The sequence below is a fragment of the Larus michahellis genome, chromosome 4, assembly GCF_964199755.1.
Source record: "Larus michahellis chromosome 4, bLarMic1.1, whole genome shotgun sequence".
Classification (NCBI taxonomy): domain Eukaryota; kingdom Metazoa; phylum Chordata; class Aves; order Charadriiformes; family Laridae; genus Larus; species Larus michahellis.
Window position 1 is genome coordinate 4,592,742 of NC_133899.1, and position 1,126,289 is coordinate 5,719,030.

A 1,126,289-nucleotide genomic window follows, 5' to 3' on the forward strand; every position below is an offset into this window, starting at 1 on the left:
CAAATTTTCCCTCGCATTATGTTTATGCAACTTGCTTATGAATCAGGGGGTCTGGCATGCAGGAAGAAGCATAATTTTGCTGTGAATTAAATAGGACAAGGAAAGACTTGTGACACAGGTTGGCGTAAGGCCTTTTAAGAACAGAAGAAGAAATGCTGGCTTGGGTGGTCGTAAAGTATCTGTACAATGTAGGGAAAAAAAGTGAAAAGAAAATCCTGCGGGCACTGTCGTTTAAAGGACAAAACAGAAAGCAGATAAAAAAAATAAGGAAAGAATTTAAATAAAAGTTTCAGGAAGAGCAAGGAGGTATAGAGGTAGTTGTGGAGGATGTAAAGTAAATGAGGCAAAAAACTGTTAAAGCCTTGCAAGAGAATGCTTGAATGTCAAGGATATCTAATAACAGGAAGTAAACATTTGTGGAGGATAAGTGATGTCATCAGATCACAAAAAAAGGAAGATAAGCTCAGCTGCGCAGTGTCTCAAGGTTCTCTGGAAAGAAGGAAGATGAAGCCAGAGAGGTGGGATTGGGAAAGGTTTGCATTATTTTATCTTTTTCATTTGCAATTGCTGGAGTTGTATTTGATCTGCAAGTAGTAGAGATGGTCAGATATGTTCAGTGACCAGCAGAAATAAGGCCCCCAACAACTCAGGTTCAATATTTACAGTCAGAATAGGGAGGGGAGAAATGCCATAATATAAAATAACCTCTCCCCCAAAGGTAAATGTAAAATAACATTAATAATTTGGGCAAAAATGTGGGATCTATTTGGTTTCTTTGAACTTTTCCAGAGAAATTTTTTACTTTTCTAAACCCAAAATGCATTGTTTTAATTTTGTTCTACTTCAGGCTTAGAATTCTTCAAGACTGAAAGAACAAATGTAAAAAATGTTTCCCCCCACCCCACCCTTTCTTCCCTTTTGACCTTTTTGGAGAAGAAAAGGAAATTGTGGCCAGTGTTAAGACACTAAAGAGATGAGATGTGTGAGAAAGAGCCACCAAGGTTAGCAAAAGGGATCTCAAACTCAAAAGCCAACTTTTATCTGAATGCAAACCAGAACAGAGCAACGTTTGAAACAGAGAAAACTCAGCAAGACAGATTAAAATGACAGATCTCTCACCTTTCTGCTCTTTTTGTGCAGGACCCTTGAGGTCTTTCTCAGTCCAACGCATTTCAGTTTATTTCTTGTTGCAGCAAGTTCCACTTTAAGTCTGTCTGGGACACGGTGCTTTCTTCTTTCCATCACTTCTAAAGCTTGACTTTGCATCTGCTCCTTACCAACAGATTTGTGTTGCAGGTTTCATGTTTTCTGCCTGGTTTTCTCACCTTGTACTCCAGAATCTGCTTTTCCTCGTTGATTTCTGCACTTTCAGTTGCTTTACAAGAGGGTAACAACTCCTGTTTGTGCCAGAAGGTCTCACCTTGGCCTGGGGCTGGATAGATGTAAATACAAAGCCTTCCTCCCATCTGCCCCCCTGCAGCCTTTCTAACGGAATAGAGCACATAAACCGTACAGATGCCATCCATCTTAGAAACATTTCCCCTCCCAATATGTGCTTCCTTCCACCCTCACTTTTTACACCACTATAAAACAAATACTCGGAATATTTGTTAAAAGAAAAAAAAGGACCGAATTAATAAAACTTTCCAGTATTGCTTGGTCAAAAAGTCACTGTTCATTAAGCAATTTATACTGTGATAGTTTTGAAGCTGGTTTTAACCGTAAAGATGAGTTTGCCCGTCTCGGTTTCAGGTAAACAAACGATGCAGGCATTAATAACATATTTGGCTGTTGGTTCAGAGAACAGAGAAGACAGCTGGGTTTTCAGGGATGACAGAAGAAAAGCTGAAGATCCAGATAGAGGAAGTAGTATTAACTAAAATAGGTGAAGAGGGAATTAGCCTTCAAACTTGTCAATATTTCTAAGAACTGTAGATAAGACTACAGAAACAAAACAATAGGTACTAGCTTTTTCTGTGTCATTTTATTATGAGCTATCCCAGGCAGAATTTATTTTTCAAATGGTGCGTATCCAGCCAATTTCACTACCTCCTCCTCTTGTTAAAATCAAAGCAATAGAGCTTTCTCAAAAAAAAAAAAAAGTGCAGCATAATATCTTGATGGTTTCTTAAGAGATCTCTTCTCACAGTTATAGGTATGTTAGAAAGGAAATTGATGTATCTTCCTTTCTTCTTTGTGTGTTCTCGGTACCACAAGCTGTGCACAGCATGCTTTCAATTAATTTAAACTAACTTTCCATCTGCTCCAACAAATGTAGGATTTGAGTGAAAGACAGTATGATGGAGTGACATGAAATACGCTAATAGCAAACACTAATGTGAAAGCCAGTCTTCTGTGGAAAATGTAATATCCATAGTACACTCTTTCTACTCCATATTAAAGGCTCACTTCAGTGAAAAATGATTATTGTTTTCAATATTTGCCTAATCAAGATGGGAAACGAAAGCTTTAGTGACGGAGATAGAGATTTACATTTTACAGAGCGTGGTAATGTGAAGAACAGGATGTATCAGATCGATTCCTTTTTAATTGCCGCTTTCATCAAGCTTCATGTTACGGAATTCTTTCTTTGTGTTTCTGCACTTAAAACAAAAGAACGCAAATGCTGAATATGATTAGAACTTGGAAAGCTTTGGCTTTGTTATCAGTTTGATCAGAATACTGCGTATTTTGCAAATATTCTATTTTTCCCCAACAAATTAAAGTTCCAAGAAAGGTATTTAAATTAGAAAAACCAAGGCCACTGCAGAACAGCTACAATGGCTACATTCAAGTAATGGCACAGACTAAATTATAGTAACTATGTACAACAAAAGCCTTTTGCTGCTAAATGTATGCACTTTACAGACATTACTGTAGTCCTTTGTGTGGGGGTTTTAGTGGTGGGCTTTTCTGTGTTCTGGTTTTTGGGTGGGTGTGGTTTTTTTTTTTTTTTTCTGTGTAGCTTTTTGGGGTTTTTTTTGAAGTATAAAGTAGGAACCTAACTGTGATTCTGCCACCAGCCTCTTAAGCAATAACTGTTTAAAGCTCTGTGGTAATTAAATTCTACCTGCAGCCTAATCTTGTTCCCAATTGAACCCCTGAGAATAGAGTTATGGCCTTTTTCCCCAATTTAAATTAGCATGAGAATTTGCAAAGTGGAATTTATTTTGGACTGTGGTTCCTCCTCCCCATATTTCTTACATTAAGTACTGTACCGTTAACCCTGGTTTGACCACTTCAACTGATCAAATAAATGCAAATCAAAATTCTGGACTTGGTGGGATGCACAGGGAAGCACAGTGGCAGCATTTCTCTGAACAATAACAAGTAAAAGATAATAAGCTTATTCTTGATAATTCATACCTCAAATGCAATACCACTTGCACTTAGAAGTAGAGTTCCACAGAGGATATTTCTCCATAACCTTGTGCAAATCCATGGAAAGTGATGTCATATTTTCATGGCAATTATATACTTGAGTCCAAACTTGCAGTAAAGACAGATACTTCTCAACTGCTGCAGTCTATAGCTGCCATCTTTCTCTAGGTTAAAATTCCTCAAGCACTGACAGGGTTGTTTTTTTGTTTGTTTGGGGGTTTTTGTTGTTTGTTTGTTTTTAAAAGACATGCCTGGAAGGCCTTCATTCTTGGCAAGGCTGAGCAAGAGCTGAATTGCAGGTGTCCTCAGAGCCTACCCATAGATCAAACAGTGTAAAAGATAACCAGTGCATGAAGGAGAGGGTCCTTCAAACTGAGAAAATAAACCCTGCATTTCTTTCTTTCCCTGGGAGTTTATAAGCATCTAGCACCTAATGTCTAGCATTTCACAGCAGTGTGCCCTCATCACCAATTTATGGCAATTTTGGGGGAGACATTGCTTGCCAGACCTCTTCCATCCTGCAGAAAAGAATTAAAGATTTCCCAGGGCAAGATGATACGGGAGTAGAAGCTGTTTAATTTTTTTTAGTTCCTTTTTAGTTTGCTGCAAACTGAGCCAATCAAAGAGAAGTCTGTTCATCAGATAACTACTTTTCTTTATCGGATATGCTTTAGATGTAGCAATAGTTTCAAAGATAGAAGAATACCAGACAGGAAGGGTTGATAATACTTTTATCTGACCAGCTGAGACAGGTGAGTAAGAAAAAAATAGACATTCTTTTGGAAGTACAGTAAAATCCTTCTTCATTGATATTTAGCAGAGGTCCTATGCATCCAAAAACTTGTCCATTTTCCCAATCATGTCATATGGTGTAATAAAAAGTGTTAAATTTCCCTATAGACCTTTCCTCCCTACCTATTCTACAGGAGATTTATATGCCTACAGCAGATAATGTCCTCAAGAATTTTATATGCTCAACCTGAAACCCTTGGAAGAGGAGTAATTAGACAGGCTTAATTAAAGCTGGCATGACAAAATGTATGTCAGTAAACCTGCACAGTTCTGCCCAGAAAGGCATTTTCAAAGGGCTCTCACTGCTGTGTTAGTCATGCTCATTTTTCAGGTAGTACATACAACAGTATAATATTGAACCACTATAAAATGTTTTTCCAGTTGGGGCTGTTCCATGCATAACTCAACCATTTAATCAATCTATCTATCTCATTCGTTGTTAGATTACAACTGGTGTGACTGCAAAGAAGGGAGAAGAAAGGAGAAAATGAGATGCTCCATTAGAAAATACCATCCACAAGTGACAGATTAAGCTATTTGAAATGAAGGCAATCGTGAATGCTTTTGGGGATATCTTATTTTATGCGTAAATTGGATCATTGGCTGAAAAATAATCACTTGGTCCATCAAAGACATAACCCAGAAATGAGGTGGCGATAGAAGTTAACAGAGGATGAGTAATAGAGGTAAGAGATCAAGCATGCAGCAAGGCAGGGATGATAATACCAGTTATTTAACACGGGGAGCAATGGCAACTAATGGTAATTAGCAGTAAAGCGAACACATTTTCCCCTCATAAATCTGGTGTTAGTGTCAGTGTGACTTGTCTGGATGCAGATTCAGGAGGGGACATGGCTCTGAGATGCTAACAAGAAAGCAGGTGAGAATTATCAGAGCATGACTGACTTGGGGGGGAAAGGGGAGTACAAGAAGGTAAGAGGAAGAAAAATCAGAGATGAATGTGTCAGGAAAAACGTGCAATCTACAGGTATATGTGTTTCTAGATCTTTCCTGTGCCCAGCACTATAAAATTCCCTTATGAACGTAATTCTAGAGATCAAGCTACATATTTTTAGCCTGCAGGTTCCAAATTACACATTGATAGTCATTACTGAATGAAAGATGTCTTTGTTGTGGGACTAATTGCACTCACAAATACAGTCCCTTACATCTCTTACAAGATGTAAATCATGTCCTTAAAACTATTCCTGGTTTATTATACGTGTCAGCTAGAATTTCTTATCATGTTATGAAGAATGTGGTATCTGCAAACGTTTGCTGTTACGTGTGGGTAGGTGTAAGCTAACAGAGATGAAGTAGTATTTTATTAAAAAGTCTCCCTCTCAGAAGCAAAGGAAAAAAGATTTCTTCTGTCTCACATCTGAACCTGTGTGCCTGTACGTGCAACTGCCGTAGCTCAGGCCTAAGAGCAGCAGAGGAGAACTTTTCTAGATTATCATAACGTTCGATAGCCATAACAGCTCCCTGCTAAGAACTGTTCCTGCCTGTGATGGAAGAAAGACTTTACTTCTGTGCAGTTTCAGCATTTCTTGCATTGTTAATACAGTGGTATAGATTTTTCCTGGAATAGGAGAAAACATCTTGAGTAATAGCTCAGGTATTATTTTCAGTAATACTTTGGGTCATGATAAAGAATAACGTATACTTGTAATTTAACCTGGCTATTTATGAGGCAAATTACCTGGCTCCATTATCTGGCTTTTCTGCATGTTTCTTAGAAGCTTAATTTGAAAGAAACCATACATGTGTGGTGTATACGCACCTCTCAAGTGTTATTTGAGCAATTTCTATAATGGAAAATATTTTCAGACATAGATTATTCTGTGTAGTTTACAAGAGACAATAATTTGGCTATCCAAGTATTCAATATTATTCACTGAGACATGTGGTGGCAAATTCTCTCTCTCACTTCCCCATCTTTAGGCATACTCATTACTTGAAATAATTTTGTCTCCCGGTCCTGAAGGATGTGAAGGATAGGATTTAAGATTAAGTACAGCTCTTTGTGACTAGAAAGACATGTCAATCTTGAAGCTTCTAGATTCAATTCAGAAGTTAAATTTGTCTAGTATTATCATAAAATGGAAATACACCATCCTACTGTCAAAGTAGTTAAATATTTGGGAATAAGGCCATGGTTAATAGGACATTAATCATTAACCGTTATTCAGAGACAGTTTGGATCAGGCTGGAGGAGTTATAAAAAGTACAAATGAGCTCTGAAAAAGCCAGCTGAGTTTAGGTGACAAAGCTATCAAGTGGACTGGAAGAAAAAACTAATCTGTAGCTAGGAAAGGCTTGCACAAGTGACAGACCCATGGACTATAATGAATGAACATCTCTCTGGCTGATTGATTTACTCGAATGTTAATAAACAGTTCGCTCTCTAGACTTGTCCACAGTCGCAGTACACCACTGGTCTGGGAGTCATTCATCGATGGACTTTGGGCTGTCCGTATGGCAGCAGGCTGGAGAGGTCACTGTATTTCAGCCTAACTCTTTCTTTTGTTGAAGAACGCCTTCTTGAACGGCTTCTTACAGGGAGAACACGCTGCCTTCCAGGGAGATTGCAGGAGCTGCACAGATAAGTGAAGGTATGCAGAGAAGTGGTAAATCACAGACCTCGTGTCAGCTCCCAATGAGTGCGTGAAACTTCTCTAGAGTAGGAAAGAGAGTTGCTCTTCAAGAATGCAACCCAGAAAATGCTTTCCTTCAGAGCTCCTGTATTGTATACATGAGTTCCTGCGCCACTAAATGAATACAGATGTCTTTTCATTTTATAGTAGGTTATTGATAATACAAATTTATCTATCGTGCAGGTAATGGTTTAAAATTTGTAATGCTTTTAAAATACTTTTAGACATTAAGTTTTAGCTTCCCAGTCTAAAAATGTTGACTATTATTAGTAAATGTTTAAGGTATTCCACTCTTACAAGAAAGGTTTTCTGGAGTACTATTTAGTGTTTTCTTTGTTCAGCTTAATTTCTCTCTCTCTCTTTTTTTTTTTTTTTAAAAAGCAAATCTTTCCTATATTATTATAATACTTTAGAGGTAATTATTAAGATTAAGCACCTGGCTTATATAAATTGTCATCTCAATTCACATTCAAGTAAACAAATAATGTCTTTTTCAGGAATCCTTTTAAAATGCTAACTTGTTTGTATTCACCAATTCTTCATATTCTCATTTTTGTCTTGGTTTGTGAAAACTGGTTTTAAATTAGTAAACAGGCTTTGAAGGTTCATGGTAGGTCTTAGGTAAGGTGCAAAACCAATGCTAAAATATGCAGTGATAATTGAGTGTCAATTTAAAAACATGCTCACCATTGAACAGGTGCCTGTTGTTTCCTGTGAACTCGAGGTTATTGTTAATACACTGTTAATGGGTTCCCAGGAGTTTCTATGCAGTTCATTTTGCGCTTGGACATTGCAATATTTGCAACAATTCACAGAGTTCAGAAATGTCCAGGAGACTTTGGCAGGGACGGCCAAGCAAAATGCTAATAAGGCAAACAGAACAGCAGTCTGAGCCAGGATTCGACTGTTGCCAGACTCCGTCAGCACTACACAATGTTGACATGAAAAAAAGAGTTCTTTCATCTCCCCAATGGGGATTTTATTTATTTATTAACAGAGAAATAACAGAATGAAATACAAGGGAGGGCTTGAAAGCAGCCATTGTGTTAGGCCAGTGACATCTCTCACAAATGAATGAGTATCCGTGAATAGGTTTTGCTTCATAACACAGCTATATAACACAATGATCTAACAGTCAGATCACTGTTTGTCATCCTGCAGAGTAATTTTATGATTCTGCAAACTGGGAGGAAAATACTAGTGAATAAAAGCTCATCTGATATATAGGCATGTGCTTTGGTGTAAGTTCATCAGTTGTATAAATACATACGAGGTGTAAAGCAGTAGCAAGGCGGGCAACTGGACTTCCAAAATCTGAGGTCAGTTAAACATCAGATGATGACGAACACCTTCAGCCCTCGCTTTACTGGTGGTTGGAATGGCAAACGGTAGAGTTGTGTTAGGTAATGAAAGGCTGACTCCAAAGAGCAGAAATCAGAGTAGGCTTGTCAAGTTCCCACCAGGATATATAACAATACCCAGACTTCCAGGGAAACAGCTCTCGAGCATCAACAACATCATCAGACTTTAGTTTGGCTTTTAGACAGGAAGCCTGTCCTGGATTTGGGTGGAAGCAACTATTTTTAGTAAATCTCTGCAACAGGGCCCTCTTCTACTTAACTGTTTGTGTGATGCTAGTGCTATCAAAAGTGAGTGGCAAGTTTTCACAGCTTGACTCATGGGCCATCCTACTTCTAAACAGGTTAACTTTTGGACTGAGTGCTTAAAAAAAAAAAAAAAGAAAAAAAGAGGCTAGCAGGCTCCTTCAGTGGTGTTTCCTTACACGTTTGGCGTCCCACTTTCGTGTCAATTACGAAAAAGGCAGCAAAATACTCTTCATAAAAGACTGGTTTATAACTGGTAGATGTCTTCTGACTCCTAAGAAATTAGACAGCTCCTAAGAATGGTTCTTGACACAGTGGCCGTTGTTAAGAACACACTAACAGGGATCTCACATAGGGAAAAGATGCTACATGACTGAGGAGCTGAGAAAGCTGAAAACTTAATATAAAGTTTTAGGGTGTTTCAAGTTTATTTGTGTTAAAGAAAGATGCAGAGTGCAAGAGTGAGTCTCTACAGAAACAAAGTGAGAGTTGACTGTGTCAAGGGGTTAAGTAATATAAGAATCTATTATGTATTTTTTTAAAAGAGTAGTTTTACAGAATTTGTGAAGACCTACATTAGAAAATAGTTTTTTCCCCACAGATTTCATTTGAAACTAAAACTGAAACCCAGAACCCTCAGCAAAACCCTAAAGTAGCAGAAAATCCATGCGCTGTGCTAATGAAGATGACTGGTACGAGTCCGTGCTGCTTACTGTCCCCCACTGCCATCTCTTTAAAGGTATTTGGATTGCACCAATTCCCATATTAATTAGTCTGTACTACAGTTTAATTGCATTGTACTATTTTTTCCCAATGAACTGAGCTTTTAATGAATATTCACTATTTAATAACCAATTAAAAAATAGACTATTATTTTGTGTGTGTGATAATGAAACTCATGACCTCAGCTGTTTATATTTGTATATACACACACACGCATATTTTAATAGTTTGATTTGAACAATAGATCTGTTAATCCATCTAGCTATCTTTGTTACAAGATAGTTTTACCTTCATTAAATAATAGCATTTAAATGCACATACTGCCTCCCTCTCTTATTTAGCCTAAGCAGGACAGCAGACGAAGAAGAGCTGCAGTAGCAAGAGGATTTTTGTTTAAAATTGAAGAAGGAATGAACTGAAGAAAGCAAGTCTTGGATTGCATCCACTCAGCCCCAGAAGGCAGAGTTGTGTGCAGCACACATTTTCATTAGCTTCAAGGTACTCAGTGCTCATTTGCTAAAGAACAAAGTGCATAGTGCCGAGGAACAGAAATTAAGAGTGAGAGAAATACTGCAGCCCACAAGTTGCGTAAATTACAACAGAGGACGACCATTAAAAGTAAGTTTATCACGGAACTGATAAAAGAGTAAGCCCTGATGGCTCTTTAATAAGATGCCAAGCTAGAGCATCAGTACAAGAATGATGACTGGATGTCGATGGCACGGAAACCAGATGATGAGAACTGTCTTAATTGAGTGAGAAAGGTGTGTGGGGAAACCAACCAACAAAAAAAACCCCAACCCTTCCATGTAACACTGTTATTTTATTTACGGGGGGCGGCGGGAGTCTACTCATCTTGTACAAATGCTGACTGGCAGCCCAGCAGTAGCGGGGCCTGATGTGCACATCAGGACAGAGTCTGCCACAGGGCTACCAACCCTCCCTGGCCCTGTGTCTGGGTGGCCGAGGTGGTACTCCTTCCTCTGGGAAGGGTTCAGCTCTCAGGCTGGTGCCTGCCTGAGCTACTGCCATGAGGTGCCTCTGTATCCTGGCTCTTTGGTCATCATGCTGAGGTGGCTGCTCTTGCCGGGAGGGTAAGTCTCCAACTGGCTCTACTGCCAGGGTGGTTTTGGACTGCGCCCTCTGACAGTTTCTGTATTTCTGTCTTTATGTTGCAGTTCTGTCCCTGTCACCGAACCGGAGTGAGAAGTGGTCTGATGGGAGTAAAGGCACAAGAGAACACAGCTTGGTGGGTACACATAGGTCAGAATTCTGCAGTCAGCTCTGTCATTGTGATGGCGAGCAGCTGCATTAAGCCTTTGGCAGGGCTGAGGATAATGGGGGGTTTTGCCCAGCTCAAAGAATTTCTCTCTAAAGCCATTATTGTTTTGACTTCTCCATGCAGGATCCAAGAGCAAGCCATTTTCATATGGATTGATGCAGTTTTTGCCATTAGTAACAATGGAAAAACTTGCCAGGCACCACGACTGGGCTTTCCAGCACTGGTCTAGTTCGTACATGGTCACAGTTCGCACACGTGAGTTTTATTGCACCAAAAATTCGAAATCTTTCCTTTAGACTTTTTGTCTCATAATGAGGGTTATTCTAATTGTTTCTACTTTGCTTTATCTGTGGACTCTGTCACAACGTTCTCTGGGATCCCCATATGAATTCAATATCCCTGATCTTGTTCTTTTTCTTTTCGTCAATCCAGTATACGAAAGACTGAGTATCTGTTAATTGGGGCACCTGTTCTCCAGGGGTTTTGCTGGTTTTGCTCAATGTGAAAGATAATGAAAATGAAGTTACCTTGGAGATAGAGGAAAAGTTTCAGTGTGTATTAGCTCATGATGACTTAAAAAAAAAAAGAAATAGTTATTTTTCAGTTGAGGGCGGGGGGAAGTTTCAGCTATTGGGCTTCTGGCTTTTTAGTGATGCCAGTGGGAGCTAGGTGTTCAGATCCCACCAAAGGCTAATTCCCTTGGTACTTGACTAGCCAAGTCAGTCATACATGCTGTAACCCCAAGGCAGGTTATAATCCCTGTTTTATGGCTGCTTGGAAGGTGTCTTACAGCCCTGTTGTTTTACTGCAGCTGATCAAGTAGCACAAAGGATGAGACGCAGCTGATGAGATTCTTTATTTAATTGCGTACAAAGGGGGCACTATTTGATTTGCTGTGATTTCCAAGCCCAGGCCAGACTTGTTATCTTACCACTGTCCCCAGCAGATCAGTTACAGCAAGGGTGAAGTTGGCAAGGTACCTGGAATGGCAAAATTAACCCAGTATAAAATGTGCTCCCACGCGGCTGCTGGCATGAAGATAACATGTGTAAACAGTAATGGACTCATTTATAAAAGCTGAAATTTTAAAAACCTGTTAGTGACATGAAGATTGAATCCAGTCCATAAGCACTGTCCACTTATGTTTCATTATCCTTCTGTTAAAAATATACGTGGTCAGTTTGAAGAGACAGCACCGTGAGTTTTGTTTTGGTTTTCTTTAAATGTATCACAAAAAAGCTGTTTATGAACATACCCCTTCCCAGATCAATCACTCCAGTATTGTAACGGCATTGCAGAACACTGTTTGCAAGCAATTCATTAATTACAAGTGTTCAGCTGTATTTCACATTCTGATTTTTCATCATGCCTTGCAGTAAACAAGTAGTGTAAACACTTTTGCTTTTCTTGTTTTGGACAGTTAGTCATAAAAAGCACATGCGGCCTCAGCCATGTTGGTGAGTAGCCCGCAATTGTGTGTGGAAACAATAAGTTGCAAAGTTGAGTCACAAGTAATAAAATACACTGACATACGATGCTGAAGTGTACTGGACTAGAGTAACTTGCTTACTGCTGTAACCACAGGAGCAGCGAAGGTCATCAGGCACCGGGAGGTGAATGAGTAGAGTCCGGCCAGAGGCGTGGCGGTAGAGTTTTACAGCAGGAGCGATGACCCTTGCTTTGTTTCTGCAGGTAAGAAGGTGGTATTGAAGCCAGAAGGGACTGTTCTGATTTACTGTTGCTGGAGAAAAAAAGGTAACTGGATTGAACTGTGCAAAGTTACTGAGTAACAGCAGACTGCAATCCAGAAGGTGTGGTGTTAGATGAGACAGAAGAAGGTTGAAAGGGCAACAGAAAACTTCTACCTGGCTAAAAACCATTCAGCATTTTCTATCTCTGTTAACATTTCCTTGCTTGTGATTTAACTTTGTACTGTTTCAAGCACCTCTTTTTAGATACAAGGCACAGCATTAGTTTAGGACAATGATCTCAAGTGAGAACAAAGGAGGTGACGCTTTTTTGCTGTGGCTTTCAGGTAATGACCTTTTGCTCAATTACACCACAAGTTTCACGTACGCTTTTTCATGCTCTACTTATTATGGACCACATAAAAAAAGGCCCCTTCAGAACGAAAGTCTGATAAAGCATCAGCGATGGGCAGAAGCTGGAGGTAGGTCTTGGTGAAAGCAAGCTGCTGGGGCTTGTACTCAAATGTTTCCTTCAAATGTGTCCTCCCTCCCCCAGCTTCCTCTATTCTCAGATGGAGTAAAAGGCTATTTTCAGGGATATTCTCTCTTTATGTGTCTCTGTCACTTTAGATAACTTCCTAAAAGATCTGAAAAAACAACTCACAGGAATTTCAGAAAGCCAACAGACTCCCTGGCGTAGGTAAGAGGTAATAATGCCATAGTGCTATGATGCAAATTTCCTGCAGGGTTTTCATTCTCCCTAGCCTGCTATTATTTTTTCTGCCCTGGATTCTGGGCCAGAATTATTTGATTATTTGTTTATCTCACCTACTGGGCCCTTCTGCAATGTCTGGGAGCAGCTGACAGCACAGGAAAGCACAACCCACTTCCTTCCCCTTCAGATTATGGGAGCTCAGTGAAAAAAGAAAATAGCATCTTACAAACCTTAAGTCCTGCTACTGGGAACGCAGCTGGCTAACATGATAAGCCTTCTCAATGAAGTCTGTGGTTCCTGGTATAGAAGGGCATTAAAGAAGTGCAAGCTTTTTTGGGGGGCAGCCTGGCCCAGAGCAATTTAGGCTTGAAGGCAATATAAGGGCTCTAAATTTTGAAGTAAGAGTTTCTGAGTCAGGGCAACAAGCAGAGCACATCTGCACACACATCTTAAGGTGGAGTTAAGCACAGGGAGGGAGGACATCAGGCATGACTACGCAATGTGTATGGCAGTACTAGCTGTTAAAAGCCACCTTGTGATCAGCCATGACAGCAGTGACAGAAATGCAGTCCCGTAGCATCCCACGGTGGTCCTCGCTGACTGATGTTTGTCAGCCTGTTTCTGCGTTGTTTACAACGTTCGCTCTTTGTGGCTGGCTGTTCTGTCTAAGCTGAACTGATGGAGGTAGGTGGGGATGGTGGCCAGGTGAAGCAGAAAGGAAGTGCAACAAAAATCCATCAAAGCTCCTGCAGAGAGTTCAGCTTAGGGACAGCTGACCCAGATTTAGCTCAGTGCAACTCTCTGTAATGAAAGTGGGGCTTTAGGAGGCAAATCATTGCTGTTACCTGAATGGATGCTGAATAACCTGCTACTGCTTTCTCACGTGTTCAAACCTTATTTACTGCTCTAACCTCCAGATTCTTATTCTATAACCATGGCATGGTGATGACGAAGGCTGCAATTTATCTCTTTTATCCAGTTTCTAGCCCTTTAGCAGTCTCAAGGTCATTTTGTAGTCCTCCGTTCCTGTTGTATTGCGTCAGGAAGGTCTACGCCCAGACAACAGGTAAAAGCCCATACATCCTTTATTTGAGCATTTCACAAATAAATTACAAGTTTCTTTGCAACCACGTCATAAATCAAAACGTTTATTTACACCTCAGAAACAGCAAGCAATTCAGCAACTAGGGCCCAAAGGAAAGAGTAACTGAAAAAGTATCTGAATTAAGTATCTTTAAAATCAATCAAACAATTTTCCTCCTTGTTTGAACTTAAAAAAAAAAAAAGAAAGAAAATAATAAAAAAAATATCTTGGTGGTAACTTAAAGAGACAGAGTTTGTTATGGGGCAAATATGATTTTACAGGAGGGTTCTGTCTGAAATGGCAGTAATAACACAGCGTGTTTGTTCTGAATTCACCACCCCAGTCCACCAGACACGCTCTTATGCTACAGCCCCGGGCAGGGAGCGTATGCACGTACATACACAGTCAGTCTTTACACTACATTCATTTTAACCCCAAGTCATCGAATACAGTCATTTGCTGAGGCAGAGGAGGAGTGTGATGTTCAAAGGGGGGACACTCCCAAATAACTGTCCCACTGAAAGCACAGTAATGCAGAATTCCGGCTATAAACCCTTCCCTTTCCGCTACTGGTGACCTGCTGATCCATGGACAACTAAAAATGAGTCAGTAAACAATTACGCATATCTTCAAATGCTGTAATTGTGTTACGAGGGGACAGCTAAAGGTAGCGTAAATACAACATGAGAGCTGGGATAAGCCAGCTTTTCGTGTGGGGGGTTTTTGCTATTTTTCTTTCCTTTAAATCAGACCGGTTTGGCATATGTAACCATGCTGTCCCTTAACTCACGTATTCAGCTACAATTCGTGGAATTAAACAGCTTATTTCAAGTCCCCATGTTGTAGTAGTCTCCCTCCATCTGCATATATTTTATATATATATATTTATATGTGTATGTGTATATCTCTATATATCTACATATATACACACACATAGCAATTGTGCAACTAGTAACTTTCCGCTGAGAGCGTGAGTGTATCCGTTTCTTTTGGACAAATAGAAATCAACAATATCTTGATGTGAGGCAAGAGAACGGTGTAGTCAATGGGTTATGTGTTTTACATAGTAAAATAGTCAGCTAGATCTGCTTTAAATAGAATAGTTATAATGATAATTACTAACGTAATTTGCACGTTAATACTAAAGATGATAGATCACACAGTTAATTGAAAGAAAATAATTGCTATTTTAGTTCTTTATCTTAGCATTGGACAGTGTGTCTCAAACAGGAGTTTCTAGAGATGCAATAAAGGGAAGATAGGATCAGCGTTTTGCCTTAGACTTGGTGTTCTCAAGCTGATGTGACTTTAATATAACTTATCTTGAGGGTTGTTTGTTTTTAATTAAATAAGACATTATTAAATCCATTCAGAAAGAAACTTAGCCTGTAGACGAACAGTGATGTAAAACTATTTGTGTACAAAATTCTGCTATGTTTCAAGTGGCAGAGTGTATTAGTAGCAATTGAGAAGAAAACTGGCAGCTTTCTCAGTATTTCAGACAGGAGGTGTTTGCAAAGGAAAGACCAATGATGTAAAAGTTGTTAATATAACACACGTATTTCTTTTTGTAGCGATAAAGCATTTAAGTTAGGGCCACACAAACTGATTGTAAGTCCATAATTTAATAAACGGGGTTTGTATTACAGTGATCTCTAACTAAATGACTACGCAAGAGACCAGGATGAATGATTTGACTACAGGCCAGAGCCATTTCAAATAAAGACGAAACCAAATCATGCTCGGTGCCTTAGAGACACGTTAAAGGGGGCCGGTGAAGGGAGTGAGTCGTCTGCGGGAGGCATCTGAGCTGTAGGTTTCTCTGTATGTCACAAAAGACAGACTTTTGATAATATATAAGCACTCAACGATCCTGTGACAACTATTGCTGCTTTACTGTTCACAGCAGTAAAAGCAATACGTGGGGAGGTTTAGATGAAAAATTTCATCTAAATATGATTAACTGAATCTCAAACAGTTCTAGTAATGGCGTTGCTCTTTGATTTATACCAATGTAAATGTGATGAGAACAGGGCTCAGAAAGTGTATTAGCCAGTGTTCCGCTCCTACCTAATTTTCCTTGATAACCCAGTAGGAAATTCATCTCTTTTCCCTTTGTTTTAATCTTCAGACCTACAGTTACTGAACAAAATGTACGTTAATAAATGCACACAGGCATACTGCAAAAGCACACACGTGAGATGTACAGACAAGGGTTCAACTAGGAAGTAGACCACAAATGAGACCTTTGTCTTGCTAACAAACTCTGCTCACTGACTGTTATACCCAATTTGTTTTTTAAACAGCAGACACTCTTTTCAAGTGAAATGGTTTTTTGCACAAGAAGTTCTGTGCATGTTACAAAATGAAAATTAACAAGTTTGCTGCCTTTCTCACTCTAGACGGCACTGTACGTCTACAAACACAGACTGAAATAAATGTTGTAGTGACCAAAATAGCTACGTAGAAGTAAGTGCTATGTTATAAAAACAGCAAGCTTGGCTGAACAAATGTTAAACATAATTAACTATAAAAAAATGGCAACCAATTTTTTTTAACTTCTTCTCTACTAATAAATTACTGTTGCTCCTTTGTTTCAGGAAATGGGCGTCATTTTTTGAGTCACAGTCATCAACCTTATTCAGGTAGGAAAACTCAGATTCTAATATGGTTCCTTACTTGTATAATGCTACAGAAAGTGCCACAATCTCTTGTTAAATGGGGTTTATGCTCAGGTACAGAGAGAAACATTAACATGGCAGCTTCATCTTCTCTTTGCATGCTTAGGTCCAGTGATTAGCTCCATCTGAAGCCTAGAGACACACAGTAAAGGCTGGGAGGCTTTAATCTAGGTGCAGAAATTAAGTGATAATGGTAAATGAAGGCTTTGATGCATCTTGATTCAGAGTTTCAGCCATGATACTGACCTCTCTACGTGTCAAAAGGTTGCGGTATTATCCAAGGGGGAAGAGCTCTTGTCTTCGGGCACAACGTGGCAGAGTCTTCCCATTGTTAGTGTCGTTCCAGGCAGAAGAGATTTTGGTTCCTCATTTTGGATGCCCTTGGAGTGATCCACCAAATGCTATGTGAGCCTTGGTTTAAATGCGAAATGGGTAGCTTTATCTGGTACTTGAGAGAAATGACACTAATGTCAATGGGTATCTCTCCAGAGGTGGGTTTTGCTGGTTAGAGAGAGAAAGTAAGTAGAAAAAGAGTGTTTGTGGGGGAGGATAGTATAATTTCTTTTATTCAAGACAGAGGTTTTGTAGATCAAAGCATAGGGTGCAGTTTATCTTTGGGTGCATTTGGATGCATTCGTTAAATATACACGTTGAAAATCCAGTGGTGTTAGGCATTTGTTGATTTTTTTCCTTTTGAAAAATTCGCCTGAAAACTATATCTTTTTTAAGACATGATTGTTGATGATAAAGCAGCAGCATATGATTATTACAAGGCATGGGCAGAGAAAGACAACTAGAAGCATGCCCATGTTAATGTTTGAGATCAGGCGCTTCCCGCTGAAATGCCTGCAGCTGCCCAACAGCCCACTCCTGAAGCCCGTGCTCGAAGAAACTCCCGCTAACCTCAAAGTACCGCTTTGGTAATTGAAACACCCGGAGCGTGCTGCCAGAGAAACAAGGGCAGTGGGAGATTTTCCTTGGTCAGGACTGCAGGAGTTAAGCTGGAAGAGAAAAATAGGTTCCTGTCTGAGGCAGCTTGTATCTTACCAAGAAATCTACAATGGTAGGAAAGTTCACAACACAAACTAATTTTTCCTTTGTCGCTGTTGTTATTACTCCTTTTGATTAAAAAAAGAAAAAAGACCTGTTTCATATTTGGTACAATACAGGAAGTCAGAGAAAAGCTATTGTACAGCAATTTTTAACCACCAACACACATTTAATATCTAGTGTAGCGTTATGGAAAACTAAATATATGTTTGGACTTTTTAATGCTTCCAAAAAGCTTTACTATTGAAACATATACGTGGTGTGGAAGATATGCTCATAATCTCACTGTAGTAAAGACAACATACAGTATGACTCATAAGTACTGTAAAAATGCTAACTAAAGAATGCAGCTGCAAAGTTCTATTGCATAAGGAAGCTTTCTTGTTTAAACTTTAAATAAGCAAGTTTATTAAAATATTCTAAGACACTTACCTTACCCTAGTTACTGGCAAGCTCTAATAAAAGCCACAGTCTGTCACTAGTATACTTTTTGTGTTAATTTTATAAAAATTTGGTGTGAGCTTTGATGGATCATTTACAATTTATTAACAAGATGATCATCTTGATACAGTTAGAAGGGTTTGTTTTTTTTTTTTAACCTTACATGCTCACAGAATAAAAAAGGATTTATATTCATATATAACGAACACCCTTTTTTTCCATGTCTGCAAACAAGTGTGGTAAGTTTACACACACAAAGAAATGCTCTTGTTACTCTTAACTGGAAACTGTGTGTACATGTGTATGTATGTATATATATATTCAAAACTATATATATGTGTGTGTGAATATATTTATAGAATAGGGCATCTGTTTTCCTCCTTGCGCTTAGGTCTGTAATGGCAGCTGCCCAGAGGCTGGGAGAGAGACCAGTGCTTCTGAGAAACCCTTTGCTTTTGCTGTTCTAATCAGCGTCTCGCATGCAGACATCCACCTACGTAACTGCGTCTGCAGAGCTGACAAGAGGTTTAAATTTTGTAAACTGCCCCAGCAAATAATTATCCGCAGGAACATAAAGGAAGCTGACTTTAGCCCCTTTAAAATCAGGTCCAGCGCTCCCGTGGCTGTAAATCGTGACCCACAGAGTGCCGGTTGCGGCTGGCTGCTTCCCGCTTTCTCACAAATCAGAGCTGCGCAGAACCTCCCAGCGCTGCTCCCACTGAAATGGGGAGCGAAGGGCTGTGCTCCTGCTGGATCGTAAATTCCATCTGGGGCATAAGGAAAGCAGTTCAGATCAGAAACAAGCCAGAGGGGGCTTGCATTTCTTGTTTGCTGAACCTGAGGTACAAGAAGTGACACTGCAGAGCCCTGGGCCTGCTTTATTTGGTGTCAACAAAGTGGCTGTCGTAGCGGTACGATCGCAATAGGCTCTCTCCTTATGGCCACACTATAAACAGCAAATACAGTAGGTTTAGCCATGGTAGAATAGTTACGATTCATCTGTGGCCGTATTATTCTGCTTTGTCCTTTGCTCGCTCCAGATGAATATTTTATAAAAGCTAAACCTGTCGTATAACTCTTCTCTCTATATAAATATATATATATACATACACTCATACATATACAAATACTAACCCACAGACAAAATATTTTCTGAACAGTTGAATAGCAACAAGTCAACAGATAGAAAAAAATGGAGTCAATCTGTTTTCTGCTCCCCCAAGGTCCGGTTTAGATGTCATGGTCTTTTAACATTCAGAGAAAAATTCGCATAAACCTTGCGTCTTGCAAGAGGAATCCATTAATAAATGGAAGTTAGGGTAGAGGCTGTCAAACACCAATGTATAGTCGGACAGATTAAGTGAGTTTGCAAATTAAACGGACTCTGGAGCAACTGAGGCCTGGTAGAGAAGAACAGTAACTGTAAACTGCAATCTTCAGATCTGACGTTTTCTTTTTTCTCGTTGCCATGGCAACTCGGTAGGACAGCTTCAAATGTCAGGAGTTCTTACAGACCTAAACGATAGGAAACGTGTGTGATTATTACTACACAGATCACAGTATCTTCTAACTTTTTGTTTTTTTCCCCCTGTAAAATTACTGACTGAGTGCATGCACACCGTTCAGTAATTAAATATAAATTATCCAGGTTCAGAAGCAATTATTTGTGAAGACAGAAATCTCCAAGAGGAAACCCCAAAGGGTCACCTGGGGCATTCAGAGACCTTTGTAGGGCAATTCAGGAAGATGCAGTGCGGAGGTCTGTGCGTAAATCTCAGGCCAGGACCCGATTCTCCCCCTCGGACACCTCGATCATCTGCATTAGTGCAGGAACACAAGTGAAATGCCAGCGAATCACTCCCTTGCGTGTGCACACACTGACAAGCAAAGAGCAAACAAACAATATCTTTTCAAAAATAGCAGCTTTATAGTGCCTTATAGTTTGTGCATATCCCGGGGAATAAAAAAGCTGGCATATCATATTAATGTTGCTACAGAAATATAAATCTTATGTGGACTGTCTAACTTTTGGTTTTATTTTTTTTTTAAATACAGTGAGGGTGGCACACTTGAATTATTGTACCTATTTTAGATGGGCACTCTGATAATACAAAAGTAGTAAAGAAATTCAGAAAAACAGGGATCAGGAGCAAATGTAACATTGGCTATAGCTATTAGTCACTTTCCACCAGTTTCACTTGGATGCTAGTAAATTGCAAATATTTGGCTTTGCAATAAAAACACATAATAATATTAGCAAAACACATAGCTAAATTTGATCTTGCTTCTCTCAAACAAATACAAAATCTGACCTTACAGTGTTGGCTTACTGCTTGTACTGGTTTTAGGTGGGATGGAGTTAATTCTCTTCATAGCAGCTCGTATGGTGCTATGTTTTGAATCTGTGACCAAAACAGCGTCGATAACACACCGATGCTTTAGTTATTGCTGAGTTGTGCTTACACAGCATGGCGTCAGGGCGCTTTCTGTTTCTCCTGCTGCCCCACCAGCGAGTAGGCTGAGGGGGCACAAGAAGCTGGGGAGGGGACACAGCCAGGACAGCTGACCCCAAAGCGATGTCCCATGCCATGTGACGTCTTGCTCAGTAACAAAAGCTGGGGGAAAGACGGAGGAAGTGGGAGGACATTTGGAGTTATGGTGTTTGTCTGCCCAAGTAACCATTATGCGTGATGGAGCCCTGCTTTCCTGGAGATGGCTGAACATCAACCTGCTGATGGGAAGTAGTGAATTAATTCCTTGTGTTGTTTTCCTTTGCATGCAGCTTTTGCTTAGCCTATTAAACTGTCTTTATCTCAACCCACAAGTTTTCTCACTTTTCCCCTTCTGATTCTCCTCCCCATCCTGCTGTGAGCCGCTGCCTGCAGGGGTTAAACCACACCAGTGCATTGATGGATTTATGCTCTCTATCCTGGGAGGAGACAACTGCGGCATCAAAACACAAAAATGCAAGTCAAACATCAGAACTCACAAACACTCAGGAATTATTTGTCTAATATATAATTGCAGTTGTACATTTAAATGGTGCAACATCAATAGTTTTGTCACAACCACAGACACACGAAGCATAAATAGTAACGTAACGGTCATTATTGAATGCTGGCTTTTAATTAACTGCTTTTCTTTCGGGGCAAATCAAGTTTAATATAATTATTGATAAGGCTATTTTGTTTTATCTGGTTCTTCCTTGCTATTATCTTGGTATTATTTGAATTGACTTCAGTATTAAATTCTTTCATGTAGGGGCCTGTCCAGATGGGCCACGCAGCAAGGCAGGCACCTGGCTAGCAGGCGACAGCCTGTCCTTTCACTGCAGCACGACCTCGGTTCTCTTCAATAAAGGTAAGTAAAGCAAATTAAGCAAGTGTAAGAATCCATAGAGGGGTTGATGGATGGGACTCGCTGAAGTGAGAAGCATCACTGAGATTTCCAAATAAGATAAAAACTGGAATTGCTTGGCACGTGGATTTTTAATATGCTGTTTAAAGAAAAGGTCTGGTCATAAAATTAGGATCCAGACTTACATGTAGGAAATTTGCAATCATGACTGCCAAAGTTTGAATATATTTGGATTGGGGAGTCCAGCTGGGACTAAATTCCATAAACAACTTGATCTCCTGGGGTAGTGAAAAGCAAGAGTTCAGGACTCTGATCTCAGACCATCTGAAGAATAGCATTTCCAGATCGCAATGAAGCTTAGTATCATTAAAGGGCGTTTGTTCAATCCTGACTCAAAGGAAGTAACACTAGCTTTTGAATTGGCAAAGCTACTCTGAATCTTTAGGAGATCCCTGGAGGTCTTCCTGCTAAGGACAGGCACTTGTATATGATGAATGAACAGCAGCTGTGGCGCTGAATTTCTGTACAATCCATAGGCTGAAACTTCACCAGAGGAATCTGTCAGCACAAAATTTATAAATATCACACAAATTCAAGCAGCTAGTGACTGCTTCACCAACAGCTTGTAAATAAAGGGCAATATGTTGATTTATGTGCAGACCTGAAGAAAAGCTTGTATATTTTACATCATATTGACAGATATAATGAATGTTACTACCTTATCATAACACCTTGCCTTTTCTGAGTAAACTATGTGTTAAAACTAGTTAGTTCAGCTTTAATTACGATTATGTTTTTCCCTCTGCTAGTCTTTTATCTGTTGAAGGCTAGCCTCTCTCTCTCACCATGTAAGCAGGCTTTTGATTCTCCCTGTTACCCCACCTGCCTCTTCCAGCCCCACCCCAGCTCTTCTCCCTTTCATCTCAGAGCTCTACAGTCCCTGCCTGGACTTTCTTTCTACTGGAATTGCTTCTCAACTTCATCCTTTCTGATGCCTTTCTGATGCCTATCAGCTTCCTTTGAGCCATTTAATCACATGCCTGGAAATCTGATGTTCCCTTGACTCCTGTGACTATCTCCTCCTGTCATTTTACTTTGATTTCTCTAACCACTTTTCCAGCATGTCCTTCTGTCTCATTCCCTCCAACACAGGAAACCTTTTTCCCCCCCACTTTAATTTCTTCCCCTTCTCTGTGACACCATTCATACAAATTCAGCAGTCAGTTCAGTGATGACAATTCAGAGATCTTACTCCCTTTACCTGCTTTTCCACTTAGTTAAAATGTCGACATCTAGCTCCGATACCTTTTCCATGTTTAGCTGACAGCTCTGCGCAGCTAAAACTGAGCTTTGTTTCCCCTAAAGCATTCCCTTCTAGTTCTTCCTTTGATTGCTCAGGACAACACTATCATCCTGCCTCCTGTTCAAGGCTAAAAACAGAAACAAACTGGAGAAGGTTTTTGTCATGGAATCTCCTTTCTGGGTCTGTATATTTAGGTTATGTCTTAATCTAGATGACTCTTTCCCACACATCATCCCAAAGGGATTTTTCTAGCCATTCAAACAGCTAAATCTCCTACCCAGGCTCTCCTCAGTTAGTAGCTTTGCAACATTCAAGCTACCGTGCTCGTATCCTGCCAGTCTTCAGCTGTACACAGCATTTCCCCTAGTCTGCCACCTTGACAAAACCTCTGTTACTCTGACTCCTTCACGGCCCCTTCCCTATTGCACATATTTTCCTGGATTAGCCCTACTTGACCTGTGTTTCCTCTCATTCATAGTCCATGACGGCAGCTTTCATTGACATGTTTTCAAAGAAACCTGGTTGGGCTTTTCCCCAGGCTTTCTCATGTAATAGGAGGAGCTCCCTGCGAGCATCCATAAAATGCTGTCTCCTTAACATCTGCTTTTGCTGACACATCGACAGAAATCTTGGCATTGGCACAGGGTGCCAAGACTACTATGAATTCAGTTCAGCCCTTTCACCAGCCTTAACTGAAATTGTGTTAAAAGAATTATCTTATTCCAGACATTGGAAGGATAGTATATACCCCTCTGCTCATTAATGATGACTTGACCCTTTTGTAAAGGTGGATTGCTAAAGGACTAGTTTTTGGCTTTTAAAATCAGATTCAACATTCAAAATTATGGTCTGTAAAATTTCAGTAGATGATAAGCTTTGGTCGTTCCAGTAAGAACACTGGAGATCAAATCTGTCTTCGTTCTTTCTGTTGCACACAAAGTTGATACACAATTGCTTATGTCCAACAGAGAAGTTAGTCCAACTTTTAGTTTCCGTGTTTAATAACATAGTTTATCAAATTTACTTTCTAAAAATATTCTGATATAGTCATATAAGGTGGTATTGGACGAGCATTCTGGCCAGTAACTCCCTTAATACAAAATCTACAGAAATCAAGAACAATCAAAGTATTGTGCAGAAAACTCAATGATGAATGTGAGCAGATCCACTGAAATCAACAGTGTTGCTGATTTGTTATAAAGTGTGTTATAACAATTTGTTATAAATTCTTTGGGGATCTGATAAGCATCTGGTCCATATTTAAAATCTCTCTGTTCTCCCAACTGGATTTACAATGTTCATTATTTTTTTCTGTATAGGAATTGTAGTTTTCTTGTCTGTCTGTTTTTCCCTTTTCTTATTTTTTTTTTCTTTATTCTCCCCATAAAGAAGGACCAAATGGAAGTTCCAGAAACACACACATACACACTGCCAAATTATTAGGGACTGCTTGTTATTTAAACATCTAATCTGAAGACTACTGACTTGCGGTGTTTATCCACTGACTTCAATGGGGTTGTGTTGATGTGGTTTTGTTTTTTTTTTTTTTTTTTTTGGACCCATTCTTATGTATTTTATACCATGCATGATGTAAAGCTTGCAGCTGGCGACAGCACATAAAAGATATTAGTATTTAAGGAATACTGCAAACATAAAATGTGCAAATAATGTGTGCAGGGAGCACATTTGTTGATCCGTGCTATCTCTTTTAGGAAGTTAATGCCCTGGTGAGCCTGTGCCTGGCAGGTTTCGTTCTGTACACTAATGATCATTATGGCTAGTAATTGTTTTCTTTGTATTGGCTGTTAAGAACAACGCTGTCTCCATAGCTGGTCTCAGCACTCAGGAATTATTACACACCATGTGTTGCTTGAAACGTGATTTCTGTCTACCTACAAGAAGTAATTTGCTGCATGTGGCTGCAGGCATGAAAGCCACAAAGGCAGTGTGTGCATCGTTCTCTTATGTGGTCAGCCCTTAAGGTACCCGGGGAATGCACAAGCAGCATAAAGCTAGCATAGCTATCTATAATTTCTTTCTCAGAAATCACTCTCACTGAAGTCTCTAATGTGATCTTCACCATTTTTATCTCACAGTTCTCCTCTGCTCTACCTCTTCAACACTTGAGAGACACATCCAGCCACATTCCTTTTAAGGTAGCAGTCAACTAGTGAGACAGCAGTGAAATAAGCAGGGTTATTTTTATGTGCTTGCTGTCTGAATTATTACTGTTGTGGTTAATGGGTCTCAGGTAAGAAAGCACAGCTCGTTAGAAACAAATGGTGCCTGTTGGCATTGGTACTTTGGTGTTGCAAAATGGTGTTTGCTTTTGCTGGTCAAGAAAACTGACATTGTACATGTTTATCTGGATCTAACGTAGTAATAGCATGGAGTGTAATAATGCTATAGGAATATAGGTCTAAGTATGCAGTTTAGGGTAGGGAGATTCATGATGTAGAAACTTAAATGTCTATTGATGTTGACTGCATTTGGAAAGAGTTGAGGATGGTGGCAAACTCCGCAGGACACGTCTGAGTTGTCATCTACTCATGGGGTTTCGGAGGCTGAATTGGCTCAGAAAAGGAGCAAGCCACCTAATACAGACTAAGTGTTTATAATATTGGCTTCTTTAATGACCATAGCTACCTGTCTATTTCACAGGGGGCTAATTTAAGGTTTATTCCTTATGGTGATCCACATGATAGAAGAAAATGGAGAAAAAATGCACGTAACTTTTTAAGACAAAGTTTTCATAATGCCCCACCCTAGGAAAAAGGCAACTGGTAGCATGTAACCTCATTCGCTATGTTTCAGGTTACCAAGAGCACATAATTCCAGCAGAACCCTTCCAATCAGCCAATAAATAATCTCGTTTGCAAAATGACTTCTGTTCTCAGAAAATGCTTTGGCATTTCCCAGGCACTCTAGCTTTCCCCGTTGCAGCCTTAGCTTTCTCTGAACATATTTACATATTAGTGATTCAATTCCCTGCTTATTTTAAAGAAACCGGTCTAAACTGAGTAATTCAAAGCCTTTGAAAGATATATTCCTTATGAGACCAAAATCAGCCCCCATTACACAGACTATCCTTCCTACATTGCAGTTAAAACCTCGTAAAAATTAAAGGCATTTAAGTTTCCTGCTGAACCTCTGTACAGGAATGAACTTCACCCAAGTGCATTCATCCTCTAATTCCCATTTAAGATAGAGAAGAGAGTTAACACAGCTGGAATTTGGAGTTCAACTCATGCATGCTCCATTTCTTTCAGATTTCATTCAATTACCCTCTCATCAGAAATATTACATTAATCTTCACATAATTAAAAGTCTACATTACATCATGGACTTTATTGAAACCTCAGTAATGTTCAAGAGGTAATGCGAAAACGGTAGAAGAGATCAGAACCGTGTTTCTGATTAGGCAGCTAATCAACATCCAGGTACTTCTTTCCTGGATTTACCATCTATAAAAGGACATTAATTAGATACAGAGTTCTTAGTTTAGCCCTCACGTAGAACTTAGAAGAACGTAAATGGTTTTCATGCACATCACTGGTTGACTTGTCATGGGTAGTTTTCAACACCAAAAATGTAACTGTTTGCACCATATCCCTATAAATGATAACATTTTGCACTCTTGTGTAAAATAATGATTTAATAGCTAACGCTCTTCTGTGACGCCGTCAGAGGTCCAAAGCGCTGTCTAGGCTTTGCTGCAAGTGCCAAAATCCAGTGATCACTGGGTTTCGAGTACCCTGGTATTGTGTTCTCAAAAAAAGAAGGGAAGCTTTTCACCCCCAGTCTCTCTGAATTTGAAAGCCTGAAACAGCTATCTCCTCTGACAGATACCGCGTGTCCTTATTCCTGCAATTAAGAAATTTGGGTTTAGTATCAGCAGGTATGCTTGCGAGTCGAGCAAATTAGCGATCTCTCTGAACAAGTAATACACTGTGGAAAAGCTTATAAGGAAGAGAGAAGTAAATGAGTTTATCCTGAAAATTTGCAGTTTATAACATTGTATATAATTTGTTTCCCATTTATATGAGAAAATGATTTCCAAGTTCTTAATGATAGGAAAAACACAGTTTGCATTAGTACTGTGTTTGTGAAATGAGCATCTCATAATTCTTCTCAAAGCTCCAGTAGGCTCTCATATATCAATGTCAATATTTAACTTCAGGAGCTAAAATTCCAGCACGTGCTATACAATTGGCCAAAATTGGCAAGACAGTGGAGAAACATGCCAATCCAAACTAATCAGCTTGCGCAGGGGGATAAGGTGCTCAGGCTGAAATTCTTTTCAAAGGGGAGCTGTTTGACACCAGCAGGTGATATTTCCAAGAGCGTGTCTTATGCTTATTTATCGTAAGACTATACTGGCAGACCAGAAACGGTGCGGATCTATGCCAAAGTGCTCTTACTCCTCTGACTTCTGGCAAGGGCCTTGCTCCCTGTTGAATCCTTGTTTCTGCCTCACCTCTTCCTTGTCATGTACCCACGTACGCTCCGATGTAACGGGCTGTTCTGAGGAAGTGCAAAGCGTATGTGCCTATAAGAAGCACCATCTGAGAGAAAAGCTCCTTGGATCAACTAAAAGACTCATTATCTTTGCTTAGAAATTCACCAACATGTACTACCCGCTGCAGTGCAGCGCTACGCTTATCAAATAAAGCATCTTCTATTAAAATTCCTGCTCACTAGGGGTATGATGTATCTTACTGGGAGGCGGGTGTGGTAGTTTCTAGGGTGAAGCAGCGGAGATGTCCTAGAATTTTTTTTTTTTTAAAATTGATATGAATTTTAGCTGGCTACTTTGCCAAAGCAATGTCACCTTCATTTGACCAATAGGAAATAAATATTTCCTTTCTTTTCCAGTTCTTTCAAAACAAAACAATTGCAGAAGTGCCTGCCTGCAGTCTGGGAGTGTATTTTCTCATGCTCTAATCTGATAAATTTAGATGAACAGTTGAAGACGTTCAGCAAGTGAAATGAGTAAGTACAGTTTTGAAATACTCTCCTAATTTTTCATATTTATGCTGAAAATGAAATGCCTCAAATGTAACAGCTAGCCAGCCTTCCAAAGCAGCGCAGAACTGCTTAAGCAGTCAGATCTCATCTTCCACAGCAGTACAGCTTAGTTTACTATCAGTTTTAATAAGTAGAACATGAACATAAGGAGTCCAACCACATTCACATCTGTAGGTATACACTAATCCCAGCTTGAAATACTGAAAGAATCATCTGAAAAACCTCTTATTAAGTAAGAATAAAAATGAGAGGAAAGTATTATGCTTAGAAGCCACGGAAAAGGAGAAATCAAATTAGAAAACTGCCAGGTTTGGCTATGTTGATATCAACCTGACTATTTCAAAATTTTTTAAGAAAACTCGTAAACATGACAGCTCACATAAGTACTAACCAGTGACATAAACAAATTAGGTGTTGGGGTTTAAGATGTACTCTGAAATACTCCAAACATCAATGGCGTTTTAAAGGACTTTGTAAGTCTCGGCAGCCTAGAAGCAAAAGCAACATCATCTAACCCTCAGGTACAACAAATTCCCCTGTTCATCCAACACACGTCATATCTAAAACTGAATAGTGAGCTGTCTGCATGGAGAGCACATTTTGAGGTATTTGGAGTAGGAAAATATCCAAAGACAGATATAGTTAAAAGAAAGAAAATTCCCAGGGTGTATAGTGGCCATTATTGACAGAAAAAAATATTTCAACTGGTCATTTATTCAGTTCTAGTTTTCAGTCACAGTCCACTCCAGAACAATTAAGATGATAACTGTCTGAAGTTATATATTTATGTGACTTTAAGAGGCTGTTCAGAAAAGAAATACAAAATATTATCTATCAACAGTTACTGTTGAGAACTGTTGAGAAAATGAAAACATCAAATGTTCATTTGAATTCGCAACACTGAATAGTCTATCCAGCCACTCTCTTTAAATGTTCATTTCACGTCTACAGAATGACCATCAGGAACAATATTACAGCTCTTAGGGAAGGAGCTGTATTTGCTAGTAACATTTCTCTTCTGCATTCCAGACAGGTATCTTCTAAACTGTCACATTTTTTCATGTCTATACTTCTGGAACGTGTTTGGATGGTTTAAAATGTGCGTAAAATGCCATTTCCCACCTAATTGAGTCAATAAAATGTCATTAAATACGTTTTAAATAGACTGATGTACAATTTGAGGGTATTCCTATTTGTCATGTCTATGTGGCTAGGTATATAAACATCCCGTCTCCAATTATGTACATACATATGGACTTCTGTGCCATTTCAAGCTCCATTAACTTTAGGTGGGCTCCCAAAGCCAACTGCACAACACATTGCAGGACTGAGCACACCTGCAGAGAAATCAGAAGCCTGGGCGCAGCGGTTGAAAGTGAGATTCGACCAAAGACTCTCTCAAATTGAATACAGTCCCTTAACCCCCCAACCAGTCTTTCCTTACTACAGTCTGATCAACCAAAATCTTTAAGGAGACAAATAACAATGGTATTTTTCTGGTAAACGCGTTTGAGAAAGCACCTATATTCACTGATAATTTCTCAGTAATAACAATGGTGTTAATATGGACAAAACCATCTGTAATAAAAATAATTAGAGTAATAGTGGATATTGCTCCTGCTGTTATTGGTTTTAAGAGGTGAGATTCATATCATTGGAAGTCACTGAACGTCAGTAATTTCCCATTACTCGGGCAGCATAATTTAGCTGCTAATTTGAGTACGCACATGGTGTGTGCTCCAATGCAAGAACGTAACTTAAAGTAGTACAGAGAAACACCCCAATAAACTGCCTTTCACAACAAAACTCTCCCCATATTGGTAGTTTTTGAAATTCTAGCCAATATAGGAATATTTAACTTCTCAGAAATGGGAAACTTTATCTTGCAAAATTTCCTAGTCTTGTTAATTAAACCGAATTTCTTATTCTTTTTAAAGTATAAAGTTACTATAGAAGATTAAAACATGCTAAAACAACCTAAATGGTAAACAAAAAAAAAAAAACACAAAGTATTGTTTTTAGCAAATTCACCTATTGGGAATGGTTCCTCTGAAGCTTTCTCTTTGAAACTATACAGAACAGGGATGAACTTTTTGGTTTTTTTCTTGGGGGAAAAAAAAATCCTACCGTAAAAACTAAATAGTAGTTGAGCCCTAAAAAATATATAGTACATGATTGTCTAAAACTAAGTCAAGTAACTCACAGTAAAGGCTGAAAACTGTGAATTTGCAGGTAACAAATCTGCACTTGTAATGGAAAGAGCAATGACCTTAAAGGTCTTTTCCATTTGAAACCTGCTATGATTTGTCTTAGTCTTATGCCATTCAAGAATGCATTGCCTCAGTCTTCAGACATTTGCTGTTCCTGCACAAATAACATGGGATATACAAGAGATACAGATGCTTCTGTTGCTTTGAAAAATGAACTTGGTGAAAGATAACACCACCAGTTAACGCTGGCTGTCTATGTTCAGGTAAATTCAATTCCACCAGTTTAATATAATTTGAATTTTTGTGATGGTTTAACACCTAATACATAATTTTCAAAACAGGAAAAGTTAGTGGAAATTAATAGGAATCTTTATTCAAGGGTATCTCTAAGGCTTCTTTGCAATCGCAGTACAGACATCTGTGCAAGTCTCTGTTTTTCAACACACCTGAGGCCTTTCACCCTGTTTAACAAATTAATTTCCATGTAGAGACCTCCAGCTTATTTAATTTCTTCATAGCGGTATTTCCCCCCAAGTCTCTCACCTTACTTTCCGTTTCTAATAATGGAATACTTATTTAAGCTCAAGTCAACTTACAACTTCGTAGTCCACTGGCTAGGTTAACAAAAAAAAGAAGTTTCTTACCAATGGTTGACAGTCAACTAAGATATCAAATTCTTTTTTCAAGATGAAGTGTGTAAAGTCCAGTCTTTTGCTAACAATGAAATTAAAGTAAAACATTATTGCTAGCGTGACTGAGCTACTAATGGAACTGCTCTGAATTCTGCTTGTTCAGGACATGACTATTGTGCCTTTGGTTCTTATTTTAGTCCCTTAATTCAACACATTTGAATCTAACTTGGTCTTTTCTGTTGGCAGAATATAAAAGGAAATATGAAATGCAATTAGCGTTCTATGATTATGCAATTAAGTGAAATAATTATTGTCAAATTAGAAGTCCAGAATTCAAATGCTCCTTTAAATAATAATAATGATATAAATAATTTGTAATTGATATAAAGCCTTGTCCTGGCAGCTAGAGCAGTTCTTTCTCAGTTTCCCATAGGGGGCCTACAGCAGTTTTTGTTGCTAAGTTCATTATGACAATAAACACAAATTTATCTTGACCTTTTACTGTTTTAGCTAGTTTTGTTTTCTCGTCACCTGTATGTAACTTCAGTCCCGAAAGTTGTTTGATGTATGCTTTTGATTTGGCTTGTTCTCATCAAGTTCCACCACGTCATTGCTGGTGGGCAAAAAATGGCTTTACCGACCTCAATACATCTTGAGAAGAGATTGCTGTTAAATGTTTGTTAAACGTATTTACAATGATTTGTTGTGCAATTGATGATACTTAAGCAAAATTTTCAAGGACACCTATTCTCCCTTTTAGATACTGTTCAACCAATACCTAAATGAAATATCAGCTACCAATTTGTAGGTTGCAATAAGGGACACGTTTTATCCCTCTCTCTCTGTCCCTCATCCTTATGGAATGTTGTAGATACTAAAAACGTTCAGGAGCCTTCCAGAGGGAACTTGTTTATAATCCTAATGTTGTTGAGTGCATCACTTTGGTTACATTCATTCTGAACAGAGCTATTTTATCTGTGTCGGTTGAAAACATGAGATGACTGACACAATACAGCAGTAAGGGACACCATGGACAATCTCCGAGCCAGCACCAGACATGCTCATTAACACACTTTCTCTTTCTCCCACTTTTTCCTTAATCCGAATTACTAAATTCTAAATTATATCTGAGAGTTTTGGTCCTATCTTATCTCCAGTAGCGGCTAGGAAAAGCTGACACGATGCCACTACACTAGATGTCATCTTAAACATGGTGTCTGCATTAATAACAGATAAGACTTAGTATTCTTTTCAATATTTATTACCATTAACTATTATAACTTCGGAAAGTCCTGTACCTGCCCACTACTCATCTTTCCAGCCTGACTTCAGCAACTGCCAGTGGTAATAAGCTAGGTTAAGTACAAAATACGCAAAGATGTTCCTTTCTTCAATCAACTCAGTATTTACTGTCTTTTAATTCCACCAAACACCTTACTGTTTTGTTGTGGAGAACTAGCAATCTGACCACATACTTCGGCATCCTGTGTTTTCTGTTTCTGGCTGACAAGAACTCCTACATTTCTCTTGTTCCAAGTATATCTACCTTTCCAAGGGCTTCTGGGCAACTCGTTGGTCTGTATCCCATTATCCCTCAATATATTGAACACAGCAGGGCAGCTATGGAAAAGGCAAACCCGCTGCCTTTTGCATGCATTACAGTTTTAATCAGGTTCTTCAGTTCTATGCTCAGATACTTCAGAAATCTACCACATAGGACTTCTTCCATGATTTACAAAGGAGGCACATATTCTAAGTACGGATAGTAATTGCACCATTTAAATGATAATACCAAGATGTTTTGTATGGGCAGGAGACTCATGCAGGGCATTTTTACCATGAACGGCTCTTTCACAGGGCTATCTATCCTCACACCAGATGTCAAATACAAAAAGAAATACTTTGGCATGAATAACAAAGTTCATTTGACTGAAGGATTTACCTCCTAGGAACAAGAGCTTCATAAAACATAAACATTGGGAGCAAAGTGAGCCACGTAAGGGCTTTTGCAAAAATTAAACCCATAACTTGCCACTAGAAATGGGATATTTCATCTGTTCAATAAGCACTAAAGTTCTCTTTGTTTTTATGGCATCGTAAGCTTTGATTACTCTGATAAATATTTGGGCTATACAAAACACTGCAATGGAACTAATCGCAGTTATAAAAAAACTTATGTGTGAAAATGAATTGGGAATGCAATGATACCAGCACATTTTAGAGAAGTTCAAATACAGAACCACATTATTTTAACTGGCTCCTGGACTCATTCTTTTTATGTCTCCGTGTAGTCATTTACACCTGAGGAAAATGGTTGTGAAAGTTGCTATGCTGGCTGGCTGGACCAGCCGTGGAATACCAGCCTCGCTCTGTGGGACTGGGTGAACCCAAACCACACAAATGACGAGTAGCAAATTTTAGCCCCAAAATAGGGTGCTGTGTTGAGGATTAGGTCTCTTTATGCTGAAGTCCATTTGTGGAACTCATGCTCTCACTCACAACAACTGTGTATAACACAGCCTCTGTCCCAAGAGATCTTTCCCTCCCCTTCCTTTCACCTCACTCACTATTGCCCTTTGTTGTGGTTTTACTGCTCAGAAAACAGAGCGGAACACCATACTGCTGGCAGATTATGTGTGTAATATTACTCCACTCTTTGTTTAAAATTACAACTCTCTCCATGCTTATTATAGTACTCTGAAGGAATGTCAGGTTGCAGAAAGGCTCTAGGCATGTCTGTATTGTTTCATGGTGTAAAGACTATTCAGTGCTGTTTATTCTTGCACAGTAGGAGGGGGAATCCCTCTGTGGTGGCACCACGCACCATTCAGATGCCAGGGGCCTGTATTCTGCCCAAAGCTGAGCTGGAGAAGGTCTGTAGCCAAGAAGAGCAACTCAAGAAGAGCCATCCAACACCTAGAACTGCCTTTTAGAATTCAATGTAAGGAAAATTATCAGACTTCTTTGGGGGCTAGGAAAAAGCAACACGGTTACTTTCAAAAGCAAAAAGCTTTTCTCTGCCTCATTGTATTCTGAGCAGATGCGTTAATGTAAATAAAGTTTAAGTGCAAATCATGTCAGATATGAAAGTAATTTCAGTGGTGAAAGTCACGCCTAGTATAACACCAGCAACATTTATGAAGTGGTAACAAGAATACATTTGAATCAATGGGCTGCATATTTATATCACTGATGCGATAGTGTCACATACTGTCAAATATTTTTAACATATTACTTCTAACAGCTGAAGTCTGCATTTGGTTCCAGCAGACTAAACCCAGAATAACTGAACCAAGGCCAATGAAGATACTTCAGATGTCACTGACTGGAACAAAGAACGTGAATTTGCACTTAGCATTTATATAGTCCTTTTCATCTTCAAAGAGCATCACAAACATTAGCTAGTTCTAATTCTCCCCCAGTGACCTTCATGCTAACCTTTTGGGATAAAAGTAATATAGTATAAGAAAAAAACTGACAAGACGTGTAATCAAGCATACACCAAGCCTTAGATGTGTAAACTATCTCTGCCTTGACCTCTATCTCTGCCTCATGGTAGATTTTTATCTCATCAAGAATATAAGGCCTTTCTACATGACTCAGGTATTAATTCACCATACAATGTATTTTACTAACATAAGAGGAAGGTTATAATTGTTGAGTAACAGATTTACTATCACACTTACAGCATACAGCTATTCCTTTTTAACAGATAAGGAACTCAAAATAACACTGCATCACAAAGTTGCTGGAATCTGTCGCAGGACAAGCCAGGGACACATCTAGGTTAGATGGTGGGATTCCATGGCTTTGAATTTCTACTCTTCAGTCACTCTGGGATTTTTTTTACTCCTTCCAATTCAAATTAGGTATTTTCGAAGTGTCTGTTAGAAAGTTTTCCCAGAAGCAGCAGAAGCTTCTTTATGTATCAGTCCTCTCTGCCCTCCAACCCAGACTTGCAACTTGATTATCAATTCTGGGTGGCTCTAAGCCCAGAATGTTGAGTAAGTTCCTCATGTTCCAGTTGCTTGCGCACTTTACACAGAGGAACAGATTGAAGCAGACAGTACTTATTTTCACGGTGACCCAGAAGAGCTATTGTTACAAGAACACCTTTAATCTCCTGTTTCTGTTTTTGAATTGAATTCAAGTGGGGAGAGATGAAAGAAAGCGTCGCACAAATCTGCTACTACAGCTGGTACTTTTTAGTTTATCATATGCTAGCTCTAATTCTCTTTGATTCTTCTTAAAATTATTGCTTCTCTTTCTTAATTTGACAACCAGGCATTCGTTGCTATTTTTTGACTATGAAAAACCCCTCCCTCTTTCTTATAGCTACACTTTCTCGGGGAAGAAAGAAAACCACAAAACTTACTGCATTATGGTATCAGTGTATGAATTTAACTTCTCCCGTGGTAGATTTTCTTATGCAGCATACAAATGAGCAGCTAAATAATATTCATTACTTACAGTTCCAGAAAAGACTTACAAAATAAACTGAAGAGTGAAAGAAGGATGAGGGTGATGCTGATATGAAGGGCATCGGTTGCACTGCAGTCCATTTTGGATTTCTTGCAGGAACACACTTGTAATTTCAGTTCTGTGTTGTTAGTCAGAGGCGGTTTTCCAGAATCTGTCACTGAGATTGGGATGTTGTAATTGGCCTTTTTCAGGTTTTGAAGCAGGACGACCTGGGCATGAGTATCTGCATAGGAGAAGGTGAGAATTAGCCAAATAGCGGTGGTTTGAAAGGGAAGAGGAATCTGCAAACAATATCAGATATGCCGCAGTTACTCATGGAAATTAAGAACAAAATGAGAATACTCTAAGGAAAAGATTAAAGAATTGAACTGGAGGTAAGAAGAGGCAGTACAGAAATTCTTTCACGGGCTGAGAGCTAACTGCAAACGTTTGCCAAACCCCACCGAAAGAAAGACTTTTAAGACCCCCTTTTGTTTAAATACATTATTTGGTCTGCAAATTATTGGCACAATTTGCCTGTGGAAGCTAACGTATTAATGAAATGCTAAGGCATCTCATCCCCAGGGAAACACAATAGGGAAGAATATAGCTATTTGCCAAAGAAAATAACCCTTCTTGCAAGGAAGTACAGGCAAAGCTGTTTGCCTGAGAAAGCAGCAAAGGGAGGTAATGTCCCCCTTCAAATCCACAGATCTGCTCCTCCTGAGCAGCAGTGGGTCACAACAGCTACTGATACCCAGGTGAGCGTGCTGACTCTTTTCGGGGGTTTAACAGAGTGGTGGTTTGATGTTTGGAGTACAGCAAAGAAAATGACTCCTGCACATTGTCCGTGACAACCTGCAGGCAGGTACAGTTATCACATCCATCGTTAGTTTTTTCTAAGAATACGAAATGAACTGCTGAAAGATTCGATTGTGACAGAGATAAATAATACATGCTGGAAAACAAATAGAAATAATCTCCATTAAAAAGAAGTGTAGTACTTTGTGCCCACAATTTGCCCACAATACGAACCTTCTGCAATTGCACAGCGTATGTTTTGATCCTCTTACCAATAGTGTTCAGTCCCAGTGCATTTGGGTATTTTATTTGTGAAGAGTTCGAATACTTAAAATCAGGAAGTTTTTAAGTACGTTGCTAAAGCCCATGCAGAAGTTTCATGCTGTCCTATCCAAAGCCTTGTGCATCTCATGCAAACAAATTCCATGCCATGAAATATGGTAAACTTTACAAAACTGTAAGTCATTAGAAGCCTTTCTTTAACGCAAAGCTAAAAGAGAAAAGTTTGGCCAACGTAAGAAGAGGAGGAAAAAAGTTCAGATTTCAGAGAAAATGCAGACAATCAGTGTGTCCCACCAGGCAGCTGGTCCCAACCCAGACAGCAGCAGCGATGGGTCCATCCCGCAAGACTTCCATGCACAAGTGCTCCTGAATTCACGTAATGGGCAGCCTGAGGGTGAGCAGACTGGGGTGGAGAGGTGGGAGGACTAAATGCGTAAGAAAAAAAAAAATTAATAGACTTACTGTTAAGCTTGGTGATTCTCCACAATTTTTCTGGGCCAGATTGCTTACTCAGTTCAAATTTGAATGGATCTGTGTTGGGATGAAGGTCTTTGTCTGACGCTCCTAGTACCACTACCCTGAGATCTTTTGCATCCTCACAAACTTTTGCCAGTGTTGGATAAAGCGATGGGACGTTGTCATTGACATCCTCCAAAGTGATGTGTAAAGTTCCTGTACCTGTAGCAGGAGGGTTACCTATATGAAAAAAGCAAACATATGTTTATTAAATCATACTTCCATAAACACTTGCTCTTATTTGTACCTGCATGCTTGGAAAAAAGAAATATTTTTATAGTTCCTACCTCTGTTATATGAAAATTATTGCTTTAAACAAACTGATAAGTCACTATTGTAAATTCACTGCTGTATTTTCTGATTCTCTACAGTATGGATAATTATTCTAAGTAAACCTCTGCGAGAGGAATATTTTGAAGTTAAAATGAGATTAGGACATGAATAGGTACCTGGAAAAGAATCTGCTCATACGGAGAGAAACATAGTAGGAAACATCCCCTAGATAGACAGGATGGTATTAAAAGAATCAAGAACAAGACAAGCAAGAGGTAAAATGACAGCAGAAAGGAATCGGTTTGCACAGTGGGTGCCCATAAACAGAACAGGACCAGATCATTCCCCAACAACCCTTGAGGCCACATTTAGTTACATCAGCAGACGTGAAACCTGTCAACATCCAACTCTGGAAAATGAGGTCTTTGATTTACCCAGAGCCACCCTTTGTTAGCAGTGGAGTTTCAAGCTTTCTCAAATTATTTGCCAGCCTGCCTCAGCCCTGACCTGAAAGAACCAGCTTCAGAGGTGAGGATGTTTATTCACCACGGTACCGCTACAAACCTTTGCGTCAGGGCTGTGACTGACAAACCAGCCATGGCGCTGGAAGTGTTTGTAACGGAGATGTCTGCCCACTGGGAGCCGGACTGAGACCAGCACCTCATTTCACAGGGTCAGAGAGGAGCTGACAAGTGGTAATAACTTCCAGTCACTACAGACGTGTGCCATGGTAGAGCCAGGAACCTACTGCTTTCAGCCTAAAGCTCGATACCTTATTACAGATCCCTTTGCCATCCCCTTTTACCCGATCTCAACATTCGTTTTCTAACCGCACGTTACTTCCCTCATTGTATCACGTAGTTAATAATTTCCCATTTGAAATGATGCACTTCTGGGTTGTTTGTGTTCCTTGTTTTTCTGGTTTAGTACATGAGATCTATGATCTCTGCACCTCCCCTGGCTATAAACCGTTAGCAGGTAGAAAGGATTCAAGAGGTTGCGCTTAACCTGTAAAGCACGAGTGCAATGTGTCATGGTAATTTTAAGTTTAGCACTGAAAGAGGTACGCTTTAGCATAATTACCCTGCCTATAGCAGCCCAATAAACTATTGAATTATTGCTGCACTGTGCGTGCGTTCTAAGGGAGAAGTAAATACCCCGTGGTCTGGATCTGATAAACCACTAACTGTAGCAGAATGCCATTAGTCCTTTCAGTAACAAATGTTACTAATGGTGGCACTTCATCTGTTTCATGCACACATAAATGCATAACAAAGGCGGAATTTTCATAGTTCTTTAGCTTTCCTCCCTCCTCATCTTGCACTCTGTCATCAGAAGGGTTAGGGTTGAGTTCTTTTTAATGAAAAAGAAATTATTTTTCACTTTTTATTGTACTAATTGAATTTGCAGAAAGACTCCAATACATTTTTTGTTCTTGATATATTATTAAGTAAAGTCATACGGCAGAATGGATGAAAAGACATTCGAGTATTTGAAATATGATCATAAAAGCCAGCCTTTCATGCACTTAATTAAACTGCTGTCTTTAATTTTGAATGCATTATTTCCACACTGGACTGATAATGTCTCATGCACTGCCCTTCTTATCTTTCTCTGAAGTCAGTAATATTAAAATCTGCCTTTTGAAATTAAGAAGCCAACAGCATTATGAATGTACTGTTATTTTGTCAGACGCAGCTATGGCTGCATTTTCTCTGCCATGCTAATGTTTCACTATCTTTGTATGGCTTATGGGCCAGTCAACTATTACGCACAAATAGAGAGAAAGGAAATTGCTTCTGTCCATTCCAATGACTTATTCTCTGCTCGGTTTATTTATAATGATTTAAACAAAATCTTTTGGTGATTTATGAAGACCTCAAAAGAAAAATAAGTGAATGTCAAGGTCATAGACTGAAGCTTGTTAACACGCATACCATAAAAAAATACAACACAAAAAAGAATAGCGAATGGAAAAGTGGTCACAACATATCCATTGGGAATATATGACTTTTATAAATTTGACAGTATTATGCCTTTGAAATAATCCAAAATTCCCATGATCTCCAGACAGCTTTGGTTTTGAAATGGAAGATTTCTGTAGCATATGTTAATTCTGAAATAAAACTTGTCTTAATTTATGTTGTAAAACCTTGCAGCCGAAAGCAGAATGAATGCATAAACCAAGACATAAAGGGCTCTGTCCCACAACCCTTGGGAGCAGCTTTATGAAAGTGCTCAGCTCCCGTTTTTGTCACTGAACTGAATTGGCCATTCCTCCTGAGGCTGAACATTTTAAACCTTTAGGTGCCTTTAGAGCCATTTGGGATAGAGATAATTTCAAATTCCTAAGGCTCCCACAAGTGGTGCGGCTGTGAATACACTATGACAAACATATGAATGAAACAGCATTACTCACGTGTGGAAAAGCCACTAAAACAGAGACTGAAGGATGGCTACTTCCATATGGAAAGAAAGTGAAAGCTTGGCATTGAATCCTGATTTTGATAATCTAGGGCAAGACTGAGAACTTTAACAAGTGATCTTCAATGAGACTGAAATGTAAATAAGATCTTTCTAGTTAGTTGAGGTCTGTGGGACTGGAACTTTGATCAGCAACGCTAAAAAGCACAGATTCCTCTTGGAGCATTCTGCAATTGGAAACGTATGAATCATTCCAGGACTGGTCATGTCTTCATATCCTGGCCTTAGACTGCATACAAAGCTTCTAATAGCAGTCTTTGGTCAGGCAATAGCGCTGCTGTTTTAAGATTCAACAAGTGCAAAACAGACTAACAAAAGTAGTTCTATTTCGTGAGTTACAGAATGCCATAGAATACAATGGGGTCTATTGTCTGAGAACTAGAATCTGTAATGCAAGGGACTGTTACCAGAAGATGTAGATGTTCAATTGGATTTTAGTGCTATCAGCATAAATGACCATATTGCTACCGTTATTTAAAAAAAATAGTTTCAAAAGAAATATTATAGAAATACTTTATATACTTCTGTACACTGGAATTTTATGTACACTGTACTTCTGTACACTGAAAGCCATGCAGAATCGTGTTAGAATTATTACTGTAAATCAAATTATAAGCCCTCTGCAGAAACACATGGCCAAGAAATTTGAAAACTGGCTTTCAGTCTTGGTCCAAAAGTTCCCGTAGGAACAATGATGTCATTTAGAGATCCAACTACTCAAATGAGACTGCCAATCAGGTCGTTAGTTTCTTAAAAGATACCAATTACGCACAATGATGGCCATGGACTAAGATGACATTTCTCTTAAGTATCAAGACTTGCATAAAATGGCATGTCTAACAAGGAATCATATGGTTGAATGGCTGATGATGCATTTAATCTGAGTATAACATTTTTGTGGACATGAAGAGCTATTTCATGTTTTACTTTCTAGTTTTTCTACAGAAATGCGACACTGTTGTGTACGGATTTCTAATATGGCTGAGTTCCATGAAATTAAAGACAGTATCTGGACTGCTTTGAAATGGAATTAAGACATTCTTAATCAGTGTACATTCAACATATCAACAGCTTTCATTTATTTGAAATGGAAGCAAAAATACAGAGTTAGGAATTGCCACACAGGAGGTGAGATTTTCTGATATGTCTCCCACAATAAGAAGCCAAACACCCCTAAAAAGTCAGTGAAAGTTTAGGACTTAATTTTTGGGAGTATCCAAAGAAAAACTCGTGGTGTGACTGAGGGTTGCCTACGCAGCATCCTATTTATTTCTTTGCACGATGTAAACACACCTGCACTTCTTTTTGTCTTCCTACTGTTGGCGTCAGAAAAGGCTGATAGAAGGATCCACACTGCATGAGTAAGTCTACAGCCCTCTCTCAGTGTCTCACCACATCTTGCACAAGCATATCTACAGAAGCTTCAAAATAGTCCATGCAGATGCTAATATCTATGTAGCCGCAAATCATTAATACGAAAGTTGATTTTATATGTTTTAACTTAAAGTGTGACTTTCGTGGAGCATTTTGAGTTCATACTTTTTTTTTTTTAACTTCATGCTAAGGAAGCCTTGGGGAATGCAACCCTGGCTACACGGCTACCTGGGCCATGTCACCCGACTGTTTTCACATTCAGTCGTGTTTTTCTCTAACTGAGCTCCATCAACAGCAGCAACTGTGGAAGAAACAATTTAGACACTTCACTGTTGGAATCACAACAGTTACCACGTTTAGACACTCTGTTCTCTTCTAGGAGTACAGCTGGGCACGAGGGTAGTTAAAAGTAGCCTCCATCTACACTAAATTGCCAGTGTGGACTTCCAGAAGCTGGCCACAAATATTGTTCTAAACTGGTAGAACATTTTCAAGATGGAAGAGTTGTTTAAATGCATCTCAAAGAGGAAAAAAGTCATGAAGATTTAATCCTTTCCTTCCAGCTTTCCAAGTTGCAGCAAATCTCAAGATTAGCCTAAATGACCCTAATTACATTTTCCAGTGATTCAAAAATATATTCAGAACTTAAAAAATGAACAGATTTGGACATTTGAGATTACAGTGAGTTTAGATTGTCCTTGAAAATGAAGATGCATAAAAGCAGCGGAAAGGTTCTTAAGAATGTATCCAAGTAAAAAAATTACTGGAACATTGCTGCTTAAAACATAAAATCATATTCTTTGGTCAACAGACCACCCAAAATCAAAGAATTAAATGGATTTTGTCCATCCTCCCTTGAGCTTTCTGAATTATTCTTATAGAATTGAGTATTTAAAATATTTTTCTTTCAAGATTTAAAGGATATTATAAACTAAAAAAAAATTGATATAATAAGAATATTTGTTCAGGTAAATAAAATTTCATTTAATTTGTGAAAAGCAACAGGAAAATCCACAAGGAATATTTTCCCTTCTAGTTTGATTCTTTTTTTTTAGTTGACCTGATCTAAAATAGAACAAGCTGCACAAGGGAGAACAAGGATTATCAAACACAAAAAAGTACATTTCCACATGCCATGTGAAAATGGGCTTTGAATAAATCAGATGAAAGTCAGTTTACTTGTAAATAATGTAATTTGTTTAGTGGTACAGCTAAGGAACAAAGCAGTGATAATCAACTAACAAGAAAAATGCCAGACACAAATCAAAAAGTGTTAAGACTGGGAGACAATGAGACTCTATGTTTTCACTTATATTTAGAAAGTTCACCTAATGGTATCAAAAGCTAAACACAGGAAATCTTCTGTCTTTAGAACTCTAATGGTTTGTATCTTGGTCATTACAGCAAAGGAATATCTATGTAAATGCCTTTAGATAACAAAATCCCATTAGAAACAAATATGAAAAAAAGGAATTTAATTTGAACTATTATACTTTTTTGGGTTTTTTTTTTTGTTTGTTTGTTTAAAGAACGTCAGAGACCTTGGATTCTGGCAATATTTATCAAATTTCCAAAGAAGAAAAATGAACCATTCTAGAGAAAGCAGCTGCCACACAGATCTAAGCCCCAGCATTGCTAGAAGCCAGAACAGTTTTTGGGAAGAATGGAGCACGAACTGTCCCTTTTCACATGCTCATTATGAATGGTAAAAAGACTTCTGTACTCATTTCTTCTTATTAAATTAAGCTTCCAGCACCATCAAATTAATACATATTATCTATGCTCTTCTATGCCACGATGCAGAAATTACAAGGCCATTTAATTCCTAGAGCAAGCAATAGGGTATCCATCGCCATATAGATTTCCTCTCAAGCTGACAGAGTGGAAATTCATTTATTTTAAATTTTAGTAGAATATTTACGGTTTGCCATTTAGCAGCAGTTTTTAATCCACTTGCACTATCACTTCAGTAACCCAGAAACCTCAACTCCAACTTTTTTTCCCGCTTCTGCTTTTTTGCTGGCTAACAAAGTTACACAGATACAAAATGCGTGAGCAATTATAGTAAGAACAATTTTTCTTCATAGTCGAGCAGGAAAAAGAAGCCTTTGAGAGTGTGGGTTTGCTAATTTCTGGCAAAATTACCTTTCCTCTGAACCATCATGAATAAACCCTTATCTCTCAAAACTTCTATAAACTACATTTGACTCATAGTCACATGGAGGTCAGTTTGGAACTACAATGATGCCAAGTTTCCTTCATTTTACTCCCATGTAACTGACTGTAAAATGTAGGACTGCCTAGGATCTCTCCTTGGATATGGATTTTTCACCAATTTCTCTATTTTCCGCTTCATATTTGCCAGAAGGGGAATACAGCAAAAGAGGAGGAGAATGAATGAAAAGAGCATTGTAGAAGTTCCCAAATTGTTGGGAGGGAGCTATGGAGGCAGACTGTGCCGTGTGTGGTTAGGCTAAGTAACATGTTCTTTCTTTAAATTGCTATACTTCACAAATATGCACTGTGAGAAATAATGCCTCATGCTTTCTAACGATACTGCTATGAAAAACTAAACACAAATTTCTGTCTCCTTCCTCATGTTGTTCCCCCCCCCATATGCTGTTTTTCTGATCAGAAAGCGTGTGCGTACCAGGCGATTTGGCAGCAGGTACCCTCACTGCAGGCATAAATCCCATTCAGTCAGGTGTATTCCATTACCCTTTGTGTTCAAGCTGAACTCTATTAATGGTTCAACCAAAGTAAATGGAACCAGTAGCGCGGGAAGATCCCAAGATTTGGGTGTGCTGCTCAGAATCCGACATATTTGAAAACTGGTCTCATAAATGCCATGTGCTGACATTCCGTATGTAACAGGTTCCAAATTTCCCTTGAGTTGAAATTTCCTATGCGTTTTCTGTATGTGTTGATATATAGATATTTTTCAAAATTTATAAAGTAATTAGTCTTTAAAAGTTACAATCCCTCATTCATTCACTCAAATAATATATGCAGATCCTATTTTTGAGTAATTACATTTCAAAAGAGCACAGCTCTTTCAGCATATCAAATTGCTACTGACATATGCCATCCGTCTTAAATACTGTTTTCAGTATTCTAATTTCTTTTTCTAATCATGAGTCCATGATGAGAAATTAAAACAATATTTTGTGTGCAATTCATATTTTACTGAAATTTGAAATGGCAAGAAAAGGATGAGTATTCAATTTATTTTCTCTTCTCAATTAATACAGCAATTAAGATAAGGGGTATAAAACTGGCTTAATTGGGTTGCCATGGCAACTAATTGCCCGATTTCTTCAAAAATAGCATGTTTTAGGTAGAATCAATCTGTGGTAATTTAATTATGAACATCATGAAGCAAGAAGACAGGTTAGATACATGTAAGGAAAAGTTCTAATTGCAAATTGTTACACATCTCTGTTACTCCAGTTTTTTCTAGATGTTGTCTGTTACTGTTCATTACACATAGTACAGGATGATAATTTTTCTTTTTAATGATTAGGAGTATCGAGACTTGCACAATAAATCAGCTTTGGAATTCCTTGGGTGTAGTTCAGCTGGTCCTTGGAAACAAAGAAAAAATGAAAACTCGACCCTGACTCACTCCTTCCTCATTTTGCTCGGTACCTGCAACAGGGAGACTGACGCAGTGCCACTCAGCAAGCTCATTTAGAGACACGCAACTGGCCACAGGCGGAGAAGCAACGTCCAAGCTGGTTTTTTTAAACTGGCCTTAACTCAAGGCAAACGCCAAAATCACACCAATCTAGAATCACGCCTTTGATAGTCCTCCCTATCTCTTCCCCTGTACCTTGCTCAAATACGTCTGCTCCCGTCCACAGAGGTCACTGCTGCTGCGGCTCAGCCCCGCTCCCGGACACGCTGCCTGTGCCTGTGGGTGGCTGCCGGGCAAACGCTTCCCATGGCAAACGCCGGGGAGGGTGGTGTCGTGTAGGGGACAGACCACTTTCAGAAAAGCAAACAGTTGCTTTCACTCGTGCAATATCCCTGTAAGAAACAGGGCTTAACGCTGATTTGGTGCATTTAAAGCTACATCAGTTAAAATTTGGAAGCCTTAACTCTGTCTCTGATTATCTTTAACATCTGGAAGAGATGCCACATTTTTAATAATGACATTTATCCTCCTTATGTTTGATGTAGTAAAAGTACTTATATTTCCAATTTTTATCTCCATAGTTCCCTGGTGATGAGAATAGCAGGGGAGGAAGGTGCCACGCTTACGGCAGATGAGAGTACCTGTCTCAGTGGGAGAAGGTTGCTACCTGGCTCTGCGTGGGTGGTGCTCCAGCAGGGTGGCCTGAGAAAAGTGAAGGTGATTACGGGCATTTAACCAAATCAGCAAGAGTGGGGATTAGCATCTCACCACTTGTCATCACCAGCTGACATTCTTGAACAGCATAGGTGGCTTTTCCATCTATCAGGCCCACAAAAATAACCAAAGTTTTTCTTCTAAAGAGATAGAAAATGTTACACAATGGGGACATTAACTAGGGTATCTCGCCCCTCTCTGCAATAACATGAGTGATTATGGCATAACTAATGTAAATATGGATATATTTTAGTATTCCTGCCTCTTAAAGGAAAGGAGAAACCAATTTTAAGCTTTTCTAGATTTCACACATTTTCCAGATATTTTTAGCTTCACCTCCAAAATGTTCATGTTTTTCTCCTCCCTTAACTTTTTCTAAATTGTGACTCAAACTCTCAGAATATGGGGGAAAAAAAGACCATTCCTGGAGAGTTTTTAGCACGACTGACCTTATGAGAAAAACATACAGGTTTTCTGCTTAGTGACAGTCATCCCAGATACTCCAGTGTGTAATGAACCTGTGGGATGACCCGACAGCATAGTCATGCAGCAAATCTCCTGGAAGGTCTGTTCCAAGCAGATTTCTCAAACTCAAATGATGTCTTGTCTGTATTTAAGATCCGTATATTTTAGAGATATACTCCCAATAACTGCACCGTGTGCTTGTGATACTGCATTGTTTTTAGCGATTAGAATGCTAAATTCAGGAAATAAAGCGATCACCATTATTGGCACTTTTGTTAACTGAATGAAACCTCTGATGTTTTCCAAGTTTGCATACGCCTGACTTCGTTCCGTTATAAGCTCATTCTCAGATTAAACACAGTTCATGACACTTCAATGTGTTAACTCTGCTTCATGATATTTCCTACCAGTGTTTAATTTCTTCTTTAATAGACCAGAGACTCTATGTCCACACAAGTCTTTAATAAAAGAGTTTTCAAATTCTAAGGACACTACCTTGACCTTTAATGAAATCAAAAGTACAGAGAAAATTAGGATAGTCATTCCAAAAAGTCCTTTTTAAAGTTAAATTTCCCCCAATAAAAGGTTAGACTTTATTATCTATAAAATTAATACTGTGTCCATCAAATTTTCTCTTACACCTTGTTTCCATTATGTTTGGGAAGGTACAGGAACTGTTTAGATCAGAAATGATATAATTTATACTTAAGTACCTTTCTCTGCAGTTTATTTGTTAATGCTGAAAAATAATATCATAAAATTCAAAAAGAATATCATATACAACCAAATTATTTCCTGCAGTGGAATGACTCCATTTTCTGTGGTCCGTTCGTGGTTACTGTCCTACTGGGAAAGAATAGTTTTGTGATTTACTGAAAAAATAAAGATGTGATGGATTTATATAAAGAACTACCAAGCGTGAAGCTCCTGGTTTTACTTCTGACAGAAATCTTCAACATTTTACAAATAAGAAAAATGCCCTGGCACTTGTCTCCTGCACTGAAGCGTAATAACAAGAAGCCAGTGCCTGCTGAATCCAGTGACAGATTCTCTATTGACATCAGCGAAAGGGTATGAAAAAAGTACCCCTGTACATTTTGTTTTCGGCTCTGTCTCTCCACTCGTCACCCAAGATAGCACAGGAATGTGTGGTCATTTTAAAAAGAGGTGACTATGGAATATGATGGGACAGCGGTATCTTTTCTGTAATTATAGAAACTCTCTATGCTATGAATACTAATAGAAAAGGTCATGGGGAACAGGAGAGGTGCCTGAGGACTGGAGGAAGGCTGACATCACTCCAATCTTCAAAAAAGGCAAGAAGGAGGACCCAGGGAACTACAGGCCGGTTAGTCTCACCTCTGTCCCTGGGAAGGTAATGGAGCGACTCATTCTGGATGTCGTCTCCAAACACATAGAGGAACGGGAAGTTATTGGAAGTGGTCAGCATGGATTTACCAAGGGCAAATCATGCCTGACCAATCTGATAGCTTTCTATGATGTTATAACGGGTTGGCTGGATGAGGGGAGAGCCGTAGATGTCATCTACCTTGACCTTAGCAAGGCTTTTGACACTGTCTCCCATAACATCCTCATTAGGAAGCTGAGGAAGTATGGGCTAGACGAGGTGACAGTGAGGTGGATCGAGAGCTGGCTGAGTGACAGAACCCAGAGGGTTGTGATCAGTGGCACAGAGTCCAGTTGGAGGCCTGTAACGAGTGGTGTCCCTCAGGGGTCAATACTTGGACCAATTTTGTTCAATATATTCATTAATGACCTAGATGAGGGGACAGAGTGTATCCTCAGCAAGTTTGCTGATGATACCAAGCTGGGAGGGGTGGCCGACACTCCAGAGGGCCGTGCTGCCATCCAGCGTGACCTGGACAGGCTGGAGAGCTGGGCAGAGAAGAACCTAATGAGGTTCAACAAAAGCAAGTGTAGGGTCCTGCACCTGGGAAGGAAGAATGGCAAACACCAGTATAGGTTAGGGGCGGACATGCTGGGAAGCAGCTCTGAGGAGAAGGACCTGGGGGTCCTGGTAGACAGCAAATTATCCATGAGCCAGCAGTGTGCCCTTGTCGCCAAGAAGGCCAATGGCATCCTGGGCTGCATAGGGAAGACTGTGGCCAGTAGGTCGAGGGAGGTCATTCTCCCCCTCTACTCTGCACTGGTGAGGCCACAACTGGAGTACTGTGTCCAGTTTTGGGCTCCCCAGTTCAAGAGGGACAGGGAACTACTGGAGCGAGTCCAGCATAGGGCAACCAAGATGATTATGGAACTGGAGCATCTCCCTTATGAGGAAAGGCTGAAAGAGCTGGGACTCTTTAGCCTGGAGAAGAGAAGGTTGAGGGGGGACCTGATTAACATTTACAAGTATCTAAAGGGTGGGTTTAAGGAGGACGGAGCCAGGCTCTTTTCAATGGTTCCCAGCGACAGGACAAGGGGCAATGGGCACAAGCTAGAACATAGGAAGTTCCGTTCAAATACACGGAAAAACTTCTTTACGGTGAGGGTGACAGAGCACTGGAACAGGCTGCCCAGGGAGGGTGTGGAGTCCCCTTCTCTGGAGATTTTCAAGACCCGCCTGGATGCAGCCCTGAGGGACGTGCTTTAGGCAATCCTGCTCTAGCAGGGGAATTGGACTAGATGATCTCCAGAGGTCCCTTCCAACTCTGAAGATTCCGTGATTCTGTGAAAATAATATGTTTATTGTTTTAGTGTATGTCTAGAGTCCTTTAGCAAGGTGTAAGGTTGAAGGTTTCGTTTGATTTTAGAAACCCGCCTTATTATAAATACTGTTAAAAATTAGCGCACAACTCACAGACACCCTTCCACAGTGAGCGTCGTGTTTGCAGTCCCTCATACTGACAATTACCAACGTTAACACTGCTGAAACTCCTGCTGGTGCTGCCAGAAACTGAACCTGGAGGAGGTGGATCAGGTGGTGTCGATGCGGCCGCAGGGACACGCAGACCTGCCTGAGCTGGTTTGCCTGGGAAGCCTCGCACGCCCCGCGGCGCTGGGCTGGGCTGGGCTGCCCTGTGCTCTGCCTGGCGCCGTGCTGGGTACCAGTTCACACTGTGCTCTGCACTGAACAATACCCGAGCTCTTCGGTATTCCCCAGTTAAGGAAAGGAAAGTCTATGGCAGCTCTTACTTCCTCGGTGCGTGTGCCAGCACATCTCAGATTTGACTTAGAGATAAGATGAAAGGCCGAAGTAAACAAAGAACTTACATTGAATGCTTTTGAAAAAGGTATCTCTGATGAAGTATGGGGGTTTTTTTCCTTTCCTCCCTTTTCGCCCCAAGTCTGTTAGCCCAAGCATATGACTTGCTCTATTGGAAATGCCTCTGAATTTTCAGTGTACCACCCTGTCTTATTTGGCAATTCTTAATCCTGCCTTTGGCTGCCCTCTCACATATAAGTCCTAACGATATTCACTGGTATTAGATAGGCTGCACTTCCTAACCTGAAGAAAGAGATTTGCAGTTTGCAGACAATGCTGTTTTAAAGGGAATGCATACAGTTATGTTTTAAAGGTCCCTTCCAACCCAACACATTCTATGATTCTATGTTTAATTTGATTTTTTTCCATTTTAAGTTAACATAACCTTCTTTTAAAGTCCTGAAAGAATTTTGTGTTCATTTCACATTATTCTACCACAATTTGGCTTGTCATCTAACATAATATCCCTTTTCAAGATGGACATTAGCTATGATGGCTAGGAAAAATGAAGTGGGTTTCACAGTTTTGCTAGTTAGCATTTCCAGTGCCCTGGAAATCAGTCGGGGAACACCTTGCAGGGGTATTATCAGTCCCAGTCGTAACTGCAGGGGACAAGGCAGCCCCCCCGGACCTACCCCTTGAAATCAATTCTAAAACTTCCGTGTCTGCTTTAGCCACAGAGTCTGGACTGAGACTCCGGACTGGCAGCACCTCTGTGCAAAGCCAGCATAGTTCCCCCTGCGAATGGACGCGATCAAACCGCGGGCGGGCAGCGTGTGAACTGAAGCTCGCCTGCCTCACGGCAGTCCTGCCCCGAGGGAAGCCGTGCTCCCCGGCATCGCTCACCCGGCCAGCGGTGGCCAGAGGCAAGTAAGTATCTGTGCATGACTGAGGCTGAAATTGGAGCTCCAGAGAAGCTTCTGCTCTTCTCAACGCCCACAAATTCCACTCTTACATATTTATACAGACCAGCAGATAATTTTTCCGGTTACCAACCTGCCTCTAAGTTTAATGTGTTTCACAAGCTGTTTGGTAATTAATCCAGGAGTGATACAGACCACGAGGTTAATATCAGCTGTTTCAGTTCTGCTGTTTATTGGCACTTCCACATGCGGCTGGGCTGCGTAGAGTGAAGTAGTACAATACTCCTGAATGATCATTCTTAACACCTTAGCATGACAGTACTAAATGCACACATGTGGTTTCTAATTACTTCATTCAAAGAAGTCAATAATGTTGGAGCAGATCAGCTCCTGTGCTAACGGTACTGCAGAATTACAAACCAACACAGTAACAGCAGCTTGAAATAGATGCTGACTCAGTACCTCCACCGAACAGGGTTCCTTTTCTCTAACCCACGTTAAATATCTTCTCTAGCTCTGCTGTTCAGCGCACAGACACCTTTCCCTTCTTTCATTTTTCCAGAATGGAAAAAGTTCTGGGAATTCAGAGGGGTCACCTAGCAGTGAGGTTCTTGGCTTAAAACAGGTGAGCAACGCGTGTTCCTGCCCTAAGCGCAACATAAAGGTATGCCCCAGAATCCACTTTCATTCAGACTGATTTCCACAGCTGGAAATATTCAGCTTCTTGTTCCATCTATTCTCTTTGAGGATATTTGACTTCACCTTTAAAACATATGCAACTTTGTCCTTTTGGTAATCCCCCAATAATATTATCCTGAATTTTTACTTTCAGTGTAAGACGACATTTCCCAGTGTACCAGATTTTAAGATGCGTTTAAAAAATCTTTATCCAATAGCAAGTAAAAGACAGAAATAAGTTTAGTGCTACATTTTTGCATGGAAATTTCCCAAGAAAAATACGTATATGAATATATAAGTAAATCACCATCTCAGCAGAATTTTTTTTTCTTTTATACTTAAGGCGATATTTTCTTTTTCCTGTCAGGCCCTGCAAATGTTCCCTGAGTCATACGGTTACACAAATGTAGAATTACTCTCCTAAAAAGAACATTTTACAATTCATCACCAGGGCTAAACCAGCTGCAGCTGTGAAAAGCGTTAGTGTATTAGCTGTTATATTACAGACAAATCTTTTATTTATTTTGAGTCTTTAGCTCTGGAGATTTGGAACGTTCAGGATTTTCTCTTTCTTTCTCTGACCCAAAGTCACTCACTGAATTTTCACTAGATAGTTTAATTTTGATTATATTTGACAGAAGGAACTTTAATCCACACAATATATAAAAAATGTTGCATTTTAACGAGGGTTTTTACTTGTGTTTTATTGTCACCGTCACTGTATTGAATAGAATAGAATTCAGCATATCAGGGATGAGTTGTTATTGGTATTTAGGTGCCTTAGGCATACTAAATCCTCAAATATTATGAGGAAATTAACTCTGATAAAGATGATTTATTACTTTCCAAGAATGTTCGTAGACTATTTGCATCTAGCATTAAGATCTCAGTGCAGGAATAAACGTGTGAGATGTAACTTTAAATCAAAGCTGTTCCAAGTCTGAAATTTTCAGTTAATTCCTCTATTTCCCGTTCGTCACAATGATTTCCAATACCTCTTGGTGCCCACCGAGCAAAGTGCTGAAGCGTACGCCTAACGTTACACATGCACCTTTCTGAACAGAAAATTTCAAGCAGGGGAAAAAAGTCATATACTTTAGTGAATACGATCCATAACAGGTACTCACCGCTGTCTATTGCCAGAAAGAGAGCAGTGTATATGTTATTCTGAACATGAGGAGATTCCCGATCCAGGATAGCAGTGGTGCCAATGGTACCGTTGGTAGGGTTAATTTCTAGCCAGCCTGCTGGATCCTTGTAAACCGAATACCTGCATAAAAATACAGAAGTTGTTAACAAATTATATATCTAGACATAAAACATTTACATCACTACAAAAGAATATAGCTTTGCACTCACTGGCTTTCATGTGGTGGACCTCTTAATACTTAAAAAATACAATTTAAACCTTGTGCCTTCCCTTTGGCATGGTTCGTTATTGTAAGGCTTATGTGACAGATGGAGATATAGAGGTTTGAATCAACTTCTTTGGATACATATGTCCCAATGTTTAGTACAGAAATCAATATTTAAAACATGATGTAGGACCTGTTTCCTACTCCTGTGTTATACAGCCAGGGTACCTCAACGCTTCCACTGGCCTCTGCATCAATACTGGTATTTACAAACTTCATGGATCCTCTCACAGTCCTCCTTTTTCCAGACTCAACGTTCTGGCTGGACTAGGAGTTGTATTTTGAATTTATTTTTTGAGTGGTTTACATTTTTTTTTAACTTACATATAACTTCCAACTTAACTTTTTTTTTAACTTACATATAACTTACATAACTTACAATTAGTTACTTTAAGTGAGGCTGGAAATGTAGTAAATTGTGGGGTATGGTAGCAAAAAGAGAGTTAGCCTATGGATTCATTAGGTCTAACGGGAGCTGGTTACATGCAGTCTGTGGTCTGTAGTTTCCTGCCTCTGAGGATTTCACATACATGCTCAGAGTCTCGGAACAATTCAACCACATACGTGTTGTGTAAATAAGGATCTGAAACTGCTGTCCGTCAAGATCCCTCAATACAAAATTCACTGTTGTGCTTGCTTTTCATTAATCGGCGCAAATATTTAGACCCTGATACTGGAAATATTTAGAAATGTTGTGGTGTTTATGCACTAAGAAGTGCCCTACTTGACTGAAGTAATAAACATAAAGATGTTCATGATTAGAGCCTAATTCTATATTCAGTTAGATGTACTAAATAATATAACACCACAGAGCTGAATTAACTGGTACCAATTCCCTCTCCAATGAAATCTGTTAATATTTTAAACCAAAACTCCAATCATATAATCAATACTTAGTATAATAACCTGTTTATCTTTTTTGTAGTGAATTGTTGTAGATCATAAGCAGCCATACAATCTCTCCTATGGGCATTTCAATGGGCATGAAATCTGCTATTTTTAATGAGCACGTGCCTAGCCAGTGCCTCATAGTGGCATTCATCTGAAAGGTGTCCTGTGTGATAATGCTGCCAAAACTAACTTATCAGTGCAGCTATTTCCTGAGGGAATAATCAAAAATAACAGATTGTTAGGGGGGTAAAAAAAATGTAAAATGAAATAAAATAGCAGTTGCTAGAAGAGAAAAGAGGTCAACAAAGAAAGACATCGTCTCATTGAATGCTTATTTCAGAGGCTTGCTTTGGTCTCTTGTCCCCTCTGGAAAGTGGAAAAATAAGTTATGATTAGTTGCTAGATCCCTCTAGCACTGTTAAGGGATGTCCATTATCACAGCCAACAGCGAGGGGCAACGCGCGGCTGTTCTATCCAGCTGCCTCTGACCCCACAGTCCTCATTTCAGACCTCTGGGTCCTGAGTAACTTGTGCTTTTCCACTGTCCAGTTATTTTGATCAGGCAGAGTTTGAGAACTTTGGATTTCTGCCGGGATCTCAGAAGAGCTAGGCAGAGCCCCAGCTCTGAGCTGTCAGATGTCCGAGATGGCCATTAGCATCGTTCATTATTCATGCAGCACATTTTACTGTGTTTGAGCAGCAGGTCTGGCCATTGGCTGAAGGTAAAAGAAAACCAAAAGCAAATGACTTAGTGCATGGCTCAAGCTTAAATTCTGTCATTAAGATGGCACTGTCAAAGACTATTGAATGAACTGAAGAATGGATCTCTTCCATCCCTCATCACAGGAACTTCCCTTCAACATCTGAACTAATGCCATGGGAAGGTGTCATTAAGCAAAGATTTTTTATTTTTTTTTTCCCCCCATGTAACTTAGGAAAGATCTGAGCGGATTTGACTTATAATAGCCTTTGAATAATAAATGTTGGGCACGGACATCATACTATTCAGCAGGAAGAAAACTTAATTGTTAAAAAGGGAAAAGTTCTGGAGAAATTGGTTTCCTCAGGTATAAATGAGGCAGTGCACATACAGGTACTCAGGCCTGAGAAATACAGGACAGAAACATAGACATCATTTCCCAGCCCACAAATCAGGTATCCTTTGTAACTGGGTTAGCTGGAGGCGGAGCAAGACTTGAATTTATGCCTTAGAAAGCACAGGGGGCTCCAGAAACCCTACGAATTTGCCAGGAGGCCCACAGGCCCATTTAAATAAACTATTCTATAGATTGACATTATACTTCAAAGATCGTTAAAGTACTCTTATTTCAAAAGAATGATATTACAAAGAAAAAATACTGAGTTTTGTCTTTGAAAAACAGAATTTCTTTTAGCAGCATGCCTTTTCTTAATTCATCAGAGAAACACCTCTCACCAAAAAAATCATCAGTTGCCTCAAAATTTCTTTGGTGTACTGTACCTTCAGGGGACGCAATAGTCTCCTGCAGAAGATGAAGATGGCTAACTTCAGAGGTGCTAACGGACAACACGGTCCATATGACTGTTGTTCTTTACCAAGACTTTGCTTTAGGCTTGAAAAGTGCAACCTCCGCAGGGCTGCGGAGCCAGATTGACTTTTCCGTGGTACATAGGAACACGCTGGTGTTCAGGCAGCCAGTTTCAGGATCAAAACTTCAGTATATACAACCATGAAAAATTCTACATTTTTATGACCTATTGTTATGTGAAAATAAATTAAAGGACAAATTCGGAAACCGGAACCTTTGGGAATTTATGAGAAAAAGAAACAAATATAGAAGACACTGGCTTATTCATGCTCCCACAAAAGTCACTCAGAGTTTCACCGCTGGCTTCCCCAGGAGCAGAAATTATCCCCTAGGGAATATGTGGAAAAGAATCAAAGGCAAACGCTAGCACACAGTGAGCCATTCCATCAACCCAACATGTCCTTCCACTTAATAACCATTTAAACATTAATCAATACCCAAGCTTTATCTCCTGTAAAAATGAGTTACTAGAATAGTAACAATGCAGAATCATTATTTCATTTCACTTCTTTGTTTCTTTTTTTATTGTTGTTTTTATAACTTTGCAACAAAGGTATGCACAAAAATATGAAACAGGGGCGGCCTAAACAATTCCTAGTCTATTGTACAACTGCAAATTCTCAATTAACCCTGAAACAATTTAAGAAGATTCAACACTTCTGAAGTAATGAGAATTTAAAATGGATTGTATTATCTTCCCTGATTGCTCTACAAAGCACTGTTGGCTGTGCAAATAAAAAACTGAATTGTATAACCTGTGATTTGGCACAGGATATTGTAAAAGTAGTACTTTGTCTTTCCCACCATGTTTTTTACTTATTGTAAGAGTATATTGCCGTACAGTTAAGATGATTCTTCTTTGTTCATTTTTTTTGAGGGCTCTGCTAGCAAAAGATTTAGAATAGACTCATTAAGCAAAGGACTATACAAAAATAGAAGTATAGAATACAAAGTTTCACTTCCTACTTTTGACTTTAGTGGGGTCTGCTGGTTGCACAGCAGTTCTGAAAATCTGACTGGTTTTTTAGGTGGATAAACATGAACTTACATGCCTGCGTGTACCTCCTCAGTTTGGAAAATCCTAACTACATTGACACATCCGTATGGATGTATACAGAACTATGTTCTCTGGTGTACCAATTACTGTTTATTCTGGACTTATTCTACATCGCACTAGTGAAATTTAATGCTGCTTTGTGGAGTTTCTTTATTTCATTAGGGTTTTTTTAAAATCTTAAACCATGTACGCAGCTTTCAGTTCCCAGGGGCTTATATGACAAAAAGGCAAGTGGGTGTAACCTATTCCGATTGTGACCTCCCTGCACTAGGCTCATGCCCTTGCACTGTCTATAAGCCAGGTGTTGCAAAGGAAGAAGAAAAAACAATTCCCTTAGACTGGAAATCATCTGCCGCAGTTTACCTGTACACCTGAAATACAGACCTACAAATAGATGCAGAGAGGCTACAGATGCAGAACAAGAGGACACAAATCAAAACATGCACTTGGCATATTTGGTGCAGAACTAAAATAAAGCGGCAAATATATGGAAATAATTTAAAATTTATAAATGGCATCATCCCCTTCCTGTAACACAGGAAAATAATTCAGAGAACACCTCCTGGGGTTGCTAGCAGATGTGCATGGTGCCGGTGGCTGGCAGATTGATTAGCACAGATTGTTACACAGAACAGTGGTGATAATACAGACATAGAAATCTAATCACAGCCACAACCTTCACTAGCCACAAAAAGAATTTCACAGCCGCCAGTGCAATAGCCCAGGGTGTCATCGGAGAGCAGCCAGGCATCTAGGCACAGAGTCAGATGCTGCTCTTGGCAAGGACCTCCAGAGTTTGGTAGCTGCCAGACTTTCCCATGTGGAGTCAAGGGGTCTGGGCTCTTATGCTTTAACAGAAAGAGAAGGAAGACAAAATGAAGCAGTGCCAAATCTGTGCTGAATGACACATCTGCGCCGGTTTGATGTGTGGCGTTGACAGGAGTTAAGGTGAGCAATTCAGATTGGCTTGTCAGGATGGCGGTTTTCAGCCTTGCCCATCTGGAGACCGCTCAAGTCATGCTGTACAGAGACTGTATGACGAGAAAGATGCAACAGAAGAGGTACAGTGGCATTGGCACCATTAAATATCTGTCTGATTCTGCAGGGAGGCTTCCTATGGCAATGCGTAACAGGGCGAGAGACTGTAGGCAGCAAGTTGACACTGTGGTGGAGGCGTGAGCAAGGCTGGGCAGGATGAATTAGGACCTGGAGAATCAGACTTTGAGTCCCAGCTCTGTCACAATGGAATTAAGGAAGCCCTTTAATTCACGCTATGCCCCCAACTCAGCTTTAAAATGGTGAGGATGCGTTTCTGCCTTGAAAAGCTGTTAAAAGGATAAAATCTGTACATCATTGCAAAAGGACTGAGAATGTATAGCAATGAGGGACATCAAAAGTACCAAGATAGACAGAATAGAAAAGAATAATTGGAATAGCTTTCTAAAGATGCAGAAAGATATTTACTGGCATTTTCAAATTGTATAGTTGCTCACCTCCTGTATGGTTTTTAAACTATGTTTAAAATAGAGTTAAACCCAGATAAGTAAAAATTCACATTCTCTGAGATACACACATGTATATGTGTATGTGTGTCTGTGTGTATACTCACTGGTCTTGGGTGAAACGGAAAGTGTCAAAATATTGATAGTAACCATTTTCACGGGGTTTCAGTCTGACTGGTAGGAGTCAGTATCAGAAACACAACCAAGCTTATTCATACATTAGGTTTTAAAATCATATTTGCTGCTTTTATGGATTCTGGTCCTACTGACATAAATGAAAAACTATCAGTTGAACAGACCTAATATTTCACTTAAGAAGTATAGATACACGTTTGTATTTTCCATGAAAAGCATTCACATTATCCATATTTCTGAATCCATAGCACTTCCACCTACAATTAGGTAACATATTGAAGTTACTGTACTTGCGTCTTGCTCCTCCCAGGACTATACCATATAGTGGCAGTCTCTGAAATTTTTCTGAGCTCTTCATGAACTAATCAAGTAAAATGACCGGTGGGGAAGGTAACTTTGTATTGTCTGTGCCTACGAGCTCAGCATGAGAACTCCCTTTTGCCTCTGAATTAAAAAATCTCTCAATACAGACATTATGTAATCTTTAAATCAAGCCAATATGAATTTCACCTCATTATATCAAGTCCACCTGAAAAAAACAAGAGCGACTACCTCTGGAAAAGGATTCACAGGTATTTGGGAGAGACCGGAGTAGCAATTACAGAATAAATACATGCACCTCTGCAAACAACGGTGGTTCTAAGAGAAAGACAAAAACCCTTCCCAAAATATAAGTGTAACATTAAAAATCTGTATTAAAACTGCATTGTGCTTCATATGCTTTATGCACGGATGACATAATGTAGAGCTTTAGAGATCAACCTGCTTCCCATCATGCTCCATTTTTTCCACTCTGCTCTCATTACCTTTTGCCTGCACTAATTATGGCAGCATATGGCACTCGAAAGAGTGGAAAGGCAACCTTATTGCAACGCAGCAATTCTCCAGCTGAAATACGCGCCAGACTCATTAATGATGACACACTGCAATTTTTCTGCTATTTGACTATATGATAACAACGGCATTACTGCTCCCATACTGGTTTAGGTTGTAAGCTTTGGGAGAGAAACTTACACTTTATGTATGTATATTCACAGCCTTGCACAGCAGGGTCTCTAATTGCTAACTCATGCTGAATGAAAACAATAATAGTGATTCTCTAACATATATCTAAAGCTCTGTAACTATATTAATATTTGATTTTGTAAAGATATTTTTTTATGCAACATCCAGGCTTGTTTTTCTATTTTAAAATGTTTGTGTCAGTAAAGCCATTAGAAGAGTATCTTTGGAGCAGTTGTGGGTTTTCAATTTTTCGGATATTGGAAAACAATTTTGATGAATAAAACGTATAAATTTCAAGGTGCAAGTGAACATAGAGGTTTGCTTTCTATTTTATAGCAAGATGTAAAGCTACTGCCTAAAATAGCCCCTAAACACTGCGTTGGACGGTCAGTAACACACGATCCACGGTTTAGTGTGACAAAGCATGTCCCAACAATAGAAAGGAGTCATTATTAGAGGCAACTGAATTCACCATGTTAACAAAAAACGCTGCCAATGAAATAGAGTGCTTGGCAGTAAGACTTGTATTTACTTCATCATTTAGCTTAACGTATACTACCAGTAAAGAGTTCTATGGAAAATCAGTTATTCAAAAGGGCTTTTCGTACCTCCTTTCAATACTACTGCCTCATGTGCTTTCCCATTCGGATACCCAAATACATTTTCCTTCCTTATGACCCTTGAAGAGCTCTACAAGATCCACACGACAGGATGTCTTCACATCCTTCTGTATGAGGTCAACTCAGAGGCTGGCAGCTTGCCGTTCAATGTGGAAGTGCCTGGATCGGAGCTCGCCTGTGAGCATTACGCCGTTTCCCATCTCTTTCAACAGCCAGCGACGGTCTGCAGTCCGACAAAGTGCTGCCGCCAACCGCTCCTGTCCGGTGCAGTTGGCATTGGGCTGCCCTAACAGTGTTGTGCCTTCTTTTCCCACTCCTTTTAAATGTGTGCACGCAGTTAGTATGGCAGTGTTGTCAGAACTATAAAATTACTATTATGGGCACAAGATCATGACAATTTCAATATAACTCTGCTGTTGCTTAGGGTGTTTTGTTATGCAGGCATAGCTGAGTAATAATTCAAAGCTAAGCCTTTTTTCATCATTTATTAGCAATTCAAATAACACTGCCTGAAATAACAAAAGCACATCAACTGGTAAATGGCTGTGTGTTAGCAGAGTGGGGCAAAAGCTGATGGGCGCTGTGTTTCATTCCTATACAAACTACATCGCTGCTGGCGAGCAGATACACAACGCTACCCTGGCACTTGCTAAATCCCCTATTCCATGTTGCTTTCAACACACTGCGCTGTACCTGAGCGCGTGGGCCTTGCGCTTCCTGAGGGAACGCATCAGGCAATTTCACTCTATTTATAGATGTATTGACTGCTCAATGTGCTGCCTGCAATAGGGCTACGGTTTGCACACAGGAGACTTGGCTACCAGGCAATTCAGGTGTACGTGTGACATTTGAGGATCCAGAATAACAGTTCGGCAGTTTTGGGAAACTGGGAACATTAAGGATTCATAACAGAGCTCATGAAGATCCCTGTTGAATAATGGCAATAGGTTTGTCATCCAAGGTGGAGGACACTCATAAGATGATACACCACCCCATGCGGCCCTACCAAGTCAGCCAGCTGAATTGGTTCTTTAGCTGTAGCATTTTTCTTTTCACCCCTGTAATACGAATCAATAGAAAAAAATTGCTGCATTAAGCTCCGTGCTATCAATAACAACCTGTTAGTAGTAGCAGCTGATATAAAGCCAGCCCAGATATCTATCCACAGCGCTGCGGACACAACCTACAAAAGCATTTCCAGTGCAGGTAAGGACTAAAAAGCAACTGGAGGATTTCATATCACAGGGAAAACAGAAGCATAAGCACTTCATTAGAAAGGCAACAGTACTGATAGCCCATTAAAGGCCTTTTTCAGATCTTTTCCGATCACTTGTATAAATGTACACATTGATTACTGATCCTCAAGGCCTTCAGAAAGTGTCTTCTGTATGTCTAACTTTGTGATTCCACAAAACGATCACGGACAGTTTTAAAGACCTGGTTTGAATCTTAAACCTAACTGCATCTGGCCAAAACCCTGACGAACACATATTCCTTGTAAACATACTCTATTAACACAGAGCCCCTCACAATCTTCAAAAGATGCTATTAAAAACTCAGAAAGGAAATCTAAACTGTCACCTGGTTGTACTTTCCATTCCACGTATTTAACTTACACACTACGATTGGCAAACTAAGCATAGTTAGCCATCTTTTCCCATTAAATATACCATCATGCAAAATGCATGGTTTTGAATTTGGATGGAAATGCTGTTACTAAAAGTGTGGCTATATGCTAAATGTGCACTAGGCTGTAAAATATCTCCTGCAGTGCTCTCCTGCAGAGATTTGGACATGCTCAAATTACTTTGGCTAGATTCTTTAAAATAAAAAAAAAAAAAAATATACAAAGCAAATTAATCTGAAATATACTATTATTAATCAGAATAAACATATCATTAACAAATCTAAAACCTGAAATAAATCACATTTTCTGGCAACACTGTTGAGAAAGGTATTAGGTCAGATGTGTTTTTAAACTTGCTGAAGATAGTGGATTTATGCAATAGCCATTTTTCAGCTTCATGGAACAGATTTATGGGCTTGAAGACTGCCTGTATTTTTGCAGGCTGGAAATGTCAACTTAGAGTACAATTTAAAAAAATAAATTAAAAAACCCATCAATGTTCCGCCACTCTGTACGTTTTTGGTCACTGAAAATTCATGTTTCTCTTTGATAAACTGGACATACTCCAGGCTGAATTCATTAGCTACGCACTGGTGCATGGCTTAGCTCTGCAGGTCGGGCATGACAGTCTTTGTAGTAACTCACTGCAGCAGTTATTTCCCGGGTGTTCCTGAAATGTCTCTCAAGTTTCTAGGAGTTTATGTACAAACATAAGCATGCACATCCTTTATTCTAACCCTATCTGAATAGGCATCATACTTCTCTGGCTGCAATGCCAATCTGGCACATGAATTAATGTAATAATCCCCTCCCAAGTGCACGCGTATCTGTTAGGATGTACATGGGCAGGACACAGACACCACCAAATTCACTGGTGCTGCACAAGACTGATATATGTTGCTTTTTAAGGCTTAAGGTTTATACACATTCATGTTTTGGTCAGACATTTGTTGTTAATATCAGTTTTCCATTGATTCAGTCTCAAGAAAAACTCATTTCAGCTTGTTCTAAAGAAATGTGTATGTTACAGATAACCAGAGCAGGAATGCTGCGGTACGAGAGGGCTGAGCATACCTCCGGAGAAGCTCAGCAATTTTTACTAAAACTCCTCTGTGCTGTATAAACACAGAATATTCTCTAGGACAAGCTTCCATTTGAGCCTTCTTTCGCTCACCCTTTCAGTTTATGAGTAATATACAGATATTTATGGCAAGAAAAGGAGTCTGCCCAATGCTTTGGAGGACAACTTGTCTCTGTTACAGCCTTTCCACTGCTATCTGTCTCATGTCAATAAGTCACAGGAAAATCTGCTGACAGTGGAATACAGATTTTTCAAAAATATTTTAGCTATTAGGTTTTTTTTCTTCTTACTTTTACAATTGAAAGTGTAATTTTTTGGATACAATATATTTAAAAAGGCAGACAAAACAATCAAATGGAAACTGTAGACACTACTTGGTCTGTACCAATACGCCATTATATTTAGAAACACTGTAACATTCTATTTCCAGTTTACAAAAGTAAAATTCCAATTTAAAATTGTAATGAAAAAAAATATCAGCTAGAAATAATAAAAATTAAAGCCCTCTTCCCCTAAAGTATATTTTCTACAAGCAACAAATCTTGGCAGGAATGATTTTGCTTAAAAACAAAACAAACAAACAAACAAAAAAAACTTGCTTACTTCCCTGTTTTTTGCAGTAACTAGGCTGCAATATAAATATTGTTTTATATGGGTGGGAGGAGATCATAATGCTGAGTTACCTCTATTTGTGGAATTTTCTCGTGGCTTCACTCAGAGCCAAGTGCAGACCCAGCGACAGAACGAAGCAGCGTACCTCTCTCAGAAACGGCTTTTGGCTCGTTCAAGTAAAAATGAAGTATTGCCAATACAGGCAAATCGGAGCATATGGGACAGCACAAAAGGTCAAATGAGTACTGCTAACGACAGATCGATAGATACCCAATATTGGCTCCCGCTACTCACTGAATCAGAGGGAGCACAGTGGAAATTAGAGTCAGTGCTAAAAAAAGAAATGTTGGTGCTACTCTGCCTCAGGGGTAGAAGGCAACGAGCCCCTTTAGCTCAGGCACTAGTGACCAGGCATTTTTCAGGCTGGGGCTCTAATCTCATAAATTTTAGCATTGGAAGTGGTTCCTGTGCCCTGGGGGAAGAGTTTGCAAGGCTGCGGCCACACTTTTAAAATGACGCACCCCACCTCACCATCTCAGCAAAACGATTCATCGTTTCAGCTTTATTTCGCTTGCGACATCAATGATTTAACAGGTTGGCTTTCATCGCAATTCTCTATCTACAATGATATGATCAAAACAGAATGAAAAATTAGATGAAAATCAGTTTCTAGTCCCCTGCCACTGAGAAATATCAGATGAGAAAATGGTTGACTAATTAGTTATTTGTGTGGAGAAACAATAGGAGTAAAACCCTTGGTAAACATGAAGAAAGGAACAGCAGAGCCATTGCAACTAGAATAACAAAAAAACCCCAAACACAAAACCTACAGCAATTAATCAAATGAAAATACTAAAATTGTAATAATGCGGCAGTTAAATAAGATGTTATGAAAATATTTTCTGTTATTATTGTATATTCTTTCAAACGCTTCTTTATACTAAGACCTAATTTTAATTTTTTTTTTCCTTCAGGGCAAAAAATCCTAGAAGCTGAAGTGTAACAAAAAAAATCCACAAACTCATTTACGTATTTTTTAATCATAAGTGATTAGGGCTATGTTAAGTGAACCCAGAGGCTATAACTATCTGAATTATTCCTAAAGCTAGGGAATAATACACCATATCTGGGACTAACACACTAGTATAATCAGGTTGTTACTGTTAGAATAATTGTCGACACATGCAAATCAGTAAAAGTTTTTTTCATTGTAGCAATTGTGCTAAAAAGCTAATCAGTGTGAGATGAGCTGGAGGTGCTTTTATAAACTACCTAGAGAAGGTTTTGGCAGGGTAACTCTATCGAGTTTCTGCACATCCTAGTTCTTTGCAACTGTGCTTCCAGCAAAAGCCGCTTCTCCCACTGCAAATCCATTTGCTGCTTTCTCTTTCAAGCGGGCGTCCCAGCAGCTCTTGAAGAGATAGGAAATTTTTTATAAGAGCCCAGCGGATTCACTACTAAAATGTCACTATTGAACACAACCACGAAATAGCACATTTCTGCAGATTCAGGGCGAGTTATTTTTTTTCTAAGGGATGGGCAGAAAAGAGGTGAGAAGTGGCTCACTACTGCGAAGCTTTAGTCCATCCGGATCAATACAGCTCCTGTCAGACTGCGGATCCTGGCTGGTACCAGCAAGGGATTACTCCAGCTGCCATAAAAACCTCAGTTTTGCCCTGGCTAATACTAAAGTCACAGAGAAAACACTTTCACCTGGAAGCATCCCCCCAGGACAGGGCAGGGGAGCCGGGAGTCTCTGCTCCAGCACAGGATTGGAACCTGAGCCTGTGAGACACAAACATATTCACGAGATCCAGGCCTGGCCCCTATTAACATCTATTAACTTTGGGATTGGGATTCATCTCATAACGAAGGAAGGGAATTAATGTTTCTGCAAATTAATTTCCAAAAGGAAAGCGTAACGAATTGGTGAATATGCTGAATAATCATTTTAGCACAGTTTATGTCCCGTGCCAATCTAAGGCTTCGCAATATTGCTGCCTTCCAAAGCAGAGGTTAGTGCCACAGGCATCCCCTGGGCACTGCTTCAGTGGTTTCTTTCACACCCACTTGCCTCCTTTGTTTCCCTCATGTTGCCTTTTTCTCATCAAAACTTTCCAAAGAATTACAGTCCAGAGTAAATCTTGAAGACACTGGGACTAGGTTATCACAGAGATGGGGAATAACTCCTTGTCACCCTGAAAAAATGTGAGGTATTTTTGTCATGCTTGCTAGTAAAGAAAATAATTACCTCTAGCAGAAGATGAAATTATGATTCTCAAGGTGGAAGATGATGCTTTTTTCAGTGTTTTTCTTTTTTTAAAGTCTGCAACTTTTCCTAGGGAAAAGTGCGCCCGGTATTTATGAACTATAGCTTTTTTTTTTCCCCCCTTTTTAAAAAAATTACTACCTGGGAAAAAAAAAGGGTGTTAGCCAAAATAGTGCAATTCCAAATAAAGGAATCTTCTGAACTTTTAAGAGAGTTGAAAGAGACTGTAAACATTGCTGAATGGACAGTTACTTAAAAGTTAATGAGACCTTGAAAATGTAGTAGCTTGGTGAAACCTATTCTAGCATAGAAATCTGGATCATAGGCACAAAAAGCAAAATTATTAACAACATAGACGTTTTGTTAGAAAATGTGTTCCAGACTCATGATCCTCAACCTTGAAATCACCAGACAACATTAGTTAAAGTTGTAAAAGAGATTAGTTAAAGACGTAAAAGAGAGGAATGGAAACGTCTGCTCAGTCTGTGAAGTCAACGGCAGAAAAGATAAAGTGAAAGCTTCCAAGCGATGAAGAACAAGAGGCTGAGTCTCTGTCTTGGATAAAGTGGGAAACACTCATCCCTTAACCAGGAACGTGAAGTATCTGCTATGAAGAACACGTAACTACAGTAAAGGACAGACCCAGTGATTCACAGAAAAGGTATCACATCAATCCTGTGGCAATTTTCCTATTCCTAAGAAACCCTGTGAAACAAAAATTTCATTATAAAGGCCAAATACTTCAAACAAAGTTACCTGAGACCTGGATCCTCATTCTGAGAGATTTTTCTTCAAGAAAAAAAAAAAAATAGGGTTCCCTTGGCTATATCAGGTATTTCAGACAAAAAATTTACATAAAAGTATATTTACTGTGATGAACCAGCATAAATATATCCACTAGCTTTTCTTAGCTAAGCAACAAAAGAAAAAGAAAAAAGGGACCAGCACAAGAAAGGAAAAAAATTAACACACAATAAATTGACCGTGCAATAAGTAGCAATTCAGAAAGAAAATCTGTGAAGAAGCTGATACTGCCAGAAAAGTAATCGAAGTTTGCTGTGCTGACAGAGCTGGGGCATTCCTGAGTTGGCTAAACTTGCACCGGACTTATTTCTAAGATTCAGCTATTTCTGAGTCGAGCACCGTTAACGCCAGAGATGATAGGAGAGCAATAATGTTCTGCTGACTTAGAAAAGCCTCTGAGTTTCTTGGCAGGTTGCAGCTCGGGGCCTGGCAGGAAAACCAGCCCCAATCCTGCTCGCTCCCTCTCCTTTCCCCGTGAAGCGCACAGCACTGTCCCGCCAGCTCTGTTTAAACCACATGTACGTGACAGCCAGTATAAAACATGCAGCTGCTGCAGGTTTCCCTCTCCCGAAACTGATTTTGGCGCGACACTGGTTGCTAGTCCTATGATTGTAACAGTGTGTTTTCACGTGTTTGATAGGCATAATCTTGAGTGGCAAAGATCCACGTTGGAATCCAGATTTCAGAGTAAAAGGAAAACACTGATCCTCAGAGTTGAGCTGAACCTGATCCAACCCAGAATCCCATTTTTTCTTGCATTAGAGCACCGTCTGAGCCATTATTTGTAGTCTTTGCTGAATGTGGAGCTGATCCCCTCAAGTATATTTCATGTTGTCAGTTCACAATAACAACTGAGTTAATAACTGACATCTCTTAGGGTTTGTTCACCAGGGAGAGCTGTGGGAACCCGCAGCATCACCCCTCAGCCTCTCCTGTTGCCCTACAGAGCCACGTGCTGCTGCTGCTGCTGCCGCAGCCTGCGGCTCCCATCGACCTGCTCGTCCCCCGCCTGCCCCATTACACAGCCCCCAGCACACACATTTACACATTTCCCATTAAGCTGGTGTTTCTGAACGGCTGGGATGGGCGCCCGTGGGCAGAGCTTTATCAGCAAGGCCGGATGGTTTCACTAACCCATCTCCTGTACCCACCACAACATCGATGCCAGCTCTAAACCAACAAAATGCCACTACATCTCTCCCCTGCCCGCCACCAGATCCCTGAAGCAGGGAGCTTGACAGAAGCAACAGCAGCACGCTGGAAATTCAAGTTGCTACTAGTACCTGGCCCTGGGAGGAGATGGGGAATAAAAGGTTTATCCTGGCTCAAAGCCCTTCATGTGGACTTCCTAAATGCTACCTCTAGGGAGGAGATACGGGGATTTCCAAACCCAGACAAAATATTTTAGAATGAAACAGAATCAGATCAGAATGATTTGGGTCACAGTTGGGTGCCACCCAATGAGTTAACTCCTTGTTCGCTATTTAACCTATGAAGCATCTAGTATGAAGGCTGAGTTCTCCAAAGGTCAGTGCAAGAGTAAGAAATAAAGGATATGGGTCTTTTAAGGAAAAGTGTTACACCTTTAGTAAAGTTTGTTTTGTTTTGTTTTTTTTTTTAGTAGCCTACATTTTCCTATATTTCCTCTAAATTCCTAGCATTTCTTCATGAAAAGTATTTTATACACACACAAGTGCATGCAAATAAATTTGTCCATGAAGAATTTCTCAAGGAAATTTTATGAGTTATTCACACAGATACGAGAATTACTCTGTGTAGACATTACTTCTGGAAAATTATAGAGGCGCTTATGTAAAAACTTGTGCTAAATTGATGATATAAACATATCCTTACCATTGCTCAGCATCAGATCATGTTTTCAGTTGCCTATTACAATACACAAACACAATAATGTTAACTTCATATCAATGTCTATGTGAAAAATACATGGAAGGCTGTCTAATGTTTGGTTAATGGTCTGACTACCCCGAAGAATTGGAAATTCTCATAGGGTTTTATAAATCAGTGAAGAGCCAACAAATTAATAACTTTGTTTCCATAGAAATAGAACTCAACTAATTCCATAAAATGTCACTCTGCCATTATAATTGCAGCAATTAAGATGTTTTTCCTTTTAGTTCTTTAGTTTAGCTTTGTTTGAAAAGAACTGTATTTGTAGTAGGAAAACAGACTATCTTGATGCTTTTTATAGAATCATAGAATAGTTTAGGTTGGAAGGGACCTTCCAGATCATCGAGTCCAACCATTAACCTAAGACTGCCAAACCCACCACTAAACCATGCCCCTCAGCACTACGTCTACCAGTCCTCTAAACACCTCCAGGGATGGTGACTCAACCACTTCCCTGGGCAGCCTGTTCCAATGCTTGACAAAGCTTTCAGTGAAGAAATTTTTGTATAGTTATGTAGCCCAGAGGAATTAATCCCCATTGAGTTAAAATACTTTCCAACCTTGTAGCATGCAATAACAAAGAAGGAAAGGGGAGGTGAGAAATTCAGTAGCATGTGTGATAATGTAGGCATATAATAGTCAAGAAAAATTCATACTGCTGCCCAATCCTATAATATGAAGAAAAAGGCACATTTATCCCTGGCTCATAATAACACAAATTAAGTTTTCTTTTTTTCCAGCTGATTTTGAATACACTACGCACTTCATGGGTGCAGTTCTTACAGAAGAAACTTAATTAATTCTCTTTCATTCTTTTTGTAATAACAGTTAATCTCCTATCTGAGGTTTATTTGACTGAATACACTGAACTATACAAAAAACATGCAACCACTTTCTGTCCTAAATGTTGGAGCAATGTGTGATATCATGTCACATCTTTTTCTTTATTTTAGCCCAGTTTCTTTTGTTTGCCTAACTCATTACCTTTAATGACCATGGCAAATGAAAAGGGAAGCGTGATTTACCGTTTCTAATCTCTATGAATCAGATTCTCAGGCATTCGAGCTGTCCAAACACACTTTAAAATCCATGGACTTCCCTCCTACCTGTCTGGCCCCCATCACTTTTCAAGACTCTGTATAACCGTATCTTAGTTTTATTTATAATGCCATCAAGTCTAGGTTACATTATAGGTTGCTGCACTGAATTCCCCCCCCCGCCTCTGCCTTTAAGGGATGTTAGAAAAATTAAATACTACTTTTCACTTGTTGAACAAAAACATTAAAAGTCAGATTCCACACTCAGTTATGTTCACTCAGTGGATATTCATTGCAACATCCCTTGTCTAATGGATGTTACTGCAACATAAATTCGGCCCTGTACATGTAAATATTAATAGAGAATACTGACAGAAATTGAATTCTGCTAGATTTTCTGAAAAGGATGCCACAAGGTATAGCGCGATTGAGAAAATGGCCCTTTTAGATATATATTTCAACACATATGACCTATGAAAAACCCAGTGTTTTGCAAAGAAATAGATAAGTAAAGGACATTCTTTACAAAGAAAATGATCCTTTTTTTGCTAAAATAAAGAGTTTGTGCTGAACGGTTCTCAGTAATATTCCTTTAGAGGTCAGAAAACACCTTTTTTGTTAGGGTAAGTATCCTGTGTCCATCTGAATGCTTGCTCTGATACACTGCCTACAACAAATCTACTCTATACAGCACAATTTTTATGTCATGTTCATCATCATAATAGCCAAGCCCCTTTCTGGGGCTTACATTAAGCAACATAACAAACGTGTGTCATTTAAGAAATCTGCTGGCCAACGATGGAAAACCTGAAGAAGTTGGAGGAAAAAGCTCCATGTAGGTATTTATGACACAGAAAGAGCTTTCATTAGAGGTTACGGGATTAAGTACTGCAAAGATAAGGAATGGAAGAATTACAGTAGTTTGTTTAACTTTAATTTGCCACACTGACAGCTGCTGATAAACTTTATATTTAGGCCTTGCTTGACTGCAGTGTAGTACCATTGAGACAAATACTTTACCAACAGTCTTCCACTATTTTATCTTATATATACAGCTTTATTTTCTCCTTGATACCTACTGCACTCAGTGCACACAATATATAGTGCTCTGTAAATTGAACGTATTTAATCCTCTCCTAAATTTCTTATTAACTATTATGTCTTAGTTACTCTAGGGTACTTAACCATGGATTGTATGCCCAAGAGTTAAACTTCCCATGCATTTTTCCCTTGTCATTAGGGATCCGAATGTTTCGCCAGCTGCCTTCAATGCATTCCCATAGTATCACTGTGGGACGAATCCCAATGTTTTAATTCAACAGACAAAACACGGAGGCCTCAGGACCTTTCAAACTAAAGGCGTCTGTCCTGAAATGACAGATGTTAAATGAAAAAACTCACCCAGCTGCACAAAGAAGAGCTCATTCAAAGGGTGACAGTTACGCAACGATTAAAGCTAACATGGGCTTTTTCTTTTTTCCTTGTACTTAAAAACCAAACTCTGCAACAGTTTCCCTGAGTTAAATTAGCAACACAACTGATGGGGAGACATGGAAAGCTGAGACAGTGTTGTTTTCTTTCTCTATTAAAATGTGTTTTAAACACTAGTTAACTTAGAAGCTTCCAGGGCCAGAAGCAACTTTTGAGTGCTCCATTTTGACACTGCAAACCTTGTGCCCGAATAATACAAAAATTTCTTAGTTTAGCCCTGAAGCACTATCAGATAAACTCAGTGGCTGCATTTGTTTTTTATGTATAAAATGCTACCAATGACCCAGGGCTCAATCTCCAGAGAGGCTGGCCCTTAGGCAGGTAGAATTCTATTGGAAATTTCCCATTTGAAAAGAAAACGAGGAAATCTTATTCTGACAGGCCCATTAAAATAGGTAAATGTGTAAAAATTCTCCAGGGTTTGGAATACTCAATGAAATCTGGGTGAGACAGGTTAGTACCTCCAAGGCAATGCTATGCTAAGTACTACCCAATGGAGCTGCCCCAAGGGATCCCAAGGGTAATAATTATCTAGATCTCTGTAGAGTAGACATGCATGTCTCTGTAGGCATATTTACCTAGAGCATAATGGTCATAAAATTAGGAAGAAGTCAGTCCTTAGCAATTCACATTTGAACCAAGAATGAATCAGCAGGCTTACTGCTGCTTAACAAAGTGCATAATTTCACTCTTACTCAGAAACTATTTTACAGAAATTGGCATCCTTATTACTAAGTTAATAGAAAAATTCCAATTGAACTCTAGAAGACTTTTTTTCCCATTACAGTAACATTGCAGAGCTCCATTTAGTAAAAATGAGTGCTTAAACCTTCTGACAATTTCCTCACTGAACTTGAATTCTACTCCACGAATAACCAACCGTCTGTGATTCTGAAACAAGATGAGGTTCTTTATGCCTTGAAATGCACAGAGCAGGGATGTTTTAGAGTTGAGCAGTGGCTGTAAACATACAGCAGAAGTTCTGTGTATTTGGGAAAGCTTCTGCTCCAAGATGAAAGCCTATACCCAGATTCAGTGGGAATTTTGGCACGGAGCTGTGTGTCCATGGTTTGTTCTGCCCTTATTTGGGAGATAGCAAATTAATAAAATATAGCCATAACACTCGCACCTCTTATCTTCACAGCAGGGCAAAAAGCTATGAGACAATTACAGTGTTTCCCTTTTGCAATCAGGACATAAATGCCAGAAAACACCTGCTCTGGTGTCATCTTAGATCTATACCTGCTTTAAAGAAAGAAGTGCTGAACTCCACAAGAACAAGAATAGTTTAATTACATAGTTCCACTTGATCACAGGATTCTGGCCTAGATGTGCTACCAGTCTTCCTGGAAAACTTTTGAGTGCTTGGTTTTCCAGCTTTTGCCCTCGTATAAAATAACTGTGGTCATTGGAGCTACAATCTTGCAGAACACCAAATAAATTTCTGTCAAAGCACCACTGAAAGTTGTAACTACGTACAGACACGTATGCGCGATCTAACTTGGCTGAGACTCGAGAATTCAATGGCTTTAAAATATTAACAGAAATTCATACTATCGCCTTCCCTGTCAACTTGCCTCTTTAGACAGCACCCTCAAACTTGATAGCCAACTTATTATAATCAAGATACTCTTTACTTCTTCCAGAGGCAAAATCCTGCCTTTTCTGAAACTAGAAGAGAACAGTAATGACAAAGTGAGTTATTGTCAAGATCTGACTTCCACTGTGAGCATAACTTGTGACTGATATCCTATTGTTACATTTCTCAAGAAGATCTGCAATATTGTTTAGTCAGTGACATGAAAAATGTGCCCTATAATTTCACAGTTCACAGCTATTCACTCTGAGTGCTGACATGGTTGAAATCATAACGTGGCATAATGTTGTTATGCAGGATAAAGACAGAGGATCTAATTAAACTCCCCTTAAATGTTACATTCATTCTTATTAATCAAGAATTTGGGATTCTTAAGGTAATATCAAGAGAAGTTAAAACTGGTTTCTATGGCTTATTTGATTACAGGGAAACACAGATTCTCAATTCTATCATCTAGAGCTTTAATATCAACATATTAAGTATGATTTACGCCAACAGAGTAGAGCAGATGGAAAATTTTAGGAATACGATCTTCTGACAAGTATTATCAGAAGTGATATAGTTTGGCTTCAAGTAGCTGCATTCCCTGAAAAACTATGAATCACTGGATTGAGAATTCCTCGGACCCCTGCTTTAGGTAGCCTTTAATTTCATTCAGACACTTCTGCTATTTCAGGGACTAAACAACAAGAGAGGGATTGATCTTTTTTTTCCTCAGGAAAGGGACACTATTCTTCAGGAGAACTGCCTCATTCAGTCTGGCTGAAAATTTGCCTTCTGGTCTCCCTCCTTTTCTACTAGAAGAGGGTAAGGAAAAAATAGGTGCTATAGCAAACTGTTTGTGTACATTAATCTTCCCCCAAACCTTGGCAACTGCTAGGAAGAATCAAGCAGTAAGACAAGATGTTAGCTTAGATAAGACAAAGCAAGCGTGGGAGTCCTCGCACCTCCCTGCAAGGCAGAAGCTGGCATACCAAAGCTTAGCACCAACTGGTTAGATGGGATTGTCCTTAAGCACCAAAAATTAAGATATACAAAAGGAGAGAAGAGGCCTAACATCTGTCCCAACAGAGAGGCAGAGAATATCAGTAAGAAGAGGGCAAAAAGAAACAACGGGGGAGACTTAGAGGTGTTCACCAGTAGGAGAAACACCTGAAGCAACTGAGAAATCAAGGACTCCCAGGGACTCCCCAAGGCACTAAAAGGGAGGGGTTGACAGGTTGGCTGTAAATTAAGCAAACCAGGAATGCCTATGAGCAGTAAAGGGACTGAATAACAGACTTTGGGAAGCAGACCACCACCAGATGTTTACTGCTCTGACGAAAACAACCTCCTGTCTAGTATAGTATAGCTCCAATATTGAAGCTGACAAAGTTGAAAGTGGCTTTCACAAATGGTCAGCATTAGATGACGTCCATAGCTTTTTTAGGACATGGTTTCCAGCTTGGGCAGATATTTTAATTATCTTGGCACTGGGATTTTACTCCAGTTATTTATTCTCTTCAGTCTCATCTCAGTAGTTCCCACCAGAAACTTTTTTTTTTTTTACCAGCTGCTTCCTCCACATTTATTCAGACCCAGTGCTGGCCAGCTACAAACCATCTTCTGAACAGGAAAAACAGGGCCTGATTTTAGTCTGAAGCCTTTATCACCCTTCCAGAGTGACATTGGTGTGGTCATGGGTAGGAGAGGAGAATAAAGAAGGCGCAGCATGACTGCAGAAACAATTTTGCTTCTTTCCCATCTTGCTGTAGGCCTAAAGAGTTTGCTGTATGGGGAAAGAGGGGTTTGTTTACATTGTTCAGTAAACAAAAGGTGGAAGTCAGTTTGGTCAAACACCACCACCAACAACAAAAGACAATGTCTTTTTTCATTCATTTTTCCCTACAGATACTAATATTATGATAATAACATATATATCTCGCAGTGATTACCTACACAGATGGTATTAACACATTTAAGAAACACTTTCATTAAAAGACCGTTCTGTAGAATACTGTTGAGCTAACAGCTGACTAGTGAGTACCTGCAATTACAGATGGTAGTTGTGTAGCGTGAGGGAATTGGCCAAGTTCTTTCAGAAGTGATTAAACCTCTCCTTTTCTGATGTTGCTTGTTGGATACCCCAGTACGTGCAGCTCTCAGGAGTTAGTGTTTCTATCTTTCAAAATTTTGCAGGAAAGACAGAAGAAGAAAAACTTTTTGCTTCGAGCAGACTCCCTCTCTACCTGGCTTTCCTTCTAACTTAAAAATGAGAAAGGAAAAGAAAAACAATGTGCACTGTCCAATATACAGTAACTTCAGATCTAGAGTTGTGCTACAAATTCCCAATGGCTGGGTTCAGGCAAGCCGTAAATAAAACTGCAGAGCCAACTTGAGATGCTCTTGGGTGTAACTTACAGTGAAAAACTCTGGTGCTGCACGCTGAGAGCATGGCTCAGCCATTCATTTATAACAATAGAACTATTCTTCTGTCTGCACAAGGATAACAAATCTCCTGTTGTTAGGAATCAAAGACAAGTCCTTCAGACTCTAGGAGACATATTTAACAATGACTAAGTGTGTTACTTCATAAGCATTCACTCTTTAAGACTTTCTATCCTGCTCTCATTATATAGTACTTCTGTAAGTGATTGTAGTGTATCCCAAAATACAAGTTTACTGACCTCCATCTGCAACAAAAGTGCTTTAAAAAGGCTTGATGTGCAACAAAGTAAGCAAAATTGATCCCTTAAGTGTTTGTGAGGACTGCGATTTGAAGCCTTATCCTTATTCAGAAGGGGGTTCAGGGTCTCTGAAAAAATCCTGGCAAGAGATATAAAAAAAACATTTGGATTGTCTTTGCAATCCATGGCTTATATATTCACTACATGTAAGGGTGGTGATTGGCAGCAAAGACATGTAACAGAAGTAAACTTGCTTTTTCCAGTGAATTCTCCTTAGTTTTCTCGAGTCTTTGAGATTTGGAAGAAACTCAACCGAACTATAAATCCCACTTCAGCATAGTTACAGCACTATTTTACAGAATTTTAGGCAAACATTTTTTTTGGGCGAGGAGTATGCAGATCATGGTTGCTACCAATAGAGTTTGAAACATTTCCACTGACTTCCACCAACTCTATAGATACTGAGCCCAAAGTTATGATGACATAATCTAAAGCAAAGTGTGGCCCAGTAGTAAAACTCTCCATTCCCAAAGTCAACAGCCAGTCCCTTGTCCAATGGCTCTTGGTGAAATGAGAAATAAAGACAGACAATCACTTTTAATATGGTGTCTGTTAGATTCAGCCTTATCACCCCCTGGCCTGATGTTCAAAGATAAAGCCTCATTAATATATACATTTAGTTTGCAGTATAGAAAAATGCTCTTTATGTTAATGACAAACAGATTCTATCCACCTTTCTGATAGACCAGTAGCTGTTATTTGGAAATGACGACACAGTAAATATGACCTTGCTCCCATTTCCAGAGCAGCTGAGCTATCAAACAGCCAGCCAGTCCAACGGCAGCGCTAAAGCCGTCGAACCCGCAGGCTGCGGGTTAACAGGCAGCTGGGTCGCTGGATCCATCACGGGCCATTCTAATCTGAAATGATTCGTCTCAAACAAATGGAGATTTACTGGTGTCATGTTTGTGTAATTCCACTAAATCAATGATATGGTGATATAAGGAGACCAGAATCAAACAAAAGGATGTCAATTACCAAGTAAAAAATTGGCTTTCGAATTTCTACAGTTGAGACTTTACTGCTAAGACAATGCACTTATGCTTCCAGAAGCCACTTATACCACATGGAGTCAGCTGGACTCAGGTGCAGATAAAAAAACTACACACACAGAGAGACACACACACACACAAATATATCTCTCATTTACATATATTGCTTCAGATATTTTTGGCAGTCTTTCATATTCTCAAACTCATTGCAGTTTGGGTTCCATTTCTAAGTTCTCCAGCTTCAAATACTGCATTTTAATTCTACTTAATGAATTAGATATGCTTTAGAACTATAATAAACTTTTCTTGTGAAGATATTTCTGAAGCATTGAGTCACATTGCTTACTGAGAATAAATACCTCAATAATATATAAATAATTTAAAATGCAAGAGCACAGTAGGTAATAAAAATACATTGCCATGATAAACCATGAAGCCAGGGAACAACGTTGTTTTAATTAAAAATTACAAATACTCTGCAGTAAACAACTTATTTACACATAGTTAAAAGTCTAACTATTGAATATCCTGGACTTGTTGAATCCAAAAAAGGGAAAAATACTGAAACCAATCTCTTCACACAGACAAATATTGAGGACCGTAACTGTGTTTAATTAAGATCTACTGTTAATAATGGATTTCAGAGAGTGAGCTGCTTCTTTTAATTTCCCAAGGTGGAAAATGTTATTAAATTTGGCCTTTAACTTCTCATTGACATGTACACTTGAAACTTCTGATTAAAATTTCAGAGGTTGGGAAGAAGCACCCAAAATTAAACTCTTAAATCTGGCACAAAAATAACAATGATCCCTGATTAAGAAATCAAATTTCAGAAACTTCATTACTGTTCTATTAATAAATTGTTGGGTTATAATTAAAACGGGGCCTGCTGGATTTCTTTCATGTTTTAATTCTAAAAATGTTGGAAACTGCAAAGGGAATTAAATAATTAGAAAAAAAATAAATAGGTTAATGAATATAAGAAATGTGATCCAACTTGGACAGGTTCCTTTTCTTTCTGGGAGTGATCGCAGCGGAGCAAACATTTTTCTCCACCCAAAGGTATATGTTCAGGAAAAATCACAGGTTCTGTCTGCTTCTTCCTTTCTACAACATCCATAGTCCAAAGCTCACTATACTCCTTGCAGCCTTTTCATAGGAAATCATAGATCTGGGTAAAGTTGTGAAAGTCAGTGTTAACCTAGTCTTAAACAGGGATAATTTAGTGTAAGATTAATCTTGATGCCAGGATTATTTAGCTGGTCAATATGAGCACGTGGTTCTTGTTTCCAGGATGGTGTTTCTAGCTCTACCTTGATTATCTTTGAAATGTTAACCTCAGTAGATGGCAGAAGAGCTGGCACCATGGAAGTTCACTGCTCATCATGTGCAGACATATAGCTAGAGCTCAGGGTACATGCTTTTGAGTCTTACAAATACTTTGAGCCATATTTTTTTCAGGGTAATACATTTTTGACAGCTTGTTTGAGCTTTTAAATGAAATTCTCAGTCTGCAAAAATACTTCAAGCTGAAGAATAAGAAAGAAAATTGCTTCAAAAGTACAGCTGTCTTTAGGAATTTTTACAAAGTAAGCCATGTTTTTCAAAGAGATAAGTAATTTGAATCTGATTCAGATACGCAATGTTCAAAGAAAGAATTCAATCTAGATGTGGACAATGGCACAAATGGTTTCTGTATACTATTCATGGTTTTTGGAATGCATTTATGATGTTATATCTAGTAGCATAACTAAATTTCCTGATTACAAATAATCATCAAGTTTTATATAGGAAAAAAAAACCCTACGAGTTTTATATAGAAAACTAACTAAAAATATCCCTGCAGTTAGACATATCTCAGCTGTTACAGGTTGAAAGTAAAAAAAGTAACGTTACTAATTCTCTGTTCTTTTGTTTGCATCCCTCTCCGCTTTTGAAAAGATATATACTTTGTTTGTTTGGGGTGATGTACATTGTTCACACAGCACACGCAATAGAAATTCCATAGGTTTTCCATTGATAGACATAAATATGTGTGACCAAAGGGAATGAAATAAGGAATCTTTGGAGCGAAAACTAAAATTAAGAATAAAAATGCATTCTGTAAATAAATACATTTAGAAAACAAGGGGAATGACATGCTAAGAATCATCCTTCACACAAACTGATATTTCAATGGCAGAACTCAAAGGCATTTTTGATAAAAACCGAAACATTTGTACTCTATCAACCATTATTTTTGAGGTGATGCAGAGGATTGACACTTTTTATTACATGCCTTGCCTTTTTCCTCCTTCCTTGGAGAAGATCACACTCGCCTGCTTAAATTCACCTTCTCATCATTTGAATCCAGGGCTGCCAGTGCGGTCCTTTGCAATGGCACGCTTACCAACGCTTGTTACTGACAGAGAACATCTTCAAGATCAGTAGCTTTCTTTTTTTGGAGAACGGTACATATGACAAACCTTCTTAAAGAAGTGCACAATCACTGCTAAATATCACCCTGTGACAGCAGAGTAATCTACGTCTATAGTATATATTAATAGTGCACACTGTTCAAGGAAAGCTTTGAAGTCATTCTCACAAGGATGTTTACGCCCTTTTATATACGTTGATATCCAGGGGAAACGGGACTCACAAGAAGAATGAAAAATTAAACCCAGATATAGATTTTAGTTTTAGTGCCTAACCTGCAATTCTCAAATGCTGAGAAAAGCTGTCTGGAAAGTCAATTCAGTATTAGAGAAGAAAGTGGTTGATCTTTAGATTCTCAACAAATCTGAAAACAAAAGACCAGACCAAGTGGATCAAAATAGGAGATGAGGGCACCACTTAATATCTAGGTTTCCTCCTTGCAACATGGCACACATGTGGATTATATTATCATAGCACAGAAATAATAATTTCCTTTCATCTATCTTGGCAAGGCCAAGTCTTGGCTTACTGTAGCTTCAGTGTTTCACTGGGAAATATTTTCTCAGCCCTTGAATGTGGATGGATGGTCATTATTTCACTGAGGGACATTATAAATGATCACAAACTGACTTAAAGCATATGTAAAACAGATTAATTATTTCTATACACATTTTCAATTTTTACATGTTTTCTCTGGCTCTCATGAAAGAAGAGGAATGAACAAGCAGGTTAAAAGTAATTTTGAAACACTATCTATGCAAAGCTATGGCTATTGCTCCAGACACTTGATTGTTCTATTGCAGTAATCTCATAGCCTACAAAACTACTGCCCACTGTCTAATGCAGTTTGTTGTTTTCATCTGCATCCCTCCATAGCAGGAAAAAAAAAAATTGCCACTTCTTATTTTGTAAAGCCCAAACAACTTTAATTTAATTCTGTAACTGGCAGGCAAATTCTCGGGCACAAAAGACATACTCACTTTTTGATGGATGAAAATTAGAGGCTACTGCACTCACCTGATAGTCTGATGTTGCAAAGTATCTGGATCAGTGGCATTTACTGTTAACACAACGCTGCCAACAGGGATGTTTTCTTGTTTTGTCACTGTCATTGGGTTTGGGTGGAAAACTGGGCCTTCATTGACATCCTCAACAGTGATCTGAACTGTTGCTGTGGAACTGGGGCCATAGGCTATGTCTGGAATTAGCGGGTCTTCGTTTTCTACTTTGATCAGCAGTGTGTGAAACGCTGAAATCTCATAGTCCAAAGGCTGAAAAACATATCATAGCATCAGAGTGCAAGGTGCAAAGACACTTCCTACCACTTTTTCATTGTAATCCATTGCAAACTTGCTGAAGATAGAATTAGCCATCAAGGGACAACAGCATTCATCGCATCCGATACTTGGTGAGAGTTTAGCATTAGACACAATGGTGGCTATAAAGTGCATTGAAGATAATGAACTTTATGGACTTCATGACAGATGGAGATGTCCCTCTACCCAAGAGCATATACTTCTTTGCCATACCTCATACATATAGTTTAATTCTCATATATACATGCTTATTTATGATGTAATACGCATTTAGCAAACAAACCAGTCACACTTAGTAGCTACTTATGATAAGTAACATGGGGGTATTTTCTCAACTCCTACCTCGAAATCAAAAGCACCACCATGGAAATAGATGCCATTTGTCTTAAGAATTGAAAATGCCTCTATTGAAGTCAAACAAAGAAAATTCTGGTACAGGCAGCAACTGGGGCTATTTTCTTTTTTTCTTTTTTAAAGCGTGAGATATAGGATTATCTTCATACAAAGACAGGCAACAAATTTTTCCATGAGACTTTAGAAATGTGGGACCAAAGACGGCTCTCCAGTTCAGTCTGAAGCCATGTCCCTTACTTCCTTGGTATTTGCATCTGTGTTCTCTAACTGAGAACAAAATGTGGCCCTTGAATTCTAATTTTACCCTCAGTCACAAAGAAAATGTGCTGTAAAGTCTCACTATGAATTGTGATGCTTAATGCAAAATGCGTTGTTATTATTTAAGCACAATGGCAATATCATTATCAACAGGCAGGTCCTTATGACTAAAGAAGCAAGGCTACTGTGCCAGAAGAAGGGCTTATACAGATTGTTTGGACAAGGGCTGGAAGCCAACTATATATTATTGAGTAATTTATCCTTGCTGTGCCTTCTCTCATGCAGTAAATCCAGTGAGTGGATTTTACAGTAATAATACAGTACGACAGCAAATTGTTCTTACTTTGACGACAGAGAGCATTCCCTCATTAGTCTGGGGATTGGTGTGGATTTCAAAACTCTGCCCTGGATTTCCATTAATGATGGTGTAGACGGCTCTCCATGCTCCAGTTGCTGGGTCATCTCGGTCACCAACGGTTAGGTTTACTATTACACCTGTGACTCCCTCCTTTACTGTGGCTTGAAACTAGAAAAAAAAACATAGCGGAAATTGTTACCATTTCCAATTAATGACCACACACAGGCACACGAAATATCCAAGCCAGCATTAATTATTTACCACAACAGGAGAAAGATGTAATCCTTGACTGAAACTGAATGTTATAGGCTCTAAATAATACATTCTCGCTCATGAAATATAAGGTAGCACATTACAGCTGCTCTCCATTTAATAGATGGCAGATAGGCAGCAATGTGATAGGAATCAAGCTTTGAAAGATTCTGATCACAAAACACCAGTTCATCTCACATTACCGGAAAAGTGAATCCTGAAGATATATGCAGTGTTGCATAGGTGCACGTGCTCGCGGAAAGGCAACTATACGCATAGCTAAGCAGAAGAGGAAGCTGACCAATATAGCCCAGTCTTGCCCTCCAACGTACTATTATTTACAAATAATCCAGTTTTGCATTTCAGACTATTATTTTCATAAATTACCCCACCCATATCACTTTTCCACTACACTTACTAATACATGAAACATTTTTCACAAAAAGCGTTCCCACACCGTTTTTAGAGAGGTTTCTCTAAGACACTCAAAAATAATTGCACCTTATGCTACCACGTTGTCTGCATAACTCAAAGTCAGTGTTACTTCCTTTTTCCAGTGGAAGAATTTTTTATGACCTTGTGAAGTTTGTTGCGTTGTTGTACTATTCAGCAAGCCAAGCCCTACGAGAAAATTCTAATTTACTATCCAGACAAACAGTGTATAACATCATTCTTATTTATGTAGGAAAAACATTAAGCAAACCGTCGGAAGAGCTTGTAAGGGTCAGACTTAATAATACTCCTCACCTTTCAAGCACTTGAGGCTGACACGCTAAAAGCACTGTATATAAGAGTGATAAGATAATACCTGCTTTATAGGTGGATAAACCAGAATGATAACATAGCTAATCCTGAGAAGTGCTGAACATCAGCAGTACCATTATAGATCATTAGGAAATCTTAGCATTTCTAGGGATTAAGCCTTCAAAAGTCCAAAATTACAAACTTTAATGACACAAATAGGCTTTGCCATACGTGCACTGCTTAAAAGCTACCTCTTGGCTGACAACGTATCACTCAAGGGCAAAAATCACCCAAGTGGCTTCAAGACCTGAATAGACTAAATATCTTTTGCTCTGTTTTACAGACCACACGAAGCCATAACACTACAGAAGATTTTGTGAGAACACTGAATCCAGAAAATGCATTTTATTAATATATAGATTTCACAATCGGGACAAATAGTAGGTAAAATGGATTTCCTCATAGTAAAATACTGAGAAAACAACAATGTCTTTTCCTGTGTTCAGTTATCTTTTTTTTCCTTTCTTCCGATAGATTTGACTTATATTTCCAAACTCCTTTTCAATGTAGCTGTATAATTTGAGTGTATGCATTCAATTCAAGCTTTCCATCCTCAAACCTGATTTTATAAAAGGTCGACATTAATGATTGGCTATTTCTATCTTCTTTGGTATATTTAACAAAGAATTTAAAGATTCTTTTGATTTTGGTAGTTAATATGTAACAGGCTGTGATTGAGCTTTGTTTCAGACAGATCATTAAGCTCATTTGCAGTTTAATTAACTCTAAAAGATAATATAACAATATTTTCACTTGCTTTGAAACAAATCAAAAGAAAAACTCTATTAAGAATCTTGGAAATAACAAAGGAAAGATTACCAAGATTGTATTCCGTCCTGCTCAGCAAAATGCTGTCACTGGAAAGCACATTTGGACACCTCTTCCTCTGATTGAAAATAAGTGGTTAGCCTGATTGATATTTTTGTATTATTTCATATTGTCTCAGCTTGAGCATGTATAAAACAAAACGTCAGAACCACAAGGGACAGAATTTTTCCCAACAAGTGTTTGGGACCAAACGATTCCTATTTAGCTATGTAAAAAGGTGACTGGAATTCAAGAAACCTAATCCTAAAGAACCTAACCCTTAGTTTTGACTGGGCATCTGCTCCTAGTTCATATTGATCCTTCTGAAAAATCCATTCCTTAATCCACTAGTCTGATTCAATTAAGTGTTCAATACTCCCTGGATCACCTTGGGAACAGTAAGACCTGTTACAGTAAAAAAATTAAAGATCTGGCTGTTTCATTCAGATACATAATCGTGAAGCCAGTGAGATAAATTTATGATGCTTACCCCACCAGTGCCAGACTACGATGGAAAAGGTTGCCATGATGTGCCAACTAGTTCAAAAATTATTGAAGGTCAGTTTAAGGATATCTAATTCAAGGATATCTCAACCAGGGTTGGCTTTCTTCTACATTCCTATTTCCTCCTTACTTAGGAAGAGTTCTCAGTAGCTTCAATTGCAGTGAGTTAGTAGTGCAGAAAGGGCATGGAGACTTGCTGGGGACATAAAACTGCAGAGCTTCTGACACCTGCAGATCAAGGAAATCCCAACTTCTAGAGGCAAAGGCTGTGCCAAGCCAAATAATTCCAAGCGTGGTGGAACACTCACCCCTAGCATTCTTTGCATTTTAGGTATGACCGTATAAACTCTGCGTTCGTTTATTTGAAGCTGCCTGGAACATTAGACTAAAATCTGTTCAAGATGGATGAAAAAGCAGAATGATCAAATCACAGAAGGTGTCACATGGGTCTACTCTAACTTTATATTGTAAAAAGTTTAATAAATCACGGATTTGTAATTGCAAAAGACAAATATCTACTGTGAAATAGAGAGGCCTAGAAAAATATGGTGTATATAACCTAGAAGGTGAACTCTTTTGCCTGTTCAGCCACCTTTATATAAAGAATAGACTCCCTAATATTTAGAAAAATATGCTGTATTTATACTAGGTGCTTTTCAAAAACAAAAGAAGGGAATTTAAAAAAACTATGAAAGGACTAAAATAGGAATTAGATTTGCAAATAGAGAAAATATAAACACAGGTTCATAATATTTCAAAATGAAAGGTTTACATTCACAAAGCCCAGTGCTTAACTGGGAGAGTCTGATCCAGTGCTCTAAAATAAAACCCCATAGTGACTAACACAAATAATTGGATCACAAGTTAATTGATTTTACTCCTTTTAAATATCTGCACATCCCCTAAGCACCACTATAAATTAAGAATAAAATAGATGAGTTCAGTACTTTATTTAAACTGCTATCATCTGCACCCACATAAAAAAAATAATAACTTAGAAGACAAATACCCTGTGTCAGAGTTGCATTTGGCTGGAAGGAGCTATGGTCATTTACTACAACTGAGCATTCGAATATGTAACTTGCTTTATGGAGTGATATGCCATATTGTCCTTTATTGTGTTCATCATGCATACAGCCTAGAAATTCTAGTCATTCTGCCACATTGAGAATTTTATAAACATAGGGGAAAAAAAAGGACCCGTTTCCCCTTTTTCTGTAGCCAAAAGCTTATGAAAAAAGACAGAAAGACAGACAACAGACTGATAGCGACTTAGAAGGAAACAATGAGTCAACAGTGGCCAGCAGTCTAGCTTTAATCATCAGGTTTTTGTAGACAAATAAGACTTTTAACAGGGAACTGAAAGACATCAAGGAAATACGGTGATGGATGTAGATGAAGAGTTCCTCCAAGAGTGTGAGTGTAGCTTGTAAGGAAGCATAAATAGACTTGAAAAGGTAACGAGTGAGCAATGGTTGCTGTCATGATGGACTGATGGGAAGTAGATATTGACCACTAGACATCCTTTAGAGAGATCACAAAGATAGGCATAGAGGTCCCTGAGATTGAAAACAAGCAGTTTATATTTCTTACAACAAAGGACTCAGTAGAGGGGTGTCAAGGAGACGAGTAACGTTTAAAGCAATGTGTTAGAAAACAGCCTATGTAACATCACCCAGGATGGCTCTGAGCAGAAGAAGTATCTCCGTACAGCTATCAAACTCTACTCCTCCTTCCCCCGATCTTGGAAACCTTCTCCAAACTACGTGCAAAGCTTGAGAAGGTAAAATGAAAAATTATGGTGCCAGGCTGACAGGAATTTTATCTTACTGAGTATAGGAAATTCAAGATGGCAGGTGTCTACTGAGAATAATTAGACCTGCATCAAAGGCTTGCTAAAGGGAGAAGTCAAGTGGGGAAACAAATTGAACCACGGCTTAATTTTAGTAGCTGTTTCCTGGTGGAGTCAGGATATAATACAACACTGAGCCAAATCACACTGAGCTCTACAGCAAACTGGTGGGACCCTACAGTGACAGCCCTCACTGAACAGCAAAAGGCCTCAGTAGGGTCTCAGGAAAAAACAATCTTGTCAAATTTCTGCCATGGGGCAGATACATGAAAAGACCACTTTGTAAAATGTTATCACCTGAGAATCCAGACATTAACCCCATCTCAGCCTCAAAGGAAACTGGAAATGGTACCTAACCTCCGTGAAAACTGGATTCTTATCTGACAGCCTTATTAAAGCTTCTGCAGTAAGTGAGGTTTTATTTACTGGCTTCTCAGAGCACAGAGGAACAAATTAACATAACTGGATCAGAATCACCTGAATGTCTACTGTCCAGCAACAGCACGAGCAGTAATAACCTTAACACCTTTACGAAGCCATGAAGTAACTGTCTCAGAGTGGGGTACTGATATACCCAAATTAAAGAGCTGCCACAAGCAGCAAACACAGTGCAAGATAAACGTGTCTGGGATTGGTGATCGCTACCCTATGGCTCATTAAGATTCTGCATGCTGTGATTCCCAGTCAAGAACAAACAAATTAAAACTGCGTGTCAGTTTGCATTTATCAGGGCAACATTCCAGTTGAAGGTATTCTGTGCTACTATCATGTGTTTGTTTCCCCATCTATATATCATAAAAGATGAGAAATAATGGGATATATTAATTCACATGTCTCTATTAGAAATTTCCCAGGGAAATTGTATTATTGTATTTGTCCTCCTCCACTGAAGACCACTGCTTTTGCAACCGTATTTTGTCTATCTACTTTCTTGAAAATATAAAGACAAGCTTATACGATCTCTTGCAATCTGCTTGTTCTTTGTCTGTCTTTTACTTTGCACACTGTCATTCAGGATGTGCGCACCTGAGTGGCCAATATTTATTTGTTAAGGAAATGATGTATCTTCCATAGCTCTGTATCTGCAATATCTCCGAGGACAAAGAGGTTTTCAGGGTGATCACTAAGGTTTGCCATCTCAAGCACTCAGGAACGAGAATCTCATACACGTCAGTAATGAACATTTCTTGCGGAATTCACTGGGACACAAGGCCCAGCTTGCCAGCTAACAATAAGCCAAATAACCTGGTGCTCGGAGCTCATCAGACTTCACGAACTAGGCAGATGAAATACTGGGTGGAAATACTTAGCATAACATTTGTGCATAGAATAAAGTGATACTGACAACTCTTCAGTCATCTTTCATCTCAGCACAATGACCAAACGTGCTGGCTGCCATCTGGGGCCCCTGGCAGGCTGAAAAACAGAGGACCTGACCCACTGCAGTTTATACCAAACTCTCCACATGAGCGATTTAATTGCCAATTTTGTGTTCAGGGCTAACTGTAACTTGGTATTACATTCTCCCTGATCTCCTCTACAGATTTTGAAGGTGTCTTCCCTCTTAAAATTGTGCATAGCCCTTACTATATGGACACAAATAGCTGCTGTATTTCACTAGAGATAGCTGTATTAACGCAACAGATTAAGTTGATGTAAGCTGCACATGAAGCAAAATATAAAGCACTTCAGAAGCCATTTAGAAGAAAGACACTACGTAAATCTAAAGCAAAACCGCAGTATGACAAGGATTTGACAGTGTAAACTAGATGCAAAACACAAATTAAAGCTATGAGTCACCTAAACAGTCTTTAATAACTGTTATTGTCTTACTGCCATAATGCTGGCTCGTAGGCACTGTATTAGTTCTTAAACTTAAAGTGTTTCTTTCAGCTTATTCTATGTTTTTTCTAAGTACGTAATATTCTTCCATCTCCCTAGTGAAATTACAGAAAGAATTCAATTGTAGCTTAAAAAAAATCTTTCCGAATATATGAAATTGACCATAATCATTTTGGATGCATTTTCACTTTTTACTTTTGAATGAATTTCACAGGCTATATATTGTAGATGCCTTGCGATCTTTCAAGGCACACATCAGTTACTTTACAAAATAAAAGTAGAGCTCAATAATGAAATAATGAATATTTTTGTCCACTATATGCTGCAGCCTGCAACAACAGCAACACATCCAAAAAATTAATTAGCTAAATGGAAGGCCAAAGATTAAATTCTGCTCTCGGTAACATGGCTAGAAGTTCTGCAGGCTCTATAAATTTGTGCCTTTTTATTGAAAAACACAAAGATGCTTAATATCACTGATATTTATCATGAATGATTGAAAAAAGGCAAGGGGAGTTCCAACATGACTTTATCTCGTTTTGCTGCTAGTCAATCTGCTTGGCAAAGCACTGCTAAGGAGTACCCAGGAACGCCACAAACAAAGAAACAAGGAATTAGTAATCAGGCTGTTTCCTCATGCTCCAGGTACAAGTCCCTCTGTGAGCAGCTTTCCATCGTGACGAAGGCAAGCTGTCTCTGGGATTCAGTGGGACCACTTCAACAACTCCTTAGGTATTAGCATTCACGATTGAGTAGGGCAGGGACAGAATGCAAAAATAACAGGGTAAGATGGATGGATGGATGGATGGATGGATGGATAACCTGCTGGGTGTCTCAAGAGCTGCCTGTAAAGTTGCCAGAGTGGCAATACAAAGAATCCTCCTATCCCTCTTTCATACATCATAAATCTTAGAAAACTTTGGAAGTTCTACAGTGTAAGATGCTCGTAAGATTCATATATGAATTTAAAGAACTTTCCTTTTTGCTTCTTTCCCACTGCAGTGCTGAAAACCCATTCAGAACTGATGTTGTATTCCCACCCTCTCACTCATGTGCTTGCGGAAGACTAAAAAGCCATTCAGGGACTGTAAATAAGTGATGATGAAGGATACTTGAACATAGCCACTTTTTTTTTTTTTTAATCGTTTTGAAGACTTTTGTTTACGCTAGACTTTGACTCTTTCTCAGCCCAGCTCATGACCTCACTGAGTGAAGGCAAAAAGATAATTCTAACATGTATTAATCATACGTTGAATGCCTGCTTCAAGGCCTGTTACCCTCCAGGGTATCCATCAAATGTAGTACAGTTGTCCGAAGATTCAGAAGGAAGACAAACATCTCTCTTTTTTTTTTTTCTTTTTTTTTTGCAGAATATATAAATAATTTAGAAAGGATTCATTCTTTTTTTCACTTTTCCACCTATAAATGCAAGGTGCTTTCAATTATTTCTAGAATAAATCAAGTACCCACAAATGCAATGGACACTTCTAGAATGATCGTCATATCATAGAAAAACAAATACTCGTTCTCCGGATGGACAGAGGACAGTGAAAGGTCACTATAATATTTACTACACTTAAGGCATTTTTGAGAAAAACTCAAAGAAATAATATTGTTATTTTCTTATCCATCAAAAATTCTTTCCCCCCAGGTAGAACAAACCTTATGTTTAAAACAACAGCATCACAGAAAATGATGATCTGACCAAGCCTGAAAGAGCAAACTACACCTATTCACATGTTACAGCATCAGCGTTGCCTAGGGACCAGGGAGATATCTGCTTTTCACATTTATGAGAGCACTTGCGCTGTATTCAGGCAACCCAGCTACGTATTATTTCTTCCTCAGTGCACTTCCCATCAAGAGCAGTGTTAAGCCTATTTTCTAAGATGCTGGATGTCTTCTTTAAATAGAATGAACTTTAAATAGAATAGACTGAGCTGGATTTTTCTTTCTTTTTCATCCATTGCATTTTAGGACCAGAAAGGTTTTACAGGCTTTTCCCCCATCCGTCCACAGAGTTCTCACTTATGCTAATGATGGTCATGAGGGAAGGGAAGGAGGCCTTGTTAAAGGCTCCCCTTCCACTTTTTGCACAGACTTTTTCATACCCAAACCAATTTTTCAGATGCTGAAGATTAACATCTGAACATCTACGGTTGAGCTTACTGATACTGCCTTACTAATAGAAGACACTTACTCATATTACAAGGAATTCATGCAAACTCTCTTATGCCACTAAGACTGCTTCACATGCCAGTCCCAGCTACAGGTGGGATATATTTGCTCCATGGGTCAAAACTGTAAGCAACAAAGTCTGGGAACCTGTAGGAGGAATAAGTCAAGTTTTTGGGGTTTTTATGGACATGGAATGGGTTCAGAAAAGATGTCCTCTTTAATTGTTGAAGTTGCTATCTGTACCATTTAGGATCCTTAATAGCAGGACCGATGAATTCACTCCTCGCTGAACATCAAAGTGGTAGGTAAAAGGGGAAATTTATCACAACAGAAAGATTATTTTGATAGGATTGACTTTAACATGCGTATGCAGAGACCAGTCAATTTGCTAGATAGCCTGGGAGATTTAGAGGAACGAAGGAGAAACTACTCTAGTGGTTTTAGTGTCCTCCCGGGTATAAATAAATGCAATGTGGCCTCTGTACTGATGGGGAAGGAGCTGGGCAGTGACAAGAGTTTCAGTAGATGAAAGCTACTGATGATTTTTAAATTATTGTCATGTTTACGTTTAAGAAGTAGAAAAAGGGATTTTGTGGCTTCTCTTTAGGAAGGTAACTTCCAGGATTTCTATTCATACATGTATGAAAACTGTATTTTAGTGCTATACAAAAGCAAACTAATGGAAGAAGTTAAAAAAAAAAAAAAAAAAAAGAATGCTTCACTAAATAGGTCAAAGAACAAAAATTTCCTAGATAAAATTCTAGAGGGATCTTGTTCATCTGTATAACTACTACTACTACAGTTACAAACGAATGTTCTGTGAAAACCTAATTTCATTATTTAGTACGTTTTTATTTAAGACAAACCTGTTACTCCTCTATACTATTATTTGAGGACTCAACAATGAATAAGATATTTTACTGAATATTTTAACAAACATGCCCTTAGAACTGCCATGAGCTACGACTGTGCACAGATCCGATGAAAAAAAAAAAACAACCCAAAACCCCACACCAAGAAATCCATTCTGGCAAGCAAGGGTTTATACACGTCTTGATGGGGAAAAAGAAACAGAAAAAAGAAAAAGCTCTTTAAGATGATGCTCTTTATTACTCAGGAAATCATTACCTAAAATGGTGTAACCTGTTCTGGGAGTGATTTTTCTGTGTCTTTCACTTGCCCTGTATGAACACCAAATAGAAAATGCATTCCAAGCTTTTTGTATGCACATAGTCTAATTTTGAATAGTCATCTCCAGTGAGTCAGCACCAGTACTGACAACCTGAAGCTGAGCACAATTTTCTCTAAAAGCACTTATTCGAGATTTAAGGAACCTAAGTGACAAGCATATGATTAAGTTCTTTGGCAATCAGCTCCAATGGTTACTTGTTTGATGTTTCAAATTATGATGATGATTACCTCTCAACTATGTATAAATAAGGAAATAATAATTTAGTCTATGAAGCTCATATATAGACACCAACTTCATAGTGACCGTCGCAATGTTTTGGAACCCAGTTAGTTCAAGATCAGGTTTAAAACGTAGGTTAAATACAATTTGATTATTGAATAGTAGATGGAACTAAGTCACAAATTAGCAGCATTTGCAAATTTGATTGCATTGTCCAAGGAAATCACAGATTAACATGGGGCTCTTCAAATCCTTTATGCACCTTTCAGAACACCGTGAAAACGCTCTATTTTGGCACCTTAATATTGCAAGACTGAACCATATTCTTATCAGGTTAAGAAGCAAACATGTATTTGCAGAGGGGTGGAAATTACAATGCAAATGAGACTTTTTCAATGGCGGAATCCTTGGGCTCTTTGATAAAAAGAAGCATATGCATCCAATGATAAATCTTACTTTTGCTGCCCTGAGAGGACGTTGCTTCCAAAGAAGATAGTTATTCATTGTGCCAGTTTACAGCTGGTCACGACCCATGCTGCCAATAACAGATGTTTTGACAGTGGTTAAGCTTCTTCACAGGGTCTTTGGTGAGCAGTGCCCAGCAGCACCATTCGAAGCATTCAAAGCAACTTGTATCTCTAGAATATTTTAGCAATGAATTTCGTCAATTCCCCAAACTTCTGGCATTTTAGGTTGTGCCAACTGATGGGGATGAGATGCCCTAGATTTACAAGCCCCTCCAGCTGAGAGCTGTCTGAAGTTAGCCCAGTTTGAAAACTCTTTTTTGGAAGCAGATAAGAACTCTGCAAGGTTTCACACTGTTCCAGTGGAGGCAGGAGGTACAGATGGAAGTTTACAGGCAGCATTATCTGCGGTGATACAGAATTTGTCTGAATCTTAAAAATTAAATCTCTAGCTGGCATTTTGTTTTCTGTGGAAAACTTGGTGGGAAAAGGAGAATTTGGGATGAACGCTCCCTATTTCAATCTAGCCAAACACAATAAGTCTTCCAAGTCTGCCGACAAAGTGATGAATCAAGTCTATACCACATAGTTTCTTCCACTGGATATACATTATTTTTTACTAAAATTATCTAGCCTACATCCTGTCTGCACAACATACATTGAATATTACTGCTATATCAAAAAGCTATGATACAAGAATCATCACCTAGAGATCATTGACATAGGTCAACTTTCATGATTAACGGCCTCTTTTCTGTTTTCCTCCTGTAGCAGAAAAATCTTTGTCATATCTTGAACATCCAGGTAAGCACAGTGCTCTCATCACCCTGATAGGGAACAACAAGGTCCTGGGGTCTCCAATCCTATTAGCACAGAAACATTCTTTTCCCAAGGTCTAGAAGAAAGAATAACAGAAATAAATGCAACCTATTTGACTAATGACTATGGAGTGATTCGAGCCTCCCCAAATAGCACTGTGATGGGAGGTTTCAAAAGGTAGCTTGAGAGGAGTTCACTGGCAGCTGGAGTGGCCTGCTTTGAGGACACATGAGATTTAAGCATATATTGAGACATACAGTGCTGAACAGTGATTGACGCACAGACCAACAGAGAGATGGTTGGGAATCGCACAGATGTGGAAAAGGTCAGGAAAAAAGCAGAGGTATGCTAAATGGATTTATTGCTTTCGGCTTTAAGGATACCTGTGGTCTCCATCTCCCACTGTCCAGCTCCTTTTGCCAATGCTCATTTCATCTTTTCTTGAAAGAAAAATATTTGTAATAAAGGAAAATGAAACATCCCTTTTGTAAGTACCCATTGTGTACTTTTTTCCTGTCTAGAATGTCACAGAGGGAACATTCGGGACCCTTTCATTTTCTCACCTGTAATTTATGTTTTCTTAACCATACATTCACAGCACACACAGCCTTCTTGAACACAAACAGTGCTGCAGCCTCAGCTGGATATGTTTTGCTCTAAATAGGTAAGTATTCATTTGGTCCTTTTTATTAATAAGATGGATAAAGAATAAACTAAGGATTTTTCTATATCCTGACACTGAATTCTCTCTAAGCTATTTGGAGAACACGAATGACTACAAGTTTGATGGCCACGTTCCTCAGTTTATGTGTCTGAGCACCAAGAATTAGGAGGGAGATCAAGACAGGCCAAGGCACTACACTCGTGCTTTGGACAGAAAGATGTGCACGCGCACCATGATGCCTGTATACAGTGAATGAAGCCTCTCACACCTACTTTGTATGGGCTGCAGAGATTACCTGAACATGAACAGCAAATGTGGCATGTCCCAGTGGCACATCACGGTTATTGTGCCCGTGAAGACTATCACTGTAATATGTTGATGGAAGGTGAGAAGCATCATGCCTAGCACAAATGTACTCCACGGTCAGTCCGGGAAGGAGCAGAAAGTCCAATGCAGCTATGCAGCAAGAAATAACTAGAGCTAACTCTTGCTGGGATTTCCAGAATTCATACAGTTCCTTCATCCTGGGCATAGCTAAGGCTGTGGTATACTTGGAAATTCTTGAGCAGCAGCTTAAGTTCTCCAATTCCAAGCAGACCAAATTTTTAATGCAAATAAGCGCAATTCCCACGAAATACAGTTGACACCAATAAGATAAATAAGCATTTGGTATTATCTTTGGTTTAGATCAAAAAAGCTTTTCCACTGGGTTGAATGCTCATTAAGTCAGGACATGTATGAAGAAAATTAGTTTATTAGCAATTGCGCTATTCCTCTCTCTTAAGACTGCTTCCCCTTCTTCTGTAGCAAATTCTACATAATATGCTAATACATCCGCATCAAAATTGCCACACTGAACTCTTCCTAAGGAGAGCAAGCAAGTACACTAGCAATTAATTGGATCCTAAGACACATTTCTAGATACAGATTTTTCAACTGAGCTTGCCACTTCTAGGGGAAATCATTTTAAGGGACAATAAATTTCATTTTATTTCTATACGCAGCAGTACGATACACTGCAAGCAGCCACCCTTTCTCCCCTCTGAAGGGAGAAAAATGCTGTGCTTGCAGGTAGCTGGAAACATATACTGTTCCTTGCTTCTGAGTAAGCTCATAATTAAAGCAGAAACATGAGGAATGATTTCAATGGATCTGTAAACTTCAAAAAGGAGGAAAAAAATATATTTGAGGTTAGAAAAAAATCTTTCTTAATCTGGCTAATGCTACTTTGGTGCTGATGCTGATCATTATATTTATTACTAACTTGGGGGACATTCCAAATTGTTGACACTGGACTTCACTTACTAGAAAAGGAATCACTTTCAGATATTCAGCTTGGTGATTGATATGTAGATACCCAATTTTTAGTGAATTAAACCATGTTGTATCAATTTGATGGTCTTAAGGATTTATAATAAAACCCTAATGACATCTGATTAATGCCAGCATAGGCTTCCTGAACCTTTCAATATTCCTGTTCCTTTGGAGCTCAGATCATGGCAGGCTGATTACCCCCCTGATTATCCCGAGTAACTGGGGTCAGAGGTTAGCTAGCACCACAGAACACATCTAATTCAATCAATTCAGTTAGTGAAGCAGTTGGGGAAAAAAATTATTCCAGTTGCTGTAACACTGCATTAGAAAAATTGCCCAGGATTTCTCTGCTCCATCTGATGAACATTTTTGCTTAATTTCTAATTTAATATTCTGCTGGGGTTTGAAACTTCAATTACTCGTGATATCTTCACTCCAAGTCAGGGGCATTGAGCTTGGAGGGGGAAAGGAAAACCAGAGGAAGGAGAGCTGCCTGTATTGACCTGTGTAATAACCTTTCTCACAGACACACAATCGTAGCTCAGTTGCGGTTTTCCTGGCTACACACTCCAGTCATGGCTCAGGAAAGTCCTCTTGGCTCTCCCCATTTGTCCCTCTTGCCACTGCCAGATTTTAGCTCTCCTTTTACTTTTGGTAGGTTAGCTGAGTACCACCTCATTTGTCTTATAAGCAAAGAGACTTTGATCACTTGTGATACGCCACAGTGCTGTATTCAGACAGGCCAGCACCCGTGTGTCTGCTCAGATGGAGTTTGTGGGAGCCCATTAAAGATACCAGCACTGTACTTCATTCACCTGAAGCAGCAAGTACTATGTCGGGGCTGAAATACAAAAAAGGACCTCTTAGTACTCCCTGAAAGCCTCAAGGCACTTCTCACCTGAATACAAATGCCCAGCAGCTCAGTTTGACTCCTGCTAGTTAGTTTTGCATCCTGTATAACAATCCCAAGTCCGCTGATACACAATAAAGATATTCTTTCTCGTGAGTCCCGAGGCTACTGCCACCACCATTGACTCTGCCTTCTGACCCAGAGACGGCGTGGTTACCACAGTTTCAGTAGACTAGTGATGATGGAGAGCTTTCATTGCACTTCAAAAGCATTCAGTGCACATCAGTCACTCCCACATCAATCAAGACATGGGGCCACCGCTGCACAAACTCTGCACCAGCCATGATACTTAAACTTAGTTCTGCTACGTATGGGACCCCAGTGCTGTCCCAGTCATTAAGGGCTAACTGCAGCCTAGAAAACACAGAACGATACAGGAACTGTGTAGCTCTGCAATATGGTATTGTCACTGCTAGTAACAGGCCATGTTTTGAGTTTGCAAGGCCTCAATCCTCAGGATGGAGGTTTGTCAAGCTTGCTAGGCCTGAACTCTCCTTGGCCTGCCTACAGCTTTGTTTTACTTGGTTTCACTGTAACAGTATTTTTTTACAATTTATTTTTACTCATTTATCTTTCTATGATGCCACCAAAGTTTCATAACTCTCACGCAATGACGCGGTACAGAGAAATACAGGCCTCATATGATAAAAGAGAAGTGGTGTCACAGGGTGCCGTACAGATAAGTACAGTCACAGGATAACACGACGTGAAGCACAGGCTTGACACTGGAGACCCCAGGCTATAAAGCTCACCAATGTTTATTTAAAGAAATGCAGACCTCGAGCTGGACAAAACTGATTTTAAGGGCAATAAAGAAAAAGTATCTAATAAATGTAAGAGACATCATATATAGTAAATTTGGATGTAACCACGGAACTTCAGACCAACAAAGAAAGAGCAACAAGTAAAAAGCATGTTAGCAAATACATAAAAATGACCCTAAATGATCCCAAAGGGAGGAAGAAGAAATGATCAACGTGACCATCACGCTTGTTCTGGCAAAGGACTCCAGGTGCTGACAACTTGCCATAACACTCCTACACAAACACTGGAATGAAACCACCAACTTCATGACCCAGAGGGACCGGGAAACAGTGAGAGTAACAGCAGGAAAAGAGGCAGAAGCTAAGAAGGATGTGTACAACAATTTTATAACTGTCGTAATATCATTATTGAAAGAATTTCTGAATAGAATATTTTTTTTTCCTGCAGCAATTCAATCTGGATTAATAATGATTCTTGGATGAGGATGGACTTGGATTAGTTTTCAATTTTACTAACAATAAATTCTTGGCTTTATATATAAGGCAGACTTCCCCTTTGCCCATCAACAAGATTTTGAGTATAAGAATACAACACCAGGGTTAGCCGTTATTTGGAATGCTTCTTTAGAAATTAAAGCAACTTTCCTGAGTAGAATTCTTTAATAAAGGAAAAGAATCCTACACCTCCGTTTTCCCTGCAAGCAGCATAAAGTTGCAATTTAATCTTCTGCTTGCCCATGGAGAGGATCCATTTTCTGTATGTTCCTTTGGGGTTCTTTGGAATGAAAAATGCTATATGGTTATAAAACATTCTCTTAATGAAACTCGCTCTGAACTAACTCTGGAATTGATGAAACTCCTCCTAGGCCCCTGCGTACATTTGCCCACAGCACAAAAATCTGACACAGCTGTCAGACTCCCTTGCCTTAAGAGAAACCCAAAATAGGAACTGCAGGATAATTGCAGGTCAGAAGTTAGGTGTATTAGCAGAGAGATGTGAAGACGATCACAGTGTGCTTAAACGGGACATAAAACTCCCTATCCAGTGCTTATAGACTCTCATTTGTGTATGAAATATCCACAGCTTGTTCTATAACAAAACCCAAAACAAATAAAACCACCCAAATGATATAACTGAATTTTCCATATTAAACACAAAACCACATGTACAGAAGAAAAAAAACAGCAGCAAAACCTCATCACATCAAAACGCTTAGAATATATACACTTTTCTCCTCCTGTGGTGAGGATGAAAGAGGAGGAAACCACATATAGCAGATGTTAGTTTTGTCACTTACTCTGCTACTGGAAAAGAATCGTGGACAATAAAGGCAATTTAACGTTGCGAAAACAGCAAAACTGTGTTGAGATGTGTTAGAAGTAGTACAGTGTGTAAGACAGAAGCAGGAATTCTTCCATCTGCTTGGCACTGGGGAGTCCCAGCTGTATTATAGCACCCGATTCCTGCCCACAGCGTGGAAGGCAAAGAGCAATTGGAGAGGCAGATGTCTAAAGCTCATGGTGTTGAAAAAATCTGCATAGCAAATGCGCACAGGGTTGGTGTAGATAAAAGGACCGTCTATGTGTCACCTTCATAGCGCACAAGGCCAAGAAGCGATGGGCTTTAGTGGAGGCAAGGGAAATTCTCATCAGGGATGAGGCAAAACTTGCTACTGGCATGGTAGCTGAAGTACTGTAGTAGATTGCTGGGAGATAACAGAGATTGGATCTTCGAAGCTCTTGAGTGAAAAATAAGCAAATTCTGGAAATTATACAAATAGGAGGGAGGGACTTGAGGACATCTTGAGAACCCTTCCCCCAGATTTCACGATAAGCCCGAGTCCAAGAATCCATACAGAACAGAAAGGGGAGCTAAACACTTTTGCATAGTTTTCTAACATTTTTAAGGTCCATGGTACTCATTAACTTCCATGAAGCATACTGGATTGCAAAAATATTTTTTTCTGTGCCCAAAAAGAAGTGATAGGAAGGAGTTCCCTGAGATTCCAGTCTCAAACTCCCCATCATACAAGACTTCATTACGGTGGATTTGGTGCTGACTGCAAAATCACATTTGCCCTCCCTACTGTAGATAAAAGATAAAAATTATGCCTCTGGCATTTGCTTTCCTAATGGTCATATTCTCTTTTTGGCAACGAAACATAAGAAAAGGAGAGAGGAAAACAATTATGATCTCAATTTGGGGAAGGACTAAAAGGGAACAGGAATGGCAGAACTAGATACCCAAATTTAATTGTTTTGAGACTGTCTGCAACGTGTCCACTATAAAAAAAACCCAAACACCTGCTCCAGTTACAACTCCTCCATTCTTACCAGTGAATTAACAACTCTTTCCTAGCAGTACCACAGGGACAAACTGCAGGGAAGGTTTCTGAAGAAAATCCTGCTTTTTTACAAATCTCAAACATTACTTCATCATTTTCCTGAATTGTCTGGCAAAGAGGTATTTAAAGGCCTGCATTTAAATTCCAGAGCAGCTATGAAATGAAGAAAGCAGATTGATTCACATTCTGTTCCACTACACTCTTTGCCAAAGTGATTTTTATCAGAGAAAAAAAAAACAACAACAAAACAACTGAAAAACCACAATCTGAGTCTGAGAATTCTGTTGTCAACTTCAAGCCACCGAATATTTTTACCATTTACTTACAATCTAAACCCTCAGAAATAGGGTTTACAGAAGAAATGCTGCCAGAACCCCTAGGGCATATTATCCACTCATTCCTCACACGGAATTAGTGCAAAATATCACCCTTACATTGCCCACAAACCTTGCCAACAAATAAGAATGGCGATAGGCTGAGAGCACGCTGCCTGGGATTTTTATACTGATTTTTTTTCCATGGCAACGTGTCTGTTTCATGAGCTTCTAAGCCTCCATAATTTTATTCCATCTAATCTCTGCATTGTCTTGTTTTGTTTGCTTATCACTTCCAGGGAGCACCTGCCACGCTCCTAGGCTGCCTCAAGACAAATAAAATGCATCTTCTTGAGTGGCTGGGGCCAGCTGACCTGTCTTCCTTAGCTGCAAATTTCACTACAATTACACCCAACCTTCTCACCTCTCCCACTTACCAAGTCATTATTTGTCCCTTCCTCGGTTTTTCCCACCTTGTGGCTAAGAAATTGCGCAGCCTCCACTAGCATCGTAAATGCCAACCAAAAAGATTAAATGCCGTTGTGTGCCACCTCATTCTGTCACACAGAACAGATAGTGTCCTCAGAGTCCACCTGCCAATCTTCAGTGTAGATGGCAAGGGAGTCTTCCAATCGGATCCTGGGTGTTCCAGTGCCTAGGTTTTGCTGAATAGCCTTGAAGAGATGGGATTTAAATTGTATTGAGGATATTAGTCTAAAGCGAATGAAGTGGAGAGTATACTTCTCGTTTATATCCCCAGAGTGATAAATGTGAGAGTGTAATTTTTTTTTTCTAAGGCAAAGAAAATGGGAAACCAACACGGATTTCAGACACATGAGAAATAGCTTATGAATTTAGATGATAGTTCAGCAGAAATAAATTGTACATCTGTTCATTCATTTTAATAAAGCAGGGAAATGACACACTGCTGGAGACCTTTGAGAACGCTGGTATTTTTAAATTATGATCCTATAATAGTAGCATTAACATTTGTAATGCTGCCCATACTTTATGAATTTAAGAAAAATACATTTATGGAATAAGTGAGATTCAACCTATAGTCTGGACTCTGGGCATTTAAAAGTGAATACGGTGGTTCCTGAATACTTAAAAATTATTCAGGAAAGATATTACAATAGCTTTACTATGTAACTCAGATAACCCTCTGTGGAAGTGTTGACAAACCATGCTTATTATTTCTGAATAAATAATTCAGATGTTGAGCAGGTAGCCGAATGAATTTATTTCTACTGACTGGTACCTAATGTTTGCATTTATAGGCACCTGCAGTTTAGTACTTCCCTTTGAAAGGATTCTTTTGCAAAAACATACTAGATGTAGTTCTCAGCTGTACGTACACATGGAAACACATACCACCTTCTGCTGAATTCAGGCACGAATATTACCTTTCTCTTGCATCTCCCATAACACAAAAATGAGAAATGGAAAAAGTTATGAGCCGAATACGGTTGCTTCATTGTTTCTATTTTACCATTATTTACAAAGATGGCATACATATTTTAAGAAGCAAACAAGTGAGACTGCAGGGGATGTCAAATTTTAAAAGCTTATGTTTCGATTTTCCAAACTGATCACGATGGAAAATACTAAATTAAGAGTTCAATAATAGCTGTCATGTTTCCTTTAAAAGCACAATTAGTAATATCATTAAAATTCCCTTTTAATTGATTTCATTAAAGCAATTCCTACTAAAGAGAATCTAAAACTGATTAGTTGCTCACATATTGCCTTATTGATCAATTGAGATAATCTTCATTCAAGAAAAGGGAAAACAGGCAACCCTGACATCCTTAAAAAGTGCCAAAGTCCAGCTGAAATCAGACGTCAGAGTCTGAGACCTCTTTTTATAATCCACCCTACACTCTTACCAACTAAGACAGAATCATAGAATCTTCATGGTTGGAAAGGACCTTTGAGATCATCGAGTCCAACTATGCCAAATAAGTCAAGAGTGCACGCTTAAATATTTAATCGTCCTAAAGCAAAGACTTCACAAAGGCTACGCTGGAACCCAATATCACTAAAAGAGGTACCTTACTGCTAACACCTATATCTATATCTACCAGCCTGGGAGTGTGTTCGTGTGCTCTGTATTGCTCACTGCAGTTCCAGCAGGCAGTCCAAAAACAATCTCAACAGGCGGTCTAGGTAAACAAGACTTATTGTAATTTGGTTCTCTCGTGAATACAGAGGAACTGAAGAAAAGAAATACCTCTGGGACACAGAAGACCCCTAGGCGAACACTTACCACTGACAGAAACTGTACAGATTTATTGATTGGAACTGCATTTTAATCATATGGCTGGAGGAAAGAAAACAGTTGCTAGAGACTGCCAGTCAGCCCCAGCATGGGGCAGGGTAAAACTGTTTCTGCCATTAATATCAGGCAGCGGCTATGTTAGAGTAAAAGGACATTAAAGAGTTCAACATCTGCAGGCAAAGTTGAATTTATTTACTCATGGCTTCAATTATTATTTAAGATGGAAAACTTGAAAAGGTCAGAGCTGCTACCTTAGAAAGCATGCCCTTCATTTGTCTCCAAACATACACTTTTTTCTTAGCTTAGTTCAACACTGAACCAATTAATCAGGTACAGTGCTCTCTGTTTTCAAATGCTAGTTGTGTTATTTTCAAGCAGACAAGTAAAACCAACCCAAATTTCATTTTTGTTTTAGTCCATACTAGAAAATGCAATTTGAGGCGAATAAAACATCTGGTCCTCAGCTTAGGTAAGCAAACATCTGTGGGCCTGTGTTTCTATGTATATAGATATGCATATGTATAAAATCCAGATTTACATTATAGTCTAATCCTGCATTCACATCTCCATGGAGCACTGTTTGGATGGGAGCCATAGCTTGGATACAGGCAGCTAAGAATATCAATACTGCAGAAAAATCTTTTTCCTTGATATTATTTCAGCAAAAGACAACTGTTGGTTTAGATTTAAGCGTATTTAGCAGGCTTGATTTTTCTTATGTATCTTTTGAAAGTTTCTCACATAACCCCTTAGATTTTTCAAACTTTTTTTGAACTAAAAGATTGCTTTCAACCCTTTAAACTTGTTGAGGACAGCAGCACTCTCCTTACCATCAGTCTTCTAAATGAAGAAAAATCATTGATCTAAGAACATCTGACAGTACCACATAACGTATGGGCACTGCTGGCCTCAGTGACTGAAGGTGGTCAAAACAAATGAGCTGAGGAGGAGGAAATAAAGCATAAAAAAAAAAAATAAAGCAAAAAAATGTGATGATGTGTGGAAGCAGACAGTGATGGTACTCGATTTCTAGAAGGCAGGCAAAGAGCGTACGTGGACTTCCGCGACTCATAAGCAGAGTTGGTTTAAGTCATGAAAACAGAAAGATGGTTCTCGAGGGAAGCAGGCAGCGAGCGGGTGAAGAAGCAGGGACAGCATCAAGGAATGGAAAAAAGAAGATCTTCCAGAAATAATAGTATAGGAACAAAATCATGGGAACAGAAAGAGGATCATGAGATGACAAAGGTCAGAAAGATAGCTTTTTATGAGATACTGGAAGAAGAATTTTCCATATAAAAAGGCAATGGGCAAAGTGACAAAAATAAGAACAGGGAGAAACGGGACCTCACACTCGGCAAAAAGTCAATGGGTACTTCACTGAAATTAGTTTTGGTAGATCAGAGGCAGGAACTGGAAACAGGAGCAGAGAGGCATTTAAGGGATGCCTGTTGTTCAGGCTCTGAGAGTCAAATGACAGACTCAAGGAGTTTGGAGAGAAAGGAGAAATTAAAGTTAATTGTTAAAATTCAGAGAAGGCTCCTTACGGGCTGCTGACTAAATAGTAGGCTTGAAAGGGAGAAAGACCAAAAGATAAGAGTTTTCTTTTTGGTTGGTTGGTTTGGGGGTTTTTGTTTTGCTTTTAAAAAGAGAATGATGTAGCAGGCAGAAGGGATTTTGAAGGATGATGCAAAAAGACAACGATAAATTTCAACACTGGGCAAATTAAATATCAAGAAGACTAAACAAGTAAGTAGCTGGAAGAAATCTTCCACAATATGCAGAGAAGTGAAGAAAACATTCTAAAAAAGCTGCATCGAGCTAAGTGGAAGAGGAGAATAGGAGTTAGAACAAAAACTCAAAACGACTGGCTATAGAGCAATAGTGTTGGAGGGAAACATAGGGTCAGGTAACCAACTGGGAGTCAGGGATTTTTCATAATGGGGTCAAAATCTAGGATGGGGAAGTAAGGATAACATCAATATTCTGTGTACTGTTAGGATTATACTTTTTCTTGTGACATATGGACTAGGAACACAGGGAAAAACATTTGTAAAAACAAATAAATATTAAGTGACTGTTAGACAGCCGGCTAGAGAAAGGGCTACCCTTTAAGCAAATAAGCATCTGGGACTCTAAGGCAAACAAGTCCTGGAAATGAGCCAAAGTGGAAAGTACAAGGATATGAATAAATTACACTCCTGAGCCATTTTCCTCAACAGAGACTATAACTGCAAAGAGTTCTGTATGAATCCCCTAATCTGTTTTTTTCTTAAATGTATCAACACTGTTTTCATTCCAGTAAGTTCAAGAGACGATCAGCCTTATAGAATTTTATTGCTTTCCAAATGAGTCTCTTTCATAGGCACTTACTAACAATTTTCCTTGAATAAATGTACAGCTCCTTTTAGCATGTTGATTTTTATCGGTTCACTATTTTAATGTTTCAGAGCAGAAGGAAAAAAGATATTTTGTCTAAATAATCCTGACATTTTGATTCGTATGCACAGATGGTTAGCAAATTTTGTAGTAGCCAAATCAGTTTTAGTGTTGCTGACAAAAATCTTAAAATCTCACTTGTCACTGAAGAAATTGATAAACTGATCACAAAACTCATTCCACTCCAGTGGAATGACCTAAGCAGTCATATAACTATTATTTTTGTATGAATATACTTCAGCTTTACAAATCCCTTCTGCTCATATAAACTGCAACTATGATACCAGCTCGCACATATTGTGTAACTGCTATTAAATAGGGTTTTGTCTGGGGCAAATTGAATATGTTAAGATCTATAGTGTGTTATCTTGTTTAATCCTACTTTTAAAATAGAACTCCTACAGATGCTAGAGGCATACTAACAGTGTGGGTTTCTTAACTCATGGGATTAGAGTGATATTTTGCTACACATCTAACAATTCCTCTATTTGTTATTCCTCAAATCAGCTGTGCTGTGTCAGACAAGGAGATTTAGACTTCTTGGTATTTCTGTTAAGATTCCACGTTCTACATGTGAGGAACTGTAACCCTTTATGCATATAAAATGAAAGCCCCTTCAAGCCACAGAAGTTTTTTGCTGGCTGCACCACAAAGGTAATACCTGGTCATCTGTTCCCCAGTACCTGTCCACCAATTTACACGCTGCCTGGGCTGAATGAGATAATGATGATTTAGGAGCCGCTCTGCAGTGAATACCATGTATGGAAACCACAGTGTTTCCACACAGAATTTAGGATTTCAGTCAATTGGATGTTACGTAGACAAATGAGGTCTCCCAGTACAGAACCCAAAAGTTAATTTGAGAAAAGAGATGGATACATTCTTTCATATCTTGATCTGAAAACAATTGTGTGATGTTTCTTTGAAGTCTGGGTGTCACCTACCTCCACTCAATGTTGAAGGTGGAACTCCTTGGACAGTTAGGAGGGACAACATGCTATAAACCACTCTTGGTGAAGAGTGAAATTAAAGGAAATTTCCATGGAGTGGTTCAGCAGCACATTCAGAGGGAAAAAAAAATTAATTTATCAGGCAAAAGACTCCAGTTTTAAAATTGACATTAAAACTGAAATCTCTAGAAAGCAGCCCTAATTTGATTTGAAGGCAACTGCAAAATTCCAGCTGGAGAGAAGTTTAATTGGAAAATCACATAGCCATTCCTAGCAATGACTGCTAATAATTATGTTTATACAGCTTCCCTGAATAAGTGGTCCAAGACTAGGTCTGGAGACATTACATTATCTTTGTTTAGCTTGTGCTTCTCTCCAGAGCCTTTGTTTGAGCCTTCCGTCCTCTTTACTTTCTCCTATCCGGTTACTTACCCAAATGTATTTGTGCTAGATGTAGTCAAAACTCTTACTGCTACTGTTTATTTTGTAATTCAGACCTTAATATCTATGGTAAAGTTCACACTTCATAGACCACATTGAGGAAGCACATTAACCTTCACTTCTTGTAGAAGAGAGCAATAAATTGTGGGTTTATGTCTTTTTTGTTGCTCGCAGTGTTTGGATAGTTGCTGTTAGCGGAAGCAGATGGAAGAAGTCTTCAGAGGACAGTCAGCATTGGAATGGTTTTGTGGTGAGAATTTACCAGCTGTAATGAGAATTGCTGTTATTACCACTGAGTTGCTGCTGACCTTCCAAGCATAACCAAAGGGTTACAAAAGGCAAGGACTCACACAGAAGTTTGCATCAGGACTGCTCAGATCAGCTCATCATAACAAATCAGGGAAGCTAAACAAAGGGCAGGAAAGGAACACAGAAAATGAGAAAAGGAAAGGACTGGCAAAAAAACAAGTTTACTATGTGAGCTGACTTCGAGAACAAGAATGCTGGGAAAAAATCAGCTCTGGAGAAGCAGTGAAGTGCCTTTGTGTTCCTCCCCAATTTCACACTGTTGAATGATCATTTCTATTCATAGAACCTTTCCTGTACTTATACAAGTGTTTCTCAGCTGCTTTCAAATTATAAAGCAGGCACTCTGTTGTTTTATGTACCACTGAAATGTGTTTATCTGGAGATTAAACAGACAACTTCATGTATTTCATGACCTTGGTGGAAAGAAACAAAGCATTGAACTCGCCCCTCACAAGCAAAGATAAATGCAGAAGTCTGCTGCCTACTGCTATGCAGTGCATCCAGCTCTAATTATGTGATAAGTGGATGGACTCAGTGTTAAACATATTTTGCAAAAGTTCTTGAACAAAGTGCTTACACCGGTTATGCAGATAGCTTGCTGAAAGCCACATGAATACAAATTATTATGCACACAGTATGAATCTGGATGACTACAGGAAACACTGGTCGTCCAAACCCTGTTTTTTGCTGAGCAGTCCTCTATTTCAGTCAGTGCACAGAATGAGCGTATTTGTTCTTCTTTCTCTCTCTAAAATGATCGCATTCTCGCTTGTAATGCTACAGCAGAGTATTTGTTTTTAAGGTCATTGGTAATTCAATCCTGAGCGGTGCTGAGCATTTCTCATCACATGAGAAACCTCAAACCAGCTAATCCTGATAAGAACTGACACATAATATTGAAGAAGAAGAAAAAAAATAACAAAAAGGTAATTTCATTATTCAGATAGCCAGGTTGTTTAAATAAGTCTTCCAGATGTCCTTAGTTTGGTACCACCACAACACGACTCCGAAATATTAACTAACATTCTTCTTGATCACAGGCATTTTTCAAAGTTATTTGAAAGTGATTAGGTTTCCAAGATAGACAGACATTTGGGATCCTAATTGCACTGAGAGTCAAAGCAATCTATGCTCCTAAAACCAGCTTATTAAACCCTAGTGGGAATTAGATGTCTTCACACCTATTTCTAAGTCCAATAAGCTCTTATTTTTTATCTTTGACATATAACACCATTTTGGGGGGAAAAAAAAGAAGAGGTATAAACGCCTATGTTATTTAGATACTTAGATTACTAAACTGCTTCTGTGATTTTGAAAATCTTTTCTGCAGCTCATTGCAACTGAGAAAACTTTGAATGCCTTGGACTTTAACACAACTGAGAGCAGTGACCAATTATTAACCATGCAGAAATTGTACCGTTAATGGAACTTTACTGAAAATTTCAAATCCCGTGCTATTTTTGCAGTGAGAATGAAATGCTCACAGTCTTGACTTAGAAAATAAAATATTTATCACTATTTAGATACTTGTTTCCTTTCACATGGATTTAATACATAGCTTTTCATTTGACCAATAGATACTCTCTAAACTAAATTAATAGCTACTTTGCAAATAGACTCCAGCAGAAACACGTCTACATCTACATCTTTGCCTCGGCTTAAGCATGGAAGAACACAAGTCAGTTATGGGACAACTTGATCTCTTCTGTTTTCACCAAAACTGCTAAGTCAATATTTGTGGGGAAAAACCATGAGTATCACAGGTTTAACACAAGAGTGAGTTATTTATTTTAAGAAATAGAGAATATATCCTGAGTTGCAAAGTTGTCGTCTTCATGCATGATCCTGATTATACAAGAATAAAAAAGGTATTAAGGGCATAATCTGTTCTCCATGAGGGTAACAGAAGACGTAACGATTTAATGTTCTAGCAAAGGAAAGTCAGATCAGGCTATGCAGAAATTTTCATTGTTAAGATTTGTTCAGGAACAGAATGTGGAGCCTTTTGATTTTCTATCTCTGGCTGTTTTAAGAACAAGTGAGACAGATCTCTTACAAGGATGACATAGCAATCCTGCAACTGATCCCGTTTCCTCTATTTTTCATGACCAGAGAAATTATCTTTGAATTCTGCCTTTCACATGTGAAAAATATACCAAGTAATATCTTTCAGTTGTTTTCAAGGAGGCTTTTGGGCACCTGGAGCTTCAGATACGTCAAGTGTGTTAGTGAACTGCTACAAGGGTATAAAGTGGAAGTAAAGCTGAGTGAAAAGGTCGGTGCAAATATCTGTCTAGTGTAGGGGGGTTTCTGAAGGGTAAGATACGATTCAGGAGCCTTGCTAGCTGTATTTACAGCTCTAGAAAAAACAAGGATGGCCAAAGAGCTCATCTCTGATGATCCCCAGCCATCATGAAGCTGTTCTTTATGCCAAAGTTTACTAACAGCTGTAGAGGCTTTGTCCTGCTCTGCTGAGTTTCTGTATGAACTCTGCTTTCTCTGCATGTAAATTGTCTCATAGACCAAAAATAGGAGCCAAATGGAAATTCCAATATGTATTTTGCTCATGTGATTTTGCTAAAATGGTTTTATCCATTACACAAAACTACTTTTTGTGACAGAGCAGTACTGGAAACAGGTTGCTCCAATCGAATAGGCTGCTAGAATTTGAAGACTGGTTCCCATAACGTAGCACAGTTTTATTTCTTAACTGTTAGCCTGGCAACAGCTGCTTCTCATCTGTTCAGATCTGCTTATTGCCGCTCAAGTCCCTCAAGGCCCGCCTGGCCTTCCAACATCCAGCATGAGAGAATGGTACATGAAATAGGAAAAAACCCACTCAGCTTGTCCTCACCACCTTGCTGAGCCACACTGGCAGCTCCTGCTGGTCTTTTGCCTCTGTTCAGTCTGGTTTGTGCACCGACTTCCCTCTCACCAGGACAGTGAAAGAGGGCTGGTACCCTGGCCGTCCTCCCGAATTGTGCGTTAGTCAAAGGACAGTACTCTTTTGCTCAGTTTTGCACACAACTATGGTCCTCAGTAGTGATTTCTCCAAATCAGATGTCTAGAGCAGGGAGATACCATCTACCATTAACAGATTGTTGGTGTCCAAAGATAGGGTTCGGTTCACTGGCAAGACCCATGGAGAAAGGAATAAAGTTAAAAGGTTAATAAGGTTAATCAACATTTTCCCTGTAAGACAAGATAAGAAGGACCAGGGTTGACTTTCACATCACAGAAGAAGAGGAGGCGAGATCTGTTGTTTTCAAATGTGCACACTGAATGGAGAGATCTGGTCTGTGTTGGTAAGGTATGTCTAGCATGGAAAATAACAATAGCAGGTCTAAGAGAGAATTTTTTGTAAAAGAAGTATGAAAAAGAGAGCCAGGAGGAACCTTAAAAGTTCTTTTAGCTCAGTATTTGGTCCTCAATATGATTTAGCCAACACCAAGAATCAAGACAGGGACTCTCAAAGCTACAAGTGTGTTTCTCAACAGCCTGAGCTAAAAAATAAATCCCTCCAGATGGTGCTCTGAAAGTCTCATATCCTCTTTGAACCATGAGCAGACGGAGATACATATTGTACTCCAGGGGCTGTTTTACCCCAGTGGGTAGCACAACTAAATCAGAAGACAGTGCTGGAAGTCATCATAAATCATGGTGACAAGCAACCTATTCACTTACAGGTCTCTATAGGAATTGATGAATCATTTATTAAAGCACACATTAGTCATTTATTACTCTTCTATAAACCATTTATCAGCAGATATTCAAAATGTGAGCAAATCATATTTCTCACTTAAGACTCACCACTAGTATATCTCCAATTTCACTGTGGTGATCTTTTGTCAAATTACACAAATTGTATTCTGTTCACAGGAGGCAAGCTTCTTTATTTAACTGGTAAATTCATTTCTAAGATCATACATTCCTAAAATCTAAGCTAGGATAAATTTAAGCTAGGAAAAATGTTTTCCCAAATCTTAAGTCTTCTGCTGTGACAGAATTCTTCCTATTTTACTTGACTATTTTTACTATTACTACTTATTTTACTTTGAAAGTCTCAGGGAAGATCTGGGCAGAACCATGCCTACAGGAACAGATAGAAGAAAGTATTTGCCAGTTTGTGGCTCCCAGCAGACGCTGCATTGCTAGTTTTTCATAACGCTTCAACCACGGTGACATTAACTGTAGACTAAAATCACTGTTCTGCAGGCATACAACACTGCACTGGTCTGTCACCAATTGTTAAAGTGACACAAGCAAATAATTATCATTTTTCTTAATGTGCTAGATATAAAAACAATACTCGGCACCATTAGCATTCACTTGGTCTAACTCATTCCCACACAGTTTGAATATCCTGCAGCACACAAACCAAGTATCAGATTTTCCAGAATGATCAATTCCTGCTCCTCGCTTTGCTTCATTTCTTACTTTCACGTAAGTAATCCCTTGCTGCTGAACAAAAGTTGAACTAAGCCTTTAACTTGCTTGAAAGGAAATGCCAAATTGCTCTTTGTGATACAAAATACACACTGTATTCAGTAATAATTCACAAAATTAATTAAAAAAACTCTTTCATATAATAGAAATAAGGTTGTAAATTTTAAAAACTTCCTGAAAAAGAGGCCGCTAACTTTACAACTATCTCTATTTTCATTCTCTATAATTTAAACCTGGCACAATATCCCGGCCATTGTGACCTTTTAAAAGGTAGACCTTGTTACCTCACCTGCGATTTTTGGAGGAGCTCTTAAAACATTGCTCTTTGAGGCATTAAAGATGAAATTATTTAAACCCCTGGAGGGAACAGGGTGCTGTTTGCATGTCTGAATGGATTTTTTGCACTGCTCAGAGCCTGTTATGAACAGTAAGGGTAAGTATATATGTGAAATAAAACAAGGCAGATATTTTGGAGGTGTTTAGAGTGATGGGGCAGTAACAAAATAATTAATTGGGCTGAATCCCACAAAGCAGTGTCTCATACATTAACCCATCAAAGTACGTGACACTTCCTTATAACCTCAAGGGCTTAAACTATTCCTCTGAAGTTAATGGAAGTGCTATGCTGGATCACAGCCAGGCTTGCTCAGCTTCTTCTGCGATTATGCTCTGACACACCATCAATGAATATTTCCCTAAGCAAGAAGGCCACAACTGCATCAGAATGGCACGGGTGTGGTATGCAGGGGAATAAAATAGCTGATGGAAGAACGGATTCACTAGATAAATACTTCTTCTTCCAGCAGGATCTACATAAACCCAGTAGAGGCTACTGCAAAACTGTGTACAGCAACAAAGGGGCATTTAGACCTTTCTGAAAACATCAAGTAAAGCCCATTAATGAGCGTTTTGAATAGGTGTGTTAGGACCTGACCTCCAAGGAATAAATATAGTAAATAAGAGTACACAGAAGTGTACCATTGCTTAGGAGTAGATCCATAAACTTGTTTCTGGGGGAAAAAAAAAAAAAAAAAAAAGAGAGGCAGAGACACGCTCGTGCATGGCTGAGATTACCTTGCACTAAGGACTCAAAGAAATATCTGTTAACGCATACAAGACTTCTTGGAAATAGAAATATATAGAAATATAGACATTTCCAAATTTGGAGAAAGCAATGAAAAAATCATTAACTTTCTGTCTTGGCATTCATTGAATGGTTTGGGTTGGAAGGGACCTTAAAGATCCTCTAGTTCCAACCCCCCTGCCCTGGGCAGGGACACCTCCCACCAGACCAGGCTGCTCAAAGCCCCATCCAGCCTGGCCTTGAACACCTCCAGGAATGGGGCATCCACAGCTTCTCTGGGCAACCTGGGCCAGTGTCTCACCACCCTCACAGTAAAAAATTTCTTCCTAATATCTAATCTAAATCTACTCTCTTTCAGTTTAAAACTGTTATCCTTTGTCCTGTTGCTAAACTCCCCGATGAAGAGCTTTCATTACAGAACTCTCAACACCAGCCGTCTCACGGGCGGTGAACTGAAGCTAGGACAAAACGTGTTGCTTTCCTCTATGTTCCTGACCATCAAAAGCCCTAAGACAGAACGTAGGCAGGAGGGAATTCTCTATTTTCCTCCGTATGAGCAAAAGGAGAAAGCTACCACTAGCAAACTTATTTTACAGGTTCCATCCTGCTAACCAACCTCTGTATGACATCTCTTGACACAAATTTTTACATTGTCGTTGCATTTTGTGTTGGAAATGATGCATACAAATTTTTTAATGTAAAAGAAGAAAAGAGCAGCTTCAGAAAAGTCTGTTGCATTGAGCTAAAAAGATGTCTTTAAGTATATTTTCAGTTAAGGAACATTTTTATATTTAGAAGCAAGCTAGTTACAATTACATACACCATTTTGTAGAACACGGATGGCAAACTCTTACCTCCTTCTTAGTAAATTCTGGTGGATGGTCGTTTTTGTCATCAATAAGAATAGTGGCAGTTGCTGTGCCAGTTAGTCCCACATCAAGACCGCCCATATCCTTCGCTTCTATAACTAGCTCGTATTTTGGGGTTTCCATAGTCTGAAAAAAACAACAGAAAAGGAAAGCTTAAAAAAAACCAAAACCACCCCACAACATATTACATACTCCTTTTAATTCAAATTAAAGGAATAAATTAAAAGAATCTAAAACTTATTTTGAACTAATAAAACATAGCACAGAAATGGATCTGTTATCACAGTGCTTTACCAAAACAGCACAGCTTTCTATGAGCTTCAGCTACTACAGTGGAAACCTTATTTGAATACAGTATGAAGGAATACAGGTGAATATCGGTAAACAGTACACATTCTATCCTGTTATTTAAGGAGATTAGGAAAGAGGAAAGAAATTAAAACATATCTGCTCTTTAAGAGTAAGCTCTCACTTCAGTGCACCAATATTTAGCAGCTTGCTTCATCAGTATTATGATGGGTACATAATTAAATACTAATGTCACAATCTACATATAAATTCACTTTATTTTATTAAATCACATTCATTCTGTGTATTAGCATTTAGAATGGTAATTTAAGTTTGCTTCACTGTAAGAAACAAGAAAGCAGTTTCTGAAATGGGCAACAACTGCCAGTCATTGTACAAAGCACATGTGTATAGTAACATTAACGATTTACATCTATAATATACGATTCCTACGTCATGGTTACTTATCTGACTGCCTACCCATTGTAGAACCAGACAGCATAGGACCATAGCAAAAGCCATCCTTAATTTCATGCAAATCCTCCCCCAACAGACAGCCATAACTTGAAAAAATAATTTTGTGGACCCCTTCTGCAATGGGAATGTGACAGCATCTCTAATTTACCTCTCACATCTGTTTGCAAGGTGGACAATGGGGTAGCAATACATCCCATCAAAGGGAGCTATTATCAGCATCAGAACCTGCTCCTGTGGAACTCATAGAGAATTTTGACATGTATTTCACTGGAGACAAGACTGGGCACCTAATTAAAATGAGTATTTTCCCCATTTGTATGGCTGCCTTATATGGAACCATCTGCCTGAAGACCAGATGTGCTGCATCGTCAATGGAGGACACAGATGGGAAAGTGCTACAGTCACCTTTAAAACTATATGGTAAGAATATCACATGTACTCAGGAATGTTTTCTCAAACCTTCCTTGAAAAATAACTCTGGATCTCAGGGGTAAAGTGACATAATGATGCCTGAAAGGGTGGCTAGGGAACCACTGCTAGAGGGGTTTTTTAACCTCAGAGCAGCTCTATCAGCCAACTGTGTTTACAAGAATCAAGGCTACACATCTTTGACATCACCCATTCAATGTCCTTCATCTAACACTTTTCCAGAGAATTAACATGCAGGGAGACAACTGGTGTGAAACTCTGTCTAGCAACACCACGATCTCTGTCTACCATCCATACACTGCCTTATAAAGCAGAATCAAGAAAGCTGAGGTACAGCTTATCCCATAGCAGAGAACACAAAATAGTTTGGGTTGGAAGGGACATTTAGAGGTCATCTAGTCCAATCCCCTGCAATAAGCAGGGACATCTTCAATTCAGGTTGCTCACACCCTGTCCAACCTGACCTTGAATGTTTCCAAGGATGGTGCATCTACCGCTTCTCTGGGCAACCTGTGCCAGTGTTTCACCAGCTACATTATAAAATATTTCTTCCTTGTATCTAGTCTACATCTACTGTCTTTTAGTTTAAAACCAGTACCCCTTGTCGTATCGCAACAGGCCCTGCTAAAAAGTTTGTCCCCATCTTTCCTGTAGGCCCTCTTTAAGTACTGGAAGGCTGCAATAAGGTCTCCCTGAAGCCTTCTCTTCTCCAGGCTGAACAACCCCAACTCTCTCAGCCTGTCCTCACAGCAGAGGTGCTCCAGCCCCTGATCATCTCCATTGCCCTCCTCTGGACCTGCTCCAACAGGTCCATGTCTTTCCTGTGCTGAGGGCCCCAGAGCTGGACGCAGTACTCCAGGTGGGGTCTCACCAGAGCGGAGTAGAGGGGCAGAATCCCCTCCCTCACCCTGCTGGCCACGCTGCTTTTGATGCAGCCCAGGATACTGTTGGCTTTCTGGGCTGTGAGCGCACGTTGCCGGGTCATGCCCAGCTTTTCATCCACCAGTACCCCCAAGCCCTTCTCAGCAGGGCTGCTCTCAATCCATTCATCCCCCAGCCTGTATCTCGCCATGTAAAATTTTTAAGGACTGATTTCTGATCTCTAGCTTAGCAAAGCAACCTCTCAGGCCACGCAGTCTTCTCTGTAGCTAAGTGATTTGAATGTATTCACAAAATAGTGCATTTTGCATTATACATTTTCCTGGGTACATCACAACACCTTTCTTGGAGCATGTGTAAGGAGAAGATCCCAATTCCTTAGTACTTAGATCTTGAAGCATTTTTAGGCCACGAGAGAAGCAACCGTACCAGTTGCTCATCAGATCAGCTATTATGAAGCAATATATTTGCATGTAAAATCAATGAGTCAAGCTGGAAGATATATTTAGCTCTAAAAACATATGGACTACTAAAAAATCAGATGCCGCTGCCACTTAGGGGATCCTAAGAAATGTATTTCCTTAAGTCTTACAACATTATTGCATGAAATTCATCTCAGAAGGCAGCAAACCCAGAACAGGATTTTGATTTATAACATCATATAAATCTATGCAAAGAAATATTACTGACATGTCTCCAACACAAATTCAGATTATAGAGCAGAACAAAATTTACGGTTTTCACATATTTATTTTCTAAAATGTTTTCAATATACTAAAACCTGAATGGAGCTTCTCTCCCCGCTCCTGGATGCAACTTTTTCATCATTTTGATTAGGAAGTTGTTATGATTGTATGGAAAACTTGCAAAGCCATTTATCACTTCATGTTTATAAGCCTCTTTGCTCAGAAAGAGGACCATTTTTACTCGCAAATTGGCCTTTTTTCCTTTGAAAACTGTCCCATTTTCTATTGAAAGCAAGCCCATTTATGCTAGAAATTGTGTCTACTGCAGCAGAAATTTCTGTGACAGGAGTCCAATATTTAAGCTCACAACAGCATGTGAAAAACATTGAATGTTGAGTAGTATTTCATATCATTATGAATACTTCACACTTTCCGGCTATGCAGCACTTTCTACATCTAGTTCTGTCACCAAATATTTGCGTTGTTAGAGAAAGCAACTCCTAACAGATCCAAACCCGAGAGCAGAGGCGTGTTCCCATCAGATGCTCTCTTTGCACTACGATATTGCATGTAAAGGACTTTTCAGCATTTCTCATACTTCTAGCCCAGTTAATTCAGGCACTAGTAGCAATTATTATAATGGGTCTGCATGATTTATCACACTGCTGGTAAATCCTGGGACACAGGAGTGGGGATCTGTGGACAGATCACGGGTCCCCATGCTCTTACTAACCCCGTTCCTCAGCTGATGATGCTGCAGAGGGCCAGGGTCTGTGCTGGGGACATCCCCCATGGTAGGGGCTGCACCACAAGATGTCACGGCAACTCCTCATCTTTTCCCTCTTCACAGCACTCAGGTCTTTTACCCCAGCATGGTCTCTCCCTGCACTGGCTCCCATCTTGTGAGAAATGAGTGCTCCTGGAGGGAGCAGTGGAGGAGAAAAGCAGCCTTCCCTTCATCTTCTCCATCCCTGCAACACCGTGCAGGTTAGGGATAAATGCAGCACCCACAGTTGGTAGCATTTTGAGACCCCACAGTCGCTCAGACTGCTGTTCCCACCATGACATTGACTGTCCCTAAACCCTGCTTCTCAAAGCAGCGACCTAGCCCCTGAAGCACACTCTTGCAAAAACAATCCAAGTCATACCATTTGGAGAGTGCGATGTTAGCACTATAAATATGTAACAACTCTCAACAAAGTGGATCTACAGCTAAGAAGGATAATAGATTATTTAGATAAATGAACATGAAGTTGCTGTTTGTGTGGCTTATTACTTATCAACTGTGACTTTGTAGAGTGTAACACTGTTGCGCGGGTTTGTATAATTCCAGCAGGAGAACCATTCCTTTCCCCATAAATTTTCACTCTAGTCATTTAACCACGGCAGGGGTGACACTGGCAAATTGTTTGGTTTGCCAAGGAGGTGAGCTGTGTCTTGAGCGTTTTTCTTTGAAGGTCCCCCCACCGTCATTCTCACCAGTGTTAGCATTCCTATCAGATTTCACTCCCCTGCTGCCTTGACATAACCGGTTCAGCACCGGTAAGCAACGAGGGGCCAGAAAGGCACTTTTTCAGATTTCAGATTCCTGACAAAGCCAGCAGGTTCTAATCACAAAAGAGAAATAAAGAGTTCAGTGCAGATATGGAACAAACCAAGTGATTACTTTTAGGTAGTGCTAAATGAAATCAGATAATGATGGTTTTCTGCTGAGTCTAAATCTTTTAATATTTCCTACAGATACAATAAAAAACTGTCAGTGACTTAAGAGAAGCAAGCCATGGCTAGTATTTCATGCCACCGGCAGTAACAGTCCAGGCTGATAGCCTATCAATTGCAGGCTGTAAGGCATCCATGCGCCATGGAAATTCAGCTGGAATTGAGAGCATCTTCAGTACAGTAGGACTCAAAATGTCAGATAGAAACAAGTGGAACTACTTGCATGATTACAAGAAAAGTTTAGGATCCTTAGGCGACCACTGGCATTTTCAAACATGTTGAAGTCATGAATTTCCAGTTATGTACAATGACTCTCAGAGCCTTGGTATTGCTAGAACAACAACAAAACCCCTGTTTGCAACTTCAGATATCCAAAGCTTTTAGAAGTGTGACCAATGTATCTCCCCTTGTTTATTGATCTGGTAAGGAAGTGCAATGACTCAGGAAGCTGGTGTTTTCACTGAGGCCTGGCTTCTTTCCATCTATCTTTAGACATTCAAATTAAATGTCTACTGTATTGGAGCATCACTACCAGAGAGTCAAAGGACAGGAGCCATCTCTGTATTTGTCTGCACTGATGACCTCAGGAGGTCAGTGCTCCCTAGTGCACATACCTTTGTGCATGACTAAAGCTCTCTGAAGATCTTGACTTTATAAAGATCACAAAAAGTAGCCCACAACTGAGGAAGAGAAATCACATTCTGGCACTGCATTTAAGAAGAATATCCTAGCAGTGAACAATTGATTGTTTATCGAGATTCAATGGCCCTGGTAACTTTTTCTTTGGCTGCTGGAGGAGGTAGGAAAAAAATCTAGTTTTGCTTAACTTCTGAAGTTCAAAAATTTCAGTCCGAATTATTTGAATATAAAGAAAAGAAGAATAAGTAATGCACATTCACCAGAAAGAAGAGCATGAGAACACTCATAACAAAGATCTCTTTTTGCCATTGACACCTGAAACAGTTATGACTAAATCTAATCTATAAAGTTGGCACATAGATCACACATGTATGAAACGCATTTCATTCTGGCTGAAAACTGAAATCCTTGTCACTGTTAGAGTCAGTTAGATACAATGTACATTGGGAAGCCTATTTACTAAAATAATGCTTTCTGGTTTTCCAATATAGCTATCTAGCTCTTTTCAGGAGATATTTTCTGGAAGGACACACTATTTGGTATTTGTAAATCCATTTGCGATGCTGAAGCTAAACTAAGAAGAATTTGGATCAAGGCTTAATCTTCTTTGTCACATGTGAAGATGGAATGGGTTCAGAATTTTAGGCTACTTTATTCTTTTCTTTAATTCGTAATTCAAAGATGTTTAAACAGGAGTTCAACGTATTTTCTTGTAAATCTTCACAACATTGTTTTTATTACCAGTATTTAAACTATATGTAGAGGGGTTGAAAAAGTATCATTTTGGCAAAGATAATTTTTCCCTTCTGTATTTATTCACGTCATCAGCCTGCTATTCAACGCAGTGTATTTTGTAGTTTCTGTTTTAGTGAATTTCAGGATCCTGCTGTGAATCCCTGCCTCACATCAGCACCCAGCTAAAAGCTGCAGACAGGCACCAAAGTCTGGAAAACAACAGGACTCCAGAACCCATCTCTTCAGTGTTTCCTCCTGGCTGGGTGTCCCCTTTGAAGTGTCTTTAGCTAGGTCTTCATCCAGTGCTCTCCAGCCATTGTAAGACACCTATGAATTATGAATTGCATGTCCAGAAAAGGGCACCCTTAGTATCACAACACCCAGGCCTTCATTTGGTGCTTCATCTAAAAAAAAACTGGGGAGAATAAAAATTCCCAAATTCACATGCAGTACTCAGTTGCTAAGATCAAAACAAACACTGTTTGGGAAGCAAACACCTTACAGAATGTTCAAAATTCTTGTAAGGGTTTTAAGTATCCTTTCAGGCTATCTTAATACTTTTTACCAATAGAGAGGTTTTTTACTATTTCGTAGATATTAGCATTTTCTGTAACACCACCTCAACACTTCCACTTACAATTCTGTTTATAAACCATGTATTCATCCATAATACTATATCAGTACTGTGCTACCGTATCATAGTTGTTATTAATGCCTTTATAATATAATGCTAACCAAAAAGAATAATTCTTACTATTTCAGTAATTTCAGTTCATGCTAAATAAATGCTTGTGTTCATTTAAGATGATAATTGCATATAGTATGTAATGAATATGCACTATTAAGACATAATCAATGTTCTTGTTGAGTAACAATATCAACATTGAATCTAACATTGTTCCAGAGTATACTGTCAGGATTTTGACAAATGTAGATTAAAAAAATGAAGGAATGTGACTATTAAAAGCTCTAACAGACATAATGCTTTTATAATTATAATATCAGCATTTATTTTAAATGCCAATTGCTGCTGCATAAAAAGGGCAATATACACAGAGGCTTTGCATTCAGAGCTTGAATTACAGTTTGATGAATACAAAACCCCAAACAATTTTGTAACATAAATGCTCTTTAGCTCATCAATTTCCAATTTTTTCTGTCATAAAGGAAGGTCTACCTTTTAATCACTGTAATAATGTACTTCTCTTATGAAGAAAATCAATATCTATTTACTACCCACAGGAGACATATAGTTCATAGGTATATCTGGAAGCAAAAAGGAAGACTAAATTTTCTCCTCCAGCAGTTGCTGTTAAAAAAGAAAAGAAATTACTTCAAAGAGCTTGATACAAATCGGTTTCCTGACCAGAGATATTTGTTTCCCATAAAGTGGAAATCTGTAACTTTTTAATACATAAGCTGTATAGGATTGTGACTTTAATTCTTCATAATGCTGACATAACTATAGGGCTGAAATACATGGACACATTTGTCATATTTTACATGGAAATAGTGGACAATAGTGGACAAAACTGTCCAATATTTTGTGTAAAACTGAGCAGTCTTGAATGATATGCAAATTAGGATTTAGAGTTGCCATTGAATTTGTATCATTTTGGTGAAGGCTGCCAACCATGATAGGGTGACAAGCTTTCCTTTGAGAAGTATTAGAAAACTGTAGAGAAAAACTATTTGTTTATTACTGTACAAACACGTACATCTCAGCTCTTATAGACAAGCACCGCAGTATTCGTGCAGACATTAACTTCATTTAAGGGACCATCCTTACATTGAGAATGTTATCAATAAGGAATTTCTCCTTAGGGAGAGATCACCAATTTCTAGGACAGAACAGTGACGGAAGCTCCATTTAGTCTGAGACATTTCCATTTAAATTATTATTGTTAGTTAGGCTACCACCAAAAATAAGCCCTGGGAAGAAGGCAACTATTCAGTATTCTAAAACAAAATCTTTAATCATCATAAAAGATATAACACCACTGAAGTTCGTACCCCTACGCTGATTTTTACCAGCCAAAGATAGTTCCCTGAGTATCATTTGTTTGGAACAGAATGGCATGGGATCTGCAACAGCTGCTCACTAGGTGCTTATTGTTTGGGAAAAGAAACGTTTTCCATATCTGCTTTGCTAGAATTATAAAGTGCTATAATAATTTTGAATAAGAACGGAGAATAAGAATCCCAATGTCCCAAGGAAAACACTTGCTCTCAAACGCCATTAAATCATACTTTTTCTTTTAAACACAAGCTATGTTTCAACTTTCCTTCTGAACAAATGTATGTAATTTCATTTTTTTTTTTTTTCAGGAAAAAAAGCAGTTGTTCCTCATAATTAAACAGTACTGCAGAAACCTTTCATTTCAGTGTGAAAGCATCAATTATTACGTAATTTCTCTGGCTGATTTCAGACCATTTAATCACTCTATTATTATTACATACTTGGAGGTGTCAGGAATAAAACTACCACACTCATCTCACCTAAACCTTCTGTCAACAGCAGACAATAGCTACAGTAAGTATCTACTCCCCGGTACCAGGTCTGAATAAAAAAAAAAGTTAAATACGTTATAGTCTATATGCAACTATAGGCCCGGGTATATGCAAACATTCCCTTTGTGTTGACGTGTCACTAAGACTGTCATTACTGCTATACCCTTCCAAAGATTGTCCTGAGTTTAAAGAACGTGTACAATCGTGCTAGCTAGATCAGAGCTCCTCCAAGCTCTGTGTTACGTGGTAGCCCAACTTGCTGCCTCAATGCTCACTGGTGTTTGGATACTGCCCCTGCAGGAGTCTGGATAGTCCCCTGCAGTCAGAGGCATAACCTGTAGAAGATAGAGCATGGAATTCAGCGGGAGGGGAGTTTGAAGGCCAAGGCAGCTGTAGCTTCTTTCGGAGTTGCTACATGCAATTATCACTTGGCCATGAAGCCCCCCAGGCTGGAGCATCATTTCCATTATCCATAATTCTCCGCAACTCTGACTTTTCACAAAGCGACATGCTGCCCTAACACACCTGCCCGTGTGCTGCAGATTCCTAATGGCAGCACTTCCCTTTTCACAGTGCTTGCACCAAAAAGAGCCCCCGACCTCCTTGTACACAAAGCACCTAGTACTCTCTAGCCTGGTCCTTTAACGTAGTACCAAAACAGTGCTGAAGCCGTGATGTTACATCTATTCCTTGTTGACTATACACCTACCAGTGTTTATATTCTGATTTTTGATGCTGGATAGAAAACACTGTATGTTACTCCCATTAATTTATTGCACCCAGATGAAAACTATTGATGGAATCAGTGGCAAATAGTTTCCCTGATGCTCAACACCTTCTAAGCCTTAACATATTCTCTTATTGAACACAGTAACAATTCTAATAAGCAAAAACTTCCAAGGACTTTTTCATTAAAATCAACATATAATCAGAAATGTTAACAGTCTGACTGACAGGTGCAGGAGCCACCATTCTCCCAGTCCTGATTAATACCCTTGTAAGGGAATACTGAAACTACTATACACTCCCCCAATTTATACTTAATTATTTTTACAAAGGTAACAGTTTGAACAGAGCATATCAAAACAGTTTTGTCCCATAATAAATAAATGTCTGCATCAGCACATCCCACTGGATGAGGGAAGGTAAGATTCAGTTCTCCTGCCTGAACAGGACTTTCAACCTGCTTGTCTCGACTGCCTCAGAAAGTACTAAACCTCAAGCTAGCTGTCAGGAGCACTCGAGATAAGAACTCCCTTCGGGATTACAGATATTTATTTCAAAGCTTTTTTTTCCCAAATCACTATGTTTCTGTACCAAATGTTCATTTCAACAAATCAATATATTTCCATAAAAACTGTTCTCCTGTAATACCCAATCAGCTCTATTTGCAGTGTTAATTATATATTTCATTTTAACAGTCACAATTTGCAATTCAAATAATCTGCAAACCAAAAGATATTTGCTGGAAGAATGGTCAAATAATTTTCAGTCATTAACATATTAGAGTTGTACAATCTGTTTGCAGACAATTTGTGAAGAGAAAGAAGGGCAAAGATGTTCTAATAAATTATTAGTTGCAAATTATTGAATCATTCTTAGTCCGTGCTTTAGGTAGAAACGAGTCTATTTAAATCCCAAAACATAAAAGGGGAGATACAGATTCTCCAACACAGATACCATGGTTCTCAGTAGACAGCTTTTCAAGTATCTCTATATTAAAATACCTCTGCCAAGAGTATTCCCTAAGTATACGAAGGGTGTAAAGGTCACGCAATAAGGATCAGAACACAGAGATGAGTCAAGGTGTTCTGCTGTAACTTTAAGAGAGAAAAATCATGAGCAACCCCCAAATTACTCAGCCTGAAAAGATCCTCAGCCTAGCATAAATCAGCACAGGTCCACTGACTTTAAGTGGGCTACCCAAGTTTATTTACATTTATCAAGCTATAACTTCCCCTGTTTATGAATGAACATGCTTATGTGCTTTCATGCCACACTGTAAGATGTTTCTGTCTCTTGTACAACTGGCAGGTTCACATAGATTTGCATTTAAAACAAAGCAGAACTGAAGTGCAAAAAGCTGCCTTCTAAATCATCATGGCATCAAGACCACGAGAGCCAAAGGTCCGATAACACACACTTTGAAAAAAAAAAAAAAAAAGTCCCTGAATTCTTCAAAACAGGAGGATGAAAGTAGTATTTCCTGCCTTGTTGCAGGTGTAATCACATTAGAATTAGGGAATTTTGTTCATCAGTAATCAAGAGGGTGTCTGTGCCTGTGTTTGTGTAACGCAGACTCTGGAAACTAATGAGAAGTCCCAGGCATTTAACCCATTGGGGAGGGACATCAATCCATGGTATAAATATTTCATACAACAGCAATCACATGGAGCTGGTCAGCACTCCCCTATGTTTACTGGAAACAAATTGCTTTCCCAAATTGTGTGGATAGCAGCCAGCGTCAGTTATCAGTGATCTCACTGATAAACACGCGTCATACCTGCAGCCCTGAAACACGGGAATCCTTCACTGAGCACAGAAACAAAAGGCTGTGTTAAGCATGCTTATCAGTGCTTGAATTTGCTCCTCCTTGAGTCCGCATCAGGTTCAAGAAGCCCTAAAGTATTTCCTGCAGGCTTTGGAGGAGGATATTGAACACTTCCGAAAGGTAAATACTGCCTTTCACAAAAGCGTGTCCCAGAAAAGGCATCTCCAAAGCAGGGGAAAAAAGAAATTGATGGAGTTTTATCTTCTTAAGGTGCCAAGAAGTGGGTCTGAAAAAGGCAGAGGTAAAACTTGAAGCAGTTCAACCTAAGCTTATTCCCAACACCTCTCCTTCCTCACAAAATCAAGCAACAAAACAATAACATAGCTGAAATCCTGGACTATGGGACTCTCTACTCCCAGACTGCACTTATTCGCACGCATTTTTGAAGGAATGCATTGCAGGAAATTAAGTGAAACCTAAGGCTGATTATTTTATTATCTGTCACCATTAAGCAATCTATCGTCTCACTGGAGCTAAATTTAGATTAATCAAGTTTACACCACTGAGATCTGCCTGGATGCCAATGCAACACTTGTACTAATCTACCTCATCATTCCAAGACAGCACAGACCCATACAGTGCCTTGATTCACCTTTTCATCAAACATCAAATTCCAGATGGATGTTCAGGCAAGTCAAGTTCATTAAACACATCCAGTTGACAACTGCAATCCCAGAGAAAGCTGCCTGACCGTGTGCCCACGCAGGGTTTGTGTACACTGTTGCTTCAGCACTGATGAGGAAAGACCTTTTGAAGTGAACTTTCCCATTGTTTAAACTTACTATACTGCAGTTTGCATCACTGAGAGTGTGGCAACTGGATTTCTTTCAGTCGAAATTCAACTGGACAACGTGCCCTGGGCATCACCTAATTCTTTCCAGCCATCGGTGGGATTCAGTCTGGGGAACCAGACTAGAGCTGTCTGAAGTGAAAAGCTGCAGTGGACAGTATGGATGTCAGGTCCTCAGCATGAACTGTTTCGCTCTACTGATCTGCTTCTGCTGGTCTCCTCTACCTGCTAAAGCAGAAATAGCCTTACAATCCACAATAAACTAGACAGCTATGGAGTTTACAGTATCTAACCAGTGACAACAACCTGTTAAGCCAGACCAGGCAAGGAGACACAGCAGTGACAAGAACTGATAAATCCCCCGAAGTTCCAAAGGCTGCAATACAAGTGTGGCACAAGACAAGGATGAACCATTTGATAAATGATCTGACAGCACCTGATGCAGAGGCTTTTCAAGTACATGCTTCCTCCTTACCCCCAAACAGCACCTCTAGATCTACAAAAGCTTAGCATTATTCCTGTGCCCAGTTTATACTGAAGAATGTGAACAAGGCCATTTGCTCACTAAGGTCTGTGACTGATCACTGGGAAACAGGTTTCTTGAGGATCTTTGCACAGCAGCTAAAAACAAAAGTTTTCCTTGAGCTTCAATATATAATCATCTAAACCAATATTCTCTGCCTAGGTAGTAAAAGATAATAAGTTTTATGATACCTCCCTAATGCCATGTCTTTACATAATCTGTTATCAAATGAATCAAAATGAAGCTTACTGGGTTAACGTCAGAAGTCACATTCTCACAAATTAGGAGCACTTAGATTATATTTCCCTCCATAAACATTCCAATTCCCACAACAGAAAGCAATGTTATAAAGGTCAGGATGGAAATTGTGTTTCTGCTGTGTAATCTCCTTTGCAAATTTGTACCAGTGGTCAAAATGCCCAGAAAACTCAATTACTGACTTGCTATGACAACCGTACATCAGCAGGCCCAGGCAGACAGAGGTTATTTCTAAAATTAGTACCCTAATGCAAAGAACACATTCTATGATTCCAGAAGTACAGCCTTTGCCTGATGTTTATATTGTTAAATATTAATGGAAGCACTGTCTATTATTTCAGACATATTATCAGGAACATAATATTCTAGTTAAATCGGTGCATTCTAAGTTGGAGGGGAAAAAACCTTCCAGGTCCATTTGAACCAGTTACCATTTGAAGGTGGTATTCTAATCAATATAGTCATCAAATGTTACTTTTAATCACTATTATCATTTTTCCTTTAATTTTGATTTTGTATGCAAATCTTATTTTAGAGTTTAGTGTTCTATTGCCAGCAATAATTCCAGGTAGCTTTTGAAATAAAAGACCCTGCTGAGAGTGTAATGAATCAGTAAATGATACCAGCTTTGCCCATGGACAAAACCAATTCTAGTGGCTGCATTTCTACTCTCATTGGGTTATACCCGCAGAATATAAATTGATCTAATTCTAAATCATCCAAGGGAAAATGATGTAAAATGGATTTCAATTACACTGTTGCTGTTTTACAAAAAAGCTTATCACACTATGGGGTGAAAAATCAACCCCTCCATAGGATTTACTTTCTGATGAAAGACATAACAATGGAATTTCCATTTAAAAGTTTCTCCAGACAATTTCATTCTTTTCTTACTTAATCCTATGTATCATTTTATCAGCTTACTTTCATGATAAAAAGTAATTAAATGCCTTATTTGGAATTCCTATACTTTCTGCTTTGGTTAGTAAGTTTTAATTTTGCTAAACTTTCATAATCCTACTTACATCTTCTAAGAGCACCCGGCAACAAAACAGCTCCCCCCCGCCCCTTAAGTCAGGCTTTGTTTTCTTGCAACCAAGCTAAGATTTCGAGGTTATTCTCACTTTCAGACTTAGTCTGTCACTGCCTTGTGCAGGTTTTGCTCTATATTACAGTTGCTTTTGGTGAACAATAAAAGATGTTAACCTGCTACAGGTTACTCCTTTTATAAGTTTATGTCTGTGCAATAGAACTATACACAGTTGCTTTCTGCAAATCAATCTTCAAAAGCTTTTCACATTCACTATAAAGGAAAGAATAGATTTCTAATTCATTTATTTCATTAGCAATACCAAGATACAAACTACTTACAGTATGAATCTACTATGGTGACCTAAAGGAAAACCAATAGGAAATAAACATTATAAAGTAAGTGTGGGAATATCATGCATGCAGAAGAATTTTCCTTTCGAGGATTTTTGAAGATTCAATAAACGCATAGATCTTTGGATAAATAGAAAATCTCACAAACAGGCATAATCATCAGAACCCTGGAAGACACTTGACATAAAGTAATAAGAAATAATACTGAGGTATAAATTTGACTTCCCTTCTGCACATCCAGCATCCAGACAGTATGTTCTTTTAAATGTTTAGCAGTGTAGTTTTCTGGCCCAAAATCTTGCTCAAGACTTTGTCTCAGTGAAATAAATTTTGCTTTATAGGAATTACATTGAATTTTTATTCACTGCAATGCCCTGGTATTTGTTAAAAAATTTGCCTGAAGTAATAGCATTCTCAAAAAGTAAATATTTGGCTAATTTTGTCTGCTTTCCCCCACGAAGTATCTCTATAAAATATTTCTGTCAGGTTCCCGAGGACCGGTTATCCCGGTCTTCCTTTTCAAGGAACTAGTCTGCCAGGAGGTCTGAGAGGTGACAGATGAGGGAGGCTTGTGATCATCCTCACCAAGAGATCAGCCAAGTTAACGCGGAAGTTCCCTTCAGCTTCAACAGGGCTGGGTGCCACGTTCTTACGGGAAGCAAACTGTACGCCTGCTCCTCAGGCAGGAACACTCGGTGAGGTGGTCTTTATTTTAATCATTTGATCATTTCAATCAGGACATTGCAACTAACAAAGGTCCTAAGCTCTGCTTTAATAATGAGTCATTAGTTAACCTTTTATAATGCCCTGTTGTGACAGCATAGTTTTTACTAGTATTGTACCAAAATATCCTTCATTCATGCTACTCAGTGGCAGAAATTTCTGGAGGCTTGTTGCTCTACAAAGTGGTTTTATATACAACTTTCCTTCAGGGGAATTCCCAAAACACACTGTAAAGAAAAAAAAATCATTGCTAATTTGCAAAATTAAGAAAGAAATAAAGATAAGAGTTAAAGACTGAGAGAAATTCACTATTTTGTAGTAAGGAAGGACAAACTGCAATTAAATGAGTAACATCTACCAGCATGGAGAGACAGAGAGGAGGTGAATATGAGGTAGGATACCAGTGGAAGTCAGGGCGAGCAGAGGTCAGAGAACTATGATGGAGAAAGTCCATAAAGACTTTTGCAGTCTTGAAGTCCCATTTCCAGGCAGATCTTGTAGACTAAAAGCAATGAAATCAACAAAGGAGAGAATGGTGTGGGAGGCACTGCTAGCCGGCAAAGAAGTGGGAGGAAAGAATACTTGACTCCCTTGAAGAACTGGGAAGAGACATCCATAACATTATTAAAAGAACTTTTCAAAGCTAGAAAGTGCTAAGTTGCAGCTGTATCTGGGGATCTGAGCAGCACTACCATACTTCAATTAGCCATGGGAAGCACTGCGTCACAGGGACAGTTTTCACAATCACAATCCTGTCCTGCTCCTCTCGTTTCTTGCTATGAAGGTGAAGGATTAGTAGCTTGCTACTTGTCCAGCAGCATATTGTGCTCCATGTGTCTACAGCACACACTCAAAACTGTTCATTTTAGTTGTCTCAGCTCTGCCAAATCCCCATCCATCTGTTCTGGAGAGGTATGTGTGCAGTGCCTGCTTGCTCCTGTATGCCTGGAGGCCTGATCCAAGTGGCATGGATGTCTGAAGGGATCCATACATCCTTGTATTCCCCAGCATGGCATTTTAGTGTAGCTCATATGGCAGAAGACAGATACAGAACTCTAGTACAGATAAAATTCTGGCTGTAGTCCAAATGTTTTGATAAGCCAGTTTGCCCACAAGCAAGGCAAGAGCTTTTAATAGCATGAAACAAACTGGGTCAAAATCCTTTCTGTGCAGCGCATCTTAGACACACGTAGATAAAGGTAATTTCGTATTACTGTCTGGTATCTCCTAAAGATTTGCCCTTATGCCACATAAATGATGGAGGCACCTTTTCAATTCTCTACAGATTAGTGTTTTCTGTGTCTAGAATGTGTACCAGGGGAACATATGAAACCCACAATTCATATTCAAGGGTGTCCTTTAGCAGCTGTTGGACCAACAGGACATTTGATACTGACCTCAGTCAGATCAAGATCTAATTCCTGATATTTCTGCAGGTCAGAGATGATGTGTCATTTTGGAATGCCCTGAATTTAAGAAACTCTTACTCACATAATTTATATACACAAATCTACGAAAACCAAAAAATGAGTTAGAGCTGCAGGATCAGGTTCATGTTCTGGAACTACTTCAAAACATTTTTGTAAAAGGAAATCAAAGTGGGCACGGCAACTGTAAATCTAATGGGATTTAAATATAATTAATATTGCATACTAAAATTTAGGGTGTATAATCATAATGACAATTCAAGCTTAACAAGAGTAGCACAGTAATGAAAGTATTAAAAGCAATACCCTTTCTCTCTCTCTCAAAGCAAGTGTTCGAAACGATGATTTAATACAAATCCACTATTTGAACTGTGATTAACAAATATTAGTCTCATTATAAATTTTAATATTATTTGCATAAACTTTATTGAGAGAGGAAGAAAAGGAACAGGGAAATTTGAAATTCACGAGGAAACTGCAAAATAGAATTGAATTTTCTGCTACCTTAGAAGCCTATGTAGGTCACTTTAAGTTAAACCGATATCTAAAGGTAGCAAATGCTGAGTTAACATTACAATAAACAGAACTGGTCGGGAGGGAGGCTACAAGTAAAACAATTAGCTTAATAAACAAATGGAGAATACACTTTTAAAATTACTGCCTTTGTCAAATGTTCATCGTCTTAAGCCTGGTAAGATCCTGTTTATTGAAGCAGAAATGTAATTACTGGTGAAAACATATAATGAAATTTATATTAGATATGTGTTAACTTATTAAAGCAGAACTACAGTACGCAAATGAAAGTAACGCAGAATAAAAACCCCAGCATCTATGTTTCTCTCTCTGGGAATTCAAAGGTTGGCAACAGATTATCAAGGCAGAATTCAGTTATTTTCCACTATTCTCCCTCTCCCCAAGCTTAGCCTTCTCTGCATCTATCCCTGTTTCAAAAATTTTTCAAAGGCATCGAGTGAGAAACGCGCACATTCAGCTGTGCTTCCTGTCAGGAGGGATATCACAATGGGAGACAAAATTGAGCAAGGTTATCTCTCCATGGGAATGAAACTGCAGTTCTCCAGGCTTGATGAGGAAATGCTGAATGAAATGCAGGATTCTCAACTAATAACGATATATGCAACTTGTTAAAAAGTGTCTGTAAGGTCTGAATGTGCCCTGGAGCATAGTTTGTCCCTGGATGGATGTGGTACACTTTCTTGGGAGTTAGAAATGCAATGAACTCAGCTATTAAGACCAAGAAAAAAAATATCTTTCCTTAATAAACAGGTAAGTCAGCAGTTCACACAGTCCCAGTGCCTCAGGAAGGGGACCATGACAACAGTGCCATAGGAACTCACTCCCACTGCTGCCTGAAGATTGCTCCAGCGGAGTCTAGTCTGGAGGTACACTAAGACATACACTGCAAGCGGAGCTTCGCCTGGGACAAGTTATGTTATTTACTTAAAAACTTTTTTTTTTTTTTGTGAAGGAGGACCTACAGGAGTGTGTCAGAGGATAATGAGTTTGGACTCCACTGATTTTCCTGGACCTAAGCTTTGCTCTGTTTGTAGGACGGGGTAGATAAAATTAGAAATAATACCCATAGAATTTATCAGACACATTCTCTTTTTTGGTGTATTCCAATAGCAGGTGACGAGGTACAGCACCAAATAGCACCTATTTTAGTAGGCATTCAGATCACTCATCATCCTGAGTAGAGGACTGAACCGTACCCACACAGAGATAACCACCACCCTATTATTTGGTCCATAGTGCATAATTTAAAATGGAAATTGTCCCTTACAATACTTTGGAGAGGAGCACTTTAAAGGAAAATGCTACAGCACAGAGAAAGGAAAATATAGTTTTTTTTAAGGTGCTTTCCAAATAATACCAAATTACAAAGGTTTTTTTGATCAGTCCTGGAAGAATGAAGGGTTATCTTGAGTTTAATCAGCCATTGGAATAATCTCCCTAGGAAAGTGGTGGATTCCTCAAGACTGGACACTTTTAAAATGCAATTGGAAAGGGTGCTGGGCCATCTTGCCTGGACGGTGCTTTTGCCAAGAAAGTTTGGACCAGGTGATCCTTGAGGTCTCCTACAACCTGGTTTTCTATGATTAATTAATATTTTTGAGATATAGTTCCACATAATCTAAGCATTTTAATCAGGATTTTATACAGCTGAGACATCCCTCCATCAATAGTCAAACTAGACAGTTGATCATATCTCTTAGATGAAACATAACCTCTCCAAAACCAGCCCTACATTAAAAGAGCATCAAGTTCTGCCCTTAAAATTTATTTACAGATGGGCCATTTACCAGAGGACAAAATATTTGTTCCTGACAGCATCCAAAGAAGAACTGGACAATTACTGTGAAGAAATATTGTCTCTCCACCTGAAGGGATCAAAATAAATGGTACCGTATCTTTGACTGTAATGTAACTGGTAGCATTTTTGCCAACAATCCAAGAAACTAATAATAAAGGCAACTCTGAATATAATGTTCTCTTCAAGGAAAACTATTGCAATGTGCAGTGAGGACTCAGCCAGGATGACTTCAGTTCCACTGGGGAATCTAAACCCAGCAGGCGCCTACTTCTGCCTTCTCACGTACGCGCTGTTGGTAGGAACCGGACATGGGCTGCTAGTGTAAGGTGTCCACACCCTTGTAAGTTCCCATGCTGCTCTTCCATTCACTCATTTCCCCAGGTAGACAAGTTATCAGGAAATGCAATTTGCTCATGATTACAGAATGAGATCTCTTGATTACAGGCTAAAAAGGAACAGGAAAAAGCCTATAAAGAAATCCATACTTACAGTGAACTGTACTTCATTAACCCCCGTGTAGGCAGTTGTATGGGTTCACATAAATGAACGTATTTAGGAAATAACAAGTATTGGTTAAGCAACTTTAAAAAGAGCAAGGGTTTCATCCTTACAAGTGCCTTTTTTAACAGGACTTCTTTATTCAAGCCCTGCACTGAAGTAAGGGTTCAGCTGTTAAACAATGTACTATTTAAATCTATGACAGAGCAACATGCTACTTTTACTGAGCATAGCCATCTATTTAGCATGCAGCATAATAACCAGAAGTAATGAAATGTATCTTTACATGACAATCCTGATGTCCACCACAAACATCCATTACCTGGATACAGCAACACCCCATAGACAGGTTAATTGAAACAATGATAAATGACATGACCCAGGTCATGCTGAGAATCACTTGTAGACTTAGAAGTAGATTGAGGGAGTTCCAGTTCCTAGTCCGTAACTTTAACCAATTCCTCTCTCTTAGTTATAAATGAAAAAGATTAAGACTCCTTTCCTGTTTTTATAATGTCTTACACAATTTCCTTGCTTCAGACGGCTGATGTACACATCCCTCGTGCTGCTCCCTTGCCTTTGAAGTAGGGTTTGATGACCAGCTTGCCTGTGTGGCTGAAAATCTGCAGTCTGGAAGTTTGTGGTAAAACAAAACAGCATGTGTCCTCCTAGTCTCTGTTGGTCATGGTTTGTGTGATTCAGTGGATTTCTTTTTTGAATATAATAATCTTTACCGAGTGTTTCAGTAAAATCAAAAGTTTAATTGGTTTAGGAGGCAGCAGGAATGGCAGGGTTTCAGAGCAGGTCAGTTGCTGACTACTTGTTACTGAGTGGCTCTAATTGGAATATTTGCCTCAGAATTTTAAAGGCAATAAGCTTTGCAGATATTTGCATAGCTAGCTTAGTTTAGGTATATCCCTGCTTATTAGATCTTCTAAGGAATTAACATTCATATGCTTATTTTCCTGAGACTAACTTTAAATCCTTTAAGCCTCTAGGAAGTAGTTTGTCTCTACCATTTAATTGCTATCTTTTATTTGATGTGACAGGGCTTCCTGATGATCACATAAAGTTTGACGTGTGAGTGTTCAGATAGTTGGAACATTGGTTTTGATCTGCTGTTTTTACCTGGAGGACAATGCCTGAGCTTCACTGTAGTAAGGAAAAAAATAAGAAAAGAAAAACAACATTGAAATTCTTAAGCCACTTGCTCTAAATTTCTCAGTGGCTAAGTGACATGTAACTCTTTTCCGAAGAAGTAATAAAAATATTCTAATCTTAAATATATCATCACACATACTTGAAAAATACTGCGTGTGTGTCACCTTTGAAGGCCTAAGGAAAGATCTCTGTTATTCATGCTATTGTAAGCTCCGCGTACCTTCCAATTCTTTATACAGAAAGCTTAATGGCCGTGGATTATTTGCCTCATTGGTTATGGTGCTAGGAAATAAAACAATGGGAAATATTCGCTATAATGCTCTCTTATATTGAACTTCCACTTCGTTGAAGTATTAAAACATGCTGCAAGGAAAATTAAACCTCAGAAAGAAATGGCAGGTGTATTTATGAATGCAAAAGACAAACTAAAGGTACTATTTCTCTTGGTTTGCAGTGGTTAGACTGGAAGTGCTCTTCACTATCAGCTGACTCCTCTGCCTACCCAACAGCTTTTTGTTCACTTCCATTACTAGGCAGCAGCCTAATAACAGAAATTGGGTGCCTGTGGGAGGTGACATTAAAAAAAAGAAAGAAACCACATGACTGGAAAAAATAAACAAGAGACTCATTGTTGTAATCAGTATTTTAAGAATGGTACTAAGTTGCATATTATATTTTTTCATGTGTAATTGCAGAATTACAATATATGTTTTACTGCCAAAATTACTGGTTTATGATTAGGTTAACTTCCATCCAGCAGTTTGTGCTGGCAAATTTGAGGGCACTAATAATTAGAAAATTCAAAACGTTAATGGAACACAAGCTGTATTTTAGGTCTATTATGTTGAAAATTTAGCTTTAATCTCTTTGGCAGTTAGCATAGATTGTGAATGACAACACAGGGGCAAAATTAAATGGCAAGCCTTGATTTGGAGACACTTTCAAACAACTTCTCTGATGGATTTCTTCCTATGATATTCCCAGGATCTACAGAAAGCAGTCAGACTACATCGTTTGGGGGTAGGGGAGCACCTAGCCTTTTCCATGTCGTACGGCTATATATGCCAATCACAGCCTGAGAGACATAATTACTCTTTCCTTTTAGCTAAAGCTGGTGGAAGTATAACAATTTCCCACTTTTTGCTACTGGTTTATCCCAGGAGCAAATTGTGCTAGGTTCTGCACTCAGCTGTCAAGCAATGACAAGCTACTAAGCAAGGCAGTCACCTCTCTGCCACACACATCTGCCCGAACAAGGGGGTAAAATGTTATCTTGTGTCTGTTAGATGTGTAGACAAAGATCTGGTGGAAAGAAAAAAAAAAGGCATAGGAGAATCCTTATTGCTATGCTCACATTTGCAACTCCAAGTGAAAAATTGCACCAAATTGCAGTAAGTTTCTAAATGATATCATTGTAAAATCAGTGCAAAAGACTTCTTTATTTGTATATATTTTTCCATTCAGTACAGTCACATATTTGAAATGACATAAATGAAATTTGAAATTTCATTAACCGGTTAGAGCCATCTTACAGGTGTGATTAATTTTGCTTTCTTAAAAACACAGGCAAAAGCCAGGACAGCGCTGGTTTTGTCTTTTTCCCTGAACCCAATAAAATTGAGGCTCTAATCCTTTGAAATAGGAAGCAAATTTTAAAGACAAAAGTACAGTACATTTCACTTTGGAAAACCTGTTACCTGCACTGTTATGTTATCAAAAATACTTCTATCACCTACTCAGGCCTCAAAGTGATATACACAGTAATTTTTATTCATATCTGCAATTTGTCTAGGTACTACCTTTACCTTGTTTCAATAAAAATCAGTGTAAAGCTGCATCTCATCCACCTATAAAAGGATTACGAAGTCACAGTCCTAGACACCATGGCTTCCCATTCAAAATGAAGGTGAAAGAATAAACTCCTCTACAGTCAAAAAGAAGTGTGTTAAATAAAGCCAGCAGTGTTTGAAGCTCTCAAAAAGAGAAAACAGGGATCTCTCGAGAGCAACGCACATGCCTTTCTCATGGCCTGCAAGACCTTTAGTCAGAACTAATCAGCCACTTGTAGACTTGAAAATGGGGCAGGCTGTCATACAGATAGGAAGAATCAACCAACTGCCACTAAGTGATATGAAACTAGAGCAGATTCTGGGCAGTAATCAGCCCCGATGCTGGACTGACGATGAGCAAAAGCCACGTGAGAAGTTCACATCCTGACATAGTTGGCTCATTACTGCTTTTTGAACATCCTTGCTCTGCAATGAGAGATTATCCGACAGGCATTAACCAGCAAGAATTTAGTTTCAGAATCTCAGCTGGTAGGATCTTGCACAGCCTAACGGGAAGCAATGAAATTGCACTAGATCTGAGGAGGGTCAGGCCCTCCTGTCCCCACCTTCAGGAGCTGCTGCTCCTTCGGGAAGCAGGAACAGCAGCTCCAATAACACCAACAGATCCAATAATGCTCTATGCTCTGTGAGGGCAAGAGCAGGCACTTGGCAGCAAGTTGTTTATATCCATTTCAAGCACCAGGGTTTATTTATGACAACCATGGTAAATGAAGTCTTTAAAAACTAGTCCATGTGGCAGCAAACTCGCATATCTGTTTTATTACCTCCTTCGGTCTTTCTATGTTAGTGAAGGTTTTCTTTTTTCCCCTTGTACTATGTAGATTAGGTAACAAAGCCAAGCCTAAACTATAGGAAATTAAGCTATATAATTTTGGGGAAACATCTGCAACACAGTTTGACAAAAACGATATCAAGATATTATACAAAACAGGACCGAAATATTTATTTAATGGTATTATTTTACTGTAAATAAAGATCATAGATTCATCAGTTGATTGGTTTCTGTGGAATGAAGTCTCAAACAGGCAGAATGATTCCTAAAAACCTTAAATTATGCTTAAGTAAGTAGTTAAATATAGGCGTTTAATGAATGCATGTGAAAACTGTACATTAGATATAGGTGGATATTGACAGTTTATTGGCCAAATATTCACCAATTACTTTTTTTACATCCTAATGGCTATTGCTTTCTTCTGTCAATAAGACAGGGCTGTAATTCAGAAATACTGCCGTAGGTCAGCACTGAATGAATCGGCATCATTCAGAAAAACTGGTAAGTCCATTGAAAATATAATACCTTAAACCCTGGTTAGCACATTTGATGATGGCCTCATTAATAATACAGCAAAAATGCTTCAGGGATTTACGGTGCCAAGAACTGATGATAACATCCTTTTTTAGATTTAAAGGTGGCAAGAAAGTGTCATCAGAGATCTAGGAAGAATGATAGGGATTTGGTCTTGCTTGCTTCTTCCAGAAGATAAGGTTACTTCTTTCCCAGCACTTTTACCTTTCATCTTTAAAATAAATTAATATTTTTAAAGGCCAAACTTGTGGTTTCATTTTTCACTTTGACAGCTCCTTAAATGCAGACAGATTTTGTATCATATAGAATATTTCCTCTGTTTTAGTTTAGTCATCTTTTGTTCTAGTGCCATACAACAAACTACTGACTTTTCAAATGACCCTGTAAGAACACAAGATCAGAAAACAAAGTTATCCCAGCTGGACAGGAACATCACCTTTTCATCTTGAGGAAGCTGCTTTTTGTTCTTATTTTCTTCCTTTCCAGCGGCTCTTTTTTAATCCTTTCTAACAAGAGATTTCACAACTCAGGATTCTTTTTCAAAATTCTGGTGAAATTTATAACAGTGAAAATTCTTAGCACTTAAGTTCAAAGGTGACATGAAAACAAGCTGCTTGTTTCACCCAAGTCCTTTCACTTTTTCCTATTTGGTAGTTCTTTCTGAAGGTTCTGCTATGCCAAAAGGAAACACCAAACACTGAGATTTAGGTAAAAATAAAACCAGCTGAATCTGGCACAATCTGTAAATACAGATTCCAGTAGATGAACCCATCAGACGAGTCAAGGCAGAGTAGCCATGACTTGTAGGTGCACATCACCTCAAAGATAAGTGTGCTTACGTGCATCAGCCCAGAGAAGCTTGAAAATACTGCCTAGATAAGAGTTTTGATATTTTGAAGGGAATATTATTTTATTTGCCACTGAAAAGGATATCTTGTTTTCATTTTGAGAAACAGCATGCAGTTTTAAAAGCATTTTTGCCTTCCAACTGCCTGGTTGACCCTTGTGAGCCCAGGGGAAGCTTTAAGAATTGATGAAAGATAACACAACCCTGTTGAGGTATTGAACTTCCACTTGTTTTTCTAGAGCTGTAGGTAAGGATTCTGCTTCCCAAAAGATGAAAAGATTGTTTATAAGAAACTTGTCTATATAGTGCATACAAAAGTGCAATAGAGGTGACAGCTGGGTTTATCTAATACATGCATTGAAGCATTAGCACAAATGTGCTGACTACGCAGAACATAACATTTCTTGGTCTAGAAACTTGCTCTAAGTACTGTAATTTCAATTTTTAATTAGCTATTAAATTATAATACGTGGTTTACTAAACAGTAATTAAAAATTAATTTTTATTAATGCTGTGAATATTAATCCATTCCAGGTTCATTTGTTTTATATAATTCTTATAAAGCAATGCATTACTGCTCTTCTAAAATATTTTTGTGTAACATTTCCTCCAAGAGGGACTGGAAAAGGCCCCTGTATGTATCCAACAGTTCTCAGTGTGATTTATTTTTGAGAAACTAACACCATATGGGCTCTAACAGTGTGCACTATAATGGTATTGGGCACCGGCTTATTTTTCTGTGCTGTTTTGTAGACACCGAGGACATGAGGTGAATGTAAAACCTGACTGTGAGGTATCAAAGTGATGGAGTATTAGTCAGTAAAAGAGAAAAATTCTCAAACTGATGATTGACTAGGGATGCGTTTTCCTACAGACATTTTACATTTTATAATGAAACGGCAATATGAGCATACATTATTCTGTGTCTTCATTAGAAATTTAAACAAGTTGTAACAACACGAAGCATAGGCCACAACATGCACAGCAGAGCTCAGTGGGTGATTCAGTATCATCTTAAATAGAAGCAGAATCGGACTCGACACTTCAAACTTTGATTCACCTGCATCAAGACAACTGTATGCCACTAATTCTGACATTAAGTAACACTCAGAATATAAATTAGTAGTGGAACAATATTTTCCAACTGCTTCAATTTATTCTAAAGCGACAGGCGTGTCATGACAAGATAGAAATTAATTAAAAAATTCCAAAAATACCAGGCCAGTATCTCATGTATCAATTGCAAAGTCATTCAGTCGCATTACGTAGCTAAAAGGCTAGAATTTTATATTGCTAGAATAAACAGAAAACAGAAATCAAATGATGTAAGATGCAACACTGAAAAATTTATGTAGCAGCAGGAACAAAATGAAGCACAAAGTATTCAAATGTTTCCCCAGGTCACAGAGCAAATTTGTGTCAGCAGGTGATTCTAATATCCTCACTCCCAGGACAAAGCTATAATTGCAAATCTATGGTTCTTGGAATAGCTTCTGATTCCTAATACAAACCAGCTTTTTATTTAGCAAAGACGTTAAGTCCTTTACCTTAACCTACATGGAGATGAAAGTGAAGCATGGATATTGGCAGTCGCGGTTTATATTTGGGAAGAGGAGGATAAGGAGGAAAAGATCTCTTCGAGGTATTGTCATATATTTATTTTAGTGAACACACAGCTCAGATATTATCTTGAGACTACAAACAAAAAGAAGATGGAAATTTCTCTTTCAGCACTGAGCACCTTTTCAACTGCTGCTGAACACTGTGCTTGGAAACGCAGAATTACAACACAGGTAACACAGGTAGGATGCAGCAGGGAAGACTGGCATCAGGCACAGATGTCAAGGTTGAAAACCTCTTGATATATGTCTGTAACTTTGCAACATTAACACAGGGAAGTAAATAAATCAGACAGGGTTGCCCTTCTCAGAGACTGCTTGTGCACCCAACCTGCATATCTGTGCAGACCTGTCCATTGCCACCAAAGTATAGTAGACACTTTTTTTATCTCTTTTTTTTTTCCTCCTTCAGAAATACTTGTGTAACGAGGGGCTATTTGGCTTAGATTAATAACAGTCTTTTTGACAAGTGACCTCACACGTTGGCACTGGCAATAAGTGAACAGACAGTTCCAGATATACTAACAATTTTTGAGACTGGAACTGATTGAAAAGTCTGTCTACCCTGACTTCCATGACAGGCCAAATGACGTTCCCCAGCTCATGCAAAGCTGAGTGCTTTGGATCATATTCGGTTTTAAAGTTCTTAGACTTTGATTCTGTCAACGTTCATTACATATCAAGTAACAGGCACTCTCTTTTCTTCTGGGAGGAAAAAAATCCCACATTTGTATAAAGTTAAGCATTAAGAGTTGAAGAGATCCACAAAATAGACCGAACTATAACTGAAAATAGCAAACTTAAGTCCCTTATGCTTTAAAATAGTATTCCCTTTCATATTTGTGCATCTGAATTTCAAAACACTGCCACTTCATTCCATCAATCTCCTTCCCCTTTTTTCTCGCCTTCTACCTGAACTCAGTAATACCTGTCACTGTCTCCTCTGATAATAAATTCCTCTGGTTTACTTTCTCTTAATTTATTCTCTTTTAAAAAGGGCACAGTAAACAATAATGGCTATCTAAAGTCCAGAACTGAGGATAATGAAAATTCAGTCACCAGCAGCGCAAACTGCAGTCTATCACTGACCTAATGATGAAAGACTGTTTAAACATGATAAACCTCTTGCTAGGAATTAAAGTTAAGATTAAATAAATATAAAGCCTGCCTCATTTAGCTCATTTGGTCTATCATTTAGTTTGTTATGTGAGAAATAAATTAAACATTTCCTGATCTATGCTGTCAGGAATTCTTTCATGTTACATATACCCATGCACCCCTCATTCTGCTAACACAAGTCTTAAGCCTGCACTCATCAGATCAGTCCGTATTTACCATTAACCTTTAGGGGAAGGGGGACAGGTTCAGTTTCAGTGACATCTGCATAGAGGCAAAACATCTTGGTTGACAGTACAGTACAGCCAGTGGCTTCCACAGGAGCACCTTTTACGCCGCTACAAAATTATGATTGATATACATATATACCACCACAGTTATAAACACATTGCAAAAGAACTGAACACCTAACTACCACTAAACTGCATTGGCTTATGCAGCCTTCAAGGCAGAACCTGACACTGATTATTGATCCTGTCTCTGCTGGCACTGTTGCTATTTTGGGAAAAAAACCTGCTTTTCTGCTCAAAGACCTACCAATGAGTCTGATTCACCAAAACACCCTGTGGCACATCTAACAACAATGGAGCCCAGCACAAAAAGTGATCCCAGAGTGTGCTATTATGTGGGAAAGGGCAGCAGAGGAAGAGATGTCGGTTAGCGTCCTGTAAGGACTAGGGCTGTTAATACAGCTCTCCATCGGACCTAATCAGCCCTGCCTGTCAGCAGAGTTAATTAGTGGCGGTTCACCAATGTGTTGATGCAGCTACACTGCTTCCAGTCTCAGCATTAACTTGCTGGTCGCTAGCTCCAAGCTGCACGATGCTTCAGCTGAATCTCCCCTAGTCCGTGTTCCTCCTAAGTTGGCTATTCGACTAGAATATAATTGTCAACTCACAGAAATTCAACTTTTTTTTTTTTCTTTTCTCTCTCTTGCCCTTCTAAGTATTTTAGCCTAGAGAGGCTTTACAAAAGGTGACTGAACAAGTTGATTAAAAGTGGTCAAAAATGTACTCAAGAAAAATAAAAGCAGCTTCTCAAAACCCACATACAACCACAGGCCTGGAGTTCATCTCCCGAGGCAACTGTATAATGCAATCTTATCTCAGGCTGTCCTGACTTACTAAACTTGCCAGCAGAAGTCAACTTCAGGTTACTACTTTAGCTCATTCATCCAACACAATTCCCACTCCTTCCCCTGCTCCTGCTGTATACCTGTGACTCAATTAGGAAGCGCAGCTCACCATTAGTGGTGTCTTAGCAGCTCTCCAAATTAGCTGCAGCTGGGTTGGGCAATATCTAACATCAGGGACTGCAAGTCACTACTTTATTGCATCATGGATTCAGAATTTCTTGTTGGTAAAAGTCATCTGCTGCAATATACTTCAAACAAATAAAAATACGCTTGAAGTAAGAAATAGGAAAAAGAGGAGGAGGAATAGGGAGTAAGTTGATACTTTTCCACCCTACCAGCAGATACCAATCTACCATGGTCAGATTAGCCTCCATTCTCAACCATTATTTATCACTTTGCTACCTAAACAGGGAAAAAAAAAATAAATTCCCTTTACTATAAAGTATGGATGGAAAAACTGGCTGCTGCAAGGATTAGAAGACTGAGTGATATGAAGGCCCATATATATACAGGGCATCCAGAACTCGTGAGAAACTATAACACCTCCAGGAAGAGAAGAGTGGTCAAAGCAAGAAGTACCTTTTCTCCCTTTCTGGTTTCTCCACCTATTATTTGGAAGAAGTTGGCAAAAAAAAAAAGCTAATAATTTGTTTTCTAAGAATTCTCTTATAAGAACAAGATTTAGGACTAAGTGCAGAGAGCCACAGGGGTCTTTTAAAAATCAGTAAAAATGACAAAAAAAGATCATAAAGCAGACATTAAAGAGGGGTTTTAGCACTTGTGCAAATATACAAAAGAGTTCTCATCAAAAGCACAAGACAAACACTGCGCAATCTTCCATGCAGTTTAGCTGCTATAATTCTGTGCTTACAAGCAGCCTTTCTGCACATCATCGCTAACATCTCTCTAAAGACAAACAATAACCTTTCCCTTGGTGCTACAAGGTACTGGCTTCCCGACACAGAAAATTCTGTACGTCTGGAAGGCAATTACACATAAATTATTTTAGTGGAACAGAAGCCAAATCTGAAGCCTGACATGCAGAAAAGAGTGTGTGGGGGAGATCAGAGAGGAGACAAAGACTTAAAACTAGTGCATTAACTTACTGAACTTTCTATCACTTACTCTCACGTCCCTCTCGATTTAAATGATTTTCTATTGAATTGCTCAGCAGTGCCTCCCCATTATGGTCTGAATATGTATAGACACAGCAGGTGGTTTAAAAATAGCTGCAAGTGTCTCTGAAAAAAGTACGTGGAATATATTAGGTTGTTTAGGGAGAATTTTAATGACACCTACAGCAATTTACAGTTGACAAATTTTTATGTTTTTGTGGTGCAGAAATACCCAAAATGAATTATCTTGTTTATCACTGGGAAAAGGACAGTAATGAACCATGCTAATTTGGAATACAAAATTAAATTCCAGTCAAGGCAGTATTCAAACAGGTGCCATCTGAATTACATTTGTTACACCTTGGAATAACGTTCTCCAATAGTAGAGGCAGAAAGGTACCACTGGTTTGTCCAAATAGATTTAAGTAAGCTCTGCACAAGACTGCTGCTGCAAAAGCCTGGATGGATGCTTTAGACTGCCTGCATTACACCTCAGTAGGTTTGGCCCATTACATGGTAAAAGGAGTTTTCTCCATGGGATCTCAAGGAATAACTGTGTCACCAAATAAAAATCCACGCATTCCCCAAACTAGATCCTCTACTTATATATCATAATAATAATGACCTCTTCCTACAATACATTTTATGGCATAAACTAAAAAAAAAAATTAAAAAGCATCCTCAAAAAATAATTTATATTCTCACAGTAGTGTTAATACTTTTTTGGAATATTTCTGTATGCACTTATGATGCTACCATTTGCTAGCAGTAATTTATAAATACTATTCTACTTCTAAGGTCTTTGATTAGGAACTCACAGATTTAATTCCAAGGAACTGTAGTATTAAACCGTCTTATGAGAAGGTGATGTGTCACTCTGTTGGGACGCATTTATTGCTTTGGATCTGCAGTCCCTCCTGTGGCCACCAATCATCATTTCTAATTATCACTTCAAATCATACAAAGTATATCCCCTGCTATGCACAGAAGGCAGGTGGGTGAGTGGAAATCTATTATAAAAACAGGCCTCCAGGGAATGAGAATTACACTATGCTATTCTTGGTTTTCAAAAAGTAGTGCTGTTAGTTACAGCCCCTCTCTACCACAATTTAAAAGCTTCGGGGCATATCTACGACATCACTAACCACCTGTCAGCAAGAGGTGGTTGTTAGAGCACAGAAAGAAGAAAGTATGCGTTTCAAAGTAGTAAAAAAGTAGAAGAGCACCAGTTACTACAGGATGACATACATGACAAAATGCCTCTGGGACAGCACTGTTGTATATCTATGAAGCAATCCTGAAAAAAATGTTGAGGATCACAGCTCACGTAGCACCTGAAATGAGGATCTCAATATCTGAAGGACAGACCAGAATTCACTGTTTGGCACAAGAGTGAACATGTTTGATAAAGCAAAGCTAGGCAACTAGGAAATACAAGATAACTCTAGTTAAGAAACAAGCAGAAGCTTCTCCTGTATCAGGGTATATTACTGTCTATTTTAATCCACTTTATGAACTCTCACTTAGTATCTAGAGCCGGCTCTCATGCTTTCTCCTATGCAGCACCTGGCCCCATGAGGCAATACTTAGTGTATCTAGGACGATGTTTCAGTATCCTCTTTCATCATCCTCTTCAACCTCCCCCCTAAAATCTGGTCTTGTGGGATGCTACAACTGTTGTCCATCATGCTGAGAAAGTCCAGGGTTTCCCCTGCATCTGTATTTCCCATTGTCTTTGCTTTTCCTATATGCTTATCATAATTTCTTAAAAGAAGCGTTAAGGAGTTTTTATATTGTATTCATACAGTTATGTGATATGTTGGGGTCCTGGTCCAAGACTGAGATTCCTATACACTAGTAGCAGTAAAACAGTTCCAAACGTGGAAGAATGACCTATGACAAGGTCCAGGTAGGACATGGCAATAAGAACGGCAATAAAAGGGCTATTTAGATATGCCTCTCGGCCATAATGGAGATTGAGACTGGACAATATGGTTTGCCTTTGCTAGTCATCAGTTAAAAGTGAGTGCCTTCTGAAGGTGTCTCCTGTTGCTCAGCTGGATATATTAGCCTGACTAACGAAGCTCTGCTGCTGGCTTTGAGCCCTTTAAGAACGTGCACTTGAATACAGCACAGCTGGCTAGGACGGAGCAGCTAAGCTCCCTGCAGTGATATGCTGGAAAGGTTTGTTTCTTAGTTTAATAATGGTGAATAGTGCACAGAACTGAGATGAATTAAATCTTACATTGTTCTTATTTAATTTATTAATTTTTACATAAAGCCTCATTACAAAAGTGCTAGAATGTTTTTTTGCCTGAAATGCTAGAGTAGTGCAATACAAGAAAAACTGCATGGATCTTTTATGTAAGCAAAGCTATTCCCCTGCATGCACCAAAAAGGGTAACCAATACATTTCTCAGTAAAGACATAGGAGGACATATAAAGAACAGTCTCAGTTGTAGATAACATAAGAGCAATATTACAAGTCAATAGTATATCTTCAACAGACAGTTACAAAACCAGTCTTTTAATCTCCAAGTTTTATACTAAAGGGAAAAGGGAGGCAGATGGTGAGCAAGAAAAGATGAACAAGTACGGCATTTTACTTTTTATAGGTCAGGGATGGAGACAGGATAAGAAAATACGGCTATTTCAATATTTCTTTGAATAACTGAATTCTAGCTCCTCCACCTTCTTTTAAGGACAGAATTAAAATACCAAGATCTCCTGGGTGGGAAGCGAAAAAAAAAACAAAAAAAACCAAGACAAAAGAGGAAAAGTATGCCATTTCAGAGAGAGTTTCTTCTGAACCCTGAAGGGAAAAATCACCAAACAAAATCCAGGAATCTAATCGGGAAAGCAAACTGAATCCATCAAAATGAATTTGGATTAGGGATGGACATGGTGCAGAGGGGCAGGTGCTCTTTGCACACTGTCTTCACCCAAGTCCACAAGTCAGTCAGGCATCAAGGCAGAGACAAAGTCATCAATCTCTGAACTGTATCGTATTAGAATACCAACCATAGTAGCTAGAGTAAGGTTTGGGATATGTGATGGGTGGGTAGTTAGAGGCTTTTCATTTTTAAAAGAGAAAATTCAGCTTTGGTGGGTGAAATGGATTTTAAAAAAGCGTGAAAAAAGAGAAAGTTCTCCCCCTGAGCACTGTGAGCTCTTGGTGGGGACCAATTTTGCTCTCCCTGTAGCAACTTTCACTGCCTTCCCAATCTGTAACAAACTCACACAGACCTCCTAGGAATTCTCTTTTTCTCTGTAACCACTGAGGCTTGGCTGGATATCTGCTCCCTGCTCTTTTTGGGCGTCTCCTGTTGTTTCCTGCGCGAGAGGCTCCCAGCTTGCTGTCTTTCTCTTATGCCTGCACTCCTGGTACCTCTGTTCCCAAATGAACACACTTCGTTGCTCTCCCAGTGAAAGAAGAAACCTCCTGTCACTGCTCTCCTCCCGTGGCTGCATTTCTCCACCCCACATTCCCTGGATCACAATATGCAGGAAAGGCCATCAGCTGCCAGCCCACTGCATTAGCAAATCATACTGTTGCCACCCAAGAACAAGCAAATACAGCAGAAATACCTCCTGTCCCAAGAACCGTAAGAATGCTGAAAAAAGGAAGGAAGAATGAGAAAAAAAGAGAAAAAAAAAGCAAAGTGTGTTAAAGCTGATGAGCGGTTGTGAAGCCACCAGTGATCTTTCTGAATTCCTTTCAAGTACAACTTAATGTGCTGATCACATTTACTTTGAACGTGTGATGGCAAGAAATAAGTATTCCATTCATTTCAAGAAACATTGCTCCATTTTTACTGTAGGAAACTACCAGGACCTCCAAAGTATAAGACACAATCTTTGTTCTCATTAGAATCAGTTTGTAGTTTATTATTAAACAGACTTTTAATCAGAAAACACCGGTCTTTCAAGACCATAATTTTTAATTGGAAAGCACCAGTTTCAATGAAATATGTATGAAGAAAAATTTTCAACACCAATATGGTCTCATTAAAAAAAGAATGAGGTTCAAGTCCCTGTATAGAGGGCAGAGAAAGAGCTTTTTAACCATGGCACTGTTGGCTTTCAATTTTTAAGAGTCTCTAATCCATCCTTATTCTGATTCAGATAATAGTTGAAAACTAAAGAGGACAGAAAAAGTGCTCCCTGTCCTCGGCTAATTACACTTTTCTTAAAATTTCTAATCCAAAATTCCTTCTTCTTTTCCTAGTTAAAGCTCCATCTATAAAGCTTCCAGTAAGGTTCAAATATTAAAAGCTGCACTAGGACCCCCTGCATTCTGATGAGGTTCTTTAAATCTCACACCTTATAACACATAAGAGTCCAACATAAATCACACATTAAGTCACTATACGGCCAGATGGAACCCATTTGTACAGTGCTGGGAAGACAAGGACCTTCATTTCATTTGAGCATTGCTTCTTATTAGTTACAGGTCATTCAGTCACAAGATGTTTCTAACACCTAACACAAACCAATTATGACAGCACATTCTGTGCAAGGATGAAAGTGTTACAATCTCACTGCTGAGTGGCAAGCATTGCTAAAGGGGCTCTGATTAATATGCAATTCAGCCTGATTTGATTTGTGCATAGTAGAGCAGCCCTTGTTTCAGCATGCTGAAAGTAGGATGCGGAATCTCCTGAGCAGTTCTTATTTTTGAAAGTGACAGAAGTGTACAGCGCTCCGCAAGGCAGAACACAGACGGACTCCATTCCGTTTGATGTGCCGTCTTATGTCTGTTTTTACTGCATTTAAAAATTCCATTTCATTATGTTCATAAAAGCTGAATCTATCACGCTGCTGAGTCTAACAGCTGTGTTGCATATAGATATTGATACCCAGAGGCAAAACTCTTTTATGGGACATCTCGTGGGATCAGATAGAGAAGCTCCAAATGTTTCAACTAAGCAGTACTTGGGATGACAAATAAATATTTGAGACATACAGACATGTACTCAGGCTTCTTACTTTTGATTTCTAAATAAAGTCTATAAAATATGTAGGCTGTGCCTAGAATCAAATGCCTTGTACCACACACACACTGAAACTTATTACCTGCCTTTTACAGCAATACCATCATCTGTTTAAGACAACAGCTTAACCTATGTCTGTATCACTGATACAGAAGATTAGGTTTAATATTTATTACCCCTTCTAACCCACATCTAAAGCAACCACAACTGTTGATGCCTAATGCACAAGGAACTATTTGTGTGGGATTTCTAACTCAGCTAATGCAGGAGCTGTCTAAAAGCGCACGAGCTTTCTCTTGTGAGGTTTCAAGCCCAATTTTCTAGTTCTGGAAACTCATTTTCAAAATGGTGGCCTAATTATGCAGATGCAATTTTTACTGACAAACAAATGGAAAATATACTCCAAAGTATTGAGCTTGTCATTGCCGCTGACTTACTGCATTGCCTAAGTACAAAACTGAACTGTAAAAGTATAAAATAATGCAAGAAGTCACTCATTTCTTTCCATATTAATCACAACATTAAACATTTGTAAGGCATTTAAAAAGGGAAAATGAACACTCACAGGGTCTAATTTAGAAAATTGTGTAAGTATAGTTACGTTCAGTTTTACTTGTATATTTTTTTTATTTTAATAGCGATTTAAGTAAACTTTATTAGTTCAAATTTCCTAGCTGATTTTGGCCTAGACGTTCAATATTTCCATGCTACATCCTTCATCTTCCCCATCTATGAAAATGGTGTACTAATAATTACTTTTGCTCTCAGAGGCACTGAAAGCTACTCTTACTATGAAGCAAATAGCAGGGAAATCTTGGATGAGAGGGGCCACAAAGAGCAGAATAATTGGTAAGTAGACAGTCACCAATGTTGAAAGGTAGTTGGGATTTCAGCTTAGCTGCTCTTTTTGTCCTCTTCTGTTAGTTTTAGTGGCTATTTCTTTCATAATGGATTGCTGCAGCAAAGGACTGAAATGAGTAATAAGAGTAATTTGCTGTTTTCATTGCAAGACAATACAAGTTATATTTTCAGTGTCTAACAGAAAGCATTTCAGGGAGAACACACAGAGAGATCTGGCCGTAAGCGAATCCAAGGGAAGGTTAAAGGAAAATGCCAAGCCTGCGAGTAGCTCACTCATTCAAAAAGAGACAGGCAGCAAAGTTCAAAACCTCATGAGGGTGAGGGCAGGGGAAAGCGTGACTCCAGGCTACACGATTGCAGCGTGAGGGCACCACGGAGGTCACGGCTGGAGCAGAGGGGAGAATGACTGTACGTACGAGGCTAACAAGGTTGGGTAAGTCCCCAGAAGGGGTCTAAACAATAGGCACTATTTTGAATTAAGTGCTATTGCAGAGCATTGGAAAGTGACGAAAAGTGTCACTGTCCTGCCTCCCTCACAGTAATCAAAAAGTCAGGTTTCCTTTCTCAATAGGATCCGAATCTGGTTTCAACATGCATCTTTAACCTGTGTAAATCTAGTTTGCATTTCAGCTGCCACATGAGTTCAGTTACCACTGAAAGACAAACTGACTGGCTGGTGTCCCTGGGTGACCCAGTGACACTCAGAAAGCACAAACCCCACCAGGACAGCATGGGATTTGCACTCCTTTGAACGCCAGCATGGTTCGAGCTGACACTAATGGAAGCACCGCATGGCTGGCAGAGGAGAGAATCAACTGGATTGAGAACATAACGGAGACCTCATACCAGACAGTGTATCTGCATGGAGTATCTTCTAGCATTATCCTCAACCACCCGGAGTTTATGCTGCTGTGGGGTCCCTATTTAAAGGGGGTTTTCCTCTTCCCCCCTTCCTGCCCCCATTAGTGGCCAAATAACCTGCAATTGTGCTATTTCTTGTATTTCAGCTCAAGAACAGTAGCCCAAATTTATTTCTCTACTCTTCTGATCATTAACCTCTGTTCTGGGGGTTTTAGAAACCGCAGTAGAATAAAGCTCTGCTTTTCATTGAGCTAACATCTGGGAATGAGCTACTTCACAAACCAAATGTTTTGGCATGGTTGTAACTGATGATGTGACATTTATTTTAATTTTGCGTAAAATTATGCCTGTTGCAACTAAATACCTTTAAAATATACTGCTAATGACAGTATTAATAGTTATATAATACTAAAGAAGTATTACTGATGAAAAGAATACGCATAACTTTAGCTCTATTAAAATATTTTTACATTGTTGAGACATTAAAAATTAGTATCAATGAATAAAAAGTAACGTATCTAGATGAAAGTCAAATGTTCTGATTCAGACCCAGGCATCAGTTTAAAACAAATGAGCAGGATCTACTGTGATGAAACATGTGCCGCTTACAGCTAACGACTCACTCTGTCTTCCGCTTGAAATACCTCTCTAATGTAGGGTCAGCACTGAGAATGGCCACGCAAGAAGGTGAGCAGCATCTTATTAATAGCATTTGTGGTTCTAGGTCATGAGAACTGTTTCAAAGACATTAGGACTATTTCTAGACTACTGTATGAGAGTCAAAACACCCTTTGGAAAACTCCATGTTCAGCATAAAATCTATCTTTAACTTAATTTCATACACTGTGAAACATTTAAAATTTCTTGTATTAAAAATTCTACACAACTGGATTAACTTAACTACACATTAAAGATGTGGTCCATAAAAGCCTCTACATGGGTCAAACATAAATTTTGTAAATATTTTACTGAGGAGCTTAAATTAAGGTTACGTTGAAGTCAGACCCTTAAACAACAAACTGGTTTTATACATTTACTAAATACCACTAGGCAAAACAAGTACCAATACGTAAAACGTGCTATGATCATATTGTTGTATGAATAAAGTAGATTTTTCCTGTTCACATTAGATTTTGATTTCATTACACTAGTGTAAATCCAATTTAAAATAGTGTTAAAACACTTAAAACTCAAGTGTATGTGAAAACATGAATTATGTAAAGTATCCCCTAGATGGAGCAAGTTAGCAAGGGCCATGCATATGCAGGCATGGACATTCAACTGTGCTGCCACACAGCTTCACAAACGATTACTTCATAACCAAATTTTAATGAAGGACAATCATTTTGCAGTCCTTAAGCAGGCACATGACTGATCATATTCAGTGTTGGTCAGCTAGAAAAATCCTCCGTACATTTCTGTGCTGAAAATAGGGTAAAGATTCTTCTTACTCAACAGGTCTACAATCTTTGCCTAAAATAAGCTCCACACCAATATGGGTTTTTTTGGATTTTTTTTGTTTTTGTTTTTTTCCCCCACCTCTTCTAAGCACTGTAGAGCTTAATATAGCTACAAGAGAGTGTGATGTCAGCTTTCCCAAATGCTCTTTTACTACATCAAAGGTCCAAGATGAACGAAAGTTCAAACAGAAGCTCAGGTATCGTTTTCAGTTATAACATTTAAAAGTTCTGAGGACAGAATATCACTTTCAGCATCTATAGCTCTTAGCTCTAGGGAAACAAAAAAAAAAAAATCACGGCTGTAAGGCAAGCAAATAGATTTATTTGTCAATTATAAAAATAGGTTTAGGAGTCACCAGGGAATATCAATTTTTAACGCCCCATAAAATTCTGCTAATAACTATAGATACCCATGATTTTGACCTTTCTATTATTTAGAATTATTTTTTCCTTCTGTTATATGGCCTGATAAAATTAATGACGCTTCACCCTTTAACTAAACTTCCCATGCTTAAAATGACTTCTAAACATGATTTTGTCTTCTGTGTTTTGTTTGTTGTTCAGACAAAGTTAACAAGAAATCAAATGGCCCAGTTAAAATCAGGCCATGCAGAAAAGTTTTTGGAAGGTAAGAAGTCTCTGGGACAGATCAAGAATTCTCTCTTTTCACGCAGTTAAATAAAATCCCTTCATACGCATACCCATCTAACATTCTCTAAGAAGGTTTATATGAAAAACCTCATGAGAATTTACAAGCTTGTGAAGCATTTCTTCTCAATTTGCCTCTGTTATTTTTTTTTTTTTTAAATACTATAAATACAGCATACAGTCTCAGATGGTAAAAGGAAGGAATTAAAAATAGTAGCTGCCTATTTTCATGAAATGGGTACTGTTTTCCAACATTTCAGTTCAGGGAATGAGCATTTCTGACACTCTAATTAACAGAATGAGATGAGATCAGAAAAGCAGCAGTTTCGATGGGGCGGAATATTTATTTCTGAAATGAAAGATATCCAGTAACTTGTAAAGAAGTACAGTAGCAAATATGAATCAGTAGAACATCAGATATGAGAAAACCATTATATCTAAGAACCGCCCCCCACAGGCCCCGCTTGTGAATTCTAAGAGCCCTGGACTAAGACCTAAAGATGGCTTCCGCTTCCTCTGCCCAAGACCCGCTGCCTTCAGTGACCACGTGCACGGGAATCCTCTCACCCGCACTCGGGCAGCACCACACCACGCTGCACCTCAGGCTCTGAGTCAGCGAATGGACCAACTGATTACAAGTTTACTATAAATTTGGTGCTAATCATCTCTGCTGAATGCCAACACCTTTATTCCTCTGAAAAGCTGTAACCTAAGCCTTGTCTTCATTAGAGATATTTTTTTTTTAATGTGTTTTAATTATTTTGTATAAATGGGGCGAAATTTTACTCATGATAAGCGTTTTGTGTTTTTCACCTAGGTCAGGAGTGTAAGAACAGGCTCTGCCACCTTCTTTAACTAGGTATGCTCAAAACTTGAACTTCCGCAAAACTTAAAGCTCTTTTCTTCTTACTAAATTTTTCTTCTTACTAAATTCTTCTCTTGTATTACCTACCTGTGGATAACAACACACCAGCTTTTCCTCCACTACTGTCCTAGAAAACTACGCGTATTCTTTCTTTAATGAGTTCTTTGCTCAGTGTAAGAATTATTTAGTCTACATTGTCCAATATTTACACATTTCACTCCTTTGTTTCACAGGTATGGAATATGACATAAAATTTGAGGTACACATATGTATTTTATACTGTAATAACACCAACCTTACACTAGGCATTTGTTTGCATAACTACCGTCGTCTTGAGTCAGGGCTTGTACAGCCCTGTGCAGCCAGATCTATACATCTTGGATTTGGGATTTCACTATAATTGACTTAAGGGTTAGTTGTGTCGAATACATTTTCTTGTTTTACCTTAAACCACTCTGATGTGTTTTACATATTAACATAATCCTACCGATCTAGCAAATTTGAAGCAGGTACTGCATGAGCACACCTGATTTCCAGTATTTGCAACATTCAAAATCTCATTTGCAACAACCCAAACTATTCCTTTTGTAAAGAACAGAGCTTTTTGAACTTGAGCAGCAAGTATGATGAGCAGAATATATACAGCACAAATAAACATAATACAAATGTATAATTACATAAAATATGATCTAAAATCTGTACATATTGTCAAATAATGGGGATCGCTATCATTGTGCATACTGCGCTTTAATTTAAGATCACACAACAACAATGCCTCGCCTCAACTCTAGGAAGAACATAAACCCCAAGTGCAGGAAGAAAATAAGCCCACTTTGACAGCCAAATTACATGTCAATCCAAGTTTCACAGTTCAAGACTTCAGTCCAAAATAAGAGTTTCCCTGTGCAGAAACCTTTATGTATGTTTTTATATATGTTCCATAGAAAATTACAGTACTACCATCTTCCATATAAGAACAACTCTTCATCTACTCCAATAGCTCTTCACAATAAGTGAGGATAAAAAATTGCTCATTAATGTATAATAAGGGACTTGCAGATTGCTCCTACAGAGGTAGGATCTCTATAAGGAGACACAGGTCGAGAGTACTCTTACCTGTGTGTTTAAACACGTAACATCATATTGTCATGGCCTCCATATATGTCATTTACAAATAAATTGTATGCAAAGAAATAGTAACAAAAAAGAAGGTTCTGATCTGCCGGGGCTTGGATCCATTTGATTTAAAACCATGTGCTGTTTAACAAATTTCCATTTTGCTGATGAAGCAAAGATTCAAAAGACTTCAGCTGGCAGTAAAATAAACAGACTTTACTCTTGAAAGTTGTCTTTAAGCCTGTGATCTGTTATACATGTTCAGCATGTTTTCTCTAGGTAAACATTTATCAAATCTTTTCTATTATTTCCTTATCTGCTAACGTGTGAAAAAGGAACAGGTCAAGTGAACTACAGGCTACAGAGTGGGACATCTTCAGATGAAACACCTATTTGAACTTGCGAGAACCTATCATTCTGCATATCAAGAGTCGATTAGCTGAAAATGGATTTTCCTGTGATTAAAGGGGATGTAATAAAATGTATTGCTGTCTTCCTTCTTCTATTAGCTCATTTGATATCTTTCATATCCTTTCTATTTGTAATGCACGTCTTTGAGGAACATTTTCATGTAAATTATATTTTAAAAATACTTCCCCTCTACTGATACCTAGAATATTGATATGATCACTCTCTTGCCATTTCCTTTTCATGACAGAGCTAAGATTAAGCCAATGCAATTGAATCTGACATTCCCATTGTCTAAAATGAGATTCTTGCATCTTTCCTTCATCAGCTATGTGGAAAACAGTCTAATTTCAAAGGTGTTGAGCAGTCCCCACCTCTTGGCAAAGTCAGTACTTTTGAATCTCTGACCCCATTTATTTAAATGATTAAATATGGAGGAAAACATAATTTCACCCATCTGGATTGTAAATTTTGCCTCCAGTCTCTAATCTTAATCATCCTATGACCCCATGGTCTCACCCAGGGCAGGTATATATTCACTGTATTCATCAAGTTTCACTTTGGTTGGGTTAACTTCATCTTTGTTAGGGTGGGAAAAATGATGATTGAGCACGGGCTTTATATTTGCTGGAGGTTTTGCGTGGCTTCTGGAGGAATGTGTCTTTGGCTTTCTGTCAGGCTTGGACATGCCTACTGTGGTGATCAAACTACCAGCCACCTCTTACAAAAACAATAACCAGAGAAATATTCAAATGCTATTAAATAAATTAACTACATTTAACACAAAAAATGAAGAATTTTTTTTTTCCCCAATAAAAGCATCAGAGACTTCCCACCAGGGCTTATCTTCGCTTGAAGCTTAAACTGTGAATGTCAATGCAAATCTTTGCAGGGTGCCTTGGAACTAGAACCTCTTTGAGGATAAAGAAATTACCCTCAACATTTGGCAATATTCTCTCCATCAATGAACAGGGTCAGCACGCAGCAAAGCACTTGCCAAAATGTTTCTGTTTCCACTGAATCCCTTATTATGTCCTGTACATTTATAGAAGCTTGAAATATTATTTATCTGCTGGTTTTGTTTAAGCAACTCAGGCAAATACTGATTCCAGGCACTAACCTCACTGGATTTTTACCTTCCAGTAAAATCACCATCACTTTTTTACCATACTGGGAGCTGGTTTGCTGGTAACAAAAGGAGATAAAGGAAGAATTCCTTAATACAAATTCCTTAATATGAGGCTCACAAATATTTATATTAAAAAAATTATGCTTAGATTTCAGAAAACCTTGCACCTTGATTGCGTTCAAAGTCTGGGACTAAACACAAAGTACTTGTTAGTGTCCATTTAGAGTAAGCAGATGTGAACAAGTGTAGTAAGTCTATGAACAACTCTGGAAACATAATTTTTGAGCTAACTGCCTGGAGCAATTTCTGAAGCAATTTTCTACAGTAGAGAAGAAACTTGGATGACTCACAAAATCTAAAACAATGTGGATAAAATAACATTCTAAACCCTTTCTTGTTTCTATTCTTCTGCCATGCTTATATGTGTTGATTTGCATTTTTTTTCTGAAGCACTCAATTTATATCTTTTAAAAGACTTCAAAAGTCTGATGCTATCTAGAGAGATTGAGGGAAGTTTGTGCTAACTTTAAATAGCACCTTATTATTCGAACATCTGGATATTCAGAAATTAACTGTTCTTCACAAAAGTCATCAGGGTTCTTCAGATAGAGCATGGATGCTTTTCACCTGTTTACTTTTCCGTTACATTCACTGATATTCCCCACACATATGATGAACACTGTTGTCTAGTGATTGATTTATACTGTACATTCCTTAAAGGACTTATTTTAATAGGTCTTTTAAAATACATATTCCTTTTTGATTACTTGTTCTACGTTTTTGAAACCTTAAACACAAAGTTATGCATTAAGATTCAAAACTAAGTATTTTTAATTCCACACTGTAAAAATTGTCCATTTGCTTCAAAATACACCTTTAAGAAACACTTCCAAATGTAGGAAATGAAAGATTTTGAACCCTGAAAATTATTTTTTGACTGGTACATTGCTCTTGAATGGCTTTGGTGTTTTTTTGTTACAGCACAGAGAAGGAAGTTGTTGGTTCTTTTTCTGTTCTACTTCAAAGTATACCTGTGAACATTCATTTAGAAAGTAATTTCATAGTTCAGTCTTTGATAGAAAATGTTCCTGGATGTTCTTCTTAATCCAGTTTCATTCCATTACTCATAAATACTATACACACAAGCGAACTAGCCAAAATTCTAACTCAACAGATTATCTTTTGTGCTTCACTACAAATTTCCCTATCACCGTTTCTCTTCTGTTTTTCCCATAGTTTTGCTCTGATATATTCTAGAGTGTTAAGTTGACCTATGTTTTACTACTGCAGTAATACATTTCTAACTCCTCTTAGTTCCTTCGTATTTTTTCTTTAACCTCACTGATGTTGAAAACTTTAAAAAATATATTATTTTCTTAAATATATGTTGTTCGTTGAAAGAGAAATTCATCAGAAGGTGAGTGCCACTGAAAAGATGCTATTTATCAGACTAGAACTTTAGAAGAAAAAGGGAAATAAATAGAAGCAGATGAGAAAATAGCTCAAAGACAAATAGTTCAAAGCCAATCTTTTTTATTCTGTCATCATTCATCCAGTTATTATTTCAAGACATAAATTTCTAATGTACCAGCTACCACAATATTCTGTTGCCAAACACACAAGGATTAGCAGAGGAATAAATCAGTGTGCTACCAGCACAGGAATCTCTGGTCCTCCCAAGGAGACAATTACACATATGAAAGATTGTTTCCAGAGATGAATTACCCAGGAAAAGGTAGATGTGTTGAGGCTTTCCCTACTGTGGGAAAGGGCTGAACAAAGAGATAAATCTTAGTTGTGCTTTTCTTGGTCAGTCTCTGCCAACATCAGCATGCAGTTTATTGTAGAATTTTGAAAAGGAAATGCAAAAATGGATGGTTCTGCATTAGCTAGGTCCCAGACGAGCAACTTGAGAAGAGTATTCAACAACAACAACAAAAAAAATGAATAGGAATAGCAACTAGATGTGCTCTTCTTAATTCATATTACTTAAGAACCAGATGGATGCAGACAGCAGCAGGAGAAGTGTTATGAATCTTTTACAAGTAGACAAAAACAAAGCCATGAATTATGTGACTTCTTGAGGCTGAGATGGAGCATTGTCTTTTATCTCCTAAGGATGTTGTTATTCTTTTCTGCCATGACAGAGATTGCTATTAGATAATCTAATCCATGTACCACAGAAATAAAATCTTTGCACTCCTCAGAGCTGCATATGTACGCCGAACTAAAAGCCAAAATGAAGAAAATCCTAGAAATATTTTCAACTGAATTCATGTGACTGAGATTTTGAATACACATAATTGTACCTCTCTGGATGTTTGCATGATAGAAAAAAAGCCGTGCAGCAGTATTCCAGAGAGAGTAAATGACTATGCAAAATAGAATTTATCCTGGAGTCTTTTTTTCAGGCCAGCTTTTCCCATACTTCTCTTCTGCAGTAGTTGATGAGAGTAGTCACTTACCCCTCATGTCTGCGAGGAGAGGGCTCATACCATCTAGCGTTTTAAGCCTAGTCTGTCTCACTATCAGTGGAGACAAACAGGCAGTTGCAATGGTCTGTGCATGCCCTTTCCTCATTGAGTATACAGGAGCACATCTTGCTCAAAAGCCTAAATTAGGTACTGTAAATCCCTTTGCAAATTCTTGAACAACTTGTATTTGTTACTCATTTCCTTCTCCACTCATTACTTTCTCCTCGAATTCTTACAAGAGCAACTATTAATTTCTTAACCTTTACCTTCTATTTGCAACAGATTCCTTGTTGCCTTCAAGTCTTAAATTAGCTATCATATCTTTGAGTGGCTACCGTCATGCTCATATATGAATAGGAAATATATTTATATGCAAAATGCTATAACACGCTTTTCCAGTTCTCTCCAATATTTGTAACTGAGTGAAAAATATGCTTAAAATGATATAAAATATTCTAGTATGTTTTCTGCAGTGCATTGTATGATTTGTTTTAAAGATACTGTCTATTATTTTCTGAGATGGGCCATACAGAAAATAGGAAAATGTTTACAAAGTTACCTTTCTCACTACTATTTATTGAAACTTAGGATATTCTGTTTGATCCATTACACTTATCAGTAATAGTCTGAATTATTTCATATAATTTATCTTCCCTGGGTAGGATTGGAAAAGGCAGGCTTTGCTCCAACTAAAGCACAAGGCATCCTCTGCTTATCCATTTCCTCAAAATGTCATCTAAATTCTTAATTTATATTCCAAAATCTGTGTCAGTTTTCTGTCTTCCATCTTCATGAAACAAAAATTACATATTTCTTTCTATCATTTCAAGGATGAAAGAAGAAAAACATATCTTGCTTTATCTATTGGAAACGAATATCCTCAGTTTAATTTGAATCCCATCTTTTCAAGTAGGAGTAACTTACCAAGTCACTAAGATCAAATCATCAAACCCCTTTGCCTTCTAAAAATGACATTGACATGTCAGATCCTGTAATCAAATCCTCTTTGCCTCATACAGAGGCTGATAAACTAAATATGATATATGAACTACAGGGAAAAAATAACAAGCTGATTCATTGATTCTAGAGGAAAGTGCCTAACGAGACAGAAGTTTCTATTAAAACTTTTTGAACCCAAGTATTCATTATTCTGCTCCTTCCACCTGGAAGGAGACAAGACCTGCTTTACAGTTGAAAAGAAATTCTGTTCATTTACACAGCCTTAAATCTTGATTTTGTTTTTTAAAGATTACTTCCTCCCTCAAATCAAGTCAGGAGCCTCCATTTTTGTAGCTGCTTTAGTAGAAGCTTTATTTAATTCTATCTACAACTTTCCATGTGATATGATTGGCCTTTAACGCTAAGATATGACAGCCACAATGCAATCATATGAAATTCCATGTCCCATTTTCTAAGGACAAGCCAGTTATAAAGTGTCTTTCAAAGAACTCTCAATGCGAGAAAAAGAAAAGTGTATATATAGATACATAGATTTACATATATATAAATCTATACGTACTTAAACAGTTCACAATTACAAGTTCAAGCATCCCTGTTAGCCAATAAATTTCGAGTCCTCCCCACTTCCAGTGTACCCAAAGAACTGAATTTTAAAGAATTCCTGTTATCTGAAGACGGTTCTTCGGAAAAATGCACCCACCCCTTAAATTAGGCAAGATGGAAAATCCCCTGCAGACCTGAGGCTGTTACTAGTGGAATTTTCTACTATGGAAGAAACGAATTCCATTTTTTATTCCCTGAGGAAGAAGAGCCATATTGTCGGTGATGACATAATGCTGAGGGCATTTTTTTGTAAGGTGGAAAGTGCCTTCAACTGTGTCTACTCGTGAGGAAATCAAAGCATTTTACAGAGCCAGAGCCGTGTACAGTGAATTCAGAGTGGCAGGACAATCTGAGATGCATTACAGCTGCTACCCAGTGAGGTAAAATTGTTTTGCCAGCTGTATCTCCTGTTCTGCTGCTGGAGCAAACGGAGTGCAACTCTTGGAACTTTGTACAGTTTGGTTGGTTGGTTGGTTTGGGGGGTGTTAAAAATTTGTTAAATTGTTAGATGCAATCTCTATATTGGGTTTCTAAATAAGATTCCAGGCGTTACACATGCTTAAAAGAAGGAACAAGATATACCAATAAAACTATCTACATAAGTGACAATAAGTTGCGGACCTAGGGGAGGGGATTACCCAAAGCAGCTGAGCAAAGGAATGGCTCGGCGCTGCTGGAAAAGAAAGGCTTTGTTTCCTGTCCCTCTGCTCAGCCACATGGTTCCACCCCAGCGACAGTTTGGGAGACACCAGGCATTTCTATGAGTCGATTCAACTCAGCAACCCAGCAAGCTTCTCTTGCTGGGTTAGCCTCTTGCGAGGTCAGTAAACTAAACAGGTGTATGGAGAGATCTAGCATAAAAGATGGGACTGGGAAAGCGTTCCGCTTGAAGCATGAGGTGCATCAGACAAGTGGCTGGGGGGAAGCCACATTTACCCTGTAATAGAGACCTGACAGATTAGCGCACGCTGCCTCACCACTACCTACCTCTTGCTGCAAGCACAGCGAAAACCAAACGCATGCATAACAGTTTCTAAAACTTTCTGATTCGACTTAGACCTTTTCAGTTCTCATAGAAAAAAACGACTGGAGAAGACAATCTATTTTGAAGTGCTGGAATTTTCTAACTGAACCACATTGCTTGCTTCTCTGAACCTCTTACAACCATCTCTTCAGCCACATTGCTCAAAGCAATGCTTTTATCTATTGTTATCGGAAAGTACTACCTTTAAAAGTGGAGTGATGACAGCATACAGAACCCGGTGATTATTTTTTCCTTTAAGGCAGGAACATGATGCTTTAATGTTATAATTAGGCTATGGTGAGAAGTCAAGAATCCAGCAAAAAGCCCAGCTATCTCTAATTCCCCTGTTCGGCTGCACAGCTGCCTCGGACCCGCTGCAAAGTACCAATGGAGACAACTTTCCAGTTACCTCAAGAAAGCCTAATTCAGACGCTTATTACCATCAGCACAGATTTTACTGTCTTTCTCTTGTATTCTCAAACGTTGAATCGCATTAGCGGAAATCTCTGCACTTCCAGATATTAGAGGTACACTTTTGACAAATTCCCCTGAAAAACTCTCTCTCTCATTTCAGCACTTACCATCTGTCACTCATGGTTCATTTAAAAGGCAGAAATTCTCTAGGGAAACTGTGATCTCCCTTCAGTTTGTCTGTTCTATAAGTTTCGTATTTTATCAAGGATACATTAATGAAAGTACACAGAGATGATTCAGAAATTTCAAAGGCAACAGAAATTAGGGTAATGAAAGATAATGCAGTCAACAGGATTTCTGTCACTTCTCATGGGTGAGATAGTATTGCATGAAAACATGTCTCACAGCAACATTTTTCCTTAAGTCACTCTTTCTGCCAAAGAGTTTCCTGCACAGAGTAAAGTGCCAATGCTAAGGTAAATGTCAAAGGAGAAACAGCTTCGATCTTGTAATTTTTCTAATAAACCCACATATTCTTTTCTTACTATGCAGACCTTTTTTCTCTCCAATGTGCAACCTCCACTGAATTGTTACCTGGATAGCTATTTAGAGCTGCATTCCTGTACCTTCTGGTGCTTCAGCATCTGGTGATGGCTGAATCAGGTGTCAAAAAAGCATTATACCAAACCAGAAATAATTCATAAGTGAGATATTAGGCCAAACACCTCTATTTGCTCCCTCAGTTTCAGCACAGAAAGCCACCATTTGTGATGGCCATGGCATGACTACGATTGTCCTCTGTGATATTTAGATTAAGATATTAATAGGAGAAACTCCTGTTATAGGAGGCCTGAAAGCTGAAAATGAAGTATATTGGAAGAAAATTTAATTAGGATCTTTCAGTTCATCAGAGGACTGTGGAATGAGTGTGAATGAACTTACAGGGCTATAGAGACTTGTAGCTCCCATAAGAATATGGCTCCATAACTTTCCTTCAACATTTTAAAAGGAAATTCAGCCGTAAAAAAAATTGCGATAAACCTAAATTGAACTGAAGCAGCATATCTAATTTTTACAGCCTAGTTACTGCTAATATCAAATATTCATTGTCCCCAACAAGCAGGTAACTATAGCAACAAACACAACATGGCTGTAAGCAAACATGCTGAGGAATAATAAAAAAAAAAAGGTAAAAAATCTTTATGTTTATCTCAGGTTTTTTAATTTTTTTAACCTTTAGAATTACCAGTACAGCCGTCAACTATTTAAAATATCTGCAAATGATTAACTTAGTAAAATATTATGGAGACACCGAACAACTTCTGTACACACGAAATGGGAAGAATCCCATTTCTCTCTGAAAACTGCAATCAAAAATAATTTCCAATTAAAATACTTTCTGACAACAAGAAGAAAATTAATTTAAATTTTAGCTCTAGGACGGAAGGAGAACGAGCGATGTCATGTTTCATTTTCTTCAGCCTGTCACTTCAATTCGCTTTTGAGGAGGACTTATTTTCAGATTATATAATTACAATCCTGAAACAGCAGTTTTAAATATACATGACAGATGTTTATTAAATTGACATACATTTGGAATAAAATTTACTCCCCCTCCACTGCAGAAGCAAAGGTCAGATTCTAGGGCCTCTTTTCTGTTGCAGTCCCTTTAAAGCTGAAATATTTTCAGATTGGCAGTGGAATTATCCCCATTTCGAAGACTGTAAATCTCTTCCCCTTTCGGCACTACCATGCATTTCATCTGTAGCGTGTATGTTTTCTGGCCCGTGTAAGTGTACTTTCAAACTTTATGCAAGGCAACATCCTAGCATAAATATTAGAAAGAAAAATTAAGGTGGCGAGGATAGTAAATTCTGATGTTGAAAATAACACTTCATCTAGGGCAGGTTGTGGTCCAGTATTGTAAAAATCATTAAATGAGCAGTGTCAGGCAACATAGTCTGAAGTCATCACATGTTGTACGGCAAAAAAAGAAATGTCAACGTTCATAAATACTGCTCCGTGGTACTATCAACCTGCAAAGCAGAATTCATATTTTAGACAGAGGTATCTACTTGAAGATGGCAGTATCATACGGCACAAGCTTAAAGTGTTTACAAATCACTTCTCTGAGTGAGAATTATCTTCCCTTAAGAGTGATTTATACATGGACTCGGAGGAGTCAGCTTCTACTTGTTCTGCAGGGAGAATGATGCTTTACAGATTTTTCTCTGAAGGAAATCGAGTTTGCCTTACAAAATAATAAAAATATCTATGACACAAGACAGATCAAATTAAGGAAAACAAACTGTAAAAAGTAATCAGCAGAACTTAATTATATGCATAAATGGCAGAATTTTGACCACTGACAGAGAATTCAGTGATCTTCCAGCAAGGAAAAATCAGTCTTTTAGGGAACTTTCATAGCCATATCAAAAAAGTATGTAACATACATAAAGAAAAGGCTAGCCCTTCTGTGGTAAATTGAACTTTAATTTTACAGTAATCACAACATGATTGAACGACTTCATTTATGCTTTAGATTTTGAGCTTCTGAAATATTTATATATGTGCAATATGGATGTAATGTCCAACATTTACAACTAAAAACAGATTCAAAGGCTGTCACTAGTCTCCCTGGGATGTTTCATCTATATTTTAATTAAAATTTCTATTTTTGCACTTTGCAAAATAACCAAATAGGCAAAAAGTTACATGAAAGTACCGCAAGTGAAATACTAGTGGATTCACCAATCCAAAAGAGAAGCAGGGGAGAATCTGATTAACAGGACTCTTTAGATTTATATGTGCTTAATTCAACAATTTATCCATCCCCAGGTCTCTTTAAAGGGATGTTTCTTCAGGATATTTCTCTGTATTTAGCTGTGTTTATCTGTTCCAAGAACGAAAAGGTATAATTCAATGAAATATACCAGCATTATTCACATTCTGTCTTCTCAGATTACCTTTTAATTGATTTACTGAGTATATAAACAGAAAACTAAAAACTAATGTCATTCATGTAGTCTAAGAGGTTTTTTTAACCTTGAATAGAGTTTTATATAACTCAATAGTACAGACTGAAGACTAGGGGATGTTGACACAACTAAAGAAATGCTACCTAATGTTTTCACAGAAACCAGAAGAATACAGTTAGACTGAGAGTAAAAGCTGACTCCACTTCTGCCCCTCCTTTTAATTCATGTTACTGTAATTAAATACTCCAGCACAAAGGATGGGTACAATTAGGGGGAATTTGGAGAGAAAGAATTTTCTCGTTGATGGTATTAAGATAAAATCTCCTACAAAACAGCATATTTTAAATAATTTTTGCTACATATACGCTAAAAATAGAAAGTCATGAGAAAACAAGATAAAAGAAAGTGAAAACGAAATGAGAAAGATGAATCTGTTATCTGATTGGCATTTGGGAAATCCAAAGCAACATCCCATTGATGCTAGAGGAATTATCCCACAATAACAGCACTGGGAAATATGAATTATGCTAACTGAACACTAAAAATAACCATAGAGGTATTTGACAAAACCTTTTTAATGTTTATTAAAAAAAAAAAAAAAAAGGGCTAAGGAATCTGGACCCAAACCACAGTTTTATAGCTAGATTCTTTTTTCCTTTTTGGTATTAAACATTAATCTAAGGCATTTCTTTCCTTTGTCTTCTCTTGGGAAGATGACCAGCCTGCAATCCTAATTTCTGGCACCGGGTAATTCTGTCCCTTGCCAAGCTGTTAACGGAGCGTACAGATGCATATACGGTTGGTGAATTTCCAACAATATTAGGGTTAGGTGTTGATTACAGTCACAAGTATGTAAGTATATATTTGATCCTGCTCTTGACTAAAGGTAGAGTTGTTAATCGCTTGGTTTCCAAAGCTTTATTGTATTTTGAGAAAAGAAAGAATAGTGATTGATTTTCATACTAAAGCACACAAAACTTCCTCTCCTGAAGCATCTCTGGGGTAACTCTTGTATAGTCCCAAGGACTCTGAGCTGCAACTGTGATATAGCTAAGCAATTTTTCCTATAGTGACTTTGAAGTAATTTCCATTTACTTTTCAGTACTAACTCTACTTGAGTCATGCTGGTTGTAAACTGACAACTTCCAGATGTTTTCCTTTTTGCTATCTTAAGCACTGAGCATTCTGAAAGTATTGATAATTGATGCAAAATCAAACCTGTAAGATAAAAACCTCAAAAAGTTTTTTTCAAGCATTAACTGTGATACATCCTTACTACTCTTCTATAATAAGAAGGAGTTCATCTTATCTATACAGCAAAACCTGCTTGTAAACTAGGGATATTTGCAAGAAAGAGAGAGTGTATTGGGATTTATCAATAGATTTACCTCTACCTTTTGTCGTCATATTCCTTGGCCCTAAGAAAGGATTGAAAACCATGGGCAGTGACAATCTTTCAGATTTTTCTCACCTTTTGGCCCTTCCAATCCTCTCCTTCCCGAACTGAAACCCCAGACATTTACAAAACACACGGTATGTCGCCAACCTGGAATTTCTAAGTTTTACTGTCTTCCATTGTAGCCGAACTGTAGTGACCATTGGGCCCTTCGCACTAGCAGAGTATGTGCCAGCATTCACTCATTCACCAGCTCTCTCTGCAAAATCTGCCACTTGAAGTCTGTTTTGTTATAAGTACACTTCTTCTCCCCTCTTAGATAGTCATTTGTCACAGTGGGATTTTAACATCTAAACATCCATAGAGCTAATATTCCTCTCAATTTTTTAAGTAAAGAAACTCTAGCCAAAAAAGATAACATTTCAGTTACCGGCTTCTATTCAAAGTACATGGGCAGCTGATATCACGCTTTGTGTCACTCTTATTAAGTGTCTTGAAGATGATATTTTTTAAATCTCTCTGCAATACATAAGTGTCAGAGAAACTCATGATGTTTAGGTGAGTGACATATATTGAGGATCAGCAAACTTCGCCACAGGAGCTAGTGATACCAACATTCCTATCCCAAAACATGAGAGGGAGAACATAAATATTTCTCAGTGCAGCTACAGAGAACTGCAAGTTTGAAAACTCATATTCACATCTTTTTGTGGAAAAATATGGAGCTTTTCCAGAAAGTATGCTATTATGGGAGTATATATCTTAAAACGATGCTTGGAATCCCCAATAGTTGAGAATCACCTGTTTTTCATACTATGGTGGATAACATATTAGAGAAATGAGGAGCCAGTAGCCTACCTAAGAAATAAATCCAAGATCCTCATGAAGAACTAGGAACGCTCTTCTTCCCTCAGGATCAGAGGGAAACACGGAAAAAGCAGGTAGAAAAAGATTCCTTTAAGAGATGGATTGGGATTTCATGTGCTTCATCTACACAGAGGAGGGAAACATGTCCTTGAAGAAGCTCTGCCTGTTAAGTGGTTATTATTTATCCCACCTGCAATCTACAGTTTAAAAAGCTTAAGAGCAATTATCCCAGTTCATATGGGGTGACATTGTAAAGGAGCACACCTACACGTGAATGTCGGCCATCAGATCTGGCAGCATGATAATCTGGAGTCTGTAATGGCTAGGGGTTTCTACCCACAACGTTGTTGTCAACAAACCAGTTTAGGACTGCCAAGGAAAACCTGCTGTGGCTTCAGCCATCCACACAGAGGAGCCAGTGCAAGAATTTGGAGGGAGCTCCAGCAGCCCGCAGGGTTTTGCAGCTAGTCATGGAATTTACCATATCGCAAAACAAGTTAAAGGTGTGCAAGTGGGAATTCTGTCAGAGAAGACAAGACAAAATGATACAATTATTCCAACTCAGAGCTGGTATGCTGCAAGGTATACACTTTCCCACAATCACTGTAAATATGAATATTTTAGAGGTTAATATGAAGATCAAATGTGGAATGCATTTTATGAAAAGATTAATATCTTTTCATTAAAAATGAGAGTGCACTGTTGGTTCAGCATTTGCATTTAGATCGAGTAAGTAATAAGTATATTGACTGCTTAAGACACATATCTCCAAAATGGAAAATATGGATAAAGAGGGTAGTGTCCGTCTGCAGAAGTGGACAAGCTTTTTCTATTTCCTACTGCTACCCTGTCAGAGAACTTAAGCCCTATCAACAGGAGCGCCGTGATTTACTTATCACAGCAGAACTGGTTGAATACTCTAAAGAACATTTATGCAAGTGTTCATTCCTTCATGCGAGCAGTGTATTGGTGAATATATATCAGTGGGCTGCTGTTGACTTGAAAAATTGCTAGATGCTGTACAGTCATTCATCAATGTATGGATAGGAATGGGTATTTGCTAGTTGTTATACACTGCTTTTTGTTGCAGTTGTTGTTTAAAGCTTAGAGCCATCCAGTTAAGCATGAGGCTCAGCCAGCTATTACGTTACTACAAGCGGTCCACATAAACATGAGCAGGATGGGCTAATGTTATCCAGGTTTCTCACCATTGATGGCATAAAGCTTTCAGCTCCATGTTTCCACGTAATAAAGAGAGGGAAAGGTATATGTCATTCAAATAATGTCAGATTGATGTACCAAGATTGGTTCAAATGGTTACAGAATATAGCAGTTGCTCACTGAAACGGTGGCATGGCTTGTGCAGGTACACCAAGTGTCAGCCACGCTGGAGAACATACGTTTCATTTAACTGAATCTAGCCCAGGGTTTCTCAGAATCACAGAATACTTGAATTGGTTTTCTTGAGAAGAGGTGCTTAAAAGCATATGTGACAGCGTATAGTCCAGCATGTAGCAGATATCTCAAAGTATTTGCTAACTTTAATTCAAATTAAGCACAGCAGTTCCTATCAAAAGCAAAAGCATATTACTCCTCAAACTGTGAGAAGTGAAGTAAATATTTCACTTAAGCAACTGTTGTGGCAGCTTTCTTATAGTACTTTAGTCATATAAAATTTATACTAATAATACAGCTACTTTCCTGCAGAGCAGAGGGGTCTGTAAAACTGGCAAAATAGCATTGTGAGTAAGCAGAGAAAATGATTACTGATCCATATAAGAAATTTAAGAGTTGATTCTATAAGAGTATGAGCATTTTCTACTCCTATGCACGTGAGGAATGTTATTTTTCTGGAAGTGTCGCTTTGAAATGGACTCTCCATCCCTGAAATACAAAATTCAGGACATTTCCTCAAGGTTTCTTTTCTCCTTTTTTTTTTTTTTTTAATTCTTCTTCCCCCTCTTTTTTTTTTCTCCCTCTTTTCTTTTTTTCTGTTGTGCTGTATTTTGGGTCATTTAGACCATACACTTTGATGGAGGGCATCCTTCTTCTCTGAATTTATGGATCAAAATGTATTCTCCAGTGGATACCTGGAGGTATAATTTGCCTCCTAACACTCCTCAATCTTTATTGCTGACACATTCAAGGATGCCTAACTCCCACAAGAAAAAAACTCACATTAATCTTCAAAAATACGTCCTTACCTGCCTTCTGAAAATGAAAATAGATGTTCTTTGAGAAATTATCTGAGTTTCACTGCAAACCCTGAGGATCATGCACTTTTGGAAACAATTTTGAATCTGAAAAATTTATAAATAAAAATATGCTGGTAGATTCAGGCCATACAAATCCTGCATGGTGCTGAGTCTTTCCTTGGAGGCATGAAGCACTCTGCTTCCCTTGGCAGATGTCAATAGAAATCAAAAGCACTCAAGCAGCTTGCTGGATGCAATCTGTGGCTTTCCTACATACGCTTTTTCTGCATACAGGAGAGAATGACTTTTTTGCTTAATGCTTTTGTAGGTGATAATATATTATGGAAATATCTCCAAAGCGCACACTGTCACCCATAGATGCTAAATCAAACACCCATTCAATTACTGCCGAAGTTAAAAAAATAAAATAGCTAAGTTGGGGACCTGAAGGCAGACAGGCAACTCAAAGAAAAGGCCTAAGACAACTTTTCTCTTTCTAGATAGCGCAAGAAAGAAAACAACCCTAAAAAAGAGAGTGAGGCCTTTCACATTACATACTCCTGCTGCTGCTTTATGTGCAGAACTTTGGAATAGCCTTTGAAGGAGAGGTCACTTAACACACCAGGAAGCACTCCCATCTCTCAGTTTAGCAAGCGACCTAATAAACACCAGTCACAGAAAAAGAAATTTTGAAGGCCTGTAGGAATTTCACAAAAATTGTCTTCATGTTGAGCTGATACTTGTAGCTAAAAGAACAAGCAGATGCACGTTTGAGGGTCACCAGAAACAAGTCAATTATTTCCCTTTTCCTTTCTTTTAATTTTTGTTTTATTTTAAAATTGTCCACTTAGAATTTACTTTTAATTCTAAAGTATTACCAGAAAAGAATGTTTGATTTGATTTGATTTTCATCTCCTTAAAATTATTAACCTGGATGTTTACTTATGGATGCTAAGATTCTCCCACATGTATTCAATTGGATATAAAACCTGAGCTCTCTAGATAGTCAAACTTAATTTTACTTTAGGGTAAATACCTGTATTTTGATTCTTTGCACTGAAACAAGAATTTCTGAGGCTATGCCATAGCAACTTTTCTGAAAATGGTGAAGCATGGAAAAAATAATATGGACTATGTAGTATGGGTAAAGCCTTCCAGATGCCTTGTATCTCCACATCTCAGTATCTCCCACTAAGCAATACCCCCAGTCTCCTGTTCCCTCTGATGCACAAATATGAAATAAATTATGCTTAAAATAAAAACCAAAACAAAACCCCAAACAATTTATAATATTTTAATTTGTCTTAAATAAAATGTAAAGTTTCCCAAAAGCATCAAGATCCAGGCAGTGGTAAAACTTACTAAAAGAGATGAAAACATGAGTAATTTTAATCAGTGTTTTAACATGCTTTGAAACAGTTCATCTCAACCTCTGGTGCATATACATAGGATTAACGAGAAATAGTTTTCTCCCTTTTCTCCAAGTCCATCCTAGAAAAATTTTTACTTCAATTCAGCTTCTTAATTGGTGTCCAGGGCTAATACAGTTTTAAACAGTACATCTACAAGGACCAACTAAGAATAATCCACTTTTGACTGGTACTCACTTTTAAGATTCAAATAGAAAATAAATAGAGCTAGCAAAAGACAGAAAAGTCACGGGCAAATGACCCAATTTAAAGTTTAAGGAAAATCCTAAGAGAAGCTGCTAATTTGAATTGGCAGTCACGAATAATCAGATTTACCAGGACCAATTTTTGCAGTTTCTGGAGCTGTGGAACTTCCCAGCAGAAATGCACCTTCCCCCACCCCATATAAATACCACCTGTACCTTCATGAGCTACAGCCAGTTACCTGCAAATACTGCTGACTCAAATCCCAGTCATCAAAAAGGATCAGCTGAGTTGTTCCACATCCATTTTCCAAGTAATGGAAAACATTAACAAAAAAGCTTGCTATTCCCTATGCATGTCTACTATAATATATTCTCCACTGAGATGCCAGCAAAAGAAGGCTAAGAGAACTGAGGAGGTAAAAGCATTCCTCTCTCCTGTTCACAAATGGTGCTTCATGTGGTCTTCGTCCAACTGTCGATTGCGACAGTTGATCTACATTTTTTTGTCCTCTGATGTTACACGCCTACTAGCTAGCAAGGCTTTCAGGGGAAAGACTGTTTCTTTGTCCCATGTTTCTACAACACACTTTCATAGATGATTGTGATAAACAGCCAAAACATTTAAAATCTACAAAGGCTCATGAGAGAAAATATAATAACAATAAGGGACTAATATCAGCTGCCATCCTACAGAGGACTGCCATATAGCACTCCCTCCTGCCCACCAACTTTCTAGCATCCTGAAAGCCACTTCTCCAAGCCTGGGAATGCACAGATACCTTATTCCCTAAGCAGTAGCTAGACAGACATTTCCTCCTCCGTACGTTACTCCTGTCTCTCTCCACCTGAGGCAGACAATTCTTTTACAATAATTCAATTTCATGAGCTACATAGAAATACGTAAGAGTTATTAGTATCAAGATTATGTTGGTACCTAGAATTGTTCCAAATAGGATCATTATGCCGCTTGTCCCTAAAAGCTGCTATTACGGTTAAAAATAGAAGTTGATACATCTTTGACCATGAATGGCTAACTCCACCGATTAAAAAGGGAAGCATAACTACCAGTTTCTACACAAGACATACATAAAGAGGAAGGGGGAGAAGAGGCTGAACCCACAAAGATGACAGAGAGCACAACACAGGGCATCATGTGAGGAAATGGAAAACACTACTTCTTCCCAAGCCTTTCACCTGACAAGACATTATTAGACTAGACTTCAACTGCAGATAATGCTTGTTTTTAGTGTTAAATTTTTACACAGCCCTACATTTTGGCTCATAACAAACATAAAACATTTGCAGCAACAACAAAAATTACTTTGCAGTTTCAACAAGACTGCAGCTAGCCATGTCACCTTCAAAGGAAAGGTATTGAATCGATTATTATTAAAAATCATGAGGATTTCACATCTTGATTTCAGTATATGCTACCCAGCCGTAATACCCGTTCGATTGAGGCCAGACTTCTTGTATGGAGACAGCATCATTATTTCATGAATCACCAGTGACCTTTGGAAGATACTAGGAAAAGCAAGCATGTTCATTCCCTTCCATTGATTTTCTAATTTCAAGTAAATTGGTTTAATCTGGGGAATGGTTATCTATTAGGAATAAAAATACCTAAACTGACTTTAGAAAACAGTACAAAGCTTTTGAACTGAAACTACGAATTTAGAAGGGAAACGAGGCAAAAAGGTAGTGATTATATAAAACTTAACTTGGGCGTGATTCTTTGGCCAGCCATACAACTGTGAAAGAACTGGAATCTCTCTAAACTTAAAAGACAGATCTATAGGCCCAGACCTTAGTTTTACTGCACTGTGTGTCTGGAACATGCCTCTGTTTTACCCATTAAATATTCGCTGTTGGAAAAGCCTGCAGGAAAACTACTCACCTAAAATGGGAAGTAGAGCAGGCATCATTTTCATCAGGTTAAAATGAGAAATAACATGCTGAATATTGAGAACATTGGACGGTCCTGAATCTAACCAACTTAGAAGACAAGTTCAGTAAATCACCATGTATCTGAAACAGCCTGCAAGAAAAGAACTTGGTCGTCTCCAGGAACCTAGATGCACACAGGGCTTCGTAATCAAAGGATTTATAGCGTAAATGTTTAGGTCATCATTGTACTGATGCCCAGATCTCAATATATTCTGATAACTAAACCTTTGGCTTAACATATTGTCTCTACTTTATTATCTTCTGAACGTGAAATGATCATACCTAAGCTTTTTTTGCTATCAATTTATGTTCTCATAATGTTAATGATCTATAATAAACATAGATTTTGGCACTACGGTAATTCACCTTAAAACCACACGCAGACTACTGTTCCTTTACTATTCCTTTTTTGTATTTTCATTTTTTGCCTATGGAATACCAAGTTAATCAGTCCATTAAGTCCACTCAATAAAAAGAAAATGCTAGAAAAGGATTTAAAGCACCAAACTGTAACAATCTCATAGCAAACTATATACACAATTAGGTTTGGGGTTTTTTTCGACTTTTGGTAACTCTAAGTTGAATTCTACTTATTCCTGAGACCTTTGCTCTCATCATCCAACACTAGATGTCTTGCCCAGAAATTATGAACTACTAGATTTATAAATATTGATCAGAGTATATAACTTCTTAAATCCAAATAAGAAATAAACAAAACTCTTAAAAGACTCCTCACAGTTGAACTTCTGAATCCCCATCGCTGGAGTACTCTGAACCTCTTTTCACATCACAGAACAAGATTATAGGCACAGGCACAAACATTAAAATGTCAGACTGGCAACAGCAAAACGTTCACTTACCTCACGATCCAACAGTACAGGTGACACGACTGTAACAATATCTCCCTTTTCTGGGTCAATATAGAACATATTTGGAGATGGTTTGGTAGGTGTCTGTTTGAGGATGTTATACCGCAGAAGAGCATTGTCTGTGCTGGAGTCATCAGCATCAAATGCTGTCATACGCATCACCGTCGTTCCTAAGGGAAAGGTGGACAGACAACAGAATGCAGTTACCAACAACAGGTGAAATTATGCTGCCTGCACATATAAGAACCAGGTGGGTACAATACATAATTATCTCATCAAGACCACTGAGTAGTTTCACCTGATGTTTAGTCTGTACTCGCATTTGTATTATTTTAACTTGCTACTGAGACAACACCAAACGACTAGTGTTTCTGGTTTGCAGCAGACATAGGACTCTAATATAAGTTCCCCATATTTGAGTGCTTTGTTGCCACTCATATTAACTGCATTTCACTAAATGAACTACAGATGTATCTTTTTCACTTTAAATTCTAGAAAGTCTACAGGATATTTATAATGAGGATGACAATGCTGAAATAAGATAAAGATCTCTATTTTCACTTTAAAGTCTTGCACAATTTCAGAATTAGCTGGACATTATAATTTCTGTCAAAAAGAAATTTTGTAGTGATTAAAGCCTACATTATTCTAATTTCAATTTGTACAGATTTATGGGCTTGCTGTATCAGCCTCAATAAAAGAAACCAAACGCAAAACCCCAAAACCCACCACACCTCTATTGCCAGGCTATCCTTCAAGTGATGAAGGTTTTTTTAACATGAAAACCTACAGCCTGCAGTCCTGCTACAGAGTGAAATACGGCAAATGTCCTTGACTGCACGGATTCCTAAATGATGTACAGAGGAGAAACCTCACTCTTCCACGTCACAGTTAATACAGGAGAACCTGGATGCTGCCAATTCTCTACTTAGCTAGTGGAACACATAGTCCTGCATCACAGGTTCAAGTCTTTTTCTTTCCCTTAGACAGGAACACCAGAGGCTGCCACAGCCTACAAAATTCTCTCATAGCATTCTTTTATTTGCTTCGTACAGTACATTGAGAACCAAAGAAAGGAAGCAATTAGTCACTTGGGCTGAACGGTGAGATATTCACCCTTAGACCATTACAATTTCTTAATCGGTTCATTTATAGGTATGAATGTAAGCATCATTTTTAAAAAAATCTAACTAAAAGTAACACATCGTTACATCAAAACTCAAGTATTTCTGGTAGTATTAACCTGAAGAAAGAATAAAATCCTACCGAATAACAAAAAAGTCATGATCAAATCAACAAACTAGTTTCAATGGTGGATCAAAGTTAAGTAAAAAATTGATGCAAAAGGTATTAGCAAACTTCAAACAAATAAGAAATCTAGGAAGCTGTCCATTCTTTTGCCTAAAAATTCCAACTAAATCAATTTATCAAATTCCATCAACTATATGATTTACATTTAAGTAACTTAGCACTGAAACACTATTATCTAATGTGTGAATCACAATGTTGAACTTAGTTACAATTCCGTTTAGAGATTAATTCTGATGTGGTGGCTAACCCTTTCTCTTCCCCCACAGACTTCCAGTAGGCAAGCAATATGATGAGGAAAAACATTTCAAATACAACATTTTCATTTCTTTACAGGTTCGTAAGACTATATGATTTGTTCTCAGTATCCATGTAGCCTTTTGTGGCAAAATAACCCCAAGTGATTAAAAACCCTGGTACAAACAAGGCCTAAGACATTACATTGGAAGTGCCTGCAGAACAGAAATACGTATCATTCATGTACAACGATAAACAGTGAGTTTATATTCTCTGTGAAGGTCTTGAAGCACAGATCACTTAAAACTCAAATAGAAATGAAAGATTGTGGTAAAAGTACAAACAAACCCAGCTTCACTTATAGCCTGACATAGCAACTGCCTGGTTCACTGTTAAGCAAACACAACTGGCTTGTTTAGATATGTTTCTTCTTTTTTCCTTTTGCTGTACTTCCCGGAGTACAAAGTATTGACTCTTGATGTAGTGACCTTGAATATAAGCTCTCAAAGGTTTTGCTTCATTGCTACTTCAGGCAGAGTTACCCTCTGGAGAAAAATAACAGAGATCTGACAGCGTGTTGGTTTTATTCACCAGTGATTAAAGGTCAGACAGCTCAAAAAGAAGCTTACCAATAGATACCATGCCATGTTTTCCCATATTACAAGATGATCCTAGCCCTGATATTTTCACCTACTTTGTTTGAGACTTTTTCAGAAGAAAAAAGAGCAGGTTTCTGTTTTGAAGAATGAAGATTCACCCTCTTTTCACAAGTACAACACGCTGCGCTATTTTTTTTTTAGAGATTTATCATATTTCGAGAAGATTATTTATATTCATATTAGATAATGTGTTTCATGAAGATCTAAGTCACAAGAGTTCAGTGAAATAAATAAAAATTAAGGCAAATATTCAAGGGATCTTAAAGAGCGCCCAAGTACAAGTGAAATTCAATGAGTTTTGGTACGCAACTCTTTCCTGAAAAATGCAATTTAATAAGATGCTCTACTCAAGTACATTAGACTCTACTTAAATGAATATACAGTTGCTACCCTTAGTAATCTATTAGAGCAGCTGATGCTCAGCAGTGATTTAGAAACTGATTAAAATATATACTCAGGTAGAAATCCTATTAAAAGAGTTGTCCTAGACTGTTCTACTGAAATATTTCTGATTATATGAATGGGGAAGGCACTGTAGATTTTAAGATCTGATGGAAATCCCCAAATCTCTAGTTACTCTGGCATAAAACCAGCTTAAGACAATGGCTGAATCTGATTCTGATTTGCCAGCTGCAGTTCTTTAACCTTTCAACTCAGGGGACATGATCTGGTTCTATGCAATCATTCCTCTGGTGCATACAGATAAGAAATTCCAGCAACTCAGAAGAGCAGAATTTTACATTCATTTTGCATAGAAATTCTAGCTCCAGAAGGAAAGCTGTAGAGAATTAGATCCATTTGTTTCTGTGTTGCTTCTGTCAAAAGCTTTGAGATATTGGTTTCTAGCTACCATCAAAGTGGCATTTACATTTAAGTAAAAGTTATCCTATTCTCACAAGTTCATGTACAGATACAAAAATGCGTATTAAATTTGGGGTTGTCTTTAGATGTTGTTATGCATTAGTACAGTCTATATAAGGTTGTACCTGTTTTCTGTTCAGGAACATCAATACAGAAAACTACACCTCTTTAAACATCACCTGTAATGCTTACATCGCTGCAACAACAGAGGAGCTGCTGAATACTGCGGCTGGAAACAAAAAATAAGCCCTTGTACTGAGCTGAGAGCTGGTGCCAGGCTTCTGCAGCCATGCTGACAATGGCTTGTCCTCAGAAACATATCCTTTGCGCGCTTGTGCTCACAAGCAGGTTTGCAAACTAGCTGGAGTTCAATGCTGTCCATTCATTTCAAAGCACAGTGGTACCTCCTCTATATTCTATTCCATCAAAACAAAATAAATGGAAACCCCCACATATACAAAAACCTAGAATGGGCTAGTATTTGTGGTTGATGCCTCAAAAATCTCAACAGCTGTAAACCAGCAGCTAAAATATATTCCAGGGACCTTTTGGAGAAGTCTGACAGCTACATTTCCAGGGAAGAACTTTCCTATCCCAGTTGAGGTGTTCACACAGAGAACACACATAACCACACATTTGGGATTGAGACGATGTTTATAGAAATCTCTTTCCTAAAAACAGAGACACAAATTTTTATTTCAAAATGCTCTACAGCATACATTCGGTCCAAAAGAGTTTAATTCAAGATACACACTTCCTCAGTATTACTCCTTCATCATAAAGTTTTATTCTTCATAAAAGATTCATTTCCCCAGACCCATAAACTGACTACTTCTAATTCAGTGTCATTTTATAAATACTTCCATTCCTGGCATCAATCAAATGCAGCTGGCTTTCAAACCACAAAACAACAGCTTGCTACATTATCATGTTAAACAATATATATTAACTTATCAAGCTGAGAAAGAAACGTCTGCAAAATCAGCAACTTTATAGTTCTGCCAATGATGTGCAGATCCTCGTTGAGGCAGTCCCTCTCAGTAAAGGTACAGTTACGCCTTGGTATATTTCAATATTCATGGTTTATTTGTCACACCTTCTGGGCAGTTTCACTATTACCATAATCACTCAAAACCTCGACTTGCACCTCCCAGAGTTCCTCATTGATCAGACATATATCCCACTAGCCAAGTCATTGCTCCAGAGGCTGCAGCTATCAATCTGTTGATTGCTCATTTGGCCTGTAACTTGGCTTGGAAATATTGGCAAAAAACTCCCCTCAGGCATTAAGAAGTAAAACACAATGCTTGCACAATTTTGTGGTGATTGGAGCAGATGGTTCTTGGGAAAAGCTCCTTGGCATTTCTTTCTCTTATTTACCTCTTAATAACCTTTCTATTCTTTCTTTCTTATTTTTTTTTTTTTGTTGGTGCCTTTTTTTCTGTCAAGATGCCAAGAGAACATCAGCAACAGTTCAGCTGATGGATGAGATTACTGCTACTTCCCTATGCCTTTTATTTATTTATTTATTACATTCAGCTGCCGGGTTTACAAAAAGGACTAGAACGTAGTGGAAGTGAGGCCTATTTCTGGCTTGATTAAATACGAACAAGAGTCTCAAGCCTACAGCCTTAAAAAGACGACTCTAAATTTGAATACTAACATTAAAATAATATGCAGTGTAAGGACTCAACTGTTTATAAGTTTGAGAGCTACAGTGCTAAAAAACTTCCCACTGGCGTGTTCTCGTGTTATTTTCACTCTTTTTGTGTGTCTCTGCTGTATTGTGAGTCTTTCTGTGAGTCTCTCTCTCTCAGGTCATTAAAAGTCTTCTACGTGTGCTATAGAAAGTGAAAGGTTTACTTTCCTAATTAACGTGACTGGATTGCTGAGATTTATTTCCACCTTCTTCACAAGTTCAGATGTACCTCTGAACACTGATCATAATCAGCTGTACAATGGCATACTTTCAAAAAGTAAAGCTATTTTAATCGGAGAAGGAGAACAAAGAATGAAAAATGGGATGAAAAAGGAAGAAATCAAGAGGGTTACTTATATCTCTAGAGCACATTACATTTATTGTGACAGAAAAAAAAAGACATCAACTATCAGAAAATGGAGCAAAAGAGGGTATCATTCTGACTACTATACTCATCATAACTAATTACATGTTTCATGTCATTTTGTACTTTAAAGACAACAAGCCCCAGGGAAGCAAAACAAATACAAGAAGAAAGGTCTATTATGGCTCCAATCAAGTGCATTTGAATTACAACTACAGTTATTAACTTATGCGGGTTATTAAAAACTTGAAGGCCTTGCTCAATAGAGAAGACATTTAGTAAGAATTAATGAGTTCAGTCTTTTAGCATATCTTGTATTTACGTAGGGCAATAATTTTCAACCCTGCAGGACTTTTTCACATTGTCAATTTAGATGTCTGGCAAATTCCGGGTATGTGTATACTTTTTAAACTAGAGTTTAGAGGTCATCACTGATCAATACGCTGGGCATGCCAACGTACTGCAGTCAGCAGGAGTAGAGAGGTGCACTGGTGAACTGTCACTTGTGGAATGAATAATAAACTTGACGTCACATGACGGAAAATGATGTTAAGAGCTTTCAGGTATCTGCTGCTCCAGGGAAGACATTGATATATGAAACGTCAGTAAACGAATTTGCATTAGTTGAAGTTATATGACATGGATGCCACTTTGGTACATTGTGCTTTGTCTCTAGTGCTAGGAATGTTTGTTTCTTTAGGGTAAAATTGTTGGGTGAAAACACTAAAAACTGTTAGCCCCACCAAAGATTCCCAAATCATGCATGTATTATCAGTACATACTAGATTATGAGATGTTTGTCGTAGCAAAAGTACACTGAAAATTAAACTCTACGGTGTGCAGATAGGAGAAATTATGAAGCAAGTAAAAAGAGTGTTATTCTTTCATAATAATACTAAGATCCGCATCACAGATCTTGTGTTGTACAAAATATGAAACTTGTGGTCCCCAACTGGCATAACATTTTACACACTGTTCAGTCTCCCCTCACAAAAAAAAAATATTGCATGTAGTGTTATAAACTATGGATAGCACGAAATAGATTACAGATAGCATGAAATAGACAGTTCCATGAGGAGTAAAATCAATGAAGTTCTATTTCCTATCTGGTATTGTCCAAAGGCTCATCTCCTGGACGAATAAGATGACGTCTTACAGTAGCTAAAGTCAGTCATTCCTAGCAAGACCATTAATAGGATCTTTTTATCTTTTATTTTCATGAGACTTACATGAATTTAAGGTATTCCTTCAGACAACTTTATCCCTATGAGAAAATTAGTAGAAATTGAGGGATGAATTCAAAAGTTTTGAGGGACGGACTGCCAGACAGATGGATAGAAATACATGCTAAAATTTAACTTATTCTGATGGCTTCTTATTTTTATGCGCTAGATTGTTTTCATCGCGTATCTGTGTTCAAACTCAAAAATAAAAACTATTCCCAAGCAGTCAGTCCATCAAGGGAAAGCAAGAGGCTGGTTTTTCTCTATGCCAAGTGTACTACTTATTAAGCTTCCCCCTCATCTGAACACATACAGGTAGAGAAGTAACAACAGAGACCTTGACATGTGGTGACATAGCTATTAATGGCTTTTATGTAAGAGGAACGGGGCTGGTTGATGGAAACGTTCTCTATTTCAGAGTACACGTCAAACTCCTCAACTTTAAAAAAAAAACCTAACTTTTCAAATTGAAAAAATAAAAGGGTTGTGGTTTTTTTGTTTGTTTGTTTTTTACACACCAGGTTTTAACACACCGGGTTCCTGAGAAAGGAAAGTGCTGTGATGTGTTCCAGAAGCAAGTTTATCCTTTCTTAAACGTGAATCTAAATCTCCAAATAACAGGAACAAGGGAATTCGGAGAGGAATAGTGACTGCTCTGCTGCTGTAAGAAGCTCCTCACCAAATTATACCTACTGTAACTCCATCTTCTCCTAAACAGTTCTACTTGACATCATTGTTACCCCTTCAGGAAACAAGCCACCTTTGCTCAGGCATGGGGAAGTCTTCACACTTGTTCACCTACAGCCTTCTTCAGATGGACTGGAAATCACAAATTTAGTGAAACAGAACTTAAAAAACAGAGCTGTAGATGAAAAAAAAATAATGTTCTTCCTCCAGATATGAACAGGCTACAGATTTAAGCAAATAACCCAAGATTTTTTTCTTAACTAGGATTCTGCCTTGGTTCTGGATCAGTAGTAAAAGCGTCGCACTCTCATGTCTGCTTCCCTTTTGAACAGTGAAGTCTATTAAGAAAAGGCACGAATTACTTCTTGGATCATGACCATAAGCTATAAAAAGTCCCACTGTTCTAATATTCTAACTGACAATTCATAACATAATCTTATATGTCAGATAACATAATTCATAAAGCAATATAACACATTCTCTTGAAGTAAATGGTTTAATGTAAATGATGATATGCACTGAACATCTCACAGCAGGCAACTACGCCAGAACAGTGATTTATGTGTGAAAAAATAGCTATTCAACACACAGAGAGTAAGATTCAGCCCTAGGCACACTCAGAAAACACAGAGGACCCACATTCCCTCTGGAGTTTGGCTAGCACTAAAAGTCAATCATAAAAAGCACAGGAAATAAAGACCGGATGAGACATTAAAACTTCATTAAATTCACCCCCCTAAAAACAATCCAGGACCATTATTGAAAAGATACAGAATTCTGTTCTGAAAGCCTCAAACAGAGAAATTTCCACAATACCCATGTAACTTACCACCGTGACAAATACAAATGGCAAACGCGTGCCAGAAAGCTAGCTCAAATCCTAAGAGGAGATAGGTCAGTGCCTAAAATAGCTAGCTAACCGCTAGACCACCACTGCACCAGAGACGGACGATGCTGCCAAGCTCTTTCCTCATCTTTTATAGAAAACTACCAGAGGTAAGAAGTCTGAGACTCGGCACCTCTTGCCTAGAGTGACTTGCTCATTCACTCAGCCCTTTGATCTGAACTGTTTGACAGCTGAAACATTTTGTCAGAGATGCTTACAGCTCACATGATTCACCATGCTGTTTTCCCAGTTCCCATGTAAAATTGGAATTGCCTGCAATCATTCAAATTTGATTTCAGACGTATACAAGCTGTTTAAATGCAGATGTAAACTTTATAGTCAAGAACAGCTAAGCAGAGAGCTTACTAAAAATATATATTCAGCACTTATCTCTGTTTTATAATCCAAATGTTTTCTTTTAGCTTTTCTCTACCTTTTCTTTAATAGTTTCCCATTCTTCTACTCTTCCTTGTTTATCTAGGTGGTATACTTCTGGCCAGAGCAATGCAAATTGCTAATAGACAGCAATTTTAAGAGTAATACAAATATATAAAGCCTGACCTAAATTTCATATCCAGAAATACTCACGAGAAATTACCTTTTGAATGTAGTAGAAAGCTTCCCCTAAACCTCAAGACAGAAAATAAACCACACAAAATTAGATTAATCATTTAACTTCCTTCCAAAAAAAGAAGTTAACATCCAGTTTCTTCTAGCCTCTAAGCAGCGAGGCATTCTTAATCAAGATAAATGAAGAAAAGAAAATAGATGTTTCGGTGACTTAATTTAGATTAGTGAAAAAGGATTGTTAATTATTTGCATTCTGAACTTCTGGGAGAGAACTGCCCATCTTTCACTTCAAAGCCACTTTCACCTTGTCTCCCTCCAGCCCTGCCAAGAAGAGTTAGTATTCTGAATATTTACAGAAACGGCAACAAGAACAAGTATATTCTCTTCTCTTAGCCCTTATTAAATAAAAAATAGGTAATCCCTAGGAAACCTAGTTCACATTCAGCCATGAAACCCTCTGAATTGGGAGACCTAGCAGCACTTACCAGCTCTCCAAGCCAACTGAATATCCAAGCCCACAACCCTTTCACAGCACCAGTGTCCTTCGGAGAGAAAACTTGGATGCACTGGTAGAGAGGAAGCACCAGTGTATTTTAATAGGTCCACCTCTATGGACTACTGGAGACCTTGGGCTGTGAGGGCACGCCTTAGGCTGAGAAAGAATCACAGTAACACTTTGGACTGCCTTCTTTTTTATTTTTTTTTTTTTTAAATAGAGAAATCCTACGTTAACAATGGTTCCAACATAGAGATGTTTGTCAGTCATATATTCTTTTTAAGCTAGGACCGTCTGTAAGGCCAGAGTGAAACTAATTAAATAAAATTAAAAGATAAAATAAAAATAAAATTAAAGAGATCAGTGACAAATGTAGATTTTAGAACAGTAGCATATTAAAATCTAATAACATTTTGTAAGTGAAAAGGAAATTAGAAGAATATTTTTCCTTTCATTCGAACAACAAATCATTTCAAAATGAAAAAAAAGCAATGTAATGTATTGACAGTAAGTGTCTATTTTTTTAAAACATCATAAAAATACAGTCGGTGCGAAACGGGTAATAAGAAACCCAAGCTATATATTCTGTGTGCGTACTCTGCATTAGGAATTGTTCAAGAACAACAACAAAATGGATATATTTTTCTAAGAAAGTAATATTTTCTCAGATTTCAATAGTCTTTTGATCAGGGCCATGCTTCATAGATGGAAGATCTCATTCTTTAAATTACCTACTTTTGTAAAGAAATTGACTGGCTTCTTAAAAAATATCTTATAAGAAAGGCATCAATTATGCTCCCCTGTCTCAGTGGGCTTTAATCAAAACCATGACATTACTTTACAGAAACCACTTTAGATTATTCTTCTAAGTCCAAATAAGGTACACTGGCATTCCTCCTGATTAAAAGGTAATAATATTACATTTTAATAAGTTCTCTTAGTGCAAGGTCAATCTTCCCTGACTGGAAATGGTTTTTGACACAGTGGGCCAGAATTTCTGTTGATCTAAATCAGCCCAGCACTACTAAAGCAAAGATTTATATTAGGTGAGGCTATGGAATACAAGGAATGACCTTGAAGTTCTATATTAGGTATATACAGCATTACATTGCTTTATTTCCTTTTTACCTTCCTTATTTCTCACATCGGTATAGGTGAAATGGAAGAGAAAAGCAAAAGGACGATCTGTGCCCTTTTTGTGCTTCTTCTATATTAGACGCTTTTCCTTCTTGCTACCAGCAACTTCCACCGGTATCAATTTTTTCACGTGGATATAGGATAATGACAATACACCAATATACACTTCATCAGTAACTTTAGAAGTCCTCATCTTTATTCTTTGCCTCTTTAGCTAATATGAACTGGTTGTGCATTAATCTCATGTTAAAAAGGAAGGATATAATTGAAACACCCATCCTTGTTATCCATGATTCTGTTGCTGTGATTCTCATCATCTACATCAATCCAAAATTAATCCATATAAGCCAAGGGTGATTCAATATTATAAAAGTAGTGCGAAGGAAAGAAGACTCAGACCTCATAATGAGGAGGTAAATCTTCTTACACAGTTTCTAGCTTCATCTGTAGGAACCAGAGCACACGCTTATTGTAATGTATCATTTCATCTTTGTATTGATTTCATAGCCAAGTCCTAGTCATTTCATCTATTAAACATCTAAAAGTTTTTATCTGAGGGATAAGTGTTTCCGCCTTAATATAGGGTCTTTTTAGGTGAGTTTTTGTTTTCTTTCCCCCTTCCCACAGATGAGCTACTGGATAAATTATCTCCCAGTGTCTGCTCTGTTGAAGTTATTAAAATTCATCCTGCCCAACCAATATTTCATAATGGACTTCTTCACTGCTCGACCTGATAAATGAATCAGGCAACTACTCCCTGTTCTTCATCCAGAGAATTGCATTAAGTCCATCGCCGTTTTCTAGATAAATCATATCAAAGATGCAGTAATTCCTCTTCAAACTACAAATGGAAGTAGAATATTTGATTGTAAGGTCTCAAAGTTAGCATTGAACAAGTCCTTACAGAGGATCATAAAGCATGTCTTGGAAAGATACCCTTTCCCTTAAAAAGGATTCATTCTTCCCCCACACATTCTTCTGAACCCAGTTCAATAGTTTCCCACAGTAAAGGAGTCCACAATGAGAAAGGATAAACACCATCAGTTACTCTGGAAATCTACAGTTTGTATTGGTCGGCCTTTAAACCAAGTCCATAACAACAACTCTTTCCCTAACAGCATTCTAGAATAATAGAAGATAGAACGTTTTTCAGCCATTTCCCCATCTTGAGACTGAAATATCTGCATATAGAAATCTTTGCAGCCCTACACAAAATCCTGTTTTTTGGTTAAATTAAATTTTAAAGCCACTGATAGCTGAAATTAATAAATGATTCAGGTGCTGAAAGACTATGCTCTATGATTTTAAAGGAGGTCTTTAACTATTTTATAAATCACAGGTTTCAAAACCTCTATCCATATATGTAACAAGAATATACTTTGGGCTGTGTGGTGTATGTTTTCAGTAGGGGATTGATATTCTTTCCTGAATGACGTCATTAATTAAGCCACTAAGTTGAGCAAGTTTGGGGTTAGACAGTGTGATATAATTTCACTCAGTTACAAGCATTTCAGACTCAGCTATCTAGTCTTTTAAGTTTCTTAATAGTCACTGGAAAGGAACTGGCAATTTTGGATGCAGTTCATCCCATTCAAAGCTAAATATTGAAGAAAGGTGCGATGGAGCATCTTTAGAAGTGATTAATTCTGGAGGAAATTTAAGTCAGAAAATATATCAAACTCTTAGGTGCTTAAAATAGGTGATATCACTCCTATTAATTCTGTCCATCACAGAAAACAGAGAAACAGTGAAAAGCAGGGTTAGAATAAAATAATTCTCCTGTGCTTTTGTTCTAATATCACATGCTCCAAAAGACTTTCTCTTTCCGACTTCATGACTACTTACAGCTGAAGGGAAAATATGCCTGCAGGAGGTGCATTAGAGGCCTGCCCCAGCTCTGCGCTGGACAGCATTACAGTCCACATGGACACTTGACCCTTGAAAAGTGGAGGTCTGCAAGAATTAACAGCAGGCCATGATACCACTGTTCTTACTCCCCGAGTTCCTCATGTTAGGAAAGGACCTTAAGCAACAAATCAAGTTATTTTAACTTTGTGTGTAATTGATTTAGTATTGAAAGGGCTACGTTATGTCCCTGCAGAGAAAATACGGGTATGGAAAAGGCTCTGTATGTCATAAAACATCTAAATATTGACTGTGGAACTCCTTAATGTAAAATTAATAATTAAGCACAGAACAGCTCATGATATATCACTGTCAGCAATTGGATACTTAGAGAACATAAAAGATTTGCGGAGCTGTGTGCAAATATAGTACCATTAAGTCACAGGCTTGTTCAAGTGTATTTATACATACGCACATATTCTTTCTTAGGCCCAAAGGAAACAAGGATCAGGCAGTGCTACACTGCGTCAAGAAGGAAGACCCAGAAACAGATTTTAAATGGCAACACGCTTCTAACTTTCCACCAAGTACACAGCCCCCAGCTTGAACACACTTAAAGTTCAAGTGGTTTGCATGGCTTGCACATGGCTTCAACTACTAAAATCTCCTAATTCACTGAGCCCTTTTTTCTTAATCTTAATGTCTCTCCATCATGCCTTGGCTTGCTGAGGACAAAAGTGGGTTTGTTCCTCCACTCTTCAAGCTGGCTGGCAGAGATCTAAATAAAGTGCAGAAGCTATAAACCGTATCTGAAGAGCACTGATAAGCCCTCCTGTCATGACAGCAGAGCTCTCTCCTGGGGAAAAGGTAGGTCTGGCCTGTATAAAGGATGCACTGACTGGAGCCATATCAGGTCCATTCCACCCATCTTCTTTCTCTATTAGAAGTAAATGGGAAAGCAAATGGACCTTGGGAGAGACACAAGTGGTCCTGTCTTGGATTCCCTGCTGACTTTTGCCCTTGCAATTCCCAGTGTTGAAAATGTCAATAGTAACATACCACCAAGTTTAAAGGCAGTTTGTAAACATAATTTGTCAAATACATGCATAAAGCTTCCCCCCGACCCCAGCTCTTTTATAATTTTCAGTGGAGTCCTGGTGCAAGGTGTATGAAAGAACGACTATTTCAAAAGATATCAACCTTCATGATACAATCTCTAAGAGTTTGCGTGGATTTGTTCCATGTAAACTTCAATTAGAAAAAATCAAGTAAGAAATATTTTACTTTATACCCCTTGTGCTTCTGTGATTTATTCATTTGTTTTTCCACTAACTTATATGAAATCCTACTTTCTACGGATGTGAGCTGTAAATCTCCCTGCCAGTCAACGAAGTCAAGGTCAGTACTGAGTCATAGTTTTTGTCTCTGAGATGTCTGCTAATATCTTTCCATGACACTACCATACACTTCAACACTTGCATGAGATCATCAGTATATTATTACACATGATATTTATTTAAATTCAAGGGAAGGACCACAGAATCCCTACCACAGCTATACTGTAAATTCCTTCCTTTTGACAGGACCAGTAACCCCCAACCTTAACACCTGCTAAAGAAAAAAATAAATAAACAAAAACAACACCCCCCCCAAAAACCCCCACCTTAGCTACTTTGATATCTTTAAATTATAATTATTTTATGTCTGTTTACTTACAGCAAAATACCTATGACAGTTTTAAGTGAGCCACAATGATTTGCATCTATGGATTACGTGTCAAATCGGAAAAATTGGAGCTTAAATCACACATTCCTGACAGATCTTGAAAGTCTACGAGGAGACAGGTATTCCAATGTAATGTACCAATGTCAAATAAAGTTATTCTGTTATTACATTACCAGAAACATGCATTAAATAGCTGCAAACTCTTTTGTTTGGGGGATTCCCTTAGCTTTTTATTCAAATGTACCACTTTAAAAAGAGAACAGTTTGTAATTTCATTCCCTTGCATGCCACTTATGAAATAACCCATTGATACTAATCCCAGCAGCATTCTGTTAAGCATATTGTACTTTCTATGCCTGTAACAACCAGATCTGATAATGACCTTCTTTGCACTGAATATCTGTTGACATAGTGCACCTAAGAATTAAAACAAATGGATAATTTGCTAAAGCAAATAAAAGGCAGCATATTTTACAAGTTTCCCAGCTACACTGTAATAACACAGAATCCCAATAAAGTTTAAAAAATAAAGAAAACAGTCATGTATACTTATGCAAGCATTGACTTTTAAAACTACACAACCGGTGACAATATGGTTATGTTGTCAAAAGCACAGAAATGCAGGTGCTAATACACCAGGTTTTTGCACGGTGCTAAGAGTGTAACGTTCTCGAAGAAATTAAGCTCTAAAGAAATCAGGCATGTGGTTTCTTATGTATATATTTTTCTGAATTCTTCAGACTTTCCCTATACATAAATGCTTACCCCAAATAGAATACATTTAATAATACATATTAAAACTTTTGTAGAGAAACGCTTATTTCTCTATATTGAACACCTTGTTTTCAAGGTGTTTTCCTTGAAGTGATCATTGTTTGACACTAAGTTTCACTCGAAACTTCTAGATGCATTCAGATCTCTTTTTAAAAAATCCCAGAAGGAAAAATCTCCTCTAATGTTCCATCCAGTTTTTGCATTTAACAACTAAACAACTTGTGCATTACATTACTGCCTTCATATCGTGTCATTTTCTCAGTTTCATGTACCATGAAATATTGTAGTCTACTAACCAGTATTTTATCTCCTGGAATCAAACACAACAGCTAACATTAAAATGGGAGTTTATAAACCTCCTTCAGTGAAAGTGTAGGCTCCTAGAAACAGTTCCTATGCAAAGTGCACTGTAGGCTGATTTCCTTCCACTTAGTTCCAGGTTTCTCATGAATTGGTAAGTGTCCTTCAGACTTTCATTTCAGGAAGAAAGTTGCTTTTGTTCATGAAAAATGACAATTACAAAATGGTTATTTTGATGTCAAGCGATAATGCTAGCGCATTTCTGTCATGTACACTGACATTTTGCATACTAAGATAACATAAAGCAGTTGTTAGCTGAATAACTAAGCTGCTTATATCTGACTGGAACAGGTTCACCCTGGTGTCTGAAAACACAGTCCGAGCCACAATTCTCTTCCCCCCCACCAATGGGAACCTGCTGGTGGTGCTGAGGCAGAAAATAAGACAGTTTTGCTAGAAGCAACATCCCCACCTGGGTTCTGTACTAAATAAAGTGAAAAGTGCTGCCATTCTCTGCTTAGACTTTGTCCATAAATCAGATCTTTCTTTTGCAAAATTAGCTGGAAGTAGCAGATGCAGAAAAGCACCATTCAACCATTGAAGTTTTTATTCCAATTTAGCACTCCTAGCAGCAGTTCATAATATCATTCAGCTGCACTGCACTTGCAAAATGACTTTGCTACACTAATTTCAGAGGGATTTTATCACATTTACACGTAGAAAATAAATTGATAAATGTTTGTTTGCATATTAGTTATGGAATCTACTGTGTACACTACTTGAGCTCCACATACAGACACTTCCTGCTGCTTCAGAACAACGACATTCCTGTGTACAGTTATACACAGTTATATCAGGAATAGTTCAATGTAATTGAATGTACTCTTACAGTTAGTTTCAAAAAATTTTCTTTTTAAACTAATGGTTTGTTCACCAATATGCCAAGGTCTGGGCACTGGATAAAAATGCCTCTGAACTGTTCCATGTAGGACATTGTGAAGGCACCGCTTCATCAGGATTGGAATGGAAATGCTACAAAGCAACACCCGTGTACAGTAGTTAGACAGCAATTAGCAAAAAGTAGTTACGAAAGTTTTTCATTCTCTAGTTGTGTGCGTGTTTCTAAAGCAGTGAGATCTATGTACATATCCACAAATTAGATTATAAATTAAGCATGCTACGGATGTTTATAAAAGATAATTAAAATCAACCCAGTGACCCTCAATTGTGAAAGATTTATTCAAAACTGGTTAACCATTTATAAGGCATTTACATAGAAACAGAGTTTAAATGATGACTTTCAATTTTCCAGGCAAGCTTTATAAAGTGCTTTCATTTTATCTTCTGTCCTAGTTACTGCATGTGGAGACACTGCGATACTGAATATGTGGTAATTTCTTGCAAGTTTTTTGACTTCTCGATATTGGAACGACACCATGAATAATAGTACAGGAGCATTACAGGCTCATAAAAGCAAATGAATGCTTTAAGAACTGACAGTACATACATTCTTAAAACCAGAATCTATTTAGATGTACTGCTCTGAAGTAAAGAGATATATTTTAATAAATGTACAATTATAACTGCCTGTGTGTTTTTCTTTGGCACGATTTCATTTTGACTAGTACTATTCAAATACGTAATGTAGCTAATTTTATATATTTTATACACAAACACATACACTTGGTATAGATATAGTAGATATGGGGAAAAGTAATAAATAAATAGATTTTAGTGAACTTACTTTTAGTTTATATCGTGCAAATGAGTTGCAAACTTGGGTTCTTTTCATTGACACTTTCATCTGCTGAATTATCCACATTGATTTGCCTTGATTCAAATAATACTGAAAGAACCCCTCATGAGATAAGAAGCTTAGCATCATCTCTTAGCTGCTGTAACCAATGTCGTTCCCACATGCCCTGCTTCCTCTGCATCTCTAAGATGCTCAACGGCTAATTGATCGCGTAAACTACAGTCCTACAGAAGAATGTACCTGTCCCAGTGCTCATTCTTCCTACAAAGTGCAATATGCTTCCTTTTCTGTTTTTCGTATTTCAGGCACTCATTTATTTAGTACTCTGTCATCAATAACAGAAAATATAACTGTCCAGTGATGGAAAAAGCAGTTACAGAATTTGAAGGTAACAGTGCAAGCTCTTCTTTCATGTTCTTTTGATGCACACCAATAGTGCTCAGGACAGGTCGGAGTAACGATATCACCTGTGGCATAAACAATCCTCAACTACACTGCTGACTAATTCCAAATTACTATTTTTTTCAATTCGTTCCAATGCGGGCTTACATGTGCTTTTTGAAAGTAATGTGGAGATACAAGCATTCATATTGTTTGTATTTTTTTTCTGCATCCATCAAAAGCAATTAGAATTAATGAAAAATGCTATATGTTGAGAAACACGCCACAATTATTACACGGGAGGAACAAAACATCATTTCCGCTCCTGCTCTGAAAATACTTTCATTAAAATTTCTGGAAATGGAAATATGATATTGCAATAAATATATCTCTTACTCAAAAAGCCTATATTTTTTCAACTCTACTGTACAAAACTGGTTATATTGATTCTTTACAGGGTTTATGCAATTAGAATGTTTGAAAAGTATACAAATGTGTAAGGCAAACAGCCATAAATAACTACAAAATGTGAGATACTGACTTTTATGTTCAGAGACACCTTAGAAAGTATAAGTCAAATTTCCATTTAATGTTTCAATTCCTAAACGTAGTAACAGAGAAGTAATTACAGAATACTAACCAGCACTAGAATTTAAAGAGACAAAAACTCTGATTTCCACACTTTGTTTCATGTAGGCAAACATACAAAGCCTAAACAAAAGAAGATTTAAAGATCCCTCTCCCTCTTTAAGAAAACAGCTTCATTTGCATAATCTCCTACAAGTCTAATTTCCCTTTATGATATTTTGGAATGTTTTCCTGATCAGTGAATTCCCTACAGCAATATAAAAAGTTCTACGCTCAGTAATGAAACATTTTTTTAAATCACAAAATGAGGACTTGCAGTACAAATATCCCTGGCATCCTGCCGTAAGATGAAACTATTTAATTCCTTCCCTTAAACAGAATCCATATAATCAGTAATAGATTTATGCTTTTGTAATAGAGCAAGTGAGAGTTTTCATGAGAGGGGGATACTTGTGCTTACGACTAACCACCTTAAAATGTTGTTTAGGCTGGCTGCAAAACTGTGAAAGTGGCTCGTTTGCAATCTCTGTGCTTCCTGTCTTTAATGGAGCAGACAAAAGGACTTTGAACAGAAATGAAAGAAAAGTCGAAGGCAGCCAATTAGTTTCATCCTGAGCAGCAGTGTATGTGAAACACGACCCCAGCAACTACTTCACTAACTTGTGCTGCTAACAAAAACTACTACCCGTCTGGCTTTAGTGGCAGTGTGATGTTCAGGCTTGGGCGATTCACAAGGGGGCACGACATCACATCTGCTGCTAGAAGGCAATTTAAGATTTGCCCATTATTCTTCCTTCATCCATATCACATATTATTTACCCACTGACAACGGAGGGAATAATGCAGAAAAGGGCTATTTGAAGGGCCCTAGAGTTATGGTAGAAGTGAGTGCCCTCTGAGTCCATCAAGAATCCTTGTGATGGCAGTATCACAGGAAAAGATGCTGACACAGAGGTGTCATTCAGATTCAGTACTCTAACAGCTTAAAACATTGCCCTTAAAGAAAGACTGAGGGTAAAGCATGTACAGTTAGTGCTACGCTAGCAGCACGAAAAGCTCTCAATACTTATGGCCAAGCTCTCCTCTGTTAGAGTCAGAGCGTACTACAGAAATATGCTCAAGACAGATGAAACTAAACGGAAATGTGAGCAGGGAAACTTCAAAAGACAATCTAGGAAATCTATTACTGTTGATTCTAAAAGCCAAAATTATTTATCCTTGCATAATTTTCAGAGGCTGTTTCATCACATAGAAAAGGAGTGAATGAAAAGCTGTTGATGGTGATCAATTCAAGGGGCGTGCAGAGTTGTACTGCTTTATGAATCACTGTGATTTAACGTACCGCACAGCTGGTTAGTGGTCTCTTATTGTACTGCTGGAGAGTTACATAAAATCAAAAAATGTTTATTTTGTTATGTACAACCTATGCAGAGAGGGCAGGCCAGAAGTTTTAGACGGAAATACAGACATCTTGAAATATATCTGCACAAGACTGATAAAACTGTCATCATCTTTCCTGCCCTTAGATATACTGAAGGGGTATTGCTTGGGCAGGTTTCAACCTTCTTCGAATATTAAGTAACCACAGAATTTTAAGGTCCTAAATTTAAATACACGTTACCAAGGAAGCTGGTTCCGAAGTACCATCCACATAAATATTTCCAGGATAGTGACACTTCTCCTGCTCCATGTAAGTCTTTCTCTGAATGGAGGATGACTTAGGACAGGTGCTGACATAGGATCAAGTTCTTTGAAAGATGGACTATATTTTATTATACATACATTCATATTAATGCAGAAGAATTGTTAAATAAATGTTATTACTGCATGCAGCAGTAATATTATCATGATGAGCAGATCATTATTTATTTAGTTTCCATAATTCCAATTTGTTCTATTTATTTCACAACGACACAAGCTCGAAAAGACTTTTTAAAATGAATCATAGAAATGAGAGCATCAGAAAACCAATTAGATCATAAAGTTCAAGTCTATGTCATTATGCTGTTACTTTCTTGTTCTCTCCAGGTTACATATACGGGAACATTAATGGCATTTCCAATATACTGACATTAAGTCCAGATTTTCCTTTCCTCCTCCTACCCCTCTACAGCATGCAGCAGTGACCAATAGGCAGTGCATTTATGAATAGCCTGAGACTCACTAGAAGTGCGGCAGTCCCGCAGCACACAATAGATTGTGCTTTATTCTCAGCTTCTGCTTGAAACCATAAGCAATGGTTCTTTTTCTCTGTACTGTTCTTTTTCAGATCAATGATTTTCAGCTCCATTTTAATTACAAAACTGTAAAACAATCTATTCTCCGTATGTATACATAATACAAACTGCTCCAAGAAACATGTGTAAGAAATGAGGCTCATTCTGAACCTATCAACTGAAAAGGCTGATTCAGCTTCTCTTCCAAATGCAGAAGAAATGGACTTGATTCTCAGCTATATTAAACTAATATTACAGGAATGAGGGAGGAGATGAAGACGAATGTTTCTCTGCATTTCCCCAGTCAAAGGAACAAGCAAAGCTTATCAAAAGCAACCTCCATGCAGCCAGGTACCCCCATTGGTTGCTCTTGTGGCATTGGTCAACCTCTGTGTTGCCTGCTTATACCATTAAAACGTGCCTTGTAGTGATAGTCAGGGTGACAGCTATTCCAGAGAAGAGTCTTCGGCTGTTAAATTCACTGAACAACCCTCAGGTCTAGACCAGGTAACTCCTCTACATTAAGAGGAGTTCTGCAGCATGTGCAGAACTGAAATTCCCATTGAATTCCAAAGCAAACAAACCACATTTCTTTGAGAAAAACAGTATCGTTTTTGACTGACTAAATAATATAACTCGAAGAAAACAGAAAAGCTTTTGGGCACATATCTCTTACTTCAAGGGTACCTTTCAAAAGGGCTTGGTGCCCCAAAGGTAGTCTTGTGTTTCCAATTCTGTTGCAAAAATAATAAAAATAACATTTTCCCTTACAAATATATGCTACTCATACTCTTAGACCATCACAACCACAGCCTACTACTGTACAAAAGAGGTTTATACTTAAGTCTTTAGCCAAACCATGTCCTGTCCTTCAGCTGTAAGCCAGGCACAATATACCGTCTGTAGTCACTCAGTCCTATGGCGGAATCTCAGTGCTAAAATCATTTCTGAGTGTTTCTGGTTCACATTAAATAATTGCATACTTGTGCCGCAGGGAAGATGAGACTGGCAGCCCAAATCCAGACAGAAGAAAGAGTGTTTGACTGCAAGATCCTTCCTACCCAGCCCGTGATCCAGGCAGTTCTCTCTCAGCATGAGTTCTCCAGTCAGGCAGAGGCATGAAGGGAGGGCGAACGCTCTGCCAGCCAGCAGATCATGCCAAATTGTGGATCTTCATTTCCCCTGTGCAGTGAAGATTTGGGTATGCACATGAGCATCACACTGCATAGACTTCTATGGAGTTTCTGAAGATAAAACCACTTAAGTTAAATTTTGATGTAAATATTTAACATAAGTCGAGGGAAATATTTGACTGACTACTGCTCTTTTGTACTCTTCCTCTTTCGCTCTTTTACCAAGACTCATTTAGTGGGGAAATTTAACTGCTGCTGCATGAAACACACACAGAGTATAGGGTAGAAATAAATATTTTACTAATGTCAGCCTTTTTTGTTTGTAAACTTACACAAGACGACTAGTACTGTGTGCTTCAGAGAGAAAATCTACATAATGCCGTATGTGATAAATTTCTGAAGATGAAAATTGACTAATGTTTTTGTTACATTTCCTATTTTGTCCTTGGAAAACCTGCCTGTATCATAAAACATATATAGTTTTCTGAGGCTGATTAACTAGCTTGTTTCCAGTAAAATTACTTTCCCTTGAGAGGAACATTAAGATTTCTTTAATGCAATCTTCATCCATTACCATTGATTATGGCTTCATTAAATATGAAAATGAGGATTTACTCTTTGCAACAGATATCACTTTCTGCATAAGCGAGTAAACATTTTCCTCTGTACGCTTCGCTCACAGAGAAGCGTGAACAAATATTTTATTTATGTACTATTTTGAAGGAAGAAATTGCCTGTGGCAAAAAACTAAGCACAGCTCACTGGCAAAATACTCTTCTCTGGCAAGGATGGAGCAACAATATGAAAGTCTGGGGCACAAACCACTCATGACCCTTATGGTACCAAGAGGTTAAACGCAATAAATATTCATAAGCGAGATAAGCTGATGAATTACACAAATCCTTACTTGTGAATGAATCAATCAATTTATTAAAAGGCTGGCTGAAGACAAAAAGATATTTCAGGCAGTGTAAAGCTAACTGTCCAGTCAGCTTGGTAATATGAATGGATCTCTGGCAGATGCAATGGCTTCACCTAAAACATGCATAAAATAGCCATAATTAAGGGAAAGCAGCAGAGAAATTATATATTAATGTGCTAATAGCATGTGAGCAGTACTAAAGATTTTTAATTATCTTTCTTGCTAAATAATTTTTTGAAACGTCTAAATGGAAAAAAAGGGATTTTAAGAGTCTTTTAGTACCGAGAAAACAACAGAGGTTTCTCTACATGAAGCTTTGAAACGTGAAATTCCAGGTATAAAGGCAACTGTTCTGCCTTGCTATCTGAGTTGCCCAGCATCAGGTGCGCAGGCGTTGTACCGGCTTCTTTAAACCAGTTCACTCCCATGGTGTAATGAGATATTCAAATTCTACCTCTACAACTTTTGCAGACATCGTAAGTAGACAAATTCACCAAATACTTGCTGTAAAGGATATTCCCAGTTTCCACATTTATCAAGGAGATTTTTTAAGGGCTGATCTATAGCCTCAGGGATCAATTTGGGCAAAAGCACATCAGATCAATAAAGCAAGGAAGAAAAAGCAAAGAGAGAGAGAGAAGAAAGAGAGAGAAATAGGAAGCTATTACTTTTAAGAGCCACTGCATACATTCCCTTGAAAACAAGAGCTATTCTCGTGAGTAGACAACCTCACTCTTGGCTTCCAACTAAACCAGTAAAAAGCGCATTTTTAATACGCAGCTTGTTATCTTTGCATCGAAGTGCCAGACACTGGTTTCTCTCTTACGGCCAAATACATTTCCACTGGTACACATTCAACTGCTCTCAGCAGCTTATTATGAGGAAATACACTAAAACAGATGAGGAAACGTGCCTACCTCTTACAAGAATAATCCTTTACATGATACAACACTGATATAAACACCAACATTTACGCAAAGACTGTACAGTCACTGTACTGCAAAGACTTCAGCTCTCCCCAGCAGGGAGGCCATTTCCTTCATGCTTTGATCCACCCCTAACCACAACCCATGGAAATATTTCCACTGAGATCCATGAGATGTAGCTGGGTCCACAGGAAGCAGTGATACCAGAGTATTGCATCCCCTGTGGCATGCATTTGTAATTAATAGTCACAAATTCCTGGCAAGGGAGGTATACGCACCTATGATACATGTCCCTGATGCAGGTAGTCCAGCAATCACTCAAAGGTGACTCAGTGGGAAGTAAATTGTAAATAGAAGTTTTGTCTCAATTTAATTGCTATGTACTTTGTCCGGGGTTCTCTCTAGGACTTGCTAGCACAGCCAGAGGGCAATTTCAGTTTACCTCTAATGTGAAAAGCTAATATTTTGCCCTCGGTATCTTATGGGATAAAGAACTGATACAAACTTGAAAGCATACAGCAAGAACTTAATTTCTAAAAAGTAAGTGCTATAATTTCAATACCATATAATAAACTGTACTTGAAAGAAAGTGAAATCATTCTGTCAAAAAGAATACAGATTGTCAATCAACAGCATTTCTTTGAAAACAGACTGCAATAAGCAGAGCAAAAAAGTGTTCCATCAAGAGGACGGTCTGTGATTAAAAATGTTACAATGGTATCTTTTAAATTCCTCTAAATTCAGAAAAGTGGGACCCTAGAGAACACTGAATACACACATCAGCAGGCGAAATGTAGTCACATATTCTCAAAGCCTTGGACTAGCCCAGCTCCACTGTTTTCAAAGGAATTACAACAAGAGTGAAGAAAGAGTATAAGAATCAAGCTCCAGAGCGCTACGTGTAAAGATTTAGCTAGCGATAATTGGAAGCCGTACATCTGTAATTCTGCATGGGAAACATTCCTCTTTGTTAGCCATTTGACATCTAGACACAGACGGCCCCTATTCGTTTTCCTTAAAGTATTCCATTAGAAAGGCAATAAACAGACACAAGAAAAGTGTGATTTTTTTTTTCTTGTGGTAAGCTTATACTCTCTTAGAGAAGTCCGTGTTTTCTGTATAACTTTTTATCAGTATAAAATAAGAGTCAAGTATTCAGGTGATATTATCACAACAGCATCAATATTAAAGTCAGAGCAGGGCGCTCAGCATTTACCCCACTGGGAGCAGAACCCTAGTGAAAGACATGTAACTCTAAAAGGCGTTAGCTAAAACAGACAGTGAAATGCCAAGTAAGTTATCAATATATATTGAACTATCCAAAATTTTGGTGTTGACCTGTCACAGAAATCAGACAGATACAGAATGAGGGATGGACTATGGGGTTCATCTATGTAAGATTCTCTTTATATTTCTCATGAGGATTCACAACAGCTAGCTTTGAATTCAGTCTAAACTTGGCAAAACATATAACACATTCTTAATTTATAATAGCTTTAGTGGAGCACTGAAAAACAGCTGCTTAAGAATTGATTTGTTTATGATGCTTTTTAATACTTTTTGTTTATTAGCATCAGGGATATCCTTTTACGACTTGCTCATATCTAAAATGAACCAATAATAATCAGCATTAAAAGCTATATCGTATTTATCGCACCAATGTGTTGACCGCCTAAGGGAAGAAGCTAACGAACATAAGGATTTCAATCTTAAAAACAGATTACACAAGATTTAAATATATTTGGCCAAATGTTTTTTCTTTGCAAAGGTACATTTCTATGAAGTTCTCTTCATAGTGAGTATGATCAGAGCAGCTACTATCTGACAAATAAAGACAAAACGAAAGGAAAAAGCATAGTCTTGAGCTAAATATAGCATTGAAACGGGAACAAGGGTGTCTTTGCAACTCTGTTAAACATCCAGTGTGACCTTAAAAAAAACCCCATATAATCTTTTTAATTATTGTTGTGGTTCCCCATTTGTAAAATACAGGCAACTCATAGGAAGACAACACAGATGGTGTGCTGCAAACCAATGTGTAGACCCAATTAAGTACTTGTCAATAGTCAACTCAAAACGTAAGGGCAGATCTGCGCGTTCAATAATATGCCAGAAGATAGTTGCATAGTATCCAGTATAATTGGTTGAATTGTTTATTTCAGAGACTTGTTTTAATGAAATAGTAAGAAATCTGAAGGAGAAAATAACAATATCTTGACTAGCAAATTGGCCAATCTGAAATTATTTCAAAGAGCTGGATTTTCACACCATACTGAAACCTTCCCTTAGAAAGGCAAACTCTTTAAAGTACCTTGTACACAATCTCCCAACTTTGCTGCTTTTGAAAAAATGCCCAGTTCTAAAGGTGGTCAGTGGTACCAGTTCTTTACAGGAAGACTTTTCACTGACATCAAATGAGGTTCCCAGGATAGTGTGTTAATATGAACAAGGCTTTGGTTACAAAACCTGTTAAAGATGAAAACAGTTGGGAATATGTTTTCCTTTAACGCCACATTTTATTTTGAGCTTCTGATTTTTGTAAGGTGGTATATTTCAATCACGACGTGAATTCTACAAGTTTTTCCTTAAAACTTTTAAAATACCATTTAGAAATTCTATCAATATATTTACATTTATTGTATACAAAAAGTAAAACCTGTCTATACTCTGAAGATACAGAGGTACAGGAAGATGACCCGACATGAGGGAGACCCTGCATTAATTGTCAGAAATCAAGACCTGATTCAGAAATACAACTACAGTAGACGTAAATGATCTTTTTAATAAACACGCTGAAAGTATAAGTACCTTATACATAAGTATGAGATAACTCTAAGACTTTACTAAAAGAACCCAAGACCAAAATAAAATGAATGCACATGTATTTTAAAGATCACAGTCTGAGAGTATCTCTTATCTCCACTTCTTCAGCTAAAGCAGGAGAAATAACAGCAATGAACAAGAACACATTAAGGGTATCATGACATCATCAAGCTGAAAAAACGCACGAAAGTTTCAAAAAGATTTACTGATCAGCTACAGACATAGTTGGATTTGAGCTTCATTTTCTCATTTGCACTTCAATTTTCTTAAGAATACTTTTTTATAACAAAGAAAACACAAAAGGTATGTCCAGTTTTATAGTCCTGCTAGATGCTGCATTCTTAATGAAATATTGAGATGTCACTAACTGCTGGTTTGAAATAGTGCTAACAATAAGTACGTAAAAAGCAGCATTTATTCATGCGTCACCGTTAAAGTGTTCATGGCGCAACACCTTTTCAAGATTAGAAGTCTCCAAATGTAGGAAAATGCCTCTTTTGGCAAGTTTAGTTTGACTAAAAGAGCAGTCAGAAAACGTGGTGGAAGTTAGAGGCCATGCTCACCAAAGCTTCCAAAATCAAAGGTAAATTTCAAACGTTTTGGGGTTATCAGCCACTCCTTCACAAGTGATTTTAGCCAGCTTCCTATAGAATACCTACCTCTGATCAGAAAAGTCATGAACAATCATGTGTAATAAAACACACGATGAAAGTCTCAAGATCTCTCTTCAAAACACTCTTGTGCTTTGTGTCTCTCACCTGATCAAAGAACAGCTAAGTGAACACAACACTGATAGAAAGTCCTTTCTCAGCTTTAATTAGGGTCCACTACTGGAAAACCGTCACTCAATGTTGATCTGCTGTTATCTTTAACCTTCCCTGGTGAATGCTTTGCTTCTGATGCTCTCCTCCTGGGCACAAACTCACTGAGATTATCCCCAACTATCAGAAAAGGAATCCACAGAAAGAAAAATAATTTTGTATTTAAGCAGCTCGAGAAGCCAATGGGGAAAAATGAGAAAGAGTTATTGGAATGACTAATAGCACAGCAGGTGTTATATTAAAAAAGGTGTAGTATAAAATGAGATAATAAAAAACAGGTTAGTAGAAATTCATCCCCAGTGAATCATAATTTTAAAATATTTGCAGAAACAAATGGAATTACAATATAAAATCCCAATTATTTAGAATTGAGGTGAGTATCTTCCTGCCTTACATATTTACCAAAGAACTATAGAGATGCTGAAAAAGCTTTTGAAAATATAAAGTAATGAGAAAAATAATTTTCTCATAATAAAATCCTTGACAAACAAGTTATAACTGCATAACAAAAATTTCACCTATTAAAACTTCCTAACTGCCACAACTTCATGCAAATGCACTGAAAGCTACCCTTGTAAGTGTAGAAAATCTTGTTGCTGCTAGGGGGTTCCACTTAGAAATTTGCACAGAAAAGGTAGTAATGGGAAAGTGTTCATGCTTTGTTCTTACCGGTTTGCATAATCTCACATACTGACTGACATTTGAACATATAGTTTCACGTTTCCTTTATTTTTATGGGAGTAAACAGTTTGTGGCAGCTTTTTCAGTATTTCATACGACTGCAAAATTTGGGGTATTGCTGAACTTTGAACGGATTGCAGAACTTACATTGCTAGACACAATCTACATTTGGGAATGAAATTTTCTGCATTCTTTTGATTTATTGGCTGTTGCAGAAGATCACAGTATCAGGAAGCAATATTTCATCTTTCCTCGTACACTAAGAAACGGAGAAGAAGCCTTTTTCTTTCCAGTATACACTAGCTCTATTTTTCTCTCAAAGGCTGCAAGTAATTGTTGTGAAACCTATCCTAGAGTTCGAGGCTGCCAATTAGGATGCAAATAGTTAGGTGTAGCTTAAATCAGTAGCAGTTCCCATGGCCTTTTTGCAGCCTTTCACTCTACTGTAACAGGCTCTCCTGGGTCCTCTTTAAAACAGTTATCAATTGGTCAACACATAGTCAAAATTTCCAATTTGCCACCATCATCCGTGGCCTCTTGCCGTCAGAGATTAGCACTTTATTCTCAAAATGACGGTTCCCTATTACTGTCTGTATAATCCATGTGATTGTCAGCTGGCTAAATGTGATGGAGAATTTATTCTTGAATGCATTGCATGCATGTAATAGTTTATGTTATTGGCATACCAACTGGTTATATGCCATTAAAAAAGAAATTTACTAAATGGCAGGTGTGAATGGCTGTAATTTATTCATTCGTTCTGTAACTCAGCTGTCAAAATATCAATCTAAAATTATATTGTTAAATATATATATATCCAATAAGAAAGAATTACTTTTTTTCCTGAAGACTACAGGCAGCAACCACGTTTAGCCTTAAACAGTTTATCCAGTCTTAAAATTGTTGTTGAAGTGACACTAAGAAAGCCCTAGGAAAGCATGAAGTGAAACATCGCTGTCAAGACAATGATTTTATCCAATGAACTCCATATATCAGTGCTGATTCTGTATTGCACTGGATAACAGCTGTCGAATCAGAGAGGCACCTGAAGAATACAGTATCAGTCCCCAAACACACATCCACAAACTTCTGCTGCTGGAACGTTATAGAAGCAGAGCTCATAACGCATTTGATAAATACTGGAAAAAAGATTAAAGATCACGGGAAAACATCAAGAACAAATGTCTCTTGGCAAAGGAACTCGACATAATCCTAACAGCATCTTGATATGCCAGAGGAAGATCTGGATATGAATCCTTTGTTTGAGACTAGTTTTGCACTGTGGCTACATCCCATCTTAGTAATGACCGAACTAATCTAATCTAATTGAATTGTAGACATGGAAAAGTTAAACATACAATCTAACATAATAATCCATACTCCCGTTAAAGTCAATGAGAACCAGAGTCCATTTTGTAATGTGGTTCATTGGCTGCTCTAAAACCTCTTTGAGGATGAGATGGGTGGTCCTCAAGAGCAGATAAGTAACTAATTTTTTCTTCACCTGGAATTCAGGAAGATTAGTGTTACAATAATTCTGTTCTGAGTCAGGTTTCCACCATCAACAATGCCAGGCAAGCCTGACCTTTACACCACCTGCCCTCACTTAATTTGATCCCCATGCCCAGACCAACCACCCTGATTCCCTCTAATTGCTCACTAGATCACCTCTATTTCCCTCTCACTTAACGATCAAGTCACTCTTGTGAGGTCCAAGGCAACCTCAGCAAAAAGCTGAGCTCCCTTCCTTCCACAGAGTGAAATGGATGCGCTTCAGCATCTTGAAGGATCTGAGCCTTCTGTGGAAAACAAGAAAATGGCAGGAAAATAAATTGTTGCAATTTAAGACTATAAAGCCTCCTCAGTGGCAAAAGCAATGAAATGATGTCACTCAACAGCAGGACAAGGCTTTAGACTTTGCTCATAATTTAGATATTGGTGAACTTTGTCTGTTTACAAATCCTGAAAGAAACAGACACTGAATTCCATTAGCAATCTGGCAGCTTGAGGTTTAGTTTCAGTTGAGGAAAAAAAAACAAACTAAAACAAACAGAAAAAAACCCCAACGATCCCCCAACACACTCACACACAGCCCCCCCTCCCCCCAAACCTAAGGAGAAAACCCCTGAAATTTCGAGCAAAATGTAAACCCAGAAATCAAATTTCTCCTTAACGAGACCTGCATATACAGCACCAAAGGAGTGATTTATTATGGAACCCGTGTCTTAATGAAGGTGTGGCCCATAGCTAGACCTTCTAAACAGACTAAAAAGATGTCTTCCCGTCCCTGCAGTGTCCTTCAGCTGTCTGTCTTATTGTTTTAATATATCATAATTACTTAGAAAGGTAGCAGAGGCTGTGCCAAAACCAAAATAACATCTGTACAGTAAGTCATGAGAGCGATATGCCAAAAGCCACACAAACCTCCAGTACGCATAGAAAGGCAAAACCTTTACAAAAGCCAGCTAGCACTGGGTTCTGCAGGAATACTGAAGTAAAGAAATGAAACTACGTTTGATCTCTATTCAAAATAACAAAGGTGAGATCCCAATTGTTTGGCAAATTGTATTCTGAGGTAAGAAAAAAAAAAAGCATCAAAAGCTAACAATGTCAATACAAGGGAGACAACAAGACTGTTACATAAACAGACATTCTGCACTTAAAATTGTCCTTTGCATACATACACAAACCTGCACGCGCACCTTCAACTCTAAAAAGACTTGATCTTTCCACAATCACCCACTGCAATTGCTGAAAGTTTTTCACTCCCTTTTTTAATAACTGGAGAAGGGCACTGTCACTAACTGATGTCTGCAACTACTTCTTGTAACCTGAGTTAAATGCGGATTTGTTCTGGAAAGTTCTACTTCTGAAGGTGAGTTGTACCTCTACTGGAAGCACGCTGCATGAACGGTTTTTGCACTAAGGTCACATAGTCAAATAACTCCTGTGGTACGTGAGGAGTTCATATCCCTGCCTAGTAATCTTACCCAAACAAGATAAAGGCATAAGATTCCCTAAAGTCAGTAAAAGATGCATCCCAGAAAAGAGTACAGACATTTGTATATTGGCCATATTTTATTACTATACTCAATTCATATTGCTTTACTTGTTTGTTAGGACATTATTAGCATCAAGTTCTGAATATTATAATTAAAAATCGTTCAGAGAGTGACAGCTCTCCCTGAAGAAGAAATCTGAAAGCAATTCATGCTCAGAAAGCCAGAGCCCATCAGCAGGCAGAATGAAGCCTACCCCGTCCCAGCAGCAGAGCTGCTACAAACATTTCAGCAAAGTTTTAACTAGTTTGTGCACAGCAAGCTCTTGTAAGCTTGATTAAAATATGCGTAGTGCAAGTTCACCATCTCTTCGAGGTGCCTTTCTAATGATTATACTGTGCAACCAATTCCTCAAAGAAAACAGAAGTTGTTTAGACAACGTTGCTGCTTCAAGAGACATTAATATTGTCCAAAAAGTTTACTAAGATATCACAGGTATCTTGTGGTCAACAGGCTAATGACATCTGGAGCAAAACATAGCTTAGACCACACAAAGGACCACCGAAATCCACAGGTACATGATTCAACTTGCTGACTTGAAACGAGAGCTGAAATTTCAGTGTTATAGCACATGTGTTTATTTCTCTTGCTAAACTAACACAGAATTCAAACAGAGAAAGATCTATTAAAACAATTTTTATTTTTTGACCACACTAATTTAAGGTACGTTAAATGCATGACTTGGGAAGAACGCTGTTACAGTAAAACTGAAATAGTTTAGCAGTAATTCCAGCACCTCAAATCATGCATCCTAAGCAGACCGTGGAAAATTATAATTGTATTATTAAAAATAAAACATGCTCCAAAATTATTTCAGCACTATAGATATCATGCAGCTTTCCAAATAAACGTACATCCTGAAACAAGATCCTTCAATCTGAAAAGCTGTAAAAAGCTGACATCACTTGCTACTAAAGGCATTTCTCAGGAGTTTAGATGATTTTGTGATTTATCTTTATTTTCCTACTGTAGTTCCAAGTCCAACCTACAATTTCATGCCAAAATACTAATTAATTAAGAAATTATTACACCCCATTGCTTCTGAATTTCTCTGTCCTTCAGATAACTGCTAATTTAGCACCAAAACGGCACAGTATAGCGGACCTAATGGCTGTGGTTGTATCTTGATTTACAAAGTCTTGGAAGGAAAGCGCAGTATGATGCTGTGACAGAGCTGTACAATGAGTCACTGTTTTTACTCGCTACTAACACTGAACAAAGAACATTTATATAGGATCGGAAATAAGGGGAAAATATTTTAGGAGCTATGTTTCCTTCAAACAACATCTCTGCACTCTCCCTGTCATAAATGGTAACCCATACAGTAACTTGGCAATCAGGGTATTACAGCGGGTGTTCGCAGAACAAATACAGACTGTTCCTGTCCTGGAGGAATACAAGGGGAAGGCACACCATGGATGGTCTGCTGGTGGTCTGGGGGGAAAGTGGGATTGTAAAACCTGCTGTTCTGAGCTGAACTGAGAGAAGATTTGTCCAAACAGGGAATGGACTATAGTTCTATCTCTTGTTTCTATCAAAAATGACAAAATAATGGATCTGGGCTTGCTGTTGGAGCCAATGTGGACCCAAAGCGTGGACCGGGAGTGCTCTACTAGCTCTAATGAACATAATGGGATCCTCCGGTTTCCAGGTACTTGCGACATCGTAGCCTTAGAGTGCTATTGCTTTGGAAAAAACCCTTTTTGCGACCATAGGTTTTCTGTAAGTTCTCTACTGTAGCATTTGGCAATTGCCTAATTGTTCGAATTACTCCCCAATTAACGTGTTTGCAGGGAACCACCAGACAGTATTTTCTGTCGCTTAGGAGTTTCTCTTCTTAGTCCTTTTCCTATGCCACGTCACTCCCCCACCCTTCAACAACATACAGTTGTCTTTGTTATATGTTTAACTTGGTATGCATCTTTTTAACTTTTATTTAATTGCTTTTTGACTCTCAGTTACCACAGTGCCCTTTTTCATGTAATAACAGAGAGCAAGAAATGACAGAAAAGCTGTGAATTTTCCAGGGTTACTGCAATTTTTTTTCTCCCGTAAATCTATTCCTTATGATAAAAGAAGCAGTATATATCTGTTCTGCAACAGAGAACTCATTCTCTTTTTAGGCTTCTATTAGCTACAAGCTATGCAACTTTTTTTTTTTTTGCTTTTTTTCTTTTTTTTTTTTTTTCCTTAAAAAGCATGGTCATTTGCAAATGAAGCAGGGGATCTGTTGTATACATTTAGCAAGAAATTTCCTTTGTAATTTATATAGTTGGAATGTAAGCATAAAAAGTTAAGAAATTAAGGAAAAACAAAAAAATAACAAACCTATTAAGTCTGTTGACTAAGATGAAAATGTTGCAAGAATACTGGAAAAAGACAAGCATTTTCTCTTGAACACATACTTTCAAAGGGGAGGTAAGGGCCAAAGGGAAACAAAACCAAACAAGCAAGGGTGGGTTCATTCTGGTGAGCACGGCAACCATGTGCCATCCTAGCAGTGATTTACCAAACTCCACTGGCAATGTATAGTGCTATGTCAGCAGTCCAGAAGGTGAAGCATTTCTTCTACTTTACGAGACATCTTAACAACTCAAAAGTCTGTATTAGATGAATAAATGCATTTGGCATCCAAGATCCTCTGCAGAAAATAAAAACAGAGAATGTACTCGATTTAAATATATATGTAAAAAAAAAGGGGGGGTGGGTGGGTGGGTTAATGAAACACAGGAATTAAGAAAAGGGTATGCTTGTATAGGGGAATCCCATAACCATAGATCTATGGATTTTGCTTTCATTTTTCACTTAGAGTTTAAGTGAGGCATTAAAAAACATACAAAGTTTTAACACTAGGGCTTTTCAATATATTTGAAATACTGGAATGATGTCACCTTCAGTAGTTCTTGAATATCATTAGTAGGTGTCTCCCAGCCTCTCTAGAGGTTTATTTCACAAGATGCTTTAATTATTCCTAAACTATTCTTAACAGAAATTAGCACATCAAAGCAATGAGAAACCAATGAGAAAAAATTGCCTTTGTAGAAGTCCTCAAGTTCATGTATTGAGCCTGTGTGATTATAAAAGGTACTATTTCTGCAAAAGTGTTGTAAAAAGAGGACACAGAGAGAGCGATAAAGTAATTTTTTTCCTAGCTTCTAAAAATTCAATTAAATGAAAGATTTCTTCAAAACTCTCAATATTTTACAGATTGACTGCTGCAATGTAGTTTTTCAAAGTACATACTTATTCAAAACCAACATCAAACTGGCTTGTTAGCTTAATCCAGCTTCCATTCAACTCAACCGTTAAGATGAAAAAAAAATAATAAATATCTCATTTAGGAAATCCTAAGAGGAAGCCTGAATTTGGTTTTCTCAGTACCTGGCTTTCTTATTTACATTAATGTGCCAAATCAATCCCCGCTGATATTTAGTGGCATCAGGTTTGCATTCAATCTGCAACAAGAACTTTGTCCATGTCACAGTGAAAGAACTTGGACCCCTGGTATTTTGATTTTAAAAAGAATCCCAGGAGGAGTTATAATCAACCGTTTGATAATTCCACTCCATAACATAGAGCTATGTATAACTCCTCTTATCCAAGGCCACAGCTAGAAGACTTGTTAAGAGAGAGCTCTAGGAAAAGGAGTTCCAGATCATTGGGCATTTTATGTCACTTTAACGTTTAGGGAGGCAGCTGAGGAAACAGATTAGATTATGCTTATGTTCCAGTATTCATAATAGAGTTTATGGGTTAAATGAAGGGCCAGGTTTCTTTTTTAATAGATACCTGCAATGTTATTTCCACAGTATAAAGTATAATTAAGTTTGAATATTCGTTCTATTATGCATTTTAACTTTAGGTTGAATCAACTACATGGATGTATTTGCTGACTTGTTTTGCCAAGTTAACTGTCTGCAGGGAAGATTAACAAGGGAGACAGGCTGTGAAACAGATTCATTTTGGGACTTGTGGATTTTAAGATTAGATTGGCCATTTCTCTTTATGCAAAATGTAAATGTATTTGCAATTATTTCTGAAAAAGCTAAGTACTAGTAAGATATGATTAATATGGTATGCTACTGCATGGACATATACAATTGCATTTTTCCTTTTACTTGACACTCAAATTAGTCTATTCTAAAAATTGTCACTTACGTCATCTGAATGAACTGAGATTAGCACGACTGATGAATGATTGTGTCCTTGCTCACACTCTTTCGAAACAAAAAACCAACCAATAAACCATAATGTTTTTTGGTCTCATGAGAAGGAACATGAGGTTTGATGTCTGATGGATATTTAACAATCATAATTGCTTATGAGTCTCACGTACACGTTAATGAAAGAAATTTGTGTGTTTAAATTTACTTATACTCTACGGCTCTTGATTGTGACTGATAGATAAAAAAATTACAGCAGTACCGACAAAAAAATATTATCATTATATTATGGACTTGTAGGAAGATTCGTTATTGTCTGCTGTTAAATTCACTAACTCAAAGTTGAGCAATCTTATCAAAGTAGACTGTGTTAAGTTCCATCTTCCCAATTGGTACAAACTGTCACAGCCCAGCATACAACGAAGTTGGGAAGACTGCACAGCTGCTTCCTGGGCAGGACAGAACAACAGTTGTGACAACAATGGGGGCAACACAGAACACAATAAGGACAACTCCAAGGGCACTTTCCCTTGAATAGTGAGGGGAAAAAAATTATGCTAGTTAAAATATGTAGTTCTCACCCACCAACTTTTGCTAGCACAATAATAAATGCACTTAGAATAACAATCAGAATTAGAGTATCAAATCCTACAAGCATTGAAAAGCTATGTTTAAAATTGCACTTTGGGACAGAAATTGTAACCTCACACAGAAAAACTCATAGTGAGGGCTCTTCAAGGAAGAAATGTCCTTTAAGTTTCCTTTAATTACATTTCCCATTATCCAGTGCTGGATTAGCATTTAAGACTATCCAGACTACATCCAAAACTAGTAGAGCTGGAAAGTTTTAAGAAAGAAAACCTGTTCTTTTCAAGTCTCTTGGACCTGATCTGAATCCAGAATCCAGATGAGACTGCCCTTCTAGACTGCCCTCTTTCATCTTACCTTCCTGAGAATGAACTTCCCTGGCCAAGTGCCACCGCAGGACTCTGCTGTAGCTGTGCTGCACAGAGATAGATCAAGGCTTTGCCAGGGAATCTCACGTCTCCTGTCCACAAGTTCAGATATTTCTTTACTCGCCTATAACTTCTCTGTTTTTTTTTTTTCATTTAATAGCCTATCCAACCACAGCTAACCTCCTCTATTCCTGAGATGCTTTTGTAGCATCTGAAAGAGAAGAGCCTTTGGAAAGCAAATTTAAGAGGACATGAAGCACTGATTAAGTCACAACTGCCAATTTAGAGAACTTTGAGAATCCTGGTTTGAATTTTGTATGATTGTAAGGGACAGCATTAGCAACATAATTTTTAAGAGGAGGCAGATCCAGAAACAGTGCCAATCTTCCCTCAGATTACCGATTAAAATTTTGTCACACTGGCAATGATAGTGCAAAGTTACTGAAACTTCTGAATTTAAGTTAGCTAAACATCAACATCCAAAATAAAACTATCTTTATTCTAAGAGAGTACACTAGCATGCAGCACATGCAAACCCATGCCACTTTAACTCTGTCCCGCTTTCCAATTCCTACATGTCTGAATCTTTCCCAAATATCCAGCATCCATCAAATGTGTCCTCTGGCTCCTTCTTCGGTCCCCTCCACTGCCCCTAGCTTTAGATCTTTGCTTATCTCTTTAGAGTTACACAAAATGCAAACTGGAGAGTCCTGGACCTACAAATTACATTGCGAGTTAAGAAGCCATTATACTGCACTGCTTTCAATATTCTACTGGGTTACCGTTCTGGGTGAAAATGAGTGAATGAATAAGTATCATGTTAACAGTTACTTGAGCTTTCTTGTTGGGAGAAATGGGGACAGATAATTTTATAGAACAGCTTGCCCTGTTGTCCATAGAATTCCCAAATAATCAAGTATACAAGGAGAAGCCTGTTAATATAAATTAATTACATTATCAACTTGGTTCTTATTGAGTGTTTTTATTGTGCCATCTCTAGAGAAACATTTATAAAAAGGTATTGTAGATAGAGAAGACAACTTGAGTTAGTACCTAACTTACACTTCCAGTCTGCTATTAACTCATCTGTGGCAAATAACATAGAAAAACATTTGTAAAAAGCAAGAACTATGTGCTTAACTTAAAGGAAATGAATAATGTGTGCCGGTGGCATTAGTAGGTCTATAGTTGTTAATGCTAAGCACTAAAGTTAACTAATATTAAACAGTAAAAGAAAAGTTCTCACTCTTTTTTTTTTTTTTTAAATTACTCTCAGTCCCTGTACATCCTCTTTGCCTTCACATCACCTGACTTTGCAATAAATGAGATGCATCCTACAGGACACGATGGATAAGAATCAAGGGGAAGGCCAATAAGCCAGACATCGTGGTGGGAGTTTCTTATAGACCCCCCAACCAGGATGTAGGGGCCGATGAAATATTCTATAAGCAGCTGGCAGAGGTCTCGCGATCGCCCACCCTTGTTCTTGTGGGGGACTTCAACTTCCCAGATATCTGCTGGAAATATAATACAGCAGAGAGGGAACAGTCCCGGAGGTTCTTGGAGTTGTGTGGAAGACAACTTCCTAACACAGCTGGTGAGGGGAGCCAACTAGGACAAGTGCCCTACTGGACCTGTGGCTTGTTAACAGAGAAGGTCTTGTAGGGGATGTAAAGATTGGAGGTCATCTTGGGTGGAGTGATCATGAAACGATAGAATTTTCAATTCTTGGTGAAGCAAGGCAGAGAGCCAGCAGAACTGCCACCTTAGATTTCCAAAAGGTGAACTTTGGCCTGCTCAGGTGCATGGTTGAGAGTGTCCTTGGGGGACAGTGCCGAAGGGCAAAGGTGCCCAGGAAGGCTGGTCTTACTTCAAGGAGGAACTCTTAAAAGCACAGGAGCAGCCATCCCCAAGTCCCAAAAAACGAGCAGACAGGGAAATAGACCAGCCTGGCTAAATAGAGTGCTTTGGCTGGACCTCAGGAAAAAAAGGAAAGTTTATGATCTTTGGAAAAGGGGGTTGGCTACTTATGAAAAATACCAAGATGTAGTGAAGCTATGCAGGGCGAAAATTAGAAGGGCCAAAGCTCAAGCAGAACTCATCTTGGCCACCACGGTTACAGATAACAAGAAGAGGTTCTTGCAGTATATCAATAGAAAAAGGAAGACTAGGGAAAATGTAGGCCCACTAACGAATGAGATGGGTGCCCTAGTGGTGGAAGACACAGAGAAGGCAAAGCTACTGAATGCCTTCTTTGCTTCAGTCTTCACTGCTAAAGCTGTCCCTCATGAATCCCAGGCCCTGGAGGCGAGGGGGAAGGTCTGGAGAGAGGAAGAGCTTTCCCCAGTAGAGGAAGATCAGGTTAGAGACCACTTGGACAAACCGGACATCCATAAGTCCATGGGCCCTGACGAGATGCACCCGTGAGTGCTGAGAGAGCTGGCAGATGTTATTGCTTCGCCACTCTCCATCATCTTTGAAAGGTCATGGAGGACAGGAGAGGTGCCTGAGGACTGGAGGAAGGCCTATATCACTCCAGTCTCCAAAAAGGGCAAGAAGGAGGACCCAGGGAACTACAGATCGATTAGTCTCACCTCCGTCCCTGGGAAGGTAATGGAGTGACTCATTCTGGATGTCAGATCCAAGCACGTTCAGGAGCAGGAAGTTATTGGAAGTGGTCAACATGGATTTACCAAGGGTAAATCATGCTCGACCAATCTCATAGCCTTCTACAATGTTTTAACTGGTTGGCTGCATGAGGGCAGAGCAGCAGATGTCACCTACCTTGACTTCAGCAAGGCTTTTGACACTGTCTCTCATAACATCCTCCTTAGGAAACTGAGGAAGTGTGGACTAGACGAGGGGACAGTGAGGTGGATTGAGAGGTGGCTGTGTGACAGGACTCAGAGGGTTGTGATTAATAGAGCGGGGTCGAGTTGGAGGCCTGTAACCAGTGGTGTCCCCCAGGGGTCAATACTTGGACCAGTATTCTTTAACATATTCATCAACGACCTGGACAAGGGGACAGAGCGTATACTCAGCAAGTTCACTGATACCAAACTGGGTGGGGTGGCTGTCACCCCAGAGGGCTGTGCTGCCATCCAGCATGACCTAGACAGGCTGGAGAGCTGGGCAGAGAAGAACCTAATGAGGTTCAACAAGGACAAGTGTAGGGTCCTGTACCTGGGAAGGAAGAACGTCAGGCACCAGTATAGGTTAGGGGTGGACCTGCTGGAAAGCAGTTCTGAGGAAAAGAATCTGGGGGTCTTGGTAGACAGTAAATTATCCATGAGCAAGCAATGTGCCCTTGTCGCCAAGAAGGCCAACGGAATTCTGGGCTGCATAGGGAAGAGCGTGGCCAGCAGGTCAAGGGAGGTCATTCTCCCCCTCTACTCTGCACTGGTGAGGCCACAACTGGAATACTGTGTCCAGTTCTGGGCTCCCCAGTTCAAGAGAGACAGGGAACTACTGGAGAGACTCCAACGTAGGGCAACAAAGATGATGGAGGGATTGGAGCATCTCCCTTATGAGGAAAGGCTGAAAGAGCTGGGACTCTTTAGACTGGAGAAGAGAAGGCTGAGGGGAGACCTTATTAATGTTTGCAAGTATCTAAAGGGTGGGTTTAAGGAGGATGGAGCCAGACTCTTTTCAGTGGTTCCCAGTAACAGGATGAGGGGTAACGGGCACAAGTTGAAACATTGGAAGTTCCGATCAGATATGAGGAAAAACTTCTTTACGGTGAGGGTGACAGAGCACCGGAACAGGCTGCCCAGGGAAGTTGTGGCGTCCCCTTCTCTGGAGACTTTCAAGACCTGCCTGGATGCAGTCCTGAGTAATGTGCTCTGGGCAATCCTGCTTTAGCAGGGGAGTTGGACTAGATGATCTCTAGAGGTCCCTTCCAACTCTGAAATTCCGTGATTCCGTGATTTGCAACCATGTAAACAGAAAAGGAAACGAAGTAATGTGTACATGGAATGAAGACAGCTAATGCTGAACAAACAACCTCCATCGTGGCATTTCCCAGCTTTTCTTTTAAACTGTGATAACGAAAACCTTCAATACCTAATTCAGAAAGACTTTGTGAGATTAATTAGTATATGTAAAAGAAACTGAACAGACTAACCTTTATAATTTCATGGTGTATAAAACAGAAGTAATACAGATGATTATCTCACAGGAAGAAAATCAAGACCTGTTCTCCAAAAATGTTAGTAATATTTCTACTAGACACATACATATTGAAGGTTACAACACCAAGATCAGAAAAATAGGAGCTACAAGCTCATGTGGAAATTGAATCTCTATGCCATGTTATGTGTTCTACTTATTTTCTTAGCATTTACCATTTCTTTTAATTTTGTTTCACCTTCGTTTACTCTGCATAACAGGTGGGTATAATGTCAAAAGCTGTATAAAAAAATTGAGTAAACTCACCAATTTAGTTGTAATGCATTTGACATATTGGGATACTTTTATAAAGGTATTTTTATAGAAATATCTTTTGACTTTTAGCTTTTCATGGCAGAATTGAGTGATTTTTTTATGGTATGAACATTCACGCCTTTTACCATAGTTTTGTATTTAAAGTAAAAGAAGAATATCTGTTAAAAACAAATTTAAACTAAAAGCATACACAAGCTCACAGTAAGTGAAAAAAGATCAAGTCAAAACCAAATCTAATCTGCTTAAACTAAGAGTTAGACTAAGTGCATGCGCCTATAGAATGTTTTTTCATTGGTGAAACAAAGAAGTAGTATTCAGAATTATAAGATCAATTACCTTAATGAAATGAAAGAATTAAAAGAAATTTATAGGTGAATAGAAACATTTCTCGTAGTTGAGCCAAGACTGACTTTTTTCCATTTTAAATTTTAAAAACTGTTTTATAAATTTGATTTTCTAAACCCAAACCTGTTCAAAATAGGAAGGAAAATATTTGTAGGTTTTTTTCCTGTTTTAAGTTGAAATTAGTCCTCAAATTTGATAAAAAATGTGCAAAGATTCAGTGTGCCAAAACTGCAAATTTAAGATCCTGTCTGCTGTGTTCACAGACAGGGCATCATGATTGATCACAGCTTCCAGGAATAACAGTGAAACAAGCAAATGAGCAAACCAAAGACGAAACAAGAGCAAGTAGAGAGAATTTTTACTTTCCATTTCCTTGTTTCACTTTTCTGCAGCACAATACGCTCATTGTTAGAATTATGTATCTATGACATAGTAGCACATCATTTAAGAGTCTGCGTAACCAACCGAATGTTTAGCATTACTGAACACACATATGACAGACATCTATACAGTGAAAACTAATTTCATGCCAAATGTTGATTTGACTTTAGCCCAATTACATCCAGCTTAAAGACATTTAGTTTCTAGGGTGACATTTAGTTTATTGATGACTAGACATTTAACATAGTTTTCAGGGATCACACTAGCTCACTAGAGGATTAATCACCCTTTAGAGACACCTATTTCTTCTCACTGAACTCTAGAGGGAAGTAGAGGACCAAGCTATAATACACATCCCATTCATTACACATCTCCCACTTTACAGCTATGTCTATCTTTCCGCCTTATTTTGAAGAGAGTTGCAAAGGTATATTGATGCATGACCCAGGATCTTCGACGTTTTAAATTCTTGCACTTTTTTGTGTGTGGATATTGACAGTATTTGGAAGTTTAACGCAATTTTTAAGACTGAACTTTAGAGTATTGAGTTTGATGGCAAAGCTCCCAATGTATTCACCAGAAGCAGTATTTCACTTTGGAGTGAAAGAAATTTTTAACGAAAAATAATGCCCAAACTTCTCTGAGCAGCCTTTATATCTCAATAGTGCTCCTATTATAACAATAATGTGTATCAACGTGATCATTTTTGGTGACTCTTTTAAAAAAGCAAAAAGCCGTAATAACTCATAGAACATCACAGATAAAGTATCACATTTTTCTCCAAAAACTAAAAGGAATTATGAATTCTCTGTATCTTTTTGCAAAAGTCTGTGTCTATATATTAAAAATTATAAAGATAATACCAGGTTCAACATTATTCAGCATTTAACAAACAATTTACATAATGTAAATATTCATGTATCCTTTAGCATTTTAGGACTAAAGAATTCTGAATGCTATGCTTTTTATTACTTCTAATACTGCAGCTAGTTACTTGTTTCATGACACTAGGGAGATTCTTGGAGGGATTGATATTATGTATTAATATAATAAAATAAAATACAACATGGACTTTTTAAAACTCAGAACATTCTTCTAGAACTACTTAAGTATCCCTCAATGATCCCTTTCCTATAGACCTTTATTTTCACTGATAAAAGATTTGGGACTATTCTTCATTGGAGCGCTCCCAAATGTGTTCTGGTTTATACATCTCAAGGGTTTGTGACTTCTGTCCATAGGGTAACGTGATTGATAAAGAAACAATGACACTCTTTTTGTTCCCCATATATACTGGGCACTGCTTTTTTAGATACAAAGAGGAATGGTAAAGCATGAGTTTAATATGGAAGTGTTCTCTTGAAGACTGCAGTGTTAAATATTCTTTTTCACTATTGAGTCCATAAAGTTATTCATAACAGAAAAGTGTATTTGAAGTGAATATAACATGATGACCTCTTTCAGCTTTGAAATACAGCATTTAAAAAAAAAAATAAATTAGTATTTGTGCATGGGGGTCAAAAGAAAATGAGGGTTTAGTGTTAATCTCATTAGCTCCCATCATCTTACTGGCATTTTCCGTTCCTAGCACGGCCCCAAGGTAGCATTTCCATTGTTATGTGAACCCTTGCTTCAAACACAGCTGACCATCCTACCAAACAGTTGCACGTGATGCGCGAACTCTTAGGCACCAAGAGAAACTGCAGCATCAAAAAAGTTTCACACTGGTTTGTTTGCATTTCACGAATAAACAATAAAGAATATACTCAAGAAATTTCATGACTGAGACTTACACTCTGTTAACTTTATGATTTGCCTAGTATCTGAAATCATCAGGCAGTGTTACTTATCACACGTAGCTTTGTTTATCCAGAGTTTGACCTCAAAACCAGAAGATTAAAATGAATTAAGAAACAGAAGTATTAAAATAATTTTAATTCTTTAGTCTCTTAGGCAAGTGAGGATTGTATTTTTAAGCTTTTTCTTGCAACTTAGAAGCGTGGAAAGTTTCTATTCTGATGTATTCACTTGCTTATAGAACTAAACTTGTAAGAAAAATATGGATTAACTTGCAGCTCTCTATATAATTTCGGCAAAATATTTTGGCAATATTTGTGTTTCCTGACAGTGCACTGAATTTCCAAAAAGACTAAATAGGATGTACTGAATAACACCTGAATAACAGTTGTCTTAAAACATAAAGGTGGAGGTTATGGTTGCTTCATCTCACTGCGAAGTAGAAACTCCAGAGCTCAATTATTCTTTTAAAAGGAAACTGCTCCAGGAGTTCAAGTAGTGCATAGGCTCTTTGCTGACCTGTGGCAGAAGGACAGATTTCATCAATGAAAAGCATCTGCCTCCCAACTTTATTAACTGGAGCAAACTGTTAACGTTAACTTTTATGAGCAAAGGAGTCCATGAATACGGTCAAATCAAACATTCATTCAGAATTTGAATAGTAACACTAAAGATTCTTCTAGTAGTTATTCCACCTAAATAAGCTGTGTTCTGTGTAAAAACAAGTCTGCCTTTTAGAAATTATTCAGTGAATCTGGTTTGAATTACTTCTGTGTTCTGAAGGAGTTTTCCATGACAGCCTTTACATTGATCTAACTATAAAGTTGGCCCTGCTGTGAGAGAGGGGCTGGACCAGACAGCCTCCAGAGGTCCTTCGTCCTTCATTATTCTGTAACTCCATATAGAGTAAACCATCCTTTAAAGTTATTTGTTCTAAATGACACATCACAGCTTGACCTCACTTACAAGCTCCTCCCTAAGCACTTTTCCAATCTACACCAGCAAGTGCTAGTTCTCAAATATATAGTAGTTCACTATATAATGTAGATATAAAGTAGTCAATGTTTTCTCATTAACAGAAAATACTCTCCAAACTCTAGTGGGACCAAATTTCCCTACCTGCTTTCTATTAAACCTATACACAGCTGATGCACTTCTTGTCAACCATCTCTGTTAAAACCCCAAATAATAAATGAATTTTTGTGACCTATAAAGATGTAACTTTCACGCTCCATAATAAGTTTAAAAACTGACACAGATGATGCAGAGTTACTTGTCCAACTCTGAAAGGAATCTTCAAAATTTGGAGCATAAGCCATTTTATTTAACTATAATAAATATTAAATCTCAACCACATAGTGGGAATTTATGAATTAAGATGTAAATATATATACACCCACCAGGTGCAAGACGAGTACATCTAAACACCATCGTTCACCTTTTTAGGCCTACAGAAAATATCTCCATAGCAACTTGCAGTTGCCAACTGCAGCAGTCATTTCCAACCATGCAAAAAAATTAATTAGCAAGCAAGAATTTACGTTCTTGAAAATTAACTCAAAAAGTCAAAAGTAGGAGTAACAACTTGTGTATCCTGTGCCAGTGGTCTCCCAGACTGGTCTGAAAAGCTCAAAGTAAAAGCTTACAAGTAAAAATATAAAGCTAAAGGTGCTCAGCATACTTCAGAAAAATTAAGAACTGGCATCTCAGACCAGCTTTCATGGGACCCATTCCCAATGGTGATCTGCAACAGAAGAAACTGCATGTGTGTATACACGAGTAAGAATGCGTTTCAAAAAAGTGCTGGCTACCAACGCATAGAAATCTGCATTGCATGGCAGCTTATGGGCAATAAAATTCTTACCATGTCACAGATATTACTGACAAGGTTACAATTCACATCAAAGCTGAGACTTTCAAAGCCGCTTAATATACCCAAGATGCTCACTTGACAAAATTCCCTACACATATTTTAAAAGAGCCCAAATTTCTAGCCTTTAAGAAATAGATTAAAAAAACCCTAAAGTAAAAAAAAATACATCTTCTGGGTTTTGCAGTTTAACACAGGAGAAAATACACAGCATATTCAATGCAAAAGAGATCAACAACGCTGTGAGACAAAGTTGTTTCAACTCCTGCCATATACACATTTAAGCTCATGCCCTTATAGCTCAGAAGCACTTCATGACTATTCCTCAACAAGGACCATGACAGAAGTCATGCAGGGTCAGAGTGACGAGGAAACATGCTGCTCTAGAAGGTATAAGGTATCCCTGATTTGCTGCAGCCAAGGGAAGAAAAGATACTACCCAGAGATCACAAAAAAGCCACAAAACAAAGTCTGCTTAGAATGTTACAAACACAGCAACCGTAAGAGGCCCCATCACTTGTACTCACAGCTATGTGTCATTACAAGCATTTAAGTAATAGTCTCTCTACAGCTGTGGTGAGTGGACAGTGGGGTGTTTATTTTTTCAGTTTTTACTATTTATTGCCCCCAGGAAAAAAAAATCAGCAAAAATACCAAGACTTTTTTTCCAGTCTTCTTTCCTTAAGCAGCTGCTTTGAACTGGCAAAATTTTTCAGTTACAATTTTTGACCAGGACTCTCATTTCATAAATATATCTCCACCTTTGCACTATAAAGCAATCATATCCTGGAGAAAGATGTTAATTTTTTAGCTACTGGATAAGAGCAAATGCCAACGAAATGGAAGAAGTTGTACCAAGTCTGCAGGGGATCTCTAAATGCATCTATAGATGAATCCTAAATGGCCCCACAGACTAAATCCTGCCATAAAAGTAAACTGACTGGTTCCGGTTTTCTCAGAAATTTGACATAAGAATTTTGGGGATCCCAATTCTGGGAGTTGGAAAGCACGCACAATTCTCAGCTGGCACATTACCTTCAGCTTACAGTTGTCTTTGGCCCAGGATCATAAAGAATGAAACACAAAAGCTGGTAATTAATTTGCACACCTTTAAAACAGAAGTGAGGAGAAACGAGGATTCCCCACCCCCGAAAAGCCTTGTAGCCCTTCCTTCCGTGCACTAATAAACACAAAGACAACATTCTCAACTGCAAACTGAAATACTCCTCCAGGAAAACTGTCAAGGAGAGGAGACTTTAAGGACATCCAATAGCAATCGCAACAACTGTGTCTGCTGCTAAGACTCTATCAAGCAGCCATGTTCCACTATCTCTTGTCCTCTGAAAACCCATCAGATAGGTCTGGGGGAAAAGCGTGCTTCAGTGCAGACTTAAGAGAACAAAATAAACTGAGCAAGTATCTGTGAAAAAACCTGCAAAAAGTTTTACTGCAGCACAAGTCCTTGCTGCTTAGCTTCAAGCCATTAAAATTCTTGGCAGCAGCACACACTCCTGGCTTGCCAATGGCCCACTTTCATGCAGCCTATTTTTGTTTAGAAAAAAACTTTAGAAAATCCTGAATATTAAACCTTTCTTCAAGCTATAATGATCATGGAGATTAGCTCTGATCAGCAGTTTTAGGCCACGTGTAAATCTGGTATCCCTAGGCAGAGTAGCAAACCATGAAATACCCTTCTTTTTTCCCTTTGGCTAGCGGTAATAAGGAGACTGCTCTATAGACCCTCATTAATATTGGTCCACACCATCTACTTAGCGTTCAACAGGTTGTAATTCCTGGACCGTATCAGGGACTAGCCTACAGCTAAGGTATACCAGATTTGCAAGAGAAAACATAATTTAAGCATTTAAATGAGCTACAATAACAAAGAAACCTTTACCTCATTCGGTTTCTCTTAATTAATGCTTGTTTATGCTTTCCACTTCTTTAGCTGCTGCAGTCCATGCAAATTTAGTAGTATTTAAGCAGCCTCACCACTACCCATCCTCACAGCCATGCCTATGAAAATGCTAAAATACAGAAGTTGAGGAACATATTTTTCCTCAACTCTAGCACACGTTGTTTAAAACCCTCAGGACAGGCCAAAGGAATACAAGGATGTACCAGTTGTGAGAAAATATCACAACACTCTTTATGCAAGAGTATATTTAATATAGAGCCATGGTGGGAATGAACAAACTCCCTGTTCAGCAGCAAACCATACAGAAAAAGATTCCTTGACAAATGGTTCCCAAATTGTAGTGCACAGCAGGAGGTGGTACAATCAGCAGCTCTAAATGCCCCTGTGCAGGGGCTTCTCTGAACATAGCATGGACTTACCTGTTCACACTGGTTTGAAGTGTATGCTAATAATACTCTTAACTAATGTTTTAATCTATATAGTGATTGAGGTAAACATTCTGTGTTTTGATGTTGTTCCCCTACACTTCCCAGTTGTGATTAACTACTTGTAATGGAACTGGCAGACAAATTGTATCTACAAACCAGGAAGAGGGGGAAAACTAAAATATTTGCTTGCTTGCTTCCAAAAGGATTCTTCAGTTTGAAGAAAAAAAGCCCCAAAAATAAAAGAGAGAAATGAGTTAAAACTTTATTCAATAGCAATGAAGCCCAAAGCTGATAATTTCAACATTCTTGGATACAGCTGTAGCAAAGAGAAAATAAGAGCCCAAAGGATGGATAAACTATATTATCTTAACTAGCAAAGGCAAACCTTCAGAATATGAAATTGGAAAGGAAAAGTTGTACTATTAGCTTTTTTTCCCGGCTAAGAAAATACGATAAAATTTTCAATTCTTTAGTTGTTATTTAGTAAGCCTGCAGCATATACCAAGCCTGCTGAAAGTGTAACCTCCCAAAATTAAACTGCCAAATAAGCAAGATTACAACAAGCCCAAGAGGCACGTCTATCTTTTTGTCTTATAATTATTTTGAGTACTGTAGGGTTCTGTTAATAGAAACTATGATAGAGTTTAGCTTAAAATCAAGAAGGCAAAACTGTTTAAATTAAAAACCAAGAAGTTTGCAAAAGTGTCCAAACAGTAATGTATGCAATTTCATGATCCATTACACTGTCTGTTTAAAAACGCTGATGTGGCTCTATTGCTTTTCTTTACCGTAGCTCTGGCCCTTCTCTGCCACAGTTGGGAACTGAGCTCCTACGCCAAGTTCTGGCCACCCGGATTTGGGGACCACTTATCCCATCTGCACAAAAAGGTGACATAACAAGAACAGTATTGCCCATTGTATCTGTGTTAAGTCTATCATACACTTTGCTTGCTAAACTAACATTTGTTCTACTAACACTGTATAGGGTGCTCCTACACAGCAGTGACGATAGGCAGTACAAAATCCATTTATTCATAGCTACACCATAGACATTTCAGTATCTCAGTATACCTCCTTTAACTTAATTACATTCTTTTAGCGTTATATATATTTTTTGGTTTATATGACTACTCATTCAATGTCTGTCCAGTCTTCAATTACCAGAAATTCTCATAGTGGTTTTAGGGTATGAGCTTTCTCTCCAGAAGGATTTGTCTGAGTAGTCCTCAAACTTATTCATGCAAATTTTCATATTTTTTTCCAACTTATTCATACAACAATTCATATTTTTAAACTAGAGCAGGGCAGGTTTAGATGAGACATTAGGCAGAAGTTCTTTACAATGAGGGTGGTGAGACACTGGAACAGGTTGCCCAGAGAGGTGGTGGAGGCCCCATCCCTGGAGACATTCAAGGCCAGGCTTGATGAGGCTCTGAGCAACCTGATCTAGTGGGAGGTGTCCCTGTGTACTGAGGGGGGTTGGACTAGATGGCCTTTAAGGGTCCCTTCCAACCCAACACATTCTATGATTCTAACTATTGCAGAATTTGTCAGATGAAAGCCTTAAACCACTTTTATTTAGTTGCTGCTGGTACTAGTATTATTATATCCGAGTATAATGTAGATCCTGGATATCAAGTACTTAGATACCATTTTTCAGGCTTAAAACAATGAACTGATGTCTCTTAGTGGAAGAATCCAAAGCAGGTTCAATTGAAACAGATGAGCAGGATGCTTCCTCATCTTACATTCACCATGGCTTCATTCCAGGGCTTGCACAAAACCAGCCCACTCCTGCAAACATTTACAATTCTTCTGACTGTAGCACTTATATAGCCTGTGGGAGTAAGAACCTATTCTTGCATATAGAAAAGAACTCCATATTGTTTAATAGTTTGATTTGCTATTACATGCTACAGCATAAGTTTTATTTTAATATCATGCAACTGCTGTGATTGCATTTTTATAATTGGTGCTCTACCCTAGAGGAGAACTTTTTGAAGAGTAAAAAAATGCTACCTAGGTGCTGAATCGGAGAATTTACTGAGAATGCTTTGGGTAGCAGTACTTAGCTATGAAGCTTCCCAGCAAAGGTGCTGCAGGTGCTGAAGAATTCAAACTACAAGATCAATGACATTAATTAATGGCTCATGCAACATAGTGTAAAAGAAAATTAAGGTACTGAATTAAAGTTTGAAAGAAAAGTCCTGGACAGAATCCAGCTGAGATCCTGATGCCTTTGTGAAAATTGTGTATATTCCATCAACAGATGCAGACCTACATCACCTCCATATTCTGAATCAAAAGTGTGGTGATGTAGCAGGAATGATTTTGTTATACTAAACAGTACTGGTTGCAAATTTCATCTCCAAAGACTCAGATTTGTAGTACATGAGTTTTTAGGAATAATGAGTCTGCATGAATTTCACTGACGCTCCTACAGCCATTGATTTCACAATATGCCAATCTCAGCTGACACAAAGAATTGTCATTCATCAGGAAAACACAAAGAGATCTTCTGTTAATAATCCCTTTAAGGTAAGTGTTTCAGATGCCTCTCAAAGTTCTCAGACACACCACAGAAACATAGGGTTGATGGCAAGAAATGACAGATGAAAAACTTTTAAGTAACTACCTCTTTAAAAATTTGAAACTGGTTTAAAGAAAGATACCATTTTTATAATTGCCAATGGTAAAAGAGAATGACTCTTCAACAGAATTTCTTTAATAAAGTATCATGGAATTCAGATTGTAAAAACATACTGAGACACTGGCAATGTTTTCGCAGTCCAAAGGAGCTGTAGGGCACTACACATGAGAGACTACAGCTTGGAACTCAATATAGCTTCATTTGAGAAAAGTAAAAAAGATTTGACCAACTGGATTTGCAGAGTAGGGGTTTTATGATTGGGATTTTTTTGTTTTGTTGTTTTCTTTGGGTTTTTTGCCCCTGCCCAATCTAGGAAAAACAGATATCTTGCCTCCCTCTGAGAGATCAAGTATAATTTGCCCTTTTAAAGCCTAAAGCAGTGAGACCAAATGTTTGCCTGTATATTTAATAAGATTACACCCTTGAGTAGTCTGGAAGAAAATATATAATGTGTAGTGATTGAAAGAGTAATCATATGACCCCGTGGACAAACCCTGCAGTGTACCATAAATTATTTAATTAATTTAAGTAGCTTTGTTCTAACGGAGTGTATCTCAATTTCAAAACCATGTTAAAAATAAGTTACCCTGTACTACATAAAATCTAATCTCAAGACCCCGATGTTGCAGTTTGATGAAAGTTACAGGTGCATATACTAATGCTATGAGAACTGAGATGCTTAGAATCTCCCAAGCCACAAACAGTGAGAAATCATGTTGTACGTGAATGGTGGCACTTCAATTTTCTACATGGAGAATGTGTCCACTGCAAGTAAATGAAAAGAATATTCTTGTTCCCGTCAGAAAACTTAAGAGCCTGGCTCCCCATTTTTGGTTCTCAACTATTCACCAACAGAAGAAGGCAGGTCGTTAATTTGTACTGATAATAGATTAAGATGATAATGATAAAATAATAACAATAAATTAATAAAAAATAATAAGCAACAGCTATAATAATATAATAATAATAAAAATAAAGGCTTTATTTGATAAAAAGCCATGAAAGTTAGCGATAGGGAAACGTCTATTTTTAAAATATTTAGTTAGTTACATGAGAAAAGTGAGACATGAATTTTTTTACTCTTATTAGCTAGAAACAATCACTGCTGAAAAGAATTTGGAAGTTGACAGTGTTATGGACTAAACGGGAGCTGATACCTATTTCTTGAAAGCTATTTGGAAAGTAGATGCTAAACCTTGATGTATTGACACAGCCAGTTAGTTGAAATATTGAGAAATGAGATAACATTGTAGCAACAATTACACACCAGTGTACACCACACATTGTCTTTTGACTTATTTACTATGATTGGATGCACAATCCCAAGCAATAAAGGCACTTCTACTTTTCTTCAATATTAGGGAAGGAATCAACAATTCTGGAATCAGATTCAGACACAATCGTGGCAGCAGGTCACTGAAAACAAGAGCTGGAATACGTAAGGAAGTTATATCACAGTGTTGTCAGGTGAGTTAATACATTTACAAACTACATTAACCATTCCCTACCTCCTACTTGTCTTACACTGTGACATGACTTACAGTGTATCAGAGACATAAACATAGTAAGAATCAAAACAAATAGTCTTAGCAGAAAAATGTGATGAAAACTTACTAGAGCTATTATGGTACCAAAATATGTAGTTCTCTTGCACTTCTGTTACTACTGAAACATTTTGAAAAATTAGGTGAATTTCTCCAGAATATTGATATAAAGAAAATCATAAAACCAATTCACAGCGTTAAAAGTCAACCACAGAAAACTGTTCTACTTTGACTTTTTCTTATCAATTGCTTTGAAATTACTTTAAAGTTGAATTAATCCAGATTCATCAATCCAATTTTTTTCAAGGACAACTTTGCTTTTACTGTAATTGAAAAGCAGAGACAAATTTCAAACGCAAAGTATTTTTCAAATAGACCTTCATTGTCTGTTATCCCAACCATTCATAATTAGAAAACAGACACAAAGATATATATGCACTGGCTTCAAATGTTTTTTTTTTTTTTTTGCAGGCATCTGTTTCATATGTTTTATTTCTGGCATCTGTTTAATAGATACATTTGATGTTTAATAGAATCCCCTTTGCAGCAGCAGTTGCTACAAGTGAATGGTTTCTAAATCCTACCACACTCTCTTTTGCACTAATACATAGTCCTGAAAAACACCTGTAAAACACTGGTGAATGTATTCATAACTAGAATATAGGCCTCCTATCCAACTATTTCTCAGCTACCTCAAATAAATGTAAGCATGGTTTTTAGCCATGCGACACCTTCAGAGTAATCCTCTGTTTTGATCAATAGAGTGGTCATCATGTATTAAACCTCAGAGAAATTACAGTGCTTCTTAAAACAGCAAAGGGAATTAAAAATCAAGTTCCTGACTGATAAGCAATCCTTAAAGGTTTTTTTGTTGTTATTGTTTTTCTTTGTTTTCCCCTTCTAGGTTTAGAGTTTTATAAAATAGTCTAACTTAGAACCACATAAAAATTGTAGGATATTCTTTTGATAACAATTGCATTAACGATAAGCATGTTTTACTGCTGCATACTTAAATCATAATACTGATGAGCTACATTTGTATTCCAAAAATCACTGTCTTGAATATGTATCTGTTAATATTTTCTCAGATCCATATTTAAAAGACACTTTTACTGGGAGTTTCCAAGATATACCAGCAGAAGATGGATGGAAAGTAAGAAATCTGCTCTACTATGAGATTTCACCTTCAACCTATCACATTTCTTATGAGCGATTTTAACTCAGTCATGCGTTCTTTGCATATCTTATATACCAACTGACAGCAAGTTCCCCCTTCCCCGGACACCAAATAATAGGCTTTTCAACTTAACCAGAATATTCTTAGGGTACAAAAGTGTAATTTTAAAAAAATTCTCATTCTTACTTTCAAGCATGGTAGTGGTGCTCCTTAATTAAACTTTATTTCTAAAAGTTAACGTAATTTCCCATCTATTTTTTGGTGGACAACCATGAAAAGCCGCGACACAGAAATACGCTTGCACTTACTGCAACTGTGTGGGCAAATGAATAGCTGCAGGCAAAGGTAGACATTTTCTGTACTTAAAAGATGTCATCTGAATGAAGAAATCAAGGAGTTACATTTTCTAGAAGTTTTGCTCAACATATGTAGGCCAAGTGAACTATTTTGAATATTTCTATAAAAAAAAAGAAAACTTATCATACTATACAAAATAGATTATCACTGCTCACTCTCACTAAGGTTTCCTTTTTATCACAATAGCTTTCAGTCTTCCAAATGTAATGTACAACTATCCTTTGACTTCATGGGACTGCAGACTGTAATTTAAACCCCAAGCACTATATTTAATGGTGGGAAAAGAAAGACTGCGAAGGCATGAAATAAAGGGAGAAATGGGAGAAAAACGTGAAGTAAAAAGTGAACCTACACTTTGAAAATAACACCTCTTTTCTCTCTCTCTCTTTTTTTTTTTTTAGGACACTATCTATCTGATAATATCTTTCAAATAATATTGGGGAAAAAAAAAAGCCAAACAAATTAACCTGCAAGGGAATAAATAATCCACCATTCTGCAACAATGAGGTTTTTTTATTCAACTACAGATCTCCTTCACAATAAAGGAGGATGGACCTGTCTATTGACTGATTCTGGCATTCCATACTAAGGCAAACAAATCCTACCTGCACTAACAATTTATAGGCTTTTTTCTATTTGGCACACAGGGTAGTGGCTGCACCATAGCACTACTGTCAAAGGAAACGATGTCCCAGTGTTATAATACATGGTAACAGAACTCCAGGATTTACATCTCGTTTTGTGAGAGGACAGGGAAGAGGGTGTAGGGCTTCAACTACTGTATCTACTGCCATCAGTCTCCAAATCATATAATAAATTTATGGCACATGATTGCGAGTTGTGAGGATTTATCACCCTTTTCACACACTTTAAAGGGCTTGAATGAAATATAGTGGTGTGGATGATGACAGTCCACTAACTTAAAGCACACATCGCCATATAGCCTGCAGGGCTGCTGGCCTGCAAATAGGTGATGGGAAGGCAATATCCAGAAATGGTGATTTAGAAGTATATCAACACACTGAGGTTTTATACCACTAATAAAGCCTATCAAAGGGGCTGCAGCATCCTCCTCCTCTGCAGTATACCACACAGCAATGCATTTTTACAGATAAGTTTTTCCCAACACTACAGAATCTTTCAATTAATTGATTACATGGATGAGGTTGTCTCGTGTGTCTAAACTGTTTGAACCTTTAAAGCTCATCCTTTTTTTGGAGAGGACAGAAGTAGATGCATAAAACAGGTGCAAAAGCCATTGATAAATTTATTAATGCATAAATTTCCCTTTGCAAAGAATTACACACTGAATTACACAAACTCACTTGAGACCTTGTTTTTCAGTACCCAGCAATGACTCCAGCATTTAAAAAAAAAAATAAAAATCATTTGTTCTTTAATTAAGAAACATGCTTATTTTTATTTAATGAACCTGGGCTATAATGTAACAAGAGCCAAAACAGCTAACCATCATTGCTTTCACTGCTCTGTACGTAGAAATTTGAGTACTTTACTAGATTAAATGGCCAAGGTAGAGAGACCATAGTGTTTTTACAACCTTTAACATTAGGCATTAATGCTGATCTGGCCATAAGACAAATTTTTGGTATATCATTGTGTGTAAATAACTACAGAAAAACATACGAAAGGTCATTTTAGCAGGAGGGATGGTGAGCAAACAAATCAGTTGTGCAATAATAAGAAGAAAGTCAAAGGGAATTTTCTGTCTGGGGCTGAAGAAGAGGGTGGCTCATCGTTTCTGGTCCTCACAAACTGGCCAGTAATTCTGACCTGTGCACCTAAACTGATCTGGAGCCTCTAATCTATTTCTGCTGAAAATCAAGAATAATTGAACCCTGGAATGAACTGCAGACTCCTGCTTCCAGATGCTCATATCACATACTCAGCTTGAGTGAAATGCTAATTGCTACACATGAGATTATTTTAATTTGCTCAAAATGCACTGGTTTAACCACACTTGCATGGCTGGGCACGTGTTAATTACTGGATAATACTTTAATGGGTCATTCATACCAACTTCTTCCCTCCCCCCCCCCCCCCCCCAAAAAAAAAAAAAAAGATTAGACCGGATATACATCTTTGTCTGCCATACTACAATACGCTATTAATAAATACATATCTTTTCTTTTCATCATGTACTTACACAGTAACTTGAACATATCAGCTTCCCTAGGCCCTACTGAAGGATCAGGTAAGTATGTGTGTCTGCATATGCTCATCTCTCTTTAATATGTACATACCATATATATATGTAATATATATCTACAAAAATATACATACACAATACCCATATTCACATACAGCTATTTTATCCCTCACAGACTTGAGAACAAATTCCTACTGGGATATACAAAGCAGCCATGCATAATTAACCAACTGGCTTCTGCTTGGCTTCTGTTTGAAAATTAAAATATTGACATTACAGATGTTTCTACCTAGTTGACATCAGTGACATTTAGAGGCTTGATTACAAAAAACTTCAAGGTAGTGAGCACATTTTTGCTGAAATGCAGATGATTAATCCTAAGAAAAGATTGCTGAATGTTTGCCATCAACAATTTTTAAAGTATGCATAAAACTACACACATTTGTACATAGAAGAACATAAAAATTGCTATGCTGGGTTATTCACAGATCTTAACATCCCATCTCCAGCAGTGGAGGGCTAGGGAAAAGATATGTGAAGAAGGCCTGTATTCCTTTAACTCAGACTTCCTAGGTCACAGTCTCTTTAGGTACTGTTATGCTGAGTTACCAAGTCACTTATAAATTTCTCTCCCTGGATTTATCAAATTCCTTGAACCATTTTATACTTTTGTTTTGCACAACAGCTCATAGCATTAAGTTTCATAATTAAATGTGTGACACTTGACATTTCGAACCTCCTCTAAAATCAAAGTATTGCTGCAAGAGACGTTGCTCTGAATCAAAAAAGCTCAGGTTCAAACATTTAATTCTGAGGTAGTTTTGAGGTAGATTTACTGAGACATTTCAGCTTTGCAGCTCAGATCTATATATACTTCTAAGTTTTCTACTGCTGATTTTTAAAAAATTATGAATATTTTTACATGAAATAATGAGCTCACTCATTACATAACTTTAGCAGCCAACAGGCAGAAACTGAAAATGAATTTATAGGTCTTCAAAAACTGCTAAAGAACTATCCATAAGAGAAGTTGTAACGAGCACTTAAATTTTCAACAATTCTTTTAGTCAGAGCTCTGGTTTACACACAGCTGTACAAGTTGTTTGTTTGTTTTTAAACAACAACAACAAATAAAAAAAATCAGGATGAAAACTCCTTTTGCTTAGCTTGGGAGAACAACAAGTAATTTGGATCATACTAGTATAATAAATTAAAGATGGAAGAAATACATTCCTCCAGGTTAGCAGATCATGCCCACCCAACTGGCACCAAGACAGGGCCTAGCAGGCAGGCTACTGAGGATTTAATTTATGATGTGGTGAGACTCGCATAATTAATACGACAAAGTGCAACATTTTACTTTCTAGTATTAAAATGCATCAAAATTCCCATATCATACAAAGCATTTCTATAATGCATATATGCGAACTTCCATCATACAAAAATTAAATCTTTGTTTCTTATTTTTCTTGGTAAACCCAGTGGTAATATTAACTTTTTTTAAAGCTGAATACCCCAAAGAGTTCATCTTAATTCTCTTATTACAAGAAATGTCAACAAGCATTCAGAAGTATTTAGTTCTCCTTATATATTTTTAAGCAGAAAACCATTTCTGCTACTGTCTTGAACTCATTTTTTTTATTGTTTTAAGACCATCATTAGTGTCAGCAGCATCTCAAGCACGTGCCTTTACTTAAAAGTACGCTCTGAGACCCATCAAAATGTACCTCTTTGCTTCGATTACATTTTTCTGCAATTCTTATTCAAACATTCAATATTTTGTTCTTATTATGGTCATGAACTCTATCTACGCTCAAACTGTTTTTCAAGTATTTGCCCCAGACTACTTGCTTAGGAAGCATTTTGGTTGGTGGATTAGTTTTATACAATGGTTGCACTCCACTAAACCGAATGCAGATTTTCTGTGTGGAACTCTCAAAAACTTTGTAAATCTCCCCATCATACTTTGACTAAAATTCAGCACAGTAAGAACCACCAGCACAATAAATCTATGCCAGCCCACATTCTACTTCAGACCTAGACCATCAACTGATGTTTAGTGCTTGCTCTAAAGGGGTGTTGATGTTGGACACCATTTTGGTTTTCATGCTATTTAGGATTTGATATCCTGAACTACCTCTCCAGTTCAATCTTCGAGGAAGTGTATTCTTATTTTTAAAATATGTGCAATGCACACAAAAAAACCCCACAAAAACAACTGTATGTTTATGCAGAACATACTATCTTTTGTAACAAAAAAGATTGAAGGAGAAGTATCATCTGAAGGAGAAGTATCATCTTAACACTTAGCAGGCAGAATCAGAAGTCACTGGAAATTTCAGATGCTACTTTTACCTAGATAAATAGAAACTACATCCTTTACTGTTCTCTTTTCATGTCTCTCTGTGAAAATTCTTTTTTTTTCTTATTTTATTTTTAATGTTAATTTTTTGGCTAAAAGAAAACACTTAAAAGCACCCTTGAAGTTTCCTCCATGTTATTGGATTTATAGGTCAAAAGGACTGGAGAGTTCACCAAATTCAATGTAATTTTATTAATTTTACAGCTTTGGTAAATTTCTTATTCCATAAACCAGCAGGGATTACAAGGAATCAAAACCCCTCAGTCCAGAAAATACTACCATAATATTTGAAATGTATCAAAGATGACAACAGGTACGTATCAGACAAAGATGCCTTATACATCCCTTGCTGCTTTGCCAGGCCAGCCTGCCCATAGTTTACTTTTCCCGGTATCTTTTCATTCTCATCTATCATATCCAATCTCATTTGTATTCATTCGCGTACTAACCTCCATGTTGTTGTTAGGTAAGCATAAAAAAAAACAACCCCCCTTGTCCTGGGCAGGTTGTTCTTGATAAGAAGCAACCATCTTTAGAACCAGTTTTCATTTATCTGAATCATAGCCATGCACTATTATGCAACCCATAGCTATCAATAATACTTAGCGCTTCAGACCCTTCCTCATGCTTAATCCATTTTTACAAATTATTATTTTATGATACTGAACAACCCTTTAGGCTACTCTTATTAATTCTTTCTGTTTCTTCTCTAAATGTCTCCAAATGTCCCTTTATTTTTAGCAATTATTTATAGACACATATCAGTCCTGGTGTGGGGCTCCTTGGCTGGAATGCAATGTATTCAGGCTATTGGGCATCATGGAAAACAAGTTACTTTATGTACATGCAATTCTCAAGCAATTCTCCCAACCACTGCAGTTAAGATTTTACCCCACTGGGCTCGCAGCATATTGTTACGAGTCACATAGTGTCAAATGTGTTTAATATAATTTCTGATAAATGCCTCCGGCAAGTGAAATGAGATGGCTGCCAAGTTCATTTAACCAGCCTTCACTTCCCAACCTTTAAAGAGTGAGACGTTCAAATGTTTCTGCCTGCCTATGTAATCCATAATATTATCGTCACTCTCATTAAGGTACTGAGGTAAGTCTGCAGCAGGACACAGATCTTAAACCCTAGAGTTGCCAGCTGGATGGACCAGAGATCTGTAGGAAATAAACTGGGTCATAACTTAGAAAACAAAACCGTGAGAAATCATCAGCACAGTTAACACAAAACCCATTACAGTCAGTCGAAAAAACTGCCATAGCTGTCACCGAATCAGGCTCTACTATTATTGAGAAATTAGAAGTTATACAGAAATTAGAGACTTTATAAATAAAAAAACCCCACAAACTATTTTTCTACTGCTCTTCCCCCTCCTCCTGCTTTTTTTTTTTTTTTAAATATATAAATAGCCTCCAAGTTCGCGGTTTGTCCAGGGAAAGACCTCCTAATAGAAATCTAAAAACATCTGTGGTGACTTTAAGCATACATTTGAGCGTACTTTTGTTAGAATTCGACTCTAGGCTACTTCCAGAAATACAACAATTTTCCATGAAAACAGCTAATTAACTGTAACTAACTATATCATGAAATCTCTCCAGAAAAGATCTATCAAGAAAGAAATATGTTACTATATCACCTACCATTTACATATTTTTATCGTTAATTATAAGCTGTGGAAAGCCCTAGCTTGAAATTCAGATGAATATTTATTCATGTAATGCATGCACAAGTTTATATTCTCAGTAATTATGCCCAGGTATTTGCCTCTCTACATTGCCATCTACACACAAATTGTAGATGTACTAATAACCAGTGGTGTTTACTGTGAGTTCAAAACTCACACACACAAAAAAAGGTGAATGGCCTTAATAACACTGAAAATGTATTAAAAACACCACCAAAACACAACCTCACTGGGACTATGCACAAAAGAGTCTTTAATTATTCATAGGCAGATCAAATAAATATGAAAATTACACACTATCTCCATGTTTGCTTTTGTTTTCTTCTACTTGTAGCTATCTCCAATGGCAGAGACAGGAGGGTCCTTAAAAGAGGCTTGGCACAACATTTCACTGTAATCTTGTAAAGTCTATGTCTTTCCCTAATTAAGGAACTAAACTTTCAAACCCGTAAGGAAAGAAGTAATTTTGGAAAACAATAAAAAGCTGGCAACAACATCAAGGAAGTCCAATATAAACATTCCCTTGAATATTAAGATTTATATATTTAAATTTCTGATGCTAACTCTCTCCAGACAGATCCAAGATAACCATATGAGCATTATTTATTTTTCAGCAGAAGACTGTTTCAGTGAATGGGTTGGATTCAGAGCTTAAATGAGGATGAAGGTGGCTGTGGTAGGAAATAAGGTTATGCATATAATGCAAAACCTTTCTTTTGGAACTTCAAAAAAAGGAAATACAACAATACAATTTTAGTACAATAAGAAGGAATCAGGAATCACACATGCAAACACACGCATATAAAGATTTCTATCAAGCTGTGAATGCAACTATTGATTGGGAGCAGCAAGACAGCAGAATCTGATGAATAATTTTAAGATATATGCTATAAAATTTGAAGAACTATGGAAAACAGATGTAAACAACATGAAGTCTTGTTTGACTGGATGCCATCTGCATAAAGAACTATGACAGGTTCTAGCTAACACTGATTCTACAGGCTTGCTTTTGCACAAAATAATTTTGCAAGTATTGGTGTTCTTGACACCCGGAAAATGAGGTTATGAAGTTTCATGGTATGAATATCTGAGGGAAAGAGGGAGAGAATAAGAAAAAGATGAAGTTGAGAAAAATTATTCAAAATTTGATTAACAGGTAAGACAATAAAAATGCCAAATGCTACATGGATAAATACCAAAGTGCAGCAAGACAAAACAATTACAGAATTCACTAGAAGTTGGACTGAGAAACACGTATACTGAATCAGAAGCATAAGCTTCCGTATAAGGAGTGAAAAAAGGAAAAGCAAGGATAGTTTATAGATGAGGAAAAATAGGGAACTACCAGTTAAAAAAAAAAAATTTCTTGGCAGAGAAAAACTTCATACACAGTTTCAGTAAAGAAAGAACATATAGCAGATAACAGTTAAATATTGTCCCAGAGACTGGAATTAATAGTCAAAGCTAAACATTAAATATTATTTGGGAAGCGCATGGGATAAGTCAGAGGTGTAAAATCGTGCTTTGATTGAGAGAGACACGAGGCCACTGAAAGACTTGCAGGAACTCACAGCTCATATCCAGAGCTCATATGCTACCAAGCAGGATTAAAGTTTAAACGCTACACGGTTTGAGCTGTTTGGCATCACTTTCTTTTACTGAAATACTGGATTTAGGGACTGTGAATCTACTAAAACTACACCATCCTACACAGTGGTCTAGGAATATGTGCCTAAATGAGCGTGACAAGAAGCTGCTGAAGTTTGAATGAAAACGTAATAAAGTTGGTCCCTTGATCCGATTAGATAGTCACATACTGTTGACCAATTGTGCAAAGGAATCTCTGACATTTGTTAGCAATATATTCTCAGTTAATTATGAAACTCTTGTTACAACATAGGGGGAATGGCAAGTGGGACAGTCTAAGGAAGTTTCTTTTGAATTCTGAATAAGCCATCAATATCGGAAATAAATTAAGAATGTGCTACAGACCTACAACAAAAAAGAGTCACTGTTTCACTTGCAGCCACAATCACAAATACAAAACATGTTTCTTGTTTGAATGAAAAGATTGTCAATTAGTTCATTACATGCTTGCCACAAGTAAGGTAAAAGAATGTTTACCTGAACACACTTTTTAATCTGATGAAGGAGCAGCTCATAATGCATTCCATATCTACAGGTTTTCAAACAATGGCAACTATATGTGAAAATGCAAAACTCACTAAACAGGTTACACGATTTCTAGGAACTTCATAAATAATAAAATAAGGTCATAGAATAACTTCTAGTCCTATCAATATGCAATACAAGGAAGTGAAAGGTAATGTCTATCCTTGTTCAGAGTAAACAAAGCACATGTCACCACATTAAGCTTCAATGAATACTAAATATTCATAAAAATATAATATACTTGATTGCAGCTTTCATTTCAAAATATTTCAGTATGCCTATACAGCCAAAACCTTATGTCTGCACTCACAGCTTCAACTGTATAAGGTCTTGTGTTCAATGATGTATAGAAAGATGTATAAATACATAACCCCTAATTCTGATCCAATTAAATCGCTGTCGCTCCACTAATTTTAATGGCAGCTTCTACTGGTTTAGATTTCTTTCACCAAGACCCAGGTTAACTCCATAACATAATCTGATCTTACAATTACCACTTAAAAATGCAGTGGAGATACCTCTCAAGTGGAATGCAACAGCTGCTCAATAACTCACAACGAAATTGCACAACAGCTGAGGACAACAGTTGAAAAAAAAAAAAAAAACAACAACAAACAAACCATGTACTAATTCAGCCTTCATCTGCAGGAAGAGTTTAGCCAGGGTGCTTGTTTGTACCCAAACTGAAATTTGGAACAGTATCTTATTCTTACAGAATTTCATCATCACATAAAATCAACAGTGAATTTAATCATAACATTTTCATTACGAACTTTAATTCTCAAAACGTGGTTTTATTTTGTTGCAACTGTTTTATCTGCATTTACACAACTAAGATTGTTCAGCACTTCAATCTCACCTATAATATTAGCATATTCATGATGTGCTCAGCCTCATGCTACATAAACAAATAAAAATGACCCTTCCAGCAGCTAACCTAACAGAGAAAAAGGTGGTACATCAGAAATCGTACATGTCTGGTCTGAATCCCAATCATATCCCAGGGGTTGATTCCAGATATGGATAAAAATGTGTAAACCTAAATTAAAGCTTTCATTACAAACGATGTTATTTTCCTTTTTTTTTCTTCTTTTTTACTGCAGAGACTTGAATGTTTTTCAAAAATTATTACCTGCTGTCCTAAAGGGCTGCTCCCACCTCTATACGCCGGGGAAGGATTTAGTGTGCCACAAGATCAGCAAGAAAAGTTATACAGTATCACAATAATGCATTTATCAACACAGAATTTGTTCAGGTGTTATTTATAGAGATATGATTGGCATGGACTTACCTGTAGGGGATCCCTCCATGACATGGCCAATATAAGGTCCTTCTTTGAACATTGGTCTATTGTCATTTTGATCAATAACAGAAATATCTAGGCGGACCGGACCATCAATGGTTTTCCCACTTATATCTGTGACTTCAACTTCAAGCTGTAAGAACAAAAACAAAGGAGTAAATTCATTAGTTCGCTATCACAATGAGCAAAGAGTAAGAAAAAAAAAAAATAGCTCAGCACTGCTGTAAGCAGACCCTGCCAAGGATATCACTTGCAGCCCATTCTTTTGGACTAGGGTCAGAGCAGATTTTAAAGCTAAGCAAAAGAGAAAGACAGATGTACATTCAAATGAAGATACTCCTTGGCAGTTTGGAAACACCTGAAGAATGAAATCACTAGAATATAAGAAAAAAAGACCCCCTGGAAATTTTATACTAATCATGTGAAGATTTGGCCAGAATTTGTTTCTTTACATTTTTCAAGCACATTTAGAGCAGACACAAATAGAATTATCACAGTATAATTGACACATCTCCTAATGCCCAGTTCAAAGTTTGGTTTGGGGGATTTTTATTCCTTTTTTTTTTTTTTTTTAAAAAAAGGGCAAGAATGCATTAGACATATTAAATACATTTGCTCAATGATAATGGCAGGAGTATTATGTTAGGTAATTTTGACAGTCCTCCAGCTTTTTTAATAAGGTATGGAAGGACAGAACAACACACAGTCTTATATAAGCAGGTATTCCTCCACGCACACTCTCCCATCCCAATGCAGGAAAGCACCTGCTGAACGTAAAGCTGACATATGCATCTGAAAATTTGTTTGGACTTCCTTTACTTCCAAAAACTGGAAAGAAAGATCATAGAATGTATGCGACAGGACAAGGGGTAATGGTTTTGAACTGAAAGAGGGGAGATTTACATTAGATATTAGGAAGAAATTCTTTACTCTGAGGGTGGGGAGACGCTGGCCCAGGTTGCCCAGAGAAGCTGTGGATGCCCCATTCCTGGAGGTGTTCGAGGCCAGGCTGGATGGGACTTTGAGCAACCTGGTCCAGTGGGAGGTGTCCCTGCCCAGGGCAGGCATGTTGGAACTAGATGGTCTTTAAGGTCCCTTCTAACCTGAACCATTCTATGATTCTATGTCAACCCTCCTATCCACTTGCAATGAAAGTCACAATGAGTTACCAAAACTTAATCAGTCATTAGGGCAAATCATGCCAAAACTTCAGAGATAATAAAAATGGTCAGATTGCAACTGCATGCTATAACTGTGGTTCTCTCTCCTCACCAAGTTGTCAGTAAAACACAGCAATAAACTTATCAGAGACACGGCTATCATTTTCATGTACCATACCCATCCCTAGACTCAACTCTTTAATGGAGTTAAGCCAGCCAGAAAATGAACCTGAGCACAGACATTAATATCACCCTCTCCCAGTCTTTCCCTGAGAAAGTGGTAGCAGCAGGGGCTGGAAGTCTCTGAGCATTTTGTTTATTCTGCTAATTTATTCTTCATTGCCATGTCTTATACCTGTAAGTTATTTATAAACTAGTGATAAATCCTACCGGGAAAGAATTAGGTCAGAATTCTAATTCCTTATTAAAATGGATGACTTATTATCACATTTCTCTGTATTTTGTTATGCTTATAAGTACATTCCACTTTTACAGTTCACCATGCTGGGTGTGAGTAGAAGTATTTGTTATAAGTAACCTATCTACTCACATACACTCTTTGCAAATAGTGCCACAGTCCATTTTAACATCTACTCACTTCCCTAGCAATTGTTCTTGCAAGCCTTTCCCAAGTCTTATTTTTTACTAAGTATATAGCTTAACAGCAAACAAATAACTCTGACATGAAGACAACCAAATTCATGTGGCATTGGCACAGCTGAAGCTTTATAGAGGCACACGCCCCTTCAATTTCCAGGGCTTGTTTAACTCTGTATTCTAAAGTCAATGTAGTAATCTTAGGATTGCATAGGATGTACTGGGGACTAGGAAAGAAAATGCAGTCTTATAACTGAACTACATTAAAGCTAGATACAGTTTTAGATACAGTTGGAAACTGCTGACAAAAAGATTTATCTTTGTAAATGTTGACTCATCGAAACTGTGTTAATTGCTTTGGGAAATGGAAGAATAGCAATATTTCTCTGTGAAATTCCAGCAAATTCATTTTCAAATTCAAGATAATTTGCTCTTAATCTATCTTTCAATACTACGTGACTATACTGCTCACTGGAAAGAAAAAAGGCTTTGCTAAATTTAAAAAACTACTTCGGCTGCTTTAGCGAAATTATAAGTCATCTAAAGCCAAGACTGATCTAACACTAAGAGTTTTTTTCCCCCAGACTTGCACAGATTAAGGAAGAGAATAGGAGATTGTTATTAATGAGTGAAATAGATTTGCTTTAGTATTGCCAAGTCCACTGTGTCTGAGACCAACTGGCCAAAAAGCTGGCATGACAGCTCCGTAGGAACAGTTACGTGATCTCTGCTTCATTTTATTAAGATGACAGAGGACTTCATTTTATTAGTCTTTGCACAATAATTTCCAGGCTTGTCCTAAGCATTATGGGTTAACTCATCAGCTCCTTTTAAACCCACTCTTCTACAATGTTTTCAAAATAAAAGCCTGCAGCACTGAAATTACGACCATCTATCTTTACATGACCAGTTTGTGAAAGAAGCTGCCTTATATCTTATCTTGCCCAACCAAAACCCCCCCCCAAAAAATTCCATAAAAGCCCCACCACTCACAAAACAAAAAACTAACAAAATAAAGAACAGCAACAGAAGTATATCGTTATTTAAAAAAAAAAAAACAAACAACACATGCAAGAGAAAGCAGCATTCAAGTAAAAGACAGAATTGGCACAAAACCCAAATTACTTTGAACAGGCTGTAAATAAAACCAGGTGGAAAATTAGATTGTGCCTAACTATCAGAAGAGTGAGATTTCAGTCTTTCAATAAAGAAAAAAGGCAGGAAAGCCAATTTAGTTTTAATGTAAAACATGACTGATGTATGGAAGATACTGCATTCATTCTTTTGATAGCAAGAGATTCTAATTGAACATTCAGAAAGTATCGAAGTTCCTACCTGATTTTAGCAACATAACTCTAAGGAAAAGTGGCAAGCACAAATTTGGGCAAATTGACAAAAATAAATATCTGCAGAGCTCTGTAGCTATTTAGTATGTGAAAACCCGATAATATTGACTATGCTTTTAATGTTCCAACTTAAAAGTTATGGAATTATGTTCATAATGATGAAGTTATGTTAATCATAATCTAACCAATCATATTTTCAGAAACATTTGAAGCTAAATCCCAATTTCATTTTTGACAAAAGTATACATGTAAACTACAAAGGATAATCAAGGGCTTATGGGAACTGTTACACCTCACAACACAAGTCTCCACGACAGGTCACAAAGCAGACTTTAGATATTGCTTCTAATATAGCTGAAAAACACTGATAAAATTAAGCAAACCAATTGAACAGGGAAAAGCAATGTAAAAATAGAAAACCGCAGGCAGTAATAGATTTTAGCCTGTTTGTCTAGACAAACTTTCTCTTCTCAAAAGGGATTTCTTGACTTCCCATCCAATTTCCCTCACCATATCTGAAGCGAGGATCTTTCTCCTCACCCCAAATATAAGGATTTTACCGGAAGTTTGGTAAGCTGAGTCAAAGCAGCACAAACCTGTTTTAAGAACTCTGCTTTAGTTTATATAGTCTTGATTCCTTTCCACTCTGCAGTCAGCAACAACATTTACAGGAAAAGATAACCAGTCTCATTCTTACTGTTACTTCAAGTCATTTCAAAGGTTTCTCTTCACAGAACAGTTGTTTCCATTTATTTATTGCTTTTGGTGAAATGATTCTGGATAGCCACCTTCCTTCTCTGCATATAAATGTCTATTTGCACTTTGCAGCCAGACAGCCAATGGCCCACACAAAATTACCCCATAAATTTAAAGTTTTTCATAAGTAAACCTGGAATATCTTTTAGTACTTAATTATCTTCAAAGTCTAATATGGGTTCTTTAGTCATTAACTACCTTCTAATTTTAATTTCCAATTTGCTGCTGATAAGAATGTTTCTCATGGAATTCTTCCAGTTTTTTCAACAGATGACTTTTTCTACACATTCCTCGTACCCAGCTTCACCCATCCCCCCCCAAAATTAAATAAAACCAGTCAATTTCTGTGTGTGAAACCAGCAGCTTTCCAGAAGCTCGAGGTGCCCGTGGCCAGGAGCCCACAGGCGCACTGGGTGTCTGTACGGCGGCCCACCGGGGCCTCTCCTCTGTGAGGCGAGCTCAGGGCGGCCCCGTGCCGGCTCCAGCCAGTTCCAACCGGTTCTAGGCGGTTCCAGCCAGCTCCGCTGTGGCCCCTCAGCGACGCTGGTGGTGCCTCAAGGAAACCGTGTGTAAGAAAGGGCAAAATGCTGCCCAGTGTTTTGTCCTCATCTCCACCCATAAGCTTCTCACCCCATTGCTCCAGCCCCCGCAGGGTGAACCCACCACGTCAGGGAAAGCCGACGGGTAAAATCTGACCGGTAAAATCTGACCGAACAGAGGAAAGGTGCATCATCCCGGAACCGGGGTACGCTCAAAAACCTGTCCCCTTACAAAAAACTGCCATACCACTACCTGCCCCAACCTCAGTTATTTTGAGGTGTGTCTAGGTACAGACTTCTGCTGGCTTTATTTATTCCTAGCTTGGTTAGAATTATTATTGAGAATCCTTGTTAGGTTTATTTATGATCAATTATTAAGTGTGGATTGACAGTAAAGAAAGGCAATGCACATACGGATCTTTCATGTAGGCAATTTCCTGGTAAGAACAAAAAAAACCCCAACATTTGGCCCTCTCTGTGTCATAAAAAGCAGTAAAGAAATTATCTTTATAGTCAAAGGTTTTAGTAAAAAAGTGATGCAATTACCTAAAACAACTCAGAGAAGACAATAATTCAGACACACAGAAATTAATTACAATTAAATTTTGCTGCTACTAAGAATATGAATAAAATATTAGCTAATTTTTATACGGCACAAGAAGAGATGGAAGGAGAGGATATAAAACCAAAATACACTGCTTCTAAGAGGCACGGATAATTTTATCTCAACGTACGTGATGACAGGGTATCGATTACCTCAGTAAGGTTGCACAGATGGCAAAAAATGGCACCATTACCTGCAATGGGAGAATTTAGCTTCACATTCAGAGTTAGAGCCCAGGTGGGAAGGGATTAATTAGCCATTCTAAGAACTCCTATGAGCATCTTACAGAGGCTTTATCTTGCTAATGCATCCACTTAAAAAATTACATTCCGATTCCCTAAAAAAATACACAATTTATCACTCTAATTTTATTGGTTTCTTATCTAGCAATAGTCACGTAACCTTTTATTAACATGCTGTTTTGCAATACCTTCACAAGTGAAATACAGGCAGTTCCAGTCTGAAAGGACTGTTGCAGTATGAAGACACTAAACATCTCCTTTCAGTTAATGCTCAGTAGAGGGACTTTTGAAAGCCTAAAGCGCTACCCTTGATGATTCCAGGTATCAGTATTCTTCTGTACACTTCATACTCATGAAGACTTGCGGTGAAGCAGCAGTGTCTTGGCTTTTATTTTAAGAAAGGCGTCTGTCTTTATTAGACACGTTTTATCTGTAACATGTTTTGTTGGAAAACCACTACTGGAAGAAAATGTAGAGCATTTCAGAACTGAACCTTTTGTGAATCCTTAAATTTTTCTCTGTAAACCACAGCAAGTTGGGCAATATATAGATGTAAGCTGTATATGGTCCACAAATTGAAGAAAGCAATACTACACCAATTAACAGTGGGAAAAGATTCCAAACAAGATTCCTAACCAATCATTCAAATAATTTAGTTCTTTTTACCATTTTTTTTAACCTCAGTTAACAAAAGAAGAATAAAGAGCAAAACCAATATGCAAAAAAGCTTTTTCTTTCAGAGCAAGTGTAGGGGGTTGTCTGCATACATAATATATGACTTAAATACCGACCACTTTAGTGCATTCTCTGAATCAAGCATTAGTTGTACAATACCAGATGATTTCTATAGTGGCATTGTTATTCGATTCTACTCAGCAAGTCTGACTCCCTGAAATCCAAATTATGAAGGGAAAGCTAAATTAAAAAACAAGGCTCATGTAAGTAGGACGTCCCCCAAGCTACCTTTAAGCAGTATTTTCCTAAATAGCACCATTTTAGCACCTAAATTGCAATGACCCGTCAAACTATAACTGTTCTGCACTTCCAAATCAGATGAAAGACTGAAGAGCTTTAGCAAAGACCTCACTAAAAAAACGGTTTGCACTGACCTATCTTACAATTCTTGAATTACCCTGCTGTTATTTCATAGTTCCTATTTTCTTAGCACAACTACCTCTTAACTGCGTGCATTAATTAATCAAAAATTTCAGAAACCCCAGGACTTCTATCTCCCAAAAGAATAACAACAGATGAATTCTTCATTAGGTAAGAGTCACTTCATCTTCTTTGATCATATCAGATGCAAGGCTTTGTAGACACATTAATAGAAGTTTTGTGAAAAGGAAGAGGAATTTAATATTATAAACAGTCAAAGATGTTCTTTTCTCACTAGTTCTAGAGGTAGTGGTCTCAATCATTAGTCATATAAGCAGACTGAAAGGTCAATTTCAACATCATAATATTCTGGTTTGTGAAGTGTAACATAGCAAGTTCTTCCCAGCAAGTACCAAGGAATAAATATTTAACTGGTACTCTTCATATGATTTAACTTTTTAAAATTTCCTCAAACTTAAGGAACCTAATTAAAAATAAAAAAAGGCGACAGTATGCATATTTACTTACCCTACTAGACTTTGAAGAAAGTAGGATTTAATTTATGCACTCACACTGCGACACAACTCTTCATTGGGGAAGTAAGAGCAAAACAAACTGGAGTGACTGGTCTGATGCTTGATAACAAGACCACATACATCAATAGAAGAGCAAGATAAAATGTGTTTAACAAAATTAATTGTGCTGCAATTTATGTTTGAAGCTAAATGTCATTAGACAGCAAAACTAGAGGTTTTTTTGGGAATGGAGTGGAGACATAAAAGTGAAGTAATAGAAAAAGATAATGTGCGGAAAGAGGAAACGATGCAGAATATCGTTAACCTTTCGAGAAGGCCTTGTCTAGGCTGAGTAAAATTCAGGAATCCTCTAAGGAACCGACCGGACTGTTGTCCCATGGTCTAGCAGGAGCCCATCTGGTAGTACACTGGTGGCAGGAGCTGTCTCGTGCCCACCTAATGCAATTTTGACTGGTCCATGTAACTGCGTCCTTCCCAGCTGCAGCTGCCATGAGATCATTCCTAAATAGACCTGTCAAGCCTAACAACTCTTGTTTCGTTTTGAGTGAAAGAAGGGACAGAGGAGGAGAAACAGGAGTACAAACTGCATTCATAGTTTATACACTTTTTACTAATAAGAACCGTTACCTTTTTAAAGCTAAAGTTGCCTTTGAACCTGTTAATAGAGGGGTTTATTTATATGAAGCTATAAGGCATAACAAGAGTCCCATGTTATTTCAAATGATTTTTCTTTAAACAAAACCAGCTCAAGTCAAGAAAGTTGCCTTAATTAAAGAATAGCTTTCTGTATATTTTCCACACTAATTTTTGTGCAGTAAATCTTTCTATTGTGAATATCTTACTATTCATCTTTCCCTTGAAGTGGGAAGCGCAAGAACATTGCCTTCGCCAGTTTACATTCAGTAAGGCCAACCTGCAAAAGCCTATTGCACCTGCACCTCCTGTTGGCTTGAAATAACATCAGTAATTGTCCATCTCTCTGAAAAACCTGGCACTGGCCATCCAGAAAAGCCACTACATCTTGGGCGAAGGATCTTCCTCAGTGTAAGAAAACAAATCTTGAATGATTAAACTAGTGATAAGAGTACTTGGAGTTTTCCAGGTTCTTTATCCTGTACTGGCAGTAGTACAGCCTGTCTTCTCGCACCAGCATGCCTCTTGATTTGCAGTTCACTTTACAGAATACGCCTAGAAGATGCCATCAGTGAAATACGCTCATTGCTGCAAAATGAAGCTAAAATGCTCTACATTTAATATTTTTTATTTTAATATATTGAATTCCTTCATAGCACTAAAGTAAGCAATTATGAATTCACTATCTAATTGAATGCATATACTGTAATGCTATTAGTGTCACAGTAAATGTATTTTCTTACACAGCTGTGTGTCTCTGAATCACAATATTGCTAAAAAGGCGCTGTTTTCTCATAGAACTTAAGTCCTGAAAATTTTTCTCCGCTGTGAGTATAAAAAGCAGGAAAACAGAAAAAAATTTATGGAGAATGATGGCATAAACCTCAGAGAAAAGAATACATTAAATACAAACTCATAGAAAGCTTATACCAAAATGAACTCTGCTTTTTCTGCAGGACAACACTAAATCCAATTTAAAAAAAATATTTTGAGATTTTAAGTTCATTAAAAAATAAAATAAACAATTTGGGATTTTTTAGAAGCTTTCTTGTGTGTCAACACAAAAAATAAACCCATAAAACAGGTAACAATCTGATATTTTTTACCACTTACTCCTGAAGATAATTTTTAAACATCAAGAGCAAAGCTAGTCATCAAGCAGTAAATGATATTTTCAGTTATTTGTGTCAGTTTGGAGCAGACAAGATTTACTCTTGCAAGTTCTTGTGACTATTATTCTAAGATTTCCTATTTTTAATAATTAAATATTTGAAAGAAGCAATACTTTGCACATTCCAGATTCCTTCTGATACTCACAGAATATTTAGTTTTATATATAAAATCCAAAGCTAGTAACTAGCAAGTTTTCAAAGCTTCAGTCCATCTTATGCCCTAGATCCAGTTCCTCTGCTAAATGTCACCGTCTAAGGACACTGTGCGGCAGGGCACGTCAGGGTGGGTGGCCAGTGGCTGCTCCGAGGTCCTGCCAGCCTGGCAGAGCTTCCCCATGGGCTTTGGGTGCATGTGCAAACCCCACTGCACCTGAGGACTGCTGAAGTCCAAGCAACAAAAGAACTTTCAAAAAAGCTCAAAAATCACTGTCCCCATTTTAGAGGTGGGGGTAAAGGAGGTATGAGGTACTCAAACTGATCGTAACCACCCTGATTAATTATGATAGAGCTGAGGGAACCAACTGACGCAATACAGCAGAGTGTTTCAAAAGAAAATCAATTACATCAATAAGATAGGCAAAAGATGGGAGAAGAAACAGAGATGAAATGACTTCACCAAAGCTGTACACCAGACAAAATTTAAATCAAGCTTGAATCTAGGTTTTTTGATCTCCGAATACAAGACTGATAGCTAAATTCTATCTCTTGCTGAGCAAGTGATGTAAAATTAGATTTACAAAGGTTATTAAGCTACCAACATGCGCACAGTGTGATTTTTCAAAGTGCCTTACAAGACTGGGTAATATATCCTATTAAAATCAAAACACCTTTGAAAGAGCTTTGAAAACCTGATTGTCCTCTCGGTGTCTCATTTCCCGCCATTAAGCACTATTCTACAGCTGTATAGATATAAAACCACAACTGAAAATAATTTTCTGCATCCTCACAACAGAAAGCTGCATATTTCTAAGGGGTTTTCATATAGCTACAAAAATGGAATTAAAATGACTTCTGAAGCATACTTCCTGTTAAATAGTATCTATAAGGTTTGAAATTAGAATGCCCACTCCAAAAATAACCTCAGTGAACAAATGAGAAGTAAAGGACATCCCTCAAATCTGTGGAGCAATACAGCTCTTGAAATGAAGCCATGTGTACTTCACACAGACCAAAAGTATTACGGCTGATCATATAAATACTAATTAAAATCTTCCCATATCACAAGAGAACACATGTTGAACTCCCCCTCAAAAAGACAGGGGGTGGGGGAAAGAGAGAACATATCGGGATTCACCAAAGCAATCAAGCCTAATCACCACAAAAATATTAAATTAAAGAAAATGAAAGAGAGATGAAGTAGGACTGAAATAAAGGATTAAGACACAAGCTGTGCCAGAGTTTTTAGGCTCTATGCTGCACCACAAAAACAACAAAGACGCTTACATAGGAAATGATGAAAAATGGCTTTGCACTTTTAAATAGCTCCTAGCAGTATTCAAGCACTGCTCACTGTTCTTACTGCTTGAAAATAACTCCAAATGGCATGTAGGAAGTGGCAAGAGTTTAACAAATTTCATCTCACAGAAGGATTCAAGAAGCAACAGGGTCAGAGAGAGCCCGTAACTAATCAGACCAACAACAAAAATTCAAGATCTAAAATGCATCAGTGACAAGAAAAAGGACTTATTTAGTTGTAAGAAATAAAGGTCAGTGTAAATGTCAGGTATATATCACACACACACATATATTTTTCTTTTTTATTATTGCTTAACATATCTGTTCCTACAAATAAGTAGGAAAAGGTCTTAGAAGTCAAGGAATACTCAAGCTTATACCAGTCTAGTACAGATGTAACCAAGCAGGTTTCTCTATTTTAAAGCAACAAAACAAGGAATCACAAGAGCACTTGTATGGAGGGCTTTCCAAGCTGGACTGGAGGGCATGCAGCATACTGCTGCCTCGCTGCCCAAGCTTCTGGCTCTGGGATTCCTGGCATTTCTGGGATGACATCTCATCCTCTTTATGCTGTCAGTTTTTGAGTGATGAGCTGCAGCCAGGAGTCCTTCAAAGCCCCATCCAAGAAGGGAATAAGAGTGCTTGGGATCTAAGCGTCAATGAAGAGAAAAAAATCTGATAATTTGGAAGCAAGGTTTTCCTAGTGGACTTTCTGAGAAATATGCTTATATCTGTAAATAAATTGCTCTCTTCAAAATTTGAAACAATATCAGCATATTTTATATACTGTATTTTCCATACCCTCGTAATATGCAATTCTATTGTCTTTAAAATTTCACTTTTTTAAAGGTTAGTCAGTAGAAGTCAGATAAAGAGAACTAGATGAGATTTATTTACATCTGCTTTATAGGATTTAGATGACTGTATTGCAAGTCATAGGGGCTGTGTGTTACGAAGCCCATTCAAACTGCAGAGCTGCAAAACAACCCCCATTGCCGAAAGTCTTTGCTGTGAAGCGTTGTGTTACTGTACAAAATGTCTGTCATTGCCTTTTTCCAGCACATAGCATGCCATGATGATAAACTGTTAAGTGTCCTGTTTCTGTACCCATACAGTAATTTTCAGATTTATTTTTATTCTGCTGCTAAATCTACTTCCAACTTGTCTCTCAGTCTCTGGCATCCTCAATGCACCTGCATTACCAACTGGAACCTACCTGTTTGACCACATGATGAACTACCTTCCATGACGTACATCTCTCCTTCCTCAACATATTCTTCTCTAGTAAACATTTTACATTTTGTTGACTCTATTTGCTAAGCCAAAGAAAACCCAATTCAATGTTGGTGATAAAAGGTTTGGGTGCTGGAAATGCCACCTACATGATTCGCTACATATTCTATGTTTGGTTATGTGTGTCAGTAAAAATGAGTTTATCAGTCTTCCTCAAAATCATCCTAAGAGGTTGGAAACTGTTAGATTATGAAGGTTGAATTTTGACATCTGATTGGCTAAATATATCACAGAAGTATTCACAGTTAGCACTTTGCTTTCATTTTCCTCTTCTATTCTTTGCCTGGCCTGAGCAGTTACAACGATATCCAAGCACTGAAACTAACAAAGCACTGTTTATCTTTCCCCGTTATTCTGAACTAAATGAGTTTTTGCTGATTTTTGTCTACAGTCAGCTTTATTGAATTTCACATGATGCCCAGCTGCTTTTTGCAAGAGGATGTCTATGGCAGATACCCTTGTAATTCAGACAGCTGATCTTCTTGGTAACAACATCTAAACGGATTAGCACATCCCAGACCACAAGCATTTAGCAGCTTCTCTGTTTCAGTTTAACAGAGTACTTGTTTTTTCTACTTTGCCAATAATGGCAAGGTATACATTTCATATATATATAAAAAAAGGAAGTATGTGAACAGTTTTCCACATGTCATTTTAGTGGAAAATAGTTTGCAGACATGGAAAGATATGCCAAGGGCAGCCTGATCTGAAATAAAATGTTTCTAATTACCTGTTTTCTATCTCTAAAACTAATCTTTGTAACTCTTAACATGTTGGACCATCTCTCTACATTAATTGTCAATACAGAAAGATTTAGTCAATGAGCCTCAAATTAGCAAAATTAACACAGTAATATTCTCTTCTGAGTAGTCAAACATTTCTAATGTAGCTCCCAAAGGATCAACAAGGGTCTGCTACATAGTGACACATCAAAAGACATAACTTATTTCATGTTCTTTTATTTTTAGTGCTTACATTTATCCCAGGAACTTTCTGAAATGCTTCACTGGCCTTCAGCTCTGATGACAGCATTACATGTTAAAACTATTAATCTTAAGGTATAATTAGCAGTTCTAGTGTGTCTCACTGGAATTTCTTTTTTTTTTTCCTTCTTTGAGATCTCAGTCAACTCTAAATTACTGCACCGAGCATGTTAGTAAAGGCATCTCCTCAATTAACGATAGGCTTCCTCACCACTTTCCCTTCATTCTGAACTCTCACTCTATGTTTTACGACAGCAGCAATCCCTGTGTGCATTTTCTTAAAGGTAGATCTCAAACGGACTTCTGACTTAGTGATTTTTCACTGTCTTTCAGGACTTTGTCCATGCTGCATTTCTACACCTATTTTGTTTCTGGCGATAGAGTAGACCTCTCTTTTTCTCTCTCATGCTTCTCCTAAACTGCAAATTATGATCCCCATGTGAGCAATTTCCTGAATTCCAAGACTTACAACGTAAATGCCATCTTTTGTCTTTTTTTACCCTTTTGAAACCTTTGATAACTTACAAATCTTAACAGAAATAATTTTGAGTCCAAAAATACAACTAAAACATTTTTTGCAAGGAAAATTATTATGTTGCAGATCTCTACTTTTTCACTGCTTGATGCAACGGGAAGAAACACATAGAAAAAGGAAATGACATATTTGGCAACAATGGGAGAATTCAAAAGTCAAAGTTACTGCAGCAAAAATAAAGTCTGGATATAGTCAGTCACAAAATTCATTAAATACCATTTGCACCAGAAATTGCAAATGAAAATGGTCTTTTTGAATTATAACAATCAGCAAGACTGTCCTTCATGTACCTGCAAAATAAAATATCCTAACAAGAATAAACTTCCAGAACTCACCACAGCAAGCTGTTGCAGTAAAATTTGCTTCTCCTATTGCAAAGCTGTAACTGAAACAAGTATTTTTGTAACCCCCGAGATAATCACTAAGAGAACACCAGGAGTGAATTAAAGTCATAACAGAAATAGAAGCATGCCCTATTACAAACCAATAGGAATTAAATAAAGACAACTGTAATTTCAAACAAACAGGTTTACCATGACAAGACTGGAAAATTAAACATACAGTAGAAACAAATACACAATGCAGGAGAAATTTTTCATCATTTTGATCTGTTAAAACCTACAGAGGCATAGCTTTTTTTTTTTTCCCAAACCTCAAATGACCTAGAAATGGAAGTCCTTGAACAGACCCTCTGAAGTTTATGCTCCGAAACATCACAGCAACTTCTTGCATAGACTATTCAACCTTCATGTATTCAATCCCAAAGCGGCATTGCACTCACAAAGTAATAGAAATTCATCCTATGGTATTTTACTCCATCATACTCCCCTTGAGCATAGCTATGTCAATTAAGGGACTTAAGATCACAGTACAGATCTTTTCTAAATGATGGGCCTGTGTGTATTAAAATCTTAACTTTTTTTTAAAAAAAGAGGGAGGTATTTTAACAACACAGTATGATTTTCATGAATTGTATTTAATTACGGCTTGAAGTGTCACCGTTGTTACCAACGTAATTGCCAGTAGCCCCAGTAAGTACAAATAGAATCTTATTGCACAAGTTCCTGTCTAAAAAGAGATAAACAAGATTTCACCTAATAATATTCTTCACCAAATTCTGGTGTCATCTGTGCCTAGGTCTACTCCTGTCTCTATACCATTGCTGCTGTCTCCTAGTTTATGTTGATACATGCAGCACACAATGATTAGACTTTACTAGTCAATAAAATAGCAATTAGTTGCAAATGGCATAAAAGTTCTTCTTCACTCCCATCTGCTACATCACCAAAAAGCATCCTCCTCCTACTTGGCAAGGTCACTTTTCATCAATATATTGCTGCTTCAAATATAAGATAATTTCTTTTATTTGGAGTAACCTATTTATAAATCCATCACTATTAAGTAACTTGCTAGCTCAATGCAAAACACACACAGAAACTCAGGCCAATCAATACCAAGAGTTTGATTTTTAAGCTCAAATCAGTAGCAATCCATCAACCATATAGAGCCTATCAAAGAGAGTTAAACTATTTTGTTTCTATCTGAGGTGTCTTGCAGAACTAAACGTTTGTTACTATAACACCAAGTACATTCTATGGCACCTGAATAACAAAAAACCACCTAAAACTGTAAAACAACCTTGTTTATGAGTAAAAGAGTATCTTGAGAAATATGGAAGTAACAAACAATAGATCACTGTAATAAGGTCACTTGTCATATAAAAATTGTTCAGTGAACACAGATACTGAAGATATAAATGAAAAAAACCCCCAACATTTCATGAACTGATATCATAGAGATAAGTTTATCCGTCAGGAGGAACCCCTTCCTAAGGAATGCAGAATCAGCTGCAAAAAACCAACTTAAAATATTAGGTCTACTTAAGAAAGGAGAAAGGTTTCCAAATACTTTCTTGAACGTAAAGTAGGCCAAGAAAAATTATTTTAGAGGCTCTGTGTTTGTTTCATTTTATGTGAAAGAATAAAATGAAAATGAAAGAAACATACTGGAGTCTCTAGTAGGCTGTTAATTATTCTATACGTTAAATGTTTTACAAATATGGTTGTGTGTCACTCGTTCAAAAGCAGGGCTGCAGGATCACGTAACTGTTCAATAGATGGCACTGTATGTTCTTCTACAAATAGCTTATACATACCCTTAAATGGGGACAGCTGAGAGCAAGATAGGAGTGGACTGAGTTTAGTCACCTGCCCTAATGTTACTACAGACACCACTTACAAAGAATTACTCTTTATCAGAAGATAAACAAGCTTCATACTAAGTAACTCAAAGACAGTGTAAGTTTTAACCACAGAAAACATGCCCAACAAGTAATCAGACCTTCCTTTTCCTCACTAAAACATCAAAAAAATAGGCATGCCTGTGGATTGCCTCTTCATCAGGGAGCCAAAGTTACACAACAGCAACATTTTCCTGCAGAAAAAACGGACATTCAGAGAAGAATGCACTGTCTGTTTAGTAGAAGGTTGGGAAAAGTCTTACAAAAATGCATACTACTAAACACAATATTCATAGCTCATCAAATCCTGACATGTTCTGGAATATGCTAGTACCAAACTACGTCACTTCAACTGGATTTGACAGCAGGTAAATTATATCATGTAAAACTAACTAAAATAAAGTTGCTCACCAAAAATATCTTGATAGGATTTTCAATGTTAGAAAAATGTTCTATTACTAATGCAATAACAGACAAGAAAAGTGAGATTAAGTTTATTTTTCTGCTTTGTGTTCTGCTTTACCTAGCAGAAGACCATAGAGAGCAGAACTGAATAAATGTGTAGAAATACTTTTTTTTTTAACCTTTTTGCCTTTCCTCTGAAAGACTTCATTTTCAGAACCACATTTATCATTTAAAATTATCCATCAAACGCTGTAATTGAATACATTTCAGCCTTTAGATTTTGAACGCAGCATTAAATAGCTGCGCTGACTGATCATTTCAGTCACACGGCATTGCTGGTACACTCTGACTCGACCTCCCTTATAAACATTTTACAGGGTTGAAATAAGTAATTTCCAGCTCAAAGCTTCATGGATGCATATGGTAGTATGATTATCCTATCCAGTAGCATGCCTACAGTTTTAAACTATAAATAATCTTATCAATACCAAACTTCTTGAACTCATATTATGAGAAAACAGATGCACGAACGGACACTATTGCCATCACAGAAAACCTGGTGTTTGTTGCACAAGTAAGTGTTTCACATGCTATTTTTCAAGATGCACGTCACACAGGTAGTTTAGGCTTTTTTGTAATATTTAATTTTTGCATAATAATATTTAGTAATAGATGCAGCTAGATAATTTAACAGACACAACTCAGTAACCTAGAAATAGGATCACATTGAAACCTATAGTGCAAAAACCTATTTACAATTGCCAACAACCATGAAGGCCCAATTTTTACCAAAAAATGGTTTCATTGGTGATTTTGTTGCTGGATGTATCTTAAATCTTCAGTACTTTCTGGAAGAACGCAAACAATTTTTCTGTCATCTTGCTTTTATATCAGCTGTAGTTTTTTAACCTGATCACAAGAAATAAGATTAGTGAATACCAAGATACTTGGTCAGCCTGCAGGTCTGGAGATAAGGGGTTTTTTTTTAAAGTCCTTCCCACAGAGAGAAACGTAATATCAGTGTTCATTTTTGCCAAGTCACACAGCAGACATGGCTCTTTTCTTTCTTATCTTAACGAAACCTTTATTTGTATAAGTTAACATCAAAAGATCAAAAGGCCAACTGAAAAAGTGTATCATAATCAAAGAACGAAAAAAAACAGGTGAAGAATTCTCCATTTACCAAGGTAATAACCGATACAATAACCTAAGAAATACTTCTCTAATTCAAATTTCACATCATGTATTCTGTGATTTCCAAGAAATTTCACTTTTCTCTTACCAAGACAGGTTTCTGTACATACATGTTCCCTGAAGTAAACTTTACTCCAAATCTGTGTATAATTATCAGTAGCATTTCTTAGATTTATTTCTTGTTTCTCCACCAATAACCACAAAAGCTCATTTACCTTATGCAGAATGTAATTAGCAGGTATCGTATCTATTTGACAGCTTTCTCATTTTCTCAATTTTACGTATTTGACAGGGACCATTACAGATCCGTAACTAGTCTTTCAGAATGACTTTCACAAGGTTAGTTCACTTATTAATTGACCCTTGGTAATGGTAATTTAAGAAGCATATTAATCTCATCTGTCAGTTCTAACACATACTAGATGTATAAAATAATTTGTCTTTTGCAAGGAGCCTTGCAACAGAAATGAAGTGTCTAAATTTTTAATTAATATGCATTTTCTTTCAACAAATGAGACTGGAGTGGAAGGAGACTTCTTTTCAGTGGTTTTCTTTATTCTGCTTTAAAGCTTCTGTGTTTTCTTATTATGAAGATAAACACTATTTCACCAGTCAATAAAGCCTATGATCTAAATAAGCTTCTACAAAGGACATTCGGGTATTCTCAACACAGATCTCAAACTTAAAGATGTGTGAACAAAACGTTCAGCACTTCAACAGCAGTGTTTCTTATTATTACATATACAGATTAAAGGTTTCTGGAATTCAAGGAGATTTAATTCACTAAGAATATTAAACAAAAGATTGCTATTTAGAAATTGAAAAAACTTCAACCAGTATCAGATGCTTGAAGTTATGATCTTTTAAAATCTGGTTTCCAACGCATCATAGGGTGAGCAGAGCCTGCAGCTCATGTCTAAGAAAGAGGTATATAAAATTCTTAATCCAAAATACTAGTAAGGGCTGTGTGAAAATTGTCCTCCTTTATTTCATTAACTAAATAACGGGATGAGTTAATAGCAAGGGGAAGGGAGAGAAGAACTGTGTAAAGAACCAGTTGAGCCCTTAGTGCATGATCATCTGCACTTTACAACACATGGGTGAAACACAGCTCCCCACATAAACACTCCAAAAGGGCGTAAGCGTTTTCTGATGAACGTTCACAGTTCTCACAAAGGTTAGCACAAGTTTAAGACACAACAGAAATCCTACGGTCTGTACTGAAAAGCAGAGAAGTTAAGAAAGTACACGGTAAAAGCTGAGATCCTCCTCCACCCCCCTTCTACTTTTCCCTTTGTGTCCAAAGAATGAAGAGACCTTCTGTAAGGTAACATTACAAAGAGTAGACCCTTACGCTGTAAACCCAGGGAGACTACACTAAGGAAGTGGGTCAGGCCAATATTTCGCGTTATCCTACAACCTCTTACGGACTCAACTATCTTTTACTTCATGCTGGCAGCAGACTTCTACTGGTAACATACAGCAGCAATGCAAAATCCCACCAGCTCTACAGGGTATAAGGCCCTGATTAGCATCAGAGAATTAACTGTGTAGGCACCTTGAAAAATGAACCCTGCAGAACAGACTGCCATACAATGATTACAACCAGTGGGGCCACACCACGCTCCCAGAGGGCCTTCAGGAAAAAGGAAAGTCTGGAGACTGCTGAGGGTGGGTGACTCTGTTCAGCCCTCTGGATTGGGGTAGGGGACCAAATGCTGTGGGAAACCATCTCTCAGTGCTTGTGTTTTCTACCATGGAAAGCTACCGGCGATTAGGAATGGGACATAAGCCTAGAGGATGCTATATTAAGTCCTCATATCACATGTGCCTTATTCCCCACTAATGATGACTGTCTGTTATTTAGATTAATCCAGCTCAGTAACAGATATAAAACCAAACTGTTACCAACCATATTGACAAATGCTACCTTGCTTAAAGTCTCATAAGTTCCACATGCATTCGGATCAGGCCAACGATTTGTTAAGAAGCAACTGTTCATGAAATGAAACAAATATGTTATATAAATGCATTATAGGAGACACAAGCGATAATACTATGATCCCCTGTTTGTTGAAGCTTATCACACTGGAATATTCAAGTTACTAATAACTTTGATGATTAAAAACTAGAGGCAGCTAGACCAAAAACATGGCTTTGTCTTTACAGAATTTTACAGGTATATGAATATCCATTTCCTCACAGCCGTCATGCCAGCTGTTGTTGGCATGTATTTCAGATACTTAAAAAAAAAAATAAAAATGGTAACCATCATATTTATTGGCTATATCGTCACAATGTCTCCCCCGCTGTTATAGTCTAATGCGTAAACAGGTATTCAAGCAATTTTTAAAAAAAACAAATTACCCACTTGACAGACTATAGTGTCTTCTTCAGAATCATTAGTGTCAATCATGTGAGTACAAATTTAAAGTGCTGTTGAAATGCACGCTACTTAAACAATTGATCATCATATAGAACCACTTCAAGCTTAATACAGCCCATGAGCATACCCAGTATTACTAACTCAGCTACTACAATACCATCTTTATTTTTAACAACAGAGTAAGAGCTTATTATAAAAAACCAAACAAACAACAATGCTTACTTTTCACTCACAATTAATAAAAGTAAATCAGTTTCTTAATTTTTAGCCTTCTAACTTTTGAAAAGCTATGATGTTTGACTAAGATCACAGATGTCACTGTACAGAAGGAATGATCCTTCAAGAAAGGATATGGACCCTGTATACAGATGTCAGAAGTCAGGGAAATCACATCAGACTGTAAAATTGTTAACAAAATTCTCTTGTCTTACTGCTTGTGATTCCTAGAATTCAATGACATCATGCACTGATTTTTGCCAGCTGGATATTTGCATTTCATTTGAGGATCTGAATCTAAAATGATTTGGAAGACTTGCTAGTGTCAAAGAACTCTGTACAGAGAGAACAACCTTCCCACTCTGATGCAGCGCATGCTCCTACCTGCTTATAACACAGCAGCAAAGATCAGAGATGACCTGGATCACGTATTACACTTTACTACTGTTAATTACAAGGTTGGCAAACTACATTGTAATCAGCAACATTTCTGTTGCTGAAAGAGTTATTGATAGCTGGAAAATCCTGACTTCATTGTTTTCAACAGCAAGTGGAGAAACTAACCAAGCTGTCAAACCAAATACATTGTTAAAGCTTTACTTTATGAACATCTTGGTCCCTAACTTCCATCCAGTATCTTCACCTAAGTTACTCCAGACCCATGTCTGTAACAAAGAAATGAAAAATTGACAAGTGGAAGGAAAAGAGGACACTTGGACTTTCACTGAAATCACTTTCATATATTGCAAGGCTTCTATGAATAACAAAACCTCCTGTTTTGCTCTTTGTTCATTTTTATACTCTGTTGTGGCCTATTTTCTGATGATCACTTCTCTTGTATATTTGACAGGAAACCCATAAGCCCAAACAACTTTCTGCACTTATTAGGGAGAACAATAAAGTTATTCACACACATACAGAAAGTAAACAGCAATACATTCAGTGTTTAATTTCTGGTTTGGATAAAGTATGAACCTTTTAATACCAGAAGCAAAATCTCTCTCGTGAAAACAAGCTGCTTCTGAAACTCATAAGAAATAAATGTCCTATTTAATACCTTAAAAAAAGCTGAATTACTGCATGGGCAGTCATCATCTTAGCAGTTCTCACGTAATTGTAGAAAAACTGTACACACGGGTTTGCAGACCTAAAGGGATTGTCTTGCATTTTATGCAACCCTTCAATAATATGAAGGGAATCCACATCTGCAAACTAGTACGTCTCTTTAATACAAGAACAAATACATATTCAGAGTAGCGTAATACATGGTGTTAGTATCCAAGCAACAGGAGCACAGAGACCAGGATGGGCCAACAGGAGATCCACGGAGCCAAAAGTCAGTGATGAGGACCTGACACCCGCACTCTGCACCTCTTGCACTAGCTCCCCTCTGACAATAAACTCGAGCACGAAAGGTGTGCTCCGAGCATATCTTTCAGTTTGCTTTCATTCAAAAGCAGTCCAGATCATGACCTCCAAGCTAACTGCACAATCTGAAGCAAAACACAGTAAGAGGAGACAACTGGAGGATTCATTTCAAACTCTCCTTCCCAATCTAAACTAAAAGCTAGTGAAGAGGCACCCTCAGATCAACTTCAGTCTCACCTACTTGGCCACTCTGCAACCTGTGAGCTTCAAAGTCTCATCCAACTTGTCACCAGATGTACTGTCATACTCAGATTCAGTTTTGGATGATGCATATTGCTGACCTCGCTTACTCATATTAAAAGACAAGCTTGCGGTATGAAATGTCTGCATCCTGTCTGAACAGCAGGTATGCAGGAAACCTCATACATAAAGTTGTTTGTCCTTCATGGAGATGAAACTCCAATCGAAAATAGGCTGTTATGTAGAGAGGGCTTAATTTATGTCTCCCTATATGAGCCGGAATGAAAGCAGCCCACAGAAGAATCAGAATATTGAGCTTTATCTCTGTGCAAGTCAGAATTCAAGCTTTTAATGTTCATTTTGCTTTCCTGTTTTTCAAATTGTCCAGGAGAAAAAAAATAACAACTGTACAATTTTTCATATAAAATGTGCATTCTGAATAGCCATTAGCTGACAAAAAAAAAAAAGAAAGAGGAAAAGCATGTAACAGAACCATGTAAATCTTTGAGGGGAATAGAAGCTTCAGGAAGATGTAAAAGTCAGCATGGAGTACACCTAGATTAAATGGAATTCTCAATTATGCTGTTTGAAAATGAAGTGGGTGTAAATTTGATATATCCGCAGTTGCAATCCTGTAGGTTCCTTGGTAATGGACATTGACAAATAAGTCTAAAATTCAGCGAAATCTCTTCCACAGCTTGCAGGATAAGGCTGTTTCAAGATAGCTATGTACTTTTTTAGATTGTAAGAGCAGTTTTCTCTTTTATCAGAAGATGGGAATGCTATGCATATATGAAAGGACTAAATATGAATAAGGCAAAGGACGGGTCAGCAGGGAGAAGGGACAGATTTGTAAAAACCCAACCATGATTTTCTAATGAGCCAAGCCAATTTTGTAAACTAAGCTTTAAAATGTAAATTGCCCTCATTCCTTCAGTAAACTGTCAGCACAGAATTTAAAAATGTGAAAGACAACATTTCTAAAGACTGCTGACTAAAGTCTATGCTCTCTATTTTCATATTATTTCACCTTATTGCTGCTTATTATTTCTATTATGGCAACAGCAGGAATAAATCAGGATCCTGACTGGGATGAGCAGCATATAAACTAAACTACATGATTAGACACAGGCCCTGCTCCAATAAACTTGAAACCTAAATTTAAAGATACCCTTGTGACTGCAAAGAAAACATCACAGTGCTATTATTTCAAATTAAAATACAATCTCTGTGCCTAATTTTGCAGTAATCTCTCAGAAACAACCTATGCTGTACTGCCTGGACACTGTGCCATGATCTAAGCTGGGAAGAATGAACGTTAAAGTCTTAAAACTCTCAACTAAGTCCTTCATAAAACTCATGGATAGGTTTTCCTAGATCTTGATAGATCCTTACTTGTGTATTTCATCATCCATGCAGGAAGCACTAAAGGCAAGTTAGTCAGAAGTGAACTATTCACATAATAAGAGAGACAGTCTTATAGGTAATCAGTTATTGAAAGAGCTGAAGAGAACTGGGAAGCAGCACCACTCTACCGTGGCTTCAGAAAGTGAAAGCTAGCACAAGGCTCAAAATCTAATGATTACTTCAGCTAGAAAAATTTTTGTGATATTAGCTGTAAATCAACCAGTGGGCAGACATCAGGAAAACAAAACAATCATTAAAGGCATAGGATGATGGCAGCCCAAGAATAAATAATTAAACACAAGTACCTTTAGGGTGGACGTACAGGGAAGTTTCCAGTTGGATTAATGAGAGTCTGGATGAGTTTTTCAACAGGAATTTGAGTGTACAAAAATTAGATAAGATGGAGCTGGGTTAGTTTATGCAATGAATTGTAATGACATAGATCATCGTGTACGAGACCACTTTCAGTTCCTGTTCTAAGATTTATGATCATTCTGGCGGTGTTCTCACTTTCTATAATTTCCCTTCCCTTTGGAGAGAGGTGTTAAAACACAGGGAAACGCAAACTGAGATAATCTTCCTTTCCCTTAATAAAAATGTGATGTTTTCATTCATGTTACATTTGAAGAAAAACAAAAAACCGCCCACGCTGTCTTTCAACACATTCTGGCCACTGTAGCCAATGACAGACTCTGCCGCAGCCTTTGCTCTAGGCACCTCTGCTCTTTTTTCCACTGTCAGTCTTTGTGAATTTCTGCTCTATTGCTGTGAACTGCTGAATTTTGCAAATGCAGAGATAATGGTAACTAAAACGCAAATATCCTAAGTTTTTTCAAAATTAAGGAAAATGCATAGCTGAGAAAAAAAATGACAACTGTACTCACTGAAAGCAGTAATGAATCTGGCTTGGACTGCAGTAAAGCCAGGATTTCACCTTGTGTACGCAATCTGAAAACACTCAGTTTGCCATATTTCGCTTGTGCCATATGGAATGTAAATACAAAAACTTCACTCCCAGTCCAGAGCGATCAGCCTTGACTACAGCCACACCTAACATCTTTGCACAAACAGATGGCAAGTCTCTTAATATTTCATGGCGCTGCCCCTCATAATTACGGGCTTTGCACAAGTACACAAAACACACATTACACAGCATTTTGCATCTTGCAATAAAACAAATCAGTGGTAACATTTAACACAACTTCAGTAGATAGAACACACAATGAGAAAATAAGGATTTTTTTTTTTTTTTAATAATAGACAATAGCCATTTACTGCCTGCATAAATTCTGTGACTTTTTCAATAAAGAATGCCTTTGGTGAATACGCTTTTAATATTATAAATGTATCACTGAATTCCTACTGTATTCCTACTGTAATAACTGTAATGTCTAATGCACTACTTGTTAACACTTGGTAGTTGACCCCTTTGATTGTCCAGTGCTCTCACTTCACAAGGGTTGTTTAATTGCAAATGGATTCCGCTATCTACTATTAGGCAACACAGCAAGTATTATTATCTGATTAGTGAAGAGTGATTATTTACAAAAAATTAATAGAAAGTGTTTACAATGAACAAGATAAATATTTAAGGCATATACGTATGTTCGTCAAACTAAGCTTAATCAAAGCTAAAGGTCTATCCAAACAGTTCCAGTTGATTGGACAGTAAAATAGTAAATCATTTAATGATTCTGATAACTTCTCCATTTCAGCTGACTTGAAAGAAATTAAACAATTTCCCATCAAAAGTTGTTTTTCTGTATTTTTAAGACTTTTACATGAATTTAGAAAATGAAACTCAAGATGAAGAACCACATTCATATCTCTTAACATTAATTGTCTATGGGTTCATCTCTCTCAGCTAGGGAGCACATGTTTAGAATATAATCCAAAGACCATAAAAGGCAAGGGAAGTCTCCCTTATTCCTTTTGTATTATTTAGCTACACTATTTGCTAATCTAAATTCCATTGGAAACACTCCTAGTTATAGGTTGAATTTGCTTTATGAGCCTTGCCACAGGAATAAGTAGCCACAGGAACCAGACAGGGTTCTTGAGGTAAGAACTGGAGACTTTTATCATCTCTGCCATTGCCATTTGGACCTGCAAAAGTCAATTAACCTAAACAGTCATTTCACAGCATTTCATATATTTCCTTCTGTCCTACAGAAAATCTATATGGAAGGACAATTTATATGACTTATGTTTAGTTTCCTAAATCTCCTTATGTCGTCTTGCTGTATTCTGATCTGTGATGAATGCCACTGATTTCAAAAGTGTATATTCAAGCAGTAAGGAACACTTCAGAAAGAGCAGAAGTAGTAAAATCTGGATCCAAGATGGAAATTTCTACACAAGGAGAGCAACAAGACTGGGCTAATTTATCTTTTTCAGTGTTTTTTGCCCCCACACTGCCTTTCCTTTACTAGCCACAGGATAAAATAGGAGTCCACGAAAATGCCACTTGTCAGAAAGTGCTCAACTATCTTTAAAGTTCTTTAGTATCAGTAGCACTCAAAGCCATTGTTACAATATGACACATGCACACGTTTTCTTTTCAGAGTGAAAGAAAGTAGGTCTCTCTAAAACAAGCTGTGAGTAATTACTTCTTGAGATTCTATTCATAAAAAAAACATCTGTTTTATAGTCAGGTCACATTTTTTTCACATATGTTTTTGTCTGCAATTCAAGTTGATTTATTCTATTCACTAAGAGGGAAAAGAGTGGTTTTTTCCTAGTATTTTGCTAGGGTCAGATGAGTGCTCCTTTACCCTCCTAATAAAAGTAAAAAAAAATTACAGAGAGAAATTTGGTATCGGAATACCTTTGTTTCCTCTGTGAGCTACCTGCTAATTGAAGCACTATGGTTCACAAGCACATGCGCACGCTTCACCCCTATTCAATGGCTCATCTCAGGATCACCAGCTACTGAGCTCCTGTTGCTAAGAAACAGTACTCAATTATATTTGAAATATATATTATGAAAAGGTGCTGCTTTTCTTTTTGAAATGAGTATGTTGCCAGATTGACAGCCATGGAAACAGGCTGAGCAGTATGTATTGTTTCTTTCAGTGATTCAGAATATAGACAACCATGCTGCCTGATTAATGCATTTAAAAATGTGAAATGCCTGTTTAGCTGTTGTCAGTATGCTAAGACAGCCAGAAAAAGCGTATTGTGCCAATTAGATTCAGCCTTTATTATTAAAGGTATTTATTCACATTAAGCTAGAAAGTGAAAGCTGGAATCCTCATTATGTGAGAAAACATGGAATTGATACATGCCTGTGATATACACTTGTATGTGTATATACACATCTACCTACATGCGATAGAAATAAGATGTGCTACTGCTGTCCTGGAGCAGACTTACACCCATGATGCTGGCCCCCATGAAGAAAATGATTTCAACAGGACCATGCTGTTGGTCCTAAAGACGAAGAATTTAAATGCTACCTTCACACTCCACAAATCCTTTTAACTTTTATCAGTAAATAAAGTATGCATAACTCCAGGTGACTATTAGAGAAAAAGTAAAAGCATGGTTTGTTGAAAGACATTATTTTCTTCTAGGTATAAATAAGCAAATAAATGAATACATACAATAAATTCATAGTATCTTAAATGAGTCCCTCGACCCTAAGATTTTAAGATTATTTTGCATTTCCTGCTTTAATAGTAGTCACAAAGCACAAATATTAGGAGAGGTTAATTAATCTTAAAAAGACATTCATTGAAATACAACTGAAAAATCAGACTACCACCCTTTAGAACCACAGAATGTGTTGGGGTGGAAGGGACCTTTTAAAGGTCATCTAGTCCAACCCCCCTGCAGTCAGCAGGGACATCTTTAACAGAATCGTAGAATTTTCAGTTTCATCGAATCGCTCTAATTTTTATTTATTTATTTATTTATTTTTGGTAAGAGTATTCGTCTTCTTAAAGATTATCAAATCTCTTGTCCCTTAGCTATAACAGAAGTCAGGAGTTCAACAACCATAATTATCTCTAATTAATTAGGGCTGAATTGCCACCCTCATGAGCTAGTGATGGCTTTGGTAATTCAGAAGACACAATAACGGCAAGATCCTATTATGTTTAGTGTTACCGCAGTAGCTGTACACCCAGCAACCTCAGTTCGATTTTCAGTTCATAGGAAGGCTGCTTCATATTACATAGTAACAGTGCAATAAAGTCTGTCAAAGAACTGCACACATTTATTTGTTTAAATCAGGAACATTTGTCGGCACTGTATAATATCCTCTGTGATCCTCTTACTTCAAATAATGGGAGTTTGAACAAATGAAAGTTCTGAAGAACAATAATGGTAGCAGAAAATTGAGTGAGGGTTTTCTGACGTAAGCAAGTTTTAACAGAAAAACAAATTTTCGATTGATGCAAAAAGTCATTCTAACTTCCTTACTCTTTTCTCATGAAACTCTGTTCTGATTCTGCCTTGCAGCAGTGAGCAGTTTTACAATTTGAGATAAGACGTGAAGTAAGAGTGGTCATGAAAATAATTTAGACTTAATTTAGGAATACTTAACATTACCTGGTCATGAGAAGGGGTTTTGTTTTAAGTTATGGTGTATATCCAATTCCTTGCTGGTATGATACAGGGCCACAAAAAACCCAACATCTGCAAATTCTTATTTAATAAAATCCTCACATACTTTTATTTGAAAATATTTATGTGTTCAAACAAATACATATATTTAATGTGGGGTTTTGTCATGCAAGGATGTAAAGATGATCATCAACAAAATAACTGTTCGAAAGAGAATGAAGTAAAAAACACCCAAACAAAAAGGCAAATAATTCAAACACTTCTGAATTAAGCTGATGCCACTAAAATCTGAACAATTTGTTGTTTCAAAATATGATCATTGTTGTACAAATTTTTATTTAGTCAAATAAGATTACACAAAATGAAAAATCAGAACCCACAGAAGATTCCCAGGTTGTTTCCTGTTCAAAACTCCAAAAAAATATTAGGACATGAATAGAGTCCTAATAGCCAAATAGAGTCTAGATCCTGTAAATACAGATTTTGTATTTTTCAGGTACTCAAAATTTGAAACTAAACTTTTCCTCTAAAAATAAAACGTAATTTTAAGCTTTAAAAATAAATGTCAAAGAAATGCTTCACATCAAATGTCTAATTTGAAACAAAGCATTTGAATTTCAACATCACACTCCTGAAAAAAAGTGAAAATACCATTTTCCATAGAAAATGTGTATTTTGGATTCTAGTCTCTTAAAATAACCAAATATTAACCCTTGATCTCCTCTGAACTTTCCCTCAACCACCAGATAAGACATAAATAGGCATTTCTGGGGAAGCAGTTGACAAGTGAATGTTATTAATCACGTCAACAATCTCGAACATCAAATAACTGCTCTCTCAGGTAGCAGCTGCTAACTCAACCAGAGTGGGGTGACTCACGCCATGAAAGAATCAACTTCAAATGATTCCATCTAGGACCACAAACAATAAAAATCACTAAACAGGATTACAAATAAATTGGTATTGTTTGACAAGGAGTATCTTATTCAAGGTTAAAACTTTATTTTAAATATATAAGATAATCAAACATTTACTGCAGAAATAGTTGTGTTGAGTTGGAAAGAGAAGAATCTTTTACTGTCTGTTGGGCTAACTTTCCTGAAGTATCCCTCTCTCCACATGCACACGCTACACTATTTCCTCATCAAATTCTCCTGCTTCACCCATTAACAAGGCATCACATGACTAGAATGACCAGTTTCGTCACCATACAAAACATGTATATAATTCTAGCCATTTACTCCTCAATATAGTAAGAAATAATATAAAGAAATACACGAAGTCATTTAAATCACTCTGGCTTGTAAGACGTTGGGTAACGTCTAAATAAAACCTAACCCTTACAGGTAATAACACCAACAAAAAACAACCCACAAAGCATAGGCTTACTGGGTGGGTTTTTTTGGTGATATTGACTGAGAAGGGATGAAAATGCTACAGTTTTAAACCTGAAGATTCTTTTCAGTGAGCATTAAATGACTTTAAGTGAAATGGTCTTAAATGGGGGCATATGTTGTTGTTTTCATTAGATAGGACAGATCACAAAGTTGAAATTACATCAACCTTTGGACATATTAGAATTAAGGTTCACCTCTTTGCTTACTCCAAGCCGTTCCCTGGGGACCTGATTCTCCCTTTCAGTGACGAAGCCTTCTCTCAGGTGCAAAGCTCAAGGAAAGCAATGACGTGGCACTCAGGTAAGAGCAGTGCAACGGGAAGGATTTTAAGTAGGGCATGAATATAGAGAAGAGAGAGTGATACCAAATGTATCTTCATGGCCTTCCTAAAGAAGTCTGGACACAATGACTTAATGTATAAAAAAAAAAGTAAGGAAATATATAGTACTTCTTGGGCCAATTTTGCACTTAACAGGAGTCATTCTGTTCTTCATGTTTTTCCATGACTCTGCTGTCCATCTGCCTATCTACCTGGTTTCTACCACCACTGGAATTGACTTCCTACAGTGCTAACAGCTCATTCAAACTGTTCTACCCCCAAAATGATTCCCGACATAGAGGTGTGATACCAGAGACAAAAATATGGGATTGCTTGCCAAAAATTTAATAAGAAGGTAGAAACAGAACTAAAAACATAAAACATATAGTCTTAGAGTTTATCATAATCAAAAAATAAGTTTTCATCGCTGTCACGCCCATCGTACATAAAAATATATGAATTCTGAAATACACATTTTAAACTGTGGTCATTAAGAAGCTTAAAATTTCTGAGGAATACTAAAAACTACTTGTCTCAACTTCTTATCTCTATCCATTTTGTAAGGATACACAGTTTTCTCATGCCAGTGACTTAATCCACACTTTAAACTTTGATTCCCTTTTCCTAAGGTACAACTACCCTTCCTAAAATGTCAAAGTTTCTTTAATAACTCTTTATTTACATTTGAACGAAATTCCCTTCCAATAACAGATATCCAGTGTGCAGCTTCAACGAGGGCTCAGCAGGTTAATGAGGTTACTTAATGAGCTTAAAATTGTTAGCTTTGCTACAAAGGGAAAGACTAGCTGAGATGTATCTCAGCACACGGACTAGGTAAGTGATTTCGTATCACAGTATGGTTTATTTTCAAGATGAAAAAAAAAATTTATACATTAAGACAGAAAGAGAGCTCACCAGGACTTCCAAAACAAGAACACCAAAAAAAAAAAAATCCCCAAGCTGAAAGAATAAGCTGATTACTGTCAAAGTCTATGTTCTTACAAGCTACAAAGTTATAACCTGGGATTTCAACAGTGGTTGAAACATTGGGACTTCAGTCCCCAACCACCTTACAGGCTGCAGGCAAAACAAACCTGTGATGCCTTAGTATGAAACTTGCCATCCTAATATTCTGCTATAAAGATAAAACATAAACATGCAGTTGCAAGAGATATAGGTGACAAAACAGTGCAGAGATAGGAATAGTAGCTCTCTTCTGTAGAGGATTTGGGAATTTTGAAATTCGTTTTTTGACTAGGAATAAAAACCAAAACTGAACTTCAATTCTATGAAAGATAATTAAAATAAATTTTTAAGGAAATTACTTAGTTTGCTTTAAGATACACAAAAAAATGATTTTTCTTAAGTTTGAAAGGAGGAGCTGAACTAGATCTTTGGAGCCTTTTGACCCTTGGCTCCAATGCGTTAATCAGGATAAACTTAACTCTGAAATCAACAACCTGTGTGATTTTTCAGCACAAGATCACTTTTCACACAGTGATACATATAAAATTTTAAAAGTTTGGGTTTTCATTTAAAACTTGCACCAATACATCATCTCTGACAAAAGAATATCTTCTCTTCAAAGAATATCTGATGTTCTGCAAACAATACTGCTAAAGTAACATCAATTGTCAGCAATAGATTAGTTTTGCAGCGTGTGTGGGACAAATGTCCCAGTTCTTCAATTCATGCTACGGTATTAATTCAGTGGTAAAGCTGTTGGTCAGGACACTCGGAAAACACCTTCAGAAACCATGTCCCCCGTTTCAAGAGGTAAATGCACTTCAATCTATCAATGACATTAAAATGTAGTTCCCTATGGGTGAAAAACTGGGCCCTAAGAAAAGCTGTAGGGGGTAGGGGGATGGGTTTTGGTTTTGTAAATATTTAACCAACAAGAGGAAAGACTATTCAGCTGCTTCCTATTCCTACTTCAAGACTCCCCGAGGACCATTTTTTCTTAGCCTGTTTGGAACAAAACTAAGGCTCTTTGATCCCAGAAAGTATTTCAGTTTTTGAATCAATTCCAACACATAGAGTAGAAGCAGAAGATAGCACTATTTTAAACTTGTCAGCATTGGGAAATAATGTTGCCATCACCTGGGTTTACTCCATCGATTTGCATAGTGAGAGACTGCTGCAAAGACTTTTTGCTGGTGGCAGAAGAATATATGTAGTAGAAGTGTATAAGAATCGAGGATTATAGTTTTCTTCTGGCAATTATAGAAACAAGGGTAAAGACTGTTCTCCAGCTAAATGCAAAACAATGCAAGCACACTCTTTATACAAGTCTTTCTATGCTAAAAGGAACTTCTAAGGGCAAGCTCCATTTTTAAGTGCACCACACCATAACTTACACCAATTCAGAAGAAAACCAATAGTAACTATTGCCAGGTTTGACATGACCATACAAACCCAACATAGAATTATAGAATAATTATAGAATTATATTATACTATTGCCTAGGTTGAAAGGGACCTTTCAGATCATCGAGTCCAACCATCAACCTAACTCTGACAGAAACCATCACTAAACCATATTGCTAAGCACTATGTCTACCCGTCTTTTAAACACCTCCAGAGATGGTGACTCAACCACTGCCCTGAGCAGCCTGTTCCAATGCTTAATAACCCTTTCAGTGAAGAAATGTTTCCTAATATCCAATCTAAACCTCCCCTGGTGCAACTTGAGGCCATTTCCTCTTTTCCTATTGCCTGTTACTTGGGAGAAGAGACCAACCTCCCCTTCACTACACCCTCCTTTCAGGCAGTTGTAGAGAGAGTATACTCTAAAAAAATTCTTTCATCTCTCCTTTATTGCTTCTCCTTTGAAACCATGGACAAACAAAGCAGCTAAGTTCAGATCAAGTATTAATATACTATCTTAGAAGGGACTTGGAAAGGGTTGGACAAAAAAAGAACAATCCAAATCAATTTCAAAAAGACAATTGTGTTTTCATGCTGCTGTACACTTCTTCTGAGTGAATAATAATACACAAGATTGCAAGGAGAGGTTTGCTGTGGCTGAGACTACAACTAAATGAGAATGCAAAAAGCAGACAAATAACAGCAAAAACACTATTTCCCAAGCCACAGGATCCTGATGTCTGGCTGTCACAGCAGGAGCCACTCCGCGTTACTGAGACTATTAGTCTCTCTCACAATCTGAGACATAAATGATCCATAAGAGAATTCATTGCCTTTCTACCCAATTAAAAAACCAAGTTACTACAACAGAGAAACAAAACCAAAACATATCAGGCTTTTTCTGTTAAAGTGTCTCAGAAAGGAAGGTAGAGCTGAGGGAGCTGAAAAGCATCAGGACTTCACGGAGTCCCGAAGTGTCGTGAAAGGGAAACTTTTACTGCTTAGCGGAAGCAGATGGCAAACATGGGAACTTCTTAGCAACTGCTTCTTATACCACACTGCCTCATCAGATGCGAGCCAAGAAATTGGCTCATTCTCCTGAAGTTCACTGAAGATCTTCCCATACGGGATTTATTGGCAGCTTGTATATTACTTCAAGCTTGTTGTAAACCACCTGGTTTAATCTTAACATCAAAGAGCTGGGGATTCGATTTATGAAACTTTTTAAAGTTTTTCTGAGCCCATAGCAGCTAAATATATTTCACATCCCATCTGCTTTCATTCTTGTTTCCTCCTCACAAGAAACTATTCTGGTAACAATAACACTTGGGCAGAAGTTGAAGCCGGGAAATGCAATAAATGAATATTCTGAAAAATACAGAAACGAGGAGCATGGTCCTATCTATTTCACTGCAAAAGCCCAAGAGAATGACAACACTTTAAAAATTTTTTCTACAAAAATATTACAGAATTGTTTTATAACCATAAAAAAAAATGAAAAATCAAGTAGTTCTGAGGGTGAGGAAAGAAAGAGGGTGGGAAAAAAAGCTGTTAATACAGCTAGTTTAGAATAGCAGAATTTGACTTCAAGAATTATTTAAGTATTTTCCCTTTTTCATTAATTAAAGCAGAACGGGATATTTCATGACATGTTATATTTTTTTGGTGGTCCATTATGTCACCTTATGACAGCTACTTCCATTTATGATGTTGCACAAAGTCATGGTAGTATTCTACAATGTTGTAATGAATGAAAAAGTAGCAAACACCTTCCTTTATCTAATAAGAGATCTTCTATTTTCAACAGCACTCAGAACCTCTGGACATGCCTTTCTTCCTAGTCAGATTCCTTGACATTTTCCTGTATAAGGCTTGTTAAAGATGTGCACTTTCTATAATGGTTCATTATTTAAGTCAAAGCTGAACTAAATTTTAGAGTAGAAAAAGGAATTCTTGAACATACACTACACTGTAACTGTCCTACTTTGGCATAATGTTGGATCAGCCTTTTTGTCTTTATATCTTAGGTATTATTTCCCCTCACATGTATATAAACAAAAGCATTAATAAGTAATTCCTCCCCGCAAGACTGATGTTAAGTTGCACAGTACAATCAATCTCAGTAAAATTTCAAATCTGCGGACATTCAAGCATCACCAGAATTCTTCTGTTATCAGTTATCATTCTCCTTAGGTCTCCCACAAGCTTCATAATGTGATCACAAAGTTTTCATTTCAGCGGTCTCTAGTGGGTTCCACCACTGCTGCTCCTAATGCGAGATATTTGCAGCATTAATTTTACTGCCACTGACAGGAATTTCTGTTTTCTTAGGTGCTTTTTTTCTATAGATGCTGACTACTGATCTCCTTATTTAAATACCGAAAATACAATCCCTCAAACCCCCAACGATCATAAAATATTTCAGCTTCAATTTTTTAATCAGGCTTTAACTAAAAGTTATCTCACACATCTATATATTCTAATAAATCAGAAGTGGAGTTCTTGTAATTGAGGTTTTTTGCTAATATTAGAGATGCTTACAAATACTTAGTGGAAAGTGCCATCTCTCCTCTTCCATAGCAGCTGATTCGTTTCTACTGCAGCTTGGCTGCTTTTATATACTGGTTCTAATCAACCCATATATGCATTATTTATTTACAAGAAGCATATTAATAAAGACACAGTTTTCCCAGGCGGTCCCCTCAAGATGAGCTTACAATCCAGGAGAAAGCCTGTATTATTCTCAAGAGCTGGTTTACATGGTGGGGCTCATGGAAGTTAGCCATTCTGCACACACCCAAAGCACAACTTCAAATACCTGGAGAGTCGCAGAGTATAAATTAGAATGGGCTTTAATCACAGCTTAATGCAGATGGAATGAAACTGCACGTCTCGCCTTCAAATGAGGCTTTAAAAAAATGTACCTATTACCACATAGACATCAAGTCACCCTACAGAGGTGGTCAGCTGTTTCATTACCCGACATGTTGGATCCAGCATCATCCAGAGATTTGAAGTAAAACCACCCTGCTTTTTCTTTGAATTGGGCACATAGAAAATACTTGGAGCCTGACAAGGACAAAAGCTATCGTTTATTAGATTCGCCTATGACCCAGTAAAACATCTCTCTTTAAATAAAGGGAAAAAGAAAACAACCAAAAAAACCCCAACCCAACCAACAAAACCCAGAATCTGCTGGTTGTGGTAAATTAAAATGAAAGATTTGAATACAAATCAACTCCCCGCTTACCGTATCCCAGTTTTAGTACTCAAGAGAAAAACCACCTCATTGTACTTTTTAGACTATGACAGCATTTCACCTTGGTCTTTACTCACTTCTTTAGGTCAGTTTTTAGTGTTAGGCAAAATCATACAATGAAAGGACTTCTCAGCTTTAGGGAAACCTGCAAGTATATTATTAGGGTTTTTTTTCTGTTGCTTATTTTAGGTTATTGCCCTGCTGTGTGATGGTGTCTAAAGAAACAATAGCATATCTCACTAGTGTTTTCTGAAAATTAAAATTCTTGATACCATGCTAATTAATTTCCACAGAGAAAACAGTTTACTTTAGCAAAAAGATTAATGAAAAATATTGCAGATGACAAAATTCTGTTAGGCAGCTGGAATGCCAAATTTCCTCACATTGGAATTGTTTTAAGTGTCTATGCTGTTAGCATAGTCTGAAACATTCTGCCCTTTTCATCCTATTTAGCTTTACAGAATAAAGGATCGCGGAAACTGCTGGCCCACAATAGATAAAGATGATGGAAGAAAGTGTTAGCCTACTTAAAACGGATGAAAATCAGTAATTTTACTTTATCACTTTCTCAGCATAAGGAGCCTTTTTCCAATACAGCATTATTTGTTCATCTATATATTTAGAATAATGCTTACCTGTCTTGCATTAATCTGGTCATATCAAACTGCCTGATTGTACATGGAACCATAGTTCTTGGAAACAAGCATTTCATATCATTGCATACATTGTATTCGGACAGTTCTAAACAAGCCACATGAAGGAAAAAATACACGAGGAAACAAAGAAAATCCTAACCTGCCCATTTATACTCCCATATATATGCAACCGCTTCACTATTTTGTAGGAAAGAACCATCCGAAAAACTTCTGGGACATTGAACAATGGGACAATTTTTATTACCTTTAATGCAAAGTTCCTTACGCTTTTAAAGGTGAAAGAATATATTTTCATTATTTAAGTAACTTAGGTCAAACCTTTCTTCTATCTAAAGCTATTAACTCTTTTAATTAGAAAGTAAGCTAGACAACTTGACACTTTACTGCTTCACAAAGTAACTCATTGCTTTCCCATTGAATGCAAAGATAATGTTTTAGCCACAGATACATGTTCACGGCTCCCATGTTTGTCAAAGCTAAATTTCAAACTAGTTCATGATCAGATTTAACTAACATCAGCTGCTCAGCCTGAGGTCAGCACCATTCATCTTTCCCTAGATACACATCACTCCTGTTAATGTCAGAGAGAGTTTGGGCATGATCAAGAAGAAAATAGTTTGATGGCTGCTAGTAAGTAACCACAAAACTAGATTTAGGAGGGACCCTAGCTCAGGTATCGCACCACGGTATCCCCTGCAGTCAATCAGTTTTAAAGGTCTTGTATTAGAACACAGTATCAATGAAAAACTGAGTGCAAGAGATAGAAAAACACAGGAAGACAAATCAAATTAGAAGCTGAATATGTACGACATTGGACGTTCCTGAGCGTTTCAGGTCTCATAAAAATTCACTAAGCAACAAAGCACAAAACTAGAACTTGAAAAGAGAAGTTCAGCAGTGGGAGCAGTAGAGAGCCCAAACAACTGAGTTTTTAGGGGTTTTTTTGGGGTTTGGGTTTTTTTTTTTTTTGTGACTATCCAGTACCAGGGCTGACCCTGTCCTTCCTGCAGTAAGAATAACTCATGAGCAAGTGGCTGTCCTCTGACTTGGTTGAAGCTTCTTGTAGTGTCCCATTGACAGTGCTAGAATTATAAAGTCACAGTGCTTATCCTTAAAAAAAATCCTGAAATAATCTTTGTTATTCAATAGGATAAAATGCTTATATTGATACAATATATAAGCTTGGAAAGCACAAAATTTATAATTATCTTTCCTCCAAATAATAAAATTTACATCTGGCTTCTCTGAAAACAAACAATTCCTTGAGCTTCCTCAAGAAACACATTGGTCATTTCTAGCATCTTGCAAAAAGATTTTAAAAGCAATATGACACAAACCTGTATTAGGTCATTCTATATGCCTTTCCTCTGAACTAAAAACTATACATTTCATTTGAGAGTTCATCTTAATAAATACTGAAAAATGTATTAAAAGATAGGAATTAGTCCAGTGGACTCCAATATATATTTTTTTAATCTCCTGCATGTATTAAAAAAGCAGCATCAGTGCTTTGCACCTCGCACCACTCACACAGAGCACAATGCTAATGTAAAGCCATGACATAAGGAGCAGGTCTGGTGTGTTCCCAAAAGAAGTGCTCAAGAGGGAAGCAAAGGTGAGTGACGGCTAAGCAACTTGTAAGAGCTGAAGATAAATAAGTGTTGACCAAGCAGAGAGCAATAGCTGGGAAAGACCAACTTGTCCAAAGTTTCAATATAGGAATAACTTGAATTTAATCCAATGGGAAGAAGTACCGCAAGTAGAACACTGTGGTGGCATGGCACAAGTACCTGGTAGTAGAGATAATAGCAGCTTCATTTGCAATGAACAGGAGGTACCTGGTATTTGTGCCACAGAAAAGCTAGAAGAGACGTTAAGACTGAGAAGACGAGGACTTGGATGAGGGACCTTGCATAGTATGCAAGGAGCAAATCCATTTGTAGTTATAATGGATGAAGATCTGAAAGGCTTGGATAAGGCAAGTGTATGTGGAGCAAGCAGAAAAGATAAGAGTTGATTGGGCCGCCTATATTGACAGAAAAAGTGGGAGACGCAATGATTGCTTCTGAATTGGCAGCAAGACAGCCAGGAGGACATGTCAAACAAAGGTTTTGATATAAAACTTCATCAAGAGAGAGATCAGGATAGAGATGGAGCTGTCTGTATATATAATTGGAAGCTACAGAAGCAAACACAGGGTGCAGAGACAGAAGGTGGTGAAGATAGCCCAGGGAAAATCCCACAGAAAGGAGATTTATCATAAGAGATGCTGAACAGAACAGTCAGTGATAAGACACAATTAGAAAAAGATGGATTCAAGAAAGATGAGGAAACTGAGATTTCCTTATCAAAGTACGATGGACAATGTCAAAACCAGTATCCTTCTCTTAAGGTGAATTAGGATTTTCTTCTATTTTACTAGCGCTTTTGTAAAGTCAACTCTTTCCTTAGCAAGGAGGTTGGAAACATCACATGTGACATTTACATTGTGATATAATGAACCAACCTATACTTTGTCAAGCTTTTTAAAAATAAACACACTTCTACATGCCTACTCAGAACAAAAACTTTCAGTGATGTGAAAGCAATTACAGTGCATTTCCAAAGTGCCAATACGAGGCACAGTAATTGAAAGCACCATTTAAATAACAATAATATGGATATGAAACGTGTACCCGTAGTTTATAACAACATGATGTGCTCTATACCATTAACTTTTAATTAACTCTGATTTTGCCACAATTAAACTCAATTAGAGCAGAATGTCTGACATTGCAATTAGCTGTATATAAACACCCCAGTTGGTGTCACATTGAATTAATGTCTCCTGATGGTGGACTCTCTTTCCAAGGATAATGGATTTACCACCATCAGACTGTTAATTGGACCTGGCACCTCATGTGTTGTATGTATCTGAGACATAACACCAGAACTTAGTTTCCTGAACAACTGTTCTTTTCAGAGCTACACAGATTTCAAATGCATGTAGCCAAATTCTTTACTGCACTGTACATTCTGTAATCATTCCCATACAGAAAAGCTCTTAAAAATCTGAACAGACCATTTTTTCCATCCCAAATTTTACACTCACTTTTCTACTCACTTGTTCATCAACAATGAAAAATATTATAGCAAAGAATACCATAACATATGTAGAAAAAGAATTATGTCTATTAGTAAGCACCACATTAATGCAATAAATCACTGCGTGTTAGCAGAGTTTATTTGGAATGAGTTATTCACTCTGATCTTTTTCATACTAGAAGTTCAATCCTATCTCGTAATCGGTCCTACTGAAATTATTGGGTTTTGGCTTAATATATTACAGTCTCAATGGGATGCAGTTAGACAATGATTAGTCTTAGTTCAGTATCAGATTGTTGATACAATTACGCTACCCCAAAAGTAGATACTAAGCCGACAACACCCACCCCTTCATTGCCATCTTCACCACTGTTGAGCAATGTGTGCCCGACTCCAAGCACTCTGCACTAGTCATAGAACAAATCCGCACTTACTAATAGTAAGTGCACTAGTACCCGACTTCAAGCAGCAAATCTGTGAGATTAAGGTGACAGTTAGCTAAGTAAAGGAAGAAAACTGATCCTAACATCTTAAAAAAAAAAATGGTTATTTAAATCCTCTGAATTCCCTAACAACTGTTGAAAAAAAGTTACAACCAAATCTAACACGACAGACAAGTGAAACTGAAATACTGGCTTCACAAGGGAAAAAGTGAGCATTTACTTGCCTGCATATTTAACCCTAAAAGAGCCACAGAAAAAAAAAAAGTACACAACGTCATATAAAATACAGAAAATTGGAAGATAATCTACCACATCTTTTAAACAGCTAAATCTTGTTTTAAAAGATTCTTAGTATCTAAAAATCTAACACTAAGTGAAATCAATGGGCAGTAGAGTTACTTAGATACTAAGTGCTTCAAGCTTTTTCTCTTTTGAAAATGATACATTTCAGCTCCAATTTGCAAAGAACCCTCTGGCTCCCTTTCCTACCGTCCTGATTCCTCCCTTTCATTCCTGTTTAGGATAAAGCAAATAGCCGGTGCAGAAGCTGGTAAATTGTCCATGCTACTCACACATAGGACAAGTTTTGCGTTAGGAAAAGGAAAACACGCTCATTAATAAGCAGCTTTAATAAGTCCAGCTTAAAAATGATGCTTATAAACTTCATACGTATGTTCTAGTGTTCTTTGTGAAAAGATAAAAGAAAATTGACCTGGTGGATATGACTTACCATAATTACACGCTTCTCCAAAGTTTTGGGATTGGGAGCAGAATGCATAATTAGTTAAAATCAGGTGTTTTACAATTGTCATAAAATACCATAATTTATGGTGCTGAATAGCAAAAATTAAAATTGAGTAACTAATATCAGTAGATGAGCTTCTCACATCATCCGAATGAGGATATCAGCAGGAGCAAAGGATCCTTCAACGTAGGTGCAGCTTTGAGTCGCTACTGGTGCTATATGAGGGGCAGCATCTACTAAATCACTAAAACTACTTCTTTGGGGATTAGAATGTGCTCTCGATGTATGCAGGGGAAGGTGATTAAAATGTGCATATTTTGCAAGAATTGCTGATATCAAAAGGTCACGTTCTGTGGTCATTTCCAATAACATCAGACAATCACATACAGAGACTGAAAAGGATAAATAACGATGATGGAGATAGAAGAAGTGATGGAAGTGTGTTCAGAAAGATATTAATGAATATTCTAATAAAGCCCAGAACAACACATAAGGAAGGAAAAAGGGGAAAACCTCATAACAAGGTAGCAAAATACTTCCAGTATTAGGAATAAACACGCTCATAAAATTCTTGGCATTTTATCTGTCATCGGGGAAGGTTCTGGTTAAGTCTCAAATGCAAACACGTATGCCTGAAGTATGCCCTGAGACTGCTACAGCAAAGCATATATCAATACACTGTAAATATTAATTGCAATTGAACATAGAATGCCCACACTGACATTTTAAATAATTTGAGCAGAATCTATTACAAAAAAATCATTGTATGCTACTGATGGCATTTATTTTTAATTATTTTTACTGAATCACATCTTTAGTATCTAAAAAAAAAAAACCAACAAAACAAACAACGGAATTTCCTCTGTAAACTGAAAAATTGCAAAAAATGTATCACATCTTTTTTGCTTACTAATTGCTACTATTGTAAGAGTTTAATTTACAAACAGAAAAAAAGGTTATTGAAAACAGTTTTTATTCACAATACAAACCTTTGTCAAAAGCCTGTAATCTGACTGCTATGCTTTTGGGAAATGACTTGAAGCCTTTCTAAGAGATACAATTTTGTCTTTAATTGCAATTTTAATTCAGAATTCACCTAATCAATTCACTAATCCCACTCACTAGAATTTAGGCGACAACTTGCTTTTTATATTTCAGCTTGGGTAGATCAGCCAAGAATTGACATGGGAAATTATTTATACACTTGCATCTACAAGTTCAAAGCATGTGGTGGAGGTAGTAAAGCACAGCATTGATCAAAGCTACCAATAAAGAAATGGAGTGAAATTAAATGCATATCCTCAAACACCTCAATTCCTTTAAAGCAATTTCTTTAATAAACACATTGCAAGTATCAGTTGAAAACGGGTTTAACAGGAGCTGAATATCAGTATCATTACATGACTCAGTACCTTAAAATTAATAGGTGAATGTTAATTTTGCAATTTAAAACCTGACAAAATGCAGTGTGTTTTTCAAATTGATGTATTGTTGATATATTAAAGGTTACAAATGCCGTTACAGTCTCCTGCTTCTGTACTGCCACATCTGTGTTCTGCAGAGCTGAATGACAAGCAAATTACATGTTTGGACAATCAGTTTGCTGGCTCTTAAAGCCCATAAACATAGCAGATTGTGCTTTAATTCACTGGTTTCATGTAGAGCAGATCCACGATTCAAGCAGGTCAGTGTCACTGACGTACCCTGCAGAGCACAGCAAATACACAGCACAAATTTTCATATCCCCAGATTTGAACTTAGAAACACTTTAGGCCTGACAAGTACCAAAATTGCTGGTTTTTCTCCAAGCTTCTTTTGGAAGCTCTAGATTTCTGACTGAGACAAAGATTGCAGCCCTCTCTGAGGAAAAGCTCCAGTTGCTGGGAATAAGGCCTTCGGACCTGTGAATCCCAAGTCTGTTGAATGAAACTCAGTCTTTGTCTACAGTGGGGGACAGCTGGCACACTGAGCATGGGGAAACAAGACGCTCATATAAAGTAGCTAGCCAGTAGAGTATTCTTCCATATCAAACATTTTCTTTCCTCTTTAGAGAATAAAATGTAAAATACAGTAAAGTTGCAGAGCATTTAGGGAATATGTGTTATTTTTAGAACAATTTCTTTACTACTTTTTTGTCCTCTCCACTAGGTTTTCCTAGCAGCGAGGAAAAAAATGAAGGTTTTTTTACAAAAAATGAAAAATTGGTAGTTTAAAACTGTCATGATTTTCCTCCTCTTAGTAATTTCTAAGTAGTAAATCATAATCCTGTTATTTAATTCTATTAAATCTTCTAAAACTAACAGAAGCATAACAGCAGTACATTGCTTTACTCGTTCCCATCTACAAATAAAAACTGTAATCTATATTCATATGACCTGTGTATTACGTATACACAATACCTTTAAGAAACATATATAATAGAGCCTTAAATAGATAATAGGTATTTTTCAATGCATTGCATTCGGATATCTGAATTACCATTATGTAAAAGAAATACTAACATTAACGTCAGAGCAGAGGTTGGGAAGAATCCTCCAAAGATGAACTATCTCTGTTTTGCAAATCTAAACTGCAAATACAACTGCATAGCAGGGTACACTACATAACAGGCGTGCTAATGATAAAAATTAGGAGAAATTTTAATTAGTACTTCTCCACGCCTCTCACGCACATAACCATTTCAGATAGAGGTTTTCTGGCTCCATACCACCTTCTCCAATGTTTTACCCAGATGCTTTCCCCACTGAGAAGCCTTCTTCAGTCCCAACTGGACTGTTTTATCAGGAGAGATCAAAGCACAACACTTAGCAGGCCCCTGCTCCTGCTGCCAGTGGCCTAACAAGTTTTGGCAAAATGTTTTGAACATGATAGAGATGCTCTCAGAGAAAAAAACGTCCTTACGGGGTAACTTCGAAAGGATTAGGATCGCCGTTAATGTATCTGTCCTTGCAAACTTTTAGTCACACACACAATGAGTTCTTCCAGTAGCTACTGAGACCGGCTCATCCCCTAAAGAAAAATTGCAGAGTGCCTCAAAACCAAAAGATCCATCATTTGAGTCTAAACATACAGTGTTTTACATGAACTGATACAAACAAATTATCTTGTTGAAAAATCTTAAACTAAAGTCACGTTTCTTGTTAATGACCTACCAGAAAATAAAAAATAAATCAAGACATTCACATATATACAGCTTCATTTTAAGGAATATGTCTAATTAAGAAATAATTAGTAATGACCTGAGTAAACCTGGACAAATACAGCAAGATTTTCTATCAGTTACATGTTAACAACACAATACCAAGTGTGCACAACAGCAGAACCCTCTTCACAGAATGTATTTCTAACTGTAGTCCCCCGCACCTCTCCCTCCTTTGCTATTATGCATTGAAAAAGATCTAAAGAAGGAAAAACGTGAACACAGAAGAATCACGTTTCCATTACACAAAAGACTAATAAAGGGAAAAATAAAGATTCTCAGATCTGCTTGCAATGTGTAGTGTTGCCAACTCTTACATTTTTATGAGTTTCATTAGTTACCTGTTTTCTTGAAATTCCACCTATTGAGTCCTGTCGTATTTTTCATTTTAAAGAGATAAATATATAACTGCCAAAAAGAACTCGTAAGTTCAGATGATGTGAATCAAAAAAAGCCCAGAAGCCAGATTAAAAGGAACTCAATGCATCACTCAAACTCTCATGCAAATTTTGGGGCTCAGACATATTTTAAATTCTTGGGACAGGTAACGTTTCAGATGTTGAGAGTAGGATGCCTAAGGTTCAGCGTGACTGAAGTCTCCACAAATAACTGAGAAATACTGTAATTAAGAAATAATGATAGTGCACTAGCGATTTCATGCTGCCAGGCATGGAAACTGGATTTCCATCTGACTGCAATAGAAGCGAGATTTGAGCAGCATAGAGAAGGTACTTGTATATAAATCTGTTCGGATATGCTAAGGCTTGTGATACCATACGTTTGTGTTTATGCACTGACACATACTTTTGGACATATTTTTAGGTATTTAATTGAATTATAGCAGAAAGGCAACCTGCACGCACACATACATTCAACAGGCTGAAGTGCAGCTGTATTTTTTTAAAGTGGATTGGTATACGAAATAGTCTCTTGTTTGACTGATGTTATCAGTCAGAACTATATTCACAAAACATACATTTTCTTGCATTTTATTTCTTGAAAACACAACAGAGTTCACCTGGGATGCAAGAGGAAAACAGATTGGATTTATGCTTGTGCAACATCAGCCAATTCGTTAACGTAGGTCTAGCTGCAGGGCCAAATGGTGCTGCTAGCTGTATCCATGGCACACTGTTCAAGAACAGTTAATTGCCATCAATGTGGTAAGAGGGACAGATGATATATTTCAGGGTGGGAGGAGATGACCCCCAAATGGTTCTAATTTCACTTCCACAGTTCAAAATGTAAAATTTTACTATCCCTCACCCACAAGCAGTCACCTGCCTCATCTCTGGGCCTGAGAAACAGATGAATCCTATAGTGGACTTGAAAGATTGCAGTCAAAAAGCTTTGAAGCTGACATGGGCAAGTGAATCCTGGACTCCAACTGTTTTTTTGGCTTTTTTTTTTTTTTAAATTTCTTTTTACAGCACACAGTAATTTTTGTATCATTTCAATAATGGAGACATCATGGCCCATTCTGCAATTTTTCCTCAAAGTCTCTTACAGACATGGAGAAAAATATATAATCATGAACATGCCATAGTAGGGGCCCTAAGAAACAATTGCATCATATTAGGGCTCCTAAACCTCAGTGCAAGAAAGAGCAGATGCAGAAAGATTGAGTTTTGAAGATAACCTAACTGCACGTTCAACTGGACCATGGTATTTAAATGATGCATTTTGTTGTAGCCTAATTCTCTCTAATGGTGTTAGAACACAGAATCCACAAACTGAATCATTAAGCATGCTTATTTCTTAATTTTATACAAATTCTTTTCACACATTTTGCAAAAATATCATGCCACTCCACTTTAATTAAAACTTACCTCTGCATAAAAGTTACAAACCTGTTCAGTGTTTTTGGCACAAACACACACAATACACAGCTTTAAAATTATGGCCCATTATTCTACAATAATTTTACAGAGATCAAGCATTAAAGCCACAGAAGTCACAGAACTAATTCTTACATCAGGTGTTCTATTATACAGCTCCCTTTTTTGAGGCTGACTACTTTTGAACAGACCACAATTCCAGTGTTGACAGAATAAAGTATTAGAATTATTTTTAATAAAGTAAATGCTAGGAATTTCCAGCCAACGACATACTTCCTAAATCATAGAATCATAGAATCATAGAATCATAGGGTTGGAAGGGACCTCTGGAGATCATCTAGTCCAACCCCCCTGCCAGAGCAGGGTCACCTAGAGCAGGTTACACAGGAACATGTCCAGGCGGGTTTTGAATGTCTCCAGAGTTGGAGACTCCACCACCTCTCTGGGCAGCCTGTGCCAGTGCTCTGCCACTCTCAGGGTAAAGAAGTTCCTCCTCATGTTTAGGTGGAACTTCCTATGTTCAAGTTTGTGCCCATTGCCTCTTGTCCTGTCCCCGGGCACCACTGAAAAGAGCCTGGCCCCATCCTCCTGACACCCACCCTTTAAGTATTTATAAATGTCGATAAGGTCACCCCTCAGCCGTCTTTTTTCCAGACTGAAGAGACCCAAATCCCTCAGCCTTTCCTCATAAGAGAGGTGTTCCAGTCCCCCAATCATCTTTGTAGCCCTCTGCTGCACCCTTTCCAGCAGTTCCCTGTCCCTCTTGAACCGGGGAGCCCAGAACTGGACACAGTACTCCAGGTGCGGCCTCACCAAGGCAGAGTAGAGGGGGAGGATGACCTCCCTCGACCTGCTGGCCACGCTCTTCTTGATGCATCCCAGGATGCCATTGGCCTTCTTGGCCACAAGGGCACATTGCTGACTCATGGTCATCCTGTTGTCCACCAGGACTCCCAGGTCTCTTTCCACAGAGCTGCTCTCCAGCAGGTCAGCACCCAACCTCTACTGGTGCATGGGGTTGTTCCTCCCCAGGTGCAGCACCCTACACTTGCCCTTGTTGAACTTCATAAGGTTTCTCTCTGCCCAGATCTCCAACCTGTCCAGGTCTCTCTGTATGGCGGCACAGCCTTCCGGTGTGTCAGCCACCCCACCCAGCTTGGTGTCATCAGCAAACTTGCTGAGGGCGCACTCTATCCCCTCATCCAGGTCATTGATGAATATATTGAAGAGGACTGGACCCAGTACTGACCCCTGGGGAACACCACTCGTCACTGGTCTCCAACTAGACTCTGTGCCCCTAATCACAACCCTCTGAGCTCTATCTTTCAACCAGTTTTCTATCCACCCCACTGTCCATTCATCTAACCCACACTTCCTAAGCTTCCCTATGAGGATGCTGTGGGAGACCGTGTCAAACGCCTTGCTTAAGTCAAGGTAGACCACATCTACCGCCCTCCCCTCATCTATCCATCTAGTCATGCCATCGTAGAAGGCTATCAGATTAGTCAGACATGATTTCCCCTTGGTGAATCCATGCTGAGTACTTCTGATAGCTTTCCTTTCCTCCACGTGCCTTGAGATGACACCCAGAACGAGCTGTTCCATCATCTTTCCAGGGATGGAGGTGAGGCTGACCGGCCTGTAGTTCCCCGGCTCCTCCTTCTTGCCTTTCTTGAAGACTGGAGTGACATTGGCTTTCCTCCAGTCCCCAGGCACCTCGCCTGTTCTCCAGGACTTTTCAAAGATGATGGAGAGCGGCCCAGCAATGACTTCTGCCAGCTCCCTCAGCACTCTCGGGTGCATCCCATCAGGGCCCATGGACTTGTGAATATCTAGATGATCTAATTGGTCCCTCACTCGCTCCTCCTCAACCCAAGGGAAGTCGTCTTCTTTCCCTGTTACTTTATTCAATGCCTGGGACTCCTGAGGGCTGGGCCGAGCAGAAAAGACCGAAGCAAAGAAGGCATTCAGTAACTCTGCCTTCTCCACATCCTCCGTCACCATGACTCCTGCCTCATTCAGCAGTGGGCCTACAACTTCTCTGGTCTTCCTTTTGCTTCCAATATACTTGTAGAAGCTCTTTTTGTTGTGCTTGATGTCCCTAGCCAGGGGTAATTCTAAGGCGGCCTTGGCTTTCCTTGTTTCATCCCTGCACGCTCTGGTGGCATTCTTGTAATCCTCCCAAGGGGTCAGTCCCTTCTTCCACTTATTATAAACTTCCTTCTTCCACTTGAGCTTTTTCTGAAGCTCCCTGCTCAACCATGCAGGTCTCCTGCGTCCCTTGGCCGATTTCTTTCTCTTAGGGATGCACCGATCCTGAGCTTGGAGGAAGTGGTCTTTGAATATCAACCAGCTCTCTTGAGCCCCTTTGCCTTCCAGAGCCCTAGCCCACGGGATCTCTCCAAGCAGTTTCTTGAAGAGGTCGAAGTTAGCCCTCCTGAAATCCAAGGTTGTAATTTTACTTCTTGTTGTTGTTTTGTGGATAGTACCCATGATCCTGAACTCAATCATTTCATGATCACTACAACCTAGGGTGCCCCCAACCTTAATGTCCTCCACCAATCCCTCTGTGTTTGTCAGTACCAGGTCTAGAAGTGCTCCTCTCCTTGTTGGCTCCTGTACCACCTGTGTCAAAAAGTTGTCATCAATGCACTGGAGCAGCCTCCTGGACTGTGCATGCCTGGCTGTGTGGTCTTCCCAGCAGATATCGGGGTGATTGAAGTCCCCCATGAGAACCAGGGCCTGTGCTTGCGAGGCTACCTTCAGTTGTCTGTAGAAAGCCTCATCAGTCTCCCCATCCTGATCAGGTGGCCTGTAATAAACACCCACAACAGTGTCCCTCATATTTGCCTGTCCCTTAATCCTCACCCATAAGCTCTCAACCCGCTCTTCATCCGTCCCTAGTGATAGCTCGATGCATTCCAAATGCTCTCTCACATAGAGTGCAATTCCACCACCACGCCTTGCTGGTCTGTCTTTCCTGAAAAGGACATAGCCATCCATGACAGCATTCCAGTCATGCGAGTTGTCCCACCACGTCTCAGTAATTGCAATGAGATCATGGCCCCGCAACCGCACACAGACCTCCAGCTCTTCCTGCTTATTCCCCATGCTGCGTGCATTGGTGTATAAGCATTTCAGAGAGGGAGTTGTGTGTGTAGTTTTGACCCTTGAGATGTGGTGTGCCTTCTGGCTTTCAGAAATACTGGCACACTGGCCCACGAGCGCTGAGCAACTACACCCTGGCACCTCACCAACAAGCCCAGTACCATCCCCACCCCCCTTCAGATCTAGTTTTTTTTAATATGCGTAATTTGACAGAAGAGATATACAGTCTAAAAAGCATTAAAATGGAAATTAAACTCATTTTTCCACCAAAAATTTTTCCACAAAATTTCTCAGCACGACATACTGACTACCTACGCTGCTGTTCCACCAAAACTGAAGAAAAGGTAGGCTCATGTAGTAAATAACCTGAAGTCAAGGGTTTCCAGAAGACAGGCTTCTAATGGGAACTACTTATGAACACAGCAGATTAGCATGGATAAAGCAGTACAGCTTTTGTGAAGACAGTGGAAAGGTTATATACAATAACAAAACAAATTTATGCTTAGATGACGGTTATGCATACTCCTAGCAACACTATTTATTATATAAAGAGCATAAAGCAGGTCAGAATGTCTGAATACGGAAATGCAGAGAGTGTAGGAGAAGTGTAAGCGAATGACGTAAACCCTCAAGAAAGACGAGGGAATAGAAAGGTTGTGGAATGAAGTTAAAAGCGCAAGGGAAAAAAAGATGCAAGAACGTGGAAAATGAAGAGAAGATTGCAGGAGAGGATAAGATAGGTAATATGATTTTCTTCAGGTACAGAAAGAACAAAAGGTCAGAAAGGAGACAGCAGGAACTCTAACTGCAGACAGGAAATTATTGACAAGAAAATATAATGAATTCATTGCCTTAGTTCTCAAAAAAAAAGTCATTACAGACCACACCTGTTTTCATTTAAAAAAAAAAGAAAAAAAAGAAGCAGCTTCAGATTGTTATGGAGCCACATTTCCAAAATGAAGAATTAGCCATAGAAATCAAGGTCTTTCCAGCAATTAGAACATTAAGATTCTGAATTTTGACAAAATATCTAAATAAGACGGACTTCTTTCTTTATTGGGAGGAACAAAAGATATGGAGATTTGAGCAACCAAACTTCAATAATTTCTTTATTATATTCTGAATGTTACTAATGCACTAGGAAAAGCTTACAGAAGTGTTGCAAAATAAGTAAGGCTGGACCTTCAAGACTTTGACATGAGCCACAGGAAAGGTACTCGATTTCAAAACACACTCTGCAACCTTTCTTTAGCAAAGATGCACAGAACTTGTGCACTTTTTCCAAAAAAAAAAAAAATAATCCCCAAACCAAACAATAAATATAAACCTAACAAAGAGACGAAACAGGACCCTTGTTGGCATTCATAAAGACAAGATTAATAGTTTCTATTTAATCTATGGTTAGCTGTCGGAATGACAACATATCGAAATGGGTTCAAGAAAAGGTTTTGAGCAGAAGATTTCCTAACCAAGTTGTTTGACTCGCACCAACAAAAAACGACATTCCCCACCTTTCCTCTAAACTTCTAAGCTGCACCTTTGCATACCCGAGCGTAATCAGGCACGTCAGAGTATACAGCAGACAAAAAGTGTGACAAACTGTACAGAACTGGGAGACATAAAGTAACAGGTAGTACAGACCTAAGCTCTAGGAGGTCACCTAGTCTTTCCCTCCCCTCTATGCCAACCCGACATGCCCTTCCTTGCTAGAGAGGCAGAACACATCAGCAGGCTCTATGACACTGCTCTCACGTCCGTCACCGCATGAGGCTGGGAACAACTAGGAACGTTTGCAAGGAAGGACTCTTCCTGGTCCTGTAGGAAAACGTAAGATGTGGGGAAAGGGCAAAGTGTCCTCCTAGTATTTATGCTGCACCTGGAACAGTGAGCCTTCAGCAACGTATGTTGAGCGTTGCTGCAATACAAATAGACAAGGAAAAGAAACAAAGTAAAACTGATCGCACTAAAGAGTGAAGAAGTATCATGATGACGTTTAAATGCCTTAAAATGCAATTAATATGTAATAGCAAAAGTAGTTTCACAGACTATTACCATAATATGACAAAAATGTTATTAGTCTCCTCTTGTTTTACTCAACACATCATTATTCTTTCCAGGAGAGGCGTTCTACTAGAAAACCATAATAAGAATAATAAAAAAAAAAACAAAACAACCATGAAACCAAATTTTGTGTCATTTGTTACTGTCTCAGTAAACTCCAGTTTTTCTTTGTTTCTTACTGCTGTGTATTTCCACCTCCCACTCGTCAATGAGAAAATACTAATTTTGCCTGGTGTTTGGAGTTTGGCTTATTTTTAGCAAGGAAATCCAAGCCCACTACCTTGTCTTGACAGTTATAGGTTACAAACAAACCTTTGCTGATTTTTCCCTTTAATGAAACTTCACTCTGTTCCTCCTACAAATGACATGACAGTGCTGTTGAACAGCAGGAATGTCAAAGCCACACAAGCAGTTAGATCTAAGAATAAAGCACATGCCCTCCAACAAAACTAACTGTTGACTTTTGTATGCTTTCCACATAAGTGATATGAGGATGCTAGTGGCTTCTGAAATGAATCACAGTACCCTGCTGATATCTCATAACATTAAGATCTACAGTATATATTGAGTAGACTATTTACAGTAAAAATGTACAAGACATGGTAAATTAGAGAGTTTATATAAACTAGATCTCTTGTTCCCCCAAGACAAAATCGGAGAATATACATAAAAATGACACGAATTTTAACTTCATTTCCTGTCAGGTTTTCTTTTTATCTCATAAACCAACCTTGGGAGAAAGAGAGATATTTCCAGTAGCTGGAAATCCCATTTATATCCCAGCTGTGCAAGCAATTATTTAAATTGTACTTTTAAGAAATATGACTATGTAAAATTCATATGCTCAAATATTTGATTTATGCACACAGTTATGGTGACCCCTTGTTTTTGACCTTGGTAGACAATCAATGCCAAGAAAGTTCCCCATGAATTCAGGATACGCCCATACGTATCTCATTGAAGAATCTAGACCTTTGCTTCTGCGGGGTTCGTTCCTCTTGTTGCATTTCTGCATTCAGGCTTGAAGAAGTATCTGTTAACACTTAATCTTGGCATTTCGTAATATCAATAGAGGAAAAAAAAAGATTACGGAAATATTCATTATCTTTTAAGAAACAAGACCTGGTTTTCTCCAATTTATGGCATCTTAAAAAAAAAAGCCTTCTATGTCTAAAACCATTTGTTACAGAACAGGAAACAACAAATTTTTGACTAATCCATCACTTTTAGTTTTTAGATGAAAAGCGTTTTTTTTAGGCTGACAGATTCATCTACTTCACCCTTTCCCCACAAGAAGTAAAAGCAGCAGCAAGTCGTGAACAATCACGTCAGAAACAAAGTTCAGCACCAAGTCCATATTGTCAGAACAAAGAACAAGTTCCCATAAGATTCACAGAGTCCTCTGTAGCATAATGCCATTTTATGGACAGAATACTTTACCGGAGATTACAGACACCAACAGCTGCTTGTTAATGAGAGACAAAGAGTCAAACGGAGCCTCATATCGAGCACCTTAAATTCATTCAAGGCATCTCAGCCAGGCTACGCTGAGAAGTTGCCCTGGAATAAAGGTGTTGCTGAGGGATGGGATTTTATAACTGATGGAGCTCTCTGTCAGTGAGAGAACTCGCGTGCACACAGGCACACTACATCAGCCCAACACACCACCAACAGTGGGGAAACTTCGCTGCTCCAATACTTTTGGCGGCAGTGAAAGTTTCAAAAAGGAGTGTAATGACAGAGTACTGTTTCCCCTGGAGCAGACTATCTGACCTTCTTGCATTTTGCATCTTCAAGACTTTTTGAAGTAGAAGGGATTCTGATATAAAAGTAGAGTTGATTTCCTCTTCCTATATGAAAATGCCTATCTTGGAATAATACCAACATAACCGAATTTCAACTGTGAATTGACCAACTTCTGATGCTAAGCCTGATGCTGTGCTAACACAGGTTTATAGAAATTATAGTCTGTGACTATTCTATGAACAGGAGTGCAACCGCTGAGACATAAGTCTCTGTGCTAGGTTAAGATTATTACGCCTACCCCAGGATACGGAGCAGTCTGCAGCTCCTTCATGTGCAGCCAGGACAGAGGGAATTCAATGTTTCTTCAGAGGCTGCCCATGCATTTTTGAGATCCTGCCTACAGCAATTCATTATTTTTAGCTTTCACAGTGATGAGTTTTCCTCTTTTGCGCAGGCATTGTCATCAGCTTGCTTACTGAAAAGTCCATGTAGGGATAGCTAAATTTCAAGTAATGCTGCCAGGCAACAACCTAACAGCACTTTCTCACTCAGTGTTCATTTCTCTCTCTGTACTCAAAATATGAAATTAATTCAAAACAGTCTTCTCTGAATTTACCTGGTGCCCCAACATGTGAACACAGCAGTGAATATATACATAAACGTATCAATATAAAGAAAAAAACATATAAAATCTCATGCACTCTCTACATATATGTGCCATGAAAGCTACAGGCATCTTTTTCACCACCAGAATTTTCAGCTGTACGTTAGTTGATCTAACTGCAGCTCATTTATATAAGTTTTGGCTTATTAATAATCATATCCAAAAGCTACACAAGAACTCTCCTTTTCTTTTTTTAAAGTTAATTTTTTTTTTCTTTTCTCCTTGATGAATAATCAGGATTCCTGCCTGAACGTTTGTACTCTGCCATTATTTCAAGCTATTTTGATGCAAGTTTGGGCACACCAGTATTTTAACAGGTTTTCCCTGTGATGCTTTAATTAAATCAGGCACATTTTACTGAAACGTACATCTCTACAAGACCAAACTCCTCCCATGGAAGGCCAAGTGCCTTCTTTTTTTCAGGATATTAGTGGGAGACGACTGAGATCTGACATTCCCCATCAACTGGTTTCAGCTCAAGGCAGAGCAGATCACATCACTTACACTTCAGACAATTCTGCCAGTGCAGATAATCAAGATTAGAATACAGGTTAGACCAGTCTTGAAGTTAAAAGCACGTTTGTGGCTTTCCTTCTCAAAGAGAAGCATGCTTCTGTGCGCTGCCTATATATCTCCACGCCGCATATTGCAGAGATTCAGTATGAGGGTATGATAAATCATTCTGAAAAGGATGTGGCTGCACTAAAATGGACTTACACAGAGGACAAATCCGTTCTTCTGTACAGGATAAATTACAGCTGTTCACTTCCAGCTTTTTGCTACAGTAATACTTTCAGCATCTGCAAAAATGTGTTCAAGTACTTAAAAATCTTTCTCATAAAATACTCCTTGGCACCTGACCAAGCTAGTTTTCCTCATGACTGTGAAGTATTTCCATTCTTTGTTCCATATTAAGCACAGAAATAGAGTCCATTGGGACTCCAGCACCACCCCAAATGTTTGGCTCAGTCACAGAAACAACAGTGTCATGTCACCTGAATTGAAGTAGTTCACGGTAGAGATTTGGTTGCTGTTGATTGGTCTCAATTTTTTAGCCTGTTGTCCGTCTACCTGCTATCCAACATATAGAAGCAACACTACATAGAGCAAATACTCCTGATTTGCTTTTCTGGTCTGTTAACATAAGTTTTCTAAATAGCTCGGTCTGTCACTACCAGTTGCAAGGCATCCTTTCACAGAAGTGTGATCTGTCATTATAAAAAAAGCTGAAAGCTGATTTCACACCTCTGCTTGTTAGGTATTTTCTAAAGCAAATAAAGCTCTTCACTTAAAAAAATAATTAAAACTAACTCTTCATTAACAGTTGAAATTGCCTAGGTAAATTTGGTCACAGCTCTAATTTGTGCACTGTCGCTGAATAGTTTTATCAAGCTTCTTCATTTCATGCTTGCAAAGGATCACTTTCTGATTAATTCTCTTCCACACATATTTACATTTGGCAAGCAGTTATGAAAAAGCCCATCAACGATGGCAACATCCTTTAAACTCTTGAGACCCAACTGAAAGCCCCTCCCCATTGACTGATGCTTAAGATGTTACAGAACTGGATTTTACTGCTGCAGGGACCGCACGCAGCGACAAGTGATGGGAAACAAGTTTATACAACTTCAAGCTTTGTCCTGTACCCAAGGAACGCCTAACCAAAATCTCATGCGTTAACTGTAAAAAGTTAATGGAGTATTGTTCCCATTTCTTCTGAGCCTACCTAATTTTGCATACAGAACAAACCATAGCTCTTTAACTTAGAAATTTTTGTCATCTTGGTCATGGTAATGAATATATGCAACTCTTCCTGCTTTTACTTGCCTGAAAGCATTCTGCCTGCAAATACATTATCTACATAAATGTGAGGTTTTGAAAATGATCTCAGCGTTTTTAATTAACAGATTACCCCATAACCAGTGTTTTCAACCAGCCTTCACTGGCCCTCTATTTGAACCTTTGTTTCCCAATTCACCAGTCTTTTATCAACACTTAGCACAACTAGACTTCCAACTTCATTGGAATCCTTTGTTCTGTTATTGTAGCTTTTTTTAGAAGCACTTGATTTCTTTGCTAAAAGATGCAACTGAAAAGCCGCTAATATTTTTGCTCTGCTGGAATCAGAAAAGACTATGGATCTAAAGTGAACTCAGAATTGCACAGATTATTGGCAATTTTTGGATGGGGTGTACTTTACTGATTTGGCCTAGAAAAATCCATCTTCAGTCTCCCCACCAATTCCTTCATCTGTTTTTACACATCTGCACTTTTCAATACTAAACAAATGATTTGCTATTTTATGAAATTTCCAACTAGTCTTATTTATTCAAATCTTGAGAGAAAACCAAAGACATTATTTTTGAGAGCGTATTTGTACAACTGAACACCTTTTGTTCTCGCTAAATAGGGGCTCTAGGCTACCTGCTTATCTCACCAACCCAGAAACAACGCAATAATATGCCCATATTCTGCTTAAGCCCCTTCTTCAGAGCATCATGTAGTAGTTTCATCAACAGGCTGTAGCAAGCCCCAAAATAAAACCATTTAATGTAAATCCACTAGTTTCCTCTGACCCAGAGAATTCCTATCATGATGCTCTTTATCAAACCTCTTTAGAAGAAAAAAAGCAATTACTGCACACTTTTCTTAAACAGTCTGTCTTTGCTGGGTATAACAACATCCTTACCTCCTCTGCTCTTCTTCATAAACAGCTTTCACTTAAAACTGAAGCTGACTGACGTTCTCTGACCTTTATGGAGGCAACTCGCAAAGTTACAGGGACAAGCACATCAGAAGCATTGGCAAACACGATTTCATTAGCATAGTTCCACACACATGAGAAAAAAAAAATTACTAATGGCTAATTCCAATGTAGTGGCTTTTGGACTTCTGCTGTCTCACGCAGCCTCCTTTGGCACAGATTCATTTTCTCAAGAGAAACCATCATGTTTTCAAATCTCAGGTGATTAGGTCAGAATTACTACAGCAGTTAATACCCTGACATCAATATTTTGGTACGCTTTCACATACTTGTTCATTTTTGAACAATTTAAAATTTCATAAATGATTTAATAAAAAATAAACTCATAAATCAATCAAATAAGGCTGTTCCGGGGGCCGGAGAAGTGAGGTGTCGTCAACGTAGCTGCCTTATGTTTTGCTTCCCACCTTGAGTTTCTTTAGCTAACAAACAAAATCTAAACTCATCTGAAAACACAACTGCCATGCAAACGGGCAGCACCACATAGACTGGCAGGCCCCGGCCTCAGACAGATTTTTTTCCACTCTATTTTAAAATATATCTTCTAGTAAAAAAAACAAGTATTTTTAAACAGTAGAAAGAGGGGATTAACTCAGGCAATCAACAGTTGTCTGAGTAGAATTCAGTATTCCTATAATTTAATCATGTTTCTCTTGTAACGAATATACAGAAAAAATTCCTACAGGTTTTTCAGTATTCCTCCAGGAGAAAGAGGGCAGCGAAAAGCAGAATTTCAAACATTCAATGACAAAACCACTGAAATTTTATAATAGATTAAATATTTTTAGCTAATTTAAAACATTTTGAGGTACAAATCTGCAATTGGTAAAAATCTACAAAGTTCTATGAAATACTCTGATCACCAAAGCTCTATTTTGTGCCCTACTAACATTTTTTTAATTCTCATTCCTTGAGTATATATGAACTAAGCGTAGGAAATAAATCAGTGCTCATGCACAGCAGCCCTCTGTATATCTGAAAGGATTCAAACAGATTTCATCTTTTTATCCTTGCCCCCCCCGATTATATGCTTGATAGCATGATGGTTTGCAAAGAACTTGTATTTTTTCATGGAGATGTATTCTTTCCTTGTTTGCCCTTTGCCTTGAACTTTTTCTTTCAGGACATCAATACTGGGCAGGGGGGAGCTCAAACAAAAACACTTTTGACAGAAATTTAAATGTCTTGCGGGTAATTCATCTTTCAGTGTACCAAGGAAATCAGGGAGAAAATCCTGCTGCCTTCCTGACACCATGATACATCTTTATCGGAAAACAACGGGCTGGATTCAAAGACAGACTAATCAAGTTGAGGGTTCTCCTACAGAACTTCTCAGGTCCATTTTGCACAACAGGATGGCAGTGAGCATGCTGAGCAGAGTGCTATCTAACAGGTTAGAAAGCACTACAGCCTATTAGGATATACATTCACATCACTCTGGATAATCTACTAGACTGCACTATTTGTATATAACTTGCATCGCTTCAAAAAGGCTCCTCTAGGGAAATGTTTTTGTCTTAATTCCAGTGTATACTTTGCCAGATCAGATAGGAGGGCCATTTGTGGTTTGATGCATTAGGTTGAAAAGACTACTATGAATTTCCAGTAAAAAAATATTCAAGGTTTACACTGAACACATTAAGGTGGAAAGCCACTGATAAAATAAGAAACAGCTGGTAAATGAAGACAAGGAACAGTGTTAAAAAGAGAAACGACAATGTTTTTCTTTTAAGAAGGACATCTGTAACCACCGTAAATCCTATGCGAGCGGTTAACATACATTTCACTGCAGACCCAGATAGGAAATAGATGTTTAAGTGTTGAAAACCAACATATGGTAAATTTTAGCAGTGCTGTTCGAACAAGTATGACTAGTCATCTAACTGGCAAACTCTTCCACAGGAGAGAAACAGCGTTGAACATACAAGTACTGATTATTACACAGCAGAAGAAAAAACAAAGAGGTCAGGGATGGCAGTCAGAACTGCCACCAGAGCCTGTGCCCCACACAGGCTGGAGCACCGCGTGCTCCCTGCTGCGTGGGGATACGGAGGGCAGTCCCCCATGCTGTGGCAGAAGTGGCAACGTGCAAACGTACTATCCATTTAGCATTTTGAATTCTGCGGCTCATCTTTATCAAAGCGGCCAGACACAAATTATCTGACAGCGCATTTCCAGAGCTAGACAGAAAGGCATGAATTGACAGATCCCTCTATTTATACTATGCATTTCAGGACATCGTGGTGCAGTTATTTTGCAGATTTCAGAGATCATTTGTTAGAATTTCAATGGGGAGAAACATAGCATTTATGGATAAGGAAAGGAATCTTTACAAAAATCTTTGTAGAAGACATACATCTGAGAGATGTATCTGCTAATATTTTCATAATAAAAGAATCTTCTTTATCTCTATTAAAAGGTGTCCATTACTAAAAATGGAGTTAAATAGTATATTCCATTGACAGCTTGACAATAAAATGTATAACCATATAGTACCTTAGTGGCAACTTCCCAAAAAGATCTCCTTTTGTCCAAACATAATTTTGTATTCACAAATCAAAGGCATACATGATGTTCAGACAGTATTTCTACTAAAGATAAATGACAGATATTACATGCAGAAAGCAGAACAGAGTTTCGATTGCATGTAAAAATAAACACATTTACCATTTCCAAAGGACAAATGCTTCTTCTGGAAATTTTATAGGACAGCAGCTGCAATTTAGTGTTCAATAACTGCAGCCCTTTCAAAACCAAATACACATTCAAAAATATATATTATCAACACAGAGGCAGAGATCCTACGGCCATAAGCACTCACCTCATAATCGGCAATTGCTTCTCTATCAAGGGCTCGGGTCACGGAGACATCCCCGCTGATCTCATTGATTCTAAAAATTCCTTTCGGGTCTTGATCTACTCCCTTACCAGAGAGTCGAAACTTTGCTCCCTCTGTCCCTTCGCTGCTGATGACCTGCAGGGCAGAAAGCAAGGAGTTACAGGCCATTTTATAAAAACTTTTTAAATCATTCTAAAACCACATAAGCTGTTTTGATATTTTACCTAATGTCTAGATATATTCCCTACCATTAACATGTAACTACAAAATAGGGTTCATGGTAATAGACAATATATAACTATAAAATATGGTTTCAATCATTCAGAAAACACTGTGCAATTCTTGTGTTAAACACTAGAAAAGCTACTCATGTCCTCAGCCAGTTCCTATCTTATCTTTACTGTCTTCTATTTCACTACTTAAAGTTTCTATTATTCCATTGATACTATATTCACTATAAGTCTAGAATTTGACGTTTTATTTAATTCTATTTCTTTTTTTCAGTTCAATTGATACAACAGCTACAAACTTACAAAAAGAAAAAAAAGAAAGAAAAAAGACATATTCCAATGAGTGGCACAAAGCATAACTCATTTCACAACAAGCCCTACAATACCAGATAGCCATCACACGTTATTTTCTGATTAGTCAGTCCTTTTTATTAGCCATTGCAAAGTCATTACAAATTAGACTACTTTCAGCTTGGTTCCCACTCCCTCACTCCCCTCCTTTGCCTTCTACACTCCTCCTTTCCCAGGATTTTAAACTAAGGGAAAAAACTCCTCATGAAAATATCCGGGTATCCTGCCCAGAACTCTGCTTAGTCACACAGTTGGAATTCCTCCACTTTCTAAATTCGTATTTATATATATACACACGTGTGTGTACAGAAACTCCTTGTTACTATCGCTACCTTAGTCCCCCATAAGAAAAAAAATCCCTAAAAATCCAATTTCAAGGCTGTCTCACATTAGTGACAGTAGCATATGTAAACTTGCAGAGCTACACAGTGTTTGTTATAAGCTACATGGTTTGCAAATTTGTATTTGTACACCAGAATCTAGAAGGATTATAAATTAATCTCGCCCTGTAAGGCTGACAATCTTGTCAAACCATTCCTTCCCTCTGCTCTTTCATGTTCTTTTGTTTCTAGCAATTTTATATCGTTAATATTTCCACAGAAACATTAAGTCAAGTATTTATATGCTGGTCTGAATTACAGCTCAGGAAGAGAAAGGGAAAAAGCAGCCTTAGAAATCTGGACCTGCTCCCATTTTGAGAAAATAAATATGCAGGGTATTTAATAGTGTCCCTGAGGAAATACATGTTTGTTGCCCTGTTGCTGTGGGTTCAGCAACGCTGGTTTGCAGATTACTGGGCAGCGAGATTTTGACTAAACTCCATAATCATTATTCCTTTATTTTAATTGGGAAAAAATTGCCACAAGTTATGAAATAGGAAATCAGTATTTTCGGAGATAAAATTTCAATTCTGAAACCCTTTGGGGAAGGGAGAAATTTCAAAGTAAAAACCCGTTTCACCTTTTTTTTCTTCCTCCTTCCAAGTCAGAAACACTAACGTATGAAGTTTTCTTCTCGTGTATTTTTTGAGTATGTCATGCCAAAACAGCGGCAGACAACACTGCAGGTGACAAAAGGGCAAAGTAACTTTGTAACTTCAGGTTTTGTGATGAAACTGAAATTTAATGGTTCCTACTGAAAAGTTACCTGCTGTTCAAGTCATTTTTTGACCAGTCCAAGGTATTTTTTAGTCAAGCCTAAAAATATGTGTTTTTCTTAACTAAAGCTATGCTTACAAGTTCACAATGTCATGACCATTGCTTACGTTTGTAGGGAAAAGATGAATCGATCGCCTTCTGCCCTGATTTGAGACTTATTACAAGACAAGTGCACCTTCCCATCCAATATAAGAACAGTGGTTTGAAAGGCCTGAAGTCAGCCACAGGCCAGGACAAACCTCTAATTCAGAGATGTCTACACGACAGCCATTTCCACCATAGCCATCAAACATTACCTAACTGCTTATGACAAATTTAGGATGTAGTACAGGCACAACGCCCTAGCTGTAACAAGTCACGGAAGAAAAGCAAAACAAATCATGGGCTGTGCCAGGGAATTTATCAGAGAAAATGGTGTCGTTGGCAAACTTGCTGAGGGTGCGCTCAATCCCACTGTCCATGTCGCCTACAAAGATGTTAAACAGCACCAGTCCCAGTCCCGGACCCCTGAGGAACACCAGGAACTCGTCACTGGTCTCCACCTGGACATTGAGCTGTTGACTGCAACTCTTTGAGTGTGGCTGTCCAGCCAATTCCCTATCCACCAAGTGGTCCATCCATCAAATCCACGTCTCTCCAATTTAGAGACAAGGATGTCATGCAGGACAGTGTCAAATGCTTTGCCCAAGTCCAGGTAGATGATGTCAGTTGCTCTTCCCTTATCTACCAACACTGTAACCATCTATGCATCTAGTTATTGCATAGTGACTTATGCTCGTATAGTAGTAAGAAGCCCAGGTTAGAGAGGCTCCACGTACCACTGCCTCATTTGTTCAAGAGCAATGGTGTTTGCACAAGAAGCAATTTTCAGAAGTTTGATTCTTTAAAGTGTTTAATTAGCCACAAGAGGGAGCTACATACTCCCAGGAATGTAGGAAGAACATTAACATCTCCTAATTAAGATGCTTATATAATGGCTGCGTAGTTCAAAGAAAGTGCATTTCCCAGTTCACACTAAGCTTAGTACAATGAAGAGTTTAATAAAAATCAGGCTTAATTTACCATATGGTTTGGTGCTTCAACAAGAGCAAGAAAGAAAGAACAAGACGATTGTCTGACATCTCCTCTGGCAAGAGTGCTATTCTGAATACTGTCATAAACCCAGCACTGTTCATATGAAAATTTCCTAGCTGACAATGTATTTACACAGTGATGCTTTCCCAATTTACTGGCTGAGAAAAAACATGGCCAGATTATTTCTGCTGAAATGTTTACTTTGGGATGTCATTTTTGCATTTCTAAAATACATAAATGGCTTTCCCACAGTTACTACTACCTGAAATCCAGACAGAAACGCTTCTTTCCATAATTTGTTCACAGCTTTAGGAACTTCAGTGCAGGTTCTAGCATTGAAAGTCTCTGCAGCATATAACAGTGGCTATGTGTTGCGTATAAAGACTCTTCCTTCTTAGAAAATGGCCTAGTTAAGGCAGCACAGACCCAAGCACCCACCTACTAAGAATACGGATAAGGCAGGCATACTTCATCTGGCCTCCCAGTTTCTCCTTATTTCATTTTTCCTTGTTCTCATCCCACAATTCAGAAGACCCTTGACATTACATGGGCAGATGGCACAGACAGAATAGATGCCAGCTGAGCATCCCACAATAATATAGACTCTTGAAGGCTATTTCCTCACCCAGGACCCCAAGGACAGTATTAGATGTAGACTTAGACATTACTCACTTCCCCACACCTGATAATACTTTTCCATGTCAAGGGCAGATTGGAGAATAAGTATATTGAAAACTGAAGTGATCCATGCTAGCCTTGTCAGGACCACATATCTAGCGCCCAAGACAAACCAGGATTTTTTATTTTTATTTTTTCCCCCCAAAAGGCAGAGACTGTACGATTCTGCTCAACTAAAAGACACTTTCAAGAAAATAGAATGTTACTTAGCTGACAGGATCTGCTTTTTCCTGAACCATGGCCAGAACATATTTACCAAGTGCTATTTTTCAGCTGACATTATGCCTCCCTTCCAGCTAAACTCATTTCAGCAATGTGATCCCCCTGTTGTTACGGGTTTATCACAAAAGTAAATCAGAGTGTTCTGAAGAGAAGAGAAATAGAAGTACAAAAAAACCACACTACCCCCAGAGAGAGACTTCACAGTTCTGCAACCCCAGCAAATCTGCCCTTTAGCAGCACCATCCTAGTTTACCAGTTCCATTCTTTAAGAAGTGTTTGCCCAACCGCTTCCATAATTTCTTAGTTCTTGACACCATCTGAACTAGAAATGCATTAATTTCACTTTTTAATTAGAAAACAAAACCCACTCTCAGACAGGAATATTTGGTTCCTATCCCAGTACCTTTCCTTTCAGAACATTACACTCTCCTGTGTAGGTTTTTTTTTTTCTTTTTTTTTGGGGGGGGGGTGTTTGTTTTTGGTGTTTCCCCCCTTCCTGTAACCTCCTAGAAAGCAAATTTACCCATGGAATATTTAGAGGTGAACTGTTTATTCCTTTAATCACTATGCAAGAGCAAAACAATGGTTTAGGCCCACTGTTTAGATAGCATATAAATATTTAAACAGACACTTCCTGTCCTGCCATACTGAAAATCACTCTTTGCAGTCAGAGGCTCCATCTGCTCTGTACTGACTCAAATAAACCAAAACAAATGCAAAATATTCCCATCATTATTCAAAAGCACTAACCAACAAACTGCTTCATTACCGTAAGCTAAACATACAAAAACTGTGGTTAGAAAGCATTTTATGTAATTTCTTTAGTTTAATAATTTATTAAACTTATTGGTTCTCAATACACCTATCTTCATTAATTAAATACTAGATGAACTAGTTAAGCATGGGAACCAAATTCTGCTCTTTGACAAAGGGAAACACATTGGCCAAATCTGACCTTTGCTTTCTCTCTGACTAGGACTTTCTTCAGAATTCATTCAGTATACGGGTGATAGCCAAGAACATCCAGGTGATTTATTCACACAAGTAATGGAAACAGAAATTATAAAGCTTCTCTAAGTGACTACGTCCTTTGTTCATGATAATTAGGGATAAACCCAACACAATATATATGACAGCACATATTTTAGGTAACGCTTTTTTCTTGTTCGCAAACACAGTAAGCCTTGCTTTAGTTTCACTGTATTATCAAGCAAAACACATGTGGACAAATGTCTACTCAATACATTATCCAAAACACAAGCTAAGTTAATACAGACAAGTGTGGACAATATTTGCAAAATTCAAATAAAGAACAGAACAAAACTTCAGCAATTAGAGAGGTTTATGCAATACAATAACACAGGCAGCATCACAGTCCTAAATTTCAAAACATTTCCAGATCAGTTTTCAGTCTCCAAGTCTACGTATGAGGCAAGATTTTCAAAGCTCTGTGAATCTCCTAGACCGTGTGCTTTCACTCCAAAGCTTAAAAGAGGCAGTCAATCACTCAAATTCTAAAATTTGTACTTGCACTGGAACAGGACTCCAGAAACCACAAGCACAGAACGAAAAGGGAAATGTGACCGGCAACAGGAATATACAGCACTGACCCAGCTTCCTACGACAGCCAAGGTAAGGAACACAAAGTCAAGGTGAAGAGTTTGGTTTCTGAGGGAAACAAAGCTGGGGAAAACTACATTTAGTACAGCAGATATTGCTTCTCTGTCATCGACTACAAACATTTTGCTTGATGCTGCTGACAGTCCTAATAAGAATACACCCATATACGTTTCCCAGAGAAAGAAGGATGTATATAGACAACAGACTTAATTTAACTCAGCAAAGAAAGCCGTAATTTGGTTATTTTAAACTTTAAAAATCTCTTTTCTTTTCAGATCCCCAAGACTCAATTTTAACTAGGTCAAACACATGACTGGAAAGTGTCTGAATTTTGCACTCCAACGTACACATTAAAAACTCAGTGGCCACCGGGCAAAACTACTATTACAAGATTAGCCATTACTTCTTATTTGCATTCGTTTGCATTAGTTCTCTTAAGACTCTTATGAATTACAAAGTTCCTCAAACAGGAACACGAGTATTATTACAAGAGTGCATCCGTGAACTGATGCCTTTTTAATAGTTGTATGAATTTTTTGAAGTATTGAGTACCGGCTGTACTCATACCTTGAATGTGGAAACTTTTATATCCATGTCAGAGATGTAACATGGGAAGAAAAAAAATAAATCAGGGGTTGAAATTAAATTAATTACGAAAATGAAAAAACATAAACTGATATTCTCAAGAGGCTGTTGGGTTTTTTTAGCATCTTAACTATGAGCTTTGTCATGGGAAACATTTCAGGAAGTGTCAAATTTAGGAACAACACTGTGAGAATAAAAGCATATAGTTTTTAGCATATTTTTGATGCACGTTTGCAAGACTAATTGGGAGCTACAAATGGTACAAGTGTTCCTTGCCTGAAGCAATCCAAACAAAGCTGCATGAATACTCTTATCAGGTACCATATTCAGAACTTTACACACGTGAAGGAAATAGAACTCATACTGCTCAGAATGCAGATGGTATATTTAAGTGTATTGTTGGACTGCTTCCTGTAGAAGTTACTATACCTGCTATTACTTCCTCACACCACTGCAAATGCAATGTTTTGGTAACTATAATAAGAACAACTCTAAATGTGAAATTTGCCAAAGTTAATCAATTTCATAAGCAAATATTTCAACAAAATATCTTAATGTATGAAAATGACACAATACATTAAAAACCAGTAAGGCTGTTTCACCACCAGTGCTCATTTTTGAGGTCTTTTTAGAATAATCAACACAAATAGGATATTTGATATTCAACATAAAATCTTCTCCACATAATGGCTTTTTATTGTAATTATGCATAAGCTTTTACAAAATTCAGATCAGCTTTGTAATAGGATGCACAGGTGTCCAAATGAAACAAAATGAATTTATGCACGCGGAAGCCCTGGTGCACTGGTGGATCCCTTTAGTTTGAGGCTTATCATCGTAGATAAACACAGGTGCAACAATTCCCCTGGAAGAATCACTTGCAGCACTGGGCCCTGGAGGCTCCATCTACTATAGCACTAAACTTGAGGATTTAACCAATATAAATAGCTAACAGTGAGCATTTGCTCATAGAGCAAAGTAACCCAATGAACACATCAAGATGTGCATTATCTTTTTTACCAGGCAATACGTCAGGTTCCTTTTACTCTCAATTTATCAAAAGCAAGAAGATTCATTATAAATAATTTTCATTTCCCTTTCCTAAGTAATAGTGGATTTCGGATATATATCAGCAAGTTCTGGATTCAGTACACAGCAATTTCCTCCTGGTCAGAGCACAGAATTTATAAATACATCTTTTTTTCATAATCTCAAAGGAAAACGACGTAGAAGTATTACTTGTCACAGAAGGCACGGATATTTCACTGGTTGATTTGGCCTTGCAATAGGTATTTAATCACCATATTTTAATTGCTGCTTAAGCTACTAACTTGCAACAAACTGGGTTAGTAGAAGGAATTTGAAGACCACTGTCTTTTGAGTGACAGCCAAACGGAGTAGCTCAAAAGCTATGAAAAGCTATGGTTAGTTGTTAGGAAAAATCTGACTGTGATTGACAATATTAAACGAAGAACTCAAAAGATGTCTTAAAAAAGAAAAAAAAAGATAATTATTTGGATTTATAGAGAATTATCTGGATTTATAGAGGTGCTTTATTGAAAACTTATCACTGATCTAAAAGGGCAGAAATGCAGAGAAAACATTACAAAAATTAATAGTTTCTAATTGCAGAAATTCAGCACAAGGGACAGAATATTTAACGTGCAATTACCACACATGTAGCTAAATTTACAAGAAGTGGGAGAAAAGAGGAGAACAGAGACAATTTACCTTACTTTTTTCCAGGTATTTCATGGTACTATCTATTCTGAATATTATCAAAGTCTTAGTCTTAATTTATTACTCAAGGCCACACTTGCAGCATCCAAGAAAGCATACGGCACTCTGATCTAGCACCAGACTGGAAGCAACACAGAGCATCTCAGCTGCACTGTGCCCAGGCTAAAGCAATCTCTTGATAAGGTCTAGAGAAGTCTGCCCTGGGTTGTCTGGGGAATATAAAAAAACCTCGTCGCTTCCTCTCCCTGCAGCTACAACTACTGCCCATGGGACTTAGCCACAAATGTCATCTTTAGATCTATGCATGCAGCAACGAAAGAAATCCAGATCTGGATTAAGCGGGAGCTCCAAGCTGGTAGCGTAATTGGAATCACAGAATGAGACAGTGAAGTTGCAGAGCCAACCTGAGGAACTGAGTAAGAAGTAGTAAAGTGAGAAAAATGGAGCCGGTGAGAATGATTCAACCTAAAATCACTCTTGAATATTAAGATTCAGTTTAGTTTGAAGAAATTTATTGGAAGATTGTGTCTATTTTATTTTTGCTTTAACTAGCAACCCACTGAATCTTGACTTTCAAAAATATTTTGTGGTTAAAATGAATCTAGAGGAAGGTAAGTATTTAAAAATTTTAATTGAAGATATTAAAAAAGAAATACCATCATGAAGGGCATTTTTAAAAATTTGGTTCCACTACATGAAGTCAATGTAATACTTCTGGATACTTTAAGAACCTGCTTAGCACCCAATTCCCATTTGTAGCAAACAACCCACAGATCTAATTATAGATTTTCCTCAGTCACTAGTTCCCTAGGAAACAAATCCATGGCTCATGTCTTGTGCATGGAAGGTCATAGTAGGAAGATAAATATTTTTCTGTGTATAGAAACTTATCTAGAGGTCACAGGTCTGCATCTCAGCAGATGTTGGCACTTCTGTCAAGGACAGTTGGCAGCTATATTTGACGGCTATCTTGGATATTTAAAACTTTAAACATTTTAATCTGATGAAGCACTTAATACTTCTATTAATAACAATGCTATATGATGTTTTATGCTGTAAACAAAGGATTTCAATTTTTTTTCTCTAAACTCATTTCAGTTTTTAACAATCGGTCCACCTCACTTTTTATCTTAAATGATTAACCATCAGAGCTCAATTCAAAACAGCTGTAAATAGCTGCAACTTATTAGAAATAATAGGCAGAAATTTAACTTAAAGTCATGAGTGGAAAATATAATTTGTGTTAACAAAGTTAACAATGTCATGACAAAACAGATTAACAATTTTACCTACATGCATTTAATTGCAATAGCCTTAAGAAAATAAAAAAAAGTATAACTATTGTTACTCTACTTCAGATTTCATTCTAATTCATTGCTGAAAAAAATAGACAAATATAATTAATTGGAAACTCAGATATGTGTGAATACATAACTTTGTCACCAACAAAGCATGGTGAAACATGCCTTCAGTTTTCTATTATGATCTTTTCAATAAACGGTTTGCTCTTTTTCTCTTCTTCCTTTCTTTTCACCCATTTTCCCCAAAGATAAAGGTTCAAAATCCACAGTATACTTCACAAATATTATCACCTTACAGTTACAAAAGCTACCACTAACTTGGATTCACTGTCCCACTTTAAAGAGGTCAGTTTATAAACTTACTGAATGCTTGACTCTTGCTAGAATTCAAGATGTAATGTAATGAAGTACAGGTTCCAATGTGCAAACATCTTGGTAGCGTTGCAATTAGTGACAGAGTTACATTAGTCTCTTAAGAAGCTTTGAGATGACTATATAATTGTGATATGGTTTTATATGTGTATCGCTTCATAGAATCATGCTGGGGAATTATGGAATCAATCAAGATGAAATTAGCTGAAAAGAACACGCAACTTCCAAACCAGTCATTGTCAAAATGCAGAACTTAAAACTTGGATTTAAACTTCTAAAAGCTCGAAGATCTCTGGAGTAATGGAACAATTAATCTTCAATAATACGTACAATACACTGTTGTCCAGCATGTCAGTTATTGTCTTCCAGGTATATTATTACTGTCTTCGAGAAGTCAGAATTAAAATTTATCTAAGTTTACTATTCATTCACTGTGCTACAAAGCTGTAAGCTTACATTTTCAGTTAATAGCAATACCTGAAACAGCTTTCCAAGACAAGACCTATATTTGACAAACTTGGACTAAGAGAAACTCTTAAACTTAATAAAAGAGGATGCATAAGGGTCTGTAATAACTACCTTAAATAAAAATAAATTTAAATAAATAAATAAATTAAAAAGCAGCCAGAAAGGCAACCCTAGCCTGAGAATGGGGTACCTAGAAAAACCTACTGTATCTCTGTAACCTGTCCTACCATCACAGGTCTGCACAAATGGCTTTCCCAAATTGAAAAAATTACAGCTCTGAAATAATAGTGAAAAATAGGCACTATTTATATGCCTGCACTCTTGTATAGCTGAGTCCACTATCCCAATCAAATTCTTCAGCGATGAACTTTCTAATGCCTGGCTGAGAATTTTGAGCTGTCATAGGACACAAAACCATGTGTACACAACACTCAGTTTTATCAAACATCTCTTAAGTAATTTTGACAATGGTTAGAAAAGATATGTTTTAACAATCAGACATAATAGGAGCAATTTTTGCTGCATTAATAGACAAGAAAACAGCAAGTCCTAAGCCTGTAAAAGGAAAATTAAAATTCAAAAAACAAACACCCGTGAAAACGCTTTAAGATTATTTTCCCACTCTCTCCTTTCCTTAATCTACTCTGTATTACTGCAGTACATTTTAAAGATAGTTTCAGCAAACAGTTTCAATTTGACATTACGGGACACACTGTGACTATCCTCAACTCCAAGTCTATTGGAGTCAATAGAGAATCTCCCGTAACTTCTGTTTATTCAGGCCCTCATTGCTTAGGCTGTGTTTGGAGATCTAACACAAAGACAACGTGGCAGTAGCGAGTGATAATGTTATACTCAAAAGAAAGTTATAACTACAACTTGTCAAATTTGACTGCTTCTAATTTGAAACAGAAGCAGTCTATCATGTAAAAACGATAGAATTAATGACTTTTTAAAAACCTAAAAATAGGTACTTTTAAAAATATTACATTAAGCTACTATACTAGTACAAAAACGACTCATACTAACATTGAGAAGAGGTGTACATATTTAAAAACCACAAATGAAGTATCTACCAGACTGAATTTTGCTTGGTTTGTGCAAAATCAGTAATCAGTTCATAAAGTAGAATCATTAGTCGAGTAGGTAAAAAAATTGAAGGGTGAATCTCTGATGCTAATGTTTTCACTGGAGGTTTTGTCATTTATTCTGTAGCAGCTTTATTACTACCTAACAGTTTTCAGTACAAGTGTGCTGTATCTCAAGATACAACATGTTAAACATACAGTAATTTAAGGCGTTGCAGAGGCCCAGAAAATGGAATGTCTGTTCTTTCCAAGGTACTTGACAAAAATACAGAAGGGTCTTTGGAGTTTGCTTTTCAAACCTACTGCTAAATTTCTAAAAGCCCACAAATGGATGAAGTGTATCACAAATTGCTGGTAGCTATCATGAAATCAATATGGTTCTTCTTACCAGTGCCCACCAAGAATTTTCTTTATATCCAAGTATACACTGTAAAAAGGTCTTCAGCTGTTTGTAGCTTTTTTTATTTTTAGGTCATTCCAACAAAATCGTAGACAATAAAATATTACCCATGTTTATTTGCATCAGGATGCCTCAGTTTAATTCTGAACTTGCAAAACTCTTTAATTCAATTTCACAACACCACCAATTAACCAAACTTAATTTACACAGAAAATAGTCACTCTAGGTTAGTGTGATAATTCATTCAAATTTTATAATTTCCTTCCTCGAAAAAACAGAAGCTGAGACATAAAATTTAACTATGCATAACATCTACCCTTTCTGACTCAGCAAGCCAAAGGTGGCCTTCAATCCAAGTGACAGTGTCTTTGTTTTAGCGTTTTCTCTTACTGACACAGATACTTATATAAATACGTACACAGAAACATCCGCATGTGTGTACAAAAACTGGCATCTATATAGTAATATAGTTTCATGTATGCGCATGCAAACATTAATGTGCTTTCAGAAGTTTCCCTTCAGTCTATACTAGTCAGCAACAGAAATAAGGGACACCTAAAAGCTTGCTGGGAAGAAGTCAAATACATGCTCATCATTGGCAGTTACTGACACGAGTCCTACTTCAGTTCATTGCACTAAACCAAACTGTGTATCACCACTCGCAGTACTGCTGGATGAAATGCTTTACTAAAGAAGCACAAAGCAGTAAGAACGCACACCTCAGGTTACCAGATCTTTTGCAATGTGGAAAAAGACCAGATTTGTAATAGAAACTACAAGTGTAATTAACTATACTTTTAACATGGTGAGATCTATTACAATGTCAGTACTTATCAAGTATTATCTTAAGTATTCCAATTGCCACTGATTTTCTCTACTGACAAACAAACATTAACTTGATTTAGCCTAACAACTCATTTAGAAAAAGAACTCCATACATTTCCCAAAAATTTCCTACAGAAATCATCTAAAACATTGCAGTGATTTCAAGGTTATTGGGAAGAATCCCACAACTGCTTGCTTTTAGCTCTAACAAATTATTATAAAATCATAAAGAAATTTATTGATATCTGAGAATAAGTAACAAATAATCCACTGAAGCAAACAGAGAATGTTAACTTTGTTGAGTGATTAATTACATTGTATTTAAACTTCAATGTAATCTCTTTAATTAAGAAGCCTTATGCAAGAATTCAGACAGCTCAGTATCTTCTTGACCGTCAAAAGCAAAAAATGCCTTTAAGTCAGATGACGTGAATTCTTCAAAATATTTTCCCAATTGTCAAAGTGTCTTGATACATAAAGACCCTTCCCTCAACTTCCACTATGTAAAAAATAAAACTACTATATAATAGCATGAAGCTGTAATTCTCCCAATCAGCATTGCCTACTTTTGCAAAAGACTCCAACAGCAAAAAAATTAAATCTACAAACTCATGATTTTGTCAAAGCTCAAATAACAGCTTCCTTCCCTTAAAGATTACACATGGTAACCTTTGGATGGTTTAACCAGTAATTACTAAAGATGGGCTTAAACTGTAAATGCTCTGTCTAAATAGGAAACATTCCCAAAGTTTAAGATGATCTTTATGGAAAGCTCAAGACTGAACTCAGTAAGTTCCTTTCTAAGCTACTTAACAGGTGTTACTGTTATCATGTACATCACCATTAAAAAAAAAGTCAGCTTCAAAAACACTTTTTCTTGGACACTTCTCTCTGTTTTTATCCCATATACAACTGAGCTTTTCAATTTTCTATGAAACCTAGTCCATCAATACATAGCTCGTGTCTTTTCATAATAAATATACCTTCAAAAAAACCCAATATTTCATGACATCTAAGCCTGCAGGAAAAAAAAGTATTCAATATAATCATTAATTTAACAGACTTCCATCACCAGCTATTAACAATTAAAATCTTAACATTCAAGAACCCATATAACACAAAGAATAGAAATCCTGTTCCTGAAGTTGAACAAAATTTACTTTTTAGAGGAGAGAACTGGAGGGCAAGTACACACAAGGTCCTATAATAAAAGGTTTGGTTTGCCCAATGGTTGTCTGAAGCCAAAAAAAAATTGTAGGCAATAGAAAGAGATGTATTCTTTCCTTTTTTGTTTTCTAATCCACTTGTGACTAAATAGAAGATTTCTTCCCTACCTGTAGCCGCATTATCTTCTCTAACTCTGAAAAGTTAGATGATTTCCAGTCACATACAATTGCTTACCATAACATTGTTCAGTGTCAAAAAATACAATTTAAAGCTAATGGTAAGATTTTATGGCAGTTTAAACTGTTAAATTATTAAACTGCTACATATAGAAGTTTGGTGGATAATGGCTATGCATTCTATATCTTGCAGAATGTAAATGTAGCTATTAGTGGGGGAAAAAAATCAGTTTAACACTTTACTTGAGATGGAAGAAAAAAAGAATAAAGACATTCAAGAAGCACAAGGCCTCACACTGAATAAACCAGAGCCAAAAAAAAAAAGTGGGATATTTGTATAAACTATTCCAAGTGTTAGAAAGAAATTCACTTCCTTGTAGCAACAAGGTTTTGCTTCTAGACGAGCTTAGGAATCAAGGAGGTTCTGCTGCATCCACCAGGACAGGATAAAGCAACTTTAAACCTGTCTTAAAAAAAGCTGTTCAAACCTGTTTATTAGGGATGAATCTGATATAGCCTGGCCCTGCTACTCTAAGAGACACATCAGGATCCAACAGGAAAAGCTACATTGAGCTGGGCTCTGGTAACGTCTGGCACAACAGGGACTTGGAGACAGATTCCCACCAGCAGTGAAATGAATGGCAGAGCAGCCTTTGAGCGGCTCCAACCTGCACACGGGGCGCTCTGCTTCCCTTGGTCAGAAACAGAACACGAACGTTAGAGTCTGGAAGACAGTCTGCCCTGAGTAAACTGGGTTTTTTGATGGTTCCCTTAATACATGATATCAGAGTTTTATCCTGTTATGCTTAAGACACACATACTCCATCCTATAATGATGGAATTAAGATAGAAATCAAATAGAAACATAGGTCTCCAGTACCATTTTAAACTAGCAAAATATAAATATCTAACCAGGACCTGCTCCACCTGTACCGTGCAGAGAGAGGATTCAGTTATATTGTGCAATTACTGTAAGCAGCCACAACTATTCTGGGCCTTGGTTTTACACCTTGTCCAAAACACAGCCAATACTGAAGCCGTGGATTTACAGCCATAACAAGGCACTGGGTCACTGCTAACAGAGAGAAAAGAGAATGCATACCTAAAATGAAAACATAATTTAATTTCACAGCTGTTTCCACTTCATACCAACCATTTCTTACTGATACTGACATTATTAAGTGATAATCTATAAGCACCTATGGCCATATTTGACTTCAATTACATAGGTCTAAATCCAAAACATAACTAGTTTTCATAGACATTTATTCAACTCAGTGCTAACAAACAGCACAATCCATGCTTCATCACCTTACATAGGTTCAGATTATTACTCTAGTTACATAATTTAGAAATAATGAAAGGGTTAACCACTATTTCTTATGTAATTAATTGTTATTTCCTTCTATTTAACTGCAGTTATAGAATGACTAACACACCTAATGACAATAAATAAAAAGCATGTTACCTATAATCGTGCACCTGTTTTAATCTTACCGTATATTGATATAGTAACATTCATACTGCGCTTTCAGGCAAAAAGGACTGGACTTATCTAGAATATTAGTGAATCTTACATGAAAACAGAATTAAAATATTTGGAGATCCTCTGAATAATATGCTCATACATATAATGAGGAAGGCACAAGAGCGCACCCATCTTCAAAGAATTCAGCAATAGACTTGAAATATACGTGGTTTTCTCTGCTAAGTTAAGGGAAATGCAGATCTGAAACTGTAGGGATAAGTAATGAGGTAAACCAAACCTTTAGATTAATGAAGCAAGTTATTTTCCCCAGGATCAGACCGCTGTTTAATTTTTACTGAAAATTAACGCTGCAGGCATACGATCACAGTTCTCAAACAAAAACAAAAAATGATTTAATGGTATTAGTAACTATTTATTTTTTGGAAATTAGCCAACAACACATCATGGAGTTAGAAAAATAATTTAACCAGGTCTAATTTTATTAATAAGGAAAACCACTTTAATATGTATGTTTCTATGGCCACGCTTACTGTGCCTGTAATACAGAAAGGTCTTAAAGCAGTCCCAGGATTACGAGCAGAGCAGAGACAGTTTTGAAATTGATATTTAAGAAGAACAGTCAAGTCATTTCAAATACAAATCATTCATTTCAATTCAGCCAAAGAAATCAATAAGCAAGAAAACAGATCTCTCATCAATCAGGTTTACTTCTCTAGATCTATCACTTTGGCATATCATAGAAATTTTCAGTTGACAAGACAGTATATCAGCCTTAAACTAAATTTACAGAGCAGTACAATTTAAACATGATGTTATGTTAAAAGTTTTAAACCTACAAACCCCTCTATTTATACAGTTAAGATTAGGTATATATTCAGAGTACAATCACAGGTCTGAGGAATGATCTGTCATTCAATTACATTACTGTCTTTTTACAGTTTTGATATTTCATTCCAAAACAAAGGAACCGTAAGCATTTTATAGCACAGCATGTCTGTCTACCACACATTAACAAAACCATTGCTAGCCTACAATGGTACTTAGTGGATGTCAGATGTATTCTGTACACTTCAATTCTGTTACCTATCACAGCACTATATTTTACTGAAATCTAGTTATTACAGTTTTCTCACTTGTAGCACACAGCATCTCCTTGCCTCTTACTTCCTTCAATAATAGGAAATACACGTAACTAGAAAATTAATATTAGAAAACGGAGTTTTTACATTTTGCCCTTCTCCAGTGCTTTGTAGAGGAAGAAGTGGAACTGAAGCCTTAAATCACCAAATTAAAAAGCCCAACTTCAAACAACCCTAACCTCCAGGGACAACTTCTGCATGGTGAACACATTAGAACAATTTTACCTGAAAACAGCATATATGTCAGCCCAGCATCACAGGTGTGAATCGCAGTAAGGAACCAAATTAAACTACAGAAGCCCTTTAAAAAACAAGACAGCACTTTTCTCCAAAACAAGTCACACTAAAGATAAGGGACTTCTTTCTGAGCAATTCTAGGAACTACACAACATTCAGAAACATCCAGAACTTCTCCAGAGCTTTTGGTGGCCTACTCAGGAAGCTGTACTCAGTGCAAGACAGCGTGGCTCCTATTGACCACTGTATTTTTCTACCTATTTCAATAATCAGACATTACAATACTTCCTTTTACATTACAGGAGAGCTGGAGGTTCACAAATGCTCATAAATGTCAGAAGAAATAACTGTTTAGCTCCACTTTCCAACTGCAGATTACACACTGTCATGCCGAAGGAAACGAGGCACCTAAATTCCTCTGAAAATGTGGGCCTTAGTAACTTATACCTCCCTGCTTTCAGAAATAGCTTTTTATTTCTAACATTGCCTACCTGCTTTGAAATGCAGAATGACTCTATAAATAATAAAGCAATATTTGAATACAAGTAATGAGTCAGACATTCCTCACCCTTTCTCTCTACTTTTCAGATACCTTTGCATGATATAAAATGGTATTTAAAAGAACAAAAGCTTAAACGTGAGAAGGTTTCTGGGAATACAGAACTGCAAAGGAATTATTTGTGCAGCCACCCCGAGATCTTTCCACAGTTCGTTATCTTTGCAAAGAGCAGTAAAAACAACATGCAATTCAAGGATAAACCACGCACAGCAAATTACAGAAGGATGGTCGCGGGTCAGCCCCAGGATACATCTGCCCTTATAGTCTATCCGTAATGATGACCAATACCATCCTCTACCAGCATCAGAGCCCAAACCAGCAGGCGTAATAGCAAGTATACCCTTTACTTTTGGCCTCTACATGTTGTGACAAGTAGACATTGTGTAGAGTATCACAATGCTAGATAATTATTTTTTTTCTTTCAATCCACCACCTGACAGTCAATGGAAGTTTCTTAGTTCTTCAGTAGGAAAAAAAATGGATAGTCGTTCCCTGTGTTCTCTGCATGCAATCAACCATTTTCTAAAGCAGAATCATATCCATCCTTAGTTGTTTCTTTTCCAACATTACAAGCCCTGTTCTGTTTAAATTCTTGATTTCTTATCTTGGATTATCTATGGTGCCCTTCTCTGAAGCTTCTCTTAGTGCATTCTTTTTAAGATGGCACAACAAGAACACAAAATTCAACTTTCTGTTTGACATCTGGTAACTGTAAAGGATTGAGTTGACTTTTTCAGACACCAATCCCCAACGGTTCCAGAACTGCTCCTGAATTTTATAAATTATTAATCTGAAGTTATCAACAAACTCAGTCATCCACTACTGTTAAATCCCCCTGCAACACTATAATCTTTTCATTACTTGTCACCCTCTTGAATCGTTTTGGATGATCTGGAAACTCTGTCACTTCACTGTCTCCTTTTACAGATAATTTTTTTACTACGTTAAACATCACAAATCACTGTATAGACCCTTGGAAATATCCATTGGTAAAACCTTCCCTATGAAAATCTATTTCCACAGTGATGTTTCAATCTTTTTAGCCAAAAGGCGGTCTTCCCTCTTAGTAGAGAAATCCAAATATGGTTTATTGATCCTATTTATCTACAGCTTTGACTCCACAGATCTTAATACATTTATGAGATACAACTTGCCTTCAAAAGAGCTGTGTTGACTATTCACTTCATGATCATCCAAAAGTTTATCTATTCCAGTGACTGGAACAACTTGGTTTTAACAGGTTCACCTAGTGTGGGAGTGGGATTCAATGGGCTGTAGTTCCTAATGCATTTCAAGGCTTTCTAGGGTCCTTTTTGAAAAGGACGGGCAGTATATGACACCCACATTCCACTGCAAGTGAAGTCAATGCTTGTGAGCAGTCCCATGCCACAGTTAGGAGCTCAGCAATTCCCTGTTTAAGCTCTCTTCAAGTTTAGTCTTTGTTATTTTATAATACTGATTTTTCTGGTTTACTGTGCACCCGTATCTTTTGACACTTCATTTTGAGTTGTTCCTTCAGACTCCCGTCTCCTTCCTTCGTTGAGAACACCTGCAGTGGGACACAGCCTCCCTTGCAGGGAACACACTACTTTCTGAAATACTTGAAAAACTTTTACTGGTAGTTTATAATTTACAGGACTTCCACTTTTTAAGGGAGGTTGAGGATTCTGGAGAACCCTCTAACAGTCTTTCTGAACCTCTAATAGAAGTAAAACTGTTTAACTGTTTGTCAGTTATTTGCTTGTCACACAAATTTACAAAACCCAAAGTCTCCTAAGAGTAAATTCGTGACTGAAATCAATGGCATATCCTGCTACTAAATTATTTGCAATGAGATAATTTCCCTAGCTCTTCAACACAATAATTTCTTACTTTGAAAGCTACTGCATAAGGGTCCACATGGTTCATTACACAAGCAGCAGGGAGTCCCTCCTTGAGAGAACGAAGGACAAAAAATGGCAACTTAGCTGTATTTTGCCTCTAGTCCTTGATTTAAAAAGCTGATGGGAAAATTTCTGTCTAATTCTAAAAATATAATTAACTCTGACAGTCTAATAAGAATTTTAGAAAATTGTTCTATTGAAAAGCATGTGAAGAAAAAAATTATTTTGCCCTTACTCTGCTAAATATTGCACTGGAATGCATTGTGCCTATCTTCATCTGCTATAAATTATACACATATATGTGTACACATAAGCTACGATCGCTGAACATGTGCTTAATTTGTTCCCAGAATTAAAAGGCTGGTCAAGATGGGAAAGTTTTCAACATAACAAAATGTGGGCAAAGCTTTTTTCCTTGTAAAGGAGAAAAAGAACTGGAGGATACATTCAACAGCTACCGTGTTCAGAGCTCACAGCAAGTGCTTGTGAACTACATCTGTATTTTTTTTCTCTGAAGAGCTTGGAATTCCCGATCTTTGTGGAATCTTGGGGAAAAAAAAACCCAATCAATTTTCTACTACTTACAAAGAGCATCCTTCATCAGTCATCCCCTAAAGGAAACAATATGTCTGATTTTTAAGACTTCTCATTAACAGATAATTACACTTTTTTCCAAAGCATTATCGAGTGTATCATGATTGTGTTCATTTTTTATTTTTCTTTAAAGGAGATAATTTATTAAATAATAATTATGCTAAAATTCTCACAATAAAATAAATTAATAAAATTCAGTAATGGCACTACATGACTTCTGTAAAAAAAATATTAATCCACACATAACAGATTCTATTAATTCAAATTAATTTTCATGTTCCAGTGACCTTTAGCAAATTCAGATTAGAAAGCCCAACAGCACAGTAATAATGGATGAATTTGATTTATTATGTTTTCCTGTTTACACAATTTCAGCATGCACTGTATTGTTCATTAATTTTTATTGGTGATAAAATTCATATAGATTCCCTTAAATAATTAGTGACTTCTCCACTGAAGATATTACTCTTTGAATATGCCTGATTTAAACGTTATTCCAACTCTACAAGGAACAATAGCTTCTTCAGTAATATTTAAGGGCTTGCTTGTTAAGTAAAAAGAATCTGTTGAGGAAAGGATGTTATGCCAAACACCTGCTTCTTTACTCTGGTCTCCTGAAAAACCCCAGCATTAAGCAGTTATGTTGTCTGATCTATTTTAAGTCTATTGGCTAGTTTCAATCAAATTCAACCAAAAAAAAAATAAAAATCCAAGATAAAAAGTTCCCGAAAGTCTCATGAAAACTATAACATATAAAGCAAAAAGACCTACTAACACTTGTAGAGACAGAAAGGCAGGAAGAGTTTCCATTTTGCACAGTCCGGTTAGCTGTAGCTCCAGGACGTGCTCTCTCCTATCCCAGTTTGAAATGCCAGAAAGTAGAAAATAACACCAGTGGTGCTGAGAGCACGGTGGGATGACGTAGGGTCATTGTGCCTGAGGCGTTATCACACATAGGAGGACCCGGGTTTGTTGCAGAAAAATAATATTTGTAAGAAACCAGCCTTCATCACTTCAATAGCTCATGAAAATACTTGTAATATATTATAATCTATCAGGTTTGAACATGAATTTCTGTTAAATTAATACAGTCCCTGAATTCAAGTTCTAGCCACACTCAGCTACATCTACGCTTCCTCTTTTTTTTTTTTTTTGCAATTCTAATAAGTAAAAATATATTAAGACACATGTTATTGGATTATAGGGATCACTACTACTTTCAATTTATGGACTACATTGTTGTACAGATTTCTATTATCAAAATCCATTCTCATCTCCAACAAGTAAAATCGAATATGTAAGCTTAACAGTTTCATGCATGTGTTGTAGAAGTGAAAATAAAAACTTCTGAAGCAGTGCAAAAATACTTATGATGTTGGAAAAAAAAAATATTTGAACCTTGATGAAAATTCCAATTTCCAAATCAACTTTGATAATTTTCCCTATAAACATAGTGAAATAAAGTATAACCTGATATGTACATGATCAGCTTAGTTCACGCTTCCTTCAAGGGTCTTTCCCCGCCCCCTAAAATCTCCCAAGATGGTTGGCCTGATCAAAAATCCTTTCCCAACTCTGATGGGAGAATTTCTGTTAGCTTCAATTAGCTTAACGTCAGACAATATTGTACAATGACACAGAACAATGCTTTAGGATGTGCTTAAACAGACTGCCACTCCATGGAAGTGCTGAGCGACGAGGACAAGCGTATAAAGATTGTTACATCTCAGCTTACACCACAACTCAAGCTAAATAAAATCACTAAAATAACGTGCTGGCAAAACCGTGCAAATATTTTAACAGTCATTTCAATTCTTAGGTAGAATTTGAATAAATATTTATTCCATGTTATTCACCTGTTCTTCAGAAATATGAGACAGAGAGTAGCATGGCAGGAAAATAAGATTTGGAAGAAAAATACCACTGATAATTGTTGATAAAAGAGCAGATGAAATTGGGAGGCTTTCCAATAAAAGCAATGTGTTCCACAGCAGCACCCCACAGATTAAAATGGGAGAGAAAGCACCCACAAAGAAGGAGTCAGCATGGATTCACCAGGGGGAATCACCTACATGGGATCCTTAAAACATGACCCTGGGGGTTTATTTGGGTCAAGAAAGCTGGAACAGGCCTGGAGTTGTGGGGAGATTCTTCTTCTTGGTAGTTTGGGGTTTTTTTTTGTCCCCCCTGCCCCCCACAGATGACTATAATTAACCCTTTAAGAAAAAAAGGTGTCTAACATCAGGCATCATTAAACAAAATAACTGATGCATCTAAAAATCACAAATAAACTTGAGTCTAAAATTCAATTAGCATGTCAATGTAAAATTAGTTGCCAGGGTTTTATTTCATCTTAGTTACTTTACGTAGGTAATTTACTGGCAGGGACAGACTTTTCCCCCCTCTACCTTCATCTACAACACAGTTTAAGGTATCAAATTCTGAGATCAAAGTTAACACAAATAATGCGACAGTTAAACTGTAGTATACTTTGCTGAACAGCTTCAGAGCATAAAACCTCTTCTGTTTGGTGCTCTCATTAAGGTCATTAGCATGATTTATTATGAAGCAGGAAATTAGGTACTGGATATTTCAATATTGGGCAGAAAATTTAATTCCATCGTTGCCATAGAACTGCTTTATCTCCAACAAACTTGTAACCATAGTAACTAGATTAGAAAGTATTCCTCAAATGTTTTTAAGTTCTTTTATTCTTATTAATGACACCAACCACTGAAAAATAATGGTAAATTCTTATTATTTTCCAGTTTTTCAAGGCATCTGCTGCTCAAGTGTGATTCTTCTGAAAGATCTTAAGTAAACAGAAGTATTTTAACAAGGCTTTCCATTAAAATTCTGTTAGCTTAAAGAGAATGAATGTATTCTGTTGGAATTGTTTATGTGACTATCGATATTTAAAAAAAAAAAAAAAAAAGAAATTTGAAGAGAGACCTTTCAGAAAAAGAGATAAATTTGAAGTGCTGTTTTCACTTAATGGTTTGTTAGGACATCAAATACATATCCTTTAATGAAAATTAATATGCTGTAGTTTAATAATTCATGTACTTGCATCGAAAGCCCTTTAATTTAATGGAATGCTGTTCATTTCATTACATTCATTGCTGAGGTAGGTTGGTATTTTTCCATGAAGGTCAGAAGTGTGCCATTCCTTCATGCAAGCCATGAATTTGATCAGATGTTAAACTCTGACATCTCCAACCGTCCGTTCAGGTCCAACTCAGCAGGGCATTACACATTTTCAAGAGCACTAGAATAGCAGGAAACCTCTAGGTGTCTGTTCTTTCAGGATCAGAAGCAGCTATATTATGCAACTGTGATTGTATATTTATCAAACTTGGTATTCCCTCCTCAGTACTTCTGTTGGAAATTAATTCCTCTTCTCTGGGGACTAGAAACTTTTCTTCTAATCTTCCACCAAAATTTATATCCATTAGGTTAGTACACCAGCTTATTCCTTTCGCTTCCATCATTTCACGCGCTCTGGATTTACAGAAAACACTGTGCTAGCCTGAACAAATTGAGATGGTATATATTTCTGCCCAATCTTACTGTACTAGTACTGCAACTTGATTCTTCTCTAATCCCAACCTTTTTTTCTTGCTGGATTAGAAAGAACTATATTTATTAAGACTGTATTTATTGCCTAAGTGCTATCCATCAACAACACCCTTTCCCCCTCCTCCCTCCCTGCCTTTTTTGTACATCTTTCTACCACTCTTAGTTTGCCGATTGTTTATATATTCTCATCTGTGGATGTGTCTTTTCCTACAGAGAAAGACAGACACAATTCTGCATGCTTTAGCTGAGTGCTCTCCTTACATGCCATAAGACTTTGACGCAAGAAACCAGAATTCCTTGTAACTGAGTAATTCCATCTACTCTCTGAAAAAGGTCCTCACCCTGCAATGTTTCTCAGGAGCCAATCATTCCAACGTCTCCTTAATGGCACCACTTTTTCAGTTGTCACTGAAATTTCTTGCCTTCTGGACAAGTCAGAATCCTTGCTGATGACCACCTCCTCTTTTCTGAGCATACTCTTTGGAACAGCCTGATCATTACATCTGATGTGGTGAAGATTTGAAAACAACCAAACGGATATTAAAAAATAATTTTAAAAAATCGACTGGGTTTTTCCTGTAGACCTCAGACCCACTTCTAGTTCCATAGTAAGAAATAGTCTCTTGCTTCTACCTCATTTTTAGTAACTGACATGAAGATTCAGACCAAGAACTGAGATTCAAACCTTTACCAACTGAGAAGTCGGTAAGGAGTCACACAGATCTCTCTCTTGGTGTTGGAAAGGCTTTTAGGAACAGCTCCTCTTTTCCGCACATCATTCCCTGTCAGTGCACACCATTATCTTCCAGACTTGCACACCCATCCTAGCTAAGTCCTTTCCTTCCTCCTCTTCTGTTTAGATTCTCTCCCCCGACTCCTTCATTTTCTGCTTAATTCTCCAGTAGAACAAATGCACTTCATAATTCAGCTTTTATTTTACTGTTGTTCTTGTTCTTCTGTTGTCTTTCTCATGTCTCCTTGTAATCCACAATCCTTCTCTCCAGGTTGCTTCAAAATTTGGTGGATCATGATCATCTCTCCTGAAGCTTCTGTCACCTCCCCTTCAAACTTTTGCCTGAAGTTTGGCATTTTTTCCAGCTGCATCTTTAGCACTTAACACTGTTCTTCTGTGAAGCATATAATTTATCACATATAAATAGCCTCAATCAGATAGCCACTCAAAAATAATAAGCTTCCAGCAGCTTTTCCATCCAGTTATCTTCAGTTTCCTCCCCTCTTCAGGTTTTGTTTTTTTCTATTGCTGCATTAACAGCTAAGCTGTGTTTTCTCTTTGCCTTAAATTCACAGCTCAGAGGAGGATAAAAATCCACCTCCTTGTAGATCTTAAGGATTTCTATCCTGATTGCTAGCCTGCACCACTTTTTGTTTAGGTCAGTCCTGCCATCTAATTGTCATTTGGCAGTTAACTTTCCATCAGCCCAGCTCAGAGGCAGGGAGTATATATACACTGTCTGATGCAAAATATCTGAACAAACACCCCCTCTCCTTCCAAAAGGACAAAACAGCCTAGTAACAACGAAAAAAATTCTCTTCCTAGCAAAAAATAAGGGTTTCATTATTTTATTTCTTTTTTTCATTCAGCACAAGTTTCCTACAAAGTTTACTGTGTACCTCTGTCTTCTGGCCTTCATTGAGCATGAAAAGTCCTGCCAATTTTTACCAGGCCACTCATGGCTCCTAGATCTTATGTGTCAACAATTGAAAACTCATTCTTATGAAGGACGATTCCTCTAAATTAAAGAATGGAATTGCAGATTCATCATATGTCCATCAATAAAATCCATAGCAAATCCTTTCAGCCTCTATTAATACGCTCTCACTTTGCAGATGTTCATCTCTCCTAATGTCTGAAAGAAGAGCTGGAACTTGTTGACCATCTCCAAAACTACCTTCCTGCACTTTGAACTCTGCATTAGTGTAAGGATTAAACTTCCGAAAGTACCATCATGCAGTTCATCGCCACTGTTAAAGTGTGTCTGGAGATTACCATCAAATAGATGCAGAGAAGCACCACTCCTAAGTTAGTCTTAGAAAACTTTTCCGCAGTGTAGTGCCGAATAACCTATCCTCACAATTACAAGATTATCCTGCATCCCACTGTTTTGTACTTCATTTGACTTCATGTGGACAAATAAACCGGAAAAGTAACATATGGAGAGAGACTAAAAATTGAATATCATATCCCTGTGCTATATCAGCAAGAGCTAAACCAAACACATCAATAACAGTCAACAGTTGTAGCCCAGGCCATCTGGTCACAAAGGCCCATATTACCAAGACTGTATTAAAATATTTTAATACCACTATTTTCCCTCAGGAATGAAGAATAATATGCAAAAGCTTAAATTCTGCTAAAAGGTGAGATTCCTCTACCTACAAGCACAGCATGTCTATGATAGTTATTTAATTAAGAGATACCCTAAAGAAGGGTGTGCAAATGGCAAGGCAATAATCTTATTCCTAAATGGTATGCTGGAAAGCCAGTAACAGCAAAGAGAACAGCCTCTCCACATGTATTCCCTTGTTAAGCTAAATACTAATTTGAATTTTTGTAATTAATTAAAACAAACCCATTTTTTCACTTGTCCAGTGCATTACCTCCTTCCTTATTTACATTACCAAACCTTAATGAATAAAGTTCTCTAGAATCCCCATGTTTTCTTTGTTTATGCTTTTGTTTCCTAATTGTGAAATAAAATGTGGTTATTTGCTCTCCTATTTTTGCACATCTGCCCTGCTCCCAACTAAGTGCCCAGTTCAACTGTTGGTGGCTGCTGCAATCACTTCCAACCAACCTTGTGCATTTCTGGGCAACATAGCGTGGGTTGGAAAGCAAGAGGCAGTCAGCACAGATGAATAAACTGCACCGGTAGTTTGCTAAAGCAGATGAAAGAAAGGGAAGATAACACACTCAGAGTACAACTGGAAACCAAACTTTTATGTAGACAACGAAACTGGACTACACCATAGTATCAAAGAGAACTAGTCATATCTGAAATTATCACTATCCTACATTTCATTCCGTCAGGAAGGCTTCACATTCCTGATGAGTAGAAAACGTAGCACTACCGTAACAGAGATGAAAGCAAAACATAAACTGGAATTATTTTTCACACAGGAAAATGTATGCTTATTCCCACTTACACTCCTTCCCCGCCGCCCTTGTTCCTAAATGTTGTTATTGCTATAAAATATAAACTGCCCCACTGTGCAATCTCACAGAGATTTGACTGGGAAGGCCCAGTACAGAGGAGCTCAGAAAGACACTGCTCACGGAGTTGGGCAAACAGGGTGAGCCCTCGTGAGCCCCTGCACTATGAGGCAAACTCTGCTGTTCCCATCCCAACGAACCTACATGAGTCCTCAGCCCTGACTGCTGGCAGTTACATGACAGAACTTTGATCCAGAATCTGCTTTCCCTTCTTCTTCCTTCTCATTTTTTTAAATTCTATTATAACATGCAAACAATCCATTCTATGTTTTCTCTCTTCCCCAAAACACTATAGAAAACATAGCTACAAACTACATCTGCCATGCCCCTTCACAGCGATTACAACAGACCAGAAACAGCAAAGTTTAAGTTCAAGAAAAATTCATACACATCATAAGCTGTAATTCACCAGTCCACGTAGTGCTCTGTTGAGGCTTCTGAAGGTAAGCCCCAAAATAATGTGGAAGAGGAAATAAATGTGTTTCTCATGCCTCACAGAAGCAGGCACCTAAAGGAATTTTTGCAAATTCATGAAGCTATGTACAGTTCACAATAAACATCTAAAGTTAAATGAGACAGATAATCAACTTTTTCTGCAGTTTGTGCAGGAACTGAAACAAGTACATGAATCGGGTGTCTAAGGCTCTCTAGAGTAGTACAGACTATTTTTATTTCTGAAGAGTTCACGGCATGCCTTATGAAGATCTATGACATATCAAAAAGACCAAAAATCATTGCTTTTATTTTCAGCATTGACTCCTACTGAATTTTTTAGTTAGGGAACAGTAGACATTCTTCCCTGCCATCACTATGTCTGAGGCTCCAAACAGTTCTCTTTATGCTTTGTTAAGTACTCAGTTGCAAATTGCTGAGGTTGACCTATTTATTGCATTATTTTAAGTATCTCTAAAATTTGTGTCTCACTTGACACCTATACACTCTACGTGTATTGCAAGTGTACTTGCAATAGACTATAGCCAAAATGCTCATATCTAGGTTCTAAAATTAGAAATATAATGAAAAAAAATTATATTTAAAGACTTTTAAAATTGATGACAGCTCAAAGCATTTCAAGGTGCTGATCATTTGCAGTTCCTATAATTGAAAGACTAGTTGAGGATGGGTATCTTAGAGCCTTTGAAAAACAGACTGCCAGATGCTTTTACATGTCCGTGTTTGTACATCATCCAACGCACTTAACTTGTGATCCCTGACTAGCATTTCAGGAACGGTAACAAATCCAGGTGACAAGATGCTAGGAAAACATTGAAGTACAAATAGGACCTGATTCATCTTATTCTGCTTAAGGAACCTCAGTTACTGGGACTAGCCTTCTAAACTCTCCAAAAAAATACTTCATGAAGGTACTTCTAGGAAGCAACTCAGACTACCTCAGATCTAAAAATTCAGTGTTCATGAACAGTAGGGGTGGAATAGGGCAGGGAGAATTAAAACAGTAACAACAAAAAAAGAAAGACTATACATGTGTGTATAAGTAACCTTTTTGATTATCTCACTGCTTTAAAAATTGCACAACAGAACTCTTAAAAATTAACTCCATAACTAACATATTAATCGACAATATTTACTTCAGTTATTAATCTGAAACACTGAAATGTGAAAAAAAAAAGTTCAGAAATGGCTTTAGAAAGTTTAGGATATATTAAAAGATACTTCAGACAGGTAGAAAAACTTATGGAAATTTATGAGATCGGTATAAATCGTTGTTAGGGAAATAGGAGAAAATTAAATCTCCATAGATTATTCTTTCTTTTTACTGATAGGAAAACAACATTTCCTAATTATTAAAGTAACTGATTAGGTGCCAGCTGACTAAATTACACATCGATCCTAGACCAAAATTCTGCCCTCGAGCTGTGCATTTAGCTCTAGCGGTCATATTGGTGGGAATCAGGAATAGCCTTGGCCTGGGCCGCACTGCCACCGAGACGAATGACAGGTGTGTAGCCCATCATGTCTTTAAAACATCTACTAAAATCAGAGCGATGCATAGGGGTCTCAGTTTCAAAACTACCAACATCCAAAATATGTTCACGTAATTACATCTTCTCATGCCTAAACAGACACTTGAACAATTGTTGGCATTTTAATTTTAATCCGTTGGTATACACAAGCTGTGTATCTGAAATTCTGGAAAAGTGGCTGTTAGAACTCTCTTCTATTTGGTTGCCTGCAGACACTAGAAAAACTTTCCATTTTGTCAGATCTTTGCAAACAACAAAAACTAAAACTCAAAACACCTGCAAAGACTTAATAAGTCTTTGGACACTAGAAATTAACTAAGAAATGAACAAAAGATGTTTTTACATGTAATGCCTTACAAATCCCTTCTAGGTCTTGAGAACAGAAAATAAAAAGATAATCCACACTATGCAATAGGATATTCTTCATAACGTTCCTGGCCCAGATTTCAGTCTAACACATAGATACACAGGTAGGCAGCCACATTTACTGAAGATAGCAGCTGCATGAAAACATATGACCCCGATTAACACTTTTTAACAGAATCTATGCTATAAAAGTCTGACATGAATCCAAAGTCGTGTTCATCTGTCTACACATTATAGGCAGAAAAAACCCAATCTTCTCTTTCAGTTTTATGCTTCTTAATTTTGTCTGGGATATTGCTACCAACATGATAGGCATTACAAAATTTTAAGAGAACTAGATCAATTAATTAATATCAAAATTTCATCCTAGTCTTTGTTGACTTACCTTGCCAACAGATCGGGGGAATGGTGGTCTTTGATTTTCAGGAATTAATATTGGAGTTGCCAAAATAGCCCTTTTTTGTCTTGGAATTCCAAGGTTGCCTTCTATCTTAAAGATTTCCTAAAAAAGAAGAAAATCAATTACAAAGACTTTCAAAAAAATATTCAGTTGTTATTTCTACTCCCTGCATCTTTAGGCAAAATTAACGTGAACTACCAGATTCTAGGTTTTGTATTATCTGTTTTCCATCAATTAGAGATAATATATCAAGCTAATTATTTAAATGTGTCCAGTTACTCCACTTATTACAGTGACAACGGACAGGCCACATTCATTGTGTGTTCCTGTAGACTAGTTTTAAACCTAAGCAAGTGTGCCTACCATCCTACCCTGACAACTGCTTAAATCGTAAATCTTAAACAAGGTCTGGCTTACCGCCAATACTTGCAAGAGACCTGTAAAATAAACATCTGACATAATTTTGCCAGTATCACATCTCAAGTTGCATCTTCACTCAGTGGCTTCACAGTCCAGGCTTTTAATCAAACAGAATTTACAGGTGAATTTGCCAGAACTGTCCACAACTGATGAACTCTCAATAAACATAAAAAGCTTGTAAGTTAAAAATAAACAACAGACACCAAAACCCAGGTGCAACTTAGAATATCAGCTAGTAGGAGGGGGGGTTTTGTGCTGGGTCTTTTAGATTTTGTTTTTTTTTCCTAGAGAAAACTTCATGCTACTACATCAGAAAGAACAAAAGCAGAAGTGGTTTATACACAATTCTTCCTTTTCCCACTGCGTTTTCTGGAGTATTTAGTTCTGAGCTTCACGCAATTCAACACTTTATGAGCTACAGCAAACTTTTCACAGTGGCCTCTGGCCCCTAGAAAACTCTGTCCGTCACACCTTTGCCTTCCCTCCCCTTCTGCTCACTGATCCTTTAACTGCTCTCTCTGCATGAGCAGCAGTTTCCCAGAGATCACCCTCTCCTTTTGCTTCCCCCTACAGTCTCTGCAACTCTCTTCGCCAAGCACGTTCAATTACTACCAAGGGTCAAAACCAGCCTCTCCCCATTTAGCAAAGTTCTTCCCCTTTAAAAAACAAAACAAAGCACCAGGAACTCACAAATTTATACTATGTTGGGAATTGTGAAACTGAAAAAGATTTAGACTGGTAGTATTCATCCAGGTTGTCATGACAGTTTTACAAAGAAATCATAGGTTGAATTAAACATCTAATTCCAATAAGGTAGTTAAATCCTACAGATAACACTTTTCTCTGCTGTCTTTATGAAGAAACTCTAGAAACCAAAGTTTCTCAGTCAGTTCTGGAACTCACGTTCTTGTTTTAATAGCTGCTACTTTATTACATAAGGAGAGCTCCATCCCTAGGTTTTATTTGTAATAAAACTGCAAAGTTGAATGAGTTTCTTGGTGGCACGATCTGGACATCCATCAGTCAAGAACTCCACACGCTGCTCCTGCTGACAAGCGTATAGGTGCCTCCCATCTAATGAGTGTATCATCACCAAAACACTGCTCTACTAGCTTTAGCATCACTTTCAAATTTGACAACAAACAGCAACAAGGGGAACTCAAGTCTTCAACAGTCAGCTTTAGACATGATGAAGTCAAAGAGCAGTGGGAACCGTGCAGAGAATCCCTTCTCACAATTTTGCCAATTTTCATAAGTTTTTGAGGCTCACCCCGATACAGAGTTCCCATCTCTCCCAAAGGCTTTGACACTTCTCTCTAATCTTTCAGTCTGCAGGCCACTTGGGTCCCTATTTTTGTCTTCCAATTCCTCTCCCAAAAGAATTTTCCCTAATAAAAATTCATGAGAAAATTCAAGATAAAAACATTTGAAGTGTCAAATAAAAAGGAAAGAGCTGAATTCTGTCCAAAGGCAAATGCACAGAGCAGTAAGCTTTCAAAATCACTTATTCTGTAAACACAGCAGACAGTTTGGCTGGCATGTGTCTGTGACATTTCTAAGGAGAGTAAAAGTGACTACCAGTATGTCTAAAAGGAAATATCAGTTCTTTACCTCAACAGCAGCAGTGCTCAACTGATCACAATTTTCACTCATGCTAACTACTACCTTGATGGTTGTCCTTCAGCTCATGAAAATGTAAGGAAGAAATCCCAGCTGCATATCCTTTGGAAATGAGCAAGACATTCATTCAGATTCACATCCCTTTGTAGCATGGAATCATAGAATAGTTTGGGTTGGAAGGGACCTTTAAAGGTCATCTAGTCCAACCCCCCTGCCAAGGAGCAGGGACAACTTCAACTAGATCAGGTTGCTGAGAGCCCCATCCAACCTGACCTTGAATGTTTCATGTTTCTTTCTATGCTAATTTGAAGAGTAAAAGGAATTTTCAGACTGTTCAGTATCTAGATCTCCCAATTTTGGTAGTCATAAAGACCCATAAGCAATTAATTCATCACTTTCTCACGACAGGGTATCCTTACACTTTCCCAGAAGGTCCACAAATGGAAGGAAAAGCCGAATTATATTTAATGAATCATCACTGGGGTCATTAATAGAAAGAAATGAAGTTCTAAAGGAAAGGAGAAGGCTGGTAATACTTAAAAAAAAGGGAAAACAGTATTATTTATTTGTTTGTTTTTAAACACAATTAGTTTGTTGCATGGACAAGAAAGCTTCAGCAGATTGGGCACAGAAATGTAAGCACTTCTCTGAGTATGTTTCACACTGTTTATTTTTCATATTTCACTGCTGTTTTTTAAATACTGATTTCTTCAATATGATTTCTCTCTCTCTCTCATCATCCCCTGGTGTCTAACAGTAACAAGACTGATTAAATGAGTCGCCAAAATCATCACTATGAATGCAGGTAAACAGAAAGGAAGAAAAGGTCAAGAGTACTTCACCAACACATTTAATAGTTCAGTGCTGTTTGTGGTTATCATGACTTCCCCATTTGTAAAGAATACGGAAAAAGAAAGAACATTAATGCCAAGCAGCTGCAACTGATGGTTCAATCTTCAACCAGTACATAAGACAGAAGCCAAAGAATTTGAAGTTACATGTGCATTTAGCACCTGATTCAACAGTCAAAACACTGAAAAGATTCATGAACGGATATATTGCACATATAATAATTTTTACTGAATTCAACTATTTAATTTCTTGAAGAAGCAACTCACAAGGAATATGAAATTACTCTGGATAGAGTTGGTAATTTTGCTTCAAATTTTCTTACAATATCAGGTTAGTATTATAACAAGAGTCTTCTTTTGCCTCTTGACACAAGTGAAACCCGTAAAGTTTTCCACCATCTTTGCTGGAACCAGCTGATCAAGGACTATAGCATCTACCATGTCTTTGTAGCAGCCACGACTCCAGACAAGTATTTATGTGCCAGGAGAGCCTAGAATGACATGCCCATGTCCCAGAGAGCCAATGGCCATGATTACCATCTACTTCTCCCATGCCTGCTGCTTTGTACAACAAACCAACCTAACATGCGTGTCCGGCAACATTCATCCACAAGAAAAATTTAAATTAAAAAAATAATAAATTTATGGCTTCCTAAGAAAAGTGCACCAAAAATAAAAAATTTGGTTTTCTGATTGATTATGGAGGAAAAGAAAGCTATCAGAAGTACTCAACATGGATTCACCAAGGGGAAATCATGCCTGACTAATCTGATAGCCTTCTATGATGGCATGACTGGATGGATAGATGAGGGGAGGGCAGCAGATGTGGTCTACCTTGACTTAAGCAAAGCGTTCGACACGGTCTCCCACAGCATCCTCATAGGGAAGCTTAGGAAGAGTGGGCTTGATGAATGGACAGTAAGGTGGATAGATAATGTTTGAAAGACAGAGCTCAGAGGGTAGTGATTAGGGGCACAGAGTCTAGTTGGAGGTCAGTGACGAGTGGTGTTCCCCAGGGGTCAGTACTGGGCCCAGTCCTCTTCAATATATTCATCAATGACCTGGATGAGGGGATAGAGTGCACCCTCAGCAAGTTTGCTGATGACACAAAGCTGGGTGGGGTGGCTGACACACCGGAAGGCTGTGCCGCCATCCAGAGAGACCTGGACAGGCTGGAGAGTTGGGCAAAGAGGAACCTTATGAAATTCAATAAGGGCAAGTGTAGGGTGCTGCACCTGGTGAGGAATAACCCCATGCACCAGTAGAGGTTGGGGGCTGACCTGCTGGAGAGCAGCTCAGCTGAAAGAGACCTGGGAGTCCTGGTGGACAACAGGATGACCATGAGCCAGCAATGTGCCCTTGTGGCCAAAAAGGCCAATGGCATCCTGGGCTGCATCAAGAAGAGTGTGGCCAGCAGGTCGAGGGAGGTCATCCTCCCCCTCTACTCTGCCTTGGTGAAGCTGCACCTGGAGTACTGTGTCCAGTCCTGGACTCCCCGGTTCAAGAAGGAGGTGGTGCCCGGGGACAGGACAAGAGGTAACGGGCACAAACTTGAGCATAGGAAGTTCCACCTAAACATGAGGAGGAAATTCTTTCCTGTGAGGGTGGCAGAGCCCTGGCACAGGCTGCCCAGAGAGGTGGTGGAGTCTCCAACTCTAGAGACATTCAAAACCCGCCCGGATGCGTTCCTGTGCCACCTGCTCTAGGTGACCCTGCTCTGCCAGGGGGTTGGACTAGATGATCTCCAGAGGTCCCTTCCAACCCTATGATTCTATGATTATTTTTTTTTTTTAAACCGAAATGGTAGGAGAGAAATTCCTACCAGGTTCTGTATTTGTACTATTTAACTGCAATATCACATCTGTGATAGCTATCTTTCAGATGCTCTTTTCATGGACAGTGGATTATCTGATCAGAATCCAACTATCATTTCTCTGTCCACCATTTTATAACCAGCTTTTACACCCCATTTTTGACTTCATTAAATTCCCTTTCTAGATGTGGAATTGGTACAGCAATAATTCAGCACCCAGTATGCTGGCAACAAAGTTTGATTCTCTATTCACATTGAGAAAGCAACAAACAGCCTCTCATTTTTCCAGCATTTATGTTATGCTTTTATTAAAAGAAGCCAGTCTGCCCAAACTATGATGCTACGCAAGTTGCAGTTTCCCTGGATCCCTTGAGAACTCTCCACTTTGTTTTGTTTTTCTTTCTTTTTACCAGGGGTTCTTGGGAACATTGCAGTACTTGAATATTTGAATGAATGGCCTAGTCACTATCCAGTAGCAGGCACCATTACTCTTGGCAAAGAAAATTGCATTAGAACTTGTCACGGGAATAAGGTGGCTGAATACTGATATCGATTTGTCACAATAAGGGCTGGAAACATCACTGGAGTGGCAATCTGTAATCCACTATGGTGCCAGAAAAGTGGTTGAGTTTTTCTGCCATTTAGTTGTATTCATATACTAAGTTTGATGGTACAAAATGAGGTTAGTCCCAAATACAAAAAATAAACAAAATTAATCGGATGCTCGTTGCAAGCAAAATTCCTCTGAAGTGGCAAATGGGATGTGTAATTCGGTGGTATCAGTCTTCCTACAAAATAACATCATCAACATAACACTGAAAAACTAAAACTGCATGTAGCAACTTAAGAAGAAATAAATTTTATATAGTTCTCAAGCTCAAATGTCACAATTATGCTCTAATACTTAGTTGCTTTATGTATGCCATTTCTATCGTGAGAATATTGCTATTACCAGCTGTATTAAGAGTTAATAATTCTAAAACATGTGCCAAAACAAAAAAAAATTTCTCATGTTGTTAATAATATGAAAATCTAAGAAATGTGCTGGAACTTTACTTGTAAGTTAAAGAACAACTGTTTAAATAACTAACTCAATGAATAAAGTTAAGAATTGTAAAGGTCAATGGCTACACACAAACATCTGCTCAAAAATAGTCTGTCCTCAATGCCTGTAAATGTCACCCTAAAAATCACATTGTATACTTTAGAAGAATAAACCCAGCTAAAATCTAGCATGCTAAGGGGAATCAGGTATGTCAGAGCACGGAAGCTTCCAGGCATGTGAAGCATGGTCAGATATAACATCTGGGTAATGAAAATTGCTGGTGGAACTTGATTTAATTACGCTGTGTGTTTCTACTGTTATAACTGCTACATAGAGAGGCAGATCCTTACATTGCTTACACAATATGCCCATTAACTTCAGAATATTTGGTAATCTCAGGCTACAGCTTTGCTACTGTGCCATTCAGCTAGCTGTGCGATAAGTATTTTTATAGGATGGAGGTTCCTTTTATCTTTAGAGTGAAGAACATATTAGGAAAAAATCATTCAGTCATGTATAAACCATAACTATTTTAATTCTAGTTTATTCTAAAGTATTTTTGTAATGCCTATGTGAGAAAATGTCAACTACCGTGAAGACAAATCTAAACTTTTGCTTTGTGAAATGATACATTCCATTATTGCCCTGAACCTCTGCAGTATCTTTGGTGATGGAAAAGTCCTGTTTCTATTCAAGTGTAAGTTTCATTTATCTTCACACCTGCCTTATTCTATGTCAGGGTAAAGTTTTTGTAAGACGATAATGGACTAAATGCCATTAACTTTTCTTTTGTACACATTAACCATGGGAGTTACCTGTTCTAACAAAGAAATGATGACCAAGTGCCTTTTCTTTTTATAAATTAACATTTCAGACTTTTCTTGTAATCATTTAGCGAGTGTTATTTTCTCATTTTAAACCATATGTGGGTCACCCCCTCTTTCAGGAAATCTCATATTGGTTCCACACTGCTCATTAAATATAATGAGGTATCCCTTACACACAAACAACCAAATATGCGCCGAGTGATGGCATTTGTCAAACAGCATTGCAAATACGGGCTTAAGGAAAAAGATGATGGCTGACCTTATGCCTCTGTCTTCACCAGGATACATTAACAACACATCACTTATCACCATTAAAAATATCCTACTCCCCCTCTCTACTGTGCTTACACTGGTTGCAAAGCAAACAAAACCAGACTGTTCTTACAGCATGCGATAAAAAATTCAAAATTGTTAAAGATGTCCCAAAACCTTCAGCACCTTAAGTAAATGTAGTGTAAATAAGGAAAATACTTGTTGATGCAACTGCCAAGGCATACAAGCCTTAAGAAAAGTGTCCTGTAATAACATTTTTCCAAACTGAATCGTTTCAATTGAAGAATTCAATATTTTCAAGTGAAACTATTGAAAACTTTCAATAGTTTCAAGCTATTGAAAACAGGGGGTTTTGTCTTTGTTTTTCAATTGTCTTTTAATGAAAGCATCTCCTGTAGGGTTAGATACCAAACTGCTATTGAAAATAGGACTAGACACATAGAGTTCTGAAGCAATTAAAGCCTTTCACAAATCTGATCCTTTTGAGGCTGAACCAAAGTCACATGGAAAATTCATTGCACAGCATGGAGACAAAGCCTTAACTTTTTACTCTTAATATTCCTACTGAGTGAACTCCTTTTTTCACTTATATTGGAGGAACTCAAAATGTAAGAGCTTCCCTTTAACCCCCAGCAAGCTTCACACATGTTGAAAACACCCTGATTTCCAGAGCGAGGAGGAGACAGAACACATATCTCAATTCTAGGGCACGATAAATGAATCAAAGATGAACCCTTTTGATAGGGCACTAACACACATAATGCCAACAAAATCTGTACCAGACCACTGACAACTCCAAATGTGGCATAAGACAAGCAGCCATGAACAAGCTGTTCCATGTTTCGCTTCTGGGATATAGGGACAATTGCTAATAAAGAAAATTCATTTCTTACGTAAATAAATTCTATCTATAGCAGATATTTTCCTACCTTGGAAAAACAGTTTTCTATGTCTTGCCGCAGGGCAGCCAGTCGTTAAGTATACAGAAGAAAACTAACACGTTTTATACCCACGTTCTGGATTGCCAAGTGCTATGGAATTCATTGCATTATAACAGTGCCGCACAAAAGCAATTTCACAATACCCTAAAGCAATAATAGTGTATGTTGAAGTCATGTATATGGCTTAACAGATCTAGTGGCTGCAGCCTCAGCCCCATGTCTGAATGGATGCAAAAAACACACTTCTTTCTACCCCCAACAAGGCTCCAAGCTGCGATTACAATTAAAACATTCCTAGTCCTGCTCCCCAACAATTTGTAAAGCTCTGTTGCCACATATTCCTTGTTATCCCTCAATTTCTTCATCTCCATTCCCTCAACAAAACAACCCCTCATCTAATTCCAAACATTATTATTTACCTTGCTGTTCTTGTCTAAACTCTGCACTTCTGTTCTTCCTGTGCACCTCCTGCATTCCCAAATAACACTTCACTTTCTATTGCTTCAGGTCTCAGTGTAATTCTGCAAGTCTTATTTTTTTTTTGGAGAACATTCATTCCTTAACATTCATTTTGAACTTGTTTCTCTTGAACACTGATGATACAACACTACCCAAGCTGAAGTAATGTCAAATTTGCATTTTTTGTTTCCAGAAACACCTATTTATTTATTTTTTTTCTATTCTTAGGCTTTTGTTTTTGAACAACATCTGTCTTGGCATTACACAAGTCCAAAGCTTCCCTATTTCACCTGTCTTTATCAGATAATCAGTTCGTACCCCGACCAAAAGCACAGCCAGTGTCAAAATTTGTGAAATCCTGGTAGATTTGGGAACAATTCTGGTACAGGTCCTTCAACTCATTCAAGACGAGAAAAGTAACAACAATTCCTCATAATGCCATATTTTAACTCCTGACTTTCTCATTGGAAGCTGACATGACATGCATGAAGTACTGCACCAAATAGATTTGGATATGCCAAAGATCAGTCTAGAGCTGGAGAGACACCATCATAACATATCCCAGGACCCTGTTCTCCTCTCCCCTGCCATTTTCCCAATGCACACCCACCCAAGCCAATTCAAGAAATCTATAAATTATGTCAAATCACAACAGTGGGATTTTAAACTCAGTGTGCATGGTGTAAACAGCAATTCAAGAAGCAGGACAGCAAAAAGAGAAACCTCTTGTTGAGCTACCAGCAGACCCACGGGTTCCAAAGCTTCCAGGTCATTGTTTCTCACTTTTAAAATAAAAGCAGGTATTTATTTAAAATTAGAATTAATTCATGTCATGTTGGACATATACACACATTAAACGTTATCTCTTCCTTGTCTCACTAATCCTGACTGATCAAAAAATGTCTTATTTTCTCACTCCATAAAATTCTCAGGGAGGTGAATGAGGAATTCAGACTTTGGCTTGAGTTTTCACAAAACCTAGAAAAAAATTCACAGTGAAGACACTGACTGTATGTCCTACGACCCTACCCTGTAACTTTTGGCAACCAGAACTGCATGTGCAGTCAGCTGGGCACACCCAGATGAATCATACTCTTTGCACAGCACAGTTTACATGTAGGAGACTTGGTCATGGGTATTGTAAAAAAAAAATTGCCAGTTATCTCATGCTGAAAAACAAGAACCCTTCTATTAAGAGTCTGGGAAGCCTGTTTCTTGTTGCAGTGATCAAGGACGGCTTAACTGGTAGGGAGTTTCAGTACTTTGCATTAGTACTGGTACACCCATGCATGTAATGTAACATTGCAGTCAAGCACCTGCACCCCTTCCTTCCTCCTTTCCATTACATCAGAGCTGTACTGACTCCTAGCAAAAATAATAAGTTAGATAGGACTGCAAAGCAGGACTGCATTATGTTTAGATCATAGATCTGCATAAAAAAAAAAGTCTATTAGACTTGACTACACAAGCATGGTGCTCTACAGAGCTGGCATTCTTGTGCTTTCCCATACAGGAGTTGCCAGACTGACAAATGAAGCAGTAGTCTGATGAAGACAAAATGCCCACTTAGACCTAGGCTACAGCAACACTCCTCATTCACCAAGCTCGACCTGAAATTTGGTCGGAAGAGCTGAAATGTTAGTGCATTAATCCACTTCACCGCTTGGTGCAGCTACTCAGAACAAATTAATTAACAGGCATTAACTGAGTCCCAAGAGCTGAAATCGTAGTGTATTAATCCACTTCACAACTTGGGCTGTATTTTTACTCTTCAATACAAACAAATTAACCGACAGTAACTGCCTGATACCAGAAACTTAATTCTATTCTGTGATACAAATGAAGAGGCAGTGTTGTAGTGTCTTGTGGACAGCTTCTTATTACTACCCGAGCGGTGCTGGAGTTGGTACTGGACTTTAACTGCATTTGTCAAAGATGAAAATACAAGAACATGCCCTGTGTTACTTGTTCCCACCATAATGACCCAACTAAATTCCCAGGACAATGCCTGTTAGTTCCAAGCCTTTCATTAGCCTAGACAGTCTCAAAGACCCACATAGTCTTACTGAAGAAGAGAGTACGCAGGTGAAGTTCTAACTTAGGTGAGAGGTATCTAAAAATTCACATACTTTTTAAAAAGTTGTTTTATTGCATGACTACCAAACACTTTAAAAAAAAAAACCCCAAAACCAGACGTTCACTCAAATTTTTCTTCTAGATCCAACTTCTATAAAACTTGTAAAATATGCTAGTTAGAAATAGCAATATTGTTTTGGTTTTGCCATATCTATTTTGGGGTGGGAAATCAAAGCTCAACTTTGCAGAATATTTCCAAAAGAAAAGTGAAACATGCAAGATGGGGACCCAGGCATAGGCTTGGAGATCTCAGTGGATTCTCTCACATTTCCCTTTAATCACATGCTGGCAATTAAGTCTAATTCAGAAAATTCAAAAAGTATACCTGTCAGGAATCAGGAGCGAATTAATTGCTATACTGGAACAGATCAATGATTCATGAGCTGTAACATCAAGCTGCTAACAATATTAATTGCCACATACTTCAGGAAAAAGAGCCTAAAATGGCAGGAGTTATAGTTTACAATGGTTTGAAGGTTTTTTTCTGGATTATAACTGCTGAAACTAAAGTTGAGTACAGCTTTACAATAAATGAAATGTGACATTGATAGTTCAATACTGTATATCATTAAAATTCATATGTTTGGATCTGAGCATTCTGCTCTAACAACGTGCAGCCATGATAGCATAGAAATATTTATATTCCCTACTTCACACCTGTTGACTTTTAACTGAGTGTTTCCATGGGATGAGAACAGTCACCACCTACACAAACACCAAGTAAACAGGTTTTATTCAAGTTTCCTGGCCATAACAAGACAGATCCAACCTTACTCCCAGCCTGCACGCCATCTGTTCGGCAACTCTACTGCTACTCCTACTGCCTTGTTTTTGTATCATTGGCCACAGGCTACCTACTCTGGGTTTCCAGTCAGTGGGAACCAGCATCCAAGAGTATTAAAAAGAAACAGTATTCTCAAAACTGTTAGAGCAGGGCTGGAGCACTCCATCGCTCCTCATTGACTACAATGGAGTGACTGAATAGGGGCAGACAGTCCAGCGGTCAAAGCATTCACAGGGGATAGAGAAGACAAAGATTCAGTATTATTCCAATAATTGCTCCCAGAGACTTTCCAGTGATTCACATTATTTTAGCACTTACACCTCACACATCTAAAAACTACTCGGATCTCTTGATTTCTAATCCAGTGCCTTTCTGAGAAAGAAGTGATACATTCAAATGCATTCAAAAACCTGAGCTCCCACCAAAACAGAATATTATTTCCCACCCCTTAGTTTCCACCTCACATTTTTGTTCATATTTCATATTTGTTCGGTTCTGTCAGATAAGTTTTATTTTTATCTCTACACATTGTCTTGCTCCCAAAGTCACTGAAGTCATTAAAGTCAGACCTGTGATGTCTGCTGCCTTTACTGACACATTGGAATTTAGCAGGAGAATTTTAGAATTTAAAAAGCTGAGTTCTCACAGCTTGAGCTAAATCAGCAAAATCTCTCTATACTCCTCATAATTATCCATCATGCAGCTAGCCCCAGAAGAGCTTTGATTGGACTGTATTTAAATGGCATTATGAATTCGTAAGATGAATTCTTCAGTTCTCATCGCACATGCCAAGTACAAATGTTGTGCTTCAAAATGTGACCAAAGACCCATTGTGTATATCAGATTATGCACAGCATGTTGTTTCTATGAAGTGCAGAATTTTCAAGGAATGTAAGAAAATGAATTCTACATTGTGTTATTCAACTTTGTCTGCACCATTCTCTTTGCTATCTGAATGTAGCACTGCAACAAAATCAAACCATCAGCTTAGTGCTTTAGGGTTCTGGTTCCTATCGCCTGACCCTTTCAGAAGCATGGTATATTGGTTTCCTAGCTTAAAATAGCTTTATTTTGCTGAACTTATCTCATAGAGACAAGGTTAATAAATTGCAGCATTCATAATTTGATACATTTTTGGTCCTGTTTCAGTTTACAAACTGTCCATTAGCAGACCCTGAAATCTGTGAACAAATACATTATCTACCATTATACGCAAGTTTCTCAGATGAGTAATTTTTGATCTTCAGATTGCTCAGGCAGTTGCTTAGAAACATTTGTCTGTATTAGTTACACAAGTCATGTGGTATTATTTTTCTTTTTAGATTGGATGGCTTCTGTGAATAAGCAACAGAGCATGAAATGCAAATTTCATGATATAAAATTCAAACTTGCTTTTGGGAAGGATTTGATTTATTACATTTACAGCACAAGATGAAAACAAAAAGGTTATCTCTGATCTGAATGACTTGACGGAAAGTAATGCCTGTGCCACTTGGAGCACTAGTAGCATGAATTGCAAAAACAAACAAACAAAAATAATAAAACAAAGGAATTGCATGGAATCAGTGGAGACTGTGGCCTAGGAAGCTTATTTGGCTAAAAAGAGCATTCACAGAAACATGAAGATGACAAAGAATAGGACAGAAGTTTGGAACAGTCTTGCATTGGAATGAAATGGAACTTGTGCAATAATTCATTTTACTAGTTATCTACACAGAAATTATGGGGTTTTCTTCTATTGATTAGTACTTTCCAGGGATTAAAACTTTCCTAGATTGAAGCATAGATAGTTAGGTCAGATAAAAATCGTGGAGATCCAAGTAAACTAGTATTTGCCTTTTTCAGAGTTTTGAGCAAGCAAAGAATGAGAAGCAAGTAGTCGTGTTCATATTGCCAGTAACAGCCAGATCTCATTCGACAAGGTTGAAAAAATATCCACTAGTATTTCAATGTAGCATATATAGGAATACAGTAGAATCTTTTTTTCTGTTGATGCTCTCAGTATGAGAAACATTGAAACTCACACCTTTTTGCTTCCTTTAACTTTGTAAAAGAACCACTTGTATTTGCCTGTTTCTCCACTGATAGTAATGATTTTTCTTCTGTATTGGACGCAATGATTTATAACAGCAAAATCACTGGTTCAAAACTAAATACAGAATTTTACTAGCGAAGGCTGCTGCTTTCGGTTGAAAAGAACCAAATATGGTAAAACTATGTTACTGAGCACACTCTCAGACTGTGATCCACGCTATTTCTGCAAACTATAAAGCCTACATTCAAAATATAGCCAAAGTCCTGAAGACCAAACCAAACAAACCCTGAAGGAGGAAATACTGCTAAAACAATGGAGAGAAACTTAGAAAACAACAGTAATATATTTTTTTTTCCCCAGTAAATATTTAAACCCAGACTGCAAGAACTGATGGACTGTAAAACCATTTGCAAAGAAGAAATATATCTGAGTTTTTCCTAAGTTGTAATGCCACATTGGAATATAAAGGTATTGGGTCTGATTTTGGGTGACGCTTGCGATAGCCAACAGAGATACATCTCATCCCACTACTAATTAGGTAAAGTCTCTAACTTTCCTGGTAGTCCCTTTCAAGCCAGCAGCTCTGCTAGAAACTGTCAGTGGGTCCTAAATGACAGCAAGTGTGCCTGGCAGCTGAAGCCTGATGTCAGTGCAAAATATTTGTGCCACTCATGATTTAAAACAGGCTTAGCTTTGGGTGGACTATGACTAACCCATGATTAAGATCAAATCCTTCTGCTAGCAGAAACAGCATCGTGTGAATGTGAAATATGTACGCACAGTTCTTGCTTACTGTTTAACAGCCCATCTCATAAATCCTAGTAAAGGCATTCCACAAAACCAGCCAGAAGTAGTGTCACACTCCAAGCACTTCTCTCAATATTCAAATGCCAAAGTATTATTAATGAAGTATTAAGACACTGAATATGAATTTGATTAGAAAACAGAGGTATAAATTTTTATTTTAGCAAAAACAAAGTCTTCAATAAACCCAACTTTCCCCACTGCATACTTTCAATGTTTGTATACAAACTTACATATTTCTTAAATACCAAGAATCACTATTTTTTCTCCCTTCTTTCTCTAACATGCATCTTAAATCACGTTCATCCATTTTCAACAGCACATTGCTCCCTTCACAGCCGCATACAGAAACTTTGTTTAAGGAATATGAGCTTATAAATTGCCATCCTTTGCCTTTCTTTTAAATAAGGCAGAAAAGAAAAAAAGAACCAAAAGAACCAACATCCTGAGCTAAGATTAAAAGCTGCATTCATATTAAAGAATGGTGTCTTTTTACCATTGAAACTGAAGCTGTAGATTATTCTGTGCTGATAAAGTACTACAGTGGGCAAAGAACTTTCTCATAATGAACACTGCTGTAAAACAATTTATCTACAAGAAAAGAAACAAGTTTGCATAATCCATTTATGGTTGATTCAGCTTTAGAGGAATTTGTTATATAAATATATCTTGCCCTGGGGAATTGTTTTGCCAAAATAACTAATGAAAGTGTTTGAGCAACTTAACACTGATAATTAATAGGATTTTTCAGTATCACAATGGGCAATGGCATCTTCCCATGTACATTAACCATCTCACCAGCAAATAGACAAAAACTGGCAGACTCCAAGAGCCAAATACATCAGAGTGAAAAATGAATTAACTTAGCACTTGCAAAAATGCTAAGTAGGTGATGTTTTAACTGATCATCAAAAGGTGGTTTATAGTACTTCCTTAAAAAGCATTCCATAGCTCAGTAATTATCACTTTAAAAATCTTAATTAATAGTTCATCAATTGTTCAACTGACATTTCTAATATTCTGCTATCGTGCTGGAATGTTCGACTAAAGATAATCAAGTACCATTATGTTGTTACACACTTAGCTAGCAATCACAAGTTATGTTTTAAGTTTAGGTGTCAATATTAAATCATCAAGAAGGATTACCACAGGTAACTCTCTCACAATCTCATCAATAATGCCTTGCCAACTACAATTCTGTAGAGACTTAAAATTTACAGTGAACCTTACCTGCTTTTGTGGTCACATAATTATTTTTATTATGCTTTGTGGCAATGTTGGCTGCCAAAAAAGGTTGTCCTAAAATCCCAGTGTGACAAAAATCAATTTTCAGATGCAAATGAGGGTGCCATAGGTGACATTTTTCATACCCAATAAATTGCCTGTCTGTGGCTTTGAACTAATGGACACATAAACAAGAGAGATTGGTGCCAAGGTATTGCATTATAATCTTAGTGAAGTTTTATGAGACTCATGCTACAGGCTGCAAAGAGAAACTAAAACAGAGTGAGGGGGCATGAACAATTTGAGGAAACCTGTAAGAATAGATATAGCTTGCTTTTTTTTTTTTAACATTACATTCTTTTCCTTTGTATTTTCAGAGCTCCGATATCCCATCTATCTACTTCCCCCTCCTTTTATTTATTTTTTTTTTATTTCAGTGCTCTTTATGACCCCTTCTGTCTGCCACAACTTTTACATGATTATTATTCTCCACCTCTCCTCTTCTCTGTCCCACGCCTGTCTTCCCAGTTTCTCTCCTAGAAAATTTGTAGAAACAGGATTCATTCCCATTATTCTTTTTTTTTTTTTTTAGTTCTGGCAACATTGTTTCCATTTATTTCCACCTCCTTGAGGTGATAGGCATTGCCTGGCAGGGAAATTATTCAAAGCCACCCTGCTGTAGCTGACTCTGCAAAATCAGCGTGAAGAGCCACTAAGGTAGAACTCAAAGCTTTGGCATGGACTTCTAAAGCAGGATGTCCAGAGGACAGAATAAAAACACAGTTTATCAATGCTATTTAAGAATCTTTACAGCAGTTAAGTACAGGGAAGAGCTCAGATTAAAGCTGCTGATCTGAACATCTGGGTAAGGAAGCAGAACCAGCAGGCAGCTCAGTGACGTCTCACCCATGCCTCAGGGAGTCAGGTCCCTCTTCAGGCACTAGGTCCACATGAGACTTCAGCTGAAGTCTGCTGTTTCAGACTATTTTGTTTTCTACACAGATACAGCGATTACAACCAGATCACTCTCAGACAGGTCTTCCTCCCCGCACCCCTTCTTTTCCTCTGAATCACAAGCACTTCAATTTTCGTATTAAATAATGAAGGGATATAGAGATTAGTTCTATGTTACTAAATCTGTGTACTTCTACCACAAACACGTTTAAACTTTCCAAGAAAATACAAGAAATACACTGAAACTAGCAAAAAACAATAACAACTATGTGACCCCACTGCTCATGTCAGTTATGGCTACACTTCAAAAACATGAGGAGGTCTGCATTTACACAAAACAAATAGCAGGGTTTTTATAGTCTTGTCTGAAGCTTATCTTGAATCATCACAAACTTCTTGAGCCTGCAAATTTAGAAGCCCTGGGAGATATTTACTCTTGCAATACAAATAGAAACATGATAAACACAATATTTTTATGCTATGTTGATAGTATTGTTTCCAACTACAGCTGAAATGAAAGATATGATTACAAAATAGCTTTTCAAACCTTTTACAAAGATTTGAGTAAAGTTCAAATCTTAAGCTTTTGAAACTTTAATCTTGAATCAATCTTTTATGTTCTTTCACCTTTTTCTCACGTTCAGAAAATATGAATGGTATAAAATGACAGAGAACTGAATCCTGCATCAGGCTTATCCCCATGCATATCCAGTTGCAAGACTGGGGTAATAAGTTGGCAAAAACTTTTAAGAACACCCTTTCCAACCCCTCATCCTGGCATCCTCGATAAATAATATTATTGCTGCTGGTGCTCCTTAGTTGTGTTTTGAGTTTGTTTTGTTTTGGGGTAAGAGGGAGAAAAAGGTATTTTCTTCTGCTGCACATCTAGCTCCCTCCTCCTGAAAAATCAGAGCTCCCTCTAAAGTCAATAAACCAGTGCACCTTGACTTTGCCTGTCAGCATCGTCAGCACAACACAGAAGCAGAACAGACTTCTAATACTGTGCAGGCATGGCTTCCAAAATACAGTTTTAAACTTTTGTTTATGCCACTTGTCTGGTTGGCCAAATGCCACTAGTGTATTCCTCAGAGACAACAGTTTATTCCCATTGCCAGAGCAACGCCTGGCAAGGCATGCATACGGAATTCAGGGCAGCATGCCACAACCATCTCCACCCTGTTCTTCTGAAAAGAGAAATTATGATGGAAAGTATGAAACATACTGTTCCCTGCCTTTTAAGGTCACCACAGAAATTTACTTCACATAGCTAAGCTAGCTAACGTATACAGCTTCTCTTTCTTCCATCACTCCATTTCTGCATGGTCTTGTAACCCATGCAAACATTTGGAAGCAAAGTCTTTAATTCCAAAGGTCCACAAGTGACTTCAGTGACCAAATTCCCTGATCAGATTAACTATCTGTATCACTGCTGATAATGCAGAAAGCGCCTAGCAAAAATTTCCCAGGCGGTGGAGAATTACCTTCTAGTAAATCTACACTACAGAGGAGTACCACAGTCCATTCATCCTCTACAAGCACAGCAAGGACTTCAGAGTTGCACACCCTATAGATTAGCATCAGTTAACGTAGGGTCAATTTTACCCTGTTCTATAGTTCTTCCTTTCTGGAAGCAGCTTCAAGTCGTATGGACAAAAAAACCCACCTATAAGACTAAGAAAAAGGCCCTAGGATTTTCAGCTTTTTCTAATACTGAACCAGATTTCACCAGATCATAACTCCTAGCAGCAGAAGATACCATCCAAAAGATCAGTTTCATCAGATTGACCAATTTATCTGCGTTAAACTTAACAGCAAAATGGTAATTGGAGTAATATATATATAAAAAACATCCAAAACACAAAGGAAAGACTTCTTAGATACCAGATGTATTCATTATATCAGAGACAAAAGTTTTACAAACAAGTTTAGTGAAAAAGCTGCTGAGAGGTAGCTCTACGGTCCTGATCTCCACTACTAATGTCCAAACCTATTAATTTATACAAGAAGTTAATTTAAAAATAAAAGACATAATGCAGCATAATTTTATGAATCCTTACTAAATGTAGAGCCCTAGGGCTTGGTGTACTTTAAGTAATTGTATTCCACACGTAAATATTAAAGACTTAAATATACTGGGATAAGTGAATTTAGACTTGCTAAAAGGTTTCTATAAATAGCCCCCAGTTACGTCACTTCTCCAGATAGTCTGGTTTGTTGATGGTTACTATAAGAACAGAGCATTCCAGTTTCCCCGTAGTGAACATGAAACAGTCACCTAAGGAAAACCTTTCATAATTAGAACAAGGCAGGTACTAAACCTATCCCTTGGCTTATCTATGTATTTGTAGCTGGAGTTCATTAACTTGTCAGCACTGATTCCTTTTGAATAGGAAAGTGAAATGAAAAAATGACATGCAAATCAATATCAACAGTTAAGTCATGTTCTCATTTAGCACAGTGTCAGATATGAAATATTGAGAAAAAGAAATTTTCTGGTGGAAGAACATGCTTAGTATGCCTTTTTTTTTTAATAAGAGAATTACTACAGTGAATTAAGCTAACTGTCGAATGATAAAAGCATGTGAAGAGTTAAAATTTTCTAAACCCTATTTTTATTTTCAGGTATTTTTAAAAATGAAATTAACTTAATAAATGTAAGAAGCATTTAAGAATATATAATTTATGCCCATTAGTTTGCACAAAAGCTACGTAGCACATCCATATATATCTAGAGAGAGACACCCGCTTAAAGGACTTCCGTGTAACTTGGCTTTACACCACACGTCACAGATACAGGCTGGGTGGAGAATGGATTGAGAGCAGCCCTGCTGAGAAGGGCTTGGGGGTACTGGTGGATGAGAAGCTCAACATGACCCAGCAATGTGCACTCGCAGCCCAAAAAGCCAACCACATCCTGGGCTGCATCAAAAGCAGCGTGGCCAGCAGGGTGAGGGAGGGGATTCTGCCCCTCTATCTGCTCTTATGAGACCCCACCTGGAGTACTGTGTCCAGCTCTGGGGCCCCCAACATAAGGAGGACATGGACCTGTTGGAACAAGTCCAGTAGACGACCACAAAGATGATCAGAGGCTGGAGCACCTCTCCAATGAGGGCGGGCTCGAGAGGGTTGGGGTTGTTCAGCCTGGAGAAGAGAAGGCTCTGGGGAGACCTTACAGCAGCCTTCCAGTAACTGAAGGGGGCCTCCAGGAAAGCTGGAGAGGGACTGTTTACAAGGGCATGTAGTGATAGGATGAGGGGTAATGGCTTCAAATATGGAATAGGGTAGATTTAGACTGGATATCAGAAGAAATTTTTCACTATGAGGATGGTGAGGCACTGGAACAAGTTGCCCAGAGAAGCTGTGATGCCCCATCCCTGGAGGTGTTCAAGACCAGCCTGGACGGGGCTTTGAGCAACCTGGTCTAGTGGTTGATGTCCCTTTCCCATGGCAGGAGGGTTGGAATTAGATGATCTTTAAGGCCCCTTCCACCTCTAACCATTCTACGAAGTCTACAGACATATTCCTGGAAAATACGTTTCACGCATGTAAATCACACCATTATCAGAAGGTATTACAAATTAGTCTTCATGGACATGTGAAATGATAAAAATGGGGTGTGTCAAAGGCCAGAGGAAATTTGTTGGAGATGAGCATAAGGTAAAGGCAAAGATCTGTTTGTATATCCTGATATATGCTGATTCGCTTATTACCTTTCTAGAGAGAAACAAAGTCAGCAAGCTCTACCTGGTAAACTGCAGGCCATATCAAGACCTCCAAGATGCCACTGCATGTGGACTCTGAAAGTTGAGCTCAGATGTACTCCACTAAGTAGATGGCTTAGAATTTGAGTTAAATCAAAGAACCAAGCGTAACGGCCTTGATTCAAACTTGCTAGGTCCCTACCGGCGAAAGGTAAAAGATCTCTATTACTCTGTATCTAAATACCTTACCTTTATTTAATATACTTATTGAGTATGTCCATTTTATACACAGAAACCGGAGGCAGAGAGGTAGAAAAGTGAAGGCTGTCAGTATTATAACACTTTTTCCTTTTGTCCTACCTCTGTTCGGTCTGGAAGCTCTTTGGGCAGATTTTATCTTTTATTACATGTATGAACAAGGTCTCAAAAGCCACAATCTTTGTCAATGCTTTTATACTACTACTGTAAAATGGAGGAGAAATAATGCAAATGCAGAATGTTTTTGCTCTCTTCCTTGATTCTCCCTAAACACGTACCCTTAACACTGCAAACCAGAGTCTTATCTTCCTATTGTCTAGAGTCAAGATTAATTTCCCTCACCTTATTTTCTCATTTTATAGTTTTAAAGACAGAGTCTTAATCAAGTCACTTATCTAATTCACAATTGTTCTGAAACACATTTTCAATTAATAAAATGATCCTAAATACAGCCTAATGCACTAAGCGCCAACTAAAAGAAAAGACACAATAATTACCAGCAGTAACAAGGAATTGGGAAAGCCATTAAACAAAACCAAAACAATTTCTCTCCCCAACTCTCTAACTAGCCCACATTTTTGTACCACTAGGAAATACAGTAATTATGTCCCTCCAGCAAACCAGCTACTTTTCTGTTTAGCAGACACATATTAAAGGAACTCTTTTTCTTTTATACTTCTAATATATTTCCCATATTTTTCCTCTAATTGAATTAAATATGACATGTTAAAGCAGGAAACATTTCCATTTGGGATACAGATGACTGAACTTTTCTGGCAGATGTTAAATTTATTAAATATCATAGGACTGAATAGAATCTGCCTTATGGTATTTACAAATTTGAGATATAATTTTAAAGTAATTACAGCCAATACACAAAATCTGGGATTAAAAGCCACTGAATAAGAGTGAAACTTCAGAGATCCTCTAAAGAGCTACTTGATCAAAAAGCATTAATTTTGCAGGGATTCAGCTGAAGGCACAAATGACATTTAAAATAACTGAAGAAATTCCTTTTTTTTTTTCCCCCTGTTTCATAGACACAAAATATAACTGGCATACTGTGACTGCCCACTAACATTATGCACAATTAATATTATATATATCAACTTGATGCTAATAGTATCCAATAGAAAGGACTATACCATATGATAGTCCTACTAATGCATTGAGTTTTCCTGGCAATTAAACAACATGGAACCACTAACAATTAACATCAAGGTCACCCTCAAATAAATTTTTATTTGGACACTCCGCATAGCAGATTTACGAGGAGATTCAAAAGCTCATTAAAGTCAGTGGAACGACTCATGTTGACTTAATGGAGATTGCATTTGGTGTACTGCTTTCTATGTTTTCCTATGACAGATTAATTACATGGTTTTGTGAATAATCATCCCGAAAATCAACCTTGTAACTTAAAGCTTCAAGCCTTACCTCACATATAAATGTAACTTTGTCAGCAATGAGTTTGAGTGTTGTAGATGTGAGCCAAATTCAGAGTCAAATCTTCCCCAACTTTGACTTTTAATCTTTGAACTGAAGTTTTAGCATCCCCTCCCCTTACCTCCACCTGAATTCCTGATTTGAGGGTCAATATGAAGCACAACCGACTTTTCTGACTTCAATGACCATATGAACTTCCAAAGGGTGATTGTTGGGAGTAGGGAGAAGACAGCAAACCACATAAGAACAACACAATACAGCAGCACAACACAATACAGCGGGAGAGAAAATAATAAGGTTGTCTGCAGATAAAGTCAGAAAGTTACTTAACTTACCCTGCACAGCTACTAAGTTTTTAAGGACACAGAGTATGAACTATCCATAGTTCATTTGACATAGTCAGGAGAAATCTTCCCCTTTACTAATTCACATAGCAATAGAGTAGCAAGAGAGTAACCAAAAAGGACAGGTAATAGGAAGAACTTTGCATCGTATTAAGTGGATCACACAGAAGAGTTGACAGTTTTTCCCTTCACCTGCTACTGAAACAATTCACCACCTCTGTTGAAAACCAAAAGAGGGGCAAACAAATAAAAATTACTCAGTATCAAATTGCAGGCATTATTGAAACGAGTCCATAGAACAATCAGTTGTATCAATTTAAAATTATTATTTTAATTAAGTAACAGGAACATGACTGTTGAAAAATTGTCTCATACTGTTTCTCTCTTTTATTGAAAAACCCTAACATATACATATTCCTATATTATGTTTCTCAACACAAAACTACAGTGTATGCATTGAAAAGAACATGTTTTAAAGTCTCTCTTGCAAGGTATCCCACACTAACATATTAGCAATGTTTCTACGGACATAGATGGAGAAATTAAATACATGTGAACAGTTCCAATAAACCTCTCAGTATGTAGGTTCAGTTTTTGATCTAATTAATGACAGTAAATGAATGAGTCTATAACTGATGTCTGTTGACTGAGTCAGTAACAGAAATAATGAAATCCCCATCTCCTAAATGAGGAATTCAGTATAAGTGTTTTCTTTTCTAACAGGCAATTGTGCTGCAAAGGGCTAGTAGGATTAACGTATGCCAAATCAAATACAGGATACTAGTGTAATAATCATCTTAATCTGCAGCATAAGTTTATAGTTTTTAGTAAGAACAGCAAAAAGAACAGAAGATCTAGTCTGAATATTCTTGCTGCCACGCTGGAGCACAATGACTGAGTACACCTGGTCCCACCAGGGGTTTTGTCTACCAACACAGTCTTTCAGCAGTCATGAATCGCCTCTCAAACAGAAGTGGCTGACATTTTATTTCATCTTCAGGGAAAAGAAAAAAAAGTCACAGGGGCATGAGAATATTCTTCCTGCACAAAGAAGAAACTTCAAAGTAAAGTATTTGTCAGCCAATCATGAATTTTGAATTTACTGGAATTTTTGCTAGTGAGTTCAACAATATTCAAATCAAAACCATGTGCCTCATGAGAGCACTCAAGTGCCCTATTTCACAGGGGCTGATGTGCTATTTTACCACTCCACAGCTGTGCTTGAAAGAAACCCTCTGCATTTTGATACAGCCTTTTAAACTATTAGTAATGCAAACACGAATAGCTTTCTTACTAGCATTTCTTTTTTTGGGAGGTCAAAAAAGTCAGGTCGTCCTAGCGTGCACTAATGTCAGTGCACGTATAAAGTCCTCAGCATCTCCTAGGACAGTCTAGTACTTCACAGGATCATACCTTTGAAATTCCTATACAAAAAATTTCTATGTCAATATCTGAAAATGAAAGTTTTGTACAGTCTTCCAGATTTTAAACAACTTGTACTTTCACCTTTCTTCCAGGTGATTAGAAGATAAATCTTTATACAGCACATCAATGTTCAATCCCGTAAAAAAAGCCATCAAAGAGCAAAAAATAATTAAAAAAAAAAATCCCACAAACATTCAACATGTTAACGTACATCATCAAATGGAATCTAGAAAAATTAAGAAAAGAAATGGGATTTTTCTTTTAATTTTTAATAGCTCATAGATCATCATCATTAAGTCTGCAAAGTATATCAATCTTCATCTGATGGATATATTTTTCATGCTTGTTCTATTGGGCATCAGGAGGATATGAAAATGCTTAGCTGTGTTGTTTCGTATTAGCAAAGTCCTTAAAGGTCCAGAAAATCTGGTCATTTATACAATTATACTCATATGAGATATGAGTAATTTGAAGACAAAGTTCACACACACCAAAAAAAACCGCTCCAAATTTCCATTTGTGAATACACAGGTCATGTCACATCATGTTTGACAGAGATCTTTTTAAAAAAAACAACACACCGACCCAACAGTTCATGCATACTGCCTTGACATTAGCTGTAGAACAGGGTACTTGGCCACATGAAATATTCCGTAGTTCTCCAGTGTGATTAGAACCACTATAGAGACAAATGCACTTTAACTATAGTTACGCATTTAACCCATTTCTGATTGATGATGCAAAAAAGGACCCTCTTAAGCAGCATAAGCTACTGTATTGTACTAAGATAATACAATTTAGTCCACAAGATGTCCACAACAGGAGCTAGATCCAGACCTCATTTTAAAAGGATTACAGTCTATTCCTTATCTTAAAACATTGCACATACTAGCTCCAGGATTCATTTATCTCAAAACCACAAGACAATTCTAGAGATAAAAAAGAAACAAAAGACAAAATTTTTTCAAGATAAAAATTTCCTGCTGAGTTCAAACATATGCCAAATGGTTCAATAAGTATTGAGCATCATCAACAGCAAGGGTTGCTGACTTGCAGGTAAATTAAAGTGTATCTGTTCACGGTAGTTTGAACAGTTGCTGACTAAATGATTTTGTGTAGCTAGAACTTGAATCAAACCAGTTACCGGGACAATTAGTAAAAATATTTCAACAAATCTATTTCTGCTCCCCAGTAAACTTCCTGTTTACTGCTATGCACCAAACTACAGTCATAGTGAGGTGGTTAAGAAACTAGAGGCAAAATTCAGTCTCTCCTTTCCTATTTGTACATCTTTTTGCCAGTTACCTTAAACAAGAATCTTTCTTTTCCATAGTAATGATGGATACTGAGGAATTTTAGTGCTACCAGAAGTATTAGTAGCAGCCAACTACTGCACATAGCAGGACTATTAGCCAGTTCAAATAGGTCTGCTGCCCCTCCACCTGTGCAATCACTATCCCTAGGTGCCTTCTCAGTACGAGGGAGTGGGGACAAGATATATAAACACATAGTAAAACTTTTTCTAAGATAGGTCAACTGCTCGATGCAACAGTTATTCAGTTTGATTTGGTGGTGAAATAAGAATTGAGGAACAGGATGATTAATAACTCCAAGATGACTGTAAACATTAGCAAAGTTGTTTATTATGGAGATACCAAATTATATTAAGCTCTAACTCTGTCATTCTTATGCTTTTTATATCTTCAACTTGCCAAGCTATTCTAGGTACTTAAGAAAACTAGCTGCAAAACAAGATGCAAAGGAATACTCTTAAAAGCAACAGAATTGTGATGATAACAAATAAGGAATTTTAAGTCCAGGAGGAGCCATCTGTCCTTGCTGTGGCAGAATCAATTCTTGGGGGAGAACAAATGTAGATTTTTATCCTGTGATGCTCCATTAAATGCTTAAGATGTGTGCTGAGATAGGTGTTACTATAATAACCATAATAAATGTTCCTTCAGGTTTGTGAAAACCAGCATGGAACTATTGGGGCAATCATTAGGGATGATTATTGATGTCTCTGATGGAAAGAAATGACTAAACTCTTACTCAGGAAATCATCTTTTCATGTGAAAAATTTCTCCTATTATGGCTCTCTCTCAAATCCACCCTGTTTCTGGAAGCTGATGGAAAAGCTTACAGTGGGAAAACACCAGCAATATTTTGTGTCTCTGACACAAAAAAGAACCTTGAGTTTAGTTTTGAACACAAGTTAGTTTGATGTCCTCTTGGAATTGTCTCCGTTCCTTAATAAATCTGAACTACCACTGGTGAAACTGGGGTAGTTGTCATACATTGACTGTGTCATTCCTGCATGCCAGATGAGAGAACAACTGTGGACGAAGTGTACAATTTTTCTTCTTCCAGACTTCTACCAGAGTCTTTCAGGTTCTTCTGTGTGTTTGAGGCCAGGTTGGATGGGGCTTTGAGTAACCTGGTCTAGTGGAAGATGTCCCTGCCCATGGCAGGGGGGTTGGAACTAGATGATCTTTAAGGGCCCTTCCAACCCAAACCATTCTATGATTCTATGAAGTATCAACAATAAAGAGATATATATATATGTGCAAATACCTCTTTTTACAGATGTATGTATATAGACAGGCATACACATACTCTTTCTCTGTGTACTTAATAGTTACACATCAAGGATCTTACATGCTGAAAGCCACTTTATAAATGAAAGATATTACATATCCTATGAGACATCTACTTATCCTTTATGATCTTGCTTAATGTTCTACTAAATCATGCTTAGCCTGTTGCTTTCACACTTATATCCTCATTTGCTACAATGAATTTTAAATTTAAACCTTTTCTAAATGGTTCCTTTAAATGTTCCCTGCACCTCTGGCACAAATTTCCACACAACTCTATCAGTCTCTGGAGATTAATGCATAGGTTTGGCATAGTTTTCTCTATATCATCATGATTCTTTCAGTCTGGACTCAGAATAACAACTTTAAAAAAATTATATGTCAATGCATAACAACTTCTCACTCATCCACAAAATTTAGTGGATTTTTTTTTTTAAATGGATAAAGGACAGTTAGCATCCTAGATCATAAAAAGAAGCTAATTTGATTCAAAATGTCTTCACACAACTCATCTGTCATTCAAACTCCATAAAAATGTTTTAGGGGCAAGAGGTAAATAGGTATTGGCACTCTGTGCCAGGATGAATTTTAGTTCAGATAAAAGACTTCATCAATCTTTGAATAATCTCTCACTGAGATTTATGGAAGCTTGGCCATTAAGTCTTATGGATGAAGGATAAGACCTAAGTGTGTTTTAAAACAAAATAGAATAAAATTGGTTGCATTCCAGAACTGCATTTGGTTCTGAGCTTCCACAAAAACCTTACGTTTACACCAGAAGCACACCAAGCAATAGTGAAAATGTCCCATGGATGACACCTGTTACTGCAGGGAGAACTAACTCAGAAGACCAAATGCAGTTCAGGGCTGAAAGGAATTATGATTTTATTTATTTTTAACAAAATGCATTTATTTACAATATTTTTGCCTCTCATTTTTCATTAGTCTGTTAATAATTTGGATTGCCAAGGTTTGTATGTTTCAAAAATCATCTCATTTCACCTTTGAATCAGTTAAACATATTTCTTCACTTGTCTTAGCTCTGCTTACTACTGAAGAGCACAAGGTCCCTTTTCCTAGATAAATACACCCCTAGTTCACATAAAACCTGAATGTAGATTACTCAGAGAAAAGCACTGAACATTCACAGAAGCTAACACCTTCTTGTTTCACAGTCAATTATTCATATTTCCAGTCTATAAGACCATTTTTCTCTCCTTAAATAACCAAGTACTTCTCATTTACATGCTGAAGTTGCGCACTGAGGGAAAGAGAAGGAAAGCTAGCCCACACGTTTGATCTAAGCTTTCATACATACAGTGAATAAACTTACAAGACACACTTTGCCTAAAAAAGGAACGTTAAATTAATGAAAACCACTAGTGGCTCGTGTTCTTTATAGTATTTACTCTGGTATTCAACACAATATGTAATTGTTGCTATGGCAACTGCCACATCTCTTGGCACCATAATAATTCTCAGATAAATGGATCTTTGTCAGAGCAAGCTCCAAAGCCAGTGTATATGAAACCTGCATTTCTTTGGTGGTGGGAATCTGCAGAGTTAAGTTGGAAAGATAAATTCAGTCCAGGCCTGAGGGAAAGCACAAGGCTATCAGTAGAAGCGAGGCTCTGCTGCAGAGCTGAGTAGAAGGGGGAGCGTGGCTATATATGAAAAATCATAACGGCTGTGCGCTGCCATGGGACTTGCAGGGTCACTCAGAAACAGGCCAGCAAAGAGGTACGGGAGTCACGTCCCTGCGGCACTGTCAGACAAAACTCCTGCTGCGAGGGTTTGATCTAAAGTCTGATGGAATCTGATTATTTCGGCAGGTTCTGGATCAGGCTGAAGGATAAAAACGGAAAATAGGTGACTGGAATTTCTATGGAAAATAGCTTATTTTAGTGGTTAAGAAGATTTCTTATATAAAAGGAGCTCTTTGTTGTTTCCCCAGCAGCAAGTGGTCTGCACAGAGGATTTTTATAAAAATATAGCCAAAAAGGCAGCTAAATGATGCTAGAGAATGACCCATTGATGAGAACAAGCTCTTGCTTTCATTGACATTAATTAAGATGTATTCTGTGAAACCTGCAATGTAGCATTGAAGACTTTAAAAAAAAAAAAATTACATCCTTTTACTGGTGACTAAAGGAAGGAAAAGTCATTTACCAAAATAGCATCAACACACAGGTATTAAATTCTAAAATCACTTATACCTCAGCTTTTTATGCATGAATTCCAAGTCAATAGGTGTTTGCAGTGTGATAACAAACAAAAGTAGAAGTAGTAATAACAAGTTAATCATTTAACAGCTAGTAGGAGAACATTACTGGAGAACATTACTATGCTAAGCTTTCTGCCAAACTGAACGCAAAATTGAGAAGACAAATTTTCTTTTGTTTGCTCTTTAAAGAAATCCCATCTTTGTATGCCTAAAGGAGACCTTGAAAGGCAAAATATCTCCACAGCTTTTCTGAAAGAAATGGTATTCCAAATACTGTTTTGATCAGTATAACTCATAAGTGTATCGTAGATATTGATGTACCCCTGTGACTTACTCTATGTTGTGCCTTAAAATTAAATGCAAAACATGGTATTTTATGTATGCAGTGCATTACTTTTTGCAGCAACTGCTATATGCAAAATCTAATAATACGAAACTCTTCTAGGCTGTTTGTCAATATGTCATATGAGAGTCCATCTTCATGCTTTTGCACAGTCATTTTCAGCCTATTTGGAACGCAATTTTAAACTGAAAAAATGCTAATATACGTTAATGGGAACGATTGCTTGCTATAGCAGAGGCTGATTCTTGATCTTATTTTCCAAATAAATTATTGAACTGCCAGCTGACTAAACTCAACCATTCACTTCCTTGTGTGAATATTTTTTCTGTGAGAGAATCCTGATTCATAATAAGATTATTGATCCTTTATCATCTGTTCTAAGGCAGAAAGCTATACATGTAGGATTTAAGACTCTAGGCACTTTTTATCTCATATCAATAAAATTTGCAATCTCTATACTGCAGGGATAAAGCAGAGAGCAAGACACAAACAAGAAACGCTAACGCTGAAATCCAAGGAGCTTAGTTTCATTATTTCTGTTTGTTACTTTAGGAAACAGAGGCACAGGTGTAAAGCAACTTGCACAAACGTATACATCCAGGCAGTGACTTAGTAGGAAACAGAATTCAGGTCTGCAAGGTGGCTGAGGGGGTGTTCAGCCAGGCTGCCTCTCCTGTCCCTGCTATAACAAATATAGCAGGGTACTGATGTTGGGAAAAGCAATGGTTTGACAAAGGGAAAAGTAGAAGCAGCATATCTGACTAGCCCCTAGCTGCTACAAAGTGGACTGGACAGAGTAGCAGGACTAGAGCAACTTCATTTCCTTCAACCTGAGCTACTGCTGGAGATGATTTTAAACTTTCTTTGTCTACAACATGCTGTCTCAGGGTGCGCTCCTCCCTCTTATCTCTTCTTTTCTTTCCCCTTTTCCTTTTCCATCTAGTGCCTGAAAAGTGTCCTGAGGGTTTGACAGTTTCTATTTAATCATTTCATCCTTCTGTATGGAAGACTGCTGAGCACCATACAGTGAAGTTACTACCAGCCTGGAATTTCTGAATATCTGCCTGCCCTCTTATCTGCTTTGGTACCAGACTCTTGATATCTCACTCCCCCCCCACCTCTCACCCTGTGTCTGCGATGCTGTAACAAATAAATGTCCTAAATAACTCCCTTTGCTGCAGGAAGGGGCAGGGGGGGAGGGGAGGCTGCATTTTGCCAACACACACAAAAAGGCAGAAAAACATGGTTTCCCAAGGTTTGCCTTTACCTCCCAGTGTACTAAGGGTATATTCATTAAAACCAGCATTAGATTACAGAGGGGGAGAAGGACTAGCAGACAACCATTTTATTCAGCCTTGGAGGACACAGTTCAATTCCCAGCTTGCTGCATTTTGCAACTCACAATCTGTTATGAGACTTCACAAAAAATTGGCTATACTTCTTTTCTTCCACAAAACCAGACTCTTTAAATAAATCCACTGATGTCGGGTCAAATACTCAGATGTGATGAAATTTCCAACTTTTGGTTGTCATACTTTTTCCATAAAACAAAGCAGAGACCAGGCATTGGATAAGACATAAATTAAAAAAAAAAAACAAACAACTATTGCCACTCATCAGCGTGGTCAGTTTGTTCCCAACTAGGGTTTGCAAGTGATTTATTTTTCTATTATGGATCTGAATTTTAGCAATTCTGTAAGTTATTCAGAATGAATCCAAAGTTCATTTTGGGAATCCTGGGTGAATCAAAACATTTCCATGTCTTTTAACATTACCAAGCACTCAAGTCCTGACTGTGTGAAAGGGTATTAAGCAAACATTGGGTAAAGCAGAGCACAAGCACAGATGTACGTGCCTCACCAGCACTGCCCCATGGTGAATGCAAGAGAACTTAATTTCTTTCATTGATCACACTGATTGCCTGAGGCTGCGAGTGTGTACATACGCATAACTAACAAAGAGATGACACACTGTAATGTTACACCTTCTACAGGCCCATGGCAACTCTTCTGTGCACTCCTATTCCACAGGCCTCTCAAAAACGACAGTAGTTTTTTTATGAATACTTCCCTCTGTCAAGCAGACAGAAATCAGTATATCTAGCCAAAAGCATAGGAGCAAAGGGGCACTAACAGCAGGTTGTAGAAAGCAATCTAACTGTAATCTGATGTACAGATTTTTTCTCTCAATAGCGTGTATGCATATCTGTAGGTATAGACGTTCATAGGTTTAAGGGTATTTTGCAGAAACATCCAGACATTTGCAAAAGCAGCAGTGCTGTATCTGCTCTTCTGTCACTAGACCACCCAAAAGATTCTGCGATCAGAGAGCAACAGCCAAATTGGCTGATGAGGTTGAGGAACTCTCCATCTTCTCATATTGTAGCCATGGCCACCTTTTGATAGAAAGCTGCAGGCTCTGCAGATCTAATACACTTCTGGTAAGACTCAAAAAGCTGAGTTAAATAGTAGGTGGTATTCTAATAGCCACTGACTATACTACAGGCATGAAGTTAAAGTTATTGATGGATGGCCGATCATTGACACCAGCTGGCATCTTTCCACATCTTCAGCAGGAACCGTCCACCACTAGAATAGCAAAAGCTTTTCTGCACACTCCAGATTGCACCTCTAAATATTTTCACTATTCATCTAAAGTATGGATGGTAGCAATCACAAAGTTTTAGGAATTATGCTATCTCTTCCTAGGCTCAGATTGCCAGTCAGCACATTAGAGATCATTGTTGTCAGTCATTTCCAAACATGTTGGGAATCTGCAATTAGAAACATTAACAATGGGATTTCACAGATGTAGGTTACATGCTTTCAGAAAAGAAACGACAGTTGCTGGCAGTGGGGAAATACTTAAGAACTACTTATCCCCTAATTAAACAAGGTACTGTACTCTAAGTACTGAATGTTAATCAGTGCTCTAGCATGTGCTCATCTTAACCCTACAGAATTATGCTGAATTACTAAGGCTCCATCCTAGCATTTCTTAGCCAAGCCTCCTTCCATAAACAGATGGAGCAGTTCTGCTGCTTCCATGCTGACACATTCAGACTGCAGAAGTACAGGATTAAGTTCAAATTTAACATAAAATCACTTTAGATAGTATGCTGTAATCTTTATATCCTTCTCAAGTACGACAAAGACAAGACTGTCTGTGTTGTGTTTGAAATTGGCAAACAATAGCTGAAAAGGTTGGTAAAAAAATACTGATTTAACAGCTAAAGAGCGCTGGCTGTGGCCAGAGTAGGACAGCCAGCCCCAAAGATCTTTATATTCCCTTGAAGAACGGGATGATCCTCACTAGATGGATTTCCCAGGACACATTAATGGATCATGTGACTCCCGATAGCACTGCAGACACCACGGATCACCATACTAAAAAGGTAATTTTCTAGTTTTGAGCCGAGTATCAAAATCCATAAAGAAGTGATGAATGCAGATAGAGATGATGCTGTGATATTGCTTTCAGGACTCACCTATGAGGGAAGACTGTCAACTGGCAGAATACGACAGATTTAGACTGGTTTTATCTCTCTGAAGCAACGCAAAGTGGTTGAAACAGAATCCAGAAGTGAGGCCAAATTAGACTTGGCTTTTGAATGCAGTCTCATGACAGATTTCAACACTAGGCATTAATTAATATTCCTGGGACATTTCAAGGGGAGACTACCCAGAACCCAAATAGGACACAAAGAGAAAAGGTCACTGGCAAAGCTGTGTCATAGTTAGTGCAAATACACATCCGTTAATTCCTATTTATGAGAGAAGATTTCCCCTACACTGTAACTTCCACATTGACATCGAAGGGCTGCTTCTCTAAGAAAACCAGAATAAAACTGCAAAATATTATTCTCAGAGAGTCAGATCTTCACACATAAACCAATCCCCTGAAGTTTAACTCCAGACTTCCTGTCAGAGATATCTCAAACTCCTCTGTGGTTTCAGTAACTTCTAACTGGAGAATGAGAATCCCCATTTTGAAACTGCTCCTACAATTTTAAAACCTACACTGAAAACAAAATAATTTGAACATTCTTGTGAATGCACCAGAAGGAGCATGGCTTGCGAGTTTGAGACACAGGAGAGCCGAGTGCCCAGCTCCTGCAAGTGTAGTTTTCCTACTCTGAATTTGGCAGTGCGTGGTCCTAAATCCACAGTTCCACCATGTAAGAGACTCTCTCAAGTATGACCTTGTTAAAATTTAACTTTGTGAAGAAACAGCATACTCAAATAAAATTAAATTCCATTTAAGTGTTCTGATCAGCTCTCTCCAGTTACACATTCTGGTACTTTCTCTCCTGCTGGCAATCTCTATTCCCATCGCATGCTGCTGAAAGTGCAGATCAAACCCTTTCCTCAGCCACAGACTTTCAGAAGTTTGTTCAACATTTCCCCTAAAGCTAATTTTTTTTTTTTTTTTAAATGGAAGACTTAAGTTATACTAAGCTATTGTTGCAAATATAATGAGAGTGCTGGCAGGTGAAAAATCTAAATACCAAAATAAAACAATAGGTCAGTCATTTTTATCATGGCTTCTTTATACTTCCTTGAAATTCTAGGTCTACAAACGTACGAGGCTTAACTGTCTATTGAACCAGTGTCTTGCCTGCCTCTCTCCTAAATGCCATGACACAGAAGTGAAGGCTATCTCACACTTCCTTTTGTTACTTCCAAGGGTGTGAAGTAAACAATTCAATCAATTTGTGAAGCACTTTTTTGCCATAGTAGGAGGTTAGTATTACACTGCAATTCAAAAGTTGAAAACAAAGGACATGACATTCAGTTCCACAGAGTGGAACAGAAATCACTAGCACATAGAGACAGAGTGTAAACATGTGTTGCTATTTGTGTGCTGATGTTTATACAGTTTAACACATAACAATACCAGATAAGCAGACTTATATGAAAATTTAAATTCCACAGCACAGAATTCATTCCTACTTTCTTAGAGTGAATGTGAAGGTTCTGTAAATTCTGAATTACACATTTGGACTACAATTTTCCATTTTTTGTTATGGCCAAACTGTGGTTATCCATCATAACGTACGCTAGAATAACCCACCAATTTTGATACTTGGGCTCTTTCATTTGAATCAATTCTTTATGAATGTTTAGAATTTACACCTGAAGATGTAATACATCTTTCAAAACCTGGAAAAATTGTGTTTGAAGTGAAACTAAATGCTAAAACATTACAGCAATATCTGGATTAAAGACTGATTTTGATCTCTCTAACAGATTAAAACTGTCCACGTAAATATCTAGCAGCAGCATCTTGGCACTGTCTTCTAGTCCTTTATCTTACCTTTAATGCACCATGTTTTTCATTTGCTCCAACAATCAAAATTTCTGCCATATCCTCAGCATGCTCAGACCGTGCATGGACGAACAAGGCTCTGCCAGCTTCTGATACATTCTTTAGTGCAACTAAAGACCCGTCACGTTCCACCTTAAAGTCTGGGTTAGAAACTTCGAAGTTCAATTTGCTATTCCCCTTGCAGTCATTGAATTCCACTGGGAGGAAAAAAAGAAAACACACAATTATAAGTACCCACTTTGGAACATAGACTTCAAACATCTTTACATTATTGGCTTGTCTACAGATCTCGAGAAGAAATGTCTCCCAATCTGAGGGGAAAAGCTTTCAAAGAAGATTTATATTTGTGTGACTATAATTCGTAGACAAATCTTATGAATATGCACTTTCAGTAGGATAAAGAGATATTGACCATGCTAACTGGCGAGGCAGGAGATAAACAAAACACTTTGGAAATTAACATTTTGTGATCACTCAAATCAAATGCACAAAATGCACACCTAGTTGTACAAACTGGGCAGTAGCAGTAGAGACCTGGTTATCCTCCTTATTGTAAGCAGGGATCTCAAAAGTCTCTTCTGCTGGCAAAGTGGTTTCAGATACCCAGTAAATCTTTATGCTTGGAATTGGTTGTTTACAAAATATCCAATTTCACAGTCAACTGCAAAAGTGTTGCACAACAGAAAAACCAAACTGTAACATTTTTTACAAACTACCAGGATTGGGATATAGTGCATGAGCTGCATTATCAGTATAACTAAGAAATATGAGAACTTTTAATAAACAGTAGCTGTCAATAATCCTGTTTCACTTTACCTGGAAGTTTTAAAATATTTAGGAAGGCTTGCATAAAGCAAAAAATGTCTCTAAAGTAACAGAGGTTTGAGACTTTGCCTCAAGTTTCTTCTCTGAGTCCGATAGGTTCACTTTGCACAAAATACTGGAAAAAAATATTAGTAGAGTAACTACCAGCTATGTCATGAGGACGTCTTCACCACAAACTTCTAATTGCTAAGTAAACTTTTCAGGTTTTGATATCTCTGAACAATATATTTGCATGTGAAGGGATTTTGCAGGCAATCTGTTCTGTATTCCCTACCTGCTCCGCGACTTATTGCTGCTGTAGACTTTTCACTTATCTGCATGCTCTCGCTATTTTGATTTTACATTTCATTTCTACTGGATCTTTTAATACTGCATTACAGTTTTAGAAATGGATACAGACAGGGATACAGACTACAAAAGATCAAAGACAATAGAGTTTTACTGAAAATAAAGCACTCTGCATAATCGTTTAAATTCACTGTGTAGACTTGTTCCATTCAGTCATTGTTTTTAAAGAAAAAAAAATATTCCCAGATTCTCACAGCCTGGCCAATACCTAAGCTTTTCCTGACTATGTAGTATCTATAAGTGGTCTTAAAACACAGAATCTCCTACTGGATGGCCTAACAAAACTCCAGGGAAGTTACACAAAAGCCCCCTTCAGGAAGTTTTGCATTTATTTCCAGACATACCAACTTGAAGACAGGGCTGCCAGAGGACCTCATGGAGATCCTTCCTCTCTGGGCATTCACTGGGACTGAATCCCAGAGTAGAACCACCACAGGGAAGAACTGTTGCTGGTTACAGAATTTGAGCGCAACTTAGTTTTAAGATAAATATTGATGAGGAAGTTTAAATTAAAAATAAACCAAGACCAGAAAAACTCAAGTGTCCCAAATTCAGAATAAGGCACAGAATATGAGACGTGTGACACTATTTGCCAAATCAACAGTGGTGGGTTGACCTTGGGCTGCATCCAGACGCCCACCCAGCCCCTCTCACTCCTCGCTCGCTTCCAACAGGATGGGTGGAGAAAATCAGATGAAAAAGCTCACGGGTAAAGATAAAGACAGGGAGATCACTTACCAATTATTACCAGCATGGGCAAAGCAGATCTGACTTGGGGAAAATTTATTTATTGCCAATTAAAATAATTTGGATGGTAAGAAAAAGACAAAATTAAAACCACACCTTCCTCCTCCCAGCTCTTTCCCAGGCTCAGCTTCACTCCTTCATTCCCAGCTCCTCCGCCTCCTCTCCCCGAGCGGCACAGAGCGATGGGGAACTGGGGGCTACACTCAGTACCTAATGGCTCCTCACTGCGGCTCCTTCCTCCTCCCGCTTTTCCCCTGCTCCTGCCTGAGTCCCCTCCAAGGGCTGCAGCTTCCTTCAGGACATCCCCGCCTGATCCTGGCTGGGGTCCTTCAGGGGCTGCAGGGAATCCCTGGCCCAGCACACGGAGCCCCTTCTTCCTCCTCCTCCTCCCCTGGGGTTCACTCTGCTCTCTCACATTTTCCCCCCTCACTCCCAGGCAGCGTTTTGCCCCTTTCTTCAACACCCTTCCACAGAGGCACCCCCAGCGTCGCTGAGGGGGCTCAGCTGTGCCCTGTGCTGGGGCAGCTGCGGAACCGCCCAGAACCGTCTGGAACCGGCTCTGTCCAGCACGAGGCAGCCCCGCCCCGCCTCACGGGGGCGCTGCAGCCTCGCTCCAGCACGCACACACCTGGTACGTCAACAAAGGCATTAGGAGCCCCAGGTGGGATTTTTAAAAGAACAAAGTTGTGATCCTGTGGATTTGTGCCTGACTGTCCTCTTACTGCGAGGAGCCTGAACTCTGTAGTCACCGCAGTCTCTTGCATAAAAATCATGCCAGCACCTGAAGGATCTGCTTCTGCACAGGTTTTAGGCTTGCTTACAGATTTTTTTAACTAAAAGCTGCTCCCATTTCCTCAGCTTTACTTGAGGGCAGGAGAACTATCCTTGGATTCACAGTGGGATAAGAAACCAGAACTGCATCAGCCCATTTGCCATTTCATTGAATTTTGCTGAAAGCAAGAGGGATTATAACTAAGAAAGAAACAAAAAGCTCTTTCCCCTCAAGATACTCCAGCCCCTCCAGATAAACCTACCTCAGCCTGTCACGTCGCAGCCCCCTGCTTGCAGAGCCTGACACCGCAGTGGCGGGGGGGGACGGGCGGGGAACACAGAATTTGGAAGCAGCAGCCGTTTAAAACAATTTCACCCTGCTCAAACCACGCTGGTGCCCCCGCTGCCCCAAGCCCCGGCTGCTCTCCAGGGCCAGGAACCGCTGGCAGAAAGGGTCTTGCGCTCACAGTAGGACTTTGATGGAAGGCTCTCTGTTAGCAAGGCCTCCCTGGCGTAAAGCCGCCCGGCGCAATTTATGTTGGTGATATGACAGGCTTTTTAACAGATTCACTGCAATCTCCTAAAGCTATCAACCCACAAAAAAAGACAAAATTTCCCTGTCACCACAAACGTGGGAAGTTGAAATTCTCTATACTAATTGCTGTATAGATTACAGCCTTGATGAATTATTAGTAGATTCTCTTTTAATGTAGCCTTACTCCTGTAAAAAAAACAAAAACAAAACCAAAAAAGACCCCAAAAACCAAAACCACACACACAAAAAAACCCCACAACAAAAAACACAACCAAAAAAACCCCACCCCAAATTAACAGGGTCTTAGGAAGGTACTTTGTTATTTTGAATAAGTATGTGCTTCTCATAGTCAAAAACTGCTGGTGATCCACTGTCTATTAATAGCTTACAACTGGAAAAATTTGGCATCACTCTCTAAGAAATTAATTATGTCAGGAATAAAAAGTAAAAAAAAGAAAAGGCTAACACAACCATGATAAAGTAATCACTTAAACACAAATGTCATAGTGCAGAGCTATGGCATCACCCAGCCAAACACGACAGGTCACATTCGAAAAGAGGCCCAGGCCAGGCTGTGCTGTGCTTCAGAGAGAGGGGTGAAGCTGGCTGGGAGTACGCTTCTCCCACCTCGCTGCTCAGCATTCACAGACCTTGAGATTCCTGCATTGCTGCCATCTGCGTGCTTCGCAGAAATTCAAAGACCACATGCAGATTCAGCACATGGAATCAGAAGTAGTACTTAGATCTATATTCCCTTGGAGTTATGAATTTGACACTTTTAGACCCTTTATATTTTGCTCATCCATTGACCTTGCTTTATGGAACCCTGCAACTTTTTCCAACAAGGGCAAAAGCAGTTGTTCGAAAGTTGGAAACTGTTTTCTTACCATATCTCATCCAAAAGCACTGACGCTTTCAATTCCCAATTCTACCACAGAAACAAGAGTATTTGATGAGGTTAATAGCAAGGAGAGGGAAAGAAAATGAGAAAGCTCTGAGAAGTACTGATATGTAGGAGCGAAATTAGAAGTGGGTGGAAGTAGATGAAGTGATCATAAGGATAGAGAACACTGAAGATTATTCGGACCAAGGGCCAACAGAGATGAAGCTGAATCCAATTGTTAAAAGGAGTTGAAGAGAATAGTTGCCATAGATAGAATCCCTAATCTGAAGTTAGGGGCAAATGTGAACTTTATCAGAATGGTGATGCCTCTTGGACTGGGATGACCAGGGGAACGTCGCATGAGATTGCATTGCATTCCCAGTCATTCTCACGATACCCCTCACTGGGAATGTTTGCTTCCTGAAACTGATGTGGCTTCTGGGGAAAAGCCAACGCAGATACCTCAAATTTACAGTACTTGAGCTGCCTGTACCAGGCTCCACTAGCAGCTACATAGCCTAGGGAGCTGGCCCTGGCACTGACCACACTTTCCTACTCTACCAGGTACTCAGGGGAGATCTGAGAAGTTTCAGCTTCATCGGTTTATGCAGATTTCTCACCTGTGGCACAACATCTCTCTCAAACATACCTACACATTGCTGATGCTCTAAAAAAGCATAGCCTATTAAATATAGGGCAAACAAGATTTTTAGTTCTTATTCTCTGGTGAAGAAAACTTGCTTTGTATGCAAAGTCTGTGTTCAAGACCATGTAAAAGCTATAAAGAGTGATTAAGTAATTACTCCTTGTGTCCTCTGAGTGATAACCAGTATAACAAGAAGCTAGACGGGGTTTTGTGGATATCAGTTGTGGGAAGGTTCAGACAGATATTAAAGAAAGCTTTCCAGCTAACCATTAAAAGAGGGTGCTGAGGACATACTGAGTACCTGCCATTGCAGGGTTTTAACACAAGGTTAAAAAAATACCAGCTTAATCCAAAACCACCCAAGACCAATCTCAGTACCTGATCCTGCTTCAAATCCAAGAGGACAGACTAAGTGACACTTTTAAGTCTTTTCAACACATAAAAGTGCTACATTAAATTAATTTCCCTGTCATTTCAGGTCTACATTAGGCCCATATATGCGAGGTTCATTCAAGAAAAGAAAAACAACAAAAATGCAGTGAACTAACCACTGTGTTTTACTACACAGCTTATGCACCCGGCTGAGTCCTGGACACTCAACTCTCTCCCAAGACTGAAGGAAATTTGGGCATGGGACTGAGAACGTCTGAAAACAAGATAAACAAGCACATGCAAGAAAACAGAAAAGAGCTTAGACTGTTCCACTGAAAACTATCGAAATGATCAAAAACGCCAGGTTTGAAGGAGGAGGTACAGATGTCTCTTTTCAGAAATAAAACATCCTATTACAAAGAGTTCTTCCAATAAGATCTTTTCAGGTTAGTATTTAAACAATCCCCAGATACCAAAAAAGTAAAAATAGTTACCAAAATTTATGTCAGCTGGCTGGATAGTGCATGCTCTAAGGAGTCTGCCAAGGTTCATGGAGAGAAGACCAACCCATCTGCCAGTCTGCCTAAAAGGAAAAGGTGGTCTCCCAATATATAGCACTTTCCTGCCTGGCAACCATGATGACGTATGATCCTTATGATGTATGATGATGTTTATGATGTTCATGCATTTGTCACAGAGAAGGGGTATGAGGAAAGCCACGAAATGGCTAACTGACATTATTCATACTACCCAGCTGTGTTAAAACAGATTGGACAAATTGCAGCCTGATGAGAGTGGCCACGTGCACTAAAACCTCCCATGTCCTCCCGCACACTCACTTTGTGTTAGAGCTTAAGGAGTTTAACTAGACTGTAAGCTCTTCAGAGCAAAGACCACTTGTTCTCCCTGTGTCTGTACAGCGCTTGCAACAAAATGATTCATGTTTGGTGCTCAAGGTGCTACAGAAGTGCGAAAAATTAGTAACTGTTTAGCTATAGCCCTAAACTAAAATTTTGGGAATGCTACGCCAGACATGACTAGTGATTGTGTCTCATTGTAGGAGCTCAATAGGCAATTAAACCAATGATCTAATGTTTATTTACTTGAAGGCAGAGTTCTCCATTTATTGATGCATATATGACTCTTTTGATGTCCCTAGTCATGCTCCAGCTGCCAAATGAACATCTTTATTGTGCTTAATATGCCATATGGTATGAGGCAGGCTCCAAAACTCCATGCAAGCAAAATGAAAATACTGCCAAGCATCTCCCAATGAAAAACAACATACATGTCACTCATCACCCTCTGCTCATTTCTCAGCCTCCTATATAAGACTTTTACTCCTTTCTGTAAGAAAGCTCCTTCACATGTAAATTGTACAGAATATTTTTGCCCACCAAGCAATATTCATTATTAGTAATACCTGCACGCATCCCAAGGATTTAATCGCTGACTTTGAGCTCATTATCACCAAAGAACCTGTTGGAAAAAGGATTGTTGTGCAAGATCCCAAGACTTACTGTAAGGATGGGAAACTGAAGTTGCGATTGGAAATATTACTGTTCCCAGATCTCAGCAAGAAATCTCAGGTTCCTGGGATTCATCATTTCAGTGCATCCCATTCTCACTGTTATAATATGCCACATATGTGAGGTTTCTACACAACTGTGATACTTATGATAATGAACCACAGCTGTTTTAAAGAATATCGTTTTAAAACATTGAAAGGTTAGCAGTTGGATTTCTTGTAAACTATATAAAACCAAGCTGAAATAGATTTCTTATATTCAAAAGCATATATTACCCTGATATATTCCTCTTCCAAAGTAATTTTTCTGAGTTTAATTCTCAGAAGTTTAATTTGTTTTGAACAGAAATACAGAATCCATAATTTTCTCTCTGACAAAATCTCTACAGAGGTATTCTGAATAATTAAATATACGTATTTATCTATAAGCACACAAAAACCTTACTCTGTTTGTCTCTATGTACAGATATTTTCATGTTAGCTAATGATAGCTCGCAACAAAATGGCTCCTCAGTGAGGAAATTGCACATTGAAAATGCACAAATACACACACACAGACTTAATTACTCTATCAATGAAGGTTAGGATCCTTTTTGTAAATACAACCTAGCCTTGTTCAAATCAGTGGGAATTACAGCATCAAGCAAATATTGCCCTGTGTGTTATTTCTTATCCTTTTTAACAAATAACTTTAGATGACATTGAAATCACAAATAGGAAGCTGTACCTGTGAGAGGCCTAGAGATGAAAGAGAAGTACATTACAGCTGCACAAAGGCAACTTAACTTGCCAGCCTAGCAGGGAGCCCTCAGCTCTGCTAAGAAGTCCTCCCTGCTCAACAATATTAGCAAAATACAGAAGTTAGACAGAAACTGGCAAAGCTGAGCATCATTAGCTAAGAAGAGAGAAAAGTGATGGTTGAAGCAAACAGAAATGCTTCCGAGTGCTGTTGCTTTATACAAGAATTCATAAAGTACCATGACCTAGCAAAGCTCTTGTTAGCAATAAACACTGACACTGACTGAAAACAGCAGGCCAGTAACTAAGGAGATGGTAACACGCCACGTGGCAGCGTTTGTCGCACTGTTGAATGCCCAACCCTCGTACGGGGTGTCACACAGCAGCCCAACACAAACTAATAGAAATGCAAAGTGTTATGAGTCTTCAAGAGATGAATTATCCTGTCAATGTGGAGAGGATGAAATCTACCTGAAACCAACACATCTGGACAGCCTAAATCCATCCAAGAACAAAAGAGGAAACTGTTACAATGGCTAATGACAAAGGTAGCTGGGAAACAAAAGGCATCCTGCTTTCCAAGCCAACAATATTGTCAATTAGGAGAAACAGCTTCTCTCCCTTCCTTTGAGATGCTTTCAAAATCACCTCTGGAACATGGGTTCTGGCAGGGAGCCCACAGCGTGTTTGTTTCTGCCCTTTCTCTGCAAGAATACCTGAACAGCAGAAGGCAGAATAGAAAAAGAACAATGCTGCCCCATGGCACTTTTGGAGGCAGACTGAAGTCCGGACAAGACACTGTCAACAGTTAAGTCATACAGGTTGCTCCTTAACATATGAGGGTATCATTATTTCGTATCTAAAAGTGCTCTAGAAATAATGGATTTGGGGCTTAGAAAAGCTTCAAGGGTGACTAAAATATTCCTTTACATAAAAAATCTTATTGAACATTTAAGAAAATGAACACAATTATTTTTATGAAAAACTTTTTTGAAGATTTTTTTTTTTTACACACTTCAATGCTAAATTCTAGCTCTGCAGCAGAACTGCTACAGAATCATTTAAAAAAAAAAAAATCCAACAAGCAATAGTAGCTTATCATCCTCCCACTGCGTGTTTATGATTCTCGTGCATCTATATAATTTCTTTATGTGCCCCTGAAGTAAATTATAATGATGACATATTTAGCATCCAGATAGTCAAAAACTGAATGAGTGACTGAAGACCCACATTAGCGATGCTCTGCTCTGTCTCTCTCCTCACCTTCTGCCATACCTAACACTGTACTCTGGCATCTTTTCACATCTCACCAAGCTCTCTGCCTCTCTTCTAGCACACCGCAACACCACTTGGCTAGACAGGAGTATGGTATCAAGTACCCTGAGCTAGAGCTGAACAACCCTGCCCTAACACCAGAAGCATCAGAACTTCTATCAGCCCAGCTCTGAAGCAAAATGTATTAGCCCTGCAGCACTGGGGTGGTTGTTTGGGATTCCAGGGAGGATTTTCACAGAGCACAGAGTGCTACGTGAGCAAAATGTCTCCTGTCAGCTCCAAACTCAAGGATTCTTGATTTTTTCAGCACATGTGCTGCACCTTCTTGCCTTTTTCCACCCATGCTCCCTCTTTCCTTTCTCCTACAAAGAAATTTCCCTCACTGGCATCTTGTGTTCTTCAGCAAATTTATTCTACCAATAGGGCTCCATCAGCAGCCTCTGGTTGCTTGAAATTACTGGAAAATACAAACACCACAATGAAAACTGAAGGCATCCCCTCTTCTCCCCAGGAGGCTTCACCAGCTCACATTACATGATACCTTCACGCAGCCTTTTGCTGCCTGTTGTCTCATTTAGGGCAAAAAAAATCTAATCAAGTAGAAGGGAGTTGTAATGAGTTGTTCTCAGCTGGAAGTTATCTTGACTTATTCATTACAATGTAGACATGTTATTGACTGATCTCCTGCGTCAGTGACTGCACTATAAGGCACGGTAATACTGTAGCTTCTGCTCTAAGCCCTAGAGAAAAGTTATTTCAACTAAAATATGATGTCAGTGAGTGTGTCTGAAGAAAAAAAAAAAGTCAAAACTTCAGGTGTTATATCACAGTCACTGATCTTCTGAGCACAACACATAGTTCAGTTTAAATGGAGCTGTTGTCTCTTTGTAAATGCAGAGGACTCAAACTGCCACTGCATTTGTGGAGCTACAGTCTCAAAGGCACTGTCACATCTGTGGAGGAAAATGACATTTCACTATTAAAACTGCATTGATTCCGAACAGTTCAAATGACCCCAAACCCAGAAGCAATATGTAGAAAAGACTCTTTAACTTAGTTAGTTTCAATGAAAGCGTTTCCCATTGCAATGCAAATGATCAATATTATTCCATTTTAGCAGATTTACATAATATTCTGCTAAGAGCCCCAGGAGAACATAAGATGAAATCAACTTTCAATTCTTACAAAATCTTCACTGGCTGAGCCCAAGACAAGCAGACGGAATCAAAGACACTCAAATGTATTCAATATGTTGTGGCTCTGCAAATTGCTCTGAGAAGTCTGTCGATAGGAAATTAATTGTATCCTATAGTGGAGGAAGATGGGACAGAAGTCTGAGTTTGTACAAGAATTCCAGCAGCATATAATGGATAATTTCCTTTGAATGCTGGCTGAGGCAGTATATTACTGACCATGAATTTTCTTGGCTTCTGCACAAGCACACATCTGATCTTTGAGCAGTCACCCTAAGTGCTACCCAAACCAAATTTCTTGATATATGTAATTTATTGAAAACCAATCAGTTGAGGTTGTGTTCAGCAGAAGAAACAGTGTCCCAGGAGATTTAACTATGTAAATAAATTGCTGCCAGCAGATGTCAAAAAGTAACAACAAGCAATCACTCACAGGAAATAACTACAGTGCAACAGGCACAGAAAGTACCTTATTTACGCCAGCATGTTTTTAAAATGTCTCCAAAGCCACAAATTTATTTAGTAAGGGTTTTCAGTTAACTAGACAATTAGCCGCAGGTCATGGGGATTTTTTCCCTCAAGTTCACAATTAAAACTGTTTGTCTTCAAGGTCGGTTTGTTATAATTACAGTGATCTGTCATTTCTTAATGTGATCTGTCATAACTTCTTGTTTCCTTTTATATTTTTTTTCCATTTTTTTAGCGGCACAAGCTTCTGTCGATGCTCAACTAAGACCAGTTTTCCACAAATCTTAATTTAATTGAAATTACGATATACTATTAGATGAACAGAAAATTCACTAAATTATGCACACATTTACGTTTGCCTGAAGTTTGGGCCATTAGTGAGAAAGCTTACTAAATGACAGAAACGAAATATCAGCCCTCACTGGAGAAATGGATGCTTTGTTCGCTCCTTCAGTGGGAAGCACAAATAACTCAGTGATTTGAAGATGGAAAAAGAAATTACTATTCTATCTTTTGTCCTTTACCAAATCCATGGCAGCCACTTGCACCCTTGTACACATGCTTTTTTTCAGAGGTGGGAGAAAAAAATATTGCTTGATGTATCTCTCTTGCTTTAGCAGTACATTGAGACAAGAAGTCAAAGTGCAGGAGCTTTTCATTAAATGAGCTATCGATACAAAGTGCTTTTTACACATTACTCACGGATACTGTGCAGAGGCAATATTGCTTCCATCTTCTCAATCTTGGGTCTCGGTTTTACCCTCTGTGTGAAATTACAGCTAATCTGTAATTCACAGTGAGTTACATAGACTGCTTCCTAACCTCAACATTCTGATAAAAAGCAAAACTATTGGTCAGTACATGCTAGGAAATGATTAAAAAAACCCCAAATACACAGACATCTACATACAGCTGCCCTTCTTCTGGAATAATAATAATCCTAAAAGTCTTTCTCAAGAATGTATAATAATGTTGTATTAAAAGGCATTCCCAGGAATAAAGCTTTCAGCTTGTGCCATGTGCAACTAATTTCCAAATAGCACTCAGTGGTAGGAGTTTGTTTCAGAAATAGAGAATGACGCATCATTTACAACACATAAAAGGAAATGAGAGTGAGTAATAAATCCACTGTGTAATATTTTCCTTTCAAAATGGATACTGTAGGTTGCTGGCCTATTTTCCCAGCTGCTGAATGAGTAATGCCATGCCTGAAAATCTGCTCAAACCATTTATTCCGTAGATTGTTCAACTTTCCCAGTGAAAAACTGAAACAAAGTTCCCCCTGTTTCCACGGGAAATCTTTTGGGTTCTCATCTTCTCCATCAATGAACCTGACAGAGAAATAACAATTTCTCTTAGTGCTTTTTACCAAGTTCTCTCAAGTAAGTTCCCCTAAACTTTTATATTTTTTTTCCAAGAGTCACCAGTAGAAAGTTGATTTTTTCCAGACATATCCGATACACACACAAATTACAGACCTACACTCCTTTTCAGCCCTCAGTCTAAGAACTGGGTTATTAAAATATAGCCCTTGGACAAAGTTTATGAATAGCTTTCTAGAATGCCTTCAAAAATCTAAATGGCATTTAAATTTGCAAAATTAGTTGGTAGTTAAGCTGTTGTTTTACTCAAGTATCAAGCCAATTCCAACACACAATTCATTCTATAAACCATAGAAAAATCAACCGCTTAATTGCAGCCTGCTAAAGTACAAACCTTCTAAAATTAATGAGGAAAGCCACCTCTCAAAACTCTGCTGGATTTTAAACTTGCTCAACTTATTGTCATCTCTTTCAAACAATATCAGCACTTGACTAACAGTTACAGAACCAAACAACCTTGGTTTGAATTTTGACTCTCACACTAGGATCAGACAAGTAGCACTGCTGAGAACAATGTAATTAAAATTGCACCATGTAATCTTGGTCTGCACAGTCATTCCCGGAACGGTTTCTATTCACATCAAACACAGGCTTTTATACTTTAAAGACAGACAGGCTTTGGCATCTTTCACAAAAGAATTGACCTGAGGGAAAGTATATTGTCAGTCAGGATCATTTATAAGCAACCTGAAATTTGTTTACATAGATAAAGCAAGGAAAGAACATCAGGCTACTGAAGTTTCTGCCTGTCTTTAATAAATAAGAAACAACAACACACACCCCCCAAAAAACCGCAAACAAACAAAAAGCCATAACAGGTAACACGTACAGCCCAATAGTTATTATTTGACAAGCCAGGTGACACTGCTATTCATGTTTACTACTATAACAGCTGGCATTGCTACACGTGCTCACATTTAAACAAGCAGCATTGCATATGAAACAATAATGAAAAGTTGTGTCAATCACTTAACACAATCTACGTTTCAAATATACGCTATGGTTGGTAACGCCATTTGGTGGATCAATGCAGTGTTTGATTCCAGGCCTTTTTGTCAGCTTCAGGAATACGGATCAGGCCAATAACTGACAGTTTCTGCAGAAAGCTGTGGCCAACGAATAGATTTTTTCCTTATATTAAACTCCGTAGTCAACAAAAGGGCGCAATGAAAAGCTATCCGAGCCAGCATCCCAGAGATGAACACCCACAACGGGGCTGTTTGTGGAAAAAAACATTACACAAAAAATGAAAACAGAACATCTCGAGTGTGGAGGATTAAGGACATCAGAATACCCCTAGTGAATAATATTTATGTATATACACACATACTTTATCTTAAAGAAAGAAAATGATTTTTTTAAAAAAATGTTTTATATTGTTTCTTATTAGTGTAATTTATTTTCCTATGATGATCACGCTGGAGACAGACCAGACAAGATGCTGCCCTACTACACAGTAATCACAATACTGACTTGGTAATCAATATATAACTAAAGTGTTATTACCAAGTACTCTCTTAGATTTAGGAATAACTGTAATTTATTAATCTATGAGAATTCCATGTACCATCATAGTTGCCAACACAAAAAAAATTTGCCAGTCATTCAGTGGCAGATCTACATCCACTCATTTCATTTATTTTTTAAAATCTAACATATGCTTTCATTTTCCCAAGTCAAATAGATGAAAAAAAGCATGATTTCTCATTTTCCCCTCTCTTTCCTTAGACTTGGTTAGGAACCATTAATTGCAAATGCTCTGGTGACTGCCCTGAGGATTGGCGATAGAGGTTTCCTGCGCTGTCACCTGACTTTGCAGTATTAGAATGCAGAAACTTCAACGTATCTGTTTGAATATCTGTCTTCTTTCACATTAGAATAACCGTAATGATTGCAATGCTTATGAAGTTTAAAGAGATAAGGTAATAATCAGTCAATCTTTACTTTGCTTCTGGTTATAAACCCATTAAAAAAAAAAAAATCACAAACAACCCGCTAAATCTGTGCATTTTTCCAGCTCACGTCCCCTTCCAAAGCCCTATCTTGCAACAAATAAAGCACCATATCCTTCTGTATGCCGATAAACCTCATTTGTGTGGCACTTTGCTAATGGCTACGATCATGACAAACTGAGAATTCATTTGGTAAATGTGATTTGCCAGAAGTTTTCAAGTGATGCAAAGTTATGTATTTATACACATGGCTGCTTAGCAACTTTGTAGTAATTCTATCCAGGAACTGAGGTGTAAATAAAGAATTGTGCTGTATCAGAGAGTGCATATGAGACAGCTATAGATTTAGGAACAGAAAGGTTATCAGGATTCATCACCTAGCAACAAATATAATATCATCAGCTCTCCTGTCTAGCAGACATCTAGCAAGAAATATATTCTAAACTGCACTGACTAGTGAGTTAACTCAGTAGTTTGAAGTTTAAATGAACTCCACAGCTAATTAAACTTAGCTCAGTGCTTCTGTAGGCTGTATGTTTGCATTTTAGCACATGCTTTATTCTGGAATAAACAGTTGCCATTCACTCATCAACAGATGGGTCACATTCAAAAACTGACAGATTCCGGGGAAATGAGGATACAGAAATGCCATACCACTTTGTTACCGTTCCCGAGAAAAGGAGAATGGCTACATAATGCCTGTAAATACAAGGCACAGAAGCAACGCCGAGAACACGCCGAGCGCCCTGCGGACTCTGAGAATGCGACCAAACTGTGGTGTCAACACGGTTTCTACAGTGCAACTTTGGCGATGATTCCAGTACAAAAGACTGGTTTTACAACTCCACACTTGTGTCAAACATTTCAAAGTGATAGATGTAATTATTCACTAGAATCACTTAACAATAGACTAGAACTTGCATCAATGAATATTAACTAAAAATAAAATTAATTTTAAAGTACCAAAAGCTTTGTGTATTCAGCCTGATAGACAACTTCCATTCCCTCCCTCTCCTTCTCTCTCCCCTTGCTGTTTTGCATAAATACTCTATTATTATAAACTCCTGCTGTCTTGAAACTGATGAGACATTATTGTCTAGGCAATGCCTACTATTGTATTTCACTGTAGAGTGATATAGGTGCAGTGTTACCATCATACTTTGAAGTTGTTCGTCTCATACTGGTATAGGAATGCAAATTCTTAATCATCGCCTCCAAGCCCCCTGTTTTGAAAACCTCTTTATTAACATTTCCTTGCAAAGCTGAAGGCTAAACAAAACCAGATTTCATTACAAACCTGAGAGATGTCTGTTAATGTTCTGTAGTTCTGCCAGAGACCAGACTAGAATTAATACAGACTTCACCATGGAAGCTTTCACAGAAAACTAAATTACAGACAGAGAGACGAGTTCTGAACTGGCATAAACAACACAGCCCTACTATCCATTTCCTACACATAGAACAGTCACCTTAGATGTATCCCAATCCCAATATATGAGAACATTTCCTTGCAGGAGGAATCAGAGCCCGGAAGCCCTGGCTTGGTGAAATTTGGTTAACTGGCCAATCACAACAAACAAGCAAGAAATAAAATGTAGACTCTTTACATTCACCCACATCTTTGCAGACCAGCCCTTTTATATTTTTTTGTATACTCAGTCTGTAGCCTTCTCCGCACAGCTCCCATCTTGAGAGCGCGTGACTGAACAAGCACCAGGGATGAACATGCTCAGTTCTTCAAGGAAGTGTTTCTCTTCCAGTGACTTACAATTTACATGCCTGCCTTCTGTCAGCGCTTCTGCTGACACTATCTTTCCATAGAAGGCCCCTATACAGTAACTGACAATAAATTATACTGCTCAATTTAATTACCTTTCCAGAGTTGTCTCCCTATTCTACGTTCCTCTCCAGCTTTTACAAACACCAGGTGAGTAAACGTTATTTTACTATTACATTCACTTGCTGGTCCAGAAGGAGACTCCGCATTTCTCTCTTTTTCTTTTGAAGCATCTAGAATATCTTCTGTTATAATTGTGGAAAATAGACCAACTTTTATCCCAACAACATATTGGGAGTTCCAGGTTCTGTAACTATAAATCGCTTATTTGAGGTGACACAAGCAGTCAGTTCCAGAGCCAGCGCAAGATCTCAGGCCAGCTCTCTCGACCGCAGGGACCTGCCACAGGTCCGTAGGGCACCATTCATACGTAATGGGGCTGAACCAGCACACGACAAGTTGCACGCACCCCAGAACAGCAGGCATTTTGACACAAGCATCAACGCTTCCTTGGGAAAAAAAATCCAGAACTGCAAGGAGAGCTGATCGGCACTTAGAAAATAGGCTCAGAAAGTTAACTACCACCTGAAAGCACCATTCAACAATAGACAGTGTTACAAAGACTGTCACTCTCAGAAGCAGCAAAGCTTTTCGTAGACAGAGGCATGTTAAATTTATTTCATTGTCTCCTTGTACAGAAGCCATCAGTTTTTTATTTGCACTGAAATGGATTTTGGCTACGAGTATTGAAAATTCATTTGTTCAAAATGCATACTGTGACCTACAGAAATCAGGCACAGCCACAAAATACCTGAGAAAGTTCATCTCAAGGGCAAGCACATACATAAAGTGTTGAAAATGTTAGACAGGGATGCTCAAATTGGTATTTAAGATTAAATAAGGATATTTAAATTTCAGTAGTACCAACATGAGCATCCAAATGTTGAGTATGGACAATAACTAGACACTAATGTTTGGAAACCCGACCTTGTGCATTTAATTGTTATTAGGAAAGGAAGAAAATACGCCAAAGAAACTTCAAATATCATAGCTCTACTCCCATTCCCAGCTAGGCATTATTTATACACCATGGACCAGCCCCTTAACAGGCAGACACCTGTTCTTCTCCAGTTAGTACAAGTGAGACAACATGAAATAGCATCAGTAGGAAAAAAAATAAATATCAAAATCAGTGATTAGATTCCATAGTGTTATACAACATTATGGTGATTAGATTCCATAGCGTTATACAACGTTATGGTTAAGAGAAAAATGGAAAAGGAATTAACATGCTCAAAAGGAAAACGTTACTGTTTGAGGGAATTCTTTAATTCCTAGGCCATAGGATACACAGAGATTTCATTAATGGTGGGAGCGTTCAATTATAGGCGACAGAAATACTGCATCCAAAATGAGTGCTCGTATTGCTGAGCTCCTGGAGAAAGAGAACACTAGCACTGTACTTTGGGTAAAAGCAACCCTTTTTTTGGTTGGTTGCTTGGTTGGTTGTTGTTTTGGTTTGTTGGGTTTTTTGTTTGTTTGTTGTTGTTTTCTTTTTTTTAATTATGCCTCCACCAGTTATTCCAAACATGATTTTTCACTCTAGATCAAGTAAAATAATCTCTTAATATTAAGATTTTTATTTTTAATTTAAGCAAGGGGGAGGAAAAACAAAAGCCCACCAAAAAACCCCTCAGATTTTCAAATTCAAAAGAATTTCTGGGCCAAAAAGCAATTGTTCTCAGAGGTCCATAAGGTGCATTATGAGGCGTTACCCCAATAAACTAATGTGTAATACTAAAGAGATACATCAAAACCAGAATTTCAGTATTTTTAAATAAACAATAAGATTAAATAGATTTACAAAAAATACAAAAACGTCAGTGCCCCATTAAAAACCACCACCTTTCAACCAGTAAAACTATTTAGTGTTCTTTATCTTCTTTGAAGTACTATGTGAGCCAAACCAGATTAAAAAAAAATTTCTATTACTTTTTTTTTTTTTTTACACAGACCCAATATCCATTCTACATGGAAACAAATACTGGTGCTGTGTAAATTAATTTCTTGCTTATTAAAATCATATCACATTCCCAAAGGCACACTAGGGAATTAGGGATTCCTCTTTTCAGACATTACCTCCTCCATAAATCTTAAAACTTTGTACATAATTAATTAAAAACTGATGCAGTATATAACTCATCATTATATATATATCTCTCTATATATATCAGCTAACACTTCTCATTAAGGCCACAGATTTTGCAATTGCAGCTGCTGTGTGGCAAAGAAGGTCTTTATATATGCAACCCTCACAAAACAGGCTACGTTACAGCTTCTTATTGTTTTGTTTGTGGTTTGTTGTTTGGGTTTTTTCCCTGGCAGATATGTACATTTCTGCTATTCCTTTAAGACTGCATTTACCTGAGAAGCAGAAGTTCAAATGCAGCATTTTAAAAAGCCCCAAAAAAGACACTTCTTAGCAAACATCAGAGCAGAGCAAATAATTCAGAATAATCATTTATTTATTGGATTTGCCATTTATTTTTCTATTCACCACAGAGTGCTAAATTCTTATATGTAAATTATTCATGAATTTCTGCCAATGCTTCTTCCATTTAAATTACTATGAAAATGTAGTTGCAATTATTCAGATTTCAACATTGGCTCTGTCAGTTTTTTGGAGCACTGGTTCTGTTCCATGATTGGTTGCAACTTGCCAATTTGGAATATGTTTCAAGCATTACACTTGAGTACACAGTTCAAAATTTACTTTGTCAGGTCTATACTTGCAATTTGTGCTCTGAATATAATGTTTGCTGACATTTCCATACTGACAAAAGCTCTAGTGTAGGCACAGCTATATCTTGCTTCAGCGGACGTTCCAGTGGCATTATTTCAGTTATTCTCAGTGCCAAAGCCATTACCAAAATATATAAGACAGACAGAGGAGTTCTTTGACGTTAACTGCCTCTGCGTTTTCTACTATTTGTAAAGGTGCTGCCTGTGCCCAAGTCAGTAGGGCTGTTGCTAACAATCCCAGCTGGCCACTACTCAAACTGTCCTTACACCGTATACCCAGCTCTTACGGGGGTAAGGCAGCAGGTCACTTCCCAAGAGTCCAAAAGAGAGGTAAGGGGATGGCAAGTAACAGCCCTAAACAGTAGGTTCAGACCTTGGCTCATCAGTTGATTCCGTTAATCACTTTAGATAAAGCATCCCGGCATTCCACCAGGCCACCCCTGGCCAGACATCCCTATTCTTCTCCACCACCTGGAGCTCATGCACGCGGCTGGTGGGAAGCCCTCATTACTGCCCCTAACAGATCTCGTCTGCCCCAAAAAGACGTGGCGAAACTCAAGGACAGAGAGACAGTTCACCACCAGATCAGAGTTTCCCTGTTGTAAGGTGCAACCTAGTTCTTGTTCTTCAGTTCCCTTCCTGTGTTCTGTTTCTGACTTTTCTCCCCAGTGTTTCACTTGATCTGCTTCGAACTCAAGCAGAAGGATGAACGTAAAATGTTTTTCACCTCAGCATTAGCATTACCAAAGCTCATCACATTTTCATCTCAAAAATCTGTAAAGCTGCCTGTGAATCTACATTTGCACCTTTATTATTGAAACATTGTTTTATACCCGGTATGTCTCATGCACATGTCGACAGTCCAGTGACCTGCCTACCACGCGGTTAAACACAGGTCAGGAGGAGGGACAGGCAGGAAAAAAACCACGGGGCTACAGAAAATATTGCAAGTCGCAAAATGGAAATTCTTTCAAACTTTCAACAGTTTACTTTTTCCCATCACTTTCTCAGGAGAAAGATTATAATTGAATCTCCCAGCGTTAGCAGTAATGCATTTTACATTAGAGAGCCTGATCTTGCTTCACAAGGTTGAACAATGTTTGCAAGCCAGTAAAGCCACACCGCTTACTGTAATACATTCCTCTTTCCTCAAAACAGTAAGCTCCGGCAGTGATGGAGAAGGCACTCAATTGAAAAGATCCAAATAAGAAAGTATCATCATGTGAAAGAAGGCTAGATTATGTGCTATGTTCAGATTGCTTATTTCAGGAGTGAAGTTTACATAAAAAAAAAAATCACCGTTACAGTAGTACAGACAAAAAACAGTCAAAGAAATAGTAATATAATCTAAAATTAAATCTAATGTAATCTAAAAAGTCAACCTAAAATTACATTAGTAATTGTAACTGGGATTTATAAACAAAGCATTTTATAAGAGGATGTATTTTTGTCTAAGTTTTTCTTTGAAGTCCCTGGGCAGCACATCAAAGCAGAGAATAGAGCATGCTTATTCTCTAGGGATGAGTCTTAAAAAATCATCCTGCCACAGAACAGGGACCCATAAAAAGTGTATTGGGGACACATTTTTGTCACTCCTCTCAGCAGAACAAATCTGTGTAGGCAGGTTCTGTCTATTGCCTTCACTGAAGGTTTGATCAAATCGCAGCTGTCTGATAATTACCTTCTGGTACAAAGAACAGCGTATGTGCTACCGAGCTGAGGAATTAGTCATCTCCCGTCAAAAACACACACAGGAACACAGTCTGTCACTCAGAGAATTACCCGGTGAGCCATCTTACTGGGACCATTCCGAGTAGGTGGAGATGCTCAAATCGCTGCGTCCTGATTTTTAGTGGAAAGCGGGCTTCAGCCGTAACACATAAAGGCAAAAGGGAGGAAAAAATGTGCATTTCATGCAACTTCTTTCAGCAGCACCAGGCTTTTATGTTTTATTTTCAAACAAGTGTTTCGACCACACTTGAAGGCTCAACCTGAATGCTTTTGCAGCCCAGATACTAGACAGGAGGAGCAGAAGTAAATCAGTTAAATTAAAAAAATATTAAAAAGAAATCTAGATGGCACACTGCAAAATTTTGTACAAGCCACCGATGCTGCAGAAAATTGATTTTCCCACAGGTTCTGAAGCTTCGCGCTGCCTTTTGAAGTAGAGAAGCTAGATACATTTTGCTACGTATATTTCTCTGAACTAGAGCCCATAACGGTTTTATATTTTGCTGAACATTTTCCAGCTGATTAATGTTATGTTTACCAAACTATAAATATAGGATGATGCCTCCTTGAAGAAGTAATTTAACTTTTCTCTTCTGTTTTTGTAAATTGGTTTTGCTGTGTGTTTTTAAACAAATTGTATAAACATAAAACTAAAAATAGATCCCTACATTACATTTTATATAGAGATTTTCTGTTTAATAAAGAGCAGTGTCAAAGTAGGTATAACCATCCTGTGTACAAACATGACTCGGATATTAGCCATACAATATGTGCTGAAGTTTAATAGAACATTAACTAGTTATTCAATAAAACAGAAGATTTTTGTGTCGTTTCACCAAATGACATTATAAGAGGTTTTTTAAGTAGAGTCCAAAGTTTAGCTGCTTCTTGTCCTTTCTAAAAAACCTCTTTGCTGTCATAAACGCTGCCTGGCTTTTTTGTTTACTTCAGCGGGGAGATTCTGGACACATTGCTCTTTGTCTGGCTTTATCACTTAACCTGAATATTTCTGCTTTCACTTCCTCGCACGAAGAGGATACCAATTCTTGCCTGCTCTACGTTCTTTTGTACCCATTGATTGATAGACTCGAGCTCAGATCCCTAATGTCAGAGGGGTTTTTGCATTGGTCTTAGCAGGTTCTGATTAGCTGTAATGAGGAAATATTCTGCTGAATTCATATGTAACCGTACCAGTCTTCACAGCAATGGTTTTCCTTCTCGCCTTTCTTGGTTTTCCCAATTATATATTGGTGGTGCCCAGAAGTGCTGGAGAAAATGGCTTTTCAGTGCCAGGTTCAAGACACACAGACAGTAGGTGACATTTCCTCCTTGGCCACAATGTCATGTAGATTCTTCAGTGTTTCATGAAGCACTGGAAATGGCATTCTTCAAACTTAGACGACATCACCCCGCTGTAAGGAAATGTCTGTGCTAGTGATTTTACCGATTCAAGCCAGGGCTTCTTTCCAAAACTCATTACATAACGACTGATTTCTCCTATCTCATTCTGACGTTTTTTACATAGCTCAGTACTTTCCCCCTGTGCTAAGCATCCCGTATTTTGTGTAGCGTACAGATTATAAACAATGCTAAAATTAATTTGTATCTCATGCATTCAGCTTCACCCCGACTTAATCATTCTGCTGTGTGTTTACTTAGATAAATGCCTGACAATGTTATTGACACTTCAAAGAAAATAAGCCATTTTCTTTATGCACGTACATCAGCACTGCTCACATTCACCAAAAAAAAAAAAAAAAAAAAAAAAAAAATCAACCAACAAACCAGCAGAGAGGGATAGGATCAAAAATAATCCTGGCTTAATCCAAATTCCATTTCCCCAAATTTGCAAGCATTGTAGTGCAAATATTTCACTAAATTATACTATCCTGTCCTCCAGACAGCAAGGAGCCATGAACAACACGCTGATTAGTCAGGCCCTGTTCTGAAGGGCATTAAAATGATTTGTTTTTCTCACACTTCTCAACTATCTCTTATTTGGGAGCGCTGTTCATTTCAGTCCTAGAATAGACTTCATTCCAAATATGCTGATGACTCCTGACACTTATTGGGGAAAACAAATTATTTCCATCAGAAATAAAGAATCTAGCGAGGTAATAGAAAATAATACTTTTTTCACTAAATGAATTTATATTCCTGCAGCAACACGTTTAGATCTTACATTTGGACTCAAATGTAAGGGTAAAGAAAACATTCATGATTCTGTAAAACTAATAAGGCAATGCTTCCTTACCTGTCTTACCTACAGCTCTGCAATATAATTGAAAAAAACTAAAATAAAATCCAGGGATTTTATTTTCTTTCAATATCAAACCATAAACATGTCACAGAGGCGTGTTATGTTTACTTTGAAAATTTGGAATAAAAGAGTGCTTTGTTTCCTTCTTTTTTGATTGCACAAGCTTCATTTCAATCTCCAATTCATTTCAACAAGCTCTTTGGGGTCCTAGATATAGCGTTCATAAACGTATCCAATACTGACGTTATTCATAATATGGTAAATATGCAAACAAAATGTTTTGTCATTAGAACTATTAAATGTTTTGCTATGATCACAGTAATGTTTTTACTTCAACAGTTTTCCATCATTATTTCGCACCTTTGAGTTTTTTGTCCAGATATAAAAGAAAGTAGTTTGTTGCTGCTTTGGGGTTGGGTTTTTTTTTATTTTTACAAAACATGCAAGTTTCTATTCGACAAAGATCTTTTTCAAGACCAGATTCCATGTGTATTATATGGCTTCTTAGAGCACTGCAAGGCTATAAACAGGGTAAAATATGAAGAATAAGCACTGTTGTGTGCAGAAAAAGCGACAAAAATTAATGTTACACAACAAGCAGTTTCTTCACCTTTAAATCTAACATCCATAATAGCACTGACAATATTATAAAATCTAACTTCATAACACAACTTAGGTTGACATCTTTGGTAAAGAAAATAGATGGTTATTTTGCTAACACTGATGTATAGACATACGTTCTTCTGACCATTAACAAATTTATTCGCTAAATAGTACAACTACTGGATTGCCTATAAAATTGATGGGCACTGCAGCTCTGTCCATTTAAGTATTCGACGTGATACTAAAAGCATTAGCAATAAAACTGGGGAAACACAAAATCAGAGTTTTTCATATTTGGTTTTGCAGTTCCACCCATTTGGTTTAATGGGACATGGGCTACTGTTTCTAAATTATGTATTAGACTTTCTGCAACGTTACCAGGAGCGGTATTGGAATTGGTAACAATTAAGATGCCAGGAACTGTACCCAGGTTCACAAGAAATCTGCAAAGATGTTAGATGCAGGTTTAACACCTAACCTTTCATGCAGAGACTACGCTATCTCATTCCAGGTTTGCAATACCACTCAGTAGCTCTGGGGATCCAGATTGTGGCATCAGAGAGGAAATTCTCTCAGATTAACCCAGTGAATTGCTGAAACTAGGATTACTCCCTTATTACTGCAGTTAGCTCATTCAAAGCACGTGGCTGCTATTGGAGCAGTTGCAGTCCCACCTCCAGTTGGCACATTTTTCCCAATAACAGGTGCTTACAATTACACACAAATACTTCCTTCAAGTGAAGGAACTCGATTTCATTTTGGGGTTTGCTTATAAATGCTTGGTGATTTAAAGATGAAAAATTGATAAACACAGTTGTCAGCAGCCATCCCAACTTGAGGATACATGCCACCTACATTGTACATTTGATTGCAGCAAGGCTTTGCAGAACATCAGGATCTGCATCTACGAAGAACACTTAAGGAATATGTCATTAATATGTGCTTTTCAGGTCAGATTCTGCTCCCTTTATTTATCTGAGAAGTCTTTTCGAAAAGACCTTGTCAATATTAAGACAGTATGATTTTTGAACTACGCTTTTATAAAAGTTTGTTGGAAATTGTAGGTAGAACTCCAATTGGTGGAGCATTAAGCAAACTCCTAAAATAATATGTAAACCACTTAACCAGTTATGAATATCAGTAATCAGAAGAAGTTTCTGAAACATTTTTTCATCTTCCTGTCTTTGGATCACTCTGAAATCTCTTCTGCATAAACATTAAGATGTAGAATTTTTAAAGCTAGCTTACACTAGTTATTCTGTGTTCTGCCACTACATAGTTATGTGATCCCATATAATTTTGCAGAAAAAAATTATTCAGTGGAGATGATGCCAAATGTGAAGTGTTTCTGCAAATACCTCCTTTATAATAAATATTAACAATGTAGGCTCCACCTGAAACTTTTCCCCACACTTATTAAATATTTAATGAATATTGCGTGAAGAGTTTGTGGTGTTCCCATGAATCTGTGGTCAGAAAGACTGGCAGTCACATCTTGCTTCTCTAGTCTCTCCATGACTCTAACCAGTGACCACTGGTTATTAATGGCTGAATGCATTAATGTGAGTCACGTTATGCGCTCCGATTACCCAGGACAAAAACTGATAACTATCCTTCCCCAGTCTGAACGCTTTTAGAAGATACACGTGTATTCCGTGGTTCCTCTGGCACACACTTGAAAAGCCTGAGCCGACTGGTAAATTCTTGTGTAAAGTCCTAATATATTAAAGTAATAGGGAAGCAGTTATGCATGCACTCCCCTCAGTCACAGGTACAGATGTAGATTTGTGTCCTTAATAGATCATCTGTGTATTTACTTACTATAATTACTTGTGTACTTTTGAGAATTGCATCCAGTCAGGAGTGTGTGAAGTTCTGAAAACCTGGGCCTTTTTGTTTTTAACAAGACGACACCACCTTTTCTCGTCCCTAGTTTAACAGTAGCATTGCATGCGAGCAACTAGAACTTCAGATAAGGCTGAAAGATGTTTACCTTCCAAGAATGCTACTGTAAGTGTTAATCTGGGGAGTTAAAACCACACCAGCTAGCTACATTTAACTTTCAACAACAGATCAGGTGTAATTAAAACCTAGGAAACAGACCCAATCTGCATATTAAGGACCATGAAAAAAAAATTCATACAAATCCACCTAATTAATGATAACTAAAGAAACAAATATCTTGTGTTAATTTCCATCTCATCACAAAAGAAAAAGTGAGCGTTTATGGACTTTTATCCCACATTCTGCAAAACTGAAGCAAAACAAAAAATCCCAACCTCTGGGCTGTCAATTAGTTATTGTGCTGTTCCGTTGTGAGCTTTTCTGCAAGTTACGCATTAAGAAAATGTGAATGATAGCTTCATGACTATTCTTTTTCTATAAACTTGACAGCTGCTTTCAACACAATGTTGTTAACTTGAACTTGCAATTAATAAAGTCTCCTTTCTACAGTTGTGAGCAGCACGTTGTAATCCATCTTTGTTTAACACCTTTCTTTGCTAGCTGTTCTTCGCTGAGAGTTTAGGCTTTATCAGCTAATATTTGCTTTGTTAAGTGTATCTGATACACCCAGTAAGCTGACTGAAGAATCATGGTTGGTGGCTGTAGAAGATACTCCCCAAAAGCAATATGATTTTGGTCTCAGCAGCAAAATATGCCTTATTACAGCAGAATTCAAAAACAGCTTGCCACACACGGAATAGAGCTAAGTATCTCAATAACTGTGCTGAAAAGTGTAAGAGATTTATTTGTCATGGAACATTCAACAAGACTCTCCTAATGCTCTATAGAGTCAGCAAGTCACCCATCCACAGCGTCGTTCTCCCAGAGAGGGGCAACGCTTGCAAAGGAGAGAAAAAGAAACCTCTCATCGAAACACCTCCAATGGGACTGAGGTACCTGCACTTCAATACGTACGGGAACGGATTCGCCTGCTCGGCAAGCTTTTCCACTGACCATCCCTCAAGGAATGGTTGAAAGGGAGTTCACGGGCTCTTCCACTCCCCCAGAACTCTGCCACATGAAAGGAGGGCTACCGAAGGCTACCTCAGTAACTGCTATCTGCTGTGTTTGGTTTTTATTCTGATGGAAAATTTTCTGTAAAGGGGAGGGATGTTTTGGCAAATACCATAAATGGTAAAGAAAGGAGACTTTTGAGGTATAATTCTTTCCCAGTGAGACACAGGGCACGCAAAGTTTTATACAGCACTGAATACTCTATCCTGAGTTCCTCGCAAACTAAGAAAAAAAAAAAAGTACAACGTCAGAAACAAGACATTATATGTTAACAACACATTATATGTGTTATAGCATCATTTCACTGATTCTGCTACTATCAAGGTCACATGTATGTGAAATTCCTGAGTAACACCAAGGCCACTTTTCCCTTGAAGTATTATCACAACTAAACGATAAATTATTCAATGCAGAGTTTTCAAAAACGTCTAAAAAGACACGATAACTTTCCTTCTGCTCCTTATACACTGTGAATAATGGTTTAAAGACACAGGAGACCACTGTGGGAGTCACTCTGGGCAAAACAGAGGGAGAAAGGGAGAAGAGAGAAATTTAAGGATTATAAAAACAGAAACTAAGTCAAAGGAATAAAACCAGAAGCTCATAATGAATCATAATATCAGGCTTGAGCACTCACAAACCCTCCTCAGTACCAAGAGCCAGCTATGGGCCCTTAACAGTTTTTGGCACAGTCTCCCAAGGCTTAAATCCCTTAAGTCTCAATGCATATTCAGGCTTCACACTCCTGTTTCTCCACTTTCAACTTAAAGCGCAAACAGTTCACCTAGTGGGAGTGTTAGCTTCTCCCTCCGGCTCTGACAGCTCCAGCAAGGGACAGAAATCTCTGAAAATACATGCACAGCACTGAAATACATGCGCAGCATGCACACGCACATCCACAAAGGGAGGAGTTGGCCAGAGACGAGAACAGGAGGGGACCTCTAGTTGTCACAATATCCTATATCATCCCCTAATTTTATTAATTCAGCCACTTTGCAAATGTATCGGAAAAAAAATAAATTAAGAACCTTGCTTTACAAAGTGTGGCAATGGTTTCAAGGTTCTCCCCACACATCAAGGGGTTGCCTCTGGCTCTTCTTTGCATGTATTTGGGTGAATCACGACCATGCTGTGGGAATAGCGGGGTTTAAAACTTCCATTTCCCCACTAGCTTCAATTTACACAATTGCAGAAAAGGGGACTTCTGGGCCTTTTTTTTTTTTTTTTTTTTTATAGACTACAAAATAGCAGGATAGTTTTGAAGTAATTGTAGCTATTAGGAGAAAGAATAGGAAATAAAATAAACTTTTATCCCTTGAGAAATAACCTTGGGGTCAAATCCTCCTGTCATTTTTAAGGCAAATCCTTTTCTTAACATCAAGGGCATGAAGGTTAGGATTCTCAGCTCTTCTCTTCCTCTAGCCTACAAAATGATAGAATTAGGAAAATAAATCCCTCCATCCGACTTTTATAATCTTGGAGGAAGAACAATTCTGTCTTTTAAGAATTCATGATGGGAAAGAATGCAAGGCCGTGCATTATAAAGTAGAGGAGGAAAACAAAGTCAAATATTTGAACGGTTAATTTCATTCTGCCCCAAGCAATTATTCCATAAAATATATTGCTACAGAAGAGCATAAAATGTCAACGTTCTTCTGCAAAAAGTAGTACAAAATGTCTATAAATAAGCACGTAACTACTAACGGGTCCCTTTATTAGCTTTTTTTTTCCTGTGGATATTTAAATTTAAAGCGTACTGACTAGAAAATGCTGCCAAATGAAGGGAGGGGGTAGTGAGGAAGATCATAAATGTATTGTTTTGTGCATTTTTAGTAGGGAAAAGCTGCTTATTAGTTTAGAAAACAGTAACCTTGGTGACTAACTCACCTTTGAAAGGGAACCATAAACATATAATGGCCTGTTTCTGTGCCGTTTCATCAGTTGGACTCTTCCCATTGGCTTTGTTATCAGGCTCCACATTGGATTCACTAACAAAAGCATATCCCTTTAGTACAGTAATCAGCATATGCATGCAGGAAGAGATCAAAATTTTAATCAACTGTAGCATTGCACAATTTAACTGATTTCATTTGCCAGTTCCTTGTATATTCACTTCTGCACACAACTACCCAGTGGTAGCTGCACACGTAGATCAAAGACTTTTCACCATCCCATGCTTTCATCTGCTACCTACACCCGACCAAGTGAATTTTTGCTCAGTAGCTTTTTAACTAGCCTTACACTAATGTATTAACAGATACCTTGTACTTGAGGGAGTCCCCTAAAGGTTTGGCAAGAGTCAATATTTCCCTAGACCTGAACCAGAAAAGGTGAGAAAGCCTCTAACTGTGCATCTTGAAGGTACTGTAACATGAGGCTGAAAGTGTGGTTTTCTCTCTGAAAATTTAGTTGTCAGCTTTGACCAAGTTAGTCACTGTCACACACAACTAGGTAGTGCCAAGGACAAAGTTTTGAGGTACTTCTCAGACTTGAACCATCTTTCATTTTGGATTCCAGAACAATTATTCCAAACTCATTGAAACCACTTAGATTCTGGCACGGGAAGTGTAAGTCCATGCCATTCAGGTCTATAAAATCTCTAGAGTAGAACCAAATTAAATGCAAACAACGCAAGTAGTTTAAAAGGAAAAGACTGATTTAACTCTCCCGCTTTCATAAAGAAGTCCAACAGCTTCAGCTGGAGTTAGGCATAACTATAGTTTCTGCAGTCTTCTGAAGAAAGATCTCCAATAACCAGGATTTCGTAGTACAGGACCAGATTCCATAAGCACAGTTACACATGTAGCACAGCTACATCGAGGTACTGCAGCAGCTCTGCAACCTAGTCCAAAAATCAGGAGAAAATCTGCAAAAGTTAGCGCATAAATGACTTGAAATGCTTGAGAACCCCAAAAAATTCCAAAAAAAAAAACCAACAAAAACCCAAACCCAAAAAGAATTGCTGGAATTGATATGGTAGTACTTGACTGCAGCCATTACTACAGCTCCCAGGGCTGTAATCCTAAAACAGACAGTGCTAAGCAGAAAAAGAACTGAAGGTATTTTGTTAAAATGAGATTGCTCCAGTGGCCAGTCTTTAAAGCCTCCCACATTTGTATTAGACAAAATACGGTTAGCTCAATGTTTTAAGAGATATTTAAATTCAAACCAGGATATGCCTGAACTACAACAATTGCTGAGGCAAAGTTTTTCTTCTGGAAGACAGTGTATTGAGGCAGTTAACAACTTTTGAAATCCTGATAATTGCTTATACATTTGCCAGATACTTGAGGACCTTTTAAAAACTAAGGCAAAATATAGGTACAAGGAATTCTGTACAGACCCACCCTCCAAGATAATGACAAAATGATTCACAAAGGTCCATTAAGCACGTTCTCTGCCCTTCTCACCCAATAAGGTCCTAACTAATGGACATAGTATAAACCAGCCTAGATTAATAGCTCTTTGAAGTGAAGAAATGATTTTACATCCACAGTTAGGTTAGGAATGACAAAAGAGATGTTATACATTAGGAAACGTTCTTACCCCTTGCTTCAAGCCTGACTAACACCTGATCTACACAGTGATGCAAGTGTTGCAGTTGACAGTGATTTCCATAAAAAGCAGTCTATTGGCATGGATTCAACAATGCCTGACATCATACTTTTCCTATAAAATTTACATAGCCGCTGTACCATTTAACCATACAAGTTTGAAACAAAGAATGCAAAAGCAATACAAAAGCTTCAAAGGCTTTGCTTGTTTTCTGGTCATACTTTCAACACCCTTGGATGTTACCATGGTGTTTACCTGTACCTTCCCGCAAAAAGAACCATACATCAGATATAGCTTCCAAGGTACCTGTGAAATATCCTTGCTAACCTTTCATCGAGGAGCATTCACCAAGGAGCAGCATTTACTTTACTGTCACTGATTGTTCTTTGGGGACTTCTGTTATCCAAAGTCAGTATGTTCCTTGGCAAAGGCAGTGGGGTACAGGACAACCCACAGGCTGGGAGGGGAGTACAGCGGGGCCATGTTCTTTGGAGCTGGAGGACATTGTTCTTTGGAGAGGGCACATACTGGTGGGACAAGTGGAATGACTATTGCCTTCACCAGACAAACTCCTTCTGACAGCCAGCATGAAACAGAGTGCTGGCTATCACCACTACTGACCAGTTTGTTGAATTAGATTTCATCAAGAACTTCCATTTCCTTAATGCTTTGTGCAACCAAACAGGACTTTCCCAAGTCAGCATAAATGAAGAAGAAAACAAACACCTGGTTTTACAAATTTCACACAGAAGTGGTTATATCAAAAGATAAACAAGAGGAACACATTACTGCAATCAAATCAAGAACATGTTAGGAAAATTGTTGCCTATGGTAATGCAGTATCTTCAGCATCCATAACCTATGTCTAACATAGCCTTTCCACACCTGGGAACCTATCACAACTTCCAGACCTTCCTTCAGAAGACCCAGACACAACAGCAGCTTCCTGCAACTCCATCACAGCAAGCTGAAGCAGCATTAATGAGCAACAATGGTTAATGCAGCTGTTCAGCAGTTGGCCCTTTTATTGCTGCCCAGAGAACACTAAAACCATCACATCCGAGACCAGAGCATGAAGATCTTCACTAGAACACAAACAACCTGCACTGGTAGGCATTAATCAGACTATACAAGTCTAGAGAGCTGATTAGACTAACAATTCCTCTCTAAGGCTCCATGATTAAAGCAGAATGAAAATACATATACAGTCAAAGACACACAAGAGGATACTGAATACAATGTAGGTGTCAGCACTGTTAAGACTGTATTTTGTAGCAGCCATAACAGCCAGTTATTGAGCTGCTTTTTAACACTGGGCAGTTGTTGGATACAAACAGAAGGCTTTGAAGCCCCCAAAGTATTTCGTATGAGGCTTAAAGGAAACTTGTATGTGTTACCAGTGAGGCCACGTGCAAACTGATTTCCTGCCAATACACCTAAGAGCAGCCTTGTTCTGAGACTGTAGTAAATGCTATTTTCTGAAAGTAAAGCAATATCTTCTGGTGTTCACCTCTAGTTAAATGGAGCTTCAACTAGAACTGGTCCCTTTTTCACCCAATTGTCCTACCTGAATTTCCCAAGAGAGGTCCCTTATCTAGGAACTGTTAAATTTGCGATTCTGAGAATTAATAAGTGGCAAAGTAAATATCTAGGCTAAATTAACAGCAAATGAAAGCTGCCTTTTAAAAAAAAAAACTTTGTAGTAAGCTGTCACTGTTGTTCTGTACAGAGGGACATTATTACCTTGGTATTATTTAGCACAATGTATTGTTCTGGTTTATTTTGCAGTGGGGAGAAAAAATAAAAATAAAATTAAAAAAAAAAATCACACCCTGGGTCTAACATTTCTTCTGGTTGATCCCATTTTCCTAATTGGTTCTTGCGCTCTAACAAAGACTGGCCAGATAACAGAATAGCCAGAAGGAGGTAAAGCCCACAGTAATCTTTAAGCTCCATAAGTACCTTTGGATATAATGCGATGATATTCCTGCCTCATCAAATTCAGGATTCATGCAGAATATTCTTGTGCCTCTACATATTGTAATGGATATAAATCTCACCCCACAGACATAGCCTTTGTTCTTTTCTAGCTTTCTCCTGACAAGTCTCCTGTTATATCTCTCTGACCTCTTCCAAAAATGTTTGTTCCAAAGCCTCATTTCCCCACAGTTGGAGCTACTCTCATCCTCTACCACTTTTCCTCTCTTGCATTAGGCATTTTCCCCCCACCCCAAATCTTTTTTAAAAATTTCCTTTTCTCATCTCCTTTAAAAATTTTCCCTCCTGCTGTTACTAGCCAAATGACAGACTTCTAAAATTCATTCACCACTGAATATCTTTAAATTACATTAACCTGTAATTTCTATTGTGCTGCATTTCCCTCATGCCACTTAATTCCAGAATGTGTTCTGGGATACAGACAATGCATTAGGTAAGCGCAACTGGGAACAGCAAATGGCAAATACGTAGTTTGGAATTTTGTGTTTGCCTTGATATATGTGAGATATAGTTAATGTATATTGCAGTATTGTCTTCAACTAATACAATACTAGGAAAAGGTAAGTGCATGAACATGATTTTTTTAAGATACATAAGCCAACGAAATACCTAAAATAGCATTTGTACAGTGAGAATATTTTAGAAAGTAGAATAAGTTTGCAAAACATGACATCTCTTCCTGATTTTGTTATGATACTGGAAATACACCATTTCACAAGGAGTGGAAATTAAATTAGCCTTAATGTCATGTACAAGTTGTGCCTATTTTAAGTGGTGTTCTCGCACTGGCTTTGATTGTATAATCCTAGCAACAACAAATGTTTTGTTAAAAATGCTTGTTTAGTGCTTTAAACTATCCTAGGGCTCATTTTTAAATGGAGAAAAGACAGGTTCATAGACCAAATTATCCATTTAAAAGTTTCCTAATTGGCCTACAATTTACAAAAAGCCCTGGCTCTTTTTCTGCGCTTAAATATAATTTCTTCTCAATTCACAAGAAAGGAATTATCGGAATTGATGACATCAACATGTAATATATTAACTTTCACGTAAGCGTACTGAAAATGAGATTGGCAGGTTTTGTGTGCACCTCTGCTCTGCAGAGTTTTTATTTGTCAAAATGTGCATGGTAGGAGAAGCTCAAAGAATCAAAGTCAAAATGACCTAAGATTTGCAGTAGATGAAACAAATAGATGATCTATCTTTCTAGAGAAATACACATTTCCAAGAAGAAATTAAATTGTTCATGTTTATGTTGTTCCCATATACCTGCATATTTCTTCAGAAGTCCTCGGAATTTTGACGCAAGCCTCAAGTACATTCGAGTGGAAACTGCATTTGACCAGGAAGAAACTCAGGCTCACTGGACCTCAGCTAAACGTCCAACGCTGAGGATCAAGGTCTTCTTTCTATTAAGTTATTGAAACCTGTCTGTTTCTGCATGGTATTAAGTACAAGAAACTCCCAATGAGAAGTCTTGAAGATCCTTTAGAACATATAGCTTGAATAAATCAGTGTAATTTTAACTTAATTCTCCTCATTGGCATATGAGGAAGTTTACACAGGATTTCAGAACTGTTCTCAAAAGATGAATCCTACCTGTTTTTTCCTAATAAATGGCATGTAATATTAGTTGATCCTGTTTGTTTCGGATTAACCTAATCAAACTAATGCATGTGAAAGAAATCACTAGCTGCCTTATTTCCTCCTGGTCATAATTGCAATACCTGGAGCAGGTTTTCAGACATAAAGTCAACGGACTCAAAGCAGTTCCACATGCGAAGAGCTATTTCAATGGACATTTTCTAAAATGTTTTTCTTAAAAGGAACACAGTGATCACCTCAAAAAGGCTCGGATTTTATCAGTCCTCTGTTGAATGCCACATTTAAGGCCAATTAACAGAAAACAATTTGTTTCTGAGTATAGAGTTTTATTTTAAATAAAATAATTTTGCAAAGGATAAATCATCTTCTGTCCTATACAGACTACATCACACCTACATGACGTTTGAATTTTCAAAATAAGTGCAGTGTATGTGGATACATTCTACTATATTCTGCCGTTCTACTGTTTGCTAAGTATAACTGACGAGAACGTAGCCTAAACTTGTATTTGAATATATGTGATATATTGCAGCACATCCGAGAAACCTTTAATGATTCTATCATAACTGTGCTTTTACCACGTCCTTCCATTAAGCGACCCAGAAGCAACAGAAACATGCTACAGAATTTCAAGTTTAACTCTCGCAAATGGAGCTGGAGATGCACTCCGACACATTTATGTAAATAAAGCATCACTAATGCTATGAGTAAGTGGGAAAAAATGCAAAGAAAATCTATTTTGGTATATGGATTAGAACTAAAAATCATTTGTGTTTTAAAATAATGTCAGTGAGGTCTGCTGTGCCATTGATTTTTTTTTAGCAGAAGCCTCCATTTAATTCAACAAGGGAGTTCTGCTTGAAAATAAAAGGCTACAGCATGCCTGCTATATTTAGGGTCAGCTGATCTAAATCAGAACAACACTGATTATAACAGACATATCCTGATTTACTTCACATGAAAATTTGGCTTTTAAAAGCTGATGGAAATCATTTGTATGTGCTACAGAAGTATGATGTAGAACAGAAACAAATTCTGAGTTTGCATTATTCAAGTGTCAGCAGGTGAGCCATTGCTGCAGAAGACAATTTGCTTCTAGGCTAAATTAACAACAAATGAAAGCTGCCTTTTCAAAAAACTTTGTAGTAAGCTGTCACTGTTGTTGCTTGCTTACATGTTGGTTTTATCTGACATGATTTTACAAGTCTGTCTGTGATCAGAACAGCAGAGGAGCATAGGTTCAGTTTCCTATTTTTGAGCTTTATCTTCTGCTAATACAGTGATGAAAAAAATTAGGACTCAAGTACCTTTTCACAGAATTTAACTGAGGCAGAATAAACTACGCTTAATTTGTATCTCCTTTAGTAAGAAAAATATTTATTATCAGAATATACGCGTATTACTTAAGTGCTTTGTTCGGTCTCAATGCAAAACAATATGTGCACTGAAGGAAAATACTGGAAGTGACAAACAATGGAGGATGTGACTGTACTGCGTGTGCCACACACCGTAGTTAAATCCTGCAATGGCTGTTTTCCCATTACCTTCAGCTCATTCTGGAGAGGTTCTGTGCCACACAGACTCCGCTTCAGTTTTATGCTTGTATGACCATTGAAACTTCCACAAAGGTATTGATAAAATGAAGCAGTCAGTGAGGAGCAAGAGGATTGCAAGGCATGCCTTACAGTGACAGACTCAAGAAGAGCAATCAGTTTCGCTTATAGAGTTTGCAAAAGAAATGTTTACAGGTTAACCTTATCACAAGCTGTAAGCAAGCAATACAGGGAGTATGATGGACACTCCACTTTGCTTTAGAAGACAAAATAGAGTAAGATACTATGTGCAAAGGTTGAAATTGAATTGCTTCTCAGTTCTCCAATGCTGGTAATATTTGATTTATTTTTTTTCTTTTTTTCTTCTAACTGAAATGCTCAGGGTCAAATAAGAACCAGCTCAGTGAAATCACCTGATCCGTGAATACTGGAGGTAAAGTGAAGTGATCATAGGGGTCCTCTAAGAATATATGATGTTTGAATTTCCTCCAGTGTAAGATGTTAATTAGCAAAACCAGAAATATTTGTTGACCTCACAACGTAATAAAAGACAGTAATTTCTAATTATAAATTAGAAATACAAATCTCATTAGAACATGAAAGAGGTAAGCAGAATTCCATAAACAAATTTCTTTCCTCCAACTTAATGTTTATTTAAAACAAAGACAAAAGTGATATTATCAATATGCATCTTATTTTAAAACACAATCGAGAAGAAAACATGAAGTTTAAGATTAACCCAAACCTGATCTTTCCACCTCAACATAACTTTATCCTGTTTTCCAAAGAGTATGTTGATGTAACAAGAAAATGTGCCTTCCCCAGGCAAAAGGTAAAATAGGAATTAAATGGTTCATCAAGAACTGTAACGCTAATGTTGGTCCATTTGCTAACAGTTTGGTAAGAAATATCTCATATGAAGGCACTTTAAGAAGAATTTTCACAAAAATTTCCTAGCATCACATTCCACAATTGATTGCAATCTTCCTCCCCACCCCTCCAACAATATTTCACTGAGTCTTCACCACAATCTCAATTATAATAGCCAGGTACTTGTTCTCTGCTCAACATTTAAACTCTCCATTAATCCTTATCACTTCATCACAACAAGAACGAACCTTATTTCTTAACAGGGTTTGATAAACTGAACAGATGCATACCATGGTCTTGGAAAATGAGCGCTTTCTGCTTTGAAATGAAAGAGACTAATAGATTGATCGAGACAAAACCTTTAATCCCTAATCAAGAATCTAATTCCTTGCACGATTCTGGTAGTCAAGCTTGCCTGTTTTTATGACCTTCAGCGACCTTCAGCCTTTTTACATTGTGGGGTGAGTACAATAGACTCATCTTCCACAACTCGCAGAACTTCAGGGCATCTCAAAAGACAGAAGGTGAAGCACAAGACCAGTTGTAAGTTCACTGCTACAGTAAAGACACAAATCTCACTGAATTAAATACCAGCTACTAAACTACCTAATGAGTGTTCTGATTTCATAGTTTAATGGAATTCTCAAGTCAGTTGTAAGAGAGGGTACAGGATAAGCTTCTTGCCAAGGGCTCACGTTTGCTTCAGTGTTAAGGCAGCAGCAGAAACATCTAAGGTCCATCAGGGTAAAAAAAACCCATCATAGTATTTTCAAAATCATACCAACACTCTTAGTTAAGGCTTGTATCATAGAACTGTTTTGGTTGGAAAAGACCTTTAAGATCATCAAGTCCATCTGTTAAGCACTGCCAAGCCAATCACTAAGCTGCATCCCTGAGCACCACATCTACACATCTTTTAAATACGTCCAGGGATGGTGACTCAACCCCTTCCCTGGGCAGCCTGTTCCAATGCTTGACAAACCTTTCAGTGAAGAAATGTTTCCTAATATCCAATCTAAACCTCCCCTGGTGCAACTTGAGGCCATTTCCTCTTGTCCTGTCACCTGTCACTTGGGAGAAGAGACCGACCCCCACCTCTCCATACCCTCCTTTCAGGTAGTTGTAGAGAGGGATAAGGTCTCCCCTCAGCCTCCTCTTCTCCAGGCTGAACACCCCCAGCTCCCTCAGCTGCTCCTCATAAGCCTTGTTCTCCAGACCCCTCACCAGCTCCGTTGCCCCTTTCCTGAATACACTCCAGAATCTCAATGTCTTTCTTCTAGTGAGCGGCCCCAAAACTGAACACAGTACTCGAACTGCGGCATCACCAGTGCCATAACGCACTTTAAATCAGAAGATTCTGTATATTAAAGCTAAGATGCAGAGAAAACAGAAATAGAAAATTATAAAAATATATATATATATAAAAAGAAAATAGTAGGATCAATTTTCTGCTTTTCCAGGAAAACCTCACAAATGTACCAGCAGCTTTTTAAGACATTTTAAAAATGGATTCTGTGAATATTACAAGTCACACTTTGAAAGAGATAGCAAAGCCTTTTCTAGGCTAACCGGTTTTACAGTACATTATACAACGATTAGAACTGATTGGCACTTAATTAGGAAGTGTTACTGATTGATTATTGATTCACCATTGGGAGATTTCACATCTCTGTTTCTTATTTTAATGCTAAATTTCACCCTTGAACAAGGTTATCAGCACTACATAATCTCATATCTCAGATACAAAAATAGATTTTAATTAAAAATAACTAGTCAATAAAATGTTATACTAAAATTATTCAACAGCAGCATATCCCTGCTTCTTTTATATTCTGATTCAAATGATTCAGATCTCTATTGAGATAACGGATTTTCTGAGCTTCTGAATCAGAGAGAGATAAAAATCAAAAGGAAAAAAAGCCATTAACAAGGTTCGTGGTTTTGCTATTTTATTTCATTTTGTTAGTCTATTACTACGACTTTGCTGTATCCAGCATCTAGACTGCTTTAACAGGATATTTACCCACATGCATAATTTAAAACATATTGACAAAAGTCCCAGCAATTAGTGAGCGGGGAGGTAGGCTTTAAATTATCTGGGAAGGGATCAGCTCTGCTTCTACTTTTTTTTGGAACTTTAAACAAAGTGTGGTCTTTGCTTTGGTATCACTACATGATTGTCATGCAAGTACTAAGTATTCTTATCTGAACAGAGGCCCCAGAAACACAAATGCATACACAGTTAAGTGAAAATGATACCGTTGTTCTTGAACCCATCCACTAAAACCACGGTCCCTTGCCATTCATCTAGCTAAATAAAGGATAGCACAATTTAAGATAATTATCCCCTGCACGTTCACAGTGTATTTGATGTACAACATGCCTCCTTAGTCACTCTAAAATTACTTTATTTATTGAGAACAACAATTATAGCACCAAAGCAAATGATATTCAAGAAGTGGTCTTTCCACTAGGGTGATGTACAAACGATGCTGGTAGCTAGAAACCCTCTCTCATTCCTTCTGTGCTACACATAACAAAACCCAATTTCCAGAGCCGAGCAAAAGGACCAAAAGCCGCCTGGTTTGGAGATGTCATTGATGAGGAGACATGGAAAAAAGCCACAAGTGATAGTACCCTTCCCTTAGGAAGAAGCTACAAAATTTTAAACCTACCATCAAATTTGCATCATTTAAAAAAATCACAACCAAAACCAAAAAAAACCCCACAACCAACAAACTATAAAAAAGCAGGAAAAGGAACATCTCACCCTAAAGTAAAAAGGTGATTTAGTCTATCAGAACATGGTCACCTTGCAATAGCCGATTTATTCGGTACTTTCTCACTGTCTGAGAATCCTGCATGTAAAAACTAAACTATTGTACTTTATTGCTGTATATGTAGCAAGTGTAATTGTAAAATATGCATTTAAATAAACTAGAAAACAAAAAGCACTCTTTTTCATTAGAAAATTCCTCATTAACAGAGCCAGGAAAAATCATAACAAAGCATTTTAACCAGATTGTCCTCCAGCAGAAAGTGAACTGGCTCCATTGGCGCAACTGAAAACCTGTCAGAATATAAAGCTGCCCAGAAAGCAACGAGGGACATGTCTTAGGCTCACTGAAGTACCATGTGCTACTTGCAAAAGTGACATGCAGCAAGTGAAGTGCTAGATTTGGACCTGATCCTCTAAGAGGCTATCAAGCATTATTTGCCCAATTTAATAGAACGCTCAAATCCACGTGTTATGTAAGTACACTAATAATCCTTCTGAAGTCAAAGGATCTATCCATGCATCGAATATTTAACATCAAGTGAGGCACTCGAGCACACATTTAACATTAAATGCATTGCTCCTCATAGAATCTAAAAAGGACTACTCATTAGTTCGGTTATTTGGGTAAATTAAATGATGGATTAAGCACTCATTCCAAGCCAAGTATCCAGCCTTCCAATTTTATTGTCCTAATCTTTTAGAGACACTAATTTATGAAAACGGAGGTAAGTTTATGCTTAGCTTGTTGTGCATACTATCATCGTTAGTTGACTTTCCAAACAATATTATGTTTTCTCTTATTTAAAAAGTAGTATTTCTGGCACATGATGATTCCATGTTGGAGATGTTACTCGGTTTTACTATTTCAATTACAAACCCTACTTAGTTTGCAATTTTCTATTGGATTTCATCATCTATGCAAAATAATAAAGAATATTAACTAGGTCATCATCATACACTGCTTTATTAAAATTCTGCATTCTTTAGCATCACTACAGTTGGCTACCACATTACTTCAAGAAAAGCTTTGGCAAAAAAGGGTGGATGCTACATCAAGTGAACATTTGACAAATCAAAATAATACCAACCCTGTGTCCAGAGGTCACTAATGAACTTTCTCTTATTGACGTACCTTAAGATCACCTTTTAGAAACTCCTTCTCTCTCCCTCCTGTCTTTCAAAATAAAATCTACATTTTTATAAAAAAAAAAAAATCGCCTTCACTCTTCCTCAAAGTTTTGCATGCCTTTGATCTTTGAAGAGCCCTGAAATAATGATTTGTTTTGTCTAGAAATACTTCTTCCCCAAGGATAAGGTGTAAGTTTATTTTTTCTGACTATATTATATTCAATAACACAAATAAAAGTCAAAAATAGATGCAACTTCCGTACGTCATTTTTGAAAGTTTAACATGCAAGATCCAAAATATGCATCTTAATCCAAGATGAAAGAGCAATTGCTACCAAGAGAAAGACAACAATTTACAAGACAATTACTTGACAATAGTATCTCAAATGTTACAGTAAGGGCCTGACGAAAAACCTCTGCAGTCAAAGAGAATTTCTTTCACTATTCCAAACAGAATTTAGGCTATGTCTTTGTTTTCTGAAGAACCCTGTTTAGGCACCACTTGTAATGATGAACAATAAATACAAATAAAATACTCTCATAAAACAGCTGCTCAGTGTGTTTTGGGGTACAGGGAATAGTGTCCTGAATTCAACCAACATGAGGACAAAACACATATCCCGACACGGCAAAGGGAGAGATTATAGTTGTTTAGGCAACGGTACAGCCGTATTGCACTCCTGACGCAGAGAGACAGCCATCGTGCTTTTCATAGCTCTGCGGCCAAGGCATCTGGAATATTGCACTCCCCGGCACAAAAATATTGACAAGTCACTGAAGAGAAATACAAATAATCAAGGGACTAGAAATATTGATCTAAGGTAACGATTGAGTGAGCCAAACATACCAAGCTCGGCTAAGAGAAAACAAAAGGTGGGATCTGATAACTCTGTACAAACACACGAAAAGGGCAGCTTTCAGAAAGAGAAAGGAATGATTTAGGGCCTTTCACAGAAGAATCAGCAGCAGTAATGGGAAAAAATTGGGGGGTGGCACCCTCATCTCATTCGTTTCAAAACCAAATCCACTCCTCTTTGATTAGCAGAAGTTTGTGCCCAGAGAATGCAGGGGAACACCTGGTGGTAGCCAGCAAATAACTGCCTCGGAACCCACCGGGCCGCGCACAGAGCTGCCCTACGGCTTTTTCCTTGCTTGCAAAAACCACTTGGCTTTGTAAAACCCTTCTAGGCAGGGCACAGCGTAAAGGAGTCTTTATCTTAACTGATGTTCTGGTTATAAATAATGCACTAAGCTAGTTAACAACTGACTTAACTTGCTAGAAAGATTTAGGCTGAAAGTGTGTAACCGCAGTGGAGTTTCGGCTGTATATCAGTGCAAACTCCAACACGGCGGAGCTGTAACATTAGGGATTTAGTATGGAGAAAGTCTAATTTAGAGACTTTTGAAAAAATCTATACGAACATCTGTTTTATTACTGTACTAGCAATCTGCAAACCTCCAATTGTGCAAATTCCCTTGCAGCAAGAACATTAGCGGAAGAAAAGCAACAGCTAGAAGAGTTCAAATAGCCTTCTTCAAGAAAACCTACATGTTTCTTTGTATTTCTAAACTATGAGTGGAATTTTAGTTATGAAATCATGGCGATATTAAATAGCATGAAGTGTGAATGAATTTTCCTGTGTTCATTCATATGACTTGATACAATATCTAAGGTATATATTTTAAGTTACTACAAAAGAAAAAGGTTTTATGAACTGAATGTGAGCAATGCTAATACAATAAATAACACTAGAATCAAAACATAGAAAACTACTGTTTTCCCATTGCACTCCAAAACCAGACCAAAGCAGAAACTTCCGTGAATATACAGATTTTGCCTTTGAGGTGACTAATCCTGATTTAAAACAATACAAATAATAATCCCATATCTCCTTCATACACTACCCAAATCCTTGCAGGCCTCCTGGGACACACGACTGTACTCAAAAGCCCTACAGGCATATGCCATTTTTATTTGTGCCCTAAATAAGAAAAAGAGAAAAATAAAAAACACTGAGACCTGTAAATCCTCTGTATCCCCCCAAAATTAGCTGTATATTTCTGCAAGGGCCAAGTAAATACCTTGAGTACACCAGAATCATTCACCTCACTGAAATTTATTTACATTCTAAAATCCAGCTCATGTTGTTTTTAGTGTGATGATTAAATGCAGAAAGAGGCAAAAAAATCCTTCCAATACAGACAGTCGACGTGCTTTCTGCAACCTGAACATGGTCTTCAGCCAAGGCAAAGAATAAAGGGCCCAAACAGAAGTTGTGTCCAACCTTGACTCCTCAGCCACGTGCTATTCCCACAGGCTTGGTGTGTTTCATATTATAAGCTCGTTATATTACCTGCAATACGTAAACCTTATGTACTTCATCTCGAAAGCTTATTTTCCTGAAGTATGAGGCTCAGTACTAAAAAAGGACTGTGTTTAATTGTACAACAATGGAAGGATTTGAAGCAAAGCTCTGAATAATGGAACTTCATCCTCCTGCAAACAAGAGACCTGACACAATGTATTCAATATTATAAATCCTGCTGCGCTGCCAAAGTTATAATAAGGCATTCTTAGAGGAGAGCCTAATGATGGGGGAAAATACAACAGGTTTTTTTCCCCTCCATAAATTCATAGATTTTCTCAGAATCACATCTACACAGTAAGGTACTACCTGCAGGAAAATAAATTAACATAAAGCTGTTATGTTGGTTTGGTGGTTTTTTTGTAATCTGTTACAGATTATGCCTTCTTCCTGAATATTGCATTAAACGTAGGTATTATCGCAGAGCTTTTAACACAAGCAGCCTGAGATGCATGGAAAACAGCTTCGGTGAAAGAGGTTTCTCTCAGCCTCCTGTCTGTTGGATTTGTTTAAATACCTCGAATAATTTGATCTCTGGTTAACTCTGAAGTCTGCAAATAGATAATGTTACTTCTGTTGTACAGTTTTGAGGGTTAAGCTGTCTCTGCCAGGAGTAACCCCAGAGCACTAGGAAAACACCTTCAGGAAATTCAGAGAAACTTTCCTATTTCCCTTTCTAGATGTGAGAGAGGTTTCTCTGGGCGGGGGAGGAGAGGACCGTATAAAGTATAAAGGCCTTTGAACACCAGCCAGTGGAACAACTGAGCAAGAGGCAAGTGCTCCAGAGCAACAGAAAATAATTTTTTCCCCCATTATTTTTACCTCGTGGTACACAGACTGTCCCCTTCTTTTGTCATCCAGTAAGAGATAAACACAAGGATTTCCAATATATTCACAAATATTCCTGTATATAGGGGTTATTAAGTCCCTCAACTTAATTTTTCAATTTAATTACCCACAAAAGATGTTTATTGACTAATATACTTCTCCTTTATGAGCAATTAATTTATGTGACTCTTCCAGCTAGGGCTCAGCATGCACAAAAACACAACTACGCATTGAGATGCGAAGAAAATAAGCATTTCAGGTGGCTCCATGTGGCAGCTAAGCTAATTTTGGCTTTATCTTATATTATTATTGTTATATGTATAATTGAGCGACCAACATTTTGTTTCTAGAGAAAACAAAATTCATGAGAGCATGAGGCTTTCAAAACAGTGCGTGAGAGAGCACTGGCCTATACGTTGTACAGCAATCCTCCGTTCATCACCGAAAGGTACACAGAGAGATATCTTGTGCAGCAGCAGGAGTTAGATACTGTACGCTGAAATAAAGAGTAATGCTTAACAGACTCACCACTCTCTTACTGTACTGGGAAAAAAGGTGAGGACCGTCATTGCTTCTGTGAGATCTAATAAGCATATTGTCCTTTGCTCTAATGATGGTAATGAATTAAATCATGGTTAGATAATGAATTGCTTCCTCCTAGGTCTAAGGGATAAAATCATACTTGATCACAACAATTCCAGAGCTGTAGATATTTACATCCAAGTTTCCAGAGCTCGGAAGACTGAAGGCTGCAGAACTGCACATAGCTGGGGTACTTGATTCAGTGGTGCAGAATTTCCTTTTTGGTCGTGCCTTCACTTATAAAACACCTACTCCATCCCATAATAGAGGTTTCTGGCTTAGGGAGAGCTAAACCTTTCACACTCAAGCAAAGCTAATAGATCCCTCACAAGCCGGGTTTATTGGAAGTTAATTCTGACTGCCGGCTGTATCGAAACGCTCCCTCCAAAAGGGCAGCTGTTCCCTCTGGCTTCCCGGGGGCCACACGAACACTCGCCCACGTGGGCTGCAGCGAGGGCAGACTTGCTGCCAAATTACTGTAAGAAACTTTTACCGAAGTGTCACACTGACAGACACAGGAAATTCCTTTTCTTTCACGGATCTTCCAAACAAGTTTTGGGACAGATCGAATTTGAAGTAATAACTATGAAAACAAGAACTTGCACTTCTTTTTTAGTGCATCTTTTCAGAGATGGCTGTGTGCAAGACGTCACATTAAGGGAATCGTGACCCAAAGACCCAGCAGATTCCTGTTACCCAGACTCTGAGCTGTCACCTTAGTCCTGACTTTACAGAATTTAACTGGACTTTTGCCATTTTTTTTGCAGGCAAACAGGATTAGAATGTTAGAAACAGAATTGCTAATGAAAGCCTGTGTAAGAATTATCCAAGACCTTTAAAACAGGAGGACAAACACCCCAGTTGCTATAAGTTGGTGCAATTCCACCACTTTATAACAGCTGGGGATATGCCTTAGAAAACACATGTTTTGGGAAGGGGAGAGGGCTGAAACGAGTTCATCGCTATAAAAAGGAAACACTGAAGCAGTGACTAATTCTGACACGAACTTTTGTATGGGAAGAAATAAAAATACTGAATAAAAACAAAAAATATTTTCAGAAAACATTCTAATCCCAGTTCTTTTAGGACAGATAGCCTCGAAACAGTATTTCTGCAGCAGTGACAGAAAACATTTTCAATAATGATAAAAAAATCATCATTCTGAATAGTTTGCTAGAGCAAATTAACATAAGAGTGTTACTTAATGAATACTGGTAGAGTTTGCATCCCAGAGCAATGCATTTAACTTAGACTACCTGAACAAGATCACAGGTTGGTTTTTTTTCTACCAACTGGAGCATGCGGCTTCTCTATTAAAAAGGACTGGAACAGGGTGGTAGATATCACAAATTTGTGTTATTTTGCAACAGTCACATTAACAATGTATTAGTTCCATGACACATTGGACTATTAATTCTAGAATTACATGGTTTAAAAGGCAAGGGTAAACAAAAGCTATAATCATGAAACAACTATATGCCATGTAATTATTCTGAAACGTCAAGTCCAACATACATTTGACTCCTGAATGAAAAAAAAACAAACTTTGTATCAATGATTTTTGGTATTAAAGTAAGCAGCAAGAGCAGGAGTATCAAAGGATTTAATGAAATCATAACCAGATAGTTTGTTATACTACCACAAAGCATTTGTGTCTGGTAAATTTAACTTTTAGATAAATGACATTTTAGATAAATGCAGAGATTAAAAAATGGAGACTACCTTTTGTCTAAAAACACCTTTTACCTAATCTCACTTCATGAGCTGATACAGGAGACAAAAAAAGCACCAGTCTATCATGTATTTGTTTAGAACGGTTTTTAATTTGGAGATCTGGAATTGAATGTCTGTGGGCAGACACTTGCGAAGCGTTACCAGGGAGAGATAAGGAAATAGGGTATGCTTTACAAAAGAGTTTGTGAGAAGCTGTCGGGGGAACTGCTGAAGCACTGGTGTGATAAAGGTGAAGGCTCCAGTGGAGCACATCTCAAACAGCCACGTTCCGTATGCTAATCTTGTTATAAAGAATTGCTCTAATTACATAAACAAATAAATAAATGAAAAAGCCAGAATGACAAAACTCAGCGTTCTAAAGTTCAAATCATGCTTCCTTGTCATTAGGTAAAGTCCAATGAGAAATACTGAATGCTTCCGTAGCGTAGTCAAGAAGAAAGCCCTCAATAATTAAACAACGCTGTGAAAAAGTGTTGTAAGGACGTCTATCTCAGAGAGATCAATCCCACAGAAGCTACTGCTTTACGGGCCTGAAATAGAAGAATCTTTTGGCATCAAAAGCTTTTCTTCCTGTAGCTTTCCAGGTTTGCCTTAGCTTTCTCATTTCTAGTGGACAAGAGAAGCCGATGGATTGTAGGGAGCGGCATAAGAAAAACGACACGTTACCTGGTGGCCGTAAACAGTTGAATCGGGAGCTGCCTTTATATTTCTTTTCACATTGCATCCAGCACACAGAAGCTTTAGCCTATTTCTGTGTATTACCCTATACCACACAAATCATAATCTAGGTCACCAGGGTGTAATAAATACAGATGGTATAAGAGATGGATAAACTTTTGTGATTAGTGAGCTCTTTACAAAGGTAACAAGGCTAAAGTGAACTGAAAACAACTGTTCCTACATCTACTTGACCACGAGTCTTGCTCCCTCTGCTTCAGAGCTGCAGACGAGCTTGTGAAGCCAGAAGCTTATCTATTTCTTCTAATTAAATCAATTATTACAATATGCTTCCCCCTGAAAATATCATCCTACTAATATTCCAAGAGCACCACGGCTATAAAATAATATTTGTCATAAAATTTCTGAAAGATATGTAGACAATATGATTTAACTGAAGCAGGACTTGATTAAATTAGAACATTTTTACGTAAAAGCAACTATTTCTGTGAGATCTGGCTTAAATATCACATACCTTTTAGAACTGACAACAGAGTCACAGCTTTTGTGACCAGAAAGTAGTCAAAAGTGCTTAGCGCTTTGAGAATACTCCCCACTAACAAAGATAGTTGCACAAACCAGTTTTTCCTTACATGGATTAATAAAATGTTTCAAAATTTAACGCAGAAGCTTGGCTTGGCAGCATTCTGTTGTGCCTCATTACACTAAAGCTCACTCTGTCCCAGCATCTATCATTAGAATTCCGGATAGCGAAGTATTAACATTGATACCGCATCAAAAATAAAAATCAAACCCCACCAAATCTGGCTTCTTTCCCATTAACCGCTTCCAAAAGAATATTCTATTACATTAAAAAAAAAAAATCCTACATTTTAAAATTCTGCTGTTCCATTGCAGCAGTTTTGAAACATTTATAAACTCAGCCTGTGTGTGTTCTAATCCCAGTGGCCGGCGTATCAACGGCCTGAGGGTCCTGGGCTGTCAGGAACAACAAATTGCCAACAAGAAACACATCCTGTAAAACACTGCCTGGGTAGTTTATTTAAATTTGAATCTGTATCTCTGTTGTTGGCACATAGCATTAGTCATGACTTAAACCATTAGTAACAAAACACTCTCCCCCACCTAACACACAATGCAATAACAAATGTGACTACTGTATCAGCAGGGAGCAGGCTTTTTATCAGTTAATTTTAAAACGCTAGTTATTTGTTAAAATAAAATAAAATCACAAAACCTAGACAGAGCGTGCAGCAATTTTCAACTGGTTATCTAGCTCACAAAGCAACGGCAGAAACCAGAGCATTAAAGGTTGTGGTGTGCCTGTTGCTTTGATTTTCACGCCAGCGTGCTTGGCATGGTGCAAGAGCATCAGTACATGATAAACTACAATGTATTTCATAATGGGATGGTTTGCATTAAAAAGGGAAAACAACAGAGGCGTGCTGGGTGTAAGCCATAGCATGCAATTTTTACTGTCTTGGAGGCAGCGTGATTTATGGTACGCTAGCAGACACCAGTATATATCTAGCTCTACCAGCTGTGTTTAATAACCTTAACTGTCCCTTTTGCCAAGAAGAAAGGACCCATAGGCCAGTGGTGCAGTCAGCAGGGGATTACTGTATTCACACCTATAAGAAACTCATGCAATCCCACTTGAAACGCGGGAGGAACCCAGTCTCCTAACGAGACTCGAACAAGCAACCTAAGTAAATGGACAGAAACATAGATGGCTTCCACTTAATTCAGGTTTATAAAGCACCTCCAACAGGAGCTGAGTCAGCTTAAGGTCCCTCCACAGTCAGCAGACGGATGGGTCACCTCCAGAGGTGATGACCCCATGGATCTCGGGAAGGTTAAAATCATTCTCTGACGGTATCAGTTTTCTCTCCATTGCGAGCACAATCACTTGCTAGAGTTCTGATACATCTCACTTTGGTATCTCAAATAAGTGCTAGAGACAGGTGGGATAAATCTATGCATCTCTATGCTTATTTTTATTTGCTCATTATTTCCCAGTACCAATGGCTCAAGTCTAGCCATGCTTTCAGGTGCAGGAATTAAGCAGAGATAGGACTAGCAGCTCCTGCGAAGCGTAGGTCTCAACTACGAGATATTTAGCAGCCTTTCAAATCATATAACCTTGTCACTGTTCTAGTGACTGGGATGTGATGCCTTACAAAAGGAGACAACAAAGACAGTCTCCGGCGAGGTACCCTACCGCAAACAATGGGGCTGATCGTAAAAGAGCATTAATATGAAACTACAGCAGCCTGCAACATGATTTGGATTTAAATGACAAAACCACAATGACACTTTTTTAATGATGAAAACACAACTTTCAAGTTTCATCAAAGGCTGAACAAAAACTGCATTTTTCAGGTCTTCTGCTCCTTTTAAGCAAGCACTCCAGAGTTTGGTACTTGGGCAGTAACAACAAAACCAACTGATTTGAGGATCCATAAGAATTCTCCATTCAGAAAGTCATGGCAGCATGTGTCCGTGGATGTCACAGAAATGAATTTTTCAAAGCCAATCTGTTACTCTTCCATCCAAAGAGAAAGCTAAAGTTTACAGGAGTTTACATTTTACCTCCTTTCACTCAGTCTTTTCTGCATTTGGAACGCGTTTCTCCTAATCCAGTCACCTCCATCTCTGGTTTGACACTGGAACCTTACATCCTTGTCGGGTGGTTTTTTTACCATCCCTGGCCAAAACTACTCAGCTCATGCAAACTCCCTCTGCCTTTCTGCCCCCTCGGAGCCCAGCTGTAGTGTCAGATTCTCTTTTGAACCAGGCCTTAGCTATGCAAAAAGCAAACCACTGGTTGCCTGAGTGCAACCATGAACGTGGCTCTTTTACAATTAATAGTTTCTCTGCTCTTTTCTCAAGGATTCCAGCTGTCATGCTTTTGTCTCTTCTGCTTGCACCTTTGATTTAGCAAAAGGCATTCAGAAAACAAAAATATACCAGCAAAACTAAGAGACATAGTGCTGTACAAATATCTCGTGAGGAGAGAATTTTGTCCAGTCATTTGTGAGCGGTTTGGTTATTGCCAAAAAGAGTTGATAAAGAATAATAATTTTCCCCTGAAGCGCCACAGTCTGGTGAAAGATAACAAGCAAAGGAAAGTTAGTAAACAAATAGCAAATTCGATCACAACAGACCTATTAATTTGGAATGGATTCAAATACATAGATAAATACACATTTCTTTGCAGCCTGAGTTTTCTTTTAAGTGTCCTGAGATTTTTATTAATTGCTCTGCAGGCAATATATATGTCCCCTAAGGTTTTTTATGTACTTCCTACTATATTTATTAGAGAATAATTACCCGCTGCCTTTTACTGGCTCACATTTGCAGCTTTGAAGAAACTTACGCTTTCATATAGTATCAAAATGAAAACTGCAACTGTGTCTTCCAAAAGCAGTTGTTATAATTGCTTCAGAAACCTTGATCAATTTAAAATATGTAGCCCTGCTTTGAACTAATAAGAGTCAGTCTAAGCAGAAATATTAAATGGGTGCCTCATATCCAGTAAAGGTGACAGGCAGAGAAACCAGAAAAAGCTGCAAAAAAGAAAATCTTTAATTCCATGAAAATAGGATTAAAGAATGAATCTTAAAATAAACATAAAGAGAAAAGATATTAAGCTCCTAATCCAACACAAGTGAGATGAAAAAACATGTTGTACTACGTTCATAATCATCTGTTTTGACAAAAATGCACTGTGGTGACTGTTTAATATGCACAGTGTATATTCAAACCCTTTTTGCAAATAAAAAAGTAAACCTGTGAATATAATTGCCTTAAGTATACACTGGAAACAATGATTAAGAATAAAAACAAGGTAGGAATTGCCGTTAAAACAAAGATACACCAAACTGAAAGTTATGAGCTTGGTTCCCAGTTTTAGAATTTCACCAGATCAGTTCTGCTGCCCTCCCCCCATGCCCCCAAATATTTTACAAATAACTGTCTTGCGAAGGTCTGTATGCATCACATACATAACGAGTCTGAAGGTTCATTAAACAGCATCATTTCAGGCTGAACTCTTTGCTCCAGAAAGCGGACTACTCCCCTCTGTTACTCTGAAATATAGGACATTTCCCATTTGAGTTTCAGAAGTTTTCCAACTTTGCTTACCCTGGAGAATCACTTGGGCTTTTTTTAATAACTATGCTTTATCTATGCGCTGGCCTTGGAATGATTTTGCCATGCATTCCTAAGAGATCATGTTTCTCAAGCCTAATATTTCTGCATAGAAGCACTGCTGGGCTCCCCCTGCAATCGCAGCCCAGAGGCCAGCTGGCAGCAGATCGGCATTTGAACCAGGGGCCTGGTTGCAGATAGGCCAGCTGGAACTTTGGCATCCTTTTGTGATACAGGGTCATTTGAATATTTGGGATATGACAAAACATTTACCCTCCTCCTCCTCTTCCACCAGAAACCTCTTTCAATTACTGCACATTACAGCTGCTTTTCTTCCTTCTATAGCAAAATGGGATGCTGACCCCTGGCAAGGTCACCCAGAACTGGGCATTTCAACTCCCCCTGTGCTGTGATGCTGAATTCCACTCTCTGTCATGCTTCTTTCTCTTTAGCTTGGTCCTATAGAGTTCCTCTACAATAATTTGCCATCACTGTTTTTATCTGTTCCCCAAATTGCCAAGACAATACCCCGGAATCTGTTAGCTCTTCTAATGCTTTGCGACATTCCAGGCAATATTGTTTCTTTGACTTCTCCTTTTGCTTCAGAGACAAAGGCAAAGAAAGTGTTATTTGCACCACCCTCTTTCCTTTCCAGGTCTAGATGACTGCATGATCTCTAGCAGGAGTTCCACTGCTTTTGCAGTTTGTCAGTTATCCCACAATCCAATAACCTCAAAGATCCGTAAGTCAGCACACAGCTTGTTTTGCTTCTAGATGTTGCTTTATTTGCACATTCAACCCATCCCTTCTTGGCAGTGGAGTGTGCTGGACTGATTTCTGTCACTATGCTTGACATGCTGCACGGGCAGAAGGCTCCGTGTGTCTAACGCTGAATGATTTATCAGGAAAGTTAGTCAGAGGCACTGCATTTCAGCCTGATTTGTCACTGCTTCCATAGTCTTGCACTGTCTGTTCTCCCTTAGTCCCACGCAGGTTGCTCCACTGGTACGTATACAGCTTTCTCAGTAATCCAGGTGAAAGTCTAAAGCCCTCATTACAACAAATCTCAAATTTCATACGCTGGAAAAACGAAAACCAGACAAATGACGTGCCAAGAAAGCTAACTATGAGAGCAGTAAGATGTCTTACTGGTCCAGTGAGGATAAAATCATTCAGCATCTGTTTCAAAAGCAGTTTCATAGATAAACAATGTCTCTCAATTAGCACATATTGCACTTTTTCCTTTTATTATCTTCCACTCCACTCCCCAGGTAAATCAGTAGAAGGAGGGACAGCCTGACTCTAGAGAAACTACCATTGGAATTATGCCTTGGAATAAGCGGTGAAAACGATGCTATTCCCCCTCCAACTATCCCATTGCAAAAGATGCCTTTCAGTTGACTGTGCAATGTCAAATTGCCTCACTTGAATCGCAGAGGAGAAATTATATATGACCTTTATCCTTATGCTCAGTCTTCTCTATCCTGGAGCTTTTTAATACAATTTAGCACAATTATTTAGAATGATTTCACAGCAATATGAAGGCAACATTTTTTTCTACAACCTTCTAAAAGGCATCTAAGATATAAATTAATTTCATGGACACTAATTTCGCTGAGCTCTCAAAATAAAACATAACTAAGGAAGTTCCATTGACAAATAGGATGCAACTATGCAATTACAGAACATTTTTACAGGGGAAAAAAAAAGCTGAATTTTCATGTAAACTTACCTTTGGCATTTTGCGCCTTTATTGGAAGAATTTACTCTTCATTTAATATACAGAATTTTCTAGCATTTTGGAATCATACTTTATTGAAAGAGAAGAATTTAACAACCCACACTTTTGGGGCAGACATGACATGATGCCACATACAAAGGAAATAAGCAGGTTTAATTTGAGCCTGGATCTTACAAAGTAAAAAGCCTCTAGAAGGCTGTATCCACGCTGCCCAACAAAGCAAGCCACAAACAAACACTATATACTATTTGGTTTATTTAAACAAAGTCCTCTACCCCTGCCAAATCAAAATGAGCTTTCACCCAAATAAAAACGTTTCTTAACAATGAGTAATACCGCGTTACTGAATTTCAGCTGTCCTCCTACACTAGTTGAACTGTATGCTGCAGAAGATTTGTTTTTACAGAAAGAAAATAGGCATTTTTCTTTCTGCTGCATATAAAAATACCTGTTTTCCTTTTTTGTGTTGAAGAGTGTTTTGCTCTTTTTGACTTGAGGTTTTTTTTTTTGGTTTTGGGTTTTTTTTTGTTTTTTTGTTTTTTTTTTTTTTTTTAAGATAAAATAAAATGCAAACTCAATAAAAAAAGAGACAATAACTGAGAAAAAAATAAATGTCTCAGATGTGAGAAGTTAAGGAAACTAACAAGTTGAACACAAATGCTTAGGTAACCTTAATCATACCTATACTTATTTTTCTACCTATTCTAAGTTTATTAAGGTACATTAACTTTAATAATTGCAGGCTATAATCATAAATAGTTTAGGAATACTCTACAGAATTGTTTACCAGGAAAACTTTAGATGTTGATGTTTGGGTTTGGGGTTTGTTTTTTTTTTTGTGACAGTGGTTAATTTGTTGGTTTTGGGGGTTTTTTGGGGGGGGGGCGGGGGGGGTGGTGGTGTATATGTGTGTGTGTGTTTTAAACCAACACTATTCACAAACTCCAGGGGGGAAGGACAACAGGTATTATCATCTGAAGTTTAGAAACATACAATTCAGGATTCCCATAAGCGTCATCATCATCCCAGTACACGAGGAAGACAGAGGAAAGCAATTTACACGTCTCCAGAGAAAAGGAATTCTGGAAAGGTTTACAGTATACATAAAAGTAAAATTGCCAAATGCACAGTCATAATTTCTATAACCAATTGAGTATTTTGAATGCTGATAAGTGATTAAATGATTAAGTAGCTGCACAAGAGAGACAGTATTGATGGAAAACACTCTCTGGACTAAAACCACATCTATGACCTTCTGCTTAGTCTAATTTTTCTCCCTGAAAATGGCCAACACACTCACCGTTAGGCTTTAGAAGAGAACTCAGCTTTAGCCTGACCAATAACAACAACTCTTTCTTCAAAATTAGAGAAAAATGGATAAAAACATTTTTGGAGACTTTGAAGTTTTTTAGTGTTCCATGATTTCCAACAATGTCAGCAGTTATGTATTTTGAACTAACGTGCCAGTTCAGACAGAAAAGTCTTACAAAATCTTTTGTCTTCAGTTTTGCTGACCCTGAGTCTGTATCTTCACACTCACAGACGCCCAGCGTTACCACAGGTGGCAAGCGACTAGCATAAGTCGTAAAACAAATGGACATTTTGAAACTTGATTTAGTTTTTATAAGTTTCAAATGGAGATACAAAAAAAAAAACCTGAACATTTCACTATTCAATTTGAAAACATGTATCAAGTATTTTTTTTTATAAAAAACTGTTAAAACTGCAATAGTACTTTATCTTCTGTTAATATTCCTAAAAGTAAGTTACCAGAAGACAGTTGTACACCCTGAATTCACAAAGAACACACAGATGCAACCACTGCAGTCATCCACAAAAGATGACTTTCATTTACAAGGATTACAAATTAAATACTAGCTTAGAGACTGATACTGCTGAATTTATACGATGTAATGATGGAGAATTCGCCAGGAAAAGACTGACTTTTGAGAACTGCAAAACAGACCTGTGAAAGGGGAAAGAACACTTAACCTTTGCCCATTTGTAATTACTAAACAAGTAGTTTTTGTCAGCATGTTCAGCTTATTGACAGACCAAGAACTACAGAGTGTTTGACTGCGTTCATTACATTGGTTCTATACTGTAGATAATTCAAATTGAGCAGCCTTAGCCTTAAAAATACAGATCAGTTTAAGAAAATTGTAAGTTTATTCCTTCCACAGGTAAGGACCTGCTGTGCATGCACTGTAGCCCAGGTAAGTTAAGGTAACCAGTTCTTCAAGAAGGCTACTCCCATGCAAAATAGTCTTGCCAGGCAAAGACTGACTGCCTTGCACACCTGCAATAGCTCTGGCTGCTGAGAGCATGAATATTGTTGATCCTCACATTTGAAGCCCACCAGACATGCCTGGGATGTGCTAGCGTTGCCAAAGATGCTCACGTTAACCGGCAGGCACGCAAACAATAGCTTTGCTGTGAAATACTGGTAATAAAACTGATAAATTTGGTCTCACTAACAGCTACCATGGAGTCCGTAGAACTACCAGGCCAATGAGATCTAAATGACGCTGAGATGCTTAAACTGTATTTTAAAATTAAGTTCATTCATGAGTCTTGGGAGGTTTGAGAGCTGTTAATTTGAAGAGTCATTTCAAATGAGGTCTCCTTCCACAGACTGAGGTAGGAGAGAGACTGGGAGCCTTTGCAAGGGGGCGGCCCAAGAAAGGGGTCCCTTTCTCAAAGGAGCCCATCCAACGTCTCCTACTGACTACAGCGGCAAAGCACTGTGCTAATTAGCGTGTGTTGGGAGGGAGGAACAAACAATATTCTAAGCATGACTTTGGTTTAAGTCTTCAAATACTGAGTGAGTTATATTCAGCAATGTATTTCACACGTTCAGCAATGTATTTCATAAATTGATGTTATCCTCTGCAGTCTAGTGGCTTTTGTTAATAGACAGCCAACAAGAATGGCAATGAAAGTGAAACAAAGTATGCAGTGATGGGTACACCTTACAAATAAAATGCTCTCTTTGATCCTCCAGGTTGAAAGTCCTTTATCTTGCAAGGAGGTAAACACAACATTTTAAAACCTTTAGACTTACCTGATATCAGCCTTGAAACTTTTTTTAGTCAGTTTTTAATGATTCTCCATGTAATTAGTATCACTAAAGGAGAAGCTGATTGACAGGCTACCAGCAAGCTGTTTATACAGTGGGAAAACCAGGGAAATTATAACAGCACGAGATGTTTACTTAACTCCCTATGCAAACACAACACAATCTCGCATTACCTATGCTGCCTCAGAGCCACCTTGCGAACGGTGTGGTGATGAAAGACGTGCTGCTCACAGCTGGCAAGGCCACCTTCTCGCACAGGAAATGACTCTCAGCCTCCACAAGTGCAAAATCTGCTGAGGAGGCATCTGCTCCTCATAATCACACCACACAGAGTCTAACCCGACACTAAGATTCACTGGGATCAAACCTCAACGTTGATGTTTGGAGACACAGTCATATCAAACACTTAAAGTCTCCCTCACCACCCGCCAAATACATTACAAATAGTTCACTGTTATGTCATCACCATGCCAAGTAGCATAGCCCTCCTCTCTTACATATAGTTTCTTAAAGCTCACAAATGTTTTAGACTAGGTCTGTTTCTCTGCACCCACCCTAATAGGGAACAGGGAGCCCCAAAAAAGGAAGTTTCTTCTTTTATTCTACAGGGATAAGAAAAAATTTTATAAAAAAAATTAAACAATCCAAGCGAATAAACTGGTAGCAAAGGCATCAGATTGATGGCCCTAAGTCGTCCTCCTCCAGCAAATGTCTGGAACATGACTGGAATCTACTCAGCACTTGCAGATATTAAATATTCTTCCCTTCATAGCACCCAAATAACTCGCAAATCTGAGTTTAACCAATCACATAACACACTTGCAAAGAAAGAAAGAGTTCTGATTCCACATTTACGTGACGGACAGCAAGATGAATACCTAAGCACAGATCATCAAAAGTACTTTAACACCTTATGAGACTCTTGGGTCAAATGACTTACCCACATGAAATCTATGACTGCTGGGGAATAAACAGAAGACTCCTTAGTTCTGAACAAGTGCCTGGTCCCTAGACTGGTATTTGTTCCTTATTTCCTAATGCTCTGACCATGAGGAGTTTGGACAAGGACCCTGCATATCTTCCTCTGCAGTTCTGCCTATTTTTGCTCTTGAACAGTAGCTTTTGGTCATTGGGTTTTTGATCCAACTCATCAAAATTCAGTAGGATTTGACTTTCCAAAATGTTACCCTGTATTTGATCTATCTCTATGTTTTATGATTTCAAGAAGAGCATGACTCAATATGGGGGGAAAAAAAAAAAGAGACAAATGTACCTATCAGAACAGCAATATCAGACAAAACCAAAACACATTATTTTCACTCCATTTCTTCCACTGTTTAATAGCTTGACTCTTATATGCCAGCATTCCACAGTTATAATACGAAGACAGCTACAGCATAATGTGTTTTCTTTTAAAAGGTCATCATTATATTAGTAGTATTTGATGCATTGTGACCACAGCATACATTTTTTAGAGATAAGAGTGTATCTAACATTGTTCTATAATTTATTGGCATCAAGAAAGTCTATTTAATTTTTGCTTTCAGAAGAGTATCTGCAAGTGATTGACAAACACGGCTTTCTGCTCTACTCTTGGAGAAAGTTGCAGCTGCAGAGATTCCTTGAGTTATGCCAATATGCCTGAGTAAGATTAAAAAAAAGGACAAAAAGAAACAAAAAAAAAATAAAAACCCAAACTACAAAACAGTTAATTATTGGAAGTAAATGTTTCATGATCTGTGTATGGCACCCAGAGCTGAATAGATCGTTAGCTAAACTTCCAGTCAGCATTCGCATAAGCATATATTTTCCTCATAAGTGCTTGCATAAGTTTGCCAGCAGTCTCGGTGACTTAACTGAAGTGCTTATGTACATTGTGCAGTAAGCAGGGGCCAAGGAAAAGCAGTGATTTTTCTAGGGTCTTAACTTCATAATCATATGCATTTCCAACAGTCCTATGCACTTTTTCCAACTCTAACTGCTCTTATGTTTTCCCTCCGTATTGAATCCTCAACAGAAAACCACTACATCTGGCAAATGCTGTTGAGCTACACCCAAACTCATAATGCCGTTTAGTAGAAGTCCTTCTATTTTCTCTTTGTGCTTCCCTGTTGCAGCCTAGTTGCATATGTGAAGGATCATGCACAATAGACAGCTTGCATGCAGACACCCTGGTTTTAAGAGTAAGAGAATTTAACGGTATGGATACAGGCAGTTCAGTGCCAACTGTCCCTAGTGCCATGGAGCAGACCCAGGCACGTTCAGTTTACCACTATAGATGTAGCTGTAGTGCATTAATGAGCAACACGGACAAGACTCTGTGAATTCCTGCCTCCTATCCTCACAACGTACACACTGTGCTGCATGAATGCTGCCCGTAAATTAGCTGACAGCTGAAAATCAATACCCAGAGAAACCAGCTAAATAAAAGCAAGTCCAGGTAGAAAACACCTGCAAAGATCTTGAGGGAGCCCATAAAGGAATAAGACAGCAGGTGCTGACAGTGACTTCGTCCACTTCAGATCTGACCCATAACTCTTGCGGCCAGTTTTAGTACGATGGGCTAAGAGTGATCATCTGGGCACTGGGTTCCCAGCTTTGCAGCAACAGCCCGTGCAGAGGACAAAGTGCCCCCAAACAACCCTGAGAAACATCCCAACTCAAAACTCCCAAGCCTCGAGTGCCCTATTCATGTTGATCTTTCAAGAACATATTGAATTATTTTAATTTTTTCAACATTTTATAAAGTACCATTAAAGCCAGGAAAATGTACTACTCTATTTCCAGCAGTGATCTACTCAGATTCTCACTAACTGAAAACAGATGTAGGAAGATATTCCCTGCCTCAGAGGTCATATTACTTCTAGCACTTAGAATTATTTATCAGCTACAGGATGTTTCTGTATGTGGTGTAAATAGGATGCAGTTTCAATAATGGACCTCCCCTCTCTATTCCCCCCAAACAGGCTGTTTTGAGGTAGGTTCTGCATCTCATTTAATTTTAGAATGAGAGGGACACGCTGCTTGCTGAAACCTTCTGGTCAGATCTGTTTGTTTGCTTATTTCTGGTCTGTAGGTGGGCTGGTGCCTGGAGCGTTTGAGCTCGAGGAAGCAGGTGGGTGGCAGGGACCTCGCTCTCCCCGCTGTACTAATTTCCGAAGACTGAAATAAACATAAAAGAAAGAAGTGCAGCTCACAAAAGGTGTTCAAGCACACAAAATGAGTTCAAAAGCCTCCTGGAGGTAGAATCTTCCTGAAACAGAGAAGCTACAGTACTAAAGGAGCAATATTAATTAAATATATCTTAATAGTATCTGCTGGAAGACACTTCACAGGAACCTGGCTTTTCCTGAAATCTTCAAAGTGTGGCCATGGATGGAGGCTGGCTAAGGAGTAACAAATACCAGAATTTCTTTCATAGGAAAGATTAAATAAATAAATAAATCATTGTCATGGATATAACACCTAAGGCATATGTTAAGAAAGAAGAACTTTCCACTGAGCTTTGTTACAGTGGGAGTTGTACGCCTCCCAGGAAACATGATTCCTCTCGAATAAAATCAAGAGAGCTGACACAAGGTACTGAATTTCATCCTAAAAAGCCGTATCTTCCTCGCTGATCCCATTTTTTATAGGCATCTTTACAATATTATTTGTATTGATCAGACATTGTATTGATTGTGATCTAAGCTCACTTTTCATTATTATATAGCCCACGTGTGGCTGCTGCATCATAATCTTATGAAAATCTAATATCAACTAGTGCATTTGGTATTTTAATTACTAGGGACCCCTGTTAAAAGTCTCTTCAGATACACACAGTACTCAGAGCGCTATATAAAACTCTCTCTCCTGTGCTGAAAAAAAATCGTGTGTCTACTTAAGAAACCTACCCCAAACCTGAAGCAAGCTCATCAGTTAGCGAAAAATAGTCCTGGACCGTTAGGACTCAACCCCCCTGCTCTGGGCCAGCAGAAGTGTCCGAGTGACCAACGCGCATCCCGGCTGTTGTCTGCTCGCAACAGCAACAGGTAGAAGCGCAGCTGTACGTGTTGAAACGCAGCAATATGTTTTCAAATCACAGAGCAGGGTTAAAGGAACTAAATACATTATACATGAAATGAGTAAATAAATTCTAAGAAATGGAATTAAGATGAGCATTAATCAGGAGGGTTTTGAGCCCGGCACACACATGGACCAGTTCATAGGAATCTTGCTAATTGCCTTTCAAAGGCCACTTTATCCTATTAAGATTATCCTCAGGAGGCTCAAGACTTTGGGGGCGGCAGGGAAGACTGAAAAACCTAGCTACATTTATCATGTTTAGAAACAAACCAAAATTGATTTTTATTTATCTTATGAAGCAAAACCTCTGTTATCTTTCTCTCCTGGTATTTAATCCTTTTTTTTTTTTCCCTAGCAATATAAATAATGAGACACACCAATTAAGCTGAGGGTAACCTTCCAAGCAATGAGAGATAAATACCACGACACCAACTTTAGTAAGCAGTACATGTAATTTCTCTTGTGCACAAGCGTTGATGCAGATTACATGACAGTTTTAGACTTATTGCTGTGACCAAGCAAGGTACAAGTTATGACAGGTCCACATGGATTACAGCTGATTTGAAGCAAATCAAAGGCATTAACTTTAATAAGGTGCTTTGTCTCTCTCAAATGCCACTCTTACTTTCTGTAACAGCAGCCAATAAAAATCAACGATCAGAGACCTCTGCCTGCAACAGAGCTGTTAACCTCGGGAACTTCAGCCAAAGGAGCCCATGCAACCAAAGCCGCAAACCCATCTCCCAGATTCCTTCTCTGTAACACACAGCATCGGCAATAGCTCCCACCAATAACATTTACAATTCAAAACACGTAACTAATTTTTACTTTTAAAGTCAACAAGCGTCTCCCCGAAAGCTACAGTCAGGGATTGCGGTACCCTACGCATTACTAGATGCAGCATGACCAGATGCATAGCAGAGCTAAAAATATAAGACCATGAAAGACTGAAAATTGAATCAAAATGCTTATTATACTTTCAATAACATGGCAATAGTTCAATCCGAGTCTCAGCCACCTCTCAGTAAAGTCAATGAGAGTTGTTTCATTGAAATCAAATGACATCTGATTAGGTGCTCACAGAATTATACGTAATGGTATATTCAAAATTGTAAAGAGTTTCAGGTTGACATCTAAAAGCCTATTTTCCTTCTGGAATTCCACAATGAAGCTACTGTAAAAAAAATCAATACATAATTCAGTATAGTGGAAAGATTATTATAAAGTGTTATTAAATATAGCTCAAAGATTGTGGATAAAAAGAATGAAATCCCTCATTGCTTCAATCAGGCTATACTGACTTACACCAAACACACTATTTCAGACTACAAAAATCCTGTTCCAGATTTCAAAATGGAACCTCTAACACAGTATAAGCAATAGCAGCATTATTTTGCAAAAGGAGGGCAGAGGGGGAAAAAGCTCCTAAATCTCAAGGTAAGTTTTGGGTTTGTACACCAATATTAACTTAAGATTTAGTTTTTCACGTAGTGTGCCAGGACAAGGCAAGAAATTGTTCCTTAACTTAGTTTGCCAATTTTACTTTCAGGCTAGCAGTGTTATTGATAATATCCATCACAATTCTGTGTCTTCCCAACAGGCTGGCAGAAATATTTGAGTAAGTGCTGAATCACGTACCTCAACACCTCCCCGTCAAAGTTAATCTGAAATTGATTTTACTTTCCAAAGGTAAAACAGAGCTGCATGGAGTCAGCTACAAATGGCATTCACAGATGAGTGTTCAGCACTTTTATAATTCCGGTAAGATTTCATGAGTGTACCACAGGAGTTTTCTACCAAAACCTTGGAAGCTTCAAATCAAAATAGTCAATTATATTTCTGTCTTTCTTGGGGGTGGGAAGAAGTATGTTTTCCCCCATTTTGTTTCAGTTCCTGTAATCCTACCAATTAGACTTTTTTTAGCACAAAATTGGGAGGAAAGTACACAGACCACGATTTGCACACGTTACTGAACGTCAGACTTTGCAGAGTTCAGTTTTGACAGTAGAACTGGCAAACGCCGTTGCTAGTTTCAGCATGGCATGAAAGGAGCCTTAAGATCAGGTCAATTTATTAGAAGCAAATGAGATACTGCTATTCAAAAAGTCTTCTTTAAAGATAATTTGTTCATCCTAGTTTCATTCCCTTCTTTGAAGGGAAGATTTCTCCACCGTTTTCCCATCTGAAAACTCTGAAATAAATGCAGCTGAGGAAGTACAAGCTTACTAATTCAAGCGTGGAAATCAACCGTTATAACTTCAAGTTAAGGTCTTAAGTTTTGTTCTGAAAAAAACAAGTGAAATACCAACGACTCACGTGTCCTGCTGGCATGCAAGATGGCAGGCCCAGGTAACACAGCCAGATAATCTCCTTTGCTTTTGATAACACTGCTCTTAATAGAGTGAGCCAGATGGCAAATAAATCAGAGTATGCCTTTCCTATAATTTATTAATGAACAAGGAGGAGATGATGCGCAAAGGAAGAGGTGTTCAGGATCCTTCAAGGGCATCCATGTTGTTTTTCTCATTTCATAGCAACATCTAAGTTATTAATTTCTCTGCAAAATTTCTATTGTCATTTATCATTAATAACGATCACTTTAGAGCATTGCAGAGAGGAAATGCAGTCTTGTTCTACGGAAATCAATTTACTGACACCATTAGAGCTGTGCAAATAATTTATTTTTGGTTCAGCTGCCAAGCAGAAGGTGTTGACAAAACGGGTTCCACCAGGATCAAACTCAAAAGAAAAATCCTTTTCTTGCCAAAATGAATAAAAGTGGAGGAGGAAGAGCCACGATGTTTTTCATGTACCCAGTAGCTCCAGCATTCCACCAGGATCTGGAAGGCTCCAGTTCAGCTGCTCTGCTTGCTCGAAGCTACTGGAGCCTGTACTATCTCCTCTACATTTTAGAAAACTCTCCTAACCAGCAAGCGGCGTCAGCTCATTTTTTTGGGGCCATTTCAGTTGTATCCAATTAATCATTGCAGGAAAAAAGGCAAATCAGAGGGATGATACTCTCACACGTGGCTTGAAAATCCAGAGAATGAGGCACTTGTTCCTCTGCTTCCTGCTGAACCTGATGTTTAAATGTTTCTATATACTTTGAAATCATTATATCCAAATATTCTCACGCACACATCACCAGCAGGTTCCAGTTCCAGCTCCATGAATACTTATTAAAATACCTATAAAAATACTTAGTTTTAAATCACTAATACTTCTCTTTTTTTTTTTTTAAAAAAAAAAAGGATTAAAAAGTATAAGCACTCAGGTGAGCACAGACTGAAACAATAACTTTGCTGCTGTGGAAATGGGCAAACTACCAGGCTATGGAGTCACTCATTTGATCCTTATGTAATTAATCCCTTTAAAGTATAACAGTTTCAACAGAAGGAAGAGGCAACAGAAGGGTGAAGTGAGGGCACACACGCGCCGCTAAAAGATTTCACTCTCCTGGGTGTATGGCACATGTAGATTCAAGTAAAAGCTCTGCAGGAAAGCCTTGATGAGAAAACATTGTGTGGCACATAAGATCTTGAAGACTGTCACAGAGAGATGAGAGGACAGGGAGAAGCAGAGGTTTGCCGTCTAGTATGCTGTATTTGCCTGAATTTTGCTTTGAGGGCTCTAGTAGTTTCCATTGGGGTTTTTTGTTTGTTTTGGCGGGGTTTTGGTTGATTGGGGGTGGTTGTTTCTTTTTTTAAACAACCTAGAAAGGCAGGAGGTGCCATTCTTGCTTCTGGACAGCCCTACCCAAACTGCCCAGCGGAGTCCCACCTGCAGCCATCCCACTCTCTGCATCTCACACCTGCCCATTCCATCAGGCTCCTGCCCACAGGCCGTGCAAAGCCCACAATGCCTGTGGACCTCCTAGGGCTCTTTTGGTCTAAATAGGCTCTTTAATCGATCTTTGTGGGCGCAACTATTTCCCTTCTCTTGATGGAAGTAAGCACTCAAGATTTCATCCTGAGTGAAACCAGCGCTCTCACTGGCTCTCTCCCACCATTGCTAAGCTGGCAATACTGTATTAAACTCATGCCGATACTTCCACAGAGGACAAACTGAAATCAGGGGCTGCTACTGGGTTTTCTAAACCCCCAGCTCTGGGGCAAAGACTGTATTATAGACCTGCATAAGAGACCAGTGTAAATAGTAAAGACAGACAGAGAACAACTACATGACCTTTACCTATGACCTACCATTTCCAATCTGGTCACGTTAAGCCCGGCCTTTGATCTTACTTAACGAATATTTATATCCTTATTAAACTTTTAAATCTGTCAGTTCTCGTGGGGGCAGCGCCAGCTGTTCTAGCAAGGGCTGTTCTCCCCCAGCCCAAGGCAGCGGCTGCTCATTCCTCGGCAGGAGCCCTGCCAGCAGCCCGACTTCCTGAGGCTCTCGCCCACATACTGGAGGCAGCGGGGCTGTGGCACCAGCCGTCACCCAATTTCAGTGCTCATCCCATCCATTACATTTAAGAAGTCATTAAAAGAGCATTAAGAAAATACCAGTCTAGATTTGTTTGCCCAGTTACCTAAAATCCAGTACCACTTGCGGCAAGGAAGAATGCGAGTTTTGGCACAGAATTTTGCAGGAAAACCAAACTTCAGCAGAAAGAGCACTCATCTGTGGAAGCTGAACTTCTTGCTGTATTTGTGGTTCTGAGCATAATCACTCCAAATCACCTGCTCCAGCACAAAACACGCACGTGCTAGGAAACTTATATGCCCTTTCTTTTGCACGGCTGCATAGCTAACGGTCACCTTACAGTTCTGCCATTGCCAAGCCTTTTCCAAAGGGCAAACATTTTGCGTAAGCAAAAACTTGTGCTGAAGCTAAAAGAATTTAGGCATATGGTACACTGAAGTAAAGTCAAATTTCTCTATAGAGAGTGTGGAAGGAACTTAAATTAAGTTGCTGCTTAAATACCTTGCTAAATCAGGATCTAAAGCACAGCTAAGGTGCCGGAAAGAGTTAAGTCAAACAGACCCAGCACTCATTCGTCGTACGTTTCATTTCAATTAATTATCAGTGCTAACTGTAGTTAGTCTCATACAATTCTGGGAAGTGATGCTGGCTTATAAAAACAGTAGTAAGTCGTCAATGCCTAATATTTCCCAAAGCATTAAGATTAATAGATTTATTATATAAGTGATAAAGCTTCTATATTTCAGTTTCTTCTAACTTTATTGGAGAAGCTATTAAAGACAGTGTCACAAAGAATAAAAGTGCCAGAAGTAATAATATCATTTTTAATAAAGTTTCTTATTTTGATTTACAGTCGACAGAAGCCGCTATTCTATTATGCCAAAAAGCTTCTGCCTACCTGCATAAGATCTGACATTTCTCAGAAGGAACACCAAATCTTACAGAACATTTGGAGCACTGCATTTTCTTATTAATCAGAACAGTGAACTGATCGGCTCCGTTAAGTTAATCATAGAATCATAGGGTTGGAAGGGACCTCTGGAGATCATCTAGTCCAACCCCCCTGCCAGAGCAGGGTCACCTAGAGCAGGTTACACAGGAACATGTCCAGGCGGGTTTTGAATGTCTCCAGAGTTGGAGACTCCACCACCTCTCTGGGCAGCCTGTTCCAGTGCTCTGCCACCCTCAGAGTAAAGAAGTTCCTCCTCATGTTTAGGTGGAACTTCCTATGTTCAAGTTTGTGCCCATTGCCTCTTGTCCTGTCCCCGGGCACCACTGAAAAGAGCCTGGCCCCATCCTCCTGACACCCACCCTTTAAGTATTTATAAGCGTTGATAAGGTCACCCCTCAGCCGTCTTTTTTCCAGACTGAAGAGACCCAAATCCCTCAGCCTTTCCTCATAAGAGAGGTGTTCCAGTCCCCCAATCATCTTTGTAGTAATTTTAGACTATTTCCTGTGTCAGAAACCTAACTTTATAAAAGTGTAAATGATGCAAATTATACTGTATAACTTCCACAGTAGTGTTTTCATTTCTCTAGAAAAATATTGTAAAAATCACTATTTCCTATTTTCTTCCGTGTCACACTTGAGTTGCTTTTCCACAAATACAAGCCAGGCTGAGTGCCACTTTTGCCTAGAAGAGTCAAGATTAAACAAAAAAAAAAAAATGTAAAAAAAAACCCAAAACACTCCAAAGCTATAGTAACTAGAGAGCCAAACACTTACTCTTAGGCAACTGAGTTCATGGCCCTTCCTTCAGCCCCACTGAATCCCTGAGAAGCTCCCTGGCCGCAATATTTACTAGCTGCCTCCTGACCTTCTGTATATGTTTAAGTCCAGCATCATGTTTGAACGCAAACTCATACAGAGGAATTAAAGAAACTCCCTTATGCTTCTCTCAGGCCTGCCTGGCCTTCAGGTCTAAGGAAACCCTCTGGTCACCAGGGCTGGGGCTGAGCATTGCACGCCGAAAAAGAGGAGCCGCTCTGCTGCAAATATTTCATCCCCTCCTTCCTCAAGCACTGAGACAGGCAGAGGAAACCTCTCCTTGAACGCAAATAGAGCAACTCCTGGAATCACACTGTTCCCCACAGCAATACGGACACACCACGCCAAGTGTGACAGCTCTTCAACACAACTTTTAACCTTAAATGGGCCTGTGAACCATTAGGTTGGTGAAAGTTTGAGTACTAAAATGTTTCTTTCCCAGAAAGCCATATATGCTCTTACTCCTCTTCCCCCGTATATCTGGCATATAGCATTATGCATCAAAGAAATGGGTGCATCTTACTAACAGCAGCTATCCATAATGTAATGTGTTCTGAAACGTAGTATCAGAAGTACAAGGAAAGAATGATAGATCTGGGCAGTTAATGCTTCACCTGTCAAACAAACAGCAAAATAAATGTGAGATAAGCAATGAAAACAAAAATAGTTTAGGTCACATAAAAGCAACTTATAACCTTGGCATTCAAACATCTTCAAATTTTACTTTTATTATGGGACATAAAAACAATTTGTTTAAAGTATCCTTATATTTACAACTTCAATTCAGTTTCACAAAAAAAAAAGAAAGGGTAAAATTGATTAAACTATGTTTTGAATGATACTGAAGAAAATTGAAGACCTGGAGCACACTCTTGACCCTCTTTTTCCATGACGGAAGAACTACAAAATACTTTGAGCTCCCACACCATGACTCGGGGACTATTTTAACCAGGATTAACCCAAAACATGTTCGTATTTGTAACCATTTATGGTGCTGCATACAGCTGGGAGCCCGTACTGTTACCATTCCATGTTCCAACAGTGCCATTGCATTGACATTCCCATTCAACTCAGGTATAAACTGTCCTGCTCTGTTCCTCCTCCTCAGCCCCACCTCATTCTTTTGTGACTCTCAGCAGGGGAAAGGAGCACTTGGCCCGGGGTGCAATTCACAACAGCTGACTGTCGGGAATAATTATGCCCCCCATGGAACACAGCGAGGGAGAAGAGGCAGAAGAGTGACAAGAAGAGATCCAGGGAATGAGTGCGCACCTGAAGTTTCCTGAATTGACTCTTCTGGGGGAAGAAACAGGTTCTGTTTTTCATACATCAACATTTCGCGTATTGCTTGTGCAGTATCCTTTATTCTAAGCCTCGCAGCAGGACCGCTTTCCCCAAGGCATGGTAAAACCATCAAAAGATTCTTCTGCCAACTGTGCAGCATTTTTGTATGAGGACCAGAAGATGGCTACAGGGAACCAAACACTCCAATGTCGCTTTGGTGTCCACCCTAGCATATTTTTATGTTTTTTTTGAAAAGTAAAAATACTACATGCACACTTTATTTTCATAATTTCTTGAATTCAGCCTCCCACCGTATTTATTCTTTAAAAAGTTGAAGTTATATTTTCGTATAGGTTGGTGTTAATGTTTCATAAAGGTCAAATTATAGTGTTCTCCGTACTGTTTTATTGTAGGTGTTGAGAGCTGGCACTGTAATTAAAATTCCATCTAAAAAAAAGTCTGCAGGAGTCTTACTTGTAACCAGGCAATTTGGTTTTCTAGAAAACCAGAGCACATTTTCTGTTGCTGCTAGTTCACTGCCACACAAAAGAAGGTAAACAAAACCCATGTGTCTGAATGCATTTATACAAGCAGTGTTTCTTATTAGTATGGTTAGTAGAGAATAAAAATATATTCTAGTTATAGAATATAATATAAATAAAATTTAAAAAAGCAGCCATTTTCTCCAACCTGCTTTTCAGTATTTTGGCAAAAACTGTGAGACAGGACAACTCAGTTAATACATAAACCTAGGTCTAGCCAAAGCGTTCACACCACTGTTGATAAGGGATGCAAGAGATTTGCAATTTGCCCTTCAGTAAAATAAACTGGAATCCCTGGCCGCAGAATGGTCCCATGCATCAATCAGATTACCACTTACTTCAGTCTAGCCAGCATTTAAGCTCTGGTACTTGCTAGCAAGCATTTCAAAAGTATCAGAAATACCAATGCTGGCTACAACTTCAGTGTTGAATTTCTCTTTTGCTATCAGCTGCATGTAAGCGGCTCCAGAATTGACTCCATGTTGCTGCATTCTTTAAAGCACCCTCGGTTCTGCTTCAGTTCTCTCCACAGCCAGGACAGAGAGAAGGTTGCACTGATGATTTTGGTTTGGTTTTTTTTCTTTTAAAGAAAGAAAAATCAAAGCTAGTACTGAAAGTGGAGCTCCTATCTAAAACAGCAACATCCCAGATCCCTATAGGAATCATCTTTTAGGCCTTCCCAGGGCTCCCAATTTTATTTTTCACCTGGTTTAAAAAGAGTTCTTTGGTAAAGGAATTTCAGATTTTTGTTAAAGATAATCCCTTTCAGGTAGGCTTTCTTTAGACAATTTCTTATTTCAGCAAATTCTACCACTCACCAGGGTTGGTATTTTTTCAGGGATTAAAAAAAAAAAAAAACCAAAAAACAAAACCAAACCCAGAACACAAACATTTTAGTTGTTATTCACATCACAGAACATGTCATGCACTTACTCTACTATCTACAGCTTCACTTGTCTGCCCAAGAAGAAGCAGTAGGTACAAGGCATACAAATATGTACAAAGTCATTTCAAAATGACTAGGGTTTTCAGGATCAATCCATAAAAAGTTACTTTTTCCTTTCCCTACTCTAGAGGAAAGAGTTTGGGTGGATAAGCTGAACAGAGACATAAGACAAAGTCAAGAACCCTAGCCTCCAGGCTAGAAAAAAAGCACTCCATCTAATAAATTTCTGAAAGGCTTCATGAGTTTACTGCCAGTGTTACTTATTCTCAAAGCCAGACCGAGAGATCAGATGCCACAAGAAAGCTATGTTAAGAAGGAGACGTGGCCATTAAAGCAGACAATAGCTGATGCGGACAGACAGATTGCTCTGTCCAGGAAAGACTGCTTTAAACACGCAAAGGGAAAGAAAAACTGCAAGTTGAAGCATGAGCATAATTACATTAGAAAAGTTATAATTTGATTTGGATTAGTAGAGAGAAATCCTAAAAGCTAAGAATTAATTATGAACTACATCTACAATTATTTTCAAGAATACTCACATGCTTTAAGATATCATTAACTTAAATGAGATTCTATGTTTAAAGGGAGATTTAACCTCACATGCTCCCATTAATTCTTGCTAAATGTCCACACTGCACTTTGAAATGTAATGGAAAAGGTTAGCTAGCCATGATTCTTTTGGATGGTGCTTTCCTAAGATCCTCAAATTAAAAGTTCTGTCAGAAACGCGGTCTGGGAAAATACAAATCTATGTGCCACAGAAATGCATTAATGTCTCAGCATGTAGCAATTTGCGTTGCGTCTGTTTGTCAGATATGAACAACAGCTTCCTCCTGACAAAGCTGGGCTGGTGCTGTAGCCTCTTCAGCATGACCCCAGCTCTAAACTGTAACCAGAACTCACATGCCCCTACCCTTCATTTCCTCAGGAAGATGACCCTGATAAATTTTGTCAACCATAAGCAATTAGCGTCAGACTATTTGCTTGCTGAATTTATCCAAAGCTAAGCTACTGTATTTTCCTAAAAGACAGATTTTGGCCTTCCAACATGTTTAAACACCTGCAGAGAATAAGGCTGCCTCTTAGCTTGCATTGTTAATCAGTTTGGGAGTAATCCCTTAGTTAATCTGATTTTTGTTTTGGAATTGCCAACTGGAAACGAACAGAGAAGTCTTCCATTGAAGCAGCTGGGGACATGATTAATACAAGGTTTGCACTGCACTGAGCGAGAGACCCAGCCTGCTAATACTGAGCAGTCGGTCATTGATGTAGACTATTAGAAGAACGGCTGGCATGCTTCAGCCAACCAAAGCCTACATGTTTGGTTTTGGTTTGTTTGTTTTTTTTTTTTTTTTTTTTTTTTTTTTTTTTTTTTTTTTTTTTTTTTTTTAAGAGTCTCCAGAAGCAAATTAAATCTCAAACCAAGTAATCTGCTACTTTTACGTCCCTAAATCAAGACCAACACATTAACAGACCATTTACTGTCACTGCAAAGATCCTCACACACTTTTTTTTTTTTTAAACCAGGGTTGCATGGTTTTTCTCAACAGAAGAGACAAAACACTGAGTTTAGCTCTGAATTTCCCCCACCTTGGATTTAAAATGTCAAGAGGACATTTCACAGACACATATGGCTTTCCCCCCATTACTTTACAGGCACTGAACACATTCCTGAGAGATTTTGACTTAGCCCTGAAGATGTTTTTCAGAGGCTAAATAGTTCTTTTGCATTGTTCAGTCTAATGTTTTTCAAAACATCAAGACTTTTCAAGAACTAGTTTAATTAAATGTATATGCATTAAAAAAAAATAATCAAACAGTCTATTTTAAACTCATTTCCCCTCAGGTCCTGCTAATAAGCTGACATGCATTGTTTGGAAGGCAACCATCTGACCACCTGGCACTCAACACCATTTTTTCCTGTTTTATTTTGCTTTAATCGTGTGCAAAAGCAGTTTAACAGGGGATATGATATTCTGTTATGTTGCAATATCAATCTGCATACATTTATTCAGAGACACATCTGAGATGCTTTATATTATTTAGTCACAGTCCATATTTGCAATACACACGCAGACAGCTTTCTCCCTCTGCGTGAGAATTAAGCACCAAACTTCAATTAGAAAGCCATGCCTCAGGTATTTAAGTGCTAAAGGATCTTCCCTTTGAAGATCCTCCTCACTTTGCCTCCATGAACATGCTGTAAAGTTCCCAATCTCCCACTTCAAATATTACTTCCATAATTTTGCAACCATTTTGCATACCCTCAAATATTTCCTGGAATTTTGGTAACGTGAGTTTGGCTTCCCACAGCCATTTACATGGAACAGTGCGATTAAGAGATATCCCTACCATCTGGCTTCAAATCTTAATATTTCTGTCCACGTGGCCTAACAGAGTCCTGGACGCCTGGCCTTCATCACGTATTTAAGTGTCAAAACTGAAGCTCTGGTATTCAAATTCTATACATGGGTATGTGCACATTACCATTAGTTTAGAGTATAAAAAGCATTCTGCTATCTGGATAAAAATGTTGACAGACACATTTCTATAGAACCTGCTACCACATGCCCAGCACAGAAACCTAGTCATTTTTCAACATTTTCTAAAGTACATTTCTTAACATAGCAAGTGATCTATGTGAAATGAGAATAGTTTTAAGATGACTGTAGAATTCAAAACGTATTAAAGACTTCTTCATTTTGAATAGCCACAACTGTTTCAACAAGGGTATGTACACCTGTATAGATCCGTACACCCGAATAGGTGAAAAATCTATAGTTATCTAGCTATTACTCCAAAGTCTAGACAGTTTTCCCTGCAAGAAATTGCTAAACCAAAAATCTTACCTCAGTAGAACACGTTCTTTTGCAAGCTACAACTACTACCTGTAGTTCCAATTACCTAAAACCTGCAATATTCAGCACGAAGAGTTAATGTTGGCCTATAAACCTCATGTGAAAACGCTGTAGAGGATTTGGCATATTACTATATATTGAAGTAGGCTGCCCCATGAGCTCTATACAATCCGCAGAAAAAGTGAAGCAGGAGGAGATGAATCAAGTGCGTGTGTGATAACACACGCCGTACGGATCAGTAAACAAGAGTAACAGCAGTAATATCGATAGCCTGAAACAGTCACAGAAAGAGGCCATCTGTACAGTCAAACGGCATCGGAAGCGGGAAGAGTGGATGGGATAGATCACAAGTCTCACATGGCATCATCTGAGAAACAATAGGAAGTGTTTTGGTGCGAGCACGGCTGGCGCTGTGATCCATGTACACACGCGATACTGTAATCGTAGAAGTGGTGTTCTCTGATCTTTCTACAAGCATTATTCAGTTTGAACAAAGGATATCTTGTTGGAGGTTACAGCTTTGCTAAACAACAGAAAAACTGCCTTTAAGCATTAATAAGCAGACTAATATATTTCCCATCATATGGGTAAACAAAGATTCTCAATATGGTTGAATAGAAAAGTCTTTGTTAAAATCCACAGACTAAAAGAGTACCCAAACACAGACAGACAAAGCCTGATCTTGAAGCAGCCCAAGCTCTGAAACATGCAATCTATCACGTAAGAGACAGAAGAGGTCAGCCATCAATTAACATCCAAATTAAAGCTTTTCAAGTAAGGGTCAAAACTTCCTTTGTTTTGACATTTAAATCACTGGCAATGTATTCCCCAGTTTAGTATGCACAACACATCACCTAACGCCTTTATGTTAATTGCCTCAATTTTTCAAGTGCACTATTTGATTCATTGTCAATTAAAAATATCCCCAAAAGCCAAGACTCATGTATGTTAAGTATAAACATGATTAATGTAACGCAATTACATTTCCACGTTTGATGAGTCTGATTAGGAACTTTCTATCAGCCTGGCATGAGGAAGCGTTGTCACTATGAGTGACCCGTCAGCCTTCCCAAAGACAAGCCTGCTGATGGGGAAGCACTGCATGGCCACAAACGTTTCAGAAAGGTGTAAAACCTGAAATTAAATGCTGTCAATTATCACCTTATCAAGAACGCAGCAATCTTTATGATGATCTCTATTTGATTGCAGAAAATGGTCCTAGGTCTAAACTAAAAAAAAAAGCTATAAGGAAAAATTCTAGTAACACAATTGCTTGTTAGAACAATAATTATGTGGACAGACCCTCTAAAATTTCCAGAAAGTGACTCTATGTATCCTTTCCCACTACATCAAGGGACCAGAAGCAGGAGAGCAACGCCTGATTTTGTTTGTGGTCATAGAAAACACAAATTATAAGGAGATAAAAGGGTCTGATGGGGGGGGGGGGTGGGGGTGGAGGTCAAAATTAGGAAAAATAAATGACAAAATTCAGAAAATAAGATTGTCCAACTCTGGAGGTTGCTATTAAGTGAGATGCAATGGTAAATCAGAAAGAAAAAAATAAAAGGCAGTTCAGCTTGAGCACAATGAGGAAAAAAAGCTAAGAAATAGCAACAGAATTAAGTGAGGCTAACAGGAAGAAGAGTATGCAAACACAACTGGACTCATCTAAATGTTATGACTAACTTATAAGTAGGCTTTGCATAGAATTGGTACAAACCAGAATAAGAAGATAAAATACTGCACCCTCAGTTTGGGCTTCTTTTCCTTCTTCCCGGCAGTAAATGTAAAATATAATTAACACTGCCATATGTAGAAGTAATAAATACATAAGAACAAGTCATAACCTATATTTAATTACAAGGGAGATACTAGCAATGAAATGTACAGTAGGTCCTTGTTTAAATTGAAAAATAAAAAAAGAAGAAAAAACCTGTTTTATTGCACTTCAGAAAAGAATTAAGGAGCTCCTTGGCTTATCGAGGACTACAAAAGCAATCACTGCTATAGGCCTGCTTTGCATATTCGCTCTATTAATTTACATAGCCCTGGTAAGCCTCACATTGCAATGCAACTGCTAAATTACACTGCTCTTGGGTAATGGGTATAAAAAGATGCAAGAGCATGCAAAGTGTATTCAAACACACAATTAAAAATATCAATTCTGTTGACAGCTGAAATGAAGAAACTGTGCAGAGGTTTAATGCTGCTGCATGAAGGACATACTGTTTACGAGTGATTGAATTAACTAGAATCATGCATTGACAGTCTGCCTTTGTCGAACATTACATATTAAGCCAATTTAGTGACTGCTTATTAAAATAATTTAATTCCGAAGATTGTTTCCAGGCATTTCTAAATCTCCTCCTTGCATTAATGATGGTGTCTTAATTATTGTGCTGGTTTCACACTGGTGCGGTTTGCTGGGTCACCAGAGAGCAGCCCAGTCAACTTTGGCTTAATCCAACTTGGCCTTCAGGTATTTGGGAGGACAAGCACAAATCAGCAGGAGATCTGGCCAGACACGCTACAGCCTCAAAGTTCAGAAGCAGCCAAAGAATACAACAATGGTTATTTTTATTCAGGTTAACACTAACTTGTTAATATTGTTTTTACTTGCATAGATCTTCAACTTTGCATGCTTATTAAATCTAGTACTCTTCCTATATTCTATTAATTTCTACTTTTAACCATGTAGGAATGATATGTTCATCAGTTCTTTAAAAGAACAACTTAAAATTGTCAAAAGAAGTTAGAAGTTTGAAATCTCTTTTCTAAACTGAATAATCTCACATCTCTGTGAATAATATTACTACTTATGATCTAAATTTCCTCTGAAAATGCAACTCAGACAAAGTAACTTACCAAAATGCTTAAACTATAAGTGTTATCTTAAAGGTTTTTAACTGGTTAAACCAGCAAAAAGCTGCATGACTTAAGTTTAAGAGTAATTTCAATAGACTCCAGCAACTAATTCTGACATTTCATTTTGAAGAGTTAGTGCCATTTTAGAAGCAAGCGTGCACAGATATTACACCTTTGTCCAAACATGCATAACAGTGAAAATACATCAATATGTAGTAGCGATATCTGGAGGGAATTGAGACGGGAAATGTGAGCATTTAATGAGTAATATTGCTTTGCATTTCTTGGTTTGACTAAACTATCGCTATATATCACATTGTAGGATCTAGATACTGTATGTAGATGCCAAGCACTGCTGTCTCACACTGCGTACCTCGAAGAATTCCCAGTTCAACAGCAAGCAACCAAGCATGACAAAGAATCTAATAATAATAATAATACGTATCACATGTAAAAATACTGGCGTGTTTAGATGTTATGAAAATAGCAGCACTTAGCATCTTTAAGTCTTCAAAACCATTGACCATTGGAGAAGGTACTGCCTCAGTTTGACGGTCTTGAAATCCCAGAGCCCCAGAACTGAGTGAACAAGTTGTAACGCTTACTCACAGAAGTATGTGAATGAACTGACGTCAGGAATGAAAGATAGTTAAACCTCCTTTAGTTTAATGCTTTGAGTATACCATGCCAGATTGGATTTTATAATGTGACACCTGGTCATTGGAAATATTACTGAATATCCCAGTTGTACGACACACGTAGTAACAATTTGCTTCATCCAGCCTCCTCTGAATTTCATGTAAAGAAACAGTGAAGTCTTGATAAGCAAGCCCTGATTTCCAAGATTATAGGAAAGACTATAAGAATTCAGAGTAAATCTACTTTAAGAAGTGGATCTAAGTTTTCACAATATTGTCCTGGATAATTATATATAGTATTTTGCCATCTATGACATATGGAACAGAGTGAAGTCTGTGGAGATATAGGATTAATGCAGGGGAGCCTAGACAGAATCACGGCAGTGGTCAAATTCCTATGTACAAAAAAAAGCTTCCTAATAAATGTCAGGAACAATATGGATACATAAGCTATTCTGATTTTTGCACAATAGTTATATATGAAAGTAACATACGTTTCAGAACTGGCTGGTCCTCTGTGAATTTGAATGGCTGTTCAATATAAAAAACCTTTTGCCGAAATCCAGGGACGCATTCTAAATCTTCTGCACATGCAAGCAGCAGAACCTGAGGAAAAAAAAAAAAAAGGAAACAGACTTTTAACATCCAACCGTTCATCCATCATGTTAGCTTCTGAGAATGATACTGGGTTTTAGGCTCAGTGCTCATAAAACAAAACATTGGGCTCCATGCTCATAACATAAAATATCCATCATATCACACTTCCCCTTCCAGTCTTGCTAAACAATTTTTATGTGAGCTTTTATATATGTGGGCTGGTATGGAAGTTACAAAACAGTAGCTTTCAAGGTTAAGTCCAATCCAGATCATCAATAAAGCATATTACTGGTCTTCGTGAGAACATGGGATATAATGTTGTTACTAAAATCACAGGTGAATACAGCTAGGCTTAGATATATGCTTAAATGAAGCATTTTTAAGTTGATTTAAATAATTGATAAATTAGGGTCTGCAAACCTAGTTTCAGAAAGTTGATCACCAGTTTACAGAAGGAATTCTTTATTCAAGGGTGAAGTTTCACATCAGAGAAGTTTCTTTTTATAAAAGAATTTCTTTGCTAACAAATATAAACTGTTGCCTTCTCCCCCGCCCCCCTCTGAGCCACGGTTAGTCCACTTTCTCTGTAATCAAAAGCTTGTTTACACCAAGGAAAGACTGAAAATTACATGTGAGCATCATAGTGGAGGTGGATCTGAAGGTTAAAGTTGAAGACAGTTTGTGACACCGTTAGCATGTGGTCACCAAAGGTGCCCATCACCACAGGAATGCCTGAGCAAAGGAGGAAGTTTAAAAGCAAAATCAATTGATTGGAAATAGGTACAACGCTAATCTCAGACTCTCTGTCTGAATAGAGACAGCAACCTGAAAGGCTATTTTTCTCAGCAGCTTTTAAATGAGACCACAGGGGTAAGAACTTCCAGGAAAGAGGCATCAAGAAAGATATTACTAAAAAGTTTAAAAGGCTAAAGAGAGAGGCAAAAAGCAGCAAGTTGAAGAGCAGGAAAAGCAAAATCTGTATTTTTCAACCGATAGATGTGTAGCCACATTTTCAGACATACTTTATGCTTCAGAACCTCCAAAGGTGTTTTTCAAAACCTGACTTTCAGCTGGTGTACACAGTGCTCTGATCTCAAAGTTGTTATGGCCAGCCTGCTGCTTGTTGGACAGCCGAAGAAAAATTGAGGAGAGAAGGCACACGTAGTGACCAGGAAGAAAACGGTCAAACATACACAGTGGTTCTGAATGACGTTCACTCTAAAACTCAAGTGTCCCTGCATAAACAGGTCTATTTACTAAAGACATCCTCAACACATGCTTACAATTTTGCCAATAAAGCTGTTGAGCTGTAAAGTGAGGACGATGTCTCCCCTTATGCCACACAGATGAGTGCTGAAGGCTCCTTTCTCCTTCACCAGCTCAGGTGACAAACTGCACTCTCACTTCCCCAGCCCAACAGCAGCATCTCACACATTTCTCAGTTCTACCTCCACCACATTATCATCCCAGTATGCTGATCCTGATCCTAGAGAGACATCCTGCAGAATTATAACATCTGCATGTTTCCCTCTTAACCACCACTCATAGTGCATTCGCTAAATCAGAGCAATACTTTATCTGCTCTCTCCCTTCATGCACTTCACACTCGCTCTAAATTTTATGTGATCCCATTTATAAAAACCAAAGGCAGCAATACCCCACCTGGTCTGCATTTGATCTTCTTATTGAAACCAACTGCTGGATCATTTGTTTCATGGCACTGACATTCGCTATAAAAGCTTGGCTAGAAGTGCTAGCAGACTGTGAGAAACAGCCAGAATATTTCACGACAATTAAGCTGGTGGTAGTCAAATGCAGCAGATGGACGCCTTTGCCTTCCATCCTGACCTGCTCTGTTTGTCCCTTTGAAGGATTAACCAAGACAGAAGAGAAAGACTTAAAGTAATACACCAAGCAAGGTGCAATACACTTGACTATCATTCACTTCTATATAACCACATAACTGCTGCCTTTCTTACCAAGGCCTAAAAAGACAGTGCCCAATCCCTCATTCAATTGTTGACACTGATATCTTGATTTTATTGGAGATTCTGGACTCTAGAGGGGTGGAGAATTGGATGTGCCCGCTTCGATCTTCCAGTGTTAGACAACTGCAAACACAAACTGACATGCTCAGAGCCTGCCCTCAAAGTTGTGCATAAAACTTAATAACCGATTATTAAAATAAAAAGCCTGATATGCATTTAAATGGCCACATTCACAGAAAGATAGACATGCATTTTCTGCAAATATTTTCTCTGTGCACAGGTGCATTTTTAAAGTACCTTTCTGACTCATGGTGTTACTGAATGAATATACATAGAAACGCAATCACAGCAGAAGGAAAATTCTTCCCATCTCAAGAAGCAAGCAACAATTGAAGCCAAGTTATATAAAGAATCCACATCAGGAAGAGAACCCAAGCAATATATGCTGAAATTTAACTACAAACAACTCTTCCCCTAAAGGATTAACAAGCAAGTAAGAGGCAAATCATGTTCTGATATCCCAGCTACTGGCATCTTAGAAGTTGAAAACTCTTGTCTTACAGAGCTATAAATAAAAAGCCTGCTTTGGACATCATCTATGTCAGTACTTAGAGAAGGGAATATGTCTACTTTATCACATTTGTGACAGTGTAAGTTGACTTTGAAATCTGGGCAATCTAAATAGGTCATGCGTTAGCTTCTGTAAGCCTGGTGCAGAAGCCTCACATAATACAGATGTAGCAAATAGAAAATGACCTTTACTCCCTTTGAAATAATTACAAGGCTCAGGCTTGGCCTTGCTGTGAAATGGAACATTTTATTCTACTTGTGCAATTCCAGGCACTTTCTTCTTCTCAACATGTCAGACAAGATGTTAAATTTGTCACCACACCGACCGTTTTTAATTAATTATCTTTTAAAAGCACAATTATTCTTTTAATTTGTTTTTCTCACAAAGAAACTTCTTCTGTTGAACTAGATGTCTATCTCATTAAAATAATTTCTGTTGGGGTTCTTCACTTTGGGGGAAAAAAGGTCTTTAAAAATACCTTGAAAAAATAAGCCCAGCAGATTTGTGTTGAAGGCAAAGAGAATCTTGTTCAAAGCAGAATGCATTCTGAATTTAAGCACCACGTAGATTTCGTATTTTTGAATATAATAAAAGGGTTTGTAGGCTGATAGCTGTCTAAAGAAAGAGCGCAGCTAACTACACAGAAAATAATGTTTAAGTGTCATATATGTAGAATTCAGAACATACAAGTAGTGAGTACTGGGCAATTAGTACAAAGGATCCTTCACCCACCACTAAAAAAGCCGTACTCTTGAGAGAATATGACAATTATGCAGTAAACATCTTTTGCTCATGAAAATCTGAAGGGGTAGAAGACTGAAAAGCAAACCAGGGGGTCGTGACTACTCACACCTAAAGATCCTATATTCACTGACAAGCAGAATCAAAAGTTTTTCATAACCCACCACTTTTCAGAAATGTGCAGAATGAAGATTCATTTTTAATATCCTGACAATTTGTCTTTCTGAATTTATTACCAGTCACTGTAAGGACATGTCACTAGTTCAGGTAACTCCTGTGCAAGTTTGGTCGCTGGGCTAGAACTACACTTCTGATGAGGTATCAAGCCTATGAAACACCATTTTTTTTGTAGTTAATAAAACAGCACACACACACACTGGTGACCTTAACTGGCCTCAACATTTGCACTGAAAGCTGCTCACATAGAACATGGATCGGAAAGCAAAAGAGGATGGCAATTTTATACCACACTGCAGAGGAAATTAATAAGGTCCCTGATGTTCAAGTACCTTTGGGTATTACCACATCTCAAAAGCCAGCGTTCTCCCTCCTCTGCTGGAGACTGAAAATTAGTCTCTGAAATGACCTTGCACAGAATTTCAAAATCTTTATGTCCTTTTTGACTTGCCCAGTTTCAGCACATGAAACAACTCCATTCAGGTTTGATTGGCTACATCCTCACTCTGGAAATTAATTTTCTCACCTTTTACCGTAAACACTCTCGTATCTTCATTAGCCCTACCTGTAAGAGATCAGCTTTCTATCACAAAAATGCAAGCTTCAGAATATTAATTGCATTTCGCACACATTCTTACGGTGTGAAGTTCATCCTTGTGCAAGGCTTTATTAAATAGAGATGTAAACGCGGACACCTGTGAAAACCATCTGCCCAGGCATGAATTTTCCACACAATAAATGCAAACAAATCTCATTTCACAGGGCAGTATCCTGTAGGACCACATTGTACCTTTGACATCAGGAGAGTAATTTGAAATGCAAACCAACATAAAATCCCACAAAAAAGAGCTAAAGTAGAGATCACAGTCATTTTTTAATAATAGTAATAAACCCAAAAGTTCAAAAGTTTGAGTCACTGCCTAAGAAATTAGGTCTTGGTTGGGTGGGTTTTTTTGTTTGGAGTTTTTGGTGGGGTTTCTTTGCAAGTATGGTTTTGGGGTTTCTTTTTTTATTCGATGCATTTACTTGGAAGTGAGTATTGAAAATTTATGCTTCTGAGCTTTTTTTCTGGAAGCACGAGGACTAGAAATTTGCTTTTTGCATATGAAAACTTCAGATTTTCATATAAAATACAGTGAGATCCTAAAAGCTGAGAACCGAGAGGAAATAAAAGTAATCAGAATAATGAGAACTGCCATCACTGAATTAAATTGCACATGACAAAATATTTTTATCATGCAGATCAAGATCTTTGAATCTTAAAATCCTATCTTCAGGTGCTGCAACACCAAACCCACAAAAATGGATAGGGAGGAAGCCATCAGAGAAGAATAACAAGTAATAAGCAGCACACAGTCACAACGATTTGCAGAGAGATGATGAAATCCTGCCTTCACTAGGTCAGTAAGAACTATTCATTGATTTTATGGTTTTTTACTCGGGATTTAAATGAAGGAGTTATTTAAATGAAATTAACAGAGGGATACTTACACGGAATAAAGAGAACACTGCTTTAAGTAAGGTTCTGATTCTGCATTATGCAGACTCCAATTAGAGTGTCAGCGGGTCCTAAGGCAATTGTTTCATCAAATCTCATACAGACTGGACATGAAGCTCTCCTTGTCTTCTGTATTTTTTAACATCAATTGGAGCAGAAAAAAAAAAAAACACCTCAAAAGCCTGAATAACTTACCCTCTGATTGGCATAATTAACAAAGGTATTTTAACACTGCATAAAGGTGTGCTGAATTATTTATCTCTGAAAGTGACTAAATTAAACAAAACACACAGTTCTTTTGCATTAATTTGATTTCTCGAGCACTACAATTTGGGGAATTTTTTTATTCAATATTTCCAATTTGGAGGGAAAGCTTTCACTGTTTTAGACTTTAACCTTTCTTCTTTTTATCAGGAAAGAGCTTCAAAAAAAAAGAGTATTCACAATCTCTACAGCTCTACCTCTAAATCTGATAGTGAATTCAAGTCATTTTTGTAAGAAACGCTATTAAGATTTGGCACTAAGATTCTTCAAGGATGATAAATATTCTTTTAAAGGGCCTACATATCCATTTACCGCATAGCTCTGTCCTAAAAGTGAAAGTCACACTTGGAGTAGTGAAGGGTGGGCTATGAAAATGCAAATTAGAATGACTTTATTGGCTCAAATGAATTCAGTTCTCCTGTCACTAAGCAGTCTGACTGCGGTAGGCATCCATTAACCAGAAAAAAATATGACAAACTCTTTTGTGAGACTATCTAGCACAGGAACTTTCTTTTTATGAGCACTTTCCTTGTGAATGTATGTTTATTATAAGATTTTTATCACATATTCAGTAAAAATTGTGCATCTTCCATGACACTGGAAATCTTGTTAAGTTATTCAAGAAGCAATTTGCCAGCACTGGTGTCCCAACAGACAGCTGCTTTCCTTCTGAAATTCAAAACCTCTAGGAAGAGGCACTATCAGTTAGTTAAGATATGACCCCGGGGTCTCTTCAGAGCCCAAAGCAACTCCGGAGTCCAAACAGTTTAGGGTCAAGAAGGATAATATGAGAAGTGTGCTAGAAAGTATTGGAACACTTCCGCAGCACCCTATTTGAAGCCAGAGTTGTGACAATTCCTCTCTCCCCAAGTGCTGACCTGCCTGGAAGCCAGTCACCTTTTTCTGCTCTTCTTCCAGTCACATCTGCTCCCTGAAGCAAGTTACCAGGTAGCTCTGCAAAAGCCAGCACCCACAAAATAGCGTAGCTGGAAAAACATGGTCGGGTGCGAGACCACCACAGTCTGCCCTTAATCTGGTTATGCTGCCATAAAACTGCACCCTAAAATTAAGGGGTTTTTAAGAAACTCTTACTAACAAATCTTCCACGCATCAGAACTCGAGGTAGCTTAGAGTTCCTTGACTGGGGAACCCAGAAGAGCCTCATAGACTCCTGGAAGGAACAACCTCTGCTGTCACAAGCAGGGACAACACACAGTGTCTCCTGGCCAGATCACTTGATCCCAATCACAAATAATTCGTCCTGTATTCCACAATTCTAGACCCTTATTCCAATGGTCATTTCGTAGCTTCCGGAATACATTTGTTCATGGTCAATTTACAGCCATTTATTCTCGTACAAGCCTTGTCTCATAACTTAATTAACCTTTCTCCTCTGTAACTCTTCAATTTGTTAGGCTAGACAACCCAAGCTCTTTCAATCTCCTCCTATAAGAATACATTCCTTTGATCATTGCAGTAACCTTTCATTGTGCCTGCTTAAGTTTGCACGTGTGCAAAATACACAAAGAATTCCAGATACGTGTTCTCCAGGGTCTGTTAAATGATAGTAGTGTTTCCTTAAGCCAGAAATACGTCGCTTATTCCTTCCTAAAACTCCACTTTTCCATTTTAAAGTCTTGTGATACTGATGGATCACAATTATTCTGAAATTAACTAATGCACAAAGAGCTGAAAAATTTGACATCGACAGAGCTACTGCCTCCATTTAGCTACAACAGCATTAAGCGGCTTTTGCAAGGAGAATGAGGATTAATCTTTATGAAATACAAACACAGATGCAAACCCTCGTGCATTGCTAAATCTATGCCCTTTCTGACCAGATGGGAGCTGACTCTGCTCACAAGTGGCAGGCATCTTACAGCACAGAGCCCAAGCTTAACCTTCCCTCTCAGTAGAGCTTATTAGCTGAGACTCAGGATTTGCCGATAGGGGATGGCTTCCACGCTCGAGATGGCCCGTACCCATATGGCTCAGAGTGCCGATCAACTTACTGTTTCATCTATGTCGGCATATCTGAACATTGTTCAGATTTTCATAATCCAGGCAATAGCTATCATACCAGTTCATTAAGGATTGTAATGATTAATAACAGAGGCCAAAACCTGTTCCTTGTGCTCAAAGTAAGTAATATTTTAAATTACTCAACTATTTAACAAGTAAATACCTACCCATCATGATTAATAACACCATTTAACAAATACGACTCCTCAGACAAAAGGATGGGTTGGGCTCCAAGGTTATTTCTTTGTTTATTTTTAGGTGTTATGAAAAAAGTAATGATATTTTGCTGAAACCCATACACCATGGGTTAGCCTATTTAGAAAAGCTGCACAATAAATTCATTTTACAGGGCACAGAATAATGCAAATGAGCCATTCAATAGCACTCCTGTACCAGTGAAAGAGGCATAAAGAAGAAACATTGAAAGTCAGAGTTCTGATCTAGTTATACTGCACGGTACGGAATTACCGAAACCTAAACTGCATTACAACAATAACCTGTTCAAAGATCTGCTTATACCAAACATTTTATTTATTTATCACCTAATGAACTAAACAGGTTGATCCTATTTTCCAGCAGTAATGACTTCATGAAACACTTAGATGAATGAAAATATGGGTCTCTCTTTGTAAACAAAGAAAATAAATTAAGAATTGGTTAAACATATTTATAACCCATCACATGCAGTTGCATGGGGCAAAGTCATTATTCCACACAGGAAAACCCTGATGTGGCAAAAGCCATTAGAGAAAAAATTAAAATCATATTTCTTACAGCAGATAGTGGGTTTTGGATAGAATGGCTGGAAACTATAAGGAATATGATATATGTTTAATTTCCCAACAGTGTGATCATTATCAAAAAAGGTGCAACCTCCCATCCATCGTTTTCTTTCTAATCCACAAGTAATAGAAGAAAGCAATTATTACTGCACCACAAAACTGAACTTAGTGTAACATTGAACATCTGTCTTTTGCACTGGTAAGCTAAAACCAAAAATGAGCTTGCTGAAAAACAATCTTTTAAAGAATAGCGTGGTTTTGAGTATTAAACACATACACAGTACTATCATCTTGGAACATTACAAAACCAGGAACCAAGCCCCAGAACTCATAAAAGTACCAGGAAAAGTGAAAGTGTCTGTTTTTCAACTTCAAGAAAACATTTGTTGAACGTTTTCTGACCTTCTCCTACACAGTCACAAACGCAAGATTTTTAAAATTAATACTTTCAAGCAAATCCCTTGATTCAAGCAAGGGTATTGGAGAAAACCCAAGCCTAACATCCAAAGGCTCGTAGTAAAAATTGAGAAGCTGCTACAAGGCAAGAAGCCTGATACAAACCTGTCTATTGATTTTGACATGCTTTTATTTGACTTCAATGGGAAGAGGACAATATATTCTGTAGAACAAGCTATAGCCAATTTTTTTTTTATTTTTTTCCCCACAAAGTTATCTGCACATCACGTGGTTATTTTTTCTTTACCACAAATCATCCTGAGCAATAGCAGTATGATAGTATTAAAATAAGTAGTTCTGAAGACTGGCTTCCTATTAGTTTCTGTTTAAAAAATGAAGCTCATGGGTGGATTCTTTTTTAGTAAGCATGTTAATCGCCTCCATCTTTCTTTCAGTGGGGACGTCAATCCATTCTCTATCTTCACTCCAACTTCCCATTTTCATGAAACTCCTATCAACTTGACACTTAACAGCTCAGCCTACCAACTATAGCTGAAACTGCCCAGTGGTTTCAAGCGTTATAGAGAGGGAGTCATGAAAAACATGGTTAAGCAATAAGAGAATAAGGCTTATACAATCTCAGAAAACCAGACCAAAAACCCTTGTAAGCGATACGCGGTGGCATACAGTACTACTTCTCCTTGTCCTGTTTACCAGTTCTAGGAAATAAAGAGGTGCATGCCCGTTTCTACTCCAGTTGATAAAGTTTAGGGACATAAATAATTTCGGGATGTAAAGTCTAAGAAATCTCTTTTTAGGTAACTAAGAATACAAAATGAGTTACGACATGCACATAACAAATGCCTATAGGAGAGGGAGCTGAACTTTAGAGATCAGCAAAGTATGAAACAAAATACAACCAGAAACTGCTCGCCTGTATGCTAACTTTTGCCCACAGGATTGAGGAAAGCCTTAAAAGATGGTGTAGTGAATAGATAGTTCGCCATGAAAAAAACTCAACCTGATTAACTTTGAAATAACTACAATAGGGGAAGAAATATACTCGAGTGAATTACAGAAAAATATATGTAATATATACGTATTCCTATATAGTACATATATATTTAAATATATGTATATCTTTACATTGTTTTAACAGGGACTCTTGGATAGATGTAGAGGATTTATAGCATAATTTAACATTCTTTCAGCTTAGAATTCAATTCCAAACCTGATTATTGAAGTTATTTACACACTTTTATATTTTCTTGTTCAATGCTGGTTTTCAAGTGATTTTACTTTCTTTTACTAAAGAGCATTAACTGTACCTTATTATTAGTAGGCTAGTTACCCTACATATTTTAATTAATTTAACAGATATGACCCAAGTTGTCGTATCGCTGCTCATTTTACCTGTCAAAGGCCTGTGCATTTATTTACAGCAGGCAGTAATTTTCAGGCTCCTACAGTCACAGAAATAAACAGAAAAGGATAAAAAAAAAAAAAGACCCAGGTCTTTTTGGCAGTGCCAGCTGCTACTTGAGGAGTATTTTTAATTAATTGCAAGAATACAGTCAAAAATTTAAAAGAACTTGTACTAACTCTTCTGAGTTTAGAGAAAGCATGTCCCACAGGAAAGATGGCAAGTAGTTGAACATTTTTGAGCACATCACAATAAAGCAAAATTTCTAAAGCTTACAGGCTCCCTTGTGTTAACAGTGACATTACATCAAGAATGACCTTTCCAAAGAAATAAAACCCATTAATGCTAGGAACATGATAACTATTAAGGATCAACACTTAGTAGCCAAAGCGGGGGGTGGGTGGAATTAGTCTGGTAAATTAATTAGAACATAAATAACATGAAACCAAGACCTTGGTCTATAACCCTCTCTCTTATAACTGCTTGCCATTTAAAAGCTGAAAGAAATCTTTTATATAAGAGATACAGCTATTGACCACACATGTATTAGGAAGCCAAAGAAAATCCTGACACATTGAGAATGAGATCTCATGAGCACCAGAGAATGCCATAGTAACACCCTATTACACACTTTTTTTTTTTTTTTTTTTTTTTTTTTTTTTACGGTAGACCTTTCTTTCCACCATCAAGGAATGATGCTGCTGGGAAATATTGCAAGTTAACTGTTAAATATTTCAGGGGTTTTGTTGGTTGATTGTAGAAACAATCATCACAGAAAATACTGGACAAATTATCTGTACCCATGAGAGAACATGATGATTTTTATTTATTTTTTTTTCCTTAGGTGAAGGGACAGCTGTCAGTCCTGAGCCATAAGGACACACGTTGTTGGGGGATTGTACCCCCCAAACTCCATCATGAAACCTCTACAATAAACTAACATTTGCTTTGGAAATCCATAGTTGAAATCAAGTTAGGTTTCTGCGGTGGTTAGGAAATTCAATATGTCATTGTAGCGTCCCCACTCAACATTGTAGGCAGCATTTTCAGTACATTTATTAATTCTAGAATTGTCTGTATTTACCAGCTCTGTCATCTGTTACACGTGAGATTCATCAGGCAAACACAAGCAATAAAACACGTGAAAGGTTGTGAGAAATGTGAATCTCTGCCTTGGACTTTACTTTTATAACCTATATCTACATAGGAATATTATCACTGAAGTAGTTGAGAGAGGTCAGAATCGCATCTTTGTTTAAAATTCCTGGACAGAAAGTACATAAGGCTTTTGCATCTGTCTAGAATGGCTAGGTAAAAAGGTCTAACGTAATTCAGATTTGGTAGACTAATTCTAGTATTTAAGCTATTTTCTGTATAGGGTTATATTTTATTTTGTCTTGAGCTACACATAGTAATGAAGGTACTGAGAATTCCTACACCAGGATATTTGTCCTACCGTTACTATTTGTAAGAGGGGTTAATTAAATTTTCACAACTTTATACAATCAGATTTTTGGGTGCATTTTGTCAAAGTAAAGCTGTTTGAGTTGTACATAAAAATAAGAAATCTTAAAGAAAAAACTTCAAGTATCCAACAATTTAAAGCCCTTTTCCTTGTACATAGCAATTTAAACTTACTGGAGCACTTCATTTTTTTTTATTTTTTTTTTTTTTTTTTTTTTAAGTAAGTGCTTCAGCCTGGAAGTGATTGGGGTTCTGTGCTTGCACAGTATAAAGCAATTTAAAATTATTCAACTGCTTCAATTTTTTATAGGTACTTTTATTCGAAAATGATTGGGGTTCTGATCATGCTCAGCATTGAACAATTTAAAATTATATTAATTCCTTTTTTTAATCAATGCTTCATGTTTGGGACTGAATTCTGGGAGGCGGTAGTACATTCTCAGGCAGTTTAAAATATATAAGAATTTTATTTTTTACACAATCTTTCATCTCCTAAATAAGAATCAGTTTGCAAGGGTGAATGCATAAAGCATTACACTTCAAAATAAAGGAGCATTATGCAAAATCAGAAGCCTAATTTTTCTATTTTAAATATTGTAAGAGACCCTTTTTCCATAATCAAATTCTCATGTCTTTTTACACACTATGAAGTATGAGCATTTCAGAAGCTACATACGTCTACTTCAGTAAATTGAAATAAATTATTTCAAAGGAGAACAAAGTGTAAAAGACATTTTTCAGAGTCCATGAAAAATTAGAAGGATTTATTCCCACAGCATTGGGCTTATCAAACTTGTCAAGCAAGCATTCAGGTCCTCTGTAGCATGGATACCGGATGCTCAACAGCTTCTGGTTCAAATTCATGGAAAATATTTAAGTATATCAAGTAGGAAATTCACATTGGACTTCAGGGATATCTGCTCTTAAGCATTGCCCTATGAAAGGAGAGGAAATTAAGGTGTGACATTTGAAAATAGCACTGAAGATGTACAAACGGAGAACTGAGAAATACAGCTGGCAGGCTGACGTTGTTAGTGAATCCTCCACTTTATTCTTAACCTGATATACTTCGTTAATACCCTGCCAATACGCTTACATTTACTACCAAACAAAAATCCAATGCAAGTATTTTTGTACTTTCCACTGAGCTACTCAACAAATACAGATGCAATCTAACTTCTGTTTTAAAATCCTAGAAAGAAAAAAGTAGTGACTAATTTCTTCAACAGGCTTGTCTTCATATTTCACCTTTTGCTTTTTAACACAAATGATATAGAAGAAATAGGATAATTTCTCACCAAGAAAGACAACCCAGTGTTCCTGTGCACATTCATTTGAAAAGATAGCAGCTAGTCCTCAAAGATACTGGCTTGCCTTACTAATCATAGGCTTTTAATTCTGTCTCTCCAATTTCAATTAGTAAGTAAACACTGACATCCTCAATTGCACTACATAGAGCTCCCCTTTATCCAGTTAATCATGTTGACTGCAGCTATTCCCTAGGCTGAGGTTTCGGAGTTCCTAGCTTCTGTAAATCCTCATTATTACATCTTTTGATTCAGAAACAAACACGCTAACATATCTTATCATTCAAAAACACGTGTCCTGGGTTCAGGAAGGACTGTGTTTTCCTCTCTCCCAACAGTCAGCTGCTGTGCTCCATCTGCAGAATTAAGTTGCAAAGCATCACTAAACTCATCTGAAATATTTTGCTTAAGTTAAACCTCATATTATAGTAATTAAAGAAGGTATGAGAAACCATAATTAGACTAAGTGTCCAACAAATATTAATCAGTAAAGTAATATTCTATTATTAAGAAGCAGCTATTCACAGCAGGAGTTTCTCTTGCGAGAAACAAGATTAGGAACCGAGCCAAAAGCAAACCAGAAGGCACAGCAAATTGGGTTATTTGGTGCCTCATTTTACTTTATGAATGCTTTCACCTGTATTTTACTTATTTTGTATTGCCATTTTAGCCAGGCTGTGACCCTAGATCTGTTGGTTAGTCCCAGTATTCCCAGTCACTGTGATAAGGTTTCCCTTCCTTAGTTCTAATCCAAGCCAAGAGACAAACCCAGCCCGCACACCACAGGCAAACCACTTAACCTCCTTATGTTCCCCCATCTGTAAACGAAGACAATACAATTAACATACATAGCAGGGAGGCTCTGTGACTTACTTCTGTGTTTTGAAGAGATTTGAAGTCTTGAGTAAGAAGTACTGTATAAATGCTGACAAATATTGTCTGTTCAAGGCACCATCAATAACCATTTTGAGCATAGAAGGAATAGGCTCACGGCAAAGGCAAAGTTTCTAAAATGCTAGGCCTGGTTTAGCTGCGTCTTTTCTTGTTACGCCCTTTCCTTGCATATCAGTTAAAAACTAATCACAACAGTCTCATAAGAAGTCTCCTTTTCAGAGATCAATTTTAGAGCTTTCCTTCTCTAAGTATATTTCTCTGCAGTGGGAAAATACTGAGACTCAGACTAGAATCTAACAGGAAGAAGGGTCAGGGGTTTCTTATAACATACTCCTACTTTTAAATAAAAATTATTTCTAAGTTACCCTATTACAGTTACACAACAATACAGTACAAGACTGCAAATTTATTTGGTGGAGGAATCTCAAATGGAGGGACTTATAAGAAAACAAGTATCAAATATCTGTTCTTTCCGCTTGGTTATTTCACTTGGTTCTGATGAAGCAATAACTGTGTTAGTAGTTGAGTTTTCTGCTGCTGCCCAAAAGAATTTTAAAATTATTTTTAAAATTACTTTTTAAAGAATTATATTAAACCACAGATTGTAATGTAGCTTGGATGAATTCTCAGTTTTAAAAAAATCTATTTGCTATATCTAAAATACACCAGTAGCTTCCTTATTTATTGTACATATTGAAATATCTACAAAACACAACATTTAAAAGTTTGAAACTCCAAATTGTATTTTGTTTTCAAATTATGCTAGACACATGTATACATACAGAGATATTCAAGGCAGACATCCAGGCATTATGATCTTTTCAGCACTGTTGAAAGTTATAACCAAGCCCAACTTTTAGTTCTGTAATTTCCAGCACTGATAGAAGGTTCTTTATTTGTTCCTGAAGGAGCGACAAGCAAACCAAGAATACCATCCACAATTTCCAGAAGAATTACCTTTTATACATAATGAAATGCAACTCGTCAATTAGAATGGTCATTCCAGTAAACTCATATGTGCTACAGTGTTACCTTCTCCATTTTGCACTTGTTAGTGCCTTGACAACAGCAAAGGCTTCATTAGCAACTAACATAAAATCAATATTAACATACAAAATTGAAGAATAAAACTCTTGCAAGACGTTTATACTCAATGTGATACTAGGTTTCAAATCCACACAGGACAATTTAAAAATTCTAATTTGAAGTAGTGATCTATGTTGTAAGAGACAAAAGAAATTTTGAAAAACAAAGCCGTAATACAAATGAGACAGTCATGTTCACTCCTGCCAACAATAAAATTACAATCCCTTATTATATCCATTGGCCACAGAAATAAAGGCCAAGTAGCAACAGGAACAACTATTATATGGAGCAGATGGAGAATGAGAAAGTGTTGGATCAGACGTCAGGGAAACCGCTCATTTTATTGCTTTTATTTGAAAAAATAACTGAAATCCAGGAAAACAGGCACAGTAGATTTGTCATTAGGTATCTACTGGTAGAAGAGTTCCTGAAAAATCAAGAGGTTGGTGCTATAATTTATTCTCATGTAGTGAGACAAGAAAGCACTTGCAGGGCTGCCTTTTTTTTTTTTTTTTAATCAATTAGTAAAGAGCTAGAGGAAGAACTCAGTGAAAACTGATTAGCCCAAGGGGGAAGCACACCACAACGGAGAGGGCTTGAAGGAGAAATGAGAGATTGGGGGGAGGACAAAAATCTCATACTTGCTCCGAAAGCTCTCAAATGACATTGCACGCCAGTGTTGTGTGCATGATGGTTCTACATTCAGCACCTCCAAATAGTTCCTAGACAACATCTCAGGCTACATGATTTTGTATCCAATACAAACACATCAGTGTTTATTGGCATGTAATTTGTGTCACTAATGTACTTCATATTGTTTCTATGCTCACCAAAAACTGTTAAAAGAGGGTAAGGAAGAAGGAATAATTGCTCTTTTTTCATAGCTTGCTCTAGTCAACTTAGAGGATGGAGAATTCTCCTGCCAACCGACAAGGGCAAAATCCTAACCCTTCATGAAAGTCTCCTCTGTGATGGAGCCAGAACCCCATCCCACTTATTTTTATTTAAACTCCGTGCCTTTTCACTTGGCAATTAGCTAGCTTGTATGCCCTAGAATTGGTTTCTCTCTCTTTTTTTTGGCTTTTATTTCTGCTCCCTTACCCTACATCCCAGAGGCTGCCAGGATTATTGGACAGTTGAAGGGGGCACATGTGCATGAATTCCCTTCACAGCTATGACAAAGACAAGAGCATCCATTTCACTCTAAGTAGTGTTCAGTTGCCAGCTATAAAAATGCAGGTGGTCTGTGTGCTTCTAATAAGTAGCTTCAGAGAGGATTTCATACAAATACATTCATAACCATATTTAACTCAAGTTTCCACTGGAAATTACGCTACAGCTCACAGATTACGACAAGACTTATAGCCTTCACCTCGACAACAATATTAACTTGTTCTAAAGCTTAGCGCAGTAACACATTAAGACTCGAAGAGCTAGAAATTATTATCTTAGTTAACTCATTAGTAGACGTCCATCTCTAAGTTGAAGTATAAATGCAGCAAGAAATCAGCTCAAGAAACGTTACAAGGTCTACCTTTGTTAAGGTATCAAGGGAAAATTTTGTCAGGGAGAAAATGGCTACTGAATAATTGATTTCTATCTTTCTGCCTGTGAAAAGCCTAGGGAACAAACAATAAAGTCAGTATCTTTAAGGTAGGTCAATATTAAAGCACTGCGATGAGAGAGCAGCAGACCACCTGAGACTAGCAAAGATTAAATTGGACCAAAAGTGATATTAAACTGTTTTTTTCCCCTGCTAAAGCCAAGCATGGAGATGAATAAGACTTCACAAAGCAGAAATTAAATAAAACTACCCAATTCTGTTATTATTAATGGCATTTGTTGTCATCTGTTATGCATAACTTAGATAAAATATTCTATAAAAAAATAATTGAAGTGGGATTTTTTTTTTTCCCCCCTCCCCTGGGCAACATTACTGTTTTAGGGGGGTACAGTGGAAAGCAAATAAACCAACAAAACATTTTTTAAAATTTAGAAGTGCATGGGGAAAAAAAAACCATCCTGGAAGCATTGAATCATTTTGTTTTACCATTTTTGAACAAAATGAGCAGTTAAGACTCACAAATCAGAGCATTTCATTTTTGGTTTAAGAGCCAAGTTGTATGATTTCATTCACGTTAGCTCAACATTATATTTCAATTGTTGCTGCGTGGTCTGGAAGCCAGTAATTTTGTCTCTCGTCTTGCGTGATAGGGTCTCCATCTGAATGGCAACTCTGGACGTGTTTCTGCCACTCAGCCACCCAGAACCACTGGGTCCACAAACGAGGCACCCGAGCTGCAGCCTTGGGAGGCCACATACCTCACCAAGGAAACACAAATCACTATTAAACTGGCACAAAAGAAGGAGCTGCTGTTTACTAACCTTTCAAAACTGAAGTGTATCAACTAGAGAAAACACAGTCTAAAATATAATTCCATTTCTGATTTCCAAATGGAGGAGGAAAAAGATAAAATCCTTTAGCAGATATCAGAATGAAGTTTCAAATTAAAATATTTTGAGTTGCCTGTATGGCTCAACTTCTCTGGCTCGCTGAACCACTTTGTGGTTTGTTTAAAAAAAATGTTTAAAATCATTTCAGTATGCCTTTATAGCGGCAATTAACACCTTAGTGAGGTATCCCAACGCAGGCTGAACAACTCTGTTAGGAAGGAGGATGAAACTTTAGCTCTCAAGGAAAATTGCATGAATGTAACAGATATATTTTTTTTCTTCTACTGACCAAACTACACCTTTCTGAGTAACACAGACAAAAATCAAGCTCTGCCTAGCTGTGGAGACACTCTTCCAACCCCCAGCCAAGGTTGTGAAGCTGGTAATATTTTTTTTCCTGGAGCATTATCTAAAACAAACCAAAGAAATAAACGTTGGGAGAAAAAAATGGCAACATTAACGAGTAAAGACAGACATTTTCAAATCAAAACCATGTTTTGAAGCCAAGCTGCCTACATATAATTTTCTAAAGTATTGAAAACCAGACTTAACACCTTCACCTAGTTTCAATGTACTGAATCACATGATAGTTTTGCAATGGCTATTAATGAAAACTGCCCTTTTAAAACATTTTGATTTGAACTTTAGATCTACAGATGACGAGTCGGTAAAGCTACAATAGCATCTCCAATTTACCTGACCTAGTTTCTACAAAGCTATATTGTAAGCTAAGCTTTCATTATACTTAAGTGAATTCTCACCAAAGTGCATTCTGGCTAGCAGGAATAACACATGAACTCTAGAAGTATTGCAGGATGCCTTCCTTCTCTATTATCCTACTTAGTTGATATTCCCCATTATATTTAGGGTCCCCTGCTGTGCCATAAAGAACAGTGAATCTATCTCGAGCATAAATTAATGTGAAGCTATTGCCACAGTTTCTCACTTCCCCTATGAATTCTTTCTACAACACACCTGTTTTAAACATGCAGTAATTATTTTGCTGTTACCTGCTACAAGAAGAAAGGAAGCTAGATAGAAATGAATTGAACTTGCCCTTTGTCCCCTTTCATTGTATCTACCTACAGCAGACGGCACCAAAATGCAACTCAATTAAACACAGCCCTCTTGTCATAATACGAACAGAAGCTCTCCTCACAGCAGAAGCAGGAAAGTTTTGCCATGACACTCCTTGTTGCATTTGACAAGTTTATTCAAAAGCAGATATTTCAGCTGGGAGGTCTGTCATTCTAATCCTGTTCTTTATGCGAGAGCAGCTAATGCAATTTCAGCTACCTGAATAGAAGGGCTCTTGCTTCCAGATGTTCCATTGTTCCTTGCAGACAACAACTGCTATAGGACTGACACCAAAAGACAGGTATTATGAGTATTTTTTCCATCGTTACCTTCCCCTTAGCACAGGGTTTACAGCTTCCTTGTTGATTCCTGTAATTCCGATAGGCACAGTAGAAGCCAGTGTAATGCTACCCTTCTATAGGTCTGTCATAACAGCAACTGAAAGAGGGCAAAAGGTACCAAACAAGGTGGTAAACTTAAGTTACTCCTGAGCTATTGAAAGACTGTTTAAAAGATGAAATAAGATTGATTCGATGAATCAAGGCTTGAAGAAAATTGTAGACTGTTTGTACTTCCAGGACGCAAACCTCGAATTGCAGTCACAGATTCTGATTAGAGATACAGCAAGCCTGCAGGAACACCAGGGCACTGAGAGAGACAAGGAGCTAGAGTAGCCAAGCCAGTACAAATGTTAAAGCCAAATGAGGAAGAGACCTGGAAAGAGGCTCTACTAACTTCTGGCAGCAGCCTAAGGAGGTACAGACATATCTGTTGCCTGCCTTGTTGCAGTAAGGCTAAGTGAACGAAAATACACACAAAAAACCCCACTAAGTAACCAAGCATTAGCTCTTCTTGTTGCATGTATTAACATTGGCTAACCAATATACTGGGTTTATTTCATTAATAATGTATTACTGTTTATAATCAGCATAACATGCTTTTTTTTCATCTGGCCTCTACAAGTATTAAAGAAATAAACCTTGTCATGGAACTGTTGAAGTGTTTGGGTTTTTTTTATTTCCATTGGAAAGTAGCAAATAAATGCTAATAAAGCCATGCAGGAAGAATAGCGAAAGAACACGAGTGTTTAAGTCTCTGTGTAGAAATGCTTTTAACAGATTGAGATTTACGTTTGTCTTTGCTTCTTAATATCAGTTTACATTATTTGACATGCTGTTCATTGTCCAATACCAACATGTTTTCTTCCCCCTACCTGTGATTCGCAGTATATAAACAATATTTATCTAGATGTTAGGTGGTTGGTTTTTTTTTTTGAACATGAGCTTCTGCTAGGAAACAAAGAGCTTTCCTTATCATATGTAATGTCACTAATAAGCTGCTCCACAGGACTTCTCTCTCAAGTCAATGGAGGCTGTAGGCGCTCAGTTATTTCCCATGGCTAAGACTCACGTAGGTTCACACAAAGGTTGGAGAATAAACACTGCCCCAGAACAAGTCTACCACCCATGCCGAGCCCATCATGCTTTGCCCAGAGCATCTGTGAGTAGAGACACTTGCTATATGGGTAATGCAGTTACCGAGTGTGACAGTCCAGAATTCCATTCTGCATACAATTACTCAGACATGAGCAATAACTACATAGCAACCTCACAAATATGTTTTGTAGTTGCCAAAGCCTTGTGGAAAACAATCTGTCCTACTCATTTTCTCCTTCAGAATAGAGGATGTGTTATAAAGATCAAAGTCTGATCCAACTGGATCAGGAGTCGATGATATTTAAGAAGCAGCACCACCACAGCTTACCCAATTCAACAGCAGCAATCTATTTCCTAAGTGCAGAGCTGCATTCGTACACCACAAATGGCTCACACTCAGTGAGATGGAAAGAAGTGGCAGTGTCTCAACTTACATAGAGAATGATTATTATTCTCTAGGCCATTGGAAAAAATATCTTCTTATTTTGAAGTACTGTAAGTGATCCCCTTTGCTCAGAAAGAAAAAAGTAATTGCTTCTGATTTGCTTGTTTTCAAAGCACGATGATGCATCCTTTTCTTCTGTACCAATTCATGTAACAGACACATATAGCCATTCAGATATGCCACTTTTCATCCATATGCTATTTTCTTTGCCTAGTGTTTTGGAAAAAAGGCTATAGCACAAAGGAAAGCGGGCAAAACCGCAAAGCTGTGCAGTGAAGCTAAATAGCAATAGAGATAGTTCTTCCAAATACGACTGCAGACTGCACCCTCCCTTGTTAAACATACTAACTAATGTGAGCAAATTAACCACCTGGTCTATATTCAACTTCCTTTTCAAACATCCATTCTCTCGCAATTCCTTCCCCTGTTAATCTAGTGTTGAAATACGAGAAAAGTCTGTACAACCTTAGAATATAAATTGTTATTAGATGGTAATGTGGTGCTCCGTCTACATGAAGTATATTGTTTTTCTAACTGCAGAAGGATAGGGGGACTGGCTTATACTTTAACTAAGAAAAGTGGGTCAAGTCTCCAGCATTTGTTATCAAATGTCTCTCAGAGTGGCTGGCAGACTTCTGACTGACATCCATGAGGTTTGGCTTGGGTCCTTCACAACTTCGAGGAAATGCGGATAACAGCTGCCTTCCCTGCCTGCCTGATCCCCGTCTCCTTTATTTAACCAGTAATTTGGGGGGACAGATTATCAGTTATGTCTGTTGGCAGCACATAGCTTCATGCTTCCCAATCTCAGTCAAGCAAGACATAAGAAACCCTTGAGGCCACGTCTACATTTTTCTCCCTTTTCTACAGCACAGAGCACACAACTCCTGTTATAATAAATCATTCCCCGAAATGGTAATTGACAGAGTAAAAACACTTTGAATAGTAGCATATTTACACCAGATGTGAACATAGGTCACCAGAAAGATGTTCAGATTAAAACAGATGGGGAATCAATGAGGCAGAGAGCTATAGGAAAGCACTGCTGGATGGCAGAAGCAGCAAAGAAGGCTGTGACTTGACTCTGGGACGGGAGAGACACTCGGAGGGAATATGGGGAGAAAGCTGTCAAGGTCCCTATGATCTTCCTTTTTCTACATGACACAACTGCTTTTGAACTAAAAGATCCTAAAGAATTGTTCTAAAACTTATGGAAATCAATGGGAATCTGTCCAGAAACAGACGGGGTTTAGGCCAGACAAACAGTGAAGTATTTCCTCATAATATAAAAAGATCATATTTATAAGATCATGAAGTGAGAGTGATAAGTATCCTAACATCTGTCATAGTGTTTGCCCATAGATAACAGTATGTACAAAACAGGCTATTCAATTTTACACCAATGCACAAAGTGAGGGTTTTCATGATACCTTCTATGGAGAGAAAAAAAAAAATGGATAGAAAAGGGCAAAATATTATAGGATCTGACAATAGAAAAAAATATAAACAAAGGGGGAATATCTTAAAATAAGTCATAGATGATATGCTGAAAAGACTGTTTAATATAGTCATTAATATTTTTTATACTCATGAACATTCATTTCCTACAGAAAATATTTCTTGCTATCTTATGTTTCATCCCAGCAAGTCAGGGCCTACAGAAAAAAAAAAAAAAGTATTATGATGTTCTTTCTCTGAGACTTTGAAAACTTCATTGAATAAGCGACATTGGTTTGTGTCCTTCCCTTTCCTCTTTGCTGTTCTAGTTTACTTACCTACTCCCTCAATCAACAGTAGATGCTTCAAAATGCCTACTTCATCATAGAACAGGTTTTAATATTGTTGGTACAATTTTAGAACAGACAGGAGGAGCACAAAGTATGAGAACTAGATGACCTAACTAATCTTTTTATATCAAGAATATATTTGCACATTGTTGATGCTTAGGCACACTGGTGATCCAGGCCATATTTAGTCCTTGAAATTATCTTCTTTTTCAGAGCGCTTATACCAAAGCAACATTAACCATCTCTGACTTGATCCAAAAATCTACTAACGTTAGTGGAAGCCTCTCCTTGGATCAGATCATTAGTTTCCACGGCACAAATAAGAACCCTGGGTGTTCTTCCTGTTGCCAGAATGTTCACAATCAACAATTTCCTTCTTAAGAAGGAAAGCTTTTACGGAGGAAAGCTCCCTTAAGCTCTCTTCTGTCCCAGTCCTCTCGATTTCTTTTCATACCCTTAAAAACAAGATTTGAGCAAAAGTCTCTACTTATTTCCATGCACTAGCAGCTTGATTGTAATCTACACAAAAAGAAACCATAGCATTTAAGGAATAACCCAATGATGCCAGAGATGCGTTTGCTACTATATTCAGCGTTAAAAAAAAACACCACACTTACTGGGATTTTGACTTTTAAATGACACGGCTCAGTAAGGGTCCCCCAAGTGTGAGGACAGGCTGACAGAAGTAGAGAATAATCATTTGCAAGAACAGTCTTTGAAACAAGGTACTGCACTCAATTGAATAATGAAACACCAGCAGCTCCACAGGCAATATTTTTCACTTCTATAAAGTGCAAAGTTAGAGGACTTTTTCATTTACAGGGCTTTAAAAAAAAAAAAAAAAAAGGCAGTGGATGCCTTCTTTACTTAGACTCTAAACATTTTCTTCTCACCCACCTCACCTTTCTGCTAACTCCTTTCAACACACCCTTTTATGAGAATACTCTGTATCAATGTAATTTGATGATAGCTTCCTTCATTTCCTCATTGCCTTAAAAATGTTCCCTGGATAGACACTGCAATCACATTGGGAAGATATCCAGTTACCCAAAGCTTTCTTTTTCACTTAGAGCGTACCTACCCATGTATCTGCTACCAGAGATGACAATCTGCTGAGCTGAAAGGGAGTGAGCACGCACATTGAATAGCAACCATCAAATAGATCAATCCCTTTTTATGCTACTAGACTTGTTACCAAGATATTTTAGCCAGGCTTGTTCACTAGTCCGCAACTTCTCCTGTTGCCCACTTGCTATACAGCAAGGGATTTTCCTTTTCCTAGCTCACTTTTCATAAGCCCATTTCAATATAAAGTCTGCCTACATGGCAAACAAAAGCCATCTGTCAAAGGGAAGAGCTGACTTTGCCAGCAGAGATTTCAGTCCCACATATTGGGCACTGCAGTTATCCCGTTGCGCTACCTGTGTCTTTAGTAAAAGAAGCTAAGAAATGGGATGAAAACATTTATCTGACTGGTAACTTCGCTCCCAAGGCAGCTTCCCCAGCCTTTTAAAAGAGAATCCCATCCAACAGCGCTTCTGTGCTTTGGATTCAGGATCACAATAAGGAGAGATAATAGCTAGGTGGGAATTGGGTAGCACTGAAGAGGAACTCCTTGAAGGTCTGTGATAAATGAGAAAGATATAGCAAGAGAAGGTATACCTAGAAGTCCTGTTGCTTTTGAGAACTCTGTGGTAAATCACTAGAGTATTACACTCCAGACTCAAGTTTCAGATTGCGTTTTTAATTTCCCTCCCCCAAAATTGCTACACAGGGGGCTTTTTGGCAGACTGAAGTTCTTCTACGTGACATATAAGGCTGATGGCATCCGAGACTACTTTGGATCCCTCTTAATATTATTATGATACTATCACCGGGAACATTTCCAAAGAAGAAATTATAAATCTTCTTAGAATTGTACAGTTCTTAAGATGACATAGATTTTAAAAGTCAAAAAGAAACACAATGATCAGCCAGGTACAGCCTACTACGTAACAAATGCCAAATATTTTTCCTCAGTAATTCCTCCTCTAGTTCAATGACTTTAGCTGTGCGCCAAGAACAAGAAGATACTTTTTCCTCACTGAAATAGCCTACTTACAGACTTAATTTCAGCAAGGCACGTAAAACTATTAGATCAGAGTCCTCACGTGATGGAAATCCTAAATATGGAGCAGAGCCAGTGTCAGGGTAGTGACTCCCAGCAGCTGTGAAAGTATTAACACTTTCCTCCTTCCCACTCCCTGGAAGATGTGACTTCCCTACCTCAGCCCAGAGGGGCTTTTCCCAGTGTGGGCCTTCAGGTAATGGCCCACAATAACCCAACAGTAGTCCATATGATAGTTTCGTCATGTAGCATCTTTTAACAATAAACCTATGCTGCATTAAGTTGTTGATTATCTATACCAACAGAGGAAGTAACAAACAGAGCCCACAATAAATAATACTTATTATTATTTCTTCTTACGCAGCATGCATGAACACATGCATGCCAAAACTAACTTTTAGCCACTCTGCAGATCAGAAAATAGAAATTGAGGGTCTGGTAGAAGAATCTTCTTGGAAGATAGAGTGGTACACAAAGGGGATAATACTTGCTGAAATACAGAGCTGAGCAGTTAGTTTTCAACATAGTAGCTTTTTATCAGAAAAGGCAGTTTTACCAGCAATAAAACACTTCAAGAGCGTGTATTTCTGTTTAAACCTGATTTCAGTGATGCCAAAAGACTTAATGATGTTTTGACCTGCATAATAGAGTTAGATAATGCCAAAGTATTTAATATTTAAAATACAGTATTTCAGTAGTGAGAAAATACAGAATTTAGACAATTCCAGAAGATAGTTTGTTTTGGCATTTATGTTCCATACTGATTTTTACGGGAAAAAGATTAAGAACACAGTTTTCTTGAAGTGTTTTCCTTTCCCTCAGAATATCAGTTCCACTTCCCAGCCAGTGCTAATACAATCCACTTAATTTAAATTTTGTTTCACTTGATCTCAGAAATCACAACCCAGATGCTCTAAACTTCATGTTCTCCAAGGGGTGTCATCTCTAATTGCAACCCTGAGAAGAAACACACATTACCTCTGTTAATTCAATAAACAGGGGAAGGTTCCTCAGCTTGTAGCGTCGTAACCAAGGTTTGTTTTGCTGGCCATAAGCCTCACAAATACTTGCTAAATGTACACACCTGTATCTGAATTGCTTTTCATGTTCACTACATAGTTCTCAAGCATATTTACTTCTGATTTTCAAAAGCAGCCACCCCATTCCCTCATAAGGCATTGGGGCTTCTATAATCAACTTAGTAAGGATACTTTACATCTCAGATAAGGGCATTGCAAGTATATTTTATTAAAATTTTTGTTGATTGTGGTTGTGTGTGATTTTTTTAAACCTGTTTGTAAGTGAGGTATGCTGATAAATCTTCCCATCATTTAAACATGTTTATATGACTAACTTATTCCCCAAAACTAGGGTTTTCAACACTGACGACATTGATTTCTACTGTATGCGGTTACATGGATAAAAAAACCAAGGTGCCGATCAGCCTGCTTTTAATAGGCAACGTTATCATGCACAGCTATAGTTTAATCCTACAGGGCTGTATCTGCCCCAGGAGAGAAATGTTCTGCTGATACAGCTAAACTTTTGTTGTATCGGCAAAGCATTAAAGGAAGGCAGAATTAGGCCAAGAAGGAACACTACTGAAAAAGTCCACTTATCACTCTTAAGGTGCGAGCCCAGACAATAGCACTCGGAAAGTTAATACAAGGCAACAATGGAAAGGGGCAGCACACATCGCTCAGCCTTCATTGCCATACACAGAGAAGCGTATAATAAAATGAAAAAGCAGCACAATGCATGTGCAATCACACACATCTTAAAACGGCAGGAGAACTACTCTGTCCCTCCTGCCACTGCACTGCTGTGGAAATTGTAGGCTCACCTCCTTCCTCCAAGAGTTCACCTGAACTCTTAATAAAAATACATAGGACATCAGAAGTGAGGCATGTGAGTATCTTCTTTGACACCATTTCACTAATTTGATACAAACGATGACACCTGGGTGCCACATCTGAAAATCGCCATGATTTCCCTCAACCCTTAATTGTCATGCAGCATATAATGCACCTTACTCTGATATTCCTGGCAGGAAACAACAATATTAGCTATGAAATCTGTAGGCTTCTGCCAAATTCACAAATACTGGCAGCAAAACCTATGGAAGGGGCAGACAGGTCTGGGAAAATGAGGAGTAATTTAATGCAAATGTTCTGTAGTGCTCCCCAGGCTCCATGATTAGGGACGTCAAAAAAATTTAAGTGCTCCTTCTGGTTAATATTATGGAGAACTGATTATTACTCACTGTATATAAGGTTTTCTAAAATGACTGTATTTTTCATAAGTCAGTCTCTCATTATTTTGTTCACTAAAGTGTATTTTGCATTGTGCTCAATAATCCCCCCCCCAAAGTGAAAGCTAATTGTTAAGTTCTGATTTTAACCATTATTTCCTTTTACTTAACTGATTTTTACTCCCTGGTGAAGTAGATAATGGTATGTTTAAAAAAAAAAAAATAGAGAAAGGGGGGAAAAAAATACATTTGCTAATGCAGGTAGGCATAACTTACTTTAAGGGCTAGATTGTTTCAAACACATACCATCTAATTTTCTCAGGGAAATGATTAAAAAGCCCATTTAGAGATTGCTTTTGAAGGTGAAAGTACCCATGTGTACAAGGTGAGTGGAAGTTATATTTATATATTTGCTTCCAAATGCTGAAGAGTATATTTGCACAGGTCACTTTGCTTCATTGAGCTGGATACACCTTACAGTCACGTTTACGTAACAGAAATAGTCCTGATTAATCCAGAAATTTTCAGTAATTAACAGCTGTGCTCTCATGCACAGCTGAATAGTTCATTAGAGAATTTAACCTAACTGCAATATGTCTAAAGAAGAACAAAATACATTGAGAAAGAACTGTAATGAGATAAGCAGAGTCAGCAGTCACCTGTTGAAACAAATGAAACAGACTTTTACCTATAGTTTTGTGGGGTATTTTTTCCTTCAAGGACAGACTGAAGGGAGAGTTTGTTTCTTGAATCAACATAGGAAAAACCATTAGTAAAAATTCCTCATCTCTTTGATTTAAAAGCATTCTATTCCTAATGAGTAAAGACTTAAGTGGTAGCATCCAAGAGCTAATTCTCCACAGAAATAATAAACTGCTATCTTCAAAAACAAAGATTTTAATGGAATTACAGCCTGAACTTCTTCAGAAAGGTCTTTGGTTTGATTTAATTTTGGTATTCAACCTGGGTTCAATGTTTGATAGAAGCTGTGTTCCTGAAATAGAGATCAGTCTCACACAGTGGTAAAGTGATACAACTGTACAGGTGAACCATTGTGGTAAAACTCTGAAGAGATCCAGTATGAAATGGTGTGGATACTTCCTGTAAAGTAACATTCTTTTCCAGTACTTAATCTTTGTATGTGCTGAATCTCAGCATTGAACTAATGTCAAGCATCAGTTTGATATTCCATTATCCATCAGTTGTCCACAAGTTCACATCTAAGAGTGTGATTCACCCGTTATTAGTCTTCTGATCCAAAGAGAGATGTTTCTTTAATATGACTCTTCAGATCTATTTTAGGATTGTACAGCAGGTAAAGATTAACTACACTCCAAATAAATACCTAGTCTTCTTCACTATTAAAATAGCCAGGAGAACTAGGTCAGATACAGACACATACAGTCAAAGCCTAAAACAAGATGGGATGTATGTAATGGAGCACCCAAAGAAGGGTCATTTATGAGAATCTGGTTACCTTTCTTTCTACGTGCACAAATATGCTTAGTCTGATCCAACTGCCCCTGTAGTTGATAAAAGCTACCTTCTTTTATCGCTGGAAAACGCAATTCCTCAGTTCCTATTACTGCCACAAAACTATCTTAAACTGCTTTTAAACAGTATATATTTTATCCTTCCTTATTTACTGAAAACAGTCAGAATGAAACTCAACTGGTTTCTTGAATGCTTTATTTCTAACAACAACATACTTGAGGATAAAGTCTCTGCTGGAAAGCTGATGGAATGAAAGTGTTCATTAATCACCACTGCATAAGTGCATGGGAGATGCAAGTCTATATTTTGGTTGAGAAAGAGGTAATTTACAGTTGCCCACATTCCTCAGAATCGATCCAAATCCTGTAAAAGATGCATAGCAAATCAGTCCATAAGCAAGTATGCTCTAATAAGATTAAAACTTTTTTTTTTTAAGTCAATCCACAGGCAACAGGAGGTTTGCTTATTACCCGAAGTCTAGAACTGAATGTGAAATTAAGGATAAGTTATTTCCCACAAAGACATTATCTGTTATTGGAATTTGAAGTAAAATTAATTAGGCACTTAGAGTCATTTATCCTACCCCTGTCTCCACTGGTGTTGCGAATGCCTGCTGTGGACACCAGGTGTATTACTCTGCTTTACATAATAATCTGATTCTAGAGCTGTGCATAAAACACTGTTTTCAAGATTTACTAAGATTATCCAGGATTTCATAGTTCCTAAGATTTTCAGCCAAAGCAATTAGTATTTACAGATATACCCAAACTCAAGGCTGTTACTATACACCACAGAAAAGTATGGAACCAAAGGATTAAACACAATCACACAGCTATGGAGTTCTGCACTTTTTTCCATGTTATTTTCATCAGACTTTTTTTCCAACCTGTAACAGTAACACATACAGATTTGGCATTTTGCTGATTAAGGTTTGATGTAATACACTTGAATACTTCGGCCTACAGCTTCAGCCCGAGTGGGACCAATAGAGGGACTGGCTACCTATCTATTCCAAATAAAACAACAAAATTTCTAGAATCTTGACTGCCCTATTGCTATGGTTTTAACTCTTATACGTAAAGAAGTAGCTCATTGTGTAACTAAAGCAGAAAGCCTCTACTGCAAGAGCCTCCTTGAGGCTTTTTTCCTGTACTGTTTTTAATCAAACTGAAAACGTGTCCACCGTTTGTGGAAATCTTAGAATTTACTAAATTGCTGATGATTAAGCAACAACAAACGACATGAAAAAGGTTCATGTGTGGAGCATCTTCTGCAGCTGAAAGTTCTGCCTTGCACCAGAAATGCAGGAAGCAGTTCTGTGTCAATGGGCACACCGCTGCTGACACACGTGCAACGCTGGCGGGATCCACAGACCTACCTGCATTCTGCTGCATTCGCGATGTGCCAGTGGCTCCTGCCTGTGCCCCCACAAGCTCTCAAAGAGCATAAGGAATCCCAAGCATCAAAGAAAAGAGAAAGAGGGAAGGTTTCCCTTATTTTCCGTGCAGCACTTTGCTTCGCTCAATGACACAGAGGGCTTGTTCCACACAAGTGCGGAACACGCAGTGGTTATGTATTTGCACAAGTGAATCTTGGTGAATTACATACATCCACTTGTCCAGAATCTCCTGAGATCACATGAGATCACATAACAAGATTGGCGCTGGGGGGAAAGACACCCCACCAGACTTGAATGCTAAAAGATTGGTTTTCTTGTACGTAATTAAGCAGCTGTCTAAACTTGAACTTGCTTAACCAGGAGGTACTACCACGCTTCACAGCAAGGACACACTGTGCCTCAGGACAATACCGGTGGGTGCTAGGCTCGGGTAACACAAGCGCTAGTATTTCTAACACGCAGAAGTGTAGGTTCCCAGCAGGAGAGGCTCTGCAGAAGTCATTGATTTTATAGCTTCAAACCATCACTTAATCTGACTTTATCTCTTCTCTTCTATGCCAACAATAAGCTCTAGTTTCTTATGTTTGGATGCTCATCTGCTGTCATTCATCTGGTCAATAAAAGAAGAAAGATAAGAAAGGGTAACAGGAAATGTTGGCAAACATCTGGCAGTTAGAGGTACTTAGCTGCAATACAGAAGCCACAATCGAAAAGATTAAGTTGAACAAAAATAAAGGTTAATAAAAATAATAAATGAAAGTAAATAAAAACTAGCTTTCATTTCCTATGATATTAGCTTTGGAGCAGAGAAGCGCCAAAAGGTAAAACCGAAATAGAGAAAAATCAATGCATTAGACCCAGAACACCTACACTTCATTCTGCTGGATTTACAAACATGCCCTATTCTGGTTTATAACCCAAAAGAATATAAAACGTTTTCTTGCTTAGTAGTAAAATTCAGAAGGCTTTTACATTTCATTTCTGCTTCATCAATTTCTCAGCCCTCAGAGGACTCAACCTGAGTTGCATGAGTGTGGAAAATGAGTTCCCCACCCTGCGACGTCCACGCTTCATATTCTTCCAACCACTTTTGACTTGTGTCTAAATAAGTCCATTCAAGAGGAGAAGAATATTCTGTTAAAACAACAAACCAGGACACATCTCTAAAAATAACAAACCCCTGCAAAACTGTCACTATGTCTAAACAGACCTACTCTCCTATATATAAAAGTATATAGACGCTCTTATTATTTGGTCAATTTTCATATCTGGATCATATCAAGTAATAAGGTTGCTTTGCATCTTTTGCACTAGTTCAGGCAATTAGAAAGCAAAGTCAGATCTTTACAGGAGCTCATCAAAAGAGAACATTGATTTCTGAACCAAACCAAGCAGTAAAAACACATGGTCTTTGCTCAGCTGCCAAAACCACAACATCCAGATTTGTGTCCAAATAGAACCTATCATAACATAATCATTAATCAGTCTGATTTAGAATAATGTTTGCAACAACTGATTACTGCTGCACATAACCATTTATCCTTTAAAATCCGAAAGTGTTTCCCCTACCGTTCGAGACAATGCAACTAATTCTGCCAGTATGCTGGGGCTGGGCAGAAATGCCACTGACTCATCTTGAAAGGACAGAGTCCTGCCTAAAATAAATAGCACATACTTTCAGTATATTCAAAGGCTAAAAGCCACCATTCCTCTGGAAACCCTCACGATAGGCATCTGTACCCAGTTACACTGTGACTTGTGACTGTAGACATCACTGCTCCCAAATCATGCGCTGCAAGTATACAGAGTTTTGTTGCTCTGATTATCAGATCAAATTCCCATATGTTGAACTTTGACGTAAGAGAAACAACTTCATGACACACAATAGTAGGAACTCTAGAAATAACTGTCACGCATACAAAACAGAATTAGAATTGCACTTGGTGAACGTCATTTGAAATAAGAATTGATCAGACCTGTTAAAAGTTGATTCAAAAGAGATTTTTCTTTATTCTTTTACAACATATATGTTAGCTGTTGATGTCCAGGCTCAGACCTAACTGGGAGGTTTCCACATGGGGATGTCCCATTTAACATGGCGGGGGTGGGAGGGGAGGAAAAATAACCCTGACAAATCCAAAGTGACCATCTGAACTGGGAGGAAGAAAGAAGAAAACAGCAGAGCAGATTGGGAGGAGGATTTTTTTTTTTTTTGCCGTGAAGGTGCCTACTCCAGATCCAGGTAGAGTTGGAGCAGGCACAGGCAACAGCTCAGCACGCACAGCAGGGCACCAGCACTAACGCAATGGCAAATGACATGCCCTTAGTCCCTGTGAGCATCTTTGTGCCCCTAGCTCAGGACTGTCACACCAGCAGGCAGCGGAGCCGCCAGCAGCAGAGGCCAATCTCCCTCGCAGTTTGTTCCCACCGGGTTGAGAAGGGGCCAAAGCGCGACAGGGTGTTGAAGAGGCAAAAGGCAAAAGAGAAGTCCAAAGGGCTGCAAGAAGTTCTGTCCCAGGGGTAACAGGACAATAATTACATCCAGCTGCCCATTAGCTACAACCTTTTTCCTATTACAAGCATCCTGCCTGAAAGATGTGTAAACAGATAATGGCTGACGGAAAGATGTTAGAAGAAACAGAATTAATTCATGTTTGGAAAGAAGAGGCTCTGCCCATCTGAGCTTTCTGCTTCTCCAGAGCACAAGGAGCAGGGGACATTTCTCTTGCACTGACGATTGCTAAACAGTTCACCAAAAAAAAAAACCAAACCCCAGTTTCAAGTAATTCTGTAACTGGGCATAATTCCACCTAATTGAAAACTGAACATTTCGCTGTTAGTGTCATTGAAAGACTGAGCCAAACTACTTTCATGTGAACAAATTGTTTTATCTGCCCTAACGTACAGCCTGGCATGTAAGTGGCAACACAGAAGTGGTACCAGAAGACATCATAACAAAGTGCCTACACAGCACTGCTCAGCATCCGCAGCATCCCTATTTGTCTCTAGAATTAGATGCGCTTTTCTCCAGACCTGTCTAACCACTTGATTTGTGTTTTGGCCCTCAGAAACTGTAAATGAAAACCTTTCCCCACTGAATTTAAATAATGCTGAAGTTGCAATAGGAGACAATGAAGCCAACATTCAACATTTATAGTGGAATCCATTCCTCATTACTGCAGGCTGGTTTCAAAGGAGAAGGGAATATTTTCATCACAACATTTTCATTACTTTAAGTGCTCCATCTTCCATAAGGATTCAGAGTTACTTATGCTTTTGCATAAAATATCTAGTTACTTATACCTTTACATCCACTATAACTCAAATACAAAATAAAGACACATGAGAGGGTCTCTGCCGTGGGGAGCTTGTAGCATAGCTCTCTTTTGGGGAACAGAAGAAAGCTTTAGTTAGGGAGGGGGGTGGTGGTGGGAGGGTGTTCGTTTTCATTAGGAAAAAAAAACAAACACCAAAACCAAAGCATATTGAGGAACATGTGGTGGTTCCTTTCAGAGAAATTCTGAGAGCACCTTCTAACATATTAACAGTAGACCCCAGCTCCAAATCCCTACCCCAACAAGATCAGTGGAGATCCTTATCATCAGTCTCTGCAAGGACCCCATGAGAAAACTTCCAATACAGCTGGCTATGAGCAATTAACTTGGAAAACCCTCTAAGGAGGTGTTCTCATTGCTCAGCATCACATTTAGCATCTTAGGAAGAGATTAAGACACAACGCCAGTATAATTATTTTAAAAGCTCAAGAGCCTTCATTCCTCTTACTTCAGAAGACCACCTTCTACCTTCCCATTCAATTATCTACTTACAAGCTGGAATGCTACATGGTTGAGAAAAGGCAAGAGGGAAAGGTGGGTGGTCTGCAAATGAAAGACAACACAGTTTTCAAACCAAGGCATGCACCACACTGTTCTGGTTTGAATTGCAAGATCTAGATTGGTCTTCCCCAAATAAAATTATATCACACATTTCCAAGCTCCAAAGGCACATAACTGGAGTACTGCAACCTGCCTACACAGTGTTGTGGTCACACTTTGAGCAAGACTGTTCTTACACAGTATGCATATGATTTGTGGGACAAAAAAACTGGCCTTTTCCTTAGTTACCTGGCTCAACCATGGCGGGGGGGTGGGGGGTAGGCAGCTGGCAAAATAACACTATGCAAGTGATAAGGTTTTTTTCTGTCTCTCATTTTAGAGACTTCTTTTGGAAACTAGTATTCTCCTGCTGCTATGAAAAATAAAAATCAAAGCCTTTCCTTAGACTCTGAATTAACACTAAATAGGTGACTCTACAGCTGTAAGTATTGATTTGATAAGATTGAAGGCACACATTTACTGGTAAGGAAGCTTAATCAGTTTCTATAAGGAAAAAGTAAACTCCTAACCAACAGGGCAGGACACGCAATGTGTGTAAGGTCTCAGAGATTAACTTTTGATGAAAAGTTACATATTAGTAGCTGTACTGCAAAAACAATGAAAGAAATCAAAGCAACGTAGACATATTGGAGAGCAAAGTCCCTCCCCACTGTAAGAGAAGATCAGGTTTGTGACCACCTGAGGAAACTGAACATACATAAGTCTATGGGACCTGATGAGATGCATCCCCGAGTCCTGAAGGAATTGGCTGACATAGTTGCCAAGCCACTCTCCATGATATTTGAAAAGGCATGGCTGTCAGGTGAAGTCCCCGGTGGCTGGAAAAAGAGAAACATTGCACCCATTTTAAAAAAGGGTAGAAAGCCAGACCCTAGGAACTACCAACCTGTCAACCTCACCTCTGTGCCTCTGTGGAAGGGTTAAAAAAGTTAGTATTAGCCAATGGCAAATACATTGCCAGAGATGTGAAAATTTTGCAAGCCATTGCGCTACAAGTGGCTTTTTAAAATTTAATATTCTCCTAAGAGAATTGCTCAGCTTGGTGTCATTGCTAGAAATTTCTAGTCTAAAAAGCAATATAACTTAATTTCTTAGATCATGTTTACATTCCTGCAAAGTGAATAACCTACACTAAGGGAGAAAGAACAGTATGCTGGCCTTAGAGGAACCTGCTGTCAGGTGAAACACCACCTGTGTTACAGTGATAAACCATTAAGAAGGGAGAACCATCTCTGCTTGCTGTTTAACCTGACAAATTAATTGAGAAGGTCTATAGCGAGCATATCAACACCGCGTGAGTCAGACTGGTTGCTTTGTCAGTAATCATAGAATCATAGAATCATAGGGTTGGAAGGGACCTCTGGAGATCATCTAGTCCAACCCCCCTGCCAGAGCAGGGTCACCTAGAGCAGGTTACACAGGAACATGTCCAGGCGGGTTTTGAATGTCTCCAGAGTTGGAGACTCCACCACCTCTCTGGGCAGCCTGTTCCAGTGCTCTGTCACCCTCAGGGTAAAGAAGTTCCTCCTCATGTTTAGGTGGAACTTCCTATGCTCAAGTTTGTGCCCATTGCCTCTTGTCCTGTCCCCGGGCACCACTGAAAAGAGCCTGGCCCCATCCTCCTGACACCCACCCTTTAAGTATTTATAAGCGTTGATAAGGTCACCCCTCAGCCGTCTTTTTTCCAGACTGAAGAGACCCAAATCCCTCAGCCTTTCCTCATAAGAGAGGTGTTCCAGTCCCCCAATCATCTTTGTAGCCCTCTGCTGCACCCTTTCCAGCAGTTCCCTGTCCCTCTTGAACCGGGGAGCCCAGAACTGGACACAGTACTCCAGGTGCGGCCTCACCAAGGCAGAGTAGAGGGGGAGGATGACCTCCCTCGACCTGCTGGCCACGCTCTTCTTGATGCATCCCAGGATGCCATTGGCCTTCTTGGCCACAAGGCCACATTGCTGACTCATGGTCATCCTGTTGTCCACCAGGACTCCCAGGTCTCTTTCCACAGAGCTGCTCTCCAGCAGGTCTGCCCCCAACCTGTACTGGTGCATGGGGTTGTTCCTTCCCAGGTGCAGCACCCTACACTTGCCCTTGTTGAACTTCATAAGGTTCCTCTCTGCCCAGATCTCCAACCTGTCCAGGTCTCTCTGTATGGTGGCACAGCCTTCCGGTGTGTCAGCCACCCCACCCAGCTTGGTGTCATCAGCAAACTTGCTGAGGGCGCACTCTATCCCCTCATCCAGGTCATTGATGAATATGTTGAAGAGGACTGGACCCAGTACTGACCCCTGGGGAACACCACTCGTCACTGGTCTCCAACTAGACTCTGTGCCCCTAATCACAACCCTCTGAGCTCTATCTTTCAACCAGTTTTCTATCCACCCCACTGTCCATTCATCTAACCCACACTTCCTAAGCTTCCCTATGAGGATGCTGTGGGAGACCGTGTCAAACGCCTTGCTTAAGTCAAGGTAGACCACATCTACCGCCCTCCCCTCATCTATCCATCTAGTCATGCCATCGTAGAAGGCTATCAGATTAGTCAGACATGATTTCCCCTTGGTGAATCCATGCTGAGTACTTCTGATAGCTTTCCTTTCCTCCACGTGCCTTGAGATGACACCCAGAACGAGCTGTTCCATCATCTTTCCAGGGATGGAGGTGAGGCTGACCGGCCTGTAGTTCCCCGGCTCCTCCTTCTTGCCTTTCTTGAAGACTGGAGTGACATTGGCTTTCCTCCAGTCCCCAGGCACCTCGCCTGTTCTCCAGGACTTTTCAAAGATGATGGAGAGCGGCCCAGCAATGACTTCTGCCAGCTCCCTCAGCACTCTCGGGTGCATCCCATCAGGGCCCATGGACTTGTGAATATCTAGATGATCTAATTGGTCCCTCACTCGCTCCTCCTCAACCCAAGGGAAGTCGTCTTCTTTCCCTGTTACTTTATTCAATGCCTGGGACTCCTGAGGGCTGGGCCGAGCAGAAAAGACCGAAGCAAAGAAGGCATTCAGTAACTCTGCCTTCTCCACATCCTCCGTCACCATGACTCCTGCCTCATTCAGCAGTGGGCCTACAACTTCTCTGGTCTTCCTTTTGCTTCCAATATACTTGTAGAAGCTCTTTTTGTTGTGCTTGATGTCCCTAGCCAGGTCTAATTCCAAGGCGGCCTTGGCTTTCCTTGTTTCATCCCTGCACGCTCTGGTGGCATTCTTGTAATCCTCCCAAGGGGTCAGTCCCTTCTTCCACTTATTATAAACTTCCTTCTTCCACTTGAGCTTTTTCTGAAGCTCCCTGCTCAACCATGCAGGTCTCCTGCGTCCCTTGGCCGATTTCTTTCTCTTAGGGATGCACTGATCCTGGGCTTGGATGAAGTGGTCTTTGAATATCAACCAGCTTTCTTGAGCCCCTTTGCCTTCCAGAGCCCTAGCCCACGGGATCTCTCCAAGCAGTTTCTTGAAGAGGTCAAAGTTAGCCCTCCTGAAATCCAAGGTTGTAATTTTACTTCTTGTTGTTGTTTTGTGGATAGTAATGCTACATCCCTCTCATATCAGCTATTTCCAATTGTGGAAGGGGTAGAGACAAGTGAACTTTTTTACTAGGATCCAGGCCACTGCCTGTTCTACCATCATTTCAATAAGCCTGGAAGAGAATAATTTGGTCAATGAAATAGGCGTGGACAGGTTCTGTAACCTTCAGAGACAGCAGGGTTACCAAAGGGGCTTACAAATCAGAGCACAGCATCGCTGCAGAGAGTCAGGAGTAAGAGCTACACAGTCCCAGCCCCAAACTCCTGAGCTGGAGTCAGTTTTGAGCCATTACAAAGTATCATTTGGAGTCTATTAAAGAATCTTTTAGAATCACATTTACATCTAATAGACAATTTTAGCCTTTGTAGTTAGCCCAACTACTTAAAAATGGCATGCATTAAGGAATCATTTTAGGTGAAACAAAGTTAAATCTGGTGCCAAGAAGAAGGAGAAAGAGCAATTTCCCTTCTATGAACAGTGGATAACATTTAGAGGTAATCAATTTAACTCTGAGCCCTCAAAAAATCTTGCTTCGGTAACTGTGTTTGGGATAAGAAGCGTCCTTCTGCACATCAGGCTGATGGGTTAAAATCAGCCTTTTGATGAATGAACTAGTCTCTTCAGATACCGTATGCTTTTTATTGATGTTCATTCCACTTTTTCCCCCTACTGTTTGGACTTAAAGGTAATCAGAATTCATCTTCCTGCCTTTCTCATAAGGACTTTTTCCCCCAGAAAGCTATTTGGTGTACTGCCTTTGTTTACGCTAACGACCCTAGCTTTGTCCAAAGTCATTAAACGTCAGAATAACATTTAAAGGGGTCTTTGGGTAACTGAGTTGCATTCTTGTGAAAGAAGGATGGTGTGTGCAGCTGAAGTGCTAGAGAAAGAAATTTGAAAGGAGAGACAGTTGATGGCCAGTATCTCTATAGTTGCTTATATAGCCCGAGTCCAAGATATCCCGTCTTCCCATCCCTCAGCCTCCCACACAGAAATGTTTTTTATTCATTTATTTTAAACACAAATCAGTCAGGATTCAAGTCAGTCAGGACTATTTGGATTATAAATGCTTTGAAGTAGCAACACTGCGTTAAACTGTGTCCAGGCACAGAAGAGAATTAAGACTGACATCTGAGATAGAGCTGAAGGAGAATTTCTCCAAGTGTGAATCAATTATAATAACCGAGAGAAGTCGTCAGTCTTTAGTCGGCTTGATTTCCTTTTCCTGAATGTTAGGATGACCTGTATATAAATGTGTCCAGTGAAGTGGGTACTGTATCCTTGAGGGACATTTTGCCTCTGTCCCAAATCTTTGAGATTAACATTTAGCACTCCAGACTAGCTCAGGAAGGCATGCACTACTGACTACAGACCACAAGGCATTCGCTTTTCCTCAGCAATGTGATCCTCTCCATCTAGTCAGAGGGGACTATGTTAGAGCAGATAGCAATGATCATTTCAGCTAATTAATTTTAGCTGAGATGCTCAAGCTGACAATTTCTAAAGTTGCACATCTGTGAGTTGGGATGTTCTTCCTCAGCAGAGATTCATCTATTCCGAGAAGGCCTGCTCCAAAGAGTAGATCTCCATTAGTTTGTTGCCCCGCTCCACTAGCTCTGATAAGAGTCTTGGGGCATTAAGGTATGTCACCCATCCCTCAACCCACAGTTAAGTTCTCATGGTTAATCCCTTGCAATGCAGCTAACTCCCATCTCCTTACCAACCTATCAATAGCATGCCAGCAGCCATTCTGCATCAAGAATGTTTTTTTTTCAGCTCAAGATCAGCCTGCTTAGATAGGATAATTTAAAACCTCATTCATTATTTTGTGTTTTGTTTATCCATGTGGAACATTTCAATCAGCAAATTGAGTTTTGATGGAAAAAAAAAAAGAGGTGGTTCTTATTCATGCAGAGTTTTATGTTTTAATGTTCTATGTATTTTTCCATTGTTCCTGTAAGGGACCTAGAGGCAGAAATAAGAAATTTGTAACGTTGAAGTTGAATATAAATTTCGTACCTATGAAAATTGTTGAGTTGTAGACAGTTCACTACTGAAAGGAAACCTACCTTCCAATACTACAAAGCTCAACCCAGTTATTTTTTGTTAGAAGAGCAAGCTAAGCAACTGCTTCTATGGCAAGAACTTTGTGACAGTGTTCTGACAGTGCTGTTCATTGTTTAGCTGTAAATTACACTTCTTAATAAAAAATACTAGTTCAATAAGGCTCCCCCTGGCCACCTTTTTGCCTTGGAGAATCTCTGGCTTTCCCAAGATTTCTTTGCATGCTGCTATAGAAAGTAACTCAGCTCCCACAAAGATCTAGAGCACAAGGCTTATGAGAGGCAGCTGAGGGAGCTGGGGGTGTTCAGTCTGGAGAGAAGGAGGCTGAGGGGAGACCTTATCCCTCTCTATAACCACCTGAAAGGAGGGTGTAGCAAGCAGGAGTCAGTCTCTCCTCCCAAGTGACAGGTGATAGGACAAGAGGAAATGGCCTCAAGTTGCACCAGGGGAGGTTTAGATTGGATATTAGGAAAAATTTTTTACACTGAAAGGGTTATCAAGCATTGGAACAGGCTGCCCAGGGAAGGGGTTGAGTCACCATCCCTGGAAGTATTTAAAAGATGTGTAGATGTGGTGCTCAGGGATGCAGCTTAGTGGTTGACTTGGCAGTGCTAGGTTAACAGATGGACTTGATAATCTTAAAGGTCTTTTCCAACCAAAACAATTCTATGACTCCCAAAGGCTTTTTTCCAGCCTTCTTATTTTTATTACTGACCTGGAATATTTGAGTATAGCATTTCTATTTTTCTATATCAGTCTTAAGAGTAAAAAGTAAATGTATGTCGACTTATGAAGTAGTAATCAAAGTACACCTGTCCTGTCTCTGAAATATAAAAAAAACATTAATGATATACATTTTTTTTTCCAATATTGTCCAGTCGTAAAAGCCCTGTTCCAGAGCCTTGTTCAACTTTAGTCCTTATCTCAAGCTTAATGCAACTACTCAGATACTTTGAGGCAGCAATTCAACGTGACACATGAGATGCTCACGCTTACAGCCTTTCCCAGATTAATAACAGAAGGCAAAGAAAATGACATGCATAACTATTCCAAATCAGTACGGAATGGGTGAAAGCTTAATTCAGTAAATAACTCAATTGTTTAATACATATCCCACCTTCACCATCAATATTTAAATAAAATGGATTACTGCATGCGAAGATAACAGACAAAATACGCTGCCCTGTAAAAAAAAAAAGTTCTGATCTATAACTGTATCTCAGCCTGTTCAAAAACTCACAAGGCAAATCAGTAGTTTACAATTTTAAATGACATCCTCTCTACCAAGTAACTTCCTGACCATGACAAAAGATCCACAACCTCAGGTTTATTACAGCTTTATCCAGAAGTCATCCTGTGATGCAAAACAGACAATTTTTACACTGCTGGGGCACATTTATATGCCTTATTTGTGCATGGAATAACCGTGATTGCATTTGTAATTTGGGTAATTGTGCATGCACAACTGGCCAGCTGCATGCAGCATCACCCAATTTGCACATGTTGCCTTAATTGCCACTTGAATTGTGACATTTTATAGTTATGTGCATGCAAATATGACCAGAAAAAGACTCGTTTGATAAACAAAGCACTTTGCATGGTTTTCAGTCCTTCCTAATCAGTCAGAGTACTTGAGGCCATTTCTGCTGACACTTGAAACAGCAGAGGTATCCGAATTTGGTACCAAAGAAGCTTCTCCCAAGCTTATGTAACCACGCTTAAGTATTGGAAAACAGACTAATGCAACATGGCTAGAGCTTCAAGTCACTTGTCACAAAGGCAGAGGCAGATCTCTACCATATCACTTGCAGCCACCCTGGATGCTGAATATTCATTGATAATGAAAATACAGTATGTTTATTCCTTTGTAGTTTTATGAAGTTTCATCCACTGGTCTCCAAGTAAAACACATATTAGAGGCCAAAGCAATGAAGAAACACCCAGGAATACCACAGAAGTGAAGTTACTCTAGTTTGCTAAAAATATCTGGTTTGGAGGATGTCAATTATGCTGAAGACTAAACAAGCAGAGCTGGATCTCCCACTTCAGCAAAGAAGTTTGCAACTGAAGAGAAAGATATGAAGAGTCTTAAGCTTAGCACTTTGAGGCTGTGCCAGTAACACGCAGACTCCATGAGCTAACGCACCTTTAAAAGTACCTGTTGATAGGCATAATGTCAGGATTCACTTTATCGAGCAAAATTAGATCTAAGATATACTGCAACTAGAATAGGAAATATTGACATCCAAAAAGGTTTCTTGCACAGATTAACAGAAATATCCAGATAGGATAATGAAAAAAAAAAAGTCAGGCTGATGATCCAGTCTTTACAATGGAAATAAGCTATTTCATTGGCTAAATAACTCGAAAGTGAAGAAATTACTATGGTTGCTAATTATTCAATTATCAAATGTGAAGGAATAGTAAAGAAAGGAGTAAGTTAAAAACTACTGCTCAGGATTCCAAACTAGATTAACAAACATACTCCAGTGATTATTCCTCATGCCAATATCTGGAAAGCAGCCTTAAAGGAACAGTCAGGGACCACCTTGCAGTCATACAAGATTAAAAGAATTGGGTCTGGAGATTCTTCCCCTGCAGGAAGTGCAGGCAATAATAAATAACAAAACTTCTCTTTATTGAGTCATCCATGGCCAAGTCATACATATACCTGAGAAAAGAATATACAATGTATGGGTTTTGGCATGTTACACATGAGAATTAGTCAAATTTGTAAGGGGAAAAAAGCCCTATAGTTACCTAAACACAGATTTGATGTAGTAACCACATGTCATGGTAACCTTCAGCCTTCTTCCCTACGTGCTATAAAATATTCCTGTATTCCATTAACATACCCAACATGAATCGTACAAACACTCAAGCAGTCACATTCTGAATATTTGAAGGACTTTTATGTAAGAGGGACACATTGGTGTATTTGATGGAGCTCATTTAAAAGCATCATCTGTCAAGCATTTCAACAGCTTTGTAAGCCTGCCCCAAATTCTCATTCTCTGCAATTCATCTTGCATCCATCTATACGATGTGATGAGGTCTATTTCCTCAAATGCAAAAGTATGACTGGACAGAAGCACCCTGGAGATCACATCATCCTGTCTTCAGTAAAGTCACATTTTCTTTTTCACGAAACAGTAATCTTCCCTGCTTAGAAAAAAGCCTTCCTGTTTACAATGTATGAAAGACAAATACAGAGAAAAGCTATCAGCATAAGAAGATGCTCAGCCTTGGGAGCACGGAGTGCGGAAGATAGTTCCCCACCTTGTCAAAGCAGAAAGATTACTGCAGCAGAGCTATTTTTCGCAAAGGTAGCTTCATATCAGATGTAGGGAGTGGATACTCTTGTCCATCTCCACACACTGCACCTCTGCTTTATATCAGATTCAGAGCCCTGTGTACAAAGAACTCTTTCTGTCACATCAATAAAAAAAAAAATACCGCCTGATACAGCATTAAATGCTGACTTCCACCATACTGGAAGCGTGAGTGCTGAATGTCCTGAACTATGTGGTTCTCCATGTAGATGTTCTCATCCCCGATTACTTCGCTTTGCCAAGATGAAAATGTATCTTCCTCTCCCAAAATTCAAGCTGTGAATTGTTTCTATGCATTTTTACCTTCCATCCCTACATTTGGGATCTGAATTCTTTATATTATTTTTTTTTCCACTCATCTGCAATAATAAATGACTTTCCAATAAATGGGATTGAATTTATTTAGAAAAATGCATTTCAAATATCAGTACAGGTAGGGCAAGAAACAGTACTGAGACAAGAGTCACATTCTGAAGTTAGTTCCAACCAGAGCATCTGTTTCCATAACATGTTTTAACAATGTCTAAAATTACGAACATCATCTACTTGTTCATTCAGATCTTTCTTTTCCACATAGGCTAAATCACTGCAGAATCTGGAAGACTTCTCAATTTATCAATTTATTGTCATAATACTTCAATGCAGCTGGGAAGTAAATTCGACGCTTTGTTTAAAGGAGAAGTAAAACCGGAAAATAGTAACACAGATCAGGGCCCCTTCAGATAGAGAAGTTCCTATCAGATGCGATACATTTTTTTTGTCACAAGTAACAGTTCAAATAAACTCAGGTTGTCAACCCAATAACTGTTGCCTAAAAAAAGCTCTTCAAGTCTATGGCAAATGACACAAAGGCTGTCTTCACAGAACCAGTTGTACCTCTTACTTGGTTACATCTCTCCTAAATCATTCACATCACATTAATGCTGCTTACCACCGTAATTATAATAGCAAACCTACACTCCCTTCTGCATGCGCTTTCCAGGAGAACATGAGAGGCAGATAATAGATGCTAATTGATAAGCTAGTGAGGTCAGATATGTGAAGGCTGTAATTGCTAATCCACAACTAGTAATGCAAATTATCAACACATTAAGGAAAGAAGGATGAAACTGATTTCCTCAATACCATTAGACAAACTACACTTTCCCCACTTCTTTCCTACACTCTATAAGCAATTATTAGACACTGGCAGATTTAAGCAAGTATAAAGATGTTACACAGTATATGAATTTTAAAATAATCATTTTATAGAGCCATATACCTAATCTCATGTGAGACATAATTCTATCTTTATTCCTTATGTATTACACACAGGTAGCTGAAGAACAGAGTTTCAGGCTCTGGCAGTCATCTGCCAAAAAAATGTGGGCTACTCAGCCAAAGACACAGTATTCAATTCTAAACAAAAAAATGTTTCTTACTCAAAGCTTCCCACAGGGAAAAAAAAAAAAAAGAAAAAATCAACCAAGATGCCATACACTTGAAATCATCTCATCCAAACTGTTGTTTCTTCTTGTCTCATGCGTTAGTCAGGTTTTGTTTAGCTTTTTTTTAAATGCAAGTTTTTTTTTTCCTATTGAGTCACGGTACACTGATACATTTCATTAGTGTTACTAATAACCATCTGAATAAATAACCTGCTTTACTGTTTGGCAAAGCTGAGGCCTAGCAGGGATACAGCAAGTTTCAGCCCATGATAGGGTTGGGTGCGTAACTCTGAAGGTTGTAATTACACTCTCCAGCTTTTTAAATAAAAATACCTAAGTCAACTGCAGCTCCAGGAGGCTCAGTAAAGTCCTTGTGCACAGGTAAAAACCCATAGGCAAACCCCTCTTCCATTGCATTCCAACTCTCAAGAACAAAAAGTCTGCACTTACATAAGGCATGCTGCCAGAGTTTTGCTTTTAAGCCACAAACTTTAGGACACAGTAGGTTTAAAATTTCCCTCTTTTCAGGGATTGAAACTTAAAGAAGTTTTTTACACCCCACTGAAGTATTACAGCCTGCATTCTTTCAGCCAAAATACTGCTGACAGTTTAAGGTGAAATAATTTCTCCTTAAATTCTTCTCTGGACCAAAGCATATGGTTCTGCAGCACTTCACTGTTTGTATAAGTGCTCTTTGTTAAGGAGAGTACAAGAGCAGGAATCACCACGCTATTTTTACATTTTCCTCCACCCCCCAAATTCCACATGAACCCCTTTCTTAGTTTCACGTATATCAGTTACTCCAGAGATCCCTTGTTTATCACATCATGTAGAAGTAGACATAATCATAGGCCGCCTAGTGTTATGCCCTCCGCCAACCTTGCCACTGCCCTGTTTGGCAATTTCATGCTAAAAAGAGAGCATCCAAGCTTAGCAAAGGCAAGAGCTGATCACCACCACCCCCTACCCACCAAAAAACCCCAAACCATAAACCATTTAATTGTTTACTCACTTAGCAAGCTCTAGAAGAAGGGGGGGAAGCATGTGCTTCATTACTAGGACAGTTTTCTAATCTTTTGCCCCCTTTCTTCCAAGTTTTTGATTTCTTTTTAAAATATACAAATTTTAGTTCAAAATTATAGGCTACATTCTAGATATCCATGCCAACAAGGAGTAAGGGAGCAAGGATTCTTGATGAAACAGTTAGAGTGCGCTTGTTGAAAACACCACTTGCCGTGTTACAGCCTACTGCTGTGGGGGTGAGGCACCCAATACACAAAGTTTCCCACAGTTCTATATTCAAGGACATCTATAGATGAAGGGAGTACAACAAACTACCATTTCTAGACAAGGAGAAGAATCCAACAGAACCAAATGGAATTCTTCAATCACGGTGAATGGCAAATGGGTAAGAAAAATAATCATCTAACCAAAACCCAAATCACCTCAAATATATCAGTCGTGGAATTAAAGCTCCTGTAAGCTCCAGGATGCCACCGTTCATCTCCCCAGTACTCCCTCCCACACAGAACAGAGATCTCCGCAAATTTTTACCTATTCCAAAGAATTGCACTAGGAAATAAAAGGGCCCTTCAGTTGAGAAACAACATTTAGATGGCGACAGACCCTTTATTTCCTTGAGTTTCAGTGCTTCCACCATGAGATATCCCTGCAGTGCACGCTGCAGATCTCCAAAACACTCACCTCCTCTGGTGATGTGCCTCAGTCCAAGTTAATGTCAGCAGGATGCCAACCACTCTTCCTCTGTGATCTCACAGTTTTATATGAAAAAACACTACCAAAAAAAAGCTTTTCTACCCTTCAGGAGCTTTTCATTTAAATCCATAAAATATACATTTATATTTTGGAACTATGTATAAGTGAAAAAGGATTTAATAAGTGTACTTTCTGATTTCTATTTTCAGAAAACCACTACAAAGCCTAGGTACGTGCAAGTTTCCTACTACCACTTTCCACACTTCGGCTTTCACTGTTAAAACTTACTATGCTGCTATAAATCTGACACCCACAGGAACGAAAATCTAAGTTAAATACTAGGCATTTTTACCAACATGATTTAGAAATACACTAATCATTTGCTAAAAGAAAGGCTTTATCCTGTATAGAATAGAAGCCACTTTTGATTATTCTGTACAATTGCCATCCACTAAGTTTGCAATTATTAGCTTTACACACGGTGGGGAAGGTACATGTGTGTAACTGTCACTTACAATTTATTACAATGTCCTGAAATTAAAGTGGATCAATTTATTTTTAATGGACCCCTAAAAGAAATTTTAAGTACATTCCTTAGACTTATTGTAGTTCACCAACACTTTCTTTCAACATATGATGGATAGTTTCCATTTTAAAATATGACATTTGTTGTAATATAGTTTAAATTACTTTTCTTCCTGGAGCATGTGTTATTCAGAGTTACCATTATGCAGTAGGAAATTGTACATTATGTTGCTGCTTTATCTCCTTTTATGGCTCATGTTACAGTTGCATCCATTCAGGTACAATTACATTGCAGGAAAATGATTTAACATTTATATTAAGAACACTCCTATTCAGCAAATTTATTTTAGCTTTTGGTTAATTACTAAAGAATAGTGAGAATAAGCTCAAACAGCTACAGTATGTAGACTTTTAAATTAAGTAAATAAAACATATTTCCCCCCAATATGTGTACTCACAGTAAAATAGGTTTATAGCACTGTATTTATAGACAAAGTCATAGTAACCTTTGTGTATTGCATAAATTATTTGTAACAGGTTGAAGAGATTTTTCCCTACAGGCTTAGCTTTTAGTATTAATTTTCTTTATATGTATGAATTCTCTCAAGTTTCACAAGCTGAATTTTGTTGGCGAAAAAAGTCATCCTGGTACACACGTGTAGTAATATATGAATTAAGAGCACCAAGTTTCTCAGATTCTAGCCACTATCATGGTATTACATAGGACTCCAAATAGCATAATTAGTATCTGTTCAGAAATAAACTGTTTCTCTCTTCTGCTTCCAATGTAAAACCAAAAGCATTTCCCCCCCAACAGTTATTATATCTGTGAATACAAACAAAAAGTTATGCTGTAAATTAGAATGTGTTTTGTTCCCATTGCCAGTAAGACAGGGAAACTACATTTTTATATATACAGCGTGTAACCTGTTGGACAAGTACAAAGACGTTTTAATCAGGATGTAATAGGTATTCTTACTCTGTTCATTAAGATAAAGAAATGTTTGGCAGGCAAATGTTTCATTAGGCTGTAATTTGCTTTGATATGCAAATTAAGATGTAATTAGTTTTGAATTTCTGAAGAGGTAGAGGCTATGTGCTAGACATATTTTTATGTGTTGAACAATGAAAGTTCAAGTAGCTATCTTCCCTCCCCTGCAAAATAAACCTCCAAAACCCCTCTCCATCCTCTTGTATATATTCTTAAACCCAAGAGCCTTCCACACTGTTCCCTCAAATGTTTTAGGTTCTTAAAAGTTTACTTTAAAACATACAGTTACCTAAGAGGATGCCTGTTAAAATTGCCTTTTTTTTCCTGTTTTAACTCTATTCTGCAATATCAGAAGTTGTGAGACAAAATGAAAAGCAGTTGTAAATAAACATCTACAGTGTCAGCGCGACAGCTATATCAATTTACACCAGCTGTGAACCTGACATATATACTGTGAAAAGAGCTTGAGGTTAAGTAGGGTTGCATATTTGAAATGAGAGAATTAAGCCTAAGACACAGAGGTATCTAGGGTTATTAGCAAGCAGCTAAGGAAAGCACAATTAATTCTATGCTTGCCTTGTTAAAAATATGACTTAAAGACAGAGTTAAAATCTAAAATAATCTATTTAGCTCAGCTCACTACAATAAATCTGCAGAAATTAGTTAGTGTATTAAGCTATGAAATAAGCCACAATGGTACAGGTCTCGGGAGTTTCTGCACATCCTAATTTGTCACTTGTGACATCAAGTGCTCAGTCCATGGCAACATCAGAAACTAAAACAGAGCTTGATGCAGCGATAATATCACCCAACAGCAGCAGTGCCACATAGCAACCCCTGTGTAGTGACACTCTTACAGAGACTAAGCAGCACGGATAGATCCGTCTCTGGCACGCTGGTGGGTCAGGAGAGCCACAGCCGAATCCCTGGCAATGTTTCTCAGTACAGAACATGCCTAGGGACTGGAAGCCACATGAGTCTGCCAGACTGTTCACATTCCACACAACAGCTGCTTATCCCTCTAACACGTCACAAATTATGAGCAGCCACTTCGCTATAGCGAGGGCCGGTTAGTGTTTTATCTTTTGAAAGACATTTTCTCAGAATAAACTAACTTTTTCCCTTCATTTAGCCAGAAACTTAGAAATGGGGTAGCTATGAAAGTTTAAAATACTTAAAGTTCAAAGGTATCTTCTATTGTGAGCCAAACAGTGATTGAACTGTTACAAGTTTCATCAATATTGCTGAGGGCTTCTTTATTTTAAGAAAACCCACACATTTCATCAATATCTTAAGAAAGCGTCACTAAGAAAACTTACACAAAAAATTGTTAAACAACTTTGTGAAACAGGAGTTAGGAGGGAATACTCCTTTCTTACTTTTTGTATAAATTTCTGCATGAATTCATGAGCACCTCCAGCATTTCAGTGTTTCAATGCATTACTTTTCATCAATAAATAGAAAAGAAATAAAACTGAAAGAGTTAGCTGTATGCCAACAGAAACATGAAACACCAACATTTCTTACAAGTAGTTTAAGACACGTATTAATAGATGGATTTATTTCCATCCCAAGCCACGCTGAAAATCACCTAAAATACTTCACACAACAGAGAAATCAAGATTTTAACGAGCTCCACCCTTATTATTTCAGAAGCGAGACAACCGATGGTTTTTCTTCTCTTCTCAGGAAGGTTTACATAACTGAACAACATTGTGGAATAAATGTGTAACTCTGTATTCTCATTTGAATACTCTTAGCCAGCGTGAAAGTTGCCAGTATTGTCCTCCTAAGAGGTCTAAGTGCCACTCTAGCAAAGCAATCGTTTTACTTCAGCGTGAGTTGTCTCTGCAGGACTTTCAGGCACTTACAGTGAATAACACACTTCCTATTTCTATGGGACTAAATCCAAATGTTAAGGTCAGCAACAGTATTAAAATGTTAAACCTGTACATCAGGTGAGCTCTACCAGGCTGCTAGATGACAAACATGCATTTGTGATTTTTTTACTCAAACATAGGACTTCAACAACGCCCTCGCTCAAACAGGTTGCCTGGATAGTACCATGAGTGGAATGCAATTATCAAGGAGTAAAACAACATGACTTGCCACATGACCACGTACATTAGGATGTATTTAATCAACTTTATCCACTGTTTCTACTTCATGATCTATTAAAATGGGGAACTCCAGAGATACAAAAATAGACCAAGCTGGATAGGAAACATCCAGAAATCCAAAGAAGGCAAGGAGGGAGAGAAGGAGGAGCCCTCCCAGAGGGCAGGCTTCTGCTCATGTTTTGCTGCCAAGCTAGATCTGTTGATCTTTCAAGAGACAGGGAGGGAATAGAAAATTATTTAGTAGTGAAACAGCAGGTCTGAATTGAAAGAGGTGAAGAGGGGTGATAAAAGAGGATATTAGTCCATAAAATCGAGGCGTGCCTGTTAATTCTAAATGAGAGTTTTGGTTTAAGACACTAAGAAAAGAAAAAGTAATCGCAGACACATGGGAACAACGCTTAGGACTGTGCATTCCAAGAAGAAGTTTGAGATGCGTATGCATTTAGCCTATCATGCCAGCAGTTTACCTCTTAGCTGACGCATTAATATTTAGAAGTTTATCTTGCATTCACTTCTACCTAAAAAGCAGAACCTGCCATAGGTCTGCCTGGTACACTTGTATACTTTCACATGACAGCTTCAAACAGGTAACAGATGTCACTGGAGACTAACAGAAGTTTTCTTTGGATGTAATCAGTACATTAGAGGCTTTTCAAATGCATTAGTGGCACTTACAGATCATCTACAGCTTTTGGTCTTTAAGATAAATCATTCTTCAAAATACATGCCTCTCATCCCAATAAATATAGAAAGTTGAGATCTATCTTACTGAGAATTTACTATACTTGCAAACAAAAATACAGCATTCAGAAAAAACCCAAGAGTTTACAGGGATCTTTCATTCTGACACTACCTACTGTGTAGCACAACATTCCGTTTCCCTCTGTCTTTATTTCAACTATCTGAAATAGGAAAGACATGGATTTAATAAATTTACATATGTTTTATCAAGACACAACCCAAGAGAAGAGGGTTGAAATTGAAAAACTTCATGTTTTGACAATGGAAATAATGAGGAGACATTCACAAGAGATAAGGAATGATTGATACTGATCTACAAAGATTTACAAGTGTGATTTGTCATGTTCTGAACAGGTCTGATTTTATGCCTGTCAAACTCAATAGAAATACTCCCCTGAACTCCACTATGCTTGGGTGCAAGCCCTTAATCTGTAATCTTAACAAGATCTACAGGCTAGAATTTCAGACCAGAAATGCCTGACTGGAAATGGGATCACAATTTAAGTGAGTTGCTCCCCAGCTTTCCAAGATATATAGTGGCTAGGCCATCAGTGCAGTCTTTAGAAAGACACTGAATATTGATTTAAAGATAAGATGTATTTCAGTCACAAGATTTTTGAGGCAGAAGTTGCCATTCAGATCTATAGACACATCACAGAGGTCCAACTGCAACAGTTCATTCTACTCCGAAAACCCCTTGAGGCCATGACTAAAGTAAAAGCGTTGATTGAACTTCTTAGCTGTTTGTAGCAGGAAAAAAAAAAAATAAAAAAAGAAATCAAACCAGGATTGTTGTTAGGTGTTTGGTGTTGTCACTGTTCCTGTAAGGGAGCACAGATGAATCTCTCATTTGCAAGGGGAAGAACCGCATGAAACAGGTGTGCAGGTACTAGTAGTGTGCAGAATGCAGGATGACATCTGAAATATTATGATTAAAACAAACAGCACCAAAGCTCCATCACAGTGATATCTTAGAAGCTGTGCCAACAGTGTAAAATAAAAAAAAAAATTGTTTCTTCTGTGGCACTTTTCCCTTTGATAATCTTCAAGTGCATGGCAAACATGAATTAATCAGTTCTTAAATCACTCACAGCACAAAAAGATGGCTTTGGCTGTTTTACAGACAGGGGAAACAAGATAAAAGAGTTCTGACTTCTACAGCACAAACAGTCATAAGTAGTTAATGTAACACTATATTATCCCATGTTTGAATGGAAGAGCTTTGTGATAGTCTACAAGAAATTAAGGAACAACATATTAAATGACCATTTAAGAGGTCTTCTGCATTAGCCTACGTCTTGTATTTATTATCAGCCTAATTCTGCTACAACAGAAACATTTAAGAGCTCTGTTATAGGCGTACACAGCTGCACAGGAAGACCAGCAATGCACACTTTCTGCAATGTCATCCTTGGTCTTTTGCTTAAGTTTATCATAAGATGCTGTATGGAAATTCTCATTCTCTGGTCGCTAGTTTTATTATAGTTTCAAAATACCCACACAACAGTATAACTTTAAACTAAATTTCAGAAGGGCAAGTAACCAACCATGTGATGAATTCTTAGTTTCATAACTCTAATGTGAGTAGCAGTAATATTTTTTGTCACATAGCCTTAGCAAACAAATTTTAGCTTTAACATACCCGTCAAGCCCATGAACTTTTTTCATACACAGAATCATCTTGGTATGTATTCACAAAGGAGTATGTTAGATGTTTAATTGGTAATGATTTAGCTTTCCTTTTGAGAGGTTTTGTAACAGAAGCGGTGCTGCAGACAGCTGTAGACAAGGTCTTGAAGTGTGATTCAAACAAGCATGATTGGAGATATGAAACTACACAATTTAAGTTACAGATGTGATCCACTTGGCCAGCATAGCTATGTTAACTGCTGTTAAAAGAATTAGAAGTCTTCACAATATTAGCTTTCAATAACCCCACAGATAGTTTTCTTATTGGTGTAATTCTTATTACTAAACTACTTTTGAATATCTGCACTAAAGCATGAATTTATACCTTTTTTAAAAAAGGTCAAGTTTCTCATTTCTACTGAAAATATGAATCTTGATTGGTTTTTTTTGTTGATAATGAATAATAGGAGGCATAAAGCTTCGCTTTGTATGATAAGTGGAAAAGGCACATCTGAAAAGGAGAGAAGCATACAAATTTAATAGCGTGCTCTGATCTACTTTAAAGCTTGCAGCACAACATAATTCTAAAAGAGATCCCAATGAGTTTTCAAGCATCCTCAGTCAGCTGATGAGTATGGGCAGATGTGACAGATGCTACCTCATCCCTCGAGATCTTTCTATGAGGGCTCAATGTCTTTATTAAAAAAAAAAACCTAGGCAAGACAGCACCTTGACATCAAGATGAAAGTATGGAACTCTCAGGGTCATTTAACTTCAGAAGTTTATCTCCATGCAATTGTTCTCAGAGACTTACATGCACATTTCTAACACCTCACCATCAGTCTCCCACAAGTGTACATTAGAAAGCATTTCAGCTGGTTGCTTGCACAATAGTAAGATGCAACAAGTCCCTCTCTATTCTTTTCTAGGCTGTTGTGAAAAAAAGGATTCTAAATCTCATCATTGACCTGAAAGTTTTAACAACATGCAAACTGATGAAGTGAAATTAACTGTACTCATCTTGACAAAGGGGAAAAATACATAGACGTGACAGACACGTGATCCTAGTAGTTACTATGTTTTCTGCTCACACAGTATTAATATATAATGAGAGGAATGTTCTGCCTTATTGATCTTCAGACCACGGCTAAGTGCTCTAATGCTTGAAGCATACCAAAGATATTTCACTCTTTTCCTCGTTCTCTCCTTTTTTTTTTATTACATTATGCTAACCTCTGCAAAATGTTCTTTATTGTTATGTTGTTGGGCTTTTCACCTTGAAATTTTTTGACAGGAGAATAGAATGCTCTGTGTTGTATTTTTAATCTCTATTCAAATATACATCTTGCTGTTTTTCACTCTGTCAAGTTAATCCCTTGGAAGTATCATAAAATAGCAGCGAGGTATAAAACTGCAGAACTGCTCAGTATGGGACAGAGCTCAAACGTGCCAAGCATCTGCACGGAAGGCTTGTCTCTCCCCCAGAATGGGGAAAGAATTCCTTGGGGCTTTTTGTTTGTCATCTTAAATTGAAAGCTGTCTCAATGATAAGGTGACTTGAAATAGAAAGCCTTGCAAATGAAGCAGCCTGCCTTTGTGCTTTCTAGGATCAAGTAGAGGTTTTTTGTTTGCTTGCTTTTATTGTATGTTTCTTTACCCATTTCACAGCCTCTGCTCTCTAGGATTTTAATTATAAGTTGTATAGAGTCTAATATTCCTTTTTCTCCCCTTTTACTACCTCTCACTCATGTTCTGAAACGTTCATAACCATTTTATTACAAGAGATATGACAAAAAAGCCTTTGAAAGTGCTGGCACATAGAACAGATTATATCACAGGGCAGCAATCAGCTGTTCTATTCCCACAAGCATACATTTAGGAGATCAAAGGAAGCGTTAAGATTATGATCCCCTCCATGGATCCATAGAAAGGAGCAGATGAAGGTCACTCTTTCATGAGACATGTACAGGACACTATCATCCTAATTCATTCAAATCACATACACAATTCACTGTCAGGATTTCCTCGCTGCAAAGGAAGGAGATTCTTCTAGGATTCATGAGGGATGTTGGGCCTTTTGATATACCAGGTTTGAAGGGCAACTAAAATAACTCTTGTAGAAGAAAACCAATTGCCTTACGCTTCCCACAGCTACTCTCGCCCTTCTGTAAATATACAGAGAATTTGCTTAGATGTTACAAAGACATATTAATCAAAGTTCTATAAAGTATAAATCAGAAAACACAGAAAGATACTTTAGTTTCCTGTTTAAGATTGTTCACCACTGACGCTACATTATTTATTTATTTTTGTTCATGTTACTTTAAGTTAGATACAGGTTGTACTTTTGGCATAGATTGTATCTTCAAAACAATATGCATGAAAAGAAAGTCTTGAAATTTTAATTAACTTCCCCTTGCTCTTCTGGACACTCTACTGCAACTGGTTTCATGAGAAAAAGGGAACGAGCCACAAGTTTCTCCCACGCAATGACCATAGCAGAGAAGCAGATTAAGCAGCCATACGAACAAAAAAGTAGTTCTTGTCTAGAAATATTAAAATTCCTGTCATGCAGTCTCAGCCTTGACCTGAGGCTTTGCAACAATGAGATGTCATACATCACCTGGACTCAAATTCCACTTGAACAATTTCCTATTGACCAACATGAAAGCTTCAGCAAAACCAGTTCTAACATAATACTAATTTTAATGTCCTTTGAATGGGGACCTAGATTTCGTAATGGTTAAGTGAATCCTGGAGCTACTGTCTCCATTTGAAGCTGATGTTAACAAAAGACAGAAGTTGAACTATTCAAACAGATTCTCTACTTGGTTTTTTACTACACAAGCATTCACTACATTCCTCTTTCAAGGAAGAGCAGTAAGATAAAATTGAAATTGAATTAATAGCACATATTATGTGCTAATGCCATCATGCTGATATTAACTGGACGCTGATTATAGGAATACATTTTATGTTAGGTTTTAATCCATTCCATGAGACATTTTAATGCTTCCTTCTGTCATTTGCTGGCATAACATTTGCATGTATTCACATTCAGTATAACACAGTAGCACACTGAAGTCTATAGAGAACCTGACAGTCTAAGGGTTAAAATACATAACTGGGGTGCCAACATTAAACTTCCCTTTCTTGCATTTAAATCGTTCTATGGGAGATAATTAGCTAGGTTTCTGGAATAGAAGTGCATTAGTGTTTTTACTGACGCTTAATGATTGGCTCACCACATGAAAAATGATGGACTAAGTTTGGCTTAAGTTGGCTCTGATTCCTCAGTGAACCAAGCAATATTAGTGTTTTTCTATGGCATCTAAATTCAGGGAAGAAGTGTTTTGGAGTATACGTTTTGAGTGAACCCACAAGCAAGGTCATGGGGACGTTCCATCTGTTATACCCATCTGAGTAACCATTCACGTCTGTCACATAACATGCAATTAGAACGGCTAGAAAGTTTTCATTTCCTTTTGAATGATTTACAGCTGTTAAAACTCAACCTTTCTGTGGGAATATGCTTATTTGACTAAGGTTTTGTCAGAAAAACATTCCTTAGCTGTACATCTTAGGCAAGTAGATAGGCACTCTCTCAGGCAGCCAACAAATCAATGTTAGAGCAAATCAGTTAAAGCTCTTTAGTTTTCTTTTCCTACTGGCTATTAAAGAGTGGCTATATTGATTGTTTATGAAACAAATCCAAAAAGCTTTAGAAGAACTTGGGGTTGTAACAGTATGCCAAAGGAAAACCATTAAAATCTTGAACATTTTCATGAGATAATTATTTCCCATGAAAACCCATGTTAAAAGTATTTTGAACCTGAGCTTTACAATTTATGATCAAGTGCTCTCTGCCGAATCTTGTGAGAAGTTACACTTCCCACTGCTAGCCACTATGAAAAGATCTTAAAATATGCTTGGTTTATTTAAACCCCTAAGGTTAAACAAGCATCACGAACACAGAAATTGGAGATTAGGACTCCATTTAAACCTGCCATCACTTCTGTTTAGTAGATAAAATATTCATTGCTGTCTTAGTTATAACCATGTTCCCATTCCCATGCAGATAAAGATATTTATGGTTTTACAAAATATCTTGTCAGCTCTGTTTATTGCTATATCAAGCATGGACGATGAATTAAGATTTATAGGATGAACACCTACAGAAGTTAAACAAAAATTTAGGCAATACAACAGAAGTCAAGTTGCATTCAGAATGATATTTGAAAGACTCAATTCCCCAACCCGTAGATATTTCAGTTACCAAAGGAGCTATTATCTTCCCAAAGCTGGAACCCTTAGTTTGAAATGCTGGTGGTCAGTCAAGAACAAGCTTTGTCCTAACTGTCCATTAGAATTATTACTTCTGTTTTGTTACAGCAGAGATATAGTAAGAGAACCATTTAATGCCAGATGGCCAGTCTGAATGATCTGAGGAACATTTTCTGTTGAAAACATGCCCTAGTGAGTTGTCATTCACCTATGTTCTACTATCATCAAGCTTTAATGTCACTTTGCAGTTGTCTCACATCCATAGTCTCTTTTGGAAAAACAGGAAAAAATGGATGAAGATAACACTGGAGCAGAGAAGAATGTGCATTCAGGAGATTATGGAAGAGTTTTAAGAGGAAAAATGAGAGTCGCTAGATTGGTTTTCATTGCCGTTAAGAGTCAGAGAGGCTTATTTACTTATCCCAGTAAGTACCTGAAACAGGAAAAAAGTTTAATGGTTCTTTGTTCATCTTCAATGATGCAAACCTCCTTTCCTCTTCCATTTGGTGAGAGAGAGTGGTTTGCATTGTCTTTTTATTTTAGTACTCTACAAAGATACAGTATTTTCCAGGGAGAAAGACGTGGTGTAAACCTCAGTAGAATACCAGGTTAGGACTATGCCATGCATTTATGCAATGGTGCTACTGTGCCTTCTCACAGAAAGAAAGGTTTGTTGTCCACAGTCTCCACATTTCCAATACCTTCTGGGCATTTCAGATTCTTCAAATTGAAGTAAGGAAGCCTCAGCTTCCTATCTAGAAAGACTTAATTACATTTTGACTGTTCATCACTAAAAATACCAGACAGCTTTTAACATGAGTCCAAGTCACTCAATTTCAGCAAGCTTTTTTTGCCCTCCCATTCTCACCACCCAAACCTAAGGCAACTCAGTTAGCCTGCAAAGCAAAGCAAACACTATTTCCAAAGGACCTGGGGCAAATTCGGAATAAAATGAAGCGTTCTTCATTTTTTCTTTTATTTCACACAGAGCTGCTTCAAACCTTCTGAGCAGTGTAGGCTAATCTGAATCTTGGCATCCCAAAGATGGAGTAAAAACTTACATGGCTAATAAGCCTAGAGGAGAGCTCTGTAGAGTGGCAGTTACAAGTTCTGCTCCAGGCAGGGGAAGAGAGAGGCATAAGGAGAAAGAACAGACCAGTCCCTACAAAGTTAGGTGGCACTGCACATGTTCCTGCCTGCCCCTCAGGGGCAGTAGCTGTGAGAGCCACCAGCAGCTCTGCAGAAAGCAAGTCAGGCTCTTCAGAGAGCTCAGGAACCCTTCTCTCATCTGCCCTAGCACAGACAAAGCAGGAGCAGATCCAGAGTCATCCCTTTGCATAGCTTTTTTGTCACTACCAGTCCTCTAATATTAGAGGTAATTGCCTACTTATTTTTCAGGGTAGCTCCAATTCTGATCCTAAGGGTGTGGGTGTGTGTGTCACACCTTGTAGAGGAAGGACTGCAAAGGAACTATCCAAACCAGAGAAAGTGTTTGGAAGAGATATCTTTGTTCGTCCTTTTCATTAAAGGATATTTCTCACTCTTCAGAGTTATTTTGTAGTCAGTGATGCATCTTTTAACTTAGAGCAGCAATGGTCATCAATTTTTGCAGCTCTATAAAACAAGATTTGTCTGTCCCCTACAAATTGATTTGTACAATAGCGTATAAAACACTCTTCTGAATGAACAGGGTTACCTGTATTGTAAAAGGCAACTCAAAATTTAACGAGCCTTGAACTGGCATTCAGACATACTGTAGAAAGCATTGCCAAAACAGCATCTATGCTAAGAATACATGACACAAATACTATTACATAAAAATTCTTTTAAAATAAAATTCAGTTTTACCATTTCTGACTGAAAAGAATGAAACTTAAAAAGAAGTCTAGAATTATAGGGAAAGAACACATTCAGGTAGTTATAGTTTTTAGTAAGTTGCAATCCTAGGTAAGTTTACTGTAATATAAAACTAATCTATTGCATTCCTATCCTTTGCCCAAAAGCTTAGGGCATTTTGTGCCATATACCACATCGGTCATGTGTGATCAAGGCACACATTGCTAGCTTCAAGTGATCAAACAAATTAAATAAAACAAGTTTTCCATTCTCAGAGTGTGTTCTTCCAGTCATAGTAAACTTGAGATTTTTGCTTAACTGCTGAAGGAGTACAAAGAATAGAGAAGCTAGCAACACACCATGAAAAGGGAAATTAGGCAATCTAGCTAAAGGGGAGCCACAATGCATAGGGGTCTAAGAAGCGTACTGGTGCATAGAAAATTCATAGGACTAACTCCCATTAGCGCTAATTGAATTTACACATTCCAACTCCCATTAGCATTAGTACAAGTCATCCCCTGACTCTGGCAGGCAAGTAGACCCTATGAAGTGGAGAGCAGAAATAAAACTTGAGGCAGAGATGACAGTGAGAAAAACTCAAAGCCTGTCTCAACTCCAAATGCATCTGCTGAACAAAAGCAGACAATGAGAACAAAACGCAGTGCAAACAAATTTCATGTGAGCATGTAACATCTCAACTACTTTTTCCTACTTAACTGTTTGAAAAGCTTGGAAAAAGTCTGGGTAACTACAAGCATGAGAATCAATGAAAGCGTAGCTAAAGACAAAAAACATCACTATGTTATCTTTTTCGAGAGGCATCTAAACGCTTCCAATCTGTTCATACTCCAAAAAGAAAGGACTGTGGATATATGTTTTGATTTGCAAAAGCACCACAGTGATAAGCATGTAAAATTCCTGCTTGCTTTAAACTGCGTACAGGCATAGGCAAGTCAAAGCTACACATTTCTCTGAAGTTCACCTTTGTTATTTTTAATAAGGCCAAGCCTGGAGAGCTGCTCTTGCTCTTATTTCCCTTTGCACCCAAGAAATATTAGTACCTTGAGTAACAGTGACTAGAACAAATAAAACTCAGCTAAATTCATATTAGAGTAAGTCAGTAAAAGTGACTCTGAGTGTCTGTAAAACCTCAGTATCTGTCATTACCGATGACTCAGCAGAAGATCTACACTTTCACAGCAGAGCCCTGGGATTTTGCAAGGTAGTCCATACCGAAGCTTTGCAGAAACACTTTCACATTACTTATTACAAACAGGGACAAAGAGAAGGTGAGAGATGGGACACGATAGCAAAGATGCAATAGAAGTTGTTTATAATAGCTATAAACTACATGGGGAAAACATTGCCCTTCTACATCAGCAAAAGACGAATTTCAAGCAAGATAACGTAGATGTCATAATAAATCATATGGTGCTATTCACATATCTATTAATCATTTCACAGAACATGCCCTAGCGTCCCACTTCACCTGTTGTAGTGGTAGGGATAACCTTCTGAGGATGACTATGCCTCTAAGGGATCTGGTAGATTGTCAAAGTGACAAGCATTTCGCTCTACATACTGTTGGTCATGGTATGATAACTGCTGAATATACACTTTAATGAAGTGCCCAAAGCAAAGCATAGATAGTAACAATGGCCAGATCAAAAGCAATTCCTACCTTGTTGAAAATAAGAAAGTAATTTTTGCATTCGGCCCTCAAGAATGGCTATCAGAATGCTCTATATCACATTCCAGAGAGGTGAATCCCATTTAGAGTTTGACGATATGGCTGTTGGAGTTGCTACTAGACTCTGGTATTTCAGTTCAAGTGATACTCATGCTTTGAAGAGAAACCTACTGAAGGTTCATTTTCCAGTACTAGAAAGAGGAACTTCATATGCACTGGTTATACTCTAACCATAACAGAAATAGCTTTAGGTTTACCCCTTTTGGCATATTCCCTCTGGCTTTGCACCACATCTTTATGCATGATCTCAGTGGGATTTTCAGAAGACTGTACCTGTTAATAGGCAAAGGGCCAGTATTCCGCATGCATAAAACAATTCCTACAGGCACATAGCTGCCTAGACCTGAAGAAACAATTTGCTTTCTGTTTGGGGGGGAATCTGCTCAGTGCAACAGCACATGGGAAGATATCAGGTTATAAAATCTGTCACCCTTCTCACAAGCTCTTTCATCCTTGACCACAGGATAATAAAAGGCTTGTTTGAGAGCTAGGGATACTTTTTTCATTTCTCAAGTCTGTTTCACTTGCAAGATCTTCAGTTTATATTTAAACAAAACATCCACTCCTGCTAGGCAATAGACATCTGCCGTAAGATGCTCGGGGTCTACTAAAAGCACAAACAACTGTACATCACCAGCCTTTCCAAAAGCATGTTCTTAATTGCACACCTAATGACTGGTTAAAAATACAGATTTGATGCATAAACAAGCAGCTGCTTCATTTATCTGGAACCCATTAAATTAGTTCAATAGCTATCAGAGAAGTCGTCTGCCCTGTCAATCCTTATGCTGAAAGCACAAAACTACAAGTACAAGCTAATAGTACACCAATGTTCACACACAAGAAACACCAGAAGAGGTTATAAATGGAACAATTTTGGCCATATTTCAGTAATGGCAGTCCAACAGAACTGTTCTGTCTCACAGGCTGAATCCAAGGGGCTTTACCCTCAGGTCAATAGAAAGAAATATTATAAATTTAGCAAGAATGCATTAAATCGAAGACTGTGACACAGAAGTCTCTAGGATAAAGAATCATGTACAACCAATTAACTAAGTTAATACAATAAAAATTCATACTGAAAGTAGAAAAATTAATAGTCACCATCTCTCAGATGAGCACCCTGCTATGAAGCCAAAATGGCTCTAACTGTTAACCTTGCCACAGCAGTGTTCTCCTCAGGAAAATGGCACAGATCATGTTTCCTGGCTTTTAAACTGGGCCCAAATTAGCATAGCATCAGTATGTGGTCCAGGTATGATGAAATATGTGCACAGAGGGAAGTAAGATATAGTGTTTGACAGCAATTGCTTATCTCTATTTTTAAAGTAAGTTGCTAATGCTATAGTGAATACCACAGCTAGGTATTGATAATTTGGACATAATCTACCTCAGGAAATAGCAAGGCTGAGAACTGACCTCCTCCATCCCAGTCAACCCCAATTAGGTATTGTGTGAAGATGCCTTCTCATCTGCTGAAATAAGGATACATTCATTTTTGCAGTGTTTGCTATAAAACCAGAGGGGGGGTGCAATCAAGTCCTCATGCCAAGGGACAATTCAGAAGAGAGCCTCAAAATCAGAGAAGTGGAAAGATGCAAATATAAATACTTCAATTAAATGTTCAGTGAGTAACTCTGGAAGGACAAGAAAGGGAAAGAGCTCATTTGTTTCCACATGAGACAAAGGGGGAAAAAAAGCCAAAATCTGTTGTCATCAGGCTAAGTATTATACAGACAAAGAAACTATACTTGCATGGGCTAAAGCACACTAGTCTTTCCAAAGAAAAGATCCATTTATTGTATCTAATCCAATTTTTGCTTTTGAAAAAGCCAGTCAAGAGGGCACTGTAAAGGTATTTTGGCTCAACGACTGATATATCCTGACAGCAGGAGCTCACCTGGATGATCTGGTTTCCTAAAGGTCAAGGATTTAGCATTCCTACCAGCTTGAAATGGTGTAAACAAGCCAATCTGTTGTTAAACTGACAGAGTCAAGTGCCTCCTTTTTACTTAAGTTTCACAGGAAATACCGGCAGGTTGGAAGCAATAAGGACATCCTTGAGTTCCTGTCAAGGGCCAAAGTCAGAGCTGGTCAGGGTTTATGACACTGGAAACAAAGCACTGCTTTCATCAAGCTGTAAGTTAAATATCTTTCTTCCACACAAAGTGCCTGTTCACCATGTAAGCATCAATCCTTAGCAATAAATATTAAAGATTAATGTACATGAATAATGACCAAATCCCAAATGCCTCATTCCAGCAAAATCCCATTGACTTTTTGGTCAGCATTTAACAGAACACTGGAAGAAAGGCACTTACGGGCTTTTTTAGATGAATGCACAGCCAGCCTGTAATGAATCCTGTATGAACATTTCATTAACAAATTTTCATTCCGTTCATAAATATGCATAAATATTTGGGGCTCATTCTTTGCCATTTAGAGCCTGATCTAAAGTCCTCTAAAGTCAATGCAGAGACTTCCATCAACTTCTCTGGAAGCTGGGCCTACTGCCTTAGTTGAAAGGATAACGAAAATGAAAATAAATTGTGCAAACTGAGTATTTTTAAGATATGATAAAATTAACAGGGAAAAAAATGTTATTCTGTCAGCTCTAATCTTTATCCTCATCTATGTACATTTTTTCCTTGGGAAATCTCTAATGCTAGTTACAATTTTATCATTATTTTTTTTAATTTAAATCCACTGGTTCCCATTACACATTACAAGGTCGCAAATGAAACAGGCTGTTTGCTGCAAGGTCCTGTACATTTTGTTGATATGCTCTTCTCGCTGTGTCAATCAAGAAGTTAACACTGAATAAATTCAGCTCTGTTGGAAAAACAGCTTAAGTGCACTTAAAGGCTAAGGGTAGTAAAATAAACAGTCTGCTAATCCTCCAAATGCAAATAAAGGCTCAACATCCAAAACAGCCTATATCTTCAGGCAATTATATGGCAAATGCATGCACAGGCCTTTGAAGTGCCAACACTTATGACATTTTATTTGCATAATAAATATCTCAATAAACTTTTCTTTGCATAGACTTCAATAAAGCATGACGTATGGCTATATGATTTGTACTCTAGTGCCCCACAATCCTGTATTTTCACTCATTTTGTAGCCCGCTCAGCATTCATTTATTCCAACTGTGTTTCATTTTCCTGGAGCTTCAGAATAGCATCCACAAGACTTACCCATAGCTGAAACACTGCTGCTTTTGACTTTGAGTTGTGAAATCTGTCACGTTTTACAAGCAGTTAGACAAAACATTTCAGTTGCAATCATCCGATACAGCAGCCGAGGAACCAGTCAGCTACTGCAGTTGTAAGCAAGTATTAGAGACTAATCCTGGTAGTTTTTGTGTATATACATACAAATGTATTATCCAACCTATTAAAAGATACAAATCATGCGACTTTAAAAGTTGTAAGCGGTATTACCCAGAAGTTATACTTGGCTAAGTCAAGGTTGCTTTAATAAAGTCTTCTTCCATGAGGAAGGTGGGCTTTAATTAAGTGAACAGAAAAGCTTTTCTAAATCATCTCTAGTACTTTCAATTATTTCAAAGTTGTTATACAACAAGTTTTCTGTTCAAAACTTTTTTCTTAAACGACAAATAGATGTCAGTTTACCATGGTTGATGATTTATGGGATTGCAGCTAAAATAAAAGTGTCACAGTTGGTTTGGTCTGGTGTAACCTCAACTCTTTCATAACTACCTAGTACAAATATAACCACTATGCACACCTCGCTGAAGACAACAGAAAGACTATCAGTGATTCAGTTAGTCTTTTTATAAGATCTATACCAAATTGACTCACACCGTGTGTATCCCGAGTGACTCCATTGCTTCGAGTCAGAAACTGTCACAGAGCAAGGTCTGACATGGTCTGTCAGTCCCTGCTGTGGAAGAAGCGGAATCTTTCCCTACTGCTTCTGAAAAACTTCATTTCATAGCATCACTGAACTCTTTGAAGATGTTAACGTATCTTATTTTTAAATTGCTACATGACTATTCCATCATGCCTCAATTCTATAAGAAATACAGAAGTACTGCATAGCCGATACAAACTTCTTTTGTGGAGAAAGGAAGAAACTATTACTTTAACTCCATTCAATAGTCTGAGTAATTTGCAACTGAAGATCTTCCTGTCGTTTCATACCAATAGCACTTCTTCACTTGTTACATCAGTATTGAATTCAGATGTAGGAATGATTCTCGCATTTTATAGTAGCAGAAGTTGAGATTTCATTTTCATGCCAAAGAAGGGAAGCCTTCTCTCAGTATACAACCAGGTGACCTTCATATAGCAGAGTAGGATGGAAATAAAGGTGGCAAGAGAGCAAGCAAGGAAAGAAAAAGGGGCAAAACCAGACTTATCCTCTTTGAAAACAGACAATTAGAATAGAAAGAGAAGAGAAAGCAGAGAGACAGCTTTCAACTTTTGTCTTTCAACAAGAGCATATTATCAGTTTCTCAATTTCTTCATCACTTTTTTTTTTTAAAAAAGGTCAGGCTCAACCACTTTGAGCTTACTCTTCACAAGTCCTATGAAATTCTTAGAGCAGCTAAAACTGGGCAGCCTTAATCAAAAGGTTTCCAAATACCACAAACTATCCATTTTACCTCATCTCACCTAAAAATCAGCAAGTCCCACCAGCATCAGTGGAAATAGCGACTTATGCAAAGAAAACGTGGTCCAATATTCCCCAAACACTTCATTTATCTAATTAGGACAGATCTAAAATCCTAGAATTCTTCTCCTTGAATTGCTATTTCAGAACTCCCCAGCTGCCTCTGCCATCTGCTTGCACAGAGCAAGGGAATTTGATTTTTCTGTTTGTAAGATCTCTTATGGACTGTTTGGTAAGGAATTCTCTTTGTTAGAGAGTTTCTTTACTTTTTTCATATTTAGTTTCTTAATTATTTGTCAAACGATCCCTTAGCATGTTCCATATATTTTCATTACTAGCTTAGCTTATCCAAGCACATTCTGACCACCTCCTTTCAATGTGCCAGGCAAAACATTAACCTACGGCTAGTAAGACATTTGTGAAACATATACTGGATTCTGGGATAAACCTCTTCTGAATATACAGAGAGCTTCCTACTAGCTGCTTCAAAAAAAAAAAAAAAAAGATTAAAGCAGGGCATCTGTCAGGCAAGCAAACTTCAAACACCTACTGGATAACTCTGCATCAGTTTTTTTGTTGTTGCAGTTGTTTGGGGTGTTTTGGTGGTTTTTTGTTTTTTAAGCAGTACCTGTAGCATCATGAAGACCGGAGGAATGATACTGCACTTATGTGTTTCCCTGTTTTCTCTGGTTCTTGAACATCATCACCTGAAGCTGCCCATGTGAGAGGATTAGGGAAAAATCATGTACATTCAGTCTCTGGCTTTACACACACTTCCTACGTGAAACATCAGATCCAGATCAATTTCTTCATCTTCTCATCTAAATTTGGACTCCATATTATGAAAACTGACAATCAAAGCTTTCCTGGTCAGTTTATATAAACTACCATAAACTGCTGGGACTAGCATCACACCTACTACAGGCAGCAAGGAAGACAACAGTCTGCCATTCTTACTCCCAGCTTTCCCTTACCAACACAAGTATGTCCATGACAGGGAAGGCTCCATTTCCCCAGCATTTCGTTACGAGGATACAGGAAGTCAGCAAATAGGAAAGTCCTGATCTTCCCAGAGTAGGCAGCTAGATGAAAAGATAGTGTCTCAGGTCCTTCCATGCCCTGTTCCCTATGTTACTACTAGGAGCTGGCTCCTAGAGGTAGAAGGTAGAAGAGCTCAACATCTCTTTCTGTTCCCTCCTCCCTACAGGCTTCAAATTTTACATTTCCAGATTTAACATGGCACACTTGTATTTATGGATTCCTGGAGAAAGGTTCACAACTTAAAACTACAGATGATTACAGCATGAAGAACTCTATCAGTGTCTTCAAATGAATTGCACAGCTTTAAGACTAAAAGATAACAAAACCTGACAGACATCTTTCCAAGCTGTAGAAAAGTTTAGCAATTCGTATATAAAGTTTTAAGAAACAAATTATGGTTTCTATAAAGTATGAAGTTATTAAAAGAATACTACCAGATAATGGGATGGACTACAAACCGCTTGAATCAGGAACAGACGAGTCGGACTAACATGCTCAGCACTGAAGGAGAAAACTTCTCAGATAACTAGATCAAAGAATGCTTCTGTCAACGCTTTCAGCAGTCATGTTAGTCTGACTACTGATCTTCCTGTATCCTTCAGACTCCATTTCTCTCATTAAAAGAATTCTTAGATATAAAGAAACATTTTTCAGAGGGCAAAACTGCAGAGAACATGCAGCAAGTGATCAGTGTCATGCACAGAGACAATGAAGAAACAGAAAGTAAACTTGTTACAATGACAGATTTTACAAAATTAAATGACAAAAGTAAGGACTAATCTTGCACTAATGTTGATTCCAGCTCATCACATCTATGAGAACCTATATCAAAATTAATCATTCACGTGTAACACTCATGTAAAACCCAGGAAAAACGAGCAGATACTCAAATTCCTTCAGAAATAAATCTCCTGTGGACGTACCCAGCCTAAACTGGAAGTATTTTGGAATCGTGTAGAAGGCTGGAATAATTTCCACTTCTCTATCATATCCAAGCCCTGAAGTTAATGGATTTGTAGTTTTCTTATTTAGAATTGTCATAGCTGGATGTTTCCAGGTAGCTCCATTTGTAGAAGCTTTTTACTATAAGACACTGTAAATAGTTAACTAATTTGAGAGCAACTATTACCCTGTCACCCAATCTAGTAACAGCACCATCCCAGATGTTTTGTTTTTACAGTTAAGGTTATAAAACAGTAATAGCTAGCTCTTATATAGAGCTTCAATAGCACATTGCTAGAGCTTAAAGTGATTTACAAGAGATCTCAGAATCATTTTCCACATCTTGAGATGTGGAATATGAGGTAACAGAGCTTGCAAGTGAACACCAGAGGCAGTCACCCCTAACTCCTAGGGCAAACCCTATACCAGGTTATATCAACTTCCAAAGGCAAGTTAATGAAACTACTAATTAAAAGCAAGTACAAGAATGCTATTTCTTTTTAAAGCTTTTGAAGAAAACATCTCAAAACTCTAACAGGGAAAACTCCCTCTTTTTTTTGTTGATTCAGACTTCAGTTTTTAACCCAGCTGATGCTTATATCAGCAACATCTTGCTCCATCTCAGCCAAGCGAGCAAAACAGAAAATAGCAACCTATCCTCCCTAGCTGCCATGCCCCCTTTACTTTCCATCCATGACAAGCAAAATTATACCAGCTTGACTGCCATAGACTCACTATAGCATACACTGACATTCACACCTGGTACCCAGCATTCAATTAGTCATTCATAGATGCTGAATTTGTGGCAGCAAGGTCAAAAGCCAAGTTTGAGCAGGTATTAGTTGATTTGGCATATGAACAAATACTGAGCAAAGATGCCAAGGAAACCATTGAGATAAATTGTCAAATGATCAGTTAGACAGGGGAAAAAAACCTATTAAAGTTCTTGCTGGTAAGAGCACAGCAGAGCTGAGTATTCCTAGTGTGAGCATCAGAAGCAAGCCTGTAAAAGGATTTGCAAAGCATGTGGTTTGTCAACATTTGTTAATAGATGCCATACTGTTACCACTAGAGCCAGGCAAACCACACACTTGCAGCTACGCTGTGACAAGGTGACACCCTGCACTCAGTACAAGAATTTGCCTGCATCCCAGAAGCTTGTCCCTGGGGGACAGCAGCCACCACTTCTGCTGGAGTAAGTGGGTGATGCAAAAGCAGAGGGCTCTTTCCTTTGTCTGCAGTGTGCCAGCTAGCAAACCAAGTATCAATGCTTTTCATTGCATACATGCTCTCCTCTCCCTACTCCTCTTTCCTATGTTCTTATCTCTTTCACATCAGTTCCTGAGCATTCAGACAACTTTCATCCTAATTTACCTCTAGTTTGGCACTAGGAATAACAAGGGAAAGAGGATGCACTTTATAAGTGGGAGAAGTTTTAAGAATCACCTTTTCTCAAGAACCTCTTCCAACCAAGTAATCAAGAGAAGATGGTTCAAAGAATGCAAGACCCTGAGTACTTGAAGAGTCAGGTGAGCTCAAGCCCATGGGTAACAGGGCCACAACAGATAGGTCTCCCAGCATTACAGAATGTTCTAAAGGCTCAATAAAATAAGTCAGTCTACAGATTGTATAATCAGTGATTTTATTTCCATCTAGCATCTGGCTGTACAGTAAAGGAGACACCACCATCACCACTGTTAAAGTCTGAGGTCCAGTCCAATTTGTTTCTGCAGATCGTGTATGCACATCATATTTAGCTGTTTTCACAAATATGGGATGACTGGAACCACCTTTTTATTTGGCAATTTTAGTGTTTGCTTAGCTACACATGCTCTTTCTGCCTATGTCTCACCATTATTGTGGACATGCCTGAATACATTGCTGTTATCATGCTCTATAAGAACAAACTGCATTGCAGCCTACAATGCTTGCCCAACTACTGTGTTAAATAGGCAAAAGCTGTCGCATTCACACTGTACCAAAGCAGTTCTAGTTAACCTTTGTCTTTTGGAAAAAATCTCAGTTAACAGATGGAAAACAAGGAGTAGATCACATGCCAAATCATGCTAAGTGGTCACATTCACTCACGTATATTGAATCAACTTAGGACCCTCTTAACGCTCTCACAAGAGCGATACAGCACCTGTCACATCCAAATGAGAATTATGATACACTACACTATTCCCTAAATGCTTTGTTTTCCCTTCTTTTGCACACGTCCTCTGATACTGGTTTACATCTGGTATCAAAGCTCCCTGCAGCATCTGCCAACACTCACCATCCCAAGGGTCCTGCGCCTTTGACTCAGCCCCTTATTTTCCAGGTGCTAGCATTAGTTTTCTTCCTGCTGGTATAACAGACATCTCACTAGAGGAACAGACCAATAAAGACTTAAGATGGAACAGGGTTTTTGGGCTAATAGTAAAATCTTGCACTTTATGGTGAGAAACAGAAATTTGAACATCAAAATTAGTCATTCTAAATTGAGATTATTCTGAGAAAACAAGACCCTTTCATAAACTAGGTTCTAAAACCTATTGTTGCTCCATTCTTTCACTGAGGAAAGGATATTGGATGCATAACTGCACTAAGGATGGTGGTGGTCCCATTTTGCTTAACAGCTCCCTGCATAAATATATCAACTCACCTAAGCACCAGAAGCTGCCAAATCATGGTGCTGGTTAGAGAGCCGTAAGATGACGACCCAAGCCAAACATGGCAATAGGCTCTGCCACAATTTCAGACCTCTACAAGCTCACCCATAGCTTGTGTTTCATTTGCTTATTTCAGCAGTTCTTTCCTAGCAAGAACCACCTGAACACTCTGAAGTTTCATAGGAGTTCCCATAGAAGTCATCCTTACAAAGGCACAAACTTTTGTTTTGTAATAAAAGCTCTCCAGCAAAGAATAAAACAGCAGTTGTCTCCACTTTCCTTGTTCACAAAGCATATTGTTGCTTGTGAATAACAAATCTAGATCTAATTGTTAATAAATAACTGCAGCTTGTAGCAGACAGGCTGTGGAATTCTATGTCATTCTGCCACTTGACAGAGTTATTTATATGATGTCTCCACTTGGCCTGTATTCATTTAAGTTACAAGCTAATGGAGGCTGACAGCACTAAAACAGTCTGACCTCAAGTGTATCGGACAGAGATGCATTCCATGTCATACAACAGAATAAAAGGTCATGCCTTTACATGCCACAGTATAACACGCAAATGGAAAAAACCCCTCACACACCACATGTTTACACCAGATTTAAAATGTTATATCAAAAGCCTGCTTATCTGAGCCATAGAGATGGCACAAGGTCTGACAAGAGAACGTTAGAAAAGTATATGTAGTGAAATCATGAAAATGCATAGGATATTTTTGTAATGATTACAACAAAGAAAAGACAGCTCAAATGCCTACAAAACATTGTAAACCAATTAGCTAGACTCTTACTTCTTTTGTATTCATTAACTGTATCGTTCTACTTAGATATTTGCCACCTTCTCACAAAAAGGGAAACAGAGAGCGTAGAGAAGTTCTAGCAACATTTTCACCCAGCATAACCAGTCTCTTGGGTCTTGCACTAAAGAGCAATCCCTTCTCTTTCACAGCTTGCATGCAGACAGGGGCACTCTAAAGCCTCCAGTGAAGGAGTTCAGAGGTCTGTTTCTACAGGTCAGTCTCCCCTTTTCATGCTCATAGGGCCTTGAAAAATAAATGAAACTGTAGCTTAGACAATTCACACTACAGAACTTGTCAAAATTAGGCAGTTTCATGACATTGTCAGCAGAAAGAAGCAGGTTCCTAATTTAGATGCTTTCATTTGCCTGCTAAAGGCTCAATCACCATCAGAAAGCCTAGGTACCTAGCTTAGGCTCTTAGATCTGGATGGTATGAATACATCTCCTTCCCTATCTTGCTCTCAAAGCTGCCTTTTATTCACTAATTGGTAAGTGCCAGAAGGAAGCAAAACAGGAAACGCCATTAGCACATCTGCCTATGAATTAATACAAGAAGCGTCATGAGCATGTTCAAGAGATTCAGGTGCAGAGTCAATATCATGAATGTTTCATACTAAGCTTGCTCAGATTGATCTAATGCCTCAACAAGCTCTCTAGGATTTGCATTAATGTTTGTTATTTATGCATATAGTTGTAGGGTTCCTTGGGTCAGGACCTGTCCACACACAAATTCAGAAGCAAGAAATCACATGCCCCAGGCATCCAGCCTAGGGTACAACAAATAATACAGAGAGGAGTAAAAGATAGTAGTGATTAAGTGTTACTTGCCAATGACTCCACAGAGCACTTACCGATTTATTACAACAGGGGAGAATTTTAAAGAACAGTTGATAAGGACTATAAAGTGGTGTTGCAAGTGTTTGCAGATAGCTCCTTCCTTTAATAAATTAGAGCAGAGATTGTAAGGGGCCACAGAAGTGCCCATATTCAGTGAGGATTAATGCTGCCCCTCCTAAAAAAATAGTCTGAAACAAAAGGGTACAAAGTCGCTATGTTATTCAGTCAAAATCTCTTCAAAATTCACTTATGCTTACAGCAACAGGCAACTATCAAGGGCTGCCAAGAAGCTGAAAAGGCTGCGACACCCTCATAACAGTACTTGCATTGTGCTCTCCCCATTGATATCTTGCCTTTTTCTCTCAATGAGAAATACAAGGACTGTTTTAAAAAAGATAAGCAATATACTTTGTCTCTGATACAGAATCTCTAGATTCTGCGGCAATGTAAGGAAAAAAGACAACCAAATGCTGGAATTATAAATATCTCCACATTTGACTTAGGGATATTTAAACTTTTATTTAACAAAGCCATTAAACCTCTTTAGAGCACAGACAGGCACAATCCAATCCCAACTAACTTGCTACAGCCAGTTTCCAGAAGTCTAAACAAACTATGAGATTAAACAGGTCCCTTCCCTGTTACACTTAAACACTGGAAGAACTTACTCTTTTCTTTCAGAAAATAAGTATCATGACAAGTATCAGCACAGCAGAACACCCTCCACAATACCAACACACTCACTGGAGCACAGACGCAACAAACCAGAAAGCCTGCATTAGCTTGCTAGGAACAGAGAGTTGAATTCAAGGCCTATCAACTCTAAGTTGCTATTACATCATGACACAAGCTACCAACAGCACTTGGGAAATTGTTGAAGTTGCAGTCGATACAATTTGTTATCAAAAAGCCAGAATGAATTATAGGGAAAGACAGACATAAGCAGAAATGCTGACAGTATTAGAAGTTTTTCCTCCTGTTTATCAGATATCAAAAACCTATTTTCAGTTTGTGGTCGTACCAGGGATTCATTTCCCTTGCAATATATAAAGTTTTATTCTTCCCATTTTTAAAAGGTACACTAAGACCACAAGACAATTACAGTTTGTAAAATAAATATGCCCATATGGAAAAGGAGAGTGTTTTGCAAGAAGATTACAAATAACAAGATCAGAGTCACAGAATACTCGAAGTTGGAAGAGACCTCTGGAGGTCAGCTAGACCAACCTCCTGCTCAAAGCTTCAGAGTCAGGCCACATTGCTCAGAGCCTCCTCCAGTTGAGTTTTGAAGTCTCCAAAAATCTCCCTCTTTCTCTCTAACAAAGAAGTGCTGTAATACCTTCACCAAAGCTCTCCAGAATGAAGTGCATTAAAATCTTATAAGCAGAGTTTTGCTTGCTTTGGCTAAAAGAGATTAGAAGAGCAGCCACAAAGAAGTTCTCAACATGATGATACTTGGCATGCACGCGCTACACAAAATAAATCTTTGCCAAATCTCTGCCATCTTAACCAGCTTCTCTTGCAGATTTGAGATTAAATAACCTAAGGTGAAGCAACTGTTGCCTTTTATGGGCTTATTGGCTACAAGGAACTGAAAAGGTCACAGTCCCATTAACTTTAAGATTCATAACCCCAGAACCCCGGAGCTTCAGAGATGTCTATGGTCTCCATTCCCTACACGGGGAGGGTCAAGCACAACTGTAGTCCAGAAGACCTCAGCACGAAGAAGGGGAAATGAAAAGTCTGCACAGCGTGCAAATGTTTAGAAGCAGCTGGTGCTATGCAAAAGCCCTTGAGCTATCTCAGCAAGCTCCCACTAGCAGTACCCTGGCACATTTGGGAATTAACACAGGGCAGACACCATTTCTAATGGACATTCCATGTTAGAGGAAGACAATTTAATAGTATAGACACAGACAACAACAAGAGAGTTGGCTAGTGCTAGATCAGTCCTAAGAACGTATGAGAACAGCTAGCATCACCTCAAGGGCTGTAGGATGAAGCTCCTTCTATTTGAGATACTGAAGACTTGATTTTGTCCTTTCATTGCAAACTACTCCTCCGCATTCATGGGATCAGCCTTTTCAAGTGACAGAGGAAGATGACAAGGTAATGGTTTTGTATCCTTTTTATTTTCTTATCTAATGCCAACAGCATTCACTCACACTCTGTTTCATCCTCCATGCAAACATGACTCAAATCCACGCTTTCCCCTTTCCCAGGAGAGGAACCTAATTTGTTAATACAGATGGGAAACTCTGCTGTTTAAGCTGCAGTAGCTGTAGCCTGGTGATGATTTGTTGCATTAGCTGTTTGAAAGAGCATCATATTCTGGACAGCAACAGCTAAGGTTTGGTTGCAAGGGAATACACTGTACACACAATCACGCCAAAATCCTGGAAGCACTAAGAAATGGGTACGAGTACCCTATGTATGCACATACAAGAACTTATATTTCACAGATGAGTAAAAACTGCAGGATTTTGGTCACAGGTTGTGGTGCACTTCCAAGCCTTTAGAATAAGATGACATATAAAATTATTATGCAATTAATTAGATCAATTCTTACTTAATCTAATTAATATTAAAGTGTCATTATCATTTTTTAGGTAACACACTTATGATGAAATCCTGACATTACCAAGGCCAAGGGAGCTTTATAATCAGCCCACCAGGAGCCAGAATGTCATCCATAATGAATTATAATACAAAATTACTGATATTTAGCATCTTCCAGCATGAGGCTATGATTATAAATTATTTGCACTTGAATATCCATACTGCATAATGTTTTTAAAATCAACTTTAGGCAAAGCATCCGAATCATCCATTAAAAGCGTCACTTCACTGTAGCAGAAAATAATAAGGATTTTTTTTCTAGTTAAATGTGCCTAGAATGAATCAAAAATTGTGCCTACACAGTCACAGATCTACTTGTTCTGCAACGCATAAATTCAGACTCATGGTAGGCACAGATCAAGATGCCGGAAGGGTGACTTTTAATCACTGCTGGAAATAAACAAACATCAAAAGAAAACCAATGCCCCAGACAGGAATAAACTTCATTGCGTTCATGTTCTTAAAGAGTCCTCTTGTGTCCTTACTAGGAAACGAAAAGGAAAAACAGACAGCCAGTATCACAGTTAACCGTTTGCCCTCATCAGGGATCCTTATCATAAATACAGAGCAAGGAAATCTATTCACGTGTCAAATATCAACATTATTCTACCCTTGAAGTGATATTATTCTGTACAGGCAGTTTAAACATGACTGGATAAATGGATTGCTACAATATTGGTGCCCTAAACAGAATTCATACTCCAAAGGAATCAGGAAAGGGGAACCAAAAGATAAGGAAAAGATACTAGTATCATATGCACTTTTTTTGTGCTCTGCAATACTTTGAGATCCTAGTCTGCTCCTATAAAAATCCCGCTACTGACTCTAGAATGACCACAATCTGCTACAACACTAAAATCAGATTATTTGGGTAATGGCTCTGCCTTGCTAGGGGTGTCTGAAATCCACAGGTTTATTGCCTGTCCAGTGTAAAAAAAAAAGTTACATTCCCCATGCCAAGGGGAGCCTCAGCAGGTCAACCGATGCTACATCATCTTCTCGCCCTCAATGAACAAATATATCTGATGCCCTGGGACAGAAAGGGGAAACCTGAAACGGGAAGCTTCAGAACAGGCGTCTGGGTGGTATTACAGGTCGCAATACAAATTGCAGCAGCCCAAAGGCATGTTTTCTCTCTCTGCTCTCCGGTCCATGTGACAACTGCAGCCTACACATTTCCTTTGAATCTCAAGTTAGAACAAGACAGTAAAAGCAGCAAGTAAACTGCAAAAGGGAAAGACACCGCTGTCACCTCATTTTTACTTTGTTTTCAGTTTTGTCTGGGGGTGTGTGTTTCCTTCTAGTACTCAAAGGACAGTGATGCAGTTACACATATATTACAGCCAAAGCACTGGATAATTTCCCCTATAGGACTATGGAATGAAAAAGATACGAAAAGTTTGTGATCTGTTAAAATTGTGTTAAATAGGATGCACTTTAGTACCAAAGCACAGTGAATTTGAGGACTATAATTCATTTCAGGATTTCTTCTGAAATTTTCTTCTAGAGTCATCTCTTATTTCAGCAGGAAAAAAAAAATGTAAGTACACCACTAATTTCTAGTCCAGACTTTATGCAATCTTCTGTTCTCTTTGCTCAAGTTTTGAAGAAAATCTTGTTTTCCACCTGTTCTTTCTTCTGGCTAGACCTATTTCCTAGTGCACCTACTCCAAAACCAGTACTTCCAGGAAAATTAACTGTGACAACTATGGATAAAATCATGTTTTGTTTATATTTCAGGTACTAAACAGCTGCTTCTCGATATCGCTACCAGATGTTCTAGAATTATATGCAACATTATGCTCAATTTTAACTTTTACAAAATTACAAGCTAATAAAAGATGACACTGCCGTAGTCAAATGATTTATTAAAGGAAAAGCCATTAAGTTCCTTTTAAGCTTCACACCCTACTACCCCAAATAACTCGTCATTATATACATCAGTGAACAGATGCAAATGTCTGTACCATTTTAAGATTTCAGTACTATCCCATATACCAATTATGTATCCAGACGCCTTTTGCTTTAACAGCCTCATGCACATCTGTCCATCTCAACCTGAACGCGTGACGACTGTTCATTTCATGGTTAAACTACCTGCAAGATGACGGAAGTCTGGGTTTCACACAGTTCACATAAGGATCATCTTTTCCACCGCGCAAATGAGTTTTCACCGACACTTAGAATCTAAACACTGGGATTATCAAGTAATAGAACATACAAAAGTTTGCTATGTTACATTCAATGTCATTTAGACATCTCACTTTCCAAATAATTTAAAAGGCTGGAATATTTGTTGTGGTATTTTTGGAGGGGTTCTGTGTTTGGTTTCTCATTTTTATTTTTTAAATGAAGTCTTATACCCTGATGATAACCAAAGTACAGGCTTTATTTTGTACAAGCTCCCCAGTTAAAGTCACAGAGCAGCACACAATAACCGATGTAGCTAACAGCCTTTCCCATCCACAACCACAATAAACGTACGTAACATCAAACAGGAATGACAGTCAGTAATTATAGAACTGAAAACTGTCATGGATGCTTATGTGCTAATGAAGCCAAGCACAAATATAGTAAATCTAAATAGCTACTTTCAATCTTCTAACAGGAAAATACAGACATTAACTGGTCCACAGGGTACTTTAAAAGTTTGTATAAATCTGTGTCTAGGCAAGCAAATAAAAAATTCCACCTAATTCTCCACCCTCACATCTAGCAGCAGCAGGTCCTCATCAAGTAAAGCAAGTTACCACAACTTCAAGCTTGTGACAGAGCCCATTAGAGTCAAAGGAATTGTGAAAAGGTCCTCAAACTGTGTTCTAAATCAGGAGCAAGTTCACTTAAGTCAGTGAAATTCCCCTGGGATAACACGAGGAAAGAGAAATACAAGCATGGAGTTGCTCCAGCTTAATTTCAGTAGCTAAACAGCTTATACTGAAGACAAGAATATACATGTATTATTTCATAAACTTATTCTACTGTAAGTACATAATTAAGAGAAAAACGAGCAAACAGCAGAAAGGAAAAGGAGACATAGTGAGGGAGCCAGCCTCAGAGATTATTTATAACTTTAGATATCAAACCCTCAGTTAATGTATACTAGTCTAGCTCCACTGAGGTCACAGTAGCCACACAATTTACACAGCTGAGCATCTGGCTCTAAATATTTAACTGTTCAAAATTCCAGTGTGCATCCTTGCGTAGCAGAGCTTCTCTGACTAATCACGCTAGAGGTAACCACATCTTAAGTGTGTAGTTCTAAATTGAGTAATATTACCATTAATAACAGTGCCTAATTAAGACATCTATAATGTTTTTAATGAGAAAAATTGAAAGTCCTTCTGGAATTTTTCCAGTCAAATTAATTCTGAGGACTTAGAACGTTATTACAAGTAATGTTACAGGAATGAAAATTAGGTCTAAATTAGGACATGTCACTGTATTTAAAAGAAGGCGAAAAAAGGAAACACATTCCATTTCCCCCTTTATACACAATTCTCTGCTATAACATCACACCACAGGGGAAAATAAAAACAACATTTTGTAGTCTGCTCCAAGTTGCTCTGCATATAGTTATACTTGATGCATCTCTAAGGTCTGCACATATTTTAACACTTTGCTTTCAGGTGCTTTTTTTAAACATCAGTATTCTCTTGGGAACAAGTATTTCCAGCATCTTGAAGTGACAACTCCCATGGCTTACACAGACCCAAATCCTTTTGGGTATAATTCACATGATTTATGCTTGCCCAAATAACAAACACCTCAGTGAGGCCGCTTGTTTAGGCAGGGAGCGCTTGTGGTTAAAAATGATCAGATCCAGCCTGCTAAAACTCTATCGGAAAGAAAGAATCCACATGGTCCCAAACAATGCTCTTTAGGATAACAACCAAACATTTTAAAGGCTATCAAACCTGGCAAGTCTTTATTTGTACTTCTAATAGGCCAGTCCTTCAAGCTACTCCATGCACATTTCTGGTTCACAGTTGCTGTTTCTTTATCACTGCTTTCATTGTAAGAATTGAGCAAGCATAAACCCACAAGTCTAGTATGCAGCTGGACAAGGTTACTTTGAAGATATAAAGACACTCAATCCTCGCTCTTCAAAACAGCTATTTGAGCACTTGCTTTTGTACCAGTTACAAGAGTTTGAGTGTGCTCAAAAATACACACAGGTTCAAAACATAAGAGCAAAAGTCATGACTGTGTTCTGACTGGATTTTATATTAATATCTCAGACTCAATTTAGAGCAACTTGAAGTGAAGCCCCAACTGAGCCCTTTTTCTTTTTTTTTTTTTTTTTAAGTTCAGAAGCTTCAATCTGAAGGTGTGAATGTAAGTTAAGAGAATAATGAGCTACAAACCAAGTATTACCTTTGTGAATCAAAAAGCCCTTGTAGCATGACAAAATCCGCAACGTTTACCTTTGCTTTTGCCTGACCTATGTTGTGTCTATGATCCTACAAACATACCTTCACATATATATATATATATATACACACACACACGTATATGCATACACATTGCATCCTCTTGATTGGGGTACTTAAAGCCTTCACATTTCATCTCCCCTCTCTACCATGAAATGCTTCTCTTCCCAGACCTTTCAGATTCCAAAACCCAAGTTTGAATTCTGCAATTTGTTGGGCCTTAATAAACAGAAACACAACACTGTTTCAGGCAGGTCAGCTAATTAGTTGGTTTGTTCTTGAGAGCCGAGATTGCACAAAAGATATTTTTTTTTTGTAATGCATCATACTAACACTGAGGATGATTTCAATGCTTAGATAATATTTTGAATGGGTTTACAGCTTACAATGATTAGAGTTATAAGAATAGCAAGGACATTCAGACATATGCATGTTCCCTAAAAGCTCAGGACGGTTTACCCTCTTTTCAAATCACAGTTTTGTTTACAAAATCCTAGGTCAATTGAATTGTAAGGACTCCTCAGAGAAAGAAAATCTGTTTTTTATCTTCAGTTAATACCAACTGTTACTGATACTTGACAGATATACATCTTGTATTTTTAGAAACAACATCACAATCATTGCTCTCAGGTATAATGCTAAAATGATTACAAAGTTAAAAAAAATTCCAGCATTTATTTTCAAGGTCTTGCAAGTCAAATGCTGCATACCACCTAGAACATCTAAGAAAAAAGTGCTAGCGTTGAACTAATGTATGCATATAGCTGCCACAAATGCAAATTCATATTCAAATTGTATCATTTACATTGGCCAACACTGCTTTGTTTCTTAGCAAGTATTTCACATACAGAAGTCTGATTAAATGTTATTCAAATAACTAATTCTTAGCTATTATGTTTAACCTCCAGTTTGAATCTTGCTATAAACAAAAAAAAAAAATCCATTTGCAGTAGTAAGCTACAAGTTAAGAAGTTGCATGGTATTTCTGGGCTGCACAGAATACTAGACATAGAAAGGAGACCACAAACTCAGTCATGTGGGAAAGTTTGGGCAGATGACACTTCCCACTTTTGTATCCCTCAGACCATCTCAGAGTAACTACAAACAATGGGAAAGAGTGACTTACACGGCAGTTTGAGCTGTCTGAGAAGAATTTAGTGTCTGCACCAATACTTCGCTAAGAAGAGTTGTTGACTGAGCTCAGAAGTAGGCAGATGAACACGTTATTCCAATGAAGGAAAAAACTGTAGTAATTTGTTCTTTCATGCAGAAGGAGAGAAGCATTCCTAGTAGACCACCTCCACTCTTTTCTTTGATCACAGCTAACTGCAGACAGCATACAGAGAGAGTAGAAGCCTAATTCTTTCAACAAGTTTAAGGCATGACAGAAACATGGATCCAGCAGGTGTCACATGTGCTACTGAGTTGTTTGACATTGCATCTTTAAGAATACCTACAATTTCATTTCTTAATTCCTCGAATGCCTTTGCACATTAACGCCTCTCAGGATGACAAAGGAGGATGAACTTGAAATGAACGACAGCCTGACAACTTCTGCAAGTCTGTGCAAGACAGGGCTTATCCAGTAATGGTGAAGAGCAGCTGAGAGAGGACTCCATTTTCCATCTGCCAGAATTCACATGGATCTTCATATAAAATATGTTTTTCTGTGTCTCACTACCATCATTTAGAGGGCAAAGGGGATGAGGTATAGTAAATATAGGAGGAATAAGAGAACTTATAATAAGAGAAATCTTTTCTGCTTTTATTCTCAAATTTGTAAGCACACAGCTTGCTTTAAATGCTCACAAGCAAGGTTTAATTTAAATTGCCAAGCAAAGAAAATGACAGAGTACTCCTGAAGAACAAAAAAACTCAGATGGGAAAAGGAAAATATTCTTAAAAACCCATTGATCCTGATCTCATTTTACTTTTAGTAAAGCATTGATGTCAACAGTGTATTTAGGGTTATTGAACAAGAAGAAAATGACAACAGTCAAGCTTCCCCTTCAGGTGAAGTCATTCTTTTAACCACAATTCCCCAAGCACACTAAAAATACATCTTCATTGTCACAAGACTGTAACTTATCTTTAAGACAAGGATTAAATGCTGGCAGTTAGATACACTGCAGAAATAGAGGGATGGATTTTTCATTAAGATACAAAGTAGACACTGTAATTAAGGTTTTAGTTCTAATAAACAGAAGGAGTGCAAGACTCTTTCCAAGATTCCGCCCCAAAAAGGCACGTTGCTCTGGGTTCTCAGTACCAGGGACAATGTGTACTGATGAGTGATTTGGGGCTCCTAAACTGTGGCTGCATCCTACTTGTTAGAAACTTCCTATAAGACTTTGCACAAGCTACTTTCTTGCCTTGTACTTTAGTCTTCCCTGCTCTTATTATCATCTAACTTCTCACAGAAGTCAGGAAAATAAAAATCAGAGGTACAGTCACATACAGAAAGTGAGGTCCCTTCGTTATGTGAGGTTATTTGTAGCCCCCAGTGATGCAATTCTGCCTTGAAAGATACATCCATCAGGTGTTTTTAACTATAATAAATAGCTGTAAAAAGCAACTGAGAAGAGGTACTCTGAATACAGGTCTTCCGTCTTTCCCCTGTACTTGCATTGCTCTCCAACTAAGGGCTTGGCTTCATGCAATTCCATGCAGCTCTGTATTTGCAAGAGGCAAGTGCCCCAACTTTAGTCAAACTATAAGAAGAGACAAGTGTCCAGCATCTCTTGCAACTCAGCTCATCTGCCTCGGAGCAACGCTTTTAGTTATATCCTCAAAAGGACACAAAAGCTCATGGCTTAATTTCTCAGTCAAAAGATGCTAGCATTTAGAAGAGTAAGAACTTGTTTTTGTAGCATTTTCATTTATCAGTTTCTGCCACTCTGGAGCCAACATATTAAAATCCCTTACTGATTGGCCTCCAGCAGTCCATAAAAATCTTTCGGTAAATCCTGCAGCTGGAGACATACAGCTGGTACCTTGCTGGCTGCACTAGGCAGCAAAAAGAAATAAACAGCTACTGTAAGAAAGAGTATAAGAGTATTAACTTAGTTCCACAGAGCATTTAGAGGGTTGGGTTTTTTTGGTTTTTTGGGGTTTTTTTTGTTTGTTTGTTTTTGGTTTTTTTGTTTGTTTGTTTTTGGTTTGTTTTTTTTTTTTACTTTTGGTTTCACTTGGTTCATAAAGCAATAGAAAACTTTTGAAGTTCTCTGCAAAGGAGAGTTATTGTTCCCTGCCAGGAGATCCAGCTCTAGAGCAACTGATCTGGGAGATACACTCACAGAACTCCTGAAACCCTGGAGACATGGCTCTGGGACAGCCTGTTAAACAGTAACTGACCCCTTTCAAAGAAAATAGTTGTTGCTTCTTCATGTTAGCGTACTTTTTTTTTTTTTAAACAGTACACTAGAGATTTCTCACTAAAGGGTTTCAAAGCCCTTTACAGGTGTGGAAAATGAGGCAGAGGCATGCTCATTAGATCTTAGGAATCTCTGTATAGCAGAAGTTCATCTTTCTAGTCATTGTACATGCACAAGACACAGTCATGGGTCCCCAGACTGATGCTGCAACTCTGAGATCTTGACACTAGTCAATTCACAGACATATATATTAAGACTCCTGGTTTCAAGTATACTTCCTTTATTTTATTACAAGCAGCATTGAATGTTTCAGGGACTACTCTTGGTGGCAAACAAAAAGTTAACACTTTCCAAAGTGCTGTTACTCACAAGACCATTCTGACATTTCAGAAGTCAAGAGGAACTATTATTAGCTGTGTCTAATAATATTGCAAGTTCCCACCCATGGAATCTGTGTGCAATCCTCCATTGAATTGGCAGCAATTTGGCAGTATCACTGCCACACAATTTGAACCAGGCAAGTCTCAAACACTGATATAGCACTGTGTAGCCAGCCTGAAAATATCTTCACTGCTCTAGGGAGATGAGTGATCCCTTTGGAATTGGTTTTTGGAACCGTAAACTAATGAATCACTAACAGCTTTAAAGTAGACAAAATGTATTGCAACACAGCATGTAGTGTCGCAGAACCGAAGGAAATCTGTTTACAGTGCTTCAACAGACACTTGAAATCAAGATGCTCAAGAAGGATGAGGCTGTTAAGAGAGAAGCAAAACTCCAAGCGCTGTGAGTGCGGTTATCCTTACCAGGGCCAGTAGCCATCCCCTGGTGTCAGCCGTGGTCTCTGACCCCCAGGCATGGCAGCCAAGCCACAGCTCAAGGGAGGGTGTCCACGTGGAAAGCGGGCAAGGGACAGAGGAAGAAACAACACTCTTCTCCCGGGCCTGTTGGTGCATGTGCTTCAGTGCCAAGTACAGAGATCAGAAGTTATTTCTCTCCATTCAGACACGTTCACTGCCTATATCCTCCCAGCCACAGCTGCCTGGAAACCTTGTCAGTAAGATTTACACTATATTTGCTAATAGGACAAGGTTGACACCAAACTTTGTATTCAAGCCAAGGGTCAGCCTTATGTATGTGGCTGGTGAGAAGAGGCACTACTTTACAGTTCAGATTCTTAATGAATCAGCACAGTCTGAAGAGAAACGCTACAAAATAAAATAAAATCCACAAAAAGTTTGCTGGGCAAGGTGAAGGCCAAAGCTCAAAAGCTTTGTCAACCTAAGGACACTCAAAGCCACAGCTATTGCTTAAGAAAGCTCCCTGCCCTACTTCTGTCCAGTCAAAGCTAGACTGCTATACAAATAAGATGCCTTGGGCCAGAAGGAGACTAAGCAAAAAGGAGCATAACTTTGAAGGGAACAGTTAAAATCTTCTGTAGGAAACACAGCAAGTCTGATGTACTAGGTACTGCTTATCCAGGGACTAATTACATATTTTACAGCAAAGACTTACTAAATAAGACAGAATAGCAAGGAATCCCTTCCTTGAAGGATGGTCTTTAAATATTAAACTGCAGTCACGCTTTCTAGTCTCCACAAGTACTACACACCTTCCAGTCCAGCAGCCTGCTTTGGTGAGAAGCCTTGCCAATAACACTAAACAAAAACAGAGATTTGTTTACAGGTGCTAAAGTAGCTAGCTGATCAGACAGTTCACCGATTCACAACAAATGGTTGGAAGAAGGGCAAATTAAAAGACATGCTGATTATTATTTAAAGCGGATTGCTCAAGATTTGCTATTAACGAAATTCATGTCACCACCGCCACAGAAGGTGACTACACAGTGAACCAGGAAATAAGAAAGTGGATGAGAAAGGAAAAATGTTTCTCCCTGATGCACTGGACTTGACCAGCATTTGACAGGCAGCAGGGTAGTACAAATAAATCAAGGAGGGGCTATCGTTTAGTTTAGGAGCTTCAGACCCAAAAAATATCCCAATTACAGCATGCCAACTGCAAGGTAGTTTTTAAGATACCCAAAACAGTTATAGCAATACCAGATTAGAGCCCTACCCTAGGTGCTGGATAGCCTTCCCTCCCTTCCCCAGAGAGACTTAAGGGAAAAAGTTTACCCTGATCACTTAATTCAAAACCTACCCCCAGAACTTGGCACAAAATTCTGCACACCGTGTACATCTCTAACTTGCAGGCTGGGAGAGATGTACTGCGTGTACTTCCTCTGCTTTTAAAGCAAAGGAATGTGCTCAAAAATCAACAACAGTTTTACAAGGAAATGGAGGGAGGATCTCCAGTTCCCATCATATTTGGAACCATATTCAGAACTACACATATTCTCCAGGAGCAGTCATGACATGGGGAGTGGCAGCGTAACAGGCCTGGCATGCCCCTGACTCAGCCATGCTGCTATTTAAAAACCCCAGCCCTTCTAGGAGAGGTTCACTCAGGGCAGGGCTGAGCCCTGCAGCGAGCTCACGCCAGCGCTAACTCAGCAGGGGGATTTACGCCGTACAGCACCCATGGAATTACTCGCTTTTTAAAAGCCACTCACTTCAGTATTGAGAGGTGGCTGCATCCAAGCTAACCAAGGCTGTAACTAGCTGAGGATGTCAGCAGAAACTTTCCATGGGAACCTGAGCCTTTTTTCTGTGTTTAAAGTGACAGTTGCAGTGATACTTTATACTTGAAATACAGACTCCTGCCCATCAGGCAAGTGAACCAAGACCAGCATGCCAATTATACAAGCATAGCTTATCAAACAGTAAAGATTTTGGGATGCAGCAGACCTGAACTACAGGCCAATCCCTGAACTGGAGAAATCAAAAGTTGACTTCAACCTCTACTCCAGTGTCAGGCCAGCTCACACACACTGCCCCAGGAACAGCAGGTATAAAACAGTGGATCTCAGGCTAGAAGCCTCTGTGTTACCCAGGCTCCCAAGGCAGAAATAAGAGGGCTAGTTTGCTTGCAGTCATTACACATGTACAAGGAAAAACCACAAAGTAACTGTTTTTCTATTTTTGTTTTCTTTCCAATGTTTTGAAAGGTCAAATATATTTGCACTCTGCTGTGTTCTCTTTATCAGTGCTTAAACGCAAGCACTGCCAGATGAGTCATGAGTCGTGCAAACACCCCAGAAATACAGGGTCAGAAGTAGATCCATTGTACAGGAATTGTATGCTCGGTTGTCAGGGGAGGGTTGTTTCTGTTTTAAGCACAGCAGAACCTGCAGAAAACCAACAGCTAGTTTGCAAGTGTGCCTGAAGTCAGGTTCTCTTCCCTTTAATCTTTGCTCTTTCAGCTGGCCTCTAAGAGATGTCAGAAAATAAGAGAAAGGGAATAAATCTGAAATTATATATTAGCAAAAGTGGTAGGGGGAGGGAAATAACATATCTGACAAAGCTTTGGAGCATTTTTCTCTAACAGCTGGCCCATAATACTCATTTCAGCATGACATTGCCTAGCTTTTCCTGCTATCTGTCCTACTTCATATTTATTGCTGGAAAGCCGCAACAGAGTTGTCCCTCCCCTACCAGGTTCTCTGGCCCTTTCCTACCTTTCCATTTTCTCTGGGACATACTCACTTCCACCAGTATGCAGTTAAAAAGTATGCTGGTGTTACACAGAGGATGTGTAGGAAACAGCCTTTCTAATATACACAAAATCATTTCAGACAGTTAAAGAAGTGACATACAAACAGTTTCAAAAGAAACTGCAATGTGATCTCCTGCAGCGAAGGCTCATTTGGCCTCACACCTTACGCCCAGTTTGTCCTCTGTTCTCTCCTTTCCCATTGCCTCCCCAGCCAACTAGTCAATTAGGGGAAGGTATCTCCTAAGTTCTATTTCATCTGTGCAGCAACAAGTTTCCCAAAGCATCAGTAGAACAGATTTAATGACCATGAACACAACAATGTCAAAGCAGCAGACAGAAATAAATATTATCCATTAAGATATACAGCAAATGATAATAAAAAAGTCCCACCAGAACATGAAGTGTAGAAGAGAGGAGAGTTCTGTGGCTGGGCAACTAATGAATGCTGGAAACAGATAAAGAGTGTTACAAAGGATTGAATTTTCTGCCTCTCATAAACCAGCACACTGATACACACCCAAATGTGCATAAAACAGTAAAATACTGCTGTTTCCTGATGCCAACAACTTCAGATCCAGATGTGAGCAAGAGCTCTGGGTATGGGCGTCAGCCTAAACTCTCAGGTAAGGTTGCATGCAAATGAATATGCAGAAATCAAACAGAATCAGACTAGATGATGCACTCCATTCTTGTATGCACCTGTTAACTGTATCACAACTGTAAAAGGCAGCTTTCCAAATCCTAAAAGCTGCAGAAATTTACAGGGTGTTGAATATTTTTTTTTTTTCTTTTTCCCTTGGTCTTGTTTTCCCTTCCATTTTTGTTTGTTAATGTTTGATTGTCTTTCTTGTCTTCCTCAGTCAGCCAAGGAAAGGGACAAGAAATTCAGCAGCTATGTCAGCATGTTTATTACCAAATAACTGGCACTTCTGGCTCCAAGACATCAACAACTTAAAACCATTAATGGGGCAGCCAAATTAAATTCTCTTTTCCACATGTGCAGATAGAACGAGACTGCCTTATGGGACTCAGGGAGAAAGGAGTAGAGTAATATGAACAGACCAAGAAATGCACAAGATTTGTGGTGGATACACAAGTACTAACAGTACAAAGCTTGAGTTGCCTACCACATTAGCTAAAGGTTACAGCTTAACATTGCACTAACACTAGGGAATCCGCAGATTACTCAATGAAAACAACCAGGACCTATGTCAAATGCTAAAGGAATGTGACTGCTTAGGTGTGTTTGGTTTTACTTATGCTGCAGGAAAATCCCTATCTTCTCATCTATCACCAAAAGAAAAACATTTATAAGCACCAAAAACAGGGATGGACTTTCCAAAAGACCCTGCTGAAGCCCCTCTAAGAGAGGACAAGACACAGTAGTAAAACGTATTCACCCTTTCCCCCAACACTAGAAGTTAGAATCATAGAATAGTTTGGGTTAGAAAGGACCTTTAAAGGCCATCTTGTCCACCCTCCTGCAATGAGCAGGGACATCTTCAAGTAGATCAGGTTGCTCAAAGCCACATCCAACCTGACCTTGAATGTTTCCAGGGATGGGGCATCTCAGACTTCCCTGGACAACCTGTGCGAGTGTTTCACCAACCTCATTGTAAAAGATTTCTTCCTTATATCTAGGAAGTTCTGGAAGAAAGTTTGCAGTAGAAAAACTAAAAGCACTCAGAATCTTTGAATTTTTTTTGAGCACATGAAGTGGAACAGAGAAAATGTAATTTGAACAAGGAAATTACAGGAATGCTGATGCTTCCAGTCAGTCTGGAGGTAAGGAAGGGAGAATCACTTGTGCTGTACACAATTGCTTTTTCCTCCTTCGTGTCCCAGCTAGACCCCACAGACACAGAGCATGCAGAAATCAGAAGTCAAGTACAAGTTGGAAAAACGATTTTGTTCACGTTCAACATGAGTTATGGCAAACAACCAAGTCTGTTTCTATTTCAGTCAAACTCCTTCAGCCAGCCATAATCAATGTTTAGTTCTCATGCACAGCAAGAAACAGGTCCTGTGTTTGTGTGCCTTTGACTCATGAAGGAACAAAAGCTTTGAAAATTGTATTCAATTGGGAAGCAAGTGCAAAAAGATTGAATCCTCATTTCAGAGGGACATAGCCATACAGGAAGAGGCAGCTGTTCCACAGAATCAGAGATTAGCTTTCAATAGTCCATACAAGTCTACAGATTCTCATATTTCGGGGCTTGTAACAAATGTTCCATCCCTGTGTCATCATCCCCCCAGGAATTCAAACATTTACATGCATCTCACTAACAACAACACTTTAGGACAACATCATCACACTTCCAGAAGCTAGACATAGTGGAACAGCCATGATCAGGCAGTCAAACTCCTACCAGAGGAGCCCAAGCTTTTGTTAGCTCTGCCTCCTCCAATCTGAAGAAAAGAAGGAAGATGGGAACTTCTATCAGTGAACAGACAGTGGAGGAAATATTCTGCCATTGAGACTATGTCTCACATTGCAGTGGAAATATCCAGCACCTCTCCCCTACCCAAACACTGGAAGGACAGTTGGTTGTTTGTTATCTGCCCCTGTCTTCTACCCCAAACTCTTTTGGTCTCAAGTGCTGTGCATATATACAGTACCGCCAGCTCCATCCTCCTCCACCGCTCCAACTGATCATTTTGCAGCAGCCATCACATACACGCCAGTTATAAGCAAGTACACTCCATTTTCCTTATGCCTAAAAGAACTCTGCACAGTTATGATTAGCTAAACATTTTCTCTTCTTAGTTTCCTGTACACATAAAACACTAGCTCTATAGATACAGGCAGTTCTTTGGCATATCATAACTAATTATATTCTTGAAAGTTGAGCCGCATTATTAAAATAGTACTACATACACCAGCTTCTGATTGGTCTAAAGACTGAATTTATTCTGGGCTCCCTCCAATCAGAATTAATCTTTCTATAGCACAATGAACTGTCACTACTGAATCAACACGAGCAGCAAGAGTGACAGCAGCCTACACCATTGCTCAACTAAGATAATAGAACTAAAGTCATTGAAACAGGCAGATGTTGGAGGCTGTCTCCCATTTCAGACTAATGTTCCTGTCGTAACTCAGCGTTTATTTTAGGGAAGCAAGGATAAATTCATTACCATTTGCAGGGTGCTCAGATATAGTAGTAATAGAAGCCATGTAAGCCTCCCAATATGTACACAGTAGAAATGCACATGGCATTGATACTAACCATCCTTCACCTAGATAACGCAAAGCGGGGCGATGCAATCAATCCATGTCCACTGGAGACCTGCTCCCATATTAGTGTGATCAACAGTGTTCTGCTACTGCAAACTCAAAAAAACCTGAAGTTGAGAGACGTGAAACACCAGAAGTCATTGCCACAAGATACAGAAGTTTCACAATTTATTCCCAGCACCCTTAACTTATTTCCTGGTAACACTTTGTATCTGAAATTATCTTTTAAAGAGTTGATGTTTTGTCAGATTGCAATAATCAATATCCTCACTGCACAGAATGCCACACTTCTGCTTGGATAACTAAACTAGATCCAACAATTAGGGAAAACTATTGATGACATTTAAAACCAGAGATTGTATTATTCTTTGTCATTATTAAATGAGATCTTTTAATTAAAAGCATTAGAAGAAAACAATGATTCAAAAAAATAGAAGCAAATGTCAGATCCTTATCTGCTTCTGAACAGAAGTATAAATGGGTGCAAAAAGGTGTACTTCCATTACTGCTAGGCTTTAATGACCATCCTTACATCTTTCTCCCACTGAATAACGTCTCCTGCAATGATATTGCCACATATTAAGGCAAGGCAATCAAATACGGCCCTAACTACTTTAGTGTTCAGGTCAGAGTTGTATATCAGTAACTTGATAGGATTATTGATATTCATAAATCAATATTTATAGAGTTCAGAGTCCAGTTAATTCAATCAGATAATGAATTATGAAGACAGACATTTTGGAAGAGAATAAAACCACTTAACCTGGCACACAACACAACCTTCAGGTAGCAAGCTAATACAAATGCCCAGAAATCAAAACTGATTTTTATGTATCATTCTATTTTAACTTAATTCTCATTTATCTTTACCCACAGGCTTTTCATTTTGTGTTTCACCTGAATAAGAATGCTAGATAATATCCGTGACTTCCTGGCCCTTGCAAGACCAGTTATCTTATCTTGGCAGAAGGTCAAACTGAACACCTTTTAATTTGGCCAGTTATCTAACTGTACCGAACAGCTCAAACCTGCAGCTGAGATACCCATTCCTGCTTCGTAGCACAGTTGGAGTTGCTCAGCTTCCTCTGACAGACCTCTGAAACAATGGGTTTAGTGGGGAGGGAAATGCCCATCCGATTCTAACCGCTAATTCCACCTCCTTTCACTTAGGGAGCAAAGTACCAGATGCTCTGGATTTCCTGCTTTATTAACTATAGAGCAATGCTGTGTTCAGCTCTCACATTTTGATGTAGCTGTTTGTTGTCTGATAAAATGTGGTTCCTCAGGGAAAACAAAGGGTTGTCTCTAGAGAAATGTATAAATACACCTTATTTGGCAGTATGGGAACTCAAAGCCAGTAAGTTTGTCTATGCGAAAACGCAAGATCTTGGGAACACTGTTCCCAGGGTATTCTCTGTTCCCAAGCAGTTACCAACAGTTGACTCAAAGTTAAAACGTAACAGATACACTTCACAGACCATCTTACATTAAGAAAACTATAATAGGCTGTGGAAGGGCAACTTTACATGATTCCCCCTGCACACACCCGGTCCTTGTATGCTGTCTATACAAGCTATGGATCATACTCCTAATTGATACATGCTGGGATAGCTCCCTAGTGGATCCAGATGAATTTACAGCAGCTTAGAATTTCTGCCTTTATAGTGACTCCATGGACAGCTGCCAGCTTTTATTTTACTCTTATGGGTTCAAAATTCCCCATGTTTGACTCTGAGACTCTTCTTTAAAGACAGTTTGCACAGAAACCCTTCTTGCAATTCCAAGTTATGCCAAGAAAATGAAAAGAAACAGATTAAGTGTCTATAAAGCAGATGAGCCGATTATCAGCGTGGTAAGTATGTTGTAACATGCTTTTTTGCTCCATAGCAATTCAAACAAAACTCAATGTGCTAGCAGTTTTATGGATTGATTTGAAGCAATATGAGAAGTTATTTATCCTCTTTCTACCTCTGCCACAGATGTGTTACTGTCCATGTGGCAGACAGCCATTAATGTATAGAATCAGTACTCCTCCAGCTATGTTTCCAGCCAAGCTTGCCAACTTTGCCCTGCAGCAGACAAGGAGCACTTACACTTAACATAGCTCAGGGGAGGAAAAGGGGGTAACCTTCAACAGTAGTCTCCAGCACACAAGTAATAACAGCTAAGAAAAGCTTACAGGTATAGATATTTGCAAGGGAGTATCTCTTATGTCCTGAATTCAAGTTGTATGTATACATATTTCTTTGCATACAGCCATATTAACAGTGCTGTGACAGCTTAATGGCTTAGAACACGCAGGTTTCAGCATTTTGAGTCCTTGTTATGCAGAAGTGCCACAAGGTCCATCTGCCACAATTACTCATTTGCCAAAAACTTCTTCAAACTTTTAGAAACCCACTTTCTGTCTGCACTCCTATTAACACAGCCTTCATATACAGAAGAATTATTTGTTCTTCATTACATACCAGACTGCAGAGTCCTTGGGAATTAAATATTAGCTTTTAGAAATATATACATTGCCATTACCAATAAGGAATTAAACATTAGTCATTCATAGCAAGAGAACAAAAGAGTTTAGAGTGAAAAAGATAGCTATTATTAGGCGTTTGGGTTTTTTTGAAATGGGAGTAGAACCTTTATCAAATGGAGTCTGAGGAACCTCAGGCAATAAAAACATTCATCCTGGAGTGCTGCATATGGGTGCCCAATTTGAGACACTTCAAGAGCTTGAACGTGGATGTTCAGCTCCCTAAAAGCAAGGCCCATAAAGATGCCAAATTAGACATCCATACATGGATATTCATAGATATCAGAAGTTATTTAAACACCTTAATCAGCTTTTTCCAAGTGGTTAGAGATACTGATAAACTGCTGTGTGCTGAAAAGATTCATCCACCCCTCTCTTAATAGCTCATATTTATTTGAGTCTGTTCTTAGAATTGTTTTAACCAGTTCCATCAAACCAAATCTTAAATTCCTCCTTTTTTCTTTAGCCAAGAAAATTAATGGTCCAAAACAGTAGAATATTGGATAAGTTAGTAGCAGAATGAGTTCCCTTCATACAAAACAGTAAGGCTTTCAAAGAATCAGATTCTTCCATTTGACAGAGAATACAGTCCGTATCACAACGCTAAAAAAAAAAAAAGCAGTGGGCAAGTTTCCAAGATCTTTGAATAATGAAACAGTCGTTAATAAAGCAAGTCTTATTTTTCACTCCTCCTTGGCATTTAGTATCCTACTGATTTGTATACACTAACATTGTACTAGCTGCAGGACACACAAAGTGACAGAAAAACACAGTCTCCCATCTGGGATGGTCCCATCCATCTGGTGATTAGGGCAGGGCACAGTGCAACCATATGGCCATGATCAAGAACCCACTAATATCATCCAGAGTTAACTGGGAAGAGCTATGGCCCACTTACTCTCCTAAGGATGATAAATCCCTCTCATTCTGTCTCTCCTCCCCAGTGGACATGGTAGATTTGTCTTTTTGCCTGCACAGATGAAGCTTTGCTGGTTAGAATACTAGTGATACACAAAAAGTGAGCTTGGTGCTTATATCTGTCAACGACAGAATGAAGAAATTATTTCCATCAAACAATTAAAAATCCATTAACCTCACATTTCTGCTTCAAGTCCCAAATGAAGCCCCCCTCCTCCCAAAAAGCTTATGGTGGCAGAGGAACTCTGAAACCTGAGGCCAAAGGCCTGACATATAGCACATGGGTACAACCCACCAGCTGAAGATAACATTTAACTCCAGCAATGGTGCAGGAGGAGTATAGCAGTAACAGGTCTGTTATCCAGCCTGCCCTTACATATTAATAGAATGGGAAGAGCCTACTTATCTAACAAAACATGAAGAAAACAAAAGGCAGAACTTCACTTCTCCTTGAACAGGCACCACTGTTGCCATCTACATAGTTCTAATAGTTCCTGTTGCACTGGGCTCTTGAGACACCTTTTAGAAATACTTGTTTCCTAGCTGACAAGTCACTAAAAATGAAGTCAGTAACTCCCAACGGGTCACGGCAAAGACATTACATGTGCTAGAATAACCTTTTTCAGTTTTGATCATCAGAAACAGAAACCAGGTCCCAACATATTGCCTGAACTACATCTTAAATTGAGAGATTGAGCCTCATGCAGTACACAACAAAGTAGGTTTAATTGTAATGCCATAACTCTAGCAGTGTTTTCATGACCAGTTTCCACTCATCTCTTGTAACAAATCTCCCTTGCTCAGTAGTAAGGAGTCCGGTCAGGTCCTGTGTAAGAATATCTTTAAAAGGTTAGAGCTGTTGCCTAATGTCATACTAATTCACTAGGGGCCAACCTTCCCTCCAAGGCAACGTTTGACAAATAGCACAGCACGACTGTTGGAATGGCTCTGTGTTTTGGGAGACACCATCTTTTGAATGAGATACGCGAGTAGAAGATCTTTTTGACAACATAACCAAAAATGATAGCCTGAAACTGTCAGGAGCAAGTGTCAGCCTGCTCACAAAATGCTCATCAGAACAAGTAATTATACATAATAATTGGCAACTGAGTTTCTCTAACATTTTAAAAGTATTTTTACAACTTGGATATAGTATAAGAGATATAGGACTTTTTCTCTAGAATTCTCAAACAATAAGCAGTCTTAAACAAAATAAGACCTACAGCAGCAAGATACAATAGGGAAACAGAATTTTAACATAATCGTTAGTGTTAGATCAACAGACTTTGTGTGAGAAGATTTTTCTTTTTTCCTGAAGCTGATTTTTTTTTTTTTCTTTTAATACATGGGTGCTGACTTTCAAGCTGTGCATGGAGCCCTCTTCTGGAGAAATTTGAAAAAATAAAAGCTTAAGAATGCAGTAATGTGGGCTATACATGTGGATAAAGAGTTTTAGGACTCATTTTCTCTATACACTGTAATGACAAGCTTGTGAAATCTATACTTTTTTCCACTTGACTTAGTTGCAAGCCAGTGGAACATGACAGTTATTGTTAAAGCTATCAAAATATTTTTTTCCCCTCATCTTGTAAGCTTTATTTAATTTTTGTGTTGATTCATCTGTTCACATGAAACGCATAACATACAAAAGCAAGCCTGTGAACAACTTTCAGTTTAAAACAAATATTTTTTTTATTTAGAACTTGGAAAATATCCTTTGGAAAAAAATTAAAAAACACTCTGATTTGATACATTTAAAAATCTGTAATTACTGCTAACTCTTAACTACTCTATAGTTAACTGCACAAGTTATGAGAGTACACTTATTTTTTATTGTCAGCTTCCGCTCAATAAGGCTGTCTAGTATAGATATACTTTGCAGTTTTAAAGGTGACCCTGAATTAAAGAATTACTTGAAACATATCTTCCTCAGCAATTCCAGCTAATGTTCAGTTTTCTTCTTGGTGAAAACAGGACAAACAATTGGTATCAGGGTAGACTAAATCCTTGCAAAATAAAAAAAATCATTTATCATCCATCTGTTTACCGCAACTTTTACAAACATACTTGATGGGCTGAAAAAGCAATTCCCCATCATCATCATCCTTTAAATGACTCAAAAGGTAATTTTTTTTATATTTAACAAATGCAGTTGAATTAGATGCAGACCAAGAAAACACAAAACCAAAGTTATAGCTTTAGAAATTATCTATAATTTAAAATAAACCCTTTTTCAGTTCATGTTCTTATGAACATAAGAGTTTCCTCAGACTTTTTTCTACACTGCAAACTTTGCTATCATTACTTTGAAATTAAGTTATTCCTATCTTCTACTTCCACAGAAAGTATTGTATTACTAGATTGCTATTGCTTAGAAATCATTTTATCAAAATTGAGCTTCGCAGGTTCCACTAGCAGTATATTATTATCTGAGGCATTATTGCTACTGCTAATGGAGAAAAAAGAAAACTTATGAGAAAAAAATCCCCAAATGTGTTACAACCACTACACAGCCAGATGGCTGCATTTGTTTAATATGTTGTTTCTCACATTCTTCTGTTTACTTTTCCTCTCACATGAAAGTTGTGCATGTGGCATGTCAAAGAGAAAAGCCAAACAGCATTTCAGTAATTCCCTTCTTCCCTAGCATGCTACCACCTTCAGTTCATACTTTAACCTGCCAATACTCAACAACGTCATACCTGAAGGCAGATTTACGCACAGTTCCTTATTATAGTCTAATTGATTCCCTAATTCATTAACTCTTAGACATGATCTATAAAGTAAACTTGGAGATGTGTTAAAACACCAGGTAAATCACATTGCCAGATAAAGCTACATACGCTAATAAAGAAGGTGGGGTGCAGTTTAAGCACTTAAATACAAAGCAATGCTAAAGCACAAGCAGCTCAGCCCAGAAAGAGAAGAAACTCTGAAGTATCTCTGAAAGTTATCAGTAAAGCACACAGTTGTTTTCAGAATCAGGTGTTTTGCACCTTGTCAGATTTTAAGTAGTTTCCAACATTACAAAAAAATGCTAGCTATGTGATTTAACAGGCCTTAGAAGTCTGTCCTCCTCTGTCATATACATACTGCTTTTCCTACAAGGGACCACTAAAGAAAATCCAAACTCAAGCTGATTAATTCATTAGCCTGCTAATGAAGATGGACAAAAAAAGGACTGAAAACACAGAGAAAGCCAAGCAAACTGCAGTCTAGACGGCAATTCTCAAGCCCAAGGTGAAGGACCACCAGCTCAGTATATCTACCTTTACACTGTCTGTGCCCTTTCTCCCCAGCCCCTCTGCTCCTTGAGCATTGTCTCCCACTGTCAGCTTTGCCAGCCCCACTGCATCTCAGCCCACTTTGACAACTTCTCCTCCCCAGGAGCCCTGTAGGCATCTGCAGCCCACCAGAGAGCCATTCAGCCCTTCCCAGGAGCAGCAGCTTGCCCACTCGCTGCAGCCAGTCTCAGCAGAGCTGGGGAGCAGCTGCCCACTGGCCAACCCTCCCACAGAGTCCACAGAGCCTCAGCCCCAGCTGTTAGGGAGGTCCTGCAAGAAACTCTGGGTATATACCCAGCACATGCTGCTCTGGCCCCTCAAACTCATTCTTCACTAGTGCATTCAGAGACTGTACCTATGGCCCAAAGCAGCTGCTTTCATTTGTTACACTCCCTGTGTAATTGTTATCCTGAACCCACCCAAATGCCTATGTGCTTGCTCACATGAGTCCCCAGTCACCAAGTCTCCTACTGTCCCATAACTTCAGCCACCCACACTAATGCTTTTACTCCTTATGAGGGTAAGCCAGGACCAAAATATCCTAGCCTTGATCCACAGCATATATGCATTCAGTTCACCCTACTGCTTCCTACTTACACACTCTTGATGTACCTCCTCTCAGCAATAAAGCTCTCCCTACAGCAATCCCTCACCGTTTTTCTCATCATCATGCTATTTTGGAAAAATCAGACTAAATGCCTGCTGGAGATTGCAGTTACACAAACACAAGTGCACAGACTCAGTGTCCCAAGCACTAGTTTGACGCTCCAAAACCTACCACCCCCCTAAGGGTTAACAAAACCACTCGATCGCCAGTCAAAAAGGAATTAACTTTTCTCTCTACTCAGCGCACAGGATGCCACTGTCACTAAATGCAAGAGTTTACAGAGCTCCAAAGACAAAAGAAGGAAGGATGCATTTAAGCTGGACAACAACAAAGGATTTTCAAACATCCCCAGAGCTTCCAAAAAGTGAGCCCTGTAACAGCAGCAAGAGGAAAAGAGAGCAACCAGAAGGTACCGAGAAGTCGAAGCCCAGCAAGTCCCTTTGCTTTGACAGACAGCAGCAGCAGCAGCGCTTTAGCAGCTCCGTGTTTTTAAGGCTGGGTGTTTTTTCCTCTGCTTTCTGGCAGAGGGGGATCTATTACGTTTAATAAGAGAAAGGCTACAAAGCAAGTCACTAACAGAGTATTACACATCTATCAAGAGAGTACAGGGAAGGGAACCTTCTGCAAGGTCTGGTTTTATTTTTCCTCCATATTCCCCCTCCTCTTTTTTTTTTTTTTTTAAAAAAAGGCAATAAATAATGTGAGCTGCCTATAACAGCCTATAACCTTACTACCCGGCAAAAGCCACAGAGGAAAGAGGCAAATCAAAGTTGCAGCATTTGATATGACAGAAAATATTGCTGCTGCAGCTGCTACCGAGACACTTGAAAGATTCTCCCCACCACCCTCCCTGAAGGGAAACAAAAAAATGCTATATATCACACAGCAAATTTGTTGTAATTGTAAATCAAGGAACTACGAGATTCTACATTCCTAGCAACTGGCTTATAGCAGAGATCTTGCATCTTTCAACAGTAATTCAATCAATGTATAATTACTCAGAAATCAGACCTGAATTACAAATACTTTCAAATCCAAATGCACAAGAGAAGGAAGATGAAAGAAAGCAAGGAAAACACACACATTTCTTACCTGGGACAGCAGAAAGGACAGAGCAAGTTGAGTTTTGTGCTGCATTTTGCCAGACTAGAAGGTACCGGAGGCTTTTTCATTCATGCACTCGGCTGCACTGAGCATATTTTCACTGTGAAACAGCCTTTGAGAAGAGACTCTGCCTTGAGAGCCAGCCAACTTCCCAAATAGATCAGCAGCATCATCACTAAAGCATTGGATAGAGTCTGATGACCAGAACCAATGGCTTTACAAGGATGATTTCTTCACAAAGCATCCCCATTTTGCATCACACATATTGGGCAAGCACCTCTCACAAACATAGCACCTTTAGAAAGCATTTTGCTTTGGTTATTTGTGTGTTTAGTTTCAGTCTAACAAATCATGCTTTACAGATCTCAATAGTATTTTCCCTTTTAGAGAATGGAATTGCACAGAGAGAAATAAGAGCAACTCTGAGCACTGCTGCAAAGAGATTCCCTTTATTAAAATGTTAATAAGGTATGCTTTATTTTCAATAAATCAAAAAAATTACCACTGCAGCTTTAGTTACTTCCAAACCTTAGAAGAAGAACACAGTGAAATTTTTCAGCACAGCAGAAATACAGATTATGTTTTGTGTTTTCCCCTCAATCTCACAAATCACAATGAAGACAGATCAATTCTAGCCTGCAGAAAAAATCCATCATAAGGCAATAGATTTTATTAACTGCTCAGGTAATGGCAGAACTGGCTTTTGATTCAATGAACTTGAATCTAGGACAAAGTTTCAAAGGTGCATGCCCTTCAATTACAAAAACTTTTCCTGTGTGGAAGAGGGGACCCCTGATGTTTCAAGAATCTGCTTTCTCTGGATTGGTTATGTTGCAACCCAGCAACTAATACCAGGCAGATGGACCAAAGATTACGAATGAATTCCTCTGTGTGCATTTCCAGCTCCACCTCTCTTGCCACTCCCCATTATCACAACGGTCCAGTCCTTTTTTGACTTGTCTTCTCGCAATCACCAGGGTTATTTAGCAGTACCCTTCCCCCATTTTCAGTAGGGTCAAAATGTCTCCTCAGCTCTCATGATTGATCCTTTTCCCTTGCTTGCTCATGCAGAAGAGCAAGCTGCCACCACTTTCTGCTCTGCCCCACCACAGGTGGCTGCTGCAGCAGTGGGAAGGAGCAGAGACATGAGAAGGGGAAGGCAGGTAGGCAGATAGAGATATACATTCAAAGGAGCTGCCAACCACTTTGAGCTCTTCAGCATTTGCAGGAGCTTCCTGCTGTGAATAACGTTGGGTGATAGCTTCCTCAACCACTCCTAGTCTACTGCTCACATCTTCCTTCACTCACAGACCAGACCAAAACTGAAGGAAAACACTGTCCTTCAACTCTAAGGCCTCACATGCAGTAACAACTTTCCTCCAGAACCTTAATCACACATAAGTATAAATTAATACTGCAGGTGGATCAGAATTCAAAGCAAACCCCAGAATTCAAAGCAGAAACTACCAGTAGCAATAATTACAATGCTTTATGTAACAGCATAAGGTTCACCACTTATACATAAAAAAGGTAGGTTGCTTTATTTATTTTTTTTTTTTAAAGCAAGAAACCAGCTAAGCAGGGTAACTTAGAGCTCTTTATGATTAAAAATAAGTGAGTGACCATCTCCCATTGGTCCTTCAGGGTCCCAGGTTTCCATCACATCTAAATCCCAGCCTCAAGAGAGGCACCTCAGAGGTTTATAAACAAGGCTGTGGGGTTTTCATGGGGCATAACCTGTAATTGACAGCACCTGTAGTACCACAGTACACTCAGCCTTTGTATGGGAGCACTAGGCTTTAGACATTCTTGTAAGCCCCACAAACAGGGGCCAAAGAGCTGAGCGAGTTACCAGACCAACCAGAAGTAGGTGGTGTCCGAGAGAAACAAAGGCATATCTGCATCCTGTTTCACAGGAAAGGGACTCATTTAAATTTAAAAAAAAAAAAAAAATCATCAAGTCACAAGGTAGATGATTCACTCCAAGATCATGCTTGCAGTAACGTGATATTTGAGCCAATACGAGCAGTTAGTTTCTGTACGAGACACAGCATAGCCAAGGGGGTAGAGAAGGGAACAAGGAGCTTAAGACTTCCCCTACACTCCCACAGCCACAAAGAGCAGGGCTAGACCTGCTGCCATGGCCTCCCCCCTCACCACAGGGGGGCCAGCCATCACTGCAGGGGCCTCCCTCCCTCCCTGATAGGCCCCACTCAGGCCTCCAGCCCTTCACAGCCAAAGGGAGCCACATACCACAGCCCTTTGCCTCCAGAGACAGCAACTACCCTCTACTAACAATAAAAAAGAGTATTATTTAAAAAAACCCACCCTAATTCACTAACCTTTTACTTCCAGTCCTACACAACCTGTTTCTCCTGTTGCAACCATCCGTCTTGCTTTGTCCCCCTGCTCACAGCTGCACCTATTTGTGCCCTGGAAGGGTGATTAACCACTCCTGGACGGGTAATTAACAGCGCCCAGGGGTTAACCCTTCACAGACTGCTGCCAAGCCCAGGCTGGAACACCGGTGTGAGACAGCCATGTCCATCCCCAGCACACAACCCACACAGGGCCCTGGCCACCTTTGGGACATGGTCCTTTTTGGCACTGCTCATCTGAGGTAAAATCTAGCACACAGCAGCCCTGGATGCTGGGGGTGGGGGGGGTTAACTGGGCTTAACTGGGGCCTCCAGCAGCGGGAGGTGGGCAGCTGTTCGACATCAGCCCCTGAGGCCCAGGAGGAGGATTTGGCTCCTTGCAGGTGGGCCCCAGCGGAGCTGTATCTTCTGGGGTCAGGAGCAGAGTCTTCTCTGTTAATTAGGTTATTAATGAAAAGCTAGTAGGTTATTAATTAGAAATTAAGAGTTGGTTCCTCAGTCCTTCTCAGCCTTAGGTGACAGGAGGAGGTTCAAACTCTATAAAACATTTCTGAGGAGCAGGCCAGGAGGCAAGCCTCCAGGTGATGGAGGATGGTTGCTCTCTAATCCTCCCCTTGAAGCAATTGTGCTGCACAAATGAAACATGCAAGTTGTGGGGCAATGGAGTGACAGCAGCAGAAATAAGAGCCTCAGGTTTAGGGCATAGTCAGAGGGGAGGCTCCAGGGTTCAGGCCTTTCCTTCTAGGGCACGATGTGCTTCTCTTACCCGCTGCCTGCTGATGTAAAATGCATAGTAAGCTCAGGCAATGACTGAGAGGGGTTTTGGTTTGTGAGCAAAGAAAGCTCCTGCTCACACCTTTTCTAGATCCAAGCCTATGTTAGCTGCTCTGCAGTCTTTACGTGCAAGATGCCATCATTTTTACTTATAAAATCTTGGGCAGCTTGGCACCTCAGCTCACTCTCTCTCCATGACGTACTCTGGCGTTAGAGGCCAACACTGAGCTGAGGCTAATATGAACAGTATTAATTGCCTGCAACACGTAAGGTGGTGTGAGAGATAGACCCATTAGCAGACGAGGGAGTGACTGTATGCTGCCAGAAATGCCTTCTGACCTTTGGAAGATTTGCCCTGAGTAGTTTGTAAAAGCTGAGGATCAGCTGCTATGAATCTATCAGACCAAGGGAAGTTTAATTTCACATTAAAGTGAGTCACATAAGAAACCTGGATGCAAGAGAGAGGGACTAATTTCCCCTGCCACAGTACTGGCAATGTATATAGTCCTGGCTGCTGCACCACACTGCAGTTTCTGAGTCCTTCAAGCTTGGGAAAAGGTTTTATCACTGGGAAGCAGAGGGGTGTGAGCTTGAGTGGCATGTCTCTAGGACAGAAGGAACAAGAAGAACACATCTCCAACATGGGAGCATAATACAGTCCCAGACGACTCAATCAGCGTCTGCCCCTAAAGGACAGGTATAGTTGAATTTCTTTTAGGGCAGATGGGCCAAGCACATAGTGGAACAGAAATTCAGTCAGCAAACTAATTCAAAGAGTAAATTTAGCTGCAGCATATTTGACATTGCCCTTGTTATTACAAAAAAAAAAACCATGCTGGTTAGGGCTTTCTGAAATCCTTCTGGGTTTGTTCCAAGAATGGCCAGAGAACAAAAGAAAGCGAGCCTGACCTGCTGTGTCCGTCAGATTTGGCACGTCACCCTCCTGCTATGCCTACAGAGCCACCACCACCTCTTTAGGATAAGAAGTTGTAGTAAATATACTTGGCTAGAGCTAGAATCCATAGCAGGAGTGAAATCCCATCTTCCTGCTTGAGGTTCTCCAGCAGGAAGAAATGAAGCAACTGGCTGCAATAATGTTCTATTCTGGAGAATGGAAATTCAGAAGAATGCAATAGAGTTGATTTAGTAAAGAGTTAAGGAATGTGTTTCCAGGCACTGTGGCTTTCTGCTTGGCAGTTCTGCCAAAATGGGTTTGGGTAGGGATTCTCAGTCTTCGTGCAGCTGAATTTTCTTTAAGAAAGATTCACAAAAACACCAAAAGAAGAGTTTTGTAGTTTGAAAGTGAGCCCACAGCTTTTCATTATGTACCCAACCCGGTACCTCCATAATACCTCAAATTCCTACCAGTATTTCTTACACTAGGGACTTATTGGCAACAGAAAGTTTGGCATTAGTGTAGTTTTCTCTAAAACATGTGGGACTGCTGAATACTTTGTCTGCTGTTTCCCTACATCCCAGCCCAAGCTCTACGACAGTAAATGGGTTTTGTTTTCTTACTTGCTAACAGGCAAGTCACAGGGAACTAGAGCAAACTGATACTTCAGTGAAAAGAAATAGGGTGCGTTTCATTGTCAGAAGAGTACAAAAACCGGTTTGTGAGTCAAACAGGATTCCTACATTTTAGAAAAACCCTTAAGAGACCATCACACCCTTTTCTCTCCAAATAATAATAATAACTGTTAATCATGACCACAGCAGCCATTTCTTCAATTCTTAAAGCAAAAAAAAAAACCTATTACTTTTTCATTTGGACCCCTGAGCCCTTTAAGCATAAGCAAAATGCATGTTCAGCTTCTAAGATTGAGCTATTGTAAAACATTCTAGAGTGATAATTTGCAATGCTGTACATCTAATCTTCTAATCCTCGCTTGAACTAGAAGCAAGCTGTTCCTTAGTTCACTCTTCATCTGAACTAAACTGAGGAAGGAGTGAGAAGAGCCTTTGGTATGTGGTGGGTGGGGTGCTCCACAGCACCTGCTTCATGGAAATGAGTTTGTTTCTATCCCCTTCTCCCAGTGGGCCCCTGTGTGGAAGGAGCTCCTGCTCCTCAGCTGACCTCCAGCATCTAACTCTGTTTTCTGGCGTGGTGGCAGGTATTTTCCCGTATCTGTTATGGACTTCTGCCTTTCAGCTAAATTATAGCAATTGAGCTTGCACTGTGAGCTTGCCCCGTGAGCTTGCCCCAGCTGCGAAGCTCCCAAGCACTTTGCTTTGGTGGTAGTGCACAGTAATTCAAGCACTTGCAATCCTATGCCCATACCCGTAGGCAGGTAGTTGAATTCTGGTCCTCTATTTACCCACTTTTCAGTAATACAAAGTTACCTCACATGTATTAGCATATTTGTCCTCCCCAAAGCATAAGGATATAACAAAATATTCCTGCAATGTTACCAAAGAAGGAAAACGGAGGCACAGGATGCAAAGGGACCTGATTAAGATCATAAAGGTGGTCAAACACAGAGCTAAATATTGGACTGCTTGCTAAATGCCTTGGGCACTGGCCCTTCCGTCTATTGAAAGAACCCATCAGCCTTCCTGGGGGACCTGGGAGCTTCCTCTGTTTTTGTGCAAAACCAAAGCTGAAATGCAGTTTAATTTAATAAGTCTTCATTGGCTGGGCTACCTGTTTCCGTTCCCCACATGTGCCTCTCCGGCCTCATTTTAACTCCACTAGTCCTTTGGCCTCCCCCCATATGTATGATTGTGTCTGGCCTAAATACAGGTGTTCTGGAAGCAATTACAGCTCCGTTGAAGGAGCATATGACGCATGGTAGCTCATTAGTGGTCTGCCCGTATTAAGGGAATGACTCCTTGTTTCCCTTCTGACCTCACCTATTGTCTAGGAAATGAATGGATCTATGAGTGAGAAAATTTGTTTTGGCAATGGGATCTGTGTTTTCCAAAGCTCTGTTATACTGAATTCTGCCCAGAAATACAAATCAGAATAATTAATCAAATAAATGCACAAAAGAACTTATCATTCCCTATTTTGGTAGCAACTATACAAATTCAGTCATTATTTAAAAATTCACTGTAGCAGTTTATTAGAAAAGTTACTCTTTTATACATTAAAAAAATAACATTTCCACAGGAAATGGGAGAAAAAGCAAGTTATCACTGTCAGAGGTTCTTCTAAGATGTATCCAAACTCAAGATATTCATCATGAGTTATGGGAAAGTTAATACTGCAGGAATAAATTAACCACAGAATTTTAATGGCTTTATTGTGTGACAGTTTCTAAAGCCCAACCAAATATCAGCTAGGAAATTCAAATGTGAGAGATATGCTCTTAATTCCCATAGTTATAGATTTTTTTTTAAAATCCCTTCTTATGATATAAGGGTCATTTAAAATATTCTACCATGAATATACAGCTTACTTATGGGTAGCACATTTCACCATTCTTATCCAGCCAGAAGCCAGTTTAATCTTTCATCTTTTCACAGAGGAACAGCAGATGCATAAGTATATTTTAGGGGGAATAAAATGGTTGAGAGAGAGAGAAGGAGAATGTGTCAGTCTTTGAATATCTCAGCACACAGGACTTCAGCTGACACATCGGCCCAGAGCTATTAAACCTCCTGACTTTGGGCATAGCTGCTTGTGCTCTATGTGTTAAGAGCGTGGTGCACTGCTTTGTTTCGTGTTGTTTTCAGCTCCTGGGTTTGCACTGGCCAGTGCAGCTCTGTATTTCGCATATCATTACCATAAAGACATGGTTGCAAAGCCCCTCTATCAGAACCACAATTATATCTGCAGCAACCAAACTGTCTTGGGTTAAAAATGGGGTCAGATACTAGGGGGTTGCGTCCTAACACCAGCTCCAGCAGGAAGACGAGGTTGTAGGAAAAGAGACCTGAGCAAAACCTCCGTTACAAAATGAAAAGGCACATTTATGACCTGACCTGGAAGAACAGGTTGGGCAGCCTGAGCTCTGTAATGGGACAAGCTTAGGGTGAGCTAAGGGATATCCTTGTCCTGCTGAACTCAAAATGTCATAGGTTTCGGCTGCATCAATATTTCACCCCCCATCCTCAAACTCTTTCTTCCCCATTTATATTCACAACCTTTTCTCTATGCAACTGTCATGGCTTTTAGGCAGATAAATATCTTACATGCTTCTCAAGGGTGTCATACGCTATTTAGTATTTTCCCTCTGGTATCAGCACCTGTTAAGCATGGAAATAAAGTGATTAGTCTTACATGTTTGGCTTCAAAAATTGATTTTAGGATACATCCCCTTATCATTGGCAGATTTGCCAACTCAAAATAATGATATCCTCTTCAATGATAAGTTTTCTCAGTCTTGAAATGTAGGAACTACATTGGGAAATTTTCTGGATTTCCCTCTCTCATGGAATTTTCTATACCTATCAAACCGTTTGTGACAAAGCTATCTGGTATTCTGTAGCCTTAGAGGAAATTTGTCTCTGCGGATCTAGACGTAACTTAAGAAAACAACTCCTTGTAATGCAGGGGAAAAAAAAATAATGTTTGAAAATTGAATGTTCTTTAAATAACCAGAAAGCTGCTTTGTTTGTTTTTTTAAAGTCTGAAAATAACCTGGTACTTTAATCAACCTAAATAGGCCTGATGATCAGGTTGGATAAAAAGTAGCACTATACTACTATGCAATTACTTTAGACCTAAGCTAGTGCATTTCAAAGAGCAGCTAAAACCAGCTAGGTTCAGCTTTAATAGGTTGTTAATTACCTTTAAATTAGCTGAGTATTCCATTGTAACAATGTATGCAAGTATTTCTAGAGACAATTACTAGTGAACTTATTGAAATGATCCTCAAAAATGTACGTCCATACAGAACTCCATCTAAACCACAAGACGCTTTCTGCCCTCCGGCATCCAGAAGGAGCATTGTGCCTGATGCATCTTCAAATTTTGGATCCTTAAGGAGGAATACCTCTCAAACAAGCTACTCTGTATACACGAAAAACATCTGATTCTTACACCACTTCTTTACATGCCTTTGAAATATTGTATATTATGCATGAATTCTTGGTTCATCATGTATCTTGAGATCTCTTTGTATTTCGTTGTTTGTCTTCAATTTTGTATCTTTCTTATGTAAAATTCATTAAGCCTTTGTAAATATGAGGAAAAAACCTATTCCTTTTGCTTTCTCCCTCGGGATTCTAGAAGGTTACCTTGCCTCATGCTCAGTCGTAATAGTTCTCTTGGGCTTAGTTTTTAATGCATGCAGTACTCCAAGAAAGATGCAGTCTAGGGTGTTTTACTAGGCTCGGCCTCAAAGTGAAACAAATAATTTCTTTTGAATTGATGGAATCGGATCCTCTAGCTCTAGAACAAAATATTCACATCTTATCTTGCCTTGGTCAGGTTGTGACCATAAAATTACCTGCTTTTTGCTGAGCGGGCCTCCCAGAGGAGGTAAAAACAGATTGCAGTGGGTCATTCTGGGGCTCACATAGCTCTTGTACTGAGGTCCCTCGTCAGCTGCTCGTGTGACAGAGCGTGGGTTGGAAATTTGCTTTCATTGATGCAGGAAGAAAACACTTAACTTGGAGGAATGGAATATTGCAAGAGTGACCCACATCCGGGTATTTAATTCCCTATTTTTCCTGTGTTTTAAATCAAAATAGGACTTCAGTAAATCTCAGAAATCCTACTGGCCATGCTTGATAAAAACTGGTGCTGCATATTCTTGTGCATGCTATACAGCCAGTATCAGCAGGTTGTCGGTCTCCTGGGAGCTGCAATCAACTGGCTTATATTAGAGCAGCTTTGGGCATGTTCTACTTTAAGCTGAACCCAGCACAGACAAGCCAGTAGATCAAAGAAGCTACAGTCAGCTCCACAATACCTTTTTTTCCTTACACTGCGGTTAACAACATCAGATCAGGAAATCCCCTGAGCTGGGAATAGTTGGAAGCTGGAAAAGCACTCATGGGAAAGATCATATGAGAGTGGCTTGTTCCTGCTCTTGCTTAGGCATCTGTTTATGGCCACTGTTGCTGTTGGTATCCCCTGAGACATAAGCGTAAATGCATTCCTAAAAGACTTTCAAAGAATGCCTAAGAAGGTGAGGGGGCAGAGCAAAAGGAAGTAAGGTGGTGGAGATATTTGTGTACTGGTATCTGGATCGCAGTGATGATGGTGGCAGACGTTGTTTCTGATAAGGCAGGATCAGCTCTTGCCAATAGCAGTCCCTCCACATGGAAGAGCAGGAGGTGTGTAGGCTGACCCTTCTGACTCTGCTGGTGGTCATCAATTTGCTCTTTTTCTTTTTTTTTTTTTTTAATCAGGGGAAAGGGTCCTTTTATCCCCTCCCTCAGTGCAGTTAACACGGGCAGCTTGCTGCACAGGGTGGAAATGAAAGGGTGTGCGCAGCTGCAGGGCAGGGACTGTGCCTTGCCAAAGAAAAGCCATGTTCCTGTCAGGATGCTGTTAGCCCAAGTAATGCAGGTGAGATGGATGGAGCCAGTACAGCTGTTCTTGTGTTAAGTGCTGAACAGATCTTAGTAGGGAAAAAAAACCCACCAAGAAATAAAAATTATTCTGCAGTACTAGAAGTATTCTATGAAAATAGAGGTATTTTCTAAGAAGCGATTTTTTTCCTCATTTGGAGAATAAAAGAAACATTTTTTCTGACAGCAGATTAAATCTGGTGAAAGCAAAACCATTTTTGAGAGGTTTGTCACAGTGATCAATGTCTGGTTCCAAAAAAAAAGGCCAACGTGAGCTCCTAAAAATCACGTACCACATTCTGTGTAGCAAGCCTTTCCAGCTTCAGCCCTAGGGAAGGCAGCTTCTATGCGTCACAGTTTGGGGATGCGGCAAAGGTATTAAGATGCTGAGAGGTGCCAGTTTTCCACTTTTCAGCAGGTCTCAAAAAGATTCAATAACATCAAGACAACAAGAGCTTGTATTAGAAAGCTCAGGTGAAAGCGTCTCAAGTACATGCCCTGGAATGGCTGGGGTGGGTGGCACAGCACGGTGACAGTCCCTCAGTCTCTTCCTGAGGTCTAAATTGCTCTGGGAGCAAAGGGAGTGAGACGTCTGTCAAGTCTATCCCACCCTTCCTGGGAGCCTAGCACATGCAGGGTGCTGCAAGAAGGACATTCCATAATAAAACATACAACTTAAAGTATTGGCTCCATGCCTGAGACCCAGCCTACTCAAGAGAGATGCTAAGATTTTGTGCCATGGCAAAGGAGAAATTGCTTTTTAAAGCTTTTTGCATCTTTTTATATCTTATTTGTATTTCTTCCCTTTAAGTAAAGAGGGATTAAAATAAAACTCCAGACCAGAATGTACAAACTAAAATACTGCTTTATTTTTGGAAGAGAGATTGTGGGAATGCTGACTCAGCTAGTAGAATTAGCGCTTCCCTGATTTCCCTCGCTTTGAGAGCAGAATTTAAGTAGTTAAGTGAGATACACTGAAATGAAGGGGCACAGATGAGTTTGCTAGCCAGTGGGTAGGAGGTGCATCTGGGATAAGAAAGGCAGTTGAACGGAAGCAATTAAGATAATTAACTCTTTCGGTCTATTGAACCCTGAAAGCCAGAGATATAAAGTAATAGCAATCAAATGTTATTAAACATGCCAAGTGTCTTAACAGATAATCATACACAATCAAGCTCCAATAATAAGAAATAAAATTTACTTGTGATTAGATCCAAGTCAAAACAGATGCAAAAGGAGCTTGTAAACCCAGCAGAAAAAAGCTTCAGGATATCTACTTATATCAAGACCTAATGGAGTTTACTAAGTAAGTAAGTTGACTAAAAAGTGATAAAAGCTGGTCTCTGAAGTAAGCAATCAGATCGTGTGCTCTTTGGGAAATGTCATTATATATCTATATAACACCATTTCAAAGCACACAGTTATAATGTTGCCAGGATGCCGTCAGCCATAAAGTAGAAAACAATAGTTGTTGTTGATCTTCCTGAAAAACAGTTTTTAAGCCTGGAAAGCTGAGGAGAGATAGGTTTAATCACAGATCAAGTTAAGAAGGAAGAAAATAACGAAACAGAATCCCAATGTAGACAGAATGCTGTTTCAACATTTAAAAAACATTGCAAAGAATAGCAGCAGACAACGTTTCAGCTTTATACTTTATGCAAAAGATGTCAGCACATAGATTAGGAGCCCTATTCTACCATGACAGAATATTGGATCGCTAATACAGAAAAAGAAAATACTAGCAATATCTTCTGCTTAATAAACAGGAGTGAGTAGAGGGGCATTTGTTGATCAGTAATTTTCAAGCAACTTTAGATAGGTGTTGTCTTTGTGCAGGTCTGCAGCCAGCTAACATGGGAGTTAATCCAGTGTTTCTGTAGCTTTGAGATGAAGTGGAAGAGAAAAGCTATGCACAGATCAAGGCTGTAGTGAAAATAGAACTGAACCCAGGCTCCTTAGAGCCTGTTTTACCAACTGCTTAAAAAAAAAAAAAAAAAAAAAAAGTATAATTTCTCCCTACAAACCCTGTCTCCCTGTGAGCTCTTTGCACAGTGTCATTACTTGCACGATGATGCAAGAACAGGAACAGGAAAATGTGTAGCATTACTCTCTTTCAACCAAAGCCTTCAGTTCTGACCTAGTATCGCTGGCGTATTGGACCAATTTAAAATACTGTGGTTTGGGGAGTCGATTTTCCAGTGGAGTATTGGAGTAAACTGCCAACTCTGTGTGAGCTGATGTGACGGCGTCCAGAACCACTGCCTCCTTCAACCATCCCTCCCCAGCATAATCCAAACATGCAGCAGAAAGCAAACTCGGCTTCGGACTGCCTGCTGCTTTTATGCAAAACACTTGCAGACCGTAAACCTCATAGCAAGAATAGAAAACCTGACTTGTACACTGAGGAGAAAGCCCTGGAGGTCTAACTGTGCCTGCTGGTGACACTTGCCCTAACTGGAAACTATGTTCCTATTGATTAACCACAGAGGAGTAAGGAGGCAGAGCGCTAATACATCCTGAGGGCATTGATTAAAGAAATCAATGCTGTCACATATTTATGCCAGATTTTGTTTCTTGGCATACCTCTTATTTTACGGTTCTGTGGTTACACAACAGCCTGGTGAGACATTGCTGCTTCAAACACCCACTGCTGAACATGGATTTTGCCTGAGTTCGTGTGGTTTCATGGGTTTTAGCAGCAGTGAGTTCAGTCAAGCTTAGCTCCTTGCTCTTCCACTTTGTAGGGAATTTATCCCAAACCATTTTTTCCACGCCAAGAAATACATTAACCTTAGTCAACAAGTAAGATGCTGTCAGAGACGACAGGTTGCCTCGTTCCTTACTCTTTGCTACAAAACAAGCAGCATGAAAACACATTGAGGCTGATACATTTTTCAGGCCTTTTACAATATGTACGCAGCTGCTTCAGTTGACAGAACTATCCAAGTATTATAAAGCATCTAAACATTGCATCTTTATCTCCATCCTGGACTAGCAGGCAAAATATTTTTATTCTCCACCAGAGAACTTGAGCAGGTGCTATTTGTCTACAGTTACGTGCTCTACAGACATTCTTTCTTTCTGAATTTGCTTTAGGCAATTCATAACCGGCATAAAATGGTCAATTCATAGCATTGACCATTACTCGTGTGAGTAATGGAGATGACCTGGTTTCACAGGATATTTCGTTTCCTTTTACGCAGAAACTAAAAGGGCTCATGGATTTCATATCTATGAACATAATTCTTCATCAGGGAAGTTCAGGCAACAGACAAGCTTTACTAGTGATTTTGGTAGGAACTGCACCACAGCTGATGCTTTGCACTTCATGAGAGGAGATTCTCTTGGTGTCCAGATGAACAGAACCAGACAGACAACGTACAATAGCACCATCTGGTGACTCCCAATAATCTTAGTGTTGCCCCAATTCCCAAAGACAGGATCCATTACAAAAAGAAAGAAAAATAAGAACATACATATTTGTAAAAATGAGCAGGATCTGGTAAGAAATTATTTTAAGTTAAAGAGACAGCCATCTCCATATGTGTACAATTTTCATATTGCATGAAGTAGTGTCAGCAAGGGAGATGGTTAGTAAAGGATTTGGGGAGTCTATTTTTTAGTTAAATACTGTGTGACAGTATTCCACAGATTCCAACATTTAACAAAATATTTGAAAATTGACCCAAGCCCCAAGAAAAACATACTTGGTTAGGATTTAATAACCAAGCATTCTATGCTTGGTTATATATAACCTATGCAATGTGTATAGATAGGTTATGCATAACCTATGCAATACAAATTAATTGGATCATGTTTGTGCCTTCATTGTAACTTATTCGGGCTGAAGATTGTTTCCTGTAGATGAATCTGCAGCCTCTGGGTGGAAGGGGCAGATCTGGGAATACCGTTTCATGGGGTCACTGGGAGACAATGACGCAATCATAAATACCGGTGAAATAATTACACAACTATTTCATTCTGAGCATCACCAGGAAAGATATCTTTAAAGGGTTTAGTAGATCTTCCAAATTCTTTAGTTTCATTTATTTCCTTGCTGGCCTAACCCAATCTATGAACTTAATTTTGTAAACACTGCACCCAAATTCCAGTTTTCTGCTGTGAATGGAGGCTGCATGTGATTAGAGACAACATCTAGGCAATAAGTTGATACTTGAGTAACAATCTGTCTTCTGAAACAGGAAAGGGTGAAAGGTTTTCTGTAGAGAACAGGAGAAGCATGAAAAAGTCAAGGAAGTTCTTTGCATAGTTATGTGGTTGGTTATCATTTTAAAAAGAGATGCAGGAGAAATATTGAAGAAAAAGGTTCAACTTGCTGTGACTGCAGCTGTGTTTATCTTTTTCTAACAAAAATCTGGAATAGTTGAGCACAATAAAAATTTCTGCAGAGCTAAAGCCAAAGGAGAAGGCTTGGGAATTTAAGTAGCAGTCCTGGAGCTGATGAGAAGTCACTGGAGAGTGAAGCCAGTAATTACAGGGTCATTGTATGTCTCATGGGTCCAAATGATACCTTTAATGCATTTTTCTGCTGCACATGGATCCCAAAAGTTTTCCATTTCTCCATTCAGGTCAACTTGGATGTGAGTCTGGTGCTGTGCCTTGAATTCTTCACTGACAGCAGTGATTTTACCTTGGCTAGAAACGGTCTCTTCAGGTGCTCTTTTCTGTATTCAGTCTTGCTGAAGGATACATATGAAGGGACAATCTTGCTGCAGAAGATTTTCCATTTAGGTATGTCTCAAAACTGTAAAGAAACCATTTTGAGCTGTCTTCTGTGCTTAAGAATAAATTATTGTCCTTTTGATTTATTATATATGTACCTAGTATTGCAATGACCTGCAGCCTGCAAGAGCTGAGAATTTTTCTACAAAATAACATGCACCACTTATTTATTTATGAAGAGTGAACAATCCATTCTCCTACTATATGTATATGTATATTTTTTTAATGAGGATAAAAATTGGAAATGTCCAGAGCATGGGATAGGAAACTATTGACTGAATGCCAAACACCTTTCCAAATCAAAATAAATAAGAACTAATAATCCTTGTTGTGCTTGTCAGCTGTAGCCAAGTTAATGATATGATGATGAAAATAAACAAGCTGTTTCACAAATTGGCTGTAGCTCACCATGGAACTTATAGTGCTGTACTTGTGATTGGTCTCTCCTGCTGATTTTTCCATTCCTTGGGCAACAGAGCTTCTTCCATGTTGCTTGTGGTCTGAAATATGAATTCCAGAGACTGACTGTGGCTTAGAGTGCTCTATACAACTGATGGATGTGTGTGTATGTGTGAAAGAAGCTTTGCACATCATTACATCCTCTGAGGGTTTGAGCCATCCAAATCTTCTGGGCTGTGCAAGTTCCATCTTTTGCAGAGAAAGACAGACAGAAAATGCTTGTGCAGATAGAGAAGATTTCTTCAAGGAGACAGAACTTTGGTTTTGTTCTGTAATGTCATCCTCTGGTGAGCTCTTGACTTCTTGTCTGGGATCCATGAAACATCATTTTGAATACAGAGAGCCATTTCAGGATGATTTATTGCATCAAAACAATCAGCAAAAGCAGAGGAATATATTCTGGTTACTTCTTTTTTCTCGTCCCATGTGTGCTGCTATCCCTCATGTTCCTTTGCTAAATACACAGGGGAATAAGTATGTAGGTGTAAATATGTATTATTTATTTGTTAAGCTGAGAGTGAGGTCTGACATATAGATGATTTGCAGTATTTCCCACATCTTACTATAGGGAATGCCTGCAATGGGAGAATAAGCATTATTTAGTTCTCTTTAATAAATGGTAAGATTTTAAGAGAGTACAGCAAGTACTTTTGAATACAAAATACCAGCCCCTCATATTGCCTACCTCCCCCAAGAAACACTCACAGTGTCATGTTAGCACCCAGAGCATTCAGATGTTGGGAGAGATGCACAACCAGCAAATTACTGCTTCTCATATACAGAGTACAAGATGGGCCTGGCAGTGCTACAGTAGGTTTTTTTTGCTGCCATTTTTATCTTTTTTTTGTTAGAACTCTTTTGAAAATCCCTCCTGAATCAGCTTGCATCTTTAGATACTTAAATATTTAAACAGACATAGGATACAGTTCCCAAGAAAGTTTAGTTCCTTCCGCTTGTGAACTTCATTGTATTTTCTGTCATTTTTAAGTAACATATTGATGTCCTCAGAAGTCCTAACCATGCTTATGATTGGAAGGAGAAGCAACCCCAGAGGTACCACTGCTTTGAACATCAGGGCAAAAAGCTGTGCCTGGCAAGACAGTCATTTGGAGAACTCTAATAAGCTCCTGCACCAACATGTATCTGTTCTGCTGCATGGGCTGCGCAGTGCCCTCGAATGTGCACGGGCATGTCAATGCCTTCTTCCAATGATTCATGGAGGGTGTTAACATCTACTGCACCTTGCAGTGAGTGCTAATGTAACCCCTTATATTTCTATAATCACTTAACTCCAGAACAGTTCTTAATGTTTCAGTATAATTCTTCTCATCAATTCAAACCTGCTTTTCAGATGTTCTTTCTTTATATTCCACTTCCTGCACCTAGTGACTTGGTTGGGAGTTAAGGAAATTGCCGTTTGCATGGGGAGAGGACTGTTTAGGAATTCAGCCTATTACAGTTAAAAATAGCGTCCTCAATTAATATACGTCCCAGCTCATTTTAGTTCTGCCATCTTCAAATTGTAAATCATTTTTGCTAGGTGTTTTCTAAAGAACAGAATTTGAAATGTTGGGGAAAAATGTGAAGGAGCAGAGATCAATTTATCCGTGCTATAGTTTTCTTGTCATGTCCTAAACCCTTAAAAATGAGGGTTTCAGTGTGGCCAGAGATAGAAACGTATCACGTACTGAGTTTCTCAGGCTTATAAGCCATTCACTGAAAGTCAAAAGTTTATTGAAGGGTAGCTGCAATTTAAAGTTGTTTCTCTAAAGTATTATTAGCATTTGACGGACACTGATAGATGTTACTAAAGCATCTTTGAAAGGCAAAGGAATAATTCAGCCAACAGTTCCACTGATTTTGCTTTCTGATATATCCCCTCATAAAAATAATATCCCTTTGATGGACTTTTTCCAGAATAGAGTGCTGTATCTGAAAAGGAGAAGCAAAATATTTCCTGCAGTATTTTCTCATTGATGAAGAGCTTGCAAGAAGGAAAAAGTCACAGCACTGGGATGCAATGAAATAATTAATAGCGAAGACACAATAGGGCAGAAATAATGGATGGGCTCTGCCTGAAATACCCAGTGCTGTGACATGGGTTACTTTCCTCATATAAACAGGAAAATTTGTGAGTTGATTCTTGAGGAAATCCATAGCTATTTTTAAATTATTTCTTAGTCATTAAAAGCTATTAAGTAAAAAATTTGCTCTTTTTCCTTTGTTTAGCATAATTTTCTAACTCTCAGTTCCACCGATGGCTTGGGACAGCTAAAGTTTTTTATGAGATTGTTCTAAAACTACTTTTGCATGAGCATTTCCCCTACCTTCAGTCCTTGCCCTCTTTCTCTTGAGTTATTTAGTAGTGCAGATAATTTATTGGCAAGAAGCTGTCACTTTTGTCAAGAGTTTACCTAACTCTTTTCCACGATAATCCCCCATGACTAGCTAATCTTTCCTTTTGACTCGTGTTCCACGAACCTTTGAACCCTTATTTTTTTGTTGTTGATACAACTTTACCAATGCAATCTCTGCTGAGTTTCTTATATTTCAAGAACCAAAATTGCTCATAAAATGTTAATGGCGTCTATCTTATTTCCTCATAATGCTAAAATAACTGTAATGTTCTGTGGGCTTGTCTACCCCAAGACACTAGTGCACAGTAAAACAAGGTTTGAATTTATAGCTCCTCACTTCTCACATAGACATTTTAAGGGCAACTGAGTAGCAGATGACTTCTTCCACTATTAAATGTGGTGTAAGCCACCGTGAACTTAAATGTGCATGAGGCTTTAGAAAGTAGTAACTAGGGCAGAGAAAATCCATAACAGCTCTCTACCTCCTGTAGTAGAGAAGTCCTGTATTCTTAAGCAGCTTCTTCCCTGTCTCTAAGAAGGATTTTCTTGTGGTTATAGTAGTGTGGAAGAAAGTTGTGTCCAAGTACTCCATGCACCTCCTGTTGGACAGACACCAAATAACTTAAGATGGTTGAAAGTTTTCTTTCAAATCAGTGCTTCTTTGGAAGCTTGGCTTGCAGTGAACTAATGTGCATATTAATGAATTCATGCTTCTGCTTCCTTTGAAAAGGCTTTTCTTGGGAGGGCGGTAAAGGAAAGGACATGCAGGAATATTTTCATTGTTTTTTTGTTGTTACCCAAAACACTGAGGTTTTTAGCTGCTACTCAAAATTTCCCATGAGAATTGTGACAAAATTAAAATATTTTTCATTTTCAGATGTCTTTTTAATTAAAAGGTCACATTTTCCAAACAGCTCAAGCTTTAGCATATCTCTGCCTCAGTTCTCTGTCTGTCATTTGGGATTATTATTCTTTTCTATCTTTTTGTTTCTCCTGTCTTTTTGGATTACAAAATGCCTCTTACTGTGTGTTGATACAGTGCCTAGCAGAATGGGATCTTGAACTTGGCTGGTATATAAAGTTGCTACTATAATGCAAATCAATATTAATAAATGAGCATCAACCTACTTCCCTCTTCACCTTTTACATTTCACATGTTTCAGTCAATACGCTCTTGAAATTATTGCTGGACTTTCCCTACTCTTATAAATAACACAGTATTTTACTATATTATCTACAATCATCATTAAGCCCCCACCATGATCAATGTCTCCTAACAGTATAGCCTTATAATTATTTTCTGTCCCCTGCTGCATTACCTTCTAATTCCCTACTGGAAACTATCACACATTTGCTTGCACATAAGCCTAATTAATTTCATCAAATTATTTTTAAATTGTTGGCTTTGTTCCATCACATTTGTTGCCCTTCTTCCCCGATACCAATAAATGTATTCTCTTTTCAAAATACGCCTGCTGCCAAGTTTACATATGTAATATAAAAAGTAGTCCCTAAATCATTCTTGATGGGACCAATCCTATTGCCTCACTTACCCTTTTGAAACATTGCCTATGACATATTTCTTGTCACTCAGCGGCCTTTTTTGGAGCCAAATGAATAGAGTTTTCCCCACTTACCAGGTACGCTGACTTTGTAGATTAACCTTTTGTGTGGTATGGCTTTTAAATTTGCATAATTTATATCACCTACTTCACCTTTGTCTGCTAATTCGCTAACGTACTCAGCAATGTCAGACACATCCCTCACGGGAGCGCGTGGGGAGAATTGCCGTGCACACTGAGTTCAGCTGCACGTCCCCATGATTGTCCTGTGGGGCAGCCCTTAATTCTACCTGGAAATAGCAAATGTTAAGAATATCATCACTGCACCTCGTTACTAGAGAAAGCAAAAAAAAATGCAGAATAGGGATACTAAATATTTAGGGAAGGGTTTTTTCAGAGGGAAGGGAAAAGGGAGAATTAACGGTGCTGTGATGGATTAAATGAAAGAAAACAAGACATGGCACAAACCGTACTCCAAAGCTAAGCAGACTTTCAAATGGAGTATCTTAAAGATATTTTGAGAGGAATTTCATCGTTACACTGGCTGCACATTTGTCAAGATGCCACAGCAGGTTGACCTTCCCATGCTGCTAAGAGATCTGAACCAGAAGGGCTTGATATCTCATGAGCTCATCAGATATCTCAGGTAGCTCTTGAGATTGACAGGCCTTTTTTGCATCCATATAATTAAGCTGGTGCATCTTTATTCTTTGGTGCTATCAGGTCTGGCCTTCTGAGCTTCTTCCAGCAGAAATACAGAGTTTTCACAGGGGGAAACTGAAACAAAGATAGGTGGTAATCTTTTGAGAAGAGAGAATCAATTAATAAACTCTCCTGGACTTGCTCCAAGTCTAGCTTTGTAGCAGTGTCTTTGGAAGCACTGCCATCTACGAGCAGTCAGGAGTCCCCAGACAGCACCAGATCGTTCAGTGTGTGAATTATAGACTTCAGCCTTGAGAGTATAAATGATGGTCAGGAACAAGAGGGCAGATACAGAGGGGTAATCATTCCAACTTCAAAGTTAACTCAGTACTATATTGCTTCATTACAGTGCAGCAAATCAGCAAAGAGATGTGATTAATCCTTGATGTAACTTCCTTGACATGCCCTGGTTGTTAAAACATACTGTCTTTCTCTAGCACCTTCAAGCTGTTTCAACAATAAACACTTGAACTGCTACGGCAGCACACAGACATCAGGAAAGCCGAGCGATCTATATTATAAGCTCATCCTTAGAAAGCGATGAGTCAAGATAACAAAATGTCCTGACACACTAGGAAAACGCACTTACCTAATCAGTTCATCGCCCTTTATTAATAAACTGATACGGTGCTAGACCGTAACACAGTAGGCAACATTTGGGCTGAATTTAGTGATTGATAACTTTTTAATGGAAACCATTTAAATGCAACTAGCTAGGTGTAGTTGTTCCTGCCTGGAACAACAGGGGAGGCAGGATAGGAGCTATTCTGTTGTATCTGACAGCAGTGTGGAAATCTCTAAAACCTAACACAAGGTAAACGCCTGCACCGAAGTTTGCAAGATCAGAGCAAAATCTGCATGTGCAGAAAACACAAATTACAAATGACATAAATATTCTGATAGATTAGTAGACAAGTGAACAGGCTCACTGATCACCCCTATAAAACTGATTTGTGTATAAATATAGCTAGGTAGCTATATTGCTATATAGATATATATAAAGAATGCATTAAATGTACATTTAGTTTCTATAAATCTAGAAGAGTAGTCAAGTATGAGGGGTAATTGTAGTCTACTGACCTATAGCCCCTGCAGCTAGTCACAAAAGCACAGAGCTGATTATTTCTCAGAAATGCTCTCTGGGGTTGTAAAATACGTTTTGCTTAATACAGCGATGGTGGAGCTTGGGGTCATGGCGAGAGTGAATAGTGGGCTTTGTAATGAACCTTAAAAAGAGAAGTGTTCTCAGAGCTTCATCTTTGTACATCCTGACACACAGATCAGTGTTTTCCCTCTATGCATTTCAAGCCTAGCTGTCAAACTGAAGCACATACACATGCACTGATGTGCTCACACATATACACAAAAACCAGCTCACACCAAAAATCCCTTTAAACACTGGTTCTCCCTCTTAATAATCCCTCCCCTTTGTGAAAAGTCCCACTTTGGGATAATCTCATTATGGTGTATCTCCTTGACAGGTTGATCTTCTCAGTTACCTCCTGAAGATTTTGTCATCTTTTAATCTGGAATACGATCGGATAACACCTACAGATCAATATCTTCTTTGTAGTCATGTTCCAAAGGCTATGAGAGCTGTTCTCCCATGCAGTTCAAATGCCTCATTAAAGATTTCTCAAAGTGCAAAACCCTTCCAGAGATATCATGCCTTCATTTGCTATACATTCAGTATAATGTTCCTTAATTCACTCAAGTGTTTTAATGTCTGTCATAGTGACTGTTCCTTCCTTAAAGCCAATATATTTCCTTAAAATAAACTTAACAGCTCCTACACATTTTCAACAAGTAGTATATTAATTTGAACAAGCTTTAAGTGAATTATATCAGAACATTTCTTACGATGCACTGTCATATTTATTGCACATTTCAACACGAATGTGGTATCTTCTCATTTGTTAGCTTTATGTCTTTTGTGACAGTAAATTAAAATGATCCGTTGAACTCTGATTTTCTCTTTTTGCATTCACTTCCTAACATAATTACTTTCCAACATTTTATTGACTTTTTTTTTCTGTAGTAGAATGATTCACATATATTAAGATCTTGGAAATTATATTAAGAAAAAAATGTAAGGTTAGCTGTTGAACATTCTTTGCTTTGTGCATATTGTTAATCATTAACAAGATTTCTGATGCATTCACAGAAAGTCGAATGTGTTTCTTTTCTAAACAGCACTGATAAGGGGATTAAACAGGCCAAGAGGTTCATAACCCTTCCCATTGCCAAATGCTATTTTTTGATGAATTGATGAATTCTGCTCACCAAGAAGCAGTGAATAAGTGAACTAGACATTTCCTTCTGGGTGCAAATATCATGATGACAAAAAGAAAAAATGGATAATATTAGGAAGACAGATAGAAAAAGCTAGCCAAAGATACATGAAGTAAGACTAACACTGAATGAGGGTTTCACTCACAAAGGAGAAAAAAAATAACGATTTGCCATTTCACTCTTTTGTAAGCTTCAGTGATTAAGTGTCTGAAAATATACCTGGTCTCAATTTACACAGCAAGGTGTTTATTAGTTTGTCAGATCTCACATAGGCAGAAGCTAATTTGCTCATAGGGTATACTGTAATTATATCACTGAATAGTTGTTTTAAGGGATCCAGTTTTAATTTCTTCCTCTTTGATATAGTCATTTAATTACAACACAGCGCAATTGATTAATTGCAATTACAATATTTTCTTTTTGACAATTCACCTACAAACTACAGGAGGGCATTAGACAGCACAAGGGAAAGCTGCAGGATTTAGTTTGTGAGGCCAACAGAATATATACAGAATATATACCAATTTTCTTTAGGTAGACATACAACACGTGCTCTGCTGGTGAGATGATTCTGTGTTTAGTTCCCCGTTTCCATCTCAATTTAATACATGGGGAGAAAAAAAAAATCTCTACTGTCTCTGCATGCCCACTTGTCAAAGCTCTCTTAATGGCCCTGATCCACAACCCACTGAATTCCATGAAAAGATTTCTCTTGACTTCAGAAGCCTTTGGACTGGGCTGGTTACGAGCACATCTTGCTTTCTGATCTGCAAGTTACCTCAAACCTTTGAGAGCAGTACAGTTCATAATAATTGAATGAGCATGGACTCTTCACCTCTGCTCGCCACTTGGGTTACGCTGGCTCTGCCCGGAAGAGCTGATGGAAGTCAGGACCTGTCAGATGATGCCCAAATTGCCTTGCTACCTTTGTCTCAATAATTTTTCCAATAAACACAAAGGTTAGAGCCAGGCTAATAGCCGGTGAGACAATCAGTGTCAACAGAAAGCTTCTTCAGTAAGGGTCTAAATAGCAGTTAACTAAGCACAAGAGAGACAAAAGGATATAGACATTGTAACGCTAACACAATACGTGGCTTTTGGGGACCCTCAGGAATCCACACAGCCTTGTGTTAGGTCAGACGCTGCCAGTAATAAAAGCAGGTTAGCCTGTGTGCAGCTCTGTACTAATGCAGCAATATTTTCTATCATCCTAGATTTGGTGGGAGGCTCCTGAACTGCACTCCAAGCCCTTGAGAGACCCTGCCATAAGCCCAACCACACAAGAGTCTTTTTGAGGAGGGGGATTGCAGCATCCGAGTGACTCCAAGTCACACTCATGGGGTAATGCTGAGGGGGAGATATAGTCCTCTTCACCCCCTCCTCCTATGCATCTATACTAGTGCACCCAAGGAGAGAGGTAGGAGGATGGGCAGCTGCAGTCTTCAACCCTAACACCTTAATTCCACCAGAGCCCCTTTTAGGTCTCAATATCCTTTTGAGGTTCTTGGCCTTCAAGCCTTAGTTTCTCAAGCAATTTACTGCGATGATCAGTAAAACAATATAGGAGTGTTCTTTAACTTGCCGTGAAAAGGTTGAGCTTTAAATCTAATGAAATTTAATTACAACATTAACATTGTACAGATACTGATTTCAATTCAGAATGCCAGAGTCACAGGGAGCATCTCAAGAATTAACTCTGTCCTAACTTACCCTGCTTTATGTGCTGGATTTTCCCTGTAGACAAGAGGGGAAGTATTCTAGTACTAAATTCACAGTTAAGACTTTGCTTTGACATATCCCTGAATAGTGCACTCAGCAGAGTTCAAACAGCCTGACATTCAAAATTAATACTATAAATATGACCCTAAAAATGTCTGGAGTTCTGAAGTAGTGGGCCATTAACTTTTACAGTGTCGACCTATTCACTCTTACATCAGTTTAATTAGTGTACCACATAAGACATAAGAGTAAATATCACATGGACAAGCACAATAATCATTGTTGGCTTCAAACAGATAAACTTTTTGATGAGCTGCAAAGCATTAATAAAGCCACCTACACATTGCCCACATATACCCATGGCAACAAACATACATCAACATAAAGCAGAAAAAAGCTGCAACCTATCAAAGTTTTAATATTCATCATCTGAGGCTAGCGTGATTGCATTTGCATGCCTTTGCTGCCTTTTTTTTTTCCCCAAGGATGAAATGAGGGGAAAAAAAAGCATATAAATGTAAGAGAAAGTGCTTTGAAGCTTCTGAACAGTTTTGATCATATGTCCAAAATGAATCAACAGTTACTTAGTGCAAGTGTGTGTTACAGGACATTGCTTATGCTTTCTGAAAATAAATCAAGATGGACATTAATCAATATGTGAATGTGCACAGAAAAGCAACTGGTGGCATTACAGCCCTGCCTGTTAGCTTCTTGGACAAGTGATCTGCCACCGAATGTGGCAGTTCAATACAATTAAGAATCTTTTTTACTCTCTTGAAAGAGGAAGGTCTTTGCTATTCGCATATCTATTATTCTTCAGTGGTAAAAGAAAACATCTGATAAATGATTACTCTAAATTGCTATAAAACATAGAATACATTCCTTTCCATACATGTGTAATGACATTCTTTTCTTGGCATGGGTTCGAATCCACTTCTTCCGGAAGTTTTATATTTCCTTCTGCTTTTTCCGTTCTATTTACCTGGCATCTACCCGAGACTCTGGACCTTCTCTTCAAATTGTTTTTACAGCAGCAGAACGGGGCTCAAACCTCCGACAAGCCCAGCCTCCCTGCAAAACACCAAATGATTTCTGTTCAGTGAGATGAGAACATCCAATATCCTGCAGAACCTGTCTGTGTGAATGGGTCTCAGGGCAACATCCAAAGGGTTATGAGCTTCTGTTGTTGCGTGGTTTTTCTTTTGTAATAGGTTGTGAAATGGGTCCTGACATTGTTTCAGCCGAAACATTGTAGCTTGAACTGGAACCACTGGCCTATGAGATTCTTCATTAACGTCAGTTCGACAGCATCCTTTCCTGCTCTCCTCTGCAAAATTTTCTGAACTCAACCACCCTATCTCAACAAAGGCACAATGTGCAGATATAGGCAATAAAAGTGATTAGCAGTCTGGAGAGGCTTCCATTTAAAGGGAGTCAGAAAAAGAATAGACCGTTTAATCTGGAGGCAAGAGAAACTCCACGGAAGGGAGACAAGTAAATTCAGTGGGATAGGAAAAAACGCATCTGTTACTAATATTTACCCTTTCACTTAATGAAGTCACAATCAATTGATCTGAAAGGCAACAAATTAAAGGCTGATAAAAAATAAAAGAAAGCACAGCATGATCCATAGCGGCACTAACCAAAATGAAATAGCGTTGAGGACAAAAACTAAATTTAATCCAAAACCAGATTAGATATGCAAATAATGTGAGTGGATAGTTACACTACAGAGGAACAATTGATTTTATTCATATCGAATAAAAATTACTGTGATATAGGTCATAAGTCAACTGCTACTAATAAGGTTTAGAAGTATTTTCCCTAGGATCATTTTCCTCTGGACTAGGCAGACTAAAGAGCCAATAACTCCTGTGTTCTTCCAACAATTACAGCCATGCTTTTCACTGTAGATATATAGTTATGTTGGAGGGTGGAACAAGGTTTGCATATATACTCAATATACAAGACAATGTCTGGAAACAAATAGCTCTGGGCACAGTGGAACCAATGAAGCTTCGTGCAACTGTCTTAAATCAGAGCTGCTGTGTGAATTCTCTTCTAATACCACTTTTCTCATCAAGTACAAAAGGATTTTTTTCCTTCTGTTTCTCCAAAAAGCTAAACATCCCAGGAAAAATATTCTTGGGCAGTGGTCACACAGGGTAACGCTTATCTCAATGAGAATATTAATAGAGTCTCTCTAGTCTCCCTCTTTACCCATAGAAAACTTACAGGACCTTAACACCAATTGGATTAGCCAATGGGTGTAAAATGGATATAAAAATATTTAAAAGAGATCAATAGATCGAAATGCACACAATGCTTATACAGTTACACAAAATGCAATTGTATAAGCATTACAGTGAGAAACCAGGATAGAAACATTAATATGGGAAGTGCACTCCAGCTCAGCCACTTACCTCCCCCACACTCCCCAAAAAAAGCATTCAGGAACAGCAGATTGCAAAGAGCAATCACACCAGCCACAGGTTGGCAATCACATCTTCTCCAAACAGCAATCATGGCTCCTACTGATGGACAACAACATGTGAGAAACTGTCATTTTGATATTTGAAATCTGTGGTGTGTAAAACACTGACTGTCAGTCTCAGCTGGTGGTATCTGAGTTACTGGAGAAGGAACTACAGAAATTACTGGATCTGCAATGGACCCTACAAGTCAAACTGCTTATTTTTTGCAACTTTTCACCATTATTTGTCTATGCTGCAGACTGTACAGCTCATTTATTTACCGGACACTGTACTTCAGTGAATAACATTTGGTCTTAGGACTTCAAAATTCTATTTTTTCTCCCAAGCTCTTCTTACCAGTTATTTCTTAACCGTGAAGGGACAAAAAGGTGTATTCTTGCCTTCAGCTCTAAGACCTAAAGGCAAAGTTGTCTAAGGCCACTTGTCAGGAGAGAAAGACTATGTTAGCACCATCTTTCCTGTCCTCTTCCTATATATAGTACTGCTATAATGGTGGTAATGTGATCAGCGATGCTGAAGAGGGATTAAGGGCTTGACCTACTCAAACTTTATGGTTTCCCAGCTGGCAGTGAGAAATTACTTCCTGTGTTCCCAGTGCCAAAGAATGACTTAACTGGAAGAATTGGATTTTTTAATTTTTTTTTTTTTTAAGTTAGACAGAAGGAGGGAGCCCTGATGTTTTTATGAGAAGAACAGAACAGCAAAAATCTTAATGGATTATCCAGCACAAAATGTCCATGGGATGAATGAGGCCCTTAAAACATCATGGCTCAGGCTGAAATACTGCCAGGCTTTTGAGTAGTTTCAAGACTTTGCTTTCAATTTGAACTTTAAATCAATTGTCCCATTCATTTCAAAATCAAGTTTCAAAACATGGGGGATAATGTAACCTTTTGACTTCAGGGATATTTGTAAAGGGGGGGAAGGAAATTCTATTAATAATTTTTTTAAACGCACAACTTTTAAATTAATAGACATCTTGAGACACCAAAAACTACCCACCCAATGACATATATAGTAGGGTTTCCTTCTGAACAAAATTAGGGTGCACTCCTAGTGCTGACAAACAAGTTTCTTTCCTGTACAGAAACCAGTAAGTTTTATATGTTCTCCTACACACTACTCCAAAGAAAGTAAGCTGGAGCTTATACAGATAATGGGGAAGAAACTCAGAGAAGCTGTCATTAAACAAAACACCAATGCTAAAATACAGGTGGGGATGACATCCAAAGATGCAGCACACTGTGGCAAGAGACCAAATCGTTTTTTTCATCATCTGAGAGAAGTGTTTGAGAACTGACCTGGTATGTCCGATGACGGAGGAGCTACAGTCATTACGTGAATTCATAAAAACCTGATTCAGCAATTTACAAATTTAGAATGGGCTAATGGAAAGATCATAAAATGAGAAAAAGGTGTTCCTTGTTAAGTGACACCTACTTATTCCAGTTTGGAGTTTCTCCATTAATCTCCACAAGCTTCGGGTCAGGAGCTAAGCGTGCTTCTGCATAATCCTCTCTGAAGCAGGTATAAAGCCATCTGTCTCAAAGGATAGAATTTGCCACATTTCGTTGCAAAGACTTTAGTCATTTTTTAAGCTAAAAGATTTTTTTTTTTTTGGATAGCCAACATCTAGGAGAACTTGGAGAACCTGCACCTTTTCTCTGATGTTGGTATTGGTTAACAATGGTGCAACATAGCTTATGGTAGCCTCAGCACTGCTTGAAGTTATGCTGCATCAGCATAACAACCGTGGTCTGGGATACCTGGCTACATGCTTTCCTCCTTCAGTGTGCCACATGTAACCAGCTGTGGGCAATGCAAAGCAAAACCAGCCTGTGCCTTCTCCGCCAGGGCGAGCACATCTGAGAGATGTGCCAGTCGTGCTGCGGAGACACAGCTGAAACTTCTGCAGAAGTGCCAAATACAACAGTTGTTACTCTTGTTTGTATGTTATTGCTGCTAAGTCAGTGTCCTTTAGCTGTCACAAACTTGTGCTGCTTTGTCTCTCCTTTAGAGACATAAATAAGCTCTCTAAACTGTATTTTCATGCTACTATCAAAAAATTTGGCTGGGTGGCTTTTCAGGGCCATTATTTAGGGTTTTTTGGTTTATTTCCTGGAGATGTACTGACAAAGCCCTTTCCTGAGCAGAGCACTGGTTAGTAATTCAGGAGTTTCAGGCAAATGTTCAGTGTTTCACTGATGAAGAGCATTGCTGCTATTGGAAGGAAAGCTGATCTGGAGTAGAGACCCATCTGTTCCTTAATAAAGTTTAGAGGCAATATTCCATTTCTACCTGGAATGCAAGCCTAGAAACAAAAAATAGTATTTTTTGAGGGGATTACAAGAATCAGAGACTTCTGCTTCTTGTAATCAGTGGTATCTGCTACTGCTATTCCTTATGCTTTAGTGGTTTGGACTTGTGACAGAAAATTTGTCTTTGGGAGGATACATCTGTGAGTGCCACAGCATATAAGATTGATCAACTTCAGCTATTGCTTTGCTGCGTTCAGTTCTTTTTCTGGATATATATAGTCAGTGAAATAGGCAGTCAATTTTTCCCTTTATTTTTTTTTGACCACTGATTACTTCCTGCTCTTAAGGCATAAAAAGATGATGATAATGTATAAGGACATTGGACACTGTCCAGAATTTGTACTGGAGAAGATGGTGGAGTGCCTCCATGCATCCATTTGAGCTCACCTAGAAGAAAAGCAGGCTGCCAACTCTGCAGTGTTTCTGCATAGTAAATCTGAATTTTCAGGTTCTAAATAAATATGAAGTTCATTCCACTGAATGACAGGAATGGAAAAGTAATCACTGCAAGAAAGGGAAAAGATAAAATTCTGTCGCTCTATGGTGCCTTTCACGATAGGATTTTACTCATGTTAATGAGGCCTTGTAACATAATAGTGATATTGAATTTCTTGTGGAGGATGAATTCAGGCTTTCCAGAGATGTGTGGCATAAAATCATAGTGCTGAGGGCAAAAGTGGAGCTTGGGTAACAGTTTGGCAGTCCAGAGTTGTGGTCTTTTAAACTAGCCATTAAATCATCTTGATTTAAAGGAAGAAAAAGAGCAGCTTCCTGAGGCTCTATCTCATTGCTGGGCACGCCAGCCTCCCCTCTGCAGGGAGGATTATGCAAAATTAGCTAAAGTGAGGAAGGGACCACATCTGTTTAACCTCACTCTAATTAATCTTCTGAACGGGCTCAGAAGCTGGGTCTGTACCTCTTTTATGGTCTGTGCTCCGCGATACATCAGGAGTGGTCAGCACCATCCGTGACAGTTACCAGAATTATAGAATCATAGAATCGTCAAATTGCCTAGGTTGGAAGGGACCTTTCAGATCATCTAGTCCAACCATTAACATAACACTGACAAAAACCATCACTAAACCATATCTCTCAGCACTATGTCTACCCGTCTTTTAAACACCTCCAGGGATGGTGCCTCAACCACTGCCCTGGGCAGCCTGTTCCAATGCTTAATAACCCTTTCAGTGTAAAATTTTTTCCTAATATCCAATCTAAACCTCCCCTGGCGCAACTGGAGGCCATTTAGTCTTGTCCTGTCGCCTGTTACTTGGGAGAAGAGAGTGACCCCCACCTCTCTACACCCTCCTTTCAGGTAGCTGAGGAGAGCGATAAGGTCTCCCCTCAGCCTCCTCTTCTCCAGGCTGAACACCCCCAGCTCCCTCAGCCGCTCCTCACAAGACTTGTGCTCCAGACCCCTCACCAGCTTTGTTGCCCTTCTCTGGACGCACTCCAGTGCCAAAATGCCTTTTTCGTAGTGAGAGGCCCAAAACTGAACACAGTGGGGCCTCACTAGTGCTGAGTACAGGGGGAAAATTATTAACGCATACAAGGAACAAGTGGTGGGTGGGTTGGGATGAAGCTGTGTGAGGTCCTTCTAGTACAAAAGCAAGGAGTCGTCATAGGCAGCAGGTCCCAGCGCTCCTGAGAGCTCCTTTGCAGTCCTGTGAGCTGGGATGATCGGTTTTCAGCAACATCTCCATTACAGGAAGTCTGTAAACAGTTTATTTGATTTTCCCTTTTCCAACACACACTGTTAGCTGAGGGACACTGCAAAATGTAATTGCTCATGCCAATATCTCTTTTGCCTGCAGATTTCATTCGCACAGTTTCATTTTTCTCTTCCTTCTCCTCCTCCTCCCCAGCTGACAGTGCCAGGACACCCTCGCTGCACTTCACAAACAGTATGAGCCTAATTATAGATTTTTTCAGACTGGATCTTAGCGAGTTTAAGTGGAAGACAAAATATTTAGTTTCTACAAATTAATGAGGACAACAGAGCACACATCCTTTGTATGTCAATTAGCAACATATGGTGTAAGGCTTGCAAAACAATCAAATGATCAAACAATAAAGAAATGAAAGAATGTAGCAGTTTCTCCCTCTCTTATTAGCTAAATATAGCACATGATCCTTGTTTTACAGATTTTCCAAGCAGATTGTGGAACACCTGCAAGCACGTAGGTATTGTTGTCTCAGGGTAAGAAGCAGGTAGATTTTTCTATGTAAAACATTACGTCTAATTTCTTTTAAACAGTTAGAATTTTATTTAGAAAAAAATAAAGACGTCAGGCAGCTTGCAATTTTTTTTTTATTTATTTTTTTTTTTCCATAAAAATGGTAGGGTAGACAATGGAACAGATATCTTGAAAGCTTTCCACCTACTTTCTTCTGTGCACCAACCAAGCACTGGGAATTTTGTATACTCAGGAGCAGCAAAGGGAAATGGGAAGTTGCTGGGGTGCTCTTGCCTGCCGCAGCCCCTGTGGGGCTGCTTCCACTAGCAAGCTCTCCATCCTGGGCAACGTGCATCTCTTTCGTATTCTTACTTCCAAACCTGGCTCATGAGTCCAAAAGAGGCAAACTTTTTCGCTAACGCTTCTGAAAATCTGGCCATTTATTTAAATGTGAAGTATAAATTAGGACTTGTATTGAAATCTGGCTCTAAAGCCTTGCATAGCTTTGTTATATGAAACCTTTATTAGTCTCACACTACGAGCTATCTGTAGAAAAATCTCCCTATTACTACAGATAGCTATGCTCTTTGTAGATAATATATGTACATCCTCAGATCCTGATTTTCTAAGGTTATAAATCCAATACTCTGAAGCACAGCAGCAAATCTAGTACTTGAAAATACGCTTTACTGTTGATGATGATGAAAAATAGTATTCACTGGTTTCAGCAGCAGAGCTGCTGCTTGATCCACTTTACCTACTTGCCTAAATTGTGAAGTGAGTTTATTTGCCTGCAGAAATAGCTGCAGCATGATGCCAAGGGACTAAACAGAAGGACAGATGGGGATTACTGGGCCATGGAGATCAGGAGGAAGAGAAGAAAACTGGAGTATAAAAGCAGGATATGGGTGCAAATGGCCGTCTTTAGCTGTGTTTTTGTGATGGCTTATGGCATGGGGATGAGATGGAAAGGTATCACCATGTAGTGTACAATACCATTTCTAACAAGAAAAGAATATTTGGGGGGCTTGGGTGACAGACAGTACATATGCAAGTTTTACATCTAAATTTCGAGAGGCCTTAAAAGTAAAGAAAAGGGTAGAAGTGAGGATCACCATTGCAATAAATACAGCTAAAGATGGCTAACTCCCCCCACAAACCTCAGAACTGCATATCTCACCATGCCTCTCTTCTCAAATCATCTCTATGTCCCACTTGTCCCTCCTCTTTCTTTCAACTGAATCCTGTTCAGCAGAGGCAAAAGAAGAGTTTGGAGGAACCCAGGGAATTCCCAGAAGTATTCCAGAGGGAAGGAAAGCAGAAGAGGAAGTGTAGTTTAAGGAAACAATAGAACAATTTAGCATCCTGGAAAAATGTCAGATTATAAAAACAATGAAGTGATAAAACAACTGTTCTTCTTTGGGGTCAGTCATGAGAAGCTGTGTGCTGAAGACAAGATTACCTGGAGTGGCAAATACGAGTGACTTCAGGGATGGCTTCTATAAAATGAACCAGCACATTATCTCCTCTCTTTTCATATTGCATGGACAGATTCTGAGGTGAGGCAGAGCAAATGCAAGAAGGAAAAAAGGCCCAGCCACTGAGCTGTAATATGGTACAGACCTTAAATTACAGACGAAGCAGGTAATGCATCAACCAGAGGAATGGCACTGCAAGGAGAGGCGGAGGGGAGGAGGTGGCGGGGCCACGAAACCGCTGACCTGGGCTCCAGGGAGAGACAGCACAGCCAGGAAAGTTCAGCATCTGTGAACTGAAGACATGTCAGGATCAACGGCAACATGGCCAGTGACGCTGGGCCTCTGTGGCAAGAGTGAGCTATGTTTCTGATGCAAAGATATCCACCGTAGAATAACCTCTTAGGGGAGAGAAAGCCAGCTAGCTTTCTCAGCTGCTCAAGGTCAAATCCAGATAAGGATTATAATGCCGTCCTTGACTATACTGCAAAGGAAAAATTACTTTGGTGCCTTGTCACAGAGTTCAGCCATTTCCAATAAGTAATCGTAGTGTAAAATCACGCCTGGCTTGGTAGTGAGGAGTGTGAGCCCAAGTGGATTTTTGGGTCCTATCCATTGAAAACTAACCTGAAAACAACTGATTTATATAGGCCACCAATTAGCTATTTAATTACAATAGTTTTCACTCTCCATGTACAGATCTGGATTTGAACCAGTGATCAAAGGATCTATAACTCATGCCAATAGCATAAAGCAAATATTCTGGATTGGTTTATCTCATACAAGAGATTAAATATTCCTCTTTAAGCATTGTGATTTCTTCTTTCTTTCTTGTAGAATCAGAAATAAAAAATTAGTTTCCTCTTTGTTGTACCATGAAATCTCCCTCTTCTAATGAGTATATGAACCAGTCATTTCGCTCTTAATAGGCCACTTACTGAATTTGATGGAGGAGATAATTAAATGTGACAGATATTCGCATACATCTATCTTAAAACTAGCACTCAAAGATTATAAAAGCCATAACATTCTCTTAATGAAATATAGCTGAACATGAGAAAAACACATTACAATATATCTGAAAACAATTGCAAAATTTAGAGATAAACACTGTTAACACTTGATAAGCCTTTACAGTGTTGGTATGTACGGCAGACATAACAGTAGCAAACAAAAAAATCTTTTTGAAGTAGATGAAAGCTGGAGATAAATTTGTTTGGCATCCAAACAAGACAGAATGAGTTTGTAAGTCCAAAAGAATATATGCATTATAACTACTGAAGCAAGAGGCTTTTTATAACTTGTAAGGAAAATGCCGAGGAAAATTCATTTAAGTAAACCCTTTCAAAACTTCTGCGCTGAATTTCAGTGGCCATCAGAGCCAGGCCTCATGTTTCTGGGTGGTGTTAAAAGGCTGGGCTGCATGGTGAAATATGTTTGGAAATCAACTGGATCGATAACTCCCAGCATTTTCTCCATTCATTCTCGGTCCTGCTCTATTCACCCAGCTGGGTTCTTGGCACTTGCACGTAGCCCATTTAGCTGAGGGACAAGGAGACGTTATGGAAGGTGGAGAACTAATTATAAAACATTCAGAAGCCATGAAAATGGGATGATTCTTAGGGCTTATGAGATGACAGATGCAATGAAGTGCACTGCCAGGAAACCACTGGTGTGCAGCTGTGACCCAAAGCCAGTGCAATGGTAAGGGAGCACCAGGGAAGGGCGATACTCCCACTTCTCGCTTGGCAGAGCACCGGTGACATGTGAATCCAGGTGTTTGTTAAGTAGCAGCTCTGGAAATGTTTAAGCAGTTAAACCTTCATGACAGGTGGAAGATACCAGCAGAGAAAATAGTAATAAAATAGAAAAAAAAAGTCTTTGAAAAATCCCAGTAGAATGGATGTGAAGAAGAAGGCAGCTTCATCCATGATGCTAAGCAGGTCTAATTTAGTCTGTTTGTAGTATTTGTTATGATGAACAGCTAAAACATTTCAGAGCTTTATGAGTATTTGTCTTTCTCCTGAAAGTGTGAAACACTTCTGAGTCTGAAGCTGCTCAGTTTAGGCATCGTTCCCTGGGTAGGGGAGGATGGCAGACGCCCGTGAGACGCAACAAGTGAAAGTGTGGGAATAACTGAGGCAGACCAAGGGCAAAGGCAATAGCTATTTAATGCGGCTGAGCACTTTATGCAGACTTTAAAAGAACAGTAGTGTTATTGATAATTATTTATATTATATGACTATTTATATTTTTGCAATATCTGTTTGAACTTGACAGCCATTCAGAGTTCCCTGCTTTGTCCTGAGACCTATTTTGGGGAAGATGGGGGAGCAGGCAAGAGCACTTTGTAGCCTTGCTGCTAGGTCTCAGACATGGAAAACATGGACTTCAGTGTCCCATTTATGTTAAACAGCATTTCAACTGAATAGAGTGGTGCCGTGGGCTTGTCTGAGACTCCTCTCCAAGGCTGATGATGGGACTCCACTTGAAATTTTATACTCTTTGAAAAGGACGTGCTTGCCTTCCTGTAGGGAAGGAACTGGCTGAAGTATTGCTAAGACTGCTGTCTTGTCCGACTGCATTTCATGTCGCTGTGGTTTGACTGCCTGAATTCAGAAAGCACGCCAGGATCTAAATGATCTGAAGGGGAATAACTTCCTTTTCCCGTTTAGGGACAATTCTCTCTCAGACATCTGCAGAATCACTACCCACTCCTTAACTTTATTTACAAGTGATCCCATGTTTATACAGTATTTAGACTTGAAATTCTCCTAAGGGGAAAAAAAAAAGCACATCATTTCAGGGCTCCCAGGATGTTGCTCTTTTTAGGAACTTCTCTTGGATTAAATGGTTTCATGGGCAGCTTCTGACAAAGAAAAGTACTTATCCCACAGTTTTGCATCAAGATCTGAATATGAGGTTCTGAGGCAACGGTTGAGCTCTGTCATGCAAGTGGTTGGTACATGCCCCCTCGGATGATTACTGCTGTTAGAACCTGAAACTCGGCCTCATAAATAGAAACCAGCATTTCCGAGTGGAGCGATGCCTGGTGGTGGCAGGCCTTGTTCCAGGAGCAGAGTTCGCAGGGATGAGTGATTCCCTCTGAGCTGACTCCATTCCCTCTGGGGTGAATGGAGAGGATTAAGTGCCTCAGAATGAGATTCAAAGCAGGCAGCGAGTAAAGCAGGGAACACTTAAGCCTGCCTTAGGAAATACTAAAGAGAGGGGTGTATTTGAAATCCTCCATATATCCTGGGTTTAGCATTGACCCACATCCATGAGATAGGAGGTGCTGTGAAAATGGGATTCAGAGCCCATAACCCCTTTCCAGAATTAATTTGTCACTTTGTGTAAAAGACTTCTGCTTGCTGTTGGTGCCAGAGTCAGAAGCCAGATGGAGCGGGAAGTAGAGGCAGTAACTGCAGCCACATTTTATAGAAGCTTAGTAGCTAAAACACATGCCTGGGGAGCTGGAAACCTGTGTCTGAGTTCCTCCTCGGGTTTGAGGATGCAAAACCACGTCTTTCTGTTTCCAGGAGGGTACACATTAACCTCAGGAGCCACTTTCCCTTCCTCCTTTTGGAGTAACAGTGCAGCAGAGATTCGTGGGGCCAGAGATGGAGAAGGGAAACAAGGCAAGGGGTGGCAAATAGATATGAACATCACGATCCCTTCTTTAGTGACCTGCAAAGTGAGGAGCCTCAGCTGCTTGTAAGGACACTTAGCTATATGCTTCACTTACCTCTGTCATGTAAGGAGGGATACAGCAGGTCTAAAGGTAAGAGGAAACTGTGCTTTGATCATGAAGAAAATTTATTTCAGGCTACATGAGAGAAGCTATGGGGCGAGAGGGAGAAGGTGGTGGAGAGGAGCCAGACAGGGCAGCTGCAGGCACCATGAATGTGCTCTCGTTACCCAGCTCTCATCTTGCACTAGGAAAGCCTTTGGATGAAACACTTAAAACAGCAGCCTCTAGCTATTAGCTGAAGTTTTTATTAATTTCCATGTATGTGCCCTTGCAGAAGGTTGAATTTCTTTCTATCTGTCTCCTTCAGCCCCAGTGTCCTCCAGCCCTCTCCCTATATTCTGTGCCGGCAGCGCTTCCCAACATGTGTCTTTAGGGAATATAACCCACATACTTCTCCTTGTGTCTGTATCATTAATGTGAAAATTCAGCAGGACCCATGATTTTTAGTCTCCCACCTCCTCTCATGATTGCCTTTAGTCAGGCAAATCAGTGCCACTTCAAAGCTCTCCTCTTTCTCCAGCATCCAGAACACCTTATACCTGCTGCTTTAAAGACACTGAGATAAAAAAAATCAGCTGCGTTTCCTCTCCTTACTTAAACTATTGCTTTTGGGGCTTTGTTTAAAAAAAAACACATCAGGCTAGTTTGGCATGAGCTATTTTTAGCAAATCTTAGTTGCATTTTCTGTTTTCTACTCACCAAAATGTTTTTTTCCACCATGATTGGCTCTGAAGCTCATGCGGTGGCTGTACCAGTAACAGGGAACCTTTTTGGTCCGCTGTGACAAATACGTATATTTTTTTAAGCATAGTAATGCTTTCTCCCTGGTGGCATCCCAAATCACTCCACATGCCAAACTTGACTGAACGACCAATGGCTTGCCACCCTGGGTTAAATAAAAATGCCTACTGTTGCCTCCGTGATATTTTATTTGCTATTCTCTGGTCACACGGGTCTCGTATCGGTTTGAGCAGTTTATTGCCGGACCTGCATTTTGTTTTGTCGTTTCCCTCAGAAGTCTGCGATGGAAATTTTCTAGTCCCCCTCCCGTGGATGCGTTAAGCTTTTTTCTTTAAAGGAATCTTAAAAATGCAAACAAAGAGTAATGGGTAAAAATAAAGCCTTTTGGTCTTCTTGAGTGAAGGGATTTTTTTCCTTTCAACATACTGATATGAGGAGGTTAATGTGTCACTATAAAAGAAATGTGGCACTCTGCTGTTCTCTCGCAGAATACATTACTTAAATTCTCACTATGAATTTACATCTTTTTTCCTGAAATGTAGTTTGGCACTTAGTAGGAAATGAATCTTAAATATTTTGAAAGTATAATTTAACATCTCAGCAAAACCCTGGGCTGTGAATTGTGCTTTATAGAAACTTTAAGGGCTAGCTGAAGCTGACTTTAAAAAGAATAGAGAATTACATCTTTAGGTGGTGCTTTAGCTGCAGCTGAGTCTCCTACAGGTTTTAGTTACCTTGTTTATCCAATTGTATACCTGCGATATGCTCTTTAGAGATTTCTTTTTGGATTATTTTTATTCTGAATGACTTTTCTTTCTTTGTTTAAATATCATGTATACATATACATATACATACACATACATGTAAAAAGTTATATGCTGCCTAAAATTGATTTTTAACTAAACCACAGCAAAAATTGAGAAAAAAATCCCAACACGATACTCTAGAAAGACAGAGAGATTTGTATGATTTATAATTGTTTGTCTACCTGGAGACGCATCTAAACTGTGCAGGTCAACTCTGTAAGACGTGAGACAGAACTGGTGTTGAACTCATCATTCTCTGCTGCTCCCATCCAATTTGTTAGGAATAATCTGCCCTTCTGCTTATATCAGTTTTACACCAGTGTAAATTGATGCTCACATTGATCAATTCTGTTTTGCATGGATTTAAAACAGAAATTAGGGTTCCTCTGAGTATACAGATGGGAAGCCCAAAATATTCACAGAGGCAAAAAAGTATTTTGGAAAGGCATAGAGTTTATAGAGCTGTTACTGGATGTCCTGAAGCCATTGTTCAAGTGCACAAAAAAAGCCCCCTGCAAAACCACTCATTCATCTTTTATTTCTTTTTACAGTGAAATAATATCAGCTTGTCCTAGGGCTCGACGGCTTCTGATGGACTTAAATGCAGTGCAGCAGTACAGCACTGGTAACACTGGGGGATCCCAGGGAAGCGGGAGACTCCCTGAACTTGGCAGGGTTACCTGAGTGGGGGCTCTCCTGCACGTGGGGCTTGCTTGATGGTTGGTGCCTGGCATTAAATGGGATTATTATGTTTCCTCCTGAAGGCCTGATCCAATATCCATTAAGACAATGGAAATCTTTCTTCCAGCCTCAACGAATGCCATTTCAGTTCTTGGAGATGTGCCTTTTTGAAACTCGGGTTTTGCTAGTGTATCGGGCATGCACTGGAAGGGGTTGTATATTAGTAACCTGCCCTCTGGACTAATTCATTGTTTTACTTTGCAATTCATTAACATCTTAAGGGTCATCCAGGTCTTGTTTGCAAGCAAGAAAGAAAAAGAGCCTGAAAACATACAAGAATGTTCATTTTGTAAGACTGAAATCAATGTGTGCATGTAACTGCTGGTAGTGGTGCTGGTTCATACCAATGCGCATTTACCCTTAAATCCAGTTAGAATATGTTACATAGATTAATTACACATTATACAAAGGATCCTGTTATTTTTCGTTGTTTTCAGTATCATCTTCTTATGGGAAATGCTGAATAGGATCATCTGACTGTCCTACACTGTAGCATCTCTTATTCTATAAGATAACCTCCTCTTGTTTTTCTTTTCCTGTTATAAAAATATATTAATCTTCGATGCCTCCTTTTACTGAAGCTCCACCTATTTTCATCATCTTCCTTTTTTTGTCACTTCCCTGGTTTCTGCCTGTTTTTGCAGTTTCTTTTTTTGAAACAAGAATGCCCAAATTAAGCACGCGGCATATACAAGGTTACTGAGAGTCTTGTACTTCTTTTTCACAGTCTTGCCCCTGGGTTGGCCTGCGTACGCTGACTCAGGAAGTTTTCCTTTCAGAGTATGGCTGTGCCTCTATTTATTTCTTCTAATCAGACTGAGTCAAGCATATGCTCCCTTCTGCTGGAACTCTCTCCTCTCTAAAATTGTTTTGGCTGAGGGCTTTATTAAGTTTTTAGATCTATGCTGCTCGCCCTCTTGTCCAAATCTGCTTTTGGGCTTTTGTTTTTTATGCTTGTCTCCCACCAGTCCTTTTAAAATGAGTAAGTGTCAGAGCTATGTGATTTATTTTTATTCTTGCCATCAGATTCTGCTAACAGAATGACCTATTCGAGAACATGTTCCTTTGCTCCACTTTCTTTTCTTTCCCACCGTAAGAAATAAATGCTTACGAGAAAGTTTGGAGATTTGACACTAGGAGCAAGAGGGAAGTAGGGGATCCAAGAGTCCCCGGATCAGAAGAGGAGACACATCCAAAAGAACTGAATTTCAGGAGCAGACTGATTTCTGAGGCTATTTTTCAGCTAAAGAAACAAAAGAAAAGCTGGGGGTGGAGGGAAGGAAAGGGGCTGGAGGGAAATGAGAGAAGTGTAGAGGGCAAGAAAAGTCTTTGTGTTTAGGATAGAGTTTTGAGCTTAATTTAAATGATAATTGGAAGCAGGATGCAATGGGGAAAAGCAGACAATGAAAATATAACAAAAGACTAACCAGGCTAAATGTGAAGAGACATGAACAAGTTCTTTTAAAAACCAAAGGCAGAGACGGTGTACGCTTGGAAAGGCCATTCCTCCAGCAATTCTGGTAGTTCAAAAAAGTTCTGTTCGAAATCAGAATAAAACCAATGAGCATATGAGAATTCCTAGAAAATCCTGGATAAATCAAACTATATTAGCTTGATGATGCAGTGCAACAGGGAGCAGTCAGCTGCCCGGCTGTAGGAAGCAACCTGGGCCGGCAGGGGAGGGTCGGACCCCGAAGTCTGACAACGCCGGTCTGAGTCAAGGCACCCAGGATTTGGAGGCTCGAAGATTCAGGCTCCTGCAGGACCTGTGTTCGGCTCCTTCTGGAAACAAGACCTCCAGGCTGCCCAGGTGAGCTGGGATGCCTGCACAGGACCTTTTGCGGGCGGGGAGCTGCTCTCATGTTGCCAGACCCGGCCCTTTGGCACCTCAGCACTCAGCCAAAGTCAGGCAGAAAGGAACCGAACCCCCATGCATTTATATGAAACCTAATTTATTTTGGCAAATGGATGTTTTCTGATGGGGGGCGGGGGGAAGTGGGGGAAGTTCTGATTAATTTCCAATCAAAATCTTGTCCTATTATATTTTCTTCTGACTGGTGCAGCAGAAATCAGGAATGTGAGAAAGGGGGCGGTGATACGGGATGCTGCTCCTCACTGTCTGCAGACCATGACGATTACTGAACTGCGCTTTCTTATGCCATGAAAAGATAATGGGCTTAATTTAATGAATTTTTTGAGCTCAAACCAAAAGATAATGGGCTTAATTTCATGAATTTTTGAGCTCAAACCACCCAGTAGTAGAGAATTAGTTTATTGCAAACCCAGGACTCAGAAATCTCAGTCCTCTCTACTTAACTTTAGTAACCTGCGTGCACCTGTGATCTGGAAGAATTTTATTATACTAAAGGGGCAGTTGTCAGAGATGGGAGCTTAATTTGCCTCTCCATCTGCATAAACAAATGCCTGTGCATGGTCTTTGATATCCATATGCAAGTAGTAACTATTCACATGCAAGATATTTGAGTAAAATTCTCCAAAACACTAACAGATTACAGCTGTAATTCAGTTTGTCATGTCCATGCTACGGGCAGCTTTGATGGTTTCTCTATTGATATCGGTGGAAGCACTCACTGGCTGAGTACTCACCAATGTGAGTTGAGGTTGTGCGCTCAGCCCCGTTGCCAGCAAATATACCACAAAGCTCTTTTTCCTTCTCTAGGGTTTAATTTTGATGTCCTGGATGTCCTGCCTTCTGAAGCACATCACAGTATGTCGAGAATCAGCAAAGGGAGAAGTACAGAACACAGGTAGACAGCGATTCGCCGGACTGCTGTTTCGTATGCAGTTCCTGAGCCAAATCTGGCCACCTGCATTTTGCTCAGCATTTTGGCTTGTGAATAGAGAATATTTGCAGCTGGGTAATTAAATCTATTTGTACTTATCTGCATATGCATATTTTTCAGGTAGAAGTTGAACATCCATCTTGCAAAATGTAACCTTTGATGTATAGAGGAGATAGCAATAGTTATTAAAATAATCGTTATTTCCATATCAAAATGCAGTTTTCCTCAAAGTTTTCTCTCCAATTTTTGAAAATTTTTAATGGAAAATTTGCCCCAGCTATTTTCAGCAAAAGGATAAGCAACCAGTGGCTAGAAGGAAACACATCTCTGAAATGCGTATGTGCAGACACATAGCAACTTATCACCCATCTAGTGTTCCCACAGTCTTGGGGTTTTAATACTTGGCAACAGATAAACTGTGATGTTCCCCTGACACTTTCTTTTGAATTCTAGCCAATTATATTTTCTCCTTCTTTTCTTTTTTTTTGGATAAATATAATAGACACTAAATTTTGAGAGCATTCACAACTGCACAACTGCAAAGACACTATTCTCTAAAGTGACTCTAAGATGTGTGGTACAGAGGAAATCAGCTACGATGATCTAATGAACCTAAAATCTGTAAATCTATTAAACTGTGAACAATAGAAAACTCAGCACTGGGCAGCTGTTTGCGTGAGCTGTTATATAAAAGTATCTCTGTTAATGGGCATCATTCTCAAATGGGAAACACACTTGTTAGCAATGCAGGAAATTCAATTCTGAAACCAGTCACGCTATATTAGGCGATCTATAACAATAGCAGCAACCAGAAGAGCCATTTTATACTATGTTTTGACAGAGTTTTAATTCACAGTTGATTTATAACATGATCATGGAGACCTGAAAGTCCATGCAGTGGGTTTCAGCCTGGGGAGAACTTTGCTTTTAATACTTTACATTAAATATAGTTTATTGTTGGCCCATTCTAAAGGTATAGAGCAGCAAGGACAAAATAAAACAAAAGTTGGTGTCTTTTGGCAGTTTTGTGGCAGTTCTGAGCATCTTCTGAGCAGGGATCACAAATTACATCCTACTGACAAGCTGAACTATTGTAAAATATATATGAATGAATTGAGGGGAGTTTTGGTTTTGGCGTTTTCTGTCTTTGTTTTTCAAGGATTTTTTTTTTAAGGATTTACAGTTTAAACCCATGAGTAGTGTTTATGCCTCTTTCGAAGCTTGAAATGTGTCAGCTCAACACAGGCAATAATTTATAAAGCAATCTCACCACTTTTGTACCTCTCTGCCCCTTTCTTCCCAAGAGCCCAGATGTTGGGATCACAGTGAGCAGCACCTTGGTGTAGTCCCCAGTGCCTCTCAGGCTGTCCCATGCCCACTTGGAGCACCATGTGGATGCTTAGAAATACTGTGAGGGTATCACGTAAGCACATAGAGCATCCAGGAAGCCCTCAAAAGGCACCCCGCTGAGTGGATTCTCTGCAGACCCTACTAATGTCTCTCCTTTCTTTACCCCACCAGCCCTATAGCACTGTGCTGACCATGGGCTGCCCTCCCACTACCCTTTGTCTGTCAACAGTCATCTCCCATCACCAGCTGGAGCACGATGACAGCCCTTTGCTTGGGAGCTAGAATGACAAAAAAACCTTTTCACAGACGCTTCTCCTGATGTCTGGGAGAAGCTTGATATCAGGTCCATGGAGCACCCAGATTAACCTGTGTATCTGCCAGAAAGGCATCAGGTGCTACCTGAGATATGCAACTTCCAGCTGGTAACAGGCTGGTAACAGGGAGGGCAAGATAACTGATGACTGTTTTCATCCCGGTGATCTGGAAAAAGTGACGGAAGCAGTATTGTCCATCACGCGCCCTGCTTTACTACGCTCCCTTTACTCTCTTATTAGAAGCCAAAACTTCTAGAAGTTAAAACCCCCCAGTACATCAACTCCATTTACATCCCCGGTGATCCATGGGGCTCTGATTTTTATATTTATGACCAACTGTTTAAAGTCCATTGCTGTTTTGTTTTTAGTGCTTGACCATGGCTGGACTGTCCATTACTGAGGCAATCACTTAGTTATTTGTATTCAGTGAGCAGCACAGGTTAGAGGATGAAGAGATTGCTTTTGGCATTTACCGGTTGTGAAGTTTCTCCACGATAAATACTTGATTCTAAAGTAAATTTATAATCTTCATTCTTTTGCCACCACAAATAAGAGTTCTACAGATTTTTTCCATTAATTACTATTTTTCATTTTTAGATGTAGATCTAAACATTTAGAATATCGCTTATGAAAGCCCAAGGAATGAATATGAATGGATGACTAATCCTAGTAAACATGCAATTCGCAGCATAGGAGTTGTATCAGCAAATGCAAGTTAGGCAGCCTCTTAGTACCTGTGCCAGAAAAATGCTGCTGCTGTACCTTCCAGGCATGGTGGTGAGCAAATTGTAGAGTCACAGATCCAAAAAGCTGACACAGGCTTCAGCAGTACGGAAAGGCTCAGGATTCGAAAGGTTTGCCAATGCCCTGTGGAAAGGGTAAGCTCACAGCACAGACCGTACCCTTCGTGTAAGGTGTAAGGGCAGCTGCAGGGAAGACCCCAAGCACTGAATTTTAGCTCTTTGCCTCTGTACCCACATTTTCTTCTAGCCTTTCACCACTGATGTAGAGGTGCATCCATTTATCAACTGTGTGAGAGGATTTGGTTTTGAACCCCAATGTAGTGGTGACAACAGCATAGCTGGTAAGGAAGGGAAAGCTACAGTTATTTCTGGAGCCCTGACTCCGAGCTGCAGCTCTGCCTTGGTCTGCTCCAGGATTGCCAGAGCTCCCCACAGCCAAATGGTCCGCCCAGAAAGGGACCCCTGCTGCCCCCAGAAAAGTAACCAGGGGGTGAAAGGCAGCATCGCCCCTTTCTGTGCAATAGCTTTGAGCTGAAGCACCCTGCTGGAAACCAGGGATCCTTCTTCCTCCCCCACCGGCATTCTGGATTCAAGGTGGATAAGAGGGTGAGATGTCCCAGTCTGAGAATATTTCTACATTTCAAGTGAAATCAGCTGAAATAAGGAGCTACCTCGGAGGCAGGAACCGGAGTCTGGCAGCCTGGAGGAGGGGGAGAGAATCATGGGTTTGGTCCCTAGCTGCATAACCAAAAAGTCGCTTCTCACTTTTTCTTGTTTCACTCCCTGAAAGCTGTGTAGAAGGATTGAGAGCTGCCTGAGCAGCCCGTGGTATTCTTGCTGTAGCTTGAAATTCATCTAAATATTGACTCTTTCAGAGGAGGTTTGATGGAGAAAGGCAGTATCTTAGACCAGAGTATTTGCACTAAACCCCTTGAAGATCAATGAGCCAGAGTGATCAGACAATTCCAGTTGCTTTTGGGGACTGCATTTATCTTACAAGCCAGCCTTAAAATTTGGATTTCATACATTATTCAATGTCCAGATGCACCCAGTCTTTATGTATTCCTTCTTGCTTGTAAAGTCTCTTCATTGCTTTTATTGCCCCTGTAGTAATAAAGCTAGCGTTTTGATATACACAGTAGGACCTCCAAAGCTGTACGTATTTAGCAAACGTTTTGGATCAAGTCAGTTTGGTGTAAAACAAACGCTGACAATTCCAAATGGAAACGTCTCTCCTGCAGGAGCTCCAGCAGTTAGGAAATTAGACTTAAAAGCTGCCATATTGTGTAACACAGAGGAGCCTTTTAACCCTGGGACACCTCTTCTGTGGTGTCATTTCTACCCACGTTGCAACAAGTATTTTTCTCTAACTTAAAATGGTGGCTTGCAAACTGTCAGGCTGCGTATACACACAGCACAGGGCTCCATGATTTTTTCCCTCTGCTTGTCTCTCTGGTGGATCGCAGCTTTAGGGCAAATATACGAAATTATTAGCCTACATAGTCATATGATGCATGTATGTATATGTTTAAATATAGAAATACATATATATACACACATACCCATATTTCTGTTAGTATTCAATACCAAAACTTCACATTTATAAGCTGTGAGAGGCTCCCTAAGCTGATCACAAGGTCGAGGGGATCTGCCTGCTCATGAGGTGCCGCAGGCACCAAAAGATCCTCAACCGTTGGAGAAAAAAATTCAGAAGGATCCATCAAGGAAACGAGAGAGGTTTGTAAACCCATCTCCTCTCTGCCCACTGCATCCTCCAAAAGTGGGACCTCTCCTCCGGGTTACTCTCACTGCGGCCAATCTCGGTGCCATTGGGGCTGGATCAGACCTTACACTTAGGAAAAGGCTCTGCAGGTGTGTGATTGCTGCAGCCTGTGTGGCTGCTCTCAGTGGTGTCCCCAGCTGCGCCTCAGCCCCTCGTTTGCTCTGACCACCTCCCACCTCCCACACCTGCAGCTTCCCCCACCCCAGCACATATTGCTGCTCTCAGTAGGAAATAGTTTTCTTTACTCTGCCCAAGGCAGGATATGCACCCTTCAGCTCTCCAAATAGTCACATCCTCACGTCGGAGCAAGATTTGCAGTTCCCTGTCTCAGGTAACGATAGCTACGCAGGGGTGCTGGGATGGGGAGTGGCACAAGGGTCTGGCTTTTCTCCTTTCTTGATGGTGGTGACTATGCTTTGGTCCATTTTCTGTAATAAACACACATAGCTCTTGTATTCCTCTTGCTGATGCTTTAATTTTATATTCCTCTGGAGTAATGCAGTCCCAAAGGTTTTGAAAGCTTGAACCTGAACTCTCAATATCCATGCTATGTGTAACTAGAAAAAGGAGGAGATAGAGGGGAAGAGCAGTTATGCCGGCTCTCAGATGTGGTTTTGTGAGCTCAGGCTTTTGATAGAGTTTCTCTGTATTTACAGTGGTGTAATTAAGAACAGGTACATGGTCCGCTGTGGTAAGCAGACTAGGAAGACATGACCCATGAAAAGAGGCCCCAGAATTTCTACTGTGCAATTTCGGCTGTGTTTTATTCATTTGCTGTTATCTTGTGATGATTCTTTTTTGTGTTTTCTTTGTTTTCTCCCTGCAGCTTGTTTATTTGCCAACGCCTGGGAATTTTGCTTTTACAAGGTGTTTACAGTGTTTGCTTTAAGGCACATATTTAAGTATCTGAAACACTTTGGGTTTTTAATGTTTGAGGTAAATACAGTATTACTCTGCCATGTGCAACATGTAAATATCTATGGCATAATCATTTTTAAGTAATCGGAGCTGAAGTCCCATTCCCCCAAACACGTGCTGCTTTCAAAAAAGGTAGATTAGGCTTAAAAATAGAATGGCTGTGTAATGAACACGCGGAAGTAAAAATTCCCTTCTCCCAAGGCATCAGCTTAAGTCTGTCCAGATTGCATTAATGCCCAGGTGGGCTGTGTCCGGGTGCTGCGCTGCTTAGCTGTGGTGGGTATTTGCTGGGTACGGTGTGAGGGAAGAGGCTCAGGAGACTCAGATTGAATTCTTTGCTCTGCTACAATCTGCTGTAATTCTCTGTGTGCCTCCGTTCAGCCGGAAGGACTTCACCATTCCTTCACTGTTCCTCATGAAAGTTGAGATAAATGCACTGAAAACTGTGGAAGTCTGAAAGAGGAGGTAGCAGGGCTGTGTCAGCAGAGGTGTATTCTGTTGTGCTAATCGTTTGCTGCTGAAGTCTGCAGAGAGGAGGGAGGCTTTATGCTGAATGAGTGTGACAGGGTCACACAGGACTTCGTATGCCACAGGGACAAAGTTTCAGAAAAGAGTTTCAGTTTTTTGTCAACAGTCTCTGCAGCTGAAATTCAAACAAGATTGTTTAAAGAGCTCCAACAGTGCCATACAGATGGCCGTCTTGGGGGAGCAGGGTGGTTGTTAGACCATCACCAGTGTAAGCTTATTGACCACAAAGTTGTGTAGACAATAAGCACAGAAAATGTAAGCGTGAAACTGAAAAACCTTTGGAAAGCATCTTTGTGAACGCGATGGTTCTTGGAGGATGTTTCCCACCTCTCTATCGATCTGTTGATGTAAGTCACAATGACCGTCCTGCTCGGAAGAAAAGGATTGCTTCCCTGAGAACGTGTATTTGATAAAGATTGTAATCATCACTCTTTAACAACAGCAAAATCCACCCTCAACTTCACCACATGCAGCACATCTGAAAGTCCTGTATGGGAGGGGTGCATCCTTAGTTAATTGTTGCTCTCTGGATTATTAAGGTGTTGTCTCTACATCAAGCTTCGTTTCACTTAAGGGCCCCAGCTTGCCTTTTAGGCAGAGTTTGACGTAGGCAGGAACAGAGGGTGCTCAACGGCAGCCTCCAAAGAGGCACTCAGTAGGGTGGGAGATGCTGAACCGCAGCCCGCATTTCCCATACCGCTCCTTACCAGGCTGCTGCTGTATTTATAGCAGCCGTCTGTATTATGTGGTTGTTGCATTCTGCTGAGAATTACTTTGGCAGAGGAATGAGCTTCTGCCTCCGACTGGCATCGGTGCTCTGTTCCGGCTCACGTCGCAGCTCTGGGAGGGCGAGAACCCAATTGCAAAACCATCCGGGCTTCATTATTTATTAAAGCTGGGAAAAACAAGTTACCCAAGTCATAAATATGTGGGTAACGTCGGTTAATCCTGCAAAGGCAGTGCTCTTATCACAAAAAGTTCAAGCACAAATAAATTGTTTCTGGGACCAAGAACATATTTACAAATGTGACTGAAGCTACTGGCAGTATTAAGATGAAGCGAGGTTTAGATCACGAGATGAGCGATGCTGAGGATAGTCCTGAAATAGGCACCATTATTATTAGCGCTCAGTATGCTTAACAGAAGTAGTGTGGAACGGATTTAACGCAATGGCGTATGCAACGTAACGCAACGAAGCGTATGTTGCTGGGTAGTGATGCATTACATGTAATGAGTTGAACACATCTTTTGCGCTGCAGTTGTGCAACTGCTTGCCTGCTTTGGGGGATTGTTTTCCCAGTTTCTGTTTGGAAATGATTCACCCTCTTGAAACTGGGAGTTTGTGTTCGCTTCTGGAGACGGTTGCGCTGAACTAAGTCTGGTTTGCTTCTGTGCAGGCATATCATTAAGATCATTGGTATAAGAGCAGAGATTAAGACTACTCAAAACCAGGATTGTGTTCTTCTAAAATTAGTGTACTTGCCCTTCTAATGACTGTATGCAGTGGGCAGATGTTAGTATATCGCCTCCCTGTTACGTGCACTGTAATCGCTGTCTGATGGACTATTACCTGCCTACTGTATGCTGCGAAAGAGTCAGAAACACAAGTCTGTACAAATTTGAGTTTAATTGCTTCTCACGCTGGTGGGCTTATTTTATTTTATTTTATTTCGAAGGGATGAGGGTCTGGAAAGGGTCTGGTAGGCAGGTTTCAAACCCTTTTGAAAAAAACCTAATCTGCATCTCTTCTTTTAGATCCCACTCTAATCCCTTTGACTGTTATGATTACAGCAGACTTCAGAAGGTTTTCCACCAATTATAGTCTTATTTCTGGATGTCATCGGTAGAGCTTAGAAGGGTGCTTTTTTGTCTTCCTCTCTCCTCACAATAAAGCAGCTGCACAGAAAACAGATGGTGCAGAGTCAATCCAGTTGAAATTAATGGAGTCAGGCTATCCACACAAATCTTTGCGATGAAATAGGAGAGAATCTTTTTTTTTTTCCGTGAGTTGCGTACAAGATGTATGTTGTTTGTAAAGGAATTTAGTTCACGTAAGGGATAAAAAGCTGTAACCAGTGAAGAGGAAAGACTGCTTTTTAAATCAAAACTCTAATATAAGTATGCTGGGAGCAGCCACACTGTCTTAGTGAAAGTCTCTGTGTTTGTAGTTGAAAGATGGAGTGATAGTTGTATTCTGGCAAAGTTCTGCTTAAACCGTAACTGTGCACGCAATGGTACAACACACAGCCAAGTTTTACATACAGATTAGTAATAAATTTGTGACTGCACTCGTTTGAACCCACATGTGGCAAGGGTCACGTAAGCATCTAACAATGCAAATAGTCCTTAAAAAACTGATCAAAATTGTGTGGCTGCGTCAATAGGCGTTTGTACTTTGGTGTTTATAGGCTGTGTCCATAAAAATCTGGTTGCACAGGGGAGCAGATTTACAAAGGTCTTCTGATGTCTACCGGGAGTTTCAAAAACACTTAAGCAATTAGGCTCTGAATACTTTTACGACTGGTACAAATTAGGTGAGTAACTTTTGCAGGTGCTTCTGTGAATCCCACTAGGCTCGTATATGCATAAATAGGTGCCCAAACAATGTGTATACATGTGCTGCGTGGTCCCTAAACCTTTTGGTGACATATTTTGTTCCTTCCTCTGAGTAATAGAATTGTCTTCTTGCTGTGAGTAATCCACTTGTCAGGAGCTAATGCCGTGTCTTGCAGCTGCTCCGTGCAGGTGGGGTCATGGCTGGTGTTGAGCCAAGCGAGCCAATTCTCCTTCTTCTGTTGCCGCTGCTTGGAAAAAGTCCAAAAGTGCGTTGCACGTACAGAGGGGAAGAAGTACGTTTGCTGGAGCACACCTGCGTTTGGCACCAGGGAATAGTAGCCGGGGTTTCTAAGAATGGTTCATTAAAGACGCGCTTGCGGAGCGTGGTAGATGTGTACTAGCCAGCTTGGCTAACGCAGGGCTGTGTCAGGAGAAGTGCTGGGTGGATGTGTTAGAGACTTCTTACTGAAAGAATGTGTTGCAGTCTGGATGTATTAAATATATCTGTGTTGGGGCTGGAGTCTTACACTGTTGTGATAAGACAAAATGACAAGTGTACTCTAAGCAACAATCTTGCATATTTTCAACAAAAATATAAAAGCTTTTTTTTTTATTCACAATAATCAGGGAGTTAGAAGAAGAAATGGCAGATATAGTATAATGAGGGTGAAAAAGCATTTCAAGAGGAACATCAGAGATACTGATTAGCAATGAAATGTGGCAGGTTGTGTACAAACAGAAAAAGCTGCCTCAGGATTGCAGCAGAATCCCGTTGCCAAAGGTGTAAGCTCTTTACAAACAAAGCATCAGGAAGCCTAACGCAGCCCTCGCTCCTGGAGTGACGGGGAGAAGCATTGGAGGCCACCGGGCAGCAATCGGGGGATCGTATTTTCTGCCTCTTTGACACAAGTGGCATTACACGGTGCGTGGCCTTTATTTGCGTTACATTTGGGCTTATGCACTGACATTTTTGTTTTGGCGAAAGGCACGTCTATTAGGTATTGCTATTACACGCGCGAGTGTTGGCTGGAGAGGAGGGAGAAAAGGCAAACTTTCTAAAAGTGAGCCTGTTAGCAGAAAAGGGAGAACTACTACCAGCTGATATTTAGGGTGAAGTTTTACGATTGTCAGCCAAACCATCAGGCGTTTTACCCATATGCTTTTCTGCTTGAAACATTTTATTCTCTTCTACTTCAAGACTCAAAGAGCCTTCAGGGATTTATAGCATTTACTTAAAAACAGCAAACATTTTCAATTATTTCCACACTGTTCAGGGACCATAATTTACTTAATGCTATGAACAATCGCATTTCTCAGGGACTGCTGTGAAATGTCACCTCTAAAGGATGGCTCCCTTGTTGGTAGCAGTGAAAGCCCCGTTTGTAGCTTTCATTTTTTATTTTGATTTAATTTTCAGACAATTCAACTTTCACACTATGCATGAGTGACTAAATTCATTTCACTTGTCAGAAGAGAAAAATTTTCATAATTAAAAATCTAAAACAAGGGTGGCCTTTTGCTTGCCGACCACATATTTCACATCTGCTGTATTTTCTTCTTTTGTGGTTGGCGTTTGCTCTGGATGGAGTCTGGGGTTGAGTTTGGTTTTTGGGGTTTTTTTCTTTTTCCCCTCCTCAAGCCATTATCAATGGACAACCTTCAATAACTTGTTTGAACTTTGGAAGCTCAGAGAAAGGGCTAGATGAGCTGTGGATGAAAATCCTCTCTGTCTACATGGAGACAATCCACTCTTGTTTTTCAGGCCAGTGCAATACAAGTTGATATCACGCGTAATTGAGCTTTTTACATGCAGGAATTCCCCCAGGAGTACCCTGGCGTGGAACGCTGTGCGAACTTGCTAAAACCAGGCATGTTCCAGCAAGGTTGTCCTGACACATTTATCTCATCCTTCTTTGGTTGATCTCCTGTAGCTATGAGTGACCACCAGTTGTGCTGGGAGCTGGGTATCGCGTGGGAATAACCTGAATTTCTTTCCTGTGCTGTAAGCAGTCACTGGGCAGAGGAGCTGAAGAATCCCATTCCCACCAGCCAGCAAGTGAGTAAAGACTAATTTAGTTACAGTTTGAACTGGCCTTAGATCTGAGGCCAGGGCGAGGTGGTAGACAAAGTTGATAGCAAAATGGTTGTAGCTCCGCTACCTGCTTTGCCCATGGAAAGCTGGGTTGGCTGCCTGCCTGCTTGGGCCAGGCATCCAGGCAAACTTCTGGCTGGTGGGGAGGGGCGGTTATCTCAAAACACACCTGGAAAAAGCGCACTGTGTTCTTCTCCCAAAAGTTGGGCTCGTTTTCATTAAGAATCCATGCACTATTCTCTAAATGTACTTGCCACTAAAACCTCATGCAAATAATTATTACAGCTAAGCCATGGGCGTGATTTCCATTTCACTGAGGTCAGTTGCGTTACATTTTTAGGATTAGTTGCTGGTGGTATAAATGGCTTATGTTCCTCTTTGAGGGTGCTGGTTTTAAATTAAATATAGAGCCGGGATGTGTGCGTCTGCTGTAGGCTTGCAAGCCGCCAATGTACTCTCTTTAATCAAAATCCATTACCTTTCGTGAGATGCAAAGGATTAACCCTCAAGTGACTCTAGGGACACTGTTCAGTTAAAGTTACCCTGATAAAGTCAGTGCTACACAGTATTTATGCTCTCCTGTTGAGATAAATGGTCCCTGGGAAGCGCTGAACTAGGCAAGCCAACAAGCATAGAATTTCAGAGGTTAATTGTATTCACAGTCTTTTCCAAACATGGCTTTAAAAGGATTATTTCTCCATTCTTTTTTTTTTTTTTGTTTAAACTGGTTAAAACTTTTCTAAACGCTATATACATCCTTCGTACAACCTGGTAATGTTTTCCCTGCTGCCAGGAACATGCCATTTAAAGATATGGAAACACAGATGCACATGCAGTTATGTTAACAAAAGTTTATCTTTGAGTTAGCCAAGGTAGAGGAAAAAAAAAGTGAGAAAATCAGAGTTTTCAGTTGCTACAAAAAAAGTGAAGGAGAAATGAAATTTAATTTTAAGCTGCATAGAGTGCATAGTGGAAATGAATTGTACTTTTAATTAAGTTTGTCAGCATGTTATGCATGGCTGAAGCTTAAGGAAATATTATGGAAGTACGGAAATGTAGGGTCAGAAAAGGCAGTAATTTATCTGGGATGTTCTCGAGGAGAAACATGGTATATATGAAAGATCAAGCACTCTGCGGCAAATCTGAGTTATCAAAATAATGGTCTAATTAAAGAGAGTTCTCCTCACGCTAATATCCATTGGCATCTGAACTGGGGAGAGAGGGGCTGCTGTAGTAAAACCAAAGCTTTCTTGATGCAGAAAATGTATTATTTATTTAGTATAAGCGTAGTTCCAAATTTACAAACTTACAAATGCAACCAATGTAATGGATTTACCCCAGCTAGTAGTAATCTAAATATCCGAGTACTAGGAAGGAAAGGAAAAACCCACTTTTGTGTCTTCCTCAGCCTTGGAGAAGTTCCAATCCGCATCTCCAAAGAAAGCTCCCAGTGCAGCAGGCTACGACCTACCCTGGGCAAAGGGCAGCTGCTACCCTGCTTTCAGCAGCTGAGTGCCTGCTTGTCCTTCCTGACCCAGAAAGGTCACATTTTTACCGAACTCTAATTTAAGGATGTTTATTTACATGTTCTAAATTTGAGTGTGTTATTTCACCTTTGTGCGCGAGCAAATGGAAATGTCTGTGTTGATCCCAGTAAACCTACTTAAGCATTGATTCTTCTCCATCAAAGGGAATTGAAGCAATTAGTTGTCCTTATAAGTATCTTTTTACCACTTTGGCAATGCTGGTTCCGCTGAGAAACGCACATATGTCCAACCTGAAAAGGGCTGGAATTCTGGTGCTCGTGCAACCAAGGGATGTTTGCTGTATTTTCTCCCCAGGAGCAGGATTTCATCTGAGACTTTTACTGTCACTGAGAATTGACAGAATCCTGAAGTCTCAATTTACTTGATGTGAGTCAGCTTGCAAACTTATTTATTCGCCGAGTAGCATCCTCAATATGCCACAGGAATCATTAACCTACGTAAATTAACTGCATCCTCAAAATGTATAAACAAGCTAATTTTAAGCATCCTCTAGATCTGAGCGAAACACATTTTGTGTGCTAAAACACTGAAAATTAGAATACACGATGGTGAGAAGAATAGTATTTAACACTCTGAGTGGTTTTAATCTTCAAAGAGCTTAACAAACACTAGTTGATTAATAATTTAATAAGTGATGTACATTAAAGTGTAAATTGTGCAAATAAAAGCCTCACTTTATATTTTGATTTGGCTTCCATGACTAAAGATTTCTTTTTTTTTTTTTTCAAACAATGTTGGTGTAAAATTTATTGAGCAGCTAAACGAGCTTGTGCATTCACTTAGCTTTTAAACTTGGAGTTTCAAAAGTTATTGCAGTAATAGAAAACCTTAAAATATTTCAAAATGAAGAATGGCATTTACTTTCTCTTTAATTTCTGAATTGGATGGTCAATAAATATGACGGCTGACAAGTAAACAATTGTTAGAAAAGTCCTGTGCTGGACCGTCACACTAGCTGTCATGCTAAATTGCATTTCCAAATGACGCATCTTCCATTTGATACTTACAGAACAAATTAGGCAGAAAAGCACCTCATATTCCTAAATACTTTTAGCCAGTGGGCTTTTCAAGGTTAAATGGACAACATACATGAGCTTTGAAGTAGCAAATGGTGCTACTAAAAATCCATTAATACGCACATTAGCAAAAATTTGACAGGCCCTCGTGGCAGTTGTTGGAGACAACTAACAAGGGATGTTTCAGAGGACCAGCCAGGCTTCCATGAGATTTGCTTTGTTAATTATTTGTTACTCTGAGCGCAGTGATAAAAGCATGCTAATATGCTGTAGAAGCCTTTTCTTTCCCTTGGCCTAATTAGGGACAAACTCATCTTTTGGGCAAGACAGTACAGTGGCATGTCTTCAAAAAGTGGGGTTTTTTAACTTCCTTTTCTTTTCACTGTGCTTCTGATTCTCCTGTGATTGTTATCAGGGAAGGCGCAATCCACTGACTGTGGCCAGGTGAATGGCGTTAGCTGTCAAATTAGCAAATATCTGTATTTGCAACAGCCAGCAAAAACGCAACAGGATGGTGAGCATCCTAAATGAATGTCTAGGAAATAGATCTTCATCTGCTACACGTTGTCACAGGACCGCTGGCCACCTTGGCCTGTGGAAACTTATACCAGCAATGGATTTGCTCACAGGTTACAGGGACCCAGTCTGCAGTGAGTGCTCCTGCATAATCATCCTTTTCTAAAATCTAGCAATTTATATAGAGCTCTTATGACTGACAGTTTTAGCTTAAGGAAACACCTGGGCCGATATGTTGTGGCTCTTGTATAAGTAGCCTGGATGCTTGCTACAGTTTAAGTTTTCTGTAAGCCCTGCTTCTGTTCAGCAAAAGCACTTCAGCGTTTGCTCAGCTTTAAGCCTGAGGATAATGACATTTCTGTCCGGCAAAGCACTTAAGCAAATGCTTAAATTTCAGGGTAACAGTAGCCTTGCATTAAGTAGATGCTTGCCTTTAAAGAAAAAAGCCAATATTCTTGTCAATATTTCCTTAGCTAGGAGTTGTAGATCGCCCAAGTCCTCCTGCGCTTCCCTTGCAATCAGGATCAGTGCCTGATTAATTGAGCAGCTAAATGAGGATCTTTTGCAAGATCCTCGAAGATTTGTACCGTTCCTGCCCTTCCTGTGAGGTTTCCTTGATAAAATTGGCTAGAAGTGGTTTCCCATGTGGATCTGGAGTTGAACATGAGGCTCGTGCGATGTGAGGCAAAAGGCGCCTGTTTCCAGTGTGTGTTTAGCACACAGCTTTTACCAGTCCTGGAGCAGTACGTAACGGTTCACACCAGGTCAGCATTATCTACCTCTGAGCTGTTTCCTCCTTAATCAGGCTGATGCTCGGGACACTCGGGGGTATTTTTCTTGTTTCTCCAGTTCTTTGCACAACACATCCATCCACCCTCGAGCATCCCCAGATGAATATTTTTAGTATGCATAAGAAAATTTCAATCACTGAAATCCTCGGGGCGTTTTGAACGCTCTCAAAGTTAGATTTTTGCAGCGTCAGAAGCGTTTGCGCTACTCCTATCCTCGTAAGTGCTACGGCTGTTGAAAAGTACTGCCACTGCCCACTTCTCAGAGGGGCTCTCCCCCTTTGCCCTCTTCCCAAGGACGTGTCAAAAATGCTTCATCGCGTTTGCTCTGTGGCACTGTCCCCTTAGAGACCTTGAATTGAGTACGTGACCATCATATTGCTCGGGAAAGTGGGAACAGGCTTCTTATTCTGCGTAACTCTCACAAGGCTTTCTGGGGCATCACGTTACCTCCCCCTTTTCATATCAGCTCAGCCTCCACTCTTCCCTCGTTAAACACTGCATCACCACGTCTTCACTTAAGAACATAATAGCTCTTTTAAGCGGTTCTGTTTCTCCCTCCTTCAGAATTGCACGGTTAAATCCATTTGGCTTCTTGTCAGTTTACTCTCCCTGAATACTGAAATTTCTTTTTCCTTTAGATAGATAGTCACTATGGAATGTCATTAACAACTTTGGCATCGCTTAAGCCTAAAAAATAAATAAAAATGAGCGTAAAGTGATTCGTGATTGTGCTCCCGCACAACAGGCCACAACGTTCTACGTAATCAGCCTCTTTCAATATGTACGAAAAAATTAATTTCCATTCTGTCTTAAAAATAGCACCTCGTTGAACCGAATTGAGACGGTAGAATTACCGTAAATGGAAAGATGATATTAAATGTATGGAAACCACCTTCACAGGCTATTCAGGTAGCAAGGAGAGAAAAATAAGAGGAACAATGGAGTATTGATGAAGAAATTATTACTAATGGCTTGAAAATTTAACGGTCCCCAGGTAGAGCTTGGCTTGAAATAAGGAAGTGTCGATACCTGGCTCAGCTGTGAGTTGAGCGTGGATCGGCTGGGCACACACAGGACTAGAAGTGCTGGCTTTGGGCCAACTTCTGCCACCAGCCTGCTGTCTGAGTTTAGCAGCCCTCTGCCTCACTTTTCCCTGGTGCAGGGAGATGACATGCAGAACGCTGGGTTCGTGGGGATGATGCTTAATTGCTTTGAGCTGGCCCTTGCAAATTTGCAGCTTGGTTGCCTTACCATGGTGTGCAAAAGTCTCACAGCCTTAAGTGTGGGTTTTTCTTGAAATGAGGAGCTGTTTGCACCCACCTCGTTGCGTTGGTGGAGGGCTGAGGCATGTGGGGACTGGATCGCCCAAAAAGTCTTCAGCAGAGCAAGGAACCAAACCTGCATCGCACTGTTATACCATCCTGCCTCCCAACATGTGTGCTGTTTTAGCAAGGGAAGAGGGTTTGGGAGAGGAAAGTCTGCATCTGCTGAAAATGGCAGAGTGGTTGTTTGAGCCATTCCTTGCCCCCACCCATGTAATCGGAGCTGGATTCCTTCTCTCTTTGAAGCTGACTAATGGAGTTTATCATATAAAACCCATTTACTCAGGCTATATGCGGGAGGAAGAAGGGTGAACTTCCCCACAATGCTCACGAAACACTTTGATATCTTAGCCTGGAAGGCACCATAGAAGTGCAATGGATTATTATTAATGAATTAACTAAATGATTAATTTAGTTAAAAGCTAAATTATTTAATTATTCATTAAATTAGCCCCAAATGTGACAGCAGCAATGAGACAAGCACTCAGTCTGCAAAGCAGTAACACAACTTGCATTAAAAAGTTGTTTTCTCCGTTATTTAATGAATTAAAGCTTTGGTTATAAACAACTCATCCAACAGCCTTTTCAGTCATAGTACGACTGATGCCTCTCTGGTGTGTCGTTACAGTTGATAGCAGTGTGAGATTGGAGACAAGATGAGGTCGTTTCTAATGAAGAAGAACTTAACCTTTTTGGTAGTGGGATGTCTAAAACTAATTAATCCTATTCTTAGAAACTCTAACTGAGGTGAATAAAGATATGTCGTTTAGCAGAAACTTCCCTCAGGAGAACAATTGGGGGTTTATCAAAACTGCAGAGGTTTTCCAGAACTTGAGCGAATTTTCTAAGTAGGACCACGTGTGAGAGAGAGAGAAAGTGAAGCCAGATTCATTTCCAATATGTGGTTTCACTGAAGTCAATGAAACACACCAAAAAAGGAATTTTGGCTTGCTTATTTTTCAGCTGCACAACGAAGCCAGTGTTTTAGCTTGTCCCTCTTCCTCCAAACAAAACTATTTGAAAGCAAAAATGAGGATGGGATATTTTTTACCATGTTTTGGTTTACCTTCTCTGCAATAAAAGAGAAGCTTTTGAAATAACTGCTTGCCAAACAAATGGCTTGAGCGCGTCTGTAGGTTGGACTACAGTAGATCCAGCAGTAACTGGTGAGGCTGTAGTGCATCTGGAGCCGGGTGATACCAGTACAGGCAGGAAGAGGAAACCCCTCTGAGAAGATCATGATTTGAACACAGAGGGCAGTCCTCTGCAGAGGAAAAATGGCCTCTCAGGGAGCTGTTGAACGTCAGTTCAAGGGCAGGTGTTCAGGTAACAGCCATATGTACAGTGGACAAGGTGAGAAAAACTCTGGTTTATGGATTAATTCATTAGTGAACTACTGTAGCATATGCCTGAGTTTTTCCCCAAAAGAAGAGCTGAAAGAATGTGACTGTAGAAGGAGCATTTCTGCCATGACAGGCACTCATCCAGGATGTGGGAGGTCAGAATTGAAGCCAGGCTTGGGCTGAGCTACCGTGTGCTCACCCAGCTGCCTCCCCACATGGAGCAGTCCCAACAGAGAGCCTGGAGAAGCTCTGCTCCAGGGCGGTGGCAGGGAAATGCCTCTAGGATGTGGGAGAACAACGTTCTGTTTCCAAGATCATAGGAGCGTGCGTTTCCTGCTTTGCAGGTGAGCAGTCCAATTAGCTGTTTACCTCTTTCTTTCAAGATGCTTCATCTTGGAGGTTAGAAACCTTCCCCAACAAATATTTTGATGAATTTGCTGTGAAAGGTGTTTTCTTTTCTGGCATACTAATGTTTCTGAACACAAAGATGCTCCATCAAAAATCCTTAGCCAGCTTTAGTGAGCACTTAATGGAACTGATCTACATCCTTAAACTTCCAGAGCACCTCTGGTCTGTCCTTAAGCGCTGCCCTTTCTTCCTGGAAACTGCAAGGACTGGCCCAGGCAGATGTCTCAGCTTGACCTGGGCAGTCAGAAATGTCGAGGCAGCCAGGCCTGGTAGGGAAATGTATCCTCAGGCTCTTCGCAATACAGTGAATTTTCTTTTCTGCTCAGCCCTGCGTTCCTTTTCCTTTCCAATTCCCTTTTGCAGACACATGAATGCTAACTGACACTGCCATTATCATCTTACAAGGCAGAAGTCAGGCTGCATTTGGGAAGCGCTATTTGGCCAGTTCCATGAACTTGTGCAATTTAGATCATCTATCAACCACTGGAGTCTAGGCCTTGATTCTATAACATCCCAGGCATACAATTAAATCTATCATCCTAACTTGTCCAATTGAAGCCTGCTGGCAAGCACAAGGCTTAAGTTATGTATGTCCTTGATGGATTTAGACCCCTTATTCTTCTCTAGCACTTCAAGTAGAATATTTGGAAGCCAATTTCTTGTAAAGTTCACTGTATCTCCACCTGCAGAGCAGCTGTGGGCAAAGGGCCCTGTGTTTTATGACTGTTAATAATTCTAGCCTGTGCTACAAAAACATAGGAGAAACTTCAGCAATTTTTTCAGCTCGGTACTTAAATTCTAGAGTTAGACTTTGAGGCATCTTGTTTCACACATACTGCAGAGGCGGAGAATGGAGACAAGTTGCCATGCATGAATGAAGATGCTGGGAATTAGACGAAAGAGGTTTTTCCCACCTCCTAATAAAAGTCAAAAGTGACTCATCTGAAATAGAGGAGATTAACAGTGGCCAATAATTTGAGTACTGTTTTGCTAATGTTTGATGTTGGCTATTCTTATGAAAAATATGACCCAAGAAAATCTGTGTGAAGCACCCGAGAGCCAGAAACTTGATGGTTTCATGCGAGAGCCATTTTTAGGCCAAAATTTTGAAACAGAAGTCTCTCTGCTCTTTTCTTCCTCAGATCCACAGTTCCTTAAATCTGAAAAAAGCTTCTAGAAGGATTTTTTGGTCTGTTCGTAAAACAAGAGTTGACAGGTTTCAGAACATCTATTTTGTAAAATAAGAATGAAAAATGGTCTCAGGTTAGTGGCCATTAACGTGTCAGCTAGATAAATCAGATGTCTTCTACCCTGGATCTTAATAATAATAATAAAAAAGTCCACTCGGGACAATGAAAAGTAGGAAAATAATCACTAGTAGACCATTATTTCGCCCAGGTTCCAGGAGAGAACTATGAAAATGTTAATTCATAGAGGCACTTAAAAAGACATTGCTTAAATTTATCTATAACATGAATTCTGGCTGACAAAAAGTTACTTTAAACTAACTTACGCTATCCATCATGAAGTATTTCTTCAAAAGAAGAGATTTAGACTTTAATGGAGGACTGTAAACTCACAAGGACTTTTGGACTGGGAACAATGGGTTCAACCATCCTCTTGAGAAGCCGGTGTGATCTACAGCCTCTGGTGACTCTGTATCTCACTATTTATTGCTGCTTGGAGATCTTTCAAGACCTTTGTGTTTGACAAGGTATGGATCTCAAACACTGGCTGGAGTTTGGCCTGGATTCTTACTACCTGTAATTTCTAGCTGTGCAACCAGGTGGGAGGGGATTTGCATCTGCTGTAATCCTCGCAAACAGGAATTTGGCTTGGTAGCAACAGGAGTTGACTTGGGAACAGCAGACAGATTCTGCAAAGGTTTCATTAGTGTGTTGTGGAAGAAAATTATCCATTTCTTCCATTTCAAGAGGGAAGAGGCCATACGTTTTGTGGTTTTGGGGCTGCAGCAGGGTAGGTTTCCAGGCTTATTGAGGTACAATTTTCAGTGAAGCACCAGTGAAGGAAGCAATGAGCTTAGAAACAAATATTGCCTAAACCACTGTCTTTCTGCAGACCCCGAGGAGAGCACTGTGGCAGTGGGTCCTTCTGCGTGAAGATAAATTCTGTGCTGAAGAATTCCTGTTCTGAAGCCTTTTAAGTAGGATTCCTGCAAAAGACCTGCAGAACTTTTTCCCTTTGAATCTCCTTTCAGCTCATCTTACAACTGAGCTACTTTACAAAGGGGGAAAGAAATCCCCCAGCTTCGTTTCAAGTTAGGGATTTTCATATGTGTAGGTTTCAGTCTCTTTAATGGGAGAGAGCTAAGACAGATGACATAATCATGTATTAACGGCGCAATAAGCTACTTACTATCCTCTCTGACACTGGAACTTGGCTCTGGGGAGGCAGTCAAAGCATCGTCTATTTGAAGGAGCAAAGGTGAGGCATCACACTGGTGTTTTTATGAATATTTCATAGCTTAGAGCAGTAATCTGTCTATTCCCCTTACAGATGCCTACTTATGCTTTAAACAAAACACAGAGTGTAGCTATAAGCAGCTGTACATTTGTTTAAATTTCCCTTTGCAGGTCAGTAAGTTGACTGAAATTGCATGGGCGGAGCGTGAAAACACTGTACAGCGTAGAGGAAGGAGGGAGGAAAAGAGACCTCGAGGGTTTAACAGCAATTTTCTTTACTCCTCTCAAAAGAGAGAAAAGCATGTAATCAAAAAACCTGATAAAAAACCTGAAAACAAACCTCACCTGCTGCCCATGCCTCGCACCTGGGGCGCGCTCACGGCGGCAGTGGGACTGGTCCTGCCACGTCCCGCCGCAGGATGCTCCGCTGCTGTGGGATGCTGGAGGAGAGGAGCTCCCCTCCTGTGCTGTTCATGCTACGCAAATAAGCGGCTTTGATTCCCCCCTGTCAAAGGACACGGTAACGTGTATGCCTCTAACAGTGATTGCCCTTTCTGTGACTCTTGCTGTTTCATTTAATCAGCAGTTTCAAGGCCAGGCTGTTTCTTTGGAAGATATTACTGGAATAAAATAAAAAAAATAATCCAAAGTCTTTCTCAATAGCATTTTAAGTCTCGTATACTGGTGTTAACCTCTAGCAGAGTTCCCCGGAATTATCATTGATGGTGGCCTATGGATCAACTTTAAATTTTGTCTCCTGGCATTTTCTGGACTCCCTCACAGTATAAAGTACTGATAGCTCTGCAGTAAAAAGTGAAAATCGTGTGTAGTTTTTTGGTATTAAGGTAATGACAGCTTTCAGCAAATTTTTTATTTCACAAACTTTCACAGCTAACAACTTCCAAAAGGAGCAATATCCCGGTCTATTTTTCTATGTGCTTGTACTGCAAGAGGAAAGTAGGTAGCTCAGAGGACTAGCATCTAAATGCCACGTGTAGTAATTTGACACACAACTGCCATTAACAATAATGGGAATGGTATGTCTGATGATCCATCATGCAGAGCAAAGAAAATTCAGCCCTGGGGGTTTACGGTGCGGTGTTCAAAAGTGCAAGGCAAAATATGGAGACAAGTAAAGACTAACTTGTTTCTCCTTTTGTGCCTGTAAAGAGATGCAAAGAACAGCATTTTTAAGTCTTTTAATCCACATCCCTGTTTTGTTGTTTGGGGTTTTTTTAATTGATACAGTAAAATAAAGAGCTGCTCAGCCTGACTGTTTAAGTTCAGGCTTTGAACCCAGCTGCTTGTAACCAGGTGATTAAGAACCTGTCTTACTCTCAACCTCGGGGCTGGGGACTTACAGGGTCAAGAGCTTTGCTTGCTGACTTGCTTCCCTCTTGAAATAAGCAGGCTAAGCTGTGTAAATGGCGTGAAGGCCCAGAAAAGCCTTGGCTTTGCTTCTCTCCCTGGCGTTATTTGATGAGCTACCTCAGCATTGGAGCCAATTTAACAAATAAAATAAAACCACAGTTTTCATTTGAGTTCTTCCAGCTACTTTTAATTATTCATTTCTCAAAACCACAAACATAAAAATGTTCTGGGATAATTTTGATGTTTGTTTAGTCTCTTTTCATGATTTTGTTTGTTTGTTTTCAAAAGAATACTCGGTTTCCTAACCAAATCTATTTGGGGCCCAGCTTGCAAAATTTGTCCCACGCACATCTGAACGGGGAGGCAACGAGTTCCCCATGAGAGAGAACCTCAGTGGGGAAACAAGACAGTGCCTTGTGCTCGAGTACAAAATCTGGGGAAAGCAGTTCATCAGATTTCTAAAACCAAATGGACCACTGGGTCAGCTTCTCCTGTTTCCCATGTGGCATAGGCTATAGAAGTTCAGCCCATTCTTGATTACTGAGCCAAAAGGCCATTGCATGGTGAAAATTTTTTTTCTCATTTATATTCTTATTTAAGGCACAGTCTTGCTCTGAAAAGTCAAACTCTTCTTGGCAAAAGGTCAGCCTCTCCTTGCGCTCTGGGCTCTGTCCATCCGTGCCACAACAAAACATATTTTCCCTTCTTATTGCACGATCAGTGATGGAAACCAGGCGTGAGCACAGGGTAAGTGTTGGACCTTACCTTTAGGTGCACATTCACTCTCTTTTTTTGCACGCAGGAGCTCGAATGAGTTACATTTGTAGGAGTCCGCTAAAATTGGTGAATTGGTGATTTAGGAGCCCAGTTTGACTTAAAATTCCTTTACTGTTTGTGAGTAAGTGTTAAAAAGAGAGCAAATGAGAGAAGAAAGCAATGTGAGCTACAGATCCAAACTGGAGTCTGCAGATCTGGCGCACAAAGATGTTTTGGAGTTGAAAACAGGGCGCATCTGATATCAAGGTTTGAGAGGATTAACGCTGGTCTGTGCGTCGCTTCTTTCTTCATACTAAGTTGGAGTTCGCCTTCCCCAAAGTTTCTTTCCCTTTAAGCTTTCATTTCTTGTCTTGCCACTAGCTGGAAAAATAAGTTACGTGGAAGATAAGCTGAAGGATTGTTCTTGAGTATAAGGTTTTCTTACAGTTTGTTGTAGTTCCCCGCTGTGCCCCTTTGAAGGCATCTCTGCAGTGTGACATTTCAAAAGGAATAGAAGAGCAGCCGTGGGATGCTGGCAGGAGAAGAGGTTTGGTTCGTTTAAGTTCCTTCTGTGGGCAATTTATAAGTTTATTTTTTATTTCTGGAGAGCAGAATCATCTCTCAAAGTGGGAAAAGCTCCATCATTTGGAGCATTTAAGAACAGTGAAGAAAGCATTAAAAATTAATGAACTGGCTCAGCACTAAGAGTTTTTGTTGGGTTAGAGGCAGAGTATGGACAAAGTGGCCTAATAGCTTTTTCAGCTGTGGTTTTCATGGTCCAAAAATACACTTCTTTTAAATAATTCACTGCCCTGTGTTCCCAGTAAGCTTCCACCTGTCCCTTTCACAACACACACTTGTATTAATAAATGACATTACATTTATTAAGTCATTTCACCACCAACTCTCTCCTACTTTTTCCTGTATTTTTTTGTGACCTAAGAAGTCCTTTGGAAAAAAATCTTGCTTAACCTTTTCGTTCTGCCTGTCCCAGTGTTTTATAGCCGCACCAAACAATGGAAGGATGGAAGTTCTTTTAGCAGTATAAAGGCAGAATCATGTGCTCAGTCATGCGCCTAATTTGGTCATGGAATGTTGGAGACTGCATGTAAATGACACAATTACAGTTTATGCAATTAAATAGTCATTTACCCGTACAAGTTCCTCACTTGCATGCATACTGGCACGTGTGCAATGCAATACACAGGTTTTTATGCGCTGGCCATGACAAATAGAGTTTAGATGTTAATATTTGACATCTGCATTTATTTCTCTTACTTTTTTTTTTTATTGACGCTTTCTGACTGACAGCTCTTCAGAAAAGCATTTCTCTGGGCTATGTCTGTTTGTACTTTTGGGGTGGAAGTGTATGCTGTATCTATTAAGACCTTGTGTTGTCTGTCACTTCCATTTTATGCAATCATGTACCTGTCGTTTTTGCTAAAACATGACTCCCATTTTTATGTGGGCTGTTTCTTTTTTCCTTCTTCTTCCAACATCCCTTGAAAGTTGGCTTTTCTGAAAACATAGACTGCATCTTCAGAACCAGCCCTTAAATCTGCTCCAGCAATCAACTGCAGGTGCAATTTTGTGAGTACAACCAATTGCAGGAGGAAATTATAGAACTTAAAGATCAAGCATCTCCCTGATTTGTAAGCACAAATAGCAAGTATAAATGAAGTCAATGGGAACTGTAAGCGCTGAGAGCTGCTCGGTATAACGTTGTTGTTTGCACCCACAAATTAGACGATAAGAAATCAAATCCTACTATTTGCAGCATCGGTTGATTGCAGGATTGATGTGGGAGCCTGAGATGAAGTCCCTCTAAAAATGTGACCCTTGACGCTTACCTGGGCTTTTCCAATAAACACGGGATTTGTCACGCGCCGTTGGCTAATCTGCCTGATTTGGCATCTTCAGCAGTGGACGGTATCCCTTGCTTCAGATTTAAAAAAATTAAACTAGAAAATTGCGAAACAAAACATAAGGTTGTGGGGATGCAGAGAAGTTGCTTGTAGGAAGGTAGGGGGTGATTTTTATAGCGTTCAGCCCTGTATATCCTGTTGCCCTGTTACAGCTATGAGAGTTAGCTCACAGGTCCTGAGACAAGAACTGGGTAAGAAACTCGCCCTTTCCTTTCCTTACCATGCTCGGCTCTCTGGAGTCGAGTTCCTCAGGCACAGGCAGTCGCCCGTTACACCTCTGTACCTTTATGGTTCCCATCTCAGTGCGGCCAGGTAGTGACAGAAATTGTGGTGGATAAATTGCTGCGTAATCTCTGTGCCGCCTTCTGTGCTTCTTAAAAAAGAAGTGTGAAATGTTTTATGTAGTCCCACTGTTGGGTTATAGGTTAAACTCAAATCCAGTCATATTTTTTTGTATCGTTTGAGCCTTTTGCACTTTGGACTAAAAGGTAATCATTTACTACTGGCTATCCAAAATTTTATATCTATATATATCTCGGGGGTTTCCTAATATACACTTACCAGTTTGAACTCGACCATAATTACACCCTTATTATCTTCATAAGCTTTACTTATCTCATTATCAACTCCTTCCTATGTTGGAGGTCAGTAGTGTATCCCTTTTATTAGCCATTTAATCCTTTTACCCAGTAGCTCTATTCTCATTGATTCACTTACTATATTTCTCTGCAGCTAATATTTCTGACATTTCAGACTAACCTCTCCCCTTCCCTTTTACTCTGTCCAAAGTAATCTCTACCCCTATAGATTCTGAGTTCATTACCGCCGGTTTTAAGAGTACTGGAGGTCACCATTAAAATCTTTATGATTTTTGCCTTTCGAGTCGTGCACTGTCACGTCGCTGCAGTTTGCTGGGGCTGCCTGTCCTTAGCACAGGATCTAACCGGGGGAGACTGTCCTAATGCACATTATTGGCAAAGACATAGATAAAGACTGCCGTGGTGATGACAATAAATAAAAGGAATCCATTCCCATAACAGTAGCAAACTACTCAGAAATTACCATTCTTATAACACAGTATTTTCGCTCATTTATTTTATATCAGATATCTTTGCTGCTGGATACTACATTTTTTTAGAAATAACATTTATTGACTTTACTCTCCCTTTGAGATATAATTAACATTTTGGAGGCTTTGTTTTCTTGTTCTCTTTCCATCATGCCGTCGTTCACACGTGATCCCTTTCAATGTGAATTCTTTATATTTCTGACTGGGGTTGTCTCTGCAGACAGGAATCTTGTGGGGGAAAGAGTTTGGTTTTGAAAAATCTTTCAACTACTTTCCCAGATAAATTATTTCCTGCACATTAACTTGAAGTATCATTAAATTGTAATACTATTTTTTTTAATGACCCCTTGTATTTCTGTTGTTTTTTTTTTTTTAATAAGGTGGCAGTTACTTAGGCATGCTGAGTGTACTTCAGCTCTTGGCAGTCTTAAGCATACAGCTGAAGGCATGCTAAGTCTAGCGAGGATAATTACACCAGCTGTGACCTTTTTGAACACGTATTTGGACCAAAGCAGTTTCCAGTCACCTCTGATTGATTTAGAGCTTACTTGAATTTACTTTCAGTAAACGTCAAATATTACCTTCCTGGTGCCGTGGTTAGACTTGGTAGTGTGTCTGTGTGTCATGAGAGGTTTCATCATTTGACATTTGTTCCTCTTTATGAAGTCCGGTGGCTTTGGGAAGTTTTACAGCAGATTGGGCCCACATGGTCATTGCCGCTTTGGGCTCAGTTGGCCGTACCAGGCTGTGAAAGGTGGCTTGTTTATATCAGAACGGCACTCTTACTGTGAAATCCAAGTAGCTGTCGTGGTGGAGACAATAACTTTAGACTGAAAAGATCCTGGGCTTTGTGGTCTCTCAGTAGCCCTTCTAGAAAGCTATAGAATCACCTAGGTTGGAAGGGACCTTTCAGATCTAGTCAAACTACCAACCTAACTCTGACTAAACCATATCTCTAAGCACCATGACTACCTGTCTTTTAAATGCCTCCGACCAGGAGGTCCTCTCTCCGATCATTCACTTCTGGTTAAGACTAGGGAGGGGGCCATATTACTCTGAATGCACCAGTTTTATGTTGAGTCAAACTGGGACCAGGCAAGTGAACTGCTTCCCTTCCGAAGTCCATTTTGGGGACACTTGTGACCACCAAATAGACTCTTATGACATCAGTACAGCTTGGTTGCATCAGGAAACAGTGCAGCCTTACGGAGTAAAGCAGTTGCTGCTGATGACCCACCATCCACCCAGTAGTAACGTCAAGGAATTTTGCTCCTCGATAGCTCTGATCTGGCCCTGTTGAGTGCGTGTCTCCTGGTGCTGGGAGCACACTGTGTACCTCTGGAGCACATCTTCCACGATCGTTTCATCCTGACACTTACATCCTTGGGGGCTACTCTGTGATGTGAACCAAATCAGTGGGGAGGACTGAGAGGTGTAGTCCAACACGGCACTGCTGGTCTGCAATAAGACACTAACACAGAGGCACCCTCTATATTTTGCAGCAGGAACAAAGCTTAGAAAGTACTTTTAAAACAACCCACAGTCCGCATGCATCCGTCTCACCTAAAACCTTCCCTCTGTCTCTGATAAGTCACTGGCGTTCAGATCCAACTCATCTAATACTGGGGCCACCCGTCTCCTGTTAAGCCTTGCTGATATTTTTTTGTCTTTGAGTTCCCTGGCTGTGAGCTTGGCCAGAGCTTGTTCTGCTGCTCTGCGGGGGCTCGAGGTGGAGTCTGCGATCCAATTACCCAGGCCTTGTCTCCAAACAGCCCTTAAGTGGTCGCTGAAGGATGGTTCATCTTAAATCATTCTTTCTGTCAGCTTTTCTGCTCTACACCAGACTCTGGTTTGTTTAAGCCAATACAGTCACATATAAAACACTGACAGCACATGCTCGACATACTGGTAATAAAGAGGGCATCCTTTCAACAGCTTGTCTGCTTCAACAATCCTTATTTTTCTGTATTGCTCTTTCCACTGAGATCTTGCAGGTAGGGATTTTGCTCACAGGAGACATTAGGCTGAACGTTCCTGTAAATCCCACCCTAACTATGCATTTGGCACAATTATGTTGCTTTAAAAGATGATAAAAGCAAATAGATGGGATGTAATATCCTATTAGCTAATAATGCATGCTCCACTGAGCTGGATTCATTTTTCACGCAGGTTATATACAGTGCTATAGATATTGTGGCCAAATTCCTCCCTGGCCCTACCATACGGGCCCTTCCCATACGTGGAAGTGGGACATGAAGACATGTCAATGCCCAGAAGATGTGTGAACCCTGCAGCAGCCACCCTGCCGTAGGCACTTTGACCAAACAATGCCACATGTAAAATAGTAGCATGGTAAAGGCTCCAGGCAAAACTGCTTTTCACATTTGAGCAAAACAAAAGCCCGGCATGAAGCAAATAACTTCATGAATGTGGATGCAGACAGGTTTGCACCCAAGGGACTGCAGTACAAAGGCCAAAAGCTACATTGATTTAGAGAACCTAGAAACAAAGGAGACTGAAGTCTTTTGTTTTAGGTATTTTTTTCCCTTTTAGGAGCAACCTAAGCATCCGTACTGAGTAACGAGTGTGACCCAACGTGTGGCTGTTTCAGGGTCCCCCACTGTAACCCATCTCCCACTGGGAAGATATAGAGAAGAAAGCCCAAAAACTTTGGCCCTGGCTTTCTCATACAACAGTTTAAAACACTGTGGAAGTTTAGGAGAGTAAGCTCTGTATGGTCCCCGCTTCACCATCTGACCTGCGCAGTCCCTGCTGCGGGGCTGTCACAAGGTGAGCAGCATCGCCCTGCACCCAGAGGATGTGGTGGGACCTTGAGAGTTTCCTAGATGTTAGGGTGATTAGACATAACATCCTGAAAATCTCTCTTGCAGATATATCTTGGGATATATTCCCAAGAGGTTTGTGGTTTGGGTTTGTTTTTTTTTTTTTTTTTTTCCTTGGAGAGAATCCAGGGCTCATTCTTTTAGGCTATAAATTCTTCAGTGCAAGGATTTTTGTTTTCTTTTATGTCTCAAATGCACCTCATGCCACTGTACGCTCAGTCCAAGCCAAGTAATATATTACCATATAAAAACATCATTTACATTCAATCAAGGTTCTTTTTATTCTCCTTCAGAAAACTCAGACATCTGAAAACCAGGGAGGGGTAAATCACACAATACTGACTCTCTGAAGGCCACCAGCTATAGACGAGGCAAAACCCAGTGCCCTGCCCCATTACATCCCACCTACCTACAGGTCGTGGTGCAAAAGCGCTACAGAGTTGGCCCGTATCAGAGTTACAGAGTTTAGCTGGGGAAGATGGTCCCATGTGACAAATCAAGGCAAAACCACACGGAACATCCAGTGAAGAAAAAATTGCCGTGAGGTAATTTCTAAGGTACAAGTCCTGATGATCCTGTGAATTCCTGTAGTCTGCATAGTATTAAGGATCATTAAAATGAAAACACTCTGCCATTACAGCCAGGAAAGGAATCTATACCACTCATATGATAATACTTTGAAGCTACGTAGAGGCTCATGAAATATGGATGTGCTTATATGAAACATACTCTAACTTAAATTTGTAATGCTAAGTGAAGTAACTACCCGCAAAACATGCATTCATTCAAAAACATTCAAGTGGTGAAGGCTTAATTGGATTTACCATAGGTTAGCATTTTATTATTTTCCTGTTGTCGTGTGCCAATTTGCTGTGCTTCTAAGATTTCTATTGATAGATGGGAGGTCACTGGGGTCAGCTCTGGGTCACGTTCTGCTTCTCCCTGTTCTTGACAGCTATATTTTGTGTTAGATTCCTGTCTAAATCTTGGATTCTCTACTTTAGAAACTGCAACTAAGTTATACATGCGTGTTCTGTATTTGAACATGCGCTACACATGCAGATTATGTGGGATTATTATTATTTGATAATTTTATTGTTACAGTTTAATGATTTTACATGCTCACTTCAACAACCACGTATACAATACAGTATCCAAATACACAGAAAACTAATTTCCACTGCAAAGAGTTTACAAACTAAGGCTACACACGTTTAGCTTGGGCACTGTAGACTTCGGTGAAACGGCTTCCCGCGTATGAAGGTCAGCGCGGGTATAAACCTTTATGGGTCTGCAGCCTAGAAACTAAATGCGTTAAATGAAAGGAGGTGGTGATCGTAATGAGAGAATAAAAAAAAATACATCCTGAACTCACAGAGGGTTAGGGCAAAGATTAAGAGACTCTGGATTTATCATTTTAGTATGAGTTTATATGGCTGAATTATGGCTTCAGGTTGCAGCTGTTGTGAATTGTCAAGTAAGCACACAAATTCACTGAAACAACCCAGACTAAAATGCACTTTATTAGAAAATGAACTGTAGGAGATTTAATAAAAATAACGGTGCCTTAGCTATAATAGACTTCTCTATTGCTCCTTGCTACTATTTAATTGCTTTAAAGTGTCATGCTTTTGGAAAGGAAAGAAATACTGATGCTTTGAATGATCAAGAGGGAACCAGACAGACCCTGCTGTGTCGGTGGACCTGGCCCAAGGCACGCCAAGCGCTGCTGCTGCCATCCCCGGCCTTTGGCTCGCCGCCCTCAGCGGCGGGAGCTGCAGCTCTGGGATGAATTTGCAATCCGGCTCCTGCTTAGTTAAACAGGCCGGCATTGCAAATGTTTATCGCTAAATGCTGCTTGTCCACCGGGACGTCCTGAGCATGGGGTATTAAACAGGCTAAAGGTGCAGTCTTGTGGGGAATCGATGCATTTTTCGGAATTGAACTTCAGTTCTGTTTCAAGATATTTCCCCCCACAGGGGCTGTCTGTAGCACAGCTTGCAGTCGTTGGGCTGCCCCATGGATTTGGGGACACTTCAAAACATTACGGTGAAGCCCCTGGCTCTTCCAGTTGCCCAGGGGACTCGGTGCATGGGGAGTTAGTAATAGATGGACCGCATGGGATGCTCAGCCTTGCTTTTGCTGATGGTTCTTTTCATTGCCAATAGGTGACATATTAAAGCTTTCAAAAACTGTATCTCCTTCACAGTGGGGAGATTTTGTTGGGGGTGTTTGTTGGAGGGCTAAACCCAGATCTCCTGTTGTTCCTCTGGGACCCTGGGGCCAAGCCTTGCCCTAGCAGAGGGTGGTGTGTAATTGCACAGACAAGAACCGACAAGGGCAAATCAAAGATAAATTCTCTTCCTGCAGTTTGATACATTTACAAACACTTTTTTTTTTTTCTTTTCTTGCAGCATTTAGGACAAGTGTCTAACAGTCTATTTTTCCTTGGGTTTATTTTTTGAAGTCTGTTTCTCCCCAGGAAGTTGAATGGATGAGCAAGAGTTTGATATTATCTGCCCCTTGCTGTGGAAAATGTCAAAGGCATGCCATGACAAATGCCACTGCTCTCCTGTTTCATAGGCAAGAGCATCAGTTGCCAGTCGCACACAAACCGGTGGTGTATATTACCAGGGAAGTAAAGCTGGCTTTTACCCAAATCCGCATTTGTGGAAGGAAAAAATGCCCGTGCATTCCTTTGTGGCAGAAATGAAAACCAAGATCAATGACTTACTCTTTTTAAGTCTTATGTGCAAGGTAAAACTACTCTTTCACTCTGTGATAATGTCAAGTGGAGAGAAATATACACCTAGTGAGGTCATGGTCAGTTCAGGAAAAATATGTTAAAGAACAAATTGCCTGCCGTTTCTCTCTGTGTGTGGTGGGGTGGTCTTTTTTGTAAAGAAAAAGAAATTAAAGGGATGATTACCGTACCTGGGTAAAATATAATGAAAACGAAAAATGATGGGAAATGTTATCTATTTATTTTTAATCAATGTGGTATTTCTACTCTTTGCTCCCTGGCTGTTCCAGCTCTTTGGTGAAGGCAAGCTGCTTCTGGTGTGCTCGACACATTGATTTAGATGTTGTCAGCTGCATAGCTGAAACATGGGTTTCCTAGTACTTACGGTAGAGCGAGGGTGAGATATTCATGGAGCCACTATGGAGAAACTGGAAACCAGGGGACACTGCAGTCTTGAGGATAGGAGGGGGACTTCCCAGCTCAGATACCCTCTAGGAGATGAGTGCAATTGCCCACAGGTTATGAGCGGTAGTTTCTTAGCGGGAAAACCAAGAAGCCATCCTGAAGGTGTTAACTGGGTGAGGACCAGATCGATATCTAGATCTTCCAGAGCTGTAACCACAGCACAGAGCTGGTGGAGAACCATAAGGTGCAGCTCCTCAGCCAAAGCTGGGTGCGAGTCGGCTGCTGCCTTTGCCCTCTACAACAGAGATGACCATGGCATGGGGCTGCCTTGGGCAGGGTTTGCCATCTCAGGTGGCCCCATTGGAAATAGTGGGATGTGAGGATGCTGCTGGGCACCACTGATCCCATTCATACAGAGCAGTACGTGCAGCTCGAGGTGGCAGCTGCACCAACAGCTCCCTATAGGCCAACTTGCCCACGCCTGGCTATTATTTTAGTTCATAAAGGATGGGGAAATATGAGAAAAAATGAGGTAATAACGTTTTGAACAAGTAGATAACAGTTACTAGTTATCCTAAAACTTCAGTCCCTGCCAAAGTAACCTAAGAAATATTGAGATGATAAAATCTGTAAGTACCTTGAAACCCATATAAAGGGTAGAAGACCTAAGCTCTCATATTTAGGATAGTTTTTACAAGTCTCAGATTCAGAGCCTGAATTTCTAATTTTTGCTGCCTTTTGGCTTGACTACCTGCTAGGGCAACTGCAAAATAACTCACGATACCGACTCCAGAGGTACCAGCTGACTTTCTAATGTTTTGCAGTAACTTTCTGCGTGGACAGTTTTGCGCTGAGCACCTTTTCATTTAGATTGATCTGCTTCCAGAGCGAATGAAGAAAGTCAGAAGGTAATTCAGGGGATTAAAAAAAAAAAATAAATAAATCAAAACTCGGAACATACGCAGCTGAGGATTTGCTCAGGAACAGCTTTTCTGCTTTGACTTCACATCCATCCGTAATCTGAATTTATTGTCCCATGTAAACAAGCGCTGCTTTTTAAGAAGAGTTTCTATATTAAGTAGTATTGTGTGATAAGTATTCCAAGTTCTTTTTCCTTTATAGATAAACCTTGAAGTTGCCTTTAGTTTGTGTATCCCTCTATTTAACATAGACTTTTCAGTAATTTATTAAAATTACCATTGGGCAAGATCTCCCTTCTTGGTCCTGGCACATAGCACAGTGCTCCAGTTTGGGGATCCTAACTGGGGCTATGAAATATAGGTAATAGGTGGCTGAAATGAACACTTTGCTTTCTGCACGTAGATCTGTTCTTCCAGCCTTGTGCACCCAAGGTTGAAATTTGGATCCCTCAGAGAGGAGGTTTGCCAAACCATTGTTAGCTTGATTGCCTCTTTATTAAAATTACAAAACTGATCGTTAGGGGGAAGGCAGCACTTGTAATCCATCTACACTTTATAACAGGCCAGCTCCAGAGCCTCACAAAATCCGACTTGGACAAGAAGTGCAAAGGAAGCTGGCTGCGAGCGTGATCGCACGGAGCCCGTACTGGCTGAAGGACAAACAGTGGTGTATCAATTTGGAAAGAAATAGTCATTAGGGGTACTTTGGGGATTGGTACTAAGCCTCGTTTTATTTAATGAACTGAAGGATGGGGTAAAGAGCAGATTAATGTGAGGTTTTTCTAGATTGTGAAGGGGTGCATCGCTCTGTAAAGAAAAGTGGCCAACATAGTATGATTCGAATTGTCACAATGTGCAGTTAAAACAACTGCAAAAAAAAAATAAATCTAAGATGTAGCTAATCAGCTGGGGGAGGAAAAGGGATTTAGGAAGCGGTAATGGCTTCAGGCAATTGTGGAAAGCAAAATGAGTATAATGTTGCCATGCAGAGCAGGAGCACAGAAAAGGCACCCCGGTTCAGTGCTCGGTGTGTAAGTGTCACAGGCAGATACCTCTTTAATGCCACAGAGGAGGGCACCATTAAAATATTGAGGACATTTTGTCCTGAAAGCTGGAATTTTCATAAATGCTGTGTACTTGCCAAAACCTGCGCTCAGTGAGGATCCCTGGGATTTTTGCCATTGATTTCAATGGGAGCAGGTTTGGGCCATTGCTGAGACCTTTCTAAAATTGACCCATAAAACACAAAAGAGGCTGACAAGTTAATTTGGCCTCAAAGGTAGCCGGCCAGGATGATTAGAGTGATTCATTTAAAAGACAATATTAAAATAATTGACTACAGTTTGGCTGCACGGATGTTTGGCTAGATAATTGCTTAAGCATCAGTTATCTGTGGGTAGCACCAAGAACTGCGGTGCTAAACATGGACCAGGAAGGTCTAAGGGGGGGAACATCTGAAGTGAAAACCAACTAAGCAAAATAAAGGTTGAAATTCAAAGTCCTTTCCCAGGATATGAAGGTCAGCTGAGGACTATTCTTCAAAAAGAAGTGCTAGGTTTTAAAATACAGCGAGCACAGCACAGGAGATTATAAAATAGCAGTCTCTAAGTGGAACCTTTCTTTTCTGGTCTCAATTATTGGATGGAGTGTGTGTATTCTGCTTGACTGACAACAAATATTTCTCATCCCTGATGCAAAGGAATAATTTCACTTTTTCTTGCATTTTTCTGAACGTTTACACTTCTCTAAATCCCTGCTGTTATTCTGCCATTATAGGGGTGTAGGCCCACATTAGAAGCTTGGTTTCTTTCATGAAGTGGTGACATTTGGGGACAGGAAGATGCACAGACACCCCCAAGTCTGCAAAGAGCACTCGGTTGGTAGCTCCGTGTTACCCTTCGTGGGGGGAGAACATTTCACTGATCTCTCTCTGACAGATTTCCTCTAAAGAGATAATATCCCTCATGGAAAATAAGTAGGTATGATTTGTCAGTACAGCTGGAAACACTGTTTAGGAGAATGTGAATGCAGGTGTTTAATTTAGCTTTCACTTGGGGTCTGCTAATGGACACATTGTTAAATACGGCGTTTTACTTTTCACTGCACACCGCGCCACGCTGCTGAAAACTTTTCAGGGCTGATTGTCATTAATGCCCACCAGTATGAAAGGGCTCTGCAGAAAATGATGCTCTTCCTGACATGAGATGAATGGTGTAAAACGGTGTCAGATGTTGCTTCCATCAAACCCGTCACGTAGAGGTCACCTGAGGACATCAGAGGGTAAATTCCTGGGTTTCATTAAGAACCAAACTAGGGTGGTATGACACTAAGACATTGAAAAATGTTAAATCCAAGTATTCAGATGTCTTGCTGCTTAAGATATCTACTTCTGGTTTATTATATAGCCTTATTTGATGTTACATATTTCATATCCTCACCCCAACCCAAATATAGTGAAATTTGCAATGCAAAAAAGGTCACTGTGTTACTACAAATGAAAAAATCGCTACTGCATTTGTTAGCCTTAATCTATGATCTTGTCTGCAAAATATTTTATTCATAAATGTGTATCTGCAAATCTAAAGGTAGCATCTACATAGAATATAATAATAAACAGCTATACAGAAATATTGGAGGATAAAGAGGAGAAATAAATCTTTTCACTTATATTTGGAATTAAAAAAACATTTTTCAATCGGCTCTTATAAATAAATTTCTTGGCAGTGACGTAAGCAACGGATTTAACAGGCTCGATGTATTTCAAGGGAGATGCAGCAAGTTTGGGGATGAGGAGAGGGAATCTGACTGGAAGGTTCAGTATTGCCGTGCTCAAGTACTCAAAGATTTTGGTTCCACTCCAAAAACAAATAAAAATGAAAAAAAAAAAATTGCCACTTATCTCTCTTAAAAAACAATAAAAAGAGGTAGAAAATGTTATTTACCTAATGGGTGGCATCTGACGCTTCAGGGTTGCATTCAACATTACCTGTCATCATTCTGCGATATTAAACAAATGCTGATATCCTATCCTAATTCTAATGTTATTCCTAATTTTTTTTCAATATTGGACACTGGAGAGGAGCAAAGCTCAGACATTGTCAGTGTATGCTATTGCCAGAAAGCTGACAAAATGGAAGACTGATAGGAAAACGTGAAAATTGCAACTAGGGAAAAACCATTCGCAAACCAACAAAAGAGAGAGCAGGGGCAGACCACAGGCCATGGAGATACGTGCCGCGGGGACCGGTTTGTGCTGTTTGGGAAGGGAGGGATTTATGTGCTCCGGGTGAAATCCCTACTGCGCCTGGGCCACAGGACCAGAGCTACGGTGCCAGCGCTGTGTCACCAGCGGGAGCTGGTCTAGAAGGTGAATGGCAAATGCGCAATGATTTTTACGAGTGTTTCAGCGCAGCGCTATGGCAATACAGGCTTCTTTGGGTAAGAATTGGTGTCTAAACACCACAGTAGACTTCTGTTCTTTGCAGTCTTTGAGGAATGCTTAGCGCTGACTTGCATGTGCAAAAGTTACGCTTTATTATAAGTCCTAAACATTTGAAAACTAGTTAAACCTAATAGAGTAGATTTTAAAATTATGACTTTTAACATTAATATAATTCTAAACAGTTTTCTCTAAAGTATCAAAAATCATGCATTTCTGTGCAGTCATAAAATCATAAACTGCCAAGACTAAGCTATAATCCCGTGACTCCAAAAGCAAAGGCTTCCTAAAAAAAGCTTCAACGACCACAAGGCTTGAAATAAAGTCCCAAAAGCTGAACAAACATGTTGGGCAACACCAGTTAGAGGTAATAGTCTTTTCAGTTAAATTCGCCCCAAGTTTTTTAAAGTGTGATCCCAAGTAAATTTGCGAGCAGTGGCGAGATCCTTGGGTGCACACAGGCTCCATGCTCCAGGCTGACCACAAGTTAGGAGACGAGCTGGGCTAGGGCCAAGCTAATAATACCCAGGGAGGGGCCAAATATGGATTTGTACTCATGGAATTGCATAGGTCTTGTATAGGAGTTGTCTTATGTGCTACGTGATCAAAGCAGAACTCCACTGTATATTCCTGCAATATTCAATGTACGTACACAGATGTACAGATAAACACATGGATGATGGTGGAATCTATATGAAATAGTCATCAAAACATTTTAAAACGAGCAATAGTTTACCTAGTGCTCAAAAATTATTTTTGAGTGATTCCATTGCTGATGTATGAGGCAATACCCCCGTCTTCTCCCCTACCCCTTTCCCGCCAGCAACCTTTAAAATGCGATGCATTTATTCCAAAATCCAATTTACAGCTTGCTAAACTTTTTTGTGTGTTCGGAATGCACTTGGAGAATGAAATTATCAGAAATAATTAATGTTTTTGTAGCTGACGCTGATTGCTGCTGCATCACATTCCAGCACTGTATATAATGGCAAATCATTTCCTAGAGGTGTCATGCAATAGCAAAAGATGCTTTTTGGAGTAGTGTAGTGCCCATAGAATGTTAAGATTAATGCTTGTATAGGACAAGAATACATGTAAGACTCACTATCTTTTTTTTTTTTTTTCCTTTCTAACCTTGTTGATGTCATGAATATCAATTTACATCTTTTTTTTTTTTTTTTGAGATAATTTAACACTCCATTTAGTCATCCTTGGTAATGCAAATCATATCAATTCTGCTGCCAGACTACAAGGTGATCTCTGTTGTATCCCTTGGAAATGAGAGATCCATTTTTCTTCATTTATTTTTATTAAAAGAAAAATTTTCCTTTTTAAGCCGTTTGATAAGAAACAATTGAGAATTCCAGGAACTTCAATCAGGGAGCGAATGTGTAACCATCCAAAAGTATTGCCTTTTACTCCTCAGTTTTCCTCTCTGCCTCTTCTCCCTCCTTCCCTCTCAGCCTATTTGCATAACGTGATTAAGAGAGCAGTGATAATTACAGCAGCACCCGAGGAACATGCAGAGTATTGCAGATTCCTTGTAAGAAGCAGCAACGCTGCCCTGCGCCTTTTCAAAACGCGTGAAAGAGCATCTGGTGTCCTGGCTGACTCCCAGGTCCACCCGAAATGTCCTGAAATCTCCTCTTCGCAGTGCTGTGGGTGACCCATGAGAAGTCCTCTCCCACCCCCCGTGGAGCTGCCTGGTCTCTTGCATCATCATCAAAACCAACGAAGGCGTTGATCTCCCCCAAGGCGACGTGGTCCCCTCAGTGCTTCGTTCTTCTGAACCATAGCTTATGTTAATACAAAGCCATAAGATATTAAACACTATACGGAGAACATTTTTTCAAATGGAAATCAATGGGAAAAGGTTAAGAAGCCAAGCGGAGCGTTTGTTCTTTTATTTTGGTTGGGTTTATAATTTTTTTTTTTATCATATGCTTTTTCATACTTGTGGTTCTTGCTGATAACATTAGTTGCAGATATTTTGTGTGTTTGTGTGTATTCCGTTCATGCCTCAGGCTTGCCCTACCATTAAAGGCTGCTGAGGCACATAATATCTTAGAATGAGGAAATTCAATATGGAATTTCAATATTGTATCATAGCTCTGTTAATCAGGATGAGTTAATTAAATAATCACCATTGCTCAAAGCCTCTGAGGTCCTTTCCAGCCTCGCAGCAGCTCCGTGAAACGGGAGGTGTGAGGGCAGGGCTCGCTAATGGAAAGCAGCAGAATAAACTCCTCCTGCCCTGCTGAGCTGCCGTGGGACAGCAGCACACGCCGATGAGCGCATTCCCATCCTCCTGAATATATACCTCTTGTTATTAGAGGTGCAAATATATATTTTATTTTTATTTTCATTTTGTTCGTTGTATCTGAATATTCATTCAAATACAAAAATCAGAGCTGAATACATGCTGTAAGTGAGGAAAGATCTCAAAGACTTGTACGTTTATGGCACAAATCTGATAAAAATATATTCAGAGTGGGGAAGGAAGCATATCCATGAGAAAGTGGGATTTTTTTTTTTCCCTATTGTGTATGTCCAGGTGCCAAAAAAACCACAAAAATCATTTGACTGTGCCTTCAAGCCAAATATAGATGATGGGTTTTTCTCTTCAAGAAAAGATCATCTGTTTTGGTTGACCTGGGATGGGCTTGCACCCAGACACAGGTTAAGGACTGACACACATGGTACCTGAGACCGTATTGATATTTCTGCCTGGCACACAAGGCAAGTGCTGCAGACACTTATGGAAATAAATACATAAAATCCAGAAGGAAAGTCGAGCACTTCAGAGCTGAGTAACAAACTGGGAACAGAAAACCTTCCCTGGCTTTTGCAGGAAGGCCCGGAGGAGATGGGCTCCTGGGGACTACCAAAAACTCTTCTATCCTGCAGCTCCTGGTCATGCTGGTGATGGAAGCTGGGGTGGCCCAGGCTGCATGGACCTCCCAGGGCTATTGAGCGATGCACCAGGGCTGCGGGGAGGAGGGAAGCAAGGCCCAAGACCTATTGCAAAAAGCGTAATAGGTTCTTGGCTTCTCAGGGTGAATACTGGGGGTTTTTTTACCCAAGTCAGTCAATGATTTCTTTTTCAATGTGTTTTTTGGTAGGTCTTTTTTATTCTTTAGTGATTCACTGGTTGAGCACTATTGCATAAAGACAGGTCAGTTTAGTCTGCTGAATGAAATGCTTACAATGGGAAATTGGCTTTCCTGGAGAATAACTACCCTTTGATTCCTGTGCGAGTACCTTACTGAGAAATTCATTGTGAAGAGCTGTACACCCAATTGTTTCCCTTTAAAGTAAGTGAATTTTTATGGGGACTTGGACCTGGAGGGACATTTTTGCATAAGAAACGGAATGTGCGGAGAGAGTGGGCAGCTGCCATCTCCCCCTTCTGCGAGTCAATATTGTTTGGCTGCAGAGGAAATGCCTTGCCAGGGCTTCACATGAAAACAGTATGGGGAAATGCATCCGTTTATTAATAAAAAATAAAAAGTCTAATTGTGTACTGAGATTATTAGCAGAAATCACTTTCTTGGGCCATATCTGGGGGGTTAATTTGGGGACACTTTTTACGCAAATCTTTGTCAAAAAGCTTTTGCTTTTATAAAATAATGGCATGGGTGAAATTCTGATTTCACTCAGGCGGAAACGGCTGAGAAATTTTCACTGTAGAGGAAAAAAGATACCAAAAAAATATGCTTTTAAAATTCTTGTTTCTGTGGCTTAAAAGCTGTAATTATTTTAAATACTTAATGGTAGCTCAGTATCTATATTGGCGACTGTTCACTTCTGTTTGCCCCGTGAATTTATCCTACTAGTACACGTGTGTGAGTGTACGCGTTGATGTATGTTTAAAATACACATGGTATGGAAAAAAATATATATTTATCCATTAGACGTTACTTGTTCTTCTGGTCTTTCCAAATGTCTCCCTGCCAGCTGCCTGTATCAAAGGAAGTGAACAGCTGAAACATTACAGCCGTCTAATTTTACGTCTGTTTATCAGGCCCTGCTGCTTCGCTGTATATTTTCTAAAAGAGTTTATTGTCCACTAGGGCTCTTTTAAAGGGAGGCTTGGATATCGGGAACCTTAAAAGTGATGAAACTTAAATGCAAATCCATTTACCTCTTCTTCCATGCAGTATATTCTACCACCTGCACTCTGAAATGCAAAAGGTAGCTGTTAAGGTACCTTATTTTTTAATCCAGTGTTGACTCTTTTGCGCTAACTTTTTTCTATTTACTGTTTCCAAATAAGATGCAAATCTCAGGATACAGAAATCACCCAGAGGCGGTTGTTTGTTCCAGGTAGAGTAGGATTAAATGTGCTTGGTCAGTGCTGCGCTGGTTATTCTACTTTAATTTCGTCTTTGCTAGAGGGCCTATTCCTGAATAATGGTGATGTTCCTGGATTTGAAAACATAGCTATGGGAGAGGAGGTGCTGATAGGAAAGAGCAAAGATGGGTGTGAAATGCCGAGATGGGAGAAATATTTCTTCTTCAGACCAGCAGAGTAACAAATGTGTTTCTGGTCTGTCTTTTGACTCTTCATGACTAATCTCTACAATTAGAAATAAGCACTGCATCCTCAAGAGGAGATTCAGTCCTTGATTCAGAAATGCCTTTAACAGTCTGTGCTTAGCTCCAAGCTTGCCCTCGCTGCTGCCGAGATCATGGCAAGCCACCTTCTTAAGTGTTTTGACTGATGGCAGAAATAATCATTCTGCGATGCTCAGTTTTGTTGGAAAAAATCTTGTACCTGGCTGGAGGATTCACATAATCAATTCCTAGGGCCATCTTCTCAGTTTTAACAACATTAATTAGGAAAAAGCGCATCAATAGCAGAGCTTATCTGTGTTTGTGATGCTTGGTGGGGCCATTTGTATAGTAGGTGGTCTTTAGGCTCAGGCAAGACGAACGGATGTTGTTTTCTACCTGCTCAGCTCTTTTTACGTGCAATTTGCAAATGGTTTTCCATCTCTTGCATCACCTCTGTGGTGCTTTTAATAACGAGCCTCATCACAGGCAACCTTTTTGAGCGGTCATGGGAATGTGCTGAGGCAAGCAAAACACTGTATATCTAACTGAAGCCCCGTTCTTTTCATAGCAGGTAGCTGCAACTGTAGAGTTGATGCTTCATAAAATTCTGACATCCTGGAAAGGGAGTCCTAGATCTGTTTTATACGTTGTAGTAAAGGTGATCTTTGGAAATTGTTTGTTGAATAACTCTGCAGTCTGCTGTACATCATCTTTATTGATGATAAGGAAGATGTCATCAGTATGGCTTGCCTTGGAGAGGAAGGTGGCGAGACACTGAGTTGGCTGAAAACATTATATTCCACGTTAAAGACTTCAGCAGCTATTGTGGAAAGGAAATGTTCCCACTGGTGCTTCTGGGTGTATCGGCTGCAAAGTGTATTAACATCCCCCAGTGCTGTACACGCCAGTGGCACATAATTCTGCAACTTCCAGGAGGGTCCTTTGCTCTTGTATTAGGGCTGCTTGTTTTTCGGTGCCGTTTGGTGGTAGTTCACTGTGAATTACTGACTCCTGTTAGCAGCCCAGCCATGGGGATGGACGTGTGCAGGTCTTTAACCTTCAAGCTCGGAATTGCGCCCCTGCCTGCTAAATATGGTTGGGGTGTTTTTATGGCAGCTGCAAATTGTAGACTATTAGGGGAGAATGATTGGTTTTATGAGCGAAGCAGGATCTCTCTCATCTACTGTATGTGCTGGGTCGTAAAGGGGTCACCTATCTCGTGTGGGATTTAAGTGGGCAACTGCCCGCTATGCTACTGAGAGCAGAAAACCATTATAGGATGTTATGAGAAGCAGTTTACAGATTAAATTATAAAGCATACACTGGTGCTAACCAAGAGTACTTTGCAAATTGTATCTCTCCTAAATCAGTTTGTGTTCACTAAAATCACACAAAACAATTAAAACTGAATCATTATCAAGGCAAATGCCTTCTTTCCCTTTCATACGGTCTTTAAACCTCTTTTATAGAGCTTTTTGTCCTGGAGTTTTCCACCTTCAAAGGAAAAGTATTCTGGGCATGAGGGATATACATACATACCAGATTTGTCGTGTTTCTATAGATCTCTGGGGTTACAACCTCAGTGCCAAGACTTGAACACAGCTGTTTTATGCTTGTGAAAGGAATCGTAAGACAAGATCATCTGCAACTAGGAAAATGAGGACTTAATGACTCCACAGATCACCATTCTGTCTTATTATTTAGTACTTGGATTCACAACTGCAATTCCTGTCTATCCCAGACAGACTTGTATGTTCTGTGCTGTTAAATCCTAGAAGTTTTCTCCCTTCAGATATTTTGTGATAGAGGCATCCCTGAGACTGGAACCTTTTAGAAGTTCCTGTTAGAGGGCAGCTGCCATCACCGCACTCGCACATCTCAGCTATTTTCGTCTTTTCCTTTGGGTAACTCTGGAAAGAGATCGTACTTGAATCTTGAGAGCCCACAGCATTTGTCATACCTGCATTTCATTTAATACCCAACACTTTCTCAAGACATTTGCTTTCAGAAACGTTTTCCTTCTATTTGTAGTTTTGATGGATTTTCAGCTTTTCCCATCCATTACTGAAAACGGGCATTAACCTTGAGTTTGAAGATTCACAGTCTGGTCGTTACAATATCCACCGCTTAGAGATCAGTCTTTGTGCGCGGGTGAACACAGGTCCTTGCATCCCAATTCATGACGGTATTTTCCTGTACCTGTTGCCACTGGCTGCCAAAATAGGCTGATTGACATGTGCCCTATATGCCTTTTCCTTACAATGTAAGGACTGACTCGAGGGTATGGCCATGAGTAAATATGAACCATGGTTAGACCACGCAGTCCCCTTCCAGATCTGTCCATAGAGCGAGCCACAGCACCGTACAAAAACACACCCTCTGACTTTTCCCCTTAACACCCTGCTCAAAGAAGTCTGGTATTTCTTCCTGCTCAGCCCCCTGGCTGCTGATGCTCACCGTGTCAGAAGATCAGAGAGGATAACGGAAACTTCTGCTGTCAGTATCCAAAATTTCCGAAATCCAGAGAAGCAGCAATTACCACTCGAGTGGGACACCAGGGATTTCTTGAGATCCAGTGTGTGAGCGCCCTGGCTAGACAGCAGTGTCCAAAAACGGGAGATATTGCCTGTGGTGAGAAGTGAGAATGTCCCATGTCAACGTAGCGGGAGCCTTCACTGATGGAAGAGACACGGGTTGGGCAGAGCTGCCACAGAAGGCTGCCCACTACTGTCAGCACTGATTAAAAAAAATTTAAAGGTGAAAACTTATGGCAGTGCTTAGTAAGTCCCAGGTTATTTGCTCGGTGTATTAAGAGACCTGTGTGTCAGATTTTATATCAGTGCATGCACCAGAAGCATATTTAATGTGCTGCACACAAAGCGGTGATATTCTGTATTTAATAAATGCGTGTGCCTGTGAGTATTGATGTACGGCACTTGGTGGTGCGAGGAACAGCCTTTTTTTTTTTGCAAATGAGGCCACCTGTTCCTCCTTCCCTGATTTGACAGGTTTTAGTCTCTTCACTGCAAGTGGGCGGACAGTTGGATTTGATTTACTGGATACTCTCCTCTAGTGTGATTGCAGCATAATTATATCGATAATCAGCTCCGCTTGTGGTCAAAATGTTCTCCGGCATACACACACACACACATATCCCAGATAGTAACACATTTAAAAAATGTGTCCCGCTTTTTGTTCAGAATGGTTAGGTTATGTGATAAATATAGATTGATTTTTAAGAGCTCGTAGTTGTTACTCAATCGACCAAGTGTGTGTGGTACGCGATAAAATTTACAGTCGCGCTTTGTAGGTATTTCATCAGGTAAGACTGGTCCTTGTTAGAGAAGCGCAAAAAATTGGATAATTGATTTAATTTTTTTTCTAATTTTGATTTGCAGGTTCGCCTGAAAAATGGGAAGGAGACTAAAACTGTGGAGGGGGGGACATGCTACACAGGCAAAGATTATACTTTTTTTTTCTGCCAAAAAGAGTGATCAAAAATCATTTTAGAGAACATACAGTTTTTCACTCATCTGAAAACAAAAATTCTCCTATTTGTTTAGGCTTTAGCTGCTTTTGTTGTTTTTGAGCTTCAAAAAATATAAAGGTAGATATAATTAGAAACACCATTTAATTTTTAATAAGTATCGTTGAAAAGACTTTTTTTTCAAGTTTTTTGTTGATTGTTTTTTTTTACATAGGGTTGGTTTTGGCTTTTATTCTTTTTAAACAGTTGTAATGTTTGATGCACACTCATGGATTATCAACTGACCAAGGGAAAAAATTGTTCCAAGCCGTTGGTCTAGCTTTTAAACACACATATAGCAGTTTGGCATTGATGTCCATGAAGTGAGTGTCTTTTAAAGTATATTAAAAAAAAAAAAAGTGCTTAATGCATTGGAAACTGGGAAGGATCTGAAATGGGTGTGTGCTGAATTGGCGATACCCTTAACGGAAGCAGAAAAGCAAAGACACGAGTGTGCGCTGGGATCTGAAGCTGAGCAGCTGGTGAGGGGTGGGGTGTTATTCTGCCGTCAGTGGCATCATGAACTAGCACTTAGTGGTTTTTTCTGCACTTTACACACCACTTTTGATGCTCCAAGAAAGTAGCCTGTGGATGAAGGTGAGGATGAGTGGTGGCTCCCATAGCAGCCTCTGGGCAGGGCTAACCTGGCCCAGTCCCCACCGGAGACACCCCTTGTGCCCTGCCAGCACGGCCGGACCTGCCCGCTGTCAGTGGTGGAGGCGGCACGTTTCCTGCCTTCTCCGTGTGCTCAGCTTTGGGCTCACACCTCTGAACCTCCAGCAATGTTCATACAAAACTCTTCTGTTGAAGTATTTCTTTTGACCAAAAAAGCCATTCTTGTCAAATGTTTGAATATTCAGAGCAGGGCACGCCCACTGCCCACACTGGACCTGTTCTGGATAAACGGGCAATGTCCAGACTGTAGGTCCACTCCCTTCCCACAGGCATGAAGTTAAATAGACCATCTCCAACTTGCATTGTAACTTCATCAGGACCAGCTGGTTCTCAGTGATTTAAATATTTCTCTTTCTATCCAGCTGCTACAAAGGTTCATTACTGCAAAGTATCCCTTGCAAAGTATCCCTGTCCCAATGTTCTCAGACGACTAAGCTGTGCTGAGCCAAGCGTGCAGATGCCAGAGGTGACTCCACTGCTTGGTGCAATGCACGCCATTCTGCAAGACGAGGGCAGACCAGTGGTCATTTCATCTTTGACAGCACCAAAAAAAGGGAATCTCTCAACCTTAATCGTTGTAGCAAAGGCTCCCTCTGCCTTCAGCTCTGCACCTCTCTCTGCAAGGAAATGCCAGGCAGCAGAGCCGGGGATCTCTTTCTCACCAGGAAAGTCTGTATGAGGCTCCTTAGCTCGCTCCCATAGGCTGGCAGATCACGAGCCAAGGCAAGTTACGATTATCTTGCGTTTTTTTCAGGCAGAAATGAATGGCCTGGCGTAAAAATGAGCAGAAGGAAGTAACAAGGAACAATGGTGCTGGTTTTAGCAGCTGGCCAAAGGCAGGGTAGCAGAAGATGCTCCAGAGAAAGTCGTGGCTTTGCCGTGTCCTGTATTGAGCAAGGTGTGGAAATTCAGTCCTGGGCAGATTCCTTGCATTGTGCCTCAGGTTTGCAAGTATTTAGCACAGAAAATAAATCCTCGTTAGCTGGAGTTTATACTCTTTCTACTCTCCCAATCCTTTTCCTTCCTGCTTCATGGGCAATATCCCAAAATTCCTCCCTCAGTGAGGCGATGGCATTGATGTCTGTGACACTTCCAAGGCTTGTGACATTACCACCCTGAATGTTTGCAGTAATGAGGCAGGTCTAGGATGGTTTGCCAAAGTGGAACATTTAATTTTATTGTTGACTACACTGAAACCGGGATGTTATAGAGTTCGAGTTTTGCCTTTGTGTTCTTCCTCTTGAAGGTAATTTTATGTTGTGCATCCGCCAGCAAACACCACTGATGATAATAAATCTGACACCTGTAATTAATGTCCTTACTGGTACTGTCCTGTATGTGATCACACATTGGGTAGGACAGAGGAATAACTCATCAGAGCAGTGGGAAAGCTAGTTTCTTTATTTACGTGCTGGAGGGAAAGGGTTAAAAGGAAACTTGGCAGGGAGGAATGCATAGTATCTTGCGCATAAGTGATCTTAAAGATGACACGTCGTTAATAAAATAAAAACCCATTTCTTATCCATTATATGGCAGTTGTGTATTCTCAAATAGGCCAACCAAAAATTAGAATATTTGTTTCGTCTTGTTAACAGAAAGGTTAAAAAAAAAATTCATTTCAGCTCAAAAAAAAAAGCCACGAAAAAATTCTTCCCCTATCCACAAGGAAAACGTCTCAAGATTTTAAAAGCATCTTTAAATAAAATGCATTGTGAAAGACGGCAGTTCAAATAAGCTCATCTTTTTTACATATATAAAGCTAGGAACTATTTGCAGAGGCAGATTTGCCTGACTCGAAGTCATGTTTTTGGTGGTGAGGGGACCAAAATTCATCAGAGTCTAATTATAAGTCAAGTCTTCAATTAGTGTTATCCTAAAAATAATGGAAAACTCTAGGAAGGCTGGAGAGTATTTAGTGTGCGCGTGCATGTGTGTATATTTATGTGGATATTTAGTAGGGGTAGGTCTTTATCTTTAAAATTCCTATTTGAGTAGAGATTTAAGTAGACCTTTGGCTGCTTCATGCTGTGAAAAAGGAGTGTGTTAGCATTTTATTGGTGGAACGTGTGCATTCAAAGCAGAGCGTGGCATTTAAAATCCCTTGGGAACCTTGTTTGATCATTTTCTCCCTGATAATGTTTGTGTCACTCTTGTGTGGCTCTCTTGTTGTTGTTTCCTTACTTTGACTGTGATTTTATCTACTCACCAAACAAATTGCTTTATCTTTTTTTATGAACCTGTGCCAGAGAATTCATTTATTAAGATAATTGGTCCAAAGAAAGAAAGAGCAGGAGATTTCTTCTCTAGACAACAAAACTTTAGTTAAACGTAAATGAAATAATAGAAAGGTACAGGGTTCTTCCTGTTTCTTTTTCTGTGTGAGCTGGAGGTGGGCATCAATTCACGCCCCCTCCAGCCTTGCTTCTGCGTGTGTCACCCTTCCTCGTGCAACCCAATTGATGCACTGCAGGGCACACCTCTGGGAAGAAGTGAGTGTCTGCAATGGGTGGATGCTGGGAATGGTTAAACTACAAGGGTAGACCAGATCCATGGTCCGTGCTGTTTCATTTGATCCTAGCAGCCATAAATAAATGACTATAAGTTTTTGCTTCATTTCTCATAAGGAAGGATAACTACAGCCCATCTACATCCACCTACAGAGATTCATCCATCATTGATGTCTTCTGCTGGATATGACTGATTGTATCCAAGATGCAAATTGTGTGGCCTCGGAGAGCTACATTTTTTTAAAACAAGGGCAGATTCTTCGAGTTTTTACCATATTGTCCTAATTAGAATCACTATTTCTACATCTGAGACCCTCTGGCATTGATGTCTACATGATACAGTCCAGCCTGAAAAAAGAACTCAAAGCAAACGCCACTTCTAGCTCCAACGCTTAGCTTCCATCTATAACGTACAGCCAGAAGTACCTTTCATTGCAGCCTTCCCCCTCTCCTTCCTGGTAGCTATTGTGCCTGCTATGATCCTCTCTAAGAAGAGTCTTCTCACATGAGGTACCATGTGAAGTGTGATATCTAAGCACAATAGCATCAGTAAAGAAAAGAGCCACAGAACTGAAATGTCACTTGTTTTAGAGTGTTATGTTGTTACTGTTGTGTTTTGTGTAAGCAAATCGGAAGAACAGACTGTGGGAAACTTTTTCTTGGTAGTATCCTTCCAGCTGTAAGACACCGCAAACAAATTGCCAAAAGCAATATCCATACTCTGAGCTTACTATTAAAGAGGGGGTTATTTTTAGAAGTTTTACCTAGAAAGTGCGAACTTTAGCAGCACAGTGGCGCACGAGTGAATTGACTGTGTACTTTGGAAAGCCCTTTTTGGGTAAGTGCAGATGAACGTGTCCTTGCTGAACCTCCCATGCTCAGCCAGAGCCTCTGCAGCTGGAGTCAGGCAGCAATGAGCAGCTCTGTTCTGCTTACAAATGATGTATGGTGATAAAGAAACTGTGGACTCCCTGAAGAAGACACATGGGGATGCTATCCTGTCTGGTCATCCTGCTAATTTTTCCATTTGCATTGTTTTTTGACTCGGTGCTCAGCAGCATTCCCCAAGCAGCAGTGCCAGGCACCGGCACAGGGCTGCCCCAGGGACTGTGACACGGAGGGTGACGTGATGCTTCTCTCAGCACAGCCCAGATGGAGCGATTTGAATTTTTCCCAAGGCGTGGACATCCCAAAAAGCCACAGCAGCAGTGCAGAGAGAACCCAGGCCACAGCACCTCCGTGTGTGCTTAGCTCAGGTTGTTTTCAGAAGTCCATATAGAAATGGTATAAAGCATCGTTTGGGGTTCTGCAGCTGGGATGCAGCTAAGGAAGGCAAGCTGGGAGTTTTGATAAAGCAATAGGAAGATGGAGGTAGCACAGCTAGGAGCGTGGTTCATGGGTTTCTGTAATGCCCAGCAGCACAACAGCCAGCAAGCCGGTAAGCAGCTCAGGAGAAAACCAAGAAACATCGAAGAGTGTGTTTCCGTACAGGATCCGTTTGTTCCCACTGTAGCAGCTGCTCTAATAGAAGCCGATACCGCTGCTTCCACCTTTGTCTCTCCAGCAAGAAAACGTGGGTGTTCGCTGTGCTGAGATGCCGTGTCCTCATGTCGCTTGGGTGGCAGCCGCTGCGGTGTGACGTTAGCTTGTGCAGGCTGAGCGCAGGTGAAAACCAGACTGTCATTTAGCAGATGTTGGGTCCCAAAACTCCAAGAGCTGCTGACTGCTTCAGAATTTAAGTTTGGCTTCGCAGCAATATTGACGGAGCCAGCGCCGACCTAGCAATCTTCCCTGGCAAGAAATAGATTGTACAAAAAAGAAAAAAAAGACTTCTTTACTGATAAATTAAACCAGATTTCCAAGCGATTTTGGCAAAAGATGTATGAGGATTTTTTTGTACATTGCTGTTACATCAGTTACAGGGTGTGATTTTTTTTTTCTGTTTTTTTTTTTTTTCCATCACGCTCCTGTGTGTCAGAACTGGGCCAGCAAAAATTCAAATATAGAGTAAGCTTAAGAATGCAAGTTGGGTTTTACCGTATACGCCTCAGACTGGGAGTATGGCACGTACAAGAGCACTTCACTTCCACAAGCAGCAGATTAAATGAAACATCCATTTACTTTTCACCCACAGAAATGGTAGTAGAGGCTGGAGAAAGGAGATGACAATTTATTTTGAACACCAGTCATTGTAGCAGGGTTGGAGCGGAGTTAGGACTGGTCCATGGCTGTGCTGCGGCCAGCGGGTTTGAGAGTGGCAATTTTGCCTCTCTGCCTGCCTGGGGATCGACTGTAGGTTTGTGAAATGCAGCTGTATAAAAAAACATAGTCTCGGGACAGTTCCTGGGACAGATCCTCAAGCCTGTAATACCTTCCCTCCAACCCAGTAGTGCTGCCATCCGGAGCTGTGGGTTCCACAAGCTGTGCTCTCCCATTTGCTAACTGGAACCAGTTCAGTGTTAAATCATTAATCCTGACTGTCCATCGGGTTTCTCTCCTTTGTTTTCACACGTCCTGATTCAACAAGACGTTAGCACATATTTGATTTCAACAATGTAGCTATTTCCACTGAAATATTGTAATAATAATAATAATAATAGAATTTTAAAAGCTACTTTCAGGCTTAAAAGTGAAGTTTATGCTTTATTGCCATAGCCGCTCCCAACCTGAATGCTGGTGTCTGAGGCATATAGCAAAAGGCTTTAAATGGAGCCGTAAACTTAATCTTAACAGTTTAGCACTCTCAATGAGTCAGACTGAGTTTCTTGCTTAGTCTTGAATCAGGCAAAGCCCTCCCCGAGCTCTGTTGGAGCTTTGTCAAAATTTCAGGATCTTGCTCATAAGGATTTTCCTTTTCTCTCCCTCTCACCTACCCACTGTAACGCACCGTCCTGGCGTGTTGACCATCCACCCCATCTTCACAACGCCTTCTCAGCTCACACTGCTGCCAGGAAGCTCACCAGCTTTAACCCACCCCTTCAGATTGCGGGGAAAAAGGGAGAGAAAAAGGAAAGGAGACAGGGCAGAACTCTATAACATATCATCTTTGGGAACCCTGGGGCGTTTTGCCTCTGGTGCGTCATGTTTGCCTCCTTGTGCTGAAGGCGCTTTGGGCAGGGACTCGGTTTCCCTCCCCAGTCCATCCCACCGGGCACGCTCGCTGCAAGGAACAATACAAATTCCAGATGGCATCCTGCCTCCGGAGGGACTTCCAAGACTTTTTGGTTTGTTAATAAACAAGCTGCAGCCTTAACCCCTAGCAAAGGGGCCCGTTCCAGACAGGCGCCGGGAGAAGACTCGGAGCGATCCAACTTTAAATGGCAAAGCTGTTAAAGCAGCCGCTCTGTGCATCAACTCAAGAAATGTGCACTTTAAAAATGCATCAAATAGGTAAAAAATAGACTACAGTGACTTCATGCTTTTGTCTGAGGAAGGTGAGAGGCAATTAAAAATCATCAAAAGGCAAAACCACATTCAACTTACAAAGATATAAGCCAATCGAGGGGGAAAGGTAACTGAACAGAGACCCTGAACAGAGACTTTGTTCAAAAGTTGCAGGAATCTGAGCAGCAGGCAAGGTCCCCAGGCTGCCGCAGAGACAGAGACATGGGTGACCTTGGCCAATCTCTTTGCTTTTGCTGGGCTTACGTTTTACCTGGACTGCCTTAGGTATTCAGGCTGCAAGCTCTTCCCAGCTGGGACTGTCACTGTGGATTCGCACGATGCCGAGCAGGAAAGGTCTGAGTGATTCTGCATTTCTGGGCACTTAGTAGAAAATAACTAATAAGGTCTGGGGTTAATGCGTGAAGATCAGGTATTACAGTTGACGTGAAAAGAGAATACAGCCTGCACAGAATATTTCTATCCAGAAGTCCTATTTATTTATTTTTTACGCCTGCAAGGAGCCCTAAGCCACAGCTGAAAAGCAGTCACTTCTGTGAAATAATGAAATAGCTATTTTTACAGCACACGGTTGTTTTGGACAGGGTAGGAAGAATATTACATCTGATTGAAAGTATAACAGCAGCAGAGGTGAGCAGGATGTAATTACTCAAATTGTAGTTTGGCCAGGACACCAAAAATATCTAGTATAAAATGCCACCATGTTGTCGATTCCTTTCAATGTCCAGGACATGTATCTAACAGCTCCCTGAGAGATGGCACCTCCCCCAGCACGGCTAATTCTCCATCGAAGGACAAGTATAATCAACTCAATTGTTCAGCCCATTTCATGCAAGACTTTCTATCTTGCTGAACAGCCTCCTTTTCCAAAGCTGTCGAAACCCAAACCTCTTAGCTTGCAAAAGCTGCCCCAAACAGCGTGGCTGCAGGGATCCATGACATTCTTAAACTCGTGTAACACATAGGGGTTTTAAATCCTCACTTGTTCCATGGGATGGAAACGCGCTCTTTGGATGGATCAGGCAAAAGAGGTGAGTGGTAGCGATGTGCACGCATTAATTTTAAGAAGTGCCTCACAGGCGATGCCTAGGCTTTCCTCTCCCTAGCAACTCATCTGTTTGGGGGTTTGTTAGGAGATCTAGCTTTAGTCAAAGAACCAGTCCTGAAGCCATGAACTGTAATCAGAGCAGGATGAGTGAAGGAAATCATCAAGGGAGGGAAAAGAAAAAAAAAAAAAAGGAAGGTAGTAAATTTCAGGGTTTTACAGCCATTGCACATTCTGTTCATCGTACAGAAGCTCCAGGGTAACCTACGGTAGGTCCAAAGCCCTTCTCATCTCTCCCTGGATCATAGGGCAGTTGTGCCTCCTTTTCTCCCCTAGAGAATGGAAAGGCTTCTGCAATAAGAAATTATTCTTTGAACAATGTAGGCTGGTTTTCATGCATATAGTCTTTAGACGGCTCATTCTCACTCATTTCTCCTTCTGGTGGTACTATTAATGTAAGAAGACTCTCTTTAAGAGAGTAAGGGTTTGCAAGAGTAAGTTGACAAATCCTCTCATGGGGAAAAAAAAAGCACCTCTTTTTTTTTTTTTCCTCGCTGGAAGTAATTTGTGGCTTTATATTTGAAAGCTGCTTTTTACTGAATATAAAATTAATGTAATCCCGAAATGGTCTCCAAAGTGCCACAAAGTTGTATTTAAAATCTATGCTAATCTTTACATCACATATGGACTTCTTGTTTCCTGCTTTTACAATTCCTTTCACCTCTAAGAATTGTTTTTTATTTACACCTCTGTGCAAACAGAATCAATTCCCCCATACACACTGTTGCATATTCTTTGGAGAGAATATATTGATTGAAAAACCTTCTACCAGTCTTATTAATCTCAAGCATTATTGACTACGTACAGTTGTATGTACCAGTTGTACATGTGGAAAGCTCACAAAATAACAATATCAATAATGTTCTGCAACAGAAACAATCATTTTGTAAATAATGAATGTGCCATATTGAATTCTACAGGTATTTGGGGCGCTTTTTTACTTTTACAGGCCTTGTGTCCAACTTCGTCGACACCAATATAAATAAAAAATAAATCTGTTGCATTCAATGCAGTTACATTCGTGCGAAAGCCAATATAAGAGAATCTTAGAGCAGTCATTTGTCAAACGAGAAAGTAGGACATGGCATAAGTACCATCTGTGGAGAGTGATTCATAAGACAAGAATGCAGCATAATCAGTTAAATAAATACTACCCTTGTGTTTTGTAGTCTAAATGGACCTTACTCTAGCACAAATCATAGTGCAAGGTCAAAGCAATTGCAGGGACACGTGAAATTTGTTATTCGGATTCCTAGAACTACAGGAATTAACTCCGCTTTAAACCGGAGAAAAGCCAGAGACTTGCAACTATTCTTTTCCACCTAGAGCAGGATCTTAATCTCCGCATGGAGGGACATGAAATGAGAAGCTGGAGCAGATTGAACAAATCAACTGACCTGAAGATGTGAGTTTTTGAGAGAAGATATCTAGCAGCTAGGGCTAACCCGTATCTTGGCCGTGCTGGGTCACCGCGGGGTCCGGGTGACCACACAACCAGCGTGGAGATGTCGGCTCCCTTTGTGCAGCTAAGTGGAGAATCCCCCTCAATGTTGGATGAATATGGTGGTTTAGAAAGGTTTCTGTGTAAGAGTAGCTTAAACCCAGCCCGAGCTCTCAGGGCATAAGCAGGTTTCTTAGATGCATGGGTTTGCTGGTGCTTTTGGGAAGCTGCAGGAGCGTCCGAAGTCTTGGAGGTAGAGACGAGGGGACTCCAGGAGCGGAGCTGCAGGATGAAGGCACCTCTGGGGCTGGTTTCTCACCTGCTGGGGAGGATGCGGTCGCAGCGTACGGGTTTGGTCAAGGAGATGAGAAGTGGGCAAATATAAATGCGGTGCTCAAATGTCATCTGGCAGATGAAGAGGGTGACTTACGGGCAAAAATATTTCACCAATGTCCTCCTTTTTCTCTCACTCTTGGATTTTGCAAGGAGTTTGCTTTGCATGTCCTCTGCTTAGGAGGAGGAGCCTGCGCTTTTCATAATTTTAACTGCATCGGAGTCATGATATCCTTCACAGCCAGAACAAAAACTAACATAATAAATAATTTAGCAATGAGTAAGCCATTTAAACAGTTACTTTAAAAGGTACTATACTGTTACGTTGAAAGACACCACATATATTTTATTTTTTCTTCACTGTACTATTATTATTTGAATCGTAGTAGGTCCTAAAGGTCACTAGCAACATTAGTATTCGGTATCACCAAACTCTAGTGAAACAAAGACCCTGCTCAAATGGGGTCTGAAATGTCAAGTGATGAGAATGAGAAAAGAATTAGAAGGAAAAAGGTGATGTGACTTGTCCCAGGGTTACGCAGCGAGCAGGCAGCAGACCGAGGAACAGACCTTGGGTCCTGTGCCTGATAGCTGTGATTTGTTTTTCAGATTACATGGCCTCTAGGTTATCTTTTCTGCTCAGATCTGTTTCTTCACCCTTTAGCTATTGTCACACTCAAACCCAGCACCATTTTGGACTGCGGTGGATTTGCGCCAGGAGGAAAGTGCCCTTTAGTTATCGAGTGTCAGATGGATATCTGGAGGCCGGGTGCTTTGGTTTAGCACCCCCGAGCTTTAAACTCTTATTTCAGCAGTGCTTGGGTTTGGGTGTGCCACTTTGGACCAAGTCCCTCATCGTTTTGGTTTGGTTAATCACGGCTAAAATGACTCAGGCGCATACGTGCAAACAGGGCTGGGACCCAAGGGGTATGTGTCTCCCTCGGAATTTCTAGAACTTCTTGTTCTTGTTTGTTCCAATAACAAAAAAGGGAAAGCCTTTCTTTGGTGGCATTTTGGCATTTCTGCTGCTGTGAATCATCAAGAGGTATGTAACGAGAGGAAACTTTTCAAAACTTATTGGCACTGGAAGGAGGCAAATGTTTATTTTAATCCAACTTGCTTACATTTTCCCCTCCCTTTTACAATTCCATTTGTATAAAGGAATGCAAATTACTGACATAATCTTAAACATGCAAAGAAGATGAGCCTTTAGAAACTGTATGGAATGTACAATTCTAAATCTCTGCGAAAGTGCAAAACATTAAACTCAACCGAATTCTAGTATTTGGGCACCGTATGAAGGACAAAGGATACTAAAAACATTACAAATGCGCTAGCTTAATTTTTCAGTTTGTGATGGATTAGCTTTAACATGCATTTTAATTTGTAGTTGGATTTTATCAGCTGTAGACAAAGTTTGATAATCTCTTCTTGTTTAATTAGCGCAATCCTCTTAGGAGGGAGAAATGCACAGACAATTATAATTTACGTTCTATGACAATCTCATACTGACAACCTGAAATATCTTCTTTCCTTAAAACACACCTACATGCGGTTCTTTTAAACATCTTTGTCCTTCCTTCTCTGTTTGTACTGCGTGCGTGTGTGTATATGTAAGGGGGGGGGGGGGGGAGAGGGAGCTTACACTATAAAATGTTTCCTCTGCGTAAAGAGCCAAGAGAACGTGTAAATAGACTGCATAAATAACAGCCGGCTCCTTAGAAACCAAGAGGCACAGTCATATAGAGGCTCAGCTCCGTTACGCTGCTTGAAATGTGAATCGACTCATTAACATTGAAGCTTTACCCTGGCTTTTTTTTTTTTTTTTTTTTTTTGTGGATAAGGTCTGAATCTGGCCCTTTGTTTCCATGTAGAACTAAGCATTTGTTGTTTTTCTGGGGACTTGAATCCTTTCTCTGGGAGCAGGGCGGGGGGCTGGTATTTTCTGCGGGTATAAAGCAAGGAAACTTTCTCGGCTCAGTTGAAGTTTCACCCAGTAGATCCACCCTTTTCAGCCTGACGCTGCTCTGGTTTGAGGTGCTGGGCACGGGGCCCTTTGCACGCAGGAATCGGGGGCTGCTCGTGGAGGTCCGTGGGATGACTTTCATCGGGAGCTGGGGGAGATCAGTTAACACTGAACCAGCGACCTGCACGCCTGTTTTGGAGTTAAGCCCGTATCACCAGGTCCATAAGGTTAGCACAGGCCTCTAGAAACGTGGGCTGTTGTAGGGGAAGAGAACGCTCTGAACCACCCCACCCCGAGAGGTGCTGCTGTGCGACGCCTCTGCAGCTCAGATGCTCGGGCAGCCTGTGGTAGAGCTTCCCAACCTCCCCAGCGCGTGCTGGAGAGCAAAAGAGATGCCCTGAGCTCTCTTCTCCATGCTAGCGAAGTCTTGCCAAGGCAGGGGGCAACGATCAGTAGCTGTACTGTCCCATTCGACTCATCTGCGTGGCTAACACAGCCCTCTCTGCTGGCCGCAGTCTGGATTTGCCCTTCCGCTGGGAAGAGCTCTTTGACTTTCATGGCATGTCAGGCCAGTAGGAGCAAGGTTGAGTTTGCTCTATATCGCATACGTACACACATATAACCATAGAAACCTGACATAAATATTTTAGTGCATATTTTACACTGCAAGGTTTTTTTAGGTCAGACTTTAAAAGGACTGAATATATTTTTTTCACTGACGCCTTCCTTTGACTCTGTTTTTAAAACTCAAAATCTCCCCCTCTGATTCTGGCAAGCCCTAATGGCAAATTAATGCCGTTGTAATAACTTGGGCTGTGCCTTTGGAAGGCATCGGAATACTCTTTTATTGCAGCTGTATCCGAAAGGGTCTTTCCACTCCCCAGCCCTCTGTGAGGCTGTTTTCCCATCCTTCCCTGCCAGTTTCCAGGCTGGAATAGATGAGCATTGCTACGTAACCACTGATGGCTGGAACAGCACTTGTCAGAGGTATCATTTTCAGGCACGGTTTCAGTATGCTTGTTCTGACCTTTAGGGGAAGCAACAGTGCCCTGACATTTATGTTGGTTTATACCCCCTGCAATCCCTTTTCAATTAAAACTTATATCTATAGGGCTCTCTCTGAGCACCCCGCAACCATTTATGACAAATCCTTGATGAACCAGTGCTGAACGGAGCAGGCTGGGCTTTCCCCTGGCTTCCAGGCTGCCCTGAACACCAGGAATCTCCTTGATTTGACCCTTGCTGGATGTATTATTTTTGTCGTGAAAATCCCAGAGCTGCCTTAAAAAGCTGTGGTGTTTCAGACAGGGGCTATGTGGGAATATTCAAGACTTCAGTGATGCAAAGCCAAGAGGGCTGCTATCCATGTTGATGAGACCGGTGGTGTTCCCCGTGGGGAGCTTGGCTCTTAACGATGTGTAAGAGTGGCTGCTGGATTGCGGGGAGGCTTGACAGCAGCCAGCCACGGAGATGACTCCATCCTCTGTCTTGCAGCGGGCTGCCCTGTGCTCATTGTGAGCTGCTATATTGGAAATATTGTGAAGAAATGCATTTAATTAATTAGCTGTTAAAGCCTGGTTCCCCTATATAGTCTGGTTCACACCGATGCTTCTACCTTCTGTTCCCCAGAATTTTACCTTTGAAGTAGCGTCTTTGAAAACTCCTATTCTGTGTGCTTAGGCTCGGTGGACTAAGATCACACTTCTTAAACTTCTCACATCTCCTGATTATTCTTTTCAGAATAAATATATGCAGATATTGTTGCATATCCTTGCTTAATCTCAGCAGGCAACTTCACTTTAAAGTATCTTCAGGTAATTATTAGCCAGCCCTTCCCACAGCAGCTTTTCTGACATAGGACATAGCCTCCCACATGACAATACCCAGATCAAAGAGTGCTCAAGTATTGTTTTATCTTTTGCACTAATGCGGCATCGGGCCAACACGTGAAGGAAGATCTCACCCTGTGTTTGGAGACTCCAAACCGCATAATTCGGCATGTGAAGCAGTGATTTATCACTGCCCATGGGTTACTGCGGGGCCAAGGGAAGGGTATCCCGACAGAAATCTCGGCTGAAGCTTAGAAGGGAGGATTGTAGTGAAATATAAATGATAGCAAGTGTACTCATTTTTATTTGAGGCTGAGTAGAGTTTATTTACTTTTGTATATACCAAACAAAAGAGTTTGTCCCCTTTTTTTTAATCATCTCTCCTCTGCTGCTTTCCTGGTTAGTGCAATATTGACTTGTTAAGACTCCCTGGGATGTTTTTAGGCTGTTTTCAGGCAGGTGGTTGTTGGTTTACCTGTTTTGCTGATGGCCATAGTAGGCAGAAGGAGTTAAGTGCTTTATTCATAGAGGCGATGTGAACCTGTGTGCAAGCCAGATAGAAAACTCAAGAATTCTGCTTATAGTAAATCTCATCCTGTCTTTGCCTATCAGTAAATATTGTTATTATCCTTATCCTTATTATTATTATTATTAAAACTGTTAGGACTATCAAGCAGTGTTTTGCAGTGCAAGCATTAGGAGGCACAGCTGAGCTTGTCTGACTAGATCCAGCAGAGGCAATGTATGCATACTAATGAATTCATTGCCTTATTTGTCTCCTGATATGTTTTAAAAGGTAAATTAATATTCTTCTACCTGGTCTTTAATGAATACCTTACATCCTGCATTAGGAGCTCATTCACTTTCCTAAACTATTGCTAGCACCAGTCACGAGGAACAGTTAGAAATTTGCTGGTGCAGGAAACGGTAGCCTTCAGAGATGCAGATTGCTTTGATAATGGGAATTCTTCCCTCTTCACACCTATGCTTGCAGCTAGGATAGTGTTTATATCCAGCTGATGAGCTGTATTTGAAAGATGTCTGGAATAATTAAGATTTCAAACAAAAACAGTTGCACATCCCCCTTTTTTTTCATCAGCAGGTGTATAGGAGGCTATGTTTTTCACTAGTGTAAACAAAGAGAATGATTGATGTTCCTGTGACATTTAGGGGCTGTCTTAAATGCAGTGCTATAATTTTCTCAATATAATAACTTTTCAGAGAGACTTTTTATTTTACACAACAAAAATGGGGTTTTTTTTGCTTTGCCTTGCGTACCTTGCCATCTCCACGGGCACTGTAACCACCTTCCCCCAGGAGTCACAGCTGGCTGCAGCTTTCCGACGCAGCTGTGGTAGAGTCCTCAATCTACACAGTTCATAATAAAGAATTCTCTTTTTGTGGATGGCAAAACATAAGGAAACACCACACGGGGACAGCTCAGGGGCCCACCGAAACTGCTCTGGCAGCAGCCGTCACCAGATGAAGCTTGGCGCCCTCCAGATGTGAGCTCCTGTAGCGCATCTCCTCCAAGAAGCTGCTCTTCCCTATCTTTCTCGGGCTCTTACCACAGTGATGATCCTTTTGAGCTGGTTCAAACCACCAAGCTGTGCATCACGCTGGGGTTCCCCCGGTCTTGCGCCATGACAGCAGACATGCAGGAGAAAGGGCTGCAAGCAGGTTAGCCTTCATGTCAGCTACTGAACGCTGGACTACTTTACATGCACTGATGCACCCCTGGGCTGTCAAATCACAGCCATTGCCTAGATAAATACGGGATGCATGTCTTTAGCAGAAAAGTCTTGCCCGCTCTGTCTTCGCTTTCACATCCCCACTCAGAAAATGAAGATAAGGATCCTCAATTCCCTCCTGAGAGAACAGTCAAAGGTGTTTATTTATGTGCGCCGAGTACCAGGAAACACAGGATTTCAAATGTTTGTTTTAATGTTGCTCTGGAGGAAGTGAGTGGACTTGAGGTAGTGACAAGAAGAAAGTCTGGCTAATGAATGACACAGTCCAGGTCCCTGTCAGTCGTTGCTGCTCCAAGTCTTGTTGCTCTTTTTTTTTTTTTTTCATGTTCCAGTAATCTGAGCGTTGCAAGGACGGAGTAAGAGGCAGCCCAAGCCTGAGAAAGATTTCAGTTTAACTGAGGAAGAGATGAAAAAGCCAAGGAGAAAAAGCAAGGCAGAGGCTGGCCCAGGTGGAGCAGGATGCCCACAGCACAAGGCGAGGGGCAAAGCCCACATCTCCTGCACTTTTCCCCGCTGCCCTGTGCGTTGGACCAGGCTCTTCCCCATAAACGGAGGGGAATGAAGCGATGGCCAGAGACACGTGGTGTGGGATGGCCCTTGTCAGTGCATTGAGGAAGACGCATAACATGGACAACTACATGCAATGAGGGGTAGCAAAACTCTACTGCAAGGCTTGGACTTTTATCTAAGGAGTTTTTCTTGGATTTCCAGTGGGAATGCAGTCCAGGAGGCACCTGCACAGGTGTGTGCTGTGGGAATGCCCTCCCACAGCCTCCTGAGCCACCAGGGAGGGGGCCATCGACACTGCTGTGCTACTGCACCACCTGGGATGCTGAACCATTCTTAGGACTTTGGATCACCAAAGCCCTTTGGTGCCAATGAGAACTTCCACACAGATTTTAGCTGGCGCTGTATCCAGCCCTCAATGGATAATTTATTTGACTAATTTAGTCATTTAACATTTTCAAATTAAGTATAATTTTTTTATTAAAAAAAAAAAGGTGAAGAAGGAGGAAAAGAAATGGTTGGTTGTCTACTACCAGTTTTAGAGTGTAATATTTCTGACAGTCTGTGTAAGTTTCTCCATGGACAAAAGATCTCGTCATTTATCGAGCCATTTATTAATTAGAAGATTACAGCAAGACTGCTTCTCAGTAGCAAAAAAAAATAGACTTAGAGTTAATTATAAATGCTATAAGAGGGTATAAGAAGATTCATAATCCAGCTCACCCTTTCTTCCTGCTTCAAGTTATTCACAAAAACACTTAAAATACGTTGAACTTTAAAGCTGCTAAATCCTCTTCAGCAAAAAGACCTTAAACTTAGGTAGATGCTGTTATGCCTGTTCTTAGCCAGGTCAGGTCTAAATGCATAAAACACAATTTCAACATTAAAATCTCTCTGCATCTTGGTTGTTCTCCCCCTCCTTTGCCGGACGTGAGCTGTACGCCTGGTGGAGGCCTTTGCGTTCCAGTGTCTGACGAAGTTGTTCTGCCCATTCCCTGCGACGTCTCCTCCGTGATTTCCATCTCTTGCTTTCTGCTCTTTAAGGACCAGTTCCCTGCCTGTAAAGCACTGTTAGAGGTTCCTGATACCTGTCCCTCCCACATTTCCGCTTTTGTGAAACGAGAAAATCTGATTCTTATCTTTTGCTAAGAGTTTGAGTCCTATTTCCCATAGGACTTTATTTTTTTTTTTGGTCAGCTTAATAGCCACAAGCTCTCTCTTCACGCTTGATAATCCCTTTGATCTTCTTCACTCATTGCTTGGCAGAGTGCCATAAGGATGCTACTACCTTTAATCTTTTTTGCCATTGATCAGTAATATTCTTGTCTGCTGCTTCTCTGTGGTTCTTTTGCTGAAATTGCCACTACATCCCCTCTGTGTTTTCATGGAGGAAGCATCATAACATGGATAGCGCTTTAGGAGAAGATCACAGTTGTTGGAATGCGCAAAGAGTTTGAGGAGAAAGGTTAGGACCAGTAACAGTAAGTTTATCTGATGTTTTACATACGCGTACTGTAATATTTTTTCTAGATAGGGAAAAAAATACATTTGTTCTCAATTTCTGGTCTTTCGAGCTATCTCTGCTGCCTTTCTCTTCAAGGCACGAGGAAGGAATTCTACAAACTCTAAGCTCCCATTTCTAATGTCTCTCGATGGTTTGTGGATGAAATTATATCCTTTTACAAGGCAAATACTATATTTCCAAGAGCGAATCGTAACAAATGCGACTCGAGATCTGAAAACACCTAGCATTCCTTCTGCTTCTTGAAGTAGGTCATTGCCAAGCGCAGATTAGTTGATGATGTCGCTGGTGATAACAGGGGATGTAAAGTAAAACCTAACCGCCTTTCCACGGTTATGCTGCCTAACAGCAATAGTAGTAATTAAAAAAAAAAAATATGCTGTGAAGAAAGTGAGGCCAGCATGACTCAGAGACTCACAAAAGGTAGGCACTGGATCAAGAAGGAATCTTTTGCATATGTTCATTATTCTGGATATAATTACACTTCACGGCAAATGTGCTTCACCTGCCACGTTTTGTATATAGATTTTTAATCATCTAGGTTGTGAGGCGGGGGAGGAAGGAGACAGATTTGGTTTTGCCTATTATATGTATCAGGAGTCTTTGCAAAACTGTAATTCAAATGTGAGTCAGAATTTTGAGTGCTCCAAGGAATGAACCACAATTATAGACTCTTATGAATCTAAGATTGTAATGCATCAGTGGGACAAATGACTTTATGTTAATCTGTTAATCATTAAAAAAGGCCAGAGTTTGGGGTGGTGGATTTAGCTCACACCTTACTACCCCATTTTTTCAAAGCCCTCCCAGACAGAAGGTGGCTGTGTTGCAGTGGGGGGAGGTCAGATGATGTTTGGTAGATGTTTATTCTGGTAGTGCCGTCTTCACCTGCTATGGTTGGAAGTAGTGCGATCTGACCTGCTTATATCTTCTTTTTTTTTTTTTAGTTGATTAAACAAATTAAATAAAGAACTTTCTGCTTGTTTGAATTCTAAGCAAGCAAGGGCCATGGCTGCTCCACTTACACGACTGAAGGTCTTGCGTTCCCAGAGGAAGGAGTATCTTCCTCACAGCCTTGTGTTCAGATGTGTTTTATAACCAGAAGCAAAGTTGAATTCCTCTAGTAGAACAGAAGCTGCCGGTGCTGAAGCGTTGGGCTTTGTGATGTATAGCAGAGTGTCACCCGTACAGAGAGAAATTCTCCTCTCCACTCCCTCTGTATTTATACCTTGTACGTGTGAGTTATTGCATATTTTCATGTCCAAGGTCTTGATTGCCGGAGGAAAGAGTAATGGGTGTAAGGGAAAATTCCAATCTGGCTTCACCCTAGAATCTGGAAGGTGGTTATTTCAAAACATCTACCCAGGCTGTACGCGAGAGAACTGAGCATAGGGCTTAATTTGACACATAAATTCACCTCTTAATCCCATATGGTGCAATTCTGTGAAGCCGTGAAGCCACCTTACTCTTTCCAACACTCTCCCCAACATATACAAGAATTAGGGGTTTATTTCTTTGGGCAGTTCTGAGTTATTTATGTATTGGTTTTGTTGAGATTTTTAGGCTCAAGTTTATTTTCCTGTTCTCCTGATCAGTTGGCTCATAGGCCAATTTGAACAGTGGGTAGGAAAAGAGTAAATATCAGAAAAAAACACAAAATGCGTGAGAGGGGGAACCAGTCCTGCTTCTCCTCACAGCCCTCTTTGCTTACCAAATTAAGCATCCGACGCGTTATGAAGCTGTGCGTGTAGGAGCGCACCAGGTTGTCCCAGCATGAGGGAGTTTTTGCAGTGGACTCACATCTCTATTTGTTGCTGGCATCATTGTTGACACCAGTAGTAGTTTTATGTACGCAACACCTCCTGACTGAGCATGTGGGGCACTATGCAACTTGTTTCCAGAACCGTGCAGGAGGCTTAACAACATGGGATTCAAATCCATGCTGCTTGTAAAAGGTATAATTATTGTATGGTGTGTTTATTAATAATAAAAGTCATGGTGGGTAGCTTTCTGGCTAAACTGCTGTGAGAAACGAGACGTTTCCACCATCTCTCAGTGGGCCTTCCCATCCCAGACAGCAATACTCTAATTAACTTTTGTCAAGTGGTTCATTGAATCTAGCAAAATGGAGCGATCCGGACGTGCCTACAGATCGGTCAGCTGCTACCTAAAAAATGACTTTCTATTCTCCACAAGGAAAGAGGGGAAAAAATCCTACTTGCTAATGGTCAGTTCTCTAAATGCAGTGTGTCCTGGGACAACAGATGCACTCAAACTGAAGGGACACGTGGGGGAATGGAGCAAAAACACAAACTGTCAGGATTCATAAATGAAAGAACCAGAGGAGAGGGAGGGGAAAAAAGGAAAATCTTCCCCGAATTGCACGGTCCAGTAGAGAACATTTATGCAAAAGGTGGTAATAGCATTTCTCTTACGATGGAAAATAATGACGAACTACTGGGATTGAAATATTTAGTGTCCGTTTGAGGAAGAGTTAAAAAGCAGCAGTACAGCTTTCTTGGAGTCTGCATGCATGTGTAAAATCAAAAGCCTGAATCGTAAATTCTCATCTCCCTCACCTTTCCTCTCTCCCCAGTTCATAGGTTTTAATACAAGAAGAGACTATTATGATCATTTTTCCTGACTTGGACCAGTATCTAAAGGGAGCTTATTTCCATACAAGGGTCCTGTTGTGCCTTTTCCATCCCTACGGTTTTCTCCCCACATTTGGATTTTGCATTTTTCTGGGGTCTCGCAGCCCACCGCAACCCTCCGGCGGCTCTGCTGTGTTCCCGTTGAGTGCTGCCTGTGTACACAAAATTGTAAGATTGGCACCTTCGATTGCAAGCTTGTCGGGACAGGAGGCACGTCTGCCGTTCCACGAACTGCCTAGCACATTTTTAGTGCAGTCGTGATAATACGCTTCTGAAATAAGTTCTCCAGGCATAAAATGACTTTGGTGCCTAAAGTAGGTGTTTGCTGCTTCAATCCACGCTTTAGATCTTGAAGAACCTACGAGAAGCCCGGGGATTAGTTTTCAACCTTAAAGGTGCTGGAAATACTCAAAACTTATCCAACACCAAACCCACATTAGGAGGCAGAAACCTGTCAATTTTCTGCTGAGGCTGAACCCAGTAAATGTTCTCAGAGTCTTCCCTTTTGGGTCCAAACACACCCCAGCATCTGTTATTGCTTCCCTTCACTTAATTTCTACATGCTTTTCTATAATACAGCACCCCTCCTGTATGAAAGAGGTAAGACTTTAGCTCCCCTTTGTCTAAATCCCAAATCTTCTCTTTTCCAGGGAAGAGCGAGGTCTCTGTCAGCTCCCTTTCCATGCAATGGAAGCCGCCTTCGTCACTGCACATTTCGGTATTGGTAATCTTCCAGCTGTTTATACATACAAGTATGTGTGTATATCCATTGAAAAAAAAATCTGCATTTCTTTGTGTGTATATGAAATAGGAAACGTAGACTCCTTTCAACCTCAATCTAGTTTAGTTCCACAAAATACACCCCTAATAGCATAGGTAAAACTGCATAATTTTACAGTGCTGAATTGTTTTGACTTCATTTCGAGCAGGGAATCTGGGCTGCGATGTGAAAGTTCATGAGATCATAAAATCTGGCTCCTAAAATTGTGCCGTACAGTGAAACTACCAACTACTCCCTTCACAGATGCGAGTGTTATAATTACGGGTTTTGTAAGGTAAATTTGAACATAAATGCTTGCTTACATTTTAAATGTAAAGACATGTAAACGTTAATTACATGGTCTTTAAAGATAACCAATTAATTTCTTAACTAACAAACTCAAGAGCTAGATTTGGAAAGTCCCACTTCTGAGGCTGCCGGCTGATTTAGTGTATTTTTTGCTATGTATTGTGTTTTCTGGTGATAACATAATAGGCATAAATTTGATACACTGTAAAAGTAACACTGAAGATAGAATTTAAAATAGTTGGCTGTTCAGGAGGCTGTACGTATTATTTTATTGTTGGACAGTATTTCACATAAAGCTTAGAACAACAAGTCTTTTGGACTGTAGATGCTTTTTTGTTTAAGTCTTTGAACAGTATTTCAAGAATCATTGTCGACTTTTGAACTATATTGCCTTGTGGAGTCATAATATTAATTTATACAAACTGTAAACCTGTGTCACTTCCAAATTTGCAATTCACCATTCAGCTCTGCTTGAATAAATCATGCAGTTTTTCAAATGTAACAATGCTTTTTGCTGCCAATACTCCATTGCGACTTCTTGTTTAACCTGATTATTTCTCAGGGTGGATTTTTCCTCCTGCCATAATTTTTTCTAATCGAATGTGATTAGCTGCCACTGTGTTTTGCACAGGAGTGAGTGCCCATCAGTACAGCTTTTAGATATTTCATTGGTGATCCGTACGGTGAGGCTGCATTTGACGTTATCAGTGCAACAGAGGTGTGAGGATTTGCGCACCTCTAAATCACGCGGGAACGCAAGCGTGATGCCGCCCAGAGGTGGGCAGATGACTGTCCCACCTGGTCTCCACCACTGCGGGAGTGAGACCCATGAGCCCATCCCTTGGAGCTGGGAAAGCTGTTGCCTTTCAAAGCTGAGAGTTCCCTGCTCTTCTTTGTGCGTATTTCACACATTTGTGGGAGTCGACCGGAGTTTGTTGCTAGAAACTAAAGATTTCCTATTTTAGATAAAGCCTTTCTTCAGATGATCTCAAAACAGTTTAGGTACCCATGCACCGTGGTGGAAAAGTGCAGCTCCCTCTCCGCCTGCAGACCCTGCCGTCGTCAACACTAAGTTCAGCCAAATCACACTCGTCTGATGCCACGAGTCTGAGAAGAAGGAACACAGACTCCGAAGGTGCTTTACCAGGCTCCGAAGGTGCTTTACCAGGTCCCTGCTCCCTCTGCGTGGACAGGCGCTGCAGCACCTCGTGCCGCTCCTGTGGATGAGCTGCTGCTCTGCTCTGCCAGCTGTTGGCTCTCTTATATCCGCGGTACAAAGCCGGGATCAGCGGAGGAAAATGAAATACTAATGCTGCGTTATTAAAGCAAACTGCTGGGTTTGCTGTTCCCCCTGTAGAACTGGAATTTTTCGCGGGGAGAAGACTCGGCATTTCTAGCAGGGTTTTTGGACGTCTCGTGGGATGTGACCTCTGCCAGCTCGGCTGGAGAGCCACAGACCGCCAAGCTCCCCGCCAGCACTGCCGGAGCAGGAGGGTTTGAACCTCTCAGCTTCCAAAATTTGCCCTTCTTTCATCCTTTGCTTTAGGGGGAAGTTCTAATGGTGATATTTTGCGGGGCTGGAGCATTATCCCTGTGCTGCCAGCGGCCTCTGTGCCTGCGGTATGTAAATTTGTCGTCTCCAGAACTGTTTCTACGTGAAGTTGTGGCTCAGGCCTATTATCATTATTTAATGTCACTTTTGCAGCAACGTAATAGTAAAGCTTTTTATAAAATATATTATCATTCTGAACTTTGTTGTTAGCAAGACAAAGCAGAAATAACAGTATTCTGGGTTCAGCCGTCAATATAGAGGGTATATCATCAATCAAATCCATAAAGCTTTTAAGCTGTCTTGTTTTAAATTAAGGTTTACAATGCATTACAATGGGATATTTAAAACTGTGTACACGTTTTATCAGCTCCTCGTGACTCTGTAAATGCTTTCTGATTAGTAGGTCTAACCACAGCAGACTTCATTCAAAGCTGACTTTTACAATTAATTCTACTTATTTTGCAGGACATTACCATATTGTGTGGGGGGACTCAGGGCTCCGTTTTCATTTCTCGTCAAAGGCAAAATGAAATTGGAACCAACTTTGACATTCACTGAAATCTAACAAGGCTTGGTAAAATTGTTGAATTTAAAGTTTGCCATTAAATATATAGAATTTGGGCAGGATGTGGCATTGTGGTAGTGAAAGGGAGAAATATCTATAAGTGAATGCATGTCTAGTATATATGCCATCCATTACAATAGCGCTTACACGTCTCAAACAGTGCCATGGCTGCACAGTGTTAAATGCCATTTGGGTACATCAGGGAGACGTTAATGTGTTGTAAAAATCTCGCGTTCATATAGACAACACAGAAAAGGATGGAAAGGGAAACAGATGCGGAACGACTTGTCTGCAGTCAGACAGCCATTCCGCAGGAGAACTGTGATTACAACCAAGTCTCCTCATTTGCAGCCTGGTGCTCTGAATTCAACCAGCTGAAATCCCCATTCTTTTCCTTCTCATACCTCTGTGCCCTGACTGACAGCTGTGTAAGAGAAGCCCTGCTTAATTTGTAAGAGTAGATGCGTCATCATCAGTGGCAGGAGGGGCTTCATCTGCAGTGGGAGAAGGTCCCACTTAATCCTGCCCCCACACCGATAAGTGTCTGCTCTGGAGTGCGGGGTGTTTAACGTGGGAGGGGGTAGGTTTGATGTGTAAGAATAGTTTGATTTCCAGCCCTAGGCTTCTCTAGTAAACCTGCCGAGGCGGCAGTCCACCTGCAAAGCTTGGTGATCCACATAAAGACAAAGAATGGAGAGATGAGTTGGGATATAGAGGCTGTAGATGCAGACATCGGTGGCATAGAAATTCAATTTGGTGCTTGAAAATGGCTTTTTTTCTTCCCTTTTCCCTTTAGAAATTTGACACCCCATTGGCACGCATCTTTGGGATACAGCAGGAGGCCTGCGGACAAACAGGAGGAAAAGTAAAGAGGAATACACAGAGGGGTGAGGATGGAAGAAGGGCTCAGGGTGGAAAAGTAGAGCGTACATGGACAGGTGAGGTGAGCAAAGTCCTGATGGGAATGGAGCAGATCATGGAACAGGAACGGGGTTTCAGGTTGAATCATAACTGTATTGCCAAGCGTGACTGCTCTCTGAAATCTTGGTTGGCACTGCTAGACTAAAAAGAATAAGCTTCTAAGTTTCAAATTCAACCCACATTGTATTAATGGTTGTTTGAGTCATGCCCACAATCTGTGCAGTGGCAGGAGAAATCAGAGACCGATCAAAAGCTCAGATCAACCCTAAATATTCTCTTCACAATCTTAATAAAGGTTGCGGTCAAGGCAAGAGCTGGCTTTTAACTCTAACTATACAAGACTGACAACTAAATGAATGGGAAATGAAAAGCCAGTTTAATTGTTGCCTGTTGTTATTGTCAAAATGACCGGCTAATTAAATATTTATTGTTTACTGGTTTCAAGCATACATTTGGCATGTTGGGATACTGTGTAATCAGTAGATCATACATTTCCCTAGAACAAAACAGTAGCCTCACAAAAGCCTGTTGTGAGGATTAGCTGGCTAATGGGCTTGACTCACCCCCCTGAGCACCGAGGGTGCAATTTGCAATTGAGGTTTTGAGTTCCCAGCTGGAAGTGCTTGATGCTCCCATTGCCTCTCCCAGCGGGGGGGCTGCAGCTCTGTGCCTCCAGCCTGGGCTCTCTCGGAGCCCTGCCAGCAAAAGCTGCCCAGGAGGAGCAGTGATTTAGTACAGCTGGCTCCTCCGCTGCCTTTCCTGCCCTCACCTCCTGTCTGGCCACGTCCCACTCCTGTGTTTGACGGCTCATCGACTGCCCTGAGGAACGAGGTCGTGCTCCATTCCCCTTCCTAAAGGGAAGCTTCCCAGCAAGCAGGGATGTCTGAGACTCCAGAAATCAGGATGTTTTCTTCTCAGGCTACAAACTACTGGCTTTTTCCATCAGCAGGAAGAAGAGAGATCCTACAGGATCTCACACTCCTGCCAAGCCTTAGATGAACAGTGGTTCTTTAGGGTACAATGGTGACATGTAAGAAACGAGGATAATGAAGACCCGTGAAGATGCACAAAGTCTTAAGATATTCCTTGTGCTCCCAGCTCCAGCTGCAACTTTCCAGGAATGGTATGTCAGGGTAGGGGAGAAAGAACATTTGCACCACACCATGGCCCAAATGGATGGCAGCGGTTGGGTGTCGAACCTGAGAGATGTTCCTGTGAGCCCCTCCATGGGTGCAACGCTGCGAACTGCTCTGGGGAGGGAAAAATCACGCTCACAGACTGCGCAGCAAAAACCACTTCACGCCGAGGCTCTCAACGGAGCCTTTTTTTGATTTCCACCCCCGGGCGACAAGGCTGGGTGTCAGCAGACTGTCAGCCTCACTGGCACTCGCCGTTGGGTGAGGAGGGAAGGGGCAGCCGGGCAAAGGGAGAGACAGACCACCCGCGCCCCGCCGGCAAATGTTGCAGGGGAAGATTGCCAAGCTGCGAGCGAGCAAGGCTCAGGAACGCTCGCGGGCCTGGAGACATCTTTATTAGGAAGGAGGAGGAGAATCCAGGCAAGCAAAGCCAGGAGGAAGGAGGGAAAGTCTGCAAAAATGGGAGGGGGCTCATTGCAGGGAGCTTCACCCTGAGCTATTCCCACTAACAATCAGGCCTTTTTAGTAACAAAATAAAAACAATAAAAAGCAAAAGCTGGCATTTGCAATTTCTCAATTAAAATGTAATTTACACCCTGCGCTGTCTCTCAGATAAAAGCACGCTTTGCTCACCCAAGTGTGAAACAATATTTACAGAAACATTTCGTGGCTTAACATGCTGCTCTGACGTTACAGCGTCTGCACGGGCAGGGACAGGCGCGCCGGCTCTCTTGGCCAAAGGCAGGTCCCCACCCACAGCTCCAGGCATGTCTCTGGGGACCGTTAGGAGTGGAATTTCTCCAGAGCTGAGCTGGATGCCCAGGGCTCCCTTTGTGGCCAGGGCACAAAGACATACTGCTATAAAGTGGAACCCACCAAAGCCTGTGCTAGCTGGCTAGGCTGAGACCTTCCCTAGGAGACATCCCTTGCTACAGCAGCCTCTGGGCCTCGGCAGAGCATGTTTAACCCTCCCAGCACCTGATTTCAGGGTTTTTTCTCTGAGTGCGTTGGGAGCTTTGAGCCTGAAATGGGGTTTTATTGGGGTGGTAGGACTGAACAGGGGTGGGAACAGGGATGCTCTCGTAGGGGCCTATGTTAAGGAGGAGCTGAACCGCTGAGGGATGCTTTACTTCCAGCAGCTGCTCAAAGATGAAAAAAGATGTGCGGAGAAGGGGTTGCACTCTGCTACATCATTTCTGTTCCTTTTGATTTGCTTGTGAAGGCCTTCCAGCTCTGTCAATCCCAGATTGTTCTGAAGAGCTTTTGGCATGAAAAGGATCGGAACAGCTTTCTGGTACTTACCTTTTTGGTATGAGGTCTTGGCATGAGGTCTTCCAATGCAAGGATTTCATTTCCTGTACAGAATCGCATACTCCTTGCAATAGCTTCATCAGAAGATTCTGGTTGTACCAGCCCTCTTATTTTTTTTCCCAAGTTACCTAGATGCATTCCAGGGCAATGAATATGCAGTTTGTGTTTAGGAAAAAAAAAACACTGCATGAAAGTTAATGGAAATCTTATAACAAGCACCCCACTTCCATTAATTGATTCCCTAATCCAGTGAAGCATTAGTCATATGCTTAATTTTAAGCATTTGATCTCTACAATCAAAATTGCTGGCTCTGATCCGAAGCCAATCAAACCGTCAGCAGCTTTGCCATTGATTTCCATGGATGAGATCCAAAGGAACTATGCACATGTTAAAATTAAACACATCCTTAATTGACTTGCTGGGGGCCATATTTAGATCTCCTTAAATCACCTGTGCCAAACAAGGCCCTACGTATACTTATACCAAAAGAAAGAACAAAAATGCAGTGACCTCCCAAAAAAAAGGTACCTATCCCTGAACATATTAACTTACCCAGTGCATCGTTGTGTCTTCCTGGAGTTTGGCTCGTGCCCCTAATCCACTTGCTGAATTGAAAACTCTAGCCACCCCGACGTAGGCTGTCTCAGACTGAGAAATATTTGGGACCAAAACCTGCCCTGGTCACGGGAGGTCGACCACCTCTCCTCAGCCCAGTGACAATGCAGACGCATGGAGGTGAATGTCTGAAAAATCAGCCACCAAAAAAAAAAAGAAGTGTCACTGGGGGATTCGGAGGGATTTGGGGGTCTTTTCATACAGCAGAGCCTGCTGATGTCATGCTTCTGTCTGGTACGCCTGTTAAAATCTTGCCCTAAAATTATTATCAGAATTCAGGAACCCATCTTGGCTTGAACCCATCTCTTCTAATTTTTAAGTACTTCATCTGTAGTTACTCTAAGACCTTTGCTGGGAGTACATCCCCCCGTCTTAGTCTGGGTCCAGGGGACAGCAGGGTTTCCTCAGGACCCGTGGCAGGGAATTCGGTCCTGACCCAGAACATCTCCACCTCCTCAAGAGCCCAGTGTTGCAACAGATGCCTAAAAAAATTATTCTAGACTAGAAAACCCCCAAATTAGGCAATTAAACTGGCAAAATACCTCCAGTCGTGAAGAAATCTAGTAATTCCTGGGTTGGGGACTTTTTGTGCTTTTTTCCCCCTACTTTTTAAGAATTATTATTATTATTATTAGAATGGATTAGCCCTACACACTCTTATCTTATTTGCAAGCCAAAGAATTATAGATAATAATTGGATAATCTCTCAATTATCCCCAGTGACTTAATTATCATCATTAACTGTATTTATTTCACTAATTTGGAGGATTTCTTTTGGGGGTTTCATTCTCCAGGCCTATTAGTTTGACTGATAATGGGGCATACTGGCAATAGCAAGGCAGAATTACACAATTATTTAAAAAATGATGGGTCATATCTTGCAAAACACAAAGAAAAAGAAAACCCTATTCTATTTCAGGGATATATCTAAAATCAGGACTTTCAGCTCAGAACTTGATTATGTAAACTATGAAATTTCATCTCTGTTGCACTGTGATTCGGAATATACAGTGAAATTTGTTGTGTTATGCTACAACAAGAAATGGCTACTGTAAATTGAAAGTCGATGCAAAGAGCAAATACAATGCCTTAAGGAGAGTGTGTCGTGATCTGAAATTTCGGAGGTAATGCAACTTCTTTGTCTGACTGGTGCACTTGTATTTGAGCATAATTAAAAAGCCCTGGAAGTGAAACTAATTCCTGCAGCTTTATACTAAAAGATGGATCGCCTGACTAATGAGAAAGATCTCATCCACCGAGTCTCCATAGCGATGTCAGACCCCTTTTCAGCCCCACCTTGCTGCTGTTGAACCACAAAGGGTGGCTTGGGCTCGGTATCCAGCACTGTTAACTTCAACATTTAGGAAAACACATGATAGCTGGTCCAGCACCAGCAAGCAATAGATGACATTTCTTATTTCTTTCCACCCCAATTTTCTGTGAGCGGTTGTTGGGGTTTTGTTAAGAGCCTGAAGCAGAAAAATATAACTGTTGGAAATTACTTTACATTAGTTGATTATCTCTGGCTAAGTTGAGAGCATTTGGCCTTGCTTATTTGAAATAATTTAACATGAGAACCCCACGGAGGGTGGTAATTTACAGGGGATAGTCTCAATTGTGGTATATACATATTCCAAGGCAAAGGGTGGGGGAACTGCCAAACACATTTAGATAAATCTTTGAACTGCTGCTTATTATTCCAGGCCTTATCTTGTTTCAGGAGACCAAATGCTGTTAAAATCACCAACGTGCTCACATTAGAAGCAAAATCATTTGATGCTCTTTCTCTGATCAGAGCCATGAAACCTAAATTTTCAATGTAATGTATAAATTCATTTAAATGTGATCTATACACACATAGTTTATGGGAGGTGCTCGGTTGTAGGTGGAGGGTTGTTTTCCCCCCACCCTGCCCCCAAGTTCTCCTCATTCTTCTTTATGCTAAACTACCCTCTCAGCCATCATACTGTCAACTACCCTCTCAGCCATCACACTGTCACCTCCCCTCTTCAGCGGTCAGAGCTTTGTGTCACCTTTGGTAGCCATCCGGCAAAGCCACGGCTCCTCACTAGCACTTGCTACCGATGCAGCTTTTGATTACCTGAAGGATTATCCTGAGTTTTGACTGTCATTTTTTTAATTACAATCGGTGAATTGCAGTACTGTTTCAGTAACCAGATATCCATTTTCTACATAAATATTGGCTTTTTTGGTCTGACGAGGCGGGAGTGTATTCGCACCTCTGCCAATAGCTTCTTCATATGTCAGTAATTGGTTTTCTCACGGTTATTTATTTAGATGGCTATTTGATATCAGAGTGCAATTTTGTTGTCTTCAATACACGTAAGACTAGTTTTTCTCTATTAATTGTCCTCGGAACTGTATTCCTTCACTCAAACTAGAGCCAAAAGACCAAGACCAGTCATAGATCAAATGCCAATATCTGGTGTAAATCCGTGTAAGCCAATGGATTATACGAGCAGAGAGTCTGGGTCCATATATATTAGAGAAGGAGAAATAAATCTTACCTGCGCTGAGAGACTGCATTAGCTTATTGTGCTTGTAAGACTTTGTAAAACCTAATATAGATTCCTGTAGTGGATGAGCACGGGGAGCTCCATCATTTCCTACGTGCATTTGGCAAGACAGACCACTGCAAAGTCAAGCTGCTTTGTGCTTTTATTTTTTCTGCCTTGTTAAGAGCAGGCAGTGAGTTTGCTCACACGGAAAAGTTAACTGGTTAAACCGGATTTCACCTCCCATCGATGGGAGCTCAAGTGGAAGCAGCCTGATTTCGATGTAGAGCGGTGATGTTAAAATTTAATGCCGACACTGGGAAGGTGCCCACCCATGCAGGATCTCATCCCTTCGGCTCATTTCAATGTTTCCAGAACAAATTTTTCCCCAAAGGGCAGACCTGGAGATATCTCTGCTCAGTCTCTTGACACCCAGTTTCTCACTCAGAGCTGGAGCAATTTGATAAGGGGAGAAGCTCAGCTCTCAGTTAAGATACTTCGAGCTTTCCTCATTGCACAGAAAAGCCTGGAGGCATGAAGTGGGGATATCTGGGAGGCTCAAAAGCCGGATAGCAGAATAAACCTCTCGCCTCAAATGTTAACACTTCAAGCCTTTTCTCACAATCCTGAGGAATGAGGGCGGTGTCGTAATTTTGGGGAGAACCTGAGCACTTGCGATTAACCGTGCTGCTCATCCCTAGAGAAGGAGCCACTGAATCCCACAAGGTTTAGCGGCCTCAGTGGGAAATGAGAGGTACAAATGAGCAGGAACAAGGGTAGCATATTCTAGCCGTTTCCTTACTTTTGCTGTTACATGGGGTTACAGCACCAAAAGATTGTATTTAAATCCCCAAAAAGGTTTTCAATTTAAAAAAAATAAAAATATTCAGGTTTTGTAAAGTTCACCCTTCAATGTAATCTTCCAGTGATTTAGAAATGTAATTATAAAGCCAATTGACAGTGCCCTTTAAAATATGTCATGTAGGAAAATTAATTTTAGGATTTCTTGCCTTTTTTTTTTTTTCTTTAGCTTCACTGTCACATCTTGGGCTGGAGAGAAGCATTTGAAGGTCCAGCGAACCTTCCCCATAGGGATGGGGAATAGCGGGGCAACGATACGCAATCCCATCACGTTCCTCTTTCTTGCACCTCATTTTAACGTTTTTCTGTATCCCAGGCCAGATGTTCTTTCTTCTCAGGACTTTCAGCCAGCATTGAACATGGAGTGGGATTAACCTGCTTAATTTATCAAAAGCCTTAGGCAGTGCTGGACGACAGCACGTAGGCACTGTGGGATGAGAGGATGCTCATGGTCGAGCAGGATGGAGCCAGCGGGGAAGCTCACGTCTCCTACACACACCTCCCTGCACATGGAAGGGACCTCTTTAGCCTCGCCTGGTTTCCATGACCTAAGCACAGCCCGAATTAAGTTGCTGCAATGCAAGTTGCACAAATACAGACTAATATAATTTGTCACAATTAGGGCTTGATTGGATGTTTTCATTCAGGGTGATCCAGGCCAAACTGTTACAAATGACCTCTCAGCCTTAGAGCATCAGGCGGATTTGCTAAATCGAGGATGGGACTGGAAGGAAGACAACGCGAGCGGTCGTCTCCGGTGGCCACGCGCCTCTGCACAGCCCCTGCGAGGGCAGAGCAACAGCGACTTGCAAACGCTTGAAAGCAGGGAAACTATCCAGCGTGTACAATTTAGGAACATTCCTGACTTAGGAGGAGTATTTTAATCTCTCTGAGTGTTTTCATCTCTATGAAAGCGTAACGCACGGGCTTCATGCTTGGCATTTGTTTCTGTTTGGCTGGAAAGATGGGAAAGGAAGGGAACCGGGAATTTTGTCTGCAGCGAGGTCAGTGCCAGCAGCGTGTGTGTGTCGGGCAGAGGAGGGTCTCGGTGAAAGTGGGGACGGTCACTCACAGCCTGTGGGAGCTGCCCGGATGGGGCCTAGGAGGAGAAAAGGGCTTTAGGCTGGGCTCCTTCAGCCTCTCCCAGGAAATCATTCCACTTTGCAGGGAATGCCGCTATAAATACTGAAAAATGCTCACCGGGTCGTGGGTGGGAATCCTCACCTCCACCCTGGTGAGTCCCCTAAGGCACATTTCCTCTTCAAACCTCCCACAGCAGAAGATACAGCCCAGCCCTTCATTTCCTTCTCGCTGCTGGGAAGCTGGGGGAAGAGCTGCCAATCCCCTAAATGCCTGTCTTTGCTGCAACCAGCATCTGGGAGCCCTCAAAACCCGTTAGAGGACAGCGAGGGACTGGAGTTGGAGGCAGGGTGAGGTGCTACTGAATGTAAATGAAAGTTCGAGGCTGTCAGCTTGGCTTGCTTTTTCGGTGGCCGGGGCTTGAAGCATCCGCTTCACCTTGGCACTCTGCATCTCTCACGAAACAAGTGCTGATAATGATGGGATGACCGCTCTGCTTTCCTCCACTTGCAAGCAGTTGGTGGTAATGACGCTCATTATGCATTCAATAGGCTATTTTACAATATGAAGTCATTTAGAAAAGGATAATTAGTCCACAGCTTGCTTTTCATTTTATTTAATTTTCTTTACTTCTGTTTGGGAAAAAGAAAAAAAAAAAAGGGAAAAACAAAAAGTATGTAGGGATTGTGTTATTTTTGCAGCAAGCAAAATGGAGCCGTTTGATTTATCCTCACTCGCAAGATAGATCGTGAAAATGGTGCCCCCGTTTTTGCTGAATGATTTCTTGCAATTGAGCATCCAAAAGAGCATTTTAATCTCAATGTACGCTCTGCTATTGTATCAAATTAAGAAGAGCAGGCACGGGAGGCTGCTCAGTGAAGAATCCTCTTTTCCATTAATTTGGACGTGTTAAGTGCACTTTCAGAAGCCAAAAATATTCTTGTGAAAACAAGATTGTGCAATGGGATTTCTTTCTAGGGCTTCAGTCATCGACCAGCATTCATCATTGCTAAAATTAAAGAGGGGCTGAAAGAGTAACATCTCCAATTAACAGAGACGCATCACTTATCTCTTTGTTTTGATTGGGTCTGTTAGCTTGATCCTACGTGGTAGGTAGCTTACAGAGCTAGCAGAGCAGAGGATGTGGGGCTCTGAATCCTCCCTTGCACTTCCAAATTCCTTTTGCGTTTCTTACAATGGCCCAAGAAAAAGCAGTCCCTGCTAAAAAGGCATTCAGGCACAAACTGAATTTTCAGCCTATGAAATGGCAAACGTTATGCTCCAGGTTAATAAAAATACATTAATTTAAATATTGGCAGCTGCAGTGCAATGAATTGATAGGTCGGGGAAGATGGTTCCCAAGGGTTTGCAGAAGCTGAGGAATAAGCTTGGTACTGGCACCCTGGATGCTGCAAGAGGGTACCTGCGGTCGCATCCCCGAGATGTCTCTGCTCCCTGCATGGCTGCAGCCCCTCTCTGGGGCCAGAGAGGCCCCTGGACCGGGTCTCTCACCCCGGCTGAGTTTAAGGTCTGGTTAAGGAGAGCTTTCTCACCCCATTTTCGTGTGATGCACTGCACAGGCAGCAGAGGCAACTTCAGTTAGAAGGTTTTCTGTTTCTGCCAAAGGGAAACGAAATTCATACGTTTGGGGGAAAATACGTGGAACTGCATTGCTGCATGGAAGCACTTTTAGGTGACTGACCTATTTATTGAGAGCTCAAGTACGATTTTAGGTAAGTAGTCCCTTGAGCTTCTGGCCAACCGCTATACTAGGAATTTCCTAAAGGTGATGTCTCCTGTACAGTTAGAGTCAATAAGGCATGAAAGAAATAAGATCTGAAACAGTGTAATGTATGAAATATGAATTGCACAGAAGCCTTGGATTACAGCAAGTCCAACTGAAACGCCTGGTGCTCCCCTTTACTTTTATTTCTATTAATATTCCTCAAGCAACAGCAAAGATCGATTTGAAGTAGAGAGCACAGAGAGTCATGGGAGCTTCATTAGCATGCAAATCTGAGTGAATTCATTAGCCCTGCAACTGATGCTGATGCTCCTGGAAACTAGTAAAAGAGTAAAGTCTGCAGAAGTAAATCAGGCCGTGCTAATGAGCCTGTTAATAAAGCTTTTGTAAGCCTTTTCCAGAGCCAAAGTGACAAAGCACACTGTCAGTGTTAAACCTCTGGTACTGTGCCTTAGATGAGGGACTCGTGGGTTTTTTTATTATTTTTTTTTCTGGTGATGGGGAAGAAAGCAGAAAACCGTAGCAAAGGTAGAGAATGAGACAAAAGCGGTTACAATATTTCCTCATCAGAGCTAAAAGTATTGTGCGGTTGCAGAAAAGAGACAGAATGACAAATGCAACTGTGCAAATAAGATCCATTTGACTGAAATTATATTTTAAAGAAAAACAGGAGACCAAATTTTTCATAATGGGGCTTTCACCTTCTGGCTGTATGTTCTCATTTTCCCTCCGCCTTATTAGGCATAATTTCAGGATTGCATTTTGTTTCATCTCCTAAACTTGCAGAAATGCTTACGGCGCTGACGCAGTGCCCGGCTCGCTGGGGGCCACCGCAGCCCACGCACCTCCTCACCGCGTGGGGCGGCTGGTGGTGAAGGGGAAACGTGCGACTGGCCAGCCCTGGGGCTCTGACACATTTATTATAGGGGCTACGGGAAGACCCACACCGGGGTAGTCTCTGGTCCTGGCCCCTCAGGGGGGGCCAGGGTGGGGCACGCTGGTCTGGGGCAAATCTGTGGGCTCTGACAGAGCCGGCCCCACCGAATCAGGGGCTCCGTGGTGCAAGGAAGGGCTCTGCCGGGGGCAATTTGGCCCAGCTGGTCCGTGGCTGCTGATGCAGAAGGGTAAGGGAGCTGATAGCACACACGTTAGGAGCAGCAAGTGGTCTCCAGATGGTGCTCTGATTTCTTCTGGTAAAGGCAATGCTGAGGAGGGCAGCACGTTGTATTTAACAGACTGGAAACTCCATTTCAGTTCATACCGCCTTAAAGCGGACTGATTCTCTGCACACATATTGCCATTTTTGGACCCCCGTGGTTACAGGTAGGAGAGTGGGTACCTAAGGGACGGGGTGATGTTTTGTCTGAAGATCGAAGCTTAATTTTAGTACTGAATCATGTCCTCCTGAAGCATGTCCTCCCTTATCTTCCACTCTGCTGCCATTTCAGCTGTTGCAAAGTCGGAGATCTCCTTTCCCTGCTATGGCGCCAAGGCTTTAAGTTTTCCAGGTGGGCAATAAATCCCAGTGCCCAAGCCACCAGCCCCGCCGAGACCAGCTGGGCACGCGCACCGACGAGCCGTGATGCTGCTCATCCCCCTCGACCTTGGGTCTGCTCCACGCGGCAGCAGCAGCCGCAGCAAAGGAAACGGCTGCGGGTTCACCGGGCTCAGAGACAGAGATAAGGGGGAGACCAGTTAGAAATCTATTTCGTTTCTTTTTGCAGCAACCTCTTTGTGTAAAAGAGCTTGATGCAGGGGGAAACTGATTACTGCTTTCTCATCAAGTGGAAAAAGAAGTGCTTTATACACAGGCTGATGGAAAACTACTGGAATGCTTTTCAGTTTCCCCCTCTAACCTTTAGTGCTTTCTGGTGCCTTAAAGGGAACAAAACGCCGGACTGGAGAAAGGGGGAAAATATATCAAAATATATTTGGAGATAATGGCAAGTAATACAATAGACGATGCAGCTGGGCAATAAAAAGAGAGGCAAGGGGAAAGCATCAGAAATGCCATCAGAGAGTGGAAGGAAAGAAAGACGACAGGGAGAAAAGCTAAAAGCAAGGAAATGAAGAAAAAAAAAGCCACTTGTATAATGGGGCGGCAAAGGACAAAGAGGAGATGAAGGGAAGGTAGAGCGAGAGCAGTGCAAGAAAAATGAAGAAGAGGCACTCAGTGAATGACGGAGCGGGGTCACGGGCAGGCACGAGCAGGGAGGAGAAATGGAGTGGAAATGAAGCAAAGGGAAGTGTGGAGTGGCGGCGATGCTGCTGACCTGTTTTTCTCTTAGCTGCAGAGTGATGGCAAGTGTTTGCATTAATGATGCTGATGCTTGGTTACCCCAGGGGAGAGGGAGCCGTGGCAAGCCGGTGTCAGGGACGCTGTTTGGTCGGCGCTGTGGGTTGAGCTATGGTGGGCCTTTCTCACAGCCTTCTTGGACTAAAAGGGGAGGGAAAGCGCTAAGAGGTAAACGATGCCAAGGTTTGGGCTAAGACCCATTGGTCTGACAACCCACCCATAGATCGCACTTTTTCCTTCGGCGCCGGTAACCTGCCTGGCTGCCGGAGGCCATTTGGCTCATTGCCCCTCACCTCCAGACAGCTGCATTTAATTTGATGTAATAGCAGAGATGTTTCCGCCCTGTTTTCATAGGCGAGTTCGCCCAGGTAGTTCATCCTGCCTATAATCTCATGAGCACAGTGCCATAACGCTTGTGCTCAGCTGCATTTCTCCTAGCCTGCTGCATATTTACATTGCGCAGCGATCGCAGCGCTCAACATGCCACGCTTTAGGTGCAATCGCGCTGGCGCCTTACATACCAACTGCTCCATCTGTTTTGATCCCTCTTTCTTTTGTATTACATCGCAGCGTTGCTTTTTCTTTTTTTTTTTTCTTTTTTTTTTTTTTTCCTGCAGCTGCAAAAGCTTTGGGAACGTTCCTATAATAACTCCTATACAGAGCTTGGTTTAGCAGATATTTGGGCTTTTTCATTCTTAGCTCCCGAATTACATTTGGTTATCAACACGCATTATATCTGCTGTCAATTAGCTGTTATCTAACACCGTGAAATGACTTAACTCCTACAGCCTGTTCGGAGATCTGTCCCCTACCAGCACATGGCACAGCTTGTATCAGCTTGCAAAGATCCAGGCAATTTTGTCACACTTATTTTTTTACTGGTGCTCATTACAGCTAAAGGTCAGTTGTGTTTCCGTTGTAAGCCTAGGGATAATGGCGTGATCCAGCAAACTCTTTCTTGTGTAAAGTTAACAGGACTATTTGCATAAAAAATCCTTACTCGGGGAGTAATTTACAGGATCGCACCTTTAAAACCTCAGCCTCAGGAGCAAGGCAAAAGCTGGAACCTGGAACAGCAATCTTCCAAAGCCATATTTTATCAGAGAAAATGATCAAAATTTAATGAGGAGAAAAAGGTACTTAATGGCTGTAGATAGTGTAATTTCAGCCATCAAAATGGGATCGTCCTGCGAGGCGTCTTGCTGCGGCTGTTCAGATCAATGGTGCCGCTGGCAGCAGCCTCAGTGGTTGCAGGGTGAAGCCCTACAAAGTGTCGGGCACGAGTCCTAACCCGCTGCAAAACGCACGTGGTGGGTCCGTAGCTTTTAGCCAGATGGGCAACTTGGATGAGCGACGGGGGCTCTGTCCTCCACGAAACCTGCGCTTGGCTGCAAAGTCGTTGCATGACCGTCATTCACGAGCAAGTGCAGCGAAACCCGGGCTGTGAGGCGCGATGGCCTTGCGCTCATGGCCGAAGCTGCTTGCATCTCAGGGGGGTTTTCATCTTCTCTCACAGCAAATGTTTCAAGTGTTTCACCAGCTCAGTTGTTTATAACACTGGAGGCTCCCAGAGGCTCAAAGCTAGCCTTGAAAATCTGTTTACATTTTTAAATATATGCCAAAGCATAAGCCCTGGGACAATTAAGAGAAGTTAGGTAGGCAAAGCAACCAAAATAGAACAAAAAAAGGCCTTCAGTAAGCCTTGGGTGGATATCTCTGCATATTTTTTGAACAGCCCACACGAGAAATGTTAGCTTTCGTATCCCAGGTCACAGCTGAGAATGGCAGCAGATGGGTTTGGCCATTGGCGAGCAAATATTAGTCCTGGACAAAGGCACTGCTTTATTTTCCCAGTGTACCAAAATTAGAGAACCCCCTAGTGCTAAATAATTTTGTTCTGCCTCACTGTGAAAATTCCCGGTGCTCAATAGCCCTCCACAAGTTCTCATTTTATCCCTGTAGTGCAGGGCTCCCGTGGTTATATGTCAGCTGCAGTAGTGGTAAACATGTACACACTACTCATTTAAGAGCTTTTAAAAGACTTCTTACTGTGCCCAGAAATTACACCTGTGCTTTCTTACTTACCCATGCTGTTGTCTTTGTTTCTCAGGCTATATTAAGCCTTTTTCTTTCCCCCCGCCTCCTTTGAAAGGGTGGGAAAGTACAAACACCTTCAAGTTCTGGCTTTCTTTTGAGCAAACCAGTTGTGCAGAGGGACAGCAACAGTTAACCTGAACAGAGGGGAAAAAATATGGGTGCGTTGCAGTAGGGATGGCAGGAGATGTCTGCCCCTCCTGGAGACACTTGACTTTTCAGGAGCTCTGCGGTGTTAGCTGAAATCCCTGGCAGCTGCAGTGCTTGACTTCCCTGAGACGGGGACCTGTGATATTCTGACTGTGTTTTCCATATCTAGAAATGATGAAGGGAGACAGAGCACGTAGCACCCGGAGGAGCTGCGTCAGCCGAGGGGAAGGCGGACGCAAGGGTGCAACGAGGCATTGGCCTCTAATGAACTTTTCCATCGTAGGAGAATCTTTCGATATTAAAGATGATTTGATAGAAACGAGAATAAGAGGAGATGCGGTAAGTCATGTAAAATACCGTATCTAAAAGGCTGTTCGATCTGTTTGCATTACGCTGCTAAAAAGGGGAATTGAAATAGAGGTCCTGCTAATGTCAGTGGTCAAATTCGACATTGGTCTTATTCGTCCAATATTTAGTGTGAAACAAAAGACAAAAACATCCAAAAAACACCACTGAAACAAAAGACAAAAACATCCAAAAACCCCCAAAATGAATCAACTTGAACTGGTCAAATATCTCTGATAACACAGCAGCACTTTGGACGGTGTGAAGTAGATCTGTGAAGCTCTCTGATGCGGGATATAACTAAGAAAATAACTCCAAAGCTTTTGAAGTAAAGCGCTGGTGTAGGACATGCTTGGTGCCTCCTCTCGGTAGGGACGTGAGCACTAACAGTGAACCTTCATTGAATTTACCTGACCCAGCCCATCCCAGTGACTCTCCTGTAAGAGTCCCTGCACGTGGCTGCTGGTGGCGGCCGCTGGCAGGTCCAGACCCAAGTCTCAGCAGGCTGCCGTCTTCCATAGTTTTTAATGTTATGGGGTTTTTTTATGGGGACAAACCCAGCTTTTTTGACAATGCATGCTCATTTTGCAATGCCACCATTGGGTTTTACTGTTAAATATCTGCTGATGCACCCCTGATGAGAACTTAGTCTTTGTGTTTTATGCAATACATTTAAAAATAATAATGCTCTTGCTCCGTATTTCACAAATGTTAGACCCAAGCCTGAAAGTCATCGACATTAATTCTGTTTAAATCTTAAGAAATGCCTTCCGAACCCCCCTCTCTATTCATTGCAGCTCTTGAACCTCTGACAGATCATGTCGGGAGCGATCAGCACGTCTCCTCTCGAGCTCGGATCCTGCCTCTCCGTCCTGCAAGTGAAATTATCCCTGTATGTCTGCACCCATAAAGTGAAGTGCACTTGTGCTTCCAACTTCCGCAGAGTACCAGCCAGTTAGCTGTGCTAGGGCTCCCATTAACGCCTGCAATTAGCACTGACGAAAGTGCTGTTCCCCCCACCTCCCTGAAACCACACTTCCTTGATTGGTTTTTTAGAAAATCCCAGTGCAGTGTAGTATCTCCCTGGTAGTCATGTTTCCAGAGAACAGCGAAGTTAGTGAGGCGCAACAGTGCTCTTTTTTCTAAACCTATACTGAACATCCTTAATCAAGCTTTGCTTTTTTAAAAATAATGGGTCTAATTCTCTTTTGGCTTACAGTATATTCATGCTTGTGTAATTCCATCAGGCCGTATCCTCAGCTCCTGTAAACTAGCAGAGCTCTCTCAACTTCATTTAAACCCCAGGAAGATTGGTAATAGCTGAAGATTTGGGCTGTTGATTTCCAAGCTATTCCTGATTTATGCCAGTTCAAAAGGATAATGGGTTCAAGCTTTTTTTCTTTTTTTCTTTTTTTTTTTTTTTGCCATTAGATACACATTCTTAACCTCATTTACGTCAAGCAATACACAAAGTACATCCAAGTAACCGCTCCTTTCTTGAGGTCTTGATCTCTCTCCATTCCTGCTGACCCTGTTGTAAAGCTCATACACCCAGCAGCTCCTGAAAGCATCCACTCATCTCCATAAAGGCCCTCAGGAGTGTCAGGCCAAATTATCAGGGATAGTTGCCACATACATTGCGTTTTTTTGTGTTCTCTCAATTGGATGTTGTCTTCCCAGATGCAGACATACGATGACATATTGCCATGGCTAGACCATGCTCTCTCCGGAGATCTCCCAGGAGGAGAGCTCATGGATGCTTCAGCACGTCTCTGCCACAACCCAAGAGGGACAACATGTCCTCGGCCATTGCGCTTAGTGGGTCCTGCAATGAAGTAACTGTGTTTTGTTGTTCTCTCTCCCTTTTTCATTCCTGTGTTCAATAGCCACGTGTCTGCTGGCAGTAGCCAGCATCCACAGCTCTGGGGATAGCAACAGGCGCGTAACAAAAGCCAAGAGGACAGAGACAGCATGTTTCTTCTCCGTGCTGTCTAATTTGTCTTTGGTAAGAACCTGGCCAATCTGAAATGCAAGAAAGATGTGAGGCAAGAAAGAAATGTGTTGAAGGGCTGCTGGTTGCCAGTGCGTTCCCATGATCAGAGAGCACATATTTATACTGGCAGTACAGTGGCTTGTCTGATACTAGACTGACGTTTAAATTAGGTACAGACCTGACGATAACTCTGATTGCACCTGGGACTTCTGAGTGCAGCACAGGGCAAATAAATAACGATGTCTGTATCAGTAGATAGAGATGCTGTTAGTAACTTTGATACAGCAACGTGCAACACTGGGTGAAACATCACACAGGCTGACAGATTGGGAGATTTCATGGGCTTCAGGTACAAGAATAAAGAAAAGAAAACTTGAAATGAACTTTCTTTGACAAAAGTAGCCATGGAGGAAGCTTCCAACCACTTGTAAAACTACTCCATGGTTCCCACCGTTGACTGCACCCCGTACTTCAATGTAGAAATATGAACTGTAGCAACTGAGCTGCAGTTAATCGGTAAACTTTTTATAAACTTGGGTTTTTATGGATCTGGAACACTACAGAAGACAGAGCATGCAAGCTTTTTCAGAGGGAAATGCCTAATTGCTGGTTTTGCACTGACTCACTGCATTCAGAGACATAACTTGTGATCTATACTGTACCGTACTGGCCATAGGTACCTGCAAAAAGAGTCAGACTTGTTCCTTCAGGTCTGAGCTATCAGTTGTTTAGTCCTTCCCCATCTGCCTTCCCAAGGAGCACCTCTCGGTAAGGACAGAAGGGAGAGAGACATGGTGAGGCAGGTACCAGAAAACCAGAGGAGTGCTTGCATAAGCTTTGGTGACATATTACACTGTATTTAATACTAAGATTCCTGCCAATACATTTTTGGGACTTCCACATAATGGTCTCCTCTAGAGGGAATCACTTCAGTACTCTGGCACTCTCAAAGTTGTGAAGTCAGTTGCCCACAAAATGCTTCGCTTCTCCCAGTTGTGCTTTGATGTCTTCATCACTCTGAGCCTCCAGGAACAGGACACTTCTCCCAGATTCAATTAAAATGCACTCAGCTTTCTGAAGCGCTTCATTTCTGTTTTTTGTTTGGGGCTTGGCTGCACAAGTCAGAAGAATTTGGTATCATCGTTTTTGGAAGACAAACCCTGGCACTTCAAATGTTTCCCTTCCTGTAGGTTTATTGTCATCATTTATCATCCTGTATATGCAGTACATTTGATGGCATGAATCCTTCCTCCTGACCCCACCAATGACATTAATAGAGAGAACACCACACTTCTGTGCAATTGTTTCCTCTCAACTGCTGCTCAGCTCTTGATAGTGATTCGGATGACTAAATCAGCACAATTTTATGGACTTCTGCCAGTTGTGACTCACTGATTTTTCCAGCATTTATGATACCGAAATTTTTGTCCCCCAGCGAGAAGCCTTTCCCGGCGTCTCTCCAAGCCCAGAGAGAGCAGCTGAGTCCCCGCTGGCACCCCGAGCAAGGCTCCCACCCTCCGTGCCCACCATGGGGGGGCCGTACGAGAGAGGTAAGGCGTGGGGTAAGGGTTCAAACCAACATTTATTAGTACTGCTAATTATTAAAAGTCAATGCAGTGCCCTCCCTCCATCCTCTTCCCAGAGCTTTGGTTTCCCCATGATGTTAAGAAATGGGATGAGATGTTGTTTTCCACTTTGATGCGGTTTCTAACCCATGTAAGAGCAGGACTAACTGTGGCTATAAGCTCGTGACCACTTTTTTGTTAGCTTCAGCCTGATTCAGTCTCGAGATGTAAATCAGAACTGAGATACACTGAAATAAAACTGGCTTGTGTTAGATGGAAAAAAACAAGCTCAGCTTGGTCTAAATTACTCCCCTACTTGCTGAAGTTCCCATCAGTACTCCTTTCCAGGAGGGCAGGGATTCTCCGGGGCATTAGCTGTTTTCTGTTGTGGATAAGATATATTTGCTGAAACTTGCTGCGTGTTCAGAGGCCTCCTACAAGATGCTGGTTCAATGAAATCAAGCGTAGGACGATGCCCTTCCTCTCCCCACAGTACGTTATGGTTGAACTCATAGAAATAAAACAGTTCTTGAAAAACACTTGGTGAATCTACATAATTAAAAATCTTTCCTGCTGGGGGTTAACGATTTGGGTAGATTAACTTGATAATGTAATGTAAAATGTCGAAATCAAGAGTGTGCATCCAGAAATACTGGTGCAGCTCGGCAATGGGAGACAATTTTAAGTAAATAACCAGAGAAAGTATTTTGCAATTAAATTAAAGATGTTTCCAAACTACTGTACTTTGCTATAAAAAACCGTCATCTTGAAAAGTCAAGTTTCATTTATTTTAATTAGCGCTGCCATGAAGTATTCCGTTCGGCAAACACTGACTAAGAAGCCCTTTTCCAGACACCATTTTGAAACGTGTGCGTCAGAAAAATGATCGCAGACCCTTCACGTGGTGTCTTCTGGGCCCAATTCTCAGGCAGTCGAGATCAGCCTCGCTCCACCAAAGTCAAACTGATTCCCACCAGGTGAAAACAGAGGCTTTAATCTCCCCAATACGCCCTTCAGGCGGTGACGCAAAGTCTACCAACATCGGTCGGAAGATTCCTGTTGTCTTCAGAGAAATTCAGGTTCAAAGCTGTGTCTGCCGGGATGAATCTCCGGTCCCTTTCACTGTTCTCGCACTCGAGTTATTTAACTGGAGAGGCATCAGTATCAAATTGATGGAAAGCCAAAGTGATCTTGATCCTCCTTTGAGACTTACTGTTGAATTGCATTATATATAAGCAGAGAAGCTTTTTTATTATTAATGGGATAGAAAATCAGAACCATCAAGGAAAATGATATAAGTCCTATTAAGATGGATGAGTTGGAGTTAAGTCCGTGTATTCATTACAAGATTGTTCTCTGCGACTCCTGTAAAAGTGTATTGTCCTCTCATGGGAAGACCTCACCAGGGTGGAAGAATGCCGGGGGAAATGCCACAAACTTCTCCTGGGGCAGCTGCCCAGCCCGTGGGCAGTTGCGTAGGCAGTGCCCACACGTGCGCGGGCACGAGGCTGCTCTGGGGGACGGTCTGCTCCGGGGTGCTAAATCTGGGGCTGCCACCCCGGGAGCCGACCTTCCTTAGGATCTCTCGCTTAAATCCCTTTCTCTCTCATCCGATTTGCTTTCACATCCGCCAAGTATTGTGGCTCCTTTTGCATATCCAATGAGGGGATTATTTCACAGGCTTAAATCTCACTACTACAAAAAGAAAGTTACATTGACAAATACTTGTTGTCTACGCGGGGAGGCTAGTGAGGAATAAGCTGAAGTGAGTGTGAAGGGCACTGTCAATTCTGTAGAAGTGCCTCTTATTTCACATGGCTACCGTCACATCCAGAGTGCTCAAAGCAGTCTTTGTGCAGCACAAAGTATCCTCCGGGAAGCGAGTGAAGAGCAGCTATTCCGGGCTGCCCCCTTATTTAGGTGAGCCCACGCGTATAAAATATGAGTATTGCCTTTTAATTTCATCCTGTTCCTTATAGCTAAAACCCCTTGTCCCACCTTAATTTATCCCTTCTCTCTGTTAACACCCTTCAAATACTCCTAGGCTCTTCCCCCTTCCTTGCCATTTAGCCGTGCTTTAATCTTACCTATTTATTCATTCATCATGAATCAATCTCTCCTGCCCCCTAATCAGTGCAGTGCAGCAGCTCTGCTGGGAGCTCCCGGTGGTCTGTGTGCCGCTAACGAGCAGGACCAAGTGCTGGGAGCCCCATGGGCGTTGCAGCATCGTGCCAGGAGGGATCCTCAACACCCGACCCCGGGGGGTCATGTTTCACAGTTGCTGCCCCCACTTGCCCCCCTGCCACCTCCTAATGCAAAATCAAGGTCTGTTTTCCTCCTGCTGGCAGCCCTACATATCTTATCCCCATTACTATCATTTTGGGAGGAATGGCTTTGTCCAGATAATAATAATTTCCACTTCCCATTCAGGATCTCCTCTTTTCTTCTACCCGTGCGCAACTGATTGAGCAATAAGGACATTCCCTCTTGCCTTCTTACCTTATAATAAGCACCAGCAAATCTCTGCCGGTTTTGAACTCAGCAAGTGTGCACTCTGCACCTTCAAGTGGATCCTAATCCAAACATTGTATGGCTGAAAGCATTTGAGTGCTTAAAGGATCCACAGCTTTTCTCCCCACTCCCCAGGGGTAATATGCTCAAACCTACCTGGCAGCAGGTCCCTCCCCAAACCTTTGCAGCAGCAACAGCATAGACTCTGAATAGTCTTCATCTACACAGACTCCCGCATCTGATTTCCTCTCCATTGTTAATCTGCTATCTTCATAAAAATTACTACTATTAGGTTGTCTTTCCCACGCTGTGTTATTCCCATGCTGAATGCTTCTAACACTCTCAGCAGCTTTCATCTTGGCACCCCAGAGTCAGCTCTGTAGCCCCTTTGCTTTGATTTATACCAGTCTACAAAATCCTCCCTTGAAGAACATCTTTATCTTTCTTAGTGTTTGCACTCAGCACAGGTGATGGGCGAGCTGGAACCCAGCTGGTGTGTCTTTGGGCGCTCAGGAGCAAGCTGAGTGCTAGACTTGGAGCCAAGAGGAAAGTTGCCCCCCAGACCAGGGTGGCAGGATTTTGTTCTGGTTTGTTCTCGTGCCTACTCCTTAAGAAAACGGCGCAATCTCTCTCTGATGTTGCACAGTGTTAGCATCCAGACAAGTGTTCTTTCCTGCCCTGTCTGCGGTACTTTACAGTCGTGTCTTTTCATCTTTCACTGCACGTCTGCATTTGTTACATGCTGAGGGGGAACTCACAGCTGGAGGTACAGGGTAGACGTTGCATGGACCCCTCTGAATTGAACATTGAGCTCACGATCACCTGCAGTGGTGGCAAGCTGGACCAGATGAATGCTCTGATCTCTCCTACTCTTGTGTTTCTGCCCTTTCTCAGTTCGGTTCGCTTATGTTTTACCATCACTGGGCTATTCTGAATATCTTTTGTTCTGTGCCTGGTTCCCATTGACGGTGCTTTTCTGTTATTCCATTATTTTCTCTGTATGGGGGGACCTGGCCTTCCCCTTGAATATCTCCTGCTAGTGACCACAACTACCTATGTCTTCTCCTTTCTCATCATGATGCGGCTTCCAGTTATTTACAAACACGGTGCCATTTCTGTTCTCCATCACCTCTTCATCTGCTGGGAAGCTTTGACCCCCTTGCTTGCCATGTCTGCCTGCTCTTTTCGCATGAAACTGCTCCTCCCACTTGGCTCTCCTGGTGTGACTGCCCGCTCCTCTGACCCCACGGAGCACGGGGCTTTGCCTGCTCCCTGCCTGGTGTCTCCCAAGCAAACTGCCCTGCTTTCCCACCTCATCCAGCTTTTCATGGCAGGCCAGCCAGTGCAATTAACTCGGCTCACTCCCCAGTTCATCACACGTTCAGTTTGGTTTAACGGAGTGAAATTCAGATGAAGTCAGAAACAATTACTGCAGCTGATGTCTCCCTAGTTTCTCACACAAATCTGGAAAATGTACCGGATCAGATACTCGTATCCTACATGTAAAATGAGACATTTCTCAGTACGTTAGTAACTCTGCTGCTTTCAATGTCTGACTAGCACAAGATGATATGGTATTTTTCCTTGGTATGATGGACTGGACTATTCATGGCGATGTCAGAGATCAGAGGGAGAAAGAGAACGCTGAAAGGACCAGGGGAGCAGAACCAGGGCAGTGGGAAGGAGACTTGTGATAAAAGGAATTGGTGAGATGACAGCGAGATGAGCTGTGATCTAAGCCCTTCTCATACCTTGTGTTTTTATACATGCACTCAAAACATATTTCAGGGCTTGAGAGTGTTTCCTCCTTTCTGGAGATCTATTTTGTCATTACTTCAGCTGACAGCCGTTGGGGAGAATGAAACACTTTGGTTAGCCTCAAACACCTTGCTAAGTTCTCCTTAGGTTGAAGCACAGCTATGTTTTATTACAGCTGACACCAATCAAAGCAAATAGACAAAAGTGAGAATTTTGACTGGGATCCATGAAACAAAGGGAATAAGTGAAGCGAGTTTGGACTCACAGTTCAAAGGAAGGGGTAAGTAAGTCCCAGGAAAAGGTTTGTCTTATCAACACCTTGTGCTTTGGGAGGAATGGGCTGTTTTACAAGGGTTTCTGCAGCCTCTGCAAAGCTGTTGTGGCAGGACGAGTGCTTCATGCCATCTCTGTTCCTGCATGGTGCAGCCAAGGTCATGGGAAAATGGTGTTAGGGGGGAAAAAGGAAAAGAAACCATGACCTTGCCTATCATAAAAGACTGAGCAGTTATAAGTCCGGTCCCAAAAGGATTAAATTATTGTATGTTTGTTCTGAGGTGGCACCTAAGGGCCACAGAGAGTCATTACCGCCCTGTACTAACTAGTATACAACGACAGAGAACTGTCACAAAGATGCTATCCAAAGGTGAGAGAAACCCTGCCCTTTCCTTGGCTCCGAACCCAGCCCTTACTGCTCTAAGTTCCCTCTGAATAGCCTCGTGGGGCATTAAGCAAGAGGAAAACATTACAAGGCATCAGACGGATAGCCAGAATGGGGTAATCACACACCGGTCCTCAGCCATCGAGGTGTCACCGAGCAGGGGAATTTTAAAGCAAGATGTGATGGGTTGGAGGCTGAACTCGGTTTTACGGCGGCAAAGTCCTTGCCATCGGGGAGCTCCCGTGGGTCAGCATCGGTGGAAATGCCACAGGAGCCGGCCCCACAGCACCGACAGGGAGGCATAACGGGGCTGGAGCAAACGTCTACGCCGACTTGCTCGTGTGAAAAAAGGCAAGAAATTTCTGCAACAAAATGCAGACCTGTTTGAAATTCACAGTTTGTCATAGCCCATTGTGAATTCAAGAACAAGCCTTCTTTCAAAGGAAATTTTTGCGATGGCATATTAAGAAAAAACAGGCCACTTTCTAGTAAAAATGGCCAGATGAGCAGGCCTGCTCTGGAGTGAGGCTTTGATAATATGAGCCCATTTTCCATGGCGTTGGCATTAAAAATACAGAGAAGGGCACTCGCTCCAAAGTTTGCACAGAAAACAGACATGTTGTCAAAGCTGTGAATAAAGAGAAATAGGACACACCTGGAGAAAGCCATTTCTATCCTCCTTGAGGAGAACGCTACCTAAACATCTGCTTAATATTGACTGTGTGTTTAAGATATGGAACTTATCCACATATCTATGCACCGGGGAAGAAAAGTCCTGAGGACTGCACCCAGGCCACAGCAGGATTCATTGCTCCGATTTAGTATTAAGTCTGTTTGTTTGCGCCAATGAATTACAGCACTTTTCCTTTTCGCTCCTGTGGCATAAATAGCAGCAAAACCAAGTCGCCTACAAATCCCCACACCTTGTATATCCAAACAGAGTCGCGTCCTAGGCATCGCTCTGCTACGGTGATTTGGGTACGGAGATTTGTTTGAAAGAAAGGATCAAGCCAAATCCCGCTTTGTTTTCCCGCTGCCCTAAATTTCACCCTGCCTCTGCATAGCTTTGCCTCAGCACTTTGAACTTGGCATCACTCTAAAGAATAATGAGGAAAAACAGCAAAGAAAAAGAGCGGTTTTCTTGTCCCCAAGCCTTGCGGCTGCAGAGCCCTGGCAGCCCCGGGGCGAGGGTTGGGGGGAGCCGGGGCACAGGGGCACTGCTTGGGGCTGCCTTTGTGTGACTTAACAGTGACATCCAGCGGTCACCGAGGTCCCTCTGACACCGGCCTGCCCAGGAAAAACTCCCAAAGTCCCTTTTCTTATTTTAAATGTGCTTATATTTGTGCATGGGCCTGGGTGCGGGCTGTTCCCTCTTGCTCGGGATGCCCTCCCGCAATCTCAGCTGCCTCCCGGCTGGCAGCGACATTAGAGTGTGCCTTCAGCTGTTGTTTTAAACCTCAGAGTATGAAATAATCTCAAAATCATCCAGGTTTTCCCCAGTTTTATAACCCCCGTGTGTTTGCAGCATCATGAATATTATTCATAATTAAGCTGCTATAAATGTAAAAATAAATCAAAACCCTATTAAACATTAAATCACAGAAACTTTTCCTTCTACTAGTTATTACACCAAACACAAAAATAAGCAGTTTTCATCTCAAGTTTAACATTACAGGCATATTTTTACATGATAATTTGGTTTTTAAAAAAAGTCTAACTGTGAAGTTTAATGATACCACACGAAGCAGCTTGTCAGCTCATATTTATATTCAAATCTGAGCTTTCACAGTTCCCAGTGTGTTTCTTTAGTATTTTGTTGAAGATATTCTGACAGTCTTTCTCAAAACTGTCTCTAGGAAAAGCAGCATGAAAACCTGCAAAGAAACAAAAAGCTTCCTACACTTCTGGCTCGGGGTTTGGATGCTCGAGGAGGAGACTTTTGTTTCCTAAACGCACATGAGGCTGATGCTCGAAGGCTCAAATGTCTGGCCGCCACAACGCAGCCCTTCTGGCTGTGCTTGTCTTTTCCTATGAGCAATGGGTGGTCGCACCAAAGACCTGGAGGAGTCTCCAGAGGTTAAAAATGCAGAAATCTGAAGCACGGAAAGCTGCAGCCACCAGAGCATCCGCCCATGGAGGTCAGGTACCAGTTTTGGGGCTCCCCTCTGCCCTTTTTGTCCCCCTCTCCTGGTTGCGAGCCAGGCTGGCCATGCGTGGCCAGGACAAGAGGTATTTGGCTGGTGGTTTCTGAGCGCTGCTCTCGGCGCCAAGACAGACGCAGCTTGCCAAGCACAGCTTCCACCTCCCGGGTTACAGGACCTGCCTCACCACAGGCAGCAAACCTGAGCCGTTATTCATCATCTGTCGCTGTACACTGAAAAATAGGGGTCACTTCCCTGCTGACAGGGGTTTGCGAGAGAAGGCCTTGCTCCTGCTTTCATCCTAGGTGGGGACACATCACCGAGCCTGGCCTGGCCGCTTTATTTAAAGGAAGATTTCTGTCTGTAGTTCCCACAAAAGCCACACGCACTCTGAATGAGTCTCCTCGTGTTCCCCAAATCCCTGCTCCTCCTCAGCTGGTGTGGCAAAGAAAAAACCAGGGAAGGGGGAAGGAGAAACATAATATGGACGTGCTCAAAATCACAGCTGCATCCCAACACATGGATGAGGGTCAGGAAAGAAAAACATGGGGCTGAACCCTGCCTCTCATAAGTGTGTCCTCCTGCCTCTTTGCACTAGAAATTCAATGCGAAAGCCTGGGCTTTTCGGAGAGCTCAGATGCCTCCTCAACCCACCTCGCTCTCAGAGAAGGTCACCCCATGTCACAGGCGGTGCAAGCAACAGCCCCACTGTCAGGAGCCAGAAGATGTATCTCTTCTTAATATAAGATGTGGAGGGTCTAAAATGAATGCAGCTGCCATTGCATTAAAAAATGTATGTCTGCTGCCCTCAGGTTTTTGATATTAGATGTTCCTTTCAGTCTCTCCTTAGCTGACAGCTACATTTCATGGTCTCACGTCCACTCCAGAAACAAAAGCAACCTTCTCATCCCAGCAAGCCAGAGTGAACGACCTCTCTTGCAGCACCTCCTGATTCATGAGCGTTAATTTGTCCTGGCTTCCCTCTTCTCTCTCAGCGACACTGCAGGACAAGGTGACCCGAGCTGGGGTCCGTCCCTCTGCCTGACCTTGGGTGAGTCACTTTGCTCCCTCCCGTGCTTTGCTGTCTCACAGCGGGGTGGGAGCCGCAGAGGTGGAGGTGGTGAAGCGACGGGCACCGTGGACGGGGGGTCTCGGCAGTGATATCCCCCCATGTCCCCCGTCCCCTTGTGTCTGCCAGCGCTGCCCACCACCGGCCTGCACGAGCGCAACCGACGCATCCTGCAGCCCCGACCGCGGGAGGCACGTGTTAATTCCTGATCGGCTTTTAATGATCCCAAACCCCTCTACTGACTCAGGCGACAGCTAAATTTATCCCAAGGTTAGGGTGACCCTGCTGTACTGAAATCTATTTAAAGTCAAAGCGAGCACTTCAGAATAACAAGATGTTATACAACTCCAGAGACCAGGCAGCTTCCCATAGTCTGTTTTTAATGTAATAGGTAACATATTTCCATATTTTGTACGTGCTAATTGTTGGGAACGCTGTCAGATGGTTCAGCAAATTGAAAATGACAACATCAACCTGTTCAATCCATTAAAATCTCTCCAGGATCGTAAGGGACATTGTCGGCCAAGTAATGCTGGCATCCCTGTGGTAAAGCCATCTTGCTTCTTATTAATGCCTGGCTTTACAAATGAGCAGATTTTCTTAGCATGCACCTCTCCGTCACATTATCCAGGAGAGGCACGGACGCAATGTAAGGAAACCCAGAGGTTAAAAGAGAAGACGTTCACCCAATGCTGATTTAATGAAGAGAATGGATGAGTAAAATTTAAATAGGTCCCAGGCCACACAGCCAAGATAAAAGGTTGGGAATAGCTTTCTCCTTGTCCAAGGACCACTGCAGGAGTTTAGGCGAACTACAGTGCAGATTCTGGACCGGACTTTCCTAAGAGAGAAGTGGTAACGTTTTGAAAAACTCCTGAGTCCCGCCTTCAGGAGAAGCTAAGGAAAACAGCGACCCCAAACCTGCTGGAATTCAGCTCTGGATAGTCATTTGGGTGAGTCGGGTGTTTAATACCTTCACCTGGACCTTAGCTCCTTTGTGCAGAAACATAAGCCGGCTCCATTCCAAAAAGCTGCAGAGATAAGTCAGTGCAGTGCTATGCCCAAGCCAATATACCGTGGTATTTATTTCCAGTAGTATTTATTATCTTGGCCGTGGTATTTCCCAAAAGCAGAAAGCAGCTGTGTATAACATCCAGACCAGAATTTCCAACTAGCCGGGACTGAAGGCAGAGAAAACTTGCATCTGTTTTCATCCACCCTGATAGACACATCCAAAATCATTTTGCTTTTGAAAATGTTGCCATAAAGCTGTTAATTCATTGTAGCCGTGAGCTTTTCAACCCATCCAAAAGCTGAATGTGAGGATCCTGGTATCTCACCCAGCTCATTGTGAGCGGGGTCCGCTCCTCGAAGGACTGTAGCACCGGCTTTGCTGGGGACTGTCATAAAACAAACAATAGCTCATTGTCCTAATACCGACGGATCTCTAATGCTAAAATAATAATTATTTTTTCACTTCCCTAGTATTTTCTGCACTCTCTTTGTTTCGGCAATGTTCTTCTGGGTATAAAAATCTGCCGGGATGGATCGCAGATGGAGGGACAGCATTAATTTAACGCAGTGACGGAATAATGGCTACAACACAGGGGAGAAACACAGGGCTGTTATTTAAGTTAAGAGCAATATTCCCATTGTTTTGTGTTTTAGGGCTGTGGAACATGTCTCAGGAATAGCACTTTCTCTCCTTCGGTATCCCTAGCTGCTTTGCATTAGTGTCTCACAAGCTAAGCTGCTGTTCTAGGAACATCGCAGACTATTAGTATTTCTTTATCTTTCATTTATGCCATCTTGTTTGCTCTCCTGGGCTGCTCTAAAGCAGGCTGACATTGCCAAAGAGATTTACTGCGCGTACTTTGTATACACTTTAATTAGGCCTCCATTCATGTCTCTTACCTGACACTTACATAAGAAATCACTCATAAACTACCAGCACAGTACGGAAATCAATACGTGTCTTAAACGCACAGTGACTTTCAGGCTGAAATTAAGTGCCTTCACTTACTCAGGTTGTGTCCACCTCCGCTTCGTGGCACGGAGACGTATGGGCTTGCTCTGCGGGCTGTAGTGCAGCCAGGCTCAACATCTTCTGCTCGAGCAGAGGCGTGAGTTGCCCCGAGCACAAGGCTCTCGGCGCAGCCGGGATGGTGCATTTCCCATCTCTGCTCATTTTGATATACAGCAGCTACAGCCACGGAGGTGTGCAGAAATTAAAGCTTTAACAAGGAATTGTTTCTTTTTGTCACTTCAATTTCATTCTATTAGACTTCCTGACAGCTCCAAGCTTCAGACATCGGTGGCAACGGTGGCTGAAACACAATACTATTATATTATTGTCACTTCAATTTTTGCTTGTGTTTCTAATAGAAATCTAAATGATTAGGTGTTTAACTTTCATGCTCCATCAATGCAAGGCAGGAAAAATACAACTGCCTATATGAAGGTCTAGCACTCTGGTAATGGCTTTTTTTGAGAGGGGATTTTCTTTCGACTGTTTGGGTTTTACAACTTTATTTGTCTCTCCTGGGTGAGAGGGGCTCCCACTCACCGGGCAGCTCACCTCCAGAGAGGGAAGGATGGATTATTATTTTGTATGTCCCTGCCCATGCCAGGGGGCTCGGATCTAGATGATCTTCAAGGACCCTTCTAACGCGAACCATTCTATGATTCTATGAATACTCAGCCTGTGGCATCACCGTAGCTCTGTGCCCTTGTGCATCCCAGCCAAGACCGTTGCTCTCAGCAAAGCTGCGCTAAGCCTCTGAGTGCGTTTACATCCTGATGCCTGCTTTGTTATCCACCTCGCAAGCTTGTGAGTACAGAATTTATAAGAAAGGGGGCTTCTTAAACTTAACCCCACAAGTTACCTGGAGGAAGCCCATGGCAGTCTTTATTTCCAGGCAGTGGGGAGACGGAGGTGAGAACCTTGCAGTTGCCTGGGCTGCTTCACTCCTGCGGGAACAGGGGGCCACCAAGTGTGCAGGACACACGTAGCTACAGAGAAAACCAGCATCTGAAGTGTAATCACCTCCAGAGCAATCATTTTCTTCCATATGACATTCATATGGAAAATTTTTAATAAATCCTGAAAAAAGATATGGACTATCTAAACACATGTTGGCAAAAATACAGGAACGGACATGACACCTGCTGGGTTGGTTTTTCTTCTTTTTCTTTTTAAATAATAAATGCATAGTAGAACTCAATTTACTCTTTTTTTGTTTGTTTTTTAAAAGCAGATTAACATCCAAACAGGCTAAGGAGGCATTTAACTGAGTTTTCCTTCATATTCTTCATTTCATTTTCATGTGTCCATTTCTTCCCGGCTGTGACATTCAGCTCCAGAGCTGTTTCTCCTTCTGCTTCCTGGCACCTTGGTAGAGTCACTTATAACTTACACTGCAAGAATCTCCTTTAGAGAAGAGGGGAAACTTCATCAAGGGCAACAGTTTTGACAGCTGGGGACTTCATGGAGACCTACAGAGCAGCCCATTTATGGAGGTGACTAAATCAGGGTTGGAAGCCTAAATTTTTGCTCCCATTTGGACTCCCTTTTCTTGGACTAAAAACCAAATCCCTTTTTTGGCTTCAATGAATGGTCCCACAGACTGTTTTCACCTTCTCGGAGACACCAGGCTACAAAACCTTCCCACCAAGCAGCACTATTTCATTTAATCTGAAATAATCACACTGTAATCAACAGGATTGCTCCCAACACAACACGCTGAGTGATCCAAGCAGCAGCACCGTTCTAAAGAGCAGAAATGAAAGGCTACAATTCTGGTACCTGGACATTCAACATCTACATCCAGAGCCTCAACATCAGGGTTCAACTTTGAAAGTGTAAATCTTCAAATCTGAAGAACTCTGGGGGGATTCCTGTTCTTATAGTTCAGAGGAATGAAACCCCTCTGCACACAAGAACATCCAGTAGATAATCTCATGCTGGAAATTAATTTGTAGGCAGCATAATAGTTCCATTAATAAGATTAATGCCAGGTACAGCTCTATAGATTATTGAAAAGACAAAGCAGCCTGATCCATGCAATTAGAATGAGAAACCTGCATTAATTAGGATGCTCACCTGACAGTAATGGTTACATCAAACAGTGCAAGGAACTCAATCTCCTCCTCTGGTCTCATAATTCTTCCTGGTTTGTGCTGTTGATAGCTTTGTCGGTTTTCTTATATCATACACATTCAGGAAGAATAATAGTGTTATTCTGACATGTGAGTGTAAAATCCTTTCTCCATCTTGGTTCTGATCTAAGTGACAATCAAACATTCAGCATCAGGTTTTGCGTTGGTTTATCTGAATTACGGAAAAAGCCAGAGGTCTGGCTGGTGTGAAATAGGGCAGCGTTGACTCACTTTGTTCGGACACCAGCGACTTTTCCCCTTCAGATGAAAGCAGAAACCACTGCGGCAGATTTCATCATGGTGTCTGCACCTTACCCTCCATTAAGTAAATGGAGGAGGTCACATAACAACCAAGGCAGGAGACAACATACTTTCATAAGCCAGCAATTCTGCTAAAATATTACGAAGGGAAAAAAAAACCGACCAAACCCCACATAGCACACTGTGCGAGCAGAGGATGCAGCTCAGGCCCGCAGTGTGCTGATGCTTAGGGCTTTATCTCCACAGCGGGGACCCTGCCTGCCCCACAGCAGCCACATGTTCCCCGGCTTTGTGCAAATTCCTGGATCCTGCTGATGCAGAGCCCGACGCACGAGTATGGATGAGGCCACTGGCACCCGGTCAGCGTTACCTGGCTTGTCTACCTCCAGGGCACGTCCCTTTTTTTCCAAGGAGTTTACTATCACGCAGGAGTCTCTGCTTGCCCTATTCTGCAGCGTTACTAGGAGGGTTTCTGTCATGCAGCAAGTTAAGCACCGGAGTGCCACATCACCCTAACAACCATCCTTGGGAAAGGAAATCACTCTGTTCTGCTCTGTTGTACTCATTCCCAATTACAAGCCAAGTATCTCAGTCATGAATGTCAAAACAGATACTATCTGGTTAAATGATACAAGATAGGAGCAGTTAAGCCATAAACTGTCATGCACCCAGACGTGATTGACAGGAAAGCTGTCTCCTGATGGTACGGGGGAATTAGCTTAATACTTAAGGTGAAGTGATGCCTGCTTAGCAGAGCCCCCGTTGTTCCACATTAGACAGAATGCTGGCAGTGTTAGTGTTACCACACGCTACTTTCTTTTTTTTTTATTTTTTTGAGAAAGATTACCACGCTTTTGTATCTTTCTAAAAATGTGTCGGGCCCTCTAACCTGCTGTGATTAATTTTCGAAAACCAAAGCTACAATTTAGACTAAAGAAATGGTCCGTTTTTTTATCTCTGCATCACATGAACCACGTTGTGTTCAAAACCGCCGGTGCCCTCTGGGGGACTGGTACCCTGGGTTCCCTTGAACGGCACGACCTATAAACGGCGCAACGCTCCTTTGATTTCCGCCTGCACAGCGTTTTGGCCATGGCTAGTTACGCCCAGCTGTGAGATTAATGTGTCATTCTTGTTATGTCAGAATTACTTGCGTGCTGTTTGGCTCGTTTTGCTGAGCTGCAGGAGCTGCTGGGCAGCACTGTATCGTCTCCAACACAGATGAAAGGAAGCATCAGGTGAGCTAGGACTGGGGAATCTGTGCTTGAGCTTTCGATCCCGTGTGCGGATCAGGAGCACGTGCCACAGAAATAGGTGAGCGCAATAGCACAGCAGCATGAGGGAGGCGTCCTGGTGCTGGATGAGGAGATGTGAATTTCCACCGGTATAACGACTTCTAGAATAAGAGTAGAAGTAACTAAAACCATTCCAAACAATAGTACCTGGATGTTGGGTCCTTCACTCAGCTTTGAAACCCTTCCCATCAGCTCTGTACCTGCGGTTTGTAATGTCCCCCCCTGGAAATTCAGAAATTGTTTACCGAGTGGAGGAAAAATTGTGAAGATCTTTGGATGTTTTTCTGCCTAATTAGAAAAAAAAAAATCTAAAAAAACAATTGGAGGGGACCGTGACCATCAGCACTTGTTTACAAATCTGAACTGCCATTTCTCGTGTCTTTATGCCCAAGCACTTGGAGCATATTTGAGTCACAAATCTGAACCCCTTGCACATTTGTCCAATAAAGCCAGAATATCTAGTTCTAATCCCAGCTACACCAAATTTTGTAGAGACCTTGCCCTAACCGAGCTTTATGAGTGTAAAGTCCTGCTCTGGATATTTCCAGATGAGCAAGCATTTGGGGTGAATTTGCACCTTTCAGACTGAAAGTGAGATCTGGCCTTTTGCTAAGAGCACTTTCCCGCAGGCACCCCAGTCAGTGCCTCCGCAAAGGGGAGTGCTGGAAGGAGCGTGAGCTTTTGCATCCCGCTCTTCAACCACATTTTCATTGTCCTTGGACACTCCAAGCAGTCACAGAAGTCGCCCTGCCCCGAGAGACCCTGCACCAGGGATCCCAGGTGTCCGCAAGGCTCAAACTTCTGTGTTTCTCCACGATATACTTGAACCCTGTCCACGATGTTTATCGAACAGCGAGGTACTTGGATAGCATTTGAGTTGGCTATGTTTGAAGTGTTCTCACTCTGCATAAATTTGTCAGGCCTCAGGATTATATTAAACATAGACTCGCACAGGGAAATCACGCTGCCAGCCTTCCCTCCCCCATGCACCCTCGAACAGACTCACTAAGCGCACAGACGAGGAACCCTTTCAGCCCAAGTTCATGATTCAGTGAACCAACCCTGAAATGCAATTCCGGTCCTGAAAGTGAGAGATGCTTTCATTTTACTCCCATATCTGCAGAGTTTTACTTGTTTGTGTTTTTTTTTCTTCTTCTGCCCTGGTGTTTTGCCCCGATGGGTCTTGTTCTTCATTGCAAAGAATTATATACTTGATAAAAGAAAATCTGGGGGCAGCTGGAAAGATATTTTAGGGAGTCTTGAATGTTGCCAGAAGGCCTGAGGAGAAACAATTTAGCTGGCAGATAAATCGTTGTAATAAGCGACCTGATATTTCTTTCGTGTTTGACCATCTTGCACCACGAAAATTGACAAAATCCTGTTGAAAATATTTTCTCCTGGTTGTGTAGCTGGTTAATCCTTAAAAAGATGCAGATTTTCCATCCCATAGCAGAGGAGCTCAGCTGTAGCTGTGCGCTCATTATTCCCAGCTGGCCGGCGTTATTATTTGGCTGTTCCCATTGTTCTGGTTCACCTTAAACCAGTTACACTAAAGACATCTTTGAGAATGGCAGTGGCACCATTTTCTGGGCAGTTGAGGACTCCAAAGCATGACAGCCAAATAGGCAGATGGAGTCAATCTGCAAAAGGCAGCTCAAAATCAATAAGATGATACATTTCAGGTGAGAAGATGCTGAATAGTTATTTTAAAATGCCTTGGGATTAGACAAAATGTACTTCCCACCCCATTCATCTATAATAAATCCTTGATGCTTTCTGCATGATTGAATTTCATTTCAGATCTATGTTGTATATTCAGGTTCACCTGCACTTGTATTTTTTTTTTTCAGTCCACAGGCTATTTTGGAAAGTTTTTTTTGAAAAATAAAACAGTATCAGCACAGGGGGCAAACTGGAGCAAACAGTTCTCTGGGACGTGCCTCCTGTTAAAGAGCTTTGCTCGTAAAGGGAATTGTCCTTTTGGGGAGGATGGGTGAAATGCACCACGAGAAGTTTGCTGTGGGATGTAAGCGGTCTGAGAGCTCACCTGAGGGCGCAGGAGCAAACCTGGATACTCCAGCGATGTATGGGCATCTGCATAAAACAGCATTATTTGCGGGGAACTACATAATACTAGCTCGCTCCCATAGGAACTTGGTTAGCTCTTCTTAACGAAGAAAAGGTTATCAACCTAAGTAAAGCGAAAATGAATAGACATCTTTATTTAAGGTCCTTCCAGTTCATTTGGGCACTACATGCACATTGGAGGCAAGCAGAAAGAATTTAAGGGTTTTTTTTCCTTTGTCTTTGCCAGACCTTGAATTGAACCTGGTGTATTCAGGATTAAGAACTAAGTGCAATAGCGTGAAGGGGAAGGGTGGGCTGCCACAGCGGTCCAGGCTTGGAGGGCTCAGTGTCAGAGCATCATGAGGATAACAACAGGCTTCATCTCCTCCGGAAAGGGCACGGACTGTGCAGGACATCCCTGCAGCTTCCATGCCTCGTCCTCCACAGCCAGCAGGAGGGACTGACTGCTCTCGGCTGAACTCAAGAGGCAGGGGAGAACTCGGGTCGTGTCTCACACCGCGTGCACAACTGCTTATTTGCAATCCAAACACCTTCATATTTTCCAAACTCTCTGGGATGCAAACCTGATTTCCTTGTTTACCATCAGCTTTCAAGTTTCCCACAACAAAAGCCAGCCCATGCTGGGAAAACCCCTACCACCTGTGTTTGTTAGTCCCACACTTTTCCAGGGGCACCCTCCGCTGCAAATAAATCTGTCAGTCTCTGAGGTTACTAATAATTTCAATGCATAATTAGTATAATGATGGGGAAACAACAACAAAAAAAAAGTAGCATAAAGATATACATTTTGCCTCTAGTAATTCTTCCATCTGTTGATAGGCCTAGCAGGGTGTGATGCTCAGCCTCTGCAGATTTCAAATTAAAGGTTTGCCAAGATACTTAACTGAGTTAAAGGCAAATCAAATACAGCAGCTTTAGGAAATTACAGCAACCGCCCTATTGTTTGACTTCCACAGTCTCTATTTCAAGCCTTCTGATTCTTAAGCAAAGCAAGTTTCAGCTTAGTTTTTTAACAGAATGAAATTCAGAGCACCGACTACGGGTGGGACAACCGGGCTCAGACGTCAGAGGGACCTCACTACAACGTGTCGATGCCCAGCATACTCTTGTACAAGGTTAGGTGTGTTCAAGTACTTTTTAACCAGTACTTGGGTCCCAGTTATGGAAACCACTTACAAAACTTGTTTTAAAACTTTCAGTTGATATGGGTAAACAATGTATTTCACACATTAATGAATATAGGGGTGGTATAAGTTGTCCAAGAGTGATAAAGAAAAAATAATGCCTTTTCCTACGTAGTAACGACTCCTGAAATGGCATATGGATGAATTAGCAGTCACAAACGTACAGGTAGGTGAGCAATTTCCTAAATGCAATATTGATTTTAAAGATTAACAACATTTTCAGAGCTTGTGTACGGACAAGAGTTTTCACCAAATACCTAGCCGTGTAGCTAGAATGAAGACTTAAATAAGAATCTGAGTTGAAATAAATGTCCTATTTCCTACTCTCTAATCTTGTTTGAAGCTCTGGGAGTCCCACCGTTCTCAACACTGGTTGGTAGTCAACAAGCAAATAAAGCCTATGTTGGATTAGTGGATTTTATTCCCCCCTTAGGACCTGAACATTTTTTCTTTTCTTTAATGTTCAGACTGAAACACTTACTGCATAATAACAACAACCTGAGTCAGATGCAAGATGCATAACTGTGAAAAATATGTTTGTTGATTCCCATGCAGCCTGCCAGTTTGGGAAAGAGAGAGCTTGGCTTACGTTCAAGGTTTGGGGATTGTATCATAATTTTGAATGGAGCCCAGGATTCATCTGAAATGGGAAAGTCGAAGAGCCAGGGGGCTTTATAATATTAAAAGCACTACTGGAAAAATATGATACGGACAAAGAAAAAATCAATCAGACGAAAGCTGTAATTAGTCCGTGTGAGCTCCTTGCAAGAAGGACCATGCCGTACTCTTGGTGTGCATAGCACTGAGCTGGTGCCAGCTCTGCTCACCCTCCCCACGCTGCCTCGTTGGCAGCCTGTCAGAGAGGACCACAGGGACTGGCTTCCTTGTTCTAGAAGAATAGAATTGGTGAAATCAAGCCTATGGCCAATCCCTTCCTTTAATCTTCCCTCTTTTGAATGACAGACCCCCAACTCGGATCAGTACATCCAAAGACGTTGCTTTGGTTTTACTTAGGAGACAGCTGATTGGAGAAAATGCTTCGTTTCTGGGCTCTGTGGGTGGTTCCGGCCGAGCTCGTCTCGACGGCAAGCAATATGCAATCCTGAAATAAATGTCCCTTCAGTCATTTATATAGGAAATCATTACAGCTGTATACAACCACATAATGGAGACATGCAGAGATCAGCACATATTAGTATGAACTGTGTCTTTATTCTGACATAGGAGGAAAGTTCATCTAAGCTCCACCTCCCCCATCATCTTAATTCTAACTATGCCCAAAAGCATGTGTCCCAGACAGAGTACAAACAGGCAAGAATCGGTGATATTTTCCAGATGTAAACCCATGATCCCCAGCAGTCTGTCATCACGTTTAGTGATGGAGCCAGTCAATAAAGGCCCTGGACTGAAGGGCTGGCAAGCTCAGAGTCTTCTCCTAGGGGTTTCTTTCTGTCGGTCTTGCTACTGATTGAATGTTCTCTGGACTTTCCATGTTCACTCTTTATGAGGAAAGACCTTCAGACGCTTTTTCTACCGGTTGCAAAAAGCCAGAATTCAGTTGTTTGTTCTATTTGGCATCACAACTTCTTTTGCAACTGTCATCATAGAAAGCCTTGACACTGTTTTTGGTGGGCTCAATAAAAATAAAAATAGAATGAAGTCTTGAAGGGTAAGTCTGTAGGAATCTATTTTCTTCCCTGGCTATGGCAATGCCCTTATACTGCAACTACAGGTTGCCGTTCAGGCAAAAGCATGTCTTTCTTCACACGACATATGAATCTCACATTCTCACTTGCTTCTTCAGTGAGAGCTGAACCTCTACCCAGGAGCTCGTATTCTGCCCGCAGACACCCCATTTCAGCACTGGCACCTGTTTCAGCCTTGTGCAATGTGCAGATGCCAAACTCCCCATGACACATCACCGTCCCCAAGAATGCTGGCTCCAGGTACCACCACCCCTGCAGCCCTGCTGGGATGGGGACAACATCTCATGGTTTTGTATTGTGGAGCCAGTGCCAAAAGTCATACTACTGAAACTGCTGAAGGAGGAAGAGGATTTCCTTCAGCTACGTTTGAAGAAAGAAATAAAGCCAAGCCCCGGCTGTCCTCTGACCAGGCTCTGGTCCCCACCAGTAGTCGGAGGTTCAGATCTTTAGTATAGCCTTTACTCAGTGACGCTGTTTGTACATTTTGTGCTGCTTTGCTCCTTCGGTTTCATTATCTTCCCAGTGGTCTCCTAGCTAGATATTGAGACTGTTTATGATAGATGCCAGGAAAGTTTGGCACAAAAATCTACCTATTTTTAATTTTTCTCACAACAACTAACCCTATTCCATATGCACAGCCTGTTGACATCTCTCTTTTTTTCTCTTCATTAAACCATCTTGAACAGCATCTGTCTCCTTCCAAGAAAGCTGTGAAGCAGCCTCCTCCCTGGGTAACACTTCTTTGGTCTGGCTCAACTTCTAGAAGTTATTTTCATATCCTGCATGCACTAATTCTCTACTTGGAGGAAAAGACTCTGAGAAATGAAGAGGTTTAAGCTTACATATTTTACCTTACACATATAGTAGCCAAAGAGTATGGCTGGCCCAGCTCTTTCTGCTGGTGCACAGCAGCAACCTGTTGGGCCATGGTAAATTAATCATGTTTCTAACCTCTCAGTCTGGTGCTCCAAGTGCTTTTGAAGGTGCAGTCTTCCTTCCGTGCACAGCCCTGCAGCTTGAGTGTTTCACCAATGTATAAGTTAACTTTTCCTGAGGACTTTCAGCTCTCCATGTGAACATTGGGCAGCTTGAAAGGTCCAGTGAAACACCTATGCATAGGTGAGACACCCTATCAGTCAAGGCCAGGCCCTTTTCCACTTTTTAGGGGAGATGAAATGAAGATATTTCCCTAATCTGGCTCATAAAAGAGATGTTCTGCTTCCATTTTCTCCTGCTTTCACCAAAAAGAGGGGTTGAGCTTGGAATCATACTGCAGTCAATTCACCTATTCCATAGTCTACATGGAGAAAATGGTCAAAAGGGGGGAAACATAGAAAAGATAATCCATGAAGGAACTCCTGTTCTACTGTAGGCAGTGGAATAGCCTACAGTGACAACAAGAAACAGATCCACCCCTCATCTTTGCCACTAGCATGAGGGAACACACAAAGTTTACCAAATTTTATTATCCTTTCTGCAAAGCTGTTTTGAGAGTCCCTGCCTTCCATGGAAACACTGAAGGAACAGAGCTAGAAGCCACAGTTCAGAGAGGTCCAAACCCACTGCAGGGGTGCGCGTGTTCCCCAGGGAGTCTTGGGTTTGATCCCTGGTTTAATTCTAAGGATACATTGGCTGAGATATCTAAGATACCCTCCAGTTTTCTTCCTGTATGCTGTCACTTGGGGATTGTCTGAGTGTCATCTAAAACCATGAAACTGCACCTGTGTCACCGATGCAACGGGACTGAAGTCCTCCTCATCACCAGGTTGCTCGTTTACCCCTACCTGCCTGTTATATTCTCCATGGGACTGTTTTATTTGATCTCAGTTTTTCCGGCTGTGCAATTTTTCCACCATTATCTTCCTTTTCCTCCTCGCTCTTGATGGGCCAGCAGCACTTTACCATGGCAATGCTGGCCGATCGCAGAGTTCACAAAGTGCTGCAGTCAGCATTGCTCCAGCAGAAACTTCTGCTCCCTGCCGAGCCGCACCGCCCCAAAGCTTGATCCAGCCTTTGACTGTGAGAGATATGAGGATCCTACGGCTGGATGCTAGCCCAAGTTCCCTCAATAACAGCCCAGCATGAGCCCAGATGAGCTGTCAAGCTGGCTGATGATACTGTTTTAAATTCACGATAATATATTTTTCTAATTTAATCTCTAAAATGGAAGTGCGCATTTCAGCTCATGATTTCCAACTTATCTTCTATTTCCTTTCAGCTTTTCAATGTTTCTGAAATGCCTTATGCTACAGGCAAAACACGCTGATTATGGTGGGGCTTTTCTTCTAGCAGCTGCCACTGAGCAATGTCACACATGGAGAAAAACGGGAAGTCGACTCTGCCCAGTTGTGTCAAGCATTTGAAAAGAAGAGAGGAAAAAGACCGGGTGGTAAAAAGCAGGCGGCAACTGTTGCTGTTGAATCCTGCTTTAAGGAAGAGCACGGGAGGGATTTTTTAAGAATTTAGACATGGTGAAGCTCTATAAGGTGAGTAATCTAATAAAAATCAGCCCATCAAAAATGCGTGATATGTTAGGCACAATGATTAACTGAGCTTTGGCTTTACGGCATCAAGACAAATGCATCTGTGTATCTTTGAGAACGAAGGGGAAAATAGGAAGAAATTAATTTCCATAATGTGTCTGAAAGAAGTGTGGCCAAAACCTTGTTTATCCCATCGTAGCAAATCCCACCCTCTCCACAATACGGACAATTTTTTTTTTGGACCAATTGCAAGTGGCACGCTGGAATTTCAATTCTGAAATTAAAGTGAGTACACATACCCCCTGCTTGCACACTGTAGCTTTCCAAAAAATACTACTGATGTATATGTTTGCTGATCCCATCTTCATCACCCAGACAGACAATTGCAATTAGTATGAGATCTGGGGGGGCTTAATGGTGAGGTAAAGTGCATCATGCAGCGCTGTGGGATGCCGGGTTTTCTGTTCAAGTGTGTCCTCTGCCTATAGGCACAGAAGATACTGTACTTGTACCCAAACTGGGGGAAATGCAGCAAGACATGTAGTTACTTGTTCACGTAACAGCTGTTCTGAAGCAGCACATCTCTCTGCCTTTTTGCTATCGAGAGACGTTGCACTCTGCGAGGGCAACCTCGATTAGAAGCAGCTTGTTGTGACAGCCCGGGGAGAAGCCTGCATCGGATCAAAAACTCCCTCTTTGTCTTTGGAGAAGAAGGTTCTCCCTCTCTTTTTCAAGGTAACCTTCTACTGAACCGTCACTTTGTGCTCTCACCTCTGTTTCGGATAAAACCGTTCCCCCTTAGTGAGAGGCTGAGCCTGGCAGGTGAACGGCCAGGGAAGAGGGACTCGTCAAAGCCGGCAGCTGTGAGTGACTTTCTTCCCGCAACAACAATTTCACTGCTGATAGGGGCATTGATTTTCAATGGATTCATTACCCTCAACCTGTTTGAGAGTGGGGAGCTGGAATTTCTCAGTCTAATTACGTGGCCAGAGGTTTGACGTTTCTCTGCTGCGAAAGAAGGGGTGGGGAATATCATTTAAGAAAAAGTTGCCGGAGAAAGCAAAGCCAAGGAGACACTCTAAACACAGGCTCTCCCTGGGGCCGCGTGTTCCGGCTGGGCACCGCAATGGGTGGCCGTGCAGACTCCGATGGCACCAAACCGTGGGTGAGGGCTGCTGGCTGGGCTCGTGGCCGGGAGGGTGGGTGCCAGGCTGGCACACCTGCAAAGGGCGCCTGGGTAAGAGAGAGCCTGGCAAGCCCTGCTCCGCTGAATCGGTGGCTTTCCAGCTCGCTCCCGTCCTCCGCAAGGGCATCTACCACCTGGCAAAGCTGGGATGCAGCTGCTTTTTGCAGTCCTGTTTCTATTTCTTGGCTGCCGCTCTCCCAGAGCCATGGCAGACCCTGCCTCTTCGGTCCTGTGAGCCCATAAACGCCGCTGGCTAAAAGGCAAGAGCACCGAGAGGCAATTTCCAACCCAGCACAGCTGCACCCACGCGACATGTTTTGGAGAAGCGAGAGGCAGTGTGTACTCCCAAAATGTCACATTGCACAAAATTTTTTTCCCCCTCTAACCCTTTTTCCCAACAGCTCGAGTGTTTCCAGTTGGGGGATTGGAAAAAACCTTTCCCCAAAGCGACAGCAGGAGGACGGATCCCGCAGGATGGCCGTCTGCCAGCCCCTGCCCGCGGTGCTCAGCATGGCAGAGCCGAGCCGCGCCGCACGTCGCACCAGGGCTCGGTGGGAATTCAACCCAGGGGACCCCGTCTCCTCTCCCTTGCTTTAACCACTGTGGGAACTGAAGTTCAAATCTGTGCCGTGCACTCTGAAAAATGTGAGGGATTAGTTTAGCCCCTCGAAATATTCCTGCCTTCCAAAGTACACAGAGCGAGCACGGCTCTCATTTAGTGCTCATGCTCTGTGAAGAGGTTTTCATGCTGGCAGCGGGGAAGCGGAGATTGTTTTTCTTCAGAGCAAGAAAGAAAGGTGCATCTGATGTAGAGCCGACAAAAGATGCGATGAAGATGTAGTGCGGGGGAGGGAGGGGACGGAGCAGCACTCATAGCGTGGCTTTCAATTAGGTGCCCTATTTTGTTCGCAGGGGTGGGGAGACATTTTAATCTAAACTGGTTTGTAGACGGACGGTGATTGCGCAGGACCAATGCCCTCTGCGAGGATGCTCATATCTCCACACGAAAGCGAAAGAGAGAGGTACTTTCAAACAAACGTTAAATAATGAAAGCAGCCACACATGCCTATTAATGGCTGATGGAGCACCGTTGCATCCACTTTACTGACAGACAGCCGCACTTTCAACTTCATTTCACAATACGGGAGATGTTCATCGTTTGCGTGGCTCGGCCATCTCCCCGGACTCCTTTTACATTAGTACAACCTGGATCCGAGGCATGTTTGCCATTAGCAGGCAGTTTTCAGAGATTTAGAGTGGATTTGGCCTAGAGGGTGGGATTTAAGAGTCTGTTCTTACAGACTTGGTGGAAATCCTAATACCGCGTTTCCTCATAGACTGCACGTATTTTCTGAGTTGTGAAGACAGTTCTTGAGACCTGCAAATGTATTCCTTATGCACTTCTATTCCCAGTTTCTTTAATAGAGTATTTCTTTGGATTAAATTTTCACCACAGGATGTCCATGGACACTGTGGTTGAACAGTTTGTTGGGATATAGGACTTTGTCACTCACATCATTTTGGCAGTGCACCTCCCTCTGGATCACAGAAATCTAATAGGGCAATTTACCCCCACCAGACGCCACGAGGAAAAGCTTGAAGATGAGGAACTCTTAAGAGCAGCTATTTGGTCATGGTTCAGAGCTCCAACCCAGCAGGGGAGAAGGTCAGGCAGCTGCTGGAGGGAGCTGGAAGAGTTGGTGGGGTGAGAGGCACCTGGAAAGTGGCCATTCAGCAAAACCAAGCCCCAGTTCCAGTCTCTGCACCCAGTGCCATGCCGGGTCAGGGCTGCACTGTCAGCCTCTTGCTGCCTGAGATTTCTTTCTTTTTTTCTGGAGAAAAAGCTGTGCCTTGAAGGAAGTCACTTCAGCTCTGTCTTTAGGCCTTCTTGGGTGATGGGAACGGCCCACCTGTGCTATGCAAAATATAGAAATGCCAAGTATGTCATAACCTCAAATGATGAAAAGCAAGTGTACAAAAGTTCCCAAATTTGCAAGCATTGTCCCAAGTGAAGCAGCAGGTATCCCCGTATGTTACAGAATCTTCCGTGCTTCCTCACAAGATAAACTGTAGCGCTAATTCACCCTGTGAATTTAACTTGTCCTTAATTTCTCTTTGCTTCAGGTTCCTAGCTGTAAAAGGTTATGCGTTAGGAAATGTAATCATAAAGATAACTCATGAAATTCATGATTTAGGTGAGGTTGGGAAACCTCCATCTCTGAGGGTCTCAGGAACAAGCGGTCAAATGAGGAAGGTTTTTGGCATCACTGATCCTGCCCTGGTGCACAGGGGTGGAGGAGTCGTCGTCTTCTTGAATTCTCTTTCTGCTCTATTTTCTCTCAGTGGTCAACCATGCACCAGCCTGAGAGGGGACTTCCCAGGAATAGGTAATACATATTTAAAGAGCTCCAGGAGATCCTCAGTGAAGAGCATATGGCCCAGGAACCGTCATATTTGTTCTCATCCAACTTACTGTTCTCATCAGTAGGTCTTGGATTTGACCTGCTGCACATCATTGGAGCTTATTCTTTCCTTATAAACAGCAGAGGAAAAAGCAGAGAGAGCAGCAGCAGGCGGGTGAGCAGAACTGGATCAATCGAGAGGCAGACGCTCCTCCGGCAGAGCCCGCTGCTTCTCATACCCCGCATTTATATTAGCTCCACTGCAACACCGCACTCGGAGGATGGGATTCACCTTGCCTAACTTTAAATGCCTGCAGCGGTTTGTCTCTACCCAGAGTTGCTCAGATGAATTATACCTTAGCAGAAAACCCTTCTCCTTGATAACTGTGGAGGGACTATAGCCAAGGGCTCCTCTGCAGAGCACTGAAGACACACTAAGTCAGGCAGGATGAGTCCCCGCTGCCCAGTTCTGCCTGGGAATGCTCTGCCCGTACGATAAGTTCCACTGAATAAAATGAAGGTTTTATAAGGCATAGCCTCATGGCAAAAACATCTAACTTAACTTTAAGGATGCACAAATCACTTTGGAGCAGCAGAACCCATTAAAACTAGTTATCAGTGTCATGCTGTCTTGAAATTGAGCCCCGGCATGAATTTTCTGGCTCCTAATGAGAGCTAAACTAACACTGTAATGGTTTTGCCAGCACGCTTGTATAAAACCTGTAGAAACTTAAGTATCTCTAAGACCATTCCCCCCAGCCAAATTTAACTGAGGTCCGCCCCTAGGTTCACAACGTGCACATGTACACAGACCACAGTGGTGCTGGTCTGATTTCTAGTAAAACCAAACCGAACCGAGATTCTGACTGTGCTGAAGTCGATCATGTCTCTGAGCCCAGGAGTTTCCTCAGAGCAAACCCAAAATGTTTTCTTTCCATAAGGGGATGTTGCCAGCTGAGCTCTTTGAAAAGGCAAACCCTTCCCCATCATGCTTTATTTTCCCATTATCTTGAGTGCTCATAAACCTATTGCCTTAATTTTAATAAGATTTTGTAGAGTTTGGTATAAATACCTTCTATCCATCACCGTATTAGAAGAAAGAGAAACAATAATAACTTAATTATCTCTTACGCAGAAACTAATTATAATTCTCTGGATTCATAATCAATACTTTGTTCTATCTCAGAGAACAGTTTGTCAATATCTTATATACTGTTAATAATTCATGGGTTTATTGCATAATCAACCAGGAATCTAACTGCAGAAGGCCTCAGCACAGGGAAAAAATGAAGTGGAAGAACGCAAAACCGCAAGGTACGAAAAGCGAGGGGGAGCTGGGCAGCCGCTCGGGCACACGTGGCATCACCAGCCTGCTCCTCGCCTCCCATCCGCCAGGGTAAGCCTTATGTGTTGATAAGGCAGAAGAGCGGGTTAGAGAAAACGATATGCCAAAAATCCACATGGAAACAATCAGTTAGAAGGGGGACCGGCATTTTTCAAGCGTGTTGTGGAAATTTAGTATTTCCACTGGGCATGTGCACTTGGGAGCGGAGAAGGGATGAGGACTGTCCCTCTTGAGGGGCAACCAGCATTGTATTGGCTCTGCTGTATCACCAGCTCTGTCCTAAAAATGCAGAGGCAAGGTTAACCACTCTCTCCTTTCTTTATGTCTCTCCTTTCGCAAGTCAAACGCTTGTCCCTGGTTACTGCAATGCCACAAGTGTTGACTCTGTTGTCCGTATGCCTGAACCCCAGTCACCCAGGATGACGCAGTTTACAAGTAACCCCTGCAGTGATCACCTCAGGAGATGCAAAAACTGCCTAGATCCAATGAAACCCGTGGAAGCACAACCTCTGTGACGTGAAAAAAAAGTGAAAGATGATTTATGATGATCTAATTGGCATTTGAAAGAGCTCATTGTCACCTTTTGAAGGGGCCAGAACCCAAGGGAAACGTAGGAAAAGAATGCGCTTCAGGTCAGCCTGACATTTATTGTCCCATGCGTGGGAAAATGCTTTCGCTGAAAATAAGATGTTACAGTCATGAGGACTTGGAAGCAAAAAGGGGAAGCTGTTGGCTGTGATCCTGAGCAATTAGGGACAGCTGCCTCTGCTAGGGAGCTAGCACGTGTGTCGTAGGAGAACGTAGAGCCCACAGCAGAGATGCAGTTCTTCTGGACCCTGCACAGAGATGTGATAAGAGATATCTTCTGCCTCCAAAAGTGTAAAGTCTAAGCAGGTGCAGTGGTGACATCAAGGCTTAGCATCACTTCCTTACCAAAGAGGAACCCAGCAGAGAAGCAGCAAGTGCTCTTGTTGGCACACGGAGTGTGCAGCTCTCATCTTCTGAGTGCTGCTGCAGCATCTTCCACACAAAACCATCCTCTCTGTCAGTTTGTTTTACTTTAATGAGCGCAAAACAGGAGAGCTCTCTATTTTTTTTTCTCTCTTAGCATTTGTATTGCACTTCATTAGGAGCAGGTTTGGAATGTCTGTAGTACGGTTCTGGACAGACTAGTTCTTACTGCACACTTGTCTTTTTTTTATTATTACGTTATTCTTTTTATATCATCATCAACTTTTTATAAGCATCTATAAAATAGGTGCAGGATAGTAAAAGTCTTCAGAGTAAGTAAATGGACATTGTGCTAAATGAGTTATGTCTTTGATGCTATTATCTCTAAATCAGCATAGATTATGCAGGCTAGGGGCTTTTAGAATCATAAGTGGCTGAGATCATTTCTCAGTTCATCATCCTATTACCCGTAATGAGAAAATACTTCCAAATATGAAGATTACTCTTCCAAAAAGATCCCCTGTGAACAATTCCCCAGGCACTAACAATATTTATTAACTCTTTTCTTTCTGCATGGAAGGGACTGAGAGAAACTCAAAGTCCTCAAGGATTACCCTCAAACATTCAGCAACTCTGAATTTGCTATCGCTCTCCTGGGACCCCTTTGGCTCTGTGCTCCCGTCTCTAACAGCATCTTCTTAGTTTCCACCTCTGCAGCTGCTTTTCTGCAGTATGTAAATTCAGCTGCTGGTGCTGAACCTGGAATGCGATAATGCCTTTTAAAACTTCATTTCATTATTTTTGAGTGGCTCTGTTTATGCTGGTTTTAAGTTTCCATTTCATGAAGCATAAGTTTTACTGTTTCTCCCGCCAATGACTTCTAATTGCAAGCGTGACAAAATGGCAGGCCGCCTCTCCTGCCCAAAGCGGGGAAGACCCTCAGCATACTCGTGATGAAGCTTCCCTCTCATTCCTTTATTTTTTCACACCATCACTGGCTCATTTCCTTATTGTATGGGTAGAATTACCAGTTTTATTTATTGGGCTGCACATTTCTAAGAACCCATTTAATGCACAGTTTCATGAGACGGTTTTCATGGAATATAAACTTTATATTCCGGCTCTTAAGTAAAGGATTCCTTTTACCTTCCACTGAGTAATACACAGGTCTGCAGCTAATACCTTCTTTTTCTGCTGGGCAAGGTAAGATTTCAGCATACCACACCTACGAACTAATCCCATCTGAGGAATGCTGCTGCTCTTGCTGAGTTTGGTGCCATTGTATTTCCAGGGAAGAAGGTCAGGTTTGTGATTAAAGAGCTGATTAGGTGGCAAAAGTCTCCATACAGTCCTCCTGCATGTCATAGAATCATAGAATCATAGAATCTTCATGGTTGGGAAGGACCTTTGAGATCATCGAGTCCAACCATACACACACCAAAAAAATCCAAACACCCCACAAACAAACAACCTACAATCTCTGCCACTACAGCATGCCCTGGAGTGCCAAATCTAGACGTTTCTTAAACACCTCCAGGGATGGTGACTCAACCACCTCCCTGGGCAGGCTGTTCCACTGCCTGACCACTCTTTCAGTAAAGTAATTCTTCCTAATATCCCTTCAACACCACTTTACATCACCTTCTGCTAACTGCACTATATAATTCCCCTATAATGTCCATTATATGTCCATATATATTATAATGTCTGCGGTCTGCACAGCAGTTCGTGCAGGACAGAGCTGAAAGACTGCTAACCCGGCTAGGTAGTGATGGTAACTACTCGCAAGATGACTGTGGCGTCCATGAGCTCCACAACCACCAGGTCTGATGCCGCCTCTCAGACGGAGCTCTTGTGGGAACATGCTACCACACAGACATCGGGCTGTAGGGTATGCCCTCCTCTTACGCCAGTGTCGGATGGCAATGATGGGCATACCTGTAGGAGATGTGCTCAGGTAGAGGATCTTCTCCAATTAGTCATGGAGCTCAGGGAGGAGGTAAGTAGGTTGAGGAGCATCAGGGAATGCGAGAGGGAGATAGATTCCTGGAGCAGAATCCTGCATCCCATGACAGAAACCCAGCAGGCAGATAAAACCCCTGCAACAGAGAGCTCCATATCCTCTCTCACCTCAACTGAAGGCGGTAACCTGGAGGACAGGGGGCAATGGCAGGAAGTTCCTGTGCGGCGCAACAGGCGCTGCACTCGAGACTGCCCGATGACTACCCCATCTTCCCAGGTGCCATTACTTAACAGGTACAGTGCTCTACAGAGGAACCTGGATGATGACGAGCACAATATTTCTCCTATTTCTCCTACCCTGGAGCCGTCAGCAAGGTCTAGTCAGACCTCCCCCTGCATCAAAACCTCTGTGGTAAAGAAGAAAAGACGGGTCCTTGTCATAGGTGACTCATTACTGAAAGGAACAGAAGGCCCAATATGCAGGCCGGACCCGGTACATAGGGAGGTCTGCTGCCTCCCTGGGGCCCGGGTCAAGGACGTGAAGAGGATGCTTCCTTCCCTGGTACGGCCCTCAGACTACTATCCACTTTTGCTCTTTCAGGTAGGCAGCGACGAGGTAACAAGAAGAAGTCCAAGGGCAATGAAGAAAGATTTCAAGACCCTGGGACGGCTGGTCAAGGGATCGGGAGCGCAAGTTGTGTTCTCGTCTATTCCCCCAGTTGCGGGGAATGATGAGGGGCTAAATAGAAGGACCCAGCAGATCAATGCCTGGCTTCGAGCTTGGTGCTGCCGGCAGGACTTTGGGTTCTTTGATCATGGCCTGATCTACAAAACGCCTGGCCTGCTGGTAACAGGCAGGAATACCTTGACCTCCAGGGGAAAAAGGGTTCTAGGACAAGAGTTATCGGGGCTCATTGAGAGGGCTTTAAACTAGATCTAAAGGGGGGTGGGGATGGTACTGGGCTTGCTGGTGAGGTGCCAGGGTGTAGTTGCTCAGCGCTCGTGGGCCAGTGTGCCAGTATTTCTGAAAGCCAGAAGGCACACCACATCTCAAGGGTCAAAACTACACACACAACTCCCTCTCTGAAATGCTTATACACCAATGCACGCAGCATGGGGAATAAGCAGGAAGAGCTGGAGGTCTGTGTGCGGTTGCGGGGCCATGATCTCATTGCAATTACTGAGACGTGGTGGGACAACTCGCATGACTGGAATGCTGTCATGGATGGCTATGTCCTTTTCAGGAAAGACAGACCAGCAAGGCGTGGTGGTGGAATTGCACTCTATGTGAGAGAGCATTTGGAATGCATCGAGCTCTCACTAGGGGCGGATGAAGAGCGGGTTGAGAGCTTATGGGTGAGGATTAAGGGACAGGCAAATATGAGGGACACTGTTGTGGGTGTTTATTACAGGCCACCTGATCAGGATGGGGAGACTGATGAGGCTTTCTACAGACAACTGAAGGTAGCCTCGCAAGCGCAGGCCCTGGTTCTCATGGGGGACTTCAATCACCCCGATATCTGCTGGGAAGACCACACAGCCAGGCATGCACAGTCCAGGAGGCTCCTCCAGTGCATTGATGACAACTTTTTGACACAGGTGGTACAGGAGCCAACAAGGAGAGGAGCACTTCTAGACCTGGTACTGACAAACACAGAGGGATTGGTGGAGGACATTAAGGTTGGGGGCACCCTAGGTTGTAGTGATCATGAAATGATTGAGTTTAGGATCATGGGTACTATCCACAAAACAACAACAAGAGGTAAAATTACAACCTTGGATTTCAGGAGGGCTAACTTCGACCTCTTCAAGAAACTGCTTGGAGAGATCCCGTGGGCTAGGGCTCTGGAAGGCAAAGGGGCTCAAGAAAGCTGGTTGATATTCAAAGACCACTTCCTCCAAGCTCAGGATCGGTGCATCCCTAAGAGAAAGAAATCGGCCAAGGGACACAGGAGACCTGCATGGTTGAGCAGGGAGCTTCAGAAAAAGCTCAAGTGGAAGAAGGAAGTTTATAATAAGTGGAAGAAGGGACTGACCCCTTGGGAGGATTACAAGAATGCCACCAGAGCGTGCAGGGATGAAACAAGGAAAGCCAAGGCCGCCTTGGAATTAGACCTGGCTAGGGACATCAAGCACAACAAAAAGAGCTTCTACAAGTATATTGGAAGCAAAAGGAAGACCAGAGAAGTTGTAGGCCCACTGCTGAATGAGGCAGGAGTCATGGTGACGGAGGATGTGGAGAAGGCAGAGTTACTGAATGCCTTCTTTGCTTCGGTCTTTTCTGCTCGGCCCAGCCCTCAGGAGTCCCAGGCATTGAATAAAGTAACAGGGAAAGAAAACGACTTCCCTTGGGTTGAGGAGGAGCGAGTGAGGGACCAATTAGATCATCTAGATATTCACAAGTCCATGGGCCCTGATGGGATGCACCCGAGAGTGCTGAGGGAGCTGGCAGAAGTCATTGCTGGGCCGCTCTCCATCATCTTTGAAAAGTCCTGGAGAACAGGCGAGGTGCCTGGGGACTGGAGGAAAGCCAATGTCACTCCAGTCTTCAAGAAAGGCAAGAAGGAGGAGCCGGGGAACTACAGGCCGGTCAGCCTCACCTCCATCCCTGGAAAGATGATGGAACAGCTCGTTCTGGGTGTCATCTCAAGGCACGTGGAGGAAAGGAAAGCTATCAGAAGTACTCAGCATGGATTCACCAAGGGGAAATCATGTCTGACTAATCTGATAGCCTTCTACGATGGCATGACTAGATGGATAGATGAGGGGAGGGCGGTAGATGTGGTCTACCTTGACTTAAGCAAGGCGTTTGACACGGTCTCCCACAGCATCCTCATAGGGAAGCTTAGCAAGAGTGGGCTTGATGAATGGACAGTGGGGTGGATAGAAAACTGGTTGAAAGATAGAGCTCAGAGGGTTGTGATTAGGGGCACAGAGTCTAGTTGGAGACCAGTGACGAGTGGTGTTCCCCAGGGGTCAGTACTGGGTCCAGTCCTCTTCAACATATTCATCAATGACCTGGATGAGGGGATAGAGTGCGCCCTCAGCAAGTTTGCTGATGACACAAAGCTGGGTGGGGTGGCTGACACACCGGAAGGCTGTGCCGCCATACAGAGAGACCTGGACAGGTTGGAGAGTTGGGCAGAGAGGAACCTTATGAAGTTCAACAAGGGCAAGTGTAGGGTGCTGCACCTGGGAAGGAACAACCCCATGCAGGTTGGGTGCTGACCTGCTGGAGAGCAGCTCTGTGGAAAGAGACCTGGGAGTCCTGGTGGACAACAGGATGACCATGAGTCAGCAATGTGCCCTTGTGGCCAAGAAGGCCAATGGCATCCTGGGATGCATCAAGAAGAGCGTGGCCAGCAGGTCGAGGGAGGTCATCCTCCCCCTCTACTCTGCCTTGGTGAGGCCGCACCTGGAGTACTGTGTCCAGTTCTGGGCTCCCCGGTTCAAGAGGGACAGGGAACTGCTGGAAAGGGTGCAGCAGAGGGCTACAAAGATGATGAGGGGACTGGAACACCTCTCTTATGAGGAAAGGCTGAGGGATTTGGGTCTCTTCAGTCTGGAAAAAAGACGGCTGAGGGGTGACCTTATCAACGCTTATAAATACTTAAAGGGTGGGTGTCAGGAGGATGGGGCCAGGCTCTTTTCAGTGGTGCCCGGGGACAGGACAAGAGGCAATGGGCACAAACTTGAGCATAGGAAGTTCCACCTAAACATGAGGAGGAACTTCTTTACCCTGAGGGTGACAGAGCACTGGAACAGGCTGCCCAGAGAGGTGGTGGAGTCTCCAACTCTGGAGACATTCAAAACCCGCCTGGACGCGTTCCTGTGTAACCTGCTCTAGGTGACCCTGCTCTGGCAGGGGGGTTGGACTAGATGATCTCCAGAGGTCCCTTCCAACCCTATGATTCTATGATTCTATGATTCTATGATTTACTCAGGTAGTTAAAATCAAAACAGCTACAATAAGGTCAACATCTGGCTTAATTACGAATGATCGGGCATCGCAGAGGAGGTTTCACAAAATCTTACACACTGTAAGTATGGTCTATTCCACCTTTTCTTCCTTATTGCAAAAATTACCATCCTTAGGTTTGCCAAGTTAGTGCCGTATTTTCACTTGCGTAAAACCATACTTCTGTAAATCACACAAATAATATCTTTTCCTTTTCCAACAGAGGAGGAAGCAAATGCAACTGTGGTTTTTGCTCTAGGTGAACTGGTACACTTTGCATATGATACAGAGAAACTACTACTTCCAACTTCTGTCCTGCTTTGCTGTTGTTTTCTTATTCTCTTCTCATGGAAAACTACCCGTGCTGGACTAATTATCTGTTGTAATTTGTGTGGTGGGGAGGTTTTTCCCAGGGATCTACATCTCTAAACAGCACGTGTTGTTTGCAAATGTTTGAGTTCAGAATTGTTTGAACGGCTTCGCGGGCAAACGCCAGTCTGGTTGTTGACAAGCAGCTCTTTTGTGGCAGTTTATGACAGGCTTTCTTTGTATCACCACAAAAGTTGAAAGAGTCTGTTGTTAACACCATGTCATGCCAGAAGCCTGAGGTTTACTCGCTGTAATCATTTACTCCTATAAAACTTGGGTAGCAAGAATTTACAAAACAAAGGAAGGCTGAGACCTAGTGTGAAGGGTGAATTATTTTACAGTTGCTTCCTGCATGATCTTCACACTTTCATCCGCAGTGCTTCGTGTTGGCTGCTGGCAGAGACAGCGTCCTGGGCTAGAAGGACCTCGCACCCAAGGCAGTATGACAGCCAACATGACCCACACCCATAAAAAACAGATACTGGCTATTGGTCCAGTCTTCCCTCATGAGATAATTTTCCATTATTCCCTACAAGTAGCTCCATGATTACAGCTAGAGTGCACTGTAAAGTGTCAATATTTAGAAAAACATCACTGGGACGATCAGTGTCTCCCAGAAGATCTGTTCCTCATAGTTTTGCACACACATGCATGTGTGATGGTGAGAGGTCTATACATTATGAAATATAGTTTTTAAAGGCGGGAAGGGGGGGGTTAACACATAGGTTTTACTTCACGCTCTCTTGTTGCACTTTGAAATTCTGTGTAATAGTATCCCTTTTTTCTTTGCCTAGGCAGGGATGGATAAAGCAACTGGGCCACACACTTCGGCTTCCTTGACACAGCGTCAGAGCTCCGGCCATGCTGGTGATACCCTAAATGCTGCTGCTATTATTAACCACTGCAGGGGCAGAAACAACCACCCTGACTTTGCGTTGCTCAGAACAGCTAAGGAAGTAATGCTACGATGCTAGGCTCATTTCAACAGCCAATGGCAGGGCAATGCCTCATGCCCCATGGCTGAAAACCCTTGGTGAGCCCCACAGCTGCTGTGCTTTTGACCAAATTGCCGTTCTTTTCAGAGCCTTTAAAAACTCGTCTTAGGGGTGAGCTTGGCTCCAATGAAATGCAGCTGCAGCGCAGAGGCGGTGGCTCAGAGGCACGGGATGGCTGGGGGAGAGCGTGCAGCCGGGTAAAATCCGGGACAAACCCTGGAGCTTTGCTCAGCACCAACTTGGTCTTTGCAGGGACGTGTCTGACCAGTGAACTGACCATCTGGAGACACTGGAGAGGGTGCCAGAACAGACCTGAAACAAATGGTGCCATTGCACGAGCGTTATTTCAGTGAGCGTAGTATATTGCAGAGGATACCGCAGCTTGGCTTTTTCTTCTTGTGTAAAAAAAAAAATCTTCCTAAATAGTAAAAGTCTTTTTTTTTTTTTTTCCACACTGTACAGGCATATTAGATGACAGTTGTCACGGAAGAGATCAGTGGGTGGGACTGGACAGAATGTAGTCCTGTTACATCCCTTCAAAGGCTCCTTTCAAACACATTAACCTAGTCTTGAGTTTATTTTTTTCTGAGCGCATTAGTGTTGGTTTCTGAATTTAATGCGATATATAAATCAGCCAATTTCAGTTGCATTGAAGAGCCAGCACTATTTCACTTTTCCTGTGTCTTGAAGCCCCCCATAAAGAACACTAATTCTTCCTAAAATAAAAAAAAAAAGCCTATCTATCTGTTTTCCAGAATAAATGTATTTTATAACTTCAGAATGTCTTGTTTAAAGATCATTATCCAGCCTTTTAAAATAAAGTCTTTTAGGAAAGATGTCTTCATCCTAAAGAAGATTTTAAATTGATTTTTCTATTTTTCATTGTTTAAGAGTCAGTTCAAGAAAAGCGAAGACTGCTTTTCCGTACAGACAGGCTCCCAACGCGTGCTGCCAAAGTCTGTACTTGTCATTCTCTCGGTGGGAATAACTGTTTTAGAAATGTTTGTATATTATCGAAATTAGGTTCCAAAACGAGCTGCACTATCTATAAAAAAGGGGATAATATTATTTTAGAGAAACTAATTGGAAACTTGTTTTTGGCAAAAGTAGTTATTATTTCTATTATGACAAGCTGGAAGCAGATGAAATTCACCTTTATCTTCCCCAGCCTGGTGTCTCACACTATTTATTCAAACTGAAATTAAAACCTGACAAAATCCCAGCGAGGCATTTCACACCCGCTAAAGATTATTCTTCTGGAACGGAACTTTTGTTCAACAATTTCATTATGTTGTTACAAATGTATTTGTTACAAAAGGGTGATACATAAATCAAAAGCTATCTGTTCTTACATATCTCCCCTCACCCCAAATTTAAAAAAAAAAAAAAAAAAGGCTTAAGATTCTCCTTTTCCCAGGAAACTAGAGTATTAAGAAAAAAATGACCATCACTCTTCACATAGTGGACAGGGTGTGCTACAGCACAGGGAAAACTGCCATGGGAAAACGGATGCTCTGCAAGTTTTTGGCACCCACTGGACCCTCGCCAGCCCTATGCGAGGGCAGAGGCTGGTTGGGCACATGCAAGAGAAGAACAGAAAATAAGGCAGAAAACTCGGGTTGCTTTATGCTGCCTTTACTCTGCTGTGCCGACCTGTAGCTCTGTGCCCAGGGAAAACCGGAGCGTCCTCCTTAGTTTTGCCCTGGAGAAGGAAAGGGGGGGAATTTCGAGCCTGTGCATTGCATGGTTAAAAACAGCACAAATTGGTTGTAATGTCTGCCGAGGGCTACACACCTAGGTGTTACGCTTGGGTGAATTTAAAGCTCCGAGTCTCGTTCCCCTGTGGAAAGTGGCCAGCCTTAGAGCCAAAGCAAAGGGAGTCGGGGGAGCGCCCGGCACGGCCACGGTGTTGGGCAAGCATCGCTTGCCTACGGAAGCAATGGGGTGAAAAATTGTTTCCTGCTCTAGTAACTAAAGGATATTAAGAGGGATAGGTTCACAGGGGTGTGGGCTACTTTTCATATTTAGGAGAAATTTTCCAGAAGTGTAAAATGATAATTGCATGAGGAAAGGGTGGTTAATAATTTTCCCTGTTAATTCAAATGCACAAAAGTTAATTGCGGTTTGGCAGGCTGAGATATACAAATTAGGAGAGTTTAATTCTGCTAATCCTCACTTTAAGTTGCAGGGTGGTGAATATAAATATGATCACCTCACAAAGGGGATGGATCCTGCCTCCGCTGAAGCCGGTAGGAGCTTTTGCCATTGACTTCAGAAGGAGCTGGGTTCAGTCCCAGGTGCCCGCATTTGCTGTGCACGTATGAGTGATCTGGCCCAGAGAAAGGGAGACCGACATGATTTTTCTCTCAGAATATGGGCCAAAAATTCCTCGGAGATTCTGAAAAGCTTTGGAAAACTTCCCCAGCCCCACTATTCAACTTGTGCAGCTATTTTTGGCTGCCCACGTGCCCCGTGGGAGAGGTTGAGTTCTCCGGGGTTTTCCGTTTCCCACTCCATTGTCTGACTGATTAAATAACCAATGCCAAAACTCCCTAAAAAAAAAAAAATAAAAAAAATCAAAGGCTGTAACACAAACTGTGCTGGTTCACATTCAGCAGCCTGCAGCAGTCTGTCTGCTTTACCAAATTCTCCTCCCTTCCCTGTATGCTCTTGCCACCACCGGTTGTCTTATATATCTCATTTGAGACCGTGTAAGATTTTAGCCCCTTCCTCCTGAGTAAACCCAGGGAGATCAGAAAAAAGCCAAGCAAACTTGCTGCCAGAGGCTGGATATTCTGCTTTGATGTAGGTGAAAATTTCCCTGTTGGCTTCAGGGGATGTAGGATGAGGCTACGCATTATGGTGGAGGAAGGCTGCAGTTCGGACCTCTGCCTCTGAGCTAGTACGTGCTTTGGGGATAACTGTTGTCTTTGAACACCTCTAAAATGAGGATAAAGCTATTTATCCATCTCTGTAATGTATCTGCATACCTGTGTGGCTGAGAAGTGTAATTTAAGGTTGATCAAGTGAGCAGGACTTACTCTCTTACGGTGTGATGTATCTGAGCTAAGTACCTTGCCATCATTTAGTTTGAATTTAAGTGTACAAATGACATGAGATAAATAGTACAAAAATCAGCCCAATCAGAAATGGATATTGCTTGAAAATACCCATTTGGCTTGAAATATTGCAAGAAAATCAATCCAGGATCTCTACAGAACTGAATAAGAACATAAATCACCAAACACAGCTGATGTGAGCCAAGCTTTCTTATCTTGAGTTCAGTTATCACTGACATTTCAGCTATTATTCATCAATTCAGAAGGAAAAGCTGAACCCGGATCACTTGCAAAACCTGTATGGTATTTCCAAACACTTCTCCTGCCTTCCTGGTGATGATTAGAGGCTGCTCTAATTAAACAGATTAATTTACATCTCCCATCACGAGAGGACGCGAGTACCAGGGCAGATTTATCTCTCTGGATTGCTTCCCTCAGTCACTGCTCAGAGCTGTGAGGCTGCAGCAACATTTTCTCCTTGGACCTTCAAAAATGCAGAAGCAGAGATGCTCTGCAACTCCAAATGAAATAATTTTGATGTCACAAGAAATGTCATTAAAAGTACTGCAGTCTTTTAATAAGCTCCTTCTTGGGAGAATGGATTTTCAGGCTCTTCGCATCAGCGCTCGGCAGAGTAACTGCAGCGAAGCCGTGTTTGTGCCAGTGTCCCCGTTACGAAATCTGTTTCTCAAGGGCTTATAATTACAACATGCCTATAAAAATTTACTTTAGTCTGAAACCCAGGATATAGTTTCTCAGACTGGGAGGAAATATTGCTGGCTGAACTTGGTTTAAATCAATTTTGAGTTTCAAGAATCCAAAAATAATAAGGTTTGTGGGTTTTATATGCTTTTTCGGTGGGCCTATAACTCAGAAAGAAATCACTTTGTAGAATAAAGTGTCATGTTTGTTTATAAAGCAGAGCGGGAGGAAGAATAACACAGATAAAAGTTCAGACACTTTATAGTGGCTACTGAAAATTCTAAGAAAATTAATTTTCTCAAAGAATTCGCCTATAGTGTCCTCACGCACAAGCCTTGCTCTGAATAGATATGATAATACATATGGCAGGAACTCGGCAGGGTTGTGGTTCACATACTTGGAGAACTGGAGAGCCATTTTAAGCAGCTGGAGGAATACGGGATGGTAGCTCCTACATCAAATTTTGTTCGTTGAGGCTGCTTCAATGAAGATTAGTCTGCTCCGTCCCCACAGCCAGGGCAGGAGACGAGGCATTGATGGGCAAAGATGCAAAAAGGCACGTTGCTGGGACACCCTGCCACTCGGCTCCGACATATTTACTTTATGCGTGGGGCTAGTCAGTCAAAACCGTCTTACGGTTAGCTAGGTGCAACAGGCATTTTACCATTTCCCTTATTTCCACATTATGGCAGTGAGAAAGAAAACAGAATATGCCTTTATAGGGATTGCTAATAAAACCATCAATAACTGGACTGCATACAAGGGAGAGTTCCCGTTTATATTGGCATTGCCAAATGTCTCGCAATATTTAGCCTTTGGCTTTTATCAATAAAGAAAATAATGCTGCTGCTAAACTGAAATATTGATGACACAAGCAAAGCCCAGCACACAGACGGGGAGGTGGGGGGAAGGGCAGAAAACGAAGCCTATAAATCTTAGTGCAATATTTTAAATTTCATTTGGAATTCACAATCAGGTCAGTTTTATCCAATTAAGCATTATTCAGTCTGTCTTTGTCAGCTCTTCCCTATTAGACAAAATGTTCCACTTCTCAATATTGTACTTCTGTATCAAATTGACAGGGTCGTTTTTCACATGGCAAGCTGGGATTAAGGTGATATTAGACCATTTTGCATACAACAACTAAAAGCACGCTGCAACAAAAAAACTAGCTGTTTCTTTTTGTTGGTGTCATTAACGATGCCCTTCCCAGCGATTTTGGTGGGTTCCTGAATATCTGCAGTTTTGCTAGCCCCACGGGATACGGATATGACATTGCAGGTTTGGAAATTGCGTTTCGACCCACAATCATAACACCCATTTCCCACCAGCAGCTTTCGGCATAAAGAAGCCAGACATAGCTAGTTTTAGGGTAACCAAAGGGCAGTACAGGTGGACCCCCAAAGTCTTGCAAATATACACATTTGCCACAGGTGAGATTTTCCTTCCATTTTGAGGTAAGGAGGGGAAGTGGTTTTAATTACTTCAGTTAAATTACTGATCTTATGCCTAGTACTATAACTTCTTCAAAGTCAACCTACATAAGGAGTTTTATCTCTTTTTCGGTGTGTATTTCCACCTTGCAATGTATCAGGTATTTCACTCACAAAATGATTGAATACATGATTTTTTTTAAAAAAAAACAAACTACTCTTTTCAAGGAACATGGTTATAAATGCATTTTGTTCTTCAACTTCAGGCTTTTAGTATTACCGATTCAGATCCCATATGTAAAGAAATATATTGAGTGCGTGCGTGGGTATAAGAGTAAGTAATGTATATTTTCCACAAGTGGCTGGAATCCAAATGTATTCCAGAATCATAAAGAAATTTTGCCCGTGAGTCATCCTGGTAGTGCAGCGTAGGAGCGTGCAACTGTGGGGAAGGGTGGGCTCTAATGGAGAGCATATAGCGCTATACAGAGAGACTTGGTAATAAACTTGACTATGATGGTTTACACCAATCTCATGGTTGTCTATGACTTTAAAAAGCTTAGTTTCTGTAGAAGTCCTGAAAATCCTGGAGGAGATGTTGAATAGAAGACAGATGTGTGGGTAACATAGTCTCAGCTTTCTGGTTTCGTACCGTGTTTGGTTTCCTAGCTAGCCCTGCAACACAGTTCAGTCACGGCTCTAGGAAGAGGTGCTCTCTGGTGCTGAAAGCCGTTAGAGAGCACATTTTACTCTAAATTTGAACTGAAACCATCAGGGCTTCACCGTGCAACCATGGTTTCTACAACCATGCAGAAAAAAAGACAGGAGCATCAAGTCACAAATCTAGCCACTTGGTATAGTCCCATGGCAAGATGCAATCCATATACCACGAAAAGCCACTGTTTGCCTATCATCTCTTTCCTTTTTAAATGTCGTGGAAAGCTAAGCAGTCTGATTTTTCTGAGTGATCTTTTAAAAATCCATTTTTCTTCCATAACAAGAAATTCCTCACAATTGCTTCTGGGCTGCCTTTCTTCTACAGTTTATTTGGCAAAGCAAAAAAGATAGTCACCTATATTGAATCAGTGCTATGCAATGGCCCATTGCAGGAGGATTCAGGAAGAAAAGAAAGAAAAGAGTAACCAGATACACATCCCAAATGAGAAAAAGTGAGATTCTCCACGGCCTTTTCCCCAGAACAGCCCTAAGCCAGAGGCTTCTCCCATTGTTTTACATTATTACTCCAATGCTTTTATCCTCCTTTTAGACCCTGCACTTTCTTAGCTGGTATAGCAAAAGGTCAGGGAGGTTCATCAATTCATCTCTTCTCTGTTGTACGAGACTTTCAGACAGGGATTTTTTTCCCTTTCTCATCTTCATGTAGCTTTGTGATGAAACGCTAACTTGGAACCCATAAATCCAGTTACTTTGAAATAAGTTTCAGACAGGCATCAGGAGTTTAAGGGACATATCAAAAAAGAAGTGGTGCAGGTTTTTTTCTGGGTTAGTCCAGGAGCATCCAGGACTCATAAAACTCTACGTTAAATACCAGCCTCACTTTTCACAATATTGCAGTGATGAAGAACTACCTCGAAATTGATTTATTGATCCCTAAAAAGACAGATATATAAGGTTATTAAAGTTAACACTTCAATATGTGCAAAATCTATTATTTGAGCTTGTTAACATTCATGTGTTGGTTTAGAGTGGCTATAAAAAGGACAAGGCAGAGACCTCCCTCCTGAAACAACTGCTCATGGACAAGGAGTCAGCATTCTGTCTTTTTTGGTAAGTGTCCACATCTAGACTGGAGTCACTGACAAGTGTCAACTGATGTTCAGTTCCTTCAAAAATTAGGCCATACTTAGCCCACGTTCCAAAACTTGTACTCAGTTTTTCCAACTACAGCGTCTACAGTCATACCAGGGTCTTACTAGTTGGCTAATTCCTTTTCCTGTGCAGTTACTTGCAGAAGATGTGAATGTTCACTGTGTTTGAAAATCATCCATAAGTCAAAGTATGGATGGACGGACTGTTGAGTGTGCAGCTATATATATTTAGAGAAAAGTGTGTCACTTTACGGGTGTAAATGAAACATTTTTCTTTTTCGGTCAGAGAAAGCAAGGCTCCTGCGGTCCTTCATTTTGAATCCATTAGAGTTTTCAATAATTTATTCATGTGCAGAGTTTCTGTCGCAGTGGGTTTGCATTTGTCACATCACCTCAATTTTTCTAATGAGTTGCTAATGAGAGGTCAATTACTTATGGAAATTAGAAAAACATTCATTGAGGAACTGTACTGAGGTAAAGTGTGCTACCCCATAATGTTATGATATAAATCATTACAGCTTTAATGAACATTTTACTCTTTTTCATGTTACAGCTTATTTCCCACCCTATAAAATGGCCTCAAGATGATTTTGAAATGAACATGAGCAACTCCCCTAAAAATCTTCTCATATTGTGTTTACTAATAATCGCAGAAGAATACCTTACTTTTTGCTTTTGTCATTAAAAGTTTGCTCATGCATCAACATCTTGCTTTGAAACCTTCAGCTGATTAAAACGAAGGTGTTAGGAACACCAGATTTGCCGCGCTGAATCACAGCACCAATCTGTCATCTACCCTGGCTCCGTTTCCAGCAGTCACCTTCCGTTTGGCACTATGGGGGGGGAAAAAGGACGTAGAATCATAGAACGGTTACAGTTGGAAGGGACCTTAGAGATCATCTAGTTCCAACCCCCTGCCACGGGCAGGGACACCTCCCACTAGACCAGGTTGCTCAAAGCCCCATCCAACGTGGTCTTGAACACCTCCAGGGATGGGGCGTCCACAACATCCCGTGAAGCGCCCGGCCGGATGGATCGTATCCAAACTGGTACTTGCAGAGGGTCCTCCTGACCCCTCTTTCGGGTAACCAGCACTAGCAGCACTGCAAAAAAATCGTCAGAGCCTGCAGCACTTCATCCTGACCCCCAGTGTTGGTGAAATCTACCCCAATCTTTTTAGTGAAAGACCTTCAGGAACTGGTGTCAGGCAAGAAGTTTAAATGTTCGTTTCACAATTCGCCCTCTTCTAGGCACTTATTTTTCACTTTTTTCAGGTTTCGAATGAATGGTACCGAAATAGAGGAAAAGAGGCAAAAAAGAATTTGAGGGACCAAGATGGATAGTGGGTTAGTTGCAGAATCATGCAATTAAATTTAGAGGCCAAGGATATAATTCACTGCTGAAATTCAGCTTTGCTCTGTTGTAAGTTATTATTTCAGAGCAGAAGCTGGAATGGCCAGAGAGGGGAAAGCGTACAAGCAGAAGTATAATTGGACTCCAGTATTTCATACTGATACCCTGAGACTTCCACCGCTAAGCACTGTTTCAGAGTCCAACCAGGGTAACGCTGCAGCAAACAAATGTAAGATCTCCCATATTCAGACCATTAGATTATTCCGCTTCCCCTGCAGGCGCTGTAAATCAAACGCAAAAGACACCCTGTTATGCGCTACAAGACAGTTTTGTTGGCCTTTCTTTCTAAACACATTCTGAACACACATGTTTTTTATGTGAGTCTCATTCACTTCAGCTTTACTGTCTCAAATACAGATTTAAGTTGGGGGGAAAGAAGGAAAGAAAAACAATAATCAGACCTTGGAACCAGCAGCTATCCACAAAGAAGGAATGTGGCAGCTGGTTAAATAAAAAAAATTAATGCATCATCACATGGATGTGATTTTCTCAGTTTCTAAAGAATTACAAAGTCTTTGTCCCTTTGAACCCGGCTCAGACTGGATTTAGGTGAAAACCTTGCAGTTATTTGACTTAGGTGGGTTCAGAGCCCATCATTTTAGTGCAAAGAAACCCACTGTGGGAATTAAGGGGTAAATCAGTTGGTCCAAAGTACAGTTCTGCCACTTACTCTTAGTATCACCTTGCGTGGCACTCACATTTATGTCTCTAATTCCCTCTCCCTCCCCTTCTCCTTGGAAAAATAAACATGTTAACAACAGCAAGGTGTCCAACTACTAATCGAAAGCAATATAATACTGCATGGATCAGCTCCATGATGGAATAAAGAAGTAGTGAGCGGGAATCTAAAAGCCTTCTCCTCATATCACAGCCTCTACGTTGTTTTCAGGAGCACTTTTGTCAGGCGGTGATGAAAGGCTGAGAACAAAGTGAGTAAAATTTCCTTTTACTGCTTAAAAATTCTCAGCTGGTTTGCTATATCAAAAAGCTGTCTCTTTAAACAAATCACACGGTTAAAAATGCCAAGTTATAATTCAGCAACTAACTCAGAAAATGACAATTTAATCAATCAGAACCAACCCTCCTGAAAAAAAGAAAGAAAAAAAACTTCAAGCTTTCATGCAATGTGAGTGGTTGAAACTATAAAAAGGTTCAATCACAGCAGAACAAGCCTGCAGCATCAATGTTTATTAAAGTCAGGGGAACCATTTATTGACCTGGGAAATAGCAAAGCACCAGCAGCGCTGCTGGATTGCATTTTTATAGTTAACAAACACAAGGTGATATTTTCCTTTTCTCTTTTTAATTGTGATTCCATCAAATCCAAAAAGTTAAAAGCCTCTTGATTTTTAAAAGAAAGCAAAGAGAAGGATGCTCCACACTGTTCTTCAGTCATTCTGCTCTGACTCCCAGCACTGGGATAGAGCAAATCATTTCAACACAGGATCAAATTTTAAGGTTTCTCTGCGTGCCAGCGGAATGACAGACTGGTGTGTGTTCCCCCCGCCACGTTAGGTGATGGCAGAAGATAGGGAGCTACCATTATGAAGCTGCTTCTTTCTGTAATCAAAAAGGAATTACTGTATTTATTCACATAAAGGTCACCCTGCCACGGGGACAGCCAGAAGCACTCAGAATGAATTGTCTTCTCCCAAACTGACAACAGGCGCTTTCTCCAGACAAAGACACGTCTTGGTTCTTCTTGAGATTTTGTAACTCTGTTTTGCTACAAGCACACTTTTAAGGCGCACCTTTTCATGCTGCATAAATTGTGAGCCACATAAGGCTATTCAAAGGAAAGCATCAACAACGTGAATGGCGCTTACGGATCTGTGCTACCCAAACGACAGGAGTTTGGCTTCTGCTTCATTCTTTCCACCTCGTTCCCCATCCGCAGGAAACCTTGGGGTCAGCCGAGGAACACGGGGCAGGGATTTAAAACACTCTGCGTGTGTCGGCTGCCACCTAAACCGGTGCCAGCGCCAGAACAGGGGACTTCAAAAGCCAAGAGGATGAGTCAGTGCAGCCTGAGCTGACGTGCCGCACGCTGAAGCTGAGAGCTGTAGCTAACCCGTATCCTCCGTGGATTAGGTACAAAGCGGGCTGAGCAATGCAGACGGGCCAGGGGGTTAAACATGCGTGCATCAAAGGGTAATGAATATTGTAACAAATCCCCCGGCCACCCAGGACCTCTGCAGTTGTCAATACGCCGCATGCATTTGCGGCTCAGAGCTTGGTGGGAGCAAGAGAGATAAAAAAGGAGTCCTCCACTTCAAAACCGCGCCTCGCTACCGCTTGGAGAATTTCACGCTATTTCTGCACCGAGCACAGGGTACAAAACTGCCTTTCTGATCCCACCCAGTCCTACACAGCGCTTCACACCTTCCTCTCAGGTTTGCAAACAGACCTCCAGCAGCTCTACTTCTCATTTTCTTTTCCTCATTCATAGAGACAAACACATCATATCCTTACTTAAAACACAGTGGAGGAGTTTGACACAAATTAATGACTCACCTGTCATACTACAAGGATTTTTATATTTGCAGGGGGGAAAAAAAAGGCTTCATGTATTCTTAGAGATGTAAAAAGCCGCTTTGGAATTCAAAGACAGCTCATAAAAACCAAGTCAACGGATAGGTTGGTGTAAGGTTTGAGATACCTGCTTTGCGCTAAAATCACAATACTGCGCAAATATGAATAAATAAAAGGTTACGGGAAAAGTAACCCACGAGTTCCCTCAAATTAGATCCCATTGGCGTGAAATTAGTTCACAGCTGTCACTTGTGTTGCTCCAAGAGAGACTACTTCTTAAATAATGTTAATGACAACTTTGATTTGACTTCTGTAATTACTAGAGGGAGAAGGGACCGCATTGCCTAGGAAGAAAAATCTTTTATCTGCTTGTTTAATGTACAATCTTTGATGAGATGGAGCTCCTTTCCCCTGAGTTATTTCCCTGAGCATTTTTGTTTTGAAAAAGAAATGGATTTCCAGGTTGAAAGCGGAGCTGCCGTGCAGCTGTCAGAGCTGTGGGAGAAGTGTCTAATTGTCATTTACGATGACCCTCCATTCTTCTCTAAATAGAGCATCTCTCCTGCCTCGTCTCCTCGCCCTCGCTCCATCTCACAAGCAGAAGTATTTACAGGGCTGGATTCTTCTCTGAGCTACCTCCTCCACCACCAGTAAATCATCAAAATTTCTCCTATAATCGATGGAGTGTCTTCACATTTACCAGACAGTATAATCTGGTCCAGGAGACAGCTGATTGTTATCTATAACCTCCCCATCCAATCCAAGCGATGGGAGATGTAATCCAAAAATTTCCTTCGGACTGTTTTACTGCCAAAATAGATCAAATTCTGTGGCAGCCTTTTTACAATCTCCACTTTTCTAAATAAACATCATGCAGCCTGTACTGCCTTTACTGCAAAACGCTTCTCCCTGCCTGTATCGAGGCGGGTTGTTAGCTGATGTGCCGACCCACGAGACAAACAGGGCACAGCCGTGATACAGCACCAAGACGTGGGGTGCGATGGGGCTCAGGCAGTGGATCCCGAGCTCTCGCTCACCAGGGAGCACCAGGAATAATCCCCGTGGTTAGACAAGTTGAAAGCCCCTTGCACGGTTCCCCTCCCGGTTAGACACCGCATGGCATTGTAAATTATTAGGCTCGGCTCCCAAAGATTAAAGGGTTGGTTATATCATGCATCTTTACATCAAAGGTGCCAGGGAGCTTGTGTGTGCAGTGTCTGCATCCAAAAAAGGCTGTAAGCAGAGTTTGCTGAAGACGGCGGCTGCAGGAATTGATGAGCCAGGATGCTCCAGGGGCAGGGGGGACCGGAACTGCTCTGGCAAAGGGCAGCAAGCAAAGCTGGGCACTGCCACAGCTCAGTGGCTGGAGAAGTGCTGAGGGGTGCGCAGTAATGTATTTAGAAGGAATCATTTGAAGTACATTCCCGGACTGTAAATTAACCAAAATTGCTCAGGAAAAGCCCTGAGTGACACTGAAGGCCATGCAATTAAACGCAGAGCTCTGATTTGCAATGATGAACAAAAAGCAAATACGTTATTAGAATGCACAGCAAACAGAAAATAACACAAAAAAATGGTCAGATTATGGCTGTACGGTGCCATTATATTAATTAACAGCTTCCCCCTGTTGGTTTGTTCACTAACATTCAAACTTATTCATTCTTTGATGAACATTTGTATTTACAAAACTGCAAATTTCTTCTCAGCCTTCTTTTGTCGGGAAGGGTTGATAGCTGTTAATGAGAAAGTGAACAGAGAAGGAGCTGAACACGATGGGGCCAAACGAAGCAGGATAGCATCCACACTTACAAAGAGACATTCTCGCCGGGGCCTTGAATTTCAGAGCAGCTGATTCAGAGCAGCTCCACTCATTTACGGAGCCTGGAAATGAAGGTGCCTTGCCTATATGAAAGTTAAATACTTCCATGCAGTGGAAGTATGACTTTGCCTTGAAGCAGTTGTGGCTCCATGTTTCATTCACATTTGTGGTCATTTTAACCCACTGCAATTTACTGTGTAATAAGGATGCCTGGGTGTGGATAATTCTTCCTCCTCCTTTCCCACTGCAATCAGGTTTTGCCCTTCATTATACGTTTTTGTGGACTCTATTAGAGCATAAATCTTTACAGAGTTCTTCGAGCTTTGACCTACATCTCACATAGAGGGAACTTTTCTCCCTAGATTGTATTTCGGAGCACACCAGTTCATTAAAGTTTTGAACACTGAACCCTCACTCTCATTGCTTTATCGCCTGGTTTATGTGCTGAATGTCAAAACAGGTGTCAGAAATCTGATTTATGAGGATATATACAGAAATTGTGGTACTTGCTTGTGACTCGGAGTCAGCTGGCAATCTGCTATCAGGATTTCCTCCTCAGCTATGAGGGCCCAGACTGGCAGCCCAAAGACAGCACTGCCAAGATTGAGCTCAAAGCGTGACTCAGGACTAACAAAGCTTTTTTTTGTAAAAAAAGCTCTTGACAGGCTGAGAGAGTTGGGGTTGTTCAGTCTGGAGAAGAGAGGGCTCCGGGGAGACCTTACAGCAGCCTTCTAGTCTCTGAAGGCGGCCTACAACAAAGCTGGAGAGGGACTTTTTACAAGGGCCATGTAGCAACAGGATGAGGAGCAATGGCTTCAAACTGGAAGAGGGTTGATTTAGATCAGATATCAGGAAGAAATTTTTCACTATGAGGGTGGTGAGGCACTGGAACAGGCTGCCCAGAGAAGCTGTGGATGCCCCATCCCTGGAGGTGTTTAAGGCCAGGCTGGATGGGGCTTTGAGCAACCTGGTCTGGTGGGAGGTGTCCCTGCCCAGGGCAGGGCGTTGGAACTGGATGATCTTTAAGGCCTCTTCCAACCCAAACCATTCTACGATTCTATGATTTTATCTTTGAATTTATGTGCTTTCCAGATTTAATCACATTTGACCATTTTGTGGTTTTGGGTTTTTTTTCAAGTAAAAGTCAGTGCTGATTTTAAAAAATGAGAAGCTCAACAAGTCAAGCAGTCTCCAAATGCCAATGCGAGATAGATTTTATACTCTCTTTCCTTCTCCCTTTGAAATATCAGAAGACTATAGATGAAACCATATGAAATGGATGAAATATGGATGAAGCTGGCAGCACTACAGAACACACACGTGCTGATAAGAAATCTCAGGTTCCCTTACTAATTTACCGCTTCATACCGAGTCAGATTTATCTCCCGCTCGCACACCCCACCTCCCTCACCCTACATAACCACCTCTGTACAACAAAGTTGCGCTTTTTAACGTTGTTTTGCCGGCCCGCGCAGCCCGCGGCCCTGCTCGGCGTGTGGGCAGGGCCCTGGACGCGGAGGGTGGAGCCACGCCGCCGCCTCCCTCCGCTCCTCCCCCGGCCTGCGCGGCCTGGCCGCTACGCGAGCGCGGGGATCGGCTGCGGCCTGCGGGCAGCGGCGGCCGCCATGGCCGGGGAGGTGAAGACGAAGCTGTCCAAGAACCTGCTGCGCATGAAGGTGAGGCGGGGGGCGGCTGGGGGGAGCGGGGTGCCGGAGGCCCGGCCCGGCCCGCGGTGGGGTGAGGAGGGGGCGGCCGGGCTCGCTGCTGCCGGGGAGGTGCCCGCCGCGTTCCTGGGCCACGAGGGGGTCTCCCCGGTAAACCAGGCCGTCTCGGGCGGCCCTTCCCCGGTCTGGGGCATTTCCCGTGTCCACGCCTGGCCTCGCAGCGCCTGTGCCGGTCTGATGGGCGGGCATGACTGCCTCCTGCCTCCCGTAAACCACGTTTTTAAAATACGTATTTATTTGTCTTGGGCTTTGCCCGCCTTTACACTCAGGCCTGCAGCTCTGTGGGCTGCTGCCTTCCAGCTTGGCCGGCAAGAGGCGAGCTCAGAGAGGGCTGGCGGGAGGCCTGGGGGGTTATAAATGAGGGTGCCGGGGGTCTGATCCGGGAGAGCAGCTTCGTGGTTGCAGCAAAACTCTCACCCTAGCAAGAAACAACTTCTGCGCACCATTTGAGAGCCTTTTTCTTTCCACCTGGTTTCTCTCCAGTTAGGTTGCTTATCGTGAATAAAAACACAAAGACTTCTTCCCGCGACGCACACACGCATTGAAATTAAAACATAAATGTTTCCTGCCTTACTTGGGGGGGGGGGGGCTTTTAATCTTAAAAAAAAAAGTTTCTTTTTTTTTTTATTGTGCCCATTTCTTTGTTTTTTGATGGCTAATAAAATACCCACCCTGAATGGCAGCGTTAACCACTTTTCCCAACTTATAAATGCAAGAGCCGTTAGTAACACCATGACGTGCCCGTTACCCTTGGAATTGTGAATCTCATGTCAAGACCAATGTGAAATTAGTCTCCGCTTACAGACTAATGGATTCTGCTTCATGTCCTGCACTACAACACCTAATTCAGTAGAGTACATTCTCCTGTGATTGATGGGTCTTTATTGCTGGAAAACAACCAGTAAAAGTTAAGTTGCCATTAATTTTTTAAAAAAATGTTGTTATCTATTAAATTTTTATAATTGATTATGAAGGGGCCTTTGTGGCTTCTTGCTTGTGGTGTTCTATTTAACCACTTTTTCCCCCATATATTTATATGGGACTATATTTCAGAGGCTGGCTGAAAGGAGTTCAGCTAACTTCAGTCTTTCACGTAAAGTGTACTCTGATATATCACAGTAAGATGGTGGAATATTTACCCCAATTAATAGATGCTACTAATGAAAAACTGAAACTCAAGCACAGAGGGAATGGAACACATCTTGCCTTACTCTCAAAAAGGAGTAGATGTTGAGCTTAGTTGCAATGTATGACAAAGTAAGACTTCAGTAAACTGGATTGCAGTGTCGTTATTTTTTCTTATTTTTATGTAATACTCTTTTAAAGTGAAATTTCAGCTCTTGGGTTTTTTGCCAGTTTATTAACCCCCTGGAGATTTCAAAAGCAAATTTTTAGATTTTCTTCCTTGGAAGGCTGTGGAGGACCAGCCTCTGAATGTGCTGCCGTGACATTTGCAGGTTTACAGTCCGGGCAGTAGTAACCAGCTTTGAAGAGATGAGTAGGTTTTGAAAAGGTCATACACAGATCTTGTATTTAGCACTTCCCTTCTGCAGATCTTCTTGTTTACAAATGTTTTAATTAATCCTTTAGCAGCTGCTTCCGCAGGTACTGATAAGCTGTATTATCACGATTCAGCTGGTGGGTCAAGTGGCACCTAAAGGTGACGTGTGGTCAGCGGTAGCGTTGTGAAGGCCATTTGCGCTGAGCACTGGACCGTGTGTGCTCACCTCCAGATGCCGAAGGATGCCTCCTGCTTTTAGATCTTGCACCATTTGATCCAGGCCCATTGCTTGGGGAAACTAATCCAAATAACCACTCAGTTTACTGATTTACATACTTTGTGCCTACCACAGTGGGTATATTTTTAATTCATCCGTGTGTGTTTACATTTTAGATAAATGTGATCACATATTTTTTTTATCTAGTTATTCCTGTAGTAATCTTTAGGAACATAATCTTTAAAATGTAACATGAAATGATTATTTAATTGGGTGCTTGTAGCAGAATTTTTCCTGTTGAGATTTCTGACTGGCTAACCAATTTCCTTGAGCAATATGGTTTTCCACATGATAGATTCCGTTATTTTCCTCAAGAAGATACTGTAATTTTAATTGGAAAGCTTTGACATATTTTGGATTGACTCAGAAAACAAAAGTCAATTTTTCTTTCATTAAAGATCTTGCACAAATGGATGCAAATAGAATATAAATGGAAAAGGAGACACTAGCACTGTATTGGCTTTTTCTTCAGGATTTGCTTTCTTTTGCTTGGGCACTTTGTAAAGGCTGAAAAGGAGTGGGGGGTTGTGTACAATATTACACATATTACCTATATATTTTAAATAAGCTCAGTAATGCAGGATTTTTGTGGGAGGGAAGTGTTTTGTGATGCCTTCTTGGGCTTGAAGCCCCAATCAAGCCCGTTTTATCTGGGGCCTAGAAAATGTCTTTGCTAGTGTTCAAGAGACAAATGAGCCCCACTGGCACGTTATCTGTCAGCCTGTAGGCTTATCTAAACACAAAAATGATGCTGCGTTAAATGAGAGGGGTAAAATTGATTGATGTGAAATTCCTCTGTAGTGTTGCACAAACAAGTATGCTTTGATAGCCACAAAGCAATTTTTGTACAGGAGTGCGTCTAAACCATACTGGTAGACTTGCCTCTAGCTGGGAATTGCATTGGTATAAATGTACACCTCTGACAGATACAATTATTCAGACACTTTCTGTAGACCATAAGGGAGGTCTCAGCTCCTAGGGATGCAAGAATGTAAGGATTACTATTGTAAAGTTGTGAAGAGTTCTCTTTTTTCCAGCATGTTTGGTTAACGTTGTCGATACTTAAATTGCCACCTCAATTCAGGTGCCTGAGGAGACAAATGGAAAGAGCAGGGATGTTTCATATCTATTATGTCTGTAGTTCTGCACTCTCAGCAATTTTTCGTAGGCCATGACAGATGTCCTCCTTTAATCCCAGCTGTGAGAGAGGTTACTGTCCCTGTCTCCCTGTTCCCATCCTCTGCCAAAGGTTATCACCAAGGAAGCAATTTACAGGAATGTTCTTGTATTAGGCAAAATTAGCAGCCTTTCCTAAACTAAATTGTTGGTCTCAACTAACTTGTCAGACTGCTCCTGCAGTGAGTTAACAGGTGGGTACACATACTGCTTGACTGGTTCTTTGGTGGCTCATCGATGAGAAGTTAAGAGCTGGTGACATCTTCCTTTAGCACAGCTGGATACAGAAGACTTCTTTTTGTAGCCTCAGTTACTTTTTTCCACTTCCAAAGGCAGGTTCCAGCCGTCAGAGCTACAAACGCAAACCAGTTCATTAAATGAAATCTGAGGAAAGAAAAGGATGGTTGAAAGTGTAGATGTTTCAAACAATGGCCAACCTGGTATGACCTAGCTCTAGCTCTGAGCTCCAGTGCTGTTTGTATGGGTGATGTTGGTTTCTGATACGCAGCAATCACTTCAACACCATTGTGTTCTTTCTGGCCTTTGCTGAAACATTAGAAAAATCTTAGCAAAGTTATGGAGTTGTAATATCTCAGATCCATCAGAACTAACTAGGAAAGGTCTGTTTCTTTGAGTGAAGTGTAGATGACTGTTGACTCACAGTAGATGGTTGTGATCAGCACGTGCTTACTTTTCTGTTGCCTGTTTTCCCAAACTTAAACTAAACCCACAGAAAAATCACAAAAATAATTTACTTTTTTATATCAACTGTTAAATATTATGTAGTGTGTAAATGTCATGTAATTATTGCATGTCAGCACATACTAATGATGCAGAAAACTGAAGCTGTGTGTTTACATGTCTTTCTTTTTAGTTCATGCAAAGAGGTTTGGATTCACAAACTAAAAAACTACTAGAAGAGGAAGAAAAGAAGATAATTAGTGAAGAACACTGGTATCTTGATTTACCAGATCTCAAGGAGAAAGAGTAAGCTTGTACCCTTTTGTACTTCTTACCGTCGTTGGATTGTTGTGGAGTGGGAATAGAATATACATATTTTTTCCAATAGAACAAGTATTACTAATAACTAATTAACAGAAGCAAAAATAGTGACAGGCTGGCATTACGGCTTTTTTTTTTTTTTTTTTTTATTTTCAGGGACATTCTCAAGGTTTCCTAGTGCAGTTTGACCTACTTTCATTTCTTGTGTGTGTTGTTTTCTTTCACGGACACATTCTTCTAGATGCATGTAATTAGTTTCTTTCAGGCTGGGACCAATTCATTCATTGACTCTTTTCCCCTTCATTTGAAAAAAGAAGTTTGAAACTTTGTTAGTAAATCCAGCTCCAGTCACACAGTTAGGTCCATTCACAACAGGACTGTCGTCTTGAATCCAACTCACTTCAAATCCTGTTTTTGAAATAGGAGAGATAACGGCAAAAATAAAGGAAGGCTTAGCTAATAAGGAAGAAAATGTCCATTCCTGCTATTTAGAAAGGTACTTTAAATAGCAAGAGAGCTACTTTTAAAATTGCCTTATTTTTGTCCTTTCAAAACTGGACAAAAGTTCTATTGAGGGAGAACATACATAACTTTTTAAAAGCTGGGGTCTAGGGAATTAACTGTAGTTGAATAAGATCATTGATAAACTATTTTCCATGACTGTGGATGGATATAACAAGAAAGTATTTGAGCTTCAGTTGCGGCAAGGAGGGTTCAAGCTGGACATTGGGAGAATTTTTCTAACAATGAGTCTATTGAAGCACTGGAATAGGTTGCCTAAGGAGACACTGGATTGTTCATCATTGGAAGTCTTTTGAGGACAGGTTAGATGGACCTCTGCTGTTCATGGTACACATTTAACGGATCCTGTCTTGAGGCAGAAGAGAGGATGAGCTTGATCTCTTCAGCCTAACTTCCTGTGATCGTAGGACTTTGTTTTACATGGGAGATGAAGAGCATGAGGGAAGAGGTGCATATGTGTGCGAGGAAAAGAAGGATGGAACAATTTTTATCTAGTACTTTTATCTAACGCGTGTATTATGAACGCCTCAGGGTCATGTTTCTTTTCTCGCTCCATGCTCATTAAAAGGGGAAAAAAGGAGGGAGAAAGGGGAAATCTTTCTCTGCTGAACAGAGAATTACACAGTGTTTTATATCCTGACAGACTCAACTAATGCCAGGTCTAACATCACAATGAAAAATTAATTAGAAGCTTTTGCTGTTATAGCAATGCCACCTGGAGAGTGATATTTATGTGGTATTTTTATTCTGGCAAAAGCATTAATGTAGGTGCAACCATAGCAGCAAAGAGTGCTTGCTTTTTGTCAGGAGAGTTAATTTTGCTTGTGGAACTGGCACAGCTTTACTGGCAAAAAGTATTCCTTTGCACTCCAAGCTCCTTGTATTGAAAGATTTATCAAAGCAATTACACTTCAGAAAGTAGATGATGGTTTAAAATCCACTGTGGTTTTGTTTATTTGTGTGGGGGGAAGACAACAAATGCTTTTTGCATTTGTTTAATTTGATTATTTTAAAGCATACCGTCTGACAAATGGTTTGGGGTTTCATGCAGGAGCTTTATAATAGAAGAGAGGAGCTTTATGCCATGTGAGGATCTACTTTATGGCAGAATGTCCTTCAAAGGCTTCAATCCAGAAATTGAGGTACTGTTTACATGTTCTGTTTTGAGGTGGTCTCGCATTAGGATTGAAGCCCTCGGGGATGGGGATTTGAGTGTTCACACAGCATGCTGTTTGGCCTTTGCATCACCTTCCATAAATCCTCTCACATAGAGGAAGTCCCTGATTCAAACCAAAATGTTGATCAGTGCGGCATCTAGTAAATAGAAGCTTTTTATCTCCTTGTGTTGATGGTCAGTAATTGCATGACTCCTGCAGATTTTTCCTCCCACAAGTGAGGAAATTATCCCACATGCTGCTCACCAAAGCAGTAGCTGACTTTTCCTCCTGCCATTTAATTTAGAGTCCAATCCTACAAATATTCAACCCTGTTGATATTCAACACTTACTTGCGTAAGGAAGGGCTTAAAATTCCGAAGTAAAGATTCTGGGCAAGAGAGTCTTTAATTTCTTTTCGGTATGACTCATGCTGATAGAACTGCACTGAGACAGTAATAAAAATGTTACCACTGAACTGAAGTCAGAGGATGAAGGTGTAAAGACTGAGAGGTATGCAAAAGGCTATGCACAGTGATTTATTAGGGGATTCTTTTAGTTATTTTGAACTTGCTCTCACTGTGACTTGGCATATTATTGCTTCATGGTTTTTACTAGTAGTTTATTGTAAATCCTTGCAGATACTTTTCCTTCTTAACAAAACCGTTTCAAGGACTATGCGCTCACATCACAGTGAAAAATTAATTATGATCTAATTCTCTGATCTCCTGAAGATGTCTGGCGTGCCCTTGAGGATATTTGAATAGTACAGTTCTCTGTCTCTGTGTCGCCTCTTTTCCCAAAGGCAAATTCTAAGCCCAGCTTAGCAACAGGCAGACAAGTTGCCTTTTCTTCATGAGTTTTCATAACAGTATGCTCTGGCCTGACTGAGAACAGCAAATAATTTTTAAATTTGATTTTTACCTTTTACGCATTTCTCCTACCACTGAATTTCAGCATAGTTGCCATTGTGTCAGGGTTACATGTTTAAGCTATTTCTTACTTTATTTTCAGAAGTTAATGATCCAAATGAACTCTAGGTGCAAGGAAGAAGAAATTGAAGTGGATGATAAAATGGAGGCTGATGTGTCAGATGAAGAAATGGCCAGAAGGTAAGTTATATTTTTATGACATAATCAATATGAGCTAGGAATATGATATGTTACTGCAGTGTGTGTGGGGAAAATAAACTCAAAAAGCAAATAAAATAAAACAAAAAAAAAATCCCTAACAGATATGGTGCTTTACAGAACTGATTTTCCAGTGGTTCTAGTGTGTATTCAGTGGAATCTCCATCACTTTTGGGGGTAAAATATCTTGTAGGGATTTTCTGCCCTGTGATATCCAGGTATTCACTGGATTCCCTCCTTGTTCCTGATTCCTATCAAACCCAAACTATTAGAATGAATAATAATGTAGTAAGTGATCATGTAGTACTTGTATTTCTTAAGCTTCTGATGACCAGTGGCTTTGCACCGCTTAAATTGTTGATTAGATTTATGATTTGCTCCATTGAAGTTTCCTCTGCTTTTAGTAAAGGCTGTAATTTATTATTTTTTTTTACTATCTTTACAGATATGAAACATTAGTGGGAACAATAGGAAAGAAATTCTTGAGAAAAAGAGACCAGCGTGTACTCCAGGATGAAGATGAAGATGGGAATAGTAACACAAGACCTAGCAAAAAAGCTAAGAAAAAGTTCTTAAAACCTCAGGATTAATGTCAGCTGCGCAGCTGGAGCTAATATAATTGTTATCTACCAAACAGAGTACCATGAACTGGAGTTTTTGCTGTTTCATGTAAAGGATAGATTTGTAAATCTGAGTCTGTTCTCATTGAAATTTTTACCATCCACATGACAAACATTTTTCAAAGTGGATGTGTATATAATGGATGTCATACATCCTTTCCTCTCTCAGCAGCTTTTAATGTATGGGGCACCAATGCCATCAGCCTTTTTAAATGTTATGCGTAATTAGATCAACTGTCACATACAATCAAGCGCAACAGTATTTACAATTTATGGTAACATCTGAAAGAACGTGTTTGGAGTAAAGATGAGCTTTGGCCAATCCAGTAAGGCAGTTCAGCTTTCACTGCTTTTTTAATTACAAAAATGAAAACCCTTATGGTCTTCAAATTGAAAAGAGTCAGCAGAAACATGTATCTTTTTTTTACTCTTCCAAAATTAGATGGGAAAAGAAGAGAGAGATAAAATCAATTTTGTTGAATTTTATTTTTTATAAAGCTTATTTAAAAATAGCGTGGTTTGTAGTAAAACTTTTTTTTTATAGAGCAAGCCAAATATTGGGCAACGTTTACAGTTTGACACTTGAGCAGATTGTGAGTCTTAATTTCTGGCTTCCAAAAGAAGTTTGCTAATCTTGTCTTTTTCAGCAAAAAAAAAATATCCAATCTTATAATTATCTAGGTCTTGTGATAAAAGCATAATAACAGCTTCAGAAACATATTTGAAAGCTGAATAAAAACTCGTTTTTTTTGTGGTTAATGATTGTGATTTAGCTTAATTTAATGTAAAAAGGGATGCTTAATACAATCTGAGATAAGAAGTGATCCTGTTTTGTGCTGGCCACAGATGTCCCCAATTATCAGTTGACTGCAGTGACTTTTTAGCATGCAATGAAGCCATCTGAAGAAATGTTAGGACGGAAACATGATGCCCTTTGGTCAGTCAGTGTTCTGGACCTATTGAAAAATGTCAGTGTGGTCTTGTCTAAAATTGTAGCCGTTCTTTGTATCCTGCCTTTCAACAAGAAATATTTCTTTCTATTACTTCATTTCCCCAGCTAGATGTCTAAGTTACTCATCCTTAATGCTGACTCTCTGGAGAAAGAGGAATTTGTTAAACTGAAGCAAGAGTGGCCATTCTGTCATGGACACAAGAGGAGCTTTTTTTTTTTTTCTTTTTTTTAGTGACTCGGTGAAGCAAGACATGAAACTCAATTATACAAAGAAAGAGACTGTGTGTCTGCTGTATTTTCCATGTGATATATGAACTATAATCCATATATCAAGAGCACCTCATTAGATATTCAAGATGGATCACACATGGAAAGAGAAATAAGCTTTTAACCTAGTAAGGGGACCTCATACAGGTGGAAAGTCTGTGATTCATGATTTGAGAGTTTTTCAGAGCTAATTAAATGCTACTGGTTCAATTACTTAAAACCTGATCATATATTATTGCTAGCTGAAAAGAAGTTAATGATGACAAGACTTTTTTTTTTCCCATGGAAGATGTGACCTGAGCTAAGAAATGATTAATTGTTGGTCATCACAAGGAAAACTCAGAATATATCACATTATTCTTTCTTGCCTATTAGTAGGAAAATGACTCCGCTCTATCTGAATGCACTTTGTCAATGAAGAGAGAATTTCTGCATAGCTGTCCTGGATAGTTGGGGGGGAATGTGTGTTCTGGTGAACCACCAGCAACCAGGAGATGTCACTGCATTTGCATGCCCTGAGAGACAGCGGATTGGAGAAGGTTCCAGTAGTGTCACGTAAAGGAGCTTTGTATAATTTTGATAACAATTAGTGGCTCAGATGAACTCCCTCTGTGAAGTCTTTCTTTGTGAAGGCTCTAGTGCAGGGAGCTCCCTTGCGTTGAAGAGTTCTGTTGAGTCCAACGGAGGGTAATTTTACACAGTCGAAGAGTGTTCTGCCATACATTGGTCCTTAATTTTATGTGATTTCCTAAGGGATGGCTGGAAATGTGAGTGGCGTGGTGCATGGGTAAGAGCGTGAATGAACTCTAAACAGCTTCCTTAGAAAATCCATTATTTTGGAATTTGGGAGGGGGAAAAGGTGGTTCTTCTGTTTCTTAAACACGCCCAGCACCAACTGTGAAGAAATGATAGGTTTTGGTTTATTGTCTTCAAGCCTGGGTGCTCTGCTGTTGACGAGCTGGTGGCTAGGTGAGCTGTTGAAATGCTACAGCAAGACCAGCTACTAATTTTTAGCACAATCTCTTATTCATGGGGAGTTTGTAAAATCGCCTTTAAAAGCACCATTCATAGTGCATTGTTATGAGCAAGACAAAACGAAAAATCAGCACTAAGAGACCTTTTAAATGTACTTTAAGTGCCCAAAGTTACAAGCAGGCATTTTATGATGGTATTCTTCTGAAATACCCGTCTATATTTCCAACTTTATAAATACATATGTATATATATGTATGTATTTTAAGGCTGGCTCTAGCTTCCTAGCCAGGGTAGAAACGTTCTGCTATATAAAATCTGTGCTTCAACTACTCTTGACAGAGAAGTAGTAGTGGTGAAATATTCATAATAAGAACCTTCATTAATTCAAGCTTTCTTGGCTCCAACACAGTCTCAAGCGCAGATGCGTTTTCATGTGCAACTGCCTAAGCTGTAGAACTTTCCCGCGTGGTCGTGTTTCTAAATGAAAGCATTTCTTCTTTGAGAACAAAAGCAAGTTGGGTAAGTAGGAAGCATGTTTGTTAAAGAAAATGGCTACCTGCAAAATTGAATGGGTAAAGAGTTCTCAGACACCAGAAGGGTTTGTGCCTGTTACACTAAGGTACCTATTAAAGCGAACAAAGCAAAGTGTGCGTTGCGGTTCGTGCTCGCTGACAGCTCACAGTGTTAAGTTTAAGGATGTCTCTTATCGGGTGAAGCTTTGTCCCTCCCTTTGACAGGCTGACAGTGTTTATTTCAGTAATAAATGCTGATGTTGGAAACGCAGAAGTGTTGAACAACTTCCTCTTTCTTGCTGATGTTTCTCATTGTGTTACTTTTTTTCTGCTTAGTATTGGATCTTGAAAAGTCCAGGACCAGAGTCCAACTGAAGCAAGCTGTCCTGTAGCCTTCCTTTAGTAATGCATGAGCGTGTTAAACTTTGATTCTCCGGGGATGGGGCAGGGTGTTCAGTGGTGCCATGGAGTTTGAACCGTGTTGCCTCTGTTGTGTGTCTTGCTCTGTCATAAGACACTCCATTGTACAATTCCACCATCGCGGATGGCCGTCCTTGCCATTGGGAATTGCGTGTGTGTGTAATGGGCAGCTGGGCTGGGATTCTGGGACTTAATCCGGCATTCAGACTTAAAAAGAAATTGTCTCGTCTTTCTGTTAATTGGAATACCATACTTTTAAATTGTATTTGGAATTAGACAAGGCCTGGATGGGGGATTGTAAGTGTTTGTTCTGCTTCATTTCAACAACAGTCAGCAACAAAAACTGCACAATAGCTTAGGTTCTCATTAAACCTTTCTTGGAGAGAGCGTTAAAGCATAGTGGTGGTGAAGGATGTCAAACATCCCTTGTGTCCTTTGTGCATGTGAACACAAGTTTCTCTGAGAGCTGATGCTTTAAGGACTTGGTTGTTTCTTTTCTTTTCAGCCTGGGAGAGCATCTCCCTTTTACACTAATGCCTTGCTAATGGAACCCCAGCTTGAGGCCTCTGGGCATGTTTGGTTTTGTTTGGTTTTACACCGTTCTCATCTCAGACCTCTGAGGCATTCACACCTCAACAACCTGCTTTTGTCAGCTTTTGGGGAGCTTTAGTTAAACTGTGAAACTGTTCCTCAGCTGTACATGTTGACATTTCTTCATGTGATTTTATGTCGCACAGTGAGGACCTGATTATAATTGTCACATCAAGAGGAAAAATGCCGCTCAGAGAGTGGTTGCCAACAGATGGAGTCAGGGAGATGGTTGAAGCTTCAGCTGTCGGCAGCCCTCTAGATTTTTAGTAACTAGAGTAGTAGAAGGGGGGTATCTGGGTTGAGTCCCATCATTACAGGCAGTTAAAAATACTGATATGAGTCTACTCAAGAAACCCCTGCACACCATAACCCGAGCAATTACTTGGGAGCAACAGCAGGAACATCTCTAGAGAAGTACGGAGGCAAAACAACCAGTCTGTTAATGGCTGCCCTCAAGATGAGAGGCAGCAGCACCAGCAAATAAGTGTAGTTCATTGCAGAGAGAAATATGGTTTGGTGACCAGGGTGAACGCAGATGGGAATTTCTGTCAGCTAGAATGGAGGTGGCGAGTGTTTTGAAGCTCAGGATGTTCCCTGGGGTCTTGGTGAACACCTCAGTCTGATCAATCATATAGAAAGCAGTAAAAACCCATAATGGGACCTTGGTATGAGAGAATAATATGAACACGAATTAGAGAAAAAAGTCCTTGGTTACATTATTTATAGAAAAACTGTGTTCCCACCTCAGTAAGATCTTTCAGTGTCCTCTGTTGCCTCCTGCTTGGCCCTTGGTTCCCCATCTCGTGCAAGTACACACGCACCCAGGCCATCGGCTGCCACCACGGCCGGTCAGTGGGGAAGAGCTGGCACGCACCATGGCCAGCCCGGAGATGTTGGCTGCTGAGCCCAGCAGAGAGGGGGGACTGCTGGGCCTCCTCTTTGGTGATCGTCGTCTTCCTCAGACTACAAGCTCTTTTTCCAGGAACCTGTAGGAACTTACCGTCTCCAACACTGCCGTCAAATTTGTCCAATATTGGCCTGTTTGGTTCAAGAAGTTTGTGGTGGGGACGGCTGGCCGTTGAACAGACCTCGTTTACTTCACAAATGGTGTGTCAGGAGTTGTGTGGTTGGGGGGGGGAGGCTGTATTTACAGCAACTCTTTGTGGTTTTATTTTCCTTTATTTATTTTAAGGTACACGCTTACAGTATTTGTGAGATTTATGATCAGATAATGTCTTTGAGCAAAAAGATACGCTATCAGTGGGAGGAATCAACACTTGACCAATACTCGGGATTACCGTAGATTGGGGAGAAAGGGTGTTTTTTAAGTGCTACTGCTATTTTTTTGATGCATTTGAGAATGTTTCCCCTTTCTCATTTGTTTCCTTGTTTAGGCTTTTTGGAAAAAAAAAAAAATTAAAAAATGAGGAAATGTGATCGTGAAATAATTCTAAAGAAAGGGATTCCTTTAGATTTGGTTGGCTCCTTGATTTTTTGCACTTTGGTACAGACGAATGAACTCACTTGTGACGCTAAAGCTCCTGTGCTAAGTGGTGCTCGTTCAGGATAGCCGTATGGACTCCCATATTTGCTATACACAAAGAGAGCAAAATGAGGGTGTAGAGGGGTTAGCTTCATTGTTCTACCTTTGTTACAGAAATAACTCGCAATGCTAAAACTACAAAATTTCCACCCCCTTTGAGACAGAAGTAAATCTAAGCCAGTTGTGATGTTTAAGTACCATCCACCCTTTATAGGATGATTACTTGTCAGACGCAAAGCTTGTAGGTATCTCCTTAGAGCCCATCAGCCTCAATAACGCTGCAATATATACGGTTTTCATCACCGGAAAAATACATTCATACCAAAAATTACTTTGGGCATTTTACTGCGGTAACGGCAAAAGGGGATGCACATGATGATAATTTTCATTTTGTCTAAGGGTGATGGTGAAAGAATTATGCCTCCTAATGACCCTTTCGAAGATGACATAGTTTTACTTATATTAAAGGCAGAGAAATGACATGAGCTGCGAGTGGTTAGATCTTGTGGAAAATGAAGTTTTAAATGTGTACTTCATTGTCTAAATGCTCACAGATGACTTTTCTCCCTATAATAACCATAGAAAATGTGTTGGCGCCGTATCACAATTAATAATCCATGCTCCTATTTATGTGCTATAGGCATTCCAAAATTCCCCAGACATATTTATTACCCAAGTTTATAACCAGATTCAAATCAGATCCTACATTTGTGCCAAAAATTGAACTGCAGTCATCTCACAGCAAATAATTCCACCTGCCAGAAGAGTCTTAAATTTCTTGATTTTTTCCCAGAGTGAAATTCACTTTAATCTGGTATTAATGTATTTTTTTCTTTAATTGCCTGCAGAAGAATCACATAATCTTATGGAAGTGATTGTGCAGACCGTGGAAGGTACTGTACATACGTAGCATTATTGTAGGTTTTTCTGGTCATCTAGATTGTGTAAAATCCTTTGACATTAATTGGGACAAGTTTTCTATCTAGGGTTATGTTGAATTTCTCTTTGAGGGTTTTTTCCACCTCTTCATCTTCAAGAGTTACAAATTCCACCAGATCCATATTTTCCTTGTAGTTGTATGTGGTCTCGGTGAGTGTCCACCCAATTAGCGCTCGAAAGCCATCGGTGGTCTGGAGGGTGCAGATGGACTTCTTTGTGAAGAGGGAATCGGGAGATGTCTGAAGGTACGTGCACTGGAAACAGAAATCTTCCACTGTCCGTGGCTCAAGGCTGAACATATAAACTTTCCGACACTCTTTTTTCTCCAGAAGATCAGAATTGGAGAAATTTTGATTGGGGATGTATTGTTTCCGCCTCATTTTCTCAAGGTACCAGATGGCATTTTTTTCCGTGAAGCGAAAGACACCGGGAGCCTGGGGCTGGTCTTTCCCTGACACGAGCTCCATCGGTTGCCACATCTGGTACGATACACCAAAGCCTCCGTCAACGATGTAGGCTTTGCCATCGAGAACTACCTTAACCAGGAGATGGGTCATGATGGTGGCGTAGGCATTTTGATGTGGATTGAACACGTACGCTCCCAGAAAGCTGGCGTCGTACCCCAGGCGTTTCAGGACCCAGCCCAACAGCTGGTTGTTTTCCATGCACCAGCCACCCCGCTTCCTCCGCACGATTTTGTTATAAACGTGCTCCAACTCCAAAGTAATTTTCTCCCCGCAATGGATGCTGAGGTTTTCGAAGGGAACAGCACGGATGTGGTGCTGGAATATGTCGGTTAGTGTTTCCAAATCTTGTTTTTCAAGGGAACCTTTATAGCCAGTTCTCGCAAAATACTCTTCAAGGTTCATGTCACCTGGAAAGGAAGGAATTGCATTTTGGTTTTGTTTCTTAACATCAATGATTTACGGTGCTGTGTAAAACTGCTCAGGCTGCTGCCAGCAAAGATACTTTAATCTACAGAACCTCATCAGAGCAGTTTTTAAAGGTAACGAGTATTTGTATCAAACGGTTCCCAGAGCAAAGAAGAGCAGTGCACGTTGAGGGTTTGTGTTTTGTCTTAAAGTCATCCCTATGGCAAAGAGCTGGTGCAGTTTGAGCTCGAGATGCTGTGGCTGCAAAACAGGGATTTGCCGTGTGTCCATTGTAACAGCGGGGTTAAGGAGAAACGCAAGATCACGCTCAGGAGGGTTCATGAAAACTGGTCTAATTCCAGTGTTGAGTGAGTGTCAGAGGGGGAAGCAGCGTGTCATCTGCCAGTTGGAGGGAGGGTAATTTGAGCCAGGCTTCACACGTTCTTTTCGTGAGTCAGCCACTGATCTACGTGACGGTAAATGAATTACTCGTTCGGTACACATCGCTCTTTAACCACTTACAAAGAGTGAATATGATACTCCCTGCACATTTTGTAAAGTGTCAAGTTTTATTCAGATAATTATAACTGGAAAAAAACTCTGACCTTTGCAAGAGTCACAAACCATTGGGTCTCTTGTCTGCTCTGAATGTGGCACAAAGTCATTTTGGTGTTGGAATAATGAATCTGAATGGAGACGAATGACCTAAAATACAAAGAGCTCCTCTCTATTCCCCACATCTCGCAGGGTGCCCTGGAAATGGACAGGGGCTGCTTTACCGCTCTCTAGTCCTGGCCTTTCTCAAAACTCACTTTATTCCTTCCGGAGGAGGCGTAAATGAGAATTACGGAAGCCTCGTACAGTGCCTCCCTGGGTCCTGCCTCCAGCAGCGCCCGGGTAGGACTCCTCATGAGCAAGATTGCTGGATGAGGAACGACGCAACTTATTTTCTGCCTTCTGATACTGTGGACACACGGTCATCTGGCTTTGGCAATGGCCCATCACAGTCTGCTGGCCGATGTTACGGGCTGGATGCTCTGTAGGTGTCTGGCAGATACTGTTTGTAAAACACGCTGTAGGTCGCCTGCTTGGGTATGGAGCTGGGCACAAAATGTTTTGAAGGCTCGAACGTTTGCAAAGGAAGCAGTAAGCGTTTCAGCAGTCTAGAGTTACTGCAAATATTTAGCTGCTTGACAACCCACAAAGCTGCTTGGAAATCTTTTGTGCGTGCTGTAAGCTGAGGTTTAGACACTTAATATTAGTGACTCAGGAGGACTATTGTGTTCAGATAAATTCAGCGGTGAAACGTTAAATGTTTACTGCAAACCGGAATTTCTCAAGATGATTTTCAGTGACAGATTCATGATGTGCGTATGCACGGTATAGAAGCAGCTGTCCGCAGTAAATGGAGAGCCCATCAAAAACTGCGAGTTATCTTCTACAGAAAGGAATGTAGCTTCCAGTGATATTAAGTGTATTGTTGGGGGATATCCTCAATGTAATACTTGTTAAGTAGAACATAAAACTACTGGCACTTTTTTCTTTTGATTTGCAGAATGCAAGTCTACGCGATCCTACCCGCTCAAATTGTGAATGCTAAATAGCTCACACCAGCATAGAGCTGGCTCTCAAGTTTATGCTATTTGTAATTTCTCTCTGCAGCTCCATAATATGATTGATCAGCGTTAGATCTTGCCTGCAGGAGATGAAAGCTACAGTTCTTCTGAATTGCAAGCAGATCAGTTGAAAAACTAGGTACTGAAAAGGTAGTCCCACCAATGCGGCTATGATTTATGCAGAGGAAAACATCAGCAGAACAACTTTAAAGAACTATTTCTAAACGTGGAGATGAAGGTGTTCATGCAAAAATATTCCTTACCAGGATTATACACACTTTCAGCAATTCCATTGTTGAAATATGTTATCTGTCCACTTTTATCCTAATATGTCAGCATGTGGACTTTTTGGGGTACGCAAACCACAGTTTGTCATTTCATTTTTGTTTAAGTTGTGTTTAAAGGACTGCAATTTTATTCCCATAAAGCAGAATCTATCGATTATTAGATTGCTTTTGGGCTTACTTTGCCTTTGCAATATTGTTAAATGAAGTTAAAAATCTAAAAGAATAACTTCCAACGAGAGGCTGTAGTTCTGAATTTGTATGTACCATTGTATCTACACAAAAGCGGGTCTCTCATAGTCGAGAGGATCTCCGCCTGAGGAGCAGTAAGACAGAAGAATTGCAATTGCAGTACCATTGTTTTGCCCTCCTTAAGAGCCCATGTTTAGCAGGTGATATTTTAGCTCTATATCCACACATTTTTTAATAACATTTTTCCTAGAGAGAATACTGCTTATGTCATTGCCCTTTACCATCATAAATAAACCAAGTTGGTTTTTTGAGGGTTTCGGAGGTTTTTAAAGAAAATAAACTTACCTCTTAAAATAGCCTTGTTTATTTATTGATGTATTCGGCTTCTGGGTTGTTTATTACTGAGGCAAAAGTCTGTAAAGCCAGGAGTGGATATAAATTGCGAGGGTTGGTTTCCTCTTTAAGGTCCACAGGCCCTCACTCCTGAATCTTAAATGCAGAGAAGGGGCAGAGTCCACCCGAAGTGCGTGCACGTTTCTGGACTTCACTGATCCATGAGCAAATTAAACTTTGTTTCTTCTCTATTAGTAGATGTTTCTGTTTTCCCCTGGTTAAGACCAGACTGAACTTGTTTTCCGTGTAAAATAATTACAGTAGACAGTCGCAAACGGCTCCATAATTTTTTAAAATTAAATTATTGTTATTTTGCAAGCCAGCACTTTGCAGTGGAGGATAGTCATCTGCTTCTTGTGGGTGCGCTGAATTGCCAAGGTATTACAGGCTGCGGGTCCCAAAAATGACCCTTCTTTGCCCACAAAGGAACTTTTTTCGATCTGTTCAAAGCTTCCACTGCAGCAGGTAGTTATTTTGGAGCTGCCACACCTAACAAATACCATGACAAATATTTATTTGCACAAAGTAATGCATTTCCTCTCTAAAACTTGGCCTCACGCATCTTCAGAGTGTTGCAGGGCTGTTTATTTAATTCTCTCACTGTTAATTCTCTCCTCTTCGTTTGTTGGAGGTGGAAAGGCGGAGGTCCCTTTTGGGAAGGCAAAGAGCCGTTAGACTGCATCTGGGAAAACGCCTGAGTTTTAGACACGTCAGGTGCCCTTTGAGTCTGTGTCGTTGACTAATTTCAGCATCAAAGCCTTTTCCTCGGCTGAGGGCTGATGCTCTTCTGTCGCCCTCTTTAATGACACGTCCCGTACAGTACCTGCCACAGGTACCATAAAGGTAAAAGGCTTTTGCGTTACGTATAACGCGACGTGAAACCACACCGGTGGCAGGTCCTAACTTCCCAGTGCTTTCCTGTGCATCTGCAGTATTACTTATTTAAGGTAGCTTTTGCGCAGACTACTGTTTGTAATAAATACGAAGAGTTTTATTTATAATAGTGTCATGCCCGCTTGACATCGCAGGAAGGTTAGGTCCCAAAAATTTAGATCATAGTTTGCAAAGGTTGATCTAACTTTGATTATTTCCATTTTTGGCACCAAAAGCCTCATTTTTTTAAGAATCGTTGAATCATCTCAGCTTCTGTTGATTTTGTTTTGATGTCAGAGACACAGAAAAATCAAACTCAGAAAAATTGGACACTCAAAATTAGAGAGCTTTTGGGATCTTTTAAGTGCCCTTACATAAATAGCTCACTTGAAGTCAATTTCTGGTAAGGGAATAGGACTCAAGTCTTTCAACTTATTTCACCATAAGCTAATCCGTGCCTAATAGTGGCTTGTTTTGAGAAAGTCTTAACCTTTCTTTTTTTTATGAGGTCTTTGAAGGCCAAATTCAGCTCAACTTTTTATTTCGGACTGCTGAAGGAAGTGAATAATTTATAAAACTCTGTAGAGAAGATTGGAAATAATACCTGTGAAGGTTAGAGGTCTCTTGTGTAAAATAGTAACGCAGCTTCTCCTTCTGTATCATTTTGGTCTCCTTTGCCACAAAATATATCTGAAATAAGACAAGATCGAGAGAGGTGGAACAAAATGTTACAGAGTCAAAAAGCAATTTCCGTACGAGCAAATTAGGGGTAGGTAAGATGTCTCTGTTCCTAAAGAAGGCGAAGCTCAAGAAAAAAATATGCAATTGGTGTATGCGATTAATTAGCAATGTACTTGAATTTATCGAGCTTTGTGTTTATCTCACTAGCTCAACTTCAGGATCACATCAGTGCTGCTAATTTTAGAGCTTTTTATATTGGATATTTAAAGACTCATCTAGCGCAGCGTTAGAATTAGATTGTATCCACTAAATTAGGTGGCAAGCCACGAACGTTTACTGGTACAAGTTTGTTCTCCAGCACTATATTGAATTTGTCTTTCAGTGTCTTCTCAACCTCTTCATCTGTAAGAGTTGTGATCTGCACCAGGTCCACGTCCTCCATGTAGTTATACTTCACCTTAGTGAAGGTCCATCCAACTAAGGCATAAAGGCCTTCAGCGGTCTGGAGACTGCAGATTGACTTCTTCTGAAGTATGTTATCTGGAGACACTTGTAGGTATGTGTTTAGCTCCTGAAAGTCATTTATATGTCGTGGCTCGAGAGTGAATGTATATATTTTTCTGATATTCCCCAGTTCTGGAGTATCAGTGAAAGGGACACTTTGCTCAGGAATATAATGCTTCCTTTTGACTTTCTCGAAGTACCAAGTGCCGTTGTCTTCCATGAAGCGGAAGATGCCAGGGATCTGGGGTTGATCCTTCCCAGAAATCAGCATCAGTGGCTGCCACGCCTGGTAGGCACCGCCAAAACCAGCATCTACTATGTAGGAATTGCCCTCGATCACCACCTTCAGTAGGATGTGATTTATCTCAGCAGTGTATGCCCTCTCCGCTGGTTCATAACTATTTCCTCCAAGAATACAAACGTCATACCCTAATTCTTGCAAGGCCCAAAATAAAAGGTGGTTGCTTTCCAGGCACCATCCACCGCGTTTCTTTCTCACAATCTTATCGTAAGTAGATTGTAAATCCAGTTTGATGGTCTCCCCGCAATGCATGCTGAGGTTTTCAAAAGGAATTGCCTGGATGTGATGCTGGAAGATGACTGTTAAGGTTTGCAAGTCTGCATCCTTATGGGACTCTTTGTAAGAAATTCTTGCGAAATACTCTTGAATGTTCATTTTGCCTGTGTGAGCAGAAAAATAGCCAGTTACTGAGGGGTTCACTCCTACTTCTGCAGCACGGATTAACTAGCCTGCAAATGTGGCCTAGGCCCTTTTATTGAGGATTTGAAAGAAACCCGTGCCGTTCGTAGGAGATGAACACAGGCTAGATCTGCCTGTGTCATCAGTATTTCTTAAAAAGGAGACGAGGAGAGGAGCAGGTGACAGTAATGCTCTCCCTCTCGGATGTTGCCTTCAAGCCAGGTGGATGTCTTTCCTACGGGAAGACATAGCACGTGGCACAACCAAATCTCTGGCCCCGGGTGAGGGTCCCCCATGACAGAAAAATTTAGAAAACTGACAAACAACTGGTTTGCAGAAAAGCTGCTAGACCATACCGGCATAAAAGCCGCAGCAATTTCTTACCGTTTGTTTTACCGTAACAGGTAAGCAATTCTTTCTTTATCCCACAGGTAGTTTAACAGAAAGGTTTTGCATTCATGGCTACAGCTAACTGGGATTAACATCTCAGTGTGTCACCGTTTTAGACAGGCTTCCATGTGAAGTAGATTGTTGTTTTCTTATTCTCTTTAGTTTCCCTGTGGAGTTCTGACACAGCTTTGACCCTGGCTGTTGAAAGGAAGGAACTGTTAATTTTTCTAACCTAAGGGTCAGAGGAACTGATAATTACTAAGAATATATTCAAGGCGTATTCATCAGCTTTTGGTTTCTTTTACCATCTTTTACAAACCAAAGGCCTTAGTTTCAGCTCAAATTATTGGATATATTTTCTGTCTTCGTGTCTCTGATCCCCTTTCCTTTTCTTAGCAGAGACTGTCATTGGTACTGTGTGGCCAAGATGCAAAAGGTTCCCTGTAACACTTCTAATCCACTGACTCATCTGGTATCTGCAAAGATTTCTTTTGCCTTTAATCTATATTTAATTTGGCTTTTTTTCCACATGCAAAGATACTTGTTTTCCAGAACGATTCACAATCTGCTAAGGACTGTATCAATTTCCAAAAGGTCTGAGGGTTTCTTGCTCCTTGAAATCGGCCACACGTTCCCTGGGAGGATTTTCAAAAAATCATTTGATGTGGATGGGATGGGAGAGATGATTTCCTTCCAGTGACTGCTCTCAGCTTTGGTCCAACTGCTCCCCGAGGGGAGACCAGCAGTTTGACCTGATGTCCATCCCAGCTCTCAGGTGAGTGCTGGGAGCCTTTGAAAAATCCCCCGTCAAGTACACAGGTGGGAATGCCCCAGCAGGTGAGCACACCAGATGACCTAATCTCTAGACTTTAGCCCCAGTTTTGATGCCAGCAGCACAACTCACTTGACTTAGTTGTGTTGCTCCTGATCTGCGCTCGTACCAGGATTCAGACTGGCTGATGCAAAAGCACAGGAAAATGTAATAAAATAAAGGACTACCCCCATAAGGGAATAAGAAATAAACATTTTCACTTCAAAAGGACCCAAAGAGGCTACATGAAAAAACAGTAACATGTCTTTGATACCGCATTTTATGTTTTTTTTTCATCCCTTTTTTAGGACAAGGGCACTCATCTCTGGCAGGATCTCCTTGGAAACGCTGGTTGTAGAAAGCCATTCCCTCCCCAACAGACAGCGCACGTATACGCTGGCAGCTCATCCTGTGGTCCTCTGCCTCCTTTTTCTTTCTATTCCCGCTTTTAGCCATTTTGTGTGGCCAGATAGAAACATCTTTTCCCTGTGATGGCGTCGAGCCCCACAAGTCCATTAGCCTGGTGAGTCTGATATGCTTGAAATTTGCTTTCAAGCAAAAACCGATCAGTCCCTGCTCGTGCCAGGAGCAGGCGGCCTGATGCCCTCCCTGTAACCTGTCTCCTGGGTCTGGGTGTCCCCACCACCCCAGCAAGAGTGCAGCGTAGAACCAGCTCCCCTTCCCATTGAGAGCCTCCGTGGGGTGCTGGCAATGAGGCTTCGGGAAAAGGTATTTTGGGAAATTCGCAGCCCGTGCCTCAGTTTCCCCAGCTGCCCCTTCTCTGGCCTCATCAATCTGAAGCCTGTATAGCAGAGCCATCCTCGTGGTGGCTGAGGAATGGGGCTCTGATCTCAATGAATGCTTAAAGAGGCTGAAGTGTAATAAAGCCGCAGTAGGAAATCAGTGGCGTTGGGGAGCGTTCGCGGAGCCCGGCGTTCACTCCCTCACCTTCCCGGGGGCAGCTTTTCTTCTTGGCGTAGCCGTTCCTGCCACGCTAGCGATGGGGCTGCAGCAGCGAGCAAGCCCTCGCCCAGGGACACTTCGCGTTACAAAACCGGGTTGCCGAGGATCTTAAGCCTGCGCCCAGATCTCAGCCTTGTTTCCTTGTGCTCCCACGGCGGCCGGGCTCCCGTCAGCATTGACTCATGTTCTCCCGCAGGAGCAGCGTGGTGGGCAGCGAGATTTGGACCTTAGTTCTGCCTGTCTGCAAGCGTCCCTGGGGATCACCGTGTCCTTTCATAATTAGGCTGAATCGTTCTTCTCTGCTAAAATTCATGAGAGCCTTCTGAGGTTGGATCCCCTTGCACACACCTATACCATTTATTTGATTTTAAGCTACAGTGCAAGGCAGGAGCTGGGGTTTTCATATGCTCTGGCTCAGCGTAAAGGGGTTAGCTTAAGTCTCGAGCACTTGATCTTTGTATTTGGACAACGTCCTTGCAATGCAACGCATGCTGCCAGCCCTGGGGTTGCCGTCATTTATACTTTGCTAATATGCTCACAGCGCAAAGCATATGGTATGCAGACACACAAAGGTGGGCTTCTCCAAACAGGCTGGCCCGCGGCCGCAGGGTGCAGTTAAAGATCAGACACTCGGGCACTTACCTCTCAGCCAGCGAGCTCCGGCTTTCCGCTCGGGTCTGCTCCAAAGTTCCCAGCAAGGGTTGAACTGGGAACTGCCGCTCTTAAAGGTCCAGGCTGCCTTTACTGCCTGGCAGGGACAGCGTTATCCTCCAGCAGAGCAGGAGAAGAGGGGAGAGAGTTTCTTCTTCTATAACATTTTGTGCTCTGATGGGTTTGTTTATTTGTATTGACGTACGTGTAGAAAGCCCTGTCACACAATTCATTGTGTTAGGTGCTGTACGGGCAGCCTGAAAGGTATCCAGTCCCCAAATTGCTTACAATGTTGAGTAGATTTTAATCTCCCATTGAGAACTGAAGCCTTCCAGGAATGCAAAGGAGAAATACAATATGGGGAGTGCAAGCAACCTGTGCGAGTGGCGATAACCCCGTCCTCAACCCCGCAGGTCACCCCAGTCCTTCAGTCTCTGGGGCACCTTGGTAGGTGCACCTATGCTGAAGCAGCAAAGCAATAGTGCTAATTTTGATACGGATTTTACATTGTTGACACTCATGTGGCCTTGGATCCCTGTGGGAAGTGACTTACAACAAAGAGATAGTAATCCAAACCAAGAAGTCACTGATTTATTGGTGGGGGATGGCAACTGTTGACTTAATCGCACCGCACTGGGCTATTCTTTGCGGCTGATACCAGACCCCCAAAGCAACAAGGTCAGATCTGCAAAGTCATTCAGCTGTCTAAATCCCCTTGGGTTCAGAGAGAAGCCCCCTCCTTCGGCAGCGAGGGTGCTGCTCCCGGAGAGCGCTGTGCTCCCTCAGCCTGCGATGCCTTTAAGAGTTTGCCTCCGAAGTTAGTGATAAGGAAAAAAGCAAACTAGTGCAATCTGAGATGAACAGCCTCTTTTTTATCCCCTTCCAACAGCGAGCTTCGTTCGATTGCTCAGCAATAAAATCTGCGTCCGTGGGTGTGCTGAGCAGGAGGGCGGGCGGCGCTGAACTCTGTGCCACGGAGCGGGCAGCAGCCGGAGCAGCGGATGGGGCACACGCTCAAGGGGATGAGTCAGCTGAAAGGAAAGTGGTTTTTTTCCTATTATTGTTTGCCTTTCACACGCTGAATCTCTGGGGTAATGGGACGTGACACCCTGCTCCTTCACCTGAGCCTATGAAACAGCCCGAAGCACGAAATCACCCAGGTGTGGGGTGAGGAACGGGCCAGCCCTTTCTAGGTGTTTCCTATGTCTGTTCCCATAAACGATGGAGCTTGTTGGCTCTGCCATGGCCCTTCTCCCACCCCGCACCTCTGCCAGACCTGGCTGGGCTTTTACCTCCCTCCATCCCGATGCTCTGCCCCAGCCGCCAGGCTGCTGCGAGGGTAAACCCATCCAGTTTGGCTCCTTCAGCTCTTCCAGTGACGTGGGGACCAAAGAAGGACACAGCTTGGGGTTGTTCAGCCTGGAGAAGAGAAGGCTCCGAGGAGACCTTCTAGCAGCCTTCCAGTACCTGAAGGGGGCCTACAAGAAAGCTGGGGAGGGGCTGTTTGCAAGGGCATGTAGCAATAGGACGAGGGACTAGAGCGGGGCAGGTTTAGATGAGACATTAGGCAGAAGTTCTTTACAATGAGGGTGGTGAGACACTGGCCCAGGTTGCCCAGAGGGGTGGTGGAGGCCCCATCCCTGGAGATGTTCAAGGCCAGGCTTGATGAGGCTCTGAGCGACCTGATCTAGTTGAAGATGTCCCTGCTGGCTGCAGGGGGGTTGGACTAGATGGCCTTTAAGGGTCCCTTCCAACCCAACACATACTGTGATTCTTGCAAACAAGCCAGGTCCTGGGACAGTTTCTTACCATCTGTGTTCCAAACTGCTGGTCCACGTTGTAAGAAGCCCTTTTTTCTTCTGCAAGCCACTACAGGGGCAGTTGTTTGTTAACATTTTATTGCCCTGTAGGATCGGGGGCCCTCATGCGCTGTAAGGGACTATTGCGCACATGCAGCCAAGCGTATGTGGATGTGTTTGACTCTGGGAAAACAGGGGTTTTTGGGAAACTCACTGTGTCTCTATGAAATACGTTGAGAACCTGCAGAACAGCTTTTATTAACTATAAATTGCTAGTAATAGAAAGCTGCACATATTGCATAATAAATAAAAAAGGCTCAGTGAGTTATTGCGTTTTTTAAAGCCTTAACTGCAAAATATTAGCACATGCAAATAATCAGGGCAACTGCAGTGATTAATGAATATTTTTTACTTTGGGGATACCTGCTGTAACTTGGGGAAAAACCAGCTGAATACTACTTTGTAAGTCTTGATTTTTTTTATTTAATTGTAATTCACTTATATAATTTACTTAATTATAAGTGCATAGTTGTAATACTTCCATGATTTGTACATAAAGGAACATCAAGCATCATCTCAAAGGGCAAAGTGATTACATTTGAGTAATTTCTCATACTAAAAATCTTAGCCTTTAGGTATCTGATTAAGATTCATCGTTTCGCCTTATATCAATATAATTAGTATCACCGCAAACACATCCTCAGTAGAACAGATATGTTTCCGAAAAATAATTCTGCGCATGTATTTGACTTCTGCCATGATAATTAATGTGCAATAACACTTGGAGCCGAGTCTGGCAAGAGGAGCGTGTATTCCCAGCAGTCCGCTGCTGGGTGGGAGCAAGCGAAATGGGTGGGAGATGCTTTCAGTTCAAAGAAATGCTGCTGTTTGGTTATGTCACTGAGAGGAGTTGTGTAAAGCCTGAAACAAGACAGAATTGGCTGCTAATATTTCTCATCACTGGTTTTAGGCCATAAATAGCCTGTCCGTAAGTATCCGCACAGTGTGGCACAGGCGTGGGACTCTCTGACTGCCGCCTGAGAAGGTGTTGTGAATGCAAGAGCAAAAAGAACAGGCTTGTGGCTTAACTACAGCAAACTCGACACTGGATGTCTTTGTTTTTCTGGCTATTAAATTCCCAAAATAATACGGACTTCATTTAAGAGGTGGGTATGATTTTCCCCAGGTGGCAGTGCAAAGTAATAAAGAACAAGACATACAGCTCCATCGCTCTGCCCTGCTACTCTGGGTGTATTTGGAAAAGCTTTTAAGAGATGAAAGGAGTAGGGAACAGCCAGAGCCTGCTTCCAGCTAAGCACAGACAGAAGGGCAGTGATTTGATTGAGCTAGGAAGAAATTATTTGTACCCAAACCAAAAAGAGATGCAGGAGCAGTTGTGAAAATCAATTTCTTTTCCAGATTCATGCTAATACGTTCTGCCTTACACTGGTGTAGATGGAAAGAGAAAGCTTAACCTTTAGATGCTTATCAGAAACAGGGGGAAGGATTGCATGTAATGCCACTGGATTGAATTATAATTCAGGCAGTGAGTTAAAACAGAGACAACCTGCTTGTATTGACGGGTACAAATTTCTTGTCTAGTGTTACATTGAATTTGCCTTTCAGTATTTTCTCCATTTCTTCGTCTGCAACGATTCTGATTTCCACCAGATCCATATTATCCTTATAATTGTACTTTATCTCGGTGAGTTTCCACCCCACCAGAACCCGGACGCCGTCGGGGGTCTGCAAGCTGCACATGGACTTTGTCACAAAGAGCGAGTCCGGCGCTGTCTGCAGGTGGGTGTTGCGGTCTCTGAACTCTTCGATGTCTCGTGGCTGAAGGGTAAAGAGATAAACCCGACGGCAAACTTCTTTTTCCACGTTGTGGGAAGTGGAGACAGTTTGGTTGGGAACCCACTGCTTCCTTTTCACCTTCTCGAGGTACCAGACCCCGCTCTCCTCCAGCAAGCGAAAGACCCCAGGGGTCTGGGGCTGGTCTATCCCCGAAATCAACTCCAACGGCTGCCATATCTGGTAGACCATCCCAAACCCACCATCCACGATGTAGGATTTGCCGTCAAGCACCACTTTTAGCAGCAGGTGATCAATTTCATCTGCATATGCATCATACTCCGGGACATAAACTTTTGATCCCAGGAGGGTGACATCGTAGCCGAGGGTTTTCAGGACCCAAGATAAAAGGTGGTTGTTTTCCATGCACCAGCCCCCACGTTTCTTCCTCACTATCTTGTTGTAAGTCGCTTCCAGGTCCAGCTCAATGCTTTCCCCACAGTGGATGCTGAGGTTTTCAAAAGGGACGGCTTGGATGTGGTGCTGGAATATATCCGTTAAGGTAGCCAGGTCCGGCTTATCGTAGGAGCCCTGGTAAGAAATTCTGGCAAAATACTCCTTGATGTCCATGCTGCCTCTGGGAGAAGGGTGAAAGAAATCACAGGTTTTGTCAGAAGTGACAGAAGGCTCTTCCCCATCCCTTGTAATGGAGCACTCATCAGTATGGGCAGCCTGCTCGGAAGAGGAGCGGGATTTGACTAATGGCCCAATCAAAGGCAGCGGAGTGGGAGTATTAGCGCTGAGGGAAGCCAATGGGACACTGCTGATGAGCACAAATGTTATTTTTAATTGTTTCTTTTACAGCTGTGACGAGAAGCTCCAGCTGTGCTAAGCACATTTCAGCAGAGAGTTCCTGCCCAGCAAAGCTACAAATCTCCATAGGAAGGAACAAAAACAGTAGCAGCGCTCCTTCCCGCTAGAAATTATAGGAACTGAGACTCGCCAGATCTGAACTGCTTTACTCATGGTTTGAGTCAGCAAAGCAGCAGAAGAAAAGAAACCCTCCCACTCTTACAGAACAATCCAGAGCCTGCTTTGCAACCAAAGCTGAAATAAATCTGCCCTGGACGATACTTCCTTCATCATTTAGGCAGCCTGGCATGAGCTGGTCTCACCTGCTCCTGTTCTCCGTGCTGGCGGCAGCAGACGTGGCCTGGAGCGCAGAAGGGTTTTTTTAGTGGAGAAAAAGACGTGGGAGGGTTTTTTTTGCTGCATCTGCTGTGAGCCACCTCCCGGCAGCACAGCTTAGCTCCCCAGCTTTGCTAATCACAGCCCTACGCCAGCAGCGGGAGGAAACCAAGGTTTGGGCCAAAACTACAAGTTTTCAGGGGGCCTGACATTTTCTGACATCACTTTTTTGGGATGCATTTGCTCCTTCAATGCGTAGTCTCCCCAGCGGCGGGTGGCGGTCCCTGGGTGAGGGACCAGCCGTGGCAGAAGGGCTCAGCAGAGGCTGTGTTTCACAAGCCACGGGGGTGGGAAGCAGCCCCAGCCCTCCCAGCCCTTGGTGGTGAGGAAACAAGAACGGGATTTTGATGTAGCCAAGTGCTTTCGTTATTCCTCCCCAGGCACCGCTAAATTTCTGAGTAAGGCGGATGTTGTCCAGATTATTGACCTGAGAGGTCCCCAAATGTTCTCAAGTTCCTGTGTATGATTCTTAAGGAAAAAACCCTAAATCCAACTGTTCCACCAGGATTAAGTTCCCAATCTGATGATAAATGTCTCGCTCCAAATTGGACTGGAATTTTGGAAAGACACTTTCGATATGTAAACAAAGCAATGAAAATGAAACATTCCCATGTGGAAATGAAAATATCCTGGTGAAGCAGAGGGTGACCTGGTTTGGCTTCCCACAATTCCTAACCTTTAGGATAGAAGCGTTACAGAAATCTGTAACTATTGCCTCCTGGCCACCACCACATCTCCGGCCTCCAGCAAGCAGGCCTGACTGACCCACCATCGGGTTAAGAGCATCGGATGATTAGTCGAGGGATTCTCTTTGTTCAGCTTTTGGCTCCTTCCCCAGCTTTTCCCCAGAGCCTCAGAGCTACAACTCTATTCATTTTTGAAAACTTGGCAGAAACTTGGTTCTTGCCATGTGAACTTTAAACCAGCATCACCAGCAATGAGCTGTTCTTCCCTTTTCTCGCTCCCGTTCTTTCGCTTTGCCACAGCAGGCAAAACACGTATAGTAACTTTTACTTAAAGGGAAGACGTCGGGGTGGGGGTTTTCTGTCTGTCTGTCCATCTCTTGCGGGTGTTTATAAGGCCCTTTCAGCTGTGGTGTCTGAAATAAGTCAGAGGGCGTGAAATCCCAGTCTGCTTGAGGTGGATAACCGAGTAAATAAACCAGCGTATCTATTACACCGAGCGGCTGAGCATTCCCCACTCTGCAGTTACACCATTTTCTGCTGTGACAAAACACGGCAGTGTTTCAGTCTGTTCAAATAGATTTAACTTCCTGGTTCAGGAGCGCTCAGCTAACCAAGATTCGGGGTGTTTAAAAAAAAGGCTTACCTGGAAAATCAGTTCAACTGCCAGCGTTCTCTCCGGGGTTTGGGGGGATGCTTTTAGGCTAAAGCAAGGGATGTGGCTGGCTGTCCTTTACCTAGCGCAGACAGGGCTCGAGGGCTGTTCTCCTGCTCCTCTTCAAGGGAATGTCTTTTGCCTTAAGTTGCTTTCACCCGCCTCTGTCAGATTGCAAAAGCTGAGAAAAAAAAAAAAAAAAGCAGAAGGGTGGAGCGTGAGAGCTGGAGTGAGCGAGCAAAACCAGCAGCACTGACTTAACACACACTCAAAACCTGGTTGTTATTAGAGCAGAGGCTGCGTCGCCGGGTCACTCATTTCATGCTTTCTGCAGGGGCTGCCTTGGGCTCTGACAAAAAGGGCACTTTTCTTTATTCCAGTAGCTAGCTGAATGCACTCAGGTAATAAATATATATTTATATTTTTTTTCCCCACAGGTATTAGGTTACTATTTGTTTGGAAACGTGGGGAAGAAACCTTGCGTGCATTCAACCTGAGAAGGGTTTTGCGCTGTTTCCGAAAAGCAGTGAGATTTTGGCACCATAATTTGTGCCCGTTGCCCCAAAACCAGCATGCGCCAGAATGTCAGCACTGCCTTTGCTTAATTCGCTCTCTGTGATTTACGGGCATTTTTTTTTTTTATTACAGTAAATTTCAGAGACTGTAAGAAAGCACTGGGGCGGCAGCGTGTCGTCTTTGGTCTTTGCCCACAAGTAGCACCCGAGGACGTCGTGGCGGTGAAGATGCTACTGGCAACGTGAGGGCTATGGAGTGCTAACACATAGGGAGCTCCAGCCTTTGGGTGTGTTTCACACTGCTTTTGTATCTACAAATGTTGCTTGCATTTTGCCAAGCTAAGTCTTATTACTTCTCTCATATATACGGCTGGATTCTTTCCCATTAGTTCCCCAACAGTAGTTCCAGTCCTTCGCATTTAGTATCAACGGCAAGTTTCATTCAAACGCTGATTTATTGGAATAATTAGCAGACACAATAAATCAGACCAAACGGAGATGTCCGTGGTAACTCATTACACAGCTCCACTCCCGTATCAAAATTTGGCTCTTTATCATCCCATCAGTGGCCGGTGTTTGACCCTGCAAGCGAGAGCTGATGCCCAAGCGGAGAGGCGCTGAGGAGAATGGGTTGCCTGCCCTCACCGGGCTCCTCTGGGCAGATCCAATTTGGTACAAAGAGAAAGTTCATATTCCTGGGTGGATCTGGCTGGATGTGGAATGATATCTTCTCTTCCCACAGGCTAAGGGCCCCTCATTTTGACAAAGAGAAGCCAAATGCAGTCAGACCTGCAGTCCTGATGGGAACCGTACCCAAAAGAAGCCCACGGAGCCCTCACCGTGCGATGTGCGAGCAGACCCAGCCGTGCTCCTTGCCCAGAGTCATTTGGGACCACAGGTGGTGCCAGAAGTGGACTCTTGGCAAACATGAGAAGTGGCTGGGGACCTGTTCCAGATGACTTTGGGGTCCTGTTAAGACACAAGTGTGTTCTAACCAAGTAGAAGAAAAACCCATTTCTCCTGGTACTTTGGTCCTCAGCTTTTCTCCACTTCTCTCCCTATAACGTAGGTCTGATATTGAGCATTTTCTTCCCATGTCTTTCGAATTCCCATCCCAACACACTATCCCATGCCATCGTTCCGCATCACTCTCCTCTTTCTTGCCATCCTGCACATTTTGCTCCTCAATCATTAAAACCACGCGCTGTCATTCTCCCTAGGCGTGCCCAGGGCCATCAGAGGGCAAAGCTCACCCAATGAGCACTAAAGGTAAGAAAAAGCTGATACTGACGCTGGAGTCTGCATTTCACTTCTATGCCACATTGCTGGGGATAATTTCAGGCTCGGTGGGGGCAATAAACTGCAGCCGTGGCTGTTGGGTAACGTGGCCACGATGTGCCAGTACCCGTCCCCACAAGCAGCAAAGGGCAAAGCCCAGCTCAGGGTTGCAGGGAGCGGGACCGCAGGGTGAAGGTGCAAACGGGAATGTCCGTGGAAAGGACACTGCTGTCTACCTGGACACTGTAACGCAGTTTCCCCGCCTTGGCAGGAGCCGAAGCCGGTTGAGCTTTTCCCAGAAGACCCTCAAAGTCATTGCACTGGCTTTTATTTATTTACAAATTTAAACTGCTGACAACATTTAATTTATTACTGAAATCCTTCTCTCATCCAAACTCTCCCGAGAGGCTGCATCAAATATCCCTCCCTCCCTGCTTGAACCGAGTATTACAGGCTGCAATATTTGCCTGGGGAAGTAAAAGCATAGGGTGCCCTGTTTGGGGTAACAGTCAAGTGTCTGCTCACTGTTAAACACCTCCCCTTCATAACGACCTCTGTGATGGGCTGTATAACAGAGCAAGGTATATTATATTTATTATATATTATATTATATTATATTAATTATATTACTGGATGTTTAATATACGTATTATATGGTATTCTACTTAATTATCTGGGTTTGGTGGGGAGGAGAGAAGAGACTTTCAAAGTAATAAAACAATTGAGGTGTTTCAAATGGAATCAGTATAAAATCTTAAATTCTTACACAAGGTCAGATTCTCCTGTCCCGCTGAGCTCTGAGTCACTGGGAAGGGGAATGCTGCGCACCCTGAGCCAAGCGGCTGGCTCTAGCTTTTTATTTCCAAAGGGAATTTAACAGAAGCAGGCTGCCCGGGTACAAGGCTGGTAAATAATATTCACAGCCTATAAACATATTCATAATGGCACACCTCCCTCACGCTTTATATTCATTGCCTTCCTTATGTAATTATAGACATCAAATAGCTGTGGCTACGTATCTTTCCGGATTTGTGTCCGCAGCATCCATCACGTGCAGTTTTGGTGGCGTCCACCCCCCCGGCCGAAGGATGTGCCCGCAACCATGGCAGCACCTTTTTCCCGTGGGATCACAGAAGGGAGTGGCTGTGCTGGACTTTGCTTGGCTTTTTCTCGGTGACAAAGAAACCAAATCTAAATTCTGGTGTTTCCACTATCTGAGGCATCTTTCCAAGGGCTGGTGAGTGTCAGAAATTATCTCCTCTGCTTACCTTTACCCTGCCAATGTGAGGTTTTTCACACAAGCCAACGCCAAGGGTGTTAATGCAGACCGGAGAGACCACATTGGTCTGTAGGGCCTTCCACTCCTGAGGGTTTCAGCATAAATCTCTAACATGTAAGTGGTCGTAATTCAGTTAAATTCCATTACAAGGGGAACAATCGGCTTTTCTACATGAATGGCTTTATCTCATAGAGGGTTTGAAGCAAAAAAAAAACATTTTAAGTAACTGCTTTGATGAAAAACCTGCCTGTGCATCTGGCTGTTATTATTGAGACAGCTGCGGTGGGACACATCGGGGTGGGATCCTCGTTGCAGTGTGGTCACAGCGCTGTGGGGACACCCTATAGCTGCTTCTACCACCCCAGCACAGTGCTCCGGGGTGGATATTAGGAAGGAGAAGTTTTCTTCCATTTCACAAGCGATAACCGCACCCTCAACGTGCTGTTACGGTCTCTGTCTCACGGTTCACCTCTCCTGAAGATACCAGCACTGTTGTCAAACTAAGAAAACGTTGAGGAGAAAGTTCTGAAGACTGGAAAGCAAAGAATTGTGCTAGTTTCTCTGAACTTGCTGGTAAGTGGGTCTGCGAGGGCTGGTGAGCGGCTGGGGAGGCTCCAAGCCGTGGTAGCAGAGGTTTGCTGGCCTGGTGGAGTGGTGGAGAGCACTGAAGAGAAGGATGAAGAAGACAAGAAGAGTGAGATGGTGCATGTGTACGAACACTGCTTGTCCCAGTAGCTGGAGAAGGGGCTGGAGGAGAAGACAGTAGCCTGGTTAACAGCCTGGGAGCTTTCCGTATCCAATTGCCCACCTTGCCCAGGGCCACTGCGGACAGTGAACTCTTTACCAAACATTTTGGGTAACTCAGGCTTTTGAAGTACCTCTTTGGCCAGCTTTGCCCCATCCCCACTAGCTGCTTCACGAGAGAAATGCTGTCCTACCTGGGCTCACGTACTTTTCCTGTTGCCCACCCGGTACGTCCACAATCCCCATGGCCACAGACTCCTCTGGTTTTTCCTTCTGAAGGGTCCGGTTCAAGACAAGCTGGTCAACAGTTAGCAGGGGTCTCCTCTGGGGTCTGAAGTGTAACTGATTCTGGAAGCAAAATAAACCAAAACTCACTCTGCCACATTCAGACACATTTTTCTGATGCATCACTTGGACGTGCTGATAAGGCAGAACCAGGTGGTCAACTTGTATGGGCAGGCAAGGAGGGGGGTCCCCCATTCCAGGCGGGGAAGGGAGCTCCTGCAAGGGGTCGGCAGACCCCAGCCCTTTCCATGCTGAGCGTTTGGAGCAATGCACATCTGCAAGAAGCAGATGATGTTTGCACTCCTTTCTTCCACGTCTGATTCTTCCCCCTCCTCAGCTCCCACAAGCGATGTCCAAAATGCTCCTTACCGGACCGGAGGTAAGAGAGCACCAGCGGGGTCACACGTCAGTGGTTTCAAAGAAGAAATTCAGCTCATCAGGAAGAGGATCAGAAACCATCTCTCCTCCCCGGGGCCCAGGGCAGAGCCAGCGACTCCGGTCAGGGCACCCTCCTGGCGAGCAGGAGGTGGCTCGTCATTCATTCCCACCATGAATGTCAGCAAATAGCGGGTTGAGTTTTGGGGTTTTTTTCGCCCTTCCTGAAAGTTCAAACTACTGCGTTATCACACAGCACCGCTGCTTCCTGCCACGCTGGGCAGTGCGGGTCCATCCAGCCCCAGGCACAGGGCTCCAGCTCCCTCCCAAAATCATCGGGGAGGTGGGGATCGCCTCTCGGCAACCTCCCAGGGAGCTCGGACACCCAGTGCCACAGATGCCTGAGATTTCACTTTTACAGCTTAGCTTTGCAAGTGCACAAGTTGCCTCCCTCTCTCAGCATCCCACCATTGCACACGCTGCCTCGGGAACATCCCAGTGCTTCCCAGAGCACTACCCACCCACAGCACCTTTGGAGACCCAGGACATTAATTTTTCTCTCTTCATTTCAATGTCCTATCTAGAAATTGGATATATTCCATTTTACTGGCTTTTTTTTTTTGTGCAGATAAATGCTCCCATGATTAACCAGTTAATAATTGCCATCATATTGTGCTGTCATTGCTGAAGGGAAGCGCGACAATGTAATGTGTAACGGGCCATCGGCGTTGCTGACTGGAGCCTGAGACAGAGTCCTGCTGTCAAAGGCCTAATTTGGACATTTTCCAAATGGGAAAATTTGGAAAAATTTGGGGCTGAATATTACAGAGGTGCAGCCAGGCAAAATGGGCATCCACAGCAGAGCCTGCGAACAAAGCAGATGGTCTACGGGGAAATACTCAGTTGCTAAAGACCAGTTTATGATTCTCTTTAATTTCACCACATTTTCGCCATTATCAGTAGCTGCTCAGTAATTGCAGGGCAAAGCATTTTCCTGGGCGGGGAGAGAAAGGCCTCGTTTGAAAATAAAGACGCTATGTTGGTCTAGCCCAAAAGTGAACATAAGACATTCCATTAAACTTAATTAGCTGCTCATCTGCAAAAATTCTGTACAGTTGCTAAACCAATATATACAATAGCCTGTGACCCCGGCACACGTAATTCCACCCACTTCGGTATGACCTGCCTGCGCAAAGAGGATTCACAAGTCAACAGTCTCTACCATTATCAGGCACATAAACGCCTGGATATTCAAACCTGTCTACCGTATGCAAAGAATATCGTTGCGAGATATTTTAAGAGGAAAATATTCCCAGCTAATCAACAAATGCAGTGACTAAAGGAGAGTTCTATATGTGCATGAATACAGTGGGGAAAAATGGAAGTTCTCTCAGCCCTCTGAAATTCCTTTGGGGAGTTCACGTTTGGGACAGCAGAGAGGTCCTGACAAAACACTTGCAGTATTTCTGCAACTGGGATACGAAGCAACAGAAAGAACATCTCAAAGTGATGTATCCCTTAATTTTCCTAAATGGAAAATATCTTGGCGTTATAATTCGTATGTTCTCCACATAGTAATCTAATCTATATTACTGGGCAATTTATATATTTTTATATATACACACATATATTAGCTCTGAAAAAACAATCTTTGTACATATGCCTAAATCACCATTTATAAGCAATTATTTTTGCAATGAACCCACCAAGCCCCATCCTCAGCGGGGTTAAATTGTCCTTATTCCACCATGGAGTCCCCTTTATTCCACCATTCCACCGTGTCCTTATTCAAACCATGGAGCAACGCTGCTTGCACTCGCCTGGCTCGGAGCCTGCTCCTCCAAAACAAAGCTGCTGTTTCGGTGAAAAGGCTCTCCTTGACTTCAGTGGGAATTTGGATCAGCCCTGATTCAGGCAATCAGCCTGGAAACATGCAAAGCGGGAACAATTACACAAGTTCTGTCATTGCCATTACTCAGATTATTTTTTTTTTTTTTTTTGGAGGTAGGTGGGAGGGAAACCTTTTATCTCAGTGAAGAGTAGGAAATACAGAGTTATAGTGACAGCAAAGGAAAAAAAAAACAACTGTGCCTTCGGAAAACACATATTCGTTACAATGCACTAACACGCATCACAGAAATAATATATGTTTGCGATGACAACGTATTCCCTCCACCCCAGTGCTGAATCAGGAGTGCGACTGGGGAAAAGAAAGGAGAGATGCTCGGGATTCAAAATGCTCCCCCAGACTTACCTTTATTGGGGTTTTTTGGCTGTGTGGAGGACAGGCTGGAAGTTGTGGGAAGATTCAGGAGCAAGAAGATGGTCCTGGGGGGCTCTTCATTGATTCTCGGCAATGAATAGCCCCACCACAAATATCGCCAGTGTCAGGCATGTCCACGGAGCTGGGCGTTTACAGAGTGAAAGGTTTTTTCCCCAGTGTGAAAGCCAAAGGCGGTAGAGCAAGGGTTACTGTGGCAACCCGGACTCTGTAGCTCTTGGCTTTCCTCCCTGCTACGCACACGCCGGGGACACCGGTGCGACTTCTAAGTGGCACTGCAGGGACGCTTCATAGACCCTTTTCACCTGTTTTTTCCACCTGCCCATGCACCCACAGCTGGCACAAACAGCACAGAGTCGTGTGCACCACGTATAGGTGTATGGAAAAGGGGACAAAGAATTCACACCAGGAGCAAGTGGAGCTGGGAGAAATGGCCCGTGGTCTTGCAGACTGGCACCCTGGGCGCTGCCCTACCCGAGGAGGGATGGAGGGGGAACGCAGACCTCCAGGGGTTCGGGAGGGACTGGGAGCTGGGAAGCAGGTTTTCAATACGGGCAATGCAGGGAGCCATATTATGGAGAGCAGAGTGGGGAAATAAATTCACTATTGACGAGGTAAATTGTCATAGCTGGTGGGATCTAAAATCACATCCATTTCTGCATTGCTCGGCTGGGAACTGAGTGAATCTTGTGAAAAAAAAAAAAAAAAAATCAAGTTACTGAATCTAATCATCTTCTAGGAATCAAGCTATGCCAAGAAGCAGCCCTTTCCGAAAAACCAGCTCCACGCCTGCTGTGCTGCCCCAGCGCCAATACCCACAATATGATTATTTTTTTTCCAGCAAGGACCAGTTTGATCCTTGGTCAGCTGAACTGGTGAACAGCCTTTGCTGTGGGATGACGAACCTGATTAAAGTGACATCGACCCTGTGCATTTCCAGCCCAGAAGGTAAAAGGCGACTAATTTCCACGCAGCAGCAGCGACGGTACTTTCTTTTCCTCGTCCCACCGTTGCGAATTGATGCTACATCCAGGTCAGTGTTTCCTCTCAGACGGACGCTGGGGATGTCGTCATGCTGGAAGGTTATCATCCGCCTTTCCAAACCTTTATTTAATAGGAGCTGTGGTATGAAATTCTGGTGAAATAGTCCTTGAAAAGTAACCACCTGTTTTTTAAGCGGCTGGAGGCACATCTCTGCTGCTCCCCTATTTAAAACAAATAGACCTATCGCAGAGAAAAGCCTACGGTTCAGCCGCACACGGTGAAGTCCCACCAAGACCAAACCCAATGCTAAATTTGTCGATTCACGCTAATGTTATTTTTAATTGCTTTCTCGGCGGTTGTGCTCGGAGCCTGCCCAGCGCCGGGCGCTGCGTGAGGCAGCCCATGGCAGCTCCTGCCCCGCGCAGCCCCGCCGTCCCCCCGCGCCAGAGCAAATGGAGACAAATAGAATGTTGACAAATCAAGTGTTGTCACTGGGGCTGGAGAGGGGACCCTGGACCCGGGCAGGCGATGGAGTGCTTTCAACTCGGGACAGCTTTCTGCTACAATACCAGACCTGTGCAAACCCTCTGGGAAATTTCCAAGACGTAGCAGGACTCAGCGGCCAGACGGATGAGCAAAGCCCTTTTTCCTCCCATTTCCAGCTTTCCTGAGAGGCACCAGGTGCTCCCCAGCCCTGCAGGGAAGAGGGGGCGAGCAGGTCTGTAAACCCTTCAGGGAGCAAACCCCGTCCCCTTCACCATCCGGGAAAGCACTGGGCAACCTCACCACAGGCACTCGCTGGTCCTCTCTCAGCCGGCGTTTGCCAGGCCCTTACCCACTTTGCAATCATTCTCCTAATTCCTGCCTATGCCAGCGTAGCTAATAATTTTCCAAACAGTGTTGTATCAAGAGCTTTGCTGAAATACAGAACCTGAAGTCCCACTACATATATTTCTTCCTTCTCAAAAATCGCTTATCTAATCATAGAAAGCCGGTAGGTAATTTGGGCTACCATTTTTAACAAGCTCCCGTTCTGTTGTTATTGCTCACAACAGTCAGAGGCAGCCGTAGCATCCGATGTGCCTGACTCCGTCTCTCCCTTATGCACGTATCTGTGGCGTATTCTCCAGCGGCTTCTGAAATCAGACGGTGCGAATGTATATTCTGCTTTCAGCTAATAATTGAGAGACTAAACCTGCCTGCCTGCTAGAGGCTCAAGGGAAGGGCTCAGAAATTGGCTGGGAGCTTCCTTCTCAACTTTCATCGCGGCAGCTCCCAAACGTTTCGTCACAAGAAAATTTGACTGCGTATTTATCACAGCCACAGAGATACCCAGTTTCAAACCGCAAAAATCAGTTCACCAACTGCATCGGTTATTGCTCGCTGTTGTTACCCCGGCTAACCCAACTCACTTGCTTTCCATCACTTCGCACAATGAAGACATGAATAGGCGATGCCTTGCCCCATCCTCGACAGAGAAAGCGTTTCTCTTCATCATTTGCTGAGTAACGCTTTGCCTACCTAAGGCTTCGGCGACAGCAGGCTACTTCAGCAGGACAGCAGAATTTAAGCCCAGCCTGACCAAGTTGGCGCGGCTGTGGTCAGGCTGCCCTTCTGCTATTCAAAACCAGGAGAAAAATCCTTTTTTGTTGTTTTTTGTTTTGTTTTTTTTTTTTAAAAAAGGATGTCATCAGTCAATCAGGAACCTGGAGTAGAAAGCACTCAATCTGAACATCACGAAACCAGTGAGTTCCTACTGCTGCCGCATGCAAACCCAAACCCCGCATTGATTCGAGACGCAAACCTGAATTGCAGCTTTGATGCCCAATTGGTATTCCCTCTTTATTTGGTTTTTTTTTTCCTTCAGCGTTGGGCCGGTGCTCAGGCAGAGCTGCCGCAGCACTGCATGTTCCTACCATGGAATAGGGTTCATTTCGCTTTTCTCTCCCTGGGGACCAGCGAGTATTTTTCAAAGCTGCACATCATTTTATTAGTTCTATTCCCAGTCTCCAAAACGTCAGGCTTCTTTTATATAAATGTGCCGCAATTTAGTACCATCAGCAAACTCTGTCGAAACAGTGAGAAATACAGACCTAGCAAAGGTCCCTGCAGAAACCCACCCACAGCCTTCCCTGGCGCCGGCACTTTGCTCTGTACCATCCCCGAACACTTTAATTCACATAATCCACCCTCATTTGTAACCCACCTCATTCTCCAACCTCGGTTAATGATCTGATTTTGTGTGTTATGTGCTTAAAACGCTGTCTAACAATAAATGGTTTATTTTCTGGCTGGTAGCACCTTTGTGAAATATTCATGATCACTAGATGTCACTGTAATTTTACTCTGTCTCCGGCCCTACTGAACCAGCGTGATTCCCGGGCTCCAGCGAGCTCGCTTTAAAATCCTCTTGAAGAATTTATTAGTGATCAGAAAAATACCCAGCTGCTCTCCTGATGGAGGGTTTCCCGTGGTGGGAAGGGAGGACGGGCCACGCTCCGGGCTTTGGCTGAGTTTTTATGGGCAGTTGTCAGGCTGTGGCGGTGCGAATAATGCGAAAACGTGCAGTTTTGGAGCCAAGCGCTCACACGTGTGCGCGTGTACATATCATGCGTGGCTGCACACACAGGTTTCTGCTCAACACATGGAAGTCCTGTTAATTTTATGCTGAGTTATTAAACCGCCCGCTGCGTGCGTGCAGCACAACTTGTGTGCTGGCCACTGTTCGACTGCAGGGTCCCCCGGAGCTTTAATGACCACATGCCCTTAAAATTTTCTTCTTGTTCTTTAATAATGCCCCCGCTTCTCTCCCAAACACACAGCCCAAATCCCTTCACCGTCATCTGAGCCCTCCCGCCTCCTTCCTTTTAGTCCGATCATCCCATTCCTACCGTAACTTCAGTTAATCACACAGGTTTTAGGACTCAGAAATCTCTATAGAAGCATCTTGCCTGTTTCACTCGCCTTAAAAGATTGTACAGAATGTGTTTCTTCAAGGCCAACTCAAATTCGCACTCCCTGTTTCCTGAATTCTTGATTTCTCCATTGGACTCAGCCGTTGGGATGTGACAATGTAAATACTATAGACCACACTCCTGCATAGGCACACATGGGATTTTATTTTTTTTTTTTAATTAGAAAAAAAAAAAATTACGATTGAAATTAGTGGAAGAGCCTGCTTAAAAATAATTTGTCTCCATCTGATGACATTATCCAGATCAGCAGAATATGTCTTCACTCTGTACACCAGGTCCCGCTGGGGAATATGCCAAAAGCTGGTCTTTCAAGAAAAAAATCAGTTATCCGGTGTGCAGCACAAAGGCTCCTAATGTGGCGCTGGCAACTGTGCCCGAGGAACCAAAGCTCTTTGCTGGCATCTTTTGGTGAGCAGGGGGAAAGGACCGAGGGCCACAGCTGTCTCCATGTCCCTGCAGTGGGAAGGGATGGATGGCAGGGCCTGGCTACGTCCAAGGGAGCGCTTCACAGATCTGCTGTGAAGCGGTTACACGGAGCCACAACATCCCTCGTACCACGAGGGATGCTGGGGGCGACGTGCGCTGGGTAGAAGCTAACTGCAGTGTCTGCAGCAACATGTTTCCCTTTGAACTAGTCCACATTGACTTCGTAGAGGTCTAGTCTGGTGGCAGCAGGTTTTTAAAGGCTCGTGGGTGCCCGCCCCTCCTGCAGCAAGAGGCAGGCTGTCTGGGCGGGGGCTAACACCACAAATGAAAGGCACCTTCTGGCTTGGTACGTCCACCCAAATTATACGGCTGTCCACCTCTATTAATCTCAACATCGCTGCTGCTCTAATACATTACATTCTAGTATCGACAACATCTCGCTTTTGATGAGCCTTTCTATTCAGGATTCGTTAAAAAGAGCCTAAATGAGCAATAATGCTTCTGGACGAGCGTTTTATTTTTCTGTGGAGCCACTAGAGGAGCTTTGTTGGTTCCCATGAGGTCAAACACCTTTCATCTTCCGTGCCAGCCACGGCCTAAAAAGTCCTACATTTCCTTCGATTTTGGTTGGTTTAGTTGAAGTGACACAGTCCTCTCTTTAGAAACCCCCCTCCAACAGGACGCACCGCATTTTGCCTAATGAGTAACAGCAACACACACATCAGAAGACAAAGAGACTTTTAAATGTTTTGCCACTGAATTTAGACAAATGTTAGGGCTATGCTGCTAATCCAAAAAAAATGACTGGGAACCTTGGTAGTACAACCCCATCTATGTTAGACCAGTGGCCAGCAGACAGAAGTACCTCCTTGTGAATCGGAGACCCATCGGTTCTGGGTTAAAGCTAATATAGAGTCAGCGGTGCTTTGCCTGGGGCGGGAGGAGTGGGTTTGGGGTGCGTCGGGTGCAGCACCCCAGCTTTTCAAGCACCCAATTGTCAAACTCAGGGCCTCGCGGGACGATCTCTGTGATGGGCACTCGCAATCACAGCGGCTCTCTCGTTGGGTTCCTTTGCCAGGAACAGCGCTGAAAGTTCTTTCATCAAGGTAACTGGTAAAAAAGGTAAGGAGGGCCAGAGAAACCAAAGGACTAAAGCGACTAACTAATGAAAATGACATCCTGGATCTGTTTTGATGTATACCTCAGACTCTTCTTAAGGAGTTCCATGAATTTTCTTATTTGTTTTGAAGGGCTATAAATTACCTAGGAGCGTGGTTGTACATACCTAAAAAGTGTTGAAACAGTTCAATTACAGGTGTGACAATTCAAGCCCCATTTAAACACGGGCAACTCCCTATACCCAGAATCTCTCCAGGTCATTGACTCATTTCAATGTAATTCAACTCAATCACGAACCCTTTCAACAAACCCCAACATAAACTATTGTCAAGCCAAAGTGAGGGATTGCATACTAAGAGTTAGCATACATTTAATTTCATTGGCTGAAAAACAGATTCATGTTATGTGGAAAACAGTTCAAAACGAGACTAAAATTATGTGAACCACCCTTACATAAACATTACTGTAAATCATATTTTTGAAGATATTTAATCTTTGTTTACCCAGAAATACCCCAGAAGACTAACTTGAACAATACAGGGCTATGAATTCATAGCACAGATTAGTTAAAGCAGATGGTGAGCCTGTGTGGATGCGCTCCGTCAGAGAAAATGTGGCCATAATTGGATTTATTTTAATTCACTTATACTTTGACTACAGGAGAAATGCTGGTAAAGTTCCTCACGCAGACAAGCCCTGAGGTGAGGGCTTTCAGGGAGCTGCTGGTCTCCTTGCTCTTAACTCTATTTTGAAAATTGGACTTAAATGCAAAAATAACATTGGGTGCTTATAAATGAAAGCGAATCCCCAGTCATAAAACCTTTATTCATGGTCAGATCTTGCCTCCTTAATTCACCCTGACTAGCACTTTATGCAAGCGGCCCTGAGTGAAGTGATACTCCCCATAAACAGCATCTCACTTATCAAAGCGTTTTGCACGGCGTAGGCTAACGCTGGGCGCAGGGAGGGCACATCACTCACCTCCTCCAGTTTCAATTTTCACGTACTTTGCAGCAGAGAAAGGGGATGAGTTCCCCGGGAGGTGCCATCCCTGCCACGCAGGAGACAGCCTTCTCCAGCCGCATCTTCTGCCGCTGCCTGGGATGTGCTGCATTCCCACCTCTGCAGCCCACCTCCCTTCAGGGCTTTTCCTTCCTCCTCTTGATTTGTAGGCTTCTTGCATTCCCGCACAGCCAAGCTGCTACCTGGATGGTACCTAAACATCACTTTTAACCTGGGTTCTTCTTAAAAAGATGAAGGCTTGCTTTTTCCGCATCGAAAGGTGCTGGTGGTCCGAGTCCTGACTTGCCGGAGGATGTACGCAGTGGCTGTGAGAGCTGTGCCCCAGCCAGAAATGTGGAAGGGGTTCACTTCTCTCCGTACTGAGCTGTAATGGGTGTAAATATAACCAGTAGTTACAGGCGTATCGCTGTGCAAACACATAATAAATGCAGCTCTCGTTTCCTTATGAATTATACGTAATGGGCCACCCACGTCACGAGCTGGACCACACATTGCACTGGCTGGCCATGCTGAAACCTGCCAGCCGCACCATCGCAAGCCTCAGTTTCCCTACGTTCTCGCTTTCAAACTGCCCCGGGCTGCGTGCGAGCCACCGACCAGCTGCCAGTGACCCGTGGCCAAGCCGGCTGGATGGCCACGGGAGCGCGTGGCGATGTGTGACCGCAGAGACGGATGGTGCGTGGGGAGGAACGACCTGCCTGTAGATACCCCTCTGATATTTCTGTTTATTTCCCCGCATTTAATTGATGCTAGCTCTTTTGTGCGTGTCTGCTTTTTCTATGTTTTCCCCTGAGGAATGCCGGCTGGCTGAGGCAGTGCCCAGTTAAGGAAAGGCTGTGGCCGCACGCTGAAGCAGGGAGAGCACGCCATCAGAAACACAGTGCTGCCACGCGTGCCAGCCCCGTCCCCGGGTTAGTCACTCTGAAATTATTGCTGAGCTGTTTGAGCAGAACCCAAGTACAATTTCACTCGTTCATCACTACGAAAATCAAAGTATGTTTCCCCGTTCAAGGCACGGAGCAGGGAGCAATGGGAAAAGACCAGCCTGGCATCTGTGCTCAGCCCTACGCTATGGGCAACCCTTCCCTGAGCCTGCCCTGGGGGAAACAGCTGCCCGGAGCCCTCCAATACACAGGTGTTGCTTCCTTTCTGCATTTGATTTTTTTTTTTTTTCCCCAAACATTACCTCAGCCGTACTTATCTATGTACCTCTGATATGTATTGGCAGTAGCCTGCACAACCTCGGCGTTTAAACTCAGATCGCATCCATCGCGTGCCGTGATTTGATGATTCAATGTTTCTTGTCTAAGTACCAGTTCTCCTTGGCACGAAATCAGTCTATGTTCTAGCACCCCACCACAAAGCTTCCAGCTCCACAGAATATTTCTTTCTGTATTTTCTAATTATTAACACATAATGCCATATTGCTTTGCTCGTAATTGGCTTTTCAAAATATTTCTGTAGTTGGCCTAAATTTCTCTCGCTAGGCATCTGCAAACGAACCTCGCTGGGTTACATTTCAGCAAACAGCCAGTCCGTGGGTGGCCTCCAAGAGCGAGGCGGTGGGACACGGGAGGCTGTCCTAAAAGAGAGAGGGATTTGGGGGACAAAAGGCTGTTTTGGAGACATCATTACCTGTTTTCTGTGTCTCCAAAGCATCCCAGGTGCTGGATATGACCAGCAACATGAGGACAACAGGAGAGCGAGGCAGGACTTCTTGGAAAGCTGCGTTATTCAAAGAAATTCCAGCCATATTGTCCTTGAGCAAGATGAGGAGGTCTCTAAATTCAGGTTGGTCTTGAAAGGCTCAGTATTTCCACCTCTGTTTTGTGCAGAGCACGCTTAAACCTCCAGAGCGAAGGTATTCTCACCTCTGTCACTGCGAATTCCCAGCAGCCACTAGATGTCACCACGATTTTATTTGCTTTCGGGTCTGTACCCAACCGGGGACCGTAAGAACACAGAAAAATAATTAGTCATTAATACTAAAAATTTATTCACCTATTACAACCAACACAGAGCCCAGAGAAGGGGAAAAAGTGCCCCAGACTCCTGCTTTTCTGCATGCCACCTCCGAGAGTATTTAGACAGAGCACCGGTACGCACGGATATGGCTTTTAATTTGCTTCTTGATGGCAAGAGGATAGTTTGATATCTTAATGATTGAGTTTCTCCAGCTAGCATCAGGCTAAAACTTTTGTTAATGCCTTTATCAGAGCCCTATTCAATTCTCCAACCTTGCTAGCTTTGAAGTTATCCCCCCCCAGCTGGTAATCCTGCCCCGAGAGAGGCAGCTAACGATGAGCAGCGTCACCTGGGTGGGAAAGTGGGCAAGGAAAGATTTGAGGATGAGAAGAACCAAATGGCTCCACATGCAAACCAATCATCAAAGCCATTTCTGGGAACACCTCTGTCTCCAAAATGTGTGAAGTCGTGGGAAAACAAAGGGCCCCAGTGATCAGTGCAGCTGACACATTAATTTTCGTTAACCTTCACTGGTTAATTATTAACCTGTAACCATGCCGTTCATAATCTGGAGGATAAAGATTAGAAATTGTGTTCACAAACCCCCAAGGCTCCACTTTATCTCTCACCGCACAGGCACAGAGTCACGTAAAGGCAGCCCCAGGCAGAGGTGGGATTTCGGCAGCTCCCCCCCTATCCAGGCTCGGGGAGCGCTGGAGCCCGGCCGCGTGTCCCACCTTCTGCACCTCTGCCAGCCTAAAATGCAGGAAACCTCCCCAGATATGTGCTCCAACACGGGATGCACATTGTACGTGCGAGTCCTACCAGGTACGTGCTGAAGCCTCCCGTGGCGGTGGCACAGCCCATGCCGTAGTCATGCTGAAGCCCAAAGATCTTTGCTTTTGGTGATTCTCTCTCCCTAAGGCTACGGAACTGATGTTAGTTCATGTGTCCACCCATGAGACATTGAACTTAAGGTCTGGTTTTTAAGATATTTAGATACTGAATTGAGCAGAATTATTTGCTTTTTCTTAAAATCCCTGGTCTCCAATTGTTGGGGGTTTTTAACACATATTTTCACAGTCCTACCCCACTGGCCTAATCACTAGCGCAAGCCCTAATGCTTGCCTGTTCCTCTTTCTTTGGCTGTTAAACGCTCCACCCAGCTCATCTCTTGGTCAACCGACCATCCTTGTCCTCTTGTTTTGCTTCTTTGGGTCCAAGAAGACGTTTGTGCAAGTTCATCCCCCTCACTTACACAAAAACCCTGCAACGTGAAAGGCCTTCAAAAGGAACTGAGGTCAGTACCTCGTTTCGTAATCATGCTGTAATTCAGCAGATCCCTGAGAGACTGTTTGGCTTTGGATAGGCCCTGAGTGACATAAATTACTGTAAATAGGGGTCCCTTTCCAAATACATTTCCTTCGAGATTTCCATAGTCAACCCTTAGCGGGATGAAAGCGTCTGACCCCCGTTGGCCCCATTTACGTCCCATTTCTCTGCTCAGCGCTAAAGGCATATACCCCACAGCAATGACTACTGGAGATGTTCACGTCTGCTTAAAGGATCGTTCTGGGTCTCCTACAGCACATATCCTTTCGCTCCGAAGTCTGCTGCCTTCCAAGAAAAGTCAGACAAAACAGACTTTACAGCTCTGTCTGAAGACAGCTTTTTAAGTTAAGTCCGGGGTTATTTTCATTTTTGCTTCATGACACGTAGTATATTTAACACAAAGGAAAATATGCCTGGCTCAGAGCTTCAGCTAACGACGACTAGCCCAAAATTATCTCAACTTAGAAACAGTACGACCCGGGTCATTAGGCTTAGGTTTGGTGTATGATCACTTCTTCCAGCAGCGCTGCTACACTTGGAATTAATTGCAGCTTGTGTACTTTCCATACAGAAGAAGGTGAAATAGAGCGTGCGTTTTATCACTACTTCTTGCGCAAATATAAAAAGAGCAAAGGTTGCTTATTTTAATTTCTTTCATGCAAATATATTTGCAACTTTTGTTACTTTGTAGCCTGCTACTAGTTACCAAGTCGATGCAGGTTATCTTTCATTTCACGGTTTTCCTCAGGAAGTAAGCATCCCTCTTTTAGGGTTAAGAAATTAATTTAAATTTCAAATTACCTTTTTTGACAAAAATATCTTCAGTTTGCTCCGATAGCAAAACACGTATAACCTCCAGCGGGACTGGCCGGATCTCGCTTCCACAAAATAGACAAAAAGAAGTGCATATCTATCTTTCGTGCTTCGTTTCCCATAATCCTCTCTTCTCTTTTCTGGCTTCCCACGCCACCCTGCTCGACATGGGAGAGATCCACGGGGCAGGCAGGGAAGGGGGTCCCATACCCTCTGCCTACCCACCCCGAGACGCAGCTCCCACCCAGGGTAACCCCTCACAGGAACGGAGTCACAAGGTCTCTGCTCAGAAACCAGACGTTGCTCAAAATCCCCAGACTCGGAGACTGAGATTTGCCTTTTTTCCTTCTTTTTTTTTTTTTTTTTTTTTTGACCAGGCAGATGTATTCTTCCAGGGCTTCAGTTTCTTAAGAGGTGGAAAAAACTATCATAAACTACCATTTAATTCCTTGTCTCTAACAAGAGGTGACAGATCCTCCCTATACGTTGGTCACACCATCAGGTGAAGAGTGGTCACCACCGGGGTCACCTCAGCCTCAAGCAATGATGCTGCCAGCATCACCAGAAGCCCCAGGAGATGGTCACCTCAGCAGTCTGCTAAGAACCCTAATTCACAACCAACACTTCAAAAAAATACACCTGCAATAGGCACAGAAGAATAATTCCTTCTCTAGGAAATCTCCCAGTCAAAAGCCTTGTGTCTCAGTGCCAGGCAGATGATAAAAGCATTTGGGGGCCAAACTTTCCACGACAGCCCCAGTCCCTTTAACAGTTTGACCCCCGCCTCAAGCAAGTTCCAAAGCGAATGATGGATGCTGGGGAGGTGGAGAGGACCTACCGCTGCCATGAATAATGCGATACAGCAATGGCATCTTGCTATTTCTCAGCCTTGTTAGTTTAATACCACTTATTTAACTTGTCTATTTGCATTAAGCCCAACACTTTGGATGCCCTGATGTATTTTATGATACTTTCTTGCCGTTGCTTTTGATGGTCCTATTTGTGATTCAGCAAATAGTACCTAAGTAATCAATATTCTGTCTGGGTGGACATTTTATTTATCTACAGAGCCACCATATGAATTTAGTTGGTTTACTGGAGGTCAAACACTTTTCATCTTCTCCATGAGCCAAAGAAAATTGAAAGATTTGAAGTCCCTTTGAATTCCTTTGATTAACTCAGGGAAAAAATCTCACTTCTTTTTTTTCCCAAACTCAGAAGCAGAATTGTCTCCACTATAAATCTACCTCATTTTGACACATTGATCTCTGCATAATAGGCAACATCTAGTGTTGGGCATAAACTAGAAGATGAAGAAAGCTGTGGAAGAGTTATGAATGATGCTGTTATCAATTACCATCCATACATACACACCTCCATTGGGTCGGATTGAAAAAAAAAATACACACATAAAATTGATAACTGCTGTATCATTAGCTGTGGGGGAACAAGGGCTGGGATCCAGGCATTGGGGAATTACACCCTTCTGGCACCGAGCACCTGCACCACATCAGCAAGTGGTACCTCAACGTTATGTACTTACATCAGCATCGTCCCCCAGGTTGGACCAAATTCAGGCTGTACAAGTGCATGCGATGTCGCTGCTCTCATCACGCTGTTTTATAAAGCAAGAAGAAACCTGTTATGTTGCAGACACGGCGGGGAGAAGAGAAGCCGCGGACCAGATTTCAGCTGCTTCGCACCTCCCTTGTGCAACTCTGCAGCGCCCCAGCTTGCGGGGCTGGCAGGGACAGAGAAACCCAAGGACTAAACCAACCGAATAATGAAAATAACACCCTGGATCTCTCTCATACGCTTTTTCTGCTGGTTTCTAAGATTATTTTTTTTAATTTGTAAGGTTTTAGAGTCATATTCTTAAGATTGCTTAAATGACCCCAGCCTTTTCACATAAAAATTGCACCATTTTAAATAAAAGCACAACTTAAACCCCATTTAGTTGAACAGGGAAATCCCTACACAGACACACTTATATCAGCTTTGGTGACTTGTTCCTAGTTATTACATTTGATCTGGAACTGGTTTAAGATTAATTAAAATAAGGCACTCTCTCAATACACGGCGACTTGCATTCGTTTAACTAAATTAATGTGAAAAGTGGAGTCAGGTTAAGCAAGTGAAGATTCTTCACGTTGACAGGACTTAAAGGTGATTCTCAGTGTGATTTAGACACTACTGCCCAGGATCACAGAAACTTCAAATACACTTAGTTTAATCAGCTTATACTTCACACAAGCGAGAACTGACTTTTCCCAGCACAACCACGGCCTGAGCACCTGGACAAAACACGCAGAAGTTTGCCCCCGGTGGTTTTCAGAGGTTCAGAGCTGAGATTATGAGAGTCCAAGGGATGCTGGAAGTGAAGAGACAGCAAGAGCTGCTGGGTACCACCCCCCGCACCCGGGCAGATTCAAGTAGAACATGCGTGCACCGTGAGGGGGAAGGATTCAAGAAATCCTTCGCATTGCAATGCCAATTCCCAGGTTTGGCACGAGGAGCCAGTGAGCTGCCTCCCGCCACCCCCCCACCACCACCTCCCACCCCATCAGCTGCCGCCTGCTCCCCGTCACCGCACCGCTCCCCTCCAGACATCCCAGGCAAAGAGTTTGTGATCCCCCCTCAGCTGTCTCCCTCAGGGACTAAACAAACCCTGTTCTAGACACAGTTTCCGATACGGGAATTTTTTTTAGAAAGCTTGAATTATTTTTATCCTTCTTTCTCCGGGGTCCTTTCTCCCCCTCCTTCATGATGTGCAAACAAAACCAGGCATATCTTTACCTCTAAATCACTGCAGTACTTGGACCATTACTCACTGCTCTTTGTAAACAGTCTTTCAGTTTTAATGCATCCACCTTGGCGCAAATTTTTTCAGCCTGCATCTCCTCTTCTAGTTTACAGGAATGACAATGACAGCATCAAAAGTCCTGTGCAGATAAAGACAGCTCAACACATACTGCAGCTCCAGCTTAGAAATAAATTCGATGGGCTTGATATTTATTTGTTCTCAGAAATCTGTTTAGCAACGTATGGTCCTGCAGACATTTATATATTGCTCAATAAGGCTTTCCAGTGACACGCTTAGTACTGATGAGAGAGAAAGAAGGAATAAAAGGGAATAGAGAGAGAAAGTAGGAATAAAGAGGGAATAAAAGTCATGCAGATGAATCAGCAGAGCCAGGAGCTGAAGGGTGAGGAAACCGTGGGGGACAACCCTCCGTGGCTCCCTATGCGGTTCCGATGGTGTCCTTCAGTTCTTGCTTTGCTCTTGCGGGAAGCACCTTGCAATGCTTTCATGCACCTTGGGCGTATTTTTCTAGAGCACTGATGTGTTCTAACCCTTGGCTCCAACAGGCAGGTGGGTGCACGCACATCCCCGAAACGCCGTCCTGCGGCGCTCCACCTTTGGGCTCATTTCTGCTCTCTGCTCGTTTAAACTTTCTCACGCTTCATTGGCGTCGCTAAATATTTACATGAGGCAGCAGCGATTTTGGCTGCGGTTAACAGGGAGTTACGCCTTTGCAGCATCTGTCAGGGTGTTTGTTTTCGTTCCTGGCTGACCGAGCACCCCCGCTGCCTCCCGTGCTGGTGGAGAACCAACCCTTTCCTCACAGCCAACGCAAACAGTTTTTGCAACAAATGACACCTAAGAAAATAAGGCTGTCGAATCCTCATTGAATCAGCTCTTGGCTTTCCTGTCTGCCTCGCGACACTGCGTGACCCTGCTGCCCGTGCAAACATCCCTGCTTGGCAGAGCGGGGATGGAGGGGGTTCTTGCTGGAGCACAAGAGTTGTAGATATGAAATGCATTTGTCAACACCGCAGCAGTAACAGGAGGTTGCCACAAGGTCAAGATAAAAGTGTCTGAAATCGGTGTAACAAGCCGGCAGTGAGCAGCAAGGGAGGCCGCTGCAGCCGGCGGGGATGGTCCCCGCCGTGCAGGATGCGGCCCACGGTTCCCTGTGAATGGCATCACTTCACAGGGCTTTTTTATGCCCGTAGAAAACTTGACTGAATGAGTTTCCATTTCCAACCAACTGCCAGGTAATAACCATTTGTTTACTACCAACCATCTGACACAGAGGTGCTTGGCAGCACCGTACAGGAATACCAGGGCTTCTCCTTCTGTCGGACACCAAACTAAAAAGAGACGATTCTGCCTCAATCCAATTTGGACACAAAAATGCTGGTGAGGCATTCACAGCAGCCCTGGCCTGCGAGCGATTTGGCTCTGAAGACCTTCAATAGCGTTTCTGGCCACCTGATTTTCTGCAACTGGGATAAGATGGCTGGCTGACGGTCAAGGCGAGGAAAAAGCTAGAGAGTATTGAAGCAACTTGTGGGTGGTGATGAGCCTCGTCTCAGCGAGCAGAAGAAGGTGACCTTCATCTTAGCAGCCTGAATGATGTTCTGACAATGTTCGGGGTGTTTTCCTAAGGGATGATCCTTTACCATGTTGAAATAGTCTTACACTGAACCCTTAAAAACACCATGTCCTGGTGAGCTGGCTCATGGCTCCATGAATCATCAGACCTTCAATCAATCATCAACTTTTGTTTTTTGTAAAGTCGCTATTGATGTCGTATGTTATTAGTTTCTTGGCACCTCATACTAGGCTTTCATCAAGGCAAAATGCTGATGCAATTAGCAAAGGATATCAATTTATGCAGCAATTCACATTATCCCTCAAAGCTTCATTAGCCTCAGAAGCTAAGGCACTGGAGAGAAAATGTGAGGAAGTGCTCTGTTACCCTCTGCAGCTCAGCCCATCTGCGCTGCCGTGGCGCTCCGGCATTCCGCCGGCATTGCTCCGGCATCCCGCCGCCGGGAAAGGGAGAGCTAGCGACAACTGCCTCCATCCACCCCACTCCAGCCTGAGGAACAACTCACGTATTTCACACGGGTCGAAGCCATTGTGTGGGGCTGAGCGCGTTCCGAACAGCCAGAGCCAGAGCAGCCGGGGCATTATTTGCGAGTTAAAAACAGAAATAAAACTCAGGTTTCCTGTCCTAGAGACAGCCTGGAGCTCCTGCCAGTGGGTGATGCTCTGCCGCCGTGGCGGTGTGCCCTGACCCACTCGTGCTTCTCCTCTTGTTCCCTACAAGCACTCCTGAGGTCAACAAGGCGTAATTGCCCCATTATTTCACAGAAAAGCCACCAACGTCAGCAGGAAACAGCTGCTGGTGGGATGGAAACCTCACTTAGCGGCCCTTTTGCTGGGAAGGTAATTTGGTCTTTACAACTCTGAACACGACCGCCCCTTTATACCTCTTTCACTGCATTTACCAGCAAATATTTGGTCTCCATGTTTTTGGTGCAGTTTTTTTTTTTCTTTCAGCTGAATAACTTTTATTATGTTGATCTACGTTGTTGTCTACCTCTCCGCAATTCTGAATACAAGCCTTGCCCTTGACTGCACAACACAATGAAAGCCTTCGGGTCACAGCTTTTAGAACACTTGATATTGTTTTTTCTTTCTGGAAAGAATCAATAATGTTAACCTCCCTGCTAGCGCAGAGGAAAAATGAAAAGAAAAAGGCTATCAGAAGCACGTCAAACAGACTGGGATTGGGCTTGCATGATTCCAAACCCATTTGACTAGTTTGCACAGCTTGACACAAAAATGAGCTCACCTCCCAATTAGCTGAATCATTAAAGTGCATCGTCAAATTTCCAGTTGCATCCCGTACATGGATTTACATGGCCGGGTGAAACAACATTTCCCTTGTCCCTGCCCATGGCGGCTGGAGGTGGCTTGTACAAAACACGGGTACTGCCGCCGTGCTGTGCCCGGAGGAGAAGGCTCGGCGGGGACAGGCCGGGGGACAGCTCGGGCTGCGGCTCGCAGCAGAGCAGGCTCCGTCCCCGGACACCTTCACGTCAGGAGAGGTGAGTATGTTCTAGTCACACACAAATCATTTGGCTCGACGAAAAGGAACCGATGAATGCCACTGCCAGCAGGACGCATTACACTATTTAGCGGTCTGTGGCAAGCTTACGTGCCTATGGGTTCAAAGAAGATTGCAAAAAGTGACAGAATTTAAATGGCTGGTTCACGGCTGGTACAAACGCAGCACTGGAGCGTACTGGAGAGACACCTGGCTGAAGGCACTGCAGCAGAAAACCAGCCCCACAGACCGTCAGCAGCTCCCTGCCTCGCAGGGACCCCGAGCCCCGCGGCAAACTGCCTTCGTGGGAGGCTGGCGAACGCGCTCCTTCGAGAAGGTGCCGTCTCCTTTCCTGGAGCTCACGCCATGGTCTGCAGGAGCAGGAGGAACTTCTCATGCCTTCCCAGGATGGTAAATTCAATCCCCAGCTGGCAGAAGCTGTAACAGCCCTGAGCAGAATAAATTGAACAGCTGAGAATAACTTTGTCTTCTTACCCGCTCTCTGCCGAGTGGCATTCCCTTTCTACACATCCAGCAAAAGCAAAAAGAAACCGGTACATACCTTCCTACACAGAGATGTCTGGTATGTCCCACTAAAACAAAAACTATGTTCTCAGGCAAATCCTACCTCTTATTACTTAGTCTCTTTCCCATCCTTTCATCTAGTTTTAAACCTTCTTGCAATTTTGCAAGAGGTTTAAAAAATGTAAAATGCAATTAATTGTGCTATTTTACTTGTCTACAATGGCGTAAGTTACTGTCTTCTTATTTTTTTTTATCAGCTTGGAAAACAGCAGGAATTAGCAGAGGGTTTTTTAAGTGAACCGGTCCATTTAAACCGACTGCATTATCCAGCTTTCTTCTGGCTTCGTGCTTGAAAATGCAGGCAAGCCCAACTGCTAAAAGAACAGTGCTGCTGCCGCGCGGGAGGTGAGAACAGTCTGGTGGCAGAGACATTAGGACTAACAGACTCACAGAATGGTTTGGGTTGGAAGGGACCTTAAAGATCATCCAGTTCCAACCCCCCTGCCCTGGGCAGGGACACCTCCCACCAGACCAGGTTGCTCCAAGCCCCATCCAGCCTGGCCTTGAAAACTTCCAGGGATGAGGCATCCACAGCTTCTCTGGGCAACCTGGGCCAGGGGCTCACCGCCCTCACAGTAAAGAATTTCTTCCTGATATCCAGTCTAAATCTACCCTCTTTCAGTTTGAGGCCGTTGCCCTGTGTCCTATCACTACGCTCTCTGATAACGACTCCCTCACCATCCTTCCTGTAGAGCCCCTTTAGGTACTGGAAGGCCAATATAAGGTCTCCCAGGAGCCTTCTCTTCTCCAGGCTCAACAACTCCAACTCTCTTAACCTTTGAAGAAGTGCCTCCAGCTTCACGTGGCGGGCGCACGGCGTGGGCTCAGGTACATCTCATACAGCCACGCGCTCAGAAGCCACCGCACGCCAGATGCCGTGGATCAGCCCCTCAGTGGACTCAGGGGCAGGAACCAGGCATTTACGTCTCTGAGGCACGGAATTGCAGGTTCCCAAGTCTCATTAACGTATTTCAAAATATTGGCATGCACAGCCCATTAAATTAATTGGATCTTAAATTCAATTAGAAGATCACTTAAGAAGATCAGGTAGAAAGAGCCCGGCGTGTCCCGGTGCACACCATGAAGCCTTACTATCTGTGGCAAGGTCAGATCATTCCTTCAGCTGCCTGGGATTTGAAGACCCAGAAAGAAAATAAATCTCACTCTCAGCACTTTGCAGGGGAGACGCTGGAGCTGCTATTCGCTTTTCTGAATCTCACAGCCAGGACAGGGGACACAGCTCAGCTCTGCCAGGAATCCCAGGAGCTCTCCTATTTCTGGTTGTTGTAAGTAGGCGTTTCAGCGGTGTCTACTGGCACCCAAAGTTTGTACCTAATTCACTCGTCTGATCCAGCTGAGGGTCTCTGTATGAGATAAAGCAAAGACTACTTTGCTCTGAAGTCTAAGACGCTTCCTCAAAGTGGCTTAGACACTTCTCTTAGCCAAGTGGCTAAGCTGGCTTTGCAGGAATTACTGTGTCTGATGAGATCATCTTGGTGACAATCTTCAGTTCTCCCTTCCCTTCGCACCCTGTCCACTCGGTCCATGACAGGATCGTGTGCATCCAGACACGGAAAGGCTGAGCCTCTCCTGTTGCCACCTGGGGAGTAACTTCGGGAGGAGCCCATATCATTCATTAGCACGCAGATGTCCAACCATCCATCGCTGACTGCCATATGGCCATCTTCACAGACATCCATCACTTTTGGCCAACCACAATCTCGCCTTGTTGAAGCCGAGAGGTATTTCTGCGGGACGAAGAGGATGGCAGGCACTGCAAGGATGCGACCATGCTGCAAATTCCACCCTTTCTGCCTTTTCAGCTGTATTTTCATGACAGATGGCAGATTGCGACGCAACAATAGCATCTCCTGCTTAACTGCAGAACAACTTGCCCTTCTGGCTGCGTAAACTCCATCATCGGACAAGCCCCCAGGTGCAGCTGCTGAAAAATCATGGAATATTAAGATTATTTCTCTGAATCTCTGCAGAATTGATAAAAATAGTGTTTCTGGATAAGATCTGAAACAATAAAACTCAGCCATCTAATTAAGAAGCACAGCCAGACGGCCTCCTGGATAAAGAAGAAGCAAAGTTAAGTTTCAAGGTGAAAAACTGAATCTGCCTAGATGGACTTAAGAGAGGGGCGTAAGGGCTCCGGAGAGAGAGATGCACTTTAATTAACGGTTTCTGATGGGGGTCTCTACACCAGATACAGCCGGAGGGGTATTATGGGCACAAAGAAAGAAACCAAGAGCCCACTGTCAGGAAGGGATTAGGTGAGAAGGAGGAGAGCTGTCTCCACTTTAACCTTCGCGTCAGTAAGCTGAGGCAGTTTTTCCTCATTTCTTCATGTTTGCTTTGGCTTTGTTTAATTCATACCTATGTTACCAGACATACCAAAAAAGAGCCAAGTCCTGCCAAGGGGCTGATGGGCTTCAGACCTTTCCTGCTTCCCAGATGAACATTAGATGACCACAAGACTTGTGGCTGCTGGTGTTGGGGCTGGGCTTCCTCCCCTTAAAATGCTTTTTGATGAGAATAAACAAACGAGGAGCCCTGGCGAGACTCTGGACACCCAGCTGCATGCGCATGAAACCGCAGCGCTTCTCATGCCCAGGAAGATTTCACAATTTCTTCTGAATTATGCATGAAATATGATTTCATTTGCGAATTCAAGCCTTGTATTATTATTTCCTCCCCCCCCTTGGCCTTTGTTGTTTGCAAGGATCCAGATTTTAATCAGAACGCCCTGTGAATCCCATTCAAAGTATTTCTGGCAGTAAGCATTTACTCAGGATGAGAATGTTGGTTGCCCCAGCTCAGTGAGTTCAGCTGAAGGCGGGGAGGCCCTGTGACTGCAAGGAGGTTGAATGGTTGGCACTTCTCACTCGCCTCAGCCCAGACAGAAACTTTGCAGAGTTAATTTCTCTTCCAAACTAATTAAGGCTTTAAGTTAGGACAGCGTGTACGGCGTGCCTGATTGCAAACCACCTCCGTGGCTTGTTCAGATTGGCTCCTGCTGGTTTTATCACCGGGTTTATGTTCATGGAGTGCACAAAACTAATTTTTTTTTTGGAAAATAAAAAGCCCAGACTTGCTCATCACAAACAACTACCTGTAGCCCGATGGAGACAGTGAGAATTACCTGCTGCAGGTCTGACGCTGTAATATCAGCAACTGGGTGCCTGTCCAGACACAAAAAATGCATACGAGGGCAATGATGCTATTTTTTATAAAAACAGCACAACCTTTCTACAAAATGCACGACCTCGAAGCTGCCAAGTCAGAGACTTTCCTCTGCTTTCCAGAGCTGTGAGATTATTGCACCAGTAAGAACCAGTCTGGTCGGGGGGCTGGGTGCAGGTCAGTGTTACCGAGTTAAGCCTTCGGTACCCCCCTGCCCGTGCGGGTCGCGTTCACCAGGCCAAGGCCGTCTCCTGGCTCCTTGGAAAGGCAGCGGTGGGTTTGATGGGAGATGTCCTGCAGCTCATTCCGAATTTACTGCGCCTGGCGTTCAGGATGCCTCATGAGTTGCCTCCTGTCAGCTCCTCACAACGCGCCAGGAGGCGTTCCCTTGCTTCCCGTCATTTTCACCTCTATCATCTGGAGACAGGAACCGTTTTCGCCTCTCCCTCTTGGCAGCGCACAGTGAGGTGCCGCGTCCCCAAAGCGCCGCTCTCCCCAGACGCAGCTCAGCCATGGAAATCCCTGCTTTCCCTCCTGTTCTCCAGGTGGTTACCTCCACTCCACTCCAGCCTGATTTGCCTCTTCATCTCCCACTACAACAGAAAAACGACTAAATCACCTCCTTGTCTCCCTGTTAAATCTTACACCAATTAGATTATTGGAGTCAAAGAGACCATAGCTCAGCTGCAGAGGAGATGTTTACGTTGGGTAAAACTAGCATGACTTTTCAGGATCCTTGGGATTTTATTTTTTTTTTTCCAGTGTGTTGCATCTTTTCTCACAGCCCAAAGCATCTCTGCGTACGAGAGGATTTGTTGCTAAAATTCAGGTGAAAATATGCTGTAAATATTTAGCAAAGTGTAGTAAATTGCCTAATTAATATGCCGGCAAAGAGCTGCTGGCTCTGATTGCTGTCTAAACAGAGTTATCGAAGCGGTCAGAGCAGAGCAGGCAGCAGCGTGTTTTGCTGTCTGAATGGGGATTTTTTACGGATAAGCGTTGGCCAGCGAGGTCCTGCCCCCAGGGCCCTGTGAGCACCAGCACCGAGGTGCCAGCAACATCTTGTTGTGCCCCAGCAACACCTTCTCTTCACTTTTTACCACCGGTCCCGAGTCATGCTGCTGTCTCTGAATAAATCAGATCAGGGAGAGAGAGGAGCTGCGGCTGGTTTAGGTTGGAAGTGGGCGGAAAACTGTTCATGGGAAAAATTAGCAGCCAGCTCCACTGCCTAAAGGGAATTGGATTGTCCAAGTCAACCTTGACACGAGCGGAGAGCAAACAGCTCGACGGCATGGAGGGGTCACAGGAGAAACAAACTGCTGTCACTACTGCGTCCCCAAAGATGCCAGCGATATTTGGCACGGGGAGATTTCTGTGACGCTGAAACAGCTTGTGTGACAATCCGTGGGGAATCCCAGTTCATTAGCGTAAAAATTAAGACACTTGACTTAAACGCTTCAGTATTGAAGACTTAATTACTGCACCAGGAATTTGTTACATGTAGAAACATCCACTAAGAACCAGGAACAACCCAGGTTACAACAGGGCTTCAAAAGATTAAAGAAACCGAGCCTGAAGGGCTTTCATTTCTCTGTGGAGGTATTTGTTTTATCTCCAGGGGTTCCTGCAATACCAGCTCGCGTTGGACGCCAGCCCCGGCCGTCCTGGATGCCCAGGGCCCCCGCCGGCGTTGCTGGTGCTCTGGCAGCCTTCCGGCACAGCGGCACGCCGGCCAGTGGCGTTCTGATGGCCGTGATCCAACTGCCCGCTCCCCGCAGGAGAGCCAACACTTACCTTCGCTCCCAGGGACTCCACTCCTAGAGATAAATACACGCAGGAGCTGCCAGGTGGAGGCAGCTGTGACACAGCTCTGATGGGTGAGCGTTGTCCTGCGTGAGCGAACAGTAGTAATGTCACTCTGGAAAGAAAAAGGCCTGGGTAGGTACATCACACGGCCAGGAAGGACCTTGCCAGGTACCTCACGGCTGCCACCAGCTGTAGCAGAGCCAGGATCAGCCTTACTGCGGCTGTCCCTTTGTGTCAGCCATAGCAATCCTGCTTCCACTGTTGCGGATGCGTTGCTGCACGCCAAATAGCAAAGAAGTGAGGACTTTTCAAGACCAGCCCAGATCGAGATTAAGCAGAGGCTCTGGGGAACCAGATTCCACGGTGGCACGCGTGGACCCCAGGAACGTGAGACCACCAAACCTCAATAGAGGCACAACCACAGGAAAGCCCTATTTCATCAGCCCCCTTCCCCTCCTCACACGCTGCCAGAACAGAGCATCCTCTTGAACCGATCAAGTACCATGGAGTAAAGAGGAGAAAACCAAAAGCAATGCCTACTTTCAGTGGATACCAGGAGGCTGTGCAAATGTTTACGTAGAAGATTAACTCTTCCAGAGGCATTTGGCACTTCTAAGCCATTTCCCACCAAAATGGTTGGACTGAATATTTTCTGCTGGCACTGGGTATTTTTGTTGCAGTAAGATACACAAAAGGTTGCAAGAGCTGCCCCTCAGCTCACAGAGTCAGGAAACACCTCCATAATCCCTTCCGCACAGACAGAAAGACTCGCCTCTTAAGTCATTAATCCCTTAAAAGACAGACAGCAGGGTGCAGACACTGCGTATTGCAACTGAAAGTCTCGGACAACTTTGGAGTGAAAGTCCAGATTTCCTCCCTTCCTTTCAGAGAAAAATCTCTGTTGCTTAGCAATGCTTTCAGGAGACTTCAAAACAAACAAGTAAACGAACAAGCAAACCCAAAAACGCCGCTTCAGGCAGCCCCCCGCCCCTCGACGCAGCACTCCCCACCGCCGCACCTCAGCAGGGGTGAGGACACCACCTCTCCCCAGCCGGGAGCTCCCTTTATCTCCATCGCACAAAGCCAGTTTGCTAGATTTTTGGCTTTAAGCTCTACCTGGCACATCCATCACGTTGCCCTCCTTCGCTGCCTGATGCTCCAATTCAGCGGACGCCGCTGGAGCTGGGCTGCCGTGTTGCTACCCCTCGGACACAGCCATCCATTATGCCTTTCACCACATCCCATTTCCTTCTCCACACTCTATGTTAAAGCAGTAGGCTGAGCAGAATCATTTATCTTCTTGTTTTTAACATCTATCCTTTTTTAATTATTACTATTAGCCTTTTCCTATCCTTGGGAACACTTGAAAAATGTGAAGGGAGCAATGGCACGGCCCAAAGTCATGTCTCTGGGTCACCGCTAGTGAGTGGGTGCCTTTTGGGGGATGTTTTTTTGGTTTTGTTTTTTGTCGTTGTTTGTTTAGGGTTTTTTTTCTTCTAAGAACCCCACTTCCCAGTCTACCACCTAAGGCAACACATTTGCAATCACCGGGGTGACGTCTGGGGTGAAGGGGTACAAACAACGCGATACTATTGCATGAACACACAATTCAAATGAAGCTGCGAAACAGCCAACGCCCAACACGAACTTTTAACACAATTCTTCATGACAAAACATTTTCAAAAACGCCACGTTTTTAAGCCTCTTGTTCCCTTAAATCATCTATGCCAAGCATGCAACATGATTACATTGCTATACATACATTAAAACACAATAATTGTATCATGTTTGCTCTGTCTTCCCCCATTCATCTTTTTAATTAAATTATCCCCTTAGGAGTTTGTCCTTCAGGCAGCGAATTGAGTTTGTTTGAAAAATAAAGGGCATTAAGATGCTTTCTGAGATATGCAGAAGCCATAGCAGTGATTTCTAACCCCTTTTTCTGAAAAGGTAGGACTCGCCCGCGCAGCAGGGGAATAAATCACCCTGGGGCCGTTCTCAGATGCACATCTCCTTCTTGTTTGCTTTGTTCGCGGTGTCATACACGCATCAGAGATTTCCACACGGGCGGGTGGATTGGTGTCAGCGCCTGCTGCTGACAGTGCACGCCCACAGGAAACCCAGCACAGACACGAGGCCTCCTTTCACAGATTGCTGCTGTGGAAATTACTATGACTAAAGGGCAATAATGGTTTTTTTTTTTCCTCACCATTATGAAACAGAGTACGGCGTGATTTTCTTTGCCCCAAAGAAAGAGAGCAAAGAAGTAAGCACTGCCAGACTTGCGCAGGCTTAGAATCGGAGCGTTGAGGTGCATTGTCCCACTGCCAACATCTCCTCCTCACTTCCAGGGATGCGAAAACAAGAGACAAGGTTCTCCCATTACCACACAAAGCAGGTCAAGCTTGGAGCATCCACCCCATCTTTGCTGCAACCCCTCATGTTGGAGCAGGTCATTCCCATCCCAGGGTGTTGTGGGATGGGGTGCAAGAAAACTCCAGTAATGTAAGTAAGGCTTCAAAGTAATTAGCTTTTCACAGTTCACAGGCTCATAAAAAACACTTTTTAAAGTCGGGTGTTGGAGGCGGTGGTGGAGGAGGTGTGGAAGACAACGGATAGGTCAACGTGACCCGAGCATGACATGCCAACGGAGCTGAACCTGCTCGAACCCATTTCCTGAGCGTCACCGTGCTTCCTTCCTTCCTTCCTCCACTGCCTTTGCTGCCTGCCACATATACCCATCCCTGCCATTTTGTTTTCTTTAGATCTTTCATTCTCACACCACTTGATCTTTGCTTCATCTTTCAGCTCTTATTTTGAAGTTTGAAACATGTCCTCTTACACCACAAGGGGAAAATCCCAAATCCAGATGGGCTGGGTGGAAACATGGCCGGGGTGTGAAATTCTCGGAAGAAAAATAGTCTAATTAAGAGGTCGCTTCTGAAAGTCTCTGTAGAAAGAGCTACAGACTCTGCACCTCCCAGAGCTCTCACGATTTACCAGACTAGTAGCAAAGGCTGAGCTGACTCCACGGGGATTTGAGAGCCACCCTTTGACCACTGAGCCATCCTTACTTTTCTCACTCGCGGCAGTTGGCGAGATCCAAATTCTTAACTCACAGGGTTAGTTTCCAGGTTGTTCAATGCTCTTTCAAAAGCTAAAGGCAACAAGATGAACAGGGATAGTTTAACCTACATATTCCAGGCATTAAACCTGTGGAGACTGTTTATATCACCATAATTACTTTTATGCAGGTTGTTAAAGCCAGATTCATTAGCTTAGGTTACAATGACCTATACAACATGCTTAAAACCCATTTATCCTATTAAAGAGATTTAGAAGTCGCCTCCTTTCATCAGATGTCAGTGATTCCTGATTTATGATTTGGTCATGCTTTAAAAATAAAGGCAATTACCTCTCTTTATCATAGTAAAAGCCCACCGCCTCAAGGTTGCCACAATACGTCTATAATTGAACAGCAACAGCTCTAATCTTCAGCTCGGATGACAAAGGCACTGGCTATTGAAATACAGCCTACGAGGGTGTCTGCGTTCCAGGGAGCACTACAGCGGCTGACAAGTTTCAGCAGGAGCGACTGCACCTCAGGCATCTCAGGATCCACCGCGCTGGGTGTTTCCTGGCAGTGGCAATACTTTCCATTTATGCACCCTAACGCTTTTAAGAAACAAAAAAGAAAAAAAAAAGAAAAAAGAAAAAAGAAAAAACCAAAACACAACACCCTCCTGTTAATTTCCTTGCAAGAGCCAAGATCTTTTGTTTGAATGCTTTTCCTTTGAAGCCTGCATGAGTTTTATTTCAAAGGAATTTTCTTTGAGCGTTCCTAGAAATATGACGACTCCACCACGCACGACACGCTTGGGCATTGCATCACTTTGGGAATCCAGCTGGCTTCTGAAAGAAAGCCATAAAAAGGCTAAACCAGGCAATGTTTTGTCCCAGGAAGGATCCCAGAACCAGTCTCTTTAGGAAAAATGACCAAACTCACACATTTACCCCGAACGTGCAGTAAATATTACTGGTGCACAGGTAGGTGCCGATGGCCAGATGTAGACTCTGATTCAAGCAAACGAAATGTGACCCATTTTAGCTGTATCTGTGCAATGCTGTGCCCAGACTAGTTAATTTAGAGCAAAACCGGCTGTGTTTTGACATCACCGAGATCTGGAAGTTCCCTGGAAGCAGCCTCTTGTTACAAAGAGCAGATACAAAAATTATACTGACTTTTCTTAGTCAACTATAAACAAAGAAATCCTCACACATGCGCTAGGGCACACACTCACAAAGTTATTCTTCCTCTTCTCAGGACAGCTGGGACTCATACTGGCAAAATCTGGAGGTTTTCTATTATTCGTGTATATCTTAACAGGAAGAAGTCATTTTAAAAGTCACATAGTCAAACTTTAAATACTTTAGTTTAGAAATAACTAAGCTTCTGTTCACACTCATTAAATCGGAAGAAGTGACTCTTCCCTATCTCCCCATCCCCGCTTTTGGCCTCTACTACTGGAAAAAGGGCTTTGAGCTTCCTGTAGGTGTTTGATGCTGTATCGATGGGCTTTAGCTTGAACAACGCTGTGCATAAACATTACCAAGGCAGCCAGCATAAAACAGGAGGAGCTGCTCAGCCCCCCACAGAGCCTGAAAGCTGCGTTAGGACTAATCCCTGTCCCCACCAGAGTCCATAACCCCCAGTGACACAGAGCTCCCTGCTCTCCCACACCAGCAGCTTTATCCAACCCAAAACCCACCGTCAGACCTCCCATTTGAACGCATTTTAAATTTCCACAGCCCTTTTCCTTACCTCCAGCCACTCGGACAGTCCCACACACTAACACTTCTTGAAACGCTGAGATGGTCCTTTGGCAGGTGGCCACCAAAACTTCCCCACTTTGGCTTTCCGCCACAGCCAGCCAGTGACACAACCACAAAGACACCTGATATTTTCCCCCTCTCCCCCAGCTGGCAGTGCTAGATGCACGCATTAGACAGGGTTGTCATCAGGGGCCCCGTAAAGAGGACAAATAGACCCAAAATAAAAGAAGTTGTAAAAACAAGTGACTTTATAACTCACCTTTTGTCTCACCAAAGCTAGATATCTTAAAATCAATTTTTCACAGGAAGTAAGAACAGATGTCAGCCAGAGTAATAAACGCAGAGCAGGAGAGTGGGAGCCCCCGGACACCAGCCAGGGATTTGCTTGGTAAAAAGTATCCGACAGCATTTACTTCTTGGTCACAACCTGCATTCCAGAGGCTGGATCAGAAGGATGCGTATAAAACCTACTCTTTAATCATGATTTCTGCAGCATATAACCCCTTTTAAACTATACACGTGGTTTTTTTAATGTATACGCGCTTGATTAGTGTGGGGCATTAAGTGACATTTTAAAGCGTTATTTATTAGCCCTTTTGTAGGGCTACCGCCAGGTTCTCGGATGCTTTTTTTCCATGCCATATGCTTTTTGTTAGAAATGCTGTCTTTGAAAATAGGCCCAAATCACGGTGGTTAGTTCGGCGTTTTTAATACACCAGTTTCCCCTGTTAGAACTAAACAGCCTCTCTTCCCACCCCTAAAATAGTTTTGTATTAAAATCAGCCTTTTTGGTAACCAAAGGAGCATAACACCTAGACATTGGTCCTTGAGAGCACGCGCTACCATCAGCGTTAACATCCACGTGGGCGCGTCGGCCACAAACACCCACAATTTATTCTGCAATTCTCCCAGTCTCACAGTTCGGGATATTTGCAATGCGGGCCATTAGGAAAAGACATTTACCTCTAATACGACAGCCCGTTAAGTGACACATAATTCAATAACGTGTTACAACAGAAATATCTTTAAAACACAAAGTAAGCTCCCTGTAGGAACAAAGCAGTAACAATCTTTGATACCACAATTATTTGAGACTTGCTAAAATATCTCTGTAGTTAGGTGAAGAGATGTAAAATGACTATTTGGAACACAGATTTCCTGGGAAATAAAAGTAAAACAAAACAAAAAAAAACTTCCATGTAGATGCTTCCTTTAATATGTCTGCAACGTGCAAGACAATATTCCTATTAAAAAAGTGAAGGGGAGAAAAAAAATTTACATTTTATAACCACAGCCAAATAACGAAGCAACAATTAAAGATTATGAACATTGCTACACAAAACAGCTAACTGTGTGCTACGAGCAATTTTGCTTGCATAATGTATAACACGCCTAAAGGCAAAATTCCAGCCCACCTAAGTTACGTCTAAATTGGGTGTTAAGTGAAAAACAACCACGTCCGTCCGAGATGGAGATAGGCTGACTGGCAGCAAGTTCCCTCATCCCGAACGTAGCCAAAATTCAGAGGTTGCCGCCCAGCACAGCCCTGGCTCTGCACCCTGTTGCACCCGCCTTTCCTTTCAGCTCACAAGCTGCCCTTGGGCCACTTGGGTTCGTGTCCCGCCTGAAACAAGGCACCGACTGCCATTTTGTCCCCGTTCCCTGGAGAAGGTCCCCAGTCACCTTCCTCCTGGGTGCTCTCCCACTGTGGGAACAAGGGCCACCCCAGAAGGGAGGGGCTGTAGCACCAGTCCCCAAAAGCACAAAAGGTGAGATGAGACAGAAAAAGCGTCACAACAATCCAGTTACTAAATATTACTTTTTTTTTTTATTATGCACTTTTGCTGACAAATAAAAAAAATTGGGAAATAATGGAAGAAGTGGGCAGAGAGCTAGAAACAGTCCCAGATTTTCTGAGTGAAAAACTTTTTTGGTCGCACTTTCTGAAAGGAAAGCAAAAGTCTTGCCTAGGGAAGTGGTTGAGGCACCATCCCTGGAGGCGTTCAGAAGACGGGTAGACGTAGTGCTTAGAGATATGGTTTAGTGATGGTTTTTGTCAGAGTTAGGCTGACGGTTGGACTAGATGATCTGAAAGGCCCCTTCCAATCTAGGTGTTTCTATGATTCTACGACTGATATAAACTCACAAGGAGATAAGCCTCAGTAGCAAAAGCAGTAATCATGACAAAGCGTAGAGGACAGGAGGATTTCCACACGGGGGCACAAATTCAAATGGCAGGCCAAGTCTGCTGGGCATCCTTCTGTGCACTTACAGGAGTCTCGCACTGATGTCAAAGATGCAGAAAAGAGATGGAAAAAATACTACAGATGCAAATTAAATTGTGATTTTGTTCAGTTGACTGCAAGAGTACATCACAGGAGTGGGATTATGACAGAAGACTAGAAGTCACTCAGAAAGGAAAGGAAAAGAAAAAAAGTGCATTTACATTTAAAGCCCAGAATTAATGACTTTCGATTTTTCATCATTGGAAAAGAAATGCATCTTGTCAAAGTAAGGCACAGGGCAGATGGCCAAACCAGGGAACCCGGGGGAACGAGGCTTTCTTTGAAAATATCACAGCCTTTGAAAGCCTGAGGATGTGATGGGCAATGCAAAAAGGGAGCAGGGAAGGAAAAACATAGGCGAGCTGCCCGACCTCTTGGCATTGGTGAAGGTTTTACGGTATAGGGCGCAGGAAGGGCACCTGCTGTTCCCAGAAGGAATTTCGGGAAGGGGAGCGACCAAAATCTATCAGAAGATGGACACTGAACTCCAGTAAAGCCAACCTGAAGACTGGCTGATATTAGAGGAGTCAGCACAAACTCTCCCCAAAGCAGCAGGAGACACAGGAAGGTGTCAGGAGAAGACAGCAAAAACATGAGTTCTTCATAATCCTAGAACCGAGTAAGGAATTGTACAAAAAGCAGAACTGGGATCAGAGTTTACTAATAATTAAAGAAGCGCAGGCATATACAGGCAATGCACAGAATGACCAAGACAGTCGCACCACATTAGCAGCTGATATACTTACTATTACTTTTTCTAATACCGTAGGAAGGACATTGTTTGCTTCTTCGTGAAGGTCTTGATCTGTCTTTGTTCGTTTCCCCCCCCCCCCAACTAATTTATTTTGCTTAGTCTAGCAAAGAGGACACATTATAAACATCACAACTATACTTCACAAAATTGCCGGGGGGGGAAAAGGCCAATCGTTTCTCAGGTCCGACAGCAACAGAACCAAGAAAACCTCACCATATTAGGCTGAATCTGCAGAGAGAAACATTTGCATTAGACATTTTTAAATCTCTCCAATGACAGGAATATATTCAACTCCCTATAATGTTTAAGAAGGTTGTTAACTCTCAAGGATCTTTTTGTTTTAAAAAACAGGTTATACATCTGTGCGTGTTGGTGGTGCCTTTTGAAGCAGACAGGAACTATACAACCTCATGAGATACCTTACAGAGAAGGCAGGATACAAAGACATCAGGAAATCATTGAAATTCCTCCAAAGATGCCCCATCTGGGGATAGCTTTCTATTTCTGTTCATCCACTGCTTTGCCTGAACGTTACTCTTAACACAAAGATTTACCTCTGTATGTAAGGCAGCGTAAATGTAATTTAACAAATACAGTACAATAAATAGCAGTGTCTTTAAAACAGAGTTTTTCCCCAGTCATCTCCTCAAGTAAGACAAATGCTGATGGATACCTTAGAGATTCTTGCTTTCAGCTGCTGATGTTCTCAGCGCCCTTGGGACAGGCTCCGTACTCAGCATCTTGCTAATGAAAAAGTCATAGAACCAGAGAGGAAAGTAGCAGAAGACGCAGAGGGGCAGGTAAGCCCCTTTGCCAGGGGTGTACAAGCCGTGTGGTCTCTTGGCCAGCAAGGCGTGCAGGATAGCGTTCAGCACGGGGGACAGGTCGGCATCGCAGTACGCGGGCATGTGCAGGAGGTAGCTCTTCAGCCCCAGGACGTAGTCCTCACCATAGTCTTGCCTTGTGTCTTCTGGAAGGTTCTCCATCAGTTCCTTTTCTTTCTTATCCCACAGGTCAGATGTGCCTTGTATACCTGCAATAGCAACATCACAGGATAGCAAGTGGGTTTGGGGCTGAATTAAAAAAAAAAAAATCATTTGTAAGTATTAGTAAGTTGCTCCCCACCCCCACGCTGATTCACAGTTGTTCTAAACTGGGTCAGTGAAGAACCGACAAAACAGCTGGTACACTGCGAGTGCTTCTACCTGGAAGAGAAGGGAAGGCATGAACACAGACTACGTGTAAAGCAGGGGGTTTATGCACTGTTAGGTTACCAGCTCTACCTAAAAAGGCGCTCCACAGCCAAGTCATCATCTGTTTTATTTATTTTCCCTGCCTCGCCATTCTGTCCTTATTCATTTTGTGAGCGTTTCTAATCAGTATTTATTAACAGATATGAATGACTGAGGAAAGACAGGCAAACTAAGACAAACAGGATTCACTTGGACTGGCCAAGTGCTAAGCTCCCCTTTCACAAGTGACATTGGTATTTCAATAACTAGTTTCATGAAGGATAAGGCTTGTATTAGGCCAGGGTTTAATAAATAAATAAATAAATACAATCTCCACCCACCCCACCCCCCCCGCATCATGTAGGATTGAAAGCAGTGGCTTTTCCAATGCATTTATTGCCTGACTATCGTGAATTAAGCATTGCAAATAAAGAAAAATCTTGACGTAAATATTAAGTCTCAAATACCAGGAGCTGTTGCGATGCATGAAGTTTTCACCCAGGAGCCTGACTAGAGCTAAGCAGTGCCCTGAAGATAAAACCTCGGGTGGGTGCCACTGACCTTGCCGGTGCTGTCAGAGCCCAGCACCCCACAGGGCCCCCTCCCCTCAGCATTCAAGGCAGCGGGTTTGATGAAAAAGACCATTTTCCTTTTCGTCAACGCAAAAATTGCCCCCGTGAAGTCGCCAGGACTTGCCGAGTAGGCAGCAGTGGGACTTGATGTTGTCCCCAGGTAGCTCCCAGGCATGTCCACAGAGCAGGGACCTGCGTGACACCCACCCTGCTCCCAGCAGCAAGGGTCCCTGCAGCAGGAGATGAGCCTAACCTGGATGGGCTCTGCAGAAAGTGCTCAGAGCAGTGGAAGGAGGAGAAAGAAGATTTGGGACAGAACGCAGCAGGCGCGCAGAGGCAAGCAGCGGAGAGATCAGAGACTATACAGGGTAATACTGACAGCAATTAAGCAGGATGACAGGTATTGCTGCAGACACTTTGATGCAAGACTGAGCAGCTCAATAAAGAGAGCTCGGATATCGAAAAAGGTAGGACTGACAGCGAGTCCTGAATCTCTCGCACAGGACAAGCAAGCTGTAACACTCAAATCACCCCACTGGGATGCTCGGTTTGTTAACTTCAACAAAGGCAGAGCAAAGGGAAGGCACCAATTGCCTGAACACTGCCCTATCTCAATGCGACGAGAAAGCTCTGCCCAGGAGAAACGCTACACTCACAAGACGGAGGCAGACATCATGCAGAACTGCAGGCAACATCTCTCCCCAAAAATGCGGATCTTAATTTCCATAACCAACTTGAAGAATGGGAAAAAAGTCCGACTGCTGAGAATCACTCAGGGCTCCGTTTGAGGATGCTGGACTACAGGGAGAGAGGCGAGGCAGAAAGAACTACCCAAAATGTCAAATACCAACCTGTTCGGAAGCCTGATGGATGAATTGCAGCAACTTTAATTCCCCATTTGGAAAGCTCTTGCCTCATTACTCCCGAAAACATGGACAGAGCTGCTTTTGATGCACCGTATGCAGCATACCTCGGTAGTGGAATGCCTCCTGCAGGAGCAATATAAACATGATAAAGTTCAACAGCGGCTCTTTCCAGCCTTTATTTTCGTGATTTAGAAGGAAGATTATAGTGCAACCAAAATTACGCGGCTCTCACTGAGGTTAAAGACAAGTCAGTGAGGGAATCATTTCTTTCTGGAGGTTAAAAAAAAGTGAAAGTTGTAAATTAGCAGTTGCTTATAGCAGTTACGCTCAGTAACACCTGATAAGACACCTCGTATGGCAGAAAAATAAACTGTGTTGCATTTAAGGATAAAACTGCTGCAAATTATGACTATTGGTTTCAGAAACACAGATAATGTTTCAGTCCATATAAATAATGAAGCAATAAGTTAATGCCGCTGTTCTTGTGACTGTAACACGAATTTCAAGCTCCTACTATAAAGCACAGTTACAACAGGGTAAGTAATCTCAATTCTAGTTTTATAAAGCCAACTTATCTTACAGTTCCTTCCAGCTAGTTTCAGAAAGACCAGAGACAACAGAGCAAGAGTGGGGGAAATCTCTGTGGACAACCCAAAGCTGGAATCATGCTGCCCAGGCGACAGGACTCTCTAAGACCCATCATGGAAGCAGATCTCCTGCCTACAGTTAGATCTCATCTTCTCCAACCCCAGCAGCGTTTGTTCAGATGGAAAAAGATAGAAAACAGCCAGTATTTTAGGTGAATTTAAAATAAATCCGTATGTTTACAAAATAAAAGTTTCCAGAAAGTAACATCTTCCAAATACAGAGATTTCCTCTGTTCCAAAAAACTGACAGTCACTTCTTCAGAAAAATCCAAAGACACTTTGATTTGAGCATCTTCCCTTCTTCAGCCCCACCGCTTTCTCCACAAGGCTGGTGTTATCACCGCACAGAGTATCACTGCCAGATTTAGGGGTCATCACGGCCACCACGGCCTCTGTTGGCACAGCGGGGAGGAGGGAACAGAATGGGCAACGCTTCTCCCTGAGGCATACCGCTCCTCCTGCCTGCATGGGCAGTTGGGCACATCCTCCAGCACAGCCTGCCTTCCAAACAGTACACATTCATCTCCACGCATTTGAATTTTTTAAAATAAAATACTTCAACACAGGGGAATATTCAGGTAAGCCACTGGTGCCGTTTATTAGGTTTTGTACCACAGCCACCAAGGTATCACAGGAGCTTCTTACACAGAGTCACTCCTTTGAAGAGCTCGGGCCAATTATATGTTAATTATTCTTCTGTATGTATCTGAATAAGTTTGAGTTTCAATTGGTTTGAGCCAATTGAACCGCACACTCTTTCCCTCTGAGGTCAGGCTAACCGAGTCCAGTTAAATTAGCTCTACACAGACGGGAATAGATTCAGCACAACTAGACCTCGCTAACCTTTCTGCTAATGTTTTACCAAAGGACCCTCAGACCCTGCGTTAAGAGGAAGCTATTTACCCAAACCAGCTCGTGTGCAAGAACATCTGTGCAATCAGCTATGGTTTAAGCAGGCTCATCATCAGCTCCTGTAAGGGCAAATTATTCAGCACACGGAAGCTCTCCATTTATCCCTGCAAGGCAGCTGGGGGATTCACGGCAAGAATTAAGACATCTGCCCCAAAACACCAAATGCGTAAGCTTCACTTGGGTGCTCAGAGAAACAGAGGTCTGTCCTCTGTCTCTGCGCTTGCAAGGGCTGGTGGGCAGAGCAGCACCAGAAAGGTCCTTCTGATAATTCAGTCCTGATTTCTTTAACTGTCAGCAACGAACCATAAACACAGACAGGCAGATACAAAACATACTTAAGATTATAAAAAGGAAACAGGAGACGGTAGCGTCAAAGGCAGGCTGAGGCCACATCCCCAACATAAGCCATGAAAACAAAGTAATGCTTGCACAAGCCACCTCAGCAATACAGCAGGATTCGAGTGCACAGAAATAAGGGTCCAAAAAGACAAGACAAAGGAAAATTTGGGAAGCAGAGGATATCATAAATCCTTAAGAGGTCTTAAACCAAAATACTTTCCAGCATCATGACATCCTGCTTCTAGCAGGTCTCATTTTCAAAGGAGCATTCTTGCTCCTCAGCTGTCGGCTACCAGAGACCGTATTAGTTCAGTTCCTACATCTTAGCATTTCAGCTGCCGTCCTAGAATAGAAGGTCATGTTATAAAGGCATATATATAGTGAGCACAGGATCCAATTTATGGGACAAAACCAGAAAGCATATTATATGCTGTTAATAATTTTTAAAAAAATACCACTTTGCTAATAAATTAGGTTAAAGTATTTTTAGGAAGATATCCAAAATATTTTTAGAGAAATATAAACGCACAGTCTCTTCAGGTCCCAGATTATTAGCAGCCCATGCCCTATGACTGTGCACTCTGGAAAGAGCCATAGGACACAGCAAAAAAATAAAACTGCCTTCTGCTCTTGAAGAACTGAACGTTTCTCTTCAGCAGGTGTTTTAGCATGGTGCTTTCTCACTTTAACTACAGTACTTGAGCCCTACAAGAGCGTAGAGGTGGAGCTGCCCACCTGAAATATCCAACTTTTATTATAGACTGTTACAAATGGAAAATGTCATGAACATACACTTCAATTTTAACCTACAATATTAAAAAACGGTCAAAAACTTTAGCTGTAGCCAGCCCAAATGGAAGAGAGCCAGTCTCTGAAAAGGCAGACAGCTTTTGGGCATCTCTGCAATGTGGTTCAATGACATGCAAACCAAGACGGCCACAGACTTCTGCTTGAACACGTTACAGAAACACCTGTGATTTACCATCTACCTTTCTGGAAGCTCACAGAGCTATCACTCATAGCATCTATAATACAAGATCTGAATTTTACTGTCTTTTATATAATAGCATATTTTTAGCATTATTAAAATCTTCTGCTTTAAGGGCTGATTTCTGGGAATAGTCTCCCAGATAAAAGAAAAACCTGCAGTTATTACCTAGATACCAATTCTCTAGGTGTATTGACAAGCAAGGCCAACTGACACCTTCCTCAGCATTTTTGCCAAGGAAGTTAGTTGTTTTTTCTGTTCCGCCAGTTCAGCTCACCTGCCATGCTGGACATGTTAACCAGCCTCCCCTGGGATTTCCGAAGTAATGGTAAGAAGGTCTTGGATACCTCTACAGCCCCAAAGAAATTCACCTCCATGCATTGCCTGTACGTGCTCATGGGGAGCAGCTCGCCGTCAGCAGGGAAGCCCAGGATGCCCGCGTTGTTCACGACTCCCCAGAGCCCTGGGAAAAGGAGAGAGCACAGGGCTGCTATACACCAGGAAGTCAACTCCATAAAGATTAAACTGATGAGCTGAATGGTGCCTCCAGATCAAAGCAGAGCTCATCTGCAGATACAGATACACGGTACCCCCTCCTTGAAGAGTCATCACCATTTTTCATGTCCCAGACAGCAGGACTCCTCAATATAAATACCCTGACTGCCCAGAGACTGCAGCAGGAAAATTACCTGAACGCATAGGCCATGATGCAGCCAACAGGTAAGAGATGCACCTTGTATGCAGCTACATTAGTACACCATTATAATGGCAAAAAAGCCATACCTGTATTTTGCACCTTCTCTGAGACTTTTAGATAGGCTTTCTTGACTTGGGTGGCATTGGTTATATCCAGCTGCAGGAGAGAGAGTCTCCGAGAACAGGTCCGTCTCAGTTCCTCAGCTCCAGGTCCGTCCTTATTCAAAACCCCAGCAAACACAACAAAACCTAAGCTGTCCAGGTATTTAGCCAGTGCATGTCCAATCCCAGTGTCGCTTCCTGAAAGCATCAAAAAGACACTTGAAAAGTAGGTCTGTCCTAAACCATCATCTAAAAAAAATAAAATAAAATAAATTGGAAATACATGCAAATGTAACCCAAAAGATGATGAAATAAAGTCCCTGAAATACACGTGACCACAGGAAGAAAGGTTCAGCTCTGAAGGTTTGAGGAGCTGGACCTTTGCATGTTCCAGAGAGATTGATAGACCTCTTGGCTCAGAGACGACGGCACCAGCTCATGTTCTACCACCGACAGACTTACTTCATACATACAGAAGAAAAAAAATCCCAGATTGGGTTTATATAAATATTCAGGCTAAAACCTGGTAACGAAAGTATCCAGGGGAAAAAAACACCCAAGAAAAAACACAAAAATATTTTAAATCTCAGATGGACAAAGCAATTACAGGGCATCGGAATTCAAAGAAATTGTTGGGTTATATTTCTTAATTCAAAGAAGTAGCATCATTTTATTCAAGTATCTACCATCCAGATCCTTCTAATAAATACTTTTTTGTCACAAGCTGCCACCAAGCCAAAGCTGAGCAACTGTTTCTTTACCTGCAAAGGAGTTCAATGCTTTCAAAGCCTAAGAAAGCTTCAGAATAGCATTTTTAGGCTAAGACAAATAGTACCAGCTTTTTTTTTTTTTTATGCAAACTTGCATCAGAATTTCTCTTACCCTCTCTATTCTTCCCTAAACTTATTCCCAAACTTTGTCCATATAAAGCAATGAACTACCAAATGCAGGAAGCACTATTAGAGCAAATACACAACAATGATCTTTGCAATCGTGGTTGTGCAATTCCTCCCACCAGGTAACAATGATGAATATTTGACAAATAATGCCATTGATTCTCAAGTCTCTCCCTTTGACACAGTATTTTGCAGCCGCTACCTTAAGATACTTTTAAGTGTTCTCTCTCCTGGTGTCTTTTTTAATTCTGTTTTCCATTCCTCTCATCTACAGAGAAACAGCACTGCACCCTCCGCTCCAACCACAGCAAAGAAAGCTCCTGGATGCTGATGTGCACCAAGATCCGTGGAGCTATCCCAGGCTTGGCCATCTCCTGCAACAGCCATTTATTACATAAATGCTCAACTTCCAAACCCGTCTGCACGACTGGAAACCTAAACGAGGGATAACAGGCTGGGACTCTGCCAGCTTTTTTTTACTATTTCCTCATTTGTGAAAGAGTTGCGATATTCCCTACTTAACCCTACCAGGGTTAATTTATGATTTTTGGCACACTGAGGCGGATATTAGCATCGCCATTCACAGGTCTGCTCCTGCACTCAAAATCCACAGACAACAGAATTTGACTGCTGAAGAAATTCATCTTAATCATGCTAGATCTTCATTTCTCAAGTCTGTTTTAACTGGGGCTTTAGTCCTGAAAGGTAAAAAAATTACTTCCAGATGACTTGGAAGAAACACATACTAAACACCTGGATCAATCAGTGTAAGGTGTTGAAAAGAATTACTCATGCTCTACTTAATTCTTTTTAAAAAAATACACAATTTTGGCATTTTTGAAGCCTGCAGTTTGTTGAAGGTGCACCAGAACACCACATATATCACACCTAGCTTCTCACAGCCCTGACCTGAAAGAGAACAAAAGTGCATTCTTGGAATTCCCTAGAGAGACATGAAGAAGCCTGCAAATATCCCAAAGACACGACAGATTTCTGAGTTTGGGGGTGGGGTGGGATGTCTTTCCTTCTTTTTCTTTTAGTGAAAAATCCTGTTTCTAGATGAAATCCTTCCCTTTCCATCCTTCCCAGCAACTACACAGCCACAGAGCTACATATTACTTAAGTTTTACACCGCACCTTAAACTTGGGAAGGAGCAGAGTGCTCAACAACTAGAGACGGGTGTAGCAACCCTGAGAAGAAATAAAAAGCTGTGGTTATCTGTGCCTGACATTGGGTTTGTCCCCAGCTTTTATCAAAACAAGGCTGATTTGAGTTTCAGATCTGTTACTGAAGTCCAGAGAAACTTTACCCTTCAACTCATAAAATTCAAACAGTAGTTAGGTCTCTATGGGGAAGAATTAGAGAATTGCTACCCCCCAACCCCCCCTTGCTTCTATGTCAAAAATAACAATTTGTGAATTATTAGAAGATTTATTGTAAGAAATGCAGTCACTACTGACAGCAACTGAATCATCACTGAGAATTTATCATCAGCTCACACTGAGCATCAGAAACACTAAGTCACACCTCAAGAACGAAAAGACCAAGTTAACTGGAGAAATTCATCCCACTGCACAGAGAATAACCACGGCAAGAATTTTATAATTCCTGCTATTTCATATCTTCACGGTGATTTAATTCTTAGGGAAGCTGGCTATTAGGTCCACCAAACTACACTGAAGTGTTTGCACTAAAGTGTTTCTGTTCAAGGATACCGAAGCGCCCACTCCCAGCAAGAGGATCAATAGAAATGTTTCACCAGTGACATTAAGACTGCTCACATGCCCACAGTTACTCATGTGAAAAAGCATTTTGACAACTGGGCACAGCTTCTCCCTTATCATGGTACTCTCCTGAACTGCTGGATTAAATAAATAACGCACAGCAGCACCCGTACAAGGGACACCCAAAGAGGACCAGAACAATATTTGACAAAATCCAAGAAGAGAAGCACAGAGACAACTCCAGCCGCTTGCCAAAGCCACCTCACAAGTGTTAAGTGGCAGCTGCCCAGAGCACAGCAGCATTCCACAACCCTGAGGGGCTGAAAATGGTAGGGAAAGAAAAAAGAAAAAAAAAAAAGAAAAAAAAAAAATCACCATTTCCCATTAACTGCCTGCCTCAGGTCTTGTCTAAACTGGACACCTAAATTGATTTAAATGCGCCTTGCACCTGCACACACATGCAGACACACACCCCACTGTTGGTATGGGGAAGAGCACTACAGTCAGAGCAATTTAACCAAGAAATGTGTTGACTAAAACCTTTGTTTCAGTTGATGGATGGTTTGATTGATTGCATACCAGTCTGGATTCAAATGAAGACCAAGAAGAGCCTTCTCAGACGCGTCGTCTGTCAGAGGTGTCCAAACTTGCGTTTCTTCAGGACAGTTGCAGCACATTCTCTTGCTGGAATATACCCAAATGTTCTTCACTCCTCTATATTGCTCTAATTCAAATTCTCTAGAGCAGGTAAGCTCTGAGAGTGCTCTTTCCTGAAAAACTGCAGTCTTAAAAAAGGCAAGAAGATGCCCAAGTGCAAGCGAAAGCCCCACACCTGCAGGGGTGGGAAAAGGTGTGCTCCCTGTTCCCCCCTGCCCAATGCCCATCTTCATCTGATGCACCTGCAGGGAGAACCCCAGCTGGCAGATAAACCACAAGTGGAGAACATGCTGCTCGTCTTGTCCTCTCTTAACTTTTGCATTTAATCCCTGTATTAACGCTTGTGAGGCAAATCTAAATTATTTCCAGGTGCCCTTATAAAACAAAATGAAATTCTGCAAGAAACAGCTATATAAACCAAAGCAACTTAATTCAGGCTTTCCAGAGAAAATAAAACAAAAAAGAGCAAGTTAACAGTGCAAGAAGCAGTTGGCAGCCACCGCGGTTGGAAGGTTTGATTAACACAAATAAACAACATTTAAAGTTCTAGAAGAAACAGGAGAAAAGCCATAAAACTACAAAAATGCCATCCCTGCAAACTAAAAGTGGGGTTTGAGTAGATCAGAGTGTTAATAGAGACTGAATTCATTAGCTCTGAACTTTCACTGCTAGTGAAGGAAATTACTCCCAAATGGTTTCATACATCGTTTCAAAGAAATGGCACCAAACCAGTGTCTTGAAATATATGCACGATATACACACTATGCACGGCATAAATGCGCATGCCAAAAGATAACCGTACATCCGTAATCAGCGCAACAAATTCAAGTAAACAAAAGTAACGTATGAACGTAGAGCTCTCAGGGCTCCCAGAATTTAACGTCTCTCCTAAAAAATTAGACCATCGTAAGTATTCTTATGCCTTTTGCACCAGTTAATTTCACAAGCATGTCTAAAAAGCTACTTGTAAAGATTAAATGAGACACTAAAAAATAATAGCACCTATTAAGATGCTTTTCTACTTAATTTCAGAACACTTATTTACCTGGGAAAAACATCTCTGGCAAAGCAAATAAAATGAGAAAACAAAAAAAATTAAAAGGAAACCTTACGAGCATGCATTTCGTAGATACCTAACCTGAGGACACAAAGTTTTCAAGCCCACTTGTAAGAAAAGCCAGTTTTTGCTTCCCAGAGCGCGTTTACGGCACCTTACCTGTGATGAGCACAGCTTTGTCGCCCACGGGCAGCAGCATCCTGCCGCCCAGGTACGCGGAGGAGACCAGGCTCACGGCGCAGAACACCACCAGCCCCCCGCCAGCCCCCAGCGCGGCCACGCACAGCAGCCCCAGCGAGGCGGGCAGGAGGCTCTGGACCAGCACCTTTGCTTTCTCTGCCGGGCTCTTCTTGGCCATGCAGAGGACGGTCATCCCAAAAAGCACGGTGACACCCACGCAGAGCCATCCAAGGGGACTGCCAGCAAGAGCATCCATTGGCAGGGGTGAGAAGCAGACACACACAGCCCACCACCGGCTGGGTAAAAGCAGGTGTTGCTAAATGCAGCACATGTTATATAGGAGCAGGGGGTGGGGCAGAGAAAGGGGACTCTGTTTAAAGGTTTGACATAATCTCACTTACCTTTGGCATCAGCAAGAAGCAGAAGCCTTCCTTTTCTTACCTCTTATTCCTCCTGCCTGACAGCTCCACCTTCTGAACAATATGCTGGCTGGATAATGATTGACAGCACTGGGAATGGACATGATGTAGCAGGCGTTGGCTTCAGGAAAAAAATTAACTGCTATATGTTTTATATGTTTAAAGTACATTTTCCTAGACAGTGAAGAAAGAACAGTTTCCTTTATGGGAAATAGTTGGAATTTCCTGCCAAAAAACTTAGGGTGTAGTTTCAGTGGAACTGATCTGCGATAGGCAGTGGCAAAAATGAGTCAGGACAGGGTTATTTACTCTCTGCAGCACAAACTGTGTGGTTAGCGTTGGGCTTTATCACGCATGGACCACCCTCCTCTACCAACAAAAAGCCCCAAAATTACCCTCCCTCCTTTAGTGTACCTTTGGCTATTTACCTACTCCACATTCAGCAAATACCTACTGTTAATGGATATCCAAGGAGGGCTGGGAAGGGGTGATCGCTGGTTTGCCATTAAGGGCACTTTGTTAAGTGAACACATGTAACACACCTGAGCTGAGTCTTCAGTTGACCTCCAGTGACAACATTCACTTTAGTTTTGACAGGAATCACTGGTTCAATCCCCACAGCAAGTTGGGGGCAAAAAAAAAATGCAATCAATTAAATACATTTGAGAGCCTTAACACTTACTGTGGTGTACTCTGAAAGTTATTTAAACAATAATAAGATTTTAAAATCCATCTGGCTAAAAGGACTGAAATACAACTTAGGCAAATTTAACCCAGTTTAAAAAAATCCCTGCTAACTGGTTTGAGAGACGAGCCTAAGCTATCACACAACCAGCTAACATGATGTAGCTGGTTTTCCGAAAGAAAATGCAGTGCTGACCTATTTTATTTCAGACAGACACCGGAAGATCGAAGTGCAGGGTGCAAACATAGCATGAGACACGCACACATTTCCATGCCATTATTCCTTTGGGGTTTTATGGGATGACAAACAGGTTGGATATAAATTTTTACAGCCAGCGAAAATGTTTACATACCTCTATATGTAGTTTACATTAGAGATGAGGTCACTTTCTTAAAGGAACATTACCCTCGAGGGCTGCTTGTCGTTCACTGCTGTTGCGAGCACTCATTCACCCATCCTCCCACTAGTGCACAAAGTGTAAACTATTTCCACTTCTTTTTGCCATTTGCTGCCTCTGCTTTTATCAGCACGGTGGTCTTGAGGTCAATTGTTGCCTGCCTTTTGGTAAGGTGTCTTCTTAAAGATGTCTTTGGAGACTTTTGCTCTCTCTCCCTGATTGGTCTTTATCGCACAAATTAGATGATCACAACTGTCCTGGCATTTAAAGAATCAGCTTTCACGGTTGGTGATATAGTGAGCTGGAGTTTTTGCCTAGCGGGAAGAGGGGCAGAAGTGACCATCTCCAGCCCAATGTCCGCCCTGGCTCCCCTGAGCCTGAGGGGAGGGGACCGAGGTGGGAGAGGGGCCAAGCCATGATGGCCACCATGCCTGGTCCCTGCAAAGCAATCTCCATTTGAGCCTTCACACGTGCTAGGTCCCCCAGTGAAATGCCTATGTGCCTGTGCACACCCCGTCCCTCGCACATTGAACTGGAGGATGGGGACACTGGGGACAACATGCACGCGTTGTACACACGCCTGCCGCTGTGTGCTGGCACAACACACACCTGCACCCAACTAAAGCAATGGCAAAAGAAGATGCCTTTCATGGAGAACGATCCTTCTGTGGTAGTCTGCAACGTGAATGGCCATTCTCTACAGTATCTTTTGAGTCCAAATCCAGCTTGTTTTTCTCCAAACTGTACAGTCACAGCACCTGTCATCCTGTGTAGTATCACTGCAGAAGACTTTCCCCAGGACACAGCAAGGACACCTCTCCAACAAGTGGGTTCCTTACCATCGGCATCCACTCGTTGACTCCATGTTCTTTAGGCACAATCACTTCTTCCCAGATTTTAGTTTACCTCCTTCCCATTTCTTTAAGCCTTTCTCTTGTCACACTTTTATGGCTCTATATTTTTCAGCATGATGGCTGCAGCCTGTGCTTTCAATTTCTGTTCTGAACACGAAAAAGGGCAAAATGTTCACGTTCCCCTGTTCCTTTGAAATGTAGTGAAGCTGAGCTTGTCCAGGACCTCTTCGAAATGCACCGCCAAGCACTTTTTATGTTCTACCTTGGTAAGGAGCACTCTTCTGTCTTTGCTTTTCATGGCTCCATTTCTGGTTCAGAAGTTTTCCTGCTGTTTAGTTTTTTAAAGCCTCTGTGACTTTCTAGCATAGTTGAAACTTGCAGTTTAACCATGAGACCTTCAGCATGTCTCTGCTACCTCTCCCTGCATCGTTTTTCACTTCTTTGGCTATGTTTCTCATGTACTTTCTTTGCACTTTCCAGTAATTTAGTAGACAACATTTTTCCTTTCAGCACTTTCCCTTTGTCCAGAGGTACCACGTGCCACATCCAATAGTTGCTTTCTGATGATATTTCTTCTGTCCCAGCTGCAACATGAATTACATTGTCTAGAAGCATGAACCATTTTTCTACATGTCCAATCTCTATCTCAGCTTCCTCTGCTAGTCACAGATCAGTTTTTCAGTTCAGGCTAGAATTTCTCAGAGAACTCTTCTGTTTTCCATTTTGCTCTATTTTATTTGCACAGGTTTTTTCAGCTGTGCAATGCAACGACTGTCACCCCTGAGAGCCCCTGCTCCATGTGCTTCGTGTGCTTCTGTGGCTTGGGTAGGGGATCTGCATTTCAAGTTCTGTAGGGAGGTTCTTGGCTACAAGGCTTCTCTTGGAAAACAATTTCAGCAGAAAATAGGTTGGACTCTGTTTCACCAAGTAAGTCATTAACCAAGATGGAAAAATTATTCTCATGAGCAAATACATGTATGAGCAGAAAAAATATGAAATTATTTACTTTGACTGACTACAGCTTCTGAGAGAGTACATAAACACCTTCATACATTTAGATTTTGGTGGACTTAATGGCTACACAAGCACTTGTCAGGCTGTTAGTCCTGGATGCAGAAACTATTGAACTTGCATACACAAAACTGATTGGGGCAAATAGATTTTGCTCTTAGAAATACTACGCAACTCCTATACCAAGGCTGAGATAATCCTCTGCCTGCAGCCAGTTATCTATTCATGCGCTCAACTTGATGCACACGAATTGTCCCAATAAAGACAACAAAACTATTCTTCTGCCTCAAGCTAGGAATGTAGACAAGTAGCTTTGTGAATTAAGATCTCTGAACTCACAAGCATGTACTGAATAAGGACAAAGAAAGATTATACACAGCTGAAAATAAGGCTGTGTAACCTCTCCTCTGTCTTCAAACTATTTCTTTTAAGAGACCCTACCCTTAGGGAAAATAATTCCTATCAAGTAAAGTATGTATCCATCAAAGAAAAGCAAGAAATATATTTTACCTCTAAGTTACTGGAGATTTTGTTTTTAGAAATACAGTAATTGTAAAGATTGTAAAGTCAGAAATAAACAGTAATCCTGAAGATCACTCGTCAGTGAAGAAACAGCTGTAGCGCACCATTTCTCAATATCCAATTCTAACAAAAGCTAATAATAATAACTTCCTCAGCTAAATCTCCTGTTACTTTCTCAAGTGTAAGAACCTCAGAGTGAGAAACTTCTGTACTGATGGCCAGACTAGACCTGTAAATCCTTTTGGCAGGTGCCCACGCAACACACACCTTAGTATTATACGATCTTCAAAAGAAATAATTGCAGCCTATATTTCCCATGTGAATTCAAAGCCTGCAGCAGCCCTATCTTTGCTTTGAAGCAGTAGATCTCATAATAACATGCCATATGAAATGAAGCCATGAGCTCTATGTTCTGCCTTGGTATTTACATGAACTTTAATCACCCTTTGTAAATTTTCTGCAATAGACAAAACATCTTAAATCAGAGAAATCATTAAGATTATGAGCACTCCTCTGTATTTGCAAGGGAGGTTTTCTCTAACTCTCCAGACATCTATGGATCTCTAGGCTTTCAAGAATAGCTAAAAGTGGATTGCACTCTCCAAAATACGTCATTTTTATCAACGCAATTGTCATTACTTTCCAAAAACAGAACAGAATCAAAAACCCTAAAGGCAATTAGATACTCTTTAGGAAGTTAGACCGGAATCATCTCTAGGTTATCCTCATGAGAAATGACACTTGCCTGCCTTTCTTCTGTCATCCGATAACATGAAACAGCTTTCACAGAACCATCAGTGTTAGAGAAGAAAAATGACCAGTTTATCTTAGTCCACTTCTCCGACAGCAACCGACTCTTCCTTATAATTTCCTTTGGTGCATTCAGAGTAAAATTCCAGCCCTGCCTAGGACAGAGCACAGCATAGTGGTGCCTCAAGATATGTGAAATAAAGACGTAAACTATACTCTGGACTGGAAGATTAGTTTGGTTTTCAAACTAGATTTTTATTATATCTCTCTATTCCCTTCCCTTTCCTACAGCTTTGCCTCTCTGAAGTTAATGGTAGCATTTACATACCCAGAACATGAAAGATTTCCGCATTTTCCTCAGTCTGCTTGTTTCTTTGCAGATGCTTCCTGAAATGCAACTGCAACTTTCCCTGCCTTACTTCTAGGTGGTTTCTCCTAACCACAAGTCATACAGACCATATCTACATCAGAAACAAATACTCTTTTTCATCTTTCTTCTGTAATTTTTCCTCCTGCATGTCTCCAAACCATGGCAGATTGGGAGAAACATCTGTTTTACATCCAACCTTTTCCACATACGTTAACAGCAGATCACAAAAACATTTTCAAATCTTTAGGTATTATCCATGCAAAAGTCACATAATTTTTACCGTAGTTAAATTAATAAATAGCAATGTGAATACAGAGGCACCCAGAAAATTAGGCATACGTGGCAATCAGAAGTCTGATTAAGGCATGGGTGGACAAACTGAGCAGCTAAGACAGGTAACAGTAGTGATGGAGATGCCAACTTCAGCAACCCCAGCTCACCAGTGACTCCGGGTACACGTGGTAGATTATTAGTTCCCATTGAAATCTGGGCTCTATAGTATCCTTAAAAAATTTAACCAAATAGTGCTAACTTGCAGTTAGCATAAACACATACCTTTAATCAGACCTTTAGGAACAATCTAGACATGGACTGATATTGTCCAAAGCAAGATTTTGACAAAACCAATCCTCAACTCCAAGTCTGGCTGCACTTCTCTCTTTTGGCCCCAGAAAACAGTCCCTTCAAAGTGGGGGGATTTACTACATCACCAACATGACTTGTCATTCATGGTACATAGTGACAACACTAAAAATAAATCACATAAAGCTTGGAGCCCCAGAACACGTCTCTGAGCTCTAAGCATGGATTCTGCAAAGCAGATGAAAGAAAATGAGTGGTAGCATCTCCTCATCGTCACTTGGGTTATTAACTATGCACATCTGCGACATGCCTCCCCTTCCATCTGCAAACTCTTAAAAACATCTCTGCCTCTCGTAAACAGAATTCGCTTATTTTTAGATTTTCCTCACAGTTACAGCAGCTAGTCTTTGAAATAAAAGCCAAAGCAAAATGAGATGAAAAATGAGCGATGATTCAAAAAGCATTAAGTGATCAACCATGACAAAGCGTCACCTGCCCTAAACGCATTCTGTTTTCTGTCACTTGAAGGACAAGCCCCTCGCTTCCAAATGGTGAAGCCATGTATTTTTCCTGTTGAGGAATCGTGATCTCACTCTGTGTGTAATCAATGACTTACATTATTATTTTGATGGAATGTGTGTTTGCTACATACTGAATGTCACCGATTTCACCTTTAATGCTGCTGATCCGAAGGACATTCCCGGTGCTTTTCAGCGATGTTTGTACTGCTTGTAAACTGCGGCAATCGTGTTCAAATGTTGTCAGCGAGACCAGCTCCCTGTCAGGAATGACTTCATGATAGACGATCCTCCCCTGGAGCAGGGGGACAAACCAGATGACCTCTCAAGGTCCCTTTCAGGATCTGTGGGGGGTTTTGATGGTTCTATGACAGGTAGCACTTCAGTTAAATGGTATTTTTTCTTTAGGCAATCCACCAACTATGGAAAAATCTGTATACTCAGTGTCATTTTTTGTTGTTTTGTTTCCCTTTATTGCATTGTCCATCTTAGACATTTTATATCACGCAGTAAACTTAACCCCTGACTCAAAAGTTGTTTAGATGTAAGCATATCTAATGCCATTAAAATCACTATGACTATCCTCACATAAACCTAGACAGATGATTTAATAGGTTGCTGAATGATGGTCCCAATACCCATTAGGTCTAAATGCTCCCTGAGAGCCCAAACCCACAGACACTTACATACATTCTTAAAAATAAACACAGATATTCACACGGAATATTCATACCCATGTATTTAAACATGTACACACCTGCATAGCTAGACACTGTCTTAAAGGCCTTCTCCACCTGGATTTGAGACATGCTGATTGATTCATGCAAATGAACCTACATCATAAAACTATTTATTCTCCTTTTCAGGTGACAAAACTAGCAAGTGCAACTTCAATGAACTTCTCCAAGTTTTAAAGTCAGTATTAAAATATTGTCAAGCCCCAGGTGGAGGGCATACCCGAACAGACACAGGTTCTATGGCGGTAAGTCTGCACAGGCACTTCACACTAACCATCCCTTGCAGGGAATTCCTTCCTGAGCTCCACATAGTTTGTAACTTGTTTTATTAATACTGTAAACTATTACTCAACTTTTAGTTTTCATTTCGAGACTGCTTTTTAACAACATATACGACAGCCTCAGGGCAAACCTCTCTCTTGGATGCACGCAAACTTTGCTAGAATCACTAAGGGCTATGCAGGCGTAGCTTCAAAGGCAGATTTGGGACCTATAACTTTAATTCATCCACCAAATGGAGCTCCAAAAGCCATTAAGGAAAAATAACTAGTAACCATCTGTCTTTATTCATCAGGCTGAAAGCAGTTAATCAAACCTAGTGGACATTTTTACTTTCTTCTTTCTCTCTCAACAGCTTTGAACACAGATGCAGCCTTTCCATAATTAAGCTGAGCATAGTAGCTCCTAGACAGATTAATTCTGGGGAGCTTGTCAAAAATGTCAGATGGCATACAGGTTCTGTGTCTTGTCCCTGGGATTTCTGGGATTTTTATATTTATTTTTATATATATATATATGGGCAGATTCAGGACACAATTATGAAAATTAACAGCTATTTATAGTCCACACTCAACCCATCACAATGAGAGCAGCATTAGGAGAACCGCTATGATAAGGTATATTTTTTCTCTCTCTGCTAGGGATGCAAGTCAGGGCATCACCTCCGCAGCGAACAAATGTCTCTGGGAACTGAACTGAGCTATGGGATGCAAATGGCCACCACAAGGCAACTACTTTTACTCACTGCTGAACCACATTTTTGTTAGTTACTGAAGGGGAAACATTTTTTGTAAACTCCTTGACAGTGTTCTGAATCAACCTAAAGATGTTCCAACTTACAGGAGTTATACTCTAACAAGCTGGAATATAATTAGATAGTTCATGCCTAACAACTATTCCAGACACGTGTTTTCAGGGAAGTTCTCAGATATACGACATCGTTTCTATTAACTTTAAAAGGATATGCACAAGTATCCAAGGTGGCTTTATATCTCGATTACTATTAATAATGAGCTCATATGTGTTTTCAATTTCCCTTTTCTGAGTTCTAACATTTTAAAGCAGAGAGCATCTCCAATTCTTAAGGATTTTATGTTACTTGTTAAATATTCTGGTTTTTCAATTTAACTCTACGATCAAATTTATGGACTGAAACTAGGATTTAAAAGTACCAGCCTAGGAGCAATTTTTGCTTCCTTTAAACTGGGTTTTTATTTTATTTTTAAATAAAATAAAAGCTCATGTCAAATATATCTTTGTGTTATTAAAATTAGAATTTCAATGTCATATAAAAGTTTAAAAGTTCTTACCTTTATAACTGGTTACAGAGAAGAGTTGATTACTATTACTTTCTATTAAAGAATGCAGTTTAAAAATGAGTTGTGCAAAAGAAGGAGAGACTGTCCCAGAGAAAACTATTCAACGTCTCTAGAAAAGAGACAGGCAGTGGGGTTTCAAAATAGTCCTGAAAACCGGACCGCAGGCAGTGCTGAGAGAAATTAGCAGGTACTGGCAAAACTTCACCAGTCGAGTTCAAATGAAATTTTAAAAATTACAGGGGTCTAAAATATGGAATCTTTTTGTGTACTTGGGAGTATAATTTTGCCTCCGTGTGTTTCATTGCTGATAACTGGTTCATCTATCAGTCCGCTCTCCCCGCAGATATATTCAAAATGGCAAATGGAAATGAGGCACCCAACTACACTTGGAAAAATGTGCAAGATTTAAGTATCTTTAGTACCTCTAGATATCGGACTCTACAGGAGAAAACAGAGAGGAAAGAGGTATTTCAAAGAAAAACTATGTTGGCATGATCTCTCTTTAAACGGCGCTCTTTCCTCTCAGGAATATTCAAGCACTTAGCTATCACAAATACTCTAACAGGCAAGACAATTACTGTTCCCACAGCACACATGAATGAACTGAAGCAAAGAGAGGTCATCTTCTAATTAGTCAAAAAATCATAGATGAAAACTCCCGTATCGTGGCAGGGTCAGTCCTGGACCCTGCTGCTTGAATATGCTGTTGATAGCAATCAACTTGACAGGAAGTCCTCTTTGAGTACCAGTAACCTAAAGACCATCAAATAATGTTTTATAGACATCATAACAGAGTTAAAAGGTCAGCAGAGAATCACGCTGTAAATGCTTATACAGAATTTCTCTGGAGATTGAGAGAAACGGGAGAAAAAGCAGGAAGATCCATCCCTAGCTGAAAAAATTAGAAGGGGGCAGTGGAGACTGGAACTGCGGGCTCATCAGGAGAGGGTGTTAGCACCGCTCTGCTGAATCAGAGATAAGTGTAGAAGATAAAGACTAAATTTCAGTATTGCTAAACCCAAGCGTAATTAGTTCAAATAAATAAATTAAATTTTAAAAATGGCAGCAGTCTAAAAATTCTAAATGTGAGGCTCTTCCTATGTACTCTTTTGGTTTTGAAGGCACAGTGTGTTCGGACTTGAACCAACTTGCCAGCAGAACAAGTCTCAAATCCCAGATCTTCACTCAGGCACAAACTGTACCTACATTGCAGCAGAGCCACGCTCAGCTAGAATTTGTGGAAAAAGTACCAGCTAAGCCAGGTGAGGTTCTTTACAGGATGCTGTTTTGCAGAACTGCTACAGGTTCAGTCCTGAGCGCTGCCTCAATTTCACAATTCTGGCAGGAACTGTTTGCACCCCGCTCTTATCTTTTCTATTCATCTTTCATACATCTTCATTGAATCCAGCTAGAAGAAGCTGAGTGGGACTCCTGCCGCCCACTGTCTCCCTTTTGAGAAAGGCTGCTCCATGCAAAACCCTTCGGATTTAACTAACAGAGGTGAGAGAGGAGGTACCTCACAGAATCGAAAAAGCACAAAGCTGAGCCTCAGCTCAGACGGATGAGTATCTTTAAGGGCTAAGAATCACAGAATCATTGAGGTTGGAAAGGCCCTTAAGATCATAGGATACATGACAGAAATTAGTAATAGTGGAATCTTTAAAAATGGAACTTTAGACTCTGTGAAACTCTATGAGCATGTTAAACAGCTACGGCAACCTCATGAGGCTAAACCACAGCCCAGCATTGTTCGGTAACACACCTGCACAAATGGGGATACATTCTACAAGTTATCCATTAAAATGAAAGTTCAAGTTTACAGAAATGCAAGCCAGAATACTAAGCGGAAAATACAATGACTTTTAATGAAAAGGTGAGAAATGGCAACAATTATTTTCATCCATTCTTTTGAATGCCACTATGTACTTGTGCGTTGTCTTGTTATAACAAGTCTCTTTCTAATTTCTAAAGTCTCTAAAATGCCAGAGAACACATAAAGCTTTTATAAAATCAGTACTTATAATAAAGGAACATGAAGACTTAGATGAGTAATATTAAAGGTTTCCATTTGCTACCTCACCTGCAAGAGTAGAGTTCAACTACTAAAAGAGTCAAAAATGAACAGCTCCATCACCCAGAGACTTCAGAAAATGCAACTGAAATACGACAGTCATAACTCAAAGGCTGCAAATGCAGCCACAGAGCACACGCACCAGGGGAAAAAATTACTCCGACAACCTTTCTTACAGCACGGTTGTGCAGCACTCCAGCATGATGCACTAAACAAGCTATAGCCACTATGTGGAAAGTGTATTCTGTAGTATTTACATACATATGATTAGTTTAGCCTTAATTTTTGTACTAAACACTCCTCTTCTAATTCCGTAAAAGGAGAAAGTAAATTAAAAGTTAATAACACACAGCACCTTCATCCCAAGGTATCAGGCCATGATATTAACTTCAGCTATTATGGCCAGAAGCACCCAGCGGCCAACTTGTTAAATTTAATAACTCAAATAATCTAATAATTCTAATTTTAAGAACTCTCAATTATGGAACACATTAATGATGTAACATTGCACCAAGATTACCTATAAAAACTGGATTCAGTGGCAGCAGATGTTAACTGAGACCCCTTCTTAAAGTATAATCTACAGGAATTGGAGGCTTGCCTCCTTATTCAGTCCTGGTTGGACTGCTCCATTTCTTACCAGAGATAATAAGGGGAATCTACCTAAATGGGAGGAATGTCTGTAGCCAGACTTTGAAACTCTCTTCAAGTTAACAAACTTCAGGACACGATGCGAAGTCCATCACTGACAAAAAGCTTACTGAAAAGGCAAAAACAGTGTGACCCCTCTGCAAACAAGACACAAGGAGGGTTTGGCTGCATAATATATTCTCATTAACACTTACAAACTGTGAGTCTTTTTTGTTTTTTAATTACAATTACAGAAGGCATTTTCTTCATAAACAGATAAAACATCATGGGAGGTGGGATGATTCTGCCTGATAAGCTAATGATGTGCATGTTGCTCAAGTGTGATTAACTGCCTGCTTTAGTGGATGCCTGTTCCTAGCAGAGATTACCTGTATTTATGACGGTAGGGAAAGGAGCCAGGACCAAAACTGCATGAGAAACACAAATAGCGAAGTTTGTTTGGCTGTACTATTGACAATATGGCACTTGAGAGATTCTCACTGGCCACTCAAACAGCTTTCCCAGGCTTTCCCAGATGATTTTTCGAAAGGGCAAAGGGGCTCAGGCAATGTCAGTGGCAGACTGGGGATTATGCCTTCCCTTGGAAAGTGCTAAAATGATAACTGCTAAAATAGGCATTCTTATGATAATAATTATACATTGTTAAAGCTGAATATCTAAATTGATTAAGCAAGTAATTTTTCTCTATATCATTTTATTCAGCTAGTGCATAAAGAACTCCCTAGGTAACTTTTTTTTTAACTTGAAGATTACATATTAGACTTGAGAAACTTTCATTATACAAGAAATGTGGTTCCTAGAACATGTCGTTCTTCTAAGTCATTTAGAAGAACATTTCAGTTTATACAGCCCGTCCATAATGCGCTTGATGCTTGATTCTTCCCCGTTCCTAGGATGAACAAAGAATTAAACTGATGTACGTCCTGGAATTAATCCAGCATTTTCAACTAGCACAAATTCTGTTTCAATGGGCTGGATACTCTTTGAAAGACAACGAAGCAGCACTTTAAATGTAAAGCTCAGTCAGAATTCTTTCGCTGCAAGAATCAAACAAAAAATCATATATTTGAATCCCCTGGTTATCCAGATCTTGCTTCTCCCTCAAAAGTAGTAAAAATTCAAAATTAGTTATAACCAGATGCTGCGCCCACAACTTCTGTGGAGTGACAACTAAGAGCAAGAATGCCTTGCAGTAAATTAAGTTACAGCATGCTCACACTCCCAGTTGAATAGCTTCCACTTTGAACATGTTCTTCGTGTTACCATTCCAGGGCAAAACATGTCCAAATAAGGCTTTTGAACAGAAGATAAATGCATGTTGAATTTATCTCATCTTTGCAACTTCAGTAGCTTTGCCCCATTGTAGAGTTAGGGGATTTATTTTGTTTTGACCAAGTACCTTCAACCTTCAAAATTTTTGGTTCTGAACAAATCCATTTCAAAGGAAAACTCAGTTTTGTGCCAGAACCACTTGATTTGAAATAGCTCAGAATTAAGTCACACATTGGGCCACAATAAAATGCTTCTGAATTCTGAGTTCTGCAATCATTAGTTTCGTGGAACAGAATAAATAGTATCATGGAGACGTAGGAATGCTGTGCTATTGTAAATACCAAAATGCCATTAAGTAAGCCTTATAAAGGTTATCTAATTTAAACACAGCTGAAGCAAGAAAGCGATTGCATCCTTTTTTTGAAGTTGTTTTCCTCTGCTTATATGTTCAAACTCTTACTTAATCCTTCCTCTGCAAAATTATGCAATTTTTGCCATGTTTTCAAGGTAATTACAGAACTAAAATGGGTAGTACCATTCTTAAGCCAGTGTCTGTTCTGCTTGCTTACTGTTCTAAGTGCCTGAAAATGGGAGACCACTGCCAAGGCCTTGAACATAATATCATGAATATGAATGCACCAGAGGTAAATTGGATAACATTTCCTCAGCAAATATATTTCCTTTCTCCCTCAGCAAATACAGCTTCCACTGAGAATCCCACAGAAATGCTACAATGAATTCCGGCTTTGGTGTTCTTGCTGACACATCTCTTCTCTTCCTCACCATCAGCACCTGCAGACTTCTTATTCACAGACAGAAAATTAACACCGTACAAAATACAGATTAAAGAACACATTTTGCCTCGAGTTTGTTCAACATATGGTATAGCACATGGTTAGCTGCCTGTGAAGCTGAAGGATCCTTTAGATCCTTCCAAAAGATCAAAGTAGCACATCTCCAACCATCAACTGGATGTTCAATTATTAGTGTCAATGATTCATAAGAGACCAACCTCATCTTGGTTTTGCTAGCTAAGAGGGTGAGATTTCTGTAAACCTATGGATAGCTGAATTAAATGCCAAACTACTACAATAGGGATCTATTCCTTGTTATCAGTGTGGTAAATATGGGCAGCTGGACGCACATCAATCACACTTGAAATTGAATCAGACAATTACTGAAACATAAGTATATAATTACCCTCTGAAATAGTTGCCTATTTAAACTTATGAGAAGGCTCGCTTTAAGTAACTGAATCAAAGACATTCAGCATCGCATTCCAAAACCTGTTCTCCCTCACTTTGAGAGCACGAACATCTGTGAAAGTCTTTTCAATAATATTTTGCTAGTCTTTTCATAAGATGTTTCTTAAGGTAATAACTTGTAAAGCATATAATCCTTTCAGGTACAAAGAGGCCCAATCCTTTAGCCCCTGCAGTCCTGTGTACCTCCTCTGCATTGTTGAAATTATTCATGAAGTTACATGATGTCGAAAGTCTGGCTTTTTACCTCTAAGGTGCCACAATTATATGGGATAACATCTTTTTATACTGTTAAGTACTAATATGTTTGCAACATATTTTGCAAACAGATATTAGCGCCTCAGAACATCAGGTAATACACCAGGTCTAATTACAACTTTAAAAAACCCACGAGGCATAAGGGAGCTTAAGATCACTATTGTTGTAGCAACCACTTACTTCAGAACCCCAGACTGAAATGCGCACGAGTGGCTGTTACGAGTCCCTTGAGACTCTGTTTAGCTCCACAGAGGTTATGAAGATTAACATCCACTCATTCTGAAAACCAGATTATCGATGTGCCCTGCAGAGTACCCAAAGAGATACACAGACCATCAACAGCTATTTGTTATCAATGTAAAAAGGGAGAACACAGGCTATTCTCAATCCTGTGCTCTAACCATTCACTTATCCTAAAATATGTAAACTTTCTTTTTTCCCTTCCTCTTAGGACAAATAACTAAATGTTACTTTTGAAAATACGATAATCTACATTTTTGAAACATTAAAGAACAGAAAAGTTCATTGGTGATGACTTCACAGAACGCATGCTTCACTTCATAGGGCTGAAAAGACACCTCAGAATCAAGTTTGCAAAATAAGAATTCATATAATCAGCCCTTGCAAAAATAATTCAAAGCATTTCCAGTGTCTTTTATAGCAATGATTTTTCACAACTAATGCACTAAAGATGACCACAGGGAAACCCACCCATAAAATTCAAGATAGTCAAGGCATGACTCCTGAGCCTAGGTTGTTCCCATCTGTGAACAGCTACCTGGAAAGAAAGCTGACTTGCGTAATCCTGTTGTTTACGAGACACAGTGCACACAGGCTGCATGAAATACCTAGTTAGTAACTAAGCTATAAGGCCTGTACCATAACATCAAATATAACACTGATAGTAATGATGTCAGATAATTATACTACATCAGCGCTACGGTACAACAACACCCTCTCTCTGGTCACAATGGAGAATACATAACTGCGAAAGGCATCGTCCGGACACTTTAAGAAGCTGGCTCAACTGGCAACTGCTCGATATTTCCACCCAACCTGATCTTTTGGGGTGAAAACAGCCGAAGTTTGAGCAGTTTGTACCTTCTGAAGAGCTAACCCTTCTACACCCATCATCCCAGGGCAGAGCTGCTGCCATCACCTGGTGAAGAGACGCTATGGAAGGCTCCTGGCTGTGCACAGCTTTGAGCAGAGCTGCCTGGCCCAAACGAGGGGGGACCGAAACCTGTGAGCAGGGCCCTGCACTGCTGCTGCCAACGTCACCTCTGAGTCCCTCCATGGGGTCTTTGTTGGATCTTCCTTCTGGTCGTGTATGAAAAGGAACTTGCTAAATGTTCATCCCAAAATCTCCGTCCACATTCAAGAGGATCCCAGAACTAGAAGAAGATGGAATTTAGCCATTGTTTCATAGTATTAGGAAGAACCATATAACAAAGGCGTACATCTTCAGTGTAACATAAACCTAACTTCTTCCTTCACACAAAGATCTCAAAATATTCTGCAAACAGCCTGACCCTTTGCGAGAGCTCTGTTGAGCGGAAACTGCCTTCCATTTTGTGAATTCCTGCTTTGATAAGGAATCCACTACTCCCCACACCTCCTCCTCGTCAGGACTAGAAATGTTTATAAAGTCCTATCTCCGAAAATTAAAGAACACAGAAGAATTAGATTAGGAAAATTATGTAAAGCAACTTTTCGAATGAACAATTTTAATCAGCCTTAGTGAATGGTGTTCACTAAACCATTTTTTCTTGTTTTCTTTTCTTGGTGTGAACAAGATAGGATAAGTTTTTCCATTACTAGAACTCACAGGAAAAAGAAACTGTAAGTAATGCATGACGCTTTCCACAAGCAATGCTATACAGTGAACAAGTGTCCTAAGTCCATGTTAACATTTTTTGAGGGTCTAACTTGCATACTTGCCTAAAAAGTCTTTAATCCCCATACAATTGATTTCCTGCTTTATTCATATTTGTACAGCACCCCCGATTTGAGCTGCAGGAACACAAATGAAACAAGCACCACCGCAGCCTTGGGGAGTGGAGAAGTTCAATGCCACCTATGTTACAGAACAGACATTGATTTTCTGAAGGTCACTCAGGAAACCTCTGTCAGAGCCAAGAATAAAACTCAGACCAGCATTTTTATCCCTAACCCTCTCCTCCTGTAAAAATATTCCAGAATACTCTAGATTGAATGCTTGATTCTAATTTTGAACACTAGCATTATCTCTACTTCCCTTCACAATGCAGACGCTGTTTTCACCCTTTTAGTACTATGCTAACCAATTGTTTTAATATGTTTTAGTAAGACCATTAATGTGGTTGGTTCTGACCTAGTTTTAAGTCTTCTTCTCTTCTCTCATTCCATTGTTCAATGAAAAAATTACACAAGTAAGTAATACCAAAAAGAAATCAATCAAATAGTACAAAACTGGTAGACCAAGCTTTATTTCCCCAGATGAAATATTGCCCTGCTTCCTGAGACAGTACTGTTGGCACGCTTTGTATTTTTATGACAAAAATAATTTTACTAGCTAAGTATTTTAAATTGCAAAGGGAACCAGAGGAACTAACATACTATGAAAGAATAATTAATGATTTCACTGCTTATTCTTCCTAACTTGCATTGTTCACCACAGCTGCTTATTTAGCTCTGTTTAGTTGCTGATTTAACAATTTCTTTGCAGTCTATTTCAGGTATATTTCAACTCAGGTTGCGGCAGATAACACCCCATTTACACTGCAAATGCTTATATCCTGACACATCTTGCAATTCCACATATTAATGCAAACTCTTCAAGTGACTGTAACGTAATCCGATTCTCTGAATGCTGGGGTACATGCAAAGCGTTCTACAGCATGGCATAGGCTCTGAAATGCCTGGTTCTTTAAAGTGAAAATCGGTAGTAGAGACCGGGTTTACATGTTTGGAAAAAAAAAAAAAAGACACAATCCCAGGACAAACATTCCATTCTATATAAAGTAAGAACTGGGAGTCCATTTATTTGATGGCAATACAGAATTTATGATACATTCAGAAAGTCCATAAAGTCTTAGGAAAAGCAGGGTCTCATGGGAAATGAAAGAGCGTGAACAAATGGGTTGTGCAAAACAAAGAGACTGGAGAGTGTCAAGTCTTAACATTAAATCTGTCAATGTAAAATGAAGACGGTATTCACCCACAGCTTTCACAGGTGTCACCATTTTGAAGGAATGAATGTTCCTTACTATTCTTTGAAGCCAAAAAGGAGTATTTACTATAATAAGAAATAAAACTGATAGTGGTTTAAGAGCAGATGCTTTACAGTATCTTAACTACCGCTTTAGTATATTCATGATATTTACTCTAATCACAAGATAATTCATAATATTTACCCTAATTATGAGATAATCTGGCACAATTCATTCACTGTAGATAATATACCAGTCAGAAAGCAAGAAAAAGCAGAATGTAGAAAGAGAGAGAGGTCTCAATCCTGCAAACTGTCCTGCATGGATTTATCACAAAGCTGAGAGGACAAAAAGTCATCCTGAGGTCAACAGCTACCTATTCAGATACGAGGATTTACCCGCACAACATGGAGTGCGAGGTCAGAGACACCATTCAGATAGTACAAAGATCCATAAGCTATCAGGAGAAAGTGGCTGAGCACGTCAAGTTTCCATTCTTGGAGATGCTCAGTACCAACACTGAGTAACCTCTCTGGCTGAACCTGCTTTGTGCGAAGGGTTCGACTGGGCAATATCCAGCATTTCCTTCCAACCTCAATGGCTCTGCAACTCTGTGATACTCCGTTCAAATGAATCTGATCAGGAGACAGGCATCAACTGACATAATCTACTGTGATACTCCTCAAAGATAAAACACTTTGTGTTAGCAGATCTCAGGGAAGATTCAGGACTCATTTGTACTTTCCACATGACTAAACACTTGGGAAAATTTTCTAAAAATCTTCATCAAATAGATTGAGGTATTATACATAAAACCAGAAAATATATACACAGCCACAGAATTCTTATATTGAGTATTTAGGAATACATAAGTGGTTTTTCTGCTTCTGAAATAGAATTCTTATACCTCTATGAACACACCACTGATTATATGCCTGTATAGCATTTTAAGGGATGCTTCAAGGCTGCCTCAAACCCACTTTTCTGCCCATACAGACAAGGAGATCAGCTATGAGTGAAGGATGCTCTGCAAACCGACACTCCATGTCCACCCAGATGCAGCAGCTCTGCATAGCCAGGTTGTACAGCACAAGCTCAACACTTGAGATTGCTATTTAAGAGTCACAGACGGTCACCAGTGAGAAATCATTGCTGAAAAAATTCTTTAATGCTCTCAGAATTCTTTTTAGAATCTGCTTAGTTTTAATTCTTGCCAGCCATCAATCAAACTAAAAAACACGGCATACTAAGTCTGTCAATGTTCTGCACAACAGAAACCTGCATGTTTTAAGTAGTTTTGTCACTGAATCCATGGTTTTGATTTCTTTCTAACGTTCCCCAAATGACTTGCTCACGAAACCCAAAACAGCCAGGACAAAAGGGCTCCTGAGCCACCAGGCCCCTCTCTCAAATGTCCTAGATCTCTGCAGAGCCTCATGCCCCAGGGCTGGCACTTGCAGGGACACACTGAGGGACGAGTACAGGCATCGGGATGTGACATAGCTGGGAAGGGCTCAGAGTTCAACGACAAGAGGAGATTCCCCGTTTTAAAGCACCTCAGGCTGAGAGCCAAGCTCTGGTTGAGTGTCGCTGGGGAAAAGCGGCATCTGCCAGCCACACACAAATTGACGCAACTTGTCAAACTCCACCAAACCGACGTTCAACGGGGCAAAAACTCCAAGTTTACCGAGCGGCCTCCCGCCTGGACCGCCCTGACCGCCCTCCCCGCGCTTCCCGCCCAAACCGCCCCGCCGCCATCTTGTGCTTCGGCACCCGCCCCCGCCGAACTCCATTTCCCGTGCAGCCCAGCGGCGGCGGCGCGGCGCTCCGGGAAGGCGGCGGCCGGCAGAGCAGGTACCGGGGGGGAACCGCCGGGCTTCGGGCGGGCAGCTCCCCGGGAGCCCTTGCCGCCGCGGGGCTCCTCAGCGCTCCCCGCGGGTCAGCTGTGAGGGGGCCGCGGCGGCCGTGCTGAGGGGCCGGTGCCGCCCTGCTGCTCCGCCTGCAGTCGGTGCGCACGGAGTAGCCGCAGAACAAGGCCCGGGGAGGGACGTTGGAGACTTAACCAACTCTTCGTAACGGCAGCTATAGATTTGCTTTCTTCACAACACCGATCTTTTCTCCGACTGTAACCTCTCTTCCGAGGAAAACAGGGCAGAATGTGGTTCTGCCTCGCCTAGCAGATGGTGAAATGAAGGGATTCAATTAAAACATGAAATAAATCTGTGAATAACTGAATGTATAGTGGTATTAAAACTCAGATTGGTTTTAATGTACATTTTTACAATGTGTTTTATAGGTCAGTTTCCTCAAATAGTGCCAAAGGAAAGAGGATGGAACCAGAAAATACTGCCAGGGAAACAGTCCTCATTACTGGAGGAGGTGGTTACTTTGGCTTCCGGTTAGTGCATCAAATACTTACTACATACAAGAATAAATTTAATAGATTATGGCTGGTGAGGCAATAAAATCTGTCTGTAAAAACAGAACAAACAAAAAACAAAACAAAACAAAAAAACCCACAAAACTGTGGGCCTGAGATGCCTGATCCAGTTCACCCTGTCTGATTCATCATGACCTCAGTTCTAAACAAACATACTATTCTGTTTCAACATGTTTTAAGTAAATATGTTATTCTATTTCCAAATGTCAAGCATCAACTGACTTGCAGACATTTACCTGTCTGGTCACCTCTGTAATGGGGATTTAGATATCATCTTTCAGCCTGCTCAGAAGAGCAAGCCTACACTTGTGTGCAGTTCTTTCGACAGTCGGCCACGGCCTGCAAATAGTTACACACGTGCTTAGCTATATAAATTAAATACTCCAGCTGCTCTCTACTCTCAAGAATATATTTATTTTTATGGATAGTGATGTTTTAGGATTGGAGTTGTTAATAAGGTACCTATTTCAGTGAAATCCATTTCCCCTTACTGTAGATGGCTTTGCAGGCCATGTAAAGAAAAAAAACAAACAACATTTTGAGCCCTAGACTATCCTCTAGAATACCTTCAGAGTTACAACTGCTTACTTAGGTGAGAGAGAGATTACAGTCATGACCAAAAGGTAAATTTCAAGGAGGGAAGGGGGGGGAGGAATCTTACAAGATACCCATCTGACTTCTGCGTGGCTTTTTCCTCCACTGTCTCACCCTATAAGCACTGTAGAAATACAACAGTTGTAGGAAGGGAGGAAAGGAATAGCACATTTATACTTTATGTCAATACCTGTGTTTAGACCTGTGAGTTGGAGGAAAATATAGACATGTGGCAAAGTATTCATACCAGCTTAGGAGCATCCCGCCCAGTCCTCTTCTCCGTAAATTTCAAACACAACAGCAAAGACCAACCTATTATTCTGACAGAACTGGGGTGGCACAAAAGCGGTAAGATAGAACCAATGATTTTTTTAAAAATATTTGGCTACGGGGTTACATCTGAGAGCTTTGCTATTGCTCATTTGTTGGGGACAGAAGCAGAGTAATAGCTGGGTTCGTCCAAAAGGCTGCTGAAAGCACTTTGGTTATTTCTGGTTTTAGTTTTCCCTTACAGCAGTTCCACCTGTTTTTTCCCATTATTTTATTTTCTCCAAAGTATAGATGAAACATGATAAATTAGGTCAGTACCTAAAGTATCACAGTTGAATCTTCCCATCAGAAAAAAAAAGGGAAAAAAATCAGTATTAAAATAGTTAACCTCCTCCAGGTTAAATGTTTCATGCATCGTTATGCTATGTATAGTAACATATGGTTTCTATCATGGTTTAGTTTAGGTTGTGCCATATACCAGAAGGGAGTTGATGTGATTCTCTTTGATGTCGTGAAGCCACTTCAAACTGTGCCAGAGGGAATAAAGTTCATGCAAGGGGATGTCTGTTGCCTGTCTGAAGTGGAAGAGGCTCTTAGAGATGTAATCTGCGTATTCCATATCGCTTCCTATGGAATGTCTGGCAGGGAGCAGCTGAACCGAAAACTTATAGAAGATGTTAATGTGAAAGGAACAGAAAATGTCATCCAAGCCTGCAAGAGCATGGGAGTGTCAAGTCTGGTTTATACAAGTACATACAACGTGATATTTGGAGGCCAGATTATAGAAAATGGGGACGAGTCTCTGCCTTATCTACCTCTCCACCTTCATCCAGATCACTACTCCCGGACCAAATCCTTAGCTGAAATGAAGGTGCTGGAGGCAAACGGTGCTGAGCTTGGAAATGAGAAAGGTGTATTAAGGACTTGTGCTCTCCGACCAGCAGGCATCTATGGGCCTGGAGAACAAAGGCATCTTCCAAGAATAGTTAGTTACATTGAAAGGGGCCTGTTTAAATTTGTATATGGAGATCCTCTTAGTTTAGTAGAATTTGTACATGTAGACAATCTAGTTCAGGCTCATATCCTTGCCTCCGAGGCCCTCAAAGCCAACAAAAAGCACATAGCTGCAGGCCAAGCCTATTTTATTTCAGACGGCAGGCCTGTAAATAACTTTGAATTTTTCCGACCGTTAGTGGAAGGTTTGGGTTACAAGTTCCCAACCTGTCGTCTTCCTCTCTCCCTTGTCTATTTTTTTGCATTCCTTACTGAAATAGTTCATTTTCTTGTAGGTCATGTTTATAATTTTCAGCCTCTCCTCACTCGCACAGAGGTTTACAAAACTGGTGTCACGCATTATTTTAGCATGGAGAAGGCCAGAAAGGAGCTGGGGTATGAGCCTCAGCAATACAGCCTGAACGAAGTGGTTGAGTGGTTTAGATCTCAGGGATGCGGACCAAAGCCGAGAAAGTATACCATTGTGCATCTTGTGAGGGATGGAGGATTGCTCTTGCTGCTGATTGCTGTGATGGTCTCGTGGTTTCCATCTGCGGTTACATTTTCACTCTGAAAGATGAAACACTGAGAATGGAGGACCGAATTTAGTTATGCTCTCTGAGCACTCTTGCTTCTCACAGACAGGTAACATTAAAAAAAAAAAACACCACACCAAGGAAATCCACATTTATGTCATTCAGGTAAGTACTTTCAACAGTTTTATCCCCAGGAAACGGAAACGCTGAGTAAAAAGGTGTAGTTTTTATACATATTTCCTCCTCAGAGTAAAACTGATCAGATCACTAACAAGATGAAGCTTAGTATTACTGCAAACAGCATTTTATTTTTGGGTACAACAGCACGCTACAGTGAATGGAACAGATGTCCTTAGATTGACCCTTCTTCTCCCTGAGGGGATTATACTCTTCATTCCTAAAAACTTCGTGCTACATGGTTCAGAGGAGAAGCATCTGATTCTTTGATCACATTCCAAAACCAAATTCTGCTTTCCAGCTTGGATGTATATATGCCTAACCAAGATTAACTGATAAACTGATAGACAATAAATAAATGCCTTTTTTTTTTTCTAAATGAATACATTCTGGCGTGCTTTTCTGTGTTAACTGTGATATCTAGTGACATTTCTGGAAAATGCACAATGGTTAATCTAAGTTATAGCAAAGTGCTTGAAACAGCAGATCTGTAGATTTTTCTAATGGTAAAACATGCCTGTTTAAAATGAATGAGCCAGTTAAAGTGCATTCATAAATAAAACCTATGATTTTCCCAGCATTATTGAATGGTTAAACAAGTAATCCATCAAAGACATTTGGTAAGTGATTACATTCACGTTTCACCGTTTATAAAACATTTTTAACCTTTCGTAACACCCAACCACCATTTGAATAGAACTTCACCTTTGTAGTGGTATGATAAACACTTGATACAATGAAACTCATAATTTTGTGGAGTTTTAAGAATAGAAAATAAGACCTTGCTAAGTACAGGTCACTACTGTCTCTAGCAACAACTGTCCCTCGTCTCTGTCAGTTTGATACAGCAAGAGATACTGAGAAACTTCACATCAAAATGTTAAAGCACAAAGTTGTTTTCCCTTAACCCATCAGCAGTACAGTTTCAGTCCTTCTTGATAAAAGGACAGTCCTTCAAGAAGTTCACACTTCTCTTTAAACTTTAGTCTTTCCATTTTAACAGCTGAAACTACACTGATCTTAAATTAATTTTGTGTAAGTTCCAGTTACTTCAGTTCTGTTAAACTCTACTGCAATTTAAACGGGGATGTGAAGAAGAGACAGAGGGTAGTTCTACTCAGAAAACAAGAATGCCCAAATAGAGAAACCAAGCTAAAAGTCTACTGCCACCTGTGTTTAAAAGATGGAGATTTTTCTAGTTAATGCTGATTGAAGACAGTATTATTTTTAGAATGTTGAGTTCTTTTCCTGAAAAGTTTACCTTTAAAAAAAAAAAAAAAAAAATCACTTGATAACTAGATGTTTTGTTTTCCTTGAAATCTGACTTTTCTCCTCCTTCATTCCCCTACCAGTGTGTACACCGTGAAAGAAACTGTATTTAATACGTAGCTTGAGGGACAGCTCAAGAGAGAACTCAATTTTTTAATTTTTTTTTTCCTATCATAGCAAATAAATTGTGGGGGCCTAGGGCAGCAGTGTTTGTGTAGCAGGAGCATTGCAGTCCTTTATAAAGAGCTTATGTGATCCAACAGAGTGCTGATGGCAGAGGGGCCGCTTTCCAGAAGTCATTAATATACATCGTCATAGTCTGCAGAAAGAAAAAACTTTCTTTTTAATAAAACAGAAAAAAAAGACAGCCATGACCTCGTGAAAGCACTGGGCCACTGTTCTCTTTCCAGTGGGCCCTGTTTCTCAAGTGAAAACCACTTGGTAATTTTCCCCTTTAAGTTCTCTGGTTTTGACACAATGTTATCAGAAATAGATTAAGAATTTTAATGCCAGCAGAAGCAACAGACAAAACCAAAAATGTACAAGAAATTGCACAAGCCTGTTGCACAGAACCATAGCATCGCTATTTCATGCAGTCTTGTAAAAAGATCTTTTTAAGATATGGAACATGACTCCTGTGCCCCAGAGGAATTTCTTCTGCTGTTTGTCCTCTTTTTATTCGCAAAACTCAGCTACTGCCATCATCATTATCTCAGTGGTGGAGTTGGTGGAAAAAAGAGAAAAAAAAAAATAAAATCTATGAAAGGGACCAAACCCAGGAAACCTGAGCCCACACTGTTAATGCTGGCTGAGGTTAAAGCCCTGGAATAGCTTTTTGGGTACAACAGAAGAGGAAGCTCCTGAGGATACAAAAAAACCCCACAGATACCAAAGCTCCTGTAGAAGCTGAGCTCAACACATGAACCTTTTCATTCGTCTGGAGTCAAGGACAGAACTTGTCACTGATAAAAGAACAGGAGGCACTATTTTGTCCTAACGGCCCCGTGACTTGTGCTGGAGCACAGGGTGCTAAATCAGGTACTTGTCAGGAGAAACAGGCGGCGGCTTGGCAATGGCCACCCCAGGCCACACCAGCAGTGTGTCGGTACCTTCGTTAACTCCATTAATGTCACTCAGCTCCATCTAGTTAAAAAAGCAAAGTACTGACTACAGAAGAGGTGAAGGATACGTCTCCTCTTTCCAAAATGAAAACAGGAAATCTGTGGCTTAAGGAGATGCTTTAAAATTGCTTGAAAATCACATACGTATAAACCAGTCACAGCTGCTCTATTTTAAGTATTTTACAATGAGAATCCTCTCTCCTTCTTCCTGGTTTCTGTTTTTTTTCTTTTTACTTTTTATTACTACTCTTGCATGAATAGCTGAGTAATTAAGGTAATTAATTCAAGTGTTGTGTCTGTTTCCAAATTTTAATCTATTACCTGGTTTTCCTAAAAGTGAATTACCAGAAATGTATCTAAAACCTGAAAAAGCGGAACTGAAAATATAGCACAGCTTCAATTTTTCCTAGTCCTCAAAAATCATTTAACACTTGACAGCTGCCTCGCTATAAAGAATGATGCTGATGTTTTAAGTGAATAGTTCAAGAATCTTTGGTCAGCTGCTTAAGCTCGCATAGATAGCATGTCAAGGTAAAACTCTGCCAGACATACACAAACAACTTACACTTCTAATACATAAATACATTTCTTTTAGAAGTTTAAATATCAATCATCCTCAAAGTAGACCAGATTTTTATAGTGTCTTCTCCTAAGTGACCCAAAATTCTTTCATTACTATTTATTACTAATTTCCACACATTTTCAACAATATAGTGGTATATTTAGTAACTTGTGATGTGATCTTCACAGACAAGTGTCCTGAACACGAATAATTTAGACATACTGTAAAAGATCTGGGGATTAAATTGCAATTCAGGAGTACACGAGCGTTAAGGGAACTACTTCTGCTGTATTTTAGTGAAGCTCACAATTCCCTCTCTTGATGGAGTAACACCTAAGAACATAGACTAGCAATGAATGAAACTGCACTTTAAACTCTTTTAAAACTAATAGCTGGGCATGTTTATAAATACTGCTATGGATGAGAAGAGAAATCTGGCTCCCAACTGATTGTGAAGGTTAACTTTCGTTACATTTAACTTCTATTTCTAATTATATAAATGCAATTTCAGTATGGAACAAAGTCAACCATTTGGATTGCACTTGGAAATGCTGACACACAAATATAGCAGAATTCAACAACTGGACTTCAGCTTCCACACCACGTTCAGTGTTTTACAGCTAGCTTGGAGAATTCAAAGATAATCTCTGGTCCAAAGCTAATGCCATCTCACCGTCTTAGAAGGTTAGTTTGAGAACTGCAAAACTAAAAAACTGTTCGCAACAGAGAAACTCATAGATGTATTGGGGTGGAAAAAAGTGAGAATATAGGCAACAGAACACCTGAATGAAGCAATTTTTTGGACTTCAAAACTCACGCATACCAATATTCACAAATTAAAAGGTGATAAAGACCATTTGGCTCATTTACTGACCTGTAGAAGACCTAGGCTGCAGGCACCTCATGTTGATTCCTGCTCAATATGTATATAATTTTTATCAAAAGACTGAGAAAAGTTTTGTTCCCAAGACTCCCAACAATTAAAAAAAACCACAACACAAAGACAGCGCGCAGTGACCCCGCAGCACTTCTGCCCACGCAATCAAGGAGACCTTACAGCCAGAAGTAACGCTGGTATAATTTTATGGTGAACATCAAGATTACTGAGCTTCCAAAGTACTACAAACTCATCTTTGACTTGTTCAGACTTTGTTGTTTGAATTGATCCAAATCTGATGCCAACTAGGCCTGAAGGTTGTATCTACCTATCACTGAAAAAGGTCGGTTTGGAGTTGCAAGTTAAACGTGATCTTTGGCCTTTTTCTTCTGCCCTGCTTGTTTGCAGCCAGGTGAAGTGCAACAATAACCATGTCTACGGAAACAATCAATAAGTCAGTTCATCTTAAAAACACAGGAATGCCCTTCCTCCAACCTCCAGCAGAACCACACCGTAACACACCAGCAGACCACTTTTCAATACAAACTCACTCATACTGCCTCAAGTGACTGGCAAAATTCATGAAATTCAACGAGCAATGCTTAAACAAAGAAGCATCTGGCATCATTCACATCACTGCTGAGATATCAAAAATTATTTATTAAAAATAAGTTATTTTAAGGATTTAAAACAGTTTCTATAAGAATACAACAATTTAACAGATATTGTTAACTTCAAAAATTTAGAAATTTTTTTCCTCCTGAATTATAAAATTAGCACGCACATCCAAACCTACTTTCATATTAAAACAGCTGCAACTGTGAAAAAGTTGCTACAGAGTCTGCCCTGACAAAGAATGGAGAGGTGAGATTTCGGAGTTAAAACACAGAACGCAAGGAACAAGAGCAGAGTCAGTACATAGCCTTGCCCATCGCAAGTCAACAAAACAGTCAATGCAGTATTTTCCTTCTGAATACAGTGTAACGTTATACTCTGGGGAAAAGTCTTACTGTAAAATTAAATGCATTTTCATAAATACAGCAGGAGTGCCTCATAACTTTTGACATCACATGTGTGTGGGGAACGCACACGGGACTTTTCAAAGGACTATAAAATGTGCTAATTCTTAAATATTTGCACAGCAGCAGCACAAGGAACTCCTGTGTTCATCACACAATGGCTATTCTGTGTCAGGAATATACATACCAATCAAAGAACCCAGGACAAATGGACAATTTGGTTATGTCTGCTCTGGAACTGAGCTTAAAAAAAAAAAAAAAAAAGAAAACCCCACCACAGCAAGAGCCTCGAGCTCTAGGGTTTGATCTCCCTAAGCCCTAGCATCTTGTGGTCCCCTATTTTTTTGTGATCAGTCCAAACCTAGCTGGTATTCAGCTGCCTATAAATCCTGTCCCACCTGTAACAGCAGCCTCAGGACCTTCCCGACAAGGCTTTGGGCCACCTTGCCTGATCACCACTGACAACACTGTGTTCGCACAACATTAAATGGGAAACATGGAGGCTGCTGAATGAAATATATCACACTGGGACCGATCCTAAGACAAACTAACTGCATCCTGGAACATGCTACAAAATGCATGCACGCCAAAGCTGTCCGTCATCCCCCGCCGAGGGACAGGAACTGCATCACCTCATTACACCTGGGTAGTGCAGATAAGCCCAGCTTTATACAGCAGTCCAAGTTGCAGCTCGGCCTCCCAAATCCACAGCTGATGTGATTTTTTCTTTATTTGAGGGAGGTTTGCACCCATCTAATCCTTGAACAGGTCAATCACAACCGCGTACTGAAGAGATTTCAGGCAGGAGGAAGAAAAGCAGATAATTGCCTTTAACTTTGCTCTCTTCTCTTTTTCAGTTGGGTGATTAGTAATTAATTTCTGTATAATAAAAAATTTACAGAAGCCACCCCATTGTGGGACATCCTATTATAGCACTTTCATCTCTGAGACAAGATTGTCTTTACAGAATAACTAAAACCTCAAGGGGGTTCCTCAAGCCATCATCTGTGAATGCACAATGGCATCAATTAAGTGCCTCTTGAAACAACAGAAGTCATAGCGTGGGGAGCGAGAGAAACTGAAAATTGCTGAGGCAGCTTCATCAGGCCATGAATCCCAAATCCATGCAAGTTTTCTGTGATCAGAAATACAGCACTATGTATGCAGTCTTTTATGCCTCAGGCAGTCACTGAGACAGAAAAACTTAGCTCCTCTGCACACATTTGAAAGTTTAAGTCAAGCATACAGACAGCAAAACTCCACCCACGTAGAGACAAAGCAACTAGGAATTTGATCGTAACAACATAATGCTCGCACAAAGAACCAACACATACACAAATTATGACAACTGGTGTTAAATACGCCATTGAAGGACTTTGGTTCTGCTCTAGCAGGAAAACACACTTGCTAATTTAACAAGTTTTCTCATCCGTAGCTCCACTTGATTAAAGGCGTAAGAATGATGTACCTCTGTATTTGTGCCTACTATCATTCTTGGATTAGATACATTTTGGGAAAACAGTCTACATTTACAGAACACTACCATTTGACACTATCATCTAAGTAGGATTGCAAGATTAAAAATGGACAGTTCATTAAAAAATTCATTTCTAAGCACATTAGCAGCTAAAAGGATTTGCAAAATGATACTATACCAGAGTAAATGCTTTTTAGAATTTGAAATACTTTTCCCTTCCACAAACAACCAGATATTTCCTACTGCGTATCTTAAAACTTCCTTCTGGTGCCTCGAGGCCGTGAACATAGGTTCACAGGGGTTACGAATACAGGTTCACACATCATTCCTTTCTTAAACCTTTACAGAGAGTTCAACAGGAGAAACACAACTACAGTCAGAGAGGATATTTGGTTTCAACAAAATTAACATATTATCTAATTCTCAAAAATGTAACAGAAAACTTTTAACAAGGGACGATGCGGTATGAGCTATCAGCTGCCCAAAATATTTTGTACGGTATCAGAAGTACAGTCTGCTGCCTTGGGCACTGTAACATACATGACGTGACAATGCTGGTGTAGAAGTGCTTTTATAGCATTTAATAAATTAAAAACTCACTACCAGTTAATCTTAAGGAGTCAGGTTGTTAAAGTGGTGTGATTCCATGCATGCAAATTGTTGTGAATGTCTTATCTATAGCCTGCGTACACAAATACAGTAGCTGATTTATACTTGTACTTCAGGTATTGATAATAAGAAGTGAGGTCTATCCAACTACATGCCCTCAAATTTTAAAAATCTGGAATACACAGAGGGTCTGGCCTGCACAGAGGGTACACTTTGTACAGCATATAAATTATTAGGAATTAAAACAGTTTTTCTTATAAGAAGAAATTACTAAGGAAACCCATCTTTCCTCCTCCTCCTCTTCTTCCAGTCATTCAGTCTGATGAGACCGTCATTGGGTAGGATGACCAGGATAAATTAGTATCTCTTCCTGAATTGCACCATAAAGCACGCATCAGAGAACGATTGCTTTAAGAGTAGAATTTGCTGTTACTGACTTTCTTCTCCTTTAATCTTAAGGGAAAAGAAAAGGAAAAAGTCAAGTCTACTAGGAATTCCTCAGAGGAAAACAGTCTACCAAGCTGAATTTACTTAGATACAAACAGCGAACAATGCAATTTTTTTTTCCTCAATAAATGTGAGTAAACCAGTAATTCATAAAAAAGGGTAAAAATATTTAAAGAATAGTCTTCCTCCCATCCCACCTTGAGATCTACTCAAAACTTCCTCCTGGCGCATGAAGCCTCTGTCTCCCTCCCTCACACCCAGCCCAAAGGTGGCAGCAAAGGAGAAAGATCCTTCCCCTAGACTTTGGATAATGCTCTGACACTTAACTGACAATTCTATGCTGTTACAACTCAATACTGGTTTTATATTTTGTGGTTTGTGTATCTGGAAGCATGTTCTGTTCCCACATATCTAATATGCTAATGACATTTCCAGGGACATAACTTTGATAGTGTAAGAAGGAGTGAGGCGGTTTATTTATTTGGCTGTATATACTTCCAGGCTTTCCTCCTGGAAAGCAGGAGAAGAGAGGAATATAAACTCACAGGATTATACTGTGATCACTGAAACTGAGATTTCACTGAGCAGACATTTCACAGCATCTGCTGGCCTCTAGCGGCTTGCAGCCCAGCCTTGCTTCACTGACGCCCTTCCTTGCTTCAGGTACGCTCACTTTTTAGATGCTCGTTTTGATAAATCTGAGATTTCCTTACCATAAATCATGTCTAGATAGAGCTGCCTTGGAAAGGAGAATGATTATCAACCCACCTTCGGTTGCATGTCTCTTGATATATCTGTAGTTTGTGCTCATTCACATTGAATTCTTTTAATATAGCATCTCTGTTAGGATTCCTTAAATTCATATGGGTGTCATAAAGGAACAGCTGGTTATTAAGCTCCTCCTGGCGCTTCCGAAGTTGCCGACATGAGGAATAAAGCTCTTCTTCACTTTCCTGCAAAAGAATATTGGAAATCAATGTAACCTGTAAAACACATACACAAAGTGACACAGAATCAACATAGTTTGGGGGATTATTTTGTTCTCCTGAACACATTCCATTAGTTTTATATAGAATGTTTTATAAAATTAGTTTTATAAGATGTTTCTGGAATGTTTATGGAAACAAACTAACTAAGCAAGCCATACCCTTTAATGGGCATCAGGGACATTCCAGCACAATGTCTGTATCTAAAGACTTCTATTGGAATATTTTTCCCTAATAAAACCTGGCAGTCTGTTGAGGAAAAGACAGCAAATGGTTTATCATAGTGGGATATCAGATCACAACAGTTTTAAAAATACTTTTAAAAAGCAGTTTAATTTTTGACTGTTCCATCATATTTGTGTGTTACGCTACATACTACCTGTCCTGGTGCTTCCCTCTTGAAATCTAGACAAAAGGTGGAAATACTGGCTAGTAAATAGGACCCCGAAAAGCGGCAAGTACTCAGGTGATCAAGAAAGGGCAGATCCTGGGTTTCTCTGGAGTTGCGGCAATTCAATACTTGCAGACGAACTGACTAAGTATTTGAAGAATAATTTGCAGCAGTCTAAGTTTCTGCTGTTGGTATGCGGCCCACAGTAGAAATTCTCAAAATACTCCACAAGCATAAAATAATCATCATGATTCCCTTTATGACTCCAAATTATTTTAACTACTTCAAAACTTTGGATGCAAAAGCTGCCTCCTTTATAGAGTTACTAGTGAAGAACAGTACTGGCAGGACTGAAGTCTTAATTTTCACTTCAGCAGCAAAACAAGATACTCATCCTACAAGAAATGACATGCAATCAATAAATGTAATAAATCTAAACATTTTCAGAGGCGGCATACTAATAAGAATGCCTCTTTCTGCACTCAGTCCAGATCTAGGAAAACTGACAGGTTAGCAACATACAAAAGGGGCTTCAGTTACAGCATCAAGATACTTCCCTAAACCTTTTCCCTCCTGAAACATGTTCCTACAGCTCCCAGGTATGGGCTGAAGCAGCTGAAACGGCCTCAGTGCTATGCTACTGACTGAGTTTTAAAAAGTAGTTTTTTTCTTTTATTTGCCTTTTTTTTTTTTTTTAAAGGGGGAAGGAAACTTTGCATTCCCAAATCACAAAGGGAAAAGCAGACTGCCAATTACCAATTTGCAGGTGTAATCATCAAGATGCAATCTGTACTACTATTTGTTCTTGTAAATAAAGGTATCCACAAAGCTAGACTTTAAAACCCCATTTAAGAATGTCCACTTCAGTCTTTATGTTAAAAACATATACAACATTAAGGCTGACTGTAATCAGAAAATGCTGAAGGGATACACACACTTTCTGAAGCAAGTAAATCAATTTTCAAGCAAATAAGACATGCTTCTAAATGTAACAACAACCTCAGTATAATACCATTTCTACAACATCAAGAAAACCTGTTAACTTCAACAGGAACTGCGTAAGGCCCCACGTAATCATTCACAAACATGCATGCTTATATCTACAGTATTCTTGGTTCTCTATTCCTGAGAAATTCCACAGCCATCTGTAATTCCCCTTTATAATTCTGTATTTTATCTCCAAGAGTAGGCAGATGGGCTCTGTATATAAACAGGCCTGTTATTAAATTCTATGATTTTATGGAGGGTCATCATTTAAAAGAAAAGGGCAAAAGAACAGATGGAGACAGCCTTGATCTTTTCTGATGCTTCTTGAATGATCTGGCAGAAGTTCTACAAGTTGATTAACCATGGCAAGTCTTGGTCTGTTGCAGACTGCCAAACAAAAGGAAAAAATTTTGAAACTTCTCCTGCCACTGCATTACCACCCAGAGACATCAGACATTGTAAAAACACAGAGCTGTGCTGCATCTTCATTTGGCTTAACAAGCAGAAGGGGCTTCAAGAGTGCGAAATGTGCTACTGTCAAAGGACTCTGTGCTGACAGATTGGGAGACATACTGCTGCTATGAACAACACTTTAAGAGCTGCTCCTGCCCCAGGCAGATAATGATCTGAATTTCTGAAGAGAAACCACGGCAGGAGGAATTCGCAATATATCTACAAGTGATGCCCATGCTCAATGTATTAGGCAATGGTGAGTTGCTGCCAGTTTTCTCAAAGGCAGCAAGCCAAAAAAAAGCAGTTTAGCAGGCCTCCTCTATCAGACTTGCGTCCATGAAATACGAACCTTTTAAACGTTACCGTCAAAGGACACAGGTCTCTTGTTTAGATACAGACACACACACTCCTGGTCTCAGCTCCTAGCCCTCTTCTGCTCTCATGACTCTGCTAGCCGAGAGAAGGAAGCTACCATGGCTGCCAAACACCATCATTACACACAGTCATTTTATATCATGTGTTATAAGGTGGCTTTGTAAAAATTTGACAAAGGATGTTTGGCAAAGGCTGCCACCACTTTGCGAGGAAGAATGTTACTGAATTCAGTAATTTCCATTTCAGTGCATGCAACTGCAGGCACAAATCCCCCCAGAGACATAATGACTTACCGTTAGCAGAAGTTGGTGTTTTAATCAGGAAAAATAATGTACACTGGTGTGAACTGCAGAGTAAGCCTGACTGGTTGTAAAAGACTATAAATAAGAAGTTGGACTTTTTTTTTTTTTCTTTGAATCTGAAGGGTACTGGAAAGCACCATGAAATACCCACTTCCCAGAAGCATCTTTAAACTTTCATCACATGGTCTCTACACCAGTGGATTTAAATTACATAAAATATCATTGAAACAGAGAGAGAGTCTGAGAATAATCCTTCCTCAAATCAACATATGTAGCAGCACCTTTGGAACACCAACAAATGCTGTTCACAGATCAGCCACTTTAATGCCTGACTTCATGAGCAAGGATGCATCGTTATTTTTTCCCCTGTATGTTTAAAAACACTAGTATTTCAATTAGGCGTTTTAGAGGGGCTTAAAAGATGAAGATTAGCACTTCTGTGGGAACCAGAATGTGTCTTCCACCTGGTGGGCTGTTTATTTTAACAAAATACTGGGAGAAATGACTGTCTTTTCTTCCTAAACTGTTTTGTGTTGTTTTGTTTTTTTTTTTTATGTAGGACCTTTAAAAAAACCCCGATTATTCTACAAAGTTAAAGCTTAATTTAGCTAGCTTTGTATGGCATCAGTCAATTAACGAGGGAAAAGAATGACCATGCTGTTACAGCAAAAACTAGCGGAGGCAATGAGGCTTTGTTAGTGCATTACTACTTTTAAGAACTACGTAATCTGTCCACCCAGAGGGAGAGTAACTCAATTTGCATTATTGGTCTTCCCCAGTACCTACAGAAGAAATGCCTGACAATAGCAGATCAGACACCGAACAGAAAACTAAATCCTCGTTTCCTGATTTCCACAAAGAATTGATAATATACACTCTGAAGTGCACAAAAAAAACCCCAGTGGTTCTCACCAGAACTTGTTGCATTTCACAGTGAACCAGAAGTGAGGCCAGCTCTATATCTTCACTATAGCCATTCTTGAGAGGAACAGATCTAAAACCTGGTAGGGGAAAACATACAAAAAAGGACAATTAGAGTCAAGGCAAAGGGTTATTTGCAGTCACAAAAATGGTGCATAGAGTCCTGAGATCTAACAGATCCTTCATTGCTCAAATGCTCCACTGCTGAGAGCAGGCTTTGCTATGACAATTCTGGGGAAGCAAAAGGTAAGAATGGCAGAACTGAGAAACATGCAAGTTCACGTACTCTTGAAAACTAAAGCCAGAAACAGAGGAAAGCAGAAAGACACATTCACATCTAAGGTAATGAAAAAAACAAATGCACTGACACCACAACAGAAAAAGAATCTTCCCTGATTTTACTCAGAGCGCATCACCCTGTTGCTGAAGTGGAACATGTAGTAAAGACAGTGCAAGTTATTCTACATAATGCTTTCCTATCTCAATTGTAAAAAATAAGAACTTTCAAGAGGGTGAGAGGATTATTTTAAATACTTATATGCTACACACCCAGTATCATACTAAACAATGGATTAAAGGAACTTGGATCAAAAGAGCACTTGTCCTTTGGCACGTTGTAGCTGCTACTGAGAGAAAAGTCATAATACAACAACGCTGAAGAGCATCTTTCTGACTTAGACCCTCATCATACCCACTGATCTTACCTGATTTGATTCCTTTGATGGGGAAAGTGGCATGTGCTAAGAAATTGGGATCACTGAACATATCTTCCTCATAAACAACAAAGCGCAGAAACGCTAGATTTGGATCATAAATTTCAAATTTCACTTGCTCCGGACAGGGTGCCCAAACTGGATTAAGGCCATTGTCATCTGTAATGAAAAGGAAACATTTGCAGCATGAAGCAATAATTTCACTTCATTCACATATGAGTATGGATCCCAGGACATTTTCTGGGGATAAAAAGGCCAAAAAATCCTATTTACCATCTGTCTCCTGTTGTAACCTTGCTTCAGAAGGTTTGTATTTGTTTATTTATGGGGGGAGATAGGAGGAAACTTGGCAGGGATGGAAATCCCTGAAGAAAAGCTATTATTTGTATTTAAACATATAAAGCCTACTTGGCCACATATTTGTAAAACAAAGCTAATTCATTGCTCATATTCATGAGCCTCATGCTCCATAGGACAGTAAAACATGAAAAGCACTGGGAAGACTAATGTACAATTCTTAAAGTCGTTTATGGAAGACCAAGTAATTTGGTATGCGTGCCACAGCCAGGAATTTCGCTCCATAAAGTCTTGGTCACTTCCCACAAAAAGTTAAAATCATAATCCTCTTCTCTGAAGTACTGAAGAGCCATGATGCACATTCTGCTCCTGATTCTGTGCTTATCTTCCACCAGTATCAGTGGTTTGGATAATTGGAACAAAAGCCTCTTGCCTACTAGAGGAACACTGACGGATCCAGAAATATTAAATGGTGAAATATTAAGGGGCTGGGATGTTGCCCCATTTTGCTACACTTAAATTAAACTCACATACACACAAACAGACACGCACACAAATACACAGCCCTTATCCAGAACTCACAAGAAGCGAGTTTTGATCAAACCCCTATCGCACTGCAAGTTCTACTACTTTACAGCCATATATGCCCATGCCACCTCCAAGGGGATGCCAGTCTTATAACCAAAGTTTGAATAAACACAGTCTGGACCTCACAGTAGTAATTCCCCATTTGGGCCAGACTTTTGGGAACTGACTAGCGCTGTTGGAGGCCCTTTCAAGACAGCAGTTTTTTAAAATATGCTAATACACAAACTTATGGATAGGCAAAAGCATAACAGAATTGTGACTTTTTTTTTTTTAAACTGCAACAGTACTTTTTTTTCCCCAAATTTTATATACAGTCAAGTTTATCAAATTAACTGACCCTGAGGCAAGCAAAAGAATAATATTGTATGACGCACCAGTCCAGAGCAACAGTTAACTTATTCCTCCCTATATAGGTTGCTGGCCAATTACAGACAACATAAATTCATGGTCATCCTCTACTCGTTTTACTTAAGCACACTGGAAGTATAACCATACCTCTACAACACAGAAAACCACAGATACTCACTCACAACTGTTGTCTTGAATTTGTTGTTATCATATTCAGCCCCACAAATTTCTACCTCTACAAAAGGACAAGCGATGCTTCTACCAAGTTTAGGGAGATGACGAGCACCTAAAACCTGCAAAAGCAATTGTAAATTATAACCACCTCCAAAGGAAGCTTGGCAGCATTATTTCTGTACAGAAGGTAGCCTACAGAACTAGAGAGGGGACAAAAATCCAGAAAAACATGCAAAAATACACACTCCCTCTCTTGAATATGTTTGCATGTATTAAACATACTATCTGTGCCACCAATAATGTCTTCCATTGTTTGGGCAACCCAATGGTTTTCATTGTAAGATACTGTATCTGACATTCGTTACACACAGTCTACAGTTCCAGAGCAGGCCTGTAACATAAGTTTTGTTATCTTTCCCCAGTCTTTATTACATATCTATTTTAAGATATTCCTGCTTTACATTATTCACAGCCCCAGTTTACCTCTTCTGTAAACTGTGGTGAAAAGCAGTTAACGTGTTTCTTCTTTCTCAGAAAACATATTTGTAAAGGCCGTCTCTTGCTGGATAGCAACTGAGAACAGAGGCAAGTTCAATTCTTGCTTGGCACCAAAAGATAACATGGCATAATTCTCAAATAATAAACTCATCTCTCCACGAAAAATGAGAATGACATTCTGATTAAGTCACAGTGTATAAATATGATGAACGGGGGGAACAGCTTATTTTTTCTGCTTAGTTTCTATATTTCGTTATAAATATCTTTCTTCCACACTGGAAATCTCTGAACTAGTTAGTCTGCTGCTAACCAACCTCCAAAAGGACCCTTCTATTGAGAAGTCATTGGATTGAAAATGCAAGTTAACTCATTTAGAATTTTTATTAGCAATTATACAAAATTATCTCAGGATTGTGTTTTCAGTCCTACAGCATGTGCTTCATTAGCATGATAAAGATATATATATATATCTTTTTATATATATATATATCTCTATATAAAGATAAAGATATATATTTCTCTTCAGGCACCAGTGGAATTAGTTTTATTCTCAAACACACTGACATTTAAAAACAGTATTTTGACAATCTGTCAGATCTTGCTCTAAAACATAATAGCTTTATTTTTAGTTTTACAGATATTTATGGCTTGTAAAAAAACATAATTTACAAAAGAGATTTACCCTCACTGTCATAATCATCTGCAATTTCCTCTTCGCATCATTTGGCATTGGGTCATATTCTTCATTTCGCATGCTTTCTGGCTGCAGAACATAGCCAGTGCGTCCATTAAGTGAAAACAAGGCATGGTTCAATTGCATGTATTTATCTAGGGAGAGAGTTAAACAGTCATAACAGAAGATCTCCATTTGAATAAAGCAAAGTACCAGACTAATGGCTCCTCTCTGTAATTCTTTCTGGTCACCACTTTATCAGAAAGAGCTGGAAAGGTAAACTGGAAGACCCTGTTCCCTTCAGTAACTGAACCTGACAGGCCATTTCTCACCAATTTTAATCCTGATAAAACCATCTCCATTCACAATTAGCTTCCTATCAATGTGTCATAAGCTAGCTGGCCTTTACCAGGAAGTGCAGTACAGCCTTCCCTGGGGCCGAACAACTGTTCATCCACCTGAAACTTGCAAAATCTCTGCTTGCTTATCACAAAGACATCAAGGTGAAATAAACCCTTCTAGAGTTTGGGGCCAGTTAGGCTCAGAGACAGAGCCTTTGGAGACTGATTTCTGGGGACCAGCTCTATCAGGTGACCCACACGTTCAAAACCAATCTTCAGTTCTTGCACATCCCCTCTTGCTAAGAAGTACAAATAAATAGGACAGCCACGGTGACCAAAATAGCAGAGTGGCCAGAAATGGGCTCATTTATGGTGAAATGGAAGGTGGATTAAGCCCTTTTTTAAAGGCAATATTACCTGGAGTTTGGAAGTTAAGCGCCACCATCTGGGAGCCGCAAAGCCAGAGGCGAAATGGGTCATAGTTGGATGAATCGACCCTCTGTCCTTTAGGATAGACACGTGTCAGTCCCTTCAGGTTGTATTTCAACAACTCAACTGGCTTTTGCTTAACAATGCTCTCTGCCTTGGTTTCCACAAAAGAACGGATTTCTTTGAAATCAGGATTTTCTACACAGGGGAGGGAGGAAAAAGAGTGGTTACTAAAGGAAGAAAGTAGTCAACATTTATACTGCATTTCTACTAATACTTTGTTTTACGTTGTTTTACTTTGTCCTCTAATGCAATAATTGCCACAGTTTTCATGCAGACGTGGCAAATTGGTTGAGCATCAAGTCTGAAAGCTAAAATTGCGTGCCTGCCACATGCTTTATAGCAGGGCAGATAAGAGTCTATAGTCATGTTCTCATCTCATCATTGCTAATAATGCACTTCTGACCACTATAACACATATTTAAATGAGACATCTTTTCCTGAGTTTAAATAGGGAGAAGAAAGGGTGAGCCAGGGTTAGCCAATGCCTCAAACAATGACTGTAATTATAATGTCTTAGCCATGCTGACAGCTTATTAAAAAGGTTTGCAAAGAAACTTAAGGAAGAAGGGCACATTTGCTGGCTGCTCCAGCAGCAATGACAAAAAACTGGAATAAGAAGTACATATTTCAGTGTCAGATTCCACACCTGCACTTACACAGACCCCAGTTCTCATGTATAGCATGAAACCATATACCATTCCAATAGCTTACACAAATGGCAAACATGTTCTTACAGTAAGATTATATAATGCACAGTAAATCCATTTTGAAGGGTTTTACAAACAAATCATAAGTGTTCAGCCAGAGTTTTTCATCTCAAAACAGTCAATTGACACATAACTAGTGAGCTTCCCCATGAAAGACACCTATGAGAGGGTGTCTCTAGCTAACTAGTTAGAAATTTGTGACAGGTTTTTTGTGCCAATTGAATAGCATGAAGTTCCCTAGTGTACAATTTCAAAGTACCACTGAAAACTGCACGGGTGAGACAGAACTTTGTTTTCAGTAGAGAAAGGATAGATTTTACCTTCAGTTCTAAAATTTCAACTAACATCTACAAAGACAGTAGAAAGGGTGAAATTCACATGTAATATTAAAGGAAATACCTAAATTGTCCTTGGTTTTGCTTGTTGGCTTGCAATAGATTACCAGATCAGATAATTCAATAGCAATCAATTGATTCTTTTCCCAGTATTTCCTCCTGTTCTCCTGTAAAACGTAACAAAGTTTTAGATTACAGATACACCAAGCGTTATGGTACAGTACCTTCAGGGTATACTCAAATGACAAAGCTGAACATTCTTTGTTGCTCAGATTCCTATCTGATACTTTAGACACTTGCATAGATGTAATGTACTTTAAGGGCCAACTCAGAGACAGGCTAACCAAGTGGGTTTAGGTTTTAGTTGGGACTACCATTTTTGGGGGGGTTGTTGCGTTCTTTTGGTTTTTTTATTCTTTTGGTTTTTTTAAGCAAGTGTTGCAGTGCTTCCCTGATCAGTCCTACTCAGAATCCTGGCAACAATTTTATTTTTTATTTTTAATGTGGCTCTACTCAATTTTAGTTACATTCTCAAATCTGTAGCTCATATAAATGCAAATGTATGCAGAAAAAAAATGCAAAGGGCAGCGAAGTCTGTCTCTTTTTATTTACAATCCTGAGCAGGACTTAAGTCTTGTTAGTAACTCCCAAACTGCTAAATTCAAACCCTATGAGAATCATTCCTGTAGTTTTCTATTTGCACACCAAACCAATACAGTTACATATGGAAAATCATGTGCAATCTTCTTGTCATCATCAGTAAAAAACCCACTATCTACTTCCATGTTTGCAAGCACCTGCTCTGTGGAAGTTGAGCAACAGTCCCTGCAACCAGAGACTGGGAACTACTGAAATCAGCAAGACTTGTCCTGAGTGGAGACATTTGGGCTGGAGGCTTTTCAGACATAAGAAGCAATTACAGGATAAGTCACATTAGAAGAGTTCCATACTGAACAGCGATTAGCTTTGGTACAAGAGGTTATGAAGCAGCAGCAATTAGGAAGTCTTCCAAAAGAATTCCCTCAACAAGACAAACTGAAGAGGAACAACAAATCAGAGCCAGGGAGCCTTGGGGCTCCTGAATATTTCACCAAATCAGGAATTACACATTGAGATTTAAGAAAAGCAAAGATGAATACGACATTTAGACTTGGAAATAACCTTAGGAAGAAGCTGTACAAACTTCCTTGTACTTAGTGATCCACCACAGTTTCCCAGACATTGCTGAACAGTCAACAGAGCTCCAAACAGCAAATGACCACTTCTAGATGCCATGTGCTCATCTTTAGTCACAACCCTCTGGTGGTAACCACGCAGGAGAGCTAGCAACAAACAACCATTCCTAGGGGCATGGCAAGGGTCAATATTAAACAGATGGCAAGATGCGTGAAGTTTAGTTTTACTTTTTGTGTAGAATGGACACGGCCCAGAAATAAAATGCATAAAACACCTGTATCATATTGTAGCAGAGTGCTGACTCACTATGATTTTTCCTTCCCCAAAATTCAACCTGTTAACTGTACTAGCAAAAAGGGCCCTTCCTCATCTTTTTCCCCTCCCAGTGTAGAAGTCTATCATGTGAACTTTCTAGAGGCCACACTGTGAGAAAGGCCTCCTGATTGACAGAAATGAGTTTTAAAGCATCTTTGAACACAGACTGTTTAATACTTCTCTAACTATACAGAGGGAGAAAAAGCTGCCAAGCTCCTGAAGAGCCATTGATGTACCATAAAAAACATTCCATTTAGAGACACTTCTTCTAGGTCGTGTTTCTTTTTTTCTCATTTTTATTTCTAAATGAAAGCCTGGCCTAAGAGCTGTACTTCTCCTCCCCCAACAATAGGTCAGCAGCTCCCGTAACTTCTTCCCTTGCTGAATTTGCAGTCCCCTGCTTGAGACACCAACTTGCCTGCTATAAATAGGATTATGATGTCCCTCAGAGCATTGCCACTCCAGCTGACAGACAAACAGCATGAGCCAACATGATACTAAAACACATTTTTCATCATTTTTCATCACTCATATCACCCACTTAACAATAAAAAGTGAATAAAAGCAACAAAGGAAAGAGCGTACTTAAGCACAGTCAATGTAGGGGCTTTTTGGTCATATCAAAAACTTCTTAAATACTAGAAAAGATGACAAGGAGGTAAATTAATACATCAGAACAGGAGAAGCAAGTCCTGAAGAACGTCCCTAAGCTGCAGTGCTCGTAGGGGGATGTAAAAGCTAAATTTAGGTAGAATCCTTTAACCTTTAGGCAAGGATTTGAACTACTACTATTGAAGATTTGGTAAATCCAGCACGTGCCTATTAGTTACAAATAAATAAAGTATTAGCCAAACAATTCCCTATCAGTGCCACTGCATTCACTGGAAAGCAGAGTTAGTAAACAGGATTAAGGAGAGTTTAGGCAAAGGCATCTCAGATTTCACATATACTCACTAGTGGATTCACAATTCTGAACAGAACAGTCTGATATCTGAGTTTCTTCTGCGTAACACTAGGGCTGAACCAGTGTAACCAGATGTAAAATGGTATAATGGTATCTACTTGGTACTACTAAGCACACTTCTCCACTGAGATGTAGGGTGCAACACAGACAGTACTCTGGTGAAAAACTCCTGCTGACGTAAATTTACATAAAATGCTAATTTACATAGCATTCCTAAAAGAGTTTGAGAACAAGATTCACAGCATCAATAAAATGAGCAATATGCAAGAGATTGAATGACCAGGTGTTAGTAAGGTTTACCACTATATGGCAGCTAAAGACAAATCCTATTGTAAATTTATAGCAGTATATAATAATAATAAAAAAAAAAAACACACAAAAAGAAACCAACAGACAGAATTTTACCAATACCTCTTCTGTAGTTTTCCAAGTGATTTCACGGATACTTTGGTACCATTCAAAGAGTTCTTCTACTTTATCAGTTGCAAACTCAACACATGGATCTTCTGCATTCTTAGGTTCCAGAATGAAGACAAAAGGCTTTTTGTGTTTCCCTTGTGGCATTTTCACTGTTAGGCAACACAGTAGCAAGAAATTTATACTAAAATACAACGGTTCTTCTTTTAAGCTGTCATTGTTGATTTACTGCAGCAGTTAGTATCATAAAGTCTCATCACATTAATTGTATTAGTTATATTAATACAAGCTGGTGTTTTGGGTTGTTTGGTTTTTTTTAAATAAAAACCTTCCTGCTAAACATAAAAGAGTCTACTCAACACAAAGTTCAGGAGTCCACGTGTAAACATCAGAAAATACATACCAACATTGTACGTATTGAGTACCAGTATGCCACGACAGAGAGAGCCTAATGGATTGTCCTCAATAATCTGAAAAACATGAGTTAAATCTGACCCTAAATGTTTTCTTGAGTGAATATGCACAGGACATTAACAAATAATAAGCACGCACCATTAAATCTAACCTCAGTTTCACTGAAAGCATGCCCACTGTAACTCTTCAAAGCCTGTTTCCATACCAAGAATTTCTCATTTTGAGAAAAACATGAGAATCTCTATAATGAGAGCACTCAAAACGAGGAGCGCAACTTCTGTCCTGACAGAATTGCTCATTTTTCAGGTCTGCTTAAAGCTGCAATGGTCAGGGTGGGAAATCTAATACATAAGTTTTCCTCCAAAGACTCCTGGCAAATCACTGGAAGTGCTTCAGAACAACAAAAGAATTCAACATTTCCTTTTTAAAACTCAAAAAAATGTCAAAACTGCTTACTATGGAGTTTTGTTGTCTTTTGTTGAAGAGATCTTTGTCCAAGACCCTGGACTAGATTTTAGACATATTTGACAAACAGTATAGGGTTACTTATGCATAAAAACTTAATAACGGAGTGTGAAATGGCCAGTAAGATGAGTTTGGACAAATAGTTTTCTTATTTGCAAATATTAAGGCAGTAATTATACAGGCAAACTAGTTAAAAGTTTCAGGCATAGTATCGTTTAGCCAAACCATCAGAAAAATCTGAACTGGTATGATTTTCCATCAGCAGGAAATCATTATAATCTCCTAAAACCCCACCAAATCAGCTATCTCCTTAAGTAATTTTCTGTGAGGCATGTCCTGACAAAAACTTTCAGCAGCAGAGAACAGTGAATACATTAATTTCTCTCTTCTGTGTTCTCTCAAACACAGCATACAGAGTAATAATTCTGTAACCAGACTTTCCCTTCCAGTAGGCAGCATCTTCTCGGAAAACAGCAGACAAAACTTAACCCTCACCTGGCTTTCAAGCTCAGCAGAGTTATCAGATGACAGTTCTTCAACATAATTAGATGGAAAATAGTGTTGGACTTTTTCTCCATAATCTCCTTTCCACCTGAATTTAAAAAGTATACATATAGAAAAAAATAGTTAAAGAGCTTCAATAGGCCTTTAATGAAGCAATAATCCTCAAGAAATTGGTCATTAATACCCCATACTAGCTTGTCGAGCTGGCTATCACCAAAATATAAGTGATGAAGTAGCTAAAAGCTCTAACAAAGTGATCTTTAACTGTAGTAACAGACGATTTCAGAGGGATTACAGTTACCGTAAACCACAATTAATGACTTAAGAGGCCTTTCCCCCTCCAGTACTAAAAATACTATTATGTGGTTGATTACCCTGCAGAAACTACAGGGAAACATTAGATTCCCAAGCTTTCCAAGCAATTCACAAGCCAGTTCACAAGAAAGCAATTCACAAGAAAGAAAACCTCTTATGAAAGGAGAACGTACAGATAACTAAAAAAGGTGGGCTTGATTCCTGAGAAGTACTTAGCAGAGCAAGGAAAGAAACAGAGCAATGACGACAATGGTAACAGACGCGTGACTTCCCAGAATACATAAGTGTTCAGGAAGGATGAATGTACAAAAGGAAAAACACTGGATACACTGGGTTATGGAGACTCTGCAGGCTGAGGTTATTGTTGTGGGATAGAAAAATGGAAGAGGCATGAAAGGAGACCTGAGGATAAGAGGGTTTCGGTTTTGGGTGTTTTTTTTTTTTAAATACACTGGCATTAAGATTTATAACACCACAGTTAATAAGCAGCAATCAGACAACAGGCAAAGTTTTTAAAAACTACTACCCAAAGCTCAATATTTTTCTCCATCTAGTAAGTCACCAGAAGTTCTCCTATGAGGAATCTTTGTCCTTACCAGCCTTCGGTTTCCTTTGTGACATTATGAATTAAAGCTCCTCGAGAGAAGCTCAATTCATCACTTCTTTTGGCTCTGTAGTCATACAAGGCTTTCACTGTTCTCTGAGGCTTTAAGAGAAACAGAGAAAGGGGTCATCTAGAGGGACGGGTCATAAAATGATCAATAATGCAATGTTAAAAAAAAAAAAAAAAAGGAGGGGGGGATTGGATCTGTTTTTGTGCTATGAAGCCTAGAAAACATAATACTAAAGTTCCAGAGTGACATCTATTGGTAGAAGCAAGTGAAGTTACTTAACTGCTATTCTTCAAGCATCGGCTTGAAAGAAAGAAAAAGAAAACCACACAGTGAAATATCAATCCTCTATCTTCATTACACGTATTCATACGCAGTTGGAGTTTGTAGGCTTAGATGCCTACAAAGCCTCCACTTCAAAACCACATCAGCTATCTTGCTGGTCACATTCCCTTTAGGAAGACTCCCAGTTTTAGGAGGGCAAGCATTTCTTTATCTTGAATTTACTACTACCCAAATTCTTCAGCAGCAATGCAAATACATTGGCCAAAATGACTAAAAAGAATTACAGTGACAAAATTTACAAGCAGGTGAACTTTTATGGGAATTTACAAGTTGGCAGGCCCTAACAAGAATTAGAGATAAATAGATGCTTACTGTGACACTTATTTTTAAAACATTATATATATCTTAAAAGAAGACAAAACTTTAATGACTCATTAATAAACCAAAGACACTATTTTTATATAGAAAGCACATAAACAAACTCTGCACCTATTTGTGCAAGCAGGCCATGTTTGCTCATGAAACTGCAATAATTTTGCACACACGCTTGCGGTTCCCATGTTGTGCTTCCTTTCCATGAAGATTTAGCCTTCTCAAATTGAATCTCCTCATAGGTTATTACTGGCAGGCATGCCAAATCAAATTGCCTCCGCAGAATCAACAGCAAAAGGTGCCCAAATTCCCAGTACGGATGAATCAATACAGGATTTGCACACAAGAAAACATGTGGGTACAAATTTTAAAGAGATACTAGAAAATAGTCACACCCTTTAAATTTCTGCTGCCCAGTTCCCCATAAATCAAGCAGCCTAACACTTCAATTATCCTTTTCATTACTACTAACAGGAAATCAACAAACAAGACTCAATTTTCAGAAGTCTACAGTAAGTGTGAAAATCTGTCTTTAGGCATACCACTGTAGGGGTGATTTCACTGGGTTCCACATACATCTTGACATCATAGAGGGAGTTAATATCTTTTTCCTAAAAACAGGAAGAAGGAAAACAAAAAAAAATGAAGTTACAGGAATCAAAAATTCTAGAAGTACTTAATATTAATAGAACATTCATTGCTGAAACCACCTTTCTGACAATACATAGGCAAACAGAAGAGAAGCCAGACGCCTATGCTATGCTCATTTCTATAGCTGAACATGAGTTTGTTATTTAACTTGTCTATACCTCAGCTTAATGAACAGTAAAACACAATGAAACAGCAATACCACACAAAGGTATAATCAGTCAAATAGCTGAGATTGTGAGTACCCTTTTATGTGCAAACAGGGAAGACAATACCTACACTTATGATTTCTGTGTTACAGTACTTCAGTATTGGTTTCACTATTAGATAAAAATTCTAAAACAATATACGTAGTCGTATTTTTGATTTTATTCTTTCCTTGTGTTCCCGTTTGGACCCTGTCCTAGGATACAGAACCTTAGCCACAGGCAACATTATCAAAAATCCTGAGGTCTAAAATCTTTTCAGTCCCTTTTAGTCTCCCCAGAAGAAACAAAAACCCCAGATTTTGATTTTTTCAAACATGCCAGACATTTTTTTGCCTGCACCTTCTAAGAGACATATATTTGAAAACAAAAGACAGCATCTCAGGCTTTCCAAAAGCCAGTTACCTCGGCTTAGCTCTCTTGTCACAAAACACATCCATCCAGAAGGTAGGCCTCTATCTTAAACTAATTATCTAGGCTCCTAGTTTAGTCAAAGGACAGAAAAAAGTATCTCTTGGGGAGATTTCCTCCTGCTTATCTCAGAGTGAGCTTTCAGAGGTACCTCTCCGCTTTTACCACAGGAGGCTATTGGACACCATCCCCGAGATGCCTCCAGCGCAGTGAAGCGAATGCCACTGCCCATCCAGTGCAAGAGGCACAGCAGAATATTTCATTCTTTCTTAAATGCTTAGCAATTGGCATCTGCATGACCATTTTAAGATCTTTGCCCACTGCAGCAAGAGAAGAGAGGGACAACTGCAGGCAAGGCTATTATCAAAAACTCATTTTAGCAGACCAATTATCCCCCACTTCAGAGAGCACGTTTTCTAATCAAAACATGAGGAAGGCAAGGGTTGACTTGTAATCAAAGATGAAGCTCTTTCCTTCACATATCTCAAAATCTTTGTGAAAGAAGTCAGTATAACCATCTCAATTTCACAGATAAGAAAACTGCCTGCTTAACTTCCCGCAAAGGTCACCTACCACAGCCAGAACCAAACCCAGCATCCCCAGGCATAGAACTGGGACTCCGTCCGCTACAGCAACTGGCACTCGTACAAAGACCATCACTTACCGTGCTGTAGCGCTCCAACAGCTCCTCAGTCACCGGGTAACGCAATTTCATTTTCCTGTACAGCGGATGCTTCTCATAATATGTTACCAGCTCCACTAAACTCTCAAAATAGGCCGAGGTTCCAAGCACAAAATGGCGACCTTCTTGCTGAATTCGGAAGTGCTTCACCTTCCCCTCCGCTCTGTGAAACAAGTGCGGGTGCTGTAAAAAGTACTGGTATTGCAGTGAGAGCACCAGTGCTGTAAACCAGACCAAAACTTCTTTGTGTATCTAAATCACGCAAAATAATTCCTTCCTCTTCCAAAGCCTCGTTTATTCACACAGAATCCCAGTTGCCTGATTAAATCCACAAAAAAAAAAAACATTCTCGCTCTTCTATGATGTACAGGGCCTTGGGATAAATCCGTGTTTTTGCTTAGATAAAATATCCATATTTTTTTCCTCTAAAGATAGGTATTTCGTCATCTTCATACTAACACAAATGTGTCTGATGGGACCCAGAGTCCCTCTGGAATCCGCGGCTGCTGATCTGCCGCTCTCCCTAGGTGACAGACACACTCCCCACAATACGAGTAGCTGTCTCTTCCCTATACTCATTTTGGTAACTACAGGAACCAATTTTTAAAGAAAAAAAACCTCTCATGCTTGAACACAAGGTTTGTGCTTGCACTGATAACAGTAAAACCATCCACTGATGAGCATCCCACCCACAGAAGATCCCTGAATCCTTTTGAAGCTGCTGCCATTTGGTACTTCTTGTTTTCCCTGCTGTGAAATGGTTTTATTGAGATGCTGCAGCTCAAGTTACTTCAATATCCACCTTGGTAACAGCAGAAAGCTTGTAACCAAAGCACATAGGGGACTGGGGAATTCTGGACATCTTCAATATACTGTAAGCCATGTAAACATTAGGAAAACAAGTGTTTGTTTTTCCAAAGCAATTTTATATGTTGCAGAAATAGGCATTTTCAAAGAAACACAATTTCATTTGAAGGCACAATGGAGAACACCACAATTCTATACATTTTATTAATGTTGTTGCAAGAACTACGGCTTCAAAAATATTTTCCCTGGCAAGAAATGCTGACAATTTCATTTTGACATTTCATTTTTGTCAGTTATATGACAGGGCAGGATTTCCAGGGGATGAGGACACAGAATCACTGCTGAACCAGCACCGAAGAAAACTTCAAAATAACACCCTGTAATAAGGCGTGTCAAAGTTTAAAAGCAAGAATTTTATGACTCTAAAAAGACCACAGGACTTTTTAAATAAGAAAAACCAAAACATCATTGGGCTGCTAAGTAATATAGTCATACCCGTATTTTCTTACCTGAAAGTCATGGCAAACGAATCAGGCTCGTCTCTCTTTCTAATCAGAAAGGCTCCATCTCGAGGAATTCGCATCAGCATGTCTTCTGCCTCTCCCCGACTCAAGTTGCTATAGTACCAACTACAACAGTCAAAAATCAAAATGGACAGAGGATTACAAAGCTTGTCAAATGCCATTCTGTAAGAGTAACAGGCAGTGCTATTAACAAGAGAGTTTCAAACATTACAAGAAAAGTTATGCATTAGATTTTCACCATCTCGCCACCTATGACAGCAGCTTATTTTGGATGAAAGCATCAAGAATGTATCAGAACACCTTGTCTGTCTGACATGATAAAACATAAATCTGCATTTCTTCCGTAAACAAAGGCACTGGAACCTGCCATTCAGTTTTCAGTAGCATATTCAGTTTTGACGTAGCAGATTTAAGGAAAAAAACAAAACACAGACAAAAGAAAAACACCAGGCATTTGAATTCTTTTATTCAGAGATTGATTTTATCTTTCACTGTAGGGATGGACCTAGCCTGGATCTAATGTGCCTTTAGTGAAGCTGTGGCCACTTATACTGGCAGTACATCCCCGCCTACACAGAAAGGCAGGAAAGCCTAACCCTTAAACTCTACCTTCCCTTCCCGCTGGCTTCCAAAGTTATCTACTTGGCGGTGACTCCCAGACCCCACGGGGAGCAAAAAAAAGAAGTTTTTGTCACAGATCAATATTTCACATGCAAAGGAGATTTACTTTTTCTCACTGCAAATAAAACAGAACAAAGGGCAGTGACTGCAGTGTTCTGCCAGGAAATAAGAGCAAGCTCTGCCCAGGATCCACACCAGGCAAATACCAGCTGGAAATAAACACCAAGCTATACTACTTCCTATCGGCATGGGGTGAAATCAGCCTAACCAAGTCTGACAGGGGTGAGGTAGAGGGCGGGATTAGGAAAACATAACTGCTTGGGCTCACTGCCCCAGTAATAGAGTTTCCAGATGGCACAGACCATGACCACTTAGTTGCCAGACCACAGCCAACTACTAAATATCTAATCCAATCCACTGGGTGTTGTAAAACACTGAGCAGAGAAAGAAGGAATTGGCTCACTTCCACAGCATTACAGTTCTCACTGATTTTCCTAGCTGCTGCTAGTAAATTGCTTTCCCAGTGACTGCTCTCTGCTGTACCAGGTTCTCACAAAGTCACTGATCTTACTCAGCATCTTTCAAGGAAGCCTATTCCCATGACATCCGTGGACAAGCAACACTCAGGCATGCTCCTAAATCCAGGAAGTTTTCTATGCAAAAATCCAAGACCACCTAAAACAATGCAAGGAACACTGACATAACAACCCCACTGCTTGCCTTCTCCTGTACGTACTCTTTAGTCTCATGAGGGCTGGGGTTAGGCACAGCATCAGTCAGACGCAGCTCAAATTCAGCACATCGCAAGTGGGCCTCCTTGTAGTGTTGAATGAGATCATAAATGCTATCAAAAGTGAGGTTGTCTGTCAGGTAGTATTTCACAGTGTCCCCGTCACTTGAAGAACGGATCCGGCAGTGCTGGACTCTACCTGATCTCCTGAAGAAATGAAGAGGAAAAGGAAGGGTTTCAAAAGGAGAAAACCTGTTATAAACATTTCCTCACCTGTTCCTGGTCAGCTACTTGGTGAGCTTGTGAAGAGGCAAGAAATCTGCATCATCTCGTAAAACAATCAAAGAGAAGCAGAAAAAAATCCTGATAAGTAATAGTAATTTTCATCCACAATGGTTTAAAATCTGGCATACACTTACTCCCTGAAAAATTTGCTCTGACAGTTCTCTGGTTCAGAAATCCATGATACACTATTCCTTATGAAGTCCCAACCAGAAGAAAGAAAACCTCAAACTACGGAAAAACAAACAAAACCCTCAAAATTATTCTTTTCCCTATAGAGGATCCTTTAATTGGAAAGATCCATCTCTGCTAATAAAGGTAAATTCATGAGACAACCTTTTCAGTGTGGAAACCAGTTATTTATCCCGAAACTAAAAGAGCAAATTTTGACCCATTCATTGAGGAAATAACGAATCTCTATCCTGCCACAGCACTAGGAAAGGCGGGGAGATCAAACCAGTCAGTCCTGTCTTGACAACTGTAACACTTCAAATAAAGTCTGCTCTCCCAAAATGCACTATACTACACTGAAGTTTAATTTAGAAAGTAGTATTTCACAATCCCATCAATAGCATTCTAGTAATTACAGCAACTCCTTATTCCTATTTCCTCTCAGATATAACTGCAGGCTTTAAAAATATACACATTTTTGTGCAATGCCATAAAACAAACAAACAAAACCCAGATGAAATTTTTATGACAGTCACCATACCAGAATGACAAGGTGCAATCATTAGGGAAAGCCCCACTTTCCCTAACTAGGAACGTCCCATCCTTGCCACCCATTTCAGCACAATATTCCTGGAGCAGTTTCTCAGCAGTGGTTCTCCCCTCTTTCATTTTCCCATGGAACCATTTCTCTTTTAAGTGCAGTTCACTACGCTTCACCTCCTAGAGCAGAAAATAAGAATCTTTTTAATGCATTTCTAATTTTACGGTTTTGAAATATAGAACTTGTTATTGATAGAAGAATCTACTATTTCAGGATTTCAGCTCTTCCTGTCCCTGAACTCTCCTTCCACAAATAAGCCAATCACCTTTACAGTCACCCTTGACTCTCCTCTCCAGTCAAAGCATTTCTTTGGAGCAGTGATCAACTTCAGCCTTATTCAAATATGTAATCAACAGAAAGTGAAAGAACGCAGCAATCCAAACACCAATTTATATTTTCAAGGCAAAATATTCTACTGCTAATTCACAGAGTTTCTAACCCGATTTTTCCAGGATTCACCTGTGTTCTTCCCTACACATTGATTATTTTACTGACGTTAACATCTAGGTGAATGGACAAAATGTTCTGGATGTGCAGAGATCTCTGAACCATGCACATACATGTTATCAATGAAAAAGCGTGCATGGAAACCTGAAAAGTCAGAAAAAGAAATCATGCTGAACGTCACTGCTATTGCAACCCTTACTGAGCATCATGTTTCTGCTTTAGCATGTACAACAGCCAAGTAATACGTGCTCACCTGCGGCAAGCACTTTGCAATTGTGAAACGAACAGCATGCGCTATCTAAGAGGTGAGCTGCATTACTAACACAACAAACCTTAGTTCATCATACTCTATAGTTTGAGAACAGCAACAATACTCAGCCAAAGGCCTACAAAAACTTTGATTGTCAGTGCACACATCCGCATTAGCATTTAAGTACCAAAGTTGTATTTCATTGTCTTTATATTCCTCTTTGCAAGTCCTCAATTAGCCAAGGGAAAAAGTTATTTTATTAAAAATACGGTTAACTGGAGTACCTTGGCAAAGACCCTTTATAAAATTTTTTGTCTCCAGATAGACTTGTTATCTGACACAGATACTGTATAATTTCAACACTGGCATAAAAATTACGCAGCTGAAGACACTGAAGTAATCCGAGAGAATAAAAAGAACACGCTTAAACAACAAAACATCGCCATCACCTTTGATGAATCTTCATCAGCATTCTGTTCTATATCATCGCTGAATGAAAGCTTTTCATCAGCAATAGCACAGTAGTGTCGAGTCCATTTCTAAAAGTTGAGAGATATTAAAACCATTAACAAGACAGAGGGAAACTCACTAACCACAATTTCAAAACAAGGTACAACAATAAACAAAATACATTCTTCCCCCCATTCACACTCATTCAGCTGACAACACTACTTACACAAATATTGAGAAAATTCATGTAGATTTCCAGTATTACACAACCTAGTAACAAACAGTAGCAAATGTCACATAAATGATACCTGTTCTATTGTGTCCCACATGTAAAGTTCTCCTTGTTGCTTTTTTTCTTCTTTCTTGTCTTCCAAGTTCACATCAATGTCTCCCTTTGGCCCCAGTTTTTTGTGCTTAAAAACAAAACAAAAATCCACATTCATACACTCACATAGAATCATATATAAAATTGGTCATAATATTTCAGCCTACTTGGTATTACTGCAAGTATTTCCCTCCATTGCACAGCCGCCTTCTGTCATTACCATAACAACAGCTGTTCCACAAGGCTTTAGGCAACAGGGCTGGAATTTCTTTCTTTAAAATTGAAATCTGATAATAAAGGTTAAAAATTTAGCGGAGGTATCATTCAAGCAATGAAGAAACAACTAGCTTGATAAGAGCTCACCATTCTTTAAAGACAGAAAACATGAAGTGACACATACTAAGAAATAAGGATAAAACAAGAATCCCACTGCAGAGAGCAGGTCATAAGGAACAAAAACCAAACCAAACCAAAACGATAAGGAATTAAAATGAATAGGGAATTCACTCTTCTACAAGAAAAATGGACAGAAGAGAAATCCTTTACGAAAAGAGGGGATAAGTTCTACTTTCTTGAGAGTGCTCACAAAAAAACAGTGGCTTCAAGGGGCTACAGGTAACATCAAATACTTAACTGCAATTAATGATGGGATTCATCATCTCTTATCTAGTAGTTCTCCACTACATTCAGTTCTGCATAGCCTACTGTAGGTAGATTTCAATTTGACAGGCTTATCTGAAAAATCCTACAGGCCCCTAAGTAGGAATTGCCTCTGATTGTTTACTGACAACATTTTTCAAACAGAAGCCAAATAACACAACTAGCTCACTGGCAGGTGCTGATGTATTTAAAGACTCTTTAACACTCTTTTAGACAGAACAGAGTGATATGGATGTTCTCTTCTGCAGACTCACAGTAGTTTGTAATTTCCTTTAAATCAGATCTGTCATGTTATTATTCGTGTGCCTACACAACTCCCCTTTATGCTCTGCAAGGTAACAAGTCTGTAGGTAAAAGAAACACAAAAACTTAAGCACAGAACTTTTGCACTTCATAGTAGGGTGCTGTTATTTCCAGTCTTACATTCAAGAGCTGTACGCTTATATCTCTCTATCCTTATTTCTTCTGTTCATAAGTTTAATACATCGGATGCAGTAAGTACCGTTACAAGAGCTGCAAAACTGAAGCATGGACAAAAGCAATTTTTACTAAACAGATCATGAGCAGCCCTCGTATTGCCTTTTGAAAAAGTTCCACTGCAGTTTCAATCCGAGAAGTCTTCTTTTGGTTACCTGCCTCATGTTGTTGCACAGCAGTACCGAGTAAAGCATCTGTAATGCCCAGAAGGTAAGACACTCTAACAGTGACTGCCTTCTAGTAAGAGCCCCTCCATGTTTCACAAGTGGCTCACTAAATTGCATATGTAAATCACATGAGTTAGTAAACACCCATCAACTTTTGCAGTTTGCAAGCAGTTCTGACAACTTAAACACGCAGCCAGCAAATGCATTGCATTTCACTTGAATGACAGGCATTCTTTGGGGAAAAAAAAAAAAGATAACACCACTAATCTAACTTTCTATTCAAGAACATACTTCTGTTATTTTTAAGCAGGCCACATTGCGTAAGAAGTCCATGACGAGCATTTGCAGCAGTGAACCCTTGCTGAAATTTAGCAGTGACATTTCAGGAGCTGGAAGACCTTTAGAAAAGAGCTGATATTCGATCTGGCACTTGAACTAGCAACACTTATTGCAAAGAAAACCAATAGCAAGCACTTTAATATGTAGTTTTACAGAACTCCGCACCATACTGCAAAATGTTACTAGTACACACTTCAAGCGTGGGGTTTCCTGTCTCTCAACAGAAATTAACAGCTAAGCTGTGAGGCCAGTAGTATTTCTGGCTCCTGCTCTTGTTTTCCTATTTTATCTACCAGCACACAAAGCAAGCCTACCTTGATGATGATTTTTTCTTTCAGCTGAGTTGGTGATGGTAGCTGATCTGCACTGGCTTCAACAGGCTTCGTTAAAAGCTGATCTCCAAATACCTCCTTGAAAACTTTGGCCATGTGTCGCTGCTGCTCCACACTACAGTGTTCTTCAATTGACAGAATGACAGGGTACCTTTAGTGCAGAAAAAGGTGAATGAAGACAATTTTTTTGCTACAACTGGCAAAGCAAGGAAAACAGCACCCTGCCTCACCCCAAAGATCAAAGAAAATATTTAAAGCAAACAAGAAGACAAAAGGGAATAGAGATGGACACATTATTAATAGATAACAACAGACATGCAATCATGGAAACATTATGGTCAGAAGGGACTTCTGGCAGTCATCTAGTCCAATCTCCTTCTTTGGGAAGGCCCAATTCCTAGGTTAGACCAGGTTACTCAGAGCTTTGTCCAGCCATGATTTGAATATTTGCAAGGAGAAAGAATCTTTCCAAGACGTTTGGGCACAGCTTCAGTGCTAAAGCACCATTATGTGAAAATTTGTTTCTCCTCTCCTGAAAATTGTGTCTATTTTCCTCCACACACACTCTGAGAAGTCTGGCTCAATCTTCTCTATAATCATCCACTAGGTAGTGGAAGTCAGCAACCGGACTCCCTCATTAATCTCTTCTCAAAGCTAAACAAACTTAGTTTATTTATCCCTTGGATATCATGTGCTTCGGCCCCAATATTGAACACAGAGGCAGAGAAAGCATTGAGTACTTCAGCCTTCCCCAGTCACTAAGTCTCCACTGCAATTCACCAGTAGGCTCATATTTTTCCTAATCTTCCTTTTTTTGTACCCATAGAAGTCTTTCTTGCCATCTTTCACATCCCTCAGCAATTTCATCTCCAGATGAGCTTTGGCTTTTCTAATTTTGTCCCTGCATATCCAGGAAATATTGCAATATTCCTTCTGGGTAGCCTATCCCTTAATGCAAGTAGGGAAAGCATCACACAGCATTCATGGTACTGATGGTATGAAAACATAATGCGTCATGTATTATGGTTGTCATTAACACAATACACCTGCGCAGACACTGTCCCACATGAGAAAATAACACTTCTCCTCCATTTCCAGCTGGTAAAGTGGAAAAACAGGACACTGACAGCCCTATCTCTTTCCCAATTTTGGGGCGGTATTTTTCATGGTAAGGACATCTCAGCACAAGTTATAGAAGGGTAGAGCAGAGACGCAGATTTAAACACGTTATCCGTTCAAGAGGCATGCTATGAATTGTACATCTTCTCAGCTAAAGCCTCCCCTACAACATGAACCTCCCCAACAAACCTAGATATGATCCTTTTCACTTGTAGTATTTTATTGTTTGTTTTTTAAAGTTAAGACGTACTATTCAGCATTTGAAGTTTCACACTTCAATCTAATAAAAAAAGACCCAAGCCAGGAGATGGGAACCACTTTAGGGTACTCATTATCTTCTTTACCAGCAAGTTGTTATGTAATGGGACTTTTCCTCAAAACTGAATCTATTAAAGACCCACATTCATCAATAATTAAGATTCCTAGAATGTCATTCAGGCTACTAGAATGTCATTATTATGTCTAGGTTACAGAGAAAAGAAGTTCAGGAATGTCTAAACATATGAAAACAGGCTTAAGGAAAATAAATCAAAGCTTACTCAGATGCAACAAAGGCATGATCTTTGATTGCCTGTACTACGTCATCGAATTTAATCTTTGTTGTCCGTGTCCATCCATGGTAAATGATGGGTTTCCCATCAGGACCATCCCAACAATCCACTAGGAAAGACAAGCAGTGGAAAAAGGAAGAGACCAAGCAGTTACATCCAAATCTTCAGTGTTCCACATATTGAATCATAGACTTTAATGTTCTAATAAAATATCTTATTAGATTTATCCCTCCCACAGAGGAAATTAAGTTCACTTAAGTAAAAACAACACAAATAAAATACAATCTAAAATTTTCCCAAAGCATTATCATGTGGGAATCTGGAAATAAGGAATTCAGGCAGCTATACTGTCAGTCTACTAATTTACAATAATTTTCCAGAGATAAATACACTCCCTCAAGTGGTAAGTTGATAGCTTATCTATTTTGTTGATTTTAACCCTGAAACTCTTATTTGAGTGCATGTTACATTAGCCAAATTGAACAGGGAGTAACATGTAATTTTATGAAGTAACTACATAAAAACATGAAGTTAAAGTCAAACTTTTCATAAGGTATGCAAGCACAGGGATGAAGATGCATACACAGTTAGTGGAGAACAAATGCATAAAGACATCAACTGCTTTCCAAGCAAGTTAAATGGCACCAATTTACAAAAATCTCTGTACCTTAGGCTTTGCGTACTACAATGAAGGCAAATAAACTATCTATCTACTATGTATGCTATCCAAGTAATTCCAGTTTAAATTCTGTGCTTTCATACAGTAGATCCAAGGTTGACTTTTTGGTGTACAGTGAGATGAGATTTAGAAAGACCACCTTAAAATTCCAGGGGAACAAGAACCAGACCAAGTCAATGGGGCAACAGTGAGGCATAAGAAAAACAATTTAGGGAATCAGTGTTTTTTATATGACTAACTTCAACTTCAGAAGACAAACTAGTTCTTGATTTCAGTTCTTTTTTCTTTCTTGGTAAACAGGGGAAACTCTACTTATATGGAAGGCATGTTACAAACCACTCCACGAACGCTTTACTCACACTCAATGCATCGACATCCCATTCTCAGGCACCTGATGTAAGCTTCTGTGGAGGATTCACTTCGAAGCTGGTCTCCAGTCAGATATCTAAGGATTAAGAGGAAATTGTGAAAGACAGGCAGTCAATTTCAATGATTTCCCATTCGCTCACTGGGCGACATTTTTTCTCCTGCCATGGAGAATGTATGTTGATTTTTTTTTTTTTTTTTTTTACTTGTGATGGGAGAACTGGACTCTGCTGAACATGATACTATCAGATTTTTGAATGGACCAAATTATAGGAGATTAAAGGCCCAATCTAAACATCCAACAACTATAACTGACATGCTTCTGGAGAGCAAATCGTGAGCTTTGAAACATATCTAAACCTCATCATGCTAAGGCATAATCTTGTTGGAGGGATGTGGAGGGTATTTAGAGTGATACCACACTCTATACTTCAAAATATACCCATAAGCTATATCCACATGCACTTTATTTCATTCCCTGAAATACTTCAACTGTTCATCTCTCCTCCCTCACTTTACACCATCTTTCTTTTCATTACAAACCTAGATGAGCTAATCGTCTTAATTTGAAGACAGTTCAAACTCATCACCACATCACTTTGTATGGGGCTGAACAGCTGGCATACCACAGATCGTCAAAGAAAAGGGCTGGATACCTTAGACACAAACTACAGAAATCAGCAGCTAAGTTACTAAGCATAAAATTCCAAAAACAGTAACAACAAAAATACAGTCCCCAGGCCATCAAAGTTCTGGCTGTAAAATAAACTCAAAATAATAAAGAAGAGTATTGATAGCACACTGCACTCCTCCTCTGTCTCAAGCACCTCTATCTGCTCTAATTCTTGTCATTCAGGCAAAAAGCCATGAATAGCCAAGTCCCAATCATCAGATGTGCTAATTTAAGGCCTCCATACTCCTCTCCTACTCAGGAGCAAATCTTTTCCACTTTGTGACACTGTAAACCGTCAGAGTATCTATCAATAGTGCATATCATTGGCTTGCTTCCCAAGGCAACAAATCCACTGCCCTTCAGAACACACTAACACTATCGGATTTTCCCACGGGACAAGTAGGGTCCTTATGGCATTCTTATGTTCAGGTCCAATTAATGCTGACACTAGCTCAACGAGGCTCTTGATGCTTGGAAAAAACAGAAGCTCCTTCAATAACTTTGACTTCTGAAAGCAGGGAGGCTGGAACAGTTTCAACTCAAGATTTATTTTTATTTTTGTAACAGGATTCAGGGTTTGGGTTTTCTGGCAGCTAAGCTCGGTTATGTCAAAACCTCTGCGATTTTAAGAGAAGGGGAAAACGAAGTCCAACAAACTGTATTTGCCACATGTGCATCAAACTTTAGGAAGGTTTCACACATCCATGCAGTACATTCTGGCACATTCTCCTAACACGTGCTAGTTCCGTTTGAACAGAGATAGACAATGGTGTTTTGGTAACTTACGTGTTATGAGAGGAAGAAATCCAGTAGTGGGACAAAGGATTATTCATGTCCTGCACATCTATCGAATCATATTTTTCATCCCAAATACTGTTTTCTTTTGCAAAAAGGTAAGTGAGGAACTACAATACAAAAACAGAGAGTGATTTAAATTTTTTTTACCATACCAGAAAAGAAACCCAGCAATGTAGCACGAAAAGCCTAGAGGATCTGCCGTCCAATTAACAAACTAGGAACTGGCAGTGAAAGAAAAGAAGTCCACAAGGAACTATTAGTAAGTATCGTTATCTTACCTCATCAACAAAGAGGAAGGGTTCAGCAGTTTCTCTCATAGTGTCATCAATAAACTTTGTCATTCCTTCTCGGACTTTACTGAGATCTTGCGCCCAAGATTCCTTAGATAATAATAATACAGTAGAAAAAAAAAAAACAAACGCTTTAGACGTGGTGTAATGCTATATAAAATCAAATAAGGAACAGAGAGACCTATAGATGTGATTTCCTTCTCTCTCAACTGGCTAGTTTACTGCTGATATATTTTATTGTACCCAGATATCTTAAGGGTTTCCCCTATGATGTCTAAGGGTGAAAAAGATGATCTCCATTTAAGTACCTTTATATAGATCAGAGGCCCACAAGATACATACTATTTTATGTACACATATGCATACACACACACAGCAAAAGGCTGGCCTCCTTGAAGGACATACCTTAACTATAATCTCTCTCATTTCTAAATGCAATCTGAATGTGCTTTTAACACAGTGAAATACAGAGAAAGAGAAAGTAGCAAGCTTAAATAGGAAGTGTAGGTCTCCCTTTTCAATCAATTTGCAAACCTGGAGCTTAGCAGCGCCTAGGAAGTATCACACAATTTTTCCCTGTGGTGTCTGTGCTAAATAACATTATAGAAGACCATGAAGACACAGTTCCCCACCTCCATCCTTATCTGCCTGCTGGTATGGGACGCCGAACTGGCTCCACTCAATAGAAAATTACCTTTCACTCAAATGCAGGCAGTCAGCTCAGCTTTTTATGTAAGAGCTGCTAAAACGGGGCCTTGGTGAAGGTGTTACCCCAGATGTACCTAAATGTAACACCTGTAACTAGGCCAGGCTACTATTTTTGACATACATACATACAGTGTTTATTTCTAACCTTGTCTGTTTATCCAAATGACTAAATGGAGACCCATTAAAAACTTATTTACTTCGTCCACTCTCTCGTCCTCTGGTGCACGTTCAGAGTCTTTATATAGATGAAAAATAATAGTTCTTGTGATCTTCAATGGCAACAAATAATAAATCTTTCCAAGGCCTACTATCACAGCTGACATCAACCATATTCTACAACACACCACATTTCTTTTTAATGAGCATAGAAATCTGTGAGACAACCTCAAGAAAAAGAACTCAAAATTTCTGCAACCTTCGCACCTGCTGCTCGTGTAGCAAGAACCTCTGAAAGTCATGGAGATGAACTGCTGAAGCATCTGGACGGTCAGTATTTCTTTAAAAAAATAGAAAGGGAAAGTGAAGCTAAAGCATTAACAGAGAAAGTGTCATCAGACGTTACTGCAGAAAATGACATGGATTCGTACCTTGGATTTACAGTATTAATGTGCTGCCACCACGAAGAAACTTCTTATAACTTCAATAATTACTAATTTTTGAGCCTTTCAATAAAGCCTCCTGGATTCCTGATGCATTTTTTATAGCGATTCTGGGAAAAGTACCAAATCTCTGCTCATTGCTTTGTAGCAAATGAACAGCATTCACTTGACAGGGGTGTTGCTAAGCTTAGTTGAGGCATACGGAGACACTGTTCTTTTAAGTTGTCATAGAGCCGAACTTCCACAAATAACTCCTTCCATGCATTATTCAGATGATCTACTGTAATAGAACAAAACCTCCTGAAAAAGGAGGCAAGATGCAGCCACGCCAAGAAAAAGCAGCACAACTGCTTTCTCTTTTGTAGGACCTAAGTGCCGCATCATCTGGTACCAATAAGGTATTTACAACCTATCCATCCTTGATAAATTTATGGTTTTAAGCAGTCTCACAAAGCTTAATTCATATGACGTGATCAAAGGCTAAAGAAAAACGCAATACACTCAGAGCAAACTTTTCACGTAACTTCCTTAATCTGTTAGTGTAATACTCAAACCCAAGATAAACTGGTTTAATTCACAGCCAAAACGTTAGCAATGCCTGTGACCCTGCCTTTTCATGCTGTACACATCATTCTTAAATTTTCAAGTCCACCAAGCAAAAGATGCAGAAACTGTCATTATCAGAATCCTGCTCAAGTGTAGGCAAAGCCTGTGCACCAGACCACCCTCCAGACTGAAGTTAAAATTTCTCCATCAAGTTGTCCTTCAGTAGTTTTGTTCAGCTCTTAGTAAAATTGCAAATTTACTACTAGGCAAATGTGCTTGTTCAAACCCATACCATTTTGGTAGTCAGAAGGTAAAAAACATTTATCAAATTATAATCAGGACTTACTTCCATGATAAGTTCACCTTTCCGAATACAAAAAGATGCGTTATTTCTTTTCACTTACTAAAGCATCAGAACTAAAAAAACCCAAACAAACAGTGATGTAATTCAAAAACAAGCCCGCAGCACTACAACCATATGGAAATGTGGAAAAATAATACAAATGAAGAGTCTCACCCAAGAATGAACACAGAGGAATCCTTTTTGAATTCATCAAGAATCTTAAAACAAAACAAAAAACACAAAAACACACACACAAAAAGGGGAAAAGATAAATAATAAAAGAATATGCAATTTTCTATCTCATTCCATCTAATAATGTCCATTGGTTTGGGAAAGGGAAATATATGCATTTTTGCTCTAGAGAAGTTGCATACAAGTTGGCAAGACACATTTTGAATTAAATGCATAATAGAAAACATACTGCCAAGGCTGGCAACTGCACTTCAGGCCTTTCAAATGTGAACACACACAATTCTCAAAAAACTTGCTATTGATAAGGTCCTTATACACACAATCAGTCAGGCTTTCCGGAGAGCTTTTATTGTTTGGTATCCCAGAAAAACTGGAATTACGTATCATCCATCACATTTATTCATGTGAATATAACACCTAAATTGCTTCCAGCTTGGAGCAGCATAGTTACAGATCACAGGAAACTTATCAACTGACCCAAAGCAGTTGTTGAGCAAACAGGAGATTCTTTGAAAAGATCCACAAGGGGCGATAACAAGAGTTTAAGGAAGTCAGATAGCCTCTTTATTCTGTGTTTTACTTTTCAACTTTCTGCTCAAGATAATTAACTAGACTTTCATGGGCAAAACTAAAGCACTGTCAGTAAATGGAGATTCTTTATTACTTCGTAATGATTTCAGCATTGCTTTTAAACAGCACAAGAAAGCTCTATTGCCAAAAGAAACTGCACTGACTTTCACTATCAAAGCTTCTATTTCAGCAACTGCAAATTGAATCAACAATAAGCACGTCATCAACGAAGACTTTTATGCCAGTAATCTCAAATTCTGTGTTTTCACACAGTTTTAAAGGGTTACTAACTTTCACAGGCACTAAATGTCTGCAGTTTTTGCCAGCTTCATGAATCTACGCTGTGCATACAGGGAAACAGTAGTCAGGCAGTTGCCCGTATAAATTAGTTAAAATGTAATTCCCCTGCATTCATGCCTCCCAAGAACTGTCTGATGCCCCTCTTGTAATGGGCTCACCACCGGTCATCTCCAAGCATGAGAGACAAGGAGAACAACAGCTGTTACTTGATGCTCAGGACACATCCTCATGATTTACAGAACGTTCTTAGCAATAAAAGACTAACACAAGCATAGAGAAACCTTGCTCCTATCAGTAAACAGATCAGCAAAGCCTAATGAAAAGACATCCTACATCGTGAACAAACACACAAGAAAAGCTCTTCCTAGAAACCCCATTTTATCCATGAATATCTCTACACAAGAAGTAACATGAATGACTTATCTTCTTAAGCCAATTGCTGATGGTGACTGTTATCTACACATCAAGTACAATACTATACCCTTTTTCTGTTACAAGAATGGGGAAAAAAGAAAATCAGTAACAATCAGAAACAAAAAAAAAAAATAATCAGCATTCACTCCTTATTCTGATGAAGCAGTTTAACAGTATGAAGACTACTAATGAAAAAGCTTACCGATTTCTGTTGTTCAAACATGATTTTCTTGTAGAACAAATGAAATTGTTCAAAACTAAGCTCTTCCTTGTGAGCGCCTATTTCCTACAACAGAAAGTACCACGCAGTGAATTTAGAACTCCCTGAGCAGCATTTGCACAGCAAATAAGTTACTCCAGTTGCTCCAGCTGCCACCTTCTCACATATTCTGTTCTACTCCAACTTCATTTGCTTTAACCATTTGGGATTTTTTTATATTTATTTTTTTTTTAATACAAACAAGTGAACAGATTCTTGGTTTGTGACATAGTGATCCTAGCCCACATCTTCACCCTTCCATTTTCTACCCTGATTCCATTTCCACTATGTTACTGAGAATGAAGTAGTGCCTCATTTAGTCATTGTTAGCTGGAGCAATAGAAGAAAGAATGTATGTTTTAAGGGTGGAGAGTTGGAAAGCAGGAAAAGGTGGGGATATTTAAAATTCCTGTAGGAATGGAAACAATCTTCCAAAGTTATTAATATTAGCACAAGTTGGAGTGAAGAGGTTATTACTTGATCATATTGAAAAAAAAATAATCTTTTTCTTATGTATTAATTTTATCTTAAACATAAAACAGTTTCGTATGCACTTGCACAGTATCAGCACCAGAGCTCAAAAGCCAATGTTGGCTTTGGTCAACCATGCAATGAAAAGAAGGAACATTTCTATCTATATTTTCTTATAGCCTTAGATATAGGCAAAGCCAAGCTCAGAAATTAACTGATACAATTTATTTAACACAAGGTAAGAAGCAAAAATATAGACAGTATCATGAACAGAAATAAGCACACCCATCAGATAATATCAAACAGATATTAGGTAATTACCGCAAATTTATCCTTCAAGAACTTCATGCTGCTCACTTTGAAGTTTACTTGGGGCAGGACAGTTTTCAGCTCTCTAAGACTGATACTGGGGGAAAAAAAGAAGAAAAAAAAAAAAGATAGCAAAAACTCCACAGTTCTGTTGTATCTAGTCAGCTACTAATATATTTTCTATCAACACAAAAATGTGACTATTAAAACATTTTGGGTAGGGCTCATCTCACTTAACTGTAAACTTCTATAAACATAACACCTACATATGAGCAGGCTAGACATGTTTTCTAGTTAATGGGGAGAAATCAGCATTTCAATTAATTTGGGCTTCTATATGAGGATGAAGAAAACCATGCTGCAGAGACATCCATTTCTCCCCATCAACGATTAATCAGATCTAGATAATCAGCTCAAATGTACATGTTTACACATGGTCTGCAGCCTTTCTTCCATTGTTCCACTGAAACTGGAATATAGACATGGAAAACTTTATACAAAAGATATATCAAACGTATGAACAGAAACAGAAAATACAAAGCTCCAGTTTTCATTACCATTATAACCCTTTTCTCTAGCTGTTATTCACTTGGATGGTAAAATTGATTCATGGCAGCAAGACTCTCCCCCTCTGCAACACCTGAACATGACCTCATCCTCCTCTAACAACCAAGTCTCCCCAGAGGCCTTCCAGGTCCATTTACACAGACTTGTTGAACCCTTTTTAGAGTTTCAGAATGCCCAGTGATACACCAGCAACACTTCAAAAAAAAGAAGTTTTCTAGATAACAGCAAGACCTTTCAAATAAGACATACTTAGTTCAGATTTTTAGCAACACAGTGCTTACATACACCGAGTATTTAAACAATACTTATATACAAAGCTGAATTTATTAATACTTAAGCAATACTTATATAAAAAGCTAAATTTATTAATCACTTGAACATTTCCTGGCCACATACTTTCTAGCCGTACATCAAATCATGTACAATGTATACATCAAACTTCTTTTTGTTGAAGGAAGACTTTGTATTAGATACAAACCTGTGAATAGCTTATTTCAAAAACCTCAATTTCCTTCACATCTTCCAGTTTTCTCATCAAGCTCAGACTTTATTCCAGTGTCCTAGGTGCCACTGCCATAGCATCCTTCACTGCAAGCTCACAGCAGCTCAAAATATTTACTATACTTGTCATCAAAATGGAAATGCTATTATAATTCCTGCATGAACAGAGAGAGGGGTGATTTCTAAAGGAGTGCGTGTCCAAATGCTTTAAGTGTGCCATAGGTACAGGTGAGCCAATCTAACAGCTCACTGCTGTTACAAGAAGCAACACCAACTTCTCTCCTTGTGGCCCGCTCCATCCTCCTGTTGCTATAGTCCCACTGCTTCCATAGGCCAGCTGTGATGCTCATCAAATCTTCTGCTAACCTGATTCAACTTGCTAAGTGTGCAGAAAACTATGTAGCCGAGAGACAGAACAAGCTTTCCACTGGCTTCATGATGTCACGCACCTCACCTCATGCCCAGATCAGCATCGTAGCCAGCATAAGAAAAGGGGCTCGAGTGCCTGATTAGTAGCATGTAGAGATGGTAGAGGAAAAGGAGTGAGACTTCATCCATTCCACAGCACCAACCTGGTACACCAATTCAGCCATCCCCTGTAGCCCCATTTCAGTCACCTACTATTCAACAACTTCTTGGATAGCAAAGAAAGGAAATTAGGTCGCATGCTCTAGGACAGAGTCTCAGACTCCGGGTATTCTGGGTAGGCACTGATGTGAGGTCTCAACACGAAAGACACTGCATTACAGAGGGACATGCGAAGGGCACAGGGACAAGTCCTAGAGTGGAAGATGAGGGGAATCCATGGCAGCAAGAGGAAGCAGGGAAGAGTCAAGAGAACGCAGGCACAACATCCATGGATCCTACTGACAATGCCCACAAGACATTAATGCAATATCAACAGTAACCAAGAAAACACAGGTTAAGGCACTCTTGTCTGAACCTACTGTGTAATTCCTAAGATAACTCTCTGCAAACACAGGGTCAGAACAGAGTCAACTTGAGAGCAACAACACCAATCAGCACATAGATGAAAGTAACGTGTCTATTCTACAGTGTCCATACAAGCAGCTACCCTGTGAAGTGTTCTCATCTCCATTGTGTAGAAAGGGAAGGAGGCAAAGCAAGAAACAACTTAGCCAAAGTCCATGCCAAAGCCAGATTAGAACTCAGGAAATTCCTGGCTTTCCGCCTTGTCGCCAGACCTCTGGAAAAAAACACGACTTTTAGGAACAAGAATGAGCACTCCGTTTGTACCCTAAACACCAAGACAAGCAATTTCCTCTGGCCAGACAAGCGCAAGCCAAAACAAAGAGCTAGGACTTCATTACCACTGGAAAAAACTCAACCTGTGAAACAGGACTTGCCTGGACGCCTAACCTTTACAATTAACCTCCCTAAAAACTGCAACACTAAACACAATGAAACTCAGTCGAAACTCCTTTCCTGAATTTTTCTAAAAGCATGAATCACCTATCAAGAGAACGAAAAACTGCCCTCTCCACAGCTCAGGTCCCCTTGATCCTAAACAGACTGCCTTGAAGCGATGAAACAACCCTAAAGCAGCAAATAAAACTAACTGACATATAGTGTCAGTCACAGTTTCTCTACCCTAACATTTGCTTTTGCTTCATGATCCCCACCAACATATCCCCATTGCAGAGCTAGTTTTTCAAAATACATCAGGAGGTATAAGCCAATATCCAGTAAAGGGTGGTACTTTCGCCTTCCCCACTCTGGCCACCTTAGGAAACACCATTTTGAAACGGCGTCTCAGCTCACCCTGAAGCCTGCTGCACAATGACACAGGCTGTCTGCAGAATGGTGTTATTTCCTGCAGTAACACAGTCTCATTCACACAATGAAACACACGCTTTGTTTTGCTTTTAGGAAAAGGCCTAAATGAGAGGAAACGCAGGTACTTTTCTGCACTGAATTACATCTTAAAATAAAACTCATGTTCCAGATAGAGAGCAAAATCATGGTAAAGTAATAAACATGGGGGAGGAGGGGTTAACATTCTTCTCAGTGTCACATGATTTCTGGCAACTCAGAGGTATGCAGCTGAATCCATTTAAAAAAAAGTCTCCTTTGCTGTGGAAAAGCTATAAACCCACATCACACGTGGACCTGAAATGAACTACTGAAACCTCAAACATACAAAGCTACACAGCACACTGGGAGTTACAACCCATGGGACTTCTTTCACATGAGAAGGACCCGGTCCAAGGTCATTCTTTGGCTTTTGTCTGTTCAAATATGTGGCAAAGAGAAAAGCCCATGTAGCCAGGCCAATAGCTTAAAAAAAAAAAAAAAACACACACAAAAAAAAAAAACCCAATTAAAAGAAGATATAGCCCTTATTCCAAACCATTAGTTTGGCTTCCTTCTATATCTATCCTCAAGAGTATCTTCTGTTTCCTACTGTTGAAGTAACTCTTTCACATGGTACTATCCTGTCACACCAGTGGCCTTCTCCTCCTCTCCCCCAATATCCTCAAATATCTCTGTTATCTCCTCTTCCTCTTAATATTCTGTTCTGTTCTCCTCATAGCTCTGACTCCTACAGGCAAGAATTCATGTTATTGCTGGGACAACCCTATCTCTGGATACATCTGACACTGCTGCTATGACTAGTTTCAAACTAGATACCACACACACCACCCATGTTCAGGCCCCATCAGGACGGAAACAAGGGAAGGCGAATCTCTTAAACATCTGCCCTGGATCTTCAGCAGCCCATGCTGAACTCTGCTTATGCAGCTTCATTGTTACGAATGCCCAAACAAGCTTTTAAAAGCTGGTTCTGGTCTGTTTACATTAGAGTGTAGTCTCTCCAATGCCAACACACTTCAGCAATGAAGGAAGAACTGGTGGCACAGCTGCACAGGAAAGCTCACAACAGTCCAAGCTGATGAGCTCCAACTTGGCTATGAAAGGGCAAAAACCTCTGTGAAGCAAGCAATCCAACATACCTGCACAGCTGAGCTGAATCCCTACATTAAGACTGGAAGGAGACAACGCCCTTTCTGCATTCTGGCAGGGGAATTTTAAGGTAAAAGCAAAACTATTTATTTTTCATCATTTACTTCCTCATTGTAGCACGTACATGAGCATGAGTGTGTGCTATGGACACACTGTGTTTAGCAAAAGGCAAAACTCAAGCTGTTAAAGCAAGAGCAAATGTGATTTTCAGGGGTCTTGTATTTCAGATCTTGGACGAAGAATTATTTATTTCTTTTCATTCCATGTTTGAATCTGCAACAAAAGTTCATTAAAAACAAACTGAACAAAGAGAGAGCTTCTTACCTGTTTCTTCTAGTTTGATCAACAGAATAGATCTGCTTTCTCAGCCAGCTTGTGGAAAGAGGGGAAAAAGAATAAAAGGTTTAATTCAAGACCCATAAAGAAAACACACCAAATTAAATATCAAAATCCATAGATGAGATTCAACAGAAATATTTAAAAGTCGTAAGATACATGTCTTTGAGTAAAGCTAAAACATTTCCAGTGCAGCATCTAAGGATTCAGCCAGCTTTGTAACCATATTTGCAAATATATACTTTTCTGCTGCTTAATACTGCATTTTAAAGCCACATAAACACCACAGGAAGGGGAAGGGTGGGCAGGACAAAAGAGAATGAGCAACCAGAAGCTGTAAAAATATAAGTGGATAAAGCGAGCCAAAACTTCAGCTAATCTAAACTAGAGTAACTCCATCAAGTCAATGATTTATGCCAGCTGAGGCTGCTGGCTCAAAGATCTAGTAGACGCATAAAAATTAAAAATTAGGGGTGATGGAGAGGCTTTTAGAGAACTTTAAAGTAAATCCTCATAAGAGTGTATGTCAGTTTTAGGTGCACAGCAAAATACTATTAGCAGCATTAATAATAAATATATACACACACAATTTGTCATTATTAAGCTTATGCTCAGTCTCTATGGGAATCACCCTGCTGCACAAACATAGCCCAGAACCTAGTAGTATAGTTTGTATAACAAACAAACCATACTATAGTATACTATATACTGTGTAGTATAGTTTATATAACAAAGTGCAGCTCGCTGCAATACCATACAATAGATAAGAATAGGTAAGAATACTCTCCCCCCACCTGGAACAGCAAGTAGGCAAAGACAACATCAATGTCAAAGCAACAATTTGGTCAGTTAGCAAGCGAGGACAGGGTATTATCCTCACAACAGTTAACAGCAGTGACCACAAAAAAAAAAAAAGTCAGCAGTGATGAAAAGCAATTAGGTATGGAGACAACATTAAAAGCTTGTCAACAAAACTGGCATTCTGAGCATGAGTAGTTTCAGGTGCAACATCCTGAGAAGCACTGAGGGCACGGTTTCACCATCATATGACTGGCTGCGAAAAAGTAATCCTTAAAAACATTAATTTTCAGCCTTGCTCTCTGAGTCAGCTGGTCACATTGCCATACAATGTAACGGGTCCAATAAAAAGGAGAAACCGCAAAAACGCACCTTGGAATTACTGGCACACAGGACACAAGGACATCTACTAGAGCAAGTGTACTGTGATTGCATAAGATATTTTAATTTTCCAAGAAGTCAACGCGCACTTACACCAGATGTTCTTTTGATCTCATTAACAGAGTTTTAGTTTGGTTTGGGTGTGGTACACAAAACAAGGTAAATTACAAGTCCACATTAGTGGATGCAGCAGAGTACAATTCCAGAACATGTATATGGCAAAGCAGACATGGAGAATTTCCATATGAGCTTTCTGCATTGTACATTAACTGGACAGTAGTTGTTCTTAAGGTACCTGGCAGGCACCACTTGCTGCACCTTAGAAATTTCTTTCAGCTTTTCCACTTTCAATTCCAAAGAAATGTCCAGCCTCACAAAGTGAAAATATATCCACCTACCTCTCTGTGATTGCAGGTGTGGGAGCACTCATGACCTCTTGATACAAGATATTCAAGCCACACAACCATTTATCAGCATCATCCTTAGAGTCAGCTGAAAAAAATAATATGCTATGAGAAACATCAAAACAAATCAACACAAAACCAAGACATAACTTGTGATGTTTAGATAAACCCTAGTATACAAAGCTGCTGATTAACTTTCCTCTTTGATAAATCTCATTGCGTAGTTTCATGTTGCTAACAGTACAACTAATAAAAAACAGCATAAATTTGGGGGTGGGAGGGTTAATTCTAGAAGCGCTGTCAAAAAATACCTCCTTTTAGAAGTCTGCTTATCAGAGTAGGCAAGTTTCAACATCTCAGCAGAAAGAAAGTGAACTACTGCTGAGCTCTTGTAGTAACACAATCAAAATTCATTTTCTTATCTTCTATCTCCAAAGTGGCAAAATCCCCAGGACCTAGATCTAGAGCAACTTGAAGTGCACAGACAAAAGAAATCAGTGTGTTATAGCATAAAGCTAGTTCATTATATTCCAAGCAACCTACAAGAAAATTGTAAAGTACTGGCTTTTGATGGACATAACCACCTCCTGTCTGTCCTAACCATGCCTCTAAACACAGATCGTTCCAGACTTGACTTAGGCAAGAACAGCTAAACCTAAAACTGGTTTAGCTCATATAGACACATCTTAACACAAGTTAAAAAAGGTCTAAAATTCCTTACGCAGCTTAACACTAGAAGCCAGGTACACCTTCCTCCCAACCTTACAAACTGGTTTATCACTGTCTTGTTTTGTTTTAAATGTAATCTGCTTTTCCATTTCCCAAACCAGAAGAGTCCTCTACATCACTTAACATGATCACATTTGGTAATGCTTCGACCCAACAGAAGCAAGATGATGAACTGCCTGCTAGGTACAGCTTTCCCAAGGGAACACCGGTTAAGCTGAAACCATTTTTTTTGGCCTTGGATGAGTTGTTATCATTACAGCTTTCAGCTGGGCAAAGCCCATTTGCTTTAGCATGCTGGTTCTGAAATTTCATTAAGGCATTCTTCAACTAAACCAGTTCTGAATAATTATGTTCACACAGAAGCTGTAAACTGTGCAAATTCTTTTAACTGCCTTCAAAGCAAAACAGTTTCCCAAAAGATTAAGATTACATTTCATTTAAACATACTTTCAAACAATGCTTTATCCCCCGAGGATGAAGCTAGAGTCCAGCTTCAGCTCCCCATGGAAATGTTTTTCAATCAGTTACGATTTCGGAAAGAACACCCACGACCATTGCCAAACCAATTCTTCTCCCAAGACAATTCTGCCCTTTATGACAGCTACAATTCCCTTTAAGTAACAATTATTTTATATTGTTTTAAGAAACCACGACAAAGTACTTTAACAAGGAAAAGGATTTCCCCCTTAACTGAAAGTTATATCAAGTTGTTCCGCAGTTCAGTATTACAGCAACATATCTCATGGTACCAAGTATTTTCCAAGTATTGGCAGAGGCTTGGTTTTGAGAACTGCCATGGAGGAGGGACAGGGGGGTTGTTAGAGGAAGTCAGTCTGGAGGACCTGGCCCAGCTGCACTTAAGCACAGCTGCTTACTCAAAATTTTCACAGACTTCAGCCAACAACGGTAAAAATTATTTAATGTTAAAAGCCTGTAAGAATGCATTAGTCACGAGCAGTCTTTCATCTTCAGTGCATCATACTGCAAAAAAACAGTCTTCTAGTACTGCAATCTATAAGCAATTACTTCAATTTTTAAAAAAGATAGCATTAGTGTTAAAATGCTTACAAAGCACTCCTCTTTTCTCCCATTATGATTTTGCAATGAATTTAATGATTTAAGTGGACAAGTGTGTTCCTGCACAGGACCGAGAGAACTACCACTCCAAATAAATTGTCTGTATGATTCTAAACCCAGGATCCATCACAAACTTTTTAGAAGAGAAATCTCTTTGTAAACTCCACTTGCTAGAAACCGTATTCAGCCTGCACTATAAGAACTTATATCCCTTTTTGATGACAATGTCACCTCTGCTCTTCAGCATTGAAAACCTTACTACATACATTTAATCAGCAAAACCCTTGCTAGAAATGATTGAGCAAATCGGAAACTACACACACACAATACGCTATTTCAAAGGAAAACATTACAAATGGAGCAGTTCACAGACATGAAGGGCCAAGTAAAAGGTCTATCTCCAGATTTTAAACATCTGGGACACTCCTGAACTGCAGAAGTCAAAACTGCAGTGTTTTATGGATTACTGTTCCATCAATGTATTTGATTTTTTCAATCAGTAGGTTTAAAGAAGAAACAAAGAAGAAAAAAAGTACCTGCTAAGCTTAAGGTGTTGAGGACAAACTGGGTACCATAAAAAATAGTAAAGCAGTGTTCTTCTCGTTGCTTTGCTTTGCAACGCTCGAAGTCCTTTGAATTCTTTCCTGGGCGAATTTCTTTTATTTCCATCAGATCCACTGAAAGAAAACAACATTTAGTCAGTACAACTGCACTTATGTTCCAGCAGAGCCTGAAACAATAAGATAAACAACTCAAAGCATGCATACATATATAAAATATCTATATATATATAAACTTACAGATCTTTATTGGTCAAGAAATGGAAATTGCACCAGCTTGCAATCTGCAAATCCACAGCTAAATATATTACTGACTAACAGACAACAGTAGAGAAGGACCAAAAGAAGATGAAAAATAACTTGTCATATTTTTATCATTTCACTATCACTGATTATCCATGGACAAAGTGTATACACATAGCCCCTTTGGGTTACAGAAGAGATGATTTCACAAATGGCATTTACTCTAAGCAAGACATGACAACTGTTCAGAGACAAAAAAGAAAAGATACAACTTCTAACTTACCCATCTAAAAAATTATGCATCAGATCTTAGCTGACCTTGTCAGCTGGTCAGCTAGTATAGTAACTGGCACTTGTAAGAAAATTATTTAAACTAGGAATATAAATAGAAAATCCAGCCTAATAATTAAAATGCATGTGAGCTTTTTCCTGGTCAACTCCAAAAAGATGTCTGTCATTTAACATAACCTGTTGTATGACTTTTAACGTGCCGCTTTTTACAGAACACAGGTATGTATTACAGAGCATAGCAGAACAGGAACGCTGAACAAGCACATATTTTCTCAAGTCAGCTCCCTTTTTATCAAACCCCTGCTACACAGCCTGCATAACAGTAGTGAGACAGCACTGAAACAGAAATATGTGCACTCTCAAGATAAGATGCTTATTAGAAAACTGAGGAAGTGGTTTTGTTCTGCCTGTGGACCAGACAAATAAATGGCTCTTCCCACTTCTGGACAGTTTTGACTTGAGCTACACGATGAAGAGTGAAGAAAAACATTTCATGGCTGCTATTGAAATGTGTTTATCAGACATAGCAAGATCCAAGGAAAAAGCTGAGGGTGCATTTAAGAACACCACAAAATAAAACCCCTGTTGTAAATGAGCACCTCACCAGTAACCGAACAGTTAATAACATAGTGGAAAAGCCCAATGGAGTGGGAGCTGAACGCTGGTTAAAGCTTCGGCCTGTGTAACGCTGGGTTTCGATGACGCCAACATGGAAAGGAAGGAGAGACAAGCAAGGAAGTTCATCAATAAAATCCTGATAATGAAACATGAATTCATCTTGGAATTTCTTATTCTCTGCAAAGTATCCCAGGCCAAACTTTCCACCAGGCACTCCTATCTACCAGTCATTAAACAACTTACCTTGGGAAAATGGGACCTCAAAGGTTAACCTGAACTAATAGTAGGACACAAGCATCTTTTGTAAACTATTTTTTCCCAGTGTAATTATCTTCAAGATAGAGCTTTTAATGTCTTGACCTCTGTGTCTCAGCCACCCTCTCAAATCATGAAAATATCTCCTAAGATCTGCACATCTGATTGGCCAAGGCCCCAAAATTTAAATGCAAACTTCTAAAATAAATTCATGACATGACCATAAGTGACCAGCAACCAAAAGCTCCTACTGATGACTCTGATCCCCTTAGCATCCAGAGTCTCACTGAGATCCCTAGTGTTATATCCATATATCCATCACAAAATGCCACCGTCTGAAAGAGATGATCTGAGCCCACCAATTCACATTAATATCAGCAGAGAAGAATCAGGACGCAGAGACAGAAAGTAGCCAAATGGAGAGGGAAGGAGGTGGCATGGCTGCAATAAACGGCATGGACTGTGCACCATGTTGGCTCATTCTAATCACGGGTAAGAGCAACCCCAGTCACCTCTTTCTGCTTTCCCTTCACCCAACAAATCGCTGCTGAAAAACACAGTTTTAACTTCAAAGTGAAGTACGCCTTTTGTTTCAGACTCCTATAAATCCACACACATAAACATCACACCACCAAGCCCCTCTCAAAGTATAAACCATAACCAGCGATAAAACAGATTTCACAACCTGCCCTGCTGTTGTCATTTCAAGTGGCTCTTACCTCATACAGACCTCTGAAACAAACACGCAAACTTACTCAATGTCTCCCTCAGTTACATGTACTCACTACGCTTCTTTTCCTTGCGTTACAACCTTTCAACCTACCATCTCATTCTCCCACGTGAACATACGTGTATATACATATAGGCACAAGGATTTTTGTATGCACAGGTCTCACACTGGTAACCATATTATTGTTTCTCTGACTGGTCTTTGAAATAGAGATTACTATACCCTAATTGCTAAACATTCAGTAAATAGAGGAATGGTTCAGGAGGAGAACAAAATTTGGGGGGTGGGGAGAGAAAAAGAAAATTTTAATATAAAACACTCCTCAAATTCAGAATTTCACATTTGTGTACTTTTCAGGCAACCTATTATATATGTTCTACAAAATTCTGGCAAGATACCATTATGCTTACTTAAATAATATATGAAACAGATGTACAAAACACAGGTTTTCTTAAATATCCTTTAGATTTTTACAGAACAGAAGATATAATACATGTTATAGTTTCAGAAATGAACAGAAACTACCTGCATACATTTTAATGACATTTTATATTGTCGTTTAGGATGTGTTATTCCGTATGATTGAAAGAAAAGCCAAGGCAGAAAATCAGAGGGGGAAGAGAGAGACACGCACAGCAAGGATAAATTTTGGTCCTGCGCTAAGCTCTGCCATCTCCCCAGGTAGGCTAGAGTCGCCTGGCGCCCTCCACACGATGCCCACTAAGTCCAGAATGGCTGATCCCAACTGAACAGAAAAAGGAACAGGCCAGGAAACGCTGCAACACATTTCAGACTCAGATTAGTAAATCAACTGTACCAACGTAGCTGTTACGCAGTTACTGTGAACTTTTTATAGCACAATCTGCCACTGAACAATTAAAATGCAACTTCATGCCTGTAACAGAATTACAAGCACAGCACCTCAGACACCCTATATTCTTACTGCCTTAAAGTACTGGAGCCTTCCTCCTTCCCAATCCCACCTGCAAATCTCAGAGCTGCATCCTGGCCTGGCTTCACAGACAGGTATTCCTGGGGTCTGACACACCTGAAAAAAGCACAGACTTGGACATATCCTGCTTGCAGTGTCAGATCAAATCCCAACATGCTTGCAGGTACGATTTCCATAAAATAGTGCAAGAAGACTAAAGCATTTCCCAAGGAAACATAAATCAAAGTATGCCCTGTAGAGAAGTTGACTCACACCCAGCAAGACAGGGGGACACTCACAACACATTCAGTGCCCAGCCAAACAGTTTAGAAGTCTAGTGCCACTCTAAAACCCCTACAATACTAGTTATTTCCATGGATTAAAAGGATCTCCTTGGCAGCCTCATCAGTCACCTATTGATTCTGACAGCTCCCGCAAGTGGCTCTTTAACAAGACCGGACTTGAAGGCACCTTCAGTTACCATCCTGTTTCAGGCTCTGATCTGGACATGCAGCATTCGTGGCAGTTCAGAGCCTGAAGCTGCTGAATCTCAGCTCCTGCTGTTGTGTGTTGTTCGGCAAATCAGTTAATTGAATGGATCATTACACTACCACATAGCTACTTTCCAAAGACTGAACAGATTAATTGCTCAGTGCCTTCCAAAGTGCCTGCTAGAGCTCTTCACTGCCATACACTTAACAATAAACTTTTGATCCTCAACACCTCCACTGATCTCCATTCAAATAACCTGGCAGCAGTGATCACATTTAGTCCCATACTTATACCTATGAATTGCTGTTACCTTTCCTTCAGTTACACTTAGAGGCAGATGGTAAAACAGAACTTGGATTCTACTACAGAAGGTGCTGTGTAAGCTGAGCAGAAGACAAGGCGTAAGGTAAGTACAGGTAGAGAACAACGCAAACAGGAGAACTGCAAAAAAAAAATCGCATTGTTGTACTCAACACCACTGTGCTCCTCATTCCAGAGGAGAACAAACCAGCACTGCCATTCAAAGGGAGATGTTCTGCCTCTGCCCACCCCCTCTGGGGTCACCCACCTCTGGCTGGGAGCGCAACCATTCAGCACCAGAACAGACAAGTGGGTAAGGGAACGAACCCTGCTTAAAACCAGTCAATGCCAACAGCAGAACGCCATATGTTAGCTGGAAGTGCCCATGTAAGTTCACTGTTTGAAGGCATGTTTGCATAGGTCAGCTTCGGTCAAGTCATGTAATTTTAGTCTGGAAAGTCAGGCAGATTGTATATAAATGGGTAAGTCAGACAACCTTAGAGGCTGTCAACCCATCAAGGTATCCTTGACAGAAAAGTCTTCATAAACAGTGTAAAAGTTCAGCTGAGACTGGCATGATGGACTACAGAGTCTTGTAAGATTGGGCTCCTGATTCAAAGTCCCTGTGAGTCTTCAGTGTCAGTGGCCACAAACGATGCTTGATCAGAGCTCAGAGTTAACATACTTCATGGAGGAGAAGAAAAAACCCACAGAGAGATTTGAAGGAGGATTACAGAGTCAGAAATGAGGCCATGAGCATTATTTACCTCAGCAGGTATTTGCCATAAGTCTCAAGCAGGCTAAAGAGAAACTACTCATAATGTTTCAGAGAGGAAAATAAAGGACTGATCACCTAAGTGCTGTAGACCGAGACACGGGGTGGGCATTCTCTGTACGAATACATTTGCATTTTCATGTGTGTGTACATATACATATGGCAACATTCTGCATTTAAGAACCAGTTTTCAGAATCCACGTGTTTTTGCAACAATTTGCATTACAAAATATTCCAAAGGTGGTTTCATTTTGGAAAGGCAGAAACTGTCCCCTGCAACACAGGCAGTATGTGCAAATGAGGGCCCAGTGAATTAAGAAAGCCTTTAGTATCCTTTTGCAAATGTACTTCATGGTGGTTAGTGAGGACAATGGCTTTGTTCTCACTTCTGCAGAATTAAAGATTAACTATACAAGGTGTGCCTTAACAGCCTGTTTTATTCAGAGCAGACAACGAAACATGGATCTGTGCAACTCTAAAGGGAACAAGGTGAGGCTTCTCTCAAAGAAGGACAAAGTCGCATGAAAGCAGAGATCTGCAGCATGACAGTACAGATGTGACATGGAAAGTAGTTCACCTCATACAGTGAAATTTCATGCGACATTTAGTGCCCCAAGGAAGTCATCACAGGTAAGCCACAAAATTATCTGAAAACACAGTTACAAGGATGGAACATGAGAAACGGTGAGGTACACCCTGAGAAAGCACACATGACTACTTTTCCAAGGGGTCCCCTGGGGATTTAGCTGTGACAGTGACTGACGTAAGCTTTAGAGAAGTGCATCTTTTAAACCCAGAGGTTTTTAAGTAATCAGGTCGCACAGAGCTCTCATGTGCGGTAACAACAAATTACCATTAAATTAACAACATCTCACTGGACTGCTCAGTAGAGCAACAACGTATTACAGCCCTTCCCAGTTGGAGCTCTGAATTCGAGGGGCCACATATCTCAAATGGCTATTGGTTTCATATTAATAATTGAAAGGCACTTTCACGAAATGACTTAAGAATACAGTAAAATTTACATGTGCCCATATAAGTTTACATTCATGCAACAACACGCAACAACACAAACCAAAAGTGTTGCCATGTAAAATTCTGACTTCAGGGAAAGTGTGCTGGCGTACCTACATCTTGCACTCACTGTGATCAACCACATTAGGGGTGCTCAGGTCTGTGAGGTTCATTCCATCCCTGTTTCGCTGCCTGGCCATGACAGGAAGTGTGGTCATTGTAAGTTAGCACTAAACATTGCAGAACTGAGCTGCTAAAGGGAAGAAATGATTTGAAGACAGCTAAAGGCTACACACGTTCATTTTTTCATTCGACCACAGAAACCAAGCTCTAAATACTCAGCTGAAGACCTACACAAAGATCGCCTGAGTAACAACTGAAACACGGCAATTTCAAAACAGAAAAAAAGGTGAATTTTAATGTTCCTTTGAAAAGATACTCCACAAAGAGCAAGAAGTGGATTCACTTTTGCAATGACATACTGCTTTTTAACAGTATTCAGTATACAGAAAGAAAATGACAGAATACAGACTTGTGGTTTTCCATGTGAGTTAAGTTTATTTATTACTTTATGTCTGAAACAGTAAGGGAATTCAGATGGAAAGAAATTCTGCTAGGAGTGTAAAAAAAAGAGTAATTTATGAGAAATTAGCAATTAGCACACTCCTCAGCAGAACATGTAGATATTCATCACTTCACACAGAAAGGTACACATGTTGTAAATGTTTATACTGTCTTCTCCAAAGGGAAAAAAAGAAGTTTTCCACCACACAGGAAGTTCACATTGGCATTAACAATTCTACTAATTAAATTACTTAGCTGTCAAACCAATGGAAAAAAAATCCCCCATCTATGTTTAAGAATGTAAGCCACTTGCATAAATAATACCTTAGGTGTCAGTTTTGTAAGCTTCCTAAAGTATCTGACAGCCAAATGGTCACTAGATAATTTTTTTTCTGGAGTATTTTGCAATAGATCAAGAACATCAAAAAAGATAGATGATCTTTCTTTTCCAAAGATTAAGGGATCAAAATATGATTTAAATCATTTTACAAAAGCAGGCCACCTCTTCACATGAAGAAAAAACAAAATTCCTAGGTAAGCAAGAGAAATCATCTTATGTCCTCAACAGAAACTTCCATGAAACATGCTTGCTTGTATTACAGAGAAACACACGCTTGCATGTTCAAGGAAGGCACCATGGATATGTCGGAGCATAAATTCTCCTGGCTGTGAATCATCACTTAACACAAGAATTCATGGAAGAGTATGCAGAAACTCACATATTTTCCAGTGACTAATCAAACTCTAGTCGCCACAAACTTTCCCTTAATAATTGTCCTTAAAGCACTTTACATCTGATAAAGAATGAAATATCCATTATGGATCAGCCTCCTGGAGATTTATGCCTTGCCACCTACTAGCTTAAACACCATAACCTGTTTGTGCCCTCACTTATTCATGTGCATATAAATGTCTATACCACAATACGAGGAAATTTGGGAGGTAGTACTGAAATGTACTCTCAGGCAGTAAACCCCAGGTGCCAGTCACACAGACATGTCTCTTAGCAGAGTACTGACAAGCACTTCTCACTCTTGGCCACCCCTTCCTTCCCCTCTGCCTTTCACTGCTGGCCCAGTAGTTCCCTCCACCACTATCTCAGCTGTGACAGTACACTTGTTTGTGGGCCATTCAGTATCCTAGCAAAGAAACAGCGCAGCAGAGTAGCTGCTGTGGAGGCGGAAGTGACCCCCAGATACCACAGGGATGTACAAGACATATCCTTTGTGTGACCAGCCTGTGAAAGTTGGAAGTGGGGAGACAACACAGGGTGTGTGCAACTCGAGGGCCACCACGGGGACCCACGCACTGTTGTAAAGGGTAAATATACAATAGCAATACACAGCAGAACCATAAGGAAGTGACACACTGAGCAACACACTGCAGTAAATCATGCTGGTAAGTCACAGCTTCACAGTCATGTATCTAGTATGCATAAATTAGTTTCTACAAGAAAAGGACCCACTACAACTTAAACAAGCAAATCAATTCCTTCCCTACAAAGAAACTGAAGCTTCCTTCTCTCAAGTATAGCTCTACTATAGTTACCAAGATCTGTAGTTCTTAAATTGCAAAGCCATGAATGTACAGTGGTCAATAAAACCTATGGGTAAACAATCCATAGCCAAGTCATACTGGGTCCCACCTCCACTAGGGTATCACTCAATGAAAAACGCATTCCCCACCACACACTTTCCCCTGCTACACAACCAAAAGTGCCCAATGCCTTCCCTAGCACCAGGCAGCTTCTAAGTCAGCCTGTGGTACAGCAAGGAAAAGTGAGGGAAACTGTGGTCCACCCTAGACTTCTAAGGGATTTGCTTATTTTTCCCGGCAATGGTATCTGACCCCAGCTGCAGATCTAGTGCCATGGGGTTTAGACCCATGGCCCTGAAAAAGAGTTCTCCTTTATTTCTGCGCTGTCTTTTACACTCAAAATTCCTCTCAAATTACATTTTTACATTTACAATGCTTTGCAACAGAACTCCCATACTTAAACCAACTGTACAGAAAGAAACAAAGCACAAAAAACCCATGCTGCCTCAGAGTTAGGAAGCTGGTGTTATTATGCTTTTTATATATTCAATGGCCAGAGCAAGAGACTCCAGCAGACAGTCATTGAGAGCAGGAACTAAACTTTGCTCTGGAGAAGCCTTTCATTCTCTCAACACACTGTCTGGGCAGACAGGTGAAACTAGCCTTGTAAGTTATCTGCTTAATGTTAGGCTGTGAAAATATCACCTCAAAGTTACTTCACACACAGTCAGAAATACCATTCCTATTTATAGCCCTCACTCCCCCAGACCCCGTGCATTCTGCGTCAGAGTCACTAACCTTTCGCTGGGTCACTCTATCCGGGGGGCAGTACTATCACAACACTCACCAAAACTTACTTCTCATCTAAGAAACAGAGCAAATTTCTCATACTGAAATCAATGACAGGGGCTCCACTGAAACCAGAGTATAGTGTGCATACCAGGAAATAGAAATGGGGGGAAAAAAAACTAAAACACAATGGCTTCAAAGCGTGGGTGATCTGAGGAAGTATTAATATCACACTGCAACATACAAAGCAGGGGGAAGGAGGGGAAGGAACAAACAAACAAAAAAAAACCCCAAACAAACAAAAAACCCACACAAATCCTCAATGGAAAAACATTTGGCATCAGAAATTAAACCAATCTTTTGCTACTGATGACCTAGGTACTTCCGATGAACGGTGCTGAGATTCTGAGCCCCACAAGCAGTACCATTGCCCACCTAGTAAACTTTAGGTTACCTTTAACAGTTTAAAACGAGGACAATGCAGAATACAAAGAAACGCCATTACTAACTAAGAGGCAGAAGAAAAAGCTCCGACATTTTGTAGCCAATGTCTACAAGCATTTCCCTCAGATAATCTTAGAGCTATTAGGGCATCTAAAATGTCTCTATGTATAGAACAATAGCAAGCTGACTAAAAGAAGCCCAAGCATGGGTGAACACAGTCACATCTAGCGCAGACCTGCTTCCTTCAGCTATTTGCATAGCTCTCTGCAGGCCCACAGAAGGAAGCACATGTTGCTGGCATTCATTTTAATACACTAATGAAACCAGGCATGCCAAATGTCCACGAAAAAAACATTTATCAAAGGTGCATTGCTCCCTTCTATCCACTTTGGTTTTGACAATTGGCTGTGTTGGACCCTGCTGATGTAGCAAAGGCATATGAAAGGTACTCTGCGGTCTTAGCAGGTGACGAGAAGAGCAGCAGCACTAAAAACCTTCCTGGCCTCCACTAAACCGGAAAAACACTCCAGGACGGGCAGCCTCTCTCTTTCCATTGCTAATCTTTCCCCTTTCATCTAGAAGGAAAATTGAAGCTCCCACAAAAATGGAAAACATGGACAAATCAAATTTAACTTTTCTTGAAAGGTGCTCATTTACCAGTCTCTCCTAACTTTACAGGCTAAAGACACCCCACAGTCACTTAACTTAATCTTTGTTGGGGCCTACAAAGCATTACATTTTACAAGAGCAGAATCACAGTAAACCCAAGAAACACAGATTGTACGAGAGGATCAGAGCTTCCTTAGATACAGCAACATATATACATTACACAGAGTTTCCTTATATACATACTGTCTTTGGCTGACTAGCTTGAACAAGCTTAAGAGCTAGCTTGACCTCATGAAAATTGAAATGGCATCCAAGAACTCACTTGACTTGAACAACTCTTGGCTGCACAGCTCTACAGAAAAGACTGTTCATGCACAGGTTACCAACACCATTAGGACAACTCCGGAAGGGCATGAGCCAACCCTGATGGGCTGTTCCTTCCCCTCTCTTGCAGGTGGGCAGGGAGGACTAGCACTAGTGGAAGAGCTGGTACGTAACACTCCCTCTCTGATTTGTAAAGCTAGAACTTACCAGAAGCTAAAATAAAACTCTTTATTTGAAGAATTAAGAAATTGTGTAGCGCCATTCTCAGCATCGCAGTAACACCCTAGCTGAAAAAAAAAAAAAAAAAAAAAAAAAAAAGAAAAAAGTGGCCAAAAACCTCAGTTGCTCTGTTAAAGTGAGAAGACTTGATATGTATCAGATTAAAATTTGGCCTTTTGAATTACTGTTGAAATAGCATATCTCTCCCTAAAGGACACAAACAATCTGAAAATACAGAGGTTTCTCCCCAGTTCATTCTTGTTAGACCATTCCTTTTGTACGTGGTGACTCAAGTCTTTCAGAAGGTCAATATAAAAACTCCAGTACTTAGACATTGCATGATTTGAGTCACACAATGAAGACAGAGACTGTTTAAAGAAGATTTCCTAGCCTTTGTATATCCTCACTTGTTACCACACCAAAGGCCTGGGACTAAAAAGAGTTTTCTAAAGAAAGGTATCTCCATTTTACTTACGCATCCAGAGAAACGTATCTGCACGGAGCAGGAAACAGACATAATTTTAACAACTCTTTCACTCTATTCTAAACAGAAATGCAGACAGGTTTTTAAGGAAAGGGACCTTTTCGAGAGCAATGCAATTTAAAATACAAAGTACTGACACTTTCAGGGCCATGGATGTCTAAATACTTATATCAGTACAGCTAACCCTACATCTCCCTGGCATGGGTCAATTTATTCCATAATAAGAGTAGCTACCTTAAGCCTCACAATAACCAAAAAGTTAAATCACTTCCACAACAGTACTAACCAAACTTGAAAAAGGCCCTTGTAATAATTATAAGCAACTCTGGCTTAGAGGAATTTTAGCCTCCTTCATACACTTACAGTTCACCAGCAAGAAAACGAGCACTATCACACCCAAAATTCCCAACAATGTACAGCGCAGTTAGAGAGAGGGGAAAAAAAACCCAACTTTTTTTTCTTAATCTTCAAACAAAGAATATTAAAATAAAGTATAAAAGTTGGTCTCTATCCTCTCTATTAGCTGCCTATTTTTGTGTCCCAAAGCTTAAGAATTCTCCTCGTTACCTGATTTAGAAACACTATCCCCATAGCAGACGCAAACATCGAGTTTTCTGCCTTTTGTAAAAAGCAGTTTCCAAACTTGAGTTAAAAAGCACACACACACAACAGGAAGCCATCTTAACTTTCCCAATCATACTTAATATAAATTCTTACTGGACTGTAGCACACGCAAATAACAACCACTAAGATGACATTACAAATATTATTTCTTGTACAGTACTAGCATATTAAACAATGTAATACTTGAGATAATTCTATGCCCTCAGCCTCTAAAAATAAAAAGAACAAAAAAAGCTCAAATGTGTTTTTTATTTTTCACAAAGTCAACACAATCCACCAGTGAATATTTGGGGTCATTCACATATACAAGCCAAAGCAACTCTTCTCCCACAAAGTTGATCCCATCTCCTCAGTATAGCTCCAGAGAAATAAAAATTTTAATTCCCCTGTCATCAGTATTCAAGAAGCCCATCCATTCAATTATCAAATATGAAAGTTTCAAATCAATATTTTTTCCACTTTTCAAGCAAATAACAACATTTAAGTAACTAAATAAATAAATAAAATATTTCCTTCCTCTTCAGCAAAAACACTGTCAGCAAGTTAAAGCTGCAGTGACTTTCATTTCACGCAGAGCAGATACTGTCCATGGTAAATTGTAACAACTGTTCATATCATATTCTGAAAAAATGCCTGTGAAATAAGTCTTGGTTTTGGGCAGATTCATTGCTTTTTAAGGCAACAAAACAGTATTTTGCATATTCGTGCTTCAGAGTATGACATATTCTCAGACCTAAAGTTTCCATCGTTATAAAGGTCACTGAAATGTTGCTCAATTAAAAAAACTGCTACAGTACTATAATTTTCAGTGAGAGAGGCAGACAGCCTTTGGGCAAGTCACAGGTCTGTAGCTATATTCCCTGTTCTAGTAATGACTGACTGCGTAACTGGAAGCAAGTCATTACCCTGCTGGATTATCCAGGTGTTAAGAGTCAAACTATAATGTTCACCTTTCTTTTAAAAGTGTTAAAACCTATGCATAGAGCAAACTATTTAATTATGAGGATGTATTACCACAAACACACACCACCCCCAGGAAGCTTTGATAAAGGAAGATTACAAGTCAAGCACTGAAAAAGTTGACCCCAAAATCTGGAATGCACAGGCTGTATAGCTTTAAATTTGGCCCCTCTGTGCAAATGGCTACGATAAGACTTCAACTATATGATCACATATTGTTTTTGCCAAGGTACTCTAATGCCTCGCTCACGCACTAAGCGGTGATTTTCTATTTTGTTTTAATTTTATTGCTCTGTGCATAACCACAGGCTTTGTTTGCTAAGCATATTCATGCCACGCTCTCATAACTGAATTATTCACCTCCTCTCAGGACTTTTTTTTTTTTTTTTTGGCACACCTCACTTTGGGATCTGAACATATCAGAACCAGTAATGTACTTGCATTCACACCCGTCATTAGAGACCCTCATTTTTCACATGACAAATTGGGGCACTGCAAGATTATGATTCAGACTACCTGTTAATTAGGATGTTCAGACCTATTTATTTTTCCCAGAACACTGCATATGACCACATTTTCACCACCAATGATAAAAACATCCTCCAGACAACCACTCTTTCATTCCACTACATTACATTTCCAGTTGCAGGTCCAGCCTACACAAGGAATGAGACAGGAACCAATGGAAACAGTAGCAAACAGATATTTAATACTTGTAAGTAAGGAGCATGAAGGGAAGCTGCACAGAGAATCCAAAAACCATGCAACTTCTCAGGGCCTATCTTTGCAACCTTACAGATTGATGCATTCTTAACTTACTGTGTATTTATGAAAAAAAACAAAACAAACCTTCTAAAAATCCACAATTCAATGGACAAACTCCATTCTCCTCCTTCCTGGTTTCTCTCACGCTAGTGCGTGCTCATACCCAAGGGGAACACCAGGAACATGGTCCTGTCTGTTGCACCACAGCAGTAACTGGTGCCAGTTGCAGTTGCTCTGTGCATGGGTAGCACTGAAACAGTACAATATATACCTGCTCAGGCTTCCCACCTCTCCAACTTCTCGTCACAATTTCTTTTCCCAAATAGCCCCAGTTCCTCAACTCTAAGCTTCTCATATTAGCTGAGGCTGACCAATAAATTATTCTGGCCATTCAGGGAAACAATTCAACTGTTTTATTGAAAACAAACACCATTTAGTAGTTGCACAATAAAATCATGCCCGTAATAAATTCCTAAAACTTACCATATAGTCATATGCAAGCACGGTAATTACACTATACCAAAAGGAGCCACACAAATCCCAAAAAGCAAATCCCATCTCACAGTTTCATTCTCCTAAGTACTGTCCAATAATGGTCCTAAATAATTGTTTCTATCCTGAAACAGCAAATTCCCTAGAAAACCAGAAAGTTGAATTCATTTTCCTTGTATTTGCAGTTTTTTTTCCTTTGGGAGAGAGAAGGGGGAAAGAAGTACTTCTTGCTTGGATTTACAAGACATCTTGATGCATAACGATGGAAAACAATTGTCACTCAGTAAGTCAATTCAGAGAACACAAGCACCACGGTATTCAAAGATGAAAGCTTTGAGAACGGGGCATAGGGTAAAAGCAAGTTAATCATATTTAAGTAGTGTTAGATACCTAAATAACCAGGTGCAGAAGATTCTTCACCTACATTGCAACAATTATGAATATTCCAAGCAAATTACCAAACTCTTTTCAGCCAAAAACTTCATTATGTTAACAAAGGCTCATTAAATCAATATTTGACAACTACATCAATTTATTATTAACTCCAAATTCAGGTACACTTTGCAAATACTCACAGAAACCTTCAATCTTGTCAGCTGTCTTGCTCCATGCTACCTGCCTGGTTTCCATTATGACTTGAATAGTTCTCCTTTCTGGACTACTCTTCTTAAGACTGAATACTGTCATAACAGTTCCCAACTCCAAGGTCCTTTTGATCTGGCTTTTCTCATACTCTGGCAGCACTCCATAGTTTATACTCTTTCTGGGCATTTTTTTTTTTTTTTAAAATCAAACTTTTATGGTTTTCAGTGTCCTGAAAAGAGAAAGAAAAGGGAGAAAAATCAATATTTAGAATAACATTTTTATTTCTTTAAAAATTACATTTGTGTAAGTTAAGGCTACCTAATAGAGACTCCCACCCATTCAAATACAAGGCGGATACACAGCTAACATTAACAGCATCCTTGCCATTTTATCCTGAAAGAAAGCACAAACAGTCTTCGCAGAGGGCAGTACTAGTGACACTTCGGTGCCATGCTGCTGCAAAATCTATTAAAAACAAAGAGCTGGGTGGAGCAGCTGCTGTATGCAATGAATTGTGATCTCAATTTCTCAGCAAGACCAATGCCTCTCTTCTAGCTGCACCACAGCACTAACTGCTTCCTCAGTCTTCTGTTACAAACCTCTTCTAAAGGAGCAATATTTGGTATCTCTGTGGCATTTTCTGACATATTTTCTACACTTTCTCCTAACCAAAAAATAGTATAAATGCAATTATACTGCACAAATTGCTTTGACCATAGCAGTTTATTTCACTTACCAAGCCTCCAACTTTTCTGCCAGTATAATTGGCAGCCAAGGATTACTCCCTAGGACGGTTACACAAGCAACTCTTAATTAGACAGCCAAAAATGTACCTCGTACAATTTTTAATAGAATCCTCTTTTGTAGTATCTAGCAGGTTTTCTGTAGCAAGTATACCATTTAAAAATTAGATATGCGCATCAAATGTAAAATGTAAGCATAACACATCACATATTCTGTCCAAAGGCATTTTTACCAAAACAGCACCTCATAGCACTAAGAAGCAAGAATGCACCTCTGAAGCCTTCAAATAACAATACCGTTTTTTCTGAGAAAATGGCAATCATTACTGGTAGGTCCAAAGTAAGATAGACTTCATAAAATAAAGTTCAAACTCTGACTGTATTTATCTTGATTTGAGGACTTCAGGAGTCTCCTCAGACATCAAAAAATGTGTACTTCGACCCTACCAAATTTCTTTCAAGCATCATATCTGCTTTTATTTCTTTTATACAGAGTGAGATACCTTTGCTCATGGAGATTTTCTCTAACTGACATAGAGACAGAAGTAGCTCTTATCAGAAATCACCATTCCTATGGAAATTTCTTTATTGTTTTAGGGTATTTGTAGAATTATGCTCCATAAAAACCTCATGAGTTCTATGCAAGCTGGAAGTTAAAACTTTCCTTCTTGAAACTGACCATGATTTAATTTCCACCACTGTGAGAAATATCTGGAAATCCGTTTTGTCCTAAGTACTGACAAACTAGATATCAACACAAGAAAAGAGGTATTTGGAATAGACTTGAATCATGCTCAAAATCTTTCTGCTCTCCCAGGATTACGGTTTTTTTATATTCCCAATACTATCTTCAGATAACCAAAATGCTGTCCCCAAGGTGAACTGCAGTAGGTTTGTTCTTCTTGCCATGTTTTACTAAGGAAGCATCAATTTTCTGCCTGAAGAGACCTCTGAAATCTGAGAGGCCTCAAAGGCTCTGCAGCCACTGTTGCTGTCTTCTTGATATTACATCAAGGAGATTAACATTAGGAGGAACTAAGTGCTGATGATTGAAGCCTAGCAATCCACCTACAAGATAACACAAGAAAAAATGACATCAGCTTGCATAAGCTCTTATACCCTGACCTATATAAGAATTTAAACCAGGTAACTGACTGTCTGTGAAGTGTAAAGAAAATGAGGGGAAAATATGAATAAATACAAAATACTGAAACAAATCTTGGCTATGTATAAAAAGTCTCAGTTTATGCACGTTTAAAGCTTCATGGCTGTGTTTCTCCTACACAGTCTCTTTTTCCTTACACACATCAGGTATTTGTGCGTGTACCCTCAGGACACATCTTGGCATAAAACAGCCAAGAGAGATGCGTAAACAGCAGCTCTCAAATATTAGCAAGTTTCTGTGCTTTGGTCTCCCACACACCATTGCATCAAACAGCTAATTACAAGCTTGATTAGTCCTCAGCAAGACTATTTGCAAATGGGATGCCCTGGAACGTGCTCTTTCATCCATGCACAAAGAAGGAAGCGTATCATTTTCACACAAGTAGCAAGACCTCCTGCCACACAGTTCCCAACCATCCCCCTTAACCACATCCCTGAGCAGGACAGATCTAAAGAATCTCACTGCACATGCAGCCACCAGCCACGGCATCTCCTCTGGTTCTCTTCCTCTCTCCGCAGTCCACTACTCTCCATCACAAGCAGTTTCAGTTTCCGTGTTGATAGCTAATTCGACCGTGCCACTTCTCGCTTCCCCTTCGTAACTTCTTCCAACCCTCCTCCCCCTCACCCCATGTCACTGTCTCCTGACCTGCTCTTCACTAAAGAGCGCTCTTTTCTGTTCTCTCTCATGAAGACCACAAAACAGTCTTTCACCATCATGTCACTAACTGCTTGCGGTGCAATCTGTCTGACTTTGAAGCTGTCCGGTGCAATCTTTCCAACCTCTTTTTACATTTTTCAATAAACTTCTTTAAACACTTCAATAAACACTTTTTTTTGTAAGTTAACAGAGAAACAAACAATAGTCCCTTCTTACTTGCACAGCGGCCCCATCTGCATTGCCCACAGTGAACCTGAAGTGCTCTACTGCAGGAACCACGTCTCACTCCATGTTTTGCAAAGCATTATACAGGTTATTTGGTGTTTAATATCTATAAGCTTGTTATTGCAATAAGAAAATGGAGTACCCTTTCTTTATAATACTGAAAAACATATATACTCCAATTCTACAACTGAGAGGAAGCAGACAACTTTTTAAGGGTAGTAAGCAATGGTAGATTTTAGACAGAATGTAACTGATACTTTTTGACTAACTAGAACTAATCAGATAATCATTTAAATTATCATGGGCTTGCATCTGACAAGACAGCCATAGTCATCTTGTCTTGATACAATGACTTGTAGTAACAGAAATGAAAGGAGGATAAAATAAAAAATTAAATTAAAATCTTTGTACACTGCCCGGTTTTCCAAAAAAGAAAAAAAAAAAAGAAACCCTGTCTTCTCACTGTGCTCTTTTCATTAAGAATTGTAATAATACGAACATGCCATGATTTGGAACAAGGTTTAACTATTTTAGTAAAACTTCACTGCAATAATAAAAACCTCAACTTCTAAATGCATAGTTTTTTAGGAGACTGTAACAAAATACACATCTGCTCTGCCTTTTACAGTACAAGGTGTAGCTGTAAAATGACACATGACTTAGAACAACATGAAAAGGATTTTCTAAATGTAACTACTTAATAAAAGGCAACGTAGCATTTTTTTTGAGAGATTAGTCCCTTAGTACAAAGGAACTGCCTCTCAGAGGTGGCTTCTTAAACAGTTTCCGCTGAATATAATATACTGGACTTCCCCTTTTAAAGTTGCTCTTTCTTCCAGAACCAGAGCGAATGGTGTTTTCAGTCAAATTTAAATCTTAAGTCATAAGGCAAGTTTTTAGCTTACTATGAAATAATACTGTAGCTGAGGACATCTACTTCATCAGTGAAAGCTGGAAAGAATATCATAATATTTGATTTTGAATTTGAACTGACTGTTCCTGTTTTGGCTACCTGCTCCAGTTTAAGAATAACATCACAGAGCGCTTCCTAACAGTAAAACACATTACACCTCCCAAGAACTAATGGAAGCCATTGATATTAGACCTAATCTTTTTAATACTAAGAGTCTCCCCTTCACCCACCCACAGGTGTCCCTCAGCCCTCTAACACCCATCACTGCACAGCTATTTGAACCAACAATATTTCTACCCATTCACGCAGCAGAAGTCCATAATGACCCTCATTACCCCATTATCTGGATACCTCTAAACCAGCGGGGCATGAGCTATGAGACACCCTTACATGCAATAGAAGCATTGCTGCTCTTCTACCAAAGAGTTACTGCAGCCTAAAATAGAAAGGTCCAGCATCACTTACATGATTCAACAAGCCAGCTAGAAGTAACAAAAGCATATCATAAGCTCTAGTTTAGACACAGACACCAATATATGACTATTTCCCCTTGACTGTAGGCACTACAGGAGCAAAACTGCGATGATGTCCTGTACCACATGCAGAATTGGGGCCATTTGTTACTGTTTCTGTAAGAGTAGTTTCTATATTGTTTTTTATTGAAGAGCCTCAGTAATCTGGACTAAGAAGTCAGACTCACTGCAAGTAACCAAGTAAACATGGAAAAAAACCCATATTTGGTCTATCCAAAAACCTGTATATTCAGTTTTACTTCATTTCAGTACTTCGGAGTTTCAAAAACAAAACCTTCTTATCTGAAGATAGTCTACAACTCTTAACTCTATGATCAAACAAAGAGAGGAAAAGCTGTAGTAAAGGCAAACTACAAAGGTACAGGCTAACAAAGAACATCTCACATAAGTACTGCTGAATCCCTACTCTGCTATAACTTCTCTCATATGACACAGCAGGTGCTTTCCAGCACATATGGTCAACCAAGAAGTGCAATCCAAAGTTTGACTCCAGTCAATTTCTAAGTTTTCCCGTATGCTGCAGGCACTGAAGCCTCCATTTATGCAAAAGGGCTGTTGCATCCTCTTCCCCTAGCCCTGCCTTTGGATGCATTTAGGATGTAGAATTGTCTAGGTTGGAAGGGACTCTTCAGAGCACTGAGTCTGACATCACCTCAACCTAGCAGGCACTGCCTGAGCACTGCACCACCAGCACGGCCATCCACCAGCAACACCAGTTCATTACCACAACACTAATAATTAATAGCAATCAACACACGGCTCCTTGCACACAGCTTTGCAACACAGCTGCTGCCCTCGGAGTCCTGCGGTCTGGCCAAAAGCAGGGGAGGGAACCGCAGTCAGACAGTTGCCCACCTGCCATGGCCTGGCAGGGACGGAAGCCCTGGGCCCAGGCTGTGGCCCTCACCCCTAGGCAGAGCCCTGCAGGGCAGCTGTCGGGCACCAAGAGCTCCTTCCTTCTTCTTCCGCAGCCTGGCCTTCGGCGGGGAAGGTGCAGGGCAGCGGGGTCCCCTCAGGGAGCCCCCCCGACTACCTCCTTCCCTTCAGGCCAGGTGCCCTCCGCCCCCCGGGCCCTACCTCTGAGCCCGCAGCCCCTCGCCCGCTCCCAGCCCTGTCATGCAGCCCCTCACGCCGACAGACCTCTGCCGCCCTCACAACACCCTCCCTCACGCCTACCGTCCCCGCCGGGCCAAAACCGCGCAGGACGAAGCTGCGCTGCCCCAACCCGGCGGCACCTGCTGCCGCTGGGGCCCGAGCCGGCGGGCCAGTGCCGCCGCCGCCCCTCCCCGTCCCGCTGCCGGGCCCCCCTCACCTGCGCAGCGGCGGGGAGCTGCCTCCAGCCGGTGCGAATGACAGCACCTCGTCCCGCCGCGCCTCCCCGGGACTCCCACTTCTGCTTCTGCCCCGACCGGGAAGGGGCGGGGTCACGTGACACCCCCCCTCCCGCCGCGGCCACCTCCTGCCGCGCGGGGCCGGCCGGGCCGGGGCGGCCTGAGGCACCAGACGCCGCTGCGGGCTCTGCTCGCCCGCACCGGGGACCCTCCGCGGTCCCGGCCCGCCACCTCCCCCGCGGCTGGTTGGAGGCGAGCTCCCTCCTGCTGCCGCCGTCCCCTCGGGGCCCCGGGCGCGGCCCCGTTCCCCCGACCCCTCAGCCGCCCCCTGAGGCGGGAAGCAGGGGCGCCGTGTCCCCCCCGCTCCCCAGGCCCGGCCGCTCTCCCGCCGGTTGAAGTTTATATGTTCTCCGGCTCACCTGAAGCGGAAATTTCACTGGTTCGGCTGAGAATCGTGAGATGACCGAAGGGTACCTCGAGACAGCAAGTTTAGGAAAAGGCTTTAGAACTTCACTGTCACTGGAGTTACGTTTTCAAGTTAAAATTGTCTCACTTTATGGGATCCACTACAAAGTGTGTTATACTGCTTCAGCTTATGATCAGCAATACTAAAAATATTTCCCAGTTTGGGATTCAGGAGAGCAGTGGTAGGACGTGACAGGCTGTTTCCATGTCAAGCCCAGACGCTGCCATGAAATTTGAGGTATCGGTCTTCTCCCAGACCTACTTGATGAAGCTGCAGAAAACACTACATCCGTAGGCAGAATAGCAAAGACATCACAGGCAACAAGTCACACCAGTTCAGAAGAGCACAAAACAAATGCCTAGAAACCAAAGCAGGGATGGTGCAGTGTCTGCAAGGAACAGGTTTCCCCGTTCAGAGATCTTGGCCATTACTGCAAGGGCTGCTCCACGTTACAGCAGCAGAACCCACGTTCCAAACGCTGCTTCCCAAACACTGCGGTTAAGTCTGGCAGAGATAGCTCTTCATCTCCCCTCCTTACAACACTGGTAGCAGGCACAAAGGAGTGAAAAGGACCTGTCTTTTAACAGACTAGAATCTCACCTACTCTACTGAGAGAAAACAACATTTTCCATCATTTCAGTCAGCTTTATAAATGGTTGAACAGTACTCAAACATTATTTTTGATTAATATTTTCACCCTATACATGCAGAAACATGCACTGAAACAAAGTGATAACCTGGAATGGGGTCCCAACAAGTACTGCAACAAATACCACCAGCAATACTGCCTAGATGCTCAGGTCAGAAAAAGAAGAAAATGTCCATTGTATGCGGCAAAAGCTGTAGGAGCAATTTGGGAAACTCTTCCCAAAAGCAAACTACCTTTATCATGGTTAAAAGCACCAAGGGGTTTCAAATGAGTATGACTTACCAGGAACAGAACTGAAGAGTGCATTCAAAATACACCACCACAAAAGGGAAAAAAGCCTAAAACCCAATACTTGTGAAAGGTGTGGATCATTTTAAATGCAAAATAAACAGATGACCATTACAGTCTCATCATTGTTCATCATTTCATGAGCGATTTTCCTAAAGACTCTTCACATTTTTCTGAATGCCAAACCTGGGAAGTTTCCCTCTTTATATTGTGTGACGCAGTTACAAATTCACAGAACGACATCTTACAGGAGATATGATAGAACAGAATAGCAGAATATGTATCGATCTCACCTAGATGTCTCTCCCATACTTTATTTTTAGCTCTTCATCTTTAAAGCCTTCAACATTTCATGTTGAAGCTGCCTTTCCAATTATATGAATGGTGACAGAATGCTCGTGCCGAGTGGCCAACTTCCCCAGCTGCAAAAGCTAATACCAAAACATTCATACGGTCAAAGCCACAAGGTACACACCACAGGGAGCTGAAGGGTGCAGGTGATCCCAGGCATTTTACAAGCAGGAGATAACAGTATTCTCCAAATCTCAGCTGTCAGATCCAGGATTCGTCTGGGTACGTTGGCAGTGGATCTAAGTTCCAGCAAATATCAGCCTCAGCGGCCCCTCCTGTTCTGCTTCACTTGGCCAGGTACCAACAGTCTCCTCACCAGTCATATGGCAGAGCTTCAGCACAGGAACCACCCTTCAACAACCCGCAAGCCGCACAGGCACAGAGTTGAACCATCTTTTTGATACTCAGAGATGTTGCTGCAGAAGTTAAGTACTGCTGCAAAGGATACCGGACTTTGGTCTAGACATACTTCAGTGTGGTTGTCCCTCAGCAGTGTCCTGGAAGGAAGACTACAACCTACCAACGCCCAATATTTCTTGCACAACCTTTGGCTTACCTGATACATCTCTCTCTCTTAAAAATGAAGAGTCATTATATAGTGAAAGCAAATATGTGTGTGGAAGAAAATCATAGCTGCAGTGCAGATCATAACATTGAATTCCATAAACTGCTGGATGTAACAAAATCTCAGCCATATAGATGGAGTAAGCAATCCTTAAAAACAAACCAATAAAATAGTAACTCTTAGAAGCACCAACTGTTACTCAGCACGTCCGCTACACCAGAAGTAAGAGTAGTCCGACACCATCGCAGTCACAACAGAAGATTCAAGTTACTGTCAGAACCAGCAGCGCTGCCATCCAACTTTCAAACCTTGACAGCGGGACCTTCCAGACAGACAACAGAATTTCCTGTAAAGACTATGGACTTCACAGTCACAGATAATTATCAGGTGGCATGTTCAGTCCTTTTTTGTAGCAAAAAAGCCTGAGGAGAGGTGTGGGAAAATTAGTTCTTTGAGTTGAAGAATCTGGCCCCAGCAAAGCCTGCGTGTTTAAAGATGAAAAAAAGGTTAACCACTAGAATAAAAATCTTCCTTTTTTTCTTTTTTTTTTCAGTTTAACTTTGTCTTATAGTTTTAAAAGGCTCTTTGAATTGTTAAAAAATATAATCACAATTCATACTATAAAATCTGACAAGAAATTTTTTCAGCTGGGAGTAAATTCATAGCGTTGACACTGACACTTTCTTAATTACAGCATTGGAAACTTCAGCCCTGTCTTATTGTCATGTTTGGTAATGAAGTGCCTGAAAATAAAGCAAAGCATGAAAGAAAATCACAGGACTGGCTAGGCAGCCTCATGGATATAGTAAATAATTGTCACAAAACTGATGTCACTTCCTCACAGGAGCTACAAAGAAAATACAGCTTTCGTGTAGAAGACAGAAGTAGAATAGCTTTATCCCATCAATTGTAAGAGCCATTTAGGGAGGAGGAACAGATATTTTTGAGATTGTCATTGACAGACGATCTAGCCTAAGTATTGACTACACCATCAAAGCATTTGCACTCCTTAGCAGGATGTACAGTAGCTGAGCTAGATTTTCTGGTTGGGCCTGCAAAACCTATAAGCAGAAGTTTCATAGAGAAAACTTCATTTTCAAGCTTTTGTTGTATGAACTTTTCATCTACAGGACTCAGAAGCAGATTTTACACTCGTCGTCAAGACAACTTGCATACCACCATCTCAGGATTAGGTGTCAATCCTGTCTGTGATCGTTCAGGGCTAGCGGAAGACAGTTCCTGCATGTGGAGTGGTATTACCTCTGCAGAACTGTTTACTGCTGCTTGGATGGATTTTACGAGAGGGCACTTGCACACACATTTACATGAACTGTTTGGCTGCTGGGATCCTAGAGGCCAGTGAATGCAAAGGATGTGTTGCTTTTTTATAACTTTTATTCAAAAACTCATTAAGTTTGTCAAAGTTTTTCCCTTGCCAAAGAAAATTAAATTGTTTATGTACAGGACGTAGTAATCAAGGCTAATCCAAGACCTGAGGTTACTTGTGGTGGCCCAGCAGCCATTGCCCAGCTGCCCTATTCCAGAGTTGAGGTGGCAGCAACGGCAGCAGTCTGCAGGGAGAGGAGGAAGGACATTGCTTCCAGTGACTGTTGTCACTGCAGAGCAGTCCTGTACCATCCCAGCCTCTCATGGCAGTAGCTGCAGCTGCGCTGGGAAGCCTTGATCAGGTTTTAATGATCACCTTTAGTGTCTCAGAGGGCCTTCGCAGCACGAAGCTGACCTTTGAGAATATTCTCCAGCTGTAGCAGCACAACTCAAGTAACGAACTGTACAGGGGACCCGCCTTCAAACACGATCATACCGTGTGACAGGTCCGACACCCTCAGTACATCTCAGCATAACATAGTTCAGGCTCCTTGCAAAGTGTATTTCTTGTAAAAAGTGTTCTAGTGTATACTTGGCTCCATTCTTATCAGAGTTTCATTTTAATCTTGGTAAATTATTGTCACTTAATCATAATGTTTAAAGTAAATATTGATGTAAAGTAAACTACTAAAGTCGCTAGCGGAAAAGCTGACATGAAGGAAGGGCGGCTGTACTTTCAAGTAGCTGGCCTGTTGCCTGCTGCAATGTTTGTCTGAGTCCTAAAACGTTCAGCTACTCCTCAGTTCAATCACCCCGTCCCTCGTTATTTGCAAGCACTGTGTTTAAAAAAAGCTTTGAGGAGTTACCGTCTTCGGTCCTCATATGCAAATACAGTACTATCCCATACAATTTCTGTAATAATTTTCATTTGCAGATGTCAAAACAATTTAGAAAAAGAATGGAAATCATTATTTCACATTTTCAAAGGCGTCGGGCCCAGAGAGTGAGGTTTGCCAGCGATCTCACAGCAGAAGCACGCCTCAGGCAGAACACATCTTCCAGGTTTTATACTAGTGTCCTGACTTAGGAATGGTATTTCCTCATAGCAAAGACTAGCAAAACCAGAAGAAAACTTTTCATTTGTCAGAATTATTTTTTTTAAAGTTTCAGTTGCGCAGAAACTCTGCTGTGTGACTTGTAATGATCAATGAAAACCTAAAAATAAATGCGAGAACATTTGAACTAAGTATCAAAGTATGGTTTTTATGCATATGCTAATTAGCTATTTACTCAGTGTCTTGGGCCAGTTTTGCTGGCTGCGCAAAACCAGTATATTTAAAGGGCCTGCAATCACACCTTCAGATGAAATGTAAAATACTGCAGCCACTGCATCCACAGTGGTAGAATGCCAGCCGCTCGTTACCAGTGCTACCAACAGTGAGAAATTCAACATTACCAAGGCCTCAGCAGAACAGGAAAACTGCGGGAGGCTCTGCAGGGAAGCAGGAAAACTTGTCTCCTGTGCTTTTTAAGTCAATGAAATGAAAATCTTTCGTAAAAACAATGTGATTGCAAGTGGGAAGCACTGGAAAGAAACAGCATTTGACAATAGTTTTGAATAAAGTGAGTTGCAACTCAGCAAGAAAAAGTCCGGATTTTCCCTCTGGTTACCTTTCAGCCTTTCATGTCTTTCCCACTACAGAGCGGCACCACGGGTGAGTTTAGGAGAGAAAAGCACTCTGTTACCTGCTTTTGCCTCCCGCTGTCACTCGTTATCCCTCTGAGCTCCGAGAGGCACAAAGAAGGATGACTGAAGGCAGGCTGGGCACAGTGACAAGAAAGGCTGGACTGGAGCGTTTGGCCACTGCTCTGAACCCATCACAGGGAGCCACGATGGGATCTTACGGTGTGCACTGACAGGAGGAACGCACACCAAGCACTGCTACAACCTGCTCTCTCGCTGGTCACTTCCCATTTCCCTCCCATTCTGCTGATGTCTTCTTAACGTTGACTTTGCTACTGCTGGTGGAAGATCTTCTGGCACCATTAAACAGAGGTAGCCCAGGTCTTTCTCTACTTTATACATGGCTGATTGCAGGGATTTATTATTGTCTCAGGCCTTCCCTCAGGGCGCACAGGAAGGGAGGAGAAGTTCCTTGCATCTGTGCTCAGTCATGCAAAGATCAGCTTTAATCCGTCACATACTGCATCAGAAAAGTTTAGAAAAGCCCTCTAGCTAATCAAAGCACTAGAATTAGCTGGGGATGGAGAGGGTGCGCTGGTCCTAATACAGATAAGCACATAATTGTGTAAAAACACGTTTCAAAAAGCTCACTAACATGAAAATATGATTGAAAAATTAATGATAGACTTGAGTGATATTTTCTGAATAGGGATAGAATGACAGACACTCTTCTGGGGTACGCATTGCAGACGCGTGTGCCTTGGAAGAGCGTCCATCTGGTGTATCTCCAGGATCAGCATATTTGTATAGAATGCAAATCGTTATTGCAACTGCTGTTATCTTTATGTGCTGTAGTCATAACTGAATGAGTCACATAAAAGGGTCAAAACCTTCTGTTCTAGTTTTTATGATAAGCATCTTTTTAACATACAGTGTTAGAGACCCTGTGCGTCAACAGATCGAGGTAGGATAGGAGTTGGTATTGGGTGAAGTACGACAGACCTTGGCTTAGGGACCCAATCTTATTAACATATTTGTTAACAATTTAAAAGAGGGAAGAAATGAAGTGGGAGGGGGAATTTAGATAATATATCTACCAATGGCTAAAATCCTGAATAAATTACGTGTTCAGGACAGGCTGCTTAAGTTTTCTAGTCTCTAAAACTGACTTCTAGCTTGCAGAACAAATCAGACTCTGCTGGATACTCTGCTCCGGGGCTGGTGGGTGGAGAAGACGTGATACTGCAACCTGTGCAAATTTGCTGAGGCCCACAGTCTTTAATAACAGTCTTCTGAGTACCCTGCGGAGCAAATTTAACTTTGCAGCTTCGGATCTGTCGGCAAAGGACCATTTTGCAGAAATTCAAGGAGATACCAACGACCATATGACATGCTCAGTTTCCTAAATATATGTTGTCATATGCAGGTAGAGTCATATTATTTCATTTATCATATTAAAAAACTTACATAAGAAGCCTTTTGCAGCTCCCAACAGATTTTATTATGTGGCACAAAATTCAGATACTTCGCAATATGTTTGTAAGTACCAGCTACCAACACCTTCTCCATCAGTAATAACTGACTGAAAACCTGAACTTATACCCTGCATGAGCTGTTTTAAAAACAAACATTAAAGCTGAACTTTTCCAACAGAGAGAAAAACATAAAAACCAACCAACGTGCTTTCAAAAGAAAATTTCTAACATTTCTCCCATTTAACAGGAGGCAAGCTCTATAATTAAGAACGAACGAGCAATGTGAATTTGCAAATGCCTATTTAGCCGTATTTCCAAATTGGAATGAATTAAAAATATCTTGGTTATCTCCAGCTGAGCATCCAGGCCTTATTTGTGTGTGTTCCTAATGACATTAAAAATTCCACACACACGAAGTTTCCTCCACCTTTTGTTTCAGACTGGACTAGTAATTTTAAGATATCATTCCCTCTTTCAAAGACAATTATTTTTACATTTGCTTTATGATTAAGAAGTCCTTTTATTCTGGAGCTATACTACAGAATGCTTTATTTTCCAGGAGAGAAGACAAAAGCTAGAACACAGAAGGCTCTGCCAGGTAATTTAAAGCCAACTGTCTTCTCTCCAGAACCCTTCTGCCACACATCAGGAATTATTTAACCACGTTTCTGCAAAGGAGAGCTGCCCTGCTGGGTCTTAAAGGCAGCAATACAGACCTTACCTTTAATCCTGAGCAGAATAATGCATGATACACTGCTGAGATTAGCGAGTCAGTGTCAAATGGAGGGTTCTTCCTCCTTGTACTCTGATTCCACCTGGGTAAAAGCACACTGTTAAGACCCCTTAAGCATACAAAATCTCTAATCAAGTTTTCAGCAGCCTGGACCTTTTAGTTAATTTAAATTAAAAAAAAAAAAAAAAGCTGTCACCTTTGATGACACTCTCTTCTCCTTCACAAGGACAGATTTTGTTATGTCTGTTGCTAACGGGGGGGCGGGGGGGGGGAATAAAAAAGGAAGTCATAAGAAAGAAAGTGGAACGCTCATTCTGAAGTATGTCACTTTCAGCCAGCAAGAGTCTCTCCTCTTCTGCCGTCTTCATGGGCTGAGCTCTTTTCATGCTGTGTCACTTGCATCACACATTAATAATGCAGTAATGCATTAATAATGCCCCCACCTGAGGTCAACACAACAATTGTTACAGTTTCTGGTCTGTCTTAGGCAAATTTTGAATTCTTTGCTTTCTGATTTCTAAACCTTTGGAATGCCCTCTCTTCCTGTTTTTAAGTTTTCTCTGTGACCAAGGGAGTTCATAATTTACTTTTTTAACAAACACTAAGAGTCTTATGGAGTCTGCCGATTCCAGCACCTGGGCTTTAAGGAAAACATCTAACATCTTTAATCCCTAGGAAAAAAAAAAAAAAAAAGACTAATTTCTGTTTCAAGATACGCATTTGTAATACACATGTATGTGTAGCCTGTGTTCAGCCACGTGCTGACAGGACCAAAATGGCTTACACATGGAACTGAAGCTTTAAAAGTTACACCAGAAGACAACTCCTGGTATATTACCGCAGAGGGAAACAGATTAAAAGAAGGTTCCCTTTGTCAAGAGCTGATAATTTGCACTGATTTTATTTTTTATTTTAACAATAATGAAAATGCTGAAGCTGAATTAATACCAGTTTTCTACTGATTTATACTCAAATAATAATTATAATTTATAAATAGATCTATAGGTAAATCTATTTATGAATAAATATAGTTTCCAACAGATTGAAACAAAACCCCAGTATTTATATCAAAACAGTGCTCAAATATGGCAAAACAGTTCATTTTTCAAGGTATTTTATGAAAACTAAACAAAATGTGACACCATTTGACCAAAAAGAAAACATACAAAACTAAAAAAAAAAAAAAATCATGTAGAAATATAACTGGAGATGTGGTTCCTTGTAGGACCCTCTAAAGAAAAGTAAGAAGAACCTGCTCCCCGTACGTGACAGGCACCAGCTTCCACTGGTCTGGCAGCACAGATGGAGCTAACGCGCAGAGCTGATGACTTGATGACAGAGGTCTTCAGCAGGACAAGGAGCCCTTGGCTCCTCCCGTGGAAGGAGAGCCTCCGGTACAAAGCAAAGACGAGAGCTGAAGGTGCTTTTTGGTGATTTTTGTAGTCTAACAATAGCCAGACTTTAGCACTTGGCACGGCAATAGCAGTATCGCTGCCGAAATGATGTATTTTGCTAAGAAAATTGCCAAACTAAGAAAGCAGCAAAAGAAAAACCTTGCTAATACAGAAAACTAAAAGGTTTTCAGCCTCCTCCTACAGTGGCCATCAGCAAGGTAGTTCGATGTCAGGGAGGAGACCAGTCAACAGACCGGGGCTGGAGAAGCGGATGTCTCAAACCCTTCTCATCACACATGTCCTCTGCTCTGTCTTTAGCTCACCTTCTTGTGAAGAGCAGCTCGCTACCCCCAGAAGATGAGAGACAAATCAGTGGGAAAGCCAGGTATTGCCAGACTGTGGCTAATTATTTTTTTTTAATTTTTTTTTTTTCAAAGAGAGGAAATAATGCGTGCCGAGCCGCAGTGGTTCATATGGGTCAGTCAGGAAGTGTGGGGCTGGGTATTTAAAAGACAGATATTTTTGTTTCATGTTTCTCTCAGAGAATAAAAGCATACAAGAAAACTTTTTTTAGTTAAAAAATGCAAAGTTTGAGTTCACCTATAGTTAGCTAAGTTATCAACGGCCTTCGAGTTTCGCAGTGAAGAATGCCACTTCAAGAGGAATACTTTGCATCTGAGGCTGCAATTATTATAGAAATGTAATTATTATAGCTAAAACCAGTGCTCCTTTGGATCGTAGCACAGATAATAGCAGGAGGCAGGACAGGAAAACCATAGGAGATTATTAACTTTATTCCCACAGGTGAAGAGCTGAGGCATAATTGGTTTAAAGCTGAAGTTTCAGGTACATCTTCAACCAGCACTTTAATGAAAAAAGGCAGTCCCTGCTCCTGCTGTCCTTGCCTGCCTTCCCCGGATGGGTCCCTGGTGCCGGCACACGTGTTCGTGCAGCTGCCCCATGAGCTCCGTCAGAGACCGAACCCGGCTTGATCTGCCAAAACAAAAGCAAGAAACAAAAAAGGAAGCAATTCAGGGTTGGCCCATGTAGATAAGAAGAGGGCTAAAGCATGTGAGAGCACGAATCCAAAGCTGACATTGTGAATATTGCAGGTAATGGAAAAGCTAGAGGTACGTCTCTTTAAAATTACAAAACAGCTTTTAATCTGGCTTTTCGTGATCATTACTTATTAGCAATAAACCTTATTAGCAGTAAACTAGCTGATAATCTTTACTGCTGTAAACGTTCGTGAAAAATTAATGCAACAAAACCACTCAGAAGCTCACAACAATAGTCCTTGAACAGCACGGTTGGCTGAAATACCTGGAATTTGGTCTGCCTGTTACACAGTTAGTTACATCTATCTTCTGATGAGGAAGCTGAAAAAAATGACTCTGTAATTAAGCAAAGCATTGTGTGCTTTGAAATTTGTTAATGAAAAATCCACCCAGCCAGCGAGCGACTGATTCTTGTGATGACAAAAAGAAAAGGAAAAATCAGTTGTGCCCAGACGTCTATGAATATCTTCAAATACATTAAGACAAATCACAGTTGATTTGCAAAAATAAAAAAAAAAGAGGAAAATAGAGTAAGAAATTTGTCAATGATACATTTTAAAAAAAGAGCATTTTGCAAACAGAAAAAGCATCACCAAGTTCTGGGAAAAACCTCCATGATGATTTAAAAAAAAAAAAAATCCACACTAATAATTTCTGTTGAAATATTCAAGCAGAAAAGTTGAGAGTAGAGCTGCCTTGGAAACGCTGTTTCTTGCTGACATACCTTTTGCAAATTTTCTTTAGACCTTCGAACTTCATGGCTTTATTTACGTGTGTGCTGAGAACAAATTTGCTGCCTTCCCAGGCCTGCTCAAAAATGGTGTGTAACCATTCTATCAAAAATCAGGCTCTGCAGAAAAATTTGGATCAGCTGACGCTAAAACAAGCTGCAATTGCTCCTCAGTGCGTGTGGAGCTCCTGTGTCACTCTGGTTTAACCCTGCCTTCTTTTCTTTTTCACTGTCCAAAGGAAAGGTGGATGTTTTGGGGATAGGCTGGTTCTACCAGGATAACGAAGATGTTTTCTAATTAGTCTTTCCTCAAAGTGGAGAAGACCAGCAGTCTTTCTGGGTGTTTTACTTGAGCAAAAACGGCCGTGCTTCTCGTACAGAAATGCCGGGTTACTGCAGAAGGAGAAGAAAGGCCAGGCAGGATGACAATCCGAGTTGATTTTACAGGAAATGGGGGTTTTTTTAAGAAATTACAGGCACATTTTTAGCAGCTGATTTGCAACAACTTGTTCAAAAAAATACCCTAAAATCCCAAACACAGGCAACTCGCCATTTCCATAGGGCTGGCTACAGGCCCGCGAGAACAAAGAGCGCAGTAATAAAAGAAAGGACATAACTGAGGCTGTGCTGTGGTTTTGTAGCATCAGGTCACATCCCAAACACCGCCATCCGATGTGCTGCCGTTGTGTGACCACGCTCGGGTCATTTAAATTCACACGAGACCGGTGGTGGGTCATTTGCTTGTTCATACCGCTACGGGCGGAAGTCAGAGTAGGGCTAAACAAAACTCTTGCAAAGCATCCAGGAGAAGCTGGTGAACTCTGTGGAAAGCAGTTGGCCGTTCATATTTTTTTTTTTTTTTCCCCTATTTGCCCTCAAATCGTTTGGGCAGCAAATACGCTGGAGGTCAATGCGGCGAAGAGGTCAGGGACAGCTTTCTGAGGAAAGCACTGCGTAGGCATCCTGAGACAACAGCAGCATTCAAAAAGGCTGGGAGCCTTCTTCAAGGGACTCAAAACATCTCCCTGCAATGTGGTCTTCCCGGTCCCCTCACCAGAGACCCTGCGGAGCTGCACAGCATGGGTTTTGTGTGTCAGGGTCGCCTTCTCCTGGGGTGGCAGCCGCAGCCGCCCTCTTCTCTCCCCAGCTCTACAACCGCTCCGCGGTGACTTTGGGCAAGCCACTCTCTGCCTCAGTTTCCCCAGCTGTAAAATGGAGCAGAGGATACTTCTCTTCGCTCAGACCTTCTTGCTTCAGGAGTACAGGAGGCAGCATCTGTGAACACTGTATTTATCAGCAAGACAACACCGCTAATGCTAGCATTAGCACTACAATTAACATTGCTATCCTTTTACTACTGGTATGGAATCTATGCTAACAAAAATTACGTTGCTCTATTTTGAGATCAAATCTGCATGAGTGTAACACTGAAAAAACAATTCGTAATTCTGGGGCCAATATGCCAACTATACTTATCTATATTTCTGTTTTCTCGGCCAACGCATGATAGAATCATGTTGGCAAAAAAAGAAAAATATTTAAAAACATCAGTTTTTTATGGCAATGTTAACATCTTCTGTACCAGTTTCCAGAAGGCAAAGGGCTATGGAATAAAAAGAAAGTCAATATTACAGCATTGTGGTTTGAAATTAGCATGATAAATTGAATTTTAAAACAATACTGGCCCTATCATGTACTTACAGATAATAAAACATAACAGAGCAGATGATTTATAGGTGCTGCCACTGAGAATATAACACAGGAGGAAACTGCCAAAGTAATATTCCTATTCATATATGTCACATTACATTTATATGTCCCTTCTGTTGCATGTCCTCAAGCTGGAAGGCTACGGTGTGTGGACTCTAAGCCTCAGTCAGCAAACTTGCTCCAGCTCCAGTTCCACTTCTCCTGCCTAGAGGTCAGTGATGATAAATCAGCCAGCCTCCCAGGAGCTCCTGGCTGCCGTGGTTTCAAGCCAGTGACCTGGAAACACCAGTGAGCCTCTCTGCATTGCTCAGATCCCTGAAGTTCTCCTCTCCCAGGAGGTTAAAATGTCATCCATGCTCTTTGTGAGCACTTTGACACCTGTCTTGCTACACGTACTGGAATTCATGCCCTTTCTTCTAGTACCAGCTGTGCCACCCTCCCTTTTAATGATAAACTAGAAATGGCTCAATGAGTCCGAACGTACCAGGTGTTTCCATCATCAGGATCTGTTATTTATGCTGTGCATTTCTACGAGCCATGAAGAAGGCACATCAGTTCACAGGGGGAGGGGAGAGACAAAACTGCTTTTCTTATCGCTGGGGTCTGAAGGGCAGAGGGGAAGGAGCGACGCAAGCTCCACTGGCAAATGACTTTATGTCCATGAGCAGCAGTGTATACAGCTTACCATGCTTGGGCATACAAACAGGACACTGAAATACAGGTAGGATCCCCGTCCTAAGAATAGCCCCTCCTCAGGCTCTCATCTGTCTCTAATCATCTTGGTTTTTTGCTCTGCTGCTTCTTCTGTGATACCACGATGCCACTCACTGCCTACATCCAGTATTAGCAGAATTTCTGCTCGGAATTCATTTAGCAGAAATGTTGCTACCTCAGCAGAAGCATACAAGTTTCTGGCTTGGCTCCTAAGCACCTTCGTCCTGTGCACCTGCTGGATCTTTTTGACTGCTCTCTTTCGAAGGGGAAACATAATTGAGCAGCTAAATCTAACTGCATCGGCAAAGTCACCTCCAGACGCCCCAACAGCCACCAGCACAAGGTCTACTCCAACCCTCTGACATCTATAATACCTTACATCAACCAGAAAAGACGCTCTCCTCCTGCTTGTGCCACTGCCCTTCATCCATCCATAGAAATGAAATTGCACAACACGACCAAACGCTTTTGCCCCATCTTCACCAGGTACATCTGCTCTTCCCAAGGGTTCTCTTCCCAAGGAGCTAATCCAGAGTAACATCAGCCATGTGCTGTTTGCCTGGCACCAAGAAAAGGGGGCTGCCTTTCTTCTGCCTTGCACTTTCCACAATTATGCCATTGCAGTAGTTTTTAGGCTTTGAAATCTTGACTTTCTCAGTTTCTCAGTGATTTTTTTCTCAGGTTTTATTGTCTAACTCATCCACACAGGCTACTTAGTGCCTAGTGACCTCTTTCTAGGTAGTTTACAACAGAGATGGATTAAAGATCAACTTAGCTATTAGCTCAGCTGCTTTAGTCTGCCAGCTTGACTTTCTCCCAGAGATAGGCCAGTTTAGCAGCTTATCTCCTCAAATCTGCTCTTGCACGTGTGACCTATATGTGAACATGGGACATGTCCCATGATACGGTGGTTTTAGTCCTTTACGTGCTATATGTTACTAGCCATTGTACAGCGGGCTTTCTTTGGTTGTAGTAATTGCTACAAGAGCACGCACACAGTTGTGCATCATACTGCAAATATTATCTTGGGATTTAACGACAGAGAGGTGCACAGTAAGAACAACCTTGTACTAAAATTAAGCTTAAATAAAATGAAAGCAAAGGTCTACAAAGTTATGACTGAAAATAGATGTGGGATACTGTACTGACCACATTCAGAGTACCAGAGTTTCTCATAGCTGAGAAGCAGACTGAATTCAGACTTTCTTGATAGTTAGATCTATAATTTGATACTTTTATAAAATACAATGCTTACTAGTAGCAGCAGGAAGACGACCCTAATGCAAAAAAAATTTTTTACTATTACCATCAGGCTGGAACATCCTTTCTTTATATCTATTCAAAGCAGGGCTGGAGGCGGTGTTCGGTCTTCAGGATGAGTAATATTTTCCTAGGTAATGATTTGCTCTTGGGAGGTCTAGCTGATTAGCTGCCTTGATAACCTTGGATGGAGAGCATTAGTGAAGAGCAAAATGACATTATAAAGAAAAAATAAAAACCCTTACCAACGAGCAGACAAGGACTCCCTGCCTGGACAAGCTCAGATTGATGGGTTGCTTTGTTAGGTATATATTTCCAGACCTTTCTTACAGAAGCTGAGATTTATTACTGAAGACGGCTTTGCGTGTGCCGAAGGCCAGCGACGATCGGTTTTCAGTATGATTACCACGGCAGGGGTTACGCCTTGCAAACCTGCCTGCCAGCCTGCGTTAGCATTCACAAATGAAAGGTGTCATATTCAAACCGTGCCTTTGAATTTGCCCGAAAGAGGCTCATTTTCTTTCCTGGAGGTGCCATACGAGGGCAGCAGAGATCGTGAAACGGGGCGCTGCTGTTGCCGGGCGCTGCGGGGACAGGGGTGACCCTGAGCGGGAGGGTGTCCCCGGCCACCCTGGCTCCTCCCTCCCTGGGGACGAGCTGCAGGGACTCTGCCGTCTGTGCTGGAGACCGTAAAGAGCCAGAGACAGTGTCTGGAGACTCAGACGTTAAGCCTCTACTGAGGCCACAACATTTTAAAGTTTTAATGTTTTTGATTTAGTTCTGATGGGAACCGCAAGAAGCACGCACAAAGCACAGCTCTGCCTCAAGCCGGCAAATGTCACGTTCCCGAGCTGAAACATTAGCACAAAAGTGGTTGAAAAGGAAAATAATAATGTTTGAAAGTCTGTTTTAGAGCAGATGCACATTCGCATCCCTTTCATCCTGCATCCACAGAGAACTAGTTTCCTTTAGCAGCAAGTTTCTCCAAAGCAGACACTGCAAATTTTCAGCCTCCCCAAAATTTTGTAAACAAATATTTATAAACACGTGAAAACAGAATATGATAATGGGAAGTATTGCGTGGCCTTTACAATGGGCAGCAGTACTCACCCCACCGATAACACAGAGAGGGGAAACAACGGAGAGCAGCCAAAGCCAGCGTGCAACTTCCACGCTTTGAGTAGAAAAAGCTCAACGCTGAGATTTTGGCTGCACCTGACCCTGATATCTCCAGAGGCTTGGTGAAGTCTGTTTCACTTGGTGACACTCGACGATTATTTTCCAAAGAAGGAAAGGGTGTCTGTCATTCATCACCCCACGAGGCCAAACCGCAGCTCCAATTCTTTCCTTGCGTATTTGTGCAGTCGCCGTGAGGTGGAGCCGTGCACCAAAGCCCAACCGCCAGTAAACGCTACCAAGAGCTTTTAGCTCTTTTTTTTTTTTTTTCCTTTTTTTTTTCTCCACTTCAGCCAGGTTGAGCCTGAGCCTCCATCCAAGGTCAGCTGATTGCTGACAAGCACCGTTAAATCAAGCAGAAAGCGCTGATGATAATGCTGCTGGGTATTGATCGGGTGCCATAGGTGATATTGAGGGGCGGGTTTGCCGTTCCCACCAGTCACTAGGAAACGGGGTTGCCTCGGGATGCAGTCAGCCGCCCAGAACGGAGCTGATGAGATGATGTTTTGGGTCTCTCTTTCAGTGGCTGTGTTGTGCTGTCCTGATTACCCTTGGAAAGGCCACTTTATTCTGGGGCTTAAAGAGAGCTGTACAAGTTTGAGTGGATAAACCCCAACATGGAGAGGCAGCTACAGGTGCTTTTTTCTAAGCTGCCTCTCGACCCTGTAATATTCTTTTCCTCTATAAACTGAAATCTTCAGCTTTTCCTGCAAGACTACAGTCGCTCCCTTTTCCCTTGATGCCCAAGGAACGCTGTGTTTGCTGGCTGGCAGGGTGGATTGCGTTGCTCCACCCAGATGATGACTGCAGGTGCCTTGGGAAGCCAAGCCAGTTCACAGAAACCGGTGGGACAAAGCGTCTGAACATAAATCCCATACGTCTGACGGCAGCACAGGCAAGGATGGGTGGATGTTTTAAACTGCTCCAAGCCAAGCACTGTGATTCGGTTTCGTTTCGACCACTCCACCTTGAAATAGCTACGCTATTCCGGGTATAATTTTCTTGAAGGAAAACTGAAAACCTGCAAGATTTTAATTTTGCAGGAACGTTATTTTCCACATAAAAACAAACTTCTTGGAAAAATTCCCAAGAAGGTCTGAATAATAAGGCTGTAATACTGACAGGCGTAAACCCTGTGATTGCATGTCTTTCAATGCCTGGGGTCTGTTTAAGCTATGAATCCCATCTGTCGTGCACAAGGATGGTACCGAACATCCTGATAAGAGAGGCGCGATTTGTCTGGAAATACGTTATACAATAACGTTCTCTAATATTTGGTGTAATAAAGGCAATATTGTCGTCGGTTACCTCACTGATATGTAACTCGCTGTTGGCAAATCTTTCACAGTAAGGTTATAATAACATCACTCTTTGGCATCTCTGCCAGATACTCAACTCTCTATTTTCTGTTCTGTCATATAAGCTGAGTAATTTATATGCCTGTTCAATACAAAAGGTGGTTATTATATGTTTGAAGAAAGAGATTTGACAATACCTGCCTTGTAAGAAATACCAACTGAGTCGCAGAGAGGAAAGGCAAAGGAAAATGCTGTAAATCAAAAGGTGACAAGGCAGTTTTCAGATGGAAGATTAGAACATCGTTCAGGGTTCCACAAACAAATACATTGAATTATCGACAAAAAGCCACTTTCTAGCATTTGCCCCCTGTTGCTGCAGTCCTTTTAGGGACATAAATCCCACTGAAGGCAAATCATGTCTGTAAACTAAATTCCAAAATTAATCCATAAGTAGAGTCTGCCATGGCAATGCTTATTATTAGTTTGATTTGTACAAGATGTATAGATATGATTTCAAATAAAAGCAACATTATGGAAAAAATTACGTCAATTGCAGTTTTGTCTGAATAAGGGCTGCACAGTATGAATGCTCTCCCAAAATAACACATCTGCAGTGATCTAAGCGAAGCTTAGCTAACATTCCCTGCGCTGTATTTTTACACAGGTAATTTTTGTGCCACTGCTTAACCACAGCTCTGAAACGACATTCATCCCCGAGCTCTGACAAACGCGGCGCGGGAGAGCACCTTGCTCTGCCCAGCGAGAAAGAGCAGTGATGGACGCTGGCCTGGCGCCAGCGCTGCTCTTCAATCCGTAGAAAGATGCACATAAAGATGTATTTTAGCTGATGGAGTAAAAACACTTTGCTGTTTGCTACTGCACAGAAATGTACCATCACGGGTCCGCCTCCTGCCATACGGGCCAGCAGCCGGGCATGCAACTGGGAGAGCTTAAAGAAGGCCAGAGCAGAAGGGAAGAGAAGGTCCGTTTGGGTGTGGGACTGGGTGGCAACGCAGCTGCGGGGAGCTGTGGAAAGTTGCCCGGGTCTGCTTTCCCACAGATGACCAGGGTAGTTAACTCCAGCCCAGCAGACAGGATTCAGAGCACGAAATGTCAGAGCTGGTAGCTTGGGTGACAAGAACTGCTCGTGCGAACTGCCTTAATCCCCCTCAGCAAGGGGCAGGAGAACGCCTGAGCACCGTGGGAAAGAGCAGCTCGTTGTGGACAAACATCCAACGTTGTCACTCTAATGCTGAGCTTCTCGTGAGAGGCTCAGAGGACAAGCCCACCCTGCTTGTGCCGGTCCCTACTGTCCGGCTTTCCAGGGCAGAGCTGCTCTACCAGCACCAGCTCCTGAGCCATCTCCATGGGGAATGTCCTGTTGTCCCTGCGCCCTGGACACCACCGTGCACCCTGGTGGGCCTCAGCAGCCAGGGAGCAGGGCCTGTCCTGCTCCGGGGCAACACCAGGCTTTTACGACATCGCAGAGGACCAAGGCATGGGAGAAGAAATTCATCCTCCATCCAGCTTGCCCTTCCAGCAGAGAGGTCGTTGCCCACTCTGAGACTGGAAGTCCAGATCCCGGTTCGGAGAAGGCAGCAAGCTTATCCTTCTCTCTCAATGAAAACAGGAAAATACTTGCCACTGAAGATGGAAGGGGACATTCCCTGACTCAGAGAGGTCCACACGGAAAAGGAAAAGCGCCCTCACATTGCACCGGGGAGAAGAATGCGGGTCGCTGCTCTTTTGAAGGGGCAGCTGGAGTAGGAGCCTGGTGGCAATGGATGTGATCCCTCCTCCAGAGGAGCTGCTGAACTGTGAACACCCAGAAGTGGATTTCCAAGCCGAGCAATACCTGCCGTCTTGCGTGACCTACTTTTTTGCACGCTATATGAATAGGATTTGGCAATAGTTAAATCAGTGCTGAAAACTAAAACTGTTGGGCAGCAACAATTATCACATGTCTGATGGACCCCACGGAAAACCTCACTGCCCCATGACGGCGCTTACTGGACAATTCCCCGTTTCAGACCTACGTTTTAGGTACACATCTAGCAGGAACGCAGCCATTTTCTAAATTGGGCGTGATCATTCAAATTCATTTATCAGATCCAACAGGTTTTTTTATATACTATGCACGGCAATTTACCGAATGTAGAGTTTTTAATGTTATCTCATAAATCACAAACAAATGAAAGGCGCTTTCGTGCTGAGCGTCCAAGCAGTCCTGTGCCGCTGAATGAGCCAGTGAGGCTGTCAGCAGGATGAGCACACGCACAAATCCCGCTTTTCCGTGTACCACAAATCACACCGGCTATAAAACCCCACCCTACATCACGTATCACCCTTCTCCTGGCCCCAGGCTAGCAGGTCTCTCACGACTCTTCCCTGCCATCGATCCATCGCATTCTGGGCCAGCAAACCCTCAGCTACATCCACACTGAACCATCACTGCTTGAGTTTTCACTGAGATTTTAAACGTCATCACCCACATGGGGAGGAGAAATAAATTAACAAGTTCAACACTCTTTTGGACTGTGAACTAGTTTCTCTGCTAAATGACTAACAATTGTTTCAGCAGTTGAGGTTTAGTACGATATTTGCGGATACTTCGACTCTGGACAGATTTTGATTTTTATTTTTGAACGAAATCTGATTTCTTGGTACATTGGCCAATTAAGTTAAGCAGCTCTCATCAAAATGATCCCCCGTTACCAGCAAGAAACTTGACCCTGATGGCTGCAGCTCTAAAACCCAGTATGTTTTACCTCCCTTTTTCTCCCAGAATGAGATCCTGGCACCTTAATTCACAGGCACCGGAGCCAATCTCCACAGAGAGTCGCAATCAAGTCAACTCTTTCTTTGCAGCACAAAGGAAATCACATTTCTTTGAAACGCCGAGGAAATCTGAATGTGTGTTCCTGTTTAGCATGATTAAGGTGTCACATAGCACTCCCACGCACCCCGACACAGAGAACTTCTTGCCGGCTGCTGATGTCAAAGCAAATCAGCTGAACACACGGAGGGGTTCTGAGAAACACAACTGGGACGCGCCAGGCAGGCTGCCAACAAGCCACCCAGCGCCGTACAGACCGGGCAACCTCGAGGGCCACCTCCACGCAGGGGATGGGGGTGGCAGAGGAATGTCCCCTGCCCCCCCAGCAGGTTTTTAATACGGGCATGGGGCACACGTCTTTTGCCATGGAGGAATTTCTGCATGTGAGCAGGGTTATAAAACCCTGATAGGTAACAGCGCATGTTCCTAAAGCATTTGGGAACATCTCCAAGGGGTGCACTTCTTTGCTTTTGGATTTGCCCCAAACCTTCTTTGCTTTGCCCTGTCTTGGTTCCAGCCACCTGGGACATCTCTCTCTATCCCAGTTCTGTTTCTCATCACCCTGATGGTTCCGTCTGCCATCCTCTTGCTTTTCTATAGCTCGGTCTTCTGCATATTTTTGCTTGTGTCCTGTGGTTGTCCACCATTAACGTTAATAATTTAGGGAATCGTCTACTGCTGCTGCAATCAATTCCTGTGCTACTGCTGCTGAGTGCTGGGCCTGGGACCAAGAACCAGGGGGTTGGGCCAGATGGGGCCCAAACGAAGCAAAGGAAATGAGATGAAAGTAGAGGCAAACATGCGCTCCAGCCGTCACTACCCCGTGAATTTATACGGGGATGCCCAAAGCCTAAGAAACACAAGCACCAAATTCCAGTTGAAATCCCTTTTTTTTCAAAGCTCTCCCACATGTGTGTTATGGTCCTGACTGGAAGAAGTCACCCTCAATGCACAAGGTCCACGTTACCCCCAAGGCAGAGCTGCTTAGATACAAGCAAATGGGACTGACTCAGTGGGAAATACATCGCCCTGTGCCTCTGCGGGTGTTCGCCTAACAGAAACTAAAAGACCAAAGTGCTTGTGCAAAGCTATCGATCCAAGTGGCTCTCTCTAAGCCCCCATCACACCTCTGTCCCACTGCTAGGGACCATTTCCAAGAGCTACACCAACCTCATGCAGAAGACCTTGGTTTTAGGCAGTTTGCTGTCTTGATGGCAATCCATCTCCTTGCAAGTGGCAGAGGAAGAAAAGGGCCTTGTGTCTCAAAGCTTAAGCCAGTTCTTATTTCCTTCTCTGGCATACACAGCTGCGCTCCTGAGGGCCACACGTGGGGAAACGGTCAACAGCAGAGGGCACGGACTCTGTCTTGGAGAGACTTTTTTTTTTCTTAAGCCCAGGGCTTTAGTAGCTCTGTGAGGGAGACAGAATAAATAACAAGACAACGTAGACAATGATTTAGGGACCAGGTATGCAGACAGTTTGACTAAGGCTGAGAGGATAAATTCATCTGATATAACATCACTGAAGCTCAGCTCTCCTCCGCGTCATTGGGCCGTATAGCTGGGCTTCTCTGTCCTTCCTTGAGCAGCATTTTAGCAGAAGAAGGACGTTTTATTTTTTTTTTAAGCGTACGGATTAAGACGCCACCCCCGAACACAGGCGGGCTGCAGCTCTGCCCAAGGGCAGCAGACGTTGTCTGGTCAGGGGAGGACCTCTGCAAGGTCTGGAGCTGGGCTCCCACCAGGAGCTGCCAGCACCTGGCAGAGGGACCCAGCCCCAGCGCGCCGTGCAGCCCGGCCTGGCCCGCACCCCGGGGCCGGGAGGATCACCGGGAGCACAAGGAGGACGCCAGCGTGCAAATCCCGTCTTGCGCACCCAGGGACCGGGCATGCCGAGGAGGGTGTGGACACCCAACGCCTCCACCTGCTCCTCCCCAAGGGCTTGGCTGATGTCCCCCTGGGACCACAAGGCCTGGATGCTGGGGACCCAGCGCTCGGCTCACCGAGCCCTCAGCTGGATTCGTGTCCTTTCTCCGGGGCTCGCCAGCCACTCGCGGCACCCGACAGGCAGAGACGCAGGGACGCGCTTCCCTTACCCACCGGTGTTCGGAGTCCTGGGAGGCTGGGCAGGAATGCGGTGCCAGTCGTGATGGGTTATGGACAGAAGCCAGAGCAGCGTACCATAGTCACGTAATTAAATAACGAGAACAGATTAGGCAATCTCTGTGCTTCATGTTGACAAGCCTGAAGGAAAGAACAGAACATGTAATCAGATGAGGGGGGGGGGTTCTTTCTTTCTTTATTTTGAAAGAAAGACAACATTACAGCAATGTAAGAGGTGGCATAGCACGCACTAATTACGCTGCTGTGGATATTTCTCTCTCGCAGGTTTGAGGATAAGACTGAGATTTTTATTGAAGCCCAAGGGAGCAAAGAACTGGGGGAGCTGGCATTCACTGGGAATTAAGCACCCAATTCATGTAATGCTTGTTCAATAGCTTTTGCCCCTCCATTTGGCTGACCTGCGCAAGAACACATTCATCTCTCTAACATCAGCAACCTGCAATCAGAAAAATCACCAGTAATCCAGCTTCCTCCAGGAACGGACCCATATCTGCATGGTCTTCTGCATGACAGATCAGGCTCAATAAAAAGCACAAATTCACAACCTGCCACCAGGAAAAGTCGAAGGCTTCCCTCTCTTGATGATTTCTGCAGAGATATCCCTGCTGAGTCTCTGGGTTTGCAGTGCCCTGCGATAGCGGGAGCTGCGAGAGCTCGGCCGGGGCAGGGGCCGTCGCTGCGGGAGATGCACGGAGCACCCACGGCTTTCCTTGGAGCCGGCTGCTTCCCTTGCGCTTTCTAGGCCAAAGCCACAAGCCAGGATTGGAATGAAATTGTACCGAAGAAACCATCTGACCTGTACACGAGGCTTTTCAGCTGAATCGCTTCACCGGTTTAACGGGCAACTGGACATCTAGTTATCTGGCTACCCATTTCCCTGACCCAGGGATGTAATTTGGTGACTCACCGCCGTTCAGCTACCAGTAATGACAGCTGGAGTTTTTCCCCAAACAACTGATTTCAGATACGTAATTTGTTTAGATCCCGTTGAAAGAAAAATCTGCTCCTGATTTTTGTCTCTATGGTGCTAAACACATCAATATCAAGTAACGCCTCCTGCAGCAGCGACCTGGCTTACCCTGCTTTTGGGAATCGTCCAGGCAAATGAGGCTCTTTGCTTTTTCGAGTCACCCTTCTGAAGTGATCTGCGGAGAAATGATCTGCCCGAAAAACGACAACCCCAGATTGCTAATAAATGTCCCCAGGCTTCAGCAAACCTGCTGCAAAGCTTGCTGAAATTAGCCCAGCAGCTTTGGTTTGGTGAAGGCCTCCTGCGATGTGCGAGACGGCAGGTATCCCGCGCTGCGCCGAGGCTCCCGGCATACATGCAAAGAGACGTTTTGCCCTAGTTGGGAAATCGCTGGCTAAGTTATAGGTGACACTATTCGCTGGCGGTGTCGTTTGCCCCGACACCTTTTCAGTGGGAAGGCAACTCGTCACAGCCGCCGTGTGTGTGGAGTTGCCTTATTTACTCTCGCGGGGTGGCATGAATCAGAGTTGAAAAGTGCAGTATGCTGGAGCCAGCCCGAATTCCCATGATGTGCGAGCGTGAGTCACTCAGCGGGGAGACTCTGCCAGGGTCCCTCCTGGGCGACCCGGCTCTGCTAAACGCGCCGGAAAATCCGCGGATAAAAACAGCCCCAGTGACGCACGGGAGCCGAGCAGCCTCCCTGCCTTTTTGGGGAAGCTTCTGAAACACCGACGTTTCCTCTTGATCGATAATCCGGCTGGCAGGGCAGGGCTTTGAAGCCGTCCAGAAAACACAGCTCTCTGCTCGCACAGTGGCTGCTGTTTCTCCCCGGGAAGGTGACAGGCCGGGGAACGCCAGGCGCAGGCAGGGGCAGGATTTCTCTTCCACGTGTATTTAAAGCCGGGTTTCTCCTGCCAGAGCCCTTGCTTACGGAAAAGATAAGGCGGGATGTGAAAGGGCCTCCCGCGGCATGCGCAAAAAAGAATTTAAAAAAACCAAATAAATCCCATCTCAAGGTCCCACAGCCGATTTCTTTTTCCCTCGTCATCTCCTTTCTCCATCCTCTCCCCGGTAAATGCCGCTTGTGGGGTTATCGCGGGAACTGGAGAGCGAAACGGGCTGCGTTCTGCAGCAGGCCCATCTGAACATTCAGAATGGCGTTTTTTTGGCCTTAAAACCCATCACAGCTGATCCTCCGGTCCCTGCAGCCATCACGGCGAGGCCACCGCTGCCCGCAACCGTGATTTCCACACTATTGTCCCGACTCGGACTTCAAAGAAAAGCCAGTAATATTTCCAGATAAATATCTCATTAATTTCAACCACAGGCAGCCGTGAGTCACTTCCCCTTGACTACATTCCTCTCTTGTGACCAGAAATCAGGTATTGGAGATCTGGCACTGTGTAAAATTCATAATTATTTTGAAGGGATATCAATAATTCGATGATTAGTCTCGAAAATTCAGGCTTAAAAAAATCCTTCATTTTCTCCAGAGATTTGCTATTAGTTAATCACCTTTGCTCCTGCCACAGCTGCAAAATAAAACTGAATAATTTTACTGCAGAACTGTTAGATGGTTTTTAAAGCATCTTTTAGAGTTGCAGCAGCAAGTCGGACTTTTCTTGAACCAGAGCTCTGCCTCCCGGTAAATTGTGTCTTTTCTCCCCCCAAAATCAAACGGGCGCGAGGCGATGCTCGCCCTCGGGGACCCGCTCCCCTCCAGGGAGCCCTTGGTGGGGGTCCCCCCTGCCGCAGCCCGGCCCCCGCCTGCCGTCCGGCATTTGGCAGCTCTGCCGTGCCATGCCGTGCCGTGCCGCCGCCGAGCTTTTCCTTCCCTTTCCATCAACAGGCTCAACTGGGCCACGCTCCCGGCAGCGGCACGACTCGGAGCCTGATTAATCACAGACCCCGAAGCCTGAAAGCCAGCGGTGTCTTGCGTGCCAGCAGATGTTTCTCTCTTAGACGGATTGGTTCTCCTTTCTTTTTTTTTTTTTTTTTTCTTTTTCTGAAATAACAACAGCTTGACCAAGATCCAAACCCCCAACTCCTAAAATGCAAGGCAGAGCAGCGCTCAGCGCGCAGCCGGAGGGGCTGGGCTGGGGTCGCACCGCGCTGGCCCCTGCCCCATTTGAAGGGGCGCAGTGGCATCATTTATTATGATAAATCACTGGAACTTTGAAGTCTGTACTCAATAGCCACTTAAAAAAACAAAAACAAACAGAAATCCCCAGCCTGCTTAATAACCACTCAGGCCTGCTTTAAAAATACATTTAAAAAAAACGCTTTTCCAGCAACTTTGGTGGGCTTTGCATTATACTGTTTGACTGGAGGTGAATTCCTGGCGCGGCAGAACCCCTTGGCCAGCAGCCGCCGAACAACCTCCCGTGATGCCGGAGAGACCGGGGCGTCCTTTGGGGCTGGCAAAGCTGCCGGGGGAGCTGGGGAGCACTGGTGAGGATGCTCGCGCTTGGCCAGGCTACGGCACGGCTTCAGCTGAGCACAGCTCTGAAATCAGGGCTTTGTTCAGACCAAAACCTCTTGCCAAATATTTTTCCTCACTTCAGTCGCCGCTCGTTAGCCCATGGGTTCATCCTGGTGACTAATGACTGCTGTCGTCTGAAGTCAGCGGATTGCAGGGGAATAACCCAACAGGAGGAGTTTCTCATTTGTGCTGATGAACAGGGGAGGAAAAAGTGTGTGAGAGAAACGCTGTTGCTTCATCTCATGAATTCCCCTGGTTCTTCTGGGGGTGGCCTCCCATGTTAAGGGGTTCGCAGGCTTTTTACCTGAATCACTGGGGGTGGGGGGGAAAAGATGCAGAACCAGCCCGTGCTGTGCTGGCACGGCCTCGCGGCAAAGGAACGGCCGCAGATGGGTTTGCTTTGTGCAAACGGTGGGGGAATGTGGAATGTCCCCCCTGCCTGCCCTCCACGGGTCGCCCCTCCAGCCACTCGCTGCCCCGGGGAGGGGGCCAAGCCACACCGACCTCGTGGCTGGTGCTCACCTGGGAAAGGAAGGGGCTTCACACCAGGCCGGGCTCCCCGCGGACCCTGAGCCCGGCGTTGGCCCAAACCAGACCCCAAAAACCTACATAACTTCACTCGTGAGCAGATGGAGGCCAACAGCTTTGTTTGAGCCTCCGTGAAGAGGTTGGAGTCCATCAATGGACAGGAGGTGACTCGTGGTGCCGGCGATGGCTGGGCGCAGAGACACCACGTCCCCGCGTCTCGCTGACGGCGGTTACCCCTCAGCATCCTCGGGACGCGCCAGAGCTGCTGGGAGAAGAAATGGAAGATTTCACCAACTAATTTCCCTGAGGGCCAAGGGTGCCAGCAGAAGGCTGGGGAGCAGGGTGCAGCCAGAGCCCCTTGGTGGTGGGGCAGGACAAGGAGGAGGAGGAGGAGGAGGAAGGCCCCAGGGCTGTCACGATGGCTGTGTGCCGGAGCTCGGGCGGGTTTCCTTGGCAGCCACAAGCTCAGGGCGCTCACCATACCTAAGTGAAGATTTTGTCGCCATGGCAACATTGATGTCATCGGCTCTGCGGCAGAGAGCGGCGTTAACCTCAAGTGCAACTTTTTTTTCTTTTTTCCCCCTCCCTCCCCCCCCCGCCCCGGTTTGGGGTTTTTGTTTATTTCTTTGTTTATTTCTCTCCGGAGGTGACCCCGCCGCCGCCGGGGCCTGCAGCAGCATCCACGGATGTCCACCAGCTCCAGCCCCCTCCTCCCACGGCTGGGGGTGGCAGGGAGCCCCATCACTGGTAGCTGTGGGATGGGGCTGCATTTCACAAACTGAGCCATCAGCTCTGCCCCGCGCACGCCGACCCGTTCCCCCTGTCCTCATAAATCAAGGGCACTTCCAAGCAAGATGGTTTGGAAGCTCCAAAAACGCGAAGGAGGTGACCAGGGGAGAGGCTTCGCACCCGAGGAGATGCCTCACGCCGTCAGACCTGCTTCGGACGGCGCTCGCGGCTCTCACCGTGCAGAAAGGCAACAGGCTCGCTGCCACACGGCGTTACGGCAGAGCCACCGCCGCTCGCCTTCCCATCAGGAGGAGTCAGAGGAAACCCACCGAGGCAGAAATCCCCCGTCTTTGTCAGGGACACAACGCCCAATGTGAAGATCCGATGGCCGCACGCCAGCGCGGCATCACCCCAGCACTGAACCAAAAATCCCTCTTAAATGACAGCCAGCATGTTTTTTGACAAAAAGACTCACGAGGGAGCAGGACCTGGCTTCTTCACCAGGCTCGAGGACGGAGACGCAGACCTCTGCTGGCCCCAGTTCCAGGGATGGGTGTTATCCTGTTAGATGCATCCTTGATTCCCCTGGAGCCTCCTTTAACTTCCACATATCAGAGCTGCTGCCGATAACGGTGGACCATCGCAGAAGTCTGGGTCAGGCTGTTCCAGCCAAAAATATTCTACGTGTTCCCAGTTCGCGGCGACGTTAAAACAAGCATTTCACCGAACTGCCAGGGCAGGAGGAGGTCACAGCTGGGCCCGGCGCTCCCGGGCCCCTCTCACACACCGCCCTTCTCCCCGACCACGGGGAACTCTTGTTTTGGCTGTGGCTGGGATTCTTATAAAGGTTTGACTTATGTTTCTTTGTTAAACTAGCGAAATCCTGCTTCTGCACGAGCTCCTCATGCAGACAGAGCGGGATCTGCTCTTTTCCTTACCGGGAAGGAGATCTTGATGAGCCTCATCCGCCTGGCTCCGGGCACGTGGCGGTGGGGATGCTCACCCAGCCCCGCCGCCGACCTCCCCCTCCGTCAGGGCTGGAGGAAGCGTCACGTGGAAGGGAGATGGCTGGTAAAACAGCGTCAGAGAATCACATATAGTCCTGGTTTTACAATAGACTAGTTTTACAATATTTTTTTCTCTTTATACATAACAACAATCAACCCAAACGTGCATCTTTCTAACGCTACGATGCTTCAACTGAAATTCAAAGCATTCCTGATAAATGTGTTTCTGCAACCTTCAAGGGTCACGACTCTGCCTCTTAGTGCAGCAATAAATAACAAAACGTAGCCCCAAGATCTCAAAGCACCCGGCAAATGAGTCAATGACATTAATTATCCTTAATGTCATCATAATTGGTAAAATATGGAAAGAAAAGCATCCCAGAGTCAAGGTTTCTGTATTTTAAATACAAAGAGATACACTGCATGCCAAAGGCACTAGCGCCCCTTTTATTTAAGTGAGACAGTCGGCAGGTTTCTGACCCCATATTCCAAGCAAACTTTTCTTTTTTAAAAGAACTTTGTGTAATTTAATACAAAGGCACTGATTTTATAGCAAAGGCATATGTAAGAATGGGAGATTCGGGGTGGGAGAGACTCTCAGTCCTAAGATTTGAAAGCGTCTCAGCTGCGAACAGTTCAACCTCAAACGTATGCTGCATTAAAATGAAAGGATGAATGTTTTGATACTATATCCCAGCTGGAACAAAAATTAAGAAGAAACTGGTTACTATATCAACTGCCAGATCTGTGAAGCAAACTGGTTAATTCAGGTGTTGAGACCAATCCCATGCGAGTAATGAACTGGTCTCGAGCTGTGAGCTGTATTCTGACACACAGAGCTGTGTCCTGATCTTCGTGGAGATTGGTAGGAAAAGGACACAGAGTGACGGGGTTCTCGCCTGACCACGGGGGTCACCGTGAGATTTTTCTGTGTGTATATTTTTAAAATCTGATAGGGCCTATTTTACAAATACAAATGTATTACAGGACTTGTTCTATGTGTCTGGTGAAAAGCGCGCAAGTGAGATCGCCTAAAAACATAATAATAAAAAAAGCAGGCAGCAGGCTAGCAGGAAAAATACCTGCATGTGTAATATGGCTGGCAAAAAGGATATTCCAAGATCTGTTATTAATAAAAATGGCTCATCTCAAATATTTACTTAAGATGTTCCCCACTCAATAGAAAAGAAAATGGAAAAAACCGGGATGATAACATCCACTTAAAACAAATATTTTGATGCATGTACTCCAGTTAGTTGGAAAAAATCATTAAAAATTCAAGACACAGCAATATAGTTGACTGATGTGTTCTAATAGGTACAGCTGGGTGGCTTTACAGAGGCTGGGAGAGGTCAGCATTGCCTTCAGCCTGAGAACGATGGGAGCGCTGCAAGACTCACTGCTCAGGGACGTGGAAGAAAGTTGCACGTTCTTTTTGCAGATCCTTGTACATGTGAGACGGGAGGTTCCTCCTGCCCCCAGCCACCAGGGGAGCGGAAACCCTAAAGATGGCAACACCCCCAGCTCCTGCACCCTGGCATCCCTGCTTTGCTTTTGAGCCCGTCATTACTATTTCGTACCTTTTCTGCGTTTAGGAATTGCTAGTCCAGAGTCCAGGTCCAACACCCATCTACCAACAAGGACCGTCTGCTCGCTCCACAGACCTTCCTGCTCTGTTTCCAGAAGAGCTTTACCTGAACAGAGGCTTGATGCTCTCTGGGAAGGGTGAGGAGCGAAGAATATCACAGACGCTTCTTGTGCTTGGTGCTGAGGCTCAGAGATGGAGACTCTCCCCATGGCAGGGGTGGCCCTGACATGGGCACAAGGCCTGCTCAAATCCCGTTGTCACAGCTTGACTGCTCTGGGGACGCACAGCCGGCTCCCGGGACACCAGGATACCCACAGACCTCAAGAGGGCACCGAGCAACCCGCAGACCTGCCCTGAGGACAGCCCAGATGCTCCACACCCACCCTGGTGCCACCATCTACATCTCCCCACGAGGTCCCACAACCAGCACATAGCCTCAAGGTCCTCAGACAGGACTTGCAGATAACCCAGGCTCCACCTTGTGTGAAAGGATCATACAAACGTGACATACCAAGCCCTTACCTGGTAAAAATACAATCAGACAACTCTTCAGGTCAGCAGCTGTTTCAGCACTCCCCTCCAAGCTGATCCATACTTAACTGTCGGGATTTTAGGCATATATTTTACTCTCTGAGCAACGAACAAGTTGTACACAACCATCTGGGAAACTGGAGGCAACTGGTACTTCGTGAGATTCATCTCTGCGTTTGGTCTTCTGAAACTCAAAGCGTAGCTGTGAGCAGTGGAAGAAGCAATAGGAAGGTAGGACAACCGCGGCGTTTTAATGAGGATGTGAGAAAATTGCCCCTGCAACAAGGTAGTGCTGCAGCTTTGTGCTCTTTGGACTCGCATCAAAGCTCTGGCACTAGTTCGGGTTGAAAGCCAAAAGCTGTAGGTTAGACAAACCCCTGGCATTCAGAGTCCCCGGGAAGACGGGCTGCAGTAACCTCCCAAATGAAATCAGGCAGCTTTTTAATGGCTTATATTATCCGCAGCAGCAGCCGCGAGGCAGGCAGAAAGGCATCATTATCCAGGTGGAACCGCCGGGGCCCTCTACAAGCCCTGTAGCAGAGAAAACTCAGAACCTTTCTGAGCGCAAGCCGAGATACAGCATCTCTTACTACGCCACGTCTAATCCCCCCCTTTTGGAACCAAGAATCCCCAGCCTGGCGCAATCCTTAGAAGTTTCTAACGATGCCGCTCTGAAATTGCCGCAGGCTGGAGGCCAAGGGCACCTGCCCTGGCACAGAGACAACTCCCGCGAGGTGGGACAGACCACAGGTACCATCTTATTTAACACACCCATCATCTTTGAGCTCGCTCTGACACTATTTAGCCGGCTGCCGTCGCAGGGACGAGTACGTGCTGGTGCGGGAGAGGGACGGACGCAGAGAGGAGCTCTTTGCGGGCGGTTGTCGCAGGCGGCCAGCCTGGGACGGGTGTTGAAGGGCGACCTCGCGCCCACTCCAAGTCACGGGGGTGGCATTACAGCGAGACCAGCGCACCGTGGGCCTGCCAGCTTCCCCCACCGCGGATGAGACGGCTGAGGCTGCAGAACCCACCACCGCCGGTTCCCCCAAAGGCAGAGCCTGGGGAGCCGCCGGGGAGGGGGCCACTGCCCCCCGGCGGGAGGAAAAGTGGTGCCCAGCGTCTGCCTCCTTCCCTGGGCAATTTCTCAGCCCCTCATGCAACACCACGGGGATATTTCTGGCTATTCAGGGTCCAGAAAGGCTTTGTGAGGCCCCTGCCGTTGCCAGGGGGGGACAGCCCGTGACAGCCCGTAGGCGCAGGGACTGCTCAAGGGGAAAAGACTCCAAAAGCCCGACAGCCTCAGCTAAGGGTGTCTTGTTCCAGTGGGGAACAGAATGAAGACATGGTTTATTCTCTTTATCAAGGGCCACCCTGTGAACACTTCTTACCTTGGCTGGAAACAGCACCAACGCTTGTGTTTCTGCATGTCCTAAAGCCTGTTTTGTGGAATAGGACAGAAGTACAGATAAAACGAGAACACAGGAGCCAGGTAACCCAGGTGTTCAAGGTGGCCCTCAGAACATCTGCAGTAATTGGTTTCAAGTGGGGCCAATTTGTTTAAAAGCTAAAGAAGTCAGAAGCAGCAGCAGCGTTTGATCGAAGCAGAGTTGTGAAGCTCCAGCTGCATTTTCTGCTGGCGTCCAGCCCGCAAAACTGGCGCGTTTTATCAAGGACAGTGAGCAGAACGCAAACGCAGCAGATCCTTTCCATTTGGATGCTGCCCTGAAACGCACCTCAATATAGAGAAACCCTTCTCAAGTCTGGAAATGCCCCAGCGTTTCCAGTACTGCCTACTTCAGGCAACCAGTGCAAAAAAACCCCACCAGTGCGACTGTTGCGATGGCCCCATGCAAGAACAAATGTTTGGGAATAAACGGTCTCGGGGGGGGATGCAAGAACTGGATGCGCAGACACTTGGCTGTCTTCCTCCTCCTCGTCCCTTCTAGGTGGTGGTGCCTCGAAACCTGGTGACAAACAGCGGCGACGGCTGCTGGTGCCCCCGCGCTGGGAGGGGAGGCGAGGGGCAGCAGCGCGGGGAGCTGAGCTGCCGGAGCGCGGCTCTTTGGGACACCCTCCTGGGAACGCTGGCATCCTCCGGCTCTGCTGGCGGCTCCGCACCTCCCACAGCATCCCCGCGGCACGGGGCCAGCCAAAGCTTCCTTCAAAGAAAACACAAAGCACGCAGCTAAAAGATATTCACTTACAGTTTATTTTCGCCTGAAATTATTTCACATCTCTTTGTACACAGCTACAGAACAGTAGTAGTAAACCATTGGTAAAAGCAACAGTGCTAAGGAAAATGTTGGCGTAATTTTTCTTCTTTTTTTTTTTTTTTTTTCCTCTTCTTTCTTCCCATACTGCATCCGCATACAGTTTGGGATTTGAAGGGGGAAAAGAAACCTGGCACACTACATAAGTTAAGACTCAATTTCTGTTTCATTTATTTAAAAAAAAAAAAAAAAAAAAGAAAAAAAGAAAAAAAAGAACATGATTTGGGTAAGGGTCGTCTACGTAGCAACAAAGTTTAAAAAAAACAAAACCCAAAAAAAACCCAAAAACAAAAGCTTGGCTTCCATTGAATAAGATTAAATATATATATATTTATATATAAAAAATTACATTGGCTGTATGTGAAACCTTGAGGTGCTGAAGAATAAAATAAAGGTGTTAAACAGAGGAAAAACTTCTTTTTGTTTTTTTTTTTTTTGTTTGTTTGTTTTTTTTAAATAAGCAGCTCTGTACAATGAAGGCTCATTATGAAAAAAAAAAGTCAACAGCATAGTTATAAAAGAAACCACAATTTTTAAAAAAATCATCTTCTAAGCAATTGTGGAATTTGAAAAAAGGTAGCAGTCACATTTACAGACAGGTCAGAGCTATCGGATCAGCAACAACGCTATTTTTTCCGTCTCCCCAGAGGAACATGCAGAACAATGCGTGCACAGAACAGGTAAGGGGGAGGGAGGGGGGGCAGGGAGGGCGGAGGAGGGGGGAGGAAAAAAAAAAAAAAAGGAAAAAGAGAAAAAGCTGATGCACAAAATGGAGGGAGAGCTTTTTTTTCCTCTTTTTGAAATATCGGACGTAAACAGAAAACAACTGAGGCAACTTGTAAAATCCACAGAGTTTTGCGAACACCCCATCGGCAAAAGAACTGATGTCTTTTCCCCATCTCCCCTCTTTAAACCTGACACGGTTTAAAAGACTAAAGAAAGTTTTCAGACTTTGGAAGGAAATGTGATTTTTATTAATCCCTGCAGCCCCTCCCCCAACAACCTTCCCCCCCTTTGATAGATATTTTTCCTTCCTATTTGATAATGTTTGAGGCATTTTGAAATCAAAAAGACAACGGCGATGAACGTTGTGGCAGAGAGGGAGTATAATACAGTATGCATTACTAAAAGGCAATTCTTCAAGGAGGACATTTCCTTTAAAAAAAAAAATAATAATAACAAGACAGCAAACTAGTTTATACAGTACTATATGCAAAGAAAGGGTAAAAGAATTAACAATTCATAAATAAAAGACAGGTCCCAGACCTGTTATTTGTGAACCATTTTCTTAAATAGGTGCATTATGTAAATCTTATGTACAACAAAATTACTTTGCATAACAACTGCAAGGACACGGGGGCGGGGGGGAGGTGAAAATCATATTGGTTTTGGTTTTCTTCTCTTGAGATTTTTGAAAGTTTGATTTTCTGGAGCAAAACTGGTGAAAGAGGAGTTCTGACTGGACGGCTGCCAGCCAAGGAAACCCAGGTAAATAATGACGAATATTTTTTTTTTTTCTCCACACAGCATAAAACACAAAGGCAAATAAAATCCACCAAGGTTGGTTTTTTTTTTTCCTCTTTATAATCCTCTTGCTGCTACAAAGTCTTCTTTTTTTTTTTTGTCTTTTTTTTTTTTTTTTTTATCCTTTTCAATTTAAATTATGTTGATTCTGAAATCACAAAGCTGAAAGAATCCGGCCGGGTCCAGGCTTGCCCCGTCCCCCCCCGACACACACAACGCCACTCCTCTACCCCACGACCACGACTCCTACCACCAAGTCCCAGGACTCAATGCTCTACAGGTATTAGCCAAAAGTTATTTTCCGGTTTGGGTTTGGTTTTGTTGTTTTTTTTTTTTTTTTCTCTGTTTGTTTTAAAAATCTTTTCCTTCTTCTGGTGAGAAGCAAAAGAGAAGAGTCGGCGGTAGGGAGAGTTCACCACGCTTCGGTGTAGCGGACGTCCACTTCTTTCAGATTGGGCAGTTTAGCCTGTGCGGGAGGGCAGGAAAAAGGTGAGAATTAATGACACGCCTTCAGTTCTCAGGAAAAACGTTCCCGTTAAATCTGTACCGTCAGCGCACTGGGAGGATTGATCTATCGGCCACAACGTGCAGGAGGATGCGCTACGACCTCGAGCCTGCGGAGGACCAGCGCCGAGCGCAGCAGCGAGCTGGCGCATACAGGCGTTAGTGAAGGAGCGCGATGCTGAGCCTCTACAGACGCACCAGACTTAAGTCACACCTGCAGCACAACCGAGAGGCTCGCGTGAAACCCACTCACCAGTGATCAGGTCCAGATCGGACCCCGATTTTTATTTTTCACACAGAGGCTGAGCAAAATTTGTTTTGTTAAACTCCAGCCATGAGGGCAGCGGACTCAAACTGTGGCAGCCAGCCCCACGTACCTCTTCAGTCCCTAAGTCATTGCTTGATTTTTCCCTTTGTATTAAAAAATTTGGAGAGCGTTAGCTAGCGTTGGTGTCTTTGTGGTCTCCTTTCCACAACTCAACAACAAACGCATTTGGACGTATTGTTCCTGAATTACCCTGCGCGAGGCAGATGGGAATCGGCTGTTTGCACTGTTCCTACTTGTCGATCCCGTTTCCATGCTCTCTGACCATAATTGTATGGCTAATTCTCTCAAAACAAATAAACACGTTTAATTAGGCTAGGGCATAATTGAGGAGCTGGAAGTTTCTAGGAGTCATTATTACCTCACTCCTTGATTTATGTGCACGCATATTTTGATAAGAGCTAGTCATAATCCTACAGACACTGCCAGCAAATAATTTTTCAGTTAGGCAATAATGACTTCAGTAGTGGGTGTTTATTTATTGTCTGGTTCAGCCTGCCTGGTACATATGTGGGTGTCTGTGTGTGTGCAAGCGTGTTTGGTGGGGCGGGGGATGGAGCGGAGAGGAAATGTCATCACTGGCGTGTGCCCCAAATGCTCTCACAGACCAAGAGGAGAAGAAGCAAAGATTTGCATCAAAAAAAAAAATACGTTCTTTGAAGTCTGAGCTGTTCTCAACAGACCTACAACCATGTGCCCCAGGGAAAGAAACTATTACCCTCCCTTTGAACACACACAGTGCGCTACAAAAATGGCCACTAAGATAAATCTCAAGGAAAGAGGTGAGAGGGGAAAAAGTGACGCACGCCTGTTTTCTCAGCTTTTTTAATTCTCTGCAATCATCGGGACTTTGCTCACAGCCCGTTTTGCTGTTTGCCCTGGCAAGTCATTTTCTTGCGTTGCTGCTAAGGACTGTTAATGCAATACCAGAGCAGAGGGAACCGGATCGGAAAATATGAGTTTCGGTCTGAAGTCAGTGGCAAAGGGGCTCAGAAGCAGGGGTAGGGCTGGAGGAGCCTTTCAACAGACTCGATTTCAGAGCCCCGGGCCAAATACAGCATTGACCTTGATTGTCTGTAAATACAAGCGCCATTGTGTGAACCCATCTGCAAGCCAGCTGTTAATTCCAAGGGCTTCTTCTTTGCATATACAATTGTGACACAAGTTTTGAAAACTTGATCTTGAAAAATCCATGCTAGCAGCACTGCAACAGAGTCCCTGGGAAAGCCCTGGCTCCGCAGCCAGAACCAAAGATACACGTTTGCAGTGAACTTTGAAAGCAGAGTAGTTTCAGGACTTGCCTCAAGTTCGAAACTCAACCCAAGGTTGTGACCTTTTTGAATAAACCTGGCACAATCTAAGGTTTCAACACACAAGAGAACATAACGTGGAGTTTCATCTTGAGTGCTTGGGTTTATAAGGTAAGACTCTGGGAGATGCGACTCACGCAACGCCAGAATGAAGACAAAGTCCGTGTGAAGTCATGAAAGCCAACACATCTCAGGCAGTCTTCCTGTGAAACCGCCTGGGGCCGTTCCCCTCCCACAGCTACATTCTAGTTCTTTACACCATTTTGCCAAAGTGGTGGTAAATTCATGGTACAAGTGGTAACAGCAGACACCTTACATGTCAAACTCCTGTTTAAAGCCCAGTTCCAGTCCAAGAGGTGTTAAGATAAGCTTGACCTTCCTCAATGCTTTTAATTCACCCTTTGCATTCTGAATCAAATCTCCGTAATGCTGCTCACCCACGTTACTTTTGGTCCTGTTAACAGTACCGCATATGGCTTTGGAGGTGTGCACTACATTTTACCTGTCCATGTATCCTCGTCGTAAACAACGGATCTGCTCCTGTTTATGAAACCTTTACCATCGATAGCGCTGGCAGAAAGATTTGGTTTCTGATCCCATCTCATACTCGTCCATTCAGCATATTAAATGTTTCCTGAGTCCATCAAAGCCAGCAACCTCAGAATGTTGTTTTCAGTCATTATCCCCCCAAAATAATCCACTTTACCCTCTTCAGGTGACTTTCATGCTACCCACACTCCATGGGGCCAGTTCTCCCTGCACTAGGCACTACCACCGTGTACTTGCTAAATCCTCCCGGGCCAGCTGCTTCTCATCTGTAGTGGATGCAATTCAGAAATACCTTGAGATCTTCGTAGGTATCTGCTGAAAGTTTGGTGCTGTTCATATTTAAACTACACAGGCTCTTCATGGCTGAAAGAGAAAACACACAGGTATTTATGATCATGCTGCATTTTCTTAAAATATCAGGCTTACAGTAGGCCAAAGCATAAACAAGACATGACTATGTGCAGCACTCTCAGGAAAAAGCTGAATAGTGTAAAATATAGAAGTACAAATGGATAAACAGCTGTTTGGGCCCTCATCCAGGAAAAAGTCCCTATTTAGGAAGAGCCATTAAGCATATGTTGAAGTCCACTGACTTCAAAGGAGTTCAGACAACTTCTCATAATCAGCTTCCTGCACATTATTCTGCATAGTGCCCGTTCTCAGCGCTCTGCACAGTGCACGCAGGGGCCATGCTGATCCAGCAGCCCTCCCTCTCCCCTCCCTCCCCCCCAGTTCCATTCTGGGCTGCAGTACTTAGCAGAATAGTTTCCTAAGATGAGCCATAACTACTGGCCTGTCTGGCACGTCTGTGTACGATCAAGCCTATTAAAGGAGCCCTTTAAACCTCTAAAAGAGGTTTATAATGCACTGTTGGATGTAGGAAAGGGTCTCGTTTTGGCACGCTGAGCAGCTCTCAGCAACAGGGAAATCCTGAATACTGCTTAGATGGCCCCACTCTGCCTTGCCCTATTTAAATTAAGAATAGCGAGAGTTTCACCTCCTCAAAAAAGAAGGAACAAAAAAATGCCAGAGAGGGTATGAAACCTGCTCTGCATGGTTGCTAAAGTGAGTATTAAGTTGCTACATGGCTTTGCAATCTTCCCCTCCTGCCCCACCAGGTCAGAGTCCCACCCAGAGGGGACAAGTGAAAAAAGCCGGGAAGTCCCAGGGCCACAGGTCACCACGTGAGGTCGACACATGTGCCACCAGTAAAGTCAGAGGCGAGAGCTAGAGTATGGTCTGGGACAACAAAGCCCACACGAGGCCACAAAGTGTTGTCAGGCTCAGATCACTGTCCCACAGCTGAACGGCCACTTGAGTGGGCAGGGAGCAGGCAAGTGTAAACCCAAACACAACCATGGAAGCAGCACTGTGGCAGCCAAGAAATCAATCTTCTGTCTGAACCCACATGAATTCCTCTGAACCCACATAGTTTTCCTCCATAACTTATTTTGGTCACTTACAACTAAGTGCCAGCAGCCCAGCATCCGTGACGGGCGTCTCGCAGAGGTTGAGCACTTGCAGCATGGTGAGGTGTTCGGACAGAAGCCGCAGCCCTGCGTCTCCGAACTGTGGGGCGCAAGCAAAGTTGTTTTCAAACAATGCACGAACATCATGTGCAAGTACCTCAGAGCAAACAGGGCACGTTAGAACCAGGTTTGCAGATGAGCCCTCAAAGCCACACTCAGATTGTTTACCGCAAACTCAGATGACAGGAGAGAAAGCGAATAGTTTTATCCCAATTTTGCAGACGGGGAACAGAAAAATTAAGTGACTTGTGCACGCTTAACCGCAGGCCATCGTTTAATTAGAATGGTGTCTTTGAAGTCTGGGCTTCGTACGAGAGAACTCCCAGCCGGGCTATACAAGATGGTTATGGCAGTTTCAGCCAGTTCCCAACCACATCAGAAAAAAAAACATAATGCAAGTGGTATTAATTAGCTATTTTGGTCTCAAGAACAATGTACTATTGATTGGTAATTGTTCTATTGACCCACTTCGTTTCTGCTGTTTCTAAATTCCAACTTAATGGAAACCAGGATATCGCAAAATAAAATGGAATCTAAACTTTTCTTTTTTTTAAATAATAATAAAAAAAAATACAAAAAGCAGGCTCTTTGTCCAGTGGAATCAAATAGATTTTGAGCAAGAAGCACTGAAGTTTTCAAATCCAAAAGTTACATTGTTAGGAGAAATCTGGAGGAGATACAAGAGTGTCTTAAAACAAGCAAGCAATCAGATTCTCCTTCGTATTCCCCACACAAAGAGAGGAAATTTCTGGGATAGAAAAGTAGTTAGGAAAACAAAACAAGATATTTAACATGACATTTGAGTGAAAAAAAAATGCTGCTTTTTGTGGCTGCACTGAGACTAATCACATTTTCAGCGAGCACTACAAATAGGTGCTAACAGAAAACGGGGAAAACCTACTCAGTGGAGAACGTCAGAGACAAAAACCAGCAGGAATATGTACAAGAAAAATTTAATTTTAAAAGCTCTTACAATTAGCAGCTGAATAGTTTACTCAGTTATCATGGCTTCTTTTTTGCTTACAAAATAACCACACACTCATTGTAGTTTCCTTCTATTTATTCATTATTTGAGTTTCTTTTTGTTGCTGTTGTTTTTAAAGAAATTCTGGTTAATCAGCATTCAGGGCGGTTCACTGCCTACACTGCACAGACTCTGTGTTTTGCTTGACCATATGAGCTGCACAGCATTATTTCTTTCATCCTAAATGGCTGAAAGCATAAGCACTTCTCAGATGAACAGCAACATATGTACTGTTAAGTACACAGTATCAGCAATGCCTGACTGGAACATTCAATCCAAGACAGCAGTAACCTTTTTATAGTTAAAAATAAAATAAAATTTAAAAAAATTAAAGGGAAAAAAAAAAGAAAAACCAGCCTCCAAGATGAGCTAGACCACAGAAAGGCTCTGTAAAAATAGCATGAGGACAAACTCATTCTAAGCAAGCCTCTTCACACACTCTTCTCGTGCTGACGTAATGTGAAATCTCAGAATTAGTCAGCATTGGTTCCTGCTCCGAGTTTCAGTCTGCAAAGAACTTACCTGAGTTGACCACAGGTTCAGCTGCTTGAGTGAAGGCAGTTTAATGAGGTGCTCAGCACAAGCACTTGTCACATTGGTAAAGGCCAGGCTGAGGTTTTCCAAATTTCCAAAAGATCCCGAGCTTAGCAAGCGGGCCAGGTCCGCATCCTGAAAGCAAACAACAGATTGGTAAGGGAGATTATGGACTCCTCAGCCTGCAATCATCTGCAGTGGTGTCACTGATACTGTTAACCGGAGTTGCACAATTATACCACTTGTTTACAGTAACAGAGAACCACACAGAGAAGTTTCTGTTTGTTTGTCAAGCAGCTGGGCTCTCGTGGCAGCGTTGCTTCACGCACCCTGGGAAAAATGTATCCAGACATTAAGAAAAAAATCTTCTTTGCGCGTGTACCCTTATGAGACACGAAGGCTTCAGTGTCAGCACAAATGCCCAAGATGGGTCTTTTAACTTAATGAAGATTTCACTGCAAGTTCTAGATCCAAACTGTGTTCAGGACCATCACCTGCCCTCAGTGAGGTTAGTCTAGGCTTACACCAGGCTTAACTGCAGCAGTGATGGGTCTCTCTCAGACTTTCATGAATAAGATCCAGCACCGGACACTGCGAAGTCTGCTTCTCTAATGCAAAATTCTGTCCCCAGATCTATCATGAGATCCTACTGTAAATCACAAATTTGCGCACCAGTACAAATCTGACAGTCTGGTGCTTGTACTGGCGTTGGAAACTGCTGCACAGACCCAAGAGCAGAAATGTGCCCTTACTTGTGTAAACTCCAGTTGTGTTGACAGAGCAAGTGGAATGGCTCCCCTCTCGACTGACCAAAACCACTGTGCCACATCGCAAACATAAATCAAGTGTTTAAATATGGAAAGATAAAGTTTGTTTTTCTATTGACATGATTAACTTACTGTGGATTTGGATGGCAGTGTTAACCTTGTGGGACCACCTTTTCTTTGCTGTAAGAGAGAAGATATTTTGGTCAAACAAGTTGCCATTCTACATTTCAGACCAACTAAAGCATAGCAAGCTCTTCACTAGAGCAAACCCTGCTCTGATTTCCAAGCTCCCTGACAGCCGTTCCACCTCTTCCCTGCTTTTTCTGCCCTGACAGATTTTTTTCTGAGTGTGCTAGATGCAGGCCTGTTGCTACCCAGGGGACATCCACTAACCACAGCTAGCGATCTTCGTGCCATGGGTCAGCGTTTTGTCTGATTCAGCCTGCCATTATTTGGTTACTTTCACTTTAAAGGAAACAGCCCCAAAATGCTAAACTAAGACAGCAAAGGGGGCGAGACTGCACAGCTGATAAAATCACGTCTGACTTCGAAAAAAAAAAAAAAAAAGGCATATACTTTTCAGGCTGGGAGCAGAGGTTAAGGAAGACAAATATCAATGTGAAAAGGGAAAGAGGAAGATTGTGGGTATGTTTGCACAGATGAAAAAGTGCTAATGAGAGCAGATCTGTCTTCAGTCTGTAGATCCTCTCTTCAAAAATCAGGAAAAAAAATCTTCTTCCCATAGGCGCCAGCTCTGAGAACTAAACCTAAAGACCATCTCAGTGAAATGTTGTGAATATCAAAGCATTAAGAAATGCTGGCCAGCACTAGAACCATTTGCTACTCATATGTCAAAAGGTGGCAGAATTTGACAAGCTGACTTATAAAATCTTAAGACAGCAGGACTTCACCTTTATTCTTTCACACAGATTCTAAGCAGGTTATTGAATATCATTCATAAACATAGTATGGGATTAGACACATCAGTAAATATCACAGAGTATATATATTCACAGTAAAATCCTCCAAATACTGTTCCCATCCTGTTGTTAACTGGGAATTTCACACCCTGCTTGTCTTTCTTTTGTACCTCCATTTCTGGAGAGTACAGACCACAATGTGCTATGGCAATACTGCATGCAGGGTGACATACCAGCTCTTTTAACTCCCTCTGCCTGTCACACAGCTGTTCATACATTCTCTTTCCCACGTCCGTGCTTTCCAGGGTAGAGATGATCTGGAGCTGGGTGTCGTTGTTGTCGATGATGTTGTATTCCAGCATCAAACACAAAATCTAGCAGCAGAATGAAAGAAGAGCGGTCGCTGCAGTGCTTACATTCAGTTTCTTCCAAATATCCTAATTGCACTGGGCATGCTAGTTTAAATTACTGGGTAATTTTTTAGAGCATGCATTATGCAGGCTAGATTAGAGGATCTTTGCAACATTCACTGACCTTCCAACACAAGAAACCAGTTTTTTTATTCTTAAAGAATGAACTCTTAATCTCTGAATGTCAGTCTATCCACCCTGTCTTCCATTAGTGCTCATTCCTTCTGACTGAGAGCTGCAATTACCTCGCATCAGTCCTGGAAGATGGCTTCATGCCACAGCCCTCTTCAGAACAGGTACAATCGATCCAGTATTTCCCAGGTACAGTGGCTAGACTGCAGATTGGCAGCCTTGGGACATTACACATGAGCAGTAGAGCCAAGCCGCTCCCTAAGTGCTGGATTTTCCATCCCTAAGCACTGGGGTTTCTGTGTAAGCAGAACGCATGTGAAGGGTACCCAGTCTATGAGGCGGGATGGGGAAAGGCCAGAGAGGCTCCGAGAGAAGACGGTGCTGGGAGCTCGCTGCTGTGGCCAGGACAGCTTCCATCTCACAGGGAACATGCCTGACTCGCCCCTGGGCAACGGTCTGCCAGGAGCAAGTTAGACACCAGGGGATGGTTCCAGCAGGTCACCGGGGCTTAGGACACAAGCTGCCTCCACGCTGCCTTTCCTTTTCAGCTACATATCATGCCATTGGAATTAAAATGCAAGGTTTTTATTCCCTCCATAATTTTAATTATTTTTAATGAAAAAAATCAAGCAACATTATCTTCAAATTTATGCAGCACACTTTCATTTACTGGAGTGAATTAGCATGCACAGATCTAAGTCAATGAAAAATTTTGTAACTCCTTCCACCTATTTAACCACCCTCTATTTCCATTTAAAACATATGATAACGTTTATCAAGAAACTTCTCTAAAGAAACCCAGAAAAATATGTATAAACTATTAGTGCAACAAAAATAACCAATCATAAGCACACAAAAAAATGTGTATTAAAGGAAGCAAATAAGGTTTTGTAAATGCCCTTCTTGTGCACTGCTCATTTTGCAGGTGGCAAGACAAGCATCAGGCATTTAATCATGGAAAAACCTTGTCGTTCTGAATTCTGACCCCTCGCCACAGCCTATACCATCGTGGCCATTTATTTCCCATCTTAGCCTCTCCAACTGAATTACAGCAAACAATCTCTCTCTCCACAAATTCTTGCGCCCACCTTTCATGTAATTCACATTCATACCTGCTGAACAACAATATTCTATTCCACTTTAAGCAAGAGAAACACAACTGCCCACTGCTGGTGTTTGATACAACACAAACCTGAACTCGGCTTCTCTAGTTCCACTAGATCTAATTCTGGGAAAGGTGGTGTGAAACCAAATCTGAATACTGCTCGTAAACCTATATGACTATGTATGTTTAGGGCTTACCTCTACCATCGTCTGGTTACCCCTCAAAGCCAGTAGCATGCAAGGTCCTAATTTATTTTCAGCCAGCGAAAGCAGGAACTTCTTTGTTTTATAGCAGGATCCCATTAAAATATGAACCTATTTGAGAAACAGAGTTAAAATTAGAGCTGTAAGCCTAAGAAACACATATACCTCTGGAAGGGACATTGTTGTGCAGTCAAACAAATGTAAGTATTTGCAACAAACCTAAAGAAAAGGAGCCCCTCATTAGGATTATGGTTGCAGCCTCTCAACAGCTTGATTGCTGATTGGAAGTGACTTTTTGAAAAAGGTGATGCCTAGTGAGATCTGAGGGAGCGGGTAGTTTTCCTCCATAAAGGAGCTCAGCTGACAGCAGAGAGGCCCAATATAGGCTCCCCAGGAAATATCAGAGCAGCTGTGCAATTGCCCCCATCCCTAGTAACACAATGAACCCAGCCCCGGGGGAACCACGGGAGATTTTGTTTTCGCATCTGTTTGCAGTTTGCTTTCTCTGGAAATGCCAGCTGGTGAGCAAGGGTTGTGTGGGCTGGATGTCTAGGTAAAAGGCTGGCAATCTGCTGGTTGAACACCAGGCCTGGGTTAAAGGGTGGTGACAGACAAAATCACCTGTTCACAATGAACAGACAGGAGCTGACTGGGAAAGGAAGGAGTGCCTTAAGAAAATCCAGCAGTCCTGAGCCCTAAGTCAGAGATAACTTCATGTGCTTTCATGCTTTTGGGTCATTATCTTGCTTTCCCTTTCGTTTACTTTTCCCTGAAAGGAAGGAGATGCTGAGAACACCACCTGAGTAAGACTCCTTCAAGTCCACTAGCTGACAAAAGCGTCCTGCAGACTCTCTCCTAGCTCCAGAAAACATCAGATGATACCACACAGTAACACCGATGGCAGAAATGCAAAGCCACTTGTACGTATCAAATCTAAGAGTCCCTTCTCACAAAAGAGGTTGGCAATATTCTTTCCCATTTAAAAGCCCTAGAGATTAGCTGCAGAGAATTTGGGGTTCCTAGCTGAAAATCTTATTTTATGGCCCAGACAGCTGATTCACCAGCTTGCTGGCAGAGCACTATCTGAGAATTTGTAGTTTCCAATGACTTGGAGCATTAAGAGCTCCGTTATATAGAATCGACATTAGTACTACTCTACAATAAGCATGTAAACAATGTCCTGTGGTCCCCCTGGTTCATGGTATTGCCTGGACTATATTCAGTACTGCTGAAAATATCGTAACCACGCCATGATGGGGTCAAGTCTATGAGGATTATGTGCTACCATGCAATTCTTCCTTGTGGCTTCATTACCAGCAAGGCCTCCAGCAAAATACAAAATCTCTTTTTCTTAAGTATCCATCAGCTCAGGTGGCCTTTAAAACCAGAAAGCTTTGAGCCAAAAAGGGATTTAATTTCAGGCAGTTATCATTAAGGTTTTTTGGAGGTTTTCTTGAGCGTTGGAAAATACTGATGCTAACACTAATGAGTCCATCTCAGAACAGGATGTTTTTCAAACTTTATGGTTAGTCGTTAGCAGCTCTTTAAGTATTTATCAACATCCTTGCAAAGGGCACAGAGTACTGCATATTAATGTGTATTAGCATTGTGCTTCCTCATGCACGCCATCTCCTGATGCTCATAAATATCTTGGACCACAAAAGCTCTCAGGAGAAATGATATAGTTCTGAAGAAATTTTCTTTTCAAACATTAAAGACACAGAATCAGTGAAGAGGGATGCAACCTTTTGTGAACAGTCTTTGCCCACTGTCTGTTTCAAAGGTATCTGATCCATATGAATTTAAGTTAAGAATACAGACAGACATGCGCGTTCTTTATGTCCCAAAATGTTCAGCATGTGGGAGATGCACAAAGTGTAGACAGCCTTGAAAGTCATTTCACTCTCTACCCAACAGACAACTTCAACAAATGTTTTTCCCCTTACCAGGGAAAGGAAGTAATATCATTTCCATCGTGCTATATGGAGAATTAATACACAGTGAGACCTACGTGACTTGACCCAGGTTGCACAGGAAGACAGTGCCAGCATCAGCGACTAAAACCTTGTATTTTCTGTCTGGTCCTTCTAAGAGTTACAAAAGAAGTAACTGCGGGAAATGGAATGCTGGTTTACACCTCTCCACAACAATGTAAACGGGCAGAGAAACTGCTAACATTCTTATATCTCTCTATCTATCCATCCTTTGATTAATTCAATGTTACCGCTGTTTTTAAATTCCAGGGTAGCCTTAAAGTAAAACCATAGGTGTGGACGTGCAGAAGAGTCTGTCTTCCCTGTCCGCCAATATTCCATATTCTCTGAGAGAATTTTTTTGTACAGACACGCAAACACATGTATTTATAAACACAAAAACACATACAAACATATGAACACACACACATACACATGCATGGTTTTGTGCATTACACTACCAGTGAGAAAGCACGCCAAAGTGCAAAAAGAGAAAACTAACATGTTAACCAAATTGCGACTGCAAAGAAGTTCAATGGATTTGGTGATATAAAGATTTCGATTTCCTGGTGAACACTTGTCGTTTATGGAACCATGGTTTTGATAATTTTTTGACAAAAGCAAGTATATCTTCTTATTGCCAACTACGCATTAGCTACTTTACTGCAAAGAAGTTACTAAACTCACATTATTGCAAACACGTACCATACTGGCAAACAGCTCTCCATCGTCATCACATGCCACTCCTCCAGGGCTGTAGAGCTGGAACCAGCCGTCTTTGCCAGCCCGCACACTCAGCAAACATGAGTGGACCTGCCAAAAAGTGAAGACATTGGGAAGGTTACAGTTCCTGACAATAATCACCAACCTCCCCCACACTGGGCCAAAAGAAGTAACTGCAAATCGGGGGGCTGCTGGCAATTTCAGGGTTAATATTCCAATTTACAGAGCTGCAGGCAAGTGTCCACTCACAGAATCCATTTTTTTTCAGTAAAGACAAGGAGGGAAGCTGTATCATCGCTAATTGCATGGCCTTTTTCATTCCCTTTACCCAAATCAAACACAAAATGGCTCTAGTCTAGAGCAGTTCCTTTCACTTGTGAAAAAAAAAAAAACAAACCCCAAAAACCAAAAAAACAAGACTCAAATTTCTGAGCTTCTACCATTCTCCCCCATCCTCACAGCGTGTGTGTCTATACTTCTGCTGTGATCTGCATACTAAATGCAGTGGCTGATGGCTTGCTCATTCCAATCATTAAAATTTCTTATTACTGCTGCTGTAATAAAGCTTGACCAGAGTCAGGGTGAAGGAAGTCCACAAGGAAAATTCAACAAGGATACATAAGACAGAAGTTGCACAGAAGAACTGGCACCAGAGAGCTAAATTTGGCCCCCAGTAGAGATGACTATATCTAGTCCCACAGTTTAACAGAAGAGTCATAATTAAGCCTTTTTTTTCCTTTTTCTTTTTTTTTTTTCTTTTTCCCTTTCAAGAGGCAGATATTCTATTTCAATTTTTGACACGTGTGGGGTCCACGCTCTTTCCATTGGGCCTGTAATACTAGTGACAGATGAAATCCTGGTGCCATTTTAAGACAAGAAGATCCCTCTTATCTGACAAGGATGACTACTGCTCACAAAGGCTAAAACCATGAAAACCAGGAGCTCTGGGCAATGATGATGACGACACAGTCTCCTCACCCACAGTTTGCGGGAGCTTTCTTCCCTTTATGCCAGCACCAAAAATTAATGCGGATGAGAGGTTCCCTCTGACTCAGCCCAAGCTGATGATGTCGAAGAAGCTACATGTGCAGCTATGAAGCAGTCAGCCACCATGAGGCTACAGCTACGCACTCGTTCCAATAACATACCTCCCACCCCCTTTCTCCTGCTAATTCAAGAGAATTATGGTCATTTGCACACAATGTAACTGAAACGCAGCTAAATAAAACCTGTTATTTTGTAAGCTGTATGGATCCATGGATTTTGCTTCCCTTTTTTTGTACAGAAGATGAAAAGCTCTGAGAGAATCAACGGACTGGGAAAATCTTGCTGGCTGAGGTTTACTGTGGAGCAAGGACATCAACTGGTGCCAGACAAGGGGGTCACAAAACAGCCTTATAGATAAGGCAAGAAACCATTCATACTAAGATCATGTGCCCTGAGAGACTATTGCCCCCTAAGAGACTTAAGCACAGCAAAACCACCCCATGTTGTGAAACAACCTACTTAGAGATCTTCTTAACAAGTATACTTGCAATCCCTCCAATTAATAAATACTCTGTGTAAACTGGCTATAAACTCACTTCTTGCCTCGGGTCTTCTGCAAATCTCTGAATCACGTATTTCAGCTCCCTGGAAAAAACGTTGAGAGGACAAGAATAAGCAATTGCTGGTTGCAGCATTCACACAAGTGTCACATTTCTCTTGGATTACACTTTAAACGATATATATGCATGCACTTTAGGGAGGAACAAGTTGAAATGCTTCCACAGGAGGGAAATACGAGGTCTAAAAGTGATTGCCAAGGACAGTGTATATTCACAATAGTCTAGAAAAGCTTTCAGAGATGTGCAGTGACAAACTGGTTTGTAAATTCTATCAGCATCTAGTGTCTTTAGTCCTTGGGCTCCTGCCGTCACAGTAAATTACAATGAAAACTACGTCTTTTTATTGCTAACAGAACATGCTCACAGCCTCTCACAGATCAAAAACATTAGAGGCACAATATTGAACAATGCATCATTGCTATTACTGACTAGTACAAGTATTTTAAGTAATTATCCCCTTTAAAAAACAAACAAGCCCCACAAACTTACTTTGTGAATTTCTCATGTGCAAGAGCCCTGAAATTTAAAACAGAAAACAGAAGAATATGAGAATTTGTGAGATGGGAGGTTGGAGGAAAAAAAAAACCACAAAAACCAAACAACCACTTTTCAGTTCTTTCCAGATAATAAAAGGATTTGCTAAGCAACTGCAGCACACAAGACAAAAAGAATAGTCTTTCCAAAAAAGATCAGGTAATGTCTCCTTCATTAATCTAGAGGGAAAAAATGAAGGGGGGGGACGGAAATAATTATCACTTGGAACAAATCTTGTCGCTCTTCCTCAGTCCTGTCTTAGACAAGGCTCTGACTAACGTCAGTGGGAGCTGTGGGTCAGAAGTAAGTAAAAGACTTACAAAACAGCTGTATGATTAAAAAAAAACAGTTTTGGCTACCTCCAAGAGCCAGGTGAATTCTTTAATTGCAATGCAATTAAGGTACAGTCACAACTAATTAACATCATACATGAGTAAAGTAATTAATGGTCACTCTGTGAAGTGCCCTGCATCATGGTATGGTTTACACCTCCCCCAGGACTCACGTTTGACTTAGGTAAATGATGTCTCTGTTGCCTATCTCCAAGCTCTCGCTGTAGCCCAGGTAACCTGGCACAGAGGATTAGACCTCTCTGATTCAAGACATCAGGTCATTAGGGGATGTGATAAGCTAGCAAATTGTACAATTATAGGTTGTAATGTTTGTCCGTGGAGGTCTGCGTTTTATAAACACTACTGTTCATTAATAGGTTTCCGAGGGAGCTTGGCTGATGCGTTGGGTAGCTTCTTCATTTAATGCAAAATACAAACAATACAAGTCTCTGTGACGCCAGTAAAGCATCCTCCTCCACTAAATCTCTTACTTTACTCTCCTCCTCACCAGCTTTCCTTCCTTTCTTTTCTGCCTGTCTCTAGTTAACTATTTTTGTCTTCATCTTAGAGACACGGGGAAGGAAGATGAAGATGGGGAAGTCTTGCTTCCCTCTGCATCAGTCAAAATCAACTCTAGATTCTAAATCAATATGAGATGCACAAAGCTCCTATTACCATCAGTCTTTCTATGACACCGTATTTCCCCATAAAAAAACAGTAACATGAATAACCCAGTAAATACTAAGACAGTGCAAACTTACTCCTTGGGAAATGGGATAGGCTGAAGCAAGCTGGCCAGTGCTGGTCTCCAGTCATCATAGTCTGACCTGAAAAATGAACATTTTATTAATAAGATACCATGTACTGAATATGGTTTGTCAACTGTTACTCCAAGGAGTCAAAAGCTTTTTACTGCAGGCACCAACAACCTTTCTGTTCTACTGAGACACTCTGAAGATCTACGATGACATTTCCCTTTTCATTTTCAGCACATTCTCCACTGAGGCACAATAAATCTGGTATTTACAATGACCTCCAGAGAGGCCAGGCCTTCTTTATGTCAACTTAAAGACATTTGCTGTTTATGAAACCTGTTGACATTTAATCACTAAGTAATACTTTCATCTAAGTTGGTACAGCAATTACCAGGCCATTGCTATTTACAGCTCTGCTCTGCATTTAATTGGAAATTATTTTTTTTTCTATAAGACATAAGCCCATTTGTAAAAACAGACACATGCACACCCCCCCCTCCATTTTTGACCTTGTCACAAAGGAATGGGTCAGTTTAAACAGTACAAAGCTCTTAGCTTATGAGGGAAGAGACTAGAGAAGGAAGCACTGTCAACATTATTAAGAGTTAAAGAGGACAGATGAGGATAATCACAGCTGAGAGCTCAGGCCAGTGGACCCTGTAAGAAGTGTCTCCTCTTTGTTGTGTTAACATCACAGATCCCAGCTGATGCGTTCTGTTTTCATCTCTGCTGTCAATATACAGAATTTCCTTCTACGAGGAGCCATCCGTAAGGGGATGCTCATGTGAACTGGGATGAAGAGACCATTTTGCTTTACAGCATGCACTGGTCTAACCTGCAACGTGTCATCTCAATCTACCTGCAAGATGCCAGCTGCTCGAGCACGTGTGATGAAGCAGGTACGGCTTCTCATGTAGGAATGGCACTTTGCACACTGCTACCCCTCTCCTTCAAATGATCTCAAACATTTAGTGATTAGTTAGCACTAATTAACTGCCATACCAATGCAGTGCACAAAAGGTACAATCATTTTAAGATGGATGAAGCGAAGAACGCAGAAGATAATTTGGCAAGTCAGCACCAAAATGGGGCAGAGAACACACCAGCCAAAGCCCAGATCCCAGCACTGCCTGCTAGGCCACTCTCACTCCAATCAACACCAATCAGTACACCCAGAACTAAGTGTAGTAAACCTCTTATGGGGTGAAACACCTTGGGATGTCTGTAGAAGACAACATAGAAGAGCCTACCATCTCCTCCTACTGCTGTTACCCTTTGGATTTCAGTTTTAAAAGCCAGATTATTGGCTGCAGCTTACTGCAAACTTGGCAGAAAAGTATGGTGTTTCTTTAGGAAGGAACGAAGTGTAATGTTCTCAAATGGACAGTATCTACTGATAGTATTATAAACAGACAACATATGCACAGGGAAGTCTTCCAAAATAATGCAATTTTTGCAAAGGCAAGGCTCTAGCCCAGAGAAATTGAAGATGGATGCATTTCCAAAAGTCTCCTCCATTTTTTGAACACATAAACCAGTGATTTCCATAACTAATAATAAAGGTGACGCTGGACAGTCCACAAAGGCATGTTCATAGACACGAAGAAAACTTATGTGCCTGAGCAGTATTCTTAAGAAGCAACATGCAGAGAAATTTTAATTAAAGGGATGATCATGATGTAAAAAATCAACCCAGGAGTCAGTTATCACTTGCCCAAGAGTAGTTAAGAGTTCAGGTTACAAAAACATATAACACCTCATGCAAGTAACCAGTCCACAAGTACAACTATGATCTGATAGTAGTTAAAAAACAGATGAATGCCATACAAAATCACTGTGGAATGGGTTACTAGCTCTTCTTCCATACTGCCGTGCAGAAGTCCCAAGTTCAATACAGACACTTTTCTTCCCCATGCTCGGTGCAACCTAGCACAACGCTAAATGTCTATAATTTTGGAAGGCCACAGTAAGCAGTCCTGCTGTTTTCATGGGTGCATTACCAGATAACACTAGCATGCACTTTCCAGTCATTTCCTGAAATCCCTCTACCAAGAGGCCAAGAACCACAACACCGTGTTGAGTTCAGGGAGATGTCTCCTCCCCCACCTGCAGTTGTTAAACAACCATAAAAGCACTCAGGTACAAGGCTGGGGCTTCAGGGCAGGCAGTTCAGCAATTGAGGTGGCACTGGCCAGGCAAAAATCTCAGTGCTGGTTCTCTTCAAAACACCAAACAAATAACATTTGAGAGTCTTGGCTATGTTCCCTAATACATACAACGTGTTTATTTTTCTCTTGTTACCTTTAGCACTTGAGGCACAAATGATAGCACATGTGAAGCTGTAGAAATAAAAAACAAAACAACAACAAAAACCTCATGCCCGTGCCAATTGCGCTAGAAGCCACTGAGCCTATTTTTCCTCTCCATCAAAAACTCTGTTCTCTGGTCTAAATTAGGAACAACTCTGAGATAAGGGGTGTTACACTAACCTAAAGCAAGCGAGAATCCATCCAGACACAGCACCTTCTGATCACCCATTCACAATGTTCTTTCCAGAGACAAAAAAAAAACCCTGATGTGCTTAGACACTAAACAAACAAGGAAGATGGCAAACTTTGTTTAGTGCCTTAGAACTGCAAGACAGGAAGGCAGGACGTCATTACAAGGGGTTGTTTTCACACTTTGTCTGTGTAAAGTGAGTATTGTGAAGCACCTGAAGATGGGTCATATAAACTTGTCATATACACTGAAATAAGTCAAGGAAACCTCTGATGTAGCGCCGCTAAGATGACCTCTCTGGGTTCTTTTAACAAAGCTTTGATTAATTAAGGCTCTCTACAAGACTATTTGTTGTTTCTGACCTATAGACAAGTTGAATGGATCACTGACACAGAACTCTGACCTGTTTTCAGATACATCTGAAAGTCTCTGGTTTACCTACCAGGTCTCCGCAGGAGACAGATGATGCAACATACCCATAGCTGTAGCCCTGAGAAGTGCCAGAGGTCTCTAATCCATATGATCTGGGTTTCACTACATTTGTTAGGTGTGAGAACACAGTCCAGACCACAAGAAGTGGTCATACTTCCACTCAAACATCCATCTCCATACTCAGGATGTTGTGTGCTCCTCCTGTTATCATTTACATCCCCAGAAGCAGGCAGTCCTGCAGTGCTGTCTTCTTGGGATCACTGCTTTGCCCAAGCCTCAACTCACCCTCTACACCACAGCCCGGCTTCTGGCAAGTGACTTCTGGGCGCAGCCTGAACGCTGGCCCTGGAGAGCTCATGCACGGACCTCAGCGCTGGCCCCTGGGTCCTCAAAGAACTGACAAGTCTAATGAGCAGTCTTTTTTCTTTTTTTTTTTTTTTTTTTAAATATACATACCCTTTGGAAATTCCTACTAAACCAGTAGCTGATTTTACTCTAAAAAGTGACACGTTTTTATTGGTAGATGCAAACAACGTTAAGAGCAGATTTTAGAGCAGAAGAGACCCAAAAGCCAAAAGGCTGGGATAGGAAATTCAAAGGTCTTAAAGGTGCTTCACATCACATGAGATACAGCACCTACAAATCTTTCCTAACAGAAGCTTAAAAGCTGAGTCCCACTCGGAGGCTTAGTTTCCGTGACATCTCAGGTTACGTGTTACACCACTAAAATTCCTCCTTGAGCAATCTGGAGACTGGCGATTAGTAATAATGCGAACCAATCAATTTTTCATGGCTGATCTTCAAGGGAAATTGCAAAAGGAAGAAAAAAGCCGCTTTATAATAGACTAAGACCGAGTGAAACACTGCGGACAGAATTGGGCAGCATTACTCTCTGACTTTTCTTGAAGCTGGGAGTTACGTATGGCATCCATTTGCAGAGCAGGTCTGTGAGAGGGCAGTGAAAATAAACCACAGCCTGCTTTCCTAGGAGGAGAAAAAAGAAAGAAAATTGTCTCCTATGAAATATATAGAGTCTTGTCACATGAGTGGGACCTGAACAGAAAATCTACACAACCTGTAATCCCTTCAATCTGAGCTAGGAAACATGAAACAAACACAGCACAAGAATAAAACTAAACTACTTATTAAAAGCCTACAGTGTTTCTCCTCCTCCCACCTATTCCCTTTTCAAAAACATTTTCTTTCTGTCTGTGCTCATCTCATCTGCACTCTTCTTTCATTTCAGACAGTTGCTTTTTTCTTTTTTTTTTTTTTGGTCCATTCAAAGCTCTAACAGAAGACAGAAGTGTTTGAAGCAGGGAAAGAAAGGGAGATAGATTAGCTCTGGCTGCAGTTAACAGCAACTGCGATGAGCCAGACAAAGAGACCACGCCAGGAGGAGGAGGGAGCACAGAGCTACAGGGAGAACTCAGGAGAGCGCCTGGGACAAATTCCCTTTGGAGCTCTTCAAAGGGTGCTGGGCTGAACGCCCAACACTCATCACACTGCTTAAATCCCAGGACTGGCCTTATAAAAGCAGAGGGGGAGAAAGACTCCCTGATGTACTCACTGGCGCTGATTTTTGCAGGATTTGCAATTGTAGGTGAGCAGCACAGCAGTCAAGCTGCATCCCGATCTCTGGGTTCCCGGGAAATGGGTGCTAGGCTGGAGGTCAGGGTGCTAAGCGGATGAAGGCTGTCAGAGCAGTCACCTGCTACCGCACACAGCTTTCCTTACCCAGAAACCTTTTTTCGGGGACCGGCCAGAACATTGGCCAGTCATAGTAATTAAATAACCCCGACTGCAGTGACTTTGCCTTTGGGCCATCGTCGCTATTAGCCTGCCAACATAATACATTTTCCTTCCCCGGGATCACCTTTCACCAAAATGAAAACCTGCCTATATGTCATGTGCGGCACAAACAATCCAAAACATATTAGCAGCCCAGGGCAACCCTGATAAACATGACATAAGAGAATCCACTTGGGATATTCAGAGCATGCCACTGACCTATTGGGGAATGCGGAGAAGGCAGGGGAAGCTCCAGTGGGCGCTTGTGTTTGGAAAGCTGTCGGTCTTATCCCAAGCCCCAAGTCCTCTGTTTTTAGAGGATAATAGAAAGACAAGGAGCAACTACTTGGGAGAAGCTTGTTTCTCCAGACTGAGCAGCTTGACAAGATCAAAAATCTTTTAGGTAACTCCTCTGTTATCAGATAAGACGACGACCAAGCCCCCCAGACGTGTAGCTCATCCCTTCTTTCCCTGGCTCTAGGTCCAACTCCTCTGAATTGTATGACACAAGGTTTAGCTCAGGGCTGCAGGGCAGGCTGAGAAAAAGCCCCATCAGACCCCCTGTCATATAAGGCACAAACCTGTTATCTGCAAAACAGTGAGGTGTCTTTTCACGTTCAGCCTTCTTTTGAGCTGGGCTCGTTTGTTTTTTCAAAAGAAGAATATTTAGCACCATTGAAAGGCCCCAGAAAGGTCCTGCTCTGGCTGCTGAGAGCAGAAAAGGTCTCCCTCCACTGCTCGCACTTGGCACGGTAGCATCAGGCAACAGCAATGCAAGTTTGCCCTGGTCACACAGCCCCCAGCGAGGGGTACAAGTGTTTGGGCATCTGGAAGGACCCTTGCCACTACAGGCAGCTATGGAAACAAAAAATAACACAGACAAAGGGTGACAGCTTACAATACACCATCATCACAGCCTCCCTACTAGGCATCTATTCTTCCAGCCAGCTTAGTTTGCTATTTGTATCCAGATTTCACTACACACACAGGTGTTGCCAGGGGAATCAGCGGGGTCCTTCAGGTGACAGGCAGGCTTTGAAGTTATCCAGTCGAAGGAAGAGGACACACGGCCCCTTTTACAGCAAATTTCTCAAACGGCAGTTGTGCTGTTCAAGCACAAGTTTGGCTGCACAAGAAATTCTCTAATGCATGGAAACTTTAACATGCAAGTAGGAGCTGGACAACGCTAAGCAGCTTTCAGAACCCCTAATTTAATACGATGAACAGAAAGATTTCAATTAATTTAGTGCATTTTCTACACACCAGTTTAAGACTTGTAGCATTCAGGAGGCACTGACTGGCATCAGTAACACTACCAGAGTCCAGAATGCATCAGAGAATATTGACACAGAAGTTTGATCCACTTTTGAGTGCAGGACAAAAATACCATGTTCCACTAGAGACCGTGTCTCCTTTAAAATCTGCCCAGACTTTGGGTCATCTGCCAATGTCTTTAAAACCATGATTTTCTGTTTTCCTTTGGTATGCAATAGTTGTGTTCTGTTACTCAACTACATTAGAAAAAGGGTAAAAGACGTTCTTGGTGCTACGACAACAGCCACACAGATGACCTTTCTACTCTGCACATTTAGCCTTCTGTACAAAAAGTGAAGTATTACAGTGATTATTAAATAATTGCTGATACATTTTTATGAATATTAGAAGTGTTTTTTTCCCCAAAAAAGTAAGCACTGTGTAGGAGTTAGGTGAACAATAAAACGTCCTCTGCTGAACATACTGTTAAGAATTCTTATTTGCTAGACTTTCAGTAATTAAAATCTGCCTAAATAAATTACTCCCTGCTGCCCTAAGTTAATTATGTAAAAAAGATATCATTGTCAGTGACTCTCTTGTTTTGATGATGATATTGAGTCAGACACCTAAAAGAACAATTAAATTCAATGCTAAGCAACTTATTTATGTTTGGCTTATCACTGTTATTAATAAGAACATTATTTTAGTGACTGCCTGCTGAGAGCTCAGCTCCTGGATAGCAGTTGTTTTATAATTAATGTTTTCTTCCTACTGGCATGTTCTTCAACTCTCTTTCTTCATATTCTCGGTTTTTCAAAGTACAGTAATAGCATTTAGTTTATCAGAAAGCCTTTGTTCAAGGAGAGTTTGAGCATGCAAGGAATCAGCATCACAACAGCAGCATCTTGCATTTTTGTTAATAACTAATAGCCTTTCTACAATGATTTTCCAACAGTAGTTTCAGAGTCTAAAAAATAACATTCAAAATTTTTACCTATATTTTATGGCTGAGGAAACTGAGGCACAAAAAGAAGTGACTTATCTAAAACCTCCTAGTAAGACAGTGGCAGCATCAGGAGCAGAACTGATTTCTGCGTTACTGTTTCCAGCTCTGAAAAAAATCAAGGGATGAATAGGAATGGAAGGGAACCCAAATCAGTGGAGCTACAATATATACCAGCCATGGCTCTGCCTTAGAAATTGTTCCATATTCTCATAGGTTGTGATTCCTCAAGCAGGGTGTGGACTCTGGCAAGGCAATCTGAGGAGAGTTGCACCAATTTTGTAGTATCGCTGGTCCTTCACTATACGCATCCTGTGGGTTTCACCCTTCAGAATTACCATTGTACAAGCTGAAAAAGGGCACAAAGCTGCTCCACACCTGTAACCCGTGCAATAACAATAACAGGTTCCCATTTTCACTGTTGCTATTGAAGAGCTTGATTTTTAAAAAGACAGCAAACACATCAAAAAAACTCCATTATTTTAAGGTGTGGAGTGATATCAGAGTTCTTTGTGTAGGAAATTATATGGGAATTGAGACCTGGCATATCAAATGGTTCAAATGTGGAGAGACTGTGAGGAAGAACATATCCGTTTGTGAATTTTATACATGTGTGTCAGCTGCATGATGAAGCCAAAACCGTCAATGCTTAGTGAGTCAGCATCCAAGCCAGCATCAGGACTGAGAGAGTTCATAGTGTTTATGGAAAACATCTAGAGTCAAGGGGATGGGAATAAATACACACTGTGTCTACTGTAGCTCCTGGGTGCGTGAACACTTAGAAGCCACCAGATGAGGCAAAGTTAGATGCTGTGCTTTTCAATGCAAACATATTAAAAGGCAGAAGAGGCTAGGCCGGGGAGCAGGGGGAATAAAATTAGCCTTCAGCAACTTTCTGCTCAAGAATCCAATGGAAACAGTATATTGGATTCACCTGTCCTGCCTCCAGTTCCAAGCGTGTACTTATGTATGTACGTATTTGCAAGCCAGCTCTGCAGTGAGTGAACGAATTACGTTGACAAGTGGTACTAAGTATTTTCAAAAAGATAAAAATGTCAGACAAAACTTTCACAAAATCCTCCATCGTGGCAGTTGGATTTCATTTAATTCCTCGAGAGTGGACACCCAGATTTGCCTTTGACTTCAGTGTAGCCACAGGCTCACGGTTTACAGTGGAGTCCAAATTTCACCCACTGTGTCTTGTATTCCAAAAAACTCAACTATTACTTCATTTAGCCTTACGTTGTTTAAAAATAATTAATGCAGAAATATAACAGTTTGCCCAAAGACATACTGCAACTCAGTAGCTGACCTGGCTGTCAAAGTTGTTTTGGGTTGGTTTACTGCACTTCTATTACAAGCTTCCATTGGGCAGTCCACCTTTTGCGTTACTCCTTTTCATTTATTTATCCAGGACAAAACCAAGCTTTTCCTGAAGAACCCTTTTATTTTATATTTCTCTCAAAGATATTCGGAGGATTTGCCTTCCAGGAAACCACAGAGCCATCGTTTGGTAAATGCTATTTGAGCATTCGTTCACTAATAAAGGTCAGCTGTACCAAAGCAACTGGCCAATAAATAGAGGCTCCAGTCTAACACAAGTAAATCTCAACAAGTCATAAAACTTCTACAAACATGTGAAGGGAGAACACCTAAGTGAAAGACACTGACCTCATCCAACTCCCGCTGAAGCCAGGGGAGCTGCGCTGCCTATCCCTGCACAGGCACTGAGCCCAGCACAGACCTGCCTTTTCTAGCTCTGTCTCGGGCAATCCCGAGAGCCCTGGAGGAGACAAACGGAGTATTATTTTTTTTGGTGGGCAAGAACAAAACAGAAACCACTGGCAACAACATCCCATCTTCTGAAATATGCCTGAGGCTCACTGTACAAATAAGCTTTCCATTTTCATCTTCCTAATGCTATTTTTAGAGTATATTGGCAGTGCCAGATGCCTCTTTCAAAGGCTGGACTCTCTAGAGCTGGAGTTAGATTTATAACCATGTGCTTGCTGGCCACAGATGTTGAAGATGACAGGCCTGTGGGAAAAGTCCCCCATTGTTGAGATGACATTGTTCAAAAAGCTGTTTAAAATAGTTACTCACAGCATCTTGAGTATTTCAACATAACAGCCAAGGATCCTGTCTGCCTGGGCGCTCAGCTCAATGCTCATGGTGCTGCAGGTAGGACTGACCATCAAGCAGTCAATCAGGTTGGGCTCGCTGCCATTGCCCACGTTGGCTGTCATCTTCTGATTAGCTGTGTTGTTGCGCTCCACTTCGACGTGGATCTCATTAGAAGTGACAATAACTGGCTTGTGACGGGATTCAGTCAAGGTGGCCTCTTGAGAGACCAGGTCAGGACTTGTGTGAAGAAGGCGGAGGGGGAGATTCGGCTTTCGGTCACACTGCTGTTGGCAACCATTCCGAATTTCCTTCAGGCTTGGTGAATTGTCTCGACTGAATTTTAAAAACAAACAAATAATTTCAATAGACCAACATAACAGCAGAGAGCAGGAGACAGAGTGCAACACTGAGAAGCCAAGATCTTTTGCAATTTCCCACTGCATTTCACCCCAGCCCACCGGATTGCCTTCTTCTGTGTAACTGGATTAGTGAAATCAATTAAAAACATTAAAAGGCTCCAATAGGACTGTTCTGCAGCCCCTATTCTACAAAGATTCAAGCTTTTCATTACTCTAATTGACATGCCAGTTTAGTAGAAAGGTGAACTTTCCCATCCAAGTTGTGCAAAGCTGTAACAGAATCCATGCCCAAGTATGTATCTGGCTACAGTACATGCCCAGACATTTGTCTGCAGCCCTCGCGTCTGGAATTTTTGTTGGACACTAAGCAGCCCCTGTCCGTGCTCTACCATGAGGAAAGGCAGACAGGCATAAACAAACAGGAAACATAGCAGAGGGGAACCCTCAGTGTCTACTGGAAACTGGCTCTTGTGTCAAGAACCGCGGCATCTATTTTGCCTTAAGTCAGGAATCAAATTTTCCACAATAATGGAAACAGCATTGTGAAACCGGCTCAGGTTCAAAGCTGTAGATACACAGGGATTTACACACAATCCCTTCTTCAAGATCTCACCCTTCCCTTTGCTTTTGGTGTAACACACACTTCGTGCTGGAAAGGGAGCAAACCCAACACCGCCCCGGGTAGTGGTTAATTCCCATTGTGGAGCACTCTCATCTTCTGCTGGCCTAAAAAGCCTGGTCACAGCTGCAGTCTGCCTTAGAGGAGTATCTCAATAGCGTCCAAGATCAGCGTGCAGCTGGCTGTTGAGTTTCATCCTGGAAGTTACTGCAGCTTGCAGCACTCCTGTACTGGGAACTGCCGAGCTCCTCGCGCTGCCCCCGTGTTCAAGCGTGGGAGCCAAAGACGTGCAATAACAGACGGCCATGCTCAGTGCCTCAAAACGTGCCACAGTGAGTATGAGCGAATCAAGGTTCGGCATCTTTCAGGTTTTCAGGCACACAGAGTGTAACAAATAAGAATCACATATCTACAAAAACATGCATGTGATTGACCTGAACTCCCACGTGTAACACTAGCAATGAGCAGAGTGCGAATGAAGACATGCTCTCACGTACCCACACCCATGCTCACACCCATCTTGCCTACAGAGGCCATGAGTATGGAAGTGAGTAACATGGAGTCGGCTGGGAATTCATACTGACCTGTTGATAAATTCCTCGTAACACGAATAAATGGCTGCTAAGCAGACAGCTACAAGATTTGGCAGGACCCTGGGATGGGGGCATTGTCCAGTTGGACCATGCATGCTGAAAAACAAACACCAAGATGACATCATTGTGAGGAAGATTTCTGTGGGCAAAAACAGTCAGACAGAACAGGGTGCCAGAACTGGACAGACAGCCTTGGGGGAATCTTCAGAAGGGCCATAACACAGAGCTACTGTAACCCTGTCAATCCCTACCCAATGGCCTTAATTATGAATAAGACTAAGCTGCATCGTCAGTTTATTTGCTGTGGTATCTCTACCGCCCCCCCCAAATCTCATGCATGACTGAGCATAATGTGGTCTAAAGTTAATGGAAATCTCTCTGTAGAGGCTCTGAATCTAAATGTATAAAAAGAACAGACGCACAGCACAGTCCATTTGCTTCTAGTGCATAACTAGCCAGAAAACCCCAGCCACATTTGAGAATTAGGTGTTTTTTTAAAAAAGGCAGATGGAGACTTCTGCAGCATTGCCTCATGGACTCTTCTGATTTATTTGCTGTTTGCCAGTAACAAAAAGCACCAGCTACTCTTAACAGGCAGTAAAGAGATGAGCAGGGCTGGGAGAGGTAACACAGCAAAGCATGTACACAGGACTGGAAATATGCCATAAATTAAACACAACTAACCTATGAATAAACTTCTTCACCACCTCCATTCCGGCATTCAGCTCATTCAAAGCCAGAATATACTCCTGAGTAAACAGCCGCAACCGAGGGCACTTCCCAAAATCCTGTCCAAAAAGGAGAGACTCGGTGAAGATGGTGAAACATGCCTGCAATGTACGTTGGAACCATGGGTTTTCAAAAGAAATCAACTCAAACACAACCAAAATCACTTTGTTATTATGCTGACAGCTTCAAGAGCACAGTATCACTGCATGCTGAAGTAACGCTCTTCCCACGAATAACGACATGCTTTCCAATTCTTCTTTTTCCCCCCATACCCACCTTGAAACAAAAGACGTGTTTAATGAAAAAAAATAAAAATCCTACCTACACTTACACTTGTTTTCTACATTTCACTTTATACCTTTATTTTGAAATGCATTGTGTTTTGCATTTTTGCTTCCACTCATAACTGCAGTTTTTTAGAAATGCAACTGAAAAATATATTTTACTTCCATGTTTGACATCATACCTATTTTGGTTTTAGAGAAAATCTTTTCGACGAGCAATCAGCAAGTCATCAAGTACAAAACCAGAGATCAGTTCTTTCTCCAGGGACTTTACTCCAGCCACAATGTGAATTTGACAGGTGAGCTCAACAGTCACTTTCATTAAATCCTGCAGTCGGAAAGGCACCTGCTAACTGAAATCCTGCATCTCCTCACATCACCTGCTATTTTTAGATGTGAAAGGAGTAAAAGCTGCTGTCTGGTGAGTGTTATTGCGCAGCACATTTCTTCACATTTACGCAGGTGTAACCTTATTACACAGATGTTGCAGAACTACAAAGCTCGATTTCCAAGCAGTGAACAAGGCCCTCTGAGGACAAATGAGCCCTCCCAGTTATCCCTCAAGCAGCTGGCTGTGGAAGGAGAGTCATCCTGAAAAAATAAATAGCAACTGAAATTTTAAAGAAATGCCACAAGTGGTAACAAACTGGTGGTCTGTAAAAGGGAAGATACACTCCCAAAGCACTGAAACCTTCTGTTATTTGTATCGGTTTCAGGCACTTCTATAGCACAACTTATATTAATATATCTCATAGGTTTTACAGCTAGAGAAAATTGCCAGAAATGTGAATACAATGTCTCCTTCAAGTCTAAGTGTCACTCTTCGCTAGTACTGAATGGCTACCTGGTAACTTCTCCCAGCGAAAGGACTGTGGGGATTCCATAGTTGCTATTACAATTAAAATGATTAAACTTCTAACAGCTCCTTCTGGCAGGTGCAAATACGCTTGGTTCAAAGGCATGAGACCATGTATGCTTCATGTGTCATTTGGTGCCATTTCATTTCATGAGCACTCCCTGAAAGGTAGCCTTTGCAGTTGCAATTTGTTTATTAAATTTTTCAACCCCTGTAGGTGTCCTAACTGAAATTAAAGTCCAAGAGATCATAAAGAGGATGTCATTGCTGACCGCTCTAAAATAAAGTATCTCTCTAAATAGAATATGAGGCCTTGTCACCGTACCAGGTACAGAACAGTTCCCAAAAAACCCCAAACATTAGTGCTTATACTCAAACATTTGGGCTGAGCCTACAAACAGCTGAAATCCAAAGGTACTGAGAGGTTGCTGAGCACTCCCCAAACAACTCGGCACATAATAGCCTCCAGTCCTGCACACAACCGGTAGTATCAGCCGGACAAAAAGCTACCCTTGTTCTTTGGAGACTTCAAAATGATAGATAAGTGAAGCACTCTTTCCCCATTTTTAGGTGGGAAACTGTGGAACAAGACTTGTCATGAACTTATCAAAGACCACAGGGCAAATTAGGAGCAAAGGTGGGAGCAGACAGCTGGATCTCCTGCTCGAAGCACACTGCATCGCATGGGGCCTCCTAAGGTTATGAAGTTTACTGCCAACAACAGTCCCCCTAAAGGATAACTTTATTTACATGCACACACACACACACACACTCTCGAAAAGACTATTCAGTACAGAAGTCCCTGGAGAGCAGTAAAGTGCCCAAATCCACTCCAATTAATATATGACACCGTAAATTCTCTGACTACACACTGCGGTACAGACATGTTGATTTTCAATCTGCAAATGTTAAGTATGGTAAATATACCCAATTCTCTGAAGCTAACCAAATACAAGCATTACACTATGCATTTAGATTTTATTTGAGACCCTTTGAGAGCTCTGGATGCTTTAAAAAAAAAAATCAGTCCAGAATCCAAGAATAACATTTACAGAATATTTCACTGAACACTACAGAATATTCAAAAATGTTTACATGTCTGCAGAGTGCAGGCACGGAGCCAGGAATATGACCTTTTTGCCATCTTGGGCTTTCTACCTAGTTCTGTAAACTCAAGGAGTTAAATAATAATACTGTTTTGAAATTAAGAAATATGAACTGTTTTCTACTAGGTTCATGCTATACACAGCAGGATACTGGATGGTCTCTAAAATTGTATCAGTTACTGAAAAGAAGTTGATTGTCTAGTTACAGCGGTGTGAGATCCATCCTTGAGATCACAGCCAAGTCAACTGTCTTAAATATTTTATTTTATTTATTTCTTACTCTGCCACAGCATTATGAAATAAAATTTCTTTATGTAACTTAAAAACCTTAGCAGGAAACTTAATATGCCACAAAGGATGGAGGGCTGATAAACACACAGACCTCTCTTAGGAAAGGAATATGGATCATGTAAGAATATCTTCAGCTGGGGGGGCTGAGAGGGGGGAAATCTGGTACATGGAGTGGAGATCGCAAAGCCGGTAGGGCAGTCTCCTAGCATTTACTTCAGTCACTAGCAAGGAATTGATTGGCAATGAGAAGAGAGAAAGCAGCCTGGACGAAAACAATCATAAAATGACAGAGTACCCGATTCCTGGAACAAGAATAGCAGAAAACCATAAGGAAATTCAGGAAACAGAGGTAAGAACTCCTTGGACACGAGTCCGAAGAAAAACAGAAATCCAGAGAGCTGGGGGTGTCTTAAAGAAAAAATGTTGAGGGCCTCAGCTCGAAATCAACGAAGTCCCTATTCTGATTTTGTTATTTAATTGATTTTAAACCATTATAACCACAAGGATGGCATGCAGGGAGTAAATAAGGAGCCAAGAGCCAGGTGGGAGAGAGCTGGAGCTGCATATGCTGGCACTGCTGCCAAAAGAAACGTTCCTCAAATCACAGCTTTGCTTAGATACTTTTGAAAGTCCCACGGAATGCTTATTAGTTCTGCATTTATAAAGCAACACATGATTACAAGCAGCATTCACAGTCTGGGGGGGTTAGATTTAGATATCACTGTGCTTTGTTCATTACAGACAATAGAGCAGCTGCTAATTATTGAATGGTATCACAGTAAAACTTCTCCAAACTGACCAAGTTCCTATAACGTGTGCACTCACCATGTTGTGTTTGAGAATCCTCTGTACCACCGGTGTGAACACTTCTATCACAACCATGGACCGTGGGCGCTCTCGGCAGTGCTGTAATGAGCAACAAGTCATTTTGTGAGCTGCACAAATTATGAAGACAGGTCTCCTCTGGCTTCACATCCCATGCATGGATCACCCCAAGATCAATCCAAGATCAAAGGGCTAAATTCAACCTTCCTGGGATTAGGGTACTCGTAACACTCCTCTCTCCTATGGATTAGCTGGCATTTAATAGAAATTACCATGGGAGCTCATAAACTACACGAGTTCCTTCCCCTCCTGCCTATTTTTCACAAAACTCACTGGAATGTAGTATTTTTGGGACTTCTACCCCTGTTGTCAAATTTGGTTGGAACTTGCCAACAGATGGGGTTGGGGACGTAGATACGTAGACACAGGCAGTGTAATGGCACAAACTCTCCAATACGAAGAAGCTCTGCAATCCAAACCACTCAGAAGTTTATGGAAAGGATGCAAAATGCAGCACAAGCATGGATTTGTGCTGAAGATATCAAGAAAAGATATGATCCTTATGATCTTCCCACTGACATTACCCAATGATCTAATACCATTAAGGCTGAGCTATGCATCATATTACCAACTCATCTGAGCACGGTGACACCAATGATTTTTGCATTAGCTAAATAGAACACACAGTAGGACATCTCTTGTGCCCAGACTGAGGTGTGGGAGTCTGAAGATTTTAACTCTCACAGAGGATTGCAGTCTGATGTACTAAGGATATGGATCTATTTATCATAATGGTGCTGTTAACTACTCCAATATCATCGGTTGTTGACCAAAAACTAAAATCAATTGGGCATGAGGTAAGGAGTTAAAAGAAAAAACCCCACTCCCTCAAACAGCTACACTCTCATACAACTATGAGATTTTAGAAAGTAAAGCTGTTCTGATACCTTGCAGAAGAATTCACAGAGGTCAGGAGGAGGATGGTTGTTTTCCAGCAAAGGTGCAATTGCCTTTAAAAAGAGACAGAGAGAAAAAAAGATAATTAGAGGACTACAAGTAGCGTAAGGATTTTGCAGGGAAATTATTTTTTTTTAAAAAAAAAGCTCACTTTTAAGAAAGGAGGACAAAAGCATCAATTGATAAATTAGAGGTGGGCTGTGTGTTTATTTTACACATAAGCTCAAACTCTGCTATGAATCCTCTGGAAAATTTTGCTTTTAACTACATCAGTGTAAATACATAAAACTCAGCAAAGGAGTACAATTTTAATAATAGTTTAAATGAAAAGAGGAGCAGACCAATTGTTTTAGGACGTAATACAGCAAGGATGAACCTGGCTCACTGTTTCAGTTATCTCCCTAAAAGACAAAACTGAAAACCACCACACACACACACAATCCTTTATGAAAGAGTTCAAGCTCTTTTTGTGAGAAATAACTCACTAAAAGCAACATAGCACTGTTCCTACCTTGGAGGACCCTATTCATCAAAATCAAGCATCTAACTTTGTGAAAGTTGAGTTCAACCATTCGCTCTTTGTTGCTACGCAAACCAATGTGCTTGTGCTCGGTAAATACATTAGAGGTCATGCCTGCCACTGAGGGTGTAATGAACTTATGTTGTTGTTATTTCCTTTGTAAATTAGAAAACGGTACTAGAACAATGTATTCTCTCTGTGTGGTGGTGCCTTCGGGCTTTTCCAATCTTGAGCTAAAGGGATTCCCAGTACCCATTTAGACGTAAGACTCTAAACACAGCACCTAGGACATTTTGTATTAAGCAACTAAACACCAGATATTTCATCTGGATGGCATCCGGAGTTTTACTAAGGCAGCCTGCTTTGTTTTTTGCTCTCCTTCTTGTCTCCTTAAAGATTTCAGCCCTGGCGAGTCTGCTTGCTATGACAGTGTTTCACAATAGCCACTTTGACACACAAACAGGTCAAGATTAGTATAAATTTTAACAATGAAACCCAAGCGTATCTGCAAAGATCTGTTTTGGTTACACATAACATTTGTGATGTTTCTGTTCATTATCGTGTGCCATCCTCCTGCAACTGTTCACTCTTCCTCCGGTGGTGGTCCAGCAACAGTGGACTGACTGAGAATGCGACACTATTGAGTGAGACTAGAATATCCTCAGTCTCCGTCCAACACCCGAGCTAAAGATCTTCCTTGAATCCATCTTTTGGAGTGTTTGCTGGACCTGCCAAACCACAGGATCCATGTATTGCAAAACCACCAAGTGTTCATACCTGTCCAGTAACTGTCAGAGGGCCACTGCATCAGAGATATAACCAGATGGTTCTCAGCCTAAGAAAAACGAGCTTTCTTATTTCAGCCCAGTCCTTACTGAATGTAGGGAATAACCACAACAGACACTGTCAAGCGGGTCACGGCTCTGTCTGTACGGTCAGTGTGGAAGAGTGACAGCATCAAAGCACCCTGTATTTTCCTTATGTGCGCTGCGGTTAAAAGCAGAACGTTGCTGTCTCTTGTTGCCTAGCGATGGCAACATGTGCTTCCCCTTCCTCACCAGGAACGGATCAGTTGTATTGATCTGTTCCAGCACCACCCAGAGAAGGCAACCTGGTTCCATTTGCACGGCAAATCACTGTGTACTTTTAAGATACCACGTAAACACACAGTATTAGCAACACTTCCTAAGAATAGCACAGGTTAGCTGTGTAACGGCAGCAAGCTCTGAATGCCCAGAAACTGCCATCTCCTCAACGGTTCGGGCACAACCTACAGAAGGGCAGGACTTTAACTGAACAAGCCATCACCCAGAACTGATGCATAACGTAGGCTGAAAGGACCTTTGGAGGCCACACCATCCAACTTCTCCACTCACAGCACGGCCACCTTTTATTAAAAAATCCTTCCCCCAAAGCAACCAGTTGTAACTGGGGGCCTGAATTACCCTTGGCACTAGAGTAAAAAGAACGCTATAGCATACCTCAAAGAAAAGTAAATGCCACTTCAGAAACTTATCTCAGTGACTGATTCCAGCTAAAATTGTATCTTAAGCAGCAGTTAAACACAATTCACACCTACTGGCAGCTACATGCCACCTTGTCACTTTGCAGAAAGAGTCATGGAGATGTGATACGATCAGGCGGTGGGGAGGTTCTAGATTAGATTAATGGGAAAATCTCCTGCAAATTGCCAGCGACTGAAATTAAGTTACAGTGATGGGGAACCAAGTTCCACTTCTCTGATAAATTGTTGAGATTTTATATTTTCTTGCACAAAGAAGAGCGCTGCCATTTGACTCACTTACTTCTATGTCTAAATAAAGGTGACTGACAGAAAAGAAAAAAGTTGAAGAGGGTAGTTTTAGAAATCAAGTAAGCAGGGGGTTAAACTGCAGTGACACATACACATACCCACACTTACAAAAACAATCTCTAGCTCACATACCATCAGCAATGGAGACATTCTGTACATGGCAGCATGAGCCCCTCAGGAAACTAAGCCTAAGCGTTTTATAGGATACATCTGGAAATGATGGGGTTTGACTATTTAAAGTACATATATAGATATGAACATTGCACTGTGCAGCCTAGTAAGAAAGCCGTTTTGGGAGATGATTAACCCTCAACAAGCTGTACTGCTTCAGGTAAGTTGATGTGGAAACTTAACTGTTACTCATCTGTGAAACAAGAAAAGAGGAATGACAAAACCATACCAAAAACCAATAGAACAAATGAGTTTGGTCCTACTTAAGTTCACCAGCATTGGTGGGAATGCTTTCATACTTGCCCAACTTCACTGGGGCAGAGGCAAGCATTAACAGAAGTGTTATCAAACAATGCAGATTTTGCCAGAAAGATACTCACCACAATAATGCTCTCGTGGTCTTGAGTGGTTAAGTTGTTGTTCTGAAAGAGTTGAATAGAAGAAACGAATGAGCAAAGAGTACTCTGAGTTGGCACATCAGCATACAGTCCTCTTAGCTACCACCAGACAGAAGCAGAAAGGCTCAAGACTGCAATAGCTTCTTTTCAGAATAAAATTCACCAAAATAAAATCATTCTCTTAAATAAGGTGGTAGACTATCTGCTATGAGGGGTTGTGCAAGCTTCCATTTCTCCCTCAGCACATTCAGACTGAAGCCACCCCAGTCATAAACGCTGAACACACAAACACCAGGATGCCAGAGTAGGTCCCTATCAGTTGGAAAATTAAAGCTAGTGATACATTTCTTTAAAATGGTTTCTTAAGACAGGCTTTATGTTTCTACAAAAATTAATAAAAAGATTGTTGTGGTGCTGTATAACGTTTTTTGGTAGCAAACTAACTGCTGCAGTTTTCCTGAAATTCCTTCTTCAAACATGGAACCAGTAAAAGGCAATAAATTTATTGCAAGTCACCTATGCTACCACCTATGCAAAAGGATTTGCTTTCGGCTTTCTCAGCAGCATGATCAAGTTTTCTGAGCGGTCAGGGATCAGGCTAGGAAAGCTAAACCCAGATAGAGTTAAATCTGGCCAGGGATGTCAAGGGCAACAAGAAAAGCTTCTACAGGTACACCAGTGGTAAAAGGAAGACTAGGGAAAACGTGGACCCTCTCCAGAAGGAAACTGCAGACCTGATTACCCAGGATATGGAGATGGCTGAGATACTCAACAATTTTTTGCCTTGGTCTTCACCAGCAAGTGCTCTAGCCACGCCGCCCAAGTCACAGAAGGCAAAGGCAGGGACTGGGAGAATGAGGAACCACCCGCTGTAGGAGAAGATCAGGTCTGAGACCATCTGAAGGTGCACAAATCCATGGGACCTGATGAGATACATCCGTGGGTCCTGAGGGAACTGGTGGATGAAGTTGCCAAGCCACTATCCATCATATTTGAGAAGTCATGGCAGTCCGGTGAAGTTCCCATCAACTAGAAAAGGGGAAACATAACCCCCATTTTTAAAAAGGAAAAAAGGAAGACCCGGGGAACTACAGGCCAGTCAGTCTCACCTGTGTGCCTGGTAACTGTGCTAAGGCACATGGAAAACAAGGAGGTGATCAGTGACAGCCAACAGGGCTTTACTAAAGGCAAATCGCGTCTGACAAATTTGGTGGTCTTCTATGATGGGGTTACAGTGTTGGTGGACAAGGGAAGAGCAACTGACATCATCTACCTGGACTTGGGCAAAGCATTTGACACTGTCCTGCACGACAGCGGACAGACATGGATTTGACGGATGGCACGCTCAGTGGATAAGGAATTGCCTGGATGGTTGCACTCAATGGCTCGATGTCCAAGTGGAAACCAGTGGCGCGTGGTGTTCCTCAGGGGTCAGTACTGGGACCAATGCTGTTTAACATCTTTGTCAGCGACATGGACAGTGGGATTGAGTGCACCCTTAGCAAGTTTGCTGATGACACCAAGCTGTGTGGAGCAGTCAATACGCTGGAGGGAAGGGATGCCGTCCAGAGGGACCTGGAGAGGCTTGAGAAGTGGACCTGGGCAAGTGCAAGGTCCTGCACGTGGCATGTGGGTCGGGGCAATCCCACGCACAAATACAGGCTGGGCAGAGAATGGATTGAGAGGAGACCTGAGGAGAGGGACATGGGGGTGTTGGTTGATGAGAAGCTAAACATGACCCAGAAACATGGACTCGCAGCCCGGAAAGCCAGCCTCTGCTGCATCAAAAGCAGCGGGGACAGCAGGTCAAGGGAGGTGATTCTGCTCCTCTGCCCTGCTCTTGTGAGACCCCACCTGGAGTACTGTGTCCAGCTCTGGTGCTCCCAACTTAAGAAGGACATGGACCTGTTGGAGCGAGTTCAGAGGAGGGCCACAAAGATGATCAGAGGGACGAAGCACATCTCCTATGAAGACAGACTGACAGACAGCCTGGAGAAGAGAAGGCTCCAGGGAGACTTAATAGCAGCTTTCCAGGTCTTAAAGGGGGCCTACAGGAAAGATGAGGAGGGACTCTTTATCATGGGGTGTAGCAATAGGACGAGGGGTAATGGTTTTAAACTGAAAGCAGGTAGATTCAGATTAAATATTAGGAAGAAATTCTGTACTCTGAGAGTGGTGAGACACTGAAACAGCCTGCCCTGAGAAGCTGTCTATGCCCTATCTGTGGAGGTATTCAAGGCCAGGCTGGATGGGGCTTTGAACAACCTGGTCTGGTGGGAGGTCCCTGCCCATGGCAGTGGGGTTGGAACTAGATGATCTTTAAGGTCCCTTCCAACTCAAACCACTCCATGATCCTATGATCCATTCAGAGGTTACAAAGTTGTGAGTTGCTAGACCTTTGCTTACTGCAAGAAAAACAGCTAGCAACTTTTTTGCTTATCACAAATCTTTGCACATCAGAACTAAGACATGAAAAACCTGCTTGGCACTATATTCCCTGTCCATGAAAAGTTAACTATTTTAAATAGATGCTATAAAAGGTGGACAGATACCTCTGAAAAAGGAAAACACTTTTCTTTGACAGCACTGGTAAAAATAAAATAGCTGCACAATGAATTTATTGGTATATGCAAATTGCTACAAGAATTATCGGTCATGGAAACAAAGCCAATGGAAGAGAAGTCAAGGGGCGTTTTATCACTGACTTGAAATAAGACATGAATCAGACCCCTAATAAATTTGCCATAAATAACCAACAACAACAACAAAAAGCCTCACGAGAAGTGTGTTTTGTTTTGTTTCTAGAAATCTACCCAACACAGGTCAAATTCTCCCCAGCAAGTACAAATTCCACTCAAGTCAGCAGAAGTCACGAGCAGACTCAAAGACAGAATTTTGACAGCCCAAGTTAAAATAAAACCCACCCAAAGACTTTTAACTGTTTGCCTCTTGTCTAAATGTGACAGTGTCTTGCAGGAGCACTGCCGAGGTCATACCTCTGAGAGCAGTTTTGAGACAATCTCCAGTGGTGCTTGGTGAATAGAGTCATCCTGAAGCGGAGACGTCAGCGCCATGTCCACCAGCGTCCTGATCTCCTTCAACACCACCTCCCAGCGGCTGGGGTTACTGAGCACCTTCTTGTACTTGTAAATCTTTTTCTGCAAGAAAAATGAAAGGGTCACACTGACACGACCATAAACCTCTTGAATAAATTGCCTGGATATCTGCTTCCTACATGCAACTGTCAAGTGATCTGCTTTGTATTTTGAGTTTTGCCTTTTCTGTCTGATGAAAAGCTCTACTTAAAATGTGTAAATGGAAAAGAAAACCTTGTATGTCTAAACCAATTTCTTCTGTGGAAGCAATGAAAAACTGTGACTCCCTTTTTTTATTTGAGAATAATTTTGTAAACTCCAAAGCATCTTTGTTTCCATCATCTCCTTTTGCAAACACCTTATTTCCCAGGCTAATAACAGATACCTGCTATTGCACTGCTTCCAAAGCTGTACGTCCTTTTTAAAGGGAGTTAGTCATTAAGAAAGGGGGAGAGAGCCATCAAAACACCATTCTACAGATATTTCATTCTACATTGCTAATTGGTGAATTCACATTCAGAATGAATTAAAATAAATTTCATCAAAGTGAAAAATTCCAGTAGACGCATAGGCTTTTTTTTTGGTCTTGAAGGATCCTGCAAAGTCATCCTGTCACCCTCCAGTTGTACCAGAAACTCACTTGTAAAGTCTTCCACACAACAGCATTTCCACTCTCAAGAAAGACATTCCTGACTGCCTACCCCCATCTGCCCCACTCCTCTGCATGCCCCTGCATTTCTTCTGGCCGTGCCCAAGCTACTTCACCAACTGCCCCATCCACAGACCAGCTAGATAAGCAAAAGACAACTCTTACCTCCTCGTCAGCCATGTTGCCACAAATGACTGGAACAGAAGCTGCTTTGTATTATAAATAGTATTCTTTAAAGAAAACCCACCCTCCCAAATTCCCAGGGGTAGCTTGATGAAACTCTAGAAGTTCAAGGAAATGATGACGAGCGTTAAAACGCCACTCCTGACGAGGACACGAAGCGCGCAGTAGAATGAGGAGAGGCTTGCCAAAGCAGGCAGGGCTGGAGGCAGCACCAGAGGCACTGCACGGCCACAGAGCCGGCCAGGAAGGAGCTCCGCTGGCTGGCGGAGAGCAACCACCAGGACCGCAGCATTTTGTTTAGTTCACATGCCCTTCCGCTCCTCTCTCTGTGCGAATCTGGTCCCCTGGTCAAAGGGATGTCAAGAAGTCTGGATACATCCTCAGGTTTATTAAAGGACACAGGCTGGGCACTTCTCTGTTTACATGAAAACATCAGTGCTTTGCACTAAAAATGGATCTTGCATCCCTTGGCAGCATTTTCAGGGAAATCACAAGAAGTGCCCATGTCACGCAGCTTGCAGATTCAGCTGCACGTTTTGCGCTATACATCATCAGTGTAATAAAGGCAAAGGACTTTGCAAAGGGTCGGTGTGCTTTATTTTGTTTTGTTTTGGAGCTTTGCCGCTACGCGGCATTTCCCCCTCCGCTGGCACAGGACAGCCCCTGCGGGAACCATCTGAACAGGCCGTCTCTCTGCTTATCAGCCACTTCCTTCCCAACACGGCAGCAGATCTAATGCTCAACAGAAATAGTCACTTCTGTGCCCTATCTGAAACACGGGAGAAGAGAACAATATAGAAAAATACAGCTTTCAGATGCCTTGCGTTTGTCAACGTTGTTAGAGGGGGGGAGAAGAGGGTGGCACCGGGCTAACATGTAAAGGCTGATAAAGCAATCCAATTATCTTTTTAATTAAATTCATGGAAGTACAAAAGCACGCTGGCAGTAGTTGACACTTTTAGTGTATTTTAAGCCACTGAAAAGCTAAAGAAACATAAAAACACATGCTGCGGACACTATCAAACGTGTTTCAGATTTCCAAAGTGAGCAAAAATCTTTGTACTTCTGAGCTCCTTGGGGCAGAGAGGGTCCACCAGTGTTTTAAGATACCAGCACTACTTCTACCATCATCACAGATTTCTTGACTCTGAGAAACTTGAATCATGGAGTTTAGTTTCTCTTATTCATGTAGTGCCTTTTTTTTTTTTTTTAGGGTCTTTTTGTTAGACCCACTCCAGCACCAAATAAAATCTAAACTTCAAAGCCAACCAGCCAGCTTTGTAACTTGAAGCAACTCCTTTCTGACTAATTGAGGACACTAAACAAATCTAGCTCAGCAGATACATTTTCCATGCTGAAATTTATTCCTTGGTCCTGTACTATGAAGAAATCAAATTCAAAGCAGAATTCAAAGTCGGATAGAAAGTAAGGAGGGGTGGGGGAGCACGAAAGCCAGACCACGGGGTTATTGCATCCCTGCCTGCTGTGGGCTGCCCCTTACTTGGGCAAGCTAGGACGTGATTTCGGAAAGAGCTCCTTCAGCCTAAGGGACAGCTGCTGAAGGAAACCCTCTTGCCCAACAGGACGCTGCTCAGACAACCCTACCACGAATATCTTTCTTCCGCTGTCAAATCCACTCTCTCCTGGGGGGAGGCAGAAGCAAGGGAGGTTTCCTTTGCCTTTTAGAGATGACCGTTAAAAAATAAAATTCTGACGATGCTGACGTACATAAGAGAAAAGACAGCAGGAGCTGTACTCCCTGCTGCGCGAGGGAGACCTCCAAAAGCTGCTGCTCGGACCAGGCAGACAGTGACTCAAAGGGAGCATCGGGGACAGCTACCTCTGCAGACACGCTGAGCCCGCCCGCAAACAGAAAATCCAAACTTATCAGTCCCTGCTTCACATGTCAGCACAAAGGGTTGTGCTGCACTGATAGAGTGAGCCGTAATCTGCAGGCGACATTACAGAAGTCTTGAATGATGGTGGGAAAGCAGCAGAAAATAAATAAATAACTAGAGGAGCCATCCCCAAGAGGGTTGAACTCTGCTATCCTGAACCTTTGCCCATGGTTACGCTGCTGTTTTTCTCAGCAGAATGCTTTTCACTGTTGAGCGCCTTGCTGAAAGCCTCAATTAAAGCTTGAAACCTATCAGTCGGTTACAGAAGCAATTTGCTGTGTATCAGCAAGCACTTAGCCAACACCGAGCCATCTGCTCTATTCTACCTGCGCTGACTCCGGAGCAAGGAGAAACAATCACTCACAAGCTTAAAAGCAAAGCTGCCTGGTGAAGACCCATACTGGCAAACAGGCATGTCAATGTGTGTGATGAGTTCGTTCCCCCTGGATATAGGTGTAAAAGATGCCTTCGGTTTCTGAAAATACTCACACCACATTCATCATTAATAGCACGTACAAGAAAAATACGGGGGTGGGAAATCCAGTTTCACTGGGATTTCACTAAAAGCAGCAGCTCCTGGTACAATTTATGCGAGTGAAAATAACACGTGCCAACTTGGAATTTGATCCTCCTAGTTACTGACCAGCCAGAACACAGCTAGTGTCATTCCAAAATCTTGCTATGCTGACTTTAAAAGCATAACCACTGAATTTAATAAGTAGCCATCAGCACGGGGAGTAAGTGACACTGACAGGGCATCCTTCATTCTCAAATCACTCTAATTAATTAAGTCTTGCAGAAACCCAAAGACCTAAGTCTCAGTCCTATTTTAGAGGAGGAGGAATTGAAGTCCACATGTGAAAAATTACTTTTCCAGTGTTAGTAAGCAAGCAAATGTGAAAAAACACCCCACCTGTAAGCAGTGAATGTTGCCGTCCATGCTCAAAAGCTCCTGAATACTGCTGTGAACAGAAAGTTCGGGAGAGTCTGGGAAACTTCAGCTTTTTTAAGTAACATCATATGTTTTTGTATCCCATAATGATCTCATCCTGCAGCCCTTGCTTATACACCACTTCCTTGGACAAGAATGACAATACTGATGTAGTTGACATCTAAGAACAATGGATGAAATCTGAAGGCATGGAACAACTGCCTTTTTCAGCCTTAGCAAGACCTCTCATGTTAGAAACATCTTAAAGCAGCCAGTGCACCTGATCCAAAAAGGGCAAGACGAAGTTCACCTTCTTGATGACCAAATTTCATCCCTGCTTTGCTCCTGGCGGCCAGGAAACATTCTGTACTCTTGGGAACCTGTCTGCCCATCAGCAAACACCATCTTCATCACATTGAAAAAATTCATTGCCAACTCTAACCCAGAACAGCCTGCCAAATTCTAGCGCTCTGCTTTTCAGCCCCTTACCACGCAACAACACGCAACTATTCGCTTCTTTACTGGAGAAGCTAGAGCTACTGCAGGAACATACACTGAGTTTGAGGGTTGCGTGTGCCAGCAATTGTTTATTTCTTGCTGAGCAACGAGGGCAGTTCCAGCAAAAGGGAAAAGGTCAACCTCCCGCACAGAGGTCCTCCCCAGCTCATTGCGGGCATGGCTGAGCCAAGCTAGTGTTACAGTTTAATGTTGACGGCACTTGTGTAAAACGGGGGTGCCTCTTGCTAGATGCAAATGCACAGAGGGGGAAAAAAAACCCACAGAGAGCAGACACCAGAATGGTTTTCTCCACCTCAGCAGAACGTTTTGTTAAAACACTGGGTAACAAGAAAAAGGAAGAGTTGCTTGCGACGTTCAGCACTCTTGTTGGCTTGTCCGACAAAGCCCAGGAGCTGTACCATGTATTCTTGAGCACCACCTACTGGCATTTTGTCTATTAACTTGTTACCTCCATGAAAACATGGCATCCTCAGAACTCAGCTAGATCTATATTCTGCTTTTAACATTAGCAGGCATCACTTACTTCATGGTATTCTGAAAAATAACAACTTGTTGCTAACAGAAGTTTCCCCAATAGCCAGAGATGGGCTTAAATCATTAGGTGGATCCACTGAAAGCCTTCTGAACTAAGTCCCCACTTGCAACATTTACCAATATGAAGGAAAAAAAAGCAACTTACCTGAAAAAAATAAGTCTATAAAAAGTCCTATTCCAGGCAAAGGGCTGGGGCGAGATTATAGATACTCTTCCAAATCAGGGCCTTCAGACTGCTCATGCTACAGTCATCAAACTCTTCGCGACCTTCTGAAGGTTTTGCACAAAAAGGCTAATGTGCTGCTCTCTAAAATAGCTGCAAAACAGCAGCAGCAAACTTTTGCACTCTAACATGTTTTCAGGTCAAGGTATTTTCTGCACTTTTCATTCTACCCAGTGCTAAATGAAGAAGTGCATCAACTTGCCTGCTTCGATTGCCTCTCTGAATGACATTGCCTTGGTTGAGGCTCACTTGCCACAGGCCAAAGAACTGGAGGGAAATGTTATAAGCTAGACACTTCCTGGTTCTCACTGAGTTAAGGTCTACGTAACACTTCATTTTTTGCCAATTCATATAAAAATGACCCGGACGAAATCGCCATTGTTCATTGCACTGAGATTGGCACCCATGAATCTATGCCCTCAGTAAATATATCAAGCGACAGTCTCTGCCCTGAGCAGCTCACCGTCTTGATGATTACAGGCAAGAAGGAAAAACAGCAAGAAAACCAAAGTGACTTCCTTGAGGTCACATGACAAGTTAGGACCCGAGCAGAACTGAGGTCTTCCAATCCTCAGGCCTCCAGGCCAATTGCTAGATCAGGGCACCCCTAAGTAAAAGCACCACCAACATGCACTGAGGCCATGGCAAGCAAGTTGAATGTCGATAACCTGTTGCTCTGCTTCCTCATCACAACATCTTCCCCCACCCCTTTTTTCAGTCTACATTCGTTCACCTATTTTTTTCCCCCCACCGGTGTCTACCATCTTGCTCCAGACCTCAGCTGACCCAGGCAAGAACCCCCAAACACTCAGATCAGGCCGTTTCAAAGCTGACAGAGTTCAATAGGTTCAGCAGCGGTGACGTGGGTTCTGCTGTTACTAACGCACAACCTGGAACAACCGCACAAATACTTCCCACTGGCGCAGTTTGTCCTTTGATCAGATACCACTGGGACAGTACCACTGCAAAGTAAAAGAATGCTGAAATAAACAGAATTTTAAAAGGACGAAATAAGGACGAAACACATTTCTGTTTGGGTCAAGAGAAGTGCAAAGTGGAAGTGGGACCAGGGGGCTCACAGGGCAGCCTCCTCACTCACCTCCCAGCACAACACTGGGCAGCTGCAACATTAATGCCATGAGGACCTTGCTCCCGAGGCATATTACATATCTACATACACGTATCTCTGCCTCCTTTGCCACAGCTGTCACCTGGCTGACCATCCTTCTGGGCTTCTGCTCTCCAATGTGCACAAGACTACTGCAGATATCCTTCAGCAACACGGGGGGATAAGAGGACAATAAGGGAAGGATATTTTATCCAAGGGGGAAAAAAAAAAAAAAAAAACAAACTCAAAAACACTGGGCAAGCAGATTTAAATTTACGGGCCCCACTGAAGACAAACCTGCATGCAAATAGAGTATGTGTGGCTCCAAAAACTGAAAGCAACTCAAAAATGGTCCCTTCCTCCTAGCCCCCTAAGGAGGGAGGGGAGAAGTTGTCTTTGGTAGACCTTCCCACTACCAAGCAGAGAAACTGGGCTTTGTTTTTGCTTAGTGTCTTGCCTTTCTCTCAAATCCCTGCACACAGCCCTTCAGTCACAAAGATGTAGGAGCACAGCTGGCCGATCCAAACCCAGCTCTCCCTTCGCCGTGCATTCGAGATGCCATTTCCCCAGCTAGAGAACGCAAAAGGCCAACTGTGGCTCCAGCTGCACTTTGCATGGGCTAATGCGGTTACTCTCGTAATCAGACCTGTCCACAGGGGAGACATTTTTTGGCACGGCCGACTTTGATGCATTCCCTGAAACCCTCCATCCCTGCTTCCATTTCCTTTTGGCAAACACTCCCATTCTTCAGGCCACAGTTCCAGCACCAGCTTTACACTTCAGGTTGGCAAAACATCAGCTTTCATCCTGCACACAGCAACTGCTGTTCCGTATTTTTCGTGTCGGAGCCAAGCTGGGGTTTGTTTTTAATGTTGCTTTGGCTATGCGGAATTTCACTATGACTGCAGTTACGTTTCTAGCAGAAGCACAAGCCACTCCCTACTCGCAAAAAGCATTGGTAGAGACACAGCTGCGATCTTGGGTTGCAAATCCCACGTAACATCTCCCCAGAAGAATAAATATTTTAAAATATGTTGTCCATGGGCACTTGGGTGTTTTGTTCTGGTTTTTTTTAAGCGAAAGTCACAAAATACCTTTTCTTCCCGATATTGGGCAGCAGGAAAAACGTCAACAACCTCAACACAGTTGAACAACGCAGTTGTCCCAAAAGTACAGGAAAGATCTGCCCTAACTGCAGGCTTGGGGGGGGGGACGGGGACACGGTTTACAAACCCTCCTGAGTTGCTTTAAACTCTTATGCAGAATGAGTGAGAAAAACCATCACATAGAGGTTGCTGGACCCACACAATTAGGGCAGGAGCCAGACACCCTGCTTGATCTACAGCACTTTAACAGCCTCTGACTCATCATCAGAGGGAAGGTTTCAAACATGTTTAGGCATAACTACCTCCTCCTCTTGCAGGACCTCACTGCTGCCTGCTGCAGCATTTTTGGCCCTTTTCTCCAGAACAGCAAATGTTCAACACGGACACTGTCTGGACATCGTGATCTCGGTGTTCTGGCACAACCCACAGTTTCCAGAGGGGTTCAAGTCTGACGTGCTCCTGTATTTGAGATTATGCAGTATGAGCTGGAGTCAGCAAAATCATGTTCCATTTAAAGAAAAAAAAAAAAAAAAAGAGCAGACTACTAGATGAAAAACAGGAATATGTGTACCATATACACTCCACACTGTCCAAAACCTTCAGTGGACTAACTGCACTGCAGTTATGGGCAGGGAGGGGGGAGTAGTATTAAATAAATAAACTATAGCAGACACTGTATGACTGTGGCATTTAGCGTGCATCATACAGAAAGCAGAAGACACAAAGCACTGTGACATTAACTGCCACCTATGTGCGGTCCTTGCTGCGTGCTTCTCCGTGCAGAGACCTACCATTACTGACTGCATTACAGAATGCCTCTGACACCAAGCTGAACTGATCCAGATTCCTAATACCTTTACATTCAGGCACTTTATATTCCCCACATGATGCCTGTGTCTGTGGAGCCTAGCCCTTGTCATCCACCAGCTCTCAGCCTGCGGTGGGAATACACGACTTCGCCACTGCAGAGAACAGATAGTGTGTAGGAAAAAAAAGAACATGCACAATCTTATCGTCACTGCACTTTGACCAGGTCTGCCAAAGAAAAAGCTGTGCGCAAGGCCACCGTGGAGAATAGCCAGGCAGCGTACCTGCTGTGCGGAACCCCCCCAGCTCTGACACTACAACCTTCAGTTTCCACTCCGGCACGAGAAGCTGGTCATCACCAGGAAAACAGGATGCCACCTCATCTGAAAGGCTGCAAAACATATGCCAGTAATTTCAGGCACGTAAGAACTCTGATCGGAAGAACTTGCCACCTGAGAAACCACCTCCAATTGGGATTAAGCAAAAGATAACAAAAGATAATCTCTGAAAGATAATCCATCCCCCTTCCATTTTCTGGGAAATGCCAGAAAGCTTAGGCAGCACTGAGTAGCACACGAAGGAATTATTTCTTCACAGATATGCAAACTGGATTAAAATGCCACGTCATCCCTTTTCCCTATTACTCTCCATTGCTAGCAGCGGGCACCCTCGGCTTTTCCTGCCCCCCCTCCCCTCTCACCAGTCAGCAAAACCCTCCAAATGGATGTTTACCCACCTGTTTCACTTTCTCCTCCTTGGCAAATGTATTATTTTGCTGAGTTTCTAGCACTTCAAGACCATAAATGGCTTTGAAATTGGCTTCTCTCTCTTGTGCACCTGCATCATCAATGTCGTCAGCAGGAGACATGTGCACGGCTCGAGGAACATGTTTGTGTCAGAAAGTTGCTGCAGAGCGTTAGAGAGAGCACAGACACTGGATACTGATGTGATGCTTGCAAGCATCTTAAAAGGGACTTCAGAAAAGCAGGGTATTTCTGTCTTCAGATCGCTGGGCTTTGGAGCTCTGAATTTTCCAGTTTCTCACAGGGAGATGCCAGATCTCAGAGCAGCATTTGCATCTGAATCAGTCCCATCACTTTGTTCCATGTTTTTATATCGCATTTTATCGCGCCACATCAGCACAAAACCCCAAACCTCCTGCAACTCTTTAGCCTACCAAAATGCCACTGAATCTCTGCAATTTGCTTGTTTTCTTTCTCCTTTGTACAAAGGCTGTGTGACACACAAGACTGAATGAAGTCTCACCAGCGTTCAGTTTTCTGATCCTGACCCCAAGGCCAGCTTCATCACAGAGGATGAGAGATCGCTGGGGTGCTACCAAAACCACTGCCCGCCTGGTGTTCAGAAATGGTCTGACGCAGGTAAGTCACTCACAACAACCCTGTTGTCTTTGATGGATCTTGCCTCTGGTCACACAGCCTAATCTAGTATTCTCATCTTAAATACTACAGTAAAGAGCACTGGAGACTGGGCTATGGTAAATAGCTGTGATGCAATGGCTTCTAAGTGAAGACAGGGACAGGGGAATGAAGGGCATACTTTTACTAGCATTGTTTTCTGATACTTTTTTCTAATTTTGAAACAATCACTGTTCTGGGAAAAAAGACAAAGAGGTGTGACAGACAAGCTCAACATGTGACTTCTAGCAAGAGCTAGGGCAGATGATGCAGGCTGTGACACTGGCAACACACCGTTTCAGGGGGTTTTGTGGATATCAGCAGCCGTTTTACTCTAACACATTATGTATACTACGATGCACTCAACACACTACTTATATTGGAAGAAATAAACCTAACAACAAAGCTGTGCAAGAAAGGAAAGAGACATTTAAAACAACACCTACATCCCCTTTGCTCCTTCAGGCTCATGTAGGTCTTCTGACATGGAGAGTCCTTGTAACATCCATAAAGCAGAATTGGGCCCCAAGACAGCAGCTTAACAAGGCACTTAGCATGCGTCAACTCCCAGAGTCAGGCTTTCACACCCCATGCATCGAGCAAGGAGGATAATTACACTCCTGGGAAAGAGAGTCTTGTCCTGTCTTCATAAGAGATCTCCTAAAAACAGTTTTTTCTGCAGCTAGGAATTTGAAGGAGAGACTAGTTTTGGTGCAGCTCTATATTACGACAGCTATAGAGGAGAAGTTGTAATTTGGTTAAACTAGTGGTCACCATGACCTGGAAGTTCTGAATTGCAAAGAATTAGTCATAAGGTCAGCCCTGGAATAACGCGGAGGAGCAATTCACCAGGACAAAAACCGAGGATCCCTCTTGGCCAGCAGCTCAGCATTCCTCAGAAGCAACATACTCCAGCAATTATATTTTCTCCTCTTCAGAGCCGAGACCTAAGTACACAATAACAAGCTGACCTGTTTATTCAGCTGTTTTTGACACCCCTCTATCTTCAGACCTAATATTAGTTTGAATAGGATAGCATCCAAGTCTAGAGGGGAAAATTTAGAGCTGGTCCTGACTTAGCTAAAGCAAGATATAAAATAACTATCTAGTTTCTACTCAGATTTCACCACTAGGCCATTAATTGGCTTGAGTTCTGTCTCCTTAAAAAAGCCTGTTTTGGCAATGCAGGAGGTAGCTACGGGTATACAAACCATGCGTGCGTACGGCTGGATGAGTGCAGAGCAGCTCAGAGCAGCAGCTCGGATCCAGGCTGGCATCTCAGCGTGTTGCCGAGAGCCTCTTTTGGTTGGACAAAGTGCTGTGCTGACACAGACACACAGCTCCCAGATCTAAACTGATTCATGTTAAGCCAAGGCACAGCACAGACAGTGATCAGCTGCCGCTGCAGATGTAGCTTATGGGAATAACCCGCTCCAATGGCCCCCAGAAAGAGTAAGGTATTTTCCTAATGAAAAGCAGTAAAAAACCTAACCACTCTACCTGCTCCAGTTCTTAAAACATCACAAATGATTCATAAAAAAAATAAAAGAAAAAACTTTCTGTCTAGATCCAGTTCTGTCAACATCTTGTCTGTTTTTCATCTATTAATTTCCACTTCCCAAAGTGAGATCAATGCCTTTCTGCTGTGACAGCACAAGTTACCTCTAGCAAAATGACATCTCAGAAACAGAAAACAAGGCCAAGATTTTTCAAGTGACTCCTGATAACAGATAGCTTCAGACTGCCAAACTCACATGGGGAAAATGAGGGAGTCAATGGACTTCACGTGCGCATGAGGATGTCTTAAGCAAAAAAAAAAAAAAAAAAAAAAAATTGTAGAGGAGAATGCTTAACTACAAAAAATAAACATTATGGAAATAGAATTCTGTAAGTATGATGAGATTTCCATGATGTAGCTCCTGAATTTGCAATGAGGTTGTTTGGACTATAGACTTGGCAGTATTATCAATCACCACATAAAGAGCAAGGGGATGTCACTACACAGCCTCACACAGGCAGACACCGCCGCACTTCATGTCACCTTTCAAATACAAAAGAAGAACAAATCTTGGCAGCACACATCAACCAAATGAGAGGGGGCATCAGGAACTGAAAAAAGGCAATATATATTTTTAGTCCCACTATGTTCACCAGAAAGTTTTAACTGGTACCAGCTTCTCTTCTTGGCAACACAAATCCATTAACACACCACTTGGACCCTGCATGTGTTCCCTACGGAGTCTTAAGTCCAGTCTGAAACTCCATCAGGATGCTCAGAGTCCTCCTCGGCAGAGGCTCTGGCTATCCTAAAAACCGGTTCATTTTCTCCCACAACTGGTACCCATGCATTCCACAGGAAGAGTAAAACCACCAACCAAAAACCTGTCGCCTGCCTGCCTTTTATCCATCAAAGCAAGAAACTTGCTCCTCCAAAACTCGTGTGTTGTCAAAGCCCACAATGCTTTCAAAGCCCTCAGGTTTCAAAAGGCAAAACTTAATTCCACAGCTTAGGCTCCCACCAACGTATTATTGACTCATATACAAACACAAAAGGAAAAGGAAAAAATATGAAGAAAAAAAGCCATCCTTGGCCTAACTGTATGATAATTATTTATTGTTTCACCTGAAAATAACAGAAAATGGGAACTTCTATGTTCTGTGAAAATACCTCAGGTTTTCAGCTAAAGAAAGTAAAGAAACAGCTAGGACAATTACACTTGCACGTGCTGTGTAAGCACCCAAGGCAGGGTCTGAAGTCCAGGAACCACCACTCCAAAGAACTGCTGAGGTCTTTGAATAATATTTTCACCATGCAGTACAGCACAGGGCTATTGAATTGTCACAGGGTATCAAAGCTTCCCCTCTCAGATCATAAATCAGGTGATTAAATACAAATGACAGACATGGGCCTTTTTAACCACAACCAATGTGATTTTTTCCCAATCTCATAGTTTTAAGGCATGATTTACCGAGATTTAAGGCTATAAATTTCTTTAATGTCATCATTTAAATTCTATATAAACCCCACTCCTGTATCAGCACTATTTTTAATCATTACCATGGTGACAAAACCATAAAGGTGCTTTACACAAGGAAGGTTTTACCACACTTTTGAGAACAGTTTCTCTCAACTTAATTTTTTGCAGTTTTGAAGCACAGAAAAATAACTCCCTCTGAACTTTCACCGTTAGATACAAAAACTGATACTCACCCACAGCTATTGTATACAAAAATATTCGTTACTAATGGAGAAGCAATTCATAGACCTGGACACAGTAAAGACCAGAAAGCGTATTGTCACTCAGATCATGCATGACATTATATGACAGTGAATCCCTTTGCAATTAATAGGGCTGCTTGCGCATGGAAGTATCTATTTCCTGAAGACACTGATACAGTATTCCCTACGAGAACCAGGGAAGTATTAATCCAAAATTAAAGTTTTTGAACGTCTCTTGTTTTAACATTCAATGCAAAATGTTTTCAAATCCCAAACGACAGCGTTGTTCCAGTTTCCCAATTCATGGGAATCAAAACATGGTGTCTGCATAGAAAATGAATTTTAAAACAAAGGTGATGCAAGTCAGGGGTGCGTACACACACTGGGCCGCAGGAGCACCGACAGCAGGCTGGGGGAGGTGACAGCTCCCCTCCGCTCAGCACTGGTGAGACCACACGCGAATGCTCTGCCTGGTCTGGGCTTCACAGCTCGGCCGTACAGGCTCTCGGCAGCCCCGTACAACTTCAGAGTATAGCCTGCACTGAGTGAGGAAAAGGGCAGCGTGGGTGAGGAGAGGACCAGATGATGTTCAAAGGTCCCTTCCAGCCTAAACAATTCTACAATTAACACATTTGCACTGTCCATGCTATAACAGATGGGCAAGACCCATAACCAAACAGTACTACTCATCAGGGGACAGCTGAGGTCTAGTTAATAGCATCAGTAGGAAAGACACGGTATAGACAAGCCTTTCTAGAAGATCCAGGTCAGAGGTGCACAAAGCTCCGCCTGAGTCATGCTTCACGCTTTACTGCAGACTTAGGTCTGTTCTTTCTGTATTGTATCAATTCAGGACATTCCCCCAAAGGCCGTCAACTGACATGTTTCATTGCTGCATGTTTCAGCTAACTAGAAAACACAAGCAACCCACAGCCCACAATGAGGGCGGTGTTCAGAGTTTACTGTTGAGCATGCTAAAAATGCAACCTGCCCTGTGTAACCTTCAGCTGTACTCCCCCCAACAAATGTAAATCTAATACCTGTACTCCGTGTGACAAGAGAAGACTAAAGACCGCAGGAGAAGACCTCATTTATGTCTTTTTTAATTCAAGTTCAACATGGTATCAAATTAGTCAAGCGGGTCTTTTAATGACTGACACTTTAAGCATGTGGTGTAGTGGGGTTCAGCGTTTTCTACAGAGCATGGTACCGCTACGTGCTAGGCACACAGAAAGTCCTCAGCCCAAAGATGGCAAGATATAAACAAGCAACACAGTAGATGGATCCCGTCTGGGAAAATGCCAAGGGTACATATTTCCTTATTTGTGTGAATCCCAAAATGACTAGTCACAGCACCCCTCAAAGGCAAGCTTAGCTGCATTCACCCCCTGCAGGAGGGGTTGGTTACCGCTGTATCTAGCCCAGGTCCAGAAAGGGCAATGAACTGCATGTGTTATTCTCTTGTATACTCACAGAAAGTGTTGTTATCTTTATTGATACACCGTTATGACTTATCGGCTTCCAAATACCAAAGATTACATATCGTGGTTTCAATCCAACCTCCCTGGTTGAAAGGAACGTTTCTTACACAATGGATTAATGATTTGTTTATGTTTGAGGATCTGGACAGTTGTTAACATGTTCTGTTTATTCTCTGGACAAAGACAGTTTGGCTTAGCTATAACCCGAAGGAAATCAGGATTTCTAAAAATAGGCTGAGGTGGCCAATAATCCTTTAGGAGTTGTGATACACGCTGATATGCAGATTAAATGAGGAATTATAAGTAACCTTAGTGGGAGGGTATCCAGCCCTTAGTGGGAGAGTTTGAAATGGAAAACCCAAAGAGAAAATGTCTACATAAGGAACAGTCTATGCCTACATCCATGCTCTCTTCAATAAGCACTGTATTCAAGGAGGAAGTCGCATCTAAAAAGCTATGTAAGCATCTTGACAGCTAGTTAGTTGGATGACACATAAAACCTCTTGGAGCTGGATCTAAAACATGGGATAATTATGTGTTGCGTTTTCTTTTCTTTCTATTTATCTGTAGCATCTCTTTTATTATTCTCTGCGCTGCAGAAAGAAATTATTCTTGATTTGTATTTCAATGTTTGTCTCCAGAACAAAAGTTATTTCCAGGGTGCTGGCTGGCAAATTGAATTCCCACAGCGTATTAATCCTCAAAACTGCACCACATAAAAGGCCTCACAGACCTTAGCACCCTCATACAAGACCAAAGAATAACCAGTACATGCCTGATCCTAAAGAGCTTCCCCAAACATTTAACACCACAGCTATTCACTGGACCCAGCCATTTTCCAGGTAGCTCAGACCACATGCAGCATCTGATCCCCAAGGCTCGAAGCACAGGAAAAAGGAGCCAGAAGGACACCGACAGAATGTGGAGCTGCTCCCACAACTGTAATATAAGTATTCCTGTTCTAAGATCAAAGGGGGCAACCCCCACTGCTGGAAACGCTCAGAATATCGGTTTGCCATCTGTAAAAGGGGTTCCTCCAGCCTTGTTTGGGCAGGGCAGGGGAAGTGAAGGTCTTCTGCTCCACCCACATCTAGTGCCTAGTACAGTGGCGCTCTGGGTTCGGCCGGACCCCCCTAAATGCTTCCACCACACAAGTACAAACAATAGGAAGCTCATCTCTGTTGAATGTTTTCCCCCAAATAACTGCTTCAGCTATCTGCACCAGTTTGCATCTGTGTTCTACATGCCCACAGAAATGTTTTGACCTATTATTTGTAAGACCACTGGACAAATATACCATTCATCAGCACAACCACCCAATTATAATACAGCTGCGGCGATCTCGCTGCCAGCTGGTTCTTTGTGTAAATGACCCATTCCAGAAGAATAGGCTTCCTGTTTTTCTGTGGGTTCCCCCACTACCTGCTTAATCATCAAACCATACAAATTATGGAGTGAGATGAACCTTGGCACCTGGCTCTTAAAGTCTTAGGCTACGGTGCTAGTGAAGTGATAAACTTCACCAAGGTAGACCACATAACTGCACTCCTACGCTCTCCTGGATACACCGCTCATCTTGCCTCTTAGTTCTGTTGTGATCTCACTTAAACCTGCCAAATATCAACCAAAGTAAAGAGCAGAAAGTTACCAGGTGTTCTTCCTCTGAACTATTAAGCAACAAACCCCATCAAAACTATCTCCATTTTAGCAAAGAGGAATTTGTTATTGTAAAGTACCTGGGCAGTGACTAAACCCTGTCACTGTTCTTATGGGAAAAAGCTACTTGCTATTCTTGGTAAAGGGAAGGTCTTTCAAATCAAGATAATGTTTCACTTGTTTTTCAAAAACAAACTTAATGGGGGTGGGGAGGGAAGCAAGGAAGCAAAAATAAATTCTACTTTGCAACAAGTTAAATTACTCAGAGTTTCCCAAAATGAGAGGCTTGGTCAGAAGCATTGGAAAGTTTAAGAAATACTCCTTTAAAAACAACTCCCACAGAGCAAAGCTCCCTCTCCACGACCAAAGGCATGTGAGCAAGCCAGGTTACTCTGTCTAGGCTTTATATATATATATATATATATATATATATATATATATATATAAAATTTAATTGATGGGGTGGGTGGTGGTGGGGCCAGGCTGCATCTTTACCACTGCTTACTTCTTTTTCAGAGTTGCACCTCCGACCCTGATTTTGCCCTCACTGCAGGAGCAAAGTGGGCATATGCCACCAGCCATCCTGGTTTGGGGAAAAGAAGTAAAAGAAATTCCATCATCATTTCTGTCCACACTTTCTCTGATCATCCTTGCCTGCCAAAGAAGGAGGGAAAATAACAGCCACATGGAGAGAGTGGCTTAAAGCCACTGCAGGCTTTAAGCTCTTTTTTATCCTCAGGAGCAGCAAAGAAAGCAAGACTGGCTAGGCATTGTGTTAATGATACTGTCAAGAGGCCAAAATAAAGTGCCACACCACAGCTTAGCCTTCTGCTATCAGCACTACTGTCCCACGCTTATTTAGGCAATCAGGGTAACAGGCTGGAGAATATGCCAGTGGTCTGGAAAAGGAGATCTCAACACTTGGCTCCTACTGATAAGAACCTGTATCTGCTCAGAATACGGTTCTGCCAGATGCTGATGGCCACACAAAGCACACCAACACTGTCGTTTTGCCACACGGCTATTTTGCAACTATCAAACACACCTACAAAAAAACCAGTTTGGTGGGAGGGACTTCCTTAAATTTTCACATGTGGTTGCTGTCAGCAGGCTGAAATCTTGATTAGCTCCACAGCCAACCTGGCTGACTTCACTGAAACCCTGCCGAAAACAAGTCCTGAGCTGAAAAGCTACCGCTTGTATTTCCCACCGCAAGACAAGAGAGGACAACCATATTCAGCATCTGGCCAAAACTTGTTTCCAGCTGCAAAGATCCGTACAGATTCCATCCAAAGGTCAGCAGCTACAGTTTTTGATGAGGAATGTGCTGCTTTTGAGAGACAATGTTGTCGCTGTGATCCGCTTCCCCTACTCAGGGCCCACTGAAAATGAGAAAGGGCTTGAGACCTCTGAAATGGAAACTGTCTTTAAATCCAAATCATCCTAAAGCATAGACACAGGCTGATGCATAACAATTGGTGCTACTTAAAATAAGCAGCTCTAAAAGACAGCTTTTCTCCCTAGTTTCTCAGAAAAAGAAAGAAACAAACAAACAAAAAAACCAAATAGCCCAAGAGTCCAGAGCATATGATTAGGCTGTAGTCTCATCGTGCAAAACCGAAACCATCCAATCTCTCTACTGTTTAAATGTGAATTTACTGGCTATCTACTTTTCGAAGCCAGTCACACATGCTGATAAAGCTGGCCTACGTAACAAGTTAATTTACCCACTTCAGTCACAATATGAACAAGTTGAAACTGCATACATGTTCTGATTTAGGGTTTCTGTAAGAAAAATACTTTACCCATTGAGGGCTTTTACAGTGAAGGAATAGGGAATGCTAAAAAGTATTCTTAGAGGCAGACAAAGACGACAATGAAGTGCAGAACTTACCTTCCACTGCAAAGAATGGAACCACTGATCCCTCAGGTAACTGTTTGCAGCCTGCAATAAATAAAAGTTACAAACAGAATCATTAGTTTCTACCAGTGCTTCAGATCACCCAGCCGAAACTAAGCAAATCATCCACGTGTGCCCTAAAACCAGTAAGGTGGCACTCATGGTATTCTTCTGAACTTTATGACCCCGGCTAACTTCAGCCCCAGCCTCAAAGTGGGGGAATCTCTGCTCAAAGCTACAGCTTTACATTACAAGCAGTTTATTTTCACAGAAAGCAGTGACACGAAGACCTTGCTGCAAATGTAAAACACTGAACCAAAACCTCACAAAACATTAACCTCACGTGAAACAGTGTCCAACCCAAAGACTGTGAAAAAATCTCCCTGATTTCAACCACGTTTTGGTCAGATATTTAACGTCTGTCGGACATTTGCCTTGGCGATTAATCATCGGGCACAGAGCAAGAAGACGGGTTGACATTTTACTAGGAGGGGTGGGTTTTTTTCCATACTCTAGTTTCCCTTCTTGTCCTGTTCCTCAGCTGGCCCGAAAGCAATTCAAATAACGTCTTAGCTCTTTCAGCGATATTAAAAAAAAGAGTGAAAAGCATAACACACACACAGACATGCAGATACCTGCACAGACTGTTTGCAGCAACGGGCATAAATGTTGCAATAATCACTCCCAGCGATCACCCATTTTTGTCCGTATTAAGCACGGCTGCCAGAAATTCTCAGCGTGAAGCCAGGTTCGTAGCCAACGGAGGAATAGTTCAACACTCCCAAAGGTCAAAAGGCTCGGTATCAAAAAATATAAAAGCATCTACAGTGACGTAAATATGCATGCCTTAACAAGGTGACATAAGTTTGAAATATTTGAGTGGGTAGAGATGCCCTTTGGCTTTTCCAACTCTATCTCATTGCTGCCAATGGGCAATTTTTACTTACAATTCAAAACGTTTTACACGATCAGTGAAAATTACAGGATAGCCTGTAAATCTATGTTAAAAAAAAAAAAAGGCGAGGTTCTTCACTAGCTAAAACCCACATACTTCTTGCAAATTAAAGCATCATTCAACAAATTTCACTCCTCAACCCCTTTTCAGGTAAGCATTCAAAATCCACACCACAGAAAGAATTTAACTTCCTGACATTGGTTCAGTGAACTGATAACGGCAAGAATACTAGAAGTAAAAAAGCCGCATGGTTACAAAAACCGTGTTAAATCTCAAGATACTGATGTCTCCGTGACATAAATTCCGACTGAATTCTCTGAATTAAATGGAATAATGATCTTTTATATATGTATTACATATTAATTTTTTATTTATTGATGAGAATCAATTGCTCCTCCGGTAGATCTCTAGGCAGCAAAGCATAATAAATCTATCATAAATAATCTTGGCTGACCACCAAGTCAAAAACAAACTCCTTTTCATGAAGAACACTGACATACCAGAATATGAATTTGTTACAAATGGAAACAAAAAGCATAACTTCCTTTTCTTTTTTCTGTTATTTACAAAGTATTTTATGTATATGTGTGCATTATAACATAACTTTATACTATATTTTAATATAATAAAAAGGTCAAAAATAATTCGCCACAAAAAGCCTGAAGAACATTTTTAACATAATTAAAAAGGTATTAAGCAAATATGCTTAGATATTTCTTATCATGGTCCAGACAAAATGCTTTAAAAAGCGACCAGATTTCTTTGAAAGATTTGGTTTCAAATTGAACCTTTTTTCTTTTATTTTAAAGGGGAACAAAAAAAACCAACTTAATTTCAAATGCTAGCATCAAAGCCCTTTAAAGAATAAGTAAAATTGAAAGTTCTTGTAGTCTTGAGCATGCATACTAAGCAATAGCAATAATAATATTGCAAGTTACACATACATTACTTAAAAAAACCAAACCAAACACATATGCAGATTGAGTATATAGGAGCTATGCAAACTAAGATACTGTTATTTAAACTTATTAAATCCAAAATATTCTAGGCAGATGAAGTACTACTCTCAAACAGGCAAAACATCAATCTGATTTAGTCCCTGGTCTCACCGTTACGTGACTTGAACCAAAAATGCACTAAAGTCTAAAGTAAGAGCAAATGCTAAAGCCCTAAATGGGAACTGTTGAGAACTGTTAATTGTTCTCCTAATTTTGGGTTGTCAGTAGCTACAGATTGTAAGACCACTACAAATAATTAGAAAATACTATGCGTAGATAGATTGTGCAACCGACTGGAGCCTTTACATAAACTGGGTGACAGAAACTGTTAATGAGGACAACAGCACCAAGCAGAGGTAGATGCACAAGTGGACCACAAATACTGGAGGAGAAAACAAACAAAGAATGCTATAAAAGGCAAAACCAAAACCAGCAGAGGAAAGACTTGTTTAGCTTGACAGCAGCAATACACAAAAAGCATTTAAAAAATAAAATTAGCAAAGTGACCAGGTTCCAAGTGTGGGACCAAGCACTGCCTACACGTAGTGTTAGATATTGTAGAGGAGAAGCGATCAAGAAAACTTGCATCTGGATCTAGGTTAGGAGTTTGAACCACTCTAAAACTAGAAACCCTTAGAGCTCGGGCTGTTGTTCAAGACCACTTCCAAGGAAAATGAAGACAAAGAAGGCGAAGTGAACACAAAAGTGAAAACCAAACCTTTAGGGAATCCCCAGGCTTCTATTAATGATCAGGACTCAACGGTAAGAGGAACTTGGAAAGCCAACGGTCATTTCACCAGCGCTCTTTCCACAGTGTTCAACACAGATAGACTGAATGCATTTAACCCAACCACTTATCTGGATGGAGCTGTCTGACACGAGCATTCCCCACTTCTCCCAGGCAGCAGAGACTAATCCTCCCAGTGCACTCTTCCGCCTGCCCAACCCCAGCGAGCTGCGAAACCACAGCCACGTGCAGGAAACACTGGATCTTTCACAGAGGACAACAAAGGGCTTGGTCTTGCACAGCATCCCTTGTTCCTCCCTCCTCTTTTTCAGGCTTACACTGAGAAATGGACTACATGGAACATCTCTTTTTTACCATCATAGCATGCCAGGATGAGAGAAGAGCCATCAGGCTCTCGTCGGTGCTCATCCCAACAGCTGTCCAGCCAACGGCCACCTCTGCGTGTACTGACCTACTCAAACATACAGGTTACTGTGCGTAAGATTTCTGAAGTTTGGAGCAATGAGCACTGAAATGTAAAGCAGTGGAGGGAACTACAATTCACTTATTGGGGCCTTGCACACACACTTCCAGTTTTCCAGCCCGATGTGCATTCCGAGAGCCCAGCACTTCTGCACTGAAGTCATCACATCCTGGGCACTGACACCTACATTTTTTTACCCCAGCTGGGGGCATAACCTACTATATTTATTCAGCTCTAGGCTACAATAAAGAGGAGAAAATGAGACACAAAAGACTTTAAAACAGGCTTTCCTTAGGCATTCTGACCGCATAGGCAAAGTTTTTCTTACTCTCAGCCTTGCCCACACAGTGGGTCCGGTTCTTCTTTCCAACTTAAAAAAAAAGATTCAACCTGGAAAAGTTTTGCCTGCTGTTATTACAAATAGTCAATGAGACAGGAATGAAGTACAATGGAGATTTTACAACCTACCTATGTAAAATAATAATTTGGGCCCCCTGTGTGTTTAGTATGTTTAGGCCCCAATTCTGCTAAGAATTTTGTTCTCAAATGCAATGGCTTTAGCAGGGTTGTGGGTGGCACACGCTCCAACTGACTGGGGCTTCTTGCACAATAAAGGTTTTTGCATAACCAAAACGTAGTAGAAAAGTACTTTAGAAAACAGGAAAATGTGGCAGTAAAACTCTTAGAAGGTGCGCAAGAAGATTCAAACTAATTGTTTGAATACCTTATTTATTATTATTCCAGTGAGGAGGAAGAATATCTACTTTAAGAATGCTTACTGTAGGTAGTACTTTTTTTTTTTTAATATGAGATTATGCTGGAACTGTGTTCTGAAGGATTTTATATTCTAATTTTTGGGGTGTAAATGTTCAGAGAGGAAAAGCCACCTAAGATCAGCTGCAGTACCACCTTTACTCATAGGATTAATTTCATTAGCTTCAAAAAGACTGCTCACAGGAGGAAAACTGTGCAAGAGATTAAAAGCCTCCATATACAGAGCTTTGGTCAACATGGGTAAATTTACATCTCTGCTCAAAAAGGGAAGTATTTTTCTCTGCACACCGACTTCGTTGCTTAGTCAACAAGTAGGAATACACTTTTTCATTAAAAAACAGTGAACTTTTTAAAAGCAGATTTTCTTTTTGCTCACAAAAATAGAAAACTGAACACTTGTTTCATGCCAGCGTTACAGCCCCTGTAGTTGTTTCCACCCAGACAAGGAGGAGACAAAATAGGAACCTGCGTGCTGCTGAGAACCAGAACACCTGAAACTCCACAAGAAACCGACCACTCCAGAAATGATGGTGGAGATTTTTAGCTAATATAAAGACTCGCGGCTCCACTGATACCAATATGTCTACAGCAACCAGCATCAGCAGAAAATTTGTCATTTCCACCACGCCACACATGCCATGCTACCAAGCTCCTTTAACGGTAAGTTAGCACTACGGCATCCCTTTTTACCGGCATGTGTGTTACTCAGAAGAATACAAGCACAGGCTTGTCCACATAGCAAAAAAGTTCCCAGATTTTTCCTCACAACAGCATCCTTCACACATACCCTCCTAAGGGGATTGTGCCATCTGAAAAGATGTGGCAATAAGTGGAATTTGACAATCCAGGCTCAGTTTTTCACTCTTTCTGGTTTTATTCTACATTTCTCTTTCTCTCCCTCGCTTGCTCTCTGGTCAGCAGGATGGGGTTTTGTTATGCTTTCCTCCAGCTGATATTCATTACTGAGACCCGTAAAATATTGCAGGCTTCTCTGCACCGATTTATTGTCAGCCAGAGGAAGAGCAGAGCAGAGCGGCTCAGGGCTGCAGAAGCCGAACGCCCATGGCAGGCACCCTGCAGCCTGTACAAAACCTTTACATTGCTGATGCACATGCCAGCATTGCTCCTCCATGGCACGGGCAGGCCTGCAAGTGAAACCAGCCATTGTTCTGCCTCAACTCAAGGTACAGAGTTGCTGGTAATTGCGAGAAATGCCGGTTTCCTCCTGAAAATATTCCCTGTCTCTGATGGATTCTGGTCCTTGCATGACCTCTACACAGCAGCAACATCGGCTGGACTCGCACTTAAAACAAAAGCCAGGTTTCTCCAAGGAGACTAAAATAAAACGTTACTAAAAAATCCAGTGGAAACATTTACCGTGGGGACTCCCTGGCACAAACAGCGTGCTCAAGCACCGAGCTGGACGTGTGACCGTTGTGCTTGTCAAGGCTTCCTGTTCTGTTTGTTTTTCCTTCTGACTACACTTGATTGCCAAGAAATGAATAAAACACCACTAGTGACAGGGGTGGAAGTGGCAGCTTTAAGGCGTTTAGGACCCATTTGAAAGAAAGGACACCAGGGGAAAGCAGGCAGTACTGTCATGACTGAAATACCAAAGCCTTTTTCCTGGGACTCTTCCTACATTTGGTGCTAAGCAGCTTGTGAAATTATACTCTAAGTTTTTTTCAACCTCTTTCAGAAGGTTATTCCAGTTATTTCACTATCAGTAGCAGCATCCTCTTCATAATCATGCCGACAATACCATAATCGCACATTGTGCTTTACAAGCGGAAAGCAGAAGAGCAGAAGTTTAGCCCAGCAATTACTGACAGTAAAGAGCTCACACTCCTTCAAAGGCTAAATTTAGCCCCTATTTCATGGCCTAAAGAACTTGTGGCCTATGAGCCAGCTTCAGCAACACCTTCTTTCATACCTGCTATCCCAGCTGTAGGAAAGAATACTAATCATCTGTGAGAGCTGACTGCTGCTCATCAGAAAGACCAGGGACCACATTGTTTGTCAGGAGGAAAGAAAACACGAGTCTCCAGCATGTCTAGAAAACCGACTGCCCATGGCTCCCAGAAGGGACGATGAGAATCCCCAAACACCGGGTGGTGAAACACACCTGTGCTCAGACAGTTGTGCTTATACAACAAACACTGAGTGGGAAGCACAGGCACGAAGAGGACTTTTCGATGTGATCCCAGCCCAGATTAAGCCATTCATCGCCTGAGAACCAAATCCTCCTCTGAAACCCAGGTAGACACCTCCTGTTACTGTGATCCGATTTCCTAAGAGGAACTGCATCACCTCCGGCGCTGCTTGTCAGATTTCATGCGTTAAAATAGGTTGGGATGGGTCAGTATTGCTATGGGAGGACATCAGGATGATGTAAGGAAAGGTAATGGCACTCTTCCTTCTCTGACTCATTACTGTGCAGTAATGAGCCAGAAATAGACCTTGGTGACAGCAGACCGGGGACTGAGAACTTGAACATGGACTGGGACTCTCTGGTGGCATTTGTCATGCCTAACAGACAAATACACGAAGGACGCTCTAACGCCCCATGCTGACATCCTCCCACAAGGACTGCCGGAAATTAATTTGCATCTGCGGGAAACGCCAGTTGTCCGAAATTTGCTTCTGCTTCAAATCAAGTGAAGCAGAAGTTGGAATTTAAAAATATTTCTGCAAAATGAAAAATCAGGAAAGCTTGTGATTCAGAACTACTAAAATGCTTCATTTTACGCCAAACCATGTCAATAGCATCCCATAGTATTAAAGAATTCACAATACAGTATGTGCAAAAACACATATAAAAATATAAAATTTAAATTAATCAGAAATATTAGATGAAACAGGGGAGGTAGTCAAAGAAGTTCATTTAAGCATTCTTCTATATATAAACCTCAGTTAGATCAAGTCTTTTGGGGAAAAAAAAAAACAAAACCAAAACAAACAGATTTAACCAAAAGTGCACTGGGAACATGTTTTGGACTAGTTTTACTTGTTCCACTGTCATACACTTCCTGATACCAGAGTTGGACATTCCATCAGAGCATGCTGCTGCTCAGACTAGCAGGGCAGAATGATTTTCTAAAAGATCATTAAGTCCCAATTTCCCATAAATGTATTGAAGTCTCTTGGAAATCTGGAAATAGCTGAAGTATGCAAGGGCTGATTTCTCAGCATCTCTGCTTCCCAGCACCTCAGTGAACGTGTCTTTTGGATTCTTAGACTCTTTGTCACATACACCAGAGAATTTCTGCTAAACCTACTAGATCAACCCAGTTTTTCATCTTGATTTCTTAAATATACTAAACATAGCTTTTGGTACTGTTTTGGATTTGTAAATACACATTACAGCTGTATAAGGGAAATCTATTTTTATACTCCCACCGATCTGGCCACATTTGATGAACCGAGGCACTACCAAGGACCAAGTCATACTAAAAACATTTTTAAAGTTTGTATTTTCAATTATGTTGAAATTCCCATAGACTTATAATGTAATCTGACCCAGTCTGCTCAGCCAGTCAGCAATAAACACAACAGAAGCCCAGCTCCCTCCACTTCTTTATCAGTTCCTACGAGGTTACATAGAGACGCCGATCTTTTCGAAGAAAATACCAAAGCATCTACCCTAAGATGTTACTTTCTCACAAACGTAATTATTTGTGTGTTTGGTTTGTTGGGGTTTTTTTTAAAGAAATAAATGTCAAGCTGCTGCAGATTAAAGCCTGCACGCCCTACCAATTTCCTTTAAACTCAGCAGGCAGCTTTGGGTTCAAACTTTATCTTGTTTCCTATTAAGCAGGCCCATAAAGGCAGCTACCATAAACCATAGACTAAAGACACAGAAACAGAATTTGGGAAGGCAGATGCAACTGTTCTAGCTGTTGAAACAGATATAAACACAAATGCTAGCACTATTAAGGTAATTTAAGGAAAAGCAGAGTCAAAATTATCACAAGAAAAAATCAAAAACAGCCAACTTGACAAATGAGGGTTTTTTTCTAATTAATTCAATTAACGGATTAGGCAAGGAAGGTTTCATCAAGAACGAGGACCCTAATCTAGCTGTTGGGAAACCGTGGCTCATCCTCCTGCCTTCTCCAGTGTCACGCACAGTAGAGGCTTTTCAAACCACAGAATCAGGACTTGGGTGGACTTGCAGCAGCCTGTCTGAAATTCAGACTCCCTACGCTCCCCGGTAACGCCTAAAATCAGTAAGTCAATTTGAGCCACAGAAATTTGCTAGGCACCGAGTACAGGCACGTACATATGCTGTGTGCAATGGGACACAGGCCTGTGCTTCAAACGTCACCTCTGCACCAGGAGAGCCCACAAAGTTAGATGTTCTCAGGTCATCCCAAACTTACTTAGCTGCGTCGTTTTCAGATTAAAAGGGGGGAACAGCTGCAGCCCCCCTTTACAGGGCTGCAAACCCCCAGGGTTACACCAGTGAAGTAAATGAAAGGGAGCTCCAGAAATATACTCCACAAAGGATGGGGCCATGAATGTTTCTGTGTACACCTCTAACCGTTTCAGAGTGGAAGTGTATTTGCTATGTTGAAAATCATCAAAACCTCATTATATTTTTATGACATTCCAAAACCATCCCAAACCCGAAGCACAGAAACCATGTGAAGGGCTGAAGTCAAGTGCTGTGTTCTCTGTGCTGCTGGTAAACAACTCTGCAGACGGCCGGACTCATCAGCCTGTCTGAAATGAAGGCAAACGAGAGCTGGACCTAGCCGGACCTAATATTAGCAATCCCAGTGTTAGTCATACTGGCTTCCCAACTCAGAGTCAACTTTGCTGTTCCACATCTCTACAGAAGTCTATAGTATGGAAAACTTGGGCAGCTCGGCATCTAGCCTTGGGTTACTGAATGACAGCACTTGGGGTATTTTTCTCATCATCTGCAGGTAGAGCTGTCTCAGGAGAGCTTTGATTAAACCCGCCCTGGATACAGATAGTGCCACATACTTTGTGGCCCCACAAGGGCTTCAGCAAACAATTCACCACCAAGAAATAACGAAATTCCTTCTGGAAGGAACGTCCTATGAGGAGCAGCTAAGGACTTCGGGTTTGTCTAGTTTGGAGGAAAGGAGGCTGAGGGGTGACCTCATTGCTCTCTACAGCTTCCTAAGGAGGGGAAGTGGAGAGGGAGGTGCTGAGCTCTTCTCCCTCGTATCCAGTGAGAGGATGCATGGGAATGGTTCATAGCTGCGCCAGGAGAGGTTTAGACTGAACGTTAGAAAGCATTTCTTTACCAAGAGGGTAGTCAAACGCTGGAACAGTCTTCCTAAAGAGGTGGTTGATGCCCCAAGCCTGTCAGTGTTTAAAAGGCATTTGGACAATGCCCTTAACACCACGCTTTAACTTCTGGTCAGCCCTGAATCGGTCAGGCGGTTATCACTGTAGGGCCCTTTCAACTGAAACAGTCTATTCCATTCTAAATGCTGGACTGCGCAGCATGGATCAGTGCACTGTGTCCATGATTCTCATGGACAAATGATCCAGCAGACATTGTCATCACAGTCATTAGTGTATCATTCAGTATGTTCCCATCTTTTTATCTATTGGACTACACTTTGTGCAGAAGTGGTACAGTTAAGTGTGTGCGTGTGTACACTCAAACACACAAACTCTACTACGATCAATTCTTTAAAGTTGTTCATACATGTTCAAGAAAAGATATCCTTTTTAATTTTTCATGAGTTATCCACAGTTTAAACTGATCTCTTCTTCACATTTTCTGCAGAAATTGCTCACTCGGTCTGTTTACAGTCCTACCTGCATGAAATGCATATACACAATAGTCACAGCTGTATATTCAACTATAAAATTGATTCCCAAAAGGTAAGAGGTAACTAATTGCCTTTGAAACAATGTTGAGAACTATGGTAAGAGTTAAGTTGGAGTCAATTCAGTCTTTTTCAAGTTATGACTGTTCAAAGTTCTTTGGGGGCCAAGCAGCTGGCTTTTCAGCTGCTTTTCTAAAGCAGTTCCGAAGCTCAGTGCTGTGGAGTGCTTTTCTGTCACTAAAACTTGGAATGACCTAAGGAGTCCTACAAAGCCTCACAAGTGGATGAAGAAATGTGGAATAACACAAACACAGTGTCTTCTGTTTGAAAACAACACTTAGAGAACTAGCATATGTAGATACCCATACAAATATACTGAAATCTTTCAGTGAAGATCAAATACCTTTTAAAAAGAAAGATATATGTCAGTTCCAGTGCAAGTTACGGGTTTCCTATATGAATTGAAGGATGAAATTTTTACTTGTTTTATGCAGGAATAAGACCTGTATATGTAAAAATACCAGACCCATATGTAAAAATACAATTGTGCAACAATACGCCATTCCAGAGAGCAGTATTTTGATGCCCAAAATCAGCAAGAAGATTTAATCACTGTGGCCCAAAATTTCCATTCGGACTGTGAACAACATGAAGAGTTTCAGAGCTATCACCCTGAGCAAATTTTCTGGTGGTTAGATAATTTGACAGCACTGTGTTCTCTGCCTTTTCTGAGTCCATCTAATTAAGATTTCATGCATAGCAAACAGAAGTCAAAGGAGATTCATAGTAAGAGAGAAAGAAAGTTGCACTTCTGTGTTTACTGTACCTGCAGTAAGACAGTACCCCCTGGGATTGTGAGCTGTAAACAGTACTTGGGGGCATTCTCCCAGGAGAGCAGTTGAACATCTTCAATAGCACTGTAGGAAATGGAGTTTTCCATGTACCCAGTTGGCTGCAAGAAAACAAAGGAGAGGAAAAAAATGTTTACTTAGTCGTCAGAAGTTTCACAATTTCAAAGTAAGAACAGCACTATCAAAATTACTCTTGGTGTTGAAAATACCTACAAAATATCTAATAGGAAAGCAAAATTCCTACAAAGGCCAAATTTCCTATCTCAACAGAGAGATCCATCCAGCCGCCTTCATCCAAATTGTTCAAGCGTTAAGACAACTTATACAAAAACAAAACCAGGCCAGACCTAGGTGCCTGAAATACAAAAATGCCAAACTACATTTGTTCTGGACCCAAAAATCAATGGAACCTAATTTCAAGTTGAACTGAGCTATGAAGGGGTCTGGCCATGCACATCCTGTCAGTGCATGAAGCAGCAATTCAACGATACAGACAGAACAGCAGTGTATTCAGGTAGTTTCATTCCATGCATTCTTGTTCTCCCTGGCGGCAAAGTCGATCAAGCACATCATCAAAATCCAGACTGCTACATTTGTCAGTGGTTCTTGGGCTCCAAAGATTCAGCCCTCAGCTTTTAGACTCAAGCAAAAGCAGAGCAACCAACCTACTCATCTCAGCCTATGCATAAGTACTGGTTTCCTGCACAGACTGCTGATGCCCAGTTTAAAGTAAAAGTCACAATTAAAACATAAATAAGTAACTGTGCTTTGCAATTACATGTACAACATAAATTGATTGTAGTGAGGAAACAAACTTAAAACATGAAACTCCTTATTAGTATGCCCATAATTCTTCAGCATTACAGAAGTACAATTATCTCTGAAACAAGCTGAAATATAAACGTATATACGCAAGCACACGTAAAATTATGTGCTAAACGTAAGCAAACACACAGAGATATAGCCGTGTACCTATCGAGTATGAGTACATACACCGTACTTTATGCAAGTCTTCACGTTGTTAAAGTAATTTGAGTACTTCACAGAGGTCCTCAAAGACGTCACTTATTCTGCTTTGCTATAGCGTAAGCAAACTGATCAGTACTGCTATGGCAGAGAAACTGTTTTTGTATGAAAACGCTGATTAATCCCACCATGTGGATAAACCCTTGGGTTAGCCACGTCTTGCAAGAGAATAGAGCTCATTACATTTATGAATTATTTTCTATTACTGGCTTACACGTAACTTAAACTCCTCAAAAACTTACTCCCACTGTGACAATATATAAGTTATTTTTAACAGACAGTCTTGAAATAAAGAAGGCAAGGGAGAAACCACATCTATTTCAGGGTCAAACAGGGCCAACTCTTAAAATCACAACACAGGATTCCTGGGGGCGAGTGTGAAATAAGCAAATTGCATTTGGAACGTCTCTACTTCTTACTGGTACAACTTTCTTCCATAAGTTAAGTAGGTGGTGGATCTGGAAATGCTACTTTGAAGTTATACACTTCATACATGTTCATAAGGCCATAAACGTCATCTGCCAAATTGTAACAATGGCCCTGTCATCCACCTCTGCTGCTACAAAAACTCAGTTGCTTTTTCAGCAAGAAAAACCCAGCAAGCCACGGAACTGAACTTTAATATATTTTTCAGTAATATTTGTTGCAGCTGCACTCATTTTACACTAGCCCTCGCCGAAAACAATTTTTGCTGTCTCTTTAACGAAAACCTTGTTATGCAGGAAGTATGATAAACTTCTGCTTATTCATTTACCCACAATATTGTTCTACACTAGTGACTGGAATCCCAGTGGCTTAATGCTGATACTGTACGTCATGCGTTGCCTACTGGAGAGTAATTATCTCGTTCTCACAGGAAGCCAAAGGCCCAAGATCCTTCGGTAATCAGCATTACAACACTCAGGGAAAAATATGAAAACAGCCAGCATAAAATCTAGCATGCTCAGGAGGCAAAGTTATCAAAAACATGCTCTGAAAGACAGGAGAAGGGAGAAATCCAGAACCAGCCGAGGCAAATATAAAATGAAATTAATCAAAGCAATTTAAATTTCTCTCTTAAGAAGGTGCTGACTGCCCTTAATACCCTCCATTAACTTCAAAGAGGATTTGAAGAATTCTCACAGAATCTGTTCCCAAGAGAAGTTTCTTCTATACCTTAAACTGTCCATTTAAACAGCATTAAAGGTAACTGATGCAGTTCAATCACAGCTCTGCAGCCATACACAAGTGATTTCATTTCAGGCATAACTTCTTCCCATAGGACAGTCTTGTTCGTTAAGGAGAACGGAGGAACACAGAGTTCTACAGTCTGCAAAGGGTGGGAAGACTATCTAAACCATAGCATGGAATTACACAGATGGTTAACTCTCCAAACGAAAGCATTATGCCAATGAGGTACTTTACAGAGCACTCATATGATCCCACTTCCATACCTTCTGTCCAGCCATACCTCACGCATTGTACCTTTACTACAGTTGTTTGCTATCTTGCTCAAAAAATGAATAGCCCAAATCTACTTTAATCCCTATATGCAACATTATATGCATTGTTTCTCTTTTCATTAAAAACACCATATTGCAGGAAGTGAAATATTTTCAGTTCTGAAAACCCCAGCTATAGGCAGCTTCTCCTCTGTTTTGCAATCGAAAGAGTCTAAAGCAAAGTGATTTATGGCTGTGCAGAGCTCCCTGAAACTGTGCTTCTAGATGCTGTCAAACACCGAAGACCACACTCCCACACCATGGCTGTGCAGGAACGCGCTGAAGAAGCACCGAAACAGGGCTGTTCTCGGATCCGAGGCTTCCCAGAGCTCAGGCGGCTACGGTGCTCCTCACCGAGAGACCATGGCACTGATGAGGTGAAGGTCAGCCCCACACAAAGTGTCCTTTCCCTAATCCTTGCACACACACAGATGCGAGGACAGAGCGGTGTTCCCCGGTTGTGTTTTCACAAGACCGAGCACAGTTCAGTCATTTATCAGGAAATGGCCTGAGGTAAAACCACAGCCTGAGTCACTGGTTCCTCTTAAAACACAGGCTATTTTGACATTCAGGTATGCGAACGTCGATCACGGTGAATCACTGTGGTCGATAAATAAGCAGTGCAAGCGTTCACGTTCTCATGTTCCAGCTGGTCCTGCTTGCACACACACACCCCAGAAGCTCCATCCTCACCCCCAGGTCACTCCATGGGAAATTCAAATTAGAACAACACGCAAGACCAGAAATGTGGATTCAGAGATTTGAAAATACCTAAAATGACACCGTTCCCCAGTGGCTCACCACGAAGCATCTGGCATCAATACTCGTCTTAAGCAGCATTCCCACCTCCATCCACCCACTTTTTGCCTCTGCCCATACAAATATTTGTCTGGCTGTGGCGCCAGGCAGGTCAGGGAACCCGTCCAGCTTTTGCCAGGTTACTTTTTAGCTCCCTCGGCCCCATTTCTAACGTGAAACAGAAACCAGTATGTTAACATAACTTGGGGGGCAGCATATCATGGGGAAGGAGTGAGCCATAAGGACCTGAATATTTCAGTCTAATTATTGGTATGAGACAGTCTAAAGCCACAGCATCTTTGAGCAGCAATACATCAAGTTCAGCTGAAAATGCCTTTATTTAAGAAAATAATAATTTTTAGTTTTATAACTGTCATTTTTGAAAGGAGATTTATATTTCTTGTCAAAGTCTGAAATCTATCAAACAAAGCAAGATAATGCACTTTTCTCATTCACTCTACAAAATTAATCCTGACTTAGGAAACTTTGGCCAGAAAATCTACGTATGTCAGCTTATAGATTTACAGTTACATTTTTAACTTCTGGCTGTTTGCTGTTGAACATTTTCTGAAAACCTGTAAGAGACTCACAAATGCAAATGAAATTTATTAAAAAAAAAAAAAAAATCTAAGTCAAGGAAACATTTTTCTCTTCACATTAGCCTTTAGCCTCCTAACGAAACATGCAATTTCTCCATTGGGAAATCAGGTATGTTTTAACCTCAGTGAGAACTGTGTCTTTTTTCAGTTCCATTAAGATTTATTAATCATACAGCTTTGAAACAACTTTGTACCAGAATAGCCACACACCAAAACCTACTACAAATCAAATCTTAGGGGAATCCAGTGCTCCCAAAACTGGAAGAACATGTAGGCTCATGTAGCGTTTCTGGGAAAAGTCGACAGCAGCAGACTACTCAATAATGCAAAAATCTGCCCACTTGTTTCCATGGGAAATTCTAAAAGGGAAAGAATAAACATGACGTCCATTGTTAATATGAGGCTTGTATGCACTTACTCATATAATAATGTACTAAATCTTCAGCTGTGTATTTTCCAAAGAAGGCGTCTAGAAAAGATGAATTCTACAAATAGGGATGGTTATTTGCATTAAAACATATTTAGACTGGCAACTCCTACCAACACAACAACAATGAAGAATAATTTTCCCAATTAAATACTCCAGATGGTAGGGAGAAACGGGGCTATTCCAGACCCTTGCTCTTCCACCAGGAGGTGCATATTTCTCTCTTGGCTGCTCTTAAGAATGAGCCATGCTGCTGTAGCCCAGGATGATGAGCATACTGTATTAAGTTTTCCATACCCAAATAAGATTTGGTGCTGCTGAATAACATGTAGGAAGAGTTGATTGCTCTCAAAACTTTGATGGGGGTGGAGACTATTCAGTCGGCACACTGAAGGGTAATGGACTCTGAAACTGCTGAAAACAATGGATGATTTGAAATAAATCTCTGTTAGGAGACATTCATGGCTCCAGAGACCGCCCCTGCAAATGTAGCTATTTCAGATAAGAGCAATTAACATCTTTGTTCATTAAGTATATAACCTATCAGAAGACATTTATCAAGTTAAGCAATTAGTAGTACTACGCCATAATACGCAGCGCAGTACAATTTGTCTCACTCTTGATATGGAAGAATTTACTGCCATACTCACTTGTCATAATGACTTGAAAGAGTTTAAAATCAACGTTAATCTGACAGAGATTAACGTGATAAGAAAACAGACAGAAAGTCTAACAGCAGGGAGACACCCGACTCCGCCCCAAAGCTGCACAAAGGAATTTCTGAGCTCCCTTGGAACAACATTCTCATCTAATTCGTCACACTTCCTAGATCTCCAGCATCTCCATCATCACCATTCCCTTCCTACTCCTCCCGGTAAGTAGGAGGTTTCACATGTTGGGCCATAAGAAGAGACGTCACTTGCGCTGTGCATCAGGAGTAGGTCTAACACAGGTGAAAAGGGTGCTTAATCCAGGGCCCTGTGGGGAAGGGACCTCTCAGTGGGGAGAATCTAAATTATTTCTGCTTGGAGCTGCTTTGTTTCCAGTTGTCTCCAAGTTTGGTAGCATGCTCAGTGGGGTTTTGGTTGGTTGGTTTTGGAGCTTTTTTGAAACATTGAACATTTGGGCCACTGTCTCAAAATTTGTTTCTGTGAGGCTCCACCCACCCATGCCAGCTGAAGCCTAGAGTGTATTTCTGCAGAATTAATGATAGGAAAAAAGGGAGGGGTTTTCCTACCACATTTATTTGTGTGGGGGTGACTGCGTGTATAAACATCTATGTGTGTGTGTATAGATGTACACACAGACACCTGTCTTTCTTTACAGCTACACAAAGATAAAAGACAGTAGAAATATATCCCATATTTCTCTACACAAAAATACAGCATCAACTGTCACATGCTCAGTGCAAAGTAGCTCAACTTCAGTGTCAACTTCAGACATGATTTAGTTAAGAAAGGCCGGATCCTCAGTCGAGCTGATTATCCAAAAGACTTCAGTGGAACTTCACTGATTTACACCAGCTGGGAATCTAAGTCAGGAATTCAACTAAATCTAGCTTTGCAGCAAAAATGTGCATAAATATCTTTCTCTCCTCTAAATATTTAAGACAACAGGGACTGGGGGCTGTTGCATTAATTAACCTCACAAAACTGATAAAAATGTAAGAGCTGCCAGTAAGAAACAGACCACCCCAGACTGTGCAGGAAAAAACCCTTCCAATCTGCAATGGGGCTGAAGCATCGGTCCCGAGGAGCTATAGAAAACGGACTGGCCAAAACTGTTCATCAAAGAGTTGGCAAGAAAAAGCTGGTCTCAACATTAAGACATATGAGCTACAAAAGCTGTGAAATCTGTGCAGCAAATACCAGCAGAGGAAAGAACTTCAAATTAATTCAGATCTGAAATAAGTTTAAAGCACAGAACAGAAGTTTGTTATTAAGAAGGGAAAATAAGGTCATATTATGGGATACGTACCACGACAGCAGAGTCAAATAAGCAGGAAAAAAATATTAATTATGTTAGCTGAAAAGCATATAGAATTTTGGTTTTTTTAAAACAAGATCTTTCTCTTTTACAGTCAAACCCAGCTGAAGGATCGCTTATGAGTGTTCAGTTTATTTTACCAACAGAACTATTTGAATTTCTGTGAGTAAGACAAGACACATATCGAAAAGACTTTCTGAAGACGCCCATCATCAAGATGACCCTATCTAAGCAGCCCATAAGAAATCAAACCCTTTCTCTCTGGCAAGCCTGGCATGACAAAGGGAACTCCACTGGGGCTTCCAGCAGTACTAAAGGTTTAATTGGTTGTGGTGCTGGTGTCCAAAAAGCACTCTCTGAGGTCAAATATAAGAAACCTTGTCTGCTGCTTTCAAACATCTACTAACAGGGATGAGAATGTGCTGCAAGGTGCACCTACCACACTGCTGAGCTGGAGGCTGACCACCCCTTGCCACCGAGAAGGTGTCCAAACCGCCAGATCACCACCCACAGGCAGGAAAGCTGCTCCCAGGCCAGTGACAGGAGTCTGGAAGGGGAGGGAGCTATGTTTGATGCAACCTGCCAGACCCAGTGACACTCACAGACGCTGACCCAACTTGCCTGCCAGGTGGAGCAAGCACCTCCGCTTGGAGCGGCAATTCTCCAAGCCTGCATTGCAGCCTTCAACCCCTCCCAATGAACACAGGGAACCTGAGCAGAAGAATCACCGTCCCTCACTTACCAACCTAAAAGAAGAAAATCTCAGTTACGGTGGTAGCTGCATCATGCTCTTGATCATGCTTTTGGTGAAATGAAAAGCCTGAGAGATGTGGGAAAAGATCCCAGACTCCCTGACTCCAACCATGTGAATCAGCTCCAAACACACCCTCCTCCTCCTCCAAAACTGCATAACCGATTCATAGGAAGGACCATTCCTTAGCAGGTTCATGTTCTCCATCCCTTGGCATTTATCACTGCATTCCATGGCATCCCCTCTGCAGAGGAAACAGTCAATAACTCTGACGAGACGGGTAGATTGTTTATCCACCTTCCTTGAAATTACTTCAGGAAGGGAGGGACACCACAAGCCAAAATACAGCAGGTACACACCTTCTTACAGAAGCAGCAAGAGTAGCAGCGACTTATTGCAGAAGACTATACGCACACATACTTCTGTAGAACAACTGTTAGAGGAATATTGGAAAATCCCTAACTTTTACCCAGAACATGCAACATCCAGTGACTGCTAAACAGATCTTTGCTAAATCACCATAGCAACCATGATGTGACAGAAAACAAAACCGCATCCCCAAACCATTCTTGAGTCAAGGCTGCTCTCTTATTTTCAATTCTCTGTCAATAGATCAGTCGTGTCACACACCATGAAACGTACCAGATGCTGATAAGCCAGAGAGAGGAGGAATGGTCGGGTGTAAGGATTTCAGACCAAGCCAGACACAACGTATGCTAAACTCAAATGCCGCCCTTTAATGACTACTTTAACCAGGGGCATCCCTGAGAGCTGGAAATGAAAGATCATCAGCTGATTTCAAATACAAGGCTGGCACCTGGAAAATAATCAGTCTGTTGAATAACTGGAAACATGGCCAAACTAACGTACTACAAAAAGGAGATCTCTGTTCAGTTGTGTTTTCAGAACTGGTTTCGGTAATGGCAATAGCATGTTTCTATTGCATATTGTCCTTGCACTTACAGTGATTTTTACTTCTGGTCTACAGATCTCCAACGCCCTGTGGTTCATTATCTCTAGTAGGTCAACAAAAGGTGAAGAAGGAAACGGCATTTGTTATCAGTAGGGTCACATCCGCTGTGCGAGGATCTGCACCTCCCATGGAAAATTTTATGGTTTTATAAACTGAAAAGGCTGAAGGCAGCTGCAAGGAAAGCAATACATTCCCCTCCATCACCTGGGCATGTGAAGTCTAACCAGAAAGGTTATGCAAGTACAAAATACTGAATGGGTAAGAAGCTGAGCTATCCAGACTCCCATGTCCCATTAGAAAGGTAAAATTTGACTCATGGACTCCACAATCCTGACAGTTCTCACCACGTTCCTAATGTACATCCCAGTTCATTTCTTACTACATTTTATTTACAAGATCTAGAAATTAAATTGTTGCAAAACTAAACATAGCATAACTATATTAATATGTTAATATATTAAGTTCTTGTTCTTCATTTAAACAAGCCGTCTCCAACACTATCACGTCCATGCCTTTTACCTGTAGAGCCATGAAACCCTCAGACACCATAGTAGTCAAATGGTTTCCATTAACAATTTTTTTTCATTTTCTTTTGAATGCATTTTTAACGCTGCAGTTCCCAGGATGTCACATCCAATCTCAATCTGATGAACAAGTACAGGACAGCAACTGCAGTAACCCAACTACACTTCTGAATTCCCAACAGGGAATGCCCTATTCTGATCTTTTCTGGAGAAAAAACGATCAGGTCTTGAGTTCCCAGCCAAGTATTACTACAGCCCTGTGCTGTACATTATGTAAGAGAAAGGACGTGTAGCACAGCCTTCAAAAAAGCTATAGATATTCTGCTAAGGATAGTCTCACTAAACTCTTGCTGATGTCAGGCAAAAAAAAAAAAAGGGACCTCCTGAGGATGAGTCACAGCAACTTGGAATCACCTTCTGCTACAGGAGGAGGTGGGAAAACACAGTTAAAGTGCCAGTGTTTTGTTTCACGGTCTTACCTTCAACAATAATTTGGACGGCTTTACGCAATTTTAAATGAGACCCAGATCTCGTGTCTGCAGCAGTGATTTCCCCTTGGTTTTGTGTGTCTCTCAGCACTACAGACTGACACGCTGACACAAACGGAAAGCGTCCCTTTCTTCTCTTCAGCAGGAAGTCCTCTGCAAAACCGTGCTTGCACACTCCTGGCCCCACCCCTAACCTCCTCCACTGTTGGTCTTCCTCATTGTTTAACGACTGACTGACTGTTTGTACTGGAAGGGAGTGTTGCTATTTAAATAGAGGGTAACTGAAGTATGTGCCATACCTCCATGGAAGAGAGATGGTGAGGGAATGGAGGAAGATGAAGGGGCAACTGCAGTGAAATATCAGAGTAAATATTTGATAAAAGTGTCAGTTGACTGGTAAATGCATAATGGAGAGGACACAGTGCACCAGCCAGAACCTAAATTACCTTCATAAGCTCCCTTACTATGCAAAATGATACAATGAGGTATTTAAGGTGATGCTTTCGCTAAAAAAAAAAAAAAAAAAGAATTAAATATTTAGCTAAAATCATAAAGACATTCTGCTCACAGAGAATGAACTGGTATGAAACTGGCATACACAACTAGCAAACTTCTTGTTCCAATACAACATTTATTAGCCTAGCAAGTTATTTTTCAAGATAACTAAATAAAGAGTGCCTGAAGTGAAGCATGGACACCTGCTTATGAAAGGTGTCATTATCATCATCTCAACAGACACACTTTGAAATGCAGAACAAAGAGCAACCCTACAATCAGGCGCTGTGAAACTGGCGAACTCTTTTATCTGGCTGGCTCCTGAAAGGCTGGAGAAAAATTCCAAGGAATTGCAATATTCTCCCCAGGGATTGTGATGCACACGGCTCCAAAGAGATGCGTTTCCAGAGAAGCCTGATTTATCAGACGCTAATGCATTACACACTGCTCCCTCGCACTGTTTTTTTGAAAACTAAACCATCTTAGTCCTCCAGTAGTATTTTCAGTTCCAACTGGATGATTCAGCCCTCAACAAGACGCACTCATTTATTTCCCCTGTATCCTCTGACACAGGGCTCACACATGGGCAAAGGAACAGAGGTTCGTGCCTTCCCTGCTACAATTTCAAGAGACCAGGCAGAGGCTCCCACAACACAACGCACCAGACCATGCAGATGTGTGCAGAGGTGATGCAATTTTGGAAAAAACCCAGCTACTTACCCAGCCAGCAGCTAGTGATGCACATCTGAAGGTGAGAAGCAACACAAGTGCTTCCCAGGCTGCAGGAGAAATCAGACAGCTTTCTGGATTACCTCTGCCTATTTTCTTGGCCTTATTTATAGTCTCAGGCCATAAAGATAGCCACAATGCTACTGCTTAAAGGGAAAATTTATGCAGCATGCTACCTGTCAATATAAAGATGGCTCATACAATATCACTTGAGAGTTACACATTCAGTGAAAAAACACCCTCCCAACAAAGCAGCTTTGCATACTACACTAGGTTGACTCCCCCGCTCCCTACCAGATTCACATCAAAATCTGCTTTAAAATAATTCCAGCCTTTTAGACAAGGTAGACCTTCAGGTTGTGTCAGCACAATGGCTGCAGGTTTCCCTCCCACTCCTGGCAATTATGCTTTGGTTTTCAAGCTCAATTACATTGTCAAGTCAGCTTTCCTGTGCATAATTCTGCAGCAACATCCTCTGTCAAGATTAGTTTATTAATTTATTTACTATCTCTAAAGGAAATAGGTTGTTCCTATAAAACTTTAAATATTGCAAACACAGCTTTGTAGACTGAGTTTTCCACTCGGGGAGGAATGGACAAGAGAAGCGTACCATTTCAGAGCTTTGACCTCAACAACCAAATGGTTATTATATTAGTCAAAGAAATTTCTGCCAAGGAAGTCTGAATGGTCGTCAGTGAACATTTGCCCAAAGTTAAGCTAGCCACAGATTTTCCAACAGAAAGCTATCAGGAAGACAATACTATCAAAGTACATTAACATTTAACGGTAAACCTGAATCCAAACCACCATGGACTTACAATTACCACTGCGTGTTATGACATGGACTCCAAACATTGATGAAAACATGAGTTGCTTTCCCTCTATGGCATCTTGGATTTAGCGGAACACAAAAGCTTCCAAATTAAGGGTATGTTTGAACTATATGTCTGAACAAACACCATGGGTTTTGCCCACTTCTGCTTGCATCAGCTTTGCCCAAGGCAGGAATGGAAGAAAGGATAACCCTTCCTGCCCTCCTCTATGTAATTAAAATCCACAAATACCACCACGTCACGGTATGACGACAACGCTGCACAGCGCACAATCATAACGGTGACCGAGGAACACTCCTGCTCCCTCTGATCCACAAGTCAGGCTAGCTCCAGCTGGGGACAGCTCTGCCTTGCACACAAACCACCCTGCTGCCCTCAACAGCGGGGCATCCCTGGCACAACTGCCCTGAATTATAACCAGCCACTCGCGCTGACCTGTGCGTGGATTTGTTTCTCATCTTTTATTTTCTTCACATTTTATTTGGTAAACTCCACTCTCACTAAACATGGCTGAACAAAAGGTATATATGAACTAACTGTTACTATCAACTTTCTTCGAATTGCTTTGGCTACATGTTGCTACGGCATTAACAGAGTCTCGTGGCACTATTATGTTTGGAACTACAGAGAAAAATCTGGCTTATCAGGAAAACAACCAGAGCAGAATTAGTAGGAAAAATTGAGGATCAAGAATATAACAGCTTCATTTCCTACTTACATCTTCCCAGATAACATTTAAAGAAGAATGCTTACTATAGAGATTGTTTATCAATTATTTACCAAGAGACAAAGAAACAGGTTCAATATAAAGCATCTTAAAATAAGGAACAGCATCCATGTTAACTTCTGAAAAAGGCCCAAGTGACCAGCAAACTTCAACTAGATGTTATCAAGGCATTTTAGGGAAGTATTATTATTGGAAAGGAAATACAAAGCTTGCATAATAAAGTAATCTCTGCCTTTTTCTCTAGCCTGCATCCTGCTGAGAAAGACCTTTTTGCTGTTTCTGAAAAATATACAATTAAGAAATAGGTATCTTTGAATTCCAAATCAAACTTTGCTCTTGTTTCTTTGCAACAAATTACCAGCTCTTACTGGACATGAATAAAACAGAAACCAAAACCAAATTCAACGCTGTAGACACTGTAGCAATTATATTTCCATATACTCCAACGTTTTGCAAGATTTTGGATCGCTAAACCCAACTCAAAAGTTCAGAGAACAACCAAGGAATATGCTTCTCTGCTTCAGATTTAAGTTCAGAACCTTAACCTCAAATCCTATTCTTTGCAAAAGAAGAAAAGTCAGACTCAGATCCAAAGTACCGATACAGAGTTTCAGTTTGACCCACATCCTAACACCTCCGCAGCCAATCTTAATAGTTTTCTGCCAATACCTCTCTCAAAGCACAGATCAAAGGCTTTGCTGTGCATTCAGAGCCATTCATGTGATGCAAGTATTAGGCATGAAGAAAGAGTGTCATATTTTCAAAGGTGCGACTGCCTATAAGTGTATCTTGTGCATATCAGAGCATCACGAGCTCAGCTAAACACACCAGTGCCAGACAAACCACACCCCTGAAATTCTTGTCTTGTCTCCCATTTTCTTTTTTATCTCATCTAAGACACTGTCTCTACATGCCCAGTTACAAGGAAGACATACCTAGTCACCAGCCCCTCTATTCTTTTATTTTTATTAGTATTTTCATAAATATTTTCAGTTACTTTCCAGAATATCATTCATTCAGGAGGTTATCACACAGAGCTGGAAACCCAGCGTTCCAGCCTGCTGCCGTGACCCCTGCAAGAGGCAGCGATGCAGCAGTAATGCCTCGATGGCAGCAGATGTACTGTAGGTGCCACTGAATTATAACAGCACTTCTTAAAATACAGCCCACACGTGTAATCCTGGCAGTAATCTAGCGTTAGATTAAATATATTATTGTCAGTCTAGAAGTATTATATCCGACTCTAAATATACAGATGCAGATGCTGCAGAAGATTCAACAACATTGCACAGAGTACTGTCTTGAGGATGAAGACAAGCCTTGGTGCTTTCAACAAGATGAGTCATGAAGCACCAAATTGGTTATATCAGTGGCCGCACTAGGCTTTACTCATGTGAAGAACATGAGACATAACTCTCTCCTTCAGTAACTAAGAGCAGCTTGAGCAAGTCATTAGAAAACTGTTGGGTGCACTTCATTTGGAAGTCCAGATCCTGCAGATGCATTTTGAGACAAGAAACCAGTGATTGCAACAACCTTCATCATATGAGTAAAGAACTGAGATTCAGCCCCAAAACTTGTCATCCATTCCCTTACACTTTCATGAACAGAGTGAAAAGCTAGTGAACTGCAAATTACAAGTCAATGCAAAACTCACAGGATGAGGTTTTAAAGACGTCAGACTAGACAATCACAATGTTTCTTCTCAGGCATTAAAAACTACGGTCCTTGACTAATTCTGTGACCATTCTGTTTTTCTAGCACGAAAAAAATCATACTAGGACAAAGAAGAGTGGCAACTGTATTGTCCTTCCTGAGAACTAAGTACCACAGGCTCTCAACACTGCCACGACAAATACACAGAGCTATTGACAAGGCACCTTATGAGAACTGTCCATCAGCCTTACCAGACACAAAAGCATATACAGCCATGTCAGACCATTAAAATGTTGGAAGAGCTGAAGATGACACTTGTAGTGCCAAAAAACGGTGTTTAAAGCATACACACATTAAAAAAATCATACATTTCACTAGCCTCTGCTATCCTTGACTTTGTTGGTCCTCTTAACAGCATTCAAACCTGTTCTGGGTATCCTGATGCAGTTCACTGTTGCTGAAGGTCTAGGGGGAAAAAAAATCCACAGTGACTGAAGCTTTATGGAAATTTTTTCCCCTAATAATCTACATCACACAATTGCTCTCCACAAAACCTAATTAAAATGCCTTTGAAATGACAATTCTACAGGCATCTTGGACACAAGTTATCAGACCATTCCCAGAGACGACTTCAGCCGCTACCCAAGTCAGACACAGATGATCAGCAGTTTCTATGCCATTATACTTGAAGTTTGGACTCCTTGAGATCTTAGTCATCTCATGAACCATTTTAATCAATTAATGACATTCATTAATATGCACCTACATTAACTGGAGACAGAAATCGGCAGCTCAATCATCAACACATCTTTAAGAAGGCTGAGAATGAACCAGGCTGAGGATAGAGATGGCTCAGGTGATGCCCTATGTGACTAATCAGAGGCTGACACTTTTGTCTTGAGCTGTAACCAAGCCTAATGCTCTCCACAAAGGTAAGCATCAAAAGTGTGAATTCAGACTACAGACAGAATTCAAGAAGCTAAAAGACATCCCTCTGACTTATGTAAATACGAAAGTAGAGTAAACCTAGTACAGCCACATGCAACTGCATTATGGAAAATAAGTAGTATGCACTCCTGCATCCTTCTTTTTCTCCTGAATGGCCCCAAAATGCTCTGGGGATATCATTTAAACCATACATGAAACCTGAGAATTTAGTAAGATGACACTAGTCTTTGTTTCCCCAGTTCCCATGAGCAAGCGAACCAAGCCCAGGAAAATCCATCCCCCAGTGAATCAGATGCTAAGACCCAAAATCAGGTGCCCTGGTTTCTGTACTGTGTTCCAGTCCTGGCACTGGACTGTGTCACCAGAACCAAGCATAGACACATCACTGCCCAGAAAACAAGACATTCATGTGGCAAAAGCTGTACTTCTGATTTAACTTGCTCAGCTGGCCAGGCTCACGCACATCCCACTAACATCCAGCGCTACCCAGATTCCTCTGTGCTCATGTTTTGATCCTAACAGAAGAGTCTTATAGAATGTAGGACCTCAAAGTTTTGAGATCAAGTGGGTTTTAGCAGAATTTAAACAGAATCGCCAAACAGCAGCAGTAGTAGAAGCTGCCATCTCTCACAGCGTTAACAGGAGTCCTGCCCTCTCCCTAGAATCCAGATTCACTCGAGTGCCCAAGACAAAATTAACTCCATGCTAAAGAAGTCTATACTTCATAAAATTCTTAGAAATACCCCATAAAGTTTTGCAGGTTTTTCTTATAATTTTGTTTGCATTTCTTTTGTTTTGTTTTTTAATATAAATCACTGCTGTATAACGCACTGGAGACCCAAAGCTAATGGCAATCACAGCTGAGGACACACAGTCACTCCGCTGCTCTCACCAAGATTCCGCAGTTCACAAAATACAAAACCTTACTAAGTGAACCTGTTGGTTTTTACAGGTCTCTTCTTTCACTACATTTATCTGAAACAATATTTCGAGATGAGTTTAGCACCACCCACCAGGAATGGTAAAAGCAGAGACTGAAAAAAAGCACAAAAATCCCAATCAAATAAAAAATTTGTCATGTTGCTCTTTTTTTCTAGCAACATACATCTCCAGCAAATGGGACATTACATTTGCAAATCAGTGGGACTGATCAGAAATGATGCCTTCTCAGATGTTGGCAAGAATTCATCAAAAACATGCAACGATATCTCTTCTATCAGAAGAAGGTAATCTAGGACAGCTTTCTATGGCCACTGTTCAAAAATAAGCCTTAAATTCCTGAACAGGGCAAGAAGACTGAAAACCTGAAACCACCGCTCTGGCAAACATAACGGCAGGTCTTTTGTGCTCTCATCCTACAACACTGCACTTCATAACTTGCGCACAACTCATACTCACAGAAAACTGAAGACTAATACCACCATATGGTGAAAAGGGGCAGAAGTGAAATTAGTCCCTTGCTAGATGTTTTAATCATCTTCTGTTAAAACAGTGTGTTTGTATTATGCTAAATAACAAATTATATGTCTGCAGAATCAGGCTCCCTTTTCAATTATGGGCTAATTATTTCAATACTGCAAAACAGAAAACCGGAGTCATCTTTCCTGCTCCACTCAACTTCTTTATAAATTATTCTCAAAGAGCAAATGAGATTTCTCATTCCAGTTGTATTCCAACATGATCAAGACTTACTCCTTCCAGCTCAGAACCTGTAACACTCTTTCATTTTAGGGACTATTAGAAATAAAAGGATGCCAATATTTTATCTGGCAGTCAAGCAAGCCTTTGAAGTTTAATGTCTACAATGTCAAAAGACAAGTAACTACAGAACCTAATTTGTGCAGATGATCAACTGTTTAACAATCAGCAAGGAAAATTTCAGCAACACCCAGTCAGGATCTGGGCTCTCTGAAGGTATTCCAGTAAATGCTTCCACTTCTAACCAGAACGTGCCCGTACACAAGGGTGTGAGTTTCAGATAGTGACCTTAAATACACACAAGCGGAGTTTAAAATCCACTCTCTACATGCTTAAAAAGAATAGGGGGGAAAAAAGCTCAGCATGCTTTTCAGATTTCACTGTACATTTTTGGACAGTCTTTCTGAATGCTCGCTTCTTAAACTCGGGTTTGCTGTGCTTGGCAGTCACTTTTGTGTCTTTTGCAACACTGTGCACACACAAATGGCCTGTGGTTTCATGCTTTGCTTCCCATTTAAAACTAACACTTAAACAGTAGCTTTATTTTTGTTTTTTTCTGAATTCTGCCATCTATTTCTCTTTTTCAACATGAGGGAAAAATGATTTTTTACAACTGACACCAGTCATTCTTGGGAGTAGTATTTTGTCTTCACCACTTTGATTCACTAACTCTCATTCGTGTTACTCCTCAACTTTTTGTGCTGTGTTCCACAAAAACAATGACAGCATGTAGCATAATGTTGATTTTTGGACAGGAAGCTCTGATGACACGTATATTTTCTTTGTGCACTGCATATATTTTGTTTGTGCAAACTGCAAAGAAAAAAGCTTAGGTAAAGAAATCGCAACACAAAAAGAACCACTTTTTCACAAATGCTTATGTGGAGGGAAAAAAAAAGAAGTCTCATGATTTCTATATATGGCTGCAATTCGTTTCCTCCAGAAAGCACGGTGGATTTTTTTCATTGTCCACTTAATGTCAGATGAAGCCTGTATGGTTGACTATCTGGTTCGGGACAAGAGACCCCTGCTGTCTCCTTTGGGGTGTTAGCAGCAGCTGGGTCTGGGCATTCAGCTTTTGACTTCCTTGGAAAGCTCGGGCACCCACGAGCCCCTGGCCACCAGGTCTCACCAGCCTCAGTGACACATAGGGGACTCCATCCACTGCCCAGCCCCAGAGGCAGGTCCTCCTCCGGGGAGAAGTCCCCTACATTTTACACACCCACCAATTCTCCACATTCCAGCAGTATCAGCTCCTCCACCAACAAAGCAGACATGGGTGGAGGGAGACTTTGCCTTTATTGCTCCGTATCAGTGTTGCGATGCGCGACTTCTGAAGACGTTTCTCTGCAGTGACGTAGTCTGCCTTCCCACCAAAGATTATGAAACCACTTTCAACCAAAGAGCTTCCTCCCTCCCTCCCTCACACGGCCTTCCAGGACCAGCGAGGGGTGAGCCGAGCCCTGCAGCGAGCACTCCCTAATTGCTTCAGCAGAAGCTGAAAGACGTCAGCAACTGGACTCTCTGCTCCTTATTCCCTGAGAAAGCGGAGAAAAATCTGCAGAGAGCAAGCCCCCCATTCCAGGTTTGGTGTTAAAAGCAGCCTGATCTTTGGCCAGCCACGCAAATAAGATAAAGCCTGACCTTGCCTGCAGCGAGCCGTGCTGCCTGACCAGGGCTCAGCAAGGGTTACTCCAACGAGCGCAATGTCAGGGAATGTACCCAGACCACTACTGTAATCTCACAAACATCTGCAGCTAAACACGTCCCGGGGGGAGAGGCAGACCCTTCAAACAACCAAACATGAAAAATCAGAAGCGTTTTGATTGCATGACAAGGGAGAGGAGCCGATCAGCTGCTACGTTTGACCATCACGTTACTGCATTTCTGGTAGCCTTGCCTCGGCCTCCAGCAATCTATCCTGCCCACTTTAACAGGTTGCTTTGACCTTTAAGGCTCTTGAGGGTTTCTAGGTTTCATACGCCTTCCTTTAGGCCACGCTTCAGACTGTATCACCAGTTACCCACAGACTTTCTTGCTTAGCTCATTTTGAAATGTCTCAGACACAGAATCTGCCTTCTCAGCCAAAGGAAACAGAGCATGTCAAATACAAAAAATAAACTACCCAAACCCATTTGCTGTCACAAAGAGATAGCCACTTTGTCTTTATTTTGATTAATACAGTGAAAAAGGCACAGCCCCAGATTTGAAGAAGCTGTCAAAATAAAAATCATTTCACACATAAGATGCCTTATCGCAAAGTAGCATGCAACAGCTGAGCTTCATTTGTTTTCTTAAACTGCTGAAAATAACTTGGCAAAAGCGAGGACAGCACCACTCATAAGGTGGTATGGTACAAGCTTATGCTACGTGCCATTTTTACAAAGCAACTGTCCAGCCTACAAGTTCTGCATCCTTACAGGCACTGCTAACCCCAAGCTTCTCGACTAATATTGTCCACTCACCAGCAAAGAGAGCATTCCCTTAAAAAAATTACAAGGGCTCCTGGGATCAGCTCTCCGTAAGAGTGTGGCACACTGTCAGAGCACTGTCAGGGTATTAAAGCGAAGATACCAGCAATATCATGAATGTAGGACATTCAGCCCATCACACACACGCGCCATTACTGCTGATATTCCTGTAGACCACTTAGAACCTTATGCCAGCAAACAGAACCTCTTGTTTTGACCAAATAGTCAACAGACTTAAGCGCAAATGAGTTCAAATGATGTTAATAGTTCATTTAATTTGACAGCAAGTAGTCCATAAATTGTACTGGTGCCAGCTTTTGATGAAGCGCCGGCTCCTCCATGCTCGGACCCAAGGAGATGCACGTCCCAACCACCAACATGCCCAGCAGCACTGGCCATGGGTGCTCCACACAGCGAGAGCACGGAGGACATTTCACTGTGAATTACATAAAGTGGTAGAGAAATAAGGGAGAAACACACCCCCTAGGACAGGGGACAGCATTTGCATTCCTGCTCTTGATCTGAAAGCTCTTGTTACGAACTCAACACGGGGGCTTTGCAAAGTGACAGCTGGCTATCAATGAACAGAAGGAAAGCAACGTCATTCCGCCTCGAAATCTCTTTGTCTATCCCACTTAATTTCTTTGTGCTAAACTCTTGGAACACAGCAAATACACAGCCGCCACATATTTGCCCCTGTAGGAAAGGGACTGGTAATAACCACTATCCAGCACAACTGCACTTGGCGAGGACTGTCGTTGACGAGCAAAGTCGGAACAAAGGCCAAAGGAAAAATTGGGTCAGGAGTGTTAAAGCACCTCTGACCTTGCAACGCTGTCCCCAGTGAGCAAGGGATGGGATGTGTAGTAGTGCGAGACTGCAATGTTGATACTCCAGCTCTGTAGATAAACAGAAAGATTTGATTCTGGAAGCAGATAAACAAACATCTTTCATCAGGACTAAAACAGATACATTTCAGAGCAATGTGCAACTGCCACTGATCCCTATCAGAAAGTCCCCTTTTGATTCAATTTCAGAAAAAGATCATCTTACACACTGTAAAGCAGCGTTGCAGCTAAAAACCGCTCTCCACTTACGACAAGCAAAGCCTTGGCTAACCATATGTGGGATTATTTACCTATGTCACATATCTGTATGTCAGTGAAACCACTATTTCACCAGCCACTTTCTGAAAAAAAGGCGTCAGAAAATTAAATGCAACACAACTCTTTGCTCCCCTACTATCCTACTGCCAGCTCTAAAGAAAATGGGAGGTGTCACAGGCATCAAAGGAGATATAAAACCCAACAGAAAATACACACCTAACTTACATGCAACAGCAATCTCCAGAACCACAAACTGTAACAAAATCCGAGAGGCTTAAAAGGAAATCACATACGACATTCATTCAGTTAGGAGAAGAAATGCAAGACAAATCTTCCAGAAAAAGATGGGCATGCAATTACACAGTGCGTAGCTGTGTAAGGGTATGTTAGTAGTAACAGCAGGCACTTGTACAAAGGATAAGTGCCACTTAGTCCTCTGGGACTCAGAAGACCTTGCTTCCCCCCTTCGGGGTTCAGTCACTGTCAGGCTGGATATTCGCTTTGCTCCTCTGTGCCCCAGGTTCCCCCATCTTCTAATATGAAGGAATTTTCTTTGTAAGGCACTTGGAGATCCACAGATGAAAGGCACAGCAGCAGAACTAGGTCAGACGATGCTGATGTATACAATTATCTCTGCAATTTACGTGGCTGGAAAGTGTAATTAAAACTCTACATCACTTTTCTCAAAGGTTCAAAATAAGACAGGGTGGTTGTAAGTAAGACATACATTTGCACTTTGGTTTGTATAGTTGCATAATAACTTTTTAAAGTAAATGCTGCAGTTTAGAAGAAAGCAGAGGACAAATCTAGGGATTAGCTAGCAGCTGCGTCATTTCCTATGACCTATCTATTACTTTACCAAAATCTTTTTAAAAAAATAAAAAAAATACACCCCCCACACACCGACACAAACTTCCTGTACTCTAACCACTGAATGAGCAAGCACAGTTACACTTCAAGAGATCCTCTGAGTAGCTGTACTATTGCACAAGCCACTGCATACAACACCCAAAACCCAAATCCCAAGTTGTCGGTTTCTTCCAGCGCTACCTCACCGTAAATCTAAAAATATGGTTGCACATACCAGTTAGACCGGGCCAAATGGTTTCTCTTGAAAGACATACACAAGCTATTGGCTTTACAGTGGCGTGCAGTGATAATGCACCATACACATTTCTTCCTTTCTCTCCTTATAGAACCAAATCCCACAGGTTTCCCTGATTTCCATTACAAGTAGACACAGCACAAAAACCACCATCGCAGTTGGGAGCAGCTGGCACCTTTTCAAAGAGCATCTGTGGAGAAGCCCAGCAGCGACTGGCACGGGATCTCTTAGAGGTGGTCTCACCACAAGGGCAGAGCACTGCAAGGAAAGCTTTATTCCCCAGCCCGCTGCCCTCACTACACGCAGATGACCTCACCCGGCACGGCTGCCGGTGAAGAGCCTCCACCAGCAGGAATTCCAGCCGTAGGAACACACCAGCCACTCATAACCAAAATTACCAGGCTCCATCTCCAACACGGCAGCCAACACTACCTTTGAAGTGGAAACTGAAGCCCAGGGCCTTTTCACTGTGTGAGGAGGGTGCAGATAAACACAGGCAGCCTTGGTTTCCTGGAAGGGAGAACAGGAGGGAGGGAAGCCATGTGTGGCTGGTGGGGTCTGACGTCTCATTCCGCTCAGCCTCCTCTACCTGCATACCTTCGCACAGAGGGAGCTGGTATGTTTACAAAGGGCTCTGGTTGTTTGCTGGAGGTATGACGGGGACTGGCAGCTTCTGCTCAGGAGGTGACCAAGAAAGGTAGCCACTCGCAGGGGCAACTGTGGCTTCACCCATGCTTCTGTAGAAGAGATGGTTGCCCCCATCTCTTCCTCCCCTCCAGCTCCCCAAACTGCAGAAGGACAAGGCACAAGAAATGGAGCAGTAACTTTCTTTTTTTAAACCTGGTCTTAGCACTGGTGACATGGTACAAACTATGTTTCTAGACAACAATGTAAAACACAAAGTAAGTAAATCTCAGTGAATCCTCCCAGAAGTTATTCATTTCAGTGGGTTGAATTTACTGGGGGGGATGGGACAAACCATGAAGCAACACTCACCCAGAACTCTTCCTTGTCTCTTATACAGAAAAAACCATAGCTAAGGACATTTTACAGGCTAGCGATACGGTGAAAATATAGGAAAATGGACACAGATAATTGCAAAATCTTTCCTACTATGCAATGGGTTAATGCTAGTCTGGATGATCTCCAATCGCATCAAGATGATACACTCAAAATGAAAAGGCTATGTAGAAGTCTCTGTTGGATCCCTAAATGTTAAGGGTGGGGGTTTTTTTTCTCCTCTATCTCAAATATGTCAGCTGTTACTGGAATTTATTGGTTAAATGGCAGCAGAAGAACATTTAAGTAAAAAGCAGCAACATAACCACAAGGGAATTTATTTTATGATTTGCAACGAGGTGCAAATCCTGCCAACCACTTTAAACAATCAGAGCAAACCTAATTTCCCTTCACTGGAAGGACAGAGAGTATATAAATCCAGAACAAACAGAAAAACGTCTGTCTCACTTCTGATCCACATGAACTTTCCTGGTAGCAACTCTGATGAGTTATGGTATCACCTCTGCTTTTTTGACTCGAAAACTAAGGCATAAAACTGTCATCTCTTCTTACACAGCAAATAAATAAGAAGGCTGAAAGGATGGCTTGCCCACAGGTGACAAAGATGCTCCAAGAACTTTTCCCAAAACTTTTTTCCCCAACAGCCCAGATGTCTAGTGCCATTTGGGACACAGCAGGATCCAGTGGGCTCAGGTCTACTGCAGGTTGTCGCACCTGCCAGCCTGTGCATGTCCTAGGTATCTTTAAGTATATAAATGGCCTCTGGCTCTTATGTACAGGTAACTGAATCACATCCTTTGTAACTACTGTTCCACAAAAAGTTGTCTAACTGTGTAAGACTGCACTCCTCGTTTTCTCCTCCCTGCTTCAACACCATTAAACTCTAAAGAACATTACATTAAAACGAAGGTGACATAACAAGGCTTTCCTCAAAGGGCTGGCACTGGGGAAATGAAAAACCACCTGTTGGAGATGCAGTTGTATATACCAGCTGCACAAACCACCATTGAAATCCTCCTTTTGTACATTTGGAGTCTGTCAGAGAACAAAATAGGGAAAATAAAAACGCAGAGACTTTAAAGGACAGAGCACTCTCCCAATACTGTTTATGGCCTGTCTCTTGCTAAAATGTTTATTTGTATTGATATATTTAGATAGATTTTAAATGCAAATGCTCCCTTCCTCATGACGTTCTTTCATGGAGTCCACTGGTTACATCTGTTAGTATTTATACAAGAAACAACAACAAAAAATTTGCAGCTCTTGCAAACATGGGTAACCAACACATTATCGTGTGTGTGACTGTGGTGCACTTACACATTCCTTGTGGAGGAGATGAAAAGGCACCAGGCTGCAATCTGAAAGCACCACGCAAGACCAGATGCTCCAAAGAGCTGGAACATCAAGAAGTCTCCGCTGCCCCACGGGAGCTCAGCAGCTTCCCTCTGTGTGCTGGAGCCTGCAGTGCAGCCCACTGTGGCTCAGCCCCAGGAGTCAGCAGGCCATGGAGGTGGTGCTCTGCTTCGTCAGCAGCCAAAGGAGTGCTCTCACAATGTCTCCTCCTGACTCAGGGCAGGACAAGGCGAGGGACACACTGACCTGCTGCCATTTACACCAGTGACTGGCTGACGCAGACGGAGGCACAGCATCAGTACACTACCTGGGAAGTTTGCAGGAACATTGCAGTCACACCCTTATTAACTACCTAAGAAAGCTACGTGATGTCATGAACATTGATTTTAATTCAAGGAAAAGGATACATCAAAAAGGGCTTCTTGCATTCATGCAAATCCTCACAGCAGAGCCTACACCCAGGTAGGTCTCTGATAGACCTTTTACCTCTGTGCCAGAAAGACAAGTCTGAAAAGCAAAACTACAAAACCGGGAAGGGCCAGCAACTGAGCCTACAGCTACAGTGAGGAACCAACTCAGACCATCCTCATGCACTTATGAACTAGCAGATTTGATGGTACACACCACAAGGATGGGGCACTTCCCCACTATCCAATTCTGATCTACACAAAGACTGGCCACTGATAGGGTATCCCAGAGAAATCTCTTTACCTGAGAAAGGAAAGGAGTAAAAAAACAGAGGGCAGAAACCTCTCCTCCTCCACCTGTGTCCAGGAAGCCTGAGCCAGAAAGGCAGAGCTGGGCCCACAAGCAGAACCAAAAGGCAGACCTCTCGTGCCAGGGCTGGTTGCTGAGGAACACGGGAATCATTCATAAACGCGGCTGTTCCAACAAAGGACCTCAAAAGTGTGGTCACTGTATATTTGCACAGTTGCTTTATCTACTGTAGCTAACACGACGTGTTTGCTTCAGTTTTTAAAAGTACAAAGTACCCACAGGCAGGAGCACCACAGCGACAATAAATTAAATAAATAAATAGAAACCTAAAGAAAGACTCACCAAGAAGGAGTCTTCACCACCACCTCCTCACCTATGAAAACAGGCACCACAGTGTGCACAGAGCAGAGGTCCACGGTTCAATGCTCAAATCCCACTGATTGTCCTAAGAAATGACCCCTTTCTCCATAAAAGATTCAGGCCTGAAACATGGGTGATACGCTTTTATGTCTAGCTCTACATTTTTGGGATGCTTGTATTATGAATCGCCGTCATCCTAAGAGGTCGGCATCAAGAGGGGAAAAATTATCTGAAGGTCAGCACTGCCCATATGTCAACAAAGGAATAGAGACCCACACCAGGAGGCAGAGACACATACCAGGGTTCCCCCTTGCGCGCAGCTGCTGCCTCTAACAAAAATCGATTGCTGGGTGATTGGAAATGGCTGCGTGCCTGGTCTGAGGGCTAGCCAGTAAATGCACAGCGTGGGTGCTGCTTCCTGTCCAACTTGTTGTAAAAGTTGTCGATTGGAGATTATTTTTGTTGTTGTCCTTGCTGTCAGCCTCCAGCAAAATGTTAACTAAGTTTTCTGTGCAAACGATAAACGAGTTCAAATTCCATGTGTCAAAAATCCCAGTAGGAACTGCAAGGCGTTGACGGAGAGCAATCAAATGAGCAACAAGTGTGAAAGACAGATTAGACATCTCAGCTCAGGACATCAGATTTCTAGGCCTGCAATTAACCAAAACCTCACCACAATTCCTAAATTAACTTTGGTCAGAAAAAATACCGTTAGCCTGTAAAAGAAAAGGGGGATAAAAGAGAAGTAGAGCGTATATACATATGAGGATAAAGAAAATACCTCAGGGTAAACGGCTAGTTAAATTGATTACCTTGTTCATTCAATCTTCTAAAACAAAGACTGAAAACTCAAATAGAAAGCAGACAGACTCATTTGTATTTAATACACAGAGCCGGGTTCCACTCTGATCTAGCAAACACTTGAGATATGACCAAGTCTCTTGCATTCAAGTATTTTTGGAATTTCCCATTAATTCTTGGTGACTAGACACACTCATGCTTATTGCAGCCAACGGGACCTCACCATCTAGGGTACCGATTCCTGAAATCCCCGTCACAATCGGGCTTATGCATCTCCTCTGAAAACGGCTCACAAGTATCTTAACCCCGTCACCCAGAACTGGAGTCACCCAACCAGCCAGTCGCTTTCAGAGCTTATCTTCCAGCATATCAGTTTCCCCTCAATTAAACCAGGCTATTAAAACTTAACTGTAAAAGGAGCTATTCATTAAAGTTTTGTCACATCCTTGGATGAAAATGCCCAAAACAGATGTGAAGAGTTACAAGATTTGCACTCACAACCGAACCAAAAATGAACGTTAAATAATTATGGTACATTTGCACACAGCATGGGAGATCCCCCCTCCTCCCATCTCCCTTCATGCTCCAGTGCTCCCTTTTCAGAGGATGGCAGCTGTTCGCAAAACAATGAAGGAAGCAAGAGTACAAGAATATTTACACCAAGAATGTAAGATTAGATCTCTGCAAGCAATTTTCTCTCCTACTTACACAGGCCAAGTACTCATGCACATATGTATATACACAGACACATATGCACACAGGATTCTGGAAGAAGAGAGGATCTTCAGCAGAATTTGCATCCTTACAGTCATAAAAGCACCGATCACTCAGTCAAATATTGTTAATAATTACTAGATGTTGAAGTTCTACTTGTAATTGGTATTTATACACTAACCATTCAATGATGACAGTCTCCACCCAACTCCCGTATTGATAACACACATCATAATAAAGGCCACACCCCCCAAGTGTGTGTGAAACAGTATATAATTCTTCCCAAACTTATTTCTAACGTACTTCGTCTAGAGTCAATGTTCAGAACCGGACAGACGTTAGTGGAAGTGGCATACAGTCTTTTGAATCAGAAGGGTACTTTACAAAGTATCATTTATAAAAAAATCACCGCTGGACAGTTATGTGAAAATAAAATATTAAATAGACCTAATTTTGTAAAAAACACCTCATGACAATTTGTTATACTTCAAAGGACTGAATTCAGTATGTTCCCAACTATCATAAAAGTACTTTTTTCTCCCACAGCAAATGTACTTTACCATTGTATTTGCTGGAGAACATGCCTACTTCTAAAACGCTAACACTTTCTTTAAACAACCAACAAAAATTACAACCACCAAATTTCCTAACAATCTTGAGCAAATGGTGTCCTCAGCAACCATAGAGAACACCATGCATTTCTGTTCATGCCTTTCAATCTTCTCTACTCTTTGCTTTGTACTTTGCACATTGTTCACATTTAGTATTAGCTGGAGTTGAACATAATCCATATGCTAAAAACAGAAGTACCGTTCCCAAAAAAAGTGTAACTTGTTGCTCACGTGCCATTTTTGTGCAAATCCGAGTACCTTCCCTAAACATGGGCAGACCCACAGTGCATTGGCTGAATTCATCTTCATCTCCACCTGCCCTGGACTGGCTAATGGCTTGTGACACAAAGAAAGCAGAGCAGAAGGAAGGGACTGGACTGAAAGTGACCAGAGCGGTATTCTGAATGTAGCTAATGAAGGAATTTAATAGTCCCACTACATGAGTTTGCTGGGAGATCTGTTACGCAGGTTGTGACCTTCGTCAGCCCAGACTTTTATCAAAAGCCATTTTATGAGAATGTCAGAACGCCACACCACATTGCAGCATTCACATCAAGTCCGTTCTCTTTGCCTCTCTCACCCTCTCAAAAACTGAAAACTTCACACAGTGCTGAAAAGATTGTGAATATGTCTACAGTCCGGCAGATACTGGAATACGGAAAACAAATCTTCTGTTCATATTTCAAGGGAAAGGTCCCCAGAGTTCCCAGGAGATGAATCAGACATATGCGTTAAGTGTGTCAAAAAGGCTTGAAAAGTTTGTTCACGTGCCTGGATAGGGTCAAAGACACAGTAAAATACTCCCTGCCCAAGTATATCTTTACTAGTGCGCTTAGGCCATGGGTGGCCCTTCAGAAGCTGATTTGTCTATCTGCAGTAATTAACAACTCTTCTGTGCTCCTTTGGTTTTCCACTCATCAGAGAGCCCTACCCAGCAAGGCAGCAGTTCCTGGCAGCCGATGCTGGCACTGAAAGCAAAAAAATACAGATGCCAATTTCTCAGCTCAGTGAAAGACGTTGAGAGTAAAAGCCAGATAAATTGAGCTGTCTTTCTCTGAAGGTTCCCGTGTGAGGTCTCTTCCCACCACAGGTCTACTGCCACCAGGCAAACCATGTCACCTTAGCAGAGCACTTTTAGAAAATAAGTAAAATCACTTCTCTGTGGACTAAACTTTACAACATTGCCTCATCATGGACACTGGACTAGGGAGAGATCCAGAACACATTCTCTTTTCACAAGACTGCAGATATTTATACTGGCTGATGAAGAATATGGGTCAGTTTGGGGCCCAAACTCCATAAATATCTGCAGATCCTTCCTAACTGGCTCAGAACAGCCATTTGGGGAAAGGCATCAACAAAAAACTCCCTTGTAAACATGCTTTTATTGGCCAACCATTTACCTATTTATGGTGAAAACTTCCAAACCCTTGTATGGTACACGGCACTAGGCTTGGAAAGGCAATACAGCATCCATGTTAGCAAGTCAGTGAGCTCATATATGATAGTATTTGTGTCAGACTTACATATTAGTGAAACTTTGCTGATCTCAGCATAGGTAATCTCAGTGGAGTTTGCAACAATGAGCAACCAGTATGCAAACAATGAATGGTGGAAAGCAACTCCTCCTGATGAAGTTAGTTCTGTAACAGTTACCACCACTCCAGAAACTAGAAGTACATTCCTCTTTAGAAAAAAAAATAGAGCTAGTTAGCAGTGTCTGGCGATACCCTTGTTAAGAAAATCTGAGATTTTAAAACCTAGTACAACATGCCAGCTAGTCTTGGGCATTGTATAGGGTATTTGAGGATGAATCTACAACTGGCACTATGATTTGTAGCTACAAAGGCCAGCAGAATCTGCTTTTCTCTTGTGCCGTCCACAGAGGAATCCTTAGCCTGACACATTCCCTGGGATACAAGGTCATCGACCCACCTTTACATTTTACTTTCATAACTCAAGGCTTGACAAAACAGCAACCCTGAATGCTGATCTGACATCAACAAGCTAATCCTCTCTAATTGCAGTGTTGCCTCCAAAATTTAATATATTACCTGATGAAGAGAGAAAAAAAAGTCCCTTCTCACACGCACACAGATTGCACCACACCTTTCCCAGCAGAAAGGTGCTGGGAGGAGACTTGCATTTTAATGTACCTGGTGTTTCAGCATGCAATTGAAGAGTCATGCCTTTCTGGAGCAGACTGGTAGGTGCCTTGCCAGTTCCATGTCTTTCATCCTTATCTGGGTCCCAACGGCAAAAGGCTGAAGAAGTGACAGAGCAAGGAGCAGAAACCCCCTGCTTCAGTTTTCAGTCATCCCTGGTTAGACTTGCTTTTCTTCACCCGCCCCCCCCCCCCTTTTTTTAAAGGGAAAATTCAAGAAAACTTTTGTTTTCATTCTAAAAATTCCCAGTAAAACAACTGTAGTTATCACATATCTCTAGTTAATCTATAATCTTTACAGGAACAGTATGGCAAGAACACATACCTATACTGAAGTTCATAAGGCTGAATTTGTCCTAACGCAGCCAGAACTGGATCAATGCTAGACAGCCAAAGCCCTACCCCTGCTGAAAAGCTTAGCACTGAAATTCACTAGGCTGATCAAATTGGTTTTATTTTTAAAGAGAGTTTGGTGCTTGGGAAATGAATGCCATGGAGCCACTTCTATACCTTATGGGAGCCAGCACAACATAAAATAAATCTCTGCCTAAGAAGCCAACCTTGAAGTTTCTTATTTAACCCACAGTCAGTGAAAATGGACTATTTCTCTCCAGCAGGGTCGTGATCTAACCCTTTCCCTCCTCCTGCATCCCTTTTCTGCTTTAGCATTCCCCTCTCAACTGGGCTAGTTCAACCATTTGCAGGCCTGGAAGGTAAATGGGATCAGTGAACTGATCCAGGCCAAAAATAATCCCTCCCCCCCTCCTTTTTTTCAGTGCCAATGAATTTCTTGACCTCACTCACCAGGCTGCCTGTAAACAGCTGGACCACCCAAGCAAAGGATGGCGTGGGGGCGGGAATGACCGGACAGGAGGCCTGAGGAGCCTCAGCCAGCACTTACACAGAGACAACTTTTCAGCTGACAGCTTTTGTCAGTGCAGCGATGGCCTTTTCCACTAGCTCAGAAACACCTCATTCCTATCACGGTACCCTTCTTTAGAGACGAAGAGACCCCCTAGATTCATACATTTCCTTTTCCAACACTTGATTTTGCTTTGCTTTTAAACTCAATCTCATTTCTTTGCACAGATTTATACTATAGAGGAATTGTTTCCATTTATAGTCTAGTATTTTTTTATAAAGCACTTGATTTTCAAGCACTTGATTTGGCTTCACGAGACATATTCAACTGGTTAGCCAAGAAAAGGCTGTGACGCGCAGCATCCATCCTTGCACTGTGCTAAGAATGACCCAGGGTATTTTCCCCTAAGCACAGATTTAGAGAAGAATGAACAGCCAAATACATATACACTGGGTTTCTACATGTGCAGGACCAGATATTCAAAACTGCTGAGCGGGTACCAACTCCCGATGGCCACAATGCTACTGGCAGCATTGCAGACCCTACCAAAAAGGTAGCCACCTAGTTCAGATAGTGGAAACCAGTGCATGCATCTAATTTCTCAGGAACTCTGACAAGATACAAATTAAAACAAGTATTTTGGGCAACATTTATTACAACTAACTTTGTATTTTACATCTTCCACTGAAAGTTAACTAAAATTTTTCACCGCTTACCCAAACTGAACAATCCAATGCAGTGAGGTCAATGAGTAATTTCAGCTTCACATTCACACTACTCAAAATATTGAAAAACTCACCGGTTCTACAGTATTTTGTCTTTTTTAAAGAATCTCAATTCAAAGACTGGGAAGAAATGCAAACACACCAAGCTCAGCTTCATGCAGAAGCAGAGACAGGAATTAGCACCTGGGTATCCCAGGCGGTTCTGCACTGGCAGCCTGCTACTTCTCACAGCTGTGAGGAGCTTTACTTAGGTAAACGACGAAAAGCACGTCAAAGCCAAAAGCAGAGCGCAGAGTTCATACAAAATGTGGAAAAGCAGTTGTTTTGCTCTACGGTCAGCCCTGGCTGTGAAAGAATTTCAAGCAGCAATGACCTATTTCAATGTTTTATCCTTTCCAAGCCCAACAACAGCTGAGAACACAGGACCTGTGCTACTCAAGTGATAACGACGAGTAAACTCTCTATCCAAGTACCCCTGGGTTAGTCAACACAGTTCAAACCTGGAGCAGTGCGGTGAGATGCAAAAGCCCGCTTTGAACTGCTGTCAGAGCATGTTATTGCAAAAGTAAAAATTCCCGAGGAATCTAAGCCCCTATCTGCCCACTTTTGAGGGATAGCCCTGCTCTGGCTCCCACCCGTCAGGTACCTGTGTACCAAACAAAATGGTATTTCACAAAGACAGTTCAGATGCTGTTTCAAATGTAGCAAAGGAAACTGCTCTCCTTATGCTCGATGCTTATCTCTGTCCAAACCAAAAACAGAATGTTAAATTTAACTGTTGTTCAAAAGCACATTTTAGCACCCAAACAGGAAACTGGAATAGTTTTAAAACACTTGTCCTACTTTGAACTATTTCAACAGAGAGCAGTTCTCAACCTCTAAAAGCACAAGTAACATTTTCACTAAAAGCTGAGTGTTCTCGCAGATATATACACGCTCCTCTATTCACAACTACGCAGCCAACTTTCGAAAGTGCAAAAGCAAAGCACATCCAGCAATTGTTTCCATTCAAAATGCCTTTTGTGATCCAAACTTGGGGGGGCGGTGCACACGGAGGAGATGGGGTTTCCAAATAAGGATATTGAACTAGAGGCCAAATTTGACAAACGTTGAGCGTTCTGTAACATTCTTCATCAGCATCTCTAAAGGGCTCCGCTTTGCTGAAAAACTGGGCATTTGTATAAGAGAGCGACTTCAGATTTTGGCCAAGGATATTACCAGCTTTAGGTACGCTCGAACCACGAGCTAGGACGTTTCACCTGCCATTCCGTATTAGCACATGGAAGCACATTCGGTTTCAAAAGTCTCTGCACTTCTGTATTCGTATAAAAGTCTTTGCATTATTTAACAGAGAACCCTGAATGCATATACGCAACTGTTGCCTGCCGACCTACAATGAACTTGTAGACATGTTGATTTTATCTGTTTAACAGATTAAGTTTGCACTGACAGATGGACAATGCTACTGTTAAATTAATTAAAAATGAATACCATTAATGTTGGATGAGCATGAAACAAATTACCTTTGAGGTACGACACTTCTAAATAGGGGGAAAAGGAAAGCAGTTCATGAGGTTTGAAGATAATAGCTCACAGTACCTTTAAAGATATCTACTTCCAGTTTTTCCTTTTTCTTTCTTTTTTCCTTTGGCAATGCTTTTACTAGTCTACACTCCTGTATTATCTATTTTATTTGTGTTAGCTAACTGCTAGTGTACTTACTCAAATTTATAGAACATAACGGCAAGCCAAATAATTTCAAATGTCCCTTTCATGGAATATAATGTACTGGTCAAGATTTAGAGAACTATTAAAAATAGATCAAATCACTCCATTTTCTACCATTAGCTTTCTGTTAGCAAAAAAATCAAATTAGTATCTCCTTCAGTTTCTCCTAGCTGGCATTCTTACAAAGCCCATACATCACTTCAGTTCTCATTCCCATTCTCCTTACATTTCTGAGGCAGAAGATTTAGGCTTCTGGGTAACATGCAGCTGGTAAATTTTTCTGACATCACTACCCACACGATTTTGTGAGTGCGCCCATTGAACCATTGTTTGCAAGCAAGTCTTCAAAATTACTAACCAGGGTAAAAATTCTGCAGTGCCAAGAAGTCAAGCTCAGCTACTCATTTCTTAGGATCCACAATTCAATTAGCTGCAAATACCACACCAGCAGCAAACCAGTGTTTCAATTTCTGCTGGCACATAACGCTATAAACTCATTTTAGTGTTTGGATTTGAAACAAGTAACCTCTCTGCTGCATAAATCAGATACTAATACTTAGAAGTATTTTTCCAAAATAAAGGTAAATGGGGGCGAAGGGGAGATTAGCAGTATTTCAAGATCTGTTATTTTAAATCTGAACTATAAGATCAATTGCTACTGCAATTATCAGTTTTGCATTTTTATATCAAACAACGGAAGATTAAATACATGGTAACAGAAGAAAAGTGTATCTCCACAATGATACCCAAACATTAGAAATCTGATATACACTGCAGAAACTAAAGAATAAAACTTTCCGGCGGTCATGCTCAGCAAATCAACTCAAAGAAATGAGGACCCAAGTTATTAAAAAGGATGTTCTTCTTGACTTCAGTGGCAGCACTTAGATGCATAAACTTCAGTCATATATATAAAGGGCTGTCAGAGGGCACAACTGGCACGCATTTTACTGTTTATGATGATCAAGATAAACTGGTAATGGATGCAGAGTTCTGTGTATTTTGGCCCAGGCTGTAAAATTAGTTCAAATATAATGCTTCGAGTTCAATGCGGTAAAAGACCTTGTAGCCCACAAGCTGGAAGGGTAGGTTACTGGAAGGCAGAGAATAACACGCAGAATATGAGTAGCAGCACGGAGCGTAACAGTTTTGATAGCTCAATCCTCATAAAACTTTACGTTCTGGGATGTTCAATGAAATTTAAAGGAACTTTTGCAATCAATTTCAATGGCAGGTACAAGTGACAAACTGCCACGCTTTGGCATCACCTGAATATCTACAACACAATCAGCTTTTTATATGTCCAGGTATGATTGTGGTATTCTATGGTTCTGCTCAAAATGGCTCGATTTCAGCACATTACTCAGCACAGCATTTAATGAAATACATTTAAAATTACCGACAGGTTTTTTTATGCAACTATTTTGCCCTAAGGTTGTATAAAACCCTTCTTTTACGTTTCTTCTGTGAGGGCAGGGAAGGGGGAGGAAAGGAGAGAGCTGTCAGCTCAGCTCAATTTCTGGAATATTTCTTTTCTTAACTACTGCTTTTCATTCACTTTCTTTGGCTTCCACTGCTGCTTCCTCACCTTCTAGACACAGTCCCAGAGCATTAGCAGCTCTTGGCCTAACTGGTCACCCATGCAGTCCAAGGCAAAACATTGGTACTCTCTCCATGGGACAAGCTCCACTGGTAACACTGGGCAGGGATGGCATCTATAACACTTGCCACGGTAGGCTCTTCCTCTGGCCTCCTCAGCTGCTGAACTAGCTACAAACTCCACTGCGTTTGACTTGTGCCACACTTTGGAAACATAAGAGAGAAGCTGTTAAACAATCACTGTAGACATCAAAGAGCCATCCGGCATCCCTACTGAACACAGATTAACAAAGCCTGTTTGCACTCCAGTTGTCACAACAGAATTTAGACTAGCAACTTGGTTTCAAAGGTGAACTTGAACAACAGATATGAGCAGGTGAAAGGCGTCACGATGAGGTCACCACCCTATTTCACCACAGAGCAGCCCCTACATACATAGCAATACCGCTCATGTCCTTCACTCACGTCTGGACTGAGTCTTGCATCCAAGAAGCAGTGATATTTGAACCTCCATTGCTCGTTTGCTCTTTGGCCTCTGATCTAAGTCCTCCAACAAGAATATTGATAGTTGCTGTGGAACCACGGTTATATGATGTTTTGTTTGAATTTTTAGATGGCACAAATACGTGGGGACAGATTCACAAAGGGACACACAACGCACACAGCACCTGTTCAGGACTCGATTGTCTGGTCATAGCACAGTCATCTCACGCCAAAAGGCGCCTGCGTGCAGAAGAGGCACTCCTAGAGAGAACAAAACCTGCATCAGATGTGAGCTGAGGTGCACAGATGTGAAAACATGCTGGTAGTTCTCCTGTGAAATCAGTTAATTCATTTACACCCTTGATGCCTTAACATGCTCTGGGTAGTTACACGGAGAGAGTATAAATAAAAAGAAAAAAATTCCAAAAGCTGTAATTCATTTGTCAAAAATAACAACCAACTTTGCTGGATCCTGAGGTGCACTAGAAGCCAGACAGGCAGTATCAATGCCAGTGAGATCAATACTCCCCCAAAATAGTGTTATACTATGCCTAGAAAGCAGAGGGAGCAGTAATAGATATCTAACACAAAACCACCCAACTCTCTTCAAGAATAGCTGTGAGAGTAGTAGCAATGATTGTACCATACGTACAAGTAATTACTGTCAGGGCTCCATCTGGATCAAAAGTTTGGCGACTGTTTTACTAGCAGAAGAATCTCCAAGTTAAAACTGAATTTTGAGTTATGAGCCAGTACCTCCCTGTAACTCTCCTCCCTGTAAAACCAGAGCACTTATCTAAGGATTTTGTTTGTTTGTTTCTTGTTCTTACCCTGCAGAAGAATTTTGATTCACCCAAGAAATTTTAATTTTGAGGTACAAGCAATGTTATTTTCACCGCAAACAATCCCACTTTTCATTTTCAAACTATTCTGTGGCAACCTTTTTGTGTTCCCAATAAATACAAAAAAAATAAGATAAAAGGAAAAGCAAACACACATGCAATCTAGGTTTCCCTCTCTCAGACCCTGATGAAAAGAACAGAAGCAAGCCCTACTGGGCTGTAAAGACAGGATTTTCAAGTGAAAACACGGAGATCCAGGTTCGAGCTTTGTTCTGTCCAATTTCCTGCCTTTTATAAAGTTCTTATTAGTGCACAAATGAGATCATGCAGGAGGAGCTAATTAACTGTACTTTCTCACTGCTGCTTACCTTGCAATAACTTATCTATGTAGAAATGTCCTCAGAGGACTCCCTCAGTCCACAAGAATACCCTGACCAAACTAAATGCTCTTTTTTAGATTACATCTTTCCCACCACCTACTGCTAGAATTGCCCCCTGTTACTCACTGGCAGAGAGGGAACATTAGAAAGCCCTACTGATGAGCTCAAACATCCATCTCATTGTCTTCCTCCAGCACTGTCCATCAAGGCACCTCTAGTGAAGAATCTAAGAATAGGGAAACATAGTGATTTCCCCTGTAACACTTTTCCAGCCTCCAGCAACTCACGGCTCCTCTGGAGAGAAAGAAATACCATGTAGAGCAGTTCCACTATGAAATCCCTTAAACTACATTAAAATAATTTTTTTTTTTTAAAAGCAGGCAATAAAAATCAAGGTCCCAAAAATGTAAGCTTTCAGTTTTAAACTGACTTTTATCATACTCCAATTGTAAGGTACTTATTCCTTTTCCTGCAGTAAAACGATCTTCGAGGGCAGAACTACAATAACCCTGGCACAACCTGGAAATTGTGTACCACGCAGTCACAGGACCAGGCCACAGCTATTGAAACAGTTTAGACAGCACATGGAAAGTGACCATTTTGCTTTTATATTTCCACTCCCAGCATGGGGCTTCTTGTTTGGAGTGCAGGTTTCAAATGAGTATGTCAATATTGACCAAGAGAAGCTGTTTTTAACACATATTATTATTAATTGCTGCTGCTTTTTTTTTTTTAAATTGCTTTTTCCTCCTTGAAATTAACTTAGGAATAGCTGACTGCATTATTAAATTTCAGCTTAGTTCTCTGTTTTTGAAAACAGGGACAAGCCAAGTTCTGCAGAGTAAAAATAAATAATTCTACTGTTCCACCTGTAAAGACTTTTCGTTATCATACTCGCATACAGCTCAAACTGTAACTCAAGTTTCATCTTCACCCCGTAACGCTAGTAACTCATCAGCCACTTCCTGCTGAGCCAGCCTCGCTGCTCGGCCAGTTCCCTCACACGGCTCCTGATGTCTCACACCGCAGTCACTCCTTTCTCCATCCCAGCACTACGACATGAGCGTACGCATTTAAGTGACTATTGCACTGAAGACATGCCCACTGCAAGAACACTGGATGAGTAATACTTTTATAATCTATTATTGTGCAAAGAGTTAAAGATTAATACTGTTTTACAGGGAAAGAAACTAAGGTGGAAAGAGAAAACAAATACCATTCGGAAGACTACGTACCAGGTCAGCTGCAAATCAAAAATTCCTAGTGCATCACTCAGCTAAACACACAAAGTTATTATAAGATATGCGAACGTTACTTATGTCCGAAGAGATCAACTGCAGGTGACTGAAAGTAAGCACCCACTCAAAGGTTTCATGTTCAAGCAGAATTAATAACTGATTAACCTGAAATTGATCAATTAGAAAGGTGAATGGAGTCATTGTCTATTTTTGAGGAACCATGACTAATTCTTCCTACGTATTGAGGACTTGATACAACATTGTTTTTCATTATGCATCTCAACAACTCTTTCTTCACCCCTCTGGCATTGTTTTTCATTGAAATAATACCCCATTTCTGGTTCACCTAAAATTAAATCAAACAGGAAACAATGAACATGCGTGTCTGTTACAGACCCTTCAGCGCCTGAGGAGTATGAGCTGGAGTTAAAGGCAATCACCAAGGTTGGAACGTTTTGGGACCCAGTTCCACTCCATGTGAGCATCACTTGTACAAAAGGCTAATTTAAGAGGAGACCACGCTGCTCAGCAAGCGCCAGCCCCAAGAAGTCAGGATTTGGATGGCAGAGAGACAAATGTGAGAGGGTAAGGGTGGGGGCCCCGGCAATGTTGGTTGGTTGTTTTTCAACTGCCTGCCAAGTTCCCATGCAGGTCAATATCCATGAATCACATTCTGAGACGTCAGGTAAAAGCTGGTTAGTAATCAATACAGTACAGGAATACGGTATGCCTGAAAAGGATTAGGCAACCGTGTTTACTCCTCATACAGAAAAATTACTCTGTTTTCATTTCACAGGCTGGTGTGCTAACTATAACCGCATCCTACAGTGATGTAAGTTGGTGTGGCTTTTCCAGTAAAATAGGAATAATCTGGACTATCTTCTGTTCTGATCAGAGAATTACCCAAGAAGTTGAAACGTAGGGTTATTTACATGGCACAAACAACCTTATCCAAGGACACGTATTCTTCTAGAAGGAAACAACCAACCTCAAAACACAAGTGGAAAAAATGCAATGTCAGCTTCATAATGTTTCCTGAACTGTTCTATATTAGGTAAGACATTATTTTCATCTAGGATACACCTAAATTGTGTAATTACCACAACACCTCACCTAAAAATGGGAAGACGCCCACCCAAGGTCTATTGCTGTTCCAAGATGAAGGGAAAAAAAGGGCAAGCATGTTCTTCCAACAGCACTACCGTCTTCAAGATATTTTCATGTCTTACCATAAATATAACACATGAAACAAACGCTGAGCATTCAGACTAGACCCTGGAAGTGAGTGTGAGCAGCTGAAGAAAAACTGTATTCAGTGGTGTCAAAAAGCGTCGTGAGAAGGAGAAACAAGATTAAAATAACAGTGAAAATACTACAAGGCCATTGTATCAGATTGATCCATTACAAGGGATTAGGGAAAAAACCTCCCTGTGACCCTTGGCCCGAAGTGACCAAGGTATCACTTACCCCCCTGACTGCAAAGCTCCTGACAGCGGCTTTCCCTGAGCTCTGCATCTGTACACCCACCAGCCCCAAGCCTGAGACACACCGGGATACAGGGAATACAGATAGAAACTGATGAAACAGTCTCCTTTACAGGACTGCCCTGAAGACAAATGACCCTCTCTCAGAAGTGTATGAAAATCTCAAAGGCTCCAGAGACAACTAACTTAGTTATTTCTAGCACGCAGGTATGCCTCACATTCTGCCTCGCATTAATCTATTGTCGTATGAGTTGAACAACAAAAGCACTACTGTGCTGCCAAACCTGAAAACCATATATTAGAGAAAGCCAAAGTTTTAGCAAAATAATTTTGTGGGAGGCTGAGGGATTATGAAACAACTCCAGTTTTGAGATCTTCCCAATAGTAAAAAAAAAAAAATAAATTTAATGAGTAAGTTAGATTTTTAGTTGTCTGTAAAATAGATTGCTCAATGTACAGAACATACATAAATGGATTATGTATGTAGATCATTTACATGAACAAAAACATGCCATTTACAAACAAGGAAGAGCAGCCAGAAATAAGGTGTTATTTTAAAAAGTCCTGTCTCCCTGTCATTGCAACTTGTGCTCCAGAAATCCCATTTGCATGGCTTCCATGGTAACTCTGCAGTACTGCTCATTTTTACAAATAATGATCCAGCCACAAAAAGAGCAGTCACTCCAGGCTTATTCTAAGGCCAGTCTCAAAACCATGAAGGAAAAGAAAGGAAGAAAGGAAAATAAAAAAATAAAAAAATAAAGAAAACCAAAGTCCAGAACCAGACAACTTTATATTGTTCAGCATCATCAGTGAAAACTGTAAGGCTCCTTTAAAACAGAACAAAGAAATTTAGAGAGCTGATAATCTGTTCCCATGGTCAATACACATAATACAGCCTCCTGCTAAGGTCCTTGGTCATCTGCCATAACATCCAAGAACAGCAGAGTTATATCACATAGCAGTCAGGACCTCATCCTTTTGCTGGTCAGATTCAAACCCTACATTAATGAAGGCTGTAAACCGGCTGATAAATATCTGAGGGTTCGGAATGGGCTTTTAAAGATTGGTAGCGACTGGGAGAACCCTGTGCAACCTCCACAATACCTCATTTATGGCATGCAGAAAGGTGAAAAGGCCTTTGGCCACAGGTAAACGACAAGGAAAGTTACGCTTCTGCTGCCTTTTATGTCTCCCCATTTAAAGTACATAATTATTTTAAATGGCCTCTTGGTTGCATGTTGGGTTCAAACTTTGGTCATTATGCTCAGGTAATGAATCAAATTCCTCAACCATGTTGTTCTCAGGGTGTGTTTTTGCGTAATTATTTCTTTTGTAAAGACTACACTACCACAGAGAGCCCTTCTGGCCTTAACACAAACGCTGCTTACCTCTTTTTTCCAAAGAGGTGTTTTGTCTTTGACAGTTTCCACTGCAGGATCACCTCAATTAAGAGCTATGCTCTGAAACCAAGGTCACTTGAATTTACTGAAAGCACCCTATCATTTAATGACACTAACTTAAGGAAGCAGCACTATTCACTATATTAAATCACCTGCCGACCTTTTGACTAAGTTTACTGTAGAACTGGAGTTATAATTCTTCTGTTAACAAAAACACAGCCAAGACTCCCAAGACACTGCTCCAAAACAGCAACATGTAATAATTTATGCTCCCCCAACAGTTAGCCTTCAGGTGTTTGCTTAAGAGAAATTCTATAGGATGTTTCAGGTATTATTAATTTGAACTCAGTAAAACAACACTCAAAAAGGAGTCAAACTGGCAGCTTATGGGGAGAAACACCTGCCAAAGGACTGTCGTCATCTCACAGTGTCCCTGTTAATATTTCTCAGATCTGCCCAGGAGAAAACTCATCGGGCTAGCTACCGGCCTGCTGAGGTGCTCAGTGAGAGGCAATACTTTTGGGGCACCCTTATAATCAAAATACTAAAAATTGGAAAAACACTCCCAAACAACAGTGTTGGTAATAGCTGAAAAGTCTTTACATACTGAAAGTTCCTGGTCACCATGAAAGTAGGCCAGACTCAAAATGGGATACACTTTAAAACCTTTGTTAATTAGTAATTGCCTCATCTCTGGAGGTTTTCATACAGTTTCAAACTGCCTCTTTAAATACTTTTAAAGTATACTTGCCTTACAAAGAATGGTCCTGCATATCTTAAAAACCTTAGTTCTGTCAGGTGGTCTCCCCAAAGTGCTTGGAGTTCAGTGTGGGATGCAAGCGACCATTGAGCGAACCAGCTGCAGCCTGCTACCCGCAAGCATTTACAGACACTCGAGTGATTTCAAACCTGTAACCACATGCCTGATGTGCCTGCAGCAGGGACAAAGAGAACTCAACACACACATCCAGTTAAAAAAGCCCTGTAGCATCTCAATCTATAGGCAACACACACTCAGGACTATGACCAAGACCCTACACAATGACTGTAACCTGCACTGCCGAGAGTATCCATGCTCCGTAAACACGTGATTTAAGCCCCAACTACATGACTGACCTTTGGACACTAAATGATTAAACCTGCAGAGTATGAATTACTCTCAGCAGCCAATGAATTCAACTGACAACAAAAGGATTTTAGCAGACTGGTTTAATTAGACGCCTTTACAACGAGCTTTATACTGTTGAAGCCAAGTAAGCTGTATTCCATCCCAAGTCTTTCATCTTGGGTCAGCAGTCTGGCTAAAGTAAACCCCTCCACAGCCCAAGGAAAGAGTGAAGGGAAGAAGAGACCAAATATTCTTCTAGTGGAGATACTAAGAAAACACACACAGATTATTTTTTTTTTTTTAATTTTTAAACTCAATTTACATTTACACTGTAGGCTACTTCCTTGCATCTCTCCATAGCATCCATTAACAAGGCAATGAAGGCAGTAAATCTTGATTTCTGTAGACCTTCTTTTCTTTCTTTTTTTTTTAATATTGGCAATCTGCACTTGAGAAAAAAAATATAGAAGAGTTGCTATCAAGGAAGACAACAAAAAGTAATTAACCACTCAGAAAGCATTGCACTTGATGAGAAACTTGCTTGGGGCGAAATAAGCAAGTCTTCAAAGGCTAGTTGGGCAATGGGTGGAAGTTTCCAAAGCCTGAACCAAGGGGGCTACCAGGCTGCAAAGAAGCTTGATTTGAAACCATCAGGTAGTGCAGAAAAGCAACCAATTCTGCTGCAATTTTCTGAACTCATGATTAGCAGAGCTAGCACTGAAGGTAAAACTAAGCCACATGAGCAAGACCTGCAGGTCTGTACAACAGCCAGAAAGGGGAGAAGGGAGGGAGGGAAGCAGCAGGGATCACATTTCAGCCCTTAAGCGTCTCATCTCTTTGACCCTCTGCATCTGATTCCAAGCTCAAATACAGTTCTGACGTCCAAGGTGTCACCCTATCTCCAATTAATCAAAGGAGAGTCCTGTTTAAGTAGCCCCTTCTCAGGAATCCCATGGCCTGGCTTGGAATTTGATCTCTGTCATAGCTGTCAACAGATCCGCTTCTTGCTTCTCCCTTGCTTTTGTTTTTACCCAAGGCAGTTCAGTAAGCCAGGAACGAACGTGAATGGACAAAGCAGAGGGATACCAGGGCTTTTTAGCAGGAATGAAGCATCGTTTTTTTGCTTCAGTGAGTAGCGACTAGCTCATGCAGGTGCTGAGGACAGAACTGCTAAAGGTATGTTAAATGCTCTTAAGTTACCACTTAAGACCATGCATTATTCTTAAAAATTGAGGGAACACAAAGCTTAATCAAACCTGACAGTCAAAATAAATACCTACCAGGCCCTACTTCACAAAGCCGAGTGTTTTCTGATTTTGGCTTTTTTAATTGTTTACCAATCCATGAACAAACCTTCCCGCAGTGTCCCCATGAGCGTAAAGGATCTGATCTTTAAACAAACTGCCTGGAGAGACCAGTGTGATAAGCAGTGAAGAAATAATTATGCCATTCAGAAATCAATTTATTCTCAGGCAGAAACATATTGCAGTAATTATCTTAAATATGGGGTGAAGTCCATGCAAAATCACTGAGCCAGACTTTAACATAACACTTTATTTCAGTAAAGTATGAGAAAGCTGGCAGTATTATCATCTCTGCGTAAGAGATTAAGAGTGAGGCTAACATATCTTTTCCAGTGACTTTTGATCAAAACATGCCTACTTGTGTAGAGGGAGGTCTCCACTCCCTGATAGCTATAGCTTTCAAAAAACATCTTTAGGAAATCAATGCCCAGCCTTTTCAACACACACCTAACCTTTGTCCTGTCACTCATTGCCGTGCATCTTAGATAAACACCATTTCTTTCCTCACAGGATACGCCCCATCACATGCAAACTGCTAAAACAAAACCTCCACAGCCTGAAGTTATAAGAAATTACTTGAATTTTTGCTGTACCAGAAAAGCAGGAACTCCCCCACTTTTCCCCAAATAATCTTCTACCCAAAATATCTCAGGCTGATCTAAATATGTTCACTGTGCAAATCACCACAGCACTTTGTGGTCTAATCCTGCAAAACACCCAGGGCTTCCCGTAAGGGCTGAGTACCCTCAACTCCTACCCACTCGCAAGAGAATTTGAGACATAAATTGTGCAGTTTTAACTGAGGGCTACAAATTCACCCTACAATAAATAAAATAATTAAAAAAATCTGCAGGTTGATCCTTAACCCAACTATGCAGCTGCACAAGTCAAACAGGTGTACACGTGGGATGGGACTGGATGGCAATTTTTCAGGAGATAAACCTGTTGTTTCCAGTACGGACTAAGTCAGGCTTAAACTAAACCATGAAATAGCATCCTTAGGAACTTTTACGGTTCTCGAGCCCAGACAGTATGTGAGAGAAACCCAGCATCAACAGGAGCCTTAGCTGTAAACATTCAGCTCAGCACCAGGAACTCTTCTATTTTTATTTGTTTATTGAATCAGAATCATCACAACAGAACAAAATAAGATAGAAAATAATAATAATAAAAAAGGCAGCACTGATCCTAGAAACAATATATTTGGGACTGGTTATGACCAACTACTGAAATGAATAAATGAGAAATTCCCCCTTCTATCTCCAAGCTCATCACAGTCCCAATGTGAATCTGGGAGAGGAGTCCTCCTAATTAAATGCCTGAGCACCATTAGAGCTCCAGTTGAGAGAAAAAGCAAAACAAAATGGAGCAGCCTACTGCACTTCATTCTAACTAAGACTAAGGAGGTGGTCTGGTTGTTGGGGTTTATTTCTTTTTCTTTTAAGTCAGTGAAAAAAAGAGATGGCTGTGAGTAAGGTTAGAGTTAGTCTCTCAGTTTGAATCTACTTCCTGAATCTTTTGACTAATAAACCTTTCACCTTGCACATCTCTCACAACAGTTCACAAAGCAGAAAGCTGAGACCTACAAAATGAGAATTATATGAAAGGACTTACCCACTTCCTCTCTACTGACATCTCTCACTTGCAAGCATACGCTTATCCAAACATACGTTCAACTGGCAACCAGTCTTGTTTTCTTAGTTGTCCACAGAGGAGAACATAATTCCACACTTTCATGTAGATTTTAACTAAAGTAGAATATTTCAGGTCTCTCTTCCAGTGCTGTATTTTTATTTGCAATATTTTCATTCATTTTCCCTATGGAAACACTTTCTGTTTTGTAAAAAACAAAAGGAAGGACTGACTGAAGAATTTCTAACCAGTTCATACCCAAGAAAAAGTTTAATAGCTTCTACAACCTCACTCCGCTCTACTATTTCTTTTGGGAGCTGGTTTTGCTTTTGTTTTTCCATTATTCGTTCGCTATTATTAAGCGATTAAGAACGGAGAAATTGCCTCCATTTTACAGATGGCAAATCCAAGATATTAAAAGTTTATGTTAAGTAATTTTTATACCCAAGAACTCTTCAGACTTCGTGGCTTCCCCCTTTCTGCTTTTTCCCATTCACCTTGTAGAATGTAAATGCACATGTAGTCTCACTCTTCTCATCTCAAGGAGGCACAAGGCATACCGCACAGGGAGGCCCGGAAGCCAAAAATACCTCTTCTATGGTATTTGCCCTGGTGAAATCGTGAACCCCTAGTACAGCTGTTTGAATGTATCCCACCAGAAATCAGTGTCTCCCCACCACAAATCAGTGTCTCCCCATTCCTGATCTCTCAAAGGATACCTGGGACAGTAGCATCAACCCACTGAGAAACAGAGAGTTAAATTCTGTTAAAACAGGGCATTCCCCTCCATAAAGCCGATTACTGTGCTGAAAACCCAAAGCCAAGTCACTGGGAATGGGAAGTAGAATTACTGAACGTGCGTCAATGATTCTAGGTTCCCCTTTTCTCCTGTTGCTGAATTACTGTAGCCTGCATGTTCTCAGGGTACAAACTTGAGTAACAGCAAGAAAGCCATTCTCCAAATCCACTGAGCTGAAGAACTGCCATCATTTTTGGTGGAATTCCACTAATCAGTTGGTTCAATGAAAAGAAAAAAGGCTACTGTGGCCAGTAAGGTACAACACACTCTGCAGCATTTTAATAAGTTAAGCCATTATAACTTGCTCAGCAGAAACGTCAAGAGGTTTTGTTTGCTCAAAAGGAAACAGTTAAAGTAGCTGTTACAGTATTTGCAGTGACTCTTTCCCCAGACTCAGAGCTATTAATGACTGTAATTCTGACTAGAGTGTGATTTAGCAATAGTCACATTGACCCCGTACAGCGTATCATGGGACCATACAGCTTCAAAGCACTCAGCAAATATTAACCTGCTTATTTCTGAGGACACAGAATTTTTATTTCTATTTTTCAGGTGAGGAAACTGAGACCAAAAGAGAAATGGTACCACACCAAAGCATCGAAAAACAGAAAGAGAGAACTAGTTCTGGGAAATAGTGGTGCTCTCGCTGGTGAAACATCTGTTCTGTAATAGAAATGTCATATTTTGATTGCAGCACAGCAACTTGCTTAAATCAGCCATGGTATTTCAGTGGTACTCACATTGTGCATGGCTTGTGCAAACCGATACTAAAGGTCAGTGTATTTAACAGCAACATAAAGTTAACAATGGTTATTGAATGCTACTGCCCTAATGCAGTAAAACACACACAAATAAAGACACAAGGATTTGCTCAGGATGACCACAAGTACAGCAAAACCCTGCTTAGGGTGGAAGAGAATGAATGCCCTCAATTCTTTAAATAATACAGTGCCGTTGAATGTCTGCAGTTCTGGTCAGACCAAGTTTCCCACATGCCTAAGGAAAAAACGGCTTCGTTTTCAGAAGGTTCCAGTCACAGTGTTTATCATTCCTCTGCTGCCGTTTGAAAGACCCAGACAAACAGAACAAAAAATCTGACTCACTGATGGAGAAAACATCATACCCGACATCACGTTCATCCTGTGAGTTAAAGCAACTTTTCCAACCAGAATTACTCTCTTTGCTTTCATTCCTTGCAGCTGTCCCTCCTGACTAGGTAATTTCAGGTAAATCTGCAACACTTGCTTTCTCACTCTCCCTTCAACATTGGGAAGATACACTATTAATTTTCCCTTAGCTGTTACTTGGGGGTTTCCGATTCATTCCCCGAGGGACAGAAACGCAGATTTACCAGCACAACTCTTTAGCAAACAGTCAACAACAATTCTAATGAAACAGAAGAAAAGCTTGTCTGGTACCACATGGAAATTAATAATAGCACATCCATCAGGCAAGCTGAAAACCTGCTTTCCAAAATTCACCTCCGACCTCCAAAGATTAAGAAACAATGAATAAGCCGCAACAAGAAAGTTATAAAATGTAGGAGCTGACAAGTGAGGTGTTTTAGGAGTATCGGAGATAGAGATACTGATTGATGTTGACCTATTTTCCTGGCCTTTATTATATATTCATACATATGACTGGGGAAACAGATTAATAATGCCACATAAGACACAGACAGATGATCAGCAAACACCTTCACCACCACAGAACAAGTCACCTGTGACTAAGAAATACCCTTTTATTAGAAATTCTTTGGTGAATGAAACTGGAAAGAGAAATGGCTGAACGAGGCACTGCTGTTGAACATTCAACCTTATTTTCCAGTAACACATAGTTAAATGCTTTATTTCATGTTTGTACAAGGATTTGAAGATATAAACCTGTCACCAAATATTAGAAACATCATTTCTCAAAAAACCTTCAGGATGGGGAGGGGAGAAGGAGATAGGGGAGGATGTGTTGGAACAATTCTGTAAAATTTCTTGAGCATTTCCAGGAGGGAATATTCTTTTAAGAACAGTTCTTCAGCTTTTTTTTTATTTTTATCTTTGTACAATTCAAACACAATTTGATTTGAAAAACCTTAATCACCAAAGGTGTCTGTAATACCAACTGTCTTGCCATGTTAAGAGAAGACTGTTTCAGTATTAGAATGCCTGTATACAAGACTATTTTTTTTTCAATATTCATCCAGTTCCATTGTTTAGTTTGGACTTCTGAAGTTATTCTTCCACTTCTTGTTCTGCCACAGACTTTGGATTTGGTTTTGGACAAGAGTATATGGCTCCACTTCCCCAACAAAGTTAGGCAGGTAATACCGCCCAATTATAAAGCGTACCATGAGAAACCACATCGAGATTTATCAGATTCACTGAGGTAACAGTCCACAATGGGTATCTTAAGAAGTGGCAGAACTACACCAGACAATCTTAATGAGTACCAATAAGCACCCCTTTGTATGACACCACACCAACAAGCAGTTTGCCACTTGGCGTGTACTATATACAAAACTTCTAAAATATTTTAGAAATACTCTTCCTTGTAAATTACACTTTCCAGCAGAAAAACAAAGCACTCTCCAATAATAACAACTGTTAGAAATCACACTCTTTAGTGTGTATGTTACTTACACACTAAGTAAAAGTCTTCTTCAGAACTCAGGTCTCAAGATTTAATCCAAAGGCCAGAGTAGCCAGTTCAAACATCTCCCAATTTAATTAGGCTTTGCATCAGGCTTCTACACTGCAGTTGTGCATGGCTGTAGCTCAGGACGAAGGCATAGGGATCCTGTAAGCATTTACCATCACAAATAGCTCTGTCATGATGAAATGAGTCTTTGCCAAATCACTTCCTAGTGCACGTCTACCTGGCTTGATAGCTTCTTGGCTCCGATTCTGCACATTGCAGAGCACTCGATTTCCAGCAGGATTTCAGAGTACGCAGTATTTTGCAGTATCAAGACCTATGAGTCCTAGCTGTTGATTCCTCAGGATCTCAAAATCATTTTTAGCGTGCTTGACACCTACAGTTTCATTTCCACTTGGGACTGCCGGAAGGCAAAGTCTGAAATTAGCACACATGTCCAGTGAGCTGATTTTCTAAACACATACTCCAAATGAAAACAAATAAAATACAAACATTAAAACTCAAATAAAATAAAACCATTCTCTCATAATTTCAGAAGAGTCTTTTTCCTCCAACACAAACTCATCACCTTAATATTTTCAGTTTACATTTCTATAATTCAAAACATTTCGCTTTAGTTTGGCAGGCTTTACAAATTCAATTCGGCAAGCCATCAGTCGCATATATAGACCAGGGCTTCCTAGTGGGTAGCTGTTCTTACTTGCGTTATTTAAATCCCCTTCCATTGACCTGAACATCATGCAAACAGATATTAAAGCAATTTTACAAGTGTAAAATTTTAGGGGGAACCCTCCAAAATTCATGTGGTTCTTTCATATACATCTACTGCAAGTCATCCAAATGGTTGTAGCAGAGTTTTTTTTTAAACATCCAAGCAAATTCTCTTTGTATTTTGCAGGCAAACTGGCCATGTCAAGTGCAGTTAAAATGGACTAATTTGTGAAAACTGCTGCTAGTATATAGTGGGGGCTTTCTGTTTGCACATTAACAGTTGCTGCAAAAGTCTCAACAGAGTAAATTAGATTAACGTGTACTAGGTTGACAGTTTAAAACAAACATCTACAGTTTCTCAAAAAAAAAAATCAAACCAAAAAAAAATTTAATTTCACTTCTAGTTTCTCTTTTGCACTCAAAACCTAAAGCAGACTTCTTGTTACCCTGTTGGTGACCCCCACGTACCAAGGCAAGGGCTCTGCAAGCAGAGGTAGGCTAAACAGGGTATCAGTGTTACAGTTTACTATCACCAAGATGACTACATGTGTAAGAAGCACATTCTTCCCATCACTGCACTTACTCCATAAGGAAACCAGAAAGGGCACCAGGCCAAAGTCTGGTAGTTAAGCAGACACACTATCAGGTTTCCCACATTCAAAAATCTTGCTGCCAGGGAAGCATGAAAACTGCTTCCTACAGCCTGGGTGGCAGAAGGAAAATTAAGCAAAACCTAGGCAAGGCCATTACTCTGCCAATCTGCATAGGGCTTTTAAGATTTTTATCTAGCTGAAGTCCAGCTCTCAAAACACAGGAGCTTCTTCTTATCACCCAGCAGCTCTTTCATTTTCAGCCTCAGTTCTTTTATCATTGTCCCCTGACAGAGCTTTATCTCCAACCATCCCTTTTTTGAAGGCCATAAGATCTCCTGAGCAGTTTTTAATCTTTCTGCAAACACACATAGGAAGGTTGTGCCCGCTGTAGCCTTTCTCCAGCAAGAAGCTCCGAGCAGCAGAAAGAAAACCTCCCACGACTCTAATATGTACCTCTTGCTCTGCCAGGCTGGTTCCCAGTTCCTCCACGGCAGAGCACAAAATCCACCTTTACCTTTACATCCTTCCTGATGCGACAAGGACAGGAACCTAGTTTCACATACCCAGGTAATTTCTGATGTGGGGTATATCACGCAGACCACAGTGTTTAGGCTGAGGGTGCTACAACACTTTACCAGCAGCAGAAGACCGGACTGAGTCAGGAATTGTTTTCCTGATCCCATGCCAGTGAGCTCAGCGGGTCAACCCTGATGGAAAGGTCACTCTTCAAAACAACCAGGTCCAGCCCCTGTGCAAGGAGCCAACAGACAGAGCAGAGAGGCTCTGACACGGAGTTCAGATGAGGTCCACACTCGAGGGAAAAATGCCTGCGCAGTGCACAAGCAAGGGAAGCTTAGGATGACTGGTCAGTCCATGCCTGATGCTCCACACCAAAAGCAAACCAGTCCTGAACGACCAAGAGATGAGCACCACACACGGCATCTCACAGGAAACAAAGTCATGTGCATACAAAAGCTCTGCTAAGTGATGAAAGAATTACAAGACATACTAGGGCGGAAATCTTTATTTTTTATGGCATTTCTCTGTAAAAGAACTCATTTACTGCTGTCCCTGGTATTTGTTGTTGCGTAACAACTTCGTAATCGCATGTCCAACTCCTACCACGAAGCATGTGAACGTGCTGGTGAACACTTAGCTCAAGTTAGAGAATTCATCGTGAAAATAACTAATTATTTTTATGCACAAGGCTGTTTTGGCTACTTCCGAAAGGTAAATTTTGTGCTCTCTGGCCCCAAGGCAGGATCTATTAGTTACCCATTTCATGTTTACACAGAATCCAGTCAGAAAGACACGCACTGGCTTGAAGACTAGAGGGAACAAAACTAATTAATAAAAATAAAGTAATCCTACTAGCCCAGCTAATATGTAATACAGTCAGGCAAGCAAACCTTCCTAGACGTGTTTCTACCAAATAGGGTCATTGCTAGTCCCTTGTTAAAAAAGGAACTTTCTTTTACTCTAAAGAAAAGCTTTATACTAGCATTCCCTGAGTGGCCAAATACGCATATAGAATTGTAGTGGGAATCCCTAAAACACAAACTGAGGCCAACACAAAGCATGATGCAAACTGTTGTTCCATCACGACACACTGCAAGACAGCGCTGTCTGAAATGCCTCCAGACTCCTGCATGCTACCTGTTTTGACCACTGTCTGTACCAAGGATGATCAGCTACACCAAAACACCTGGTAGATCACACACATTTGAGGACCCAGTGCAAAGCCAAAGGAAACCTTCAAACTAATTTCAGTAGAAGCTGGGTCTAACAAAGGGTTGGACAACAGATACAGTTTAATTAAACTTATCTGAACCTGGCCAATCAGGAGATAAAAGCTAAGAATTAAACCAACAGATCTCAAACTTGCTGACATTCTGCAAAGGATTTGTGTCACACACTGTTAAGTCTCCTTCGTTCCAGCAAATAAAATGTTGTTAAAAATAACACTACCTTCTCAATACTTTTTCCCCCACATCAGCTGCTGTGCTGTCACTAGAATGTTAAACAAAAAAAGGTGGGCCATTCAGTCACAGTTTATTTGCATGCTAGGCCAACTTCAATGGAATGCTTAAATACAGTGGAGACGAGGGCTTGCTTAAGGAAAGATAAATGACAGAACTTAGTTCTGATGATGTGGGTTTTTCCTATCAATAATTTCTAAGACATCTAGACAGAAAGATTTGCAAAAGAGCACTACAGAATATTTCCTTTGGTTGCTATCTAATTGTTGACATGATGCACACCTCCAAATAAATCCTTTTCCAGTGTGGTCCCAACAATAGGAATCACAATGAAGAATCACAGCGTTGGCAAACATCGCTGGTGTTTTAACAGGCACCGAGTCCCAAGTAACGCAGTTGCTTGAGCTGCGTGCCTCTGTCGCACAAGCCTCTGTTTAAATACTGCAAAGTGGTAATCTCCTGCTTTTGCTACTTTGAAACTGAGGAGGCAAAGGAAAATATTTGAATGTGCAGTCCCGAGGTCAGAGCTAAAGTTTGATTTGGGTTGGTTTGGATTAAGGAGAAACGTCCAAGAACAACTCACTGATTTACTTTATTTCAGGACTTGGCACACAGCTTGGACCAAGTTCAAAATCCAACGACACTGCGCCAGAAAATGCTACAGAAAGAGCAGAGATAGGAGACATCTGGACTGTGTTAGGAACTTAGAGCCATAAAGTCCTTTAAAAATATTCTCTGCTCATGTTGGGACTTCTCTTGTTTTTGTTTCAAACAATCCAAATGTTAAAACTGTGTTTCAAATTAAAAGTAAAACAAAAACAAAACCAACAAAAACCCAAAGCCTCCTCTCCCCCAAGAAGTGCAGCCTAAGCCAATTACAAAAGTAAAAACAAGACAATTTTAATGACCTCAGATGAAAAGTGAACGCTCCTACAGTGAAAGTGGTAACTTCCAATAGCACTGCATCAATGTTCCTACAGTGAAAGTGGTAATTTTTAATATTATTGCATCACTGCAAACTTCTCACGCAAACAGGACAGGAAACATGTCCTGTAAAACATGGCCCCTCTGATCGTTTGGTATTCCTGCTCTGACACACCATTTCAGCCTATCCAGGGCATACTGAAAACAGTGGCATTACCCAAAAATCTTCCTTCTGCCTAAAGCATCATGGTCTGGGTTCTAGGAGATAACTAAAAAAAAAAAAAACAAACCAAAACCTACCATTTTTAAATGGTCATTTAATTGTTTCCATCTTAATTCCATGCACGTGGCAGCAGTCATGCCAATCACTTTATATTTCCTTAAATACAATGTAATCAGTTGTGCTCTCCCTTTCTGGGAAGGCTCTTACAAAAAGGAATGAAAGAGATGGATTTGGGAAAAGAAGAAGCTATTGTCAATTTTTGTTACTTATTACAAAACTAGAAGAAATACAGGACAAATTATTCAGAGAGCTCTATCAGAAAACCCGAGTAGTTTTAGAAATTAATTTGTCTTCAAAATTCCAGTTGATGATGCCTGATTGATTAGCCCTTAAAATGAATACCTCAGTAAGAAAGCCTAATAACACCATCTCTCCAGTGGGAAAGCAGGCAGGGCTCGGTCAGTGGCAGAGTTGGAGGAGCACAGGAGCTCCTGGCTCCATGGTCCTTACCAAGCTGACCATCCCCTTGGTGAGAAGCAGGACCTTCTAAGGCACCTTAACTCTGGCTTTTTACTTACTTCAGGTAAATCAATCGTTTTATTTTTATTCTACGCTTTCCTCACCTGCAGCTTTCCTAACTGGCTGGAGTTGCATGGCAGTGAAGTGCTGAGATCCACAGGACACAACAACACACGTAGTGTCCTCGGCTGCGTGAGATTGCACCTCCACCAACAAACAAGCCCCTCTTCCCCCTCCAAGGATGAGATCAATTGACGGAGCAAGGTCTTTAACGGTGCTGGGACCTTTTAAGATCCTACAAAACATGGGTCATGCTAGCAGAAGAGGAATTTCTCTGCATAGAAACTGCGCTTCCCAAAGCTTGTTGAATGTGAAGAATTCATCTTACCTTAAAATAAATATTTTTCATTAAAAGGCAAGGCAATTGTAGCCCAACCTGTCTACCAATACAAGTTCAAGCAGGACACTTGGGAGTGAATAACAAGCAAGTAGAGTAGAGTATCAAGAGAAGAGTCTGCACAGCTGAATTCAACACTATGACCAAAGTCGAGGCTCAAATATACTCACACAGGTTTGAGTAGAAAGTCCTTAAAGTATTCTCCAGCAGTGAAAACTTCTGGCAAGGCTGGATTTCATTTAAAAAGATGCTACCCTTCCACCCTTCCAACTTGTTGGGAATATTTAAAAAACAACACACACACAAAAAGAACAACCAAACAACACAAAACCAGCCAGTTTATTCAGTTTATTCCATTTACTCCATATTCTTGATTATTTATACCAATTAGTAGGACAGAGTATCCCATTCTTCCAAATACATGCCTTGGCACGGCAAGGACCATTCTGCATTCAGCAACATGCATCATTTCCGTCACTCTAGCTCCAGGAATAGAAACCCAAGGAAAGCAAGACAGCCAGATAAACAAATCATTCGGATACCTGAAAACCCAGGAGATACTGTAGCTATTGTCATTTTACACCTAAGCTCCTTTGAGGCATTCTGACAGCGCCAAACGTAGATGAAAATAAAGAATTAATGGGCTTCTTGGAAGTAAAGAGAATTCACAGAATTATGCTCATAAGCAAACAATCCAGAGACTAAATCCTGCAAAGGACATTTTTGCCCGCACTGAACACCGCCCCGTTCAACATAGTACACTGTGTTTGTTGACAGCACTACATTTGTTCAACGCTCAATGACACACCTCACTGAAGATTATTAGTTGTGTCGTCTGCAAATTCTTCAGTATTTCATAGGCCTGATGGCGCTTCTACCATCTGCAGTCATCCGCACCAGCAAAATTTAAATGTAAACTTCTACCAAACCTGTATTAGAGCATTTTACATGCAGCACGGGAGATAAGATTGTCAGCTCTCATTCAAAATATTTTATTTCAAAAGACAGAGTAACAGAAGTACAGAAATGACAGAATAATTACCTGCTAAAGACTGCACATTAGCGTAACATCTCTGCAACCAATTAACCTCAGCTGTGACAGTCCTGCAAAGACATCTAGGCAGGAAAGTTCTTCCAATCCAATGGAGTTGGGCCAAATATAAAATCATCCTCCCCCCCACAGCCCAACAACAAACCCTTTTTATTGCAGATAATATTCCTCTCCTACTTTCCCATAATAACTCAGAAAGCCAAATCAAGGAGGACAGATGCAGGCCTCAGCTATAAAATCCAGATTTCATTTCCTATCACTCCCCTCCCCCAGGAGCTCAGGGGTGTTTAGAGTCTGGGCTGTGGTTTAAGTCCATCTGTGTTCTTCAAGTATAAACATCTTCATTGAAACCAGACTCATCCTGCACAGCCATTCATTTAGTGAGCTCATCTGTGAGAGACACAGACTGGCACATTTCTATGACAACGGGGGGAGAAAAAAAAAATAAAAAAAAAAAAGGAGCAGCTTGGCACAAATTAAACAGCTTTTTAAAACCTCCCTATTGTTCCTGATGCTGCTTTCTCTTCCTCTAGCATCTATAGTTATCTCAGATACACTGCCCAGAACATCAAGTCTCCCTAAAACAGTCCTCTTTCCATGGGGAAACAGAGGCATTTTATAAGAGTTCGATGTGGGAAGGAATGCTCAACAAATAGAAGAATCAAAGCAAATGGAATACTGTCCTATCTAGTTCTCGACTGAATTAGACATACATAGACATCCTAAAGAGACAGCCCAAAGAGGGACCCATAGAAGTCTGAACCAATAAAGTGTTCCCCAAAAAATCCTCTCTTTAAAAATGACTCCAAGTAGCTTGTTTTGTTTAAATATCTTGCTGCGGATTAACTCTTGATAAAAAATTACCAAAACTCAAGAACAAGTGTCACAATTTGAAAACCATCATTCTTTCACTCACTGAATCTCAACCTGACTTTTTTGGTTTTACACTAAGCCACCCTCATTTAAAAAAAAAAAAAAAAGTGGCAAGGTTATTTCAGTGTAACCAGTCAGGTCACTGTTTTATTGTCCCACTTAGTAAAACCAAATAGATACAACAGGGAAAACATGACAACATTTTCTCTCCATAAGGATTTCATGTCACAATACACATGATGATATAAAATCATGCCATTTTTTCAGCAAAGACATAAGCCTTAGCTCAACCAACTGATACACTTTCTTAAAGCACTGCTTATTTAAAAGTCCACACTCCAAAGCAATTCAGCACCAGATAAAGCAGCTCTTTCTCTGACATACGTTGCCAGTCAACACAGAATTCACATTGTCCTTATGTTTGTTATTCCATCCCCTCAAATAAGTGACTGCCAGCTTACACAATGCATTAATTATAAGTAGTTAAGATTGTTTTTACTAGTATGGTACAGATGCCAAATCACTCTTAGTGATTCCCAACAAGAGAGAAAGATGCTATGAGCAAAAACAATGGAATGGACTCCCAGGATCTAGACGTGCCAAGCCACAAATATAATGCCAGAAGAATAATTTTATTTTTTCACTCCCACTCTCTCCACCTTAATTTTTTGAGATTCAGTCTCAAACCAGATTTTGATGAAATAGGCAACCTCTTGAATCTTCTGCTAAAACTCCTTATGTTCGCAACAGCTCATTGTCACGTGACCACAGAAATAATAAATCACAGGAATAAAGAGATTTTTTTTTTTTTTTAAGTCACAGAAACCTCAAGTGCAACTTTGTCTACTATGGTCAATTTCTTCTCCTGGCGTCATTAAATGTTTCCCAGTCACATATAGACTGCACCCATCAACTCAATGATTTTCATCTTGACAGTGTTTTGACTTGATCTTTTACTCACAAGCCATTTTGTTTAATTTGCTTCAGACATTTTTCCACACACGATTCAGAGGAGTGATACACTTGCCAGGCAAAGTACTGAAATGTTCCCAAAGGCATAGATGAAGGAAAACTCAGTTATTAGTGGATCTAAAAGGTACTTCTTATTACTTAACCAGCTTGCCACAGACAAAGAGCATAGCTAGCGTATTAGGGCTGTTCCTAGTAGATATGAGCTTGAGTCATGCAACTGAAACAACTGGGACCTCCTGGTGGAATTAGATGCTAGAAAGACAAAAGGTGTCTAAGTCCAGCCCTAAGGTCTTATCAACTCACCCAAAACTCAGGATGGCAGTGGCACATAAAGCCACAGGAAAGGGCATCTCCTGTGCTCTCCTCGGTCAAGGATCAGATCAAAAGCTCCAAGATACAATCACCTTCAGAAGTGCTTTACCCTTTGAAATTCAATCAATGCAGGAATCTTGATTTTGACTAATTTCTAGTAAAAAAAAAAGAGAAAAGTGCATCCCCCCCCTTTTTTTTTTTTAACAAGTAGCTATTAAAGTGTTAAACTGTCTTTTTCTGTGCAATGTTTCCCATGTCATAAAACTAATACAGGGATAAAAAACTCAGGCTGAAGCAGTGTCTTCAGAAGCCATGTGATAAACCATGGGAAATGCCACAGGACTCATTCTGTACTGGCTCTCAACTGGATCTGCAACAGGCAAGACAGTCAGAAATGTAGGTACTTGGGGAAAAGCAGAGTTAGGGTTTCTGAAAACTGAGATATCACACACGGCAAGGCTGATTTCCATAAGTGCAGCACATTCCCTTCTCCAGTTTAGATCTGCAAACGGTGGGCTGCACTGTTTATTTTCTGCTGCCTACACAATGCATCAGATCTGCCTACTAGGAACACGCTACTCTCTGCAGAAGTATGTTCCCCAGAGACATGTAAGCTCCCATCCACACCAGAACAGGCAAAGACCACACAGTATCACGTTGTATTTCCAGCTCTCTGCAGAGGTATCCTATGCCACGTCCTGTCTCTCAAATATAAAGATATGCCAGTTCTTCTGAGATCAATGCAATCATTGCAGATGGTGCTGCTGCACTCCACTGAAGAAACAGTTCCCTCCTCGCCTCCACTGCTCACTTCTGTGCATCTAGAAATGCACGTCTTTACGTTGCTGTCTCTCTCGCCACAGCCTATAGGATGGCAAGAAAAAACTCACGCTATATGGCAACAGGTTCAATACAGGACAACATGCCAGGCAACACATACAACCTCTTTTTACAAGGGTTAAAATTTACTCAAAACCAGAAAGATCATGGTTTTTGCTATACAGACAAGACTTCCAGTTCCCTGATGAGGAAATGAAGTGATGTGACATTAAGCAGCTCATGAATCTCTTCAATTAATGCATTCTGCACAACAGAGACTTCCAGGGAATTATCTGCAACCACAGCAGTGCCTCTTTCCCACTGCCATGTCCCTGAGAATGACTCACTTCAATTCCCATATTCTTGCTGCAGGCAGAGAGCTGAGGACTATTCCCTGTCTTTGTTAGTCAGGCAAATGGTTGGAATCAAATGCTAAAACTACTTGCACAAAACTTTAATTAGGGTTGCCTTATTTCCTGCAACTATTCAAGGATAGTTACCATCAGCTCTCCACTCCTCGTGCTGATTAGGGCTTATGCTGCATGAGATAACATTTCCATCCCACCACCTTCAGGGAACAACCAAAGAGTGTGCCATACAACCATGCAGAGCATGGCAAAGAGAATAAAAAACAGTACCAAGACAGACTGAACTGCAGAAGGCTTGCAAGCAGCACACCTCCAGCACTGAGCTATATTAAAAATCAACTGCAAAGCTATCCTGGCACAGGACCCTAAGCTGTGGGAGGAAACAGGACAGCAAAGGCTGAAGAAGCCAACATCCATTGATCACTGTGGGGGCCAGACGTATGACCAAGCTCAGCACCTTTCCACAGTGAGATCCAGGGCCACCACTCTCATTTCTGAATATGTCAGCCCTTTCCAGAAAGTCATGGGGAAGCGGAAGGGGGAAGAAGAGAGTTTCGAGACAGGTGATATGCCTTGCTGCTCTCCATCATATGAAGGGTCAGGAACAGCCTGCAACAGGGCCTCTCCTAAGCCACTAAACTCTTTATTGCAATACTATGCCAATTTAAAAGATATTTCATCATTAAACTGGTTTGGGGGACATATGGGTGTGACTGTGGCTGTTTTTACACATTTAGGGCTACTGTAATTTTAATTTAGAAAAAAATTTCCCATAAGAGAGAAAAAAAATTTAAAAAAATTGTGTTACAAGTGTTTTCAAACTTGAAAAAGCCTTTGCAGAGTACAGCTAGCAGTCTGTATGCACTTCATGTGATTTGCAAACTAGAAACACTGGAATTTTAGGCCAGGAGGGTGTCATTGACTAATGGGGATTCTCCCTTCCCTCTGGAGTATAGGTTTATAGGGGAATAAGATCATGTTCTCCAGGCAAGTTTATATGAAATGATTCATCTCTAGCCAGCTGCAGTCAAGACATCTGCTTGCTTTCATTTCACTACAGGGAGATTTGCCGCCGCCCCCCCTTACCTCCCAAAGGCAGCCAAGATTATATCAAATCACAAAAAGAAAACTTCAACAGTTTCAAAACTAAAACTTAATAAGTCGGGTAAATTACAGAGAGGCCACAGATGCACCTCTGCCCCACCTAAAGCATTCCTAAGAAACATGAAGTGAATACTAGGCTAAGGAAGTCCTATTTAATCAACAGTCTATTGACTTTAACACGGAGACATCACCTCTGCATCCTGTGGTTTACACCTAGATCTGCCCAAATACATGAAGGTATTTCTTTGTTTTGAGAATCCCTCGCACATTCCACATGGGATCATGCAGACAGTCCTCGTGTGGTCAAATAAAGTTTGTGAACCCATGCCTTTATAGCTTTTCCATATTAATCTGCACTCTGGGCATATATCCAATTAAAGTCTCATGTATAGATCACTAGGTTACTAACTGGCTTGCATACTTGGGGGGAGGGGAAATAACAAGCTCATGACTGCATAATTTAACACTGCCTGTGCTTTCACTTCTACATGCACAAGTCTTTTTTAATCTAGTATTACCATAAATAAAAAGTAATAATGCTTGCCGAAGAGAAACTCGGGTCCCTACGTGCTGGAAAACACAGTAGTCAATGCTGAATGCATTTACATTAACACTAACTCCAGTGCAAAGAAGACAAGGTCTTTACACAAACACACTACAAAAACAGGAAGCAAAAGGGAAAACTTCACAGTGTTTGGAAACAGCAGAGCATTGTTTGTACAGGCTTCTCTCACAAATGCAAGAGGAAAAAAAAAATTGGGTAACGTGAAATCCAAGCACAGCAAGAGCTTTAGATCAGACACAAGGGTCTCAAGACAGCGTCTCTCAAAAGATCTCCAGGTACAGACTGTACAGGCAAGAAGATGCATAGTTTTTCTCTCCTATTTCTGCTAAGAAAATCCAACAAGTAAAGAGACACAACCTCCCAAACCCTTGACGTTAAAGCTAGATACTGTAACACAGCGCTGCATCTTTATCTGAGTTAAAGCAGGCATGATAAACGAAGAGGCATTAAGAAACATATAATCCACCAAATTTAAACATTTCCATTATTTTTAAACTGCATTCAAAAGGGAAAATACAATGGCATAGGCCTGACAACACTGTGGGCTGCCCCAGAAGGCCATCTTCACCTCATACTATGGGCTGCACTGTGGACTACCTCCCTTCAAGATGAGTCAAAAAGCTCCTATCACAAGCACGCTGCAGCCACTAACTTGGAGACTTCCCTTTTCAGATGGAGCATACAGATCGGACCTCTAACTTGAAGCTGCTTTGTTTAAATTTTTCATATCATCACTTCCTTTCTTTCCCTTCCCCCTCCGGGCCATGCTGTAGTACCATAAATGCATACAGCCCGCACAATATAAAGGTAATGCGTACAGTTAGTGCTGCCTCAATCCCAACTCACTCCAGGTTTAAAACCAACCAATCTACCCACCAGTCCACAGGTTTAATGCAACAAAGGATTGCTCCTGTATTTGGGCAAGCACCAAGGAGGGCTCAGTACTTTACCATGTCACCTGTCTCCACGAGGGAGCAGCTTTATACACGGTCAACTCCCATGACAGATTTGATTTCACCAGGTTTAAAGTACATTAGTCAATCCAAGTCACTGGGGACATTTGAAATAACTTACAAGAAATCAAAGAAGATTAATTTCAAGGGAGGCAGTGACATAGCACCACAAGAAGCATAAGTTAGTGTTAAGAGAAAAGCAATTAGCAATATTTCTTAACAGCAATAATTTTTTCACCATAAACACAAGAGCAAGAAGACGTTACAGTCTTCAGGCAAATGCTGTGCTCCAAAGACAAAGTGGTTACCTAGAATGGGTATGTCAATATTTAATACCAAAGTACATGTCTGGTCCTGCACATTTCATTTAATTTCAAGCTCTCCCAGCTTTATTTCCTGTTTCATTCACAGCAATCACAAAAGATGAATTACCTAACCTTAGAAAAACGTGTTTTCAGTCAGACGAGACATGTTGACTGTGTCCGTACTTTCACCTTCAGCAGCATAGTTCTGCCAGCACAAGTTTTATGTTTTCTTCAATGTCCACATTATTTGGTTGCAAAGTAGATGGGATTTTCAGTGCCAGCACTCCACTCAAGCCGCTTGCTCCTCTGGGATAGAAGGAAGAGCCTGTTCTGTGCCTCTGGATGTCAGACTACTTTTTAGTGAAAAATTTAAAAACTTTCTCCAAAAGTCACCATAATAGCAGCAAGAAAAAAAATAAAAAGAAACAAACAAACAGCATAACAACACTGAAGGATCTGAAAGAACCATGAAGAGTTGAAAGAAAAACGAAACAATGACTAATAATTTGCACTTGCATAATCTTTCATCAATGTGCCTCACTTCCATATACTGGGAAAAAAATTGGCTGCATTTCATAGTAAAAACAATCAGGAACACTACTTTGAGCCCTTACTACACAGCTGGAGTTGCTATTCCTTTTGCGAAGAATATGTGAAGAAGTATCTGTATTCCTGCACTGAAAGAATAAGCAAAAGTTTCTTTCAGTTCAATAATTGTGCTACTATAACCTATTTACTAAAGGTAGAAGTTTACAGCAATTGCATAGATTTTCTTCTGGTTTAAACAGTGACTGAACAACATCTGTAACATGACGTTGTTTTCTCTTTCTCCAGGCATGCAGATAAACCTCTCTGTTTTACATTACTGTTGGATAAAAAACATGATTGCTTCATCGAATATGATTCATCTTCCACAAGTAATCAACAGGTACTCAAACTATGGGCATTGCACTACTGAGCAGTAAGACAAGCCTACGGATGGATCTTATTCGGCACAGTCCATCAAAGTAGATGGACATCTCTGCTGCAAAAATAAATGCTGTTCTTCAAAGAACCACTGGGCCTTTCACAGTTTTGGTCCTCTCCTCTCACTTTCTCTCTGAGAGCCAAGATACAAAGCGAACTGTTCAGATGACAGGACACCATAGCTACAGTCAGAGCATCATGGAGCCAGAGCACCCAAGGCAGGCACGCTCTCACAGCTCTCCATCACTGAGATCCAGTGCCCCACCTGGCATTGTAACAGCCAGGGCAAAGGCATCTCTCGTTGTGCATCTACCTCTCAAGCTGCAAGGAACAACTCGACACTCAGTCCCCAACTAGAATAACTGCATAGCCCAGAAAAATATCTGCAGAATTGCAGCAGCTTACACCAATGGCTCATACATCCACTGTTTAAGAGTCCACATAACTTTCTACTTTCAGTTCCCTATCTTCTTCCAGCTTACATTGTACTACAGAGAAATGGGATGTTTTGAGATGCCTCTACAACCACGTCCTTCTCAAGTGATTCCTAAGTTTAAGAGCCCAACATCAAAAAGTTCGTATATTAAATCCAAGGTATAAGAAGGGAGAGAGAACTGCTGATCTTTTTTCAAAAATGGATCGCCAACACCCTGCTTCTGTAGTAATTTTGCAAGATCACTCTCATCCTGAAAATTTCGGTTCAGTCAGGGTTTCCCCGACTTACTCTGTACTTCTGAAATCAATCTTAACAGCCTCTAAAGCAAAAGCAAAGTGGTAGGTTGTCAGGAGGGACTATTAGAATATACAACGCATGCACACCGCAGAAAGCAAGAGACTTGAACTGATTGGCACCTAGTTCCCCGACAGATATTTTCTTTGCAGGAAGACTGAGGGGTAGTAAAAGCAGCACAACACCCTGGGCCACGTTCTGCTGTCAGTCACTCTCCCACACTTTCACTGATTTTTAATAAGATTTACAAACATTAAGAAAACGAATAGCCATCAAAATCAGGAGGGAAAATGCAGCCCGGCGGCCAAACCAAATTCATTTCTGCTCCACCTCCTACCAGTGATTTATCATGAACATTAGGGCAAGGCACTTCAGTTAATACTATCAGGACATGCAACTAATTCTTGCTGTCCAACCTAAAATGCTCCAGAATGAACCACAGGTGCATACACCAGCTGAGAAGGAACTGCAAATTAAGCAGGAACCAACAGTAGCAGACACGTCTGAAAATTCTGACCTACATTTATTTGTCTCTCTGTTTTCCCCATGTATAAAAACACTGACCATAAAGCACTCCAACACAGTTGAAGCACAGTGAAGTTGAAACCCAAGGACTTGTAGAATGAAATCATTATATTGTCATCCGGAAAATCATTTTTTTCTGATTGTTTTAAAGGCAAAAAATAATCCCTCTTTTTTTGTGTTCACAGAAGGTCAAACAGACATTCATATTTATGGAAAAAACATACACACCCTTAGTATTTTGATTAAAAAGTTGGATTCCACTTGGCAAGTTTCAGAAACTTTTTTTAAAAAGCAGTTTCTACTTTACTATTAATAATGCCCATCCCTGAAAATGGATAGCAAAGTCATTCAGTCTTATTTTAGGTGCTTGCACAGACAGACCAAAACCATAGCCTACTCACAATACGCACTAATTGTATTACAGTAGTGTTGTGGTAAAACAGAACCCCATGAGGATCCATACATGGTAAGAGACGCCTGCCGATCCCAAAAGCTTATATTCAAATAGCCAAAACAGACAAAGACTGGGATGAAAGGACCACTGCCATGTAAAAAAATAGCAATACTATAGCTTTATCATTGAGAAATATTTGCTCCATATTGTTTGAAATGTACTGTTGGGAATAGACCATGGGTATCTGCAGGAGGTTTAGGAAAAAAAACAGTTTTCTTTTAAAAATTATCCAAACTGCCTACATTCACATGTAATTACCTAATTTTGCTCAGTTAAATGTTTATTGCCTATACACAAATAAAGAATGAGGCGGTTTTTTGTTTACAAAATTCTTACCTTACCTGTGGGTTAACATCGCCAGAAATCTCACCCATAAAATACACAGACATCTGTAGACAAATATTTACAACTTACTTAAAAGAGAAAAAAAATATTATTTGTAATTATCACTCGCAAACACTGTTCATCTTTAGGCTTAAGAAGAATACTATATAATAATATGAGTATAAAATAATTATATTTGGGAATACAATTACATATTCTCAAAAAAACCCCTCTGATTTAGTTTAATCTCGGTTTTCTTCAGGCAAGATTTATTGTGCCACACATGGCATCTTCGTAAACAAAATCTTACAAAACCTAAATCCATTTCTGTGTGCACTTTAAGATAAATTTTTCAAAAGGAGAAACAGATTTTATTTTGTTCAGCATTTCTTTAAGCAATGGAAATCCAAGAAGCAAAAGCCATTTAGTGATAGTTCCAAGCACTCGACATCCCCATTCTTAGTATCATTAAATTAGAAATCTGGAGTTTTAGAAGCATTGGATATTCATTTTTTATTCATCTTTTTTTAAGCCCTGGTTATTACTCTTTTCCTCCTCAATGAGAGTGAAAGTGATTTTTTTCCTTTTAAATTTTTCATCCAATGAGAAAGTCATGCAATCTCTCAGCCACAGGAATAAGAACTTCAGGGAAACTCCAACACACTTCGAAAAGTGCAAGAGCTCTTACCCCCAAAACAAGTGGTAATTCTAGCAGACAATGGAGAGAGACACTTCATTTTCCCTTTTTAAACCTCATACTTTCCCACTGCTTCCAAAGTGAAAATGGCTACAGATGCAAATACCAAGCAAGACAAGAGCAGAAGCAGCAGCACTGTCTTCCTACACCTACAAGAAACTGGGGGCAGCTGCCCCTGTAGAGGATTCACCCTCATGCAAGCTTCAGCCAGGACCACGCACCACAGCAGCACTCCAGCAAATTTCAAGACCAAATGTGGGAAAAGTGATCAATTTGTGGTGAGCGGCATTTTTTTCTTAATAATGGTCTATTGTCTGGGGAAGAGAGGCAGGAGCAAGCTGATGTGTGCCCTGCGAAGCAGTGGCGGTGGCTGGCAGGACCTTTCCAAGAATCCTGCATGATAAGGGCATCAACCCCGGTGCAGTCTGACACGGGGCTGCTCAGCACGCTAAATCACAGTTCCCTGCACCACTGACATCGGCTCGCTCTCCTCCCATGGTACCTTGACTTTTCAGCTATGGGGATGCAAATTAAAAAAAAAAAAAAAAAAAAAACACAAAAAAAACCCCCGAAAATTTAAAAAAAAAAAACCAACCCACATACAAAACTTGTCCTGTTGGTAATTACATTTGCTGATATCCACAACCCTACCGAATAATTAAACATTAATACACTGCAGCAAATCGCATGCGTTTTCCCCAGCTTTGCAGGATACAAAGGTGCAGAAGAAGCACTTGGTCCCATGATCTGTCACATCTTGAAGATGTTCATTGCTGTCATTGCCAGGGCTTTCAGACTGTGGTGAGCAGTCCTCGCTAGTTTCTGTCCTCAGCCCCGGTTCTCCCCATAGAATAAAGTAATGTCACAAACTAACTTTCGACCAGGACAGTGCCGCCTAAATGCTGGCATAAAATGGGTGAAATAGCAACAGCCTCTATACCGGTTCTGTCTAACAGGGAAATTTCCAGCAAGCCTCTCGCTCAAAAAGGAGCCAAGTCCTGCTAGTGCAGGCTGCTCGACATCTCGAGATCTGCCAACCAAAGAAAAAAAAGTGGGGCTCTATTTTGTAGAGAGCTGTAGAAGCCTAACAGTAGAGTTGACCATCTCCCCCAACCAGCAGCCAACCTGAAAGCTGCGCTGTGATCTTTCGCTTAGCTTTCCTGGCTTTTCTGAACAGCACATCCTGCCGTTCACGTTACAAGCAATGAATGGTAATCCCCCTCCTCAAATTACCCTACTGAATTCAACAGAGCGAGACCAAGAATGTACGTGACCAAGTGTACTTACAGTTCACATTTTAGTCATTGCAACGAGATTCTGGAGCTCCTATTAGTAACAGGCACACATCTAGCAGACATGCTCAAATCCAGAAAAAGAGACACCTTTTTTTTTTTTTTAAGATAAAGGGGAAAAATACTTAAAATTATTTAAAAAACATACTGAAAACTAAAACTAAAGTAAAAGGAGGTAGCCTTCACCATAAACTTATACCCTGGACACCACAGTCCGTGACCTGACATGTCACCTGCTTTTGTATTTCTCACTCTATTGGCCCTGTCCCATCAGCCATGGGACAGCCCAAGAGGCAAAGTCAAGAAATCACTTTACATACTGGAAATGCCAGTACTGGTAACATCAATTGTCCACAAACCCTGAAACAAGACCCCCTCCCTCCAAAACCTAGAGAGTATTGTTAAATTCTCCTAATTTTCAAGCCTATGAAGTGAAGGCCTTTTAAATTTAGCATCTGGTTCTGACTTTTTCATGTTTTCCTCCATAACCACAAGAGCTAAAACTTCACTCACCATTGACGTGTTCAGTTATAACGTATGCTTTTCAATTGTCTTTTCCCTTTCCTGGTATTGCCCCTGCATTCTTAAATATTGTGAAAAACAGGAAAATTTTACGCAATGATTTAATAATACATTGTTTTTGGCAGCAACTCCAGCCTACCATGTTTCCCTCTCTCTTCTTCCTCAACAGCCTGGCAGACTATACACTGAAACAGATCAGTTCCCTGATCCAGTTAAAAGACAGCAAATCTGCAAAAGGTTCAAACAGAAAAAGCATTTACCAGCCAGTTCACGTAGATTTTTCTCAACCTGACCCTGCAAACTCTTAAGCGCGTACAAAAGACAGATCGACACGGTACAGCACAGAAGCAGAAACGAACAGCACAGGCCAGGACTACCTAAGATAGCATTACTGCCAATGACACTGCACCATCAGACTGTGCCAAAAAGTTATTAAGTACACACACATGCACAAGTGGTTTATATAGATTATACATACTAAAGTATCGATCATCTTCAAACATGCAATTGTTTATGGAATTAAGCACTACATATCTACAAACATATGCAGACGCAGAACAGAACTGATGCAACTAGCACTGCTCAAAACACTAATAAACAAGCCACAATCTACCCATGCAACCCACAATCTAATTACTTCTAAAGACTCCAAAAGGCTTGAACTATTTGAGGTAGGTCTCTTCTTTCATAAATCCTATGTGGGAAGATAAGTAAAACCCTATTACTCCAGCCATGCTCAGTAACATAGAAGGAAATGAGAGAAGCCATTTTATCATATCACGTTAAAACTCACCTGTTATTTAGGAACTTCAAAAGTACAAACAAATTATCTGCAATAAATTACACAGTTCCAAAAAATCAGCCCCCTCTATGTGCTAAACCTACCACCTTTTTCCTCCAAGAAGTTCCCTCAGTGTACACAGTTCTGTCTATGATTTTGGTAGGACAAAAGCTTCAGTCTGTTCTCCCACTCCTGCTAACAATGCAAACCTAAGCTTGCAAACCGCAATGGTGATGCAGATGGGTCTCTCAGCCTAGCTCTTCCCCTCTGAAAAACTCAATGTCCTTTCTGTGTTTCACAGAATTGTAAAATGGCTTGAGTCAGAAGGGACATTTAGGGATCATCTAGTCCAACCCACCCTCCCATGGGCAGGCACACCTTCCACTAGATAAGGTTGCTCAAAGTCCCATCCAACCTAACCTCAAACACTTCCAATGATGGGGCATCCACAACTTCTCTCGGCAGCACATCCTCTCCTAGAAGGATCACATCCCAACTTCAATGATCTGGCAGATTCTTCCCATCACTAGTTATGATGTTCCACTACCAAAAAAATAAAGATGATCTCACAGCTCCACAAAGGCCCAGCCCCACGAGGGACAATGCTGAGCACCTCTGGTCCCTGCTCTGATGCAGGATCAGGTCCCCATTGAGGACCAGAGGCAATTTACAAGCTTCCTCCAGGGGACTATTACCACCACGTAGTGGCTAGCACCACATCTATGATCTTTACTCCCCAGCCAAAATGAAAAATGAGGCAGAAGTATTTCTGAGTATCCTTCTTATTTATGCTCCTAAACACGTAAAATTTACTGGCTGGGTGTTAACACTAATAGCCTTAAGAGCTCTCACTCTATCAATGAATATAGCTTCTGTTTTCATATTTTATATAACTCTGTGACATATAAACACGTACCTTAACACTACTGACTTATAAATATGCTTTTTAACCACTGCAGGAACTATATATTCAAAGGTATGTTTGATAGGCATTAAACAACTTTAAAGAAATACCATTTTAGGTTTTCCTAAGCTGACCTACAAACTAATATAGCAATAAAATAAGTTTGTCACAACAGAGTAATATTCCATTAAATCACCCAGTCTTCAGAAAAATTTGGGTTTCGTTAATGCAGGCACATGCCTGCCTTCGCTTCTGAAACAGAATCTCTATTTCAACAGCATAGATAACATGGAGCAATTTGTTCTCAATTTGAAGAGAATTCTAAATTATCACGGGTTGTACACAAATTATGAGATTCAATGCTCCTTCTAATGCGCCTGAAGAAAATATCTGATAGATAGCCACAGGGTAACCCAGAATCAGCAAAAACACATATACCCAAAACACAAAGGTACCACTTCTTGTCAAATGAAAACAATCATTTGCAATAGTAAACAATGAGAAATATTAAGTAGTAATTTAGCATTTCATTGTTATAATGGATTAAAAAAATTATTTAAATTGCTTTGTTATTTATACATTCATACTTATTTGTACAGGTAATGATGGTAGGCACATCAAGCTAGTTTTAAGCCACATTTGTAGAGCCCCATCAATGGCACAGGATTTAAGGACAGCTCCTGGTTTACCGAGCAGACTTTTTATTTTACTTTTTATTATTATAGCTAATTCATAATCATTCTATTTGGAATCTGGATAATGCTACAATATTCCTGTTCCAGGAAAGCTTTAAAAAAAATTCTTTTTATAAGATTGTTTTGAAACTTCTGAGCTCTGTATAATACTTCCCACTTGAGCTAATTGTTTTTCAAGGGAAATTTAATTTTAAAAAGTGTGTTTTTATAACTAATGGGAACCTGTGCTAAAGTAAACAATGAGTCCAGCTTGATAGGAATTTTTGTTCTATCTTTACCAAAAGAAGGAAGGAAAGACATGTAATAGCAAGCTGAAACACATGCAGTAGCAGAATTGTTGAATTTTAAAAAACAATTAGAAGACAATTTTCTACTCCATTTCTCCTATTTGAAACAGACCATCCTGCCCTGCCTCATTTAATATTAATTGGGTATGTTCTCGTCTCCAGAAGAAAATATAGATGCAGTTCCCTAATCCACTTACATTCTTGTTTCAAATATATTTCTCATTAGCTAGCTTGTCAATAAACTATTGTCCTCATACATCACTTTTGTACAGAAAAAAGACACTAAAAGACACTCAAGTCCTTTCAGGATTGTCACCAGCTTTGAATGTAACATTACATTACACTCAACTTACCTGCCAAGGCAAACCCAAGAAATGTGAAATGGTCATGAAAACCCAAACTTTCCACCTCCTTGAGGGATATTAATGAGTAACTTCATGGTTTCAATTATGTCTTATCTTCCCAGATGGGAATTAGAGAGGTCATCCCTAGCCAGAAAAAATTAATCACTTATTTATTCTTCCCTTGGCTGCTGCACATACATCTGTATCACAAGTCTTTCTTGCAACCCAGTACTTTAGAACTCACTGTCCTAAACATCTACACCCAACCGCTGCAAGAAAAAGAATGAAAGAGAAAAGCCAGGCAGAAACATGAAAGAGACAAGACAGAGGATATTAAACGCACAGAAGTTCAGTTATGACAGCTACCTTTAAACTACTGAAAATTAAGTTTTAACATTTCTGCTGAAGATAGCCATAGGTTTACTCTTCTCACATACCAAAAAAAAAAAAAAAAAAAAAAAAAAAAAAAATCACACAAGGAATATTAAATTAGATTTCATTTCTGTCTTTGTTTTACTATCACTGCCCTTCAAGCTGTGCAAGGACAGATTTCACTGGGAAAAAAAATTAGTAAGGGCACTACATTTGAGTTTGGTAGGTGTTTATAAAATAAACATTATTCCTTTCATGGGGGAGAAAGTCAGATTCATCCCCAGGCAAGCTGTTGTCTGGCAAACAAAGTTTGTAAGTATCAAAATTTCCTACTGGGACTTCAGCATTTACATTTAAAAGAAAAAAAAAAAAAAGTTACAGATCTGCCTTCACTTTCACCAAAAAAGCCTAAACCAGAATGAAAGCCTGGACAAGATGTGAGTGAAACCGTCATCGTGGAACTCGTTCTTTGAGAAATGAGAAACAGGAACCAAAAAATGGAAACAACACGTAAATCAGATAATAAAGTCCCAACACCTACAGTTATGGGTCTCTCCAAAAGCTAATACCTTTTCACTTGTTAGCTGAGCGCACATACCAATTCAGAATACTATTATTATTATTATTAGTCTTCTATGAACATACATTTATTTTAATTGAAACAGTCACTTGTGGTAATGTCAGAAAAAGCACTTTGTATTTCCCCTCCCTAAATTTTGCTAAAATAAGATGGCCTAACACTTGTTCCACTGCCTTCTTGCATAGTGCTTCTGCTACGGAAAGCTATCTTGTCAGCACAAAACATGTAACTGCCTAATTAAACAACGGAAGTAGTTACTTCGTGCAAAAAACCTGCAGGGTCTCATTATTCAGACTTCTATGTGGGCTCATACAGGGTCTACCTGTGGAAAAAAATGCAGATAATAATCCTTACACAAACTAACGCTAACTCCAATATTGCAGCACAGGCATGGACAAGTAAGAGCTCATGGGGAGAAGACTTCAATTCAAATATATGTCTCAAGTGACAATAAAAAGGATAGAAAGTACCTAGAATCAACAAGTTACCCACTGTACTCAGGAATATAATTTGCCAGATCTGGATTTAGCTGTCATTACAACTTTTGCTTTCAAATGCAAAACAAAGTGATGTTATTTTCCTGGTCAATTTCATTCATGTTATATAGAATGCAGCAAAACTCGTCATGCCAGAGGATTTGCAATGGGATGATGTGAAGATTAATTAGTGGCTGCTCATAAAGCACCCTGCCTGTGGAAAGCCCTGTGTGTAAAAATGACCTTGTTATCAAAGTTGCTGAGTGCTCCCAGTGCTCACTTTCAATGGACAGTATGGATATTTTTCTACAGCTCTTGAAAACCAAATTACTTGCATTTAAATATCTACCTACAGTTTCAGGAGTTTTTGGCATTGTGCCTGTACCCTACTTCCATAGGGGGTGGGGGTTACACTACCACATATTTTGCTTAAATCATATCATTTCAGGTAAAAAAAAAAAAAAAAAAAAAAAAAAAAAGAGTAAAATCTGGATATCATAGAACCAATGCCTGCAAGATACCTGCTAAACGTACATTCAGACAACAAGTGAACGTGGATCTTATTCCAGTGCCCTAATTACTCCCTGGAAACCAAAAGACACTACTTGAAATAATAAAGCACAGATATGTCTGTGAACAACGGTATTTACTTGGTGAGTTAGCGCTGGAAAAAAATGATAAGGCGCAAGACCAAGCACGAAGAGCACTGCTTAACAAAATGGAGCCTGCAATGGTACGTACGGCGTTTTAGTATCTTCTTGCTATTTATATACATAAAATAATTACGAATGAGAACACCTCAGAGTTAATTAAAACAAAACCCCATAGGACTTCAGAAATTTTTTCAGAGATGGTATCTTTGGCGACTGCTTTGCCAGCGAGCAGAGTTTGACGTCTCCCGTACAAATACAACTTCATGCCTAGTACTGCCACATTGCAGAGATTAAGGTCTGAAGCATGATCATGCCCCTCTCTACTGGCATCCTTCTCGGCTCAGAAATAATTGGGAAGTGCCTCATGTCCACTGATATTCAACTTCCCCTCTACACCGATGGTATCTTAATGTAATGAAGAACTGCAAAAACTCCTTCTGCTCCCGTCTTTTGGGGCTTTTCTCCAGCAACGATCAACCAAGTCTTCCTTCTCCCTTTACACAGTAGGTCTATCAAAGAAAGAAAAATATCCCCTTGGAAACATCCTCAACAGCTCAGCAGAAAGGGTGAGCAGAGATGTCATTGTGGCACAGAAACAGAGCTCTGTGAGAACAGGCAGCTGGCCTACCTGAAGGTTAAAGTAGCTCCCACTGAAAACCTGCTCCGAATACACCACAGAGAGCATGATGCAGGCAAGACATTTACACACACACGCACTAGGAGTCTGCGTACCAAAGTGTGAAAAAAATCCAACCTCCGAGCACAGCACGGCCCGGATGAAATCCATTTAAACACACCATTAACAGAAATCTACACAAAAGCCAATCCACTCTCTCATCTCACCAGTATCCTATAGGAAGGCCAGAATGAAGCCATTGAGAAAAATGAGACGTTTACATATAAATCAAAAAAGGACAAGATCGAAGTACTGAATGATTAAAAATCAGTGTAATACGTGTTTTGCGAGCTGTGCTAATCGCTATTTGACAAAATTTAAGTGTAGTCACATCACATACTATATGACTGTTCAAATAACACCGGGCGTGAAATTTTAAGTTGTACGTGTAAATATAGATCATGTTCTTAAAGACTGTATCCATCCATTGTGCATCATTTGTACTGTCAATATCACTGCCTTGCAATTTGCTCTTGCATCGTCTTCCATTAGGAAGAAAAACCCTGAAGGAATCTCCATTTTTTACAATCACACCGCCAGTGTCTGGGCAGGGGATGTGACCGCCAAACCGGAGCCCCAAATCCAGGCCTGAAACAAACCGGAGCCCCAAAACCAGGCCTGAAACAAAGCAAAGCAAAGAGGGTGCAAAACCCCAAGCCGTCACTCTCACATTAAAAGCATCCTCCACCTCCCTCGCCTCCAACTTGGCCAACGTGCCAGCAGATATCTGCCGGCTTGGGTTTCAGGTAGAAAAGGCTCAGGGTGGCGATTTCATGTCAGTATCGTGTTGAGAAGGGAGGAATTAAAGAAAGAAAGAAAAAAAAGGGCAAAAAATAGCCCAAAAAAAAGGGAAAAAAAAGGAAGAAAAGGAAGAATAATAATAACAGAGGAAAACTAGGCTTGCTCGAAAAAAAACCCCATCGAAACTGCAAAATTAAATATCCCTAGGATTACAAAGACGGGGGAAAAAAAATCCCCGCAGGCACTCCGGGACCCACTCCACCGACCGCCCCGAGCGCTCACACCGACTCCCTCGGGGGTGCGGGGGTACCGACGCCGCTGGGGCCGGCAGCGCGGCGCAGCTCCCGTGTGTCCATGTGCCCCCCCGGCCCCGCAGCGGCGGCTCCGTCCCCGCAGATGCCCGGCGGGGCTCGGGGTGAGGAGGGGGTGAGGCGGTGAGGCCCCCCGCGGCGGTGCCGGCGGGCCCGGCCGGGCTCTTACCGTGGCCGAGGCGAGGCTGTTGTCCGCCAGGGTCAAGTGGTGGGGCTCCCAGCGCCGCAGGAACTTGGAGGTGAGGATCTTGCTGAGAAACGTCCGGGGGTGCCGGATGACACACACCTGGATGTCCCCCTCCTGCAGCAGCTTGTACCTCATGCCGTTGCAGTGGAGCAGGGCTCTCCGGCACGGCGCGGCACCCATTTTATTCCCCTCGGGAGCGGACATCTCGCCGCCCAGCAGCGGCTTGCTCTCCTCCGTCTGCCGGCGGTCGCTGCCCCCGCCGGAGCCGCCGGTGCGATCCATGGCAGCCCCGCGGGTCCGGGGGGTTGGCCGCCCGGGGAGACCGGTCTCTACGGGGGAGGGCGGTAGAGACGGGTAGACCAAATAAAAAAAAATAATAATAATAAAAAAATCCAACCCCTTAAAAACCAAAAAAACGCTGAAGGGGGGGGGGGGGGGAACCTGTCAGGGAAGATGGGGGAAGGGACTGAATGGCACCGGCGGGGGGAGAAGGGGGGGAAAGGGGAAAGGAGGGGGAGAGAAGGGAAGCGATAAAAATCCTTATTCAAACTTCCAAATCCGCCCCCGGCGGGTTCCCCCTCAGAGCGCCGGGTCCATGCTGCCGGGCGGGCGGGCCGGCCGAGCGGAGGAGGGTGGGCTGCCGGCGGGGGGGCGGCAGACAAAAGCCGGTGGTGGCGGCGGCGGCGGGGGCTCCTGAGGGCGGCGGGGCGTCCGGCCGCGGCTCCTTCCTTCCCCCCAGGGCGTGTGCGCGCGAGCGTGCGGCGGGCGCGCGCGCGTGCATGTAGGTAGGAGGTGGGTGGGTGTGCGCGTCCGTGGGTGTGCGTGGGGAGGGAGGGGAGCGGGGGGGCGGTGTTGCGTGTGTGTCCACGCGCGCCGCCGCCGCGAGAGGAGCGATCGCTGCTCTCGCCGCAGCGGCCGATTGGTGGAGAGCCCCCGGTGAGGCGGGGAGGGGGGGGCGGGAAGGAGGGGGGGAGTGTCATGTGCCGCCCTCCCCCTGACGTCAATGGCGGCCCAAGCCGCTGAGGGCAGCGGCGGGAGGCGCGCGGCAGCGCGGCCGTTGCGCCCCTCCCCTTCCCGCCTCTTCGCCTCAGAGGGGCCGCCGCCCCCCCGGCCCCTGCTTCTCCTCACGGGAGGCTGAGGGGGGACGGGGGCAGCGCTGCCCGTGAACGGCGTACCTGCGATTCCGTGGAAAATGAGGGAAAACATGAGGGGAAGAATGTGGGGTTAAGCCGCCCTTTCTCTCATCCCCTGCTCTGGTGGCCTCCTCTCCCCTCGGGAGATGGGCTCACCACTCGTTGAGCGCTTTCACGTCTTGTGCAACCAGCAAGGGAAGAACGGCCAGGGAAGCCCTACGCCTCGCTGGCCGCCGGTGGGTCCCACTGGTGTTTCCTTCTCCTCCGGCTTCGCTGAGGTGACTGGGAACCGGAACAGCCCGGGGAATGGAAGCCCAGGAAAAGCGGCCCCTCACTAGTATCACGCTGAGCAGGATGCTGAGCATCCTCCCATCGTCCACGAAGCAGAACAATTGTTTACCAACAAAAAAAAAAAAAAAAACTAATGAAAAAATGAACTCACTTCTAAGACCTCTAAACCGTTTAACAGCTCAGTAATGCTGCGTGCAATATGGATGCCGTGTCAAATGGTACCATTTATACTCGCTTTTTTTCTCAGCAATTTAAAAGGTAGTGGCAGATCCCATTTCCAGTTTCCTCATTTGCACAGCCAGGTTAGAACCAACAAAAAAAATGACATCTCATGTAATGTGCACAATCCATTAAACTGTGTAACTCATCATAGCGGGTATTGACAAGGTTCATAATTTAGAAGGAATTTAGAGGGCTGTTTTACTTGATGCTAGCAAAATATTCGGAGAAAGTATAAACCTTCATGATTAAAAGTTGAAGCTGGCCTCTAATGGAGTGTGGTTGGGGAAGGGATGATGTGCTCTGTGAGGAGCCCATCATTTCACAGCGTGTCCCTGCGGCTGGGTTTCTGGCGGCATCTCCTGGTGCAACAGTTCTCAATGAGAGGCGACAATGGCACATGAGGTGCCAGCAGTTAGGAGCGCGGTCATCAGCCCATCCAAGAGAAAACTCATCCGATAACTTTGCATCCACAGATTATCTGTTGGAGAGGTGAGCTGCATCGGGAAGGGTTTGGGAGCCTTTGCCAGAAAGCCTTTTGTAGTGGCTGCGGTCAAAGACAATACGTGACTGGGTGGACCACAATCCCTGCGAGCAAGTCCATCACGTGTGTTATTACAGAGCTGTTGTGTTGAAATAGGCTTGCATTTGACAGGAGAATTGCTGTTTAAACACTTTCAGGAGGGAAGGTTTTTGTAACCTATCAATTACTAGCAAATTCGAGGGATACTTTTATTGCATGTGAGCATCAAAATTATTTATAAAAAGCTAGGAAGTCCCCGGAGTACTCCTATGTACCAGTTGATAGGACGATGCACAGAATTACGCAATTTGGCAAAGGTTAGAGGACAGATACTCATTTAATGACATGAATAATACAACCAACAGGAAGACAAAAATCTCTTTTATAGAGGTTCAAATTGTCAGTATCTCATAGCCCTGGTAATTACTTACCTCCTGAACTTAAACAAACTGACTGGTCATTGTGCACTAAACATTACAGGCAGTTCCCACAGAGCTTTGTACACCATACACTGCTAGGGGTGAATGACGCACACATTTACACTGAAATAAAACCAGATTTACTCATACCTGTAAATATGTGTGGATCTGCAATAAAAATAATAATAAAAAAGAAGACTTGCAAACCAAATTTTGAAAGCACAGCTTTGTTTAGATGTAAGCTTTTTACTGCAGGAACTGTCCGTTTCTAGGAGTTCCTAGCATGCCTGGTACAAGGGAGACCTGTTCTTGTTTGACCCGAGGCACTGTTCTGGTACAAACAATAATAGTGTCAATAGTAGGACTATTCGCATCCACTCACCTGCACCAACACTTCACTCAGCGAGAACTGCAACCAGCGTGACTATTTTGGTGAAAGTTTGTGCAAACTAGCCACCTGCTCAAACCACTGCTTTAAATCTACCGTAATTGTCATCTCTGAGAGCTGCTCGCCAATGGGAGGGCAATATCTAAAGAGTCTGGTGTTCTTAGTGAATTTCCTGGCAAATTAGAGCGTATGTTTTCCATTCGTGTCCCTCAGAAGGCAGCAAAAAAAGCAAGGCTGGTCTATAGCGGTCAACCCACAAGTTACCTGAAAGGATCCAAGCCTCCGCTGGGAATCCACCATTCCAAAGTGTTGAAATCCATTGTGATATTGCAAAAGCACAGCACATCAGGCAGCGCTGCTGCTAGCAACCCCTGTCAAGGACAGAGGTCCAAATCCTCAGAGGTGCTCTGCGCTTGCAGCTCACACTGAGAATCCACACTCTCGGGCTGCAGGTGTTCCCTCTGAGGTAAACTCAGCACACAACGATAAGATCAAGGTATGAAATCTCACATTGCCTGCCAGAATGGGGCAACTGAAAACCCTGTCTAGACAAGTGAAATTGAAATACACTGCTTGCTGCACAGCTTGCCGAAATGCACGTTAGCCATCCAACCTGCTGTAAATGGCTAGTATGCGAGTCGAGGCTGAACACATTAAAACTAACACCCCTCCTCATGTCGCTTGTAAATTATACCGAGCAGAAGTTGGATGAATTGCATTCCTGGCTTTGTGTTTTTCCAGACTTCCTCTTCTGGCTCCATGCAGACCAATAGACATCTCAGGTATACATGCTTGGCAGTATTTCAAGGTGGCGTTTGGGGAATCCTGTATGTTTTGTTTTTCTCCCCAGAATTTAATTTTATGAGCAAATACAACCAGAAGTTTATTGTGAAAGTGGGACAATCATTCATTCATATAATAAACACTGAGCAAATAATTCATAATAAATGGCACAACAGTGAAAATGCACCTCTAGCTACTCACAAGGTGCTTATGGGCGTGCTATCCGTTTTGAATAATTCAAGAATTTGTGAGTTTTTTCTATGAAATGCTTCATTTCTGTGCTGGAACAGAAATGCAGGCTTTGGAAATGAAATCTGAGTATTTTATTTACTATCGTTGATATTATTACCAAGTAGAAGCTCTTTTAAGTCAGGGCCCATAGGTACAGGTCAAATTTGAAGGGGGAAAGAGAGACTTGTCCTACTCTGCAGAAATATCAGTGTAACTGCTCCATAACGAGAGTGGGGCTGGCAGGGAAGCAGGCAGAAGTTAAGATGTTTCCTCCAGAAGAGAGGTCAGTGGCAGGAGGACAATTCAGATCCAGCTGCCAGTCCCGTGCCCTGCTCCTGAGCTCTGCCCTTTTATTCGCGCTTCTTTGTGTCTTGCTCTTTTTTATTATTCACTGCCATTTCATAGTAGGCTTTGTAAACAGAAGCATCACTTACAGAACAACACCGTAGCCTGGAAAACTGGGATATCCCCACCATGCAGTTTAAGGCAGATAGAATTCTGGGTAAGCAACAGAGGAATAGATTTGGACTTCTTTTTTTTTCCTCGCCTCAAAACTAATTCAGTTGTGATCCGTATTATTCAGAATGTTCATCTGCTCAGTTATATGCCCATAAAACCAGGAAGGCCCATAAACACAATCATTTGCAAATTCCAGATGGGACTCCAATCTTAAAAAAGAACACTCTTCGTACATTTCCAGCATTTAGTCTCTTGCCTGTCTGCACTCAAGTCCATCAGGTGTTCTGCAGAGGTCATTCCTGGGTGCCAAAACAGAAGCGCTGTCCTGACATACCCTTCTTAAGCTTGGTAACGCCCACTTAGAACCATGTGTTAAAAAAAAAATAATGTGATATTCTGAAGGGAAAGATGACGGCAATTTGTAAGTAGTGCTCAGTGCCAAGAACACAGGTTGCGTAGCAGTGGGGGGCTTGGAAAAACCCATGAGAAAACACTTGAGATGCCAAAACCTATGCAGAAAAAAAAATATTGCCTAAAGGGTCCTTGCTTGAGAGTAAATCCATGCAGTGGCATTGTCTGACAAGCTATATGAGGGGAGTAACGGAGCAGCTGTGGCAAGGTCCAGATATAAATATTGAGATGCCTCAACAAGGGATGCTTCTAGCCAGGGAGAGAGCACCGTCCCCAAAGGGGCTTTGCTGGATTTGTAGTACACTTCAAAGGGAAAGCAAGAAAAAGGAATAAAATAAGCTCTTACTTCATCTTTGAATTCCTAATTTATATATTCCTATTACAGAATCTGTTACAGTATTGACAGATGTTTTGGCAAACTCTTTCCCCCGTCGATCAAAGAGGGAAGAAAAGAAATCTCCTTTTATTGTTTTTTGCTGAATTTTTCTGTCAGAGGCTGTAAGGGCTTACCACGTTCGTGCTTTTTGTAAAAAAAAACCCCACTGCTCTTGTCTGCTCAACATGTCCCTGAGAGTTGTCTGTACAGAGATGTGAGATACAGTTTTTCCAAGCAGAGAGGCAAGCACCAGGAATTCCCAACTTGTATTCAATATCCGTTTAGACTCTCATACAGCAGCTGTCCCTCTCAGCTTTGAATCCTCGATGCATATTAGAGATAATGGAGCTTTCTTCCCTTATTCACAGAGGTGCTGCGTGGATTATGGAATTCATTAGTCAATGCTTGCAAATTGCCACTGTTGACTCAGAGCAAATTCCTGCTATCAGACTCACTAGTCAGCTCATTTTCATAACAATGCTGTATTGTTAAAAAATACTTTAAAACCATTCTTTAGTGAAACTGGGGAATACAACACATTCAAGCAAACACATAAAACATAAAAGAGATGCTGTATCAGTAATGCTGCAAGTCCTGCATTTGAAGTTTGTTTAAATTAATCAGCATGGTGGTGTTAAGAGGATTCAGCAAGTCATAAAACTTTGGAAAACAGAGTTGTTTCCCAAAAGGAGTGATGGGCATTTAAAACCTAACCAGATAAAGATTAAAGAAACCCACCCTGCAAGGAGCTGTTGTGTAGTTGCCCCTAAGGGAAGGAAGGGCTTGATTAGGGAACAGACACGTAAGATTAAGATTGCATCTGCAAGCATCTCTTTCTTCTTCCCAAATTTCTCATCACTCTCTTCTCCCGAGCCTAACATCCATTTTGGAGGACGCCTCACAGGTGCAGTAGTAAGAGGGAAATCAGACTCTGATGTGAACTTGTAATTCTCTGACATCTCTGGCGTTCAGATTTCTGCTGTTCTCCGGTTTACTCAGTCTCTGTGGTCTTGTTTTCCCAGCCGATGCACATTACACTGCAGGGCTAACTGCATGCCACGCAGACTCTAGTGACAAATATATCTTTGATTTCTCACTGACATAATGCACACTTGAGTGCATGATGCAGAAATCATACTTTTTTCTGCCTGTCATCATCGGATGTTCTGATGTAGGGGGATGTAGGATGAAGCTGACGGCATCGATTGCTAGAAGGAGTCTGCCATCTGCTGATCTGAACAGCACTCCAGTCTGGCTTTTACCTGTTCGGATATTAGCAGGATGGAGCACTAGACAAAGGAAGTAAAATATATCTGAACAGAAGCAGCACTAACAGCCTTGCTGTGGTGAAGAAATGTATTTAAGTGGAAAGAGGAAGTCTCAAGTCTATAATTTCAGGTCTAAGCCTGAATTGGACAAACAGAAACAAAGAGGCAACTAAAATAAACAAACGAGTAGATAGGAAGGAAATAAGCAGAAGATAGAAAGAGGAGAGGGAAGAGCCTGAAATGTCTTCTCTATTTTGCTGCACCCAACCAGACAGTGCAGCCAAGGTATCAGCTGTCCTCCCCCTGCACTCACGCTTCTCAGTGACAGCAGGCCTAAGTGGTAAACTTCCCTACCAGCCTCCACCTTCTTCCAGGGCCACCCACACACCTAGGAATGGAAAATGCCCTGGAAAAAAAAAAAAGAGCCCCTAACAAGATTCGCTAGGCTGCCATCTCTTTTTCCTTTAGTGCTTACTAGCATCAAGATGTATGTAACAAACTGTCGTTTGGCAGGATGTAGTGAAAAGTCACCATTTCCGTTAGACTGTCCGCATTATTGTTCCCACCCCCAGCTAATATTTCCTATTTCATCAATAGGTCACATCCTACCAGTCATTCCAAGCTGTGAGTGCTCGTCAGTCCGAAATGCTCTATTAGCTCTTAATACGTATAAAACATCACCATAACACAAATAAGCATCAAAAGTCAAAGGGAAACGGGATATGATGCAGAGTTGTGAGCTTATCACAGTAAGGTGAAGTTTCCCCAAAACAGAGGAAGAACAACTAAAAAAGAAAAAGGTAGTCCACAGATTAGGGAAGTATATCTTCCCTCACTGAACCAACCCACTGGGGAAGTGAAATTAGAAGTGGATGAAATGCTGAAAGACTTGGATTGTTTTTTGAAAGCCCAAGCGAGAAAAAAAAGCAGAATGGGAAAAAGCATTAAATATTAGCAGGATTAGTATCCACAGATTCTCTGGTGAGGAGGTGTCATAGAGAAAGCAAGAGAAGATAAAATAACATCCTTAATTATTGTTTTTATTATTAAATCCCTGTGTTACAATCGTTTCAAAACAGTGTTACACAAAAGGCAGCTGAAACTCTCCCTGCTGGTCCTCTGTCCTTTTCTTACCTTGGTATCAGCAGGGTTATAAATTGAAGTATAAATTCCCATCTGATGATAGCGCCCGTCGTCCAGTGCTTGCACCTTTGTTGTGCTAAGTGCCTTGCAAAATATCTAACACAGTCCTCGGCCTAAGAAGTCTAAGGAAACAAATACAAAGGACAGAGCGAAGCATCACTTTAACATAGTTATCTTTCATGATTTATAGACTCCCAGATACAGCTGAAGAAATCAGCTGCTTGTGTATGCTCTGGTAGTTATACACCTTGTAATTTTTACCTGCCCATCAGCTAAGCATAGCTGATTTCTTGAGAGTATAATGTCTTTGGAAGCTTTACAGTCCAAGGGGAAACAGAAAGTAAGAGAATGGCAGGAACTTGCTTAGGGGAGTCCCTGGCTGACATGCAACAGAGCTAGATGATGACAAATTCAAGAGAATTCTCTGAAAAGAACAGATGGTCAGTGATAGCAGATTTCACCCACATGGACAGACTGTACCATATACCTAGAAGAAATGCATCACAAATCATAACCAGGAAAAAAATAATCATGCATATCGTTTTGATAGCACCCAAGGCTGTGGCTGATCACAGAAATCTGAGTTTCTGAGCTACCACAATATTGCAAAATGAAGGCATTGTCTTTGATGTATAAATTTGGCTTTCAATATATAAGGCTATTTTTCCATAATATGAAAAAGAACTTAAAAGAGTACATTTTGATTGAGCTTTTCTTTGATGCTATGGAAAACTTCAAGATAGAAACGCAGAACAAGACATCATAGGAAAGAACCACCTATCTAGCACCAGCTCTTGAAGCCTTTAGTAAGACCTTAGGAGTGTTAGGGATGGTACAGCTGTCAGTGGAAAACAACTTGTGAATTGGTTAACTCCATCAGCAAATTGCACCAATGTAGATATCCATTTCCATTTGTTTACCACATCCACACAGGTGAGGGGAGGAAAGGGAGGAGCCGCAGGAGTTAGTGGATGTAATGTGGGCAGCCTGGAGTTGGGCTGGGTTATCATTATCAACAGCAAGCAGAATAAAGGCATTCTGTGTGTACCAGGTCTTGTTTGTGAGTACAGACAGCCAGGGTTTGGCCTCTTGCTTGTCCTGCAAAGAAGATCAGAACAGTTCTAAACACTGTCCAAATTTTAACAGTGAAACACAAAGTACAGAAAATGTTGGGTGAAGTTGGCAGGATGGGTGCACTGGGTAGAAAGGTGCAAGCAGGGATCACGGGGCTCGTTCAACACGTTTAGAGGCCTCATACCATGTAACTTACAACTCAGTTTAAGCATATTGAAGATACAGGTGGATCCCATGGTTCAGGGACATCTAAGGAGATTACAGTTAGCTTAGCAGTAGCTTTTAATGAGAAAAACCTGCATGTGGGCCAGGAAAGACAGGCATTCAGACAGTTTACTTCATGCAGCTCTTTCAGTTAACTTACATCTGTGGGTAAAATACCTCCTTAAATGGGTGTGGGGGTAACCAAGTACCAGCCCTTAACGAACTACAGTATTTCCTAATGCCCCATGCTCTGAGGACAATGGGCATTCAAGAAAAAGTCTGTTTAATACCTTAGGAGCCGTGTAGGTGGGTTCTGGGAATAATTCTTCCCGTGATTGTATGCAGGGAATTCAGTTTGCTTTCGTATCTTTTAGAAAGAAAAAAGGAAGACGGGGCTGCCCAGAGCAATCAAAAGAAGGAGTTTAGGGATGCAAGTTCCAGGAATCACTCCTTGCCTGGGAACACGGGATGATTTCAGGGAAGACTGCTATGCTGTTTTCATAGTGATTTCGAAAGTGTATGGGTTCACACTTGCTATGCAGCAGTTGCCATTTCCTGGGATAAGCCAATTAGTCCGAAAGAGTGAATAAAGAGATATTATCACCTTTAATATCTGGTGCTGCTACTGCCACCGCTTTTCCAAAATACTCTCCTGTGGGCATTAAAGTGATGTTTTCATTTATCCACTAGTAAAAACACAGCCTTAACCCATCTGCCTGTCCCTCTGTGTATATATCTGGGTAATTTAATAAATGCTTCTGGGTGTTGATTTACGTCATTGTATCTCTACATAAGCATGCCTCTGTGAGTATGCTGTTGGTTGTCTGTGAGCGTTCATTGTTTGCGTTTTGTGTGTGTATGTCTGTGTGTCTGAATGTGGTTTTGTTTAAAATTTTTCCCTAGAAAAACCAAGAAGTCAGACATTTCATGAGGTTGTTAGTTAAAACCAAGGAAAGGAAGGAGGAGACAGTAAGGGATAATTTACAGAGAAAAAGGGGTAGATTTGGCTACGGTTAATCATCTGCCCCAGTGTTCACCGGAGAAGATGGGGGAGTTCATTCCAGCCATTAAAATGTCTCAGGGGAGGATCATATAGATCATGCTGGAAGAGAGATGGAAACAGTAAATTACCTAGAGGCTGACAAAGCGATGGAGCCAGATGTCATCTGATCGCAAAGCAAGGATAAAAACAGGGAGAGAGAACCTTCCCAAGGTACGCCCAGGATTCCCTTGGAAACCGTAGGCAGAAATAGGGAAATGATTTATAATCCCTATCAGTGAGGTAGATCTCTGGGACACAGGATTAATTTTGAACCCATAACCTGGTTCCAGCTGTAATTCCGGCTCACAGGGAAAAGTATTATTCTGATTCAGAATGCAGAACAAAAGAACATTAAAATTGAAATAGGTGCAAAGTTTCCCTACATGCCAGCATCCCTTGAAAAATAAGCTTTAATAATGGCCCAGGAACACTTTCATAACACGAGTCTCCTCAAACCAACAGCAAAAGGGTTCAGATGGATTTTCCAGCTCCGGTGCCCCGATCACTTTGCACACACAGCTTGTTTTCCTGCACTCGAACAATCGTGGGCCTGACTCACCGCCCCTTCGCTCCACCATTCGGCCAGTTCAACTGCAGCGTAAACAACTGAGCCCAGTGGCACCTCACCAGGGCAAACACGGGCAAGCAGCCGGGGCCCTGCGTACAAACAGCAACATTCTCCATTTCTAACAAGAGAAGGGCAATTCCTGTTTCAGAAGCTGGTACACATCCTACGACCACAGATACAGTCACTGGACGTGTCTCAAGAAACCAGAACAAGAAATTCTCGGCACTGGTGGCCAGGGGTTCAAAGGGCAGCAAATTGCTCTCACCGAGCCTGTATTGGCCTTTGTTAGCCAGGCACTGTGAACACAAAGATGTTTGTACATGGAAGTGCTGGGTATGTTACCCACGTCCTCCATGACATTTTGGCAGTGATCCAGTAGAGTTCCTGAGAAGTGCCTGGGACATTTTCTATATATCCTCTGTTTGCAGAGGGACTCCTATGCAGCACGACTCTTCCCAACAGTGCTATTAGAGACAAATAACACCAGCTCTGATTGTTGCATGCGTTTCCTAGAAGAGGTAAAACAAACCAAGGAAATTAGGTCTTGTATCCCCACGTACGATCATTCGAATGAAAACCACCTAATGAAAATATTTTCTGCAACAAAATAATATCTTCCTTCTTGCAGAGAAAAGCATGACTCAGATTTCGAGACAGTTGGGCACTTATGAACGAAGTTCCCTATAAAAATTCCCACTAAATTCATAAGCCTTTGATGATCCTGTTCACGCTTGTTCTTTTCAGGAAGTTTTCCCCGTGTTCCCAGATACGTTTCCCCTAATTAACATCTTCCGTAAAGTCATTTATTTCCACAGCACACTACCAGCAGCCCCTACATTTTTCCCCAGCCGTCCGTCTGTCCAGGGTGCAGGGGGTGATTCTCAGCGCCTCCAGCCCCAGCCATGGGGCCCATCTGCCCCTAAAACCCACCCTGCCGTTCCGTTCCCCGGCCCTTCGCTCCCTGCATTACCAGGCGATGTGTCAGCCAGGGCTATTGTTTTTAGCAGGAAGCAAGTTTGGCCGCCTCTGTAATTTAGATTGTGGGCAATAAGCAGGGGTGTGGTGTGCAAAGCAAACAAGGCAGGATTAACAGCTCTTTTCACTTCTGGACAGGGAATGGGTATGGCGGCGGCCCACAGGATCCCGGCCCACATTGGCTACGGCTTCTCCTCGTGACCGCAGCCAGGAGTGAAAAACCAGAGCGTCCTCCAGGTTTTCAACTGGAGAGTGAAGATAAAAGTCCAGGCCCCATGTTCTGACAGACCTTTACGAGCTAAACATCTTGAAATGAGATTACGAGAGAAAATTAAGAACAGTCTTCTCCTTTCAATAGGTCTTTAAAAACAATAACCAGGCTTTACTGTAAATTCATTTATTTGCCATCAGCGTGCCAATTCCCAAGCTGATATCTCCTCTGTGTACCAGGGATATATATAGATCAAAATGTGGCAAGAAGACAGAAAGATTTTATTTATTTTGCATAAGGACAGCAATGTGGGGAATTCTTTTTTCCAGGAAGAACTCACATCAGAGAGCTTGTTAAAGAAATACTATGAGGTAAATAAAATCCAAATTATATTTAGCTCATAGGAGGTGACAAATACTAGTCAGGTTGACTATTGCCTTGCTGGAAGTCAGTCAGAAACCACTGTCAAACAGAGCACAAAAATAGAGAAAATAGAAGAGAGAGCGTGTATTCAAAATGGATCTTGCACTTGCTAAAGGGAGCAACATTCTGTTGTTTCTTGCCAGCAATTTTTTTTAAACTAGTTGTGAATGCAAGGAAAGGTACCTAAAGTCATATCCTGGTCCACGTTCTGCTGAAATCACCCAAACTGTCTGGTTGGGCTCTCCAGAACGGTCTGAAAACACATCGGGCTGTTAGTGGCAAACACAAACCCTGTGTCCCTTGTCCTGCTGGATCACCCCCTCCATGGCGCCGCACGTGTCCTTCTGTACCTTACCACGGCCAAGCCTGGACATCAGTCCCCACCGCCACAGCTATGGCGAGGGCAGGTTGGATGAAGCATGGGCAAACAGAGGGAACTGTGAGGTAAATTTCCTTGCAAAAACCCAAGCCTGTGACAAAGCCGGCCTAGACGTCAGTGTGACAGCGTGCGTCAGCCAGGAGGAAACTCAAAGCAAGGATGAGGCAGCCATAAGCATTCAGATCCCTGGATCCAGACACTCTTTTCATCCGTAAGAATCCACATGCAGGGCTGAGCTTTGTGGGGATGCCCTAGATCCATCCAGTGATCAAACAGGCTTTAATTCACTCATAAGGCAGAAGTGCCTCCTCTCGCCAAGCGCTCCCTGCCTTCTTCACAGCTCCCTTCTGGGTCAGCCCTCCCCACAGGGCGAGAGGAGCGGGTGCTGCAGGAGCATCATCATTCTTTCCTGGCACAGCAGCTAATCCACCCAGCCTGACTGCAGAGAGATAGTTGCTCTTTGGGATGGAGCAGCCATGGCTGGGGGGGAGACTTTTTTAACCTATTTTTGCCTTGTTCCTTGTATGGAAGCCACGAAACCTCTCTCATTGAGGCAGCTGATAAAATTGCCTCCTTTGTTCAGCAGCAGAGCAAAAAGGACACCTAACCAGAGCAACTGGAATGTAACTTCAAGAGTTATTAAAATTTGCAAGCACTTGCAGTCATTTATGTGCACTCTATGAAATGAACATGTAATTATCAAATGATTCCCCCACCTCTTCTTGGTTGTTGGGATTATTAAGTGAACGCAAAGGATTATACTGCTCACCTGAGATAAAAGAGCCTGCAGAAAGCAGCCTGCGTTTGCTATGCTAACAGTTGCTGTCTGCAGTCAGAGTTCCTTCTCTAAGCACTTCAGCACTGTAAAGGCTTGAGGGGACACCGCCTTTGCCTAGAGACAGATTTTTGGGTGAGATTTTAGAAGAAAGGTTTGCATACAAGTAGCGTGTGATCACTGCTGGAATGCCGGTTTCCTGGTAGACACACACACACACACATTTCGTGACCCGGTGTTCTTTTACAAAAGAAAAGTGACCAGCAAAACCCCAGCACTTCGAAGTGGTGGGGCAATACAACCTACATAACAATAATGAGTCATTGGGAAACAGAAGGATGGAGCTCAAGGGATCTCCTCCTCGGCACAGACCTGCAAAGACACTGGAATAATTTGCATTCCACAGCTTGCCTTGCAGAATCCACAGATAAAAATGAGGCTTGGCTTGGCTAGGATAACTGAGCAATATTTAGCAGCAGAACAATGAACCAGCTGGGAAAGCAGGTATTTATCCAAACGCAAGTGGGCAAGTCACTTTGGGCAAGATGGTTATTTAGGGATTGCCTGCACAGGGAGAGTGGTACAAAGTAAAGGAAGGTTTGAATGCATGGTATCTAAATCCACTCCCGACAAAGGTGGTGTAAACAGCCCAGTTGTTCTCAGATGAGAATTGCCTGCAGCTTTTCTGGCTGTATGAGAGTGGAGGACCCCAATAGCTGTGCAGCTGCCACAGCCGCTTCCTACTTCTGCGCATGGCCTGACACCTCGGCTTGAGCAGCGACCGTAGAGGTTGCTGGTTCCCTCACCCCTTGCAGAAGTTAGTTACTGCCTCTGTAACAGGAACTGGAGAAGCAAACTTCCCTCAGCTCTTCAAGTGCTCCAGCCTTTCTTTGTTGGCGTGACTATGTGAAGCAACATGAAAGCTACACCGAATTTGGGATGAAAAAGCAAGACAAAAGTAGCCTGCACAGAACTGTCAGCAGAAGCCACCAGGCTGTGAACTGTCACACATGAAGCGTGGATTCAGATCCTGTTATTTAGGGCTCAGGCTATAAATCACAACCAACCACTCTTTATTCCCAAAAGTCACGGCTCTGTCTGACACTGCAGTCATCTTCTCCAGCATGGCCAGACAAACAGTCATGATCCTAGGGGAAGCAAGGAGAGAAGCAGTCTCAGGGGTGCTTACTGATGGCAATTTGTAGGTACAGCTTTGCTGAGCCCTTTTAAGGGAGGGGAAAAAAAAAAAAAAGAAAGGAAGAAAGGAAGAAAAGACTAGGAAAGGGCCCGGGAGAAGTGACAGAAAGGGAGCAGACCCCAGCCAGATGCATACAAAGCTAAAGGCTGTGATCAGACTTCTCTGTCCCTGCACTCATCGGACGTATGGCCTGGTGTGCTAATACTGAAAGAACATCAGAGGAAGTGGGATTTGGCACCGAGTGCAAGCGTCGGGGAGCCGGATGCGCTCAGTCCATAGTACACGACCAAGGCCACATGTGTTTGCAACACCATGGTGTCCCCAGGAACCTCTGGCCCTGCCATGTCAGTGCTGGTGTGCAGGCTGGGGCTTGGCCAGCACCACCAAGAAAGGACACGTGGGGCTACCCTGCACTGCCCACCCAGGCAGCTCTCCATCCCCTGTTTTGGGGGCGAGACCATCTCTGCCTGTGACAGCGGCCACATACGGAGTTTTTCCCACTGCGTGGCTGCTGTGGGTTTCCCTGTGGCCTGGGTGACGGTGGCTCTTTTCTGGACAGAGCCACGGTGATGCTGATGTGGCAGAACAACACCACTGCCCATGGGAGGGCTGGATGCTGCAGCGGGAGGGCTTTCAGAGCGTAAGCTTGAGCCCAGGGAGTTTCGTGAGCCACCAGCGCTCCTAAGTTCTCTACCCCTTGGGGATGCTCTGGGTTTGGTGCGTGCCTTGGGGGACCCCTGGCAGGACATGGCACTCTGAGGCCCAGGACATCCATCAACAAAAATGGCATTCAGGCATGGCTTCTCTCGCATGGTGAGAGTAAGTTTACATAAAATTTGCATAAAAGTATCAGAGGAGGTTATGGTGTCACATGTCACTTACCAGTCTTGTGAAAGCAAATTGAAACGTGTGACTCTACCAAAGAAGCTTGTTTAAATTTCTAAGGGAAGGGACCCAGCCTTCCTCTAGCACCAGAGCACAGGGGCATTCACAGGAGGTTCATCTCCCTGGAGAATATTGCACAACGTTTCTGCTGAGCAGTAGAAGATGATTAAGATGACCGGAAAAGCAAAAAGAGTGAGCAGGGAGGGCTAAAGGTGCTGGAGCAGTTTCATCTTGTTCATACTTCCTCCTTCCAGCAGCATCGCTGTGCACTGGAGCATTAAAGGCAAGATCTCTTTGCATCTTGCTGGGCCCTATGGCAAAAGGAGATATCCGTCTGCCCCTACAGCTATGGGAGAGTTTCAGAGCAAGAGTAGAGCAAAAAATTACTCTTACCTCACAGAAGTAGTCAGCTGACAGCAGGCTTTTCTGTGTGTCTGAAGCTCTAAGTGAAGTCCTTTCAATTGCGATGGTATCAGCCACCTGTACGGGCAGCCTTTCCTCCCTTGCACTAGTCTACACCCTGCCGTGGTGGCTCTGCTCCCCAAATAACATCTGGAGCTACCGCAGGTGCTTGGACAGCCCCTGTTAAGGAGGGGTGAGAGTCTCTCGGTCATCATGGATTAGCGCCACAAACCAGTCAGTTCTGTTTTCTCCTGCCTAAAACCAGGGAACAAGGCAGAAGCATCTCCTCCAAGGTATGACCTGACTTTGAAGTCAAAAGATCAGAGGATGATCTTGAACGACGTTCTGGCAAGTTCAAAGATGTACCTCTCTAGAGTGCCAGTCACACAGATGGTGCAAAGAAGGGCAAGGACCAGAACTGAGGCCACCAGGGACCGATTCTCTGTCCTCGTTGCTAGACCACTTGTCTTCATCTCTGCTGAGTTTCTCGTTCCCCACCATTATCGCTCCTAACTCCTCCCTGCAGTTCACTCGCTGATAACCGGCAGGCAGGTTACCTGCAGTTGGCCAAAGCAAGAACAACAATTAACTAAGGGAAGCAGATAAAATTTTAGATGCTTTTCTGGCTCAAAACAATATATCGCCCAAAACAGAATGTGACACTTTTTTGGCACGGACAAAATTTAAACTACCATGATTTCAAGTTTCTGGGAGCTTTTTGTTGATAGGAAAAAATAAGTGGTTAAGGTTTGAGGCCCTCTGTGTAAAGAGAAACAGGTCGTATTTATGAGATTAGGATTTAATATTTTTAGGTAATATTTGTGAGTTTGGTGACATTCATGATTTAGTAGGACTGCAGTGCTGAAACAGTAAATCTACTTTGTGCTTTGGACAAATCACTTAATCATTCTGATTCACGGCATCCAGCGCTAATGAGAAGAGTCTCTTATGCTAAACTTATCACACATGCAAGCTTTGTTTTGCCAATCAGGACTGTGCCAGGAAAGTGCAAATACCCAAAGATTATAGGCAATGGTAACGGGTGTAGCAATAAGGATGATCTTGATAATTATGTACCTTCAAGAGAGAGGAGAAACTTGTTTTGACTTGCAAATGGAATAAGCCCGTCATAGCTGTGATAGGAGTCACCCAGGCTGGCAAGAACTCATTTTTTTTCAGGTGTCTTTAATAAACTGGTACAGAGGGGGAGTGGTGGTAGAAGCTGAGAGAAGTTCTGCTAAGAACGCACTCCCTCGGTCCTCCAAATTTTCAGATTTCCTGATCCGTTTTGCCTTCAACCATGTGTCATTCTAGGTCCAAGCAACACTTCCCTGCCTAGCAGCCTGCTACATCCACAGGGTCCTCCCAAAGTCAGGCCAAAGGTTTTGCAAATACAAAACCTAAGCATAGCTCTAAATATTTGTTGGACTGGGGCCTTACTTTGCGAACTTAATGCTGCTTATAACTCAGGGTCAACCCCAAGAGCATGTTGGAAAGAGGGTGCTGATTCAGCCCAAGAAATTTTATGGAAGATTCCTTCCTTCCTTCCACATTTCTCTAAAATCAGCACAGGGGTATGGATGCCTGTGGCTGTGATGATGGTTGTTTCCTCTATTAAACCACATTATTCTAGTCTTCTCCGACTCAGATAACTGTCTTTTCCCAATGGCTAAATGCACTCATAAAGAACCAGAGGACTCCATGTCTCTATTTATTTAACCACAAATCCAAAGTACGTCCACAGAACTGAACTGCAGGGAGCAATCCTGTAGGAAGATGTTCTCTCACCACACTGCCAGTGAAAGAGTGGAAACAGAGATGATGTCTGGTTCAAATTCACTCCTACAGATATGAAAAAATTTGGAATAATATTATACCTTCCTTTTCAAACTCAAGGAGAAAGTAGGCAAGAGCTATGCTACCCCTAAATTACTCTTGGCATCTATTGAGGCAAGAAAAAGTTCATCTTTAGGACCTTTATAACAATGCGTTTGTACAATGAAGAGCAAATCCAAGGAGCATCTGTCATCTCAGAGCAGGGTCTGAAGGTGGTGCCATTTTAATTACATCAGCTCCAAGGAACAGGTTAGGTTAAGAAAAAAAACGGAGCCCAGAAAGCTGGAGTGGGCAGCCAATAACAGGTAGCAGGAAATGATTAGATTTTGCTTTATGTCAATCACCAGACGAATAGCTGGGGGATATAAAATGCCATTGAGCATGGAGAACAAAGTTGGGAAGCGCTGTAAGCATTGAACTGGGTAGCGGTGCACTTGGTCCTGACGCCGACGCTACATCCCTGAGTGGAGACAAATGGAATGTGCCTGTGTTTAAAGCCACTTTTCCAATTTAGGAAAATAGTACGATGGCATAATGTTATTCCCATACCAAACGGTGAGTCCAGCACGTTTCCCTGAGCAGGGACTGTTTAACCTTAGCCACTGCCCCACACCCGAAGGGTTTGTTTCAGAATGTTCTTCCTCAGCCCTTTTCTCGTCTCGTTTCTTAACACGTGGGTTACACAATCGTTCAGCTGCAAACCAGTTTTGTTTTCATTTTAGCTTGCACAACCTTCCTGTTCTCTTTAAACAAGTACAAGGTAGTGGGGGGGGGAGGTGTCTTTTACAGCTTTCATCGAAATATTCCCAATAAAATGGAAAATTCCAGGGAGCGGTTACAAAAACGAGAAGGCTAGATTACTGTACATCAAAGGGAAACAGCATTTGCTAACTCCTGCATTTTATGTGCATGTCATTCACAAACTGCTTTATGAAAATGGAAAAATGATTGAGGAATCACTCAGGTCCTGACAAAAAATAAACTAATAGTAACAACCTAATTTCCATGAAAAAGGGCTGGTCTCCAAAGTATCTGCCAAGACCAGACAACCCCGTGGTGCTTGCAGCTTTCCTTTGTTTGCTCTTCAAAGCAGGTAGAGCCAGGAACATTCCCGTGCCTCATGGCAAGCTCTAAGATGTGGTACATGACTTTCAGATGAGGGAATTTCGCATTTCTCCCTGAATATTTCACATTACGATAGCAAGGAGAACAGCACAGACGCAGCTGAAATGAGGAGATGAATTGAACGGCCAAAAATGGGTTCTTCAGCATTACTCTGTAGTTTGGAGAACTGAGAGGGCAATTAAAACCAACATGAAAGAAGATTTAATTGCAAATCAGCAAAACTTGCTGAAGCACAGATAGCAAGAGGCGAAGAATCACCCCACCTGATGTCCAAGCCCTTCACGGAGAGCATTGCCCTCAGCTCCCCAGGCAGCCGATGGGAACAGATAGGCCCTTCCCAAGGAGAGATTCCGATCTCAGTCCCGGGGGAAGCGTCTCCCTCTCCCCAGAAGGTGAATCACCCTCAGACACAACCATATCAAGGAGAAGGAATCTAGGACAAACCCACTCAGCCGCTCCGTCGGGATGAGCAGCACAGCAAAGCCCTCCCCGTCCCTGCCAGGTTGCCGCAGCCAGTGAGGAAAGAAAAACCGAGGTGAACTGTAAGCGGGCACTGACGGCGGGCCACGGGGTCATGCCTAACTGCTGCCCGACCACCTCATGTAGCCAGTGCTACAGCACAGTGCCATTATTTCAGCGTATGGGCTGCAGCTTTTCAACGGAGACTGCAAAAAAGAGCGTGAGCAGGAGCACGAAGGACTCGACCATCCTTAGAGAAGGGGGCAATGGGGAAGGGCAGGAGGGAGCCTGGGAGGGGGAAGAGGGAGGTCTTGCAGCTGGTGAGGATGCCCGTGGGAGGATGGGCAAGACTGGCTTTGAGGACAGGTGGGAATGGTCCCGGGCCCAACAGCAACACCCTCAGCCCGTCTCTTTGGTCAGGCAGCTTTTAGCATTTCAAAGCGTTTCTCTTCTTTGTGACTCCTACCACTGACTACAACAGGCAAGCGAGTATTTACGGGATCAGCAAAACCCCTCCTGCCCAGGTGCCCTGAAAGACATCGTTATTGTCTGGCGTGCAAGCAAATTGCAACGTGTCTCATTTAAAGGCTTTGCTGGATTAATGAATGGGAGAGCAGCACCGGCTGCGGAAAATGTCAGGGCCCCGCTGCCGGTAAGGTGAACCTTGCGCTGGCTCCAGGAGCCGAGAGCGGGCGTCCCTGGGCGGTTTCCCGGGGTGCCGGGATTCAAACGGGCACCACAACAAGCAAAGGGACGGGTCCAGCCCCTTCCTGAGCAAAGCACCCAAGCCAAAAAGCAGCCCAAGATCGCAGGAACCTGATGTGCTGGTCGTTCCAGAGGCAGCAGGGCCGGGTAGAGGACTGTGAGGGGAATCTGCTTTCCTCTTCAAGACAGAAGACATCAAAGTTGCCCTGAAAAATTAAAAGCTTCTGGACAGGCTTCTCAATATATTTAAAAAAGCAAAACAGACCCGTTTCAAAGCACTCTTTCCAAAGGTCTTTCCTGACCGTACATCACATGCAATGGAAAAACACTACATGCCTGGCATTTAATATTTTTCACCTGTGACCCAGGATTGATGTCTATTTAACTCCCCGATTTAATCCAACGACATGTCTCAGCAAGAGAAAAAAAAAAAAAAAAAAAGCCTTTCAGAGTTTGGAAAGGAGTTGGAAAAAACTAAAGTCACGCTCAACACTTCCCCTTCCCTGGAGAGACAGGAGTGCTGCTTGCCCTTTCCTGACGATAAGCATATCCTGGTGGTTAAAAATACATTTTGCTTTTACCGTAAATTCTCCATTAGCCAACTCCTTCAGCCCAGCCCACAGTGTTGGGGTTCACGATTCCTTAGAGGCCACACGTGACCGCGCTTGGCCTGCGCGCATCCAAATACGCTGGAGAAAAAGCAAAAATAATGGGTCTGATCCTGCTGCCGTTGGCTTCACCTGGAGCAGCAGCCAAAGTCTGTCGAGTGGCAACATTCCTCTCAAATCACTTGCACCCTTCCCAGGACCCTGCAGACTCCACATTAATTTTTGACTTTACAGCAGCTTCCAGACAAAAAGTAAAGGATTGCATTGGATTCTGAACAGTGATTGATTCTCCTTGATTCCAGTCATCACTGTGCCAAAGGGCCGACTTAACAACACAGAGCTTGGTGAAAAGCTGTTTGACTTGAGATTCTGGAGGCCAGGAGCCAGTTACTTGCTCTGCAAAGCTTCTCATCCTTCCCACATCACCTCCTTTCTCTTCTTCACCTGGAAAACTCAGCCTGGTGCCAGCCTGCTTTGAGACCCGGGCTCTGCAAAGGACACAGGTGCCACCTCTTGCCAAGGTGGCCCTGGGAAGAGCCTGGCTCAGCAAAGCCGGGGCTGCCCCCAGACACCTCCCCGGCAGCTCCGACCTGCAGGGAGCCCTCGCCAGCTGCGTCGCCTCTCCTAGCGCATTCCTGCCAGGAGAAGGCTGGTGGGACACTCTTCTCTCGGGTTGGGGGTAGAAGCTCGCGGACAACTGTGGCTCCCTGTGGCACAGACATCGGGAGAGTCACAAGTCCTGCTGCATAAACTCCCTACGTAGCCTTCTTGGCAAGTACCCTGCAATTCAGGAGGCACAGGCAGGCCTTGCTCCCAGGTGTTGAGAGCCTCATCTGAAAATCCCGTTTAAAGAACCATTTCTGGATTTGTTCTGTGATATTTTAGAAAAAAACTTGACAAGCTAAAAAGAGGAAGAAATGGAAACTTCAAGTTATACCTCCTCTGTGCATAACAGGTAAAGGAAACCAGGCAGCAGCCCTCTTCCCTTTCTGTTAGGATTCCAGGCTGCGGAATAATGATAAATCCAAGCTCACCCTCCTGTCTTTGTTTCCAAGACTCAGTGCGACAGGGGAGATATGGCAGAGCCCATCTGCGCAGCCATAACCATGGGAACCCCAGCAACAAGGGTAAATCAACGCGCGATTCCCTATCATCCGCCCGTGTTTACACTGGAGGCCTCGGGCCCTCTGCACCAAACGGGCTGGCGGTTCAGGACCCGCCAGTGCTCCACTTGGTGCGGCTGTTGAAGTAAGCAAAATAAGGTCTTTATTGAGCAAACGTCCACCTTGCTGTCCTAATACCCACCGTCTCTTTTAGAGCGCGTGTTTACAGCGCCCAGTTTTGCACTCTGCTTTGAAGCTGAGGTGCTGCCTTCCCCCTCCCCTGCCCTTGCCCACGCGACCCCAAACCCCAGCTTTCCCTTGACTCCTACCTCCATTTGGCCTTGCCTCGATGTCCCTTTATTTAAGAAAAGTTAGACAGAGCCAGGGTGAAATCATGCCTTTTCCTGAAGATCGAAAGACACAGGACTACCGCAGTGGCCGAGTTCATTGCTGTTGTCATCCTCCCACCTAATAATCACGGACGAAGGTATCCCCCCTGTTCACAGCCAGAAGCCCTTGCTCTGGCCCTGCCGTCTCAGCGGAGGCAGCACTCGCAGGCGCGATGGCCGCTACACCAGCAAGGGGAGAAGTGCAGCACGAAGGAAGCATGTTGCTTAACGTGAGTTGCAGCTGCTTGGCATCTTAAAAAAGTCCAGATCTCTGAACTTGAAGAGGTTACGTACACACGCCATGGCGCAACTGAGGGTCGCCAAATATCTGGCAGCCCTGGAATGAGCTGTTTGTACCCGCCCTTGGGAGCAGTTATGCTTCACATATTTTTCTCCTCTGCTCTTAAAGGTCACATGAAAGCAGCAGTGTTTGCGAAGAGGACGAGTGAAGGTGACTGCAGGGGAGAGCGGAGAACTTCCAACCACTGTGAGAGCTTTCCCAGGTGAGCAGAAGCTCCTTCCCACTCCCGTGTCTCCCGGAGCGGCCATCACTGACGTCAGCGTTTACTGCCCGGACGGAGCCGGAGAGGGACTGCTCCCGCCTCCCGTATTTCCTTAGCCTTTCCTCCTCCATTTATTTCCTTTGGGTTTTCCCCTTTGATTAAACTTCTGGCATGTAGGAATGTTTAATAATAAAACAGATAACTCATGGGAGACGATATTTATAAAATCTACTACTTTTTTTTTTTCATTTTTTGTAAGACCTTGAGAGAAAAATCTTGAACTACTTTCTTCCTTTCTTTTAAAAATAGAAAGAAAAAGCATAAGGAGCAGTTCACAAGTTTTCAAACCATCAATGTTTTATTTGGTTAGTTTATTAAACACCTTTAAGACAATTAATTTTGGTCTGTACCCTTCTATAAAATAATTCAAGTTCTGAACAAACCTCCAATACATAAAGCAAAGTTACTTTTACCATACGCAAATTTCAGATCAAAATACAACACTCTTTTCTTACATTTATAAAACCCGGTCAAATACAAACGACATTAAAAAAGATAAAACACTTTCACTGATCCTTGGTACAATATTACAGCACAATTTGCACAGTGGCAACTAAGTTCCCAAAGCACAAGTCAAATACTTTAAAAAGGGAACCTCCCTTTAGTCACCCAACATTATACTGAACACGTAAACGAAGCGAGTGCTACTTAATCCAGGAAAATTCTCGTGTCCCTTTTCGTCTCACGTGTGAGCCACAACGCAATTCCGCACGGGAGGTTACTGGTCAGCAACCAAACAGCTTCCCTGCTTCGCTGTTACAATTTCGCGTGCAACTGATCCATGAAAACAAATGGATGGAGGTGGACCAGACTCTGCACTGGGCAATTTATGGCAACTAAAGTAAACCAAGAAACGTGTGTTTTCCTAATAACAGATCACAAAATTCCTTTGAAAAAAAAAAAAAAAACAATACCAAATTATCTGTGGGTACAACTGGAGTAACTGCCTTTTTCTTCACTTTCAAGACATCGAATGTAGACACAGAGTGTTTTCAATTGTTGAGAGTTTGTTCCATTGCAAAACCCAGTGTTTCAGCAATAGGTCAAAGTGCCATTAAAATTGCACATTTTTCCTCAATTATGAGAATAGGTGGTAGCATGCAATGTTCGCTTGTTACTACGCCTAAAAGCTTGCGCTTACACTGACTTAAGAACCATGTGGGATCTCTTACGGAAAGGAAACAAGAACAAAAATTAAAATACAAACATAAAATGATAAAACTGAAGCATCAGTTGACAAACATTCCCAGGAAGGTTCTACTTAGTGAGCCTTAAAATAACACCTCGAGAGGAGAAAGTAAAATCAGAGCAATAACAGAAGGGTTTGATGGATCCAACTCGGGTTTCGCTTGGCACAGGCAGCCAAGGCAACTGCACGGCAGTGCAACCAAAGGGTAGTTTTGCCTGCAGAAACCCCTTCTTCGTTTCCCCCGTCCCCAAAACCACTAATTTTACTTACAATTAAATTATAAGTTCAGTTACTTTAGTCTCAGCTAATGTGAAAATGTGTACATAATTAAATGGAAAAATACACTAATGGATCTAACTTTCCTCTCCTCCCTATCCCAAACTCACGTCATACCCATTAGGGTACCACAAACTTCCCAAAACTTTCCGTATCTGTTAAGATTAGTATTATCCCGACAGAATGAAGGAGAACTGCATACTGCAGAAATAGTCCACATTTAAATAATGCTCGAGTGTAAACAATATAGGATGGAAACAGTTAAAAAAAAATAAAATAAAATCCCAGTGAGGTACAGCAAAAACTTAATTTGCTAATTTAGTCTTTTAAGTGCAATTGAAACACCGCATACTGCCCTTCTCCAAAACGATCTCTCCGTAATGAAGCTACGCTACTAGGCTTATTCCCTTAAAGCTACATACCCGTGCTAGAACTCATTATATTGACTTAATGCAAATATTCGTGGGGGAAAATTAATTTACAGGGTTAATGAAAATCTTCATAGTATTCAAAAGGAATGATAGTAAAGGGATCAACCATGGAAATTGTGGTAATACACGTTTTTAAAAAATATTTCCAATAATTCTAACACAAAACAGCAAGTATATTTTGAAAAATGCATAGAAACCCTGTCAATACAAAAATCCCCACTGAAATTACACAGCTAAGCAATTTTAATCTAAATATTTTTATGTGCTTTTCCTATAAAGGCCACTTTGACATACAAATACAAAAAAATTTACATTTTTCCCCAAAATAAATTATTTGTTCCTCAATTAAAAATACTGAATATGGAAGCATAACAACCCTCGGGCACACCGGCTGCTCATCTGCAGTGGCTACTTCCGAAGAAGAAAGTCTCCAGATATTTTCAGTTACCAAAAGAAATAAGAAACGCCTTCAGCCTCTGCTCTGCCTAGCACTCGGGAAATGCCGGGGTTAGGGATGGAAGAGGCTGAACCCCTTACGCCGCCTGTGCTGGGGAGGGAACGAATATGCCCAGACATCTGCAGAGAGAGTGTGTGTCTGTCTCCTGTGTTACGCACTGAAATCCCCTTTGGAAATCAGAGAAATAAATCAAGGTTAACCTGAATTAAAGACAGACAAAATCGTAAACGGTGTTAGGAGGGAGAAGCAGTATGAGGTACGAGGTGGGTTAAGTACATGACAAATAAAGGCAAACTACTCAAAAATGCATGTAAAGGTGAGAAGACACGATCGACTGGTAGAGAAGAGCCACTCACGGGATGCAGAACAGGGGAAAACAGTGTGCCGGTTTTAGTAGTATTTAATAGAGGGAAGAGGAGGAACACAAGGAACAAACTTCACTGGACAAACGGAACAACGGGAGAACAACGAACCTTTACCAGCAGTCCTGACACGTGGGCATTTATCCCTGAACTGCCATGGGAGCAGTAAAACCAAACTCACACGCACACGCGGTGGAAATGAAAACTTACTTGGACTGGATTTGAGAGGTCACAGTTATTCTTTACTGTAAGCACCAGACCCACAACCAAACAACACAGGAACGTAACAGCAAGACCTACATCTACTGGGGGTGGGGGGGGCCACAGGAAACCCAAAATGCCTGACGTGGTCTAGAGCCAAGGAATGCAAACGTTGTGGAGCAGCCCCCAACTTACTCCAGCGGGTACGGCACGCCGGCAGGTTTACAAGACAAGCTCCGATGGACAACACCACGAGACTGACAGGAGAGACAGACTTTGACAGCACGTCATTCAGAGTCAAAACACCTAATAACCCGACAGAGGTGGGGGAGAAGGAGGAAAACCAGTGAGCAAGAGGTGATTTGGATGCAAGATCCTCGGGCAGCCACTGAGTACAAGTTCTCCTAACCTTGGACCAAGGACTGGATTTGGAAGGACACAAGAGCTGTGCGTCTTCTGTATCACCAGGAATTCAGCTCTCTGGTGCGCTATATTGCATAGTTTGATTGAGGCCAAAGAGCATTTACGTTTATTTTTCCCTGTTTTTAACAGGAGTAACTCAACATACTCCAGTCAGAGCATTCCAAAGCCTGTCCCCATGCGATCCATGGATTCATTTCTAAAGCAACACAGGAAGATTTTGGGGTGGGCACATAAACAAATAAAAGCAAAATCCCCATTCCCACATAAAGCACAGAAAGACCCACAGACAACGTACGCAATAAAAAGCCTGTAACAGTGAACACATCTGTAACACAGCAGTCAAAGCACGACAGCTGGATGATGGGAATAAACCCCGCTGTCGAGCGGCATGCCAGCGAGGGGCAACGGGACCAGGTGAGTGTTTCTACCACACCACACGGACGTGGTTTTTTGTAGAAAACGCAGCAATATGTTTCGACAATATCCTGGCAATTATTGAGATCTTAGATTTGACAGAACGCTGAACGAGAGCAGCCGCAATGTGGCATCACGTTCCAACACCCTCCTATTGCTTGGCTCGTGGAATACAGATACCGTAACTGGATTAATCAATGTAGCTGTTAGTTCATTCTCTTATGCTAAAATAGAATATTTGTACAGTACAAAGTCAGACCAAGTATATCAGTCATCATTCATATAATACGTATTTCAATTCTTTAGCCTAATCCTACGAAGTTCAATAAATATGCTTTACAGAAGGAAAACTCTGAAGGTAGCGCATCTCATGTGAAGAAGTTTTGCTTTTTCCTTTTGAAGGCAAAATTAAAACAATCTCAGCTTGTCAGGCTCCCGCTTCAGATTATTAAACAGCAAGCATACAAACAGGGAAGAAGTTATACATTTCTGTTTTCCAAAATAAAATAAAAAAAAAAAAAGCAGAGGGGAAAACCAGGTGGCCTGGAGCTCCCGTTATTTAGGCCAATACTTGCTGTTCCACCCTGCAGAAATAGCTCCAGAGCCTCCAATATTTTCAGATTTAAATACAACAAGTGCAAAATATTAGATCTCCTATAACACTCAGCCCATAAACCTTTATATCTTACCCTTACGTGAGGGACAGGGTGGCCTCATCCTTACCCACACTGTCAGGCCGCGGCTGCAGGGCTCAGGCTGTGCACAGGCCTGGCAATGAATGGTGCTGCTCCTCAGCCTTCCCAAAAATGAGAGGATTGAGGATTTTCAATCTCCGTAGGGTTCTCCGCGGTCCCTCACTTACTGGCCTTTTTTCAGACAGTGCTGCAGGTAACCCAGACACTCCTCATGACGGCCACCGGCCCGCGGTTCCTGGACAATGACGCTATGGATGGGTTAGGATGGTCCAGAGGGCAGCACCCAACACATGAAGCAGGAGAAGGACAAGGCAGTCTCTGACTCTTCTGAAAAGCCTAAAGCGCTCTCAGATTCACCAGCCTGAGAAACGCTACACCACTGGGACTGTCAAAGTCTACAAAAAGGCAGTAACCTGATGTCTGGAGATGGGACAAGTTCAAACCCCCTGATCCTTCCTGCTGCTTCAGACAGGGCAGGAGAAGGATTTTTTTTTATGTCATGTCCTCCACAGAAGGAAAAACTTTTAGCAATGTTAACAAACCCCTAAACCGAACCGATGATACGGATTAAACAAAAATAAAGACAGCACAATAAGGACAACAAAGTTCCTACACAGGGATAAAATTCAGCTCTCTACTCCATGGTGTGCATCTACCAGAGCCTTCTCCTTGGATCTACCAAGCTGACATCCATCACTCCAGCGATGGCAGCAGCCAGTAGCTTCCCCTCCTTCCACCTCCTGACGACCCACAGCACGGGGTGGCCAAACCCTCCGTGGTGAGCAGCCCTTGCCAGAGGCGTGCGCCTCCGAAACAAGGGCCGAACAGAGGAGTCCGAGGCAAAACCCATCCCTGGCCCAACATCCAGATGCTCCGACAGCCACACGGGTCAGCGCGTCCCAGACACACACAGCCAGGTCCTGGGACAGAGCCCAGGAAGATTCGTATTTACGGAATAGCCATCAGGATGCCAACAGAAGGCTCTGGAATCAGCAGCGAATCGGTACAGTCTGCAGAGACATGAATAGCTCCTTGTTTTATCCCTACTGTGTGCGCGTGGCCAGTAAAATGTTTGCTACATTTAATTCAAAGTTAATATGAGCTGCTACTTTAAATTTTAGAGGAAAACGTTCCCTGTGAAGCATTTCTTGGGTTTGCCTTTACAAAGAAAGAAAAAAGGCAGCATTTTCCCATTACGTTTTGTGTTATTAAGGCCTTTGACAGCTTGAAAGCTGTCTTTATGAGAGGGGATGGTTTTTAAAAAAAACATAGTGAATACTCAAAAAAAACCCCAGAGAACAAACACGAGCTGATTATCAGCTTACATTGGTACTTTAAGAAGTCAAGCACAGTGTAAGGAATTCAAACATATGTCAAAATAGCACCTTTAGAAGCAGAAGAAAACACTTTTTTATTTTTTTAATAATAAATTCTTCAAGCTAAGCAAAACCCTGCATACTTGAAGATCCCAAAGAAATGGGCAAATACATAATCTCGGGTACAGAAGGTGGGTATTTACTGGGACAGTTTTTCCTCTGTAAGTGAGTAAATGGGGAACTCCATGGGGAAGTGAAGTCCAGATTAGACATTACAGGAAAATCAGTGAATCTCTCTAGTGAGGTAACGGATCACGCTCACAGGCACAACAGTGCAGAGCAGAGGCAGAGAGAAAACTATCTGTTCTGTCCTTAAAAGAGCAGAGACTTCTACTTTTCAAACAGATTTTTTCCTGTTTGAAAATTGTGAGGACAGTCTTTCAATTACTTCTCTCATTTCCAAGTATAATCGTTACTTTCAAGTAATATAAATTTTTATTTACTTTTTAGAGCAGCTGCGGGTCAACCTTGGTCTTTTTGTACAGAAACACGCCTTTAAAATGAAATGAAAGTAAACTGTCCTTGGACAGTGGCATCATTCTGCCCTGCTTCTTGTCCACTTTAAGTTTTTTGTTGAAGGACAAAATGCAATTTAAAACAAAACAAAACAAAAAGATTTGACAAAGTGCAAAGAAAAAAAAAAAATGAGGTAGCTGGGAATGGGGGCTTTGCCCCAGGGACAAGGCAGCAGATTTCCAGCCACGAGCAACAGGCAGACACGGGAGTGGGCTACACACGTTCTACCTACAGGATTGCTTACAGATGTCCAGGTGATCTCTAACCTGCTGACGTTAGCTTTACAAGCTCGATGAAAAGGTATTTCATTGCGCATTGAGCGCTCTCCCTGCATACCCCCAGCGGAGTTAAAGGACGCAGAGATGTACAAAAAGCCAGTGCACAGAGATGACGTCTGTGTGGACATCCTCCGAGCCACAGGAGCTCTTTCAGTCATCACCGGCAAAGGCAACGCATGCCAAAGTAAATTTGGGGTAAGAGTGAAAGCAAAATCCTGTTAATAAGAGCAAAAGACAAAAGAACTGAGACCAGAAAGACAGCATTTTGCGTGGGGTACGGCCAGGATTCTGCGTCTGCTGGTTTGACAGTGCTTTGGGGGTCAATTCTCAGCCAGCCGCAGCCTCGGCTCCTCTCTGGCGCTCGACAGGCTGCAGCTGGGCAACATCCCAGCCGCGGTCCCAGACACCGCGGGCAGCAAGGGGTGGCAATTACACGAGCTCTGTGCCAAGAACGGCCTCTTGCCCCATCGGATACACACAGCAAGGCCATGTGCAGTGTAAGGAGAATCTTCTTGGGTTACTGATACTTTTCCTCCCCCCTTAACACTGCAACACCACCCTCTAGGAGTCCACCAGAAGGCAGCTTGCTCTTTACAGCAATTAAACTAAGATACGATAGAATACTCACCACACATTGCAAAATACAGTCTCAGACCCTCAAATACAAAAAAGTTTCAATTTCAAGAAGCAAATCATTATGGTTTTGAAGTCAGGGAGGGAAAAAAAAAAAAGGCAGCTTAAAATTGACTTAGCAGCTGTTTCCCCAAGCAAACAAAAGCTAGAACAGATCCCAGTTTCTCTAAGTAATCCAGAGAGTCCTTTGGACTAGTTTAAGTCTAGTTCTGAAAGAGTTTGAAAGTATTTCTTAAGAGGGTATCCTTCATCTTCCCTTCAGAAAGAAACTTTAACAAGAGCTTTAAAGAATGTCAGCTCTGTTCAACTTGACCACCGTGCCAGACACCCCGCTGAACCGCTTTACTTACTCTCATAATTAAGCAGACTTCGCTTTTTAAGACCTAAAAATAGCAAAGCAAGCAACAAGGATGATAATGCTTTCCTGCCATCACGTGTAAATTAACAGAACAGACGCTGCCTGGCTGCAGCTTCAGCGTGTGCGATCACCAAGGTGAGAACCCCAAGAACAGCCAGGTTAAGGGTTTTCGTAGCACGCTGCTCAGCGCATACTGGAATAGAGACTTCCCAAAACGGCTCTTGCTTTCATCAGGTGCAATATTGTTACACAGGATTTTTTTATTCTGCAATTAGTAGAGGTGGCAGCACGCTAACAGAACGCACAGAAATTATACTTGTAAAAGCCGCCCACCGTACAGCCTGCTTAAACGCTATCTTTCAGGCCCCGGCTGGGTTTAGAACTATAGATTAAAGAAACTTGCCCTTGACAAAAACAGAGGATGTCTTAGCATTAATCGAAAAGAAAGGAAGGAGGAAAGGCAAAGAAAAAAAAAATAACCAAGGGCATTAAGTAGTAGTGATACAAAAGCACCTATGTTTAAAAAAAAAATGTAGTTACATTTTCATGTTTTATCAATAAAATAATGTTACTTACACTGGGGATGCTTCTTTCTATCCTATTATTGTAATCAGATCCATCAGCTTTTACGAGGCCTCGGTATATTCTCATTTCATTATGAACATTCAAGGGCACGGGCAGGCAACGGCATTGAACGTGTTCATTTCCTGATGCGCCCTGGCAGGTGTTCATTATTCACCTGAAACCCTGCAAAAATACTGGGCAACAAGATTTAGCCTTTTACATTGAAAAGCTCCAGTCTTCCAGCTAACTTTTGAAGACATTTCCTTAGATTATTTCAAATAACCTTCAAATATTATTCTAAACAAACCCTTTATGTATTTTAATTATTTTTATAACTAATAAGCAACTACCTAGAATAAGCCGGTTTTAAAAATATCTTTAAGATTTTGTATCACCAACAAATTTACACCATAATCACCTGTTGGCAGCAGTTTATAGTTTATTTCTCCTATTACCCTTAATCCTTTTTAGCAGGTGCTTATCTAGTGTGTTTTGCATGGTTTCAGTCTATTCTTTTAGCTTTCTTGTTCATCAAAACTTTGAGAGACTTGACTACTGGAGTACAACAGCAGCTAGACTAGAGTCACGCAGGGCATGGCTCATCAGAAATGTCACCTTAAAGCCTGGCTGCAATCCCTCCTACAGTAAGGAATTTCCCAGGGGGAAAAAAAAAAAAAATCAACAAACAAACCCAAACAAAAACCATAGGGATGCTGCAGAGCAGGCACCCAACCTATCAATGAACTTCAGAGCGCACGGATGTGACCCCTGCAGAAAGCGAGCGGTGCTTCACCCAAATCTCACTGGTTTTACGGGGATATCTCCAAGTCAGCTTTTACTGGCTCGCCTTCCCAATCCGAAGTGATCAGGCCCATCTCCTTACTCTTCTTTCACAAGTAGCGTGCCAGGGAAGCACAGATCCTACTGACGCAGCTCTCAACTCCAATAACAAACAAGGAAGAGCAACAGAAAATGGCAAATGTCAAAAGGCTACAGCACTGACGACAGAAACGCAGGCCTGTACTCAGTCCTGAAGGGTAAAAGGAAATACTCCAAGTTAAGATGGAAACAGTAGCTTCTAACTGCAAAACAAACGTGGATACAACTAACACCCCTCCCACCCACCTGAAGAAGCTGTTTAAGTCCTCCAAAGACTTAAGAGAACACAACCCCCAAACCCTTGATGCTGGCATTAGGGGCAGAAAGAATCCATACCCCAAAATTAAATACAAATCCTTGGAAAGCATCGCTCTGAGTGGCACCAAAACATACCTTAGTTACAATCTTCAGTACTACCGTGTCCCTGGGTATAGTCACAACTTCCTGAGACACAGCTTTCCTTCTGCAGATAAGATTAATTTAAACGAATTGCACTTTATCTAAATATTTATAATTTTAAGTACTAAAACCTGTTGTCAGCTGCCATTTATTATATACTTGCACGGCACTAGTGCTCTAGTAAGAGCAAAGTGTCCACATGCATCACGTGGAGTGATGTCTCAAGGCAGCTGTGAAGAGTAGCACAAACCTGCACACCAGTATTAAAAAAAAAGTAAAGATTTACAGTGTTTTAAATAGCATTTAAAAAAAAAAAAAAAAAGAACCACTGCTCTTTTTGGGAACATGGTGAATTTTAAGCATCTCTGTATTTTAATAGAACAGTTGATTTACTGTTATATACAGAGGAAACCAAAATTTTGGCACTTGTAACAACTTGCATTTGTTATTGCATCCTGCACTTTGCACGGCACATGCACGTTACCAAAACCCATGCAGGCTGTACGGCCACAGTGTGTACGGAACCAACCCCAGAAAGTGCTGTTAAAACAGGGAAAAACGCTCCCATAAACCCCTCATTTTCGTACTCGTGCATTTACCGCGTCATGCAGGCACAAGAAATACTGCAAAAAAGAAACTTGGCTGCCTGGTGTTTTCTGGAGTGGGGGTTTATAAAGCAAGCCAGGCGCTCCTGTAGCTTTGATGAAAAAAACCTCCTGTTTTCAGCAAGAACTCCACTGGAGAAGGCAGGCTCTGTGATGTGCAAGTTTTGCACAGTCAAAAGCAAAAGGGATACAGCCTCCCCACGGTGGGTTTTGTAAATTCGCCTTTGTTTTCAGATTCACCGCTATCCTTTTGTGGAATCTCATATTCATTTGCCTTCAATTTAAAGATGAGGTACCCTCAAAACTACGGGAAGTCACTTCACCAGGAACAGCTGAATACAGCATTTTCACAATAAGTAAAACTTAAGGAATAGCTGATAATGTATTTGAGGACAGGCAGACCTTGCTGTGAAAACGCTTCAGGATGCCTCTTTTTCAGGTTATAAAAGCAGAAAGGATGAGAATTTGAAACCCAACACTGACTCTTTAGGAACACGAGCATCTCACGGGGCCAGGTAAGGAACAGAGACCAGGCCAGGTGTGTCCTCCCTAAGAAACCCAAGAGATTTATTTCATGAGAGCAACAGCACTTCACACCTTTGCTTCTGTAATCACCTTCTGCTGCCGAGAGCAGCCACAAGACTACACGTGAAAAACACGCACAGGGGACACTGCTGTGTGCTTATGGTATTATCTTCTTTTCCCCACTTGTACACTCAAACTTTTGATTTTACCCTTAAATAAGCAATCCCAGATTTTTTCCAAAAATAACCTGTGGCACATGGAAAAAGGAAGAGGAAACTTTGGGGGGGGGGGCACGGGGAAGGAGGGGGGAATTACGGTAAGAGGTGGAGCGAGGGGAGAAAAAAGCCACCGCTATTCCCATCTTCCACAACCCCTGCATCCCATACGTGGTGATTTTCTAATTACAACGGCTGGAGTTTGTCCACTTCTACAGCAGGGGGAAGGAAAGGAGGCAGAGGCCCAACCCACGTCACTCCAGCCTGCACCGTGACCCAGCCAGTCCTCGTCGGGGATTCTGCTGAGCTCGACTCAAGACGCCACCCACCACCTGAGACCCGCGCCCAAGGACCCAGCCCCGATCCCAGGCGCGGTGGGCACCAAGTCGGCGGCACTCTTCAGCGATACAGATGTTAGTCTCAAAGCACCTGCATTTCAATGCTGTGAAAAACTCACAACCCCAGCGAGGCGCCCAGTTTGGTAAATCAGTATAAAAACCTGACGCTTGGACGCCAGCAGACCGCACAGACAGCTGGCGAAGAAAATAATTCAGAAAGTCACCTGTGGGGGAACTGGCTGAATTTGAGTGCCAAGTCACGAGCCGGAAGGAATTAAGGGTACTGTGCCAAGCAAGGACAACTTACACAAATTTCTAAACTGCCAAACCACCTAAAACCCCTGGATTACAAACAGAAAATTCATGAGTTGCTTCCCATGTGGTTCAGCCATCATATGCAGGGGTAGGCAGCCACCAGGAGAGCAGGGGCAGCTGGGGTGGTGGCAGGTACCAGTGAAACCAGCTCAATCTGTAGCTGTTTGCACATTCAGGGAACTGGTGACCTCCCTCCACTCAGCACCTCTGGTATCAAAGCCTCCCTCCTCTCCTGCAGCTGACCACCTCTTTTCCAAGAGAAGTCAGAGGTCAGCTATCCCTCCCACACACCCCTACCTCTACAATTGGGCTCTCCCTGGAGAAAGGAGAGCCTTGGCTTCAAGCCTTGCTCCAAACTGGAAGGCGATCAACCCTAGTTATTGCACATCCCAAGAGAAGCACTCATCTCCAGGCTTGCAGATCAGAACCGGACAGACAGACAGACACAAGTCAGACCCCAAAAGACACATCCCTTCCCTCCTACACACACACAGAGGTTAGAACACCTCCACAGACAATGCAGATGGGGAATGGCCTCCATCCCCTTGTGGCAAGGCCAAGGAAACCAGTTTTGAGATCTCAGGGGTGCTTAAATCTTCGGCTTGAGCACACGCCGAGACTCCAGGAGACAATGTCTCTGGAGACCCAGTCCCTGGCCGCCAACCGCACAGACAGTGACAGGAGGACACGCCTGCTAACAAATCAAGGTTGTAACTCTTTCAGGTGAAGAGGCTTAAACTTCTTGCTCGAATCTCACCGAGTGCATCCGCACCACACTCCAATTACCAGTAGATTTGTTTTGTTTATGTTAAACAAAAAAAAGGAGTAAAACCACCTACTGTTAATCCTACTTTAAGTGTAAACATTTGGTTCAATAACTTTAACTGCAAAACACTGCTAGAGTATATATGATTTGGATTTATTATGTGCATGTATTACTTAAGTTTTCTGGATGCTGAATGCCCTCAAGTGTACTGGGAAGCTACAGGGACTCAAGAGATAGCAGCCTGCAATATTCTGAATAACATTTTCAAAAGTTTTCTAGGCCACTTAGAAAACTGAGCTCAAAAGTGACACAGATACTTAAGAACATTCATCACTTTTGAATATGGGACCTTGGCACTTTGTCTAAGAAAAAATAAAATAAAATAAAAAAATTGAACAATGTAAGATTTTCAAAAAAGGGAAGTTTTACAGATAAACTAACAGCACTTGATTTATTTCACAAGACAGCCAAGGATGGAAAAAGTGGTTCACATTTCTGTAGTAAAGCATTATATATAAATTTTAAATCTAAAGACATATATATATATACACACCAAGTTTACTGCAATGCATAAATATATAAACTTTTTAATATGCCAACTAATATAGGTCAGAAAATTGATGTATATAGTTCAAGTTTTGCAGCACTTCAGCATTGTAAAACGTAAAAAAAAAAAAATAAATAACGGTCAATGGATTGGCTGCTGCCCTCTTTGCTTTTCCCTCGCCCCTTTGCTCAGAATCAGAGTCATTCCAACCACACACCAGCACTATGGAAGGACTGAGCAGAAGTTTCAGAATGTCTCTTCAAGGAATATTTAGTGAAATATAACTGTTCTGTACTACTTTGGGATTGTATTTCAGCATATTTGGGGGTTGGAACTAGGTGATCTTTAAGGTTCCTACCAACCAGAACCACTCTGTGATTCTGTATCTAAGATGATTCAGTAAAGACGCCACAGGTTTACATGACGCAACTGAGCGCGGAGATCGGCTTGTCTGAGGTCCACAGAGTTGCAGAGTGGAAAGTATCGTGTATAGTTATAATACTGGTTAGACAAAGTCTCTTTTTCTGAAGGGCAGGAGGTCTCATTTCTATTTCCATCTCTCTCATTTTATTCCTTTAAAATAAATACAGGTTACGTCCCACCCATCACAACAATAATGAAATCAAAAATTGAGGTAAAAGTGTTCTACCAGCTGATCTTGGCTACGAACAAAAGTCAATTAAATATCGCTACTGATGTGAACAAGACTTAGTAAGAAATAAAATGCAAGATAGCAAGTTCTTCACTATAACCACACCATAAAACCCAGCTTTCAAAGTCAGACAGCAGTAAACAAGACTGTACCTTAGCACAGAAATCATTAGTAAACCGACTTTTGATCCCAATTTGAAGTCGCTGTACAGACTTTCCTTAACTTTCAGTCCAAAAATTATGTTTTCTGCAAAACAAATACATCCTTATCATATTTCACCTTTGTTCTAGCAGAGATAAAATGCACCCTTTATAATCCTCAGTCTTAAAAACCATTCCTAGTTTGCAAGCGATCTGAAGTAAAAAGGAACACAACCTATTTTCTTTACTTTATCAAGTTTTGTTGTCTTTTACCAAAAGCAGCAATCATCATTAACCCTTCCAAACACCATTTCCCTTTTTACTTCAAGGAAACAGTCACCAAAGCCCGCACAGAAAGGCACGCCACCCATCTGTACACCAGTTCGTCAGGCTATTCAAATGAGAGCGTAGAAAAAACAGTTTACTTCTCTGGAGTATACTGTATCCATTTCAGATTAGTCCATTTTAAATATATTAAAAATATTTGTAGGAATGAAAACATTGCAAATGAATGAAAAACCGTATGTACACACCTCCACCATTTTTAGGCACAGACCTTAACTTTTGAGGAAGGACTAGAAATAAAAGGTGCAACAACCAACGTCTCCTACGGCATTACGGTCCAACAACAGTCTTTGCAGTATACCAGGGAGGTTGGTTATCATACAGCTTCTGTGTATTAGAGCTATCCAGTCCGAGATAGCACATTTATTCTTATCAGTTCCCCTCAGGGGAAACGCATCTTGAATCTTTTTTGCTTTTCAATGAACTTCACCAAAGGAATACCGATTCCCACCAGTTTCAGACACAAAAAACCTCCTTCAATAACACGGTTTAGACTCCAAATGGTTACGACTGAAGGTGTTTCCTTGATCCCCCCCTTTTATTTTCCCCCCCCTCTCTTCTTTTTAATGTATACTTAAGTTATTTGTTCCCGAAACAAGAACTGAGACTCAAGCTTTTTAAGCATTTAAAACAAAAACAGTTACCATACCAAAGCACAGCATACAGTGTAAGTTTCAGCTGTAATTTCTCAGCTTTTCCTTTATATAGAGCTATATTATGGTGGACTGCGCAGAATTCTTCCAGTCTCCTCCACTGTCAGCATACGGATCACGGAGAAGGTACGCGAATGCGGAATAATCCTTGTTGAAGCTGCAGTCGAAAGAGCTTGCAGTTTGCGATCCGCAAAGCTGCACAGCCAGTACGGCGAAGGTCCGATGGAAATAGTGGTTTAGTGCGCTGCCAGGTTCCCGTGCTTCTTTTAAATTCTCTAACGTAGTCATAATTTGTACCTGAATTCACCCATGCACAAAAAAAAAGAAAAGATAAACGCTTAAAACATACTGTAGCTATCACCACATCTAGCCTCTAATAAAGCACATACGTGAACAAGAGCATGCACAGAAACACAAATCAGTTTCTGGAGGTACTGACAATTGTTTGACAACAATTTCAATACTGAAATTATTGTCAAAAGGAAACTACTGTGACATTTCTTATCTACATAAACCCACCACATTTGGAATTTTGCCCTTTCGTGTTTTGTAGACAGCCCTGTTACACGCTCACATATGCACACGTGGCAATGAAAGCATGTAGTCTTCCTAATGCTTTTTACAGTACGTGGACAGATACTGAAAGCTGAGTATTGAATATTTTTGTTAGTACGCATTTACTCAGTTGGCATTTAGAGCCACATGAACCACCGAACGATGTCCCAAAACGCAGAACCACGTGCTTATCGCTGCAAAGGTGGGAGAAGCAACGTCAGGCACCAACATTTTTTCTTATATTTAGAAAAATGCAGTAACATACTCCTAGCCTTGATCTCTTCTGATCTTCAAACTGCTAATCAACCAAACACTTACAGCACTGAATTTGTTTCTGAAGAGCTCCAATGTACAAAACCGACCTGTATGTTTCTGTATATCCAAGCACCATAATTCCCCTGACGACAAGAGTAACTTAACACAACATAGTACCAGCCTTTTATTCTAAAGAAAATTCAGTCTCATTAGTGCCACAATAGTGCCATAATGGAAGAAGACAAGCAATAGGTTATTAGTTCTAATTCTGACCTGTATCAAGATCTCCAATCACGTATATGCTGGCTCCGATGGGCACAGCTCCGTACACGAAGGAAGAACTAGTTGGGATACATAGGTTCTGGTCATTTAGATAAATCCACCTGTAAAAATAATAATAAAAACTCATGGTATGCAATTTTTATTGAACAGATTAAAAGAATTCCAGGTTCCTTTTGCAACTTCCATCTTTGAATCAAAAGCAGAGTGTGCAAGTTAATTTGTTACGTAAAAACTATTGGGAAAATCGTCTAGTTCAGGACAGCCTTGGCTTTTCTTAGCCAGGAAAAGCAATTGACAGTGCCGTTTGGGAAGCTCGGGATACTTTATCCTGAAGTTACTTTATTTCAGAATTGCTCCACTCATGTCCGTAATGTATCTTGAATAAATTCTTGCAGCCACCCAGTGTGACCTCCAGGAAGAAAGCAGGCACATAAGAGAGCCTCTTATACAACAGCTATGCCAGGCAATTTTCCCTACAGAGAAAATTTTAGGTAGCTTTGTCTTAAAATCACTAGAGTTATAAAAGCTTATAAGTCTTAATGGTCTATACTAGGGGAAATAACAAATTACTATATAGCAAGGCCTCGTTATTAAGCAGTGCCTTCCCCCATATAATTCCCTAACTTCTTTAAGTGCACTTTATCAGCAACAAGAAATCCCCAGTTCAGTAAGAAGAATGCAGCATCCGGCAATGCTTAATTTTAAGCACGGCATAGAAGACTGGAAATCAAAATGGTAAGGGATTTTGGGAAAGAAATGTCTGTTACCAGGAATGGAAACAGAACTTCCCAATCAGCTATCAGGCTCTTTTCAATCATTTCCTAGCCCCTACTATATCTTACAAGTCCCCTGCGTTCGCTTTAAGCATATTCTCCTTTCGGCACTGTATCAGCCTCATCCTTCTACCAAGGGAAAAGCAGTTTTCCATGTCGAAGCCTCTGGAAACCAGGTAAGTATGTACTCATCACCCACGTGGGACACTGGGTTATAAAGATGTCCCATTTATCTGCAGCTGACAGCATCCTCTCTACGGTTCTGAAACAAATTTCTACAAAATGTTGCCGCACTTTTGCGGATGCTGTCACAGTTACTATTTATAGACTCTGAAGACATACAAATCAATGCTATTTTAGGCATCTGCTCCTAGATCTTTTATTAAATAATTTACAGAGAACACAAAAGTTTGAAAAACCTTTGCAAAGCATCCCATGTATTTTCATGGCCACACCTGGTTAATTTGAGGGGAAAAAAAGTTTGGAAATGTCCTCACGGATACTGCTGGCCTTTGGAAGTCCTGCACGATGTTAACTCACGAATCAGAAGTAAGCCTCTCTTCTGGCACTGAAGGAGCGGCTGCTACATATCAATTATCTTGGAAAGAGAGATCAATTTTTAAAGGCCAAGTGAAAGGATTAGCTGTCCATTATTTTGTCTGTGCTGTACACTGAAGGATTAAGACTCTGCAGAAAGCAAGGGAGTGGTTTGTAGCTGTCACAGAGGACGACGGATGAACTGAACAGAGAAAAGGAGAAGTCCTCTACACTGATTCAGAAACTGTTACAGAGCAGAACACCCTGCAGTGTATTCCATTAGCTTCCTTTCCTCACTGTGGGAGGGGGACACCGTCAGTGTTTTCACCTCTTTTTAGCACCAAGTTACCTACAATTACAAAAATTGAGTAAGTAGCAGAGAAATGCAGCAGGAAGACTGCAATTTCTTTTTTTCTTCCTTTTTTCTTTTTTTTTTTTTTTTTTTTAAATAGCAAATATAGGACCATATTGAAGAAGGGAAAAAACCAAAATTAGGCGAGTTTAGTCTAGCTACTGATCAAGTTTGAGCTTGGAAGACACGTGAACTTCAGAGGTTTGTCTGCACTACGTATTCAAGGTTTCGGGGTTTAAATAAACAAAAACCCCACAACAGCGTTGGACCCAAGCATTTTCCTACTGCACATCAAGAAAGGACAACATTAAAGTATCTGTAGGTGCTTGTGAAAATTAATTCTCAACCTTTCTCAACACATATACTTTAAAAAACAGGCACAACTTTTCAGGAACTCTTACAGCAGCTTTAGCAGTTAAAACTAGGAAGGAACAAAGACAGGAAGGGCAGGGGGTCACGTTTCATCAGAATTTGACTAAGCTCCAGCTTAATGTGGGCTGTGCCTGCTGTTTGAACGGTATGGAAAAAACACCACGACAAAATAGTCACAATCTTCAGGAATTGGAACATAACTCTTGCGTACTTCCCTGGGACGGCCCTACTCAACCCGAAACTGAGTAGCAGGGGAGAAGGCATGTACCTCTATAACCACAGACAGAAATAATTGCTCTGAAACTGAAATATGCTGCCCCTCAAATTAAAAAAAAAAAGGGAAGGAATCTGCATTTTTTTCAATCTTAAAGTGATATAAACAAAAAGAAAATACCCAGCCACACTGCTGTAATTAACATGCAGGATGGTAACTGGTTTATTTCCAAGTGGGAAGTAAACAGAGACATGATACAGAACCAATATATTCCAGACACACCACATCAAGCTCACACCAGCTGCGAAAGGAAGCCTACAAATGAAGCAAAAATCTTCTCCATGTTCCTCTCATCACTCATCTTGACAGCACTATCAGTCAGCCAGGTAGTTTTCTCCTTGCATTTGCATAGGCACTTTCTTTTAATGAAATCCCTGCACACTGATTGGGAGAATCTTCCTAATTACACATACTATGTTACAAGGTTATTTAGGTTACTACTTACACACTGCTAAAAGCATTTCCTTATTTTTACAGTGTTCCAGCAGCAAAAATTTTTAGGGAGTTTTTACCAAGTATTGCTTCTGAACAAATATCTCTCACTTTTATCGCCCTCAATACCTGCAAATTTTGATAATGCGTTTGAACCAGGAGCTCGTGAAAAGGAGAAAAGCCTACCCCACCTACAGACCACCAGCGAAAGGCAGCAGCAGTTATACTCAAGGACAGAGCTCCACCAGCAGCTCTTGCAAAGAATCCTAAAGCCAATTTCTGCTCTGTTAAATATTTCCAACTATCCACAATGAAAAGAAAAAAACCCCAGTGTGTACAGACATCCCCCAATTCTCCACACGCCTACGTGATGCAAAAAGGCATATTACAAATTATGAACTCTGGCAGAAGGAAAGACTGACCCATCAAGGTCTTCAGTACGTAGTTAAGATTTCCTGCTTTTTATGGAGTGGACCAACAATGGATCGCTGAGCGACGGATACCCTTACATTTCCACCACTTTCACATTTTTTTTAAGATCTATTTTTAGCTAGATCGATATTTTAAAAAACAGGATACCATGCACACAAAAAGCTCAATCTATAGCCTTTGAAAAAAAATTCTACATCCTGAAAAAACCTGCAGTCTGACGCACGTATTTTCTATCCTCGGTTTTCTTAAATTCACTCATGCACATGACTCTAAATTTAGACAGGCTGACAAAACATTTATTAATTGAAAAATCTCAGTCACAGAAGTACTTCAAATATGAGAATTATTTTCTGCATTATGCTGTCCACATTTAATGTGTATGCTACTATTCTGTCTCACTTCATTTATTTTATTACTTGTTTATACACTGTAGCTTAACAGGAGTCTCAATGTTTATTTTTTTGCTAGTGTGAAGATCTCAGCATATTCCTAGTCTTTAGAAAAGTCTGAGTCATGGTTAAGAACAACAATTTTGAAAGACCGGGCACTGTGAGTTATTCTGGAGTAAGTTACTGTCAAAGTAAGCAATATTAATCAAGTTAAACTTCAGTCCTTTAATCCAATTCAAGCCAGAATTATGCTGGTTTATAGGAATTAATATGTTTATACACTGATGTAAGTACATACTTAGACATACACACTAAGCAAACCTCATAACTCAGATCCTCATGGACTCTGGATGCCAGGGAAGATGCTAGAGCCTGTATTCTCGGGTAACGAGAGCTGAGGCACATGAGCAATTATGCAGATCGCACACGTGTGCCTTGCTGCACGCACCTGTAAACCAACAGCATCTGATGGCCAAACTCACAGTACAAAAAGAAAGTGAACATGACAGAGTTCTGCATTTACTTAAAAACAGCTGGAAAAGTCTGTAGCTCATTAGGACGTACGCAATACCAATATGTAACCATTAAAAAAACACTATGAAGTTTGGTTTGAGACTGCTAGAATTTATCCGCTGTGCTTTTGACCCACTGCTGCTAAATGATCTTGCAAACATATTCCTCCTTTCCACAAATCTCTCTCAACCCAGCACTTTTGGAATTCTGTCAATAATATACGCATACGCTGCCACTGTGACATTTCAGCTTTGACAGCTCCAGTATTATACTTTCACTGTCACTACAAAAAGAATATGCGCTGTGGAGTCTGAAGGTGCTTATATCCTTCATGATGACTTTTTGAAGCTGATGGTTTGCAGGGGACTAATTACCTTTATTTGTTTCAGAAGCCATTGCTGAGGAAATAAATGCACTTATCAGTTATAAATAAATCACCTTGTAGAACTGCATAATGTTTAAGATGAAGAATCAGTCTTTGTATATATCACATTAGCTCCGCACTAAGGAACTGAGAGAGAGATATTGTCCACCTGTGGTAAAATCTATAGCACCACTTACGCTTTACTCTTGAGTAGTGATGCACAGCAGAGCATACGATACCCAGTGCAAGTGGAATTGTTTATGGAATTGTTTAACTAATCAAACACACATGTCGGTATTTATTCATAGACTTAAGAGAAGCACATTATTTAAGCTTTTGTCCTTCACTCCAAATGAATGATTTACATTTGTTTTCTACTATTTCTGAGTCCATCCAGGAAATAATACCCTCATGTTTTCCAGAGAGTCAACTTGCCTTCATTTGGTATTCATTTGATATTTGTGAGACACTATTATGATAATTTTCCAGATTCAATCTTACTTCAAAGAGTACCTGACAACAAAGTATTTTGTCTCGGTAGAAGGCAGAAATATTTGCTAACTGCGTTTTGAAGGGAGTTCCCCTTATGGCTAATTTTCTCTCTTTTCCACGTAGGTACAGCTGCTCAGGTCTCGCAGTCACTGCCACAGCTCCCCCGAAAGGCGCCCATCCTGCACAGTGCTCCAAGGGTACCGAGACCGGGGGTAACTGTTGGACCCCACGGGCCAGAGTGCCAGAACATAACGCAGTAACACTGCACCCTCTTCTGGCCACAACACCCCTTCTGCCTCCGGGGGCTGGAACTGGGGGCTGCCAACACCCCAGGGCGGAGGCACAAAGCCCAGCCAGCAGCACCTGCTGCAGGAGCAGCAGCGGCCATCGTCCCTGTCTTCGCTGGCCCTCCGTTTCCAAAGGAAAACACACAACTTGTGAACTGCCTGCAGTGCAAGCACAAATTCATGCTGAGTTAAATTTCCAAGCTTAAATTCTGTGTTGTGGCAGAGGAGAAAGGCAAAGTCTGAATATCTCAGCAGCCCTCAACGCACGTCGCCTCTGGCAGTTCAAGACTCATTCCTGCCCGCTGCCTCACCTGCCTCTGTGCCAGCACAGCCCTCCTGCCACGTGCACAACATACAAGGGGCTAGAACAAGACCTGAAGCAACTGGATTTTTATGACAATTTTACTTGAATCCTGTAACACCTCTGGGATGCCACCGAGTGAAGACCCAAATACACACGTTAGAAATACTGCCGGGCAGGCGTCTGTGCTGCAGTCAGCAGGTGGCACCAAGGACTCACCTGCAGCTCCCAGGCTGGGACCGCCGAGCTTTTTCAAACTCCACTTTATGAAAGCTCAATCTGTATCAACCTGTGAAACAGGTTTACAGTTGCCGGTGAGGAATTATGAGCTATTATATACCACCTTCTGAAGAACAGGATCAGCCTCAAAATATTTCAGGCTAATCAACTAAAAACAGCAAGTAGGAGATAAGGGAGCATTTCTTTGCAGAATTCTTTCCCTTCCAAAGACATCTTCATCTTGCCAAAAAGTGAATGAGCTTTTAGCATTCACCCACAACCCCACAGGGCTAGAAGATGTTAGAAAGCATCAGCAGCCATAGCCCTTCTTATCTGTCTGCTTCCTATAACCACCTTAAAGAATGTTTTTTCTCCAGCTTCTTTCGATTATAGCTAGTTTAGACATCACTTTGAACAACACAGAAGACCTTTTCATACCGAAATTAAAGTCTCTTTATATCCCCATCTTGCATGAAAATTATATAATGAACTCGCATCTATTACTCTATTTTTGTGTGCTTTTATACAGGTCACACTCATAAATCAGTCTTGATCTTGTAATACAAACTTGTTCATCTCCTCCACCATCAACAAGCCTTGAAACATCTGACCACAAAGTCTTTTTTCAATTTAGTTTATAAAAAAAGAGATTCATCCAATTTATAGTTATATGCAAGAAAAAAAACACAGGAGGAACTAACACTTGTCAGTTCCGTCTGGAGAATCAGGTGACTATACAAAAAATGCTGTGTAACACAACATTTTGAATAGTTACCACATGTAGTAAGGTGGATTCCAATACCAGAGCCAAGAGATAACAAATGAAGTCATCAGAAGCAGATTCAAAACAAACAAAAGGAGATGAGCCATGCACAGTGTGCCAAGACGGCTGTGGAAGGTATAGCATCCATAGTGTCTCTCCTATGGCAAAAGCCTACATATGTTCAAAAAGCAATCAGCTATAAATGCCTGGAACAAAAATGCATGAAATTTCTTATCTCTAGCTTAGGAATTCCCAAAGATGAAAATCCTGGAGACAGGACTGGATGATGGAGGAGTACTGCTGTACATATTTACACTCCTCCACAAGCACTCACCAGGAGCCAAGGGCATGAGCGCGGGTGGGGGGCAGCAGCACCCTGCGCTTGGGGAAACTGCAGGGGGCAGGGGAAGAGCCAGGCAAACCCCCTGCATGACCAAGGTGCTTCTCCACTTCAGGGGCACTCCAGACTGACAGGGTGGCCCAGGGCTTTAGGCTTGGTATCTGAGAGGTACAAACTACTGAAGCAGATGGACCTTTGGTAACAGCCATAATGGATCATAAAAGATAAAATGAGCAACAGAGGTGCATGGCACCGATCTAATATGCTTTGAAGTGCTGGAGCAAGGAGCGGGGGAACAGACAGGTGAGGGTGTAAGGCACTTATTTTCTATGTTTATAGATGCAGCTAGTTACCTTTTAAACTCATCATGATAAAATTCAGATTTGCACGTCACCATCTCACTGGCTTGACTGTCATCACGACTCCTGACCCCGCCAAACACATAAAGCTCAGAGGCAACTCCACAGGCTACTGCCCCAAATCTGAGAATCCAAATAAGAAAAAAAAAAAAAAAAAAAAGAAATATATCAAAACCATTTCACGTATCCTTCTGAATTGTAAGCACCTAATTCAGACCATGTAAAAGAACAAAACAGCGAAGTATTTATCTCTTGAAAAAATTCTGAAGTTCCAATTGAACTATAATTTCTGGGTTTCATTTTGTATCAGGAAAGTATTGCTTGTAACATTAGGAGTCTATTTCCACATAATTAATATTTATTGTTTGGATGCTAATCTTCACTCAACCACATGTTAACTACAGGCCACCATGACTCAGAAAGACATGGTGAAATTCATAGGGCCTCTAATGAATCCCTGAAGATGGCTATCAGAAAAATCTAGTTCCCCCCTTCCATTTTCACTCACCTTCTCTCTTTCAGAGGACAGATTGCCGTCCACTGCTGAGTCCGAGGGTCATAACACTCAACAGATTCAAAGAGTTTTCCGTAGGAGCCTCCACCCATTGCATAGATTTTCTTCTTCATAGCTGCATAGCAGCCAATCTTGTAGAAAAAAGAAAAAGCACATCTAAAATTACACACAAATGCACAGTATCAAGAGCTCAAAACTGACTATATACACATACGTACACACGTATGTATTTGGGTTGCCCGTACTGCACGTCAAACCACACCACGCATAAAAATCCTTGGCCAGTTTTGTTTTGGCATACAAATAGAGAAGCTGCTCTCGTTCCATTTTGAGACTATTTGTTACAGCTTCTACTTGAAGCAAAAGGTTGAAAAAAAAAAAAATACATATATTGGCATTAACTATTAAACAATAAGTAACATATGATGTAGTTTTTACCTTTCTAACCATGGTCAAGTCTGGCTGCTTGGTCCAGGTCCGGCTGTAAATATCATAGCTCTCCATAGAGATTAGCTCCCTTTCACCGTCCTCACCTCCCAGAATATACAGAATTCCATCAATCTCTACCACACCAAAATTATGTCGTGCCTAAAGAATATCAATAAAGTCAACATTGTAAAACTTAAATTAACTGCCATTGTGAATAAATCAATACAATCTGGTTTTCAGCATATCTGCCTGCGAAGTGACATTGGTATTATGTCTGGGTTTTGTTTTGGTTTTGAATGGTGAAGCTTTAAACTCCAGAATAAAGTTATTAATTTCTTCAACTAAACAAAACAAAGGGTATTCAAAAAAGGGAGAGCAGACAAAGCAAAAGAGACCCCACAAAAATCTAAGAGAGCTTGGCCGTATTTCAGTTCGCACAGTAGTGGTCTCCATGATGAAGCTATTGCTTTCGCGTCTCTACCACAGCAAAACTTGGACCCGTTATCTGTGAAAAGGCAGCTCTTCTTTTTTGTACGTAGGAGCACAGCTACCCTCAGTTTTACTCAGATTAAGCAAGAAACTTAATGCATTCCAACTACAAACATGGCCAAAACTACAGGCTTTTGCCAATCAGAGACTTTAATCCCGTGACAAACGACACTTTGTTAATAGACACCCTATGTTGATTTAAGAAGATAAAAACACCGGTGTATTAAGGATATAGGTTTACAAATAATAAACTATTACTTTTTGATGGAATGCAAACATGAAGAAGGAAACACTAACTCAAACCAAACAAATATAAATAGCTCTCTCTGCAAGACAAGTTTTGTGTGTTGGCCAGTCCTCCGTCCATCTCTTCTGCACAGTCCAATCCTTTTGTCCATTTAAGAACTTTATTGTGTACAACACAAAGGAAATGTACGCATGTTTTTAGAAGGCCAGTATACGCAGAATATGAAGTATATTATATGACTGATTTCACGTGGGATTGCCGAAATTTTGTAGTTCAACTTTGCAGCTAGCTATTCAATGACAGTTTCATTTTTCCAGATTTGGAAGTCATTATCAGACCACAGTGTAACAAGAGGATATAAACAGAAGGCAGTCTGTACCACGATTTGAGCGTGTAAGATGCAAGTGACTGGAGATTCAGAACAAAAGGAATGCTTTGCCAAAGTAAAAAAAAAAAAAAAAGAAATCCCAACAGTTAGATAGCAATCTTGCCTCATTCATTGGCGGTAAGGAACTCCATGAATTGGTATCTGGATCATATTTCTCTCCAGAGCTTAGCGTTCCCTTGTTTTCATCCTGACCACCAAGCACAAATAAAAATCCTTCTGTAAAACAAAATGTAATGCGATCTTAAAAACAGGATTCACACTTGTACACTGAGCAAGACAACGTGACTGGTGAGCTGTTTCCTGGAAGTCACTAAAAGATTCAGACCAGTCAGAGGTCAAACTCTAGACTGGAAAAGGTAAAGCACGTATTTACACCTGGACTCAAGTCTACCACTGTAGAGTCTTCAACATATTCAGTGATGCAGCAGCTAGGATTACTTAAAACATGAAATACTCCCAGAGAGACAGATGTACCAGATTCCCACAAAATATTGTGGGAATAGTGATTTTAAGACACTCAGATGACAGGGATTTTCACAGAATAAAGTAATGTTTTGGGCAGACAAAGGGGAAGCATGAAATAACCCCAGTGCAGTCAATCTTTAAGAAAAAAATAAATTACTATAGACCGTATCTCAGATTTTGAGGCACTGGTAAGTTTTCATAATATTGACTTTACAAATACAAAGTTCCCCTTTACCTGCTGACAATACTCCATGATTGATCCTTGGAATACTCATAGGAGCAAGTTCAATCCAGAGCTGTCTATTGGGATCATAAAGAGGACACATACACCGCATCACTGAGGTTGGTTTCCGTGATCTGAACACCGGGTGGGGAGGGAACAAACAAAAACAGAAAGACAAGACAGAGCTTTACGAGTTCACTGTTAACAACTTGTGTCTGAAACTTGCTTGTTCATGATTTAATATATATTCATAAAGTGTGGCATTTCCCTGATAAGGAGAAGACCCCCAAAACCAAATATGGGTAAATTTATTGTTGTGCAGACTGGAGGCATAAAAAGCAGAAGCGCTCCATTTGTACTGGATGTGCCTGTAGCATTTTTATGAAGGAACTTTGAACAAACTAAAAGGAACTGATAGAGAGTATTAGTAACGTCTGAGTAAAGCGATCCACAAACTGACGTGCAAAACGTTATTTGAGTATTTTATTACGCTTCTATAAAGAGCAAACATCTAAGTGCTGAATTTACTGAAACAGAACAAAATCCACCCCTCTACTGCAAGGGGTACTCGAGAAAAGAAAGGCATCTCAGATGCACCAATAACGACTTTTTTTTGGAACCACAACTACTGTAAACAAAACAGTTAAAGCACACATTCATTATTTGTAATATTTATTATAGATGCTTTTCAGATCATCAGAAAAGTGTTTCTCCAATGTTCTGTGCTTATTTTGAGTGTTTATTCAGTTTAAAAAAAAAAACAAAACAGCCAACGCTTACTGAACAAACAACACGTCCTACAAGTTGAATGTCAGAAAATTATCACAAAATAACTATTTATTGCTGAATCATTCACAAAGGTATTTAAGGTGCGTCTGACCAACTTAAAAACAAACTGAAATGACAGAGTTAATAAGCCCATTAGGTTCACAAATTCTCCCCACACTGTGTTTTCAGACGTGCCATGAATGCTAGACGCTTGTATTTTTACCAGCTGTGATGACCCGTGATGCCCTTTCATACTCACACTCGTTCTTCTCCACCGACAGTCACTATACACTCCGAGTAGCCCCGGGGCTTGAAGGACGCCAGCATCGCCTCTCCCTGCTGGGGCGGCGTGAGGGGAATATTGTTGCATTCTTTGACGATCTCCCGGACCAGTGGTTCGCTCATCATCTGCTCACGTAAATACCCTGCGTCTAAGCCCGAAACCCACACTGCTGACATGACATCCTTCATGTGAACCTACAGCAAGAGATAAATGCCAGAAAATCCCCCAAACTTTACAGAACTGCATTAAGGCACTCATACATACAGATACTTCTATATTTATCAAAGACTTAAAAGACTATTTTTGATATTTGGAAGTAACAACAAAGTCTACAACACAACGTTATTAAGAAAATACATCAAGTCTTCAAAGTTTCACTACAAATGTGCTACTTCTTTCTCTCTACAAAAACAAGATTATACCATCAAATGCCAGAAAGGTACTTTTCTTCTTCATGCCTATTAAATAATAAAGACTGCAGATGATACATCATCAGCACAGCTTTCACCCCTCTACTGCAATCCCACTGTATGTATTTCTGGCAAAATTCAACTAATTCTATAAGTGCAAGATTAGCCCTGAAGGAAATGTATCTATTTTAAGTTCCCACCGATTAGAATAAACACAGCGATTTGGGCCACATTCAAAATATAAACATTTGGATGTCCTGACCTTTCTCGATTCTGAATCATGAGAAATCCACCTAATGACCGCTTCAAAGACGTATCTTTCGTTTCCGACATTGAGCTTTTCCATCGACAGCACTTCTTTCAGTTTTTGAGGAGTCAGTTCCAAGAATTCCTCTGTGCTGCTGACATCTCGAAAGTGAGTTTCCAGATACTCTGAGGCAAGGTAGTGAACATGATGCAAACAATAGTGTAGTGCAAAGTCCCGAATACCAATACAGTTCTCAGCAGCTATGCAACCTTCTAAAAACTCACAGCAGAGAGTTTTTAAGTCTGTAAGCAGCAGGAGATCAGCTGCCTGTACCACATCTTGGATAGTTTCTTCATTTAGCCTGATCTGCAAGAATTAATTTAGAAGTTATAGCTACTATCACTCATTTAATTGTTTTATGACATGTCCGCATTCATTACAGTCATTCTCAGTGGCTGAAAAACAGAGTATTAATGCCAGTGTAAGAGTTACAAGAAATTGATATGACTACTAAATGTTTATAAATTAACACAGAAATGGAAAGGCATTGGCTTGATAGAAGGTGTCAAGCAGAATTTTGTGCCTGAAGTAACCATAAAATTGCTCATCTAATCTGGGAACCTAAAATGAATTTTGCTGCAATAAATGAATAATTTTTTAAAATGCATGCCCAGAAGAGACTTTCAAACCCTATCTGCCTTTTCTTTTTCTGCTGAAAGTTAAACTCATTGAGTAATCTGGTTCCAAATAAACTGGACACACCAACTTTAGCTCCTGCTAAGCCTACTGGCACAAAGATTTGAAGGGGCATGCTGTCAGCGACAAGAGGCCGGAGAGCCAGTAAGGGAGGATGCCTGACGTACTGTAACGTTTGGTGATGGGGTCTCAATCTCCGTGCTATCAAACCAGTTCTCTTTTACAGCTGTCAAAGACTCCATGTTTTAAAGCAGGTTACTGAAGGCAGCCACAAATGTTAACAGAAGCATTTGAGATTGGGTCTCTTAAAGTCCTCCCCCACTGCACGAGAAGAGCAGAGACAGCTCCTGCAGAGCCCACTGCCTCTACTTCACAGGCACAGCCCCAGTGCCGTACATCACTTTGTGGAAGCTTTATCACAAAGCTTTAAACCTTGATAGGTTCATCTTTCAGGATGGCAGTGTTAAAACCCAGGTTATTTTGCCAAATAGTTCGATTTCCATCGAGTTTTTTTTAATACCATACCTGCCCACTGAAGATGTAATCTAGTATCTCTTTCATGATATCAACAGATATCCCTTCAAGTTCGATCTTGTACGTTGAGCCATCATCCTTTGGAGGATTATAATTCAATTTTGTTCTAAAAGAGAAAAGAAAGTAATAGCTCACAACCTGGGCATTGCTTGCTCTCAGTTTTCTGAAGAAACGAATGCTAGCTATGGATCACTTCAGCTATAACAGAGACGTCAAACCCTTACAATCTGATGTGAAAATTTTCTCTCTTGAATTAGCATGAAAAGGATGTATGTATGGTCTCTGATACTGCTCATCAGATTTCCAAACTGAACAAATGCGTTGGCCTTGCAAACTACCCATGGCATCAAAGAGCCAAAGTAATTTTTTCCCAGCTCATTCATCACAAGCATTCAAAAACTTCACTCAGAACTTCAAACAGAGCAGCACCTCTGCTGACAGATGAAACACAACAATTTGCTTTGATAAAGGTGGGAAAAAAAAAAAAACCACTTTACCGAGGAAAAAAAAAAATTACGGTGAGCCGATGTGATCAGAATATACACTGGCAGCACAAATATTTGAATTGCATTACCATTTTGTGTAGTTTACGATGTTATCAGCCTGGCTGTAACCGAACTGTGCACTCACAGCTGTAGGAAACAGCCCGCGTGCTGCTCAGTCGAGCTTTAAATATTCATCTACATCAGTGGATGCTCCACTTATGAGCAATTTCTTTAAAAATACCAGGAACAGTTTCATGTGCCTTTGAAAAGAATGGAGGGGGGCTGGGGGAAAAAGATGACGAAATAATAGTAATACAGCAGACAGGTTTGCTTTGTTAGTAGAAACACTTTTACCAAAAAAGACAACTTTAAGCGTTCGTATATTCTCAGGGTCCACCAGTCCACTGAAAACAGCCACAAGAGCTAATAAAAGATCATTTTGAACATCTTTTTTCCATGCTTCAGGCAACCAACAATACATTATATAAAAGGCCAAAAAACTTGTTTCACTGCCTCTCTCTGTGTGTATATATAGACATCTATACCACAGCACATTTAAATAAAAGCCTTTAAAAATGTTTATATATTCATTTGGATATATTCTTAGCTAGAATCATTTTCTTAACGTGAAATGCTGCAGCTTTGCTAAGCTGAAAGTGTCGCAGTCCTCCGCTGTTCAGACTCACACTAAGTAAATACATAAATAGGACTTGCAAAGGGCAGATTCTGCTTCACTTACTCATATCAAAATAAATTAGTTTCTCACAAAATAAGATATAACTCACATCAAATAAACTCCTAGTGTATAAGGAGCTATTTTTAAGTGTGAATAAGGATGGTAATTTTAGCCCTGAAGTTAATGAAACTTGTGGTCTTGTTTTCACATCGCTTTTCAATGCCAGCGAGCAGGACACTCCGGGAGACAACCTGACTCCGATGCATAAGCACAGCTGTACAAGGTCTGAAGCTAAACTGCTTCACTCTGTGTTTGTGCAGCACCTAGCACAAGTTATAATCCAAATAACAACAACAATATAATATGGATTAGGAAACTATTTCCTAATACTTGGAAGGAGATTAGAAAAATTAAGCCTGTCCAATAAGGCATGTGCTGCAATAGCTGACACTGATTTGCAACTTGTCAGACGAAAACTTTTAAACTGAATATTTCGCTCAAGCAATCCCATACAATGTGCACCTCAACTCGCGCCATCCTCACCACGAGGAATGCGCATTTTTCATGCCTACAACTCCAAACAAATGAAAGAGCATATACACACACAGTAACACGCATTTTCAACTCTAACCCAGTGCCAAGGCTTCTTTACACACACTTTCAAGCCTATCCAAGCTACCGCAATTTCAATTATGCCGTCTACACTCCAGTTTTGGGTTTCCTGGTTCGTAATGAAAGCCCCGTCCTGTTTCCTAGGATGAAACTGTTTTCTGTTAATTTAACAAAAAAAACGTGTCAAGGTTTGCAACATCTGGCCTCCTTCATCAGAAAAGAGAGACAGTCAGACGGTGCCTGTATTTCACACGTATCAGGTACCTATGAGTAGCTGGTATGGTCAAATACACAGCGGTATCCACACAGAACCCAGGTAAATCCAACGCGCAGTGGGGTTTAACACAGATGCAGGGCATATAATAGACATGATGCATGCTGGCACTAATGGGGAGATGAGGGAAAGGACTAGCGCTATTTATCACTAACTTTCATCTTAGCATCACCTATCCACACCCAAGCTAAATCACCTCATTGCGTGGACTTTACACTGACGCCTTCTGCCAACAGGAAAGTGTTGTTCAGAGTTTTTGGGTCTTATCAGACTAGATGTTCTAATTACTGTGTACTTTTTCAGGTGTCAACAGGTGTTAACCCGAAAAGAAACAAACCAACCACTGATGCAAGCCCAAAACACACACACAAAGCAGAAAAATAACTTTGAGAACAAATCGCGTGATTTCAAAGTTATAAATATTTGTATGTGGGCAAATATTCACCTTACACAAATGCATCCCCGTTCAGACTAAGCTTTGTTCCTATCATCTGTCCTGAGAAGCAGTACTTATATACATGTCACCCAACTTTAATTTGTTAGTTAATAAATTACTAGTTTATTTATTTTGGTACAAAGCAATCTGGTTTAGTGGGAGGTGCTCCTGCCCATGGCAAGGGGCTTGGAACTAGATGATCTTTAAGGTCCCTTCCAACCCAAACCGTTCTGTGGTTCTATGAAAGATTTCTGAGCTATGACACGAGAACCATTCCCAAACGGCAGCTGGAGGTATTCCTTGTCACTCATGTCAAATACTGCAGGACAGCTACTGGCTATTGGGAAGACGGAAGGAAAAAAACTGATGCAAGGACATATTATAACCAGGTTTGGGGCTGAAAAAGTTGAAGATAGAAAATCGTGAGTCTAATGTGGAAAGAAAGCTGAAGGAGCAGAAAAAAGTAGGAGGTAGGTAAGCAGAGGGCAAGGAGCCACGCCTCCTCTTGCCTCACCCAGCATCAGCTGTTACCTGCACCCACACCTCGCTGGCAAACTGAGGTCTGGGCATCCTTGTCATAACACAGCCAACAGACAGGATGAGAAAGTTTCAAAACACATTTGCTCCCAGTTCATAAAGACAGAGCGGACAACACGTTGTGAAATACTTAACCCTGGTCCTCTATCAAATTTCACTTCAGAAAAAACGTTTCTAGGTATGCTTAAGCATCTGTCAGTACCCCAGGAAGGAGGATGCTTTCTTTCCACCATGCTCTTCCTCGCGGTGATTTATTCAGCCTACAGTTTGCGTGGCAGAAAGCTGGAAGTGGCAATCAGCAACCCAAAGTGCAGAGGTGTGCCCAGGCTGCTTCGAACACATGCATGTGAGAGCTTCCTGCTCTGCACAACATTTCTAATTACTTTAAAAGCACTCTAAGAAGCCAAACCACAGCAGAGAAGGCTGCCTCAGTCTTCCTTAATTCAGCTGAAAGACCAGAACATCAAGATTTAGAAGGAAATAAAACCCCTGCTGAAAACCCATTAGCTGTGAGCAGAGCAGCTGAGATGCGTACAGAGCTGGGGGAAACAAAACAAGGCAACTTCTTTGTCCCGTTTTCTTAAGTAATTTAATTTTGAGCGTCTTGACTCCATACATGTTTTAAAATAGTTATTTCCATTTTTTAATTAAGATCATCATTGTAAGTTGAAATTGCTTCCGGTAACATGAATAAAATGTTCTATAAACGCACAACATCCACCCCAGCCTCTTGTACTGGGCCAGGGAAACTGCCTGGCACACACTACACCTTGAGCAAGTGCCATAAGAACAACTGGGTTTATGCTGTGTTTTGATGTTGTGTGTCTGTGTGACAAATTTAGAATTTGCTCTTCCACATCACTTAAGGAATACAATCCTAATGAGTCATCTCAAATGACGCTACATAAGGCAGAATGAGGAAAAAAAATCCAATACCTATTCTGTATACGCAAGCAACAACATAAGCAAGGTAAATCATTAAAACAAAAACAAGGGCTTAAGAACAAACGTTGATATTGCTAGGAGCCACAATTCACATCTAATGGCATAAAACAGATTCAAGTAATTAAAAAAAACAAACCCCAACAGATAAATTTAAGACAGCCCACAGTTCTTGTTAAAATTAAGATGGATCTTCCAACTTACCTCTCATTTTAAAAGAGAAAAAACACATAGTCGTACTTCCAAGCTTACAGCCAAGTCCCTGTGAGGGCACTGTTGTGGGACAGTTTAGGTGCACGAGAAGCACATTGAGAAAGGGTCCCTGTGTCTGAAAACTTGTTTTTCCTGCGTTTTACAGTTGACAGTTTACAGGAGAGTGAATAATAATGTAAGAAAACCCAACCCAACAAAACAACAAACAAAATGCAAATGAAAACAAATAATTCAGACTCCACCAATAAAGCTCGCTTTCCTGAGTCAGACATAATTATGTGGGAATATTTTTTATCTTTAAAACCTCTGCCTTATTTGTGAACTGTTACAAAAAAAAGATAACCCATGTATTTCCACAACGCTAACATAAAGAGAACAACAGTGTAACTCCTGGAACGCTTTAATCCTTAGAGCATTGGTATATCGGTACCCAAACAGATACAGAAAACACCTGTCTGCAAAGATTGCACCTTTGCAAATGAGAATGCTCTAGACCACGCTAACCTCAAGCAGGTTTATATTTACAGTGAACAACCATCGGAAAATCTGGGAAACAAAAGACAAGACGCTTTGTTTTTGAAGCTTTGCAACACAAAACTTTTACCTGCGCCCACGTCACCGCACTGCAAACAACGCAGTTGGCTGCCCTACTTAAGACAGCTGGAGCAGGCTGTCGGGAACAGGACTGCAGGAGGCAAAAGGGAAACACTTGTCTTTTGAAAGGAGCAGTCTTTCCAAATTAATGATTTCGCTCCAGATTAATCATAAGGGCTCGTCTACGCAAGCTTTGCCAATATTGCCACTCTGGCAAACATTAGTATTAGATTAGCAAAGCCATCCTTTCAAACCAAACAGTAATAAAAATGGGGTCTGTTGACATATCCTTTACCTGCACCGATGTTTTGGCCTTCTCCAGAGAGCATTAGCATTTTAAAATGAAGTTACACCTCCAACAAATGTTTCCAGTAAAGACATGCACCAAACCTAAAACATGCGTACAAGGATGACTCAGTCCCAAAAACGACAAGCAAGTACTTTGAGATTCTGCATCAGTAAGGAGAAAACTTAAAAATTCTGCTCTTGATGCAAACATAAGGTCGATTTAGTTTCCTCCCAATCTGGGCTTCCTTGTGTAGGTTTGAATCTTTCAAGTACAAGCTTTCCATGTTAAGTCTAATTAAATCCTACTTAGGACTGACCATTTTAATGGTGAAGTTTTTTTAATTTGTCTGCCTTTATCCCTGCAACATTTTCTCCCATGAAGGCTGGTCTTTCTGCGTGCAAAAAAACCTTAATAATCACATTATTAAACAGGTCATACACAAAAAGATGATGCAGCAGTTCACTCCGCCCACTGCCATCCTCCAAAAAGATATTTTACAACCAAATCAGAAGGTTTTCTTTGAGGTCGCACCCTGGCCTTTAGCAGCACACATAAAAGACAGGCTTCACCACACCCTGCAAAGGGTGCCAGCTCTCAGAGGATTTTGGCTATGCCTCTCCTACGTCTCTCTTCTTCAGATTATCTGTAACTTCAGGTCTAAAGGCAAAGTAGTCCACCTAACAGCTCAGCACAAAAACCTGCAGAAGTTGCTTTGCTTGGTTTAAGAGAAACAACAACTAGGAATAACTTACTTTTTTTCATAATCTGTTGGAAAGTTTAAGTCAGGCAAAAATGTAAGGCTTCCCCCTTCCCCATGAGAAAGAGAACAAAGCAATCCCTTCAGCAGCAGCCCAGGGGACATGTGCAGGGCTCATGGGCTTTGCTCAATGAAGAGCTTGTTTACCCTGAAAATCTGAAGTTACTCTGACTACACTGAGCTCATCCAGAGCTAGATTGTAATCTAAATTGGAAATCTACCCTCAACCAGCGCGTCCTGCCGAAACATGCGAGTTAGCCCTAAGTAGACAGAACACACACTTGACGAACACAGTCCTCAAGAATGGACTCTTGGAGCTTCTCAGCCGCAGTAAGCACTTGCCATTTCATTTTACTTTGGTTTTATTTTAGCCAACTTGGAAAACAAACAACCGACTGTACCAGCTGAGCTTACGAACGAGTCAAACACAAGCACCACGGATGAGTTGGGTGCTGGGCACCGATGGTTTGTGCCATGCACCTTGTACACAGTATGAAGTGCAGCTCGGCCTCATCTATGCGCGTAGGCAAGTAGACCTGGTTCAGCAGTTGGTGGTTCAGCTCTTCTCCCATGAAGCACAGATCTGTTCTGTACCTTCCTGGATTAGAAATACCTGCCCTTGGGTTTTTCTCTCTCTGTTTTTAAAAGGTGGGGAAAAAATATCGAATCCCTGTTCCTCGACGGGCAGCAGGTTAGCTCACGTGGAACACTCATCAAGGCATCTCCTTAAGTAACTAAATCTCTATCATATTTATGCCATTTTTGTGCTATGCTAGAAATGACACACAAGCTCACTCACTAAATAGACAATTCATACGATTTCCAGTCCACATCAGTTGGAAATTTAGCTTTCCACTGAACAGCAGCGTTGCACCTATTAGATAGCAAGTTGGGACTAGGACTTCCTCTGAAAAGCAAAGCTACACATTTCTGGAATACAGTTTTAAACCAAGAAATTAATTGTATCTTGCTTGAAAATATGTCTTCTTTCAGATTAACTCTGCTTTTAAACTTGTTTAAAATGCTTTTTTAGATGGAACAAGTACAGTACCATACCCATGCTGTTAAACTTAACGTTAAATATATTTAAGACATGCAATGCTGTCTGGTGTGTCTCCAATAATCCAAACATCCCTGTGACTTACTAAAATCATATTTGGAAAACACCAGTGAACCTGCTGAGAAAACTTGGCTTAATCAGGTTTTTATACCTCACTTATCTTTATAGCACATGGGAGAAATAAGCATCAGAGTCCAAGAAAGATTTTCATAATCGCTGGTAACTGTGAAGTCGAATGGACAAAATTACAAGTGCATGAGTAGTATTGTGGGACAGCTGGAAGAAGTGACGAGCACTACGCTTCTTTGGGAATCCAACCGAGGGAAGCAGCAGAACTCCGGACACACCAGGAGCTGGAGAACAGAGGTCTGCAAGACTGCCACAAAAAGCGATGGACACAGCCAAGAGGAAAAAGGAACCAGGAGTGTGGATTTCACCAGCACAAGAAGGAAGAGCCAAGAGTCTGCAATTCAGAGCACTAACCGTATCCATGAACAACAACAAGAGCTGTACTAGGCAGCTTAAAGTTGTTCAGGAGATGTAAACCACCGTGCCTGAGGATATAAACCAGCCACTAACTACACAGTATTAAGAACATATTTCCTTGATAGGCAACAGGCAATTTTGGAGCTGTCTGTAACAGTGATTTTTTTTTTTCTTGGAAATATTAAGCAGTGGCATAGATATAACACAGGAGACAAATAGGAAACTGGAGACTCCCCTATGTATAGGTAACGCTACCCTGGTACTTAGTACCAGGACGGAGAGAAAGCTTTGTACAAGAGATGATATAAGAGATCTGAACAGAGAACGATGAAACGAGTTCTTTAAAACCATTAGTTACTTTTTCATATTTGCCAGTCCACATGAGTAAGAAGTTCCTTTTGTAACTGCAGGTTCAAAGAAACAAAAAACAAAACCAAAAACACAAATCAAGAAGTCTCATCAACTCTAGAGCTTTCTCCAGACACATGAGCACCTTCAGAACAGCCCTACTCCAGCCTCAAACCACATTTTAAAGCGTGCAAGAAAAGTTATTAATAAAAAAGGTTCTTTTAATAAAAGTTTTGCCAAACAAGACAATTAATGCAGGTGTAAAGGCAAGCTACAGAGTATAAATTACCCAGACATCCCAAGCAGCTCCATCCTGCCACACCTCCTTCCACCCCAACTCGCCTCTTAGATCAGGCACGCAGATGAACTGCGTGTTTTCAGATACGAAGAAAGGCCAAGAAACTTTACCTCCAGTTCTCCTGCGTAAACAAGATGCTCTGACTTCCAGTTCTCCCCTTGCCTGACGTGTAGGAGCAGCCCGACCGTATTTTCTTACTATTTTGAGCTAGGTAAGAGCCTTATTGCTTCCTCCCTTCAGGCCACCTTTAGGGGCTTGTTGGAGCAGGAATATAATTAACAACTCCCCATTCAAGCCCGGTATAATGATTTTTAAATCCCTTTTTAAGCCGTAAGCTTTTAACATACCTGTATCACTGTTGCCCCTCAACTACTCATCCAAACATAACACGCATCCAAACACAAAAACAGCTTTAAAAGTCTGGAAGCAAACTCTGGCCCGATTTGTTCCTGACTTTCTACTGCCAGGGCAGCCTGTAAAGCTCCCAGGAGACTGCCAGAAACAAACTTCTCATAAAAAATCCTTGAAGATGACATGGCTTTAGAACCTCCTTGATAAAGCAGCTACCATAACACTGCCCTGCACGCCCAGGGAAGAGGGAGCGAGACCTGGCACAAGCACAGCGCGATTCGGCTAAACGAGAACTGAGAGCACAGGGTCCTGACAACAAATACCTCCCAGCTTCAGCAGTGGTTTGTATTCGTGACTTCAGCACCAGTCCCAAATAGAAAAAGTTTTACAACACTATAAAAGCTGTCTATAAATGTCAATAAAAACCAAACGAGTATTAGGAAATAAGCAGCAGAAGCTACTGGCACGCATTGGCGTCTACCTCACCTTGCTCTACAATACTTATTGTCTAACAAGGGTAACAAAAACTGCCAAGTCGCACCTTTTCAGCGCCCGGCAGAACAGACATCCCATCGCGCTTTCCGCACCAGCACCCAGGGATGCTCACTGACACACTTACACACGGACGACGTCTCAGCAGGCTGAGACCGTTTCACAACTCAGAACGCTCCAAGTGCCAGGAGACAGGAAAGTACAGAAATTCAGTGACGAGGGACGCGTCCCACCACATCTCCACGGAAGTCTCTTTCGGCACTGGCAGAGAGGTTACGGTTTTGTGTCTCTGCAAGGGTCCTACATGGCCTGCAATGTTTTAGGGATGTCAGAAGGTTCAACAGTGCAAGTGAGAAGATACAAATGCTGGCAGGTTATTTCTGACCAAAACCAATTTACAAGAAGCATAGCTATTAACAAGTAAATGGAAAATAATGACCTTAATTCTACATTTTTATTTTTGTTTGGATATATTATGCTTATCTGGAAAAAGATGAAAATATGGTTACCAGTCCATTACTAAGTTAGAAAAGCCTTGGGGAACGGTATAGAATACATACGCCCATCTGTAATCGCATCACACAGATGTGTGAAAACAAAACTTGCTGAGACAACAGAAACATCTTAATTTAGTTTCTAATACAGCAGCACAATCCCTGCGTAACAACATTAAGATCATCTAAGAATCTGAGCTTAAGTACCCCCTTTGTTTAGGTAGTTCCCACATGCTCCCTGCGATACAGGCAAGCAGACAGTAAGCTCGCAAAATATTAGGAGCTGCAAGTTTCAGCTGGCCAAGAACGACTCATGCCAGACAGTGACAGATCTGTTCAGATGAGAACATCTGCTGCTGCTGCTGAGGATACCAGGCATACTTGGACCAAGTCTATCCTATAAAAGGTTTGCGGATATATGCTACAATTTACACCAAACTTACCCGTGCAAGCACGGTTTATTCTGGTAAAAGCACTCTTACACCACCATAACTTACCCTAGGCTGACAAACTAAATAAGTTAAACCAGGGCAACTGAATCGTATCTACGCTACGGCAACTGCCAGGACAAAAAGTGCTTAAAAAAATACAGTGCAGGCTTCTAGCTGATTTATTACAGAAGAGGAAATCAAGAGCTAACATGGCTCGAATTTAACTTCTCCGGGATGCACAGCAACATCACTTTGAGCCAAACCACACTGTGTCCTACAGCAGTCTCTTCCTGAGGAATCCTCCTTTTCTCAGGCTCAGGAACATACCATAAGGTGTTAGAGATATGCAGGAAGACTCCTGTGTTTTGTAAATGACAAGATTTGCTCCAGGGGCACACAGAGGGATTAGATAAACCTCTACATATCCAGCAATTCTGTAGGAATTCACACAACTGCCCCAGACCTCACTGTCCTCGGAGAGCTACACGCAACTTGGCATTAAGCAGTTGAGGCAAGACCTCAAGAATCAAACTAGCACAAAAATTAAATGTCTTACTGGTCCCACAGGCTAAAAGTTTATTCATGAAACAGGTATATTTTTTTTCTGTCCTTGCAGAAGCTACCCTACAGACAAGAAAGGCAGATGGGCCCCATGACACCAGTAACACTTCTGGGCATTTTTGCATCCCCTTCACATCTTTCATCCTCTCCCCGCTGAAGCTGCCATTTTTGAGCTGCGTGGAGAATCCAGTTGCCAAATACCTAGAGGGAAGCCACATCACTACAATTTACAAGTGTCCTACTCATAACCAGTCAGCCAAACAGCTTCCATGCAAAACTAAAAAACAGGTAACGCTCCTCTCTCTGTGGCTGCACAAATCCTTCAGCACACACAGACTCTGCTCACACCCAACCACCCCCTCAGAAAGTCCATGCCTACTTATTTTCCTACTCACACCCTAAACTAAGCACTCATGCAAACCCTACACAGCTTCTCAACTCGCCCACCAACTTGCCCACAGCCACAATACATAATGATAGAGAAAACACCACGTCAACCCGTACTTCCACTGACTGCTCCACTGCTGAATACGTTTCACAGATCTACTAATTTTTCTTCCAAGTTTTACCTCTGAAATTAGTTAATGGATTTTTCTGAGCTTTATATTGGAATTTTTCAAATGAGAGCAACCCAAATCCAACGGCATTTGGAGACCGTAACAGCCTCTGGTACCAGAGCATGCTTTGGAATCATCTACACTTAAAATATGCGGACATAAAATTCTTGAGTCTCCTGCAATACCTCTTCATATTGAAACCCAAACCAAACATTTTATTTGAAAATACAACACTCAAAATAAATGGGACTTGCATAGACTAGGTACAGGCTGGAGATTAATTTTATCACCTCCAAAAAGAGCCACTGAAACATTACTTTTGGCTGGAAATTAAATGCTCCAACATTGGCAACCTACCTGACCCATTCTACCCAATGTGAAGAGCAGGTGGACTAAGAGAGAGATCCTGGAGTGATAAAAAGAGAGACAGGCAGCAGGTAAAAATTAGGCTCTGCAAAGGCAGGTAATACAAATGTGTTTCTTAATGTGCCATACAAGAACTAGGTACGTGTATTTTTAGTTCTTTACATCTTGCAAGCCTGAGGAGAAAAGATGAGTAAGCTTAAAGAAAAAAAAATAAAATAACTCAAATCATATTTATACATTAATGCATGTAACCTACTTTCACACATAGTTAATGAGTTCCTTCATGGGATTTGAACCTGAACAATTTTGGGTTTAAAAAACCCACAACTCTAATGACTACAAGTTTTGTTGCTAATGTAGTTATGTCTGGCGCTCTTACTCCTCACACACGCTTAACTCATGTTTCTCCAGTACATTTTTCAGAGATTGAACAAAATGCTATTTTTAAAAGATGAAATTCTGTGAAAAGGTACTTCTCCAGAGAATAATTTACGGAGAATAATTTCCAGAGAATAATTTTCACAGTAAAAGAAATGCACATTTCCTGTAAACTCATCTTCCTGTTATAGTAGAAGAGCACTTTTTCCAAGAATATGACCTCTTTCCACCTGGAGCAACCCTTCTGAACCTAATTTCAGATATGGCATACCGTCATCTAAAATATGATGACCAACACCCAAAAAAGCATTCAGGCACTTTGAAGAATATTGGATCAGTGGCTCATTTCAATTTCATTCTTTGATTTGCCTTTCTCCACAGTCTTCCGAAACTGCTTCTCAAGACAAGCAGTGAAAAAATTATTAGTACATAGGCTCTGTGGTGTCTTTTTTTGCAAATTCTTTATGATCTTCCTTCTCTGTGAATTTTATTTCATTTTATTTTTCAGCCCTGCTACCTCAACCCATGCAGAGGACTCTTTCTTAAGTCTGTCCACCATCAAGACCTATTTAGAAGTTACTCACCAACTTTGTATTCTATTTATGTTTAGTTTACTTTTGTACTTGAGAATGTCAAAGTTGTAGTACAACAGTCACCCTAAATACCATACTGCCTAAAAGCAGATGATGACACGATGCTGAAGCAGGCTACATTTTTTTGGAGAATGGCACACAGACTCCCCATCCCCACATTTTATGACAACTTCACAGGAAGCTCCAGCTGGAAGGAATGCCCCCCCCTACAAAAGTCTGCGACAGATTTAGGATAATCCTGCGTTTAAGTGACACTGAAAGGTTTGCTCCTACTTTACAGGCTAAGACAAAATTAACATCATTATTACCTGCAAATGACAGGACTGAAAAACAAAAACCCTTTGGAATTAACCACTTGCATGTTTCGTTTACATGCAGATATGTACCATAAAAATCTTAGGGTGAGTACACTCTTTTTACCTGATGTCACTGGACTCAGCACCACCGAGTGCGATAGAGAAGAATCTGAAAGGAGGGTGTAGTGAGGGGGAGGTCGGTCTCTTCTCACAAGGAACAGGCAACAGGACAAGAGGAAACGGCCCCAAGTTGCACCAGAGAAGGTTTAGATTTGATATTAGGAAAAATTTCTACGCTGAAAGGGTTATTAAGCCTTGGAACAGGCTGCCCAGGGAAGTGGTGGAATCACCACCCCTGGAGGTATTTAAAAGATGGGTAAACATGGTGCTGAGGAACAAGGTCCAGTGGTGGTTTTGGTGGTCTTGTCAGTGGTAGGTTGATGGTTGGACTCTGACAGGTCCCTTATAACCTGGACAATTTTATGATTCCAAGTACAAACTGCTGTCAGCGGCTGCAGCAGGACCCTCTATGAAACGGGTTTCACTGGAAACATTCTCCAGGACAGTTTGCCACCTCAGGGACGGTGACCGTGCCGGTGCAGCCTGTCCTCCCCTGCTGCCGCCGCCGAACCGCAGGGCCCTGACACCCCGGCAGCGTCCCAGGTGGCTTCCTTGGTATTTTTCGGGGCAAGAGATGGGAAGACAAACCAGGCATTGTTTTTAATTTAAAAGCCGATGTGCCTCAGAATCCCTAACCACCACCTGGAGCCCTGGCTCGCTGAAAGACATTCAGAAAAATAAAAAAAAAAAAACCCGCCCCTGAAGCGCTGACTCGGTGCGGCCGGCGGCGGCAGAGCCCGGCACCCCGAGCCCGCGGCCGGCGCCCGCCGCCCTCCCTGGCGCCCCAAAAAGTTTATTTTCCCTGGGTCCGCCCGGGGGTGCCGCTGTCCCCGGGGCCGGACGGGCGTCCTCGGGGCGGGCAGGCCCGGCCCGGGCTCCCGTCCTGAGGAGAAGCCGAGCCCGCTCCTTACGTAACCGTAACGGCCCGCGACTCCTGCCCGGCCGCCGCCGGGGGGCTGCGGGCCCGCTCCCGGCCCCGGCGACCTCCCGGGGGGCCCGCGTTCCGCGCCGCCGCCCCGGCCGTACCTGATGTAGGGGCTGGCGGCCGCCAGGATGTTCTTCTGCACCGGGATCTCCTCCCCCTCCAGCACCAGGTGCGCGTCGCAGAAGCGGCTCTCCTCGCGGAAGGAGCTAAGGGCCCGCAGCAGCCGCGCCGGGTGCTGGGGGTCCGACACGGCGCTCGGCCCCGACATGCTGCCGGGCCCCGCCGAGCCCCGCCGCGCCGGGCCGGCCGCCTCAATCACTGCCCTCACACCATGGCTGCCCGCCCGCCGCTGACATCATCTCCCTGCGCCGCCCCGCCCCGCCCGGCCCGGCCCGGCCCGGCCCGGCCCGCACCTCCCCCCGCGGGGGTGGCCCCGGCCCCGGCCCCGGCCCCGGCCCCCGCGGGCACGGCGGGCGGCCTGACTCACCGGCACGGCCCCGAGCGGCACGGCCCTGAGCGGGGGCCTCTGGGGCTGCGGGGCCGGGACCCTGAACTCAGCGTCGCCTACGAAATTACCTTTTTTTCCCACCTCTTGGCCTTAAAATGTGGCCAAACCTAGCCTTTTATTTATTTATTTTCCCTTCCCCTTCACCTGGAGGTGGAAACGATAGGCGTTAGCATGAGAAAAAGTCGAAAACGCAAATTAAATGCAGCGAGACTCATTTCGATAGCGTGGCTTTCCATAGCAGCCAGCTGGAAATACGCCCTTTTCAGGCAAAAAAAAAAGGATTTTCTTCAGGACTGTTCACAAGGTGCTTAATTGTACGTTAAGACATGACTTGATCCCATCTGCTGCTGCTGTCTTTAACAGCATCCAGTATGTGAGTAGTGAAACTATTTGCACGGAGCAGAAGTGTTTCCAAAACTGTGATCTACTTCACCATCATTTCAGTCAACGCTGCTGGGGGGGCACAAACAGCAGCTCCCAGCGGCCCCTGCTCGGAGAGTCAAAGGCAGACTTCGATTTCCGAGGCTGTGAAAAGCCCACAAGGAGGTCGTGCTTTCTGCCCCTCCATTGGGAGAATTACATTTTCAGGGGGCCTGACCTAGTAAAGCAGTGGTGGGTCACATGCTTTTATTATATGCGTTTCTTTATATCAGTGATGTCAAAAATGCTTATCTTTGAAATGTGGACAACTTAAAATTTTATTTTATAATTCATCCTAATCCAGTTTGATGGTGTCACCAAGTCATTTTACCACTGGGAAAAAGAATAAAAGGAAATGCCCCCATAGGAGAGAGAAATGAATGATTTTACAAAGGCAGCATTGTTCTTCCCCAGCTTGACACAATGCTGGTTTGTCCTCCAGATGGAGATTTCATCTGGGACATCTGCACACGCAGACCCCAGCAGTCCAAACAAGTGCCTGCTAGCAAAGAGTGTGAATACCCCGTTTAAGCCAGTGTTTACAGCTGAACCCTTGCTCAGGAGCTTTCTGACTGGGGAGAGGTGGCAGAGAGGAGCAGCGTGCTCGGGGCTTGAGTGGCAGCTTTGAACAAGAGTTTTAGAAACAGCAGGGGATGTGTTTCACATCCTGGTATGACAGAAGGCCTAAAAACATACTAATCTGCATGAAACACCAGCAACTTTGCATCACTTGTTGTTATAACATACCCATTTAAAAATATTAGAAGGCCACTTACTTCTGGCTTGGGTATAATTATCCAGGATGTCAAGTGTAGAATGAGGAAGAGCAGAAGAGATCCAGAGGACACATCCGCAGGTCTCTTTGAGGGTAATGAAAGCAGAGCGCACTCTGCACCTTGCACTGCCGGTGCAAGATGTATTTTGCTTGTTATTAATACTTTGGTAATTGCATACCCAAGGCAACAGTGGTTTAAATTATTGCGAAAGCTGTCATTGAGTGGCCTGGTTATTTAAAAACACTGGTTTGTGTCCGTGCCTCCTGCATAGATTGTTATGCAGGAAAACAGAGTCGTATTTCTGGTTTTTAACTCATCCTAGTAAACAGTGTTTCTGCTTCCTCCTCCAGCATATGTGGGGCAATGGGACAAGGCGTAACAGATAATATCCACTTCCAGAGAACAAATTAATTATTATGCTTTGTTATTTGTTCCATTTAATGAAACCAGTTGATAAAAAAAACAAAACACCAAAACACAAACACCACCAAACCAAACCACTCTACCAACTATAGGGCCATTTGTAACATCTTTGAAGTAATTACATGTATGCATACCCACGGCCCGATTCTCTTGCTCAACTGTGTTTTTTTCCTTTAATGAAGATATCTATCCTTGCTATTTTTATTTGCAGTCACTGAATCTAGATTCTTTTTTATGCCATTACAATAACTCCACCAGTTTTACTGGACTAATTTATGACTTAAATTGGTGCAAAAGAAGAATCAAACCTTTCTGTCCCTCAAGATTTCATTTGTAGCAAAGGATGTCAGAGAAGCAAAGCAAATGACAGACTCATTGCCATGTGCCATGTTACCACAACAAAAGAACCACGCAAGCCTTGCAGCCACTTGGCAAAGCGTATATGCTATTGTCAGCCTAGCAATGATACGGTGTATTACCATATTCAGGGGAAATGTTTCATCAGATTACTATTGCAACTGCTAAAAACATCCTTGAACAAATTTGTGATTAGCCATATGGTTTTATCCATATTTTCTCTGCCACAGCAGGATACTGGGATTGGCAAATCCAGATTTACATCACGGTTTTTCTCTTCAAGTTGACTACACACTTGATGCTAATCAAATCCTGTGTAATACTGACCATGTGAACACAGCACGCTTCGTTTAAAAAGTCATACCTAATACAAGTTCTTTTATTTTCTGCAGTATTTTTGCATGAACATAAATAACACATCTGCTTTCTTAGCCCGCAGATAACAAATCTGATTTGTCTTTATGATCAATATTCCCCTATCACGTCATCTCTGCCAGTAAGACTTAGCTCCTCAGAAGTCAAGTAACTCCGATACCTAAACTCATGATCATCTGAAAACATAACACTATGAGTTCTACAGCACAAATTCTGGAGACGAACTCTTAAAAAGAGATCTATAATAATGGTTAGGCTTCTGATTCATTACCACCTTATAATACCAGATATATTTGTGGAAATTTGTTAAATCCAAACTTTTTCAGATTAAAAGAAACAACCCCACAGCTGGTGTCCTTTGCCAACATCAGTCTTCCATTCCAGTACTGGTTCCATATCACTTACAAAAATGGAATTAAGTTTCTTCTTTAGAAAATAAAGTTCTCTTAAATAGTAGTGGTAATATGCCTTGAAAACACTAAAGGAGACTATTTCTGCAGACACACCTTACTGTTTATTTCCATTTTATGGAATATATAAACATTTGCATGCCCAAACCTGCCTATTTTAACTCTAGATCTGACCACAGTGACTTTCTTTTGCATTAAAAAATAGCCTGTATGTTCTTTATACTTACAAACTGCAAAGACTTAAGCAGACAAAGGGAGGTATAGTTGTTACAGAGCAAACAAGATTCAGTTCCTGCTCTGCCATAAATATCTTACAGAACCACAGACAAGCCACCAAAGCCCAGATTCTCATGTGATGGGGAGACAGTAAATGACAATGATTTCATTCCATTTCCTACCTGTAAAACACAGTGAGCAGCAGAGACAGTGTAGAGTGCGTATATAAAAGAGTGAGAGATACCCGAGTAGTGTGGTGATACGTACAGACCAGAGGAACGCCTAAAATGGATGGATGTATACCTAGTTTTCTCCATCAGTAAAGATGCCTCCAACACTAAAGATATCTACAATAGGAAAATACAATTTTTTTTAAAAAAAGCTCTCATTTAAATAAAAATCAATGCCCCAAATCACAAAACAAATACACTCAGGGGATTAGGAAATGCCATTCCTATAACAAAAAACAGTCACGGTATACTTGGCATCTAAACTCTATGTTGAAATGTGCTTTTTAATTGTGACTCTGAATGGGAGTTGTGTACTTTCATTAGGAAGCATCTGTCACAGGTAAGGCCATGGATGCTCCTAAGCAGACAATAAAGCAAATGCTTAGCTATAGCAACAGTAGCTTGTAGTTTCAGCTACTGTTCAGATAAGGTCTAAATTAGGTCTTTCACTCTGTCACCGAAACAATTTGTCGAACATGTGTATCCGAGTTCTGCTAGAAATACACTGCCCCTCATTCATGTGCATACTGTTATTAACAGAGACTAACAGCAATATGAATAAATACTACATTTCTGTTTATCTTTTACACAATGTAATCATCCAATTACATGAAATGTCATGTCAGATACTCTCCTCAAGGAAAACTGATTTAAATACAAAGTGCTTAAGATTGAATAGCACTAAAGTATAATTGAATGCTACATAAAACCATATATTCTATTTCAAGTTATTTGGTTTTGTCAACATGAAAGGGAAAAATATACCATGAAATTATTAGCAAAGCAGGCGGTTTTTAGGTTCTAAATTAGAAAGTTGTAGCACCTCAATGTAATACTTTGGTTATAGTGGAGTTTAAGGAATCAAGCACCAAGAGAATGCATTGCCATGAATTACTATTATCATAGCAAATAGTTTAACATGAGCTTTGCTGACAGGAGACAACTTAATCGTGAGGTGCAGTCTTGAAACAGTTCATGAAAGTTACATGAGCTGCAGACATATGTGACTCATGCCATACATCACCCTATGAATACAGTACTTCATTTGCTGAGAAAGCTATATTCTACTCAAATAAAACATTTCTTATTACCTTTGTCTCCTATTCCCTGCCCCACAAGTTGTATACAACATTAGCACTTAATATCGATCATTCTTGTTTTGGAATAGCTATGTACCAGTTGTGCATATAATTATTTGTAATAAAAGTTATTGTTATCTCTTATAAGAGTTTATATATTATTATTGAAGAGTCATTTCTTGTCACAAGATAAGATTGTTGCTGAATGCTATCCCACGTTCAGTAGAAGGTTGTCTCAGTCTGTGTAATAGGATAAATAGAATTTTACTCTGTGTCAAACTTCAAGTCTTTCTCTGGTATAAACGTTCCATGCAGGTCCAGATGCATTTCTACATCTACTATGGCTCGGCCCAATTCTTTGAATGTTTTAGCATCCAAGACAAGTAGGAAGGGTGCTTCCTTTGGATCAGCCATCACAACACAGGTCAAAACAATGCCTGTAGCATACAAATGAAGAATTAGAAGCACATACTAGTTACACCAAGCAGAAAAGATAACACTGACAGGAAACAATTCTTGTTTCCTCAGAATTTCAGGACACAAATGAAAAAGTGTTTACTAGATCAAGAAGCACTGAGAGTGCTGAAGGACTAACAAATGCTTCCCTTCGATGTTTTTTTCTGCTCTGCCTGCAGTTCATTGGGAAGGAGAAAAGCAAACAACACTAAATAGCGTGCCTGCTAGTTTGGGGACTCATCCTTTCAGTTATTTGCCATTTGCCTTTGCAAGGAGTCACCCGAGAACAGAACTGGATTGAGATTACATGGATACTTGCAGTGACACTTCATGTTCTCATCTGTAACAACACTGACTTCCCACAGCTTCAGCTGCTCCAGACTATTGATAAATCCAGCTCTGAGTAGCTTGGCTCTCTGGAAAGTCCTAAGCATTGGTTTTATCGTTTATGGCTACCTTGGGACATCACGCAAGCTGATTTTGGTCTATTGTTGCTTTGGTTTTTTGTCTGCAGGAGTAAAATGGCTGGTGCTAATTTTAATCTCACAGCGGAAGCATCAGCCCAGCTTTCTTGACTAAAAACAATGAAACTTATAAGATTTAATGCAAAATTCATGTAACCCCAGTATTCAAACTGTTGTTGTTATTTTACCATCATCCTCTTCTCTTGCATCAGGGCTGGGAACGAAAATGGGCTCAGATGGCCAGCAGCGGTCCTCTCCCCAGCAGAGCATTTCCTTTGTCTGGACATTAAATTTTGCAATCTAAATTGTTGTGACCAGAAAAGAAAAATGTCAGTGACCCAGACAGTGGTTTATTCCAAAGGTACAACATGAACAGGCTGCTGGCATGGGGGACCAATGCTAAGAGTTACAGAGTTAAAGAGCAACAAAGCATGCGTCATCACAAGAAGGATTACACACCTGGAAAATGTTAAACTCTGGAGTCATATTTAGTGGCTGCATAATCACACAATGTTCTTTTAATTTTGTTTCATTAGAATCCAATTGTATCTTTCATTTATGATCTTCAAGTACTTTACAAATACTAACAGATCGTGAGAGAACCCTCACTATAAATAATACCTCACTATATAGAGGAAGAGTCCTAGGCCCAGAACATTTAAGTGACTTGCACCAAATCATGGCGATTCTGTAGTAAAGCAGGAAACAGGATTTAAACCTTCCATTTTCTAATCCGGTGAATTATTTTCCTTTTATTGTGACCTCAATATTTCTCAAGGCCTTCTATTGTTAAGTAGGGTATATTTGCCAGAACAAAGGCTATTAATAGTGATGTGCAAAGGTTAAACCAGTGGGTCAAGTATTCCACACAGATACTGGTATTAACTGAAGGAACAGTATAGATTTTCATCTCATTAATGGGTCCAGTGCCTGACCAAACCAAACACCAGTGGGGATGCCTGGCATTTTCAGTTTGATTCTATTATAGCCTTTTCTCTACCCATACAGATGCAGTTATATTCTTTTCCCTTTTGACTTTTAGTTAAAAAATATGTTTATACAAAAATGAAAGCATTCAGATTACTGGAGCAAGAATTTGGAAAAATTCTTCCTTCTAACCAAGATGACAGCAATTTCGCTGACAGACTTTACCTAAGGCTTATATATGGTTGTTGTTGTGCCTGCATTCATCAAAGAGCAGTTGATGTGAAACAAAAAATCTTCTATCAATCAGCATTTTTATTACATTTAAGTCAAGCAAGGATTATCTACACTGGGAATCACAAACTTGCAGATTTGTTTGAGCTACTGTCAGATATGCTGCAATAAATTTTCTTGCATCATGCAGAAATTCAGCTTTATTTTGTAATCAGTTGTGGTAATTATATACAAGAACCAACAGCAACTCAATTTGCTTTGCCTTATAGTCACAGAACAAGAATTATAAAGAGTGAGTTTCTCTGTACAACACTCTTACCTTCAACGATTAGTACTTTTCATCTTAATATGAAGATACATTGTTTCCATAATTTGGCCCAGTGGCTGTTTCAATCATGCAAGTAAGCTGACAATACATGTCCAACATTTCATCTCCCTGCTTTCAAGTGCTGATGTTTATGAACATAGTACCCAACTGTAGTGTCAGCATTTGGAAGCTTTAACTTGACGTTTAAAAAAAAATAAATACACTTTCTGGGCTCAGGACCACATGCTTTGAATTTGTATGTATGAATGCATATTAGACTGTATTTTGGGCCAAACTAGAAAACTACGGTTTACTTACAACTGCTTAAATTTGATTTGTGTCCTATAAATACAATTCCTGACTCTGTAAATGTTAGTTATACCTTTGTAGGAATTGGACTCCACTGCACTTCCGTTGCAAAGACGTACTTGTATTTTTTGCCATTATAGTTGTAGTTGATGCGAGGCAGTTCTATCCCTGGGTAAAATAAAGTTCAAGACTTAGTAACAAGAGAAGAAAAATAACTAAAATGTACATTTACATATGCCCGTCTTCAGGAAGTTTTGCTCTGTGGAAAACCTTGACAGTCTTTAAAACAGGTTGCATAGGTTTTGTATGTTTTAATTTCTAAAAAGCTGAAGAGGGACATTAACACAACATAATTAAACCAGTGTTGTTAGTTCAAAAATGACAATTTTTCATTGTTAGGGATTCATTATACTGGAACTTATGAGGGTTTGGGGTTTTTTTGGTTGTTTTTTTTTTTCATAAATACATGAGATGTGAACATCTGAGATATAATTGCAGGCTACCATTCTAAGAAATTATTTTCACTTTAGGTAAATACATGCCTCTTAACGTATTCCTGTTATTACACCCTGAAAAAATGTTAAAAATCTACTTTCAAAGGCAACCTTCATAAAATACAGCAATAACTGAAGCTATAACAGACCTATTTAACTAAACTTAACTCTTGTAACAGGCAGATTTGCACGCTATATTAATAGTTGTAAGATCAGACTTGGGATCCTATATGAATATAACACTGATGGAACTTCAGATATTTAAAGGATTTCACTCTTGATAAATATGTATCTGAGACATTCAGGGTCATATATTACTGGATAGACCCAGAGGAGGGAAGTAAAGAAGAGAAAGACTTGTCAATATCTCTACTAAACATATTAATTAAAAGTTTCATTTCTCTTACCTTTATAAAGATCTTACATATATGAACATGAATCTTACATATATGAATTATTGGACATTATTAGAATGCGCTTATGTGCGTGTAAGAGAACAGATTTGAGATTTGTATAATGGATATGTCTCACCTTCACATAGTATCTCAGGTTGGCAATAGATGCTGCCATCTTTCTCTTTTACAGCACTTGCAGTAGATGGAAGTGTGACCAAATTAGAACCTACTTCGGCATCCTGAAAGAGACATTTGCTGAAAAAATAACGTGTCTCTAAGAACATGCTTCTAATTTATATCTTTCATCAGGTTTGATATTAATATAAACAATTTGGAGATTAAGCAAATAATCCATCTTCACGAAGAAATTCCTTCTTACTATCCTTGCAACATTAGATTCTGACCTTTTCATTAGAAGTCATGTTATACTCAGAGGATTTTAGTACATCATAGAGTAATCATTTTGAATCACACCGAGCCTTTAGAAAGGTTTAGATAGACAAGGCTATGTTCCAGAAGCACAATAAATGGATTACATAGTTTGTGAATTTAATTAATGAAGATGGGTTTCAAGGAATTAGGTATCAAATTCACACTAAAAATCACCAAGGTTAGGTTTTTTGCACCTGCTATGAATCAAGTGCAAAAATAGGTGTAATGCACTCTTGTTTTTAATATGCTATTGCTGAATTCTTAAGATTGCAGGGTAGTTTGGATAGCCAGTGTGATCCAACACATCCTTTGTCATTGCTGCTTAACTGTTTTTGAGAGATGAACAAAGCAGCAAGATTCTAGGATGTAGAAAGAAAAAGTATTACCCATTCCAAATGTATCAGGCACAAACTTGCCCAAGTTTCTGGGCAGTATAAAATCTTCCTTGCTAACAATGATGTAAAATGATATTTTAAATTAAACTGAAAGATAAAATCTTTCCTCTTCCTGGTAAATCTCACACTTAAATGAAATATTCTTGCAACAGTTGGGACCATGCATATATTATATATAGGCTTCCAGTAAAGTGGAAGAAATGGATTGTGCAAAACCTCATTCATCCCTTCCAGTCAACAACCAAGTTCATGTATCTGCTCATATTTGATAGCATCTCACAAATAATCTCACTGGTAAAGAAATTATGTACGCTCAATAGCCCTGTTCTCCATAAAGGATAGTATTAGAACCTAGATCCATGTAATTGTACGTCCAGCTGCTCATTGCCATTTCTCACAATACATACACAAAACAAAACCGCTGCACACTTTGTGTATCTGTTATTTTTAAAGAATCAGAAATTTGCACATAAGGGCTGGAAGCCAACAATTCACCCATTATTCACACTGATGTATTCTAAATTCCTGATCAGAATCAGAAACAGATCAAAAAGGTCTTTTTCTTTCTACCTTGTCATACTGCAGAGGAACAACAAATCGCTTGCAGGTTGGTATGGAGGTAAGCTTGTTTTTCTCTTCAAAGTCTTTAGTCAGGTTTTTCAAATAGAACATATCATATAAGCTGTTGTCTGTATAGGCAATAATATCAAAAATAATGTGTCCATCCTCTTCATAAGCATTTATATGGTGAAAAAGCACCATAGCATCGGTATAGAACTTGGTGGATACTTCTTTTTTAGTCTTCTTGTCAACGAAGTGAAACCAAGTCTGAAAGATAGAAAACATTATTTAAAAGTGTTAATGATCAGCATTTAATTGTAGCAATCAACATTCTAGTGTATTGTCTGTTTCTACTGAAGCATATTAAGAATTCAGGATTTGCTGCCAGGAGACAAGAGGTTCCAAGCTGAAGACCAAAAAATGCAGGAGTAAAATGAGTGTAGAAATGCTTTAAACTCATTTTACTTTTGCAAATTACTGATTGCTGAGGATTGAAGCTTTCCCGTAAAACCTTGAAAATCCCCTGCTCTATTTTAAAGTTAATTAAATCTGCCTTAGTCCAAGTCTCTCCGTAGTGCTCTGTGCTGGTGCCCTCTACCCCAGCATGTCACACTTATTGATGGCCAGAGCACGTGGAAATAAGGTCCTCAGAAAACAACTTTTTTCCTCAGTTGCCACAGTGAAAGACTCTCCTTTTGTTGGATGCAGGCTTTTCCACCAGTCTGGCTCCACAGCATGCAATGGATCTACAGCAGATCTCAGCCACAATATATAGTATTTTGTTTGGACCAGGAGCAACTGTGTGTATGTGTCTGGGATGCTACTGCGGTTTTGAATTTCTCAGCTGGCACACAGTATTTCTAACAATGCCAGACTATCCTCTTTCTCAAGCACTTCATCATCAGATATTTATTTGTGAAATTTCTGGATATAGGAGTTAGCATTAAAAAAATACAACTTCTAAAAAAAATGTGCAACACGAAAGTCAGGGGTTGAAGAAAAATGAGGGCTTACTGAAATTAATGAACCAGATGAAAAACAGAACAGTGTGGAAGAGGTTACTGGCCTGGCTGACTCCATTACTCAGCATTAGGAAAAATACCTTCTCTTCCTTATGATAGGCAAGGCAGGACGCCCAGTTCACACCTCGGATGTAAGCAGTTGCCATTTTGACAATATCCAGTTTGAATGGCTGCTCTATGAAGACAATGTAATTTTCCGTGATTCCAAAGCTATGGTAGTAGCTTGGGTGGAGCAGGGAGCGAGAAGGGATGGAGCACATCACTTCCACATTTTTAAAACAAGAGTTCTTCTTTTCTTTTTCTGAACATAAATGATAAAAAATACAATTATATTTATAATAAATTCCAATCCAATCTTGTGCTTGGATTCCTCCCATGTACGAAGTATGAAAGAACAGGTTCCTCTCAGTTTTATTTGCATTCTCCTGTTAAGAAAGCGGTTCATTTCCTCCAGCAGAATTAACGTAGAAGTTTGCATATGAGTCAAGCAACACAGTATTATCACAATGCTGGATCCATTTAGACAGAGCCCCCTCATCTTAGTATTTGATTCCACCAGTTACTGTCTTCAGAGGCTCCAGCAGTGAGGAGAAAGCTGTTTTACAAGGCAGCTTTACAAGGGGGTTCAAATGCACCCGTGTTTTTGAGCTTCTGAGGGGATGTTCCTGTTTAATCTATACTGACTTTGCTTGAGCCCCAGCTAGAAGTTACAAACTTCTCTTTCAGCTGTGGAAGGCCTCTTGAATGTTCAACCCAAGAGGACAGACATCACGTTAGAAGCTGATTTTAAAGAACAACTCACACAAAAAGGCTTGTCTTGAAGGAAAAAGAGCAAGTAATTTGGTCTGTGAACAAAGGATGGCATTTCAGCAAAGCCTAGTGCAGTCCAAGTTAGAGAGGAATTAACTCTATATTAGGTATTATTTGGTATTATGCTTCCCTATAATCACAGTATCAGCATTTTAACAGCATTTTCATTTATGAAGAAAATTAAAGTTTACAACTTCAAATTATATATACTGCCCTATAGATAAAATCGTTTTCCCTCTACACATCACCATACAGGGAATGGAAATTCTTCTAAAAGACTAAGTTCACTCTAGTAATAGTCAAAGTAGAATTCTTCTACAAGCAATTTTCTTCATACTGAAATACCCTGTTTACACAGTATTCATGATGAATCTTTGTAATAGCACATGCCCAGACAGGCTAAGCTGTTAATATTAAGTTCACAGTAAGTTTAAATTAGGAAAATGAACGCCATCGGTTTCTAGAAGAGCTTTATCACCACCCCTTAACCTCAGAAGAAAATAAATTGCTAACAAGTTTCTAGAAAATACTGATAGAAGACATATCTTACCTGACACAGAGGGAGGAATCTTAAATAGAATGTATTTTGTCTTCCCTTTATCAACTATTGAAGTACCCATGTTGAGAACATTTCCAGCACTGTCATAGTGCGGGTGAGACGTTGCCATATTTACAGCCACATATTTGCTGTAGTCAACCTGGAAAATGATACAATAGGAGATTTTAGAGATGTGTAAGAGAATTAAAATTGATCTCAATTAACCCCACAAATCCACCAGATTTTTAGCACGGGCAGCCTTTTATTGGTACCCCATTTTCAAAAGGCCTTGAAATTTAAACAATTAAGACAAATGACTTATGTAGCTACTCAGATGATTTCCTAAATGAAGGCTAAAACAACCTACAGAATCTGAATTACGTTCACCTCTCCCTTGCAGCCACAAAAGACAACGGGAGGATTGGCTCAAGGAGTTACTCTGCAAATGCCCTTTTCATCCTGACACCAGTTTATTTAATAGGGCTATGAGTCTAGCAATCTTTGGAGCAAAAAGATTTCTATTTGATTTAAAGCTTGGAAACTGTATTCAAACTGTACTGCATGCTAGAAAAAACTTATTGCATATTTCAATATGTCAAGATTTCATTTTAGTAATTAAGTAATATCTTGCATAAGGTACTTGAAAAGTAGTCATGTAACTGACCTACTGACTTGTTAATTACGTAAATCACTTGATAATTATGGATACATAATAATGGAAATCATCCCAAACAACCACATCATAAACTTATGTGGTATTATTCCTGCATCCTTGCTAGATTATGTGCAACTGAAATTGCCCAAAGCCCAGCTTTTCTCAAACTACCTGGCATTTCATTTTGAACTCATGAGTTCTTAAAAGATGTGGTATCTTCACAATTTTGCTTAGCTATGATTTCAAAAGTAAGGGAATAGCAGAAGAAGAAAAGTATCTTCCCAGTTTTGTGTTAAAGGATCCTTATGAGTCAGCCTGAAACTTTATTCGTTAGCAGATGAGGAACCAGAATGACAGACAGTCATGTATACCTTTTCTAATGTCTCCAGAGTCTGCGGATTAATTTTCCTGATGAAGTTAGTCTCACTGGTAGCATAAAAATCATCCCCAGTTCTCATAATGTTGATCAGGCAGTTGTCCGTGAACTCAGGAATGGTGTGAGACAAATACGAGAATGCCCTGCAGAGAGGGAAATTTCGTATCAGTTCATTAGAGCAGCTGTGCTAGCTTTTACCCGTGCCAAGCAGAAGTCACCCGAGCAGCGTGGGCTGCGCACAGCAGCAGGGTCACAGAGCTGGGTCTGGTTCTCCCCAGCTGTGCCCTCTTCTAGAAGCTCCCACACGCTCTCCTGTGTATACCTTGTGAGAATTTGGCCTAACAGATTCTACCTAAAAGCTGATAGCTTTTTCATAGTGCGCCTTCTTAAAATAGATATATTCATATACTCCCTGATGGAATATATTTGTTCTTGGTGTTATCCTGTATCACAGTTATGATTTCAAAGAAGATCCAACTTCACATATGGGCTTGACAGTTTTCCTTATCACTGTAGGATTTTATCATGTTCACTTGAAACCAAGACAAAGTTGCTTATATCCCTTTTCATCTCAAAATGTCAGCGTTACCCTATTACTGCTGGAAGAAGGAAGAAAAGCATCTTATCTCAGGGTAACAACTTACAATATATCAACTATTTTGCAATAACTATCCATGCACGTGGTCTTACCAAACGTCAAATTCAAGGTCATTAGAGGTAGTTCAGCCAGCAAAGAGATGAGTAAGCTACTCGCATTTGTCAGGGAACATCCACAGCCAATTTTACAAGATAGTTGACAACATAACGTACACCTTGCCTCTAATATACAGCCTGTCATCCTTTCTAATGGTATGAAAGCAGCTATTGCAATGATCCCAAGTGGTTCTGATTTTGAACATAGGCTCAGGCCTATGGGTGCAGTTCTTCAAAGCACTGCACGTGGCTCAAGAAACAATTGAAATTTTTCATCACTTTCTCTTTTTTTTGGTAAAAATGGTCTTTAATCCAGAAGTTCTTCTGATTCTTTTTTTTTCAGTTATTGATGCTTTTCTTCTTTTCATTGAATGAACTTTTCATAAATTCATTCCCCATCTCTTAATCTTTTCTTTTCTTACTGCTTCTCCCATTACAGGGTATCATTTTTATAAACTTTTGTGAATCACTTGAAAAATCTTGTTTTTTCAAAATTACAACAACATCTACTTGCAATAGTGAATAAAACAGCCAATATTGCTGCTAAAATTAAATTAAAATATTTGCCTTAGGATGACCCATGGAGTGTATGGTGCTGGATGTATCTCTTGGCCTTGTCAGTATTTGGAAGCTGTAAATTTACAAAATAAATTTCCTATTTGTAAATATCTGTCAAAGGTAAACAGAAAGACACCGGCGCTGGAGAGAGATGTAGATAGAAGAATCTTATTGGAAAAAAAGCATTGCTTACTTGGCAAATATGTTTTTGCATGGATCTGGATAAGCCATAGTTCCAAACTCAGACACCACGATTCGATTTGCTTCTATATTGCAGTTGTATGTGTCACTTCGGAGATACTTACTTCTGTAGTAAACTTCACCTGACAAAGGCCAAACGGGTTTCAATCACATTTCATACTGAGTTCTTTAGAAAATTAGCATAGGTAAAGTCAGAGAAAGAGTTTCTCAAGCAGCTGTACTTTAGCTAAGAAAAGTTTGCAGTAAAACTGACAATGCCCCTTACTCTCTATTTTGGAAGGCTTTTTCAGCTTTCTAAGGAACCTGGGACTGTTCTTGTGGCTGCTGTGGCTGGTTATGATTCATCTAGCTTCCTTGACTCCCAACACGTTTGGACAATTCTGGGGGACTAGGGAGAGGAAAGGAGGGATTTGGATAAAGTATTCCAGTAAATAAAACCGATCTGTGTAAAAATGATTAACTACACATCAGTGTGTGGGTGGTGATAAATGTCCTGTATTGGCAAAATTTAGTTATGAGAGAGTAACAAATTGCTTGAAGGAATCAATGTCTATCTATCTTAAACAATTTAATGGACTAGTATACTTGAACTGAGCTCTGTTTGCTTTAGGTGAGTAAAATATACTGGCAGCTTAAAAAATACTGGTCATTTCTTTATAGGTTATTTTGTTAAGGATGTAGAGCTGGACAGGCGAGGAGTTCCTGCAGTTGCATTAAGTGCTTCCAATCACAGAAACGGAACCTGCAAAGTAAACACTATGAATGGAGGATGACAGGAGTAGAACCCAGTTCTTTTACAGATACGTATTTTTTGCAGCAAGAATCTAGGTGTAAAACATCCTGCCTCACGCTGTGAAACAGCTGAACTGATAAACAGTGCTTTAACTGAAAACAAGAAAATGTTTTGGATAGGGGAGCTGCCTCTTTTCCCTCCAGACGGATGACAAGTCAGAGGACTGCTTGTAGGGGTGTCGAGTATACGTAAGTGAGGTTTGACAGCTGAAGTGACACAGTGGCCCAGTTTCTCTCCTGGCAGCTGTTATAGCTGCAACCAAGTCCCAAAAGGGGAATGTTAGTCTTCCCTGGAACTAGCTTGTTCATCCACAACAGAAAAACTTCTGGATATTACAGTACTTTTGGTTGATCCAGTTTGAAACAATAGAGGTTTTCTTGCTCTGGGTGGACGGCAAAGGCTGCCCTGCCGTGACCTGCTCAGAGGTGGCTGCAGGCTGTCCTGCAGCACAGAGGATATTGAACTTTGGCACTCCAGAAAAAAAGGACAACAAAATCTATCTCTGCTAACAGCCCTGCAGAGATCCTCCTCCTGCTGCTGTGGAGAGTGAGGTGTGAGCGTGCATTCGGAGAGACTTTCTCCAAAGCTGTTACCACCTCACCACACATGCTGCTGTGCAGGCAAAACCTGCAACATTCTCAAAAAATGAAACTCAAAATACAATTAGCAACCAAGATTCGGGTTCTTAGGCTTTTTTTAATCTGACATGCAACAACTTACCATTTTTAAATGTAAAGCTATGCAGCAGAGCCAAGCCATCAAACCAGTGGTTATACTTAGTGTCCCCTATTGTGTGAATCCCTGGGCCATTTCGGAGAAGTATCCCTTGCAACCAAGTGGGCAACTGACCTAGAAACAAAACGGAGATACCAGCATCCATTCATTTAGGTGAGCGGCACATACGGGACTATTTTCCTTAGGGCATAGGCTTCATAAAGGCAGACAGACTATGGGTGTAAGTCAAGATTTGTAACAGCATATAATTATACTGGAGTTTTGGCTAACAAAAATATGACCTGCTTAAAAATGTGGCACTAGTAATATTCTGCACGAATATTGCTAGATAAGACTACTACAAAATGAGATTGGTGGAATGTAATTTGCTAAATATCAGGAATTAAATAAAGTTGGACCTTTCTTTCCCGCACTCAGATTTTAAAGTGATACATTTAAACCCTTTTACTCATGCCAGGAAAAGCTAGAGCTTGTCAGAAATAAACATATTTTATAGGTTATGTGACTTGAATTGGCCTTCAGAACATAATTTAAACTTCAGGCTAAATGAATTCCAGTAAAAGTTTCATTAATTAAATTACACAACATAATGTAGAGTGATTTTGGGAGTGCTTTTGTGACACTAGTCAGAATGTTGGTGCTTTGAACACAAATAAAGGGTAGGAATGTTATACTGAAAATATATAAACACCGTTGAGGTGTGAATAGGAAATGTTCCTCATCAAATCCCTGCAAGGAATACATTACCTACCATTTGACACACAGAGTAACAACAATTAAAGAATGTCACTAGGGTTAAAGAGCTGAACAAAAGCATATCAGATATTAAACTAAAAGCTTCACTTGCTTCTTTGTGTGTGTGCCTCCTGAGGGAATATTTAAGATCACATACTACTTTTCTACACAATTCCCGCACTGAACATTGTCTCTGCATAAAAAGCTATTCAGAACTTTTAATTCTCCTTATCAGTTTGTGACCTCATGTTGAATATGTGGACACACTTTCTCATTAATACTCCCTTTACAACAGATAGAAATGTCCTCCCATGGAAATATTCAATTTTGTCAGTCGCAGAGAGATAACAATTGTTTTGCTGTAAGATCTTCTGAGATCCTAAAGGGACTTTGGCCACTTCCTAAAATTTCCTGAATTTTTACTTCTTTAGGTAAGGGAGACAAGGACGTTTGCCACTTCTTCAAACAAATGACATTAAGGGCACAAGGAAAACCCACCCTAAATGCAAAGGAAGGATACAGATTAAATGTCAGCTTTATCTAAAATACGTTCTCAGTCAGGCTAACCAACTAATATTGTATGCCACAATTCTCACACAATTGCATTAGGGTTACGGTTCTGGAATACACGAGGAAGATGATAGATAAAAAATTGCTAACACAATGGATGGACTTCATCATCATCATCATCATCATTATAATTATCATTATTATTATGGAAGAGCCTTGAAAACCAAACCTTACTTGCCTTTCTAATACAAGAAGTAAGTTCCAATGCAATAATTACAGTGCTTTTTTATATAAGGTGAACACGGTTTAACCTTTAATTGCACAAAACTTAAGTAACTGAAAATAGTTGGTGAGAAGACAGTGAGGAAATAACTAGCTAGCAGAAGAAAAGAATCCTACAGAGAGAACAGGACTGTGATCTTAAGAAAGTATATATTCAAAATAAATACGTAATTTTTGTTTGGCTGACTAGTGAACATTAACTGCTGAACAAGTTTAGTCTGCTCATGTGCCTAAAATGCAAGTGTTTCTCTTCTTGCCACTTGCCTTTCTACAGTTTTCTGTTATTTGGCAATAGAAGACTGTAGGCTCTGCTATTTTCCACTACTAGGGACAACTGCAGTGTAGCGAGTGTAGTTTTTTGTGCTCCTACCCTCCTGCCAATGCTGTTTATGATTGTAAATCTGCGGAATGAGCATAAGCGGCTGGTCATGCCCCAATAAACCTTTTGCTAACAGGGAGTTGAGGCTGACTGCATGCGGTCTTGTTGCAGCCAGTCCTTCTCTCCTCACAGCGAAAATGTAATACTTCTCCATGTGAGGTCTTGTGGGTTTTTGACACAGTAAAACTGCCTTCTGCTTTGGGGCAGAAGTTTTTTCAAGAAAAACACGTATTTCTGCAATTCAGAGAATATCTTGCAGCTGCTAGGGCTAAAAACTTTGTTCAGAAATTATTCCTGTATTATCAGATTAATGATGCTCAAAAATTATTGTTCAAAAATTAAAAATACAGGACAAGCCAATAAAAGAATTTCACTGGAAGGCATAAACAGGGAAAAAAGGTGATCTTTTTAAGGCACTGTGGATATGATGCAGCTTCTGAAACTTTGGGTGTAATTCAGTGTCATTTCTGGCATATTCCAGTATGAAAAGCATGGAGCAAAGGGTCATCTAGTGAGGTTTTCAGATAAAAATTCATCTTATTGGGAATTATGAATTTCTGTAAATCACACCGGGTACCAATCAGCATCCTAACATGCTTAAATAGCTTTAAAAATATGGACCTTGCATCTTTTTTGCCTCAGACTTTTTATCTGAAGTGGAAATAATGATACTTTTCTGTACCATGTGAGGACACAATAGTGACACAGTAAAATCTCCAAATATTTGGAAATTTATTATCATAGCAACGGAGTCTCGTACAATCACATGTCTGTACAGTGTTTGGAGAGCATGGGTTAAATTACAGTTGACATTAGAATTATGGGCTCATATTTACAGTGTACGTATTGAGTAACAAGGTGCCAAAATATTGTCAGAGTTCAGGGCTAGCAAAATATTTAAAGAGGTCAAGGTGTAGTTTTCTCTTTAGTTTTCATAATTGGTAAATACTGAATCATCATTACCAATAAAGGAATACTTTGTATAGATAATTTTATTTACTTAAACATGCAGATCAAGTCTGATAAATGGTTTGTTTGCAAACAACTTCAAATGTTTCAATAAGTTTTTATCTTGAGCAAAATAAAATTGAAAGGCATAAATTCACTGCAAATTATAACAAAGGACTTTGTCTGACTTGAAACAACATCTTTTCCAATTCAGCCACCAAACTGAACAACAACGAAGTCACGCAAGTTTTATTTGTCATCTTTTTAAGTGTCGTACTGGGGAAGTGACTTTAAAATTGGTATTAGACACCTACCATTTCTTGGACCACGTATTACAAAAAATGCAGCATATATTTACTAAATAGGGGTTCTCAGCAACAAACCTCTCCTGTAGCTGTAGGAAAAAATTCTTCTGTAAAGTAAAAAAAAGCAGTAAAAATAATAGATTTATCAAGCATTTATCCCTGGAGAGCCACTTTCAACTATCTCTCTGAAGGATACTCCGCAGTTTTTACTGGATTAACTTCTGAACCCTCTTTTTAACAGTACACAGTGGCGTCCATTACTGCTGCTTTTCTGTTTAGAAATACTGTTGTCAAAGAGTCACAATTTTAGTGAGCCTCTCCAGGCAGCAAGGCAGAGTGTGAGCAGACAGAGGAAGGGTAGGGAAGGGTTACAGAGAGAAACCGAAAGTTTGAGTAGCGCCATGGCGGACGGGGTGTCACCAGATTAAATCCCGGGACTTTGTCGCTCACCACGGACTTCAGCGAATCCTGTTCAAACAGATGTTTTGCAAAAGTACACAGAGATACCCATAAAGTGAGAAAAATCCCACAGTCAGGGCACAAATATTGTCTGAGCTCAGTCCTTTAAACAAAATTCACTTCACGTTTCTCGCTTTCTCAGTTTCCCTTTCCGGTGCTGTTTTGGGTGAACAAGTGTTTCAGTGTTTACATATTCGAAAACACCAAAATAACCACACGTATTAGAACAGATTTTCTTTCACTTACCTTTCACCTCAGCTTTTAAGGGCTCTGGATGTTCTTCTTTATTTCTATGAAATATCATCTCCATCTCTGTGTATCTGTAATAAGCACTTTCTGTGTCTTCTACCCAGCTGCTCCTGCAGCGGCAGTGGTCCCCTCCTGTCTGGGCTAGGAACAGCGCTTTCCTGTTACATATAAAGATAAGGTCAAAGTGCAATGTGAGCTAGTGGCTGGTGGTTTATAGATTGCCAGTTGATAATAGCTGATCTTTAATCCCTAGCACATACTCTATAATTCTTACACATTCTGATTAAAATTAACTCTTTCACTGATTCAAAGGAGAAGTAAGAAAAATGTAACTCGCCTGTTTCCTCCTTATGAACTATCTGAAGCAGCAAGGCACAGCCAGGGGGTCAGGTGGAATGAATCTGAAATATCACCGTCAGCATTTCAGATAAAATTTTAGGCACTGTGTAGGGGTGCTTGCCCTGTTGTCAGGTAGAGAGAGAAAAAGAAAAGAAATCTCTACCCTCTCTTCTGAATTCGGCTCTTCAGGAGGGACAAACATTTCAGAGCAGGGTGTCATCCGTTTCTTTCCATTCTGTGAAATTTAAACTGGGCTATTCTATTAACTAACAAAATATCGTCACTGAACAGACATGTGCTGTATTTCTTTATATACAAGCTGTTCCAGAGTAAACTGACTGTCACATTTTTGAATTAAACATCTTTTCACAAATAATCACCATTACATATTCTCCCATATGTGACCTGAATCCGCTCCGTGAAATTATGTCAGGAATCATTAAAAATAAGGTGGATTTTTAACTTCACACTTTTGTTTCTAAATAAGGTACTTAACCGAGTTCAATGTTGTTAGTTTTAAAATCCTCTGGGAACAGAATTATTTCAATATAAAGCATGTGACTGCAGAGCAAATCATAGGCTCCATTGAACATGAAGGATAAAAAGATTCTTCGCACAATTATATATTATGCAATTTCATATGAGGTTACCATAAAATCCGATTTTTTCAGCTAAATCGCCATTGTTCCCAAAATGTTGTAACATTACTTCTTAAGGGTGACTAATCTTATAAACATATGCATTTATTTTATTTTATTTAAAACACAATTTGTGCTACACACGACTGCTCTGACACACTTGTTATACGTGTGCATTGCTCCTCTCTTCCTAACCTGTTGTCTGTTGGATGACCTGTCTTCACTTTGGGAGATCATCAAGGCAGCATGTCTTTGTCTCCATTTGGAAAGCACTGCCGGAAAAAGGTGGAAACAAAATAAGAAGCCAGATTTAAAAAAAAGATATATGGGCTTTGTTGGAATCAGTAGTATTAATAAAGAAACAGCCAGATTGAACCAGAAGGCTGTAGGGGATGAAGGGTATCGAAGTCTACATACATACAGATATGCGGATATATATATACACACACACAGCTAAGCATACGCATACACTATATATGCATGTATATACATACACATGCATATACGTGAGAGAGAGTGTGTGTATGTGTATTGAGATGTAGACTTGTATACACAAAGCCAAGTAAGGGATTTTTCAGCAATGTTGAAGACTGAAAAGCATCTGGCAAAAACGCAAAGCCATCTCATTCTACTTCCAGTAAGCCATGGGGACATTTTCTCTGTCCATGATGTTCTGCTTTGCTTTAATATGTTCTCTTCAGCACATCCTCAGCCATTTACATGTCCACAGCTCTTAATGCTGCAGTTTTAATTATGTGACCCATTAGTGGTCTAATCTGTAGCAGTACTAAGGAGATCTCCATACAGCAAGCAAGCAATAAAAAAGATTAATTCGAACCACTTTTGCCCTTCTTCACCATGACTGTTCATCTGCATCATCCATCCACCCTTCACGACAACATTTTTGTTGTTAGCAGCTCCCCGCCTCAGGCAGATTTTCTTCACTGTATTTTTTTCTGCTTTAAACAATTGTGGTGAAGGCTACAAGCTGTTTCTACCTGGTTCTTTTTGCTATCACTTCCCTCCAGTCTCCGAGTGCCTTGAGCTTCTCTCCCAAACTTAAAAAGGACCATGAAGCCATCTTTGGAGGAAAGCACTACTCTGCCCAGCATTGGTCTGGTTGTGGCCATGCAAGGCTGAGGATGACATTCAGGGTGTGATCTCTGTACTCAATGGAAATAAAATTTCCCTAAACAGAGGAGCTGGTTATCTAAATTTCTAGTATAACAGTAATGTTATTGCCATGTGTCTACCTTTGTACTTTTGGTCCACTTACACAAGAAGCAAATCATTGCCTTATAAATCAGAGAGAGACAAATATTATTTCTTATCTCTATGTTGAAGTATACGTACTTAATTTACTTTAATCTCAACCTTCCTCTTATAAAACTTGAGTTCTAATTAAAGCCCATTAAAAAAGGTCATATTGCCTTAATATGGCTTTAAACTGTGCTAAGAAATTTCAACTATCAACTGCTATCTATTATTACCAAATAAATACTCCAATATTAAAGCCGATACAAAACTTAAAAGTTGTTCTTGCTGAAATCACAGATTGCTATCTCCCTGTACCAGAGGTAAAAGCTCTAATCTTTGTTAAATATTGTCTTATTGACATAACCTCATTTCAAAAGAAATGCCACCAGCATTATCTAGAAATACTTCTCTTGCACCATCCAAGTATAATTGCAAATACAAACTACTAATAGTTTTTCAGATTTAAATAACAATAGTTTCCATATGTTATTCTGACAAGGTTTTGTTTGGATCAAAACAGTTTTGATAAAATACTGTTTTGTGAGGTATTAATGTTAATATTAATACCTATTTTTGTGAGAATTTAATTTTCTTGAGATTTTAGGTTTTTGTGATATTTCAGTATTTTTTTGGTAAACAAAAATACTGTTTTCTTTTACTATAGTCATATTTTTCATAGATACCACTAGAAATACTGATTCGCTCATTTAAATAAAAATATAATGTAACCTAGTATTAAAACTTTTCAAGTGTTGAGGCCCAGACCTGCCAGCCCACCAGTACTAGTATGCAACCAGAGCCTGCCCAGTGATCATAATGCCCAAGCATTTAAATGCCCAAACATTTAAACACTAGCCATTCAAAGAAGTAAACAGCCACAGTGCCCACATAAACTTCCTCGCTGTAAGACTTTTATAACCTTATCTGCATCTTTCAACATCCCAAGACTATTTACATGTTTTAATATTTAATATGTTATACAGTTCAGTGATGTGTGTTCAAGTGGGCAGAATGACAACATGAAGGTTGGCATTCACTTCCATGACTGAAGGTGTAGAAATGGTGTTACAGACATTTACAGTGACAGAAGTTACTGCTGCTACACATTGTCTTACCTTTTAGCCTACTGTATGTCTTTGGGAGAACAATGAAGAAAAACGAAAAAGAACTGTTTTCTGGTTTTAGTCAGGTGGCATCTGCGTATAGAGTGCTTAACACAAAAGCAGCGTTCCTGACCAGAGAGACTGCTGGACCTCCAGTCTTCTCATTATGGGGAGCGTGGAGCTGATCTCTTTTGTAAAGTGTTGGATGTCTACTGATAAGAGACATTATTAATGAAAACAACTTGTAACACAGCTTTTTTCTTTCTGTTTCCATGTCCTATAAGCTTAGAAATAGCTCATACCAAGAGAAGAAAAATGTGTCACAAAATTAAATATAACGAACAAGAGGTGGAAGCTGGACTGCCCTAGAAATCTGTCCAGTCTTACTCTCATGGAAACCTGGAGTGACTGCAGAGACCCCAGTGCAGTTGTGATGGCTGCAGATTCACATTCAAACAATTTTTTTTGGCCTCTGTGTGTGTGTGTCCTAGGAAAAGTTCAGTCCATTTGTATCTACCAGTTAATGTTTTACCCAAAGAGGGTACCTTTAATCCGTAGAACAGTTCTCTTATTAAGATAATAAGGTAACGGCACATCTGATTGTGCCACTTAGTTGGTCATGATCATAAGAACACATGAGGTGTCAGCAAATGCTTCAGATAGTTCTGCTACTTTCTGTGTGAATTCAAGGCTAACCTTAGCAATCAATAACTCTAGCTTGATTGATTAATGTTCTTATGGGGCACACTTACCTTCTTCCTCCCAATAGTCAAAGTTCTGCTGTGGAAAGCAAAAAAAAAACCATAGGAACTAGCTGGGAAAGAGGGAAGTGTTGAGACATCAACTGTATGGCAGGTGAGGAAAGTCAAACTACAAGCCCAAAGGCAGTACTAGATTTTTCCAGAGACAGTTCCTAGGAGAAGATCCTCAAGGACTTATCCAGGCAACATTTGTGCCAGAAGGTAACCAAACACATCCTATAAACAGAGGTTATGTCCAACCCAGCAACTCCCGAATGTAGCCTTATTTATCTTTATCCTGACCCCATCATGCCAGGCATGAGTGTCTAATTTGATTATTGCACCCTGTAAAGATAAGAATTGTTTTCCCTGGTTTTCTAAACAAGATAACATCAAAATTGCAACTTGGCAGGGCTCTCTGGTAAGTTCACTGTGTTGCCACATGGAAAATTAGACAGTAGAGCAACAATAAAAACAAACCTTTTTGAGTCAGCAAATAACTGGGTCTCACTATCAGGACAAGCATCCCAGGAGAGCAGCAAGGAAGGAAGCGTGATTGTGACCCACATTCTTAAACTAATTGGCAGATGGGCTTTTCTAAAGCCAGCTGGGGAGATGAAAGATGTACCTAGCGGCTTTCCTCCATCCCGTTCCGGACAGTCTGCTCAGTACTCAGTACTTCCTACCTATACGAGTAATAATTAAACAGATCTTTCCAAGAGGCAGCTCTGCACACTGCGCAAGTGCACGTGACACTAAAATGGACCACTCACGATCTTGTTTCAAGTTAACCATACCTGAAAATCATCTTTTTTCTACCTCAAAGCCATAGTAATATAAATAATTTTTCCATTTATATGATTATTCAATTCATAGAACAGACATATATTTCTATTGCTGATAAATCTATACATTACACTCAGTAATATTCAGGAATGTAAAGATCGTAATATCTTCCTATAGAGAGTAAATTTATTTGCTTTTGCTCAAGGCAAATGAGCAACAGCCAAAAGGAACAGGGGTGTGATTTATTCCTTCCCATTGGCAACTCTTCACTTCCTTAACTCTTCAAATCTAGTACTTTCTGGCCTCTATTAAGGATTGTCAAGCTATTCTGCTGTGCTGCGACGGCCTTTTGAATCACAGGATGTTCTTAGGCTGTCACGATGCAGTTGTAATCTGCACTAGGGTACAAATCAGGACCACGCTGAAATCAGTGGCGGCACCATACCTCTCCTTGTCTACGCGCCAAGCTCTCCAATGACCCAGTGAAGTTCTGGAACTGATTTTTTGCAGGTCTGGGACACCAAAGTTCAGAAATAGAAAAGTTTTGTGAATGAGCGTGTTCTCCTAATAACAGTAGTTGGTCACGGAGAAATTTGCAGTTGGATTCAGGATGCCCTGAGCTGTAGAGCTATTGATTATGTTGAACAAGAATTTGGGCTTGTATTTTTCAGAAATTGCAATCCGGTGCTTGGTGCCTAACTTGGGGCATGAAAGGCTGATTTGCAAAGGTGTCAAGGCAAGCCTACCACACCTACGTATGTTAGATAAGCATTGTGCATGCTCATCTCCTGTTCTGTAAGAATTTAGGCATATAAAGCTAACCTTTCCAAATAGCATATAATTTACATATAGAAGCTTAGATGAAAAAAATATGAATTAGTGATTATGAGTAATTTGAGATTTGGCTACTGAAACTGAGCTGGTTTTAAGGGGTTCAATTTTTAGGAGCGGTGACCACCTAGAAGGTTCCCTTACAGAATCTCAGTGTAAGCCATCATTTTTTTTTAACACCTATTAACTTTTTCAGCATTGTGAACAAAATACTTCTCATATTTCTTTCACCTCGACAGCTTCTATTCACAACAACACCAATAACAAATTAATAAACCTTGAAGGATCCATTTGAAAATCAGGAATAAATCATTCATCATTGCCTTTTGTGATGTTTTATATAGCGCAATGCTTTTCTGAAGAAACTTTCTCTTGATGGGCACCATCTGGTGTAACTCATAAGGGCAAGTTAGGACTCTCTAAGAGATCCGCAGGGCCCCCTAAAACATTTCTGAGGAAAATTAAAGACTTATTCCAAGAGACGCAAGAGGGTTCAGAAACAAAGGAGTTATTCATAGCTTTATCGCAGCTTGGAGCGAGGGTATGAAAATATTGAGAAAGCTTTGTCACTAATTTCTAGTCAAAGCTTGCAAAACACAATTGCTTTGCAAGCCTTATTTTAGCTGGTGAATATGTTTTAGTTTAAGTCACTGGTACATAACACGAGCTGTAAGGGTGGTTGCTACATCAGCCTTTCAGGCACACAGCTATAACTGAACAAGGATTAACAAGTCTTGGCTATATGCAAAGGGATCAAAGTTCCTTAAAAACAATGCTTATGTACAGTCTTTTGTGTGTCTGCCCCAGTTCTTCAGAACTATGCAAAAGGCAAACAAAAAAAAAGCAAGTGAGTCGTTTTGGTGTATCCAAAATTTAAATAGCTGACATTATGCTTGACACTTCCCCGAAGATCCTGGAGTGGCTTTACAATACCTGTTAGGGGTCAGTTACACTCCCATGGGCAGCCAGCAGAGAACTTATTGTAATTGCCAGCCACCCCCTTGAGAGAATGAGAGAGGCTTAATTAAGCACTTCTATGACTCCCTATTGAAACATGCAAGATGAGATTACACAGCCAGGTGCACCATTTTGTCTCTTCCACACTACCATATGTAACTATTTAAGTAACTTCATGAACTATTTCAATTCAGCCAGCTACAAAAAGGCAAATAGCAAAAAAAATTAATAAACTATTATACTGGGAAGCTTCCATGTGGACTTTTGGCATAAGAGAACTATTTAAAAAAAAATGTCTTTCTGTTGAGGAAAAATGCAAAAAGAATGTTTCCTACATTGGTAAATTCAAGGAGCACTGTTTATTTGAAATCAAGCCATTTTTCAGTTATGAGTGAAAAGGGCTTTCAGGAATTTTCTCTCTTCCTGAGGGCCCCAGTTGCTAATTTTGATGCTTTTAAAGCAGTATTTTGTTTTCTATAAATGCTTTTCTCTTCCTTGTGGTAAACAGAATAAACTGACAGACTGCTCTACTGGCACTAAAATATATGAAGTGAACAAACTGCAAAAGAGGGAAACTGTCTTTCTCCCATTCCCCATCTGCTGCAGGCAGTTGAAGAGTTACTTATAGCAACCGTAGATTGGGAAAAAAATTCACACTGCTGTAGAAATTGCCAACAGTAGGCTCACTTGGAGAGCTTGGCTTTATTTGTAGACATTTCCAAACATTATTTGTTCTTTTTTAGGGCCTGTTTCAATATCTGTCAAAGCCAAAGACAAGACTTCCATTAATTTCAATGGCTTTGGAGCAGATTCACAGAGGATAGCCTGTGGCACCTCCAGCTCTGGCATTGTTAGCAGTATGTTCATGTAATCAAATTTCCAGTTGCAGAGAAAGAACAGGATGACGCTACGGAATCTATTCATCACAAATGGGAATCAATGGCACCTACTGGAAATGCATAGTCTGTATCACTGACCCAGATACATTTAAGTACAGTCTCCTTCATCACACCTACATTTTCAGAAACGGGCTGTGTTTCTTGTATCTAAAAGGACAAAATGAGAGGGCTGGCTGCCAGCTTCTGCAAAGCCTGGCAAGTCAGCACGGCCCGAGAAGCAGCAAGGACTCTGAAGGAAATGTCATGAAAATATACAGCGGCCAACTAACTGAACAGCAGCTGCCCTCAGCTGTGCCTTTTGCAATAGCTTGAATATCAAACAGTTGGGTTGGGGATTCCCAAACTGAAGCCTGTGAAGTTTTGTATGCAGCCCAAAAGGGACTCCTAATTTGCAGACATCCCCAACAGAATCTGCTGATAATCATAGTTCTATGGTCTCTTCCAGGAAGGGGATGGGTGACTGGGCACTGACTGGGCCAGATCCATCAGCTTATTAGAATATGGATTGGCCTTTCCCAGAGATGGGAACCCCAGTCTGAATATTCACATCTCAGCTGCTCCCTATTAATCAGTCAGAAATTAATGTGGGATGTGCTCCCACGGTTCCATAGCTGAGATAAGCCTTGCTTTTCAAATGCGGTCGGAAAGGGGACATCCAGCATAGTGTCTATCTCTCCATCACTGTGCATTTTCTTGCCCTTTCCTCTCCTCCCCCACAATTGTCCTACCCATTAAACACTTCACCATGAACTTGATCTTGAAAACCCTGATTATAGTCCTGCCTTATCCAGCTGAGCAAGGCGACTATGAACTGGAGGTCCAGAAGGTCTCTAAATGCTTACTGGATGCAGTACACGTACTCTGCTTTGCAAGAAAGCTTTAGAGGTAGGTGGCATTTCTGCAATGCGGGAGTTCAACCAAACATCACTGCTTCCTGCAGTGATGCAGTAGCTGGCTCACTGATCCATGCCTAAATATAAGTGCATGTTCTTTCAGGGTCAGGTTGTGGCGTTATAAATTAACGATAGTTGCATCAAATTCAATGGAGTTAATGCCAAGGACAGGAGGATCACAATAGCTGAAGATCCTTATTTGTACTGTATTTCTGTTAATCCAGTGGCCTTGTAAACCTGACGGGTATCTTTTGTATGGAAGTTCAGAAGCACTTAGGGATTTC

The 1,126,289-nt window shown here is 40.6% G+C and overlaps 11 protein-coding genes and 3 long non-coding RNA genes across 26 annotated transcripts; 5 read left to right on the forward strand and 9 right to left on the reverse strand.

The window, feature by feature from the left end:
- Window positions 1–13,909: 13,909 nt before the first annotated feature.
- Window positions 13,910–522,670, reverse strand: CDH13 (cadherin 13). 5 transcript variants are annotated; one of them, XM_074582826.1, is made up of 14 exons: window positions 522,585–522,670; window positions 424,611–424,722; window positions 350,206–350,414; window positions 316,351–316,467; window positions 287,431–287,583; window positions 229,976–230,120; window positions 168,176–168,354; window positions 109,489–109,629; window positions 79,429–79,611; window positions 78,175–78,428; window positions 51,530–51,672; window positions 36,635–36,868; window positions 35,118–35,333; window positions 13,910–19,613 (listed from the first exon to the last, which is right to left on the reverse strand). In XM_074582826.1, the coding sequence occupies exons 3-14, from the start codon at window positions 350,254–350,256 to the stop codon at window positions 19,606–19,608; spliced, it is 1,824 nt and encodes a 607-aa protein (XP_074438927.1). In that variant the 5' UTR covers window positions 350,257–350,414; window positions 424,611–424,722; window positions 522,585–522,670; the 3' UTR covers window positions 13,910–19,605. The 5 variants fall into 5 exon arrangements, with proteins under 5 accessions (XP_074438927.1, XP_074438926.1, XP_074438925.1 ...); XM_074582825.1 differs by lacking the exon at window positions 522,585–522,670 and adding an exon at window positions 520,231–521,085; XM_074582824.1 differs by lacking the exon at window positions 522,585–522,670 and having other exon boundaries at window positions 424,611–424,928.
- Window positions 522,671–565,405: 42,735 nt separating this feature from the next.
- Window positions 565,406–626,587, forward strand: LOC141743138 (uncharacterized). Its single transcript, XR_012586960.1, has 3 exons — window positions 565,406–565,522; window positions 624,548–624,649; window positions 626,513–626,587. It is a non-coding gene; the product is annotated as an uncharacterized LOC141743138 (long non-coding RNA).
- A 67,761-nt stretch (window positions 626,588–694,348) lies between these two features.
- MPHOSPH6 (M-phase phosphoprotein 6) lies at window positions 694,349–702,843 on the forward strand. Its single transcript, XM_074582830.1, has 5 exons — window positions 694,349–694,654; window positions 698,531–698,643; window positions 700,232–700,322; window positions 701,349–701,446; window positions 701,910–702,843. Exons 1-5 carry the CDS (start codon window positions 694,604–694,606, stop codon window positions 702,052–702,054), a joined length of 498 nt encoding a protein of 165 aa, XP_074438931.1. The 5' UTR covers window positions 694,349–694,603; the 3' UTR covers window positions 702,055–702,843.
- Window positions 702,844–707,995: 5,152 nt separating this feature from the next.
- Window positions 707,996–709,152, reverse strand: LOC141741780 (arylamine N-acetyltransferase, pineal gland isozyme NAT-10). The gene has a single exon (XM_074582829.1). It carries the CDS (start codon window positions 709,150–709,152, stop codon window positions 708,280–708,282), a length of 873 nt encoding a protein of 290 aa, XP_074438930.1. The 3' UTR covers window positions 707,996–708,279.
- A 3,460-nt stretch (window positions 709,153–712,612) lies between these two features.
- Window positions 712,613–717,252, reverse strand: LOC141741779 (arylamine N-acetyltransferase, liver isozyme-like). The gene is made up of 2 exons (XM_074582828.1): window positions 717,205–717,252; window positions 712,613–714,379 (listed from the first exon to the last, which is right to left on the reverse strand). The coding sequence occupies exon 2, from the start codon at window positions 714,372–714,374 to the stop codon at window positions 713,487–713,489; it is 888 nt and encodes a 295-aa protein (XP_074438929.1). The 5' UTR covers window positions 714,375–714,379; window positions 717,205–717,252; the 3' UTR covers window positions 712,613–713,486.
- A 2,058-nt stretch (window positions 717,253–719,310) lies between these two features.
- LOC141741782 (arylamine N-acetyltransferase, pineal gland isozyme NAT-3) lies at window positions 719,311–730,294 on the reverse strand. Of its 4 annotated transcripts, none has more exons than XM_074582832.1 (4): window positions 730,123–730,294; window positions 727,417–727,556; window positions 723,384–723,573; window positions 719,311–721,443 (listed from the first exon to the last, which is right to left on the reverse strand). In XM_074582832.1, the coding sequence occupies exon 4, from the start codon at window positions 721,434–721,436 to the stop codon at window positions 720,564–720,566; it is 873 nt and encodes a 290-aa protein (XP_074438933.1). In that variant the 5' UTR covers window positions 721,437–721,443; window positions 723,384–723,573; window positions 727,417–727,556; window positions 730,123–730,294; the 3' UTR covers window positions 719,311–720,563. The 4 variants fall into 4 exon arrangements, with proteins under 4 accessions (XP_074438933.1, XP_074438932.1, XP_074438935.1 ...); XM_074582831.1 differs by having other exon boundaries at window positions 727,403–727,556; XM_074582834.1 differs by lacking the exon at window positions 727,417–727,556.
- LOC141741783 (uncharacterized) lies at window positions 720,661–724,779 on the forward strand. The gene is made up of 3 exons (XR_012586469.1): window positions 720,661–720,812; window positions 724,041–724,194; window positions 724,650–724,779. It is a non-coding gene; the product is annotated as an uncharacterized LOC141741783 (long non-coding RNA).
- On the forward strand, window positions 724,819–727,046 carry LOC141741784 (uncharacterized). Its single transcript, XR_012586470.1, has 4 exons — window positions 724,819–724,972; window positions 725,128–725,176; window positions 726,227–726,422; window positions 726,945–727,046. It is a non-coding gene; the product is annotated as an uncharacterized LOC141741784 (long non-coding RNA).
- Window positions 730,295–760,032: 29,738 nt separating the features above from the next.
- Window positions 760,033–771,685, reverse strand: HSD17B2 (hydroxysteroid 17-beta dehydrogenase 2). Of its 2 annotated transcripts, none has more exons than XM_074582837.1 (6): window positions 771,452–771,685; window positions 766,481–766,693; window positions 765,975–766,160; window positions 762,797–762,934; window positions 760,815–761,174; window positions 760,033–760,369 (listed from the first exon to the last, which is right to left on the reverse strand). In XM_074582837.1, the coding sequence occupies exons 1-5, from the start codon at window positions 771,597–771,599 to the stop codon at window positions 760,816–760,818; spliced, it is 1,044 nt and encodes a 347-aa protein (XP_074438938.1). In that variant the 5' UTR covers window positions 771,600–771,685; the 3' UTR covers window positions 760,033–760,369; window position 760,815. The 2 variants fall into 2 exon arrangements, with proteins under 2 accessions (XP_074438938.1, XP_074438937.1); XM_074582836.1 differs by lacking the exon at window positions 771,452–771,685 and adding an exon at window positions 770,990–771,337.
- Window positions 771,686–789,948: 18,263 nt separating this feature from the next.
- Window positions 789,949–793,551, forward strand: SDR42E1 (short chain dehydrogenase/reductase family 42E, member 1). 2 transcript variants are annotated; one of them, XM_074582840.1, is made up of 3 exons: window positions 789,949–790,012; window positions 790,455–790,556; window positions 791,922–793,551. In XM_074582840.1, the coding sequence occupies exons 2-3, from the start codon at window positions 790,489–790,491 to the stop codon at window positions 793,027–793,029; spliced, it is 1,176 nt and encodes a 391-aa protein (XP_074438941.1). In that variant the 5' UTR covers window positions 789,949–790,012; window positions 790,455–790,488; the 3' UTR covers window positions 793,030–793,551. The 2 variants fall into 2 exon arrangements, with proteins under 2 accessions (XP_074438941.1, XP_074438940.1); XM_074582839.1 differs by lacking the exon at window positions 789,949–790,012 and having other exon boundaries at window positions 790,255–790,556.
- Window positions 793,552–797,637: 4,086 nt separating this feature from the next.
- Window positions 797,638–862,315, reverse strand: PLCG2 (phospholipase C gamma 2). Its single transcript, XM_074582838.1, has 33 exons — window positions 862,219–862,315; window positions 856,658–856,896; window positions 842,600–842,740; window positions 840,252–840,345; window positions 838,663–838,710; window positions 834,298–834,382; window positions 833,449–833,532; window positions 831,945–831,988; window positions 830,706–830,778; window positions 829,563–829,664; window positions 829,273–829,391; window positions 827,807–827,892; window positions 826,757–826,877; window positions 825,081–825,249; window positions 823,107–823,211; window positions 822,798–822,887; window positions 821,592–821,770; window positions 820,604–820,804; window positions 819,232–819,351; window positions 817,898–818,078; window positions 816,511–816,579; window positions 815,297–815,406; window positions 814,377–814,473; window positions 813,406–813,472; window positions 812,997–813,154; window positions 810,195–810,297; window positions 809,014–809,223; window positions 808,265–808,410; window positions 807,089–807,203; window positions 805,669–805,836; window positions 804,956–805,044; window positions 801,318–801,502; window positions 797,638–800,555 (listed from the first exon to the last, which is right to left on the reverse strand). The coding sequence occupies exons 2-33, from the start codon at window positions 856,851–856,853 to the stop codon at window positions 800,513–800,515; spliced, it is 3,798 nt and encodes a 1,265-aa protein (XP_074438939.1). The 5' UTR covers window positions 856,854–856,896; window positions 862,219–862,315; the 3' UTR covers window positions 797,638–800,512.
- Window positions 862,316–894,632: 32,317 nt separating this feature from the next.
- CMIP (c-Maf inducing protein) lies at window positions 894,633–1,033,787 on the reverse strand. Its single transcript, XM_074582841.1, has 21 exons — window positions 1,032,857–1,033,787; window positions 960,868–960,993; window positions 950,285–950,335; window positions 932,559–932,720; window positions 929,545–929,586; window positions 926,651–926,713; window positions 925,704–925,784; window positions 922,297–922,400; window positions 921,604–921,708; window positions 920,021–920,374; window positions 910,945–911,010; window positions 909,807–909,833; window positions 909,294–909,342; window positions 907,693–907,800; window positions 905,009–905,125; window positions 903,398–903,538; window positions 902,377–902,424; window positions 901,466–901,612; window positions 899,854–899,959; window positions 898,683–898,753; window positions 894,633–896,168 (listed from the first exon to the last, which is right to left on the reverse strand). Exons 1-21 carry the CDS (start codon window positions 1,033,154–1,033,156, stop codon window positions 896,115–896,117), a joined length of 2,322 nt encoding a protein of 773 aa, XP_074438942.1. The 5' UTR covers window positions 1,033,157–1,033,787; the 3' UTR covers window positions 894,633–896,114.
- A 21,930-nt stretch (window positions 1,033,788–1,055,717) lies between these two features.
- On the reverse strand, window positions 1,055,718–1,097,933 carry GAN (gigaxonin). Of its 3 annotated transcripts, XR_012586471.1 has the most exons (12): window positions 1,097,651–1,097,933; window positions 1,083,970–1,084,084; window positions 1,082,764–1,083,114; window positions 1,082,068–1,082,285; window positions 1,081,053–1,081,174; window positions 1,080,456–1,080,568; window positions 1,079,238–1,079,387; window positions 1,078,794–1,078,930; window positions 1,078,280–1,078,408; window positions 1,071,078–1,071,187; window positions 1,069,991–1,070,291; window positions 1,055,718–1,056,329 (listed from the first exon to the last, which is right to left on the reverse strand). XR_012586471.1 is itself a non-coding variant. In XM_074582842.1 (11 exons), exons 1-11 carry the CDS (start codon window positions 1,097,815–1,097,817, stop codon window positions 1,070,110–1,070,112), a joined length of 1,794 nt encoding a protein of 597 aa, XP_074438943.1. In that variant the 5' UTR covers window positions 1,097,818–1,097,933; the 3' UTR covers window positions 1,068,752–1,070,109. The 3 variants fall into 3 exon arrangements, 2 of the variants coding, with proteins under 2 accessions (XP_074438943.1, XP_074438945.1); XM_074582842.1 differs by lacking the exon at window positions 1,055,718–1,056,329 and having other exon boundaries at window positions 1,068,752–1,070,291; XM_074582844.1 differs by lacking the exons at window positions 1,055,718–1,056,329; window positions 1,097,651–1,097,933 and having other exon boundaries at window positions 1,068,752–1,070,291; window positions 1,082,764–1,082,933; window positions 1,083,970–1,084,009.
- Window positions 1,097,934–1,100,385: 2,452 nt separating this feature from the next.
- On the reverse strand, window positions 1,100,386–1,117,714 carry BCO1 (beta-carotene oxygenase 1). 2 transcript variants are annotated; one of them, XM_074582845.1, is made up of 11 exons: window positions 1,117,560–1,117,714; window positions 1,113,681–1,113,809; window positions 1,112,160–1,112,289; window positions 1,110,711–1,110,858; window positions 1,109,697–1,109,844; window positions 1,108,417–1,108,637; window positions 1,107,324–1,107,581; window positions 1,106,063–1,106,165; window positions 1,105,111–1,105,205; window positions 1,103,452–1,103,563; window positions 1,100,386–1,102,780 (listed from the first exon to the last, which is right to left on the reverse strand). In XM_074582845.1, exons 1-11 carry the CDS (start codon window positions 1,117,621–1,117,623, stop codon window positions 1,102,608–1,102,610), a joined length of 1,581 nt encoding a protein of 526 aa, XP_074438946.1. In that variant the 5' UTR covers window positions 1,117,624–1,117,714; the 3' UTR covers window positions 1,100,386–1,102,607. The 2 variants fall into 2 exon arrangements, with proteins under 2 accessions (XP_074438946.1, XP_074438947.1); XM_074582846.1 differs by lacking the exon at window positions 1,117,560–1,117,714 and adding an exon at window positions 1,112,433–1,112,909 and having other exon boundaries at window positions 1,113,681–1,113,807.
- Window positions 1,117,715–1,126,289: the final 8,575 nt, after the last annotated feature.

What these genes read in the sequence shown, in the direction of transcription:
- CDH13 (XM_074582822.1), bottom strand. Translation starts at nt 424,773, where the DNA reads ATGAACGGTTGGATGTTAAAAGTCTGTTTCCTTTTTTTTTTTTTTCCT. An exon ending in CATGGAGGGATCCCCTACAG is followed by an intron (nt 168,355 to 229,975) that starts GTAAGTCCATGC and finishes CCTTTCCCTTAG; the next exon opens with GAACGACGGTGATGCGTATG. An exon ending in CTGTACTGTTGGATCGTGAG is followed by an intron (nt 109,630 to 168,175) that starts GTAAGTGAACGT and finishes TGTTTTTTTCAG; the next exon opens with ACTATGGAAACCCCAAAATA.
- MPHOSPH6 (XM_074582830.1), top strand. Translation starts at nt 694,604, where the DNA reads ATGGCCGGGGAGGTGAAGACGAAGCTGTCCAAGAACCTGCTGCGCATG. An exon ending in AGAACCTGCTGCGCATGAAG is followed by an intron (nt 694,655 to 698,530) that starts GTGAGGCGGGGG and finishes CTTTCTTTTTAG; the next exon opens with TTCATGCAAAGAGGTTTGGA. An exon ending in GATGAAGAAATGGCCAGAAG is followed by an intron (nt 701,447 to 701,909) that starts GTAAGTTATATT and finishes CTATCTTTACAG; the next exon opens with ATATGAAACATTAGTGGGAA.
- LOC141741780 (XM_074582829.1), bottom strand. Translation starts at nt 709,152, where the DNA reads ATGAACCTTGAAGAGTATTTTGCGAGAACTGGCTATAAAGGTTCCCTT.
- LOC141741779 (XM_074582828.1), bottom strand. Translation starts at nt 714,374, where the DNA reads ATGAACATTCAAGAGTATTTCGCAAGAATTTCTTACAAAGAGTCCCAT.
- LOC141741782 (XM_074582834.1), bottom strand. Translation starts at nt 721,436, where the DNA reads ATGGACATCAAGGAGTATTTTGCCAGAATTTCTTACCAGGGCTCCTAC.
- HSD17B2 (XM_074582836.1), bottom strand. Translation starts at nt 771,266, where the DNA reads ATGGATGCTCTTGCTGGCAGTCCCCTTGGATGGCTCTGCGTGGGTGTC. An exon ending in CAAAGCTGTGCTCATCACAG is followed by an intron (nt 766,694 to 770,989) that starts GTAAGGTGCCGT and finishes TGATGCTTTCAG; the next exon opens with GAAGCGACACTGGGATTGGA. An exon ending in AGAGAAGGTGCAAAATACAG is followed by an intron (nt 766,161 to 766,480) that starts GTATGGCTTTTT and finishes TCCTTTTCCCAG; the next exon opens with GGCTCTGGGGAGTCGTGAAC.
- SDR42E1 (XM_074582839.1), top strand. Translation starts at nt 790,393, where the DNA reads ATGTATAGTGGTATTAAAACTCAGATTGGTTTTAATGTACATTTTTAC. An exon ending in GGTGGTTACTTTGGCTTCCG is followed by an intron (nt 790,557 to 791,921) that starts GTTAGTGCATCA and finishes ATCATGGTTTAG; the next exon opens with TTTAGGTTGTGCCATATACC.
- PLCG2 (XM_074582838.1), bottom strand. Translation starts at nt 856,853, where the DNA reads ATGCCCAGAAAGAGTATAAACTATGGAGTGCTGCCAGAGTATGAGAAA. An exon ending in TGTTTGAACAACAGAAATCG is followed by an intron (nt 831,989 to 833,448) that starts GTAAGCTTTTTC and finishes TTTTGTTTTAAG; the next exon opens with ATTCTTGATGAATTCAAAAA. An exon ending in CCTTCCTCTTTGTTGATGAG is followed by an intron (nt 829,392 to 829,562) that starts GTAAGATAACGA and finishes TTTGTATTGTAG; the next exon opens with TTCCTCACTTACCTTTTTGC.
- CMIP (XM_074582841.1), bottom strand. Translation starts at nt 1,033,156, where the DNA reads ATGGATCGCACCGGCGGCTCCGGCGGGGGCAGCGACCGCCGGCAGACG. An exon ending in GGGGTACTGTCTTACTGCAG is followed by an intron (nt 950,336 to 960,867) that starts GTACAGTAAACA and finishes TATTTATTGCAG; the next exon opens with GCTGCAAACAGTTACCTGAG. An exon ending in TCTCAAAACTGCTCTCAGAG is followed by an intron (nt 929,587 to 932,558) that starts GTATGACCTCGG and finishes CAACTCTTTCAG; the next exon opens with AACAACAACTTAACCACTCA.
- GAN (XM_074582842.1), bottom strand. Translation starts at nt 1,097,817, where the DNA reads ATGTCGGGGCCGAGCGCCGTGTCGGACCCCCAGCACCCGGCGCGGCTG. An exon ending in GCCGCCAGCCCCTACATCAG is followed by an intron (nt 1,084,085 to 1,097,650) that starts GTACGGCCGGGG and finishes TTTCTCTTTTAG; the next exon opens with AACAAAATTGAATTATAATC. An exon ending in TATCATGATGAGTTTAAAAG is followed by an intron (nt 1,071,188 to 1,078,279) that starts GTAACTAGCTGC and finishes TTATTTTTACAG; the next exon opens with GTGGATTTATCTAAATGACC.
- BCO1 (XM_074582845.1), bottom strand. Translation starts at nt 1,117,623, where the DNA reads ATGGAGATGATATTTCATAGAAATAAAGAAGAACATCCAGAGCCCTTA. An exon ending in CTTAAAAGCTGAGGTGAAAG is followed by an intron (nt 1,113,810 to 1,117,559) that starts GTAAGTGAAAGA and finishes TTTTGTTTCTAG; the next exon opens with GTCAGTTGCCCACTTGGTTG. An exon ending in TGCAAAAACATATTTGCCAA is followed by an intron (nt 1,110,859 to 1,112,159) that starts GTAAGCAATGCT and finishes CCCTCTCTGCAG; the next exon opens with GGCATTCTCGTATTTGTCTC.